Source organism: Cardiocondyla obscurior, linkage group LG17 (genome assembly GCF_019399895.1).
Source record: "Cardiocondyla obscurior isolate alpha-2009 linkage group LG17, Cobs3.1, whole genome shotgun sequence".
In the NCBI taxonomy this organism is placed as follows: Eukaryota; Metazoa; Arthropoda; class Insecta; order Hymenoptera; family Formicidae; genus Cardiocondyla; species Cardiocondyla obscurior.
Window position 1 is genome coordinate 2,276,781 of NC_091880.1, and position 1,112,633 is coordinate 3,389,413.

At 42.6% G+C, this 1,112,633-nt stretch overlaps 62 protein-coding genes, 6 long non-coding RNA genes and 1 pseudogene across 130 annotated transcripts; 35 read left to right on the plus strand and 34 right to left on the minus strand.

Annotated features, from left to right (window-relative positions):
• The first annotated feature begins 141,385 nt into the window (after positions 1-141,385).
• On the plus strand, positions 141,386-181,299 carry Ephrin (ephrin). Its single transcript, XM_070668199.1, has 5 exons — positions 141,386-145,358; positions 166,563-166,707; positions 167,857-168,157; positions 171,179-171,496; positions 172,908-181,299. The coding sequence occupies exons 1-5, from the start codon at positions 145,240-145,242 to the stop codon at positions 173,072-173,074; spliced, it is 1,050 nt and encodes a 349-aa protein (XP_070524300.1). The 5' UTR covers positions 141,386-145,239; the 3' UTR covers positions 173,075-181,299.
• Positions 181,300-181,394: 95 nt separating this feature from the next.
• On the minus strand, positions 181,395-184,072 carry U3-55k (U3 small nuclear riboprotein factor 55K). The gene is made up of 8 exons (XM_070668191.1): positions 183,916-184,072; positions 183,483-183,625; positions 183,245-183,342; positions 182,910-183,137; positions 182,622-182,734; positions 182,353-182,549; positions 181,900-182,243; positions 181,395-181,790 (listed from the first exon to the last, which is right to left on the minus strand). Exons 1-8 carry the CDS (start codon positions 183,967-183,969, stop codon positions 181,552-181,554), a joined length of 1,416 nt encoding a protein of 471 aa, XP_070524292.1. The 5' UTR covers positions 183,970-184,072; the 3' UTR covers positions 181,395-181,551.
• Positions 184,073-184,286: 214 nt separating this feature from the next.
• LOC139109262 (UDP-glucosyltransferase 2-like) lies at positions 184,287-187,048 on the minus strand. Its single transcript, XM_070668184.1, has 5 exons — positions 186,405-187,048; positions 185,804-186,220; positions 185,473-185,704; positions 185,036-185,264; positions 184,287-184,843 (listed from the first exon to the last, which is right to left on the minus strand). The coding sequence occupies exons 1-5, from the start codon at positions 186,810-186,812 to the stop codon at positions 184,546-184,548; spliced, it is 1,584 nt and encodes a 527-aa protein (XP_070524285.1). The 5' UTR covers positions 186,813-187,048; the 3' UTR covers positions 184,287-184,545.
• A 289-nt stretch (positions 187,049-187,337) lies between these two features.
• Gstcd (glutathione S-transferase, C-terminal domain containing) lies at positions 187,338-189,210 on the minus strand. Its single transcript, XM_070668183.1, has one exon. It carries the CDS (start codon positions 189,208-189,210, stop codon positions 187,504-187,506), a length of 1,707 nt encoding a protein of 568 aa, XP_070524284.1. The 3' UTR covers positions 187,338-187,503.
• Positions 189,211-189,291: 81 nt separating this feature from the next.
• Jtbr (jumping translocation breakpoint protein JTBR) lies at positions 189,292-190,185 on the minus strand. Its single transcript, XM_070668204.1, has 3 exons — positions 189,847-190,185; positions 189,533-189,766; positions 189,292-189,454 (listed from the first exon to the last, which is right to left on the minus strand). Exons 1-3 carry the CDS (start codon positions 189,900-189,902, stop codon positions 189,292-189,294), a joined length of 453 nt encoding a protein of 150 aa, XP_070524305.1. The 5' UTR covers positions 189,903-190,185.
• Positions 190,186-190,502: 317 nt separating this feature from the next.
• Positions 190,503-198,897, plus strand: Hsc70cb (heat shock protein 70Cb). Of its 2 annotated transcripts, XM_070668181.1 has the most exons (12): positions 190,503-190,644; positions 191,856-192,054; positions 192,568-192,924; positions 193,029-193,350; positions 193,649-193,904; positions 194,052-194,182; positions 194,280-194,542; positions 194,747-194,854; positions 196,471-196,593; positions 196,727-196,966; positions 197,075-197,365; positions 197,458-198,897. In XM_070668181.1, the coding sequence occupies exons 1-12, from the start codon at positions 190,529-190,531 to the stop codon at positions 197,656-197,658; spliced, it is 2,607 nt and encodes an 868-aa protein (XP_070524282.1). In that variant the 5' UTR covers positions 190,503-190,528; the 3' UTR covers positions 197,659-198,897. The 2 variants fall into 2 exon arrangements, with proteins under 2 accessions (XP_070524282.1, XP_070524283.1); XM_070668182.1 differs by lacking the exon at positions 194,747-194,854.
• Positions 198,898-199,513: 616 nt separating this feature from the next.
• Positions 199,514-200,677, minus strand: LOC139109279 (vacuolar ATPase assembly integral membrane protein VMA21 homolog). Its single transcript, XM_070668205.1, has 3 exons — positions 200,537-200,677; positions 200,273-200,378; positions 199,514-200,080 (listed from the first exon to the last, which is right to left on the minus strand). Exons 1-3 carry the CDS (start codon positions 200,549-200,551, stop codon positions 199,938-199,940), a joined length of 264 nt encoding a protein of 87 aa, XP_070524306.1. The 5' UTR covers positions 200,552-200,677; the 3' UTR covers positions 199,514-199,937.
• Positions 200,678-200,758: 81 nt separating this feature from the next.
• Thoc7 (THO complex 7) lies at positions 200,759-202,360 on the plus strand. Its single transcript, XM_070668203.1, has 4 exons — positions 200,759-200,893; positions 201,063-201,487; positions 201,575-201,749; positions 202,165-202,360. Exons 1-3 carry the CDS (start codon positions 200,884-200,886, stop codon positions 201,746-201,748), a joined length of 609 nt encoding a protein of 202 aa, XP_070524304.1. The 5' UTR covers positions 200,759-200,883; the 3' UTR covers position 201,749; positions 202,165-202,360.
• LOC139109275 (alpha-ketoglutarate-dependent dioxygenase alkB homolog 6) lies at positions 201,609-203,219 on the minus strand. The gene is made up of 5 exons (XM_070668202.1): positions 202,843-203,219; positions 202,594-202,770; positions 202,381-202,488; positions 202,172-202,270; positions 201,609-202,096 (listed from the first exon to the last, which is right to left on the minus strand). Exons 1-5 carry the CDS (start codon positions 202,885-202,887, stop codon positions 201,839-201,841), a joined length of 687 nt encoding a protein of 228 aa, XP_070524303.1. The 5' UTR covers positions 202,888-203,219; the 3' UTR covers positions 201,609-201,838.
• On the plus strand, positions 203,142-208,733 carry LOC139109259 (lisH domain-containing protein ARMC9). 2 transcript variants are annotated; one of them, XM_070668180.1, is made up of 16 exons: positions 203,142-203,229; positions 203,633-203,695; positions 203,802-203,948; positions 204,020-204,154; positions 204,329-204,559; positions 204,664-204,893; positions 204,974-205,346; positions 205,434-205,604; positions 205,686-205,934; positions 206,047-206,358; positions 206,453-206,583; positions 206,771-206,867; positions 206,954-207,198; positions 207,603-207,670; positions 208,011-208,041; positions 208,287-208,733. In XM_070668180.1, exons 2-16 carry the CDS (start codon positions 203,663-203,665, stop codon positions 208,402-208,404), a joined length of 2,571 nt encoding a protein of 856 aa, XP_070524281.1. In that variant the 5' UTR covers positions 203,142-203,229; positions 203,633-203,662; the 3' UTR covers positions 208,405-208,733. The 2 variants fall into 2 exon arrangements, with proteins under 2 accessions (XP_070524281.1, XP_070524279.1); XM_070668178.1 differs by having other exon boundaries at positions 203,212-203,509.
• Positions 208,734-208,784: 51 nt separating this feature from the next.
• Positions 208,785-211,648, minus strand: LOC139109268 (probable ATP-dependent RNA helicase ddx17). Its single transcript, XM_070668194.1, has 3 exons — positions 210,599-211,648; positions 210,150-210,204; positions 208,785-209,958 (listed from the first exon to the last, which is right to left on the minus strand). Exons 1-3 carry the CDS (start codon positions 210,605-210,607, stop codon positions 208,787-208,789), a joined length of 1,236 nt encoding a protein of 411 aa, XP_070524295.1. The 5' UTR covers positions 210,608-211,648; the 3' UTR covers positions 208,785-208,786.
• Positions 211,649-213,786: 2,138 nt separating this feature from the next.
• LOC139109273 (C3 and PZP-like alpha-2-macroglobulin domain-containing protein 8) lies at positions 213,787-217,855 on the plus strand. Its single transcript, XM_070668200.1, has 6 exons — positions 213,787-214,141; positions 214,565-214,722; positions 214,833-214,972; positions 215,084-215,208; positions 215,305-215,450; positions 215,601-217,855. The coding sequence occupies exons 2-6, from the start codon at positions 214,713-214,715 to the stop codon at positions 216,089-216,091; spliced, it is 912 nt and encodes a 303-aa protein (XP_070524301.1). The 5' UTR covers positions 213,787-214,141; positions 214,565-214,712; the 3' UTR covers positions 216,092-217,855.
• A 738-nt stretch (positions 217,856-218,593) lies between these two features.
• On the minus strand, positions 218,594-220,829 carry LOC139109280 (uncharacterized). Its single transcript, XR_011546812.1, has 4 exons — positions 220,681-220,829; positions 220,130-220,579; positions 219,883-219,970; positions 218,594-219,723 (listed from the first exon to the last, which is right to left on the minus strand). It is a non-coding gene; the product is annotated as an uncharacterized lncRNA (long non-coding RNA).
• Positions 220,830-221,399: 570 nt separating this feature from the next.
• Csn4 (COP9 signalosome subunit 4) lies at positions 221,400-224,157 on the plus strand. Its single transcript, XM_070668193.1, has 8 exons — positions 221,400-221,585; positions 221,655-221,734; positions 222,225-222,343; positions 222,433-222,569; positions 222,639-222,753; positions 222,838-223,027; positions 223,096-223,473; positions 223,545-224,157. The coding sequence occupies exons 1-8, from the start codon at positions 221,503-221,505 to the stop codon at positions 223,676-223,678; spliced, it is 1,236 nt and encodes a 411-aa protein (XP_070524294.1). The 5' UTR covers positions 221,400-221,502; the 3' UTR covers positions 223,679-224,157.
• Positions 224,158-224,848: 691 nt separating this feature from the next.
• On the minus strand, positions 224,849-227,778 carry LOC139109274 (voltage-dependent anion-selective channel). The gene is made up of 6 exons (XM_070668201.1): positions 227,625-227,778; positions 226,583-226,913; positions 226,379-226,500; positions 226,036-226,144; positions 225,748-225,956; positions 224,849-225,375 (listed from the first exon to the last, which is right to left on the minus strand). The coding sequence occupies exons 2-6, from the start codon at positions 226,900-226,902 to the stop codon at positions 225,284-225,286; spliced, it is 852 nt and encodes a 283-aa protein (XP_070524302.1). The 5' UTR covers positions 226,903-226,913; positions 227,625-227,778; the 3' UTR covers positions 224,849-225,283.
• A 173-nt stretch (positions 227,779-227,951) lies between these two features.
• Positions 227,952-231,884, plus strand: LOC139109263 (SET domain-containing protein SmydA-8). Of its 3 annotated transcripts, XM_070668187.1 has the most exons (11): positions 227,952-228,153; positions 228,238-228,650; positions 228,792-228,850; positions 229,155-229,374; positions 229,496-229,746; positions 229,834-230,001; positions 230,297-230,523; positions 230,613-230,823; positions 230,982-231,127; positions 231,209-231,449; positions 231,552-231,884. In XM_070668187.1, exons 2-10 carry the CDS (start codon positions 228,636-228,638, stop codon positions 231,439-231,441), a joined length of 1,530 nt encoding a protein of 509 aa, XP_070524288.1. In that variant the 5' UTR covers positions 227,952-228,153; positions 228,238-228,635; the 3' UTR covers positions 231,442-231,449; positions 231,552-231,884. The 3 variants fall into 3 exon arrangements, with proteins under 3 accessions (XP_070524288.1, XP_070524286.1, XP_070524287.1); XM_070668185.1 differs by having other exon boundaries at positions 231,209-231,884; XM_070668186.1 differs by having other exon boundaries at positions 227,952-228,127; positions 231,209-231,884.
• Positions 229,457-233,478, minus strand: LOC139109269 (ZZ-type zinc finger-containing protein 3-like). 2 transcript variants are annotated; one of them, XR_011546810.1, is made up of 8 exons: positions 232,612-233,478; positions 232,397-232,553; positions 232,084-232,319; positions 231,883-232,005; positions 231,641-231,803; positions 231,198-231,424; positions 230,931-231,106; positions 229,457-230,833 (listed from the first exon to the last, which is right to left on the minus strand). XR_011546810.1 is itself a non-coding variant. In XM_070668195.1 (5 exons), the coding sequence occupies exons 1-5, from the start codon at positions 232,996-232,998 to the stop codon at positions 231,552-231,554; spliced, it is 1,155 nt and encodes a 384-aa protein (XP_070524296.1). In that variant the 5' UTR covers positions 232,999-233,478; the 3' UTR covers positions 231,514-231,551. The 2 variants fall into 2 exon arrangements, 1 of the variants encoding a protein (XP_070524296.1); XM_070668195.1 differs by lacking the exons at positions 229,457-230,833; positions 230,931-231,106; positions 231,198-231,424 and having other exon boundaries at positions 231,514-231,803.
• Positions 233,479-233,579: 101 nt separating this feature from the next.
• Lmanii (Lysosomal alpha-mannosidase II) lies at positions 233,580-241,349 on the plus strand. Of its 4 annotated transcripts, none has more exons than XM_070668174.1 (17): positions 233,580-233,893; positions 234,130-234,232; positions 234,418-234,499; positions 234,725-234,910; positions 235,012-235,217; positions 235,306-235,442; positions 235,766-235,899; positions 237,904-238,117; positions 238,206-238,402; positions 238,577-238,779; positions 238,900-239,099; positions 239,251-239,461; positions 239,541-239,658; positions 239,878-240,154; positions 240,234-240,479; positions 240,688-240,837; positions 240,959-241,349. In XM_070668174.1, exons 1-17 carry the CDS (start codon positions 233,741-233,743, stop codon positions 241,187-241,189), a joined length of 3,048 nt encoding a protein of 1,015 aa, XP_070524275.1. In that variant the 5' UTR covers positions 233,580-233,740; the 3' UTR covers positions 241,190-241,349. The 4 variants fall into 4 exon arrangements, with proteins under 4 accessions (XP_070524275.1, XP_070524277.1, XP_070524276.1 ...); XM_070668176.1 differs by having other exon boundaries at positions 240,234-240,455; XM_070668175.1 differs by lacking the exon at positions 235,766-235,899 and adding an exon at positions 236,088-236,221.
• Positions 241,350-241,376: 27 nt separating this feature from the next.
• LOC139109264 (sialin) lies at positions 241,377-250,293 on the minus strand. 2 transcript variants are annotated; one of them, XM_070668190.1, is made up of 13 exons: positions 250,113-250,293; positions 248,347-248,455; positions 247,909-248,261; positions 245,414-245,601; positions 245,144-245,274; positions 244,947-245,052; positions 244,747-244,831; positions 244,435-244,655; positions 244,188-244,334; positions 243,957-244,089; positions 243,587-243,828; positions 243,134-243,369; positions 241,377-242,794 (listed from the first exon to the last, which is right to left on the minus strand). In XM_070668190.1, the coding sequence occupies exons 3-12, from the start codon at positions 247,931-247,933 to the stop codon at positions 243,151-243,153; spliced, it is 1,497 nt and encodes a 498-aa protein (XP_070524291.1). In that variant the 5' UTR covers positions 247,934-248,261; positions 248,347-248,455; positions 250,113-250,293; the 3' UTR covers positions 241,377-242,794; positions 243,134-243,150. The 2 variants fall into 2 exon arrangements, with proteins under 2 accessions (XP_070524291.1, XP_070524290.1); XM_070668189.1 differs by having other exon boundaries at positions 241,377-243,369; positions 250,113-250,292.
• Positions 250,294-250,645: 352 nt separating this feature from the next.
• On the plus strand, positions 250,646-261,415 carry LOC139109256 (uncharacterized protein DDB_G0284459). 5 transcript variants are annotated; one of them, XM_070668160.1, is made up of 7 exons: positions 250,646-250,779; positions 253,956-254,123; positions 254,377-255,600; positions 255,683-257,845; positions 257,926-258,107; positions 258,224-258,545; positions 258,668-261,415. In XM_070668160.1, exons 1-7 carry the CDS (start codon positions 250,722-250,724, stop codon positions 258,868-258,870), a joined length of 4,320 nt encoding a protein of 1,439 aa, XP_070524261.1. In that variant the 5' UTR covers positions 250,646-250,721; the 3' UTR covers positions 258,871-261,415. The 5 variants fall into 5 exon arrangements, with proteins under 5 accessions (XP_070524261.1, XP_070524263.1, XP_070524265.1 ...); XM_070668162.1 differs by lacking the exon at positions 250,646-250,779 and adding an exon at positions 251,108-251,156; XM_070668164.1 differs by lacking the exon at positions 250,646-250,779 and adding an exon at positions 252,596-253,026 and having other exon boundaries at positions 253,956-254,086.
• Positions 261,416-262,455: 1,040 nt separating this feature from the next.
• On the plus strand, positions 262,456-288,939 carry T48 (FU domain-containing protein T48). The gene is made up of 5 exons (XM_070668192.1): positions 262,456-264,004; positions 285,787-286,111; positions 286,193-286,345; positions 286,627-286,771; positions 287,042-288,939. Exons 1-5 carry the CDS (start codon positions 263,911-263,913, stop codon positions 287,708-287,710), a joined length of 1,386 nt encoding a protein of 461 aa, XP_070524293.1. The 5' UTR covers positions 262,456-263,910; the 3' UTR covers positions 287,711-288,939.
• A 1,001-nt stretch (positions 288,940-289,940) lies between these two features.
• LOC139109257 (zinc finger protein 271) lies at positions 289,941-305,504 on the plus strand. Of its 8 annotated transcripts, none has more exons than XM_070668168.1 (11): positions 289,941-290,474; positions 291,760-291,865; positions 292,783-293,202; positions 293,838-294,349; positions 294,418-294,559; positions 294,637-294,969; positions 295,049-295,293; positions 295,459-295,724; positions 299,673-299,810; positions 301,757-302,142; positions 302,338-305,504. In XM_070668168.1, exons 2-11 carry the CDS (start codon positions 291,815-291,817, stop codon positions 302,812-302,814), a joined length of 2,970 nt encoding a protein of 989 aa, XP_070524269.1. In that variant the 5' UTR covers positions 289,941-290,474; positions 291,760-291,814; the 3' UTR covers positions 302,815-305,504. The 8 variants fall into 8 exon arrangements, with proteins under 8 accessions (XP_070524269.1, XP_070524274.1, XP_070524273.1 ...); XM_070668165.1 differs by having other exon boundaries at positions 289,942-290,474; positions 299,673-299,894; XM_070668170.1 differs by having other exon boundaries at positions 289,942-290,474; positions 293,103-293,202; positions 299,673-299,894.
• Positions 305,505-306,240: 736 nt separating this feature from the next.
• LOC139109271 (gamma-glutamyl hydrolase-like) lies at positions 306,241-309,732 on the minus strand. Of its 2 annotated transcripts, XM_070668198.1 has the most exons (9): positions 308,354-309,732; positions 307,920-308,043; positions 307,793-307,843; positions 307,627-307,701; positions 307,391-307,545; positions 307,120-307,226; positions 306,820-307,048; positions 306,558-306,748; positions 306,241-306,450 (listed from the first exon to the last, which is right to left on the minus strand). In XM_070668198.1, exons 1-8 carry the CDS (start codon positions 308,556-308,558, stop codon positions 306,585-306,587), a joined length of 1,110 nt encoding a protein of 369 aa, XP_070524299.1. In that variant the 5' UTR covers positions 308,559-309,732; the 3' UTR covers positions 306,241-306,450; positions 306,558-306,584. The 2 variants fall into 2 exon arrangements, with proteins under 2 accessions (XP_070524299.1, XP_070524298.1); XM_070668197.1 differs by having other exon boundaries at positions 306,241-306,748; positions 308,354-309,731.
• Positions 309,733-309,970: 238 nt separating this feature from the next.
• Pio (zona pellucida domain-containing protein piopio) lies at positions 309,971-364,415 on the plus strand. Its single transcript, XM_070668364.1, has 9 exons — positions 309,971-310,921; positions 313,727-313,764; positions 320,058-320,124; positions 336,309-336,523; positions 359,787-359,954; positions 360,239-360,444; positions 360,583-360,745; positions 361,056-361,235; positions 361,556-364,415. Exons 2-9 carry the CDS (start codon positions 313,729-313,731, stop codon positions 361,757-361,759), a joined length of 1,239 nt encoding a protein of 412 aa, XP_070524465.1. The 5' UTR covers positions 309,971-310,921; positions 313,727-313,728; the 3' UTR covers positions 361,760-364,415.
• A 2,564-nt stretch (positions 364,416-366,979) lies between these two features.
• On the minus strand, positions 366,980-395,658 carry LOC139109361 (R3H domain-containing protein 1-like). Of its 4 annotated transcripts, XM_070668361.1 has the most exons (17): positions 378,881-380,366; positions 376,888-377,081; positions 375,883-376,157; positions 375,336-375,612; positions 374,838-375,257; positions 374,076-374,676; positions 373,769-373,944; positions 372,651-373,633; positions 372,328-372,513; positions 372,105-372,246; positions 371,833-372,023; positions 371,551-371,724; positions 371,313-371,475; positions 371,068-371,248; positions 370,879-370,982; positions 370,678-370,707; positions 366,980-369,783 (listed from the first exon to the last, which is right to left on the minus strand). In XM_070668361.1, exons 2-16 carry the CDS (start codon positions 376,901-376,903, stop codon positions 370,679-370,681), a joined length of 3,918 nt encoding a protein of 1,305 aa, XP_070524462.1. In that variant the 5' UTR covers positions 376,904-377,081; positions 378,881-380,366; the 3' UTR covers positions 366,980-369,783; position 370,678. The 4 variants fall into 4 exon arrangements, with proteins under 4 accessions (XP_070524462.1, XP_070524461.1, XP_070524464.1 ...); XM_070668360.1 differs by lacking the exon at positions 370,678-370,707; XM_070668363.1 differs by lacking the exons at positions 370,678-370,707; positions 376,888-377,081; positions 378,881-380,366 and adding an exon at positions 395,486-395,658.
• A 313-nt stretch (positions 395,659-395,971) lies between these two features.
• Positions 395,972-417,948, minus strand: Fra (neogenin protein frazzled). Of its 5 annotated transcripts, none has more exons than XM_070668356.1 (26): positions 417,573-417,948; positions 407,709-407,874; positions 407,456-407,595; positions 406,416-406,583; positions 406,211-406,333; positions 405,961-406,123; positions 405,758-405,885; positions 405,515-405,674; positions 405,307-405,422; positions 404,649-405,066; positions 404,299-404,575; positions 404,000-404,206; positions 403,349-403,658; positions 403,119-403,277; positions 402,815-403,020; positions 402,553-402,708; positions 402,322-402,484; positions 402,071-402,265; positions 401,812-401,844; positions 401,500-401,629; positions 401,163-401,395; positions 400,542-400,646; positions 400,126-400,331; positions 399,840-400,050; positions 399,579-399,718; positions 395,972-399,444 (listed from the first exon to the last, which is right to left on the minus strand). In XM_070668356.1, the coding sequence occupies exons 1-26, from the start codon at positions 417,628-417,630 to the stop codon at positions 399,346-399,348; spliced, it is 4,470 nt and encodes a 1,489-aa protein (XP_070524457.1). In that variant the 5' UTR covers positions 417,631-417,948; the 3' UTR covers positions 395,972-399,345. The 5 variants fall into 5 exon arrangements, with proteins under 5 accessions (XP_070524457.1, XP_070524455.1, XP_070524460.1 ...); XM_070668354.1 differs by having other exon boundaries at positions 400,126-400,337; positions 417,573-417,947; XM_070668359.1 differs by having other exon boundaries at positions 400,126-400,337; positions 404,649-404,823; positions 417,573-417,945.
• Positions 417,949-418,385: 437 nt separating this feature from the next.
• On the plus strand, positions 418,386-419,804 carry LOC139109325 (uncharacterized). Its single transcript, XM_070668298.1, has 2 exons — positions 418,386-419,426; positions 419,500-419,804. Exons 1-2 carry the CDS (start codon positions 419,120-419,122, stop codon positions 419,802-419,804), a joined length of 612 nt encoding a protein of 203 aa, XP_070524399.1. The 5' UTR covers positions 418,386-419,119.
• A 43-nt stretch (positions 419,805-419,847) lies between these two features.
• Positions 419,848-421,165, minus strand: Mrps7 (mitochondrial ribosomal protein S7). Its single transcript, XM_070668297.1, has 5 exons — positions 420,943-421,165; positions 420,640-420,825; positions 420,325-420,559; positions 420,074-420,211; positions 419,848-419,975 (listed from the first exon to the last, which is right to left on the minus strand). Exons 1-5 carry the CDS (start codon positions 421,005-421,007, stop codon positions 419,895-419,897), a joined length of 705 nt encoding a protein of 234 aa, XP_070524398.1. The 5' UTR covers positions 421,008-421,165; the 3' UTR covers positions 419,848-419,894.
• Positions 421,166-421,898: 733 nt separating this feature from the next.
• LOC139109320 (dual specificity mitogen-activated protein kinase kinase 4) lies at positions 421,899-425,613 on the plus strand. 2 transcript variants are annotated; one of them, XM_070668292.1, is made up of 9 exons: positions 421,899-422,370; positions 422,537-422,620; positions 422,698-422,812; positions 422,887-422,982; positions 423,048-423,225; positions 423,334-423,453; positions 423,531-423,830; positions 423,944-424,170; positions 424,254-425,613. In XM_070668292.1, exons 1-9 carry the CDS (start codon positions 422,328-422,330, stop codon positions 424,417-424,419), a joined length of 1,329 nt encoding a protein of 442 aa, XP_070524393.1. In that variant the 5' UTR covers positions 421,899-422,327; the 3' UTR covers positions 424,420-425,613. The 2 variants fall into 2 exon arrangements, with proteins under 2 accessions (XP_070524393.1, XP_070524394.1); XM_070668293.1 differs by having other exon boundaries at positions 422,537-422,608.
• Positions 425,614-425,708: 95 nt separating this feature from the next.
• LOC139109321 (forkhead box protein J1-A) lies at positions 425,709-434,617 on the plus strand. Of its 2 annotated transcripts, none has more exons than XM_070668294.1 (4): positions 425,709-426,556; positions 429,733-430,130; positions 430,573-430,751; positions 430,905-434,617. In XM_070668294.1, exons 2-4 carry the CDS (start codon positions 429,866-429,868, stop codon positions 431,367-431,369), a joined length of 909 nt encoding a protein of 302 aa, XP_070524395.1. In that variant the 5' UTR covers positions 425,709-426,556; positions 429,733-429,865; the 3' UTR covers positions 431,370-434,617. The 2 variants fall into 2 exon arrangements, with proteins under 2 accessions (XP_070524395.1, XP_070524396.1); XM_070668295.1 differs by having other exon boundaries at positions 429,818-430,130.
• A 496-nt stretch (positions 434,618-435,113) lies between these two features.
• On the plus strand, positions 435,114-441,700 carry LOC139109318 (facilitated trehalose transporter Tret1-2 homolog). Its single transcript, XM_070668288.1, has 14 exons — positions 435,114-435,289; positions 435,355-435,496; positions 435,580-435,645; positions 435,777-436,037; positions 436,156-436,572; positions 436,654-437,201; positions 437,453-437,610; positions 438,487-438,616; positions 438,852-438,987; positions 439,638-440,094; positions 440,182-440,431; positions 440,584-440,790; positions 440,876-441,068; positions 441,152-441,700. The coding sequence occupies exons 7-14, from the start codon at positions 437,591-437,593 to the stop codon at positions 441,391-441,393; spliced, it is 1,635 nt and encodes a 544-aa protein (XP_070524389.1). The 5' UTR covers positions 435,114-435,289; positions 435,355-435,496; positions 435,580-435,645; positions 435,777-436,037; positions 436,156-436,572; positions 436,654-437,201; positions 437,453-437,590; the 3' UTR covers positions 441,394-441,700.
• A 770-nt stretch (positions 441,701-442,470) lies between these two features.
• Chb (chromosome bows) lies at positions 442,471-474,749 on the minus strand. Of its 9 annotated transcripts, none has more exons than XM_070668276.1 (27): positions 474,052-474,749; positions 467,862-467,967; positions 467,204-467,375; positions 466,940-467,116; positions 466,684-466,760; positions 454,309-454,340; positions 454,139-454,223; positions 453,307-453,384; positions 452,625-452,782; positions 452,288-452,524; positions 451,860-452,113; positions 451,565-451,755; positions 451,270-451,395; positions 450,934-451,050; positions 450,741-450,836; positions 450,480-450,660; positions 450,170-450,401; positions 449,458-449,523; positions 448,911-449,242; positions 448,499-448,802; positions 448,213-448,397; positions 447,976-448,126; positions 447,789-447,903; positions 447,540-447,699; positions 447,243-447,456; positions 446,969-447,175; positions 442,471-446,894 (listed from the first exon to the last, which is right to left on the minus strand). In XM_070668276.1, the coding sequence occupies exons 1-27, from the start codon at positions 474,238-474,240 to the stop codon at positions 446,688-446,690; spliced, it is 4,449 nt and encodes a 1,482-aa protein (XP_070524377.1). In that variant the 5' UTR covers positions 474,241-474,749; the 3' UTR covers positions 442,471-446,687. The 9 variants fall into 9 exon arrangements, with proteins under 9 accessions (XP_070524377.1, XP_070524375.1, XP_070524376.1 ...); XM_070668274.1 differs by having other exon boundaries at positions 447,774-447,903; positions 474,052-474,747; XM_070668275.1 differs by having other exon boundaries at positions 447,774-447,903; positions 447,976-448,114; positions 474,052-474,745.
• Positions 474,750-475,685: 936 nt separating this feature from the next.
• Positions 475,686-481,989, minus strand: LOC139109317 (uro-adherence factor A). 3 transcript variants are annotated; one of them, XM_070668285.1, is made up of 11 exons: positions 481,627-481,987; positions 480,955-481,017; positions 480,491-480,619; positions 480,276-480,410; positions 480,052-480,209; positions 479,634-479,699; positions 479,143-479,293; positions 478,865-479,062; positions 478,143-478,770; positions 477,800-478,070; positions 475,686-477,725 (listed from the first exon to the last, which is right to left on the minus strand). In XM_070668285.1, the coding sequence occupies exons 1-11, from the start codon at positions 481,699-481,701 to the stop codon at positions 477,593-477,595; spliced, it is 2,007 nt and encodes a 668-aa protein (XP_070524386.1). In that variant the 5' UTR covers positions 481,702-481,987; the 3' UTR covers positions 475,686-477,592. The 3 variants fall into 3 exon arrangements, with proteins under 3 accessions (XP_070524386.1, XP_070524387.1, XP_070524388.1); XM_070668286.1 differs by lacking the exon at positions 479,634-479,699 and having other exon boundaries at positions 481,627-481,989; XM_070668287.1 differs by lacking the exons at positions 480,955-481,017; positions 481,627-481,987 and adding an exon at positions 480,697-480,948.
• A 363-nt stretch (positions 481,990-482,352) lies between these two features.
• Positions 482,353-510,779, plus strand: LOC139109319 (PTB domain-containing engulfment adapter protein 1). Of its 2 annotated transcripts, none has more exons than XM_070668291.1 (9): positions 482,353-482,524; positions 504,760-504,870; positions 504,988-505,055; positions 507,557-507,739; positions 507,856-508,182; positions 508,257-508,468; positions 508,552-508,766; positions 508,848-509,074; positions 509,144-510,779. In XM_070668291.1, the coding sequence occupies exons 2-9, from the start codon at positions 504,798-504,800 to the stop codon at positions 509,216-509,218; spliced, it is 1,380 nt and encodes a 459-aa protein (XP_070524392.1). In that variant the 5' UTR covers positions 482,353-482,524; positions 504,760-504,797; the 3' UTR covers positions 509,219-510,779. The 2 variants fall into 2 exon arrangements, with proteins under 2 accessions (XP_070524392.1, XP_070524391.1); XM_070668290.1 differs by lacking the exon at positions 482,353-482,524 and adding an exon at positions 491,604-492,258.
• Positions 510,780-510,980: 201 nt separating this feature from the next.
• Clic (chloride intracellular channel protein 5) lies at positions 510,981-522,568 on the plus strand. Its single transcript, XM_070668296.1, has 4 exons — positions 510,981-511,234; positions 520,078-520,383; positions 520,502-520,828; positions 521,024-522,568. Exons 1-4 carry the CDS (start codon positions 511,166-511,168, stop codon positions 521,102-521,104), a joined length of 783 nt encoding a protein of 260 aa, XP_070524397.1. The 5' UTR covers positions 510,981-511,165; the 3' UTR covers positions 521,105-522,568.
• A 964-nt stretch (positions 522,569-523,532) lies between these two features.
• On the plus strand, positions 523,533-533,654 carry Tab2 (TAK1-associated binding protein 2). Of its 4 annotated transcripts, none has more exons than XM_070668472.1 (10): positions 523,533-523,902; positions 528,951-529,089; positions 529,499-529,982; positions 530,392-530,766; positions 531,178-531,396; positions 532,018-532,169; positions 532,243-532,336; positions 532,410-532,682; positions 533,346-533,402; positions 533,507-533,654. In XM_070668472.1, the coding sequence occupies exons 2-10, from the start codon at positions 528,982-528,984 to the stop codon at positions 533,530-533,532; spliced, it is 1,788 nt and encodes a 595-aa protein (XP_070524573.1). In that variant the 5' UTR covers positions 523,533-523,902; positions 528,951-528,981; the 3' UTR covers positions 533,533-533,654. The 4 variants fall into 4 exon arrangements, with proteins under 4 accessions (XP_070524573.1, XP_070524574.1, XP_070524575.1 ...); XM_070668473.1 differs by having other exon boundaries at positions 533,513-533,654; XM_070668474.1 differs by lacking the exon at positions 531,178-531,396.
• On the minus strand, positions 532,317-535,172 carry LOC139109426 (pre-mRNA-splicing factor Syf2). Of its 2 annotated transcripts, XM_070668478.1 has the most exons (5): positions 534,820-535,172; positions 534,594-534,734; positions 534,165-534,460; positions 533,884-534,064; positions 532,317-532,760 (listed from the first exon to the last, which is right to left on the minus strand). In XM_070668478.1, exons 1-4 carry the CDS (start codon positions 534,940-534,942, stop codon positions 533,899-533,901), a joined length of 726 nt encoding a protein of 241 aa, XP_070524579.1. In that variant the 5' UTR covers positions 534,943-535,172; the 3' UTR covers positions 532,317-532,760; positions 533,884-533,898. The 2 variants fall into 2 exon arrangements, with proteins under 2 accessions (XP_070524579.1, XP_070524578.1); XM_070668477.1 differs by lacking the exon at positions 532,317-532,760 and having other exon boundaries at positions 533,792-534,064.
• Positions 535,173-535,326: 154 nt separating this feature from the next.
• On the plus strand, positions 535,327-540,189 carry LOC139109425 (uncharacterized). The gene is made up of 2 exons (XM_070668476.1): positions 535,327-535,789; positions 537,272-540,189. The coding sequence occupies exons 1-2, from the start codon at positions 535,667-535,669 to the stop codon at positions 538,802-538,804; spliced, it is 1,656 nt and encodes a 551-aa protein (XP_070524577.1). The 5' UTR covers positions 535,327-535,666; the 3' UTR covers positions 538,805-540,189.
• Positions 540,190-540,471: 282 nt separating this feature from the next.
• On the minus strand, positions 540,472-541,593 carry Rpii18 (RNA polymerase II subunit RpII18). The gene is made up of 3 exons (XM_070668480.1): positions 541,254-541,593; positions 540,905-541,057; positions 540,472-540,833 (listed from the first exon to the last, which is right to left on the minus strand). The coding sequence occupies exons 1-3, from the start codon at positions 541,280-541,282 to the stop codon at positions 540,623-540,625; spliced, it is 393 nt and encodes a 130-aa protein (XP_070524581.1). The 5' UTR covers positions 541,283-541,593; the 3' UTR covers positions 540,472-540,622.
• Positions 541,594-541,706: 113 nt separating this feature from the next.
• Positions 541,707-542,980, plus strand: LOC139109428 (uncharacterized). Its single transcript, XR_011546834.1, has 3 exons — positions 541,707-542,151; positions 542,266-542,530; positions 542,901-542,980. It is a non-coding gene; the product is annotated as an uncharacterized lncRNA (long non-coding RNA).
• Positions 542,981-543,629: 649 nt separating this feature from the next.
• LOC139109296 (uncharacterized) lies at positions 543,630-655,075 on the plus strand. The gene is made up of 5 exons (XR_011546815.1): positions 543,630-543,798; positions 563,688-563,961; positions 564,430-564,578; positions 564,794-564,827; positions 654,368-655,075. It is a non-coding gene; the product is annotated as an uncharacterized lncRNA (long non-coding RNA).
• On the minus strand, positions 573,773-601,010 carry LOC139109468 (uncharacterized). Of its 2 annotated transcripts, none has more exons than XM_070668561.1 (6): positions 600,217-601,010; positions 593,625-593,933; positions 593,064-593,285; positions 592,099-592,319; positions 587,394-587,544; positions 573,773-577,335 (listed from the first exon to the last, which is right to left on the minus strand). In XM_070668561.1, the coding sequence occupies exons 1-6, from the start codon at positions 600,221-600,223 to the stop codon at positions 577,025-577,027; spliced, it is 1,221 nt and encodes a 406-aa protein (XP_070524662.1). In that variant the 5' UTR covers positions 600,224-601,010; the 3' UTR covers positions 573,773-577,024. The 2 variants fall into 2 exon arrangements, with proteins under 2 accessions (XP_070524662.1, XP_070524661.1); XM_070668560.1 differs by lacking the exon at positions 600,217-601,010 and adding an exon at positions 599,672-600,207.
• Positions 655,076-655,786: 711 nt separating the features above from the next.
• LOC139109348 (eEF1A lysine and N-terminal methyltransferase homolog) lies at positions 655,787-658,649 on the plus strand. 2 transcript variants are annotated; one of them, XM_070668337.1, is made up of 8 exons: positions 655,788-656,080; positions 656,156-656,278; positions 656,360-656,576; positions 656,657-656,875; positions 656,974-657,233; positions 657,315-657,679; positions 657,754-657,935; positions 658,036-658,649. In XM_070668337.1, the coding sequence occupies exons 1-8, from the start codon at positions 655,989-655,991 to the stop codon at positions 658,582-658,584; spliced, it is 2,007 nt and encodes a 668-aa protein (XP_070524438.1). In that variant the 5' UTR covers positions 655,788-655,988; the 3' UTR covers positions 658,585-658,649. The 2 variants fall into 2 exon arrangements, with proteins under 2 accessions (XP_070524437.1, XP_070524438.1); XM_070668336.1 differs by having other exon boundaries at positions 655,787-656,278.
• A 2,004-nt stretch (positions 658,650-660,653) lies between these two features.
• Positions 660,654-682,005, minus strand: LOC139109343 (SUN domain-containing ossification factor). Of its 2 annotated transcripts, XM_070668326.1 has the most exons (6): positions 681,619-682,005; positions 680,869-681,070; positions 680,038-680,153; positions 667,072-667,688; positions 665,011-666,950; positions 660,654-664,840 (listed from the first exon to the last, which is right to left on the minus strand). In XM_070668326.1, the coding sequence occupies exons 1-6, from the start codon at positions 681,675-681,677 to the stop codon at positions 663,542-663,544; spliced, it is 4,233 nt and encodes a 1,410-aa protein (XP_070524427.1). In that variant the 5' UTR covers positions 681,678-682,005; the 3' UTR covers positions 660,654-663,541. The 2 variants fall into 2 exon arrangements, with proteins under 2 accessions (XP_070524427.1, XP_070524428.1); XM_070668327.1 differs by lacking the exons at positions 680,038-680,153; positions 680,869-681,070; positions 681,619-682,005 and adding an exon at positions 668,045-668,423.
• LOC139109352 (uncharacterized) lies at positions 675,685-678,408 on the plus strand. Its single transcript, XM_070668342.1, has 3 exons — positions 675,685-675,908; positions 676,439-676,612; positions 676,997-678,408. The coding sequence occupies exons 1-3, from the start codon at positions 675,816-675,818 to the stop codon at positions 677,198-677,200; spliced, it is 471 nt and encodes a 156-aa protein (XP_070524443.1). The 5' UTR covers positions 675,685-675,815; the 3' UTR covers positions 677,201-678,408.
• Positions 682,006-682,219: 214 nt separating the features above from the next.
• On the plus strand, positions 682,220-697,116 carry LOC139109341 (serine/threonine-protein kinase ATR). 3 transcript variants are annotated; one of them, XR_011546820.1, is made up of 42 exons: positions 682,220-682,769; positions 682,883-683,082; positions 683,157-683,327; positions 683,411-683,562; positions 683,647-683,796; positions 683,876-684,074; positions 684,172-684,311; positions 684,399-684,976; positions 685,055-685,225; positions 685,297-685,785; positions 685,866-686,043; positions 686,112-686,357; positions 686,430-686,546; positions 686,636-686,758; positions 687,014-687,261; positions 687,357-687,578; positions 687,644-687,815; positions 687,902-688,028; positions 688,094-688,218; positions 688,291-688,451; positions 688,519-688,679; positions 688,751-688,941; positions 689,024-689,108; positions 689,191-689,336; positions 689,420-689,536; positions 689,610-689,749; positions 689,823-690,047; positions 690,112-690,372; positions 690,438-690,666; positions 690,743-690,927; positions 691,009-691,199; positions 691,273-691,445; positions 691,530-691,673; positions 691,769-691,926; positions 692,008-692,239; positions 692,312-692,450; positions 692,537-692,651; positions 692,826-692,979; positions 693,149-693,385; positions 693,456-693,653; positions 694,797-694,977; positions 695,086-697,116. XR_011546820.1 is itself a non-coding variant. In XM_070668324.1 (41 exons), exons 1-40 carry the CDS (start codon positions 682,729-682,731, stop codon positions 693,636-693,638), a joined length of 7,476 nt encoding a protein of 2,491 aa, XP_070524425.1. In that variant the 5' UTR covers positions 682,220-682,728; the 3' UTR covers positions 693,639-693,653; positions 694,797-697,116. The 3 variants fall into 3 exon arrangements, 1 of the variants encoding a protein (XP_070524425.1); XR_011546821.1 differs by having other exon boundaries at positions 695,107-697,116; XM_070668324.1 differs by having other exon boundaries at positions 694,797-697,116.
• LOC139109409 (odorant receptor 13a-like) lies at positions 693,815-695,718 on the minus strand (annotated as a pseudogene).
• Positions 696,473-699,006, minus strand: Bap55 (Brahma associated protein 55kD). Its single transcript, XM_070668339.1, has 6 exons — positions 698,855-699,006; positions 698,350-698,697; positions 697,941-698,270; positions 697,615-697,866; positions 697,184-697,381; positions 696,473-697,113 (listed from the first exon to the last, which is right to left on the minus strand). Exons 2-6 carry the CDS (start codon positions 698,674-698,676, stop codon positions 696,898-696,900), a joined length of 1,323 nt encoding a protein of 440 aa, XP_070524440.1. The 5' UTR covers positions 698,677-698,697; positions 698,855-699,006; the 3' UTR covers positions 696,473-696,897.
• A 100-nt stretch (positions 699,007-699,106) lies between these two features.
• Positions 699,107-703,911, plus strand: LOC139109347 (cilia- and flagella-associated protein 52). Its single transcript, XM_070668335.1, has 11 exons — positions 699,107-699,901; positions 699,972-700,171; positions 700,249-700,426; positions 700,499-700,748; positions 700,888-701,161; positions 701,274-701,449; positions 701,517-701,665; positions 701,747-701,892; positions 702,039-702,190; positions 702,268-702,824; positions 702,961-703,911. The coding sequence occupies exons 1-11, from the start codon at positions 699,856-699,858 to the stop codon at positions 703,212-703,214; spliced, it is 2,382 nt and encodes a 793-aa protein (XP_070524436.1). The 5' UTR covers positions 699,107-699,855; the 3' UTR covers positions 703,215-703,911.
• On the minus strand, positions 703,232-704,512 carry Atg12 (Autophagy-related 12). Its single transcript, XM_070668344.1, has 4 exons — positions 704,382-704,512; positions 703,913-704,116; positions 703,690-703,826; positions 703,232-703,624 (listed from the first exon to the last, which is right to left on the minus strand). Exons 2-4 carry the CDS (start codon positions 704,088-704,090, stop codon positions 703,502-703,504), a joined length of 438 nt encoding a protein of 145 aa, XP_070524445.1. The 5' UTR covers positions 704,091-704,116; positions 704,382-704,512; the 3' UTR covers positions 703,232-703,501.
• A 226-nt stretch (positions 704,513-704,738) lies between these two features.
• LOC139109351 (coiled-coil domain-containing protein 28A) lies at positions 704,739-706,216 on the plus strand. Of its 2 annotated transcripts, none has more exons than XM_070668340.1 (4): positions 704,739-705,000; positions 705,103-705,316; positions 705,559-705,675; positions 705,734-706,216. In XM_070668340.1, the coding sequence occupies exons 1-4, from the start codon at positions 704,845-704,847 to the stop codon at positions 705,931-705,933; spliced, it is 687 nt and encodes a 228-aa protein (XP_070524441.1). In that variant the 5' UTR covers positions 704,739-704,844; the 3' UTR covers positions 705,934-706,216. The 2 variants fall into 2 exon arrangements, with proteins under 2 accessions (XP_070524441.1, XP_070524442.1); XM_070668341.1 differs by having other exon boundaries at positions 704,845-705,000; positions 705,595-705,675.
• A 272-nt stretch (positions 706,217-706,488) lies between these two features.
• Positions 706,489-713,491, minus strand: LOC139109342 (maestro heat-like repeat-containing protein family member 1). The gene is made up of 22 exons (XM_070668325.1): positions 713,071-713,491; positions 712,812-712,957; positions 712,527-712,735; positions 712,218-712,384; positions 711,852-712,143; positions 711,556-711,762; positions 711,389-711,479; positions 711,174-711,326; positions 710,949-711,092; positions 710,566-710,864; positions 709,968-710,493; positions 709,714-709,868; positions 709,554-709,638; positions 709,303-709,490; positions 708,954-709,212; positions 708,668-708,845; positions 708,376-708,569; positions 707,901-708,284; positions 707,527-707,838; positions 707,109-707,459; positions 706,857-707,026; positions 706,489-706,756 (listed from the first exon to the last, which is right to left on the minus strand). Exons 1-22 carry the CDS (start codon positions 713,111-713,113, stop codon positions 706,567-706,569), a joined length of 4,743 nt encoding a protein of 1,580 aa, XP_070524426.1. The 5' UTR covers positions 713,114-713,491; the 3' UTR covers positions 706,489-706,566.
• Positions 713,492-714,501: 1,010 nt separating this feature from the next.
• On the plus strand, positions 714,502-722,588 carry LOC139109346 (serine/threonine-protein phosphatase 6 regulatory ankyrin repeat subunit A). Of its 2 annotated transcripts, XM_070668332.1 has the most exons (17): positions 714,502-715,137; positions 715,437-715,561; positions 715,651-715,911; positions 716,001-716,193; positions 716,336-716,525; positions 716,598-716,844; positions 716,942-717,056; positions 717,163-717,252; positions 717,383-717,597; positions 717,676-717,898; positions 717,992-718,156; positions 718,234-718,592; positions 718,663-718,817; positions 718,893-719,171; positions 719,241-719,485; positions 719,562-719,691; positions 719,769-722,588. In XM_070668332.1, exons 1-17 carry the CDS (start codon positions 715,108-715,110, stop codon positions 719,873-719,875), a joined length of 3,129 nt encoding a protein of 1,042 aa, XP_070524433.1. In that variant the 5' UTR covers positions 714,502-715,107; the 3' UTR covers positions 719,876-722,588. The 2 variants fall into 2 exon arrangements, with proteins under 2 accessions (XP_070524433.1, XP_070524434.1); XM_070668333.1 differs by lacking the exons at positions 714,502-715,137; positions 715,437-715,561; positions 715,651-715,911 and having other exon boundaries at positions 716,134-716,218.
• A 1,095-nt stretch (positions 722,589-723,683) lies between these two features.
• On the minus strand, positions 723,684-728,393 carry Elg1 (enhanced level of genomic instability 1). 4 transcript variants are annotated; one of them, XM_070668331.1, is made up of 7 exons: positions 728,276-728,393; positions 727,695-727,983; positions 727,084-727,625; positions 726,715-727,022; positions 725,377-726,496; positions 724,858-725,272; positions 723,684-724,695 (listed from the first exon to the last, which is right to left on the minus strand). In XM_070668331.1, the coding sequence occupies exons 2-7, from the start codon at positions 727,938-727,940 to the stop codon at positions 723,940-723,942; spliced, it is 3,387 nt and encodes a 1,128-aa protein (XP_070524432.1). In that variant the 5' UTR covers positions 727,941-727,983; positions 728,276-728,393; the 3' UTR covers positions 723,684-723,939. The 4 variants fall into 4 exon arrangements, with proteins under 4 accessions (XP_070524432.1, XP_070524431.1, XP_070524429.1 ...); XM_070668330.1 differs by having other exon boundaries at positions 728,197-728,369; XM_070668328.1 differs by having other exon boundaries at positions 727,695-728,104; positions 728,197-728,369.
• Positions 728,394-728,714: 321 nt separating this feature from the next.
• LOC139109349 (chitobiosyldiphosphodolichol beta-mannosyltransferase-like) lies at positions 728,715-730,852 on the plus strand. The gene is made up of 6 exons (XM_070668338.1): positions 728,715-729,127; positions 729,294-729,639; positions 729,707-729,903; positions 729,971-730,144; positions 730,246-730,360; positions 730,435-730,852. Exons 1-6 carry the CDS (start codon positions 728,845-728,847, stop codon positions 730,652-730,654), a joined length of 1,335 nt encoding a protein of 444 aa, XP_070524439.1. The 5' UTR covers positions 728,715-728,844; the 3' UTR covers positions 730,655-730,852.
• Positions 730,853-731,062: 210 nt separating this feature from the next.
• Positions 731,063-732,164, minus strand: Hoip (NHP2-like protein 1 hoip). Its single transcript, XM_070668345.1, has 2 exons — positions 731,992-732,164; positions 731,063-731,651 (listed from the first exon to the last, which is right to left on the minus strand). Exon 2 carries the CDS (start codon positions 731,649-731,651, stop codon positions 731,271-731,273), a length of 381 nt encoding a protein of 126 aa, XP_070524446.1. The 5' UTR covers positions 731,992-732,164; the 3' UTR covers positions 731,063-731,270.
• A 14,356-nt stretch (positions 732,165-746,520) lies between these two features.
• Positions 746,521-779,482, plus strand: Ca-alpha1t (Ca[2+]-channel protein alpha[[1]] subunit T). 3 transcript variants are annotated; one of them, XM_070668368.1, is made up of 33 exons: positions 746,521-746,958; positions 747,560-747,693; positions 747,883-747,980; positions 748,772-748,943; positions 755,104-755,207; positions 755,532-755,707; positions 756,233-756,325; positions 756,648-756,826; positions 756,984-757,150; positions 757,322-757,653; positions 758,327-758,548; positions 758,642-758,768; positions 759,097-759,398; positions 759,603-759,754; positions 760,040-760,249; positions 763,139-763,259; positions 769,205-769,360; positions 769,603-769,740; positions 770,075-770,359; positions 770,640-770,788; positions 770,866-771,015; positions 771,101-771,269; positions 771,364-771,713; positions 771,839-772,031; positions 772,112-772,261; positions 772,360-772,740; positions 772,842-773,034; positions 773,134-773,395; positions 773,518-773,798; positions 773,877-774,169; positions 774,247-774,499; positions 774,614-774,882; positions 774,986-779,482. In XM_070668368.1, the coding sequence occupies exons 1-33, from the start codon at positions 746,866-746,868 to the stop codon at positions 775,988-775,990; spliced, it is 7,359 nt and encodes a 2,452-aa protein (XP_070524469.1). In that variant the 5' UTR covers positions 746,521-746,865; the 3' UTR covers positions 775,991-779,482. The 3 variants fall into 3 exon arrangements, with proteins under 3 accessions (XP_070524469.1, XP_070524468.1, XP_070524470.1); XM_070668367.1 differs by lacking the exon at positions 763,139-763,259 and adding an exon at positions 767,627-767,783; XM_070668369.1 differs by lacking the exon at positions 763,139-763,259 and adding an exon at positions 767,627-767,783 and having other exon boundaries at positions 758,441-758,548.
• Positions 750,755-752,682, minus strand: LOC139109367 (uncharacterized). Its single transcript, XR_011546823.1, has 2 exons — positions 752,548-752,682; positions 750,755-751,939 (listed from the first exon to the last, which is right to left on the minus strand). It is a non-coding gene; the product is annotated as an uncharacterized lncRNA (long non-coding RNA).
• A 927-nt stretch (positions 779,483-780,409) lies between the features above and the next one.
• On the minus strand, positions 780,410-783,893 carry Sgsh (N-sulfoglucosamine sulfohydrolase). The gene is made up of 10 exons (XM_070668372.1): positions 783,140-783,893; positions 782,756-782,885; positions 782,555-782,691; positions 782,333-782,483; positions 781,958-782,196; positions 781,721-781,840; positions 781,423-781,620; positions 781,166-781,335; positions 780,909-781,055; positions 780,410-780,794 (listed from the first exon to the last, which is right to left on the minus strand). Exons 1-10 carry the CDS (start codon positions 783,270-783,272, stop codon positions 780,636-780,638), a joined length of 1,584 nt encoding a protein of 527 aa, XP_070524473.1. The 5' UTR covers positions 783,273-783,893; the 3' UTR covers positions 780,410-780,635.
• Positions 783,894-784,047: 154 nt separating this feature from the next.
• Positions 784,048-788,066, plus strand: LOC139109365 (partitioning defective 3 homolog). Its single transcript, XM_070668371.1, has 2 exons — positions 784,048-787,843; positions 787,929-788,066. The coding sequence occupies exon 1, from the start codon at positions 784,512-784,514 to the stop codon at positions 787,395-787,397; it is 2,886 nt and encodes a 961-aa protein (XP_070524472.1). The 5' UTR covers positions 784,048-784,511; the 3' UTR covers positions 787,398-787,843; positions 787,929-788,066.
• On the plus strand, positions 787,617-788,742 carry LOC139109410 (large ribosomal subunit protein uL10m-like). Its single transcript, XM_070668461.1, has 3 exons — positions 787,617-787,653; positions 787,929-788,450; positions 788,516-788,742. The coding sequence occupies exons 1-3, from the start codon at positions 787,617-787,619 to the stop codon at positions 788,740-788,742; spliced, it is 786 nt and encodes a 261-aa protein (XP_070524562.1).
• LOC139109364 (uncharacterized) lies at positions 788,514-796,163 on the minus strand. The gene is made up of 9 exons (XM_070668370.1): positions 792,836-796,163; positions 792,392-792,636; positions 792,143-792,320; positions 791,682-791,842; positions 791,206-791,387; positions 790,377-790,488; positions 790,119-790,301; positions 789,335-789,577; positions 788,514-789,201 (listed from the first exon to the last, which is right to left on the minus strand). The coding sequence occupies exons 1-9, from the start codon at positions 795,810-795,812 to the stop codon at positions 789,121-789,123; spliced, it is 4,362 nt and encodes a 1,453-aa protein (XP_070524471.1). The 5' UTR covers positions 795,813-796,163; the 3' UTR covers positions 788,514-789,120.
• Positions 796,164-798,325: 2,162 nt separating this feature from the next.
• Positions 798,326-801,634, plus strand: LOC139109298 (uncharacterized). 2 transcript variants are annotated; one of them, XR_011546817.1, is made up of 4 exons: positions 798,326-800,175; positions 800,498-800,593; positions 800,693-800,905; positions 801,005-801,634. It is a non-coding gene; the product is annotated as an uncharacterized lncRNA (long non-coding RNA). The 2 variants fall into 2 exon arrangements; XR_011546816.1 differs by having other exon boundaries at positions 800,498-800,905.
• Positions 801,635-883,269: 81,635 nt separating this feature from the next.
• Mdy (diacylglycerol O-acyltransferase) lies at positions 883,270-965,373 on the minus strand. The gene is made up of 12 exons (XM_070668379.1): positions 964,912-965,373; positions 952,305-952,433; positions 946,114-946,208; positions 932,655-932,707; positions 928,148-928,256; positions 910,818-910,967; positions 905,886-906,066; positions 904,062-904,170; positions 894,225-894,269; positions 887,571-887,749; positions 884,251-884,401; positions 883,270-883,910 (listed from the first exon to the last, which is right to left on the minus strand). The coding sequence occupies exons 1-12, from the start codon at positions 965,034-965,036 to the stop codon at positions 883,734-883,736; spliced, it is 1,503 nt and encodes a 500-aa protein (XP_070524480.1). The 5' UTR covers positions 965,037-965,373; the 3' UTR covers positions 883,270-883,733.
• A 7,342-nt stretch (positions 965,374-972,715) lies between these two features.
• On the minus strand, positions 972,716-997,113 carry Slmo (PRELI domain containing slowmo). The gene is made up of 5 exons (XM_070668382.1): positions 996,722-997,113; positions 995,989-996,157; positions 991,089-991,175; positions 977,886-978,059; positions 972,716-977,570 (listed from the first exon to the last, which is right to left on the minus strand). The coding sequence occupies exons 1-5, from the start codon at positions 996,751-996,753 to the stop codon at positions 977,508-977,510; spliced, it is 525 nt and encodes a 174-aa protein (XP_070524483.1). The 5' UTR covers positions 996,754-997,113; the 3' UTR covers positions 972,716-977,507.
• Positions 997,114-997,219: 106 nt separating this feature from the next.
• LOC139109372 (ATPase WRNIP1) lies at positions 997,220-999,238 on the minus strand. Of its 2 annotated transcripts, none has more exons than XM_070668380.1 (5): positions 999,100-999,238; positions 998,605-998,945; positions 997,697-998,534; positions 997,417-997,635; positions 997,220-997,323 (listed from the first exon to the last, which is right to left on the minus strand). In XM_070668380.1, the coding sequence occupies exons 2-5, from the start codon at positions 998,908-998,910 to the stop codon at positions 997,304-997,306; spliced, it is 1,383 nt and encodes a 460-aa protein (XP_070524481.1). In that variant the 5' UTR covers positions 998,911-998,945; positions 999,100-999,238; the 3' UTR covers positions 997,220-997,303. The 2 variants fall into 2 exon arrangements, with proteins under 2 accessions (XP_070524481.1, XP_070524482.1); XM_070668381.1 differs by having other exon boundaries at positions 999,096-999,207.
• Positions 999,239-999,313: 75 nt separating this feature from the next.
• LOC139109370 (phosphatidylinositol-glycan biosynthesis class W protein) lies at positions 999,314-1,001,374 on the plus strand. Its single transcript, XM_070668377.1, has 2 exons — positions 999,314-999,450; positions 999,523-1,001,374. Exon 2 carries the CDS (start codon positions 999,546-999,548, stop codon positions 1,001,103-1,001,105), a length of 1,560 nt encoding a protein of 519 aa, XP_070524478.1. The 5' UTR covers positions 999,314-999,450; positions 999,523-999,545; the 3' UTR covers positions 1,001,106-1,001,374.
• A 44-nt stretch (positions 1,001,375-1,001,418) lies between these two features.
• Eogt (EGF-domain O-GlcNAc transferase) lies at positions 1,001,419-1,005,064 on the minus strand. Of its 4 annotated transcripts, none has more exons than XM_070668375.1 (11): positions 1,004,538-1,005,063; positions 1,004,090-1,004,442; positions 1,003,660-1,003,866; positions 1,003,408-1,003,556; positions 1,003,164-1,003,327; positions 1,002,958-1,003,078; positions 1,002,717-1,002,870; positions 1,002,419-1,002,619; positions 1,002,210-1,002,343; positions 1,002,040-1,002,142; positions 1,001,419-1,001,849 (listed from the first exon to the last, which is right to left on the minus strand). In XM_070668375.1, the coding sequence occupies exons 2-11, from the start codon at positions 1,004,267-1,004,269 to the stop codon at positions 1,001,595-1,001,597; spliced, it is 1,668 nt and encodes a 555-aa protein (XP_070524476.1). In that variant the 5' UTR covers positions 1,004,270-1,004,442; positions 1,004,538-1,005,063; the 3' UTR covers positions 1,001,419-1,001,594. The 4 variants fall into 4 exon arrangements, with proteins under 4 accessions (XP_070524476.1, XP_070524474.1, XP_070524475.1 ...); XM_070668373.1 differs by having other exon boundaries at positions 1,004,090-1,004,907; positions 1,004,970-1,005,049; XM_070668374.1 differs by having other exon boundaries at positions 1,004,090-1,004,897; positions 1,004,970-1,005,046.
• A 30,050-nt stretch (positions 1,005,065-1,035,114) lies between these two features.
• LOC139109314 (uncharacterized) lies at positions 1,035,115-1,035,740 on the plus strand. Its single transcript, XR_011546819.1, has 3 exons — positions 1,035,115-1,035,242; positions 1,035,343-1,035,557; positions 1,035,652-1,035,740. It is a non-coding gene; the product is annotated as an uncharacterized lncRNA (long non-coding RNA).
• The last annotated feature ends 76,893 nt before the right edge of the window (positions 1,035,741-1,112,633 follow it).

The window sequence follows — 1,112,633 nt, forward strand, 5'->3', positions numbered from 1 at the left end:
GTGACTAAGAACGCTAAAGCTATTTTTTAAAAGCGATAAAAAATCCCTTAAAAATTGGTGTAATTAATTTTTTTTCTTGTTCATATCTTGAGTTCTGATACATTAATTTTAAATAATTTTTTTGTAGATCACTTAAACGTGTTAAAGAAGGAAAGAGGAAAGTTTCTAAAAATTCCAACTTTTGAAAATTGTCCTGGATTACCGTAATTCACTGTCTCATTTAATTATGAAGCTACTTATTTATTTATTCGGACAGGTTTCAATGATCTCGATAGAACCAAGGAATTTTACTCATAAGTCTCGTAAAGCTTGAATAACTTTTTATATTCATAATTGACAATAAGTCTTTTCTTACAATCGTTATTTGCGTAAATTTGTTATTTGCGCAAAGTTTTTTAAAGAGTGAAGTTCACAGAGATAGATAGTTAATGCTACGTCTGTGTGGTAGGTGTACAGTATTTTTCACAGAGTGCTGGCAAAGTTCATCGATCCATGCGCGCCGCGACGCCGGGCGTCCTATTAAAAGCCGCCTCCGCCGCCTTCGTCGCAGTAAAGTGGCCGGACGGACGGACGGTGTCGGCCCGCGGGAGAGATCACAGAGCCGACGTCGAAAGAAATAGTTCGCCGACGAGAGACGCGCAAGAGAAGCAGGCGCATGTGTTTTGGAGCCCCGCGCGCCCCGTCGATTTATCAGATGCGCTACATCGAAAGGCGCGACACGCTACCCCTTTCACCCTTCGCATTCGCGCCGCGGTTCAACAGGTGATAACACCGGCGAGACATGACGCCATCCGCCGTCGCGATCTGGCACCTAATTAATTAGCGTCGACTGACCTCATGATTCCGCGAGCGATTTAAAAAAAAACGAGCAGTATTTAAACTCCAAAAAATCTACCATTTAATTTCGTACGTCGTATAAAATTATTTGTTAATAAAAAGTTAAAGACATTCTTGATATCCAACGTTGCAAACAAATTGTTCGGTACACACCGAGATCTATTTTTCGTACGTTGATCTACGAGAATTAATAGCAGAGAACTTCGTGTCGTCGATTTATTGTAGTTGGAAACGCCACGTTGCGTTAAACATTTGTTCGAGTTTATAACTGCTATTATTTATATGTTCGTTGCCTTCGTCCGCATCGCGTCATCAATCATCGATAACACCGTAGATGCGGGAGGCGCGAGAGCTACCTGCACTTTCCAACTCTAGAGCGCCGTATCGATTAATGCAGTTCAATGAATTCATAGGGAATTGGAAAACCGCGTTTTATATCACTATAAATTGCTCCCCGGCGATCGTCGAACCGATCATCGCCTCGAAAAAGCGGCAGGAATTACTGATTAACGAGTAAATTGTACTCCTTTCCCCTCCCTTCGCTCGTAAAATTGTGTCTTTCATTTTTCAAGTAGTCGAGCGACGCCGTGTCTTGGCCGCATTAAATGTGATTTAATCGCACGTTTCCTAATTTCACACTGTTCTCTTTGTGCTTCGCCGTACGGGCGGCGAGAAGCCGAGCGGTCCACAATGACATTCGACGACGGTTTAATTTTACGACCAGCGGGTTTACGAGGCTCTCGAAAGTCGATTAGGAGAAATCACTCCTGGGCGGGGTCTCCGAATTTAAGGAAGAAAGCGCGGAACTCGCGGGCGACCTTCGCGCGTTACGACTTCCTCGGGTTTATGGCTGATATCGGGGCCCGTGTGCGAGGTTTACGATTGTGAGAATACTCGGTCCTTACGTTGAGAGTAAAAAAAGAAAAAAAAAAAGTGGGACTATATTCGAGTAAAATTGACCGAAATTGGGAATTGGAAGGCAGTATGAATCGTCTTATCGAGATATATAACTACTGTTTCAAGTATTTAAGCGTTTTATTTTTTTTGTAATTACAAAGCTGCTCTCTTATTACATGAGATTTAAAAAATTAATTGGTATTTATAGACACACATTTATATTTCAAATTAAATTCTCTAAATAATAATTCAAACCAATTAACTTTCTACATTCAGCGCTGTATAAAAAAAATTTTTTTCTTAATTACATCCGTCGTTTAAGAATAAGAAAAAGTCAACGCGAGATCGCGCGATCCGCGGATAAGAATGCGGACCCGCTGCATCGAGGAACAATTGCGAAGGAAAAGAAAGGAAGCGCTGACATTGTTGCAAGTTACACGCTGATAAAATCCACGATGTCGAATCGCAGCTTCCCGTTTCGCTTCTTATCCCCCGCGCGAAGGATTAATGTCCCGAGAGCGTAAGACGCCGCCACGTGCATCAATTGCGATGTCAGGCTATCCGCCCCTAGATACCGGCGCTGAGCCAAGGATCGTTTCGTTCCTGATGCCTTCCAGGGCGATATGGCCGGCCACGACCGCCGCCGGATTTCTCCGCGACGACCTCAGAGATCCGCATTGAGACATTTCTGTCCGACGGCGCGATAACCCGCGCCACTCGGGGACCTGGGGCTCGGACCCCGTTCCCTCCGGATCCGGAGTCAGATTCTCGGGCGAATTCCCCGCCGAACATCGTGTCGATATTCCCGCGATAATTCCATTGTTCGTGGACGTCGTGGCGGCGGAGCAAGTTCCCGTCGCCGGCGCGACAGTTCGAGGTCGCTTCCTGGGTGCCGGGACGTTTCGCGTCGGCGTGACACGCCGGCGGTCACGAATTTGCGTGACGAAAAATCACCGCCGCCCCGATGCATCCCGGCACCGAGATCGCCATCGGTGAGAAATTCTCAACTTTCTCGCGTCTCGCGTGTAGACGTGCACGTGCGCCACGCCTGTAGGCTAGACCGCCAGCCTAACTGGGCCAGGTCGAAAGAGCTCACCTCCTGATCTCGATTCCTCCAGCCTGGAAAGTAACAAAGATTTGTGCATCGTTCTCGTTGCCCGGGCTGATAATTGCGTGATTAAAAAGTAAAATGTATTCCTGAATTTATTACCGTCTTTATGAAAATTGTATTTTCTTCATCATTGTTATTATTACGTGTTTCTGTCTTATGAAGGTAAGGTAGAATACTCACGTGAGAGACGAAACAAGTTCATGCAGTGGTTTAAAATATGTAATATAACGTAGGAATTTGCATAATGATAACGATACGTATAAGTATGCATATAATTGCGGAAGGTGAAATCGCGTAAACACTGCGCGATTAAACGCAACAAATTAAGCGCTACTCTTTAAATTAATGAACGCGAAGTGAGTCTGATTACCAAGTATAATCATTGCGGGCGCCTTCGTGTAATCCATGGTAATTATGATAATCACCTTTCTCGTCGATCACGCTATCGCATGTGTTGCGCTATGAATTTCCGTGATAACTGCACATTTCATTTCTTCTCGCGCGGTTTTTTAACGCGCCGACCCCGCAATTGTTTGCACACGTGAACGGGAAGCCGTTGTTGTCCTTCATTTTCGACGCGCTCTTTCCGAGAGGCAAGATTTCTTTGCCGCATTCCGTCCGTCTGTCAACATTTCGATGCCTTCGGAGAGCCCTCGCGCATAAATCACGCCTTCCTTCGTACCTGCCATAATCCCCGGCGTCGCCGGCACTTGTTCTAAGGAAATAGACTCGTCATCCCTTTACGACGTGCTAAGGAGCAAGGCAAACACCAGGGACCGTCGTCCTCGTTGACGTCGCGCCGGTCTCGACTTTTTACCTCGGTTTCCGCACGTGACGCGCCGGGAACCATCTCCGACGGCCGAGAGAAAGACGAAGGGGGGAGGACCAGGGAGCGAGAAACCGCCCTCCCGAGACCACGATCGCACGCGGTGCCCTCGAGAATAAAGGACTCCCCGGGTCTACGAAATCCGGGTCCCATAATCCGCGCGGTGGAAGCGTGCACGGTCCATATTTATGCGACGGCAAGTGGTTGTGCCAATACCGGGCCCGGCAAGTGGTACGGAAATTAACCTTGAGGAACCTTTTTTTTCCTCCCCCTCTCCCCGGGTTACACCTTTTTTTTTTTCTCGCGAGTATCCCCGGTCGTTCTTGCGAGCCCGGAAGGTGAATAAGGACCCCGGCCTATACGGACCCGGGGCGGGGTAGCCACGGTATAAATCTCGGTGCTCTAGACAAATGCCGACGAGGGGAAAGGGGAAAACGGTCTAACGGTACGTTGCTTCGAGAGTCCTGCGCGAGCACGCCACGAGGCCCCCCTTTGTTCTCCGAAGGACAACGCGCCGGGCGGCGCGCGGCTTGTTTGCCTCGCAATCCTTAGGTACTCGTGCCGATGCAGTTTTCATGAGACGATTCTCGCGTCCAAGGTCGCGCCACCGCAAAGAGCGCTCTCGCGTTAGGCTGCCGGAGCTGAAGAATGAGCTCGCAAGCGAGAAGCTGCGGGGATAATCGCCGGCCCGGAGATACGATCTCACTTCTTCCAAAGTGGCTCGGATCGATGGCGATGAAAATACGATTTGGATTAATAAGCAGATCAGTCCGGGTGATACGAAGTAATCGATGAAAAGAATTGCGAGGAAAAAAATAGAGCTTGAGAAAAAATTAATGTGTTACGCCCGCGGTGGTCGCACCTTTAAACTTGCGGCTTTCGCGAGCGGGATCTCGGACGATCTCCCCAAAAATATTGTTACAATTTCCGCGGGCGTAACAATAAAATAAAAAGATACGATATAATTTACAATATAATATAATTTAATTTTACAAATTGGAAATAAACATTTTCATCGCGAAACTGTTTCGCGTTTTAGAACTTAATTTCCGCGATTTAAAAATATATATTTCTCCGCGGGTATCTGTACTCTTGACGACGAAAAATCGTGGAACTCCGCTCGCAACCGAGGGAGGAGCCGATCGGACATAAATCTTAATATCCCCTAGACTTAGATGAATAGATTCGAATTTTGTGCGTGTAGCTCCACGCGCTCGCACAAGGCCACGCTCGCCTTTGTCCGGCGACGACAAACGCATAGAACGGCAGTTATTTTGATTTTTAAGGTTTAGTTGTGTAGAAAGAGACTCGCGCGTACCTGGGCTTCCCGGAGGATTTCCAGACTGGCTGCCAGGCGTCTTAGATTATGGTTCGCGTCTCCCTTTCGGAAAGTCTCCCCTCGCGCGTCCTCATCCCCTGTTCCATTGGCGTATCGTCGAATTTTCGGCAAATAATGGTCCACTTGATTGTGGGGATCTTAAATAAGGACGAGGGACGTCCCCGTCACGGTACACGGTTTACTCGCATCATTCCACGGTAAAGGAACGCGGGATCTATTGTCGGGGGTCGGGCGGCGCATCGCATCGCGGAGAAAAGAAATATTGCGGCTAGAAGTGGCGCGCATTGTTTGCCCAGCATTGTCACGGAGGTTAATATTGAAGTGGTTTGTTGCCGGAATTTTTTCGGGATCGCGCGGTTCAACAACAGATGTCCCGGTGACGAGCGGAACCGCTCGTCCCCCTGGTACGTCGCGTACAAATAGCGGAACCGAGTGCTCGAGATTACAATTTTTACGACGAGGAGCATAGCGTTTACCCTGAGAGAGATATTTTCGTGGATGGAAAAAAATAATTTTAAAAAATACACAGAGCTACATCAAACTACAGTTATCCGTACTTTATAAGACTTAGCATTAGTATGTTTAAGAATTGAATAATTTAATTTTTAAAAATAATTATCACAAAGTTATGGTTGTATTTAAAACGTAGCTACAATTTTTTTTTCTCAGCGTAGCATTAACAGATTGAATACTAGCATATCAATTTAATCTTATAATTCCTTGACGGTCCGCAACTACCGTAACTCCATAATAACTCTTAATACAAAATTTTCTCTGAGCACAGCTTAAAAATCCCGTAAATAATTTTTATGATTTTTTACGGTGTGATATTTTCAACGGCACTCCGAGGGACGTGGCCTGCCGACGAGCCGCGTCATCAATCACGGGAGTCTCCGTCGATCGCGCAAGGTGCAATTATGGATATCCAGAAACGGCCCCCGAAATACAAAGAATCCATTTCACCCTTCTACGCGTCTCTCGCGCATCTTTCTTCCCGCCGGTCGCCCCCTTTCTCCCGCGTCCTCTCCTTCCCACCTTGCTCGTCCCCGAGGATCAACCTACGGCCGTTCCTTCGGAAACCATATATTTTTCGTTTCACAGTTCGCGGCGCCGTTGAATGCCCTGCCTCCATTCAGACGAGGGTGCATCTCTGCAGCAGCCGCCAGGTATAAATTCTGGCGTTGGCTACGCGCGCTTGATGGGGTGGGTGGGAAGGTAGGGTAAGGAGAAAGGGGGAGGAGAAAGATCGGTCCCATGGTAATCGATTACCTCCCTCCCCCCCTCGCTCTCCGTATCCTTAGAATCCCATATAGTGACCGGCCCCATGGCCCGAAGATTGAACCTTCGATAACCGGTGCTCCTCTCTTATTCTTCCCCTGTCCGCTCCTCTCCCCCATTTCCGTCCTTCGCGACTCTTCTTTTGCTCAAGCTCGAAACAGCGATCTCGCCTATTTTCTCGCGTCGCGCTACGTAGGATATGATCCCCGCGTCTCGGAAACGTCGCGCTAATTAAGCGCACGTTTCTCCGACACTTGTGTTATGCGAGCGGCTTCTTCTTACGCGCTTCCGTGATCCTCGCGATTGCGAGATATCTCGAGATCGGATCAAAGAGAAAATATGATGAATTATTGTAAAATGTATAATTGATGTTGTTATTCGTCACGTAATTTATTCATTTCTTTTTCATTTTTTTATTTTTCCACTAAATAAGCGAGAGAATAAGAAAGGGCGAGCAGATTTCCAGGAACGCGTAGCACGTAGATCCAAAGACGAATTAATTCCACTCCGTCCGGTGAGTTCTTTTTTATTCCTCTTACGTAATTATTCATTTTAATTAGCAATACTTAGTGCGATTTGAATTTTCGATGTCTTTAATAGCTATATCAGTTTCTTCGCGTCTTCGAATAGTCCTTCCAACCGCGTGAAACGTAACTTATCGTTGCAGCGATCGCCCCGATATTTATACCTGCAGTTGAAAGCGGCCGCGTGTTTTACGGCGCGTGATTATACGATTATCGCGGGCAACACTTAGCGGCATATGGGGCCCGATATTCGGCCACGATATTTCAATCGGGCGGGAGTGACACCTCGATCGAGATCGTTATCGCGGCCCCCCTAATTGGTATATCTGTTCGTTCGTGCTCGCCGACACTTTATCAGCGCGATAATATCTTGTGCGAGCGGGCGGCTCGTTTGTGCGAGCGGCGCCCGTTTCCGGTAAGGAAGTCCCGCGAGAAACGGTGTCTCTGATCGCGTGATTATTTCGATAGGATGTCCGGAATGAATCGCGCACCTCCGAGATAACATTCAGCCCCGCGTAGCGAGCGAGACTAAATGATATTTGTAATTACCCGCGTGCATACCGCGGTGTTAAGTAGACTGCGAAAGAGTCGTAATTGCGAGGTAAACGCAGTTACGCGTGTCGTAAATCTTTTTCAAACCGCTGCGGACGGCGATATTAATTCAACAAGTGCGATGATTTTTGTGAAACGCGGATTGCTCGCGTGCGGGCCGTTGGCGCCCATTACATTGAAAGAAAAAACGTAATTACTCTTCGGCCCAATCATAATTTCATGAAGTTACTAATTATCTAATTTATTTAATTAAATTTCTAATTTTTTAATAAATGTGATCCAGTCAATTGTACATATTAGAAACGTCTTACGTTACCGTTGACAATGACTGCCTAAAATTTCTTACACTTTCCGAAGCTCGTTCGTTAAAGTCATGATCATCCCGGCAAATAAATCTCCTCGAGTAACATCATTATCGTTGCTCAACGTTGCATGATAAATAATCGTAAATAAGGCGGTCAAACTGCAAAAATCTCCATCTTAGAATTTTTTGTATCAAATACACGTAATTATATATTTTTTTTTTATACACTTGTCGGCCTTAATCATATATTTTCGTTAATGCCACATCTGACTCTCTGGCGATTTTTCGCTCGTCCCCCTTGTCGGCTGGGATAATAGACGCGATATTGGGGCTTGGAAAGATGAGCGAAAAACACGAGGTTACCATAATGCCTGGTTCCGCTTGTGTAAGCGCCGAATCGGTAGGAATCCTATAATCTCTTGACACGCGCGATTACGGACACGAGCGGACCTGATTGTCGGACAGACGTACGCGCAAATGGTGCAATTTAAATTCGACGGTCGAATTAATCGGGAAGTTAATTAACAGCGGGAGGCGAGGCGACACGATCGGTCGATTATTTCGGTTCCCCGAAAACGCTTTGTTTCAATTCATTTTATTCGCCGCTTTTGATCTTCAGCTTTTAATTATTGATTGTTCGCGTTCACGATTATATGTTTTTATAATCGCTTATTTAAAATCATTTTAAATTCTGATTTTCGAGCCGCTGAAAAAAAAAGACACATTTCGTGTTTTGGATCCAACCAGAACTTTATTACGTTTCTAACAATAAGTACGATAAACCTATAGTTATCGTTAGAGATATAAAATTATAGCTGGGTCCAGAAGTGACTATTTTTTTCTCTCAGTGTAGTGAAAGGAGTGAAAGTCCGAAGATCTAAGCCTCCATATAATCGCGCTGTGCGAATCACGCCGATGCAACCTACATACTAGCCGTCTCCGCGCTGTTCTGCGTATTGTACTTTTGCCGACTCACACGCGCAAATTTTCCCCGAGCGCATCGACAATTACTTCACAGGTAATCATCGTGATTGACACTGATTGCCTGCGCGCCGCGCAGATCGCTGTTATTCATTAAGACTTCGACCGCGACTCCTGGCATTACCGAAAGCGGAGTCGCGGGCGAAGTTGCGACATGGTTCACCGTGGCTGATCGACCACTCGCAGCGAGTTCGGAGTCGCAGATATGTTTCTTAAGCAACGTAATATCTTAATGGCCGCTCGTGTGCCTATTTTTTTTTTTTTCTGCCGCCGAACAGGGCTGCGTTACTCCGAAAGGGCTCGCTGGCTCCGTACTTAATTTACCGTCAAATGTCGCAACGTGTCAACCTATTCGCGCGCAGCGATTAAATTAGCAATGATTTTCCCGTCAGCGTACAATAATGTGCCTCTTAAAGATTTAAAAAAAAAAATACTGATTGAAGGACTTAATCTTGTAAAGAAAAGGCATTTAAGTTTTCTATGGGACTTAAGAATCTACAGCTGGATAAATAGCAATACTTTTGCAAGCTCGTTCTTTTACACACGTGAAATTGAATCCGACGTCCTGACTAGATTCCTTCGCTTATAGTCAATACCGACGGCACGCGAGATCGAGAGGTCGCAGCAGCCTCCGGCGTTGAGTGCGCGTGAACCGAGAGTGACGCGAGACAGTCGGTGCGGTGGCTGCCCGCGGTCATCGAGAAATGTTAATTAAACGCCTTTCCTATATAAGGGCCCGGCGGTGTTCCGTAAGAGGCGCGTCTTAGATCCGCCTCGAAGCCTCGAAAGGTCGTTGCCTTACGGCGCCGGGACACTCGCGATGCTTTCCAGTACTTCGTAATAAAAAGAATGCAGCTAAACGCGGAATGTGCGCAGCGCGAGCTTCAATTTTTGAGCGTCTCGCTTCCTTAATTAATTAACGCGGCCAGATCTAAAATTGCCACGTCGGCCCGCTGGAATATGCTTTATTTGTTTATTCGGTTATAAACGCGGTGTAAAAGCGGAAAAATGGTAACGCGGCGGCTGGCCGCGGAACTCTCGTCGTGACGTCACCTTTTCAATTAATTATTTTGCGGGTAGAATTATAATTAGAGCTAGGCGTATCGAGTTACGCGGCTAAGATCGCAGGTGTGCGAGTGTGCGTGCGTTGAGAGAATAATATAATATGTTCGAAGTATTCTTTTTCTAGCGATAAATATGATAAACTCAATTATATGTATAATTATTTAATCGTATTTATTTAGAATTATAAAACTACGTTTAATTACAATTATTTTTGAGGCTTGCTCGATTCAGAGTCTTATAACGACGATCTAGGAGCTCGAAAATCACAGCTGAGTCTCGGAATAACAAAATAATCTGCTCCAGCATCGAATACGACGATTTGTTTTGGTGGAGGAAGCCTCGAGCTCGACGAGCGGATAAAAAAATGTAAACAGACTTGCAGGTGTCCAGCTCGGCGTCGAGCTCGGCGCTTCCGAGAATTCTGTGCGAAAAGGACAGCGTGCTAGTGACGATCGTCTCTATCGACTGTCTCGCTTCCTCCAAGGGCCGAAACCTCGGAATAGCAAAATAATTTGCTCGAGCATCGAGCACGACGATTTGTTTTGGTGGAGGAAGCCTCGAGCTCGACCAGCGCATAAAAAAATGTAAACAGACTTGCAGTTGTCCAGCTCGGAGTCGAGCTCGGCGCTTCCGAGAATTCTGTGCGAGAAGGAAAGCACGCTATTACGCGGTTTTCTCGCTTCCTCCAGGCGCCGAAATCTTTAACGGTCATTTGAAGTCTAGTTGCGGAGCCTCGACGCTTCCGAGAACTCGGTGCGAGAAGGACAGCGCGCTATTCGCGATCGACTCTATCGTCTGTCTCACTTTTTTCTACGCGGTAGTCTCACTTCCTCCAAGGGCCGAAATCTCTAACGGTAACCTTCAGTCTAGTTGCGGAGCCTCGGGCGCGCGAACGTGTTGTTGACCGCTCCGCAATTATCGCGTATTTTCGACCGCGAGTGGGAAGTTTTCGCATACAAATAAGTGTCGACGTTGTCGACTCGGGAACGGACAATCATTTTGTGCACGTCTGAGTTATCCCGCTCGTCGGTCTGTGCTCCGTTTCGAGCTTCGAAAAAAAATGCTCCTGAACGACAATGTGACGTCACGGGCGCAGCGCCGCGCGCGGGACGTCCGACGTGAATTTCGCCGGATTTGCGTCGGGCATTTCCGAGCTCCGGCTCCCATTATGATTTTTTTCGGCAAGTTCCGGTAACTGCCTTTGCGCGGGAGGAGCGGGAAGTGATTCGCACCTCGCCCGTCATCTTCGTCGCGGCCGGGATTCTCATATCGTTTCGTTCGAGTGATTTTTAAAGAACTCGAGGAAGATCAAGTACGTGGGTGACATTCCGTATCGCGGCCCGTTTCGTTCGCTCTTCGCTCAAGCTCTCGACATCGTTCATTTCGTCGACGGGAATCGATCGAAGAATTAAAAGGACTTTGGTTAACATCATGGACAGTATCTTGTTGAGGTTAAGGACGACTCGAGTGGAAGACCCGGCAGACGTATGCAACGCTACGAATATCGGGAGTGAACATTTCTACAACAAATATTCGTTCGTCGCGCTTCTAAATTTTAATCGCGAAAAATCGCCGCGATAAACCACCGGTCGTTCGTTTCTCGCGTGATAGTGTTAGTGATAGTGACTATAAAAAAAGACAGAACGAAGTAATATATTGTCCAGTAATTTGGAGTGCTACATGACGTCAGGAGGATCCAGATTTCTGCCACCGAAGGAAGGAAGGAAGGAAGGAAGGAAGGAAGGAAAGAAAGAAAGAAAGAAAGAAGGAAGGAAGGAGGGAAGGAAGGAAGGAAGGAAGGATGCAAAAAAATCCTAACCTAATCTAATCTATCCGGAAAATGCAAAGGTAAGTGAAATTAATTTAATTAAATAATGTCCGAATCTAATGACGCGCGCTCTTTGTATCTTTAATACGGTAAAATTTCTAAAATGTAATTTTTGTAAATAAAAAAAATTTTTTTAATAAAAAAACATTCACCGGAAGATATCTGATCGTTATCGAATAAAAAGACGCCCTGAAAATGGGAAAATAAGCCCCGGAGGGTTTTCCACGCGGAAACAATGACTCCCCGCTGACGGCTCATTAGGCGCAAAGTTTGTTGTGATGATTACGGCGTCTATTTCGCACAGATTACCTTACTCCCGAAATACATAATTATGCAATATCGTAATTAGTACATTCGCGAATTTTGTGACGTGATGTTTGAATGCTCCAGTAACGTTATACCTGAATAAGTTATTTATCGGGATGGTTGCAGATCGTTGAATTCTGATTTCATAGCATTACATCTCGATTTCTTAATCGATAAATTTAATTACGCGTAGAAATAGGGAAAGCCGTTGCCTTTCAAAATCATCTCTAATTATCGACGGAATGCGAAATGGCTCTTATTCGTATTTCTGCACGGTTTAACGATTGCATCAAATTTACATTGAAGCTGCGTTCGTTATTTGATGATTTAATGAGGTTAATCGTTTTAATATCCCATTTCTTGGAAAAGCACTCTAAATTTTTTATGTAAATTAGAAAGAAATCGTTAATTCGAAGTGTTAAACGTCGTTGGAAGCGTCTGTTTCTGAATTCACAAAGGCTAGAACACGTTTGTAGATTAGATCCAGGATCGAGATATGCGTTGGGTACACAGAATCGCGCGAAACGTTTTCCTTTCTGGACTCGTCAATCGGCACCGACGCGCGGCCGCAGCCTAGTTCGCTACATCCGATCCCGGTGCGCGCAAAAACGAGCCTTTTTAACGCGCCTCGGAGAGGCGCCGAAGTCTCGTCGGGCGACAAAACGAGTACGGCGATTTCGGAATATCGAACGAGTAGAAACGCTTTGTAGGGTCCGTGTCGGCTAGCCGGGTTCCGAGAAAACGAGATCTCTCGATCTCCTCGTCGAGAGGCAGCGCGCTCGGTCCGCTATTTCTCTTCGCTGCGATCCCCGACGTGTTTCCACGTCGTCCATCTCCTTGTCGCTCTAGGATCCGCGCGATTCTTCCCGCCGCCCCGACAGATCGTCCCCCTTCCCTCCTCGAGCCTACCGGCCGACGACGTCGACGTAACAGGAGCGAGCCGCGGTGACGGGGGGGGAGGTTCGCGAGGGGCAAAGGCGAAAAGAGAGAAAAAGGAAAGATAAAAAATAAGCGGATTCACGTCGTACGACTCGAAGGCCACTATCCAAGGCCAACCTGTATGCACGCCCGTGAGCGAGGGGCCACCAGCGAGTGCAACACGCGCCGAAATTAGCGGGGCACCGCGCCAATAATCCGCGTTCCTCGTCGTCCCACCCCCCGGAGATTAGAAAACGCGTGAAAGTTTCACGCACGCCGATGCGACGGCCGGTTCGGACTCCCTCGCTCGTTAACGCTTTCAGAATGGCGCGCGAGGAGACGCACGCGAGTGCACGACAAAAGGACCGGGCAAGAATCCGGCCGGGCCGGCCCGAAATCCCGCCAGGGTAACCGGATACTTCGCGGGCCATTATATCGGCTGCCTTCAGCGGTCGGCTGAATATTTTATCGTATTTTTACAGCGATCGGATCGCCGTCGCGGAGCCCAGATTTCTGACTGCCGGCGAGTATCACGTGTGAGCGAGTTTTTTTCTGCCCGGGGAGCGGTTACATATTTACGCCTCGTCGTGTAAACATCCTTGTATTAGCTACGTGTCACGCAGTTTCTCTTTAAAAAAAAAAAAAAAAAGAAAAAAGAACTAACGGTAAATATAAGCCGCTCCGATGATTAAAGATTTTACGATTAGACTGATAAAGATAATAATTATTAAAAAAACAAGACTGACGAGCATAATTTCGGTTCGAAGAAGGTGAATCGAACCGACACGAATTGGTTTTCGTAAGACCACGCGATATTACGTTTATTGCAACTGACTGATAGAGAAGGAAACAGTGAAACGAATTAAAGCCGAAAACCCGTGTCCCAGAAAGATCTGCCACGATTAGACGTACGAGTGACCGCTTCCTGGCGCGCGAGACAAGTCACTGGAGCGAGTTGGAATTAGGTTTGAACGCCTCGGCGAGCAGGTTTTTTAATTTTCAATCCGTCGCCCCGCGACCCACGTATGAAACCGAGTATCTGCAGTTTTACTACCATTAAACAGACCCGTCGCTGTTATTATTATATCGGCGCCCAAAGCGGAACGGATACGAACGATTTATCGCGCATTTATCGCGTTTAGCAGGCGCGTCTTATACTTAAAACGCCATTAGCTCTTAATTTGCATCGCCGCGGTGTAGCGACATTGTAATCCTATTGTACTGTCGGACGAGTTGTGAGGGAAAGGAGGAGCAAGAGGACTCCTTTGACGAGCATTTCCTCGAGCGACGCGGCCGAGATCCCCCGATCGTGCATTCCTACGGCCGCGCACGCACCGATCTCGTTTCGAAGACGTATTCCCACGTTATATAAATACTGTGCGCTCGATATCGCGCGGTCATTAATTGTCTGCGTAGTTTATTAAATATTGAAAAAAAAAAAAAATCTGGGGCCTGCGTCGACTTGTGTTACTAAATAGCAAAGCGCTCAATAATTACAAGCAACCGGTTGCGACTCGCGGCAGCCGGCATCGAGCTTTACCTATAAAATTTTACACTGATTGACAGACGCGAGTCGCAACCGACTGCCTGCGATTAATGTAGAATGAGCCAAATGCGCCGGTGGTAATAGAGTGCGCGAACAGATCGCGCCCGAGAGCGATTTCGCCCGCGTTTCTGCGGCACGACTCGTATATACCTGCGTATATTTCGCTTAGTCGCGCCTTTCACGCCTTAATGATAATGACGCGAAGGCCCGAACGAAGGACAGATTCGCGTGGAATTCCGCGGCGGGATTTATCGCCGCGATTCGAGCCGCGGCGATGATACCGCCGGCTCCGTTCTCGGGAAACATCGCGGCTAGATTACGATCTCGACACATGAACCGATTCACTTCTAAGTAATCATCAATCCGACGGTATTAAGAAACTTGCGGGCGTGGCCCCGCGAAGCTGATCCTTTAAAAGTACGCTATCTAATTGCCGCCGTGCGAGAACAATGCGGAGTAGAGCTCCGCAATCGTTCTTAGAATTCGAGAACGCTTTTTTCGCTCACTTTTGCAATTCTTTGCCGGAGTTATTAATCAACGTGACGTTACAATGAGCGAATTAGTATCAATTAGCTCGCGCGGTGATCGGATTCTTTGGGCTCTCTGAATTAATTACTCGCCGACTTGTATCACGGTGAATTTTTAACGCCCGGCCGTCAATCGATCATAGTACGCCGATCGATTAGGAATTTTTTTTTCCACGCAACAAAACGATGTAAATCGAAACGCCTTGGCATATCCTATCACTTCTTTCGACTACTTTACGAGGCAACGCTCGAGACCAGGAAGGTTTCCTCGCTTGCGTAACTTCAGCCGTGCGAACTCTGACCGATGCGTCGTTAAATACCGCCTTTATGCTCCACAAGCGGTACCCCGTGCGATGAGAAAATAATGCCCGGCACAATGAGACGTAAAAGCGTAATGCGACGAATTAAAAAGGAAAGTACTATGCGGCGTTACGAGCGCGCGAATAATAATTGCAAGATGCGGTCAATTAAAACGCGAATCGAGATGTAACAAATGACTTCGTTCGTCAATATATAAGACCGATGCAAAAGTGCGAACAAAGGAACGTTTGCTATTTTTTTTTTAATTTTTTTTTTCTCTTATTCGCTGCTAAATCGCGTCTTTGTGCTATCTGTTCTTTAAACTCCCATTCTTAGATCGTCTCGATCGTTAACTGCGGCACGTACGGCTTCTCCGCGACGTTCTCGCGGTTAGATAAGGCGCTAAAAGCCGCCTCGTTTATCTCGTCGACCTCCGAGATCCCGGCGCTAACGACGGCACAATTTGTTCCGTGTATTCGGCCCGTTCAAACAATGGGCGCGCGTGTTATCGCCCGGGCGAATGCAGAAAAATCCAACGTCGGTTTACATTCACGTGAATCACCTGGGCGGAGATGGAGAAAACGTGTCGTCGCGGCTGTTAGAAAAAATGTCGCACACGCGCCTTTATGTACTCGTAAAAGACGCGCGGGACCGCGTCGTAAAACGCGCGCGGACGCGCGGCGTTACAGTTACGATCGGCCGCTCACGATTGCACGTCTCGTTCATTTCGGCGGGGCTTTCCGACATGAGTAAGCGAGAAATTTAGACCGTTTAATTAGTAAAAATCTAAAAATTTGGAATTCTACTTCCAACCGCGGCAGACAGTATTTCTTGCGGCGCTAATTTGAATATCGTAATTAAAATTAGAGGGTCTCGCAATATTGATTTAGATATAAATTAAAGTGGAAGACAGTTTGGTATTTGAATGTTATATATATTTTTGTTCTTTTTTTTCGCCATTTGGTACATTAGCAGCGCGTTCTCAAATAAGTGGAGGGTGAGTCCGATGAGAAATTATCCACCGCGTATTTATTGTGGGCAACTGGTGCGCTAAGCTCGGAGAGAGAAGGGCTCGGGGATCACGCACGAGTCCGGCTCATGCACGTTCGGCAGCCTAAAGTGCTTAGCCGTTTCTTAATTTGCCGGCACTCACTTAGGGGAAGTCGAAAAAACGCAGAGGACACCTCGAAACGCATGTTTCCGCGCCGCCGGGCTCTCGAAAGGGTTCCTCCGGATCTTCTTGGATTTCCGCGCGACACGATCGTCACATTAAGCGAGATCAAACAGGCGAATGCGCGTTGTTTATGATCGCGTGCTGGCGTTCCATTAAGAGTTATTATTTATCGCGCGGACAGAATTAACTCACGGAGAATGCCGGCGCGCACGATTCCGACTCTCTCTCTCTTCCTCTTTTTAGATTTGGGCCCGAGAAAGAAATGAACAAATTGCGCTCGCATCTGACATCACTTATGTCATCTGTTCGATAATAATCGAGAACGTACAGAGTCCTGGTCTTCGAAGGCTATAATTAGAGGCGGGGTAACGCGGTCGATGACTAATGAATTCTAAAAACTGTACGAACTTCTGCCGCGAGCGTGTCATTCCCTGCTTTGTCATGTAATCAGCATCAACAGATAAATTTCCTGAATTGTTCTTTTAATAAACGGCACCCGGCGGGGGAGAACCGATAGATTCGATCGCCCCCCGATAATCGGCAAGTATTTCGGCTGCGCGGTTAATTTGACATTTGTTCTTGCTTGTTGTCGAGTTAATAAATATATATCCAACAGTACGATTAGAAGCATTGTTACACGGAGAAAATTTGATATTAAAAATTATTTTTGTATTCAAATAAATCACCGAATATCGTCTCGAGCGGAGACGACTCCGGCTCGCCCGCATCCGCATAAATAGTTCAGAACGCGCATTCGGAATTTACGAAACGCGAAGAGACGCGATTGGTCGAACGCGATATTCCCAAGCTGCGTTCGTCCCGATAGAAACGTTTGGAATCTCGTCGACGTGGCTATCTTTTCCATCGCCTAAAGCCCGCGCAATCGCCGGTCGGATAATTACGCTATAAATCAGCTGATAAATAGGAGGAGATCTTCTCCGACGCGTATCGCGACGTTCGCCGTCGTTGTTCCTCGGCGTCGCGGTCTACGCTCGCGACAGATGGACAGAAATTTCAGCGTTAACGTTTCATACTTCTCTATCTTTTTTATTGAGAATATTTAGACTCACGGAGAAAATTTAATACCACTAGTCGCCCATCGTGGAATTAAAGATTTAATATTACGGCTAGCCATTGTCAGCCATTTAAACTGTGATTCAAAAATGATTCGGGATTATTGTAACACAATAGTGATTCTTAGCGTAGTTTTTTTTTTTTTTTTTTTTTTTTTTCGTGTACGAGTTCGTGCGTTGCAAAGAGAGGTCAGAGGTTATTTTCGGAGTCCTTCTGGAATTGAATGGTTTGAGAACGCCCTCCCGAAAGACGTCGAATGCAATGTACCGGCTGGCTCGCGGTAGAGAAATGTGGAAGCGAGTGGAAGATGGTAAACGGCCGGAATGAGAAAAAGAGGAACGCCACGCGAAGCGCGCGTCGGAAAGAGCGAGAGAACGTCGCCTCGGTAGAGTTTCACGAAGAGAGGAGTGTACATTCGTTATCTGATCAGAGACTTAAGGCCTACCTTGAATGAGATGAATGTCTTTACGTGTCTCTTGCGCGCTTACCTAGGCGCATCCATTCGCCCTTTCATTTCAAGTGCTCCGCTGCCCTTTTCTGGGTGGCTGCCCTTTCTCCGCGGCCGTCGTGATGTACCTATCGTTCTTTCTGTTCTCTGTTTCCCCCCGGTTCCCTTCTCCGTCGACGTCCGTGGACCTCGTGACTTGTGATTTATCGCACGCGCGAAAATTTTATGGCCCTCAAACTGTCGCGCGATCGCAATCTTTTCTGATTGATAGTTTTTATTTTCCCCGAGTCTTCTAACTGCGATAATCAGCTGATATATTTTTTATTTCTATAAACGTATATTAGTTATTAAATTTCTTTAATTTTCGTATTTTCTCTGTAGATTTTTTTGCTAATTTCGCTTCAATATTATTACTTTTTTTATTAAAAAAATTATTCGATTGAAAAGAATCTATTCTATTCTCTCTTTTTCTCTCTTTCTCTCTCTCTCTCTCTATCTATCTATCTAAAAAAAATTGGTGTTACGCGTGAATTAGGTGTTAATTGTTCCAACACTGTAGCGACATTCCCAAAATACTTAGCAGTTAAAAATGCCGGTCGGTTTGCGCGTCGATACGACGATGTTATCGACAGAATGGGACACGCGGAACGCGACAAGGTGTCACCGGGCGAAGGAGACACGAACAGCGCGGTCGTACGTGTCCTCCGCGGCAGATCGACAATCGGCGCTAATTTAACGAGGTATAAATAAAGCCGGAGGGCGTGGAGGGCCCTGGGATGGAGGAAGCTGGAAAGACTTTGAGTAGGGTTCGCGAGCGCGAAGAGGCAGGCGGCGCAAGGGAAGGGACGTGCTCTCTCGGAGTCTGATGGGACAGAGGTGGCTGGACCGAAGGCTGGTTAGCCGTTTCGGAATGACAAGTTCATTTTATTAAGACGCCTTCAGCCGCATTATGGTAGTCACGTGTTATTCGCGGACCCGCAGCCGACCGGAGTTACCCATATTCTCCGCGCGCTGGAAGCTGCACGTGTGCGTACGTGTGCACAAACCCGTACACCACCGCGCGCGACACGGTCCACGAGCGAGCGAGCCGGGAACAGGAGAGAACACATATGAGCATTGAGTGTGAACGGATATGTCGCCTTCTTTGATGTCTCCCGTCTGCCCCTCCAACCGCGATGAAGACGACGACGACGACAACGGCGACGAGGACGACGACGCGGGGGGAAAAGCAAGAAGAGAAACACGATGATGACGAAGAAAGGCTAGCTGCTTTTCGTCTTTATCTCTCTCTCTTTTTTTTTTTTTTTTTTTTTCTTCCCGCGAGCTCTGCCTTCGGTCTTGCCACCTCTTGCTTTACTCTTTGCTCTCCTTAGCTATTCATTTATTTCGTTCTTGCCGCGTTGCCCGATAAACGAGGTCGGTCGAGGACTATTACATCTTACACCTGGGAGCCGCGTATTCTTCTTTCGACGAGACTTTTACTGCGAACAGCGGCCTCTCGGTTACCTCTTATTCCGCGCGTTCAAAAATTAGAAAAACGCGAGAAAACTTTAACTGCACTTGACGGACGTGAGCTGCTTGTCGAATTCGCATGCCGAAATAGTCAAGTAACCGCATGAATAATAAGTGCGTTATAGCATTTTTAGAAAAAAGACTAATAGTATTATTCCTGGTATAAACAACGAAATCTTTCATGATACGTCGAAGTTAATACGCAAATGGTTATAAATTGAGAAATAAGACGCTGCTCGAAATAAACTGTCGAAGCCACTTGTATTTATATGAATTCCAATAACCCTAAATAGACAGTAGCGAGAATTAACAGGTTGAACGACGCATCGTTTAAAGTTTCACGCCGTGCTGTTAAAACATTCGCGGGTAATTGTCCCGACACAATTACCCGTTACACCTTTCGGTGGGCATATTCCCGGCGGCATTTATTACGCGAATGAAATAAGCCGCTTTTACCGCGCTTCCTAAATAGCGTCATATTTCCCGGAGTAACGTGACGACGCTTTAAAAAGGAAGAAAATAAAATAAAAAAAAATAAAAAAAAGAGAAGAAATCTCGAGTGGATGCGAGGAAAAATATGAGCGCGGGCCGCGTGAGAGCTTTTGATAAAAGATCGCGACGGAAGAGATGACGACAGTACCAATTCGACTTTCGGCCGGTACTGGAATAACTCTGACAAAGTAACCCTATAAATACGCACGGGGTTCCTCTTTTATTTTTTTTTATTTTTTTTTTTTTTTCTCGCCCTCCTCCCCTCCCGTTCACTCGTGCCTCTCGGTATCGGAGCCAGAAAACATTCCTATCGTCAGTCCCGGGCTCGTCTCCTCTCTGTCGACCGCACGATCTCGTACGTATCCTCCTTACCTCCGTCGTCTCGTGATCTTCCCCGACATTACCTTGCGCATTCGCACAGAAGGGGTCCTGCGGCCCTTCTTGTATCTGATCGAATCGGAGGGGCGTTCTGCTCCCCGGCCGCAGCGGTAAAGACCGTCCTTTCTTTTTTCTTTTCTTTCTCGAGCGGAATACGACCGATACGTCACGATAATCCCACCCCCTCTCCACCGCCCCGCGTATCGGCCGGTCATTGTGCAACAGCTTTTTGGAGCTTCCCATTATCGACGTCCCGCGGATATCGTAATGTTATTTCGATATCGGAAACATCTGCGGGCCGCTTCGAGTGCAAGGTCCGTCTGAGTTATGTAACGTGCATACTTTGCGCGGTTAGTACGTCGTTTTGTTATGCGCGAGTTGTTGCACGAGGAATATGATGCAGCGATAGTACAATAATTTTTGTCTTTATTTTTCCTTTCGCACGTGAATCGTGATCTTTAAAATAAAAAATATGAAAAAAGAGGTACGTTAAATGTATCAGAAAATAGAGAAAAATCCAATTTTAATAACTTCCTATCGGCGCAAATTTCTGATACAGTACGCAATAAGGAAACTCTTCTTCAAAAGTGAAATACGGCAGGGAAACCCGGCAAAGTTAGAGACTAAGACAATTTCAAAGCCGATATTACGAGCGAGTCCCGGCTGCAGCCTCCTCTTTGAGATCTTTACATCTTTTACGACCATACGGCATTTTTCTTTCGCGCAATTTTCACCGATGGCCATGAAATTGTTGTTATCGCCCTGGAACCGGTTTGCGGAGTCTCGCGAGTATATCCGCGCGGTCTTTTAACTTTTATCTCCCTGCGCCGTTTCGTTTGCTACTGCGTTCGTAATACCGAACCTCTACGCGCGTTAAATTTCCTCGGCGAGTATCTCGTGCGTTCAAGTGGGCAGGATTTCTCAACATGCGCGAATCGCATATTAATAAAAATACTGGAATATGTGGGCAAGATTTAATAGACTCGAATGAAAACGCAGCTCTGAGCTAGAAAACCGGAGCGCAACAACCATTTATACATATAATTAACAATAAAAATATAAGATAAATTCCATTAGCCTCATTTCGACTCAGCCTCGGTTATATACAAATTAATTTCACCATATCGTTAAATTCTAGCTACAAATGAACGTCGAAGTAAAATAATAGGAAATTTGTACTAATTTTATACGTTCTTCTCTCTTTAGTCGTAATCGATAACGAATATGATATCAAATTAATAGAAGCTGTACATTTAATTCTGACGTAAAAGATATTTCTTGTCGCTTCGCGGAGAGAAACGAGGCCGTGAGCGCGCACAGTGCGTTACTATTTTCACATCGAAACGCGAAGTCAGACTTACGGGTTCACGCACTCACGTAGAACGTGCAACGCTCTTTTATTCCGCGCGTGTGAAGCGTCGTCGGCGTGCAGGTGTGGGCGTGATCACCTGCTCTCTCGGACCCCGAACCTTTGCCCTCCCGCTGCTTCCATCCGGCGTGGCCGGCGGTATTTCGCTCGGTATTTCGCCGACGCGTCAGACTTAATTTTACAGCGAGCTTTTTGGCGCTCGCGCTCCAGCCTCTGGGAAATTCTGGCATGTACCAGCGGATTGTGTTGTCACCGGCGAGAGCACGGCCCTTACTCGCGCGGAATGCCCGCAATGTGCAAACACATAGGTGGGATTTTATGAAAACGCATCGTTATTACTGCCGCCGACAGCCGGCGGGTTTCTTCGGAGAAAAATTATTTAATTACGGGAGAAGCTTTTTTCAAGCGAGCCAGGAAATATCGCGGCAAATTTCGGCTTCAAGGTGTAAATTGCGCGCATATTTTGAAGAGGGAAAAAAAATTTGCAATTAAAATTGTAATTAATGACGCCGAGATACGCATCTTAGATCGCTATTAGATATGTCTTTCTTTATTCTTAAATACTTTTTATTGCTGCGTTACGGGAAGGATTTTATCGATGCAAAAGCTAGATAGCATTGAATCGAAGGATGAAACAAGGTGTGAATCTCATTTATGTTATTTCGAATCGTTGCGGTACACGGTGTTAAAAGCCGATGCTTGTAAATATTATAACGTTATTACCGCGCAAGAGTACGAGAGATTTACACGCGCTATTATGATGAAACTTCTGAACCTTACCTGGTTCATCTAATATTTTTACTAAAATATATATATGTATTATAATACGATGCGTGTCTTCTAACAGCGTAAACATGTTAGAAAGAAGAACTATAATGGCACGTTATTAAGGAAAACGTATACGTGTATTAGGTGATGCATCTCGAGGCATTCAAATTCCGTTAGTTCGCGATCGGCGCAATTTATAACTTTTTTCTTTCCAGCGGCCGCTCATTAACGTTACCACAATTTTTTTTTCGCGCTCCGTATTTTCTTATCTTTTTCCATCCTCGATTTCGGTCCCTTTTTGCTTAATCTCTCGCGTTCGTTCTTCCGCGCCGTTCCTCCTCTTTCTCCCGTTCTTTCTCTCCCGCCTCCCCGTCGCTTTCTCGTGCGCTATATCGAAACGCGGCGGACGAAAGAAACCGTGACGCCGCAATTAGCGAAATTGCTAATTTACAGCCTTTTTAATCAAATTAATGAGAGGGTAGATGCGCACTTTTATGCCCCCGTCCAGTTATTTATGGTTTATGGTAACTGCCCGAAACGGGCCCGCGTCCATCGGTCGCGGCCGACGGTGCCCGGGCCTTTGCGGGCCCAGTCCCCTCGCCTCCGAGACGACCGCCCTTTCTTCCTTCACAGGACTCCGGCTCACGCGCCATTCTTACGTTCTTTATCACTTTCATCTCGTCCTCCTGCCCACCCGCCTCTTCGCTTTCCCCTTCCGCGTCAGTCCGGCCGAAGCGGTCCCTACGACTGTCTAATTAACGGCGCGTCCCAGCCACGAGGGATCACCAGCTTGTAATTTTTTGTCACCCACCCTTCTCGTTTCTCCCTCCCTCCCTTTCCCGCTCTCGCGCATTCCCTTGCCGCGGATGCACGTCTTTGCGCTGCTTGTAAAACGTTGAGACGACGATAATTAAGACGCGATAGGGAAAACGCGGTACAGGAACCGAGAGGATGTCAAATGCGAAGTTCGAAGAGGTATCGCGAGTCTAAAAATCTACTGCCGAATCACATAGTCAATACCTAGATCTCAGCAATCAAATTAAGACCCGTTATCTTCCGTTGTTCGCTTATCCGGCCTTCTTACCCGCTGACCGTGCGCGACGTGTGTTTATTGTGATAGCAATTAATACGCCGAGAAGTAACGGTAAAAGCGACGGGGCTTCGGGACTGGAAACCCTGGTGAAAAATCAACCGGGCCCTTCCGCGTCGAGGGAACGGCCGTTGTCGCGGGCCATCAGTCACGCGTCCCTTTCTCGCGCGTTCGACGCGATCCTCTCTTCGGCCCCGTAATTTCCTCACAATATTGCCTCCCGCCCACCATTTCCTCCGCGATCGGGCGTCCTCCTCTGCTGTCCCTCACCTGCTCGCTGTCGCCGGCGATCAGCGCCCATGTAGATTTCTATTTAACGGTGCGTCCGCGGCAAGAAAGGGATTTCTCGACTTGCGGAGTTTTTACTGACGGCAAGAACGTCCTCGCTACGTGTATATCCGTCCGCATAACGGTATTGTAGGCGACGGAAAAATAGAGGAGATACTCGGTTTCGAACTCGGAATTCTTCGTCTTCAACGCTAGCATCTTAACGCTCTACACCAAACCTCCTACTATTAATTCCGATCGTTTCTATTGTTTTGATTTAATTGCACTATATATTACGCTATGTTATCGATGCGACTTTTCTTTTTTCTTTTTTTCCCCGACTCAAATTTTTTTTTTACAATATCGTACTCGTTGTCTGTTAGTGACCAGTAACGGTCGCGCGGGATTTTTGCAACGCCGGGGATTTTTTTTCTTTTTAACAATAGCTTTACAAGCGTATTCCAACAATAAGAATTTCTTCGACGTGTGCGAACAGAAGGCACCGCTGCCGATTTCGCGCAGTCCCGCCGAGTTTCTCGCGATGAATCACGTTTACTACGCTCGAATCCCGCTTTAGATACGTGGCTCGGAGATTAACAGCTAACGAGTCGATGGTGTTCGATGCCCGAACTCGGACGGTCGATGCGCGAGCGACGTCTGCTACTTGAACGAAGCAGGGAGAGCTGACACCCTATTTGTTAGTAACTCATTCGGTATCCCGTCAGTCGTACGGGACTCATAATGCCGGTAATTTAATATATGCTGTTTACAGTAGTGCGATTTTTGCTGGTAATAGGCGGCTCGTTAGTCGCCTTTCAACTTGTTGTCTCGCTGATACATCGGGAAATATTACACCGACCTGACGCAACGATTTCAGCGAAATGGTCTTTTCGTGAAAGCACCGGGACCGGCATTGATAAAATTGGAATGATCCCTTCGGTATCTGTCAATAAATATATACCTAACGCTCGCGCGATTTATCACGTGCTGGCGTTGTGCAATGGGATACGATTTAATAGAATTCACCTTTAGTCTTGTCTAGATGAAAATGAATTGAATATCCGCCGATGCTTTGAAACGGCAATACGTTTCCCATTCGCTCGCTTAATCACGGCGCAAGTATACATGTCACAGACTAACGGCTACAAGTCCAGGAGATCAAAGATGAAGATAATACGCTGATCGCTAATGTATCACCGCGTCATCCATAATCATCGACCGACGTGTGATTCTCCCGGGTTTCCCTGCCGCGGTCACGCGAGAGAGGCGCCGCTCGAGCGCCATTTCGTTAACCCCGGATTTTCACGGCAAACATAACGCGGCCGCTTACCGTTATTAGGTCTTCGCCTTCTGCAGGCACGTTCGTATCCGCGCAGGTGAATAAATCTCGCGGTGTTTTAGCCTTCTCGCTCGACGACTCGCGGCGCCGTGATAAGCGCGTACAGTCAACTGTTAGCGAGCCGAGGGATCAATACCGAGCCCCGTCGGAATCACGCGGGTCACGTCTTCATTTTCCGCGATCGCTGATCGATGCGGCGGCCTGCTCGCGTGGCACACGAAACGTCACGCTCGGCCCGGCGATACGTTAGCGGTCTGTGCCCCCGGCTCTGATACTTTCGCGACTCCGTAAACGCGGACGAATTAATAACCGGCGGGTTCGACAGACGGGGCTTCGCCGAACTCGAATAAATCGCGTCGCGATCCACGGCCATTGATCAACGACGCAATCTCCGGGATGAACTCGCGGGCGGGATTGCGAAGCGGCTCGTTTCAAATCGATGCGTCAAGTCGTAGATTATTGTGCAGATCTCTCCAAGATATTAATACGTACATTTATATCGCGCTGTTCGCCGGCGATTTATCACCAGTTTTCGAAAAGATTAAGCGAAGTCGCGGTATGGGTAAAGCTGACTAATTAGAAATTTACGCGCGGTTTTTTCGGTATCGAGATAATAATTGATAAGGTGCATTTTAACACATTCGAACGAACTCGCTGACTCACGACTGGTTTAAAGTGACACGCGGGTTAACTGCCGGTATATCGAAGAATCGTCGGCGACATGATAGCGAGTCATGAAACGCGGATGGATCGAGTCTGTCGTTTATCATCGTTGATTGATGCGCGGTCTCGCGCGAAGTTAGAGTCGCAGGTAAGGTCAGGAGATTCCTCCAATTAAACGGCGACCTTATCACGTTATTATCCGACGTACTATTTCTTTCCCAGCTTTATAGCGTGTTCAATTTAATAGTTATGAGAGATATTTATCGCTCTCACTCACCGCGAACTTCGACGTGGTATACTAATTACGTATATAAATTATTATAAATTAATTTTATAACCCTGCGTATTTCCCGTTACGCAAAGCGCGCGAGAAAAAAAGCATTCAGTGGCCCCAGTAAAGTTCTCCGGTTCATGCTTTGCGAATAAAGCGGTGATTTTCGCGAGGCTGATCGGCGGCGAGGCTGTTACGTTTTATTTTTATTATTCCTGCGAACTTTCGTCGCGACTTAAATTCTCCGAACGTCTACAGCTGCAAGAGCATCCTCGTGAAAGCCCCCTTCGCTTCCCAATGAATTGATCGTTCCCCACGTTTCTTAACGTCGCTACTAGTATCGGTAAGACGATCCACTGAAGGGACGACCACCGAGTCACGTAGTAACGAGCACTTTATCAAATCGCCTTCAGCGATCGCGAGCGGATCAGCATCCACTCGGACCCCGCTGATTGACGTGACCCCGCGCGTCCAGGTAGAGTCGCGCGGAGTTCACGCCGGGTCGCCCCTTCGATATCTATTATGAATACAATCGCGCTGTTATTTCCCGGACGATGCTCGCGACTGTATTGCCACGGCGAGGGGCCCGTGTTAGCCTTGTTAGCCGAACATTCTTTACGATTCTCGCGGCTCGCGTTTACAATCTAACATCGATCACCTTTCTCGTGTCCAAGAGCGCCTCCGCGCCCTCCGCGCCGCGTAGCGCGCGTCGAGATTACGTTACATCTTCTGTTCGCCCGTGCCCATTATGTCCCGTCTTATCGCGAAGCAGCTTAACCGACCTCGCAGCACGATGGTACACGGATCTGTAAAGTGGCTCGAGTGGCCGCTCGCCTAATTGCTGCGACCGATAATCATCGAATATAAACTAATACAGTTTTTTATTTTTTTTAATTTTTTTTTTTTTGGTCCCAATAGTATCGCGGGCTCCCAGTGTATCGGCAGAAAATCGATTACGAGCCCGTATTCGAGACGTGTCCGTCTTCGTATCGCGCCTAAGCATCGACTTCGTACGCCGGGGAAGGCAATACTACAACCGCTGGGAGCCGTAGAATCAAAGTTGCGATCGTGATTAACCTCCGCGTACTTTGCCATCTCGGTCGCGATGGATGCGGCGATAAGAATCGGCGAGATTCACGCGAGAATTGCCGCGACTTCGCGCGGTTTCGAAACGCAAACATTTGAAGCCTGTGGCTTAAAATAAAAAAAAAAGAAATATAAAAAATAAATAAAAAAATTAATAAAAAACAGTAAAATTAAAATAATCGAAATATTTTATCCGGAAGAATTTATTTCGCGACTTTTTTTCGTCTGCTTTTTATGCGGCCTCGGTTGACTCGCGCATTGTGTGCGCTCAGGCCATACGTTCCTCCACGTGATAGACGTACTCTCACTGTCTTACGGGACCGCGCACACTATCGACCGACTGAACCAATGTTAGCCTTGTTAGCCGGACATTCTTCGGCGTTCCCGGTGCGCGCACCGTCCGCATCATAATCTAACATCGATCACTCCCCGTGTTGTGTCCGACTTCGCCCTCGCTCCACGCTTTGCCCATCCGCGCGCGGTGTGTACCGAGATGTTGTTGCGCGGAATCGAAACCGCGCCGTCTGTCCCGCCGCCGTCTCCCCTCGCAGCTCCCACGAGTACGTGTATTTCTGCGCAACACAGAGACGCGCCGATGGACGACGGATAGGAAGGTAACGTCTATAACGGAATCGCGCGGGGGGTAGAGACATACACGGGCGCGCGGCATATACCGGGGAACTAATGCGTTTACGATGTCTGCCTGACAGTACATCAAAGTCCAGCCCGGTTCCAAAGCGAGTCTCTCTCCGCGCTTCGCTTTCGCCGTCACGTTTCATCTTCCTCCGCCCGGTCCGCCTTTCTCCCTCCTTATTCAACGTCCGGCACCGATCCGCTCTCCCACGCGTTATTATCGGACCGCCGTGTCCTCTGACAATTCCACCTTCGGCTATCGATCGCGAATTGCTTTTGGGAATTATCCTGCAGACGCGCGGTATCAAATAGCGTGGATTAATCTGATATCGCGTCATCTATTCCGGAAGATAAGAGATTTAGCCACGGGGGAAAAAAAAAAACCCAATGGAACGATTCCGTCCTTCGTTAAATTATCGTAAAATTATACAATAATTCTAATAAATTATTCGCCTTTCAAAGACTAAGCGCATTTCGATGAAAATGACGCAAATGGAAGTGACTTCGAGTCGTGCTTTTAACATAAGAATGTTGCCACCATTGTTCCCCCGGGATGTCATAACATCTCGCCTCTTTGGCGAGGATCGAGCCTAGCTTGCTCGCCCATAAATAGGCATCGTGTGTCGGAGGTCGTTGATCCATTCCTGGCAGATCGTTCTCTCCGGCGAGAGGTAGGTCTCTAGCCGGCAAGCATCTGCACGCTGCACATTCAGCAACGTGTATATACTGTAAGCTTTTTTTTTTCCCTCGCATGCGCGTAGGATGGAATTCCGGATTGAGTACGCGACTCTTGAACTAGGAGCGATAAAGAATTATTCGCTTTAATTAATCGGCACTTTATTAACGGGAGCCCAACTTACAACCGTCGACGAAACGCGACGCGGTAACACCGCAGGCAACACGTGCCTTCGTGCTCAAATCTATATCTCGTGATCGCTAAACGCTACTAGCTCGATGCTCACTCTAGACCGATCGATCGCCGCGCTTTTCCCGCTCCTGTCGTGCTCCGTTTTCCGCGCTTCGATTCTCGATCCTTTCGGCCGTCGGAGCACCGCGCGTCTTGCTTCCGGCGCCACTGTATGGTCACCCCGGGTCGTCAGCGCCGTTAGGACGCTTGAGGCGGCTTCGCGAAAAGGGAACGAACTTACAATGCCATCGCGGGGAACATCTCGAAGCGCAGCATCGCAGGGTGCTAGAAGAAAGAGAGAGAGACGGAAAGACCGAAAGGAGCGAAGAACACGATACGAATCGTTTCGTGTCTGAGTTACGGCCGACCTGATGCGACCTCGGATTATGAGGGTTATTGCCTACGCGCGCGAGTATACTAATTAGCGTGGATATATTCTATGCGCCTATTACGGTAAACACCGTCGAGAATTTTCGCGTGATCCGCAGCGATCGATGCGCCGAACGTAAGCACACATTTACGCGCACACACCGCGGTGCCTCGCATCCTCGTTCGGCATAGCTTCGCGACAACCGCATTATTGTTTTTCACGTCGATTAATAATTAAGCGAGAGCCGAGGCGGCAATGTCGCCTTGATCATTTGTGCGACAGACGCGACAAATTGAATCGCAAAAAGAAAAAAAAAAAGAAGTTATTGCTTGCAGTTTCGCAAGACACGTAACGTTAATCTCCCCGTTGAATCAAAAATATTTTATCTCCTCGCCTTATCAATCGCAAAAGACGTATTTATGGGCAGGCAGTTCCGGTATTCAGTAACAGCTTTTTATTTTGAGCAAACGGCGAGGAGGTAACAATGTCCAGATCTTACTGCCGCCTTCATCGCGCCGCGGCGACGGTCGATGCCAGACGACGCGAAGAACTTGCCCGATTAGAATCGAAGAATTTCCCGCGATAGACGCGTACCCATAGGTGCGCGGATTCACTCGTATCTACAGGTGGTTCGTGCCGTCTGGTACGTCTTGGCGGACCGGTTCCCGGGGCTCTCCTCCCCGCGTTCGTTACCTCCCCTTTTCACCGTGAGGAAACGTAATACCCAGAAAGAACCTCGCGGTTGCGGGCCCTCGGACGTTCGCGGCCACCGGTCGTCGTCGTTCTGGCCAAGAGTTGCCCGACGCGTCGGATTCGGTCGGCATTTAATATGGCAGCGCGCTCGCCGGAGACACTGACAGATCTCGGCAATTAATAAAACGTTTCCCTGCTTATTGTCGTGGGCTACTTGGTTATGCTCCGCGGGCTACCCTTTTCAACGTTGCGGCCACGTATACGCGAGACCTCTTTTCTCTCGCTCTTTCCTTTCTTTCTTCCCGTTGGCCTTTCTCTATCGCGGGTCCTCTTCATCTCCCTCGCCATCTCTCGACGCCGTGCTTCCGTGCAGCACGATGTACCGGGTGTACCGTGGAAAGGCAAGCGTACATAGAGGCGCGGCCGCGTTTTGAACCGACGCGGATTAATTGACTCGCGGCCCCGAGTTGGCACTAGTGGATGTCCTCGTGTCGAGTTTCCGCCGCGGCGATTGTTGCCGCGCCAAGACTCCTGCCTACCGCCGAACGAGATAACGAACTGCGCCCGTTACCGTCCGCACGTTCGAGAGGGACGTCCCGGACCTCCTAGGCTCGCGAGATCCCCCGATTGTATCAATTCCCCGCAATTCTGGCGCCCAACGTCAGACGGAATCGTGACTCGGGCGAGAATTCGCTAAGACCAGCGGACCGCGAGGTCTCGCTCGACGACGAGCTGGAAACACGGTCACGTCTGTCGCATAAATGATCAAAATCCATGCGTTAATTTTAGCTAATTAATTCGCGAACCGACGCTATTAACGAGCAGCAGGAAAACGAACCGTCTTTCACGTCGATAAGGCATTTACGTGGGAAATAACACAGGTACTTAATACTGCAAACTCGCGGGAGGATACTTGTAACTGTTCGACGAAATGAATTTCACGGTTGCAGGAAGCCGTCGTGGAAAACGATGCGAGGCATTACGCGCGCCGGCAAAAATCGCCGCAAGAATAGCTCGTCGGTTTCCACCGAAAGACGTGCGGATACTTTCGAGAAAGGAAATTACGCCGGGCTCGGCGATGTACCGCTAGAAATGATCTCGCCGTTGCAAATGCCCATTCCACGCTTCTCAAAGCGAACGATTATTGCGAGCGTTCCGTAACGATGCCCTGGTTCCCGCGATCGCAGCCTTGAACGACGTTTTGCCATTTTTATCAAATTATCCTCTATTGTGACTATCTATTTTATCCTCGTCCGAGTTGCCCGTTCGAAGAAATAACGCGGCACGAACTTCACTCGTTTTATGTATTTTTCTTAAATCGACGCCGTTTGCGAAACCCTATTTCAAGTCTTTTACGAAGAAGCTAATATTTTTATATGTAATATTTCCTGCTTTCTATTTGCACCAAAGTTTGGATAATTATTTATCGCGATATCAATCTTATCTCTGTCGTTTAATCAATATTGAAGGAAGGTAGAATCTGGAACGAGTAATAAACGAAGTATTTTCTTCTCAATTAGTATCGAGTGTTCTTTTTATCAGGAGAATTGTCACGTTAGATTTTCTCGCAGGTCGCCAAGCTCTAAAAAAAATAGGGAAAGCGACCGCATGTAGGTGAAAGATTTAACGCGCTTTACGATTGCATGTAGTTTGTTTTCACTTTCGTGTCGCGTGACCTGTTTCTCGGCCGCCACAATGTCTGTGCATGAGAATTATCGTTATCACGCGCGTCAAGAATACAGATGAAATCGGACGGCAAAGAAGGAGATTCCGAACAATGACGGCAGTTGAAAAGAGAAACAGATCGTCTGACAGCGCAAGAGACATCCGCTCCTACCGCTCGATCTCGCGATTTCTTTCTGTAAAGCGTACCCTTCCGTTCCCGCGAGAGACGCGGAGACCGTATTATATTTACTCATGTCTCTGTGACGCCGGTTGAGAAATGCCCATTGAACGTCGCGTTCGAGTTTTTCGGAGTTGCCGGCGCAAGCGACCGAGCGACAAAAAAAAAAAAGATAGAGAAAAAGAGAAGGAGTGAAAACGAGAGAGAGAGGGAGGGAAAGAAAAGAGGACGAAGGATGAGGGAGTGAGGACCGGCGAGAGATCGGGGTGAAGGAACGGTGCACGGGCACCGAAGGCAAAAACAATTGATAGCGAACCGTCACGAGTATGCACCGGAGAGACGTCGCCGTCGCTTTGTGGGGTGTCTCACGACCGTGAACGGGCCCGTGACCCCGGCTGGGGTGCTCGGCCGCGAGAAAAAGGTTCGACCGATGGATATCTTAATGCCGCTGTGTGTATGCGTGTTCGGTATGTCGCGGCTCATCGCAGACTCGAATCGAAGCCGCGCTGGCCGCCGCAACGGCGACGGTATGGAAATGCAGTCCCGGGCAGGGTCACGGCGCTTCTCGGCGATGACTCGAATCGAGGCGCTTAGAGCGCTCGAGGAATGCGAAACGCAGCCCGCAAAGAAAACGGGAGAGAAAGAGAACGAGGTGAGGGAAGCAGGGAACAAAGATAGACAGAGGAAAAGAGAGAGAGAGAGAAGAAGAAGAGGTTCGCTTTGCCATGCCAACTGGGCGTCGCGAGAGATTTCCTCGGCTTAGCGGTTGAGGAAACCGCTCGGGACGTCATAGTGCCGTTGCGATCTCCAGCGTGGTCGACGAGCACACGTTACGGTGTAGTCATGGATATGGAAATGCACTCGCGGGAGGTTACGGTACCTTCGTCGGAGTCGTGCCTCGGGATGAGAGTCTTTGGGGGTCGGTGATATGCGAGTCGGGACCTGCGAGCGGTAGACACGGAGCACGACGTCGCCGCCCGGGTCGAAACAGTTAGTCCTTTGGGGCCCCGGCGGTCTCGCCGTCGCAGCTGCGGCTGTTTGATGTCTCGGTTCGTGCGGAGCGGTACCGTCGATTGGAAAAGGCTCTCAAACGGCAGACGGTGATCCCGGAGCGTCTTTTCGCAGACGCGCGTCGATTCCGGTCAGTCTCAAGACGGGACTTTATTCAAAGGCCGAGCACGCGGGAGGGGCGCACAGATGTAAAAGGCGACGGTGCCCCGAAGGGGTTAAATATCGCGCCGCGCTCGTGTTTTCAGTACGCCGCGTACGATTTATCCGCAATCGCTCCTCTCACTTCGTTGCACACGGGCGCGATGCTTATCGCGGCCGCGTAGTTGATTTTTTCTTATCTATCACCCGCGGTTTCAAACTCTTTTTCAAACCACCGCCGCTCCCGAATGCGTTATTATCGCCGCGATCTCGATCAGATTGCCGTCGTCCTTGATCTTACAACGCGCACTCTCTCTCCATTCTCTTCACTTGCTCTCTTTCTTTCTCTCTCTCCCGCTTTCTCATCCTCTCTCGCCTTCTTTTCGTTCCGTCTTCTCTCGCAGACTAAAAATCGAGATTTAAAGTGCCGGCACGGCCGAACGTGCGCTCGAACGAATCGATGAAAAATAATACTTGTCCCAGCCTGGTTGCCGGGATCGTAAACGCGCCGCGAATGTACCGCGTATAGGAGAGCGCCGGTGGATCTATGGCGAGATCACGGTGAGTGTATATAACGCGGGGTGCATATTCCGGCACCCTGCTCGCGGCCGAGAGCAAAGGGGGACGCGGCACGCGGCTTAGTTTATAGCCGCGCGTCCGATGACAATGTCCATGCGGCTTTAAATCTCCCCCTTCTACCCCCGCGAGTCCGTTTTCTCTTTTCTCCATCTTCCTTTTTATCCTCCTTTTTTTACCTTCGCATTATATCATATTCCATTTCTTCCGCCGTGCGTTCACGAGTGTCGCGTCTCCCTCTTCGCCTTCTTCTTTTTCTACCTCGTCGACCGTCTATTTCGTTTCCCGTCCCCCTATGCTCTCGCTTTATATCGGTGTCTCCGCTCGACGCGAAGAAAGCGGCGCATAACTCGCGAGCAGCCACGGAGATGCGTCAACGGAGGATGGTATTTACGTAATCGACGGCGTCTCGGCGCGCGAAACTGTCGTGAGTCCCCGGAATTATCGGTTGCTGCAAGTTCCCGATCTCGGGTTAATCTCCGTTTTTGAAACGTAATTTCGGGCTTACTTTTTTTGGCGCGTAGGTACTGAACGACCGGTGATATACGCCGCAGCGATTATGCTACTACTAAATCTTTATATATTACGCCGTATATCACGCCCTTCGTAGATTATTTCTCGCATCGCGGAGGCATGATTTCTACCCGCGTCTGCTCATCTCTCGTTTGATTACACTTTTGTGCGAAACATCGCACGTTATTTAAATATTGCGTGGCGTCATGCGGCGAATAATGGTTTCGCGGACGAAGGGGTGGGACGCGATTTGAAGTTACGAGCGACAGGGCGACTCATTCGGTGCGGTCGATTCGCGATTCGTCTCACCCACGAAGGCTTACCATCTGCAAGATGGAAGCTCAAGTCGGACGATCGCGACGGCTTTCCGGGAAAATCGGATTTCTCCAGCCGTGAATCACTCCTCCGCGGATGACGTTCCCTTCGCCAGCTCTTCGCGCCGCTACCATCGCGACGACGACCGGTCGCGCTTTACGATCGCGACCCGTTAATTCAACGATCCCGAGGCAGCGTGCGCGACCGGGAGATTTACGATGGTGCCTCGGAGTTTTGCCCCGGTGCGTCTATGAACTCGAGGGTCCACCATCCGTCTTACTCCTTTACCTTCTCGTCGATTCCGGCGCGTCTTCCTTGCCGCGCCCGCGACGTCTCGTTGCGTGAATCGACGGCCGGCCTCACTGTAGTATATGACAAACGTTATCCCCGACAGTAAACGTCGCTAGTTTAGGCGCGGTGATTCACGGCCCCGTGGGCACAGGCCGGTACACGGCACTTCGGAAGGGACCCGCGGGCTTACTTTATTTGCGGCTTAATTTTATGTGCTCCTCCGCTCGAGGAGCTCTCCCTCGTTTCGTTCGGACCCGTGGGTCCGTTTCTCTCGGTGTGAGACTGCAACCGGGGGTTCGTTCGCGCCGAAGAGCTTGGAGAATCCGTTGTGACACACGCGAGAACGTTTCATCGGCAAATTCTTCACCGGGGTCGCCGATGCCGTGGTTTATTACCGTGAAATTGACGGGGGATCCTGACGAAACGTCCGTCAATAATCCGACGCGAATATACGCGCTATTGAACAGCGGATGCTGTCGCGGATCTTTTTAGAATTTAATCGCTTCCGCGAACCCTTTTTTTCTGTGCTCACGGCCTTTACGCGCGGGCCTACGTTTGAAATTTATTTTATCTCGACAAGAGCGTACAATCAGATTCTATATACTCGCAATTAGAATTGTATTTCCCTTGTCTTTAAAATAATTTTATGAGTTTAATCGCACTTGCAGCGAAGAACATATTTCTTTTAAATAAAATACATCTAAATGCATATTGCACTTTCGATAATTTCGCGGAAATATTACCTACGTTAAAATTAAGGAATGCCTTCGCTAACTTACGACGTTTCTACCGCGGATGAGAGATATATTTTTCCGGACTCTGCAGAGAGAGGAAAGGATCCGCGGAAAGAGCATCATCGATAGGCGCGCTTACGTGTATGTATAAGAAGGGAAACCGCGGCGGCTATAAAGTAAGCGCATGATTGGAATTATATGGAAGTGCGTGTCGTATTTATGGTATACTCGGCTAGAACTATAACTCAAGACACCGCGCGTATGCTCGAGCCGGCCGTAAATGATCGCCGGGGTCAAAATCGCCGATAATTCACGGTGGCTTCATGATTTTTCGTTTGCCGGTCAGTTCATCTCAAAGATTAGGCGGCGTTGCGGAATATGATAGAGGAAGGGAAAAAAAAGAGAAGACGCTAAAAAGAAATTTACTGATTATTTATTTATTGAATCGTCGCAAGAAGTGATATATTCATTGAAAAAAATATTTTATTCGGCACAACAAAGAGCATTTATTACTGAAATATTTGTTGCGAGCGTAACACACCTACGTCGAGTCTTTCTCTCTCGAGTCGCTTATTCCCGAAGAGTATTGCCGATTGCGCGATACCGCGAGCGAGAACAAATTCGACGGTAAGAGGGTAAGTTAGGATGAGAAAGAAAGAAGGGAAGGAAAAATGTTCGGGTACTCGTGTCGGTCGCCGCTCGTTCGAAAGTAAAGCGACGCGACAGCGAAAATGGAGGCGAAAAGAGACAAAAGAAAGTGAGAGAAAGAAAGACAGACAGGCGTTCGGCCAAGACAGGTAGCCGGATCGAGGACTAAGGTGGGAAGTGGACGAAGCGGGAGAGAACGGCGAAGAATGAAAGAGAACGCGAGAGCCCGACCGGACAAGGCAATCGCCTAGGTAGGCAGGTAGACGCAGCCAGGTGTGAGAAGATCCGAAGAGATCGGTGAAACACGGCTGTTCCGCGAGGAAAAGAGAACGAGGGTGTCCGAGGGAAGGTTGAACAGCCTCCCGGACAAGTCTCGCGGTCCGCCGTAGGATCTCGCAGTAACACCTGCCCTTACCTTCCCTCCGCTCGCTCGTCGTCTCTCGTTCGCCCAACATCGCGCGCTTTGTCGCGTACGCGCGCCCGACAAATCGGCTTGCACGTGCCTGTCTTACATATCTAAATTTACGACGCTCCCGGCTGACACTTTTTTCCCGAAAATTTCCAACCGAAATTCGCATTTATTTTAAAGTCAAGCGATACATTAATCGGAACAGGGAGAGCGGTCCGCTTTAAGTGTGTATAAATTTATATGAGCCCGCAGTCTCGCGGCGCCCGAACCGGTCGTAAAGCGAATTCTGTCTGCGTGCTTTACGGTTTCATTACGAGAATTTGAAACCGCACGGTTACTCGCCCCGCATTCGCATCTTTTATTTAACCCGACGCCCGCGCCTTGCACCCCGACGACCGCGCGCAAATTTCACCCTCCGTTCTCGAGAGCGGTACGAAGATTCTGTAACTCGCGGACGATAATATTGATCGAATACACGGAGAAAATTTTATATTAAAAATTACTATGTCACAGGAATCGTGGATCATCTTGGAATTACGAGTTTAAATGCCGTGGCAGACAATGGCACAATATTTAATCTTGCAATGTAATTCTTAACTCGCACATTCTACAATATAAAATTTTCTCTACGTATTCGCTCGATATTTCTCGTTACAAAATCCTGGTTCAGTATGGACTTCGTAATGTCACTAAATTAGAAATTTAGGCTCGTACTTATAGCGAACGGGTCGCAAATTTAACGACGTTAACGCCGCGGCTAGCCTTAGAAAAGTACTTGAGTCTCGCGTGATCGACGGTCGATCTTCTCAGCCGAAATTCCGGTCGGCCTCTCGCCGCGGGCCGGCCGATTACGCTCGCGCCGTTATAAGCAGTTTCCACTTATCTTCCTCGTTTCGGGGAGACCGTAAAGCGAGACAAACCGCTAACCACAATTCGTATGCGCGCAGAACGCGAGCGCGGGACGATGCGGGGAAGAAAAACGCGAGAGGAGATCTTGACGGACGAGAGAAGCTGGGAGAGAGAAAAAGAGAAAGAGAGAGAAGAAAGCGGCGATATATCCACACGTGTCCAGGAAATACGGTGTTCTCGGATGAACGTAATAACTTCATGACCAAAATCGGCGATGCCCTTTGATTCGCCCTTCCTTTCCTCTTCTCTCCACGATCTTCCTTTTCTTCTCGATTTCCTCTATTTTTCTCTTTCCTCTCGACTTTCTCTCTCTTTCTCTCTTTCCTTTTCGCGAAACGGGCGTTAGAATATAATTTATTCGCGTTCAGGGGGGCGTAAGGAGCACAAAAAAAATGGAAGAGGGGGTGGAAAAGGGACGACTACCGGCCGGAAAAGAACCTCACGCTCGACAAGGCGCTTTCAAACCTGATTATTCACGTAAATCGATAAATAACCCGTCGGTGTACTCCCGCCCCCGATGTCTGGGAGCGCCATTCCACATACATTATACCGCGCGGTGCGTTAAGGGGCCCAAGGCCCCGCGAGCGACGATATATTATCTATTCCGCTTTTGGTGGCTGGCACCGCCGCGTAATAATGCGCCTAATGTCCCGAAACTTCGTATATTTGGCCGACGCCGTGGCCCGTTCAAAGTGAAAACGATCTCGCCGGCGATAAATATGCCGGTCGTTCCGCGCATCACTGGATTATGCTAATCGCGGCCGGCGATTGATATTACTCGGCGACGATGGCTGCGCCCGTGACCACCTATTTTGAATACCAATATAATTGTTATTAATAGAGTCTGTATATTTAGTCACCGAGGATTACAACAACCGGACTTATTATCGCTTATTTTAATAAAACAGGCGGATGTCTTATGCTTAAAACGTATAAATTAAATTTATACACCTCGATTAGAGTATTGTCTACGTTTCAATTTAATTTTCACCATTAGACCCTTCAAGTTTTACGTTGGTAAATAAATTTAACAAATATTTAATTATTTATCAGTTCAGGTACTAGACGTTATAAGTATTCGATATGAATCACCCAAAGATACGCGTGCGTTTTATCTCTACCGAGCACGCGAGTTTACCGAGACAAAATTATCCGTGCGGAAACAGTAGGTACATAGTCGCTGTTTCGGTTATCCGGACGACAGCTTTTCGTTCGTATGCGAGGTGCACCGTGCGAGCGATCTAAAGCGATCACCCCGTCGGGGATGAGCACGGCCGGTATCGGGCTCCGCGAATCATTGAATTATGCTAATCGCCAGCGATGAGTGATATTATTCGGTTACACCAGCCGCGCTCGTGGCCATTCATCTGGCCCGAAGCCTTCCGGTTATCTCACAGCCCCACGTAGTCTGGGGACGGTCGAGTCGGCGGCGCGGGACGGTCCAGGGTGAACGTGTCTCCCGCATTCGGTGCATCATCCCTTCCGGTCAGGGTCAAGGTTCGTACGTGCACGTGTTCGGGATTATGCGGCGCTTCCGCAATCACTCCGGCCCGCGCCGCCCCGCTCGGGCTGTCGATACCGACACGTGTTCTGCGGCCCCGATGCTCACGACGCGAAATTAATCATCTCGCGGATAAGCGTGATGAGGCAACGAATGAGGTAAACTAATGAGATAGGCGGCGTTATAATCATTTCGGGCGCGCCGCTCGCGGTGGGATAAATATTATTCCGCGCCGTAATATCGGTTGGGAGCGACACGTCAGATGAGCCGTTAATTGAGTTCCGTTTAACAACGTAATTAGAGCTAACGTCGCGATAATCGGACTCGAAAATTTTGCCGGGAAAAATATCCCAATCCCTTTCCTACAGCTCGCGCGATCGCATCTGCGCGGGCTCGGCACTATTCTGGCTGTCAATTACGTCAAATTAAAGTTGTTCGGTGATATGTAATTAATGGTAATATGATGTTGCCACTTACGGTAATTTATTCATGAGCTATTTCCGCGGGAGGGAGGTGATCGTTCGTAATAAAATTGCACCGCGCGTATTATCGCGCCAGCGTCACCTCGATGTAATCAGGCCAATCTCATAAATAATTTCGCGGGTGCAATTAACCCTTAAGTGTTCACAAATGCATATTTCAGCGATGTATAAAAGCCGCGTCGGCGGTTGCAGAACATAAAACGATGCGAGGATCCGTACCAAGTCTAATAGAAAACCATAAATACTTATTTCTCATAGAGCACCTATACATAATGCAGCTTACATTTGCGCGGCATTGCGAACGTAACATAAAGCAGCGGCAGCTGGATCTTGTAAACACTTAGAAGTAATTAATAGTTCTTGTTACGGCGAGTCGCGTGTGAGAGCTACTTAATGAGATCCATGCATCATCTCTCCCTTGAGTCAAAGTTCATGCATGCGGAGATATCAGAATTCCGCTTCCTCAGCCACGCCTTATCTTATCAATAGCATTTCGGGTGAAGATATTAATCGGGCGCCTTAATCATTGGGGTTAAGACGAGTTATCGCGAATAACAAATTGGACGAGCGGGTGGTTGTTTCTTAAGGAGACATGCGGAACTTGATGTGCCGATCGAATGCTCCTCGACTGATCTTGCATTCATCTTTCTCGAGAGTAACGTGCGATATAGTTTGTTACCAGCGACGCGATTTCCCATGGAGTTCCCACGAGAACGCGTTTAATCGACCGCGATGACGCGGAATAAACGGCTTAATAAATAAACAATTTAACAAGCGGGTCGAGGGTAATTAATGCGCCGGCCATTTGTAAATGACTATGTCCCGCGAGAGAACGGCGAAGGTAGAACGATCGTTAATTCGCCCCGCCGCTTTAGACTATAAAACTAATTTACGGATATTGATTAGATAATGGCCATCGTTATATCCCGCCGTAACTGAAATCTGTAATAAACCCGGCTTGATTCACAGTTCCTTATAATATATTCTAAATTGTTCTTCTTTTTCCTCCCACACGTCACGTGCTAACTTTCGTCTAAATTTTCTCTTATCTTGCGATAAATATACGCATATTTAATTGCATATAATTATGTTATATATATTGTATATATACGTACGTATTTGAGAGAAGGAATTAAAAACTCGAAAATATTTTAGGACTTTAATTCAATGTTTTAAACTTTTTCATTAATTAAAAATTGTATCGCATACAAATTTATGTTTTAAACAAATATAATCACGAATTTTCTCTCTCGTCGAATACACATTCATCGATCGAGGTTCACAGGAAAGCCTTTCTCTTGATATTTGAAGACTCGCGTCCTTCGATCGCACGCCAACGCGGCGCTTTGTGGGCGGACATTTTTATGTGGAATATCGATTTGCCGATCGATCTATCCAATTTTCTTTCACAACCGGCGTGTAATTTTCACCGTAATTTCTAACAATTACGCGTGGCACCTTTCACTCCCGTTCCTTGTCTCTGCCCGATTTAGCGTGTAATCGTCTTCTTAACGCGCAATCACATCGCAAATCATATTATTACAGGCATAATAGCGAATTATATTTACGAATTATATTTCTGCAAAAATACAAAATATCACGCAAATTATACTATGTAATATTCTGGAAAAAAAATTAAAAAGTATAGAATTATTATTTTACAAGATAATATAATTAATTAATTAATTTGACTCGTCCAGTTAATTGTACTTTATTATAAAATCTACGTAATGTACACTGAAAGACAGATATTGCGCTTGCTGCGGCTAGCGTACGTGATTCTTTCCATTTCGACTCTTTTTTTCTTGACCGCCGAAAGTAGGGAGAGTAGTAGTAGGTCGCGTTCTCCCTAGTTCCTCGTCTCTTCGATCCCTCAGTCCTCGGTGACTGGTGATCCGCGGGATATGTATGTGTGTGTGAGCGCTTTGTGTGAGACGCCGTACACCACGCTAAGGTCACGTACGCTTGCCGCCGTCGTCGAAGCAAACGCCATATCTACCTTCCAGTGCAATTAGCAGCGCGAGAAGTAAGTAAAAGAAATATAAAAATAATAATTTAAATTAAAATAAATAAAATAAAAAATATCGGAAGAATTCTCTAGTCTGGGAGGAGACGTGAAAGGGCAGGGAACGGGAGTTGGGAGAGCGTCAAGATATTCCAAGTCCCCGTAGAAAGAGTCGCGCGATGACGTCGCTGGCTCCTATTTTACGTCATTTTCATAAATTAAGCCTTATATCAGGGGCCCCAGACGCGCGAGACCGCGCGGCCGTAACTTCGGGCATTACAATAATAAAGAGCCGGGTTAGGCCCGGCTGGGAACGCGCGCCGCGGAGGGGTCTCTTCGCCGTGAGTTCGGGAACATTTCCATAATCCGGCCGCGACAGGCCCGGTGCCCAATGAAAAGCTCGACTTTACGCGACACGCCGGACTTGGCGGCTCTAAGCGCTGCGAAGGCTCGCGTGCCCTCGCTTCCAGCGATTCGCCCGAAACTCGAAATTTATGTCGTTTGAAAGGTTGAACCTTCGCCGAAAGTGATACGCCGGGTTGCGGAGTGCGCTTCCGTGATAACGCGCACGGCGCTGAGAAAAATACTTCGACGTGCAATTTGAACGTGCCGGCGGACAATATCGGCAATGAGTCGTCCGTTCGGGCAAGGCAATTGAAATTAATAGCTCGTAAAAGCGAACCCGAACTCGCCAAGAAAGCTCCGCGTGTTTTCATATCGCGTGCATGCGCTCCGTATGAAGTGTAGAGCGTCTCTTATTGTGCGGCCCTTATCTGCGCCGGTAAAACTTTTACGTCGGAACGATCCGTGGGAGAAATTACTCCCGGCGGATATCTTAGAATTTTCTTGAGATCGACATTTTACGGGGCTACGATTTTAGTGGGATTTGATCGTCGTCTTTAAACGGCGTCTTCCCTCGTTATTTAATCTTGAGGAACCGCGCTCGGACCGGTTGGATATGCTTAATCCTCCTCTTTACGCGCGATACATTATTGAGGCGGCGCCCACGGAATTTTTTATCGTAAAACTTCGTTCGAGCTACGATCGAACGGAGGTTTCTCGGACCAGACGATCGTTGCTCGCTCGCGAGAAAGAATGAGAGAAAGAAAGAGAGAGAGAAAGAAGGAGAAAGGGTGAAAGAAAGAGAGAGGAAGAAAAAGCCGCTTTGAGACATTCGATTCGTAATCCTGCAGCAGAAGTAACTTACTACCGACGGTACAATAGGCGTTACTATGACATTACGTCTCTTAGCAAGCGAAATAGACGGCGCGCGACTGCAAGTACAGTTAAATCAATTAAGGACTCTCAAGTCTGTGAAAGCAGCTATTACTGAACAGCTATGTATGCAACGTCATGTAGAAACACGTCGGTGAGAAACGGAGTTACGTACGGCACTGAAATTAATGTTTAACTGAATATCTGGATCAAATGTGTCGCGAGGAAATTCTCTTCCTCGCGTAAGCTCGCGTTTTTCCAACCCGCGCTGTCGAGTCGGAATATACTTAATAAAAATGGCCACGAGACTTTCGATTTGTACGTACATTTGTTACGATCCTTTATTATCTTCTGATTAAAAATTAGATATTTATTACACCAAAAGGAATGAGAACACAGTTCGTTCTCTTATTTCAATATTCTCCGAATATTTATTTTCAAAATTGGCTACTTTTCGAGTCGGACTTACGTCAAGATATTTTGTTCAGAGATAAACTTTTATTCCGATGGTGAAAAATTAAGCGTGCAATATTATTAACCGCGATGGCCCATATTCCGATCACGTCGCATGAATCATCGCGACGGTCGCGTCGTTTCACATCTCGAAAGGGCCATAATTACATTCCGCCCGCATAGCCGTCGTTCGTGTTTCGGAAAGATCGGCGGTCGACTGACGAACGATCGCAGACGGTTCATAAATAAATTCGATTGCCTTGACGATCGTCTCGAGACCGACTCCGCTTGCACGGACGAGCGTGTTTGCGCACGTCTAAGCCGTCGACGTCCTTCGACGCGGCCACGTCGCTGAATCCTTCGGGCATGCCAGAACGCGAACGCGACGCGAATACCGATCTCAGGCTCGCGAAGGCCGTCGCCGAGAGGCCCTCCTTCGGAGAGGCCTCCCCGAGGCACCTCGTATTAGCAGTAACTCAGAATTATTAGCTTACCGTGACTCTTTACGTCGCGCGCGCGCGTTGCATTATGCGCTGCGATCGACGTCCGAGCTTCAGCATCCGAGAGGATGCGAAGAGGACTGCTCGGTTTATACGTGACGGTATCTGACTTGGCATTGAATACGCCCCGTCCCTCACGATCTCTCGTCCTTCTCTACATGTACCGGCACTCGTGAATTTTGCGTAAGCATTTTTCAAGTGACTTCTAGCGCCACATTCTGGCGAGCGTTCTTGGCGGCTAAGCCGCGGCGTATCTGCAACGTCCGATATTTCCTTTCGCGCGATTCTAAACAGAAACGACCGCCGTTGTTCGCGCGAATCTTTTTTTACGACGTCTTGAAAACACGACTTTAGAACATTTGATCCTAAATATTCTCTCCGGCAAAACCCTTTTATTGAAACTTTTATCGAAACGAATGCATTTCTTCGAAGTTTCTTTTTTTTTTTTTTTGAGCGATCGAGAAACGGAATTTAAAGACAGTGCCGCAATATAATTGCCACTCTAAATATAGAAAAATTCGAGATGTCTATGCAGGGAAAGGAAAGAGGATATAATTACATCAAGATCTTCTTAAACAAGTGTCGCGGAATTAAAAAAAAATTGGCGTGGTTCCAAAGAAATCTAATTACGATTTGAAAAGTTCGCCTTTTTGCTTGCACCTGCCTGAGAAAGTATTTCGGATTCTTCAGTTGATGGTTGCAGTCAAAACTTCTCAAATATACAGGAATAGTCGATTATCGATCTGCACGTGACACGTCATATCGAGTCAACAAGCGGTGGAGATGAAAGAGTAGCGGAAGGAGAAGATTCTATCGTGACGATTTACGGATCAACGCACGTCTCGTTATATCGACCGATCACGCTTTCACTTTTTCCTCCGATCGTATTATCGACTGTTTTATACATATATCAACATTTTGTTAGTTCTACATTCCCTTTCAAAATTTTACGCCGCGTAATTCTTTCTACTCTTTTAGTTCACAAAGTTTATCGCCTAAACTTGGTTTCGCAAACGGTGTTCAATCCGGTCGTCGATTTACGATCTCCCGAGTTCGACCGAAAGCACTTTTATGAGATATTCTTGCAATTCCGCTGCACTTTCGGTGGACTCTTTTTTTTCTATACGAATAGCTCCCCGAGTGGATTTTCTGCGCGCGCGATCGACGTGTATCTCGGCCGATCAATATCCACCATTTGCCGATTCTGAACAAGAGCCGTCCGAGACAATTCGCGGGAAAGGTGTCATCGACGTCGACGACGGACAGAACGGAGGACTCCTGTCACGCGTAAATACGGTCTTACTTTATTTCCCACGACGTTCGAGTGGCCACGACGTAATCCGCATCGAGGCGCGGCCATTGTCTATGCTAACTCTCTCGACGTGGCCCCGTCGTGTCCGCCACTCAAGCTCAGACTCTCTCGACAGGCGGACGGTGGACGCGGGATAGCTCCGCTTGCATCCTCGTGCGAGCTAATTGCGGCTCCGAGAGTTTGAAACGCGAAGGTTTCGCCGGTTGCCTAGGATTGCCCGACTCCAGGCCCCTCGTGTCTTAAAGAGGTATAATCAGGTTTGCCAAAGCCTTCCATAATTCGTTGCCCGAGCCCGTGAGCGAAATTAAAGCGGCGCTACCTTTGCGGATCATACATCTCCTCTCCGTCATTTTTAAAAATATATTTCAACAATATAATATTATAAAGTTTTTTTTTTTCTTAATATATTTCAGGAAGATATAATGTTAAAAAATATTTTTTATAATTATAAATTATTGACGTTGAAAAAAAAAAATCTAATTCACGCACATAATGAATCTTCTACAAAAAATTTCGACTGTGTTTCTCGTGGCAGCTGCTCAATTTCCGAGTTCATCATATCCGTTTCCCGATTGTCTCGACGTTCTATTTCCATCTCGTCTCTTACGGCCGCTCGTTTCTCGCTTCACCTGCCTCCGCGGCTTTTAATTAAAGGTAGCGCAAACTGCACGGACCCAGTATCCGGATTGGGAATTTCGCTGGGTTGCACGTGTCTTCCCGGTATGAATCAGGATTAGTTTGTTCCTTAGACAGGACCGTGATTTAAGAGTGACCACACCGGCCGCCGATGAATAACCTCGCGCTCCCGCCCGCGAACACGCGGGCGTATCTCGTCAGGATGAGCGAGAGAAAAAAAAAAAAAAAAAGAAAATATAAAAGACGGAATCATAATAGCGAGCCGCGAATACGGCGCCTCCTTATCAAAACACGACACAGCGTTTAGCCCATTATTTATTGCTACTTATTACTTATTAAAGTCGCGCTGGAAGACCCGCGGGGCGTTTCTTAGCCGCAGTCAGCTAGCACTCTCGACCGCGAGAAAGACGCGCGAGTTACATCGGCTACACGAGCGATAAAAGTTAACGAACGTGTCGTTACCTCTCTTTTGTCGTTGGATGATTTATGATGGTGCGCGGGCTAGATTCCTAGTCGCGCCTTCGATGGTGAGGATCGTAAAGTACGGCCGGATTAACGGGATGCCCGTTGGTCGTAAGAGAGAAGCCAATCATAGATTTTGTACAGTTTTCTTTTTTGTCGCGAGCAGAAAGGATCTGGAACCTCGGCTTGGTTTTTAAATTGAATCCGAAAAGATGAGTCGTGTAAAAAAAAAAAAAAAAAAATAATGTTAACATTTATTTTTATACTTTGTTCGTGATTTTGTTGCTCATTATTGGATACGGCTTGGACGAAATAAAGTATGTATATTTTCAATTTCAAAAGACGAGTAATGAGCAAAATGAGATTGTTATATTCACACTCGTGGCGAAAGAGTATTCCACTGCGAGCCCGACAGTTTCGGTTGTGTTGATTAAAATTTCGTTAATTTAAATATTCCATCGCTACGAGCAACACCTTCTCCGGAAAACGTCGCAGTGTTCAGTTACATAAATGCGCCCTGTGTATTCGAGCTTAATTGAACGAGCCGGAGGGGTTGGTTGTACCCTCAAGTCTCTTTAGTGCTCCTTTTACCTTTTTCTTTTCCATCCCTCTCTTCGTCTCTCGTTTGCTTTTTTTTTTATCGCACTAGGAATCGTTAAAAATTAAGTGTTCTCACGGCCTATTCTCCTTTACCTCGTCGCCGTTGTTTGATCTCTCGCGAGCTCCCTCCCCGCGTAAATCGAGCTTAAGTTCATTAATTTCACAAGGCTTTCGGGCGTTTCGGGGCGAAATCGTCTCGACGACGAAGGGATTAAAATTACGGGTCGAGAGCATCGGCGGTGCCCGAGCTAAACGTCAAATTACAATTAACGATGAAGTGGCCTCGCAGTCCGGGTTCTCTCGCCGAAATTTAATTCAGTCGCGTCTTGCGTCGCACGATCGCCACAAATGTCGTAAATTATATATAATACAGCGCGTTACTTTTATACGCAATAAAAAGTACTCGGGTATAGATAACTGCTAACGTCTTCCGTAAAAAATAATTTATCAGAATCATAGGTGCTTTTCAGATGTAACCTTTTCAATTTTGCTTACGATCTTTTAAAAGAAAATTAACGCTACAATCAGAACATTTAATTAAAGTCCTCATTACTTTTTGCACTTTCACTTAACATTTATTACTTATTTCTCCGCAATATTTATCTTATATTATTGCGTAACGATAGATTCAATTATTCCCGCTCTTTACCGCGTCACGATGCGTTTCGAGATAACTTGACGGCAACCGGGCGTCCTCGGCTGTCCTTTCCAAGTCCGCTTGACGATACGCTATTAATTTGTATATCAATCAACCGAGCGGAGAAAGATATACGCATTCTCGCATTTGTTAGTCGATTTCCACGGTAGTCGGCGGAGGCTGTCCTTTCCTCGCTGGATACAGAGGAATCACGCGTGACCGAGATAGGTGAGGCACCCGGGTCGGCGTGGGTGAGTGCCCTATCTAAGGCCGAAGAAAATGTCATTGCGTGCGTGCATCCACGATGCACCTTCGACCAAGCGAACGCTCTTTTTCTCTCTCTCTCTCTCTCTCTTTCTCTTTCTTGGCGGGTAATGATCACGACTGAATGAGAATGAGGCTGGAGAAGCCAATACAATTAACCTCAGCAGCAGGCCGTTGCTAGAACGGCGTTTGCTACGTGCCGGCCGTCGTACCCGTGCAACTCGTACGATCGCCTGTCTCTGCTTACGAATGTAATTATTGTGGCAAATGCATCCGAGCGAAATGCGCTACAGCGTCGACCAAAAGCTGAAAATTGAATGTACAAACGCGGCGTTTTTTTTTACTTATTTATTTAAGCGTTTAGAAATATGTTTTTTTTTTTTAATATATTTTCTTAGCAGTGCTCGAAGAGATCTGCATTCGAGATCGTTAGATGAGTCTGGCGCCCGATTTTTTATCATCTTCTCGGCGGAGATGACTCGGAAACTTTTGACCGGTTCTGTAACGTGAGCGCAATGTGCATATACATGCTGCCGCTGTCACTATCCCCGTTTAAAAAAAGCGTTTCGATAGGGATGCTGCTCGAACGACGCGGCGCTACTGAAACGTACGAGAATGGCGATTGAGAGAACGACCTTGGATGCTTCTGGACCGTTTCGCGACCGCAATTATTGTAAGGCCGTACACGGGTAACGTAAATGTAGACGCGTGCTAGGACCGCGTCGCCGAGAATGCGCTTGCAAAGTGAGCCGATGAATGGAGCGCGGTCCGCGAGAGATTCATCGCGCTGCCCTTTGTAGGCGCGACGACTTTATTACGGTCCATTGCGCGCAGGATATTCAGCCTAATCTTCGTACGCATCCGTACGTAATTCTTACCTCTTCTTCTTCGTTAAACCCTACAATCTTATTCAACTACGTATCAAAAAATGAAAATTAACAATGAGAAAATAATGATATATGTATAAAAAGTATCGCAAATTGTTGCTAAATGTTTCGTGCCACTGTCTTAACTTATCTTAACTTTCCACACGCTGGAATATTTTTTTGCGACGCGATGCTTTCCCCCGAATCTGAATCTCGTCTACTCTTAGAGAAAGAAAATAGTTTCGCGTCAAAATAGACGAGCCGCGCGTAAAAGACGTTGGATCCAAAGAGCGTAATCCGATTCCCCGCAAACGTAGATGATAATCCACTTCCAGAAGTAATCCGGTTTCTACGACGCTTCTGAAATACATTCGTTTGCGACGTTCGCACCCACGTTGTCCGGCGATCCACCGTGAGCTTATGCGCGAGGCGTTCTCCGTGCGCGGCAATCCTCGCATTCTCGCTTCAAGGCAGCTCAGTGTCGCCTTCCCAAGGACTCGTCTATTCCCTCGTTCCATCGCATTTCTTGCGCGGTAACGTCGGCCGCGCTGAAAGACGACACGGCCCTCTTTCTTGCGGGAGCTCCCTCGTCGCAATTAGCGCCGGCTTCCCGATAAATAATTGAAATTCAATATGCGCCAGACGCGGCGGCAGCGTTCGCGGACTTCGGCGGTTCTCGTTCTCCGCGCCGCGTCGCCGCGACTCATCATTATAATGCGCCTCCTTTTAAATCAAGTTTTCGCGAGAGCGTCGGGTTTCACGTCCCGTTGTTTCGAAGAACGCCAGCTATTCGAGATCTCTCCGGGCTCTACGCCGTCTAAAATATCCATTCCCGCCGCTACGCGCCTGTCTTCTAAGAACTTTGCGGAAATTATCTGTTCAGATAAGTTGCTTTCAGCCAGACAGTTTTTGGTTAAATTTACAATTTAACGGCGGTGGTTTCCGCGATCGATAGACGTTTAATGGCGCGGCTTCGTCCACGCGTGTTTAACTGTCTCGCATCGGGAAGTGACTCGGCGGGGAAGTTGCCGCTTGTCGCGAACGAGACACATATCTGCACGACAACGTTCAGGTGAACGCGGGTCTGTTACTTCGAGCTCGCATTTACGATGCCGCGTGTAACGTCGGCGCCGAATGGGCACCGTTCGAAAACTTTCGAGACGGCGGAGAATAGCTGCGCGTAAAATTTTGTAAATTATTTACGATCGCGCGCCGACCACTCACCCGAAGAGCGTTAATTGAAAGTTCCACCGGGAGGTTATATCGCGTAATTCGCGCGAGTCTTGCGATTCCGGCGGGCGCGTCCGTTCGAGTGTTTCGGTAAAAAAAAAAAAACGCGTTGCTTAGCGGCACGTCGAAGAGACGATGTTACGATCAGTAGTTTGCCCATCTTTCTCGGAGAGCTACCGCGCGAAGTCATTGATGACACACGACGAGCCCATCAGCGTCTCTAACTGTATTGCAAATTACCCAACACCCCGTTTGCCCGTCGAGAGGAAGGCGAGCCGCTTCCCTCGCGGGAGAGGAAACGAGAGAGAGCTTGGTGAGAGACGCGCGACGTAATGGGGCTCAAAGCTGCGAGCGAAATCAAAGGGAACGCGAGATGCTCTTCCGCGACGTCGTCGGCGTCGACTAGCTTCGGCCCGATTCTATCTCAGTACCTCGCGGGCTTACAAAGCGAATAGCAATTTAATAGAGGGCTTGTGAGGGAGCGCCATGTGAAAGAAGCAATCTGCGCGGCTCCATTTCTCGGAATCGTTCTCCAAGCCGCGGCTGCCGATCGAAAAGACTCGCGAATTAATCGACGACTTCCGACGAATCGTTCGTGCCACGAAACGTCTGTCAGCGGCGCCCTCCAGTCATTTTAATACTCTTTTTCGCGGTATTAATGGCAAGAAGTCGTTCGTTGAAGGTTCAAGCAGCCGGCGCGGTAGAATCTGTGTAGCACAAAAAAAAAAAAAAGAAAAAGTGAAAGAGACGCGAGAAAAACAAAAGAAGGTAGAAAGAAAAAGAAGGAGGAGGAGGAACGCAGGTATAGGCGAGTTAATAGACCATCGCGACGCTGTTTAATAAGATATTTAGGAGCCGCGAAGAGCCTCTTAATCTACCCTCGTATAAACGGCGCTTACGCAGGTATAACAACACCCGGTCGCGGGGAAAAGGGATAAAAGGAGAGAGAAAGAGTACCCCGCCTAATGGGACAAGTCCTAAAGCTGGCTTAACTCGAAATAAAAGCCGGCGATTTATAAATCTTACGTCCTTGGCGGAGTTTACGGCACGATGTAGCCGTCTAGTCACTTTGTCGTCGGCCGATCAACAACCAGTATATCTCGTACATCAAATTCGCGTTCTTAATTATCATTGGCAATCATTACGAGCTGTCATTCCTAAGTTTAAATGTAATTACTGCAATTCTAGAAATTCTAGATTTTTTAAGAATTCGCAATTGAGCCATTACGATCACGAACCCGTTCGGTCCTCGTGATCGACCGACGACGGGCGCTTTTTTGCCGCGAGCTGGAACAAAGGCAGGGCTGATGGGCTTCTTAATCGGCCATAGAGTCCGCCAAGGTCGCTGGGTTGCATTTTGCCGCTGCTCGCCGAGTCTAGGAAATGCTCAACGACGAAAGATCAACTTGCCGCGGTGCAATATCAGCCTCTCGCGACGGGCAGAGATAATGGCGCGACCGTATTACGGCACGGTGCGCCAATTAGCGTCAGCCAGACCGAGAATGAAGTTACGGCTGGGTTCGGGCGTCTCGGTAACCGCTGCATACCGCTTGCGAAAGAATGACAGTTGACGGTAGAGAATATGCAGGCGAGCGTGATGAGGAAAACGACGGGTGATAAATTCAATCCCCGAGATTTTTCGTCGCTCGAACGGTCCGTGACGTCGACGAGAAAATTAGTCGCGTGTAAAGGACTGGTTATCAGACTTAATTAGGTAGAATCATCGCGTCGTTCAGCGGAAATAAATAGTTCGTTCCTTTGCGCGCCTCCTCGTTTTTCCTTGTCCGCTTGTTGATTCGATCGGCCCCGTGTTTTATACGCGAGACGGACGGCGACTCCACTTTTTACGCGACTTGGCTCGCGCAAGACTAATGAAATTCGCGCCGGGAAATCGCGCGATTACCGTCGCGCTTGCCCCGATCTCCGGCGAGACTCTTTTTCTAGAAGATCGCTCGTCGGTGTTACGTAACGCGAATCCTGAAGGCGCACCGGATGTAGCGCAGCTGCGAGGGCAGAGACAGGTTGTCCCGATTTGCGCGAGGTAAAAATGCGTGTGAATTATGGAAATGAGAACGAGCGATATTGCCTCCGAGCGCCGATCGTAATCGCGTAATTGTCGATCGATTCAGGTGGAAAAAAAAAAAAAGAGAGAAAGAAGCGAGCGCTGCCCGACGTTCACGCTAACTGCCACAGCGCGTTCGATAATTTTAATGTTAAACAACGCGTAAATCACGGCGTATACGTCGTTATGAAAACATCCCGCGCAACTGCACCTTTCGATGTGGATTATTAATCTCGCGAATAAAATAGACTGATATATATATATATATTTTTTTTTTTACTGTTAATTTTTTTGATAATTAAACTATCTAATTACAGTTAACGATAAACTTTTGATATGCCTGTAATCAATGGATTACTGTTCACGAGCTCGTAATTTAAGGAGCAACGACAGAGTTCTCGCGACTAGCGGATCCGCGTTTCCTCGCTCCCGTCGGTATTTCTTCTCTCTTCCTTTTCCCTTCGGCACCCGGCATGTCTACTACGTGTTCAGGGTACCAAGGGCCAGTTCCTCGTACCGGTCGACTACATCTTCGGTCATGAATACCGAGTTCGGAGCGGCGCGAAGCGGAACGTGCACGTTGCTAGGAAAAGAGGTGCGTTTGCCGCCACCGAGTGTCGTTTCCTATCTTGGCGAGCGGCACAGCCGGGTGTACTCTTCGTCCTCTGACTGACGAGCCGCGGTAGCTGACAAGTTGCCCCATTACGGCCGGCGTACTGTGCCACCCAGGCATGGGTGGCTCGCAGCGGGACCTCCGTGTTCGCAATCCCTTAAAACTCCTCGTCTGTTCGGCCCTTGGTATCTTCCCGTTCGTCGCCGACCTGTCCTCTCTCGTTCCTCGCTCGCTTCTCGCTCGTCAACGACGTATTATCGCGGTTTCTGTCTCGCGGCGACTTCCGCGAAACGCGAAAGACGCGAAGATTCTGAGGTAGCGACGAAAGGACCGCCGTATCGCTGAATGAGCCTAAGCGGGCGAAAAATTTTGAAAATTTCCAAACTGAATTAAAAGCCGTTTATAATGTATAATTAATGCGTCCGCGGGTCGGAAAGAAACGAGAGAAGAACGGCGGCGGAGGACGCGTTTGAATGGCGGATAAACCGACGTCGCGCAAGAATGTTATCGAGGTATACGTGGCGAGTGAATGCATCCTCCTTGGCTCCTCCGCTCAAAGATTCTCCGGCGGCAATTAAGCGAATGCCTCTCGACGCGCAAAAGTTCCCAACAATATTACGGCCCAAGGGAGCGAAGGGCGCGACCGGATTTCGTCGCGAAATCGTGCCGAGAAAAGGAAATGCGATGTCCGAGCTGCATCTTCCAGCGTCGTTCCGTCGTCTAGGAATGCGCGGGAGGAAAATCCGTGAAAGTAGCTTTTTGTTCGCCGCTTCTCGTCCTCGCGCGTTTTCAGAAAAGTTTAACATCCAGACGGAAGTCAATTATCGCAGGAGACGCGGGCGGCTCGTTGCTCGCCGAGCAAATTACATCTCGATGTTTGCAAATTATGTTTGCGCCATTTGCTTCCGTGCAAACGCGATCGAGAGAATACGGGCGAAAAAAGCGGACTCGAAAAAAAATTTCGTTCTCGCATCTCCAGTTTGCCACTACAATGAGAGTTGCATTATAAATCTTGCGCGACACGCGTGACAGATAATGCAGTCCTGCGACGAAAGCCTCGCACGTGCTGAAAATTCTTTTCACCGGGGCGCTTTAAATTCTATGAACTTGTAAAAGGAGAGGAGATGGGGGTGACCGGCGATTCTTGCGCCGTGAAGGATTTAAGACCTCGCGACAATCGCGACTGTCCGGGGCGACGAATGCTCGCGGAATAAAGTCAGGGTGAAGTTCGCGAATAATTCAACGGATTCTCGCGCGGCCGCTTCTTCGAATTCCTGACCGGAGTTACTTCTCATCGGTCTCCATCCGCCGGAATGTTCGCCGAGGGTGATGGCAATTAACGCGAATTATGAGACGCGAGTGATGCGCCGTTCGAACGTAATTTAATTCGGTTCTTTCGCGAAGCCCGGGCTAGCTGCGACAGGAGAGACCCGTGGAGAACGACGGTGAGAACCACGATTTGCGTTTTATTCTGTCCCTCGTTGCGCCCGAATTTATGGCTCTTCTGCCGCTTTGCCGGTCAGCCAAGGCAGAGAGGCGCCCGTTTGTGGGCCGCTAAATTATTCGCCGGGTATACGGCAGCGTTCGCAGCCGATGCCTTTTGTCGAAAATACGCGAAAAATATCTACGCCGTATTTACATATGTATAGAGATATCGTCAGGAATTTTTACGGCGCGCAGGCGGGAAAAAAGGATTTAAATTAATCTTCCACTTAGAAGTTTCTTCAGCGAGAAGTGCATAATAAAAATAGTGACATAAATCACAATTTTGCACATGCCCGGCCATTGTCGCGAAGTATCATTATAAGTATAATATTAGAGCGGAATTTTATTATTGACGTATTTTGAATTAAACAACGGAGTACGTAGCTCACGTCGGCATTAATAATTGCATTTGTCGTCTCAGGCGATTTTCCGAGGAAAATTCCGTCGCGGAGATTCTTGTGTACAGTGTAACCCGATTGTCTCGAGTGTCGCGTGCCTGCATTTAACATCTGTCGCCTGGCGTTGAATTAATGAAATTTGGAACAGCGTCAAAGCGAAGTAGAGAGGAGTATCGTGTGTTAGAATAAAACGGGAACCGCGAAAGACGAGAAGACGAGGTTGAATAAATTAAGCGCGTGGCAAAACACGAAAGGAAAAATGAGAGGAAGAAAAGATAAAGAAGAGAGAAATTGATGATGAAATCAGTGACGAAGTCGTCCTGCTCCGGCGACGATTGTGTGCGAGGCGTATACGTATTTAATTGTACAATTATGCAGATATGAAGCCGCTCGAACGGATGAAATAAATGCAAGAACGGCCAATATTTCCGCCCGTCCCGTCCGATGATATCCGTTGAATTAATTGCGGCATTACGTTTATCGATAAGATTTCATCATTAACGAGCGACACTCGTTGATGAGCCGGACCCGCGCGAGTGGCGTATCGATAAAAACCAAGCTAGCTTTTATGGTTATTCTCGTGATAAATACGGCCGAGTCGACTCGGAGTAATTATAAAATTACGGCCGAGTTTGAAAGTAATCAGGTTTTTACTCGGCACATGAAACGATCATTCAGACACAATACTTATTAAATATACGTAATGATACATTCGAAGGAACTCAACAATTTGTTATCACTGAATTATTTAAGTGTAATATTCATCTATAAGCATATTTTAAATTTTATTATTTAATTATTAATAATATTTTTATGAATATTTTAATCTAATGTTTTTTTTTACTTTGTTTCAGGTAAGTGCCAACTACATATGTTGCATGTAAGATTCCCTCGACCTCGCAAGCTGATCTAATTTGGTTATTCAGGTAATGAATCCTATTAAATGTTATCTTAATTAAAATAGAGGCTTTTACGTCATCTTAACGTCAAAAATACTTTATTTCACAAATGTAAAGCGACCATAAAATTCACATAAGCCGAAGAATTCTTTCCGTCGAGAGTTCCAATATCTATCTCTTCTAAAACAAAAGCCAGATGTTCCGGGAAAAGGAATTCCGTAATTTAATTTTTAATTGAAATTAAATTGACGCTACCGCGGGGAGGAATCAAATCGCTTTAAAGCGCGTCAAATCGTGTCTACGTAAAATTAATCGCGTTAGAAGCAGCTCGCCGATGAAACGTCAATTGGAATACACGGATAAACCGACGATGACAATTTAGATTAGACCAGGCGTGCAATAATCGAAACGAGTGCAATCGCGAGCGGAGTGCAGGAGTGATTGGTTCCCGCCGCTAATGAAGAGCTCAGGTCTAAGTAGCCCTGTAACCCATTCTGTTCCGCTCTCCTGCTACCGTTCTCATCTTCGTTTCGTTTCCCATCGCACCGTCGCGTTACATATGTATTACGATCCGTTCCTTTTGCTCGATACGCGCGCATGTGTTTGCGCGTATATGTGCCTCCTTTCGCTGTAGAAGCGCTCGACTGTGCGCGACGGTCGTGCTTGTCGCGGTATCAATTAAATCTCTGATTAGCAAATCCTCCGACTCGCTCCGATACCACCTTCGAATCTCGCTGACGACTGTAGACCGCCACCGCGAACTCGAGACAATCGAAAAGTTCACGTCGGGTCGCACGTGAAACGAGCTACGGAAAGCTACAAGCTGACGACGTAACGGAAACTCCTCTGAATTTGCGTTATTTAATTCGGGCTTAATAATGCATCCTTGACAAGAGCGGACTCGCGCTGCGAGATCTTTCCTATTAATAATGAAACTTCGTAAATGATTACCGACATTGCGTCGTAATAATTACCACCGATGTTGCAATGCGCACATATTATAATGTAATTACGTGGTTAATCGTGTCACAGCAAGCGTGTTAAGTGTTCCCTCATTTTGGAGATGCTATCGGGATTACCGTCGCTACGCGCAGAACAATAATGCTTATTACGACTGGATCAGAAGCGAAAAGTAATTTGCGAAAACGCGGGCGCAGTAGCGGACTCGGAAACTTTGTTCGTTATAGGCTCGTGCGCCGGATCTCTCGTCCCCTCGTAGACTTTGGAGGCCGTGATATTAACCGGGATCAAGAAGTTGAACGAACTTCTCGGCGTGCGTCACGAATTATTTCCCATTATACAGCTCGGCCTACCTTGAACTCCCGGTCGCGCTGAAATCTGCCGGAGTCGCTTTCGATTTCGAGTGAACGAGGTCGTACGTAAGAAATTTTGCCGTGAATGAATGAATCAATGGCCGCTGCAACGTGACGCGGGCGCCGTCACGTGCGACAAACTCTGAGATGAGATTTTCCTCGCCACTGCTCTTTCGTCTCGCGTACTTTATTACTTCCTTTTGACGCCCATCCTGCGTCGGCCACGATCGTTCCTTTGTGCCTTCTGACGGTTTGGATTGAATAACGCCGTTTGTTTCTCCAAACAACGGGATATAATTTCGGAAAAAGAGTTAACGCGTTTAATTTATAGACGTATCGTATTTTTTTTTTTCTTGTTACCCGCTAATTTCACTTGGCTGTTAAAAATCAATTTCCTACGGTTGTGAATATTGTCGTACAGTTTATAATTAGAACTGATGGTAAAGATACTTTAATCGCGCGCAAGATGATTAGTAAAGTGATTACAGAGAGACCAACGAGCCTCCGGGGGATGTTGATTAATACGGTCGGAATTTAATCAGGGCGCGCGGATTGTGCTCGCGTGTATCAAATTCCGCGAAGAACCTTCCGCGACTCAGGAGAAGTTCCGTGGCACGAAAAACCACCCCGATACACGAAACGTAAACGCGAGCTCGAGTTGTCCAAGTTGTCGCGTGCGAGATTACTCGGGTAATCTCTCTGCGAGCGTTCATCCTCTCGCAGAACCGAATCCGGCCATTTAAACTTCCGGCAAATTCCTCAAATTTCCTTCCCGCTGAAGTCGATGCCGCTGCGATTTCCGCGTCCGTTTCTTCGCGTCTGTTTATTTCGTGAAAATTCAAGTTGACGCACCTTTCGTTCGCGACGACTCTTCCGCGTCTTTCTCACGTCTCTTCCGTTTTTTTTTTTTTTTTTTACGGCATCGACGCGAGAATGCGCCGTTGATCGGCTGCGAACTCGTAAAACCTTGTTTCTCAGCGTGCGATTTCTTCCTTTCGTTTTCCCATTCGCGGTGTTTGTAAATCTTCGCGTGATGTATCCGAAGTGAGGGACTCGGGAACTCCAACGATGAGGTCGAGTATCGCGGGAACTTCTTGTAACGCAACGCGCTACATCTATAACTTTGTCACCGCGCGATTTCGAAGAACCGACGCGGAGCGATATCCCTGCTAGAGATTCCGGCAACGACATCGTTAAAGCGCCCGTAAAAGTGCTCGTGGATTTGGCCGCTTTATGGATCGCGCGACCGCGATACGTTCTCTTTTTTTTTTTTTTTTTTTTTTTTAATGTTTTACTTCATCTACTCCAAAGCAGTGCGTTAGTTCGTCTGTAATGAATTAACTTCGCAATTAACAATCCATGAACACGTCAACGTGATAGCTAATTACTGAGCAACGATACGCGTGCATACATTAGAGAAGAAAAAGAAAAACCTAAGAAACGAAGGTATGGAAAACAGAAATAAGGCGTGACGATAAGGAATAATATCCACGGAACATCCGCAAAATAAAAGATTCATTTATTATTTATATTTTATTTGCGCAACGCGCTATTAATTCTCGCGTTCAGTTCAAAGACACGATGCAGTATTTTCAACGCGAGCGGCGAGAACGAAATCACGGTCGTAAAATTACGATCGTAGCTTTGCGTCCTCATTAAGCGGGAAATATGTGGCTCTACATACATATTTAACCAGATTTCGAGTATACGTGTGATAAATAAAAAGCCGCGTAATTAATGAGTGCTCTTCGCGCACATCTCTCTCTCTTTCTCTCTCTCTTTCGCTCTCAAAACCTCCGCGCGTCGAAGGGAAAAACGTGATTCGCGGTTCGCGCGGAAATCCGCAGGTCTGTGCGACAGCACGTATGGCGCGCAGAGAATCGGAGAAGGCCGAAGTTAATGAAATGCAAACGAGCGTAGGAAGTGGCGGGTTTGCGTGGTGCGCGGTCAGCCGTTAACAAGTGCAAAACAAACGCGCGTGCAAATAAACGCCGGGAATATCGCGAGTAATACAGTCCGTCCTTCTTGTCGCGCGCGTTCTCTTCGCGCGATCCACGACGAGCTGGGCGGAGGTGCGCGGGTGGCGAGGCGAGTTAATCGGAAGGGGAGGATGGCGGCCGGCGCAGCAACCAAAAGGGAAAATTAATAGATGGATATTTATTAAATTGAACGCGCATCCTGGGACGCCCGGAAGCGAGTCGGTATTTGTTCATTGTCTCGCCCATTTAATTGCAAACACCAATACGTTTTATTTGTCGTCTCACCGCCGTGCCGTTTCCCTGGGAATGCGAAATATATGTAATTTTTTTCCCCCTCGCGGCCGAAACGTGCTGTTCGGAAATTTAGCGCTTATTTGACCTGATCAAACATTTGTCCGCTCGTTTGGAATTACCGGCAAAAAGAGAGCTCTGATTTTTCGGTTTCAAAGGCAAACGTTAAAATAATAAATCAAAATTGGCCGGACGATTAATCTCTGGCCTTTATTGCGCCCGCCATCTTTCCGTTTTATTCCGAAAAAAAAAATATTGGATAAAAAAGGATGTTAAATTTTCGAATTATTTCGTATTAATAATACATTATGGTTCTTCTAGAATTTAATTTTGCAGAATCTTCCAACGCTCAGCTATATTTTGATAAAAAGGTGTTTTACGGCGTTAGGAAAATAGTTCTTTTTAGGATCAACGATTTGGAGAAAGTGCGCGATTTATGGAAGATCGTCTGCATCTATCTCCCGCGGATTCTAAGCACGACGTACGGGCGAAACGAGCATACTTTCACTTTACGCGCACGAGCGGACGATAACTCGAGCGTAACTGCCGGATGAATGGGTGCGGGAAGATGCGATTCCAGTTACAAGTTTACAGTTTAACGACACGAGCCGTTCGATTAGCCGATCCGATCGACAAGTCTCACTATTTCCTTCTCGCGCTTCTTAGAAAAGAATGACGTCGGCTGTTGAAAGGATAGAACGATGGCTTGGCGACGTGTAATTCCTTATTATGACGATGTAACTGTTACGCGAATCGCGTCGCCGAACAATTCCCGCTCTATAAAAGCACAAATATCCCACCGTGTCCTGAGGGATGTTTGCGATTTTACGACGGCGCGATATCCAGGAGAGAAAGAACGCTGACGCAGGCAATAATCGCAGGGATGCTAGTAAACGAAAGAGAGAAGGGGGGAAATAAAAGGGAGTTCTACGCGAAACGCTAGCGTCCGGAAAACTCACACTTTTATCAATTATCGTATAAATTGCGAAGCAGTGGTTTCGCGATTTCGACGGCGGCGAATCATTCCGTTTCTGCCGATCGGCAGCAGCGGCACGGGCAATTATCCGCCGAGGGGATATAGTCGTCGCGGAAACTGCGACAACGGTGTGCATCTCTGCGGCGAATTTATTTTATGCCTCGTTGATTTAGGGCCCTAAGTTCGATCGATCCGATAAGGTCACTTGCGGTAACCCTAGCCGCCGCGGGTCGCACTCGCGAGCCGGCGCATTTTTTAAGCTCACCATCGTGGAAACGCGCGGAGCCCCGGATGAGAATTTATGACTTTCTTACGAAAGCCGACAAGCGTTTATAAATACCGACACCGATGCGCGTGACGTGCAATTTTTATCATTACGCGTATGCACTGTTAGCACGTCTGATTATAACGTGTAAACATTTTACGGCGCGTATTCTTAATTATTTAATATCCGGAGTCGTGTGTTTTCGCCATAGAGTCGAATATTTTTTATCGTTGTACTTCCATCTTGATATTTTTTCATTCGAATGCAAAATGCGAGATAGAAACTTTGCATAGATAAAAAAAAAAAAGAAATTTTATTATTCGACGACAAATACATTCGTAATAAATGCAATAAAATGCACAATAGAAATAAAAGTAATGATGATAATCGGCAACTGTTTCGTCAAGAATACATTTAGCCAATTCAAATATTCAACAGCAATTTGTCGCCGCGAGCGATAATATTGTTTCGGATTGCGGCATCGTGAAAAGATTTTAAGCGCCTTACGCGGAACGGTGTGCAGCTCCCGTCGCGAACAATGACCAATAAATCCCCGGGAATGATTTCTAATCGCGTGGCGGGTACACGGTGACTGTGCCAGTCTCGGCACGAGAAAACTTCCGATGTTAAAGGCCGTGGGCAATTTTACTTTGTACGCAGCGGCCACCGGCCGCGACGTTTTCAACCCCTTTGAACGGAGGCAGACGACTTAAACCGCGCGGTAATCCGCGTGAATAATGACCGACAAATCCAAGCGCGTTTTCTTTCGTTCAGGCAGCAGCCCATTTGTCAATATTAACCGTAAATCCCGATTCGCCGCACGTGGCCGTCGCATTATTGATATGTAAATTCACCAATGCACATCAGTTTTTCCGCCGCGTGATTAATGCGCGTTTTCCGAGGCGGCGACGTGAAGCGCATCCTCCGATCTGTGAATCACGACGAGGCAACGTTTCGTCGAAGCCGGGTGAAAGAAATTTCGAGCTATGCGGGGCCGTTTTCTTCGCGGCGAACGGGTCGAACCCCGTTGTTGGCGAAGCGCACGTATGTACGTAGAGGCATCTAGTAAATAACCTGCACTAGCCAAGCAGGTCCACCTCGAGTCAAAGGCAACCAGCTCCTCCCGCCATCTCCGGGACTTCATCTTCCGCCCCGCGTCCGCCCTCGGCTCTTACCGTTACGAGAACAAGCTACACGACGCGACGAAGCCGCACCGAGGCCTTACTTGCCTTAATCTCGCCGTTTCTCGCATCCTTTGTTAACACGTTGCTAATTAATACTGCCCGTCATTAGTACGTTAAGATTTTAGACTTGAGACGATTTATTCTAACGCGAAATATGAAAGAGCAAAAGCGCTTTGATGCTGCAGATTATTTAAGGACATTTCGTCTTGAAGAAAATAAAACGAAACTCATTTCCTTTTTATGCGAATAACTGCCACAGAACAATTTCATACGATTTAAAAAGAAATTGTATTATTCGACTGCGGAATAATCGCGATAAAGAAATAATAGAAATAAGAAATTAATTTAAAAAACTGAATTTCCCAAGGGAGAGTGAATTATACTTATCAAATAACGTGCTATCATAATTGACAAAGGATCGCCAGTTCCTTCTCTCCGCCAGAGCCTTCCCGAGTATCTAGGATAATAAATCACCGCTGATCGCCGGAATTTATATCGCTATTGAGCGAGCTACTTGCACGATGGCGAAGCGCTTGTAAGTAAAACTTAAATGCGGCAAAAAGCGGCGCGTTAAGGCGAGAGAGCTAATACGCGGCTCGTTTTATTTCGCGTATATTTCGCGCGAGAAGTGTAACGCCTATAAGACTATAATTCCGATAATGAATCGCGCCGTCCGGACTAAGGCCTTCATTATGCCGGGAACTAGGCGTTAGGAGACAACGAAATTATACACGATGGCGCCATTAATCATCCCAATCCCGACAAGTCTTAAATATAAATAGCCGTAAGAGTGTTAGATAAATTTCATCCGCGCGTCGCGCGCGGTTCAACGTAATATCCCTCGCGTTTAAGACTGAAAACAGTGCTATTTCGAATGCTTATCTCGTAATAGACCGACAAATTTACCGTGTTATCGCGTCTAACGTTATTACTATAAGATAACATTTATTTTTTTAACTTAAAAGAAACGGCGGAGAATAAAAATCACGACTTCGATAGAAATAAAAATATATAACAGTTATAAATTATTTTTGCGACGGGTAGAGAACGCCGGAATCAGATCGCAATTAAATTTAATAGATTAAATTTCGTTACGCAGTCAGGGATTCGTTCGGATGAAGCTGCCACCGCTCAAAGCGCGGGTTTTGCGGTACGGAATTCGCGTGATCTCGCGCGAATTATTCGCGTTCGTGGTGCGTGCAGGTAAATTCAATGTTGGTGGCTGAAAGAGAGCTTAACTAACCTACCGCACTGGAAATACGGTGACTCGGCACGACGTCACTCGCGCTGGCGTATTTAACAAGGCGGACCGCGGGTATGTCGCGGTAAAAGTCGTCGCTTCTTACGGACTTTGAGCGCGTCTCGCTCGCGCATCAGCCCCTATTGTGGCCCCGCCAGCTGAAAGGCGCGCACGCACACGTAAATCGCACGCGGAATCAAGGGGGCGGACGCGGGAGGGAGGTGCGGGAAAGCGGAGGGCGGAAGAGGCCTCTTGTCCAACGCCAAGGGTGTCGCTAACAAGATGCGCAGCCCTTCCGCGAAGGGATGTTACGAACGGACACGTGCACGCACGGGGAGAGCGAGTTCGCATTGCATTGCACGTGAAATCGTCACGACGACTACATCTACGCGCGCACATACGTCCGGCCCTCTTAATGACTTATTAGCAGACGCACGTTAGTTAACGACGCGACAGGATTACTCGGCCCATTGTAGCGCGGAGTCAGCGTCGCCCTCCTTTTTTTTTTTTTTTTCTCACCGCTCGATACCGCGTTTTCCGCCCTCCCGAGACCGTCAACCCTCGTCGCATGATCATTCCCGCCGACACGTCGTGACTCTCGAAGCGACTGCTTCCAAGCGACGACGGAAACTATTTTGCGGCACGATCGATATCTGCTCGATGCCACCTAATTACGAGACGCGTCCCGGCACGGCATTTATCGCGTGACAATTAGCGATTTGTAGTACCTAATGTTTGGATTAGATTAAACCGTCGCCAGCCGAGCGGCAGGCGATCTGTTATTCTCGTCCCTGTCACCCTCTCCTCGTGTTTTATCTGCAGCTCACGCTGTCGAACTCGCCTTTTTTCTCTTCGTATATCTTTTCTTTTTTATTTTTATTTAATGTAAATAATTCGACGCGTCATCGCATTTTAATTATATTTTTTATTTTGTGGAAGAAATATTTTTTTATATTTTAATTTTAATTTTTATTATTATACATTTCGGTGAAAATTCCCGCGAAGTAACGCGTTTGAGGGAGAAAAAAAACGCGTTTTCGCAGTTTTGTAATAAGTAACAGCGCGACGACCGATAGTAACGTGTGTCGTGCCATTTTTAGTACAACGCGCAGAGGTTTTATCGTAATACACTTTTCCTGTACCGCGTATTTCGCCTCATTCACCCGCGGCATTGCGACGTGCTCGCGGAATCTCTTTATTCCCCTGGTCATTGCACGTAACATTTTTACAATGCAGTTTCGCGTTCGGCCGTACACGTAAATGAATGCAAATAGCGGCGAGTGCGCCGCGAAAGGGAACTCACGCAAATAGCATGTACCATTTCGCTAAGGACGATGTTTAATTCCACGATTAAGGGATTCAGCGGGGGAGTTTTCCGCGCGAAAGGGAGAGCCTGAAAAATTTATCGTCTGGCAAAACACCATTTTATAATTTTCCACTAAGCCACTATTTGGAGAGCTATTTTAATTACATATCCCCGTCGTGTTTTTCGATCGTGGGGCTCGCGAAAAACTACGCGCGTTATCTTTTCATCGAACTGGTATCTGATTTCTACTTACGAGTTGAAGCTTACACGCTCAAGGCGCTGCGGTGAGAGAATGAGATGCGGCGGAACGTCGGAGTGCGCCTGTGGATTCCTCGTCGACGCGAAAAAAATCCAGCAACGTTCGAACACACGTGGCGGCCTGCCTGCGGACGCGCGGCAACTTCGTGGAAGCGGCGGGGCCCTTTGATAGCGACGCCGGGGCCCTTCGCGTTCCCGACGTACGCGCCGGACCCCGACGAGTTTCAATCGAACAAAATTGCGCGTAATTACGCGCGAGCGCGCGCTTCAGCGCCCGGGACCGAAAGGAATCTCCAGCGCCCTGAGATGCGAGAGTGCGACGTCGCGGCGGGCAACTCGAGCGTCAGAATCAATTGATATTAATTAAAATTGACGATTGTTTGTTTCCTTATTTATTATTACATATTTATTAGTATATTTACTATTACGTATTATTAATTATACAAATATAATTGTAATTTCTAATTTAATCATTCTTTAATAGTCCACAACTATTCTGACGCCGTATAAAATTTTCTCCGCGTACTTGAATTACTTTAATCGTCTTAAGGCCGGTTGTTTTAACTTTCAGGCAAACATATGTATAGACATATGATTATCTGATAGACAAAATTAATTTTTAATCGCATTATCGACGATATTCGTTTCAAATACTTTCGTGAAGCAAGTCGAGTGCAATGACGAACACATTGATATGCGCTCTCGTTCGCCGTTTATCGAACCGTGCTGCGCGCGAAACGACTCAGGATCGGTACCGTCACCCGCGGGAATAAAACTTAAAAATCATTAATTTCCCTAATGGACGCGAAGAAATAACTTCCACGTCTCTCATCGCGCTGGCATTCTCGAGAGCCGGCGCATTTTCCACCGTCTCCTTATTCATCTACGCGGAAAGGCTCGAACAGCGCGGAGAAGTGCGTACGGTACGGGAATAAAAATTCAGAGAGCGAAAGCTAACAGGAAAGAGAAGTGCGTGTGCGAGGGGAATCGAGAAAATTTATCACGCAGGGAATTATTACGGAGAAAATGATGAACAGTCGCGTGGAAAAAAAAAAGCAATATGTTAAATAATGCAATCTTATCGTCGACAAACGTGCAAATTAAATAACAAATTTTTTTAATAAAAAATATACGTACGCTAATAAAGCAGATATATTAATAATTACCAGACACGTTATATTTCCTGTTATTCATCTCCATCGTGCATTAACATTGCTTGGAGTAAAAATCACACGAGTGATCCGATCGAGACGCGAGCGCGTGTCGCGCGAGAATATAAATTCAAAGTGCAGCAGAGAATAGGGAAAAAAGTATCGCGCACGGCCGTCATTAAATAGAATGTAGCGAAAACTTGCTAGATACGCTCGATCGTAAAGTCGAACTTGATTCCGCATTCCCGTCCGATTCCCTTTACACTCTGGTACGTACTGGCCGCTCGAGGCCGGCCTAACTTTTTACAACTCTATTGCGATGTGACACAACAGGCCCGGGGAAGTCTGAATGCGACGGCCGCGGTGCCGAGATGGACGCAACTCGCGCGGCTTTATGCCCACGGTAAGCCGGTCTTAGTCGAGATTAGTTGCCTCACGTGCGCCGAAAGATCGGAAGACCTGAAACAAATTTTCCTAATCGCGCAAACGAGATTAATCGATTCTTCGGAGAAACGCTGAAACTTAACGATAAAAATAATCTAGAACAACTAAAAAGAAATACTTTAGTTACATGGAAGTACTTCCAGACTTTGAAAAATCTCAACGTTTTCTTTCACTCGCGCATACATCCGTCAGGCGCGATAGTTCGGGATGCAATAATTGAAGATGAATGCAACAACGTTTTCCTTTTCGAAATAAAATGACGGGCGAACAAGAGGAATCGGAGTGAATGCAAATCATTCGGCGTCGCCGCCTTCTTTTTGACCGCCATATAAGAACGGCCGCATTGTTCTTCTCGAGGTGTTATTACCACCCATGGCCGGCCCGGGCCCAGGAGGAGGCGAATTAACAATAAATAATAATGATAATAAAATGTCGGGGAATGCTGCTGCCTCATTATTAACCTAAGTATTGATTGTGAGACCGGGGCTGGCGATCACAAACGATAAGACTCCCGCTCGCTTATTTCTTCCTGGAAGGGTCCTCGTATCCCGCGCCCGGGCTATTCCCTTATGATACTCTCCCTTAGGGCTCTGGGCCAAGCCACCCAACGGTGGCTCCGGCAAAACGAAATCTCGATTCCTCTACGTCAAGCCGCGCAGTCGGGGTTAACGTGGCGACCTGCCGCCACCTTTCTTCAGCTTTATTAATACGCGGTAGGTGGCCACCGGGACAATAATCGCCCATGATTACCACCGAAGACCTTAGAAATAACGCCGCATTATAGTGATACGCGACGGGGAAGAATCCCGCGCAATGCTGAAGAACGCAAAGCGTGACTCTTCGTTACGGCGCATTCGCGAAACGTATCGAGTGGCAGGGTTCAAGGAATACATTGTAAAATGTAATGAGATTAAAAAATTTTCTTTATCACATTTACTGAGAACAACGGGCAGGGTTTAATTAACATAGAATGCAGATCGTTTCTTGCGAGTGTACGATACAATCGTGGCGGGCAACGGACTCAGACGGTTCTAACGATCGATTTTCCACGCTGTCGGATCGCGAGCGGTTCTCCGCGTGTGCAATAAAGCGTGCAAATGTCTGGCACCGCGCGATGTTTCGGCAGCTTCCCTTTCAGCCGTCGTTGCGCACCTTTCTTTCGCGAGTCCCCTTCTCCGAGGTAACCAGGAATAAGAAAGTGCGTTGGACCAGACGAGAAACGGCACGGGAGAACAAATTCGTGCTCGTACCCGTGTACGACAGAGATAGACAGAGAGGGCAGGGGAGAGAAAGAAAGACGAAAAAAAAAAAAAAAAAAGAAGAGAGGACGAGGAAGACTCGCGGAAAGAAACGCGAAGCAAAGAGGCGGACGAATGAAGGGGGAACGAGAAGAGAGCGCTCGAATGAGAGGTCTCGAAAGAAACCAATTGGAGTCGAAGGGTTTAAAAAACGAGGACGCGAGGAGGAAGAGCGGACTGATAGAAAAGAAGGAGCGGCGGAGGAAGAGGTGATAAATGGGAATGAGGATTGCTTGGCAAAGTGCGAATGGCCCGCGAGCGGGGATATAGATGGTAGGATGGATGGACGGACCGGCGGGAGCGTACGAACGTTGCATCGCGTCGGGCACCGCCGTCTGCACGAAATCCGAATGCATTCAAGACCCGGTTTTCTTTTTATCCTCCTCTGTCTCTTGCGAGACGGACTAATCCTCCCACCTGTGCGCTTTTACCTCCGCGCTTGCCTTTTCATGCGCGCTTTCTCGCATCGCTCCGCGAGCCTTTTTCTCTTGAGCCGCGGGGGGTTTATTTGAGCACTCGTCCGTCCACGAGGCCGGTTTCCCGACCGGGATTCGCGAATTTAATCGACCGCGGAGACGATTACGCGATGCTTTTGTCCCGGCGTACCGGGGTGATTCTCAGCGAAACGACCGTGGCGCTCTCATTTGTTTAAGATCCTTTCTGAAATAGACCGCTTACGCGTTTAAAATAGATTAAGTATATTAAACTAGGTAGATGCCTTTGTGCCCGGGCGTGTTTCTCGTTCGCGAGAACCGCGGAGGGAAAAGACGGAAAAAGTACGGCTATGCATCACTTTAAATACTTAAATAAGGCGACAGGGGCTGTCGGTCCGGCTATTAAAAATGTACTCGGAAATTTATGTTAATCTGCAAGCGAGGTGGTGCGCGTCATATTTAAATATCCGCGGCCCGGCCCGGCCCGGCAACAAATACGACGCATTAATAAAACGCGGACGTCTTACTTGTCGCGTGAACGCGCGAGAAGGCACCGGCGAAATATCACGCTCCGGGCAATCTGCATACGTTTAAGGCGTCCACGCCCGGGCTGTTGTCAGAGGCGGTGCGCGCCAACGTGCCCCGAGTAAATCGACGGCCATTCAGTACCACGCGAGGGGGTCCGCCGATCGCCCGGGCATAATCGATTCCTTTATTCGTGCGTGCGGGAAACAAATGGCCAACGCCATTCAGATACAAAGTAGCCCGTGGCTCGCAAAATCGCTCCCTCCTTCCCCTCCGCCCCAGGACAGCGGCTGCCGGACGATATTAAAATTATGTAAAACGCGGAAGACCACCACGCACATCGGCACGCAAACGAGATCCCGCGGTAGAATGAAAAAAAAAAGAAAACGAGAGAGAAAGGAAAGGACTCCCGAGATTGCTTCGTTACCTTAACGAAGCGACTTTTCAACCTTGACATCATTAGCCGATTGTTCGTCTAAATTCAGCCGAGCACTCGCTCGGGTATTTATCTTCCTGGCGCGAGATGTATCGGCCGGCCGGGCCGCGTAGTAAGCTTCTCGCGTCTATCATCTGCTGCCGCGACAGAGAGATAGATAGAGGAACGGCGAAGGTGGAGAAAGAAGCCACCGGCGCAGAGAGCGGAGCCTCGAATAGAACCGGGCGGTATCTCCCCCTCGCCCCTCTGGCTCGTTCATCGATCCGAGATATTCAGTGGATGCGCTCTCGCTCGTCGGAGATACAACCGCGAGCGTTGATTGGTAAAACGAATAATCGAGCGAGTCGGGCAATAAGAGACGTATTTATATCTCTCAGGGACGAACGGGAAGATGGACAGACGAACTGACTGACGGACGGGCCGAGAAGACCGCGAGAGTACTAATGAATCCGATTGTTCCCCGTGAATCGAATTGTTAATGAATTATGTCGTTACGCGCACCTCCGTTTTCGAACGGCACACACGCGTTACCGTTCAAGAGTACGTCTCCCGCGTCAGTTTCCGTTGCCGCCTTTCGATTCTCGCCGATCGCGTTTCGCCCACCTATCCGCCTTTCCATCTTTGAAATTGAATCCGTTCGAAACAATTCTTAGCCAGATTCTCTATCGATTGCAAATAACGTTCGTTCGACGATCAACACGCGGGTGGATAACGAATTCGCACCGGTTAATCATGCCGTCTAGCGAATTCTCGCAAAATTACTCATCCGCTAATCGACGGTTTCGAAGTAACGGTAGAAAAGTGTTTAAACTATGTACAAGTATTCATTAGACAAATTCGCAACGTAGTACGATTACTTGAGAATACTTGAACGCCAGTTTCCTTGCCACTCCCAGCGAGGAAGGCATTACGAGCCGCTGCTAAAATGCGAGACCAATTAATAACATCGCGCGTGCACATTAGCCTTCGAGCAGGAAGCGGAACTTTAAACAGCCGCTCACTCGCGACTCGCGATTTAGAAGCCGGGCACAATGGGACGTCGGTCTCTCCAGTCGCAGGTTAAAACAGATTAGAATAGCGTTCGCAGAACGCGGCCAACGGGAGCTGATCGTTTGTAATTAAAGAAAACGGTACATCGACGGAGGTCGAGAGTCAAATTCGGTTCGCGCGGCTCTCGCCGACGTCGATGCCGACCGGTTTTTAAGCGAACAATACCTTCAACGGATCCGCAGAAAGGGTCCACCCGATCTAATCTCTACGGGTCTTCTATCGGCTCGCTTTAAACCTCTCGATCGATCGGCCTCGAGATCTCATCTTTTACCCATTGTCAAAAACCGTCATTTTTTTCATCGCCGATATTGGCGTGACTATTAACCTCATCGGTTTCCGGCCTGCGATAAGTATCACTCCTCGAACCGTGTCCACGGCGTCTCGAGAATTTATTGTGTCGCATTCTGTTCGTTACGTCGCGCATTAGAAAAGAATCACGAGCGGAACGATGGAAACGTGACGGTCCGATTGTTCAACGCGTCTCGTCCTGTCTGGTTATTATTATTTGATACACAAACGCGATTGGTCAATATCTCTCAGAGATGCTGCTTGTCAAGATTAATCTTGCCAGACTTGTCAGAAAATAAAAGAGTTTTAAGTTTATACATTTATATTTTTTTTTTTTTTTTCCACGATAAGGTCTATAATTTTTCTTTCTCTTTCGCGACCGGTTTTCACGGAATATTGTTAATCACAGTCTCTGTGACGTTTCTTTATTCAACCCTCGCGTGGAAGGTGGCCCAATGTAATTGTGCCCATTGTAATCGTGTGTCGTCTTAACGTTTCACGGAAGTAACCGTTGTGTAACCGCGCGCTCGTCCACGAGAACAAGGATTATAACGGGCCTTTTCTATTTTACTCATGTTATGTTTGTGATTATTGTGATTATTCAATACGTTAACATAAACGTTAAAAAATGCTATATAATTCACAATACATGTTTCGTTTTTCTTATTAATAATTTTTTGAAATCTGCGTACGATAAATTGTCAAAAAAAAAAAAAAATTATAAAAAATTATAATATAACATTTTGCCAGAGATTTTTAATTCCTTCTTTGCGCACAGTTGAATAACCTCGCGAGGATAATAGGCAGCGGCTCGAAGTCTCCGCATTTTCAATTAGCTTCAGTGACGATAGCTCATCGGTTTCTTCGTACGCTCACGCGTGATTGCGATTAGAGCCGGCTTAGGTGAAGTATCAGCGAGATATTGAATCGTTCGATAACTTCGCGGGCCAGCCGCGTCTTCAAAGGCGGGACATAGCAGGAAGTGTCCGATCTTTCACGGTGCTTTCTTAGTCGTCGACTCCGGGGAGTGAGAAAAAGAGAGAAAGAGAGGGAGAGAGAGAGAGAAAGAGGAGACAATAACTGGAGATCTGCCCGAACCAACGCACGTAGTCGGATTTCGTTCCTATAAACGTGGGTGGTTTTGTGCTCGCGTATTAATACCTGAAGTTACCTAGTCATAGAGCCGAGGCGATAAAAGTCCCTCAATGTCCAATTAGCGGACAAGAGGCATTGTCGCATCTCGCACATTGTCCGCGGAAGACGTCCCGGGAAATAACTGCGCGGATATCATTTCTACTCTCGGAAGAAAAAAAGGCCGGGATAAAATCGTCACGCGAGACGCCCGCTAATTCTGCGGGGCGCACTCGTCGGCTGTCGCTTCAGTATTCAATCGCGAGCGAGGCGCATCGAAGCTTTCGACAATTCAATTGTCACTTAAGAGTGTGTGTCACATAATTAAGGCGGAGCGCGAGATAGGATTGTATTACCAGTTCCAGGCCTTTTGTACGTCTTCGAGACGTACCTCGCGCGTACGAAGTTCCCGAACTAGTTTCGCGAAACCGGCGCGTCTGCGAAAGTTCTGCACAGTGGCGACGACACCGCCTCGGTACTCAATCAACGTACATCCAATCGCGCCCCTTGTTCCATCTTGACACAGTTCGACGAGATAATTTCCAACAGTTAACCATTCCCGCGTTACACGCGGAATGAATGAGAACTCGAACGGCTGATGGAAGATAAAGATTGGTTTATCTATTTAACGCAAACACGGGCGATACGCCACCGGTGGCGGAGACCGATCCTCGCGAGGCGATGAGCGTTCGGTTTAAATAAATATCCGCGGACGATCCGCACGCCGTACAATGAGCTTTCGTTATGTGCGGCGAGAGCGGGGTTCATGACGGCGCAGCATTACGCTGCGTGGCGTGCACCGTGGGCGTACGCCTCCGGATAACGAGGTGACGTCTAATACCGCGTGTCACGCAACCGTTTCGCGCGCCCCGAAAAGACGCGAGCTCTCGTCTCTCTCGCGAACGTCGGGAGTTCCGCCGCGGTGAGAAACGCTGAGAATCGCGTTCCTGATTATCCGTCACTTACGGCCGGTGAAAAGCGCGAGCGCTTCGAAGCGCGAGGCATTCCTCAATGCACTTATTTCGCCGCCGACGGCGCACAATGGTCGTCTCGCGATGAGATTACAGCCGCGCGTGTGTGACGTATCCGCGGATTAACGCGAGACGCGGATTACTCGTTGTATAGTTACTTTTCGACCCGGCGATAAATTTATAACACTCTTGGCGGTTTAGAGACCAATTTACGACTGGTCGTGCCGTTTATATTTTACCGGTAAGCTCGGACTGGCATTTCGCGCGACGCCGGCTGCCTTTTAATCGAAACGCATCGACGCGCCCTCGTTCCTGAACGCGCTTTAATTGCAGGTCCGAGAGAACGGCTAACGTGGTTATACGATTTCCAATTTGCTTCCGATCTCGCCACGCTTGGCGGACATTTCCCTCGGTTGACTAGCGCCGCGAAGGGTGCGCATCAAAGCCGCTCGGCAAATTGATACTTGGGCTTTTTGCACGGTCATCCGCGAGACAAGTGATAATTATAATTATCCGCCGATGATAGGCATCGCCGCTTCTCGTCGTACTCGCGCTCGTAATGAAGTTAATGATTCAATTTTGATAACGATCGCGCCTCCGCTCGCCGGTAGATACGAGAGCGGCTCTTTGCGTTTCTTAAATCCGCACGAAGATTTAGCTCTCGGCATCGCTATCTCCGTGCTTTAAAACCTAATCCCTTCGCGTTATTGCCTTGTTTAGCTTGATTCTTTCTTCCTGGACTTTTAAACGGCGGAAAAATTGAAATCGACACGCATAACCTTTGGGCTTAATGTAAAAATATCTAAATATCAAATAAACGTTTAGATTATCTCAGCCAGTTTTAAAGAGTGAAGCTCGTTCGACGCAGACCACGCTTATATATAAAATTGACGCAACTTTGTGCGTCGAAAACGCTGTGGACCAGCGCCGCGAGTAATTTATGCACTCAAAACGCAAATTATACGCGCCGGCGAGAATGGAAACGTTTAACGTGCAATATGTAACAACGTTACACGAGACGCGCCGCGGAACATGCCTCGAGGATACCGCTGAGATATTTTCGTGCATTTACTCTACGTTGCATCCGGCGCCGGATACAGAGATGTGCCTGGATATATCAGAGCGCCGCTACGTCGTTGCTATAAGGAACACGCCTCGATATTAATGCACCGCGTTCCGAGCGCGCGGCTATCGAATCAATAACTTATATAGGTACGCACTATTTGAACATTGGCATTTCAAACTTGTACCGTGACGTGAAATCGGAACGTAACAGATGAGATCGCGAGGCTCAAGTGTGCAATGGTTAGTCGCGACATGACAAACATTAATATTAACATCCGGCGTGAAAAAGCGTGAAAAAATTCGAGAACAAATTCCTTCCCGTGCTTGAAGATTTTCCGAACATTATTGGAAAATAAAATTAACAAGCGGAAAATATAAAAGCAGCGATATAAGTATTATTAGATTTTCGTGTAATAATTGCCATCTTCGTTCATTTATTTACGCCGTATTGTTCATTTGCAGTTTATTATATGCCGCTGGCATGTCGAGGAAATTCCTGCATAATCGCGTGCAATACCATTCGACGCTCGTAACCGCGACTCGTGCGCTTCTCTCGGAATCGAATCTTTGCGCACCCGTGCATCTCCCACAAACTTTAATATGAAATAAAGCCGATGCGCAAACGAGAAAAGATCGAATACGGACGAAATTTACGACGAGCGAGATGCGTTTTGCACACACACATACGCGCGCCGGGCTTCTCATACGCACCTCCGTACGATGTGCGAACAAGCGCGAGAGGGAAACGGCGCACACGTTCCGCCTCGAACGTGGGAGATGCTCAGGTAGTCTCCGCGCGAATACGTTAGGCAGATTACGCATTATGATGCCCTATTGTATACAAATACGAATACCTACCGTGCGCCGGGCACAGACACGAAGATAGCTTTGTCCCGCGGAAATGCACCACCGGCGTTGCACCTCCAAGCTCCCGTTCTTACCTCAAGGCCGATCGGGAAAGCCACGAGTTCGCTTTCCGCATAGAGAAGTTTGAATGAAAAGAGCTTTTCTTAGAAAGGAAACCTATTTGCTAGCACACTTGCGACTTCGTTGGATTTTAAATACGGAGTCATGTACATCGTCAAATAGAAGTAATATTTCCGTACGTTCCGTAAAAAGATTTCAAGTTGATCACATTTATCGTTAAAATTATTATAAATTACAGCTGAATCCAAAAATAAGTATAATTTTTCTATTCAGGGTATGTACAACTTCGTCGTATTGAGTACAGCAGATGCAGGGTCAGTTTCGGACATATTTTATTTATGATTGTTTAGATTGATATTAAAAAAGTCGGTTTTATTGCACTCTTTAGTCATATCACTTGCGTGCGTTAATCATCATATGCACCGCGCAATTATACAGCTCCGGGAGATTTCTGAAAATTATATCTCTTCCTCGCGCCGGCCACCCCGCGCCCCTCCTTTTTCTTTATTCCAGTATGCGTGTGATTCATGCGTAGGAACCGACCCGTAAATCATCGGGGTGCGCTACCGCTCGTTATAAACTCTCATCTTTCAACTCCTCCGTTTCTTCTTCATCGCCGGCCGTTTCTCTTCCCGCGCCGAGATGCGATCGAAATTTCGAAGGAGTCGTTAAATCATCCGTGGCCCACGGTGTCGATCGGTGCATTTGTCGATAGCTCAACCCTCGCTCTCTCGTTCCGGATGCTGCGATACAAAAAAAAAAGAGAAAAAAAACAAATTAAAATAAAGAGACTGAAATAAAAAAAAAATAAAACTAAATAAAAAGCAAAAGGAAACGAATCCAACTAATTGGCGCGTGGAAAGGGATTAATATAAAGCTCGCTCTGATGAAGATGCTTGTACTAGCTCGGCGAACGTGTGCCTTCTAATAAGTAGGTTAATCAGTTTTTTGTGCGATTCGAGGGCAGCGAAACATCGCCAGAGTCGATCTCCGATCGCGAAAGGGATGCGAAGGAAACACGTCGTGCTCTCCCGTTGATTTCTAGCCCCCTCGTCTTTCTGCCCGTGTACCAAGTCCGCTACTAATAACAGTCGCCTCGCAAGTGTGAAATAATTACTTCGAGTGGTATCCAAACCAGTTTCGCCGCGGAGATTAGCATAAGTGATCGAAATGATCAATGGGCCCGTGGCCTCCGCGCGACGTGGTTTTCTCTCGTTTTCTTTTGTCTTCTTTCTTGACTTCCTCGCGAGATCGTGGTTCTTTTGCTCGTATATTAAACGCGTATCAATTGATGCTCCGCTTAGTGCATTTAATTTCGAGGAGCATAGACTGCCGCGCTAAAAAAAAAAAAAAAACGCCGATTTTTATCGATAGGGATCTCTACGGGCGATAATTTTCTTTTCGCTCGTCTAATTTGCCGAACTTTGACGAAGCCGTGATGTATATTCTCGGTCTCGACACGCCGTTACCAACGAAGCGCGGAATACAATTTTAAGAGAACAATTTATTTTATTGTGAATAGATGCTAATGAGAGTGACGTTGCTCGTTACACAGTACCGCAATCGGAAAATTAGGACGCGCGTTGATGAAGGTTTGGGGCGATATTCTCGATGACGATTAGTATTCGCGGATGTCGAGCGGTATACACGGATCCTCTTCTCGCGAGCGTGGAACCAGAGAGAGATAGAGAGAGAGAGAAGACAAGGCAACCTTTCTTTCGGCCCCAACGGTACCGTTGCTCGCGAGAGCACGCTGTCGTCAATGCCACTCTGTTCGCCGGCTTCTTACATCAACCAGCGTTGTGTGTATACGCAAATGTACAACGGGCTTGAAACAGCAAACGTATAGAGAAAGGAGAGAAAAAAAAGGAGGATAGAAAGAGAGGAGGCTCGGTTGATTTTTAGCCCGCATCCTTAACGGAACATCCACGTTCCGCGATAAATCTCTCCGACGCACCGCGAGCTTCCCGGGACGGAGCGAGAGCTCGTCTCTCGAAAATCATCCTCGTGCCACTGTAATAAATCGAGGCGGTCTCGGAGAGGGAGAGGAGAACTCGCGAGCGCGACTCCGGCATTTTATCCGCTTCTTCGTTTACACCGAGAAAAGCGCCTTTTTCGCCGTTGCGTGTCATTCTTCTTCGTCGCAAGTGTGTTTTACGACCGATCAAGAAACGTAAATTCCGCGACGTTTAAGTCACGGCGAACGCGATGAACTTCGAGACGCAAGCGATCGTTTTCCTCTGGCGAGCCATTCGAATAAAATAACATTCTCATTAAATCAAAAAACAATTAAATCTAATGAAGATCTCCGTAACGTTCAAAGTTTTAGTTTTAATTATTTTCGTCTCTTACGTTTTACATCCCATTGAATAGAACTGCATTATAATTCCATGTACCAAACGGAGAATCAACGATAGACGGTGTTCATAATGCCGCGATCATTATGCGGTGTCCCGACTGGCAGTGTCACTTCCGGCGTTTCGCGGCGAGCGCGTTTCTCTTTCTTCCGCGCGACGCGAATGCGCTGCATCGTGTCATAATCTCTCAGATCTCAAAGGACTGATGGTAGAACAAGGGCGCGAACGTAGTCAAATCACGTCGTCCCCGACGTGTATGCCTACAGGAGGAGTGAGGGTCGCAGGAAGACGAAGAAACCCTCCGTACCCTTTCTGGCCACCCTCTCCCCCGCAACCATTCTCACGAGACGCGTATTGCGTCTCGAAGCCTTCCATGTGTGCCCGGCTCCTGCTTTTCCTCTCCCTCATCCCGGTCGCGCTCATCCTGGCACGCACTGCCGCACTTCCGGTAGGCGTGTAAAATATATCGCGCTTTGTTCCCCCGGTCTTCTCCCCTGTCCCCTTGCCGCCGCCTCTCAGGCAACTTGCCGGTGGCGCTTTCGACCCGTCGAGGCGCAGAATGGACTGCGGGTAGACCCACTGTGCGAAATTGGAAGCCGTATATCTCGATGCGGTACGGGCCCCGTATTCTCGCCGCAGATTTAGCGCTAAATGAGTCTGTCAAACTGTCGCGTTAATATCGCACACGCTAATCATATTAGCGGCATAAAGCATCGCGCTAAATAATGGGCTAAATAAGATGCGAGGGTTCGAATAAGATGAAATCTTAGAAAAAAAAAAAATTAAAATTAATATCTTCGAGTATCGTGTTAGAAGTTTCAATCGGTGGGTCGCCGATGATTTTTGCCTCGTATTTGTTAGCCACACGCTTGGATTAATTAATCGCAAACAATCTCGCCCTATCCGCGGTCTTTCAATCCGCACTCGCCTCGCAATCTCATCAGCGAATCGCGCGGTCTGTCGCGCGATACAACTTTTCATATCCATCCCTCCTCTTATGCGCATAAAGTGTATAACGAGTCGACGAGAACATAAGGGTGACGATGACGATGCGTGCACATATACGCGCGCGAATATACACGGTGTATCGCGAGACCTAAAAGCGCCATTATCATCCGTAACTTTGATGGTTTTAAATAAACTAAACTCGTAAAATGAAAATTATCTTCCTCTTCCTAACATTCCTTATGTCCCATAGAATCCATTTCCCGTATGAAACATATTCCCGGCGCGTTATTCACGAGATACTGCTACCCTGTTAAAAAGTAAATGTTAAACTCTCAAACTTTTCAATATAAAAAAACACAACCGAAACATCTGTATCTGCATTTTGATCATAATTACAATTTCTTTATCTCGACGCCTGAAGTTTTCTTAACACGATGTTCGAACAAGTATTAAGTCGCCGTCAGATATCAATTAAAATATAAAAAAAATGCCCGAAGAGGTTTCTCAACTGCTTTATGTTTGTAAAATTTATTAGAAAAGTGCAGCTTTTTGTTTCCCGCGAGCACCCTATATGTCTTCGCGCGCGGTACATATATACGATATACATACGCACGTATGTACGCATATACTTGCGGAGGAAAAGTAAGAATTTCGGAGGGGAAACACCGTGTGTTCTTCTCGCAAGAAGAACGCGGGCCAATGATTGGTTGCCGGCACCCTTCGCACGCCCACGTGCGTATGCATTACGCGACGCGAAGGGCTTACTGTACTCGTAGCGAGGCTGCATCCCCACGAGAGCGAGGGGCTGGAAAGTCATTCGGCTCCCCTTGCCTTCTCTCTTTGTTTTTCCCGATCATTAAAATGGCCGCCGTCATGACGGGCTCTCATTGGCCCGCAACTCCCTTCTTTCTGCACCCTTAGGACTTCTCCCTTTACCTCGCTCTCTCTCTTTTTCTCTCCTTTGACGTCTAACTCATTGTTGATATGGACGTCATGTGCCTCCGCTCTCTCGAGCAGCCTTCTACTTCTTTTGTGCACAAAACGAATTTTTTTAATTGCGAGCGATCGAAGAATCGCGTCCCCCGTGTCTCTCGCTCCTCCGGGGATTCTTCTTGATTAAGACAGACGCAGCCCTTTGCTTCAAAAAGTTACATACTTTTCATTATTATTATACATATGACGTTTCTGGGATTTTCATTTTTCTACGCGTGTCTTTATTTCCGAAAAATAAAAAAAATGTTGACGGACTTTTTCTCAAGTCAATCGCGCAGCCGTTCCTCGCCGACTTGCTAATTCTGTTGTCTCTAGTGCTGCAGCCGGCGCTTTTTACTTCTCGAATTTCTTTCTTACCTACAATTTTTCTTGCCGAACACGAGTTCCCATGCTCGCTCGGGGCAGCATTCCGAAATCCAGAGCGCGACGAGGCGCCCGCCGGTGCCGCCTTTATTTGCTCATTTCCCTGGAGCGGCGGCGGCTGTGTCGTTCTCAGTAGCAGATGGAAGAGACAGTGGTACGCGGGGGGGTCGGACGAAGGGGCGGTGATGGACTGTCACCGATGGTAATACATCGTCGCCTTCGTCGGGCCTCTTATAGACGGACGAAAGGGACACGAGGGACGAGTTCGCGCAAACACGTGTTACGAACAACAGGTCCGCACGTCTATACGTTCTCTCTATCTCCTCATTCCTTTCTCCACGTTCCTCCCGCCGTTTCCACTCAGTTTCTCCCGCGGCTGAGACGCAGCATCCGTCTGGAGGACTGGCAGGTAGCTCGTTCGTTCCGTTCTGCTCGCTTCGAAACGCTAGAGACGGAGGCAGGAACGAGAAGGAGGAAGAGAGAAGAGAGAACCGCCGCGGGGCCTTCGGCGGAACTACAAACGAGCCGTATTCGCCAAATCCAGCTAACTCGAACCGAACTGAATCGAAGGAATCCGTCCGCCGACAGCACCCTTCCTCCTCCTCGCTCTTGGCCACCGTCGTTTCTTCTCGAGCGACTGTTTCCACCACCCACTGAACACCTCGGCGGGCATCCGTCTAGGAGCCCGAACGAAAATTAGCGAGTAAGAAAAAAAAAAAACGCTGCCGTGGAATTCCACCTTCGATTCCGCGCGGATACACGCACACGCGCAAAAGCACGACGAAATGAGCGGCTTCTATGAAGCACGAATTTTTATTTTTTGGCACTGACTGAAAGCCGTGTGTGTTTCGAACGACCGAATGCTATTACGTCTTTGGTACGACCGAGTGAATAACGAACGTTGAAATTGAGAAGTAAAATTTATGTCTCTCTTTAATACAAGAAAAAAAAAGTTTTTTGTACCACAGGTAATTATGAATATTATCCTGTTTATAAGTCGAGAACTATTTTGATTTATTGACGTAATAAACAAGAAAAAAAAAAAAAAGAATTATTGTCATATGGGTAGCGTCGCATGTGAATGGGAGCCGCCTTCTGTCCGGTTCAGAACCCAAGTTGATTTAGTTATGAATTTCAAACGAGGATCTAACGACGTACGTATTTGTCCGTAATAAAAGGCGGAACGGACGAGGCCGACGAAAAGGACCAGCGAAAAAGTAGGTTAATCCTAATCGAAGAAATTCGTCTCGCGCGTTCTTCGGCCTCTTCTCTTCTCTTTCCTTCGAAGCGAGGCCGCCGTTTTGTCTACGACACGATCACAAATCAGTCGGGAATAACGAGCGCGTGTCTTCCACTTCGGCCGGCGATAAATTCATATTTGGAATTAATTAACGGGCGATTTAATTATGGTCATTTTTTAATTCCTAGTCGACCGTTAATCTCGATCGGTCGGGACCCGACGAAATACGCGGAGCGCCTCGAGAGCCCGGATCCGTACCGGCGACTTCTCGCCTGCAATTAAACCGCCTTCGCCGAAGCGATACTTTTTAAAATGGCATAATGTAGACATATTTCACGTCGCGCACCGCGCATTAACTTCTAGCGAACCCGCACACCGAGCGTTGACACGCTCGCCGCGCGATTTATCGCCTCATTACGCATTCCTACGTGAGGAAACGAAACTGTAATTATATCATTCAAATCTTGAAATATGATACGCGTAATTTTGACGGGGCGGCGCTCGCATTAATTGAATTCATGATTGACCGACCGAATGTAGATCGACGGATAACGCACCGTTCATATTTATTCATAGAAACGTGAATAAATGTGGAAAACTCATTTAAACCATCCACGCAGCTGCCAATGAGGCACGTTGCAGCCACTTCGGCTGCCCAAGTAGTGGTGCTAATATATTATCTAAGTATATTACAATACCGTTAATGATACTCATTTCACGTGCGTCGCACCGCCAACTCGAACGCGGCCGGGATCCATAAACCAAGCAGAGACAAAACCCGCGTAATTTATCGCGACAGCGCCGGCACCTAATTCGCAACACCTTTGGCCGTGGCAGGACTAACGAGAAGATTTACGTTTAAAGTGCCATCCCGCGGAAATGTGCCAGCCGGCCGCAAATTATACCGATCTGAAATATTCGCGTATGCGAAAGACACTTCGGAATTATCGGCTGTCGGCGGGATGAGGATAATTAAAATCAATAGGGGCCGATACCCTGTTTGTCATTTCGTGATTTCTAAACGGTGGCGGTGTTCACGGTGCTCCCTACGAAGGCGCGCGATAAAGAACCCAGCTCTCCCATTTCCGTGCCGCGAAGCCGTCCGGCCATCCCGCCCGCCTGGCCAATAAATCCGTAATTTATCGTGCGAGCTACGAAACTCGCTAATAAATCCCTATAGAGAAGGCGGCCCTCCAACGCGAGAGAAAGTCTCAGCAAAGCAGTGAACTTCGGGCAGAGAAAAAGTATCGCGGGCTCGGTATACGATCGTAAGCCCCGAGCATTCATATTTCGAGCGTTCGAAAATGCACACGCGGGACGTAAATTCGATTTAAGAAGGCCGTGTTTCGTTTTTCGCCAAATCTTTTACATATGTGACAAAAGTCAAAACCAGCACGGAGAAATTTCTACACTAAGCTATCAAGGCCATCAACAACGTAACGTTAAATACTATAGTTAGGCATTGTTCTATCATAGCGTTTAAACTTGTAATTTTAAAATGGTCCGCAGCTGCTTGTTTCTTTTTTTTCTGTCAAGTAAAATTTTGGTATGTCGAATCGCCTTAATTTTCGAAACTTAAATGAAATTTAGATTGATTTGTGAACGGTCGTGAATATAAGTATAAGGAGGACAGAGTTTTCTAATCGCCTCTTGAAAACGTAATAAGAAAATAGGCGCGATGTCAGCGATATCGCCCAGCATCCCCGAATGCTGATATACGATCGTACTTATAACTCTCGTTTATCAACCGTAGACACTCCTTCTGGGCGAAATGAAATGCGGACAACGTTGGATACGTAATATCTTTCAGTTTAATATCTCGAGAGTGTGACGGACTTATCAGGCCGAGCGTGTGTATTTCACATCACCCTCCCGTTAAACTTTTTACCGAACGGCAGACACTCTCGAAATGAAACATAACTTTTTTCCCAGTGCGTTATTACATCTTTCTAGAGGGTTTTTCTCCAATATTGCGCGGTAAAGTTGAAAGATGATTCCTCATAATTGAACCAATTCAGGTCGATTAGGACTATAATAGAAGCGTCTATTTCGAAACAAACGCGTTAATCTTCAGGTGATCGCGAGAAAAGTACGATAAACCTTTTGCGTTTTCTCCTACTCTCCGAGTCGTTCATCCAGAAATAAAGATTAATTTCGATCGAAACATTACGTACTCTGAGAAAAGAATATAGTTTTAAAGTAACTATATTCTTTTCTCAGTGTAGCTTTTGTGTCTAGAAAACAGCGTCGGCTTTTGCGTTTTGCGTTAAACGCAATTATATTTATAATTAACTCAATTACACTTCGCGTTAAAAATATTACAAAATTATAGTCGAGTACAAAAGTAAGAATATTTTTTTTTCTCTCAGTTTATCTTTTTGATTGTTGCTTTCGCACCGTTAATTTTACCACAACGAGATCTACGACGAATTGAATTCTTCGATCGACAATCTCTCTCTCTGGTTGCAAACAAAAGTACACCCTCGAAATAATTATAAATATAAGATCGCGATGTTGAGGTGATAACCTTCGCCAGAAAACGATTTTCTACTCGCAACGTTATTCCTGAGAAGAACAGCCGCAGATGAAGTAACTGTTAGTTATAACGGTCGGTCGGAACTCGCGTTTAATGAGAAACTCCCGAGTTACATGTGTATCCGTTAAATTTATCTGCTGTTAGAAAGTACTTGGGTGAATTATTTTAATTGGAACGAGATACCATAATCGCGGACGTGAGGTACAATTTCATAAATAACCGTGGCGCTCAGCGGCTATCGGCGCAGTTAGATTCGAGCGATTTCGGCAGGTGAGGAGATCGCAATTATTCCCATTGTAACGTGACGGAAGCAGGAATTTAATATTTCAGTTTGTTCTCAAATTGCCCGTAATTCGAGGCGATTCCCATGGCGAGAGGGGAGAAAAAGGAGAACAAAGTTCTATCGTACTTAACGCACCCGCGTCGGGACAGGAAGCATGACAAACGAGAAACACCGGAACGGCGATTTCCATCTAGAGCGTTCGTGCATCCTGACTCGAAGACCTCCGCCGTCTGAAACGAGGAACCTGCCATTTGTGTTATTACCGCGCGATATCCCAGACAAGAAAGAACGAGCTGCGTGCAGGTCGTTAGATATGCGTGCCGCAGATCGTGTTTAGCAGTCGCGCCGTAAAATTAGTATACGAATAGAGAGAGCGGATAGACTGCGCGCGGAGAATGAAGACGGGGTAGTGACACGGGATTCCTGAAAAGATCGCCGCCGAAAAACGCGGGGCGGCTCGTTAATTCCGTCTCATTACCATCTGGCGCATCGACAGTAAAAATTCGCGGTTCCGCCCCGGCGCGCGTGTGTGCGTTGTAATTTGAATCCCGCGTACGCCGAAAGTCGGCCAGGCGCGTTTTTTTTAAATGCACCTGCGAGCAACGGAAACGAAACCGAAAGCGAACGTGCAGTTATACTTTTTCGATCTCTTAGGAAATAATAGAGAGCTACCCTGCGGAGTGCCGTTAATCTCGATCTTTAAACGGGAACGACGCACACCGCTCGAAACCGCTCGTACGGCAGAGAAAGGGCCGCGGCGGCCCGACCAAGTACCCGCGGGCGCCCTTGCAATAGCCGGCGATTTTCAGTCGTCAAAATATACGTCTATGCCGGCCGTCGTCGTATCCCGAGACACTGATACCAGAGTCGTTGCGCGGGCCGATACCTGTTGCTGCCGATGCAGCGGCAACCCTTCGACCGCCCTTAATTCCGTTCGCCGTTGCGTGCCCGCGGGCCCGCGCGATTAGACTTAGACCCGATCGCCTCTTTCTTCATTCGTCTCGTCCGTTTCGTTTGTTTCGTTCTGACGAAACGGGGTAAACGGGGGCTCACGGCCGATTCGAGTGTCTATTATGGACAGCAGCCGGCCACCGAGATGGAGAGGAGTCATTCTCGTGCGAGTCCGTGAGAATCGGCTCGCTCGCGTTCTCGGATCGAGCGAGGCTGGTTGGCCGCCGTTCGGAAATTATTCTCTGAGGGGGAGTCATTAGACGCCGGGCGATTCTTCTCGGATTCCTAATAACACGGAGCTACTGCTGCGCCGATGATAGCGGTGGAAACGGCCGCTTAACGGTATCCGCGAGAGCGGTGCCACTGGATTCGTTCCCCGCAGACGAGAGAGAACTCGAGCCCAATATCCGCGAATGATTTGTAAGAGCGTTGTCGTTCGATGAAAGAAATATATAATTACGCCCGTGCAGTTTCACGCAAATTACAGGCTGCGCGGAAAACCGTTTTAAATTTTTTCCTCTTTAAGGTTTTCGTTTAATTTCTGGCGTGTAATTACACGTTGACGGTGCGTATACAAATCCGCGCTCGCCATTTTATGACACTATCTTTATATAAGTTGCAAAGTGACGTAAAACGTTAACAAATTTTCTATTTCTTTTACCGTCGATGTAAAATAAAGATTTACAATTAAAAACATTTTATTGCTATTTCAACGCAAACAAACAAAGGATCGCTTTCGTCTTGTGATTATTTAACGTATAATTTCCGGACGCTACTTTTATACATATTTGAACAAGTATTTGGCTCGCATGTATAAGGCTCGCTCTTAAAGAAACAAGTTTTTCTCCCACAAACGCTTCGGGCTGTTATTAAAAATGTATAATTTTCTCCCCGAATTCTCAATAATACAGAGCTGCCATGAGCGAAAGAAATAAAAATGCGCGAAGGATCCTAAGATATTTTGTCAGCATTTGAAATTTTGTTTTCGATGAAAACAAACGGTTAAATTTGTCCGCATAAAATATATACATTATCTTTCGATATATAATCACCTTCATTTTTCACGTATCCAAAGTCTCACGCATTTTCTACCAACTTTATAAAGCCCCACGAACGTTCACCAGAAAACGGACAAGGTCCGCCAGGAAATTCCTCGCGAATGATTAACGGCGGACGACTGTTTGCCATGCAAATTACCGCGGCCGCCAATTAATTACGTCCAATCGGCGTGTAAAAATTCGTCAACAAATTGCGCGGCGAAGCGTAATTGAACGTTGCGTAACTGGAACTTGGCGGCGGTCATTAAGGCAATTTCTGCGGTGCGCACACACGACAATGTACGATCATGCTCATGACTATCGAGGCGCGGGTGCGACAGCGAGCGGGACAAAGGAGGGAGACGCCCGCGTGATTAGTGTCAACGAGCCGGTGAAGGGAAATTTCTAATTGCATACTCGCGCGACGTACCAAGAGATATCCCGGCGTCGGAAACGCACGGCACGGCCGAGTGCGCGGCGATAGTTAAACCGACAATTATCGCAGCTACGTGGGAAGGGACACGTGGGTTCGCCCGGCGGCGATCAGAGACAAAAGCTGCTCCTGTATGTACACCGAGAGAAAAGTATAGTTACTTTAAGCTGCGACTCGATATTTTATGACATTCCTGACGATAAATGTGCCTATAATTGACCCGATTACATTTATTGTTAAAAATGTTATAATTTTTATTAATATAAAATTATACTCGAGTGCGAAAGTAACTATTTTCCTTTCCTCAGTGTAGAAGTGCACTTACATCGGCGAAGTCGTTCCTCTCAAATTCCGCAACTGATCTCCATGTCACGCGATCGTCGCCGAACTGAAAGCGCGTTGCGTGTCGCGTTTAACTACCGAATGAAGATCGCGAAATTTGACCGAGGGTTATTAATGTTTCTTAATGACTCTTACATGCGCATTAAGCCGCGTTTGCCTCACGATCGCGCCGCATGAGATCCGCGAATTAATCACGGGACGAACGACGAAACGCAAGCACGGCATGTTAATAATTAGTTATCGATTACCTTTACACTTTGTGCTTCTCCATTTTTCAAAAGATTCAGAAAGTAAGAGAAACACGCAGAGCCGCAAATGTTTAAAATAATTCTAGGAAAGATTTGCGAGGGCTGCGGAGGAAAAAAAGTATTTTTGTAAGCGGTCGAAACTCCGGGCGCAAGATCGACGAAGGAGAAATACCGGGAAGAGGAGAAGCGAGGTCGAATCGTTCTGCATTATTAAATACAGGCGTGCAATTATCGGCTAAAAATGTCCGTGCGGAGGCGAATCCGCGTCACGTAGGCGCGCCACCCGCCCGGCGCGAGCCGCGTCGCGCGATAAAAATCCTCGGACGCGTTCGCGTATTGACTGACAGCCGTGTTATTATATCATTTCAGGGAGAAGTAAATACCGGGTTTATCCGCTGGAACGGAAGATACGTTTTAGCTTGCTCGTTCTTGGATGTCATTACGCGGATCGTAGCCGCGGAATCTCGCCGCGCGAGCGTCTGTAACCACAGGTCTAGGCTCTTTGAAATCAATGACTAATCTCGCACACGCACGCCACCGGTTAGTATCTTGTCACGTAACAATAGCCGGCGCGATGAAAACGATCGTCGAACGAGACGGTGAGGAGCGCTCACAATTCTTCGCGTTTACTTCGGCCGCGTATTAAATAGCGGGATCTTTATTCAATGCGATTCGTTAGTGCGAAAGCGGCACGTTAATCCATTCTCTGTTAAATTCGCTGTTAGACGGGCGTGATGAATTTTATGTATTTTAACCGAGGCTCTGTTGCGCAAAATTAACACGCCAGCTTTTTCTGGCGGAGAGTTGTACTTTGTTGACACTTTGTATTAGATTCGTACGTGACACCACATGTGGCGATGTCACATTGAATCCTGCTTAAGGCTTCATTGAGCGCATGGAGAAGAGCACATCTGGTAGTCGTTTAAGAGTAATGCGAGTTTACATTGGCGGAATACGGGTATGAGATGTGTAAGAGACGCGTGTGACACGGCAAACTCATCAATCGTCGTCCGTTGAAACGATATCTGCGGATCATTGCTTATCATACATTAATCTTAGTAATTAATAATCGTATATACCTAATAATTAACAGACTACAATTCGTATGATAATTATTAACGGATTACAAATACTGGCTTTGATATCGAATATCTGATGTGTTTAATACATTTTTTACTTATAGAAATATTTTATAATTTATTATTAAAATGTAATTAGTATGATGGCAAAGAGTAATTTTGTCGGGCTTTCTAATTAGAAAACACTCGCTGTTCAGAAATCAGAAGTTGCCCGGTTTTTAATTCATCCCACGGTATTAATAATTGAACAAGCGCGTCGCTTTTTGTTTTTACCGCGGAAAAGTTTTGCGAATTCACGACGCCGCGCAAAAGGAGCAGTCCGACGATGGAAGATATTAAGCGTTTCTAACTGTCGCTCGTTTTTCCCTTCGAGCGTAACCCGGCTGTCTGGTCACGGAGTATCGCAGGTCGCGTTACCGTAATATAAATATCAAAGCTACGACTTTACTACCGCACTTCGAGCGACACGCATAAACCAATTCCACTAACATTTCGGCATATATCTTGATCTATCCGACGGTGAAAGCGGAATTATTAATGGATCTATTTCCTTGCGGCGTAGGCGTATCCCCTTAGCACGTTATCCCGCGCTATTTTTCATTGTTAAGTCGTGATAACGGCGAGCACACACGCGCCCAATTACATTAGAAACTGCAACGCGAAATAAGTTGGATAATTTCATCGAATACGAAAGAAAAAGCGATCGCAATTATAGATACACGTGCTTGCATAAGCAACAGTCGTTACGTAAAATATACAAATAACGCTGTCCGGGGAAAAAAAAAAAAGGATAAGCGTGAGATTGTTACACACGTGGAATTCATGTTAAATTAAATCTTCGGCACGATGCGCGCAATGATAATAACGTCAATCACTGCCGACGTGCGCGACAATATAATCAACGTCTTGTTATCGCGGGAGGTGTATTATCGGCTCGCCGGCCGAACAAATATCGTAATCAGGCCCTGACTGCGAAAATCAGGCACTGCTCGCCGCACATTGACAAATCAGCTGAACGCCCGGGCGTATCTACCGATCTTGCCGGTCTCGAAAGTGTAATTATTAATGGCCGATCGCGATGTTGCGGGCCAGGACCGAATAGGCGTTTCTTGCAACTTGCGAGATGACATTATCGATTAATTATCGGTATTGTTACGCGAAATGAAGGGCTCCAAATCGCAAGAACTCAGCTCGAAGTATTAAGTTTCCGCTTCGCGGCTTAGCCGCGAAAACTGAAGCAGCTTTCCTCCGGTCGATCGAGATATTTTGAGATTAAGATTATATATAAAAACGGGGTTTTTTTTATTTTTAATGTATGTACAAATGTTATTGCTTGCCGTAAAAAAGAATAATCCTCTTGTCTAAGGCTTACGAAGACTGACAATGACATCTAATCCCGCAAATTAGAAATACAATTGGCAATTCGACCTCGATTACGATTGAGTCACGTTTTAATCGAACGGAGTACAAGGGGAAGGGAAGGGGCTGGGAGGGAAAGGTCAATTAAAGAAAATTTGCATAATTGTAATCGCGGCTCATTAGCAAAACGCCACGAATCAGTACGATTCGTCGATTATGTGCCTCGAAAGCAGTAGCAACAATCGAAATGAAAACAGATTGCCGATTTCGAAAACCCGCGATGGTAATCGGATCCTTCGTGAGCGTTTTAGCGAGTCGTCGGCCTCGATCGTCGATCGTGAAAGCGTAATCTGCGAGGTAGCCGAGTTACGTGTACAAGCCCGCCTGATTATTCGCTCATAGAAAATTCATCGTCGAGACTAATTGCGACTAATGGCAGATTAAGATCGGAGATCAAAGTGGCATAGTGCAATCGCGATGAGAAACCAAAAGAAATCGGTAGCTCGGGTCTGCGCTGTGACTAAAAGTAAAATTTTTCTTATTTTATTTATGATTTAAACGAGCAAACAGTCACACCGCGTTTGAATAAAAAATTAACTTCTAATTACTTAAAAGTAAGTTGTTAAATTAAAAGAAAAGCCAAAATTCAAGTTGAAGTACATTTTACAGTTAAAGATTTGCCGAAAACCTCCGGTAATCGTATTACTTCGGCAACATCTCGAACGAGCAAGTTGCGAGCGATGCATTTTGCATGTAACGTCGAGCGTGCGCGGGGCCATTCTACTTTCGCCAAGTTTTCAGACGAGCCACACCGCAAACGCGGAGATAAGGGAGGCAAAATAAAATAATAACGAAGATTGAAAATACGGCGCGTATCACAAGTAGAACAAACCATCCGCGCGCCGAGAGAAGACTCGAACAAAGGCTCGTTGGGCGAGGTGGGATGGTTCGGGGTGAGAGAGAAAGGGTTATTGTTGCCGTTATGGTTTGCACGTTCGTGACTACAATACCCGGTCCGTGGAAAAGGAGGCTGCCAATCGGGCAAATTCAAGCAGTTCCCGGCAACTTTCTCCGCTTCGGAGGCGAAACTCGGCTAGCGCGCCCGAGTCATGATCTCTTATGTAGATCCACGTCTTCCGCCCGATCCTCTCGCCCTCCCTGCGGTCGCTTTTGCCCTGGAATCGCTCTCTTACCTCATCATCCCGTCGCGATATACACCCGCGATCTTTGGAGACACGCTTTCTCGTATTTCTCCGCGTCGACATCTGGAATCGGTTGCCCCCGAAGCGTCATAAATCTGAGCGAGCCCGGGAATAATTCTGTATTCTGTTCCACAGACAATTGCCGGCAATAACAATTTGTCCGTTGTATACACTTTCGCAATTAAGTCCCGCGGAATAATTTCAGATAAAACGCGGAAATACTATTAGATGCTTTTAACCAATCGATAGTTTACAGAAACGAAAAGTCCGGCTAATTAGCCTCGCATAATTACAAGAGCCGCGGTCCAAGTTTTACGACGCGAGCCGGGTGCATAAACCAGCATTTTTACGGGCCGGGTTATTTACGTTTCCCGGGCGAGCGTGATTTAGATAGTACGGCTTTGAGGCGCAGGCGTTTCCACTTATTACGTACTGCGTTTAGCGAACGACAGCGGGATACAATATGACGGTTTATTCCGCTCGGGCGAGGCGCAACGTTCCCGTCGGGTTGGCCCGCCGCGAGGGAACCGGTATGCAACCGGGCCGCGCGATGCACGGTTTCTCGCGAACGGTTTCCCCCGCATCCATCATCCTCGCCGATATTAGTGCTCTCGCGGAGATAGCGGATCGGTACCGGGCGTAGGAGAGCACGACGCCCGGCGGGCCTCTCGCGAAATCGCGTCAGCTATTAACTCGCTATTACCGGTCTTTCTATTTATCTCTCTCTTTCCCTTTCTTTCTTTTTTTTTTTTTTTTCTCCCGTAGCCCGTCGTACTCGCGAGCCCTCGTTAAGAATCGCGGAATATAATTTAAGACGACGAGCCGCAGCCTTTGTGCCCCCATGGCAATAACTCCGGCGCCTCGAAACGCCGCGACGTCGCGGCGGGAATAGGTCTTTATTTATGCGCTGTTTAATAACCGTTTACTTTACTCTCGCGCGCGAAAGTATCCGCTTTTCTTCGGCGGAATCGCGAGTGGACGCCGCGAATTAATTCTCAACGCGGTTTGGAGGCCCTCCGCGGTACTAATGAAGCTTTCCCTCGTTAATAGGGATAATGTACGTATCATAAAGCTATCGGCACTATCGCAGCTTGCCGTCTCGTGTCACCGCCCAGGGTGTCGTTTCGCGTTGCCCAACGCAGTCGGCGACCCAAATAATTACAGATACCGCGTAGTCACACCTCGACGCCCGTGAGAGCCGCCTACGTCAATCGCGAGACGCTGCGAGGGCCAGGATTTCGCACCCATCGACTCGCAATGCGCTCCTAATCGGCTAGATCTCTCGCTCACTCGTGTCGCGCGAACGACAGAACGGCGCGGTGCGGCGGCAGAGACATTCTCTTGTTACGACGGTCGCAACGCTAGCTTGCATGCATTAAAACGAAGGACAAGGTATACTAGTCGAATACGCATAAAGCGATCGCGGTGACGCGTAGGCTAATACCGATCATTACCATCCTTGCGATCTTCTAGTTAAATTAGCTTTGACGCAAAAATTAGTTTTTAAAACGGCCACGATAACGATTCGATGTTGGAAAAAATCGTTTGCGAGCTTAAACGAGCTTCTAAATTACGGATAATATTCGCGGATGTGATTGCCTCCGGAGCGTGCTGGCTCCATGTAATAGCGCTTCGATGGCACGCACGACGAAAATTGCGAAAGGAGACATTCGCCCGCTTCTCCGCTCGTCGCCGCAAGGATTTTCGAGAAAAGCAATCAGATGCGACCATTCGCGGGCGGAATGTCGACTTGTAAGTGGGGTAATTACACAATCGCGAACGAGCGAGACGCGAAACGCACGAGCAGTGTCGGATCGGTAATATTAGAGGCTCAGCCCACGCTCGGTTGTCTCTACTCGCGATCGGATCATGATCTCGCAGCAGCCGATCCCCGGTCGCACGACTCGAGTGATATCATTGCGGCGTTAAGGAGTGAGTCATTTCCTATTGGCATTAAGTGGGGCCGAGCGTCCCGTTTGACGTCCCTCCGCGGACAGTTTCCCTCCGGTTCTACTTTATTTTCTTCGAAACGTCACTCGGCCCGAAAGATTTGATTTAATTACGCAATCCCCTTGTCGCGCGGAAACGTATGGACGTAATAATAAGGGAATCTGGTTAGCGCGACCGCGACAAATCCACGGTGCTTTGTTCCCCTTCGCGAGCTACTGCATCGCGACGGGGAAAGTGCTCATTAACTCTTAACGAAACGTTAATTGAACGCGGTGTGTCTCGCTTAATTCACGGAGGTTATTATACCCTGATGCTAACCCGACGGCCCCGCGAATTAATTTCAATTTCGTTTATTAAATCGATGCGACTACGGAACGACGGCTCTCAATTTGTTTTAATTGCGCGTTTTCTTCGGCGCTGCTTTTAGCTTTTAGAAAGTTCGTCTACCTAGGTGGAATATTTTCACCGCAAGCTCGCAGTTATCGAATATTTTTACGTCGCAAAATAAAATGTAAATGAAAATTAATTTGTGAATTATTTCAAGGCGTTAATAAAAGAAGTAGAACCTAGCGCACCAAAATTCCGCGCCTCCGGAGGAAACGTTCAAGCCTGAAAACATTTTTTTTTTTTTCTGCGCGCGAGCAACTACGTGCCCAGGCAACGAAATTCGGAATTAACCGAACCACCGGAGCCGATGCGACATTGAAAATGTCCGATCCCCAAGAAATGGCCGGCCCGAGGACACGGGTCACATTGTTCCGCGCCGTGCATCCTTTTCAATCCGTGGACACGTCCGCCGGGTACACACGGCCGCGTACCAGCGCGGACGCGAGGAGAATCGCGAATTTTACACCGAAAACAAATCACCGGGGCCCGGTCGTTTGATGTTCGACGACGCTCGTTTCCCGAGATTGCCTACGTTCGCCGTGCGTCCGTCGCCGGCCATTGTCTCACCGGCGATTATTATTTATCGGGACGACCAATTTTTCGTTGCGTCAGAATTTTCAAGGCGTCCGTCGATTCAATTTGCGTCAACACACTCAGCGTTATGAAACGAGAGGGATCCGGGTCCCGCTAACGCCGGGAGCGATAATCGCGGCCACTCCGGCGAATGTACTACACGCCGAATCAAATCGGGCCAATTACATGCGCTCGTCCACTTTAGCACGGGATGAAAGAAGGCTCGTCATAGCCCGCCAAGGTCGCAGAGATTCCTGCGGATCTCGATATTTCTTTAGCCTTCGTTGCCCGCGGCCCGGTAAAGTTACTCGCGGTATTTCATCGCGAGCGCGGCCCGAGAAATCACTCGCAGAAGCAACCGGTTCCCCAGCCGGCGAAAAGTCGTAAATGTCCGCGAGAACGCGCGCGACACGAGCCAATTTAGCATCTCTGTTCGCGGCGACGTCGAGCTCGCGAGGACCGTGCTGTTCGTACCGGTTAACGCGCCCGTTTTGCATACACCGGATACGACGGTTGCGTAACGTTGAGAGATAACCCACAATGATTACCGAGCGCGATCGTGCATGCGGGTCGTTCGCCGCCTTGGGAGAAAATCGTCCCGTAGAGCGATGGCCTCTCGAGCCATTCAAGCCGACTTTGCGCGTCACACCTCTAATTGAAGAAGCTCGACAATAACTAGCTTCGTGTTTCTCTGGTTTTTTTTCTTTTTTTTTTTCTTTTTTCTTATTTTTAAAACATGAATAATTTCGGCAAGTTATCTTTGTCGCGCGTCCAAACCGGAAATATCAAAACCAGAGATATTAGCATACCCTTTTATACCCGTAGACTTTATCGCGTCAGGAATAAACGACTCCATTCCGACCGCAGACGTGTCCGTATTATTAAAAAGCGGAAACTTGTCAGTCGGATCTCCATATAGCTTTCGACCGTTTTTCACGACGGCAAATTTGCCGCTCGGGAATTACATTTTTAACTGGACGAAGCGCCTGACGCGTGTGTGCTCTCGGCATCTGGCCGAGGCATCTAATAACAGATCCGCTGCTAATTGCTCTCCCGAATAATTTATCGCGAGCGGTTTGTTGACTTAACGTATCTCGCGGAAGTCGACGTCGTCGCGCTGATATTCAACGAATCCGTCGAGAAGTCGTGACTGTACGCGGCGAGAAAGCGAGGCGCGATCGACAGTTCTATCGAATCGGCGACTTGATTAAAGACCGAAATAATCCTTGAGCACCTTCTCGCTCGCTCTTTCTTCTTATATCTCTCTCCCTCGCGTGTATAAGCGATTACCGAGCAAAAACTAATTCATATCGCGCGCCGATCCGACCGCGGAATCTGGAGCACCCAGGCTAAAGTGTCGGCCAATAAATCGAAGCATTACCGATACCGCCGCGCCGGAGAAAGTGTTCGACATTCAGCACGTCCGCCGACATGCGGCATTACGCCATGCGACGGTGGTGTGCATACGTGCGCGTGCATTAGGGTCCATGTGTACGTGCGTCTAGGCACAGAGACAAAGGCACAGGCACCTCGGTGCATTAAGCCGAACTAAGCTAATTAAGGCTAAGTTGCGCGGTGGTGTGCGCGCGATTGCGCCCGTCCGTGTAAAAAGCGCGAAGAGTGTGACGGCGCCGCAGCGGCATTAACCGCGGTACATACTCGTTGCTCTTTATGGAATCCCGGGCACCGGTCGCGCGTAATTCCGCGATTATTATCTTTGAAGTCGAATCCCCCTGCGAGTCACCGGCACGCGTTTATTTCCGCGACGACGTGCCGTGGGAATAGAAACCTTGCGCCGCCAAAAATTTATTTTGTATATTTTTATATTTTTGGGAACTTATTTTTCTGTTATTTTTTTTTTCTTCTTCAATTTTTCGCAATAAAAATTTTATTAAATAGCAAATTAAATTTTATATTACTGGATATGGAAACAGACGTAATCGCGTGCGTTATAATTTTCAATTTGTTGAAAGAGGTTTAGAAAAAATACGTTTTTCGTAATGAGCGACGACTTGACGGATATTTAGATCTGAAATTTTCCTTCGTGGCGTTTCTTTACGAAGGGAGAAATTTAATTTTAAAATATTTTACATAAGTATGTAATATAAATTCTTTTCGAAGATGGTGGAAATTTTATTCACGATTACGAAATTGTTCGTAACTTTGCGCGGCGTACGTTAAGAGCGTGCTCGTCGATTGCGCCGGTTTCTGGTCCCACTTTGTCACGGTCGCTGCGATCGTTCTGAACAAGGGAAAAAATTTATGTGCGACATGAGCACATAATTCAGGATAAATCATATCGGAGACAGGGGCGCACAATGGGTCAGCAACCCGTATGGGTCGTTACACAAGTAAATATATAAAACACGAAGGCTATTTCATGAGGGTTGCGCACCCCAGTCGCAAACATTAACGCGGCTCGTACCGTTGCAATTTCCAAGCCGCACGTGGTTTAATTTATTCTCGCGAGGAAATTGTTTATACGCAACACACGTACCAAAGAAAATATTTAATATATTTAAAACATTTTTTTTAATTCTCAAAATATAATCTTTTCCGCAATAATTTTTTTTTTTTGCTTTTACGTAGAAAAAGCAAGAGTAAATGATACGCGCAAAGCAAGCTCTGTAATGTTTATATGATATTAAATTAAAATTATAATCTGTTTGAAAATAGACCGAAAAAATTTTACTTATGTAATATTAATATTTTATTTGATGGCTTGGCAAAAATATTTCAAGAAATAAAGTTAACGTTTTAAACAATGACTAAAAATTTGCGATTCTCAAGATATGACTCGTGATCGTTTACGGCAGATAGGAATTGTGTATTAAATACCCTTATAGAAACTCGTGCGAGAAAACGAAGAGAGTCTCTTCCGCAACGTGTATATATGATATGCACCTGTCACGCGCACGTAATATTCCACGTTTACACGATGAGGTAGAATCGAATATTCGGCCACGAACAAATGAGGCAATGAATACGCGCGAGTATTATAGATCTTTTCATTCCGTTGCAATATATCGGCAGAACGCAGTCGAAAATATCATTACATCTGATCGACACGTTGATACTACATTAAATTAAACGTGCCTGCCAATATTCCGCGACACCACGATGCTTTTTTTTTAAATCATCCGTCGTCGCGTTTTCAATAAATCGCGAAATTAATCGATGTCGATAACGTTAATTTAGAATTTTAATTAGCTTAAAAGACGACGTACCATGGCAATCGTATTTTTATGATTACATTATATAGCCCGATGCTCTCGCAGCTGCTTTTTGATTCGAAACACTGCAATTTATTAAACGCGTAGCCCATTCTCGGTCAAGGCGATACTCGGATTGCGGGGCGATCGTTCAAGAGCGGCTCAAACGAGTGCCATTCAATCCTTAAATACGACTATTACGGATGACAAGGGGTAAAAAGGCCGTGCCGGCATAATCTGGGATTGAACAGAAAACCGCGAGAAAAACCGAGTATCGATCATCGGAGCGCGTCTCGGCGCGCGCGGCCGCCGCATTCAGCGCGATGCATCTCGTGCCACAATTAATGTTACCTCGGCGAGCAAAGAGGATTATTAGACGAGAGTGATGAATGACCGGCGCAGACACGGGGCGTATCACACGACGTGGGGGATGTCGGTGGTTAGGGTTTACTTTCGGGTTGCGGCCGGGTGGCTGCTGGGAACCCGCGAGGGAGACAAGCGGAAAGGGGGACCGAGGGGCGAGGAGTCCTACGGTGAGATATTGGAGAATGATTTCATGCCTGCATTCCTCGGGGCCCGGCGAAGGAGAGATGTGCGCGGGACCCATCTGGAATAATAGAATACCATTTGCCATTGTATTCCTTTCTGTCCTTCTTCTTTTCTCGGGCGCGGATCGGTTACTCACCCGTGTATGCGTACGCGGCCACAAACACGCGTGCCCGCGGACAGCGAAAAGTTCAGAGACAAGGGAGCGTACATTTTTATATATAATTGATTTTATCACATTTACCGTTAGAAATATCATAAAATTATGGTCAAGTTCGAATATACTTTTTTCTCGGTGCATCTGTGACGGAAAATTATCGTTTCTGTCTATCGAGACCCGTACGTATGTATTCCGCTCGCGTGCATTGTGCTACTTTAATTCTCGGAGAAAGCGTCGGGCGTTAAAAAAATCGCAAAAGACATTCCGCAGTTTGGCGGTACAAACGCGGATCCGTGACGCATCGCGTACACACCGCTTATTGCATAATTTGTCGAGCATTCAAATACGCGATGACGTAACACAGACACGTCCTTTGGCACGACGGAGGAAGCGATTCGCGAGGGACGAACGATGATTCCACACGTGCGCGTGTTTCGTAAGAACGATTAAAATTCATTAATAAACGGATAACGCGAGAGAGCCGCTTCTTATTTTTCGCAAGAGTCACTAGGAATTTTTTAACGTGAGGTTCTCTCTCCTCGCTTCCGCTTGGAAATTTGTAAATTCCGAGTGTCCTAAAACGCAACGTTACAATGCATTTGTAGAACTGCCCGCTTGCATATGTATCGAGCAGAGAAGAGAGAATGCGTTCGTCGTAATGAACGCTATAAACGGGAAGGTTAATTATATTTCGCACGCCGACTTCCCAATAAAGCGCGGCTTAACGAGCGCGCGGCCGGCCAGAAACGTAAACATTACGCGGTATTTTATATGCATCTATAAAATAATGCTCGAGACTTAGAGAGGACCGTAAAACTTGATGAGTGAGCTCTCGCGCAGGCGCCCCCGGATTTCACGCAGGTGTCTCGCGCGGCCGACGCTTTATTTCGGGGATTACACGAGAGGCCCTCGAGATGGATGTATAATAACGGGGTAGTTTCTTAAGATTCCAGACGCGGCAATAAAGGACGACGGGAGAAGCCATTGTCTCGGTGGCCGCGCGTTGTTCGCTCTCAATGTCGAAGTGAAATCAGCGCGCGAAACGTAAACGCCTTGCTATTTTTTTTCATTTCTCCAAGCTCGCTGATATCGATTAAAATCTTGAATTGCTTTTTCCCCCTTAAATAAATATATGTAAATCGATAATATATTAGTTGCTTGCGAATAAGACGAACGTAATAAAATATATAAAATGCTATCAAAGCTTCAACTCATTTGCAACGTTACATCGACCGTATCTTAGTTTCGATTGCAGCTTCGCGTATTGCGCGCGACAAAGTTCATGATTCGAAGGCACAGCAAAGGGTGAGCGACATACGCTTTCGGAGCTATCCTTTTCTTTCTTTCTCTCTCTCTCTTTCGAGTGGAGCCACGATAACGCGAGTATCTCGGACGAGGGAGATCGGAGCCGGTGGCTGGGCGCATCGGGCCGGAATGCGGCAGGAATTCGGGATGCGTCTCTTGTGAACGGTAGCCGGGGGCCGCTGATACGTCGAATTGGTGGTAAATGAAACGGGGAGGACTGGGGCACGTGGAGACACGGCAAGGCAGCCACCCAAGAAGTTTTCGGCTCTCGGTTAATAGCGCGCGATACAGAGAGCGGCCGGATCCTCCGCAGCCTCCGCCGGCCGTAGAGATAAGAGCGCGGACGCGGGGGGAGATTGCGTCCCGCACTTTCGGGATTCCGCCGAGATTTAGCTAATTTAATGCCTGGAGATCCCATAACGCTCGAATTTAACAAACTTTGATCGTACACTTGTCAGCTGAATTTTCCTCCGTCGTAGCCTCGTCCGCTTTAAAAGCGCTGGCTCCCCCCGCGATTACGTCTCGCGAATGCGCTCGCGGCGTATTAACTGTCCACAAGTGTGCGAGGTTTCTTCGGAAGATGCGGAGGAGCATGCTAATAGGTCGGCGATTCGCCTTGGATTTAAACCGGGCTCGTTTAATCGCCGAGCGTCAACATATCGCGGCGATAACAGGACCACAGCGTTTAATATATCTTCTAATAGTGAAACCGCGAAATCGTAGTAAAAAAAAAAAATTGTTTTAAATTTAATAAATTAAGATACTTTTGGCAAAATTAATCCATGAATATTAAAGGTATAAATAATAAAAAAAATGTACCGGAAAGAATTTTTAGTCGTACGAAAATTAATGCCCGCGACGTTGATTTCGTAATTTTAATTTTTGCTTTAGCTCCGGGGCCGATGTGAATTTTCAACGCGATTCTCTTTCGCCTCGTTTTCGCAAGGAGTGCCGAGATACCTTACACGTCACACGAGCAGTTCGTAATCGCGATTGTGACGTAGAGATATCTGTGATAAATGCAGTTTATTCCAGATGTAGTCTGGCAGCTTTTCGGGTCGTGAGAACGCGAGCGAGCAACATTCGCGGAGGCGCCATCGAGGATCGCTCCGTCGAGGGACCTGACACTTTCTTGCGCGGTTCACCGTGACTTTTTCAGACTGGCAAGACGTGGACCGCGCGTAATAGCATGCGGGCCGACCAGTCGCCGCTTCCGCATCCTCAGAATTTCGAGATCTCGCGTCAGGTAGACCGTAAACTCTCGCGAGTATACTGCGTTCGCGCACGAACGCTCTTAACTTAACGCTCCGATGAGTAACGACCGCCATGCGCGGGCTACCGTTGGCATTTTTCGCCTCGTCCCGGTTCCTCGGCAAAAGTAAATTTTCAGAAGTCGCGTATTGGCTCGTCTCGCAGGACTTGAACGAGTCTGCACCATAGCGTGGAATGCAATTTTCGTAAATCAGACGGGATATTAAATCGCCCGCAAAAAATTCAATTTTATTTCGCCTGACGCTAACGTTAACGTTAAATACACCGAGAGATCGCGCGATTCACAGACATGCGGGATTACTATGGATTCGCCATTGTTCGCATTCTATTTCGCAACCGTAACGACTGAGCCGCGCTGGGTGTGCGGTCGTCGCTTATGAATTTGTATCGGCCTATGTTTTTGGCGTGTTACAAGCGTCACTCTTAAGCATCGTCGATCCCGCGAGCGAGAATTACGGCAGCGCCAATCCGGCTGTGCCGCGCACGGAATAAGCGCCCGTCAATGCCAATCATAAAGCGCGAATTAATGATTCGGCCATTGTACGCGTTTACGCGTCGCTCTATCCGCTCGAGCGACGATTAGCGGCGGATTACGGGGCACCGCGATGTCGGGGATAATGCCCGTTCCATTGAACATCCGCCAGCGGCTAATTTAAGCGCGCACCGCGAAAAAGGACCCCGCCGTATCGGCGAGTCGCGGGATTTGGGCGCAATCGGCGCGGCCAATTTTCAATTTAATCCAACAGTACGCGGTTATTATTCAGATATCGGGCACGCCATTTGCACGCCGCCTTGTTGTTATATTTTACGAAATAGATATTACTGCCATGCGCGAAGTGGAGCGCTAAAGACGAGAATTATCTACCAATTATACGATCGCACGGGCAAAAAGTAACGAATTTGTCAAATGCGCGTAAAACGCCTATAATATTTCTCTGTTATAATATTACGAATTTTGGAATTTTAAAATAAATCTCGGCTAATTAGGGATCTCCTTCGCCTGATAACCTCGTCATGCAAGTATCGCGTTATAAATTCTACGATGGAACAATTCTTTTATTTATTTTTTATTTTTTAAATATTTTTAATGTTTAAATACTTTAACGCGCTATTAATAGAAAAGACCGAGCTATGCAACAGTTTCGAACAAACTTGTGTATTTAAAAGAAGACGAAAGTAATTGCATTTTAAAGTACATATATTCGTGAAGTATTTTTACAAGACGGCGGCTGAAGACATCGAGTTTTGACGTTGTCGAATGCTACGGCACGGAATTTCGAGAGAAGTTACGCCACGGATTACTTTCCTAATCTACGAGGAGCGTAAATTAATGAAAAGTTACCGCGAACCATTTCCTAAGATCTCCGTGGAAACGGTTCCCCAGTAAGGTTTTATTAATCCTATTCACGAAGCGAGGTTCGAGTTACCGACGTAGAGAAGTACATCTCGTATAATCCCCGTAGTCGGTAGTTCGAGTTTCACGGAAACGCGTCTTCATTAAGCCCTTTCGTGCGGTGCCGGGTACGCCGTTCGTTCCTAGAAAAAAGATCAAGCCCGTGATCCTAGCTCTGGAATTTCCCGTACAAATATATATTATATAGACGCGTGCTATTCTCGTGGCGCTACCATAAGATACTTCTACATCGTCATCGTAGTATTAGTATTATATTTTAATGTAATATTTTATTGAGATAAATTTCTCGAATAGCGGAAAAGTTACTTGAAACTCCAACGCGTGACGTCGGGCGCCTTATTACGTCGCGGAAAGAACTTCGCGGAGCAGAGCAAGATTACAAATGGATCTATCCGCGCCTGACGCCGTCTTCGTTTTACAAGCTCAGGCCCTTATACGGCTCGTCAGAGGTGCCAGCGTGAGATCGCGATCGCGAATGGGCTTTCCCGAAAGGGTCTCGCGATTGCGAAACGTCGCGATATCGCCGTAATTGAGCGAATTCGCACGCTCGTTTGTCTTCCGCGCGCGCGCGAACGCGTAGCAATTAATAATCCGAGGGAGCCGAAAGTCCGCGGGGCCGCCGCGAATGGTAAATCGTCGCGCGCGGATGGTAAATTGCAGGCCGCTGGTGACAAAGCACGCTCGCCGGAAGATGATATTTTTTACAGGGCCACAAAAGAATTGGGAGCGAAATCGCATATGCAGATCACATCGCGTCCGTTTCTTCCTCCCGCACTTGTCGCCGACGATGCGTATGCGGTACCTGCGCCCCGTGTACGTACGCAGGTATGGCGTTTTCTGCGCCGACGGCAGCTAGCGAACGTGACTTTAGAGTCGTGTGCGTCGAGTTTCACATGTGCCGTATGTATGTATTGCGCGGCCGGATTGCCGATGACTGATTTTCTTCCCGTTCTCTCATTCCTTGCCTCCGCCACATAGGATTACGCACGCTAGCCCCTGTCGCCGCAGAAAGCGTCATATCTGCCCTTCGGTGTACATTGCGTATGTCTGTTACGGTATCGTTCCGAGCGAGCGGTCATATTATCGTCTTCGAAGGAGAGCGCCGTTCGCTTGCCGCCTCGTCTCTTCTCTTTTCTCTCCTCTCTCCTTTCTTTCTTCTCGGACGGATTTCAATGCCGAGGGACGTAGGTGTACGCGAGCGAGGGGATAGGAAGCGGGAAGGGAGAAGCCGGGGCTAATGATACGCGATGATATGCGGCATTCGTCACTGTCCGATGTCTGGCTTGATTGCCGCTACTGTTCTCTATCCTTTATCTTTCGCGGGCTCCGACGCGCGTCGGAGTGTGCGTGGGGTAAGAGTAAGGCGCGCTTAACGATAGATCCGTCACGGGCACGTTTGCGAAAATATTAATGACGCGGAGCCGAGCTAATTGACCGATTGAGCGATTACCCGGCTCGAAATTCCGCCCGTTGCGTCAAAAGTGTATTGTGTTTACGGTAATATTTGGCGGTTCCCACTTTGTCACGTGTAAAAGGGTTACATTGTACGATGTTCTTAAATTCGATTCATAAACGTTGGAGCATATATAAACTTAACGCGGCATGTATCGCGCTTATGAGAAGATATATATGTATAATATTTGAAAGGAACCTCGAGAGTACAAGAAAGAAAAAAAAAAGGAGAAAAAAAAGCGACATGGCAAATGCGTTTGCTATTGAACATGTTCATAGATTGCTATTAATTACCTCTATTCGCAATTGCAAAACGTCGTGTAGAACCATGCGTGTGCACGTTGGCTGGCATATAATTCCTGGCATAACACGAGTTCGCGCGGTCAAGTAGATAGTCACGAAGTTACAAAGTAGATCGTGCGGCACAAGGCGCTGAATCTACGAGGTCGGAAAAGAAGAAGGCCAGCTTTCCCTTTAAAAGCATTTTCATGAGGCAATAGTAATATATCATTTATAATTATTATACATACATTTGTACAAAATTATAATTATTTCTATTTTAATTCAAATTTTATTTTTAAATTTTATTTTTCTACAATTTTTAATTTTTTAATTGGAGCATTAAATGATATATAAATGGTTCTAATTCGCTCTTAATAGGTACGTCAAAATTAATCTACGAGCGGCTTAGAAACCCTAGACGAAAAACAATAAAAACGAACTGAAAATAGACACGAGAGGCCGAAGAGTAACGCTGGCAAAAAGTCAGTTGGCACACTTCAACATCGGTATCGCGCCGCAAGTTGCGACGGACAGGCCCAAAACGATCGACCGTAACTCATCCGACGAGTACCGTACTCAGCAGTTTGCCTCGTTTCTCCGCTACCTTCTGACAGCCGCGCGCGGAAAAAGTTAACTTATTCTAAGCGTGAAACCCGACTGACTTCGGAAAGAAATTTAACCACGTCGTAATCCGCTTCGCCGGCGCCGTTTACGAGCGCGCCGATTTAATTCGAAAGATCCAGCGCCGCGGAATCCTCCGCGAAATTAACTCCTCCATTTGCGATATACAAAATTAAAGGAAATAATTTTTTTTATTTTGTTCTTTCACCAATATATTTTTAACTTCGACGAAACAAACGATATTTGTGTGTTTGCCTCGAAGAACTCGCACGCGACATTATCCCGCGTGTTTCTTTGTACGAAATCGTGCTCTCATGACAATTAAATAACAAACTTATGTCCCTATCACGTTCGCATCGGTTCCCGCGTTCAGGTTCATTCAATCGTCACTAATATTTCGCAGACACGCAGGGGCACTTTCGCGTGCTTTCGCGTGGAGCAACGCTGGCGCTCGCTGCCGGCCGAGCCGCGATTAATTAACGTTAATCGCCAAATGAGACGAAAACCAGTTCGCAGCGGTCTCCCTTCGTTCGTTCTCGCGGTATTCGCTGGCCCGCGCCGTATTTCCAGGATTTGTTGAACGATTCGGGACGGCGACTTATCGCGGCGCAGCGTGCCTCTATTATTTCACGGGCCGTGTCCCACAAATATCTGGCCGTCACGCGATCTCGCGTCGTTTCTTGGTCCCCGAGATTCCCTCCGCCCTTGCCGGATGCGCGCCCACTTGGTCCCGCTGCTCGCCAACGGCTCGGCACGATCGCGGGGCACCGGCATTAATCAATGCTTGGCGCAGAAATTAATATAGCTCGCGGTGCTGTACCATAACGACGAGCTACGAGCGAGAAGGAGCCAGGATTTAACGAAACCGCCCTGACAGGAGGAGGAAAGGGGGGGGGGGCAGAAAGGAGATCGTGTCCGAGGCGTGGGCCGCCAAGACAACGTTCCCGTAAACTCATCCCTCATCCGCGATAACGTTCTCCGTCAGCGTCGACATAAATCGCCCGGCGATACTCCGATACGTCCGCGTGCCTTTATTAGACGTCATATAAAAGCATTATTGCCTTCCCGTCTTTCTCTCGTCTTTCGCTCTTCTCAACCGGAATACTCCATCGCCCCAAGAAAGTCGAGAACGCGTTTCTCCTCGACGCATAGCTCCTCACTCTCGGCCGTTCGTTGTCTCCCCGTCGTCCTCGTGTTCGCGTTAACGTCGATCTCCGCGGCGCGCGTCTCCTTTTCGACGTCCCGCGCTCCGTTCGTCTTCCCGGGACATTTCCATCCCCGAGCTCTGTCAGGCTAACTGATCGCCTGGCCGTGCACGATCGATTGATACACGCTCGATCGAGCCGCGACTAACTTGCAAATCGAACGGAAAGGGCACGAGGACTTGTCGTCCGTGTGCCGGAAGCGAGCCCGGAGTTAACATTAGGTGCATTAGGCGGACGTATGTGTCGCGCGGGAATGCGGGGACGAACGACACATCGAGCCGGGTCACACGCGAGTCCCTTGACCTCCTGTCGTAAAACGCAGTTCTTTCCCTCCGCGCGTTTACTTTATCGGCGCGACGCGTTGCTGTGTAACCAATAAAGTGGCGTTACCTGACAGACCCTGGCCCGTTACGAGCGACGAACTAATCTCTCAGCCAGGCCGTAACAGACTCCTCTCTCCGCGTCTCAATATTTCCTTTATGCCGGTGACCGGTCTTTATATTTCGTGCACGCGTAAAAGCGGAGGTAATAACTTTACGGTCGGGAATACTCCGCTGGCCGGAGCGTGGAATTATGCCGGCCGTTATCACGGATTTTCCCGCGGAGCGTCTCAACACTCGAGATCGTCAAACCGCCGTCGATAATTACATCGAGACTAGTTTGCGCTGCCCCAAACTTCGCCTCGGCATCGCAGTTCCGCGATCGAGGAAACGTCCCCTCGAATTCCAGTCACGTTCTCAAGGGTTTGTCGAACTGTAATCGACCAGCTTACCTTTTGCCGGTTGCTCTGTTTCGTTCCTTCCGGTTTCGGTACCTTTAATATTAATTCCCGTATATTTAACGAGTACGTAAATAACCCTTCAAGATCCATCTACTTGGTCTATGCTTAATAAACGAAACGTCGAGAGACGGATTTATGAAACAAGAGCTGCTCGATAAGTTCTGAAATTAAGAATTATCGGAATTAATATTATTAGGAAACTAGTCGTAATTTTAATAATTTATCAGAGCTGTATATTTCGAGCGTCGGCGAAGCACAATGGCGATATTCTTTTCCTTGGCTCCGGGCGATCTCCATTTTGGAGGCAGCTGGGAGAAATCGGAGCGTCGCAAGAGCAAAGTAACAAAATGACGTGGCGAAAACGAGCAAGAAGTACGCAAGACAAGAAGGCGGAATCGATGGGGCAGGGTTGCCGTGGCAGGGGCAGGGTACCGATCGTCAAGAGATCCGTGGGCAGATTTAGCGGCCGCTGCTGACAAGACAATAGTCCGTTCCCCTCGTTTTCTGTGAACGGCGCATACCGCGGCCAAGTATGCGCGCCTCACGAAGGAGTTCGGGACGCGCGCGAGTCGCACCCGGGTCCCGAGAAACGTCTCTCGTTTCTCGCCTCGTCTCCTCTCCTTCTGCGTCCACTCTCTATGCCTTTTGTTTCCACGCAGCGTCCCATCCCTCTAGTCTACGCAGCCTCGTCCTTTCGCGCGAGGAATAGTCTCCATTCGTCTGTCCTGTTGGACCAACTCCCCCGCATATTTATCGCCGCCACGAGAGTGACACTCTCGCGCGCGTGTACAGGCGAAAAAAAAAAAAGTTTGAGAAGCTTAATTACTTTTAAATGCAGTTCAAGTCGGCCTCCGGGCCGTTTCTACCGACGCAGATTAATTTAAGCTTTGATTTAATTTATTTTTTACGGGATTAAATGTTAATTAAAATGATCATTAGATTTTCTCTACGCATATCGCAAGCAGTCGGCTGCAGCTTGTAACAATCAGTGTATACGTAAAGCTCGACGCTCGCTGGCTGTCTCGAGTAAAATCCGGTTGCTGCAATTAATGTAGAAACAGCCTAACGCATGTCGTCGCCTTCGCGAACGTAGAAATTCCGGCGACGACACGAAACAAGAATTCGTTTAGGTTGTTGACGAGCTGCTCGCTCGGTTATAATACGCGAGAGCATTTAATAATGAAGATTTGATAGCCGGATCGTCGGTCAAATCCCTTCTTTTGGCTTTTTCGGCCGGCCGCACGGCGTTTTGCTCACACACGCGACGCTGGTAACTTAATATCCCGACGCAGAGACAAATTCCCGACTATCGATACCTGTTGCTCGCCGCGGCGCGGAATCTACATTCATTAGCTCGATGCCGTTCGCCTCGCGTTGCACCTTCGCGTCGAAACGCGTGCGGCCGCCTCTCCTCTTCTCCATTCGTCTTCGCGCACACAGGCGCGGTTTAAAAGCGCGTAAACTGCCGCCGTTCCTGGGTGATAAATGTCGAGGAGAAAAAGGGATTCTCGTCTTCGATTCGGCCGCTCCTTTCCCTTCGGCGAGAGAGAACCCGCGGCCCATCGTCCTTTAAAAAGCAACCTCGCGTTTATTCGTTATGTATTATTCATTACGCATCATTGCGGGAACTGCCGATTTATTTGCCGTCGCGACGGCAGATTATTACTTTTCGCGTCGCGTGACGAGAGAAAATCGGCTGGAATTCCGGTGAAGCGATTGCGATGCGGCAGAGGAAAGCCTTCGCTCGTCCGCGCGGAAAAAAAAAATGCATCGCCCAGATAAAAGCGCGACGACTCGTGCTTCGCGCGAGTGAACTCGGCACCCTTGCTTAGGTTTCTGCAGACTCTCCGGCGTCTCGAGCCGGAACACGGCGGATCGGACAAATCTCCGGCTATCGATAACCGACGTTTCTCGGAGCGGCGAATCTACATTCGTTAACCTAAGGCAGCGACTGACGACGAATAAATCTCGAGACAGTCGGCAATCCGCTGCGCGTATATTCCCGCGTGCTCTTCCGTCGTTCCCCTCCCCCTCTCTCATCTGTCTCGCTCGCACACACGCGCAACCTAAAAGCGCGTAAACTGGTGCGCGCGGCTGCCGGGTGATAAATGCCGCCGTGAGGAGAATTCGCACGCCGACATCGGTCGTCTTCTCGTTCTTCTTTTCCCGCTCTTCTTCCCCGCTGTAAGCTCCCGGAGCTGCGCGGATCGCTCGTTACCGGCTGCACGTGTTCGCGCGTGCACAACCACGAAGCGTACACGCGTGTGCGTTCGTTCGCTGACATATCGAAAAGAGACGCCGACACACGCACGCACGTACGCCGCGCTCGCACGGCCTCATCCTTCTTAAAGCTACTGACGCGCCAATAAGCGCGTGCGTTTCATTTGTAATTAGGGAGAATGTAAATCAAAGTCCGCGGCCCGCCCCCTACTCTTGCGAGCGTCCCTTTTTCTCTCCCCGCGGCCCCTCGCGATGGTGTACTCGCGTAACGCGTACACGTGTAGTACGTTGGACTTGCAACGCAACCGCTCGTCCGATACGGGTCCACGTGTGTGCATTCTACGATGCATGGCACTGTGCACGGAGAAAGTCGCTCGACGGCTGAATACGACTCGCGTTGCGGCCAAGTCCAGGTCGATCGGACGCGACATATGTGCGTGTACGCACACACGTATATGTATCGATTCAATCGATTCTAATTGTATTATATTTTTAATATTAAATACAATGAGTCTATTATTAATATCGTTATTATAAATGTAAAATATTTATTATATTTATTGTTAAAAATATAGTAAAATTAGAGTTAAATCTAAAAGTAACTACACTTTCCTATTTTTTTATTAGTGTATGTATAATATATGTATTTTTATATGAGCGTGTGGAGTGTATATATGTATATCGATTGATTGCACGCGTGTAAAATGCATTCGCGCGATGCATGTGCAATGGATGAAGCTCGACGAGCTTGCTCGAGCACACGCATTAGTTAGCTGTCCACTCGCATCCAGGTGTCCGCACAGTTGACTGTTAATTTTGTGCGCCGACTGGAAGTTTGCTAATTAGAAACTATCTATCCGGACGTCAGGTGAGCGTACGCTAGAATTTCCGCAACGGCTCTATTTCGACCGCGTGACGACGATTTGATCGGATTCGAACCGAATGATGCATCGCTAGCGATTCGTTCCGGACGACAGCGTCGTTTGCTCTCTCCAGAAGCGGCGAAATCGATGTCGCGAACACATTCCCGTTGGGAGAATGCACGTGATAATTAAACCAAGAGCGAACTAAGAGCTTGCAATAAAATCCAAGTGTAAGACTATTTTCTTATTTTTTTTTTTATCTTAGAATATAAAGAAAATTCTGTAAGTTTGAAATTTTAATAAATAATCAAAAGATTCGTAGACGATAAAGAAGAAAAAAAACTTTATACAAATTATGATTAATTGAAAGAAGAAAGTAGAAATATTATTTATACGTGCTGCAAAAAAAAAGTCGCGCCGACAAATCAACCTATTAATCTCGAATTCGTCGGAGTTGATTTCGCGAAAAATCAATTTCTTCCTCCAGAATTTTGTATCACCGCGGCGCAATCGACGCTAATCAGCGCGAATAACTCCAACGAAATAGAAAATTGGCCCCTCAGAACGTCATTTCGAAAAGCCGCGGCATAAATCTCGTTACGCGCAACAACACGCGCGATAACACAACGAAAACCATTCGTGAGCATTCCATACATCAAACGCGAACAATCGCTGCTCCGGCAGGCAGCAGCGATTTCCTCGCAAATTGCTTCTTGGTCCTCCTTCTCAGGCATCTTTCTCTTCTCCTTTCTCTTTCTCTCTCTATCATCGGCCGACAGTTCTCTTTTTTCGCGTTTCTCCTTCCTCCTTAGTTATCCCAGGCCATCGTCCATGCGTCCCCCTAAGGTCGTCGGTCCGTCGATCCTCGGGATCTTCTCCCCGTCTCTTCCTTTCGCCGAGGGATAATAATAAAATATCACAATCATCACGGCTAACTACTGTTTCATTAAACGATTAATTAACCCACGATATATTACGTAGATAGCGCTGACGATTCCGCCCCTCCGCCTCGCCGTTTGCTGATTGCTTCTATAGTGCCCACGGTAATGCTTGCGATGCGGTCCAGATGCGGCCCGGTGGCAGCCTCCACCTTCTTTCCATCTTACTTCTTCTTTCTCTTCCAGCTTTTTTTCGTCCTCGAGAGAGGAATCATTCTCGAATCCTACATGCCTCCTCGCCGATACGCCCATATATGGACGGACGATGATTCGTTAGCCGGGCGTTCGAAGATAAACCGGAAGTAGGCGCGCTCGACTAATACAGCTTTCACTTCGAGAGTCTTTACTCGCGCTTAGGCGAGTAAATATCATTCGAAAATTAAGAAGCAGCTGTCGGGGGCTCCGAGAAGTTTGTCGAGAAATAAAAATCGTAGGAAATCGAGAAAGCGCCGCGAGTCTACGCTTTAACAGTCGCATGAGACTGTTTACCGTTACGGTGGCGGGACAAGGAAAAGCGGGTCTAGTGCGGGCATTATCCAATTACGATAACGAGCGGCTCTCCCGGCGGGCCCCGTACTGTCATCGTGTTCCGAGGATATGTGGAGAGCTCTCCCGCTTCTCTAATTCTAATAACGATATACAGCCGAATAACTCTGATAATCGCGCGTTCATTTTTTTCTTCTTCCTCCCCCCCGCATCCCCGCTTGACTCCGGCAGCCCGCCACCGCGTAATAATTTAATGACGGCTCGCAGTGAGCTTAACAGACTGACGATAGATCGCGGGCTACCGGAGAATTCTGATTGTCACGACTCTTTGACGTTTGCCGAGGTGTATAATAGAAGCACTTAGAGCCGACGAGTCGGCTAACAACTATAATTTCAGATAACGTCGCGCTCGGAAATAATTACGCGCATGAGGCGCGGATTTTGTGACAAATTAAATTTCGGACGTATCTAATACACGTTGTTTAATAAAATAATGATCTTCTTCGTCGCGTTCCTTTCTCTACTTTACCGTTTGCTTTTGCTAACTTTTTTGATAACTGTAAATTATTTTGTTACAGTTGAGCGCTATTAAATGAATAATAAATCTTTCGGAATGGTATTTATCGTTATAGCGGACCGGTGATTTTATTACCGCGGTGAATATTATGCTGAAACATCGTCGAGCCGCGACAACCGTAAAAGTGACAGCATCTTGCGAGAGCGCGTCTCCCGTTTGTCCGCCGGCGACGTCAGCCGCGTCCATTATAGCCGATGATTTCGTATTATGCGCGTTACGCCAATGAGCCCCGTTAATTAATAGCGGCTCATTACGGCTGTCGTTAGCGCATCGCGCTCCGCTCCGCCGAGATAAGGATTCACAGACGGCATCTGGTGAAAAGTAAATCCACCTTCAGCCAGCCGTGCCTGCCTGTCCGTCCTCTCGCCTTCAATTGCGCTTTATTTATCACAATTTGCTGACGTTGATGTATCGTTACACGGGCCGCACGACACACACGTACCGTGCCGTCGCAATTTACATTGGCCATCTCTCAATGTAACCGTCTTACTTAACGACCGGCCGAGAACCGTCCCCTTCCCGCCCCGAAGAAAATCCCGCGATCGTCATTGAGTTTTCATCCGACACATGACAGTGGGCTGAAAGCCTCGTGCGATATGCCTATCGTGCCTTTTTCGCTCGCGGACAAACCGGTCCCCGTTAATGCGCGCTCCACAAAAATGCCCGGAAAGTGTTTCTCGCGCATGAATATCGTCGAGAAATCGCCTCGCCGGATCGAAAGAATCGCGGCCAGGTCATTCTTCGCCGTGGCAGCGCCTTGTTATCTTTCACGATCACGCAGCAGACGAATTTACGCCCGGCACTCGTTTCGCGGACACTTAAAACCTTTCCGAGAGTGAGGAAACGACGAAGTCGTCGACGAACGCTTCGATAAGTAAAAAAGACTTTTTTAATAAAAAATATATATATGCGGAGGCACATATACACACGTACGGATCGACGACTGGAGAGATTACGATGTTAAGTGTCCACGAGCTAAGATCGTACGTTACCGCGCAATCGTCGTCTATTTGTCAATGCGCGTCCCGCGTGCCCACGCATTCCTCTCTGCTATTTTCTCCATTTGCATAACGCGGGCCTGCGACACTTGCCGCCGATTTTGCACGGAATCGCGACCGTTACCTCTCGCTAATCAGCCGCTATCGTATCGGCGAGCGAAATTCGCCTCGCATTACTTGTTAATGAGACTTGAAGCGGCCGAAATCTTCCGCGAATTTACGACGACGTGATTTGTCCGATGTAATATCCAGATAAGCGGGAACGATTAGAATCCACGGTATCCGGGGAATGTAAAGTGCATAATCGCAATTGTATCCCCCGCGGCGGTGAGCGGCCGTTAGTGTCTTTCTCAACCGTTTCCTTCCCTTTCGCTGGCCCTTTTACGAGCCCGATCGACCGGAATAAACCGCCGATAAAAAGAGAAAAGGATCGCGGTCGTCCCAACGTTTGTTTGTTATGCGTAACATCCTCGGCGAAATCACCCCTCCGAGATCCACTTAGCCGGTCGTAATGATCGAAAATCGCCACTTACATGCACGAGGAAACCGATCTCTGGTGTCATCCCCGTCGCCCGCGTCGGCAGTAAACGTGGAGGGAGGTCCGAAATTTTATTGCCTGCTGTCTTCCCCGACGATAATTGCACCGACCTCGTTCGCCGATATTCGCGCGCATTAATGCCCGACCTCTTCGCGCGATTATTCGGCCGATCGCAAACGCGGAATTTTTTTTTTGCGACGTTATCCCGCAAAAGAACGGGAAGCAGCTTCCGCGAAACAATGATGCGGAACGAACGACGTTGACCCCGATTCTTTCTCGCGAAATTTCGTTGAGCTGATGCGTATAATAGTTTAATACTTTGAAAACAAAACGAATTTAATTTGATCCTTAAAAGATTGCAAACTGAGCACCCATTGAAAACGTAGGTATAAAAATATTTATTAAATCACGTCCGGCCGTGTAACTCGAGTCACACTTTCCGCTTAATGAGAAATCCATTATTAAGCGGGGCGACTGAAAGGGTCTTTTGTGCCGCCCACGTGGCTCACGATCGGGACGATGATCCGTCACGAGAAAAATATTTAATTACACCGTGAATGCGAATAAGGCGAATTCGCCGAGGCCGCATGTATCGCGCGAAAATAAAATGACGCACGGCGTTGGAAATCGGGGCCCCATACTGTTTCCGTGGCATCGATTGCAAACGATGACCGGCAACAATCGCGACAATAGTAATCTCCGGGCAGCTGGCCGATCTAATGAACCGACGATGAATCGTCGATAGACTCTGAAAATGCGTCCCGCGATTTGGAACTCGAGGTAACCCGCCGCGGCGGTTATTAAGTCCCGTTCAAAGAAGATGCGCACCAGAGAAAGTGTAACGGCGAGTGCATAACGATGCTCGATTTATTAAAAAAAAAAAAAATTAGGCGATCGAATAGGATCGGTAGCGCGTTTCTATCGGGCCGACACAGTTTTCGGCGGCGAGATTTTTAATCCGAAGCAACGAGAGACTCGTATGTATCGCCGGCCGTTTCCCAGGTATCGCTCGTGAAGATCGAACTGCCGGCGTTTCGCACGTCGTCCTCGTCCTATCGTAACCGTGCATCGCGGAATGAAGCCGGTTAAAAAAAAAAAAAAAAAAAGGGGGTAAATATTAATCGAATTCGACTTTCTCCCCCCGCCGCGGCGCGTTACCCGAGCGGAAAAATGATTAACAGCGCGAGCGGAATGGAGATGCAAAAACGAATTAGCGCGCCGAGCAAAATCGAGCTCGTTAAATGAGTTTCGCGTACGCTCGTTCGCTCGCGCGCGGATATTAATCATCGCCGGCGACGACGCGACGAGGAAGCGTTTCTCGCACGGGTCACGCGCGCCGGGGCCCAATCATGAATCGACGTAGTGCCGTGACTGTGTAAACAGCCGCGCGAGTAATAAGACAGGGTAAATTGTAGGAATAATTAGTCGCTCCCGCGGATCCTGCAGGAGAAAGCGCGCTCCTCTCTCCCGCGTGACGTATGCGTGAACGGCTGTCGTCTCAAGAGCCGATATCGATTGCAGACGATGACCAGCAACAACTCTCGTGGTGGATCGGTGCATGTGAGTGCCGCGTAATGATCTAACGATGATTCGTCGGCGTATGCGAAATGATCGGGCTGCAGAGAGGAGAAAGGCGCGGGAGAAAGCCCTTCTTGGAGAAAGAGAGAGAGAGAGAGGATCTGAAGGTGATGTATATCGAACGACGGGCTCCACGGCGCTAATTACTGCTATTAGTAAGCTCCCACCATCGCACCGGCGCCGACGAACATTAACATAAGAGACAATGACAAATGACAATGACGCGTCGGCGACGGGGTTAACACGCCGTCGGTGCTTCCCTAAATTCCACCTCGCCGTGGCCTCCTTTTCACCCTCTCGACTGAGACTAACTATTCAGTACGATGAATTCTTTTACCTTGCACTTGTTTCGCTAAACAATAATCGCGACTTTACAAATACCAAAAGTGACATTATAACATTTAAAAAATTAATAAAATAAAATTAATTAATAAAAAATATTAAAATTAAAAATATAATTGCGTTACGCAATAATTGCTTATTACTAGCAAGCTGGTTTACGCGGCACGAATAGTCAGTATTGTTATCGCCGATTACGAACTACCGTTAACTATAAATTTTATGGGACTTAGGCAAAATTGGCCGTTAAATCGCCATCGGCTTTGCTCTTTTTTTTTTATTTCCCCCCCGCTGGTCCCTTTCGTTTCGTTACTCCCGTGATCTCCCAATCTTTCGGATCTCGCCGGCAGATCACAGGAAGCGCGAACGATTTCCGTGTGTTTCAATGCACAACAGACAATTTGTTTGTCGCGAGAGACGGGCGGCGAAAGCGCGGGACCGAAAATCGACGGGGTCGTTTTGCCCCCTGTCGAAGAACGGGTCTCCCTTCGACGCGGCAACTTAACGAGATCGCGAGATGAATCGGTCCTCCGTCGAGAATGCATCCTTTCCCTCCTCGCGAGCGTCTCGTCTCTTTTCCTTCATTCCGTCGGACGACGGCCACTAAGCAATTTGTGCCCGAAGACAAAGAATTCTTTCGGTTACTTCAAACATATGCGGCGGTTCCGCGGAGGCCTTCCGTATTGAGCGGTTAACGAGCCGCTGCAACTTCTTTCTCACGCGGATAAAATGCGATACGTACAGTACGGATTGTTAATTAATCATCGATGACTGATAATCTAATATTCTTCTAATCAATGTTGACGAGCGTTGCAACCTTATCGCGAGGGAAAGCTGCCGGACGCGGTCCACGACTCGGAAACGAAATTGATACCGAGGAGATAAGAGGACACAAAGTGTGCGTGCGACGTTATCGACATAAGAATAGTATTATTTTTCCCAGGCACAGCGAAATAAATCCATCTGGTCGGAGATCCGAGAGCCGACTTTTTCGTCGCCTTCTCGTTCACCGCGTTAAATCTCGAAAAACGGAACAAAGCTATAGAGACGTGACCCGCGTCGTCCGTGCAGTCGCTCGTCGGGATCGTCGCGAAAAGCGGGACGCCGGAAGAGGAAATTTGAGAGCGCGCGGCCGCTGCATTAATCATCGTGCATTATTACTCGCCAGCTGGACCGCGCGATCGCGTCCGATTAACTGGAACAAATTACTCGGGGAAGAAAAAAAAAAGTCCCTCTCGCCGAAGATAATCTCACGTTACGCAGATGACTCCGCGGAAAGGAGCGGCGAAAAGGCGATGTCGAAAAAAGGGAAGGGACGCGTTGCAGGGACGATAGGTGTGATCGTAGAATCCAAAACGAGACTTGAACCCACGGCATTGTTTCGCCGGGCCGTCCTACTCCGATGACCGATCGTTTTGACGTCTTCTGACAGAGGAGACCGTTTGTCTCACGTTTCTTTCAGCGCGCGTGTGCGTGCATTTCCGTCCGGCGTAGCGGTCTTGTTAACGCGGTTAATTATCGCTCGGGCTGCCGCTCGATCCCGAGAAATAATTATGCCAAATGAATACGTCAATCCACGGCGATATGAAACAATCCCGGGCTGCTACGGAAATTGACGCCGGTCGTGTAATTATAAAATATTCCCGACGTATCTTGATTACATATTTTATTCCGTTGACTGGCCCCGGGCGCCACGATTCCGTCGGACGTACATTACTTTATAACGTTACCGTATTATTGAATCATAATTTTATAATGCAAAACCCACGCGAATTTGGAAGTTGAATTAATTAACGCGCGGGGGTTTATTGTGACCTCAAACTAAATAAACGTTTCATTTCGATAAAATGTGTCGCGGAGTGATTTTTTTTATCACCGCCTCGACGAAGTGATAACTTGGAATGTAAAGCACGATACTTCGCTCTCGAGGTTGGATTAACTGTTATTAGGTTGCTTTTTAAAGGGAAACATTTTCCTTCGGCGAAACGATACAGTTTTTCTCGTCTAGACAACGCTGAAAGAGAAGCAATTGAGTCGGATTTTTTTGCGAAGCGAAGTCGAGAAGAGAGATTCCAGAGAAGGGCCAGGGAGAGTAGGTGCTATCGGCAGATAGGTAGTCGGCTCGGTACGTATATTCATGCGCCTCCGAATAACTCCGCAGCGATGATATCGAGGCTACAAATTACCGGGAGGCCAGCCACGAAACCCGCGATGGGAGCCCTCTTCTTTCCGCGCGGTTCCTCCTTCGCTCGGTAACCACTTTTTCTTCCTCTTCTTCGCCGTCTTATCCTCTCCGCTCGGTCCATCTTTTGCGTCTGCTTCTTGCCGTCCTTCTCCCCAGCTCTCTTTCTGCTGCGGGATCGTTTCTTTCCCCCCTTTCCCTCGTTCCTCTCGAATCTCTCGGCCCGGGTTTTCGCATCGGTTCATCAGAGGTCCATCCACCAAAATTATAATAACAATAATGATAAAAGCAGGAACAACGTGCCGTGTCCGCGGGAATACGGCGCGGCGGGGCCGCGGTACGGGAAATTGCAGGAGGTAGAGGGGACAAACGAGAAGGGCGGGAGGGGAGGGAGGGGGCGAGGGTCCTTCACCTGCCGCCCAGGAGTCCGGCGTCTTTTTCTTCGTCTCTCACCGACCGCGGCACGTTTCGCCACGCCACTTTTCGCTGAATCGTCAACCGTCGATATCTCCGCGATTGATTGGCCTGGGGAGTATCCGCTTGGAGAAAGAATGCCAATTAATAATTCATAGTGAATCCCTAATTATTCCGAATCCTGATTCTTTTGTGTATTATGTAGGCAACACGGGGCGCAATCAAGGATACCGGCTGACGTCGCAATCCTTTCTGAGAATCTCCTTTGCATTTCTGAATGCCCGAACGAGGCTATTAAAAATAAATCGAATACATTTTCACATCGCGGGGAAAACAAATATCCGGGCAGCGTCTAAGTATCTAAAGGCGATTCGAGTCTTTTTCTTTCAAAGCGTCGCGCCGCTGCGTCTCTTCGGAATAAACCCCTCGATCGCAATTACCCGCGTCTGCTGAAGTCGAAAGACGCTTCCACTCTGTAGTTAGATATCCCGACGCCGATACGTGTCAGGACGTAAGAGGATCATCAGCGTCGAATAGGCGACGTCGGAGAATAAGCAGGCCGCTTTCTGATGCGCGAGGAGCCCGCGGTCCACCTGATAATTAATGCGGAGGCGTTTGAGATACGCCACACCCATCGGAACTCAATCAGCGCGGGGCCGAAGGTAAGCTTTTGTAGGGGCGAGCGGCTTATCTCGAGCCCCGAGTCATCCTAATCAACCGCGCTGGCGAACGCGACGACGACGACGTCTATCCCGCCTCACGTTTCTTCGTCTTGCGCCCCTGTCGTCCCCTTTTTACAGTTACGCATTAATTAAAATGCCCGGCCGTTTAATGGCCGGCTCCTATCGTACGTGACGCGCCTTTGTAAACGCATTTCTTCGATCGGCGGCGATCGAGCGACCTAATCGCGCCCGTGAAATCGATGTTCGCGATGCTGTACCACGGGATGATTTATACGCGTGAACATTATGACCGTCGTATCGGGGACGAATCAATTTGCGTGGCAAAACAGCCTGCCGGAACTTATCAATCGCGATTGAACGTGACCGGGGGCTGCTAGGCGCGGGCCCTTTTTCCTCTCTCGCGGGCATCGGTCCATTGATGTCACGCACAACGTTGGTAAAAGCGACGATAGAGCGAGACCTCTTTTCATGGCCCGCGTTCTCGATGCAGTAACGCGCCCGTGAGGCCACCGAGTTCTTTTTTTTTCCTCTCGATAGGCGCGCCGAAAACGGAACGAGAAGGACTGGTAAGGGGAAACGGGACGTGGTCTCCTTTATTTCGCGGGCCCTGCTTTGTCGAACGTGTTCGCTCGAGTGCAGGTTCCTTCGTGTCTTTGTTAGCGAGGCGAGAAACTCTGCCTGTCCTTCACAATTATGCAGCTCGAGCGCGGCTGCGGTACTCGTTCCGCAGCCTCCGGGGTCATTTGAACTCCGAGGTGTGATCCGGAGACCGACCCTGCTTCGTTCGCAATTACCTTACGCAATCGCGCGTACGCCTGTATACACGCATACGTGTGCATACGTCGAGTTCGCATTTCGAAGCGCTGCGACCCGAATGGCGGTACATTCCAGGGCGAGCATTCGACGCCATCGATGTGCATTCAAGTGCCACGTAATCGGGCAACGACCACGCTCTGCGAGCGTATAAAAACGAGCGTGCAAGACGACACGTATAACGCACAGCGAGAAATTCAGATTCAAGCTCTTCGTTAATTTAATTTTTGTAAAGCTGTTAATCGACATCGTCGCGATAGAATTTTCCACGAGGCGTAGTCTCAATTTTCTTCTAATGGAATTAAGAAGACGCGCGCGCTAACCGGAAGAAGATCGCTGTCCATCACCGTCGATATCTCGCCATCTCCTATCAGTAGGCGACAATGATACTCGTCGCGTCTAGGGCTTCTCGTCCTCCGAGGGCCGCGCGTTGGTTTCCCTCGCCCTAAGTGCACGTATTACCTGACAATGAGAGGAGACTCGCTCACTCCGCGCATGAACAAATTAATTATTCTTCGTCGTGATCGCCGCCAATTACGCCCGGAGCGCCACAATCTTAATGAAAGCGGGCGCGCCGACTGCAACATAGATCGCAATTACGCGAAAAGCGGGACAACGGCTTCGCCTTCGGCGGCCGATCAATATACGGCGCTCGAGCCGGCCAGGGAAAAGGGTTTCGTGCGGTCTATCGTGAGCGCCGGGGCGACTCTTAACTTTTACATGACCGCGTGAATACATTAAGCGCGCGGCCCGGCGAGATACGCGGTTTCTTTAATCTTAATCAGAAGACATATGGACGTGGCGGAGCAACTACACTCGGAACACGAGTACACCATTAGCAAACAAGATCACCTGCCTGACCCCTTCCGTCCGGTACGCCGCCTCCGTCATCGTTCTTAAAATACCTTTGCGAGTTCCCGATACGCCACCGCGGTGCACCCCGGGATCGGAAACTTTCGAATCGAGATATTCGATCGTCGGTGTCGCGACTCAGCGCGGATAATAATCGGTTAAGTACTTTCACCAAATTGAACGAGTCCCCGCAACAAGCTGGAGTCCGCCGATATTACCGCAGCGGATTTCAGAGAAACCCGCGGCGCGAAAACACGTCGTTGAATAATGGAGGGATCGTTATCTTGCTGCGAGATCGGATAGCGAAGTGCCGATGCTGAAAAGGAGATGATAACGAAGTAACGATGAAAGGCCGTGCCGTTAACACGTCCGATGCAGACGCGAGCTTTGAAATCGTCGCCAGCGTGCTGTTAGACGGAAACGCGCTTCCGGTAGCGTCTAGAATTCAATTTATTTCGCGCGATGATTTTTCTAACCGTCGTTAATTAATACACGGGACCGCGTTAACGTTGGGAACTAATAATAACGCGCGATGAAGCAATTTGCAGCGGGTCACGATGAGAAGCGAAACGCTCCGATAATTACTCCCGCTAATCACAGAGTTTACTTCGCACCGTAATACCCGCGCGTTATCCATGGAAACCTGAGCGTCGGCTTATCGGGGATTTCTTTCGTTCTGTCGCTCTTGAAATCATTAAGAGATCGCGATCGCAGACGCATAACGACAGGCTAATACGTAGCGCTATTAATTTAACAGTTTAGTGCGAATCTGCAATAGACGCGGTATACTCAAGCCATAAAAAAATTGGCTGCGGTTACGTTAAAATTGAAGGAGAATAATTGAATATGATCGGTCAATTTCTTGCGGCTTAAATCACGTCAAAATTTCAGGAGAACAATTGAATGTTATTGGTTAATTTTTTTGCGCTTTAAATCATGTCCAAATTTAAGGAAAATAACTGAATATTATATGTCGGTTAATTCTTTACGGTTTAAGGCTCGCTACATTGTGGACCCAGTCTTACTGCGGTCCGCTCCGGCGAAGGGGGGCCCTGTTTTAATAACGAAAATTCCATTCCGGCAACGCGCCGCCCCATAGCGAGTTACGAGCTCACGCGATGCCCGGCAACACACGCGCGATAGATACGGGCCGAGGGCCGGCGTCTCTCTTATCTGCTTAATGTCTCGTTACTGTAATGATTTCGCCTCGGATCCGCGCCTCTTCATTTATTCCCCGGCAGTATTGGCCGATCGCACGCTGATAGCTGGTGCCTCTCGTTATACTAACGGTATTAAAGTCCCGGGAGCGCCTCGGCCCACCTCGCCGCAGAGGTTGCGAATTTCGTGAACGAGTTAGCTACAGGGAGGGCGATTTATCATCGACGCGCGGTCGCCTGTGATGGAACGTCGACGTCCGGTAATTCTCAAGAATTTCTCGTCCCGTTGAGGAACTTCGACAAATGCTCGCGCGCGAGACCACCGCGAAAAATACAGCTTTTTATCACGCCGCGAACGCGTCTCACGTATTACGCGCGTTATCTTCCAGACTGTGAAATATCGCGAGCTACAAATGTTCCTCTTTTACATTTTTTTGGTGCGAAAAACAAATTAAATTAACGAACAAATCAACACGGGACGAAATATTAAATATCAGAGACAAAAACGATCGGACATTTTTAGTTTTTATTTCTTTTTATAAATTTTTTAATATTTTGTATTAATTTTTTTTTTTTACTTTGACTTTTATTAACCACGAGTATCTTGACTTCGGAATATCGACGTTGTGCAAGATGATTTTGCAAATTCTAGCTTATCGCGGGATACACTGATCTACTCACCGTGTCCTCGGAGGGTCGCGAATCGACTGGGATCGTGTTCAAGAGAGACGTGGACTAATGATCGGTCATCGCGCGTCACATCGGTCCGTGTAGGCGTCAGAAATCCCGTTGCCACGAAGTCATCCACGCAAATTACCGCGGCTGCCATTAATGAGAGGCCTCGGTCGCCACACGTCAAAAGTCATTGCGCACTTGAGAAATCAAGTCGGACCGCCGTTTCTTCAATTTCTCGCGAGGTCAGCGGCAAAAGAGTCCCCGCGTCTCGCGAAGTAATTAAATCTATCGCCGTGGCCGTTAATTACCGCTGATTATCCACGAGGTCGTTCCCTGTGATTTCAGAGAGAGAATGCCCTTCGGATTTTCATCGCTCTCTGCTGATTTTACTCGCTCGCACGTGTCACGATCGGGCTGAATTTAAAATTAGATCTTCACACCTGCGTGACGCTTGGGTGCTATAAACGCGTAACAAACGACGGACACACGTCAGGCATCGGGACGTCGCCGCGGCGCGAAACGGCATTTGCGGAGCCGACGTCGTTAAGCAGCGCTTCCTTCTTCTTTCCGTACGTCGTGATTTAATTACCCGCCAGCGACAGACAGGGGACGCACTAAACTTCACTTCTGTCTCTATTCATTCTTTCCGTCGGCAACTCGATGTACGCGATCTCGGCGCGATAGGACGCGACGATACGATCAACGCGATCGATAAGGGTCCGATCCATGGGACATCGATCGTCGCCAGGAGACGCAGCGCTGAGCAGAAGATTAAAGACCGAAAGGGGACAGTCGCTTGATAATTAGCGAAACGATATAACGATCGAAAAACAGATGCGCCTGCAAAGATACGCGCGTGGAAATATACTCCTTTTCTCCGCGATTCTCCCTGATAAATATGTTACGGAAGCTCTCGTCGTCGGCGAATTCCGAGTGTTTCGGCGCGCCCGAGACGGCGGATAACGAGGCAAAGCCCGCTCGTGCACCTGTAGCGAAAGAGTCCGATCGATGGCAATCTAAAGCGCGAGACTAGGTTCACTCGCACGTACCGAGCGTTTACCTCCTCCACCGCGAGGCTGCGGCTATATAGATATACCAGAAGATGAACGGGCAACAGGTGGGTTCATGCTGAATCCGCTTTGACCCATTTCAACGAGTTTCCTTTCCGCGGCTGTTATACGGGAAATTTCCTGCACGTTTTCCGCGTAAACTTTCCCGCAAGCCGTCGCGCCACGCCGAAAAGGGCGCCGGCGACTTTTTGTCCCGGGAACTTTGCCGCTGGCACGGTCGCGTGAACGTCTGGGAAACTTTATTTCCCGCAGCCATACGTGCCAATGCTCCCCCGAGAAGAACACGGTAAAGCTAATCCCTTTCGCGGACGCAATATTAAGCTCAAGTCGTGATTTATGTCGCGTTACGTCTGCCCGCGCTCTGGATACTTTCAAGTGTTGTATCACTTGTTCGATGCATAATGAACACTGTGTCCGACTCGCTTATGGCTATCCTATCGAGATTCCTCGATGCCCTAACAAACGTTCAATGATCTGTGTCCACTCTCACTATTTCGCAACGCAGTCGTATCGTTCGAACGATAAGTATCTTTTCCTTTAACCTCATCGCGTATCACAGAGTCTATTAATTAAAAATAAATTAAACGAAACGAAAAAAAAAAAACGTAACGATGATTGTCTAAATTCATAGATTTGCAAAAAATATTTTAATTCGCTTCTTGGTGTCTTTATTTTATACGCGCACAGTTAATTGAATTAATTTGCTTTTATATATTTCACGTGGTTACGTAGTCTTAAATAAGATTTAAATTAGTTTAATGTTCAAGTCAAGACATCAAAGTATGCAGCAGTTTTTCAGGGATTTAACCCAACGGGCATTTTCTACAAAGCATGGCAATTTTTTTTCTGTCTTGCCGCCACAAATTAACGTTTCGACGAATATTAGGTTGGAAATACCGTGGTCAACAGTCTGGCGTATGATCTTCATTACATGAAATTGACGGCGCACCCACGGACCTCGGCTCGACGACAGCTTCGACCTAATCAGGCCAAAGCTGGCGCGCTTTTTTTCCCGGCCGGGAGAAATTAACACCCGCGGCGGTCGTTAAATCTACGAGACCGCGAGATCTCGACCGGTTGCTCTCGTTTTTTATTTCTCTTTTTTCCTTTTTTTTTTTTTTGCACAGGGAGTTACTCGCGACATGATTATGCAAGTGGTTTTATAGCCAGGCCGATAAATTGGAAAATTTATAGGCGCGCGAAACTTTTAACACCGCGACGCGGCAGTGCGAAGAAAGAAAAAAAGTCGCGTGCGGTCAGGCGCTTTCGGAAAGGCTATTTTATCGCGGTCTACAACGATTTGACACACGGCCACTTTATGTGTAACGACAAAAATGCTGTTTTTCTTCTTTCCGTGGTTTTAACCGGCCAAGTAGATCTATATTACGATCACACCTCTACCTGTCACGTTATAAATTCTCGACAACGAGAAATAATTAAGATTATTTATGCGTAAAGTAATTTAAGAGAAAGCCAGATTGAAATGCTCATTATATAAATTGAGCATATTTCATTCTACGACAGAAGCAAGAAATCCTATTTAAAAGTAATTGGTGTCACGCGTGAATTGTTGTTAACAATCGTTGTACTGCGCCTCGCGTGCGTTATTTTTCGCAAGGTCCTAATTCGTGCGCGTCATTATAATTAAAGACATTAATTAATTATAATAATTTCTATGTGATAATTACAATTGAGTAACTTATGGTCGACGACATGTTGCCGGTTCAAGAAACTCAGTTGCAAACTACGAAAAAAAAAAAAAAAATCATGGAGGAACGTATCTAGCGTTGCGACACATAGGCTCGCGCTCGTTTTTATTCAAGATATGTATATTCTAATTGTAAGAGAAACTCTTCAGAAATATGAACTCAATACTTTCTCTAGTATCAATACGCGTTTATATAAATTATTTTTATATCTTATCGGCGTCTCAGGCCTAGATTACGTAGCTAATTTACGTTATTTGTATAAATTAATTTACGACAGATAACGGATTACGAATGGATCCGGTGCGCGGCGCCGGACATTGGCATTACTTACGGTACTTAATAATACCAAAGCGCGAGGATCCGGCACGGGAATCCAGTAATCGAAACCGGAATCCGGCCGGCCGTGTCGAACGAACGGTCGCACGCGCGCGGCAAGGGATTCCAGTTTTAAGCGCGAGTGACTCCGAAAGCAAGCCGCTCCGCGTTGCTTTAGAATCATTACGCGATTATTTAACGGAGCGCTAAACGGCTCAGGCTAACTGGACTTGGAGGGATTCGCTCGACCGGCTCTATAAAACTCGCCGCCAGACGTACGTGGGAAGTTACGCGAAAAGTGATTTCGTCGCGATAAGCATCGCTTTGAAAACGAGGGAGGGAACATTCTACGTCAATTGCAAGTCGCAGCCGGCTGCTTGCGATCATTGTAAAATGAGTTTCGAGCTCAAAGCTTATCGATTGTCGCAAATTGCATCGGCCGCCAACGTAGAACGAGCCTGAGACGCGAAACAGACTTCGGAAGGAGCGAGGAGAGTCTCCGCGAGTATGACAATCGTCAGTGTTACGGCAAGTGAGATTCATCTTGTTTGCAGACCCGCTGCCCGTCACACGTAAAATATTTTTAGCATGACGTCTCCCTCTTCGTTTTCTTCGTCTAACATTGCTCCTCGTCTGCGGCGTTGTTATCCTAATCCGTTTTCTTCTTAGACCTTTGCGCGCGCGTACGCAAATAGCGACCGCAGAAAGTGCGTCGAGACAAGCTGCAGAACTTAAAGTTCCAAACTGTCAAATCTTGATAACAAATAAATCTATACGTAAAAGCCCTCCTCAAACATTATTTTAATGAATATACCAGGTGTTTTTTACTTTAAAATTTTGCATACGAAAAATTACATTTTATTTAATTTAAGATTATATTCAAATACCGGAAAGTTTCTTGAGGAAATTATCATTGCTACGAGACGCATTCTGCGTAATTGGAGTCATGCGGGAACGCGATAGTACCTGAATATAAAATTGCTGAATAATTTTAATACTTGGTAATTAGCGTCGTTTCGTCTACTTCACGTAGGAATGAGATTCAGAAGTCGCTTCCGATCCTCATATGCGAGGATTACGGCGCACGTCTAGGTACATTCCGCGCTATCGCAGCCGAGCACGAGGAATAATCATCGCGACGGAGCCGGCCTTAATGAATCGCTCGTTGGAACAGGTCCTGAAATGAATTCGCTCGGAAATTTCTACCGAAATGACAGGTCAGAGTTCGCGGTCGACAGAGCAGTCGGAATTTTAAGCCGGTTCCGTGATCCGTGGGATCTGCCACGAACGGTTTATTAAAGTGGTACTGCGCGCTCCCGTTAATATGTTAATAATTTTACAATCCAGCGTTTCCATTGTATATATAAACCCGACGAAACGTAATTACTAGAAACTAATTACGTTGATGCAGCTAATTACCCGCACGTCAGCGTTAATAAGCCGTTCGATATAAACGCGGCAATTAACAACACGATAAACTATTCAAACGGTCGGCGTAAAAAATACAATTGCGTAGATTGACATGAATTAAATCTATCTAATTTCAGAGATTTGTATCGCTAATTGTGAGGCTGGTTAATTTAATGTACAAAACTCCCTTCTTCGACACGCACCGACTTGTCGCAATGCTCGCTCGGTCGTTCAATTTTTGCTTCATTTGCTGCGATTGTTTCCCCGACATATTTCGAGTCCGTCTCACGCAATGAGCGACGCCGCGGAGATCTATTGTTCGGGAACGTCTATTAATTACTCCGTTCCCATTTCGTGCGGCCGCGAATGCAGAACGGCCGCGTCGGAACGGCTAATTAACTTCCCGCCGCCGTGTCTTCGCCGGGCATTCTATCACGATTCCGCGCAACAGTTATTCGAGTGAGGGACACGGGTTCGGCCGTGGCGATCTCGAGACGTTAGCAAGAAAGTCACGAGGAAATGGAGCTGCAATCGAGCGGAAAAAAAAACAGCCTCTGTTGACGCAGAGATCTCTCTTGTCGTGGATTCGCGCGACCCCGCGAATAAACGAGGCTAACAAATCCGCCAACGGATGGTCACCTCGTGCCTCGATTTCTTTCGCCCGAAACGAGAGTCGCCGATGAGAACGTCGAGCACAATGCCGCGTTCTTATATCAAAGGGAGATCGAGAATACAGTCAGCCTCGTTACAAATAATTCGAAGCATTTTTGCAGGATATGATTGATTCCGTGCGTAATCCTCGAAGCGACGGCCAGCCCGGCCGTCCTCGGCGACGGCTAGATTGATTGCCATAGCCGGCGGGTGGTATCAGCGTAGGCAAGGATCGCCCTTATCAGATTTCTCGACCCTCCTTTCGTTTTAAGCGCGCGCGGGAAGACAAAGGGGGTTCCAGGCTCGCCGTCAACGGCGGGCGCTTGAATATTTCAGGAATTGCGCCGGACGCTTCAAACATGCGTCCACAATGCCCTCACGAATGTACCCTCGAGCCACCCTCGAAGAGTAGCCCGACGTTGTCCTTCAAGATATTAACGAGACATCGCTGCGACCGGTGCGCCGTTCCGGGATTAACTACGTCGCTGCCTGCCGAGCCATTGAAAAAGTTTCGAGACGACGTTCAAGATGGCCGGGAAGTCTCCTTTTCTCTTTTCCCTTAAGCCCGGGGAAAAACCATCGCGGGCGCCCCCCTGGGTGGCACTCGGCGCGACTGCGAGTGGATTCCGTGGGATTATCCCTTCGATCCTTAGGTACGCCCTGGGCGAACGGTGTCGTTGTTGGCCGATTTCCGCCCCGCCCTTCTCTCGCTCATGGCGGCCGCCGGCGAAATCCTCCTTTGTCCTTGATCTTACAGCCCCGAGGAACATCCCGAGCCTATTTTTCAAGAATACTCCTCTTTTTCCCTGCTCAAGTAGGGCGCGCGGGTTCCCCTATGATTTAGGTTATTATGCTCTCGTCATCGGTCCCGGAAAACCGGGGGGAGAGCACGAATGGACTTCCGTGACTAGGCGGATTACGTACTCCGATGTAGAAAGGCGAAATTAATCAGGCAAACCGCTCTTTCTCTCCAGATCACCGAGCAGAGACCGATCGAAGCCCCTGTCACGGTCCTCGCTCCCGATTGTGACAGAGACTCCGCCGTGACCTCGTTGAAAAATAGCAAAACTTCGTAGAAAATTAATTCCCTGAGAAATGATTTCTCAGCTGACTTGCAAAATGTAAAATTTATCGGGTAGTAATCGAAAGTCGATGTCCCAGATTCGCTTTTTGATCCACATTGTTTTTGATAATATAAAAACCCGCGTTCTGTTAACTTAAAATCAAAAATACTAAATTATATGACGTATAGCATTTTATATCTTATTATTTCTGTGTGCTTTTATAAAATACGCACTCCAATTATTTGATTTATTTATATATATATCTAATTATATAATTATTTTTGCCCCCATAATTTTATGAAATTCTTATTAATAAATATTATCGAGTTAATTGTAATTAAATTTATCATATTTATCGTTAGAAACTTTATAAAATTATAGTTGGATCCAAAAGTAATTATACATTAATACTTTTCTCTTAGCGAGGGAGAAGACTACTCTTCGCGCTATTTTAACTTCCGGAAATGCGACGGAATTCACGAATACGAGGTGACTTATCGCAGAGCTCGAGACGTGAATGCGTATACCGAGACTAATCTCACGTTGTCTCGGCGGCGTCAGTTTAGGAGTGACAAATGCGTTCTCCGCAGGTCGATCCTAAGGGTTATACCTGGCTATCTCGATACCTCGTGTATATATCAGGTGGCCCAGAGCCCTCAAGTCCTTATCCTTCAGGTTGAAACCCAGATTAGGCTCTAAAATCCACCCTCCGATAACGGTATCCTTAAGCTGTCCATTTGCTTACTGTTCCATTCCATAGATCGTACAGCAGTACTTCAAAGATCATACCAGCATAACACGATTAACTATTGTAGAAAAATCCTTGATTCAAAAAGAAATTTTTTTTTAATCTTTAGTAACGTTGATTATCTTCACAAATCTTAAATATGATTGATATGAATTTAGATACGTATTACTAATAGAAACAAAGAAATCAGATTATTTCTGTTGTTTAAAAAAAAAGAAGAAAGTAAAAACAGAAAAAAAACTATAATTATATACATTAAATTTATATTTATAAAATGTGATGGCAAAAAGACCGGTTTTTTTTTTTATTTTTTAGACCTTAAATTTTAAAAAATGGGCGAAATTTACCGTCACTTTTTATAGCTGGATCTAGAAATAATTATATGTTCTTCTGGGTGGTGGAATGAGTCTTGAGCTTTACGTGTGGAACTTTATACTGACTGGTCGTCATAGTCGCAACTGGCCGCTTACGATTAATGTAGAATGAGCCTTCTTCGAACGCTTCTTGTACCTCGCTCCTGCGTTCTTGCTGTCTTCAACGTGCCACTCGAACGGTTACAAAACGCACTCGGGTATCGATTTGTCTTTAACGAGTTTCCAACGGCAGGGGATAAGAGCTATCAACAATACTTTTGTCCGTCCATTAAGAATAGTTACACGAGCCCTCTCGCTGAAAAGGATCGCCGTCCTATTATCGATATAGGTCGTCAATTACGCAACCCGGGTCAACAGGAATTTTTTTTTCATTTTTTTCCTTGCGAGAAAAATATATTTGCCTTTAAATTTACCCTTTTTTTTTTTTTTTTTTTTTGATATTTCCAACAATAAATATGAGATAAGCTCAGTCAGAAATAAAAAAACATTTATAAATTAAACATATTAATTAATAAAAGTATCATAAAATTATCTTCGAGTCTATAAGTAATATTTTCCTCAGTGTGAAGGTTTACATTCGCACACGTGGCATGTTTTACGATCCACTATGCTTACTCAATTATCAATGCAGACTACGACTTGCAAAGCAACATTCGTGTCACGATTAACGGTAACAGTCCTGACAATTGTACACCGAAAAAAAAACTTTTCATTATCGACGAATATGAACTTTTAATAGACAGTCGTTGTAACAAGGAAACAGTGCACCTCTCGCGTGACCTAAGAAGGTCCGGGAAGGAAGCACGTGAAGAACTCCAAAGATGGCTGATGCTTGTAACTAACACCATCCAGGGCGGCCATTTGCGAGACATAAGGAATCCGATACGGGGTTTTGATCTCCATAAGCCCACCCTCTATCGTGTTACTCGTGGACAGCGCTCTCACCTCGGCGGTGCAATAAAAATGGCCGGGGAAGGAGGGCAGGCTGGAAACATGAGGGAGGATCTTCGTGATGTTCCGTTTTACCGGGCCCGCGATCTGTCCGCGATGCTCCTCCTCGACCTTCTTCTCGGGGTTAATTGTCCACTTTGTCGCTCAAGTATTCCTCTGTCCGCTCAGTACTCGCTCAAAAAGAAGGAAGGGGGAGGAAAACCGCCGCGCCCGAGTGGAAAAAAAAAAAAAATGGGAACGATAAAAAGCGGAGGAGGCCAAGCTGCATTCGGTGCAACGTGAGCCGCCACTTTGTCTGCTGCGCTAACGGCATGCAAAATTAACGCGATAAAGTACCGTTTGACCGGGCGTAAGTAAGTGCCCGCGGTAGTAAAGTCTTAAGATCTCTACCTGGTCACGACGTCACCTCGCAACAAAGAGCACCCCGACTACCGCCGCGCATCGTTGCAAGTTGAGAAAATTGCCCGACTCCCCCCTCGGTATTGTGCAAACTCCGGGCGATTTATTTTCAAAACTCGCGTCGATACATCGGGACATATTTAACGAGCCGTTTAATTAAATAACGAGGCGCGCCACTGTACGATCGAGCCGCTAACATTTTTCGCCCGAATTCCCGCAATTACGAGTTCTATTTTGATTGCCGCGATTACGCGAGGCTCCGCGAAGGATAGTCGCGGTCTTAAAATAACGCGAGAACGAGTTTAGAGATAGTTTTACAGACGTTAAATACGTATGATGCACGGCTACACCAGACGCTTAAATAAGAGAAGTAAATTAATACTACCACAGATAGACATATATCTCTCCTTTCATTCCATAGACTGTAGCGACACTGATTTCTCGTTTCGCGTCGCTAAAACACACCGGCCGGTGGATAATCAGTTTCTTTTTGTCTCTTTATCTCGCGATCGCGCGTAATCCGGTCGAAAGTTTTATTGCGGGAATTGCGCCGGTTCGCTTCGCCGCGAACGGAGCGTCTATGAAAAGGATCTAATCTCGCGGTCATCGTTTTCACACGGCGCTCCATTAACGATGCGCTCGCAATTTGTCACTTCGATACGTTCCCCCGTCGATTATACGCCCGCGTCCTCGGCAGTTCCCGTTACCAATTCCATGTTATCGAAGGAAGAAAAACAGAGCCTGACCGCACGCCAACGGTTGCGGTCGCCGGCTGGAAAAATCGCAGCAACCCGTTCGATTCTCGCGGTCTCTCGTTTGAGAGAGAGTGATTCTGCTATCACAAGGTCATCGGCGTCGCACGGCACTCTTAAGGGATGAATACGTTAGTTAGCCGTGACCCGCAGGTCGCCCGTCTTGTTTCGTTAACCTGGCAACGCGTCGGGGGATGCGCGGCCCAGCCACCGTCACCGGACAATTTAATTTCGTGCCCCGCGAAAGCTTAATGGCGCCGCGAGGATACCCCGCTATCGGTTTTGCAATTAATACAGGATAATGGAATTAAAGACACTCCGGGATCTGATTACGGGCGCCCTATCGGAGAAACTTCCACCCCGGCGATCTCACGGCCGGATCTTCGCCGGCTTAACTTCATTAGGATAGAGTTAAGCCCATTGTAATTGGTTTTCTTATTCCTGACCCTCCCCCGCTGCAAAAGAAAAAAAATAAGAGTGTAATATAATATCAATTACCTTAAAGCGCGAAGTCATATAGACGCGTCAATCGAAGCGTGCTGATAACTTTCGTTCAAATCCAATTTGCGCATTCTAAACGAAACCTTTAATATTAAACTTGTCGAAAGTCTGAACATATATTTAAGATTTAAAAAATTAATTCTTGGATTTTAAAAACTACAAACTGTGATAGAGTCACGATGTATATTTCCACGACTCGTTTCGGTTATACGTACAATCGATCGCAAAATTCATTCATTTGCTAAAGCTATATATTAATTCTCACGGATTCCGCGTCGCGAAGCAATCTGCACTTGGCCGTCGTGCATCCGCGAGCTAGAGAACGCAGACGATGAGAACGCTTCAATTTCAATTAGTTGCGCGTTTTACCCCGCGGACCATTTTTAATCTGGCTCGCCTCGTCTCGGCGGCCGCGAACATTGTGAGCGCAGCGCGAATTGATACGTTGGCATTAACACCGCTCTGTCGATCGCGATTTTCGGTCCGATTAGCTTCGGACGTTCGGCCTCGAGCGTGTCTCTTTTAAAAGCCGACCCGTTAGGTGTTTCGCGCGCGAAACGAAAAGTCGCCGCGATAAGGCGACCGGGCGGCCTCGTTCTTACGTGAGAGATCCCGAGCCTTTTTCACGCTTCGTCGCTCCGGTCGCAACACTGCTCGAGATAAAGAGTTAAGCTCGCTTTCGTGTACTCGCGCGCTCGTCCGCTCGGCGTAAAATCGTGCTCTGTTAGCGTAAGTGTATCTCGCCCGATAACAAAAGATCGATAACGTAATTCTCAAAGAAGTACCTCCGTGTCGCGTAAATTAAATTGCCCGTGTGCTACGGCTAACAGCGAACGTTAGATCGCAGAGAATCCGAACGAGCGCGATCCTCGCCTTCGCAAGGCGTGTCGCGTTTCGAGACACGCTTCGCTCGGGCATGAATTAACGATAAGGCAAGACGCCGCGAGAGTTGTCTCCTGACATTTCTGATTTTTTTTTTCTCCCGCGTCACATGACTTCGGGCATGAAAACATGCTTCCAGAGTGAAATTTTCGCAACGTTCAACACCGTTCTAGCCCGCGTTCGGAGAGATATTTATAAACCTCGTACGATACCAGCACGGAGCCGTTTCCGTGAGCTGTGTCGCGTATCGTTGTAATTATCCGATAGTATCAGCTCTCCGACGCACAATCAACTCCGTTCTCTCGTTCGTACTTGTGTTTCTACCTCGTGACTTTCCGAAACGATTACTGGCTCTTTCACGGTGTCACCCATTACTATTTTGAGAATTGAAAAAATCAATCACGTCGCTCGCTGTCGGCCGCGACTAATTTAATATCCAAGTTACGCACTTTGCAAATTAAATATAATTTTTATATATTATGCACGTGTTTCTTTTTTATTCGAGTCAGGAATAAAAAGCATGATTCCAGGATCTTTGAAAATTAAATTAAAAAAAAGGGCTGATCGAATGGCGATATAGAATTCTATGGGAAGATGGGAAGAGCACGGTTCGCGTAACGCTCTCGTTAGATTAAAGCCAACGTTTCTCGCGGAATTTCATTTGCGCGAGTCTCTCAGGTGAAACGATCCATCGGCAATTCCGCGGCGAGGCTCGTGACCCCGTTCGACCCCCCGCGAAAGCCACGGTCCCCGCTTTTCTCCCGTTGTTCCACCCTTCGCAAGAGCGACACAATTTCCACTCTCTCACCGGAGATTCGAGCGCGTGTAAAACGCGCGGTAAACTGGGAGCTTTACTGGGTATTACGAAGGCGCTAAAACCTTATTCGCGGCCCCGCCGCCGCGGAATTGCGCTGTAAAACAGCCGCACGCGCACCTGACCGCGTCGTCGCAGCAGCCGAGACGCGTTTTCCCCGAGGTGCAGTCGATGGCTCTCCATTATTTAGTTATCCCTCGAGATTGTCAACCTCTTTTTCCCTCCCCGACCGAGTAGATTGCCCCCCGAGATGGCTTGTCAGCCGGAGTGATATTTTAATCATGCCGAAAGTTCGGATTAGTTAAGCCGCCGACGATATTCCCGGTCCCTCTGTAAATGCCGGACATAAATTCCATAAATTTAGATTAACATAAATACCGAAGAGAGGCCTGAATTACTTGGAACCGGCGTCGATTGATCTTTGTACAGAAACTGACGTTCTCAGCACAAGTATCAAGTTATTAAATTATCAAAATATTATAATATTATTAAATTAATTATATTATGTTAATTGCATTACATTGTTAAATTATGTCAAGTAATTACCCGACGTAATTATATGCCCAGGAAATCCACATCTCACTCCTCGCTAAAAGCAGATAGAGAGCCTAGGTATTTCATTCTCGAGCGCTTTCATTCTCGAGCGCAAATAGACACGGAGGTATAAACGTCCCTTCGCTATAACACAGCCTTGTCATTACAGTCCGTTGCGTTAATCACTCGCGATAGGCGTTTCGTTCGCGCCACGTGGCTCGAAAATCAGCTTCCTGAATTATCTCCAAACGCAAGGGAGGCAAAAGTGCACATACGGTGGAATTAAAAATCGCTGATACGACGCGACGACGTTGTCTAAGATCAGCAGATAACGCGCGTCGAGGTCCGCGAAGAATTAAACGAAGAAGAGAAAGGATGTTAATTCCGATCCGAGACATTTGACGGAGGGTTGGACGCACGTACGAGCGCACGTCGGAATGCGCGAGAGGGAGGAAAAGAGGGAAGAGAGTCGGCACCGCAGCTAATACATTATTGCATCGCGCGCAACTAGGTAGGCAGTTAATTTAGCGGTGGCATGCCTCCATCGCCGGCCGATTGCTTCTTGTATTGCTTTCCGCCGGTCATATGCATAATGTAATTGACTTCATCCCGCGCTCTCCCGCTTTTCGCCTAGTCGTCGCCCGGCCTTTACTCCTGTCCCGCCACCCCCCGGGATCTCGAATTTGCTCTTTCACCCTGGATCGACCGGCGAAGTGGGTCAGAGAAGAAAGCGCTCGCGCCAATCCCCCTGTGATTTTCAACAGATTTTTGCGAGACAAACGAATATAATTTTTACGCGCTTTTTCAAAGCCGTTGAAGTTAAAAGTGCTCGATACATATTGGAGGTTGTCGGGAATAAAACTATTTTTTTTAATCCTCTAAATACTGAAAAATCCCTCTTTTTTTATCCTGATAAATCCTCGAATTGCGTCGCGATGTAGTGTTTTTAAAAATAGAACGCTCTCGCAGCGATGGAATAATATAACTTTTTTTTTTTTCAATATTGAAGCGACAATGAGAGCGCGACTGAAGCGTGAGTTAATCGCGCGCGGGTTAATAAAGCTGACAGCAATTAATCTAAAAAAAAATTAAAAAAAAAATTAGTAAAGAACTGCGTTCAACTCTTCCGCGTGAAGGCAACCGTAATTCCGTATTAAGCATTGTAGGAAGAAGCTCCAGTTTACACTTAAGAGGCTTTTAAAAGTTTTCGTGCCTCGCGCGCGGACACACGCAGACCAAGAAAGACGAGAAGAAACGAATTGCGTTTCGCCTGATCGCGGTTATGCTCACGACGCGTGACGGGGAATTCTGATGGTGCGCGGTCGCGGATCGTTACGGCGTAATTGTCCTGGTGGACCCGATCGACGGATATGTCTGCCCAGCTAAGAAGGTCAATTTCATGTCTCGGCGATCGTTACGTCGAGGGGGCGGCGTGTCAAAGGTGCCGGGTGTCGCGAATGGGGCTTAGATTCTCGCCCCGGGTTCTAAATCCAACCATTGTTGCCGAGTATTCGGTGAATACCGTAAAAACGCAATCTATTTTTTTTTCCGCGGTACTCAATTACTTTAAATCGATAAGTTTTCCGAGACTGCATTTGTGACGTAATATTTTATCAACGACGAAACGACCGGTGAGCGAACAGTTTGGCCATTAATCGCTTTCTTCTTTTTCCTCTAACTCGTTGCCGGGTAGCTAATTTATAACAGAAAATGGATTTCCCGAGCGCGACAGCTGCGCGAGGAGAATCGACGCCTTTTTTTGCAATTCCCCGGCGATATCCTTTTCAAACGAATATGAAGTAATCTGAGCGATCGATATCGATTTACCCCAGCCAACCTCGCGTCGAACTTTTCCTTCGGCGCGGGGCATTCTTTCATCCCCAAAACGTAGGAGCCGAGGGACTGCTAAGTGGGTTATAATTATTTACGCTCCAACTCCTTCGTTATTGGCGAAGCCGGAAAGTTTTAAGCGTAAAACTCGCGATGCGGAATATCGTTCCCGCTCAGTAGGCACCAACTGATATCAACTTGAATCGCGTGCGGCAACAATTGTCGACTGAATAATTCTGTCCTTAATAAAATCTAACAAAATATATTTTATTTGTCATTAAAAGAGCTCATTGTATTCTCCTCCATTTCGCTAACCGTGTGTTTTTTTCTCTGTTTCAGGTACGTAAAGAAAGCCACCAGAATATTAGGGTAGACGCTACCGACGATCGTAAGTTAAAATACTCCATTAATTCCCGATATCCTATTTTCGCCGACTCTCAATTACGCCCCGTAAACAATGAGGGCCCGGAACTTCCCTCGATTTACGACGCCGCCGGATAATCGGCGACTTTTCGAGCGTCGTCGAGACGGCGTCTCGCAGCCACGACGAGTTATTTTTTACCCGGTGGATTAGTCGTACCTCGGTGATATCGGAGCCGGAGGACGGCGCGGGGAAGGGCAAAGGGAAACGAAGAAATGGGAGAATGCCCGAAAAAGAAAGAGATCGCCAAACGAGAGGAAGAGAGGGGGGGGGGCGTCCGGAGGAGCGAGGGGGGATACATTTTATGCGTTTCTTTCGTCGCGGGGTTTCGTTTGCAATAATTTATGCGGGAAGACAGCTTGAGAAATGACCACTGGCTCCTTGTGCAACCTTAATTTGCAACAGTTTACTTCAGGAACGTTTTGAGAAATGACCGCTCGCGAGATACGAGGGCATGGTCCGCACTACGTTCGCATGAAGACATTTATCGCGAATCGCCCATCGATGAGAAGAAAAAAGCCAGATATCTCTCCCTCTCCCCCTTTCGACGTTTCCGCTCGTATAATTACTATTATTTTTTCGCGTGTAATATACCAGCACTGCTTAACGCAGCTTGCATTCGATATTTGAATTACTGCACTCTTTTCTCCTCCGAAGAATGCGTCTGACAATGAGATAGATCAAAGATAATACGTTTACGCAGCTGAATTCAAATTTACGTCGCCTCGTTTCACCTTTCCGCCGGATGAGTCGTTCGCAGGGTGACGTGCGAAAATTCTTGTTCAATCACGGTGCGAATTTCGCATGCCGCTGTAAAAAAAAGTGCCGCGTGGCCCAAAAGACCCCACGGCAAGAATAAACTGAAGACGAGCGTGCGAAGAGGACTTCTGTACGCAAAGTAATATGGCGCGGTTAATTCGACGAAAATTGCGAGGCTGTCTGCCCTTATCCATCAATTTTAATTCAGCTCGCGGCCCACCCACCGAGGGTGTGCCGCCCCCGGCGACTTCCGCTCGCGGTCCTTCCGTGAAAAGAGGCGCTGGCCTCTCCCTTCGGCCGAGAAGGTTACAACGAAAAATCGCTATCAATCGTGACAAGGCCAATGACCCGAAACTGCGTCGCTAGTCCGAGGTATTCAGTTCGTCGAACGTGGATTCTATTTAAAATTTATCTCGCGCTCAAGGGTGCTATTAAAAAAAAAGTGGAACAGACTACGAACGCTTTAAAGCATTAATCATTGATATAAAAAAAAATGTTCATCTTTATAAAAGTTTTTTTTGTACTTTTTTTAGAAATCTTCATTATCCCGTCAATAAAATATGCTCACGAATTATTACAAGTAATAACAAATCTATAGGATAAAAAAAAAATGTGAAAGCTGTAGTTACGAACGGATATTTCAAACGCAGATATCTATATTTCTTTTTTTTATCGCTGTCCTTTTCATTTCCAAAAATTCCCAAATTTTTTACTCACGGAGGTGCAGACAAAAAAAATTTTACAATTTACCCACTCTTTTAAAATCCCTTTGTGATCGGCGATGCTCTTTATGACCAAGGTATATTGTCCAAAAAATTCTTTTCGATTTTACATCCCTTGTCCGTAACAAAGTATGGTCCACGTGCTGCTCGTCAAGCGGATTAGCTTTCAAAAACCTTGGAATTTATGTATTTACCTGTCGGATTTACACCTTCTACCTGATTTCCATGGACGCTTTTCTTCCAATTTAGAAGACAATATTATCGGCTCGATCAGCATAAATTAGAATACGTAACAGCGCTTACAATTCTTCGTATTTAGCATAAGTAGGAAAACCATCGAGATAAGCTCAACCGATAAAAAGCCCCAAGTGTTTGCTGCGTTTTTAAAATAAACTTTACAAAGTTTTATTATATAAAAATTTTTCTAAATTTACCTAACGCGCGCATGAAAATATATATCAACCTTTTACATATAATTTTCCTCGACAAAAAAAAATGCAGAGATTTATCTCGCGACGAGTAATGCATATTCATCTTACATATCGCTGTCACACGAGAGTCTCTCGAGGGTCGCTTTCCCTTCAGTGTTCTCCCTCACTTTCGATTTTGAAGGGAGAGGAGAAAAAGTTCGATTACGATGGCGCGGGATGATTCTCGCTTGCACCATCGTCGCGCCTTCGCACTTCCCAACGCGGAGAGGCGAGAAAGTGAGATTCAACCGAAGAAAGAGACACAGGGGAGAGAACGGCACACCCTTTGACGGCGCTAGGTGCGAAATGCGTATGAATTTCATACGAGGGTTGTAAATCTTTCTCCTTTTACAATCCGGCCGAGGAGTCTCGGTCGTGCGCATCCGGTTCTCTTTCTCTCTCGTTCTTATAGCATGATGAATCGCGCGTGTTTACGGGGGTTGAAGCGCCGCCAAGTATTCAGACGCACCGCGGGGCACCGTCTATGGAAATATAGAAGAGTTTTTGGGGGAGAAACAGCTGACGGCAGGACGGAGACGAAAAATATGCGCGCGGTCGACAGCCGGAAGCTGGCTCACGCGAGATGAACCGGGAAGACTCCGCAATTGCTCTTGTTTCCCGAGAGTCTCAATTATTTCTCGGCGCTTTGAGCGACACAACGAGGTAGCCACTTCACAAAGCGGAATCCGCACGCGTTAATGAGACACCGTTACGACACTTTTTTGCCGTCCGTTAGCCGTTGCAAACTGCACCAGCGTAGTTAACCGCCGCGCCGGCCCGAGATTCATCGGGTTTGTGGGTCACGAAGGGAACGGAGCCCAAGTCCTGGGCGCTTTATCGCGCTAGAGAATGAGAATGCACTTTTCCGAGCGGCGGGCTTTCGCTTTTTCTCGTCGAAAGTTAATTCCTTCCTCTTTCTCACCTCCTCGCGGGAGGTATCTCGAGTACGTAATTCCCGTGGACCTTTGATACTCAAACCGTGCTGTGAAATGCAAATTTAAGTAACTTTTAATAAAATTCTGGCTTGCGTACTTCGGCTCTTTGCGCCTTTTTTTTTCTTTTTTCTTCTTTTTGATTCAAGTTACAGGGTAAATGTTATTTCCGCGGCGCACGAGGTAACCGTTTAATGCTCTTTTTTTTCAGTTCGTGTTTATCGCCGGTGCGATATCGTCGAAGTGCGCTCGAGATGTATCTGTGTGATTTGCGCGGAGGAGTATCGGCGAATTTTCCGCGGAATGCGATGTTTGAACGCCCGGGGCAAACAAGTACGCGGATTCGCGCGACGCGCCTCAATGCTCACCTGTCACGACAATTTTCCTCCTCCAAGTATCAATGTGTGCTCAAGCGAGGCTCGCCATTCCGTCCGAGTACATGTAAACTTTTTTCGCGAGGCAAATGCACCAGCGGATGCTTCTCGCTTCCATTCTCTAGCCGCAAAACATTTATCCATTACACCGGAAAGACGCCGCGTATTTGCAAATCGCGGAATCATTATTGCGCTCTTACGTCGCGCTAAGTGCCGACTTCGGATCCGCGTTATGGCTCGCCGCCGCGAACACGTACGTTTACCGTAAATTAACATTATCCTCGGTGTTTTCTAAGCCCTACCTCTTTTCTTCTTCCCTCTTCCGTTCCTCTCGCCTGTTCTCCGCGCGCGCATGAAACCCAATTAAGTTTCCAGTTAGCCGTGCAACTGGATTGCTGTTGCACATTATGATAACGGCGCGGCCGCGACCACCTCGTAAATTCGCGTAGTAACCGCGGACAAAAATGAGCCGCGGCGGATCGCGACCTTGGGCAAGATAATACGGCGTGCGTGCGTGCGCGCGCGAAATCAATTACGCCGATGAATATATATTGGTTATTAGATAGTGGGCGTCCCGTCCGTCGCGCGCGTTAATAATGTATGACATGTTCTTGCCGCACGGCTGCGGGCACTTAGCCCGATCGTTCCCGTCCGAGGCGGCGGCGGCGGCGGCGGCCCGGCAGCGCTAATGGGATGCACCCCGTTTGAGAGCCTCGCCATTGTTGCCCCGCAGATGCGTGTGTCTTCCCTGACCCGCGACACGAGCTTGTACGCACGCCAGATTTCCCGCGGCAAGAAGTCCACTCTCCGCGGCGATTATGCAGAACGTGGGAACCTGAAAAACCGGAACGGCGATCGGGGGAGGCGGCTTTCCGGAAATGACTCGAGCGATCGTGATCGTACCTTGTAGCGAATAATTAATAACTTATCGAGGACAATCGCGCCGTGACGCGGCGTGTTAACAAACCTCGGTAAAGTCCTCAGACTGAGGAAAAAAAAATTGTCGCTCACGGCAACTCGACTGAAATTCTGTAATTGTTGGCTCAACTATATTTGTTGTTAGAAATATAAAATTATAATTAAAATCAAAGATAATTGTATCGTTCTCTAAGCTTTTAAATAGAAATATTATATTTAATAGATCGACTATTAGAAATATTACAAAACTATAGAAGCCAAGAGTATCTATATTTTTCTTTCAGTGCACGGTAAGAATGGCCATCTAAATTGAAGGGGGAAAAGAAAAAAATACGTGTAATGTAAAATAATCAGCTTCTATCGCGTATTTTTGACTGTCGCGTGGTTGGCTGCGACACTTCTGTCGTAAAAGCGCGGCGGAGTACTTATTTTACGACGGGCCGAGGACGATTCTGTCGTTCTGGCGATAACTCAAACATTTGTCGAGTCGTCAAAGTGTCACAGCCGACGAGGGTATCTATATATGCTTCACTCGTCGCTATCTGTTCTCGTAAGTCAACTTGCGATGGGAAAAGAAGTGCTGCACGAAGGATTTCCGTCGTAACTTTGTCGAACCGCGGAAAGATTGGAGGACAACTTACTGGTCAACAGACGGTATGCGAAGACAGAAAGAACGAAAGATAACAGAATGAAGTCATTAAACGGGTCAGGTAAACGCTCACTCGACTAAGCCCAGTGATAAAAGCGCCGGTAATTCGTTCGCGGGACATATCACGAACGCAATAGAACGCGTATTTATCAAGAGCGACTTACGTACACTAAAAGGCAGAATTTTTTCAGCGACCTGGCGCTCCGCGGTATATTAACTACGGGGTTTTGTCTAAGGATCGATGCACATCACTTTGCCGTTATTCTTTATGATGTTTCCAACGGCAAACATGATCGAGTCAATTATACGATAATTGAGTTTATTACATTCATTATTAAAAATATCATAAAACTGCTTAGATCCGAAAGCACCATATTTTTCATTTATTCCGCGTTTACGGTACCATAATTAATACTCGGACCTCATCCCACGCCGCTCTTCGCGACTTCAGAGAAACCGAGCCGCGGTGCGGGGCGCCCGAGCGCCAAGAATACCGTCTTAATGAATTACGAGACGTAAGTCGGTAGTTATACCGTCCGTACCACTACTCCTGGAGCCACGCAAGACGCGGCCGATAGCGCTCGGTTACGAGCGAGAGCGAGATTGATTTCGCAATCGGAATCCAAGAATAGCGGGGCACTGTAAAGCGGGCGCGCGCGTACTACCGGTTTCCAAGCGTAAATCAAGAATAGCGAAGTGTAATCCTGGCGCAATTTCGCGGCGAGCCTGTATTACGATGCGGGAGATTGTAAACGGGTTTATTAGTTCCGGGCCCGAAACGCGCCAAAAACCCCCGTAACTCCACGCGACGTGCTTTAATGGTGCCCGACGGCGTCGAGAGAGAGAGAGAGAAAGGGAATGAGAGAGAACGCGATCGAGTAGCGGGCTTATTAAACGCGTTTTACGATTTCATTTGAGCGCGTGAACGGAGAATTGAACGGTCCCTCGGATTTCGCACTGGCTATTTAGTTCGTCGCGCTCGGTCCAGTCTTAAATCAGACCCGATCACGCCCGTTAAGACGGTATGAAATTATTCGGCGATATTTAAATCGTACAAATAAAACGTAATCCTCCGATGAACTTTATTAAACTTTCCAAGATGTATATTAAACAAAAAATTTCTTCTTTTAAAAAAACAAAAGTAACTAAAGTAGATTGAAATCGAATATATAATTTGGAATACTTTGAAAAATTTAACGTGTCTATATTACTGCAGTTTAAACATGAATCATAAATACCAAAAAAAAGAAATTTAAAAAAAGTTAGAATAATAAAGATTTTTATTAAAAAATAATATTTATCGGAATATATTTTTAAATGTTTTTTTTTTATATGTACTAGAAGAAACTATGCGCGCGCTGTTTTTTAAGAAAAGTGTAGTTTTACCTTTTTACACGTTAGAAAATTTCGACTTTTTGCATATACATTTGTTTTTTTTTTTTAATTTTTTTTTAACGAGAGGAAATAATTTTCTTTTACGTAAAAGTCCCGATTGAAGATCTACCGTTAGTGACGAGCAGAGCCGCGATCGGGATCACGACAGAAAGATATCGCTTACGCAACTCGCGTGGCGAAGTTCGCGGGAAGAATAGCCGTAAGCGAGCCGAGAAACGCCGGCGTCACAAAAGGTGCGTGTAAAAATCGATTTCTATTCCCTGCGGACGCATTGTTCCGCCGTTGACAAGTTGACGGGCACGAGCGTTGGCTAATGGCTAATGGATCCTTCGGGCACCGCGGCGTTCGCCTCTCGCGCGGGGTCCACAGGTGCCGGAGCTCCGCCAGTCGATCAATTGATCGACCGAGGCGCGTCTCGTCCCCTCGTGTCTTTCTATTTTGCTCGCGGAAAGGCCGCAGGCCGATGCGAGCCGATATCGTCAGCGCGATTGACGAAGGTGAGAAGAGGCCCCGGCGCGGAGCGTTTACCCGCGCGCTTCGAATCAGGATCGACGAGGATCGATGTAACGTGTCCAATCATAGTTCAAGGCGAGGTCAGGCAGGAGAAGAGCCTCGGATCCTCGCGCGAAGAGCGTAATGAAGCGAAATGGACCCAGGTACGCCGCCGCTTGGCGTGAGAGTGCGTGTGCGACTCTCACACGCGCCCGACGTACGTGGAATTTGGCGAACGGCGATAAATAATGATGATCGATGGCCGTTGAGAATCCCGCATTGTGCGGGTAAAGATCGCGATTACCTCGCAAATTAGGCGTAGCCGGGCTTGCGGTACCCGGGACTTATTAACATATGATAATCCGCGGATCGCCTTGCGGGATCGTCTCGCAGGATCAGCGACCTATCGGCTAGGACGATAATCTACGATCTACGGTTGACCCGTAACAACCGTTTTCTACGGGCGTTACGAAAGAAACTCTTATCTCTCGAGGTATCTCGGATCAGTTTATTACGTCAGAAGACTGTTCTCCGATCGTCACTTTTACACGCGCCTTGATACGACTGCATAGTTGATTTTCTCTAATCATCGAGCCGCGAGTTTTCGTCAAACCCGAGTTCTCAACAATCTTGCACCTGCCCGCCTAAATATTTGTGCGCTCATTTTCGGACAGTCTAACGATCAGATGGAATAGATTCTAAAAGAAGACTCGTGAAAAGGCACCGCCGCGTTTCGTGATAAAACGTGGAGGGTTTCACTCGACTTTAATATCCATAATTCAAAAACGACGATTGTAAAATGCCTTTCCATTAGGAGACGAACGACCAGCCGGCGCACAAACTTATTACGACAGTCTAATAGACGGCGAGATGAGTTCTTTGATGCATCTCGGGGTCCGATTCAGGTAACCGCTTGTCGTAACTTTTCCGGGCAGCGCTGTTTCTCAAAGAATCGCACCTGTCTCCCGAAATGCGTTTGCGGTTTCTCGCCCGAACAATCGAGCGGGGAAAGAGAGCTCTCTTCGAAAAGTGCTCGAAGCCGATGTGTACACGGGATTTGGCTCTTTCTCGGTCCTCCTCTACCGGCTCCTCGACGGCGGGCACCGGCGCGGCGGTCAGGTCGCCGGCGGCCAATATTTGCGAAGCACTTTCGTTTTTCGTGATGCGTCTCGCCCGAGAGACGCTCGTGAGGCGTTCCCGGTCAGCCTTACCCACTACCTTACATCCATTGTGCCGTGCCTCTCGCGCGTTCCCGCGGAGGAAGAGACGCGGAAAGCGGGAGGCTGTGGACACGAAGCGGGTGGAGGAGACGCGCGGATAAGATGTGTAACAAACGGATCGCGGGTCAGCGATCAAGGACCGGGGCCGGGTTTGTTTGAGGACGATTTAAACATCTCCCCGCACGAAGGAAGCGTGACTCGACTTTATTAAAGCCGACCCTGCGGCCTGCTCCTTTTTATTTACCCGGCCATCCTTTTATTAGTTTCTCCTGCGTTGTTATTTCGGAAATACATCGTGTTCCGTGCGGACTTGAATAAACGCGAGGTCGTATTCGAGACAACGTACGACCGGTTCGGTTGTTCAGCTCGTAATCCTGCGTTGAAAATTCGTACGGGAACGTTAAGACGTATGTGCAGAGAGGATAAGTAAACTAGATTCGAGCTGATAGATCGAAGCTACATGGTTTGAACGCGCCTGTTTAATCGTCCGTGACGGAAGGCAAGGGGAGGGAAAAATCAACGCTTCGATTAATCGCTCGCTATATCCGTTTTGTTTCCATTTCTCGAATTATCGTGGTTCGCTGCCGCTTTATTATTCCGACTTCGCTAACAAGAGCGCGCCATTATTAATACAACGGGCTGAGCGCGGCCTAATGGCAGTCATTTATTCAATTAACGGGCGAATGTTAATAAATCAGCTGGCGGTGAGCGTGTGCAAATGCAACCGCAATTTTCAAGGAAATTATCGCGCGAGGGTAATCCGCTATCTAATCGTTATTTTTAAACGCCTCCCGAGATAAGCCAGGGAAACACCGTGTCGCAACGTTGCGTGCCGCTAGCTAAATCGCTGTCATTCGCACCGGCGGAAATTAATCCGAGGCGCGCCCGTCGATTTGGCCTAACGAGGACCATCCCTTATCTCTCGCGTTTCGCCGGTGACCGCGTTAATAACGCTGCGAGAAAAATATAATTATTCTTTTACCCAATAATAATTTCACGATATATCTAACAGCGAATACGATCGAGGTTATCGTTTTTATTGTTAAAAATGTTGTAGAATTATGATTAAAGCCGAAGGTAACTCGGCAAAAAGAGAAGAGAGAGATGAGAAGAGCACAATGCAAAATGCGAAACAGGCACGTTTCTAAAGTGCGCATTAGCGATTTAGAGAGAGGCGTCCCGGCGCCACGGGTCCCGATAGAATTTCAAGTATTGCATTAGTCCGACTAATGACCGACATGACTGCCCGTGGGCCGACGGATACCGGTTCCTCGAGATCTTCGAGAGCGTGCTCCGGGATCGTTGGGCGCGAGAGAGGACGATGATCGCCTCTCCGTGCTGAGGGCGCCACGTACTCGAGTGCATCCGCGGATGCACGCTCCGGATGCACTGAAGACGCCGGGAGTCTCCGCGATGAGAAAAGATGGTTACTTTTCAAAATTAATATAATTGACTCGACTTTTATAATTGATTTAATCATATTATATCGTTGGAAGCGTTATAAAAATATAGTTGGCCCAGAAACTCATATTTTTGTATCTTTCCGAAAAATTCGCAAGCACGCATTCGCATAACGCGGTTTAATTTTTTACCTGGGCATATTTTCACGACGTTTCGAACTTCTTTCGAGAAATACTTCGTACCGATACGTAAACAGCAGAGGGATCCATATCTAAATGTTTACCGATCAGGCGATCCTTGCTTCGATAATCTTATGTTAGACTTAGCGAGGCTTGTTGAAATACTATTGCGAAAAAAATGTTTACTCGTCCTTCTCGGAAGCGAAAACGCGCGACGGAATTAGAAGAAGTCGTAACGGGTGATCGTAGCAGGAAACGCGGGCTAGCGTCGATCGTAAGTCGAGGGAGCACCCGCTCTTAAAAGCCTGCACAGGAAGAAGAAAAGTGGAGGAGCGTCGCGTCGCGACGCGCTAATTCATAACCCGTGAGAGGAACCTTCGCTCTTTCGCAGGCCAGAAATTTTGAACGGCGGTAATGAGGCTTAAGGGCTGCTGACGTAATATCGGCGCGCCCGAGCTCGTCGCGTTGCTGAAATTAAATTCCTGCTGAGTTTTACATGACCCGCTGGGGCGGGATTCATCACGGTGGTTGCTTTTCTTAATGAGTGTCAAGCTGCTGTCTTCTCTTCTCTCTCTTTTTCTCTCTATCTATCTCTCTCTCTCCCGAGATCGTCGGATCGACGTTTGAGCTCGCGCGGGAACCAAAATAGTGGCCGGCGGAGTCTGTTTGATCTGCTTTGTGCCGTTCGCGTATTCGGATAGAGCAATAAGCCGAGAAAAAAAAAACGTTCGAGGCGAAACTTTGACTTACGAGAAATCCGTGAAAACCCCGTTAGTCTTCCGTTCGTATTATTCCATTTGGAGAGCTCGCACAAAGGGCGTCAAGGTTTTCGAACGAAGACGAGTACAAGTTATCATTGTTCACCTGGGAAAAAAAGATGAAATATTTATCTCATACGCCCTTTTTTCTCTTTTCGCTTTTCACGAAGGAACAACGGAGCGAGCTCGATCGGAAACTTTACTCTCCCTGCTCTGATTGTGAGATCGAAGATCAAGCTTCGCAGAGACTTAACGCGGTCTTCGCTAATCTATACCTTTATTCCATCGCTTGCGAAGGCAAACGAGAGAACTTCCGTTCGCGCTGACTGCGACCCTGCGGGCGAGTATTTCGTTTCGATTCCGAGTTGATGGTTGCTCGCGAGTGAGCAACGTAATGCCGGCGTGATTCTCGTGGTGGAGTCGCGGGGCTCGGTATACTGTACGCTGAAACGGACGAAAGCGGGGATAGGTAGCCACGCAACTTCGGGCGATCTCGGACGATTTCGACAGAGTTCGGCGCGCCTCCACCATTCGGTCGCCGGCCGCCGAGTCGGTCGACACGAAACGAACGCGGCAGACGCGTCCGCGACACCGAACAGCGAAGTTACCGCAACGCTCCCAAGTCCGCCAACGGAGCCCAAGTTACGTCGAGAGGCATCGCTCTCTCTCGGCGCTCGCGCGGGGGCATCCTTCCGACCGACTCACCGGCGGCGGTGGATTCTCGTTGCGCGCGATTTCAACCGCCCGCGATCGCGATCGTACGGATTTCCCGGCCGCTTCCGTGGGAATCGCTCGGGAGTGTGAGTGGCCAGCCTTTCGAGGATAATCGAGTGTGCAGTGCAGCCCAAAAGGAATTAACGACGTCTTTACAGTGCGCGCGACGCAGTGCGGATTAAACCTGTGTTAGTACTTCGAAGCGGGGCGCTTGGCGTCTCGCGACGGGATATGTGGCGGTACGTGACGGTGCGCCTGAAAAGTGTCTAGCCGGATTTTCGTCGATCCACGCGGAACGCGATTCGCGCGAAGCCCCGACGCAAAGGCCTCGTCGCGCTCCGTCGGAGGGAATAACTCGCGCCAATGAATCAGCGTCGGACGAGCTACGCTGCCGACGAGAGATTCGCGGGCTGGCTCCATGGGACCGGCGCCACACTGGGCATCCACGACGCGCCGAGAGACGCGGATCGACTGTGATCTCGCCCCGATTTTGAGGGACGCGACATCGGGTCGTCGGGGGATTGTCTTCACGCCAGTTATTTCGGGACTCGCGATGGCGGCGTGAAGCAGGGCACGAGAAGAGGATTTCCACGTCGCCCGCGGGGGAGAGGAAGCTCCGCGGCCAAAGTGGTGTGTGCATGTGGTACAGTGGTGCGAGAGTTAGGTGCTTGTGGACGGCCACAAGGCGAAAGTGCGACGGGCGCCGGTAGTCGGTGCCGTTTGGCGATCGTCGCTGAGCGACGCTGCCAGCCCGCCGTTCAACGTCGTTGTTACCATGGTTTCCACGTCCTTCGTAACCCTGGTGTTCCTCGTGTGCCTGCAAACGGTACTACTGTCGACGGTGAGCAACTGCGCCAAGACGATCAGCATGTATTGGAACACGACGAATTCCATGTAAGTGAACCTACGACTCTGTGTCCCGCTCGCCGCGATCCGACGGATCGATCGCGCGGCGAGCCGTCGCGCTCCTTCGCCGCTGAGAAACATACAATTGACGATCGCGAGAAGTACCGTGCCCGTGGCAAATAAAAAGAGTTCGATAGATAACGTCGTGTAAACATTCTCAGTTTGTGGCTTGAAAATACAGACTTTTTTGTGCGTAATCTATGGCTTGGGCGTTCGGTAGAAGAAATAATTTCGTTGCAAAAATCGCGCGACTGATCTCGGCTGAATTTAAGAAGCGCACATTAATCGGAATCAAAAGCTTTACGCGTTTACGATAGTTAGAAAAGTGACACTTGTGCCGGACGCAGTCAGGGTTCCGGGAAACGGCGGAAAGTGACGATCAATTTTGACTGAAATTTTTGTTGAAAGAATTTTCGACAAACGAGAATCTTCGGCGTACCGCGCGATCGATCTCGGGAAGAGCGGACAATTAATAACGAATCAAGCCCTGGATTAAGACCACGAGCGTTACTTTGGAAGCGCTCGCGGGAGTGCAGTTTGTAAGACGCTCTGGAAATCTTGTCAAATATAAATCCTCGCGAAACGTACTGAGTGCGATTAATTCCTCTCTACATTGCGATTTAATTATACTCAGCCGCACACGTTCGTCTGAAACATTAAAGACCATCGGGAGCTTAATTCTCCAAGCGCGATCGTTCCAAATTCGATTCTAAATGCGGAGTAAGGGCCGGGAAAGCGTTATACGAAGGGAATGAGGAAAGAGAAAATGTAGGTCTTGCTAGATAATCCGCGAATTTTCACGAAGAATAAAACGCGCTCGTGAACAGAGAGCTAGAAGAGTCTAGTTACTTTTGACTCGATTTTAATTTTACATTTCTGGCGATAAATACGATTAAGTGAATTACGAATAATATAGTTGAATTTATTATGTTTATCGTAAAAAAAAAATCTCTTAGTAACTGCAATATATTTTTTTTCAAGCGCGAGTTTGAGCAAAGCTTGAAAGAATCGTCTTACCGACACGCGTCGCGCGTTTTAGAATCCCAGCGTCTCTCCGGTCTCTTTTCTCGGGTGCACCCCAACATTTTTCTCGATCACGTTACGTTTCCCATTCGCCGCGAACGACGAGCGCGTCGCCGAGAAACGCTTGCGAGAAGTTCCCGGGATGCGTTCGCTAGGACTTTACCGGTCGAATCGATTTCTCACGGCAGAACCGACATCGTCGAATAACGGGCCCTTTCGCCCCCCTCCACTTCCGGTGAGCTTTTATCGCGTCGGGCGTGGTACGCGTCTGCCAAAATTGCAGCAACGCACGACTTTAATGCACCGGCGAATTGACCGCCTCTCTCCCCTTCCCTCCCGTCCGCGCTGTTTCCCCGTGACGTCCAAATTGCAGGCGATCGCGGAGAAAAAGAGAGGCGGAAGCGACGTGTCAGAAACTACGCCGGGATTATGGCAGGCGCAATATTGCGGCCGGGTGCCGCGGTCGCGCGGCCCGTGTTCGCCGGCGAAACGCATGACGGTAGATCGCGGGGAAGAGCGTTAACGGTGCAGTAGATGCAGATTCCTTTTTGTTCCCACCGAAAGGCGAAAAACTTGGCGATATTGAAAATTCTAGCGCGCGAGGGTGTCCGAGTACATTTCTCCGAAAGTTTTCCGAGCTGCGAAAGATCCGGGGAGTTGTCGAGAGCTGGAAATTTTCAAGTTTGAAGCGTTTCGACATTTTGACGTCAACGGGTCGCGGAATAACTCGAATTCCCGGCGCGATAAGAATTTTGCGAGTCGACGCTGGGATTACCCCGCCTAATCCCGGATTCCCGAGAGAATAACTCGCGCCGTTATTGCCGGGGCGGACGTATCTTCCGTGGCGTACAGCCTTCTTAGCGGTAATTGATCGATAAGAACGACCGAGGTGCAACGAATCAGCGAATGCATCTTCGATGCGACAATATTATGACCGACTTTGTAGCGAGACCCTCGCGCCTTCGCTCGCTCGCGTAACTACGCGGGAAGGTTAACCGCTGTAATCTCGTAGTATTTTTTTTTTTTCCCCCCACTTTCGGTGTATAAGGAAACGCGGATCTTGCACGCGGCAGCCTCGTTAATGAGAAATTTCTTTCGCCTGTGCAGAAGAAAAAGTCGACCTCAAATTGAGAACATTATTCTCGCGCATGAGCGAAACAATCGTTAATTTGAATACATGAGTTTTTATCCGAAGTTCATTCTTTTCAAACGACCAGGAGATGCGCTCCGCTCGCGCCGCTCAGAGACGTCTCGATTTTTACAACGCGGAAAGAAGCCGTCCGATTTCCCTGCCGACGTCGGCTCGCCTCGATTAACAAGCGCAATTAACGTCGATTGATGTTCGATCGCTCTTAACATCGAACGCCGCTCTTGTTTTTCCTGCGCTATCACGTTGGATCTAAAAAAAGAAATACTTCCCGATCGTACACGCTTTAATTGTCGGTCGAGCTGCGCGTCCGATTTCTTGCCGCTTTCTCGATCGCGATTGCGAGCTCGCGAGATCGATGGCTCGCCGTTCTCGCGGGATCCACCTTCGATTTCGGCTCCGCGTGCTCTTCGTCTTAAACGAAAGAAACAGAGAGAGAGACGAAGGAAAAAACAGAAGCGTGTCCGGCTCGCCGCGTCGGGACCGATCGCCGATGGCGCGGCGAAATCCGGGTGTCCTATTCTCCGGAGCTCCATCCACCTGACTGACATCGCGGGGCAACGCGAAACCCCGCGAGCTCTCGCTCTTTTTCCTTTTTTTTTAACTCTTTCACTTTGGTAACGTGCGAAAATTCATTTCGCGCGGGAGGGGGACGCTGTCAGAGCCGTCCTTCGTTCGTGGGACGGCACGAAGGGCCAGTAAAAAATAAAATATTTTTTTTTTAATGCGCGCGCCTTCTTCGCACGGGGAAAAGGAAGAAGGGTCCCGGGGGCGCGCGCGGCGAGAGGGAGCGACTACGTGACAAGGCGCAAAAAAGATGCTCGGACGAAACGGGCGGCCGTAAATCTTGCCCTCTTATTGGGAAATCGAAATTCGTTTTAAGAAAGCTGTCGGCTGGCGGGCGCTTGATTATCATAAATCTGCTTCCGCGATGATCGCGGCGACTATCGGGCGAAGCGTAAGCCCCGACGTTTACTGCCTCCTCAGGAGTGCCTTCTCGAGAAGGATCGCTCCTCGCGGACCTCGGCGCTGATCGGAGAAAGAGAGAAGGAAAAAACCTCGGCGTACACGTTGCGCAAACGGTGACAGGATCCATTACTAAAGTCGCGCGAAATAGGTCGAGATCTCGCTGCCCGAGTTATTCAAAAAGTAACGCACGGTATTTTCCACCGAGAAATCCGCGGTGTGTGTCGCCATTAGAGATTTCAATGCCGGCATCACGCTGCCGCGTTATTGAACTCCCTCTGCCTCCTTTCGGTCGCCTTTCTCTCCCTCTTCCTCCTCGGGGTCTCGCGGATAATTCCGTCGGTTCGAAGTAACGGCAAGAACTAACAATCCTTTGCCGCTATTAAGTCTGTCCTTTTTTTTTTTACTTTTTTTTACCGCGTTGTTTTGCTGTTTCTTTATCCCTTTTTTTTCCTCCGCTTGAGTTTGGAAAAAACTTGTTTTTGCTTACGTTTTCGCGGTAGAATGTCTACAGACTCGATCACGAAATGCGAACAATTTCGCTATTGTTAGACGTCTATTTCGAAAATACTTGTATAAGAAAGCTGCCCTTTTTTTTTCTTCGTCGAACGTCCATTTATCGCTACGTCGTTTAAGTCAGGAACGAAGCGGGGGTACTCGCGACAACAGCTGCGACATCAGCCCATTTTTTTTTTTTACCGATAAGCTGGCACACATAAATGATATCTTCATAGTATCAGGTTTCGCGAGCGAGTTCCGATTCCAATATTAGGTTTTTTTCCCCGCGATTATTGCGCGCGATATGTCAGAATTCGGCGTCGCTATAAACGATTTTAACGAATGGCGGGTGTTGGCTCGACACCAAGCGCCGGCTACGTAGAATCTATTCATCATATCGCCGGCATCGCTAGTAGGTGGATCTAAATGCGTCATTGTGTGTGAAGAGCGCTCGGCCGAAGATTTACCAGGCGCGAAGATCGTCGCAATTGCTTACGACAGAACGTCAACCGATCGCGATAACGCGATTCGATACAATGGCGACGTTCAACGTAACAGTGCTACATTTGCAATTACTTGAAAAATCGTTCAAGAGCATACGCCAGTCAAACTCAGGATTTTTTTTACAACAGTTGCGAGGCAACTTTTTTTTTTTTGCTGAACGCGGCCACTGATCTGATGCAAGCGCGACCACTGTTAGGCCTCGAGATAACGCAGGGTTTTAGTCACGTAGCTCTATTCACATCGAATCATCGCGTTGCGATTTTGCCGGTCCACTTTCAGAGAATGCAGACGCAGATTCTGCGAGCGCACGCGTCTCCGCGCTTTCTCTCTTGACTCAGCGTAGCCTTCTGCGAAAGCTGCGTGCCGTATCTCGCGTGTCGTCTATTCAGATAACGCCCGAAACGTTTACGTTACATTTAGTGACCGCTTCAAGTGGAAATCGACGGCACGGTTGTTGCTTATCGGGTGTCGGGTTTCCCTCGCGCGGAATAATAATCGGCTTCGTGGAAAATATTAATTTTCACGAGCGGCACCGTTGCGCTTTAGCACGGCGGGTCCCGTTATTAAATCGCCGCGGCGGGGAGCTCGTTTTCGAAAGCCGCGCTTCCTATTATCCGCCCGCGTGCCTTGGGTAGCGCGGTGCTTCGCGGCACCGAGTATTAAGGCAGCATCGATTTGCGGCCACCGCAAATCAGCGGTTTCCCCCGAGGAAACTAGTACCCTCCGTTCCCGAGAATTGAGAATTCGCCGGCCGATTCGTGGAAATAACCCATCGCCCGCCGCCGTCATAGCGAATCACGCGGAAACCGACGGATGCGCCTCGGTCACGACGGCGCACGGCAGCACGTAGGCGTAAAAAAGTGGCCATCCCGGAATCTTAATCGGCGCCATTACGCGAGCTTAGCTTGTCGCTGTAAATTTCAGACGCGGATCCTCCGGCCGTAAATTTCGCGCGCACCGATTGCGCGAACCGGCGATACTCTATTAGCTGTAATTCAATCGCCGCCGGATTATACGTTTAATAAATTAAGCGGCGTCGCAAATCACAGGCCGGAAAAGGTAACGGTTTATTGTTTAACGGCGAGAGCAACGCGTGAATATTGAATTGTTGCCCGGTGATTTTTTAATCGCACGAGAGAAGTCTTCGATTCCTCGCTCTCGTCAATGTCAAGTTCGTAAAGGCGGGCCAGCCCCGACGGCTGAGAGATTGGAGTTTTCTCGTTTGAACTTTGACCGGAACTTGACGCCGCTAGTCACCTTTTCTCGATGCTTATTAGCAAAAGCGGGTCAGCTAGGATGCTTCGGAGAACGCGAAAAGGAGGTCGGATGCCGCGAACTGAACTGAGAGAAGAAGGTAGTTGCTTTTTTGAACCCTTATCATTAAAATATAAAATTATGAATTCAAATATGACGATAGTTTTTCCTCTATATTTTTCTATCAGCGTTAGATTGCGTGCGACGTAAAAATCCTACATTTAAATTATTCATTCTTTAATTTGATGGTTATCGTATCAAAGTAGCGTCTTTCTTCGCCTCAACAATTAAAAACTACCAAATCCGCGATGATAATCATTTCAGTCGATCAAAATCACACGCTGCGTTTAGATCGTTTCGCGTTTCGAGCGGAAAACGAACGGAACAACGTTCTCGCGTCGAGAAATAAGACCGCAATTTGGACGATCTCTAATTAGGGCGATTACGAGGCGATTCGAAGCCCACGCGTTTGCGGAAGAGAGAAAGAGAGAGAGAGGCCGGAGCGCCGGCTTAACGACCCGCAAATTAATTATTCATTATTAAAGCCTAACGGGCTGTCACGTCAGGCCGAGGAAAACGAGAAGCGAGACGCCGTGGCGACATTTACGAGTGCGCGGACAGCGCGTAAATATCTCCGTGGACCTGCGAGACACCTTCCCGCCTCGCAGTGTCTCCCCCCGTACTCTCTCACGGATTAAGCTGCGGGCGATACGCGCCGCCGGCCGCGACTAGTCATTATAAAGTCGTTTAGAGGCTTATTTATCCGTGTAATATTTTTCCGAGACACATGTAGAACTCTACGCGGTCAGTATTCGACGCATTAACTCCACTTTATTGTCACGCGAAACTGCCGTAATTTAATAATCAGCTTTTATCTCTTAAATAGGTTTGATTCTTCGCACGATTATGCATTGTTTTTCAAGTCTCAATTTGTCGAAATAATACTTGCGCGCCGCAAACTCGCGTCTTTTGTATCGACAGCACGTTTTGTAGCCTGTGAGTGAAAGGGCGGATATTCCATATTCGAGCGTACCTCTCTACTTCCAGGCCGCGGATCACTCTACTTCCAACCTATTGACATTACCGTTAGTTCCCGATCGCTCGGCGCTCGTTATTCCCGAAGCGATGCAGAAGCGGAGGAGCCGAGAACCGAACCGAGCCAAGCGCGGCGCAACGAGAGCGTGTTTTCCAGTAATTCAGGAAACTGGTTCCGCGCGCCTCGTAGCCAGTGTCCGCGGCCAATTCACGCGGCGCTTTATGAACCCGTTTATACACCGAGAAAGAGAGACAAAAAGAATAAGCCCTGGCGTGACAGCCACACCCGCTAATCGTCACTATATCAAGACGATCCGCGAGCAATACGTTCTAACGCCACTTACCCTGAATGCAAGTAAGATCCGCTCGAGCGCGAATCGTAACGCGCGGAAAAATGCCCCGTAAGCCCATTACTTTCTTAATTGCGACGTCGGCCGGAGTCTGGAAACTGGAAACCGAGACGTAGCGGAGGCGGGGTCGGGCGTCGAAACGGTCGCCGCAGAGGCGAAAAGCCGACGTAATCGGAAGAGCGCTGCAGCTGCTTCCTGTCAGGGAGGAGTTGCCGTGACCCACGCGAGTCGGGAAAGACGAAGGGTTCGCACCCTCGCCCTGCCGGGCGTTGCCCACCGTGTGCTTGCTGGGATGCCCTACGCGTCGAACCAGGACGACGAGCGTAATCCATAAAACGCGATGCACAGCCGCCGGCGGAATTCACGGCGCGCCTAATTTCGAGAATCGCGCGAGGACGACGACGACGACGTATCCGTTTCTGCCGAGGGTGGCGTGAATAACAACGTTCCGGACGTCTGAGCTGACGCTAAGGGCTGCGTCGGTGTCGCTCGCGGTTCGGAACACAATGAGACGTAATTACGTAAATGTAAGTCCCCGTTCCTCCCCGCTGCTCCCGGGGGCGTCGACGTCCTCCCCGTCGCGAGATTAATTGAGTTATTAAACATTATGATTGCATTTTCGCAATTGCGATTAGATATAATTAATGCCGTCTCTCTGGCTGTCCCTGGCTTCGTCCCATCTTTCATAAATTAATAGATATTATCTCGATACTTGGTGCGATTATAATTGAGCCTTAACCATCGCTCGGGTAACGGCAGCCGCGAACCTCGGAATGCCATCTCGCGTAGTCCCGAGATTGATTTTGCTAATTAGAATATTATTCCCGAGTTCTCGAAACCGCGTCTCGAGTCGCCGCATTTATTAAAACGGAAAGATAATTATGTGCAGATGTGCGAGGTATTTTTTTTCAAAGCGTCGGAGTCGCGCTGGGTTATATTCGAGGAAGCTGTCGGCTTCTTCGAGTGAAACATCGACTAGCGAATTGTAGTTTTTCAGCGTTGCGACTGTGTCGAGCAAGCGGGTGACAACGTCCGCCGCTGGTACGACATCAATAACGGTTGCTGCGAGTCCGCCGCGAGATGCGATTATCATCCGTAATGTCCGCGAGACGCGCGACGTTGAGAATTATTAACGGCTACATCGGCGGACGATCTCGGTCAGCCGAAATCCTCGCGGACCCAGCGGGGGGGGGGCGTCCCAGCGACGGAGAAAAACTATATCAGAGCCCCGTGGCTCTGTACTGTAACGGTCATTATTGCGCCGATTAATTCACGCCCACGTTCATCGGTATTCGGCACGCGATTCCGTCCGCGGGTACGTCATTAATAGCTACTCGGATATCGCCGCGTACTTAAAATAATTGCGGGCCGGGCGCGCGCGCGTACGTGAGCGGCGCGGGATAATTTCATTCCCACGGGAACTCGCGAGAAGACGCACGCTGGCGTCCGCTGGTCTAATTAGCGCCCGACAAGACTGCTTTCCGCTCGATGCGTGCGGAATACGCGTCTGAACGCGTTACTCACGACAAATCTAATAGGCCGCAATAATTCGGTTACTAGGTGTATCTATTATAGAGTCGTTTATTATGAAGTTGTGAAGCGGCTAATTAATTGTAATCGTTTGTAAAATTTTTAGGCAAGAGCGCGAATGCGTATATTTTTTATCAATCTATGATTAACTAAATTAATTCTGTAATCTACGTTAATTATTATATAAGTGTAACTTTTTACACTTTGATATATCTTTTTTTATTTTATTTCTATTATTTAAAATATAACTTGTAATTAATTTAGAGATATAATTAACGGAATATATTGCATATTTGGATTTTTGTATATTGCGCGCAGCAACATACGACATAGTTTCTCTCGCGGGATCGCCATCGCTCTCTCCGATGGAGCATCGCTCTTCGTCCTTTCCCCTCGTGATTACCACGGTGCGGAGTGAAAAGCGAGTCTTCGCCGTTACGATACGTTTCTTCTTTCTTTCGAGGCGCGAGTCGTGCGCGGCGAGCGAAGAGCCATGCCAGCGCGACACAATGGCGATTTCCGCTCCGTCACACCCGGAAGACTCGGTGATTTCTAAAGCTCGCTACGCATTGTCGGCGCGAGCGCGCAATGCACGAGGGTGGACACGGGCTGCGGAGAATGCGCCAAGTGCGTGTAAGTGTACGTTTCGCGCGCGAAACCGTAGAGGAGATTGTACCTCGGGGTTTTTTCTCGCTCCGGCTCCAGATGAAGGGTGACGGGATCGCCCTTCGTCCTTGATTTCCGCACGTACTCATCCGAATCGTCGTCGTCGTCGTCTCGGGATAGAAAACATTTTTTCCGTTTCGAAGAGAAGGAATTTTTTTATTTACTCTAATTTTATTTATCGATTGCAATTTATGGATAAACAATGAGAATCAAATTGTAGGGCGTATCTACTCTTAGTTAATACCGCGCGCTACATACACGAAACTTTTTCAGCTTCGTATTTCTTTTAATCGTCCGCTCGTGAACGCGTGCCCGTTTTTCTTCGCCTCCCTTTTTTTTTCTCTCGTTCTCGTTCCTACTCTCTCGTTTTGTCCCTTTTCCATGTCGCCTTCAATCGCCAAAGCGCTCTCGCGGTGACCCGAGGGGACGAGGCGGCTCTCTCGAATCGAATCTCTTATTGTCGACTGCGGTAATTCGAGAAGGATCGAAATAACTCATTATACCGTAATGAGTGGCACTTTCACGGTCGTCCCGCGCGCCCGTGAACCTTGCACGCGTGTGCATACGCGATAGTTCGGCCCGCCGATCGAGATACGCGTATTAAATAGCCTTTAACGTCCACGTTATATTACATTCACCGTTTACCCAGCCTCGCCCGAGGAAATTACGTGGAAATTGCAGCGGCCGGCGCGAGTTTTTAATTTAAAAACCAATTCTAATCACTTGGCCGTTATTGCGCTGTAATTCGCGAGCGTTGCCGGCGTCGATTTTTCGAACTCGCTGGTTTCCCATAAATCCCCGGCCTCGATTTCCTCGTGGGAACCCGCCGAGTTATCCCGCGGAGAAGCGACACTCGAAGTCGAAGACGAGGCAAATAAGGAGGGCGGTGAGGGACGGCGAGGGCCTCCTCTTTCGGGTTTGCGGCGCAAGGTGCGATCTCTCCTGGGCCCGGTGTAATTGAGGTATACACGCGGCGCCGCGCGTTACTTTTTGTCGCCTCGGGGAACTACTTTCTGTATCTGGAAGATTAGTCTGTACGCAACGGCGGCGGGCCGCGGCGTGACTCTCGGTCCGAGGCATTGTGAGCGTATGAATGACGTCGCAATTATTGCGGCCGCACTTTGTTGCGCCGCGGAAGGGCCTCGAAACGTGGAAGCGTTTAATGAGATAATTCGCGCCCCGAGTGTTGCGCCGACTGCGCTGAAATTTCGCCGCCGCGCCCCGAGTCTTTAATATTACTCGTTCCACATTTGGGCGGTGCTCTCGTCGCGAGAAACGAGAAAAATTGTTGTTTCTACTTAAAAAAGAAGTTGGCGAAAGGGTGCGAGATAAAAAAGAAGTCGATAGGATCGACGCTAGGAGAAAATACCAGATTCAAACTTTTTGCGAAGCAAACTTTCAGCGTTAATTGCATCAGCGCAAACTGCGTCAGTTACATTTATAGCGACGTTACGATAAAATTTACTTTTCCGAGTCCTTTCGGAAATTCACTCGCACCTCGTTTGAAACGCGTGTAGCTCGTGCGTCGTGAATAATATCGCGCCGTACAATCGCTAATTAAACCAGGCGATATTTGCCGCTTCTCTCCGTTACTACCTATTAAATTAGTGATATTATAAGTCCCTTTATTCGTCCGGGGGCCTTCGAGCAAAAACGACCGGAAGTCTTTCTTGGCGCGCAACTTTCGCGCCGTTCCCGAATGACCGGGGTCTCCGTGGGACACGCAGGAGGCTCATTAGGCGAGTTATAAAACGCAAAATATTTTAATGCGATGCAAAGTGAGGCGTCGTCGCTCGCCGCCGCCGCGCGCTGTTTCCGAAGAGCGTGATCCTCCGAAGTTCGCAGCCTCCGCTGGAGCGACACGCTACGCCATCTCTGGGAACCGCCGGATATCGCGGCATTTACGAGCCGTTCAAGGCCCGACGGAATCGCCGGCCGTTGCACCGAAACCACTTTCGAGCATCGCGTTTACTGTTAGCTCGCCTATCCCGCGCTTGGGCAAACTGGACACGTGCCTAGGCGCGCTCTTAGATTACAGCGTTAATTTTTTAGAGTAGGGAAACATGTCGGAACGAGAGGTATCTCGTACCTATTTGCGCGTGGCTCGAGACCGGTGCCGCCAGCTTGCCTCTTTGTCTCGATTCAAACGTTTCCGTGACGCTGTCTTCCCGTCGCGTTATCTCGTGCGACTAATGCTATCTATAATCGATCCCAAATAACGTCCAACACTTTTAGACGCCGCGTCGTCTTAGGGTCGAAGTGCAGGCTCCACTGTAACTTTTCATCCCAGCGATATTACTTTTTTTTTTTTATCTCACAATGGGTCATATTAGAAGAGAGCGTTTATCGCGACGCAAACTGTCGGCGATGGACTGGGCCACCGTATCTTCCGGGATCGTCTGATCTCCCGAAAAAAGAGAATTTCCCCGTCTCATCTAGGCCGCGTTTAATCTTTCTCGTGTGCCCGCTAATGGCGCCGCCGCGATACGAATTACGTATCCGAATTCTACAAGCAGGTGAAGCGGAATCGGAAATTCAGCCGCTAATGGAGGCGACGTATTGACACAGGTCTGTTTACCCCGCCGTACTTTTACGAGGGCCCGTTATTACAACCGTCCGATCGTTGTCGCTGTAAATCTTACGGACGGATACGCTGATGTAACATAATCTCGAGATAATGAGAGAACAAGAAGAATGCAGAAACAAAGAGTGCCGGGCCGGCTACCTGGCTTGCCCGCCTCGCTGTTCAACCTATGCGTCTTCCCGCACTCAGGCGCGGTTCTGAAATATTTCCGAACTCCCTCGTGAACCACGAAACGTCGCCGCGAAGAAAAACAAGATAAATCCCTAATTGCTGTCCGTCGCTATCAGCATTGCTAGATTCTATAATCGTTTTTTTTTTTTTTTTACTATTACTATTAAAACGCCGGGATATGTCTGGAGACGAGCGAGATAAAGTTAGAAACTCAAGTGCGGCCTAGGCTGGCTCGTTTCATCACGCGGCTCTTATGTCGCAATGGTGTTTTCGCGCGAGCGATCGTGTTCGACTAACGCGAAGCGAATTGCCGAGGCTCCTAAAACACGGGTGGGAAGAGCATCTGGACGGATGGAACGCGCACTACCTGTTCCGAGGCACAGGCCGTTCCTCTCCCTGGGACCCTCTTCATATATCTACGCGTATTCCTTTTTTAATTTCGGGCTTTCCAAGACGGGGCAGGATTAATGGCCGTTCGAGGGCCCGCGATATACGGAAAGTGAGTAGGGCCCTCGCAACACCCCCCCCCCTTGTCTCCCCCGCCGGGTTCTTCCACGAAGCAGGAATGCCATAATCTAGATAACCCGGCATAATAGAATATCCCCGAGCCGGACTGGCTCGCTTTCTACCTCGTTGCACCTTCACCTTTTCCTCCTCCCTCCCCCGCCCTCGTCCTCGTCCTTCCATCTGGCTCGTCCTGCTTTTCCACGGCGACCGTCAACGGCGACGATCCCTCATTCTTGCCTTGAAGACGAGCGGGCCTTGACAGGAGATGAGGAATGCGCCGCCTGGATCGATCGTGTACGCGGTCGGGACATGTGTTTTCCACCGGCCCGCCCGGCCACCGAAACAGGGAAAACTCTTGTCGTTACGGGATACGATCCTATCTGGTTACTTCTCGACCGGGGAAACAGCTTGTTTGCGCGGGCAGAGAAATTTTGTGAACGCCGTCGTTATTTTCCCGCTCGTCGAAGCTACGTCGGTCGTTTGATCGGAGGAGAACGAGGCTGTGGATATCTCGTTTACTCGTGTAAATGCCACGGTTGCATATTACGCGAGCGTAAGCAAGAAAGTAACTTTGTTGGATATAGCTTTGACTTAGAAACAGCCGGCTTTTGTTTCGCGTAACGCAGATCAACGTCCCCGGTCGTGATTCAACGTGAAAGAAGGCGTTCCGGGCAAACAAAGAACAGCTCATCGTCGTAATCTCGCGCTCCCGCTGTGCCGGGAAAATCTGTCGAGGTCGCCCGGACGGCTCTGACAGGCCTGAAAAATCGGTGACAAGTTTTCGGAACTCCGCCGTTCGGAGATTTCATAAAGTTTCCTAACAAGTCCCAACTTGACGGGATACCAGTTGCAGTTTCAGCATATGCCACTAAAGAAATCCATAACGAAATTTGAAAGGGAGAAATCTGTTTCCCGTGAAACGGCGTGCTCCGTAATTCCTCAAGGAGATATTTGCCAACTTCCTTCGGCAAAAACTCGACTGAACCATTACCCCGCTTTTACGAACGGAAGAATCCGGATGTTCGCGGGGAATTAAAATTCTTTTTCAGGAGATGAAAATTGAAATTTTGCGTCACGCCACGGCCTTTTACGTTTACATCGCGGAATCTCGCTTCCAATTGTCTTCCGCGGACCACGATACGGATCGCCGCGGCTCCATTTAAGACCGATCCGACCTCAAGCCTGTCTCCCGTATCTCGGCGGAGGTCCAAGTTTCCTGGGCACGTTATCGGGAGAAAGCTTGATGGTAATTAAGCGCTTCCGCGGAAGACTTCTCACGGTGATTAGTCGATGCGCGGCGGCCTCGGCGGCTCTTAGATCCAGAGCTCGAGTTACTCCTTTCCCCCGTGTAACGTTAGACCGAGCCATCTCGATATCTGTGCGTCATTTGACTTCCGCTAATGCTGACGGAGGATCGCCAACCCGCCGTTCGCAGTATTCTCCACGAGATGAATTACAGCGCGCTACATCATTCCCCGCGACGACGGACACCTGGCTGCATTTGTGCGAGAGAATCGCTACCGAGTCTCTGAGCATTTTGCGATAAAAACGCTTTCTCACATTTCGTGTAACTTTGACAAACATTTTTATTCTTAAATGAATAATTTAACTTCTCTCGATTGTATATTTAAAAAGTATAATAGACAGTTTTAAAATCGATTTGTTTTGTAAAAAAAAAAAAATTTTGAATAAAATTTACATTTAAATATGAGAAAAATTTTGTTATTATTTTGCCGAGCCAACGCCTCGACGTTGATTCCGTCTCGATTTTCTCCATTTAGGCGCGTAACGCACGTTAAAAGGTTCGCTTGCAAGCGTGACGGAAACGGGTTACCTGCGCGGGCCGAGCGGACGTGTGCCCTTCAGGGCAATCATCAACAGTCTACTGTGTTGGAAGCGCTTCTCCCGTCGGTCGCCGTCAAGGGATGGAGAAACCCTCGAGACACGACCGATGATCATTTGTAATATTTAATTATAGCGGCCGGGTCTCCGGGATAACCTGCCTAGGCGGTTTAGATCGAGTCTCGCGGCCTCCGGCTCGGTCAAGGATCTCGTTCCACGAATCGTCCGAAATCTCGCTATATATTTCTGTTTTTCGATACACCTCGGCGCAAGTATTGTAATCGACGTAATTTCCGGCCCGGTTTCGGGCGTTGCCCGGCACGATAAATCGCGACCAGCCGCCAGGGTGGCGTAAATTACATTCACCCATATCTCGAGAATCGAAAATTAATCCGCGCGAGATCGCAACGGCGTCGAAGCACATGACTTTCATGTGCGCTTTGGGCGCGCGGAATTCACGGCTTATTAATCGAAGTGACGCAATTAACGACGGTCGCGGTCAACGTCCACGCGTCGCGTCGGCTTATTATAGGAGACCCGCCAGTAATTCGTCCCCCTCCTTCCCCGTTTTTCCGCAATAGTCTAACTGCCGCGCGCGGCTCACTGTAATTTGATCCTCCTCTATCTCGCCGTTTATATCTGCCCGATGCGGCGCGTTACCACGGCGACTTCCGGGCTGACGAAATTTCAAAGGCCGAGATACGATCCGAGGGAAGTGCCGTTAATTCGTCGATGCCCCTCGGATTCGTATCTTTCCAAACCGGAAGAGCCTCGCGGTTTCGATCCGCGGCGGAGCCGCGCTCAGCTTCGCCTTTAATGCCTGGTAAATTGTCGGTTTTGTCCGACGCGGCGTCACTTCCCGCCGGCATTCTTCTAAAATCGTCGATAACTTATCGAGAATTGGCGGTAATTTCCCGTCACGTGTGCGCGCCGTCGAGCGAGGAGCGATCAACCTGTTCGCTCTCTCTCTCTTCCTTGTTCGTTTTTTTTTTATCGCCACCGCTCATCCGGGTTCTAAACCGATGTATGAAAGGCTGCTCATCTAATGCGATACGTTCTTTCGTACCTCGAGGTGGTAACTTCGCAGCATCGTTTTCTTTCGCGTCCCGGCCATCGCGAGAATCGAGTATACTCCCACGTAACGCTAAAGAATCTCCATACCGATTCGATAACGCCAGAAACACGAAGACTCATCTCAGCGAATTGGCAAAATATAGATATATTTTCAGGATATTAAGTGAGATAATTTTTCGTACGTCAAATCGATTTGATTCGATAATAATGAACTTGGTGAAGTCGGCCATCGCGTCTTAATGAAAGCCGATACTTTATGATGGTTTAAGAGATCTAAGCTTGTACAGCTAAAGCGAATGGAGCCTCTCCGTAAGAAATAGACTCGTTGACGTTCTCCATAAGGAACACGTGTTAAGGAAACGATTCTTCGCGGTGCACAATAGTCGGAAAGCCGAAAATCTACCCGCCGCGCCGCGCGCATCGCGATGCACGTTTGTCCGAGGGAGATCTTTCTGGAGTGGCGCGTTTGTCGTGCGCCGCGCCATTCATTCCTTTATATAAAATCCTTAAGATGGAGAGAGGGACGCGAATGAATCGCCTCAAAGACTTGAGTATGTTTACATCTGCACCGGCATCCCTGGGATTTTCGTGCAGCTGAAGTATTTTGCGCCGGCGGCTGCGACTTGTATTCGCGGTTCCTGAATGGAAATCGAGACCGGGAAGCTCCCTTCCTTCCCCGATTTACGTTTCTCTGAATGAAGCTTAAACTTCGATACAATGCCGGCGAGCGGTGGCCGGTCCCCAGCCGTAGGATCCCCGCCGAATGCGCGTGTACTGTACTTAAGCGCAAGATAAACAGCGACCAGCTCCCGCGGAGTTCTCCCTCCGTCCAGCAAACATCTCGCTCTTCGATCAACCATCCTCGAGACGATGAACAAACGTCTGCGGAGTCGATCTACGTGCCCCCTCCTCCCCCCCTCTTCCCCTTTTTGCGGTGGATTACCGTAAGAAACCTGCCGGGTAAAAGGGAGGAATCCGTGTTCTCGCATTCGGAATATGAGCAGGCGTGATTCATGGCCGCCGCGATATTTATTCATCTCGCGTTGCGTATACACTGAGCGCGACCCATCGAAGTACGTAATTCAGGGGGACGAGAGCGAAAAGGTTTATCTTGAAAGGAATAACAGCGAAGAAATAGAGAATCGCGATTCGATCGCGAGGCGTGTACTCGATTAGATGCAACAGGCGTGAAGCGAGTCTTGCGTCGGCCTCTAATGGCTATCGCTCAATTACGACTTCTGTCGTAACATTGCCGTGATCTCGTTTCCTCCTCACGAGACAATAACAAGGCGGGCTCGCATCGGTGACGCAAGCACGCGGCGATATTATCGGCGAAGTGCTATTCGATTACACCGCCTGCTTATTTTCATCTCGCTCTTAACATACGCAGCTTCATTAGTTTTGCTACGCGATACTATTGCGCCTTGGTCGTCGGTGCATTCCCGGATAGAAACGTGTGCGAATCTCGGCGCGGCATCAATTACGATCAAAGTATGACGTGAATTCAATTATGCCGACATCGTTTTTACTTCTCTCTTTGCGCGGATTGTTAATGTTTCTCGAATCTCGCCGCGCCGTACGATCGCCTCCGCTGCACTCGCGAAAGTAATTCATATATTACACGTGGGCCAGCCTATTATACAAGGAATGTTATTACCGGGGCGCGTTCTCCGAAAAATTTCGGGATCTCGGCGAGATGATGCAGAGAAAATGCACCACGTAATGCGCCGCGGGCCCGAGAGAACGACCGAAGAGAAACCGGGCGAGATGGACGACGCAGAGAAGGGAAGATCGGCAGATGCGGCAGCAAAAGAAGAAGAAGCAGCTGCACCCCGCTGCCACGCATCCAGCCGTATATATTCCTTCAGACCGCGCGTCGTGATTGTGCGGCCTATGACTACGCCTTGTGAACAAAGTCGTCCCGATTCCATCATTTTCAGTCGTGAATATCGGCCGAAAAACACGTCCACGATAGACCGTAACGCGATCCCCAAAGAAACTCAAGGTTTTGCGTACGCCGCTCGCTTGAATCGCAGAATGAGAAAGAGAACCCGTAGGTTTAATAAACTTTAATCTTAATTTTAATCTCTATTAGTCTGATACGAGCTTTACGGTTAAAGATAATCTTTTTTTTTTTCTTTTTTTTTTGCGCGGTTGTTTTTCTTTAATTTTGCGTCGCTCATTTCGTATACCTTACGTTAAGTTTTTTTTACGTTTTATATTTAAGTATGTAAATTAGTTTGTTGCATTTTTTTTATATTATACATTCAACGTACGTATCGAATCGCGAATACAAGTCTCGATTACACGTATCTATTATGTGATGAGAATATCGCTGGGCTTTCCTTAATCTAATCTTGTTTACTGCGACGTAAGCAGGCACTTACAGAGAAGAATCTGCTAACAAAAATAGTCCCGAGCATGATATGTTTTGAGCTAAAAAAGGCTTCAATTTCGCGTCTCACGTCGCCGTGTAGGTGAGTTAAAATTAAGCCATCTTCGTAAACATCTATGTCGTGAATTATTAAGTTACCCGTGAAAGTACCTGGTCGTCGGAATTTGGAAATATAAAACCGCTGGAGAGCGCGAGATCGGTTCGAAATTAATCGCAGTTATAAAATATATATGTATATCGCGGTAAAAGTAAAAGCGCTCGGGAAGATTTTAGGCATCGACGGTGAAATCAAGAGAATCGAAAATTGCCGTCGCCGAAAGGCCGGCAGGAATCCGCAGGAACGATTCGAAACGACAGCGAATGATCGGAACACGCCCACTTTTTCACGATTCCAATTAGGAAGACCCTCTCGCAGGGTACGCTTGGTAGTTGATTGGCGTTGGCTAGACAGTGGTGGGAATTAATGAAGACAGTTAGAGGTGGAGTGTTATGGCGCGGTGTCGGCGGCCAAATCGACTTTTGTGCTTGCACGGAAATCGTTGGGAGATTGCCGATCGACCCTCATCGGCAATAACGCGATATTAAAAATTATTTTCAGATTATTTGGAATAAGAACTCACGATCGGTCTGTTTTCACTCAGTTGTTCTCTTACGATTATGCGCGCATTAAATTAAAAAAAATAAATAAAAATAAAAATCCTATGATTAAACGTGAGTAGCAATCGTCAGTGATTACTGATATTCTATTATTTAAAAGAAGCTCTCGCAAGCGCAGCTGAGATCAAATAATCTCGCGTTAAACTGTAAATACCGTTTCCGACGTCCCCATCAACGGAGCGACGGTGATCACCGTTATCTTTTGTCGCGACGCGAGGAATCGCCAAATAATACACGCGTCCAATAATATATCGTTAGAACGATCCGCCGTGCCGCGTCGCGCGGAGACGCTCGTCTCGTAAGACGGCGCAGTACTTTCGAACCTTAGGTCACCGGCATACATATTCATGCCGAGTGTTTACCTAAGGCCAGAAAAAAAACTGTTAAGAAGCAGAACCGAGGTATCGCATTAATACGAGGGTACTCTAGGGAGCCTACGAATACGTAGGTATATGCAAATGACACCGTTCCTCCGGGGAGATCCTTTAAATCACACATCGGGGCTACCAATAACACGTGCATGGACAGAAGAATCGCTTCTCGTGGCAGCCAAAAGAGAAGAACGGCAAAGAAGCGCAGTGATCTTATTTTGCAAGCTCAATCTGACGCTCGGAATTCTCGATAAGACAAAAAAGAAAGGGGGGAAAGAAAAACAAAGTGCCGAAAATTCCACTTTAGTTTTAAGCATTAAAACAAGACGACAAGCAAGTTAAACCGAGATTAAAGTTAATTCGCTTTGGTGGAAATGACCCTAAGACAAAGAGAGAGGGGTTCTTAACCTTGGCGATAATCAAGCAAAACCGAATAAAAAAATGTATCGTAGAAGAAACGAGCGTTCCGGTGAGGAGGCGGGACGTCAAGCACTGGGGACAGCCGCGTGTTTTGGCGGACACGGCGATAAACCCGCTGCACCTCGCGTTACCTCCTCCGCAGGTATTATCCGCCATGGCGAACTTTTTGGAGAGGAGAATTCGGAGCAAAACGGCTGGTTTTTATCGCGAGTAATTCAGGCTGCCACGTACGTATACGACCGCTAATAAATTGGTGAATGGCTGCGAACGAAACGTCCCCGTACGCCCACGCGCACTCACACGCGTGCGTGCACTTCCCGGGCCCATCGTTGTTGCGCCTAGGATACGAACGACCCGAAAGAAGGTATTTTAGAGCGAAGGGAGAAGGAAGAGAAAAAGTGAAAGAGCTAAAGAGGAAGAGGGGGAGAACGGATATTATCGCCAAACGTTAATTTGGCCGAGGTCCGGCCTACCTTCCAATTTTCGAGCTCTTACACGCCCACTTACGAGATTGTCCGTTAACGTTCCGAAACGCCAGGACGCCCGCGTTTTCCCTCCGTAACGGCGTCTCGGGTGAGAAGTCGTGTCATATGTACGCGTTGTAGCTTAACAAATTTGCCACCGAAGCTATTCCCGCAGCTGCGCGAGAGCGGAAGGGAAACGAGTCCGTTATCGATCTCGTTGATTATATTTTTATCACCGAAGAAATGAGCTTAATTAAATGCAGAAATGAGTTTAATTTGAAAAACGTTAAATGGGGTTTTTTGACAAATTTATTTTAATGGAAAGAATGGCAATTTTTAAATTAATCTATCCTAACTTTGACTAAAGAATTAAGCTTATGAAGATCTATTTTATTATATTATGAATATATTTTAATATGAATATGTTTATATGTATATAAATAAAATATTATTTAATAATAATTTATTAATACGTTATAAATTAAATATGCAAACGTATTGGTGGAAATAAAGGGAACTCGCGCCGTGGCTTCCTTGCGGCTTACAATTTTATCGAATGACGGCGCAGTTCTCCGGTGGATTTGCGAATACGAAATAGGTCGGCGCGAAATAGGGGAGACGTCGCCGTTGCGTACACCTCGACTTACGGGGCGCGTATTAGCGTGTGCGAAAACGCTCGCGGTAAGAACCGGTTATATAGGCATCGTCCGCCACCTCTCTTCTCTCTGCACCTTCTCTTCTTCCTCCGCTCATCCGCCGACCTTTCGTTCCTCTATCCTCTTCGAGGATCCTCATCGGCGAGCTTGCCGCTACATAATGCAGCCTCGCGTATGTGTGTGCATGCACGCGTGCACGGCCGCTAGGCTAAGCGCATACCCGCACGCGTAAATATACAGGGTGTTCAAACTCGGATAGAAGGTGTCGACCCAGTGAAATCGTCGTAGTCGAAGTTGCCAATAATATTAAATGTATGATTAACGTAAGAGCGGATTTCTAATTTAATTTTTGTATGAGTTTTTACTGCAGCGCGACGTAAAGAATTAATGTCGAAGGGCGTTGTAATAGGGATGAATTTTATCTCGCTTATGTGGGGCTGTTTCTGAAACGCCTAGTACATGGGCCGGTACGTATACTTGCGCGATGCTTCGACACCATGGGCGCCTGCCTATCTGACGTCGGGTGCTTACGAGGGCAAGTCCGCGTCTTTTCTTTTTCTCCCTTTCCTGACCTGGCTACCGACAGGCTGTAGGGACGTTGGTTCCCCCGCGTTTCCTCCCATACCCCGCGCCCCGAACACCACCGGAGGCGTCGGCATCTCGCGAATGTTCACGGATAGTCCTGGAACTTGCTGCACGGAAACGGCGGTATGCGCTGCACCGCCGTAGTCTGCGAGAAATATGATCTTCCCGAGAAGAGCTCGCCGTACGCTTCCGAGACTTTCAAGTGGACTTTTAGCGAGTCGTGTATTAAAATTGCGAAACGCAGCCTGCAGATATGTATTTGCGATAGAGATTTTTTTTTTCTTTTTTTACCTTTTCCTTTTCTTTTTTTTAGAAATATCTACCGCAACTTTTAAGTAATTGCGAATAAATAATCGAACAAATTTGCCATACGATTAATTTTATATTATATTATATAAAATAATGTAAAATGTCTAGCATTAAAATATGATGTGCGTTTGCGTGATTTTGTGAATTCGCGAGTATCGCTAATCAATTGATTTTTGTGTTACAGATTTCGGATAGACAACACTGATCACATAATTGACGTGAACAAAAATAACGCGATGTTCGAATACGATCAAGTGAATATAATATGTCCCGTATATCCCCCGGACTCGTACGTCGATGACGATGCTGAGAAGTACATCATCTACAACGTAAGTGAATTACTTTCGCAATCTTGATATATCCCGGTGAAAGAAAAATACAATTACTTTCCGATCCAACTGTAATTTTCTAATATTTCTAACGATACACTCATTTTACGTTTATAATTGATTCAATTTTCTATAATTGATTCTTGTTAGAATTATCACAGAATTATGATCGAGCCTAATAGCAACTATCTTTCTTTGAGCGAGATGGAACTGAAAACAGCGGCAGCATCTGGGAACTAGTCGCGGTTTATTAGACAAACTGTAACGCGCGATGTCTAATGACGGAGTTATATTGGACGTAAAAAGGTTGTCGATCAAAGTCTGCTAATGTTTAGACAGCTGCCGCTACTCGAAACTGGTTTTTTAAACCGCTTTCGTTATATCTTCGAAACGACATCCGCTCTTCGGCAACCGAAATGTAGATTTATCGATAAAGTGAAAGAAATACTTTACACGTACCTGCGCGCACACTCGGCAAATTTACGATCCCCTTTCTATTTTAATCTCGATTCGCTGCAGAGACGTATTAAAATCCATTTTACATTTTACTTCTTTATTCTTCTTTAATTAGCTATTTTTTTTATTATTTTTTTTACCGCGCAAATTGTAAAATCTATTTTATTTAATTCATATATTTTTTCAATCGGTTATTTTGTTCGCTCGAAATACTTTTAATCGCGATAGGAATTTTTTTTTAAAACAATTATTCGCGAAAGTTAATCCCTATCCACGAAATATCGTCGCCAGGACGAAAATGTCGAACCCACGCTCTCAATTGATACGTTTTTACGCACACCTTCGGTCTTTCTAACTCCGGATACGGCGGCAGATTCACGAACGTCGAACATTCCCTGGTCCACCCTCTCGCAGCAAAACCTAGCGAGGACCGTCGTCGGCGACCTAATCGTTTCGATCCACTCGATCGTCCCTCCACCCTGCGGCATCCGCGGCCCCATTGTCTCCGGCGTTCTTCCTACGCGACGATTAACCCCAACAATGAAGGCCCTCTTCCACAGAAGTGCGCGGGAGTCTCCGGGAGGGGAATTACGCCAAGACGGCACCTTTCACAGTGGTGAATCGGCGATCGGTGTCGCCGATCGATTATACCGTCGCGACTGACCGTGCGATTTCTTCCCGGGCGTTTTGCAGGTGTCGAAGGAGGAGTACGAGACGTGCCGGATAACGAACCCGAGCCCGCGCGTGATAGCGGTGTGCGACAAGCCGCGCAAGACGATGTACTTCACCATTACGTTCAGGCCGTTCACGCCGCAGCCCGGGGGCTTGGAGTTCCTCCCGGGCCACGATTACTACTTCATCAGCACCTCGTCCAAGGACGACCTGCACAGGCGCATCGGTGGCCGGTGCACCACCCACAACATGAAGGTCGTCTTCAAGGTTTGCTGCGGCAACGAGGCCGAGACCTCTTCGTCGGCGACCGCGCGCAACAATTGTAAGTACTCGAGCAGAAATAACAATACGACCCTAATTAAGATGACGACAGTCCGATTCGATAATCGGGCTCTGATTAATACATTCGATCGGGACGTGAGATATTTGGTAACGCGATACTCTTATCAAAAACAAATAAATTGAATAAGTCTTATCAGAAACCCGAGTAGAAATGACTCAATGTACGTATGTATATACGTATGAAGCTCTGATGACGATAAATGGAAGGCAAAGTTGTACCTAGTCCGATTAAAGATTTTCTTTCTATTCGCAAAACGCTCGCGAGAGCCAGGGATGCGAAGCGGCGCTTGAACCCGGCGCGTAACAATCGCCGAACGGCTTTGTTCTCCGAGATATCTAAAGGACCGACGGGATCATTCGCGTGACGATTCGCTGTGCGAGCGCTCTCGCGTGCGCCTCTTCATTTGCATCGGCGCGGCGCCGCGCGCCTTTCGCGAATCAAGACTCGAAAACTTCCCATGGAAGTCGCGGCTCGCGCGTGGCAATTATATTCTAATTTCTCAATTATCATAATCTTAAATTGCAGGCATCGTTCGCACAAGAGACATACTGCCTTTTCAGTCCGCGTGATTTCCGTCAAAGACGTGCGCTCGAAGGGAAGACGGCGGAGGAAAAAAAAAAAGGAATCGGGGGCACGAAACAGAAATTACCCATAAATTCATTATCCCGTAATCAGTTACGTGAGAGGAACGGCTACCATAACAGGCGGCGGGCTCGTTCGCCATTTTTTCAAGCTCATTTCCCCGTCGGTTGTTCCGCCGTCTCTTTTTTAAATAATCCCTATCGATTATAATCCTCACCGGCGCGGATTTGTTGCGGCCGAAGGGGAACCCTCCCTTTTGCGTCCCGAGGCACAATAAATTCCACCATTTCATTTTGCCCCGCTATTCTCTCCCCAATTCGTTCCGACGCATCCTCGAGGAGCATCCTCCCGCTTCTTCGTCCCCCCGTGGGCCCCGATCCTTTTCCTGCCACCTCCGCCCCGGTGGAGACGATTCATGCGCCATAATGACCAGCTATTTTGCTGGCCGGGAACTCTGAACTCTCCTTCTCCTCTCTCTCTCTCTCTCTCTCTTTTTATCTTTTTCTTTCTCCTCCGTTCTCTGGCTTTTCTCACTCTACCTTCTCGGACATTGAGGATTCCACGGCGAGAGGCCCCGACCTCGCGTTCACGGTAGACGTTCGAGAGTTCGCGCGCGGCTACTTCCACAGTTATATCGCCGGGGGGTGCGCGCATCTCCTCGCGAGTTTTATTTGCGAGGGGTTAGCAGGTACTGCGCCGAGTTGCGCGCTCAGAATAACACGGGGGACTGTATCGCCGGCCGTTCGCGATGGGAAAGTGCGAAGATGACGAAGGTAGACTCTCACCGCGTCTAGACGCGATTTCTGAAACTCGCCTATTTGCACGTCAGACTCGGGAACCTTTATTTCTGTATCTTTTATCTTGGAAGTTAAACAACCGTTTAATTTTTTCCTGTACTGCAAGACTTAAATATACAACAATCTGTTTTTTTTTTTTTTGCTTACTAGAACAAACTATGCGTACGCTATTGCGTGAGCTATTTTTTTAAAAGGTCCTTTCGTGCGCGTTATTATAATTGAGTAATCTATGATCGACGACGTGTTATCGATTCAAGAGACCCGATTTCAAACTGCGAAAAAATAAAAAATCATGCAACTCACCAATCTGCATGAGCTTCAGCGGAGTTGAAGATTTCTGCCGGTGGCTGTAACATAAAATAAAATATATTATTGTAGACGTGTAAATTGGTTCATAAAATTAATTAAAAAAAAAAAGTTAAAGTTCTTATTTAATAAATATTTTATTAAAAAAAGTTTTTCTTACCTAAGAGTTGCTCCGCCGATGCAGGATGCCCCCCGGGCCTGCTCCTCCTCTCAGATGGGACGTGACGAGCCATCCTTCCGCGCACAGGAAACTCGCGAACACCCCGACCGTGATTTTATAATCGCGAAAGTTACTCAAAGATCACTTACGCGCGTTCCATGTTCGGCACTCGCGTTTAGAAGAAAGTCGTATATCAAAAAATTCCGCGCGAATACTGAACGAACTCCCGGAACGCCCGACGAACCGGCTGCGGTTCGTATAATTCTTAATTATCGGCGGTGACGACACTTTTGTTGATGACGGCGGATGCAGCTACGTCGATCTGTAACAAAAAAAATATATATATATATTAATTTTAGAAATGCTGCAAGTATCAGCTATTAGTTCTGTGTCTCAAAAAAATAATTCTTACCTCTGGGACTGCTCCGTTGTCGCACGATGCCTTTCCGAGGCCTCCTCCTCCTCTCAGGCCTCCCGTCAGAGTGGCTAGCTTCCTCGCAGATCGCCTCAACTCCGTCCTCGCACTGGTCCCTGCAAACAAAAAGTTCAGATAATTAGTTAAAACTCCTCACACGGAGAATGAGGAAGAGAGGATAGTTCTCATACCGGGCGGTTTTCGTTGTACGCAATACGCAAATGAGTATTACTTTCGGTACGGACACACGTGGCTGCTGTACAGTGCGTAGCGAGTACGTGTGCATTGCGCGACCGCTGGAGAAGGACAAAGCGAGAGTGGAAGTAGTGGGGGAATATACCTAGCGCGCGGCACGTAGGCTCGCGCTCGCTCTCACCCCGTCACCCTCCCGTCCCCCCGTCACCCTCCGCTCGTTTTTATTCAAGATATGTATATTCTAATTGCAAGAGAAACTCTTCAGAAATATGAACTCAATACTTTCTCTAGTATCATTACGCGACGAAGAAGACGGGCGAGGTGCCTCCCGGTCAGTGTACGCGAAACGGAGAAAACGATCGAAACGATAAAAATATAATTTGAAAAGTAGGAAGGGCTGACTTAAAGCAGCCTTATTTCTTAAATAAAAAGAGGACTTTTTTATTCAAGAAATAAATTTTTTTTTAATAAAAAAAATTGAGAGCATACTTAACAGTCGCAGAAACATACGTCTGTATAATTACTTAATCCTGACTGTTTTACAGCCGTACCCGTGACCAGCAGCACCGTGCCCAGCAGCAGCTCGACGAGCACCGCGGTTTTGGGCGGCGGAGCCGTCGGCGTGCCGCCTCCGCCGTTGCCGCCGATCGTCTACAGGGGAGGAGATCGATTCTACCCGGGGGGCAATATCCATCACCATCACGATCATCATCAGACGGGCACGGCGGCGCCGACCCTGCCCCACGTGCCCCCGCCGGCCGTCTACCCCGTGCATCCGCATCAGCCTCAGCAGCCGATTCACAATGGACCGCCGTCCTCGATCACGCCGCCCAAGACCTCGACTGGTCAGAAGAAGAAGAACAGTACGTGTTACGTCTATCACCGTTGCGCGCTATTCTTTCTATCTGTCTCGATAGTAACGGCTGCGTACAGCGAAAGCGCTACTTTCGCAGCTGCTGTAAAATTTGTAGATCTGATCGGGGTGTACTTTCAAACTTTAAGATTAAGAGCGCGTTCACGATTTTTACAACAGTTTCGAAATAGCTTTTCTCGCGGAACGCAGCAAATCTTGTTCCGAAGCGCTTTCGCGCATCTGATACCGAAATCTCTTGGCTCCGGAGATTAGCTCGTAGAGTCGCCTTACGAAAATTGGATCAATCCGCCGTCGGTTTCTTCTTCGATCGAGGAGGATTTCTTGGCGAAATCAAATCACGCTCGGAAGCGCCGCACGGGGCGAATAATTATTAACGACCGTTGGCAATCGGTAGTAATTGACGATCGAAGTTGTGAAAGTGTTCACCTCGCTAGTCGGGTTTCTTCTAATTTATTCACGTGAGCTTCGTTCTAGGATAAGATGATCGCCTATGTAATATTGATACCTATCTACGGTGCATCCAAAGTAAATTACAGCAGAAATAATAACGATCGTTGTCGATTACCGATTGCAAACCGCGTTCTGTCTGTTTTGCGCGCTTATTCCAGCTCGTCTAGCTCGTCATCTCTCCGATTTACGGCAACGAGCCGCGGCAGAGTTTCCTTATTTTCGTCCGGTCGCGGAGTTATTTTGCGAAATAAAAAGGGAGATTTACATATTTATTCGGCATCGTGTTTACGCGCGAGATAAAAGCGCATTTGGTTGCAAACGCGCGCTGTAAATACGCGCGCTTCTACACCCTCGACGAGACGGAGGGTCGGCAAGGTGGCGGGGTGCCGAGATTCTCCGATCGGACGGAACACCTCCGCACGAGGATCATCTGTCGATTCCGCGCGCGTCGGAGTCTACGATTTAATTTGACTTCTAAATACGTGCGCATTTGCATGCCGTTGATAAGTCGCTCGTGGACGACCTGCTTGGCCATTAACGGCGTCGCGTTACCGGAATGCCGCGTGATAGGAGATGCGCGTTCTCAAGGTGTCGACACGAAATTGCCGAGGTTTTCGTTTCCCGCGCGTGATAATAATGATTAAAAGTTGAGAGACGCGACTTAAACGCCCGCGCCGACATATTCTCAACGACATACCTCGAAGTGTAGCTCTATCTGCTAAAGATCTTTATCACGGATTAAGAAAAAATATATATTTCTTAATATTTTATACATGTAAAATATATAAAGAAAATAATTTATAGTTAATTAAAATAATATATGTATATGTATAATTATTATATTTAGGAGGATTATTCTTTAAGACATCGGTTTGTCGGTTTATAAAATCTGTGTATTTCTTAATCAACCCTGCGTATTTCGGCTAATAACTCATTGTTCTGTTTTGCAGAAGAGTATTCGGATCATCCGAACGAGGTAGTTAAGAACGAGGAGCTGACGTATAACGGCGCGAGCTCGTTACATGGTTCTCATACGCAAGCTCGGTACGTGCAGTGTCTGATCCTAACAACGTGCAGCCTCCTGATGGGCGCGTTCCTGCAGCAGCTACTGCGGTGAAGCGACAACGCCGGCCGCGTACGAAAACGTCGTATATCCCATGCGTCGAAACCCCTTCTGTGATTATCCTACGTTTAATTGATTTCTTGAGAGGCGTGCGAGAGAGACGCGCGCACCTTAGCCGTCCCTCGATCGCAGCGAGACACGCACGGTCGCGCCGACTCGAGAGATAGCAGAGAAGAGAGAAGAAATGGAAAGCACGAAAGAAAGGAAAAAAAAAAGGACTACGAAGTGCGAGAAGAAAAAAGACGCACGACGCACGAGCGGCAACGCCATATTAACTACAATTAAGGAATTAGCGGGGTTCTAGGATGGAACGTAGGTGAATGAGGATGGGGAAGCCGAGAGTAAGCCGGAACACCGCGGAAGAAAAGACGAAGAAGCGCTACTAGACACTACTTATAGTACACGCCCACTATTATCACTACTATAAATGGTAGTCGTATTGGTTGTCCTTCTTATCATTACGCTAATTGTAGGTATTTATTCGAATATGAGAAAGAGAAATGTAAGCGAGAATCGTGGCAGCGTGCTAAGTATCCTCGACCGAGAGATGTATGCGCGAGGAGACGTTTATTATGTACCGATAGAGCCGCGAATAACGCACCGAGTCGCGTGTCTGCGATTCGAACGAGTCCCCGAGTCCAGAGAATACCGCCGCGCGGGTTCAACAGTCGACAACGAACGGTCCTTCGTTAAGGGGTCCTCGCTCGGGGCCGGTAAGGAAGTAGTTTGTCCTGAGCGTGAGCGCGCCGTGCCTCGAGAAAAGTACCTGAAAATCCTTGAATGCTTTCGATTCGCGGCCAAAGCGGTAACAACTTGAAGGGGAAGACGAATGGTCCCTCTGTCGCGATCGACTTCCTTGCAGACACTTGGATTCGAAGTCATCGACCACGACGCGTTGCGGTTCCCCGCATAATCTTTATCGGACTAAGACCGAAGAGATGGAAGGAATTGTTCGGCCAACCGCGGGACGCCGAGGACGAAGGATCATTCGAGCTCGCACGCGAGATCGCGAGTAGGATAGTTAGCACGCGTGTAAATAAATTCCTAATGAATATGTACAAGTGGCTCCCGCGGCAGCCTCGCGCGCGGCGAAGGGCCGGGGAGATTTAAGAAAGAGTGCCGTATTTCTAGGTAAATCTTATAATATGAGAACGTGGGTCAGAGAGAACGTATGAGAATGCATTGTGGAACTGTAAGCGCCGTGCTCGTCGAATAAATCGACACGAGTCAAGGGTAGCGTATAAGTATCATTGATTCGAGCTGTTGGGTAAGGAAAGTAGTGTAAGAAACTCAAGTGCGAGTAAGCGAGTATTATGCGTGAGAGACTGAACCGCGAATCGAGCAAAAGACAGATTTGTATAATAGCTGTACCATACTGAGACTTCTATCTATAGATCTGTATTATATTTATTATCCGCTATCATTACGCTAACGACTATTCAACACTCGATATTCTATATTTGCTAGTGAAATATCAAATTTAATAGCGAACAAATTTAACGTATTGCCGAGGGTGAAGCGGCGATCGCGATATGAACGAGCCCCCGGAGTCAATTCCCCACCCGTCCTGCCGTTTACTTCCCTCGTTTCTGACTTTGTTTAAGGTATCTCGAATTGCGTTTCTATTCGCACATAGTATGATATCAGTTCGATTCCGATTATTCCACGTTTTCGATTTATTATACCGATTCTTTTCTACGTTTTTTTACTGTTCTATTTATTATTCACATCGCCAGGAACAGAGACTTGCGCGCGTACATGTTTTGCGCATACAAGCTCGTGAATTCTACGTAACACGTACGTGCGGGAGCGCGATACGCGAAAGACGAAAGAAGGAGCAGTGAGTAATTTTTCGTTCGTGTCCATAAAAAAAGGAATGCAATTGCGAGCGCGACTGCACTAACGAATTATTGTAAATACGAATTTATGCGGGAAATGAGTACCGTAGCGAGACGAGAGCGAGTATGACTGCGTGCATGTGTGCGAAACGGAGAGATCTTTATCCAGAATCTTAAGTAGCGAGACGAGAGCATTCGCGCGTTAAAGACCGTTCGACACGGGTCAATTCGCTCTCGGACGATTGTTCGTAATTCATTGTTCTTACTCGCGTCCACGATCGCGAGAGTAATGTAAATCCGAGCGTCTCTCGCCATCTATTGATCTGTACTTTTGTTTCTTTTTTGTTGCTGCAGTTAGCGACGAGCGAGAGCTGGTCCATTTGAAACTCACTCGTTTAAGGGAGTGACGTTGAGTAAGATGTATTTACAGACAATCATTGTTAATCGACAGATTGGCTCATTTGTATTGTTCACGTTCAATTTTCGTAATTAAGATGCGTGACCGTCGTATTTGCAACTGTATCCATCGCGATCGCACGTTTAATGATGATAGATATATGTCAATTGTTGAATCTCGATGGTCCTTAGATATTCATTTAAGCGTGGATACTTGCGAATACCAAGGAATTTCCTTGGGGTATTTCAACCAGCGTTATTCCAGGCGCGCGTTTTATGAGCTGCGATTTTCTTTTGGGACGCGCTCACTCGTCGCAGTTTCAATTCCCGGGAATCGCGAAGGTGTCACGAAGCGGCCCTGTCGAATTAAGTTCAAGCGATGGCGAGAGACGATCGTTCGCACGCGAAGGGCGAAGGGTACGTGGGTCCACGCTGGGTACTCATTCGCGCGAGCGATATAAGTGAATACGTTATAACAGTAATATAGACTCGAATTACTCGATATAGAAAATAGACAAGGTCGCTCACTGCAAACTCAGTCCTCTCTTTTTTTTTTTTTTATTTTGTCCCTCCCCTCTTTTGTTCATCCATCCATCACGTCCACGCCGTTGCGCACCCACGGACCCGCGCCGTAAACCGCGAGACGTGAGGCGTCCTGCCGGAGAAGGAACGAGGAAAAAGTATTTTTTTAACAGCAGATAGAACGAACGCATCTGCGGCGGGCTTGCTTGTTCAGAAACGTATGTAAATATATGTAACGCGGAGAGACGGGCTCGAACGTAGCCCTATTAACGAGTCAGATCTATATTTCGGGGCCCACGTGCGATCCGCGGGTCCCCCCGATGCGGTTCAAACACGTGTAAATAAGCGTCCGTGGTAGGACTTAAAAAGGGAGGAAAAAAAAAAAAAAAAAAAAAGAAGAAGACGAAGGGAAAACAAGAACAGGATACGCTTCACGTCCATCTCGAGGAGGTCCGAACTCCCGTCTGCTATTACGTTCGGTAATGCCACTTCACTTACGTAATCATCCACTCGTGTGCGTGCGCGGGAGAACGAGGGGAACGCGGAGCCCGCGGATGTCTCGGGCAAGGGGAGCCCGCGTTCTCACGCGCTGAAAGAGGAAGGAAAAAAAAAAAAGAGACTTGTTCCTCTTCTCGAGATCGAGGGTAAAATACCCGCCGCGCGGCTTGTAATGAATGAATTAATTAACTAATTAATGGCTAAAATGGGGGGGGGCGGGTGAGGCGGACTTAGACTCTCTGTAAATAGACAAATTGACGAGTAAATAAGCGCGGGACACGACGAAGTTTATATTAAAGCGCATACGCGAGATAGGTTTCTAATAACGGTTTATTATAAAAGTAACAAAAGGAATAAAGATGTGAATGTATGTTGATGTCTAAGATTTTTAACGGGGAGGAGCGCGGCTCGTCGTGAGCCGCAATCACGCTAAATGTAACCGGGGTAAAAGCGCCGAGTGCTAATTAAACGGGGAAGGGGAGGGAATGGCCTCTGAAAGGGCGGAGCGGACACTTAGCCGGATCATGATTTTCTCACGTCACATATGTTATTTTGTAACCGGAGCGTAACAGGATCCACATTCCCGATATCACGGCTAGCATACGCGACGTCCTCGGACTTCCGAAAAATTTAAAGGGACGATTGATTGATATTCCGAATTAATCTGGAGGCTGTGGCAAAGAAAAATGCGCGCGGAAAAGAGTTAATAAACGAAAAGTAACATCTTGCTCGATCCTCGATACCTCGCGGATCGACCTCGGCTTTCCGAGGCGCGTTTTAATCCGCGATACGTTTTTGCGACACTCTTCGATCGTTTTGTCGGACGCGCCGTAATTAATGAGGCGGGACGCGCGCGTTGGAATATTAATTAAAAATCCCGCCGGCGTCAGCGAGCGGGCTTGGTTAACGAGCGCGCCCGTTGTTTTCGCCGCGTATGGTATTCTTGAAACGGGACCTTATAGATTGCGTGTGTTCACCAGTATGCACATTCAGTACCAGTCGTTCATTACGAAACATTACAGGATACAATACAAAGTAGCGTAGCGTTCATAACGGTAGTCCACTATAGCGAAATAGTATTTAAACGAGCAGCCGCCGGTTGCACATAAAAAAAAATATAAAAAAAAAGAAGAAAAAGACAGAAAACAGGAAAATTGCCATAATCAACCGAGAAAAAAAAAAAGAATGAGATCGCAAGTAGCGATGCACGGAAGAGAAAAGGAAGACGAGCGTGATGAATCGTTCCCGTAAAGGGCAGAGCATAACGAGCGAACGCAAAACGCAACGCACGCATCACGTGGATCCGGAAACCGCGCGAGAAATCGAGGAGTGAAGAGGGTTGAAGGGTTCGAGGGGAAAAAAAGAACGAGATAAGGGTGAGATGCACGGCTAAAATTTCGCGTTTATGCAAGCGTAATGCGCTACGCAACTTGGGGTGCGAGTGGTCGAGGAAACAGGGGGAAGAAGGGGGAGCGTTGGCTCGTCGGTGTTACGCAATTTATGTAGGTATATTCTATATGTATGTCGATATATAGCGGCGGTATATATATCGATGGCAAACGAAAGTAATTTAAAAAGTCGCGAGGAGGAGGGAAGGAGACGTTGGAGGGTCAGGGATACGAGCCGCGTCATGTTTTTCGTGGTGATCTTACTTACGTGAATCATCTCCGCTTGTTCGGGGTGTGCCGAAGGGCGAAATACGTCGGTTGCACTTCGTTTCTCGCCAAATTATTGTCCACGTGATTCGCGGGAAGTTCTCGGACTCAAGTCGCAAAACGGGCCGTCTTGAGAGAAAACACGGTCGGTCCACTCCAACTTGCGTCACGTACATTGAAAGGCAGATATAGCATTCGCTTCGGCGACGGCGGCTAGCGTATGTAGCCTTGGTGTAATTCCGTCGAGTCACACACCATCACACATTGTCACACACGTATGCCACGGAGCGCGGGTAGTCGAGGACTGAGGTGGAGCGCGCCCCTCTCCTGCCTCCCTCGTCCACGGCGGCCGAGGGAGGGGATGAAGACGAAGTAAGTCACGTACGCTAGCCGCCGTCGTCGCAAAAAATGCCATATTTGCCTTTCAATGTATATTCGCCACTCAGTTCGTTACTTCGTTAAAGCAAATTCTAGTCCGTTTTCCTATTTTAATCGCGCGAGAAGAAACGGTTTCCTTGAAGCGGAGATAAAAGACACAAAGGGATCTCCCGCATCTATCTTCCGACTTGTATTCGGAGATAAATGACTATACATATCGGCCTCGGACACGTTCAAAGCTTCATCGGCCTGTAAAATGTAAAATGCGACTCTTACACTTTTGCTATATCTTTTTGTTTTAATTAAACGTTCAAGCTTGGCGGCTTATTCATCGCGCCGCGACGCGAGGCCTAAGAACCTTCGCTTGGAAGAGATCTTAATACAAAAAGCATGAATAATTATTTTTTCCTTTTTTTATAACATTAATGCGATATTTTTCAGTTTTATCTAATCCTGTGAACTGTCGAGGGAAACAGTTATCTTATTCGAAAAGCAATCCCTGAAAATGTACTGCCATATTTAACAATTATCGTCAATTTCCGGTTCAATATCGGGCTAGTAGAAAAAAGAAAAAAGAAAAAAAAAACGACGTAAAACCAGAAACAATCCAGATGAAAGATTAATAATTTCCAACGCATCCGAAAGAAAAAGAAGAATACGCTTCAACCGGTTTCAACAATTTCGACCGGCACTACTAATACCGCGTACGTTTTGCACAACGAATCTTTCAACGATTCGTTTCCGCCACGCAGCATTTTCTTTTTTCCTTTTTTATTAATTCCAGACCTGTGGCTGTTAACGAATTAAAAAGCGCAATATCGTCGTAATAACTAAGTTCGCTTTAATGTTAGACAATTAGCTGACGTGAATACACAGGGAAAAAGTTGAGACGGGAAAGACAAGAGGGAGACTAGTTCTTCTCAGTTCGACAGGAACTGGTTCGTGATTAAAGCTTGTGCATTTAAATTGATGGGATTATTGTTTCAAGAAAAATCTTCTGAATTTAGGTTCTAATTTCACTAATTTCTTCTTCTGTGTATTCTTCGCACACGCAAGCCGTTTCCTCCTGTTTTTACCTTCGTACAAAGCACGAGGAAGGTAACGCACGACTCTCGCTTTATTCATGATAAGTGTAATTGACGTAAGTCGCGCGAACGTAAGTCGTTATCGCACCGTTCCGAGTCTTTTTATATATAATGTCTCGCATTGTCATGTAACAGATCGCACTGGCAATGAGAAAGGAAAATAGTTACTTTTGGATCCCACCATAATTTTATGATATTTCCAACAATAAATATAATAAATTCCACCATATTTATCATTAGAAATATCCTAAAATTACAATTCTCTTTTTTTTTAATCCAAAAGTGACTATATCTTTCTCTTAGCGCAGCAGGCGAGAAACAAGGTGGTCGCGGTGAGAACAATACATTCGTTTCATTCTTTCCCGCATTGCACATCCAAGACGAAAGTTCAAAAAGTTTAACTACAGCGCGCGTTTGACAATTTCCTGAGCGACGACCAGCGTAACAAATCGTTCTCTCGTAACAACATAATCTATATCTAACGCAGCGAACGTTATCGAAATCGCATCTCCCCCCGCGATTATTATTCCTCTTTCGCTGCATCTCGTGAGGAAAGAGCACATACATTGAAAGAAAAGTACTATCCCTTTTGGACTCAACGATAATTTTATAATACTTTTTATTATAAATATAATTGACTTAATTATATTTACAATTGATTCAATCATATTTATCATTAAAAATATCATAAAATTACAGTTTAATCCGAAAGTAACTATATTTTTCTCTCAATGTAGAAACGTAATCAGTATTTCTGACAGCAATAAAGCAGTCGCTTTCGACCGCTGTGCAATAAAAAAAAAAAAAAAAGTATTTATGGTCGCGAATACCTGTTAAAAAACGCGTTTTGCTGCGGTAGAAGATAAGCGGAGGAGCAAAGCGATCGCGTGGAGAACAGCGTCGTCGGATTCAGGCGGTTCTGTCAAACGCGAGGCTCACTTATTATTAGATCCCGGATTAAAGGCGATTCTTTGATAAACCTGGCCGCTTTCCAAGGCGAGAGAACTCGCGAGTGAAAGACCGGCAATCAGCGGAGACGAAGAGCAAAAGGAGGAAAAAAAAAAAAAAAACAAGAGAGACTCCACGCTCGTCGCAAAGTGCGTCAAAGAGCCGAACAATTAAATAAGCCGGCAAAAAAAATGAGACGAATATGCGGAGAGGAAAAGGAACTGAACAGGAACCGCCGAACAACCGCTCTGCCGCGACCACCTCGCGGTAATTAATGCCAGCCTGGAGTGGAACGGGGAAAGATTTAATCGAGCGTATTTTTGCGAAAGACGATGCCGCTTGAGGACCCTTAAAAATTGCACCGAACAGCACCCTCACGGCCTGGGGAGAGAGAGAGAGAGAGGAAACGCGTAATGCATTGAAAAAAAGGGAGAGAAAGGGAAAACGTCACGACGAAAGGGTGGCACGCCCCCGATTAAGGATGGCCTATATATCGCACTCGTTTGAAAACTTATCGCAAGAATGCACAAGAAGTAGCGTACACTCGCTGTACTACTGTTTGTTGACTCGAATTAATATGCGGATTAAAGTCGGTTTGGTTTATCTGTACATGGTGAGTCCAAGATCCGCGCGAACGGAACGCTTGCAGTCGTCCGGAAATGTCTCGCTGAGATCATTACTTGCCGCAGAATCGAGAGTAAAACACCTGAATCTAAGTAAAACGTGGCAGGGGAGATTCGTGCCGGACGAGCGCAAGTGTTCCGCGCGGCGATATTGTTATTATACGAATGTACTCAAGACGGCATGGTATACAAGACTAAAACAAGACCTAAAATAGGAACATAATATTTTATAACTCAACTTTTGTACAGAATAAATACTTGTACTGTGGACCAATATTTCTTTCATTTCATTGTCATATCAAAAACCAGCGTTATCGAATGCGTAGATCATTTATCACGTTAAGATTGTCGATACTTACAAAGACAATAGCTTTCTATAAAGATAACACTTTTTTAATTTAATATTATTGTAAATATTTTAATCAATTGTGTTCAACATGATTTTCTGTTAAAAGTAAAAGGTAAGTAAAATTTTAAGTTTCTAGAAAAATATATAAATTCAATATGTACAGATATATAAATCTAAATTTATTTCGTTACCATTTGTTTATGCACTAACGGTATAATAACAATGGCGTTTTTCGCCTCGGGTATTTGCCACCAACTACCACTTTTGTGTTGGTTACCTACGCCAGCAATAAGATGATTCCCATCGGGCGTAAAAGTAAGCGCGTTTATGAAACCCGTTAATTTAACTTCAAACAATGAATTTAAAGATCTTAAATTCTCACTGCATTGCCATAGCTTAATTACACCGTTCCGCGATCCTAGAAATTGTAATTTATTAATTAGTATCGAGAAAAAAGAATAATAAAGATTCATAGATAAAAATAAAAATTAATAGTTCATAGATATAGACGTGATATGATAATGTACCTGACGCTACTAAATCTGTGTTCAATAGGGTGGCAATACTTGAAATCCACATCGGTTGACCATTCGTTTCATCTTTTCCGTGCGCTTCGGGTATCGAGCACAATGGTTTCTTTTTCAAACATCCCCAAACGCAAAGCTGTCCGTCGTCACCGCCACTGATAAAATTCTCTTCGTTGATAAGCTTAACTATGTCAATGCTATTGCCGACGTTGTGCGCGTTGAATATCAACTGCGATTCTTCAACTATTTTCCATATCCTAATAGACCCGTCGAAACCACCGCTCGTGATGGCACGTTCTCGTGAAAGTGCATCGATAGAAGTGATAGCACTCTGATGTCCAAATCTATAAAATATTTATATATATACATACAATTTATTTTTTATTATATAATATTAAATATAATTATAAAATCTATAATAAATTTGATTATTAAATTTGTAAAGTTGCTTACAAGGATTCAACATAAGCCATATCGTCCAAGTTCCAAACTTTCACGCTCCTGTCATCAGATGCGGAATATAATGTGTGAGTATTTTTTCGGAATACTAATCCAGATACAGGACCTCTGTGACCTTGTAAATTTTTTATATGATCAAAGGTATCGCCAGATAACACTTTTATATCTTTACATCCTGCATCTCCTACTACCTGTAATGAGAAAAACTCGTCCATGTACAAAGTACTTTTTATAAAATAAAAATAGGTTTTGTTTAAACTTACAAGAAACTTTCCATCTGTGCTAATTGCTAAACACCGTATAGATTTCATTCCAGGTTTCGTCTTTCCTCTGTTTCCCCTAAGGGCTTTCAATTTGATTTTTTCCTTTATAGACCCTACAAATATATTTTCCAATTTAATTCATAAAAAATAAGTGTGTAATAGTAATTTTTTTTTAATATTACTTAATTTAATATTATTTAAATTAATAAGATTAACCAACAAATAATTATAAACTAATTTAAACTCGTTTTGTTTATAATGTTCTTAAATTAAAACTTATAAACTCACATTTAATTAAACTACCATCCTTAGATCCTGAATACAATATGTTGCCATCACTAGAAAGACAAATGCAAGTAATAGACGATTTATGTTCTTTACATCTTAATGTTATAAGCTCCTTGTGGCCAACATAATTGACTGCTACATATTTTCTTAATCGTCCTTTTTCCTCCAAATACTCTTCCCGCAATCTCCGCGCAACTGCACCTTCTTCAAATTCTGCTCTATCTTTTTCTATAATACAAAGATAAATTTAGTCTGTAAAACTATTCGTTTTTTTTTTTTTTTTTTTTTTTTTTCTTTTAAAGTCTAAAATAAATATAATACATTGAGATTTATACCTTCTGCTTCAATTTCTTCAAGATATTTCTTTGCAAGCCTTAAACGTTTTTCTTGTGCAGTTTCCTCTTCTTCTTCAGTTTCACTGTGTATTTTATTTCTATAACGAAATTTTTTAATGTTCTTATAAATATTACATTCTTTCCACCTATTTCTTTATTATAATTACTTTATTATTATAATTAATAATAATAAAGTTAATAAAAAAATTAATAAAAATAATTAATTTATTATAATTACCCTAAATTTTCCTCTGCAAGTTCTTCATCTGTGCTGGCAATGCTTTCATTGTCCTCTAATTCAGGTTTTTTAGACTTTCTCGATTTCTTCAATTGCTTTGAAGTAGATTGTGTTATGGATGTTTTACTAAAGTGGCCATTGAGCTAAAATAATATAATTATAAATTGTAATAAATAAAGTTACCAGGACATTGAAATGTATGTAACGAAAAATTATGAACAAGTTTATAAACGCAAATGTTAAAATTATATAATATTTTGTTCACTTGTAACAATCTTTTTTAACAAATAAGTAATAGAAAATATGCAAACGTTTAATAAAAGTCAAAGATAAATAAAATAATTGTATGATTGTTAACGCGCGAATTATTTTAACCTCTAAATGGGGAATGCCACACTTTTGAAAGAGGAATAAAATAAATTGAAAAGCTTACTTTACGCTTTTGTGCACTACTTCCTCGAGCACCACTTCTTATGAAAAATGACATCGCTATAAATAATTATTATAAATTAACAAATTAGTTAAGCCACGTGTGTGCGTCAAAATGTTTAGGTTACGTTTTAGATAATGCAGGTTTCAAGAAACGTTCGAAGAAACTATTGGCGTTGCCAATCAAATGCTACCAACATTATAAACCTATTCTTTCTGATGGCGGTAACGAGAAATATAAAATTAAAAAGTAATAAAATAATAAATAAAATATAAAAGCACAAAAATAATTACGTATAATTATCGTTGCATATTTCAAAATTCATATGCATACGTACGTTTATATAAAGTAACATATATGTATAAAATAAAATATTATACATTTTAAAATATATAATTTTAATTATTTGTATCTTATAATCTTATTATAATTTTACTTGTATTAATGTTTTATTAAAATAGACAGGTAATTTATACATATAAATTTATATAAACACACATGTACATACTTTACGTAAAAATATTAATCTTAATAAATTATTTTGGTTTAATTTTCTTCTACACGTATTAAAAAGTTGGCGTTTTCTAAAAATACAATTTATTAAAATAAAATAATATTATTCATATAATATGTCTACTTATTCTTTTTCGACTTCATTGTGGAACTATCTTTTTTTGCACAAGTGTGCGATCTGAATAAAAGCCTCTTTAATTTCCGAAGAACAAAGAACGCGGTGTAAAGTACTGTAACAGTTACAATGAATATAAAAGCATAAATATCCAATAGACACCGTTGCCACCAATAAAGATCAAGCTCTGGTGATCGAAGAACGTGTCCATATTTCGCAATATATTCCACCCAAAATATAGCCGTACTCGAAGCATTCATCGGTCGATCGACGAATCGTTTCGACAGTTTTTGTATATTATCACTGAAATAAATAAATTAATAAAACATTTAAAGACAAAATCATTTATGACAAAACTCAATTTGCAGTAAGCAACATTTTTTTATCATTTTGCATTTTTATAATAATTTCATTAAACTCGTTTAAATATGTTTTAATTATTAAATTATTCGTATAATATTTAATCTTTAGTGTCTACAGTTTTTGGATATTTACCGGTAAGTAGGATCCTTCAAGATGCTATTTAGTGCTGAAGTTAGTTTCTCCTCGGTAATATTATATATTGAATGAAGCGAAATAGCCACTTGTTTGGTAACATAGTTTTTAACATTGATATGCTGATCGGCAAATAAGGGAATGCCAATCATAGGAACTCCATAATAGACCGCCTCTGTCGTTCCACCGAGCCCGCCATGTGTAATAAAAGCTCGAGTATTCTTGTGTTCTACAAAATTCATAATCGTATAGAAAAAAACAGCGTCTCGTGTAAAGAGAGGCTCAGTAATACGCTGCGCCTATACTTGGCTCTTGATATTTTCTCTCACTTCTCCAAAAAAATAAAAAAAAATTTAATGTACAAATAGATAAACAGATACGACAAAAATATTATAAACAAAGTCTGTAACAATTAGTATTAATAATTATATACATACTGAAAATGGAAATCTGCGGAAACCAAGGCTGCGTCATAACGTTCTTCGGTAATCCTGGCAGTAAATCTTCTTCTTTTGCCACTTTCATCAGTACTCGAACCGGTGCAATTTTTTCGAAAGACGCATAAATTTGTTGAATTATTTTTTCAGGGTAAGTTTCAATCCTCACACTGGAACCGAATGTAAAGTAGATGCATCCATGCTCACTGTCGTCTAACCATTTTTGTACTTCCTGTATAATATATATATATTTTATTTATAGAAAAAAATTGGGGAGTTAAAATTTAATAAGTGGTACAGAAAGAGCGCGATTGAACTTATTGAAACGTACCGGAGATAGTGGACCATCGTCCCTGATGTGCAAACCACCAACTTCGATCACGTTCGTGGCCAACGGTCTAACTCCGTTTAACGAGTGATGAGAATTGGTCAGATACAGAGCTATGTCCTTATACAAGTCTTTGATATTCGATACGTCTATTCCAAAATGCTTCTTTACAAACGTCAAATGGTGGTTTGTATAATAATGGAACTGCCAAGTGTGAAAATGTATTGCCCAGAAGTTCATTAAGCGTTCCTTAAAGTTCATGCGCTGAGTGTAATCTGAGAACATGCTCGGGGTGTAAGCAGGATTTATCGGGTTGGCAGACACCTCATTGAGCCAATCATGCATCATGCTGGTCACTGTAGCGATCACGGGAACTTTGAGATGACGGCCGAAAGCTATGTAGCACGGTGATGCAAATAACTGCAAATATTGACAGTCAATTAATTAATTAATTAATTTTTTTATTATATAAATATTATATAAATAGTAAATTAATTAATTTACTATTTATAATATTATATAAATAGTAAATTAATTAATTTACTATTTATAATAATATGCTCTATATCGATTATATACATAATTCCGAATTACGATTACATACCTCCAAAATGACCAGATCATATGGGGGATCTTGTGGTGGGTTTTTTATCAACTCCTGCAATTTTGGATGGCCCAACAGATTGCAAATAACATCTCCACCCATTTGAACCAAGACAGGTATCTTTGGAGAGCCGCCGAAACGTTCTAAATCTGCCGCGCTGATATTATTCACAGTTGGTGGAAGAGTATCCTTTAGACTAATATCCTTGTAATTGGGAATCGGCTTTTTCTGCGGAAAATGTGTAATTACGTCCACTTGGTGACCACGTCTCGCCAGATCCTTCATCAGAGCTTCGTTCACGATCCAATGACTCTTCCCGTGTAACGGGAACACACCGAGAATTCGATATCCATTAGCGATTTGATCACAAAGCAAAATTGCATAGAAAATCGATAGTAAAATTTTCATGTTGATTTGACGAGTCCGCCTGCTAGTATACGTTAATCGCAAAAATGTCTGTCATCTCTTCACGTCTTATAAAGACCTCAATATAAACGTTGACAAATCAACTTTTGTTATCGCACCAGCTAGCCAATCACAATTAATGATCACACTTTATCTAGAACGTTAATTGACTAAAAAACAAAGTGACGTAAACACTTTTATAAGAGTCAATAAGATAAAACGTAGACTTCTTACGCTGCAATAACAGTTTACATATATAATAATTTGCAGCGTTATTTTATATTAAGTGTCTGGTTATTAATAACTACAAATTTTCCGCAAATTAATCTGTAAAGAACACTACAAATTTAGTTCAATAAAGAGAGATAACGCTTATCATTCGATACTTTTAAATTTTATCAGAATAGTTGTTTTTATGTTTCAATATTGAGATCTCGTAATAAGCAAACGATACTTTTAATTTTTTTTTTTAATAAATTTTTATTACTTCTATTACTTCTATTAATTTTATTAATTTTATTAATTTTAAAGATAAATTTGCGAAGATACAACATATTAAAAAAATTAATGTTTTATACACAATTATCTTTCGCTATTGTAATAAAAAATGTTTGCATGCTGCTAGCGATATAATTCTACGATCAATTTATATTTTCTTTACAAATGTCAGTTATTTTCAAGTTATTCAGCAATCTCAATCGTCACACGAACCTTCATACTTTAACTTACTTTTTGGTATACCGACCAACAAGTGATTCTTAGGTGTACACGTTTCCGGGATCAGTTTGGCGAGATAAACTTTGTATCCAAACTGTTCGGCGAACAGCTTTCTATCGGTGTCTATAATCGTCATGCATTTGTAACCTTGCTCGGTTTTAATATTCAATTTGTCATGCGTCTGATCCGCTGCGTGACTCAGGTACGAGTATTCTTTGTTGCTGACGCGCTCTTTAAACGTTTCGCTGCGCGGGTACGTCAGCTGGTGGCAATCCTGCAGCGAACCGTAACAACAAGGGCAGCTCACAAAGATCGCATTCTTCTGTATGCAACGCTGAATGACCAAGTCCGTTGCCAAGCCGCAAGCGTGCAGTGAAGTCCCGATGTCAAAGTCTCCCTTAAAATAGTTCAAGTTGCACTGGCAAAACTGCACGTTCGTCAGTCTTAATTTTTGCACTCTCTGTTTAGCTCTGTTCAACGATTCTTCCTTGTTCTCAAGCAAAATAACTGTGCAGCGGGGCATCAAGTATGCGATCAGTATTCCTAAATGACCACTGCCTGAGCAGAAATCTACAATAGTATCTCCTGGCTTGGCCAACTTCAGAACAGGCTTACACAAATTCTGCAGCTGCTCTCGCTTCCGCCACAGCCTCGCGAGCGGCAAGGAACCACCTTCCGGGGTCACGTCGAAGGGAATATCGGTCCAATTGAGATGTATTTCGGCACCGAACGGCTCAGCCTCAAGTCGCATTGAAATTTTCATGCTTTCGATCAATTGCAACGAACGCTCTACATCCTCTTGTCTCGTATAAATGCGATTTCTCGGCTTATATCGTTTGGGATTGCTTTTATATAAACTTTCTTTCACCACAGATGGAAGCGTGTATCGAAGCGCATCTAAATTGTGGGTCTTCAATAAAGGCAAACAGCTCAAGCACTGTACAATGAATTGATCTGCCAGCATTCTGTCGTACCATTTAGCCGTTAATGGCACCAGTTCCGATACTTGACTTGAAAACGTATTCAGCAGAATGTGCATGCACACAAATATAATTATATCAGACAACGTGATGTACGTGTTCTCCGCAAACGTGTGCTCCGGCAGGCCGACTTTGTCCCGTCCTATTATATCAAGCGCCGCAAACTTCTTGCACATTGTGTATTTGTACAAATTATGCAGTCTGACTGGTTGAGACATGTGGTACTCAAATCTGGCTAAGCTGACGGGCAGTTCGGATCTCTCCAGGTCCTTTGTATTTAAAGACTTGAGCGTTAAAATTAAATCGACTTCGCAGAACCTAGTCCACACACTCACTTCAGAGCATGCCATCAAACAGGAACCTTTGAAACCTAATAAATTATTACAGTGCAGTAGATTCGTACTTTTCACAATGTGTCGTAATACTGTACACAAACCGGCCATGCAGCTATCTTTATTTACAGCGACATTTGGTAATTCGCAAGTGCTCGCGTAACTAGGTACTTCGCTTCCATTTATAACGTCGTAGACAAAATTCGTGAGATCTATTGCATATGCTTGTTCAGTTAGATCTTGTTTACTCAGTATCAGCTTGATGCTGATTGAAGACTTGCAGTATTTTATGGTAAATAAAGTGATTATTGTTTCTATAGGAGCAAGACATAAGTCCTCCATAGAATATATTATTAAATATACCTCGCTCATCTTTCTCTTTTTGTCTCCTTTGTTAAATCAGACTCAAAACAGACGGAAGTAAAAGAACTTTTGTATTAACTTACAGCAATTTTACACACTAATTCTCAGTTGCCTTGCTATTTTCCTGATTATTCTCTGCCTAAGGATGTTTTCTCTCCAGTATACCATGAAGCAGGAAATAATTGCTGCAGCAAACATGAAGCCTTCAAATTTCCAAAACGCTCTTTCCTCCAGCCAGGCTACTTTGTCACAGCTAAAATAAAAAAAAATAAATAAGCAGGAATTCAGGATCCAGAATTAAATCAATGCATGGAATTTTGTTAAATCTTACCTTCTAGTTATTGTCTCACCACTTTTACATTTCAAGACCTCCTTGTATCTGGCGTGAACGCAAATACCAATGCTCTCACTAGCAATTTCAAAGGCTGTGCATGGATGGCATTCAGATATCACCTCATATTCCTCACCTGAGATGCAGGAAGAATTGTTTTCGTAATTGTCGATGTAAAGCTTACTCGAGCTGCTCGTCCAGTGGCTTTCAATTATTAGTGCTAGAACTGTTAGCCTACAGAATTAAATAAATTATGTAAGTACTTTGTTTAACAGCTCATACTTGTTACTCGTTGAAATATGTAAGAAACTAACCCTCCTAAGAATGTAATACCTAGCAACATACGCTTCTTGGTGCAGGATTCAATCATGTCGAAGTTGTATTATTAAATATTACAGATTGCTCTAAATTAGATTATGCTTACTTGATATTGTGTATATATCTTTAATTATTTTTGCATTTTTGTTATTTTGTATCTTTCATCCTTTTCTTCTCGCTGGTTGCTTGCGTCGCAGACGCCGCCACGCGACAGATCGCCGAATCTGCCGTTTCAACCGGAACGAGTCGTGGTGTTTTAGCCGTTTCGAGAACCTTCGATGGAGCCGCGGCGTGGCCGACGGTTTCCGACTAACCTCTGCGTAATTCCAGAATATTCTAGGCAAGTGGCGCGCGAGTCGACAGTCCGTCACCCCGCTGCCATGATTGGCCAGTTTCGGAGCGAGTTTAGCAGAAGGCAGTGGCTGCGCGCTCCGCGGAGCGGACCGTCCACAACATTTCCTTCGGTGGCATCGCGTGCTAACGTGACTGTCGGATCTTAGTCGCTGTTATTCACGTTGCAGGGTACGCTTGGTCACTCGTGATCGCGAGATAACGTGTGCGACGTTGATTAAAAATCTCGCTGAGAATATTTAGTGGTGCTCACTGAGGACGTGCGCCTACGGACTATAATTTCGTGTCACTGAGGAGTGTCGGTTCGTTTGAGGCCCCCCAACAGTCATGGCTACGATGTCCGTGATCGGGATCGACTTTGGCAACGAGAGCTGCTACGTGGCCGTAGCCCGCGCCGGCGGTATCGAGACCATCGCCAACGACTACAGTCTTCGCAGCACGCCGTAAGTACTCGACCGTCCATCGCCGACGGCTACCGGTATCGTCCATCGTTGCTGCCGCTCCCGCCCCCTTGTTCCCCTGCGCCCGCGTCCCTGCCGTTCTGTGCCGGTCGCGCGAACTCGCGGCCTTCGCGCTGCAATCTTACTCATGCATCGCGACATAATACGAGTCCATTGCCGATCTGAACCTAATTTGCTTTTTTACGGCAATCGGATTTGGAAAGCGACCGCCTACAGCTCTAATTCTGCACTAAACTTTTTTTTTTTATTTCTATATCGCTGGCATTAATAATCTAATTGTAATTACGAAGGAATCAATTTCTTTTGCGCTTGGACTTTGCGAAATTTTAATTATAAAACCATTATCGAGCTTTGGTTTATTTTGAGACACGAGACCATTGAATAAAAGACTGATTTTTTTTTTTACGCATAGCAAATTTTTGCTTCTGGGATAGTAGTTTTCTTTTTCGTGTATGACGACGGGAGGATGAAACTTTTTAATTCGAGACAATTTACAGAGAAGGAAAACATGCACGGGCAAAAGTTTCGCGCGCGCGCGCGCGTGGATTATCGGACTTTCCAGAACGTCGATCGTCTTACCATTTACAGGCATCTCGTTACTGAGCTCAAGGTTGTCACACTCGCGCTCACGTGTTTTCGAAATACCCGAAAAAGTCCCGCTTGCGCCGCTTTCGGCCTGCTTTCTCATCTTCTTTTTGGGGTTGTCCGCGCCGCTTATATTTATCCCCCGTAGCCGATGCCGAATCTTTAGCGATCTGATCTCCCGTACCTTATAAAAAAAAAAAACACTTTGCATAAAACACTTTTTACATTTACAAACTTTATGATTACATGTAGATTAATGTAGGTAACTCAGGTCAATTTTCAAGCGTTAAAATGGTTTAAAACTTTCTTTTGTTTTTTTTTAATCCCCCTAACATTCTTTTTTCATAATCTTTGACGTATTGATTAAAAAAAATCTTTTTCTATACATTGAGTTTAACAATACAACAAAAAGAAATTGAATGACTAACATAGCACCTGTTTGAGAGTTATAGTATTTAATTTGTTTTTTTTATTTTATTTATACATGTGCATCACAAGTTGCATTGTATATTTTATGTTGATGAAAATTAAAAGTTAATGTTCAGTATTTAATTTTTTATGTTTGTTAAGCTTAATATATTAAATGAGAAATTCTTTGTGCTTTACAGATCATGTGTGGCATTTAGCGGAAAAAATCGAATACTTGGAGTAGCTGCTAAAAATCAGATGGTGACTAATGTGAAGAATACCATTCATGGCTTTAAAAGATTATTAGGTAGAAAATTTAACGATCCACAAGTTCAAAACGAGTTGCGGTTTCTCCCTTACAAAATAACTCCACAGGCTGATGGCAGCATTGGTATACATGTAAGTTGTTGCTCGAAGTTTGGAAAAAATAGTTTTTCTTAATTTGTTATTTTAATGCTTATAAAATCAATCGAGATAAAAAAGTGCATATTATCTTTGCAAATTACAAAAAAATAAAAATATTAAGTTATTCAAAAGCCATATAGCTTTAATTTGTACTAAAATTATATTTCATAAAGAACAATAAAAGAGGAACAAAGATAAAGAACTATAATATTTTTATATCGAGAACTTGTTTAGTATTTTAACTGCTATGATTTCTTTTGCACCTAATTCAATGACTGAGAATCAGAAGTAATTTAGGCATTTTGCCAGGACACTCATTTCTGAAGAGATTCATATCTTATTTATATCTTTTAAGGATCCTAAAGTGATTCATTAATCTTGCTATATATTTTGTGATAGTAAATATGTGCTTCGTCAAAAAGTACAAATGTATTTTTACATAACGCATTATTTTTACATTGGTAAAAATATTTTAAATCACTAATTAGTTTACTGTTTATGTTTTAGGTACAATACCTGGGAGAGGAGCATATTTTTTCGCCGGAACAAATTACCGCTATGCTTTTCACAAAACTGAAAGACGTTTCTGAGACAGCGTTACAAACTGCTGTTAACGATTGTGTCATATCAGTTCCTTCGTATTTTACTCAAGCCGAACGCCAGGCCCTACTCGACGCTGCTAAGATTGCTGGCTTTCACGTTTTAAGATTATTTAATGAGACCACTGCAACTGCTCTTTGTTACGGCATTTATAAACAGGATTTGCCAGGGACAGAAGCACCTCCTCGAAACATTGTTTTTGTGGATTGCGGTAACGCTAGCTTACAAGTGAGCGTTTGTGCCTTTCATAAAGGCAAACTTAAGGTCAGTATTGCAGTGATAAAATCTGTTACCGCGAGATTACAATTGTTATCCTGTAAATATTTTAAAGTGCTTGATTACATTATTTTTACTTTGTTAAATTAAAGATGTTGGCAAGTGCCGCTGATAGTCAATTGGGTGGAAGGGACATCGATATTATCTTGACAGAGCACTTCTGTAAAGAATTTAAAACGCGGTACAACATTGACGTGCATACCAACCCGCGGGCGTACTTAAGATTACTAGCAGAAACGGAGAAACTGAAGAAACAAATGTCAGCTAATTCGACCAACCTTCCGTTAAATATCGAGTGCTTTATGGACGAGAAAGACGTGCACGGTGAGATGAAGCGCAACGACATGGAAGCATTGTGCGCTCATCTATTTGAACGTGTTGAGAAAACACTTAAGCTTTGCTTAGCAGATTCGAGTAAGTTCGCGACAATAAATGTATCTTTTAAACGATCCATATTTTTTTCGCAGCAAAGTTTTTATTTTATTATGTCCTGAATATGTTGCAACCTCCAAATTGAATTTATTAATTGCAATTCAATTTTAAAAAGCAATGCAAATTGTTTATTTTCAAAAATTGTAAAGTTAAATTAATTTTTTGTACACGTTTTATTTTCGTGACACAAAGTAATATCTGATATTTAAATCTGGATCTTTTACTTGATTGCACCAGCAATAAATATCTTACATTTTAACGAGAATGTATAATCTTTTAGAGTTGAAATTAGAGGATATTCATGCGGTTGAGTTGGCCGGAGGATCGAGCCGCGTTCCCGCTATCAAACGTTTAGTAGAGGAAATCTTTGGTCGGCCGATATCGACAACGCTAAATCAAGATGAGGCAGTTGCTCGTGGCTGCGCTTTACAGTGTGCTATGCTCAGTCCTGCCGTGCGTGTTCGTGAGTTTTCTGTTACAGATCTACAACCATATCCTTTAAAATTGACGTGGGATGCTACTCAAGGTGAAGAAGGGTATGTACCATTATAACTTTTGTTATCCTACGTTCGGGTTTTTAAACCGTTTTTAACTCCTAAACCAAAATTGGTATTCATATGTACGATAAAAGCCTGAAATATTATTTCTTAATTTCTTATTTCGTTAATTAAAATTTTTTTCAGTGAAATGGAAGTGTTCGGACATAATCATCCTCTGCCATTCTCGAAAATGTTAACATTTTATCGTTCTAATCCGTTCACGCTGACTGCTAGTTATAGTGTACCACCCCCAGGTTATCCACAAACTTATATTGGTATGAATTTTATGTACTTTTATTTATCCTATTTAAAATTATTTTTTAATTAAAATAAAAAATTTATTTAAACTTCTAACGTTTACATTTTACGCAGGAACTTTTACGATAAAGAATGTAAAGGCCTCGCCAGAGGGTGAGTCGGCAAAAGTCAAGGTAAAGGTAAGAGTAAATTTAAACGGCATTTTAACTGTGGCGTCGGCTTCGCTTATCGAGAAACGCGAGCCGACCCAGCAAGAAAAGGAAGAGGAGGAAACCCATCAACAACAGCAGCAACAAAATAATATGGATGCTGAAGCAACAGATAAAAAAGATAAACCCGATCAAGAAGCACAGGCTAACGAACCGCCAGCCCCAGAGGTTTGTAGTTTCGCTGTAATACTCTAAAGCTCGTGAAAAAATGGGTAGGGAATATCACTGGTATAGAGTATCGCGGTTTTGATTGATATAGTTAAATATTACCGTCATGGCATACGGAATATAAAATTCGAAATCATATTTTATGCTGGTGTGCGATTTTGCCAGCGTTCAGGTGCATGACTATGTGAGTTTATTGTGGTTTAGGTGAGCATGGATAAGACACGACGGAACTCAGATGCTGATGATGGTGGAAAAGGTGCTGGGGGTTCTGCCCCTTCCTACTCCTCCAGGATTCTCTCTTGGTTCAGCTCGGTACGGGGCATACTATCTCCACTTGGACCCATACGCATACGTTCATATTGAGACACATGTGTGCGATAAATTCTAAGCTAATAATCGTTGCATCGTTGTGAGTTACTGCGAGCATTCCTTCATAATTAGGATTTCTTGAGTTAAACGTTCTTTTTTTTCTTTTAGTCACGTTAACTTTATTTTGAAGCGGAAATCGACCGCAACTTTTTCATTCGCATTCTAACAATAGATGTACGATAACTGCAATCGCCTTTGTATAACACAAGCGATTTATTCATTCATCGATTTGAGATTAACGCATTTTTGCATATTTAACAATTAATTTGATTTACATTCTTTATTTTCATCATGAAGTAAATGTGAGAAATCGTTCATAAAAATAGTGTACCTTTAAAATTTTTTTTATTTGTAACGCAGTTATTTTTCGTACCTTAGAAATTAGACATTTCTTGTCTATTTGTTCTATTTATTCTTGTCCATTTATTGTCACACACTTGAACTTCCATTAAGATATATGAGTAGATAGAAAGTTTCACATATTTTATTCTGTGAGTCTGGAAGTAGATTATTACAATTATCAAATGCATGACATTCGGCTTGAACCCAAGTTTTAAACCCTGTGTCGATTTCTTCTGCAAACTCGGCTATTTAGTGGCATAATAGAAATTTAGAGAAAGATCAAGCTGGCTCTTTTATGAAATTTAAAGTAGCATCGCAATGTGTAACAGCTAATGATGTACTGTGTTAACTTTGTATAATCATTTTGGTAATGCATATGGGTCCAAGAAATGCTGTGTCACAGCTGTGCTGTCTGTCTTTGTTCTGCACAAATTCTGTACACTGGGTCGCAGAAGGAAAAGAGACAGTGATATCCAATTGAAACGCATTATATCGAAAAGTACATAGAAAAATCTCCCTACGGTTTAAAGGCAGGCAACACTAATTGGTTTTCAATTCGTATAGAAAGAAAAAAAATAGCACGCTTCACACATATAGGCGCGTGTTTATACATTAAAAACAGATTGTTCCAACTCTCAAATAAATTTGTCTATTAAGTAATTATATGTTTATTTTTATCTTTTTTTTTTCTAAATAGATAAAAATTAACATATAATTATTTAATAGGTAAATTTGTCAGAAAGTTGAAATAATCGATCCTAAAATCTACTTACACATTTACTCTCCGTTACGTGAGATAACGCTATACGAATTTAAAACTACACACGAAAGTGTATACCCCATTATCCTTGTCTCATCTATCATCACCTGAAATTCAGTTCAGTTTCTTTTCTATCGTACAAATTTTATTTATTTGGCTCGGCATTTTTACGTTAGATACACACATGGAAATAATTGTAAATTATGTTAAAAAAGAAAAGCGTTTCACAAGAAAGTATTATAACCAGGTAAGTAGATAATTTAATCGACGAACTTTTCCTCAATTTATACATATATATGATAGGCTTTTTTTTTGTTAAATTCTCCAATTAAATTTTGAAAATTGATTGAAGAATGAACTTTCTTGTAAACGATTTTTTTAAATTATAGGTTCGTGCAAAATACAGTGCCGAAAAGAAATAAGTTGATAAATATTTAGTATATGTTTTCTGTTTTAGGGAGATGATAAGGGCGACGATAAAAGTAAGAAAAAGATTCCTATACGTACAGTCGATTTACCTATTGAAGCTAATGTTTGTGGACTGTCTCAACGAGATCTCGACGCTGCAGTAGAAAAGGAGGTACGTTCAATATACATATATCTCAGGCGTTATGTAACTTGTATGAATGTCATATTACTTTGCTTTCAATTAAATAGGAAAAAAAAAACAAAGAAATTATAACATTATGTAATCACATGCATTTCATATACAGGGCAAAATGGTCGCTGAAGATAAACAGGAAAAAGAACGAGTTGACGCGCGTAATGCCTTAGAAGAATACGTTTATGATCTGCGTGCTAAATTATCCGAAGAGGATCAATTAGCTACATTTATCACAGAAGCGGATAAAGAAGCACTATGTCGTACGTTAGATGATACTGAAAACTGGCTTTATGAAGAGGGAGAAGATTGTCAACGACATGTTTATTCGGAGCGACTGTCGCGATTAAGGGTACATTATTTAATAGAATACTATCAAACAACTTTGGCGATTTATCTCGTTAAAATATTTAATAATTTGCAAATCAATTTCCTAAACGTGCAATTTTCTTTTTATTAGTCTCAAGGAGAACCGATAAAGGAAAGGAGATCGGAATTTGAAGGACGATCTTATGTGTTAGAAGAATTAGCAGTGGCGCTACAGCTGGCTAAAAAAAGCCTGGATCAAATAAAGATATCACATGGAAAGGATGACAAATATTCTCATATAACAGAAGAGGAAATAAAAACAGTTGAAAAAACTATACAAGAGAAGTGGACATGGCTGGAGGAGAAACGTATCTTACTCGCGAGCACCCTTCGTACGCAACAGCCACCAGTTACTGTAGCACAGATTCGAGCTGAGAAACAAGTAAGCGGTAGAAAAATAAAAATCGATTGCTCGTGTTTATTTAAAATTATAATTTTTTTTTAATACGATTATTTTTTTCATTTTTTACGTAGGCATTAGATAACGTGGTGCAACCAATTCTTAGCAAGCCTAAGCCTAAAATAGAACCACCAAAAGAGGAGAAACCAAAAGATAAACCTACTGACGAACAGAAAAATAATCAAAATCAAAATGCCCAAGGTAACACTCATAGTCAATCTAATCAGCAACAGCAGCAGCAAACAGCGGAAGAAGAAAAAATGGACGTTGAGTAACGGTCACCGCAACTTATGTGTTCTTAATAATGTTAAATCTACCATAATTGAAATAGGAAATACTTTATTTGGATAAACCATGTTTATTATGTCTCGAATACGCCTGACATGTGGTCTAATTGCACATATGATTGTCTCTGTTTTTGTTTCCTTTTCTTTTTTTTTTCTTTTTTATTTTTATTTTTTATTTATGTAACATCTATCAATTCGGTAATTAATCTATTTAATGATATATGAGCATGAGCTATCATGAGCATAAGCCTATTGCGCAAAACTGAGAGAAATGATTTAAATTTACGGAACTTGGAACATGTGAAAGAAATACTCTTGCTTAAAAGCAGCTAATTATGGCATTCGTGACACATTATAGTAAATATAATTATAATCTGGACAAATTAGAAAAGTACGATCGCCTTGAATTGTAGAAGCTTTTAAATTTAAGGTTTTCTAAATTTTCTTTTTTTTTTCGAGTTTTATTGGCTTTCTAAGTGCACATTATTAAATTACAATAAGTATTCAAAAAGGATTCCGAAAATGGTTGCAAGTAGCAGAAATTAATGTGTTGCAATTGTTTATGTATAAAGTGAGTGCTTAGTTAGATTTAATTGATGAAATTGTATTGTGAATTAGATAATGTCGCTGGCGATCTTATGTATTTAATAATACAATTTTTCATTCCAACATTTCCTCACAGCCGGCAGCAGATACTCTGTCATATATAAATATATATATATAAATTTTTTTTTTTTTGCATTTACGGTATTTCAATAAATACAATCATCAATTGAAGTTGTCCAGGTCTGCTTTTACGAATAACATCGACAGAGATGTTACAAAAATTCATAGCAATTCCATTTTCTTTCTTAGTCCCAAAGGTTTTTTTTTTTTTCTTTTTTTAATAAAATTGTAATTCAACTAGTTATACCACTGTACATAACTTATAGACATCTACACAAGATATAGTATATTTCTTTATCTCTCACGATATTTATATTTCTATATTAGAAATTTATAGCACACAAAAGCTCACCATGGTGAAGATTTAGTTGTTCCTAGAATACGCAAACTAGGCGATCCATATTTCAATCTCATGCCTAACTATTTCCACGTCGCTTTTAGTAACTAAGAATCGCAAATTATCACCTATGTATAGTATACTTATAATTGGGAAGATGTAAAAATATGAGTGTTGAAAATACTTTGACTTTTTAAACGATAAAAGTTTCGACCAACACATAATGCGTTTTTTTTCTGTATTTTCTGATATGCAATTTTTTAATTTTATGCAATTATATTATAAATGTGATTTCTGCACACCTGTGTGCATGTTTGTGGCGCGTGAATTATTATATTTATTTCTATATTGCTATGTTTGTCAATTAGTTAATATTTGTCATTGAATCTTATTTGGACGATATGAATCTATTTTATTTACACGTTTCATTAAACTATTAATATGAGAGAACATAAATTGTTACTTCCGACTGGTGAGTAATATGGATTTATAATGTTAAAAATTTATATATTTTTAACTTTAATTACGAGTTCCAAATAAAAGAATTAAACAAATTTACTTTTTAAAAATACCCAATGAGCATTTTTGTTTAATTTAATTTCGTTTTTTGTTCAGGCTATTAAATTTAAGTTTTTTAAATATAATAACTATACACTTGTTTCATGTAATTGCTTGAGCAATTAAACATTTTTTTATAAACTTACATTCGAATAAATTTCGTATAGGGGGTTAAAATATTGAAATTGTTACAAAAGAGAAATATGAGTGCACCTTCGATTCGAATCAACGATTATTGAGACTTTATATTGTTTTACGAAAAAACGGAAAAGTAATCCTATGTTTTACCGTCAGAAAATACGTTGTGCATAACTTTATTGTACATGAAACATTTGTTTATACATGAAAGTAAATAATATTTTAATACTTGTACGGAAACTGAACAGTGTACTTAAAGGTATGCAAATATGTAACGTTTAGAAAAATTATGGAATGTAAATTATTTTTGTCAGAATTAATTTACCGAATAAATTATACACTAGATATATAATAAAATCCTAAATTTGATAATTAATTACAATTGGATATCAATCGATTTTCTGAAGCAAAAATAAAGAGAAATTTTAACAACACGATAAAAGTTTACAGTAATAAGTGTTATGTTATGTAATGCTATTCAAAACAAATTAATATTATTCCGAATAAATGTGTTGACTGTGATTATGTTACAAGTGTATAGTCACCAAGGTGTACTTATAATAAAGAATTAATCTATCTTAACTGTTGGTACTTTCGATCGTTCATCAAAGTACGCTCGGTATATAAAAACTCCTAAGGCAATGTGCAACACTATTACTGCAACACCAGCTGAATATACATTACTTGGCACATTGTTGAGACCTAATATACCTAAACAAAAATTATAAAGACTATTACTTAAACCATTAAAAAAGCAGAACAATCTAAAATACAATTCTATAAAAAATATGTAAAGGAATAATTTCTTTTTTTTAAGCTATGCCAGTAGTAAGCTGACTTTTGCAAGTTTTCACAACATTTATTTATAACCCTATCATAATGCATCTAACATAAATTCCGTACCGTCAAACAGAAAGATTTTGCTCGTAAAGAATGATATCACGGGTAGTGCAAGTATCACTACACTATGATAAAAGACCGTTTTGAACGTTTGCAGCTCTGTCATTTCCTAAAACAAGACAGTAAGAGGTCAAATTGGAATACCGCAGTTTTCGCCAGTAGATATATACGTATATCGTTATGCACATATTGCGTTACATATTATTATAATAATTATTATATTACTATTTATATATTATTATTAACTACAATTATGTCAAATCTCACCTTTGAGCCCGACATGATGGCAACGTACGTATCTATATAATATATGTATATATTACACACACGAAAAACTTGCGGAATACGAATTGCGACTTCAGCTGACAATTAATCCCACCGAAAAGGCAGAAGTGTTCGACGTTGTTCCTCTGTGTGTATCATCTACCGACTACCGTGACTCGATCTCGATGTTGCGCGGACGTTAATGTGTGGCAACGCGAATTGAGGTTGGGTTTGGTAGTATTTGACGAATACCACCAGTTCCACCAGGGTCGCCGTGTATACTCATCTACGTTGCATTGGAATATTAGCTCAATATCATTACTTTCTTGGTTAGAAATATACATCTAACGATGTCCGATGGTAAATAACTTTTTTTTTTAAATAACGATATAATTATTAATATATATTGCTACTATAAAAATTACAAAATATCGTTTGAGAAAAATAATTTTATACATTTTTCTTATAATAAATGTATATTATGTTGACGTTATATGTAATTTTATATATACACATTATTTATTTGCAGAAGAAGTAATATGTCGGCGATTGCTCATAGACGGTGATGGAACTGGAGACGATCGTAGAATTAATATGTTATTAAAATCATTCATAAAATGGATCAACAGTTCCGACGTCGACAATTCGTTACATGAAAAAATGCTAGCGCAATTGGCACAGTGTGAATTTGCACAGAAAAAATCCAGACTAGTCTCAAATATGAGTCGAGAAGAATTGAAAAGCTACGAACAATTATCGAAGGAAATCGAAATACAAATAGAGAAAGCTAAAGAAGATATAGAAAAAACTAAGGCTGAACTGCAGGACGCCAAACGCGTAAGAAAAAATAGGATAGAGTATGATGTATTAGCCAAAGTTATAAATGAACAGCCAGACCGATTAGACACACATATTAAGCTCGATACATTACAACAAGAATTAGGTGCTTTGAAGGTAAAAATATGTTTTAACTTGTCCTGCTTGGTATAAAAAATGTATCTTACATTTTTATAATTTTTTTTTTTTTTAATTTTTCTACAGGAAAAGTCAGAACAGTTGGAACACAAATTAGAAATGCGTCGCAAACAATTTCATGTTTTAATATCCTCCATACATTCTCTACAAGGTATGTTAGATGAGGGTGATGAAGAAATAATGGATGTGAGCCTTGAAAGCAGTGACAATATGGATATGCAAATATGTAATAATTCATAAAGTAAGTTTACCTCATATTAAGATAAATGAAAAGGATAAAACGTTATATAATTCTGTTTAATTTTTCGGTATTCGGTATAATTTAATATATCAAAAAATCTTTAATTTTAATTTGCTAGTTTTTGGTACATGTCTAATAGTTAAAGATAATCTAGTACCACGTTTGATTATCTCTTGCTCTGTAAACTTTTCTGCACACATGTGTAGATTTTTTATCGAAAATTCCGATAATTTATCTGAATCTCTTTCCGCGATAGAATGTAAATAATTATGATACAAATCTTTTTGCAGGACTAACAAACTTCTACGTTCCAATAGCAAACTGAATTCTAACTTTTGTTGCTGCTGCTGTAAAAATATATATTAAATTAAAATTAAAAATTATATTATATGGCAATTTCGTTTATGTGTTACAGTATCTACCTCTGTTGTTTCCAACCGTTTATAAAAATCAAGGAGTGTGTGAGAACCACAACTGATAGTAGTTACAACAGGATAAAAAAGTGGGCCATCCGAGTGTCTCTAATAAAAATACTACCATTCAGTATGCTATATATTAAATTATGTACTTCTGTATTTTCTCTATTTTATATATAAATGAATAGAAAAGAATTTTTTTATTTCTATCCTACCATTATTCCCTGTCCAGATAAATATTCATTAATTAACACATGATTAGGCACCACTTCTTTTTCAAAGGCATTTAAAGTTGTCACTTTATCAATATATTTCTGAAGCCACTAAAATATTAGTATTAATATTTAATATGTTCAATATATAAAAGATATAACTTTCGATTTTTCGATTTTCAAATAATTTCCTACATATAAATCCTGACTACCTACATCAGGCATCCCCTCTGCTATCATCCCTTTGGGATGCGGTATACCACCCCAGTTTTGCAATCTACGATGACTTAACTGTGTCCACTTTGGTTGCGGCACACTGTTTACAGATTTTATAATTTGCCTCTCTTCCTCCTCGGTGATAAAATTCGGTATATAAAACGCAGCGTCGGGTATCTATGATTTACAAAGGGATTTTTAATAAAATATAACCTCAAAATTAAATATAGCTAATTAACGAGAGAAAACCTTCGACACGACAGCGTCGCGCAAGAAACTCTGATCCTCAGTCATCGTTCGTAATTTCTCTAAACTTATTCCGTGTTAATCCTCAGAAATATAGTTTCGTACACATCGATAAGTGTCGATGAACGATAACGTAAACAATCATCACTTATGATAAGCCTAGTCGGTGGAGGACCGCGTGCACATGTGCGCGTGCGTTTGAGGGCGATTGACGAAACTTGACAACTAGCAAAAGCAAGCAAAGGCCTCGGTCGTACGCAGTCGTAAACGTCAAAGCGTTTGTTTTCTTTCGCGGATCACATGGCAATGGCAAATCACTAATTCCGTAACGCGACTGCTGGAACGTCGCGCCTCGCGATACGGATATTATTCGTAATAAAATATATCTAAGTATGTTTAACAAGAATAAATTTTAATCGTGAAAACTTGGACCTCTGCCGCGGAGAATCGCGGAGTACACATTGCGACCGTTGTTCTAATGCCGTGTGCTGATCAATAGTGTATTTTACATAAAATCGATTAATGAACCTAACCCGAGACACACACTCTGCGGTATGAGTTTTGTTAGAAAAATATCTACAGTTACATGTACCGGAATAAAATGAATTATAACCGAGTCTCAGTGAAACAAGCATAAACATAAAGACACGTATTAAATATAATGATTCAAGTATAGTCACTTAAGTATTAATTAATTAAATAAGAACCTTATAAAAGATATAAAATTTTGTTTTCAATTAACATCTGGCTATAAGGTTTTATAGTGCTTTTTCTTTAATGATGATACTTCCAGGTAAAAAAAAGTGACTCCATTAATGATGATATGGCTGATAAGAACATCGAAGACATTTATCAGGTATAATTAATAATATTTGACATTTACTACGAGAGCTTTAATATTATTTATATATTTAAATTAAAAAAAAGTGTTTTTTTATTTCTATTTGAATAATGGTTTGCAGTTTCTTGTGGATAATAATTTTGAAAGTACTGCTGAAGCTTTAATTCGAGAGGCTTCAAAAATGGGATGCAAATTAAGAGAAGTGGCAGATTCCAATGTTGAACTTATGTTACATTACAATACCGGAAATTATTTAATGTTTTTCCAAGTGAATAACTGCTTGTATAATAGTATTAAATGTCTCTAATTACATTGTGCTAAATATTAATTTTTTTTTAGTTATGGAGTGACTTGTTTTCTGATAATACTAAACAATGTGAAGAATATAAAAAATTGACATTTTATTTACATGTACACTTTGCTGTACTACCTAAACGTAAATTTCGTGGCGATCAATGTAAAGAAACGAATGAGGTAATTTAATTCGATTATTGAATTAAATTAAATTTTTTTTAATGGGTATTTAACAAAAATTAATTTCTATATTTTTCATAAATATCTTATTAGATGGTATATAATAATTTGTATGATATATTAAATACTTTAAATGCATGTAATTAATCTAAAGATATTATTAATAACGAGCAGAATAATGTCACCGAGATCGAAAAAAATATAAACGACAGCATGAAGCAATTGCAAGATTATTTGAGTGGAGACGGCAAGGAATTAGAACATGTTACAGAATTACAAATGTTTTATGCGCTACCGTTTATAGAAGATATTTATGCAAGTACTTGTTTCTCTAAAGTGTTAGAACAAGATTGGTTAGACGATTTATCAAAAAACCTAGAGTTATTTATCATACGTCACAGACAAGTAAGCAAATTTAATCTTACTTAAATTCTACGTTAATATACAATAATACAAAAAAAAAAAAAAAAAAAAAAAAAACAGATATATAATTAATATAAAATTTATAGGATTTTACAAATTCAGACAAAATAAATTGCAACGAGGCACAATTACAGAATTTGGTAGAAGTTCATACAACCATGCAAGGGACACAAGCAATAGCTATGAAATCGACTGTTACACAAAATAAAACTAAAAAGAACGATATGCTGATTGTGCCAAACGACAGGGATATACCTATATTTGTAGAGGATGAGGAGCAAGATATTTTTTTTAACGAGAAAAATTTTAAATCGAAGTAAAATGTCTTTGTTAGTAAAAAGTGCTAGTAAAAATAAAAAAATATAAAAAATGTCTGACTTATTATATCATTTACAGAGGCACACAAACATATATTATTGGAAATCAAATTATAATTAATAACTCGCAAGAAGATGTATTGAATCCGGGGAAGAGTATTAACAATTTGTTAAAAGTGCACAAATCAAATAAAAGATCGATTCAGCATAATCGCGAATTGGCATTAACGAAGTCTCATTTATACAGTATTCACACAAATTATGAAAAGCTGAAAGTAAGATTTCACAAGTTGCACGCGGATTATAATAAACTGATAGACGTTGCCGGAGAATTAACAGCGGCATTGGAAAATTCGGTAAAAGGACATAATATTGATGTGCAACAAACACTCGAGACGTGCATAAAGATATTTCCAGATTTATTTCATCAAAAAATAAAGGAAACTTCGTATGTAAGTAAAATCGAGATGGAAGGAAAAATTGTTACGTATTTTTATATATGAAATTTTTATTTTTAATATACGACTATTTTTCGACAGCCATCCTTATTAGAACTTGATCGTATTGATATAAAAGCAATTACCCTGCCTAAACTCGATGCCGCATTAGTGCCGATAGCTCCGAAATTATTAGATTATAAGAAAATCAAATTACACCTAATTAACGGAGACGTGAAAACAAAGTTATTACTATTACAAGCATTACGTTGGGTATTAAAATAATTCCTAGCTTTATAATAGCAATAGTCAAATATGATATTAGTTTTAAAATAATTTTATCCCTATTTTTAGAAAATAACGCTTGTGCACTCGATGGAGCAAGACGAAGTCCTACATGAGTACATAAATCGCGATTTATTGGGGCTTCACGGGCAAATTGTTACCGAAAATGGCAAAACAATTTTACCATGTCTGTTAACCGCGGGAGAAGCCTATGCTAGACATCTTTTGCAACAATTCACTGCGCGATTACTAAACACCTTGGCATCTTTTAAATCTGGAAGAGATTATTTATCGGTCGGATCCACTGTCGTGAATGTGGTACGCTTCAAACATTTAATAGATATTATTAGAAACCATAAATTTAAATGACAATCATAGTTGGGCCAAAGTTAAATCGCAACAATAGAAATTACGAATCTCAACATTTCAGACTTTTGCTTGTCTCGATAATAATTATGCTGACGGAGTGGATCCTTTCGCGTGTGATATGATGGTAGCGATGTTACAAAAATTATCATTACGCAGACAGCAACGGATATACATGATAGAGAGCGGATTGCTGGAATGGTTGATTTCCCATCTACACGATAAATGTCGCATCATAAGTTTATACAGGCTCGAATATGCTATTGCACTTTTAATGAATCTATCGTTACATCGATTAGCACAAGCCAGAGCGTCCAAAATATCTTCCCTACTCGTGTCTACCTTACTCGTCCTTCTTTCGATAGATCATACCTCTGTGAGTAAAATTAACCGACCATTTAATATAATTATATACAGAATTTTATCTAAAAGACTTACGAATCTATAAAACTTTTATGTTTTTTTATTAGTCACTACCGTACATCAATGGAGCACTAACCAATTTTTTAAATAATCCTATAATTAATGAAGAAGCAAGAAAAATCAAGCGTTCGAATATATCGGAATATCTTGGGAATAATCAAAAAAGTATGGAGATAAGGTACATCAATGTTAACATAAAATATATAAATTTTAAGAAAGAAAAATAATTTTTAAATCGCAAAATATATTTATAATAAATAATTTTTTGTTACGACAAATTTCTACTTTAACATTTAGTATATTATTTATAAACATAATTAAAAGATAAAAATATTTTTTAAACAAAAACAATTTTGATGTTACAGAAAGCACCTAGATCATGTATTAAAAATACAGAAACATGAGAATGTTAACACACCGCAAAATGAGGAGACTGGCGACGATGACGATGACGATGATAATGTAAGAATAATACGAGTGCAAAATATCAGAATTACTTGTGATATTACTGAATACCGAATAAATATAAGCATAAAATATTTCTGTAGGAAGATTTAAATGTATTGGAAAGTGAATTGGATGAAAATGATCCACTGCAAAATTATATTGGCGAATTAAATGGAGAAACGTTGCTCGCAATGTGTTACAGCGTTTCTTCAAAAATTCCTCAAGAAGCTGTAAATACGGACACGACACTTCAACAAATCTCTTCATGCAATTCTATCGATTTTTACGACGCTACTCAATATAATAATCATGTCTGTAATAAACATCCATCGTATTCTGTGTTAAGGTATTCATGTATACGTATGCATATAAGAAGTTTGACACAAATTCTAATAAACAAGATTGATTAAAATTGCACAGACTAGAGCATAGGATCAATACAAGAAAATTGTATCGTGAGAAATTTCAAAAAACGAAAATAGAAAGTTTGTCCTTAGAAATGGTGAAATCTTTTGAGCATAATTTTTCGAAAGAAGAAAGAAAGCCTAATACAATTTATTTATATGAGAATCAAACTTCTAAGTGCGTTATTAATTAATTAAATTAATAACTCGATAGCAAATAATTCGATACAAAATATCATATATACAATCGTTGATTTAATTTTTATTTTATAATTAATCTGGTGTGTTAATATTGTATTTTTTTTTTTTTGCAATTATTTTGTTATTAACAGACATTGATTTACAGGGATAGCAGTGAAACTACAGTGGCATCTTCTACAATTCTTATTCCTGGTCGGGAAAATGACCAAGCAGGTATATATTTTATATTCTTAACTGTTGTTTAAACAATAGCAAATTCATCCAGTGTATTGCTACCGTTTTAAACTGACTTAAAAATGACGAACTTGGCACATTAAGAGATGCACAATTCAACAATTCAGTGAAAGCTCTTCAACTTTCCCTATGTAATACGTAGAATCTTGAGAAAATTGGAGCACGTAACGAAAGTGATGAAAACTCAGATAAATTGTAATAAATATTAATCAGTTAGATGACATATTTAAAAAATTGTTCAACTATTAAAAAAAATATTTTACGTCTTTTACTATATACCAATAATTTTTAATAAAATGTATGAATCTGATTTTTACAGAAATGGAAAAACTCAATAGCATAGCACCGTTGTGAGTAATATTTTATATAGTTGCAATTTGCGGTGCGTCTCCCACAGTTTTTGATCATTTATTTTTTGAAGCACGTACTTTATATTATTTGTATAATTAATATTGTCTCTTTTTTATTATAGCAATTTATATATTTACCAAATTACGATACCGAATAAATTTTACATTTATTGCTCGTTAATAATTCTTGCTTCTGCTTAATCCCTTATAAGTACAAATTTGTTTAGCGATAGTATTATTTATAGGAATAGTAACAATTACACCAACAAAATAATTGATACTTCATGGAAAAATAATCCAGAATTTGCTAAAGAAGAAGAAGCATTTTTAGCTAAGCCTAAATTATCGAGAACACCTCCGTGATTACATTGAAGAAAAAATTTCTTTTATCGTTAAAATATTATATAATTTATTATATGTATATTATTTTATAAAAATTGTAGAATTAGATGTGCGCGTGTACGTATTTGTGATAACTAAAATATTTTTGTTATACGATATCAAACTCCCTACAGTGTACTTATTATAATTAACAAATGTAATTTCTAGATAATATTAAAATTATATATAGAACAGATCATACACGTAGTTATTTCTTTCATAACTTATCGATTGTTTTAAAAGTAAGACATTGGAGAAATCTCTATTAAAATATTTATAAAATAAATATATATATGTACAAATCTCAAACGCACCTCGACGTTACGCTATCTAAACGCAATCTTAAATCAAGATGATAAGTTAATTAAGAATAAATAGGCTTTTGCAAAAATATAGGCCCACTGGCTCTGTATCGTCTAAGTACAGTGGGACCACCGTCGTAACTACTACTGCTGGTATACCCATCAAAGTTCGGCGAAGCGGAGTAACCATTTGCAAAATTATTCTTACTTCTATACCCATCGGCGTAAAGTGGCTCGTCGGAGTAAACACGACCGGTATAACTCGGACTGTTGTTTTTAATAATAATGACTTTTCCACTACCTTTGCCATAAGGCATGTTATAGTAGCCATCGCGTTCCCTCGATACGTAAGTTACACTGCTATTCGGAGCGTAGCGAGACGAGGACTTGTGACCATATTTACTCGGTTTTACCGAAGAATAGATACCGTGCGGCTTGGAGAAATGATTACCCAGCCCGGAAGCTCCCGACACGAATGATGGTACGTCGCGATTATAACTCACGGACCCGGCGTTACCCCGCGTGAAACGCGTCTCGGACGGAACTGAATAGACGCCGCTGTACTTGTTGCCTCCTTTCAAGTTCAGCGGGTCGTTTTTCAGCTTTCCAAACGAGAATTCGCTAATCGGACCGCCTAACGAATAAGGCGCGTAGATGTTATCACTCTCGGAATAACTCGAAGAGCCAGGGGAACTATGATATCCCTGTGCGTCGCTATCGACAGAAGCGTCGGGATAATTTTCTGACACCCGGGTCGGCCTAGAATATCCAGGGAAAGCGGGTATTCTTTTATTACTGACGCTACTACTGGTTGCGTACTGGCTGAAATCGGAGTCTTTTTGAATTAAATCGCTCGAGTACGCGTTAAAGGCCTCTCCGTTATTGTTACCACCAACGTATCCTCTGAGTGGCATAGACGTTGCACGAATGGGTGTATTGTAAGTTTCGCTAGCGGTATTCTCGTAAGTATTGGAATATCCCGCGTATTCATTTCCACGATCGTTCACGGCATATCCGCTATGACTGTTACCCACGTCACCTCCTCCTACATTACCCTGACTACCGACGTTAATCAACGAGTGACCGCTGACATGGTTGGCTAATTTGGAATTACTGTCTCCAGCACCGTAAAAACTTCCACTGTTTTGATAACCATCCTTAGATCCAAAGTATCCATTACTGGCAACGGTGTTAGCGTAATCATATCCGCTGTTATCGCCAGTAAAAGAATAGCCTACAACGAAACGGCATTTGATCCTATTGATAATATAATTTATTTCTAATTGAAGAATTTAATTTATTCTTAATGTTGCAAAATTATTTTTTTTTTTTTTTAATTATTGTGATTTAATTTAGTCACGTTTGTGAAACTTTTACGAAAAAATATAAAAAGAGAATAACGCAAGGATATTCATCAATACGTACTGTTTAAAGGTGGCTCTGCATTTGCAATTGATATAATACAAATTATTACTGCGCTCTAAAAAAAAATAATTATATTATCAGAAGCTGAACGATCTAATATAAAATTGAGAGAATACTGCCGATTTATTGATGAGTTATTCCAATAAAAAAATTTTCTAAAGCAAAGCAATTTACACGACTTCAAAGTTGAGATAATAAAAAAATTTTATATTTAAGATATTTTCTGCAAACTGTAATATACTGTAATACAATAAGTGCACTACATAGGCTGAGCAATTAATTAAATATTAAATTAATGTTAAAAAAAAAAGAAAAAAAAAATTTAAAGAGAGAAGATACAATATTTTATTTTATACCCACGAGTGCACAATAAATGCACAAAATTAATTTGCTTTTTGAAATATTCAGATATCCCTTACGTCATTGAAAAATTAAATCTACCTACTTACTAGCAACATCTTGATACTCTCCACGGCTCAATAACAACTTAATATCAATCGATTGGAAACTAGACACTTTTTTTCCGGTGTCTACTAAGATGAAACTACACACATATTGGCGAGCAAAAGCGCTGTTTTCTGTTTTATACCCCCAGCAGCCCACTCCCTCGCTCTACGAAAAGGTAAAAGCGATCTCGGTACGCACATACTGATGTGACATTGGTTGGAACCCGACCATACAGAGCGGAGAGAAACGAGTCAACCTGATTTAACTCTTCGCTTTTACAGGGAAAGCAATGGGTCACCTCTCTGTGCAACTGCATAGTGAACTATGAGGCGCAGTATTATGACCTACCTACATGCCCAATCGACAAAAGATTCCATGAAATAAATCTAGGAAGAACTGCTCCTGCCTTTATTCTATTACGATAATCAGCTATATTATAGGATGCTTTACATCACGACATAGTAACAAAGTCGTTCTCGTAATAGCCTACGAAAACAGGTATCTCTTTAGTTGAAGTTCACGGTATAGCAATGGAATGCTACATTACGTATGATTTGTACTATTATCAGTCTACTGTATTCATTTACAAATTAGCTATTAATAAACTCTTGACAGGTATCATTTTAATTCTTAATACAGCATAGAAAATATTACTGTAATTAGTTTTTTTTTTTTTTTATTTCTATCGCGACTACTATAATTCTACTTTATTTAAGATATGATTTAATTAGTCTGTGAGTATCTCGGTAGATGTTTATACGAAAATTTTGAATTAAGCTAATTAAAATTCCCAACCGGAGAATATTTTACATACGTACGTAAACCGAGTGTCTTGCTTGAATAATAAAGTTACCATGTGGAAAAGAAAGTTTTTCGCCATTCCCTTAAATATAGCAAATCTAATGTGAGAACTTTATTTCTCACGGTTTGAAACTTTTACTGTAGAAAGCGTTGCATTTCCACTCACAAACGTTTCATTTTTCTTTTATTATTTAATTGGGGTCTCTTAAAAAATAGCGCGCGCGTGGCAAACTACGAAAAAAAATAAAAAATTATGCGACTCACCGATCTGCATGAGCTTCAGCGGAGTTGAAGATTGCTGCCGGTGGCTGTAACATAAAATAAAATATATTATTGTACACGTGTAAATTGGTTCATAAAATTAATTAAAAAAAAAAGGAAAAGTTTTTATTTAATATTTTATTTTAAAAAATGTATATTTACCTAAGAGTTGCTCCGCTGATGCAGGATGCCCGTCCTGAGCCTGCTCCTCCTCTCGGATGGGACGTGTCGAGTCATCCTTCCGCGCACAAGTCATTCGCGAACACCCCGACCGTGATTTTATAACCGCGAGAATTACTCTATGATCACTCTCGCGCGTTCCATACTCGGCACTCGCGATTAGAAGAAAGTCGTGTGTCGAAAAACTACGCCCGAATACTCAGCGGAATTTCCGGGACGACCGACGAACCGACTGCGGTTCGTATAATTGTTAAATCGGCGGTGACGACACTTTCGTTGGACAGTAGTGAATGCAACTCCGTCGATCTGTAACAAAAAAAAAATATATAATTTAATAAATTGAAACAATAAAATCGATTATTATTTAATTCAGGTGTCACACTAATTTTTTTACAGATAGGACAATATAATAATAATAATAATAATATCGGATGATCTTTGTATTCAACATTTATAGCTTCTACTGTAAGTTCTCACCTCGCGAGGGAACAATTTACAATTTTAAATAAAATTAAAGTTTTAAAAAAGTTTAATAATTTTAATACGATCTCTGACAAATCGATCGACAGATTATAAAATAAAAAGAGTACATCAAAAAAAAATTTTGAACATAATTCGCGCGCGTGTATAAAATTGCCGGATGCATTCGTGACGTTTTAAGTTCATGCAGACAACTTGAAAGTCCGCAAACGAACCAGAAAAAATTACAATCCCTTGTCACTTGTTAACGGAAGTCGGAATACGGATACGTCTAAGTACACCTGTCTAACGTTTATAGTTTTGCTAGTTGTCCTTTTTAATGCTTTCTACTTTCCGCGCACGCACGTGCGTTCGCATATATTCATTCAAGCACACTGATCCTAAGTTAACCAGATGTATTTCAATAGGTACTTGGACGGCAATGACCTAGGTAGTTGAATATCAATGTCTCTATTATTTTACGTGCGTGCTATATTCAACGTTAGCATGAGAATAACGTTTGATACAAAAATGTGTATCTGTTCTAAATGCTGAAACAATTTTACATATGCGTAAACGTGCATTACATTTAATTATTAATTACTTAATAATATAAAGAAAAACTCTACTTAGAATATTATTACTGTTAAAATATAATTCAGTGTTTTCCATTTCATTTAAATTGATTCAATTTAATACATACGATAAAAATTAAGCACACTTTACAAAATTTATAATTGAGACCAGAACTCGAAATAGGAATCTAGTTATAATTTCGTGTATAATGTAAGCACGTTAAAAAAAAAAAGTTTAATCTATTAAATATTTACATAAAAATTAATATTTATTAATTATAAATATTTCTTTGCATAGAAATGGACGACATAAGTAAATTTATAAAGAGAATTTAAACTCTAATATAAAATTGTAGCATAGAAATACAGATACAATATAAGCTTTTAATTAAATGCTTAAATTGTATGTTAAAAAGTTGATTTAATTGACGTAAGGTAATTATCATCATCATCATTACGCATTGTTATTACTGTTATTAAATTTATATGCGTTTCTTGATCAAGAAATGAATAATTTATGACCTTTCAGGAACATTGTGCGAGTATCTACGCGCGTCATAGAGTAGACAGAAAGTAAAATCAGAATGGAAAGTCGAACACAATTAATTCCGAACATGAAACTCTCTTTAAGCTGATGCAAGTAAAATCTTGACCCTCGAGAGAAAAAGTAGCTGATACGATCGTATCTTCTGGTGAACATTTATTAAGTGTTTTGAGCTACGCAACACCTGTACACCTCGCAGGACATTTTAAAATTCAACTTGGCGCGCAATATATCGAAAACGTAAAGAAATTTTATTCCAAAAGGCGCAAGGATTCAATCGCGAGGATATACCGCATCGACGGCATTATCGGTGATCTGATATCGCATCATGCTATTTAAAATCCCCAATGCCCGCGGCATCGCGGGAGGGGTAATCAGTATTTTTCCGGCGGTCAGCGAAAACTATCCGATGTGCTAAATTTATCGCTGAGAACATCGAGATGAAAGTATCGATATGTCGACGGAATCGCAACGCGTCGTCGGCATTCCGCCAATAATGTATAATCTCAACACGACGGCAACGGGACCTCCGCTCGTGTGGGAGATGTGAGGGCTCACGGAAAATCGACACGCGACGCGATCACCGCGTGACGTCCGATCGCCGTTTCCTCGATCGGATAAGGTCGCTCGCTCTCCGGCACGTTCGTCGTACCCGCGTAGCTGCAAGTGGTCCCGATAAGCGGCGGCGATACGCAACTTGGCTGTCATGCCTATCACTCTTATCTGTGAGTCACGAACGTGCGAATATTGGCCTCACAGTCGGAGCAGGCCGAATGACATGTCGACATAGCCGCGCTGGCACATGCTCGAATTTCGGTGTTGCATCACGCGCACAATTTCGGACGCAACGATGCTCGGCACGTCGCGCCGACCTGACCGCTCGAAGCTCCCCAAAACACAAAAGTTCACGATTACTTCTCACGGGAATGTACCATTGTGCTCCTCTTTATCATACGACTATGCGCTCGCTACCTTATGCATGAACACATCGAAGAGAATTTTTTTGCGGAGTTAAGCGTTTTATTCGAAATGGGGAAAATTGACGAGAAAGCAATTGCATACACTACATTCACGACTCAATATTAATCATCGATAGCAAACGACACATTTGTATGCGAAACTTTAACGTAATATTCATTTGTTTTAAGTGATAAACCGATCGAGATAATGAGAGATAACGATTCGTCAAATACGTGGACGATACGGCACTACGGGAATACGAGCCGTGTATGACTAGTATGAGTCATTTTAATATTGATTCCTGTATATGTTCAAAGAATCCAGGCTATTCAAAAAATGAGCCCGAGTGAGTTGCCTTATGAATTGCATCTTGCAATTGCTCAGAACTTAATTTTCTTTTTAATAAACAAATAATTACCCTCCCAATTGTACTAGCTAATAATTTATTGTTTTCAGTTAGAATTACTACTGCGGACAGTCTCGATTATCGTTACCTGCCCATCACAAAAAATAGCGTTAGTGTAGGCATTAAAGCTAGCCATGATGCAAGAATTGCTCTACGGACACACCTTGGAGGTGACTCGAATGTATACGAGGTAATACTTGCTTTATACAATAATTACTTTTGCCACATTTGTATTTTATAAGTTTCATAATTTTGTTTAAAGAACAAATATTTTTTATCACATACTTTTGTATCATCTTAGATTGTTATTGGTGGGTGGGGAAACACTATGTCGGCGATAAAAAGAAATAATACAGAACCTGATGTGGCAGAGGCAGATACTAGAGACATACTGAATCCTGATGAGATATGTGATATTTTCATACAGTAAGAAGTTTATATATATATTTTATCTTGGACAAATTAATGAGACAAATATATGAAACTATGCACTTTACATTTTAATTGAATTCTATTTTATAGGTGGTCTTGCGACGGACTGTTAACTGTAAACCGCGAGGATGACTTTGACGTGCCATTCATGTCTTATAAAGATAAAAGTCCATTTGTCATAAATTACATAGGAGTTAGTACCGCTTGGGGTGCAACTGGAGAGTGGATAATCGAAGGTACGTTAACTCATTAGGGCACATTATTGTAAGCTTAGCTTTTCTTTAAAGATTCTTAAAATAATTGCATTAACGTCCTCTGTGAATTAATCTAAATTACATACACATGAAGAAAACCTAACTTTCTTTTCTAACAACTTGTGCTATCAGAATGTCAGTTTACTTCGCCCGCTATCAGACAGCAACTGATGGACACGTGTAACTTCTGGGTGGACTTCAACGAGGCGTTTGGACTACCCCGAAACGCGGTAATGGCCTCTGAGGATGGTTTATACATCGGTCGAGCGCATCATCAAGGCAGCGTTACTCCAGGCGGTATTCGCGATAACGTTTGCGTGCTCTCTTGGGGCGGCAATGGCCACGAAAAACGGGAATTTCAAGTGTTGTGTGGCAAGGACGTGAACTGGGTTAAATCTTGGGAGGGTAGTGTGCCTTTGCATGCTTTACCCGCCGGCGAAACCGAGGATGGTTTCGCTCTATTTGTTGGCAGAGTATTACACGAAGGTACCTATCACATTGGCAAAATACAACCGAATCACCAAGTCTGTTATATACCGCTAAACGGCCAAGAAACGCCCTACTTGGAATACGAGACCTTGGTCATACATGACAACTATGGGGTCGAATGTATTGGAAGATAAAGTGATGGGCAACAAAATGTATTTATTTTTACACGAAACAAAATATTCTGCGCATGCTATAATTAAATCCGATAAATTCTCTTTATAAAAATTCAATTTAAATTATTTGTGCGTGCATTAGTTAGTCGTAATAATTGGAAATAATTTATGACTTGTACAATGAGCACAGTTTAAAGACGCGTACTCTTTTCTCTGGAATATGCAAAAATGTATCAAATAGTATTGGTTCCATTCCTATTACAAAAACAAATTAATATATTTAAACCAGATATTATTTATACATACTAGTTTATACAGATTAGTTAGGAAATGTAAATAATTATTAAACGATTAGTTGTTAAAAGCTTATTACTGGACTAAGAAAAAGACCACAGATAAAAATCTAATTTATCGTATCGATATTATTGTTAAATTGTATATTAACTAAAAATTAAGTTATACAATTATTGTAAAGTTTTATTTTTTACACGCGTAAAAAAAGAGAAGATAAGATCGGTTTAATATATTTTAAAATTATTTGATATTAATTTATAAATTCTTTAATTCTGTATGTGAGACAGATAAGCTTGTTATGTTATTATGTTTAATTTAGTGACTACTCAGGGTTTTACAATTAATCCGTAAATGACGGCCAATTTAAGACGTAAAGCAGAATCCTAATATTTTATCTATGATATTGTGATATGATAATAAACGACCGATAACGGAACGACGCGAACCAAAAGAAGCACATTGATATAGAATATAATTTAAGCGAGTGTTCTGCAATATATTTGTGGCTATATAAAAGGATTTAAAAGTTCTTTTAAAGTAACACTCTTAAGAGAAATAAAAAAAAAAGAAAAAATAAATTTATTTTATCTCTCAAAAATAAATCAATAAAAAATATTAAAAACAATTTTTTTTTACTGATATTGTCTGCAAAGGAAAAAAAAGATTGTCATATAAATAATGAAAAATGTTAAGATATCTTAAAACAATTTTACACTTTTTAAAATTATTTATTTATTTTTTTTCGGTATTTTCTCTTGTAGAATACTCGCTTATTTTTTATTGGACACAAATGTTCAGATGTTGTATAAGATATATGCGTATTAGAAGTGAGGCTGCACAAATCTACCTAGATTTTTATTAATTGAAAGTGCTATTTCAATAAGAGATCACAGTTCTACTTTCCTATCTCTATTATTTGTGTATAAAAAAAAAAATATATATATATATACGTAGCTTGTAACATAACAAATGTAATTAATGTAAATTTCTGTGAACTATGTATTGCGACGATTATACTGTATTATATGACTCACGAAGTAGGCAGGGTTTTTATGAAATTTATTACACGTGTGTAATAAATTTGTGGATGAGATTCAATGTGCAATTAGTTTCTCTCTTTTATAATTAAAGATTTATAAGAGATAGAAACGCGTACTTATATGTAGCTAATTATTTCGAACTTCCTTGAAACGCTTATAAGAGGTGAGAAAAGCAAAAAAATGTTCAACAGATCAAAAGCTGTAGTAAAAATTCTTCCACATTGATCTTTTGCGATTATAGTTATAGAATATTTTGCGTAATGTAATATTGTACATTTAAAAAATATTAAAAAAGTAGAACAAGATGTTGAAATTGAGAGCATTGTAAAAGTGGAAATGTTTTTAAGATATGCGGCAGAAGTATTAATTTCTCTCTATGGAAAATATCTTTTTAAGATTCTGTATGTATATATTATAATATATGTATATCACGAATGCAAATATGCGACAACGTTATACTACTTTTCATTATTACCCCATTGCCCCATATATAGTTCTCAGCCAATTGATAAATTAAATTGAAATTAATTGATGGCAAAATAAATGAAAAACTGTCGGTAAAATGAATAATTAATTATTGCTGGACCACTTACCTATGAGCATCTTCAAGTAATACAGCCTGGCACCTCCGACCCCCAGAGTTTGCGATCATTCAAGCCCCTCGTCCTCCTCGCCTCGTTCTTCTAGCCTCGTCCTCCTCGCCTCATCCTCCTCGCCTCGTCCTCCTCGCCTCGTCCTCCTCGTTTCGTCCTCCTCGTCTCGTCCTTCTCGCCTCGTCCTCCTCACCTTGTCCTCCTCGCCACGTCCTCCTCACCTTGTCCTCTTCGCCACGTCCTCCTCGCCTCGTCCTCCTCGCCTTATCCTTGGTTCTCGTCGCGGTCACTTCGCCCGCGATTACAGCTACCGTGACGCTCGAGATACACTCTCACATATCATACGCAGCAAACACTCGCAAGCCATCACTTGCACACGCGTAAATCCGACGATCAGCGTTAATTTTCGGTAATTATTCAAGCGAACGATCCGCTCGCGCACCTCCGACCACAAGATATCGCGGCTATTCAACCGCTTTGTCGTTTCGCTTTCGAATGCGGCTACTGTAATGCACGAGACGTATCGCTAACACTTACACGTATCACATAAAGCAAACACTCGCGATTCATCACTTGCATACGCGTAAATCCGACGACCAGCGTTAATTTTCGGTAATTATTCAAGCGAACTATCCTCTCGCGTACCACCGACTCGATTACAGTTTGTTAACTGTTTGAAAATGTGCATCACTGATTGGCTGCGGGCTTGCGACATCACGATTCGGTGCGTTCGGTGAAACTTCAGCTCGGTCACTTGCGTCGTATAAATATTTATTATTTTTAACTTTTGAGAAATAAGTTAAACTACTACAACATTAGAATGCTGATGCTATTCGCGAAAATGAATAACACACGCTGGTATTATCGATTGAAAATCGACAATGTATTAATCAGCCTAATTTTAGCAAACTTACATTCAAGCGCTATTTAATAAAAAAATTTTTTCTATTTAGTCTTGATAAATCTAGAAGACAAATTGCGCTGTCTTTTTCAAGCCGCGAAACTCGGACAGGGCGTTTCGCGTTTTTATCTCGTGTTACTTCGAAATAACCGTGTACCGGCGAAACAACGCGATTTTTTAACACAAAGCAAAGTAGATCGAGGCTGACGAGTGTAATGCCATCTTGCAGATGGTGTTCTTAAGAAACGTCGCGGAGGGAAAAATTCAAAGTTCGCACGAAACTTCGTCTCGCTTTCAGGGTAGCATATAAACGCTCTGCCAATTAACACATTGAGGTAAAAAGCGCAAAAGACGGGAAAAGATCGAAATCGTCTGCTTACGACCGACTAACAATCAGCGCGATGTGACAGTACGAGAATATGAAAAATGAAAAAATTTTTATACAATTTTCTTTAACGTTACGACAACTGTTTTCGATTTTTTACAATTAAAGTTTCAGACGCTTTGTTCGTTTCGTAGATTCAGCCCTGACCATTCTGACAAGAATAACGTTCCAGCACGAATGTGACGTGTCCTTTGGATCATTTCTGACGTTTTCTAAGATTTTTCCAAGTAGTTAAAAAGAGATGAGAAAAAACTGACATGTGAAAATGAGCACGTGCAGCACATGAGCATGTCTCGTTGTATATGATGGACGCATTAGAGGTGCCGCACGATTTACAACTCTCCGCCGGGTAGGGCCGGGTTTCTTCTTCGTTTATAAGAAACGCTGAACGCGAAACTGTCGTCAAACGGCTCGTGGACTACTCTGCCGTAAGTATAAATCTTGAAAAGAATATGAAAATATTTTTATTAGTTTTATGTAACATGAAAGCTTGACTTCACAAATGTTGTAATTTTTATTTCATATCATTATGTTTTATATTAATTATAACGTATATTTTAAATATATAATCAATATTATTTTCTAGCTAAAATTCTTACCATTTAGAGTTCTTCTTCGCTTATAAGAAATGCTAAACGCGAAACTGTCGTCAAACGGCTCGTGGACTACTGTGCCATAAGTATAAACCTTGAGAAAAATATGAAATTATTTTTATTGGTTTTATGTAACATGAAAGCTTGATTTTACAACTGTTGTAATTTTTATTTCGCATTATTATGTTTTATTTTAATTATAACATATATTTAAAATATATAATCGATATTATTTTCTAGCTAAAATTCTTACCATTTAAAGTGAGGCCAAGTAAAATATAACCAGCCAGTAATTGACGATTTTAATTGCCATTTTTGAAAGCGCCTGAACATGGACCGAAAATTGCTGTGCCTCTTATCGTTATGTTTTATTTTTACGGAGGCTTATACGAATTCTTGCAAATATTGGTGCAAAATGAGAGATCATCAGTACTATTGTTGCCCGAACGGAGAAAGTGATACTTCCGCTTTCGAATCAAAATACAACTGGTACTTCCATCTTCCCTGGTTTAGGTTTGTTATCGGTGTCGAGTCACATATCGAGGAACCTTGGCATGAATCAATGACAATGTGGAAGCCGAAGAAGCACTGTCCACCCTTGAGGGCTCAATGTCCAAGGTCTCACGAATGGTACAAGCCACCTAAACACTGTGACGCCGATCACGAGTGTGAAGAAAATGAAAAGTGTTGTTTCGACGTATGCCTAGAACACAAGACGTGCAAAGATGCAGAATAGATGTTCCTATAACATTACTATACATATTTATAACGTAATCAAATATCTAGATATATGTATGTACGTACACTGAAAGGCAGATATGGCACTTGCTTTGGCGACGGCGACTAGAGTCATGTGTGACCTTAGCGTGGTGTGTGTCAAGTCACACACGAAGCGCGCTCGTACATGTGTAGCGTAGTATCGGTCACCGATGACTGAGGGAAAAGGATCGCGCGCCCTACTACTCTCCCCCCCACCCTATTCGGCGGCCGAGAGAGGGAGAAATCACATACGCCAGCCGCCGTCGCCGCTCGTCGCAGCAAATTCCATCTCTGCCTTTCAGTGTACAATATAATATTTCTTACCACAAGAAAATTATAATATGCTATAAATTTTTAATTATAATATTTATATAATTCACATATCCACTTAACGCTATTAAAAAAAATACTATTGCTTTATAGAAAAATTATATTAAAGCACTGCAACATATAAAAATGTAAAAATAAAATTCAAAAATACAAAATCTGCATTTGCACATGTATGTAAATGTTTTAATAGCTTACCAGGTTTTTATATTAATATATTTTTTTTGAACCAATAGAAAACTACGTCAATAAATTATTCCAAAAATGTATAATCTGTTTATTTTTGCATAATAATTTTTTTAATTGCCCTACTGTCACTCTGGTGTGGTACGTAGCGTGAAATAAAATCAGAAACCATGCGCTTGGTACGTTACCAGTCGAGAACGTCGTCAACTACGTAGTTCTGTGTCCGTTGAGGCGCTGGTAAACGGGCTCCTGAAATGCGAGCATGTCCTCGAGCATCTCTCGGACCTCTCTCGGCTCTCTCTGCACAGAAATCAGCGGCTTTAGCAGTGGCTAGTGAAATCATCGCGCGAAAAGATGGTGGTGACGGTGGCTTCTGTGCGTCAACAACTCAGTAATCTGGCGCATTCCGGCGGTTCCCACAAAGACCAAGCCGAGAAGTATGTGCGTCGAGTATAACCGAGTCACGATCAGATCGTATATTCATGAGCGAATCGTTCTCTGTTTAGATACCGCTCAACCCTGGACATGATAGTGTTTTCTTCCGGCGAGGAGCTAGTCGATGCCCTGAAGACGTTCATTGAAGCGAGTACGTTATTTTTATCTCATTGGCACTTCGCATCTGTAGACTCGCCAAGTGTCTAATGAGGACTACGATATCCTCTTCGAAAATTTCGCGAGATTTAAGCGCGACCTAGTATGTCGTGAACAGGTTATAAGATGAATGTAATTCTATAGTCTAGATTAAAAAGTAGCTACCAAAGATACTATAAGTATTATTATCGCTCTGCGATAGTATTATAATTGCAAAATATATAACTGTAACAAGACAATAATATAGTACATTGTTCTATTTTGAAATAACATTAAAATGTTTATGCAACATTATTTTATCACTTTTTATGCACATATATGATTAGAGATGAAAGAAAAGGGAACATAAATATAATTTTAAGTACTAATTACAGTTTAGCATTAAGATACAGACAGTTAGTGTATTATATTTTACATTCAAAGAGACAAAAATAAGTGTAAAATAATTTTTTAAAACTAATACTAAAAATAAACTTTTATTATAGTTGTGAATGAAAATGTGAGCCTAGTAATCTCAAGACAAGTACTAACTGATGTCAGCACTCGTTTGCTGTGTTTGCCAGATGAGATATCAAAAGCTGTTTCACATTATACATTGGATAAGGTAAATTTTATTCTTTAATTGATAAGGCAAAACTAAAGATAATTTAAATTACAAATTTTTTTAATTAAAATGATGTGATATTTATGTAGGTTCAACCACGTGTTATCTCCTTTGAAGAACAAGTAGCTAGCATAAGGCAACATTTAGCTGATATTTATGAACGTAATCAGAACTGGAGAGAAGCTGCAAATGTTTTAGTTGGCATACCACTGGAAACAGGACAAAAGTAATATATACATATTTTATTTAATCTTATTGTTTTCACTAGTGACACTAACAAAATTAATTTTTTCAGGCAGTATACCATTGACTACAAACTTGAAACTTATCTTAAAATTGCTAGATTATATTTGGAAGATGATGACCCAGTACAGGCTGAAGCATTTATCAATCGAGCATCACTTTTGCAGGTAAAGTTTTTTCGTTTTTTTCTCTCTCTTACAAGTTTTTTTTTTAATATTTTGATATCTAATTCTTTTTTTATTATTCCATAGGCTGAATCTAAAAATGAACAGTTGCAAATATATTATAAAGTGTGCTATGCAAGAGTGCTAGATTATAGAAGAAAGTTTATAGAAGCAGCTCAGAGATACAATGAATTATCATATAGGTCCATCATTCATGAAGACGAACGCATGACGGCTCTTAGGAATGCATTGATTTGCACAGTGTTAGCTTCTGCAGGCAAGCAATTAGTTAACTTTAAGCAAATTCCATTTCTTAAATTGTTACTCACGTTATTTTTTTTACAGGACAACAAAGAAGTCGAATGCTGGCTACATTGTTTAAAGACGAACGCTGTCAACAACTTCCAGCTTACTCAATTTTGGAAAAAATGTATCTGGACCGTATTATTCGGCGTTCTGAATTACAGGAGTTTGAAGCATTATTGCAGCCTCACCAGAAAGCGTGCACCATTGACGGATTAGGCTCCACTATACTCGACCGTGCTGTTATCGAACATAATTTATTGTCTGCTAGTAAATTGTACAACAACATTACGTTCGAAGAATTAGGTGCATTATTGGATATTCCACCTACTAAAGCGGAAAAAATTGCCAGCCAAATGATTACTGAAAGCAGAATGAATGGATATATAGATCAAATCGATTCTATAGTACATTTCGAAAGTAAGTTGCTTTAAATTTTTCAACTCATATGTATCATTTTTTATGCAATCAATACCGTTTTATTTTTCCAGCACGTGAGACCTTACCTACATGGGACAAACAAATACAATCGCTATGTTACCAAGTGAATCAAATAATCGAGAAAATAGCTCAAACAGAGCCAGAATGGATCGCAAAAGCAATGGACGATCAAATGGTGCATTAATACAAATTTTGTTTAACACGGAAAAATGTCGAACGAAAAATATCGGAATTATTTACAATATGTACACGATACACAGCCAGCCAAAATAGTGAATATTTATAGAGCTCATTATTGAGACATAAATATCGCCCAATGCACATCATTCATTATGTTTGATTGTTTTCTATATAAAATTTCATTTCAGAATATAACCACATTGTTTTTAGAATTGATATTAGTCAGTATTGTGCATTTAAAATATGTTGAATGTATATTACATCCTTAATTTTCTGCAATACCAATTTTACTATTTTATATCGCTTATTAAAAAAAAATGTACCTAAAAATTTAATATAATTTTATCGTACACAATACTAAAGCAAATTTAAGAGAAATATTGAAATGGTTGTTTATTTGCAATCGATTTAGGTAAAATCATATATAGATGAAAAACAATGTAAGTTCTTCTTGTAAATAAATCACATTCGTACTTCGTACAATATTATTCATTGAACCTACACATAACCTATAAAGAATAATTTATGAGGAAAATAAAAACTATTTTTTACCTCGCAAACAATTATTATTTTCTATGTAAAATAAAGCAATGGAATTATACATATATGTCCTACTTATGTCTTTTTGAAAATATGACCATTATTATTTTTTACATTTACGTGATTATATATGAAAATTTTGTAAAGGAATATACTTTCATTAACATTTGAGACAAACGTTATAATTTAGCCAAACTGGCAGTACTTTTTAACAAGGAACAAACTTGGAAATATCCATTTCTTACGATATGAGAATAGCATAAGTGATTATTAATATTGTAATCTATACAAGTTTACATAATTGTATTATTTATATGAATTAGAGAAGGCAGCATATCATTATATCAATATATGATAATACCAAAAAAATATATACTCATTTACTGTCAATCAATCACATTTGATTAGGTCAACTATCACTATTTGATTGCATAAAAATATGAGTATCATATATATTCTAATCTGGTCCTATCCAGTCAAACACAAAATTCGTAAAAATATGATTAAAATAGTATAGCGTTTCAAAAAAATATTTTGCATTATTTGGAAATTATTTATACGAAGTAATATGAAAAATTGAATATAAAGTATATTAATAATATGAATACTTACTATCAACCAAATAAACCAAATGTTACAAGTTAAATATCTTTATATTTTTTAATTCATACTATTGCCTTTTCTCTCTTTATTTCACATTATATATTTCAGTGTATTTTTAATGATGAAAATTATTTTACTTAACAGGAACTGACAAAAAAACTGCGCGTGTAACTTTAGTACGATAACAGTACAAATCCGTATGTATAACACGAATTCATATTGTTCATAAAAGATATTGTTGAATCATGGTCACAATTATGTATAATAGACTAATGTGATAAACTAATTTCGAATGATATTTTGTGGCATCTATTCAAGGATCAATCTACCTACATTTTACAGGTAATATTTATTTGAAGCATGTACTGTCACGCCAATTTGTTATGACACAGAGGTCATAAATATATTTTTATGGGATAATTTTTTTTGTTTACTCGTAATAAGCATTAATTTATATGGTACGTATTTAAGCTTGAAGATCTAGCGCAACGCCATATTTGTGGCCACCAGAGCCAAAGTTTTTCCCATCAATGTTCGTGGAAAGCGTCAAAGTTACACCTGTAAGTAGATATTTACTTTTTTAACTATTTATTAACGTATAAATGGGTACTTGTAAGATTTATTAATTTTATAACTATATATTACTAAATTATTACTATAGACCATTGTGAAATTGTCACTCTGCCAAAAGTTTATTCTCTATTCAGTGTGACTGTCAAAGTACTAGTTATTAATAGAATGTTGTTTTATCGTAAATTTTTACCGTGAACAAAAAACATTTTTTTTTAATTTAGATTTTAAAATGTGTTTAAATAATATATTACATTCTGTACAACGTTATTAAAATAATTTATATTGCATTTTGCACTTATAAAAATATTTAGAATTCTATTCATATTTTTAAGAAAATATTTTTTTTACATTACTCACCGTCTCGTAGTTTCTGTTGATATCCCAAACCTATCTGTAGATTAGAATTTACTTTGGCTCTAATATTAGCATTATTATCAAGATTATACTTTGCACCAATACCGAATTGAGTTACATTATTACTGGAATTATACACCAAATTAATTGCTCCTTCCAAATCTGGCTTTATTTTATGATAAATGGAGCTGTTAAACTCGCGACCGTTATCTCTAAAAATAAAATATTGTTTAAATATTAATTAATTAAACAAAAATGTATCAGACATGATGTTTTTATAATTATACTTACACAGCGCTATGAAGAGTAAAATCGGAAGCGACGTATCCAAGAGCAAAATTGTTCCTTGTAAGTTTGTTTCTTTGTGAATCAAAGGAAGCCTGATAACCACCCAGCCATCCTATAAAATAAACAATATATTCATCCAAATAATTAAATAACTAATATTTAAATCATATGACAGGCTTACTTTTTATTTGTAAGTTATTCCATTTATTCAGAACAAGGAAATATAGATTTAGGACAAAGGGATGGATGCATAAGGATCTAAATTAAAATTTGTTTAAACTAATGTGTATAAAAAATATATTATTAAAGTTTATTATTAATGCATATATCTAATGTTTTAATTTACCTTGATAACCCACAACCCCAGAAGCATAAATCAAGGGTCCAGCAGACAGACTGAGATCAAAATCAGCAGTTGCAGAGACATTTTCATGTTTATAAGTCGTCTTCAGTTTTCCAGTTTTGGAGCTGCAAATATAAAAATAGTAAATCAAAATATAATTACAAATCATAAAGCACTCTAGTTTTTGGTACTTGCAAGATATCTTACCCTGTTTGTGGAGAGAAGGTACAGCTATAACCGACAGTGAGACCATTGAGCAACTTATTGGCAATGCTGATTTCAGTTCCAAGAGTATTGTCAGTATTCCACTTCTCACCAAACGTCAATCCATGTTCCTTGAACTTGTACTTTGTTTCCAAGTTACCAAATACCTTTCCTGTATCCTGGTTAGACACACCTCCACAAGAGAACTCAACATCAGAATTAGTCTTGGTTTTCACATCTAGTTTGAACAAACCAAAGTGGTAACCTTGACCAAATACATCTCGAGCATTCTTTCCCAGATCAGAATATGTTGGAGGAGCCATATTCTGCAACACTATAGAAATATCTGTTTAATGACTTGCCACTGTTCTCATTGAATAAATCTTAACCAAAACAGATTACAAAAGGCATATGTATCTAGATACATATGCCAACAATATATTCTGTACTATATAATTAAATTATATACATGTATGTACATTAATCCATTCATGGAATAAAGCTAAACGCTTACGTGCGGATTAATTCATTAAATAATTTAAAATACGTCTGCAAGTCTAAAGAAAGAGAATTTTCTTGGGTCATAAAAAAATCCTAGTTATCATCGCCAAAAATCTAAAGCAAACAATCCACAGTGATAGGATATCGTGAGGTGTAAATTGCAACGTATGCACGAACGGAATAGTATTGACCTGTCGCGCAAAGTATTACATAAGCTCGACCAACTGATGTCTCGATTGTTCGGGGTTCTAACTTAGAAATCGCTCTACGTGCCGCCGCGTGTCAAAAGACCAGCTTCCGCTCGCCCGACGACGCGACTTTCTCTAAAAACCCGATCCCGCTTGACGTTTTCCCGCGAGTTAAAGGCAGACGACATTGCGATCCCATGCCGGTTTTCCGAGAACGAAATTGAGAACCCTATGGCCCGACTTGCTTCTCTTCTGCGTCTGATACCCCGTTTGAGGTTACCCTGCGAGACTCGAGTTTCGCGACGCGACGAATTTCCTATCGCGATAGCTAAATTCTACAACGATGGTGTACTTACAGTTTTGGTGGATACGGGACGAAAAATGCGCAACTCTTACACAGGTACAGTCGCGCAACCAACGTCGCGAGAGACGAGACAGAGAGGGAGGAGAGATAGAAAAAGTCGTGCGACCTAGGACGATAGACCCGCATGCGCGGTAACGTTGCGCGAGAACAAGCGCAAGGCCTATTTCTGCACGCCACCGACGCGACGTTCCGCAACGCGTCTCCCGCGACGCGTTTGCACCTAAATTCCGGCAACTGACCCTTTGAAACGTTTAGACGGCGGTCTAGGCGATCGAAAACTTTACGTCCAGGCAAAACAATGCGGGAGATGTTTGTATATTGTCGTAAGCGAAAGACAAGTTCTACTTTGATTTGAAAACTTTGAAGTCAGGCTCAACATGTCGAATTATTTACACATCGGATCATTTAAATTTGCGTGCATTGCGGTGACTGGATCAAGCTTCCGTCGATCAATTTAAATTAAACAAAATAGACTCGAGAAAGATAACGATATTGGTAAAACAGAATTTTTAACAAATTAAGTAATTATTGCCAGAATTAATTATTGCATGTTTCTTTCGAATTTTTATCAAGCTGCTGGTTAAGAATTTTTTTATTTTCTACAGGTATAAGATCGGCGTCGTTGAGAAAAAATAATAATAAAATGAGGAAATTACGAGAAACGATGAACGAGATTGTATAATATTTGTATTATACAATCGTTGCACTGAGCGGAAAACTATGAGAAGCTTGTAGATCCTTCTGTGCGTTTGCGTCGAACTTTCGGTCCAAAAATATACCGGGAGCGTGGTCACGTTGTGTCCGAAAACAGCACAAATCTCACTACGCACCCTAGTATAACTAAATTGGCAGAGCTTACGCGCGATATTTTTAATAAACTAAGAATATAAAGTGCGGCAAGCCAGTCGTTGGCTCAGTTCAAGCACAGACCTTTAATCAATACGGCATCAGCATCTCATTGAGGAAGGAAGCTGTTTTTCGCCAGCATAATTTTCAATCGAACATGTCTAAAGAATCGGTACGTCAGCTTATACTTGTTACTTGAATCAAATTCTGATCAATTCGATACATTTATTAAAGGATGTTTGTACTATATATTAAATAACATTTTACATAATTTTATTTAAAAAGAATTAATTATATTCTCAAAATGTTTTAGGAAAGTGGCGCATTCGCATCGCCGGCGTATAAAGTGTTACAGAATGATCAGGTTGGCAGGTAGGAAAAAAGAAAGAATGAAATTGATAAATTGTTTAAACTTAAATTAAGATAAAATATGAGATCGTTGAAATTACTTGAACAGGAAGTATTTTTTTTAATGTGAAACTGCGCGGTGCATTAAGTCGTTCGGAATAAATTAAATATTTCCAGAATCTCATCAAAGTAATCAAGTAAATTAATGAATACATGCGATTTACATAATAAAATTGGTAAATCGTCCAAATCCAATAATCTTAATAAATATGTTATTAGAATACGCGTTAAAATAATTTAAATATTTAATAAGAAATATTTTATGCAGATACATGGTTGCAAATAGAGAACTGCAGCCTGGCGAAGAAATTGTAACAGAAATGCCCTTTGTCGTTGGGCCGAAGGCATGTACCTATCCCTTGTGTCTTTCCTGTTACACACCTTGGCCACCTGAACCTGATAACAAACCGTTATGTTCTAAATGTGGATGGCCTGTTTGCAACCAAGATTGTGAGAATTCTTTGCAACATAAAAATTACGAGTGCCAAGTGAGTAAAGTATATGTTAATTAAAAAGCTTTTTCTATGCCGCTTAAGATCTCATAGAAAATATAACTGTTTGTTCTCGATATTCTGTTTTAAATATCTGACAATCTATTTTCCTTGACAGGTGTTTGTACAGGCCAACGAGAAGTTTAATGTGGATGCCGCGCTCGATGCAACTAGCGAAAACGGTGTTCCGCAATTAGAATGCATAACGCCGTTGAGACTATTGTTGGAGTCAGAGAGAAACGTCGAAAGGTGGAACAAAGAAGTAAAGAATATGGAGGCGCATAATAAGATAAGGTGTAAGAAACCACAGTGGAAGTCAGATCATGTCAACATTGTGGACTATCTGAGAAAACGACTTAAACTTGGCAGGTATATTATAATGTCTAAATATAGCGACTAAGATATTTCTCTCATAAAGATACATATAATTTTTTTAAATGAATATTTCTAACACAGATTCTCAGAGGAATACATTCAAACAGCATGTGGAATCTTGGAAATTAACACATTCGAAGTGCGAACGGTGAAAGGGTTCAGCGCACGTGGTCTTTACCCAATTGTCGCTATGATGAATCACTCGTGTGTCTCGAATACATCTCATAGTATATCTCCAGTTGATTACAGGTAAATCAATTAAAATCGTTTGAACAAATAACAAAATAAAAGCACAATTCTTTGTAATAATAATATATCACATTACCATCGGAAAAAATTTTAAACGATAATTAAACAGCAGTGATCATTTACAGGATGATATTTACTTACCTTACTTGCTATACATTTATGCACAGTCCTGTCTTAATTGATTCATACAATGCGCTCGATTCCCAGGAAATTTCACGCGGTTTATTATGCTGATGAAGATACGCTCTGTATTAAATGCGAGTAGCAATTATGCGTACGGTTCTTGTATCCACAGGATACGATTGCGTACCACGCTTAAAATTCCTGCGGACGGTGAACTCTATGCAAGTTACACGCACTCGTTACTTCCGACGATGTTACGAAGAGAGCATCTGCTTGAAGGCAAGCACTTTGCGTGCGCTTGCTCCCGATGTGCAGATCCTACAGAACTGGGCACCCACATGTCTACCCTGAAATGCAATAAATGCGACAACGGAATCGTTATGCCACTGGATTCCTTAGGTACTACACCATAATAACTATTAATACTTTCTTATACTTTCTTCAAGTTATATGCAAAGTCAAGTTACGCAATCGATGATATTTTTCAGACTCGGAAAGTACATGGAAGTGTACGCATTGCGAATTTTCTACCAACGGTCACGCAGTAAAAAAAGTTTTTCAAATTATTCAAGCGGAAGTGGACGCTGCTGAAGCTATCAGTGGAGTCGATGGAGCTGATGCGATTCACGAAAGAGAAACCATTATGAAGAAATATCAATCAGTTTTACATCCTCGTCATGCTTTTCTTTCGATGTTAAGGTACGGAACCCTGCAATTGTTCAATGAAAAATATCTGTAAAATTAGTTTTATTCAAAAGTTAATTTTACGAGCTTAATTTTTATTTATATTATACATTCTTGCATACTCTTTTTACGTTATTAAAAAATTTTTAATTGAGAGATGCAATATTTCTTAGGCACTCATTGACTCAAATGTACGGTCGAGTTGACGAGTACTTGTTAGACGATTTACCGGATGTTGTATTAGAGCATAAAGTCGATATGTGCCATTTATTGCTTCAAGTTTTAAATGTTGTAGAACCTGGATATAGTCGCGTAAGAGGTATATCTATAATATTTCTTAAATTTTTTTTTAATTAAAAAAAGATATACGAATAACTTTGTTGCCTTACTTTTTTGGCAGGTATGACGTTATACGAGCTACACGCACCGTTACTATTTTTAGCGAAAGGTCAGTGGAATGCCAATGTCATTGACGAGGCTAGATTAAAGACCAAAATGATAGAAGCGGCAAATATTTTAAAAGAGGCTGCTACGATATTATGCTTAGAACCATCAGAGACGTCTGAAGGCCAAATAGGACTTGTAGCGAAAGAGTCTCTAGTTCAATTGGAACAATCTATAAATGATTTATAAGAGTTATAGTAAATATCTGTTGTAAAATCTTAAGAAACGAATAGAATTCTTTATAATATATATATATATATCTTTTTTGTTGAATTTTATTTATAATATTTTTATTTAAGTTATTCGGGAAGGAAATTTGGATCAAGATAATTGTAGGAGGAATTACAAAAATTTTGTGGAAAATAATCCAGGTCATAACTTTTAGTACCTGACGGTGGTTTTATGGCAATTAATCTGTGAGATGGATCATGTGAGGGATTTTCTACTTCTAATTGTTCTACTGCACAATCACCACATAGATCAATTCCAATAAGACATTCTGCACAATGCCATCTAGTACCTTTTAAAGGTTCCTCACCACATACTGTACACTGTTGGAAAAATAATTAATAAACAATAATTTTACGATATATAATATCACAACTATAAAAAAAAAAAAATAACACATACTTTATATCCGACATGTTTATATGTAGGAGAATTTTGTTCTTTTTCAGCTTTTACTTGGCGCAATAAATTGATTTGTCTTAATTCAAAATTATCATCACTTCCTCCATTTGTTATATCGTCCTCCTAAAAAAAATATAATATTAATAATCTTTAATTTTTAACATTAAAAAAAAAAAAAAAAAAACAGTAACATGCACTTACAGATTCTTCTACTATAGATTGTTCCTTACTTTCATCTGAGAAAGTAAAAGAAGTATCTTGATGTGGAAAGAAAGTTGAACGTTTAAATAAAAAATGATTGTAGCGATATTTATTTAAACTTCGCTTAAAATCTACTTTTATTTTAGGACCTCTGCCTGGTACTGGTAAGCCTGCCTTTGAAAGCTTAATAAAATACTTTTGTACTCTACTGGACACTTGTTTAGGTGTTCGATTTCCTACAAAAAAAAAAGAAAAAAAACAGTTACAATATTTTATTTACAAAAAAATATATTACAACATATTACTAGCATACCTAATGCATTTGCTATCTTAGTCCAACGTTTCATTTCTATTTCTTCTGGTGGATACACTGTTAAAAGTTCTTCAAGTCTTCTTTGTTCCTCCATTGTCCACAACTGATTGAAAGTTTCAGGTTTAGTTTCATCAAAAGCACGACCTCTCACTAAAATCTTAAAAAGAAAAAAAATTTATTACAAAATTTATAACTAAATATACCTTAATATGTACCTTTCCATTTTCCTCTTCGGTTTTTGACTGTAATTTAGGCAATATATGTCCTTGTCGAGTTTGTGGCTTCATACGTATATCTGACAATGGAATATTGTACTGGGACCAGTCAACATAAGGAATCTCTGCAATTTTTTGTGGACCAGGTAGCTCTGGTAAATCACCGTTTTGCAATTTTGCGACGAATGATATCGGATCATTTAACGCCTCGGCGCGCACAGACATAAGTTTGTCTAAATCCTCTATAGCTTTAACTCTCTGAGCCTCGAGAATAACTATTGTTTTCAAGAAAGCATGGTAATCTTTATTACCTTTCAGTGCCAAGTGATCGGATTCGAAATAGAATTCGTTCTCTTCGTTAAAAAATGTCGTTTCTTCATCATTCATTTTCAATTTGTTCAATCAAAATGTAAAAAACAACAAACAGAAAAACATACTTGTGCGAATCTGTAAATTGGTAGACGATTAAATTAGCCTAGAATTAGAAACATTTAAGAAAAACATTTCTTGTGCCATGAAGCATGCAATGTTTAAGAGGGAAAACTGACTCAGTATTTCGCGACTGTTATCAACCAATAAGAACACAGAATTAAATCCAATATTTATGCGACAACTAGAAAAATTAAACAAAAAAATAATAAAACAATGTATAAACTAATATAATTAACGCAAAAAATATTTAAAAAAGAAAGTTTGTGTTAATCAATAATTCGCTTTAACCTAGTAGAAGCAGTTGTAGTTGTAGTAGTTTATATTATATTTTTATTTCAATTTTATATACCTATGTATATGAAATTTTTAATAATTTTTGTACATCTAAATGTCGTCGCCGATTAAATAAACGACCCACGGTCGGGGTTTTTTGCAAATACCGCATAAAGTATTCGGGCGCCGAAGTTTATTATTGTTAAACTTTATAACCGGGAATGTCGGCAGTTCCGCGCGAAAAAAATTAACTAACAATCCGCGCGTGTATTTACGAGTGACCTAGTAGATGTTGTGTCCAATTGAACTGTGGTCAAGTGCACCGCCACCATCCATATCACATTGGGGGATTGAAGTACGAGGTCCGTTAACGGTATAAATATAGGACGTTAGCGTCAATGATCTCATTAGTCACATACGTTGCATGTTGGAAGAAGCAACGATCCTCGCTATGTTACGATACAAACTTTTGCTTCTCCTTCTATCACTGACATTCGCACAATTTCTCTCTCTCGGCGATGCGGCACGAATACCACTTACCACAGACACAGAGGCCACCAAAAAGTGCGATTATGAGGTAAACAAATTAATTTCCTAATTAATGTGTCAATCAATTAGAAATGCAACACAAGTCGCAATATTGTTTCTTCATATTTATTCCCGATGTTTTATCTCTAGACAAGCCTGTTCTGCAATAATAAAAATTATTTTTAATACAGATTAATTTAATGTATTGGATATATTATAAAATAAGAGAAATAATTAAAATTACTAGAAAGGATGAATACAATTAATGTAATTGATTAATTTTAGGCATGCCATCCAGTAAACCCAAAGAAACTTAATATTCATTTGGTCCCACATACTCATGATGATGTTGGCTGGTTAAAGACTGTGGATCAATATTATTTTGGAAGTAAGTCAGTATAAAATTTTTCAAATAAAAAATTAAATATACTTTTAAAGAGATATATTACAAATTTGTTTAATTATAGCCCCATGTATTGTTTTAAATTTTCTTTATATTTATATATATTATTATTTTTTTTTTTTTTATTATTTCTTTAAAAATGTGTAATAAAAACAATTTCTATTGTTTAGGTCACTCTAAAATCCAAAAGGCTGGTGTGCAGTATATTCTTGACAGTGTCATTAAATCATTACTAGCTGATCCAAATAGAAGGTAATTATTATAAATTTAATATCTTTGGCGTAAACATGAGATAAAGATTTACATAAACACATTCAAAGTTCATTATCACAAATAAACAGATATGTAACGGTACAGATCATGTTATTGTGTGATAAGTTATGTTATCAATAACTGGTAAAAATCTTATCAATTATTTTTTAACATTTACAAAACTTTGATAAATATAAATTATATATTATTCAATATTTTTCACAGATTTATTTATGTGGAAACCGCTTACTTGTGGAAATGGTGGTTACGACAAGATGAAAAAGTACGTGCTGACGTTAAAATGCTAATCAATGAAGGGCGATTAGAAATCATTGGAGGTGCATGGAGCATGAATGACGAAGCATGCACGCACTATCATTCAATAGTGGACCAATTTACATGGGGATTTAGGTACACATCTGCTTAATAAATACATGTTCTTTTCTAAATACGTTTTGTATAAATTTTAATTTACCATCATAATTTATGTATCGCTGATTATTAATCTGTAGGCGACTCAACGACACGTTTGGAAGCTGTGCCAGACCACATATTGGATGGCAAATAGATCCCTTTGGTCATTCAAAAGAACAAGCTTCTTTATTTGCGCAAATGGGCTTTGATGGAATGTTGTTTGGTCGTTTGGATTATCAAGATAAAGCTAAGAGATTAGAAGACCAAACGATGGAATTTATTTGGAAAGGCAGTCCAAATTTAGGTAAGAAAATATTTTTGACAAAAATGAGGATTATTAAAGTTGCTATACATGCACAAAGTTGATTTTTTAATCTACGTTATTATTTCAGGAAAGAAGGCGGATTTATTTACAACTGCGATGTATAACGGTTATAGTCCACCACCAGGATTTTGTTTCGATGTTTTATGTGACGATGAACCAATGATTGATGATCCTGATAGCCCCGATTCTAACATCAACGAAAGGGTACGTAGACGTTATAACTAAATATGATAAATCCGGTGATATAAAGGTCTTCAACGATAAATGAACAAATTAACGAGATGTAAAATATTAAATCGAGCTTAGATTAGTACCAATCATATTTTGTTTTATTTACAAGATAATAATAAGATTAAAAAAAATGTTTTACAATACTAAGTTTTCAAATTTAATTGGAAATTTTTCTCATTTAAATTTTGAATGAAGCATAATATAATCTGAAAACTTGTAATCATAATTTTATAATGTTGCTCGATATATTTAATTTGAGCGAGAGTCGTAATCTTCGCGATATGTTTCTGTGCTAGATCGACGATTTTCTGAGATACGCGATTACGCAACGTAATTATTACCGCACAAATCATATCATATTAACAATGGGAGGAGACTTTACTTATCAGCATGCGGAAATGTACTTCATGAATCTGGATAAGCTGATAAGGTATTAACGTACAAAATTTAAATTTCGTAACTCATGTTTTTTTGAAATATATCCGATGTTTACGAGCTTGCATAAAAAGTTATTGTTGCTTCGCAAAATATAAAGGGTAGAAGTTATATTTTTAACATTGCGAGTGACGATATATGCCGTCTTCATGCTATGGTAAGTAAAAATTGTACGCTACGCAGGTGGAACAGTTCCTGGCGTACGCTCATATTCAAGCACGTGCCTACAAAACTAATAACATTATTTTCACTATGGGTGAGGACTTTCATTATCAACAATCTGAGATGGTGTTTGGTAACTTAGATAAACTGCTCAGGTAAAATTAGCTTTAGAAAATTATTTTGCTAAATTTTGACATTTTAATTTAACGATTAATAATAAATTTTTCTAATATTTTAATATAAAAAAAATTAAAATTAACATAAAATAGACTTTTAAGTTTTTTTATTTTTTTTTTTTTTTTTTTTTTTTTTATTTGTTTTTAAAGTTTAATTTTGGTTTAATATTGTTATCCTTACATATAGATCCTGCGATGCTAAAAATTTAGCAAAATTTATAAAAATTAAAAATAATATAAGGCTATTTGCTCATGTTGTTGCTTGCTGTTGCAGCATATCAAGTCAGCCAAACGAGAGAACGTGCGACCAGCTGTAACAAGAAGCAGCCTTCCTTGGAGCTGATATTTCTCCATTTTTTTTTTCACCTTTACCGAGCAAGCATGACTAACGAAGAGGTTCTTCGAGATCTCTCGGTGACGAGACTTGGGCCAAAACGTTCAAGAAGTAACGGGATTGTACGTTGAGCAAGCTGTCCGAGAGATCCGAGTTATGGTATTGCCTGCGTCATCTTTGGCTAACAGCAGGAAGCTCGAGCTGCTTACTCTATTTTATCATCGAGTAATATGCAACTTGAATTATACTCATTTTTCTAAGTTATTATGCTCTCACGGCATCAAGTGAGCCAAATGCCAAACGAGAAAACGTGCGACCAGCTGAGCTTACAAGGAACGGCCTTCCTCGGCGCCGATATTTCTCCATTTTTTCACCTTTACAGGGCAAACATGTTGGACGAAGAGGTCCCTCGAGATCTCTTGATGGCGAGACTCTGAACTAAAGCGTTCGAGAAGTAACAGAAGTGCACGTTGAGCGAGGTGTTGCTAGCGGTGCCTTGATTTCAATTCCCTTCCTCGGCGTGCAATCCTGTTACCTCTCGAACGCTTTAGTCCGAGTTTCGCCACCGAGAAGTCTCGAGTGACTTCTTTGTTCGTCATGTTTTCCCGGTCAAATTGAAAAAATCGAGAAATATTGGCGCCGAGGAAGACTGTTTCTTGTAATTCAGCTGGCCGAACGTTCTCTCGTTTGGATCACTTGATGCCGCGAGAGCATGCGAGAGTAATAACTTTTAAAAAAATGAATGTAATCCAAACTGAATATTATTCGGTAGTACGCCAGACTCTGTAGCTCGAACTTACCGCTGTCGATCGAGAATGGTGCTAGCGGCACCTTGATTTCAACCGCCTTGCTCAACGTGCACTCCTGTTTTTTCCTGAACGTTTTAGTCAGAGTCTCGCCACCGAGAGATCTCGAACGATCTCTTCGTTCGTCATGTTTGCCCGGTAAAGGTGAAAAAATCGAGAAATATCGACGCCGAGGAAGGCTGTTCCTTGTAGGTCGCTGATCGTTCTGTCGTTTGGTTCACTTGATACCGCGAGAATAATATCTTAAAAAAATAATCATAATTCGAGTTGCATGCTACGCGATGGTAAAATAAAACGTGCAGCTGGAGTTACTCGCTGCTGATAAAGAACGACGCTGATAGTGAGTGTAACGTCAAATGTCATTCCGCTTCTACGTCGACATGCACTCTTGTTACTTGACGAACGTTTTAGTTCAAGTCTCGTCTATGAGAAATCTCGGAATTGATGCTCGAGAATTTATATAATATAATTCAGTCTGTTTAAATATTGATTTAGTCTTAACAGAACAATTATTTTTTTAGATATACAAATGAGCGAAATGGTTCTACAGTGAACGTAATTTATTCGACGCCTTCGTGCTATTTAAAAGCCCTAAATGATTTGAAAGTTCAATGGCCTACCAAGAGCGACGACTTCTTTCCATATGCGAGTGATCCTCATTCTTACTGGACCGGCTATTTCTCATCAAGACCAACTTTGAAGTACTTTGAGCGTGAGGGAAACAATTTGTTGCAAGTAAGGACAGTATAAGATAACAATTCATAATATTTAAATTCCAGTTACGAATCGTACTTTTAAAACAAATATTATTATCTATTTTTAGGTAAGCAAGCAACTTATTGCTTTGACAAATCTGAAAAATTACGACAAGCCTCTGGAACATTTCCGTGAAGCAATGGGAGTGATGCAGCATCATGATGCTGTTACAGGCACTGAGAAACAATTAGTCGCGGAAGATTATGCTCGTATATTGTACGAGAGTATGGATTATGCTGGAGATATAATTTCAAAAGCTATAGGGTAATTTTTACCGAAACCTGTTTTTAATTTTACATTTAAAATAAGAATAATTATGTAAAGAAATGTGTTCTCACATATAAATCTTTATATAATATTCTCTCTATAATTTTCTACGTAATTTAATATAAAACTTAAAAATTATTCTAATTTTTTTTACTGATGTTTATAATGTAGATTATGGTCGGGAATGGCAGATAATACGGCGGCGTCTTTTAAGATCTTTACGTGTTTGGAATTAAACATTAGCTCGTGTGCGTTTTCCGAAAAAAATGACACGTTTATGGTTCTAGTATACAATCCTCTAAGCAGGCCTGTTTCCACCTATGTTCGCGTTCCTGTTCAAGGAAATTCTTATGCAGCTCGATCATTGACCGATGGTACGTATACGATTTTAAAATATCAAAGCTTAAAATAATGCGAAACGTACGAATTTAAAAATCACAGGCAATTTTTATTATAATTTTCACGATATATAATGTTACTTTTTGGGGTTGAAGGATTATACCCAGTTATGCAAATTGTACCGATTCCTGAAGCAGTTCGAAATATCACAGGAAGAAAGAGCAAAGCTACAAACGAAATCGTCTTTCGTGCTTCAAATATCCCCCCTCTTGGTATTTTAGCTTATGCCATTGCCAAAAAGACGCAAGAAAATATTGTTCAACAATCTCAATCAGCCAAGTCTATAAGTAATGAGGTAAATTCATATAAATTTATAATATAAGATAAAATTTAAAAATAATTTTCTGATTTTAATAATTAAAACATTTTTTTTTCAATTTTAACAATACTAAAAATTAGTCTTTGAGACGTAAGGCAAAGTCAAATAATAAATGTGTAATTTTCAGATGTATAATGTATCCATTGAGACCAATGGTGACATAAAAGTTCTCTGGAACCAGCAGAACATTAGTGTCGTACAATCTTTTCAGTATTACATAGGAGCAGAGGGTAATAATAAAGTCTTCGTTAATAGGTCTTCTGGAGCATATATCTTTAGACCTAAAGAAACAGCGGCTAGGAATTTTGCATACATCGGTTCATATAGAATATACGAAGGTCTCTAAAATACATTAAGTCTATTTTATTCTAAATAAGATATGCATACTAAACACGTACTAAAATTCGTTTTTTATAGGCCCTATTGTGAAAGAACTCCATCATACAATAAATGACTGGGTCAGTCAAGTAGTTCGACTTTATGCAGAAGAAGATTATATCGAATTTGATTGGCTTGTTGGACCAATACCTGTCAAGTATTATCAATTTTTATTGACAGAATATTTAATTTATATCACGCAATGCAAATCTTTAAAATTCTTTCTTAAAAAGTTTTTTCAATACAATATTCGAGATATAATTATAAATTAAAATTTTATAACGTGTAATATCACTATATAAATTTTCTGAAAAATTATAAAATTTATGTAAAAATTTAAATATTGATTAAATAACGATTATAAAATTTATTTCAGAGATATGATTGGTAAAGAGATAATCACGAGGTATACAAGCAATTTGCAAACAGACAAAACGTTCTACACGGATAGCAATGGAAGAGAAATGTTAAAACGTGTTAGGAACTATCGACCAACATGGGATTTGAAATTGGAAGAGCCAATATCGGGAAATTATTATCCTGTCACCAGTAAAATTGCTATCAAAGATGAAAATAAACATTTAAAGTTAAATGTTCTCGTCGATCGTGCACAAGGGGGAACTAGTTTGCGAGACGGTGCAATCGAACTGATGGTAAATATTTAAGTCTGATGAATGAATTTATATTTGAATTGTTTTCAAAAATTTACTTAATATACAACTTTACTTTTAGCTTCATCGACGACTTTTAAAAGACGATGCATTTGGTGTAGGAGAAGCATTGAATGAAACTGCTTTCGGTGCAGGTTTAGTAACGAGAGGCACACATTATCTCTTTGGGGGTAAAGTTAAGAATGTCGATAAATTCGTATTGAAGGAGAAAGAACTAGCGCTTAAATTGGCTCTACATCCTTGGATCTTAGGTGCTCCCGTTAATTTGAGCAATATAAAAAATGTATGTGATGTACTTAAAACTTTCGTACGTATAATATTAATTTTTTAATAATTTGGAAAATTTAACATAATGGTAACCACCATGAATTCAAATCGATGTAAAATGGAATTTTTAAGATAAGATCAGGATAGTATTTGTGGACGGATAAACTTTCCGTATAATCCAATTTTTTAATTTTTTTTTCTAGTTATTCATAATTAAAATAATAAAAAAATTAATATTTATATTGCAGACTTCTGGTCTTAATAAAACATTACCGCCAAACGTGCATATTCTTACCTTGGAACCATGGAAAGATGATACAATTCTATTAAGATTAGAACACCTGTTTGAAGTTGGTGAAGCACAGCAGCTCTCTCAACCAGTAGAAGTTAACATTCAGGCGAGTCTATATTTTATTATAATTATTATTAATATATTTTAAAAAATTAATGATAACTAAAAAATATCGAACAAAAACGTGTAATAAAAAAACGTACATATTTTCTATTTTATTTCAACAGGATCTGTTCTCGACGTTCTCGATTGAATCGATTAAAGAGACTACGTTAGGTGCCAATCAATTATTAAACGAAAATAAACGTATGACATGGGAACAAGATACGAATGATATTCTCCAAAATGAGGAAGAAAATATGCAGCCCGTGGAGTTTTCTGACAAAGTGATCAATGTTCTTTTAAAACCGATGGAAATTAGAACATTTATCTTGAAAGTCAAGCGAAGATCTCTTTAATTTTTTACTGAAAAGATTTTTCTTAAACGTACACAACTTATTTTTCTTTTTTATCAGTATAAAACGAACGGTATGAACAGAAACATGTATTATTGTATCTTTATTAAATACGAATAATATTATTTTTAATTTGTCTCTAATAAATTTGGTCACCTATAAATATGTATTTACTTTATTTACTATGTAATTAAATCGCACAAAAAATATATACGTATATTTCATTATTTCTTACATGTGTAAATTCGCTACAATTTATACGAAATTTATAAACAAATGCTGTCATGATATAATTATAAAAATACATGAAGAAAAAAAATTAATCTAATAAGATATGTATCATTAATTATATAAACGTGTACACTCACCGTCAGAAATGACATTCGTGGTGCTACGACGGCGGCTAGCGTACGTGATCTTGGCGTGATGTGCGTCGAATCTCACACGAGGCACGCGCATAAATGTGTTGCGGAGCACCGGTCACAGAGGACTGAGGGAGAACGCGGCCTACTACACCTCCCCGCACTCGGCGGCCGAGAGAGGGGGAAGTCACGTACGCCAGCCGCCGTCGCCGCTCGTCGCAGCAAATGCCATATCGCTTTTTCAGTGTGCATGCATAGTTTGCATACAACTCACAATAATTAATAATATTATAATGCACGTAAATATGCGCTTTGATTTTATTCACTTTAAAACAGATAGGTTTAATCTTCGTAAATTATTTTTATTAAAAAATTAGAACTAACGCGCGATAAATATTATTGCTAAATACTTCACACAGAACGCAATTTGTAGCGACATTATTATTGACAGCACGTTGGCGTCGAAAATTCGACTTAAATATAATTGTCGTCTTTACCAGAAAAATGTAGGAACAACACATTTTGTATTTCTTATTTTCCCACAGTGCGAACGTACAACTTCTAACATATGATTGTACGAGTAACACTTTTTACAATCTACAAATGTAATGCATTTCTTCCCCGTTTATGTTCACGAGCACAATATCTGAATGCAAAAAGTGGTAATTGTTTACAAAACAGGCACCCGCACCGATTTTGTTGTAACTTTTTTTACGTATAGAAATTATATGGAGTTTTACGATAGAAATAAACCTCGATGGGCGTAAATTACACTTAAAAAAGATTACCTATAAACGAGAAAAATATATATATATGTATATACATACAACAAATGTATTTATCGTACTATATTTATAATATCGAGTAATCTAACCTCGACCATTTACGCCTTGGCCCGAAGACGACTCCAAAAGTTTCCTCAGCGTAACACTATCGATAGTTTTGTCGAGTGTTTAATGAGAGCAACACGTGTACTACTTTGGCACGAAATTAAAAAAATGCACTACAGAGTATTCTTACATTTTGATACATTACATTGTTTGAATACCACGCACTTTCCGAGTGTTCAATGATCACGGCCATGATATTCTCAAATGTATGAATGACAAAAGCGTAATATCATATAAATACTTAAACATTCGAGATGATATAAACGCCTGAAAAGTATATAAAATCTAAGTTTTAACGCCTACAGTCTTATACAGTAAAAATAAAATTAAAAAAAAATAAAAAAAAAATTCTGCGTCTGAAAAAGTAAATCGAATTAAAACAAAGAATATGTCGTGATATTCTAGCAACGTGTATCTGTAACTGCAACATTCTAAATGTATTATAATTAAATATTTTGCATCGAATATTACATTTTGTACATTTTAATTTTCTTGTTCCAATTATAGTATACTAAAAATCTAGCAATTATTTTTCTATACATTAATAATTAAAAGCTGTACAAATAGTGGTCTGTAATAATGTATAAAATATGACAATTTAACAAAGATATCAATTTTTGCAGCAATTATCAGATGCACTCTCTTTCTAACATTGAACTAATATGCAGATGTGAATAAACACTTATTCATTTTACCTTATTTCCAAAAATTACTAGAGACGTTCGTTCTCCTCGGCTTCTGTATCAGCTGCATCTTTCGTTAGTGTTTCATTTATTCGTTTTTCCTCTTCGGAAATAGTAGGAACTTTAGTATGAGTTGAATCATTCCATGGTTGAATTTCCGCAGATCCAAATATCCAAAACAGAATTGTTGCTGATATGAACACCACCGCTGATATCCAGAACATTACACGCCATTCGTCTACGCCGTTCTATAAAATAATAAAATATTAAAGAATATAATTAAAATAAAAATCCATAGGGGGAAACAAAAATTAAATAAATAGACTTAAAAATAATTCCCATAAAAATGTAGATTATACGTTTAAAGTTATCTCATATACATATAATTCTTTTCTCATGCATTATCAAAGGTTAAAAAATTTCTTTATATTTTTAATGTAATTTTGATGTAGAAAAGTAACATACCTTTTCATTAGTTAAAGCACCAATGATAGGTGGGATAATGAATCCGGGGAAACTGCCAAATGTATTCATAATTCCGTATAAAGAACCGGCATAGTTCGGTGCCAAATCTTGATGATTCTGCAAACTGGTTTGGCAAGCAGCTCCATTAAAGGCCAACGCCAAAATTAACATTATTATCGCAGTTGTAGCATCGCAACCCACATATGTCATCACTATCAGACAAGTTGCCGGTCCTATATGAGCTGTTAATAATAATCATGAATTTGTAAAAGAATTATGAATTAATTAATTATTAATAAAATACGTTTTAACATCTCTATTTCAAAGTTACAACAAATATAACCTAATTTAAACGTTGCAAATTACTTACAGAAAAGCATAAATATTTTTCTTATCAAGGTTAATGATAAGAAATTCTTCCTTCGTACATAATCACCCGCTGCTGCAAATAACACTCCAGCGCCTAATCTAGCTATGTAAGGTAATCCAGTTATTGCGCCACCCTATCCATAAAATATTAGAAACGTTTTTAGTAATGAGAAGATAAAAATAACACTATAGTCATGCAACTTTTTTTAAAACCAAATTGCGAAAACAATACCGATTTCATGTTGAAACCGAGGACTTCCAACGTGTATTTCGGTCCATTTGTAGCGATGAAATAAATACCCCACATATTTGCAAAATGTGCCCACAATAGCACTAAAAATGGTGGAGATGTTGCAACTGCTTTCACTGGTAGCTGAACCTGTATAAAAGATACATACGTTAATTTATTTTATAGTTATTCTGTAATTTTAGTTCGTTTATTATAATTTAATAATTTATTTAACAAATTAATTTCGCACCTTTTGTTTCGAGACGGTAGTGCCTATTTGTTCCTTTATATAAGTTTTCTCCTTTTCCGTGATACTGGGATGCGATTCCGGCGTGTCATATATTAAAAATACCCACAAAACATAAAAGACTAACATAAGCCCGCTCGTAACGTAAAATGCAGCTTTCCATCCGTAAGCACTGATTACCGCACCACACAAAGCAAATGTTACCACAGTTCCAAATGGGCCACCTTTAAAAAAATTGAACAGTCTACGTGAATATACACATTATAAAAAAAAAATTTTATTGAAAAGCTAAAGAGATAAATAAAAGAATAGTACCTTGCATAGTCCACACAAACATGCCTTTTTCCCCAGGAGGTACCCATCTGGCAATCATTGCGTGAAGAGCAGGATAAACGGCACCCTATTAAAAAATTAATATTTTATTTTTATCGAAGTCTTATATCTGAATTAAAAAAATAGTTTACATGTTTTAATAATCTCGCTTAAAAAAGATGTATAGATTAATTAAAACTTACTCCGAAGAATCCCATTACAAAACGGAGTGCAAAAACAAAACCATAATGAACCCCAGCAGCCCAAGGCATCAAGAGATTTAATACTGCGGGTATTAATGTAGCGAATCTAAAATCATAAAAATAAAAAATTAATTTAATAATCGTAAATAAACGATTAGCAGTAAGTAATTTCATAAATATATATTTAATATACTTACGCTACAACTTTAGAACCTCCGTATTTTTCGGCTAAGAGTCCAGCTGGGACACTAGCTGGGAGAACACCGTAAAAGTATCCTGATAGTAGTAGCCCTTGAATATGTTGATTCCATTCGTAACGCTCTCCAAACTAAAACATGAAAAATCGCATTAGTCATATCACATTTAGAGATGTGCAATAATTTTAATAATATTTTTCTTAATCATTATAGTGAATTAACGACATATTTATTTGTTTATGAAAATTTTACGAATGCGCACAAACTTACATCTTTGAGTACAATAGTCTTATTGCCTTTTATATCTGCTACGGTACACGCTGGTCCGACACCACCGTCTTTGCTTGTTGTATTTACCATTGCAACTATACTTATAGATAAATTGGTACGAATAACGTAGGAAAACATGCAAGCCAGAAACATCATTGCTCCAAGAATGCCTCTTCGAGGAATCTTCTCTGTAACACACATGAATATCTTGTTAGAGAAAAAGTAGAGGAAAACTCTGAATATTCTGCTAAATATTTTTTACGATAAATAATATTATTTACAAGACCATTTATAGATCATTGCATTAATCTCTACATTTTTGCGATACTAATATATTTTTTTTTATTAAAATAATCTCACATATACTTCATGCTGGCATATTCAAAAGTGGAGATCGTATAAAGTAAAGTATTTCTATTTGCTTCATTGTAATCAAAATCGAGAATGACCTTTGAAACAGCACATAATTAATCAAATAATCTTAAATGAAGAATAACGACGTATCTTCGACAATAAACGTCTTCTATTAAATGTACAGTATCTATCGAAAATAATGCAGCTGCAGTTGCTTACGTATTTTGTGATAAACTATTACGTGATGTAATCACTGTTGAGAAGAAAAAACTAAGATATAAATACCAACACAAGATAGAGATGTAATAAAAATAAAAAAATTTTTTTAAGACAATATAATATCATATTTCTATCATTTAAAATAAAATTATCTTACTTCTAATATAATGTCTCGTGAAAATATATAATTGATACTTAATGTCTCACGATTAAACCATAAAATTAATTATTTCAATGTGTTTTGGATACTTTGTTTAATATTTACAGATAACGACGACTACAGGTATTTCAAGAGAATACCGTCCAAGGAAAGCATTGACGTAGATTACAAACTTTAGAAGGTCAGAATACGTAACTACGTGTTTAATCGGATAATTTTGCTTCTTATTTGTATTAATGCTGACTTGTCGCCTTATTGAATTGCTGATAATTACGAAGCACGACCAACAACAATCAAATCGCAGTGAGATTGTATTTTTAATTGCATAAATAATACAATAAATAATTAATAAGTATCTGAATTTAATTGAAACGTTACTTTGCTGTTATAAGCTTAAAATTGAATTTTATTTATATTCTCGGTTGTTTAACGAATTACGTAATCTGATTTCAGTATATTATTTCCGTCATTTTGAGAGTATTTTTGCAACGTTCACATATTTCATATTGTTGATTCGAGCAGCTAAAGTTTTACAAAATTTAAATAAAAAATTAATGTTTTCGAACTCGTTACGTTATTCTAGCTCACAGTTTTTCAAAGTCACAGCAAAAATATTTAAATCAACATTACTGCATTCCGTGCCTATCAATCAATTTTGATAAATTATACCGCAAATAGCGGTTTGTTTCTACATACATATAATTCTTTAGAAATATAATAAAATACATGCCAGCATTGTATGGCCGTGGCCGAGCTACTTGTCTATCTCGTATATCTATTTCTGTTAATTGAACCGAGTAAAATAGCGGCCCGAGTCACAGGTAGTTTCGTACGAAGTCATTTGGAAGATGAAACCGTTGGAAAAATACGAACGCATTGTGCACATATGTTACGTGTGCGCGTACGCATAATGCGATGCGGCAATGTTTGCTAATTTAAATTTCCGTTCGGATTGAAACGACACGTCGCGAAGTCGCGGCGTATGTGTAGTCCGATATCATACGTACGTTGGCTATCAATCGCGAAGATTTTTGCACGATTATTCGCGCACGCAAGCAGTTATGCAACGCTTATCTTTTTCAATTATGCTTATCACTTAGAAAATTTTGTAACTAATGTGTGTTTTGTAACGTGTATGTGCATGCAAATTGGTATACTATTAATTGCACAAAGTTTTACTTTACCGAAGAAATAATATCGAGAACAAGATAAATTCTTTTGCTTTAGAAATAATATTTTGCTAAAATATATTAATTAATGTGAATAAAAAAATCAATAAAATTTCTTTTCACCATTCAGTGCATGAATGCACACAATCAGATGATATGTTTGTCACATTATTCATATTCTATATTTAACTGTACAAAGTATAGAAAGATATATATACAACGTTGGAATTTGTTTACTGGACATTAGCCAATATATAGATATATATATATATTAGCGAAGATATTAGACACTGACCTACCGACATTTACTAGCAAAAAATTGAAACTAATATAGTTTAAATTCACATATGAAAGTAGAATTACGATTTCATTAAAGTACATTGCAATCATAGCATGTGATGTTTACAAAGTCATCTGTATTAATTAAAAATACCACAATTACAAAACAATATACATGACCTCCGTTTCTGAAAGAAATTTTATATTTAAATAAAAAAAAATAAAATAAAATAAAATAAAGTAAAGAAATAAAAAGAAAAATAAACTCAAAATTGGGAAATTAATTAATAATCATCAAATTGTTCAGTACTTACCGTTAAACTTTCGGAAGAGAGCCATTTTCTCTGTTCGTTGTGCGCCGAGAATACGTGATTAATGCAAGATGCTGGGCGTACGGTGTCGACAGTGAGGAAGAAAAATTCGCACAATCGTTTAACGTTATCAGACACAAGTTCTCATCGACTAGCGGTTCACTTTGCGACTGAGACCGATTTGCTTCCCGTTTTACAATGTTCAATTGATTTATTGTCGGCCTCTTTACGTCATGTTTTCCCGCGGGTTTCGAAGTCGGTGAACGTGACGGTGATCCTCTTCGCCACCTACGCGTTTCACGTGCGTTGGCGTGGCTCGATACCGTCCTCCGGGTGTACCTCGGTCACGAGGATATCTGTAAAAAAAAAAAAAGAAAACCACGAGATCCGTTATTACGCTCGCAGCACGGACACCAATCCGCGATTCTATATTTAACTTACGATATTAGAGTCGTCCGAGATTGCGTAATATTGTGTCGGGTGACCACGTGCTGGACCAATACAACGGTGGACTTTAAACTGGAGTAGGTATGAGAAAGTAGGATCACGCCTGCAAAAATATTTTACAATTAACTTTCAAGAATAAAAAAAAAATAAATAAATAAATATATATAGACCTACATAAAGAAAGACAAACATACATATTCCATCCGGATTCTTTATCATTGACGCTGCGTTTTAATCTTTTGTTTGCTCATTTATGCATCAGACATAAGATAAAAGGGCAACAAAACCTCATTACGACTGCTACTCTTTGTCACACGGAAACATGAAGCTGGGATTTGAATTACAATCGCGTTAGGAATTATAAGAAGCTATTAAATGACTGAACGTTAGATTAGGTTGTTATTCTACCGTCTTGCTTGTAAAACAATGTTGTATGCTGTGCAATTTCAACTGGTATACATATATGTAAATGTGCGAAATACGTATCTAGGGACGATTGATAAAATTAATCATAACTCGATCGCTGATTCGATGACACGTTACGACACCCGCCCACGCAACTGTCTACTCTACATTGTCAGATATTTTTGTCAAATTAGATTATTTTAATCAGAAAGATTCTATCGGCAAGAATAGCTCGAGCGATAATGCCGCAATTCGCGGAATTCGTAATAATTTCTCAACTTTTTGCCAGTGTTGAAATAATTCGCAGCGAAACTGTTCCCGCTTACTGTGAAAAATTTTAAGTAGCTGTCGGCGATCTTGTGCAATTAACGCAATGAACGAGTAATTGCAGAAGAATGTACCATTGATCGTATACGTGATCTTGTTCCGCGTAATAGCCAATTATGTGTAAGATTAATTTACATACTCGATGGGTGTTTCTCTACTGATATTTATAGACAATTTGACAAAACACATTGACAACTCGCACCTTCTCTGTCACACTCGCTCGCTGAATTTGGCAGAGGTGGCCCGACGTTTCTAATTTCGTTTCGGTAGAGAACACGCTGCGATTTACACATGTCGGCTACCGATAAGAAAAAAAAAGAAAAAAAAAAAGAAAAAACCCCCCAAACCCGTCAGTGTTAATTTACAATAAATATCACGTAAAAATGATACTTTGATTTATAACTGCATGAGGTAACGGCAAGAAAAGAAACCATTGTTTTTTTCTTTTTTTTTTACCACGAACTTATCTTTTCTTTCGCAAAGCGATATTTTTGCCTTCGTCGCGATTTTGTCCGTAACTTGATAATCATATGCACTCTTGTTTTATTCAATTAAATAAATCGCATTCCTGTCATTGTAAACTGACAGAATATAATTAAAATATTCACGAAGCATATTTTCCATTATTATCTTATTAAAACAAGATGTCTTCGATACGACGAAATTAATCGATCGGTCTAATAGCCCCGCGCCGAAACGTCCAAATAAATTCGTCACCAAGGACAATAACGATTGAACGAGCAATGAACTGTCGACAGTGCCGACGCCACGGTAATAAGCGGTAAAAGGCTTTCATTCATGGGTCACCGGTGACTCAAACAAATTGACGGTCAATCTCTTAATTCGCGGCTCATAAATCAGCTTGCCCGGTCACTCCTCGGCCTGTTGGTCGCGAGTGAAATTGCGCGCGAAAAACGTGAGTTTTGTGGAGGATCGATAGAACGGAAGGAGGCACGGCCGTTCGGCGGGACGCGCAGTTAAAGCGAAAAACATTGCCACGTGTTAAAACAAATGAGAATGATTCATACCTGGAAGTCCAATTTAATCAGGAGCGAATATGTCGGCGGCTACGTTGATGTGTGGGCTTCCGCAGATCCACGTTTCCCACGCGTTACAGAACGTTGCGTTTCTACACGACGAACGGCACAAGCGTTACCGCGAGAGGCTGTAGCACGACTGGCACGACTGAATTGTGGGCAATAATGCAGAGGTGGAACCCTGCGACTGCCGCGCCGCGGCAGCCACGGTTCTCACGGATCCTACACACACTTGGTCCTTTTTCGTTATAGGCCGGTATTCATAGTCGGGTCACAGTACACTAAGAGACTATCTGATAGTCACTATCATCATACCGACGCCGTGCAAGTTCGGCGATGGGTATAGGATCCTCTCAAGATCACCTTCGTCAAGGCGGTCTTATATTACATGGATACGACAACATTCTGTCGAACAGATAAGCGCATGTGCAGTACCAGCCAATCAGCATGTCCGACGAAACAGATCGACGGATGTATGGAATAGTAGCCTAACGTGTCCTTCGACGCGGGCAGTGGCGGGCCGCGCCATGACGATGTTTTGTTTACATCGGGTGCGCGACGAAGACAGCGACTGCAATCACGAAGGTGACGGCGATTAGGATGCCCGATGAAAACGCGAATGAAGAATCGGCTATCCGCGACCGCGGCAGATATAAAGGTAGACTTCCCCGCCCGATGTGGCTGCCGGAATACGAGGCGCGTTCGCCATAGCATTTCCTGCGCGGAGCGAGCTACGCGATACCGGTCGACGTGTCGCGAATTACTCGGTGCCAATCCACGTCCTGCTTTTGCCCGGCGATCCCGAGAGTCCACGCCTGTCGAGCGACGTCCAGCGGGTGGCGCGATTGACGCGACGCCGTTTCGCGCCCCGGGAACATTCGACGAGGAGCAGCTGTCACGCACGTGCGTCGTCGTCTCGCGCGCGGAGCCTCGACGTCGACGGTCCCGAAGCCGGCGTTCTCGGTCGACGTTCTCGATCGCGCGTCGACGAAGCGCCGAGAATGGCCTCCCTCGCGAACGATTTTTCACGGTTCGGTGAGTACCGTCATGTTCATCGACGATTGGGGATTTCACGCGAATGCGATTACTTGGCTCGTGCAGGAACTAACTACTCGACTAGCGTAGACCAGCGATCGTCGTTAGCGAGAAATAGAGGCGAGGAATAAGACTCGTCGACTAAGTTGAAATCCTAGGAAAGAAAAGGATTTGATTGCCATCTTTGTGTAAAGTTTAGTTGTGGCAAGAGAACGTCGCGAACTTTTCATTACGATATTTACAAATTCAAGAAAGGGGTGAATGTTTACGAAACGAAACGCAAATTAGAAGATAAGAGTAATGCCGTATATAATTGCATTTTAAATCTAGCTCCGCGATACTAAACTTAAACTATCCCCGGAGAGAAGCCAGTTGTTGTAGTGGGACGATTGTAGGGGTGATAATCGCCTTGAAACGTCGACTTGTCCGAGAAAGAATCTCGCATTTTGGATAATTAATAGAGGCAGCTTCACATTGGGTCGCATCTGCATTTTCATTCCTTTTAAGTAGATTTTCTTTTCTTTACGATTTATTCTTTTAATAAATTTTTTTTCTTCCAACAAGAAAAGAAAAAAAGCGAGAACGAGATAGCAGCGGAGGAGCGAATTATAATAATCGCGAGTAAATCGGCTCGGCCGCTCCCGCGTCGCGTCACCTCGTCGGAGAAACGGAAACGTAGGTCGCGCCGCCCCCGCTAGGTGGCAGGCACGCAACGGGCTGGCTCGTCTGTGTGGAGAGCGGCCACCATTGTTGAAACCCTGCTTTTGGTTGATGCCCTGACGATTTTTGGGCCGAAAATCGCAAACTCGCCCGTGCCCGCGGTGGTAGGGCCTCGTTGCGGTAGGTGCGCCGAAAGTCCCGGCTGTCGCGATCGCGGCCGCGGTTACGTGTCTCGTCCACTGTGAAGCGTGCTCGCTCGAGCAACGGCATCGCGCGGGTGCACCCGCACGTCTCGACGGGCCCCCCCGTCGTCGCGATCATCGACGTCGTCGTAGTAGGAAGCACGGCTGTCGCGGAACCCGCCGTCAGCCGGGGAAACGCAGTGAAAATTGTGTATTGTGCATCCGCGTGACTCCTGCGTCGGCGAAGTGAGGCGGGCCGTAGCGTTCCGGCGTGCGCTCTCTCTCTCTCGCTCTCTTACGCTCTTTCTCTCTCTCTCTCTTTCTCTCTTTCTCTCTCTCTCAGGCAAGAGTTTCGTTTCTCTCCGTGCGTCGTTGTGCGGTTGTCGCGATCAGCGGGCAAAACCGCCGTACACCCCGGACCGTGCACACCCCTACGCGACGATCCGTGTCGGTGCGTCCCGCTCCGTTTTTCCTATCGCCCGCAAATTCGTTTCTTCTTCCTACGCCTCGGAGCCGACGGGCTCCTCGTCGCGCTGCTCGCCGGCGGCAACGCGACGCCGCGCCGTGCGTGCGTACGTGCGGGCGTACATTCATCCATCGTGCATTGTGTGCGTCGGGCATATGTGTGTGCGTGTATGTGTGATACGTGGATTCGCTGTTGCTGCTGGCGCGCGGCGTGAAAAGCGCGAGGCACGCCGGTCGCCCGTCTCTCGTCGCCGCGATATCCCCGGGGTGATAACCGCTCGTTTGCGGGTGCGCGCGCGAACGCACGCTCGTGCGACGTCGCCGACACGCGGCGGTGATCCCTCGGAAATATACGTCGGCGCGCACCCCGCTGCATGGGTGCTGCCTTCTCCCTGCATTCGCCCCCTCTGCCCCTCGCCGTTTCTTTCTCGCGCGCACTGTGTGCATAGGTGTCCACGCGCGACGACGCTATCGATGTGTCCGGCGGCCGCGGAAGTGTACAGCACGCACGGAATGAAACGTGTTCGCCATCGGTTGCCGTCGGTTTCGTATACATCGCGCTCGTACGTATGCGTGTACGCGCATTATTTTCTCTCTTTCTCTTTTGCCTTTCAGGACCTCCGGGCCTCTTCCACCCTTTGAATGGCGTATCCGCGCGATCCGCGAAACGCGTGCCGCACATATCGCGAGCATGTGATACCGGGCTCGTCGTAACACGTTGACGTGCCAGTCGATTCCACCGCGGTCTTCGCGGACCGTTAATCCGCCGCGACGTTTCCGCTCCAGCTTTCACGTGCGGAGCTTCTTTGTCGCCTTCCTCTCGCCGATCGCCACGTTGCCCCGTCTGATCGGCGACAGGCAGCGTAACGCGTTTAAAAAAGAACAAGTCTCATTATGTTGACGCTCGCCCGCGAGATGGAAGAGCGCGGAGTACGTTGGCCCTCGCGATGTGTCGGAGAGAGTGTTGACGAGTCGCCGATATGCGTTAAAATAGCCGTGTGATTGTCGGTGTCAATGGGTCGTATGAATAAACGCGAAGCGAATGCTCTTGGCGGAAGATGGAAAGTTTGTGCCTGTGTGTGCGTATGTTTCAGAATAACAGGACAAAAGCGTGTTCCTTGTTTCTTCCCAGGGCCTCCCTCTTTTACCTTACAAAGTGTTCGTTGTGTATGTCGAAGAATGAATGGGAGCGTAAACGGCGGATGAATGTTGGCTGCGTTTCACCCTCGGTGACAGCAAGCTGCTAAGTTTTAATATATACGAAAAGAACGTTTATAAAACAAGCTGTTATACGTTTTGTTGCTGCAATAGAAATAATTTGTTTTTTTTTTATACGTAATGTATTCTTTGCTTAATTTCGTGTATTTTTATGTATATTAGCAGCTTGCTTAAGTCATTGCTTTTTCGTATCGACGTGAGTAGAGGTAAAGATGCATATTAGTCTCTGTAACATATTCTAGATCTGTAAGACATGTTTCTGTTATAATTACAGAATCTCTGCGACCGTCTAAACATAAATTGCCAGAAGAAAAATTGGATAAGTTTCCGGATATAGAGAGATATTACCACTATTGTCAAGATACAAATGAGAGAAATAAAAGTAGCCTCAACCTACAGTATGGTGTGAGTTGTCACGACTCTTCAATTGTTCCCAGCAATGGTAAAATATTATTATTATTTTTTTTTTTTTTCTGTACAAGGATTTTATTCAGGACCAAAACGATCGCAGAGTTGAACGTTTCTGTGTTACGATGTAAATTATAGCATTGTCTATTTTTAATTGTAAAATAAATATTGAATACAAATATCGTTTCTCTGTTGCTTCCTGACATTTTAAATTATACTTAGCACATGTTATTTTGTCTCGCAATATTAAAATAATTGATGAATTACGATTAATTTTTTGTTTTTAGGACTACACGTATTTGACGTTGCGCCACAATGGGCGTTACCAAATAATTTTATGCAGTGGATCAATCTACAAGCATTGGTAGCACACGATACTGTGCACCTAAATGACTTATGTCATAAGACAAAAGATACCACGGAATCTATCAATCTAAACACGATATATTCTACAAATTTGTCAACGGAACGATATCATGATAGGATAGTGAATTCAAATGTACTGACTGGTGCAGTTCATGAATCACTATCTAATAAAACGGAGAACCTGCAGAAGAAACAAAAGAATAGGCTGGATAACTGCCAGAAGGATTTCGGGGAAGGGACAGATTCTAACGCGTTAAACGTTGAAACGACGGAAACTACACCCTCGTTTGTGAAAAACAAAACTAAAACTTCGACGGATTTGCAGAAAGGAATTTGTTACGACGCAGATATCAGCTTGTTTGGTTGCGTGTCAAAGCATTCAATCGACACACAAAGTATTGCCGAGTCGAAAGTTACATCGGACAATATTGAGCACGGTAAAGAAGCTTACGACCCCAATTACACCACTTCTGTAGCAGAAAACGAGCCACTTAATTTAGTAGTAAATTTGAAAGAAAGTACTCAACGCGGCCATACTTACGGTGAGACGAAAGATCGATTCTGCGATTATCCTCGTTCGTCAGGTGTCGATAAAAAGACACTTTCAGTAAGTGCCATTTTAAGACAACTAGACCATTCCTCTAATGTACAGACAAATTTTTATAACGCAAAGTACAAGACGGTAGATTACGGTTTACTGAAGCTTTCTGATTTGAATGAATTGTCATGTAATTCGGACAAAGGTAAAGAATTATTGCAAAACATCAGTAAATTGCACGACAGTAGTGGTGAGGTAAATGGAAAAGTCATAACAAATGGCGATTTGAAACAAGAGAGGGTGCATGTTTTGAATAAGTATATCACACATATATTACCATCACCTTTAAGTGATAGGAAATCGAAAGCCTCGTCTTGGACACATTTACAATCGAATGTCAAATGTAACAACATCAAGAAAGAATGCTACAGTGAAGAAGAAGCAGCGCATAAATCAGAAAATACCGATCTAGTGACCGCTTGCAACTCGAAATTAAGCAATTGGGCGTGTTTCGAAATGTCAGGACAGTATCCAGGTCATAGCCGACCACCGGTTGGCACACCTCCACCGCAAACTGTTTGGACTCACCTCATGACGCAGAATCAAGGTAATTATATTAAGATTTTAATTTTTTAATTTTTTTTTTTTCTAATTTTGCAACAAGTTAATGGTGACAATTGTGTTTTCAGCTCTCAATATTCATCCATCAGGGTTGCCTAATGCCACATTGAATTCAGCCGGATTCTACACACATCCATCTATGGCACGAACGTCTCATTTACCGTCTCAACTTACTCCGCAACTTGCTCATACTCAAGCACCACCGACATGGCATACCCCAACGGTTCCGTCGAAGAGCGTCACGCCGGCAAACACTCCGGGCAATCCTTTGTTTAGTTTACAAATGTTGGTGGACAATCGGCAAAATCAAAATCAATATAGAAATTCGCCTGGCTCTCAGAGTACCTTGGATCTTTCGTCTACATCGGAGATTATTTCGGAGAATTATTCTCGTTTAACTCAGGATATTCCCATCAGTTTGACTGCAAGAAATGTGGATAAAGGCAGTCGAAACGGAAACATAATCTCCCCACCACTTAATGGGGAGACTTCGTCAGACAGTGGAATTAGTTCGTCGGTGCCGACGCCAAATTCCGTCAGTGAGCCAGTCTCGTTATCAACAAAGGAGGTCACCACACCTAAGATAACGGTCAAAAATTTTGAGAGTAATCTGAAGGGAGTCGCGAATCTTCACGATAAGATTAAGGAAATGAATGTAGATAATTTTACGCAGAAAGTGATAAATTTGCCCCCTAGTGTAACGATAGAAAGGGTGGTTACGGACAAAAAAGAATCTGAAGTTTCTACAAAAACTAAAGATTCGTTGAGTGTTATCGCGCAAGTGCCAAGGAACGTCTTACCTGTTATAGTCAATCTCACGTCCAAGATGGAGAAAGACGTCACGGACAGTCCTAAACGAGAATCTTCCTCTGAAAGGGATCGAAAGCATGAGGAAACGAGCGTAAGGTCACCTAAGAATTTGCCGAAAAGAGGCAAAAAGGGGGTTGATTCTTTGTTGGAGAAATTAGAAGGCGGAAATAAGAAGCTTGGGAGCACTGAGAATATCGGTTCGGTAATCGTGATGCCGGTAGAGGAAAAGGACACATGCAGCGTCAAAAGTATGTCGCCGGAAAGACAAAAGTCTAAATCGCCGACTCGTGAGGATGAAGTTGTGTCGCCAGCTTTTAGTAACGATGACTCTAACGACAACACCAAGCAACGTAGGAAACGAAAACTTGAAAAACCTGTGAGGCTGAGTAAAGACTCTAAAACAGAAGTGGAGGATATGGAACTTGAGCCCACAGAACCGACAGAACCGAGAACTATTGACCCATTGTTGGAAGAGACGACTAGTTCCACGGTGACGACCGACGTTAAAGCGGACGAACAGATTACCAGAGGAATAAAGGAGAGTATATCGGAAAAAACAGCGATAGATGAGATTACGGAAGAAAGATCAGAAGATAATCGACCGATTCAAAGGCGGAGTAGCAGTAGCGAAGAAACTACGGCTTGTAACTCGATACCGACAAATCAAAGGACACGAAGAAAATCTAATGAGGACGTTTCGTCTGATTTTCCGAAAGTAATGAGTCCAAAAGATACAACGACGACAACGGCGACGATGGCGACAACAGCGGCAACAAATCCTTTTGTCGAAGTTGAGTCGGAATTGGCGAAGATGTTTGCCGGAATCGTAGAAGCGGAACCGGAGGTCAAAAATGAAGAATCAAAAGCGGAACTCGCAAGTGCGCAGATTGAAGGTGACAGCTCGGTGAAATTTGAGGATCTTGAGAACAGTATTCTACCGATGACAGATTCTCAGAGTATTCAGAGCAATCCTATCGATGTTTCTTCTACGGTGGACACGAAACTATCGAGGAAAAAGAGTAAGAAAGGTAAAATGCAGGGTGCTAAAAGAAAGATTTCTAGATCGACGGAGAATATTTTTGGCACAACAGATGATACCCCGCCAAAAGAAGTGAAAAAGAGACGGACATCCAAAGGTTCAAAAAAACAGGACCAAACTTTAAAGAAAACGAAGAAAAATACTAAGATTGACGGTCTGAAGGAGATGGCGTATGATTCTGGTTCGAATGCAAGTTCGATCAGGTCGCGAGGACCAGTGGTTCATGTAGAAGGGCCAAGGGATAGTCCGTTGAGCATTCAAGTGGTCAATGCGCCACGAGAAGAGGAGGAGGAGAAAAGTAAGGAGAAGCGGAAAAGCGTCGGCAATGGAAACGGAGGCCGAAGCAAGAGGCTCAGTCATCAAAACGATTTAGATTACAGAGGTACGTACATCTACGCTTATACAGGCGGTTTTTTTTTTTTTTATAATAATAATTTTATACATTTTTATTGTTATTGACAGGTAAAGTCAATAGAGCAGGTCTCTTTAGTTCAACGTTGTCTTCGCGATATGACGCGCACACTACGGACTCGACCTGGGTTTGTGTATTTTGCAAGCAGGGTCCTCATTCTGTTGTACCTGGAGATCCGTCTAGGCCGCATCCGAATTTGGCCGGACCACATATTGCAACTGGAACGTATACGGTAAATGTTGTTTTTTTTTTTTTTTTTTCCTCTTGTAATAAATTTTAGACCTGTCTGCAGCATTATAGGTGAGCGACATTCATTAACGGCATGAGTAATATCAATGCTTATTACAGGTTCCAGCCGGCGTGTTAAGTGATTTATTTGGACCATATTTGATTGGCAAAGAACGGTTAGAGGATGGAATTTTATCAGCTGACGAACAAGAAATTACAACGGAACAGAAAAAAGGCGGTAAGAACAAGAGGAGTTTAAGGTACGCGGGTCTGGCTGATCAATTCTCCGCAAAAATGGGCAAGAAGAAACGGAATTCCGTTGAAAGTAATACTAACACCATTTTCACGGGCATGACTCTGCATCCCGGCGGGGAGGAACAGCGGTGGGAGGTGTGGCTTCACGAGCAATGTGCGGTATGGGCGGCTGGGGTATACATGGCGGGTAAGTCATCGACAGAATGACGGAGATGCACGTAAAATAACGAAAAAAAAAAAAAACAACGGATTTGGTTATGCTTGTACGACTTATGATTAACATGAAAATTTGTGGATTGTATTTAACAGGTGGCAGAGTAACAGGACTGCAAGAAGCTGTGTGGGACGCCGCTAAATCAGTATGCGATTCTTGTGGCTTGACAGGTGCGAATATTGGTTGCGTGAAACGGGGGTGTAAAGCTGTCTCGCATTATCCATGCGCGATGACGAAAGGCTGGCACCTCGACACAAATCAGTACATACCTAAGTGTAATCTTCATCGAGTTACGTGAAATTTCGGTGAGTTTATGAGCATAGGCTAATATGGAAGTAGGTCGTATTTACATTATATCACACTGAGATCCGGCTTTAATTAGATGCACCGAATAATGGGCAATAACGTAAGAGACTAAGTATATAAATCCGTTTATGACTGAAGATAGCCTTACTAGTTAGTAAGGTATACTCTAGTTAATAAAGGAGCAAAACATTCTAATACGAGAAAATCAGTTTGTGTATAATTTAACAAAGTTACGTCACGATCGAAATTTAATTGTGAAAGAGTAATCGGCGTAACTATAAATAGGTAAAATTACCAATTCTAAAATGTATGACATTGTTGATTTTACATTTTTGTTTGTTCTGACAAATTGCTCTTTTTATTGAATGATGAATGACCATAAAATGTTTGAAGATTACTCTTTACATTATTTGATGCATAAATGTATTTGGAGCATTACATTATAAATGCAAAAATAATTCTATTAATTACATAAATTTCCAAACTTTTAGAATCAATATGCTCGAGAAAAATATCTTCCAATGTACAAGATGTTTAAATGGAAACCCTGTCAACTGTTTTTATGAAAAATTATAAAAAAAAAGACGAATGGAGAAATAGGTATTTTTCTTTACGATTGAATTAATTTAATTTTTTTGGCCTTGTGGCCTTGAACAGTGGCCTTTCCGATTTAATGTAAAAAAGAGACACAAAAAACAAGATTCTTTTAAAGTTTTAAATTTATAAAATAAACAAATCGTTATCGAGGAACAATGATAATCAAAAATTAAGACGTTTGCTTTTTTTACTTACGTTTTAAAGATATAAAAATATTACAGATTTTCTTAATGACATCATGTACGTAGGAATACAATTATAGGGCATATTGTATTTAACTTTATTAACATTTAAAAAAATGTGGCAGCAAAAATTGAACATGTGTAATTATAGTAGAATGAAATAAGTCAACAATAATATAAGTGAAAATTGACTATTCTCGTTTTTTTTTCATAAATATTATGCATAAATGTGTAAGGCAAGTGTTCTCTGATACATATTAAAAAAGATATGTTTGTACATATAGCAAGAATAAAGGGACTATTATATTAAATAAAACGTCATAATTATATTTTGAAGTTTTAGAAAATTACGTGTATTATTTGTAAAAAGAAAAAAAAAATGCATACATACGTTTCAAATATGTGACAAATTATTCATTTAAATGATGAGTTTTATTAATATTATTTTTCGTTTAAGTTACTAAGTGAGTCATTAGCACATATGCATAGCTTAATATACACGATCGCGCATATAAAATCTTTTTATTACATTTTGATATTAATATTTCTTTTTTAGTTGCTTTATCGTGTAAATTTTTATTTAATTTTGCATAGCATAACAAGTTGACAGTTTCTTAAAGAGAAATATTTTTGTACTCGCATTGAGCGAGATGATTAAAATGAGAACACTTGTAAGACTTTAGTACCATTGCATGTAATATAATGTAACAAAGAGCACATCTTATTGCATTCAGTGGTACGTTTTATGTCACGTCATATTCTCTGTCACTTTATCATCTCTAATACATCTGTACGATCGTAAAACCAGTGATTCAGATCCAATGTCTCACATATGATTCATTGTTAGTAATTAAATTAATAGCTATACATCATTACAGAAATTGTAGTAATTATATTACTGATTTATACATATATATACATACATATATATATATATATATATATATATATATATATATATATATATATATATATATATGTATGATTTATACATGTACTTGGTGTCCCAAACATACGTATGTTTAGGACATCTTGTATATATATTTTATATTAATTTTTTTTTTCGTATTAATATATAAATTTATTGTCATCTTTGCTGTCATTGTTGTCATTATCGTTCTCATTGTATTTCATAAGTGTAAAACAGACAGGTTTTCGCTATGACAAATGTAAGAATATTAACAAGCGATTCTCTTACTACATCAAGAAGAACTAGCAAAGATCAAGGAAATTGTATAAAAATAATATTATATAAAAAGTGCAGTGTATATATATAATATTTGCGTAGAAAAAAATATATACATATATAATATATATATATAATTTGTGTAGTATGTATATATTATATATGTTGTATACATCTATGTATGATATATACATATATAAAAATGTACTCTGAAAGACAGATATGGCCTTTGCTTATGCGACGGTCATCGAGGAAGGAGCTCGAGAGGACGGGAAATAAATTATTGGTGTACTACGAGCTTCGTATGAGACTCGACGCACACCACGCTAGCTGCCGTCGTCGCTACAAATTCCATATCTGTTTTTCAGTGTACATTACACAAATTAAGTACATATTGAAAATAGCCGTCACGTCTCCCACGCAGCACAGAGTACGATAAATTAGATATAATCATTTTTAAAATAGTAACTATATATTCAGAGATAAAGATAAAATTACTGAGCGTGAAAGGATTCTTTGTACATACGTAGGACGTAGCAACAAATGTAAAAAAAAAAGAAAAAAAAAAGAAAGACTATCTCTGAAAACATTTTATTTAGAAGCTTAAAAATCATGTTTTAAAAAAATAGCGATTAAAGAAATGACACTTTCACACTTCAGATGAAATGTAGACGATGCCTAATTTTCTTTTTGTGAGACGGTTTTGACACTGCTCGGCGTTAAAAAGTGGTCTTTGTATAAAATGAACGGATGCAGCCAAAAAAAAAAAAAAAGGGAAAAAATAATAATACCGCTTAGATATAATAAGAAAGATATTGAAAAAAAAAAATGTAAACGAAACGCTTATAATCTACAACTGTGTATGAAAGGGAAACAAAATTTTATCTTAGAAGGAGTAATTGTAATATTAATCATTACTTGTGATACAAAGAAAGGAGGGAAGAAAGAAAGGAGACAAATTCCGGAGTGAAAACGATGAGCGAGATGTATCTCAGTTCATTCTTTCATCATTAACCGCGCACGGCCTCGCGTAAGCGGAGGGCGTTTGTGACGTCTCTGTGTACAGTAGAACTTTTGTAGTATGTCACTAATTGTCATGTACATTGTCACTTAGGCTCGTCTTGTGGCTAGGGTAAAGTCTAAGGGCAGTTACTCCATCACCGAGATTGTAGAAAAAGTTAAAACAGTCCCTTAGGAGCCTCTCCGTCCCTTAGTGCGCAAAGCCGTGCGCGCCGTAGCGTAAAACCGACAAAAGTCGTCTTTATCGCGTTTATGATTATTGTCTTGACGATTTGTATAAATGGGACATGCGGCTTGTAAATTGCACGTTGCGAGTGAGAGAGAGAGAGAAAGAGAAAGATGTAGGCGTGAGGTGTCAAGAGGCGAGAGTATTCGAGCGCAGAAAGAAAAAAACCTGAATATCACGATGCCTAAGTAATTTGTATAAAAAAAAAAAGAAAAAGAGGAAGGACGAATCTGTAAAGTTAAAAAAAGAAAAAGAAGAAACTACGAAAATGTGTCGCGTTATATGCGGGGCTGAAGAGAAAATAATCGCGGCAGCGGCGATCGCTGCGTGAATTGGCAGCAGTAACGAAAGCGTCATCGTTATCGTTAGGGCGAGAACGAGAGAATTAGGTATCTCCTAATCTTCGCGTATATATTTTAAGTCTAATTCGTTTTCTCTCTCTTTGTTTTTTTTTTTTTTTTATTAGAAGAGTTTACTTTTTTCCTTTTTCTTCCGCTCTAACTGTCTCTCTTTCTCCGTTCTTCTTTCTGGCTTTCGTCTGTCCTGTCGTATTCCTTCTTTTTCAAGTCGAATAGATGTACCCAATCTTCTTTTTTTTTGTGACCTGGTTTAATGTAATAATTATTAAGAGAGATATTGGTTAAACTGTATTTAATAATATGGAATGGTAGAGAAATCGGCGAATTGTATTTGAGATCAATACAATAATACGATTAAGAGAGAAAAAAAATATACATCTTTGTGTAATATAAATATAATAAATGATAAAACATAATTTGTGCAAGCGCTGTGTATGCATGTATGCGTAATGTAAGCTGTCGTTGAAGTTTTAATTGTAAATGTATTGTGTTTAGTGCTGTTTGTTAATTTGACATATTTTTTTTGTTATTTGAATTTTGCGCGCGGTTTGAGCGAATTGAAGGAAAAGTTCGCCGTGTACCTAACGCCCTCTCGTTAACCACTTTCGGCGTCCGGTTTCCGGCTTCGTCAGTTGTGGCCGTTACGGGTTACGGGTTGAGGTGTCCAGGTTCGGCATTGCGGCAGGAAACGCTCGTTAATTTGCAATCGTTTATCGTTCAACAATGAGACGGTCATATTTCGAGATTTATGCGTTTGTGAATGTATATTTTGTGTGCGCGGTCGCGAGTAACTTGCTTTCTTTTATGATTTTGCTCAGAAACCGATTGATCATCAGGTATGTATTTAAATATGTACGCAAGACGTACAATATTTAATGAAGCATCGTTATTTTCAGTACGTAATAACAAATTTCAAGCTCTCTCGAGAGCAGATCAGAATTAGAATAAAAATATTCGCGTGATAATTTGGGCGTTAAAAAAATTTTGAATTTTCTGTATTATTTGTTAATCTCGGTTTAGCTCATTTCACGTTTTTGTCTATAGTTCAGGAATCTTGATAACTCGCCTCTGTTACTAAAAATCAGAAAGAAGTAAAAGAATTAAACCGAGATTAGACGTTAAAGTGCAATAGAATAAGCATTCAAAATGGCGTAGTAACGCTTTTTTCATTTTTCTTTGCCTAGATTTTCGCGTACGAGCGCGAGGGAAAGGAGTAGCCGGCCATTTCACCCACCTAACTTTGACGTTGGCCGCGAGATGGGGCCTCGAGCGCTGATTGGCCGAACGCTCGTCATGAGCAACGCGCGCGCGCTCCTACTACAGTTCGTACCGAACCATCGTGGGAGGTGGATGCATCACCTCGTGCCGCTGCGGATGTAACGGGGGTGCCGATTATGAGCTCGCGCGGTATCGCGCCGTGATCTCTCGTCGCCGCAACGAGGAATTATGTCGACTCGGAGAAATGGGTAATTTGCCGACGCTCCTAGTGAAGTTTGGTGCTGCGTTCCTCCTCGCCTGTCACGCGGATTACAGCCTGGCCCAGGATAACGCGACAGGTAAGTGTTGAGCGTCATTTTCCAAGCCTGGCGCGGTACGCGAAGCCGCGCGATGCATCCGCGCACGCACGTGGAACGCCGCAGCGTGCACGCACAGCCGGATGTTTCGGTTGTTAATTATACCGATTATATGCTAACGATACGAGCCTTGAAGAGAATGAGTCGGGAATTTAAAACGGGACTCCGCCGAAAAGGTCGGTTTAAAAATTATTAGCTTCCTTTTTCAAGCAGGGATCGTCTTGACTGTTATATTCGTTGAAATATCAATTTTAAAAATACGCCTGATATTTTACGGGAAAGAACTTGGAAAATAATGTTGATTTTTTTTCAATTGAGTTGTGCGTAAAAATATTTAAAAGTCTCTTAATTTTTTTTTTTTTTTTAATTAAATTTCTTGGGTTCCTTAAAACGCATTTTCATATTTAAACGCTATTCTTTTCTCTGCACCTCGACGCGTATGAAACTTGGCGTGAACTCATCGAAAAAGAATGAGAAAGTCATTTACTTCTTTAGCTTTTCGAGTACGAGCGTCTCGGAAGTAAAGCGCGATTTCGTTCTACATTTTTCAACCTGCTTTCTCACGTGGAATTGCCTTTGTTTCTCATAAAATTGGTTGCGCCTTCAATAACCGATCGTCTTATATACACATATCAAAACATGTAAGACGTTACGTATAATGTTTTCGTCGTTTACGAGCGATTACGAGGCGATTACGTGCGTGCGCTCCGTGCAAAGTGTGTTTATGCATTCGCGCCAGCGTTAATGTTAATATATTATTCCGTAATAACGCTGCGTTACGCTCATAAAAGATTCGCCCGGCTTCAGTTTTGAATATTAGGCACGCAATTTTTATCCACGCGGCGCAGAGTGCACCCGGCATCTGCAATCGCGTGCTCCCATATCTAAAATACGTCGTAACACGCATTTCGATCGAGACGCGGGGTGAGGATCACTTAATTACATTCATTAAACATTATTAACCCCGGGGGTTTTCATACGTTCGATAGGCGCGTCCGGCGCGCCAAACCGTTAAAAATTTTGCACGCTCGATAAGTTTCGTTAAAAAAAAAAACAAAAAAAAAGAATTATGTCGTTGCACTCGTTGCAGCGATGTACGATCCGTTTCACAGCGAGCTATCTCGGCCGTGATATCTAAAGGGTTCATTAAAATTGCACGCATGGAGATTAAATTACTATGCTTCATCAACAAACTTCGACGGTGTAATTTCGTATCTACGGTGTACATACATCTCGAGTTTTAGAAGTGCTTGATCTTATTAACATGATGAGCCTATTATATGTCAGAGTTGCAGTATGCACGTGGAATATTAAGGCAATACATGCATTACGTTCACTTCGAGCCTAGGCGAAAACTTTAATCGAGTTGATTTAACAACAATAATTAATTAAGCTAAGTTATCTCAGACGTAATTAAACTTGTAGCTCCGTGCTAAAAACGGGGAGAAAACTATTCCGTAGGAAAGTTCATTCGCGTCGATACTGGGTCTACTGCATAAATTTCCGCAATTAGCACCGAAATTCCTTTCGCTCGTCTTCGCCTCTGACACTTGACGTAAGTAATATTGTATTCAAAGCGACAGCCTTAGCCTCCCTTAAGCATTTAAATTGCGCCACGGCTTAATTACGCGTGCCTTAAACCGAGAGACCTCGCGTCTGTAATAACCGTTGAGAGCGCTTCGCCTTCGTGGATCCTCGCCAATTTCGTGTACAAAACGCGAGAGCAGTAAGAGAAACACGTACCTCATCCCCCGGGTGCTTGTTAAATCCAGCCTAAGTGCCGCATGACTTTTTGAATTACGATCGGCTTTGCCCGCTTCCCTGCCGCAAGTTTCACGAGCACGGTCCAATTAATCGCGAAAAACATGCGGAGGTCTTTTTAAAATTTCACGTCTAAGCGTTTCCTCGCTTTAATGGCCAGAGCTACGTTACATCTGCGCTTGAGCCTTGTAAAACTACCTGAGTTAAAAAGGTCGAACATACAATCAACATCGGAATGAAAGTACCGGAAAAATTCGAGACGAATATTTTTCCTTTCTAAGTTTTAATTAACATTTTATTAAGACGCTTATGGGGAACAGTTTTATTTATTTATTTATATTAACGCACAAAACTCCCATTTACTGTAAACCAAAAAAATAAATAAATAAATAAAGTAAGTACACAAGAAAGAATAGAATAGAAAATAAATTTGGAAGTTAGAATTGTTGGTACTTTTATCGTTTATCGCTCTTGATATATTGGAAGTTCTCCCGGAGCGAAATACCGGTCCGCGATAACTTCTGAAAAGCCTGAGTTAGAGCCGGGCGGACAATTTTAGCAGCATCCTCGCGCGAGAGGAAGTGTCTTTTTGCGGGGACGTTTGGTCTGTTTATTTCTGCCTTTGTGCAACGCGGTGGCGTTCTCGCGCGTGACGAACGCCGCGTTCCTTCCTGAAGGCGAGCACGAAGCGCGGTGGTTCGCCATCGGCCGGTGGTCGGCACAGCCGTCTCAACCGCTAATTGTTGCACAATGCTCTCTCTCTCTCGCGAGTTCACAGGTGCATTGCACCAGAAATCCTCTCCCGGTACTCGCTCTGCTCGTCTCGCCCGTACTCGCCGCCGTTCAATGGCGTAGAGAGCGCCGCGCTAGAAAAGGATTGCGAAATGCGCCGCAGCTATCCTAGGAACGCGACAGATAAGAGATCTCATCTCCCGGCGTGATCTCTTAATCTATTGTAATCCGTGAACGCGCGAGCTTTGTCATTTCCTTCACAATTTTTTTTTTTTTTTTTATTTTATTTTATTTTTTTTAATTTTAAAAACCGTGGCGAACGACGTGGGTAGTAACGAGAGTAAAAGGAAAAGAAATTACCTGACACATATTAGTACATTTTTACGAAATTTTTACTCGCTGTGAAGATTATTCTGAAGCGATAAAGTAACTTATGGAACATTTTCGCGGAAGGTAAAAAAAAAAAAAGAAATAATCGAGAAGAATTATTTAATTATCGTGGAATTATGTAATAAAATTTATTCGAGTATTCGTGGGAAACGCGACAATACTTTACGTGCCGGATTAAAATTCAACGTTACTCTTTCGAAGATGTCCTCTCTATTGTGATTCCCTGCGGCCAATCCTGCCGCCGGAGTCCTCGCCGTTTCGAGGTTCGCGTAACGACGAATGCACTTAGGCGCTTGTTTCGCGGAAGGAAGAGGGAAAGTGTGAAAAGTTTGCTTTCTTATTTACGCCTCTGGTACTCTATCGAGGCGCGATTAGGTCGACGTGTCCGTCTCGTTTGTGGAAGTGAAAGGACGGAGAACCGTTTTCGCGTTCGGCCGACCGTGCTCCTACGTGAGCAAGCCGCGACTTATCGTCAGAAAATCCCAGCCGCGATCGCGGACCTGTGCTGGGAAACCCGTATTAAGGGCGGCTGGTCCGGCGATTTGCCCGACCGACCCCTCCCAAGGTTCATTCGAATGTTCCGTCTGAATGCCCGATTGAATAGATTCAACCCTTTCATGCGCTTCGGGGGCCGAAATGAATCCACGCGCCTCGTATAATCTTCCCATTGCAAAACGCGGTGGATAGCATTCGTTTAAATATTCGATAAAAGCTTCATTTCGCGATCGCCGGATTATATTTCCGCGATAACGTATGAAAACTTTTTAATGCGTTCTAAATTAGATTTATTTAATGTGCGAGCTGTATATTTAAGTGGGATTTGCCGCGTCGTTAGGCACGGATATCTCTTCTGTATGTATTTTCCTCCTTCAGTTCTCGTTAACGACACGTAGATTTTCCCGCGGACGCTGTTTTCACTTTTATTTTATTTTATTTATTTATTATATTTTTTTTTTACTTTTTCCGAGACGTTAATAATTATTTCGTCTCGTATAATATATGGAATTGCACGCGATATAAGTTTCTCCGGAGAGATTAGTCCAGGGGGATCACTTGGAATATATTCTTGTTAAAATCATTACGCGAGCCATAGTGCCGAGATGTTTTCCAGCACTGGTGAAAGTTTAACGATTACCCATCGTTTATTAGGAAAATTAATGTTACAGTTGGGTTTCAATTAAACTCTTAAAAAGGTATAAAAGCTATAAAACCCAGCCCCCTATTCAATTTCTACGTATTAGTAAAAGTTTATTTTACTTCGGGAGATTCTCATTTATATTCACGTGAGCCTGTAAACGTACGGCTAATAATTAGTTTAACATTTAAACAAGATACAGCATGCAGGTAAAGATTTAATAGAATATGAAATCGGTAGGCACTCGATTAAAATCACAATCCACAGGCTGTTTAAGGGCAAGAAATGAAACGTTGGCCGTTTCGTATCAATGATGGTGAAATAGCAAATCGTTTGAGACAGACTTTAATCGTGCGACAGTTTGTCGCGGAATACACTCTCCTTCGTGCTTCCGGTTCATTGTTACGATATACCGTTTCTACCGACGCGAATGCAATTTTGCAATCCTCGACCTCTTCCTTCCTCTTGGCGGGCGCAATTCGCGGATACGCTTTTCTGCATATTACATTACTCTATACCGTGCTCATTTCCCCGACGTGAAATTGCTCTCTTCGTCTCTCTCTCTCTCTCTTTCTCGCGTGTCGACTGGGGCACCATGTCCGGGATCCGCGTGCGACACGCGTCACTAACGTGACGTCGCCGTCCCAGCGGTGATGAGCGGCAGCATCCTGTGAGCTCAATGCGAATCGACGACGGCCACGCCGATTAGCCATCATCGCGCAGATGAGAAGATTGGCCCAGAGTTTTCATAATTAACGCCGATCGCACGTCCCGCCGCCGCGTCGCCCCCGCCGTTTATTGTTTCGCATACCGGGGAAGTTATGTTTCCGCACCGTGCGATCTGTTAACACTTTCGCGAAGGAAAGGAAGACTCTAGGGTCTTCGAAGCCGTTCCGTTCGTCTCGTTCTTGGAAGGAAGAGAGAAATTTTTCGCGCGTTTCACGGCTCGGGGATTATTGTCCGTGTGATTCCGACGATCAACCGCTTCTCTGGGAACGAGACCCTCCTTCTCGATTTTATATGTTACCTAACTTTGAGAATGGGTCGTGTAATATCGCTCGTGTGATTATGAAAGTGTGCTGAATCGCGCATTCTTGATCGAGGCAGGAGTCACCCGGTCTGTACGTTCTTGCGAGAGTGTGGCTGTTGTTTAACGGGACAAAGCGAGGGGTTGCGGACGTAAATTATAAATTTTTTTTTCGTTAACTTCCCGTACCACGAAGTAACGGGGAACGCAACGACTTATCAGAATCATCGTAGCGGAATGCTTATCAATGGCACAATATATTTCCGGGAGAGTTACCAGGCCGCATGTGAGTCACTAGACGTTGTACGTCTGGCTTAATTAGTAGTATCGTTGAAACGTAATTCTCTAGATTAGGCGCGCTAAAGAGCAAGATGGAACAACAAGAATAATTTTCTATGCTTAAGTTAACTTACAATGCTAGTTAATATCGTGAAATATGAAACGTTTTCTTCGACGTAAATTTATTAATGAATAACGCAAGTATTTATGTCTCAATCAATATATCACATGATGGTTATCATTAATGAACGCATCGAAAAGGTTTTAACGTATGATTATGCGTATTTAATAATTTGAAATAAATTCAGGTTTGATGAAGACATAATTTGTTAGGAAATAATTAATATTTAGTAAATTTATAATATACACTTTAATAAACTATTTTTTTTTTCTTTTTTATAACGTGCTCTACTTGCGTTATTTTAGTATCTAAAAATTATCACATTTCTCACATCGTCGTTATTTAGTAGTTTTAATTAGCAGAGAGTTATTATTAATTTTTGGGTCACCTACAAATGCTGCTAGTTATTAGTGTGTCTGATCGGGAAATATAACGATGTTGTTAATATAATGCATATTGCATTTGCCTAACAAGTAATTATGTAAAATTAATATTTCTGATTTTCAAATATGATATTTAATTGAACGAACTTCAAACAGGTTGTAATTAATATAAATGTAATTAATGAAAAATTATTAAATTATAACTTTTATTAATTATTTCTACGCAATATGTTTATGCAAGTATAATTCAAACGCGAACGCTTGAATATATATAAAAAAAAAAAAAATTGATAATTAAAACACTTCAGCACATTGTTATAATCAAACTTTTAGAGCCGTAATGTCTTGTAAAATAGTTCTCTGAGGATATGTCGTATATTGATCCACCGTTCGAAACCGCACAGTATTAATACAATATAATTATTTTTCGCTGTCAATTATTCTTCATTTACGAGCCACGAGATGCAACAAAAACCAATGTGGCTGGAAAGGTTAACGGAGCCGTCCGGTCGTGAGATCTTCTTATCTCCGAACCTTACTCGATCTCCGGCGAACCGTAGGTAAGCGGGAATCCAGACTTTTTTTTTTTGACCGGTATATACCGGTCCGCGGGTGACGGTTCCGTGGATTAGAAGTGGGATATATGATAGTCTGCTATCGTCTCTCCTTCTCTTCAGAGAGAGCTCTCATTTGATTTTCCAAAGTACCGTTTTCTTCTACGAATCTAGCGCAATCCATCTGCTTCTCTGCAGCGCGCAAAGTGGCCGCTACGTCGCCTTGTTGACGTTTAAATTATCTCCCGGGTGTTCTCGCGGATAAAAATTAAATTAACAAAGTCAACGCGTTTTACCGCCGCGACATCCAACTCCTTCACTAACGTACGCCGTCCTTACTTCAAACGCAGAAAGAAGTACGTTAAGTTTCTTAGAGGTAAAGCACTCGCGCTAATCAAATAATCTTAACGCGGTGCTTTGCGCGTAACGACCGTGGCTGAATAATTAGGCGAGTGAGAGATTTACTTCGAATGCGTTATTTTTTTTATTTTTATTATTTTTTATTTTTTATTTTCTTTTGTTTAACGGAGCGATATCTTGGCGATCGAACGGGCTCGAGATATCTCAACGAATCGCTCTACGATTTCCCGCACGACGCAAACAGCCAATAGAGCGAGGCACGGGATAACGGTATACGCTAAAGTCGCGAGTGCAACGAGCGCGATAATAGCGGACGCCGCCGGCGCAGAGAACAACCCGTGCCCGATACAATTTTAACGCGCGTTTTATAACGTGCCGCGCACGCGGATACGTGATTTGCTCCGCGCTGCGTGTGACATTTGTCGCCGCGCAGAAAACTGGCCGTGAAATCCGATGCACGCGACGTTTATCCGGACGAGTGCGGCGAAATAAAGGCACGAAGGCTCGATTGAATTACGGAGAGAATGTCCCACGCGTCTTTCTTTCCTTCGAAACGCGTGGCGGCTTTAAAGTCAAGACGCGGAAGATGTGGATTTAATTTTTTTTTTTTTTGGAGATTACGTTGACAATAAGATGTGACACGGTTCTTTCATTTTCCTGCTCTATTTTTTTTTATTTTTTTATTTTTTTTATTTCAATGCATCTCGTGCTCTTTTAGAAGTTAGATTAAAATATAATCGAATTGTGGATCTACATACGTGCTCGTATATTTCTTATTTTACGTTAAACGGACCGTCGCTCGTCTTTGTTCGAGTTTAATTAATACATTTTACTTTTAAACGTTAATTTTATACTATTATATATTACAACGGTTTTTCCGTTACCTACGAGACATCGAACTCCTTCAAGTCCGGCAAAAACTGCGTAATATACCTTCACGGAGACAAAGCGAGACGTGAACCTGACATTTCAATTTATTCTTAAGCAACTTCTCGCTTTAATGGCCGGAACTGCTTGTTTATTCTATCTAGAAGCTCAAGGAGTCCCTGAAATAAAAGTCAGAAACAGTCTCACTTAATTAGCCTCTGCAAAGATTAACGCAGCAGCACCGGGATTTATTCGTACGCGTTTTTTTCTTTTTTTTTTTTATCGATAAACAAATCCGCTGGGGCGAGGTACCGGTGATTCGTAATCGCTTTACATCCCGCGATGGAAAGTAAAGTGGCTTTTATACACCGCCCGGGACCAGACGTGCGCTCGCGACGCAGACCTTATTACGTGCACTCAGAAGTGCCGCTCCTCGCTTACGAAGACAGAGAGAAAATGCGGTTTTATCGGCTGAAAACGTGTTCTCTTTACGAGCCAGAAGGCGTACGCGCGCCGGGGTCTTGCTATCGGCATCCGGTCCGTCCATTTCCGCCCTGGCTCCGGTAACTCGGTGAAACATCTGTATCCTCTTCGTCGGCTCACTCGTCCCCATCGATCTCTCTCTCTCTGTTCTCCCTCTTCTTTCCTCCCTTTTGTTTTTTTTTTTTTTTCTCCGTAGCCTTTTCTCATTATCATTGCTCACCCGCGATTAAAGGTTTCACCGCAATCTCATTACGAGATGCGCGAAACAATGTGTTCTTTCATACCCGTCTAATTTGTCCGCGCTTATCGAACCGTTGAACTAAAGAAGTAACATTATTAATTTGTGGCCGTTCGTAATAATCGTATTTAATGTCGACATTCGCCTCACTTCGCCGTGGAAAAATATGTTATTATGCCCTCGCGATTGCACGCAAAATTTGTCGAATTAGAAGACAGAAACTTATTGTTGCCGCGGAAAGTAGCTCGAGCCGTGGGAGATAAAGAAACCCCTTACGTTTTCGTCATTTCCGCCGAGGAAACTGGGAAAAGGAACGCGACGCCTCTCTCTTTCTCTCACGTCATTTCTCATTTCGGCGAGAACGTGAATTCGATTTCGACGCTGGAAGACGTTGAAAGCGCAGATAGCCGTACGTTACGTCGTTACCGCATAGTTTCCTAATCACGTCTACAGCGTGACATCACTTACTATCATCGTCGTCGAGGTCTTGCGGTTCTAGTCATTACTCCGCCAGTTATCATCGCGAATCCGTGAACAAACAAACCACTCACTCTTCAGTTTTTTTTCCTCGGATTTTTTTTTTTTTCTTTCTTTCTTTTTTTTTTTTTTTTTTTTTTTTGCGAGCCACTTGACGTCTCGCGGAAATAAAATGTCAACGATGAAGAATAGTTAACAATATTTGTTATTTGTTCGAGCGGCGAGATTCAATCGAACGGGAACTCGCGGCGCGTGCACATCGTTTAAGTCACTTACGTCCCGGCGTCTTGAAGTTTCCGATTCAACAATGGTCACCTGCGTTTCCGCGATACGATCGATAGAGCATAGAGGGATGCGAGGGTGCGTGCCACGCTCGTCGCGTGAGGGCCCCTCTCCGGTCTGCGAGGGGTTTTCCTTTCTGGCCGAACGTCAACCCAAACCCCGCGCTGGTCGATATCGTTCCTTCTTTTGCGTGCGTTTCGTTCGGTGGCGACACAATAAATTCATAAGCGGGCACATAAATTAATTTCAAAGCGCAATATTCTTTGAACGCATTCGAATACCGCACGCGCGAAATACCGCTGATATGAATTTGTCGATATTTTTTTGCACACCCGCGCAGGGCACGCCATAAACACGGGAATATACATATAAAAATAAAGCTGGAAACATTTTTCTGATTTTTCATCCCGGATGTTATTTGCCTCCACTTCCGAATTTAGCACGTAATTAATTTAGACGTAATTAAGCGCTCATTTATTATCCCTGCCCGCTCTCAATAAGCTGTTTTTACATCAGCGGGCAATGTTCTGCCTAAATACAGACTTCGCATTACGAGCTGCCTCCGATTCTACGTGTTTTTAAACCCAGAGTCGTCACGAGGAGATTTTTCAACTCTTCACGGTTTTTTTTTTTTTTTTTTTTTTCTTTTTACAATTTCATTGAAATTTAAAACACTCGCGAAAGAACGCTTGACGGTATGCGTATAGAAATATATAATATTTTAATAACGCCGTTTTGTCGGCTGCGGTTTATAAACACGCAAATAAACGCTCGTCCGGATTATAAACAAAAGGTGTTTATACTCGTAGGCACACTTCGTACACCCAGCCGATGAATTGTAACTGTACTTTGCCGGCGGGGTCCCTCCGCGATAGAGGCATCGACATTAACCAAGTTACGTAACGGCCGATTCTCTCTACCTTTCTCGACGAACGACGGGGCCCGAGGTGCAAGCCGCTTCTCTCTTCATCTCCGTTTGTTGTCTCTCACCGTCTTACCGTCTCGTTGTGTACCGAGAGGCCCCGTGTACGGGGCCTCGTTCGCCTCGCACGCGTACCTCGCGCGGAGGAGTAAATCGCAAAGTACAGTTACTCGTTTGTAGGAGCGCCGAGGAGAGGACTCGATAGATAGGAGAGCTAACGCGAATCGCCCAGCATCGCGTCTTTCACAACGAGAAACCCATGAAATATTACGCGGACGCGTCGGCAACTTTGCCAGAACTCCCGAAATGGTCCCTCGAATAATTTCGAAAAATTTCGTAAAATTATTTTCGTTAAAACGCGCTTCGTTCACCGAAAAATAATAAATCTCCACGCACGTTGCTTTCGAAATATTTCTTTAATGATATTTAGCATCTGTATTTATTTAAGCTTGAACACCTTTGGGATTACAACCGGGCACGGTCGTATGCACTTCTGTCGTTCATTAACAGCAAAATGTACGCGTTAAAAATTACCGATCCTGCGACGTTTAAAATTCTCGCCGGGTGAAAATCGATTTTTAGACGTCGAGGCGAGAATAGAACCGTGCCGCGTGCCATTTTCTTTATCAATCTTTTAAGACTGCCGCGGGTTAAATTAGTGGCCGTTCCGTAGCAGACGATACGATGTGAAACAGTACTTTTGTATTCAGAAGTGACGGTAAAACCTGCCGCGCTCCCCGTGGCAATTAACTTCTTTCATCTATTTCAATTAACGTCGACCTACTTTTGACGTTTAACAGAAACTAGCCGGACGGTCCATAAGTCGCGCCGCGGAAACCGTGTTCGGACGCATGTTACCCACCGGGCGAACCGGGTCACCTGTTTCCCCGGTTTTCCCTTCCGATAGCGATCGCGGGTTCGATCTGGAATTATTAATAAACGCATTTCGACATCGTGCCCGCGCGGTCGGTCTCTCCCGGAGTTTTAATTGGCCTCGCGTGCATTAACGCGCAATAACGACGTTTCGCGGGCCCGTTGCGACGACTCGGGACAAAACGGGAAAGAAAGAGATGGGTAAAAGAGGGAAAGACGCAAGCTGCATATTAAGTGCACGCTCGATTCGACGTGTTGCAATCAACCGGCATGATACGTACTATTCGTCGCGGCGTGCGAAAGCGACGACGTTTCGCAAAAGAGGAGGAAACGCTTGAGAGTTCAAGTATGACAGTTCGAATCCGGTACGTTGCATCGTCGTTCCAGATTAAAATAGTACTGATAGGAGGAGAAAAAAAAAAAAGAGAGAACCAGATTGGATTTTCCAGACCAAGATAATTTTAATTGAATTTATACGGAATCAGTTCGGCCGTTGAAAGTAATCCTGCCATCGATCACTGCGGATAAAAATGTAGTCTCTAACTTTAATTTCTCTTTCACTTGCTCGTTGCGTTGAACACCGTTGCTAGAAAATTGGAGTTTAATCACGCGACTACGAAATGAATTTGAAATAGGGGAAAAGAAAAAAGGGGGATAAAAAAAAAATCTTCGCGGATTATGTCGCGCGAAAAGGATTGAAATAAATTCGTCGCGGAATAGACGAAGCGTTTATTGATCGTAAAATTGTCAGTGCGTTTGAAACGTGCACCCGCGTTTTGCGATTTGAAGGCCGGGAACACGCGGTCTGGGTGATTTTTCGTTTAATTGCTCGTTACTAATTACTGAGCTGATGAATTTGTTTCCCATCGGGGGAATGCTCTTAATTGTCGAGAGTAATCGCATTTCATTGTGTTTTTAAGAGAAACTAGACATGACAGAACGCACGCTACACGCACGTTATACATTTTTTTTTTTTTTTCTACGTTAAAGAAAACTATTTTACATTTAATTTAATTATTAATAATAATATAAATTATGAAATATTTTTAATGGAAAAAATATTAATGAAAGATTCCCGACGATAAGACACATTTTCATTTTTCTTTTTTTTTTTTTAATATTTTTTTTTATTTTACATTTAATGCTACGCGTCTCTGAGAAAGCGAAAGAGAAAACGGAGAAAAATAATAGCAAACTTGAGAGATATATATATTGTTTCTTGGATTGCGATTGCGCTTTTAGAATCGAAACGTCTGTTTTTCACCCCGCGATGTCGAAACGCCGTATTTTAATTGCGAAGCATAATCGCAAACATCGTTGGGCGCTCGAAACGGGCGTTACGTAAATGAGCCGTAATCATCGGACAGGACGAATAATTAGTGTCTCGTCGGCTGTGAATTCGCTCGAAGGAACGGACGGGAAACCACGGAATTAAGTTTCGCAAATTCACGGGTCTAATTGCACGGCACAGGGCGATTTCTCGCAAGCTCTCGCCGCCCCTCGCGAAATCCGCGCGAAATATCGGAAAGCAGAACTTGCCTCGATATTCGGGCTAGTTCCATGCAACTTACATTAGACACGCCCAGCGACCAGGCCGGTTTATCAATCGATGCGGTAAACTTCGATCTGACTTTTCGTCGGGTTCAAACCGAGCAACGTTTTCTCCTCCGGGACGCAAATCTAGCTGGTCAGCGACGTTTATCTCGCATCTACGCGCGATTGCAAGCGATAAGAGCGACCGTGAGTTTGAAAAATTATCGGATCCTCGACGGGAATAGTTAGCTCTTCACACGGAGAAGAGAAAGTGACGAGATGCCATCATCGAGGTATTTTCAGCGTGATCTTTTAATCGGTGACGGCGTCTGCGTTTTGTCGACGTCTGCGGAACGACAGATCCAAGCGGGTCTGCTTGCGACTTAGCATCAGGGACGTTCCCGTGCGACGACCACGGGACGATAAGCACGGCTGTTCATGGAAAATTAATTTTGCTACGCTTTCACGTGCGCGCATAAGCATCCAAAGCCGCGATTCCGTCCTGCCCGCGCGATACGGGCGATGAGCGCATCGCTCGCGTCAGGTCACTTCGTCAAGACCTTACATCCCTGACGTAAGACGCACTTATAGGCCGCGTTACGACCTTCTGGAATTACGCGCGCGATATCACCGGGATGTAATTCAATTTGATGTTCGCCCGACGAGTCAAATCCGAAAAAGAATCGCGGGTATTTAACGCCATTTGCGTCGCACTGCGAAAAATGCATTCGTAATACAGTTTCTCAAGGTTATTTTGATTATGCAGATAGACTATTCAAGCCGGTAATAACCGGCGCGCAGTTTACCGTGTTAGGAAAAAAAAGAAAAAAAAAAAAAATAAGAAAAAAGGAAATGTATAATTTATTTAAAAATTATATCTATATATTTTATACTAATGACACCCGGACGTCAGTTTGTTCAAGAAAATTATTATCAGACAGATTTTCGCGTGTCATTGTTCGCAATTATGCCTAGCCGATTGGTTATATTTAGAAGCAAATTACGAGAAATCATAGAGCGATAATTGCGCCGTCGTATTATCTAAACATGGGAAAAGGACGGCTCGCGTGTCGCGTTGCACACGTGTGAACGCGTCGTGCGTGTGCGGAAGGTATGAGCATCTGCCGGCCATACGTTCGGTCTGCCAATTGTGGCTTGTTAATTTCGCTGCGAGTCGTTGCCTCGCGCTAATTGAACGCCTTGACGAATTTTAAACGAAACCAAGTGCCAAAAAGCCGCGATAATCCGTCGTGTTTCGCTCGAACCTGCCGTTGCGGGGAAAAAGAGGTTTTTAAAAAAAAAACCTGCCGCTGTGACGTAAATGCATCGTTTTGTAGTTGACATCGAATTAAGTTAATTTGATAATGTATTTTCGTTTTATTATCTAGTTATTTAATATATCGCGTGCACTTTGGGGTCTTTGAGGAAGTCCTTGGAGATCACTCGCGCCTCCTTGCCCACTACACGTGGTGCATTCTCTCCTACTTATTCCATTATTGTAAAATTACCGTACGCGGAACGACGTCCACGTACTTACCTGACGCGCTTAGCGTTTCCCGTGTTTCGCGTTTTACTTTTGCGATAGAATCGTTGCACATCCATGGCTTATTGGCCTCCCCAGCGGCCTTGCAGCGGTGCTCAATCGCCCTCTCAAAAGTGTGTCGGCTATTCGAATATCGAGCAGGAGGTGAATGTACCTGGAGGTGAGCGGACCTGTGTCCCAGACGGTCGAAAAACTGTCCCGTGTCGCATTAAACTAAAATTCGATATTCGCAATCGGAGAGCGTGAAAATATTACAATATATACGATTATTACGAATACAAATTTTATTTAAAAAAAATATTATATTAAAGTGAAAAAAAGGGGGAGAGGAAAAATAAAACATTTTTTTTTTATGTGGATTTTACGATTTTATAGAATTGTATTAAATAATTTTGAGAATTACAGTTGCTAAGATTGCACCAAATAATTTCAGCAGGATTCAATATAATTGATATAATATCTTGAATTTCTTGAATCCACTTTGTTTAATTTTTTTGCGAATAAAAAAAATTAATTATTCGTGCACAGGAGCGAATAAGAAAATATATGTATATGTACGGACTTTCTTGACTGTAATGCTTTGCGTAAATCGATCCGAACTCTTATCGAGCACTGACAAACGCGCATTAGTCATAGCATATCTTTTAAAATTTAATAGCGAACGTCGTTCGGACATTGTATGTCCGTGTTTTAATGCAGAAAGGCATTAGCTTCAAACGTAGAAATTACGAACGATATTTGAAGACCTTTTAGTTCGTAATACAGCAAACTTGTGAAAAAGTTTTTATAAGATTTATGAAACACTTGTTAAAACTATGTTTTACGCTTCGCTTGTGAAGAACGTTTACTTAAAAGATGTTGGAATGTTTTACACGCTAGAAATTATAGCGGCATCGCGTTATGATAAATCGCCAGAATAAAAGCTAGCCATTATTTCTTAGAAAGTAACAACATTGGTCGGTGTATCATTTATATACGGTGTATACTTCGCATCTAATCTTCTGTGCGTAGTCAGTTTTTATTAGGGAAAGTTCGATGCCATAGTTTGAAAAGAAAAAAAAAAAAAGAAAGACTGCAAAACGAAGACTACATAATTTTGTGTTGGCGCTTGTAAATTGATTAGCCTCGTAAACTATCCTTTTTTTTTTCTTTTTTTTTTTTTTAGTTAAAAGCCGGTAAAAAAACACTAAAACGCGCGACGCGAATGTCAGGAGATTATTTTATTAATAGTGCACATTTAGATAAGTGGGTCTGTCCAGTTTCGAGTTTCACTTATATAATGTGCTTTCAACGTAAACAAGGAACTAGAATCAGGCGAATATATTTGCCGACCGAGCGCATCGAATTAATATCGCGACCGTTCGATAGAAAAAGATAAAAAAAAAAACAAGTAATTTCGTTAATAATCTACATTTTCTAAATTGAATCGTGACACCTCCCATCCGTCTTTGTCACTTGGGCGTAACTTCTGAGAAAGAAGATAGGGGCCGTCTTTCTCTTAAATAGAAAACTCTTTTCATATTTCTCTTCGGCAGTGTTGTCGGAGAAGCAACTTTGAGCACACAAATATCTTTTTAATCATTTTCAAACTTTTATATGATTCTCACGTCGTAGAATTACTTTGACGATCGGCGGCGGCTTTTCGCACTCTCCGAGTCTTTTCTTTCGAGATGCATTTACGGTTTGAATTTTCACATGCATAATTTAGTATTCCGCGTCGAAGTGAGCCGCTCAGGGAAATTGACAAGGGGAAAGTCTTAACTAGCTATCGCGAGAGAAGCGACAGCGATCTGGATTGAGAGTCTCTGCGAGTAAATCGCTGCTAGTTCGTATCACGATCTCTGCCAATGATCAGCAATAACGCGCTGTTCGTTGATCGACGGAGAAAGAGAAGTTTCACCTGGCCAGTAATGGCACTTCCTGATAGTCAGGTGGAAGTACCTCGGTACGCAAGTACGAGAGCCGTCGAGATATCAGGCCCCGGCCGACCGCTGGAACGTAAATGGCTCCCAACGATCCGCGAAATATATCGGCAGAATTTGTTCGAGCGCAATGATATAGCGCTTCACCGAAGTTTTTGTCGTACGGGAACCGCACGCGGAAGCATCGATCCTCGTCTGCATACATCAATCCCGTCAAGTTCATAACTTTTTTTTTTTGTAACCAGCCAGTTCTCTGTGCTCGAGTTAGGGGGCATCAATCTTTACTTTTGTATTACTCTCCGTGCGCCTTGGAAATAAACTCGCAGCTTGCCGGTACTTGCCCTGTTATTCCGCCTTACCTGCGGCTATAAAAGCAACTTTTGGGCGAGGATACTTTATCCGGATTTCCGCGCAGATCACTCCTCGTCCGAGCCGGAATTTGCGGGCACCCTCTCCGTTATTCAGGTTGTTGGAAAAACTAGAAATACTGGACGCAACTCGGACTTTTCCCGTGACCCTGTCTCTCGAATTTAGGAGGACTGGAAACGCACGTTGTGCAACGTACGTCGGCCGTTATGAACTCGATTTACATATCTCCGGCGATTTAGTCCTTGCATCAAATCGAAGCATCGATTTTCTTGCTCGGTCATCCTAATTTGATTGGCAAAAAATTTTATTCTCGTCAACGCGAACGCGTCGATACTTGAAATGAGGCGCAACCGAAGTTAATCAAGTGTGAATTAAATTTTTTTTTTTTTATTTTATTCCGCCGTCATGTGTTAATATCTGCTTTACGCACGCCACATGGGACTTTTTGACGATTGTTAAACACCGTGACGAAACGGGAACTTGATGTTGCACGGAGATATATTCTTTAATGCCGCGTTCGCTTTTTGCTCTCCTATCTATACGGCGATCGGATTTTTTAAGACCTTTTTTTTACGCCGCGCTCGCTGTGTGAACGAACGAATGCACTTCGCCTCTAATGAGACTTTTTATCGGAGATTACGGAAGGCATGCACTTCGATACTCGATGTCTGTACGATGATGTAGTTTCAATATTGCGTCGTTCTCTTCGATCTTCGCGCGACACGATGAGAGAGAAAGAGAAAATGTCTCCCGGCAAGTGACGGCAATTTTCAACAATTTTTAATCAATACCCCCCAACGATTACGCAATAGTAAAATAGATATATCGGGGTGTCGCTCGAATTACTCTCACGCTTATTGGATAATATTGCGCTTTATTATGTAATGAGTTCACGAATAGAAAGTGCAATACACGGTTTGCTTTATCCGGTGTCTGTGTTATACATTCGATCGCATATATTTCCCCTTTGCTCGTAAGAATGCAGTTTCGATATGAAACGCAAAAACCCACTTATAGATATTTAAATTCGACTTCCATAAAACAGTTTTCTGCTATACACGTCCGTTTCTTTATTCCTACTCAAAGTTTCAGGAACATTCGAGCCCGGCTTCGTTCAGGTTCGATTTCATTTGAATGCGCCACGCCGTTTCGTCTCGCGGAGCAATCCGTGTATATATAATATATACGTGTGTATAAAAAAAGGGAAGTTTGAAATTATACTCCATCAGGTTCGCACCTACTTATGCGACACTTAAAATACCGTCTCTCCGGCTGTCGCGCGTCCGACACACGCGCGTGCTTCTCGGACGTGAGGTAACTGTACTCTCGCGCGTACATTGGAGTGCATACGGGCGACTGACACACGAGCTTCTCACGTGTGCGCCTAAAAAGAGTCGACGTTCCTGGGAATCACCTGGGAGACAGCCGCGCGGATTTGCAATCCTTCGACGGCGAACCGGATGACGTTTTCATCGGCGCCCGTTAAATTCCGCGGGCGAATCTACGCGCGGAGAAGCCCACCGCGAAAACTCGTCTCTCCGCCGGGGCGTATGTGGGTTAGTATTATAGAAAACGCGTAGCGAAAAACGAAGCTGGCGAGGTGACAGGACAAACGAGACCCACTTCAGCCGACTCGACGAACCGCGTTATCGAATATTATATCTCCGCGTCGACGTTGAATCCCGGCGAGCAGGATCGCAATCGCAGTCTTATCTCTACTATTTTAATTGCACGATAATGTATTAATTGGTATTATTTTTTTTTTTTTACATCTGCAGTGGACGGTACAGTCACGGGGATATTCTCATGTAGCTGGTTTTGTGTCTTAAAAAAAAAGAACAAAAAGAAAAAAAAAAAAGAGTCCTCGGTCGCATAGGAAACCGAGTTAAATTATACGGAGAGTCGGCACACATAGCCACGTGCGCTTCGCGACAGAACATCAAAGATCTAGACGTTATTAAGTAGAAACGTCAGCGGTAGACAATAGACGGTCTAGTTAACTACACTAATTAATAACGAAAAGGAGTACGTACGTATGCAACCGTCTGTAGCGTCCGAGTTCCTTTATAAACGGTCGTTCGTTACGTTGCCCGTGAAATTAACGAGTCTTGCGCTGAATAAAATTCTCGGTATTACAATCTACTGACAAACAAGATTTTTTTTTTCTTTCTTTTTTTTTTTTTCCTCTCCGCGACTTTTCCGAGTAAAAAAGAAACCGACGGGAAAACTTATCCGCGGAAGAGTGGAAAATGACGCCGATTCGATCACATGGGCCGCTTCGAAGCGACGACTTCTCTCCTCGACCTTTAATTATCTAATTAAAACTTAACTCGTAAACCTACTCACAGCTCCGACGCGCAGATGGACGTCACGAAAAGCTGCTTAATGCGGGAGGGGAAACTGATTTGAGAAAAAGAGAAAAAAAAAAAAATCACGCGAGAACGCGGCAACTCAATATTAAATCCGGGACGGAGATAATTTCGACGAATCTCCCGGCGATACAAGTTCCTTTTAATGAGACATTGTAACTCCACGTTGGATTTATCAAACGCTCGCTCGAATGAGGGAAATATCCGCTTGTTCCCTGCCCCGAACTATTTATCGGCGAACTTTCAAAACCACGTCACGCGTGACTTTCCATTAAATAATATCGAATTATCGGCAGTGTACTTTCCACCGAGATAGCGCAGGATGGAAATCGATCATCGTTAACGCGGATAATGGTCATCGAATAATAGGACGCAGTTTCTTCCCGCGATAACGATCGAGAGAGAGGATCCTCCTCTTGACGGCGAGATCCTCGACGGGTCGTTCCATCCCCGGCACATTTTCCCGAGTGCCGGGACCATCTGTCACGGCGCGAGAAAAGCGCGTAGAAAGTTAACACCCGCGGGGAATCGCGTGGCGTCCAGAAGTGCTCCCCGCCGTATAACGTCGACGGAGCCGTAGAATAAAACAAATAGGCGCCGTAGATATTTTTTTTTTCTTTGTTCTTTTTTTTTTTTTCCCTTCTTCTCATAGAGCTCCGGCCACGTCGGAGAAGGGGACGAAAGCCCGCAGCGGGCCCCCGACCTAGTGTTCTCAACTCGGTGAATGTGTGTGACCGGCCCGGCCGTCGTCGTCATTCGCCGTCGCCGTCGTCGTTGTGCCGTTTCGAAGTGCACGGAGCGGCGGCCGCGCGCGTTTATAGACCCACATAATCGAGAAACCAGCAACCGCATTCCTCATGCATGTACTAATGGACTGCCTCGGCCGCAGCCTCCTCCCCTCCTTCGCGTGTACGCGGGGATCTTTCAATTTTCTCGCTCGCTGTCCATCCGGCTCTCTTGCGTGACCCTACGTGATGTATATCTGGTCACCGGGCGCGGAGGAAGAGATCAACTCGGAAGAGAAAGGGAACGGGAGGGTTGCATGCGATCAAGGAAAACATGCTCCGGCCGAGATTACAAATAAGCGTCTCTCGCACGGTGCCCTGCGATGAAGATGTCCGTTGGCGAGCATAAAAATGTCAAAGATGCTTAAAAAGATGAAAGATACGAGGTGTAGGTATCTCCTTCCAAACGTAATGTAGTAAATGAACGAAAAAAAAAAAAAAAAGATTCCGGACGCCTGGAAAAGAACGTTCGGAATAAAATAGCAGAGTTTCAGGGAAAAGGGAAGAGAAAAGGAGGAGATTAAATTTGTATTAAAGAAGAAAATGTATAGGTAGAAAAAAAAAAAGAAATAAGCCAAGTTCTGAGAGTAGAAAATACCCGGCTAGATTACGAACGAGGGTCTCGCGATACGTTGCGATATGGATGTTATTAAAAAGTGTATCGAACACATCGGGGGTATCGCAACGTTTTCAGAAGCAAGTAAATGCTACTTGAGATACATCATGGCATGGAAAATGACGTCGAGCGAAAATAGTAGAGTTCTAAGAGGAGAAACGAGAGAAAGGGATATTAAAATGAGAGATATTAAAGAAGTGTAACTGGAAAGAAAAAGGGAATGAGCCGAGCTTAAGTAGGTGTACCGGCGAGATTGCGAATAAATGCCTCGCAATATGTTGCAGGGTGGATTTTATTAAAAAACAAATTTAAAATATCAGGAGTATCGTCAAGTGTATTTCTCTTCGAGAACGATGTAAACAAGACGGATGCGTCTGGAAAAAGACCCTCGGCAAAAGTAGCGGAACTCCGGGAGAAATAGAAAGATATTAAAATCACGTTAAAAAAAAAAAAAAAAAAAAACGTAATTGCGTGATGAAATGATCAAGGAAAGAAACATGCGAATCGAATTTCTACCGTACGGCCGGTGATCCACAGCCTCAAGCGGTGGCCCAAATATTTGACACACATAACACGTAGCTGCACATACCTAGATATAAAAAAAAAAAAAAAATAAAGTCCTATCAATTCTTGGCCGAAAGATTTTGATGTTTACAAGTCACCGCGCAATGCATTATTCAGGACTCTCGTAATCGTTCGAATCGCGACACTCCACGCATCCCAAATGCGACGGTTGATCGAGAAAGATTAACGCCCCCGAGATCCGTCGAAGATCCGCGACGAGCAATTGGTCCCCCGACGTTTCTATAGGAAAATTCTCACTCTACCGATTGAAAAAAGAAATATATATACATGGCAAGGTTACTCTAGGTCTGGGACACCCTGTATATTTAATTTGCCTTGCACTCGCGCAGCAACTCACTTACAGAAACATCAGAAGGTATTGCGGCGCCAGAAGGTCACTTGTAGAAGGGATAGGAAATGGCAGTGTAAGGACTGTAAGGCACGTTTGCCCACAAACGAACGTATAGCTACGCCACTCACGCTTCTATCCTTCCGCATCTCGTGCCATTATATACCGAACGATATGAAACGAAAGGTAAACAAAAGCGTAGACCCGATGGCGACCGCGACGTGACACAAAGTTTTCTAATTTTTTTTTTTTTTTTTTTTTTTTTTGTCATCTGGCAATGACCCAAAGGCAGGTCGAAGTTCCTGAGAGTACGCCGACCTTTCCTAAGGCCTGGTATACGCTCGAAAGTTTTGTTAATAAGACTATCGTTCCTGAAAAGACTTCGCTCGCAGGTAGATCAACGCGAAAGGCACTGTCAACTTCTTCGTGTGCAGCGGGAACTTCTACCGCTGAGAGCGGTTCTCGAAGAGTAAAATTCCGAAGTTTATACCGTAAGATTCTGGCTAAGTTTGGTAATCGTTAACGTCAACGAAAATTCCGAAAAGTTTAGATAAATCGCGTAATTTCGAACGTGAAAGCAGTGTAGGTTCTCGACGTTACTGAAAGTGCAGCTTCCGCGATTCTTTTAAATATCTCTAAATCATCTTTTAAAGAATTAATAAAAATCAAAAATAAAAAAATTATAAGTTGTAAAAAAATTAAATTTTGTAATGCTATCAAATTAAAAATATTATCTTTTCCATCGTTGAATCGATACTTAATTTTGACGCGTACGTTCTTCAAACACCTGTTTCAATTTGGTTAATAACCCTGCGTTTTATCAATTGCAGCTGGAGAATGCATCGAGTCCGAGACGGGATGCAAGAGATGCAGAGACGGAACGTGCGCCAGATGCGCCGTGCTGCTACACCAGGGTACCTGCGTGCATACCTGCCCACCGGGTTTCATCGCCGACTGGTCCACCCGGGACGAATACATGGGCCGCATCTGCCGGGAGACCGGCTACATGTTCGGCCTCACCGGTAGCCAGGTCGCAATTCTAGTGGGGGTTGTCTCCGGCGCTACCATCTGCATCTTCATCATCCTCTGCGGCGCGATAGTTGTGCACCGTCGTAAGAAAAAGGCAGCGAAGCTGGCCCAGCAGTTCGAGGACAGGTATCTTTTGTAATTTGTTCGTCGCTTTATCGTACATTCTACGACACGGCGGTTCGTTGAGGGCTTTCTCGTATATTTTAGTGCGGAAAGGAGAGAGTTTCTAAAGCACCTGGCGACGCTCCGTGGAGAGGCCAATACTTTCCTCGCTATGCTCAACGACACCAGAAGACAGGTCCGAGAGTTGTACTACTCGGGAAGTAATGGAGACGGTGCCGTTGGAATCCAGGCTTACAGGTACGAGTACAATAGAGAAATTAGGCCATCGAATATTTTTCTAAAATTCCTCTGTTGTATCGTTACGGTAGAAATTACTCATTAAGTGAAAAATATTCTGAAAAGATATATTAGAAGGCCTGATTTTTTAAATAAAGAAATTGTGCAGTTATTTTTTTTTGTGGAAATGATATTCGTGGAATTTCTTGAAAATTTTTTTTAATACATAATTGTACGTATAACTCCCGCCGCGTGTACGTAGGCGTTTGTGTGCATATTAATCTTTATTAATATTATTGCAGACCAGTGCTACGTGACCTGGCGAGGATATTGGTCCTTGTGAACAGGAGAGACGACGAGATACCACTTCCGCCCGACGATTGGCAACGATTATTCTCGTGGGCAGAGCGGCTGCTGAGAAGATACAAAAGGCATAGTTCTCCAGAAGTAAGATTGTTACTCTCGCTAATATTTTTGCGTGAAATAAAAATTAGCGTCACCGATATTATCTCACTTTTAATTCTTTTTCACGCCAGTCCCTAAAGCACTTTGGTGAGTCACATGCCCAGCTGTATGCAAGAAGCATAACGTTATACAGAATCTCCCCGCAAAAATTTCCCTCTTCCTCTGAATGGCAGATTATTTTTTGCATTTAACATATGAAACAATATTTTGTATGGTATTTATCCTTGTATTATAATTATAAAATTATTTAAGGTGGCTCAGCTCGTGACGTTCCTACAGCAGCCGACGAACAATCCCGTCCAAATAAACTCGCCACCGCCGCAACCAATCGCGACGGCGCAAACATCACCTCATCAGCCTGTATATGAACCGAGAAGTACTCCTACTAATCTCACCACATTCCAAGCGAACGTTCCGCTTGCCACGTTTCAAGCGAGCGACAAGTCGAGTATCAGTCCAGCGAGTTCTAGCCTCGGGTATACAAAGGACAGTAGTCCCCTCGGCTCGAGTCTAGGTCAAAACAGCGCTTCCGGGATTTACAATAGCGAGAAGCTCAGCCCGAACGGCTCGACAATTGGCCAAACGACACCCCTGGTCTATGGTAACCTGAAGCGAAAAGGATCGAGAACGACGAGTGACTCGCATCTTCAAGAATTGCAGACGATCTCTGCGTTTAATCGCAGTTACAATGGTGGGGCGATGCCACTGGAAACCAATAGCATCCGTACGTTGCACGACGAGGGTGAAATTAATGATGGTTTGGACCGCGATTTGAATCCTCAATGGAAATTTCAGAGCAGCCCCGTAGAGGCGGCTAATTACACCATTCTATCAGATTGGTCGCCCGCTCGCGACTATCTCATCGACGACTTTACGATTCTCGGCTTTCGACCACAGGACGAAATCACCACGGAATTGTAATGTCGACAGACAGTGATACGTAACAAACAAGACTTGTAAATGGGTTTCGAATGTTTGTCTGCGCCAAAATATTATTTAAAAAATTGATTTCGACTTTCCTAAAATCCTCAACACCCTCTTTGAAAATCCTGTAATGAAATATTTCGTATTATGTTGCCGATATTGGTCACATGATTAAAAAATATACAAGTAATAAGTAATCCCAATGATTCATTATTAAGGTAGATAAATTTCATGTTTTCAATTTTTTTTAAAATGATTTAATGTAAAATTTTGCACATTAATGATATATTTTCATAAAATCTTATTGATTTTATACGAAGTTGTAACAAAATTTAATATTGAGTCATTTAAAAGAAGTTAAAACTGCAATGTCGACTCTTAAAATTTGTCGATCGAGAAATCTTTCAATTTGTAAACAGAATATCTGGTAATTTCCATGCCATCTCTAATATACATAAATAGAATCAGTTAAACTGAATAAAAAAATGCTTTACTATTTTACACGTATCTTAATTAATTAATAAAACAATTAAAATTAAAAAATCTTAATTTTTTATTAATTAAACTTGTTATAATGGAAGAACTTTTCACATCGAACATAATTCAGTCTGTGTGTTAATAAGAAATGGTATAATTACTAGACATTCTGTATATATAAGTACACTGTGCAATCGAAAAGATACAATGATCCCAAGTGTTAATTACTTCATATAAATTATTGATTTCTATTTAATTCTGCACGGATACAACAATCATTGTATGCTTTATAGTGTACTAGTCAACATTTTAGTTAATCATATTTGAGATCGAATCGCATCTTTGCGATTTCTATATTTATTTGTCGTCTGCATCTGAGCATTGATTATAATAACTCATTTAACTTTGTTCTCGACAAACTATAGTTGTTTAAACTTACATGCAATCAACGATCACAGTATTAAGTGATTTCTGATACCGTTCATTATATCCTACGTATAAGAATAAAAATTCACATTCCACTCGGATTACCGAATGGATATTGTGCAGAGACGTAGACGTGAACGACAGAGTAAAAGAAAGCAAATTTTACTGTTGTAATTTTATTTATATAAATGAACATACATATACACATACATACCCTGAGTTGAACGTGTCATTATAAAATATGTATGGCCAAAGTGGTCATTTGTACAAATGATTGTAAATATAAGTGTAAGAAAGTATCAAATATACGTATTCTTTGCCAATATTTAAGAATTTGACCGGTATTCATAGTATGTTCTTAAAATATAAGGCGGTCTTGAAATAAGAACCGACTATAAATACCGGCCTTTATACTTATTTTGTAAACTTTTATCTTTAATTAGATTTTTCGAATGTTTATAATATGAATTTATGAAGTAATTCAGTAAATGTTTTCATTTAATCATATTTATATTTTTTAACTTTACTTTCTGAAAAATAAGACTTGCATTTATAATTTGTAGGAATGTTATTATAATTAATGATTATCGTCAATCGATAAAATTATTAGTTATTTTACCGTTTGTAATTATTAATACTTAGATAGTTATCATGAAACATTGAACTTTAAAGTATCAAAGGAATATAATCGAATTAGAGGTCGCATCGTTAAACTAAAAAATAATTTTTTTTTATTGTTTGGATCGTTTAAGAACTTTTAGAATTTTTACGAGAACTTGAATTATGAAAATTCAATATCTTGAACTGTGACAATCAATAGTTAAAAAATTTTTTTTTAATGTATTTAATACTTAAATATTAACATACCATTATTTTTATTTCTCTAATTTGTTTCTCTTGGTATTTTTATTCTATTAACATTTTCGTGATATATTTTTATAGCTGTGGCATTGAAAGAACAAAAAAAAAGACCTTAATATGAAAACGTAATTGGGAATAAGTTGATAATAAGTGAATGATGAGGCTCTATGAGCTTTCATAATTACGCGGTTTTTTTACTGCTACCGGAAGTGAGAATGCAGCGCGCGTGACGGTGGCTGCGCACGCAGCGACGGTGGGACGTAAAGGCTAGCGAGCACATTTGCTCGAAAGAAAGCAAGCTGACCGTTACCATTTCCCCACGAAACAGGCCTACGAATTTCTTTTTCGACATCGGTATGCCCCCCGCCGGGCAAGAGCCGGCCAGAGAACGTCCACTCAGCGATACCCCCCCGCGCGACATACGTTCCTGCGGGGTGGGCGAGGGGCCGCCATGACAGTCGTCGTATTTTCTGTTAACCGCGAGCACGTAAGCCCCGCGCCGGCAACGTTCCCGTGAAAATCTCGCAGGACTTGGGATCCGTCGTGACCGAAACCGGCCTTCCCGCGTGCCGGCTACGCCGAGCTGCCCGTCGCGGCTGTCCAGGTGACGGTGGACGAGGGCGCGTGGCCATTATCGAAGATTTGTTTGTGGGTGCCATTGGGGCGGTGAGACGTCGGGAGAGGCGACCGTAGGAGCGCAGAGCGGCGTGGCGCGGCGCGACGAGCGTGAAGCACCCATAGAGGACTACCGTCCTCGCCCCTCTCCCTCCTCCAGACCCCGCACGTCCCCTGGCCTGCCCTACCCGTTCCCCGCGCAAGCCTCCACCGTGCCCCGCGCGCTCCCCGCGATTCGGGACGGGCGCGCGTCTCTCCCCCTGTAAGTGCGCGCGCGCTCTCTCGTTTGTGTGTGTTTGTGGCCAGAGGAGGCGAGGAGGAGGCGGCCCCGGAGCCGACCGGAGTACGAGATGCGAGAACCGCCGACGGCACCGCGCACCACGTGAGTTATAACTTGCCCCGCGTATATTAGAACGGCACCCGGGTGGACGGGCCGTGGCGCGTTGCGCCGCGGCGCGCCCGCCGCGCCGCGCCGCGCGTCCATATCGCCCCCTCGCCCCGAGTCCGCGTAGACACCGTCCATCTTGTTGGCCCCTTGTCCCCGTTGCTTTCCGCGACGACGAAGGCGCCGAGAAATGGCGCGAGAGCGAGCGAGCGAGCGAGCGGATGGCCGTGCGATCCGGTCGACGACGTTGGGAAACGGTCGTCGGCTCGGCTCCCCGGGTGTCGCGGTCGCTCGCCTCGCTGTCGCGCGGCCGTTTCGGTGGCCGCGCCATTATACGCGACCCGTCCTCGATCCCATTATTCCGTCCTTCCGCGAACCCGTCGCCTTCCATGTCCCAGCGGCGCTCCCTCGCACCCGCGCCCGTGGCGATTCCGCGTACAATTTCATTCTACCCCGCGGGGAAAACGCGGGAGCGGAAAAGGGATAAAGGTTCGTGAACCGCCCGTCAGGTCTTTTTTGTCGACACAGCGCGACGCGGCATGGCGCGCGCCAAAGGATGACTCACCCGCTCCCGCTCCTCCGCGACACGGGAGAAGAGCGCTGCGAGGTTAAAATCGTCATCGCGTATCGCGGCGCGACGTATCTTCTTGCTCGTCATCGTCGGTGTTGGCGCGAATGGCGCCTTCCCGCTTCCGCGGCACTCGCTTACTCGCTCGTACGTTTGGCGCGAATGTTTACTCGGGTTCGGCAGCGACCACACGTCGCCTTCGTGGCGCGGCTTATTTTTCGAGGTTAAACGGACGGTAACATACGCAGCGGCCAGACGCCGTCATCGCCGCCGCGCATCCGGTGACCGCGGCGGCGTGGAACTTCCTGACAAAGAATAAACGGGGATCGCGCTCTACCAGACTCTCGCTGCCGGATTGATCCGCCGATCGCGGGAGAGGACCTCGGAGGCGTTTTGCTCTCGACACCGAGCAATATGGTGCGCATTTTAATATCATTGCGAATCGATAGCGCGCGCGAAAAAGTCGTTACAACCCGCCAGCCGTTGCGCATTATACTATTTAATTAGCGCGCACGCCGCATTCGCACGCCAATTAAAGCCTGTGGCGTGTCGAGTCCACCCTGACCCGCCGATTGGTTCTCTTTTAATTCTCGAGGTCCCGCTGCTGCGAAGCGCACCTGTACCCCTTGTTGGCCCATTGTTGTTAGCATTAGTTACTCTTTCAAATGCATAAGCTGATTAACTGAGATTAACCTTACATAATGCATTTTGCAGGATGAAAAATGAAGTATGTCAGACACGTTTAATTAATATTCTTCAGTGAGCGAAGATGAATAGTGAGCAGCATGCATTGCCAGCGACTACGCAGGCACAACAAGAGGTGAGGTACCTTCCAGTCGCAAAACACAGGCTAATACACCAAACTACAAATGCGCAAATGACGGTTACACACAGATTGCACTATGCCAACGTTAAATATATTGAGACATTTGTATAATGGAGCTTTGTTAATTTTACGGATTGTTTCACTTTCAGTCTGCTGTAACGAATTGTGTTCCATGCCGAGTGATTAGATTTCTAATTTTATATGTAACACTTTGATAGAACTTTTGTAAAGCTCATGCGACGTATAGCAATTGTTTCAATGCAACGCAACGTTTTACGTTAATTACTCACAATTATTTTTGCCCACCATAAGTGCCTTTAGAGTACATATTTTCACTTTTGTGCAGTTACACAAGTCAAACTGCTACAATTTTATAGTTTTTAGATTAGAAATGCTTGTAGCGTTACATATATCTATATGTAAGATGGCTTACGCTTTCTTCTATATTCTTCTTTATTCTCTGTAACTTCAAGACTTGGCTTCTCCCATTTTCTCTTTGTATGTAACATCTTAACTATCGAGTTCTAACAGATTGCATGTAAGTTTGAAAAAAAGAAAAATAAGAAACCGAGTGTCCCTTTATAATCGCTTCGTACAGTCTGACACAGGTGTGGATATAGAACGTTTTCCTCAAGGTTTACATTCTGTATATAACACAGAAATATAGTATTGTCTCTGGTAGACTGATCTCTTCGATAATGAATATCTCCGTGGAAATCCTTCGTATCGTGCTAAAGAGAGAGAGTGAGAGTGAGAAAGAGAGGAAGAGAGAGAGAGAAAGAGAGGGAGCGAAAGAAAGAGAGAGAGAGACACGTATCAAAAGTGGCGCATTTGTCGATTGGATTTCAGCCTGGTGCATGCCGCTGCATGCCCTATCAATGTTGTACAAATGTCTGAATGTATATCGGTAGGATGTAAACGCGGGTCAAAGTGGTCGTCCTTCATACCCAGGTGGTTTGGCTACTGCGACCGCGAGTCTTGGCAATGTAGGGAGTACTCCCCATTCATCCGCGGACCTGCGTGTAGGTACTGCCGTAGCGTTAGCCTCCTCGGTAGCCTCCTCGGTAGCTAAGTATTGGGTCCTCACCAATCTGTTTCCTCCCGGACCGCTACCACAAGTCTACCACCATTCCCACCACAACTCCTCGCATAGGAGTGGTGGCGGTGGGGAGGCATCATCCTCCAAAGAGCCAGCCTCTTCACTGAACCAGGAAATGGCGTTGACTTCCAGCTCGCATCATCAGCAACAGTCAACAGCCGCGCATCATCATCATCAGCCTTCAGTTAGCAGCAGCAGCAGCCACCACAGTTCTCTGCAGTCGAATCCACAGGTTTGTTTATGTGTAGCGGCACGTGTTTTGTGTAACGACAACAATGACTGAATGCGGCTTACAAATTACTCCAATTTGGAGTAGGTAGATTTATGCTTTTGCAGGAGTTGCGGTAACACGCGCCACGTTTTCTTTTTTTTTGTTTTTTTTTTCTTCTTTTTTTTTTAATGGGATGCGTGTGGCGACGCACACGTAGGTGCACAACTATAGGCAACTATAACATTCGAATTTTGACATTTGTATCTCACTCAAATTTCCATCTCTTTTGTAATCGTGTAAAAAAATTTTTATTTTGTAATATATGATGTATGTTCCACTTTTGTACAGTTTGTCAATGTTCATCAATTTGCTTTTCATGCAAAAACTGTTTATTAAATATGAGTTCCGATTTTACTTGTTACACATAGTACGTTATGCGTGTGCAGATTAGACTTATTATTTGGGACAAAGTGTTAAAATAAAAGCTTACATGTTTTAATGTATTACAAAATTTAAATAAATAATTTTGTGTGAGCTGCTTACTTAAAACTTTTGATTTCTAATCGCACAAGCAACGTATATCATATCATAAATGTCATAATTATATATTTTTAAATATTTTGTGATATTACATACGCATTTTTTATGTTTAACAGATTCCTGTATCTCTTCCCGGCCTCAATTTAGACGGCGCACATATCCCAGCGAGTGTTAGTCATCTGGCTGCACATGCACAAATGCAACAACAAATGCAGGCGCAAGCACAGCAGCAGCTGCATCAGCAGCAACAGCAACCGCCGCAACAGCAACAACAGCAGTCTCATCATCAAATGCCAAATCATCAAAACGCGCAGAATAATGGACCGACAGCGCATAATCAGAACGCGCAGCGAGATGACAACAAAGTCAAGGATGAGGGCGGTAGTTGCACCACCGAACGTTGCAGCGACAATCAGGTTCACTGTCAAGTTCAATGTGATCTGCAATTACAACCACCCCAAGATCTTCAACAAAGCTTGATGCAACAGCAGCAGCAGCAGCAACAGCAGCAGCAGCAACAGCAGATCGGGGTCAATATCAGCGGTAACTCCAACGCCGAAGGAGGAAACCAGAATAATTCCGAGAAACCTGAGAAGGAGAAGGAATTGCGGCAACTGAATATGACCCAGTATGTATAAAAACATTAATTTTTAATTGTCATTGCTAAATTAATACAACAACATATTTTTCTTTTAGATTTCAAGTCCCTGACTTGAAACCAGGAGGACACATGATGGACGTGAGGACAGCAGATGGATCGGTTGTCAAAATTAGCGCAGGAAATGAACAGGATTTAGCCAAGACTCTTGGCGTTGAAATGGTACAAAATATGTACAAGGTACGTAAAATTGTGGAAACCATCGTAACAGTTATACGAGAATATAAAAATTATATTTGTTATCTTTTACTCGATAGGTTAATGTTGAAGACATTAATCAACTCTTGGCGTATCATGAGGTCTTTGGAAAGCTGCAGAGTGAAATTGCAGCTGGAACGACTTTAGTGGGCAGTACTGTGCCTACACAGACAGTTACCACGATACAGAACGGCACACCAATAGTGCAGCAGGTTCAATTGAACAAATTTGATATAAAGTCGAGCGACGGTGAAGCAACACCTGGTCCGAGCGCATCGCCCGTGTCGGTTGGCAGCCACGCTTGTGAGATATGCGGAAAGATCTTTCAGTTTCGTTATCAGCTCATTGTACATCGCAGATATCATACCGAGAGAAAGCCATTTACATGTCAGGTATACGAGCAGCAAATCTTTTATGCGTGCCGTGATTCATTCGAAATACAGATCGGTATTGAATACATAACGATTTCAGGTATGCGGCAAAGCGTTCTCGAATGCAAACGATCTAACGCGTCACGGCAAATGTCATCTAGGTGGATCTATGTTCACCTGCACCGTTTGCTTTCACGTCTTTGCAAATGCACCTTCGCTGGAACGTCATATGAAAAGACACGCCACCGACAAACCGTATAATTGCACGGTCTGCGGAAAGAGTTTTGCACGTAAGGAGCATTTGGATAACCATACGAGATGTCATACTGGCGAGACGCCGTATAGGTAGGTCCTTGTTTTTTTGTATAATTTATTTAAGTATCGAGTACAATAATTGAGACTAATGAATAAATACAGTATACGATAATGACTCTTTAATGATGAAATTATTAATTGTGTTATCGAAATTCGTAATTTGAAAATAATAACATTCTGACATAATTTTTTTAGATGCCAATATTGTTCAAAGACCTTTACCCGAAAAGAACATATGGTAAATCATGTTCGTAAACACACTGGTGAGACTCCACATCGATGTGATATTTGCAAGAAGAGCTTTACTCGCAAAGAACACTTTATGAACCATGTTATGTGGCATACAGGAGAAACCCCTCATCACTGTCAAGCTTGCGGCAAGAAGTATACGCGCAAAGAGCATCTGGCCAACCATATGCGCTCGCATACTAATGATACACCGTTTCGTTGTGAAATATGCGGTAAGTAGTTCTTGCTTTTTACATTTTTCTGCTCATGATCGAAAGTTTGGAAATTAATTTGTGCGAAAAAAGATTTACACTGCTAATACGAGTAATGAAATTACGATATTTAATCATGGGACGATTCCAGAAACTTTTTTAACTAACGCGATCGCCGTTTTTCCCGTAAAATTAATATTTTCTATAACTTTTAAATAATTGACTAGTATTTTAGGAAATATTAGCAAATACAAATTATCTGACTATCGTAACAAATTCCAGAGCCAGAAAACGCAATATGTACAGTAATATATTCATTATATTATCACCGATGTTAAAAATAACATTTTGATGAAGTTTGAATATATTACTGCAACATGTATTTGTGCTCTTGTAGTTTTTACTTTTATCTATTTAAATAATATTTTAAATTTAATTCCATGAAAGTAACACGTTGCAATATAAAATTAGAGATTTAGAATATAAAGGACTAAATAATTTCGTGATATAAAAGGCGTGTTACCATAATGACTTTTAATAGAACGCTATCACCAAAAGCTTTATTACGGAAAACGAATTAACTAAAATATGATCGATATGGATTTAATAAAATTGAAGCATTAATAAGGTAAGTATGATATTTAATAATATAATATCCGACAAAATATTTTTTATTTTATTAATCTATTTTTAATTACTAATGACATAAATTCAGAAAAATTTTAATTACTGAAAAATTATTTAAACCTGCTAATTAGAAACTTTCAATTTAAGACTGATTTAACCCTAGAAATCTATCATCAAAATTAATCAAATCCTATTTTTCAATTTAATATAGAGCTTTTAAAACACTTGTTCTTTTTATTAAATATTTAACAATATTTGCAAAGTTAAAGTACTCGTACTTAAAATTGTAATTAAATTATATTCTTGCATAACTTGCTGAATTGAATTCTAATGTATCTAACTTTATTTTAGAAAACATGGAGTTCTAGGATTTAACAATTGGAAAAAATTTAAATCAATTTAATTAACTAAAATTTTCCAAATTTTTTAAATCATAGATTCGATACTTGACATGATTTTAATATTAAAAATATGCTTTTTAATTTATGTTTGCGTTGAAAAAACTGATACAGTGTGTGCATTTTTTCAGAGAACGCATTGTAAGCTTCGGCTGAGATTTGTTTTATGTATATGTATGTGTATATATATATATATTTTTGCAAATCCAGAATTGACGACGCTTGAACCCTGATCTATCAATATTAAAAATTGATGCGATACCGGTGATACGTTAAATAGATGCACATATCTCCGAGGTTAATTAATTGGCTCAGGGACAAAAAGGTATTAATTCTGAAATTGCTACATCGCTCATTAATATCGATATTTAATTTAGAATAAAATTACTATTTTATTTTATAAATAAATTAATAAATTCATCCTACTGCAAGCATATCTCATAACGTGACAATTAAATGTGTATAAAATTTCTATATCAGTTTCCACATTTAACACATTCAAATTTTTTACGAAAGTGCCGGTTTTACAAAGAATTTCGTAATTCGTCCCACAGAGATCTAATTGTCTCGAGCAAAGACCAAGGAGTTTTGTGCATCTTTGAAGCTTATCACATCCCTTCGCGCCTGCAAACGATTTCCCCGACTTGGGGGGAGAAAAAAAAAAAAAAAAAAAAGAGAAATCGACGCGCTGCCGCGGACCGGCGTCGGCGTAGACGCGTGCGATCGATGAGATTTGACAAGTGTGAGTCCCGCTCTTTCCATCTCGCTCTCTCAAGTCGAGCGCGAGCTTGGTAACGCGAGAGCGGATGCGGCGCGGACGCGGGCCAGGAGTTACGTTGAACGCGCTGTGTCGCGGCTGCATACGTGTATGCGGGATGCACGTACACGTGTGTGCGTGTGCGCGTGTTCAGCCGCAGCCGCTGCCGCGGTGGTGAAATAAAATTCGCGAGAATTGATCGCGCATCGCGAGTAAGCCGCCCGCCCCCTTGCGCCTGCCCCTGGCCCCTTTTGCACTCCGTTCGGTCGGTCGGCTCCCGCGGAGCGCGGGTCGTGCGCATTCCTTCGCGGTGGCGCGGGTCGGCACGGGGAGGCGCCCCTCTGAACCTTAGAGTCGCGTCGGTGCGCTTGCCCCCTGTCCCCCCGTCCTCGCCCCCGGCCAGCCGCCCCGATTGAAGAGGAGGAGGGGGGGAACCCCTTTCTTCCTTTCTCAGTCCTCCGGAATCGCGCGAAGCTCTAACCCGCCGGCCGGCTTCTCTTGCAAGGGGCCTTTTATTTCTCACCCGAACGTCTGGCCGTGAACTGTGATGGCATGACTTGCTATTTCGTAAATTTAAGCGGTTCGTACGAAGGTCTTTTTCCTGCCCTCGCCCCGTTCTTTCGTTCAACTCGCTCGCGTGCCGACCTCCCGGGGCCGCTTTCCCCGATAATGCGATACGGATCGTATTTAGCGTGTGCCAGTTTTATCGGCGAGCGCGTCGAAATTAATTCCGCCAGCGATGTGTCGCGCAACGGCTTTTCTAACGGTGACACGCTTGGTACCCTTTGGCTTTTCGTGCGGCGTTGGAGAACTCGATCGCGTCACCTTTGTCCGAACCGCGGTAGACCGTCCGCGAAGTGTTGCATCGCCCAATCCTTGTGTCACTAAAAAAAAAAAAAAAAAAAAAAAAAATTGCTGACGCCGCGCGACGGAGTCCGTCGATCTCCTTCTCTTTCGCGAGTGTCGTGGTGAACCGGGTACTCGGTTGTAAAATACAAAGTCCAAGATGCACCCGGCTCGTCGATCGCGGGTTGACGCGGCAGATTGATTAATTGCGCTTCGCGTTCATCGCACTCGTCCTGGCGATTATCCGCCTTGCTGCGTTGCGAAAGCTAAAACAAAATTTTCTCAAAGTGTGAGAAGTTGGAAATTTTGTATTTTCGTTTGACGGAGTCGTAAGCATGCGCGCCGATCTATACATGTCACGTGTCATGTGTATACGTACAAGCGCACGTTGACCACGGTCCGACGTCCGTTTTTCAAAACGAGGAAAGTCACGTGCGGTAAAATGTAAAAGTATCAACGGGTCCGGAAATATTTTTAGTTGCTCCATCGAAGTGATTGTAATAATGCGAAAAGATTTAACGCCTCGGCAATCGGTTTGAGTGTTCCGCGCGATTACTTTCGGATCTATTATCAGGGAAATTTTAAAACGCTTCGTCAGAATCGTTCTCCGCACGTGAAACCCTTTCGGGTTTTGTGCAAATTTCGGAGCATTTTCCAGCGAAGGGCGTAGATCGGGGAATAGTTTTATTGTGCTATTAAAATAATTACGGCAGAACGCTTAAATATAATGATAAAACGCCGCGAGAAAAATTTTACGTTCCCGGCAATCAGCTTGAGTGTCCTGCGTAATTATTTTAACGATCCAATTATTTTCGAATCAGCTGAATTTTTTAATACTTGGGTAAAATCATCCTCTCTGCGTGAGAACTTTAACTAAATTTTTATTGAAGAATATACATATTTCATCTTCGTTGCTTGTTTAATTAAACCATTCATTCGCGTTGTACTTCTCGCTGGAAAACTCCTGGACAGCCTCGAGCAGCTTATACTTAGAGTATCACTCGAGATGCGATCTCGGGTCATTTTCTTTCGCACATCCTCGCGCTTTCTCGCAATTTATTTGCAATTCTAGGTAGTGCTTCCTGCGCCTTTCCAAGGATACGCGATTTAGCGAAAGTCGCCCGTAACGATCGGTGGCGAGTCCGCGCGCGATTAATTATCCGTAATGGGGAATTAATTGCGTGGCCCCCGCGTCTTGGAATCGTCCCAAATCGCGCGATTTGTACAAATTGTCTGTCGCGTAAACATTATATATTTTCCCTCCGCGTCTGACCCTGGCAATCTAATGAAACGCGCCTGTTATCGGTGCTTTTTCTTTCTGTTTAACGCTGCCGTATGCAGGTAAGTCGTTTACGAGGAAGGAGCACTTCACGAACCACATAATGTGGCATACGGGCGAGACGCCGCACCGCTGTGACTTCTGCTCGAAGACGTTCACGCGAAAGGAACATCTCCTGAACCACGTACGCCAGCACACGGGTGAGTCTCCACACCGATGCGGCTTCTGCTCCAAATCGTTCACCAGAAAGGAACACCTTGTTAACCACATCCGCCAACACACAGGTGAGAGCGGTTGGCAGATGTTCACTTCACGGGCAACCGATATAATCGTTGTTAAGAGTATTTCTATTAAAAGTAGTTGTGTTTTCGTGATACCTTGTTTTTATATATATGCATTGAGAGAGAGAAAGAGAGAGAGAAAGAGAGAGAGAGAGAAGAAAATTTAGATTTTATTTTATTCTCTTATTATTATTATTAATTTTCTTTTTTTTCCCCTTTTTTTTATTTTTTTATTTTTTTTTTTTAATTTTTTTTTTCTCTAGAGGCTAAGAGATCGATATTGTAGGGGGAAGGGATTATGAGGGTAGTCACACCTCGTATAACATCAGGCAGCGCATTTAGGTGGTTCGATCGAACGCGAAGTCGAGACACGCATCTCTCCACACGCTTCCGGTTTCACACATCTGGCTTTACACACAGGCTATTTTACTTCTACCGGATTTCACGGCTTTACCGGCGCGATCTTTGACAACGGCGGCTGTTGAAATTGATTTTTACCTTGGCGAGAATGTATATCCGAGCGCGATTGTCACGCGTCTTTCAAGCGGAAACGCGCAATTTAGAATCGCGGCTCCGACTCTATTTGAAATTAAAAGAGTCAATGTCGATGCATGGAACGAAAGGGAAATTACTCAAAATTCTAAAGCTCGTGTTCGCGAGGCTCGCATTCGTTTTCACTCGCCAATTCAGAGGCTCCGGACGTTTGTTTCAATGTCAAAACTATCGTCGCTACTTAAAAGATTTTGTCATTAACGATTGATCCGCTAGAAGTGGAACGTTCTGTACGTTGGCGCATTTAGTTGAGAATCGGGCATTGCATGGGAATTGATTTTCATTTAAACGGGAAGTCTTGCTCATTCACTCAGTCGCTCTCATCGTCACTTATCGTTTTACACCATTGCGTGTTTCACATTTAATCGAATTATTGCAAGAAAAAAAAAAAAAAAAAACGAAGCTCATCATCACCGAATCTCCCAGGGACATTTACAGTTCTGCCTAATACACCGCTCTCATTGCCACGCCTCTTATTAACAAATACTTCAATGTTCATTTTTAAGTGTTTACAGCTCTCACTTCGCATTCCAAACCAAATTGTCAAAATCAATTTTCACATTCTCACCCTGTTGGAGACTTGTAAATAATTTCATAGCTTTGTAACTTCATTATCGTGGGTGGCACAAGTCTCGAATTCCGTTTACGTTGAAACATACCTGACGAATAGAATGTCAATTAGATTTAGACGTGAGATTAAAGAGAGGAATCGATACGTACTTGCTTTGTGATAATCGTGAAATAGAAACTTACATGCTTTAAAAGTAATGGTAGTGCGATAGCATTTCAGTATTTGATATACAAAATTAGAGAGTAAACTATATCAGAGTACACTGTAGTGTAGTACTGTACAAGCTGACTTTCCTTCGATGTAACGTAACGTTGCTGCAATATTGAGTACCTAGAAACAGAATTTTCTCCCTCAGGAAACAGTATAAGCTAATAATTTTTCGCGGCATTGAATTCTGTTCTTCGAAATAATTTAATACGATAATTAAAGTCTGGAATTTGTTTTTAAGTGAATTATTAAAACATTGTTTGAGAATCGTTCGACCTTCTGCATAGACAATTAAATTATTTAATTTTAGAATGAGTTAACTTAAATATATAATTAATATGTTGCACTTGATCCGCAGGATCACTTTTCAAACGGTACTTTTTCCCCCGATTTTATCCTGATTCAATATTGCACGTCATCTGTTGCGTTACATCGGGCAAAACTCGCCTTGTGCAGGATAACTTCGCTGAGTTCTAACAGCAGAAATACATCTTGTTTCTCAAAGATTGCGAATTCGTTTTTAAATTGTGTACAGGAGAGACGCCTTTCCGCTGTTCGTACTGTCCGAAAGCATTTACGCGGAAGGATCACCTGGTGAACCACGTCAGGCAGCACACGGGTGAGTCACCGCACAAGTGCCAGTATTGCACCAAATCCTTCACGCGGAAGGAACATTTGACCAATCACGTGCGTCAACACACAGGCGAATCGCCACATCGATGTCACTTCTGCTCCAAGTCATTTACTCGTAAGGAGCATTTGACGAATCATGTGCGCATCCACACTGGCGAATCTCCACATAGGTGTGAGTTTTGCCAGAGGACGTTCACTAGGAAAGAACATCTAAATAATCATCTCCGCCAACATACCGGAGATTCCTCACACTGTTGCAACGTGTGCTCCAAACCATTCACAAGAAAGGTACGTTAACTTCCTTCCTTTCTTAACTGAAACATTTGTACGTGTTACAGAAAAAAAGATATTTAAAAATAGACATTTTGTTCTTCTAATATTTGCTAAAAATAAATGAAATAGACTAGACTTTTTAATATCTGACTCTTTAATTAAAGATAAACGAGCAATAGTAATAACTTTTCTTTTTTAATTTTGTTACAGGAGCATCTCGTGAATCACATGCGTTGCCATACAGGTGAACGTCCATTCGTGTGCACAGAATGTGGCAAGAGTTTTCCATTGAAGGGTAATCTCCTTTTCCATATGCGTTCGCACAATAAGGGCAGCAACGCCGAGAGGCCGTTCCGCTGTGACCTGTGCCCCAAAGATTTCATGTGCAAAGGACACTTGGTCTCGCACCGGCGCTCGCATTCGGACGAGCGGCCGCACAGTTGCCCGGATTGTGGTAAGACCTTCGTCGAGAAAGGCAACATGCTGCGACATTTGCGCAAACACGCGGCTGAAGGCCCGCCGACGCAAGTTAGCACCCCGTCAGCCATACCACAATCCGGTGTCCTGCCAATACCGGCAGCAGCGGCAGTCCTGGTCGGACATCCATTAGCACCGCCGGCACCGCCTGTAGTCCCCCAGCACACGGTGGTTGTGCCAACACCGCCCGGTGTATTAACATCGTACTAGATTGTGAGAGAAAAAGAGAGAAAGTGGAGGAGACCAAGTAAAAGAAAAAAAAAAACAAGAAAGGGAAGAAACGAGAACATTAGACAAAGATAAAAGGCATTTGAAGATAATACATGCTGTGTATACTTAATACGGTTGCGTCGGGGAAGTGTCAAGATTGTGCGCCATTCATCGTTTCCTTAAGGACCTGAATTGTCAGTGGATTTATCATGCGCCATTTGAATCAACGGTGTCTCGCGTGCTGTTCCATCCACTTCGCGATACTGCGACAGCTGTGCACACCATTTTCATTTCGTAAGATTCACAGTGAACTTTGTTCGGGACGATGTAGAGCAATTGCTCGTGATACGCGCATAAAATGCGCATTAGAACGTTGATGACTGTTCTTTGCGATACCGCAATTATTATCCAAAGTTTGGTTTTTGCTTCGTTTATGCTTGTACTTGATAAGTCAATTGTGGTAACGAATATGTTGATGCATTCGTTCCAAATTTGTGCAAGAAGAGAGGTACAGTAGTTATCAGAATTGTGCGATTATATAATGAACATGTAATAATTCTTCTTCGTTATATTTTAGTAACCTTCCATAAGTTTAACAAAGAGGCACTAATTATAATGTCAATGACGTCTCGAATTATGTTTATATGTTACTTTTAAGAAAGATTGTGTTGCATGCATTCGTCAAAGCATTACGATGAAGGTTTCTACGTACAGTGTCGAGCAAAATGTGTTTACAAATAATTTAAATTACTTTGAATATATTTTCCTGTGAAAATATGTATTGATTCGTAATTTGTAAATATATTTTAGCCAGTATTCGGATAGAAATAATTATCCAATTGCAACTGTGAAGGCGAATGCAATGCAGTTTAACCATGATTATAGTCATTGACCATTGCGTTATATAATTATAATAACATTAACAAAATACTATTAAAGACAGCCAGATTTAGATCGGTTACGAAAATAATTTCGTAATTGAAGAGTATATAAATATTAATGACTGCTTTCACAGCATTAAATTACGATTTATATTTGTATGTATGTTTTATAAATAAAGCATTTTTTATTTTATAACGCAATAATGTAATATTATAAAATTGCATTTTTATTTCGTAGTTATTATTATATTATCAATAAATAATAAAATACGAATAACAGTAAAAATGCAATTTTAAATGAAAATTTAACATTATTTCGTTATAATTATATATGCATATCTATGAAACATCGAAATAAATTATAAACATTATATTACATATAACATAAGCTAGTCTTCTAAATTTTAATAACTCTCAGATTTTGATCCTGTGATTACTGTCGGTCTTTAATGGTGCATTGTTAGTGTAGAATTAATTATTAACTTCTCTATGATTTTTGTATGAGAGGGTATCATTACTTTCATGAAAATTTATTTGATCCGGAGTGGTATTTCGAATTTGTGAATTTTATTTTTATATTTACACAAGTGTGCTTTTGTGTAAAAAAAAAAATATCGGCAGAAAAAAATTGTGTGTACTTGGCGCGAGAAAATGCTGCATTCGAATTTAATTTTTTACGAAGAAAAAAATTACATGATTATATATTCACTCGTATGATTCTGAACTGATGTTTATTGTCTAAATCTAAATATATAATGATTGATGTTTAAATAGATAGCAAGTATATAATTTTTGCTATCGTAATATTATAAAAATGTAATATTTGGACAAAGCTGCAAAACAAAGGATTGTATCCTAATTTTTTTTTTTTTTTTAAGTCTATTTTTGCTTTACAAACATGATACACTAAAACTTGTGTTTCTATTCCTTTGGCATAAATGTTATTCACGCTATGATTTTTAGTTATAGTCATTATAATCGAGTGCAATACGGTTAAGCCCCAATTTTTTTTTTTTTTTTTTAAGAAGGCAGAAACAATTGCAAACGAATACCACTGTTACCGGATCTGGCAACTTAAAAGTAAAAAAAAAATGATAAACTAATGTATGTGTGTGTCGAGTTTCACGCGTTACCGAGAGCAGATATTTACGTTTTAAGTTACGTTATTAAATTTAATTAATAATTATCTTTTTTTTTTTTTTTTTTGTACCATCTATGACAAGAAGGAAGGAACACTATCACTGTAGCGATCATCCTGTAAGGCCATGTATTTCGTATTTACCGTTAAGATAAAAATAAAGAGAGATAAATAAGTGCGGCAGCGCGGTGGACGATTGCGTGGTTATATCGAGTTCCGTATGAAATTTCAATCGGACTCCGGGTACGCGAAGTATGAGATATTGAGAGCGAAAAGAAAGTTTCATCACGCGTCGATCATCGTGCCGTCGCGTTTGCGTTAAATATATAATTATGTATAATATTATAATAGTACCTATCAAATAGGCATTATATAAAGATGACGACAAATTTATTAACGCGCGACACGCGTGACCCGCGTGCGACGAAAGTTGTTCGCAAGTCGGTAGAAATCTAGATATATATTATATATAATGAATATATATTATACTATAAGCTTATTGAGAAATACAGTTAGATATATCATATGTACTATTTAAAGTAACGAAACAGTGAAAACTTGAGTGTACTGCAGGGTCGTCTTATACATGAAATACCGTGCGGAATTCACCATAATTATGCGTAGACCTTTGTTATATTCTCGGGAAAAAAAAAAAAAAAAAAAAAATAAAAGGTTAAGGCGGTAATACATAATAAGCATAAACAAAGAGAGAAAAAAAAGGACACCGCGAGTCATCGCGGACTTATGCACTTTAACATGGGATGGACAAATATATATGTATAATATATATACTGCTCTCGTGCTTATATACATTATGTATATATACTCTGTAACATACACACAAGTGAGGCAATCGCCGGGGGAAAAACGACCAGACCCATTTTTTTCCCTCGGACGGGAGGGATACCTCCAACGAAACACACATGTAAAGAGAAAGAAAAGGATGGAAGAATAACAATTTCTCTGCAATTGACCTATGCATCCCGCGTGACAACATTGCTAAGAAGAATATGTAACAAGGAATAAATAGAAATAATGTTTATATGAATTATTATGATTATTAATAATAATACTATCATACGTTACGAGGATAAAAACTAAGAGTTGATTCATGCTTTTAAGAGGTTTAGTTTCGTGCTTGTTTAAAGATAAAGATGAAGATTAATGGCAAGCAGTCAGGATCCAAGCGTTCGACGTTTTGGGTCGAAGCGGGTACGCGCAATGTCGGTGTATCAGCGATGCCCTAAGCATCGTTCTTCGCCTTCATCTTTTGCGATATTATGTTACACCTAGAAATCGCAGCGTAAAAGCACGTGTCCTCAACGTAGGACCTTAGTAACAGCCGACGCTTCGGCTCAGAGCGAGAAACATGGTGAGGGAAAAAAAAAGATTCAAAAAAAAAAAAAATTATTTACTTTAGATAGAACAAAAATATGTATAGAATTTTATTATGCACCATTGTAATATTATGTATCCCAGTTGTGACACAATATACACTGGTGTTATGTTAAATGTGGAAATTACGCGTACGAATCTTTTTTTGTTTGTGTGTTCCCCAGTGCTGTCTCGTAGTACTATGTTCGGCATTCCGAGATTAACAAATCCTGTGCTCTTCATCTGTCAGCGAGTAAAAATTCGTCGGGTCCATATACAGAATTGTTTTTTTGTACAAGATGGATATTTGTACATGGAAAAAGAGGTACGACATGTGTGTTATTTCCTACCTTAAGAAATAAAACTTGCGTTAAACCTTACACCTCATTTTCTATAACGAGGCCGTTGCGATCGTTTTTTTTAAACATGTAACACTGCTCGAAAGACGAATTCTGCAATGCTGTGTATGTAATGGGATAATTGTAAATCAAACTTTGTTTCTCCTCTTCTTTCGTTCTAAACTCATGTGAATTCTTTCGGGCTGTGCAAACAAAATTCATGTTATCTTTTATACGGCGCGGAACAAAAATTCGACAATATCTTGTTACTTACCTTCGTTGACAAAGAAGTTGGCAAAGTATTGAGACACTATAGTAGCATTCGATCCGTGAGGAATATTCTTTCCAGTTACCCATTCGTAGAGATTCTTTTCCGGATGAAACTGTAATCCGTAGAATGGAAACTGCTTATGCTCTATCGTGGAGATAAATTCTAAATCATTTTTATCATGGTTTAGCGACAACACGTGAAACTCGTCGGTTAAATTAACGTTATTTAGATCCTGCAACAAGAAATATGTACTTTTAAAATTTCGCACTTTCTTAACTAATTATTTTTAAAAGAAACACTTGCCTGCATCGTGACGCAATACCGATGATAATTCGCCGTGACGTTTTCTTCGGACAAAATCTTAATAACATCTTGAGGAGCATTTCCAAATAAATTGCTCTCTCTAAAATCTAAAATTAACATTTTTTTTCAATAACAGGTCTGCGCAAGGAAATTAATTTTAAACAGCTTTCATTAAAAATATATCTTAAACCGCAGACTTTACGAAAATAGACCAAGAGAAATAAAAAAAAAGGACAGAATGTTTTTAATGTACTTTAAAAAAAGTATTTACCGTGTGTGAATTCGAGCGGAAGAGGTTGATTATGACTGGAACATGTGGTTCTGTGTTCGACGCAATTCGCCGCGACGTACGTCAACAACTCGAAGCCGAGACAGATAGTAAATATTGGAAAATACTCGCCTCTTGCGTTAATATTTTTGGCAATTCTATTAACAAACGGATGGAAACATTATATTCGTATAACTGAATCGCGTTCGACGTGCTGTATTATGTTTTATTCTAGAGACCTGTAAATCACGGCACCCGCATCGGCATATCCTTTCGACTGGTTGAAATACGTTGAACCTCCCGGCCAGAGAACTCTAAAAATATTTCATTTAGCAAACTGTTACGCATACTTACTTCACAGTAAATCTATTTTTTTTTTTTTCTTTTTTTTAATATACTGCATACCCATTGACTTTGCTCAGGATAGTCTCGTAGTACGAATCTGTCCCGTCAATCCTACAAAAATACGCAATTCTAATTAATGAAACTTGAAAGTTAAGTGAATAAAAATATGATCGAATTGTATTTTTACCAAATCGGAACAGGTCGAGCGCCGGCACCTTCTACGAACTTCACATATGACGCAGCAATGTAGCTGTGGTACTGGTCGGGATACTGCTCATTTAATTTATAATCTATCTCCTGAGTCAGAATGCCTTGAAGAGAAAAAGTAAAGTATACAAATATTAATATCCGAGATTTCAATGCAAGTTGATCTTTCGCATTAAGTTAGAATCAAAATAATTACGTAATATATATCATTCTTTCAATATTAAAAAAAAAAAGAAAAAAATAACGGAGTAACTCTTTCCAGAAGTATAAACCGTATCAGACTTCGTTACTTTGCGGACAGATAAAAGCTCGTGGAAAGCTCTTCAGGGAAGCTCTCTGGAAATCCTAACCTCATTCTTTCGCGCGACGCGCGATGATTAACGCGAATTCGAAAATCCTCACGAGAAGACTCACCAATGATCGGCCGGTCGTTGGGCTCTCCTTTAATCGTCGTATCTGCAAAAACAAATGCCGCAAATAGAATCCTCCACAGGCAGTTCATCGTGTGCGATGAGAACGCGGATTTCTTTCCGATGCAACGGTGCGCCATGAAGGAGAGTGCGCGTTGTTTCTTATCGAGTAACGAGAGGCTCCTGTCGACTACATTAATTGCAATCATTATCAGCTATGTATTGTCGTGTCGCATCTTATCGTACACGGGTAAACTTGTGTAAGCTGGCACAAACTATGCCGGCTTACGCCAATCCGCGTCCACCCGAGGGGTCCAGCGGGGGATAAATCTCAATCGGAAAAACTGGCCGCGCCGGTCTTGACTACGGCTGACGTTACCCCGCGCGGACTCCGCATCGCCGATCATTGTGTTACTCGTGTCATATTCCGGAGAATTGACGCGACGACCCCTCGATTATCCACGGCATTTGCGGTGAGTTTTTCGTAAGAAATGCGGTTAACTCTGGAACAAAATGTACCGCCGCGGACATCGACTGGAAAATCTTGAGGTCGCGAATAGGTTCGTAATGTTGCTCCGCGATTATCGTCGAATCGCCTAAATTCGGTAAACTGTAAAGAGACTGATAACGATCAGCTAACGATAAAATAGGTGCTGATTTCTAATACAGAATTGATAAAGCCGTGAGCTTATCGTCAAGATAATTCCAAACCTCAAGCCTTGGAAATAGATTTCTTTTCCGGCACGTAATAATTCCTGCGAATTTTTCCGTGCGAAAGTTGTATGTTAATTTCGGTAACGAGTCGCGCTTATATATTTAAATTAATTAAAGGTTTATTCGTTTTCGACACCGCGCGACGCGATACGGTTAATTCGAACGATGACGTAAGCCCGGGTTTCATCTTTTTCCTTCTTTCGTTCACCCTCCCCCTCGTCTCTTCAACCTGCAGCATCCCTCGCATGACTACGTAGCTGCGTGACGACCGCTAATCGAACGAGAAACAGAAAGATGCGCCCTTTCCCTTTTCCTCCTCGTCCTACTCTCTCTCTCTCTTTCTCTCTTTGTTTCTTTCAACATTTATATCGCGCTCCATCTCTGTCTTATCGACAATCATCTATCTCGGCCGTTTACCGTACCGGTCGCGATGCAGCTGCTTCCCTATCTCTCTTTCTTGTACCTGTTCTATCTTGCTCCCGTATTCTTCCCGTTGTCTCTTTCCGTTTCGCAAACGTGCTCCACGTAGAACACAAAGTTCTCTCTCTTCTTCTCGGTTCTTTTCTTTGAAAAGCGGCTCTCATGCAGAACTCTCTGGTTCCTTCGCCTCCTAGGTCTCAGTTGTTTTATTTCCTGTCTTCCTTCGTAAAACGCAAAATCATATGTCTCTCTCTCTCTCTCTTTCTTTCTTTCCTTTTGTTTTCTAACCTTACTCGCTTTGTCCTCTTACTTTTCTCTCGTTCTTTCTCGTGCAGCACGAAAAGTCGGAGGTACGGTTTGTCGTCCGCTCTTGTCGCTCCGCTCGACTCCGCGCGCTTCGGGTGCACGCGAAGCCGTCCGAGGAACCACGAAGCGCCGCGCCGCGGCGCTACGTGCGGGCCGAGCTCGTCGCCGTTCAGTCAGCGAGGTGAAGTCTCAGTTCCGAGTATCGCGTCGACCGTTACGGGTTCGTCTACCGCGACGTGTCCCTTCGCAGTCCGTTTCGACCGGGCCCGATGGAGAACCGTGGGCCTGACGGGTGCAGTGCGGTGTGATAAACGAGAGGACAGAGTGGCGAAAACAACGAGCGACTTGCCGTGCACGAAGAGAGGAAGGATGGACGAAAATCACGCGACGCGGACGCCAACGGCTCGATCGCAGTAATCGGTTCGGCTGCATCACACATCGGCGGCATCGCTAAACTCCGCCGTATTACCCATTAGATAAAATCATTCCGCGTTTTATACGAAAGAACAAGAAGTCGCCTAGCGGTCTCTCTCTCTCGTGCGATACTTTCAGCCGAGGGGGCACCGATCGAGACGAATCTAGATACGAGGTACGAACCGCTCGCAAGAGTGCCACTTGAAAAAAAAAAGTTGGCGGCGCTGGGAGGTCGCGCGCGCGGCGTCAGCTGCCATCGAGATTTAGTTAATCGCGCTTTCGTCAGGGTGATCGGTTCTCGACGGCGAGGGTGATCAAGATCGGCGTCTAAATAAACACGCGGCGGCGGACACGTACGGGCGCGAAATTATCGGGAGTGTAGCGGAAAGCGAACGGCAGCCAGGAGTTGGGCAGAGTCGCCGGGGATGTCGAGGGACGGAGGGTGGTGCCCGCGGCCGGTGAGGACGCGTTTTCGACACCCGACCGAGTGGCCGACGACCCGTCGCAGCTGAGATCGAAGTCGGATTATCCGAGGCCGTAGCGCCTAGTTCTCGCGAGGTGCTTCTCTACGGCGACCCGATCGCTGCTTGCTGGCCACGTCCGCCCCGCGAAGTTGGCGAGGACGCGACGCAGAGGTACTTCCGTTGTCGGCGTCACGTCTGTGCAGCGCGAAGCAACCCGGAACTACTCTCGGAGGATTCGGAAAGAGGTGCAGCAGGTAAGGATCGCACATTGCAACCAAGTATGCTACAAATTGCTTTCATAAGTCCGAAATTAAATTTAATTGGCTGCTTTGTGAAATTCGTTCGTTTTTGATTTTAAGATATCTAATTAAGTTTCTTGAAATTTATGGAAGCAGTTGTATGTAATTTTTATTAATGAAACAGTAGTGAGGAAATGCAGGCAAAGTGTCGTTTCGGAACGTTTTACGGCACCGTTACTTTAACTTTGTTCAATAATTTGTACTCTCGTTTGATTGATATTCACGTGAAAATTCTCGCGCGATAAATATCAATAGCAAGCGTTATTTAATTGAATAAAAATTAAATTAAATTAAATATTAAATACTTGAATTTAATAAAATCGCTTGACTATCGGATCTCAAGTTACGTCAGTCGTAAAAATTACCGCAGTATTTATTCTCGCGACGAAGAAATCTCGCGACGATTATGTCGGCGGACGTTCAAGGCCGGGCGCCTGCAACGATTATGACAATTAAACCGATTAAAAGATGAAGTATGCGCTATTAAATTAAGTTAAAAAGTAACGATTAATTTTATATGTCTATAATTAAAATGCTCGTTCAATTCCAAGCTTGGTATACCTTTGTAATGGACGTTTACTCTCAAATATTCGATTCCAGAAAATTAAAAGAAAAATATAAAAGTTTGAAATTACCCAGAAGTTAAAATATTAATTTTGTATAAATAATTTTATCGTGTGAAATATTTTTCAAACTCTTTTGGCTAGTTCTCGAGAGCATTTGCAGGCGCTCGGCGTTGAATATTAGATAAGGCGCGTAACAATTAATTAAAACACTCAGATGAGTAATAATTAATAGCCGGATGCGTAATTTTAATTTAACGATCATTTTAATATATTGAATCATTATGCAACGAAAACGAGCCCAAGGTTTCGCTCGCTCCGTCGAGCTCGTCGCGTTGTGGGCGAGCTTTGACCAAATATGCAAGTGTCAAGGCTTAGATTCTACGAAGCTGCCGTCGGATGAGCGTTATAAAATTATTGTGAATGAATTATGGAAAGCGATCTCGGAGTGGGCTCGCGTTGCGCAACGAAACGACCGCAAACGATTTATTTTCCAAATGAATATGCGGGATTTGTAATATCTGTTTGTAAAAATCGGGGATAGCTCACTTTCGTTGCGTGATAGGAGGTGAATTCGCGTGAGGGAAGACTCGAAACCGTCGTGGAGACCACCGAGGATAGTCCCCAGCTAGTATCTCGGCGCGCTTTTGCGTGCGGGCGTTAAAGTCTCAGACGACATTAACGCTTGGCGCACGAAATTAACGTCCTATATAATTAATTGCCTTGGTTACTGCAATTTTTAATTGTTATTATCTCTAAATTCTCGGTATCATCGTTTGCATCGTATAATTATACGTCTTTTTCTTCGCGAAGAATCGCGTGCCGTGAAGGGCACGTCCCTAGCCGCGATCGGCAATCTGACCGACGTCTCTCTCTCTCTCTCTCTCTCTCGCCCACCCCTTGTGCCACGAGATAGGTGGAAGCTGCGGGACCACGGGCACATTCTCGCCAAGATGTCGATCTCCGCCGGTCTCGTAAATCACGGCGCGATACACATCCGGCGCCAGCCATCGAAAAGGGCTTGGCGCGCGAAAATGGCGGCCGCACGGCCGCCCATAGCCGACCATGGTGGTCCGATGGTGGTCGAGGTCGGCCGTGCTACACCGCCGTCGCCGCTGCCTATCGCGGTATACTAAAAAGTGAACGTTGCATCGTGCATCGCCGCCGCCGCCGCCGCCTTCGCGAACAAGCGTGTCGCTTTCTCGACGGGCTGCTCGAGCGCCTGCACCCGAACGGTGCTCCAAAGATACTAACCCACCTGAAAACGTTCATCGGCTACCTCGACGTCGAGATTGGCCTTAACCCTCGCTCGCGGTGACGTCACGATGCGGGGAAGCGTCGCGAATTTTTTTTCTTTTTTTTTTCTTTTTTTTTCTTTTTTTTTTTTTGCGCCCGGCCGCAGACCGCTCTGGACCGCGACTCGTGGAATGGGGCGAGGGAGGAATGCAAGGCTATCGTCATGTACTGAACTGAATTGTAGAATAGAACGGAGGAATGTCGGGCTGCACCACTCGGACCCCTTTTACATAGATTAAGTAGAGCTAATACAGGGGATAGAGCATATAGGGGTATAATTGAAAACGGGCTCAAGGTCGGTAGAGAGAGCGACGTAGGTAATAAAGAAAGAATGATCCGGTTTGCAGAGTGACTGCTGTTGGTCATTATTTTTCAAAGCACGTTCTAAAAAAGCAGATACCCTGATCGTCTAACCGGTCCACTGATAATACAACAACGTGGCGTAATAAAGAAGTTCCTCATACGAAAATGGAACTTTATAAAATCCACCGCGCGTCCGTTTAATTGTAAATTTTACTTCAGACGTAACGCAACTGTAAAATAATTGAAATACTTGCGTAATTATTATAAAATAAATAAAATACTTGTAAGAATTGTATTCTTAGATAGACATTTGCTGGTTTTTGATATTTTAAAATGTTCTTTCTAATTGATCGCAATTAAAAAAATTTTTTTTCTTTGGGAAGGAAGAAATTATCTTAACAAATTTATTAATTATTAATGTTGATCGCCTTGGATAATATTTATAAGGAATATTTCTTAAATGAGGGTGCAAACGTGATAAGCGGCAGATCTTCGAATCTGCCGCCTCTCGCACGCGACGGAGACGATGTTTGCGCGATCGATCGTACTTTGTGCGAGTTCGACCCAGTTATTAATAAGACTTTCTCTTTTATTTTAGCCATGGACTGGAGGGGGTTCGCGCTGGCATTTCTGGTGGTAAGTAAACAAAAAAAAATTATTTCTTTTACCGCATATATAAAGGAAGCTCACCTTGAACGAATGGGATATCTTAATTACTCGAGTCATTTTCTTTGTTTTTCCTTACATTACTTTTCTGCGAGACATAAATTAAACCATCGACATTAAAGAAAAAAAAAATATACATATATAATTTGTTACAAAAGAAAATATTGCACCAAGAAATTGCTAAATTACTTTAATATTTAATCAGTATCGTTATCGAATTTCTATCTCCTTTTTTTTTCGCGAATATATTTATATAAGAAATTTACGATATTATTCATTTTAAATGTGCAATCGCTTAAGTCAAATTTAAACGCAATTGTAAACTTTTTGCGTTATGCAATTCGCGCGAGGTGCTGCTGACATAATAGCGCCGTGCAAAAAAAAGGGTCGGCTGAAAACAGTATAACGTTTATCCCGCGATTTCACCGTTAGTAATAGTTTTATCTTTGAGGAACCGATTGATGGATTATCCTTGCGCTTGACTCGGCATCTTTCCTGAGGTCGAAGGGCGAGGATAATGTACAGTCGTGAGTGTACTTTCGACGTCATTTCGGAAGGATAGGCGCGGATTAATGGTGTCGGTGATATGTATACACGGCACTTTCTCCCGTGCGTGCCGCGTCGTGTGGTTTACTAAGATATGCAATGCGTTGCGTAACCCTTTGTTGGCGCACGACACATCCGAGAAAGGTGTCCGGGGGGACTGGGCCGACTGTTGAACCGCATCGGCACGAATCGTCGCACGAATCGCTGAAGTAGATTAATTCGTAATCCCCTCAATCGAACGCGTCCGACAGTGGAAATTTGACAAACGAGCCGCTCTCGAGAAAGCAGCTGGACGGCTTTCGAGAGCGATTTTCAACCGTAACGCCGGTTGAATATGCACGCGCGATTTTCTCTCTAATCGCGCTTAGTTTTTCAAATTGTCAACGCTAAGCCAGTCCGACTGACATTCGAGTATCTCCTCCGCGTATCGGGGTAATCGATATGTCGCTCTCGAAAGTTTGTTAATTACTCCAGAACGCGGCGTGAAGTTTGAAAGTGTAGAAAACGACTGGAATAGAAAAGAAAAATCAATTGCTTATGTTTTCTGGGTAATGAATATCAACGCTAACGAGCGAACGGTTTCGTTTTACAGGCGTGAACTGAGAGAAGTGTTAGGGAGGAATTCATTGCTCGCGACGAGAGTCGAAAGTTGTAGCGTTGAAAATTTATAGCGCAATAGGCTCTACATTTATAAAGTGGCGATATACTTTACGGTGGCATTGAAAGACTGGAAATAAACAAAAAGCGCGATAATGCAGGGTATTTAGGTACGACAGCGGGTTGTTTTTTTTTTTCTTTTTTGTTTCCACGGCGGTTTCGGAGAGCGTTATGTCACCGCCCTGACAATAGTCGTGGGATTACTTTATGGATTCAGAGAGACCGACGGATTTATTGTCGTTAACCCATTCAAGAGGCGGCAATTCCGACGTTGCGCAACATAATAATTGACAATTACGCTAAACTTGACGTTAACGTGTGGCTTCAATCTCTACACGCGGGCCTGACAACGTGTCGCGGAAAGTCGCAAATTTCGTGTTTATTATCACGAAACTTCTCATTGGCGCGTATTACTTTGCACAAAATAAAATATCTCAAAGTTCAACCGTGACAATTAATTAAGCAGAAAGCTTAAGAAAGCATTTCTTTAAGCTGCATATAAATTAAAATTTATATTCTTTTTCTATCGGCTAGCTTGTGCAGGACGCGCGTTAAGTTGTATCGGTAAACGGCCCGTTGCACGTAAGAAGTAAAGACAATCCGTTCGGGACGCCGGCACGCCCACTTTTACTTCGTGTTCTTTTAAATATCGACGCGAGATCTCGGCGAGCCCGGCGCTCGCTGGCGCGTTTCCATAAACGTTTCACTCCGCGGCCGATGGGAGACAGCCGATAAACCGGAAACGCGACGTCGATTGTGCGCCTCTCGCAACGTTACGCGCTCGCTCGTTTCTGCATCGCGACCGAACGAGGGAATCCGCCGGTCATCAATTCCGCAAACAGCGCGGCGACTTGGACAAATATTGCGTCATTTTCGAAGGGAACAGGTTCCTCGTCGGCGGAAGGTTACGAGTATCTCTAAATATTTTCTCTCCAAGAGGGAGAACGGAATCGGTGACTATTCTTACCGGTGACAGCTCGCCGTCGAAAGGATTCTTCAAACAATACGTGGGCTGAACTCGCGCTTGAGAATACCAGAAACGCAAACACGAATGGCGCAAACATTCGATGCGACGAGGAGTCGGCCGGGAAGACCGATGGATATCCATATATGCTAGCGGCGATAGGAGAAAGGCAAAGGCTTTCGTTTGTCGAATTTCTCTTTGCGAAAAATATCACACCTGAAAATTTGGCGCGTTTAGCTAAGAGGGGCGAGGGCCCGTCGCCCAAATTAGGATTCGTCGACGCGGTTGTCCGGATTAGAGAAATCGTGTGGGCGCGCGCTTAAAGTTCGGAAGTCATTGCGATTAAGCGCAATCTCCTCCGCCCACGTATGCGCGACAATCCTCCTTGGAGATCCTTGTACAGCTCCGTGCCTCTGTTAAATACTTAAATCTCCGAGCGTGACATAATCGGCGGCTTTGCTCGCGGCGTTAAATCGCGGCGTCACAAGAGCACGCGCCGCGATTGCGGACGAAAGTGACTAACTAGCGAGAGTCGCGGACCTGGGTGTCTGCAATAGCGAGGTAATGGGCGGCGATCTCAAGGAGATCTCGGCCCACGTTAGATCCGTGTTGAGTCGCGGCTGCTGATCGGAGTCCGTCGCTCCAATTACCTATTGAACTACTTGACGCGGTCCAAGGACCGTGTCTCTGTCGACGACGCAATCACCGTCTCGGTTTCACTATCGTCCTGTCGCGTTGACCGTTAAATTAAACGCGCGACGACCGAGAGAGACTCGCGGTATCAACGTTAAATGTAATAAAATTTTCTAATTAAACGACCAAGTCCAAGAATACCGTCGCGAGTGACGTCAGGGCTAATTTTAGCCAACACTTGGCGCCGGCGAATATTCCTCCCGGGCGATTAACGCTTATCCGCCGTAACGAGCAATTAATAAGGGAATTGGCGATTAACTGATATTATTATCATTATCGGGGATACCACGAGCGAGCCCCTCGGTTTTCTCCCTCGGTTTATCGCCGGCGAAGACGCGCGTTTCGCGTACGGAGCGAAGCGAAGGTCAGTCCTCGATGGATTCCATCGGACATGGAACGTCGCGAACCTTATATGGTCCGGTCTTGCTGCCGGCGAACTAACTCCGCGCGCCGGAGCTGGGCCGCGGCTTTATCCGAGGTATCTCAGCCGCGTTTCGCGCACGTCACGTTACGATCGAACTGTATCATGCATCGCCGATAATCTGTCTCGCCACGGGCGCTCGTCAAATTAATGGGACCGGGACTCCGGGATAGAAATTGGCCGGCAGCCGCCGTGCCACGGTTCTTTCGCCATCGCCTTCACTTTGGCGTTTTAGAGTCGCGAGCTTGGTCGGCGCGCGAGGTGAGAAAGAGCGAGAGAGAACGAGATGCAAAGGGGGAGCACGTCGTGCCGAGTGTGTACACACTTGAATGGCCGGTGACTCGTTAGACCACTTTCATTGCACGGACGAACAAGCGCCGGCCATGCTGACGTCAGCGTTCCCCACGGAGACTCCGTCACCTCCTGGTCGCGTGAAACTTTCCGCGGCGGTGTCGAGCTAGCGCTCACGGGGCGATTGTTATTTTAGCGCCGAGAGATAAACTTTTATCCCAGGTTACGCGCGAGATCGTCCCGCGTGGGAAAAAGAAAGGCGAGAGGGCTCCGCGGGAGCCCTCTCTCGCGGTCGCTTCTCCTAGGTCAGCTATCGCTTTCAGATGCAGCGCTCGTTCGCCGATACCTGAATTGGAAGCGACGGAAAGACAAAAGTGTGTCGAGGGAAAATTGCGCGGCTATCGTCCTTGTGTTATTTGCTCGCTATTAATTCGCGATCGTTGTCGCTCCGCTTACCGCTTCTGTACGGACCTGGAGGAATTGGCCAGGTCAGAAGACGCGCGATCTCCGATCGGCCAAGCGGCCTCGGCTATACGGACGGATTTGCAACGATTCGCAACTGTTCGCAGCCAGATTGAATCGTCTCAAAGTACGTTATACACTTATCGAACGAACACAGCAACCGCGAAACCCTCGTCGGTGATGTACGTTGCGATATGTCATTGTTGCAGTGATTGAATCGTTTAGGAATGTTCGCTGTTCGCCCGCTAAGTGTACGCACACCTTTGCTCGAGTCCACGTGTCTTCCGCGTTGAAGCCACACGCTGCAGATGAACGTTACTCATCTACGCGGAGATTACGCGCCGCGAGAACGGACCTCGAATCGAATTGATGGCAGGCGATTACCGCACACGTGTATCTCTCGTCGCTGTTAATCTAAAAATAAATTATCGCGACGTTTCGCCGGATGGCATAATCACGGGCGATTTTAGCCGCGGATACACGTTAATGACGTTAATGCGCCGCACGTCTCTTCCATTATCGGACGGTGAACGGGGAGAGGGAGTGGAAACTCTCGCGCGTCTCTCATCGCCACAATAACCGGCACCTGTCTCATTTGCGAGCGCCGTGACGTGAGAAAAGGGGTAGAGAACTTCCATGTTTCGCTCGAGAAATCAATCACCGTTTTATTACTTCATTTTCCCCTCCTCATTAGAATGACGCCATCGTTCGTACGATTTTATTAAAGGCAACAGCGACCTTGTCTGCGCCGAGTGACGGTCTTTCCTTTTTCTTGCGGACGTCGCGAGCTATCGCAAATAATGTATTCACGTAACCGGACGGTCATTAATTTCAACGCTCCGCGACGATAATTTATTTTAGCCCGCGAAGAAAGCGTTTCCCGTCTTACGCAAATTTTTTTTCTTTTTCTTTCTTTCTTTTTTTTTTTTATATTTTTTTCTTAAGCAGCGACGACAGCCGTCCAGCGGTCTGATACTCTCTGAAAAGTGGGAACAGCATGCGGCTCGCACAATCTAGCGAGCGAGAACAGCGAGAGGCGATCAACTCGGGCATGACATTTTCGCGAAGACTTTCATATCGCGCACTTTAATCGCCCGGCGATCGATCATCGAGCCAGCGATCGGTTAAATTAATACTTGGCTACGGAATACGTCTATCGGACTGTACAACGCGCCGCAGACGTGTGTTTAAAACGAATCGCTTGAAATCGCACAGGCGATGGTGTTCCCGTAAACCGTGATGGGGATCCCTCGGTAATCAATTTATTCGACACGTTAAACGGCGATATCGGGCGCGATGAAGATAAATCCTCGCCGGCTGCCTGTTCGCGGGATCTCGTTTTCATCTCGGATCGTTGCGGCTAAGACGGCGACGCTCCCATCGTTTCGCAATGACGCGACAGTTAACGGACGTGGCAAATGGATAATGATTACGGCAAAATGGGTAATGATACCGCGAATTCGTTCGGAACGGCTCGCGATAGGGAGTTGGATTAAATTAATTCGAATCGGGATAAATCATCACTCGTTGCGAGTACGCCGACTGCGATTACGCGTATTATTTTAATGAACGGCTGAGCAGCACATTCGTCTCGAGGCGTTTCACGGCTCCGAAGAGTCGGATCTTAATTCTTTTTTTATTTTTTTTTTATTTTTTTTTTATATCTCCCCGCGCCAGCATATTGCGCTCATTTCGTCATCGACTTCTCCGCGAACGCCGATGATATCACACCGCCAATTGTGGCAACTTGCTCCGTCACCGGGGCTAACCTGATCCTGATAAATACGTCCCATCAGACTAAAAGTGACGGCGACACTGCTCTCTTTTTCCACGCCTCTCCTCAGTGTTTACCTAACGCCGATTATCTTGAATTTTACGTAATCTCTTCCACGATTCCTTTCCTGCCTTTTTAGATTCTCTTTCCGCGTCTCGGCGCTCTTCTCGGGCCACCGTCGACTTTATATTCGCGCCGCGAGTCTCGCCGTGCCAGGGAGAAAAATTGACAATATTTTCTGGAGCTTGTAAGCACCAGTTCTTACTTAAGCGTTAGATACCACTTGCGACACGCGTGTTACAGCCGTGTTACAATATCGTGCGTGTTGCGCTAGTCGTCTAATTGCGTTTGCGAGATACGCCCGCCACCGGCGGCTAACACGCGGCAGTCAACGCGAACAATTCTATCTTATTAAGCGAGAAGATCTAATGCATCGCCTTTCCCCTTGTTTTCAGATCACAATAACGAGGCACAGCGATGCCAGTACGCACGCAGCCCAGCTACCTCAACAGCTGCCGACATGTGAGTACACATATATATATATGCATGTAAGACTTGCTTTCTAATTGTTCCGGTGACGCGGGGCGACGACTAATTAGGAACGGATCAATTAGACGCCGATCTCGCGTACGCGGAATCGGAAGCTCGCGATGCGGCTCGTACGCCGGCGATTCCGTCGGTTTCCTTTTCCACGTCGATTCGCGCGGTGGTATTTTCTCCCGCGAAAAAAATCGCCGACTCCCCTCTCGTTCTCGCAAAGCCAAATTGCCGGATAATCAGATAAAAGTGGACGCTTTCCACACGACGCGCACTTTCTAATGACGGCACAATACCGGCCTGATGACAATGATGCGCGAGGTGGGACGCTCGCGGTAACGAAGTATAACGGTTTGGCAATAAACGTAATTACGAGAAAGTAATCGACCTCCTGTACTTTCTTAACGCCCCGACGGAGAAGCGTAATTAATTACGCGGGCTAATTGCCTTTGCGCGTCTCGATCAATCAAGCGCGGATTTGAATGCGCGCTGGCGTGCGTCGGTGATTTTATCTGCTCCCGACATGTTTGATTGCATCAATTAAATATTGATTTCTTATCAACGGAATTGACGTCAAAAAGTAATCTCAAAACGAGTGCGTACCTGTAATCACGTCCGTAGCACTACTAAGTACAACGTCAATAGGTTTAAAAATTATTCGGTGATCTTCAATTAAATCTCTCCGTTGCATTAACGAAATTTGATAAACGACGTCACGAGCGCGTCAGCGGTAATTAATAAACGAAGAAAATTATTTGAACGCTTCTCAAGACTCGTATTTATTAACGTTTGATAAAAAAGAAAGGAAAAAAAATAGGGGGGGACTATAATCTTATCCGCTTTGCTGCCGCAGCGATTTTTAGTCGGATGCAGATTTTTCTTACGTCAGCGAAATTGGGCGGGAAGTATTTAATCGACGGGTGATTTTAACGAAAGGGAAAAGTCGTCGTTCGGTGGAGAGTCTTTCTAGACAGACCGACGACCTTCCCTGGAAGACATTGCTTTTGCTGGAAGGTGAACGCAGCCGTGCGACCTAGATTCTCGTGTGGAAAGGAGCGAAGCCGGCCGCGAGATGAACGGAGAAAGAGTGATGCGAGATATAAACGGCACGAAACGAGATGACTATTATAACCGGGACGAGCGGTGCACACCATCGCGATATCCGCCGCGGCATCGACGCGAATCGAAAGTCCACGCCGTGCACTTGGCTCCGGGACACTTTCAGGCCTTTTACTTCACGCAGTCGCACGACCGCAAGTCAAATTTCACTTATCGTATCGGCGGAAACGCGCCGTCTGTTCGGAACTCGCCTCTGCCCACCTTATCGGGAGAATCGCAAATCGCAGAACCAGTCTTTCGCAAAACCCGCCCGCGGTCCCGCGCCGAATCGCGCAGTTTTCGATATCAATTTCGCGATGCAACAACTTAGTTTTATTTACTCGAGCAAGAATAATTCTACTAAATATATTTTAAAACGTTAAATAGAAATTAATTTCGTTGTTAAAGAAGCAGGACGGTTAATGTACGTATATTAAATTTAATTTATTAGATTTATTAAGCTCGATCATGGTCAGTTTGTTAGTAACAATGTTAAGTCGCGCTTTTTTGCATAAAACAGTTCGATATATGTCCGTCGAGTATAGATTCATAATTCCTCGAATATCTCTGGGTGCTTCACGAGACGACGATTAATGAGCGAGACCAACACACTATTTCCCTCCTGACAAAGATGAATTGAAAGTCTCTGTTGAAGCGCCCGCGGGTGCCTTTCGGACTTTTACTTTTTGTCGTTTGTTCCGCCGAAGCGCCTCGTTGAGAACGAAGGAAAATGAAATTGTTCCGTTCTGCCCTGATAAGAAACTAGGCACGCGTCCTCCGCATTATATTATTATTATTATTACTTTCCGTTTGTTCTCTTTACAAATGATTTGGCGCCTACTCTCGAACACGTTTACGCGCTGCTTTATGCTGATGATCTTAAGTCATCTCTTCAAGCTAATTTACTTTCTAACCGTTACAGCCTGTCGACAGGCTTATTTCTTGACATACAAATGTTCTATTAAGAGACTGTCACCTAATTATAATCCAATTTGCCATTCACACATGTGTTCTTAGACAAACATGGCACGCGCACACGTATATACGTATGCAGATTTACCATTAGCTTATTTTTTTTTTTTTACTATAAATTTAGTTAAATCTTAAAATCTTTATTTTAATAATATTAATATTTTAATAATATTGAGGCACGATATTTAAATTCGACGAGATTTATATATATATATTACAATTATAAATTATAATAAATTACTAAAACTTGCAGGTTTATTCTTTTTAAATTCATTAACGGCTGCGTTTATTTAACATTATGCTTTTAATCTGTTTCGTAATTTTTATTTTATCAAGTTAAAATACGTGTGTGTAGTACATTTAAAAATCGATGAATTAACATGTTCCAAATTCTTTGCGATCTCTCCCCCCCTCAGATATCTTTTTGGTTGTTCTCGAGAGATTTACATTCCGATTATTGCATTGTAAGGCGCTATCATCGTCGGAATCGAGTAGTGCATTGTTTAGTGCCTCTCGAACCGCTGTTTCTGCACTCTCGAAGAGAAACCGCACCTTCGAAGAAAGTATTTTTTTTCGCTCCTACCTTCGTGCATGCGAACACTCGTTCGCTCTCGCGCGGAGGACGAAACTATTATTCTCACATGCACCACACTACCCCGCAGCCGTTCTTCCATATATGCGCCATGCCGATAAACCGCATCGTTTAGTTCTCATTCTCCCGTTTACCGTTTTATTAAACTGATATTTATCGAAAGCTTGTATTGTTAAAGAAACAAATTAATCCGCTGTTAGCCGACGCTCGTTAAACGAATTCTCGGTGAAATCGTCGTTTTCCGCTAGAAAAACCCGCGTGGTCTCAATTGGGCGCGTTCTCCAATTCTTCATGAACGTTCTCTAAAATCATCGAGTAGAAAATATCTTGCAGAAAGCGAGCGACTGCGTAAGTGCAGTTTTACAGCTCGTGAGAGACTGACAAATCTTTCGGGCGCGTAAACGACCCTCGCAAAAAAAAAAGAAAAAAAAAAATAAATTCCTGAGAATACGTCAGATTGATATAACCGAGGACACGACGATGCGACGTATTAAAAAAAAATCCAGGCCGTGCGAATGAGATCGTCCGCGTTTAACGCATTCTGCGCATTTGAATGCATCGTCTTCTTATGTCGTCGAGGAATTTTTCACACCGTCGGTCGCGCTCGTACGGGATAAAACTGTCGCCACACTCGTTAGCGCGCGATAATTAAGGACTGCGGATGTTTATCGTCGCGGCATAATTATAATGGAATATATCAAAAAGAAATCTCTAATTAGAATTATCTCTATCGATTAAAGTTATTATAATAATAATAATTTTTTCTTTTTGCTCGCTTCTTTAAAAGACTTAATTCTACGAAGAACTCGGTAATATTTTATCGCGCGGTTTACTATTTTATTTTATTATTTCTCGAAATTTTATCGCACCGCGAGGAAGAAGGGCTGCGAAAAATTATATTCGCGATATTGTTACGACATCGGAGTACCGACGTAATTTATCGCGCTCTATCTCCATCGATCGATCTCGCTACTACGTCGGATTAGTTATTCGCTTAACTTTATGTGCCATTAATGCGACGTACAGGCGGCTAATGCACTTCACGCTTTACCCCTTGATTTGACATCATTATCTTTTAATCTGATTTCATCGTTACAGCGCACTTATGTCACGGTGCGACGATCAATCCGACGCCTTGATAAATTAGACGTAATGATTCAGTATCTTTTTTTTTTTTTTTTCTCTCCTTGGCGTCAATTCCATTTCTCTCGTCCGCGTATTCTGTCCAAGATAACTACGTGGACTTGACGTCGTTGTCTTATGACCCCCCCGCATCATTTTGCAATAAAGAACTCTACGTTGGACAGTCGGATGCTGTTCTTCAATACGCCGCGGCCAGTCGTAATTATCGTAATTAATATAACGTAATTAATGTTGCGAGGTTTCTTATTAATATTAGACGCGGCGCCGAAGCTTTTGCCGCGCAGCTCGGAAAGGCATCTGTTACGACGCTCGCGGTCTCGAATTGGCGCTTCGTGTTAATTTGGACGTCGTAAACTTAACTGGTTACCGTTGACTTCGCCGACCTTGGTGATAAGTTTCTCTTCCGTAACGCAGCAGCCGGTGAATATGCCCGAGCGTGTGTATTATACGTACGCGTCCCGCTTGTGATCGCGCGCTTGTAAATCGGCAATTATCGTCGATGACCCGACGGGCAGCGTTACGGTAGGATCGTAAATAGGATGAGAGCAGGCGGTTATAAATGATCCTGCCTAATGACGATCGGCTGCATCGTTAAACGGTCCGGCGCGGCGTCGGTGCCCGGTGTCGCGTTGTCCCGTTACCGCGAATTTATTCCGATCAGTTTTCGCAATCTAGCTGTCCGCATGCGAAAATCAGCACCTGACGCACGCAATTACGATAGCTCCGTAGGTTAGTTAACGGTCGCGGGCCCGTTAGCTGACAAATTAAAGTATATTCACTGGCGTAAAATTGAAGTAAAGTCATGGGAAGCCTGTCCCTTTGATTTAGCTCTTCAAAAGGTTTATTTCCCCCTCTTTTTCTTTTTTTTTTTTTTAAATTTGATTTATTAACCAGTTGCAACTCCGTGATGTAAAAAGTTTTCCACGTGGGAACGAAATCGTGGGGTACGTCCTTGATCGCAATCTCGCCGACGATAACGATAATATTGCATTTCCTCGGTTACATCCTGACCGCTTTGTCTTTCCGTCACGGTCGCATACCGTCCGCGATGTAAGCCATGGGTAATCCGGGGCCGATGAATCGGTCGCGATGCGATCCTTCGAGCGATTGCGCGTCCGATCGAAAGGGAGATTCGCGGACGTCGATCCGCGTCACGGCTCGCCGCGTTCACCCCGGAAGTGCCCCGGAAGGTGTCGGCCCGTGGAATCAGGGACGCTATCGCGTTGTCTGAAACCGGGATCTTCGATCGCGGGGGGAAGAGGCATTGTCGAGAGACTCGCGGCACTCGCGACGAGAGGCGCGATAGGAAGAAGCGGCGTGTAAAAGAATCGAATGCCCCGGGGGAATATACCGTTTTCGTTTACTTCAGAATCGTCCGAATCGATAACGGTATACCTTATGTGGAATCCCCGACAATTCATCTATGCCACGCGCCCGCGGTGCCTCGGCCGGACGCCGTTTGCGTAGGAATCAATTTGGCGAAGCCGTTGGAATCGCGCGAAACTATCGTGCCGAAACGGCACACTGCAACTGAACGTCTTTATTTTGCCACGATCGAGTTCCTTTGCTGCCCCGACATTATTTTTTATTAACATTTCAATATGCTACCATTCATTTTTCACATACATCGTCTTTGTTATACGTATATCTTGGATCAGAGCTTATCTATTATTATAATTATTATTAATTATTGGGATAATAAAGATCGAACTTGTTATTAATTTACAACGACTCATCAATCATTTCTTTTCTCTTTTTACTTCTCTCGCTGAGGTATACAAAAAAAAAAAAATTAGTAATAAAACAAGCAGCGTAATTAAAATGAATTGAGAATACGATACATTGAAGCGTCAAGACGATTGCTATCCTGGATCGAAATACCTAATGGGTGTGCGCGAACGTCTGTCGATTAAAATTTGAGATAGTAGATCCGGCGATACAAATTTTTTTTTTTCTTTTAATTTTATTTCGCGAGGGAGATGAGCGATGGATTCTCACGAATCGCGGCGAAGGCATGCGGGGATCCAAAACCCCCCGAGGCCACTCGTTGACTTCTTCTGGCGATTCCTCGACGATTTCGCCGCGGCTGGAAACGGACGCGGCTGGCGGGAGTCATTAATAATTGAATGAGCATTACGTCGACACGGTAAATCGGCCGGGGCGAGGAGTTTAACGCCGTGCAAGGCGAGCTCGCGCCGGGAGTGAGAACGCCAAGTCCCTCGTGACGAATGGCGTCGACGGAAATATCATTGCGCGTAGGAATCTCCGCGGCGCGCATCGCCGACCTCGGGATAGTAAATCGAAGTAATTGCGTCGTACACGCGCGGCGATGAATCCAGCGCGGAGCGTGGCGTGCAATTAATATCGTCGCCGTGCGACGCATCTCGCGACGGTTATTATTGATCGCGGGTTTTAGGCGCGTTCAGTGGCGAATTTATCAGACGCAGATGTCTGATAAAAGAACCACTGAGCGTAGAAAAATCTTGAGACCGTGGATGGAGCTAAAAATTCGAGTCTCGTTAACATTTGGATATTTATTCGGTTACATGTTGCAGAAGGGGAAGTAAAATGCGTGAATAAATATTAATGATAAAAAAAAGAAAGAAATAAAAATATCCGCTTGGATGTATTTTCTCGCGTTGGAATATATTCACCCCAGAGTCATTCGAGGGAGACGGCCTTCTGAAAATAAAAAGCGACGTAATTCGAACAATGGGTATTCATTACGAAGGCCGGTGCATCGCGCGAAATAGGATGCGCGGAATGCACACGGTAACTGGTAATTTTACGAACCAGTCATATTTTCCTTGTGCGCAAGAATAATTAGCTCCATCGCGGTACGGTGTTTTTTTTTTTTTTTTTTTTGTAAAGGTAAACTTGATGCCTTCCGTGAAAATTATATGACTCTCAGCGAAGCATTTTTTCCGCTGAAACTCACGTATAAACTCGTATATGGGCACCTGATATAAATCACACGTACCGGGATGGTACGTGTACATGGAAAGAGTTAAGCATCCGGAAAACAATTGCCGATCTATCGTTTTACTCGGACGATCGTCTTCCACGTGCTATTGTAAACGACAACCAGAGCAAAGAATCTGATCCTCGGGTAAGGATGACGCCCGGGCGTCAAGGTTGTCAGACCGCAACCGTCGGCGAGACTTCGCGAGGAGACGGAAATCGTCCGGCGGGGCGTTGATTTACTATTATTCAAAATAAGCGACCCGACGTGGCTGGCAGCGTAACGAATGATAGGGCGTGCAGCAACTGTGGAACCGCGGTCGAAGGCGGATATAAAAGCACCTTCGAAGAGCCCGCGACGAGCACGAAGGTGCACCGAAGCGAGTCGATCGCGTCAAGGCTGCGGGAATCGTTCAAGTTGAAAAAAAAAAAATGGGGTGGTCTTCGCTTTTCCATTTCTCGCAATGCAAGTACGCGATCACACGCGATCACTATTGCATCTTAATCGATAACGAACGACTTGGATCACGAGTCGACGTAAATTGGTTTTTAAATTGAATTTCGATGGGTTTATGTTCAATTAAATTAAAATACGTCGGTGTTATTTTATTATTTTTAAAATTTTATTTTATTGCAATTATACGATAGCGTAATAATTTGTCGTGAAAGAATCCGTCGGTATAAACAGAGATATTTTCTTTCGCGAAAGGTAGCCTCTCCGCACAGCGTTGGCTATTAATTCTTTTACGAACGCAATATCCGTGCTTCTAAGAGTTAAACGGCGGATGGGCCTGTCGGCGGGAGGTCGAGCAGCGAGGAAATCGCGAAGAGATAACGAGCCGGCCAGGGCCGCGGCGCAATGTGATGCGACGCGTTGATTCGCGGATAAGCATCGCGAGAAACGAGCGGGGCAATCGGCGCCTTTGTTTCGCGCCAAGGAAAAGGACAGTCCCGGCGTGGCGAGCTGGATCGGTGCCGTTGTTGTCTCGAAACTGGATTAAATCTCCGGCTTTCGGCCGCCTAATTTCGTAGTCCGGATTGCTAAATCACTACTTCCGTCCGGCCGCCGCGTCGGTTCGCCTCCGACTCGTTTTAACCGTTCGGCGCACGTAATACCGTCGAAACGAACCCGGCCGAGAACGTGCCGGGGCGAGCGCGCGATGCAGGTGGGACTTTACAGTAATACATACCGTTTTCTGGAAATCAAATCGTTACCCGAGTTTCGTGTACCGTACTCTCGGGTCAAAGCGCTCGGAGGGTTGAAAAATGTGAAAACGCTCGCGGAGCAGCGAGACGATTTCGAGTCCATCTCGCGCGCGGCGATTCACGTTTACGGGATCAGATTCGACGTTACGTTTTTTGCCAGGATCACCGGGGGGGCAATCATCTTCTATTCAGTCCCGTTCGCGGCGTTATTTACTCGTAAAAAGTATCGCGCGGAGCATCCTTGAGCCCTCGATAAATCTCTTCCGGGGATACCGGCGGGTATTTCCACGCGGACGGTATTGATTCCGCGCGCTTTCGACGGCGCCGGCTCGCACAATCCGCTCATCTTTTCAAGGCCGTGGGCAATTACTCAGGCATTCCGACAGTGGCAGTTTCTTTAGAGCGTCGCTCGTCTACCGGATTGTTCTTATACCGTTTCTCGTATTCCGCAACGGGGATAGAAATTGTCGAGATTGCGATTTGCTCGGCGGCTTTCAAAGCCTCGCGTGCAGCCGACTAGGTTTGTTTCCTAAATCCAATTTAATCGGAATCTTCGATGTCGTCCGAAATCTGTCGGTTCTCACGCTACCGCTACCTCGTAAAATTTGTATTTTCGACGTCGACGTATCTACCCGCGGCCGTGCCTCGCAATCTAATATAAACGAGTGCGGCGACCGCGGCGGCAAAAAGAAAAAAAAAAAAGAAATGGCAGTTTTTCGCCGGTTGAATTTTGACGAGGCGTCAGGAGACGTAAATCGCGTAACGGATCGTGAATTACGTGACATACCGGTTACAGCCTTGTCTCGCAAACGTAACCTTGCTCGTCTCCGCGTACGCGTAACTTTATTGCGTAACGCAATTCGTCGCGCGAATCACGTATCATTTCTACTCGCGACTCTTGCCTGCGGTTTTTCCCATTAAAGTTACCTTCTTTTCCCCCCCGTCTCGTTTAAAGTGCCGGTGAATTTCCCGCAATTGAAACACGCGTGACGAGATGACGCGGATCGTGTCGAACTCCCGCGATCGTCCCACGTTTTATGAAGCGCCTCGCCCGGATGATCCTGGATCTCGCGCTAGAGACAGGATCTTCTCGTCGGTACGCCGGGCACGTTCTGCTTATGCATCTAGGACCGTAATCTCGATCACACGTTCCGAGTTATATTAGTCTCGCCGGGTTTCGCACAGCCGCGTAACTGTAGATTTCGTGTCATTTGAATTTCTGATTTTCGCACGATATGAATCGAATTTCAAATATCCTCGTCTGAACGTGTTATACGGAAGGTAATACAAAATTAAAGGCTAAAAAACCTGGCTTACAGTTGCGTATAATCTCGAAATTAATTATTAAACTTCGTTTCGCACTCGGTCACGGGCAGGTTTACATTTTTAATCCGATAGTCTTCCGCTTATAATTACATATGTTTAAACATACCTCAATTTAGAATTAAAGCCCGTTATACATTATACTAACTTATGATTGATTAATACGAGTTGCGACGTGAAATGATTAATTATGTAAAGAATAACGGATAAGTCTATTAAAATCACGTTAATTGCAGCTGACGATTGCGCCGCGGTCGCGAGACTATTATTCTGAATTGTATTACGCGACGGTGCGACGAATAATTGCCGCGATTACCTTCTCTAGAAAAAGAGAGAGAAAGAGAGAGAGACGAAGCGTCGCGCGTTGTAACCTCCGGGTTAACGGAAAACGACGGTTCCCGGCACCGGAAGGGTGCACTTACGTACATGTTTACGCTCGGTTCGCCCCGCGCATCCTGCGGTGGAAATTATACTTACGCGTACACACTAACGTGCGCGACGCGTGCATCTCTTCTTCGAACGTTACTCGGAAGAGATCATCAACGGAAGCGCGGACTCGCCTTAAGCGCGCGGTATAATACGCACGCGATGCCGAAGCGCGGCGAAAGGATTCATATATTAATATCGCGGAATAAACAAAAATAGAGGCCGAGGACTCTTTATTACGTCTATTACGGCGAGATGAGTTAAGGATGATATAATAAACGCGTTGCGTAACCGTTCTCCGTATGCGTAGGAGAGACGCTACGCCGGAACGCCGATGTCATTTCCGGTTGCTAGCGGGACTGCGACGCGACCGCGAGACGCGCGCGAATATGTATGTACGACAGTTACATCGGGCCGAAGAGACGCGTTCCACAGCCCCGTCCTATAACGGAATTCAGCTGACCGATCATTAGAGCCGGTGCGCGCTTGCATAATTCGTGCCGTATAATTGCACCGGTCACCGACTGTACCGCTACTCGCGATTTTCAAAAGCGGTGCACCGCTAGCATGCCTCGTGATATTGCGAGGCGATATTAACTGCCCGCTCTCGTGAAAGAGCTTGTATGAGGTTTCTAATAAGAAAAATTTTTTTTTAATTAATAATAAAAAAGCGGAGGACTGAATGTATACGAGGTAGCAATTCATGCATTTAATTCGAAGCCAGACGAAGACGTTCGTTCGCACGTCAGGCGATCGGATTGAAAAGATGCGGTTTTTATAACGCAGCGGCGAGTTAGAAAGTCGGATTGATCATCGGATGAATACGTTATGAAACATCGGCGCTAATATCTACGCGATCTGAAGGCGAGCACCGGGAGATTTCAGGGGAATTTCGTAAGGACGCATCCGGCGGATCTTCACCGAAAATCTTAACGAGCGAAAAACTTACCGACCCGAGCGTTTTTACGCGGATGCTCGCGCACACCTAGGTCGCTTCCTCACCGGAAGCTCTTCTCCGAGGCCTACCGATTTCGCCACGGGAAACTTTTCGCCCCGGTAATGCAAATTAATCAACAGCGTTAGATTTTGGATCGTTGGCTTTCGTCGTGCGTCGATTTTGCAGTGATCAAATTTGTTTGAGAATATTTGCTTCCGCTGTTCTGTCACTCTTTCTAAAATTTATCGGGAACCAGTGGTATCGCGAATAAATCTTTGAAATTAATAATCGCGGTGCCGACTTCACGAGGACACGTTTTATCGAGGAAGAGACCCGTTCTATAATCGTTCCGCGCGCGTACGTGTGCGCGGCGCAATAAAATCTGAAACGGGCTATTACCCGCGCAATTTTCTCGCGCGTTTTCCAGAGAATCGCATGTACGCGATTCACCGTGTCGTCGACGTAGCCGAGCTCGGCGACAGGAAGCGCTACGTCGCGCCGCGTTCGGCTGCGTTCTCGATATTTTATGCCGCTCGTGTCCATCACGGCGCATTAAAATCTCACGCACGAAAGGCACCGGGTTCTTGCATAACTGTGCGTGCCCCGGCTTTCGCGGCTCGTTCGGCGCTCCTACGATCGATTTCGCCAATTCTTTAATGTCCCCTTTGCGTTCGCTCGTTTTTTTTTTTTGTTACGGCGTGAATATATTCCGTGGCGATCGATTCCGTTAAAAAGAAATAAGAAAGAAAAAAAGAAGAGAAAAAAAATCTCATCCGCGTTAAGTTTTTCACGTTACCGTGCGTAATGCCTTATTAATGATACTTTCATTACATATCGCTTCGTATTAACATTAATTCTTATCCGTAATTAATTTTCTTTTTTGCCCGAAGAGATTTAATGGTGTAGATTGCAACCGGCGGAATACAATGTAATTCGCAACGGCATTTACGGAAGATTGCTGTTAATTTCCCCTTAGCATCTTTATATTTTACCATCCTGAATTACGTTGGCGTGTTCGGATTAATTATACCGTAACCGCCGGGGGGTCGCTGAACCGTGAAGGAATTCAGAAAGGTATCGCCGGCGAACGGCACGGTCAACCGAAGAGCATCTCCCGCGGATCCGTGACACCGCGTCTAATAAAAAAAGAGGACCGACGTCGTTGCGTAACTCATACATATGTACGCGCGCTTTGTCTTCGTTTTCTTATTGCGCAGGATCTAAATCAGGCAGCTGGAATATGCGATTTACCCGGCGCGAACGTTATTACGAAATACGGACGCTTCCGTTAATTCGGCCACTTAGAGGGACTTCATGCACCGCGAATTTCTAATTACGCTCGCACCTCGATCTGCCACTCAGAAAGAGAGAGAGAGAGAAAGAGGAGAGGAGATGAGATCGCAGCCTCGCGTGGATAATAGAGCCGACTTTCAATTTGCGTCACCATCGCTTCGTTAGGCTGTTTACTTGGAGAATTATTACGTTCGCGTATACGCGAACCGAACGTGCAAAGCGGTGTCACGCGGCGGTCATTTCGTAACGAGAGCGTGCTGTGCGGTTGTCCTCGACTCGATCCTGTCCGGTAATATAGTTGCTCATTTGCTGGGAACTAAACGTCGCACCGTCCGCCCTATCATCGGAATCCGCGCGGCGGTAATCTTTCCTCGGGAACGCGCAAGATGAATTTCAACGAAAACAGGATGGAGCAAAGGAAGAGCGCGAAGGTGCGCTCGACCGTCGGCGGAAGTCGCGTAGCGAGCGAGGTTCGCGTGTCGTTTGCAAATTGCACTCGCTCGAGATGGTGGGGGAGAGGAACTTCTTCGGCGCGCCTTTGTTATGCCCTTCGGGAACCCGGGCCGGCTGTGAGTCAGAGGCGGAAAAAGAAAAGAATACCCCGCGCCCGTGTGTGAAAGCACGAGTGACGTGTGCGTACGTGACGCTCGTCCCCGCGTTCACGGAAGAAAGGAAAATCGAATAAAAGCGAGATACGCGAGCGAGAAAGGAAAGGTTCTCGCGCGTCTCCGCGTCGACGCGCGGCGAGATTCGGCGTATCGGGCCAGAGTCCGGCTCGTCCAAGAGAACTCTGAAGGGTCAAGTACCTTCGACTTCCGGCCTCGGGACTTGGACCACGCGGCGCGTCGCTTCTTCGCTTCTCGAGAGTAATTGCGACGCGCGAGATGTCGTGACGGAACCGCATCATTAGCCGGGTATTCTTAGGCATCTATTGGAATTGATTCCAGACGACGATATCGGATAATCGCAATCTTAATGATATAATGACGGAATTTGTAAGGGATATTCCCCTTGCAGTCACGCGCGATTAACTCTCGGCTCAAAGCGTCTTCCCGCACGAAGATATCACGACCTTATAACATGCAACAAGAATGCGTATTAATGAACGTGTCACTTGCGTGGCATTTTGCGATCGAGGGAAAAATTATTTAAATAATTAGAGAACTCGGCGCGTATCAGTCCGGGCTGTTAAACGACTGAATAATTTTCCGCGAGTGCCCCTTTTCTAATTTTGCTATCCGACGGCCGACCGTTTGTCGGCCTCGACGCGACTCGCCAATATCGTTTAATCTCACGAAGCTTACATCAGTGGCGTTTATTCCCAGGGTTCGAGACTTTTCTGTAATTACGGTAAAAAAAAAAAAGAGTGAAGAGGTCTCGGTTTCTTTCCTTTCTGCCGCCGTATCTTTTTCTTTCGCCGGGTCCGTTATACGTCGAAAAGCCTGAATGAATCCGCGTGGAAACGTGAACGTAAGCCGGTCGTTGACCTCGCGGATTCCGGGATTCCTTCTCGTGGTCCCGCCTCGATATTTCCGACGGCGATCGAGGCACAGGCTCGCTCGCACGGTGTCGTTTAAACATTTTCGCGTGCCGTTAATTGCTTCCCACCGCGATCGGGCGTCGTTCCTCGATTTAGCGACGAGGGAGGACACCTCAATAGCGCGAAGGAAACGCCCGTCAAACGATGACTTTTTGAGAATCGGGACTTCCGTAATTATTACCCGCGTTGCACAAGACGCGGGAGAGGGACGGATGAGAGAAAGTAAAAAGTGAATATAAATAACGTTACTTTCTCAACACTGGCCGATCGCTTTCAAATTGCTGCGTTTGAATATTTCCACCTGGACATTATTACGTTTTTCTTATTACGTTTCCTTGTACATCGTTAAATGAATTTCTTGTTGAAATTGAAAGTATAATTTTAAAGCTGAACGCCGGGTAACGCGATTTGTGAAATAAAATACTGTTATGAAAACTCACGGTTATCGAATCCAAAGAATCGTATTTAAGAAGAGATGATGAACAGGTATTTCGCAATACTCTTGCGGGAAGTATCATCTTTCGAGCAATCATTGACACTTCCATCAAGGATAATGACTGGATAAAGATACTTCGCGACAAGAGCAGGAAGAGAAGAATACTCTACGTGACTGCCTCGCAAAGTTAAGCGAGCCAAGTTCACGACTCTCTCATCATTGTCTCCCCGCGGGTTGATAATGATAATCCGCCGATGATTATTGTCATTACGAGACGCGGGAGGACGGCATGCGAGTCTCCCAATTTACTCGCGACAGCTCGCCACGTTCTCTCTCCTTTTTCTCTCTCTTTCTCTCTCTTGCCGCCTCGAGGTGGCTCTAATGAATTTTCTGGAGCGATAATCCGCGGCCTCATTAGGCGCGATGAATGTGCGCGAGCCGTGGTTTTAATCGCCCGCTACTAATGGCAGATTTGGTCGATTACGCTTTCCCCCGCGGTCGTACTAACGAGACGACGATTTTTCCTGCGCGCAAATAAAATTTAATACGCGAAATAAATCTGACGCGCTCGTAGCTACAAGCAATCTATTCATTTCGCCGAGTGTTTAATTTTCATCGCTCATCAAGAGCAAAAAAAACAACGGTCCCGACTCGGCAATTGCGCTCAGCATAATACATTTATACCGCGGCATAATACATTTAATTGAAGCTTCCGCCGTAGATCGTGGTACGATCGCGCGAAGTCGATGAACGAAATTGTAACGCCGGCGCGACCGCCGCTTGATTTCACGCTACGGAGGCAGTGCCCGCGTGCGTTTCGGTGCGTGAATCGTACTGTTATTGCTTAATTAGTCGCGAGCCAACGGTCACGAGCGAGTTTCTATCGATGCCGTGGAATTCCTAGTGCGATAAATTGATTAGCCGAAGAGAGCGACTCGTTCCTCGAGTACTTTCGTCTCGAGCCACGCAAAGGCATTAATTCTTAAAAATTGCATTTGCAGTTCTGCAGATTTATCTTTGAAAAGACGTTTAAAAAATATTGTCACAACAGAGCTAAATAATAAAAAAATGTGTTCAGATTACATTTATAATTTTCTTAAGTATGTGCAATATTTAAATAATATAGTAACAATAGTAACATCTCGTTTTCAGCGATCGCGAAATGTTTCGCGTAACGCAAGCTCTCTTGTTAGCGAGATCGATGGCTCGAGGGGAAGATCCGCAGAGATAATCGACGAAAAGATCGACGGGCTTCGGTCTGGCTCTTTGCGAAAACGATTAAACGGAAAGCGATAGCTCGCGTACGCGTTACCGCCGGCCGTCCGGCCGGCCGCAATCGCCCCGATCGGCCAGGAGTTTTGCTCATTTTCGCGTTTTACGATTCCCGCGAAGTGCGAAATTGCGCCGGCGCGCTCACTTTCGTCTCGAATAATTTTATTGTTAACCATGCCGCCGGCCGCCCGAGGATTCTTCTAGTTTTCTGATTTCGTTTCCCTTTGCGGACCGCGCACGCCGCGGGAGGCACTCGCAACGGCCACGGCGGGCTTATTTGCACCGTTGAACCGGGAAGCAATCATCCTGTCGGCGGAAATTTAAAAAAAAAAAAAAAAGAAAGAAAAAAGTAATAAAAAGTCGGAAAGAAGCACGTCGTACTCGCCGCGTAATTGGAACCTGCTTCGCGCATCGGAGAGCCTTCGTCCACAGCGCTCTTCGATTCGCGAGTTATCTTGAAATCGAGAGCGATTCGTAACAGGTGAGCCTGGGTAGGGTTATTAAACTCTAAGCTATTAACTGAGATTCGTCCGACGTGCCGGGCGTTAATAACGATAAATTACCGAGCGGGTACAATGTCCGGGCGATACGGATACACGAGGGATCGGTCGACGGGCGTATTCGATTCGTATCGCCGAGCGTCGCCGTCCATTTGAGTATATCTGACGCGTATGGACATGGCACGCGGATATCGAATTAATTAATCGCGTGAGGTAATCACCGTTATGCCATTGACGCCCGAGAAATCGACACGGCACTCTCGGGCGCGTCATTAATCTAACATCCACGATCTAAATTCGATTTATTGAATTCACTACGATAAGATCCATCACTGGAGCGCAGACTCGTGACTTGAATCTATTAATGTCGCGAGGACGTTGATTTTTGTAAATCTTTCCGCGCTATTTATTTTCTATAATTATAATATTCTATAATATTATAATATACAATTGTCGTTTTAATGTTTCAGCGACCGCGGCGATAGCGAGCACCGTGCAGATCGAGTGCGCGAGCGAGTCTATAATCGTCCACATCTCGACGGAGGGCAACTTGGACTTCCACGGCCTGGTCTACCCGCGCGGCCTTTCGAAAAACAGTTCCTGCCTGCAGGAATACAGAAGCCAGCCCGTCCCGATCACCTACAACCTGCCGCTCAGGTCCTGCAACACCATGCCCACCGAACTGGTGAGTACTTGCCTCCGCACACATTTTTTCCACATTCGTCACCGTTCGCGAAAAAAATGCATTTCAATTTCATCGCGTTTATCCTCGGCGTTAATCCCCTCAAGTTGCTCTTTATCGCACTTGCCGACTGCTAATATCTGTCTTTCCGTATTTACGAATCGATCGACGTTAACCCGCGTGAATTATCGTGCGCAAGCCAATTAGATTATTACCTATTATCTTAACAAGCGCCGTGGAATTATCGCGCGGAGGTCGAGAGATGGGAGGGGAAGCCGACCATTATTACAACGTTACATCACCCGTCCGCACCTTCGACCGATCGTTTTAATTCGGTTTATCGACTCTCCCGTTTAAGTGGCTCGCTGCAATTTCCCGGTATCTCTTGGTAGCGGATAATTACCGCGCGATTCCTGCCTCATGACGGACCCCAGTCGAAATTATCCGAAAGGCACGATTAGAAGTCGAAGCGAAGGCGATATCCGTAATCTCCGACTTGTGACGCAAGCTTCATTCATTCCATTCTGGCTTTGCTTGCTCCGACACACCTGACTCGAAGCGAGGCTTATTGCGTTTGGCAAAACACAGCGCGGTGTTTTCAGTCAGAAATAAAATTACGTTTATTACACCGAAAGTAAGCCACAGATATTAATATTGGTAAAAAATGTAAAAGCCGATCTGATTTATTCTGAAACGCGTAGATAAAATTTTCTAATTCTCTAATTAAGGAAGAATTAAAGAAAAAAACAAGGGAAGTAAAGAATTAATTAATTTCGAGATATGTTGGTTATGTTAAAAAAGAAAAAAAAATTTACAACTCGCAGCGAGGTGTGCAAGATCATTCTCACGGTGGATCAGAATTTAAACAGCTACGAAATTAAAAATTGCAGCGCTATCGGAAGTGCGATCGCAGAAAGAAAAGGATCGAAAGTCATACGGCGCGAGATAAGGAAATTAAAAACGTAAAAGTGCCTCGCGCTAGAATTAACTGCGATGAATCAGCCGTGGGTGACTATGAGATTCGGTTAATGTAATCGTTGCCGCTAATATCGCGTGATAAAAATTCAGCGCGGATAAACATAAACCTTCGTTATGAAGATGTTGAAGAATACCTCGAGGAAGGAAATCCTGCACGTAGAGCCACGGTCCCGTGTAACAAGCGCGATATTATCGCAACGGTCACGCGAATAGGCGCTATTAACGTGCCTAATGTTATCGCAACTATTGTTATTACGTCATTATGTCATTATTATTATTATTATCACGGCCACAATGTACACACGTCGAAAGGGGAGGAACGTGGTTGTTTGCGGTCGAATATCTCGACACGTATCGCCGCCGCTGCAACGATCGCGATTGTTCCGTGCGTATATCGCCGATCGGGACGGGAGAGAAATAAAAAAAATTTTAAAAAGAAATAAAAAAAGAAGGGAAGGAAATATTGAGACGTGGATACGCGCGCGAGTACACGCTCGAAGAAACGAGGTGCATCGGTATCGGCCGACGGGATAAGCAAAGTGGCCGACGGAAATACGGTGGCGATGGCGCGATGATGACGGTGCCGTGGGGTGCAGGACACGTTCGTGTAACGAGGGAATCGTGTGTCGAGGCGAGAGATCGCTTCCTCGCCATACCATAACTGGACCGTTATATGACCGGACTTACGGCCTTCTTCTCGGGCGCGTACGCGAGATATACAGGGTGTATCCCGGAATCAGAACGCGGTTCTAATCGCGGATTATCGAGGCGGCCGTCTTCCTCGACGGAGAACGTCGGGAAACCCTATTGCACATTCCCGAGTTTTTGCTAGTCTTTGCGCCGTAAGATCGTCTACTACGTCGAGTTGTCGTTTACAGCTTTTTGCGCATCCTTTCTAATTAGGATTTTTTTTTTCTAATCAGCTTTCTTTCTTGTTTAAAAAAAAAATCTGTAAATTATATTGGAAGATTATTATTTTTACTTGCGCGAGGTTAATAGTGGAACGTGTTTAATATTTTTGTTGAAGAAAAATGTTTTTTATTTTCAAAATCAGGAGAGATCGCGATTGAGATGACGCTCGCTGATTTTAGCATACCCTGTATCTGCGTATGCACGATTGCGCAATATCCGCACGATTGTGCTCTATGTTTCCGTCTTATGTTAGCGCGCGCGTATATGTAAAATCGTTTGTACCTTTAGCAGAATGCTCGGTTCCTTTTCTCCTTTGCCTATAGCGGGACATAAAAAATACGCAGCTTGACTCCGAGCCTCACAGAGTCGTGCAAACGACGAGATTTTACCGCGTGAATAAATTCACAGTCCATTCTTTGTACGGTTTCCCCCCCCCTCCCCCCAAGCGTTAGAGGCTGCATTCTAATATCCCGATATCTCGCGGACAGTAATTAAAGTACGGATTTATCTCCAAGTTTATATCCCTCGTAAATTTATTTCCGCGAGAAAGAAAGAAACAGAGAGAGAGAGATGGCCTGACTTAGAAATCGCGCGTCTCCGCTCGTGTTAGAACGATCGTCCACGCCCCGCGGTCCGATACAATGGAGCGGCGAGCTTACCGCGTGACGCAGAAAGACATGTGCTGGATTTCTAATCGCCGACTTCCCCGCGGGCTCCGCCGAGCCTCACCCCGTGCATAAATACGCATAAACAGTACGTCGGATAACGTGGGGTTTCGCGAGCCGCGGCGCGCAAGGATGGCGGTAATCGCCGGGTGCGTAACGTAATGCGCGACCGTGAATCACATTCGGCGGGATGACTAACGCGTCGATATCGTCGGCGGAGAAAAGACGACGTTACCGCTCGCAGCTGTCGTTCCTTCGCCCTCTCTCTTTCGCAGCGAACCGCAGATGCGTGGAATCGCCGCGCTCCTTAACGAATCGCTCGGCTCTCCCTCGATCGGGCTGATAATGAACGCCGAGCGGATCCCCCGGGCGATGCGGGGAAACCGCATCTCGGCATCCTCTCGGCGTGTCGATGATTAGAAGCGTTCAACGGAGCTCGCGATAATCACGGTGACGATTACCCGCTTTTCACGCCGTAAGGACGATCGAGGATGCGGAGATAGATGAAGCTAGGAATAGCAGCGAATGATAGAGCGAGCCGAGGTGGTACCGTGGAAGTCCTCGTAATCGAGAATTATGCTGATATGTTAATCGCATCGCCCCTCGCGCGAATTAACGCACGCCGGCAGCCGTGGCGAACGAGCATTCCCGCGAGTTTATATCTCGGCAGAAGCGCTGGCGAATGCGGGAGCGACTTCTATTAACGAGGGGCTCGCGTCATTACCGCTTAACGAATTTAATTCACCGGATTTGCATTTGTCGCTGCGTCCGCGCCGGGAAATCCCCTTTGGCGCGCGAAGCGCACCCAAGCGCGGCGCGCGCCCGTCAGTTTTGTGTGCGTCACCTCGAAAGGGCGAAGGTGCAACGACGATGACGACGGATTCCCGACGGGGCAGGGTCACGGGGTTCTCTCTCGCGGCGTCTAATGGCCAGCAACACCTACCGCCGACACCGAGAAGGCTGCATAATTTAAGGGCTAGCGCGCCGAAGGGAACAATAATTCGCGACCGGGACGGCCGCACGCTCGTAAGACGAAGTCGGATAAGGTGAGGGGGAGTCTTTGACCTCCGCGATGCACCGTGTGGTTCCCGATGATTCTCGATGGATCCCCTCATCGGTGTGGGCGTCGCGAACCATCGTGGGCAGCCGCGCCGTCCGTTTTCGCACATGTGCGTTAAATCGTCATGCAACTTCGGCGTTTCTTGCGTACGCAAACTCCCCGCGTCCTGGTCCTCGAGTTTTGTTTCAACGAGATGCAATTATTTTGTTTTCAAACGTGCTCGCAATTTGTATTAACGGCGGAACATCATAGATCCAGATTTTCAAAGCAATTTATCGAAGAAAATGCTACATAAATTCAAATAAAAAAGAAATTGATAATGATTTTCGTAAATAGCAAACTGAGATGTCTAAAATTAGGCTTATTTCCTTCTTTTTTTTCGTTTTGCTCGCGGGAGATGAGCTCCGACAAAATGGTACCGCGAGAAGAGGCGGGTTGATACGGGGATCGAGCACGATCCTTACGTAATTGTCTTCAAGTGCATCTTCTCATGTACACACGTGATTCGATATCTCCTTACGCAATGAAGGACTCCGCGGGCGTGCTTACGAGCAAGCCGAGAGCTATGCTCTCGAATTCCCTCACGTACAAAATTCGATTACCATTATTCGACGGCATCCATCTATCCGAGGAATGCCGGGCCGATTATAAAAATGTTTTTACACTTATTACGCGCGGATGCACTTGCCTGTCTGTAAACACTTTCTTCAAATTTGCATTACCCGCGTATTAATTTATTCGCCTAGCTCTCACGACCTCGCGAAGCTCTTCTTCATAAATAATTTCACGTTGGAGGCCGGTAATAAAATCCGCGGGGATTGAGACGTAAAGTCGCCTTCACCCAAGAAATTTCACGTGGCTTTTCATTCGTTTTTTCCGCGCCGGCAAATTTCCTGGCGACCGCGAGGGCTTAGGTTTACCATCGAGTGGGCCGGTTTTGCTATCTTAAAGGCAATGACGTGAGCTTTGCCCACGCCAGTATCGTAAAAGTAAAAGTCCGTGGCCGGCTTAATTTGTATATCCTCGAGTGCGTACCCGCATTTATATAAATCGTACTTTCCCGGAGTTCTGCGAACAGGTTCATCATCACGATATACATATCGCCGATTAAGTAAAGCATATGAAAAGATCTTTTTGTCTCGGTCAAGACTTTAGATAAAATATTCGTGTGAAAAACATTATAATTGACTATTTCCTACTAAAACCGCTCGGCTTCGTCGTTAATCTTTCCAGACAAAGATATTAGCGCGAAGCGGAGTTTCTTTGTAATTTCAAATGCGGTCGGCGAGAAGTTTCGCGTTTCGCTTTTCAGTCGGGAGTAATCGTGTGAAATTTTGTTGAGGCTCGTCTCTTGCCAGAAATGGATACGCGAGATTTAAGTGGTCACTCTCTGTCGAAATCGCAAACTTTCTCTCTCGACCCTCGAAAAGGTGGACCACCTGTATTATATAACGCAATGTTTTTTTTTTGTGTCTCCTTTCTCTGCGCTCTTTTTTTCCTTCGAAGTAACTGGAAAAAAATATGTACACTAAACATTTCAGATTTTTAGCGACTGTTTTTCCTCATTTAAATTCCGATGAATGAATCTCGTTCTAAGAGGCTTTGTATCGCGGCCGATGATCTTCGCGTTTTGCAAAAACAGCTCGGTAACTCTCCTTCGAGCGAAGAGGATGCCAAATCATTGAAGGGAAAAAAATTCGCTGAAGGTAGTCAGACCAGTTCGACAATGCGCACAACGCATTCGCCGTTTATGCACCGCCTACCTGCGGCGCGCGCGTTTATTTTACCCTGACTTTATGCGCTTAATTTATCTGCTGACGTTCCGTTAGGAAATCCACCGGCTAATTTAGAACGCAAACTTAAACCTAACGAATGACGTTAACTTAAAGCATGTCGTTAACAAGGAGGCACGCCTTTATACTTCACGAGATGTACTCGTACGACCGGAACAAATTGATTATTTAAAGACCGTCGTCCGTCTTAACGAATGTAAAAATGTGTAAGTACACTTAAAAAAAAAAAAGAAATTTACCTTGGATTTTTCATTCGTCAATTTTGTAACTCGTTTATTAACCTCGTCGTGCCCGCAAAAGAATCACGACTTTGCGGAAAAAATTAAGTTTGTTCTCTTTAACTCTGCAATTATTCTGGAATTACCAATTCGTACTTTAGTAATTGAACTATTAACGTCCGAGCGCAGAGATGCATCGGACATGTATAACGCAGGAATGCTCTCGACGCGGTATGTATGCAGAACTTAGCAATGTTGATCGCACGCCGGCTAAACGATCGCATAAATTTTTCATCGGCGACGCCGGGCGACCGCGCGGGGACGAGATATGAAAAGCAATTGCGTCATTTTAATAACGGTGTCAATGGCGAGCACGCGGCGGCGCCGTCGCGCCGCGATAAAGGGCGGAAATTAATAGTTACGACGGTCCTTAATTGACTGTTCAATCGGCGCGGGCAAATTTATCCCGGGGATTTATGTAACCGACGCGGTCGCGGGCTTCGAGGCGATTCAATTATTACTCGTCGCCGCCTAATCGAGGTAATGCATTGCCGGATGCTGGGCTCGCGATCGCCGGGAGAAAAAAAAAAAAAAAAATCGTTAACGGAATCGTCGCGCGAGGGGAAATCGACCATGCGTGGATACGCGCGCTAAATTATGGTGTTGTCGCGTGTTGAGCGCGATTCGCGCGGCCGCTCGCTCGCGGCTGGAGCGTCGGCTGGCATCCCGTTCCAGCGCAGCCTCGGTCGGCACACGGGTGTCCTTGGCTACGGCCTTGCGAGTGCATCGCGTTGCGGCTGCATACGCGGCGTCCGGGCTCTCGCTCGCGGTAGCCGGGCGATTAATCGGACGGCCGAGTTATTACGATCGCGTAACGATCGGGGCGACCGGGGCTTGCGAGCTTCGCGCGGATACGATTATCGCTCGCATCGCATTAGGCGTAACGCGTCTAACGACCCGCGCGCATCTCTCCGCGGCACTTAGCTTTCGCATCCGATGGGCGTCGGGAGGCCGCTGCTACGTCGAGCGGCTCGTTTCTCACTCCCTTTCCTTACCTCCTCTCGTTCTCATGTATCCACGTCCGTGAAGCATCGCGAGGATCGCGTTCCCGGCGGAAAGCCGCGCGCCGCGCTTTCCCAGAAGTTTCGCGGTACGCGTTGCCCAACGCCGAGATAACGATCTCCAATTTCCATTTTCCCCGCTCTCCCGCCGGGGAAGTTTTTCCCATCCGGATACCACGGCTCGGTGGTATGCCGCCGATTCGCCGTTTTCACCGATCGACGTTACGTTGTTATTCTGATTAACGCACCGTCTCGGTAGACCGTTAGGGAGATAAGCGAGGAATAAATTTTCTAAATGCACGTTTCTCCCCCCGTGTAAAAAGACGAGCGCGCGAAACACGCGGCTACTTGCGCCGCAAACCCCATCTGTTTGATAAATAACCGTGCTCGCCGCTCGTGCACGTCCGAGTTATTGAATTTAATCTTTACACGTCTCTCTCTCCACGGGGATACGTAAACAGCGAGGTATGAATAAATTTGCGATGGGCGATCCGTCCGGCGCTGCGGCGCACCGTGGATAATTAAAAGGGCAAGCTAGTCGCGCGCTCGCGCGAGGTGCGCTCTTATTGTTATCGCTCGACGGAGAGCAGCGGTATCCGTCTCCTGCCGACGGAATCCGCCAGGACATCCCGCGTCGTATCTGTCTACGCAGCAGGCGGCACGTCCTCTCGCCCCACCGCCATTAAGCCGTGGCGGACGGTGCCCTTGCCCGCTCGCGCGCGCAGGGCACAGAAAGGCCGGATAATATCTTCCTAGTAGTGAGGTAACCACCGGTTACGGGCGAACCGCCATTCCTCTCCTCCGAGGCCCAATTAAATCGTAAAATCGTAGCCCCGGGGCTTGGAAATTGCGCGCCGCTTTTACCCCGGTCTTTCTCTCTCTCTCTTTTTCTCTCTCTCCCTTAGCGACAGCCCTTTTTGCCCTTGACTTATCGTTCCAAGGGTTGCACACCTAGCCCATCGCCTCGCAGGCGACGCAAGCACGATCGGCGATTAGCCGAGGACTCGAAAATTTCCGCGAGCGATTAATTCGCGCTACACGCCGGGACGGATTGTTCTTTAATTCCATATCATTACATTAAATGAACGTCCCGCGCGGGCTTTATTAACCTTGAGGATGGCTTATAGCCTTAAAATAAATCGCGATTCGAGATATTTAAACGAGATTGCAGATATCGCGTATGCAAACGGAAATTAGATATGGTAATTCCCCGGCTAAATGCTTCATAGACGTCATGTCCAAACAACGCTCGCGAGGTTTTTTTGACGGATAAAATACAGACTGCATGGATCGCGAGCGTGTAAGAGCCCGTGATATCCTGCAAAATGTACAAACAAAGTCCTGTCCGAGGATCAACGTCACTTGAGGCACGGGGCGGCTATAATTTTGCGCTCTTACGCGCCATATAATCATTGGCGTAAGGAAACGTCGTGAGAAAGGACTCGTTGATGCGCAACGTGGTCATCTCGCGATTACCTTGCCCACATGCCGCCGCTATATCTTTGGAGCCCGGGAATTAATGGACGACTTTCACATCTTTCGCCTCGCCCGGAACGGATCGCGGGGTTCTCGCTCCGTCCATTAAACAACGCTATCAAATTTCTTTTAATGCCCGTCATTTCTTTTTGGAATCCCCTTATTGCGAATTGAAAAAAAATAGCCAATTACGTTATAGCTACAATTGCGACAATTCCAATAATAAATGTATAATATCTCGGTATAAAGAGCTCTTTTAGCATCGCGCGTAGCCGCTTGTACGTCGATATCGCGAGACATCACGTGTGTCCAGCCCCGTAAGGATTAACGTTTTCCGATCGAGCGGTTATCGGTACGTGACTTGAAAGCTAGAGTACATGTGCAAAAAAAAAAATTAAAATAAAAAAGAAAAAAAAAGTTAATAATCCTAACAATAACACTTCTCGCAACGGTAAAGCTGCATCTGGCCACCTGACAATTTCGCGATAATTCTAATGGAACGATTTCGTGATTAATGCGCTTCTGGTTCTAACAGTTAGAGACCTCGATGCGTCCGACGCCGCAGGTGGACGCAGACGTAACGGGCACGCGAAAAATGTCCCGATAACTCGCGCCGTCTCGCGTATGCGACGCGGAGTAATAACGAGACAACGACCGTCGTGACAACCACTTTACGCATGATGCGTCCAGCACATTTAGCTAACGGACGGCCCGTGCATTTTTTTTTCTTTTTTCTTCCTCGAGTCTCGGTTCGCGAAATAAAATCGGAACGAGCTGTTACGTCGAGGTAATACCTTCGGTTCGGAGTAGCCGCGCTCACGCGAATGACGAACGCGGTGGAACGATTTTCTCTCTTTCTTTTCCCGTAAAAAAAAAAAAAAAATAAGAATGGAAGAAAGGAAGAAGTCATACGCGGCATTTTAATGCACGACGGACATCGTCTCTCTGTCATGGTGCGTTACGGCTTCTAATAGTAACACCGTTACGCCGCCCGTTACGTTTTCACGGCGGCGCGGGTTCGTCGTACTTGCCGCCGGGAGGAAAAGACCGATTCACTTCACGATGCGTAAGCGATAAATGAAGATCGCGAGGAGTGACGGACGAGATCCGTATCAATCGTAATGCCCTCTCATCCTCCGCCGGCAATCATTGCCCGGGTCTTGCGAGCCCCGACGCTCGCTCGGCGCCGAGCGTAACGTTTCGCTACGGTCCGGGATTTAAATCCGACAAATTTATTTCAGCGCATGTGACGCGGTAAAAAGAGATAAGTCGGGATAAAATGTAAAGCGATCCTAGGCGTCTTGTTGACGAGCCGATCGAATTGAGAATCACTGTCGGCATACGTGGCTGGAAGGCTCGCAGAAACCTTGCTAAGGGTCGGCGAAGAGGCTGCCCGTTTTCTGCGCCACGAGAACGACCGGCGTCCACCGCGACGAACCCGCCTTTAAACGACCCATTGTTCTACGGTTCGAATTTAAATGCGAGCTCGCAGAGCTCCTCTCCGACGGATATTCGACATACGTCGTCGTGGAATGATTGGATCGCCGATTCTAATTAACTTTCACTTTTGACATGTCGTACGAGCGACACCGGGTTTCGTATCTAACGCGTGCTTCGAATCGCGGGACAAGTCGTTGACTCGCGACAGCTCGATGGGATTTTATCAGCAGGCGGCACGAAAATCAACGCGCTCGCATTTCGCTGGCGGATTCTTCGGGGAAAATTGCAGTCGAGAGATACGATTTCTTTCTCGCTGAGAGCCACTTGCGTGCACAGGCACGTAAGGTGCCTTGAGAATGTGTTAGATCAGCGTGTAGGTCCTCTGAACCTCGTTGACCTCAAGCCGAGGGCGAGCAGGCACCTCGGCCGACTTCTTTTTTTTTTTTTTTTGAGGACGGCTGCTCGCAAGGATACGCTCGGTCGTAACACCGCGTCGAGACCGGTCTCCTCTTTTACCAAAGGAAGACTCTGCGCCCCCTTTTCTATCCGGCGGGCGCGTTCTGGTGCCATCGATCCTCGTCGCTCCGACGGAGTGGGACAATGCCGGCGCCGAGACCGCGAGCGTCGTGCCGCATTATCCGGAATACCGGACCCAGAACGTCATTCCGGCGTTTTCTGCTCCTTTTTTTAAAGACCTTTATCTCGGGACGGGCGAACGGCTTGCACGCCTCCCGAGCGCGAAATCTGCAGAGCGAAGCCTGTCTCGCTTGACTCGGCCAGAAAATCGTACTTAAATAAGCGCTTTATTATTTCGTTTATCGCCGGCGAAAAACGATCGCTCTTCGCGAGAGCCGGAGCCCCGGCTATCGCCTGGGCTTTACGAGGTAAAATTCCCGCGCGCGATAGGACGGGTCGAGACGAAAGATTATCCGTGAAATCGCATAGGCGACCGAGCGAAGGATTTTCATTCGCGCATTAGCGTTATCGGATATGCCCCGGCTCTTCCCCGGGAAACGCGATCCATAGTCGTCGGTGTGATAGACGTCTCCCCATAAATCCGCTATCCGGAAGATCGGGGACCTCGACCCGGCCAGAGTCGCGGTCGGGGTTCAGGGATTAAGTTATACGTCGTGACGGCTCATAGCTGGGATTTATGCCCGATCCCTAGGCGTGCAGGAAGTGCACGGGCAGGCGACGGGGCCGAAAGGGGGGGTTGGTTAGGTTCGAATCACGGTAGGGATCTCTCCCACGATTATTCAATACACTCGACGCCCGCGAGAAGAGTTTCCGCGTGGTGTCCCGGCCGTAAATAACCGCGGGAACGACCATTCTGAATAGTCGGCCCAGGCAAATCCCCCGGCGACGCGGCTTTTCCGCGTAGAAGAGGAAGCTCGGGCCACCGACGAGCGCGGCGCGTTCGCGAGCTCGTAAACGCGAGCTGGGAAAAGCCGGGGCGCGGCTCGCAAACGCACGACTTGACTACTTACGAGGGATCCCGGTTTACGCTCACGTAGAAGCACGCGTCTGCCTATCCCGAAGAATTCGTCCGCAGCTGCTGGCCGCGAGCGTCGGAAAGAAATCGCGCGGCTGGTAGAACGCGGAACGTTTATGGCAATTTTACCGAAGCCCTCCCCCTCATCGGCAACCTGGCGGCCTCCGCCGGTTTCCTTATTCGTAGAGTCCTTGCGAGGTTGCGCGCCGATCTTGCGTGGCCCAAAGGCGAGTCTTTTACCTTAACATTATCGTGCTGCCGTGTAAAAATCTACAAATGATAAATCGCTCGGATGTTTGAGGATTAATAACGTAGACTTTATCCGTTTGAAATCTTTCTAATGAGAAAATAAATAGTTGGGGTATCATTGAAAACGTTATAAGATGACGTAATTTATTACAGATCTAGTTTAAACAAAGATTATTATTATTAAATTACATATGTTTGATTCGCGGTTCTTTCTTTATTTTTTATTTCTATTTCTTTTTTTTTTTCTAAATTAAATTTAAAATTTTCACGGACTACGCCATCACGATTTGTTGTACGTTCCCAGGACTATCGCTGCAGAGCAGCCGGGCGAACGTAGCGTAAGGAAATGAACGTAATTATTTTCGCAGGTAAATCTCATTTCCCGCATGAGCTCGCGAGAGCATGTCTTATCATCCAGGCGTGCGGGATTTATTAACGCTCGTCGCGGGCGTGAAATTTTTTTTTTTTTTTACGCGGTTATATAAGCTCGCGCATCTAAACGAAAAGTGGTCGCCGCTTAAGTGCCATAAGGGACCAAGGTCGTCAGTAACCGATCTCGTAAGCGTACTTTCTTGGACAACGAGAGCGGCGGCCGACCCGATAGTCGGGGACCCCGTAAACGCCGCTGCCCAAGGTACGAAACGCGCGTTGCATCTAAGCGTTTGCCTGCAAACGATCGCCGCTACGCTGGTTACGAGGCACGTCGAGAAGACGTACGGGTCCGCTTTCGAGAAGAATCAGGTGTTTTTCTCGCAACGCCAAGTCACATCTGTCGTTCGACGATCATTATTCAAATACCGGGGATAACGGTAATCCGGATCTAATAATATTCATGCGATCATAAAGGAGCGTATTGAAAGGCATTAATAATCATGAGATCATCGGCGTTTCCTGCTAACGGAGAAATATGTGTTTTCACGGATATTTATGCGAGAACCGCGCGTCATTCCGCTGAAAGGCCGTGGTTTGAAAGAGGATCCCCGGTCGAAGCGAATTAAATAATCGTCAAGCCGAGTATCGGGAATTGTCAAAGCTCCGGGCACGAGACGAAGGAAAAAGACCCGGGATGTTTGCTGCTATAGAACGCCGTACGGGATCGTGAGATGGAAAGCGAGAGGGGGCGAAATAGAATGTAGAAATTTACGAGCAAAAGGACAGTGCGAAATCGCGCGAGAGATGTCATCTCGGAAAAAGCGGCGAGGAACGCGGAGAGAAAAGCGCGGACTCGACAAAGAAGGAGAATAATCATCGCGACCGGCGCTGAAATCATTTCCCCCTCGTGCTTCTCGCGTCATTAAGCTGCGCGGCTCGCCGGTGCGGTATCTCCCTTCGCGTTCCCCTTTCTACTCTTCCTTTTCGTCGTTAACTCGTTTCTTGCCCTGAACTTGAATCCATTTTTTTTTTTTTTTTCTCCCTCGAGCTCCGCTTCCACTTACCTTCCGTGTTCCATCCGCCATGGACCTCCCTTCACGGGAAGGGCACGGGGGATGGGGACGGGAGGAAGAAGGAGGAGGAGAAGGCTGTTGCGAAGAAGCCACGGTAGCCGTATTTACGCGATGACGAACTGCCTGTGCCTGCCTTGCCCTGCCTTGCGATAGGCGAAAGCAATTGGAAGCGAGGAGGATTCAAGGGAATTGTAGTCTCGATGCCTAGCGCAGATACGATGTTGCGAAGCAAGGTATAATTAGATAATTATAACTGCGATAACTCGCCGATCAGGATGATACTCAGGGGAGATATACTTTCAGTGCTCTCATAATAATCTCTTACACGCACGTTTCTCTGATCTCGTATCAGGTAATATGTGCGCTTTCCAAAAAAAGAAAAAATAAATTAAAAAAATAAATTTATATATATATATAATTCGCCCATCAAGAGCAATCAAATAAAGATTCATCAAACGTGACGGCGATGTGGAGTACCGTCGAGTAGCCGACTTAGCTCCGATAATTCTCTCGAAAGTCTAGGTGGAGTAACAATGTAACGACACGCTCGTGTGCAAGTACCCGTCGAACGTGAAAGCGACAAAAATACGTGGCGTGTCGCGGTGAGACAAGGCCACGCTCCTTGGAAAGACGTCGATCATCCAAAAACGTCGATGACGCTGACGTTTCGTTCGCCGTGAAAGCGCGTTGCAAAATCGTCGGCGACTTTGTCAGAAAGAGAGAGAGAAGACTGCTTAAGACGTGGGTGGTTAGCTTCGCGAGGATTAACTTTGTCGTTTACGAGTTCACTCGAGAGGAATTTCGTCGGTGGGCGAAGATTGATCTCTTCTCGAAAGAGGCGGGACTCGCAAGGACACGCGGAGAAAAGAAAGGTTGAATAAAAAAAAAAAAAAAAAAAAAAATATATCTACCCACAAGATACTAATTTTGGGGGCGTTTCGCCTACGTCGGCGTCGATCAGACGTCCGTCCGGTAATTAGGCCTAATTGTGTTCCCGCTGGATCCGGCTTCTCCGCGGTCTAATCGCGATAATCGTCCGAGATCGTTTCCCTCGCTTCGAGTTGCAGCTCATCGATTCTCTTCGGCGGGCTCTCGAGAGTTACAATGTTATTCGCGATGGCTGGATCCGAGCATAACACGCGTTACGCAAGAAGTTATAAGCGCCGTCTCTCCGTCGACGGACGGCGACCTCGTCGTTTTCTTAGCGCGTCCTTACGTCACGACAGATGTCACTTACGCGACACGCATTGCGTTCATCGCCGCGTTACGCTCGCAGTCGCGCGAACCACTTTTGGAATTTCATTGACACACTTTGTACGTAAAGCGAGTAATAGTTTTGCCAAATCGCGATGTACGCAGTGTACCCGATTGCCTCAACGTCCCATTTTTCTTCGCCTGACAATAAATCCCGAATTCACAATGCAATTGAGAAACATCGCTCCTTTTCTTTGTCGCATCGCTCCGCGATTGCGGGGGAAAAAGTTTCACGTTGCCGAACATTATGTTGTCGCGAGCTGTACAATGTGCTCGAGATAAAAGGTTCCAGGTTCTTTTCGACGGCTCGCATAATTATATATATATATTTTTTAAGCATATCGGGACGCGTTTTATTACTAACCGTAAGTTAATTAGCGAACAATTTGCGCTTCTTGCTTTTTCTCGTTCTCTCTTTCTCTCTTTCATCGATCATTCACACTTGCTGAACCTGTCGTGGGTAATTTTCTTTTCCCAACTTTTCCTTCTTCTCTCTTCCTTTCTCTCTTTCTCCTACCCGGACGGAGACCGCGCCCGATAATTATACAGGGTAACTAACCGGCCGCACGCGACCGTTAGGCTCGTACCGCGATGCCGATGCCGATCGTCGGTTTTACCGTGTAATTGACGCCGACGTTAGCAAGCAAGATAATTTCGCGCTGCGTGCCGCGCGGCCTTACGCCGGACGCGGGCGGCGGCGGTCCATTCCCGCGGCGAGGATGGAACGAGACGCGGATTCCGCGATTCCGGATTCGCGTCGGGCTATTCTCGGCGATGCGCGCATAATTTCGAACGGGAATTCCGACCGGCCGGCACGGCAGCGAAGAAAAAAAAAAAAGCCACCGCGAGAAAAGCATCTCGCAGTCGTGAGCGCGCGTGGAATATTCGATGAGGCAGAGGCATTTTTATTTTCACGTTTCGCGTTTCCGTCCACTTCGCTGGAGTCGTTCGCGCACCCACCGCGTGACTTCATCTCCTGACGCACCGCTATTTCCGTCGACGTGACTCCCGAGGTGCCCCTCCAATTCAATTGGAAACTAACGTCTCTCGAAGCGACACTCGGTGGAATACCTAACGATTTTTTTCTCTCTCTGTTCCTGGTAACTTCTTTCTCGGCGGTTTACATCCTTTTAGCTTATTTTTGCGGTTTAAATTACTCGCGGAGATCGCGTTCCTCGCCCTCAGTTTCATTTCAGTCTCCTGGCTCGCGAGGTAAATGAAAGGAACGTTTTATCATTTAGAAAAAAAGAAAAAGAACCCGGATAGCTCCGCGTTTCGCCAGAAATAAATTGCCCCGAGGGAAGATAACAGCGTGCCGGGGGATACCGCGACAATTTTTTCGGACTCCTGGAAAATGAATTGAATTAAAGTTGGCTCTCCCGACTTGCTTACAATTTCAAGAGTAGGCGCGCGTGTTTGAAAGGTAATCGAGGCGCGAGGATAGGCTACCGGCGTCGCGCCGCGGCGCATCCAGCAGCCGGCGCGGGACCGCAAAGGGTTAAAAGGATCTGGCCCGGCGAAGCTGGGTCTCGCGTGAGAAACGGAGTCGCGCGGGTGAGAAGAGTCGCAGAGGTCAATCGGCGGATCAATCTCAGCCTTCTCGATGACGGACGTCTTACCTGTCGTGGCGGCGAAAATTCCAGTCATCGCTAAGGGTTACTCGGTAGAGTTTGTACGTCGCTGGCGTGAGAGGGACGAGCGAGCGGCTCTGGCGCACTGATGCACGCTGCAGCTGCAGCTGCAGCCGCAGTTGGCTGACGCCGCCGCCACCGCCACCGCCGCCGCCGCCGCCTGCTGAACTGACCGGCCGTCGAACCCGAGAAATGCTCCGCGAGAGATGTATCGTAATAAGTGCGCCAAGTGCCCCGCGGGCAGGGCGAGTCCTGACGGAGGATATGCATTTGCATTCATCCTCCGACGAAACATCTCTTCCGTTCTTTCCGCGTCCATCTCTCTTTCTCTCTTTTCCTTACTTTTCTTCTCTCTTTCTTTCTCCGCGCGCAGCGCCGGCCGACCAGCGTTTTGATAAATAGCGCGAAATTCCGCACTCGCGGGACCCCTGTCTCTTCCCTCCCCGACGGATCGCGGATGCCCGCGACGACTTTTCATTCCGCTGGCGTCGACCGCGAGCAGTAAAAACCCGTGATTTTCCAATCACTGGATCCCGTTAGTCGCCCGAGGGGGGCAGCGATTCCTGCGGCTTGCGAGCCTGCGGACGGGGAACATTAGCGTGCGGCACGATCGCGTCCCCTCGCGTAAATCATAGGCCGAAAGACACAGGAGGAGGCAAAGTAGGAGGCCCCGTTTGCACGCATGCAAACATGCATATCGCATCCCGTCGGTCGCGTCCGCGCCGTCGTCGCCGTACCGGCACGAAGGAAATTGCCTCGGCTAATAAGAAGTTTAGCGGCTTCCTGGTTTACGTTGGAATTAGCGTTACGGTATACAGAATACTTTTATTACGCGTCGACGGGACGTAAACACCGAGCGTGACGTATGCGCCTCGCGCACGCCATCCCGATCGCCCCGGCGAATGCGGATCGCGGCCGCGCTTTGCGCAATCCCCGCGGCTTTTTATTACCCTCTCACGTTTGCCCTTGCCGCAAAGGTGCCGTGTAATTTAATATTTTTTCGCAACTTCCTACGCGGCCTGACGTTCAACCCGCGCGAGGGCCGACCGACCTGGACTTTGGTTTCGCGTCAATGCCGCCGTAAAGTCCTCCCCCGCGGCGTCTTTCCGCGCGTTTCCCGTAACTTCCGATTAAATATTCTCTCCCGTCGCTGGGGCCGACGTCGGCGACCTTCGTCCGAGCAACGGCTTCCTGGTTCGCGATCGCAAATTTGGCCAGCCGCCAAGCCGTCGTCGTCCCGCTGACGTAATCCCAAGAGGCGCGCGGGGACCGGTGCTGTTAACAGGCGTTCTCTATTAGCACAGCCGACGTCATGAGAAATGAACGGCACGGATGTTGCAGCTACGGCGGGACTTGGCCGTGACAGTTTACCAGCCGCGTGAATTATAATTACAATACCCGCGGCTTCCTGGTCGGCGGAATCGCCGGTCGCGCGGCGGACGGACGCTGGCAAGCGCAAGACGGCGTTTCTGCCAACGCGCCTTTCCCTCGGATGCCGTTAGCCCTCCGGTTTTGCCCGCCATTACCGCGGACGTGTATACAAATGCGTAACGATATATCGTACCGTTGAGATAAAGAAAAAAAAAAAAGAATTCACGGAGGAAGAGGACGGGGCTGCCGGCCTGTAGCGAAACCGTAGCCGCTCCGCGGCATTCCACGCGGAGACCGTTAAACTTTTTATTTAACGTCGCGTTGAAATGAAATAAAAATTTGGGGGTTGCGTTTTACTTAGCTAAGGCGTTACTACCGAACGTTGGATCTTTCGAACGACGGAGCGTATTTGAAAAAGGGATAGCAGATCTCGGCGAAGGAAAGGCGGAGACGTCAGTGAAACTTGAAATTCCACTTAATGACGTAGATATGAGAATGCAAAGTGGTCTATCTACTAGTAGTACCCCGAGACGTTCTTAGGCTCTGTAATCGACAACAAGCTATTACACGGGATACCATATATAATCATGTTAAAATTTCATCTCTTTCCTCCTATTAATAAACTTTTCCGAGCGGGGAAGCCCATCCGCATGACTTGCGGGGACAGCTTAATGTCTACATATAATATCATACGTGGAACATAATATTCACCACGACGGCACAAAATGTACCTCGGTTAGCCGTCGCCCTCCCTTACTTCTCCCTGTATTACTTTATACGACGCGCGAAAATGTAACATGCGCCGGGAGAACTCTCGCCGGCAGATCCGAGGATCGCTGAAAAGAAGTTGTATCTCCGATGCAGTTGAAACGAATTCGGATCGGCGAGCGAAGCGCTTTCTCATGGATCGCCTCTTTAATCAAATACTGCTGGCAAGACTGCGAAACTATCTCGCATTAAAGCGCCACGGCAAGTATCACGCGCGAGAGCCTTCGCGAGGGCATTAATAATAATGACGAAAAGGCGGTGCTGATGAGTCGGTTGATGAGCCAATTTGCATGAGCCTCTTAGCTACCGTACCCTCTATTCGTGCCCCGGGAGGAAGGGGGTAGCGAGGAGCGGATGCGTTCGTAATGGACGTGCCGCCTGCCTCCCGAGATAGCCTTTAAGCAGATCGTACTCTCGCGCGCGGGTCGAACGATCGCGAGGCGCGCGCGGACAATAATGACTACTCGCGAGCGAGCGGGGTGCTCCAAAGTCTCGCTAATAAAAAAAAAAAATTTATTTTTTTAAGGGGGAGGAGAGGGTGAGTGAAACAGCGGGCCGAGAAACTCGCGGCGGTATTCTTTTGCCTCAGGAGTCGCACGCGATTTCGCGATCCGCCTAATCGCGAGCTCGAAGTGGTTGCGCTGTTAATGAGAAGAGAAAAAAAAAAAAAAAAGAGGAAAACACCCTTACCCGCTCGCATCAAGAAAAATACCACCTATTATCATCGATAACGCTTGAACGACACTAATGACAGCCGGGAAGATGATATTCCTCGGCCGTTCGCGAGGGATAACGACTCGTCTCCGCGTAGGGAAAGGCCGCGGGCTCCGCGCCGAAGATATCGAGGCCTCGAAACGACGAGGGGAAATCGCCGCCGGGCGCGAGTCAAGCAGGCGTCAAGTGATACCCAACGTCAGTAATCTTCGCTCTTGCATGCACTTTCGTGCGCATTACACGGCCGTCGCGTGTGTTGCGTCTGTGCGTGCCTGCGCTTGCCCCGGTTTTCTGCCTTTCCTCTTTTGTCCCTTTTGCTCGGTCGTTCTCTTCGCGCGTGTTACCTTTCGAGGACTTGGCTCGAGCGCGCCGAAACGAATCCAAGGCCCTCGAGCCCGGGGGAGGAATGAAAAAAATCCCGACGCCTTTTAGGACGCGTCGGGAGGGTGCGAGAATGAATCGCGCCGAGGAGCAAAGGCCGCCGACACGCGAAACACCTCACGACGCGTCTGATGAGAACGGCTGTCGGAACGCGCCGATCTACGCGCGAAAACGTGCGTGCTCATCGATCGTCGATTGCCTGAAAATGGATATGTACATACGGTAATGGATCCTGCTCGTAGGGACGTCCATAAATTGCGTGCAAAGCGTGCATTTGTGCGAAACTTACTCCGATGTGCGTGTCGGGCCCCGTACTTTGAGTCTGCGGTCATATTTCGATCCCCGCAAATAAATCACGCCGATGTGTACGCACGCGGCGAGAAAACGTGGGTAACGTTTCTCGCGCTGCGGCCGAGGGACAGGCTCAATAATCGAAACCACCGCGAGCTAATGCCATTCAGCTATTATATAATACCCGTGGTTGAGGGTATTTGTTAAAACTTCAAGAACAAGTTTCCTGAGAACCCATCCTCCGCTTCTCCATTTTCATTAAAATCCCCAGGCAACCTACCGAAGCACAAGAGAACTTTTCTCCGGCAAGCGCTTTTACATCGCACGTCGTATCGCCCGGGTGAAAAGCTCGCGAGGCAGAAACGAGAACTTCGAAGGAATTAATAATCGGGGGAATGGTCCCCGCAGAAATTTTCCGATAATCGCCCACGTAGAAAGAATTAAATTAAGCGTTCGGTATCACGTGGCGGATTAATCGAGCCCCCCCGGTGACCTCATCCGCGAGTAGGTAGGCGTCTGATGAACGAGGCAACGACGCGGTAGGCATAGTTTCTGCATAGCCGACTGACCTTCGTAATGATTCTCGCAATTCGGGGTGATCGAGGCCCGGCGGGGTCTTGCCGTTTAAAGGTCGCTGACCCGAGTCGGAATTCCGCGGGATCGCGGAACGTCTCCGCGACGATCGCTGAAAGTAGTTGGAAGCAATACCGCGTCGCTTGAGAAAACAACTAATTTCCTCTGAAGATGGATGCGCCCGGGAGTGTACGTTTGAGATGCGCTCGCTATCGAAGTGAACGATCTCGCAACGGGCGCCGTGTGGCGTACCACACGAGGGGAACGCAATTTATCGCGTCTCCGCGGGAGGATGGTAGCCGAGGGTACGCGCCGGACAGGAATTCAATGTCAAAAATACCATCCCACGGCGGATCTCCCGCTCGGGAAACCACATCTCGGATCGTGTATATCTTTATACGAGCGAGCCAGGAAGAGTGGACAGGAATGCAGATGTAAATGAAATGGAAATCCCCTCGGGCGTGCTGAAATTCCTGTGGAAAACCATTTTATATAGACAACGACGAGGAGAGTCTTATATTCTGGGGAAGTAAAAAAAAAGTTATTTAATTTTATTGCTGTTTCTCGATGTTTAAAAAGTGGATAGGATTATACGAGGAATATAAAGGAACGTCGAAATGATTTAATTAACTATCAAAGTAATGAAAAACGAAAAAAAAAAAACTGCGTAAGACTCGAGAGAGCAACGAGTGTTCTCTTGGCAGCGAGACAACATGGAAATGTGAAACTTGAAGTACGCCCGGCCGAGATGACGGAGAGCAAGACCGAAGTAGTTGCTTTTCCTTTTGCCAGCTCGTATCGCGTGGTAGGGTCTCTCCGGCTATTGATGGCATGCGGCAGGAAAAAGGATCGGTCAAGGATTGTGACTGGAGACCCTGAGGATCCGCTTGGCTCGCGATCTCTCCTTCTCGTTCTCCCCTTCACCTCCCGTTCGACCGTAATAAAACTGCTGGGATCCTCGGCTCGGCCGTTGCTAGATGGGTGTGTGAAACGTAAAGTCGGCGATCCAACGTCTCCCCGGGCTCTCTCGGGCCGATGCACCGCAGATTGCGAGTATCCTTGCTGAGGTCGAACGCTGCGAGGCTCCGCCGAAGGTCGTTGCCTGCTCGATATACCCGGTGCTCGTCTAGGAATTCGCGGCGTCAATTCGCTCTCCCACTCGGCTGCCGCATAAAGGATCGTTGAACTCCGGTTCATTAGGCACTCCGACCTTGCCGGGCTGCACTCTGGGCAGTGCCGGAATGATCCGCCGACTCTCGGCACCGAGAAAGTAACATTCGAACGGAAAGGAAACGACTAGGTCTCGAGTAACAGCTGTTACTCGGGAAGAAAAAAAAGAATTAGTTGTCGCGGACTGTTAGAGCAACGTTGAAGACATTTGTACCTCGTTTCGATTTTATTCGATGTCTTCGAAAATTATTCAGAGCGCACGAGTTTCATCGAGATAACTTCAACGCAGGTATTAATTTTCTATGACGCTTCTACGTAACAAAGATAGATTATGCGTTGCGGGCGGCATGCGGCCTGCAGTTTGATGCATAACAGTAATGTCAGGTAGAAAATTAATTTTATCGCGTCGTCATATTTCTATCGTACGGTCGCCGCTGTCCGTGACTCGATATCGGACTAGTCCGGAGACCTCTTTAAGGTCGCTCTGCCTTCAAGAACGATGATTACCCGTTCGATTACATTCATTGTCCGCGGAAATGGCAGGAAATTCTTCGATTATGGATTACTACCTACGTTAATGGGCATCACCGACCATTAATGACCGTTGTCAGGCGACTACTGAAATCCGATCGGTAATATCTTTGCGGGTAGAACTCGCCTCGCGAAGAACCAGCTCCGATCTCGAGGCGCAAAAAGACGTCCGTGGCTCGATCGAATTGAAAACCGTGTCCAAGTGAGATACTCGCGGGTCGCTTAACGACGGGAAGTGGAAGTGCAACGTGTTGGTCGAAAAAGTACTCGTGACGAGATTAGATATTAAACAACGGCGGGAGATTAATTATAGTCGATCGAGATAGGCGTCCAGGTATGCAATCTTTATTTTTTTTTCTTTTTTTTTCAATACAAGAGACTAACAACGCAAACGCATTTTTCAACGTTAGCAAAGCGACCGGTGTACGTACAATAAAGGACCGCGAAGAATACATAAATTTCTCGAGAGGGTTCTCGTGGAGGAAGATCCGGGAAGAAAGAACTTATAATAGCGCCGTGCACCGGCGTACAGTCGACGGAAAAAAAAAGGGAGAGGCACGAACGAGAGGAGAAATGTAAATTATGTGTAAATATTCTCTTTCTCGGTCCGGGGGGACGGAATCAACGAGAGGAGAAAGAGCAGCGCGCTCGTTCGCGGCGGTCCGGTTTTTGCTGGCGGGGTGCAAGGACAGGCGATGACGGCTGTCCGCTGCCGCTGCTGCAGCGGCGCTGAAAGTGGCCGCAGAAACGTGGCCGCGTACGCTCGCGATTACTATACGCTCCTTGAAACGACGGTAAAACGTGGGTCCGGCCGATTGCGACACTCCGCGGCACGGATACTGCGGCGACCGAACAATGACCGGTGGTTCTCTCACCTCAATTCGGCCGTCGGGTTTATTTTATTTTATTATTTTTTTTTTTTTCTTTTCCTCTCAGCGCCTCGTCGTGACTCGGCGCATTGCTCTCGGATAAAGATAAATTGACCGGCTCTATAATAATGTGTACACGTACATTACGTGTAATGCTAAATAATAGAAGGTCTTTATTAAATCTTTGCGGGTTCTCTTTTTTTTTTTCTTTTTTTTTACACGCTGTCAAATGAACGCATCCGTCTTGAAGTTTTAAAGCAAACTCGGCTGCTCATCCACGTCGTATTTTTCACGGAAGATTTAAGCAAGTAAATCCGATTACGAGTTCATTGCGCGAACAAAATTTTTATTTTTTTTTTTTATGATGGGACTGCTCGTTTGCCGATTTATTGTTGCTTTAGGTTTAAGTCGATTCCCACGCTTTCCGCGTAAGTGGAGTTCGTAATAGTTAACGTCATGTTTATAACTTTTTTTATCGATTTGCGAAAAAGAGTCTTGCACATTATACAAATCTATGCTAATGAATGCGAGCGAGTGAAATGTCACGCGAAAGGATTAATTTATTTCGACTCGTTTGCGCTCGGATGAATTATCTCGCGCGACTTCTCAAACATTTTATTTTTTTTCTTTTTAATTTTCTTCGTTCGCAACTCGATATGGTCTGCGATAAAAATGATGGAAGCCTTAAACGATGTTACCGAAACCTATAAAAATAAATAGACGACGAATAAAAATAAGTTAAAAGGGAATAAAATCAAATAAAGTTAGATAAGCATGGGAATAAAATAGAAATAAAAAATATATAAACGGTAATATATAACGCCGTTTCTCTCTTTCTTTCGCGACATTTATACTCGGGGTTATGGCGATCGTAACGGAGAATTTAGAACCGACGCTCACTCGGCTCCGTCGCCTTTGTTCCAGGAGGACGGTGGTATCGAGTACTTCAACACCATCGTGGTCCAGCCACACCTGAAGCTGGTCACGAACCAGGGCAGGGGTTTTCACGTGAGATGCAGATACCAGACGCGCGACAAACTCGTAACGAACGACCAGACCCACGTGTCCATGATGCAGTCTCTACCATTGCAGGTAATATAAACTACTTGACTGAACAGAGATTGTAATTTTTCGAAAATCATTACGGAACCTCGTTGGTCGATTAAAATATTAAAACATAAACGCGCAGAATTTCCTTGAAAGAATAAAAAAAAAATAATAAAAAATAAAAAAAGAAACCTCGAGAGTTTGCGGTTTATTTGCGCCGTTTAATTTATATACGTATATGATCGTTTAACTAACGTTGAAGAAGTTTAAAGTAAAGAAGCAAACCACTGTGTGGTCCACCAAATATTTAAACCGCAAACTGCCCGCAGGCGACCGCGCCAATGCCAGGATGCACGATGAAGATCTTCAGTGGCGATCCAATGCAGCATCATGTAGCGGAGAACGTGAAGATCGGCGATCCTTTGACCTTAGTCATTAGCATCGACAAACAAGAAATGTTCGGCCTGAAGATTTCCGACTGCCTGGTACGCGACGGTCTCGGCTGGGGCGAGCAACGGCTCATAAACGACGAAGGGTGAGTGACGACTTGTAGCACAGATAGGGTCTTCGAATAAAATTTTTATAGATAAAAACGTAGCGATAAACGAGATCGATATTACTTCGACTTGTTCTTTTCGCGATAAAATCATTTTAACTTTGTTTTCGCTTGCAGTTGTCCGATCGACGGCGAGATAATGGGACAGTTCACGTACAACGAGGACAAGACGGAGGCCAGGGTGAATTTCCAAGCGCACAAGTTCCCGTACACGGCGAGCGTGTATTATCAGTGCAACGTTAGGCTGTGCGTCAAGCATGGCGGAGGATGCAATAATACGGTACCTGCTGTCATTATAATGCATAAGCGCTAGCTAGCTTGAATAATGATTCCGCGAGGACTACTAAGTACCGCGTTTATAATAATCCTTTAACGATTTTATAATGGCCACCTATCGTTTCGAAAATATCGGGGCATTTGCCCCCGCCGGCACGATTATCCGATTGAACTTGCTCAGCAACGTTATACGTACGCACGCCAAGTATTATGTAATGTCTGACCCTGAGAAGGCAATACCCGAGTCCCACATCAGCCCGCTCCGTCGAAGAGACTCTCCGCGGAATAGTCATCGTTTTATTTTCCGCTTGCAGCCGCCGTTGTGCAACTCGATAGCCAGACGACGCAGGGACACCGCAAGCGACGACGAGGTGAAGGGTGTCGAAGGTCTGGACGGTACCCCGGCGACGATCGAGGTTTACAGCGGTCTTTACGTTAACGAGGCCTCGGACATTGGCTCCAAGTCGGACTTTACGGACGACGTCCGAGAAAGGGTAATTCGAGTTTAATTGATTTCCGGCTGCGAGAGCAACATTAATAACTTTGAGTCACGAAGTGACTTACTCAACTTTTTTTACGAATATTGACTTGTTAAGTGAAATTTTAACGATACGTTAGCACTTTATCAACGAAACTATTTGTCATTACATTCTTTTTCTATTTTTTTTTTTTTTTTTGTTTTTTGCTAATATCCCGCTAGTAGAATTTACCGTAGACGTTCTGCGATCAGATTTAACTACAGACTCTCTCGCTAACAACTTTTTAATGAAACAGGATTTAACTCGTTTCGCTATTTTCTGGGTTTTTCTTTTAGGCTATTGACGATCCGAATACAATTTGCATCTCGCAGAGGAGCTTCGCTATCGGGATCGCCGTCGCCGGTCTCATCCTTATGCTGGCGGTAATAGCTGCCATTCTGGTACTGCTCGCCAAGAGACGGCACAAGAGCGTGTCCACAACGGGATCGTCAATCTACAGTGGACCATACACGAACACCGCCTACAGCCACAGTAGTTAAATCCGCCTCGTTCGGCGCGGGATTGAGATACCCGAGACACCGCGACCCGGAAGATATTCGCGTTCCGTAGCCTCCTCGCAGGAGCCGACAGCGACGCGAAATCTCGTTTAGAAAGAGATCTTCTTGGGCATGCTTGACCGATGAAGATTAATTAAATTTTTAGTTGCATTTAACGCGACGATCGAAGCCACGAGGTTCAACGGAGCGAAACGAACGAAACGCGAATCCCTTGCTCAACTATTGACGTACTGCTGTACCCTTTTCGACGTTTCGCACGACGGCCTCGGCAGTTTCAAGGTATTCAGGGAACTAACGATATAGTCCGAGTCTGAATATCAATCTTTTTTTTTTATCTCTTTCTCTCTTACGTCTCTCCGTTTTTTTAAATGGAACAGTTTTACAACAGTTTTCGTCATTCAACGAAATATATAACGAGAAACTCACATTCATTTTAATGACATGATATTTAAACCAATCGTATAATACTCGATACGATGTTAGTAGAAGAAAAATGAAAAGAAACAAATCAAAAAATATATAATTTTTCAGATAAAATTAATATAAATATGCATTACTGAGAGACTTGTTACGTACAGGATTTTTCACGTTGAAAACAATCCCTCCAATTTGTTACTTTAATCATCATGCTTGAAGTAGTGAATTTCTATTCCGTCCAAGTTATATATATAAATATATATATATATTTAATGAAACTTTTACCGTTTGCTCCGATCGTGAATGTCTAACAATCGACATGGCTCATTCCGTTGAGAGAATATGTTGCATCATTCTAATATATATATTACACATCTAATATACTATGCTGTACACTAGTCCGGTATACCCTGTCCTACTTAACACATGTCTATCGTACTAAACACACAGTCGCGCAAAAACCAAGTCGCGGTTGTCTCTCAACGATTTAACGCGATTGTCGTGCGCGAACTCACAGCTAGATTTAAGTCTAAGTCAACGCTACGCGTCAATTTCTCAAATAACTCAATCAAATACTTCGGTGATGCCCGCGTGCGATCGTTGACGTTTCCGATACCGATATTTTTGCGCTTTTTAACCGTCGATGTGGTTTCCAACACGAAACCCTTCCTCAGATGAGAAACGAACTTACGTACGTGCGCGTCAACTCCTTCACGTACGCAACGTAATATAATATATAAAGAACAATTCAGCGTTTTTCGAAAGTCGCGAACAACGCAGCAAATTGTTATAACTTATTTCTTTCCCCCCTTCTTTTTACTTCTTTTGATTAGAATAGCAAAGCGCAGCCCACTAATTGAATAGCGATACAACCTTTTTCTGCAAATGTACCAACGGTAACAGCTCAACTCTGAAAATAATCTACGAAATGCATCTGTGGTGAAGCTTAAAGAAAATCTAATTATAAAAATACGCAACCAAGATATAATATGATGTGTGCATGTGTTGGTTATTATAAGCTTCCGATAGAACTGCGTGTGAATAAACCATCGCCCGTCGTAAAGACGAGGTAATCATAATTTCATAGTTGCTGTAGAGAGAAGTCAATTAGAAAATCAGAGAGAGATCACGCACCTATCCCCATAAGTTATTTCGACGATGCGGTACTTGAATGAATGCGACGTGTGCGAACGCTCAGTATACTCGAATTGTAATTCACTTATAACGCTTAAACATTAATGTTAATTAGTCTAATTGAGACGAGATGTTGCGTCAATGTCGGTATGTTTCGGATTTTGTTCGAAAGAATTCACAAGCACACGGTGTTCTGCACGCCTCGAACGGTTTCAGTTCGGCTCATCGGGATTTAATTAAAAATTAATTTTAATTTTAATTAATGGATTGAAATTATTTTTTAATTAAAATGTCATAAAAATGCATGCGCGGCATATGAACACCGAGAGGGGTACCGACGCGTCGCGGCAGCTCGGGGCGTTTAGATATTAATTGACGAAGACAAGGAAGCTCTACTGCCAAACGCAATCGCGTAACTGGGTCCAATGTGGTGATGGGTACATGACATGTAAAATTTTACATTTAGGGAGAAACCGACACCGTAACGTAACTCGTTAATATCTCCGCCAAGTGCTAATGCGCTACCGTGCGGAGTGATGTGGTATAGTAGTACTTTGGAAGTGATAATTGTACTGCGACGGCTGTTCCGAGTGGACCCTAACGTGTCGAATAAAACGCCTTCGCTTATAAGTCTTGCTAAAAAGCGGATTAGGTTTCTGGCGGTTTAAAGACTCTAAGCGATAGGCGCTCAAATCTTTCCTTTAAATGTTTTAAATCTTATCACTATTATTTCCTATTGTATTACAAGGAAACAGATGACAATTCGGCAATCAGCTTCCAGTCCTCCTAGCATTATTCTTCTCGAAAAGTGCAATAAAACTTCGAAGCGTCCCGTGGGTCCCGCGGAATTTCTGTCGAGGGTTTGAGAGTCGCTCGGCGAACGGATCGCGCGTGATCCTTCGCCGCGCCATGGCACTGGTTCATAGCGATCATTGGGGACGAAAAACGCCTGTATAGAATCTCTTTCTCGCGTTACAAGGTGACGCGGATTCCAATGCTCCCGCAATGTTCCTCTGGACCCTTGTCAAAAGAATTCACAACGAATCTATGTAAATAACGAAGAATCTAATAAAACTGGTAATTGTAAGGAGGCGTTTTATTATCCTCCCGTTCCAGATCCTCCTAAATAAATTCTTTGTCGCTTAGATTAAGTGAGTAGGTAAACCGAAAAATAGGAGTATCTCGAACGTTATAAAATAATCGACGCAAACTGGCAAATTATCAAACGAGAGTGTCTTCTTTTTTTTATTGAATTATATATATATAATTCGTTTTTGGAAAATATGATATAATATATATATATATATATATATAATATAAATATATATATATATATATATGTATATAATATAACAAGAAATATAATTAAACTGACAGGACTTCTATATCAAATTTTTTTTTTCCGGCTTTCTATGATGTGCATTTCGGATGAGTATAATATAGCTCTTTTATTAACGCCGCAGAATTGTCAATTGCTTCAACTATTCCTTCTCTCGTTGCCTCCTTGCTACCCTAAATTATATTTTATGCACAGACATAATTCAAGTCGAATTTTCTTCTCTCTTCCCGTCCATTATTCTTCAACAACTTCTTTCCTTCAGCCCTTTTTTAATTAAAATTACGCGAAATTCAACGTGGCACAGCTCTCTATCTTCACGCTGCCGAAAAAAAAAAATTGATGGACATGTCCGGAAATATATACGTTCGTTTTCACAGGTGATCCTACTTTGTAATAAATATAAATTATATATTTATATCTCTTCCTGAATACTTGTACGCACGTATTATGCGTGCACGATGACCGACATCCGGAGAAGCGGCGAGTGGCGCGAGTCATCGCTCTTTGTCACGGTAGGACTCAGCAAAACGAGAAAGAACCGCGTTCATGGTGAGATACGGTGTTTACAAGTGCGAAGGCACAGCCGCAGTGATTTACTCTCTTACAATTATACCGAAACGCCACGTTGGGATGAGCAAAAAATATAATATGCGTACATATCGGTACACGCTCGCTGTCCGTCCGCCGTTATCCGAGCGACTTTTTCAGGACCGGTCTCGTCGGCTTTTAGGAATAGGCGTGATGGAGAGAATTTTTTGAAAGGGGAGAAAACGTGAAAATTTTGTAACATTAAATTTAATATTAAGAAATTATTTAAAGAAAATGTTTCCTTTTTTTCCCCGTAAAACCGTTCGAATATAAATTAAGACCGTCTTAAAAGTCAACTATCAGCTTGCTGTCGACTAATCTCGTCTGTATCCCGTTTATAATTGCAAGATAGGAAAGAGATTCGATCCAATCCATTCGCGGAGGCGCTAATCAACCTGCCGACACGACCGGTCTTGTCAGGTGTTACGCTCAACGGTGGTTCTCGCTCGCCTTGCAATTTAAACGTAATCGTGGTAAAAAGATAAGGACTTAAACGGTAAAACGCGTCGCTTCCTACAACGCTAAGATAACTCCGGCTCACACGTGTCTCGCGTTCTTATCAGGGAGCGGCGAAAACGCAGGACCGCCCTGGTGTTTCTCGCAAGTCGCACGCTGCCTTTGCCATGCTTATACAATAAAAAAAAAAACGAACAATTTTTCGCGACTCGTTACGTAGAACAATCGATTAAAGGAACGCTCAAAAATCAACGGAAGGATTCCGCCAAACGGTCAAGGGAAAGAAAGAGAGATAGAGATGACATTCGCATGTAAGAGTCGATAACAACTTGCACGTCGAACTCTTCACATTTTAGATATTTTTCCTCGCTCTCTTTCTTTCCTATCTTTCACCGATTTATTGCTTAACACTGACAATCATCTTACTTGCCGCATTTACAAAAATAGTAGGAAACGAATGTGTGAGGTCTCGCAAGCTTATGTTACCCGTTCTCTTTAAGAATTGTTCGTAATCGGTGACTGAGCCATGAGACTGTGCAAGTTTTCTCGTCTTTTTGTTGAATCACCAAAATGCACGAAGGGGAAATTACAAAAGTCACTCGAGAAGGATTATAATGAAACGTTCGTTACACCTGCTGTGCGATAACTCGAGCCCTCTTTTCAGATAAGAATTTGAGACGGATGTTCATTGAGGGAACAGCACACATCGTCGATCGCGGTCGAGTCAACCCGGCGAACTTAAAAATAGTCACAGGTCTATAAAAGTAATACAGTAAATGCTACAATAACAATCTCTAACGCAGGTATTCACCGGGAATTTTTGTACAAACGTGCGACGCCGAACAGGTGTATCGAATACATTCGCAAGCGAAGCGCAAACTAACAGAACAAGGTGGCAAATAAACGCGACGTGTAATCGTTCGCTCGATTGTTTCTTTTTCTCGTGACTTTTGGCTCGCCGAATTATATTCAACGAGAGATAAGTCTCGTCGAACGTAACACTGTCGCATTCTCATTTCTCTTCTCTTTCTACGGCCTCCTCTACATTCCTTCCCCCGGTTCATCGCGCGTAGAGATACTTGGTGGATCACATGAATTTGAACGCCTACGAGATGTATGGTGCCGCGAAATGTCGGACGATACTTGATGGCGATTCCGCGTTCGACGGCCGACGAGTTCCTTCACCGCTGTATCTCTTCGCCCCTACCGTCGTTATTATCTTAAAGAGATGCGTGAACTGCTTTTCTGCTTAATAGGTACAATTATGCTTCTTTTTTTTTTTTTTTTTTTTTCTTTAACTCACTACAACGACATTAGGTACAGTTAAATACTATGGTTGTGCGCCCATCTCTTTACGAATCGAAATCTTGGTACCTGTAGCTTTTTCTTTCGCTTCTTAGTTTATAACAGGAATAAAACTGTTGTCACTTTCTCATAAAGAAAAAGTAGCCGCGTCAACGGAATAAATAGACACAAACTCGCATATGTGTGGATTCGTACGTTCTTTCTCGTTTCAACGTCATAAAAAGATAGGCACACCTTCACCTACGTTTCTGAAGTACAATCACCGTAAGCGAAGCTTCTGGATGGATTTCCACTTGGTTTTTTTTTTCTTTTGTATGTGTCGCAGAGCAACGCGGGCATTCCTCACGATCACGATCTACACTATAAGAGATAACGATTAAAAGTTTCGATTGCTACTCTTTTTTTTTTATTTTATATTTTTTTTAAATGACTATTCTATTTTTATTTTGCGAAAGTGCGAATTAATTCGCGTTCTCTTAAATTAAAACGTTGTACCGCGCAATAATAATCTAATCGCGCGAAAGCTGCCCGCGCTGATCAGCCTAGTTTTCACAGACGGAGACGTTATTAATTACCGCGACCGCGTGTCACCATCACCCCTATAGGTGTAATACATATGTATCGCATATACATATATATCGCATATGTCTCTATTTCGTTGGAACGAGTGTGCGAGAAAAATAACATCTGTCGTGTGCTATATATCTATTTAACTATAATATATATATGTATGTACACTGAAAAGCAGATACGGCAAATGTCATATCTGCTCTCCAGTGTACGTATGTGTATGTACATAAATGCATCTGAAGCTTGTCTTATATATTTTATACATATATAATGTTAATGTGTTTTTAATTATATGTAAGTAATATTAATTTATATTTTATTATATACATATGTTTTATAACGCAATGTATTATACACATATGTACATAATAGATATTATATATATATATATTATATATATATAAAATATCACATATGCAACAGGTGTACTTTATGTACATCCAACATACAGCAACCACACACTTCACACATACGCACAAAACGCATACACACACACGTGAAAATTAAAAAGAGATGAGTCCGCGAAGTTTATGAAGTGTGCTCGCATACTGGAAGACGAATCATAGACATATAAAAGAAAAACTTAACGTACTTCGTATTTTCGAGACTAAAGAGTGATTTGCAAACAAACGAAATTGCCAACAGTGATTCATGATTAATCGCAGAATTAATTTGTTGCCGCAAAAATAAAAGTACGATAGTTCCGAATCCCGTTTCTTTTTAAATACAAAGCGCGGATGGCAAATTTTCAAGCTGTGATGGCTTCACGCTACTTAACTACTGAAACTAGACATAAAGATTATGTACTGAATACGTTTACATATTTATTTTGTCACTGGTCACTCACCGATGTAATCGTGAATTATGATTGAGATTAGAGATATATTTAGATGAATGTTGTAGAATGTCGTGAAAGTGTATGATGTTTAATTTCACATCTTTTCGAATAATCATCGTTCTCTCGTAAAGTCAATATACAGCATTTTGTAAAACACAATAAAAGTTTTTAAGATACAAGAAAGAGAGTGAAAGAGAGAGAAAGAGAGAGAGAAAGAGAGAGTATACGCTTGTAGAAATTATATGTAAATTCTTTTTGCGAAGAGTGTAAGAATATCTCGTTATTCACGTACAATAAATACGTGTTAGAGGAAAGCGTAAGGGCTGGCATCGTCAACGCGCGGCCAACTTTTAGAATTTTCATAGATATCACGCTGAGGTAGCAGACAACACGTTCAAAAAATGGACTCTGAATGGGCAGCAACGTTAACACAACATTTCGTTGACCGATGCGATGGCAGCTAGTGTATCAAAATCAGCAAGTAAGATAAACAATAAAATATCCTTTTTGGATTGCCACTATACGTTAAGCCGAAAAACTCGTGCGCCTTGTAAACGTACTCAGTAAAATGTTTTTTTTTTTGCTTTTTTTCGTTTTTTTTCCCGTATATTAGTTTAATCATAGTGTCTTCCCGGCGGTCAAAAATCATTATCGGGAAATTCGTGTGCTTATATCTGATATCTTAATAGTAATCCTTAAAAGTAAATCTCACATTTATATAGTATCTGTAAAACCGCAGTTAAAATATCTTCAAGTATAATGTATATATATACTGTATATATATGCTCATACATATACATATATATACATACAATATTATAATAGTAATTAAAATTTTGTCCAATAACTCTATTCGGTGCACCACTGATTCGCTCGTTTCTTATGTCTGGGCACATACTCGTGATCACGTTTTGTTCTTTTTTCCCTCGTCTCGCGCCTTTACATTGTCATGGTAAATCAGTTGTACTGTGAATTCAGTGTTAGTCTTTCGAGGGTTAAATTTTGTCTTTCGCGTTATTCCCCCCCCCCTCCCTCGCCCCTGTTTGCTCGAAGAAAATAAAAAACAATTCGCGTAGCAGTATGCCTAGTCTTTTTTCTTTTTTCACTCGAAATGTTCGTGCACGCGTATGTTCTTTTAACAACGTCTCTCTTGCTTCTCTTTAAATATACATTCAGGATAATAATTAATATGGCATGTTAGGAATACGTGTCTCTCTCAACAGTAAAGTAAGCTGCCAATTTCTGATGGCTATTCATGTAATCGGAATAGCGACTTGCACTATCAGTGACGTTATCCTGCCGATTCGTTTGCTCAAAATGGTACCTGATTCCGACGGGTGATGGTCACCTTCACCGTTCCTGAAAAGAGATCAGTCTTCTTTTAAAATGGAATAAAAATCCTTACTAACGCTTCTTGATATGTAACACGAGTGAGTTAGCTTGATGCAAATAAATGGATGTTATTAAAAGCAAAGTATATACAGAAAGAATATACTTCAACTGTAATTAATTAAACAAAGCTTTACATACGAAAGGAAAATGTTTCCTAAAAATAGCAGCCATACAGGGTTATAGCCGACGTGAGAAAAAGTAAGAACGTGTTGTTCAACGTCAACTTGACAAAGTCGGTAAATAATATTATCTGTATCTTGTCGATTTGAGTGCGATAATAAGCATAAAAAATGTACGATAAGTGTAGTGTAAAAAAAAAAATTAGATTAGGTGCGCAAAGAACACATTCGATGTCGTCATGACGAAATATCTACAAGAAAACATTTTTAAATCGTTTCTTCTCAATTCTCAAGTGAATAGCATTGCGATGTGTTCTTTCCACAAGGAAAAATCATTAACATTACATGAGAATTAAATAAAAACAATTCTAAAACGCTTTCTTATCGGTTAAAAATATTATCCCGTGCGCGTTGCTGTTTAAGCGTACGGTGCAATAATAAAATACATGTGCAATGAAAAGATATCTTTCCTACTTTCTTCCGTAAAAAAAAGCTTTCAGCTTTTCGCGCAGCCTTTAAATCAATTTCTACTCTTTGGCAAAATACTACTCATAAAAATAAGCTCGAGAGATGTTTGGGACTTAAAAATATATAGAAGTAGGAATCGCTTTCCAGCACGTTATTGTACAAAATCGAAAAAACGACAAATACCAATAAAGATGAATCAACGCACGTGAAGAAGCCTCTAATCGTATAAAAAAACACTGTGTTCTGTGTAGTATTTTATACTTAAATTCTGTACCTTATATCATATTGTCTTCCACAGGTTTCGCTTTTAAAGGGAGACAAGAATGTGTCAAAATCGTGTTACATTTTATCTTTCGTAAGCAAAATAAAAGCAGAAAATAACTGAACCTTAAGCGACGTACTAAACGCGAACATGGAATTTTTTTCTTTTCTTTTCTCTCTCGCTCTTTTTATGAATTTTGTTAATTTTTCATACCTTCTCTGATGTCCTTGGGTACGTTTGATGAGAGCGATGACATGGAAGGTGCCTGATAAAAATTGGGTCGTGCGCCGCTCGGTGGTAAAGATGTTACTTTGGACCTAAATAAATTGTACAAACGGGTAAAATTAATAAAAAAACGAATAATAACGTTTAATAAGAATAAAAATAGGCACCGAGCTCTACCTCTGTTTGCGAATTTTCTGATTTCTGCTGTCAAAGGATGTCGGCGTGCCGGCTCCCGAGGCGTTAGACGAAGGCGGCCTGTACGGCCGCGGGCAGCCTTGAACAACAGGCGGTGATGATATTGGCGCATACTGCAACCGGGGGTTGGATGGTACGCCTGGGTGCATCAATCTCATGTCCCCTATAGCGTTTAAGAATATTAAACAGCAAATTTAACAAATGTACGCTACATTTAGAAACATTACCTTGCACGATATGGACACCCTGATACATTGGCAGTGGGTAACGTGGCTGAGATTGTGCGTTTCGGTCTCCGCTCCCACCTCCAAAGAGTTCGTGCGCCGGAGTTGGAGACCGACTGGTTCTTTGAGAGTTACCTGGCGTTGTCGCCCGCACGTTAGGAACGACCTGTTTTAAAATAATATTATCTATTATCTCGCGGCAAATAATTAATAAATAATTTCTCAACTATTTTATTCTCACAGGAACGTTTTGTCTAAAGACAAGATTGGGCACCAACGTGGGCGTCATGTATGCGCTGGGAGGCGCTGGGGACGTGCCATTGTGAGTGACCTGATGTCCAAACGTTCCACCGGTCACCATTGTTGAAGCTGCATAGCTACTCGAATTGACGTACATCAACGGCATACCAGGTATCTAAATTATGTAATATACGCATTAACGTTTTAAAATTATATAATTTTATGCATTGACATGACTTTTTGATATTTATAAATTAAATTTCAAATAAAAATTAATAATTACCTGACTAGATGTCGGCGTGTTCGGTGGTGTGGGTACCCTGTACACCACAGGTGGCGGCTGTATTGGCGGTTGACCTGGCGGATAATACGTAGGAACCATTTGGACTGGAGGTTGATACGTATAATCGCCAGGCGTCGAAGTCACTGCCGGCACCGAATTGTAAGGAACCGGATAACTGCTGACGTAATTAGCTACAACACATAACGTTAATTATAAATATTACAAAAAGAAATAAAAAAGCAAATGGAAATGCGACATTTGACATAACTTACAATTTGCTTGGCTCGGAGGCGTCATTGTTTGCGCGTTGAAAGAGTAATTCGTTGAAAACCTTTGCTGCTGCCTGTCCCCTGGATTCTGACCGACGGAGATTGCCGTTCCAGGCGGAGGTACGTAGTACATGGTCTGTTGAGGCTAAAAAAATTCATTTTTCACCAAATAGAAATATAGCAGCGATCGAAGGGCGATTCAAACGATATATTTTTTTTTTCGTACCTGTATTTGATTCGGTGGTGGCTGCCAATAATTCGGTTGTATTGACTGTACATTCTGTACAGACTGATTCGCGGATGGCGGCGGTGGCGGATACGTAGAATGCGGAGGCGTAGGATGATTGTCTCCGCTGCCGCGTTGATCGTAAATGTTCATTCCCAAGAAATATCCGGACAACTCGGCCATATCCTAAATCGTAAAATTATAATTTAATTTTCTAAAAAATAATCGTAAAAAACTTATATATATACATTTTTTAATTTTATAATTATAATTTTTGTATTACAATAAATTATTTGTACATATTTAATTGCAAATTTACGTACTCCTGATTGTGCTATTGGTCCTTGATGCATAGGTACCGCGTAATTAGTGTAGACGTGATTCTGATTAAAAACAACGTCCCCCTGACCGCCGCTATTTTGCACGCTCGGTTGACCCTGATGAGTCGGATGAGGCGCCATCATCACAGCCGGTTGCCCCATGGGAGGCGGATAGACACCCTGATTATACGGTTCTGAGGTAGGTACATAGGTCGCGTACGGTTGTTGAGCTGTTTGGTTAGTATGACTAAACATCGGTAGTGTCGTTGACGTTTTGACTAGACTTTGCTGCTGTAGCTGCGGCTGCGTCTGCTGTTGTTGCTGTGACTGCGGCTGCAATTGAGGCTGCAATTGCGGCTGCGGTTGATGTTGTGGAATGGGTGGGTTCTGCAAAGTAGAAGAAGGCGGCACAGGCGGAGGAGGTGGTGGTGGAGTAAACGGCAAGCTCGGCGACGTCGCCGTGTTCGTTACTTGAGCCCCGGAAATCGTCCCCGTGAGGTTCATTCTCGACTGCGGCGATCTCTGCTTTCTACCATCATTCCTATAATTGCCATTTGTCGTTCTAGGCGACTCGGAAGGCAATTCTGTGTGATGTTGATGATGATGTTGCTGCTGCTGCTGCTGCTGTTTGTTAGCAGGTGGTGCAACGTTATTCTCGTTCTCCATAGCAAAGAATTTTGGCGGATTATCCGGGTCATAGCGATAAATTGTGCCGTCTGGGTTCGTATATGGCTGATTGGTTTGCGGGTTTATTATTATGCTGCCAGGTGGCACACTAGATAAACTAGTGACTGCCCACATGACCGTTTGGCCACCACCCGACTCTGGTGAGACTAAATCCTGACTAGATACTTGAGTATGACTACACGTCACGGGGGAAGGTGACGGAGATGGCGATATCGTAGCGTCACTGCGTTGGCTCTGCGATTTGTAACCACTACTCGAGCGGCTTGGGCTCAAGCGTGAACACATACTCGCTCCCGAATCTGCAACACATTTGTCACATATTAATAAAACGAACAAAGCACACAAAAGCAATGATAATGTAACATAATATCACTATGCAGTTTTGTTGCATTAAAATCTTTATCGCAATCTTGTACATAATTATAAATAATTACCTTGCTTCATAAGACGAGCCCCCGCACTGTGTGTGGACGTAACACTATCTCCTCGCGACAGCATGCCTTTGGTATATCCACCGAAACTGTATGACTTAGAAACGGACGGGCGCAACACCCCGCCGCGGAACGAATCTCTTCCATCAAAAGATTCGCCTTTCATTAGTCGATTTTGTCTAAAAATACGTACATAAATTATATTCTAATGCCTTACATTATAAATTGCACCAAGAGAAATATAGCCGCTAAATATTTTAAAATTAGTGGCAGATGCGGTATTCGTTAAAGAAATTCAGATGTAATTTACCTGACTAGATGATCCGGATGTAGCAGGCGAAATCTTGCCGAGGCATCCGAACTCTCCGTCGAGGACCACGGCCAGGACGTGACTTCGCTACTTTCTCCACTACTGTCTTTAAATATCCTCCGTCTTGCGCGTTCGTATTCTTCCTCCCGCTCTTCAAAACTTTTACTACGTCGGCAGCAGTCACCCGACAGTCTGTCGGGCGATTTGAAATTAAAGCTATCCTCGAACGAGCTCGAATCCCGTTTCAGGATGCTTCTTCGTGGCTCCTCTGATAAAATCAAACCGTCCCTAATGTGCTCCCTGAAGCGAGTATCCGGTATTCGCATATTTTTCGTTCGCGTAACGATGACGCTCAGTCCTGACTGATCCACATTATGTTCCATACCGAAATAAGCTGCCACTCGATGTACCAGCATTCTGTTATACGACGACATGCTCGGAAACTTGTGAGAAACCTTTTGTCGGTCTCTCGCGAATTCGATTAAATCTTTTTCGATTTTTAGCAACACTGTGCGATCCTTCTGATTGCGATTTATAGTCTCCGCAATAAACTGCTCGAGATCTATCCCGGTGCTGTCTGTGTAAAGCTCCGTGCTACTGTCTGTGAATAAATACAACGCGTGATATAACAGATTATGTTGTAAAAATTTAATACACAATTTCACATGTAAGTGTTTTAGGAATATTAAATAATATTATAAGATTATAATTATTAAGAAATATATTAAGAAAATATTAAAATATATCATTTAAATAACGTACCGCGCGAGAGGCATGGTGATGCGCTGTCGTAACTTCCCTGAGACGAATTCTGATGTCTCAGCTTATGCCTAGACCCGGGCCTGCTCACCGAGAGCGTGTTGCCGCATTGTGCCGAGCACTGATTGTTGCAGATATTCAACGTGTTCGGCCTTCGTTGCTCCGATTTGTGATGATTATTTTGGCCGCACGGAGCAAGATTGGTGCTCTTCGGCGAATGCTGCAATGCTTGACCGGATCTAGTTGGTGATACTGGAGTCTGCAGCAGACCTGGCCGTTCATTCTGATTGTTCTTCACACAGTTATTGCACTTCTGAACGATATTCGCGTTAGCAAATTTGGAGCGATGGTTTTCCAATTTATTGCTATTGATCGGAGAAGTAATGCTCTTTGGTGAGTGTACCTGAGAGGGACTAGATTGGCCTATGCAGAACAGTTTCGGAATTAATTAAAACTTTTTACCTTCGAACCGTAGTGGTAAGAAAAAGTAGTCGCGCTTACCATTTCGCGATGGTGTTCGACAGGTCGGCGAAGTCGCCGTGTTACGCATTTGTTTAGGGGATTGAGCGGTACAAAGATTGCTGTTAAACATAGACTCGTTGTTATTGAGCTTCGCATTGGTGGAGTTGGGCGAGAGGCTGCATACGATTTTCTTCTCGCCGTCCGCTGCTTGCGGACTATGCGGCGACGGTGGACCGTTGCCGTGCGGTTCCCGCGGTGGGGACGTCGATTCTCTCATGGCATGGCTTCTAACTAACAGCTTCAGTTTCGTGTTCGTCTAAAATATTAACAATCCTTTAAGTAAAGAATCCTCTTCGTCGATGTATAATACTTTCCATTCGCCGCTCACATCAGACGCAAGGTATAAAGTATAAAAAAATTAATAAATAAAAAATAAACGTTTCGTAACTTTTGATATTTTTCCACGTCTACTATATTTTCGGAACTGCCGGTTTTGACGACTGCTTCCAGCTGTACCTCGAAATCCCGAATAAAAATGAGCAAGCGAAACGGGGAACGGTTTAGTAATGATTAATGGAACACATACCCGATTGCGAAAATTCTTGCTTTCAGTGTCCGACTTGTCGGACGGAGGACAGAGTGACGTGGGACGGTGGAGCGAGTTCGGGGTGGTGCCGACGTTGGTAGCATTCCCGTCTAACATATCCGACTCCGAGACGTCCTGAGATGAACCACCGGAGCCACTTATGGCGAGGCCTTGCCTGGAGGACGGCAGTGAGGGCATTCCTCCTTGCACCACCACCGTGGGACTCTCAGGCCGGTCCTGCGACCTGCTTCCTTTATACACCACTATGCTCGGTACTGAAATCATCAAATGCGTGAAAATTAATTATATTGCTCTCTCATTAAATAAAGAATTACGTAGAACATTACAAAGAACATAGAACAAGCCTTCGCGGTCGATTAGAAAATGATCTTTTCTCGACAAAAATGCTAACTTACTGGTACAATTTTTCCTTAATTTTATTTAATTGTATATAAATTTACTTGGCCGAGGATTAAATTAAAGATCAGTAGATCACGAGAAAAAAAAACACACACAAAATTAATTTTAAAAAATTAAGCCATTCTTTACTTCTTTAATCGTCGATACAAGTGCACTTTTGTTGAAATAAAAAATCAATTTCAAGTTAAAGAATTTGCAGTGAAAGAGACATCGATTGAATGTTTTATTGCTGCCTCGCGTTTTACGACTCTTCAATAATTCTCTATATTATCAATTTTAAATTAAAAAAAGAAAGAAAGTGCAGAGTAAGCAATTTGTGATCGCCGTTTGGGCTCATTTAATTGAGAGCAGGCGATATTTCTACAGCAGAATGTATCAATCTGTGGCATTAAATGAACAATGAGATTCCTCTCATTTCCGACATGCTTTTGCGACCCTGCCGTTCCGTTTCTCTCCCGTGTACGTATGTGCATGTGTGTGTGTATGTGACTACATTTGATGAAACGACGGTATCAGCGCGGAAATGAAGCTAGGCGAAAGATTTCGCGAAAATTTCGAGAACACACTAGTGAAATAGACACTTACTCTCCAGGCGGGCCATGTGTTAAATTGCGTCATGGGGTTACAAGTGCAGTACACCCTGCAACTGGTGGGGGTTTCAACATACACACGCGGGTGCGACTAGCAGTTAGTACGTGAATCTTTCGGGTGGCGTGCAGCACGAGGGGCTGATACTAGGTGCCAGATCACTGCACGTCCACCTTCCAACATCGTATACTCTGTAAGCAGATACAACAACAACGCTCGTAACGTTCTAATTGCAAAGAACGTAAGGAACGTTTTAAACACGAATTTATTTCGCTTCGGTCACTCGAAATAAAAAGAGAGAGAGTGAGAGAGAGAAAAAAAAAAGGGCGCAACTGTCTCGCGAACTTAATCATTCAATTGGTCACTCTTATTTGAAAAATTTATCCGGGGTATCTACTCAACCCTGGAAACCAATTCCCTGGAAATTCTCCGATCTTTCCGATATTTTCGCTTGAACTTTTAAACGAGATTACATTTCCACACGCGAAGCTGGATTTATATTTTAGTCATCGATAATAAAATTTCACGGCTCTTACCGTCTGTAAAATTTTCCACTTTTATAATCGTCTAAAAAAGAAAAAAAAATTTATTTGCGACATTAGATCCAAGGAATTATTAAAAAAAGGCGGGATAACGCTCATAAAATAGGCTCATCGCGTGTCGTAAAATTTACAAGAAGCACCCGACAGGAAGTATTGAAAACGAGAACGAGATAACGCTCATAAAATAGGCATATCGCGTATTAAATTCTCAACAGGTGTAATAACTGGGTGAATCCGTAAATGAGGAAGGATATCAGTACTTAACTATTAAAGATAAATCGAAGCCGTAACGTCCAGACGCACAAAACTTCGTACTTTTGCGTTAAATAATACTTCTGCGAAATGAAAGCCGAGTTTCCGCGGAGAGCGCGCCGATAAAAAGTTTCCTGAGAATTCCAGATTTCTCCGGGTAAATACCCGGTTAATATATCACGCGGGCGCGATAGCGACCGCCGTGTACTCTTGTAATTTATCGTGCGATCTTCAGAAAGCAGTCACGTAGACGTTAAATAATTTCTCAAGAGCCGCGGCAACTATGACGTTACCTGTTGGAAAGCAAAATAAAAAAATTAAAAAAAATTAAAAAAAAAAAAGAATCCGCGATTATTAAAAACTCGGACGTAGAATTGTTACGCAAGTGTAAAAGCTACATTGTATTCTTATGTTAAGCGCGGTAATAATTACGTAGCAAAAGTAAACGGTGAGTTATGAATCACAAGCGGCTATAGGTCAGCGTTGCACCAATGAGTCACTTATTCGCGCGTCGTTACTGGTTTATTAAATGATAGACTCGATTTGATAATGGGACGCGCACGATAATACGGATCGGAAAGTGTTTATCGACTCGTTATCGCGCATCCCCGTGCCCAACAAATTATAAGTCATTACGAAAAGCGGCGCGAGGCTTAATCGCGTTGCGGAGCTGAAATATGATAAACGAGTTTCGCATCGAGCATAATTAGTTCTCGTTAATACGCGATGTATTTTAACTTCTCCCCCCGGTCCTCCCGTCGCGGCGCGAATTTAACCATCCGTGCATCGGACGTCCGGCAAATCACCGCCGATGTAATAACTGTGCCGTGTTGATAACGCGCGGAGCATTTCACGCGTGAACAAAGCGCGTGTCGCACGAGCGATAACGCCGAGCATCGGCGTGCATCACGGAATTTTATTAATATTATTTTATGTATTATTAATCGCTCCCTTCCACCGACGATCAAATTGCGATTTGATCGAGCCGCGGGCTCGCTGATTTACGGGCCAGCGGAGATTTCGATCCGCAGCACAATCGCGGAACGGAATCTCCGCTGCGGCCGCGATTAAAGCTCGCGATAACGACAATCGCTGAGAAAAGGCGGAAAGCGGCGAATCGTCGATTATCGCGATTCGCATACAAAGCAAAGCCGGAAGGACTGGGAGAGATTCCTCCCCCTTGCGGTCCAACGAACCTCCAGTTAAACTCGGCGGTCTCCATAGCGGCTAATTGCGAAAGCGCGCGTATCATCGCGTTAAATTTAAACCGGAAATGCGACTGCGGACGTTCCGCGGTGCTCGTGTGCCACTCTTCCTCCGCGCTTCTGCCGCATTCCTCCTCGCGACGCGGATAAATTTATCTTCCATTCTCAGCGACCACGCGCCGATCGCGAGCCGCCTTCGATCGCCGTCGATCAGTCACGACGCACATCTTTCCGTTTTCTTCGGTCCCCGATTCCGCTTTCCTCGTTTATCCTCTTCCTCGCGACCAACGAAACAACGTCCCGTCCGTACTCAATGACTATTGATCGCTGTGCAGATCGGTCATCTGTTCCCGCTTCCACCAGCCGTTTTCATTCAACCCAACTTTTCACACGCTCCCCCGCCCGCAGTTTGCGTCAGCTTGATCCTCGTTTCAACGTTCTTTTACGCGGGATGAAACTGAAACGATCAGGATGGTATCCTCTTCGAGCCGTATTTGCGATTAACTCGCGTGTTCCACGTAACTTTCTGTCCGACACTGATTGTAAAATGATGCCACGATGTGCTATCGACGGGACGAGTTACGGTCTACCGCCGATAAATAGTTGACAAACCTTCTTTCTCCTCTCTCTTTTCTCTCAGTCTCTTTTCGTTGTTCGGATCGTCGCGGGAATACCCTCGAATAACTCTCACTCTCGTAAAAGCTATTGCGAGAATTCGTCGACGCGGTCTCCGTCTCAGGAAATACGACGATGAACCGGAAAAAAGTCGGTGGAAAAGTCGACGATATCTTCGTTGTGGCAGGAAGTGTCTGCGAGCCGCAATTACGGCTCGGGATTACGGCTCAGCGTCGAATTTTTGCTGCAGCCGGTTACGTCCCGCAAAAATCTCACGTGAGAGCTTCCCTCGAAGACGCGAGGATTAATTAACCGGAAGACGTCGATCGGATTGATACGGATTTTGCTCTCGTGGATTCTTAAAAGTGACTCCAGCGGAATAATCACGATATCTCGATCTCGTTTTTCACAGGCTACCGCGGAAGCTGCTGACAGAGTCCATTGACAGAAAAGTTTACGTCGGGTCGGATCATATCGCGCTACTACTACTGCATCATGCCGGAGGGCCGCGATCACGTCCCTCGATCGACGATCGATCAACGATCCTTAGGTGCGATCGAGGGCGGAAATGCGGGTCCACCGCCGCGACCTTCCGGCCGCGATTACTCGCCCGCTCGCGGGCCGAGGAGGGCAGAACTTTGGCAAGACTTCGCGGCGTCTCGAAAATAGCAGAACGCTCCTCTCTCCCTCTTCCTCTTCGTCCCTTCCGCGTGCGGGACCTGGTAACGTCGGCACGTTTCTCTTTCGTGCGTGATGCACGCGCGTGGACCGCGGAACCGGAAGCGCGACTCTGTGCGGGGAGGAAAAAACGAAGCGAGCGACGGCACGGAGAACGCAAAGGAGCGCGGGTCACCGTAGATTCAGCGACGCTGATGTGAGAACCTGGACCAGCCACAAGCTCCGTCGAGCGTAACGTCGCGTCGCCGCGGTACCGCTTTGCGCGAGAGACTGAGAGAGAAGCGCGCGCGCGGCGAACGGCTCACCCGGGTCGAGAGAGAGAGCGGCAAGGGGGTAGCTGGCACTTCGGAGGGAATGAGAGCGTCGCGAAACCGACGAGGAAGGCGGAATGAGGGAGATAGAGAAAGAGAGAGAAGAGGCGCGAGTTGGTGACGCGAGAAAGACGAGGAGACCTCGAGCTTTCTCTCCTGCCGGAGAATCTCGAGGGGAGGGTGAAGACAGAGAGGTCCTCATAACCGAAGGGTGCAGTCGAGAGAGATGCAGAGGCAAGGACAACGCGGGGAGAGGGCGATCGGGATGATCGGACAGAGACGGCAAATCCTGACGAACAGAGACGAGTAATAACGGGGAGATAAGAAAGGGGCGAAGGGGTGTACGTAGCAGTCAAGTGCACGCGTGCGCGCGTACCCGGGGTACATCGCTAAACCTCCGGTACGGGAGGAGGGTAGGCTAGGGGGTGGTTTCGGGAAATTATTTCGAAATGTAAATATCTGCGTGCATTATCGCTGTTTATTACGCGTATACTTATTGCGGGGGAAGAAACGAGGGAAGGGCCTCCGTTTCAACCCTTTCCCACCCACCTCGTAGCAACAATATGTACACACGTGCGCTGGAAACGGAGCGGCTTTCTCTTCTCCCCCGGCAATATTGATCGGCCGATCGTTTTGACAATAGTTTTGGGAAAAGCAAGCTCTGCGGCATCGAGAGCCGGACTTATTACACCGCGCGCAAGCCCCAACCATTAGTTTATTCAAAACGACTAGGTCTTTTACGGTAAATGTTAAAGGTATCACGCCCGGGGGGCAATGTAGTTTACAACGCGGCAGCCTCGTGCTTGCTTTGAGCTTCAGACTGTCGGCGAGCATTCGATCTTTAAAGCCCTGTCACAATCATGTCGCGCGGTATCCCGAGGCTGTCGATAGCCTCCTCGCCTTGCTGAGAGACGTCACCGCATCTGCATTTTTTTTCTTTTTTCCCTTTCTTTTTTTTTTTTATTTTTTTATGTTCTCCATCGTCGCTCTTCTCATATGTCGCATAGGCGAGATTGAAACCGTTTCGCACACAAAGGCTGGCAAGTGCTCGGTCGCGCTTAATTATAAAATAAACCATGAGATAGGACACGCCGTCGTGATTTTTTCATTCTCGTATTTTTGTTGGGGAAGGATCGACCTTCGTGGCGCGGTCGTTTAATCGTTAAACGCGAGAAAACGGCGAAAGCGCAGGGTGAGAAAACCTTCTTGCCCCACATTCGTGAGTTTCGCTCGCTCCTGCGAACGGAGTCAGCACGCGTGAGGAGCGTGTGCGCGCGCACGTGCAACCGAGTGCGAATGGTGTCTATGACCCATATAACACGCCCAAGCGTAACTAGGTCGTGCACCCCTGTGTTCCCTGGAATAATACAGGGTGTCCCGCACAAAAAAAAAAAAAAAATATATGTCACTGCGTATCGATTCGCGAGCAATCTCGTCTAAAAGAAAGCCCTGCTCGAACAATAGTACAAAGAAAAAGAAAAAAAAAAAGTTTTACAACGAGGATATTTATTAAACAAAGTGCTCAATTAATTGAATCAAAATTTAAAAAATATTAATAAATAAAACGGGATCTTTAGACGGATCGAAACGATATCCCGGAAGAAAGAGAGGATTAAAAAGACTTTTCCTCTTCTTCTAGAGCACAGCTCAAATTGCAACATATTAGCGATATTAGAGAAGTATCAAGTTGGATATAAAGAACACATTGTTCGCGCGAAGTTGATTTTATCAGGACCTGAGGAGCACGAGAGCAGAAGGTGCTCAGTTTACTGTCGATATCCCGGTTTCCCCGCGCAAATATCTTCCCCGCAGCACTAAAAACCACTCTCCCCGTGATAGAAATCGATCGCGAGCAAGAGCGACCGCGGGTTTACGCGATGCGGGCGGAAGAGAAGGATAAGAGATACGAGCGCGAATCTCCATCCATCCAGGAAGTAAAATCTGTGATTAATTGGGATAATTTTATCGCGATTATTAATCGACAAACGTTGAGAGACGTTCGCCGTGACTGAACTTCGAAAAAGACTGTCGTTTTTGACAAGATTAATATAATCTTGAAACAGTAAAATATCAACGGACTATAAATTTACATGCGAATGTCTATAAAAGCTTTCCTCAAAAAAATTTAATTTCTTAAATTACTCGAAACTTGAAAAAGATTTTATATTCCTATGTGCCTAAGCTCGTCCAATAAAATGTAAAAAAATTTATTTTCGGAATTAACGAAGAAATTTTCTCTTGCTTAGAGTTTAAGTAATTTTTTTAGGCGACATATTAATCTATCGATATATTAATGTTATGTATGTACAGGTGCTGTATAATTGACGGAATACCAAGTAATAACGTCACGATCTCCTGCTGGAAACACGTTCGCACGACGGAGTCAGCGGCTCCTAATTCCGAGGTCTAACCCAATTTCAACGGGATGACCTAGGAGCGCAGATACAGTGGAACACAGGTACGGAGCAGGATATTTCGCAGGAGGCGTGGGACGAATCCGCGGGACGATAAAGAGAGGACGAGGAGCCGACTCCAGAGGCTGTCCCGTCAAGAGAGAGAAGGTGTAGGCGGCGGGGAGGAGGTGCGTCCCGTTCAGTTTTAGCGATACCAGTCCGATGCACCCCCTTGTCGCCATGGAAACGACCTACTCTCCCTGGACGGACGCGCATCGGGCACCCTCGCGCGCAAGAGTTAAACATTCGAATAAGGATATCCGCACGGGCGCCCTTTGAACTCTCCTTTTCTCCCGCTTTCGCCCACCCCCGATATATCTCGTCGCAGCCGCTGCAACCCCGTATTTAACGCCGGCGGCCACCTGTGGATAAATACTTGATACGCCGCTCGACTGACCGCGTCGCGAAACCTAACGAGTCGAGCGCGATCGAAACACGCCTCCTCGGTCTTTGCACTTTAGGGACCCGTAACTTCCTTATCTCTTTCCAGGCTCCCGGCGAGACTTCCCGAGTTCCGCGAACCGCGTCAGTCTACCTACCTACGAAATACGTTTCAAGAGCAACGACACGGCGGACGCGCGTCCGCTTTAAAATTGGTACTCGCCGTCGGTTTTGCAATAATCATTCGACGCGACGGCAGCTGCGTCTCGGCATTGTCTGCTCGCGGATCGCGGAGTGCGTAAAGCGCGTCGGATATCGTCACAAGACGAGACGAACGGTCTGCCTTCGTTCCAACTTGCGGATCGCCGGCGCGCGTATCTCACACTCGACGAAGAGAGATGTGTGAACGAAACGTCGTAGCCTCCAACGGAGAGGATCGAGGTATAATCCACCTCGATACACGATTGCTCAATTAGAGCGCCGCGCGATGCCAAACGAGCCCGTGAGCACGTTTCCTCTTCGAAATATATACCCGGGGAGGTTCGAAAATCCGGAACGTCTCCAAATTATCTCGCTCGCGAGGGGCGAGATCGAAGGGGTGGTGATTCACGCGCGTGGGTATCCCGCGAGGGAGGCACCCAGCTCCGAAACGAAGCGCGATCTAATCGCTTCTATTCAGGTCACCCGCTATAGCGGTCGACTCGGATACCGACCTGGGTTGCTGAACTCCATGACCTATATATCGGCAAATAGGTCAGAGAATAAACGACGAAGACGTTTACGGGACTCATCCCCTGGCGGACCGAAGCTGCCTTTGTGGCTTTCGGTTTTATGGACAGCGTTACGTTTCCGTTCGATCATAAATAACCGAGCGTACCTACATATAGGTCCTCGCGTTTTTGTCAATTCTAAGCTCGGGCGAGTTTCATCGGGGAATTAAACCGGGAACCGAATAAAATATAAACGAAAGCCCGGCGAAGACGAGATGCCGGGGGTGAGAAAAGCTATTAACAAATATGTTCCGTCGAAATTTCATGGAAAGAGAGAGCTGTTACGATAGAATCCTCTTAGTTTCCGACGCGGCCAGCGAATAACGGCGGTACTTCCCGCTGCAAAAAGATTAAAACGAGACCCGCTTGCCCACGTCGTTCCGATAACAAATGTGAGACGAGATTGTGAACAAGATGTAGAGCGCGAATGTGTTGATGTCGCCTCTCGCCCGACAATTTTCCGCGACAAACAGGAAAGAAATAAGAGTCCCTGAAACGTCACGCGAGCGCAGCGGCGGTTCCATTAGAATTCCACCGAATGCTGCGGTTCTTTCGAAAAAGAACAGCTTGGCGATAAAATAAAATAGCATGTTAACAAGATCTGTGCGTTCCTAGTCATGTGAGATGCAGCGAATAAATGCAGCAGCGAGCGGTAAATAAATTCTATCTGATCGAGACGCTGGTTGGAATTAGTTTAAATTCACCTTGAAATCTATTTTCGGAATTTAGATCAGCGTAACGAAAATTTTTAATCGAGTATTTCCACGACGATCGCCGAGAAAGATCATTTATTTTCCCACGGCGAGGAATTCCTGGAGCGGCAAGGGGCAGCGAGGGAAAAAAAAAAAAAGACTGCGGTTTCCGCCTGCTTTGACGCGTTCGGGAAACCCGGCATAGACGGTAAGCCTAACTTCCCCTCCGGGTTCTAGCGTTCTCTGACATATTCAAGCCCGTAAGATCAGCGAGCGGAAGACTTGCTTCGCGCCTTCCGCGCCGACCCGACCGCCGTGGTCGGCCGGCCGCTATTTATAATGAAAATATTTTCGCAACCACCGCCCTGCCGCGCGCCGCCGACCCGACACCGACCGGGACTGCCCACATATCCATCGACGGATACACGTCTCGACGCGCTTTTAGCGCGCTTACGAGCGTCGATCTCTCGTAACGTGACGTCTTTTTCTCTCCCCATCGCACGTCCTCCCGGCGCAGGCACAACCCTTTCCCGCGTTGCAGCGGCGCATCGCGCGTCAAGCAATATTGAAATAAAATTAAACCGAGTATCCCGAGAGATGGAAAAATCTGCACGGGCCAAATCCTATTAACAACTTCCGCGAATCTTCGTGGCCTTTAACGCTTCTCTCGATTAAGTTCCTCGGGCTGCCGTGAACGCGCCGGCAGCAACAGCGGTCTCGCGAAAATTATCGGTTTATCGTAAAAATAATCGAGGAGATAAAGGATACGCGAATGCACCTTTTATCGATAAGCACACAACCGTCTCTGACGTCTTTGCTGACCCTCTGCCCTCCCGCCGTTTCTCCCCGGGCATTCGCGGGGTGATTATTAATCGGCCGGCGGCGTTATTAACGCGATCCCCCTTTTTTTTTCCCTCCCCCTCCCGTCACGCCTTGCGGCGCTGTTTCACGGGCTTCCCCGGGTACGAGATTTTTTTTTTTTTTCCCCGGTTGGCTCTCGATCGTCGGATCGTGTGTTTTTACAGTCGGCCGTAAAAATAAATGCCGCGATCGTTGTATTTTTATCGTCCGGGCAGAAGTTCGGGTTCACTCCCGCGAGACGACGGGATTCGGTTTCGATCTTGCTGAATCTCGTTCGCGGTCGCTGAGGGGAAAAAAAAAAAATTGACAAGCGAGGGAAGCGGACGATGAAACGTCACTTCGCGGACGAGCGCACGGAAAGAATGCGCCGAAATTGGAAGCGGGCGCGCGAAAAGATGTGCGGTTTCCGCCACGCGTGGACCGCAGTGAGCGCGGATCAATACTGGCCGCGTGCCGTTTCTCTCTTTCTCTTCCTCCGGCTGACAAGTTGCATTTACTGTCATCCTGATGATTCAACGTTGACAGCCCCGCGTTCAGACTCCATTAAGCTCCGAAACCGCGCGCGATCCCGCGTGAATTTTCCACCTGCGGTCGAATATCCCTCCGAACTTTAACAATTATCGCGAAGTCGAACGGTTTCAATTGTGCATAAAGTAACGCTGGGGATTATACTTGGATATTAATCTCGTGAAATTTGAAATTGAGTGAACAATGAAATCCGCGACTAAATGAGTAGCGAAACCACGCGGGCGATCAACCGTTCCGCGAAAGTTTCTCGCAAATTGTGATATACTCGAGCCGATCCTTTTCTTCGCTCTCGTAGGTTCTCGTGTCACTCGATAATTTATCGGTGAAAATTAAACGGCGCACGGAGAGAGGCGGGGTGAATTAAAACTGACGTCTGACACGCGAGATGTATCTACGCGATTTTCCGCGGAGCACTCGATTAATTGGACGCCTTGGAGAGAAATTTAAAGGAAAATTTTTCACAAATAAAATTTAAATCGCAAAAGCGTCACAAGAGTAATTACGTATTAACGCCACAGGACATTTGTTAATAACATTTCCTCTCCTTTTCCATTTCGTCTTGTATAAAATAGAATTATTACGTTTCCTCGCAATTAGATTATCACCAAGCTGCCACCCAAAGAAAAAAAGAAAAAAGAAAAAAAAAATAATCGACTGTCTACCTTTTTACCGTCGCGAACCGCTCGAGGGAGATTGAATAACGTTGGCTTATACCCCGGGAAGAATGATCGCTCTTGGCTCGCGTTCAGAACTACGTCAAGATGATCTCTGACGCCAGCATCAATGAAAGAACGTGAAGATCTCCAACGACCGAGAAGTTTATATCTCTCTGTAGGCCTGACCAAAAATACCGGACGTGAATTAACGTCAACACGATTTTCGCAACTATTTGGCAGCGGAAGCTTCGACAGTTCTCGCCATAATCGGCATAAATATGATTTAAAGGTCGGTTGTACGATCGACGACACTTTTAATATTAAAAAAACACTTTTGCTAGTTACACAAAAAATATTACTTCGCGAATTATATATTACTTTGCGTTATAAATGGCAAAATTTTAAAACACTACCCCTTCGGGAAACATTTATTGTTCAATAATGACGTATTTCATATTTCGTAATTTGAAAGGTGGAAAATTATTCGCTCGTGAATTTGTCCGAGAAATAAACGTCTTTATGCTTGTTGTGCGCACTTTGATGTATCTAGCTACTTGTTTTCGCCAACAATCGTCGTAATTTTTAATAAGAGAACCTGTCAGTATTCACGGAAGTGAATCCAACCATTAACCGCACTTACAAGTGGCATGCAAGTACGGCTTTCTCTCTGTCTTTACATTACTGTAATATTAAAATGTTTTACTGCCTCTTCTATTGACTCGAATCGAACGCACGTGACGCGAGGAACAGACACGTGCACGACAAAGATAAAATATTTATTTCGTAAAAGTCTGAAGATTGTAAAATCTTCAAAAGAAAAAGCGAGATTCGCATAAAGTATCTGAACTCGCAAAATTCCGAGTTACAAAATCGCGATAAAAGCGTAAATATCTTTTTAACGCACCAATTAAAAAAAAAAAAAATATTTAATAACTAACATAATAAATGTGATCGAGTTAACGATATTCATCAGTGAAATAGCTAACAAATTACGCTTGGATCCATAGATAACCATATTTTTTTTTCTCTGAGTATGCGAACTCCCGGGAACAAAGAATAATAAATCAATGTCATTGTAAGAAATTCTTTGATTATACGATACGTAGATACCCGCGAGGGACAATGCAACGCGAGAGAACTTCCACGGTAGTTCCATATATCATTTTCCCGAATAATTATCTCGAAGATATGCCGATTGCCTCATAAAATATTCACACGATAAACGCGCGTGAACCGCGGTCGTTGCATCGCAAGAGCAAAGACACCGAGGAGGTCGGGACTAAGACCATCATTTTATGGAATGCGGAAAAGTTCCGTAAGTTCTGTGGGTAAACGACCAGATGTGCCTTAGAACTTTATAAGAAATCCGACCCGAGAAAACGCGCGTGATAGGTAAACAGGGTGCGCTTAAGAAATAAACAGGTTGTCGAGGCCCAACAAATTATTAATTATTTAAAATGTTAATTAATTGTATCGTTACGTTAATTGAATTCACGGTCGGGTCGTTCTGACGTTCGCGAAAAATTTCCACGTGCGTCACACGTCGGAGCGTTAAATTTGCCAAGGGTCTATTGGCGCAATCACGTGTTTCCCGCAGTTCTTGATACCTGATCGAAAGCTCGCCCTTCGTAAACATGCACGCGATAATAAATGCAAATGCGGATCCACGTGCACGCGATAGAGTTAACGCAAATTCGCGAATCGATCTCCGCAATATTTTCCCGATATCTGCCGATAGCCACGTGGGAGTGAAAATATTTCAGCGAAAGGGAAAAGAAAGAAAACGTTGAGGTCAAAAAATTTTCCGGAAAAAGAAAAAAAAAAGAAAAAAAAAACGAGAGTCACAATGGACCGATTCCGAGACACACGGTAAGTAAAATATCGCGTCGTTGCTCTTTTCTCTCTCAATTCCCCAGGCTAGTGGCATTTCACGGCTGAAATCCGATGAACTATCGGCCTGGTTTTTCTATCCGCGGCACACCGGTCGCCGGTATAATGAAGGAACAATGTGATTTATCCAGCTTGTCGGATGACTCAGAAGCCAGCCTGACGAACGGAGTTTCTTATGCGCCGTTTTATATCGTCGCAGGGGTTTAATTGCACGACGACTAATAATATATCTGTCAATTAATTAAACGACAACTCCGGCCTGACAATCCGGTAAGCAGCCCGAGAATAGACAATGATCCGATGACGAAAAGCGGATGGGAAAACACCAAAATGCGCTAATTATAAAATGCTAAATAATTCAATCAGCTTGATCGAGAGATATAACCCGGTGATGCATCTGTCAATGACGTGCCGGAGGTAATAGACCATAGGTCAAGCCGCGTCGAAATGCCTGGCGCGTTACTTTTGTCACCGTTGCGGTCACCTAATGGCTGTAATTTCGATCCCGCGGCGAGTGAGTCAGAGAGTACCTAGGAAACACCTATGCGCGTACATCGGCAGGCTTAAATAATAGCCAAGTCATATTAGCGACAAAGTTGCAGGTCGATTTTATCGTAGGCTATACATCGGTTAATGTATCGCGGGACTCGACCGTCATTAAAAGACAGTCAATTTGCGAGATCAACGAACGTAACACGTACACGAGGCTGTTCGAAGTATTTTACGGCCGTTGTATGTGCCATTCAGTTGAATAAAAAAAAAAAAAAAAAAGTCTTGGTAAATCGCGCGCGATAAAAAGAATAAAATCTGACCTCGAAGAGCAAGAAAACTCCACGCCAGCCTTAAAAGTCTCTCATCTGAATAAATCGATAAATTAATTTTGCAGGAGACAGTGGAGACATTCGGTTTCGGTAAAATAAGATCGTGTATTTGCGAGTCTATCGTATGTCTCTCTTTCGTACAAATCGATTTCGTCTCGTTATTCTTGAGGTATAAAAATATCGCGATGGGAGCATCATAGAGCGCGGAGCTTTCAAATATCTTGTGCCTTTGAGATATCTCAGTTGTATAAAAGATAATAATCATTTGGACGTACGCGCGGCTTTATAACGGCAGAATCATGTAAAAGAACATTATCACTTTTCTCTCCCCCGGCAAATCGTAGACCCACGTGCCTATCCGCGGCAGTCGCTGATAAATTGCGCACGCCACGCGACGGCATTCCCCGTGAAAGGGTAAGGGGGGAGAACCGGGACGTGCAGTGATCTAAATTACCCCCCTCAGCCCTTCGAGGCGAGATATCCCGTGAGATATCGTAATGGCGGGTAAATCATCAGATATCGTCGACTGACGAACTTGACCTTCACCTCCGGCCGAGTACCTTCGATCGAGACCGCAGGGCGGGAATTCCCTCGAAGGACGGCGACGCCGAGGTACCTCACCCCGTTCACGGGACACGCGTGACGCGTCCCTACCCTCCACGTGCTCCGCGTTTTACTCGCGATAATCGAAGAGGCGACGCGGAGCGAGGCGTTTCGTCGGCGGTAGTCGCGCGCGCCCGAAAAATTGGCACCCACCCCTACCGAAATCCCGTAATTTGCCCCTAACGTAACCACGCTCGTGCTCCCGCGGATCGATCCGACCGCGATTCAGCGAATCCCCGCGTGTGAGTCATCTTGCTGCCTCGCCGCCACCTTCGTTCACAACGACCTTGGAAAAATAAAGACATTGGCCACACGCGCGCGCGGATTATCGATATAATTTATACGAGCGATAAGCGGCCCCGGGTTTCGCCGAAATTCTTCCGGCCGCTCGATCGGAAGCCACGCGATCCGGAAATAAAGGGGCACCCTGCCGCGAAACCGGTAGAGCTCTGCGCCGCAAGTGACTCGAGTAACTCGAGGTATCGGTGAGATAGAAATCGTGACGATGTACCCAAAAAAAATTGTTCCTTTTAAACGGAATTTTTTTTTTCTTTTACGAGACACATCTTATTTTGAGGTCTGTAAAACAGCAAAGTTCGTGTAATCGCGACTTGATTTCTTTTTTATCTGTTTTATTACTACCTTGCACGGGAATCGTGTTATTGGATTCTCTTTGTTGCACGAAATGTACCTTTGTCACCTATAAAAGCTCGCGGGTCCGAAATAGAAGATAAATTACGCTCGCTGACATAAACGAAGTTGTTTCGACCGCAAACCGTGGATATTCTACAAATAGTAATGTAAGTGAGACTTGTATAAGAGTTAGATATATATCGTTAAATACCGAACAGAAATAGCGTCCGCATATAACGACGTTTCCCGAAATATGTCACTCTATAGAATTCTGACGAGTAAACGTCCTACAAATAATGACGGTTACGTAGTAGTTAAAATACGTCACGGGAAGCTCAAGAACAATTTTTAATTTAATTTCTCAAATCCATTTTGCGGGAACAACATCTTGTAATTTATCGGCATCGTTTTCTCAATTAAGAAAAGATATATAAACTTCGCTAACGTTTTACCTACTCTCAAAAATAAAGATAAGCGAGAAACTTATTCCGACAATGTGGCAGGAATTTCCCCCGGGGCGAATCTTCCGCTCGGTTATCCTCCGGAATTCCGCGGGGGACCGGCAGAAGTGACGCAAGGTCCGATCAAACACGGGCTGTTACAACTCGCGCGGAGTTAACCCCGCGTACGACCATAATGCGATCGCATCACTCGCGCCGCGTCCGGTCTAACATCGAGTCGCGCCACTTCGCGACTTGGCGATTACGTTAATTAGCGACCGCGAAAGATCTTAGACGCGAAAGTCGCGAGATCTTAATTAATTTATAAAACCGGCGAATAGAAGCACCCGATAAAACGGCTAAAATCCCGACACCCGCGGATTAGCCGATTGGAGAACGGTCGGCGTCAGCGAGACGCGGTTCCGGCGGGGCCGGATTAGTTTCGGCGAACCGTTAAAACTATCGATTGCCGCTCGATACGCTAAAAAAAGAAACCTCACCGCCACGGGTCACGCCACACGGTGGTAATTTGTTTCGACGGCCGGTGCGCGATGGTAGTAGGTGCGCCGAGGAGTCGGGAAGCCGACAAGGCCAGCCGAATTGCGTCTTCCTCTTTCAAGGATTCGCGCCGAAAGTCGCGGCTTAAAAAAAAACCCGTCAGCAAGCGGCATGCATTAACGTGACGCATTTCCGGCTCGACGCGAAATGTGCGAGAGAGAGGAAGAACGGGACGAGAATCGTATAAATATCACGCGCCGGCACGTTCGGCACGCGATCCCAGCTGAGAAGGGAGGAAAAAAAAAGAAAAAAAAGAAAACAAAAGGCTGCCCTACGAAACGTACGGGATCCTCAAAAATAAACCCAAAGCCACATGCAGCCTTGATCCTCGTGCACGCGAGGCCGGCGCATAATGTGCTACGAAGAGCGATTTACGGGCCCGGGAAAAGGTCCGCGATTTACGACCGAGATTGCACATTCCGCTCGGATGGCACACGCACCCCCCCTAAAATTAGCATGTCTCGGACTCATCCAACACGTTTTTCTCGTCCGCCAAACGCTCAGAGACGACGTAAACGATTTTTCCAACTGGTACCGAAGTGATAACTACGAAAAGTAAACGGGGGCGAGGAAAACGAGGGGTCTCCGCTCGCGATACTCGTGAGACAAACGAAGGACGAGAAGGGACGGCAAAATAAATTTCCACCCTCTGTAGCGCGTATACATAGCTTGCGACAATTTTACGACTCGGCGCGACTCGAAAATAGAAGGAAACTGTTACCTTACGTCGCGGGTCCTCGCGCAGGAAAGGAATTACTCGTACTCGAAGGGTCGGTCGCTTATCACTAAGCGCGACGCCCGGCGAAAAGGTCAGAATACAATCTTGCGCATTTAACTGATGATTTGACTGCGCATTTAACTTTTGCTCGCGATGCCGAGCATTTCCCGCGCGAGTTCCACCCCCTTTTCTCATCGACACATTGATACACGGCGGGAGGATCACCCTCGTTCGGCGCTGAACGCACGTCGACGATACCTATCTCGGCTAGCCCCCCCTCCCCCGCGTGCGAGGGGTTGCAACCCCCGAGATTCGAGGGTCTCGCTCCCTTTTCCCCGTGGCAGCGCGGAAACCTGGGAACGGCGCTGCTCCTGCACCTTCCTGCGCACCTGCAAGACCGACCCTTTCGCTATAAGGGAACGTCCGCACAACCCCTTTCCCTCTGCGGTCGTCCACGGACGCGTAATACGTGACGTCGGCAGGAGGATGGCGACCGGAAGGGGACGGGTGGAGGGCGACCGAGTGTTGGTGGGGTAAAGCCATAAAAGTAGGGCAGTAGTGCGGTAGAGCAATCAATAGAGGTTGGATCATGGTAGGGTAGCGGGAGGAACGGGAGACGAGGGGCATGAAACCGGAGTGCAAATTTGGTGACGCTTGTAGAAGAAGGACAGGTGGGAGGCAAGGGTGGCCAAAGAGATATTCTCTTCTCTCTCTTTCCTCTACCTCGGAATTCATTAATCCTCATAAACCACCCCGAACGAGCGGCTTCGTACAAAAGACTCGAATAACGCCGGTCTTTTTTTTTTTTTTGCGTGAGTACAACATTCGTGGCTGAGATGTATAGAATTTCGTATCCGCAAGCGTATTGTTAAGGGGTGTTTATTAATGGCGAAAAACGCAACCCGGTTTCGCGTCGATCGAAACTCAAAGCATGTTCTTTCTTTCTTTCTTTCCTTTTTTTTCTTTTTTAATTATAATTTTTTTTTTTTTTATTAGACTCGCAAAACCTGTTTCTTCAACTTGAAATTTTTCCCCTCGGTACTCTTTTCAAGAACTATCTATTAATTCTGTAAGCTGTTGTCTTTGTTTTTACCACGAGGCTGCTAATCTGGTCTATCATCTCCCCCTTTTCATCTGAACTTGAACAGACATGTAGAGACAGATTGAGTGAAATAACGGCGCGCATAGAATACCAGATTTTCGATCGCGAATTGATTCGAGTGTTTATTGACCTTTCGTAAAGGTCTGTTTGGAGGACCCTTAAAAAAAGAGGAAAAAAAAAATCTCACATACGAATAATCGATTACGAGCGGTCTGAGAGTAATGTACTTTGCATAATTCAATTTCATATTTAAGATATCGCCTTCAGTTTTATCACGGCGGTCTCAAAATTCCACCCAGTACCGACTAGATAATATATCACCTCGAGATTAAACTCAGGATCTTCGGTATAAATTTGAGAGGACTGAATATCGGAAACGGATAAGGTTTATCGCGGTGTCGATCGCGGTACTTGCGCGGCTCGCAAATCTCGTCCCTCAACGGCCCCCCCCAAAATTCGATCAAAAACCTTACTTATACGATTACGGAGATAAATATTTCGCCTTTGAAAAGATAAACTGACTTGGATTTACAATTCCGAATTTTGCCGGCTAGTTCGCTCGTGCTGGCTATCTTCTCTTAGGACGAAACTATACGACCTGATCTTTATCCTCGCTTTTCAACCCTTAAATGCGCAACTCTACATATGTAAAGTGATATGTTCCGCTAATCCTCTGGAGATTAAAGTAAACGTGCAGCTTGGCGAAAACAAGGAAGATATAATCAAGTTGAATCAATTAGGAAAAGGAGTTCTAATACGTAAAGCAAAATTTTTTTTTATATTTTTCAAGATGTCTTATGCGATAATTATTTATTTAAAAGATTAATATACTTGAAACTAGGGAAACTTGCGCATTCAAGAATTAAGTCCCGAGTATGAGATCGCAATCGAAAAGATATCTACACGAAAAAGCTTTCTTTCATTAAACCTACTTCTTTCGTAGGACTTTACGAACAGCTGTCTTCACTTTCTTATCTCATTCTCTTTCTTTAACTCACTAAGTCGCACGTGCGCGCGGATCTCGGTTTATCTTTTCAATTCTTGATTTTTATCTTACGTTACTTGTAATTAATGTTAATTTCTTTCTCTAAATTGTCTTTCCATTTAACGCAAAACACGTTTCTAATGTACATCATAACAAATTAAATTAAATTAAATGTGCCTGATTTCTTTTAAATTAATTCCCACTCTGCTTAGCTCCATTTACTTACTAATCTGTATTTTTTAATATACAAGTTGATCTTCACACAAAATTTAATACTGCTTAAAATCAATGCTGTCGTTCTCACTCGGAATAATTAAAAAAAAAATAAAAAAACCAGAAAATTAATATCAAAGCATCTCAAGAAAATGTGACCAAGAGCGAACTTGGATTTCGCTCAACAAATAAAAAATCGGCCAGGCGGCAGATTGAGCGTCGCGAATACACTTGTAATCGTCAAAACGACGCCGAACCAGGACGGTGCGTGCATGCGTCGAGACCGCGTGCGTACCAACCAGCCGACCGACCGTCCGTCCGTCCGTCTGTGCGTCGCGGAACGACTCGAGGAGCCTCGCGCACGTCTCACGCCGGAACGAAAGAGGTTATGATGCACCTGTCGATCCCGCGACGCAACGAAATCGGACGGTACGGACGGTGAAGATTCGAGGTGCGTCGAGTGCCTAAAGCGAACAATGATCCCCGGGACCAGATCTCGTTCCGCGATCGGCGATCACCCAACGGGCAAAGTGTTTCCCCGCGGCCGCGGGGAGAGAGAGGGACAAGAGTTCCGTGGAAAGGAAAGACGTGCACGACGCCACGCACGGCACCGTCCTGTGGCCCCGTCCTGTTTCCCGGCAAAAATCTAGCGTGTCGGAGAATACTACGATAACATAACGTTACTCACCTAGCTCCGCGTACGCCCACGCCGCAGCTTCACCATCTCGTCGACGATTCTCATCGCGCCTCGATGTCCTCCCCCTCGCCCCTGGGAGTATTGTTGTCCTGCGCTTTTTTGAAAGTACCGAACTATACCACTGTCGCCATCTGCCAACAGTCAAGCGAAGAGTGGAAGCTTAGCCACCACTGGATGGATTACACAACGAGACATCCGTCGTCTTCAACTGCACCAAGTGCACTGGACTCGGCGCTCCTGCCACCGCCGCTAGAAAGAGAAACACACTGAACTGAAGTTGGCTCGAATGTTCCTAGCGAACCGATCTGCGAATCCAACCAGCACTAAATAGGGCGAATATTTGAAAATGCTTATGAATTACTCTATTCGTTATTATCAAAGATTAATTTAATTAAAGGACTTTAATCATGTTGTTTTAGAGTGAATTTTGAGCCATAAATTTCTAGTTCGATTCGCAAAACGCGAAACGCTAGGTGCTTTTGTAAAGAACATAAAATTGTTTATTGAATATCAAGTTTTACAAATATTATCACACACTTGTTATGAATGTTTCGTCTCGCGGGGCTTTCTTATATCGCATATCGTACAAATATAAGAATTATATTCAGTTGTAATATATATATATATATATATGGCTATATATATATTTTTTTTTTTTTATAATATATAAATACTTGTTCATCTCTTATATAAAGTGGCGGTGTTGTTTCTTTTATACTTATGTACATCGATAAGCCGGTCATTCTTTTATCGCGATATATCATCGAATTTACGTACGAATGCTAATCTAGATAATTGATTTATCTAACTAATTTAAATGCAGATGCGAATGATCTTTTCGTTGATGAGTGATGAGAATCGGAGGTGTATCTTACGCGACGCGACGATCGAATGAAAGTCAGCCTCTAATGTCTCGTGTAATTCGCCTGTGGAGATATCAGCACGCGCGCGGAAATATATAATATATATATAAAAAAAAAGTCAATAAATAATCAATATAAATCTTATGTAGATATAAATATATACGCTATCTATGCTAATATGCTAATTATACTTTTGTGGTAAAATATTTTCGCAGGCCCTCCGTGTAGGCTTGTCTTCACAATTAAAGTACCTCCGACACTTCTTTTTCTTCCCTTCAACAGCGCAATATAGATACAACTTTCATATGTATACTTAATATACAAGCTGTTCTCTTTATCAATAGCTCACATGCTCCTCTCGCGATTGTAAAAACTTGCGTAAAGCTTGACATCGCCAACGTAAAAAAAAAAAAAAAAAAAAAAAACAACAATGCAGTGCTAAACGTTTGGAAACGAATTGCGCGTTTCCTCGATAACACGTTCTCTTTTACAACTAACTTATGTATACTTAAAGAATAATAAAAATGTAACGCTTGGCGTACGTAACCCGGCACGATCGAACGCTGATAATCTCCTTCTCAAAATTTCGATCGCGGAAGACTCGCTCTTCCGCTCAAATTGCCCAGCCAAGTCTTTTATCTACGTACTATCGCACCGGTAAGTAATACGCAATACTCTGCACTACGATAACAAGAAAATTATTCATTTTGTCGCGTTCAGAAAATTCCGAGTTCGCCCGTCACAAAATTCGACAGCGCTTAAACTAAACAATAAGTTAAGAGTATCATATTACTTTACGGTGCATCCGAAAGTCGTGCTACGATGGAAGTCACGCTGCCGTGAGTTTCTCGGTATTTGAGTGGCATTTAAAAAGAGTCGACGTATTTAATCGCGGTTCCAAAAACTGCTTCTATAGAGCTTGGTCTAATTTTCCTTAGTTTTATCGTGAATAGAAGATGAACCTGATCCACTCGAATTCCAACTCACGTAGCGCACAACGTCCTTAATATACAAGATCTTTGTACAACACCTCGAACGCTAGGAAAGTATAAAAGTGTCTCGGAAAGTGGTCGAGTACGATTCAGAAATTCTAAGCATATTGTTATTTCGGGACGGCAGAACGACACCCTGTCGCCTGCGTCGGTTAATTTGTCATCGGATAAAAACCTTTAGCGATTGGAAGGAAATATATGTGCGTACCTTAATTAGATATGCATTAATCAATTGGCAGTAAATGGCTTATATAAAATGTGGATAGAAATATGGACATATGTATATATTATCTCGACGATTCTCGACGTCAGATTGAGCATTGCATTTTATAAGTGTATAAAACTTCTCCTAACGGCCGTTTCCTGATCGCGTATCCGAGTAAGTAAAATACAAAAATCCATACGATGTATATATGTATATATATATATATTATAGATATCACTAAAAATATTTGTATACGGCTTCTTTTTTTCTTTTATCGATAATACTTCAACCTCGCAAGAGCGACATAGAGAAGGAGAAAATAAAACTTACGTTAATTAAACGGAGTGTTTGACGTGGTCTCTGAATAATGAATCGTTTTTATCGTTTACGACTAAATGCATAAAATCTTGAAGTACAGCGAGACAAAACCGATCACCAAATCCTACAGACTTCGTGCGTCTTTCGCAATCGATCATCAAGAATCAATCGTTAATTCTGGTAATTAAACAGCCTATCATATAATACCCATGATTATTTGCTTGCGAACGATTATCTCTAAAGTAATATTTTCCAATGAGATCGTAATAATTATATTAGGTAATTGCTTCAACGAAGGATACGCACACGAAAATATCTTTTTGAACACGAGCTGCCTGGGATGTCGAGTGCGAGCACATCTTACAAAGGCCGTTTGAAACGAGAGAAGTTGACAGAAGTTTTACGGTCCGCAAAACGTAAAATAAAGTAACGTGCTTACGTTAAACGAGTTGAATTAATCTGTCGACGTAAAAACTCGCTCGTTTCTATAACATATTAATCCTGCGGAAATGCGAATAAGCTTTACGAGAAGCCTCCAAATGCAAAAAGCAAAATAAAAAAATAAGAAAACACTCTCCGCCTATGTCGTCGTAAACCGTAAAAAATGTGACCGAACACCGACGAGTCACGCGTGCCGCGTCTTTTTATGTGTAAATATGGCATCATTAGTGAATCGACGAAGAATATAAATACATGAATACGAAATAGCGGCAAGCGACGCATGAACTTGTTTGCCGGGACAACAAGGCGATTTTCCTTTTTTCTTTCTTTAGGCAAGAGGCCGCTCAGATTAACGCGTACAAAAGCACATAGTATACTCAAGGGGTGTCACTTAAATCACCCTAGATCTTCGTGTAATTGGCGAAAAAAGTAAGATAAAGAGACACAGTCTCAACTATCTTTGCTCGCGCGACTTGATTACATTGTACATTGACTTTCACACATTGTAAAAAAACACGCCGAAAAATCCGTCGTGTGAGATAATTGTCCCGATTGGTATACACGTCCAATACATTTACACATGATTACATTGTAAACGTTTATAACACGAAAGCGGGCTTCTCGAGTTCCCTCAAGCAGCCAATCGCGGCACAACACTTGCCTGTTCGCGTTATCAAAAATACGTCATAAGAATGCAACGCTGTTGGATTATACATTATTGGCGAGTATAATATTGAGTCTTACACTCAAGAGCGACGCTAGTACCGGAGAGAGCAAAACGTGATTCAACGATTCGGCGAGACGTATTTCAATTAAACCGAATATCCGAGTCACGAATTAATTGCGCCGTTCATCGACGCTAATTAATTGTACAATGTTCGTTTACCGTCATCCTGATCTTATAAGTTTATTCGAGAGATTTTTGACGTAAGTAGCAAAAAAATGTAATAATTTACCTCTCAGGTATTAACATCAAAATGCGGCGTTGCAATCTATCCATCAGTTGGATGGCACAAGGCTTAGGAACCTACTTTAGCATTCAAATTCCGATGCTGTTATGGCATTTAGATCTTTCATGAGACCCTCTAAATTGGCCATTTCTTGATTCAATTCTTCAGTGCTGTACGAAGGCTGCAACCACAATCAGTCCGATTAAGACGAGTAATCATAAGTAAAATAATATTGTATTACCCGACTAACATATATTTATTATGCCCGTAAATATAATTTAATGTATAAATGCATAATAAAATTACGATTTTTACCTTTAATCGTTCAATTTCTTCCGACGTATGTGCTGTATTTGACACAGAAGCTAAGCGATTCTTTGTCAACTGCGACGACGAACCTTGTGGTTTTTTGTACGGACTCCCGGACATCGTCGGCCTTACTGTCACTTGTGACACTAATTACGTAAAATAATGATCAGTGTTCAATATATTAATAATACTATTATTTTATTTTTTTAAAAAAGATATTTTAATCTTTTAATTTTTTTATTAACTGTATAATCAATAAATACTAACCACCGTGCTTCTGTTGTGCTGGGGTGGAAGGAGCACTCTGCGGTGGAGGAGCTGGTACGCTGAAGCTCTTCAGGGGATGTCCTTGCAACCGCTTAGTAGCATTGCTCTCCATCCCAACGGTATTATTCATTGGTTGAGTACTGTTGCCGTAATGAGCAGGATTGTATTGAGGGGTACCCGTGTACGACTGTCCACTCGAACCGTACGACAACTAAAGAAGTAAAAAAAAAGCGAAATTCTCGATATCGCAAACAATTTATATATTTTATATATATTTAAATCTTACCTGGCTCTGTAATGGCTCATACGAGTTAGGTATATTACAGGAATCTGGACTCGACTCTGGAGTTGGTTCTAATGTAACGTGCGCGCGATTTAAACTATATTGCGCGACTGTTCGCGGATAGTTCTGCCTCACTGATGACGTATCGCTGCACGAAGTGTGAATGGTCGGTTGTGACATACTTGTATTCACAATCGGCGTAGCCGTAGCTATAGCTACAATAAGTCAGAAACTTTGATATCTACATTGAAATAATGATAGATAATACGAATTATGCGTTTATGATGTGTGCGTTTGCTTGTAAAATAATTGTAAATTAAATAAAGTTTAAAAAAGATTTAAATAACCAATTCAAATATAAAAAAGAGAATTATACAAATTATGTACGATTAGAAGTTGACAACCCTACTATTACTTACGCTGATGCAAAGGTGCACTGTCAACGGGGAGTGTAATTAATTTAGGTTTGTGGCTTCCACGACTGTGCTGTCTGCTCAGGGTTGAGCATTTCTCGTCATTGTTACCTAATAAGAAATAAGTAAAAGGCAACCAAATAACGAAATCAGAAAAACTCCAAACCAAATGTATGAGTTCTTTTTTTTTTTTAAGTGCATTAAGAACTGGAAATAATTGACATACTTAATTTCGAAGTAAAATTATCAAAATAGTGTAGTATAACAAAGAAATTATATTGTCCTTGCAAATCAATTCAACGGAGCTACTGTTAGTATCACGATGTGGATTTTTCTTGTAATGCTTGATCTGTGATGGTGCAGCAGTACCCTTACCGTCAGAAATGACGTTCGTGGTGCTGCGACGGCGGCTAGCGTACGTGATCATTGCGTGGGGTGCGTCGAATCTTACACGAAGCGCGCGCGTAGATGTGTTGCGGAGCACCGGTCACCGAGGACTGAGGGGGAACGCGGCCTACTACACCTCCCCGTACTCGGCGGTCGAGAAAGGAGGAAGTCACGTACGCCAGCCGCCGCCGGTCGTCGCAGCAAATGCCATATCTGCTTTTCAATGTACATACAACTTACCCATATAACTCGGCACGTAAGTACGTTTATCTAACGAACTGGAATTTCCATGTAAGCTGTCTTGATTATATTCTGGATTGCTTGATCTTGGCAATGTATTACTGGTGACACCACTGGTAGAAGCTTCTCCATTTAGTGACGATTTTTCAAGAGCTTTCAGCTCCATTTGATCGTGATGAATCCATAAATCCGGCGGTTTGATATTTGTCTTCTGATTCGAATCTTTCATATATCTAAAGTTATAAAAAATATTTATTATTAATATAATGTGTCTTATAATACTACAAATATTAATTAGTTAATAAATGTAATTTTATTTTTCATTATTAAGACGTACCCTTTCTTTCGATCTGGCGAGCTTGGATTACGTTTACAACATACTACGATTACTACCGAGATAGCAGTAAGAAAGACGATTGAAAGACCCACTATGATGTAAATCAACAGATTAGAAAACGTTCGTCCATCTAAAAAAAAATTTTTTTTTATTTAATTAAATAATTAAAGTTATTATCCTATATTTTCTTTTTTAAAAATATATATATTTTACACATTAAAAAAAATTTAGTCACAAGTTTTATAATAAAGCATGCTTAGATGTGTATAATTTGGATGATAGATGCAAAGGAAGATAGGGACAATGTCTTACCTCGATCATGCAATTCATCATCCATGCCATTGCCTAATAAAAAATTAAAATAAACGTATATAAATAAATAACAGCGAACGGATAACAAAATGCAACATAAAGCGGGTAAAAATGACATATATGCAGATAATGCTACACAATCATACAATGAAGTTAATGCAGACATTATTCTATATATATATATATATAAATAACTGTATGAACGTAAAATTTAATATCAATCAACATTAATATTATAAATAAAAATTGAATTATTTACTTTGTGGTGTTTTAAATGAGACTGTAGTAGAGAATGGTCCATATCCCTTAGAGTTACGAGCTTGAATCTTGAAGTAATACATCGTGTTAGGATGCAAACTTTTTACAATGGCATCGACTTTATCGCCAATAACACCTTCGACCAGCCAATCGCGATCCCATCTTGTGTTATCGGTTGAATAAATTATAAGATATCCTAAAAATGAATGTGACTTAATATACTTTATTTTTTAATTAAAATTTTTTACCTACCTGTAATTTGTCCGTTCGGTTGCTTAGGAGATTGCCATCGTAATAAAACGGAGGTCGGGCGATCCTCAACGGTTTGAATGATTAGATCCCGAGGTGCTGTGCTAGGTGCAGCCTCTTGAGTTTGATTTAGAACAACCATACTCCAAGGTGAGCTTCGCTTACCCTGTGGAAATTAAGCTATAAGATAATGTCTTCATTTTTATTAAATTGTATATTTCATATATCTTATACCTTAACGAGTTTAACTGTAAACTCGTACTGTGTGTTTGGTTTTAGGTCGTGAATCATACAGCTGAGATCGGTAGCATTATAATATTTGTATCGTGGGCTGCTGCTGTGATGATAGAACGTATAACGCACTACGTAGTATCGACTATCGGTGATGTACTAAAAATAAATATTTCCGCTATAGATATTTCTGCCTGACCTTTTCTTTATATGCGTCATAAATCTTATGAGATTTATAATATAGTTCGATTATACGTAAACGTACTTGACTTTTCGATAAGGTTGTGTCTGTCCAGTATAGCACTACAGTAGAAGCCGAGAGCACGATAGCTTTAAGGCCAACGGGTGGTATTAAAGGCACTGCGGATTCAGATACAAAACGCTCGGGAGTTCTCACGTTCGCGTATGCTGGCTGACCATCACCAACATTATTCGTTGCTCTTAAAGTTATTACGTACTCCGTTGTTGGTTCTAATACGATGAAACAAAACGGAGCAATTAATACAATTAAAATTTAAAATTCTTGAAATTTTTTATATTAAAAGAATAGTTTAGTATATTTATTTTACCTATAGGCTTAATAGCGTAAGATCGTTGTTTGCCGTCAAGAACTTGTATCACAGCATCGGGGTAGCCTTTGCCCCAGCCTAATTTATAGTTTCTTACTTTGATGCTTTGATCTTTCGGGGGATGCCACGATACTAGTATAGAATCCGCCATGGCATTCGCTGTAACAATGCGCGGAATAATTATAGATAAGTTGAGAATGGCATTCTAAATTTTACATAGTGATCCTTACCTCTCAGATTACTTGGTGCATTAGGTACTTTTGTTTCGTCTAGATCATTCTCATATGTCTCTATTTTCGTCCATTCCGTCCAAGGCCCAGTTCCATTGACATTGAAGGCACATATGCGGACTTGGTACACAACGTGCTTCTCGAGCCCATTTAGCACATATAAACGTTGATTTCCTTCAGTTGTCACTGTAATCGGGGATCGCCGATCTCCGGATCGGGAATCATGAGGATATCTGCGATATCGTATTCTATAACCCGTGATAATTCCGTTCTGTCCCTCAAGTGGAGGTTCCCATCTAATGATAATACTCTGAAAAAAAAATGTATCGAGTAAAGACCTATCATTCTTTCGATCATTCGTCTGTCGAGTGATAATAATTATTAAAAAAAAAAAAGCAGTGTAATATAGTGTCAAGTAATTTAAAGTTCTTCAAGATAATCCAGAATACTGACACGGAAGCAAGAAAGGAAGAATAAAAATTAACCTAACCTATCCGGAAAATACAAATAACCGGCAACACGTAGTCGGCCGTAGATCATTCAAATGTAATTAAAAAGAAATTATTATAATTAACTAATGTCCGAATGTAATGCCGCGCACATGATTTTCTCTAGTTAATTTAAATTATTTATAATCTACTTATACATTACCGTTGAACTAGCTGCTTCTAAGGTAACGTTATGCGGCGGTTGCGTCGGTTGGGCGCTATGGGTCCGAATTACGATATCCTTACTAAACGCGCCAGGGCCATTTTCGTTGACCGCTTGAACTCTAATACTGTATTCCGTATAAGGCACGAGATCTACCAATTCATACGTTGTACTAGTAGTTTCACGCGTTATCTCTTCATTGTCGCCCTAAAAAAGTGATAACATTAATCGGTTAGCAACGTTTAACATTATATTAATTAATTCAACATTAATTGTGCACGGGGAAAAAATGTATATACCTCCATATATGTAATAATATATTTAGATATTCGTCCATTAATAATTTGTGGCTCCTCCCACGATAATGTAATACTCATGCTGCTCGTCGCATGACCTTCTAGATTCATCGGAGGCCCAGGAACATTGGCCTCTATTAGCGTTGTAACTTGTAATGCTTCACTAGGAGCACTACTTCCTCGAGCATTTTGAGCGATTACATGGAATTGATACGTCATGCTAGGCTGTAAACCACGAATTATAGCTTCCAGTTTCTGCTGCGTATTAACAACTCTCTCCCTATAAAAATAAACGGCGAATTAATTTTTTTATACTTTTATATTATCCTCATTTACTTTTACACAATAATTACCTCATAGCCCCTTCCTGTTTATAGTGTATAAAGTAATTGAGAGAATCACTGTTCGCGTTTTCGGGATCTTGCCAGCGTAGCGTGACGAATCTCGCAGTAACGATAACGAGACTTAAATTCCTCGGTGGAGAGGGAACACCACCCCCGTCGAACGCTTCCAAAGTATCTGTGTCATCTACAAAACGGGATTCCGGATCGTAAAGGGAATTGGGATACTTAAACGAGCTCGGGAGAAGATCCGCAGGATCGTCAGAAGGACTTATCGAAAGTGGAGGATTTGGCATGTGCGACGAGAAAGTGTGCCCTAAAAGAGTACTGGGATGTTGCCACGTCTTATTATACAACTGGCGGTGTAGTAATAATTTTTTTTTAGGAACCGTCTTGGGAGTTGTTGTTCTATGAGAATTTTTTTCTTTCTCTGCACACATGACATTAGCATGCAGAACAGTTAATTAACAAGGAACGCGTAGGGGAAAAAATAAAAATTAAATTAAAATTTTAAATAAAAATTAACGTAAAAAATAAAAATATAATTTTAAAAATATACATAAAAAAATAAAATAAAATAAAACTGCGACATATATCAGTGAATATAAGAAAAGGAACCCGTGTGCTTAAAAAGATCTAATCTACAGATAATTTATCTCGTAAAACTCACTGGGCTGATTAATTGTGAGACGTGCTGAGGCTTGAATACTACCAGCAGGATTCACCCCCATGCATTGAAAAATTCCTGCATCTATGGGTAATAGTCCATTGATTCTTAGATTATATCTGAAAATTAAAGCATTGGAAAATTTTGAAATAACTTATTACGTATAATTTTGTAGAATTTATTTAGATTACAATATTTTCTAAAAACTCACCCATTGACAATTTGCCAGTATGCGCTCAATGTGATACGTTCGCCATTTTTCAGCCAGGAAATTTTTGGATCCGGCTTTCCATAAATGTCGCATTCAAATTCTAGATCTTGGCTCTCGCTTGCAATTTTATCCTCCGGCTGTTTTACAAACCTCGGCGGAACTAAAGATCAAATTACATTTATTCGCTGTGCCTTAATATCACAGCAAATTAATGACTAAAATTTTATGTGTGCCACGAATTACCTTGTACGATTAATTCAGCAACCGCATCCAGAGATTCGACCTCGTTTTCCGCACGACACTGGTACGAACCGTGATCCAATTCTCGGACATCCGTGATCATGAGACTAGAAGCTGCGATTTTGCGATATCTTAAAGAAAATACACCTATTATTATAAACATCACGTTCGAACCTATATCTCGAATTTCAAGTTCATTAAAATACCTAGAATCTAGTGACGTCAAATCGAGAGCAACACCGTCTTTAAGCCAAAGAATCGTCGGCTTAGGATAGCCATTGGCAGCGCATTCCAGAGTTACGTCAGATCCTTCCGTGGCTATTTGTTGCAAGGGTTGTGCAATAAATACTGGAGCGCTAAATCCCTCATCTGTACGAAAAAAGTATCCGTGATCTTCACTGTGTGCTTCTGACGTATTTAATTCATTTATTAGTTACAATTAGCGACAAAACTTACCGATATCACTAGATAATAATCCTAATTGTGCTTTGTTGCTCAGTCTATACTGGCCGTAACCGCTAGCGTTACACCTGTATGATCCTACATCGTGATACTGAACATTGTCGATTTCTAACGCGCCTGTGAGAAAATCACCGAGATTAATTACATCAATAATGTGCAAAAAAACTTTACATTAAAAAGCGTAAATGTCACGTCGTACCTGACGGCAAGATCGTCATTCGACTTTTATCGAGCACTAAAGGATGTTCGTCCTTTAACCATTGTATGTTTAATAAACTCGAAGAAGCGGGCAGTGCACAACTTAAATATGCAATTTGTCCCGCATAAACCATGGTGTCTTGAGGTTCTCTTTCAAAGCCAGGAAGGCCTTCAAAGAAAATTAATGTTACATTCATTATATAAATGCTGCCAGAAGAGAGCGATCACTTTTCGGCAAAGAATATTTTTCTTCACTCTTTCTGAATCCTAATCAACTTAAAATATATTGTACGTTTACAAAATTCTAAGATTAATCGTGTGTCTAACATTTATCATACTGGAAAGATTTTTGAAACTACTAAATATTTTATTTTAACTTTAAATACTAAAATTGTAGAAATAATAATTTTATATTTGATTATTAATTCATAACTTTACCAAATATCAGTTTTTTGATATTTTCATATTATACAGTTTTAAAAAAACATAGGTGATAAAAAAGTCAGCGTGTGATTCGTAAAACAGATCCGTGCGTGCTTTCAAAACAAACTTTTTTTGCTGCAATTGCACTTTAATTTTGTTTTTAATATCGAAAGCAAATGCTTCGAAACATATAAAAAAATTTTATTTTTAAACAAATCAAAGTTTTCCTTTCACAAAAATAAAACAAAAATACCTGCAATCTCTATCTATAAAACTTTGAATCTCTATGAAAGCTTCTCAAAAAATACATTTTCTATCGTTTACGTTTCGTTGCTATAAATTTTTACAAGTTGAGCAATTAATAAAAACTTCTGAAAGCTTGAACTAAAAAAGTTAAGCGATAAAAAGTGTCAGGAAACCGATATATAAAAGAACCTGGTAGATTTTGCCAATAAATTTTGCCGTAGAATTTTTACATCACCGTTTCATAAAATAATGTAAGATATAATAATATATAATTATTTTTAACGTTCCAAAAAGTGATCGCTTGCTCGTCGGATCGACATAACTCTTCTGTTGTTTCAAGCACGTCGGGATTTGAAGAACTTAAATACTAACTTGCTAGTTTGATCGTGGCTGTCCGAGAGACAATCGCCCCGACATTGTCTATGGAGGCTAAGCACTGATAACTCCCGGTCAACTCTGCACTACCAGCGTACACGCTATTTATGTACAAGGACCCGTTCGCTAACTGTGATCTACAGAAACAGAATCAGGGAATCGTTCCATCAGATTCAGAAAAGCTGAACGATAAACGGGGTGGGCACCGCGGCAAGGGAAACATCCCTTTTGAAAGAAAAAGACACCTTACCGATAGCTGTCTCCGATAAACGTGATCGGCTGGCCGTCGTCCGTGCGCCAAAGTATGCTCGGCGTTCCGAAGACGCTTTGGGCCTCGCAGTCCAGCCTCGCAGGACCTCCCTGCTCCACCACCACATCCCGCGGCTCGATGGTGAAGTCCAAACCTCCCGCGTTGACTGCAAATAAAACGAAGATAGTGATTAACGGTGGAGGAAACAGACGTTCTCTCGGCCAGGGAAAAATCTACGTCGAGGCAAGATTCAATTTGTCAGATGGAGCGATTCGCGCTTCCGGATAAGAGTCGCGATATCCCTCGAGGGAGGAAAGAACTTACCGGCCCGTTTGCGAAGGGGGATGTTTAACGATCACGGCTCGGCGTGCCCCATGCTAGAAGCGGCGTTATTGCGCTATCGAATTTCGGACCCCACCGTCGTGCAGTCGCACTCGTGACCCATTCGTGCACAACGCGCGTTAGTTGGGGGTGTGGATGTTAAAAGGGGGCGGAGGAGGAAGAGCCGGCGTATCGGATGGTCCCTTCTCTACGGCCAGAAGGGAGAACCGGCTGCGGTGGACAGAGGAGGGAACGGGGGACCATCCGAACAAAGGGTCGTCCACCCTACATAGTAGACGGACGCTCTCCTGCCTGCCTGCCTGCCTGCCTGCTTGTCTGCTTTGCCAGCTTGGGTAAGACGCGGCCGAACGGCTGAATTCTCTCTCTTTGTTTCCGCTCTTTCCCTGTGACCCCTAGGCGCGATCGCGTTATCGCGATACGAGACGATTTAACGTCGCCGATCGGCCGACAAAGAGGGCAGAGACAAGAAAAGGCCGCGCTCCGCTCGTACACTTTTATAGACGATGAGGCGAGAAATCGCTACGAGATGATTTCTTCTCTTCCGAGAGGCTGACTCGAGATTTTTCGACAGCACAAGTATTGCGAGAGCGGTCTCGAGAAGAAAGAAACAGTATCCAAATGACTTCGCTGAAATATGGTGCCTTATTTTTCCAGACGGCACGCGATGATTAATTAATAAGAACATGCGTCGTATCATTATTACATATTTGTAAAAAAAAAAAAAAAAAATAAAAATTAATTAAATAAATTGACCTTTACAGTGCAATTTATTATTACACCCTCTACTTAAAAATATACATGTATGGATTTTCAATAAATTAATAAATAAAATTTATTCCTCCCAAAAGCAACCAATAAATTTTAAATCGAGCTACACTTTTTAGGAAACAAATGTTTTAACTTTAAATAAATTTCGATTAATGAAATTTCACCGTAAAAAAAAAACTAAACACAACGCGCGTGCGATTTTCCGATTTCGGTCCGACGGTGGTGGTGGCGGGGAGAAAACGCGAAAGGTTTCATTTATTGTATCGCGCTTTGAAGTCGCCTCAAAATCGGTGGCGTGACGAAATTGGAATTCTGCCGGGCGTGTTGCGGGGGGCTTTTCCGAACGTGCGTGAAGAAAACGCAAACGGCGAGCGATGGTGTGCCGAACACTCGGCCTGAATCACGGGCGTACGTCGGCGGAACCGTGCAAACAGCAACCTTTGGTCCTGGCCCGAGCAGAAACGCCCGAAGTATTCAGGACCCGGCTTTCCGCGGCGGCCGAGGCGAGAAATCTTCCGATCGCGGCGGTTCCTTATTTTTTTTTATCCTCTCCGCGCGCTTAGAATTTTACGCCGCCCGGAGGCACGCGCGTCATATCGTCTCCCGGGTATTCGGAATGTAACGCGCGGAATAGCGTCGTCCGCGCGGAATGTCCCGGGAATGCCGCGGGACGTGAGCGAGACCGACGGTCACCGGAAAGCGGGAATGCATACGCGTCACGATTTTTATTTCGGCGGAGAACTCGAGGTCCGAGGTTCAAGCGTTGGACTTTTTTTTTTTTTCTTTTTCTCTCCCGCTTTCTCGCTCCTCTCCCGGAATAACATGAGAAGCTCGCCGGCAATATATCCAGCCACTCTCTCCGATTTTGCGAGCGTTTTCGATTGAACGGCCGCGTGCGGTTCTTTATCAGGAAAACGCAGCCGATTAATTGGGTATTGCACCGACGGGCATGTTGCACCGTTATCCGCGGCTGACGAACGTCGTCGGCGGCGACAAAATGTTTTTGCGGGGGAGAAAAAAAAAAAGAAAATTAAACCCCCGTTTTCCCCCGCCGCGGCGCAGCACGCTCGAACGAGGAGTAACAGGTCGAATTAGCGATTATAACGGTACGGTAATCACCAGGCAGAGCGGTCGATAGGACTATCCGATTAGCGCGGCGTGGATTAAACGGGGCACGATCTCCAGAAAGCGAGGCTCGCGGGAGACGCCTGTCGATGAAATTCCCGCGCACGTGGGAGAAAACCGATTTTCGTTCGCGGCCTAGAAACGAAATGTGGAACGTTTTTTCTTACCTCCCTTTCCATCGACTAAGCCTCGAATGACCGAATGAGAACCGCCGATAGCGGATTATTGGATTACGGCACGAATTGGCGAACATTTCGCTCGTAACCGCGGCGTCGGAGGCCGGAGACCCTCCGCGATCATATCCCGCTCTTAGCCGTCGATCGCTACGATTGAGCGCCACTGGTAGCGGTTATTGGGTTACAGTTTCACGCTCACGGTGGTCTGTCACCTTCGAGTGTACGCGGGAGAGCGAGCGAGAGAAGGGTCTCCAATGATTTCCGTGGATGACCCGATCCGCGCCGTCAAGCGCGTTTTCCCGCCGCCGAAAAATTCACCGAGAAAGAACGACGGCAGATTTCGCTCATTTATTGGACCTCAAACTTTTTCCAATTGCCAAATAGTATTATCAGACGTTTCATCCAATTGTATTAATCCCAGGAAAATCAGTATAGGTTTACGATTTCAGAGATACAAGGGGATTAAAGTCATGGATTACAAGAAACCATCACTTTCTTCTCTTTGTATCTCCGAAACCGCGCTTACGCTCGTCTTAAAATTTTTCTGAAATTAATATCCCATCATACTATTTGGCGTAACAAAAGTTTGAAATTCGAGGTTCAAAAGATAAGCCAAAAAAAACAGATTTTTTTCCTATTACTTTTCGAAGGATCTCTCGAGCGAACCGAGAAACGTATCGTTCGACTTTACTACAATAAAGTTAGTCGACGCGCATGAAGATTAAGCACGAAGACGTGAGAAACACAGAGAGAGCTGGGAGGGTAAAAAGAGCTGACGAAAAAAAAGAAAAAAAAATGCAAGCAAAATGTATACAGTTTCATTTCATTCGCGTGACAGCGTAATAAAGATATTCCGGGATATAAACATCCACCGCGAGCTGAACGCGCCGGCGAAACGCATTAAGAAGGAAAATTAGAAATGTTGTCAATGCTCATCAATCTTCATCGGGTATTATTAAGTGGCGAACAGGGTCAACGGAGGTAATCGTGACAACGGAACACGTGCCGCGGCGTAATGATTTTCGATAAAATTAACATGTTTTCCATTCTAAAAGTGCAGTCTTGTCTTTGCGGGGTTTTAATACATTTTCAGATTTGAATTTAATTAAATTTAATTAAATTTCCAGATAATTAGACAGGTAACTGACGGACACGCTCCAAGTTTCCATGATTAAATGGAAAAGGGGAAAAAAAATCAAGATTCAAAACGGGAGAACTTTCACGTTTCGTACAATGAGTGGTCGGGAACACTTTTTGTCCCGAATTTTCGTCAAAAATCTGATGAATCTTTCAAACGCTTCGCTAGCTAATTAAACAAAAATAATTCCCTAATTATTCTATAATTTTAATATTCAAAATAATAAAACGCGAGAATGCAAAGGGTTCCAGGTTGATCCCTGTGGATTCGATTGATAAATCTTCATAATGTTTGAATTTTCTCCTTTCTTGGGATCTGCGCTTCGCTAGTCAAAACGCCAACTGCTTTTTTCTCCCAAAAAAAAAAAAAAAAGAGTGACGTAAAAGGAGGAAGAAAAAGCGGGAAGAAGGAAGAAAGGGAGGAAGGAAAGCGCGATTCAGCGCCGCGATGCCCGCAATGCGCGCTCGAAAGGAAAATAAACTATTCGGCGTGCTGTACCGTTTGATTTACGAGTACAAGCGACAACCTACCGCACGGGATACTGAAATAGACCGGGTGAACTATTACGGTGTGTGTATTGTGTATATGGGGTAAATGCATTTCGCGTGCTCGCGCGCGCGATCACCGCACCTTGCAACCGATACACCGGGTGTTTGATACAAATACATCCGAACATATGTACGTGTGTGTTTGCACAAGCCACGCGACGGTAAACTATGAATTTATGATTCGAACCGCCAAGACAATGCCACGGAAATTAATTAAAATCCGATCAACAGCTACGAAAATATACGCGCACTTCTCTCTTTTTTTCTTTTTCTTTTTTTCTTTTTTTTTTTATTTCGAAGTCTAATCAAGACGTTTGTCTGTAATTTTCGTTTCTTTTATCCTCGCGTTCGCGACAGCTGATGGATACGTTAAACAAACAAATCGCCGTGCGATCAGTCGGCGCGCGATGTTTTGCGTTTTAATTAAATTTTAACGACACGCGACTGAAACGAGGTGGTGAAGCCGGTTATCGCCGTCGGGTTTATGCGTATCGCACGGTTTCATGGGCAGGCGAGATTCGTTATCAGTTCTAAATGTTTGTTTCCGCTCGGCCGTCGTAAAAGTCTCGTCTCGTAGTTGACACGCGGCCGTCAGTAGCGGAGATATCGGCAAGATAACGTGACTTTTCACGCCTCTGTAGATTTTCCGTAAACGAGCGGCGTACTTTTTTTCGCGAGCACGCAGCGTGATAGCATTATCTGCTTGCGCAACGAACAAACGTTAACGGCAGAAAAAAAAAAAGAACAGGAAAAAAAATGCGAAAACGCATTAGAGAGTCAGAGCGTTGCATGACGCATCTATCAAACGATCAACGTCAATTGTTGGCGGAGCATAAAATTACTGGGAAAGTAAATCCTTTAGTCGCTCTATTTACGAAATAATTCATCACGCGCGGTTATTTATCAAACGGACAACGGACGATTAAAAAGAAAATTAAGTAACGGCAAACTAAAAGAAAAAAAAAAAAACTTAAACGGCAAAGGGAAAAACATCAGATATGACGAGAATAGCGAATTCCTCACACGGTTGGGAAAGACAGGAGGGTGACGGGAGGGACTCTGCCACGCATTTAAACGCATTCGCACTTGCACACGCACGCGGTCGCCGCCCGGAATTTTTACGGGACGATAAATCTCGGGGATTTTTCTCGCGACGGGGATTAATATGCGCGCAAAAGTCCGACGACAGGCTCCGGGCGCCGCGCACCTTCTCCCCCCCGTTCCCTCTCGTGTCCCAGGCAGGGGAGAGAATGTTGAAAAAGTGCGGTAAAAGTACTCGACATGTGACGAACAGACCGTGAAGGAAGGCAAGGTACGCGGCGCGTGCGAGCCAGTCGTCTACAGGGTGTCTCGCAAGTATCCCGTCAACGGGACGGAGGAGAGAGAAGGGACCGGAAGAACGTTGCTTTATCGGCGAGAAATCAATTAATTCGACCGAGCGACGCCGATATCGGAGCTCGTTCTCCGAAGAAGACGAACAACGCCTTTCCCCTAATCACGCTCGCGATCGATAGGCGAGCGTGAAGAATTTCGGCAGGTTATCTCGCCCTGGCCGCAAGTTCCTTTCCGCGAGTCTGCTTTTCGACCCCCCTTTTCTTTTCTTATTCCCTCCCGATCGCCAGGAGCTTTTACGAGAGTTCTATCGACAATTCATGATAACGCGGAGATGTACTCCGCGAAAGTTTCGTCACGTTCTTCTTTGAGGAAATCCCCGATAAAGTTTACAGCCCCTCGAATGCGTCGGAGCAAGGCATTTCGCAAGATCGGATTTGCGGGCCACCGTTTCTCGGAACTGCAAGCTCACACGTGAGATCTTTTATTAACAATTCGCGCCCAGACATTCCGCACAAATGTGAATTTGTTTCATAGCGCTAGATTCTTTTTTCCTCCTCTTCCTCCTTTATTTTTTAAGTATAAGAATCGCGGAATAACGCGGAAACGGAATACCTTGCGAACTGCGCTGGAGATCGAGGTCGAGACTAAACTGGAATTTAATCAATCAGAAGAGGGAAAGCTAATTTAATAAACCTTGCTATAATTAGTCAAATTTCAATCTAATCTCGACCTCAGTCTCCAGTCTAATCCCGCCTAGATTGTAGCGATTGCGATTCAGGGTGCGTGCACACGCGGGATTCCGGCGTACCGGGCCGCATGGGGACTCTTGACGTTACGACATGTTTACGTGCGTGCAGTGCACACATCCTGACGCTGGTGCGTCAGGTTTACGCGCGTACGTGTACACCATATGTGCACTAAATTGTAAGACGCGGATTAATTACAATTTTTAGCGATATGCAAAACTCACATACAGTTATAAATAGTTACAATTATACGTGTCGCAAATAATTATACACGGTAATTATAATCTGTCTAATATTTGTCGTAACTTATTACCGCTTCGGAGCAATTTGGTCGCCGGCGGTGCGAAAAGTTACGAGAAAAAGAGAGAAATCGTGGGCTCGGCTCGTGGCTCTCGTAACGCTCGGCGTTCGGAACGCGCGAGAGGCTGGTATCGCCGAGATAGGGATCGCGGCCGGCCGAGAGTTCGGATGTTTACTGCGCGCGATTCGCGAGCGCGATAAACCCATACAAAACGGGGTCCGGAATGTTTTCCTCCGTTCTCCGCCGTTCGTTCGCCGCCCCCGCCACGGCGAAACCTCAATGAATCCTTACGAGAGTACGAGAGACGGACTGGGCGCGAGAACTCTCGCAACAATGAGGGTCCCATCTCCCGGTCCCGGACCCGGACGATGTCAATTTATATCGCCGACACGTTTCGCGCTGCCTTCGTTTCTTACCTCCATTTGAAGTCCACCGCGCCATGTCGATTTTTTACTTTGAGCGTCCACAACGTATATCGGAGTACGATTTGTATCAATAAGACGTATAATCCCGCGCGCGGCACGTTTTAGAGTGATCTTAATTAATCCCGCGACAATTCCGAACAGTTGTAGTAACATTAAAATTAAATATAACTTTGTATTTATAATTAACTGCAAAATAGTAAAAGTTTTCAATAATAGAAGCCAAGATTGTATTCCATGCTAGCAGTTACACCGCGCAAGACAGATTATTTTGTTGCAACATTTATCGCAGATAATAAATAAGAATAAATAAAAATGTAAGTAGCGGCACGGAGATAAGTTGATTAACCCGGACTTCATTTAATTTCGCAATGATTAAACCGTAAACAAGGTGTCAATTTGATTTCGCGAATTGATTCACCGACGATCGGCATCGCAATGAAAAAGTACATCCCGACGGTAGTCACCCCAACGCGCTCTCGTCGGCATAATCTTCTCTTTCGCCGCCCCCGTTTTTTTTTTCTTTTTTTCTCTCTTTCTTTTCTCCGTCTCTTTCTCCGTTTCTCCCTTCTTTCTGCATCAATAATAGTCACCCCACGCCCCAGGGTCTCTCAACTTGATTTTCTTCTACGCGCGAGGTGCGTCGGCAACGCAAGGGCGCGAACTTGTGTCTCCGACGTCAAGTAGAAGCGTAATTCACTTTTCCCGAAAACGTCTCGCGAGAAGTGTTACGTATCGTGTGCCGATGCATCTTAATTACGAAATAACGTCTCCTCGAAACGTCGCGTATTCGCAAGCGAGACGAAGGGCGCAACAAGCGAAGAGCGCAACGAGCGAAGGGCGTTTCGGGAACGACGACATACCGCGACCTGTCGTTCAAACTAAACTCGAGAACGAAACTACGTAGGAAGTTGAGATTAGAGAGTAACAAAGGAAAACAGCTCTCGCAAGGCGAGTTTGAGCTATCGCTTTATACGCGATCTGAATAGACGGCACGGCAACGAATATTAAAGATATTATTAAAGGCAAGACGCGACAAATCGATTCGGAGCTCGACGAGAGACGAATTCTTAGGAAGCTGCGCTGGGTTACGCAAACGAGGAGCTCGGTACTCATGTCACGCGACTTCTCGACGATCTTCTCGATTTGATAGAAACGCTAACCAATCTTCGAGTCTCATTTCGCTGATGCAATTAAGAGATCGCGATTTAATCGCGCAATTACAGAAGAAAAAAAAAATTACAATTGCTCAGAAACTATTATACTAATAAATGGACTTTACAAACGTTTACAGTGTAGAAAGAAATTACTTAAAAAAAAAGGTATCAAAGAACGATCGAGATAACCAATCGCACGGAAGAACAAATGAGGGGAAAAAAAAAAGAGACAACGCGAATGCACATCGATTCAGCAACGAGAAAAACGAACGTATCGGCCAAGACTCGGCAACTGTATCTCCGGTTTTCCGCACATCCGCCTTCGGTCTTGCGAATCATTAACGCCGCCCGTTTCCTCCCGCTGGCGTCTAAAACGAAAATGAATTTAACGCGGCACGGAGGAAGAAGCGCGCGGAATAAATTGAAGACGAAACCTAAGCGAATTGGCGAAACGCGGATGCACGGGACTCCCTCTCGCTATCTCTCTCGCCGGGCACGAGAGGAACGAAAATTGGCCAAACCTTTGAACCTTTCTGCATCCGCGCGGCCGTCAGTTACATGCCCTTCGCACACTTTGTTTCGCCATCCCCTCGGCCCCGACCCGCGCCTTTTTCTCCCCGCCTCGCCTCGACTGCACCGGATGTGCGGCAGCCGAAACCAAGGATCCGTTTCGCGTTTATTTCCAACTATCGATCCCATTCTGTTTATTGTCGCGGCGGAAAATCGAGACCGCCTCCGCAAATTCTCGGCGCCTCTAGCATCAGTGTCGGCCGTTCGCACGTTTCGCCGAGGTTCGATCGCTTCTCTACCGTTAAAAGACGCGAGGACTGCGCTCTCTCTCTCTCTCTGTCTCTTCGCCAGATTTCCTCGAAAGACCCGATTGAAATTTCAGACGATAAAACGAACAATGTTCTCTCGCCGAGCGTCCGAGCGTTACATTCAATCCCTCAATGCAGTTTGCAAGTTTCAATGCAATCGCAGTTAATCGATGTGGATTAAGTCTAATCTCGCCTCATTTACTGAATTTCTGTCTCTTTTTCACTCTCAAACTTAGACAATAAAAAATGAAGCGTAAGGTAGATAGAGACTGAAGTCAGTCTGCACCGATAAAAATGGATGCATTAATTAAACAGCTCTTCAAATTTAATCCTCCGCCAAGGATCTCTCGGAATTCCCCCTTGAAATAGTACATAGAGAAAAGGGAACCTTCTTTCCTTTTTTTTTCTCGTTCCCCGACTTATTTTAGAAGATTAATGACGTTCTTTTCAAAAATATATTTTTTACGTCAAATAAAAAATTCGATTTAACTTAATTCTAATCCCAAATGTACTTTTCATCGTTATTAACTTCTTCCCATTTAAAGTTTTCAACTTCCTAACGATAACATCTTTCGGTTTCGAGCTGGAGAACCAATCGAGCTCTTTTTCATAAGATAATCCAACAGAATTTCATCTTTCAAAGTCTCAATGGCCTGTCAAAGTTGCTAGAACGCCTACACCAAGTATTACAAGCGCAATTCAAACGTTTCAACGTTGCGTATGACAAGTAAAGGGTGACGAACCGTTTTGTAGGACATCGCGATTAAATTCTCCGGCATATCTCGCACGACGGACCAAGAAAGGACACGGGCGAAACGTCAGTGCGTCGCATTTAGCAATCTAATGTACCGAAAAGCCATCCGACATCTCGAGAGTGGGCGTTCGAGCGCTGGTTGTCCTGGCGACGGGAGAGGATGCGGGGACACGTCGAGAACGATCGTCCGGAAGAGAGGGTGACGGAGTAAGAGGTAAGAAGAAAAAAACTCACCTCGTGCGAGCGCTGTCAACAACAAAGCCAGCAGGATGGCGTGGGGACGCGGCTCCATCGGGTCGGCCGGCAAGGTCGTCCGTCGACGCGCAGTGACTTGGAGGCAGCAGCAGACGGGCACCCTCTACGCTGGTATCAGCAAACTCTCCTCCTCCGAAAGTCCTCGCCGAGGAGACGGCGACGACACCACCGCCGTGTTACACGCGCGCGCGATGTGCGAGCCGGAGATGCGGGCGCATGCCACTCGCGTCCCCGCCGCCCTTAACCAAAGGGAGACGTCCCGGTCGGCCGTTCACCGTCGTCGCGGCCGTTCACACGACAGCTCGGGACGCGCGTCCGCGGGACGCATTTTCGCACAACAGCAAGCAGTACGCTGACCGTACGCGACAGTTGCAGAACATGGCTAACGGACGGAGCGCGTCTGAAACACAAGCCAGGGATGCCACAGTCCAACGGTGGAGGCGCCGCGCGCACGCGCGCTGGCTCGGCGCAGCCGCTCTTTCTCTCTGCCTTTTCACCTTTTTGGATCCTTTTGGAGAATGCAACGAACCTCTCTTTCTCTCGTTTTACAGATCGACCTACCAACGAGAAACGAAATGAAACATATGTACGAATTTTACAGGTTTCATTAACTTTTAAAAATTATCGAGCCACCGTTCTGCGCTCTGTCTCGTTTGATATTTCACTTCAATAAAAGAGATCTTTTACATGAAATTCGTGCTGTCTTACGTACAAATAAATTTATAAATTAGTAATGTATCATTGAGCGTTTAATATCATTTTTAATCAATACTTAAGGTTATATTTAACAAAAAAATGAGCACACGATTACGCGTATTGCAAAATTATACCTGAACGATACGGCTGTAGTGCGGCGCGGACAAGCACCAGTAAATTTATCGGTAGGGTCGTAAAATGAACGTGACCATTTACCAAGTACCGAAATAAACGTTGGTGGCGATAGCTTACGGTTTTCCACGAAAAAAGCCGGGATGTGGCTAATGGCAGCCTCTGGCTCTTCGCGATCACTGTCTAAATTTTCCTCCAATTGTTGGCGACACTGTTTCTTGCAACTGCACTTTCCGCATTTTCTTGCACTTGGTTTATCGTCTTTCTCCTATAAAACATCTTGGCGTATTTATAATAAATACTTATTTATTGCAAATGCAATAAATATAACACAGTAATAATAAAAATATATATATTTCACAATTGCTCTCACGCAGAGACGCTTGATCTTTCCTTTCTAATCTAGTTTTATACATAACCTCTTTATCAGCGATTATTATTATTAAAATAGAGAAAGTATCCCTCGAGCTAAGGAAGTGATTTAAATCAATCGTGATAAATGATTTTATCAAGAGAACTCAGAGAATGATTTAGAAGACAGCAATTGTATCCGTATAATAAATTAGATATAATAAAATATTCCATAATTTAATGGAAAACTAAAGACAATTTTAGTCGGGACTAAAACAATTACTTAGAAGGGATTATTGTTATAGTAATTTTGTTCGCGTGTAATTTGTTACGATATAATATTCCCAATGTATCCGCGACTCTTGTTGAATCTTTATGAACGATCTATATATCGTGCTTCAAGAACTGTTGGATTAAATATTACGAGAACGGCTTATACCACAGTTAAACGAGAGGAAAAGACAGAAATCGTATCTGAAAAGTTTCCCGATTACAAAGTGCTTTATATATTTCCATTCGTCAAGAAAATTTCAAGTGTTAACATTTTAAAACGGAAATTTACTATATTGAATGGAATAGGCATACCTGTGAGCATTGGACTTAGCTTGACTGGTATCTTGACCGTTGACACTACTATCACGTTAATAACAACTGGTAACGTTTTTGTTAAACTCTAGGATTCTGTTGAACAAATATAATTCATGTAAATTTTTTTTTTTTTCGACAGGACTAACAATAACCCTGTGGCAACATACCCTTGGACTATTGTGCAACAACCTTGTAGGATATATATATTGGAAATCAGATGATGGAAAAGTAATATTATCCTACATAGATTATTGGGGAAATAGGGTAGATTTAAAAACGTCTACCAACGAAATTAACTTCATATCAGACAATCCAACAAGTTTCACTGATCCACTGTATAAAAAAATAATACTCCCCTCACAAAAACTCAGTTTAAAAATAAATTTGAAGCATGGACAGATAGTTGACATTGAAAACTTTAGATGCATTATAGGAGGAGTTTAACCATTTTGTTAAATTTGTGTAAAATGTTTATATAAAGCATCGGTATGTTTCGAAATTATTTTATTTTTATATATAATACCTATTCCATCCCTACATCCACCTGAAGTGTGCATAAGCTCGATTAGCTTGGCATTTTTTGTGTAACTCTTGCTTTAATTTAACTGCTCTACCCTGAAACAATAGATATTGTAATGTACATATGTATCATGTAAATAATGCCCTTGTTACAATAAGCAGTTATATATTTTGTTTGTGCAATGTTAACAAACCTGATTCTCAGAAGCAGCTATAAATTCTTTGGCTAATACATCATAAAATCTAGTATCACTATCTTTCATGTTAGCAGCCTCAATCAACCATAACATGGACCTGTGCTGTGCCATAGCAGGTGTGATTGGGACAGGAACCTAAATTATTTTTTATTAAAATTCATATACATATTATTTTAAAAAACCAATAAAGAAATTACATCTTTACCTTGTTTGTAACTAAATAAATGCCATATTTTATAATATATTACCTGATATGTGATTCCTCCTTTCTTGCAACCTCTTAACTGTAAAATTGGTGTACAATTATCAACAGCTTTGTGAAAAATTACAAATGGATCCAATTCAATGCTGTCTTTTTCTTCACTTGTTTTTGCTTTGTGATAACGCTCTAATTGCTTTCTTTTGACATTCTCAAAGGCCTTTGTTACCAATGTTACTGCCAATTTCTTATTTCCATTTTTCATAACAGTATTAATGAATTTCCTAAAACATAATTAAATAATTAAATAAATTACAAGACGGCATGTAAATCTGCATTAAAAAGTATCAAAATAATTCCTTACAACACTCTTTTGTCATAAAATTCGGAACATGTGTCTGAAGCCGATGCTGGTTTTATTTTCTCATGTAGTATTTTCTTCACTTCGTCGCTTTGAAACAAATCTTCTTGATCTTCTTTCCTGTATACCGGTTGAACGTAGTTAGTTGGAAAAACGCTGTATTTTCTTGTGAGGCTCGCTAAGCAGCATCTGAAATCGTTCAGCGAACGCATGAAAATTGTGCACGACAGCAATCGCAAAGTATTGAAAAACATTTGTTGGAAAAAAAGCAAAAAGGTTATTGAAAGAAGGGGCTTATTGAGGTACCTTACTAATCCGTAATTATCCAACAAATTCGTGGCCGAAGCGACAAGCAAACGCAAATTAGCCATTTTTTTTTAATCGCAATATTTACAAATGCGGCGTTTATGAGCTCGCCATTGTGCAACGCAGGCCACGCAAGATCTCTACGTCTTTCGGCAGCACTGGCGCGCACGTCAAATTGACGTATGCATAGAAACTGGTCGTTAACCTTCTGTGTACTACGCGATACCCAGAGAGAAGTTAGAGTGTGCGAACCACAAAATATCAGGTAGTGGGAGTATAACATATCCAATATTTTTTTGTAGGTTGCAAGAGAATGCAGTGAACAGAAGTCCGATAAATATTCAGAGGAAAACAATGTTGAAGAAGGTGAGAAAGAAAAAACGTTACTTTGTTTCACACATACGAAATGATTAAATTGCAATTATAAAAATAATTGAAAGAATTAATACATATAGGTACAACAAAATGTTTTATATGAGGTTAAAAAATTTCTTAATGTTTGTATTATCATTGTTAATGAATACGCATATATATTTAGGTATAAATATGCAATTATTACTTAATTGGTATAAAGTATAAAATGAGTAATGATGTGTCACTGTGATCTACATCAAATGTGGATATTTCTCTGATTACTTTGAGCAACCAGTGAAAAGTAAAATATATAATATAATATTTTAATTACATAATAATAATTATTTATAACTGTAGGTTCATAATTCTAACTTCTAAAGAAATTCATTACTTACAAAATCTAATTTATATAAACCAGTGAATATTGAAAGCACTTTAGTAACATATTTATCATTTTTTAAAAACTTTTTCAATACATTAGACTGAGCTGAAGACTGTTGTACCTAAAAACCAAATAATTTTCGAAATTAATATATTTTTCAAATTTTAATTAACAATACAATGTAATCGTGGTAACTGCAGCCTAGCGCCGCGTAGCGGATAGGATCCACTTTTTAGACACGCTCTGTAACGGGAAGGTATAGGCAGTGTCATAGGGCTGGTTCGCGCACTCTATATCAAACTTGTCTCTGGCGATACCGTGCACCGCGGTGTATCGTGCTGAGCCCGCTGCGAAGCGGCCGAATGCTCGTAACGAGTTTTGCAGTGGGATCTCGCGCGAGGACCGACAACAGATTCGGCGGTTACGTTATCGGGAAATTCGGGACGTCGGCGCGGAGTAGACGACGAGGTTTCTGCTGCCGCTTCCGGATCGCGCGAGACCGCACAAATGGTGCGACTGCCGCGTAACGCATATGCCAGACTGCTGAGATCGTGCGAGAAGGTCTCCTAAGGGGAGCGCCTTTGGCGGCTTGTCGCGCGGCTCCGAAACGCCGCAGCTAGCGCGGGTGACTTTTGCCGGAGCTCCCGGAATGGCGGAGAATCAGGGCAACTCGTCCAGCCAGACCGGTCAAGGTACGTTGGGCACACGTTAGCGCGCACGCGATTCCCGTTCGCAAATAATCATGGAAAACCTAACCTGATCGGCTACGGTGTGGCGTTAATACTCCCCCGTACAATTCGCGCGATACGTTACTCCCGGCTCTCTTCGTTTGCATGTAATCGGATCTTTACTCCGCAGGTTCTGGCAGATCTTTTAACTTTCCGCGAATGGACTTTCGAACAAACAATGACGTTCAGAATGAGATGTCTGGTATGTCTGGAGGTTGTACAGTCTTTGAAGAGGAAAAAAAGGTTTCTGACATGTTGGGATAATTACCTCGTTATCCTGTTCTGTTCCAGAGAGGCGGAGACAGCTGAAACTTAGTTTCCAAACGCAGAGCAATAATTTGTCGTTTGCCAATTCGACGAATTCCTCGCTGTCGAATTCGACGGGAGCTACGGCGTGTCCACCAATGTGAGTTTTCTTAGCACACAATGATAATTTACGCGCGTATGTTAACGTGACTGAACGTCTTCGTTTCACGACAGATCCTCTCGCCCAAGTCTGCCTTTACCTTTACCTAAGCTGCCAGTCAGACCTCGCAATATGTTACAGCAGCAAGAGTTTCTTCCTGATAAAGCAAGGTATGGTATTAGAAACAGAGAAAATAATTTTTATTTGAGATAAATTACAACGGTGCTTATTGTAGAGATAAACTACGAATGTGCCAGTCTATGCAGACTACTGGTAAATTGCAGTTATCTACGGACGTAGTGTATGATTTTACAAGCGAGGATCTGCAGGATCTCGGGGAGATAGGAAGAGGAGGATTTGGAACTGTAAATAAAATGATTCATAGGATAAGCAATACCGTTATGGCTGTGAAGGTAGGCAGTTCGATTTTTATGTTCGCAAATTTTGTGTAATTTGGTTTAAATAATTAGTAGAGCTTGTAAAAGTTATTTAAATTTATATTTTAATCAATTGCATCGCAGAGAATTCGCTCTACTGTGGACGAAAGAGAACAAAAGCAACTGTTAATGGATTTAGAAGTTGTGATGAAATCGAACGAGTGCCCGTGTATTGTGCAATTTTATGGGGCTTTGTTTAAAGAGGTATATATATTACTCGATAAAATCGCTGGTAACGATAATCAAAACAAGTTAAAATAAATTTCTCATTTTGTGTATAGGGGGATTGTTGGATTTGCATGGAACTTATGGATACATCGTTAGATAAGTTTTACAAGTTCATATATGAGAGATTAAACGAGAGGATACCGGAATGTATTCTAGGCAAAATCACAGTAGCCACTGTAAAAGCGCTGAATTACCTCAAGGAGAAGCTAAGAATAATTCATAGAGATGTGAAACCTAGTAATATTTTATTGGATCGTCGAGGTAATATAAAATTATGCGACTTCGGTATATCCGGCCAGCTTGTGGACTCGATCGCGAGGACTCGAGATGCTGGTTGTAGACCATACATGGCTGTAAGTTTTATAACTAGTTAAATAATTAAAATATTATAGCTTTATATTAAATTGTCAATGTGGTAGTTTATGTTAAATTATCAGTTTGATTTATAAATATCATTATTATTTAGCCGGAAAGGATAGATCCGCAACGCGCGCGTGGTTACGACGTGCGGAGCGACGTCTGGTCATTAGGTATTACGCTGATGGAGGTTGCTACTGGGTACTTTCCGTATCCAAAATGGAACTCCGTCTTTGAACAACTTTATCAAGTAGTGCAGGGTGATCCGCCGCGACTTTCTCCCAATGAGAATGGCAATCACTTCACCATGGACTTTGTGAACTTTGTGAATACATGGTAAAATAATTTTTTATTTTTTTAATCTCCGTCGAGACTCGCGATCTTTTCGGAATTTAATTTGTTTCGTTTCGTTTGTTAAGCTTAATTAAGGAAGAAACGCAGCGACCGAAGTACAATAAACTGCTAGAACATCCGTTCATCAGGCAAGCCGAGGAAGCGACGATTGACGTCGCGGCGTACATCAGCGGTGTTCTGGACAATATGGCTAATAACGGTGTGACACCGTTCACTACTAATCAACCGTAAGAGGACGAAGAGACAACGGGACATGTTATAGTACCTCGGTTTTTGCAGTCCTTTTCAAGATTCACCTTCTGAGTACAGAGTATGAACGGTATTATCGCACTCCCACTTATCTAGCGTAGATAGCGAAACTGACGATATTGTTTTTGTCGACGTGCGTCATCGTCTTAGAATTTGTATCTTTGTGGTCAGGAAACCACCATATACAGGATAGAACGAGATGTGCGTCGGCGAACTGGTATTCGTTAAATATCAAGTGGAGATCGCGTATGTCCTTTCTCCTCTTCTTATTCCGTCATTCTCCTTTCTCGTCTATTTCAATTCTTCGTCACTCGTTTAATTCCTAAGTACACAACGCGCCCCGACGGCGTTTCCCTCAGTTCAAGTAATTCGCGATAGCGCGATTTATTCAAATGAATTTCCAGCGGATCATACGTATGCATGTACGTATGGACATATGTACGTGGATATATGTGTATATATATATATCTATATCTGTACCTGTACAGCGGACCGTAATTCGCGATACAAACGAAAAGGAGACGATTCCTTGTGTGAAAATAAATCGAAAAAAATGTAACAATTGTATGCGGAACACTGGTTTTGTTAAGGAAAAGAAATCAGATTTATACATTGTTAAAGTATCTGTTTATCGTAATATCTTATTTATTTTTGTTTGATTTAGTAAGATTTACTTTTAATATCAATTTTATTTAAATTTCAAGTCGCATCGCGTGGTAAGAAAGGGGTTATATACAATAAAATATGCGAAAATTTGCAATGTGACAGTAATAAAAATAGCTAGGAAAGAAATAGTTTTTAAATAGCTTGTCTTTGAGGTATATAATGTACGAATCTGATTTTTTTTTCTCGAAAAACGATGCTTTCTTAAAGGAAAGACATTTCGACATTTCTTACGATTTATTTCTGCACGAATAATCGCTCTGTTTTCTGTTGTATCGCGGATGACAGCTCATCCTGTATATACACATTATTATATCTTGCCTAAAGTCCTAATTTCCACGATCTTTTGTAAGAAGCGTTGTAGGAGTGCTCGGCGGACTAGTCGCCAAGATGGTAAATCGAGGATACATCCGCATTGGCTGTTTTTGAGGATTTTCTTAGAACAGATTTAAATACGAGTATCAAATGTTAGGAGTGCTGTAATGTAATGGTAATAAATCATCGACACTCGCAGCTTGGTATCTCTTTTTATCGTATCTCTTCTCGCTCCCGAGCTTTCCCGGCTTGATGTACGTCAAGTTTATCACTCCGCTAAACTCCTTGTGACTCCAACCATCGGGTTTTTCTTATCTTCCACGTGGCGGCTCGTTTACTGGCAGGTTCTAAAAGCTGCGGGTCCAGGTGTAGATTCGCCGTTGCGAATGCGTTAGGGGACTCTGTTGATTATCATGCTTCGCATCCCGTCAAAATTATTCTTGCAAATATTTTTTTAATGCAACGCGATGCGATTGAAAAATAACGAGAATGTCAATTTTGAGACATGTCAGATTTGCAAATCTTTTTCTGATAACGAGATTAATTTGACGGGATGCGGAAAAAGATGAATGGTCCACGTTTCTCAATTCTCGAGTCATCGCATTTAGATTTGTATCCTAGGACGGTCGATCTTGTGTTTCTCGCGAGAGCGAACTTCGCGGGACCGAGGTAATGACTGTAATCGATAACCCTGGGTGATCGTGTACGCGCACCTGCCGTACCTGTTGTAGTGATACCGTTTGCACAGGTAAGAAGATGGCGGTGGAATGGTGCTATAGTGGTTGACGGTGCCAGTGCTCCTCGGTAGCCGGTCATTAGTTCGAATAGATCCATCGTGGTGAACCCGTTAAAAAGATCGCAGATGTTCACGAGAGGTCACAAACGAAATCATTAAATCCGTCGGCACAGCATCGGGTTATTAATTAAATGATTTTATTCTTCAATTAATATCCCGCTCGTCTATTGACTCGCAGGTGACATTAGCACATTGTGTAACATTGTAAAATACCGAGAGGATCGTGCTATACCGAAACTACGTCGGCGGACAATTGTATCTTCAAAGTGATGCGAGGACCACCCGTCGTTTGACAAGCTTTCATCCCCATCAATCGGTGAAGTGCTCGCGTTTGTTCGAATTGGGGTGAGTCAATAATTTTATATTTCTTTAAGCTAAAATATAAACGTTAATCTACTGCGAAACTAGTGTGATAAAAAAATGTTGCGACAAAAAGCTTGATTTTTCAAAGTTAGATAATTTTATTGCGTCGTGCTAACGAATTCTGAAAATTGGCCACGAAAATCAGAAAAAAAAATGGTTAGCATCGTTTGCTGTATTTTTCTTTTTTTTTTTATTGCATCTTTGCCAGGAGAGGCGGTAAGGGTTTTCATGGTTCCGCGGCCATACATAGTCGAGGATAATCGCCGCGAATAGTCGACTTAGAATACTTAGATTATGCTTGCTACTGCTGCTGCTGCAAAACCTGCCCCGGAATCAATTCTCTTGAATATTTGATGCGCGAGCCGCTCCGCCTTCCCGGAACTCCGAACGCGCGTCCGCGCCGAAGTCTATATCCGTAAGCTCCTTGCCCCCGCCCTTCCCGTGGTACTGTCTGCTCTGTTAAATTACCCACTGAAATACGTCCACATCATCCCTATCGCAATGACCCGTTACGTTCTCGGAGTGACGCGGCCGGAAAGCCCTATCTTTCTCAAGGAGAGGTCACCGCGCGCCTCCCGTTCGCATCCCCCGTAACGCGCATCGTTCTCCAGATCGCCAGCGGCAAAGAAATCTTGAAGAAGCCCCCGCGAGGCCAACCGAACGCAACGAGAGCACGCGGCCGCGTTATCTTGAGCTCTATGCATCGCCTGCTATAATTTATCCACCCCTTCGCCCCCATGATTGACTTATATCCATGTCGCGTTCGTGATCGAGCGCGGCGAGGGCGTCAGCGGAAATAGATCGTCTTGCGACAACGTCCGAATCGATTCGGACGCAGATAGCACGCTGCCGGTCCCCATTACGTCTCTTTATGTCCACGGCGCATAATGTTACGTTGTTGCACGTAATACGTCGCTCTTGCGCCGGGGTAGCGAGCGTGCGACGCAAGAGCGAAACGTGGTGGTAGTGACTCACGGCCGCGCGCGCACGGGGAAAACGGCACGGCAGGTGCTCGCCGGTTGCTGATACTGGCTGTGGAGCTGGTGCTACCACCTCCAACGTAGTGGCCAGTCCCCCTGCCTAACCCGGCAGGGGGATTTACGCGTCCCCCGCGCGTCCCTTCGCGGATGTTCCCGGGAGATTATTGATCGGCCGCGCAGATATTTCCACCGGCGACCGTGTAACCGATGACGGGGAGGTCCTCGGCAATGGCGGCCATCCGAATCTATGCAGGACCCTCTTTACTCGCGGCACTCTTGGCGAAAATAAAGCTAAAAGCATCGAATCGTAAGGCAGGGTAACAGAATTTTATTTTTTTCGCTAGAGGGTAGTTGATCCCTGCAAAGTTTTTATCTTATTTTATTTTTTTTCTTTCAGTTGAAATTATCGTAAGACTTTTAGAAGATTTAATTTCGTATTTATCCCGAGAGAAATTTATTTCGTTACAAGGGTATGTTTTTCCGGAGTAGTTTTGCCGGAAGGAAGGTCAACCCTTCGTAGAGCGTCCGAAAGGGTCTACGTGTCCACCCCACGTCCGTGTTGATTCAGTAGGACTGACAAATCTCGCGCTAACGATCCCGCATGAACGCCGACCAATGATGATGAGGTCCGGGGGTGAATCTTGCGCGCCATTCTCTCGTCTCGGTCGAATAGCCGCGGCTCCTACCCTTCTCTCTTGCGCGCCGGCTTTATCGTAACTGGCGGTCGCTGCCACCCCCGATTCGATCAATGGAGGCCGCCTGTACCAAGGCAAGTGGGCGAACTGCGTCCACCCCCGCCTACAGCAGGACGAAATGCGCCTCCCTTTCGCCCTTAGATGATAGAAACGTTTCCCGTAAGTGGTACATTCAGAATATTTAATTTTTACCTTCGTAAAAAAAAAAAGTCGAAAAAAATTACATAAATATTTTAATGTAAGAAAAATACGCAGCTCGAGCCGGATCTCACGCTATTTTTTTATTTACATTAGCTGTATACTACGATCAATTATTATTGAATTGTTAAAAATTGTTAAATTTATTATATTCAATGGTTTTAATTATTTATTAGAATCTATACAAGTTTTATTATGTTTGAACGTTTTTCAAACGTTGAAACATAATTAAATAACTGAGATTGCAAAAAATTTTCTGTAGAAATGTTCTTGTCGAAAATCTCTTGAGTTTTAGGGTCGCTTAAGATTCAAAAAATTACCTTTTTGCGCTATGTCGGCTTCGATATTCGGAACAATTATGTTCTCTCCTTGAAATATTCACAAGAAAGACTCGAGGCGTTCATTACCCTAAAACGCGCGTTATGCAAATTACTTTTTTCTCTCTTTTATTTTAAATTCAATTAATATAATCGTTTTATCGACATGCGTCATCTGCGACCTAAAATATTTCGGCGTCGCCATAGACGCGCGCTCGCCATAGCTCGGCGTAGCGAGGGTGAGCTCCCCCGTTGATTTTCGCTAAGGGAGGGTCGTCAGCGAGTCTGCCCGACGCGTGTGCATGGTCCACCTGTGCGAGAGGGAACCTAGCACCTGTCGCCACACGCGCGCACCAAGGTGCCTCCGTCAGGTCGCTGATAAGCAGGTAGGCAGCCAGCCCTAGCGCGTTCCACCCCTTTGCTACCACCAGTCGAACTCGCTCGACCGTGCCGTACGCACGCCACTTTCTCAGTTAGTCGTCGTTGATCGTACGCGTACCTGGCTACGACTGTTCCGAGTAAAACAAGAGCGCGAAATATTTTCGGTCTCGCACGTGGCGACGTGATTTTTCAAAATCTCCCTTTCCTCTCTCGACCTGGACAGTTCAACCCTCCGTGATTGTGATCGATGCTGCGCCCGCTCGCGTCGGCTAGTGTCGCATTATCTAACTTCGTTTGCCTTTCGAAGAGCGTGCCTCGGATTCTCGGGGTTTGCGCGAACGTTACGCTTGCAATACCGGCGTAAGATGGCAAATAAAGAGAAAGAATGAAAAGCTTACGATTTCGTTGAACAGCCGTCGTTTCTGTGACGTCAGGAGACATTTCCACGAGCTGGTGAATCACGGAGTTCTAGGTACCGCGTTACCGGAAATCGTGCATTTGAGTTCAATGCCAAGCCACCCCTAGTATCGCTCGACGTTTGCCCGCGAGCTTGCGAGTGGCTAAGAAAGTGCGTTCGCTCGTTCAAGGGTTGTTCGAGGGTTTCTTGCGCAAGGAACAAGAGGTGCTTCTACCAAGAGGAACTAACGCGAGGAAACGTTGGTATCTGCATAGGCGCGTATCGCCCTGGCACGCTGGAACGGGTGATGAAAAACGGCAAAAATGAGGATCGATCTAGCGGAAGTTGAAGTATCGACGGAGGACAGCCTGCCCGTCACCATCACGGTCGCCGTTGCAGACGGCAGCAGCATGGACAGCACAGACGATTGCGACGGAGTCGAGGCCGAATTAACGAGCCTATCCTGGCTGCAATCGCTCGACATCACCAGTGCGTCCGGCTTACCGACGCCACCTTGCTCACCATCGCCGCCGCCGCTTGCCCGCCAGCCCCCGAAGAAGCTATCGCCCTTGGTCAAGGCTGAAATAGGTAACCAGATGTTAAGAATTTATCACAAGACGTCACAAGACGAAAGAGTCACGAGTTTATCCCTTATTATTAATATTCTTCTAAATTTTTTATCATTAAAGCATTTAGCGAAAGAATTTCTTTGGGAAAATTGTAATTTATGAAAAATAATTTTTATTTTATTTCAAGGTACGTTTAACAATTAAAAAAATATTGTTAATTTATTGCTTGTTTTAGGAATTTATTTTTATTAATGCTAAATTTGTGAAAGTATGCTAATCGTCTTTTACTTTTATTTTATTTTATTCTTTTTTTTTATTTTGTAAAAAATTGTGTGGTAAATAATGTATCGATTTTTGAATCACGAAACGAGCACGGAGATTGCTGAAAATACGGTCTGTAGTAATATTGCATATGTATGCGATTGAATAGGTAATTTTCTTTTGATTTCTAATTTTATTAGATCTCGCGGAAAATGCTGAGAAGTATCGAACAGATCCTGATGCAAAGCCACCGTTTTCCTACGCAACTATTATATGCCTCGCGATGCGCGCCAACAACAACAAGGTCTCTCTTTCGAACATTTATGCGTGGATCCGAGAAAATTTCCTGTTTTACAAGTACGCCGATCCAGCCTGGCAGGTAAGATCAATTTCACGCCTTTGTCTTTCCTGCTTCGTTTCTCAAATTGATCAACAATTTAAAATGTATTTCATTCAATTCGTACAAGCTTCTACATGCGTGGAAGAAAAAACTTTGACAAATTTATTAATATCTATCGCATGTTTGGAGCAGAATTCGATCCGGCATAATCTATCGTTGAACAAGTGCTTCGTGAAGCTACCGCGTTCGAAAGACGAACCGGGCAAAGGTGGGTTTTGGAAGCTAGATCTCGAGAGAATGGAAGAGGGCAAGCGGTCCAGGCGCCGCTCTGCGATCTCGCAACGTACACGGGGCATCAAGAGGCCGTCACCTTCCACGACGACGACGACGACGACAACGACGACTACAACGGCGGCAACGACGACGCTTAACGCCCTTCATACTGGGAGCAGCTGTACGCCGCCCTCCAGCTGCCTGTCCAACACCCTGTACGAGACTCCGCCTAGTAGCGTGTCACCCCCTATTCCGGACAGCCTGTCGGAGGTTCCGGAGTCGACGCAGGTGAGCCTGAGCGAGGACGACTTCACGAGTCTGCTGATCGCCGGTTGGGACGAAAATAATCAGTTGGAGCTTCTTGATCTGCTGGACACCCTCTAAACACCCATTCGAATGATGTTTAGAAGACACCCTTTCCGCCCCCTTCCCCACCCGCTCTTTTTCTCTCTCCCTTTCGCAAACATCTCTCAGGAATCATCGGTTCTTCGTACGGAAGCGGAAGCGCCCTTAACTCTCTGCATGCGTCTCTCGATTTCCCGTTTCACACGACGATGAATCACGCCGTGAATATCGAAGCGATTTTCCGCGAACTCCGAGATAAGAAATCTCAATTATCGATCTCGCCGACGTTCACAAAAGAATTTCATTATATTGTTGAGAAATTCACATTCAGAAGTAAAAATTTGACCTAATCGTGTACTTTATGCAGCGTTAATTTTGCAATTAAAACCGCGAGAGCGCGATTTATTTGCGACCGAAGTCGGGGCGAGGTGAGAACAAAAGTGCCGTTCAGGAGAAGAAAGACCAGAGAGAGAAAAGCGAGCGTGCATCTTCTTTCTTCTTCCGAGTTAACATGCGTGAATGATATAACGAACGACTGTAACGTCGCAATTTAAACGCGCCTAAGCAGATGGTCTTGAAGCTTCTGTTTCCTCATTGGAACCGCATTGGACTGTGACGCGAAAAGCGAGAGGCGAATATATGCATGGCACGTGCACCTTTTTTCCTCATTTATTTTTGCTTACTTTATATAGCGAGGTAAATTAGATTTCTCTAGTGTGCGACGTAAGTTTAAGCAAAAAATATGCCGAGAACTTCTTTTTTTCATTATTCTATATTTATTCTTTAACCCAATTAGTCTTTAATTTGTAAAGTTCTAAATCCTCGTAACTTAGGTGTTGTCAAAATTTCATTTATCTTTATGAACTGTTTGTTAACTAAGAGAATCCAGCACATGTGATCGATTTATATTGTCAAACGTGTTAAGATGTGCAAACAAAAAACTTTTACTCGTGTAGTATGCATGCGTAGGGTGTATGTACATACATACAACTAACACATAAAACATACGGAGAAAAGATTTACATGAGCCCTCGTGCCTGATGTCGTAGTACAATATGGCTGCAGAGAAAATAGTAGAATTATCGCCGTCAGCAATTGTCGTATAATTATTAAGTATTTAACGGACATATAATTATTGAAGCGGCTACTGATGACAAGCCACCGTAATTCGATTAAAGCGTTATTAGACTTATGTCGCGAAATATTTGCCACAATCGGCAGCGTTACACGATGAATAATGTCAGTGCTTTTTATATATTTCATAAATTTCGAAACGTAAGCAGCGTCTTTCCTCACGTTAACAAGAGAAATTCATTATTTCTATATAATAAGTATACAGTTTTTGCATCGTATAACGATTCTTGGTACTTGGACGTTTGTTCTCGCCGCATCTCCATCTGTATTCTGCTCGCACCCTAGTCATCGGCCCATTAAATTTTCCCTTTTGATTTCTTAATTGTTAATCTTCTTTTCGAATTTCATTCTTTCGCACCGATATTCCTTGCCTGGAGAATGACTGTACTCCTCGCGGCAAAATAATTCACGCATCGTGCCTTGAAATAATTAGAAAATATCCCTTGTGTATTCTTAAGCAACGCGTTATATATATACATATATATGTGTGTGTGTGTGTATATAGATATATATAAAATAAATATATATATGTATATATATATTATAATAATTACATATGTGTACAGATATACATATACGTATATACAACTAGGATGGAACATTTTAAGAGTATATCAATTTTCTTTGTTTCTCATTAAAAAAGAGAGACATAAAATAATCAATTTTATAAATTACCGACAGTATGTATAATGCGAAAAAAAAAGTATGTCAAGTATGTGACATTTCTCTCTTAAGGCTACGAAACTTCTAAGTTGAAAATTATCTAAAACGTGAAACACTTTTTTTCCAAGTAAAAAAGTAATAAAATAATTGAATGGATACATTAAGGTGATCTCGCTTGAGTATATACGTACTTATGTATATGTGTATATACATATGTCAGATCGATTAATGCGTATGATATTTTCTATCGTTGCGTCCGAATGACACATTTTCCAGTGTCTCCTGCTTCGATTTTTACTGCGCAAAAGAAGAAAATGTACAACACGCGTCTTACTAAAAGCCTGAATTGCAGTTAAATCCGATCCAATGAGTATTATAAAGAATTTATTACAACACCTTGGTTTTCTCAGGATCTAAGAATATGTTACTATAATGCGCTCGATCAAAAATTCTAGATTGCGGAGGTTAATGAATTATATTATAAAATGTTAACTTTTTAAATACTCCGTTAAATACTCCGTCCATAAATTAACACCATAAAATGTTAATAACTTTTATACATATCGAGCAGGACACACAGCGCAACTGCGGTTTCTATTTTATTGTCCCTATGTCGTCTATCTCTCTTTTTCTCTCTCTTTGGACAATTAGAAATTATTAGCGTATATTATTATTAGCAATATTGTGCATTACGGCGATGTTTCATTGTATAAAATCATAGTATAGTGAAACGTAGAAGTATGCATTGGATTCCCATACTGTCGTACGTGGAGGTGTCTCGAGAATGCCTCTGAGCGATTAGAAAAAAAGAAAGGTAACGCTAGAGTACAATTTGTTAGAGGCGATATTAATTACGCAGGTGTGTGATATAATACCTAATTTACAATTAGTTGAATTGGTGTGTCAATTTCTGCGCTCTAATTCACGCCTTTTCAGAATCCGTCCAAGTTCGTCCGTCCGAAGGAAAGTCCACGACTTCTCCTTTTCTCTGTTGCAGTCGGGTTGAATTATAACGTTAAAATTGAGAAGTCTTAATTTGTAATATTGGACGTTCAAGAAAATTAATTGATTGAAAAACTGACATGTAATAACGATTATTAATTATTTGATCTTCTTGCGTTTTAATTCGATGCTGCTGCAACGAGATAATAGCAATTCTTCAATGCGTTTGTAATAACGCGAGATTAAGGATTGATTGTCGAAATAAGTATGAAACACGACAGTAATAACGGAACCAATGCGATCGCGTACACACAAGCGTATCGATCGCGATTAATTTAGTAGAGTGGATATGTGCCTTCAAGTAAAACTAAAAGTATAGTTGTGTTTTCTTTCTCTTTGACCTAATTATTTATCTCCACGGAACATACATATATACATAATATAAAAGGGCTCAGTGCAAAGTGTGGTTGTCCCTACAATTTGTATTCATATAATTTAACATATAACTCTACGAGACGTAAGAAATAAATATCAAGGACATCATTTTATCTGAAAATGTTTTTACTTGCCTAATGTGCAATCAGCGAGCATTTGCATATAAAGAAAAATGTCTAGAAAATATTAGGTATATAATTTTTTATATCAATGTTCACAAAAACATAATATCAAAAAAAGCAAGAATTTTTATTTTATAACAACGTATGTATTGAAAAACAAATTAATTTTTTTTAACATAAACATTTTCCTCTTTATTAAATTAATTTGTTTTTTATATATTTTTCAAGACGACTTCAAAGTATTGTTGAATCTATCATATCGACAAATTTAAATAAAATTTGATTATAGTATGTGCATTAAAAAGTGTTACAAAGTGTTGTATGTATTAAATAATTATATGTATGTATGCATATAAATTTTTATGCGGTCAAATACTAATATACCGACATGATCGAGAAATAAATGTAGCGCGATAGTTCACGCTTGTTTTCACAGTTGGAGCTAGCGCACGGGAACCTCTCTCGAGTTACAATTGTTTCAATCGTCTCGACGGAAAGGAAAAAGATTACGTTCAGTAAAAAAAAAAAAAACGACCAAACTTGCAATTACTGTGAAACGTATCGAATTAATACAATAGTTGCCACGTCCATGTAGTAGATGACATCGTTACTTAGCAAAGGACAAAGATCTATTACATTATCATTATATGTATAATATAAGTGGCAAGTATTCATTTGGGAATTCCTATAAGATTAAGTAACCTAAAAAGCGTTTTATTTACTTGCAGTAATGCGGAAGCCCTGACAGCGATCGGCGTTTGCAAAAAAAAAAAAAGAGAGAAAAAGAACATGTACGTACACTGGAGCGAGGTTCTCAAACACGTTACGGCAGCGTAGAAAATAAAGAAAAAAAAATAGAAATCGAGGCCGGTACGTCTATTCTTATATTTAAGATTGTCTTAAATACGGTTTTAATTGGTTTTAAACCACACAGTCGTATTATCGTTTTACAGACTGCTTAAGATAATGCCGAAATGAGAACCGATTATGAACACCGGCCTGAGTGACCGATCCGCTAAGTAAGTCTGCAAACGCGAGTCGACATCAATTTCAATCGGTTGTGCGCGTTTTATCTAGAAATTTTATATTCTTACGCAACACGTTGCGTCACTTTGCGATTATTAAAGTGTCACAATTATTCTTCGTCTAGAGTTACATTAATATGCCGAGGCATCGCTCCATCTTTTTTCCCGAGAAAGCTGACTTACGATCGGAGGAATTTCAAGCGCGCCGATCACGCGACCGCTTTTTTGCATTGATAACTTTGAAGATTAAAAAGTATCGAGAGCTACACAGAAATGATAACACGCACGGTGGCACGTCAGTATGAGTCATCGATTTTACTCCGATCAATACGAGATAATGAAGCACCGTTTGATTCAGCATTGATAGACACTTTCTTATCAAAATCGTACGTATATCTTATATCATGAGGAAATTCGTTACCTTGAAGCACTGCGATAACAATAATTTATTAATCTCGTATTGCTAATTTTAATATTTTAATTTTTAATTGATTTTTTTTGCAGGAAGTTTTATTTAAGGAAGTCTTTTATTTCCCTGGATTAGTATATCGATTAAATTTTTATCAGAAAGCCTTTCACGAGATTGAAAGTTCTTCGATTGAACTTAAGATTGTATTTTTATTTCTCAAATATGTTTTTTTATCAAGAAACATTTCTTTTTTTTTCAGTTTGAAATAGATACAGAGTGTATTGCGAGAACAGCCTCCTTGTTGATTTTCTTTTTCAATTCTTTTGAAGACTAATAAAGAACAAATCCAAGTTTACTTATCCTCACTCAAGATAGTAATTAATAGGCCAAACGGTAGATCAACCTCCTGTATGGTATTTTCCGTAAGTGACGTCAAAATTAACGACTACAATACAGTACTGGTTAGAACGTTTTCACGATCAGATGACGTGTCTCGCAGTAATGCAATTATGGTATGAAGAATTCGATAATCTTAGTATTTTGTTATTTTTACGCAACGTTGTAGTCAGATATCTTTTATCTTTTTTCAACAGAAAAAGTACGAAATTGACGAGTGCCGCAAAGTTAAGCGAACAAAATGAAGAACTGCTCGCCCAGATTCTCGCAAAAAAATAAAAAAATATATATATGCAAAATTGACGTCACTTTTTGATCGCCGTTTAATTGGGCGTGACGTCAAGTTCACATTATTTTGACATTACGCTCTCCTTGTGCGAGTAGACCTGCGAAATTGGCCGACGCGGTGATGATTAGCGTCGGCGCCGGTCCACGGCAACCCTTAGGCGAGCCACCACCACGTGAATAGCATGGATAACGTGCGTAACACAGGCAGGCCGAAAGGGAAGGAGTACGTAGGAGAACGAGGCGACGAAGTTTCCAAGACTCACCCAGTCGTCCAACAGCCGTTAGGTAGGGAAGCCTTCAACGTTCGGTGGGCCGTCTTACAAAGTCGAGTCGTGCCTGCAGCGTGCTGTACACATCATTTTGCCACGAGAAAAGGCTTGCTGAGGTTTAGCTTCTTGGTCCGTAATTCTTCGCGAACGGGCTCTACACTCGACGAAGGATCGATTCCCGAAGCAAGGTGAGTGCTTGGCCTGAATTCCCACATGTTCTTTGCTCGACAGATCGAATTTCGCGACTCCGAACTTTGAAATATCTATTTAACGATTCTTCTTGTAAACATTAGGAGCGTACATGTAACATTGTAATATTTAGTTTCGTGAATTCGGATCGCGTTTGACGAGCTTCGAACGTATCTGTATAAAAAGAACATTGTATTATTGCCTAATAATGTTATTTTTTTATCGATCTAATGAAATTATTTGATTTTAGATTGTAAAATGCTGACCAACGTCGAGCAGAGTTGACGAGAGGATTCCTAGAGAGGCGCCGACTCGACCAACAAAGGAAAAAGAATCCTGTACAGATACATAGATTTAAAAGCTATCTATTTGAAAAGAAGAGAACGTCATGGATCCCTATTCATTGAGGTATATATTATCAAATTATCAGAATCTAACGAAATTTTTCCTTTCTCTTTGTTCTTTCTTCGATTGTATTTTGTCCCTTCCTGTTCGGTTGTATTTTGTCCTTTCCTGTTCGGTTGTATTTTGTTTTTTCCTGTTTGATTGTATCTGATGCGTGACGCGCAGCAAAGTTCTAAAATAGTCATTCCGTAGCCTATTAATTTCTTTACCTGAACACACTTTATTTCTATAGAAAGTTTTTTTTTTCCTCAAATATTTTATATATTCCACAGTATCTTTTAAGCCTAGCCTTTTAAGCGTTTGTTCTGCTTCTAACAAATGCTTCTAACAAATGCTTCTAACAAAAGAATTCCTTTCTTTTTTTATCTTTAGGAAAACGAACGGATTATTAATTGAACCTGCAGTTTGATTGTTAAAACGTCAAAGTAAAAAACGTATGATATATCACGCAATACTATCGGTCCTGTTTTTTATTTAAATGATACATAGATATGTCAAACCGTCGCGAATAATAAAAAAATAAAAATTTTTTGTTAAAAAATTAATTAAAAAATTACACGTTGGGGTGTTTTAACACACAAGGTTCGACGGGCAAGCAAAACATACGAGTTATCGGTACGATAAATATTTATGGATTGTAGTCGCGGTTTAAATGAATGCAGGCGAGATACGGCACACAAGTCATACCGTCACTTAAATGGAACGCTGATTGTGGGATGTTAAACTTATATATAAACGTGACGAATAACTATCATAAATTTAGTCGGAGCTTTAAAAAGACACGCGAATTATTACAACAAAAAATCGTGCCGGCACGACACTTTTTGCATGATTTATTTGACGATGATCGAACTGATGACACCTTATTGCATGTTTCAGCGTGGAGCAGGAGGCGTCGAAAAACATTGAAGAGAATGAACGAGAGTGTTTTAAGGATGCGATCGTTTCGAGTCGGAGCCTCAACAAAGGGTTCGTCGAACCGACAACCATTCGAAATGCCATCCGAGAGGTACTTAATTACCGTCATTATCTCACGAAGGATAATAATTTTTTTTTATGGTCTGTTGAGAGCAATTATTCGGCATTAAAAAAATAGTAAAAAAAATATCTTAATGAGGAAGGTTTAAAAGATAAAAAAAGAGATTTCGTGCGCGGGGCTTAAAAATGTTGTAGAAAAATAGCAAGGCAAAAATAAAAAGAAAAGTTTTACGGAAGGTATGCAAGATCTTTTTAAACTTTTGCAGATCACCGCCTGCATCGTGGCAGCGTCTTTTCATATAGCGGTCGGTTTTATCATGGCGTATTCAGCTATTCTCATTCCTCATCTTGAGAAGGAAGATGCGAAACTACATGCCACGCAAGAGGAAACTTCCTGGATAGGTAAGATTGCATGGATATATGATACGCATATGGGATCGTTTAAAACACAGGTGGCAGAGACATGTAACGTTATTCCGTTAAAAGAATTGCGCATGTAACATTAATTACAAATTAAAATTATGCTTAGTCGGTTCTTTTTTACGAAATACGTAATTATAAATACTCGAAACGATGACATCGCAAGATGCCACCGCCGCATAAACTAGATACTGTTATCGTAAAATAGATGAGTATTAGAAATGCAGTCATTATTGGTATCGTTAGCAGCTATCCTCTTTGTATTGATAAAACATTGTCACGAAGCTGACTAGACGGATTGCGTAAGAGTGTTGTAATTGTTGAAAGAAAACCGTACGGGCACCGTCGCCGTGCGTGTCGTTGCATGCGAGAGCTGATCGTTCAGATCAAGCATCGTACTCTGATTAAATTCATCTTACGCAACATCAATCTACGTTTAGCGCTATCAAAGTCTTCTCGTTGCTCCGTTGATGAACGATGCCTTTTCGAGGTTTTCTCCTTTCAGAATATAAAGCCTCCCGTCTGGGTGACTAGTTTTTTTAAGATAGGAAAAGCGAGATGCAAAGTATAACGAAATAATAATATTAATATATTAAAAAGATGAAACTTATCTAGATTTATCTGATTTTCAGCCAGTTTGGCCGTCGTCAGCGCGCCTATTGGTGCCTTGGTTGCGGGCTTCCTGATGGAGATGTTCGGTCGACTGAGAACTCTGCAGATCGGCGCGATTCCCTCCGTGATCGGTTGGATTCTCATTGCTACATCGACGAACATACCGATGCTGCTGGTGGGCCGTTTGCTAACTGGATTAGCGACCGCACTGTCGACCTCACCAGCAATAGTTTACATTACCGAGGTAGCTAGACCGGAACTACGTGGCTCCTTGATCTCATTCGGGCCGACGCTGGCATCATTCGGCATGGTGCTGTGTTATTTGAAAGGCGCCTACTTGCAATGGGACATCGTTGCCTACCTCAGCCTCATTTACGCGATCGTTCCCATTTTATTAGTACAATTAATTGTGCCAGAATCGCCAGTTTGGCTTGTTTCGAAGGGGCGCATTGAAGACGCCAAGAAGTCTCTAGAGTGGTAAGCTTGAACTCGTTGTTAAACATATTGATAAAAAAAAAATTTCTTACGTTATTTACTATGTAACTGATCATTTTTTTGCCGTAGGCTTCATAAAAACGAAACGTCGGAAAGCAAAACGTCGGTGGCCGAAGTGCAGTTTATTAACATTATGAAAGAAAATGAAATTAAGTTGAACGAGCAACGGCGAAGCAAACATAGTAGCACGTCCAACAAGTGGCGAGGATTTCTTAAACCGACCGGATGGAAACCCATGGCGATACTTTTTTTGCTGTTTTCCTTTCAACAGTTTTCCGGAATTTACATCACGCTGTTTTATGCTGTGACTTGGTTTCAAGTAATTAGAAACGATTCTATATATGCAATGAATTTATACATCTTGTTTTTTTCGTATAATTTAAGTTGATTTAGTTTTATTGATTATCGATTTGTATCAATTAGCGTTGATGGATACATAAAACCAGATAGTCAACTTACGAAGATTTTCAGGAAGTCGGTGCGGGCGTAGATGCGTACATGGCGTCAATTTTGGTCGGTTTAACGCGCTTTTTGTGCTCGATGGTAAATACTTGGCTACTGAGGCGATATAAAAGACGATCGCTGTGCATAATATCGTCATTTGGAATGGCTTTGTGCATGATTGTCTCGGGTTACTTCACGCTGAACATTAAGAACGGCGATCGCAGCGGATACTGGGTAAGTTAGAATTTTATTTCGTTCGTGTCGTTCGGTGAAATGTAATTTTTAAAAATGAGAAAACGTCACCATGTAATATTTGCAGGTCCCAGTAGCTTGCTTGCTACTTTACGTATGCACGTCGATGATCGGGATGCTGACTATTCCATGGACCATGACGGCGGAATTGTTTCCAACCGAAATCCGCGGAATTGCTCACTCCATCAGTTTTTCCATGGCAAATTTACTTATGTTCGCCGCATTACAAAGTTATAGAAGCCTACAAGCTTTTCTAGGAGGTACGAACCTCAAAATATTCATATCTCGCACGTATAATTATTGTACTTTGATGTTTTAACTAATATAATATTTCTGTTTTAAGGTGCGTATGCGGTACAATGGTTTTTCGCTGGCGTTTCCGTGGGAGCAGCTATTTTTGTGTGGCTATTACTGCCGGAGACTCATGGCAAAAAGTTATCGGAAATTGAAGAATATTTTCATAACAATTTTTTGGCCCTGGGAGCGAAAAACAAGGACAAAAGAAGACGAGCCGCAAGGAGGGCTCAGCACAACGCAAAATTGACGGCAACCGAACCACTGAATCCGAAAACGCAGCATGTTTAAAATTAATTGTTTTACAAAGAATCTCGCGCTGTGCGCGAGAACGTCCCGCAATAGTGCCTCTAGTTTTACTTACAAGAATTTTGCGTCAGGAATATCGTTTCAGTATTATGTCGATCTGATGCAGTTAGATCTGATAAAGTTAGAAATATGTATATTTATTGTAATATAGTACTTAAAAATTTTGTAGTTATACTATTTGTAAAGAATAAGTTTCCTTATTTTACTGCGTTACTATGTTAGAGCGTATCAAAAGAACTTTGTACCTAGTATCTATAAGATTTTTGAATAAAATAAAGATGCCTTGTGATTTCTTTGGGAATATTTTAACAACAATGAATCGTTCGTCGCTCTCTTAAATTATAATCGTAAAAAATCGCCTCGATAACTCCCCGTCATTCTTTCGGTCGTTCGTTTTTCGGGAAATAGTGTTAGTGATTAGTAATAGTAATTATAAAAAAAAAAATGTAATATAGCGCGCGCCCTGTGATTTCTAGCAAATTTTATTTTTTATTTTTATCTTTAAAAAATTGGCGCGTTACGCATAAATTAGCTTTTTTATTGTTGCCGCTTAAAACCCACGTTGATTGGCTCTCGCTTGACGTGAAGTAACTCGCTCTTCGTGTCATTTTTTTCACGTTAGCTGTCAAGTGAGAGAATTTTAAGATTGTCGCGGAGATTTTGAGGTACGCACGCATTTAAAGTGCGTTTTTGCGAACGATCGTTTCATAAGTATACGTAAGTACTATAAGTGCGCTTGTGTTATTATCATATCGATCGTTTTGAGCTACTACAATTGTTCACGGTATGAATCTTTAAATTATTTAGGTTATGTTATATCAAATATTTGTTTTAGAATAACGAGTGGCTCTGTGATGTATTTTCATTTTTCACGGTGGCTTATCAGCCGAATTTGTTATGTGCTTGGATAGTTGGAAGAAATGCGAGACACATGGAAATTTTATCAGATAGTGACGTAGCCGACGGGTTGTATCTACTGTTAGAAAAAGCACTTAAAGAACAAGCGAATATATTTAAAACATGGGTATAAATGCAGAATTAAATAAAAAAGACATTGGGTTGAGACCAAACGTTTATTTTTTCAGAAGACCGTTCGATATCCTTACAAATCTCGAGCGAGTCGAGCGAGCAAACAATGACAGGAATCGCTATTGCAATTGCCAAAACTCAGTTATATATATATTACATTATTTATTAACGCGATCTTCATACCGAAGATGGGAAGAGTAATGGCAACTTGTAAACGAATATAGAGAGTAATAATCGGCGTTTCGTAGCGGTGTTTTATTATTACATTCGGGCTGGCAATTACAACAGCAATACAACGTAATACGGTCGCAATAATGGCTTATTTAGATTTATTGGCGTGAAAAAATTTCGATAGAGCTTTTTCTCGTCGCGTTTTATCTCCTCGCGGATGCTCGCTGTCGGGAAACGGTATTTCGTTAATCAATATCTTCGGGACGTTTTATTACGGGCGAAAAAAAATCAACGCTGATCTCGAGGAAACGCTGTCTCGAATCCCCACATCCCTTGCGCTCTCCACTTTTTTTTTTTTTTCAATATTCCTCTTTAATATGTCTAGTACGAACGTAATCGAACGTGTAAAGTTTTCATGGCAACAAAGACGCAACGATCAGCATTATACACTCCTTTTGCTCTCGTTTATAAATAATCGAGGTGTGCCAGTCACTCTCAGGGAATTAAACTTTACAAGTGGAGTCTTCTTCGCCACACCGTCGAAGAACCGCGAATCCAAGGTATCGCAAAGACTTAACGAGGTTTCAGAAACCAGCGCGAGTCGCATTGCCGAGGCCGGTCATCGCGCGCATGGGATCATCATTATTTTCTCACGGCCGAATTTTTCGAGCCGCGGATAATCAACGAACCGATCGAAGCGAAGAGTAATTTGCAAGAAAATAAAAAGATTACAAAAAAAATTCATATACGCAATCAAACGATCCGGCTTAGCGTAATGAGAAGAGAAACGGAAGCTGCTCGGCGAAGATCATTCGCAACCGTTGCGACAGTTATCCACGCTCGTGTTAAATTCTCATGTATCACACCACCCAACGAGTTACATCAGTCACAACGCAAGTCGAGTATCTCGAGTATAATATTAATAATAATAATAACGCTCGTAAAACTTAACAGAACAAGCGAATCAATTAAGCACGATCACCATGCAGAGCCTGGCTGTGTCAGAGAGCCTCGTTAATCTTCAGCACGACCAACGCTGCAGGCAGTGACGACGAGCTACCTAATCCGTATATCAATTATTATACTTTGCATAATGTAATTACATGTTCTACGTATATATCATATAATATATATATATATATATATATATATATATATATATATATATATATATATATATATATATACACTATATGAATATATATACACACAACCGATACACGTCACACTGGACTGCTATACTCTAAAACGGCGCAGAGTCGAATGGTTCGCCGAATGAAAACGTTTGGATAATCGAAAAATTCCAAGTTCAGCGCAAGAAAACAATTCGTACGATGAATATTTCAAATATACGTCGCAACACGTGTGAGTGTGTGTACATTTAAAATAGAAATTGCGAATTAACGATTTGCTCGAGTAGATAATTCTTTCTCTTGCGGTGAGCTCTTTAAGTTTAACGCATTTAAGTCCGATTGCACTGAAATAATCTCACGAGATTTAAACATGTGCCTTATCTTTATCTTCTTTCTTTTTTTTAATATAAATAAAGATACGTGTGTCTCGTTCGACAACTAATATCGTTTGTGCAATCGGACTTCAAATTTGCAGATGGCCCGTTATCAAACGGAGCATTTGGACCTTTAATGGATTTAAAGGCGCGATATGAACGCCGCGCAAAATATCGGTCGGTTTAAATGCGCAACGAGAATCCGTCTCGTTTCTCTCTAAGAGAGCCACCAAACGCTATTATTTATCCCGACAACAATTCGACAATTTAGTACTTTGAACAAAGTGTCGCACAAGCGCAGAATATTACACGCGTGTGAAATAAATATCTATTCGTGAAATGTACTTTCAAGATTCTATTCGGAGCGCAGAATGGGAAAAATATCAAGTCCATCTAGAACTTCTCTATTCTACGAGAATAATCGACAGGATTTTTCTTTCTTTTTTTTTCCCTTTTTTTTTTATAGCGAAGTAGTGTTCGTTTATACGACGTCGGCAACAGTCAAAGATCTCTTTCTCTCTCTCTCTGTATCTTTCTCCTCTATAATCTTGACCATGTTATCGGCGAAATTGTTTCTACGTGATGCTGAAATACAATCTTTAATCAAATCGCCGTTACGTCGACGCCAAAGGCACCAAGTAAAAGAAATATATCTCCACCTCGTATTTTTATCTTTCAAATTATTTTTCGCTCTATTCGTTCCAGATATTCTGCATTTTTTGGCACTATTTAGCCGTATTGTATTCGTAGACGTAAATTATCGCACAATCACGAGTTATCGAAAGTATTATTAGATATTCTCATTCTTTACGCACTTGACTCACATTTTTCTACCTGTTTACACTTAAGATATTTATATTCATGTTTTAAAAAATAAAAAGATAACTTTTTACCCGATCTTTTATAATATTTAGTGCTCACCTTAACGAATTTATAATAAAATTAGATTTATTTATTCTTATGTATCATATTTTAACTAAACGTATAGTAAGAAAAGGATAAAAGGGGGCGATCTATGACGCAGAATATATAATATATAATTTTTTTTTTCTTCTTATACAATAAACTGAAACGACAATGGCACAAAGTATTACTAAACTCGTTACTTTAGCGTTTGATTTAGTGTCCATTTAATTATTGGCAACGTGATGAATAGTTTAAGTGTTAATCTCGAGCAGATCAATTTACTAATAATTTCTACTTTATTTATGCTTGCTTTTTTGAACACGCGCTGATCTCTCAGTCACGCAAATCTTTCATTCGCTCACATTAAAATCGTGCGTCTCTTTCTCTCTCTTTCACACACTTATATACTTTTTTTTTTATTTTTTTAATTTTTTCTTGTATTAGTTGTGTTTATGCATGGTTCGTCAAAAAGACTCGACTATTCCGTTTGTGTCTTCACATCATTGTGCGTCCTTGGGAATCTGACTAGCACGTAGATTTCAAACGAATAAATTATACACTTTCCACTTTTCTTTATCACGTGTCGTTGCTGTGAGATGCGTCACAATGTATCGCCAAACATGCGATTACGCTCGACGCTAAACGTAGATTCGGTACTAAATGTAAACAAGCATACGATATATGTATATGTATTTAATATCTACTGATTAATCCGCGTGATTAATGTTAGACTGCGCGTTACGAGAGACACATTTAATTAATTGTCCGTGGACAGTGATGTTGCATCGCGTTCTCTTTTGCTTTATTATTTATCTCGCTACAGTATCAGTTTCTCATAACGACAGAGGGTTTTGAAGTTTCGAGAGAGAAAAAGTATTTCAATCTTGTTGAAAATCAAAATAAAAGCTCAGTCATGACCGTCCATTAGAAATGTACTTTTAAATACTGCAATTTCTTATTGTAAAAGACTCGCATAAATTATTATATGTACAGTATCGTAATAAGAGAATAAAAATAAAAAAAAAGATGATTAGTGTAATTAAACAAATTGAGAAGTCGTTCGTGTTACGTAAATATATAATAGTGTATAAATAATTTTACGAATATTTTCAAAAATTAATCTCAAGCGAATGCCACAGAACGATATTTAAGGACGTTGCAATCAAAATTATTACACAATCATTTGTATTAATGGGTATCTTGCGCAATCATGTAACTACACAGATGCCTCATATTTCTAAAAAATAGAAAAAAAAAAAGATTATTGCATGTTATTTTTTTTCTGCAAACTTTACTTTCTGAATAAGAATTAGCCAACATATATAAGATACCCTTAATTTTGTGAACAAACTCGATAAACATAACAAAATCAGAATGATTATCGTCGCACTAATTTTGCACACATCACCATCGATTTGGATAACAATTCGCACGCCGTCGCGAAATTACGCACACACTCCACACATACATACCCATACATATACACACACATCAGTCTCTGTCGTATCAAAATTTCCGAGTCATATTGTTAAAATTGTCGTCTCGTTGACTATCACGGATCGGACTTACTGAGGAAGCTAACAAGCATTCGCTCATGCCGCGCACTGAAGCGGGCGAATCTCTTAAGTATCGCGACCCTGAGAGTCGTGGTATTGGATGTTAGTTAATTCTTGCTGTTACTACGTGGACTGGCGGGCTGACTATTCGCCTGTTGTTGCGCCCGTTGAATATAAATGTTTAATAACTTAAGCTTGCTGGAGTACAAACAGCTCAGATGCGGCTTTAACACTTCCTCACCGACCGCGACATGGATCGCCACCATACAGAAGACAGCGCTCTTGCGAACTGCGCTCTCAGTATCATCATAAGCCTACAAAAAAGAAATTTAATACAATTCGGTATAGAGTTATGTAACGCCATATTTGCTAAATTTTGTTCATTTACTTTAATAAGACCAGGCATAACTTTAGCAAGGTGAGGTTCAATGGCCTCTCGACCCCAATGCTCCACCACCTTGTGCAACATTTTTATTGCACCCATATTCAATGGATACGATTCCGTTGCGATTATAGTGGACACTAAATGGATAATTTGTTCCGGTTTTAAAACCATAGCCATCGTCGCCGCGCACTTTTCGGCATTCCAATGAATCTGTTACAAATGACATGTATTTTAATACAACTCCCGTTAATGAAAAGATTAATGATTTAATACTCACTGGAGATCTGCCGCCGCTACCGCTGGAAGAATCGATCTTTTGATCGTCTGATTTGTAGGCATAGATAACTTTTAGTACTAATAACTCATTGTAGGAGGAAAAACTTTCTACCAATTCGGAACATTTAAGCATATCGATTAACGTTTGCAACACTTCTACTTGTATTCCTTTGTCGTCATTGGATAAGCTATCTAATAAAACTTTGAGCACTTTTCTGAAATATTTAAAAAAAAAGTAAAATTATAAAATTAAGTAAGCATTGTGTAAGAGATATTTGTGAGTTACATCGTTACATACTTGAAATTTCGTTTAATATGTGATGAATCGCCTTCGCGGACATATAATTGAAATTCTTGCAACGCCGATACTTTTTCCGAAGTTTGAGATACTTTAGATTGCAAAGTTTTAATCATATTATCTACGATTTCTGGTCTGTTTATCGAATCTGGTGATGATCCTAAATTTAAAATAACGTAAAACATTTCGATTTTTTATATGCACATTTTTCCAATTATAAAAATTAACAAATACCATGCGTTTTATAACCATTATTTTCTTGAGGTAGAATCAAATCACCGGCAATTGTATCAGAACCGTTAACAGTTATATTACTAACAGATCGTCCTCGTTGTGTCGGTGAAGAAACGGATGAAGATCGACCCTAAAATTTAATATCAGAATAATTTCATAGTTAGAAATATTTTTTTTTTTTATCGTGTATTTATAAACTTACAGAATTCGGTAACGTGAGACCTTCTATTCTTTCTTCGACATCCGCCATATTACTGATACCGCTGTCTTTACTGGTAGTGGCTCTCTCCAAGCGTTCAAAGCCATAATTTTGAATTTCAGCAGTCGTGCGTCGCAAAGATCTATAAGAAGCACTTAAGAAAATTAAAATGTTTCAAAATTATAAAGCCACCGAGACTTAGTATTGCAAATACGATATATCGGTACATTTTCTACATACTTGTATACTTCTTCCAAATTTTCATCCCCTCCATCAACTTCAGACTTGATGTCCGTTTTGACATCGTTTTTGGCTTTCGTTCGAGCAGGCGAGCTCTGCGCTCTTGGTGGTGGCGTACCAGGTGACGCTGGATTACTAGTGTACGATTTTTTCAAATGGTTCTGCACCAAAGGCCATGCTGTTTCCTAAAGAAAGCAATAAAAATAATTCAGCTCGAAAACATAAAAAAATAAAAAAAAAGAAATGTTGATGAGCGACAAGTTAATAGATAATTTATTCAACATACTTGGTAGGATTTTGGTAAATCGGAAAGGATCATAGTAACTTCAGGCGGATTGAGATTGTAAAGTGATATCACAGCGTTTTGCGCGTGTCTTCTCACGTCGTGACTTTTGCCATCGTTCGACCACTCGAGCAGCCGTGCAAGTGCTGTCGATGCAGAACTGCCCACTGCCGACGGCTCTGCCGTCTCAGCAATCTGCGTGATAAAAGTCAATGCTGCTACTTTTACACGAGAATTTGGCGTTTGTGTTGGATCTGTCAGATACCTCATCACAGCCGGTAAAAGCTGTTGACCCGGAAAATGGTCTCTGAAATATTAAAATTTAATGGAATGTTAAAAAATTTAACAATAATAAAAGCCCAATAACATATGAATAATATAGTATTGCGTGTGTAATACTCATATAAATTCTCACCTTACAATGTCAAACGTTTTGTAAATTTTTGTCTGTATAGATCCCAATAGATCGGTACCCAACTTATTAAGAAGCCTCGCGCACAAAACGTATAACCAGTCGCTAAGACCTTCGTTATGAGTTATAATTAGTTCGTTCAACGTGTCCAAGAATAAACTGAACACTTTGGTATGAGAATCCATAAACATTTTTGCGAAAATGTCTGTTACTCTACGTAAATCTGCTGTTGTCAAAGTATTTCCGTTGTTCAAATAATGCTGTAAACTCACTAAGCCTTCCTTTCTGTCTGCCCAATGCTTGTGAGCACAGTTTTCAATAATCTCTTTAATATCCTGTAAAAAAAGAGAAAGACACGATGCTTATTTTTTTTCCAAACGTCAATGTTAATGCATCAATGTGAAAAAGCCAAATAAAAAAAAAAGTTCACGAAATAAACTCTGCTATTTTTAATATCAACATACAAATACCTGCACTTACAAATTTACAAATATCTGATAAGTCAATTTTACTTAAATGTGCAGAAATGAAAAGAAGGAATTTAACAAACCTTCGGGATAGATTGATCCCATACGTCACGGTATAGTCTCGATTGAGAGCCACTCCATGAGAACGACTAATGGGTAGATGGACGATGGAGAGATGTGGAGAACAGAACGACGTGTCGCGTTAGTCCAAACCAAACAAATACGCCGCAACAAAACCAAAAATAAAAATCAGACATGCATTAGCTACATCGTCATACATTGGTAAAAGCTTTATGCATTATATAGATATTCTCGTTTTCTTCATTAAAAACAAACTCCATTTTAATATAAAATAAAATAATTCCATTTTATATCTTAAAAAAAAGTATTATTAAATGAAATAAAATAAGCCTATTCATATGCATATTAATTTTTGCATGCTATTAAAATTAAAATACAATCTATTATGTATAAGCGTTAACTAATTGATTATAAAAAGCGGTAATCTATTATTATATCCAAACGTGTAAATTCGATCCAATATTAATGTTAGCATGATACATGACACTATGTGCACAAACACAAACATATGTTGATTTCTTTTTCGTGAACGCGCGTGTTACTAACTTATAAGACAAAATTAATTTAACGATTATCATATTACACAACATCGAATCTGCAATTTTATTTTATTATTAATCAACATAAATCAAAATAACAGAAATTTAACACTGAAGCCAACGAGAGCGCGTTACTTCTTTGCTTCTTTGATTTGCAAATAAAATTTGTACTTACGTCACTAGTTCGTCTAAAACCATCTATGCTTCTTTCTGAGCATATGCTGCTGTTTTCGCTGTCGTCACTGTGATCTCCTTTGTTGCCCGGTATTCTTGTGTAGTTGTCGATACTATCAAAAGTCAGAGCGTCCGCCAGAGCAGATTCCGCTTCACGCGACTTCTGTAGCATCTTCTGCGCCATAACTGGCGGTCTAGTACTGTCTGTCGGTGACATATGTAGATTCCTTCCTCTATCGCACGTAATTCAAGTAATTTGTGTTATAATAACATAAGGTTATAATTGCTACAAATAAAATTTTTGTATTTACCTTAACTTGCTCGCAAAACTCCTGTCCATTCCAAATCTCTGTGGACTGGGTTCACGACTGTTACTTGTACTGCCAATTGTGTGTCCGGATAATCGTCTCGGTCTGCCTATCAGTGAATCACCTTCGCGATTATACGTAGCGTAACTTAACCTGGACGACGGGGAACCGGATCTACTGCTAGCTGTTGTAAGAAAATTTTTCGTTAGTTTTACCGTTGTATGTACTTATATCTTTGGTATCGTAAAAAATTACGGAACATACGTTGAGATTGTGAAACTCCTGACATTCTTGTCCTCGTTCTTGCAATTCTTTCTGGGCTAGCAATTGCATTGGGATCCGGAGATTTACTAGGACGAGCTAAATTATATAAAATAATATAATATTCATTACATATATATCAGTAAAAAAAATTGTTCAAGCTTGATTTTTGATAAATTTAGTAAGAATTACTCACTAATTGCCGCCGCTGCTTTTTGTCTGCTTAAATTTCCGTACATCAGCCTCGCTTTCGCTCTTTGAGCAGCATGCAAGTCAATTGCACTGGTGGATCTAACTCCTGGTGTACCTCGATCTGCAGAAATATAAAACAAATTAATTTTACGGTGATACGTTGTTATTTTACACAATTCCTATTTTAAAAACTTCTGTGTGAGATTGTAAAAGAAAAAAAAATCAATAATGTTGTTATAAGACAACAGTTTCGTTTGTGCATTTTTTTGTGGTGTGGCGTAATATAATGTATGTACAAAGTGCGATCTATGTCTGAGGCAAATGACGACAGAACAATTACAGTGACTGTCTGTTGGTCTTTGTAGTATCGGGATACCAGATTGACGATAAGACCGAGGCAAGGACGGAGTACGTCTGAGCGACCCGTGCGGTTGACTCGTAGTCTGATGCAAATTTTCCGTACTACCTTCATATGTTTAATGTAAAGAAGAGAAGTCGCAAAGCAGCATGAAAACAAAGTGACAAATCTTTTATATTAAGATCGCAACACGAGTAACATCAATATATTCAATTTCAACGTAACCCGTTTTAATGGCGCGATTTATCGAGATAATATACAAGCAAAAAGTGTTTACCTGCCGCGCTCATTACAGGCCTAGCTGTACGCGGACTGACACTCGACGATCTTGCATTAGCCACGATATTTAAACTGTTACTGCTGCCACTATTACTGAGAGACATTAATGAGCGTTTGTACGATGCATCCAAGGTATTAAGTAGTATCTCAGCCTGCTCTGGAAAGTGATTTTTAAATGCCCAGTACGATCTGAAAAAAAAAAAACAATAAAATTAATAACATTATTAAATTGATTTCGTCGTAAATAAGATAAGCCAACATTAGAACGCATCGAGATGTAAGAGACCACTCACTTTCTGGCGAAAGCTCGCGCTTCCGAATCGGAATCCGCAATACCCTTCTTAAGCGCTTCCGGTAATGTTGTTATGTGCTTCTGTAATATCTGCGCAGGCCAGGTTTGCAGAATTAAAGCCAGATATTCCCAAGATGCTCTGCGAATATCTTTGCTTTTGTTGCTCACGCACGATATTATAATAGGCACATATCGACTACAGTGGGTATTTTGAAGGATAAACCGAACTGCCACCGCACCGGCTGACGCCACGACCTAGTTACCATGAAAATGGCAAGTGTAATTAAATTCTTCTATGGAGTAAAATTCTATGACGTGTAAATGCTCGCAGCACGTAATTATACGTAAAGATACGTAATTAAACTTGAATGCGGTGATTTGGATGATAATAGAATCTAAATGTAGCATAGATCTGGTAGTGTGACTTACCTTGGCACTATTCTGTATGAGGTTCATTAACGTGAGCAAAACAGCTTCGCCAAAACTGGCAAATTTGATCTTCAGGCTCTGACTCAGAAAAGCGAGAGTTATACAGGCCTCTCGCGCTACTTGGGATCTAAGGTCGGTGCACGCCTGCTCAAACGGTCGCTGCACGTTCTTTAGGCACTCGTGGAAATTTTCGTAATTAGTGCCACCCGCGAGTACAATAGCTCTCAACTTTCTCATCTAAAAAAGAAAAAAGGTAAAAGACAACTGACATAAAAATTCAGTCCGTTCGTGGAAGGAGGGGGGAAGAAGATAGTCTTGTTTTCTCGCAGATACATACGCTATCCATTCTCAGCTTCCAGTCCTTTTTATCGTCTCCCACAGTATCTTTAATAATCTTCATCTGTTCTTCGAGATCCTTTGCCGAGAATAAATTGACAGTAGGCACGTCCTCGAACGAAGTAATAAAACATTCCTCGTCGACGGCTCCGGCTTGCGCTGAAGTAATGATAGTTTTCTTTATATTCGCTTCAATGTGAACACACTCGTACGCCATACGTGTACGGTAAAAAAAAAAATTGTTTCTAAAAACTGTACTTATCATGCTTAATATTGTCCATAATTACGATACTAATTCTAAAAGTTACACAGACTGTTGTGAACAGTGCCCAAGCGATCACGAAATACATTAGAAATTAAACACGATGACGCTGTTGCATATGATAATTAATAAGTACTATGTGTAGTTACATTACGTCAAGTTATAGATGAGAAGCATATGAGCTGATTGAGAAGCAATAATGAGCAAGGCATTCATTATCTTAATTGAGGGGAAACTATATAATTCACTAATAAACTCCGTATTACAGAATTTATTCGTATTTAAGATCCCGTGTCGTATCGACAGCGCGATTATTTACGTAATTAATTTCTCTCGACCGAGAATACCTTTAAATTTCGTTCTTTTTTTTTCCAAAATAATTTCTAAAATAGTAATTGCCAATAGTAAAAGTTAAGTATACCTGATGTCGATTTTACTGACAGAGTTCTTTTGATGGTCGGTGCCCTTGGAGCAGTGTAGGATGAAGTACCAAAAGGAGCTGTTTCATGCAAGCGAACAGTTAGCGCATTCTCGTCATCGAATTGCCAACAAACGTTGACCGTTTGCTGTCGAGTTTCTTGGACAATGTATTGTTAAAAAATTTGTAAAAGTAAAAAGCCGCAGTTGCGGTTAAAATAAAGCGCGAGTGAAGATTATGGTATTCCACGTGAGCCTCATTTGACGAGAAAACCGGTGCTTCTGTGACACTGAGTCAACCCTGAGTCACGACATTCGCATACATTTACGGATGAAATATGAAGGTACATCTCAGGTGAAAATACACAAAACAATTGTTCACATAGAAAGCATTTTAACTTATGCAACGTAAGCTGGCAGCACTAAGTGTATATCGTTCCCGTCGATAGATTTGAACAAAAAATATCAACGTTTAATAATACACCATTCTAACTAAATACGAAATAAATGAAACGAGTTCTAATCGATTAAACTGAATACATGTGATCAATATAAATTAAAAGTAATTAGCTTCATGAATGTTTAACGTGTACTGCAACTTGCAATTTTCGCATCAACAGCTACTAACAATACAATAAAAAAATAAAAAAATAAATTTTAGAAAAACTAGCTTCACTGTTGCTTTGCTCTTGCCATATATCATGCTTAAAAAAAAATTAAGTAACGTGAATAATGTCTAATTGCAATGACATAAGTCACATATACTAATGACAGTGATTAAAGTAACGATGACGTATATAAATGATTCAGCAATATTCGATAATACTTCGATATACCTAAGGCAGACGACGGTGTTTTAGCAGGTCCAAATTGACCTCTCTTTGGGAGCATGTTCAGTCTCTTAACAGGAGCCGATTTGATCTGCAAGATATTTTGATTCAAAACGTTATTTCCATTTAAAAATATGTAAGAAACCTGTCTATGCACTTCTGAATTCTATACTCACCGCTCTATCGATTTCGTCACTGTCTTTGCCAACTGAAACAAAAAGAAAAAAGGAGATCTTTACAATGATGATCCTGACATCTCTCGCAACAATTCCAAAAATAAATAAAAAGATTTAAATATTAACAAATTTCTCAAAAAAAAAAGAAAAAAAAAGGAAAGAAAAAAAACATGATACATCTAAAAGTGAAATCATAATCTAAAGAAAGCATTATGCTTTACAATACATTAATATTACAATCGTGATAGTTATATCCTCTTTCACGGCAAAACTAATTCATGTACCTAGGTCTGGATAGAGCCAGGGAGGCTTGTGAATGTCGCAGTGACATCCCCTTGCCCTAGCTCCTGGATGCTTCACTATATTATCCCATTGTAGTATCCAACTGCTGCTCGCGTCCCATAATTTCTTATCGATACTAGGATACTTCTTTAATCCCCGATGCACGCAACGGTGCCCGTTCGGTATTAGCATGTCGGTGTCATTCATCGCCATCAATGCGAGCGATAATACTTCAGCGAGCACAGCAAGAATAAATTCCTCTACATATCGCAGAAGAATTACAACGACGGTGACATTTTGCCAACATCATTGCGTCATCTTAATAAACCAGTTGCGAACCAAATGTTTTTTTTTTCACCACTATTCTCACGCTATGAAAAAAAATTTTTTTCTTTCTTTCAATAAATACTGTAGGTCAGAATAATATCGTCGTAATTAATTTACTGATTCAAGAGTTGAAATATATATTTAATAATTGATATCTTTTAAAAGAAATTCTGAATTACATAATCCTTTCCAGGAGACTAAGAAGATTCTATTTTCTAAAAATTCTTTCGTTGATCTTTAATCAGAACGGAAGATAAAGCGCAAGTTCTTAGATGTTACGACGATATTTTTACAACGATGCAATAAAAAGCCCATTTATCGCGCGCAATTAGTGACGCTATATAAACTGTCGTGTATCGATGGCTAGCGTTTAAATTTACAACTCGTTTCGTCGGCGAATTCTCGCTAAGCTCACGAAAGTATGTAGACGTCTCGAAATATTGTAGGGAAACTCGCGAGTACGTGCGAACGATGGTGCGCTCAGTGAAAGTAATCTTTAGTTACTTCTTCTCTTTTCCCGCGAGTCATCCTCGCGTCGAATTAATTTCCACGTCCTAATTGAGTTCCCGCGAGCATGCGTTATTAATTTGCCACACCGCGCGGAATCGCTCGTTAGATCGTCTAATCGCGCGTGTTGGACGCGCTTATTTAACGACGATTTATCGGCCGTCGTGTTTCATAGACCTACATTCATAAATGTAAGACATTGATCCGAATACCTTCCTACCGTTAAATTTTCTAACGAACCGTCGTTCTAATAGTCACGATTAATTTTAGCTACGGTGGATTTAAAATTAGAAAGATCGCGAGGCTGATTAAAAATTCACCCGGCATGTATATGTAAATTCATAAATTCCATCTCGAGAGTTCGCTTTCTCTGACATTACGAATCTTTAATTTATTGCTATTTTGAGAGAAGAGCTCGATAAAAGATCACGAAACTCCCGTCGTCGCGATATCGCTCGACAAGCCATCCGGAGAAAAGTCATCGTAAATTATTGCACCGCACACTGGCAATTTGTGGCAAGCGAAGGAGCAAGCGACAGTTAAGGCACTTTGTGCATCGTTCTGTCAGATTTCAAAATTGTCGACGTAACAGTCCCTAATATTTGCTCTCGCCTTTCTCGCAAGCGTCGTATTATCAACCACCCGAAGCATTCCTTGCGGTTTTACGCATGCACGCGCTCACGTATTAAGAGGCTCCGTAATGCTGCCGCGTTTACGACGGGTAAGGATTCCTTCTCTCGCGAAGCGGATTCTTAAGAGTTCGCCGTATTACTCAAGTTTCATTCGAGGCGTTTAAAAGACTGCAGCTAGCTTAAATCCGTTATCACTTAACTCCTCAAAATAAAAAAAAAAAAATAAAAAAGAAAAAAAAAAGAAAAATAAAGTCCTGTCTATTCACGTTCTTTTAAAAATTACCGATACGCTCAAGAGATGTAGAAGAGACGTAAAAATTAGAGACGACGATTTTCCGCGCAAAAGATCCGAGGGTTCTCCACAGAAACCAGTTCAATGTTCTCCAGCTACTAGTCGCATACCTGCGGCTCGGCATTGCGAGCAACGATCGATAGTCTTACAATTAATCGTCGAACTGTTATTACACACGTCGCTAATAATAATACCGGCGGGAATTGTGAATGCGATAGGCACCCGACTCCTCAGCTGGCCATCGGCAGCCGCGATCGCGACCCACTTATCAATATCTTCGACACCACCTTCGATATCCCTCGGCGTTCTCCGGTAACAATAAGCGTACATTCACACGCGCGACGTTGCACGTAACGAGATCGGTTAAACGAGGAAAACCCGTTTTCTCACGTTACAGATAGCCATCGCCGTGCGAGACTTTTCCTCTCGAGTTCCAGCCGTTCATTCAGATCTCCGCGCGTCGTTCATCGAGCTGCGAACGACGGGTAGCTCTATCGCAGCTGCAGATATTTGCACATACCTCATTTCAGCCTCGAGTGGTCCCCGAGACTTCACTGAGGAAACATACGCGCGCGTTACTGATCCTAAGCTTAAAAAATTGAAATAAATTCTAGAACTGTCGACTACTGACGTTTCTGCGAAAAAGTGAAACGACGCGATAACGGGCCGAATTTATTTGCAAGTGAAACGCGCACTGCAAAACGTTTTAGAATAAAGCGAAGCGTTTAAATAAGAATCACGCCACCGAAGAAATTTACATGCTACTTTTCAACTTGGGTGAATTTATCGGTCGATTTAATTTATTTTAAAGACACGCATTATTACGTTTTTTTTAATGAAAGTGACGGAACGAGTTATCTGTTTCTCGAAATCACGTAGAGATGATTTTGTGAATTTAAAAAAGAAAAAAAGAAAAAAAAAAGAAAGAAAAATTGTCGCGTTTCCCGGAATCGGTTGCGTCACGCGATCGGCCTCTATTACGGACAGGCCGATTACCGCACACGTGCGCGGGTATTTATCGCCGACGTGAATTAGCATTGCCTAGCGGTATAAAAAGGGACGCCGGGACGTGTATTAAATCGCAAAAACTCAAAGCGGTCTCTCCGTCCGCGCCGTTAGAAACGATGCCGGCTACCGATCGTCGCGCGCGGTTTTCCGCCGCTAATTACGGCGCAACCGACGATCTTGATTAAAGTCCCGCTTTATATATCCCGAATAAATCGTGACGAGCGAGGTTCTGCCCGGCGATCTCAGGCAGGTTTCTTCGTTTCACGCTTCATTATAAGCTGATTTACTTCAAAACAATGTAGAAACGTTCCGGCGCCAAAACCGCGCGCCGCTTCCAAACTGGTTTCGCGTGCGATGGTTATTCATTACGGTTTTTTTTTTTTTTCCTTTTTATATTTTTGTTTTCTCCCTTCTTCTCATATGTAAACGGCCAGGACAAGAACGTCCGGGGAGGCTGCGAAATCCTGTTCCTCGTTTTGCGCAACGTCGCCGTTGCAACGCAGAAATTAACGAGGTTTAAAGACCGTCCGGCGCGAGGCGATCGCGATCTGGCTTTTACGCTCGAGGTAAAACGGAATAATTAATGGAAAATGCCGATGAGGGCAATTCGATTTCAAAACGCGTCGCTCCCCTTCGTACGCGCGAGAAATCGAGAACGGCCCTCTTTCCCTCCCCCCCCGGGAGGGGCAAACGAGAAGCCCCTCATTGTATATTACATAATTGAGGTTTCTTCTCTCCGTGCTCACGTAATAAACGTGAGTTTTACATTAACAATGCGGCGAATCTAGTTCATCGCGCGGCACGAGAAAGCGCATTAACAATTCCGAAGCTAGCGGCGTTTCGCCGTGTTACTCGTCGAGGAGCCGCACGCACTTCTACCGATTCCCGGCGGCACGTAGGAAGCCGAAAACTCTTTGTCTCTCCCTGAGACAGGCCCAGAACGTGACACAAATAAATAAAACGGATTTTATAAAAGTTCGACGAAGCTAACGTTAAAAAAGTTTCGTGCAGCCGATTTCAATTTTTAGACGCGGAAGACATAGACATTCGAAATTGTAATTTTTAGGATTATTCTTTCCGGCGTGAGCTTTTCGAGAACTCGCTTACGTGATTCTGGACCACGTCGCGGGAAAACAACGAAGACGCTTCGCCGGTTTTGTTAAAAAAAAAAAAAAAGAAAAAAATACAAAATTAGATGGTCGCCACGAGATTCTCTCCGGGCGACAGCGTGGCTCTTCGCTCGCATCCCTAACGTATTTATCTCGGCATTTATTCCCGCACAGCACCGTCTCTCACCGTAGCCTAGGGCACGAGACAATCGGACCTCGCGTAAGCGAGGCCTCGCGCAGCTGCAACTATCACGTACGAGCGCTCGTTGTTTGTTTCACAAAGCCCGGCCGTGCACTGACGAGAAGTTACTTCTCCACAGGCCGATCCCGGTGATGGTTGAAACGTCACACCGCGTCGCGTGATGATAGGTTTCGTCGATAGCATCGGCACAGCACGACACGAAGAGCGAAGGCGATAACGCAACACACGCGTGCACTTATCGTTACAAGTTTGCCCGCCAAGCAAATACCGTGCTCACCGCCTCGCGAACTGGTCGAGGGACGCTAAGTCGCTCGCTGGCACTGGTTCTGATCACGGTCCACACGGGATAGGCGAAACGACGCGGATCAAGTGCGGGATCGCGATTTTTCGTTCGCACGTGACGCAAAGAGGAACCCAATCGCCATCGCGCACGTGTCGTCGAAGGGGGAAATAAAGCGCGAAAGAAAGTGACGAGACGCTACACAATCGCGACGCACGAGGCTTGGACCCACGACGCGGCGTGCACGATCTCTCACGTTGCTAAACGCCGACTCGCTTGCACCCAGCCAGACCGCCGAGAGTAAGCGCAAAACGCGAGTAAAGCCACCGAGCGAAGAAGGGGAACTTCACTCGGACCTTCCCCTATCGTCGCCGCCTGTGTTTGGAAGGGGGCTAAAATGCCGCGGGGATGAACGTAGAAATGCACGGTCACCGCCACCGATTTCGGAAAATCGATGCTGATGGCGTTATTGTGAAGTGTGTCATGGGGGGGGACAAAGCTTACATCCAACGGGGATGGTTGCGTTCCTTTGTCGCGTACAAAATGATAAAATCAAAAATTGTATTCCTTCACCTGCGTCGTCGTGGTTGAATTGGTATTTTGATTTAAAAATTAAAAAATTATTCGATACTGTTGTAATATTTATTAGAATTTCTTTTCTTTCACAAAAAAATTTATAGTACATGAAAAATTATATTTATAGATTCTTTCTTTTTTATTAAAAATTTCTGTATTTGTGCACGTCGAACGTTGTCGACAGAAAAAAAAAGACTTACGCGAGTTCGAGATTACGCACTTTATCGCGGCGAAGTAATAATTGAACGCTTCGATTGTCATTGCATTATTTTTCGCGGTAAGAAACGTGGACCATATCCCGAGAGCTGATATGTGTGCGAAGACAGTTGATTACGTCTCGCGATCGTTCGCGAAGGGAGACCAAGTTCGATCGGCAAAAAGTTATGAAAGCCAAATTGTTCCGTCAATAATTGCGGGCTAATTGGCGCGGGATAATTAACGTCGATCTCGCCGACAAGAGTAAGAAAGTCGAAGATGTCGCAATTGCCAGAGTGAAGCACATGCTCGCGCGTCAAGCTTTCTGCCTTCGTCGATTTGCGCTCACGTGCAAGGATGCAAACCGTACCTCCTGCTTTCGTCCGTGCTTTCCATCGGGCAGGGGCATTAACGTCCGAAGACGAAATCCGGCCGAGTTTCACCGTCGGGAGGATAAAAGACACCGAGCGATCAAGATCGGACACTGACTAATCGATTTACTCCGTCGGATCAAAGATACGAAAATGTCATTTGCCGATTCCCAAATGTGGCCAAGGTCGGTCTGGGAAGGATAAATTAACCGCAGCTCATAAAAGTCAACGATTCCTCAACGCACATTAATTATGTCAATTAATTAGAACTACATTGAGTCGGAAATAACAGGAATAAAATAGTAAATGTATGCATGAAAAATAAAGAAAAAAAAAACACAAAAAAAGACAAACATGGATTTTAAATTCACGCGTTACCTACACGCATTTTATTCCTTACCGAATCGCGATATGTTACTATCTTGAGATATTCTGCCTAAATCTTCTTGAGCTTGGGGCTTTGCACGTGAAAGAACAACCGCGAAGAACACGAGCCGGCCGGATTGCGAAAGGATCGACAAATTGACCGCGATGGAAACGGGCGAGTGATTGATGCGGTTCGATTCAATTTGCGTGAGTTTTAAATACGCCGGCCCGGTCACGGCAGAGGCGATCGAGGGCGAGGAGGAGAGAGAAAAGGAAGGAAAGATTAATGCGAATCGCGAAATAAGGTTCGGTTATGTCGTCTCGTAATAAACAAGAAAGGACCGAGGCCCGCCGTGTCGAAATGCCGCCCTCGTAAATCTGTCGTTAAGCCCGTGCGCGTGTCTTTGATCGCGAAACCGTGTGCGAAACAGCGTTTCGTAAGATTCAGCGTGAAGCTCCGCCGGTGGATCCTTTGACGAGTTTACTTTTCATCAGTTTCACCTGCCCTCGCGACGGTTCCGCGACGCAGAGGTCTAACGGCATTGAAAGTTATCATTTCAATCGATTCAATTCCAAAACTCGTAACCCGGAGTTAATTTCAAATAAGCTTTCGATCCCACCGAGAACTCCGTCGAAGGCAGAAGCCGAGGCGGCTTCTTGATGGTTTTCGCGGGAGGCGAATGATAAATTATTATCGGCGGAACATCGCATAACCGTTAATTAACGCGCGACGCAATATATTAAGACATAATTAACCGCGAAACCCAGCCGGCGGCGGCCCGGATCAAGCGGATCGATATGCGATTACAATACTTAACACAACGGCAATTATCGGCAAAATTACGTCCTTGCGCGTATTCCCGGACGTAATCATATTTATTTGCATATTTATCTCGCAAATGCATATCGTGTATTCGATCGTTGTGCGTTACATTAAACATTGAAAGCAAAATCTATCAGGTTTAAATTACACCTAAATTAAATTCAATACCTTCTGAGAAATTCTTTCAAACGATTAAATATTCCGCAAAATTTTTTCTTGATTAAAAAAAAAAAAAAATTCTACTGGACTTCAATTGCGCGGCTTTAGGGTCAAGCGACGTTGAACAGTTTAATCATTTGGCGTGATATGAAATACCGGAAGAGCGAATAAACGGCCCCGATCCGTCGTGGGCTGCGTCACGATTTTCCACAATGTAATATTACCGCGTGTCGTGATATATTTCGCAATTTTTCTAGATAACATCAGGTAAGCCGACGGAAAAACTGAGCCAGCGTGCACAGTCGTCTCCCACCGGCGAGTATCATCCTCTCTCTCTCTTTCTCTCTCTCTCTCTCTTGCAATTATGCCTGCATTCGTATGCATGATGGAAGCGGTATCGGTAATTACACTTGACGGTATAATTGAGGTACATGCGAACGTACGGCGGCGTGGGTCGAAGGAGCTGTCTTCTGTTCCTTTGCGAAACCCGCCACCGATGCGATGCCCACCTCTTAGAAATTCAGCACGGATATGCGTTACGGAACGGAGCGTTACGGAAGAACGGGAAAAGAGTCAGAAAATATACGACTTCCGGCGAACGGCTCTCGCCGTATTTCCCGACTGAGGGATCTCGTGCCGGGTGTCCTTGGTGAAAGCGAGTTAGTGATTTAATTCGTTGCTAATTAGCGCTCGACCATGTGCGTCCGCGAGCTTGCGACGCTTAAAACGCGAGAGATGAAGTTTGCGATATAAAAATTAATCGTGGAACATTGAATGGAAACAGTCCATTCGAAAATGGTTTAAAAACGTCGACGTTTTCGGTCTTAAAAAATATTTTAATAATTTTAATTTTCTTTTCTTTTCTTTTTTTTGGTAGAATTAAAGAAATCTTGAAGGAGAAACTGTGTATTTACGGAAAAATGACAGAACTGGCGGTATCTGCATCAAAATGGTACGTCGAAGGCCAATTTATGATGAGCAATCGAACTTGATGGCCACTTGCAAGACAGAGATCATTACGGACACTATTATGATGAAAATAAGTCGCCGCTTGAGTTCTGTATTTTTTTTTTTTTTCTTTTTAACTTTACGTCGTAAAAATAAGACGTATAATTAGGTGCTAAACTAAGAATTCTCCGAACTATCCTCGTCCAGCAAGAAAATAATGATTTGAGTCTCAAAAATGCGAAGCAAATTTACAGCATTAATCGTGCGTCAAAGACAGAGATGTGAAAAATTAATGGGCCGGCAAACAAAAACGAATTCGATCGAGAAATTCTCAGTAGACCTTGGCTGATTTCCTCTTTGCTCCTTTTCCGTCAAATTTTTACTGAGCGAAATATACTTGAAGATATTATTATCAAATTAAAATCTTATCGTCGATCGATGCAATCTCAATACAAGCTAATTTATTCGCCTTGAGTCGCGAGTTAAGTTCTGCTGAAAACTTTTCTATCGCACCGAGGTGGAAACGAGAGAGAAAGATTTCAACGTGACGTACGAAAAGTGCCGGCTCGAAAAATCCAGCGCGTAACATAATACGAGGTCTTGTTTCAGTAAACCGCGCGAACTTGCAAATAAGATTTCGAATTAACGAATGTGTTTGTTGCGATAAGATAAGAAGTAGCGCGGTACCATGAGGAGGAATAAAAGAAAAGCCACCGGTCGGTCATAGGTTTTCTGAGTGGCGTCACGCGGTATGAGATCATCGGCATCGGAAAATGTGAGGCGTTGATTCCTGCGTGCGAGGTATCTGCCGTTAGAGAGACAACGCTAAGAAGAATCGCCCACACGGCCTCAACGTCGCAAAGGCAGGCGATAATACCTCGATCGTTACATAATAGCGCGTATACATTGCGTATAATCGCACATAAACGCGCTTATCGCTCGCGATGCCGTGTGTCACGGGTTAGACAAACAATTACTGTACCATTACGGAGCAATTTGTCCCTTTTTTATGCGAGAAAGAGGATCGTAGCACAGACTACTACGATTCTCGACAGATCGATTGTCTAACGAGCTTCTCATCCCGTCTATCCTTTCTTTTAATAACGTTTTATAAAAAAAAAGTCACGTAATAAAGTCACGAATCGATTTTATTAACGCTAAGTGTAGTTGAAAGTGTCGGAATTTAAAATTAATTTTTCTTCTCAGTTTATATGCGAGAATCGAATAATCTGTTTCATTGCTTGGATACCTGAAAGGGTAACGGGGCAACGGTCAAAGAACGCGCGACGAAAGGGCAGCCAGCTGGGTATTATTCTGCATTTTCATATCTGATCGCCCGCGCACACCGGCACAACGTAGAACCGTGCGCTGCTTTGCAAAGATAAATCTGCGTGTTACTCTACCTTTCACTTGCGCACGTGTGCATTGCATCTCGCTGCCCTCGGGGTAAGGTCGCATAATAAGGCGCGAGATTAAGTACAAACGCGGGTGGCGATACGAAATTCACGGCGCGGTATAGTTACGGGGTGGTTCCTATCGCGTGACAAATACGGAAATGCCGGGGCAATTTATTTCCCCGTGCCGCCATCGACAGCTTGCGATTAAAGTGACGGTGGAAAATCTAAGACGGCGATCTGAGAGAATTTTAAATTCAGAGCTCCGAAACCTTCGAGGTATTGCTCTTTTTCTAAGATCGGTCTTGACAACTCGCACATCTACGGATTTTATGACAGTCGATTCGAAGAATATTAATTAAGTAGTACTAAGTTGTGTTTTTTATGTGTTCTATTTGTCTTTTTTTTTCTTTTTTTTTTCCCCATGTGAAATTTTATTATCTTGCTACCGTCGTTATTTGATTTCGTTTGCGTCATTTTTACTCCTCACAGTTACGAAGAACGACCTGAGAGAAACGTTAACGCGTTTTAGAGAGATTGCGTGGTGTAACCGTGCCTTAACGCGATCTTCTAATACAATCGCGCTGCACGGGGTCACGGTGAAAGAGAGAGCGAAAACGAGACTTATGCAAATTTTTGTTCGCTCACCGGACGCGCGCAACCTTTCCGCGTTGTACAGCTTCGAGATACCGCCACGATGACGATTCTAATCGACGTGTTCGTCGCAGAAATTCCATCGCGCGTTCCGATAAGAAAATAGAAATAAATAAATAAATAAGAGATAAAAAAATGAAAAAGCAATTTGCCCTGCGGTTCTCATTTGTATTCGACGAACGGGAACCTGATCGTCGGAACACGACGGACGGGTGTCAAGTAAACACGATTACGTCACGATCGTGAAATATGCGTAAATCATAAAAAAAACTAGAAAATTGAATGTATGTACAACGCAAAGCGTTAAGCAAACGTCGTCGTTCGCGTTTATGCATGAATGAATAAGGCAGATACCGATGTATAATACGGCCGATCGAAGATTAGTTCGTCGGGATTATTTTGATCGCGCGAATAAATTGAATTTTCTTCGCGCGGCATAATTTCGTTTAAATTATACGTTTACGACTCAACGTACGCCGGGATTTTGTAACGCCGTTGCCGAGCGCGACTTGCTCGGGAAGGCTGGAATATTCATAGATGCGTAATCAGGGTGTAGAACGCGCCCCGCGAGTCGCTCTAATAACGCCCGAGATTAATCCCTCAGACTCCGCCGTGACCGGAAGTTCGAATGTCCGCGAAGGGGATGGACCGTGCTTCGCGGAAGATCGCCATTATCGCTTCACGGTTATTTTGTGTTCTATTAATATCTCTGAAATCAAGCGAAGCGCCGTGGCTTCTTCTCGCCAAGCCCAGGTATGATCTAATCGTGATCGTATATGCGCAGGATGTAGTAGAGAAAACAGACCTTGCACGTATCTTTGATTCTCGAGAAAGAGAGAGAAAGACTAGAGAGAGAAATAAAGAGAGGGAATTAAAAAAAAAAATTTTATAGATCCTACTTAAAATTCACTAGGTATAAGGAAAGTATAGAAGTCTCATACACGTCACGTCGATGTGCCATCAATTCTAACTACTACTTTCACTAGAATGACGAATAATCCCGCATTAATCGCGAATAATTATTTAATAAGCTTTTCTATCAATATTTATATCACGAAAGCGGAATGTTTAATTACTTCGATTTACAAGAGTAATTTATACTAGACGATAAACAATCTTGCCAAACGATGAGAACTGCCTGGCCTTTTGCGGATTTACTATCTACAAATAACGCGATAATTAATGACGGCAATTAATAATCGCGCGGTGCTCAGGCGAAAAATATCACGGGTCTCTGATAAATCTTAGAAGGGATAAGAGCACGGGCGCGGAGATGATGTTCGCAGAGTGCTGGTGGAACACACGAGGAAGTTCCTCTTCGGGTAACCGCAATATTTTATTGCGATCGATTGCGTAAGAGGAATGCCACGGCAGTTTTCGCTGCATGAACCTTCGCGCTCGTCGCCGAAGTCTGACAACGAATTATTCGTTTTATTGTTCTATCGAACGAGACGCTAAGGTGTCTCAAGTGCGGGCCCCGGCATGACACTTAATATTCGCGACCGAAATTCAAACGACCGGCGAGCCGGCCAAGTGATCGCGGCGTCACAAGGCCGCCCGTTTCGAATCGGGATTGTCTCAGCTTTGGTGTGGATTACAGGCGCGGCGTTGAACAGTACGGACTCTTGAAACAATATACCGAATACGATATATCGCGCGCGGTTCTATCGCTCTGCAATATTATGTAATATCTCTAACGATAGATAGTTAAAGCGAATCAGCGAGCTCGCTGTATCATTTGTTCAAGAAATTGAAACTTTGCGGGACGAAACGGTAAGCGACGTTCCTATCTCGCAACTTGGAACTCGATTCGTCGTCGTCACCGTCATTTGTTACCTTCGCCGGAAGTTACAGGTAAAATTCCGATCGAGTAGAGATATCGACGTGTCATTAGATCGAAGTCGGTAAGGTACATAGTATTCTGGAAGTGACGTCTATGCCGGTCACATCGAAGAATACGCGCGGTCATCGGTGAATATTCATGATACGATACGCGTGTAACGTTAAGCTGTGAGAAAAACGAGACGGGGTCGAGCAGACAGGTGGAGTCTTTCTGCATGCGAAGGCGGGATTGTGATCGACTCTACAGCAGCGCGATGGCAGCACGATACAAGCATCGTGCGTACGCTGAATAGCGATGTGCGTAACACACTCGCGTCTTACTTTCCGCCGTTGTCGTTTATCGTCGAGTTTTTAAATTAAGTGATACCCCGCGGCGAGATATTCCGAAAGTTCAATTAGTCTACTCACCATCGGATGACATTGCCAAGGGTAGAAGATCCCCAGCAGCCTTCAGTTGATCAAACTTTTCTATTAGCAGTAGCATTCTGTAAACAAAAGAGGTAATCCACGTTTATATAACGTTACGATCGAGGATTTTATAGCGTTAAGTCTAGGTTCCCTCGAGAAAATCAAGTTTCTCGAATGACCGAATCACAATTAGAAGATACGCCGCGAGACTATGCAAATTGAAAAGACAATCGCTTTCTCCGGGCATTTCACTTACTTGGCTTGCGGTACATTGTGCTTTCTTTGCAAATCGACGCGTAATCTCTCGCCTACGTGTCGATAGATATCCGCCAAAGTGTTCAAAGCGGTTTCCCGAACCTTTTCCGACTGATCAGACAGCATTTTCACGATACTCGGGATCACTCCCGACAGTGCCATCTCGTCCGCGCCGTGTCTGGAAAAATTGACAATTTTTTAATTCAAGAGTCGATCATCACATTATTGTAAATATAAGTTTATATGCGAAAAATAGAAAACTCACTCGTTCAGTGTTGTCGTTAACAGGATTAAAGCCTCCTCTCGCAATTTTGCATTCTTGTGATTAAAAGCCGGACGAAGTCTGTCCAGAAGGTTCTGAGGTGACATGCATCCCTTTTCCATAATTTTTAGGAGCACCAGTTGCGCCTTCTCCCTGGTAGCGTCTTTACTGTCGCCTGCAAACAAATGCGAGTTTAATCGTCGGTTCAAGCGTACATAAAAATCGAGAGTACGCGCGCGAGATTCTTATTCTCAACGACTGCAACTAAAAACGTAACACCGACAGACCGGTTCTCGAACAAATATGGTGTACATATTTGTCATAGACTTCAACCTCGTTAAAGACGTTTAAATCTCACTTTAAGTTATTCTATTTAAAACTCATTTAACAATCAATGACGATTCATTCGACGGAAAATATCTGAGCGATATTTTTATAATAATACTCTCGTCACGCAGATCCGCAGATTTTTTAATTAAAACGCGACATCAAAACTGTCTTCAGCTAGAGTTTCACATCGCGAAACAGAGAACGTTTCCCACGCCGGACGATGCGCGGGCTGTTATCGGCCAATTATCGATCGTGGAAATAATAATAGAAATTTTCAATACCGTGCCGATTCTTTCTCGTAAAATTTACAGTAATTAAATGCATACTGTACCTAGCCTGTCTATCGTCGGCTGGATGATGGTGGAGATGTAAGGCTTGAAGTCGTGACCCATCCGATCCGCGAGATACGTGAGGATCTCCAAGCCGTTCTGGACAACCTGCAAAAACGAGAACACGCGTGTCATTAAAATTTGTGGCGCATGTCGGCTGATCGTATTCGCAATGATTGTTTTCCTTCGGTGGGACCGTTATTGTTCTTTTCGCGCTGACCGGCCGGCGCACCGAAGCGATCGAGGTCTCCCGGTTAATTTAGCGGGCGTGGAGTTCACGCCGGGCTTCATTACGGTATATTAATTAACACCTCCTACTACGGCGTAAGAGCAGACTAATAATAGAATCACCTTGAAGCGATTGCGTTCGCGTTTCTTTTGGAAATTCAATTATGTCATTCGAAAAGTGTCTTTCTTAAATAAGTACGCATTTTAATATTTTTTTTTTTTTTTTAATGAACAAAATCGTGTAGATCGACTCACGTGCACGTGAATCGAACGATTAGGCTTTACTTCTGTTGGAGCACGACGTTTTATACATTTAACGAAGCGCTATACATAGGCGTATAAGCCTATTTTCGAGCCACGGGGTAAACGTTCTCTCAGGGCTGTCGTCTGGCTGTGACATCATTGCTCAGAACCGAGAGCTTTTTGCTCCCCCTTTTGGCTTCGCTCTTCTGCGTCATGATCCCGCGATCTCTCGATAAAACCTGCCCGCACGTCTGACCCAATCACGGTTGAATTTACGTGTCACGAGGTGATGGGTCTACCTACGATTTTTCCAAGTTGATCATCATGACGCGTCTTCCCGTGGGTTAATCAAGCAAAATATTGTATACGCCGAGGAACAGTGACCCTATGCACAAAAGCCGGAGTGCAGCGCGATTGAGGCCATCAGTGGCTCTTTGTATTAACGAAGGAGCCAAACGACACGCGAGAGAAATTACGTCAAGTGCACGATCGCCGCACGTGTGGGCGAAAAAAAGATTCACGGCTCTGCTAGTCGAACTTGGGCGCACGACCCGTTAGAGCTGTCGCAGACGGCTACGTGGGAGACCGGGTCCAGAGAAGGGTATCCCCGCGCGATGCAGGTCCGCGGATCCGCGAAGGCGCCACGTGGAGGACCCGGGTCCTCCTCCGTTTCCCCGAGGAAAACGCTCGTCGAAAATACGGAACGCGTATTTTCGGGTGCGCGGGATATATCAGGTATCAAAAACGTCGCTGAACTTCTTGGCAGTTTAACAGAAAAGCCAACAGGCAGCCGGGGAGATCTGCCCGGCGGTTATGAAAGCGCGAGTGCGTACGCGGCGAGCCGGGTCCTCAAGTGGATATTCCAAGGCATAATAACGCTCGAGTATATTTCGGGACAAAGTCTCGCGACTCGCAATTACCGCGAATCAGAAGCGATTCATCTCCCCGAAATCACCCGGGTCTCATTATCGCCGCGAAGTCTAATTCGCGGACGCGCGCCGCGGCGCGGGAGGCGACGATGCAGAATTTTTTATCCCGCGGAGGGTCGGTCGTCGCCGCGAATTCGCAACGAACTATATTTGGCGGCCTGTATTTCGCGGTTGTCTTCACACCGGCGGCGTCGACAAACGCGAATCAATGCGCGGTGATAAAGCGCATTTTGATAGCGCCGTGGCGCGATCGCTCTCGTTTATTGCGGCAATTACGAGCGGCCGAGACTATTTAATCCCGATGCCGCGAGGAAATTTCCGAGTGTGGAAAATTCACAGGATCCTAAGATGACGTTCCGAGTTGTGGCGAGCAAATTACGCGGGGGGATTACAAAAACAGTTGGAATAAATCGGGGAAAGGGTTTCACAATCGCGCAGCTCGACTCTCGAAAAGTAAAGTCGGCTCGGGAAAGGCGCTTGAAATGCGTTTGACGACAATACGCGCTTCTCTTGGTTTTTAACTCGCCAAATGTCGCAGAAACGTGCTCCGCGCGCAAAAGTGATAGATAATGTTACGCAAGAGTACGTAAAATGCCCGCGTGTACCGCGCGGTGAGTATGTAAAAAAAAAAAAAAGAAAAAAAAAATATCGAGGTAAGGGGTGATGTCATGCTTTAAATCCCGAAAAGGAAACGTCTCTGCCGGCGGGACAGAAGAAAAAGTGAGTAGAACGCAACGACTGCAGACTCGCGGCGGTTCGGTTCGGTTCGGTTCACGTTTTGTCCTGTGTCCTTGACATCGATACCGTACACTCGCGCCTTGCAGAAAACGATGCAGTTATCGTTCCGTAAGGAGTGACATTGTTGCGTCTAATTACACGCGGCGATTCACGGGGTGGCCGTGATTCGACAACAAAGAGCACTTTGCTGCGAGACCCTATTTAACTACGCTCCACGTCTTTGCGTGGCGACGCAAAAGCAACGCGATTAAATTCTCCGCTAAAAAATTTTATACTGAAATAAATGTAGAAGAAGTAACATTGCAGAAAAAAAAGAAGTTACAATAAAAAAAAAAAAAAAAAAGGGAAAACAAGAAGAAAAAAAGAGAGCAGAATAATCAGTTGTAAAAACCATTTTGGCAACAAATAATCTTGGAACCGGAAAATAGCGACGCTAACAGCGAAACAAAAGTTAAACAACGAGTCGCCGAGGGTCTATCTGTCATGCCCCTTCGAAGAACCGGAACGGAAAGAAATCTCGAGTTAACTATTGGGAGAACGGACTGTAACGGAAATGTGTTTTATTCCCTTCCTTCGGCAGTCTGCCAAGATCGCGAATCAACGTGAAAAGCATTTCGCGGAAGATTAAGGATAGTCCGTAATTCGATGAGTGAAAGATGTTTTCACGTTCATTTAAGAGGCTACTTGCCGTCGAAGATAAAATATACTTCCCGCGATGCAGGCCCTATTTTTTACGATCGAACCCGAGTGATTGCCACGGGCAGGTGAAAAGGATTCGACCCTTTTCAACGCACTCGTTCTTCTTTTTTTTAAATTCTTTTTATTGTTTAAGCACGAGTCCTCGCTCTCGTTCCCGCCCGGCCAGGTGAAAACAGCGCGTGCCACTTGGAAGATTCAATATCGCGCGACGGCAACAAGTGGCAAGTCAAACGATAATCGCGCATTCTTCATTCATCTCCGATGCCCCGGTCCCAAATTTTCATGCGTCGAAATTAAGCACGCGCTTCCGCTGCCAGTATATCCCACTCGGTTTTACTGACGTCCGACTCGCCGGCACATTACACGAACTGAATGAAGCATTGTGAGAAGTTGACGACGGTCGCTCTCTTTCTCTCTTTCTCTGCCTCGGATCGAGCAAGTCTCGCGATTAAATTGCAAAAATGAGCCGCATTTTCGAGTACGAAAGACAGCGAATACAATTTTGAATTGAATTCAGATTTAATTCAAGTATGAATAAATTTAAAGAAAGCTTATTTTTCAGGAAGCTAGCGATACTTGGGGAGTTTTGATAAGATCTCGGATGTATAATAGAACCGACGAAATGTTTTAGTCACAGATCATTATAGCGATTGTATGAAAATGTAAAAAAAAGGAAGTTATACAAACATGAAGGAAACGCAAAGGTGAGCTGATAGTAAAAAAAAAAAAGTCGCGCTAAAAATAGGAATGAGCGATTGTATGTGCAAATGCACACGAGTGCGATTTTATTTGTGTATGTGCGTACATGTATCAAACACGCGAGTTTATACATAATGCAGAAGTCTCTAAAAAGAAAAAAAAATAAGGAGATCGACCCTAAAACACTGATTTTCTCATATGTAGATTTTTCTTTATATTTTAATAAATCACCTATCAAATTTGATTTCTTTCAATGTTCCTACAATTTCACAAGCGAAAAGAAAATTATTAAAAATTTCTTCGGTGGAATGTAATTTCTCAAAAAAATTACACGTTTAGATAAAGGAAAGGAGAATGTTTGTTGCATTACTTTAAAAAAACACTTAGTATGTCAATGCGAATAGAAAATGACGTAAGACGATCTATCAATGAGCTTCGGCTGGAGATATATAATAATTTTTTGTTTTCTACGCTTGCGTATGTATCAATTACATGGAGATGGAGTAATTCGATAACCGAGTGATACACGATCAAAATTTACGAGAAAAAAAAAAAAAAGATACGTTGCAAAGTCCAAACGTAAGAACAGTAACATTGAGTTAAAGAGAAATATTTAAACGTTACATATATCACCTGCATTTTGCAAAAATAAATTAATATGTTGCAATCTGTCTCATAAAAAGTATTTTATCATCCATAAAAGTATAACGATGAGTCATTCGTCAGCGTTACCGCCCAACTGAATGATTTCTTACTCCTACTCGTCTTAGAGATTTCGCTGCGCGACGTAACTTTTAACGTTTCAGATAGTAATAACTCGTAAACACACCATTATCCGAGAAACTAGTCTCGTCGTGGATTTAATCCTGCCAAGATTTCGTAAAAACGATCGGGTTTCACGGAATAATTTCAGGACGTCGTAATTAATCGAAAGTAATTTCTCAAAAAAAAAAAAAAGTATTGATCTCGAAGATCAGTTCAAAATTAATTTATTTCGCACAAGTGTGTCGGTCAAAGAAAAAAATTTTTTATTTAATTTAAATATAAGGAACTGCGAAAGAACACGAGTTGGCGAGGTCGCTGATCGTACTCGATGGGCAAAATTCTAAAGTTTTAGCGACACTCAATGCTCCATTAAACTGTCACTCGGTCTGCTGCGCACATTCCTCTCGAAGGGATCAAAAATTTGCATCGGCCGTACACTCTACTACTGGAGAATATTTAACGATTTGATGGCTTCAACTAAACGGACATCCTTGCGTCGAATCTCGCGACACGTTAGCGAAAGAGACCACGTTACGCATATGGCGTGAAAGTTTTTTTTTTCTCTTTTTTTTTCCTTATTCGCGAGTTAACCGAGTTCCACGGTTCTTCGATCGAATCGAAAGAATCGAGCGAGAAACGTACGTGAACTGGGAGATACGAATTGAGCGAAGTTTGGGGATCTCTCTAATGTATTTAGTGAAATAATTCTCTATTAAAGCTTAATTACGTTTGCGAACTGTGAGCAGAGCACTAGAGTGAATTTAATTAGCAACAATATATTATAAGCTTAATCACTCAACGCAGATCGAGCGATTTAAAGGTCGCGACGGTGAATCGTCCCAACGTGTCCTTTGCCAAAAGAGGATCTCGAAATATCTCCTCTCGGTACGTCACGAGACACAATGTTCTTTTTAAAGAGCGACCATAACAAAAAATAAAAATTAAAAAAAATCTTTACTTGCGTACGTTCACTAACTATTATTATACAATGTAATTACATCTATTATACCGAGTAATTTACATGTGATTTTATTTTTTCTACAGTGCGAGCTACCTATTCCCAATCTCTTTTTTCTCGCGTGTTCGCTAAATCGGCCGTTCTCGTTTCGCGGTGCGAAGGTGAGAACAGGGGCGGTCGCGTTCTCACGTGTATGAAAAAAGAAGAAAAAAAAAGGAAAAAAAAAGAAAAAAAAATAGCGGCGTTTACAGAGCGCGCCGGAGGCGGCGGCTGATCAATCGTCTCCTTTCTCCATTTATGGATCGCGCGCGTCGACTAGGAGGCTCGCGACCGCGAAATTAACGCGATCGATCTCGATCGAACGTCAACCCTTCGAAGTTACGGAACGTAAACATGTGCCCGTACCTCTTAAGTACCTCGGCAGCATTTTCGAGCCCTGTACTTCCCGTTTGTGAAATCTGTTCGGTTCCAAGTCTAAAAGTTTTCAATGCGGAGCTACGTGCGAAATGCAGGTCGGCTTTGACGTAATTTCTCGAAAAGAAAAAAAAAACCAACGAACGTGACCGAGCCGTTCTCGTAATCTACAAAGTGAAGTAAATAACGTAATAACAATAAATTAGTGTTTTATATATCGGTATCTTTATCTTTTTTATCAGGCGGCGTTTATCGGCGTTCTAGAAAAACGCGAAGGCTCGTTTTCTAACGTTAAGTACGTCATTTCGCGTGGAAAGGGAGAGAGAAAGAAAGAGAGAAAAAAATAATTATATTTCTCCGTTTTAATTTCACCATTTAATAAAGTGGAGAGCAAGGGCGAGTACCTGTTTATAAATAACGTGAAAGTTACTCGCGAAGGTGGCCGGAAAAAAAATACGGCGGGTAAAGATAAAGGTTAGGTTGCTCGTCGGCGAGGAGTGCGAGAAAAGTGTAGCTTACCTTCGGGTTGCCGTTGCCGAGCCACGGTATGACGTTGTCAATAAACATTCCGATGTCCTGGCACTCGATGCTCTTGCTCGAATCGCCGAGGAAATTGAGCAGCGCGCTGCCAACGTTGAGCTTCTTTTTGATGTCCGTCGTTGACAGGAGCGGCATGAAGCCGTCCATATCGCGCGCATTCACCGCCATGGCCGGGCAAGGGGTGCTAACACGTCGTCGTCGTGGCCGCTGCCGTCTCCAGGTGACGATCCGCCCGCGAGGTCCCCGCTCGCAAACGGGACAAGGATAAGGTGATCACTCGCGCACGTCAACACACATCACCTCGGTACGGAGACAGGGTTCTCGCGCTCCTCGTCATACCAGCGGAGGGCAGACGAGCGTGGGACACGCGCGGGGGGGAAGGGAGGAAACACAGAAATTGTCGCGAGACTGCCGGTACCGTCCGCGCGAATTAATCGCCGTCGTTACGGAACCCGTCGTCGTCGTCGCTGCCGCCGCCGCTCGCCGTAACGTCCGTACGTGCGGCGCGACCGCCGTGCGAACCCAATTAATCCCACGAGCGGGCCTCGCTGTCACTCCACGTCGAGTACGATCGTGCCACCGTCCGTCGTCGTCGTCGGAGCGCACTTCTGTACACCGGACACTACAACTACGCGAGCACGAACGCGGCGAAACGGGGGATCATCGGCACCGTGCACGCGATGCCATTTTCTTTTCCCCATTATGGCGGTCGACGCGCCGCCAGGGGCGCGCGCGTGACCGTAGCGCCACCGCGCGATTTTCGCGCCGCCTGTGCCATGCGTGCCAACCTCCACCGTTTCTCCACCATTTCAAATGTAACGGCTCAAACGCACTCGCGTCCGAAACAGAATTTTACGTCGAACGTTCGCTGGCTGATCAACGTCGGGGATTGCTGCGTCGCCGATCGATGACGACGGAGTAATGAGTCGAAGTATGACGATCGCAGAACCAATCGTGAAAATATCAATCGGCAAGAGTAATAAATTCACGTCGTTGTACAAAATGTAGAAATGTCGAATCACTAGTGCAATTAATCTGCGTTTTAAAAATTGTATTTTATCGGGCTCGACGATTTAGAGACAAACGCGCGAAAAATATTATTTATGATAGTTACATCGATATATACAATATTAGGTATACACCCTGAAAGACCGTTATGGCATTTGCTTCGTACTTTATCTCAGCGTGGGATGCGTCAAGTCACGTACCATCACACACGAATCGTCGCAGCACATACGTCGCGGAGCGCCGGTCACCAAGGACTGAGATTTCCCTCGTACTCGGCGGCCAAGGGAGAAGATCGGGAGAAAAGGAGTCACGTACGCTAGCCGCCGTCACCGCAGCAAATGCCATATCTGCTGATATTTGCTTTTCAAGGTACAGTACAATTTATAATTAATGCGCGCAATTCCGCGCTCGTCATTGCCAAAAAGTATTTCTCGCGCATTTCAGAGTTACGATCGTGTAAAATTTTTTTTTAACAAATAATCCTCATTCCGCTCGGCAATTGCGCCGTTTTAACAAAGTTCTTTTACTTCCGTTTTGTAACTGAAAACAATATCTCATTGTCAGAGGATCCTTTTCGGACGAAAACAATTGGTCAAAATCGGCGATTACAATGCGAAATAACGCCGCATCTCGTTTTTATTTCATTTCTTTTTTTTCTTTTTTCTTTTTTTTTTTCTACAATATACGTTCGAGCGAATAAAATGAGTAAACTTCGCTTGCTGCGAAGGGGTACCCTTTAACCGTAAAACAAAACATTTCTAAAATGACTAATAATTGCCACAGTTTTCATAAAAATTGACAAATGTATAAAAAAATATAAACTACCGCCAGTTACAGAATGTTAAAGCTGAAACTAGAAGATGTGTAAACAATAATAATTTATATACATATAAATTAGTTATATTGATTATATATTATATGTATATATATATATATATATATATTAATTTTTAGAAATAGCATATTGCATGCATCCTTTGCACTAACGTTTTCGTTCAACGATTGGATAATCCAACTGAACGTTTGAAAATTGCTAAGAGCTATATCACAATACGCGGTAATAAAAATCATGGAGCTATACTTAAATCTCACTCGGCTCGAGTACTCGATTTCGAGCACGCGCCTTCGTTCTATTATTATCAAAATCGAGTACCATTCGGCTGTGTCCAAGCTATTGCGTTCACGAAACGTGTATGATATTTTAATCATATTTCTCTCGCTTGTCGCACACGATCTCGGAACAGCTTTAAGATACTTTTATTCGATAGACACGCGTCGCAGAGAAAAATATTGAAAAATATCCCGTCGGATCTGATTAGGGTGAGTACTGTGACTAGGGTGGGTACGAAGCTTCGTATATGAAACAGCATTACTTCCGGAGCCACGAAATTTTTTTTTTATCTGTGCTCAAAACGTTCTGTCGCTGATTGAATACACAGCTGGTCTTCACGTTTTTATTCTTCGCAAATTAATGAAACTGAAAACAAGTATGTGACGTTAACAGTACGTTTTGCACACAGATTTACATATGTTTAGAATTATATTATTACGCTACGTTTATATGTACAATTCGTTTCGCATTTTAGAGATCTGACTGTCGTAGTCATAATTGGCATCTTGTAACTTTCTATAAGTTTTATTTTATTTTTTTTCTTTCGGCTGTACGTTTCACGAATAACTTAACAGACCAACCGATTGTACTTTGACAAAGAGATTTTGAGAAAAAGAGAAAGACAAAGTGCTTATTTATAATAATAAGTTATCTTCGAATGTGAATTAATCTGTTTTGTCTACCTAATCTGTCTAAATTGTTTGATATTTCGCTGTTTAATAATTCTAATATATTTGTTTACCGCCCCAAGAAACGGAACTTTAACATGATAGCAGTCGCATATAAAGGCAAGCAAAAAATAGTCAATGCGACTCGGAATAAATTTGTTTACGAGTATCTAGATTAAACTACACAATGTCCTAAAAAAGTAACTACATATTGCTTTCTCAGCGAAGAATGTTTCACAGTTTTACCAAATTCTAAGTATTAGAAAGATTTTGTAGATTAAATTCGAAAACGTTTTCCCAAGTGGAAATATCGTGTAAGCGTATTCACAAAAAAAATGACGTTAGGCTTCATAGTGCCCGAGGAATCAAATTAATATTTTTAACGCAAGTTCTGTGTTGACTAAAAATATCAACTGATTTTCCTACTGATCATATAAATATCTTTTTCTTTTTATTAATTAATTAACTCGATAGACAGCGAAGAAAACATATGAAATATGTTTTTTACGAAATTAATTTGACGATTATCTACAAATACAACCTTTACCTGACTCTATATCACATAACGAAAAAAAATCTATAAGTTACGACATCCAATAGACAGAAATATAATATAACGTAGTGTGCAACTTAACGGAAAGGAGATGTATTTTAATTATATGTTACCATTTTACAACGATCTTGAACACTTGAATCTTTGCCACATTGTCGAGCAAATTCTTCTGTGATAAGGCTATTGTTGCTGCAATTGTTGCAACAGCGGACATACTTCAACTAAGGGAGTTCCCAGAATTTCTTGGCATACTTGGTTCATGTCCGGCTCCATCATAAGTGAAGAGATCTGATCTTCCGTTAGCATCTCCACGCTAATTATGAGTTTGTTAAAAGAAATAAAATTAAAATATCGTCGATTGACGAAAATATATCAAAGAACACTTACCTAGCTAAACTTTCGCTGTCCGACGTCTCCTCATCGGCATTGAGATAGCTCATTGTTTTCTCTAACGGGCTTGGGACCTTTTTCCCTTTAACTTCCGATTTTTCTGACTTTTCAGACTTGTCTCTCTCCACTGTCTTTGGTTCGCTAGAACGTCGTTCCGTTAAACTAGATATGTTTAGCATCATCATACCGTGATTGAGTAATTCTTTAACACGTTCTCCAGTACCAGCACTCCATAGCATATCGAGAGATTGTCTTCTACTTGAACTCGCTGAAACATTAAGTCCACGTATAAATGTACATTTAAAAGTAGAACTTTTCGAAAATAATTTTATCAACTCACTGGAACTACCACCACTAGCCTCGCCACCGGCTGAACTTCTAGTTATCCAATTGGCTAAACTACTGTCGAGCTTGCTTCTATTTTTCACTGATGGGCTTCTTGTAACTTCAGCCTTCTTCTCTTCGCTTAAAGAAACTTCGTTTACTTTCGACATTGTGGGTAAAGATTTCTGCGTTACTAGTCTCTTTCGATTTGTTTGTTCTTTCGGGGGCTCTGCGGCGACATTAATCGCCTGAGTAACTTCTGGACTCAGATCCATCGGTAGCGGTTTGTACGGGATCTGATCTTCCTCGTCGGAATACACGTCATTATTGTAGTAAACTTCGTCTGGTGAATTGTTCAAACTAATTTCCGTCCATTCTTCACCATTTTGAGAATTAGTAGAATTTTTTTTGCAGTCATTTACAGGTATTTGAATTTTTACTCTTTTTTCGACTGGCGATATAATGCCCGACAGATCCGTCAGGCCTGGTGCAGAAGAACTGTTATGATTTAGAGATACGATATGTTTTGAGTCAGTTGCGGCGATACTTCGTGGACGGTCCCGTTTTATATATTTACGAGGTTCGGTGGATGAAAGGTTTATATTATTTAGGCCCAGGTACTCTGAAGATAAATCTCTTTCGATCTAAAAAAAAAAAAAAAAAAAAAAAAATAATTTACCGATTAATAAAATTAAAAACTATATTATTTAAGAAATACATATCTGGATGCATACTCACTCTTGTAGGCATGGGACATGGCACATTTGGACTTATCTTGTCGGGAAGGCGTAAATATTCGTCGCTAGTGTAATCTGTACTATCTGGAGAACCAGTTACACTGGAGTCCGTTGGAGTTGCTGTATTTTGCGCGGTAGAATTATCGGGCGCGTCTCGTGCACCCTTGTCGTATTCGTCCGTACCATCGTATCTTCTCGTCTGCATTAGCGAAAGCATAATGAGAATTTTGTTGAAACCTCATTATTTCGAACTGTCATTTCATGTAGGTGAATATTTACTCTGTGTATCTCGTCGCTGATTTTTTCTAGATTTCGTAACGCTTCCGCGTACGAAGATTTTGCTTCACCAACTGATCTCTCGAGCGCACTGACCTTCATTTTCTGCTCTTCCAACATTTGATTAAAGTGCGCTTTCATCTCGTAGTAAGGCCTATATGAGCACGTAATATTGCTTTAAATTCTAACTATGCAAAAGTTACATGCTAATAATTGGTATTTAAATATATTATGCATAACAATCCTATTGTACGGCTATTTATTTGGAAAGAAGCAATTTAAATTTTGTGTGCGATATAATATATATCGTGAAAAGCTCAATCAAAGAAAACTAGCACTAGTAGTACACACGCTCAAAATATTTTCAAAATCATAACTCGTGCACAATCAGGATAATAATAAAAAATAATTAAACGGAGGTGGTCTGATGACATGAAATAAATGTTGCGTATTTAAAAAAAAATAAAATAAAAAAGAATATCTATCCTACTTACAACATGAGTAAGTTGTGCCTGTAGGCGATACTGTTTATCAGAAGCAAGCTGCGGCGTGCACCCATACTGCCAACATGAACATATAACCAAACACATAAATACCGTAAAAGGTCTATTTAAAACAACATAAATGTAATAATCATTCGAAAGTAATTCGATGATTATTTTAGTAGACATAAAATATATAAAAATGTAGCAATAAAAAGAAACAACAAGAGGCTTCGTATATAAGTAGTAATTATTGTGTTTCGATACATTAACTTAGTTCTATACAAGGTTTCGGCTCTTCAAAGTGGTTTTGTAAAAAAAAAACAAAAAAAAACTATGCAATAACTTCATGCATTATAAAAAAAAAACCATCAGAAAAACAGATATTATCGAGCTCTAATAAGGAAAGGGTGACAAGCTTCTTACGTACCTAGATTTGGCAATAGTACGTTTCAATTCACGTTGCAACCTCTGAACCTCGTGTTCCGCTTTGTGATATAGTGCAGTCGTGTGTCTATGCTCCGCTTCAGAGAGAGCTCTCTCGTGCTCTGACTCATTAACTCGTGACGTAGCATGATTTAACATTTCCTACGATATATATATTAATATTTCATATTATAATCTTTTTAAAAAGCTGGCATTAATGTGCTTTACCTGCCAAGCGTGATCGAAACATCTTCCTTCTGTCCGTAAGCCCTCCTCGGCTAAATAAACCATTTCTTTAGCTGCTGCATGTTGACTGTTGGCTCTCTCAAATCTAATCGCAGCTTTCTGCGTTTCTTGCAATGCCTAAAACAGAATATTTATAAATTTAAAGAAATTTAATTCTAAAAATTACGAATATACTTTAAATAGAAAGAGATTCTCACTTCCTTTGCTCTAAACCTAGCATCGTAGTATGGTCTGGATTTTTCAATGCAAGCTCCAAGTTTTTTAGCCAAAGTGTCAATCTTGATTGTTGACTCGCATAATAATTCTCTAAAGGTCGCTCTAGCTTCCTAAAAATAATGAAATATTAATCTTTTTAAGAGGCAGACTAAAATACATGTAAGATGTGTTATAATTCTCTATTAACTGTGGTCTTAAGTTAAAAGTTATTCCTTTAGTTGAAGCTATCAGGGACTGCTGTTAAGATCATCGTCTCAAGTCATTATCCATTTACATGTATCTTGCACAGCAATCATCTCAATAAAATCTAATCACAACCAGTTTCAAAACTTAGCAGCAATTTTGTTCCTCGAATCATCAGTCATATACATTCATGTGTGAACTCTAGACAGGCTGGAGATCGTTACAAATATAAGGCCATACTTAAATGAGAAGTAGTACTTACATCTAAGTCAACTTCTAATTTATTAATGTCATCTGTAGCTGTGTTTAATCTTTCCAGTTCAATCTGAAACAATATCACATATTTTACATCAAATTAATATGTAAATTAATAATATTTTTAAACGACACGTATCATTTTACGTAATGTACAACAAACAAATATATTTCTTTTTTTTTTTTTTTTAATCGAACAAATTCGAATGCAAGAAATGAATCCAGGGATATATCCTATTATTAATTAAAACGTACATATCAATTAAAGAAGCCCCGCGCATTGTGCTCCAATTTCTTACATTGAGACGGAGTTACTGGGCAACGAGGGTAATTTAGCACGCGCTGCCGTGGCAATAGGTCGTCCCGGTCGGGCGGGCGAGAGGGGGAGTTAAAAACGGGGACGATTTATGACTCGCGTATGTGTGTGTGTGCGTGCGTGGGCAAACGGAGAAGAATAGAAGGACGTTTCTCGGGGGAAAACGGGAACGTTGCGCGCCGAAATTCGGGATAAGAATCGTCGCTTTGGGTGCGTTACGTAACATTTTTTTTCCCTCGCGCGGTTCAATCGCGACGAGGCCTCCCGGTGACGATGAAAGTGTCAATATCACAGGGAGCCCTCTTCGCCCCGCGCTCCGTCCGGGGCGACGTACACGCGGGCGGCGGCAGCGATGGCACTCACCTGCACCCGCGGGTCCACCGCATCGTCGACACGATCGGAATCATCGGCACTCTCCTGTTGCACACGCTCGCTCATAATTAAATCTAGAGGGTGGATTTTATTTACAGCTCGTCCATGCCACCTGTCTGTATCGTCTGCTAGACATCAGGTGGCCATGTTGGACGTCAAAGTGTATCGCCGCGGCGAGCTCAGAGCCGCCACCACGCTCGACGGCAAGGCATGCGCTTTCCTCCACCCGGCGAAACACCCGCTGGGCTGGAACCGCCACCCAAGGTCGCGCGATAACGAAACTCGCCCCCTCCCGCGCAGATCGAAGACCCTGCCGTCGAGCTCGCGCGATTATAGAACAGTTAGTTTTTTTTCGTGGCTTTTTAGTAGGGCTGTGATGCGTATTGTTTTATTGAAACGGAGGAAAACTTTACGATTTTTTTCTTAAATATATTACTAATAAATGTATATTTTTTGGTACATTTTTTTCTTTATCGTTAATCTGTCTCTTTCGTGGTTGCATTTTTTTTATTTCCTCCCTCGTTTTCCACATGTTTAGTAATTCGAAAAATGTTACTCTGTCCAGATTCCTCTCACGCGCAATTTGAATTTTTCCGCCGGTCAACGAGGTGGCGCGACCGACGAAGATGATGTCGCGGCAGGCACAAAATGGTGGACGCGAGAAAGAGAACGGACAGTCGGACGTTAGAGAGCGTTACTCGCGCCGATCCCGCCTGACTCTCAAACGTATTTTTCCCTTCGCACTGGTGAGACGCGTGCCCGTCCGAGCGGGTGAATTACGGCTGCTCGTGGGAAAACGGCGGTCCATCCAAGGAACGGCGACTCGTTCGAGGAACGTTGGTCCATCCGAGGAAACGTCGGCCGCAGCCCAGCGATCCATTCGTGGCCGGTAAGTGAAGAATTACACAAGTACGTACATGCATCGCCGACCGGCACTGTCGTGCGCGCGCGCGCGCGCGCTGCTCGTCCAAGAGAAAGAGGATAAAGTCGCCTTCGAATTTCCCTCGAGTGCCCCTCCTCCGGCCGTGCTCGTCCCGGTGGAAAATTTCTTTCGGGGAGACGCGTTCAGGTGCACGGCCCGGACTTTCTATCTCGGCTTTTTTTTACCAAGGTATCGCGCGGCTAGGCTCAACGGCGGAGAGAACGCGCGCGCGCAAAGGTCGTGCCGTCCCCCTTCGCCCGTCTGCAGGACGAACACGCGACGATCTGATTGCCATCGCCCGTTCAGTTTCGAGAGCTCGCCGTCTATGTACGAGCACCAAAACAAAGTTGACTCTTCCCTCTCCTCGCAGCGCCTCCTCGTAGAATCGAAAGTGACGCGCGGATCGGCGTGGCCGGAGCGTTTCTCGCGCCCGGCGAAGGTGCGCTCGCCCGTCACCTCGTTTCCGCGACTCCGCAGGCAATTCGGACGGGAAGCCCGACCGGATCCGTTGTTTTTGCGCCCGAACTCAGAATTACCGAAGATCGGGTTCGGTTTTTATTTTCTTGCCGTGTTTACCTGCGCGATTTCCGCTTGCCCGCCCGCGGAGATTCCACGAGACCGGGGATCGAAAACACGTCCTTTGACGGAGCTTGGACGTGGGTCTACGGTGGGAGGGGGGGGAGAAGAAGTTTGCGCACAGGTGCGCGGGGTAGACGTAACCGTAAGCGGCACCGCGATCCGGCTGAATTTCTGACGTTGCACACGACCGACTGACCCAAGGACGTCCGTGACTCGCACGCGAGTGCCTTCAAATGTCAGAAGCACTTTTACCGCAGAATTCGTCGCCGATCCGCTGCCGTTTTCGCGATCCGACTCGTCCCCCTTTCATTGCGATCGGGATGACGACATAAGCCCCTAGAAACGCGTTATACTGCCGTCGAGGAACAGCCTCGGCAACCGCCTTATTTTCACGTACTGTCATTTATCCTTTGGGCCGTTCACCGAGCGACTAACTGCATTTTTTTGGGAAATTTTTTCTTTCTGATTCCGGTGACCGAGCACTCGACTGCTACTTCTACCACCTAACCCTTAGCTTTTCTCCATGTTTCGCTTTTTTTTTTTTTTTTTTGGAGGTAATTATTTTGGCAAATAAACGACCGGCTTATTATTATATGATGCCGCTTCTTCTGAATGCTGAAAAGGTTAACATCGTGCAGATAACACGTTCCGTATCGTGCAAACGCCCACTCTTCGTCCTGTTCGCGCTCGTCTCTAAAATCATTCCCCAGCAAGAACGTAAAACAAACGTAGTCGACATCACGATCACTTGCGTTCGCGCTAATCGACGGCCCTCGCTTAATCCGCACTCAAGGCGTTAATAATTCAACGGTACATCACAACGCTAAGTAATGAGATCTGAAAAAAGTTGCGCTATGAATTAAATAAAAAAGTAAAAAATTAAAATAAAATATTGGCATTCATGCTCTCGCGACGTTCCCAGGATACGACAATAGACCCTTGTTCGCAGAACGGCAAAAATAAAAAAAAAAAAAAAAATTAAAAGAGAAGTCTCTTCTCTCCCGCGAGCGGAGCGTCGCCAACGATAACACAATTTCCTCCAAATATACTAAATACAATACTCGCGTGCCGCCGCGCGTTAACGAGTTGCTAATGATCGTCGCCGCCGCGCGCCGTCGAAATGATCGATCAATCGTCGACGGTTTTCAATTAGACGAGGATCAATCCGTCACTAAGTGCGCGGAAATGAACAGCACCCGACGCACGTTGTCGCCCCATAGTCACTTGTTGCGTGCGTGAGATCGCGCGTACGTACGTGTGCGTCCACGCGTATGCCGTTGGCCGGCAGGCTCGAGTCCGCCGACTCCCAGGCAGTCTGACAAAAGGGACCGGTTTAATGGCCAAGCGAAACGGCTAGGCGAATCGACTTTTAAAGAGCCACCCGGTGCACGGCGGAAGACACATTGATACGAGGAGCCAGCCGGTGCGTGCGTTGCTCGCAGGCAGGCAGGCAGGCAGGCAGTCGAACAAGGTATTCGAACCTGCTGTTCCGACAGGACTTGATGGCGTCACGTCACGGCAAATGTTCGCCGCGAGTCACTCCGCGGCGTTCTCTTACCCACCGTCCTTTATCACTTTTCTCAAATAATCCGTGAACGTCGAGCACGTGCCCGCGCGCGGCTTTTCGCTCGGACCCGGCGCCGAAGATAGCTGGCACGAAGCCGGGTCACCCTGATATCTTGAGCTAAGAACTAGCTTGTAATATAATTCGCGATTATTATACACAAATGTGTTAAAAAAAAGAAGAGAGGATTATTAATCTCTTGCTTGCGCAAAAAATTTTTTTTTTTTTTTTTTCTCTGTGTGGCACGCTCGAGTCACCCGATATAGGTGAAGGTGGCGATTTTTTTTGTTGCGAAAGAGAGACGAGGAACGAACTGCGGAAACGCCGATTGTCGGGATTTCTTTTACGGGCAAGCGAGATAATCTGCTTCACGTTATCGCGACGCGCGGTAATCGCGAGAGAGACGACGACGAACGCGCAGCGTTCGGATGCGCTTCGACGACACGCACCGGACGCTGCGGAAAAGTTTCGCCTAGTTACGACACTGCGAGAGAGCAGCAGGAAAGCGGTAATACCGCAAAGGAACGGTCGACTGTTGTTTTCGTTTCGCTTTGTCCTCGTATTCCGGTGCCTACACAAGCGAGCCACGTACTGTGAAATGTCATTAGCCCTGAACGGAGAGGGCGTAACGAACCTCTCGCGATAACAATTTAGCTTCGAAACGCCAACCGCGACGCTAATACCGTCCGGCTCAACCAGGATCTTCACGAAACCCGTTTAAATCGTTTCCATTTAATTGAAATGTTATTTAACGCGCGATATAACCCTTGTTACTCGGAACTATCGTCGACTGGACGTCGACGATCGGTTCTCTCATCTCGAGGGAGCGACTCGCACCTGCTGGAGCCATTAAAGAACATCGCAGATGCCTCGCTCGAGGCAGATGTCGATACGATCTTTCGTTTCTTAGATTTGACGTTAAAAGGCCTCGCGCTAATAATCCGTAGTTGTTCTCGAGTCGCGGTCTTTATGCATCCTCGTGCTTACTGTTCTCCTAACAAAGGGATTCGCTTGTAGAAATTTTATTTAGCGCCTACAGAAGGAAAAAAAAGAAATAAAAAAAAAAAAAAGAGGGAAGGAATGATTTACTAATCATTCGTCGACTAATGCGCTCCGGCGGAGTAGTTAGTACATGACAAAGCACGGGTGATACGGCGTTTTATGGAGCATTGCGTCGAGTGTGTGAAGCGTGGAAAACGGTATCGCAGCCAAACATTTAGATAATCCTATCTCGGACGTTGTCGTCGTGCGCGCACGTAACGGTGCAGGCGGCCCCGATAAGTCACCCGGTGCACAAAGAGCAGGATAGAGAGAAAGACGTCAGCCTTCTGTTCGTATACGACACGTTGCCGGTGCACGAAAATGCGGGCGGGTAGACGGAAATTATGTGGCCGGCGGTTAGGAACACCGACCGACTTAATCTTCAATCGCGCTCATCAAGCGCGATCAACAAGCTTCTTAAACCCACGGCTCGAAATAGCGTCGCGGAAAAAAAATCATTCACGTCCGTAATCCGCAGCGACCTTTTATTCCTCGTGAATCGCGACAGCCCGGCGAATTATTCGGTTGTACGTGCGAAATAATACGAGTCAAACTGGCAGGCAAGGCCAATATCGTCGTCTTATTTATGAATTTATGGAAATGCGGCACGGGTGTGCCACGTGATACACAGGTCTCTTTTGTATTAAACGGCCGTAAAAATGTCGGTAAAATGCTACGTAGTGTACGAAGCGTTCGGCAACGCTCGTTAGTCGTGGTTATTGCGTTTATTAACGTTTGACTTGCATTCTTTCGGTCTGCCTGCGAACCTTGCGCGTGCACAGTTCGATCGTCGCATCGTGTTAAATATAAAGAGAAAGTTTTATTCAAATAAACGCGCAAAATTCTGATGAAGCGATCCGCTGCGATTCCGCTAAAACGCGCGGGCGATTTACAAGCGCAAGAATGCATTCACGATAAGTAATGGAATAACAAATTATAGCTAATAACGGCTTGATTACCAGACGCAATTATGTAGATAGAAAGAATAGGCACTGCACGACACGTTTTACATATTATATTGTTAGGTGGGGAATTAAAGAATGATACGTGAGGTATGCCGAATAGGAAGTTGATAATTGCTGCGTGACTATCGGCTTCTACAGTCGTATATTCCCGAGATAGAATGAATCTGCGTTTACACACGTTCTGCATGCAAGAGATGCGTGTACGCACATCGACGTGTCGCTGGCGAAGGCTTGTTCGAATGCACGTGAACTGCATTCCGCGATAATTTTATATGCTCTTGTCGGAGACTCGCTTCGATTCCGATGATTCGTGACTAAGCGGTTAATTTGCCGGACAAATCATAACGCTAATTTTTCTTTCTAATTTTATATTTGTAAAACGCATAAGATGAGAACGGTTTCTTATCACTAATAAAATTTGAAGTATTTCTTACAATATTATCTAAAAAAAAAAAAACTTTTAAAACGATATGAATAAGATTTGAACGCAATATTTTTCTAGGTTTTATATATTAATTTTTGTTTTTTAATTAATTTTTTATCGCGGGATTTTCAAGATTTTATGCGAAGAGGCAATTAAAGTTAAGAAAAAAAAAAGAACAAAAAAGAACTGTCGTCACGGAAGCTCGTCTTTCCCCGATAATTTTTATTCGCATTGTCGACGCGGAAATTATACACCTCGAATCCATCAATTCTATTCCGCCAACTTCTTTCTGCCCGCCGCTTCCGTAATCATCGTTTACGTCACGTTCGATGGTACGAAAGCTCCGTTCGCGCTTTGCGTCGCGTCGGTGATTGTGAATTATTGTTTGAAATTAATATTCGACATTAATATTTATCGTAATAATCGGCGTGGAAATTTTTTTTTTACACCGCGTTAACCTGCCATGCGTGTGAGATAATTTAACAAAGGTCGGGACGGGTCGGCAGTCTCGCGCGTCTTTAAGATCACGACTCTCGCATTCCTTTGGCGGTCGAGCGGTACGTAGTTAGCAAACTGCGTACATACGTGGCCGAGAAATGCTCATGTGAAATTGGAGAAAAAATATATTACGCGTGGAATAACTAATAACGATGTACAAAATAAAAATTAAAGCAGCATTTACTCTTGAGCACGATAACCAAACGAGAGAACAAGTCGGCACCGCAGAAAAAATGGCAAGTCAAGCAACAATTAAATTATTATTATTATTATTTTTTTTAAAGGAACACTTGCCATTTAGATTACAAGAATGCAAGCTCTCACGTGGATTTCTTAAGGATTAAATTGTTATTTATTGTACGTGATCAAAACGTATCGCTCGTTTAAAAAGAATAATCTGCCACGTGCTTTTCGTTGATTATGACGCGCTATTACATACTGTAATTTTCAGTTACATAACACATTATTTTTCATATTTCAACGATACGTTATCGCGGCGTTACTGCATCGGAAACGATTTTTCGAGAAACGCGACGCTGAATAATTCGACGCATCAGCTTTTTGTCACCGATGAAGTAATTTGAAACGTCTGGCGAGCACAGAGGATAAATTGATTAATTCCGCGCAGTGAAATAAACTCGTTATCAAAGTTAGAAGTTGAAATTACAAACATATTTTCGAGACATCTCGAGCATAAAAAAAAAAATTTACACTTATATATCTTAATTATGTAATTTTCGCGATTCATATTGCATTCGACATCGTGGAAAGTTTGAAGTGATACAGTTATTCCGAATGCTCGCTGCTCCGTTCCACGCTCGGCGCATTCGCGACGATTACGCGGCTGAAGATCGCGATTTCACGCCCGTGCGCGCGATCTGCGCGTTTTACGCGAGCATCATTACGAAAAATGAAAGTGCAAATCGAAGCGTAGGAAAGAGGCTGCGAGGGGGAAAAAAAAAAGAAAAAAAAAATCCGCGGCGCGCTAGCACGTTTATGTCCTGCGGTGTTAACGCAGTTGCGCCCGATTTCCATGCCCGTTTTTCCTATTACAGCGAATTCGAGAGATATTTCGCGTTTATCAAGTAGGCGTACATGCGTGCGTATACGAAACGAGTGCATTCTCCGACGAACCTTTTACGCGCGCACTCGAAGGCGTTATCGCGGTCGGCGAATCGAGCTGCCTCAGTCAATCGCGCGAATTCAGTTTCGAATTGTGCGTCATAATTATTTCTCACGTAATAGAGCACATGCGTCACCGGCGAATGTTTTATTTTCACGATGGAAAAAAAGGAAAAAAAGAAAAAAAGAAAAATAAAGCGCTTGGCTGACCGTTATTATGTAAAGTGAATGTGCGCACGTGTGCGTACGTGTGCAGCGTATATGTCATGTCGTCCCGTTACGGCGTGATCGCGTATCGCGCACAATGCGCGCGGCCCGGGGATCTCCGTTCCCGAGGATGATGATTTCGCGGAAATTCGCAAAGGAGTTTGCCGGTCGTCCATGGAAATCGATTTACGACGTCGTAGCGCCTCGAGATCTTTTTCTTTTCGGGCTCGGTCCCGCGACCGAGCGCCGTATACCGCCGCGGCGACGAACGGGCTCCGAGCTTCTTTTTCTCTCGTCGGCGAATATGTGTGCCGGACACACGTGCGAATCGAGAGAGAGATACTTTCCCTACTTTCGCGCCGCGGCTACCGAGGCGGCTTCTAGGAGCGTTTGAGCATTGTCCGAGCCGGCCGTCGCCGCCGGTGAAACCGAAACTTGAGAAAGTTCCAAAAAGATCGACGAGACGCGCGAAAATCACGTGGGTCTAGGGATCGTGAGAAATCGAGTTGGCGCGCGAAAGTCGTCGGTGGATATTGGCACGAAACGGAAATAAACGGAGCCAAAACAATAGTTGTGCAACCGAACCTCTTGATATTTTGATTGTATAATGAATAAAACGGGACGAGCGGTGGAAGGAAAAAAAGAAGAAAAAATAGAAGACCCTCCTTCTTCCCAAAAAAAAAACCGGTTTTTCGCACGGATGCTGAATCACACCTGAAACCAGTCCGCGTTTATTCAATGCAACCCGCCGTTAATCGAGGCACTCGACCGAATGCGCAAAACGCCGAATGTCATAATGCCGAATTATCGCGTCATTCGTGCAAATGACGCAGGAATATCTTGGATACGCGGATACAAAACCACCTTGTTTTTATAGCAGCAGGATCCAGCAACATTTTTATTTCTTTCTCGAAAGGATAACCGCTCAGAGAATTTTTTTGCGATTACATATTCGTAGGATTTAAATTCTGCACAACGTTACCGCTTGAACTTGAAGAATTCTACTGCTGCAGAAAAAAAAAGTAAAGGAAAAAGAAAACGGAAAAATATTAATTAATTATCGGGAAGTTCTCAGGACGCATGACGATTTGTTTTTAAATGTATGCTAATATCACGGAGTAACGGATGGAGTTGAAAAATTATTTATAACGTATTATTTTAATGCTCACTTTGCGAATCTCGTTAAAAATCTCGTTAATGTCTCTTTGTAATGATTTGTGGTCGTGGATTTCCCGAGGTGTTGTCAAAAAGGGGGGAAAAAAAAGAATAAAGACCACTAAAAAAAAAAAAAAAAAAAAAAAAAAAAAAGGAGTGATTTATGTGGGATTTCAAGAGGAATTGAAGTAGCGAGAGCTCGATATTTTAACGATTAGAAATAAATATGTATGTATAAATATGAAACTGTCTTATACTTTAATTTATCCTTGATATATAGATCGTCAACTTAAATTCGCGTTAGTACTTACCGATATTCAGCGGGGTATCCGGCTCGCACGAACTATTCGCGCATTCTCGTCTCGCTTTTCCGGGCTTTTTCGAGCCTTACGCTATCGCGCCTGAAATCGGCAGGGCCATGACGAACGCTGGTCCCACATTTACAATCTCGCAATTCCGCGGTCACGCACCTTTTGCGTCGTATATGCGGAACGAGCACCCAGGATTTCGCAATTCGGCATTATTTTCTCACAAACGGTAGTCGAGTGCACGTTCGCTGATAGCATACGCTCATAAAGAAGGGACACTGGTGTAAATGTCGGCGTTTGTGTGCACACGGGGTCACTCGGTTGCCAATGTTTCGCGTTTATACGTCATGCGTGTGCATCCTGTCGCGAGGCCTCGCCCTGAATTTCACTCGTAGCCTCCGTGATATTCTTTATAGAAAACGCGATGGCTTTTCGCTTTCGGCTTTAGATTTTCGCGATAGAGCGAGAAACGCTTTCCTCAGTCTTTGTATGTCCGCTCGGGACTACACTCGGTCGGCGATTGTGAAAAATTGGCGTTTAATCGACGCGTAAACGTCGCAGGTGGGACTTGGATGCGCTCTGGGGCTCTTTGAAGTCTCGGGTTCCGGCCGCCTACGAAAACGGCAGCTACGTTTATTCGTCGCGGTAATTGGCGCGGTTCATTCTCCCGTATCTGCGGCTCGGCCGGGAATTGAATTCGACGAGATTACGTGCTAAAAGTCCTCGGGTCCGTGCTCGGCCTCGCGTAACAATTCGCACCGACGGGAGGGTGAGGGAGGGAGGGCTATGAATAGAAAATGGAGTGTAACTATCGTCGGCCGATTGTTCCGAGACGATCGTGCCGCGCGGCGCCGGTTATCCTGTTATCTATTTAGCGCGAAGGGACAGAGATGGATCTTGCCCGCGAGAATACGCCGCCTTGGACTCTCACTCTTTCCGTCTCTCTCCTTCTTTGCTTCGTCCCCTCGCTCCCGCCTCTTCCCACTGCCTGTAACAACCTGCTGTAGCCCGCGATGGAGGACGGGCAAGCTCTCGGCGGCCGTGGCTGGTACCGCCATCCTCTCCTATCCCTTCTCATTCTATCGGATCATCTACCATCAACGATCGCGCTCGCTACTCCATTCTGCGAAGAGATCCGGCGCGACAGCTCTCCGCCGACCAGTCCCTCGCTGATCTCTCTCTTTCTCTCTCTCTATATCTCGTTCTCGTTTGCGAGTATCCCGGAGATACGAATTTCTACGGTTTATCGCGGTTATCCGCTCTCTCTCTGTCTCTCTCTCCATTTCCCTCCGCCGCTCTCGTCAGAGATGGGAATTTCATTACTAGCAAAAGGAGCGCAACGCAGTTTCCCGCGAGTCACCGCGCAATCTATCCGCCTGTTTAAAGATTTTTCTTCCTACCGACGGCGACGAGATAACGCACGGATCGCGGGGAATAGGTGGATGATGAGGACGGGCCGTCCGTGGCTGGTACCACCACCCAATATCAGCCTCTGTTTCACCGAATAATCCACCTAGTCGACCGACTCCCACGACCAGCTGCTCGAAGCTCGGCAGCGGTCGTTCGCGCTCGGTCCGCGTTCGGTCCTCGCTGCACACTCTCCTCCAGCACCTCCGACTCCTCCGCTCGTTCCTCGACGTGCGCTCACTTCGCCTCCGGTACTTCCAGTCCGTCGCGAACCGTTCACCGGGTCCTGTCTCGCTCCGCCGTTTCTCCGAGTACGTCCCCCCTTCCGCACCGTTCTTTTCCCCAGCTCGATAACCTGGGCGAAGTTTGGGAATGTATCCCGCGCGGCCCCGTTGAACGTCAGTGAGCCGTTCTTACGAGCAGCAACACAGGTGAGCGCGACTTCCGCAACGACACACGCCTCCGCCAGTATAATACCATATTTTATTCCCGCGAGCGACGTCTCGCGCCGCGAACGTCTCGAAGGCGGCCAGAAATGAATGGGGGACTTAGCTCTTTCCGATCAGCCGTCGCGTCCGAGTTAAAGAGCCGAGCTCTGCTCGCGGTGCGGGTTACTATGTTAACGCTATTCTTCGTACGCGCAGGTGTATTCTCAGGAGTCGTTATTTTACGTAACGTGAAAAAAAAAATGGTCTGCGAAATTAATTTCGTCATTGTATGCAGAGGCCGTGAAACGGGCGACGTTAAGAAAATTATTGTACCAACACCGCCGTGGTTACGTCGGTTGCTGTCGACATCCGGCTCGTTCGCGCCGCAGCGCGAGATAGTCGGAACGCACGTCATTCGCACGTGCGAAATCCTCTTGATTAGATTTAATTACGGGAGGCGTGAGCTCCCACCGTGCTCCCGCCGATTCGAAAGTCATCGACACGAGCGCGGCGAGGTGCGCCGGTCCCCTTCGGTGGCAACGCCAAACTAATACCGTGCCGATCTCACGGCGAGAGATCTCGCGCGATTAAATAATTGTCCGTCCGCTCGGCGCAAAATCGCTCGGAAAAACCTCGGCCCCGGAGAACGTATTATAGATAAAATGGGTTACCGCCGTTCTCCGCGCGAGTGAAAACGCCGCGCAGCGGCCGCGTTCGCGGGGTCTCTCGGACGCGAACGGAATCACTTTCTTACGCGAGCGAGCGATCGCAGAGGGATCCGCCGGGGTACGAAATCGTAACGAGGCGGACTTTACTTGGCAGCTGGCTTTTCAGTGAAATCCGCAAATTACTCCAGCACGCGGTCGCTCCACTTTTCCTCACCCGCCGTTTTGCCGATTACTTTCTTACGTCGAGCAGCACGGTCGAGAGAGCCCTCCGGATCGGTCTCCGTCTCGACCGGTCGTCGCGAATTTCTTCGCCGCGCCATTAAAGGTCTTTACCTCCTTTGCTAGCACCTGGAACGCTCTACTCGCGACAGCCGTTACATCCCGAGAGCACTGCGGAAACCGTTGCTCTATATCGTAGAAGCCCGGTCTTCATTAGCGGCCGAACAATGGGCAGGTCCGCGCAATCCGACGCGGAGAAATCGGTACCTTTCCCCGCGATCGAAACGGCGAACCACCGCGGCGCGAATCACTTGCTTTGATCGCCAGCGAATCGTAGATATCCGAATCGGGACAAGGGTATCAAGGGCGCGATCAACAGGTGGCATTCTGAAATGACGAAACCTGACGGAGTTCGTCTTGCGCCGCTCGCGTTAGGAAAAAGATCCATATTTCAGGTATTTCCAGACGGTGACGCGTTACGAATTTATTTTTATCTTTTTTTTTTTATTGACACGGCGGATTAACGCGGAGTGATTCCGACGTGCGCACCTCACGCGCCTTATTCCCGCAATTAATTTCATTCACTCTAAACGAGACAATTTGAGCAACGACATATTTATCATAATTACACGAGCGTGGACGCCCCCGCTGCTGATAACGGCGCGCTGTCGACAATAAATCTAGCGACAATTAGCTGTCTGTGACGTTAAACAGCACGCTCCTCCGATAATGACTCGCTTCTCACTTCGTTTCCTCGCGAATGCAATTAGACGCAGCCACTGGGAGAGCCGTCCGTGCATCTCGGAAGTAACAGTATCAGTTTTTACAAGGCCGTCTCGTCGTTCGCCGGTTGCCCTCCGGGGGCCACGAAAGGCCGTGCCATTCGCTATAGCGTCTCTTAAAAGCCCCGGACGGCCGATCCCAGCTGGATCGATGAACAAGTTTATCCGGAATGTACTGGACAAATCGGGAGGGGAAAAAAAGAAAAATTTCCGCGATGGAAATATCTTATCCGCGAGAGGTGATAATAATGCCTGGATTTTAAAAACTGGAGGTTTCGATACCGTACGAGCTCGAATACTCGGCCGTTTTAAAGACTCATTAGTCACGCGTATTTTATATTTTGGGAATGTCTTAACGTATGTTAATCAGCGATGCGTAATTAAGCAAACGTTTGCTAGATAAATAATTTTACGACGCAGCTCGCGAGCGAGTTCTTTAAGTTTCTTTTCTTTTCTTTTTCTTATTGCCCACGCGAGATTGCTAAGAAATGCAGCACTCGACCCGGCTGATTCAAGAATGCCGCGCGATCTTATCGCATGATTTTAAATGCTTCGAAACGGCGACGAGAATGTCGCCTTTGACGCGACGATACGTAAGATTCCGTCTCGAGCAAAGGCTATCGACTTGCCGTTAGTTTTTCGTGACGAGTGGACTTGAAAAATATTGTTCAGCACCAAGCACCGCCTGGCGCTTATAATACTTTAACTCCTCGAACGATCCATAAATTATCAGTTCTCGATACGGAAAACTCGTGTCAAAAGTCAACGACAATCGATGTAAACGTGAAGCGTTTAAAAATTACAAAAAAGACAAAAAAAAATCACGTCGAAGCCGATAAGGGATTTGAGTGGCTTTTTTGAAATTTTAATCTTATCTACCCGAGATGACCTAAGAGAACAAGAAAGGAAAAATATCAGCTGTCAAACGAGCGAAGTTTAAAACGTATTCCAAGATAGGGAGATTTTGAGACTCCGCTCCGATCGTGCCTCCACCAAAGTCAAAACTATCTTTATTGTCACTTGCATAAAGTTTGCGTGCAAAACGAGCGGAATCTTACTGCAGAGACAAAATTCTATAAACACACGTAAAGATTTTTCCACGGTACGGTCTTACCTTAAAAATACGTGCGCTATCGAAAAACGTTGCGGGCATTTCGTGCCTATCTCGAAGACCTGCTTCTTTATCTGTTTTTTTTTTAACCGGGTAGCATTTTACAGGCCTCTTACATGTTACGTTATAAATAATAAATATTAGGTAATTTTTAGCGAGTATTATTTCAATTCATTAAAATAAAATCCATGCGAATCGAAAGAAAGAGCCGCGACGCAAGCTGCGTGTAACAGCTTCAAATTGTATTCATCAATTAGCATATATATCGCTGCATTGTCGTATTATGAGAACCAAGATCCACATTAAAAACACTCCAGACACGCACCGTAAAAAGAGTAATGCGGTTTCCTCTAAATAATCTCCTCGTAAATCTTGCTTTCGTTATCATCGCATTGTGATCGCGATCTATATACATACGATCTTTTCTTTTACTTGTCAGGCGCGATTCATCATTGCGCGCGGAAGCGAAACATTTTCCGTCGGCGCATCCTGCGTACGTAATGGTACAAACAATAGAACATTTTTACGTTTGGTATGAGAATATTAGACGCTGATTTCTTTTTGCTTGTTACCTGGCCATTGTACCCGCGGGTATGTTACCGGCGTAAGCGCGGTGGGATAACGCGCGCATCACGTTTAAAAGCAGATTTAGAGCGAGGAGAACAGGGGAACGTTGTTGCGTATATCAAAGCGCCGAGAGCTTTAGTAAAACATACAAATGTTGAATAATATTAATTGGAAAAACAGGCACGAGGGGGGTTCGGGTAGGAGAATCGAATGGGGAGACTAAAGACTTCGTCGAGCGTGACGTTTCTTAATCTTTTTAAGTAGCTCGATTTGCGAGCTGAGAATGCCCGACAAAAATAATATGGAATATATAGAGCTGCGTTCTATTTTGAGCGTGAATGTTTCTTGCGATAGACGGAAGGTTAAAGCTGTCGCGATGGTTGACCATGTGGGTCACGACCCACAAGATTTTTCCCTCGAGCCGCGCCGAAGGCGTCAGAAACCCGGGAGAAAGTGCGACCGGCCATTTTCTAATTGACTGCATCCGCCGGAAAAATTAAGTTTACCTCATTAAAACGTCACAGTCATTCCGCGGCGATTAGTACGGGCCAACCGATTCCCGGTTAACGACTCGCGAAGAAACCCGCGCGAGCTTCAATGCGCTTTTTTTTTTAACGTCATCCTTTCTATGCAAATCGAATTTTCACTCGCGTTATCGGGCCGATTTGCTTTTTGCGTTCCGCGCGCCGGGTATCACGCTCGAAGGATTTTTGCTTTTATCTCTCGAATGAAAGTCCTCCGCGAGAGGATGTCTCCAATAACAATCTCCGACTCTCTATCTCGATTCGCGTTCTCCAGTCCAAGAAATTGAACTCTACTGCAACTTGTTAATTATTTTTCTTTCCGGTCGAAATTAATATTCGATATAACGTTCGTCGTAATATTCCGCGTAGAGATCCTTCGATAACTTTAACCTGCGTAGGGGTGAGATACGGAAGCAAAAGTCTGGCCAGGTGGGCGACCTCGTCCGATCTTTGACGTGACGGCTCCCCGTATTGGCATAAAGATGTTAGGTTTCGGAAAGAATCAGCGACTAAATTCTCGGCAGGGCGGAAATCGGCGATTTTGCCGAGGGCGAGAGAGAAACGCGATGCGGTGCGACTTTGATGCGCTCGGTACAGCGCATTCGGATGGACGCCCCGTCGATCAGTCGGTCGACCGGATCCTACCATAGGCGAGGCAGTGATTGAATTAACAGCGATACTAATTGACCACCGGGCACCGCCGACGGGCGGTCGGCAGCTGCGGCTGCAACGGCTGCGAAACGCGATTGTCTCGTTGACGGTGGGGGAGTTTCACCTTGAACGTTATGCAACCTGCCACTTCAACATATGCATCAGCCGGGGTTAGATGCGCGCCGGGTGATGCCGCGCCTATGGCCCGTGTGTTTAACAACCGTCTAATGGTGCCAGTGTCGGGTAATTACAAATTCCAGGAAAGCGTTTCTCTCGCTGACGCGCGAACGCGCTTTTCCACGCGCAAAACTCGGCGTCGTCGATACGCCGATGATCGATGAAGCGATTAAACGAACGCGCTCAGGGATCTTTACCGAAGTACTTCGAACCGCATTGTAATGTAAAAAGTATAACGTTAACGATAGCTGAATCGCGGGATGTAATCGTATAATAATTAGGAGGGCGTAAAAAGTTCGATCTCACTTTGCTGACGATCGAAATTGGCAGTGAAAGTTGTTGATACTCGCAGCGAAAGGAAGGCGCATGATTATTCGCGACGCGGATCGCTCGTGATAATTATACACGTTAACGATTTGCAAATGGGTCAGTGATTTAAGTGATGTCAAACGCGTATCGGCGGAATGCAGTCTGGTAGCGTAGCGAACAGGGGACGTTTATTGTCTCTTCGTCGCGTTAGGTCTCTAAGTACGAGTTACTCGGATACGAATCCCGTCATCTTTTTTATCTGAGCTTCTAAGTACATAGCTCGGGCATATCAACCCCGAACTTTGTATCAATTAAGTCTTATTTTTCTCCGAAGCCGAGCATATTCGTGTTTAATTATCTGTATCGAGTACCAATGAACTGGAGTTGCTCTTGGTAATTTAATATTGTTACAATCCCGGAAGCGTACGTAATCTTACATTTGTCTGTGGAATCGAGGATAACAGCCCGATTAAGAAAATGAGGCATAATAACAGCTTCGACATTTGAATAATAACTGAAGGTTCTCAACTTCTTGCTCCTTTCTTTTATTCCCTCTTTCTTTTTCCTCTCCGATATTATCGAGAAATAATACTTCCTTCTCGAGCACACGTCGTGGTCCAAAGATAGCTCGTCAAATTTTGTAATTAATTATTTATTGATTAAACCGGAGCGTCTCGTAAATCAAAACAAATTTGCTCAAATTATTTTAATATCTTTTATCAATGCGATATTAAATTTTCTCATCAATCATCACTCGGCTATTTTTTACACCGAGTAACAGCGTGTCATTAATACAACGCTATCCTTGAATCCAGTACGTCTCTCTTTCTCTCTTTTTTTTTCTCTCTCTCTCTCTATCTTTTTAATGCCACATGCAACTTTGTACATACGCATCCAATGTCCAACAATGCATGCTCGTTTATTAGCATATGAACATTTTGCGATACATCTTTCCGATTAAACACTTAATAGATTAACCGCCTGGGGACAGTTATTATCGTCTGTGACGAGTGACGTTCGAAGATGCGTCGCATCTACGATTCTGTTTTAATTATCGCGCGTGCCAATTAAACTTCACGCGCGCAGATTGTTCGAAAATTTCGTACAAACATCAGGGACAATTAGATTAGACAATCAGACCCCTGCGATTAAAAAGTAAAATAAAGGAACGTGTTTTTCAACGCGTGTCGATTCAGAAGCTACGGTGACTAATTAACCTTGACATCTCTCGTTCTCGCTCGTTCGTGCAAATGATATACGATACATAAACCGCGCATAACTCGTATAACGTTCGACGTATCAAAGTAGAGAAGTGATCGCGAAATATAAAGTAATTATTTCATTTTTTATTTATTACCAATTATAAACGTCAAGAAAAAATTATATGACTTACCAATCTGCAAGAATTTCAGCGGAGTTGTAAAATTCTGCCGGTGGCTGTAACATAAAATGAAAAATATTAATGTAGACGTGCTGAAAATAGTTAACGCTTAAATAAAAAAAAATTACGCGTATGTATTCGATTCTTTAATGAAAATAAATAAAAATAAAGTTAATAAAATGACAAATTAAAGGAAAAAAATTTATATTTACCTAAAAGTTGCTCCGCCGATGCAAGATGCCCTTCCCGGGCCTGCTCCTCCTCTCAGATGGGACGTGACGAGCCATCCTTCCGCGCACAGACACACGCGAACGCGCTCTCGTAAAAAATTATCGTAAAGAAAAGCGCGCGATAACTAGCGGCACTCCCGAATCGACCGACGAACCGGCTGCGGTTCGTATTATCACTGATATCGGCGTACGGCACTTTGTTCTTCACTGAACACTGCACTGCAGCGGAGTTCCTCTTGATCTGTAACAGAAAAATGAAAAAATTATTTTATAGATATTTAATCTAATTAAATAAAATAATAGAAAAATGTTATAAAAAATCTGAAGCATTTTATTCCAAAGAAAAATTGATACTTACCCCGGGGTTGCTCCGCTGGGGCAGGATACCCTTCCTGAGCCTCCTCCTCCTCTCAGGATGTCTGCGGGGTGTCGAGGTGGTCCTTCAATGATGAGAGTATTATCTGAAACAGAAAAATTACAGTTAATAGTCTGTTCTGTTTACTAGATTATTCAGCGCGTATTGTTTTTATCTTAGCGTTCGCGTTTTTTAACTGCGGGTGACCGGACGCACATTCTAGCGTTAGCACAGCTAGCGCACCCCGTTCCCGCTACTCCCTGCGTTCCCCGCGCCTACACCGTTGAGTACTGGACCTACGCAATGCGTATGAGAAACGAGCCGGCTGACCGCCGCTAGCAAGCACCCATCCCCTTTCCCCGTGATCCTTGAGGTTGCTCCGTCGCGCGCGTGACCGATCTCTGTTCCCGATCACTGCTCAGTTATAATAATATGTTAACAAAAAGATTTTCAGGCATCGCATTCCTATACCACGAGCGAATATCTCCCGAATCTATCGCGCACTGGTCGATCGAAACCTTCTTCCCCTAAGCCCGATTGTACTCGTCGACACATCGTTTACGGCAAAGAGACGCGAATTAAATGTACACATACACTTACTTTATATCGAAAAGATGTAGTCGCCGGCACGCACGATTAATCCAGGAAGATAATTCACGCCAGATTATGTGCCCCTGGCCCGTCGATTGTCCGTAGATCTTTAATACGTACGGAGCACGTGCTGCGTACGTACGTCTCGTTCTACCGCTGGAGAAGGACAGCGAGAGTGAGGGTAGTAGGGAGAACGTAGCTCGCGCGCGGCACGTACGCGGCTCACCCTTATCTTTTCTTTAATTACCAGAACAAATTTTGCGCACGCTTTAAATTTTTTTCACGTATCTTTTAAAAAATCGCAGTTGCAAATTAAATCGAATCTCAAATCTCCGATTAGATAGCCGACGTTGACTCTCGCCTGGCGTGAAGCAAACCAAACGAGAGAGAACTAATCAGCGTCGGTTTTAAGCAGTAACAATTAACAGCTAATTTACGCGTCACATCAATTTTTTAAGATAGGAATACTTCAGCAGCAGCCAAGAAAGGAATATATATAGTAATTACAAATAATAATATAGTAATTACAAATAATTACAAACGCTTTTTTCTTTTTTATGTCGCAACATTTAATTCCCTATTGTTTTTTGCATTTGTCTGAAAACGATTAGAAAAAAAAAGGGAGAAAAAGATTTTATTCTACCGAGAAAACATTGAAATATAATCCCGATGCGCATGTTAGAATCACAAATAAGATCACGTTGTCGTAACGCCGGTTGCTCAAGAGTGCCGTTCGTGAAGACATTTCCCTCGAGCGCGGGGCCTTTTGTGGCCAGGATTTTTCTTTGTGTTTCCGGCGGAGTGGCGTCGAATAGAGGGTCCTTTCATTCGTACGTCGAGACACGATCGCCTCGCATTCGCGTTCCTAACGCGTGGAATTTCGATGCCGCTCTCGATGCGCCCATGCGAGCGTCGCCTCCCTTCGCTCGTGAAAGGACCGCTATCTATTCGCCTCGTTGTACGTGTCACGCATTTGAAACGCACGTAACGCGCGTGACGCGTGGTTGTTGCGATACCTTTTGTTGGCCCTTCTCGCGTCGAATAATTAAAGCGTCGAACGCTTCCGGACGAGACGCGAAGCGGATAAAGAATCCGCGTATATATATATATTTTTTTTTTTATTCTACAAATAGCCCATTACGCTCTTACGTCTATGTGCACGCGTGCACTCGCTGCCCCGTCGCTATTAATAGCGAGTTACGTGTCGAGGAAACGACTAAAACTGCCGTTCTCAATTATTGCCTAATTGTGGCGCGGCCCGGCACGGCGTAAAAACCGATACTTTCCTTCTTATCGCGAAACGGGATAATCTATTCCCCCGGCGGATGTAGGCGCCCGCGAAACATGCCTTTCGTGCGCGATCTTGCTCTTCGCGAAGCTGCTTATCGTGCTTATGCGCGGTCGTGCATGACCGCGGCGCGAGAGGGTTCTACTTTCTTCAGCGGCCTCTCTGGAAATCGGGGCCCGATCGAGCGCGTATCGTTATACACGCAACTCGCGTCACACCGCGCCCGCAGCTCATGCGTTTAATAACTTTAATAAAACGCAGCCCGAGTTCGCTTTCGCGTAATAAATAGCGAGACGACTTTTCCTGCTGCGAGCTAAAATCTCGACGGCGCATCATCGCGTTATGAAAGTTCCGCGAATAATAAACCGGGGCCAGCTTTCACGGTTCCCACAGGGAGGAGGGAGGGACTTGCGACAACCTACGTTGACGAAAGAGGAAAAGAAATAGAAAAAAGATATAGATGTAACGCGCGAGAAAACAGACGCGGGGAATCCGGAAAAAGGAAAAGGCCGCTTGTTATACGTATTATACGTATCGGAAGCATTTATTGGGAAAGGATAGGCGCCGCGGAGCTTGGTAGGTACGCGTACACTCGGCGGTCTTTGATTTTCAAATTTTACCTGACCGTATGTAGACGCGCATGAAACCTCACGTCCGTCGCGGAAGAATATCTCGCTGTTGCGGGAATATTTTTAATATTACCGAGACCCTCGCGATCGTCGCTTTTGTTCGGTGGGTTTATAATCAACGAAGGAAAAGGGAGAGAGAGAAAAAAAGATATTAATTTACTTAATTATTTCACAAGCATTGTCCGCCGCGAATTGCACTCGCGGCGCGCCCCGGCGACTGCGAAAACACGCGAAGAGTAGAGGAACGGGGGCGGACAGTTTGATGTATCACACGACAAAGAAAGAGAGCGGCACAGATCCGCGGCGTGATCCGTTCGCACGGCGCGGCGCGGCAACGGCCGGCGCAACGCGCTTCGGCTTTGGCGCTCGACCTCTTTGCGCCTACGTGGGAGGAATAGGAAGTCGTGCATTAAATCCGAACCTCTACCTTTCAGCGCTTAAACGCCTCTCAAATGGCATGGCCGCGGGACACCGGCCGCCGTCCACTTGAACCGCACAAAAGCGATTACGTTCATTTCCGAATTGACCGCGGCGCGCAACGTCGATCTCCTTCGAAGACGGTCCACGCCAAGACGATCGACGCTTATCGTCGATTTAAAGACAATTATTTTTTATCTTATTAATTTTTCAACTCCTTTTTTTTTTTTTTTTTTTTTTTTTTAATACAGTTGCGTAAAATTTAATCCGACCCAGCCGTCGCCTTTAGATCGCTCAGCGAAATTAATCGAAGACATTCGGCGTTAACAGATCCCGGAACTTCGGTCCTGACCAATTTTCTATCAGTCGCGCTAAAGTAAGTCTAGCCGTGCGAGCACGTTTCGGTACCGCGGGACTTTCGCGCTCGCGCGTATCGAGCGGAAAGATTTCAGTCTCGGCTGCTCAGCCCGCTCACTCGTGATCGCGAATCATTGCCGAATTAACCGCGGACGTCAGACGGTTTCCATACGCGGCGGTGGAAAAATTTCTATTCCGATGCCCGGCCACCTTCGTGGCTCGCGTGCGGCGGTAGGCGGTCTCGGAATTCCGGGCGGATACGCGTTCTCGCGAGGCTGCATTCCTCTTTTGTTAGAGAGGAAGGTATATATAGATAAGCTGTTTAATCTCGCGCAAACACACGCCCACGTATATAATGACACTGCGCGCTCAGGCCAAACTCGCGACCGCGCGCAAAATGATATTTAAACACTATCGACGGGCACGAGGTATCGAGTTCTCGAGTCGTTTTGCGTTTCACAAGCTTCAACAATGCTCTTCCAGCTGTATTGTCTTCCAAATGCGGATCAACCGGTGACCGGTTGCCTCGTACACGCGAGTGATAGCGACTACAATTTTCCCCGCGCATGGGAGATTAAAATTAAACAGTACCTGCGCCAGCTGTTCTGTTATGCGAGAGCTGCGGAACAATACGCATGGAAATAGGACGGGCTGGGATCGACGTACGCGCGCGTAACGAAAATGCGCCGCTACGCGGCTTGATCCAATTTGATATTTTATATCTCAAAGTCCGCGGCGGTGTCACGCGCGGGAATGATGAAACGCGAAAGGATTTTAGCCTTCGTCTTCAAGGCTGATCGCTGGTATACCGCGAACCGATCGTCCGCGCGTTAAGTGGATTTCACACGACGTTCGCGGCGTCCGCGAGCGAACAATGGATTCAACCGGGATTCCTCATTTAATTTCAAATCGCCCCGCGATGACGATTGGATATCCCGCCAGAGAAAGGAGAGGAAAAGATGAGGCAGAAACTGATAGATACGCGAGGCGTGAGAGAAAAACTTTGTCATTAACACCGCGTCGCGCGCGATTGTGCGTGTGCATGTGCAACAGCGCGCATGTAATTGACCTGATTTTTCTATGAACATACATTACAGACGCCTAGCGTTACGTCGAAAGATTCAGTCGCGTTCCTCGGTGTAGGAATGATAAAGATAACTGGATCTCGCGCGGAAAGGGAGGGAGGGAGAAATGACGGGAGGCGTCGAACAAAGATTTCGCGACTGCAATCGTTTCCAATGAAAGAGCAAGGAGAGGACAGAACGCATGCTCTTATTGCATTCTCCCTCAGGGCCGCGTCAATCTAGATCCGTAATTCATACCAATGCGATCGAAACTGTCGGACGTAATAGCGCGGCTGTAATTACAATTGCAAAATATGAGAGATTACAATAATTGTTACACAACGACGTTAGCTTTTGATTTTTTTTAAATCTATTTAAATATTTTATACTTCACCTTTGAAGTATAAAGTGTGATTTACGAATTAATAATTGCTTCATATCAAAACTAGAAAACTGATTCGCAAGATTTATATCATGAAAATTGTGTAATATAAATTTGCATCGAGGTGAACATACAATAGACATGTTTTTATACCTTTTTTTTTTGTAACGTAACGAAACTGCTCTTTGGACAAGAGCTCCCGTCGGGCAGCGATGATATACGCGCGATGGTTTCTGCGTCGCAGAAACCTGAAATGCGAATAAAAAGCGATTTTCGGGATACGTGAACAAAAACGAGGGCGGACGAGCGAGAAATCGTAGAAATAGGAGAACGCACGGTAACCTGGATAGGGTCCAAAAGTCACGTTCCACATCATAGAATATTGAGGGAAAGGAAAAATTACAGCTGATACTTGACGTTTTACCAACGGCCCATTAAAATCTCTCTTATTGACAAAAGATCGATTTATAAGCTAGCGCCTTTCGCTCGAACTCTAACGAACAACGAAGGAACATAACTCACGTGAACGTGTAGAAATATATATATATATCTTTCGAAGTCTGAAAGAGAAAATAATTATTATACATTAGAAATAAAAAATTAAATTTCTTTTTAATCATATATTTTATGTGTGTGTTTTAAGCAATTAATTTGTTAAAATTTTTTATTTCTAAATGCATCTGAATTATTTGTGTTTTTACAAATGATACGCTAGTTATATTGCGCGACTTGCTTTTAAAAATTAATTTCTTTTTTTTTTAACTTTAATTTAGTGATTTATTTATTGGTATTTATGTTGCAGAGGTGTCTGAGAGTCAATTGTAACCAGAGACTCGAAACATGAGGAACTCGACGTTACTGAAATGGGCGCAGAATTCGGCGAACAATAAAAATCAGCCGAGCAAAAATGGAGGTGAGTAACCGGGCTGTGGCCCGAGCACGTGTAACCTGGCTGGGTATTAGCAAATATAATTCGTCGCTTCTACGGGGAAGAGTTGAAAATTTATCGCGACCTCTCCTATGTTTGCAGGAACGAGCAGGAACTGGATACACCCACCGGACGCGCTCCAAAAAGGGCACATCGCCTACCTAGTCAAGGTATTGTGCGATTTCTACGCCGCGAAAATTTCCACACGTTAAAAATAACGTTGCGCAAAGATATCTATATCATTATCTTTACGTCGCAGGTTCTCGTTCGCGAAGATTATTCTTCCGAGTCGCAATTCGCATCGAAATTCGTATTAAATATTATTTTAAACAATCGATCAAGATTGCACGCTTTTCTCGGCAAGATGCGACGAGTGTTCTGATTTTTTAATGCAACTTATTGTTAGCATATATGCGTGTTGACCAAGGTCGTGATACGCGATTGTGAAACTGCGAAATAAACGACAACGGAGCGACAAGTATCATCCTGGCACCGTTTCTCGGTATCTCGAAACGGAATGAAAGGTCGAGGTTATTGTGCCGTCTATCTTCGTTTTTTTTTTCCGCATTTAATTTCATCTCCGGTAGTATATCGCGCTCGTAAACTCGGCCGATCAGGATATCTATTACGCATTCGTGAAATTTGTTGACGTGCGTTTCCCTAATTACCTTTCACTGCTAACGAGAGTAATTAAGCTAAGTTGATTATTTCGCTGGGCGGAACGCCGAGGCGGCGGCGTATACGGCCTGGGAAAAGTCGGAGAAATTGCCTGTTATTATTAAGCAATAATTGATGGAAGGTATAATGAAAATAGAACCGGCTGATTGAGACATTATTCAATCTTCTTTAATTTATTTTTATTTATTAATTTTTTAATTTTTTATTTTATATTTTTTTTCCGGAGAAAAGACTTTCAGATTTATTTTAATTTTAATTTAATATATTTACATGCATAAATTATGTGCTATAGAATTATTATGCATTTCTCTGAAAAAAAAAGAAGTTAAGAAAGTCTCATAGAAACGTAAGATATTATAATAATTAATTCACGAAAAATGAATATCTCCTTTAATGACCGACGAGGCTGAAAATGAAAGGAGCAGATATCTTGCCAAGAGGTTCAAGTTGAATTTAAACGACCGGGAGTGGCTCAACATCCGATCGCTAAAATGACGCGGACGTAAAACCGAAAGTAACCCACGATTTGCACTTTCTAGTCGGTTATGGAATCCCATCGTTTCTGGATGACTTGCAATAGGAAAAGGAACCCCGGGCCCAAAGCGTTTATTCATTTCGCGTCAACCGGAAAGAAAAGAAAAGAAAAAAAGAATTGCGCAATCGCGCACCCGCGCTTGCTTTTCGTTTCGAATTGTTATCTGTACACGTACGCGAGTTTCCACGTGAATACGAATACCGGCATATCACGGATGAATTGTTGTTCGAGACGCCGAGACCTAACAGGCGCGTCGCCGCGAGTTCGTTGAACTTCGAAACTTTGCGAGCGGCCAGATTTCACTATCTCACGAACGAAACGAGTGTCGTGTCGTCACCACTAGACACGAAACGGCGGAATTGGCATGTCCGGACATGCTTTTTCTCCGAATGAATTCAATTTCCGCAATCCACCTCTCTCAGTGTTTTTTCTTTTCTTTTCTTTTTTTTTTTATTTTTTTTTTTAAGATATTCCGCTTAAGAAAAGTTTCTCCTCGCGATATAAAATATTTTTTTTTATTCCGATTGACTGCGGAATCGATTTAATTACTTGTTATGTCACTAATCGACAGGAAAAAGAAATAAATGTTTTTTTTTTTTTTAATAGTTTCGGTTTTCGTCTCCGTTATTCGAGGATTCATGTTCGATCAAGGCCATGAAAGTGTTTAGAGATCGTTAAACTGTGCAACGAAATGTCGTGTGGTAATACCACGCAATCTGTCAGTGTTACGTTTATCGCGTTGTGCATGCGAGATTAAAGTGCAGAAACATTTTATCGGGTAGTAGGAATGCGGCGCAAATTGCCATTAGATGTGCGTCTTATTTTTCAAACGTCATTATGAAATGCCCCGCTGCTTTTGTTCGGCTCGCGAAGTGTGACGATTGCGAGCAATCTATTAATTACCGATTAGGATTAATTTATCTCCCCGTTGACGTAAGAACCGACTTCTTTTCTCGCTCCCCTCGCTACCACGATCGACGTCTTTCATTTTTATCGGCTAATACCTTACCTTGCAACACGCCGGTGGAATACCCTTTGCGTCTGATAAATCAAATCTTTTATGCGACTTGAGACGCCCGGAACTCTTGAGCTGTTTTGATTGCGTAAAAGTGTTCACGCCGATTTATACAGCCATATCTGCAAGCGGCCAGGCAACTTTTCTCTCGGAAATATTACCTTGACGAGAGATGTCGTGCGTTGCTAATTTACAGATGCATGCGAGAGATGCACGATTACAATGCAAAAATATGCAGACCGCGGAGGAATGTGCTGGAAAAAAAAAACACCCATCAATAAAGGAGTATATTCGTATCGCGTTTTTAGCGCGCATATTTCTCGGAAACATCGTTTTTTATGTATATATATTTTTTTTAATGCTATTTTTATAACGAGTCGCGCACACGGAAGAATACCTGATTCCTTTTTCTTTCGTCATCTTCCTGTGATTTGATATTTTAGTATTTGGGCAGCACAGAAGTGGATCAACCTAAAGGCATCGAGGTCGTTAAGGAGGCGATCTGCAAACTGAAGTTCAATCAGCAGCTGAAGAAGAGCGAAGGCACGAAAACCCCGAAGGTCGAGTTGACAATAAGTATCGATGGCGTGGCGATACAAGAACCTAAAACAAAAACGACGCCCAAGGTTAGTGACACTCGTTAATAAACTTTTAATTAACGTGGTATGTAATTGGAATTTCATGTTTGCGTGTTCAAGGACCGGTCACTTTGCCGCTACTTAATCGAATATTATTCTTACAGCGAATTATGCATCAATATCCGTTGCATCGGATTTCATACTGTGCCGACGACAAGGGAGAGAAAAAGTTCTTTAGTTTCATCGCGAAAGAAGAGGACGCGGAGAGGCACACGTGCTTCGTTTTTGTCAGTGATAAATTAGCCGAGGAGATCACGCTGACCATCGGCCAAGCTTTCGATTTGGCTTACAGAAGGTTCTTGGAGACGTCCGGCAAAGATTTGGAAACGCAACGACGTTGTATGGTGCTGCAGCAAAAAATTAAGCGGCTAGAACATGAGAACAACGTTTATCGGCAACGATTGCAGGATGTCGCGGCTATTAAAAGCACGGTTCGTTTAAAAAATAAATAAACACTTCTTTAATTTTATAATTGTAGACTGTGCACGTTTTTATTTATGCTTAGGCGGATGTGTCAGCGTACCTATCGCAGCATAATATACCTGATATTCTTCACGTACCTGGAGCTCCTACGGATTCGCCGCAAGTTAATGGTACACTTAGTAAACCATTGCTGAATGTAAACGACAGCAATGGAAATACGTCTAATGGAGCTCAGCAACCACCGCCAGTTCCGCCGAGGAGTTTCGAGAAGAGTTTTGATGATGATTTTATGGGGTATGATCAACGTGATTGTAAATTTTACTAATCTCTGTTTTTTTGATTACGTATTATTATTTTTTTTTTTAATCTTTTCACAGAAATGAGCCAGCACCAATGCCGTCGGTTGGCACCAAATTGGAAGGATTGTTAATGGACGAGTTTGAGGAAGATTTCAATCCACGAGCTTACGAGACCGCAACTAACGGTCTTGCCAATCATCAGTCAAATAACAATCTGCTTCTTAACGGCCAGTTATCTTCGGGATCGAACTTCTTCTCACAATCTAATGGCACAATCAGTCCGCCGCCGTTACGTATGTATAAATTTTATAAACGTTAATTACTTTTTTTTTTATATTTTATTACACGTTATCTAAAAGTATTTTCTATTACAGTGGCACCACCACCAAAGACGAAAGACTCGAGACGTCAAAACGGAGTCAAGGAAGATCTGTTTGGTAGTATACCTTTCAATCCTACGCCGACTTTAAATATAAAGAATGAGTTTAAGGATCCGTTTGAAATGGGAGAGTTTGGAGCTTCGACCATGACATCTAATCCTAGCCAACAAGAACTGGAAAATGCTATCGGTTTGCTAGACAAGAAGCTACTGGAGATGAAGGTAAAACGTGCGATTCTACTTTTCAGTTTTTTCTAGTGGACATGTTGTAACATAAATAAAAATTTGCAGGATGGTTTTAGTAGAGGGCTGTGCATTGGAACTGATGACTTTTCTCTAGAAAGTTTAGATCCGCTACGAAATTGAGCTCGCCAATCAGATCGAAAGCTGCAAGAGTTCGAGAGCTTTATTAACGCTCTTAGAATAAAAATACGAAATACTAATTAACGGATAAAACAATTAGGGATTATATGTCCTTGTAAAACCAAAATTAGTCAATTATTACTCGCATATTTATGATCATATTTGATATTTATGGTACACATGCTATGTGAAATAATTCAACAAGCGTGTATTTTTCTACACACGCTAATAATCCACGTTAATTTATCCGTCACTTTAAAACTGAGGTCCAATCTGAACGCAATGAAAATGCGTTATCGTTGTTAATGATCAGTCAGTAAGAGGAGATCTCAAGTCGAGAGTTAGAGTTGAATGAGATATTATTCTAATCGAGACAACATAAATATTAAACGCGAATTTGTTATGTATATATATAGGCATATACATATATATATATACATAAATTTTAAGTATATTAAGTACATATATACTTGAAAAGATCTTGTCGCGAATCTCATAACGATAATAGTATGCTTGCGTCTTTCATATTTTTTAACGGGATATTGAAAAAGAACTAATGAAAGTTATGATCCTGTAGCTATCGAATTGAAGAATTGGTGACGGCCGAGCAATCTCTTTCATTCTAAAGCTACAATTAAGAAAGCTGATGATATATATTTCACTCGGCCTAGTTTGATTTAAATTCGTCACATTGTTCGATCGTCTGTTAAAACGTGAGTTAGAAAATAAAAAAAAAAAAAGTAAAAGACAAAAACCTAGCACTAACTGTTGTAGCGTTTAGCAAACACACTAATAATATGAACGCATAGCTTTCACAGTCTGTCGATTGAACTTATAATACGCTCAGCATATTCTCCTTTTTTTTTTTTTTTTTTTTTTTTCTTGGTTTGTCGTACATCTTCACCTTTCTTTTATCACGCGAACGTAAATGAAAGGAATACAAGCAAATTAATTGTAAGAGAGCATGAGAACTATTCGCTGTAAAGTTTATAATATTCTTTACATATCGCGGTCCGACCAAACGTAAGGGTTAAACAAGCTCGCGTTTAGCGCTGTAGAGAGGATTAGTAATTATGTACATATGAAATATTATTGTTGCTATATTGTTTAAGATGTAATGGTTAAGAATATAGCATATAATTATTACAACTGAAATATTGAACGTCCAATGCGTCTTTTTTATGCGTCTGCATGTTACATGTCGAAATAATCTGACCGTGGTATCGCTAAAACATTTCGATGCTTTTACAAAAATATCGTAAACAAAATAGCTGTCACAGTTCTAAGGTTAAAAAAAAAAATTAATGTTTTAGTAATGCTAGAGCAAATTAGTCGTCTCTTCCCGAATAAAAAAGAAGTGCTGCAAAGAAGGGAGGTCATTACGTGCCGTAAAAGATATTTATAGGGATTTTGTAATTGAAATGTTTGGGAAATATAATAATTTAGGCAATTAATAATAATCTTATTTTGTTGCTAAATTTTATTCCACTGATTCGAATCTATTGGAGATAATGTAACTATGTACGTGAAATAAATAAAGAAAACGCCAAAAAGGCTTATGGAAGCTTCTGTTGTTTTGTGCTCACTGCGGAGTTGCACGTTTTGCCGGCATTTTCCTTCTTTTTTTTTATTTTTTTCAGAATTGTACAGCTAAAATATAGATTTAAATTTCGCGCAACGTCGTTACGTCATCGCTACGTCGTGGCGTTTAGTTCGGTGGAAACCGCGACGGGCGGCGCTGAAAATCGTCCCTACTTTTCACAAGAGCGAGACGTTTCACTTCCCTGTCAGTATTTTACGGACCTTCGTCGCGTTCTGACTGTTCTTTCGATCGCGTCCGGCTTCTTCTCGTGTCACGAAAGCGACAGAGAAAGAGAGGTAATCGCCGAGGAGCGCCAGAGACTAGAGTGCCTTCTTCCCTCCTCGCCGCGTACGGGGAACCCGGTCGGGATGGCGGACGACAACCACGAGAATGGCACCAGCAACGGCGACGTGCCCGAGATCGAGCTGATTATCAAGGTAAGCGTGGCACGCGCGGCGCAAGGGACCGCCGGTGCGAGCGAGACGGACTGATCGGCGACGCGGAATGGCAGGGAGCGAGGGGCGAAAGACGAAGGAAAAAGGAGACGGTTGTCCCGTGCGCACGCTATGGGCGTGGAACTCGCGCCTGGTTTCCCGCTCGCTCCCGCGGGAAATCGTGGATCTCTCGTCCCCGTCCTTACCCGGCAGGACGCCGGGACGCGACCGTGAAAGCTGACCACAAGCGCGGAAATAATCCGCGCCGTGACCGTTGACCGTTCTCTTCTCCCCCCCTCCTCCTACCCCGCAGCTTCTTCCCTTCATCTCAGCTTCCCCTTTCGAGACTTTTGTTTTTGCCTCCGCGTCACGTTCGCTGGCGATCTCGATTGCAGCCCGGTTCGCGTCGCGTCCCTTCGGTGCTCCCGTTGAAGGCGTTCGCCGACGCGTGATCGCCAGGGACCGCAGGCGCGAACGAGCGAGCAATGGACGCGGTGCACGCGGCAAATACGTGTGTTCGCTGCTCGGCCGATACGGCGGGTGGTTCCAGGAAAGAAAAAAAAAAAAATCTGTTTCGACGGAGGAGACTTCAGCCGCGCGTGTGCGTAAAAAGTCTTTTTTTACGTTGACGCGTTTAACGTTACGGGAAAAAAGTAGCGGCCGGTTCACTCGTGCTCCGAGAGCACCGTCGGTTCTCGACGACTCGCGATTTCGTGACCGTACCGGAATCGGCGTTCGACCGATATTCAAGGAACATATATAGTACATATCTCGTCCCTTCGCGCCGCGTCGCCTTTCGAATCTACCGACGCGTTGAAAACGGCCGCGCGCGACGGGAAACCGCTGGGCGCCGCGCGATGCGTGTGCTACACATTTCTTTACGCATGAAGTCATCGAGGGCGCTCTCGCGTCTCTCTCTCCTTTCGAGCGTTCTCGGCGGGCGTTGCGGGCGGATGGGACGCGACGCGGAACCCGCGGAAGGCCGCCGACGCCGACGGGAAAAGTCGTCGCGCGATTTCGCGAACCCCGGTCGCTGAAAAACTATAACCGGGGGCGGGACTGGTTTTTCCGCCGCTGGATTATCGATCGGATCTATAATAACGATCTCTCGCGCGATTCGCGCCGGGTGCAAACTCCAAGCCAGCGAGAGCACGTCGCATTCCATATCTTATCGGAAACAATTCACGCGGTCGGGATTGACGCCGCGGGGAAGTTTCTCCGTTGGAACTTCACGTTTCCTTTTTAGGATGCCGTCGTGGAGCCGCCTTCGCCCGCCGGCGCGCTCCAAATTCACACCTTCGCACTTCCGCGCGCTGAAAAACGGAGCGGAATTTCGAAAGTCGATCGGTGCCCAATTGTCCGCCGAGATAACTTCTGCGATTCGCGCGCTCCTCGAGATATCTCGGCTACCGCGGATAAAGAAACGGGACCGGGTTAGCCGCGAATTATCGATAATCGAAGCAGCGCAGATATTACTCTTGTACTCAGATGGAAAGATTATCGACGCCGACGGACGTGAGATCGTTGATCTTAACACGATATCGTAATTTCGCGGTATCCGTATCGCCAATTAGACGACTTTGATGGGCGACGATATCACGTATTACGTTTTTTATTAATGCCGATTAGATTAGAGGCCGCGATTCGCGCTCAGCTCCGCCGATTTACCTCCCGATCGATTCGGCTCGACCGACGGCGAGGAGGTTCTCGGAACTTGCTTTTCACCGAGTTTCCAAGGGGGAACGACTCCTTAAGTGGAAAACAGGCTACCTTCGAATGACCATTAAGAGCTTGCGCGGCTGGAACTTTCGCCGGCGCGAATCGATCGGATTTCTTCCGAGATAAATGTCGCGCGTAATTTTAATTAACGCGCCGTCGAATTAAACGGCCCAGCGAAACGAAGATCACGACGCGAGGCCCTTCTGAAAATTTCTCCCGGCCGCGAGAATAATTTCCATCGTGAATTACGAATAATCCAAGTCATTTACTCAGCGGTTATTATTGCACCGCGTTGTATTTTGTACTGAACGTAATTTTTTTTGCGTAAGAGATCAATCGTTGGATGCTGCAGCCGCGTTTAACATATTTAGACCTAAGTATTCGATATTTATGAATCAATATTTTTGCAAAGAAATTATTGACGTAGAAGAGATTGAAAGGGGACAATTTCGACGATACGATCCGTGCTCGGTTTCGTCGAAGGCGCTCGCTTTCAGTCTTTCCCTCGATTCTATTGTCGAAGGTGAGGCGGGAGACGCGATTCGCCATATCGGTGCAACCTGTCTTTAAGTATGCCACGAGAATTCCACGCGGGCGAGCTTCCAGATAGCCGGCTTATCATCTCGATTGTCGGCGTTAGATAAATATTCAGGTAGCCGTGGCGAAGTGTGCCACGTCGCGAATGCGCCTCTTCAGCTCTCCGGTATCTCGGTAACAAACACGCGATAGATAAAAACAAAGGCCAAAGTCAAGTGTCTCTCTTTCTTCTGCGACGCCGCGATTTCAAAGGCGAGAGGCGTGAAAAGCGTCGCGGAAAAACGGTTTGGGATTTTACCGAGGACCTACGGACGGGCCCGGAAGAGAAACTTCACGCCGATAACTAATTACTTTTAATTGGAACGAGAGCTGTATCTGGTTCATCGAGGCGTGCTACTATCGCGCTGGTGAACGCCGCCGCGACTTCCTCCGAAGTTCGTGATAATGTTTCACCGCGCGATTCGATTCGAAAGGCAATTTCGAATCGAATCGTGTGCTACGCGAACGGAACTTTCAACTCAAATTGAGCTTTCCACGCCGTTTTCTCTGTATCTCTTTCTCTCTCTTTATCTCCGTTTTCCCTTCGCTTCCCACGCGACGGAAGATCGTAGACACGCGCATATTAAACGGCGGCCGCTTAATTTATTCGGTTAACGAGGTCAGAACTTCACCGGCGCGCACGGGTCGGCTATACCGTTGCAGAAAACGCGGCGCAATTCTGGACCTGATCGACGAAATCGCTCGTTTGCGCGGGAAGATTTAATGATAAACCGGCCGACCGACCTTGCACTCCCGGGAGGCGATCGGCGAGGTTCTCTCGGGTAAAGTGTGTCAAACGGGACGAAACGACGACGCGCGGCGACTACCGCGAGGTCCTCCGCGAGATTCTACCGTTAAACGATGGACTCCTTTACTTGTCCGCCTTCCTCGTCCCTCGGTCCGCCTTTCCCCGGCGACTTCGGTTTACTCCTCTGCATCTCTTCTATTACAGTCCTCACTCGATTCGAGGAATCTTCCGCGGGTTTATTAAATCGGGAAGAACCGAGGGGGCGAAGATTGTAAAATAGGCTTTTTTTTGGAAAGGAAGAAGATAAGTCGCCGCAAGTCGAGCTCGATAAGCCAGATAAATTAATAATTTTTTTTTCTTTTTTTTTTTTGTAAGGTAGATAGATAAGATTTTTTTTTTAGAGTTGTTTCATATCTCTATGTATGTATCCTGTTTGTCCTGTCAAAGTTATTTCTTCCATCGCACTTGAATCAAGTGAAAAAACAATCGCGTAATCATCTGAACGCGTGGCGATCGATCGTACTTTAATCCCGTCTAAGGTCATGACGAACGTGTCGCGGTGGAGGTTTGATTATGAGATACTCGTCCCGCGGACACGTAACATTCGTACGAAGCGTCGAAAAAAAAAAATAAAAAAATATATATATATAAAAATATTTAAAAAAAAAAAAAAAAAAAAGATTCCGCGCAAAGTGATTTACGAGCAAAAAAAAGGAAGAATTCTGGCTGCCCCAGCAAAAATTTATCGTCGATTCTCGCACTCGCTGAAATAACTGTCGCACGCAAAAATTATAGCGCTCCGAGTTAAAACCATAAATTTTTACCTGCACCGTTTAAGTCGTTCAGGCGGAAAAGCGTGCAGCGGCGAATATTACGTTTCCCCAATTTATTCGTCTACCCCGGTCAATCTTTAATCTCGCACCTGGGAAATTTTTCTCGCGCTTACGAAATCATTTTCCCAGCGGTCGCGTCGCGAGAGGAAGACAGAGAAAGATAGCCGTCCTTCGCGATACCGCGCGAAGGATACCGATAATTCGCGCAACTGCGGAACGTTGTCCCGCTAAGAATAGCTGCTTACGCGCGTTATATCCTCGCGAATAATGCACCGACGGCATTGTTTCCTTTTTGCCTTTATTTTTTTTTTGTTCCCTTCTTTCCGACCACGTCATCGGCTCTTCATTCAGGAAAAACAGCGAACGCGGAGAGAACGGCGTGCCGTGAGATTACCGGCTCTCTCTCGCTGCACGCGCCCGTGCGTATTCCGCGGAGACGCACGCGTGCACACATGCGTACGTATGTACGATTTGCCTACTCGTAACGGTATTACCGTGCAGCGGGACGCCGATCGCGTCCTCCTGCACGGCCCGCGACGGAGACGGCCGCGAAAGGCCAGGCTCCGCGTCGCGTTACGTAAGCCGTCCGTTAATTCTCAAGCGAGGTCGGCGAGTTTCGGTAATCATCGCTACGTGGCTTTATCCGCGATATAAATTACGGAACGCAAGTGACCGCCCTACGGCCGGTGGAATCCCTCCCGAGCGGTCCGGCGGTGAATCTGGGTAACGCACATATAACGCCTCGGCTTCTCAATCGCGGCTCGAGATCGGAATTGTGTCACTTTCGAAGTCATTGACTCGTCCATATTTCATGAAGCCTGACCGCGGGTTCGCGCTTCCTCGCGGACGTACGTAAGAGGGGCCGTCTCTATCACGGACCGGGGATTTCCTCGGGCGGACGACGCGAGGCGCGTTTAATTTCTCTCGGGCATGAAAGACCAGGGCTGCTCGCGATGTTACCATTAGCGATACCAGCGATGCGTCGCATCGTTGCCTCGTAAGTCGTTTTTTTTTCCGTTCAATTTCTTTCCCCTCGGCTTCCCGCATTTTATTATTTTTTTTTCTTTCTTTTTTTCCCCCTTGATCTCTCTCGCGTAACGTTGTCGCGAGGCCGCAACGACGCGTAGTCGGCTCGTGTGTCGGACATCAACGCGAATAGGAGAAAAAACGAAACGCTTCGCCTCTCTCGCACGTCGGGAGATTCCACGGCGTGGGTTCCCCATGTTCTTTTTCCCTCCCCCTCTATTCGTTTCCGTCGAAAAACAAGCTCGCGAATACGCTGAAGTCGATCGAACGCGCCAGTGGTCTTGGTCACTCTTGACGAAGACGCTGGCGCGGCTTTTCGGAGGAATGGAATTCGCCTGCGTGTGTCTTCCTCACGCGGCGGGTTTAAGCCGTTAATTGAAATTCCGGGCGACGCGGTGTAAATCCGGCTGCGGAAAGGAAACCGATTTTTGTCGTCGCGCCGGATAGAGCTGCATCTTTTACTCTCAGCTGTCCCCCTTTTTTTCTACTTTTTTTTTTATAATCCGCATCGATTTTTATTTTACGCGGGAGGACGCGAGTGTCACGTCGCGCACGAATTTCCAGACTTTCGTAATGGGGAAAGGAGACGAGAAGCGCCGACCAGGCGAGAGATAGTGCCGCGCTTGAAGATGGAAGACGTTCGGTGTCTTCGTGACATTTGATCCGCCGTCCGCGTTCACCGCTCGACTCCGTATATTCGACATGAATACCAATGCTAGATTTCCGCTGGGGAGCCCTCGACGATACCTTTTCAGCCCCGCGTACTCAGTTAATATCGTACGTTTAATTTCGATAGCGTGGACCGAAATGTCAATGCGCTCGCCGGCTTTTTTTTAATTTAATTTTATTTTTTTTTCATTTTTCTTTCTTTCGAAACGAAGACCGGGGTTAAGAAGCTAGACCGAGGCCAAGCTCTCAAGTCGAAGCCTGGAAAGGCGACTTCAGTTATTTGCTTCTCGTTATCTGCTTATTGCGTGCTTTATTCGGAATAAATGACTCACGCATCGAAGTCAGTTTGCATAATCGCGGACGAGAGGAAGAAACGAGGTACTTCGAATATCCTCCGCGAAATTCTCGACTGGCATAAAATCGCCGAGGCTTTATCTGATCGTCCCCGGTAAATTGTCGTCATACTTTAATTCTCTTTTCCGTTTCGGAAATAGTAATGACGCGGACTCGTCCCGCGTTCTTTTTTTTTTTTCTTTTTTTTTTAGTATTTACCCGAGAGCTTGACTCCGACATTTTACCGAGCAACGCATTCGACTTGGAAAGATGTTTAACAGCTGTCCGATGGACGCTTGAGGGATTGCCACAACACGCGTTCATATCTCACATTTAGCGTTAAGAATGTGACTGTTAGAATTCACTCGCGTAAGACAAATAAGACTTGGTGTCGGATATGCATCATTGTTGAACGTGGAAAAAGGCAACTGATCCATATCTCTGGCGCGATATAAAAACACGTAGAATGCCAAAAAAATTAAAATAATAAAAAAAAAAAATTTTCTATCGTGAATCTTGAAAGAAAAAAGAATATATATTTCTTTTTAAATTAAATAATTAATATTCGAAATTTTCTAGAGTTATTTCAAGATTATATTTTTACTGCAAGACCTTTTTTTGAATCCTAATAAGCACTAAAAAAAAAAAATTTTACTCGTCAGTAGAGCTCTCAAAGATCAGCCACGTTAAAGGTAACGTTTCTGGTTTCTCACGTTGTGCAATGTCCGAAAGCGGATTGTGTGTCATCGCCGGGAAAGAAAACAAAACGCGTAAGGTGGCCGGTTTACTACGCGTGACGCATAAGATTGTGGAAAGTAAGAAGACATCAGTAGTAGAAAATGATAGTGGCGGCGGCGAATGTAAAGACGGCGGTGTTGATATCGCGGGGCCACCGCCTCTCGTTTAAACGCCCGGCTCGTTAAATTCTAGAAAAGCGGCCGATTGTTAGCGCCCGATGAAAATAGATCCGACCAAAAGAGAGAGAGAAAGAGGCGGAGGCGAAACGAGAAAGAGTTGGCGTGCTGCCGAGATTCAATTTGCTCGAATTACGGGTGATCGTGGTCGGGAACGATTACGTTACACAATGCGTACCGCTGTTTGGCTCCCCATCGGTTGGGCAAAGGATTAAAGTATCAGGGAAACCGATCGGAGTGGAATGTCATAGCGAAAGATATCCGCGCGATTGTCCATTAGACACGGCATTAACTATCCTATGCAACGATTCCTGAAACGGTCAAAGGTTAAAAGGTGCCGAGGTACGAGAGGTGTGCGATCGCGGATACAAATGTCAGCAGGAGATAAAACCGAATAATCGAAATCGGGAAGGGAAAATCTAGATTTTCAAACGAGGCAAAGATATTTGTATTTATTAAATATTTTTTTTTTTTTTTTTTACTTTTGACAAAGGAGAACAAGAAAGGTTCTCGAGTGTGGAAAGTAGACGGCAGAGAGAGAGAGAGAGAGAGAGAGATAATTCCGATCAGTATATTGCGTAAGATTATTTTTAACAGGATGGCCGCGAACGCGAGAAAAGTTTAAGACGTCAGAGACGAGCGGATAAATAAACCGTGACATCGGGGAAACGAGAACGCCGTGCTCCAGCGAGTTCGGTACTCTCTCGATTCGGCCGATCGAGCGGCAGAAAACGTCGATGGAACGTCGATCGGGTCAGGGGTTTGACTAATGGGTTGGGTCCACTAACTGGGTATACTCGTCAACTCGCGAACACAAAGATCCGCACCCGCGTTTCGCCATGCCGTTGTTAGATTCGTGCGCTAGTTGCTGGCTGACGTCAGCCCCTCTTATCGTCGAGAGACAGGATAATCGAATCCGCGAGATACCGCGGACTTTACATGCCAGCTTTAATGCCGATAACCGCAGAAACGTGGCTTTTGCCGCGGAGAATAATAAAATGTAATAATATTTAAACGGGGGAAAGAAAAGTAAAATTTTGTATAAATTTTTGTGTTTTTTTTACATCACTATAATATTCTGAATTTAAAGTATATTTCAGATTTTTTTTTAATCTGCAGCATGTATATTTATTTCTCAGCAAAAATTGTACTAGAACAAACCATACGTTTGCTTCGCGTGCGCTATTTTTCGAAAGGTCCCGATTCATGCGCGTTATTATAATTGAGTAATATATGGTCGTCGACGAGTTATTGATTCAAGAGACCCGATTACAAACTACGAAAAAAAATTATGCGACTTACCAATCTGCATGAGCTTCAGCGGAGTTGTAGAGTTCTGCCGGTCACTGTAACATAAAATGCAAAATATTAATGTAGACATGTATATTAGTTAATAAAATTAATAAAAAAAAGGTAAAAGTTTTTTTTTAATATAGATTTTTTATTTAAAAATTCATGCTTACCTAAAAGTTGCTCCGCTGATGCAGGATGCCCATCCCGGGCCTGCTCCTCCTCTCAGATGAGACGTGTCGAGTCATCCTTCCGCGCACAAGTAACTCGCGAACGCGCCCGATAAATTACTGACAAAAATTAATTTTGTATTGATCACTTTCGCACGATAGTCCACGACACTCCCGTTACAAAATTTTTATATTAAAAAAAATGACGTCCGAATACTTTGCGAAACTCCCGGAGCGACCGACGAACCGGCTGCGATTCGTATTCTTATAGTTTCGGCGTGCGACACTTTTTGACGGAATGTTAGTAAGATAATCTGTAACAAATAAATGAAAAAAATTAAATTGTAGAGATTTCAATAATTATTTAAAAAGAAAAAAAAATAGATTATACGCGCCTCTGATTTTTTAATTAAATACTACAAAATTAAATTTTAAAAACGGAAAACAATAAAAAAAAAAGTTGATTATTACCAGACGTTGACTCTCGCTTGGCGTGTAAATAGAATCTTATCCATGTTAAATGCTAAATGCAAAAATAGAAAATTAATAAAAGAATATTACCTTTTAGGCATCGACGATCGATGGCCGCCGAAAGGGTGCCTGTCTCTTCTGCCAGGAATACTTCATGGATCTATATCTGTTGGCGGAGCTGAAGACGATCTCTTTGAAGGTGACCACTGTAGATATGCAGAAACCGCCGCCTGATTTCCGCACCAACTTTCAAGCCACGCCACCGCCTATCCTGATCGACAACGGCGACGCGATACTTGAGAACGAAAAGATTGAACGGCACATCATGAAGAACATCCCTGGCGGGCACAATCTGTTTGTACAGGATAAGGAAGTGGCCACTCTCGTGGAGAACTTGTTCAGCGTGAGTGTCGGTCGATTCAGTCGAAAGTGAAACCAATCGGGCGACTGATCTTTTAAATTACATCCCTCTCTCCGCCGAGGTGAAAAATTACATGTCGCTTATTCCGTTCGCTTTGCAGAAACTCAAGCTGCTGCTGCTGAATGCGAAAGATAAAGACAAGGATCCCAAAACCTCGTCGTTGATGGCGCATTTGCGTAAGATCGACGAGCATTTGGGCCGCAAGGGCACGCGTTTCCTCACCGGCGACACCATGTGCTGCTTCGATTGCGAGCTGATGCCGCGGCTACAGCACATCAGGGTCGCCGGCAAGTACTTTGCCGATTTCGAAATACCGGAGACCCTGGTGCATCTATGGCGATACATGCACCACATGTACAGGCTCGATGCTTTCCTACAGAGTTGCCCGGCTGACCAGGATATCATTAATCACTACAAACTGCAACAGGTGAGACGCGTGAGGGATAATCCCTCTAATTACATTTGCGAGATGACGATTAAATGATTAGCGCTTTTCGACAAGCGTTTTAATTCGCGTCTACGCGTCGCGCTGTGACGCAATTCTACATTCGCCGCGCAGTAATCCGCAACTTTTCCCATGTCCTCGACCGGTATAATTACAACGAATTTCCTCTCGTTATAGGGTATGAAGATGAAAAAGCACGAAGAATTGGAGACCCCGACCTTCACCACGAGTATCCCGATTGAGGTCAACGACGATTAGGTTGGCTGGACCTTCCTTGGCGAGTCTGCGATCGCGTGACTTCGACTTAGACATCGAAATCGGCCTCTAGCGAGACGGCAAATCGCCTCGGCGGAGTTCCAGCGGCGCGCATTTTGTAATTTAATATATTCAACATTAGTCTCGACAATGAGCAGGGATTTTTCCGCTGGAACTACCGCCTATCGAGCTCGTGTCGTCGCTGCATCATCGATCGGTTCATATATTTTTGCTAAGCAATCGCTGCTGTATCGCATCCCTTCCTTACGGGATCAAGTCAGGTGTAAACGGATTAGCTTTTTTACCGCAAACGACACGAAACATATACAAGTGGATTAAGGCATTCAGTCTTAAAAATAATTCTAGAATATTAATCTTTTCTAGTTTTCTTCTTTCCGTTTTTTTTTTTCTCTTTTCTATATTATGTACAGCACGCGTACATAATTTTGATCCGAATAGTATTAGCAAGACTTTTTGCTATATTTATCATTAATTATTCACTCAAGAATCAAATTTATCAAGAGAAACGAGTACAATATTAACATTTTCTTATGGCAATAATTATGAAAAATTAACTCTAAGGATGCTAAAGAAACGTATGCATTCGAAGAGAATCAAATTGGTGCCATTGTACTTTTGGAATGTTAATAGAAATTACTTTTCAGATAAAATTAAAGTGATTATTTCTAAGCATTATTCTTACATAAGATTAAGCAAATGAAGTAAGTAAAATCAATATACGACGTTCGATAAAATGTTTCCAACATTCTTGAATTTATAAATATTTTTAAACATTAGATTTCTTTTTTTTTTTTCTTCTCATCCTTTTCATTCAGCCGCTCATCACGAGCCAATAATAAGATACTTTAGCACGACTAGGAATTACATGAATGGAAAGGGTACGTCGTTTAATGTTACAATTTTACTTAACCCGGCTTTACATTTTTAAAGAGAAAATAGATACGTTGTCGCTGTTTACGTAGAAGTGGAACAAATGTTTCTCGCGTGACACGTAATCCAGAGTGCGTACGTTTCTTCTGGATTCCGCAACGTGGTTCGAGGTATCTTGTTATTCCCGTTTCATCGTTAGGTACTTTTACTGATTTACAAGCGGGGAACGAGCGCAAAACAGTTCTCACGATTGTTTTCCCCCGGGGTCGAAACCATTTAAAGTAACAGCATCCGGGAGCTCGGCTTCGCTTAATTTTCACTAATCCGCCGTTCTAGAAAACGGAAAAACCAAGCAACACAGCGCGACTCGCAAGCGACTGTCTATTCCACGTTAGTAATTCTATGATTAATATTATTATAATTATTATTATATTATTAATTTTGGTTTATATATCCGTAGAAATCAATATACCAGTGTTCAAAGTAACGCCTGGTGCACCCTCGTCATTTATCGCGTGCGGCATTGGCTAGGTTCCCGTATCTGACAAAATATAAAGTATGATTTTATGTACGTTATCCGAGCGCTATTTTCTTTCAGTTAAACACACATGCTAGATCCATATTTTAACATCTCGCGCTAAGAATGTACATATAAAGCACTTTGTTCAAAATGCAAAAAAGCAATTTGCTTTTCAAATCCGATTATGCAACACAGTGTTATTTTACATACTGAAAACAGACTTTTTTTTTTATTTTAAATTAACCGAATCTTAAATAATTACGCTTCTTCCAATCGAAGGAAACATGCTTTGTAAAAAGGAAACGGGAAAGAAAATAGAGCGACATGTAAGATAAGTTCAAAGAACGCCTGAATATTGAATATTTTCATCATTGTATTAAAAAAAAAAAAAAAAATGTCTTTTTTTTCTTTCAAATAAGAAATATATTTATTCGCGATGCGATAAATGGCAAACGGAAAATCGCGCTCCGGCGTGTAGTATCTCGGCAAATTGCGCTGCACTTTTCGTTCTATTTTCGTGAAATCCAGTTTTGCCAGTTTAGTCTCTGCGCTACCGGCCGATCATTTTTGCGGCGGGAGGAATCGCCGCGCCAGATGGATGCACGACGAGGGAAAGAAAGGAGGCCCGTATCCGTCGCGACGCCGCGCGTCGGTGTCCACCGATTCTGGTACGCGAATACTAAAATAGCCCGCGGACGGACGTCGCGCGTTCTACCCCGCTTACCGCTTGGAATACCTCTACGTGCCTCGTAGCTATCGCGGCGAGCTATCGCGTGACGCGTCTCTCATTCATAAATAGGGACGGCCGCTTTATTCGGCGCGGCGGACATCTTGATTACGCGGTCGCGCGAGCCTCCGTCATCCCGCGCAGTAAACGGGCGCCTACGGGCGTTCTCGTCGACGATAAAATCGGCCGGGCATTATATCGGGGCCGCGAGTCGCCGCCGCATGGCGTCGCCGACGTCGCGACGCGGCCGGAAGCGGCGCAGGCCGTGCGGCGCGGTGGTCGGCACACAGTGCACAGCTGATCGGTGGCCCCGACGGATGGGCAGCTGCGCGGCTCGTCGTCTCGTCGCCGCAGGAAACGCGAGAGAGGAAAAATAATCCCGCGAGGGAGACGGAAACGGACGGAAGACGCGGGGCGGTAAGGACGTGAGGCGGAGCACGGGACCGCCGGTGGCGCGAATCGCGGCCGCGTGTGTTCGTTGGGTGACAGGTGAGAGAGAGAAAGAGTGATAGAGCGCCGCCTGAGACGGGGAAGAGTCGTTCCGCGGGGAGGAAGGCTTCCTGAAGAGCGGCCAGCGATCGGCATCCGTCGACCCGGTGTTCTCGAAGACGAGGAAGAGCGCACGACCGTCGCCAGCACCTGCTCTCCGATGGTTGCCGTCCGGTAAGTCCGTTCGCTCGTTCAAGCGGGGTCGAAGAATCAGAAGGAGGAGGGAGGGGGGTCTAAAAGCGGCGGCCGCCGTGGACCGACGGCGACGGTGGCGTCCCGACGGCGGCGGGCACTCCACGCGGCACGAAAATACACCTGCGACTGAGCCGCGCCGGATGGACACGATAACAATACGCTTCCGCGCGGAGATTCCGCGGCTCTCGTCTACGTTTCGTCAGTTCGCGCGCGCCCGTTCCCACGCGAAGCTGCCGTTTTCCGCGATCGCGGGCGACTCGAGCTTCCGTTTATCGAACACGCAGTGATTAACTGTTGCGCGATACACCAAGTTCAGAGCGTATATAATCTTGATGCCAGTGCGTTGCGCGGCGCGCCTTCCTCGCGTTGTTCGAAATATAAGTAATTGTTACGATTATAATTCAGAGGCAGGTGCAACAAGTATGCGAAAATTTCTTAGATGGGCTTTTTTTTTAATAATTATTTTTTAGTCGGCATTAATCGACGCACGGATTGAATTATATTTAAAAGAGCCAGCGGAACGATAAAGATTCCCCAAGAAGTCCACTTTCACGCAACTAAGATTCGAGCTTATTTCTCTTCCTTTTTTTTTATTTACTTCTCTCAATTTTTTATTTTTTAATATATTTTTTTATATACGAAAATGGCGCCAGACGCGAAACGACGGGATTATCTTTAACCGCGCGGCAGGTCGTAAATAAGAAAAAAAATAAAAAAAAGAAAAGAGAAAAAAAAATTTATCCGCATCCGAATCGTTGCGCAAGATACGCGATAACGTTTACGTGATGATAAAGCCGCCGCGGCGAGAGCGTTTCGCGCCGGCGAGATTCCGCGCGCGTGGGCAAGAATTATGCGCGTAAAAACGTCGCGACGTCACGGCTTTAAACGCGGGCGAGGCTTAAACACGAGCGGGCTTTTCCCGACGCGATCCCGAGTCGCTTCCTCGCGCTTTCCCGCGAGAATACTCCTGTCGGCGGCGCGAATTAATTAAACCACCGAGCCGTAATCGCATTAATTGCGCGGACAAAGTTTATTTCTTTAGCGGACGATAAAGGCGCACCGCACAAGACTTTCCGTAAACGCGTTACGTTACGTTACGTTTTTCTTTGTGCGTTGACCCAAGTTCAAGTATAAGTGCGGCGTAAGTTTAAGGTTCGTACGTAACGTAACGTAACGCGTTTACGGAAAGTCTTATGCGGTGCGCCAAACCCGGCAGAGCTCGTCGCGCTCGAAGCGAGCAGCGGTTCTCGCTCGACAACTCGCCGGATGCCGAGGGTTCGCTTTCGATTGGCGAGGGTCGGGGAAAAGCGAAGGTGTATCGGTACGCGCGACAGATTCGCGGTCTCTCTGCTGGTCGTATCAATCTCCAACGCGCCCCGCCGTGAAACGAATGTATCGCGTGCCTGTCATAACAAGCCCGCGGCGGAGCGTCACGCCTCTCGCTGCGCCGGTTTATTTAAAGTCCGGAGTACGCACTGGCGACGATTAGTCAATCTATCGGGGCCAGGTGCTCGTTTTCCCCGCGATCGAAACGTCCTGGAACCCAACGGAAGCTGCGCCGAGCACCCGCAGCCGCGCCTCGGGTACCGAAAACTCGAACGCGTGGAAAAACTACCCTGGGAAGAAGGAAAGAAAAAAAAAAAAAAGGTCTGGCTTTTGATAGCCGAGGATAAATTGCGAGCGTGAGGAGCAGTCGTTTTTTATTTTTTATTTTATTTTATTTTTCAAATTTAATTTAATTTAATTCAATGCCGGTAAATTGATGTTAAACCCGACGACGTTTAATTAAAATTGATTATTAATGCGTCGGAGGACGACGGCGCCGCTTACGCGGATTCTCGGCGAGGGTGGGAAAAAGTGTGATATTATTTTCAGTGTAGTTGGCGTTTATTTTTGCCGGCGCGCGGCGGCACAAGCCCGCCTTACCGTACCGCGCTGCTTAACATTAACGGCGCGCGTCCCCCGTCAATTATTATTCTTGGTTCCTTATTTTCGTTTGGCCGACTGACTTGACGCCCCCGACGTACGTTAAACTCCCCGGCGCAGATCGGATCTCGTTGCGTTGGATTTTCCACGGTAGACGTCGAGAAGGAGCGACGCGGCGCGACGCGACGCCGACGTTGAACTGCGCCCGGTCAGTCTCTTTGACAATTTTTAAAAATAGATTCGTAATAATAACGTAATCGTTTTGCAATGATATTCCACGTCACCGAGTCTACGCTCGACACAACATACGCGTTTGCAAAAGTATATGCAAATGAAATGTACAATGCAGCGCGTCGGATCCTTCGGGACACATCAAACACCGCCGGTCTAAGTGGACTCCCCCTGCTTTCGCGCGTCGCCGTTAATTACCGTAATTACGCGTTATCACGGCGCAATTAGCCGCCGTCGCGAGCAACAGGTGTCGGGTCTCGTGCAGCTCTCTATAATTTCGGAGACACGCGATACGCCGTTTCGCGACTTCTCGGTAATTAGCCCGCGTTATCGAAGCATTGAATTTCCCGGGGAGGACTCCCGCGTTCCGGTCGTTTCTGGCCCTCTCGTCCGGGAAGATCGAAGGGTGACTCTCCCTATTCCCTCTCCCCCCCCCCTATTGTCGACGGACATCTCCGCGGATTTCCGCGCGGAACGGGACGGCGGTGCTTTTCCGGCGCGTTCTCGGCGACGATAGTCCGACGTCGCGTGGTCCCTCGGGCGTTTCGTGACACAAATATCTTCTCGACTGCCTGGAATTCCGCTTTTCCTTTTTCGCCTGTCCCCGACGACGCGGCGAGCGATGCTCTCGTTTCCTCCCCGCCTCTCGAAACCTACGTTCCCGTCGCCCGTCGGAGACGTTCCGAAACTCTCGGCTTTTCCGGCGGCGCGCACGACTGCGGCCGCTTTAATAGAAGACGCGAGATATCGTCGTTAAAATAGATTAAAATCAATCCGCCGAGGGGAGAGCCGTGAAACCGCGGGTGGCACGAACGAGGTGCGCCTGGACGCGCCGATAAACCCTCCCTCGCGAATCGGAAGATTGATAACCCACGTTCACCTGACCCGGCGATTTCGCCAGGTACGAGCGGGCGGATTAAAAGGAATCGGCGGGGATTAATAATTCTAGCACTTTATTCCTCTACGTGGCTGCGCTCCAAAATTTCAAATTCCGCGAAGCTTTTTCGTCCGAAAGTCTTTTTCGATCGAACCGGCGCGCGGCGTCGTTTGCCAATCGTCGCGAAAATAGTCGGCGCCTCTGTCTGTAAAAGAAAGCACTCTGTGCAGGACCAAAGTGAAGTCGACGGCTTTTTTTTTCTTTTATCACCAAACATCACGCATTTGTACATCGAAGAGTAGATATCGCGTTTTCTGCGGCAAAAGCGGCTAGTAGCGTGCGTAATCCTAGGTGGCAGAGGCAGGGGATGAGAAAACGGGGAAAAATCGGTCATCGGCAAACCGGCCGGCGCGGTATATACATGCGATACATGTGAAACTCGACGCACACGACGCTAAAGTCACGTTCGCTAGCTGCCGTCGCCGTATCTGCCTTTCAGCGTACCGATCCTGTTAATCAGCGGCAATTTCGACTGCAATATATTTCTCGATATTTTTGCCTCGCTCGTTTCAGAGACATTTATCCGCCGCTATTGTTGAACACGCTTGTGTCTCTCTTTTTCTCTCTCTCTCTTTCTCTTCTTTTCTTTTTTTTCGACCGGCGATCATGTTTCGCTCCTTGCCGCGAAATAATATAATATTACTCGCAGAATTTCATCACGGTCGCTGGCGGGTGCGTGCGCGTGGCGCGTTCCTCGGTGCCGGCTAATAATTATGTGGCACTCTTACGTGGCACACCGCACAGGTGTCCACCGTTTTCCCACGTAGCTGCCAATTCCGCGATGTAGCGGGTGTTCGCGGAGCGATGGCGGCCGCGTGGGAAACCGAGATGGATTTTCGTAATTGGCCTGCGCGGATTTCGGCAGGTTCTTTTTTTTTTTTTTTTACGAAAAGTATCGCCGCGGTGACTCAACTCGAACGTAAGCGCACGCATTTAGATCTCTCTTAACCGGCATGCCTTACGGATATTAATTTCCCGCCGCTATTTGTCGGGGATAAGAATGCGGATGGTCATGCAGCGCATTGTAGATCGAAGCGCAAATTAATAAAAAAAAAAATAAAAAAAAAATAAAAATAAAATAATAAAGACGGATTGTTTTATTAATTCACTGTGTTGGGTTCGTTGCTGCGTCACTTTGATCGCTGATACGCGCGCGGAAGAAGAATATGGGGTCGCGTGCGATACGAGGGGGATCGCTTACCACGGGATGAGCAGCTTTTTCATTCATTGCCGGGTAGAAGCGGACGAGGTGGCTCGGTTCGACTTGTGCGTTACTCTTGAAAAATGGGTCAGCCAGGCGGGTTTATAAATACGATAAGATATGGCATCGTGAGGGAGAGAGAAAAAGAGACGAGGGCGGGAGAGAAGGGAGAGAGAGCGCAAAAGCTTCCGTCTTTCCTGCTTGGCACGACGAAGGGACGAAAGGAGGATCCAAGTTTCGAGAGTAACGCGTCGCACCTGCCGGAGTCGTCCTCCTAAAAAAATATTTAAAAAAACAATAAAATAAAATTTAAAGAACCGAACGATCGCTCTCGTTTTCGCACTTTTCCGGCTGCCTGGGTTCCACGGTCTTCTTTCTTTCTTTTCTCTCATCGGACGTGATCGAGTCATCAGGAATCAGTTCCGCGGCGAGCTCGGCGAGAGGAGCGCGCGATCTGGATGCGGCCCAATTCCCCGCGCGTCCAACGAATTATAAAACGTACCCGCTTCTAGGAAGGTTTCCGGATTGCGTTATTACGAGCGTACCCGGCGAGGAGCTGGTCATCGTGACGGTATCGCGGGAGACGGGGGCGGGATCCCTTTCCCTATCTCGGATGCACGTTGTTATTACCGTGAATTGTTAATGAAATTACCGGGTGAGATCCGGCGCTTACCTTTGGTTCGAATCCGCGAGGACCGACGACATGTAACGATGATGTACCTGCACCTGCAGGTAGGCCCTGCCAGGAGGATGGGGGCCCACGATGGGGGAGTGCCACTGCTCTAACATCACTATCATGCAGCTGTTCCACGAGCTGAAGCAGCAGTTCCCCGCGCTCCCTGATCACGTCGTCTCCCAGTGCATCGCCCAGGTATAGGTGGCCTTTGATCCGTCACGAGTGTGGTCCCTGATTGAACGTCGAACCTCGCAACGAACTTCCCGATAGACACACGACTAATCCGGCGTCCCCGGCCGGCGCAATAACGCACATAAATAATTGACTAACCCCGTCCGATTTAACAACGATTAATAACGCTCTCTCTCTCTCTCTCTCTCCCTCTCACCCCCCGCCCTCGCTTTTCTCATCCGTACATTACGCATCGCTGAGTACGCCTGCACGAGCGTGGTATACCTGTCTTCTCTAATGTAAACGTGCGATGATAGAATGAGCGATTAATTGTGCGCGCGAGAACGCGGTGTGTTGCCCTTATCTAAAACCGGAAACCGACGTCGGGGACGATCGGCGGCGAGTGTTGACCCGAGGTACGTGTGCGTTGCAGAACAGCCACGACCGGGAGACATGCGCGAGAAGCCTGCGGGCCACCCAGGAGTCTCGTCCGTCGCCGGGCGCGTTTCCACCCCCGGGTCCTTGCGTCGGGGCCCAGCAGCAGCAGCAGCAGCAGCAGCAACAGCAGCACCAGCACCAGCAACGAGACCAGCAATTCGCGCCACAGCAGCAGAACTGTCGCACGATGAATCAAACGGTCGCGAGCAATGCCGCCGGCGTCGGACGTCCCCATCGGCCGGCGTCTCTGGACATCGGTATGACCCGACGGTATCCTCAGGTCGCAGGATGCACCCGCACCTCCGTCGCCGTCGCGACGCCGGCGTCCAGCGTCGTCGTCACTCCCTTGTCCGCGCCGGCCGTCTGCACGACGCGTGGCTTCTTCGACGACGCCGTCGGCGGCGGCAGCAGCAATAACAACGCGCCACCCGGCTTCGAGCTCAACGTCAACGTCGCCTGCAGCCCCGCGGGCAATCGCGGTACGGACGAACGGACGTTGCCCATGTGCTGAAACTGATCCTGTTCCCGCGAACGGCCATCTATCGCTGGCGCACTCTTCTCAATTCCGCAGCCTTGCTCTTTTGCGGCTCGCTCGTCTACCGCGGATCGTTCCTAAGAGATCATTCCATCTTAATCGCATTCGCAAAACGACGCGATTGTCATTTAAATGCCCGAGCAGAGACCGTTCCTCGAGTTGGCCTCCTCGATTACGAACCGTCGACTTCTTTTGGTTTCAGTCACCGGCTCTAAAGTGATTTGCAAGATTTTTTTTTTTTTTTTTTTTTTTTTTTTACTTAATTTTTTTTATTTTGTATTTATTTTATTTATTTATTTTTTTTTATTTTTCTTTTCTTTTAAAAGTGTCTAATGGTAATTTTGCATCGACAGATTTTCGAACGGCACCGGCAAGCGGTGCTTGCAAACGAAGTGACCTCGTCGTTGTGCCGCAGCCTCATTACGCCGAGCCTCTGCTGACCATCGGGAAATCCGAGACGCAGATCGATCACACGCGAAGCTACACGTCAGTTAGCCTGACCCTCCGACCACCCTCCTCCGAGCCGCAACCCCCGATCGATATCAGGTCGGAAGGATCGAGCCTGACTTACTCGACCTCGTCCTTGGACCCACGTGGCTTTCAAAGCCGCCTGCAGATCAGCATCGGTCCTGGAAGCGTTGGTAGCGTAGCGGCGGCGAGGATCAGACCGCCGATGACCAAGCCGTTCATACCACCGCCGTGGACTCAGAGCCCACTGCGGTCACCTGGTACATTTTTAATTTAATTTTTTCGATTTTATTTACAACAATATGATCTAGAACATACAAAAAAAAAAAGAAAAAAAAATTGATGTACCTTTTAAAGAAGTTATATAAACTATATGTTACGTGGGTACATAATTTTAATTCAATATAACTTTAATTCCAATTATTAAATAATATAATATGTACCTACGAGACTTTATTGAAGAAGAGAGAAAACGTATTTAGTATTTGTAGTGCAGTGTGGTCCATGATGTAATACGAAACACAGGAGGTATAGAGCGGGCTATTCTTAGACATCTCATTTAAATTTTAGCAAAATTACAATTCAATAGAAACGTAGATCCGCGCGTTCGTTGAGGAGTTTATTACTAAAATTAACACGGCGATACGGGTTCGCCTGTATCGCGTTTGCAGAACTTCCGCCAGAACCGCCGAGCCAATTGCCAAGGCCCTCGACGATGAGCGCGCCGACTACACCCTCCGTACCGCCGGCAACGAGTATCGTTCCGAGCTGCAGCCTCCCGACGACGCCGTCCGGGCCGACGGCGAGCAGCGGCGTGCCGCAGCCTTCCGCCGTTTCTTCCGTTGGTGACCACCCGGTATCCGATGGGAGTCAATCGCCCCTGTGCCAAGGTGAAACCCCATGGACCTCGGATCCGGGGCCCGATGACGCGCGAACGACGCCTTTCACGCTCTAGAGCTGCAGAATCCCGCGCACGTGTATATTTACCTGGAAGTCACTCGGTCGCACGTACTACACCCACGCGTGCAACGCCGGGAACGATATTTACGCATTCCTGACCCCACGCTCCGGGCTATACATAGCCACGCGCGTCCGCGGTTGGAGCTACGTGGACCATCTGATCCGCGTTTTTTTTTTTTTATCGCGAGAATCCACGCGTTTATCGATGCGTTTCCCAGACGTCACTGCGTTAAATGACACTCGAGCTCGCAAAAGGCCTTTCGCTTTTTTCCTCTCCGCCGTGCATGGGGACGCGATAATGTCGCGGGCAACGCGCGAAATACCCCGTTAATTTACGACGCAGATGCGACAGCTGATGAGACCGCCTTGTATCTAATCGTTATCGTGGCGATCGATAGAAACGTAATAAGACGAAGCAGTGTATGATACAATTAATGAATCATTATTCGCAATTAAAGTATAATTACAAAGTCGTAGTGATTCTAAAGTAAACTCTAAAGTTATTTGATTCGTGCAGTTACACGTTAACTAAAATATTCCTCGAATTTCAGTGGAGGAGCACCAAAAGAAATTAGTCGCCGAGCAATTGGCCAGGAAAGAGAGGCTCGCCAGGGAATTAAGGGCTGAGAAAGGAAGACTCGAAGCGATGAAAAAGGAAGTGCAAGCATTAACGCGACCGATAGACCCCTCGGTATCGCCTCAAGTAAGCGCTATGAAGAATAATTAATGGGGGATTTTTTTTTTCTGCGTTATATCTCAACGTATGATTTTTGCAGGAGCTGAAAAGAAAGCTGAGGAGCGAGATATACATGTTGCAAGTCGAGTGCGATAGATTAGCAGACGAGGTTGATCAATGGTCAGACAGACGAGGTATTTATTTCGTATCGCGTTGTCGAATGCGGAGTTGGAAGTAACTTGTTTAGCGTACAATTCGTACTTTCAGTGCCACTGGGCGAGACCAACGAGGAATTTTATCAGGGCATTTATACCGGCCAGTCGTTGCCGGTGAGACCACCGAATTCGCAGCCGCCGCGCTTACCGAGTCAACCACCGGCGTGGCGGCCAGAGCAGCCAAGAATGATCGCGAGTGATAATGACCGAGAGGAACGTGACGAGCCTTCGTGGGTTTGTACCATGTGCACCTTTGATAATCATCCACTGATGAACAAGTGCGAAGAGTGCGACATGCCGAGACTATTGAACCGCGGCAGTGCAGGTATAAGATCCAGCAAACCGACGAAAGAATTACCATCCACCTCGTTGTCATCGTGGTCGTAGTGTACCGTCCTGAACGCTATTCCGACAACAAAAATAAAATAATTCGTGGGCTAACAGCATGACGACTTTTGTTACTTCCTTTATAAAAATTTGTGACAGCGTGCTCCGTGTTGTTACACTAATTTAATCGGTTTTTGACGACGCCGATAAAGCGCTTAAATAAAAGTAATATAGTTCACCCTATTTATACTTTTAGAAAAAAAAATAAAAAAAAATAAAAAAAAAACTTTTAACAGAGTGTGAGAGTGTTATAACTACGCCGTAAAATTTGTGTACTTAATTATGATTAATTACATTAATCATGTTTTAGCATAATAAAGAAAAGTAGAATTTGTGATTGTATTCTTATTTGTTAAAAATGTGTGCATTTGTTAAATTTGATACAGCATGATAGATTAACGTTCGCAAGTAACCATTATTTTATTTATAAGATTAACCAATATCCATTGATACAGTATTATTTCTTGGCATATCCTTTTTGATTTTAATTCAAGGTAAGAAAAGAAATTTTTTGCTTGATTAATTGTACGTAATATATGTATATATATATATATTTTTTTTTTTTAATTTTACGACGAAAATAACAGTCTCAAATTTTCAGGAGAAACTCAAGATATTCATATACGAGTAACGCATCACCATAATTTTTCACCACGGCGTGAGTATATTTTATACCGATAAAACAAAATTAAAAATATTTTGCAAAACGCAATAGCTAATTATCCTATTTATAAAAATAATTACAACGTATTACTTTTCCAGATATAGTGCACGGTTGGGTGGTATGATGCGAACTGAGTTAGAAGTTTTTAAAAAACTGTACATATATATAAAAAAAATTATTTATTAAAAAAATTTTATAGAAACTAAGCGATTGTAATAGAACGCATATGACTAATGTAATAATTTACTCAATTTTTTTATTTACGGTTAGTGCACATTGCCTGTTTTTTTTGGCAATTATATTTTCTTCCCTCGGAGCAATCTCTACACCGTACCTTCAAATTTTCAGAGCAAAAGTAACAAAAGATACATTCGAAACTAAACTAAATCCTAAAAAATTTTATTTCCTTCTGATTCTTATTTATATAAAGTCATTATATAATTATACTTAAAATATAAATATTTGTAATAATTACATTAATATTCTTCCATTATATTGCAGTACCCCTTTCTAAATTCAGTTTTGTTTCCCGTGTATACTCTCCGTAGAATCTCTCCAGTTTCTGATTGAATCTCGCGTTACGCTCATTAATATAATCGATATCCGCATCGTCATTGTGCATTCTACGCCTGCTGTACTTCTCCCGTTTTGCAATTCTGTAAAGAAAAAAAAAAAAAAAAAAAAAAAAACAAAGAAATTAAAAAATGAACCCGAGTCGAAAGCGTGCGATTTAATCACAAGATTATATATACTTACTGCTTTTCCAAATTAGTCACCATTTTATCTATCGCTTCCTTTTTATCTTCATGCAAGCCATGTAATATTGTATTTGGATCGCCATAAAAGGCAGGACCTAGCTTTTCCTTTGCCTCTTCATACAACTCCATGTTCGGTTTAATGTTTTTTACTTGTCTATTGTAAGAACGTACTGCTGCCTGTTCATAATCTGAGAAACCTGGATCGGGATTCTGTTTACTTCTTTTCTTTCTAGCTATTCTCTCTGCTTCTGTAGCATCAATATTTAATAATTTTGTCCGTTCGTAGTCTTCACCCTGAAAAATCGATTTAATATCAGCAAAAAAGATAATGCCACGGTTTGAGGTTAGAGCTACGGTAAACTATATTGTAATACATGTTAGTTCGCAAAAAAAAAGAGGCGATGTATGGCATTCCCTTTAAAAATACCTTAGCTTCTGCCTCCTCTCTAGCAGCCTCATCCTGCATTATCCATTCCGCTTGCCTCTTACGTGCTTCCCAATTGGCAGGTAATTTGTTCCTTTTATCCTCCTCCACAACTTCCTTATGATTCTGCATTCTCGCTTCATTCTATGAACGAATTGCGGCGATAAATTAATACAATAAACACGCTTAATAAATGAAAAGATCTACTTTTGTCTTATTATTTACTCACCCTCTTGTTATGCAGTTCTTTAAGACGCTTCATCAGTTCCCCATATCTTTTACCCGTGTTTTGCGCAGACGACGTATTCGGCTTCGCGTTATTCCCCGACGCGTTCGATTCCGTTTTATCCATTATCAAAACGAGAGACACAATTTACTCGAGCTTACGTTAATCAACGTCCACGCGAAGAGACGCAACGACTTGGACTGGACTTGCCAATATGGAAGCGGTCGCGCATCCCCTGGCGGCTCGTAGCGGACTTTGATTGAACTAAAAAAAAAAAAAAAAATATATATATATATATATTCTTCACCTGAAAATCAGAGTGAAGTCAGGAGAAGGTTCCCAGCGCCACTTTGCTCCGATCCCGTCCAGTCCGGTCGATTCGCGTTCACCGACGTGTTACGACTGCTCGAATACCGGTCGATCGACCGCGGCTGGGTTATCGCCGAAGCTTTATCTTTCACGCGGGTCCGACTTATCTCGCGGTTACTACCTTCTCCACGATTCCGCCGCCTCTCACCTCCCGCCTCTTTCTCTCTCGCTTCGTTTCGCTCTTACGTGGGCCTTTCTGCCGTTCCCGCGCGTAGGGCGCGGAGAAGACGTGCGGGGCCGCGCGCAAGGGGCAAAGAGAAAGAGAGAGAATGAGGCGGTGGTGGTGAGGTGAGACGGAGGTGGCCTCACGGAGGCCGCGCTCGGAACAGCCGCCGGATAAACCGAGGCAAGAGGCGGGAGCTGTGGCGCGCGTGCGACGTCGCGCGGGCGCAAGGGCTGTGCTTGTCGAAGCGACGGACGCGCGAGAGACGTGGAGTGTGGTGGAGCGGACCTCGAGAGAGCGTGGCGTAGGCCCCGCGGGATGGAGACCCTCGAGTCGAGTCGCGTGTGCCGCCTCTGCGGCCAACACTCCGGCATCTCGATCAACATTTTCGACGAGAACGAGAATCACGTCCGGAAAATCACCGCGGTGCTACCGATCATGGTACGTCATTACGCTTTCCCTCTCTCTCTCTCTCTCTTTCCTCCGTCCTTTCCTCTCGCTCCCTCGCTCTTTCCCGCTCGAAAGTTCCGCTCGCACGTACGCGTCCGCTTCTCCCTTTCGCGCCCTCTTTTCCTTTACCTCTCTCCAATCGGATACGCACCCACCGATACACGTACGTCGCCGTCCGCAGCGGAGCCGTAAAAGGACACCCTCCGCTTCCCATTCTCGTTGCGGAAATTCGCGTTGCGCGACCTTCCGTCGGCCGCGCGCGCTTTTCCCTCTGGATGTCTTCTCCGTTTTTCCATCTTCCTTGTCCTTCTCTCTTCTTTTTTAGTATCCCTCGGACTTGACTACCTGCCTGAAACCTTGAACGAAAGCGAAATAAGACCGCGCACCCCGCGCGCCAAGTCAGCGGAGGGAAGAATATCGCGGGGGTGAGAAAGGGATGGACGGAAAGGGTGGCGCAGCGGAGCACCCTTCATCAAGCGAGCGGGGCACGTGTAAGCTGACCACGTGCGGGGGTTGCCGTCGCGGGGTGACGGAATTTCCCGCGGAAGACTCGCGGTTCTCGACTTCCCTCCTGAGGCTGGGGGGAGGGCGGGGGGAATCATCGGTTCGCAAAAAGTGAGGTTATCACGTTTTTGCGCGTTTTAAAATGCCCGAGCGGTTCAGATTACATTGCGTAATGGCGAAAAAGTGGCGAGAAAAGGAGAGAGAAATCTGAGTAACTTCGCTGGTTTTTTTATCCGATCTCCTGCGTTGCCTCTCGCCCTTTTTCTTTTATTTTTTATTATTTTTTCCTTTTATTTCTTGTTTTCATTAATTTTTAAAATTAAATTTAAACTTCTTTTTTTTTTTTTTTTTTGTAAATTTAAGCAGGTTTTTTCTTTTCTGTTTCTAGGTGGAATAGTAATTAGTACTATGTATTAATTATCATAAATTTCGTATTTAGCAAGATTAGTTCACTGATAAGATCGTGTTCATCTAATATAAAAAATAATTTATTTTCAAGAGCCTGGAAATGTAATTGTCGAATTTTTATTTGTATTTAAAACACAAATCGTTTTAATCGTCTTTAAATTTTGAGAGGTGTCTACTTTGCAAATTAAATAATCGGAGCAATCTTGAGATACGATATCTTTCCAATTACCGATCTGCTCGCGTAAATGTTATCGGACACACATGTGCCGCGGGATAAAGAATTCGAAGTTGCACGCAAGGGATATTTACAGTTCAATATCGTCACTTTGATGAAACCCGAAGAATCCGTTTCCAGCCGTACGTTTTTTTGAAGATATAACTTCTAATTCTGCGGTTGTCGAAGTTAACTGGAACAAAATCATACTTTTTACAATCAAAGTTAATTTAAATCTTGCAAAAAAAAAAAGAAAAAAAAATTAATTGTACTACTCGATTGGCGATTGATTCTCTTCCGGAACTCGCAAGTCCCGATGTCGCATTTACTATGTGTTTACTCTGCAGGTGCACGAAATGGATCTACTGCCGAAGCAGATGTGCCACCGATGCAGCTACAAGCTAGAGGAATTCCACAAGTTCTACGTGGACTGTCTAAAGACTGACGCGGCGCTCAAAAGCCAGCTGTCGTGGATGCGAAAAGGTGGCGGCAAAGAGAAGACCGGCGTGCCGATGGTGCATATCGAGAATATGAAGATTAAAGCGGAACCGCTTGACTACGATGTATACGAGCTGGAACCACTGGTGGAGAACATCGACTACATTAACTCGATGAGCTCGATGGCGTTCCCGACCAACGGTATTCACAACGGGTTGACGTACGCAGCGTTTTCGCGCTGTCGATGTTGCTGTGATAAGAAGGACCAAAGTAAATTGAAGAGAACCACAGCGGAACTCTGCCAAAATTACGAGGGACAGATGTCCAAATGCGACAAGATCGCGGAGGTCTCGCGGAAGAGGACCCACGAGGACACCGCGCGATTACGGTCGTTTAAACGGAATTCTTTTACGCAGCCGGTGTTCCCGGATTGCCCGCAAAACCTTCCTCCGCATGTCGAGAATGTCGTCGAAAACGCGCAAGACCGTCTGGCCACAGTCACGAATACCAAAGATGACGTAGACCCAGAAATACGGAACCACTCTCACGATAAATTCAGAACGTTTCCTAAAACAGTTGTTAAGAATACAGTAGTGCGGAATCTGAGACCTAGAACCAATCTTGTGAGCTATGCACCGAAGAAGAGAAAAATACCGATTGCTAGTCCGGGATCATCCACGTTAAACGAATCGAGCGTTTCTGAGAACAAAACATCTGTTCCAGACTTTGGGCCGACACGGCATATTAAGGTAGAGCATACGGACGACTCTAATGGACGCAGCTTGAGGCCGAGGAGGAATGTTGTAGATTATCAAGAGTCAAAGATAAGAAGAGTTTCGGACTATCGCATAAAGAGATGCAAGATAAGCGAGCAAAGTTCAAAATTGTATTCAAAAGACGAAATAACATCAAATGATTTAAAGTTCAGAATAAAGCAAGAGACCCTAGGCGATTTAGAAGATATGGTGCTCAGTAAAACGACCAACGTAACGTCTCGATTACAGAATAAACTCGCCGTTTTGCACGCAAAGATTGACATACCTACGAACGACAACGGCAAAGTCAGTCTGCAAAGTGATTATCTCAAATCGCATTTTCGAGGTCAGTTGACTGAACGAAGATCGCTCTCGAATATCGTGAAAAACAGGATAATAAAGAAGACGAAGAAGACGTATCGATTTCCAACGGCAAACGGCTCGTCGAAGTGCCTGAGAAGTCAGGACGCTTATTTAAGGAATGGCAAAGCGAGGAAGAAAGATTATATAGAGTGGTCAGTAAAAAAACTGCAGGGGGCGAAGAAACTAATCGACGCGATCCGTAAAGGCACGAAAAAATCATCGATGTTAAAACTAACTGAAAATATCAAGCACTATTGTGAAACTTGCAACGTCAGTTTTATGACTAAAGAATTGTTTAGATTGCATGCATGTTATTATGATTGATCTTTCTCGGAATTCCCGAGAGATACAAAGTTCGCGAGATGTAAAGCTTTGAAGATTGTTGAAAAAATTAAGATGTCTTCTAGGTATCTCTGAAAACATTCGCAAAACATTAGGACATTTCTTCATAAAATGTTATAGATGTATAAAAAGGATGCATTAAGAAATCCTTATTACGACAATGTGCTAGTACATATGTATTTCCATATGCTTCTAATTTTTTTTTCTCTTCTTTTTGTTAATATTTCATTGAAAAAAAATGAAAAATACTTTTGTTTGAGGTTGAATATCTCACAAAGATAACGAGATTATAGTTCATAAAATGTGCCTGTCCTTAAAAATCTGACCAAAATTTTTTATTTAATTTTTGCAGTATGGACATTAACTATCTGATTAGTGGGTGTTATAAAAAATGTTTAATTTGAAAATCGATCTTTCGTATAAAGTGTATCGTTATATTAAAATCAAATGCAACGGTTAATAGGAAATTGTAAATTCTTTATGTACATAATGTACCATGTTTAGATTTAATATTGCCTGTTATACATGTAACAGTACCATATCCATGTGCATATACTTAGATATCGTTTGCTGACTTAATTATATGTTCAACTATGAACGATTGTTGCAACATACGCTTAAAAATTTATGTAGAAATTCACAAGTCGCCTTCAAAAATTAAGAAATAATTATATGAATATAGAGCTAGAAGTATATTTTATGAGAGACAAGATATATACATATATATTATATGTCGATATTCGATGAAAACATGTGATACGTGTATACAATTTAACGATCGATTTTTTTTAGATAACTCTACGTTATGTAAGTTAACGAAAAGTAGTAATTGAAAATCTTTTTACTGGTGTATAGTAATTTTATATATTAATATTTACGATCTCTATAGTTTGACGGTCGTCCCCCATTAGAAAAAAAAAAATTACATAAAAGATATTTGCATACATATAATATACATAGATTTACGTTGTGTAATATTCAGAGATATTAATCGGCAATAATAAAACAATTGTTAATTGATTTATTTTACATATAACTATATTTTTTCATCATTGTTATATTATTGTAAATTTTGCAGTTCCTTATTGTGACAAAGTATTTCTTGAAATTATCTGTCTGTTAATATATATAAAACAAAAAAAAATAGTTACTGTTATGCGATAGATATATCTTTCTCATATCATTTAACTGGTTAATAAATGTTATATAATTATATGTGTAAATTATACAATTGCAACGATTATAAAATCACCTGACCTTATCATTTTCTCTTCTTAAAAACTCTACATGTATATAAAATATTAAATAACACTGTTATAAGATGGACATAGAAAATCAAACAGCAATAAAATGTTTCAAAAAGCTAACTTTCTAATTTTTTTATTACATTACGCTAACAATAATGACTATTTTGTTATAAAAGAAAAAAAGATTTCGGAAACTCTGTTACTTTAACAACAAAAAGAGAACTGTGAAGTATTCGAGAAGTAAAGAATTTTTTTTTTGTTTCGTTTAATTGTTCCTAAATATTACAAAGTGTGCATTAATTTTTTATACTGTTATTGCTCTCATGACACCAAGTGAGCCAAACAAGAAAAAGTACAATTAACCGACTTACCAGACTCATATGAACCAATCAAATAATAAAATTTTATGTATTAAAACTATTTTTTTATTTATTTTTACAGAAAAGCATTTTTCTTCCTATATTATTTATACTATTTACCATACTGTATAACAAAATATGATTAAATTCAGGAAAAACTGTCGTTTTTAAAATTAATAAATATAAAAATTAAATTAATGATCTATTATAATTAGTTCATCAATGCCCCAGTCCTCATAACTATTATCAGGAAGGTAGCGGCGTATAATTATAGGAATTTTTCTTTGCTTTAATTCTTTCATTGCAATTTGCAAAGGATCTGTTTCGCCTTCTAATTCTACCATCACAGGAGCACACATTGCTATCTGTAATGCTCTCGTACCTAAAACTCTTGCCCTTTCGTATCTAAAATATAAATTATATAAAATAAGAGAAGTTCTTGGGCCACTTAGCGTCACAATCAACTATGTACTTACTTGGTCATATATCTAGTTGTGATCCTCTTTGATCTTTGAACGCCGCCAGTAGCTTCACTGGCATTCAGCAGTTCAATATTTTCACCTTCATCTTCTTGCTGCTCCAGCTCGATGTTGTCTTCATCATCCACATCGTCAAAATCATCTGCAACTCTACACATATAGTTATAACAGGATGAACTACGAACTAATATCATGCCTACTGCCGATCATTAATTTAAATGGTATTTAGCCGTCAACTCTTTCATTTCGTATCTTTTCTATTTTATTCCAGCTCGCGGCAAAATAACTAAAACACTTAGAAGTAAATTACAAGTAAACCTCAAACATGAGGAGAGGAACCACTCACTCGTCTCTGTCGAAATCTTCATCGGCCATTCTATCTTTATGTATTTATCCCAAGAATGCACGCACAACTTATTCCTGATGTGGTTATTTTACTCGGCTTTGATTAATATAATTTTTATTTCAACCACGCTGTTTCATCCAACAGAAAACAGACCGACGCACTCCACCATTCTACGAGTTTTAAGGGTCAAGTTGGGTAACGGCCAATTTCCGAACCGATATTGGGGGCCTCACACGGCGACGATGTGAAATTCCGGTGTCAGGATTACCACGTTGAGAACGATAATACTGATTGCGTCGTATGGGTACACATATGTATACGTACACTACCGTCAGAAATGGCATTCGTGGTGCTACGACGGCGGCTAGCGTACGTGATCTTGGCGTAATGTGCGTCGAATCTTACACGAAGCGCGCACGTAGATTTGTTGTGGAGCAGCGGTCACCGAGGACTCAGGGGGAACGCGGCCTACTACATCTCCCCACACTCGGCGGCCGAGAGTGGGGGAAGTCACGTACGCCTGGCATATCACGCCAGCCGCCGTCGCCGCTCGTCGCAGCAAATGCCATATCTGCTTTTCAGTGTATTCACTTTCAATGTTGCATCACACAAGTGAGATCTTAATTCACGGGAATGCTTGGTAGATGGAGACTGCTGTACCGTTTTTTGGCGAATGCGTGAGTCGAGTGCGCAGCACTTGTACGCATCGAGTTCGTTAGTCATTTGTTACGAACTGGTGAGGATCCACACTCTACTATTAGATACACAAGCTGAGCTAAGTTATTAAGATACACAGAACATAGCGGAGCCTAAGTGATTTCGCACGATTGGATGAATCTCGCAGCCCACGAAATCCGACCTCCGAGTTCTGCGAATGGCGTAAACGTTTCGTACGCAGGCAAGTGTTAGATCAAGTTGTATATCACTGTATTTGTTACATTACAATTATCCATACGCAATTAAATGTATTTGTGACATGACCAAGTAATAATTCGATTATTGTCGAAAGCAGTTGGCTTCTTACGGCAACCCCTGCGGTACATTGAATGAAGAAGGTGCCTCTCGTCCGAATGCAGTCGCAGAGAATACTCCGTTCTACCTTGAAGAAATTAAGAGACTCGTCAAGCTACGCGTGATCCGACTTAGAAGAAATGAAAACTGATCGTACCGTCAAACGTGATTACTCCAATTGTTCCGCATCCCGAAGCTCCATGCCGCCTCGTTCAGCAATTTTATTGACGAATGTATGGCATAGATTGCCTAATTGCAAAAATAATGTAAGCAACACTGCCAATTAATTTGTTTATTAGGCGTTCTTGTTAATTGCCAAGACTCTCTGAAAGATTATTTTTATTTTATTTAAAAGAGGGACAATAAGATAATAAATATATATATGCATTTTGATTTAATGCTAAATTAGGATTGCACAGCAAAAACTTTTGATACGTAAAAAAAATTTAAAGACGATACAACCGTAAATAATTATGAAAGTTTATAAATGCGGCGGTATAAAAATATGCTACGTTTATTAATACATTGTAATAAATATTTAATTATTTAATTTTGTAACGTACGATAAGAGTGACTCGAAAAGGTGAAACAACCGACTTCATAGGATGTGTTACCAACTGCGATTTTATTTTACAGAACGACACGTAGATGGCGACAATGAACTGTCCGTTAACTTCGACTTCCGAAGCTCCGAGATCAAATCGCGCGATCGTTTTATCCAGGCAAGTATTAGATCTAATTATATATTACTGAATTATATAAAAGTTATCCATGTACGAATAATGTATTTGTTAACATTGTCAAAGGCATACGGCTTGTAAAAATATCTTTACTATCGAATTATTCTCACAATCCTGAGCGAGCAAAATTGTAACTTAACCGTCATTCGTGATAAATGTACTTTCCGCGAACGAAACAAGTATTCATCGTCGATTTAGAGACGACCCGATTATTAGAAGTAATATTTAATTTATCTTGATTTTGATTCTAATTATCCGGACAGGAAACGATTCGTCATTCCGGCATTGATATCTGTAGTACAGCGTTACAACCATTTATTTAACTTTTTATCGCTTTTGTCATTCTCTTACTTTCACCACCATGTTAGTCGAATCTGCCTGAAGAACGACCAGTCGTTCTTGCGGCAGACGTGACGCGATTTGTAAAAGTACCTTCATAGGATCTTTCATCGGTGAAAGCGTCAATCATTCACATATTGATCATCACAATCTTTTTTTTTTTTTCTGGATTTCTGACAGAACTGCATTGAGTATGCAAACACGGGAAAATAATTTATATATAAAAAAAAAAAATATGTATATGAATATATGCCACTTTAATTATTTGTAACGCAATAATTTTTATTACAGTGCCACATGAAGGATTAATCGACAATTAGCCCAGGCGGTTGCAGTCTTTCTTCGCATTTTCTGCAAGTGTATGGAAGGAGGACGCAGCCAACATCTTAGGCATCTTGAGAGGGTGAGGAGCGGACCTTGGTAGAGGCATTGAACTTCAACGGGACAACCTTGGGGTGAGTAATTATTGCATACAATGAACACTTTTTTTGCTGTTTATTTCAATCGCTTGAATGATAATTAGAAATATTATATATTTACACACGTATGTATAAAATGTATACGTTTTTTCATGAGTAACTATTGCGGAAGAAATAGAGGAACAAGAAGGAGGGAACACATGTGTATTCCGAGAATTAATATCGCAAGTCAGAGAGCGTTGACTTTTGTTAATATCCGCATCACGTTATTAACATTATATTTTATATACATATAATAATAATGCCGCCTAACTTTACATTTATTTTAATATGTGATCAAAAAGGCATTTGGCAAATATCCTCTTTTCTTTCGTAATATTTATCTCACTGCAAGTCAGAGAAGTTAATAGTCATTATCGTGTAAAATTTCTTAACGAACACAAGTGAACGTAATCGGAAAAGTTTGTCTATAAAAAGAAGATCGGGAAGGGAAAAAAAAAAGAAAAAAAAAGAACAGCGTTGGCGGTCGTGTACGATAAATTTTTATTTCTCTATGACAGACAACGCAAACGCGTTTCAAACGCGAAGTATAACAATGCTCGTCGTTTCATCGCTGCAATATCGAAATAACTTGGTCGTATAGCGTTCTTCGGGACACGTGTGCATACCGCGAGCACTGTTCGTTAGTACGTAGCCGAGCGATAAAACGACGCCGCTGTACGTCGTCGTCGTCGTCGTCGTATACCTGCAAAGCGTTTGTGAAACATTAAAAGCCGCAATATGCGACATTGTCGCCTAATGACGCCCCACGAGACGCCGCCGCCACGATAATTATTAGCGCGACGGCTTTATTGACGGTACACCGGAGAATACGTTCTCTTCGTTCGTCTCGCACCGCTACGGCGATACGTTATAATTCTGCGCGATGCGACGACGTCACTTTTGTTAATGTCGCACGGGAAATACGCGATAATGCGCGCTGACACCGCGGCTCGGCAAAGCCGCTGCTCGTTTGCACCGCGTTAATCTAGAATTCAGGCACAACGATATCTCGTTTGATGCCTCGTTTGCTTGTTCCCTTCGGCCCCCTCGTTACATTTCGGCGATAGGGGAAGGCACGGCTGTCTGCGTAAAATTATAACGAGTGCTTTATGTGCAACGTTGAGTTTAAGATCAATATTGGACGGTTATTAATTTCTTACGCCTTGATACGGCAATCGCTAAACGCGTACAACTTTCAGAGGATAATCGCGAATAATTTATAATTGGGCAGAATAAACAGAAGTGATGGTGCAAATTGATAAGATCGCGGCCATTGTAAAGCAATCGCGTTATTGAAACGTTTTTATTAAAACTGTATCGACCAGGTCTTACGTTTTTCTTAACTCATTTGCATCATTGTCCCCGTTTGGAAAGGTCTCATATTATTAAGTGCCTTTATATTTTATGTAGCTCTAACGATAGAATTATCTTCGCGTTACATTCTCTGAATACATAAAACAATCAAACATTTAACAGTTGATGAATCAACACAAAACTTTTTTTTTTTTAAACAAATTAAGTAATTAGTACCGAAAGTACGCGCATGATTGTAAAGTGTTGGTTTGCTGAACAATTTACAATTTAATTAGGCTTCGTGGGTTCTGTCATCCGTGGGTGATTGACGCAGGTATCAGAAATTGCTGCATAAGCGTTGCCATTGATTCCCGTTGGGAAATTAACAGTAGCGGGAGCAATTTGCATCACGCAGAGGTCAGGTGCGCATCGACGTCTCCGCTCCGACACGTCGTTGCTCCAATTCGAATAGCTTTACATTTCGTTCGGCATCTTCGAGAAAAAAAAACAAAAAAAAAGGTACTTAATAAAAGTGTGCGCTGACGAATTGCGTTACAAATGTAGGTGCGTTATAAGTTCCACGAAAATTTCACGATAATTACAGCGAAAGTGTTATATCCATAGGCTGCACGCGAGACCACGCGTATATTTGTAAGACGAAAAATTGGCGCTGTTTAAACGTACACGAAGTCCATCATTATTCCCGTTGTGGGTTTGCGGATGCAAATTCAATATATCGCGTGTTGCGTAAATCACGTTTCGAAATATTTAGTCGCGTGACGTGGTTCTGATTTTTTATTTAATCTGCTGCACGCATGCCGCATCTCGCTGTCTCTGCCGAATTTATTATTAATCTTTCCCTTTCTTTTTTTAACTCTGACGCAATAGAATATACTAATCTTATACCCAACTGACAGATTATATATATCTTACGACATTTACGGCGCGTATTAATGTTTACACATTGTCGTACGATTTTAATTGCTATTATCGAAGACCTGGGTTTTACACAATGCCATGAAGTAGCAAGTCCGGCGACCGCAGCTGTGACTTTTCTTTACTGACGTGGAATATGTGTTTTCTCTATGCCGCAACTTACTATATTAGATAATATTCGCTGAAAAAGTAATGAGGGGACTTCAGCGACTTCAAGGAAATTGTCAACAGCTACAGAATATAAAATAAAACATAACTCTCTAACTGATCGTGGGCGTACAAATATATAAACGTATTAATTTTAAATTAGAAAGATATATACAAATATAGAAAAATTTGTAATATATGCACGTACGTAAATCGTAATGAATTATATTTCTGTTTTTTTTTCTTTTTCTTTTTTTTTTAAATTTTATTCAAGTTTGATTTTATGAAATTATTAAAACGTGCACTAGTAGTCGGATTAAAATAATATTTTTATATATAAAGCTTTTATATTATCATCTTTGCTAGAATATATTTTCGTGTATGATTTTATCTCGTGGATGCATTTACTCGGCGGCCGTGTACATTTTGAGATCTCTCTTGATTTCAACGGGGGAATCAGGTGCGAACGGCACGGGACGCGAAATCGGCCGAAACGAGAGCGTGCACCATAAACGTGTAATTGACGCGAAAGCGTAATCGATAGTCCATTCGGGGTACACGCGTGTGTACGTGTACACGTACGCGCGCGAGGATGTGTCGCGCGAGGATGTGTCGTGAAGCGATACAGAGCCGAGAGGAGCAGCAGGTGAGAGATAGAGAAATACGTGAGGCGCGATCACGTGCAGAAAATATGAATATCACGTACGTGCGTACACACGTGAAGCGCGTGTCACATTCGCGTGCCGGGGACACGTTCTTAATTCCGGCATCCTCACGGAAGACTTAATAATAACATCGATGTGCCAGAAAAGCTCGATGTAAATCGCGGGTAGTAATTGTGGCCGCTCTGTGTAGGTCACCCGAATTTATGAAACGGCGAAATGTGCGTATGATCGACACGTTGCCAATCACTCGCGACGATATTGACAGTTTTAAACGCACGGTTGCATTTTAATCGCATGTAATTTAGTATATTAATATTCGATAGCTATTTAATTTCTTTCGGGGGGCTTTTCCGAAATTTGAATTAATAACATTTGAAATATTTGTCTTAGGTAATTTCTCTCGACTCTTTCTAATTTTTTTTAATTTTTTTTTTTTTTATATACTTCTTAGTTACAAAATGTGTCATTTTTAGGCGACTACGCTATTAGTAAGTATCTTGAAAGTCATATTTGCGTTGCCAAGACGAGTAAATCATGAGGTAGCACAATTCAGATGTACGATACGCACGGTATTCAAATTTAACGTACAGATATACATAACTGGTTAACGAGTTTATTCACTGCGGGATTTCGTCAATCTTTCTTCAATGTGTTTTCCCGGAATGCGCTTGATTCAACGTCTCGAAACGCGGGTACCAAGACGAACCGTGTAATTTTACGAGGCTTAAACGCGGTTACCGGGTTTCTGCGGCGAATTTGTTCGGGGACAGGTATCATTTGCATTTTACGTGAGTACCATTATCCGCGCGGAAGTCGTCGGTGAGATTAAAACCGCAAGAGAGAGAAGGAGGGACGGAAAGATCAACGAAGAACAAAAAATCGGTATGTTGCAGTTGAGAAACGTCGGTCTCCTCGATCATAGGTGCCGACGACGCGCGAACCTCCGTAATTCCTGTGTCGGTTCGGCAATCGCGTCGATAAATCGCTCAGACTTATCTGAATATTGAGAACTCCGCCGTTGAGATGACTGAGCCAGCCGAATATGTGCTCTTCCGAAAGGAACACTCTGATCGGATAATTAACGGAATGCCGCGATTAACGCAGGATCTTTACGCAGCCTAATGTAACATGTTTCTCAACGTTTTTCGTGCAGCTGTTCGATACACGCGAGGAATAAATACGGATCTTACGTAATATATTTAATTCTATATACTATATATGCAAATAATAATATAAACGCAGCTGCAAATTAATTTAACTCTGCTTTAGATGTAGAGCTTAACGAGCTTGAACGTTCTGCCCTACTTTTGTAGTTATTTAAAAACAATTAACGTGCACACGAAATTCATATGCATTATGCGTAACAATCGTGTTACGCGTTCGTATTATTCTAGCGCGTGTATTAATTCGACGCGATACGACTTTATTACGGGACGTGCACCTGTACATCACGCGCGGCTCATCAACGCGAAAGCGATAGCGGCAAGCAGCCTCGATTAAAATTTTCTTTAGAAATCGCTGAAAGAGGGCTTAAAAAAAAAAAGGAAAGAAAAAAAAATGGGAAAGAGAGAAAGAGACAAGGAAAGAAAGAGAGGGTAAGAGGAACCGGCGAAGTCTGCCGCACGTCGCGTCGCGCATAACGATAATGGAGATTACAAACGCCAGTCCGTCAGTTTCTCATTCTGGGAGCGACGTGTGCTTGCGCAATATGATTAAAAGAAGCAGATTATCGTCGACGAGGGGCTCCGGTTGGCGGCCGCCGGGACGTAAGGGGTGCCGTGGGGTGAGTTCGCATCGAGCGGAGTATAGACACGAGAACGATCACTTATCGGGCTTTATTAATTTTCTTGATGGGACCTACTACGTGTGACGGATTGTATGTCGCGCGAATAAAGCAGCATAATGCCGTCGGTCGATCGTCGTGTAGTGTTGCGGATAACGAGTCGATTTTGCGGGGCAAAATAGCGGCGCTAGGTACGTCGAAACTGCAAACTCGAGCAGAGGACCTGGGACCTCTTCTTCTTTTAACAAAAAAAAAAATAAAAAGAAATCAAATACAATATTAATATAGAGTAACACATTTCGCGAGACAAACGCGATAACTTTTCGAATGCTTTTACGAGATAAAAGTGCATAATTTAAATTTGCATGTCCCGGCCGATTAATGCTTTTATTATAATAGAGGGAGGGGAGATGAAAGGAAAAGACATACTTTATTTTTTATCTTCGATCGTTCGCGTGATATAAGGCGAATGCGATCGTGTGGTACAGGTGCAGAAATGATTCCTATGAGATATCTAACTAATTCCAAATAATAACGGTCTGCGTCTTTTATTCTGTTATATGAATTTATGAATAATGTAACGTATCATCTATTTCTTTATGTACAGTTATATGTACGTTATTCTCTTTCGCTTTCTTTTTTTTTTTTTTTTTTTTTTTTTCATCTGTACCCGCAAATAATTTGCGCTTAGATATGATATCCGTTCGTGAGGAACATGAGCAACTACGTACTGTCATGCAACGAAAGATAAACAGAATGTAGTCTGTTATCTAGTAATTAATTATGTAACAAAAATTTAAGATCTGTCGCGTTGTTAAAACGTGTCTCACTTGAGTTGAATTCAAATCGTAGATAACGTACGAGGTCTTTTTCTTTTTATCACAAAACAAGCATTTAATAACGGACGATTAATAAAATTAGAATAAATAGATACAGTGGCGTAAATAAATAATTATCGACAGTAGCGATTATCGAAGTATAGATTCAAATTTCTATAAAGCAAGTGATCAATTCGCTCGAAATAAAAAAAGTTACGTAAAAAAGGGAAGAAAGAAAAAAAGAACAAAAAATCGACAATAACTAAATGTGAGTAAAACTCTAGATAATCAAATAAAATTATTTCCACCAGTTTATCGAGATAAAAGACGGCTGCCGTTAAGTATCGAGTGTACGCGCGAGGTCCAAATAATTTTATTTCTTCGTATCTATTTTCTATTGCGTATCTTGCGATAGAAACAATTGGGAGAAAATTACGTCTATGACTATAGGTTGGATCTAGGTTCAATTTTAATAAAAGGGGCCGGCACACACATTACGTCAGGATATCGCGTCTCAGTCCCACGAGTCTCTTTGTAACAAGTCAAATAATTGATGTGTACATAGCGCACTGTGGAAACAGGACGTCACCTTGTCACAAAGAAATCGAGAGTCGAGGGTGATATGGGTGGCAAATGTGGCGCGCGATCGTCGATTGGAGCTCCTCTACTGGGATGGCTGGCATGAAAAGTTAAGGGGGGGGATCTGTTTCTGCGTAAATAATTATCTAACTACGATCAGATCTATACTTAGCGGAGTCGGAATTTTATTATTTGAAAAGGGAAATGTTAATAAAGCAGTTATCTTGGTAATGCCTGTAATAATCGATTTTTACTTTCTTGAATACAGCGTAACGTGAAAGATTTAAATTGCGCGATGGATATTACACGAACTGTAAAAATGTATATCGGATCGGCGCGTAATTGCCATCATGAATGCACGAACTAGCGTTAACCGATGTTATTCACGACAATAATCGCGGTTGCACATTGTGCTTCTCGCTCGCAATCGTTTCGTGCGCAAATATCACAGACCGCGGCTCGCGATGCTCTTGATTCCTAATCAAATGCATCCATGCGGCGAGGAATCGTCATACCGGTGTTTGCACAGCTTTACACGCGGTTTGCGTGATATATTGTGAAAAAAAAAAAAAAAAGAAAATAGAAAATTGTAAAGCTCGGGAGAGTAAAGCAGTAACGAGTGCTTATTTAACGGTAGCGATATAACAGGGCTTAGATCGTTATCTAGTACACAGACGTATTATTTCCCACCGATGGCAGATTTCATAGCGAATAATCTCTTTGAAGAATGATCTTCCGTGAGTATATAGTATCGTACTGAACAGCTCGAATTTATTTATTATTAAAAGTGGAAATTCTTTGAAATATTATATTTCGAATTAAAAGCACCGAAAGCTTGTAATCTCTCCATGATATTAATTTTCTTGAACGGAAACAGGAGTGGTCGAAATAATTTGCATCGTTCAAGGTTTCTGTATTTTTTTTTTCCTTTTTACAAGTACTTTTTTTTCCGCAAAAAGTTAAAAGTAGCATAGTGTTGATTTATCGTCAAACGCGCCCACTATTTTTCCGCTAAAATCTCATTAAAAAATAAAATTGTCAGCGACGCTTAAATTTTCTCACTGGGACGTATGTCGCGGTATGTCAACAGTCGGCGGGTGTCATTTCCGTTTGTGTTCGTTGAGTTATGCCTTCTGATTCCTAATCGAAGAGCGGTATATGCTTTGTTTATTTTGCGGCAATATCGGCGCTCTTTCGCGTGTGTCTAACCGCGTGCAGTGGCAATACACTGGTATATTATATCTGCCCGGTACCACGAACGATTATTTGCCGTGTCATATACAGCCGCGGCTATACGTGCACGTTATGCGGGATCCACGTCGCCGTTGGCAGCGAATGTGTGCTTGCGATCGGTATCGGGGTTCGGCTGGATGGCGACGGCGACGACGGGTCGTGAGCCTTCCTCCTCCGTGTTCCAGGCGCGATTACGTTCCTGCGGCATTACCGTGCCGCAGGATAATGAAAATAAAGTGGTGGATAAAGAAGCGACGTGCGCGATCGATACGAACAGGTCTTACGCGAGAAAACCCTTCGGCGACGCCGTGGTAGTCGCGAAAGATCGAAAGGGCTCGCGCGGCGAGAGGATAACAGGTGGGGCTTTGTGGAAAGATGAGCGCGTCGCGAACATCGTTTGTCTCGAAGCCGAAACAGGGAGGAAATGTTTGCTTAAGAAACTGGTAAAGACTTAAATGCGCACGTCGCATAGAAAACGTTCGTAAAATAAAAAAAATTATTTATTTAAAAAAAAAAAAAAAAACAGAAGAAACGAAATTGCGAATGCGAGCATATAATTTGGAGTATCGCGGTCAGTTAAAGGCTAATGTTTATTATTACAAAATAATGCGACATTTGTACGAGTTCTTTGGACTTTAAATTCGCGGAGAGAACAGAGATTACGCAATCCTATCGCATTCAAAACGACCCGGCATGCAGGTTTTCGTATTCATTCCGGTATTTCATGGTGGCTAGCCGCGTGATTGTTCGCACGGGCACGTTGCACGCGTGTATCGCCGATTTTACTGATGGCGTTAGCAGGTGCAGCGGAGCGCGATGCGGGGTTTAACGTCGATCTGTAGCACGCGAATCGTGGTTTGGCGTAACAAATCGAGGGTATTTCCTCGTTTTCTTTTCATTATACTGGAGGGATGACTTTTATGCCCATCTGCTGTTCCGCGTGCGTATCGATATGATTTACGGATCGACTATTTCTTTGGATGGTAATCCTGATGTATCCGACGCGTAACGGAATTAACGTTGAGAAATGACGAGGGGCACGCGTAATTGGCAAGATAGTCTCCACGAAATCTGCCGGTAGTTCGCGCTTGCTAAATTTGTCGCGTCTTACTTTTTTAATTATTTTGCAAAGATTTCCATTATTAATATTATTGCTTATTTTTTCATTTTTTCTCTCTCGCTGAAATAAGAAACGGAGTAAAACCGATGACCAGAATTGACTGCCAACGAGAGAGCAAAGTTAATAAAGTTGTGAGACCTGCGTCGGGTGGGGAGAACGAAATTACTTTAATCGCGGGCACACGACGTTAAAGGGATTAATAAAAAGGCACCGTAACGTTTCATGTGTGTCTTCACCGTCGATGCCGCGGTCTGCCCTTTTTCTTTTTTTTTTCTCTTCGGCGGAATCGTCGCTTCTCTCGGTCCATTTTTTTTTCTCTTTCGTTTATGAGAAAAAAACGTGACTCGTCATTAAACGATATTAAGCCATCACGAAACGTAGTCGACAAGTGCAGTCTCAGAGCCGCAATTATGTATCCAACGTTAAGGAACCGCTCTTCTCGCGCAGTGTGTTTAATGCGCGCAGTGTAAATCGCTCTCGTATCGAAACGCGGTATTCGTGCGATCGTACTTAAGTCGTTCACTTTTGCGCTTTGGATTTTTACGAATTTTCACGGATCGAGCGCCCTTCGTTGATATCCACGTTCATCATTCGATACTACTCAACATCGCGAGATTTTAGGCACAATCGAGGAATAGTTTAACCTCGATTCTCTGATCGAAAGAAAGGTAATTTCTGATGGAATTAAATTCAAAGAGTGCAGACGCTTTTAAATTTTAATTGAAAAAAATCACGAGCAGATGTACCCGCGATACTTGGGCCGCGCGATAGTTGGCCACACGGTGCGAGTGATTGAGAATTTTCAGAATGAAATACGAAAGGATGATCGATGGGATCTTATGATAAGTGCACCGCTCCCGCAATCGACGGGGGCACCATTCGTCGAATTCGCGACGGTGGTGCAGAACGTTTAAAGGTGTAATTAAGCTGTCAATAGCTCATCGGTTTCGTCTTTCGCTAATCGAGGTATTCACACTGCAATTAGCATCTCGGCGATAGAATTCTTCACTGCCAACTGCAAAGTCATCTTTGCATTAATCACTTGAGCAAACGTGCACGGTACGCATTATAAAGAAATCAACAAAGCAGAAAAGGTAGCGATGAAGTAACGACTGATTGTATATTTCTTTTTTTTTTCTCTCTCTCTCTTTTTTTTTTTTTTTTTTTTTTTTTTAACGGAGAAATTAATCTCGCGAGAACAGACACGTATAAATTACAATGATCCTTCCGTCGTAAATGCAAGTACTTGACGTAGAAGCAGCCGGTGAGCGCGTAACATGAAATCGTTCGGAAAACGGTCAAGTGACGGGACGATTTGGGTTGAGAAAAATCACTGCTAAGAACGCATCAGTGTCATGCTCGCATGAAATGTGGACCCTAAGGGTCTTTAACGAAGGGTTCCTTGACCGCGGTAGGAAGCCCGTGAGAGATCTGTATCTTCGTGGCTAAAAATATGGCGGGCGCAGGAGGGAACGCGAGGAACGCGCAAAGGAAGAAACAAGAAAAAAAAAAAAAAAAACAAAAAAAGGGCCAGGGTTCGAAGTTAGAAGGAAGCGGGATATCTGGGCGCGCGCGTGTGTCTTTAACCCCGAGTGCATCGAACGTAGGGCATTTTTGCGTGTTGTATATCTTACCAGCGATTATTTTGCCGCCGATTATAACGGGTTTTTTGCTTTTTTGTACGGCCGCGCGATAGTCGAAGTTGTCAGCTGTGACGCCGGGCAACAGATGTATTCGTTAACTCGACTCTCGCGGAGTATTTAGCGATGCTATCGACCACCATGATCTTGATTTACTAATTACTCATTAAGGCAAATCGTAATTTATGCGAATGCTGCCAGCGCGCGCTCATATTGGAAGGTTTCGCCGATTCTACCTGCATCCCTTTCCAACGGTCTGGTTCCTCAAAACCGGACCTCGTTAAACGGTCGGGTGAAGCGAAAACAAAGAAATAAATTAATAACTCGTGCATGTGTGACGCGCACGAACCGTCAAGTCGGACGAAATCTTCTGCTTCTCGCCATTCGCGAGTCTCGTAAAAATCAGCGCAATTAGTCGTCCTACGGATCGTCCCTTTCAACCCGTTGCGACCCAGAGTTCGCCGACCGGCGGCAAGTCGGGCCCCTTTTTCTCCCCCTGTCTGCCTTCTCTTTCCTCGCTTTACCTTCTTCCCCGGCGTTCTCTCTCACCCTACTTCGTGCCATGCTGTGCTTTGCGGAAGATCGGATTTGTCAGATACTCGAGCGAGGAAGGTGGAGGCAGAAGGGGAGTGAGTCTTAAGTGGAGGGCATCCGGCTGCCAAAGGGCCCCGAGGGCCCGGCCGGCCGGAGCAGCTGTTTTCGGGTGCGATGACACTTGCCGTCCCGCGCTCTCAGCATGCCCGCAGCAACGGCAACGGCAACGGCAACGGCAACGACAACGTAACGCAACGCCCGACGCGCGACGCGACCCGCAGGGCTCCGCAAAAAACCGCAGAAGGGCGAACCTTCAATGGGGCACGTGCCCTTACGAGTCAATTCACTCGCGAAGTTTATTCTTGGCTTTTCTCTTATGCGCTTCTTCGTTCTCCTCCTCTTCCTTTCTTTTCTCCCGCGTACATATGTGTATAATTGATATCCGATGCATCGTCAATGTAACAAAGTCAATTTATCTTAATCAAATGTGCGGTCGCCCGGCCGCGAGTGAGCATCGGTCTCTAGAAAAAAAAAAAAAAAATTAACAAAGAAGAATCAATAAACCTGCTTCTGTCCTGAGATTTTATGTCTTTTGTAAAAAAAAAAAAAGAAAAAAAGGAACAGAAAACCAGAAAAAAGAAACGACTTTTGCGCGCTAATTAAATTTTGACGCTACTAATAACGGTCTCGATAAAATCGTATCTTTATCGAGCGGCCACTTACGTCGATATTATATCCGCGTGAAACTGAAGCGCGTAATATCTATGGCTCGCTTTTCGTAACGATCGTCATAACTTCCCGGCGTGGCGGCTCGGCTGAAATAAATTATTCCAAGAATTTTCCTGCACGCGAGAGAAAAAGAGAGCGGGGGAGAGAAAGCGAGAACGTTGCTGTTCCTGCCCCTCGAGGGGGTCGTCTCACAGCGGTTTTTACACAATTCCCCATGTCTTCGTGTCGTATCAGCGACATGACTGACGTTTTTATTTGCATTCGTCGTGTCGTGTTACACGGCCGTACTCGCGCGCGAAAAGCGCTACTTATCTTTACAGCTTCGTATTGTATATACGATCACACGTACGATCGCTTCAGCCCTCGTGGCATGGCTGGCGATCATTATCATTAGCGAGCGGCGCGAGTTATTCTTCCTCTCGGCTAATCAGCGATGACCCACTTCATTAAACCCTGTTAAATAATTTCCATATCGAGTGCGAGTGATCTGTCTAACTTCTCCGCTCCTCTTACCTTACGTGAAAAGAGTCGTTTTTTTCCCCTTTTTTCGCGTAATTACACGTGAATTACTAATAATTTTTTAACTTAGCTTTTATCCGGATATCAGATTTATATTCCCCGCTCCCGCTTATTCGTTAAATTTCGAACGCGTTTAATTTTTATCGATGTTATAACGCTTGCTTTTCGTCAACGTTTGCCGGTTTTACAAGCTGTTGTTTCGTTACATTTGTTTATCTGTCGACGCTCGCTCGTCTTTATTTTTATTTTATTTCGTTTATTCGCGATCGTCGGTATAATAAGAAAGTCGCGCGTTTTACATTTCTTTGTTCCTATCGTTTCGAATTCTAACGAGTCCGTGTCATAATTAATTATCCGAACGGAATGTATCGCAACTTTCTCTCTGCATTTAGAACTCGTGGTTTTTAACGCGAAATGAAAAACATTTGGTTTCCTTTATAAATTCGTGGATTTACATTGATTGGGCTTTCGACTAAATTGTAAACAGAATTGCAAGGGCGAGGATTAGGAGCGTAGTGTTTGCGTATGCGGGTGCAGGGTCTCGAATAGGATCCGAGTAACCCAAACCTCAGCAGGTTTTTCAGATGCAGGTGGTTTGCCAGCATGCGAACGTATGAATAGAAGACGAACAGGTGTATCTACTCATTGTGAACATGCAGAAGCGTACCGTATATTTGCACGGACGACGCGGAGAAGACGGTTTCCCCGTTTCGTTCTTCATATTGTCCGCAGGGTTGAGCATTAACGCAAATGACACTAAACATACGAAAGGGATGATATATTAAATATATATAAATATATATATTTTTTTTTACTTTGTTCAATTAGTAACACGCGTAATTCAACAGCGGTGAAAAAAAAGAACAAAAAAACAAAATTTATCTCGCAAATAAATTCCGAGTTATCGGCGACACGGCAAGCGGGAACGCGTTTTTTCGCTTCGTATTCTTCGAATAATGTATGAGAGGCAGTGCGTTATCGGTAGATAAAAGGAGAAAGGAGAAAGATACGGCGAAACGCGCTCAGAGAAAGCACCACGACGTCTCGTGGGCGCTGGACTATATAATTATACTTATTCGATATCCATCGCGGATCGTCGCGGTAATCCCGTCGATTATTAACACATGCCTAGGATCAATATCTTGCGCATCCTTCCTCCTCCCCCGTATGCACCGCGCCTTATGTCAGGGGGGCTCGACATCGAGGAGCCCGCGGGCCAACTGCTGCACTTGGCTGCGAGGCTGCACTTTCGATAGTGCGGACGACTCGGCGGGAGCCACGCGCCGGGCCTTATGGGCCTCACGGGGTAATTAATACCCCAGACGAAGTACGCCTGTATGCGAGCGTGTACGTGAAACCGATATCTTACGCCCCCGCCGTCCGCATCTTCTCTCCCTTTTTTCCTTTCTCCCGTCCCGCCGACTCGCCTCTTTCTTCTTGTTTTTTTTTTTTTTTTTTCTTTTTTTCCCTTATTTTTTGTTTGAGATATTAGAGGTTCTTCTCCACGGAGGCCGTATGGGCCCTGTAATAATTGGCACGTGCAAAAAGGGGACGGGCCGCCCTGCTAGCACGCTGTGCGCTGCCCTTAAAATTCGACATTGGGTCAGTGATGCGCAAAATTGATCCGGTAGATCGACACGTTAGATTAATTCGCCTATCCAGCCGGGAGCGAGGGGGAGAGGGAGCAGCAGGTTATATTCGCTTTGAAAAAACACACAAGGTGCACGGCGATGGCGCGATGGTCAAGATTTGTTTAACAGTAATTAGTCGTTGTGACGTTTGCCAAGTAAAATATATTACGTAGAAATGTGTGAGGAAACAATTTATCAGTCAATGTTCAATCAAAAAGATGTATAAATAAGTTCAAAGTATTTTAATTAATTTATCTACTAAGCTAAATATTAAATAAGGATTATCATCTTAATAGATTCATATATAAAGATGAAAATTAAAATAATGATCCAACTTTATGTTGATTATCTCATAAAATACTCAAAATTATTAATAAAAATACGTTTAGACTTGGTAAGATTTAGATACGCAGATTATTTGCTTTTATAAGAAATTAAATAAAAAATACCCAAATTTGGTATTTTAATTAAAATAATGTTATTAAAAGAGTCGATATATACATATATATTTCTTTTTTTTTAAACAAGATTAAACAATTTTTATTGAAAGATGATAATCCTGCGAAAAGGCATATTGAGAACCGCTGTTGTAGCCACGAGAACGGGGAGGATTGAAGGCTCGAGAGACGCTGAGGGGATTATTAAACGGTGGTAATAGCGGTAATAAACACAATTACAATAATCTCGATGCTCGCGAGGCAGCGGCTGACCTCAGCAGCAAAGGTATAAAGTGATTTAGGTATGATGTATCGCTTGACAAACGATGTCTTCATCGCTCCAAGCTGCAAGCGTCACTCTCCGAAATTATTAGAACGAAACGAAGCTTACGTTAATCGTAATTGATTATTTATGATATTATTAGCTACGAAAGCCGCGCAAAGAACGCGTTGAATCAGTAACGCGTTAAATCGGCCACGTGAGTGAGCGCGATTGCACTTTTCCGCCCATAGACGATCGAAAGCGCGATTCGAAAGCCGCGGGAGATTAATTGGGCCGATTAAGCCGAGTGCGATTAAAAGAAGGAGGCGGAGATAAGGCGGCAATCCATAAAAAGTCAAATATAGCCGGGCGTCGGCAGGCGATCCGGAAATAAACGCGAGTGCATTTAAACGGTGCCCCGATTGTTGTTGCCACTTTGGTAGCCCCCTTACAATATAAGAGTTACTTATCTTACGAAATAACGGCGCCAATTATTTATTCGCCGAGGAACTGAACGCGAGAAATAAGTTTTCTTCGGTATTTTTGACCGCGGTAAGACAGCTTCAAATATTTACGCTGTTTTTCATAGTTTCTACTCACCTTACCGCGAGTTTCTCTCCAACCGGCGGACAATGCGCATTTGCACCGGCGACGGTGGCCAATCAAGTATTATAATTCGTCGTTCGCCCCAGAGCGACGCATAATTTAATGCAAACAAGACCCTTAAAGATCGGCCAGCAGCCACTTTAAAAGTCACTGTTCACGCCTGTCGTAATATTTTATGTACGAATGAACACCGGGACCCGCGGGGGTTACCTTTTGTGTCGCCACACGTCACCCGTAATTTATGTCCTTTTAAATAGGGTGAATCTATAACGGGAGGGTGGGGAGGTCAGCCTACCACCAAAAAACCACGGAAGAAAAAAAAAGAGGGAAAAAGAAATCGTTGAATGCGTTCGTCTTCTCGCCTCGTGACCCGGCTCCCCAGTCCGTTTGCCTACCGAAACTTGTCGCGGGTGTAAATCACACGTGACATTGCTTTCGTTCGTTTCCAAGGGTGAAAGCGAGCTCGATCGAGTGAAAATTAGGACGAGAATTATGCAGTATTTCGCGCCTTGTCGGTTAGCACCTTCGGGCTCTTCAGGATCTCGAATTCGACCTTTCTCCTGAGCAGGTTCTCTCGATTTTACGGGGGATGTCTCGGCTTGACAGGGGTTGGATTACACGGGTAAACACGTCGAAGGTTTCGACTCGGTGAACACTCGGGGGGCGGGAAAGCGAGGAGCACTCTTGGGTAAAAATACTCGGAATTATAACGCATTCACGTAGACATTTTTTGATATCGTGGGATAGTCCGTTGCTCGAGGATGGGAGCTATAAAATCGCAGAAATATCACACGTGGAATAATAAAATTTAATAAAAGTATGCGTGCGAGAGAAATAATTTAAGTCAAATTTTCTATAAAAGTTTTTTAAATTTTTTTATTTAATTTTTCAAAAGATTGAATTCAGAAAATCGATATGTTTTTTTTGTTCTTGTAAACATTTGCGTGCATCTGCGACTTATTTTGAAGCGGTTAGCCTCAAGTTTATTTGTGGTATTGAAAAGCTGTTGCAATTGACGTAACGCGAGCGGAGGCTGCGACGATGTTATACGGGTAAACGGGCAGGTGGATCTGAATAGGCAGAGGTTTAGTAGCAATAAACGTCTGGTGTTACGTTAGCACGTAAAACATGATAAGCGAGAAATACGTCGTTCCCTGTTAGTTAGAGACCGCGACTTTTTCAGATTTTATTTCTTATGAATGAAAAGAATTAATTTTATTCTTTCCCTTGACCCTACGTGCGACTTTAAAAAATGATTGGAACTCCTGGGTGTAAATCTAAGAGCTTTAGGCGACGATACGTTGAGTCCAGAAATTGCCAAGTTATATTTATTATAAAAAAAAAATTTAATAAACGCATTCAGTAAATCAAATACGAATGATCGTTCGTCGCGCTTCTTAATTTTAATCGCAAGGTTTGTTCTAGTCATTTAAAAAAAATTACGAATGTAGAACGTCAAATAAGCACGAGGGTTCTTTTATAATTTATGACATTGTTAACGGTACGATATCTATATCTACGATATATAAATAACAAATAAATAGCGCGTGGAAAAATTAACGTTTGTACGCACATAAATTTTGATGGAGAGCAAGTAGAAAAGGAAATTTAATAACGGCACCGAGGAGGATTTCTCTGAGTGCCATGGTTAATTTAATTTTATTTTTTCTCCCCCTTTTTTTTATTATAACGACGCGAGATTAATACGGCGGAAGAATCGGAGTGAGACAGCGGTGGATGCCGCGGTAGGTAATGAAGGTAATAAATGAGGGAAGCCAGAGCGAGGAAAGGGCAGGTGCGAGCGCGTGCCACGTGATAAGGTGGATCCTTAAAGAGCTCTACATGCATACATATACGCCAGCGAGAGAGAAGCGTCATACAGAGGATAGCGTGCGCCTCTTACACGCGTCGTGCAGACCGCGCTCTTTGTTTTTTAACCACTGTCGATGCATAGTACACACATCAGAGTTTCCTTTTGCGAATTATTTCCGACGCGAGCCACCCTTTCAGTCGTAACGATCACCGACGAATCTCTTTATTGCAAATTAATCTGCACTTCCAGCTCGAGCTAGACTCCCGAGGAATATAAATTTAAAACGTTTAAAATTACTTAAAATTACTTCAAGTAATTTTGAGATGAGATAAAAATTAACGAATTAGACGCGATGCAATAGCGCGAAGACGAAGTCAAAGTTTAGAACGGTGAAATAAAGCTTCCCGTCTTTCCGAGCTCGGTTCATCTGGAGCGAAAGGAAATTAATGACTGGAGGTCTTATCCCGCTGGAAGATAATAAGGCACATGGGGTATTCCTCGAAAATTTCCTCGTAAAATGACCAGCTTCTCTCTCTCTGCAGCAGGTATTTTAAACGTTTCTCACGTTAACGTGATTGCTACCTGTATTCGAATGTGCTAATAAAACGTTCCTTAGATGAAACTAAAACGTTTATCCTTGGCGCTTAAAAAATTCGTGAGAAAAATTCGTGCTTAGAAAAGTGTCAGTTCTGATCAAAGGCACTGGCAAAAATGAAAAAATAAAAAGCAATCTTCGCGAAAACTTAAGTAAAAGCGTATCATGCGTCGCGAATGAAGCCCGTTCGAAGACCGCAGTGCGCCCGCGATTTATTAAATTATACAGATCGAATGCGATGCACGCGCGAGATAAACGCAGCCGTGCGGTTGTACGCTGTTGTGCTGCTTCTTTTCTTTTTCCACTCTTCTTTATTTCGTTCCTTTTTTTTTCCTGCGAGTTTTAAATAAGCTTCCAAATCCTTGCTCTTTTTTTTATTAATAAATCCTGAAATGTAAAATACAGTAAGATTAATTTCGTCTCAATAACTACTTTTGAAGTTACTTTCAGTCGGAAAAACAATCTAGTAAGATTAACATCCGGAAGAAAAGAAGCAAATGCGTTAAACGCAAATTATTTTCGCGGTTCAGATTGATTCCCTCAGAATGACTTTGAGGATGCAACTCGCGTAAGGCATTGATCGAGATTGAATTTCAATTCTCAACCTCCGCGTTCCGCGCTGCCCTTGCAACCCTTCGCGATTCCTTCTTCTATCGCATACCCCGGATTCCCGTGGCCGCCCGTCGCGCCACGTCGTGTGGCAATTCACGGAATCCGGTAATCCTTATAATCGTCACGGCGCGGTAGGCTTACGGCGAAATTCGCGGTTTTCACCGAGGCGCGGTATGCCCATACTAGGTGCACTAGCGCAACTTGCCCGGTGGCAATAACCGAGGTTTATGCACTTCTCGGCAAAGCCGCCTTGCGGCCCTCAAACGCCGGTGTAGATTGACGGCCGGTAATGGACAATGCGTACCCCTAATCACGCCCTTGCCCGTCACGTTCCGCGAATATCGAAGGAATTAGCCGTGGGTGATTATAGATGCCGGTCTTCCCGCCGCGAGGTGCGCTCCGTACTTTAGCGGCCGTATTTATTGTTTTCCGTAATTCGTGAGCGCGAGTAACGACGCAGGCAGATTTTATAGCGATAGGCCGCGGTTATAGAAAGTTTACCAGAAACAAACCACCGTAGTTCTTTGTGATCGGACGACCGGGCTGAAAAGAATCCTCGATTCGATTGATTTTGAATCTTTCTTAATTTTGTAAATTTGTAAAAAAAAAAAAGAAAGAAAAAAAATTTAAGACGTTTAGAAAAGGAAATGTAGCGATGTGAAGTTATGTATGCGTAATTATACTTTACATTAAATATATCAGATAACTTTTTATTATTTTTTAATTATGGGGAAATAATATTAATAAATTGAGATATTTTTTTTTGGAACTTGCGAAAATCTGCAAATTACGAACGACGGTCGGAAGAAATCGGTCGAGTCCACGTGCCTCGTTATCTCGCAAATATATCCCGGGTAATGGACAAGTATTGCCATAAAGGAGGGGATGACATGACGTATCAATTTATGCCAACGATCGGGAAGAGTGGCAAGTGCATAAATAAGCGCGGTCTCTCCTCGTGCAATCCCGAAAAACTTCCAAGGAGAGACCCGTCTGAAAGGCGTCCCTTCCCTCCTACTCGACCGGACCCTGCAACGGCGCGCGGTCTTCTACAGGTGTTCCCTATCGGAGTATCACTGTATACATATTTAATGCCGCGTGGATTTTGCAACACGCCTTGGATTGAAGCGCATAATTTATTCGATGCTGCGCGCCCGCCGCTAAAAACCGCTTCGGAAGGTCTTTGCCCTTTTAACGAAGAGCGCGCCTCGCCGCGAGCAGATTGATCAAATATCCATGAAAAATTGTCATCGTAGAAAATTTATATTACCAAAATTAATTTATATTACCTGCGCGTATACGTAAATGCAATTAAATATTTAATTAATATTTCCTTTTTGTAAAACTATACGTTAAAGAAAGCGAGCGAGCGTTATTTAGTTATAAGTTCATGATAATATTCGCTTTAGCATTCGATGTAATATTTTGAGCATTTAATATCTTTTACTGTATTCGGCATATATGTATTTATCACGCGTTAACCTACGTAGGGGTGGAATAAACAAATCCGCTGGCCTAGTAGAGGTTGGGTGGGTGGGGTGGGGAGATTACGTTTCGCCTGAGCTCTCGCTCTCGCTCACGCATTCCTCCGCCAGAGCCCTAACGGTACGCAATACGCAGGTAGCGAAGTTCCATAGTTGTGCGTACGTGCTGAAAAAATAGTTTTACACGATAACGAGAACTCTTTCGGGTTACACGCATTAACTTCTATAATTGATTTGCACGCTATGAACATTTACGGACTTAATACTTCTCGTGCATTACTTATAACTATTTATAACGCCACAGATCTAAGTAATCGTATCTGATATATACTTTTAATGTGTACTACATCTTTTATTCCGTATTACAAAGTGATTCGCCCTTCTTGTCGCGGTGGGCGAGCCTAATATCCGAAAGATCTTAACGAAGTAGGACTTTATTCTGTTTAGATATAAATCCAATGGAGGAAGTAACGCGTATTCTTGTCGCCGATATGAAGTATACGAACCGTAGCCGGTTCGTCGGTTTATTCGGGAGTGCCGTTCTGTGTCGCGCGAACGATTTTAATTGATATCTGACTCTCTCGCGATTAAATTCATCCGGTCGCGGCCTTCGCGAGGATCAATCCGTGTGGAAGGACGGTCCGACTCGACATCCCAAACAACCTGAGAGGAGGAGGAGGCCTAGGAGAGAGGCATCATGCTTTGGAGGATCAACGTTGAGGTGAGGATCTCTTTCTTTTCTTTGCAAAATGTTAAGTTTAGCGTTATCGAGATCGAAATCGGGCATTAATGAACAAGCGTAGCAATGAATCCGACTCTCGAATCATCGTGATGTAGTTAAATTAATATTTAATATAATATTTCGACGTTGGGACGTAGAGTGAGGGGCGCGGGGGAACGGGTGACGAGTGAGTAACCACGTGATCACGTACGCCACAAAGCTGCTGGTTTACGTGATCACGCCGTAACCTTGTACCGCGCCGGACGCCGAACGATGCGTAGTTAACGTAGATCACCACGTGCCGTTGTCGTAGACTAGGAAGCGCCAAAAAATTGTTAGCCAACGCGACGATCTCGTGTCGCGGTGAGTAAGAGAGAACGACGAGCGGGACATTACGAGCGGGTGTCTTTTGATATTCAGAAAATATTAAGCAATACTAATGAAGTACAACTTTGTTTTCTGTTGCAGGATAAGCAGTGAGGTCCAGTGTCCAGTGTGTGTTTAGTGTTCATTGTTCAGCATCTAGTGTGTAGAAGGATGATTCGTCTCGACCACGATATTCTGAGAGGAGGAGGAGGCCTCGGACAGGCATCCTGCCTTGGCGGAGCAACTCTAGGGTGAGGATTCTTTTTCTACTTAGATAGAAATAATTGTTTTTCGCTTTTTATCGAGATTGCTTTTTTAATTTTTGTATAAGAAATTATAGAATTAGAAATTATAGAAAATTTTATAGTAAAATACAATTAAAGTTGCATAAAAATTAATTTTTTTTTTAACAGTGAATATTATATTGAACGATTTTTATAATTGCAATTTTGTTTGTATGTTACAGGATTATCTTATCTCCGCTGCTGCGCATCGAACCGGTGAGTCCGATTTTTTTTTATAATGCGTTATAACCTCTGCGTTGAGGAATCGTACAAATCGTACAAATCTTTTAAAGTCGTACGATTAAATAAAAATTACAATAGCTAATAAAATAATTTTATATACATATAAAAATCTAAAATAATATTAATACAAAAAATTAAACGTTTTTATAAAATTCTAATTTTATTCTTTAAAATAAATTTTCTTAAATTTCTTTCGGGTGGGTATTATTTTGAATACGCTTGTAGTTTATAAAATAGGACTAGAAATCGGGAGTATTATAAGATAATGAGATGTTACGAGAACATCAATCAAGGAAAAGGGTCTAGGAAATCGGTGTGTGAAGCATTTTCTTTCCGATCGGTGAAACGTTAATATTTGACAGTCAACAGAAAGAAAAAAAGAAAACGGAGCGAAACCGGTTAAATTATTGGGCATACGCCTCTTCGGTGTACAAGAAATTAACGAAAATAGAATACTTTTGATAAGAAGTAAAAAAAAAAACTTACGACATTTGCGAAATGAATTACAATATGACGTTTGAAACAATATTTATCCGTAATCGTCGAAATGCGCGGTAGCAATTAAGTAAGAAATTAAATGGCGAAAGCGATCGGATAACGAAACCAAATTAAAGAGTTAATTGTTAATCTACAAGGTTGATCATATACCATATTTTAACGAGGTGACAACGCAGTTGACACTCTTATGCGCCTCTGCGAGAAGAAATCTCGCTATAATTGCAGATTCGTGTTACTTAAAATCGAGGCGCAGGAGTAATTTAAAAGCGATTGCAAGGCGAATGCAAATTTATTTGAAGTATCATTGATATTAAATACTACAGTAAATCCTCTTGCTTTTACAAAATGCACGTGATCGTAAACAATCGCGAAACAAGTTTGCGCCGAGATAATCACGTTCGGAAGTAATGCGAGGATATTATACGTTTTTACGAGCTTTTTCAATTTTTTAAGGCGGCTTAATCACGAGATAGAGTGACGATCTATTAATCAATTTAAAATTTGAATCAAAAACCCCATCGATATGTTCGATCTCGAGCATCGTCCCTGAGTACCTAGATCCCGGCTGCGAGGATTCGCGTGCATCGCGACGGAAAATATTCCGCTTTATTCCGCGAATACATTCGGCGGACCGTTTAAATTTTTCTACTACTATGAAAATGCCATTGTCTCACGAGGGCGCAAGACGTTCGTTCTCTATCGTTCTTTTCTTCATGCCGGCGCGAAAGTGCGACGACTCAATTTACTCGCGCTCGTAAAAATTCCGCAGATGTCACGGGAGCATAAAGCCCATGTTAATTGCACGCGGAATTAAACGACCCTGTCAAAGGCGCGCTCTAGGACCCATTAATGACGCTCGTAATGATGTCATCTTACGTCCTTCGTTTAGCAAAATTTAAAGGGAGGGAGGGTGGGGGAGGGAAGAAAAAAGGAAGTAGAGAGGAGAGAAAGAAAACGACGTGAGAGTGAGAGAGGAATGAAGGGCGAATGGATGAAAAGGGCGCGAGGATCACTGGCGAGGCGGCGCCGAGCAGCCGGAATAATTTCCCGCATAAGTATACACGCGTCAGTTTAATTATCATCGGGAAGCGTCCCGTTTAATTACTGTGTCGTGGCTCCCTTTAAATTACAGACAGCAGGTGCTCCCGCGACGGCGGCGGCGGCGGCGCGGCCGCGCTTTGCGGTGACCGTTTCCTTAAGATTTAGAAACCACCGTGATGAGAACGGGTTCATTAAAGTTTATGCGGACGGTAAAACGCGCGCGATAAATTACGTTCTCGTCCTTTGTCCTTCGCGGTACGCGGATACGATCGCGGATGAGGATTATTGAAATTCCACGCCCCGATGCGATTTGCTAACGCGCGTTACGTGCCTCACACGCGAGCCAGGGCGATCCTCGTTGTCTCGTGAGAGTGAAATTAATTAGCACGACGTTACATTAGCGATCCGCGCGATTTTATTTTCGCGCGGCAGACGTATAAATTATTCGATAATCCGCGGGAAGGTAGTTATCGACATCATATATGCAAAAGCGAAAAATAAAAATATAAAAAAAAAAGAGAAAAAGAAAATTGAGGCGCAACGCAGGTATTTTGGGCTCGATTTACTCGAAATGATTTATTAACATTATAAAAACCAATCAAGTCGTTGGATTTGTATTCAATTTGAATAAGAACGACGATCTTTTGTTAGTTTTATTAGTTAACGATGGACCGAATCTTCGTTTAGATGTCAGACGGTTTCATCCGACAGGTTTCGAATTTGCATGAGAAGCGTTGTTTCGGGAAAAACTTTTTATCATGTTAAGCAGAAGGCTGGATATAGCACGCGTTTAATTTTGAAAAGACGAATACACATCGTGATCTGTATCTTTCAAAAGATGATGCATTGCTGAGGGTCTTCGATTTCAACCGTAAAAAAAGAAATAAAAATAAATAAATTCTTGCATTTTTTACGAATAATAAATCGAAAAATAATTAACGAATTAGATCATGTTTTTGTATCTGTCTAAAGTACTTAAATTTAATATTGAACTAGTAAAACGTCATTAAACTTCTTTTTGAAAATGCCGATACTTCTCGTCATTCGTCAGCAAACCGTAGAAATTTCGAATCAAGAAAAAAAAATTAAGAGTACATCGGCATTACTTGTGACACGCGAGAGGAAGAAAATGGAATTCCATCAGTTTTTCCGGAGTCGATACTATCAATAAATAATAATTGCGTTGCATGTGTGCGCGTGCCATGAATAATTTGTAATAATGACAGATACATGCTTTACGGAAAACAACATTCCCCGGGGATCCCCGATGTCATACGAAATTCTATATCTCTTTGTAATAACAGATCAGCGCTTATAATTTCATTTCTATCTTTCTCTTTTCTCTCTCTCTCTTTCTCTCTCTCTCTTTCTTCCTCTTTCTCTCGTGGGGATGAAATTAATCGTCCGCGTAAACCCTACATATGTATAACCGCGCATTGTGTTTTACGTTAAACTTTATAAAACCCCGACGGGACATTCATGCTCGTGGGATGCGCTTATCGTCGGAGCATATCTCGACTGCTTGCGCTATGACACGTCGCAATGTTTATCGAGCTGTGCCGTCCCTTGCAAAATTCCCAGTATCTCATCTCTTTTCCGCCGAATGCTGTTAAAGTATGCAAAAATTAATTAATTGGATACGATGTTAGATAATCGTTCGAGGCACGTTGGCACTGGCGACGCTTATGTAACTCGCGTTATACCTGAACTCAACGGGCGGTTGATTCGAAATAACTCTGATAAAAATTATCAATAATGCAAAACTTATTGCTGATGTATCTAGCAAAGTGTGTGCCAGGTTGCGATTTTTGATAACTTCTAAATGATTAGATTCGATGTACGTTGAGGGGAAGGGGGGAGTGATCTATGTGTGTGTTCGATTTACGACTCTGTCTGAAATCGATCGGAGCAACTTGGATAGGACACGCGAGACACCCGCCGCGGAATCATGGAATTAATGCCACTGAAATATTTATGATTGAGCGCTTCGTGATCGTGCCGCGGATTGGGGTTCGACCCTTCGAAACTCGCGTCTTGTGCTGAGCGCGGCCCGATTTTCCACTCGCTCGGACCGCACGTACGCGGCCTAGAAGCCCGTCGGCCTCATAAAGCTAAGTAGTAATTATCGTCCGCCGACATAGGCAAATATAATTACCCGCGCTCGTTGCTAATCACATCGCAACTATCGCATTGCGACGTTACGTTTGCTTCGACGCATCCTGTTTTACATTCATTAGAAGCGAAAATAAGGCAGATCGATCTTCTCTGTGTCGAATTCTCTTATAAATAAGAGCGAGAGATTAAGCGCTGTTTTTCGTCGTCGAGGAGAGATAATTATGTTACATAACGAATCTTTCGAATTATAATTGCACGTTTAATCACATTCTTTTTAAATCTATAAATTAATTTGGCAAATATGGGGACGGCAGCTAGCGAACGTGACTTTAACGTCGTATGCGTTGTGTTTCACATGTACCGCATGTATATACCGCGCCGGCTGGTTTGCCGATGACTGATTTCTCCCCGTTCTCTCATCCTCTACCTCTGCCGTCTAGGATTACGTACACTAGCCGCTGTCGCCGTAGAAAACGTAATATCTGCCCTTCGGTGTACAATATGTTTAGATAGGAAAATCATGTTAGACAGACGATTGTTCCGGATTGTTGCAATATCGAAGAGTTATGATTCGTGAATAATGGACAATTGCACATTCGAATAATTTTCATGCTCGCGCTTTCGCGACTTTCAGCAACTTTGCATGATAGAGTTTTTACGTGTACGTTTTATTACCGTCATAAACATGGTGTTATCGTCGCAATTATTAGCGTAAATTTCTCTATTACCATACATATAGATTTAGAAATCAGCACTCTCGTTGCAATCTCAAGGCATGAAGCGAATCGTAGCTAAAGAAGTCTCTTCGCCACTTTTTATCTTTATCAAATATCAATTTCGCATTAAGTCATGATATTATCTTATAACACAAGTATCGATGTCTTATAAACTCGATGAAAGTCAGCTAACGTGATTGAAAAATGCAAGAAAAAATTATAATTAATTATTACTGCTTGTTAATACAGCAAATAAAAAACCACAATCTTATTATTTTTTTTTTATTTTTTTTTTAAGAGATTGTTGGTAGATACTCTTTTGGTTATGCTTCAAGAAATAATTTAATCTACGTATAAAAACAAAAAAGAACTGCAGATGATTCTAGCGGAAAGCTCGAGCACTCGAGTAGCGAGAGAAAAGTCGGATTGTCGAACGTCTGCGTTATAGGGTGAGTTTACTGCCCATTCATAATTAGCGGTAATAAACTCAGAGATGTGGAAACCAGAGCGGGGAATCGGTTGATGATACCGAAATAGGTACCGTACCAGGGCATAGTTAGGAAAAAAAAAGAGTAAAAAAAAATAGAGAACGCATTCGTGAACCGGACATGATTCTCTAACGGTGAGTTTGGTCGTAATTGAACGTTCTCGCACGTGCAACACTCCAAATTTTATATAATAGAAAAGAATATTAAAACTCGTATGAAATACGACGTGGAGTAGCCAAAGGAAGATAAATAAAATCTGAAATATATGTAATGAATACCGCGATAACTTTATGAGGAAATCTCTTAAACCTAAAACGACAGATAAAACGGAGGATGGCACTCGGTTATCATCTCGCGATATGATTTAACAGCTATAACCCCCCTTTTTTTATATTCTTTCGTATAAAATGCCTGGGGAGTAGCCTCGATAATTTACAATCTTTAAGCATCGACGTTGCATTATCGCGCCGCGCGGAATACTAGTAGAAGAAAAGCGAGGCAAACGGGGGCCGTGCTCGATTTTCATTAATTTACGATCGTGTTCGATTCTCGCGTGAAGAATTTCAATTTTAGCCCGCAAACGTGTCATCGGCTAATGACTCGATTGCCGATGATTACAACGTTTAAAGCTCGTAAAGAGCGGTACAAAGTTACGGCTGATCGTAAGCGATTACGACAAATTTTTCATTTGCGGTTGATCCGCGGTTCCATTGAGCGCGAGGGGAAAAGTTAATTGGGGACTAATGGCAGTTAATACGGCCCCAGGCGTGCAATATACCGTACGTTTACACGGAGGATGAGGCGGAAAACGAAGAGAGCCGAAGATAATAGGCCTGCAAAGCTAAGATAGTTACCTGCTAAAAGTTAAGTTTTTCACGCGGTTATTAGGCGAGAATAAAATTACAGTTTCGTCCATTGGATATATATTTGAGAAATAAAAAGTAATTAATTCTTTCAAAGTAGACCCAAGGATAGATAAACTTGTTAGAAAAAAAAAAAAAATTTACTACGACTTTTTTAATAATTACTATAACAAACCAGGTTTTTTTTTATTTATTAAAACATCTTTTGAATTGGTTTTCTTTTGGAAAATAAAATTAAATGTGTATATATTTCTCAAGCGTCTCTTACGTTTATTATTAACATTTAATTGCGAACTTTATATACGGTATTATTAATATGAGGAATACGCGAATACGCGGTCTGGGACAAGAGCTAACGTTAAAAGAAGTCATCAGCCCATGCAGGTGAAAAAAAAAAAAACGAAGGGCCAACCGATCGGGCGCTCGTGTCTCACCGCCCAGTAATAGATTATCGTCGATCGTTCCTCGCCGCGGGAAGAAACCGGTGAAGAAAAGAAGGCTTTGTGAGGTAGATGAGGTGGATGGCGGAAACAAAAAATAAATTGATTATCCGTGTCCAAAGGGATAATTTGTTTTCGCCTTTTCGCTCAAGATCCGGGCTATCTTCGATCAATATCAGAAACCGTCGCTATATAAACAGGGAATAAAAAACGGATAAACGTTGCTCAAGTTGTTAATTCATTAGTTTTTTGTGACGTCCGTATGACCGGCGTGACGAAGCACAACGACGTGTTAAAATTTGAACAGCCACTATTTCGTCGCTTTGAGAAATATCCGGCGTTCCCCTTTTTATTCGTAAAAAGTACAAAAAGAATAAAGAAAGAAAAAAGAAACGTTGTAATTGTTTTACTTCCAAGATAATAAAACCGAAAGTATGATACTTCAGGGAGACTCGGTATGTTCAAACCGGTAGGTGTTTCTTGCTTTCGTTCTCGAACTTCCGTTCATATGTGTGAGATTATTCGGATGTAGCAGGACCGACGACGTTAAACTTTGACCCGTAAATCCGTTGACTTTATGGATCTTTAAATTATTCAAGATGTCTTTAATAATTAGGAATATATGTATGCTATAAGATGAATAAGATGAGACTTTAAGGAGCTGTGCGTTAAAGCCCCAGGGTCTGTAATAATAATCAGAGACATTTTAATTGAGCAGATGCTAATCAATTTCCTGTAATATTAAGACGTTATTTAAATATTATTATGTAGTTCCCAGTCGCGATAATTACTGCAAAAAAATTATTTTTTTTCTTTCTTCTTTTTTTTTTTTAATTTAAGCCAAAGTCTTTTAAAGATTTCCCAAAGTGACAGATGCGCGTTAACAGAGGTTGCATGATAACTTTAAAAATATTCTGACATGCAAATGCAAGACGCGTATCATGTAGCACGCGTGCGAGCACGAGACCGCGCATCGACTTACGCAGGTGAATCGAAGAAGCGAACGGAGAGTCGGTCTTTCTCGGCGAGGATGCCGACTTATCGTACCGATCGTATAAATTGCCGCATTCCGATAGAAATCGGGCAGTGTGGCCCGATTATCTCGCGCTCGTTCTCGCTTTCTCTCTTTCTCCCTCTCTGTCTTTCTCCCTCGCTCCCTTTCGTTATCTCGCGAATCGCGACTCGCCTTCGCTTCGGATCGCGAAATGCAAATTGGCCAATTACAGGCACAACGCGCGCACCGTCGACACCGTGCATGGTGGTTTATCTCACTTTTTGGATTTCTCAATTTACTGACCGAGACGCGCGTCTAACTTTCGAAGAGATATGCAGAGAAGTAAGATAATTTGGTATTTTACGCTACGCGACGAGATAAATCTTAACAGAAATTTTATTTTTATTTTTATTTCGAAGAATATATTTTTTTTTATATACTTTACATATGTGGAAAATTGTTTTTTTTATTATTTTTTTTTTTTAATTGTTGTTATACAAATTAAAATATTGGCTTTAAATTATTTATTGCATTTAGTTTGAGAAACGGAAAAATTGAGAATAATTTACATAATTTTATTTAGACTTTAACAGACAAACGCGTTAATATTTCGTGAATGACGTTATTTGCATAATACGCGAATTTGCGTATCGTATCATTGTTATAATCGGCGCTTTATTGCAATTTGAACGCTTACCCTGTAATTACGCCGGTTGTACGTAATTGTACGATACAATGAGCAATTGCGCGGCGATGTGCGGGAAGGTCATAAGCAAAGTGGGACAATTTCCGGCTTTACCGTGGCACATTTATCATTAATCCGGCGAGAAATACGCTTTAAGGGCTGCATTACACGTTTGGTGGAATCATAAATACTGATTGCTTGCAGAGTTCACTGTAATTACGATACGTCTGAGCTGATCCTCTTTCGTGGAAAGATAATTACATCGCGCACAAGCTGCGTCGACACGTAAGCTCTTGCTTAACGCTTTTTTTTTTTTGTTTTGTTTTTTTGTTTCCCCGCGACGAACTCAATGCGATAACACGACAATAGTGTACGATCGATTCATTGACACCCAACACGTTTATTAGGCTTTAATCGAATTATATTAATTAATTAATTAAGGTAGGTTAATAAATAATACCTTAATACCTGGCCATCGAGCAAAAAAAATTTGTTAAATTATTTATACATTTAAAATAGTTTTATCTAATACGTAATATGACAGAATTATTTATGGTACAAACATGGCAAAAATTGAAAAAAAAAAAAAAAAATGATAGGGTGTCTGTTCTCGTAATTGATAGGATCACGCGAAACATTGAAAATTGAATACTGGAGTTCTTACGTACTCCAGTCGTATATTACAGTGAGTTATGACTTTTATTTTTGCATACAAGATTATACGTATTTCACACAAGTGCAGTTGGAATCCTCCGTTTAAACGATTATGCCGTTAATTGCTCGAACAGACGTAACAAAATTATCTTATCGCGGCAACGGCCAACCTTCGCCGTCCAAGGAAAAACGTTTGGCCAAAGACGGAGAATGAGCAAGGGACAAATGACACGTAGGAAAGTTTAATTTTTTTTTTTTTCTTTTTTTTCCTCATACCATATAGTTATCAGAGCACAACGATTCTGCGGCTGAAAAACATGCACTTTGCTTAATTATTGAAAACACACTTGATGAAGTACATACGCAAGGGATAGCTAATTAGAGGAATCGGTGAAAAAGGAAAGAAAATTATAACACAGGGCGCTTATAAGAAAAACAATTTATTCGATCAATATCTTCTTTAGCAATAATAAACATATTTTTGGTTTTACCGATTAACATGAATCGCTCGCTCACGCTCGCAAAATTTTATCACTATTGCGCTCGCTCTTTCTCTCTCTACATATATACGGGGGGAGGGTGGGGGAGGGAGGGTTTTCTTTTCACACTCGCTGGACACATACACGAATATCTTGAAAGGTACCTATACTTATTGACCTATTAGTCGCGAATTTTTCTCATATAACTTCATATAATTATAGCACAAAATTGCTTAACGCACGAGCCTCGTGTCGGACGTGTTCGCGCCAGGTATTCGCTGACTACTTGACTTTTTTTTTTTCCCCCCCGTTTTAAATAATCGATTAAAACAAAGGGATTGACACCGAGGCGCAATCCATCGGTCGCAAAAGGCCGCTCACCGCGGGTCTTTCGTCGCTAGCGAATTAACGAAACGTCGTTGATCTAAACTAGGCTTAATCTTCGCGGATAATTAATCAACTAGCTAATTCTAATGGTATGTTACAATCTGTACGTAAGGCCGTAATCTCTGGTAAGCCTTCGAGTACCCGCGAAGTTATCTCGTCGTTATCGTGAAATAATTTCGGGCCTCGTATTTTATTTAAATTTCAGAAAAAAAGGGGGAGAAAAAAAAAACTCGACTGCGTTACCAATCGATCAGGCCCAACTTATGCTATCTTTGGTCCTCTAGCCGCTATGATTCGTTGCCGGATTCGTTTGCGTCGTCGCTTTTTCGCGATCTTTCTCGCCTACGTTTACGCGGGGACGGATATGATTCTTCGGAGATTTTGAAAAATCAGATATTCCTACGATAGAAAAAGAAAAAAAAAAACAAAAAAAAGTTTTCTATATTTACATAAAGCTCTCTCTCTCGCGCGCGTGCTTAAAAGACACATTTTTTCAGAAATTTTGTAGCGTTCGCGAGCTCACGAAGCTCGTTTAATTCAATTAATTGTAACATCGATATTTTCTCCTTTAAGTGCAGATAAAGTACAGCGTGCTTATCACTTAAGCTACCCCACTTCGCTTTCTTTGCATCGATACAAAAATAATCACCTTCATTCACGGCTCCCTACTTTCACAGCAACAAATTCCCGCGGGAAGTATGTCTTAATTAACGGCGGTGTGAACAACGGCCGTTGATAATATTCGTACCGATAATTACAAAAGTGTGCTAAAAAGGCGCGAGGGATAAAATATAAGTAAAATCGCAATTAGAAAATAGAGGCATTTGAAAATATTGATCATGAAATATCTTGTCAAATCGACGTTTCGACACGACATATTATTATTATTATTTTTTTAATAGTTGACTTTGGCTTCAATAGACTATGATACGTGATAAAAAAAAAAAATAATAATATCCGCAATCGGCTTGGAACTCTCGAAACATCTCGTGTATATTTTCATGTTATTGTGCTTAGACTGTCAGATATCAATTGTAAAACAGAAGTAACGCATAAAAAAGTAATTTCTCAATCTGGTTCCAATCGACAAATTAATTTTTTATCAGTTGTATTATATGACTTTATCGACGTCTACGTGAATGATTTCTAGTCAAGATGCTCACTCATAGTTCGCAGGAAATGTCGCTTTGAACGATTATATCATGTTAAAACTAAAATAGAATATAATTAAAGGAACGTGCTAAAGAAAATAATTTTGATATCCGCGTTTAGATGTTTCGAAGCTTAAGTGTACAACCACCAAACATACATATTATTTATGTATTCAAAGGTGAAGAAGCACTTTATTATACAACAAGAGTGCAGTAATAATTTTTTTTTTTTTTTTTAATAAATCGGATATACAAATGACATCGAGGAAAAGCACGTTCAGGGCACTTTGTTTCATCAGCGACCTCAGATCAAATTCAATTCGATCGAAGAGGTGGAAATTAAAATATAGCACATTTTTGTTTCTTTCTGATTTTAATTTAGTTCTCACTCGCTTCGCGGTAAGCATAAAAAAAAAAATATATGTATAACTGCAAAATGTTTTGTGAGTAGCAACATTTCACATACCACGTGCCTCGAGAAATAATATGATACATACATGCATAATATGTACAATATGTTTTTTTTCTTCTCGCCGTTAAATTTTGTAGATGCCACAATTATTTCCACTAACGGGAAACGTTTAATCCGTATAATGTAGTATTGATATATACTCTATCGTGAGTAAGATATTAATGAAAGCGAGTCTTGAGAAACATTTTTAAAGTTCAAAGACAGGAATTAAAACTCTTTTAATTATCAGTATATTAATACGATTAATATTTTAATACATCTTACAATCAAGACAGTTATGCTGAATATCGTAAACAATTATACTTTTGCATGCACTTGGAATTTTCTTTAAAATACTCATTTGCTATGTTCAATTAAATCTGATCGAACAACGCGATAGTTACCACGAGAAAAAAAAAAAAGAAAAAAAAAAGGGAAAAACTGAAGAAATCAAAAATTATATATGTTTCGAACCTTAATAGTAATTCTAACTATGTCACAAGTATATTGATACAGAAATACCAAGACATTGGATGGATTTTAATTAAACACACGGGTCGTCCGACTGATTTATGTAAATACTTCGCGTTCGATTACGTGCTGCACGCTTCATAATTACAGCTCCGAAGAAAAAGATATCGCGGTGTGGTGATTTCGACGGAAAATATTTACCAGTTTCCGTTTCTTTGTTTTTTTTTTCTTTTTTCACCTGAGCATAAAACCCGAAGTGGCTGTATAAATTTCGGCGCTGGGCGACGATCCTTGAATTACGGCACCTCGAATCTGTATCGTGCAATCGTGCGTGCAATCGCGGCTGTGTATTTATCGTTACTCGAGATAAGACTGGGTTATGTCACTTTCGCGCAACGATGCACGCGTCTCACTTGGATGATTCGCGTTAACACTTTCGCAGATGTCCCGGACACTTCGAAACGCCGTCGATACACTACTAGAGTCACGCCTCGAACGCTCGCAATTAAATTTCGTTACCTAGCTATATATATATGTATATATATATATTTTTTTTTTTAATTTATACCGAAGTTAAAGTATTTACAAAATCTCGCTTCCGACTGGCAATTTTGCCTCACAATGTTGCCCTCTGCGAAACCGATCGCGCCGATACCACCGCAGCTTAGCAATACGTACCGCTTGATTTGAAGGGCTTAATGCATTCACGGGTGAAAGGTTCGTCGGACGAACGAGTCTCAGCTGCTACCGGGCACTGATATGACGTGGTAACCTGCGGAGGACGCCGAATGCAGTGGTATCGGCGAGTGTCGGTTCCCGTTGGGCTGCTGCTGCTGTGGCGGTACTTGCAAAGAGCGATAATCAAGCGCTGGAGCTGCCGGATGCTGACCTTCTCGGTGTCTGCGTAGATCGACCTTTCTTTGAAACGCCTTCTCGCAAAGACCGCACTGAAACGGCTTGTAGCCAGTGTGCTTGCGCATATGTGTGATCAGGTTGCTGCTTTGGGAGAAGGCTTTGCCGCATACGACGCACTTGTGCGGTTTCTCGCCTGTAACACAAAATCGACAATAGGACCTGATTAGTATCGTAAATTATTTCATTCGGTTACGATGTCATCTTTGAAAGATATACCCTGACGTTATAAACCGCGTGATTCATTAAGTATTACGATATATATTATGATTCGAATTCGAAATCAATCGTCTAAATATATGTATAATGTAGACATTAAGCTTGCAAATGTAGTAGACGCGATTGATCTTGATCGCCGGCTAGTCACGTCGGGTGGGAGATATGAATTACATTGCAAATTCGATTACGCGGATAAAAGACCCGGCGAGCAGTCTGGAATAACGAGCCAAGGTTAATCAAACGCAACTGAATTAACCAATAAATCGTGGCATCAAGTCGACCGGTAGTAGCGCACTTGCGCGTCTGACGGCGATGACTAAAGACGGTTCTTCCGAAGGCAACCGGTCGTCACACCTTGGCTTACCTCGTCCAGCCACAAAATGCAATTAAGAGCAATTATTTTACGTGTAAAACAAGCAATCGAAGTGTGTCGTCGCGTCCGCGATACTGATATGCGACAGTTGACAAATAATCGATACGCCGTCTTTGGAGGGGGAAAAAAAAAAAATAAAAAAAAATAAAAAAATTAGGGAAATTAAGAGACATCGATAACAGCGCGACGTCGCGAGCGAAAGAAGGTAATCAATTTGCTCGCTACACACCCCGTGTATTATACTTGGAATATTAAAGAACAAGATTACAAGACTGCGCATGCAGCGCTCATTAGGGAAAGTGAAAGAACGTCTAATCAATATAGGTCGAGAAATTATTATAATTAATCTACGATTTTTTTCTTACAAGTTTAATTTCTTTATCGAGAATACTTTATTCCGATGATATCGCCGATTAAATCGATTTATGCTGAATGAAACGACTTCATGCAGAAATACAAGCGAATCCACCTGTGCTAACGGACCAAAAATCGTTTCTATCTTTGCCAAGGTTAATTTTTCGACCAAATGACTAAATTTTTTTTTTTTTTTCTTTTTTCCTCGCTTTAGCAAACGCGCCGAAACGTTTTATTCCGCTTTTGAATTCCGCGTGCTCCTTTCCTCTAAGAGAATTTTCAACGATGAAACGTTATAGTAATAAGAGCCGCGGGTACAGTACGCGCTTTATCGCACATTCCTCGACAAATGCGGCTTCATCGAAAGTAGAAAGTGTCACGCGCGGGATCATTTATTAGCGTCAGCCGCATAATCTCGCACGCATCTTGGAATTGCTCTCGCGATATCGTTACACGAGGGAAAAAAAATCAACAACTTTTACGTTAATCGCCCCGGCAAATCTTGACGCTCAAGTACGATCGTCCTGCACGCAGATCGCGGCCTCGCGGTAGATAGTAATAATAATAAAGAAAAAAATAAAAAAATTATAATAAAAAGTGAGAAGGAGAGAGAGAGAGAGAGATAGAGACTACACTTGTAAACTTCTGTCACGACCTTCTAAAAGTCCATCGTCGCTCGTCTAACGACGATCGACCGACAGTGATAGTACCGAGCAAACACCTGTGCCTGCCCCGAGACGCTCCTGCTCCCTTTCTCTCCCGCACGAAATTCCGAGCAAACAGTTTTATGATTGTAAAGCGACGATAAACGCGAACGGACGCCTCCGAATGTTGTAATGCGACGGAAGGCGTCATCGTTAAGATTCTATCGAAAAGAAATTAATTCCGCGAGTGGACGTTGCGCAAGCGGTATCTTCCTATCTCTCTTCTTCTCCCTTTCGAACGAAACGTACGTAAACGGTGGAAGAAAGAGTTCACGAGTGTTTAAAAAAAAGGAAAAAAAAAAAGAGACAAGAAAAAGAAAAAAAAAAAAAGACAAAAAAGGAAAAGGAAGAAATAACCGGCTGTCTTGACGAAAAAAAAAGTAAGAGCTTCGTACGCGAAACGCGGCTGACAATCACGGAACGTTTCTTGCCCGTGTCGGATGATAGGATCGGTGACGAAAAACGTTTCGATTTATATCTAATTCGTGTTCAATTTGCAGCAGCGTGAAATCGAACGTTGCGCTTGTGAATATTCAATACTCGATACGCACAAAGTATCGATCTCTCCAGCGCGCGTTCAGAATAAAGGGACTTCCTTTTTCCCCCTCAGACACCTCCGATTCTCGTTGACGCGAACGTTCCTTTCTTTAAATTTACTGGCATTTCATTTTGATGTATTATCGCTGGAGTTATCGGTCGCAACATGCGCGCGTGCAATAATGTAGTGGACGACAATGTTACTTTGTCCGGGGGAGGGAGGCAGCCGCGCCGTTTCTTACCATCCTTGACGACTGCGCGAAGGAAAATACAATTATCGTAATTGTACCACCTACGATTCAATTTTTATACCGGCATTGCCGGGCGCAGCGACACAAAGCGCTATCGCATGCTGTTAATATCTTAAGACAATTTATGGGCTTCGAGCAAACACATCGATTTCGCTTTGTATATTTTGCAATACGTTTCTCATACATTTGTGTCAACAACGAATAAGATAATTACGAAACAACAAATTGTGAATAATCTAGTTAAGCTAACATAGGCCACGGGAAACGAGATATCACGATAATTGAAGCGTCATGTGGATTATTTTAAATTTACGCTGACGAATTGTTGCATTTTAATACGCTTTCAAAACCCTCGCGGAATGTCGAAAGAAATTTTAGGAAGCGCGCGAGAACCCAGGATGATTACGATTACGTGTAATAGTTATTTTATAAATATTTGTAAGCGAAATGATCGAGGCGGGTAGAAAAAAAAAAAAAAAAAGAACTGGCCAATACAAGAAATTTACCGAAACCAAAGTCGTTAATATAATTTGTCTCCGCGACTCGGTAATTTTATGCGCGTAAACAATGTTCATAGAATGTATCGCGCCGATATGTACGGCGTATACTTACCACCGAGCTCGTTATGTATGTAATGCGCCGATAATAAAAAAAAAAAAATTGCCCATGCAAACTTGCAAATGCCGCGTACTTAATTATAGCGCTCGCTTTGAATGAGCAAACGCGGCCGATTGTTATTCCGCGTCTTTCGTGACTGTCTTACGATTCGTTACGATTTTGACGGAATTTGTCACGCTGACGAAAAGGAAGGAACTTTCACGGGCATCTTCCTGCCGCGTTTTATCTCGCGACGAGGTATATTTTTAGATATATTTTTAAATACGCACAAAGCTTTATCGGGAAATTTATTAAAAGCTCGGGCTCGCGAGACGTTAGCAACTCTAACGGTTTCGAGGCAACTTTCACTTTGCAAAATTGTATTTAACCAAGCTCGGTGAAAGAAAAAAAAAAGAAAAGAAAAAAAGAAAAAAAAACCGTGCGAAATCGAAAGCAACGCGCAAAATCTACCGCGCGTCTTAAAACAAAATTAAGTCGCGATCGCGAGCTAATACTTAGCTAATCAGTCCGAGGGTAAGGGAGAGAGGAAGATCTATTCGCGGCGATTAAATCACACTTGCCGCGGTCTGTTTAACTTTCGGGACTTTAACGAAAGCGCGCTTCGCGGCTTGGAGTGGCGAGAGTCGGCACGAGGAAGGAAAGCAGGGTGACAGCGCGATGTTTGCCCGAGACTTTTTCTTTTTTTTTTCTTTAATTTTTCCAGGACGCGAGGGCGATATCGCCGTTATCTCGCGCGCGCGAACGCACGAACGAAGAAACGGGGGAGGGTACGATTCCGCGGGCTGCCGGGCAATATTTATCGAGAGTGTCAGCGACCCATACGAACGTGCGTATACACACCGTTCGTCCTACGTACTGTCCCTATCGATCCATCTCGACTCTCATTACCGGCCCCTTACCGGTCGACTTAAATATTTACCGGCTGAAACGTTTGCTTCGCGGCCGATTATAATGATAGGAGCGGATAGCGGCGCTTCTTTGTGTGAGCGCACGTCCATGCGGGACGCACACGGCGGAGCGAGTCTTCTTAATTATGCAGGTCCGTCTCTTTTAACGAACGTGATGTAATGGCGGCAGTATCGACTGCGATGACGGAGAGAATGAGAGGGTGGCGAGAGCCCAGGAGAGGGAGGATCGATTTCGTGCGGATTTTCCCGCGCCTAGAGAAAATGAAGCTCGTTAAAAGATCTCCGTCGTCACGCGATATAGCTCCGGCGCGATTTTTTTTTTTGGGGGGGGGGGAAACGCGTACGAACCGAAAAGCGGGCAGCGAATTAAAATGATTTTCTCCGGGATGTCCGAGGGAGAGTTCGCTCGCAGGCGGGGCGAGATCGATTCCGCGAATTTCGTTGTTGCACAATGCGGTAAACGCCACGTTGATAAAATAACACGCGTGATGACAAACCGCGCGTTTCGTGAAAGCTCGAACTGCACGCCCTTCTTTGTTTTCCCGCCCCCGTTTGGGGTTCAATGACGCGCGAGGAAATCATAGCGTTTGCTGGCACAATTTGCTTGCCAACGTAACATTTCGCTTGATACCCGCGTATTCGCTTCGATTACTCTTTCAGAGCGCCACGCGGGTGGTTGTTTCAGCGAATGTCGAGGTAGAGCTGCCGGCCAGCGAGCATTATCCGCGAATGCCTGCATAGACGAAAGTTCACTAGTTGCGGAAACACGCAGCCGGCGCGAGAGCGATTGTCCCGGCTAGCTGTATTTTTTTTTTTTTCTTTCTTTTCCTCTCTCGCCAATTGCTGCCTGGCATGCGGAAAAAAGTTGTCCTCTATTGGTACCGATCGCCGGAAGCGATCATCAGCCCGAGTTACTCCCGCGTTCGCGCTCTTCTCTTCTTTTTTTTTTCCCCTTTCGATCAGCGGCAACGGGGTGAGCGGGGGATCTTATCGATTCGCTCGGAAAAGCCTAGCAGACAGATCGAAATTGCCGAGTAAGAGCGCTCTCCTCGATAATGATAAAAGTACGCGCGCGAGAGGGCAAACATGTTTTTTTTTTTTTTTTTGGTCAATGACTGTCATCGCGACCGTCATCCTCCGATTATCGCGTCTGCGAGCAGCGGGGGATGCATCCTCGACGAATCGTTTAACCGCGACGCGAAAATTGCGCCACGCAAATATTTTATCGCCGCGCGCGAGCACGCGTTTATCTCGATACGAATCATTGGCGATAACGTTGCTTTCTCTTCGTTCGAGCGAAGCTTGCCGGTCGATTATCGCGCAATAATGCTTGACTCCTCCGATCAATAGTCACTTCTCATTGCATAAGTAATTCTTACCGCTTTGCGCTCCTTCTGCAGTCGAGAACTCATTCGAAGAATATCGACGTTACATCGTAAGTTAACGGATAATACTTGTAGAAAAAAAGAAAATAATTACCGATCCGCAGTTCTGTAATCATGATAGATATCAATTTTATTTCCTGGAAACAAGCGCCCGTGCGTCGCCAACGTTTCTATTCCTCAGGGTCTTTTCTATACAGGTTCAAAGGAAATAGTCGCGGGGAGAGACTCGGTACGTTCAATCAAATAGTAATGTTACGGTAAATGATAATTTCATAGCTAGGGAGAGTAAAGATTTCAAACGCCAAGTTGTTGGACTTTAAAGTCGCCGGGAGAAGGATTCCGCCTAACCATAAGTTATATATATTTTCGATGGAAACGTAACATTTGTCGCTCGTCCCGCGTCATATGGGAGGTGATACACCTTTGAGATGTGAAAGAATCGTGATGCGCGCCCCGTTAATTATGCAGGAAATCAAATTGCGGGCGGTCATCGCTACCCGTTGAAGACACTCACCGTCGTTCGCCGCGATGGTGACAATGAGATACCTGTCGAGTATCCCACGTGTTGGAATTATTGATAATTTTACCGCGGAAAGAAGCTTCAGCGGAACGTTTTACGAATCTTATATTTTCTTCGAGCGAAAGATATTACTGGCGTACTAAGCTAAATCGTCGAGGCGTTATATTCGATAAAAAAAAAGAGGAAAAAAAAAAATACGTCGTAAAACCGCGAGTCATATTTTCCAAGAATACTTTTATCGCGTGAAACTTGACGCGAAAACACCTGAATCTTCACCTCGTCCGAGGATCCCATTGTGTCGCGTATCAGAGAAAACTTTCAAAGCGTCGCTCCGCAGAAAATGGCATAAGTTACAGAAAAGGAAAAGAGCTCTAATGGCCAGATAAATGGTTTATTTATTTGATATGTGGCGAAAAATTTTCACATTTTACTCTTATCCGCGTCATTTTTTTTTCGTATATTTTTCGCCGTGGAATAATAAAAAGAAAAAAAAAAGAAAAAAAAATGAAATAAAGACTCGAATAACGGTTTTTCCGCCAATTGAGTTTACCTTACTGATGATGCAACTCCTAATTGTTATCAATGTTAGTATTGTTGCAGTATCGGATGTACTTTCAACCGAGTCGCATTAAGATACGCTTCTGCCATAAAGGTAAACTATAAATGACGAGTATGATAAACTTTAATAAGTTTAGTATCACCCGCAATTACATTTCAAGGAGTTTTATGACGTAGTAGGAGTTTCTACAAGCTTTTCTGAAAAATTATCGTAAACGTCGGTGATTCGCGTATTGCAGGTATTTAAGTGATAAAAGTACACTTATTTTCCGTATATTCCACGTTATCTTTTCTTTTTTTTTTCGTCGTGTGTAATGCAAAAACGCTTGTGGATGTTGATTGCCTGCACTTTAAATATAAGATATTGACTAGCTTGAAATTTATATAACGATATATAAAAAATTGCGATCAAGCCGAAAACCATGTTAAATTCTTTAAAAATGAACGAACCATTTATCGATTTTAAACGACAGTAAACGTGGCGTTCCGTCTAAAGAAAAAGAAAAAAAAATGTTGACAAATTAATTTAGGTATTAAACTTGAGTTACTTAACAGGATTTAATTTCGCTCGGAAACCGTTTGTCCGCTTAACTTAGCGTGACTCGGGTTAATTAGTAAAATTCTAACACAGGTGCAATTAAGACGTAGATCTTGAGCGCTTTGACTAAACCCGTCGCGGTGTTGCGTTACGAAAGAGCGAAATTGATAGCGGAAAGTCGTTGTGGGAAGGGGTCGATTAAATTCGCATTACGGGTTCGCCCCTTCGTGGAGAAACGGTGGAGTAGACCGTACGGAGTGGCTAGCGCGAAGTTCTTCGAGCATTCGAGGGTGCTATCGCTCCCTTTCTCCGGTGGCTCCCTAACCCACGGCGTCGAGCGGCTTGTTCTCTTAGCCGCTAATTAGCGCGGGACACGCACGCCCCAACGACGACCCGTGTCGGGCACGTGGCGTGCCGGAAACTCGCTTAGCGCGCGACAAACAGACCGTTTCCCATCGTGCATGCGCTCCTTCCGGCTGTTTCCACGAGAAAACGTGGCCGGGGCGGCTGATTAAATCGCCATTAAAACGTGTCCCTATCGCTCGTGATCGGTGGCGTCCTTTCATGTCCCACTGCCGCCGCGGGATGGTCGCTTAAGAAAAACGATTGAACCGCGCGTTATTTGATACGTAGGAGGGTAAAATCGGCGGCTCGATTCACGGGAGAACCAATCGCCAAGATGTTTTCAGTCAATTGCTTTTTCATCGAAATGATTTGTACGGTTTAGTGACAAAACGAGCACGGCATGTGCGACGATACCGATTTCATATTGCAGAGATAAATTAAAAAAATTTATTTTAATACTTTACAAATCGAGAGATTAAACATGACACCGCAGAAGCAGTCGTGACGGTTCCCAATCAATTCGCTACTCATTACTCGGCGGTTAAATTTCTGTTTTCGACAATCCGCATGGCGAGAGGGAGAGAAAATAACTGTCCGCGGGTGCGTGACGAGACACGATTTTCATACGAAAGAACGGCGATAATCTGCCGATATATTTATTGTGAGCAACGTGTGCGTGTTCACGTTTGGGTCTGCTCGCGACACACAAACCTCAAATGAATCAAATCCAGAGCTAATCTGATTGCATGCCAATCCGTCTTTTATTATTTTTTTTTTTCTTCCCTAGCTTCTATTGCAAGAGAGGATAATTGTCCTGTCCGCCGCTGTCGAACGAAATAGCGAAGAGCGGTTGACGACGACATATTTCGCGAGGTTAGATTTTAGCAAGCGATTCGTCTCTCGTCATTTGTCGCGGCAGCGTTTGTACGTCGCGAATTAAACGGCAATGTTGAAGTCTAACGACGCGCTAATGGTCTACGCTCGCTCGCAATTTTTCTTCGGGTAACGCCATCCTTTTTTTATTCGTTTAACGCTCGAGAGTTCCTGCGAGCAGGTTCTCCGAAGAATCCATTCTCGAGGTTCCTCCGTTGAGTGCGAAAGGAGGATGTCAAAAAGTTAGATTTATACGCCGGTCTCTCCTCTACTTCCTTTTTCTATCTAAAGCGATGACGCGATATCGATTCCCGGTGTCGCGTATATGCTTTCTACGTGATTCTTTCATATGCGAAAAGGGTCAGTCGCGTAGAGACGTGGGTGCGACATTCGTGGACGGGGGCACCCCATTGAGGATGCGTCGTGGGTCGCACGCGGTTTAAAAACGACGCGTGTGCGTCCGTTATAAAGGTGTGGTCGGCAGGTCCGTCGTTCCCTACGTTTTTCGTCGCCGCACTTGATCGAAGCGCGGTTGCAACGCAATCTCATTTGCGCGATAACGCGCATCAGGCAAATGCGACTTTTTGCGAGTACTCTTTGCAAATAGCGAATACGATGTACATTACGCGTAATGGATTAAACTAGTAGCTACGATGTTCTCGAGATCCTTAATTAATTTATTTTATAATTTACACGCGACGGAATCGTTCGGTTTGCAAGTATTTTTTTTTTTCTTTTATTCGTTGTAATATCTGAGAGATATTTAACAAAAGCGCCTTACGGCGAATTAGTTTAGAATAAATGCGGTTTGCGCCCGCGCGTAGTTTTTAAGATCGATATCGCTCGTAACTTATTATTACGGAAAAAATTAGAGAGGAGATTGTTTTGGTTCTTTTCGCTTTGTGACCTGCGCGACCTATACGTTCGAACATTTTGCCGATCGCAGGACACCAAAGTTCTGAATAATTTACGAAGTGGTCTACAGTGGCAACAAGGTAGTCTTTATAAATAATTCGAAAACCACCGAGGTCTCCGATCACACGTCTTTTATTCCGAAGCGCGAAATATGCATTTTGAGATACGTGATATATGATATAGAAGAACAACGGCACAATTAAGTCTTACAGCTCTAGATAAAAATTGGCAATTTAGATTTTAAGTACAGTAATACGCGGGAATATTAAATTTATTATAATATATACTTTGGTTTTTTTCTTTTCTTTTTTTTTTTTTCAACGTTGCTGACTTTACTCTAAAGACAGTCTTTTGAATCGAAATACCTTTCTAGTAGATTAATATCGGAGAACGCGTAAATGAGTACGTTTGTCTTAATTATTTTCGATAATAATAGATGGAGAGATAGAAAGAGAAAACTGTCCTGCTATTGAAACTATTTTTAACTGCCCGCTTTGCGCGTCTTCCGTTTGAATATAGAGACTAAGGACAGAAGCTCGTTACCAGCAATTGTAGTTATCGATCGGCGATATGCAGCCAGCAACATTTGGTCGAAGACCGCGGAGAAAGAAGAAGTTTAAGGGAGAACACGCGACAAGCTGTAATTCCGAGGACAAAACTTGGGACGCGTACGAGTATAGTCGCAACGTAAAAATTAGATATACCAAGTAGAGGCTTGTTACTGACAATCGCAATTATCGATGCTCACGCAATGCCCTCGTATGCCGAAACTTTGTCATATGGTCTCCCGCCTTGTCCGGTTAACGCATTATAATCTCTCTTTAGAAAGTCCGAAAGCGACGAGACAAAGAGATCAATGCGATATTATTGCCCCACGATTTGACGTATTATCGAAAACTGTACGCACGCATATAAGAGTAACTTTTATTTTATTTTATTTTATTTTTTTTAACTCGATTTTATTCTGCATTTTGAAATTATTCACATGTGGCGGTTCTAAAATTTTTTCTTCTCTTCGCGATCAAGGACTTAGTCGCGCTTTCATTTAGTCGATATGCTAAAAATCGAATTGCAGTAGATTAAATTGTTGACTCACCGGTGTGGATGTAGGTATGCTTCTTCATGTCCGACTTCTGATGAAACCTCTTGCCACAATATTGACAGGGATAAGGCCTCGTGTCCGAGTGGATCAGCAAGTGAGTGCTGAGCGTGCTTGACCGCTTGAAGGCTTTACCGCACTGCTTACACTATTGTAACAAACAAAGAAATTGGTTTATCTTGGTGGTATGTCTATTTAATGTGCCTGCTGTGCAATCGTGCCTGCAAATATTGCGCCGTACCGCAATATACGTTCCTTGAGAACTTTGATTAAATTTTAATATCTTTCTCGTCTAATAAAGACACGAGAAAGAGATTCTTTTCTGGCGTACCATGATGTAAATCAATCACAATTAGTCATATATATTTTTTTTTAATACTTTTATATACGCTGACTCTGAAAATATTATTTTACTAAATTTTAATAACGCGAAATCGTGGATTATCTTATTTCGCCATTGATAAAAATCTACCACTAAATCACCATCGTTCAATTGTTAGACCGTTAAGCAGCTAATTTATCAATTTCTCCTGGACAACTCGTGCTTCCGCACGCGATATTGATTCTGTCCCTCTCAAATTCTTTTCCGATTTAATATCTTTCCTCAATCTCGTGGTAATCTGTTTCACGTTACATATCGCGTCTATTCGTTTATTCGAATAAAAGCAAACCGTAAAGCGTTAATAACAAATTGTCTAGCTGACTGGCGTGCTTGCCTCTTAAAAAAAAAAAAAAATTTATTTTTTATTTTTACGTAAAACTTGTGTCCCTACCTACTTACGCCAATTGTTATAATTCACGTGAAACGCGTTGCGTTTTCACGGCGCAATTTGCCAACGTCGTAAAGTCTCTCGCTTTTACAACCGCAAGGCGTGTAAGAAAAGGAATAAAAGCGGACGACGAGGGAGATAGAAGACGCGCCGGTTTTAAGCGCCGGGACGCCGCAAGGCACACCTGTGCTCACGAAGCGTCGCTTACGCCTACGTTACCTTCTTTCCTTTTTTTTTTTTTTTCCTCTCTCTCTCTTTCACTCTTCTAGTTCATTGTCACACGGGCGCCAGTCGTCACAATGGCGGGGACGGCGCGGCTCGATGCGTGTCCAGGCTGACAATTTATACCGGGTATGAATATGCCAACCGCGGAATATTATTGCGCGCACGAGTACGCATGATTCATGTCGCGACGCGATCAATATGTACGGAAGAGCCGACCTGTCTTCACGCGAACGTTCGACTTCTTCGCGACGATATCGCCGCGCGCGAATCTTAATCCATCGCCGTTCGCGATTGACCGAATCGAGGATTAGAATCGGCGCGTGATAAACGACCGGGCGCGATTTACGATTACCGCGATACCGCCGGGCGCCCACATGCTCGAGAACTGCCGCCGTAATTTTTCGTGATTACGGAGCTCGTTATTTTATATATCGAGGACAGCTTCTGGTCTTGCACGCGGCAGATCACACGTGGCGAGCTCGCCGATTTTTTAATACGTTCATCTCTCTTAAACGTGGAAGCTAACTCGTTTCGATCAACGACCCGTATTACGCGTACACAAAAACGTCCGACGTCAGGATGCAGGAAGACAATACATTCGGAGACCCTGCTTGTGTTTAACCGGTAATTAATGCAAGATGGTCACGTAGCCGGTATACGCCAACGACAATAGAGACTCCCACGCGTAACAATTGTCACCCTTAATTGCTCTCGTTGCCCATCTGGCAAAGACCGGGGAGCTTTCGGTACGGTCAACGGTAGGACATCCCGTTCGCGGATGCGAGGGGTAGGAAAAGGAAAGCGGCGCCTTAGTGGGAGGGTTTTCATTAATAAGTACCGGCGGAACGCCTGTGTCGAGAGATCGCGAAGGAAACGACGGATTGTGGGAAGGATGAGGCGAGCCAGTCTCGCCATTGTCGCCGCACGAAAGCGTCTGCTTCCGGTACGGCTCGGAAACAAAGCCGAGAAAGAGATAAAGGGACGAGAAAAAGGGAATAAGAGAGAGAGAGCGAGCGAGAGAGAGTCCGTTGCCTTTGCTCTCCAAGTCCTCTGGCCAGTTTATGCGCTCCTCGCGATTCGCGGCTCCTCGAAATCGCGTAATTACCGATCTTTCGCGACGGTCTTTGTATCGAAACATCTGTCGCTCGTCGACGAAGGCGCGAATTAAATAAAGAAATAACTGCGGCTTTCCCACGGACGGCTCGTTTAAATACGCTGCGGTATATATCGCAAACACTAATTATTTAACTGACCTCCGCGTAATTTTCATTTATTTAGATATTTCACTAAAAAGATGAGACATAGTGCTTGAGAGGAAAATAAAAAAAAAAAAAAAATATATTATATAGGAAACCGATTAAAAATCCGAGATGTGAAAACCGATTAATTGGAAAGTGGAATAAACAATTTATAATATCTGATTATTTAGTCACCTTAATTTCGGAGACAGTACTTTTTAATGTAACAAATTGTAGTAGGCTAAGTCAAGCTTGAAATGTCGAAAGCCTTTAGTAATATTAAGAATTTAACGTCAATTTTATATCGCGCATACACATGTGTTACGTACGCACGCGTATAGGCTCGTGTGTGCGTGTGGCCCACATATCCTAATATGCCGAGTTACGGTTACGTGTGTCGTCGACGTAAAACCACGGCGAGGCGAGTTTCTCTACTTCCATTCAATCACACGTAATTGAGGCGACCAGGTCTTTTGTCGAGGTCCGCGTACTCGTCAAAAACGTTTGACCCGTTTCTTCGCCCCGTCGCATTTAAGGGCATTTGCGCGCCCCGAAGAAATTCATATCGCGTGACTCCGCGGGCGAAGCTTCGATTTTTCTCTCATCCTCCGAACAGAACGGAGACTGGTTTTACGACGTGTTGGTAACACGTGAGAGAGAGAGAGAAAGAGAGAGAGAGAACCCCCGGTCGTTTCTGTGCGTAGCGAAAGGAAACGTCGCGATCGCGCGCGCGACGGCCGAGGATGGACCGACGTGCGTACGACTCGTCCGTCCGGATTGCTTCGTTATGTTAATTAGACCGTGCCTATGTTGTAACAGATGCGCGATGACGTCTAACTTAAACTCAAGTATTTGATGACGTTTCTTTTAAAGCAACTGGAAAGTGACAAGGTGTCATTCTAACTTCTCTCATAACGATTTGGAATTTATTTCACTTTTTCAGCTGTTAAAAATAATACGCGTTTCTTTCTTTTTTTTTTTTTCTTATTTATTAGCTTGTACTAGCTATAAAAATTTAAATAAAATTGCTGCGTGAATCTAATTAAAAAATAAACCGCGTACGCTTAAATTTCTTTGAATAAATCGTTTTTTTTTCCCCTTCGTATTAAAAACCTTCATGGTTACATGCATAACTGAAAGGGAAAAATATCGACTTTCAAGAAAATCAACGTGACCCGACCATCAGATTGGTGAGAAGCACTTTCCCGTTGCTCGTAAAAAAAAATGAACACCAGCAAGTTCCACATATCGATCATCGGCGACCTTTTTCAAAAGCTGTCGCGTTCTGAGAAGCTAGCTCATAAACTATTAATCTGACCGAGAATAATGCCTTTGTCTTCGTTTATAAAAATAATGTTAAATTAATTTATGCTTTAGATATGCATTAATAATCATAAAAAAAATCTTTTTTATTATCGAGAAAAATTAATTATTTATATTTCATTGTACAACGTTAAATTCACAGTATTCTCCTGATATTCTACATTTTATTTGTGTAAGAAAAAAAAAGGGGGAAAAAAAATACAGTTGTGCTTGCGCTTTAAACCGCAATCAAGTAGCTTATTACTAGCGTGGCAGAAATAGAATTAGTCCAAACAATCAATGGATAGCTTATTCTCCCATCGAGTAAACTATTAATACCAATAGGTTGATTATAGTTGTCAGTTGGATCGAGTGCGTGGTTAAATTCTTGGAAATAGATAGGGAGCATCAAAGCTCTAAAACGGAGGGAAGAAACGGGAAAGGGCGAAAAGGGAAAGGTCGCTAAGATGGGACCAATTACCGTTATCGATACGTTGTTTAGGGGTGCCGCGGAATCGAACGCTCGGTCGATACCGAGCCGGCGTGTGTGGAAATCGTAGATACCTTTACGAGCTTTGCTGACGCGATCGCCAGTAAAAGCTCGAGTCATTCGGCGGTCGGGCTCGTAAAATTCGGCATCGACACCGAGACACGCGCGCGATCGTGCGGTCCACTTGCCGATGGGTAGCTCCGAATATTGTAGAAACCGCGAGTCGAAATTTCCAGGACTGATATCGGTTGTCTTCCCCGAAAGCGTATCGGCCATCGTCCGCGGTAAAGAATTCGCAATGATTCGCCGTTGCGCGATTTGCGCAGAAAACAGTCTGTCTTTACGACGGCGATACTCGGGAGCTTTCAATCATTGCTTGATTTTTAAATCAGGAACTATAATAGTACTTTCTTTTTTTTTTTTCTTTTTCTTGCTAAATATATCTTCGAATCGATTGAAACAATGCGGAGTAAATTCCTTCCTATGCACCCGCTTCTTTTCTAAAGAGAGCATCACTGCACAGATTATTGTTTAAATTTATCGTTAAGCGCGTTGTTTTTCACCGAAATAACCAGTCGCGTACTCGCGGAGTAAACAACTTTTAACGCATGGTCGCTGATGAAGTAGGATAAAAATGCGCAAATGAGAATAAAGAGGTATAATGCGAGAGCACTCACTTGAAAAGTCCTTTCCGTCGAAGAGGGCGGTGTAAGCGGTGAATGATGAATTTGCCGCGTAATTATAGGGGTCGAGGACGGACTCCTGCAGGACGGTGCTCTGGTTTCCCTGGCCTCCCTCTCGCACACCGAGCCCGGCGACCAGATTTCACTTTTTCTGCTACCGATACTCGACGATACGTCGCTCGGTTTCGTGCTGAGATTCAACGGCACTTCCTCCTCTGAAATAAAAATTCGTCCATTTTCGTTACTTGAGCGTTTCGTTTTATTCTCACTTAAAAAAAAATTACTTTACATTGCGAAGAATCTTTTTATTTAGGCTAATACAATTATATAAAACTCTTTAAACCCGCGCGCAAATGCAACACGACACATGTAAAAAACTTAACGGCGATGAGTATGTTAAACGCTCGTGTAGAATTATTTAATCGTAAAGTTAATCGACCGCGGCTGTAACGGAAAGCATCATGAAACGAAAAAAAAATATCTCACAAAAAAAAAATAAAAAATAAAAAAGGGGGAGCAATAATTTATGATTGATCGTGTACCATCATGACTAAAGGCGGGGAAATTTTATAGTTTCGCACATCATATACATACATGCGCAGATAGCAATTAATTGATCGTAATTAGTATCTGTACGACAGAGTCGAACGGCGACGATAAATGATGTCTCGTGTGACAACGTTGGTCGATCGATAGCACCCACTTACCAATAATTGCTCATTAATCGGTCTACCTTTTTTTTCTTTTTTTTTTTTTTTTGTAAAAGAGCACGTTTTAACCGCTCTGAAAAAGCTTTATACCGAGAACTTGGCTGAATACAGGTTTGCTGGACTTACTCTTCAAAATCTAAATACTCAATTATTTTCATTGGATCTTTCACGCTTTTGTTTCTACATTCGTTTAAATCTCTTCCATTATTTGAAACCCTTTAACAGCCGTAACGTTCAATAAAATCTCACCAAATTTAGCCTTCTCCGGCGTGCATCTTCGGGGTGATCCGGGACGCGCCGGACTTAGAGGTTCCGAATGAATAGGTGAGCAATTCGTGACCGGTGTTGTCTGTTGGGACGGGATTCTCGTAGGCGGGAGCAAAGAATGTGGCAGCAGCAGGCCCATGTGACGAGCCCACCAGGCACCCCCAGATGCCCCATAACCGCCGTACATTAGACCGCAACGCATGTCTGAGACAACAAAAGTAACAATACTGAGCTCGAAGCGTAGAATTTAGAAGTGTGATAATTTTTGTGGAAGAGAAAATTTACAAAATTGTTATACATTTGCAAAATGTCATGCAGGGCACCTTAACGAGACAGAAAAAAGAAATTCTTATATAAGTAAAGGAGGAATGCGTAAAAACAGTATTTTACAAAGTTTATTTATTTGATTAATTAAAAAAAAAAAAGAAAAAAATATATATATACAATATCTTGCTGCTCGGTTAGAGATCATTAAATACATTCAGGTTACGTAATATCAAAAATATCTCCCTCACCCGCGTCATTCGTTCTATCGCGACTTACCTCGCGCGGCAACGCTAGCGCTGAGTGGTAAACCCTGTAGTCTCAGATCGGGATTGTAATTCGACACGAGGGTGAAGGCGCTGAAACGATCGGGAACGGGTTGACAAAGGCCCGAAGGTGCGTTCGTGGAGGCGATGGTGCTTGAGCTGCTTCCCGGTACACCTGGGCTCCAAGGCGAGGACGGTAGCGTGATTATGCTGGGGCTGCCTGGTGGCGAGAGGGTAGCCGGGGGTGACAAAGCGCCCGCCGGAACTCCCACGGGATTGCAATGAAGTTCCGGTTTCATGTGCCAAGTTCGAGGTACCGCTTCTATTACGAGAGAGAAAGAGAAAAGAGAAAGAGAGAGTAAATACTTTGCTTATCATCTTTATATCCCCGCGGGATATGCTCGGAATATAAGAATAAATTTTGTAAACCGCCGACTACTGCGCCGTATTTGTTTCAAGCAAGTTTTTCCCCATACTTTAGAGTACTTTTTCAAGCACTTAAAATAAAACAAATGGTTTTTGCGTATGTATATACATGTAAGTTGAAACTAGCTAAATTGATAATTTCGTTTTTATCACTCACGTGCCAAAATGTATAATGTGCTAAGGTTATTAGAAGTAATGGCCTTTAATTAGAACAATTAAAAAAAAAAACATCTTTATTCAGGAACAACAGCGTTGTTTGGCTAACACGGAAACTTTTATTCCGTGCGTTTTGTATCTCGTATGCTCGATAGCGAAAATGATAACCGAAAGGCTTGTAGAATACAAAGTTTCGAAAATTTACATTGACAATAAGTGCAAGTTACATATCGCGTAAAAACATAAGTAAAGACTGTGTTCAGGGAACGCGTTTATTACGTGCATACGTAAAACATATACGTTAACAGAGACATGAATAATACATAGAGCCTCGGAGCGGATCCTTTCGTGATACATTAAATCTGATCTGCCGATCGCGATCGAAATCTCCCGATCGCATAAATAGTTTAAAATCACGGCTTAATCAAACGCGCGGATCGGAAATGTTCTAAAAATAAGAACGTTGCGCCGCAACGTGTATCTTAAGTTTCGAATTCCAAACGCGTTTCGTTAACGCATGAAAGCCCCCGTAAATGCAAATTCTACTTCTACTTCATATATTATTTGTAATAAAACATTTTACGCACAAACGTACGATTTTACATTAACGAAATATCAATTTATCACTTTATACAAAATAATTATAAATAAATATTAAAAGTCTCAAATACGAAATTATCGCGATTCAAATCAACTCTCTGTAATTACACGTTATGTTTTTTTTTTTACACGCAATTTAAAGATTTCTTATCCACGCCGGGGCTTCAAAATTGATCGTGCCGTCTAAGCGTTACGGAATAATTAATCGCGATACACGTCCCGCGGATCAAGATGCGGCAAATCATTTATCACATTCGTAACTAATCGGAGATCGAGCCGCGGCACAACCCCACCGTAGCCACCTAAATCACATGGTTCTTTTATCTCGTCCGATGGATAACAGAGAATTAGGAATGCGAGTCCGAGCTCCATATTCATAACAATTGTTCGGTCAGAGGCGTATTTAAACCGTTGCAGATGTCTATCGTGCGGCGATCTTGCGCATCGATGAATACGGAATGTTCGTGCACGCTGCGTGTTAACGCAGGCACGGTCGACGTTTAGCGTATTGTCGGCAGCGTCATTTTACGCGTAGCAGATTCGCAACGGAATAAAGAAGGCAGAGGCAAAAAAAAAAAAAAAAAATAAAGAAAAAAAGCGGAATTTACGCGCGAAAGGGCGAACGCGCGGGAAAGAAATCACGAACGCGCCGGCTGGTTGTCGGCCAGCGAAATGAATTATAAATCGTGCGTGCGCGACTCACGACGGGTATCAGACGGACGTATCGAGAGGCGAGATTCTAATCGCGCGAGGTCGGGCAGATGTGATTGCTCGACGGCGGCTCCGCATCGCGACATGTTCGCGATAAAATGTCCCGGCCGCGACTGTTCGACGTAAACTCGACGGGACAGGCTTTCAAAAAGCAAATGCCGATCAGCCTCGCGTTGTAGCGATAATCAGCGGTAATGAAATAAATACATTTATTTGCACGCGGGTCGTTCCCCGTCACGCGATACGCGCGATCCCGCGCTGATTTCTCAAGCTGTCTCGAAAATTCAGCGTTCAGCGTGTCGGCCGAGGAGAAAAGTGCAATCTGCCGCGGTATTGACGACCTTCTCTTTTCCCCTTTTTCACGTACCCGATACATTCTGTAGAAGAAAGAAAAAAATATTTCGTTTAAAAGTAATTCCGTTGCGTGCAAAATTTTATTAAAAAACAAAAAAAATTAATTAAGGGAAATTGTGTATTAATTTGTGAGCTTGTAATAACGCATTGGTGAAGGAGATAATTTTTAACGTTCCGCAAACAAACGAATAATTAACAAGATAGAGCACGATGCGAGCGCAATTACTCGCCGACGCGGGCGATTTGTAGGACACGCGAATGAGCGAGTGGAAATAGAAATAGCGATTTCGCGTGGAACGTACGGTTTGTTGGGAAAGTCAATGATAACTCGCGAAGTAAATCACTGGCTCGAAGGTCCCACCACTTCGATAAGGATCGCGTCTGGACATAAACTACGACTAATAACCGCTACTCGTTGTTTGAATAAATCTGTAATGCATTCGTACGAACATTTTTACATAATTCATGCGCGAACGCATCGGCAGCGAGAATTTGTTACTCGTTTCCATAGATAACGGTGCACGATGTAGTTCCCCGCCAATCGCCGGAGACTTCTTATTGCGAATTTGAGTTACTGCTCCTCGGTTTGGGAGCGAATTGAAAAGGGAAACGAGCTCATCGCGATGCGTTCGACATAGTAAAAAAAAAAAGCACGCCGCTGATAAGAGTCATATAATTTTTTTTTTTTTTTTTTCGGCGGATAGCTTAAATTGTAGTTTAGCGAGGAAAAAAAAAACCAAACAAGAGAGGATCGAACGTGTAAGATGTATTGACCTTCAAGTCTAATAAATTGTTATGAAAATGTATGAGATTAGAACGCGAGAAATGGTTCGGCTTACGAGATGAAATACATATGTAACGAACGTGTGTCGTAGAAATTTCGTTTTGTTAAACCGTAAACGGGAAAACTGCTCGGGAGTCACGACACACGGCGTTTTCCTGTTGAAATTCGAGGCCTCGATGTTAGATGGACACGTATTTAGACAGGTGAGGCCAATTCAACGATATATCACGCTGCACTTCTGCGTTGTTATCGTCCATGCATCATGTCACCCGCAGAATAAAGAACCATACACTGCTAGTTGCGCGTATGAGAATAAATCATGAGCGCCGCGAGCCCGATTTCCTTTTAATTTTGCGCGACGACAAGCGGTGAATAATATCAAACAGAAATGTCGAAACGTTACGTGTTCCAGAAAAAAAAAAAAAGAAAGAGGAAAAAGAGAGAGAGAAAAAAAAAAACTACAATGTATAAATAAAAATATTGGATCACGCAAAACCAGAAACGTAACGATATGTAACGTAAAGTTAAAAATGTTACATAGAACCTACCGCGTGCGTTCGCTATTGATTAACTTAATTATTATCGATTGGTCAGAACAAATAAAGAAACAAAGGTACAGGTAAATTCATAAATAATATATTCCGTCGCGGATCGTTTCGACTATTAGCGTTCAGATATCGTGAAATTTTCCTTTTTTTTCTGTCTCTGTTCTATTTTTTTTTTTTTTTACGATCTTCGGTAACGAATTATTGTTAAGACAGACGGTAAATAAACTGCAGAGCCGTGCCGTATGCGATAATCGATGCAATAACAAAAATCTTCGATTAATGATAAAGATTGATGATAAAGATTGATTGGTTCAGCGCGTGGGCACTTGTGGAAACACGTTGCCTCAACAGATTCGAGGTACATTAACTACGTCACTTCTTAATTTCACACTTGAGGCTGGGGACGTGTTCTTGCATCCATACGAAATGAATTCCGAGTCAATGAGTCGTTCGTGTTTTTATCGGCGAAATTAATAGCGGCCAGATGGGACTCTTTTAATTATCGATTAATCATTTTAGACTGGCGCAGCATTTTTGTGAATGGAAAACGTTTCTTTAATTCACGCGAGGATTCGGAATCGAAAAAGAAAAAAAAAAAATATATACATCTGTTTGTGATTACGTTATATTGACGGAAATTTCCAATCGTGCACTTGGTAAATTTTTTATTCCGCGTCAACGTGCGTATTTCGCTCTAAGAAACGTCCAAATATCAATGAGGAGACAACCTGCCAATTAGCGAATCAATTAATTGATAATAAATGGAGCCTTTAGGCCCCGTGAACGGCGAGCCTTGTTTACTCGTTAATTATGAAAGTAACTACCATTGCAACGACTCATCGTGAAATCTCGAAAAACAATCATGAATATTTACAGGAAGCCTTGATTAAGCTGTGTGAACAAGTGTCAGATGTTCTTTTCACCTGAGCCACTTTAAGTCGGATTTTTGGACTTACGAGCTACATTTTCCAACGGAGATTAAAATAAGCATTTGGCTTTAGATAGCAGGCGATATAGTTTAGTAATATTATACAAATTAAGTAGCATTGTGCACTTTAATAAATTAAAATATTCCTTTTAATCTATTTATAAAAAAATCTAACGCACGCTCTCGAAAATTTGTAAGAATACGATTATGCCATATTTTATTAAAAAAATTTTTTTAACGCAGTAAAAAAATTGATGGTATATGTTAGTTATTTTATGTAAGCGAGTAAAGTGCAACGATGTTTTAGAAATTTACACATGTTTCTAACAGTAATATTTGCATTCATGATGCGTTTAAAATGCCGAGCTATTCTAATGCCTCGTGCTTCGGTTATCATCGGCGGCAGCTTATCCTCGGTATAACTTTTTCGCTTTTGCTTACGATAATACACGCGCGACGCTAAAATCTTTCATTTATTTAAAAAGCCATGCGCTTTACAAAGGTATATCTAAGCGTTACTCGCATTCTATTAAATCTAATCGTCCGTAAAAAACAGAAACACGAGCACGGAAATGAATATAAATTTACAGATATACAAAATATCGATAGATAATTTGACAAAAAAGTGTAATGAAAGAGATATCCATTTGGAGTATATTTGAATTTCGAGGATGCAAATTCGGGGTATCTGCGCAGTGACTAAAAAGTTAAATAAAATTTTATTGAATCGCAGATGTATCAGCTGAGGTTCACATCTGAAATTATAGAGCAGCAAACGCAAAAACAGAAATGTCGAACATTCATGTCGTCTGTTAGAACAGATTACGCAAACAATCTGTGAGTTTCTTTTTTTTTTTTGTTTCTTTTTTTTTTTTTTTTAGAAAAGTTTACACGAAATCAGTATCGGAAATTATGTCTGTAGAACCGCAAACGTATATCTTAGCAGTGTAAATTCGCTAAGAAAATGCGACGAGATCTTAGAACTTTTTGAATATTCGAGCTAAAGTAAATCGTGACGACCGAAACATTTTCTGAGGACACAGTTTTATTTACATGCGAAACAAAACAAGATACAGGCGGACTTCGTGCATACCTTTTTCAAAATCGTCATTATTATAGCATATAATTTTTAACAGATACTTTCGCGTTGCAAAGAAATGGCGATAGACATGCAAATTTATCCGTTTAAAATGTACGCGATGCGCACCGTTTAAAATGTTAAACGCCAAAATAATCGCCGAATACAGAGTTGACGAATATAAGAGCGATTTGGAAGACCGAAACGTTTAAGACGCGGTGATAAAGATCAGGTGCGGATATCGGCGGGAAAAGAAAAAAAAAAAAAAAAAAAAAAAACACGCAAGTGACTACTTTCGACTTCTGATAAGACTCACGGTTGACGTCGTGGAAAATTACGACGGAGGTTAAAACGTTAAATCATTTTTAAATTATCGTCACGCTGAATGGAAATGTGAAAAATCAAATTCGATCGGCGGGCACGCCGATGACGGATGCGGCATGTTTTTATGGAAGATAAGCTCATTGTTACTCACGTTCGCTCATGTTTTCCATAATCGGCAGATTCGTGGCCGTGCTAGCCTTCAATGCGTAATTCGATCTTGTATCATGAAAAGAAAGTGTTGCGCGCACTTTTATTTATCCACGAAATCACAGAACGCGCGAGTGAATCAAGTTCCGATATTCCACGCAAGGGCTACGTTACCGAGAATTCAACTTGTTGACGTGTCTAACAGCGAATGAAGCCTCGTACCGCGAATTTTATGACTTTTCTTTAGCGACCACAAGCCGTAATTCACCGGAGCTGTAGCAGACGAGAGATCCGTAGGACACGTAGAACGCGAACGAAATGTAACTCTCGGCAGGTGCGCGCGATGAAAAAAGCGCGACTAAGTTTACCGGAGAGTTAAGCGAGTCGACGGTCGTCACGTGCTATCGCGATGATTATCAACTGGCGGCGTGTCGTTTCGTGTTCGAAGATACTGTACCTGATCCTTTACTTACTATTTACTTACATAGAACGTGTTAACGCGTTTACAGTTAACACGCTTTTTTTAATCTATATAGATTCTTTACTCACCACACATCACGTTCGGGTCTTGTGCCAATGCGTGAACGAATGCGTTAAAATTGCACGACGTTCATCGAGCCGGCGCACTCTTTCCGACGGCGGTCCCCGCGCACTAGAGCCTCTTTTCAGATCAGTTCCGGTCACACAGATTACTTCGGCGAACGTCGAACTATCTGGCACACGCCTGCTCCCTTCCCGCACAGATATACCTTCGCGGAAGCGCGCGGTCCCTAGACCTTCGTTAGGTTCGCGAGATCAAAGTCTTCTCTCGGCGACGATCTTGGAACCGGTTCCGTTCACCACCGATCGGCCGGCCGCAGTCTCTTTCCGCGAGTCACGTGATGATCATCGAGATCAATCGCGAGTCGTCGTTTAAATCGATCCTTCTCTTCCTTTCGCTCGAGCGTCACCGTCGCTTCGATTTTGAACTCGAACTGCCGCGAATTTGTGCTTGATCCCTCGGCGAACTCTCTTCGTGTCAGCCACCGACTTTCTTCTTCTAACTCTTTTTTGTTTTTCTTCTTCTTCTTTTTTTTTTTTCTTTTGTTTTCGCGACGACTAGCGCACTACTCTAATGCGTACTGCTGGGAGTAGCTACGGGTAACTCTGATCAGTCCGTACTAGATGGAAGAAATTCTCACTCTTCCCTCTCGGAGTGTCCTGACTAAGAGCAGGACCCCGACTAACCCCGCGGTGTGGCCGAGGAGGGCACGCACGGTCTCTCGCGTGTGAGGACGAGCGTGTGTCGGCCAGTCCGTAGCGTCCCCTTACCTGGTCTGCCTCCTCTCCGCACTCCGGTTTCGCTCTTCTCTCACCTGCGCGTCGGTTCTCGCGTGCTACCTGGAAGCTCCGCCTACTGGTCGCCCGGTCATGCTGGCGAGTACTCCAACGTCCGACGTGGTGGGAAACGAGGGGGAGAAGACGACCAGCGCCAGGTCTTCTTTCCCGTTCCCTTCGACCCTCGGACCTCCGCCGCGGAAATCGTTGATAGCGCGATAGATAGCCCCCGCGCGTTCTCCGCTAATCCACGTATTCGATTCCGCCGAACTTTATTAAGAGGTCGACGCGACGAACGACAACCCCGACCGAAAAAAAAAAAAACCGGGTGGCTTCCTCCGCGGCGTTAATCGTCCTCGCGGGCGGGGAATCGGCGAGGCGCAGGTGCTTCGAACGTATCGGCGTTTCCAGACGGAATTCTCAACCGGCGCGGATTAATTATCTTCGCGCGAGGCGGCTAAAAATTATCGCGTCCGCGCGGACGTGACGGGCGCGGCTATTATTTCGCGTGACGCGTAGATCGCTTGATCGGTTAATTAACAACTCGGTACCGCGGCACGGCGCACGCGAGATGAACGTCCGGGCAGCGTTCGGATGTCTCAAAAATTCAAATTGCCCTCGCCTGTTTTGCAATTAAAATCGCGCGATCGCGTGTCCGTTTGACTTACGGCACGTGACAGATTCACGGATACTTGGCTTCGCCCGGGAGATTAGCTCGTGCGGTATATCTTCACCGCGTCCCAATCGCGACGATCTAATCGATCGCGATTAGAATCCCGCGGAGTACAAAGGCCGTTCGCGTTGTTGCGTCATTGAAAAATAATCATTACGAATTGTGGTCGCTGAAATTTTTACGACTTACAGTTCTTTTTATTCGGCAACGAATTTACAACGATTTACATTTATCGAGTAAACTCAGCCAAGTAAAAATTAATAAACCCTCCGCTCTCTTCTTCGCGCAACGAAAAATTAATACTTTTATTAATAATAGTAAAAAAAAAAAAGAAAAAAATAATACGGATCTACGTGATAGGGTACATCAAATCGCTTTGTTATTAATGAGTTAATTTGCTGATCGGTTAGTTTAAGCTGTGGGATTTAGTTTCCCAAGCGAAATGCAGGAAAATACTTTTTAAAAACATCGTCTATGCCTGGTCCATGATCTAGGGTACCATCGCGCAACGTCCATTTTACCTCGGCGTCCAGGTGCAGACGCCAATAGGCACTCTCTCGAGCGGCCGTGCGCGCGCACGAGATATCTGTTGTTAGATTTGATTCGGCAGACCATCTTACGAGAGTAGGAGCAAGCCGAGTGCGTCGGCGCCGCTGTCGGAATCGCTCTCTATTGGCTGCTCTCTCCTAGGAGAGAGGCAAAGGTACCGCATGCTCGCTCGAATCCGTCGTAGATAAGCGCCAAAGTGGAGGTTGCCTCGCGATAACCTTCGCCGCAAACGCGATGCTGAACTCGGTTTGCCGAACGTCAGCTCTGAGCTTCCGCCAAGAAGCTCCGCGGATCTAGGCCAATTTTTCGCATCGCCGCTCGCTCGTTACAGTCCTTTACGTATACCCTTTTTTATGGCGCGATAAATAAAACTGTCTCTTTAAATTGCACCCCCTTCGATTCGTCGTTTCGAATATTACGAGCGAGATATCGATTAATTTTCATGCGGTCTATTAACAAATGACTGTGACTATAATTGAAATGAAATATACGACAGGCGTAATACATTGATAATGTAATGTAATATCGAAAGACGTCGGGTGACTGCGACTGGTATAATAATTGTTCTGGCTCGAGTCTCTAGGTCAAAAAGCAGACGGCGATATCGCGGAACGGTGGGTTCGGTTGGAAATTAAATATAATGATCGGAAATGAAACGCGCGCGTATCAAACAACTTTAATTATTCCATCTCGGTAATGGAGTAACAAAACGGCTTGTAATTGTCGCGTTACTATCTACAGATATAATTTTACGCAACCGAGGAATGGTGCCTCGGAAAACGGGCTAATTATTTATTTTGCAATGCTCTGTAGTTCGTAAAATGATTTTCAATGTTCACCTTTTTTTTCAAGTATTTATTAATATTGATTAAATTTTGTATTTTTTTTTTTTTTTTTTTTTTTTTTTTTTATTAATAAAGAATATTTAATGAAACTTAGTATCTCGGTTTTAAATATAGGAACAGTGTGCTTTCCTCAGGGTTTGTTAATTTCGTAATCTTAATTTTTATGTTGATATGAACGCGAAGCTTATTCCAAGGTGCCTTGTATTAGCCTCTTGCCATGACATTTTTGTTTGATACTCGGCGTACTTACGCGTATCGTCTCAACGGAACGATTAACGTGTTGCTACACTTCGCGGAGATAACGTTCGCAATTAACGCGTGGCGAGTTTCCTCAATAACATGGTTAATCACGATCGATCCACCGCGTCATCAACTGCGCAAGAGCTTTAGCCGCCGTTATCGGCAATTTTGCTTCGTTATATGTACACTGAATTCGATAGATAATTGATAATTCGTGACTCAACCTCGTGCAATATAAAACCGAAGACGGGATAATTTAAATTAGATTTCAATTCGAATTCATCGTTTGCTAGCAAGTCTGACAAATTTACAAAAAAAAAAAGAAAAAGAAAGAAAAAAAAACCCGGCTACTACGACATTGAATTTCAGTTTAATTCAACGTTCCGATTCGAAACCAATTGAATTATTCATCGCGGTGTTCTTGCAATTCAAACGCCAGACTAACTCGCTCGGTGACGTGAATCGCCGCATAGATCACGATCAAGGAATTCTTTTTCTTTTTCTTCTTTATTTCCTCCCCCTTCGTTTCTTGACCCACGCGATGAATGCATGCGCGTATATCTTGGCACAATGCAGACGAAATTAGCATCGCAATGCACCGACGCTGCCGCTAGAAAACTGGGTAAACAGCTGTGCGAACAATGCGAGCGCGTTGCGACTTCCTTCACCCTGCCTCGCCGTCTCTTCTCTCTCTCTTTCTCACTCTATTTTCTTTACTTCGTCCCCTATTCTTCCCTTCGCAATCAGCCTGCCTGTACTATAAAGCCCGCGTGATAACGATTGCATCGAGGTTACGAATACGAACGCATCGCGCCTACAGAAAAGAAAAGAAAAAATTAAAGAGTTCCTCTCGCGAGGGTTGATCGCAGATTTCTCGAGAGCCAACCAAATAATCACCGGTAACTCGCTGCTTGAAAAATCCACCGACAATTATCGACTGATAAAACGGCGAAAGACTGGCGGCACAAAAAGATTGACATTATCGGCGAATAATTTAGATATTTAAATTAAAAGAATAATTTGCGAATAAAAGTGCGGAAGAAAAATATATCAGCCATCAAGTAATAACGTAACGTTGCCGCGATACTTGGCGAATAAATATGTACAAATTTTTGCGATCATCTTCTTGGATTACGCTCGTGAATTATTGTAACGTATCTGTGAAACGTATTCTATACGCGCGTATCGACGTATCGAGTGAATTAGATTAAACGACGCGGCAATTAAAAATACATTAAACAAGTGTTGCAATCTTTTTAGCACACATTCCTCGCCTTCATTAAACCGACTCCCGACCGTCACGGAAAGGTAAAAATATGTCGCAGTGCAATTGATAAAGTACCAGTCGCCAGCCGCGATATGATGCAATTTGTAGCTAGACGGGGTATAATTATGGAGAGGAATAACGATACCTGAGAATAGAAACAGACAATTAGACCGCAAATGGAGCTAAAGTAATACTTATCATATGTGTCAAAAGACCTTCTAATGCATTTTTTTTTTTTTTAAAGCCTCCAATTGAAACTTTTCGCAAAGTAAATTCCTCGTGCACGTATCGTTTATATATATAAAAAAGGGTTTTAAAAATAAATTTTCCAGGTATTAAGTAATCGTTTTTAAGCGTTGCTTTATTATTGCATAGATAAGTTATTTGATAAACATGCGTGAAGTAACATCTTCATTACGAATAAAAAAAAGAAAAAAAAAATGTGATTTATTTTTAATGCAGTCGGCATTACGACGAGTTGTAACATTGTTAAGAGCCCAATTGAATATCTTTCGACGAGACAAATTACCTACTCGAGAGGTGCTCCGCGCGCTTAATTACTATTGCGCTTGTAGAAAATCGTGATTACTTTCGATGCCACGAGGATACCGAATGACTTTCTCGAAATGCTCCGCTCGAAACGGTGCACGGCTAATTAAAATCCGCAATTAACATCGCGTTCTTTGTCGACCGTGTCAGGATACGACTTAATTTGCCGTGCACAAATTCGCGATCCCAGGGATTAAAGTAATATCGATAAATTCGCAGTTAATATTGTTTGCGCGATTGAAGTTAATATTGTGCCGAACGAGCTCGTCGTTAGTCGTCACGAACTGCGAATACTAATACCGCAAGCGGTAGCGTTGTAATTGCACCTGGATTCGCAATTGTTTTATACATCACCTGCGGAAAAGGTTTGCCGTTTTTAGACTTTCTAATATTTACACGCCCGGGGAGGTATGAATATCGAATATGCGGGTAATTTTGAAAATGGACAATGTTAATTTAATCACGCGAGACGATTAAAATGAACAAATTAATTAATGCAAAATACTTTTATGACACACAGAAATTTTTACGTGCGAGATGAGCGACAAAAGCATGCACGAATGTCCTTTACGCGGTGCAAGGCGTCGTTAAAACTCGAGGGTACAATTCACTGAGAAAAAAAATGACGAAAAAAGAAAAAAAAAAAGAAAAACTAAATTACAAGTAATATACAATATAATTCTTTTTACTGACGGGAAGTAGAAAAAAAATATTCGTTGAAATAATGAATGTTACGTTTGACAATGGTCGTTCGCGAAAGTTTCCTTCGCACGATCGTCCCGTTATCGCGACACGGTCATCCCGTTTTCTCGCGTTACGAAGCGTTCGTGTAACGTGCAGTCGCTTTGCCGCTCGCATCCGCAAAGTGACAACTACCGTTCGGAAGGAAGGAGGCGGCTTCCTCGGTAAATATCGGCGAAACGACGGGAAAGTGACGTCGTGTCGGGCCGCGGGAAATTTCGGGAGACGCCCACCCTTTTGCGAAGGCATGGTCGTTACGGCGGGGTTCTCTCTTCTCGCTGAGAAAGAGGAAAAATAAAAATGACACCGTCCGCGTGACGTTAACCGATGTCACTGCGGCGGGTCCCGTCTTTGTACGCCGCGGAAGCATGAATGAAGGTTCGCGCTGCGGGACTTTCCCGCCATATCGGTCGACGAGGATGCGCAAAATCTCTCTCCTCGGAAACCTCGACCGAAATCGAGACGAAGAGGAACAAAACTACACGCGATCTCGCGCTGAGAGTACAGTGAACTGAAAAAGTCCAGATCGTCGAACACGTACCACCCTACCGTGGGATTTAATCTCGCCTCACCCGTCGTTCGCTTATCATATTCAACGATAAACTTTAAGCAAACTTATACATCTAGTTTCTAAATAACATGTACAATTAATATTACTGCTAATTTTTTTTTTTTTTTTTTTTTGTGGTAAACGAGATTTACGATTTCTTAATATGAGAGCGTAATTATTTTTTTCATAAACAATTTGCGATTCGAAAGAGATACGGGATATCTTCAGAGATTTTAAGCCTCTTAGACCGGAGTGTACGCGATCTGTTCCTTTTAACCGAGGACGAGGACGTTCTTTGTTGCGCGTAAGTGCCAGTATTGCGTCCTGATGCGTGATGCGTGATACCCTCTCGTTGCCCGCCGCAGCAGGCAATAGAGATCGGCGGATCGGCGTCGACGTTACAGCGCCGCGCTGCGAATCCACGTTGCTTTCGCAACTCACGGGAAGTTTCGCAATTCTACCATTGCCCGGACGGTCGAGAACGATTCGTGTTACCGCCCATCGTGCCAATTCCGGACGCCCTCGTTCTCCAGATCCCGCGTGTGTGACCGGAAATCTCAAGGGAAGCATCACGCTACTTTCCCGAGATGAACTGTATCTCGGACGGGGGAGAGATCACTCGCGATTGTTCATCTCGCACGTCGCGGTCGATTTTAGGCATTTCTTGCGGTCGCGTTCTCCGAAAACGCTTGGTGAAACGTTCGCCCGAATTAGGCCACTCGGTCAAAATTCACTATCTTTATACGAAGATCGAACTGCAGATTGTGCAATATCTCTTCTTATATTTTATATCTCCACAGACTTGATATAATAAACTCAAAACCTACATAACGCGATTCGACGTTCAATATTGAGTCTTTTAGGATCGCATTATAATATATGTATATACGTCACTTTTTTTTTAATATTAATACCGTCAGCTTTTTAATACACATAATCATGTCATTAGGAGAGAAATCGAGCCGTATATCTCGGGCACGGAGGCAGGTTAGTCAGCTTATTAGCGGAGATTTATTAAATTCCATCGAGAGCAGCAGCATTTGAGTTCTATAGGAAAAAAAAAAAAAGCTTAAAGAGGATGGAGTGGGCAACGATTTCGATGATAATTGCCGCTCGTTAATGCAACGGCATTCCGTAATAAAACACCGCGGCGCGGCGCGCGATCGAGATTTGTCTCGGGTTGTAGCCCTTAATCTCACACCGCGATCCGCCGAATCGCTCTCGAACGAAACTACCGTTGCAGGTGCAGAGCGGGAGCGCAATAACAAGCTCGGCGAGCGACAGCCAGGGAAAACGTCAAGCGCCAGCGAGGGGAATAATTAACAAGTACAGTGTAATTATCGATCGCACGGGGCGTGTGTGTTCATAACGTCCAGTTTCAATTTCTCAATTAATTTAATCCGATGGGCTATATCGTGCGAATATAATTGCGATTTGACGAAGTCCCGTCCGTTCGAAGACGCTTACGAATACGGTAACACGCGCGACGGTGTGCGACGTAAAATGTAAATCCGCGAGAGGTTATTTAAACGATGGACCTAGCAAATAATAGACAAGTCCCTACGTCGGTATAATTTGTCTCTAGTAAAAATTGTAAATAAATTTTTTTTTTCATTTCTTAATTAATTTTTTTGATAATAATAAAATTATATTGCAAACGATAGCGTAATAAAAATGAAAAGTAAGCGCTACCGACTGGAAAATCATTTTGCGGCAGTATATTTCTCTGCCTCCAGTATGAGATCATTTTAAACGAGATTATAAGATGCAAGTAACTTGTTTTATTTGTCATACATATAATGTATAATTGTCATATTTTGTAATATATTGCACGCTAAATTGGCTCGCCGTTACATATTTACGTAATTATAACTTAAATATTCTCAAAAATGTGATAACGATATTCAAAATACGTACAATCTTCCTGGAATGATGTAATCGCGACGTTGAAATCACGAATAAATTTATTATTACATTTTACGGCGTAACAACCGTTAATTCCCCGTACCAGAGGGTACGAGCCATCGGTGATGACCGGTTTCCTGTTCCAGCCTTACGAGGAGATACCGCCGTCGAGATGCTTTGCTTCCTTATCTTTGTTACGCGAGGAGACTCAAAGTCGCGCCGTACAAATTACATTCCCGCTTTATCTCGGCGTTACACGCTTACCATAAACGCGAAGGGATATGGCATTTTTCGTAGCAGGTGTATGTTAAATCGTTCGCGCATACGACCAGTAGGAGATTTAAAGGCAGGGCGGCGGGGAGGGTGGAGACAGAGCGGGGCGGTAGCAATTAAGATACGAGTAATTACGAGGACGCGCGAAACGGGGATGCTGCGGCTATGGAAGGGAGTAAGGAGGGAGGAAAGGGGTGGAGGAAGACGAAATACCGGCGCGTCGTCTCGTCGTTTTCCCGTTAGCTCCCGAGAGATCCGCCCGAGCCGACCCGTCGCACTACTTGTCGCGTGTCTTGCGTATACACGCGCAAGCTTTTGCGAGCAGTTGCAGATTTCGTGCGCCCTTCTGACAAGTTCCCTTTGACAAAGCTGCTGGCGTGCGACGTGTAAAGTATACGTCCAGCCGAAAAGCAGGTTTCACTCTTATTCTCTTTACTTGTGATTATTTTTGGTCATCGCGGTTCCCGGTGTCTCTCTCTCTCTCTCTCTCTCTTTCTCTTTCATTTTCTTTCTTTCTCCCTAAAATTATGTATCGACGCCGGTGTACGTGATCGCACGCCGATTACCCGAGATACGAGAACCGGGCGTATCTCTCGGATCACGAATATTAGATCAGTTCAATGCCGGGAGATCGATAATTACCGCACGCGAAAATTTATGCGGGAATTAAGTTAATTGAAGGCGCGTGTTCCGGCGACGTTAAAAATTTAATGTCCGAGCGATAAGGCGCGCCAATTAAAATATAGTTTGCGACATTATAAAATCTATCGGCCGTAAATCATCTATCGCATTTCGAAGACATTTAATCGGCAAAATACTGCGCCGCCCGACGAAAGTTCAGGCTGCCGCTTACGAACGGAAGTCAGATAGCGCGCGTGCTACGAAGAAACAACTCCGGCGCACCGTGTGTCGACTCGAATTCGTACGTAACGTTTCACGGGGAGATGAGCCAATCGTTGGATTCGTTGCGCAAAAATGCCTCCCTACTTCTCTCATTTGAATTTGTAATCTTTTATTCGCGCACGAAACCAGCGGGGGCTGACCACCTGCGCTCCGTCATTTGCCGCCAAGATTAAGTAAGAAGTTTCGTTACGGCCGAAGAAACGTGCAGCGTGCACCGCTGTCGAAAAGCACGTTCCTTGAAATTAATATCGATTTAATATCTGTATTACTTCAGCGCAAATTCGTGTATTTTTTTTTAATGCGGCTTTTATTGGGTGGGAAAAAAAAAAAATAGTGACATCTACGACTCTGTTGAGAATCGCGTAATCGATAATTTAGAAGGAAATTAAAAAAAATATAATTATTATTTACAAATATAAATTATTTTATCACGTTGCATCAACTTTATCAAATACGTGTGTAGAATATAATTTAATAGAAAAAAAAATTCCTTTATTAAAGATCGCATATAAAAAGCGTAAAGCGGATTTGATCGATCACTCCTTGCCAGATCTATCAGAGAAATGAATGATCCATCCGTGCTGTGCTTGAAATCGGTCAGAGACGCGTGCGCGAAGGATGCACCTAAGGATGCATCAACCGGAACGTAGCACCCGACACACGTTCGCGCGCGAACACAACCGACTTCCCTTCCCCTAGGCAAAAAAGGTAAGCGGATCTGTCATTGGCGTATGGTTAATATTTCCGGCGATAGTGTCGGCGTAAGCCGTAAAATATGCCCCGAGTAATTTTACTCCGAAAGTTTAATCATCCCTTTAAACCCGTCTGCTCGTGAACGTTTACTTTAAATTTATTCTCGCTTGATCGCTCGGCAATCTTTCGTCTAATTCAATTTTAATATATGTACACGAACAGGTTATTTGTAATTAAATGAGTAAAGAAATTTTTTTTTAATTTTCGGCAGTTATTTTTTTTTTAGAAAATACATTTTAAAAAATTATTACGACATTGCGAAAGGAACGTACTTGAAAATAATTAACGCGACGTTACCGCAGCTCGTGAGAGCGTAAACCGTTTCGTTGTTAAAGGAAATAATACTACGTAGTGATTTTTATTAGGGAGGAAACAATCCATGATTACTTGGCAATCGTTTTAATCGTTATTAACAAATAATCTTACCTGCGTGCATCAGATTAAAGAATGATTACGCCAATGTTCGTTGAGCACGTGACTGGGGCACACGCCGGCACGCGCCACGTTTCTCACGGAGAGCACGCGCCTCTCGCTTACTTCGCATCTCGCTCCCTCCCTCAATTTCTTACTCCCGCACTTTGTTTCGTAACTGCTTCTCTTCTTTTTCTCTCTCTCTCTCTCTCTCTCTTTTTTTCTCACTCCGTATCTCGCATAATTTCTTTTTTGTTTCCTTTCTGCCAAATTTAGATACATTTTTCTCCAATTCTTTTTTTATATTACTTTTTAATTTCCTCTCCCGCCGCGGTTTATTTTCAAAGTGCAACATTAAGCTTGCTTTAAATTTACTTTAATCGTGACAGATTAAAAGAAAAAAGTCGCTTTATAATTTTATACGTCGTATATTACTCCGGATGGAGTTTTTATCGTTAGGAATTATTATAATAGGCAGGACATCGATTTTTATGTACAATTGTTTTTATTAATGGCGAGTCGCAAAGAGAGAACGAAACGTTTGCACCGACCCGAACGCGGGATAAAAATTTCAAACCCGGAAAGAGGAAGTACTAAGTCGCGCCACTAATGAATGCAAAGAGATGACCGAACGTGAAAGTGTGCTGCAAGTTCTAACGAACGTTTGTCGGATTCGACACAGGCGTGTCATTGTCGTATGAAAATCCTCGCTTCACGGTGCGATATGCATTATTCAATAAGCTGATTCGCGAGAAACACGTGACACGTTCTCTATGCCATTTAAGTATAAAAGTACCCACCGCGTGTAGAATTTTCAAGAGGGACATGTCCAATCCGACTTTAAAGAAAAAGAAAAAAAAATTTTATTCTAGGTGTTGATCTTGACAATTATTATATATTAATTATTTTTAATAAACGCGTGTGCGTAAAAATAAAAAAATTATAAATAATAAAAAATTAGATCGTGCACCTGCTTAAAAAATTTTGTCGGCAATTACTTTCGTAAATTTTTCGTAGTAAATTATTACCCGAGATTACAAGAATGATGGGATCGACAGTTAAGCCGATTTTTGATGAGCCTCTATGTAGGGCGATATACATACATATATTCGTTCTTTGACGTCACGACGGTGCGTATACGCGCCTCGCGTGCGTATGCGAGGCGAAAGAGCAGCTGCCACGGCCCAACGGTCGTATACGCCCGCACACGCTTCGCGGAGAATAGCGATTAAATAAAACGAGAGAGAACCCCGTACGTGTGAAGGCGGGTTAATGTCTTACCGGTAGCTCGGAAGCTTCAACGATACGCTACAACAAAACACTTTAGTTACAAATTGGACGTGTACAACTGCGAAGCGCCAACTATTTTCGGGGCGTACTTATATCACATTTTTTAATTTTTTTTTAATAAATAAATCGAGAAACGCGGCATTATATACCGTGCGATCGTGACTGCCGGATTCGACCGAATCCTGAAGTCCGTCCAGTTAAACTGCTCACATTACGAGAGAGCCGGTTAAAAGTCGGTGTATCGTGGACGGGAACATCTGGTGCAGGTAATGTCATAGGTTGAGGACTAGTAAACGCGCGTTCATCCCCTGCAGGGTGATTAAATGAAGCATCACGATTCACGGAGGAGACCAACCGTGAAACGCCGCCGCACCCCCGTACCGTTCGAGAACTTTAGACAAAGAACGCTGGGTTAAAAGTTGTAGAGTCAAATAAATTATAACGTCATTTCTTCAGTCGAAAGAGAAGAGAGCGAAAGGTGGTTGGTTCGTATTGTACGTGCACAAACGAATCGAATTATTCGAGTAATTAGCTATGAATTTTTTTAGCATTAAATTTGATGAAATTTAATTTCGTCAATTAGCCTTAGCGTTTGTCGATCCGAACTGTAAGACGTCACGCTCAAAGGCAGGTATAAAAGAATAATTATCGCGATCCCGGGTATATTACTTTTGCTTACTCGGGAAAAGCGTTCCTCGTACATGTGTCGTCGTTTTACAACCGGTCTCTCGCTAAAATTCGATATTATCTTTACATTTACCCACTCATGACCCGAGTGGTTTTATTGCCACTAGAAACGTCTCGAGGAATAATATAACGTACATGCACGTCAAATGAGTAGCGCCTAGTCGTAAACTGTGTCTACTCTTAGTATTTACACCTGTGTCCCGGCCATCTACACCCCACATCTACCTTCGTTAAACGTATTTAAACGTTCATTAAATCAAGCGCGGTGTGACGTATTTAAAAAAATGAACCGGTAACACCGTTGTCTAATCTAATTCTTCCCATATATCTATCAGAAGTTCAAACCGACGATTAAAAACTTTCGAACGTACGCAATCACCAATTATTATTAATTCTTTTTCGTATTACAAAATTAAAAAAAAAAGTCGATGGTGTTGGGTTCATTTGCATTAGTCTCAATTAGTTCTCAATTAGATTAAAATTTTTTTTTTTTTTTTTTAAATCCTGCATGCACCATCGATTCGTAAACGACAGAAAGAATCGAACAGATTATATAATGCACATAATTAGTCACGCTAATATCTCTTGGCGATTAATTAATTTCTTCACATACAGCGGCACCGTATTAACACATTCTTCTCGTAATTTTTTGGCTAATTTGCAATGTTAATCGTCTCGTCGAAATCGTCCGGTCCCGCTCGTTTTTTCGCGAAGGTAGCCCAGATTCCGAACGGTTGGCTCGACAATAAGCCGAACGTATGCCGGCGGTAAGAAACATTTATTTCGACGTGGATTAATTTAATCCGGCGCGCTCGCGGAGGGAATATGGGAGAGAAACGAGGAACGAGCTCTACTCTTGCTCTTTTTCTCTTTCTCTTTCTCTCTTTCTTTCTCTTTTGTCTCTTCCTTCTCTGTCAGCGCACGAAGAAACGTAATTGCAGCGTTTAATATTAAAGAAGTGACACACTAGAAGGAATATCCGGGCCGATGCATTCGCGTCTGGCAGGCGCCACGTTAACGGGCACGAGTTGGTCCCGAATTTATGAGCGCGTGCTACCGTAGATTCTGAGGGAAAAATTGATCGCGATGTCAAGCCCATCGGCGAGGAGACACATAATTAATGTCCACCTTCGCTTTTTGCACGAGCCTCGCTCTCTGTCCCCGGGTCTCACCTCCGTCTCGCTCGAATATACTTCAATGCTTCGGCACCGCGCAATAATCGTGCTCGATGCTGCATGCGACGTAAATTAACGTTCTAATATCAGGAATCTTCAAGTAACGACATATCACAATTCTATAAACAAATCTCTTCTGTATTAGCTCAGTCTAATTTCGAATGCATTATCATTTCCCCACTTTGCTCGTTATACAACGGGATAACTTTCGGGTCGGAGCGGAGGATTAAATTTGATTAAGCATACGTTTCGTTTACGCGAGATCGTGTAATTGGAAGAGGTGCGCCTGGATTTCATTTCGTCTTCCGCGATAATAACGGTCGGGAGAGCAATCGAGAAAATCCCGGAAGGAATCCTGGAATGCCCATCAAAGGCACGCGACTGGCACACGACGCTCGGCAAGGGGGTGCGCATAAGGTGTCCCCCGTTTTTTTTTTTTCTTTTTTTTCGGACCGCCCTTCGTGAACGCGAGCTTGTGTGCGGCGCGTGTGCGCTCGGACACGCTCGAGGAACCGTGGTGGAGCCGGAGAGTGGTTGCTCGCGCGGTGTCATCTGGCAAGCAGAGGAACCGGCGAGCACCGAAAGCACATGGACGTTCCGCGTCGTCGTGTGGGTTTCTACTTCATAGCACGGTGCCCGCGCGTGTCGACATAACGGTCGGATCGGCTCGAACCGATACAGCCGGTGAACAACGTACGTGGCAGGCCGAGCGTTGCGAGATTTTGTTTCACGCCGCATTTTAAATTTAGCTGAACTTTAACTCCAGTTAATTAATCCACTTGATTGCCTTACTGATGGGTCAATTAAAAAAAAGAAAAACTAAATTAAAGAAATATAACTAAGCTTTCCGCGTCGCCGTGATTGAAACTGGGAGTTCTGAATGCTCGATATCTCATCTGAGTCAGTTTTTAGGAAAGTAACTCACGATCTTGTTGTTGTAAATAATTAAAAAAGATCGCGGGATTATTATTATTATTTTTTTTTTTTAAGAGAAATGCGTAATAATATTTTTTAATTGTCGTAAAATTATTACCACAGTCGTAATTTTTTGTAAATTTCAAAGTTAATCGCACACTTGTCCTGTAGCATGTGCTTTTTTTACAATGTTACCTTTTTACAAACGTCATTTGCGATCGCCAGAGCGGCACGTTATACAATCCGATTCCCCCGAGCGGTTAATTAGTCAACCGCACACGCATACACCACGCGGTACATCAATGCGGCGCGCTCGATGGTTTTTAATGCCCTAATTGAAAGAAGCTGACGAGCCATTGCGTTCTCCACCGGAGAATTGGGATAATCATTAAACATGCCGGAACGACGAAAAAGGTACATATGAGGAAACGGAACGGCCGAAATGAAACCTCATTTCATTTAGCTGGATTCGAGCTAACTTTTTCAATTAACATCGCCGTATGTCGTACTTTGATTCGAACCAGCGTGAATCACGCGTCGCGATTTCGCAGCAAACTCATCCGAGAGATCCAAAAAAATAACGCGTGTGTTAAATATATTTTATTATATAAATTAAAAAAAAAAAGAAGAAGAAAAAAAAATAGAACGAGACAAAAATTAATTGCCGCGTCACATTACATTTTAAAAGACGGATGAGATAAAGACGTGCGTTTTGCAGGCTGGAAAGAAGCAAATTGAAAGGACATACGTCGGTATAAACGCAGAGATCCAACTCTCTGCCACTCAGAAACGATATTAATGATTCGATTATGCTTTCTCTCCGCGTCTCTTTCCTTCTTTCTTTTTCCCGCGCGCTCACGCCAATCCGCCACGCCGTGGGTGGCAGTCATTCTGCAGCTTCCACACGACGAATACGAATAATGTACAACGTGTGTATGCACGCGGTGAGCAATACGTTTACGCGCGCATGCACGCCTCAGATTCACCGGATAGTCTTTCAGGCATATATTCTCCGGCTATTTCCAAAGCGACTTTATTCTTGAGGAATTTGATAGGGATTGATTTTTTTTTTTAATTATTTCCGATTATTAATTATCCTAGTAATTTAGCGTTAAATTGAGTTTTTCTTTATGGAAAATTTTCTGCCACAAAATAACCGAGCGATACATATCTTGCTTAACGTATTTTTTTAATTTTTTTTATGTAAATTATTCGTGTAATTAATTTTTTATTTTTTATACGATTCTACGATGACGACTAACGATCCCGCGATAGAATGCTCGCTGCACAAACGGGATGGGTCGTAAAGACTGCTTTAAATCGATGTTCGCCATGTATGACAATGATTATACAATATTGAGGACCAGTTTTTTTTTTTTCCACCAAACGCGACTTTCGCGAATGTTAAGCGCGACTCGTATTTTTCACTAAAAAACATTTCGTACCCACCTTAATTGGATGCTATCATTTCTGGACGGTCTTACAAGTTAATGAGCACGTATGTTAAAGGAAGCGCATTACGTTTCAAATGCAATACGTCAATCAGTGAGGTCAGATCATCTCCGAACGTCCGGTTCGGTGAACGGCGACGCTAATAAAAAATAAGAAAATAAAGATGCAAGAAATAACGAAATAACTTTTACTGATCTCCCAACTGCCCTCGTTAATTAATACTTCCGAATAATATTTCGAAGATTAATTACTCGTAAAAAAAAAAAAAAAAATTTACGATGATGTTTGTGTTCTAAGTCGGTCGGATAATATAGAGTTGTCACTCACAAATAGGTAGCACTTTGTGTTTGTAACGAATTACCGGAAGCCATTCATTCTGTTTGACATAAGAATTGAACTCGACAATGAGTTGGTGCGAAGTATATTTGCCATCGATTATTCTGCATTACAAACGTTTGCGTAACAAAATGATGTATACAACACGGAAAGAAAAAATAGACAACGTACGCGAACGGTCTTCATCCCGAGTGTTACGTAATCCGAGGATAATTAGTTTACCGTCTGTCTACGAGTGTATTACATTTTTAAAGCGATTTTCCAAGGCTCTGACTGTTGACGGCGCTTGTGACGCGATGAAAGTTATTTCCCGCGAACCAACAGTCTTCTTCAATGTCAAGTAATAATTTTCAAGGCTAAAAGATATTATTGCACATTACGTTTACCTATATTTATGACCACCATATTTTTTAAGTCCATCAACGGCAGCTTTTTATCGATAGAATGAGAAAAATATCAATTTCTACACCGTTTGATTAATAATGAAGTATTAAGCCCCCCAAGTTCTAAACGTAGAAATCAACATTTGTCGTTGCGATTTTAAATTTACTAATCTTGAAAAGTCTTACATTTAAAATGTGTCGAATAGGCTTTGCGTAATTAAATATGAAAAGTAATATTTTATGTGTAATTATGACGTATTTTAAATACGCCTCGAACAGAGTTCAACAAACAGTTCTTTTTCTTTTTTTTATTTTTTTTTTTTTCAAGTAGAAATATTTTACTTAGTAGTACAAATTTTATTAAAAAAATTTTCTTACACATTGTGACCTTAATTATCGAGATAATTGATTTATTTCCGATTGGCACACGAAGGCATAGTAATAATAACGTTTACATGTGTGCAAGATCGTGTCGTTTATCACTCCTCAGCAACACCTGCTACATGTTACTTTTACGTATAGCGTATAGCGTAATAATCGGTCGTTATAATATCGCCTGGCATGACGACGATACGTTCACTTTATTTGGACGTAAATCAGCGAGAGGAGTGAAAGGACAGCCGATCGAGAGAACGGTCTTTGCGATGCAAATCGCGTATACGTCGCCGCTTTTAACTTGACATCTGCGCAAAATTAAATGGAGACATCTCCGTAACGACGTCATCTCGTTTCCACATGTTTGAGCGGATGCGAGTCGAGAGAAAGGTGCTTACGCCTAAAATTACATCAAAATAACATTTTCCGCCGATGCGTGTACTTTTATATATACGTTACATAAATTAATACAACGTTTTACACATCGGTGCGTAGCGATAAAAGAAAAAAAAAAAACATAATTATTCGCTTTCCAATAAATAAACCTAACGTCCTGTTTTTTTTTTTTTTTGCTCTACCTTTTAGCGATTCAATCGGATTTACCGCGTGAATTTGAAAAAAAGTATCACGCCGAAATTAAATACACAGGCATCGGTCCTCGAATGTGTTCCTTATCAGTTTCGTTGTTTGTTACGCTCGCTCTCGTCCGCGTGGCGTCCGTCCGACGTATGTAATAATACGAAATTATTATATCCGACCGGCTTTCGCGATTGCGCTACACATGCGAGTGTACGCGCGCACGTCGGTTACTCTCGGGGTCTTGAACGTGCGAGTACGCAGACATGCAGGGTCGAAATTATATGGAAATTGGCCGGCGTGCCGCGCCGGCCACATCGGAGTGTTATGACGGTGTTCCTGAGCGCCGGTGGCGCGATGGGACCAGCGGGTTTCGTACGAGAGGGAACGCACTCCCGGGGACCACACCGGGTATCATTTGCCATTCCGCGCCATTACGCCGGCCGAAAACGCGGAACCACGTTTCACGGACGTCTACTTAAGTGATTTCACCGGCGATTAAAGCTGCGTCCCTTTGGCCGATCGCCGGTGTTTGCCAGAAGCGAAATTAGGTCTCGGATTCGCGGCCACGCGGGGAAACGTTATTACGAGACGGGTAGTAGAAGAAAAATACAGCTGTGTTTTCTTTTTCTTTTTTTTTTTTTTTAATTTATTCTTTGACCAAGTTATCTCGACACTCGTACGTGTCGAAAGATGCGAAGTTCGAACGCCCGTTAGACTCACGCAACTGCCGCATACTTAGATTACTCAATCGATTATTTACATATTGATTTGTCGTCGAGATACTGTGATTTTCGAACTCTCCTTCGAAGAAGGAAAGTAAGAAAAAGCTCGAAGTAACAAGTGCGTTTTGAGGAATAAGGGGGAAAAAGCACGAGAAGCGTAACGCTGCCAGCTGCGCGCACGTGCTTCGCGGTTGCACCTGACTATTGAGCTTCTTTTCCGAGCACGAGCGGACTCCGTCCGTGCCGTTTCCGATAGAGGGTCAGTTAATAAGATGCTCGAGTTTGCCACTAATAAGGGGTTTTCCTTTTCCTTTAGGGTTGCCAACCGATTGTGATCTATCGTACGCGTGCACGTAACTCCACGAATTACCGGGAATTAACGTTTGTATCGCAGGCGCGAAGCTTAACTCCGAGAGCATCGCGTACAGCTTCATGTTTCCGGCAAACTTACAGGTGGCACGAGAAGTGCCCTTGACGTGGAGGGCTTTCACTACTAAAGGGAACTCGAACATATTTTTGAAACGCCACGCCGCGATGTCGCAAGAAAGCGAGGAGCCTTGACGTAATAATTTAATAAAATTATTAAAAAATTACGAAACTAAAAAATAAATTACAGCGAATGGAGCTATAATATTAAAAACGCATTGATCAAACGGCAGGTTTGTCAGCGGCGCTGGGCTAGCCGTCGCTTTAAATTTCACTCAGCCATAAGCCACGCCGTTCCGGGAGCAAAATAATTTATTCTCTTGTTAGTCCGGCTCTTAATTAAAGCCTCATACGGCGTGTACCGTCGTCCACTTTCCTCCTGCCGCTGCTATCTCTTTCGCCCGATTAACGTTAAAACGTGATTTATAAGTTGCCCTAGCGTCGTGCAGCTTTCAGCTTTCCGTCAGTCGCTTGTATGCGGGTTATTAATTGCGTTTGAAAATTAGAATCACACCCAGCAACCATGGTAACCGTTGAACTTTATATTGCTTCAGCTCGTGTGTAAATTAATTTTGTCCCTTCACTGCTCGTTTGTTCTCGTACATTTATCTTTTTCGTACAATCAGCATTCAATAAAAAAAAAAAAAGAATATGCTGGTACTCGACCAATCTTACAATTTCTCAACAGTTTCAGATAGTGACATTTAAAAACACGTTACTCTATTTATCTCTCTTACAAAAATTAAGACATTTTTTCTTAGCCAGCACTTAACTTTGACTGGATATTTAAAGCAATTTGATATTTTATTCGTGATAAAAAAAAAAGAAAAAATTCAATTTCGACTGATCAATCGTAAACGCGTGTAATCTATGCGACGAATCGCGCCGTCGATGTAGTTCGATACGTAATCTATCGTCGTTCGTTTTTATTAAACGGGCTTGTTTTTCGCTAACGCAATTAAGAACCTAATAAAAGGGGATAGTTCACGATGACGGCGGCGAGTGAAATTACAGACCGGTTTTCTTCGAAGAGGGATAATTGAAAGGGCGAGAAGTAACCCGTTGCCTCGGGGTTGAATGAACAGGGTAAAAGGAAACGGCTCATGCTTCCGTTTATGGTACCTTAAGGTACTATACGATATGAATGGGATCGTAGAAGACCCTTCCCTTCGCTTTGGCCAATGAATGAAGTCGCAAAACTTTTTTCTTTCTTTTCTTTTTTTTTTTACCCCTAGCGCGGAAGATGTTTCTCTTCAATGAGCGACGATATGTCTCGGACGATATGTTTTCTGTGCAACGGAACTTTTTTATTCCGGCTGATTATCGCGCACGAAAAGTAACGAATGAGAATTACGACGACTCTAAATACACGTCGCGGTAATAAATCTCTACGAGAACTCATTTGGCGGTCAGGACCGATAATAACGGACGGCGCTTTTATTAATGGAGGAATGCGGGGACGAGGGCCATTAACCCCTCCTTCCCCTCTCTTACCCGGATCAGCTGTTCTTCGGGGATCCTTCCCGATGGTTGCGCGCCGGTCGAGCAGCACGCCCATTTAAATCTCGGCAGAGGACCGAGCCGATTGTGAAACAGCCACGAGATACGACAGCGGGCCCATTAAAATATTTTTCCTCGAGAGTTTCTGAGCAATTTAATCTTCAAGCGAATTAAACGTAAAATGTTCCCGCGTAAACTCGATACCAAGTATTCCGCGGGAATTAAAATATTATGCAAAACGTCTACGTGCGCAAACTAATATTTTGAAACATTAAGTAATCAGGGAGGAACAACCGCAATTGAATCGAATCGCCGTGAAATCGAGGCGAATCTGGTAAACGACGTTTCGTCTCCGCGCAGATATCGCCGCCGCGATCTTCTTGTTCGCCGCCGTGCGATGCGGCCTGTGGGTAATCTTTTACGGGCCTCCGAGATCGTACCGAAAGTGGAAAGGCGCGCGAGGTAACAAAACAGAATTTAGGCTGGCCCCCGCGGTTAAAAAACACTGGGGTTACGATCGCGAAAGGCACCGGCGGGGTAATTGAACGCGCCGAGGCGTATGATTTTGCCGATTTATCCCCGGGGCACGAGTAAGCCGCGGTTAATTTAAACTAAACGCCGGCGGTAAACGCCACGGCTCGCGCTGATAAGGCCTCCCTTGATTTAAGCCGGCCCGCCGGTCCCCTCTGTACTTTGGTGTCGTTAAAGGAAGTAATTAAATTACTGCGCGGCCACCATCGTCGACCGAAACTTTTTTTTTTTTCTTTTTTTGAATTCTCGAGACGCGAGTGAAAGACGCGTGCATCTCGGCGACTGATTATTAATGCGCGCGTTCGGTCGACGTCCGTTTATGCATCGCGGATAATTAACCGCCGCGTAAGTATTATAATATTGCCGGATTAAAACGTAAAACGTGAATTTTTACAGCTCGAGATAATTATACATTTGAGAAGATTTACTGTGAATTTGTGGGAGATAAATCGCGCTTCTAAAAGTTAGGATTTAGCAAAAAAAAAAGAAAGAAAAAAGGAAAAAGAAAATGGGTACCTAATTGCATTTCCGTCCGCGTCGCCGTTCGTTTCTTTTTCATAAAATTTTACGGACTGTACTTGTTTGGATTTAGAAACTCTCTCGTCTTTGTTAGAGTTTCGGCGAATTTTCTTTTATTAATTAAATTTATTAATTTTGCAAATTAAGGAAGTTATTTACGTTATTATTATCTGTTAAGAAAATACGAAAATGAACGAGCCGGGAATTTGTGCGCGAATTTAATGGCATGCCCGAATTGCGTACGGGAGTCGGTATTACGTAGTGTCGGCAAAATTTTAGGGAGTGAAGCCAATTTTCTGACATTTTATAACGTATCTGCCCTCGAAAGTGGTACGAGATGATAAAGGGCGTGCACTCTCATCTTAAAAGGAGTATAAAATCACTAAGCATATAACGGTGCATTCAGATACGAGGCTAAAATTGCGATCGTGTTACGAGTATGGAAGTAAAAACAGCTGCCAACTCGGCCGATTCCTCCCTTCTGGAAGCTTAATTGTCACTTGATCGTCTTAACCGCGGACCCGCGAGGCCAGTGCGCGTCGTTGGTATTTCATTTAACATTGGCAATAAAATGTAAGGACACGACGAGGTTTTCTTGCAATTGCCGTTTGCTTAGCAAAGCGCAAAGTTTTAAAAGCACGATCGTAAAAATCAGTACGTTTATTGCGACGATTACAAGAGCGAGAATACCTCGAATGAATCCTTTAATACATATAAGCCGGGCAAAAATATCAAGTGACATTTACTACATATTACCGCCGACGATATGTTAATTTCAATCGTAAAGAACGTAAAATACTGAATTCAAAATATTAGTTACGTTTTATTACGTAATCAGAATCTACCAGCGTTAAGTGCGAATTATCGCCCATTAATATTTTAATAATTCGATCTTATCTTAAAAATACGTCATATTATTAAATTTTACATTGATTACAGGTCGATAATGTCTTTATTTGAACGAAAAGAAGAGATCTTAATTAAGAAACGAATATAATTATAGAGAAAGTTTGCCGAATTTTTGTATTACTTTTTTTTTTTTTTTTTTTTTTTAATACAGTAACTCCTTACGCCTGTAATTTATTGTTTCGCCTCGTGCAAAATTATACAGGCGTATATTACGAGATATTGAATTTGTATGTAATTAACGAGTTGTCGATGCGTCTCACCGTAAAAGGTGGCCATGTAGAATCCCCTTGTGTATCATCGGTTACGAGAATTCTTCGCTCTTAATTGTATTTCATTATTTGCGCGACACGGTTACGTGAACCAATAACATCAATAAGCATTCTGGTGCGCGAATACATCATCTCTCGCGTTCGTCTTATCGCACGGGGATCTCCAATTAACCACTCGAACGGTAATTTCGTTTGGCATCTTTCATTAGCACGCATTAGCGACAGGGCGCATCAAAGTTTAGAATTAATCGCGTCCGTTCTGAAAAAAAAAAATATATATATATCTCTTTCTCTCTTTTTTTCTCTCGCATTTCCGACCGCGAAATTTATTATTGCAAATGCAAATTCGCAAGAAAGCGCCGCGTCCTAATTCGACGACACCGGGAAGTCCCGCTGCAGCTTTCTTTATGTGTATCATATAAATTAAACGTGCAACTAGGTCGAACATTTATAAATGTTACTACGGCGCGGCTACAAGGTGACGTATGTTCGCAAGAAACGTAACACTGTACCGCAATTTAATGGTACTACTGGGCGCCGGGCAGCCCTCTGCTTTCACGAGAGGCGCGAGAACAGGCTGTACGAAATGTTGAAGGTCAACGTGCAGACCTTTCCATTCAATTATTAATTACGTAAGTACGATTCCGCATAAACGCAGATCCGTCCTTCCTTTTCCGCGTATTTTATTAGGTATATCCGTAACGCACGTCAGCTCGCGCGTTTACGTGTCGTTTTCTTCGATAACATTTATTGCAAAGTTACTTCTATTCAATTTATTTCCCACTACGACATTAATCTCCGCGCCGCGTATGATAATTAATATTCCGGAGCCCGATTGCCGCTCGCTGCGCGGCGTCTCTTCTTCGAGTAGCCCGCCGGCCGTTCTCGGCGCCCTCGACAATCCTCTTTGGGTTAAGCTACGATTTCTCTCGCACAAAGTAAATGTTCGTAATTGTTAACAAGACGCAATTTCATGGTGCAAGTATAATTATATCATGGGCGGTAAAGCACAGCATTACGTTAATCATCGTCAATGCTGGCGTGTATAATTTTCCCTCGGAACTTCTGCTCTTCGGGAGAAACGTATATATCTCGTGTGTGTGTGTGTGTGTGCATTTCTCTCCGCGATACGTCGGACACCGCAGGTCGCAAGTAATCAGGAGCAATTGCCGAGTTAATAATTGCGTAATCAACCTTTGTCGTGCTCACGTAGTGGCCCGGTAATGCGAATAATAATGATGATTACACGTTCGTTTCGTCCGCTCTGCCTCGGAATTGTCGCATGCTGATAAAAGGAAACCCTGAGACGCGCTGTCTCGGTGAAACGTAATTATAACTCACGATTATTTGCAGATAGGTCAGAAAAATGTTTCGTCTCGTTTACAATATGTTTTTTTATTTTTTATTTTTTTTTCTTTTTTTTGGAACGCAGATTAAATTACGATTGCACGAATAAGTAAAGGAAAAGAGTCAATTTCAAACTGGACGAAGAAAGTGTCGGCGAAATAAATCTCGTTGTCTCTTCGAATGTCGAGTCGGCCGAAATTATAGTCTAATTTCATAATTTTGCCTCGGTGAAATATTCGAGTTTCAGCAGAAGCGTGTTGTAGATCGTACACGAAAAAGATGCAATGGACGATGGGGAAACTAATATATTTAGGCGGCGTTTTAATTTTCTTATCGCTCGGCCATTGGGCGGGAACGAAGTATTAAGCGACAGTGACAAAAGAAGATTACACAAACCCCGAAACCCAATAATCCCGGTTGAGAGGAGAGAGATAGAGAAGGAAAAAGAGCGAATTGGTCGGTTAATCCTGCAGCGCGTTCTCTGGCGAACGGCTGTTCGCTCGGCTTCTTCTTCTCTTCCTGCTTACACACGTGCGCAAGAGCGCATTGTGGGGCCTCGATGTGCCAGATGATAACACCGAGAGTAAGACAAGTATCGTTGAGGCTATCGCGTTACGCCGCGCGAAGTTAACTCGAGTAGAAATTGATTCCCACCGTAAATAATATTTTTTAAAAATTGCATTTATGCGGTATATTATTTATTATATCTATACTAAATCACAATTTTCACCTGCGCTCAAATACATACATCTACAAAGGCTCCATTAAAAAAAAAAAAAAAGAAAAGAAAGAAAAATAAAAAAGGAAAATAAAAGAAAGGAAAGAGATTTCCCAGGATTTATTTAATTACTTTGTAATACTTTTTTGAAGACGAGAAAATTTACGGCTTCGGGAGATACAAATTATATACACGGTTAACAAATGGTGGGCCCGTTCGCCGAGTGGCCGGTCGCAAGGTTCTTATTTAAATTCGAGCATCGACGGAGTGAATTATCTCGCTTCTTAATGCTTAGACGGCACCCGAAACAAAACGGAGCCGATTGGGTTGATGGTTCCCCACACCTGGAAGTGACTGCTGGTTAGGATATCACCCCGAAGGTCCATTTGAGAGTTCGCCACCTTCGTGGCGGGATGTACCAGGTTGAGTTACGAGATAGCGCGGAAGAAGGGGGCACCTGTGCGGCAGGTGACCGCTTCTCCACGTAGAACGCGACGATACTCCAACACTCGTGCCTTCGCAACGCACACGCGTGCAATCAGGTCAAATATCCGTACACGAGATTCATATCGGTCGTACATTTATCGGGGCTCATCTAAACTGTCGGCGGGCAGTGCTGAAACATTGTGTTCCCGCCACGAAGGAATCATTTAGCATTTACCCGTTTCGTTAAAGTCACCACGGGATTTATTAGTATAATAGTGAAAAGTATAAAATAAAATTTATAGCTTTATGAAATTTAAGAATTTCTCTAGGTGCGGTTTAAAATAAAAATTAATAAAAAGAGTAGGCTTTTAAATAAATAATTATAGTGCGATAATCGATTGGTAAGAACATCTACCGAAACAATTAGTAGATTTTACGGATTTGCCACAGTATATCCCATAAAAAGCGACTCTCGACCTTACCGCAAATCGACCGCCTTCTTTTCGCTGGTCCAGCGCGTCCCGCAAAAAAAAAAAAAAAACGGTCGTTTCAATTATGAACGAACGGCCACTTAAACTCTTCAAGCTTCATAACTGGCTCATAAAACTGACTATTTCGACGACGTCCGTATCTCCTACGGTAGCGAAACTTGAATGGTATAATCGAATTGTCGAGCTTCGATTTCGGTATCTCGCTCTTACGTCCTTTTTTTTATCCCCAAAAATCTCTGCGCAATCTCTATAAGTATGCAATATACAATAAATTAATTAAAGCAATTATCATTTTCTTTCGTATTTGTAATCGGTATAATAAAAAAAATAATCAGCAATCTCGTACGTTCACGGAAAACGATCCGCGAGTTCGGACCGAAGCAATGCCGAGGACAAAGTACCTCGTGTGTGCTGACCAAATATCAATTACGGCACGCCGAGAGCTCAATAATTGGCGCATCCGTACTAATTAGAAGGCGCGGCATTTGCCGCTTACGTCTCGATCCGCGTTACGAATCCGCGCGGTAATTTAGCGGCGCAATTAAAAAAAAAAAAAAAAAAGGGAACGATCGCCCCGTCGTAGCGGACCCGCAAAGACGCACAAAAGGGCCTTTCTCCGACCGCGTTCGTTAAGGGCGCCGTGATTGGCTTCGTGACGGACAGGTGCATATCGCGGAACGAAGGGATATTCCGTTGTCTCTGTCGATATTACGGTGTTTTATTACGCAAAGTAAACTCCCCTTCGTGTGCCGTTCTGCATGTTTTCTGCAATTTCTCTTACTCCAAAGTTTGCGAGCAATTTATATCGCGAACGTAAGTACGCAACGAGTAAAACAAGACTTTTAAACGGCGCATGATGAATAACGACAGACAATATTTCGTTATTACCAGAAATTGAAACACTCCGGAGTTTTGACTCAAGCTAAATTACGTACACTCTCAGATTTATCATCAAATGCATCTGCGATCAGAATATTAATAATGTAAAAACTTGTTTTTCTTTTTTTATTTTTTTTTTTTTTTCTGTTGCGTAATTCAAATATTAAAAATTGAAGACAAATGAAGAGACACTCAACGTTTATTACCGCGACAAGAATGGCACGCGATGCTCGAGATTACAAATTGGATAATTAAAAACGCGAAGGAGAGGCGAACGCCGATATCTGATCGGAAAAGACATGCTGAAATTAGGAATAATTTAAGAAAAGGGAATAAAGAAGCGGCGTGGCCATAGAACCAAGCGCGATATTACGAAATATTTTAACGTGGCGAGCCTCGTGTAGATTTTTTATTTTATTTTATTTTTTAATTGCGTATCAAGCAACATCATCTAATCGCGTTCGATCTATGAGGCAGAATTGATTACTCGCGCGGACGTAATTAGCATTCGACAGCACGCGGAATTAGCGCCATGTTTCGTATGCTCGTCATTTGCATAGCCAATGCGCGACATAATTAAAGATAAAACACACGATGTTACGGGCAAGATGAAGTTCAACTTAACGCCCTTGCCGATACGCATCGCGCCGGCCCGGTAGCGCGATATCTCACGTTTGTCCGCAACATGGTCGGTTCTTGACGGACGCGATGAACTGTCGAATTCGTTTTCTAGAGATGATTTTTCTGCGCACCGGGTGCGCAGACATCATCTGCGGACAAACATGTGGATCGAAAATCCTCGTGTGTCGAAGGCCGGATGGTACGAGAGAGCCTTGGACTTCGTCTTCCCCTCTCTTTATCTTCGTTTTTTTCGCTTTGCGCGCTTCGCGGTCGATATCCGGTGCCCAAAGTCTGCCCGTCCTCCGGTCTTCATTCGCGCAGAAGCGCTTTCGGAACATTAACCGCGCAACTGCTGTTTAAACTTGCTCATCGGACCCGATGCGATCGAATCTCGCTCGCTCGCCTCCTATATCCCCCTGCCCCCGGCTCGATTAATCATCCAATTTACGAACCTTGATAGAAAGCAGTGTCGATTCATCGACGGCTCGTCGACGATGAACACGTATTCCCCGATGATCGGGCGTGTATAGAGACGCGATCCGATCGACGCGATTGTCTCTGATAATTCGGGTCGAGAGTATCACGTACGAATTCGCAAACATAAAAATTAAAATTTTTTAAATAAGCTTCTGTACCGAAAACGATTAGATAACATTTCTATATCTCCGTATAATTTAAGGAATTAAAGGGATGCGGATTTTTATGATTTACTGCAGTGCTCTTGGCAACGTATTTGAATTTGAAACATTGCGTTTGCGTAATATAGCCACGCATCGGCGTCGATGATTACACCGTCGATGATTACACCGTCGCGTATGATCGGTTAGGCCTGTGAAAGAGGAGTGTAACTAATCCGGTGTCGACGACATCATTACCAGCCTGACGTGGTGCGCACCTCGAGCGTGTAATTAATATACACAGGTCGCCCGTAACTCAATCAACAAGAACTCTCTCTCTCTCTCTCTCTTTCCCATTTCTTTTTTTTTTATGCTACTACATCTCGCTTTCTCTGTTATTCACTCTCGTTCTTTCCCTTCTCTCTTTCTCTCTCTCTCTTTCGCTTGTTGGCGCGCTGCATTTTCTGCCTTCTATGGCTGCATCGACCGCTACGGCCACGAGAAGGTATCGCCTCTCGATTCCTCTACCGACGCGATACCGAACGCCGATATAAAGCGCAACCGAACACCGCCGGAGTTGCTCTGGGCCTGGCACGCGCCGAAAGCCGAGTCGCCCGTTTCCACGGCCGGTTGCCCGGCAATTTGCCGGCTCGCTACCCTTGCAAAAAAAAAAAAAGAAAAAAAATTACACTCCGGGGGCCCCACTTTGTATCCACGGCCTTTACTTTACTTTCTTCACAACGGCGGTTTTTGCACGTCGAGCGGACGCGCGCTCCCGTTATAGACCGCCTGCGACAGACGAGGGAAATCGGGGATCGAAATTCCTACCCGGTTATTTTGGTTAAAAGAAAAAAAAATAATAAAATAAAAAAGATGTCTGCATTGTAATCGGTGTACGAAAAAAAGTTTTGAGGTTCGATTTAATTTGCAATTAGGATTTTTTTAAAAACAGCGCGCGCAAGATTTATTCTAGTATATATAAAAAGAAAGGGAAACATATAAAAAAAAAAATTTTAACAAAGAATATCGTATATGACCGTAATTTGGAACAAAGTGCTAATGCGTATCCTCCAATTCCGCACTTTCACCGAGAGATCGGTGAGTAAAGCTTTTTGTCGTAAAAGGAAGCCCCGACAAGCCTCTCAGGTCGAGCTGATTAATTCTTTTGTAAATATTACAAATGTATTCGCCATGCGGCGCATTAAGCAAACGTTTCGCGATCTCGCCGGAGAATAATGTACGAACGTATTACGGAAGTAATTCGATACGCGGATATTTTCAGACGAAGGGAGAGGAAAGGGGAAATTCTTTTTTAACGCGAGGCGTCTTGGCCATCGCCGCGTCGGAATAATTAATCGATCGCGGCGCTGATAAATCAAGAAAAAGGCAAATACGAGGAACGCGCGGCGTTAAATACGTGCGAGCTTTGCTTTCCGTTCGCCGTCGCGCACAGGAAAAAGATATTGGGTACGAGATATGCACCGTGTACCGTTACACGCGCCCAGATAAATGATCGTTTGACTCGCGACGTACGCGGCGACGTTTTATAAATCAATGGCGGACTTTGTAATTAAATTGAGAGTGCAGCGTAACATTTATCGGTGATTTGCGATTTGTCAATCGGACGTTACGTTGGACTATGCGCGCGTATAATACGTATATGTTTTATTAAAAGCGACTGATAAAGCGATAAATATGTCGTGGCCAGTTTCGAAAATTTTATCGACAAATTGGCATCGGATCAATTGGTCTCAGCTGGCACGATACCGGCAAAAATTTCCGAGAAACCCGCTCGGCCGAATTGAATTATGGGGCCAATTACAGAGTAACTTTCGCGTGGTCTTGAAGATTAACTTTGTACGACGCCTTTGGTGGCAGTAATACACGCACGCTAATGATACACGAGCTACTTCCTCTTGATCGATTCGAGCTTAGCTTCGGGTACCTTCGTTACTTGAATAAATTTCAATTAAACGCGGTGATGCATTTTTATAATTTACGCACGGGCGAATGCACACTGATTAATAATTAAATTTATCATTCCGCAAAGGATTTATTTGACAAAGCGCGATAATTGAAATATAAATAACAATTCCGCCAGCTACAAATTCGTGAAGAAATATCGTTAATTTCCCTTATATTGCTTTCGTTTAAGATAAGTCGTCCGGCCGGAATTTTTATTTTTTTTTTTATTTTCTTCTTTTTTCTTTCTTCTTCCTATATAACACATAGGCACGAAAATAAATGTCATTTATTACCGCAGGCGGAATATTGAATATGCGATTGCTAAGCGGAACGGTACATCCGCCGATTTCAAGGCGGCACATGTAGCCTTCAGGTGGCATACGGGTCCCCATCCTACTAATTGTAAGCCGGACCATCCCGCACGACTTTACAGCTTATTCAAAGCAGCGGTCAAATTTTATGCTCTATTAATCTTCGCGTAGAAGTTTTAAGGGATCGCTGGAGTCGGCCACATGACATTCAGCCTGATAATCTTTCAAAGCGTAGAACTGCACCGAACGTTAACTTGTTTTTCTTTTCAAAATGTCTATTAATTAATTAATTTTTTTTTTGTAATAAATTTTTAACGACATATCTACTTGCTCGTTTCTGGGTTCATAAAAATTTGGTGGTGCTTTTTAAGTAAGACATGGCAATGAGAAATCTTACGTGCGCGTCAAAGATTCGTTTTGCTCGAGAAAATAATATTCAGCACTTTAAAGTACTGAACAGGAGGGGAAGAAAAAAAAAAATAAATCGAGGCGGAATGTATTGTAGAATTGATTGACTCATTTTCTTGCAGATGAAAGCACACGCCAAATTACCTAGCTTAATTCGCGAAGCTTTGAGTGTCAGAAATATTGCGGGCGAATTAATCTAATCGTCATTATTGCTGATCAAACGACGCCGTCGTGTATCATCAACGTAACTTTTATCGGCTTGCATTACATTTTTTTTAATTTCTTTTTTTATTTTTGACTAAATTCCAACGGTATAAAGATATTCCGAGGGTGGCTTCTCTTAATGTTATAAGAGATACAAAATAGAGAACAATTTTCTACGGTGCTTTGAAGGTTTACCAATCTCTTTGCCGCGTCAATACGATGCATGCCAAGCGCAAGAAGCGACGATTTCGACCCGTTATAACGCGGCGATGTAGGTTAATAAAAGAAATACGGCGAGAAAAAGTGCCAGTAAATTTTCGAAAATCGAGTGTAAGACGTTAATGCGCTCTCGCCATGATTAGCACGTAATGGTATCAGTACGCCTCGCGCGGATCCTGCGTGGAATAATAAAAAGCGCGAATCGCGCAAGGTACAGTTTTAAGTGCTCGTTACCAATGTGAGTGTCGAAGGTAGACCCACCTTATACTTCGTTGAGGATAAGTGAAGCCTCGCGAGCCGATCGCTAATTACGTGACGGAGTTGAAATTGCTAATTATAGTAGGGAGCCCACGGGGCCGATCGGCAACCCATTCGATTCGCTGGAAATTTTCGCGAGCGAGGAGAGAACCGAGAACGTGAGAAGGTTCGTAAACGCGTTGCCGATTCGATTTAACAGTTCGTTTGATTTAACGCTTAATATTCTCTCGATCGCCGTCGAATACACTGTAAAGACGAATCACGTGTAAATTGCCAGCCACAGGCAGTTGTGAGAATTTTATCATTAATCGCGCGAGGAAAAAAATCCATGTAACGTCACACGTAATTTTTGTAATGTTACAAAAGTTTTGTAATTTTTTTTCCTTTAATTTTTTTTTTTTTTTTTTTAGTTTTACGATAGAGGATGAATGACGTTTTTTTATCTGTATTAATTTTTTTTTTTTTTTTTAAATACAAACTATAATATTCTCGCCGCGGGAATTGAAATACCTTCCTTATCTCGGCGAAGGTAGGAACGAAAGCGACTTTGTTTCGTAGAATCGCACGCGCGGTCCACACGGCTCTTCCTCGTTTTTCCCACAGCCTCCGTTATACCGGCCGTCATAATTTTCACCGGGGCATAAAAACGCTAGCATCTCGCGGCGGCATTCGACCCGCGGGACGCGTCGCCGATATAAAACGCCAAGTTTCGGAAGGAGCTAACGCGGAAAGGCGGGGTACGGCGACGCGAGATGAAAGAGGCGCGACGGTAATTATCCCGCGAGTTATTCTCATCGCGGTGGCATTGCAAGAATCGCTGCCCAGAACAGCTGCTGCTTGCGCGCGGCTGGTTGCATTCCCGGCTCCCGGTTCCTGCTCGCGTGTGGCAACGTGCTCGCGTTCGTCCTCACACGTAAAAGATACGAAAGCCAAGAGAAGAGAAAAGAGAGAAAGAGAGAATGAAAGAGAAAGAGGGAACGCAAGTGGATGCGAGAAGAAAAGTCTGATGCGCGGCAACATCAATCACTGCGTCACCACTTACGCATCGTATCAACGGATGTGCGTTCTTCACGACGTATGTATGTACGTACGTACAATCACGTAGACGACCGCATTCGTCCCACATGGACGCGAGCGCACGCACGCAATTTGTCGAGCATCGCGTCTCGCGTTTTGAGCTCTTTTTTTTCCTTTTTTTTTTCTTTACGAGTAGCTCGATATATATTTTCCTCCTGAAGCAAAGCGGCGTCGACGTAATAACTCTTCCCGAACGAAACGACGAGATAATTTATCGTTAAGTCCTCCGGTCCTCTCTTCTAATTATCACGTCTTGCGCGTAGTTCATTTCCTGGAGACCTGATGGCAAAGGGGAGATATTTTTTAATGGACTCTGGCTCGTTGCAATTGCAATCTCATTTGCGCACGATCAATCTTTATGTTAATTACATTTTTTTTAAACATATTTTTTGGGTAAATAAGAATAAAGTTGAAAATGCAATGTTAAATTGTTAAGAAAGAAAGTATTTACTTAAAATCTTTTTTTTTTTTTTTTTTCTACAAAGAAACATTATTTTTAAACGAAGTAGGATTTACAGTATCTTAATATTGCACGATTTTATTCCGCTACTTTATTGTACGTTTCCAACATGATCACGCTAGAATAGCGAATAATTTTTATAGTTATTTAAAGCTAACAGAAAAAAAAAAGAAAAAACGAAAAACAGAAACAAAACTTGAACTTCGTGGGGTGCTCTCTCGTTGCCCGCGGGTTTCGTGTTAAATTCGTCTTTCGCGGGGCCAAAAAATTAATGGTTCGCAGTTTTCGGGCGGGCTTGGTTGAAAAACGGTTCGCCGGGACTCGGTAAGCGGCACAAAATCGCGCTCACGGCGCACCGCAACGTAGCGCGGCGCAATCTCAACGAGATCTACCTCCGTTCATCCATCACTGTCGTTAGTGGTTACCATCCGCGACCGTGCATGAATTTCACAGGTATGGACAGCTTCTCTCCGACCGGCAAAACACGGCCGGTCGGACCGGCCGGCAGGGGCTGATACACGTTAATCGCGAATGACGACTAAATGCAAACGCAGCCGCCGGCCGAAAACGTGCATCTTCATCTTGACGAGCTACTTGAGAAAACGCGCGACGACGTGTTAAAGTATCGCTCGCACGAATCTCGGCACCGTTGCGCCGGAATGTCGTAACGGTAGTACACGATTAAATAAACTTTTACCGGCGTTTATCTCCCTCTTCGATGTTACCGATAAGTTCTTCTCGCTCAATTTTAAGCCGTAAATTATGAACCGCGTGTAATGGACACATATCCCCCGACTCCCCCTTCTTTTTTTTTATTTTACTTTTTTTTTTATTTGCACTTTGATTGAAACATTGTTAATTCAAATAAATTACTCGTCGCGCGATAAAACATTTCGCAAAAAGACGTCGATCTCGTGTGTTGCAAACGTAATTCCGCTCTGCCGGCTGACACACATAAGATGTATCGCGGTCGCTGCCGGATGGCTGGCCAAGCCCTCGCTAGGGGCGATCGAGAATCGCGGGATATTCGGGCAACTCGGTCCTCCACGAGAGATCTTCGACGCACGCGATGCATCCCCGTTGGCAGCAGTTTTATAAACTCGACGGAAAGTGAAACTAACCCAGCAGCAATCGCGGCAGCCGACGACAAATGATAACCGTGGGTGGGGAACGTCTCCGTGAATTACGGGTTAATTTTCCTCCATTAGCTGAGAAACTGACCCACATCCCCGAGGCTCGCACTTTTGGAGACAATAATGTTGACGCCGACCGGGTTGGACCCCGGCGAATTCTCAATCGCACCCTTTTAAACTTATCCGAGTGGAAAGTAACGCATCCATCCCGACGTTTACAATTAACTGCTGCATTACGCGGACTAGACACGTTACTTAACCACTGACTCGGTTACTCATCCTCCGATTCATGAATAATGAATTATTCCCCGGCCTAGTACCTTGCGCAATAGGCTATCTCGAGCTTGCGTCTCGCTTTCAACGCGTGTTATTACGCGTCCTCCTGAACTCATTTTAATGTCTTCTCGTTACCGGCTCGGGTAATGCAACGAAAGCGCGTTATTAGCTCCTCCTCCTCCCCCGGGGGGAAATATCCCCGGCGTGACGATCGCGACGGTGCGTTAGCTCTCCTCTCCTTATATTTCAATCATCCGCAAGTGCGCGAAATTACTATACTTTACGTTTATACGACGTTGCACTTTGGTATCGCATCGCGTAAAGCAGTGCGAATGAAAGCACAATCCAGCAGCAGCTCCCGTTAATGACATTCCCACCTTATTGCGATATAAATATGTAGAGCAAGGGGTAAAGAGAGAGTATATTACGCAGATTAAAGCGCCATCAGCGTCGGACACCCGATAGGGCATCTCTTTGTCGATTACCGCGCACTTATCGCCGATATGTGACCGGCGAGTATAAAGACATTGCCGTTAATTGTGCGCATTAAATATATCGGGGGCCCGCGAACAGCGCGCTATAAAGGTAACGTTATAGGGGCCCAGTTCCGCCGAGCTTGCGAAACCGGTAAGCGAGAATCGCGCTGCCGTTTCCCGCGGCGGCCGATACCGAAATTTCACTGGGAGGCGCGCGAAAAGAACAGGCCGGCGCGCCGGCCGATTACCGGAGCTAACGAACCTACCGGCTTTAACGAACTCGCATCTACAAGTCCCGGGATCGATAAAAATTTGGGCGCGCGTATACGCGAATAATATTTTTCTCGCGCGAATAGTTGGGGCCCCACGAAGGTGGGGACCGCCCATATTTGGCGACGATGCGCGAGCACACTTACGCTAATTGACACGTAAAAGTCGGACGCCGTTGCAATAAAGTCAAGCGACGAAATCGGAAAAACAACAGGTCACGTTCGAGAGCGGGGAAGGCTCGTAAAAAGAATTTTATGCGCCTCTTCGGGATCCGGACAATCCAATCGCGGGGCGACGTCAACGCGGGCAATCGGTCGCAAATACGCGTAAACGCATAAAAGCGTGTTGCTTTTTGATGATTGCGTAAACTAGAGAATAATATTAATTTCAATAGAAAATAAAATAATTTTAAATTGTATCAATCTTTTCCGAGAGAAAAAGAGAAAGAAAGAGAGACGTAAAGAGAATATAAATTTTAGGCCAGCCGTTAATCCGCTCTCAAAAAAAAAAAAAAAAAAAAAAATAACTGCTTTAATATCTCGACGAACAAGGACACGGAAAACGTATTTGGGCTACGTGTCTCACGGCTATTTAGTTATCGCGTGGTCTCACGACATGCGTGTATATCCTTAACGCTTCTTGCGTAATCGAGCAATCGGCAGCCGGGTGCGAAGCTAGCACGCGCGACGCGGGCCGCTCGTATCGCGTTGAACGTGTCTCGTTAATGAATGCCATCCACACCCCCGAGAAGCGCCGACGGCCACGTGCACCGGCATGCACGTACATACGACACCCGATTTCACCGCTCTCGCGCGCGGTGTCGCGAAAAACCGCCCGACACTTTCACGAAGCGCGGTGCCGTGGACGACGCGTGCAGCTGTCGCGGCGGCGAAAGAAGGCAAGGTAAGGTACTCGTTACACCCGATCCGATTCGCGGCGCAACGAAAGGGGAATTTTCGACTCACGTGTTTGCCGCTGCGAGCCGAGGCCTGGACCCTGCGGGGCCGGATATCGATCCGTTTGACATAAATTACACGTTAAAGATAATGGCGCCCATCGCGCGCATGAATGCGCCCGATTTTCCCGGCGAATTGCCAAAATGCGCGTCGTTCCGCGATTTAACGGGACGCGTATCGGTCCTGACGGCGCGAGCTTATCCCGGTACCTCGCTCACGTCAATTAACGCGTCGATAATTTTATTAACGCGGAATTTACGAGCGCGCTGCCCAGCGCGCGTAAAAGATTATACGAGCGATCGCGGTGTCAATAAACGTGCAAATTTAACGTCCCGGAATCGCGCGTTTTTCGTCCCGCCGGCGAATTTCTCACGCGCGACGGACGCCTTCTCGGCGTTAATACGGCCGCCACGGGTTACCGGCGCGAACTTTTTACTTCCGGCAACTATTTTACGACGCTCGCGCCGATGTTCGAAAGCACGGCCCTCGGTCGGACGTAAATTCTCGCTGGACGGCGTGCACGATCGTAGGATTCTTTTTACACTCGTGTTTACGTACTTCCTACCGCCTTTCACCTTGTTTGCGACAGATAGAGAAGCTTCCCGCGGAAAATTACCTATACGGGCTTTACGGTATATTTGCGATTATTGTTATTTATATGCCACGTAAGTACGCGCTCGCCTTTCTAAATTTACGTACAAGCGCGCGTGACATTCGACTTCCAGATAATTCACTGTGTAAAATACAAACGTCATTCCGCAATTGATACTTTCTTCCATTTTTACTCGCTAAAGCTCGCAGGCTTCGCGCAATTGTCACACTTTCGCCTGACTCCAATATATCCCGCGCACTTTGTACAAAATTACGTCACCGTCGTGTACAAATGCAATTTATTGCCCGAGCAATTCAAAGATGAGTTTCATAATTTATTAATTACGTTCGTCGGAAGTAGGTCGCAGCCATTTGCCATTTTAATCTCCCGGCGGCAATTCTTTTTTCCCCTTCCCCATTTTTTTTTTTATTTTAATCGTTTCTAATCGTTTCTCGTTTTTCCCCAAGTGTGAATTAGTGCTTCGCCACTGGAAGAAAGAACAAAAAAGAACCAATTTTTTTTTTAACTTCTCCGTTGACGTTATCGTCGCAGGTTATCACTGATGATGATTCTTGATCTTTTTTTTTTTTCTTTCCCATGCGAGCGAAACAATCAAGCGCGATGCATCGTCTCTGAGAACTCGATATCATCGGCACTTAGCGGCGCGCCTCGCCATTCTTACATGTTTCTCGTATTACGAGTTTCACGCGGCACGCGCGAGTCCGGGCACGTAAACGGCATTAGCCTAATTGCGGAGTGGCGAGTCGATGCGCGCAAAGGCGATAAATCGTTGCGACGCGCGAATATGAAGGCGGCGTGCACGGGAATAATGAGATTATCGCAATTATCGGGCACACATCGGTATCATTACGAGGGGGGGACCGACGTCGCCGCGCGATAGGTACCGTTCGACAAGAAAAAGAAAAGAAAAAAAAAAAATTATTTTCCCTCCCTTCCCCTATTATTTTTCTCCTCTCCTCTTATCTCTTTTTACCTCTTTATCGGCGGGATCCGGCAAAAGAGAAAAGCAGCCCGCAGCTACAAAGAACGTACAAAGTGGGCTTTCGGGCGCTTTTGAGAACCCGGGCCGCCCAACAATATGTGCAAATAACATCGCGAGCCCGTGGATCGGGAAGCGAAGCCCGGTGGATCGCACGAAGCCGAGGCCCCAGAGAGAAAATCTGCTTCGAGCTATAGAATCGCGTGCGGAGAGCGAGTGGCATTCGCCGAATTGTGCCGCATGTGCTACCGCGCCATGGTCGCACAAGTTCCTCCCGTTCCACGCGCAGCATCTGCGAACGCGAGCTGTGCCGAGGCGCGCGCGTAAACGCACACGGGCGCGCAGGCCAGAAAATATTATTCGACGAAATTGCGTAATGTGCCCCGTGATAGCATCGACGGGATCTCAAGGTAACCATACGCGACTGCGAAAACGGCATTAAACTCGCGATACCCTGCATATTTATCGCGGCGCATTGAAATCTCCCTTGGTTCTCCCGGCGCGCTATCGCGACGGATCTAAAGAGCGCGCCATACGTCGAAATAATGTTACATTTATACGACGCATAATACGAATTTTTCTTCTCTTTCTCTCTTTATCTGTCTTGGGCGAACGTGTATATTTATTTAATTTACCGCGCCAGTCAGGTGCACCTCTCGATTGTCGAGAAATAATTTTCGCTCGCCACGCGGCTCGCGATTATAAGTACAAACGTGTATTTTTTTTTTTTTTTTTTTTTATTTGCTAATCTCCCGATCGTGTTACCTGTCCATTGCGACGCATAATAATAACGTTTCAGAACGGCTGATTTGAACGTCGTTCCAGATACAAATCTATACGGTAACAGGGCAGCTTTTCTCGCTGTGCAAAGTGTCACGCCGGTCTTTCACTCTTAATAAGTTTCATACGCGAATCACTCGAAAGTCGAAAGCAGCGCGATCGAATTGAGAGAAAAAGGAGCGGCGGGGAGAGGAGAGGAGTAAAATAGGCTGAGAAAAACGGATCGGATTCTCGTACGCGTACGCGACGCGCATACCGCGAGAACGGACGATAGACGTATAGCTTCGGTAAAATTAAAAAAAGAAAAGAAATATATATATACATATATATAAATTAAAAAGCGTCGCGCAGGGTCGCGTTCCGAGGAGAGAAACTCGAAGCTGCGTCGGTTGTTGCGCGTGGCGCGTGCGTAAGCGTGCGTGCAACAAGTGGCACGCGTGCCGTCGCGCAACACGATAGTAATCTCACCCACTTTGACGGTCCCGCGCGGAAAGATACTTACGAAAAAGGATCGAGATTCGGTCGGCCGGAGCGAAGGCAGACTCGCGTTGATCGGCGGTAATCGAACAGCCGAGTAACGTCTGCTCATCCGGCCGTTTATCTGATACGCAAAATCGCACTTCGACGCATACGCATCGACATACATACATTGATCTCTTTAAAAATATGTGGCGGCCGCACATCGCTTGGGAATAAAATTTCAAATTAGTTACGAAATAAAATATTATAAATCTTGTCTCTTGAAAATACTTAAAAAATAAATTCTCATACGTTGCATCATTAACGCGCAATAATAAAAGCAAATATAAATCCTTCGTCAGTCGCAATAAATTTTTTTTTCTTCTTCTTGCACGATTTTTGGAAGCTCTTTATCTATCTAAGCTCAATTACCGATACTGATCTCCGTGATCAAGGATTTTATTCGCCGGTCGCCCACGGTGAACGAAAGTGCCGTGCGCGTTATTAACGCCGTCGGTCGGCGAGCGGAGCGTATCCGCGGCGGTTCGGTACCGGTACGGCACGTGTTTCTCGGCGTCTTCGGAAACCCGGGCGAGGGAACGAGACGAATCGAAGTGGGCGGCACTCGTGCCTCCGCGACGGCAGCTGTCCCTCGGTTTGCGCGCACGACCAGCCTTCTCCTTATTAATTAAACCGGTACACACGCGAGTACACGCGCGAGCGTGCGGCCCCAAGTATTTGACGCGGCTAACGCGCCGCCGCGCTCCCTGGCTTTACGGTCGCATCTAATTACGAGCCCGTCCTCGCGAGAGGCCGAAGGCCGACCCGCGGCTCTTTCGCAACAGCGATCTAATAATAAATCGGCCACCGACTTCTCTCGCGCCTCGCGAATCGTCCCGAATTAATCGCGAACCGGTGCCCCGCGGACACTTCCGGCTTGCGTGCGGCGCACGGCGTCGCGCTTTAATTCGGCCGGCGTAACGGTAGTGAAAACGTTACGGGCTTTTTATTCGCACTCGCGCTCGCGTAATCCGCTCGTAAATTACCGCGCGGCTCGTAACACGAATCTCGTTTGTCGGAATGTTGCGCGAAGGTGGGGCCGTTACGTCGTTACGCAAATGAGAGACGCCGGGTCACGAAATGGTGCACGCGCGAGGAGACGCGGAAAAATCGGATAAGATAAACGTGTAGAAGAAAATAGTTGAACGGGCGTTAGAGAGGATCGCGAGAATATAAAGATATTCCGTGCCTTCGTTGCCGGGCTGGATCAATCACTCGCGTGTAAGAAGCGAGCGGACGAGAATTTCGCAAAAGAATCGGTAGCCATATATCTCGACGACCGACGTTCTTTTTCTTTTTTTTTTTCTCTCTTTCTTTTTTTTTTTTTAATGGACATTACGCGAATGGGTACAATCTTCGCGGCAAATACAAGGCTGGACAATGCAAAAAGGCCGGCTTGTTTATACGTCGTTAACATAAAGAAGTGGGGAAGGGAAGGAGGTATAAACCGGCCGAGTAATCGGCGTTGTTCGTCAAAAGTGGACACGACGTTGTCGTGCCTTGTAAAAAAAGCGTACCACGTGCTGCAGTGGAGGAGCCCGTAAATGGCGTTACAGCTGCAAGTGCATGCCTCCGCCGAGCGACGGACGACGGGGAAAAGGGGGGTAGAAAAAGAAGAGGAAGAAGAAGCCGCGAAGGTTCAAGCCGCAAATCAGATATTTCGGCTGGCCCGATCGCTCGATTCGGACTTACGAGTCGCTTTTGGACATGCTTTAGCGTCGGCCACGATCGGAATCGCGGGTCTTTTACGTCGGCCGGTTCCCGGAATAACCTCTCGGCGCAATTAAGCCTTTCGCCGGCGTCCGTTAAGCGAATATTAATCGCGCGACGAACAGTTTTAAACAACGCTCCGATATATCTTACTTTTCGGTAGCTCGCCCGACGGTTGGAACAATCATTTTTTTCGGAACGCAGAAATTCGTGACCCGCGGCGCTCGGGGCCCGCTGAATGCGAGCCGACTTTTTGGCGAAACTCGCGTGGCTCTTATTCTCGTCTCTCTTTCTCGCGAAATAATTATCCGCAGAATATTCAAAGACGTTTTACTTCATTATTCCTCGAGAAACGCGCAAACACTTAACGTACCACGTGGAGTAAGTCCGGGAGTAATGCGAGCGCAAACGCGTGTTACACGCAAAAATCGGTATCTCTGCGATCGACACCTTGCGTAAAATTGTAATTGAGGCATATTAGCACAATTAGGATTTCCTCAAATTCCTCTTGTCCTTGAGTGCTGCGAGAGTTGTACACGACAATGGGCGTAACTACCCTCGCGATTATCGCCGGGGCGCACGCGGCACGTATCGCGATCACGAAGTACCTCGGGTACCGAAAGGGGGTCGGAAGAACGCGTGAAGGGTAGGGGGCGAGAAGTGGACCGCCACGAAAGGAGATCGCCAAGAGCGGCCGGAATCAGAGAATTGGTCGAACACGAGGGGCATTATTTAGCCCCGAGTCCACGCGTAAAGCTGTTATTATGCGCAAGCTGTAACCGCGCGCCCGATTCAATGCCTTCGATTTTCGAGTGAGAAAGTGTCCACCCGAGAGAGGTAATAATAATTTTCCCCCTTCGTGACACGCAGTACCACCGTCGATTGGCGGAGCGGCGTAACGAATCGCCGGAACGACGAGCGAAACTCGCCCGATAACGGACGCCGTTGATTTCGCTCCGGTTAATTATCGTCGAGGTTGAGCCATCGACGGAACGGTAGAAATTATGTCATTAATTTTTACGCTTCGATTACGCCGCGGCAACGTAGGGACCATTTTTTAACACGTTTTGACGGGGAGATACGTTGATCTTTGTTTCATTCCTCGCGCTCGCAATTTAAATAGCCGCGTATACAGGACTTTTTTTTTAATAGATATATGTAAAAAGTATATATGGAGAGATAGAAAGAATAATATGAAGATGATTTGGTAAAGGAGGCTGTACACGTGTGCACCTTCGCTCGCGTGTCAACCGTGCGAGCAGTAGCTTTTACTTCGGAACTTGAGGTGAGCTTTCTCGAATTCGTTTCTTTTTAAAAACGCATTTCGCAAGTCCGCCTTCTGCCCGGTTCTCTCCTGCATTGTATTATATCACGAGAATGACAGTTTCGAATTAAAGAAACATCGCTGGCGATGTTATCGATGCGTCTTCACTGACCCGGAAACGTTGCTCCGCCGATCGGAGAGTCCGGGCCCTGAATAGTCGTAAGTTTTATCGGCTCGCGCGGTTTGTGCCTTCGAGCGAAATGGAGCAGGAGAGTGAGTAATTGTAACTGAACGAGCTCGATATTACTCTCGCGAGAGAGCGATTTTGGCAGCACCTGTTGATACCCTGTCGTCCCAGTTAGAGAACCGGACGTGATACACGAAGCGCTTTCCACGTCGTCGTTTCAACGACGGTTACCTCGCGTCGTAATCCAAGACAGAATTATGTACACTCTTATTATTTTAATAGATACTTTTTTTTATCTTATCTTAAAAAGTTGGTGCGTTACGCATGAATTAACTTGTAAGAAAAAAAAAAAAAAAAGTGAAATTTAAATATCCTAATATATTTTTATTTAAATAAATTTATATCGAGATTCGAACCCGGGTCCACCCTACGCTCCTCCGCACACGAGGGTATCATAGGCACTCGACTAACCAGCCTTTATAATTATATTATATTTCTTAGGCTATTTAAATTTTACTTTTTTTTTTTTTTTTTTACAAACTAATTCATGCGTTACGCACCAACTTTTTAAGATAGGAGACTAGAACAAACCAGGTTTTTTATTCTTTTTTTTTAATTTAGTAAAACATCTATTAATATATTTATATTAAAAAATAGCGCGCGCGCATGGTTTGTTCTAGTAAAAATTAAATTAGAAAGGGATTAAAAAAAAAAAAGAAAAAGAAAAGATTAGAGCTCTAATATTCACAAAAATAGTTTGCATTCACTCGAAGAATTTAACCGCTCGCTTCTTGCAATTAGATACAGATATAAATACGTGGAAGATATTATAACCGTCCCGGCTCTCACGTACGCGCTTGGATATCCCGCCGCGCGTGCCTCCTCCTTTTATCGTCGGGGGCATGTTTTTTTTCGGGTGCCCGAAATTTTAATTTGTCTCCCGTAATTTCGCTTTAATTTATCCCACCGCGGCGCACCGCAAGCAGTAAGGATAATGACACCTCATTGCACGCACATGTTCATTTCGGCCGCGAATGATACGGGTAAGAGCAACGGTGAATCGCCGAATAATAAATGATTCCTACTGCGCGCCGGCATGAGAAATAGGGATTGGCGAGGAGTTAAAAAGGCGGCCAGCTGCGTAACCCATTAATTTCTATCAAAGGACGTCCACCAGGAAGACCCTGGATTTCGTAACGTACGTTGTACTTTGTCGCGGATCGCCCGCGAAGGACGATCCATCGCGAGAATCTTTTTATTCCGGCCTTCGAATATCGGCGCTCGCGTTTCGATCTTCGGCGTGAAGTAGGCATCCGCGCGCAAAATATACGATTACGATTGTTTTACGGTCGGTAAGCCCCTATGCGGGGCGCCGCTGTATAATTATCAGCTCGCTGATTGCGACGGTAAAATTCGCGTATGGCGCATATAAATTAATCGTACAACCGTGTTTCCCCTTTTCTTCTCTCTCGTGTGCATATTATTGCGCTTAGAGTCGTCAATTTGCATTGTCACTGGGATAGAGAGCGTAATTTAAAAGTTGCGCGCGATCGTGAGACTTAGATATGCCCCGGGAATCGATGAAAACGATCGGATACGTCGTTAAGTGCTCGTTAGAAGTTCTGTGCGGGCCGATGATCCTTGAAACCGGAAACTCCTAGGCGCTCTCACGTGGCCGGGTAGCTCGCCAAAGTCTAAAGTCGCAGGTGCTCGCTCCTGAGCGGCTAGGGCTGATGACTTCTTTCGAAAGCACGTGCGCGATGAGAATTTCCTGCCGTGGTATCGCCTTATTTCCCTACGCCGCGCCTAAGACGCTCACGTCGCGGAGGGATAAAGGGGATGAGCCACCTGTAGCCACGAACGGATGCGGGAAGACGAATCCTAACGTACTTTCCGCGCGCGCTAAGCCACACGTGACACGTTTACGTGAACAGTTCGGTGTTCACCTGACGATTAATGCTCGCGAAGAAAAGCAACACGTGCTCGAGAAACGACGACGAAGTCGTTTACTCGACGTTACAACTCGCTTGGCCGGGAGAAAATACCGAAAGCTCGCGGTTCTGCAATTTTTCGACAAAGACGCGCCTGTCTAAAGCTCAATTTTTTTCTTTCTCTCTCTCTCTCTCTCTTTCTTTTTTTTTTATTTTTGGTTTTCGTAAAACTAAGCAATACGCCGTCCATCTCACGTCCCCGGCGCGATTTTTACTTCTCGTCCGCGATAAACAATAATTAGCCGAAGTCCAAGGCCGTTTCGAGCAACGTCGCGATCGCCGCGAGAATAAATTATTGAAACGCGGACGAAGGAAGGAAAGCCGGCGACAACGTTTGAGAACAGGAAACGACGGCGACTACTATCGGCGCCATCGTCCGCCCCATTGGACGGCCTGCATACGCGCCGGAGTACGCTGGTACTCCGTACAAGTGACGCGGTACAAAGCGGCGAGTATCGAAGAGTATTCAACGACAACGATCTATTTAATTACATGTGAGGCTCCGCAGGTGTACCCTTCGTGGGGCTACTCCCCCTTTTCTCTCGCTGCTTTCTTGCCTTCCTTTTTTTCTTTTTTTTCTTTTTTTCTTTTTCTCTCCTCATTTTTAATTCGCCGGCTTACGTATCACGTATTCGTGCGGCCGATCGTGTGTGAGAACCATTCCTGGAAACGACGTCGGGGCGGAAAAGAAATGTCATCGGACTGCCCGCATTAAGGACTGTCGCTAATTCACCGCGGGAATTATCAATAATCAAGCCCCGCGCGCGTTTAAAGTCCACGACGAGGAAACGCGCCCGTTCGACCGTGTGAAATTTCGATCGGCTCGATTCTCCCGGCGATAAAGACTTTTCCCTGGGAACGGTTATTAGAAAGAAAAAAAAATACCTGATCAATATTAAAATCTATATCATTTGCATATTTATCCTAGCGTTTAAAAGACAAAGTCACGTTCACTGAAATTGTGAGAAAAAAAAAGGGAAATAAAAAGAAAAGAAAAGAAAAAGAAGTGTGAATCGAAGGGACATTTCGGCATGTTTCTCTCTTCTCGTGACGCATTGCACGTTTTTGCGTTATTTGTCAGGACCCCTAAACATTGTCATCGCGGCCACTTGAGGCACGATTAACCCAACTAATCCATTCAATGGCCGAGCGAATTTTTTTCGTACGGAGCATATGTCGCGCGTGCTTGGGCAACCGGCGCGGCCGTTCTGAACAGGCGTTGATATGGAAAGATATATTAGAGGGACCCGGTTATCCGAGCTGCGGACGGCAGGAAAGAGAACTGATACAATACCGCGTGAAAGGAACCGACCGATCGACGAGAAACCGCATCGGGCGCGACAGGTGGTCTTACATTGTAATACGTCGAATTGCAACAATGTATGATAATTATTGTCTTTCATGCGATAGGAAGGCGTAGAAAGGTAACGAACAGGAAGGGTTATTATCCGCCAATATTGTCCGCAAAATTGGAAGGTGAGGTAAGAAAGTCCTCTCTCGTCACGGAAGAGGGTTGCTTGTTGCTCAATCACACATGCCCCTGGCCCGTTCGAAAGGAAGTTCGATCTTTTTCAGCCGAGCAATTTTACCGGCGAGTTTTGCGCAGAACGTTTGTTTGACTTGATTAAAAAGAAATAACTTAATTAGCGGTGTCGTTAACTTTTTCATTTCGCAATTTTTTATTTTATAATAATTTTTAAAATTTTTTATTTAATTTTATTTTGTCGCTGTCGGGTTTTAACCGCACTAGTCTCGAGCTCGCGATCGATAATGAATTCCAGAAATTATTCGCAAGCGCAATGCAAAGCTAGAAAATTGGAGATCGGCTTGGGTTCGGCATTTAAAGCCCCCGACGACGTTGAAACGCGAGAGGCATTTTATGAACGTTAATTACGCGCGCTTATAGCATTATAGGACCCAAGTGTCGTCGATGCGGGCGCCGCAAGCTCGCCGGCAGATGGTCCCGGCTTCCTCGAAAAAGCGTACGGAAAGCTGATCATTCGGAAATGATGAAAGGGCATCGGACATAAAGAAATACTCGACGATTCGGGGGGTAGGGGGAGGGACGGGAGTCGGAGGGTGGAGAAAGAAACGCGAAGAAGCAGCGGGAGAGGAACGGGGGCACACGCGGCGGTCTTGCAAAATCTTGCTGCACGCACGACCGCAAACCGGCACACGCGGTAAAGTGATGCGCGCGGCACGAGGTACCGCGACGGTTGCCCGCATTTTTATTTTCTTCTTCGCCCTTACCACCCATCCTCCCTATCTCTTTCCTTCCATGCTCGCTCTGCCTCCTTCGTTACCTTACGAGCTGCGTGGACTCGGCCGTTTTAGAGACGGTGCAAATAAAGCAGGTAAAAAACAGGAGGGAGGGAGAAGGGCGAAGGAGGATGAACGAGAGGGAGAGCGAGATAGGTGGCGAGAGTGACGGTGGAGGGAAATAGTGGGGTGCAGCACGAGCCATTCGCCCCCTGCACCATCTGTTGCACCGTTGCACCGAAGACGTTGCGCCCGGGCTTCGCAGGGACACCATATGCTTACTGTGAACCGCGCCGATATTATTGGAGACCACGGCACTTTTATTGTTTTAAATATCGTACCCTGTCGCGCGTAGTGATTAAGGCACGTGGGCAATTCGCCGATGCAATTCCTATCGGTCGTACGTAAGAGACTTCGCTTCGGGATGCATGGAGATACCTGTCCGCAAGTGGGATTATTCCGGAACGAATTTTAGAATCGTTATCATTTTTAGAAGCCTTTGATCCGCTTTGAAAATTCGCTCGAGTTGAGGAATTAAAAATCTTGCGATCTGTTTAGGATGATAGATATAAACGGACGTATGTTCATCTGGTAGACAAATTTAGATACCTGGGACAACCTGCCCTTACGTCGCCTAGAATATATCGTATGCCCCCATAAATCGCGTTATGAGCGCGTAAAAAGCCTGTGACCTCGTTTTCGAATAATCAGCTGTTCAGGCTTTTATTCTCGCTCGACACGACACCGCGGCAATCGTGTACGTTAACGGAGAACGTAATGAATATTTATAAATGGAAGCTGCAAGATCGGTATCGTACACCGTTCCACATAGAAACTCGTGTTCTGTTCGAAGGGGAAATCGGCCGGCAATTATGCGCGAGTTACTCAGAGTAAAAATTCAATTGATTCTCTTTGTTAGCTTTCTTCGTCAGTTACAAATTGGATAAATATCTATACGCGAAATAGTTTTTTTTTTATTTTTTTGATTTTCTTTTATTAATGACTTTTAATTAAAATAGAAATTAAAATTTTTTTTTTAATTTTTACCGTTGCGCTCCCTGATTTTTTTTTTTTTTAAGTCTTTATTGCTCGAAATTTAATTGGACACATCTCGACGACTCGACGGGATTAATCGGAAAGTAATCAAAGCGGACGTACGAAATCTGTGACGCAGATGCGTTAGATAATTACAGCCGGTATGAAATGTCTGCCCGTTCGTTCTCGGCGGCCGCTTATGCACAGCGGAAGCGGATCACCATAGGTAATCTCACGAAATGAATTTGCAAAAGCATTCTTACTTGCGTCATGGAACGACGCGCGTCGTTGACATCAAAGGCGTCTCGCTGCTCGTCCCGTGGAACGGAACGTGCGCCCTGATAAACACGTAAGCGCACACGCGCAAATCTACGCACGAGCGAGTCTGAGGATGGCTTTTAGCTTCTCTTCTTTCATTTTTTTCCCCCCCTTTTTTTTTTACCTGTGCCACGTGGCGACGCGTGCTGACTCTAGGGGACAGTTGCGAGGGCTCATCGACCGCCTCGCTCGTCGTGTGTGATTCCAGGGGTACCTTTTGAAAGACGAGGAGGTAGAGAAGAAGAGAACTCGTGACGTTGGAAGGGAAGAGCCACTTGTCAGCGGAAAGATCCCGCGAGTTTCCAATCGGACGATATCTCTTTCTCTTTATTCTCGTGGCGACAAATCTTTGAAGTACATGACTTGGCGTAGAAATTTATTATCTTATTAATCTTTTTTACTGCATCTTAAAAGCACGCTATTTCTGATAAGAAATAGTTAAATAATTATTAAAAATATTTCTTCTTTTATTTTTTTTTTTTTTTAATCAAAAATGTATTTTCTAAAAAAAGAGAAAAAAGTGGAGAATGTAAATTTCAGCGCTTGTTAATAAATCTCAGTGATTTTAAGCGGAATAAGAGTTTAAAGGAAATCAATCGAAACGATATAGGGAAACATAATAAAACTCATGTCGCGATGAGCATCTGCCCCGTATACATCGGTTTTAAAATCGTGCATTTAACCCCCACAGTAACGGCCACGTGTTTTCACCGATGTTTTATAATACCATTCGATATTTGCTGTGGGTCGCGATACCTACATGGGAACCCACAACAACGGAGATACTCACACTCTTTTTGTGGCAATCATGAAACCCGATCATTCCTCAAGCGTCACGCGTATCCCCTTTTCTCTGGAGCGTGAGCCGTACCTATAATAATACATCACCGCGAGATGTTAATTAGTAAATTATTTACTTACGCCGAACGGAAAGCGTTTTATTAAGGCGGCGAGGTAGCTTTCCACCGTTCGCTGTAATTTTTACAAACTCCATTTAGATGATTTTTAACAAGACTTGACGTCACGAGATAGACAGTTCGAAAACCGTTCGGAGACCGTTATATGGAGAGTCGTCGTACCGGAAACGTTTAACTTTATGCGGTTCTCCCCAATTAATCCCCGGAAAATCGACTCGATCCCCACGAGGTGTGAAATTCCGTTAGCCACATGGCACGCGTGTGTATTTTACGCATGCTATTTGAGATACAAACACTCCCCGTGCTAATTTATTGCCGCGCGAGGTTTCTCTCGTCCGAAGACAAATTTTTTTCCGAAAAATTTCCAGCCAGCTGTAAAATGAATCGTATTGAATTCACAAATACATCCGGAAGGGATTTTTTTGAGTGCCGTACGTCGCGAGCCGTGCGTTACAGAATTTTACTTTCGTTCCGTCGTTCGAGCATGAGTCACTCTCGACGGCGAGCGTCACGGATTCGAAAAATCGCAGGGAACAACAGACGTTAGCGATCGACATGCCTCCCGTAGGGGTGGATTTAGTGATTAGCAATTAACTTTGACCCTCCTGCTGGCCGCTGATGTCCGAGCGAGTGTGCTCTCTTCTTTTTCGAATATTTTTCTACCCTCGACCCCGCCGGCCGCCGATTTCCGTCCGTCGGAAACGTCATGTGGCACATTAATTGGATCCGCGTGGAATAAAAGGAGGCTTCTACGCATCAAACTTAGAAACGAACCGTTTCTCCATTGAGATATAAATAGCAGCATCGTGACAGTGATTGACGTCGATAAACGGCAAATTTCTAAAGTCACAGCGATACGTATTTTAATTCGCGTATTGTAATCGAGCCTAACTTTTTTTTTGTCTCCGAAATACAGAGAATCGTATGGAAATACTGAATATGACCATATACGTGTTTACGTACGGATTCTATAAAGTTACGTATAATAAAAAAAATTTAGTTAATATCATATAAAATTATGTGACGCACCTGTTTCTCAATATTATCGGTTAAAATTCCTTCGGTCTGACTTTCTCTTAATGAATAATCATTAAAGCAATGTATCTAGCAGATGTAAGAAAATTCTATGTTTTGATATCATCTCTGATCGTGCGTAAAAAAAAAAAAAAAAAAAAAAAAAGAAACTTGGACACTAGTGTAACACAAATATTTTTGTGAGTTGTTATATTTTCCTAAATTATTCATTACGGTTTAATTTTAGATTGCAGTATTTTTAAAATTTATTTTTAGTTGCATTATATTTTTTTATTAATTAATCATATATCAATACGATTCGATCAGAAGTCTTGAAAAAGACATAATGGAGATACGTGATGCCAATGTGTCGAGGAAAAAGACAGAGAAAGTCTTTTTGATGTCCCTTCTCCAACGGTAGCGGCGTGGTGACAAATTAAAATGGTTAAGAGAAGCAGGTGATGCCAACTCGGTAACTCATTTATCTTGTACGTTAGTCGGTTTTTAAATACGGCTGGGCGGTTTTGCTGATGCTCAACGTACGAGCATCAGCAAAACCGATTTTTTTTTTCTTTTTCTTTTTTTTTTCTTTATTCTTATTTGATGGAAATTTCGCGATATTGTTATAAATGTAATGCATATGTAACGAGGCGTATAACATATCATTACAATCGGCGATCATATCGCATTATTACGAAAGCGCAGCCTTTATCTCATTTTTAATCTCTCGTGGTTTTTGGTACATATAACTTTTTTTTTTTTCTTTTTTTACTTGACACTTCACATTCAAGTATTTTTTAATAATCAGTTTTACAACTGTAAATTATATCTTAATTGAATAACAAATAAAACGTATATAAAATATATATTTAAAAAATAATAAACGACAAATGTACATGTAGGAAAAATAATATTACCAATATTAAGTATATTAACCAGCGAAATTTTAATATAAAACATATCGGTGGTTGTTGGTATCGCGTTTAGTTCAAATACGCCGTGATGCATAATACGTCTGGGAACCAAAGCAATCGTCGGCGGTATTGCCACAATAACAGCCGTCCAGATCGCCCGAAGATTCACCCGTGTCCGCGTCAGCGGAGGGTGAATCACCCCAGGGATTTGGGTGGTGTTTAGCACGCTCCGGCGAATCGAAGCGCAGCCCGTGGTTGGAAGAAGAGCTTTGCCGACGCGCGAAGGTGAAAGCGGGACGAAGCCAAAAAAAGGTGGAGGACCAACGGTGCGTGACCCCCTCTAGAAGGGTCAAGTACCGGAAGTAGGCACCCGAACGCAATGCCCCCCGAAAGCAGTGGGTCACGTGGATGAACAACAAATTAACCGGCGTCGGAGCATCGCGGCTCGTCGGCCCCCACCAGCGGGCCAAAAACCTATCTACCCCTCTGATAGGCATCCCCTGAGCATCCCTCGGCTTTTGCGTATCCTGCTGCCATATGCCGTGCAGGTGAAGAGACTCTGTCCAGGCTGACACCGACGGAACGACTCGGCTGTATCGTCAGACTTCTCGGACGCAACATCGAAATGACGATACACGCGTAAAACGGTGATTTCGAGTAACATTGACGAACCTACTCGTTGAGTCTGCGATTTTTCCTCTTAAAGAACATACCCGGGCGTGTCGTTCTTATTTTTTATTTTTTATTTTTTTTTTTAATTTTATTTTCTCTTTTTTTTTTTACTTTTGCCAGCTAAACAAAGTCAAGATAGCGCAGCTTACAGAATGACTTATCGGAGTGATTCGTACGTCTCGTTTACATTACACATTTTCGTTCACGGATTCCGAGGAGCCTTAATTGAGTTCCGTCATATCCCCGTCCCGTTACGATAATACTAAATGCTCGCTTCTGTCCGCAGCGCTCGATACGCGCGGCTTCCCTATCACAACCGCGGAGGAATTTTCGAGGGGTCTCATTAATTTCTACGTCGGCATTAGGAGGCCGTGTGGATTGCATAATATCGCGGCAAGTTTAATTTAGACGGCTTTGTCCCGACAGTTGATACAGCTGCGAAGAACGAGCTCCGTGTGATTAAGTATACATTCGAGAATCGTGCTCGATGGAAGATGAAAATTTCCGTTCGGCCGGCGATGGAGCGACGCGAGAGGCCGTTCTTCGTTTGCACGCTTCGACAAATCGTACGAAAATCCTTCCAGGAGGAACGCGGACGCCGGGCGACAAATCGAAACGCGGAAACCCATTTGTAATCCGGGTCCATTCGACCGACGACGTGTTCCGGTTCTTATGCAAATGAGCCCACATCCACGTCGTCGGTGTGGGCTATATGTGCGCGTGCGAGGTCACGGCACGACGATGTCGAGTGAAAAAGAAATACACGGCGCTTCGTTAAAACGGCCCGCGTATTAATGGAATATCTAAATACACCTTCGGCGTTGGAGATTTTTTTTTTATTTTTTTTTTTGAGGAATCTCGAAGATCGTGGAGTTCGATCAACCCGATTAATTCTTATCGTACGTTCGAGAGCATCGCGGTAACGTAATAATATATGTATGCATATAGAATGCGGCAACAGGTATTACGACGTCGACGAGTCGGTGGCCTTATAATTAGCGTATCCTCTGCGTTAACGAACTCATCGAAAGTGATTTCATAAATACAACGGGGAGAAAAAAAAGAAAAGCAAAACTTGCGATATCGAGTAATGCTCGAATTTACAGGAATCATACTCGGTGGCGATTTAATGAGAAATATAAATTATACGTCGTTCTCGGCGATAAGATAATAAACCCGTTTTCAAAATAAGAAATTTTGTGCGCCGTAGAGATCCTCGATGTTCACCACCTGCTATTAATTAATATACGGCGCAAACGTATCGACGGAACAGCCAAGTATACTTTCACGTAGATTTTCACGCGACGAGCCGAGTCAAATAGGCGTTTTTCTCAACGATAAAGTTCAGGCGGCAGCTCGGTAAATTTCTTTTTATTTTCTTTCTTTCTTTCTTTCTTTCTTCTCACGGCAAATTGTTCGCGAGAATTCTTTTTACCGCGGCTTCTTACCTCCCTTTAAGTCTAGATTGATGAACGGTAATGACTTTTGTAAATCAGTCCTCCAATCTTTGATCCAGGTGGCCCGGCGCGAACTCGGCGCAAGTTCCGTTTTGAAAGAACGGTACCGGCGAAAAAAAGTGTCTCGGGCCTCGATCCGGGATAATTGGGAACCTCGCTTTCCTCTCTGTAATAATCGGCGCATTTAGCGGTGACGTAAGGAAAGGCAGATGGCTCGCGCTTGTGTCATCGTCGGGCCAGCCGATGAAGGAAATTAGTTTGCTTTTCACCGAGTGTGCCAGATTACCAGTGCACGTCACTCGTATCGCGGGTTTTTTCTTTTACAGCTTTGCGTCTCGCTGCGTTACTTTGTACATAATCCGAAGAGGCACGGTCGGATAAAATGTTAACGTCAATTTGTCAATCTATCTATCAAACTTACGTCGTATCTCGACCGATGTTACGACGTTGAACTGACTTAATAATTTATTTTTATTATTTTTATTTTTATTTGTTATAATGCGCGATAGATATTTAACAACGTTGTAGTCAATGAAATAATTACGAAATGTTTAATACCGTATAGGAGACGAATTTTAATCGATGACACCCGTCTTCTACTGTTCGTTTAAAACCACTTTCTGCGGGACCGCAACGGAAAAGTATGTACGAAACGTATTGCACAGGTGGTACTGCAAAAGAACCACCTGCATCTATCGCGGCTGTGTAACGTGCGAACGCGCACGTTTGTAACGCAATAATAAATTTAAGTTTAATTGATTTGCTTTTATCAATTCGATATTTACGATATTATGCAACGGAAAGGAATTATTTATTTGCGACAAAAAGAAAATGTTATTTCTAATTTAAGAGATTTATCGATTCTTTTTTCTTTTTTTTTTATTTTTTACATTTGCAAAATACATTATCGTTCTCGTCGTAATTATGCGCATAATTGATTATTTGTGAGATTTATTTTAATATTATCAAAACTTAGCGGTAACATGTCGGGAGGCCGATTACTTCTACGAATAAAAAATATTATTTAAGCGACAACGGTCGCGGAAGTGAAGTGTCGAGAAATCTTTCGTCCACCTTCAGTGGAGAAGTTCGGAAATCATAATAACACACTCTCGAGCCTTTATGCATTTTACGACCGGAGAAGGCGGCAGCACGCAGCAATCTCCTTTAATATATAATCTTCGGCATTACCGTTTCGTCGAGCCCCGAAAAATGGACCGGCCGCGATGGATCTCGTGGATCCTCATATGGAAACTTGAACGAAATTCGCGCGCATTGATGCCCGAAACCGACAGCGCGATCTAAATAAAAATTCACTTCCCAGGGTGATAAACCTCCGCCCTTGTTGGCACGCCAGGGCAATAACTCACGTGTGGCGTAATGACGCGAATGGACCTCACGTGTATTCGCGAGAGACGCAAATCTCCGCCGGGAAGGATCTGGTTCGTGGTCCCGAATGAAGTTCTCAGCTCGGTCGATCCGAATAATTAATAAAGCCGATTCTCGAGCACCATTAAACCGGTTTCCGCTTCAAACTTTACGTACGTTACCCCAATGGAATACAGCGAGACCCAGTTTCGCGGAGCTCGCACCCGAGTTCGTGTCACTTACTTCCGCCCGGCGGATCAGATATACGCAAAGTCAAGGAAAACTGACGGACCCTCCGCGCGGATTGCGTTCACGATGGACGGTTGTTAGGTATGGTTCGTAGATGCGTGTACCATGTGCGTGTGAACTTGGCTCGGTCATGAGAGATAGGAGATTTGAGGTTCAATTAAATTTGCAACTAGGATCTTTTGACAAATACGTGAAAATAAAACTTGAAGCGTGCGCAACTGCGTTGACTTACTTATAAGGCAGCACGTTTAATTTTTTTTTTATTTTTGCTAATAAAATATAATTTTTTTTGTTTCAGATTTCAATCCAGAGGAAGACTTTCGTCGAAGGAGCACCAGTCTGACATCCCAGTTGAAAAAAAGTGGAAGGAGAAAATTGAGTGTTTGTGTAGAATTATAATAAAAATAAAAGTTGACAATTAAAAATTACAAATTTATAGATAAAGACATAAAATTAATGTGAAAGAAGGAACAGGTATAATAAACGGTACGCTCTCTGATCAAAGCGGCCTCTCTTTCACTTTATACCGTGAATTATAAAGTCGCCGGAAGGTATCGCGTTTAGCCACGAAAACTACAATACTTAAGGAACCGCGATACTCAAATTCATACCGTAACAACGATACGATGCATCACAAATTTAAAATTACGCTGACAACTCGCACCGGTCGTTGGAGCGAAACGGCAAATTGGCCATCGGCGAAACGGCATAAACCTCTCAATAAACCGCAAAAGCCGCATAAATTAATGATTCCACAGAAAAAAAAGAAAAAAAAGAAACTCGCTGGGTCAATATTGTCGAAGACGATTAGCCGGATCGGTCTGCTTGCAGTACCGATTTGCATCGCAAACAAATGTGTGGCTCAAAATAAGCTGAAAAACCGATTACTAATTTTTGACGATGCCACGGTTGGTTCACCAAGGCCTCGACTTTTTATTTGTAAAGTCTCGCGAATATCTTTTACACAAGTCGCTTTAAATTATCAATATCCATACTTAAAAAAAAAAAAAAAATACACCTCTCTTTTATGACGAGTATTATATCGAATATTAATTTCCAATTGTTACGAATATGTAATTAATGAATTTTTATAAATTCCGCAATTAAAAAAACGCGACAAAAAGTAAACGGACATGGGATAATTCCTTGCGCTAGGTTTCTTCAACACTCTCGTATTTCTAGGTAACGATAATACGCTGCGCGTACAGAGGCCCGCTGTATCTTTAATCAAATAAGAGACAAAGACCGAGAAGAGCTGCATAAGCCCTGATGACTCGGGCTTTTCCAGTCTAAAAGAACGTCGAACAGCTGGCGCGAGATGCCCTCTTTCTGCCGAAAGTCCGCTTTTCGAGGACAACCTTACGTTGTTTCCTCGCAGCCACGTGCTAACAAAATCGCCGATGTTATTCAGCGTAAAAAAAAAAAAAAAAAATATATTTAGAGTATTATCTATCACTTAATATTTATTAATATTTTTTTTAACGTAAAGAAAATAAGACTAATAATAATGAAGAGTAAATAACGCGCTTTGTAATGTCTAATATTATTTAAAATAATATATTAATAATCGAGTAAATAATAATGATTGCAATGAAAGTAAAACGGTAATTTGATCATGCGTCCAAAATGACCGAGAGATTAAAAACGAGATCAAATACGTTGCGAATCTCAGAGTTTCGCGGAGCCAAGTGTCCAAAAATACTCGGGAAGTGTTAAAGGTTTAGGATTAGGAAGAGTAAATTGTGCAGGGTCAGGGCGTCGCTGTTTTATCATCTCTATTACCATCGAGTAACGCTCGACTTTAGCTTTCCGCTGTCGCTGTTAGATGATGTTAGTAGCGCACGGCATCTTCGCGAAAACGGAACGATTAGTTTGGATGTTATTTCTCGCTTGCGTTCGCATTTCTTTTATTGTGAAACATGAATCTTCTTCCAAGAGCGCACGAGGAGTTCAGTCAGGCTAAATACTGGAACACTTTTTTCGAAAAGCGTGGCAAGAAAGCGTTCGAATGGTATAAATTCTATACTTATTTCAATACGGTTCTTCTTTCTATAACCTGCTGTTTACTATTCTCGTTGATCTGTAGGTACGGCGAATATTCAGAGTTATGCAAAATACTTGTGAAGTATGTCAAAATTAAGGATGATATCTTGATCGTTGGTTGTGGAAATTCTACATTAAGTATGTCTTTGTATGATGTTGGCTATAGGTAAGACTGATAACTTTGCCAAGTTTGCGATTTAACAGTCATTATTCGTATAAGACTAAAATCTAAGGGTCGATTTTACAGAAGTATCGTTAATATTGATATATCGCATATTGTTATCAAGCAAATGCGTGATATAAATAGTGGTACAAGACCAGATCTAGTATATGAACATATGGATGCTACACAAATGACGTATTCAGATGAGAAATTTAGTGTGGTTCTTGACAAGGGTACCCTGGATGCTCTAATGCCAGATGCCAAAGAGACAACAGTATCTATAATTGATAAATATTTTAAGGTGAATTTTTGATTACTGAAATATTTATTATAAAAGGTTTTCTTAAAACGAGTTAAACCTAACCTTAAACCTCATTTTAGGAAATTACGCGAGTATTACGAAATGGAGGTAGATACATTTGCATATCGTTGCTGCAAGAACACATTCTACGTAAGCTTTTGTCGTACTTTCCCTGTTCGGGTTTTATGTTCCGTATAATACGATGCCATGAAGTTGAGTCGAAAGCGCGAATCGAAGAAGGCAGCTTGGTTCCAGTCTTCGTGGTCGTTGCTACAAAATGTACCAACTTATCTCAGACTGTATGTTGCAACAAAATATATTTAGTATCCTTACATTGTTATCTTAGCTGGGTGAGCAAGTTTGTTCAACTTATTTTTGTAGATTTTAATCCTGGTAGGTTCTAGAGCTAGCTTTAGTTGATGGTCCGCCTCAACGATTATCCACAACGGAGGACATGGTTTCTGCAATATTATCCTCACAATTGTCTGGAATAGTATGCAATAGTCTTTATAAAAGAAGCTTTGCCGATGTGGGGGAAGTGTCGTTAGACTTGCTTCGCCCGGGTGACAAGTATCCACGGTACACCGTTTACGTTCTCGATCAGCCATGCACGCGTGGGGTTAAAACATTTGCGGTTTTTATTGTCCCACAAGGAAAGTACGATTTCTAGTTAAATATAAATTGTTAAATTATAATAAGTTACAAAAATATATACTTTATTTCTTTTAAATTTAATAGAGAGACGGATTGGTTATTCAATACGAAAGAAGGAAGACAGCAGGTCTTAAAAAGCGCGCAACGAGACAGACTCGCCATTGTCACATTACGCAGAGAACATAAATTTGGAAATTGGGATGCCGTGAAAGCGGAATTAGAATATTACGTCGGTGATTTAGCACCTGCTGGCTTAAGCGCCAAAAATGATATTCCTTTTCTGTCTTTGGGTTCTGATGTTGGAATTCGTAATATTTGCTATGAAGGAAAGAGTGATATCAGTGGACCGTTCGTTATCGAAGAAGTAGAAAAGAACGGCCACGAATACAGGCGGCTTCTGTTCTTAAATAATCCGTATGTCCTTCAAAGTGAAGCCAGACTAAAGGAAGGTACTAATTTATAATTTAGGAAATTCTATAATAACGATATCTTCATAATTATAATAAATAAATAACATTTATAGCAAAATCTAGACGCGGTAAAACGAAGAAAATTGCCGATCCGGGATTTTTAGCTTGCGAACATCACATACATATGAGCGCTGGCGTGAATGCGGTAATAGATACAAAAGAACAGGATGAAATTATGATTATAGGACTTGGAGGCGGTGGGCTTTGCATGTTCTTACATCAATGCCTTCCCAAAGTATGTGTCTTCGAATAGCATTCATTATCACAACTACCGTCAAGCATTACAAACCTAAATCTTTTTTCTAATGTTACTTAAAATTAATTTTTTTTTCTAGCTAAAAATTACTGCGGTCGAAATTGATGTTGTAATGCTAAAAGTCGCTACCGAATATTTTAATCTTGTTCTCGACGAGCGGATGAAAGTAGAAATTGCAGACGGAATTCAATATATTAAAGACATCGCAGCATCCGAGACAAAATATAAGGCTATACTTTTCGATATCGATAGTAAAGATACTACTGTTGGAATGAGTTGTCCGCCTAAACAATTTCTCGAAATACCACTACTCAAAGCAGTTGCGGCATGCTTAAAGACGAATGGCCTTTTTATTTTAAATTTAGTTAGTAGAGATAAAAATTTGAAAGAGAAAGCCAAGGATGATTTGAAATCTGTCTTCCAATCAATCTCTTGTTTCTCCATCCAAGACGAAATTAATGAAATTGTCATGTGTTCTACGGAAAAACAGAATCAGAAAGAATGGAAAAACAGACTTAAACTATCCATTACTGATTTGAGCAAGCAGGCGTCTGCGAGAAAATTATTTTCTTTCAAGGAATCATTAGACATTTCTTCACTTTTAGAAAGTTTATCTGTGGAATCCTAATTACTTTGTATAAATTTTGTATATTAATTAAAATTAAAAATATAATTCCTAATGTGATGGCATAACCTTTTACATACTCTTTACAAGTTGCATAAAAATTCATAATCTAATAATATATGTATATGACGAATCTTTTGGCAACTTTATTTCTTAATAATTATATGCAACGTGCATTACTTTCGTATTTACAGAAGTTTAATTACAAGCAGTTGAAATTCAGGCGCACGAATAACAGTTATTACCATAATCAGTTAAACATTCAACAGGCGCGAACAATCTTATATATTTTTTTTCTCCTTCACCGCACATATATGTATAATTTTTCTGCTTCGCACATTCTAATGTATTATAATACAATATTTGTATTTTATAATATAATTGTATTATAATACAATAAACCGTTCGGATATTCATATCAGTATATAAATTCATATCAAAGTACAGGAACGTGTCTATAGCAAATAAATAATATACGTAAGTATATAAATAAAAAAAAAAATTATTCTATATCACACATTGACATGTATAGAAGATGCATTTACAGTATATGATTGAATGATTTACATGAAGCTCTAATCCAGTATTATGTACATTCTTTCGCATTCTATTAATAAATTAATATTGAAAATATAAATATAGTAAATATTGGTCCAGCTAAGTAAATCATTATTTAATATCGAGATTTTTATATTATTTTCGAGACTGCTCCCATAAATAATCATCAAAGCTAGTATTTTAAGTATTTACTCTTTACAAAAAAATAAATTTTAAACTTATTTATATGTAATATAATTATTGCTTTTTTATACACACATTTACACATAAATAAGTATACTATGTATAAATTTCGTGTGTGTGTGAAGTTTATAAATGGGAACAGTTTGTACAAAAGTTACATATATGAAACGTGTGATACATAGAAATAATTTGTAAAACATAATATCTACCCGTATCGCAATATCATCGTTTTACTTGCGTTACATTATATTTACATAATTTCTTATACACGTGAATTTGAAAATCCATTCAACCATCTTCATTTAAATGTGGCATTAAATTCCTAGTCGTTCCCACGCAACATAAAAATTAAAACGTAAAAATTATAATGGAGTTTAAATTTTATTACTTTTTTTTTTTTAGAAAAAATTAATATTCTACGATGTAAATGTAATATCTTCCAGTTATAGACTAGTATAAGTATAACCACGCGATAATAACTATTCAACTCTCCCGTAATTGTCAACTAAAAAATTAATTCTATTCGTATTATATTTATCACTAAATTAAACCGGCTAGGTTATAAATCATTATAAATCTGAAAAAAAAGAAATGACACGAACACAGAGAATGTACTAATATATATAATTATATTAACTGTAAATAAACGATATGTAATGTTCTCTTACGTCGGGCCGGTTAAATATTAAATATACATTTACTAATTCTATCATTTTTTTTTCTTTTTTTTTTCAAGTAAAATAATCCACTAATTCGATTAAATAATAATGCAAGAAAATATATGTAAAAAAAGTCTTGCAAATTCCTTACAAAAATTAAACTTTCTCATATTGTGCCTATATAAATTTTAAGTAACATATACATATGCACTACCGACGATGCGTATTCTTTTACATTAAATTAGAAAGAATCATACATATCACATTAATGAAAATAATGTGTGTTCTGGAAATAAGATCCGTATGTTTGTTTAACAGTGATCAGTTCATCAAAATTTATATGTACAAATCCACTAGCAGAGTAATGATCTCATTCAATTACGAGAATTGCAATATATTAAACAACGTTATTAAACTATTTCGTCGTATCGCATAAGTAATTACCAGATTAACGATTCGAATAACACAGGGAATCTAAAAAGATTTTTTTTTCTTTCATTCCAAAATAATGAAATAAAATCTTTTTTTTCTTGAGTTTATCTTAAATACAAGATACTAATTCGTAATAAAATAAAATAAAAAAAGAAGTAAAGCTACAAAAATTATACTACTAGAGATATATGCGTAATAATGAAACTTACATCTAAAAAATATATTGCCTAGAAATTCATGAAAAAAAAAAAATGTCTACACTGCATACGTTTCACAAAATTATTTATAGTCTTTAAATGCACATTAAGTAATAGGACATTTTCAATTAAAGTTTAAGTCGTTCTGAATTCACTTATTCCCGAATTTACTGGTCACTTTTTTATTTTTACCTCACGTTTCTTTCTTTCTTTCTTTTTTTCTTTCTTACGTCTCTCGTATTTAATTCGCAGCCATTATACTCCGCAAAAACTCCGAAGTTTTATCACAGCACATTTCTTTATCAGATACAAAATGCTAGCACAATCGTTGTTAATCTCCAGAACATCTTCGCAACGTACGTAAAATTAGTATATCGACAAAGAAACGTCTGCGTGTACATTTTACATTTAGTGCTCAACATAGCCGGCTACTTATTATTTAATTAAATTTTTTTTTTAATTAAATGACAGTCGTGCAACGTACCTTATCATTTGCACACACACACACTGTCGAAAGTTATTCGATTGCATTAAGCATTAAATTCGTAAACGGAAGTCTAGAGAAAAAGAAAAAGACGGATTAAAAATGATGTTAAAATTCACTACGTACATCTATGTACATTAATTTTCGGGTTTTTACTAAATAAACGTTATTCAACATATCGTTGGAAGACGAGAACGGCAGGGTACCAGAAAAAGCGATTCCAATTAATTATTTAATATTTTAAATTTTCGAAAAAGAAAAGAAACAGTAGAACAAGAAAATTTAAGATATTGCATCGAGTATTACTTCATTTAAAGATTAAAAAAAAAGTATATAATAAAAATTATCGTTTTTTTTTTGGTCGCAGCTATCCTTCTCGTAATTAGAATACGTTTAAATTATTGTACGAATTATTAGCGAGTATGATATGACCAGTATAAAACATGACTTTATCCTAAACAACTAAATTAAACCAAATTTATATATTAAATTAATTAAATAATTGATAAAATAATTTCATAATAAATTCAAAGTTTACTTGTCGGAATAAAGAAAAAAGAAAAAAAAACAGCAGAATATATTTCATTCTTGCGGCGAGGTAAAAATAAATTTTTCTTTAAAACTTTACGTACACGTTTGAAGTTTAACGAATAATTTCTTTTTATATCGCGATATCGTTTTTACATCATGTTTTATATTGACAAAAGACAACAGTAAGCGGACTGGCTAATCACCGGTGGGACCGAGAGATTTAATTTTTCACGCACAGTTGATACCACTTAATATGTTCACGTATATCATTGACAGTGAAAATTAATAATTATTATTTACAATCGCTACTGGTAATGTTTCAAGCTTTTTTTTGTTCGCAACTCGCTCATTCGCTCTTATTCCCTCTTTCTTTCTTTTTCTCTTTGGCAATGATTCATAGACAAAAATTAAATAATCCAATCTAAAAGGAAAACATCGAAACCATTGCAGTTCACTGCCGTTGCATCAATTAATCCATTATATTTACATATTCTATATGAACTAATCTGTCACACGATTAGTAAAGTATTTTATTTACCTTTTCTTATCTCCCGCACGGTGTAAATCACATTTAATCTCTCGTTGGCGTATGTTTTATAATAAATTTTTACGTATTTTGCTGTATTCGCCATTATCGCGCACGCCAAATATCGTTACGAATGATATTATCACTAGTAGTTAATCATAGTGTCTGATTACGGCGTATAAAGCTAAACATTATTACAAGATGGAAGAAGTTTCTCAAATTTAGATGGTCGTACGAAAGATATTTTTTTTATTTTAATCCATTTCGAAGTACGTGAATCATCTCAAATTTCTCTCTTTTTCTCTCTCTAAAGTATAATATACTCTTCAAATTATATGCAGTCTTAATAACAAAAGGATTCAACTTTAATCAGTTGAAATAATTACCATACACTGTTTACAGTTGCTACAATGTACTGATGTACACTGTAATACACTGAAAGACTAGTAAGTGATTGTGAAATAAAGATTACGCTTAGACGAACATATTTCTATACCGTAAGTATGACCGGTATATAGTCTGATATCCAATATTCTTATATTTAAGATCGTCTTAAGTAGTCTTACGCGTGGTTTTAAATCAATCACAGAGGCATGTTAGCGTCTCAAGGCGTTACTTAAGATGGTCTTGAAATAAGAACCAGGGCCAGTTCTGATGGGCAATGTGTGTTCGCACGTAGAATAAAAATAATGTACAAAAATAAAAATTCTCAGCATATTTTTAATAATTCGAATATTATTCCCAATATTCGATCTTGATTTTGCCTACAGTACGTGAGCTTCGTACAAGTTTGTAGTTGAGCATTATAGACGATTTGCCTAATAAAAAGTCTAAAACAGTTCAATGAAAATATAAAAAATATTTCTTTCTTTGTATATATAAACGTAGTTTTTTTTTTTTTTTTTTTTTACGTTTTGCATCAGTTTTCTACAACTCTGCATAGAGGCGTAAAAATTATTACGCAGACTAGAAAGGAATTAAATAGAACTAGCCCTGATAAGAACTATGAATATCGGTCTATGACGAGTTTTCTTTACCTCCATTCGGCCACTTTTCACTCTCAATTAAATGTGTATTTAAATAAATTCGTAAGATTTTTTGACTCAATCTCACATTGTCATTTTCCTGTTTAAATCGATTACTTTAATTTATAGTGTGATAACAAATAAACCTTGTATTTTTTAAATACTATATTTATATATTTCATAGTATTAAATTAATCAATTTGAGAAAAATAAAATTAAAAAAAATTAAAAAACAGGGAAACAAGTATAATAATATTAAGTCAAAATTTCTCACAAATGTGCAATATTTATATGGCAATCTCTCTCCGACGCTAAAATCGATGCTGCGTTTGTTCGACTTAGTATTTGCGGCGGGTCTATTTCAATCAGAAAAACTTTCTTACCATTTTCTTCAAGCCAGTGCTTTTCTTCTCTTTCTTGGTCGAGGAAGGTGTGGTGCTACTACTTCTTGACTCGTCGCTTTCCTCGATCAAACCATTTCCAGCTCTACCATTGGCACGATCGCTGACAGCCTGCAACGATCTGAAATCTGTAGAACTGGATTGAGAGGACCTGTCATTTGAATGTTCCGAATCTTGGCTCCATTCCCATTTCTCAGTAGAATTGGCGAATAACTTTTTTTTACTTCTCGTACTTAAGGCAGTTTTCATAAAGGACGGCGAGCTCAGTTTCGCACCTTTAAGGATATTACCGGCTCTAAACGAGCCATTTTTTGACGACTTCCGTTCAGCCGTATTAAAAAACGAACTTGATCTTTTGATGGGCCTGTCGACGGTCACTAACGACGCATTAGGCTTAACGAACTTATCGACTTGGCGACCGAATTCAGAACTCATTCCTGATTCCGTTTCATAGGCTTTTTTTTCTGTTGAAGGCTGCACAATTCGTTCTATTCTTTCTACTTGATCGTCGAACCAACCGACGGCGGCTTCGGGTGCGGATTCCGGCCTTTTACCGGTTGTATCTTGCAATTCTTTAGAATGTGGAGAGTCTATAGACGATGATCTTCTTGATGGTAACATCGTACCACCAGGAATCGCGTTCAACACACTTTTATAACGTACCACCTCTTGTCTCGTATCGTTATTAACTGTTCTAGTACCGGCGGCAACATCTTTCTTACGTTTTTTCTTTCGCTCTTTCTTTGTCTCATGGAGTCGATCGTCGATCATTAGCTCGTGATACGTTCCACTGATATGAGAAGCGATCTCGCTCGGTCGCCGCTTTTTCATTTTCTTTGTCGCGACGTGAGAACTAAAGTTCTCTGCACTCTTTCGACGCGTAATGTTCTTTCTCGTATCCGACTCGAATTTTTCATCTTCAAAATCTTCTCTCCGACGGCAATAAGAGAGAATTAAAATAATGACTACAACTTCTAAGCAAATTAACAAAGCATGCTGAACGATCGAAGATATTCGACTGCGCCAGCTATCTCGATCGTAAAGAAGAGTTTCGACCGATTTGGAAAGTATTACGATTTCTTCTCTTAAAGCGGCGATTTCTTCTGCTCTCTTTGCATCGCGCTCCTCGCTCTTTCGAGATTCCTCGCCCATAGCAGTTACCGCACGTTCCAATGAACGCTGCATTTCTTCAACTTGCTTTTTGTAACGGCGGCTTAATTCTTCTAAATATTGCCCACTGAGTGACATGTTTCTTTCCAAAATCTGAAAAAAATAATATTAATTATATTAATTGTATTAATAAAATAGTTTACACATACTCATGTAATTTTATCTTTTTTATTCACTTTCTCATAAAACTTTCAACATTTTTCTAAAATAATTTTATCAATAATGTATTAAAAAAAATAGTAATAAAAGATATTCTTTCTCACCTTAATTCTATTAGATAATCGAAGAAAAACAGATTCTTTTTGAGGAACGACGTTTGCTGTGGGCTGAGTCGCCGGCGAAGAACTAGACGTTCCATTTTGCATATTAGTCGTATCGACTTCCAATTCTTTTAAATCGGATAATAATGAATCCAACGAGAGAGGATCTTGAGATGACAATCGAGCTTCTTGCTCACTTAAATCTTTCGCCTGTTTTCCGTCTTGTTCGGTGACTTCTGTCTTGTTTGGTTTAACTTGCATAACAGTATCGGTACTTTCTGTGTCAGATATAGTGGTGTCGGTAGTTTCTTGACTGTCGACATTAACTAGCGGAACGTTGCTTACGGGTAACGTCGTCTCGGTAGGAGTCCCTATAATTGGCAAATCCTCAATGATTTTTGACGTTGGTGTTGGACTAGATGCTGGTGGAACGGTCGTCAACACTTGTGGTTGCAACGTCTCTTCTGTAAATTCCTTGCTGGGTTCCAAAATTGGTACGGATGATTCCTTTTTCAAGTCCTCTTTACTAAGTGTCTTCGTGGGCTTAATCTGCGATGCCAAGCTTTCAGGAAAGCTAGCTGATGTCTCTATAGTCACAATACTGATGTTCTCGTTCTTTTTGCCGATATCTTGAGGCAATGGATGCTGTCGAATTTCTTTAGAAGACGCAGACGGTTTACAAGCCGAAGGATTCGAGTCTAAAATACAAGGATCCACAATGGAAGATGTTTCGTGAGGAAAAGTGACTTCGACGTTAGGATCGATATTTTTAGTAGATAAAATGTTTTCAGGGGCAGTATCCTTAGATTTATTTACGGGAATTTCGTAGCTTGTATTCATTACTACCTTGCGTTCCTTGGTTGCTAAAACGTTGCACAATGCGATGATATATTCAGGTTTAAAAAAGTATGTCAGAAAAGACGCCTGAAAATCTTCCGCTAAATTAAAATGCGTTATACTGTCATGCTTTGTTTTTTCTTCCTCTTTTATCTGCCAAAACGATTCGATTTCAACGCCATGAAAATTACAGAGCCTTCCTCGCCTCAAAGTTTTGTTTACCAGATCAATACTAAGCAAGCCGTCTAATTGTTGATTTTTGCAACTGACTAGCTGAAAAACACTGGCAAATTTCTGATCGGTGCAGTTACCACAGAGTATCGTATATCTTGGCGTTGTACACCTTGTGTAGGAATTGTCTAGTATATTACCGTGATCAATACTTTGCTGTATTTGAGTAATATTATTTTCAGTGAGACCGCTAGATTTGACCAGAATTTCTGCAGCTTTTTTAACTACACTTAATACAGCGTCGCGTGCGCTACCGAAAAGATTACTCGGCGAATCACCACCCTCGCTATCTAACAATTCTTCTTCGTCGCTATCTTCGTCGTCGTCTTCATCCGTATTCTTCTCTTCTAAAGCCCCATTCTCTGTCTCAGTTTCTAGTACTTCAAACTCGCTGGTGCCATAAGCGCGAAACAATGAGACGGGACAAAAATGTTCCGAGCCATAGTGCGATTGGAGCTCGACTTTGATAAATTTGCCGAAAAAGTGAGGATGTAAGGCAAAGCTCTGAACGTCTTTCACGTCTTTGGCGGTGAACTGACCTACTAGACTCCAGTCTTTGGTAGGAAAGCGATCGCTCACATAAACAGAAAAGTCTTTCGGTGACGAGCTGAAGAGTTCAAAATTTGCCAGCTCAATTTTTTTCGCTTGTATCGCTTCGCACAGCTCTACGACAAACCAGATACGTGACGTGCAGGCGTTTAGCATATATTCGTCCCGCGTAGATACCAGAACATTTTTTGCACTATTCGCTTCGGGGTTGGCTGCGACAATTTTGGCGCCGCAATCGGGCGAAGCGTAATTCTTATTACGCATTTTCATGCCGCTTACACCTCGTCCCGGGCCACCCGGTGTCTGGACAGAAGCGTTTGGATGAGCTGCAATATAAAATAAATTGCAAATAAAATTGTTTCGAATAATAACGCCGAATTTATTAAATCTTACATTTTATCTCTACGTTAAAATAAATATTATATCGACAGAATTAGCGCTACTCACTTTTTTTCTTTTCGGCTTCCTCCAAACGTTTCTGGGCCCATTCGCTGAAAGACGGTATGTCTTCGTGAGGCTCGGTAGGACCTGAAGTAACGAGCCCATTTAGGATCACTGCCGCAGTCTCGTCTCTGCCGTCGCCTACTAATCGTGCTCTAGCTGCCGTGTCATTCAATTCTGGTGCTGTGGTGAAAGTGTCATCGACCTTCGACGACAATTCTTCGGGCACCTGAGCCTGACTAGCTTTTTCCTCCTCGACTCGTAGCTCTAAATCATCCGTATTGATCTTTCGCTCCGCTCTTACAATCATTACAACTTCCGACGGCTCCTCGGCAGCAATCTTCTTTAACAGAAGTACATCCTCTTCGTCCCCGAGAGCATTGGTGTTATTTGGTTGCTCCGTCGTCTCGTCGACGATCGGTGGCGGTGGAATCTGCGTCGTCGGCACAGCTTCCTTCCGATGCTCGGATTCTCTCGCTTGATTATCGTCAAGTAACGAAGAATTTTTGACGGACGATCGTGAAGAGAAATCGCGATCAATCTTCGGCTCGGCCAAGTTCTGCAATCCAGCCGCTGCGGTATCCACCAAAGTCAACACCACTGCCTGGCCGGTCTCGGAAATCCTGCGAAGAGTACATAATATTGTAATATAATACAGCATTATATATTCATGACATAATACGCTCAATAGCGAATAACAGATATAGCGTTTTAAAATATTAAAACGGAGCAAACCGTAGTCACTTTCGGATGCATAGAATTTTTCATCGCGATTATATACATATATGTTTATTCAATTTTTATATATATATATTAAAAAAAAAGAAAAAAAGCGCATGGTGATGAGAATCGAATAAACATTGAAGCAATATCGCCACAGTACGAGGCTTGGCGTATTAAAACGCGGGCAAAATTCGTAAATAAAGAGCCGAAGCCGTCATGTAAGACGTTAACTTGTACCCTTGTAACGCTTTCTCACCGATGATAGATGCATATAGGAATGCACCACAAAACCGCCAATACGGTAAGGTAAAAGGCGGCCGCTTGGAGAAGGTGTCTGTGTTGCCCGGCGGGATCGACAGTGCAATGCAGAGGATATCCGTCGTTCTTGCTCTCGACGGTGCCCTTGACCATGATTTCAGGTTGAAGGCACCACGCACTTCGGTAATCACTATTTCACCATTGCCTCCACGGCCGTCTGTCTAATCGTCGCGAGCCTCGTCTCCGGCTTACTCGTCATATTCACACTCCAACGTAAGTTTGCCGCACATATAAAAATGCTATCAGGATTATTTTTACGATGGTTCTTACGATAAGAACATGTCACACGTGTCGCGCGTTATATCACAATACTTCGCCGTTTGTTGTTCTCTATCTGGAAAGTCGAAAACGATTCGTAGTCGTATATTTCCCAAGAACCGGAATAAACTGCGGAATCGTGATAAATGTGGCTATTTACTTTTCCTTGACTCGTCGGCGTGCAATTTCTTGTCGCGGAATACTATTTCTCCTCGCATTTTAAATACTGAAGTTAAAGGGTACTTTCTGGGCGATTGGAAAAAAATCGTTTGCGTCGTGCGTTATACGGAAAGAGATCTTGCTTCATAATTTTAATAAACTTCACCCGAATACGTAAATCGTGATAATTGCGGAATAAATAACGATGAGGTCGATTATTCGCGATATCTCTAGGAAGATGAAGCATAATGAAATTTGAGTGATATCACTCTGCTGTATACGTATACTCTCGTTTCTATCACGAGAGATTGCTTTATGCGCTAACGTGCCATTTATCTCTGGGTTCAATTAAAAGTTACGAGGCACGCAAACGTTTATGCGTATGCTTAGAATGCGCTATTAGTACCGCTATGCATATTCAATATTCGGATTTGGCTCGAGGGCATCACGTTTCCTTGCTATGCAACATCGGAATTTGACGGCTATCGGAACCGAATATAATAATTCCCAAGTCTTTATCCTGATTTACTAATATGCTAATATAATCTTCGGTAAACTAGTTTTAACAATGTAACGCTAGCTTCATCCGGGGATTCATTTAAAGTGGACTTTGAAAGATCATTCCTCAGGATGCGGAATTTGCAAATAAATTTCTTTGGTTTTTTTTTTCCTTCTTTTTTTTTCTTTATTCTTTTTCTTTCTTTGGTTATTCTGTCGCAAATCTTCTTACGAATCTTTGGTACCGCGACTGTAAATATCGCTCATGTATCTGCAAAGTCACACTAGAACGTATCGAACCCGCGAGGGGGAGGAAAAATTGACATCCGTTCGCCGCTTCCGTTAACAAAGTTGATTATATCTCGATTACAACAATTGCCATCGAATAACCCGGCTTATCGCGCGTGCATTTAATCGGAACGAATGGCGCATTGTGAACAGACGAAGACGATGTCACCGCGAACAGTAAAAGTTCCGCGTCTCGAGATTGCTTCACGGTCTGGCGAATTGTCGATCAATGGACGAAGCCGGTTCGCAGAGAACGATCGCCGTCGAGTAAACCGCAATCCTGCCTGCTGCTGCATCAACGCGAGGCTGCAGCGAGGATCGATCTCGAATGCAATCGAGAGAATCCGGCTAAACTAATGTGACAGAGATCGGTTTCGGCGAAGTGGTTACCGAAACTCGAGGATAGACACGAAGTCGATGAAGAACGTGACCAGCTCGCCATCGATAAAAGATAAGGTACGTAAACGTATAATACGTAATTGATTCAGTCCTTGATACACCGGCCACCGCCATAATAATGTATAAGTATTTTTCGCATCGGTGCACGCGACATATTCATAGCCGCCGGCAGGTTTCATTCACGAACTACAATCATTTAACGTAGGCGAAACGCGTTAACGACGCATTTCCCGTTTCTTCAATGGGCTATTAATAACGCCTCGCGATTTAGAAGTCATTCACCATCCGCAATGTTACGTAATAACGCGATTATGCACATGATACGGCACCACTCTAATGTAAAGCACGCAGATAAAGCCATTAAAATGCGTGAGATGAAAGCGTTTAACGTGCACAAAGAACTGAAAATAGAAACGGCGATAACGCGAAAGCTTTATATTCATTGGACTGTTAATTCACTTAATTTTTATATAAGGAATGGCTTAGAAGACTATAGAAAGGAACGTTTAATAGTATTTTCGTTTCTAATTAACATGCGTTTCATATATAATAGAAAAAATATAAAAAAAAGAAAAGAAACGGTAATTAGAATGACAAAAAGTCCTCTGCTAATATTTTGGCATTTTGTTTGTAAGAAAAATCATAACGAAGAGATTTACACGCAACGATAAGTGTCAATCGATGATGGTGAAAACGCCATAAAATTAATTAGAGAAATGTATTCTCTAGAAAAGCGACCCGAGGATGGTACGTACGAATCTAGATTTTCACAAACCTGTTGGTCATAAAACTAGAACAACTCGTGGAGGCCCCAATTCGGGTGAGTTTTTCTTTTTCTTTTTTTTTTCCCGTGTAACTCTTGCTCGTTATAAACAAGCTGCCATTAAATATGTCACTGTTACCGCGTGCACACGTTACCTTCAGAATTATCCCGTTAATTATGCGAGAGAAACGTTAGTGCGATAGTCAATTTACATGGAGCTTCACGCATTAAGAGCTTCAATTGTCATCTAACATAATTAATGAGACTTATAAACGCTGGAAATATAAGCGTGGAAAAATTAACTCGTCGAAGTGCAAAGGTTTGGCTTACTAAATAGGAAAATACAAGACGGAGCGGGGTATTAAACGAAAGAGTGAGATTAAAAAAAAAAAGAAACCCCGAAGAGCGATTCCTATCTTAAAAAATTGGCGTAACGCGTAAATTAGCTGTTAATTGTCATCTCTTAAAACCGACGCTGATTAGTTTTCCCTTACTTGCCTTGCTTCACGCCAAGCAAGGCATCATGCCTCGGCGGAGTAACTTTTAAGCATGAACTTTTTTTAAATAAAATCTTTATTGAAGATAAAAAGATTATTTCTAATAATTACATCACAAATATAGATCGTTACATATAGATACAAATTGCAGGTTGGTCGCTAGAATTTTAATAAGTATTACTCAACGTGAGAGTAGTGCGATGTAATACCAACAATTAAGTAAGCGATGCACGTGCTATCGAAAAGTCATTAACTCCTGTCTTCCTTCACATTTCGCCGTGAAAGTCCATTGAACGCAACGAAAAAAAATTTAAATTTATTTTACCACGCCAGTTTAATTAAAAAAATTTTGTTAGTAATTCAAAAAGAAAAATTAAAAAAAATTTCATGTATAAAAATACATGTATATAATCGGACAATTGAATTATGCGTAATCGAATCCAATCGGAGAGTTCTTAAGAAGCGCACTTTCTCGATCGGATATCGATGGCTCTTTATGATGGCAACTAAATAATGTTCCTGTTCGTATTAGCGCGTACATCTTTCATTGCATGTACTTAGGAGGATCGATAAATCTCCAATGACAGCGAAATCACGAAGTGACTACGCACGAAAGTAGCTTAGACATTCTATCGACTTAACGGCTTTCTAAGTAGCCTTTTCTCGGTAAGGTGCGTAAAAATATAAAGAGCGCTCTTGACCATAGATCCTTTCTAACGTTACATCTTTCGTTTTGTCGTTCTATTAAGGAGTACACAATCGAAACGACAATCATTCGCGCCTTTCCATCATTATTCTTTAACGAGGCACCCTACTCCTCTTCGCGATTATAATCCTTAGCGCCGATCATTTTCTTAACTCGCGACGATACGAACAGGTTTGCGACATATTAAAACGACAATTCACCTTCTTGCTTGTCTTCCCAGTGTAATTCCGAGGAATGCACACGCAAAGATCCAATTCCATTAATTACTAATTTTGCAAGAGCGTCGTAGGTAAATTTGACTGATGGCTAAAAGTAGTTCTTCGTATATTTAGATAGACTTAACTAGCAAGAAAGCCAGGATGCTATTAGCGACTTTTAATGAAAGTCACATGATCGATGATTATGAACAAGGTGGACGCCAGAGAGAAGTCGAGACTTAAGCGGTAATAAATATCTTGCTCGCGCAAAAAAATAAAAAAATAAAAAAAAAAGGAAAAAGAAAAAAAAATCACGTTTGCCAGTTCGTGCAAATTGACATTCGGCGGTAGAAATTAACGCGACAAATTAGTGACTGCAGAACGTTTAGGTTTCCTTTTCTTTTCGCTCCAGTACAAAGGCGCGATTTCTCTCGACTGACAGATCGTAACAATAGAACGAACGTGCTCGAGATCGATTGTGCGTCGATCGCTCTTGGTCTTTTCAACCGTCAGTGAAAACTAACAGGGAAATCCACAGCCCACACGCACGATGCGTGTTTGCGTTATAGAAATCGGGGCGCATCTCGAAATTTTTTTTATACGAGATACGAGCGGGAGAACTTCGCTGATGATTATCAGAATTTTCCATTCTGTCGGCACCGCTCGGTACGCCGAGTGCTTTTCAAGGAACATCCTACATAAAGTAATAGGATCGGATCGCAAATATACCTAAATGATAGTTTCAAGTATCGTATCGATAACCATAGCTATCGACGCGAAAAATGTCGTAGTTTCGCTACAGCGGTTTACTTTACCGCCTACGTCGCAATAACTGCCTACGTTTATAGTGCGCGATTTAAAAGAAAACGCAGGAAACATTCTGGTACGTGGATCTAGAAGCTGCGCCGTCAACGCGATTTCAGTAGGGTTCGATTGCTTTTATATGGGACAAATTTATAGATCACGCTTGCAAGACACGCTTGTCGTAAACCTATTCCGATTAGAGCTGGATCTCACTCTAAGCTATCAGAAAAAAAAAAAGAAAAGAAAGAAAGAGAAAAAGGGAAGCGTGGTCTCACGCGATCGTTCGTAGTGTCGGCTTTTCCCTTCCTGTTCTCTTATTCGACTGCAGCCCACACGAAAACTCGACAATCGTCGCCGCGGAATTTCTTTACGGTTCCGACCACGTTTTTAAGGCGTGCCCGGCCGGCGGAATTATGTAGATATCGGTTTCCACGTGCATGCCTTTGTCACCTCCACAAGATCGATTAATCTGTCCGCGATTAGTTGGCATGTTGCCGCAACGAAGTCGCTGAAATGCGCGTGCGGCATGCGAGGAGCATTCGGAACGGAAACGTGACTCGTTGCGAAACCGATATGTTTACCCGTAATTATTATTCCATTTCAAGCTGCTTATTCTCGAAGTTCATTGATTAACGCGACACGTAAAAGTCATCGCGAACTTGCGGGGACGGCTAGAAGAAAGAGAGAAGCTCGAGCGACAAGTAATTAATACTCAAAATTAATGCTAAACGGTTACGCCGTTCCTCGAGCAATAAATTAAAGTTAGTAAAAGCAAAAAAAAAAAAAAAAGAAATATCAGGCAATTATAATCCCGACTAATGATTCCATTAAATAAGACCATCACACGTAAAAAAAAAAATATATATATATATATATATAACTCTTAAGTCCAAATTAAAAAAATTCTGACTGCAGTAAGTTAATGACCTAAGCCGACCTAAAGGTAAAGCCAGTGGAGAACGCATTAAATAAACGTTTCGAGCTGCGATTTCGTGGTGAAACCACAGAAGTGAGAACGCGTCGATAGATGTGCTTTTCTTTACATAAACGTCAGCATAGTGGCTCATAAACCCGGTTGCAATAGTCCCCGACTAGACAACCGTTAATACAGTGTCGGTCGACATGTCTCGATACATTCTTTGCTGGACGAATGGCTTCGTCTGACCCTCAATAAAACTAACACAGCCTCGTAGGGTTTCATTAAATAGTATAAGCGGTCAACAACAGCATTAAAAGAAAACCTGTCATACGCGAGTTCACATAAGCATGTTATGCAGGTTTCAGAAGGAGTGTCTACCGTTTACCATTTGTATATCGACACGTGGGAATATTTAAAATTATTCCGGATACACGATAAAAGTCTCAATTTGTCTCGGATATAATTATCAACTTCAAACTTATTGAAACGGCTTTGAAACTTTGTTTCCTGTTAAACTGCATCGATTTTTTTTCTTTCTTTTTAGACAATCCTCATTTTGTAAACACGATATTGAGAAAATGTTTAAAAAGTTTCAAAATATTCACGATGTTTATCATTTTTTGCTCCTTCATCATTCGAAAAAGATAGCCCGTTATACCAGAGATAGAAGATTTCCACTGAAAAATTCTCCGCGAAAAAGGCAATATGATCAAAGTATTTTTGTCCCGCCTTTTAAGTGATCGTCTACGTGCTTTAAACGCTCGCAGAAATTCTTCCTCATTGAGACACGACGCTTGACCTCGCAAGAAAATTGGGCCACGACACATTGCGAGATGTTACAAATCTTAGTGGCGTTATTGCACATTCCGCGGATCGTTATTGCAGGCCACGTTATCAAATGATATCATGATACGGTCGCGGAGACAAGTCGCAACACTAGCGTAAAATTTAATAAGTATAAATACCGTGCAAAGAAAAAAAAAATAAAAAAAATTACATTTTAATGAAAAAATGTTAGAAAAATAATTATGACTCGAGTCGAAAAGTAACTTCGTCGAGTTCGAAGAGTGGACGAAGAAGAGAAACGGCGAATGATGGAAAGCTAGTAGAGAATTCGTTAACGATAGAGAAAAAAAAAAAAGAAAAAAAAAAAAGAAATAAAAAGAAAAGTGTTGAGAAGAAAAGCAAGAGGCCGAAGCAGTAGCCGGGGAACGAACTCGGAAAGAGTTATGATAAATTAAGCGAGTGGCCGAGCGTAGCAATAGAATGGACGTGGGTGGACGGGCAAGTATACACCGAGTATATTTTCATGCATGGTTCCCATTCGTGAACGAAGAATACAAATATTCTCACAATCGTTAGGGTTGCACTTTCTACAAATGCACCTTTCTCTATTAGAATCAATGACAATGAACTGCTGGCAATGAACGAATAGCTTTCCAGCTTCCGGCGCGACTTCTTGATTTTAAGTACTGTTTAAGCTTCGCTGTCGAGAAGAACGAAACGACGTCTCTATAATAATCGAGCTAACGAGAAGTCGCCTGCAACAACCTGGAGAGCACCGGTGCAAAGAAATGCAAAATTGTTCGCCGCGTTTCTTCGTTACATCCGCCAATATCCTATCTATCTTTTATCTTTCGCGAAACTTCGCGGAACATTTCGCGACGAAGTTCGCTCTTGCACCGAATTTCCAGCAGGCAGGCACTTCCACAAAAGGTCGTAATTCTCGGTCAGATTAGGCTACCTTTGGATTTATCGTTCCTCCCTTACATCTCTAATGCCATATTGTAGTAAAATTTTACGAGAGTTTACTACCCACGTTTTTAGTTAGAACGGAAATAAATTGTAACGGCAATTGTTAAATATTCGATTGGCGCAAATTAAGCTTGCTTTTCGCGCGATAACGCGAGATTTGTATTCGTGATAAAGCCCGCCTCGTCGTCGGAGATATGGTGTACGAATCTTCTCGGACCCACCACCAAAGTTGAGTACCGAGAACTATTGCCATGATGCATTAAATGCATTTAGCGAGGAAGTGGGGATTTATATAGCCGGTTTAATGTTAGCCAGTGTCATACTAGCCACTGACAGGTCAATAGTTGGGTGGAGCGTTTCTCAGCGTAGTTGGAAAACCGACGTCGTTGTACTTCGAATGTCCTGACGAATACTTTCCTCGCCGTTGTAAACTAGTACGTCTAAACTGAGAGAGTGTGACTTGAAAATGGCCGAGGAAACCTCATCCGTATCCAACCTGCTCACGAGATTGAAGGGATATCTTAAGGAAGCGCCGTTCTTTTGCAAAATTATCGAGCTGGTAAAATAGCCTTACGGTTTTCGATACTTTGGAGATCGCAGAATAAAATCTTTCTTTTTTTTTTTTGTTTTTACGTTGCAGAACGAATTAATAGCATGCTTACGCGATTGCTTTTGAATATTCTTTAAAGAGTGATGGCAAATTTCGTTTATTTCTTGGACCTCGAATTTTAAACTTTTTTTTACGCCAAATAGTACAGTAGATGAAATATTAATCCCAGTAAAGTTTCAAGATGAGCACAGGCAAGGTTTCAGAGATACAAGGGGATGAAAGTCATGCATGGATTATGAGAAACCACCACTTTCACCCTTTTGTATCCTCGGAGCTGTGCCTATGCACATCTTAAAATTTTTCTGAAATTAATATCCCATCATAAAGTACTATTTGACATCAAAGAAATAAAATTTGAAATTTAAGGTCCAAAAAATATGTAAAAAAAAAAAACAGATTTTTTTACCATCACTCTTTTGCACGTTTTATTTTATTAAAAAATATAAAATAAAATAAAATAAAACAGTTGAACGTTACAGGTTCTCTGCATTATTGCAGCGGGATTAGTAGCAGGTCCATTTCAACAAAATCAGATACGTCCACCTGATATACACCATGTGGCGATATTTCACGTGGCAATAGGTGGTTATATTCTTATAAATGGGGTTCTTATTCTGAGCCATTTTTTGGGAGAAAAATTGCCCAAAAAAACGGTGAGTTAAAATATTACATTATCGCGAAACAAAATCTATTAATTGATGAAAATTGATTAAAATAAAATAAAAATAATTAATCTTACATGAAAAAAAAAAATTATTTTAAAGAATTGAAATTCTTTATTATATTTATAAATCGTGTTTCATGAAAAATTGAAAGAATCGAAGGTACTGAGATATTTGCCTCACTTTTGCTATATTCCTTCACGTTTCCTGAGGAAACTCAGTTCCACCAAAAATTTAATTTTCCGTTTCTGTCTGTTGCTGCTCTCTTGTATCTACGTCTGACCTGACGAGTTTCGACATATGACAATGCAACATCGCGAAATACAATCGTGCAAGATGCTATCTTTTTATTTTCAATTTTCTTTTCTTATACAGGCTCTCATTTTTTCGACAATGGGGGCGATTCTATGCTGCACCGCCGGCCTCATTCTGATTCGCGACTGGGACAATTTTTCGAGTAATCTGATTCTCGCGTATCTGCAAGAATACAGCGATCAAATGGTAGCTGCCGGTTCTTTTGCGATCCTCGCAGCTCTGATATTCGCCATAGATACGTACTTCACCAACAAAAACGATTAATCGCCTATAGATTTCATTATCGTGAGAAACGAGATAGAATTAACCGATCCATTTCTACCGTCTACTTAAATTATTTCGCTCTAATTGTTTTTTTCTAAATGTTTCTACTGATATTATCGTCACTTTAAAACGATATAATAATATTTCTCAGCGAGAGACATTTGTAATTGCTTCTTACTAGCATACATGTTATATATTTTTTATATACAATTAAAAAAAAAATTATATATGTACAACGAAATATATACAATGCTTTACAATTAATAATTGTAAACATATTTTCATTACTAGTTTCGCATAGTAGCGTAGGTACTGAGATATTTGAGCTTGCCTAGTTGGGTTTTCTGCTGATTACCTCTGCATATATGTTAATGTTACATCTTAATAAGATGCTCTAGAATTTCTAGATAAGCGTGAAACACTTATATGCAACATGTGAATTTTTAATAATCTCGAACAAGAAATCTACATATACAACTGAACAAAAAAAAATTAAAAAAAAACGAACAATTTTTTTATTTATATAATAACTCTTGAAATAAGCAAACAGTGCGCTTTTAGACCTTCATTCTCTGCAAAGATAATAAAGAAAAAAAAGAATTTTATTCCTTAAACACCTTAAAATGTGGAGCAAAGTTGACGAAGTTCCTAAAAAGCTTTTCCCGCAGGTGAAAGCACTCGCTAAGCTTTATAAAAGTTAAATCCTGAAGAAAAATCTACATAGCCACGCTTTGTACTGGCCCCACTCGAAACTCGTAGTGGAACAAGTATTAGATATGGTCAGACGAGAAAATGCAAATACATTCATATAAATTTATCTATTGGCACTCAAGAGAAAATAAAATACGTAACGCTTCGTTGAAAAATTAAGTTACAAAATCCGTGATTCGCGAATGATTAAGTTATAAACGCTCTTCGATTCATAATAATAAATAGAAAATTAAAACTCACGTATCGTAAAGATTGAACAAATCGCTACGCAGAACCCGCTGTATTTAAAATCATTACGAACCAAATACAAAATTGCACAATTTCTTTCGACGTACGATTGAAAAAGATCTGTGCCGCGCGAGTTTCATCGATACCAATAATCGCTGATAAGCTGAGAGTCCTAAGCGATCACCCATCAGATTCTTTAATGACACGCGTGTACCAGTGATCATCTCAACTCCACGCGTGATTTGACGCGATAAGCACGCACGCACTCTCCCTCGTTCGGTTACTTTCGATAGCGTGTTTCAATTTAACTGAACGTATCGAGCTGTCACAAAACCGCGAAGGAAGACGGAGGAAACGCGGCCCGATCAGGCGATTCGTTTCGTGCGCCCATACCGGCGCGGTGACCGCTCGAACGTGGACTGACATCCGCCCTCTCGTGCAGCGTCGCAGTGCGCGACCCTTCCACGCCTCCACCCCCGGTCGGAACCGCACTATCACCTACTTCCACCCAGCACCCTTTTCTCTTTCGCGTTCCTCCTTGCATCGCGCCGCCCGAACTTTCCCTCCACCGTGGCTTTCTCGTCCTTTCTAATCTGCCCTTTTTCTTCAACAGGCCCCCCTTCTCGACACCGGCCCCGACCGCCTATCTCCTTGCCTCCGGCGGCGGTACACCAACAATTTGTAGCCAACCACGGTTGCCGCGATGCTTTTTATGCTCGATAAAGTATTCACGTGCAAAAGTGAGACGAACGAGAGTGGGCACGTGCCTCGCAATACCCGGAAGGTATTTTTTTTTGTTCTTGTTTTTTTTTTTTTTTATAAATATTTAACGCTCTGCATTTTCCGGATTGCGTTACGTACAGCGGGAAATCCCAGCGATAAGTGCTTTCTTTCCAGAGCTTCTCTCGAAAAGTCCTTTTGTTATTTTTTTTTTATTTCGAGATTTTATTCTAGAAGTGTCTAATGCGGAGAGTCGAGAATCAGAACGCGGAACGCAAGTCAAGAAAATAAGAGCTTCCACTTTGGAAATAATAATGAATTATTATGGTTAACGCTTAAAAAGATTCGAGCAAATATAAAAAAAAGCTTTTATTACGAAAAGCTGCGAGAAACTCTTTTATCTTGAATTTAATATCGAATATTAAAAAGCTGCATCGGTGGTTCTCTCCAGAATTTTCCCTTAGCAAGAAACGGTTCTAAATTCGTTCGAAAGATCCAACGTGAGGAATGAGATCGGACGTCCTGTGCAAAAAAAAATATTGGCATCGCCGAATGATACGGCTCGTATTACGTTTTTATCGACGCGAGATATAATTCGCGGAAGAGAGATACAAGCGTGATCCCTCTGTGAGACCTCGAAAAGGAGGACACAGCTGCAACTGCGACATGCTACAAGAACCGTGGCGATTCCCAGCCTCGACGCGGATCGCTTCTGACGGTATTTTCTCCGGCTCTAGTGACACACGAGGAACGAACGTGTGAGCTCTTCTCAGGCATGTGCGAGGAAGCGACGGTTTTGCATAAAACCCCACCCGATCGGGATCGGTTACATGGTCGAGTTGGACGCTCGCCAGCATCCCTCGTGCAACGTGACCCCCTCGCGTACTGGCACGTTATAGATTTTCGCGATAGAAAACGAAATAAATGTTTCCCAGCGAGTCGTTTCTCATTTCGATATCCGTGAAGTAGACGTGCCCTTAATCTGTGCGAAGAGCAACGTGTCTAAAATACTTCAACTATTGCTTAAATCGATTTCTGACCTCATTATAAAACATGATGCCTTTGAGATAAAATTCCATTTTCTATAAAACATTTTTATACGAAAGGCTAAACGCTTCCTCTCGATCTGTTATTCGCTTGTTTTCTAAAAGATAAAATAACCATGTGCACAAACTCACCCTTGAGAAAGATTAGGCTGCTGCGTAAGACTTTCGGCTAATATATCGATGTCCTGTTTCTCCTCTGCATTGTCACTAGTGATTGTCTCAAAACTAGCAGAGACTGTAGCTTCTTGCTGCAATATAATACAAAATTATATAAATTATACATATAATTGTAGGGTCAAAATTTTATATTAGAGCAATTAAAATATATGTACCGCGATTGTATATTAAATGTATTGTATTTTTCGAACAATCAGCGATTACCCGGCGATAAACAGTGACGAGAAAAAACAATGTGCGTGATTCAGCTCTCCCGACGAACAAAGAGAGAGGTCGAGGAACCATAAAAATTCTCGAAACGCCGCGTAATAAATAAATACGCCCGCTCAAAAAAAAAAAAACAGTAATTCTCTCCTTGTTACCGATTAAATCAGTGTCGCCTGACATTAACTTATTACGCAAAAAACTTTTCTTTCAACTCGAGAAAAATTCCCATCCATCCACTCAGCGATCTTATACAAATAAAAACTACAGAAGGTTTATTATAATGTACACCATATAGATTGCATTTAAAAGTGGTTTGTTCACGAGTATTTTAGCTACAAGAAAGTTATAATCTCTCCGATCCTTTCGAGTACAGAACGTAATTATTGTGAAGCTGACAACCCGCTTAGTAAAGTTAATTTATCATGAACACAACATTGTGGCCTCAGAATGGAGGACACAGTGATGCAGGCCAAGGCCTAGCTTGAACTATGATGCCAGTAAAAGGAAGAACAACATATTTAAATGTTACACGTATAAAATTACTTTGTTATTTCTTATAAAACAAAACTGTAGTCTTACTTGGCCATATAAATTATACTGGTTAGTCTTCAATACTCCCACTTCTTCAGCATCCAATATAGACGAAGATTCAAAACTTTCATGATCCTCGTAATTGAGCGTAATGTTACTGTAAGCCCCATAAGTCTCATTCTTCTCGGGATGAAAAAAAGAATCTTTGGTTTGTGCACTCTCCGAAGCTACTATTAGAAATAGAAGTCCACTGCAACAAAAAGAAATCTATTGTACAGTTCAGCGTTAAGTAACGTTATGTCGGTATTGCGCAATGCAAGAGTTAATTATCTCTTACAAAAGCTTTACAAGAAAAAAAAAAAAAAAAAAAAAAAAAGAAAGGAAGAAAGGAACTAATTATGGTTCTTGTCAATATGCAATCACACTCAATCTTCAAGTTTTCTAAAAAATTATTATTACCGCTATTTTGTAATAAGTTTAACTCAACATTAAATAAATCAAGTCGCTGTTTTGATATTAATTTTATTTAAATTTAATTTAAATATAATATTATGATAGAATAAGTATCAAAAGCCTACAAAACTAGCTTACATAAATTAATATTGTCACGTTAGTCGAAAAAAAAAAAATATCTCAAGACAAGTGGCTCGCATATCCAGAGCGTTTCGACGATTCGAGTTAGCTCTAATCAAGGATGATGGAAAAAGGAATGCGACTTGCGTAAGAATTCCTCGCCGAGCCGGTCGCGAACGAGATCCGCCGCTGCGATTTGCATTTCGATCGGATCTGGCGGCTTACCTGGACACCGTCGAGGTCAGGAGCAGCGCCCAGTAGACGCACAACACGCGGGGCCTCATCCTCTCCTTTTACTGCGCGCCGGCGTCCTTGTCCGCCGCATTAGGAGCGGCTTTTCGTCACGCACGTCGATCCGCAAGTCCTTAAACGCGCGGGCACGAGCACAGCGTTGTAACCGACGACGAGCGACGTCGACGACGTCGGCGCTACCACCATCACCGCGGCCACGTCTACCCCACCACTATCGTCACCACGAAAATCTGACGTGGTGTATCGTCGAAAAGTTTCCGGCGCCGAGCTGCCGCTCGCTTCGGTCTGAAAGCGGCTGCAGAAGGAGCAGGAGAGGCAGGTGCACACCGAGAGAAATCAGAACCGAGTACGCGAGTAGTCGCGCGGTTTGGTATTGGCGCGCGTGCACCTCTTCGCGCGAAAAAGGAAATATATCGCGGAACGACACACGCACGTACGCACGCCTACCTCGAGAAACGTCGTGACTAGACGGGAAACAGCTGATTGCGTCTACGCAGACGCGGTGCGCCACCCCGCTCAGTTTGTACGCTTCATCTGCTCTCGTCTGCACCTTCAACTCTTTCGAGCCGTCTTCTCCGGCGTAGAGTAGTCTCTGGTTGAAACGATTCACGTTCACGAGCTTGTTGTTGTATGTACGAAAGAGCTCCCGGCAGCTTTTCGTAGACGACATACGGGGAAATATAGAAACCGCCGTGCCTGATAACCTATACCCGAAGATAGTCTTATTTGTACTTTAAATAAATTGTGAAAAGTGAAATACGTTTGTATATTTTACGCGCGGTGTTCTTGATTTTTGCAAGCAATGCTTGTGGGGAGCTCTTATTTTGGTTAACTTGGGCTCATGCGAACACGGCTTTAACGAAGGTTTAAATGAACGCGGAAGGTTTGTCGCAAAGCTTGATTTTCCGATTACATTTCTTCATCGTGAGGAATAAAGAATTCACACAATTCGCACGCAAAGACGTAAGCCGTATAAAAATTTATGGAACTTCGTCTCGATATAGTCGAAAGAGAAGAAAAGGAATTCTTCCATTTGCCAGATTGCGTATGTAAAAACATTTATTTGCAAACATTTGCATTGTAATGGAAATTAATAACGATTCAGCCACTCAGGATAGTAACACGTATGTATAAACTTCTGTTATAAATTAATATATTGTCAGTAAAGCTGCAACTGGTACAATCAACAGCAAGATTATATAAATATTAAAATAATATTTTCTATTTTATATCATAGGATAACTGTAGCAGACTCAGTATGGAAATTTATCAACAGTCCAATTATAGCAATATTCTCAGATTTGGACAATCCTACAACAGAGCAAATGCTTTGCTCACTTCTGGAATCCTTATTAAAGAGATCCTGTACTTTAACCACAGTATTAGTCCCACCATTTAACAATGGTGAAGATGTTATTTTACAACAACAATATGCAGGTAGTTTACTTGTTAAATAACTACAATGTTATTAAAAATTATACTTCATACATTACTTATTATTTTTTTTTTAGCTTTTACAACCTGGTTATTTGACACAATGTTTTATTTGGTTTGTAAACCATCAAGCAATGCAGTGCTTTCAAACAGTATTGAAGTACAAGCTTGTATGCTTAGAATATTATCAAGGCATCATACAAGCATGTTTCAAACCATTACTTCAGAATACTTAAGCATACTGGATGGTATGTAACAATTCAAGGCAAAGTAAAATAAGAAAAGTAATTACATATATTTTTTACTGATAAAAAATATTTTTTCTCTACAGAAATAGCAGAGTTTTATGTAGGTAGTGCAGAAGAAATGACTCTTTCAAAGTTTCAAACTGAAAAGGATGTTATAGAAAATTTAGACTTGACACCTTTTCCTGTAAAGATTATGTCAAAGAGCGTACCATCAATTCAATCGTCTCTATTAAAGGTTTTGCTTTTCTAGCTTAAAGATTTTTTATGTAAAAAAAACTTTTAATAACATTTTAATAATAATAATAATTTTTTTCGACAGGTTATTACAAAAACTGGTGTTTCAGTTTGGGATGAGATAAAGTTGTGGGATAGAACATTAACAATCTTGATAAATTCTCCTCCAGATTTGAAAATTGAAGCACTACAACTATTCACTGAAATAATCGAAAATTTTACCGTTACTGATAACGTAAGTAACTAAAAAATAAATTATTTTAATAAAATTTATATTGTATTTTAAAATAATCTATTAAAAATTTTTTTTTTAGAGATGTAAAAGTATAATTGTATATACCTTAGAAATTGTAAAAAGTCTTCCAACTTGGATCAATGCAGATAATTTATTAATACATAAATTACCTCAGTTTGCAGAAACATTAATACGTATAATACAGTTATCACATGTTTCTCTTCATATAACAGATTTATCTTTTCAAGTTATTGACTTTATAGCTTCTGAATTTATTGGTGAGTATATTTTCTATCTCATTGCATCTTATATCTACGGTTAAATATATTCTATAAATTATGTTTTTTTTTTATATATATATTTTATTTTTTTCAGCATACAATATTAAAAGTGAGGCAATAAAAAAATTAGAACAAGTATCATGTTGTAAAATTAAACAATATTTGACTGTAGAACCACGATCTTGTTCGATTTTAGAGGCTAAAAAGTTATTGAATTACTTTATACATTGTCCAGTATGTTATAACATTTGTATTTTATAATTTAGAACTAATTTAAAAGTATTTTTATTTAATATTCTAATGTAATAATTTTTATTTTAGACTGTTATCGAGATTTTTATTCAATTTGTTTTTATTGATATTCGACGAGTTGTTATATCAAATGATATTATTCATGCAACAGATATTAGCGAGCCTTGGAAATTATTAAGAAAAGAATTAATTAATTTTATGAAAGCTGAAAAGTTTACAGAAGTATTACGTATTGTTAAAGCCTCGTCCATATTACATATTTGGCTTGAAGAACAGAAAATTCAACAAAAAGTAAAATTATATGAAAATGACTTAAATGTCATATTGAAGAGCCTTATACAAATCTTAAATTCTAATAAGCATCAAAATGAGCAAATTATTTTCGAAATTTTAATGAATTTAATGGCTCACGAGGAATCAAATAAAGTTCTACTGCAGTCAATATTAGCATTACCATTTACACAAGATTTTAAAGGATCTATGGACATCAGCCAAAAAATGGTACAAAGAGCAAAATCACTTAATGTTGAAACAATTTCGGAGTGTCTTGAAACATTATGTGCATATGGAAAAGGAAAAGAAAGATTAAAATTATTACGGATATGTATATCGAATGTCGAAATTCAAATAGCTGTTGCAGCAGTATCGTAAGTATTTTTATATTAGATTGTACACTTTTTAATTACATATGCTTGTTAATTGAAAAAAATTTTACTGAAACGTAGATACAGTGTACTATTATTCATGGATAAAAATATAAAACTGGAAGACATTTGCCAATATGTTTTAAATACTGCTTTGTCTTCTACGAAAGTAGAAATACACGAGGCTCTTGCAAACGTGTTGGGTCAAATAGCTTGTGTCTCATCGGGAAAAGGAAAAATTATTTTATTAAGGTATTGTTAGTGAACGTATAAAATAATGTGTGTAAATTTATTATAGATTAATTAACAACACTTGTTTTTAGTGAATCATTAAATAACAGAAAATGGAAAATATATTGTGAATGCTGTACAGAAAATATAAAAAAAGATGATAAACCCAACATGCATTATCTGCCAAGCGCTTACGATCATATTTTTAGTACATACTTTAAATTACTTTCTTCAACTAATATGTCTATACGTTTGGGTATTTCAAAAAATATTCTTTCTTTTTCAAATCATATTAAATTATTTAACTCGAATAAAATAACAAAATTATGGCTCCCTTATATACGTGATGAGAATATTGAAGTTCGATCGAATATCGCGTCAGTAATTGGCCAGTTATTAAGTAATAAGATCGCTATGTTGGAAAGTAATGATGAACATTTGCCGGATACTGTATCAGATGATTTAGACGAATATGTTGATCTAGTAATTAATGTCATAGCCAACACGCTTATGACTGCATTGAAGACGTCAAATCATTCCTTACATGATACATTACTTATTACTGCGAAAAATTTTGTATGGTGAGATGTCATGAAAGGAATTAGATTAATATTAAATAAGTTTTTTTTTAATTAAAAACTAATTAGTTTAATAATTTTAGTGTTCCATTATATTTGACTGAAAGGAGGATTTTACACGTATTTTTAATCACGATAACACATCCAAATTCATCACATGCAGCTATGGCTTCTGCTACAGCTACATATCGGGATGTTGCTGATTTTCTAAATGTTTCTCCAAAGGCGCTATACGTTCGATATCGAAAGGATTTCTTAAAAGTATTTATTTTATAAATTGTTGCGTACAGAATTATAATATTTCTTCGTATTATTATTTTATTTTACAGCTTTTAATGAAATGTGCAGTTAGTAATTATATTACTTTCTCATATAATATGGCAACTACAGTACATCGTGTTGCTAAATGTATTGGCTATGAAGGATCACGTCAACTGTTATCTAAGGATGGTCACTATGCAGTCTGCTTTCTAATCGCCACTATCGTTGAAATGCCAAAAGCAACTCCACTTTTATATGACATAGCCGAATTAATACATATGGACATAAAGCAAATGCTTCAAGAATATTTTTCAGTACGTAAAATTACAAGTTTTAATAACAATCGTATCGATATAATATAATCTATCCTGTATGTTTCTTTTTAGTATATTTGTAGTTATGCGTTTTTAGAAACGCCTCTTCGAATAACTACAGAATGTTTGAAACTCGTAACAAAAATAACAGAAGTTAGTCTCGCATTTCTTACAAGGCAGTCTTTTATGGTAAAGAAGTTAAATTTTTATTATTTAATTGTCTTTTATACTTTATTATCGTAAATAATATGATAAATTATGTTTTATAAATTTTGCAGGGAATATTTGAAGAACTTATGTTAAATTTTTATGAATCGCCTGAAAAAATAATAGGCTTTTTAGAAATTATTTCAGAATATGATAGTAATCAAAAAGGAAAGTTTGGAACGCAGGCACAAGTTGTAAGTACTTTAATAATTTTAATAATTTAATTATATTTTAAATAAAATACGCTACAGTTTGTGTGAGTTCGTGAGTTGTGTGCAACGATTACACAACGCACGAACTCACACAGACGATATAGTATTTTATTTTTTCGCAAGTAGCATCATTATTCCTTTTGGCCAATTTTTGCTTTAGCGCGGCCAAAAGTCGTTCCATCTTCATATTACGGCGTTAGATCTCATTATATTACTCTGTAATATATGTTCATACAGGTATCTTATTTGAATCTACGATTACATGGTATATTGGTAAATTTTGATATAAAACTCGGTCCTAAATCAGATGAACATACACAACAGTCTGCACTTGCTTCACTAGCCGTTTTAATTCGTTACATGGGTGCTACTTACTTAACTCCGCTTAGATATAAAATTTTAGCCACATTACGAACTTCGCTTGGATTGAAACGACCAGGTTTTTCGCGCTTGGTTTGTGATGCATGGGATGCATTTATTCATAAGTATGTACAAAAAAAAATATATATATATATATATCAGGCTATTATATGTGAAGTAATAATTGTAATTTTAAAATAATTAAAAAAATTTCTTTTAGTATAGCTATTGAAGAATTAGGATCGTTATTTACAACAATATGCGTTTCGTTAATACCACTGCAAAAAATATTTCCAGAGAAAGTGAATAATATGTTAGAATTTTTGATTATTCAAAATAGTGGAGGACATAATGATTATATTTCAGAATTATTTTTCGTTGATGATATGAAAATGCCGACTCATATATCCGATACAGTCAAGGCACATATTTTACAAGCAAGGTAAATTATATTATTCGATGTATATGTGACTTTTACATTTTTTAAATATTTTATTAAATTCTTAGGCCTGAAGAATTTAATGCTAATTTAAAATTATGGTTAAAACGAATCACACACGAAACCGATGAAGTGCGAATTAGAGCACTGAAACATTTGCAAACGTTTTTGGAGAAGCATCGTAGTGAACTTAATAAAATGATATTAAGTGAAACCGATGTCCATCCGTTAATCGTTGAGGTACAATTATAATTATTACATATACGAATGCGTTACATATATATATATATTATTTTTTTATAATGTATCCATATGATATTTTAAAGTTATTGGATACTTTATTGATTGGATGTCAAGATAAAGACGAATCTATTCGTTTATGTTACGGAGAATGTCTTGGAGAATTAGGAGCTATCGAACCGAGTCTTCTTCCACGAAGAATTATTTCTAGAGGTATTATTCTTTTATTATGACATGATTCTTATTTAAATCTATTTAAAATTATTTTTATAATATAGAGAATAGTAAGTTTATATCGGACATGAATCAAGAGTTCGCGTGTGCGCTACTTTCTGAGCATGTGAGAGCTTTTCAAATGCAAAAAAACAGCCAAAGTATGGATTGCTTTTCACTTGCTATACAGGTATTTAAACTCATATGCATTTGTGATTTTAAAGGATCGCAAATCTCTTTAATAATGTGATGATTTTTTTAGGAGATATTAAAAGCATATGATATTTCTCCGCAAGGCCGGAATAATCAATTGTGGCACAATTTACCGCTTACAACGCAACAAATTATTATCCCCTTTCTGACATCGCATTACAAGATAGTTACTGTTAGCGATGATGATGAATTTCCTCATCCTATATACGGGTAAGTTTTATATACAGTGTTAAAATATTATTTTATACCGAACGATAACTAATATAAAAATTTATAGTTCTGAAGCAGGTTCTTCGGTTGAAAATTGGGCGTATAACTGGCTTTGCAGTATGTCTAATGCTGTACGTGATACAACGCTTAATAACGTGTTACAGGCATGCAAACTCGCGTTTAAACGGGATATAAAAACATTAATATTTTGTTTGCCGTACCTTGTGTGTAAGTTAAAGCGTTATATTTGCTTAAATAATAATTTAATATATAAATATACATTGTTCTTATTTTTTTAGCGTACATAATTGCAAATAAGGAAGAGGAATATGTTAAGATTAGAGAAGAGATGTTAGCTGTGATCAATGTTCGACAAAAACCTGTATTGGATCCTGATCTTTTGCGCCATCGGCCACTGAGATATGGGCAAAGTACACAGGCTGGTGACAAAAGAATTTCGGAAGAAACTAGACGTACACGCTGTTCACAAGTTAGTATAATTTTTTAAATAATTTTATTTTATATTTTCTTAATATTTTTGACTTTCAAATATTTTTATATGATTGGTATAGATAATCTTTATTATATTGGATCATTTGCAAAGATGGCTCAGAGAACGAAGATTGTTTCAAGACGATAGATACGAAGCAATAAAAAGTTTGTAATAAAAAATATATTTTATCATGTATTAATTTATATTAAGTGTCTAAATTAATTATGATTCTTTCTATATTTCTAGAATTCTGCAATAAATTAGATAGTTTGGTTGTAGCAGAAGGTTGTTACCAATCACGAGAATATCATCGTGCATTAATGTATTTAGAACAACATATGGCATCTAGTAACAAAGGGTTGTCAGAATCGACAGAAGGTGGTTTACTCGCTGTATGTAATGATTACATGTTTTAAATTGGTATATGTGACACATTAATTTTTTTTTTAATAAAATATAAATCTATTTATTGTAGAAAATTTATGCGCAACTTGATGAGCCCGATGGAGTCTCTGGTATTTTGGTTACACAAGATCAATCTCCTACCTTGCAACAGTTGGTTCTAGCGCATGAAGTTAATGGACAGCTTCAGGTACTATAGGCATATTTAATATTTCGTGACTGTAATTTTTCTTTATCAAACATTTTAATATGATTTTAATTAGGATGCAGCTACGTGTTACGAGAGGCTCATGCAAACAAAAGATTCAAAACATACGTATCTACAAGGTATGATAGAATGTTATCTTGGCTTAGATCAACCTTTCACTGCCAAACACATTACTGAGGGTTTATTAAGTAGCAGGTAATATTAATATTATTATTATATATCTATATTAAAATTATTTGTAAATTAAATATTTTTTTTTATGTGACAGGCCAGAATTAGAGCCTCTTATAACCGAACGTGAACTTTTTTGGAAACTTGCTCACTTTTCTCGATTTGAAGAATCTTCCCAGAAAAATATAAAACACATATTATTAGATGATCTCGTAAAAGGAACAAAACCAGATTTGCTATCGTTGAAAAAGAATTTAGTATCGTTATTAGAAGACGCTTCTCGACCGGGAGCATATCAACAAAGTTATTCATACATTATGAAGTAAGTATAAATAATTTTTTTTTTTTTTTTAATTATAAAAGTATGTTTTTTATATTATTTTTAGATTACATATATTGAATGAATTTGATAAAGCAACTTCAATGATGTTAAACAATACAGAAGGTCTTCCAGCAATGCTGGAGGAGTGGGAAAAGCGTGGACAATTATTGAAAGCATCTCGTGGTGTAGAATTTGTCCTAAGTATGCGCAGAGCAACTTTAGATTTAGCTGTACAATTACAACAAAAAACTCAAAATACACAAAATTCAATGCTTAAGCAAGAAATTGGTAAAATTTGGTTGAAAAGCGCCAAAATTGCCAGAAAGTATGTATAATATATAATTTCCTTTATATTTTTAGTTTTTTTTAAACGAGTTTTTTTTTTATTAGGGCTGGCTTGCACCAACAAGCATATATGCATATTTTATCGGCCAGTGATTGTTGTCCACCACAACCGTACTTGTACATAGAACAAGCTCAATTATATTGGCAGAAAGGTTGTCAAGAAGATGCTTTTACTACTTTAAATCGTTGTTTTTCAAATTGTTTTCAGCCAGCACAATATTATAAACAATTACCCTCGGGAGACTGTAACGAAGAAAGAAGACATTTCGCAAAAGTCTGTAATATTAAAAGATGAAATTTATTAACTGAAAAAGTAACACGATTATTTTATTTATATTCATTCTTTTTAGGCAAAGCTTCTTTTTGCAAAATACAACGATGAGACTCTTAATGTCGACACAGATGGTTGCATCGTTAATTATAAAGAAGCGATTGAAGTGTGGAAATGCTGGGAAAAAAGTTGGGTATCGTGTGCTCAGTATTACGATACTATTGTTGAAAGAATGTCTGAAGACGACAAAGATAGAAATAGACGGTAGGTTTATGTTTTAATACATTTTTTTTCACGATACGATTAAAGTTAAAAATTTACAATTAATATATTTATGTAATCAAGGGACTTGCAAATACACATGATGAATTTTTATGGCAAATCCCTTCAATATGGTTGCAAGTACATTCATCATTCGATGCCTAAGATGTTGACCATCTGGCTGGATAATGCGTCTCGTGCCACGATCACTTCCGACCCACCAGATGTTATTAAACTTCGTCAAGATCGTTTGTCAAAAATGACTCAGATTATGGGTATTTATTTGCATTGAAATAAAATAAAAATTTATGATTAAATAAAGAATACGAATTGTTTTTTACATTTCAGACGTCTACCATCAAAGATTACCAACGTTCATGTGGCTGACAGCATTCAGTCAACTTGTTTCGAGGATCTGTCATCCATCTCCGCAAGTGCAAAGTACACTTTGCGCAATTTTAGTGAATTTAATTTCAGCGTATCCGCAACATTGCTTATGGATGATGGCATCAGTATTTAATGTACATTTTATTATATGTTTTTTTTAAATATAATTGGTGATATATATAATTTTATTTAATTGATAAATTTCCTTTATTTTATAGTCTTCGTATCCGGCGCGGCAAAAACGATGTCAAGAAATCTTAAATCATGCGCAATTAAAAACATCGGACATGTCTAAACTTATTAAAGATTGCCACAGACTTTGGGAGAGATTAATTGAATTATCTAATAAATCAATACCGGATGTGAGTTATTTAATCGTATTTTGTGAAATATGATTAAAATTATAACAGAAGAAAATTAATATATACCGAAATAATAAAATTTTGGTATTTTATAGGGAACATTAAACACTACCGTAACGAATTTATCTAAAACTTTGCCAAGACTACTTGCAAATAAAGATTTCAGCTCCATCATGATGCCAACAACGAAATTCAGACAACTACATCTTCCGTCCAAAAATGCTTCGATTGATAATCATAAGCCATTTTTAACGTAAGTAGAATATTGATTATTAAAATATTAATTTCTTGTTACATAATATGATAATTTATTTTTATTATACTTTTAATATAGGAGATGGGTACATATAATAAAAATAGAGGAAAATGTCGTAATAATGCCATCCCTTCAACGACCGCGACGAATTACGCTGAGAGGATCAGATGGCAAAGAATATCTCTTTATGTGTAAACCAAAAGATGATTTACGTAAAGATTTTAGATTGATGGAATTCAATGACATTGTAAATAAGTATCTTCAAAATGATCCAGAATCTCGACAAAGGAGACTTTATATACGCACATACGTAAGGCTTAAAAATTAATTTTTTATCTACATTAAATTTTAATATATTATACCAGCTACTTTTGATTTGTAGAGCGTTGTGCCATTAAATGAAGAATGCGGTTTAATAGAATGGATACCAAATCTAGTTGGTTTTCGACCTACTATTATGAATTTATATCGGGAAAGAGGTATTGCACCTACAACTAAGGAACTTAAAACAATGATATGTGGTGAGTTATAATACGATTACTAAGAACGTGTTTAACATGTAAAAAAAATTATTTTGTCTTATTTCTACCTTTTTTTTTTTTAATAGCTTTAAAAGACCCATTAGAAAAAAAGAAACAAGTGTTTTTACAGAAGTTAATACCGCGACATCCTTCTGTATTTGGAGATTGGTTTCGCATTATGTTTCCCGATTCATATGGATGGTACGTACTTATAAAATTGCAGCTTATATGGCTCGAATACGATCACTAGTGGTCGTGGATGAGGCGCGGTGAGGCGCAGTAAGAGGAGGGAAATTTTCAGTTAATTCAAGAGACTAATTTTTTATATATAGATTGTGTATATATATATGTAAATTAATTATCTTTTATAAAAAGGTATGAAGCTCGCACGGCATATATTAGGACTACTGCTGTCATGTCTATGGTGGGATACATACTTGGACTTGGTGATCGCCATGGAGAAAATATATTATTCGACTCTACGTGTGGAGATTGTGTACATGTTGATTTCAATTGCTTATTTAACAGGGTAAATAAGTAATTAATGATTAAAACTTAAATTTTAGTATTTAAAAAAAAGAATTTTATCTTAAAATCGTAATTTTATTTTATACATGTATACACATTATAGAAATGTCGTTTCTCTTTCGTTTTGTTAATCTTATTTATCTTAATTAAAAATGATGTATAATTTTTAGGGTGAACTTTTTGATTGGCCCGAACGAGTACCATTTCGTTTGACACATAATATGGTAGATGCTATGGGTCCTTTAAAAATTGAAGGACCGTTCAGACACGCTTGCCAAATTACTATGCGTGTACTTCGACAAGAATCAAGTACATTATTAAGTGTACTTACGCCTTTTGCCTACGATCCACTTGTTAGTTGGACTAGGAATCAACATGGCGAAGCAGCTGAAAAAACAAATGAAAAAGTATACTAAATTTTTTTTTTTATTAAATTATGCAAGAAAAGATACGAGAATAATCCACTTTTTGCTTTAGGCTGTAGAACATATAAAAAATATTGATCAACGGCTAAAAGGCTTAATAAGATATCCTGGAAAAAAGGCAGAGAACATCGCGTTACATCTTAGCGTTGAAGGACAAACTCATCATTTAATTTTAGAAGCAACAAATATAGATAATCTGTGCCAAATGTATTTTGGTTGGGGTGGATATTTGTAACGATGTCATTAAAAGGTAATAAACGTAAGATCGAATTCTTCATTTATATACATATATATATTAACTGACAGTAATATACGAACCATATCGCATTACTGGATCTTCTATACTGTTTTTAAATGTTGCATTTTTTTATTTCTTTTAGTATTATATTTCTTAATTATACATTTATAACTTTATTCGATTATAATGTAACAGTAGTTTCGTCTGAACCGAAACTGCGGAGTAACATGAAATATGAGACAGCCGTGCTCAACACCTGCAAATATTAGAATTAAAATAATTTTCTTATTGCGCACATTGTAAAGATTCCATAATTTTGATACATTTTATACGAAAAAATATGATTTCTTACTCCATTAAAATTCTCTAGATGCATAACGTAAATTTTTCCTGCAGTTATTTTGCTGGGTTTTTGACTGCGAAGTATGAGCAAATGTATTTCAGTTTTCAGTAAAATTGGTAATTTATACCAAGCAATAGTATACATAGTTTTATAAATCATGGAACTCTGTGATAAAACAAGCCATAAAAAACATGCACATGTATGTGCCGTCTATATTTATTTTTTAACAAAGCGCTAATTTAATTTTATTATTACCTCATATATTAAATCATCACCGGGTATGCAAAAAAGTAGTAATTGAAAAAGTGCCATGATTAGATATGAAAAATATTTGACTGACTTGGAAAGCATATTAGAAGTTATATCTGCAGTCGCAATTTGAAAACCTACTAGACATATTATAAGACTGCTAGCTACTGTTTGCAAAAATAACATTGGACTAAAAACTGTTTCCATATAATCACAAAACCTAAATGCAAAATCGTAAAATTTTGTTTCATAATTATGTATTATACAGTGTACAATACAGAAAACGTATACATATACATTTAATAACTTAAAATTATTACCATAGAACCTTGTAATGATGTTTGATAATGTCTATAATATGAAATTTAATTTTAAGCATATTTTCTGCGATATATGCATGTTTTATCTATAAAAAAAATGTATATGTATATAAATATAAAGACTTAATACGTATGCACTAACATAATGCCAACTGTATATTTTAATTTATAATATATAAAAGGTTTCTGAAAGTGGATACTGACGTCAAAATTGGTGTTAATATTTTTTATCTTTTTTTGTAGCACTTTGAAATGGCCACACGTATGAAATAAAGCTGTTGCAATTAAAGTATCAGTGCCAAGGATAACAAGGCCACACAAACTTGTTGCCACCATTTGCGAGAGATATACGATCTATGTGAAAAGAAAACGGACACAAAAAAATTTTATCTCACAAATATTTCGACAAGTCTCCTGAATACAGGTAAAACTCTCACCTCGTACATTGGAAAATTATAATAAGAGTCTGGATACAAAGCTAAAAATGGAAAGTGTTTTGTACTGTTTAGGCCGATGATATCTTTATTTTCAGCGATAATTATATCGATTATAGGTAGACTGAAGAAGAACATTAAAGAATTACAAATCAGAATTAAATATCCTTTAGTGAACAAACGTCCTTTTTTCACGTATCTACAAATGAATAGTATCACAAGTAATGTAAGTTAATTTCTAAATGCATGTAGTACATATTTTTAATTTAAAAAATATGTACTTACATCTCGTATACGTGTGCGTGTTTATTCGAAATGTATGTCATTACATTCCAATAATCTGTTAACATGTATTCTATAAAAGGATCCATTTTTTTTCTATTGCTTATCCAAACTAACGATTTTAATAAGGCAAGTAAAATAGTGAACAATACGGAACTATAAAAAATATATAAAAATAAAATAAGCTGAGTTCGTCTTAAAACAAGCAGTAAAATTACAATCTAATATTAACAAACGAATACATACCTTGTTTCCAATACAATAGACATATCTTGCCAATTTTCATAAATCTGCATTCCTTGTGGTATAACGATAGCAATCATACACATACAACATATAATATATCTCACGACACTCGTTGGATAAAGTCCAACAAATTTTAAAACCTTTTTATTAATAAATACGTAATCGTTGATATCCATATTATTTTCATCGAAAGGATGTTCGAAAATAAAGTTTTACAAGAAATGAACGAACACGAACTTTATATATTAGATTTACGTTAGTTAATATTGACAGAAACTATATTAAAGGGCTACGAATAAATGAAATAGAAGCTCTCGATTGTGGAGAGCTTATTATCGGTCTTAAAAGTTAGCATTTTATATATTTTTAATTAAATTTGATTAATTACTTTATTTTAGATAGGCAATTAGTAGACATTACTGATGGCCCAATATTGAATCATAATTAGTAGATTCTACAGTATTAAAGATCTATATAGAGAGACACAAAATACGAATTGTAGACTTTATAACTTATCTGTTCATTAATGTTTCATACTTAATGACAGCTAATTTGCTAGGCCCAACGTCTTTCATTATTAAAGATATAAAGACAAACTACATAGGTCATTTCCTTCGGTTGGTTTTTTCATTTATGCAGCTTCACAAACGGTGCTAGTTTTCTAGTTAACCACTAATAAGGCATTTCAAGAGACAGATGGTTTTCTTTGTACTTTATACTTATTTATTATTCTCATACAAAATACATGTATGTGTCACAAAGGATAATTATAACTTCCGGGTGAGCGTATACCCTATTTCATTTTCAACGACATTTGCTGCAAGTGGGGTCGATTACTTACGATCCGAACGCGATGTTAAGACGAGTCTCACGATATATCTAATAGGTCTTCGTACAATACTATCGGTAGTGAAACGAGACCAAGGAATCGTGCAAATATAAGGATGTGAGAAATCGAAAAGGCAACAAACAACAGATTTATTTTTATGACAATCTACCCTACGGCATGTAAGTCTTTTTATAAAAAATCTTATTACAATTTATAAAATGTTGTTAATGCATGCAGAGCATGTCAGTAATAAACAATAATCGATTTTCTGATCTGATTATAATGTAATTTGAAACGTAATACTATTTGCATTTATATATGTTACAAGCAGTTTTAATTTAGTAACGTTACAAGTATATCATCGTGATACGTTATAAAAAAATTTATTTTAAAAAAGTGCTTTATCGTTTTACGTAATTTATGCATCATGATTTGTATTAAATAATACATAATATGTAGAATATAGTTTCACGTTTCGAAAGTTGTACTCGCTCCCTGTACAATGTTTATACGAAGACTGACGCAATGAAGTCATATGCAAACTTACCACAGTTTAAGGACATTTTCTTTCTACTTGACTCTTTCCGCTCTCTTCATATTCTTGACTGGAAATCCACATTTGTTGGAAAGTGCCAATTGATGCTAAAATTGAACCTCCGATCCATGCTCCAAATCTTCTTTCCGCGCATCCATTCGCGCTAATTAATTTAAGACGCATACTAGAAGGTATTCTCATGGATAAATCTCTATTCAAACGTTCCGGGAATCCCTGTGAATGCAAAGTTTTTTATTAATATAAGAGAAGCATATGCATTAGTTACAATTTATTAAAATTCTACCTGAATAAATGAATTTCCACCAGTTACTACAACACTTCCGTATAATGCCGGTCGTACATCAACGTCGCACATGCCAACACTAGTTGTGACGATATGTCCTACTCCTAACATAGTATTGCCGACCATACCACCACGCATTTGTACTATACTAGGATCAAATAAAGCTTCTGGTATTCGAAATCTTTCACTTCCAAAATCCTGAAAATAATATTCTTTCAATTATATCGTTTCAACATTTGGTATTATAGGTATGGAAGGCAGATATGAAATTTGCCGCGGCGAGCGGCGACGGTGGCCGGCGTACGTGACTTCGTACGCGCGCGCTTTGTGTGAGATTTGACGCACCCCGCGCCAAGATCACGTACGCTAGCCGCCGTCGCTGCACCACGAACGTTATTTCGGACGGTGAGTACGAATAAAATGTATAATACCTGATGGTATCCTGTAGGGAATTCATATTGAACTGCAGGAATTGTAGAAACAATTTTCTCATCAAATGGGGTTTCTGATATTTGAAGAACTGTGGCTTGGAAGTCTTGAATTACTTTTTTTACCATATAATTATGCCAAGACTTGGTAACGTCAGGTAAGCCTTTCTTTTTAACCCATCGTGGTTTATCGTGATCTTTAACTACTTCTTTGCTGCCCACCATATATGGAGGTGACAAGTCAATATCATTATCCTGCATTTGTTTCAAATAAATTAGACGAATAAGGTTAGAAAATATATCGATAAGAATATGTAACACTTGCATACCTGCAAATACTGTCGGCATTGCATACTTATATAATCTCCACCAAGGGGCGATTTACCAATAGCTTGTGTTAACACAAATCCGTCTTGTACAGGTACCGCAGATGTATGCGTCGCGCCGCTATCAACGACGATACCGGTCGCTCTTCCATTTGCAAATGCAGCCAAAACCGCGTTTTTTACAAGAAAATAAGCCGGTACATTGTATTTCTCGAACATTAACTCTGTTAACTTTTCTCTCTTGCTGCGCACATTCCACGGTGATTCGGAAAATAGTACAGGATGATATTCGGCATCGGACTGAATTATTTTGGAATACGTGTAATCTAGGACCTAATAAATAGATATACGATTTAGGTTTATAAAAAATCAGATACGTCATAATTTTAATTCGCAATATTGTTTCATTTACCTTTTCGAAATGATCCCAATCTTCAATCATGCCGTCTTTCATATAATTCGCAACCTCCATATTCTTCCGCGGTACATGAAGAATCGTGGTATCAATATAATATTTGGTCCCATTCTGTGTAATATTACTGTCAGGTTTTTTGTCATCGATGTCCATAGGTTCAACTTTAGTAGCCATGCCATTCGCATCTTCTCCTATACCGACAACAGCTGGAATTTCTGCTTTCGGCGTGTCCTCCTGAGCATAGCCCACTCGTAGAGAATGATGACCTAAGTCAAAGACTAATGCTCCTATTTCGTCTCCACCGTATAGCATTCCACCAGACATCTTAAAGAGAGTGTTAGGCTTCTGTAAGAATATTTATTAATAAAAAAACAATCGTTTACACATTTATGCAACGCATCTGTAGCCTTAAACACTAGCACATATAAACAGACACAATGTAATGACAATTATGCTCCAGTTATGTCTGGAACATTTTACTATCGCGTCTAAGAGCACTCACCTAATCTTTTGTGTCTTAATTACAAAAAGAACTCAATAAAACGGCAGGAGTATTTTATTTATTTGACAGTTACATGAACACTCCGTTTTTTTTTCTTTTTTATGATTTTGCGGCTTAACCATAACCTCAATCTGGCAGGACGCTGCTCGCGGTACCAACCGCAGCAACCGTAGGCAAAAGTCCTTAGTAAAGTCTTGCTTTTCAGTTTCAGAAGGTTGGTCAAATTTTTTGTTTTATTGATACTTGAGTTATTTTATAAACCATAAATAGTAGTGTTAAACTTTCATTAATAAAGAATAAAATTAATAATGTGCACTTTGTAAAATCTAGCGATATTTAAAATAATTGTCACAACCGTGAGATATTCTTAAGTCTTTTATTTTGTTATAATTTAAAATGTGAAAATAAACTATACATTTTAATTCGACAATTATTAAATAACTAATTATTCTAAACTAATTATTCTAAAACTAATATTATAATTAATTATTCTAAAAATTCTTTCGTTTTCGATTAGGCACAATTTAATTAAATTATCGAAGCAAAAGAAAAGTTCTATATATCTTATTACAAGCAACCTATTTTATCGTTTAGAAATATATTGTTATTGAAAGGCTTTTTCAGTTTAACGTATGTACGTAGCAGAAATTTTGTTATATGAATAGCTGTAGTATAATATGCTTCTTAAATAATTTTTTTTTTTACATTGCGGTTCTTATAAATTCTCAATTATTTTTGGTTATATTATATTCGTCTTTAAATATTTTTTAATGTATTTAACGTTTTCGCCGTGCAATTCTATTTTCTGCATTTAATTTACGCGTATATATGCATTTAGTACTGTATCATATCTCTTAAAAAATAAAAATAATTACTCGGGAGGATGAAGCAATCGACGAGGGTGCGTAAACAGTTACTTAATCACCACGGCGACGTTGTTTGCGTTGTTTTCACAATTCGGCAACCGTATATTCGTCGACGAGGTTAATGAATAAGGCGACATGGAACCTCAAGATCTCGAAACAATCGGAATAATCACGTTTGACGGTACGGCCGGCTTTCGTTTCCTCTAATTGTAAGTTGCACACAGTTCGACATGTCTCTTGATTTCTTTAAGGTATAACGAAGAACTCTCTGCGACTGCATCCAGATGATGAGCACTTTCTCTATCCAATGGGCCATAAGGTTGCTATAAGAAATATTAAAACTAGCGAGCAACGATTCCTTACTGGACATACAAACAATGTTTCAGCATTATGCGTTTCCCCGTGTGGCGAGTACGTCGCTTCTGGGCAGAATAATCATCTTGGTTTCAAGGTATACGTGTATTACAATTTTTTATACTTTGTTTTAATTATATTACAGATTTTACTAATGGTTTGTCTATGCTACAGGCCATGGTCATTGTTTGGAATTATAAAGAAGGCACGATAAAAGGTAGCTACGAGACACATAAAGTATGTGTTGAAGACCTGTGCTTCACTTGCAACAGTGACTTTCTCGTAAGTCTTGGCGGCAGAGACGACGGCAATGTGATCGTCTGGGACGTTCAGAAGAATTGCCTCATATGTGGTATTTTTTTTCTTTTTTCGTAATATTTCGCATAGACTTGCAAATAATTAATTGCGAAATGAATGTCTGCAGGATCGTTTGCCAGCAACGATACGAGCGGTAACGCATATAACATTGCAAGGACACATATTCACAGAGAGTGCTTCGTTACCGCTGGTGACAGAACGTTGAAAATTTGGCGGATTGAGGTGGAAAAACGTCGGATACAGAGTTTCGACGTGGAAGTAGGAAAATTGAAGCGCCTGATCAATTGCATCGCCGTGGACGAGAAGGATGAGATAGTCTACTGCGGCACTTCTTCCGGTGATATTATTAAAGCAAGGTCTTACAAACATTAATAAAAATATTTTTGCAGCTTGCTGTTTAATTAATATATTTATCGAACTGCAATCGTTACATTTTATTTTAATTATATCGTTTGCCACGCTTCATTTTTTGTCAATCTTTTTTTTCTTTTCTAGATTGAACTTGCGTGACGATGTGCAATGTGGAGAACCGTCACGCTTGCCAGTATTAATCGGTTGCTATTCGAAAATAACGCGCAACTCGAGAAAAATGAAGATGGGCGAGGGTGATTTGTATGCGGGTGGAGTTAAGAGCTTGCTACTTTTGAAGGACGGAAAATTGGTAATCGGTACTGGCGACGGTACTATCGAGCTGATTCAGATAATAAATTTGAAAGAGAATCGAATGTCTAAATTATCAAAGTTTCCTAATACGCCGCAGATATTCACCGTGAGTCACATTCAAGTTTGCTTCGTAGCAAGTACATTGATAAAAGCCGGAACTATAAAAGTAACGTGCGAATTTACGATGACTGGAATTGTAATTATTATTTCTTTATCAGCACCAAACAGAAAACTTGTGTAGCGCCGTGACGTCCATGGTTCTGTATCAAAACGACTTTGTACTGGCCGGGACATCTTGGTGTGAGATCTATCAAATTCAGTTATCAAATTTTGCAAATATGCGCCTACTCGTCACCTGCCATACCAGTTGCATATACACCATCGCGTTTCCACGGTAAAGATATCGAATTTTTTTAACTATATAGCCGTTTAAGTCAATTAACACTGTTTTAATGTCGCAGCAATCATTCGGAGATATTCGCAACAGGCAGCAAAAACGATGTTAGAGTTTGGCAATTGGAAAATCAGAAGGAAAAGGTTCGTATCACCGTGGCAAATTTTATTTGCTCCAGTCTGCAATTCGCACGCGACGATCAAATGTTGCTTTCTGGTATGTTTAGCTAATCATACATTTATATATTAATATGTCACAAGATTAAAATTAAATGTGTTTGTCGTACATATGTTTCAGCTTGGAACGACGGTGTAATAAGAGCGTTTGCGCCCCACAATGGGGAGTTTTATTTCTCCATTTATAACGCTCATACGAAAGCCGTGTCCACTATCGCTACTACAAGCGATAGTAGTACATTGATTAGTGGTGGTTGCGATGGCCAAGTAATTTATTTTTTGTCCTACAAAATAATATTTATTAATTAGAATTACTGTAATTAAATTAGTTTACTGTATTCCTATAGATAAATTAACATTTAGATTAATTGTGCATTACGCTTTAATAAATATTATAAAATTTCAATCTCTAGGTACGTATATGGGACATAAAAACTGACGTACAGCGATTAATTAGTATATTGAAAGAACATCGTGGCCCGATAACATTCCTGCACATTTCGAGTAACAACGAGGATTTAATCAGTTCGAGTACGGATGGCACTTGTGTTATCTGGGATATAATGTGAGTTTCGTCTGTAAAATAATTAAATTAATATACGATTAAATTAATTTATCGGAAAAAAATTATTTTGTAACCAGACAGTGCACCAGGAAACACGTCCTTATAGGAAACACAATGTTTATGATGGCGCAATTCTCACCAGACGGTATTCAAATCTTGACATGTGGCACAGATCGAAAAATCACTTACTGGGAAACTCTGGATGGTTCTCTGGTGCGTGAGATTGAAGGTTCCAATGCCGGAACGATGAATTGCTTAGACGTCAGTCCGAATGGACGATACTTTATTACCGGATCTAATGATTGTACCGTCAAAATCTGGGAGTACGACAGCGCGGATCTCACCCACGTTGGTACATCTCACGCTGCAATAATCACCGCGTGTAAGTTCAGTACGGACTGCAAGCATGTAGTGACGGCTAGCGCTGACGGAACAATTATGATTTGGAAATTTCCACTCGAGTTTTTAAATGAATCTAGAAGAATAAATCAGTCAGGAAGAACAATTAGCTCTATACATAGCTTATCTAACTCAGATGTGGATAAATTATCTTCACAAAAAAGTGAGAGCAATGCGAGTGTTGCAGCGGATCAAACAGAACGATCCTCCAAAACATCTATTTCATCATGTGCAAGTAAGTATATTATATTTTTCAATATACAGTGTTCCGTAGTAAACGGACTGTATAGTAAAGTATTTATTAGAGCAGCATAAATTTTATATAATATTGCATATTACATCGCCTTATTTATTAATCCGACACTTCTCAGGTGATATAAAGTCGCTATCAATTGCTTCTGATCGGAGCAAAGATTCTAAAAAAGAAATCCGCGTAGAAAAAACGCCCATTTGTAAATGTGTATTGCCAAGTTCAGCAAACTCCAAATCAAAAAGTACATTGAACCATTGTCGTTGTAAGGACGCTAAGAAGAACAAATCGTCGAGCAAAGCAAAGACGGTGAAAAATCTGAAAGAATCTTCAGATTCGTGCAGCAATAAATCTGTTACAGTAAAAACATCATGAATAATCAGACTAATTAATTTCAAAAATCCAATATTACTATATTAAATGGTGTACAATAAAATATGACAGCATTTTTGTAATTTTCTATGAACATACAGTTTCAGCAAATATTCTAGAGAACAGCCGTAAAATAAAAAATAATTATAAGTATAATTATAAAAAAAAACTATTAATCATAAATAGAAAGCTAAAATTATCACAATATATTTGGTAACTTATATATTATGTTTCATTATATTATTTTTATTGGAACAAAATTAACCTTGACAAACTGCTTTCAATAAATTTCAACCCCAGGCTTGACTTTTACAGTAATGTATAACCAACTTTCCATCAGCACCATAGCAATCGTACAAGTTCTTGACTGTCTGATCAGGAGCAGGTGCGAACGTCTGATTCACGTATAGAAACTAGAAACCAAAAATTAATTTTACGATATTAATAGAAGAGATCAAAATAAAATATTTTAACGCACCAGTCTTTCGTTAGGATCCAGTTTGAGGTATTTTTTTATAAATTCGGAAATCCGTCCGATAGGATTATCTTGACTAACAGACCATTTTTTCTGCTTCATAATTGGAGCATTAGCAGTGGCTTTCAGCAATATATCGACTGTAAATGTTAAAAATAAAATTCACTTAAATATTCCTTTTTACATGCATTTGTACTATTTTGTGCAAATAAAAATAAGAGAATACTTTTAGATTTGTCCTTCTGAACTTGTCCTTCTGATGCTGTCTGAAGCTCATTTTTTGGCGTGTTTCCTTCAGGAATTGTTTCTAGACTAGTTGGTACATCCTCTGTTGTTGAATTATCTGGTGTCTCCTCAGCCTTTACATCAGTCATTGTGCTACTTGTCTCTTCTTTAGTCGCCATAACACAATGACACTTTTTTTTTTGTACTAAATTAAAATAAAAAAAAATTACAATTGCAGGTTATTATAATTTTTAATGTGTAGTACTTGAAATAGCGATGCTTACTATAAAATTAAACAAAAGATTTTAAAAGATATATAAAAACTGAACGATTTATACAAATAATTATTTTCATATTATTAAAAAAGAAATGTTTTTACTAATTAAAGATCCGTTCGCAAGCTAGAACACTAAATTATATTTTAAAATAGAAATAGCAAATGCTTATATGTAGATATTCAGAAAACTTACGATGTTATTTCACGCGGGATAAAACAAAAATGTTGAGAGTCAACCAGAAAAACTTTTTATATCTCGCATTCTTCGCAGTGCACAATAAACGCGATCAGCTGTTTGCTCGAGCCTGACGCACTGAATTAACTGACCATTTAATCGGCTCCTGTAAACGCGGAGACACATGAATTTTCAAACCGCATCCAAACTTGAATATTTTTCCTTTCTGAACACGTATCTCGTCTAGATATTCGTGCTGGGTGATTCAGAAGCGGCAATTATCATCAGTGACAAGAGATAACTAGACGTAACAATCGAATGAGGTTATCTCGTGCGAGGAGCAAAAGGTAAACATAAAAAAAAAATATGCAACTAAATGAATAATTTAAATACGCAATAAGAAAATGTAATTATATCTGAATAGGCGATCACTCGGTAATATTTTCAGCCTTTAGACACTTCTTGCTCCGTTTTTTTCGCGATGGTGGAAGCAGGTGGATGTGGCGAATTGCAGCAGTTGGTTCAGGAGGAAGAAAGCGAGGAGCCTCTTAGCCATGGAGGAGAAGCTACACCTCCGTCGACGCCAGCGAGATCTCAGCGTTTAAACAAAACCGAAGTGCATAACTCCAATGTATCGGTACGACGTAGCATAGTATACAATTTTATCCTTATTTTATCATATAATATTAACGATAATGATCTGACAACGTAATTATGTTTTTGAGTAATATTTTTGCAGCAACAAATACTATGGGAAAATAACATCCAGACATCGCCGATTATTAGTAAAGGTAGCTCTGGTCAAGGGACAAGTCAAGGCTCCATGGTTTCCAGTCGAGCCGCTAATGCATCGAGTTACACGGGCAATCAGTCTCGATTGATGTATCTTAATGAAAAAGAGAAGCAGAGACCTAATCGGCCAGATCCTCCAAAGATTGTAAGGCAGCACAAAGGTAACTGAAGTTCCCGCGATCTGACAGTCATCTTAAACACAATTATCTTTTTATCCTTTCAGTTTCTTTGATTTTTTTTTTTTTATTTTATTTGCTTTTTATATATTCATAATATATTTATAATTGATTATTTCGTAAAGGTGCTGAAACTTTATGATTTTATTTTATGTAACCATAAGCTTTATTTATATTAAGTTCTTTAAGTTTTGCATATTTTGATTTTGGCGTTATTACACAAAAAGCCATGGTGCCATGCAAACACCATTGCTTTCTGTCAGAGGTTCCTGATGTCCGTCATATGGAGCAAGCTTTGCTGCAATTATTGGAAGACTTTCACAGCGGCAACTTGCGAGCATTTGGTGGGTATATCCTTACACGAACAGTGAAATTTTTATTGAGATCGACAACTGTTTGTAGGAAAAGACTGTAGTATGGAGCAAATGACGGAGATACGAGAGCAGCAAGAACGTTTAGCCAGACTGCATTTTGAATTAGGCCAACGGCAAGAAGTAGGTGGTGAACAGTCAGGTCTTCGACAATCGAGCGCGAATATGCGACATTTACTTCACCGTCTTCAACAGCTGAGCGTTTGCATAGAAAAACTGCATAGTAAATGATTATTATATAGTAAATTCTTGTAATGATATTCGGGGGAGGTATACGATTATACTGTTGTATAAAACTTTTATAAAAATAGATGTAACGCGAGTACAGGATTGTACGAAATATTATGTTAACTAAAAAAAAAAAAAAAAAAATGTAAATAGTATAAAGTTCTTGTTAAGAATATATATTAAAAATTTGAATCATTTTTTCACATATTTCTACAGTTTTTCTATTAATTACTTTTCATATATATTATTGGATGTTCATAGTGAATAAATTAAATATTTATAACAAGTTGTTTTTGTATACATATATAAGTTATACATTGCATACATGTAAAATATTAATAGAAAGAAGAAAATCTATCAGTTGACTAATTAAGAGTAACAATCTAGTAACAATTATTTTTACAAGTGCCTTACCGCATGATCTTAGAAAAATTTGTCTACTCACATTTCATCTAGTAAAACAATCACAATAATTACAATAAAACAGTTCTACATAACATAATGATATAGCCTGTAAATAAATTGGCTTTTAAAAATTTATAGTATCACAAAAACAAAACAACTCCAAAAAAATTTTATTTTAAAGTAAAAAATTTTTTGATCTATCGGAATGAATTCATCAGAAAGTTATCTACGCTAAAGTGTAAAACAAAATGAAAGAGCCTGCGAAGCACGCATTCTTACGATACTTTCTCTATCTCGTAGGAGTTGTAACAGTCTTTGTACATCTTCAGGTCTTGGAGAATCGAATAATCCTAAAAGCAACGCAGACGTAGCTCTAATATGATAATTCTCTGATCTGGAATATCCACGGACAACAGCGTTTCTAACAAAAAAATAAAGTTTAAGATAGGTACTTATTTTTAAATGTTTAATTAAATTAAAATATGTTTAACAGACCGGAATATTATATACTGAATGTATACCTCAGTTCTTCTGCTCTCTGTGGAAATTCTTCTTTCAAACAATTTATCCAGCTTTTTGAAAAGTTCTCGAAGTTAAACATTACTTGTGGTCCCAAATTAACGCGTATCACATACGATAATTTCTCGTTTTGCACAATACTTGTAATTTTATATAAAGTTCCCTGTGCAGTCTGTTGCATAAACAGCAAAATTAAACATCCAAACATGTAAAACAGTTAAGTAATAATCTATAATGATACGATATATACATACCTTAACTACTGTTATATTTGAATCTTCCAGTCTTATTATTAGAGACGGCAAACAGCCCAAAAGATGATCGATTAAATCATCATTTGGCAATGTGATTGATCTCTGCCAATTAGTGGCGATTGCGCCCAGAGCACTTATGGCAGCGATCTTCATCTCCCAGTTTTCTTTCTCAATAAACGGTTTCAAAGCCAGCACTACCCGCGGGCTGATAGGCCTCTGATATTGAACCGACAACAGCACTGAGAGGCCGCGTAACGATTCGAGTACCACTTCAGCACCACCTTCTCCACCAGCGGTCTCCTCCAATCCATCAAGTAAGGCATCCATGCAATTATCAAAATATTCATCGACCTAAAAAATATCGTCGGTCAATATACGGAATTGTAGCTATAAAAATTATTACTTATTATTACTTTACCTGTCTCGGATCTAAGTAAGCTATTCTAGCAAGTCCGATGGTAGCAAGTTTTCGCACCAAAGACGATGAATCGGCCTTAGCATCGTGCAGAGTATTAATTATAGCATCAAGCCATATAGCCCCACAATCTATTTTGCCAATCAGTTCCGAATAAAAAGTAGCAGCGACTGCTCGTTGTATGGCTATTGTGCTAGTCATTAGTTTCCCCAAGGATTGCGTCATGCTCGACAAAACTTCGTTTCTTGTTGATATACATTTCATCAATATGCGTACGATCGATATCAAGTTTTTCTCGGTTTGTGGTTCGGATGCCTAAATTTAAATATTATTTGGCTCAAAATAATCGTAAAATTGTAAAACGCTTTAATACGTACAGTTTCGATCGGTAGGCTGGATAAAATGTCTGGTTGAATGACTTCCAATATATTGAATAATATTAAATATACTTCTGTGTACGGATTTATCTTCTGCGCTGCTCGGTTCGGTACATATCCGTATTTCGTATTTATTAACGATGCGGGAGTATCAGCGTGCAGCCAGCCCGAAAGATATTTGAGGAGAATCGATAATAAATTTGCTAATTGCTTGTTAGTAAGCAAACTTTCCACATGTGGCGATTCGATAAGATGTTTTAACCCTGTTATAGCCGCCAAAGACGGAAGAAATGCGATATTATTCTGTTCGGAATGCGCGGATGGACTAGCAATCTTGGAAAATAGATTGTTAGATTCGAGTTTTATTAGCAACATTTCCAAAGCCTGAAAGAAAAATGTTATGTTAATGTATATATTTGTCTATAAACCTCAATGCATATAAATAATATGTATCATATGCAAAAAATGAACTTACTCGGGGTCCAAGTGAATCATTATTACCAATTTCTTTCCAGCATAATGCGGTGCCTGGATCTAATGGTAACGGTTGAGACAAAAGATGTTCGACTACTTCTTCTGGATGATGTTTCATTAGTGATACTATAGCCACTGTTGCAATGTACCTACAGCTCACGTTTTCCATCTGTCTTATTTGTGCAATAATACTGTCTGTAACATAAATAGTGGAAATTTTGTCAGTAAATTACGTAACAATTTATAAAAAAAAAAAAAACGATTATTTATAGAATAATTTGCATTTTACACACCAACTAAGTAAACATCGGTTCTGGATATTTCCGATCCATTAATTTCAAAATGTTCTGAGAGAGCTATTCCTGCTACCAAGCTTGCTTCTCCATAAAATAGCAAACCTTCTATTAATCCTTCCGCGAAAGTAACTATCTCACCGTTAGGAATTTTCTGCGATACAGCCTTAGACAATCTCTGTAATTAAATTTTATCTTACAATTTTTAAAATATTTTATTAAAATTAATATTGTAATAAAATAAATTATAATTTTTTGTAACATGCAATTATACTATCAAACTAACTTGTACGGCTCCGTAAGATACTGACGAGTCTTCGATCATAAGTTCTTTTTTTATGAGTTGTATGTCTTCACTCAAAGTATTATCGGATAGTACACGTCGATGACGTTCTGCAACGTTCAGAGCAAAAATCATACAATCGATTGCTAGTGGTCGTAACGCGAATTCGGTGTCCGTGCACCAACATAAAGTTCTTCCTACTAGTTTTCCAGCATCTAATTTACCGCCTGGATATGTATACTCTAAAGACGTATAATAAGATCTGTTAAAAAAAAAGAAAAAACATATTTTATAAATTTATAGTGTACATTGAAAGGCAGATATGTATATAAATGTTTAGCATAATAATTACTGGAGCACCGTATGCAACACCAACAGAGTAGTTCTTCTTTCTATATTTGATTTAGACTGCATCCAAGGTAATAGTATATCAACCAGCTCAGCTAGCGCATCTGCTGAACTAGACACGATTTCACTTGATATGGTCCCTAGTTCGTCCACGACTTGTTGCATTATTTCTGGATGTAATTGTAAAGCAATCTAAAAGATATATAAATTATCAAAAACTATCGATAAGTAGAACATTAATTTTAATTTTATTACCTCCGAACTAGCACCAATTGTCTTATCCAATACTGCACTGAGAAAAATCTCTCTTTCCTCATTATTTAGTTCTGGCGATACAAGTCTATAAAAATATTTAGAAAAATGTATTTATAAATTTGTATAACATAAAATAAATATATTGTCCAGTAAAACATACATTAAAGAATTTGCTGCTTTCAATACCGCCGGATAGAGCTGCAAAGGTCTATATCCTGTTGACGACTGTAAAATTCCCAGCAAAGTTGCCAAAGCAGTAGCTTTGATACGTAAATCTTTACATTCAGGGTATGTGACATGAATAGCGTTGGCTACCTACAAATTAACGACAAATATTCATAAGTAAAAAGTATTCTAGTATATAATGTATTTAATTAATAATTGATTTAATCGTTTGAGATTAAAATAAATTACCTGTTCCAAAACTGACAAGCCTGCTTCCTTCGTGGACAATTCCTTACAATCGTGCAACTGTTTAATAGTCCAAGGTAACACATGCCTTTCGAACACGGGAAAAAATTCTTGCGGATCTCCCTTCCGAGCAATTTCGGCATAAGAATGCAATAAGCCCGCTTTTGCAACCTCGGCGGTAGCCGCAGCTTTAGTGTCTTTCACGAAACCTAACAACCTCACAGGAGCTTTTCTAGAATCCTCCACGGTGCAAAACTCCTCCATTAATTTCAATACGATACTTAGATGTTGTTTAGCGCAAATGCCGACCGCTCGTGCGAATTCTTTAGTAGTGCCATGAGACCGCGCAAGTTCGACAAGTAAAGTAATGTGAGCGTTATTATTGCACGTAGATGCTAAAAGGGGTGCTACACTCGGCGTGTTTGCTTTTAAAGCGAGCTCATCAGCAAGCTTTGCGCCCCACGATTCTCCTTCCAATTTCACGCTTTCTTCTAACCACTCTACCACTTTTTCTTCCCATACTAACTCTCTAGAGATAAAAAGAAAAAATTAAAAACAGCTTTTAACAATATAAAGTATAAAATTGATAAACAAATATTACGATTGCATGATATCTTTCACTTCTTTAGAGTTTTTTCGAGAGTTCTTTTCTTCAGCTTGCAAGAATTCTTGTAAAAATTCCAATTTTAGATCCCAATAAGATTTTACTTGATGTCCTATCAAAGGTGCCGCCGATTTTAAAAAAGCCACGACTGCAAGTCGATTAGCAGGATTGCTTAACAATTCCAGACATCTGCCTAAGACTTTTGTGCCAGGAAAATCTCTTTCATTTGTAGTAGAATTTTCATCCCGTATTATTTTTCCCGCTAATGGAGATAATGAACGTAGTACGGATGTGACCTGTGAACAGAAAAAACAATAGTTCGATACAGGCATTAAACTTAACATGCGGTAAATATTCAAGACAAAAAAATTATTACTTACGGATGCTACAGAAGCCGGGTCTAATAATGCACTTATCAAACACGGCCACAGCCAAGACTCGACACCATCAACTGTCGTTGCAAGTAAATATAAGGCTTCGGAACAAGCCTCCATGTCATCGCTTTTTATTTCACAGTGTGACACCTATTCGAACAAGATTAATTTAATTCAATAATTAAATTAATTATTTTTCTTTAATTTCACATTGTGCCTTGTTTATAATACCATATAGCGAACAAATTTAGCCCTTTGTGACGGCAAAAGAGGAAATGTCGGTCGTGCCGCGAGTGCCACTATAGCACCAACCATTTGGAGCGCACCATTTTCCCCGAGAGATTCCTGTAAACTAAGTGCGATTCTCTGCAGCGATCCATCATCCTAGTAAAACAATATGCATATTAATTGTTGAAGTCATTAATAAAATTAAATATTTTTCGTACCTCCGGCGGAAGAGTGTTTATAAGATGTCGAAGAACTACTAAAGCACGAGCGCGTTGATTAGCGACTGGTGACTTCAATTGTTGCAAAATTCTGCAAAAAAGCAAACAATTAATAAACAACATTCACGCAATTTTGTAATTTAATTAAATATAAAAATATCAGATACCTATCAAGACCTTCCTCTGGATATAAAACCACTATTGACCTCGAGCATTGCAGCACTTCGTAATGTGTAAGTACTGTGTCCCGAGCTGCCTCAAAGGGACAAATACTAACAAATTCAGACAGCGTTTGATGGATATGATCCATAAATGGACGTATTGCTTCCTTATCAGTTTCAGTCTCAACAGAATTTAAAATCACAGCTAAAACCCTGTTAACACGATAATGTTAATTAAATTAAAAAAATTTAGTTCTTTTTCTATTTCGTAAAATATTAATATTTACTGTATAAAAACTTACTTTACAGCAGCTAAACGTAAATTTTGCTTTCTGCAAAAACTTAAACACATAGGTATCAATTTTACAATTCTCTCGGCATCTTGCTGTACAGGCAGCATAGGCACCATAGGCACGAGTGTCGTTAAAATAGCATCAGTTGATTTGTTATCCCGAGATGTTTTCAACCAATTATGTGTTAGAAAGTCAAACACGGAACAAATTTCTTCTACAAATGTCTGTTTATTAATTCCTAAAGACGCGTCTTTCCCATTCATTATATAATCATTTATAGCTTCGCAAAATTTAGAAATCACTAGAAATTAAAAAGTATAGTTATATAAAGCTTTGTAAATTTTATCACGAGTATTATAAGATATGTGTACTTACTGAAGCAAATTCCTTGTTTGAGGACTTCCTCTCTTACTTGATTCAACATTGGCAACATGATAGTTAATGTTATTTTAACAAAGGACAACATTCCATATGGATTGGCTGCTGCTAGCTTTCCTATTGTAAAAACTATTGCAGAATTAGGAATTACTCCAGGTTCCAATCTGTAAGAATATATTATAATTCATTATAAGAGATCAACATTGAAATCTTTAATACCCTATCACATTTATTCTTAATGTTATGATGTACTAAAAATCAATATTAAATTAATTTACAATCACAAGAAACATTAATAACACATACTTAGTTAAAAGTCCACCTGTAGCTTGCATGCAATGTATTTTGCAAAGCTCAATCAACAACTCAGCTGCCTCATTCTCAGTTTCACCTATTAATTCATTCACTGCTATCTCTGCAAGAGATGTCACTAGATCTACATTTAAACTTGTACCAGAGTGTTTGCATATAACAGTAATTATATTTAATAAAGATCCCATGTGCTCAGTTGATATCTATAAAATTAAATGTTTCTTTCAATAATTACAATATAATTTGCAACAACTATCTCGAATTGTATTAAAAATCGACCTTTTTATGCATTTCCCAAAAATATATAGCAGCATGGATAACAACCTCCGGATTTTTCTTGCTTATTTTTTCAATTGATTCAGTCACAGATTGCTTTACATCTCGATTTTTATCATCCAAAGTATCTAATAAAGCTCCAACCACAGCTAAAAAAAAACATTTCGAACATCTATAGAAACAATTTATTAAACACCGTTTAAGAGACGGAATACTTTTAATTTTTTTCGGCTTCTAACTATTCGTAAAATTTTAAGTTTACCTGGTAACTCGGAATTGCAATTGTTCTCCGGTTCTTCCTTCATATTGACACACTACTAATGTTAAATCTTAACGAGAAATATTATACTTGAAGTTTTACGTTTGTACTAATAATGGGTTCGACGAAATACTTGTCACATGTCCCACGCAATGACAAAGTTGTTTGAGATATTCTATCATCATATATACGATCTATCTTTCCACTGCAGAGGTTCCCCTGCACGAGTTGAGACTTTGGTTAAATTAATATTCAATGTGATAAACCAAGTAGATTCAGCAAATTTCGGTGCGGTCCGTGAATCACCGCGAGAAGTCGCGCTAGATTGTCAGACCAAATAAGACAAATAAGATTATACCAGATTAGATATTAGCATAAACACAAAAGTAATGAGTCTCGAGTTTATCGAGTTCCGTGGCGCCACCTTAGAAAATGTTAGGCAACTAATGCGTAAAATAAAGACGTAAAAATAAAGACGAAAATCACTTTGAGTACGAACTAATAATCTATCAGTTTATTCATCATTGGGCAAAGTTTAATTGTCTTTCTTAATTGTCGTTTGTTTTATTATCAATTATAAATTAACCTTTCATTCGGGAAAAAAAGTTAGGAATAAATCTATAGCCCAAAAGTTTACTACACCATCTCCAACGTGGAATCAATTATTGACGAAGTAAATTAAATTCTGATCGGTCATGCAAACTAATTCAAAGACAATATAAAAATACTGTACATCGTTTAATAATAGTTCTTCAACAAGCATATTTTAAATATAAAACATACATCTTTATACAGTACAAATATTCTAATGGCTGCAATGATTAACTGATACAAAAAATGCAAGAAACTGTCGGAATATTCGGAGATAATATCCTTTTGGGTTTCAGCAGCTTCATTGGGCTTGAGATGAGGTTTAAACGGAGATTGGTGGCATAAGAGTTATCCCATTGCATTCGATAGCAATTTTGATGCCAACGATGAAGAAAGTCGTGTTCTTCACCACGGACCTGCAAAACAAAGGCAAGTATTATTGAGGAATATTTATATGTATAATGTAAGTTGCAGAAATTACACATATGTTACATTAATAATATATTTAAAATATTTGAGGCATATAAATTTAATTTATACCAGCGGGTTAATTATGAAAGCATTAATTATAACTTCGCGGACTGTTTGAAAATTATTATTAGAGTGAATCCGGCAGCGTTAAACGAGGTTATATTCGCCGGACACTTTGCAATCTCCGCGACGAACAATATAACTTTTCGCGAACTCACCACATGAATTGATCGCGGTAAACATTTTTGAAGAATTTTTTAATATTTTCCAACGCCATTATCTGCCGTCTATCTTATCGAAAACCTTCGTAACACCGAATCGTCTCAAGAATAATTTTCCAATTATTTTCAGAGGTTCTGCTACGGTTCGTTCTTTTGTAACTGAATTGGTTGCACGGTGCACCAACTTGCACCAGTGCAGTTAGAAAGAATAATTTTAATCTTCGCGCAATAAATCAACATATCATAATGACTGGATCAGCAGTGCGTCGATATTATTGACCCGTGCATTTGGATCCGCGAGCCATGCTCCGCTGGTTCACCCAGGCTCACCCATTCCTTGCTACGTTCGCGAAGAAATCGAACGGACCGGGTGTTGTTTACAAGCTCGCGCACGGCGACTGGCGATATTGAAGATGGCGACGAGAGCGACAGAGAGCGAGGAACGCGTCGGATGAAGAGGCCACGTGCACGTGAATACGCAAGACGCGCGGGACGCGGCGAGGGTTGCGACGGTTTATCGCTCGTCGCGCAAACGAGCCGGTGTCGGCCGCGACGAGACGCGAGGCGAACGGTACTCAGATCCGGCCGGATCGCGCACACCCCCCAGTCAGTTTGGCGACGGCGACAGGAACGATCAGCAAGACGGATCTCGTACACGATGAGCCGTCGCGATTGAAACGACGTAATGACTATGCTCCCTTGAGAAAGTACGACGACCTGGACGCGCACGGACAACCCTCGCGCCGTACTTGCCAACATGAACGTCTTCAAGGATCTCAATGACGAGGTGCGTACACCTCGTCTTCTAATTTAGACACCTCTTGAGCTGTCGCGTTTACCTGCGAAGGCGTGGGTCATCTCGCTTGCGTCAGATTTGCATTTTAATTCGTCATGAGCAATCCTTGTAGACTTTGCAGCTTCCTTTCTTCTTCCTATGGAATCCGAACTTGTATTGTTATTCAGCTAATTCGCGTCGAGTTTTGTTTAAGTACATCGATTTATATTTGAATTTGAAATATGTTTTTAATTAATTATTTTAGTCTAATACTTTTGATTTATATGTAAATCAATTGTCTATTTCTACAGCCTCCTTTACTACAAGCTATATTTCATGGACATGTGGAGGCAGTTCGTACAATGTTATCACAAAAAGAAGATGTTAATTGGCAAGACAAGGAGCAACGTTCTCTTTTACATGCAGCAGCATATAGGTCAATATTTTTATAGAATATTGGAATAATTAATGAAGGCTGCTTGAATTAGTTGTGCAACTAAAATGCTTCTGGTATTTATGTTTTAGAGGAGACACAGCTATTGTAGAACTTCTCTTGTTAAATGGTGCAACAGTAAACAGTAAAGATAAAAAATGGTTAACTCCTTTGCATCGAGCCTGCTGTTCAGGCAATTACAATGTAGTGGACATTTTGTTAAGATACAAAGCTGATGTAAACGCCCGGGATCGTAGTTGGCAAACACCTCTTCATGTAGCAGCAGCAAATAATGCTGTGCAATGCGTAGAACTTTTAATTCCACATTTATTAAATATCAATGTTACAGACAGGTTTGTGTCTATTTTCGTTTATTATGATAACTATTATTATTTTCATTATTTGACTTGTGTTTATGATGATTAAGCATTAACTTCTACAGAGGCGGAAAAACATGTCTTCATCATGCCGTGTATAACGGACATCTCGAAATGTGTGAATACCTAATGCAGTTTGGTTGTGCGATAAATGCTTCCGACAAGAAAGACCGAAAGGCCTTGCACTTCGCGGCGTATAAGGGCCACAATGAGATTGTGAAAGCGCTAATAGCTAAAGACGCCGACGTGGACGTGAAAGTACTAATTTGTTATGAAATTTTCGGTAGAATGCTCTTAGGTGTATTCTTAGTTGCATTATACAGGATGTCCGATAGTAAACGGACACTGTATATTTAAATAAATTATATACAAATTCTACATTATGTATTTTTATGTTAAGGATCGAGATTTATATACTCCGTTACATGCGGCGGCTGCTTCTGGTAATGTAGAATGTGTGCACATTTTAATCGAAGCCGGCTGTGATATCGAAGCGAAGAATGTATACGGAAACACACCACTGCATATTGCTTGTTTGAATGGATGTCCCCTTGTAATCAAGGAACTTATAGCTAATCGCGTTAATTTAGGTAGGTTATTATCGAAACTTAATACTGTGATTCATGATATTTAAATGAGCATTGTATTATTAATCGTAATAGAGGCTGTGAATTATCGAGGGCAGACTGCACTGCACGTTGCTGCCGCTAGCCTGCATGGTGTCCATTGTTTCAAGATGCTGATATACAACGGGTTAAAAGTGAACGTCCAGTCGGAAGACGGCCGTACACCATTACACATGACTGCGATTCACGGACGATTTACAAGATCCAAAACGTTATTAGATGCAGGAGCTTTTCCAGATGCGAGAGACAAAAATGGAAATACCGCATTACACATTGCTGCATGGTAAGTTTGGAAGAAATACATTTCTGTTCTTTGTTTTTTTATAGTTGATATACATCGATTAAATGAAACGGTAAGAATAAAGTTCATAAAATTTTAGGTTTGGCTTCGAATGTTTGACGACATCTTTATTGGAAAGTGCCGCATCTCCGGCTACACGTAACGCACAGCAACGCACACCTTTACATCTTAGTTGTCTAGCTGGACACATAGAAGTGAGTTATATATTTTTTAATTTACGAAAAAATAATATATTAAAAAAAAAAATTTTAATTTTGAGCAATTTTAATAAGAAAAGTAAAAGGACTTTCTATATTGCAGGTCTGTAGAAAATTATTGCAACTCGATAGCAGGCGAATCGACGCACGAGATATTGGTGGCAGAACAGCTTTACATTTGGCAGCATTTAAGGTAGCATATATTTATCGTTTTTTCATTCTAATTTTATATATTACTTGATATTGTAGAACGTGTGCTTTGCGAATCAAAAATAAATATATATTTATGTCAGAAATTAATATATTGTGATTATTTTAAACAGGGTTCCGTAGATTGTTTAGATTTGCTATTATCTAGCGGCGCTAATTTTCGTCTTGTTGATAACGACAATCGATTGGCTCTTCATCACGCTGCGTGCCGAGGGCATTACCCTTGTGTTTTTACTCTGGTTGGATTTGGTAGTGATTCAAACGCTCAAGACGTAAACGGAGCAACGCCATTACACTTAGCTGCAGCAGCATCGAATTCTAATGCCCAGTCAGTGTCATTTTTAATTTTAGCGAATTAATTTTTCATATTTATCAATTTGCGTAATTTATATTTAATTTTATGCAGGTCTTTCAAATGCGTACAGTATTTACTGCAGCATCGTGCAGATCCGCGTTTACGAGACAAACGCGGTTTTACTGCGATCCACTACGCGGTGGCGGGCGGTAATAAAGCTGCACTGGACGCGCTTCTGAATGCATCATCATCTCCTTCGAATCTGGCCGCTTCGCTCAACTCTTCAACTGGGCAAGAGCCATCACTACCTGCACTCACTCCAATACACCTCGCGGTATGTAAACGCAATGGATATGCAAATTTAAGACCATTCAATGTTAGTAAAATGCGAAGTATAATTTCTAATTCACAAAATGCATATTATTAGGCATATCACGGTCACGATGAGATTTTGCAATTACTTCTGCCTTTATTCCCTAATACAAATATCAAAGAAGACAGCGGAAAAACGCCGTTAGATCTAGCTGCCTACAAGGGACATAAACAATGTATCGTACTTTTATTGCGATTTGGCGCTTCCGTGGCTGTCCAAGTAAGAATTTAATACTTTATGCATTTTATTTATATGCATGTATATTTTTACGCACAGCATTATCACCGTGTTTTCAGGATTCTGTCACGAAACGCACACCTATGCATTGCGCTGCCGCAACGGGTCACGCAGATTGTTTGGCTCTTCTTCTGCAGAACATGGACGACCCTAACGTAGTAAATTGCTACGATTCCAAACAACGCACAGCTTTAACACTTGCAGTGGCGAACAATCATCCGGAGTGCGCAATGTTGTTATTAACATACAAAGCCGATTGCAATTTGCCAGATATAAATAAGCATACGCCGCTGTTTCGTGCGGTAATCAACGAACGTGATAATCAATTAGTGAAACTGTTGTTAAAGCATGGTGCCCAAGTGGCCGTGCAAGATGTTAATGGTAAAACACCATTACATTTAGCAGCAGCTTGTGGCAGGTGAGAAACTTTCTACAACATTTTGCACCGCGATATAAATTTATTTTACTCACCTTGAGTTTCTTTGTAGATTATATGCCTTAGCTGCACTCGTTAAAGCCGATCCAACCGCGGCAACTTTAAAGGATGATCAAGGTTGCACAGTACTCCACTGGGCCTGTTACAATGGCAATTCAAATTGCGTGGAGTATCTTTTGAATCATAATGTGTTCGATTCTTTAGAAGGCATGTTTTTCACTTTTCGAAAATGATTATTTAACAATATGTGTCAAACTTTTTTTTATTTTATTTTAATTGCAGGTAATCCTTTTTCTGCTGTGCATTGCGCTGTATATCAAGGATCTGCGCACTGTCTAGATTTACTGATTAACAAATTTGGAGGACAGGCAGTTGCTGCTCCGAGAGATTCGTCATGTGGTTTATTACCACTGCATGTCGCGGCAAGTGCAGGTTCCGTCGAGTGCGCACGATTAATTCTAAATTCTGTTGGGCCAGAGCTAGCCGGGCTCGAGACAACCGACTATTTTGGACGGACACCGCTTCTTTGCGCAGCTGTTAATGGACAATGCAATGCTATCGGTAATTTGACTATTCGTAATAAAATTATTCTTGTATTATTGTTGTACTAATAAGACATTTCGGCGACAGAATTACTACTCGAATGGAAAGCCGATGTACGCGCTGTTGATTCTAATAAAAATACGGCGTTGCACCTTGCGTGTCAGAGACGTCATTCTGCCGCAGCATCATTACTCTTAAACTGGATTGAATCACTCGGCAACTCCGATACTGACAAAAACACGTCGCAACTGCAGCGAGTTTCCATCATTAACATGATCAACAAGCAGCAGAGAACATCGCTGCATCTAGCGGCGAGAAACGGTCTCGTGACAGTAAGTTAGGGTTATGTTTAACGATACCGGTATAATAAATAATATTTTCTGAGACAAAAAATATTATTTTGTTCAGATTACGCGACGACTATTGCAATTAGGTGCAAGTGTTGTAGCTGTTGATGCTGAAGGACTCACACCCGCATTAGCGTGTGCCCCGAATCCCGCAGTAGCTAAGTGCTTAGCTACTATTCTCGCTGCGCAGGGTAATATTTTTTTTATTCATTATTTTTGTTAAAAAAAATGTATATGCACAATTTTATCGCAATATTTAAATTATCAGGACAAAATGGAGAAACCGCACAATACTCACCAGCTATTCAGCACACATTGGAAGTATATCTAAATGGTGTAGATTCGCAGCACAGTTCTGACTCGGAGTTTTACTGACAGCGAGCTTTGACACGCTCGGATCGCCGAATGTTCCGAGCGAGAACGAACGACGTTCGCTCGAGGCATGACAGCATTGACGGTGATAAGCTGATCTGGACGAATTACTGGCTCTTCTCTGTTCTAATTAATCTTTAATTCTGATGAGTCTGACGAGATTGGCAGAAGAGAAGGCGAGATCTTCTATGGTGATTAGCCTCATAAATAGCAATCGTGACAATACCGATGACTGCGCTATCAAGAATTTGATAGAACAATTAATCGACTGCCAAGAGGGGTACGGATGTACGTACGTATATTCAGAGTTACTTAATTATAGTTGATAGACTTAGGTATATTTAATAGAATGAATGATTAAATTGTTTAGTATCTACAATCGTCTAACTTTCCGTTTATGTCGTTATGATGTATGCGCAAGACACAGTGTTGTCTTGAAATATTATTTGGAGACACAACATTTACAAAAATGTTATGACTTTTGTTTTAAAATCTGTCAATTAAGCTGAAAGCACTAAAACGATGGCAGTTTATCTAAATATTCTAAAATATGTTCTTTTTGTCAAGATAAATCCAAAATTTTGTCATTTCGTCGCTCAACTGTATTCCTCTTGGACATTATCTATATATTAAAAGTAATTTATTTTTAACTCTAGCGAAGTATCGGGATTACACGATATCTATATTTTTTCTCTTCTCTTCAATAATTTACATATATGTATCTCTTATACATAGCTGAAAACATTACTTCGCCGCACGTATATTTGTGCAGTTTCTATATCTATGATTTATTTATCTTATTTAATTCAGAAATTATGACTTTTAAATATAATAATTAACGCACATACATATATATACATATACCTCCTATATTTCGTGAGGTATGTTTGCCTGCATTATTTTCTAAATCGGTCACATCGGTTAATATAATAAGATTTCCTCACGATCGATTAACGTGAGTCTCGAATGTGGACCACAGAGCATAATAATAATGACAAAGTAATAATAGTTGCAAAATAAGTTTTGATGCAACATAGATTTAATAAAGAAACGTCGGCGTATTAGCGTCATCAGTTTTGTAGTCGAAAAGCAAATGTTAATGTAGATGTAATGATAAAAACAAAAAAAGAAAAAAAAAGACGCAATTCGTTCTTACGATAGGGATTTAAATATATCATTGCAAATAATGTCACAGAAATGTAATACGTAGATAATGCTCAATTGATTGCATTTACTAAACTAGGTCGTTTCTCATTAGTTAGCTGGATGTCTTCCATTTTCAACGGTAATTTCAGTTAAAAATTTCGACAAACGCATCTCTGTGCTGATGTTAACTCGTGTTTTATTTGTTTAAACGAAGAGATTTTCTTTTGAATAATTTTACAAATGTTCTCAACGTGCTCTCGGCACAAATATTAAAATTTCGATCGCGCGTTTGCAGTGATTTTGTAATTTGGTATGTCACACAAGAAAGCATGGAATTATGATATGAAAAAATGTCGAAAGTATGAGTGTAATTACCAATATCCCAGTGTTGTAAATATATCAAAAGGAATCGAATTACCTTTATCGAGGATTCTATACAACAGGGCAGTGCGACGAAGAAGAGAAACAAGTATCTAACTATTTTCTTAAAAAAATTTGTAGTAAAGCCTAAACTGCCTGACTGTAATTGTATATCGAATCAGAGAGTGGAGAGTGTGTAAATATAAAATATGTAATGGCCGATCGAGGAATTGAATCGGGATACGTCAAAGCATTTCATTCTTTTAAATATTTTACGTGATTTCTAACGTTTTCCGTTAAATATTCTGATTGTCACAGTATATCTTAATCGTGATTGAATTTCTTTTAAAATTATGAAGTTAAAATATAATTTTCTAATAAAGTTGCGATTTTTATGTAGATTTAATATGGAAAGTAAAATAATGAAACTGCTTAATATGTATTCTCGAATGCCACAATTCTCAAGTATTAACTATTGTACGTTTAATGCGTCGATCAATGAATAATCAGCGCGATTATCTCATTATTTTTGTACTTAAACACTTCAGCCCAATTTTTGCAAGTAATAGATTGTAAGCATGATCCTTCTTAAGCGACGGTATATACATACTGACGATCTTAAACACTAAATGTGATCGATATTATATAGAAAATCGTGTAATTCATCGATGAGAGAGTGTTGTAATTTTATTGTACATTTTGACTCGTATTCTCAGCTCACTTCTACCGCTGCGCGTATTTTCACGTAGGTCACGTTACTTATACTATAGAATTTTAGAAATAAATTACACGCAGCTTGTCGGCAAAAGCGAGGTGAGATTACGGGCCATTAATTCCAATCATCGCTCGCGCAATAGTAATTGCGCGGTTATGAAATGAAATTGTTAATACTGGGAAATCGAGATCTCCGATTTGTACATGATTTTGTACTTGCGACTGTTTTATATATATATAAAAAAAAAGGAAGAAATGCAGGAAAGACTGGAAGTGTCGTGCACAATATATCATCTCTCAGACGCGTGAAACTCTTCATCGCTGTAATATGTATATATACAATAATCAAGAATATTATTTGCCAGAGACAATTAAAATAGGGAGCTATGTATGTGTATGAATTTATATGTAAATTTTTATTTTAGTACATATTTCTCAATGGGTTTATTTAATCAAATCAAGAAGATGTTTGCATCAAGAAGAATAATTGAAACATTATCAGTACTTGTTTTATTTGCTCTAACGTTATTTGCAGCTCTTCATGTAAGTATTTAACTTTTTTTTCTTTGTCATTCTTTATTGTAATACTTAAGGGAATAATAGAGTTAATACAATATTTTAATTTTTAGTTTCCCGATCCTGGTGTGGTTTTTCTGTTTGTAATGTTACAATCGTTTGTTATAACGTGCTATTTCTTACTGCAAATACAATATGCTTATGATACCGTCAAAGTAACAGTGGAAGTTTCTTAAAACGTGAACGTTACGTGAAAGAAACAGCTATATTTTTCTCTATATTAAAATTTATACAAACATACAATAATAATTTTTTTAATCATTTAAACACATTTCTTTAAGAAATAAGTAAGAAGTATTTAATTATTTAATTTTTTAACGTACGATAAGAGTGACTCGAAAAGGTGAAACAACCGACTTCAACTGACTTCATAGGATGTGTTACCAATTGCGATTTTTTTTTACAGAACGACACGTAGATAACGACAGTGAACTGTTCGTTAACTCCGACTTTCTGGTTCAAACCGCGCATCCGTTTTATGCAGGCAAGTGAGGCATACATATATATTAAAATTAATAAAGCAGAATTATCTCTGCTTACCCCACTATTACTCCATAAATCCCGAGTTCTGTTATAACATCTGACAAACCAATGTCTTTTAGTGATTCTTCGGTAGCGCGTATCAAATAATTTTTTTGTAAGAGAGGATAAATACGATCCATAAGAATCCACGCTGTCCTCTTTTGCGAATTTTTTTTCGATTTTAATCATGTTCCTACATCTTCATTATATATATTATTTCCTCCTCCCTCTCTTTGTGGTTTAAGTACAAACTTATTTGGTTCCTTTATACTCATTTTTATTGCTTGTTCTCCATCATCATTCTGTTATTACGATAATATTTTAATTACACAATAATAATTTATAATTGTAGATTCATAATTCTAATTTCTAAAAAAATAAATCCATTACTTACAAAATCTAATGTATATAAACCAGTGTGTTTTTTTTTATCAATATATTAAATAATTTTAAATGCAATTTTTCATAAATCTAATTTACAAAGGCCAATATATTCGTTTATCACTGAAATATAATTTATTCAATTAGAGATAATAATCGCCGCAGAGAAAATATTTAAAAATTACATATATTTCATGCACAACAAGCAACAATATGCGTTAAGTCAATATACTATATACAAATGGTACTTATACATAAATAACATAATTAAAAAATTATATTTTATTGTAAGTTTACACGATGTTAAAATTTAATAAAATCATTTTTGTATATATCGAAAAACATACATGTTTTATTTCTTCTAAGTATCAGTTACTAGTAGCATTGGCTATGCACGTAGACGGAATTTTATTCTCTTTCTCTTGTAACATTTTACATGCGGCAGCTAAGATATTCGGTTTTATTGACATGGTTGGTACTTTTAGACTATTCAGATAATGAAAAAATCGATTGCCTCGTTTGTAATTTGCGGTCGAACGAGATTCCTCTGCGCGACATATCGTACGTGCAGTTGGAAGATAATCTAATGCCATAATTCGTTGATCTAAACATATAGATGTAACATGTGAGAGCATATGATCCACTCCTCGATTCAATTGCTTTCTCAGAATAATTTTACTTTGATTTTGCACGTAATCGTTTGCTTTAATGTCTTTATACAATATTCGACTATTAATAAAATTCGCTATGTCCGCGTTTAACTCGTGCAAAGCGGAATAAAAAGACACATTTTCAACTAATGATAAATTAGGTTGAACGTTCTCTTCCGACTTGTTCAACATCATGTCATCAATATCAATTAAAGACGACGTTAAAGATAAGCCGTCCAAATCTTCCGCTAAATTACTTAATATATGTAAATTATTAGAATTTTTGGTACTTGTACTTTTCATAGTTTTGTTCTTGCTTAATTTAATCGTGGGCTTGTATAAATAATGATGCGTGTCATACCAAAGAGATGATTTCGAAGTTGTAGATTGTTCTGATAATATTGGTGGACCTGATAACGATAGATATTGCAACTGGAGCAGTGCCTGCCTAAGATCGCCAGCTTGCAGTAATTTCTAAATAATGAAATAAATTTTTTTAATTTTATTCAACGATAGAAGAAAGAATGATATATAATTAGATAATTCGCGCAATATTATAATCTAAAAAATATTCAAATTTAAAATAATAAGTTAGTTATTGATTTTTAATTTAAATATAACTTTAAAATTACTTACCACTAAACAATTGTGCGGAATCCTGTAACCCGTTTCTGCCAACGAAATTAATTCTAGCAAGGCAGTTGCTCGACTACCACTCACTTTATGAAAGTAAATCTTGTTCTGTTGCGGTGCCATTTTGTACAAATGAGGACATTTGTCTCTACATGTCATAACAATTGGTCGTTTGGTATTTGATGCTAATTGATATGCAGCAGAAACGAATCCTTCATCCTCCTCAAAGATAAGATCAATATCTTCAAGAAGAATTAACGAATTTTGCGAGATTTTTGAAGTCTTATCTTTATTCGTGTTTTGTTCGAACGGAGATTTTTGTTTATTTTTTTTTATTCTATGCGACTTTGTGGCTTCCTGTAATTCCTTCGAGATTCTCTTTCCAGTGCGTCTAGAAGATGCATTCACCTCAAGCACGCTAAAAAAAAAAAAAAAAATTAATCTCAAATAAAATAGCATGTCTGAAATTATTTTAATATAGTTAACATTTTATTATATTTTCAGTAAATTATTAATACCGACCTGTAACCAAGTTCTTCTGCTATCGCATATACACTTGCGCTTTTCCCGCTACCGTGCGGTCCTAATAATACAGCAACCTGATTATTTATATCATTACACGAAGAACTGTAATCCGAGGAATAAAAATCATCGCCGCTACTACCATCGTCCTCCTTTGTTAGGGAAGCTCTCCAACCACTCAGCCAATCTTTTAGCTTACCCGCAGCTTCTTCGTTTCCAACAATTTCTTGTGCGCTCATTGGTTTGTATTTAAACGTCCACGCACAATTATAAGACTGATTTTCCTCGTTTCTATCATTTTCCATTTTCTTTCGTTCAAGTGCTCTCGTTTTTTTCCCTCTTGTCCGTGATGTCGATTTTTTTTCCGAATTAATTTTTGATACAGTTTCCCACATACTCCGCACATCCGAGCAAACCTTTTCAATTTCTAATAACACTTGTTCAACGTTTTCCTTTACCGGCTTGTCAATCGTTGTAGTCACTCCCTGTGTTTCTCTACAATTAGTTATACATTTATAATTATTAATATCTATAGAAGGCAAATAATTTTTCTCAATTTTCTTGGAAAATTTATGGTTAATTACGGGACTGGTCGGATACGATTCATTTTCTAATTGTGTAACATGACTGATAGAAGGAAATGGTAACATAGATATGCCGTTGTTCGTTTTGTGGTCTGTATTTTTGTTCTCTACATCGATTATATCTGATTGTAGGAATGAACGCTTAGCCGTTAGAATAGTCGGATCTGCTTTACGCCGTTTAGTGAATAAAGGCGCCAGTTTTTCTTTTGGCTTTCTTTTTAAAATGTTCTCATTGGTAATCTCGGAATCATTAGTTACTGTAATGACCATTTCACTCGTATTATTAATTTTATTTGACTTTTTCAAATTTTTATCTTTACGAATATTTTCATTAGAAATGCTTATGGAAGCATCTTTGGCAGTGTTCGAAATGCAGTTTTTTATAACTGATTCTTTATCTTTTTTTTTGAAATTTTTATCACAATCTTTTGTGTATGCTTCATTATGTTTTATATCTACAGAGTTTTCAGATTTATTTGAAGCATTAAACTTTGATCCGCTTCTCGGTGAAAATATTTCTTCATCGGTATCTACAACTAAAATTATAAATGTTAGTTTACAATATAATTAAAATAAGATGTAGGTATATTAAACCAATACTAAAGTCAGCGATCAAAGTGTGAAATTAAAAAAAAATCATTGCCATCAACCAATAAATATTGGGAGACTCTGATTATATTTCTCATCATGAACACAAATATTATAATTACATAACGACAACTAATGTATAGTATATATAATTTTCCTACATTACCATTTAAAGATTCGTTATCTTCGGAAGAATGTAATTTTATCCGCAAGGACCAACGAGGTTTTTCTCGTTTTTGCTTATCTTGTTTCACAATTTGTGGAGAAAATAAATTCTCAGATTCTATAAAATGAATATCGTTCACTGCAGAAAGATCTAACTCTGATTTTAGACATTGCTTTTCAGAAGAATATCTCTTGTTCGAAATTTGTTTCACAGGTTCGACGTCGGAATTATCGGTCCTATGTACATCCGCTTTTACAATAAAAGTAGATACATCTTCATTCTTATTCGTCAATCCCAAGGGCGATTTGCTGCAAAATTAAAATGTAAAATTATTAAAATAATTATGCAATAAATAAATAATTTTATTACCTGAAATAATTTAACAAATTTCCAGACTGTTTAGTATTTTTCATTGAAATTTCAAAGGAGTTATCTTTTTTATGCATTATATTGTTTTTATTCTCGCTTTTAAAAAATCTTATACGATTTTCTATATTCTTTTCTATTTTTTCACCCTCTTCTATTTCTGCCGCTTTTCTTTTCGAGTATCCTTTCTTATCAGCCAAAGCGGTTAGCTTTTCTTTGCATTTAGCTTTATATTCTTTTACATGATCTAATTTCTCTTTATTATTCTCAAAATCTTCTGTGTATTGCTGTGGTGGTGATTTATATTGTATTGGTCTGTTACGACTCATTAAAACCTGAAAGGCATTAGACTCTTCCCTTTGAGAATCAATTTCGTCGTGAATATCTATATTTGAGGCAGCTTCATCATTAAAATCAATAATATTATTATTCTTAGAAGAGCTAATCACATCAATAACATTCTTTTCATTTAATTCTTCATTTTGTGAGTTATTCCTAATTTTTTCAGTCTGAGACCCATTCATTTTCATAGTGAGCTTTGAATGCTTAAAAAGAAAAAAATCCAATTACATTATTTAATAACAAATTGATATCAAGTAATTAACAATTAGTACCTTCCTAAGACGTTGTTTCACGCCTGGCTCCATCAAACCTGATTTTGGCGTTTCATCTTGTAGAGTTTTATGACTATTATTTACTTCACCATTGTACGGACTGGGTGTCTTGTCGATCAGATCGTTCTGGCTTTCAATTATATCACACGTCTTGCTACGAGATCTATCGAGCGATATTCGAATTTTCACACGTTTGCGTTTATCTCTTGCGGCCGTTTCTTCCTGCGCTCGTTCCTCTTGTTCCATGACGTTATTAGAATCGACGGTGGCTTCCTTGTTATTAATATTCCTAGCATTAGAAAAGTACTGCTTAATATCTCGCATGGTTCAAACAATCGCTGCTCGTTCGTTCGCAGGCTTCATCGGGAACGCGGTATCACCATTTCTCTTTTTTTCTTAGCCCGAAAGTTCTTAAACAAAAATTAAGGAAGCACTTCTAGGATGGAAAACTAACGGATGTTAGAATAAAGTAATGATATACTTATCAGTGGTAATATACTACCATCAATGGAAATATCGCCAAGCGGAACACTGAAAGCCTCGTTTAATGATGGCGCACCGAAATTTCTCGGGAAAATTACCTTCGCACAGCGATTTTCAGTGAAATATCTCAATCGCTCACAACTCGGCGAACACTACGGGTTACTGAACGTGAACGGTACGTTCGCACGATGCACTCACGGCTTCCCGCCCGTTCCCGCCTTTTCGACAGGAACATATGTGATGTGCGACTCCAAGCGGGGATCTGCTCTTTCCCACCGCAATGTGTTACACTATTGGTACTCGAAACGAGCAGGTTACCCGTTCGTCATGCACACATTTTTCACACATACAGTTAAAACTATATGGAATTTTATTTAATTATATGAATAATATTAAATGCCCGTTTAAAATAATAGCCCAGCCACACAACAATCACGTTGCACTAAAAGATCTCTTTCAAAATTAATCTTGAATCTGTTCTCTTTCTCCAACTAAAGATCTTTATGTTAAATTATTTACGGCAGATTTACTCAAAATTATTGTATTTTATGTCTTTCGTTTTATTCTCATTAATAATTCGTAGTATTTTTAAACACCTGACCTGCGCTCGGTGGTTCGCCACGCGAACGAGTCTCTTTGTCAGCTGTTCGCACCGGTGTCACGCGAAATGACGTTGATCAGCTTGGCTGTATTCTTGCTGCTCCTGTGGATATTTTTCATCGTCTATAAAACGTATCTTAGAAGATACAAATCCGTCAAGAATGTTTGCGTGTTGGTGCTCGGTGATATCGGTAGAAGCCCGAGGATGCAATATCACGCGATCTCCTTCGCTCGGGAAGGCTTCGTTGTGGATATTGTGGGTTACCCTGGGTCACCGCCAATGAGAGAAATTAGCGAAAATGAGCGCGTGCGGATCTATTACCTGCGACCACCTCCCGACTTGCAAAACAGTACGAAATGGATTTTTTCTAGGACTGCATTATTGCCACCGTCATTACTAAATCTTTTTTTTTTTTCTTAAGATATTTCGCTTTGTATTCAGACTTTTTCGGTGCCTTTATTTCCTGTTTTCTATTCGTCTGTCTTGTATCTGCTTCTAATTAATTGTTATTTCAGGACTGCCGCGTCTTCTCTGTTATATAGTAAAGGTGGTATGGCAAACAGTTGATCTTCTGTGGTTGCTGTTTAACAAGAGACCTATATCAAACTCACTGATGACACAGAATCCACCTGCAATACCAACTATCCCCATATGCTGGTTTTACTGTGTTGTAATGGAAGCACAGTTTGTAATTGATTGGCATAATTATGCCCATTCCCTCATGGCATTAAATCTGGGAAAAAATCATGTTCTAGTTAGATTGGCAAAATTTATTGAGACAACTTTTGGCTGTAGAGCAAAGAATAATTTTTGTGTTACCAAAGCAATGAAAGAGGACTTGGAAAATAAATGGGCTATCCAGTTGGTATTATTTATTATATTTAAAAAATAGTTTCTTGATTTTAATTTCTTTTTTTTTTTTTTACAGAGCAAAAGTTCTGTATGACAGACCAATAGATAAATTTCATCCATTAACTTTAGAGGAGAAGAATGAATTCCTGGGTACATTAAGTGAAAAGTATGATATATCAGTACCTTTTTCACCCAATAGGTCTGGCTTTATTGTATCTAGCACTAGTTGGACAGAAGATGAAGATTTTTCAATTTTGTTAAATGCTTTACAAGGTAAATTTATATTTTATTAAATTTTTATATAAGTATTAATAAAATTATACATGTAATATTTTTGTAGAATATGAAAATGTGTGTGAAACTGGCGAGTTAAACTTGCCAGATGTAGTTTGTGCAATAACAGGCAAAGGACCATTAAAAGAGTTTTATATGGCTATTATTAACTTAAAAAAATGGAAACACGTCGTTGTAAAGACACCATGGCTTGAAAATGAAGATTATCCTAAAATATTAGGTATATACATTAATTTTATATTATTTAAATATGATATACAATTTTTTTTTTTACATAAAACACTAAAATCTTTTAAATACTTTTTATTTTTATTAAAATAGCTAGCGCAGACTTAGGCGTGTGTCTTCACACTTCGTCCAGTGGACTTGATTTGCCAATGAAAGTTGTCGATATGTTTGGCTGTCGTTTACCAGTTTGTGCATACAATTTCAATTGGTATATTATTAATTAATTTAATTTAATGTAACTATCAAAGATTTAATTTCTAAAAAAAAGTTTGTAATATTTAGCTTATCGGAATTAGTAAGACACAATGAAAATAGTTTGGTATTTGCGGACGAGAAGGAACTGGGTGATCAATTGATAAAGTGGTTTCAAGATTTCCCTGATAATGAAACGCATCGACATCTGCGTAAAAAATTTGAAGAAAACATGTTTTCATCTCAGCAAGAACACAATGATTGGCATGGCAACTGGAAACTTAACGTGTTGCCTTATTTTCAAGCGTGATTTTAGTTGTATTTTTAGCTGTACTTTTTTTTAATACAATTTTTGTACATCTCTTGTAATCTGCAGTGCTATTATTTCCAGTAGTATAAATAATTATTTAATATTACTATTAAAATGCCTTATTAATGTATCTAAAAGTTTTTCCTTTTTTTTTTTAATAATGTACTACAAAATTTGAATAAACTGTTTATTAATTAATGTAGTTTTTATTTTATTAATATCCGATATACTTCCAACATTCAGCCTGTAAAAAAGAAAATTAATTTGAACACATAAATTTAATATGTAAAGGAAAATGTATTTAATTTTAGCAGCTGTCAAACAGGTTGCTCTCGTCCTCGATTAGACATCATGTAATTCGATTATTTACTGATTACTGAAACAAATAGGGATCTCTGAACACAGATATACTTTATTGTAGTTTTTATTCAATGCTTTAAATATATCTTTTACATAAAGGGCCTCGTACATAAAAGGGAATTTTTAATAGATTTTTGTATAAACATTATAATTAAATACCATTTTATTCATGTCATATACCTATAGTAGCAATAAAAATTTACATTACGCGTTATTAATAATAATGTGTAAAAATAACAATTATAGATACAGATATTTAAATTAAAAGCCTTTCAATTTCTTGCTGAATGGCTTTGATCTGTGGTTTTAATTGTGAGCCTTCATTGATCAATACAGAGCAGGCCACTACTGGTCTGGAAACTCCACAGGCTCGCCCTAAAGCCTGCTTACTCCGCACAAAAACATAGGGCACATTTTTATCTTCGCATAATAATGGCAAATGCAGTAAAATCTCCAATGGTTGGGTATCTGCAGCCATTACTATAAATTCAGAAAGACCACGATTCAAGGATTTCGTAGCTTCATTCGCTCCTTTTTTCAGTTGTCCATAGCTGAGTGCTTGCTGCACCAAATTCAATATTTTTATGGTAAGCGCAGCATCTGCCAGCGGATATGCTTTCGGTGATACTTCATCCATCTAAAAAAAAAAAAAAAAAATTAAATCAGTATGATGCTTTTATTAATTCGATTAGATGTAATTAATATTTATTCGCGGTGCTGCAATATATCCACGTGGGAAAGCTAACCTTAAATAACCGCGACGCGCACTTGAGAGACGACGATTATTCTTTTCGTTCAACCGAATGTTCAACACTTCTACGCTCGTAATTAAGTGAAAAGGTATACGAGATAAGAGCCGGGAGCGAATTTGGAGTAGATTCTAGTCGTGTTAATCGTTTCGCGTTCATGCGGAGCCGCGCGTCATTCCCGATCACCTTATTTTCCAGATCATCGACTTTTTATTGAGTTATAATTACCTTGAACGTTTCTGGTTATCGCTTTTTGATTGTTGGGAAATTCAATTGTCGCATTCCAAGTTTTACAATGCGGTGTGTAGCGGCACGATTTCACTCCGCACTTTTATCAAAATTTATTCACGGCCATGTGAGTCTCAAAACCGGATAACGGCCGGCAGCGGGAAGCGCAGTGACGCCAAGAAAGCTAAAAAGGAGGGACGAAGTTACTAGGCAGGCAGACACGAAACACTTCGCGTCTGCGTAGATAAATGGCGATGAAACATATATAAACCAATTTTTTTAGTGGTTCATTGGTTGCAAAATAGTATAGTATAGTTTTAGAATCTTAAAAATTTTTCTAGCTCAGAATTAATCAATATCATAAAACAATTTGTCGTGCGATACATGCAATACATCTAAAAGAGAGAGGGAGAACGAGAGAGAGAGAGAAAGAAAGACGGAAACAAAAATGGATCTTCACATTGGCGTCTTCACTATCTGGCGGAGTGTAGATCGAATTTATAAATCCATTCTTTCTACGTCCGTAAGTTCAACCACCCGTATACAATTCAATGCATTTTACAATTAATACAAAACATTTTAGCGTTATAAGATTCGTAATTATATTTTTATTCCGAACGAAATACCGCGAGTACAAATTGAAAGAGAGATAAAAGGTCCTTTCCTGCCTCGAATCTTACATTTTATTCTACTTTTTTTCCCCTCCCCCTTTTTCTTTTCTCTCGCGAGATCTTCGAGGGAAGTATTTCGCGTAACGTCAAGTGCCGCAAGAATTATTCCGGCCACTTGATATGACCGGAGCGGCGAACGCGTAACGCGCGTGGCTGAGTTTCTATTTTCGGACGCGCCACGCGGTGTCAATTAAAGACCAACGACGGCACGTTTATAATCCTCCGTTTGATCGTTTCCGGACACACCGCCGACTTTAATCGCGTATTCAGTATCCGGCAGTTGGTTATCGCTGTTACGCTGTCGTTCTCTCGTTCGAGAAATCGCGTAACGATACGCACGCGGCCCTGCTTCTCCTCCGTTTTCCGCTTTCCGCAGCAAAAATAGACTACACGCGTAAGGGAGTTAACGGCGACCGTTGCGATGTTTCTTCGACTTTCCTGTGCCCGTAGAGCCTGGAAAACGTAAGGTAATAAAAAGAGAGAGAAACCGCGGCCGTCCGCGCGCTAATTGTGAAATAATTAACGCGTGACACCTGTAATTACTTTTTGTATTTATCGCTGTATAATTTGTAATAGTATTTATTACACACTTGACGATAATACTCTTTTGAGATGCATTTTACGTGCCTTAGAAAAATGATTCTGGCGAAAATCAAGACAAATGTTTATTGCGGTTTTTTTTTATTACGTAATATTATTATATTTTAATAGTTAATTATGCGCAATCAATGGAAAGACATTTCAACCGTTCATAATTTAGGACTGACGCAACGTGAGATGCATATCTTTTCGAGAGGGAAAACGTTAACTGTGGTCATTTCTATTTTTAATACATTATTTCCGATGGTACTTTTTTTTTTCTTTTTTTTTTAGCACGCCAGCATGAGAAAATACTTGGAAACTGAGATATTTTGGAGAAAGAGCGCGGAGCAAATTCGTCGCTACATATTATCGTTCTTTATCAAGGAGAGTTCAACCCTTCGCTAATGTCATCGAGTGAGTAATCCATCAAGTACACCCCGGTGTTATCGATACCTCCATTCTCTCCTTCCTTTTAGCCTTACTCGAGCGTAACCCGAAAAACAAGAAACCTTTCCTTTCGCCAAACTTGCGGCACGCTCGATCGCGCTTCGAGCCCCCAGGTCGAGAAATCAACGATGCCTTTATCACGCGACGATCAATCAGACCCGCGGCTCATCAATTAGCTGGGCACGGGGCACGAAGTTGGAAGTGAGATAACATCTTCGGGGCAAATAGAGAAAAAGGTACAAGTGTCACTTGGTCGGCGCCGAAAGTGAAAGCGAGGATCTCAAGGACTTGGCCGGATCCTCTCCAGTCGGTACTCCATCCCCTATCTCTCTGTCTCTTTCCCCCGTTTTGCCAGTCTCGAGTGCCAGCCGTGAAGATACTCCTCGGTCGACCAAGGGGTGAAAGAGGAAGAAGAGCAGAAAATAAGAGGAGGGTGCGAGAAGGGGGGAGGAGGAGAAGATGCTGCACGAGGTCGAGAAGAGGTGGGAAAGAGTAGGAAGACCTCTGGATTTTCTCTGGGGGAGGACGCATGTTGGAGGTCGCGAGACGCGGGGGCGAGGGACCTCCGCGCACACCGGAGGTCGCGCATGCGTTCGTCGTCGTCGGGTAGAGGATGTTCGACGTTTTTTTCAGTCACCGGTCGACGCTGCGGCGGGCACCGTCGTCGTCGTGAACACGGGCCGCGAACGCGCGGCGTACAGCTGCTGGGTACCACCACCGCAGACTCTCGCCCCCGCGGACAACAGTCTGGACCAGTTAGTCGGCTAGTGCCCCGTGTGTCCGCGCGACCGACGTCGCGGTCGATAAGCACCTGGCGAGAGAGGACACGGCCAGGTGGAGGACACCCGGAAGAAGAGAACGGAAAAGGCAGAAGAAAGGGGGCTGGTGGTGATGGTGATACGGTGAATCGGCTCCCGGCCACGCGTTTCACGTGCTGTTCCTCCGCGACCTGGAATCGCGCGGTCGGAGTTTTCCCTCCTTACCTTGAAGAGGATCCGGCGTATCTCCCGCATCGATTGACCTGGTGGCAAGGATCGCTGTGCGACTACATCCTCCGGGGACACCGTAATATCGGGGCAAGGTTACTGTGCGCTCGTCACGTCCCCAGGTGAGAAGCGCAGGTGAGAAGGATCACCGGGCAGGCGCGTCGAGGGGTGCAACTCCGCATCTGTTTTACTAGCTGTCTCTCCGGCTTCGACAGAAGATGCGATCGCCGGGCACTCGCTCGCTACGTCGATCGCGACCGTGCGAAGCAGCCCGTATCGAGCGTCAAGATTAAAACGAGCGTATTAAAAAAGAAAAAAAAAAAAAAAAAAGTAATCTTTGTATTTGCAAGGAAAGAATTAAATCAACGAATCGAGAGCACGGAGCAGCATCCCCGATGACACCATCGGAAACAACCGATCGTTCGCGCGACTAGTCAAGAGCAAATCGCACGCGTGCGAGAAAAGGAAGGACCGCGCGGATGTGCAGTAAAATCGGGCGATGAAAATCTCTTTTCGAACGGTCGAGGAGTCCCGGAACCGTCGCTTCACGCAGCCCCGGACGTCGAGAAGGTCGCGACGTCGTTAAAGGCCTCCGTAGCCGCCGAAGAAACGTCGCGCTCGCGAGAGAGAGGATGTCGCTGCACTATCCTCAGGGATACCGGTACCGATCCGCGTCGAAGGCGGTCATCGGAACGGGGCTCGGCGAGCAGGGCTCCGACAGCGACGTGGCGGAGCTCAGCGACCTCGAGGACGACGAGGACGAGGATGAGGCTCGCGAGGCCGCTAACAAGCACGCGGACGAGGAGGAAGACGAGGACGAGGACGACGAGGACGACGAGAACGACGTGGACGACGAGGACAACGACGACGACGACGACGACGAGGATGAGGACGACGAAGACGAGGAAGAGGAAGCGGAAGTTCTACCCTACCCAGGTTTCATTCCGATCGCTCTCGGATATCTCGACCAGACCAGACGACCGCGCAACTGGTGTCTTGCGCTGATTACTAATCCATATCCTTTTGGTACTTCTCGACTCGGTATGGTAAACCCTTTGCTTTCTAGCACGCACGCCGACCTACATATACGATCTCACACATCGCGCTCCATAATCAACACGAAGGGTTTCTATAAATAATTTATAGAAATTTTTTTAAAGACTGTTCTTGGGTACGCCTTGCACATATTTTGATAGCATAAAGAAATACGAGAGGAGTCTCTCAGATTTCAGAAAAAAGTATCTGCAACATGTCTTAACGATGTGTTTTTGCGATGCTAAAAAAAAAGAAAAGAAAAAAAAAAAAGAAACGTCCGACAAATGTATCTTAGACATTTTAGGGAAAATTTTTACATTACTTTTGACATTTATATTATTTCTAGTACGTTTTATAGGCCTGATAAATCTTTCTCTAAAACAGAATTAGAAGCGATTATTGGATATCGAGTTTGTGCGGTGGCTTTTGTGAGGGTGGTATCTTTATGTACATTTTACAAATACAGATTCGCTTTTCATGGTCGTGGTAAGCTGATGCGGACTGTTCCAGTCGATCTTCATTAGAAATTTATTTCATCTCTCTGTCTACACAAGGTTGCGCGTGCGTCAACATTCGCTGTAGTTTTCAAGATCTGTTAATTTTCCTAAGACCATTATTATAAACAAAATTAAGTGGAATGCAATATTGAGGATTAATACACACGTGCATTTATTTGCCTAAACGGAATATTAACGGTAGCGAATATTTTACGTATCCATACTTACGCGGATTGTATGATAAATTTAACTTGATCTTAATAAATCAGCCACGTTATAATATACGTTAGCGGTATTTGACAGCTAAAATCAATACTATTTCGCATCAGGGTATTTATTTATTTAAATAAAAAGAATAAAATCGTAAAGATATGTAAATTAAAAATTGATCGCGCACTCTTTTCAAGACTTAATTCGTTATTCGCATCGAGTCTAATTAGTACAAAAAGGCATGTGTTTATTTTATCAAAAAAAAAAAAAAATAAAATAAAACGAGAATGATTATTCGCTGTTTTTCTAAACCGTAGTTGTTCCACTTGAGGAACAGAAATTCAAGTTTAATCGGTACTTTATAAAGGTGATTAATCGCCTTTTTTACATGCGGCGCCGTGTCTCCAACATGGTTGGAAACATTTTCCAGAATATCCTTGATCGCTCTGTTTTCGCGGTGTGTCTTTAACGAAACTTTCTCGCGGAACTTATCGCGCTTTCCGCACAATCCCTCAACACTTCCGGCTCATTTGCCGAGTTGTAGAATTGCCGCAGTCGGACGAATAATTCCGTTGTCCCAAGTAGCCGCGATCGAGTGCGGCGAACGCGGTGCCGAGAGACCGGTCTGAAGACACCTTAAATAGGTCATTGATTGACCTATCCCCAGGCGAATCCTACTGCGCGCGTAGCCGCTTTCCACAGCGGCACAGTTCTCTCCCTATCTCGCTTCTCTCAGCGCGACGGTAACTCCTTTTTCTCCGCACAGCAGCGGCGTGTTCCCGTTCTCTCCTGCTCCCGTCGTGCATTTTCCTCGCCCTCTCTCACGGCACTCCGTTCCCTCCACCGACGCGGCTCCGGGCTCTCGATGCGTACACGAACGTAGCGTCTATATCCGTTTCTGCGGGATGCGCACTACACGTGGCGAAGCGGCGGCGGCGACGTCCGGTCCGGGCAAAGTTTAGTCGACCATCGGAGCAACAAGCGCGAGGAAAACGCGCCGCGGCACCAGAAAGATCTCCATTGTACGCGCGATGACAATGGGCCCGGGTTCGCACACATTCGCGGTGCCTAATACAAACGCGGACCTCGTGCCCGTTTCGCATTACCACCGCGAAACTTCGTTCTCACACGCCCCCTCTTGTCCCGTAATCATGTTTCGTCCGGAGCTCGTATAGTTGAAATCGGAGTCCCCGATACCCGCGATCCGAAAATTCCGGATTTTCCTGCGTGCGAGGGAAGAACCCTCGTTTACGTCGAGGGGTTGTGTCCCTCAATTCAATCGAGGTCCCGTAGAAAAAAAAAAAAGAGAAAAAAAAAAATTTAATAAATTCTTATCGCTCTCTTGCGGGATCAAAATGCGGGGCTGCTGCTTATTTCAGGGCGAAAAACACGCGTTCAATAACGAAAACACCGCCGGGACATTACGTTATTAGACTGCGCATTTAAATTATGTATTATTGCAATATATATTATTGCTCAAGTAATTCATATTGCATGGAAATCGCGATGGTTTCAATTTCGGAAGTTAATTCCGGTGGTGCATTTCGCACACAAGATTATATACGTGTGTCAAAATAGCGGAGACCTTGACCCATCGATGTTAAATCCTAGCGGGACCAAGGCCGGGACCGGGAAATATCAAATTGCATTTTTCCTTGAACTACTTGCAATTGTGTTTTACAACTATTAGTTTTCCTTACAGTTATTTAGTTTCCTTAACAAATTCAACTCCAATACGCAACTAAATCAGATTGCTTTTGATCTAATATTAACTTTATTTTATATCTTGCTATTTATTCTCTTTTTTTTATTACCTTTTTTTTTCCCTTACTCTCAAAACTTTTATAAATGCGCAATTTGGAAAGCAAATTATTTCGTACGTTGTGTGAAAAAGAGAGTTCGCTCCTTTAGGATGAGCTGACGTTGAGAGTTTTGACTACTTGACGCGTCGCTCTTGTCCGACGAATGATTGCACTACTCTACTGCGTTGCTTGAATTGCACTCGAACTACCGATTGTCGGAAGAACAATCGGTTGTCTCTACCGCAGTTATATTATTATCTGTTTTCATTTAATTCTCATTAAATAGACCGGCGAATCGTTCGGCTGTTGAATCTATTAAACATTTGACGAACAGCGAACCCGCTATTTTTACGTGAATTTACATTGCCGTGTCAATTATTGTCACATAAACGTATATCGCTTCGATTAATTTTAATTCAACACGGCAAATTGTTGTCTAAATGAGAAAACTCTTGGCGTCGCGGTGTCCGCCGCAGAAAACTTAAATAAATGTTAAAATATTTATAGAAAGTCACTTTTTCTTCCGGAAAAAAGGATATTGGATATTAAAAATGTATTAAATTCGCTATGATGACGGGAACCTGGGAAATGTAACGGCAAAAGTATACGTAACATCGCGCAATACGTGCAAGGGGGGTTTTTCGGTGGCGAGCCGTGATATTAGGATACGTAAGGTGTCAACTCCACTTGTGGCACCGACAGCCGTGGTATTTGCGGTGAATAATGCGATATCGCGGGCTATAATCAAAAACCAGAGTGGAAACCGGACATTCCCGCTCGCACAAACTCAAGCGCAGCTTCTTATTAATTCCCCCGACATTTGAACCGCGGCTTTTCCATTCTACTTCGATAATTTATCATCGATTTCACGATGAACGTCGGCGCAAGGTCAGGACGTTTGCAGGACTAGGGAAAAATAATCGAGTGGCCGAAGCGGGGCAATCATTTGCGACCTCGTACGTCGCCGGAAGTGGCAGTCGATCGAAACAATTTGCTCGGCCGCCTCAGCCGCTTGATTGTCTATTAAGCGCCGCGTAAATGAGCACCGATGAGAGCGAGAGGCGTCGATGAGAAACAGGTTGACGGGCCATCACCGGCCGATCGACATGTAACATGCACGTATACATAAAAATCAATCGCCTATCGCGCGCCGGCTTATCGGCGTTTTGTGCGCACGTGTGCGGTACATACATGTGTTACATTATAGTGCAACTGACATAATCGATATTCTATACAGATAGCATCTGCATAAGAAGCTGATATTGATTTGTACTTTGGAGCCGCACGACGCAATACGAATCGTTTTAATTAAAAGCAATTAATTATAACAGAGGTAATCTTAATTATTTTAAAAGTCCGAAATGTTGTTTACAATGTTACGTTAACGAGCGGGACGTACGTCAGTTCATATTTCGAAATGCATTCGTGATATAAGAATTCATTTCTCATCAAATTTAATTCCACGTTTCTTTAATCGATGCTACTAATATTGCAATTTTATTAATGATTAAAATAAAAAGTTAATGTAACAAGACGGCTTCTCGCGGTATAAAGATCAATTTTATGAACGTTTTTAATATAAAATGTCAAATATATTATAATACAATTATTTTTTTTTTTTTTTTTTATCAAAATTACAGCACAAAGCAATTAGTGTAAAAAAGCTTATTAAACATGATATCTTTGTTCCTTTTCTTTTTCTCTTTTTATTTAATTTTTCTTTTTTTTTTCTTTTGATAAAGGAGAACATTTTTCGCTCGCGTAAAATGTACGAGCTTGTCGATGCAGATATCAAAGTACGAGTTGATGAAATAGAGATTATTCTACGTTAGCGAAATCGGTATTGCAAATTTCGACCGGTCAGTGTCTTCGATTGCGATTGTACTCCGAATGTCGCATGCTTTCCGCATCATATATACCTAACACTCGACGCTAGTACAAGATTTATGTAAACGGTAGCGTATTGTTGCAGCGAGCCAAGAGAATTCTGCAGCGTGCTGCAACGACATTAATCCTTACGCGAGCGATACTTAACGCGGTCACAAGCACGCCGACCGAGACGGCGTCGGTACAGATTACATAGCACGATAAACAGTTATCTAGGGCTCCCGGGGTCTTACAATACCTACGGCTCACGTGCAAAGCAATTGAATTGATTATTTTCCGCTGGCGTTGCTTATCTCCTTGCGCATTAAAACGGGGCGGGATTTATTTTTAGTAGGACGCGTACGTGGATTTCGCGAGATAGAAAGCATTTTGTCCCTTCGCAAAATGCACGGCGCTTATTCGCGTAACGAATTTAATTATTCATTCCGGAAATGAGGAATGCTTGTCTCGCCTCTTGTTCTTGGAATATCCGAGCGTGAAAATAGTTCCGTCATGGCCGAATTCAACGTGGCTGTACGAAACGCAATCGTTACCCAAGAGATTCTCCCGAGTAATTCTCCCGAGTTTTCGATACATTTATTTTGAAATAATAATGGAAATAGAGAATAAACATTCATTTTATCCCTTCAAGAAAATTTAATAATGTGTAATTATTTATTTTAAATACAAAAAAAAATTATTATATTGCGTGTAATATAATTATTAATTATTATATGTATACAATATACATGTATTTAATATTAAACGAAAAGAAGTGGAATAAAAAAGCTGGAGTTGAAAAACAATTTCCATAATTAATTCATAATTCTCAGGCAAGAATAAGCTAACTCAAGATGGCAAAAGGGAGTGAAGTAATAAAATTGCTTATGAATATATTACGTTGAGTTAAAATGTGCAATGCCCATTCTTCAAAAAATATACGTGAACAAAGAAACTGAGAACATTGAAGTATGGTGTGCACTTAAAGTTTTTAATGCAATTTTCTTGTTTGTGTATCAGATTTTAAGAGCAATTAAAATTAAAAGAAATATAAAAAAAAATGTCTATTAATTTTAATGTAATTAAAAATCACGTTATTAATTTAATAATTTTTAATTTTTTAACGATTATTTACTTTGTAATATTTAATTAATAACTTTTATCACGTTAATTAAATTATTTATTTAAGTAAATTCAAAGAAATTACACGCGCGGTTTTATTTTTTAAAATTTTATTTCTGATTCTATTAAAATTCCTGCTTAAAAACGTGTTCTACCTAATTCTACCTAATTTGTGACTGCAAACGAGTTTTGTAAAAATCAACGAAGTCGAGCTTCGTCAGCTTCGGTGCAATCAATGTAATTATTCAAGCGTGAAACGTGAATGCTTTCGATTTTCCACAGACAGAACAGTGCCCGCTTTATCTGGAAGTCTCATTATGATTTCCGTCCGGTTGCAATAATGCAAAAAAAAAAAGAAAAAAAAAAGAAGAAGTAAAATCTAACAAATTGCATGTATATTCCATTTTCTGATTTCTGTCGCTACAAACAACCGTGACAAATTGCGGCGAACCGTCTTCAGCGGTAGCCGTCGAAACGGTTTCAAATGAGACCACCGCGAAAGGGTAGGGAAACGTGCCTTGACGGAAGATTTTCACGATGATTTAGGTCTTTCCAGGCAGCGTCGACTTCGTTGAATCGATCGTGGCGCGAACGATGAATTCAGAAAGAAATTCGGTCGCGGATCGTCCCTGACACTCTATCGCGGCTTTTCCTCATTCCTTCATATCAAACATACTGTTGACTGAGCACCAATTGCATGTCCCGAGTATCACCAGATGCCCTATCAGTTACAGATACTGGAGAACATTTCATAAAAAAAAAAAAAGAAGAAAAAAAAAAGTAGTTACTTTGCGAGATGTCAATAATATTACGGCAAACTGTTAAAAATTAAATTTCAACAAGTTGGACACGTGAAAAAATGGATAATCTATTTAATTATTTATAATTTAACTTATTACATTAATTTCTCATTAATCGTTTTTAATATTTTAAATTCTTAATCGTACATTTTACTGTTCGCTCTTTCATAGGATGAGATATCACTTAAATAGATCGAATCATATATTAAGATTACCGAATATTACTGAAAGATTTATAACTCCACGGAAATGAGTTCATGGAAGTGCGAAACAATCACGATATTTCCTTCCATTAAAAACAAATGTATAATGATTAATGAAGATTAACTCTTATTATCTGATTGCTCATATTGAAGATTAATGATACATTTATCCAAAGACATATATTGTCTCCGAAATGCTGCTATTGAATCGCATTATTTCACGTATACGACACAAGATCTAATTGAGATGAAATAAGGAAAACTAATTTGCTAAATGTAATAACAATTATCCGAAGTGAAAAGAACTATTACGCGCACGTCAGGTGAACCTTATTTATTAAAAATATTCCGTTTAATCGCGCGTAAATTTAATTGTCAAGCGATGCAGTTATTTATCTGTCATGTAATTGCCACGAAATGATTTCACCTGCTAGGAAAGGCTCGGCAACACGAGTGGTGCGTGCTTCGTAAGGGGATGAAAGTTAATAGTAACAACACGATCCATTAGGTTCAGCAAAGCCTCTCATACATTCAACCGTTTTCTACTTGAGTGGATACACCTGTCGGACGACGTACCACTCGTACACACCGATGCGAAATCCATTGTGCGCGAACTGGAGCATTTGCAGGAAGAATAACAGAGTAATCATTTCGATATATGCAGATATCGTTACCTTTGTCTGCGTTAATTATACGACTTTCATAATTACACAGATATCCTTTATGGGTCTACGTTAATTATTCGACTTTGATGCGTTGAATGTCACGATGTCATCGTGATATAACACTGACATGCCACGTTAACGTACATGCACAAAGTGCAATTAATACACCGTACGTAAGTCCGTATAAAAAGAAGAAGAAGAAAAAAAAATTACATTTACCACTAATATAGGAAAGCTCATTAAACGAAAACTCACCTCGCAATTAACGCGGTAATAATTGTGTCATATTTCTTACAATTATATACATTTGAAATCGCCAGTAATTCAAACGAGCAACGAACGTTTACGGATCCCATTTAGACTCCGCTGTTTCAGACTAAACCGGAGAACAGGAGAACTTTGTTATTCTTCCGAAACGGTATAAATTTTTTTTACTTTCTAATACTCGCTCTGCCCGGGCCTAGTTTTCATCTTCGAGTCTACGGCAAATGCAAATCTCCGGTTCTAATAAAGAGCACCTGTCAACGCGAAGAATGCACGAATGTCTATCATCAATCGGCTTCTTTGCGTTAACGGGCGGCAACGGCTCGCCAACATCTGAGAATTGCATATTGAAGGAGAGAGAGAAAGAGAGAGAGAGAGAAAGAGAGAGAGGGAGAGCTCGGTGGAGGCCAACCTAGTTTATTGATCGAACACATTCCGAGCACGTTTGCGAGAGCAGATAACGCAGAAGGTACCTTCGCGATCCGTCTGTCAAAATCACCGGCGTGCTGCTTTTTAATGCGGGTGTTCCCCTGGCAACCTCCCCAGCCGTCGTTACTCCCCGTTCTTTGTCGGAGATGAGACGTTACAGGTGCTCGAGCCTGTCTATGTAAGCGCACACGGGGGAGAAAAAGCTAAGAGTCCCTCGTACAAAACGCGTTCGTCGATATCGGCGCTTGGCACGCAAGATTGTGCCGGCGTGATAGATCGCTATTATGATACGCCGCTTCGCGGGCTTTTTGCGATCGTGGCGGCAATCTATCATGCACTCTGTGTGAACTGCGTAGATTGTACGTACTATTCTATATTTAATTCGAGTCGGAAAGGCGAGCGTTTCTTTTCTTTTTTTTCCTTTTTTTTTTTTTCCTTATTTTTTTTCCCCTCTTTTTAAATACCGATCTGTTCGACTAATATTATGAAAACGTCAAGCTGACATTCGAAAAATAAAGAAGTCTCTTTTACTATCAACACTTCAAATATGCAGACGCTTTAATAAGCCCCTTCTCGTTTTAATCAACGTTCGGACGGTCTAAAGAAGCCCGCTGTGGCTCGTGAATTGGTAGATCCGATATCGCAACCGTTGGACGTGCACGAGCAAATTAATCTAATTCGAATTTATTTTTAATTAGCTAAATAAGGAACGTCCGTCCCTATTTCCCGTGAGCTTTCCAAATCTCTGGGACGCGAGCTCTCCAATGTCTTTAACGACGCTTCTGCCGAGATTAAATGGAAACCTTTTAGGGTGGCCTAATGGCAGATCGATTTCGCGGATACGCGAATCGTCGTGTGTCAATTTTGTCCCTTTCATTAGGCTAATTACTCCGCCAATCTTTGGCCAAATACATATATCTCGAGGAACCGTCTCATCTAATATCCGAGATGTACATGCCGCTCGCGTGATAAACGCCAATCGATTTGTTTTTAGTTTACCAATTTCCTGCGCGCCTCGGGTCGGACCATTTATCGTCCGGATACCATAAAAAAGTAACGAAGGCCGTTTATGAAGATAGACGGGTTCAAGTTCAGATGTCACACCGTGGCCTACTTATTATTATTATTTTTTTTTTTTTTTTAACAAGTCTCTCGCGGTGATTGCCGATGTGACCGATCGATTCGATGTAATTTCGAGACGCGGCTCGTCTTTACGGCCTATAATTAATTGAGCGCAACAAGTAGCGCTTGAACGAATTCCAGTTGGAATAAGGAATAGCGGCAATTCTTATCTTAATGATGCTTTCTTACGTTTAACCTTTCGGAAAGGGCGTCGGCCTCGCTTGTAACGCGATGTCGGTAGCCAGCTGGCTGAACACGTGAATAGCCCCTCGCACGCGAAGCGTGATGAATATCGCGACAACGTATAACATCGTCCCGTAAACCGCGGACTGGAATACGAATCGCGGCTCCTGGGAGATCGATGGTCTCGGTTTCTTATTCGCGTGCGTCACGCACTCGATTTATTTCGTCGTTAAAAAGATATCGCAGTATGAAGTGCTGTATTCTCGAGAAGAAATTAGCCATAAAACGTATCACAAAAAAAAAACAATAAAATAAAAAATATAAATGAATAAAAAGAATAATTGAAAACACCTCGGACATAACAATATCTCTTCAAATAAAACGAACACATCTTTGACGAGTGAAGTAAAAAAAAAAAAGAAAAGAAAAAAAAATTATTATGTTAAAAATTAAGACAAAAATATCTTTACAATAAATTTACGTTATATATATAAAATTTGTGATCGTGCAATGTCAACTGTTTGTATTTTAGTACTTAGAGGGTTTTAAATGATATTTGTATAGAATTAATAATCGCACTTGATACTGAAATATTACAACCCTATTAAAAGCGGTAACTACCGAAAGCTGATAGCTGTTAATTGTACGATCGGAAACTCGCCGCATTGCATCACTTACACATACGTCTCGATTATCGATTTCGATTTGACCTTATATCAGATTTCAATATGCTGGGCATTGTGCGGCGATGTTAAAGAAAGAAAAAAAAAAAAAATTGGATGTTCAAACAAACTGTGAAGGTAACAACGTTATCAGATAGCATACTGAATGCTTCATTTAATATTAATCATATCCCGTATGACAAATTTTTTTTCTGTTTTTTTTTTCCCACGCAATTCGAAACACGTAAAGTAGATGTAATCGCACGACCTGTCTGCTTGCTAAATTGGCGTGCTAAGTAACGCGAAACACGATGTTTAGATGACAGTCATTTAGCAACGATAATCAGTTGCGCTGATTACGACAAACCTTCATCAATTCAAAAAGAAAAAAAAATATAATAAATAAAAGAAAAAGAAAAAAGAACTGCGCATTGGAAAAATGAGATTTCTACAAACTACAAAAAAAATCATGCGACTCACCAATCTGCATGAGCTCCAGCGGAGTTGAAGAGTTCTGCCGATGACTGTAACATAAAATGCAAAACATTAATGTAGAGATGCTGGTATATCAATTAATAAAGTAAAAAAAAAAAAAAAAATTTTTTTTTATTAAAGATTTTATTTAAAGAATTATCTCTCACCTAAAAGTTGCTCCGCCGATGTATGATGCCCTTCCCGGGCCTGCTCCTCCTCTCAGATGGGATGTATTGAGTCCTTCCGCGCACAAGTAACTCGCGAACACCCCGACCGTGATTTTATAACCGCGAAAATTGTTCAGTGATCACTCGCGCGTTCTATACTCGGCACTCGCGATTAAAAGAAAGTCGTGTGTCGAAAAACTACGCCCGAATACTCAGCGGAACTCGCGGAACGACCGACGAACCGACCGCGGTTCGTATGATTAATATCGGCGTTGACGACACTCGTTGACGACACTGGATGCAACTGCGTCGATCTGTAACAGAAAAAAAAAAAAAATATATATATATATATAATTTAATAAACGATAGAATCGATTATCAGCTAATTTAGGCGTCACGTCAATTTTTTACAGATAGGATAAACATTGAGAATTATATATACATATATATATATATATAATTTATCAGGGTGGGAAGACTTAACCTAGCGCGACTTTCAATATATTCCTCGTGCACTATCGCACAATTTGTGTTCCGTAATATTTAAAGTTTTCCCTGTCGGTTTTAATGTGGCGACAACGTGTGGGCGTAAAGGTAACGTGATCTGTTACCTTTAATCAGGAAAGACCGATAAATATCCAGCTATCTTTTCCTTAACAAAGACTTACGTGGTTCGAAAGGGTGAGCATGATGGTGATCCTCCTGAACTGCATCACGCTCGGGATGTACCAGCCGTGTGTGGACGACCAGTGCGTGACGAATCGATGTAAGATATTGCAGGTACGTACTCGCCACACATCCCACGGTATCCCAGTTACAAAAAACGGAAAGATTGAAAGAAGAACCGGAACCGATCCGACGTCAAGGCGTACGAATTCGCTGGACGTAACGTAATCGAGCTTACCCCGACAGTGGTTTACAGAAGACTGCCGTCGCGATCTAATCGGTTCGGTTATACTATCAGGGTTGCAACTGCTGAACGTAAAAAGAAAACCGGGCCTCGGCGTCGCGTTCGCAATGCGAAATAGTTAAGTCACGTGTCGCAATAGAAATATTTACGATGCAATTGTGCCATCTTATGGGGAATATTCGCGCGAGGGAAGCAATTATATGGTGCTAAATGCTGTTGAGCGAATTAATCGATTGCGCATCTTGACATGGTTTCCGGCCGACTCGCAATTAGTCTAGCAAGGTGGCGGAGGCACCGAGGTAGAGGACGAGGAGGGAAAGGATGGAATGAGAAAGAGATGAGAAAATTATCGACACGGAACGGGCCCGTTAATCGAATCCTCTAGTAGAGTGCCCTAAATCAATCACGGTGAATTACGTCGATCATACCTTGTTCTAATCAAGCCCGTGTTCTCCTGTCTGCTTCTTTCAGATGTTCGATGATATCATTTTTGCCTTCTTCTCCTTAGAGATGACCATCAAGATGGTAGCGATGGGAATTTATGGTAAAGGAACTTATCTCGCGGATTCCTGGAATAGATTAGATTTTTTTATAGTGGTGGCCGGGTAAGTACTTCACTTCGCTTGTACTTCGTTATGTCCATAAGTATTCCGCGAATGTATCTTATTTTAATGCTTTTGTATAAAACTCCGCGGGAGTAATCTACGTGAAAATGTATATTTAATAGAGATCCTCTGATGAATTACGGAAATATGTTTGTTAACGAAATTTAAAGTGAAGTAATTTGGTTCCAGCGCTTTGGAATACTGCCTAAACGTGGAAAATATGAATCTGTCAGCTATCCGAACGATAAGAGTATTAAGACCTTTACGAGCGATCAATCGTATACCAAGTAAGTAACGAGATCTTTGATACGACGTGTCGGAAACCTCGATGATTTCTCGGTTAACTCTAGTTTCCTCTCGTCGTCAATTTCACCGTGCATTACCAGGTGCATAACCGCCCGCGTATAAATCGGTAACGCTATTCGCAGTCTATTTCATTTTGGAATTGAAATGTGGCAAAGATATATGGAGGAGTTACGTATAATCATGTCAAACAAGAACATAGTTACCAAGAAGAGGCATTTAATCACAAATGTTGAGACCGAAACTTATTACAAGTTGAATTTCACATAAGCCCGAATGTGTGTGCGTTTCATTATATCTCAATTATTTATCTTTTACAGAATTAAAGCACTAAAGTAATCCGTTGAAACAAATTTTGCACTGGGTATTTTTAAAGCAAAATTATATTGTATAGTTTCACATTTCTTTTTTTTTTCTCTTTTTTTTTTTAATATTCAAATATCAGGAAGGTATTTAACGTGGAATATTTAAAAAATTCTACGAATAATGATTTTATCACAAAAACTGTTCTCTTTTTAATATAAATAATATGAATATTTATTCAATGTGCCTACCATTGAAATTAAAATCGAGAATTTAGGTCATGCGTGTGCATAATATTTTTAACTGGCCGTGTGTATTCTGCAAAGAGAAAAGATCAAGATAGCATAGTCTTTCGGTAATCGGGAAAAAAAGTAAAGTTACGATGGATAATTTCACGTGGCAATATACATTATAGCGTTATACATTGGTAATCGTTTAAAAAGTGTTATTTTCACAAGCTTACCTTTTACAGGTATGCGGATACTGGTGATGCTGCTGCTTGACACTCTTCCTATGCTGGGCAACGTCTTGCTATTGTGCTTCTTCGTCTTCTTCATATTCGGCATTGTCGGTGTGCAACTGTGGGAGGGCATACTACGTCAACGCTGTTTCCTCAAGGCTCTGCCCAATGTCAAGTACCCTGAGTAAGTCAATGAGAATTATAAATCCGCGAGCCACTCGCTATTATTAAAAGAAATATTTTTTTTCTTTAATTATAAACGTTCGATTTCGATTCTTCGCATTATTGCGCCTCACACTGCATTGCATTTCACATTTTCTCTTCTGTCTATCTTTCGACTGCTAATGCAGTTTGAAGCGCTTTATTACCGATTATTGCATTTTCGTGAAATGGCGAAACATGTAATAAATTTGATAACTAATCCGGCAATCTATCGTTAAGTAAGTCTTTCACGATATTGTATTTCTTCGAAAATCGCAAAGCATTGGTAAAGCATCGCGTTCAGCGCAAAGTATTCTTTTCGATTTCAGCAATTTCCATCTAAGGCCTATCATAAAAATTACAAACTTGTTGTGAACAGCATTTTGTAACACTTTCGCTTTTGTGTAAATTTTTGAGAGTTTTTGCAATAACGTACGTCGAAATACACGTCCTACGTGCACTCACCGTCAGGAATGGCGTTCGTAGTGCTGCGACGGAGGCCAGCGTACGTGATCTAGGCGTGGGGTGCGTCGAATCTCACACGAAGCGCGCGTGTAGATGTGTTGCGGAGCACCGGTTACAGAGAACTGAGGGAAAACGCGGCCTACTATACCTCCCCGCACTCGGCGGCCGAGAGTGAAGGAAATCACGTACGCCAGCCGCCGCCGCTCGTCGCAGAAAATGCCATACCTGCCTTTTAATGTACGAGACGATGAAGAAAAATAATTTTTACTTTACAGTTGCGTTTACTATGTTCAAAGTATGCTATTGCATATAAAACTCTAATACTTAGCGTACGTAATTTTTGGCTCGACAGTTTTTTTTTTTTTTGCTTAGATACAACATTTCTATTCGACACGCCTGCAATTTTTTTTCGTCCCTCAAGACAGACAGAGTTCCTTTGAATTTTTGTTAAGGGATTTGCGTCTGCGAATGAGACAATTAAAAGTTCGAAGATTGGCGAACCGCCCGCAGACGAGTGCACGCGAATTCGCGGCATCGAATTAACAACTTGGTCGTGCGGTTTTGTTCGCGCGGAACCCAACTGTAATCTAATATATCCAGATTGCATGGCGAGTAGCTCCGATTGTCGCAAAGCATTGCTTGCCGAGTTTTTCTTGCTGTAAATTTAACGCTCCGCTCTTTTTCTTTCTTCGCTCTGTCTTTCGCCGATTCTTCTCTCTACGCCAGTACTTTGCGCTCGATCCGCTTCTACCAGATGATCGATATTTGCTCGGAATACAGTGCAAATTTCGTAACTCATACTCACTCTGCTCGGCTTATCACGAAACTACCTATTAAATACCATTATTTGAACTTAAGATAGATGCAACTTAACGAAAGTAGATAATTAATTACTCTTAGAGCTTACATATATAATATTTCGCATATCACAAATAACAGAAAATATATTACAAATAATTTACACTAATTATTTTTTTAATATTCTTTCTTTGCAGGAATATTATATTCTGTCGTATACACAATGTCAATTTAAGCATAGAAACTAAAATAATTAACAGTTTTTTGTTGGTAATTTATTTAGAAACTCATGTGAATGATTGATATAAGGCGAGGTCGGTATAAGGGATCTTTAAATGTAAAGAAAGGTTCGTACATGTCGAATATAAAAATTACAAAAGTAAAAAAAAAAAAGAAGACTTTCTTGCCACGAATAATTTAATACGCAGGGGGCAATAATTAACCCTCTGTCGATCCCAACATATAAAACATTTAAAGTAAAAAATATTTTGAAACCATAAATACTGACAGAACTCTGTGTTAAATGTTCAGATATCGATTTGAGATTGTTGGCGCGTTCTAGATGAGAAAGATATCATCGGTGGTGAAAGGGACCGTGAGAAGTTCGTGAAAAGCCCTGGATAGATCAGTATGTTCTACTTCCTGAACTTTTGCTTTACAGGAATATATATATATATACATATATATATCACTCTAGGCGATTTAAGATGTTCTTCTTACTTTCCTCCCTCTTTTTCTTTTGATCTCTCTCCTTTTTTCTTTCTCCTTCTTCTGCTCCATATCTAAAAAAAAAATAATACATGTAAGTACATGACCCCAGGGAGGCAGTGACAGGCTATTGTTTCGCTGTTGCAGGTTACTCTCGGACGAGTACTCGGTTCGATCACGCATTTAGTAAGCTCTAGTAGAGAACAATGTGCTGTACATACATATATACCTTTCTCTATCTCTATCTCACTCTTTCTCTCTCTCGCTCTCTCTCTCTCTCTCCCTCTCCCTCTTTAAATACTACATACTTATCACAAATACATACACGTGGCATCCATATGTACATATATGTATATACATGCAAGCAAAAGTGATGTGCATACGTATATATTATCTCTTTCTCTCGCTCTCCCTCTCTCTCTCTCTCTCTCTTTCTGTCTCTTCCTCCATTTCTTCCTCTTTTATTTCTTCTCTCTAATCACTGTACCAATGTGCGATTGTATCGTAGTATGTATTCACATAGAGCATGTCGAATCGACCGACAACGAATGAAACACTATACTGGCCTGCCGATCGAGAAAACGATGATTATGAGATCCTCTGAGAGCGAGAGAAGAGATCAACCTTCTTAAACTTCGAGATAATATTCCGTGTGTCGGGGCTACTTCACTATCTCCACGTTTAATCGTTCTAGCACCCCGAAGCTCTCTCCTCAGTACATATATTGTACATAAATCCCGTGATGAGCGACTTGGAAAGCAGGGACACCGGTGATGATGGAGGATCCATGATTTGCGGGGTGACCCGGAAACTCGACGTTTTTCCACAAGATGACTGTGCTCCGATGCTTCGAGATCTCTTCGGCTACTTTGATGCACGAGTCGATGTTCTTACTCCTCTTTACTCTGAACCTTTTTCGTAGTTCGCGCTTCGTCTCTTTCACTCTCACTGTCTCCTTCACTCTCTGCCTCTCTATTTTATCCTTCCTCAACGTATGTGTCTAGTAAACTAAAAAAAAAAAAAAAAAAAAAAAAAATCAAAAAACGTTAACACGACGCTTTCTGCATATGTGAACTATCTTGAGGAACTGTGTGCGTGTGTGTGTGTGTGTGTATGTGGCATCGATGATCTTACAATTAGTGGTTTCACTTATACATCGCACCGCTTTCACGATAGCATTCCTCTTCATTACATACAAAGTATCTCGAACTCTGAGCGATCATGTATCACTTAGCCAAGTTTTTAGTCCATGAATCTAAAGTTTCCTTGAAATGGGAAATTTATCATCTCTAATTCTCCATAGGTCAAGAGAGATCACAGATTTGACGTTTCAAGGAAAAAATAAATAATCGACATTACTCTCTCTTGAGAATTTCATTATGTGAGGCACGGTATCGTAGGCAGTCTTTGATACCAATATGTTGCTGCCAATAATTATGAAAATGAAACTGAGCCGAACTCTAGACCTTCACGCCCGCACATCTCGTAGGACGTTCTGTCCCGATATAATGGTTACGATACGCTTAAAGAATAGGGAGCTTCGCCGCGCGTTTTAGATTCATATTTGCTCGCCTGAGTGTACAGGGCTTCAGAGTTGCTTTTAATTCCAAACTCACGTGGCACGATAGCGCAGCAAGAGAAGTAGGCTCTATAAAGTTCCAAGTCCAAGCCCAGAGAGAGAGAGCTAATTAAACGCGCGGTGCTCGCGCGATCTATTCCGGTATACGTAGCAGCTATTTTCGAACGTTTATCGACTTCTGCACTGGCGTTACTGCCGTTCTCGCGTCCTGGTAGCGCAGCGCTGGAACCTCGCGAACAGCGATAGCCCTGGAAAGTGATAAACTCGTAATTTTCAAAGCACATAAGCCAAAAGTAATCTTAAAAAGGTATTAACATCTATCGCAGTAATTACTCATTATATTAGAACTTGAGCTAGTATCAAAAGCAATACATTTTCACAAAATCTTTTTACTTTTTACAAAGCAATATTTTTTTTTTTCACAAAACTTTCGATGTTATTTTACATTAAAATATTGTGATTATTTCCACGTTTAATTAACTGATTTTACCTCGAGATACTGCCACCGATAATTCGTTGCAATACAAATCGCGATTTTCCCAAAGCAGGACATTAAAAAGATTAATATAGTATTTAAATAAAAATAGAACATCTGGTCACCTTATAAATATATAATATATGAGAGGATCTAGATGGGCACGATCAGCACAGCGAGCACAAACATGAAGCACACGCCTATGCCGCGATAAAGGCACGCAAATTAAGGAGAGCACAGGCAATCACGTGCACACTGCTAATTAACCATACATAGCATATGTTTGTATAACGTAAAACTGTGTCGCATAATTTTCGCAAGCCTCATAATGCAATATCTCCCTGTCGTTCCATATTGTTCGTTCAATCAATGAACTTCATTATATTTTAAATAAATTATATCAAGAAATACAATATATCAGCATGACGCTGTAATAATTAAATTTAAGAATTTCAATATAAGGCGGCATAAATTACGAAGCGAGATCAGTCATCCGATTTTAACGGGATTATCAATCATGAGGTTTAAAAGTCCAGAATAAAAAAAAAAACGCTACATTGCAGAGGAGTATAATCGAGCTTAGAGAAAAATGGCACGGTATCGTTTGACTTTAAAGGGCACAGTACAAAATTATGAATTATCCGTCGAGCTTGTAATGTCATCACATATTTATCTGTGTTTTATGTTAATACATTCGGAATTACATGAATGTATTAATCTACATATGAAAGATAAAACATCATCAGTTTTGCCTTCTGACTCTTCATGCATTTTAAAATCTAATATAGTGCCAAATACTTGTTCAACAAGAGTAATATCAAGTAATTAGTTATCATTTCGTCATTTATATCAAATGACGTTTAATTTGATCATCGTACAAATTGAAATTCAATATCCATCAAGCTTTTTCTTTTAACTTTAAAAAAAAATCTGGTTTTGTTTTTTTTTAATTATTCGACAATAGCATATTTCATAATCTTGAAGACTAGAAGAGTCCGTTCATAGCATCGATACAGATTCTTCTTCGCGACGAACGTGTTAATTGTGTTTCTTTTCGCACCAGCCGACTATTTTCGGCGTGATACCAGCCGCGTGCACGCAAACTCGTATCGGTATACGTATATTTGCATTTGCCTATATTTCTCTCAACCGTTACGCACGTACGTTGTACATCAGCATCTATATACGTGTACGTATACTGTACTATATGAGGCGTCCGAGAATCATCGGACGAGCTGTCGACCAGTGATATAAACAGGGTCGAAAGTGTAAGCATGACAAGGCCGATGGAAAGCGCGCCTGATTTCCCGAACAGCACGCGCTTTATTCGAAGCAATCTCAGCGCGAATACCGCGTCAAACATGTATCGATCAGTTTCGAATCAATGCCACAGACGCGTTACGCTGACAATGATTTGCGCTGCGTAGGTCGTTTACGATTAGCCTTCATTTGTATGCATATACATCCTTCAGAATCTATAGTACGGGAGTCTACTCCGATCGATTTGCATTTACATATTTTCGGTTAAATTCCTGTACCCATTTACACAAAAAATAGAAAAAAAAAAACCACACTGGGAGCTCATCCGGTAATTCCACGACCTTCTGAATATTATATTATATACTATGAATATATGAATATAAATACAAAATGAAGTACTAAAAGTTATTATACAGGATAGCTTTTTATTGTACCTCATGACTTGGGCCTAATTATTTTCTCCAGAAAACGTGTACTTCTTTCTATAAAAAGATAAAAATTAATAAAATTACATGTATCTTTAATCTTCAGAAAAATTGATAATGTTAAATAAAATGAGATTTATATTTACTAAAAATTAAATCTTATGATGCATCGTCTTAATGTTCTTGTCATCAATACGTAATAAGTTACTTTGAACAATTTTTAGTAACTCGTTTTGTATATATTTATGCTATATATACTATATATTATACCAAACACACTCTGCATATCTACGTATAATGTACGCATAAAGCGAAGCATGCGAAGAGTGCATCCGTGCATACTAAGGCATATGTACGCAAGTCTTTAAACTTAAGAATTCACCCAAGATTTGGCGTATGTAAATCCTTCATCGTTATCCTGTTGGTTTTCTAGCGATCTGGAGAAGTATTTCGAGTATCAGGGTCAGGATTACATTTGTTCGCGTCCCGACGACAGCGGGATGCACTCCTGCAGCAATCTGCCGCCTCTCAAATTCGGTGAGTGCGTCCTCCATTAAAACGTCGAATAAATCTGTAAAATATAAGTTACGAAAATTATTAATGCACAGTTTCAAATGGATTGAACTAAATTCAACTCTCCAGCAATTACGTGGAATAAATTAAACGTAGAAAAAAAAAGAAAGTAAAGTGAAATAAAAAATAAAAAATTGAAACTGTGCTTTGTGCTAGATACCCCGGAAATTTTTCTTACTCCGAGCTCCACCAATATTTTGAATCTATTACGTTATTGCACACTCGGGTAATTGATTGCTTCGTTCACGTAACCAAGTGCAACGTTTTTTTTTTTTCTTTTGGATCCAGGGAATCTGGTGTGCAACAACACGGCTGTGCCGAACAGTAACGTCACGTTCATCACCAATGAGACCTGCGTTAATTGGAACTACTACTATACCGAGTGCAAGGGCCAGGGCAACAATCCATTTCAAGGAACAATTTCGTTCGATAACATCGGTCTCGCCTGGGTCGCTATATTTCTTGTAAGCGCTTTAGTTACTCGTCCCACATTCGTGCGGGAATAATTTTAAGTATGCACGCGTACTCGAAGCGTTCGCACATAGCGTAGAATATTCCTCCAGTTCGCAAGACACTTTCACGACGCCTGAAAGTCGACGGAAGTACATTTCGCGCGCATTAGCGTTGAGAGAAAAAAAAAAAATTACTCAATCGACGATATTGCGGAGTTGCTTTTATTCAATAAAACGTTATCGCGAGTAAGTAATGAACTGGTTTGAAGGGCTTCGCACTTCTCTGTGATGAAAATGTGCGAAGCCTTATTCACAAAGTATTTTTTTTTTTTTTCTCAACGTCTTTATTATAGTCAACAAAATTTTTTCTAAGGTTATATTTACCTCCGAGGCGATTTTTAACTTTCGGCAACAGTTCGATCATGACGTACGTTTTAACTTTGCTCGTAATTAATTAGTAGATCACGTATATTTGTCGTCGTCGTCGTCGTCGACTGTTATATTTTACCTGAGCAGCGCAATCGTGTCGATTTATAGGTAATTAGCCTGGAAGGATGGACGGACATAATGTATTACGTGCAAGACGCCCACTCATTTTGGGACTGGATATACTTCGTTCTCCTGATAGTCGTAAGTGCTTCATTTCCTACCCGCAATTGCGTCGCAAGCGCGATGTATAAAACATAGTGACGATGTGCCATCTACCTCTCACGTTCTAGTACTTTTTCGCGGGATTATATTACCCAAAAGTAAATTACTTCCGCAGCAGTAACAATAAAATACGTTCAAATACGTTGGATGATTACGTTGGCCGTGTCTTCGGTGATTAGCTCGCGATAATTGTGATGTAATCCGTGAGAAGGTAATGAATGTAGTATAAATATAAAATGTGCACGAAATGTATTATAAAAGAATTGAAGGCTCGAGGATTAAAAAGAACCTGCGTTCACAGATTGGCTCGTTCTTCATGATTAACCTCTGCTTGGTCGTAATCGCGACACAGTTCTCGGAGACGAAGAAACGGGAAATGGAGAGGATGCGGTTGGAGCGTGCACGTTACCATTCGACCTCGACACTCGCCTCGTCCACGAATACTTCGGAGCCTACTACTTGTTACGCCGAAATCGTCAAGTGGGTATTCGTCGTCGTTGCGCGTCCCTTAATATACTCGGCTCGGCTCGAATCGCTTCTCGTTCTTTGTTCCATCCGGGAAAGATTTGCCGACGCCTATGGTGGCACGACGAATGACAATCTGACGTCTTCTTTTTTTTTTTTCTTTGGCTTTCAGATACATCGCCCATCTCTGGCGAAGGGGTAAACGAAGACTGATGAAGAGGTATCGCCTGTGGCTATACAGGAAGCAGCAGGAACGGGAGCAGAATCTGCTCAAGGAACAGCAGAGTCAGACGTCTCGTCCGAACGCCGCCGTTGCCGGACAAAATCGCATACCAGGCGGTAAATAATCTTAAACGGAAAAAGTCGAGAGTTTGCTTATCAGCATTTCTGTAGGAATTAAATTAATTCAAGATAAGCAAGCAGATTAAAAGTAAAACATGGGAATCGTGAATATTTCTACGACTTGAATATCGAGCTTGATTTGAACTTTCGAAATTATTCCACGTTTAGATAGAAGACTGCATCACGGGAGATGTCCGCGGCTTCTCGCCGCGTTAGAGTATGCAGAGCAACAACAGCAACAGGCTGCCAGTGGCAATGGCGGTTCTGTCGCCGATTTCGCTACGATCACATCGCCAACGCAATCGCCGGTGGCGATCGCCCCTACGACCGTCGGCAATAGCGTTGGTGGTAATGGGAACATGGGTACAGCGCCTCGAGCCAGCCCCGAACTTTCCGAGGCCGAGGCTTCTGCAAACATGTGCCACAGATTGAGCGTTCACCGTGCCTCCTCCGTGTCCTGTAACGGAAGCGATAATGTCGTCGTGGGAAATGCAGCCGAGGCAAGTACACAATATCGTAGACATGCATGCCTACAAGAAAATGTTGCGAAATGTTTTACATGAGTTTTATATAAAGACAAGCGGCGCAACTGAAGCTCAGCAAGTAAAAAGAAAACATTAGAAAGCGATTTTCCAACGACATTTAATTAAATAATTAAATTAGTTATTTATTATTAGATAAAAAAATATTTATTTTATTTTATTTTTATTGAAGAATTATAAAATTATCATGCTCTTTCAGAAATCTCGATTGCGCCGCTTGAGAGTTTGCCCGCTAAAAATATTACACTTGACTTTGATTTTCGTAGACGATTGTAGCAAAGCAAAAAAGAAAAAAAAAAGAAAAAAAAAACATCTCTGAATGACTCGTGCAGTGCTATTTTAATTAAGCTATTCACTTTGCTAATTTATCATCTGCTTCATATCTACATTTTATGTAGAAAAATATTATAGTATTTATATTTTATTGTTTCATCGAGTAGTAGTACGTCGAACCATAATAATAGAGTTTGCATAAAAAGAACAGTGGTTTTTAGCTTTAGGTATGGCAAGATATCGTGAATAAAGTTTCTTCCCTTAATGCTACAAGTTTGGGCCGAAAACGATTGCGAGAAAAAGAGTGCCTGTCGTAGTATATAAAGCGCATAACGTATGCTTGATTATCGCCTTTTAGACGAACAGCACGTTGTTGAGTCCACCATGTACGCATTATCGAAGAAGAAGCAGCGTAATGTTTAGCGACGTGGTACTGCTCCATGGCAGCAATAATGTCGGGAATGCGTTGCAGTCGGGGTTGACGGTGACACCGGGTGAACGTAACGTCTGCTCGAGCGAGAAGATGACACAGACGGGCGATGGTAACGTTTGGTCGAGTCCGCTGCCGGATCACGCGCAGGTAATTTCCAAGTCGCGGTCGCTCCGTAAATCATTTTAAAGTCCTTTTTTTTTTCTTTTTTTTTTTCCTTTTTGATAAAATACACTGTCGCAGATGCAGGAGTTGGGTGGCAACGAGGCTATGACGTGTCAGGAATTGCTGGCTCTCAGCGGTGCTCTCAGCGCTGCTCTACCCACTGGTCAGTTAGCACTCGATTCGTTTTTAAATTCTCTCACGAAAGGTAAGTCTGTTTTTTAATGTACATACTATGAGGTCTATGAGTGATGTAAACGAAAACCAAAGTTTATAAATTATTATCGATACTTATTTCAAAGTATTTGAAGGATCTTTTAATTTTAATTAAAAAAAAATATTAAAATATATTTAAAAAGTTACGATAATTATTTAAAAATATTACATTTATAAGAAATACATTATTAATTGTGATAAATATATGAATGCTTTTAAACATTTATAACTTATAATGCTTTTCTAAATTTAATTAATAATTTGCGATCTAAATAAATTCATAAACTTTGGAGAAGAAAAAAAAATGATATGTTTTACAGGTTTAACGGATCGTCATATCACACTGGAAGATCGCACGCAGTGGATGACGTCCGACGTTGACAACTGTTCCTGTTGCTGTGAAATGCAGGGAGGTGATCAGTGGCCGGAAGACGCCGAGAAGTGGCAAAAATCCTCGCGGCCTAGACGGTTTCTAAGACGCGCCGGTAGTTGCTGTATCTGTACGTTACGCTGCATAAGGCGGTGGATTAAGAAACTTGTCGAGCACAAATACTTTCAGCAGGGTATTCTACTAGCCATCCTCATCAATACTTTGAGTATGGGAATCGAGTATCATAATCAGGTAAATCCTCATTCACACCTGATTACATAGTTGATGCGAAATCTTTTTAATAATTATTTTTTTGCGATTTGTTATTGTATTAAATTTAGTAATACTCTTTAGTCTTTGAAAAACGAAAAGCTGTATAATATTATGCAAAGTTAAAATTAGGATAATACTTATCAAAAATATAATTATTAATTATATCATATTATGCAAATGCAGCCGGAACAATTAACGGTAGCCGTTGAGATAAGCAATATCATATTTTCGGCAATCTTCGCAGTGGAAATGTTACTTAAAGTAATAGCGGAAGGTCCGTTCGGTTATATCAGCAACGGCTTCAACGTTTTCGACGGTATCGTCGTCATTCTAAGGTAAAGCTATTTTCTTCATAAATTTTAATATTACAATAAGCAAATAATATTCTGTTAAACAATAATATGAAATAAGTACAACGTATGCCAATACGATATGTATAAAATTCATACATACACAATTGTTAGCGCACATTCTTCGATTTTATGGCCACATTTTGATTTTACGAGAAAGCCATAATGGAAGGCAGCAAATTGTAGCTGTCTCATAAAACATCACGAATGGATCAGCCACAACGAGCTGAAAAACGATAACGTTATTACATTTTTGCAATGTTTTCACAGTGTCGTCGAGCTTTGTCAGGCAGTCGTGGAGGAACGCGGTCTGAGCGGTAGTTCTGGTCTGAGTGTCCTGCGTACCTTCCGCCTTCTCAGGATTTTGAAGCTGGTGCGATTTCTACCTAATCTACGACGGCAGCTGTTCGTGATGCTCCGCACAATGGATAACGTTGCCGTATTCTTTTCTCTTTTAGTACTTTTCATCTTTATATTTAGGTAAGTCGCCGTCTTATTTTTGTTCGCGTCGACGATACTACCGGAATTTCGGGCCTCGGGCCCGCGTTGGCCGGATCTTCTCTTCGCTTCCGTTTCTCTATTTCTTTTCTCTTTTTTTCTTACGTGTTTACGCACGCCTACTTCGCGCAACCGGTATCATCGCCGCTGAGAGTAAATTGACCGCGAAAAGACCGTTCTACGATCGGACCTACGTGTCGCGTTTACTCGGATACGGGGCGCTATCGCGTCTTCCTGTTCTAATTATCATCTCATCAGCCTAGTAACGTTTGCATGTCTGGCAAGACGGATCGAAGTTACGAATATGCCGATAGGTATTGTTAAACAATTTGGGTGAGAGCTCTGAAATATAAAGCGTCGACGACGACAGTAACCGTTAATTCTCTTAAAAATCACTTTTACATTAATTATTTCTAATTTTTAATAAAGAAAAATAATCTGAGAAAAATATTTAAAAACTCTTAAAGATAATACTGTACGATAGATATTACTTTTTATTTAAAATTACACATATGTGAAGAAAGATATAATAATTATAATTCTCTAAATTAAAACGTTCCATTTTGGTTTATTAATTATTCATTGAACGTTGCATTAAATTTAATTATGTGCATTTGATTATAATTTATAATTTCGTCGACGTTCGATATTTCTCTAAAACAGCTTCTTGCTCGCTTCTACGAGCTTTCGAGCTTCAGGAATAAATCGCGCGTCGCTGCTCTTCGAGCCGAGGCCAACATTAGGTGACTGTCTTTCGTTTACATACCTTTCTCTTCTACTTTATTCGCTTTTACTTTATTTCTGCGCGGTTTATGAGCCGCCAATTAATGCATATCATATATTTATATATATAGAAGTTCTCAAGTTTTTATCAGCAGTTATCCCGTGTTCTCGCGTCTCCTAGCGTTTCTTTAAGCGGCATATTTTCTCACGTTGTTAATGGTAATGACGATGGTATTTGTTGGCACGATCTATTACGAGGGGGAGCCGGTCTGCTGCCGGCCCCCCTTTATGGCTTGAGGCATCGAACGTATTTTCGACGTTTATCTAGAAAATATATCTATATATAAATATATATATACGTATATGGAATATATATTTACATGTGTGTGCATGTGATGCTTTTCTGCTGAACGTCTTAGCGACGAGTATGAAAGGCTATATGTATATATATATATATTTATTTTACTATCATCATATTCTTCATTTATATTCATATACACACGTGAATCTCTTCCGCTGTCATTCTCTCTTGCTACTCTGAGCGCCTATATTAAGTGCGTACGCCTCGGTGTAACCCTCGATATTAGAACAGCTTGCGAATGTTGGACATACATCTTCCCTTCTGCAGAGTTACTTATACATACGTATATATATATATATTTCGTCATGCTGCGTAGGACCTCCCTGGTCGCCCGCTGTATACATCCGCGCGTTTACGACGCGTTTTACAACCGTTCGATAGCCGATCCACCGCAGCCGCAGCCCTCGCTATTGCGATCTCAATACTGCAACTGACTGCTCAATATCCGCTGCAGACACGTAGACGCAAATATTGAAAATTTCGCTGTACATGGTTTAGCTAAAATAATTAGTTAAAAATAAAAAAAAATTAAAATTTTATATTTATTGAACGAATATTAGAAATCTTATAAAGATACTTTTTTTTTCATTTTTTAATTTTTATTTGTAGTAACAGAAATTTCTTGAGTTGAAAATATATATTTCTTAAAGTCAAGAATTAGTATTTTGTTAAGTGTAGCTTATAAGCTGCACACGCGAATTTTTCAAGAAAGATTTTAAATTTAATTTAAAACAAAAAAAAAACAAGAGGGAAGGGAATGTTCAGTAACATTATTTTACTGACGTAAATCCCGTGATCTGTTTCCGTTCGAAACTCTCTTCAAGGATAAAGTGAACTTTTGAAAGTGAGTACCAAGTTGTACGAAACTATGCAAATGCTTGCGGATACGTTTCTGCGCGCTGATCCATTGACGTTTTCTTCGACGGCCACCTCTAGGTGTTTGCATCTTTCTTTTAGTCGCAAGCCGCGAATGAAGTTCCAACAGATCCGCTTTAGAGGAATTTTTTCCTTTCTTGATCGATCAGCGCTAAATAACGAAGTGCTCACGATGTACTTGCATCGTAAGCCAGATCCCGATTTACTCGGCCAAGGTTTCCGATTACGATGGATAACGAAAGTTCACATCAAAATCGATTCAAGTTTTCCCAAGTGCTTCTAAAAATTGATGCTATCACAATACACATTTTACGAGATATATCTACATTTTACGACCTGAAGATCGCGAACAGATAAAAAATCGATTTTGTACCTTCATCGTATTACAAGACGTTCGATATGAGTGAGATAAAACCATTGGATATTCATTTAGTCATACACAAATTTAATAATGAACGTTTATTTTAGTGGATTTTCTGCAAATCCGCTGATCTTATTAAGCAAACTTTACCCAAATAGATTTCTATTTTCGTATCTCTTCTCCCATTCTTTTCCTCTCTTTCCGAGGTAATTAATGTTTAAAATTAAAAGTTCGTGACATTCTTCTAGGAAGTTCGCTCTAAAGAAATCTCATCTACTTTGGTCGTCGAATTTATTATAGTTGAAAGGACATCCGATGGTTTTAACATTTTAAATATCTCTGCACATATATACGCGTTTTGAACTGATCAGTTACTTGGCCGAGTTGTGCTTTACAAATTGCGATTTTGTTTTAATCGAGCTTTATCTTCCTCTTTTCTGTTTACCCTCTCTTTTAATCATTTTTTGTCATTTTATCTCAGTCTACGTATATATATATATACATATATATATGGATAAGGAAGTACATTGCACGTTTCGTTGTGTTGTAGTATTCTCGGGATGAACCTGTTTGGTTGCAAATTCTGTGAAACGATGAAAGGCAGCTCTGACGTCGAGTGTGATAGGAAAAACTTTGACTCGTTACTCTGGGCTATTGTGACGGTGTTTCAGGTACCTACCAAAAAATCAAAAAAATAAAAAAGAAAAAAAAAAAAAGAAAAAAAAAGAGAATACTTTTTCACGTATCTCTACGAGGGCATTTTTGACTTCTCTATATATAGTGTATATTACTTATATATATTTATTCGTGCATATATATACATATATTAACGTTGTACCACACCGCATCTACCTATATATATATACGCTAAGTACACATACGTACTGTCACGTTTCTTTTTTTTTTTTAATTTTTCGACAAAAGTTAAAGTCGTGCGATCTCTCGCAACGTGCCTGCACTTTATGATTTCTGAGGCCTCAGGTAACGTATATTGGGAGATAAGCGCTTTCCAGCATGTCGTCGTAATCTCTTCGACGGGGGGGAGGGAAGGGTGGGGGAAAGGCAGGAGGAGGCTACCGGTATCTTGAGAAATAATATCGATTTTAAAGAAGTATTACACAAGTATTTTTCTTTTCGTAAGAGATTATTCTTCAGATTATCTTCAATATCTTTTACTTTATGTGACGAATGCGCCAAGAAACAGGATAGGGAGGTAAAGTCTGACTAGAGCCGGCGCTAGAGGCTCACGCAGACGTCGCACGCGGATTATCCGGTGTGGATTATCAAACGTTGCATATGATTGCCAGCGATAATCCCGGTGCTTCTTCATTTCGCGTTTATCCGTCGCTTTGCAAGCACAACTCACGCGCGTTGATACGCTGCCTCCTGCCGCGTCTTTTGCGAGCGCGTCGAGCTGGCTCCCTTATGGCATGCTCTCGCATGCATTTGTTCTCTCTGTGTGTTGCACGAGCAAGATTACCCGTATTTTACAATGTTTCGAAATTGCAAGTGCTTCAAGAATTTATTTATAAATATTGGCACAGTTCCCGAACTAAAAGTCTAACGTGATTTGTAACGATTTTGAGTAATATTCGATTTCTTTGATGTTGAGTTGATTAACATAATCAGTTGAGCGTGATCGAGCATTTTAAAAACGCTTGTAAGAATGCAGGTATTTTTGCTCAGGTATCGAGAAATCTTTGCTTAAACGCTTCGCATATTCGTTTGCTTATTCTTGTATCGGTGACATTGATTTTATATTGATATTATATCAATGTTATCAGAGTAGATGGTTTAGCTATAATATTTGTCGCGCCATAGGAATTCTTTACGACGTAGGAAACGCCGAGGGTGTATAAACTTTTTTTTCTGACAGAGTCTCGAAGCTATTTCAAGTAATAGTCCTTGTTTTAATAAAATCCCGATACGTACATGCGAGGAAACAGGTCGTTCACATTTTCTTGATACGTTTCGCGTCGTATATACACAATACAAACATCCAAATTAAAAGTGTTACGAGACAAGAGACTTCAAAAGTTACGATAAAGTCGTCTAGAAGATAAATCGACGTTTTCTGGACGTGCTTGGAATATTTGTATTGTGTGCCAACGACCCCCAGGATCGCTCGGACACGCCATATCCTGCCTGAATGACACGGTAAATGGCCGTTCTAAGATTACACGGTGATCCCGGGATTGGCTTTTTATCCTGGCCAAACTGCCAATATATCGACGGAAATGAGACTTACCTGGTGATTCGTATCGGCGATACACTCGTGTTGCGCAAATTGCTTTGCATGCGATGAGTCTCCTTAGGCATTTGTCCGGCATTGTCGTTGTTGTCGTTGTTATTGTCGTTGCCGTCGTCTTTTAGTGACCGCGCGTATATGTCACACCTTGCTGCACATCACAAAGATCGACATTCATGTACTTCGCTACAAATTTCTGCCAGTTACACTGCTAAAAAGTAACGTTCGCGGCCAGTTGCGGACCTGGCCTCTTGTACGGACCTTCACACACCATATCTATGATAATTACGAAGGAATTACACTCTTACAAAATATACATGAAACGATGCCTCGTTATTACGTCACACATTTTTAACAGTGTAGCACAATAAATTGTTTTCTGTCACACGCTTCTCTCTGTGTCTCCCTTACTTCACTATACTTCACTATACTTCACCTCACTATTTACGACATTACACTTCTCTTCGTACTATCCTATCTATCTCTCTCTTTCTTTTCTTCTTTCTCTTACTCGCGTTTTCACTTCTAACTCGTGACTTTTCTATGAACTTCTCTTCTAAACGCCCACGACGACTCGAACGCAAGTAGAATTTTTCGCTCGCGGGATTGTACAATGCGCGCGTGAAATATCGACTCGACCCGACAGAAAAATCGCCGCGTCAGCAAGCACCCCTCATATTTGAACACCCCCCCGAGGACCTCAGATAAGACCTCGTATCCATCGCACACGAATAACACGAAACAGGGCGTGCTATTACCCTCGGTATAGGCCAAAAGCGGGCTAAATAAGATTCAACACGTAGATACCAGAGAAATCCAAGTTATCAGCTTTTACTCTCGTTTACTATTATTTTACCGCACGTGTCTGCATCTATTTTAAAACTTAAATACCTATTAAAAAATTATTATTACTTATCTTCGTATTAAATATGTACATATTCCGAAAGAGAATGCTTTATAGAAGGTGAATCAGATTTGATTCAGCTCTGGTAGCCTAAGTTATCAAATTATTACTCGGCGGCCCCGAAGGGTCGCTACCTAGTATTCTATTTTTTTAATTTTTTTTATATTTTTTTTTTTGTTAGTCGTAGTGAAGAGAGACATAACTTCCTTTTACACATAATTTTAGAGATACGAGCCAGGTAGATATCGCGCAAGGCACGCAATATCGTATTAATATCCAGCAGTCTCGGTAGATTTTGTTGCGTACCTTTTGTAAATACTCGTTGAGACAGATTTGCCGTAATACATTATACCGTATTTACGTATTAGAAGATTATATATTTACGCTTGTGGCAATTTATCCCCCTTTCCTCTCTCTTGCAAGCGTTCGCCGTGACATTCTGCAACGGCAGGTGCCTCTTGTTTTCTCCACTATTCTCTTCTCTTCGAGACCGCGTTTCCCCGGAGCTCTCTTTCCGCCCCGTTTATTTTCACACCAGTTTACATCCGTAAAGTGTGTACGGATAACTGTCGGCACGGCCGTTGATTTAAAGCTCTCGTTATATTTGCCCAACGTTCGGCGCCCCCGACAGTTGCCTTCAACGTCAACGAAACGGGATTCGCAAGAAAAATCATCCGACATAATACAACTGACAGACCCTGACGGATAATTCTTTTGCCGGGACGCATGAATAACTGTTTGTTATGACTTTCGGGGATCAAACGTCACGTCGCGTTAAAGTCAATTATTGTTCCAACGCGCGTCCTAAAATTAGCATTATTGATTGCGCGTGTGAAATATTAAACAATTAATACGCTTGTATGACGCATTATGTCGAGAGATTATACGAGAGAGTGCATATGAAATGTTAAATTTATATTGACATCCTCGTCCGGTGAATTTGAAGTGGATTAATTGCGCTATAATGATAGAGTTCGGTAATATATATATATATATATTTTTTTTTTTTTTCTTGAGAAAGATTCAGTTTCTGAACTTTTAGTTCTTGTTCCTTGCTCCGTTCCGTCGTATGGAATCCGTTACAACCGCACACGATACGATCCGTCCACAATCCATAAATGTATACCTACTTTACACGCATTCACCTGTATTGTTGCAATTATACAAGATACATATATATTTATATTTATATACTGACACGCCGTACTTGCAGAATGTGACTGTACGAGCTTCGAGTGACAGTCGTTTTCGCTGTTTTGTCCAACACAAGTTGCTTAATCCCCCCCATCGTTGCGCAGGGTCTCCGTTTTCTAAAAAAGAGTGATAATAATATTTCAATAGTGCTTAAAAAATTTTATTTCACACCGGTATGGGTTCAGCGCGAGATATAAAAGCGCTGAAGTCGGATATTTATATCTATAATATATATCTATTAGCACGATGAATGGAAAAATCGAAAAATAAAAAAATATATCGCGCCGCACACATATACACAGTAAAAGTTAAAAATAGCCTTTTCTCTTTGCGAAAGTATTTTTAAAATATGAGCTTTAAACCTAGATTGTTACTTTGAGCATTTAACCACAGAAATAACGAACTGCAGACTGATACGCGTCGAGGCGGTTTATTTAATAAACATCTTTATCGTGTATTTTTGGCAATTTAAAAAACCGCACGGTTATCACGATTATTTATATTATTTTATGCTTATTTTATTGTATTATTTCTATCTGAGATTTGCTTTGTACCTAGTACGGCGAGAACGGAGACGCTGAACAACGATTGTACCAAGTTCCAGTCCCAGTCAACCCACCGGTCCTACCTCATTCCCACTGTTGATCTCTATCGCGGGGATACTTTAGGCCAGCGGATTGTCTCGGTTGCAGCATCCTAGGGATGTACCTGTTCGGGGGTAAGTTTTGCATGTGGGCGGACCGGAGTCGGCCCTGCACCTGTGCCGAGGTGGTCTCGCGGCACCCAATGTGCCGCTGTGATCGCAAACATTTCAACGACATCGTCTGGGCACTAGTCACTGTTTTTCAGGTACCACTGTTCCTCCCTTCTCTTAACGCTATATCATAACGAAAAATTTTTTTACATGTTTAAAGCGACATAAACACGTATATATGCGTAGCCAGTTTTACGTGTACACGGTCCTTTTTTTTCTTCTATCTATATATTCGTGTTCAGTTCTCTCTTTGTACAGATCGGCGGAACATGTATATATGTATATGTACGATCGTATATATGTATATATACATATACCTCTTCGTGTTGAGCAAACGGGACCAACGTCTGATCTCACCATCCCTTAAGCTCACGCCCACGCTTCGTCCAATCTCTTTCTTTGTTATCCGTACCGAGAGTGACAGAGTTTTTAATGGTTGCTTTGTATTGTACATGCGTGCAATCGGTATATACGTATACATGTCGACGTTCATGTTCACCACTTTGCTCGCGCAGATCAAACTGCGCGGCGACAACTCCACCCACAAGCGTGTGATCTCGATTCAGCACGCGCATCCTTCATGTAAAGTAACTAATGTACTGCAGAAGCCGCTCGAACGAGCTTCTGCCTTTCTATCACGTGTTTCCGTTCACATCAGCATTCCACGATGCAATCTGACGGCGTGTCGATAAAACTTTTCCAAAATTGCCGCTATACAATTTAGTTTGTAATTCTCATGTAAATGATCGGTTACGTGTATCTGTATTTATGCAAGATATTTGTACGATGATTTGAGAAGAGTAACGCCCATTAATGTTTTAAAGTTGAAGAATGACTATGTCGACAAATGCATTTTTTAATTGCGTGCGTTATCTAATCTCATTTTTGTGCTACTGTACGTGCAAAAGTTGTTTAAATTCTGATTTGACGAAATAATGTTAACAGCTGCTACATATTTTTGCGCATGTAAATGACAATCCTACTAAGACTCGATATTAATCCTTTGACATTTGGTTTAACTTCCATTGGATGCTAGTGGTTTCTTAAACTTTCAAGCAGTGTGTAACGTTATCAGGCTAAAAGGCGAAGGAGGAGATAAACTGAAGAGTTGATAAAGATAGATAGACGAATATGTGGGTAGCTACGAAAGCTCTTGCAAAGAGAAATTCGTGATAGGAAACACGACGCATGCATCTCTACAAAGTAATATAACACTGATTGGCAAAACGTTTCGTGCGTCTTTATCGAGTATTTGAAATGCCGACTTCAATGATTTAACTTGTCCAATAGCTTCAATGATTTAATTGCAATTTGTATTTAAAGACCGTATTAGATTTTTCTCACTTGCGAGCATGTTTTTCTACATAAATTTTCACGCTACATAAATTTTTTTGCACGTCCCGAAAAAAGAAAGAACGTATTGCCGATCACGTGCCTTGTGAACTAATTGTAAGTGCAAATACTTACGTCATTTTATATGCAGCGGAAGTCTCTTCCCATTCTTCTTTTTATGTAGATTCTCACGCAAGAAGATTGGAATGTTGTCCTCTTCAACGGTATGCAGAAGACGTCGCATTGGGCTGCGCTTTATTTCGTAGCGTTGATGACTTTTGGCAACTACGTTCTTTTTAATCTTCTGGTCGCTATTCTGGTTGAAGGTTTTTCTTCTGAGGTAAGAGTTAGATATCAGCCCGCTATTTTTCGTATTTAGTACATAATGTTTGATGTGTGCTGAAAAAAAAAAAATTAAGAGTTACTGAAGGGCTTCGATCGTATTAAAAATGTAATCTAATGACTGCTACATATTGCAAAGAAAGTTGTCTTAAATATATTTATATTATTAAAAATTTAATTTGTAATTATAAATATGTGAGTATTTATATGAATAATACAATAGCCGATGATATTTCGCAGAGAAACGAGAGAAGAGAACGAGAGCAGAGAGAATTGGCGAAAAGACTTGCTGCAAAAGAGGCTGGAATGGGCAGCGAGGACGGATCGTCGAGAATATCAGGATCGCACTCGATCTCTGACAGCGATACGTATACTCCGGTAGTTGTTCGTGGTTACCTCAAATAAATAAATCCGGCATTCTCTGCTCATTTATTCCTTGTTTTCGCGTGAAGAAGATTAATCGCGAAAGTTATTCAATTTTAAAAGATCATTCTTTTGGCTCTTTAAATTATTTACAGAAAATAAACTGACGTTTTATAAAAATCGGTAAAGTATTGAAAATATTTAAGGCATAAACTAAATATGTGAGAAAATATAATTGTCGATTTTTCAATATATTCATTTCTTGAAGAGATTTATGTGCGCATAGTGATTTATGTTAGATTTATCTTTGTTTCATGCACATGCTTATTTTTTCTCGCGTAATTTATAGGATCAAAAAAATTCATGGCAGAGTGCAGAAGAGCTTAGGAAGTATAAGGACAACAGGGAAAAGCAGAACAGCGTGTGGAAGCAGCGGATCGATGAACCTAAGTGTAACATTCAGAAAGAGAGCAAGATGATGGGTGTGGCGGGTCAGCCGCCGATAATCACTCATACGGCAGCCACTCCACAAGACTCCCCGAACACCACGTTAGACATCAGCTACAGAGACCTCAATTGCCGAGCTGTTTATCCGGCTGCTGCCCTTTCAATCGAGTCAATCGATCGATCCGGGGTACGTTAGTTCATTTTAATAAAAAAAAAATTGTTGTCGAGCAACGAAAACGCGCAGGCGAAAGTGTTTATTACACAATTGATATAGTAAAACATTTTATCTCTACTTAAAAATATATTTAAAAAATTTTTCTCTTTTATATCGAATTTTTTCAGTCGATATTTCGATGTAAATTATCACATAATTTTGAATACGAAAGATCCTCCTGTTGGAATACCAAATTAAGGGAGATACGTTATTATAAGAAAATATGATAATGATAAGTGGTTTGTATTTGCAGAGCCAGTGCAGTATACCCTCGGGGTTGTTAAAGCTACCCGACGTATCCAATAAAATACCGACGAATAACTTAATAGCTGGTCAATTCCCGAGACGCATAAGCCTCGTCACGGCCGTTGTTAATCCCTCGGCGAGGGACTTGAGTTCTAGGTATCCGCGTTTCGTCACTTCTCGGTTGCATTAAATGCCGTTCCTTTTTCTCTAATACCGCCTTTTTTTCACTTCAGTCCACCGAGAGTGCAAAGAGGATACTCTTGGCGCTTGTCACGGCCGTCTTTGCGGAGAAAACGATGGTCGCAAAGTGATGACGAACATACTGGTCATACAACTGTACTGAATAATGGGCGCAGTACCCTTCAAGTTGGATCAAATTTAACGTAAGTTAATAAAAATATTACTTATCTCGAGACTTTTATAAAAACATCTATTATTAACTAATTATAAATGCGTAATTGATTACAGATTTAATGGCGGTTATTTGCATGGTTCGATAAGAAACGATACGCACCGTGACACGCCCAATAATCGAACAACCGTCCTGACAAGCAATAATCGTAGTTTGAGTCCTAACAATTCGCTCGATACCCATGGCCCATGGTCGATTCGTCGTTACACAGTTACGCCTAATCAGGTAAACTGTAACATAATTTTTGTTATCAATATTTGTTAGTATATGAATTATTATTTAACATTAAATATGATAATTAAAATATTATGATTTGCAGATGCGATGGATCGGCGAGCTTTCACGAAGAAATTCACTACGCGGTTATGAAAATGTTCAGACATCCACGAGGAAAACGTTGCCATTGGATGAGATGCTCGCGCCGTCCTCGACTCCACGCACGATTAACAATCTCTCAATGGAGACCGGTCCACTGCCGAGAATCAAACGATTTCATGAACAAGAAGAAGAACGTTTGAGAACGGGTGGCGATCAAACGCCGCCGTCGAACGGTCACGGTAGCGCGAGCAGTATTGAGAAGATAAAAAAAATATTCATGTTTTTTGAACCTAAAGGTTGCTTGCAGGAGCGCGAAAACTATTCCTTGTATTTATTCCCACAAAATAACAGGTAATACTTTAATAAATAGAAAGAATATCACTCGATTAATATTTAAAATAATACATAAGTAGCACATTGTTTTATGTAATGAGAAGAAATGTGGTGTATAATTTAGAATTTTCTCTGTATTACAGATTTCGTATTTTGTGTCAACGGCTTGTGGATCAAAAATGGTTTGACAACGTAGTATTGCTATTTATTGGATTAAACTGCATTACCTTGGCGATGGAACGACCAAATATACCACCCGACAGTCGTGAAAGGATTTTTTTGGCCAGTGCGAATTACATTTTTACTGGTGTTTTCGCCATCGAAATGTTTATTAAGGTAATATATTAATCTTGAATAATTTTGAATAAAATTTTTACTTCCAAATCGTCGTTGTTATAAGCAAGCTATTTTTTTAGGTTGTTGCAACAAGTATGTTGTATGGTCCAGACGCTTATTTTACGTCTGGCTGGAATATCATGGATGGATCTCTTGTTATCATTTCTATAATTGATCTTTCGATGTCGCTGCTTTCGTCTAGTAGCCCTAGAATATTTGGTATATTAAGGGTAAGACTGCATATATTTATTTATAATTATATAATATTTCTTATTTTTTACACTCTAAAATATTAAACGTTTTTTTAATTAATTTTTTTTTTTAACAGGTTTTTAGACTGCTGAGATCGCTGAGACCTCTGAGAGTTATTAATCGTGCACCTGGTTTAAAACTAGTTGTTCAGACATTGTTATCGTCATTACGACCTATCGGCAACATAGTTCTCATCTGTTGTACATTTTTCGTGATTTTTGGTATTCTTGGAGTGCAGCTATTTAAGGGTGCATTCTATTATTGTGAAGGACCCGATATCAAAAATGTACGCAATAAAACGGATTGTCTAGCCGACAAACGAAACGTATGGCTAAACAGGAAGTACAATTTTGACGATCTTGGTAAAGCTCTTATGTCATTGTTTGTTTTATCATCGCGAGACGGATGGGTAAACATCATGTACACTGGTCTAGATGCTGTTGGAGTTGATCAGCAGGTGAGAAAATCAGAATAAATAAAAAAAAAAAATTTTTTTAAGATATTCTATTAGTTAATAATAAAAATTTGCTTAATTTAACGAAATAAAATTAATTACAGCCTATCGAAAATTATTCTGAGTGGCGATTATTATATTTTATCGCTTTTATATTACTGGTGGGTTTCTTCGTGTTAAATATGTTCGTCGGTGTGGTGGTCGAGAATTTTCATAGATGCCGGGAAGAACAAGAGAAAGAGGAACGCGTGCGAAGGGCAGCTAAGCGCGCGTTGCAGATGGAGAAAAAAAGACGAAGTAAGTGACCGTCGGGTTAATTAAATTAATGCTAATTCTACATTAAGCACTAGATTGCAAGAGATACTAATGCATGCAATGAATATTTATGATTTTCAGAGATGCACGAAGCACCGTATTACAATAGTTATTCCAAATCCCGATTGTTTGTTCACAATGTCGTTACGTCTAAGTACTTCGACTTGGCAATCGCCGCCGTTATCGGACTTAATGTCGTCACGATGGCGATGGAATTTTACATGATGCCAAAAGCGCTCACTTACGCATTGAAAATCTTTAATTATTTTTTCACCGCTGTCTTCATTCTCGAATCCCTAATGAAACTTGTCGCTCTTGGCGTGCAGCTTTATCTGAAGGATAAGTAAGCCTTGTTTCTCTATTTAATATTTTTATACGTTTTATTAAGAGTCATGTCATTAATTAATTTACTAGCGCATTATTCTGCAATCTCAGAAGAAAGATTCTAATAACGTTATTTTTTAGATGGAACCAATTGGACGTCGGAATAGTAATATTGTCAGTGGTCGGCATTGTGTTAGAAGAAGTCGAATCTAAAATAATTCCTATTAATCCCACGATAATTCGTGTAATGCGAGTATTGCGAATAGCTCGGGTGTTGAAACTCTTAAAAATGGCGAAGGGTATACGTGCTCTGCTAGACACGGTGATGCAAGCATTGCCGCAAGTCGGCAACCTGGGGCTATTGTTTTTTTTACTTTTCTTTATATTTGCCGCGTTAGGGGTGGAACTTTTCGGTCGATTAGGTACTACATTATTTAATATAACGACATTTAATTTAATAATTAATTCTTGCATATTATAAAAATAATTATTTGTTATAGAATGTAACGATGAAATGCCTTGCCAAGGTCTTGGTGAACACGCACATTTTAGTAACTTTGGTATGGCCTTTTTGACGCTTTTCCGTGTCGCCACTGGTGACAACTGGAACGGAATCATGAAAGATACATTAAGAGACGATTGCGACGATGCGGCGGACTGTGTTAAAAATTGTTGCGTGAGCAGCATTATCGCGCCGATATTTTTCGTAATTTTTGTTTTAATGGCGCAATTTGTATTAGTGAACGTTGTCGTCGCTGTATTAATGAAACATCTAGAAGAAAGTCACAAACAGGTATCAATTTAATATTTTATGTAATAGATTTGATTTTGATTATCACGGTGATACAAAATATAACATTTTAATTTCAGATGGAAGACGAACTCGATATGGAAACGCAGTTGGAGAGAGAATTAGCGGCAGAGCAAGAAGAACTTCTCGAAGAAGAGGAAGAGGACGAAGTAGCGATGAACAGAGTAGACGGTGAGGAAGATGACGACGATGACAAAGAACGCGAGTCAATGGTAAATGAAAAAATACATATGACGAGACCAGGATTGGCTAAAGTTCGTTCTTTGCCTGCGAATTTTATTTACAATCCACCAAGGGAGAGAAATATCGATGGTAAAATTTTTATTAACAATTTATGGCTCAATTAATGCAATTTTATGTTGTTATATTTTTATTCCTGATATTATATTGTATCTCGTTATAAGAATAATTTGCTTCTCTATCTAGATTCCTCGATTTCCGTGTCTTTGGACGAGAAACGTCGCAGTTCGTATTACCGCAGTTCGAGTTCAAGACCGTCCAAGTTTAAATCGAAACGCCGGCAAACCTTCCACACGAGTCATCATCAACGAAGGTCTTTGCTGCCGATGCACTTCGAGGTTGCAGAAGTCTTTGAGAAGCCCGTAAGCAATTTGAGTGTGCCTCGAATTATTTCACATCGCAGCTATTCTATAACTAGTCAAGACGTCAATCGTGCACAACGTCAAAAATTGCCGGTAAAGAATTATATTAAACATAATGTTATTTATTTCAGAATATTTTAAACTCATTATTTTTCTCTCAGTAAAAAATTTAAGTACTACAACAACAATTTTGCAGGTAACTACCAGTGAAATGCGTGAAAATAAATCTCTGTTAACCGTGAGCAAGCCGCCGATTAACCCTTCGTTGACTATTTCCCCCGGGTCGAGCAGCACCCTGAGCGTCCCACCGAAATTAACTAGCGAACGTTACCTTATGCCGACCGCCGAGGTCTACCCGTCCAAGGCAACAATGTGTCGTCGAACATCAAGCGACACGCAATCACCGTCGCAATCGGACACGAGCGCGAGCGCAGGCGCCGGTACCAGCAGCTCGCGAACTCCTAGCATCGCAAACGGCTACGCCGGAGGTAAATTTCGACTAGAGGAACCAAAACTGAAGATAGACGAGAAAAGACCGGCAATGACGGCGCCTCACGAAGACCTCGACGTGCAGTCCATTATCAACGAGAGGAGGCCGTCCAAGCTGAAAACGCAGGACGTCACCGGCGCGTCCACCACCACCAGCATTGCTAGTGATCAATACAGCGCAATGATCCGCGGCGAGGGCTACAGTCACATCTACGTTACTACTGAAGACAGGTCCGAGGAAGTGCCGTCACCGTGCGGTAACATAAGCGAGAGCACCGGCACCGGCAGCCCGAGCGTTGCTGGCAGCCTTAGTGCCGTCGCCAGCCTCAGCGTCGCTATCAGTGGCAGCGCAGCGGGTAGTGGTAGCGCAGCTGGTAGCATCAGCAATGGCAGTGTCAATGATAGCGGTAGCCGAAGTGGCAACGGTAGCGGCAGCGGCAGCGGCAGTGGCTGCGGCGGCGGGGTGCACATTGGCGAGGGAGGAGCTATTGGATCTGACGTGAGAATATACGTAGATGACACGGACTCGGCGAGTAGTAGCAACGGGCAACGACGCGGCGGCAGATTACGCGATGACGAAACCGTGGACGGTTCGACCACCGTCTCCTCCACTACGACAATGCGAAATGGTAGAGGCAGCGGCGGTACGGACGAGAGCAAAGATACACCCGAGAGACCGTCCTCCACCGGTGGATCGCTAGATCCTTCTTAATCCAGGGCTAACAAGCCGATGTAGTCTCTAGTTTGTATGGGCTTTTCGAAGGATTGAAACATGGTATACACATGGTATACACTGCACGACGGAAACATACTATCGCGAAATGGATTTAAGAAAGGGCTCTAAGAAAGACTTTAGTGCATGACAATATAGTCGTTATATTCTAGTCACTTCGCCGCCGTGAACTTGCCAAAACAAACAGGTCGAGCATTTAAAGAGAGGTTTAATCTTGGGTGCGGGAAAGAGAACATAAAAAAAATCCCGCATATTGCGTAAACGAGATAAGGTCGTACGAATGGCATGATGTAATGTAATTCGAAGAGCTACCTAGATGTGTAGCGCAAAACGGCTACGCAAAGCGTGCGACGTGCGCGCATCACGTTACTTGAAAACCTATGACAATCTCTTATTGCCAACGGAACTGACTTCGTTGTTCCGTTTCCGAAGCGTCGATGGAAATCGATTCGTAGGAATTGGTAGAAAGAAGAACGACGTCTACGTCGCGTCGATAAAAATTAGAAAAAAGAGAGAGAGAAAAAGAGGAAGAGAGAATTTCAGTAGTTTATAGCTAGATTTTATGTCGACATCTACGCGACAAAACTGCAATTAATTGGACCACACCCTCTCGCCTTTCCCTATTCTCTAACTCTTAAAAATTACGCTCAGTTCTCCGATTGAAAATCAAATATGTCTACAATTGATCGATATGGATTGCACTCTGGACGTTCGATTATAACAAACAAAAACGATAATTAATCAAAATTTGACTGATGTACACTTACCGTCAGAAATGATGTTCGTGGTGCTGCAACGGCGGCTATCGTATGTAATCTTGGCGTGGTGTACGTCGAATCTCACACGAAGCACGTGCGTAGATGTTTCACAGAGCACAGGTTACAGACGACTGAGGGAGGAACTACTACTATCTCTCCTCTCGGCGGCTGAGAGTAGAGGAAGTCGCGTACGCCAGCCGCCGCCGCTCGTCGCAGAAAATGTCATATCTGCTTTTCGGTGTACATTTTTTACGACTTATATATACACGTGCCTGATCTTTTAACTAGAACAATCAGATTTGTATAAATTCAAATTTATCTAGTCTAAAAGAAAATATATAATAATTGTTGTTAGTCTTATTTCAGTGTCGGAATAAAATAGAGATTTTGTTTTATCTAATCTAACTTTTTTTTAATCGCATTTAAAGATTCAATCGATCAATTGTAATAATTTTTTCGTCAATCGGCGTTCGAGGTTCGTGATTTACCTTCGTTTCGTTCACTTCACTCTTTTCACACATTAGAGCGTTCTTCTCGTTGACATCTGTGATATACTTTAATCGTAGTATATTTCCTAACGGTAACAGCAAATATCAGAACGAAATCGTAACATCAGAAGCAGCGGCAACAGCAGCAGCAACAGGGAAACAGCAACAATTTAGGGATGTAGCTGACTTTTTAATAAAACGAAAATGTTTCAGTGGCTTTCGTGGGGCGTAAAAATAGAAAGACAAAACAAAGATAAATAGGAACTCTATACTGTACATACATACATCTACGAATATTCTATACTCTACACTTGGTGTGGTTTATTTTGATACTACCGCGTGCGGTAATATATTTAACGATTATCGAAGTAAATCTAACAAAGAAAGAAAAAAAAAAAAAAAAAAGAAATAAGAATAAATAACTCTATGCCTTTTACGAGCGTTGACGAACCTTCGTGCGGTGGTGGTGCCCATATATTTTTTTTTCTTTCTTTTTTCCGTTTAGCTGCGAAAGGGTGACCGACGACTCCAACTACCCTTTGTCGGGTCGAAGGTGTAGTCGCTAAAATCATTTAGATGCGTCAGGAGCGTCGTATCGCTTAAAATAAATTAGTAATTAATCGTCGACTGATTGATCGGTTAGTTAATATTACGTTTTACTTGAAAAGAGTCTAACAAAGACTCCAGTCGAGCGGCAACTTTACGTAGACTTTAAGTGAAATTCCTGGTCCAATGTTGGTCCAATGATGGAACGGTACAATCAGATTTTATTACGAAATCTTTGTTAAAAAAAAAAAATGTAAACCTAGTTGTTCCATGGAGTTGCGCTTAACACCAGAATGGCTAGAAATTTCTTACTTGAAAGAAATATTTCTCGCAACGCCTGAGTAAAAGATATATGTATAGCAAGTCAAATAATGCAATGTAATTTCGTTGTATCCTCATTTCTCAAAGATTTTTGATAATGTCTTATCGCCATTAACATACAGTGATATTTTCTACACTTAATTATTTCTTGAAGGAAGCCGACTTTTAAAAATCAAAATATTCGAAAATAATGTGTGAAATAAATTGTATGGTTTATTATAAAAGTGCGTTGTTAGAGATGAGAAAATAAGACTTGGAACTTTTACAAAATTGCAAGTTTTATAAAGTTTGAAAAGATACGTAGCTATAAACTGTCTTCGCCGTTCTGGTGGTAAATCCTAACTGGAAACGGAACAGCACAAAACAAAATATGTAATAGGAAAAAAAAAAAAAAAAGAAAAAATTAATACTCGACGAGTGATTCAGTGCCGCTATTAATCAAGAAAAATGTGCGCGGACAAACGCGAATGAACAATGGACAGCACCATTTGCGCTCATTGAAGCAAGTTGTTTATTCGTATTTGTTTGCTCTAGATTGGGTTTTAGACGTTTTAAGGAAAAAGTGCGTAGATAATCTCATGTTTATGTGCTTACACGTGTACTCGGCGTTTCTTCGGCACCACGACCGGCTCTCGATAGCTCGATAGCGTTAGACGACTGACCTCCGAATTATAGTTTACTCTAGACACGCGCCGATTACAATTGTGCGCGAGTTCGCCGATCAGCTGCACACGTATCGATAGTCCGGCAAATGCGTATTATATAAAACAAAAAAAAAACCAAAAAAAAAAAAATGGTACATAGAAACATCGGTTCGGAAGGATGGAAAAATAAGATAAAATAAAAATAAAAATTGTAATTAGAAAATTGTACGGTCGTGCGTATGTGTGCACGCGTGATGGAAAGAGGAATGTCGTATTGAAACTCGCAGCGTGCCTCTCGAGTCTGTTCTTCGCCCGTAGAGAAGGCAGTGTGCGTAATCGTCAAATTAATGAAGATGCAAAACTATGAAATAAAGAGAATATAAGTAAAGCAGAAATTAAAGTAGGGCCGCGTCCGGTTCCCGAAATATATAACATGCTATTTTAATTACGGTAATGAGGTGTGCAACGGCCGACGTATGTAGAATTGTCGGAGCGTCTTTTTTTTTTGTCTGCCTGATGTTCTGCGTGTATGGAGCTTGCTTGGCGATGCGAAACTTTAGCCTCGCATCACCACGCGAAAGCAAGAGTATGGCAAGAATGTGGCGTACGTGTGCGACGGATGAGAAGAGATTCGAGGTAACGAAAAGTTCAAGGGAAAAAAAAAAAAACTAAAATTATGTACAAATGTAATAAATCGTGCGACGATTACGTTGACCTGGTCTGTGGTTTTTATTCCGACCCTTTATCATCCTGATGAATATTAAACCGTCAACTTTGATTAAATATTTATTTAATTGTTAATTGTATTTTTTAATTACGTTGGAGTATCAGACATTACGTAGCGTACGCGTTATTTGATCTTGATTTCTCTACGTCAAGAAATCAAAAAAAAATTCTAACACTGAATTTAAAATATATATAATGTTATGTAAATTTCAGCTGTATTTAAGTCTGTGGTTTGATCCGTGTGATCATATGTTCGGCTTTGGCACAGGTGTTCAGTCGTCGATATTGCTTGTAAAAATAAATGTAAAAATGCAAACGACTGGGATAATTGATACGTTGTTGCTTTACGAAAAAGAAGCTCTGCCTGAACAGCTAACGTTTTAATTTCTGCTTAATTTAATATTATGTAACAATTATTTGTACTTTATCGGGACCTAACCTCAACAAGTGTGATGCTTGTTTTACGCGGATTCCAGAGTTCAAGTTTTCTCGTCGTGCTGGGTGGCCTCGTTTTGTGTCTCTTATTCATGTTTCAAATCAAACAAATCTATAATAACAACCAGAAATATAACCGATATCTGAACTACAAGCAATACGTGAGAGTTCCTTGTATTTACATAAATGTTAACGATTGCTACGTGATTAACAGCCTTTCCTTATTCTGCAATATAATTTGGAAAATAAAACGCCTTTCACCGTAAATTTTTAGATGAATGAAATAGCGACAGATTTGAAGACTATGGTAAAATCCATCAACAAATCATCGGCTTACGTTCATCAATTAAATGACATTCTTACGAAATATCGTGATAGAGAATCGAAAAATATTTCGACAAGAACTACTCTACCGTCGTAAATGGAAGCCTTCTTAGGAAATTAAATTGAGGTTGGTAAATTATATTTAAAGAGACTATATTAATTTTATATAAACAAATTTTTTTTTTGTATTTTTAAGTTGATGTATCGTATAAATCTTATTTACCAAGCTCAGCTTAAATTATATTTTCATTATTTGTTTAAATATAAAATTTATATTAGTAACTATGAGTATATTTGATATGTATATAGCTCATATTCAACATTAAAAAATATAAAATATAAAAAATATATATATATATGTAATAATTATAAATAATCAATATTAGAAAAAACCTTGATTATCAAAATTGTTCAATGGCATACATTGAGGATTATTTTTCTGTCCTATATCCTCCAGAACTCCATCTGGTGCACACAGCCATGGATCTTTTGTTGTTTTTAACCAATCAAATAATCGTTTTTGTAATTCCACAAATATGTTCTAAAATGTATTCATTAATTATGTCTATTATTAATGGTACAATGTAATTAGTATATCCATTCATTTCAGCTATCGCCAACTCGCAAATTCATGAAATAAATATAAATTTATTACCTTTGCTGAAGGTTTATTAACTATATTATTTAATTCTTCTGGATCAGATTTTAAATCATATAATTCCCATTCTGGCCTCTGATAATATTTCTTTAATGTTTTATACCATGGTAAGAGCTGGTGATTTTTTGTTCTATTTAGAATGTCCTGCATTCAATAAAATGATAAATTGTAAATGTATCTATATCAACATATAATTCTAAAATAATTCTTATTTGAATTAAAATGAGCTAATATCGTTTATTTTTTTAGATTACCTGAAACGTTGGAGATATGTAAAAGTCCTGATCGATAGGAAATGGCATTTTATAGTTAATATTGTGTATAAGCTTATGGCGTTTAGTTCTAATTGCACGCATAGGATAATACATCGTAACTTCGTGATGTGTTTGACTAGCAAAAACTGCAGTATTATTTTCTACGGGTTCTATAAAAAAAAAAAAAAATTGATTACTTCACAGTACGAGCTTTCTAATAAAAGACAGAATATTATATTTGTATGTAGAAAATATACCTTGAAGGAGTAATGGTAAAAGCGATTTGCCAGTAAGTTGTGGAGAAGGGATTTCATTGGACTCTTCGTCCATATAAGTCAAATTGAACCAATCTAATATCGTTGGTACTATATCTAATAAAGATGTTAAACTATATGTCACGCTATTTTTCCTATGACCATGAATTGGTGATGATATCATCATGGGTTCGGCCATACCTTCAATATTCATGTAAAATTAATTGTTTTTACAATGTTAATAATTCAAAATATTTAACCATTTTAACTTTTAACATGAAATATAATTCTTTATACAAACCCGAATCATATAAATTTGTACGACCGTTTGGGAAGGGTATACCATTGTCAGACGTATAGATTACCAATGTGTTGTTTTTAAACCCTGCATTTGTTAATTCTTCGAGAATGAGGCCAACGCCTAAATATATATTTGTTAAGTACTATTACGTATGTAATGAAAAAAAATTTTGTTCTTGATAAATTAAAAATATATATATTTAAGTATTTTTCAAGTAATATGTTAAGTGAAAAATACCTTTGTCTAAACGAGATATCGTTGTATATTGAGCAGCAATGTCTTTTCGAGCGGCTTCAGTATTCGGAACATAGTAAGGCACTTTTACTTGGTCCCATTGATAATATATCGGACTCCAATCGGGAATTATACCCATTCCAACATCACCATTACCAAATTTTTCACAAAAATTACCATATTCTGGATGGCTATGCCCACAGCGGTGTGGATCGTGAAAGGCAACGTATAAAAAGAAGGGTCTGTAAAATGTTAATGTATTTGCAAAAATACTTCATTGAACAAAACATAATAAAAAATTTATATTTTTAAGATACGTGCAACAAAATACACAACGTATTTTTTTTTATTACACACGATATGTAAAATATTACTTACTGTGTTCTATTTTGTGAAAAAAATTCGCGAGCTAGTAATTTTATATGAGTGATATTACGACCCACTTGAAGAATAGAATTGTTTTCTTCTGTATGTGCAAAATCAAATGGGTAAACATTACTTGGGCCTACATGTTTTTTGCCAATGATTCCTATACAAAAAGAACATTTAAACGTCGTGATAGAATTTTTAATGCAATAGAGAAACTCTATTATTTATTACCTGTCCGAATGTTTTTTTCTTTTAATATTTTTGGCAAACTTTGGATATCATCAAAAGAATTAAAGTGATGAACTCCATGATGAAGACCATACATTCCATTCTGATGACTTGGTAACCCAGTTAATATTGCGGAACGGCTATAAATACAAAATTTAAAATTTACATCTTAGTAAAACTTAAATTTGGGTGCAGCAAACATACCTTGGTGAACAGCTACTGACAGATGTATATGCATTATTGAATAATAAACTTTCTTTTGCTAATTTATCCAAATTAGGAGTTTGACATATTTTATTCAAGTATGATCGCATTTCAAATCCTGCATCGTCAGCTATGGATTAACAAATAATACATTAATAAATCATACAGTGACTAATGAAAAAATGTTTTTAATACTTCCAAGTTAAAAAAAAATTAAGTTTCCAATTCCTATTTCTTTCACCATCTCTCATATTTACGATTCCAATTCCGAAAATACATTTTTATTATAAGAATAATTTTCTTTTTTAATTATTAAAAAACATGTGGACTACATTTGCAAAACGGAAGCGTTGAAAAAAAATATATATGCATTATATAGATTACCCAGCAATAAAAGCACATTCTTTTTAGTTGTGTCGGTTTCTCCATTTGTACCAAATATACATGATACAACAATGCACAACAAACATAATTTATTCAAACAGCTGTCCCTCGGCATGTCGCAATTGTGTAACATATGTAGCGTACGTATGCATGTGTGAGCGATACACGTGTATGAGAAAAACACCTGATGGGGGGGACTATCGAGGTTTTAAATTCAGAGTAAAATTTAGATATAGGTATATGAGATGTGACGAGATGAATCGTCACTCTCTACTTTCTACTGTCTCTACTGATTCTATTGAAAATGATTCTACCCTCACCTTTTTCTTTTTAACTTAAACTAAAGCTAAATTAATTTTTTAATTATTATACGTATAGTAAGTATCTAAAAGAAGTATATATTTTACATTTTCTTAATAATCTGGTTCACATTGTTAATGGTAATAATTAAATCCGAATTATTTTCTGGGCAAAGCCAATAGAATTATCGTTACAAGTCCAATCTAACCTAAGATAAAAACATATTAAATCTTTGCAGCCGTCGCTCATTGTGAACGCACTTTACTGAACTCTGGCTAACTCTTGAACAGGAAACACCGGACTGGAACCATTTCTACGTAGTCTGAGCTATGTAAATGATAGTGCGGTAACTCGTGAGAAACGGGGTTTCTCATTCTTTTTATTAATATCGCGATCGAGTGAACGTACACCCAAAGAATGGCACAGTGTCTGAAAAAAGGTACGTATAACCTATATTGATCCTCGATATCAACGGTCAGGTGTCACTACCGAATCGTGGAGGAACGTATTCGGCACGTGAAGATTTTTCGTGGGCAGCAGCGGCGGCGGTGGTAATTTCTGTAACTTCGTGCACATAGCCATTTTGTCCGGTTTCGCCGTTCCGATTGTGCAACTACAGCAGAACGGAACAGTGGCAATGAAACGTCGTAGTGGCGAAGTGCGTCTATTCCGCATACCTGATATCGCGATAAAGTTTTGGGTGTACGCGTCCGCCTTATCGGTTTATCCTGACGAGATTTCAAGCGCGCGCAATCGTTGATAATCGAGCAATAACGCGTCGTCGACTCGAGCCCACGGGTCGTATCTGGCTCAGCCGCCAAAGTGAGGACGCTTGCCCGCCACCGCTGGCGCCGTGAATCATATCTCCGAGATATGGAGAGGTGCGACTCGAATAACGCGCGATAATAGCATTACTCACGTCGTTCCGCGCGACACGCTACATTCCGCAGCACGTGCAACGAGCCGTACGATCATAGACTTCCCCGCGATTTCGCCCGAGTCACGCGAAGTTTTTAGGGTACTTACCTGGGCACGTGCTTGTATCGTCGTGTAATATGAAATCGGAGCGAGCATGAAGGTGACCGTGTGCTTCGACAACGTCCGAGTGGTGGTCCCGTGCGGAGATGGAACCTTGCTGGTTAAGGATCTTATGCACGAGGCCATTCTGAGGTACAAAAAGGCCACTGGCAAGAACGATAACACTTTGGTCGTCAACAGCTTGTCTTCCTTGACGGGAGGCGGTTTACTGGATCCGGACGACAGATTGTGCGATGTGGCTGACGACAGAGAACAGATTGTGGCACATTTCGCCGGCTCCGATGTCAATCACGTTGGTGGCGACGGCGCGAGCTCAGTTGGCACAAACAGTCCTGACTTTTTTCACAGAGATAGCAAGGAGCAGGCTTATCCAATCGATATCCATTCCTCTACGTCTAATAGTATTAAGAGAGAAAGCACCAAGCGCCTTTCGATGCACGCATTGTCAACGAGAGAGCCTTCGCTCGCGATGTATTCTGCTCAATCCCTGCCGCGAGAGTCTCGACGTAGGGAACCTTTAGGTCAAGATTCTAAAGCTCCGTATGAATTTGGTAGTAATATTGAACCCGGAAATCAAGAGGTACGAGAAATAGTGATAAAAAATGAGGCAGGGCCGCTGGGGCTCCACGTGGTGCCATGTTACGACTTGTTAGGCAATGATCAAGGACTCAGAGTCGAAGGTATTGAACCGAACGGTCGTATTGCCAGGGACGGACAGATTGATCTACACGACAATATTATAAAAATAAATGGCCACAACTTGTTGCACATACCATTCCCGAAAGTTCAAGAGATATTTAGATTATGCATGAATGATCCTTGTTTACAAATTTCTGTTGTTAAACATAAAAAAAAGGTAAAAAATGAGAAATCTTTACACAAAAATCCAGGAAATACCAGTGGTGGATCAGAAAAAACCGAAGGCGATGAGAGTGTCAAGAAACTTCAATGCAGCAATTATAATCTTTTACAAACTGCAAATACAAGGAAAATTGGACGAATGATAGAGATAGAATTAGTAAAGGGAAGTAACGGTTTAGGATTTAGTGTTACAACGCGTGATAATCCTGCTGGAGGACATTGTCCTATATATATTAAGAATATATTACCAAAAGGCGCTGCAGTGGAAGATGGAAGATTGAGACCTGGTGATAGATTGCTAGAAGTAAATAATAAGGAGATGACTGGAAAAAGCCAAACAGAGGTTGTGTCGTTGCTCAGAAGTATTCCTGCCGGAGGTAAAGTAAGAATAATAGTATCGCGTCAAGAAGAAGTTTCTTCAAACATTCCAGATGCTCAAGCCATTGCAACATCTGCTCCCCCGGCTGCTGAAGTAATGAATAATTCGAAATATTGGAATGCATTAAATAGATCGCCAACTAAAAAGAACAATGTACCGGATAAAGTGAGTACTCATAATTACGAGAAATGCACATACAAACCAGTTAAATCTTCGGAGGATATAGTCTTATCTCCACGGAAGAATCGCGTGATAATGAATTTAGATATACCGGTGCATGATTCAGAAAAGGCTGGCTTAGGCGTTAGCGTTAAAGGCAAAACCAACAGTTGTGATGATAACACCAATATGGATTTAGGTATTTTTATAAAAAGTGTTATCCACGGAGGTGCAGCATCGAGGGACGGTCGTTTGCGGACCAATGATCAATTGCTCAGAGTTAACGGCGTATCTTTGCTGGGGCTATCTAATTCCGAAGCAATGGAAACTTTAAGAAGAGCAATGCTTAACACAGACAGCTCAGTAACTGGTGTGATTAATCTTATAATAGCTAGAAGAGTATCATCGTACGACACGAGTGACAAGAATACTCCAGATAATATACAATCTCATCGTAAGCCAGAAGTTAGTAGTATATACATATCCGATTCTGCTAAAATAAACGATAACATAGTCAAGGAAAAGAACACTTCAAATTCTCAAACCGATGTTCTGGATAACGGAGGATTATTATCTTGCGTTACAACTTCGCCGTGGAATCCTGTCATTGATAGATTAACTGAGCAATACAGCAAGAGCAGCCTAAGAAACGAAAGTTATTGCCTCGCTACGAATAAAACATGGATCGAGCCTATTAATAATGTGAAGAAAATTATAGGATCCCGCGACGATCGAGAAGCAGTATTGCTCGAAGAATCTAACAATGATAGCTCTCAAGGAAACGACGCGAAACGAAATACTGAGGATAAAGACAGCCAATATTCCGGAGATCCTACATACGATAGTCAGTTATCTTTGGAAGAATTAAATTCGTCTTCAAATAAGTTTTCCCGCGATGCTCTTGGTAGACAGAGCATGTCTGAGAAACGACACGCTGCACTCGACGCTAAAAATACGGATACTTACAAAAGAAATAAGAAACTACGTGAAAGCAGAGAAAATAAAAATACGGATCAACTTAATCAGAAATCGACGAGCCAAACGAGTAATCACTTAAGTGACTTAGGAGATTCAAAGAGAAGCAGTAAATCGAAAACTTTTGAGAAACATACGAGTTTCGAAAAGCACGTAAAGGCCTTAGCTGGAAATACAAATGTCGACAATAATGTAAAACACTATGAAAAGCCTGTTGACGTTGCTCAATCGGAATATATGTACACTATACCCGGATGCAATAATAAGTTTCTTTCGCCAAAAAAACATTGGCTTGTGGATGATGTACATAGCGAAGTTACGAGTAGCAATAATATCAAAGATGAGAGAGAAGGCTTTTCGAATAGTCGCGGGGATGTAAAACAGGCATCTCTCAATTCAGCATTAGATGACCGATATAAACGAAAGAAAAATGGCCTTCGGTCAATACTCCGATTAAATAGAAATAGGAAATCACTTAACTTCGAAGGTAGTATAGATACAAGACACGAAACTAGTAAATACTGCAGAATCGGTTATATCGCATAAATGGAAAGACAATATACATAATTGCAAAAATTCTGCATAAGTAAATAATATATATATTGTCACGCATCTACAAACATATACACATTTTTGCATATATATATATAGATATATATTTTTTTTTTAATCTATATGATCTATTCCAAAGTGCCTTATATCATTAAAAGAAAATAATTAATTTTGTATATATAATTTTGTACTTGTCTTTAATTGATACGGATCATGTACTTACTACGATATAAATTATATGTATACATAAGTTATACGAGACACCAGAATGAAACAATAGTTCCAAAGGAGAAATTATATTCCACTGCTAAGTTGATTTATTTTCGTCGTTCTCATCGATTTAATATGTACCTCTGCAATTTTTAATTTGTAATATAAACGTCAATTGACATCGAAGATAAACACGTTAACATTTTAAAAAAGTCACGGAAATTATATTGGTAGGTACAGATTTTTAACTAACCAACATTTTTTTTTAATTTACTTTTCTATAATTTAATAATGTTATTTTGTTGTATGTTTCAGTATTTCAGATTACTTCAAATACAATTCTCTATCAACAAAAACGTTTTCGAGGCAAAATCAACATACAAAAGCCCAGACAGCCACATTATTTGAGGACATTGGTAAATGAATTTCTGACGCCGTACTACCCATCTCCAAATGAAGGAAAAACATTAGAGGAATTGTGCCGCAAACCAACAAAAATTATTGAAGAAGAAAAGAAAAAGAAGGAATATAATCCTTATGAAATAATCATAGCACGTGAGGTTCGCAATTGGTTCGACAATTCGAAAATGATTGCTATTTTCCATCAAAATCCTATGTCAAGAGATGACGAGTTCGAGTTAACAGTTGCATTGAGGAAGGAGAATATGTACTTCAAACGATATAGCAAAAAGATTATGACCTTAGCACTGACGGATTCACCTTACACGGCGACAATGCCGTTATATATGTGTCACTTTGCCATTATATTTGGCTCTGATGTAAACGCCACTGCTCTAGAAAAAATTGTTAAGAACTTTCCACAAATTATTTTATTAGGTAAGTAATTTTGAAAATTTTCACTAAAATGCAAAAATAATAATAAAACTACTTGTTCGTTACAGGAGGTGTACTAGAGGAACATGTACTCACCAAGGAAAACTTTTTGAGATATGGCAAAATGGATCTTACATCATCGCGAGTTCATCTCGTTCAATTATTGCAGAGTGCAGGCGGTAACAACTTAAATCGGCAGCTCACGCATCATCAATCCACATTAGTTGCACGATTAAAACAGATTGGTACAAACGAAACAACTTCCGGAGAGAACGAAGAATCGGTGCCCGTATAACTGCAAAAGTTGTATCGATAATTTATTATACATCGTACATTTATCAAAAGCTTTAAGTAAAGTATGATTTATTTCCCTACACTTTGTATTTACGGCAAGAATAAGAAACATTGGTACAAAGTTAAGTGTTCTTTTTTATTTTATTAGAGTCTCACTTCTGTCAACGATGCCGTAATAAGATTATAATCATTGAGCAAGCAATATATTTCCTATCGGATATTAATTTATTCGAGCTTATGTTAAACGCACATATAAAAGATCTTCGTACGTCGCATCGAGTTTGTAAATTATGTCAATATGAATAATATAAAAGCATTTCTAGGATATCTCATTATCACCGTAAACTTCACGTTTGCTCATTGTGACGGTTGCAATTCTTTAGTGGCAGTAATTGCAACGGGGATGACACTTGACTCCATTTTCACCACATTTGCAGCCACCGGATGTGTCTCCTTTACCCTGCGACAAGCAACAAGCACGATCAATAAGCTCGTAGACCATAACGACGTCGTTAATTGTTAACAAGTTTACGCTCGTTATAACCCATATAAGCTTTCAGAAAATAAATGGCAGGAAATAAATTAATATTTACACCCGGGCCCCAACGCGGTCCTCTGGTTACCCAGCATATCTCTGTTTTGCACATGGAGCAAACCAGCCAGTCACAACCCCATTTCTTCATAAGAACGACGGCACACGTAGGACACGCAAGTGCTTCTCCTCTATCGACCATTTCTTTAAGCATTGCCGCTGTTCTTTTGGATTCCTGATCGGTTTCTTTCGAAAGTTGCAATTCTTGCTGATACTGCCTGCAATTCTTTCCGGTGTGAACAACCTATGGAATCGAAATTTATATGCCTATCAGTAATTTGTAAAATCTTTCTCATTATAAATTAATTTTATTTGCTATTTAAACGTACGTATTGCTAAATAAAAAAATTTGTAATGTAATATACTAGGAGAAAAAAAGAGAAAAGGAAGATTAATACAATTTTTTAATATTTCTCCATTCTCGATTAAATATTGTGTCAATTTTAATAAAAGCGTTGTTAATATTTTATGCAATCGTAATTAAAACGTAAAATCAGTAATTTATCTATGGAAACAAAAAACGAAGCAACGAAAAAAGAATTTTTTTTTTCATTAATTTGAACGAGAATACTCATATATATTATGTATTTTTCGTAAAATAGCCTTTAATTCAAATATTTCATATTTCCATAAAAATACAGCGCGGAACTTTGTTGTAAATTATTTTATTAATATTACACATCAACATCGCGCACGTAAATTAATGGCAGTATTTTTATTTCTTCAGTTCACGTCACAATTCGATTTTTGTTTCCTCCTTTTTATAAAAGTAAGCGACCGCTCACCTGACAGGTAAGACAGTTATTGGCTCCGCACACGGGACACAGGAAATTATTCACGTCGTCGTCGTAGATACACCAGCCAGGACAGTCTGGTGTCTTGCAGTGGAAGGCTTTGTTTCCGGCGTTATTCTCCGCTTGTGCAATCGACTTCGCGAGGTGTTGCTGATAAACCTCCGGCTCAACGAGCTGGGCGTAAACAATAATAGGATCACCGCAAACTTTATTAAAACTTAAGTCGGTTAATCTTAAACAAAAGCTCACCGCTTTGATCTCGCGTTCTTGCAGAGTCGATTCGCACGTATAGTCGGGATCTCTGTACGGGCACTTCACCTCCGCTTCTTCGCAATAAGCGATCGTATTGACGATACATGGCCTGCGAATACAAGAGAAAATTTATTATACACGTAAATACAACGCGCACATTTGTCGTGACTAATAGATTGAAAAATGTAATTAGGCCGTTAATTTTTTTTCTCTCTCTCTCTCTTTGCGTAATTGCACTGAGCATACACTTGCATTGTGGAATTTAGAATATAACGTATGTACACTGAGAGCTAGATATAGCGTTTGCTGCGGTGAAGGCGGCTAGCGTGGTGTGCGTCGAGTCTCCCGCGAAGTGCGTAGTGTGCGTGACGAAGTGGGTGAGTGAGGAGCAGTGCAATCCCACTGCTTTTCCTCCCACCTTCTCGATTCCCCTTCCCAACGGCCGGCGCACACCACGGTCACGTATACGATCGCAACGCGTTTTGCAGTAACACATGTAATAATTGTCTCATTAGTAATGTACACACATGAATCAGCGTATTATAGAACAGATAAATATATCTGTGATGTATCGCGATTAATGTGTAGCGCGTACATGTATATATCTCAAGCCAGCTACGTGCATTTCGCTAGGATAAATTGGAATCGACCTAGCCGGCGATTGTGGGGAACGGCTATAATGAGCGAGAGCGATCTATTGTAGATTATTCTCGTGGAGGGCAAACACCTGCGGAGAGGCGCGATACGACTGCCGAAATTGGTCCTTGTACTTAACGGATTAAACAGTAATTAAAGCTGGGATGTGGAGCAGATTAAGGGGTTCTACCTGCAGAACATGTGTAAGCAATCCCTTAGAATTACACCTTCGCGCGGGCCATATGTAACGAAGCATATTGGGCACTCGATTGGCTCGGAATTCGGGATAACGTCCCAGTTCTCCAGCGATATCAGCTCCTCGTACCGTGCTATCTTGACATCTTCCGGCACGTCTGCCTCCGTTGTTTCTTGCTATCGTCGCGTGAACATATCAAAGCGTACGTTACATATCTTCCTCTTTAACAAATATACAACTAGCCGACAAACAAATAAGCATCGACCATACTGCGATGGCGTTTATCTTAATCTTTAAACTGCTGAAAAACGAAACTTAACAGTTCGCATTTCGTCAAACTTTAATTTTGAATTGAACAAAGCACTTATGCATGCATCGAAAGAATTGATTTCTCGTTAGGCGCTTTTATGTAGTCCAAGAATTAATAAATAAAATTAAGATTAAAATACTATATCTATGCGATTTATTACCTGATGTTCATCTATTGTCAATGTCTTATCATCCTCCTGAATTTTTTCCTCCTTCTCGACCGTTTGTGACGCTTCTATTGATAAATCTTGCGGCGGCAGTTCAAGAATTTTTTCTGCTGATTGTGGCTTATTCGTCTGTGCTGTATTATCGGCATGCAGTTCTATAAAATTTCGCAACATGTTAATTTACAACTAAGAAAAAAAAAAAAAAAAGATAAAGTATTTTATATAATAATTAATTTATAAAATATATATTGTCGGCGTTTTTTTTATTAATATATTTTTTATTAATATATATTTTTTATTAATATATTAACAGTGTTAGGCTAGGCGACCGTCGGAAGACTGGTCGCCTGCAATCGTATTTTAAAGATAAAACGGCAAGCTGTGGAATAAAAATTCGGGAGTTTTTATTTAATTTAAGTGAGGAATTAAATGTTTAGTCACATTAATGAAATTACCAGGTGCTACGAGGTAAAGGAAGACCGGCAAACCATCCACTGCATTTAATTCGTCGAGGGTGGCTTCATCGTGGTCGGCCAAGTTTTTTCCAATGATCCATCGCTGCACGTTCGTGGGTATTTCAAACTCCGTATGTATCTTTGTCTTCAGCTCGGCTACCGTCATTCTCGTCGGCAGCTGTTATCACAGCCCGGTCCATGAAACGTTTTGTTTGCATATCGAACAACCCGTCAGTATCGGTTACTTACCTGAAGTGGTATAGGCCCTTGGTGTGCGAGTTTGTCTTCGATATACATATTGACTTTAATCGACTGATCCTTCAAACACGCCGCCGAGCGCTGTCGTATCACGGAACAATGGATTTTGAGCCTGGCCAATTCCTTCGCTAATCCCGCTGCTTGCTGATGATGACCCGACGCAATGGCACCTTCCAACTTCCTTAATAATCGATTTATGGCCAGAGTGTTCATGTTTTTCGCTGTTGAATTATCATCTGCAATAACAATAAATAATTACATAAATGCAAAATTCAAATAAGGCAGTAAAAAATAATTTTTTTTTTTTTTTAATAAATTTATTTGCATTTATTAATTTTTTATTTAGATATTTAAAATAAAATGCAATAGTAATATTTTTATTTAATTTTTATTCAAATTTGTCATGAAAGTATCGTTTTACCGAATAATATTTACCTTCACTTATAAGCTCATCATTGTGCAACATATTTCTACTATCGTTTGTAATATCAAACTGCTTTTCGGGCTGATTACTTTGCGTAATATTCTCAGATGTCGTCGGATCCGGTCGTTGCTTCGACGATATGGGCGGTACGTGAGTATTGGCGTACATCGACGGTTCTATTACATTGGCATAAGTGTTTCCCTTGTATACCTCATTCGTGGTCTTCATGGCTTCTATCTCGGCGAAATCGCGTGGCCGTATCAGTTGGAAAGTATTCTTCACAAGGGCCGAACCTTTGCCAGAAGTTTTGTAGAGCACGTCCTCGTGCTTCCACCCCGATGTAGACGGCTGTTCCCCGGAAGTAGAGGGCTGATTTAATCTACGAATGTTTCCGCTGGTTTGCGCCGACGAGGATACCTTTTGCTTATCCGTTTCGTAATCGTTCGACGACGTGACCGTCGTCTTCGTAGCTGTGACCGAGGCAACGTAGGAGGTCTTGTTCGCAGGCACAGGTGAACGCTTCTCTACCTTACTGAGAACGTTGCCGTCGTTTGACATAATCTTCTTCGACTTGGGCCGTTTCGGTAGCGAATGCTTCATCTCCTTCAGCATCTCCTTCAAATCCGTGGTAATTGGATCCTCGACGGTATTGAGAGCGGTTAATTTTGCCTTGCCGGACTTCGCCTTTTGATTTGAATCAATTAAACGCGACGTTCCCTTGTCTTCCATCGATCTTTCCGGCTGTATCATCGATCTTGTTTTGCCATCCTTCTCGGCTTCCACCAGAATGTCAAGCACTTTGGCCACTTTGTTCGATACGGCTTCGTTCTCTGGAACTTTGCCTCCGATACTGTTAAATTCAGCTGCCGGTTTCCGTTCAACGAGCTTGAATTCCCTGGAACGCAGCTGTCGGTCGATCTCGTCAAAAATATCCGAAAACTCTTTTTGCACTCCTTCCGCCTTTTCTCTGAAAGGATCTAACGCGCTTTCTGTACCTTCGGATAAATTACGCGCACGGGAAAACAGAAATTTTCTTCTCGTCTCGTTATTTAATCTCGGCGATTGCTCGGCTTTGTTCTTCATCTCTTTCGCGATTTCTTGCCGCGATCTTATTTTATCTTCCGAAATAGCCGCATCTTTTTGCGCGGTTAAAGACTCGTTTGTGCGATTCGCGGCGAGTTGACTTTGTAAAAATGCTATTCTGCTGGATGCATCCTTCATCAGCTGATCATTTTGCTCTCTGCCGGATGCAATTTTAATGTCCATCGACTTCACGTCCGCGCGCGTTGGCTCAGCTCTGTTTTTCGACGATCTCTGCTGCGGCAAAAAATACCTGGAAATATCTTTGTCGACGCGGACGCTTTGACCGAGATCTTGTTGCATCGAGAATCTCTGATTTCTCCAATCGCCGATCTCTTCGAATCTACTGCCTTTTGCCTCGCGATCGAGCTTATAACTCGCCTGATCTCTTTTCGCGAAGAAATTAGCGTTAACCGTGACCTTCGTGATGTTGCTAATGGCATTGAACTTTGAGATCAACGCGCGCGTACCTCGCCTGGGCGACGAGTTCTCGATCGTCGAGGTGACCATGTCTTGAACAAGTTCTTCGTTAACGTCGCCCCTCCTGTCGAACTCGTCAGCAAATTTTGAAGTTTTCAACAACATCGACGCCCGCGTCCGCGCTTGCTCCTCCTGCACGATCGCCGCCGCTTCCTTGTCCAGCTCACTGATGTTTGTTAGAATAGATAGACCGGACTTTCGTTTAACTTCCTGTCGTTTCCTGTCGTCACTCAGCCGCTCACCGCGATGAAAAAAATTCAATCTCGACAGGGAAGCGTCAATGGAATAATTCGCGGAAGAACACGCGCTCGTGCCGATGCACTCTTCTTTCATTTCGGAGGTTGTCGCAGGGCCGCGAAACACCGCCCCTCTCTTGGACGACCCGGAGTCGCGAGAATGCTCGAAAACGCTGCGCTTGTACCAAGGTCGAGGCATAGCTGCGTTCAAGGTACCAACCGGGCTCTGTGCTCGGTCCTGAAGAATCGTTGCACCGGACGCTGCCGCGTCGTTATCGTTTTTTGCGATCTTTGAACCACCGCGAACTTCCTTCTTCGACAGCAGCATGCCACCCTGAAGAATCAGCGTGTCGTTGCTGATCGACTGCCTTTCGCCGGCATCTTTTCGCTCTTCTGTGTCCATGCCGCCGCCATCGGTGACAAGCTTTGACTGTTCCGCCGATGCTGTTTGAGGAGGCCGCGGCGCCCGTCGTTTCCGTCTGTTGCCGCTTCTCGTCGGCGTTTCGCGAACATCGACCTCCAAGATCTTCGCCGCGCAGGGAGGATTCGGGGCTCTTCGCTTTCCCTTCACGTGGACTCGCCGCCGCGCGGATCCATCGAGTCTCGAGCGTTCGTCGAGTCTCCTCGAGGTGTCCTTCTCGGTGGTAGGAAAGGTCCCGCACGAGTTGAAGGCCGTAGGTTGCAACGAATACCTGGCGGTGAGGTCTCGTCTTGGAGAGTGCACGTTGATCGGTAGCGTGCAGGCGGCAGCCGACAGCGGATTATTCTCCTTGTTGCCCGGGTACACCTTTGATGCTCCGGCAGCAAACGGGCCGACCTCGGCCGCCTGCTTGAGTATGTCCAGCGACAGCACGTTGTAACGACCTAGCGTCCCCGTGTGAAACGCGAAGCTGCGGACTGTGGTGGTGCTGCAAAAGGTGTCTACGCTCTCCACGCTGGAGTAGAGGCTGCTACGTCGTCGGACGACGCCATCGTCGTCCGGCCTCGCGCACGTTCGCCGACGTTTCTCCACGGTTGAGTCGCGATTTCGCTTGAACCACTTGAACAGGGAAAATCGGCCGCTGCCGCCGCGCGTTAAAGAAGCTGCACCGCCGTCGACTTCGGGTTCGGACGACCTTCCTCTGCGGTCGCCGTTCGGTGCGCCATTGAAAGATGCGCTCGTCTCGTCGCCACATGCGGCTCGCTGTACCATTCTTATTCACTCTCTCATACATATCCCGAGGCACCGCGCCCCGCCTCAGTCGTCGCGTTGCATAGTTCTTTATTTAGATTCACCCGGAACGCGCGGTTTTAAGTTTCCTCCAGTTTTCAGCTAGAAGATGCGAACGCCAAAAATCGCGGCGGGGTAGTCGAATAGTCGCGAAACGACGTTCGCCATGGTACCGTTCTCTCCTCTCGCTCTTCCTCTTCCTCGTTCGTTCTTCTGTATTCACCTGGCGGCTTCTAATTCATCCGCGTCGAGGATCTTCCACCGCGGATCTCCGCGAAGGTGTCAGCTGCATCACGCCGACGACGTCTTCGAGCGACGACACGCGCGTCCACGCGCGCGAACTGTATCGGCGGATTTTGCGGCCGAATAGCGCGTAGTGGATGCCGAACCGGCGACAAAGATACTTACGTCGGTAAACTATTAATAGGTCCGGTGGTCTCCTCTCGCGGCGGGGTTATTTTCAAATCTACTTTGCACACCGCGCCCGCGCGTGCCACCAATTGAAATAAAAACGGAGAAATGCGGCGTTCGCGCTTTTTTAATGCGCGGCTTCCAAAAAAAGAATTAAAAAAAAATTCAAAATACTGCTACGTCGTCGTCGCCCCGGGCCTCACGGTCGATGCAGTCAAAATGCTTTTGATTCAAAGTGATATGCGACGCCGCACGGCAGCATTGTTTCCGTTTTTGTATTTTAACAACGCTCGCATCCGAAATATTTGAACTAATGGAAAAGCGCGGGTGGAAGCGATGAATATTTCATTGAGAATATTGTGCGGCTTATCTTGAAAGCGTAGCAACGTATCGGCAATTTATATTGATTAAATAATTAATATATATGTGTATATATATATACCGTTGAAAATATCATATTCGGGCTTATCTATTATTTTATTTAATATGTATCGATCTGCAAGTGGCATTATTCAAAATTACTCTCCGCATTATAATTTACGAGCCACCCAGATCGTTAGATCAAAACACATATTTATTTTTACGTCGAAGTATGTCAATTCGTTATTACGCAGACGCGTGTCCGATAATCGATAAAGATTTCCAAGCCGCCGAATAAACATTTTCTGAAAGATCGTTGTATTATTACACGTGTTCCCTGTGCATTTACTTCTGTAATAATTTCAAACGTTATCTACGCGGCAGCTCTCTATTACGCTAGTTCTCGAGCTCGGGAGAGAGAGGATCTTAAAATGTTTGATTTATGTCGCCGTGTTCATTTGCATTGCGGTGCGTGCGCGGTATTATTTTTGGATTTGACTAATCCCGTGAGAGGGCATGGACTAGTGAAGCAATGACCAGGTCCGCCTCTGTGATCGCGCGTGACTCTTCGCCGAGTGAGTCACAGCGTGAATCTGAGATTTGACAAAATTCCGAAAACGCGACACGGCACAATGGCTTCGGAAAGTTCTCTCTATGGCCTTGAAAAACCCACACAACAGGCGACACGCGCATTTTTCTCTCACTTTTTCTTTTTCTTTTTTTTTTTTTTTTTTTTTTTTTAAACCGATTGGATGTTGCCTCGCGCCATGGTAGGATTTCCGCCGAAAATAAACTCGCGCACATCGCGCTCGCGCATTTTGGGCTGCGTTCTCTAAAAATACGCGGAACTTCTTGTGGAAGTGACAGGTACGGCAGCGTCAGATACTCAGTCGTCAAGTGTAGACTTTAATTATTTGAAAATACACCGCGTTCAACACGACGAATAACATTTGGCAAGAATAATCGTAGTTCTTTTCTTTCTTTCTTTTTTTTTTTTTTTAATTTATATGAAAGACCCGGTATTATGGAAATAATAATTTTTTAATCCCGCTTGATTATACGAGTCGACAAAACAGATCGACTTTCCGTAATTTAATAATTTTCGCGAATAGTTCAGCGGAATCGAATTGTGCTATTGTTACTTTTTTTGCGATAAGTACGATAAATGTTTATTTGATGAACATTCGCTCCTTGACGTTTGGCAAATGTACGTTAAAACGTAGATCACATCATGGGGTCGTTACAAGTGTACTTGGGGTCCGATGATCAGCACGTTAATTTCGCAATGATGTAATAACGAAACTCGTGGTATACGCCCTTTGCATACAGAGAGGTACCGACTACACGGCGCGAGGAACACAATTACCATGCATGTAACCACCTATTTATGCGTAATGACGGCAGGACTCATCGAGTGTTTTCGTATTTGCATCGCTAGGATTTAATGCGAGAATGGTAACGCCGTTACCGCTTGAATATTTTAATTCGGTCAGGCTTGTGCTTTTAACCGAAAACACTCGGTGAGGAAACAGCACTCCATCTACCACCGGACTCTTGTGGAATCAGTTCAGGTATTGAATTGCGAGAACGGCGCTTGCATCGGTTCGATACACTGGCTCATGGTGCGCGGTCTTAACTCTCTTTTATTATCGGAAGTTGAACTGGAGCACGAGGCTGGGTATTTCTCTCTCTCTCTCTATCTCTCTCTGTCTCTCCCCCTCTCTCTCTCTCTCTCTCATCGCGCCGCATCGCCACCTCTTCACCCATCGTGCGAGGGGGTTTATTTCGCGATTCCATCGGGCTCGCCCCCGCCCCGGTTCTTGGCTTTCGCCGCATCCCACGTTCTGAATACTAATCGCGACGTTCTCTTTCGCAAGCTTTCTCGTGGAGCATCAAGACCGTGCGATCATTACCATTAATGAAGAAACCGGTAAATAGAAATGCTTCGTCGGTCGTGCATCCGCCTATCTTCCGGCCTGCGCGAGCCTAGACGCATAACTCACGATGACCGAGACGAAAGTTTCCGAGGCCGACAGTAATGCAGGATTATTCCCACCGGATACACAAGTCCGTCCATATTCAGCGATTTACAATTTTTATATTCGTGCGCCCTTAGGGAACACCGTGCCATTGAACCCGGCGGAAGAGGTCGGCCGAAGCGAGAAGAAAACGACGGAGTTTCGGGGAAGGATATTTTATTTAGACAATCTCCGTCGCCCTCGCTGCCGTTTGACTGTGCGAAATCGAATGTAAATTAGTTATCGGGCAAATATATCTTATGCGGCGCGGACGAACGGACCGTCTGATTGGCGAAGAGGTACAAATGAGGAGACGAATGATTTTGGATCCGAACGCCGGTTGGGACGAGCTGAATTATGAATCGTTCGTTCCTCAAGATTTTTTAGTTATGAATGGGGCATGTAAATACGCGCGAATGCATAATAAAACAGCTGCGCAAGGGTCCGCCGCAGGTACCGGCAGTCGTGTTATTTATTTTATAGAAACGTTTGCGTCGCGTAATCAAACCGCGAGATTAAAACGTCGTTCCTCAAGTCAAGTTGAAGCACCGCCTTTAATTATGTTCAAATTAAAATTAAAATAGTTGAACGACAAGAAAATTGCAAAATGTCCTTCACGTGCAAAATTATTTTTTACCATACCGCTGATTTCTTTTGCACGCGATATCTACTTATCTTTGTAAAAGCTTTTTATTTATTTATTTATTTAGGTTTTCCTTTTTTTTTTTGTAGCATAAAATTTGATTAATGAAATTAAATAATACGTATGTACATTCTTTTTCAATAATTCAGCTACGCCCGCGAGCAATAGACAGACGGCAGATAATAAAAACGAGCATAATTCAGAAGATCACAGTAAGATTATCGTGTACCATTTTTCTATATCTCTCTTTGTGTTTTCAACAAACGTTACTTTACATTCGGCAAGCATTAAAAACACCCCGACTTTTGTTCAGACCGCGTTCCGCTGGGGTATCAAAAGATAGTAACAACGCATTTCAATCTTAGGAAGACACATGGGAACATACGTTTCACTATCAGAGATCTAACTCTCTCTCTAAAATAAATTTTCTAAAAACTTTGCCTTGTTAAGTTAGAATAAAATTGCAAATAATTAACTAAACGATTAAACAGATTTTTAAATATGTGTTTAGCTGATCAACGTACACCGCGATGTAATAGTCACCACGTAAAAATGGCGATTAATTGAAAATAAAATTAATTCTTTCGCCACGTGTCAACTGCGTAAGGGTAATAGACGTACTAGCGGAGCGCGGGCCCCGCGGGGGCTAGTAGCGAGGGCGGTAGGTGGTGGGGATACGAGCGGTAGGCGGCTAGCGGTGAGCTCGAGCCGCCTACCGCTCACACGTACGTAACTTCCCCCACCTCACTCATCCGGCACAGGTAGATCACGCAGCACGTAGGAAAAAGAGCACGCGGTCGCGCCGGAAGTGAGGTGATATTCGATGTACGGAGACGTATCCCGGCACGAGTCACATCCTCCACTCTTCTCTTCACACGGAGAATACGGGCGAGCAGTTTCCCGTCCCTTTAAAGTAAGTACGATCCCCGTTTACGTATCATGTGCGCATCACCGGGATGGTTATCTTAGCTCGTCGAACGATCTCGAACGTTCCTCTTCGGGCCAAGCTCCGGGCAATCCGATCGAACAAGCAGAGCGACGTATTAAATAGTTAATAATTCGGTATAAATTCTATTGTACGACGCGTATAAGCGGGCGATTGAGCAGCGGTCACGGCGAACAACACATGCGGTATTCACGTGATAACCTTGAGCGCGGTGGGTGTTGGTCGAGCACGCAGTTAGGATGCACCGACAAATATCGTTGTTTAATAATCGTTCTCGTTTCTGTTTCAGATGAAGAGAAGCCGAGGTACCGTTTCCCATTCTAGACATCCTGAGAGGAGGAGGAGGCCTCGGATAGGCATCGGGCATCGACGCAACAACTCGAAGGTAAGAATCACTTCAGCTTTACATAGAATTTTTTTTCTTAAGACTGGCTTGATTCACAGAATGTCACTAATTTCCATTTTCTATCTTTTTCTGTTACAGATATTACCGCCGACATTAGTAATGATACGAACCGTAGCCGGTTCGTCGGTCGTTTCGGGAGTGCCGGTAGTTATCGCGCGTTTTTTTTTACAATTATCTATTTACGGGAATACGGTCGCGAGTTTCCAGTGCGCGGAAGGATGGCTCGTCACGTCCCATCTGGGAGGAGGAGCAGGCCCGGGGGGCATCCTGCATCGGCGGAGCAACTTTTAAGTAAGTATAATTTTTTTTATATATATGTATGAAATTACTACCTTTCTTGTTCTATAATTTCAGCATCTCTACAACTAATATTTTACTTTTATGTTACAGTCACCTGCTGTATCGTCAACTCCGCTGTTGCGCATCGACCGGTGAGTTGCACGATTTTTTTCAATGCGGATTAAGGATAGATATATTATATATGAGAAGAGAAAAGCGAAATATTTAAAAAATAATAAAAGATAACGAAACAATAAAAATTAATCTAATATTAAGTCTCACGGGATGAAATAAACCAAGCGAAAAATAAAAAACCCCAATTTATCATAGCGCAAAAACTGAAACAATTAGACCTCTCCTTCCTTTTCCTTCTATATCTTGATTTTTTGAATTTATGTTGTAAAGTACAATTTCCCGTATGAATACAAGAAATTCAGTCAACCGCGTCATGAGTCGCGGGCGCGTTTTCTCGATCAAAAATAGAAGAGGCACTCGAATGTTTTGTGCATCACAAGACAAAACCCTTTCAAAAAGTTTATACGATGGTCCTCGTCGACCCTCGTCGCGAGCAGCGCGCCCAACAGAGGGAAGGGTCGGGGTGATAGACTTGTATCGTGAAAGCCAATCCATCCTGAGAGGAAAAGGCCTCGGTAAGGCATAACGCATTGGCGGAGCAACCCGAGAGTAAAGACTTTTACAATGCGTTTCTAGGGGAAGGTTACGAATATTATCGGTACATATATGTATACGCCAAAAAAAAAAAAAAAAAAAAAAAAAGAAATATTACAAAATAATAAAAATAATTAAAAATAACGAATAACAATAAAAATTATCATCGCGCAAAAGCGAAAGCAGTTAGATCTCTCCCCCCTTTTGTAATATTTCAACAAGTAAATAAAATTTATATCACGTGGAATCTTGAATGTTTGATTTGCCGATGCCGATATTATTACGAACGAAAAATATGGATTACGCAAAATACTCCGCCGCGATATAAGCGGACAGATATCCTATGCAGCGAGGAAAGTATTTCTCAAGCAGACTTTAGTACATGTTGGAAACGCTAACTACGTACTTCAGTTACACCGTACGTGCGCGAGATAGTTAGATTGCCTTCCCCAAGTTATCCTTCTACATGATGTTAAACTTCTCTCTAGTTTCCATTGACCATACGTATGTTACCGTACTTGCACAATATCCACGGTGTTCGCTGATGAATATGAGACCGTGGACAGAGATTAGATTATATGAATTTGTGAGACTGTCAGCAGTACAAAGAGCTATAGTATCTTTGGCGAATTAAAAGCGCGTAAATTTTTTTTGTAATAAATGACATCCTTTGATAGCCGTAACATATTAAAATGCGTTTGCCAGCGGCGTTGCCGTTGCGATATGTAACAATTATTTTTTAGTAAGACTGATCGATTAAAGACGAGCTCTCGATATAATTAGATACGCCGTACGAATCATAGGCGTTCGTTCGCAAAAGAATATTCCGAGACGGTGGATAATATGCCCAGCCATCGAGCGACGTTATACGAAATTCTCTCGAGATGTGAAATAAATTATGAGATACGCGCTTGCTTCCTTCGCGCCTCCTTCCCCCACGTAAATTCGATTTCCTACGCGTTGTCATCGTGAGTTTCCAACGTAGAGAGTACTCGTTTAATAATCGTATTACGTGAGGCTTAGCAATATCCGTGGCGTCAATCAGTACGGACCCATCGACGTAATCTGAAATATCAAATCCGATCTGGCGTTCCATTAAACTGAAAGCTGAAGAACTTAATCTGTACCCGCCAATCAACTCTCCGCGATTTGCGAGGTGCTGATCCTTTTTGCACAAGAATCTTTCGCATGCATTTTCCGTCATTGTGACGTGCTTCTTCAAATGTATTAAATTTTTATTTATGTATCAAATTAAATAACGGGAAGTTCGTTTGTCAGAAAGAAATAAAAAATCGCTTTTAATAACGACAGGTAATTATCCGTCTCCCTCCCCCAAAAAAAGAGAAAGAAAGCGATGTTAATTGTCCCCTCATCTCATAATTAAATGAAAACTCCCTCCTGGGCAGAAATTTTCTTTTTTTTCTCCAAATAAATATTTTTATTAATCGCCTCTTTTCCTTGCGAGGTATTAAAAAATATATTTAAATATACACACGGTTGACGAATGAGCTTTAATTAGCTACGGCGAAATTATGAAATTTCGCGATCAATCGCGCGCGGTTACCATGGGGGGCAAAAAGCAAATACGTTTACGACGACGTCGTAAAACGTTCACGAGCGTAAGAAGCGCGCAGGTTGGGCATATCGTATCGCAAGTGCCATATGCGCGAGTGAACCTCCAGAACTAGAAAAGCGTCAGTCGACGCGGCAGCCGGATTCCGACGCCTAAGCGAATACTATACCTGCATAATACCGGGATTGCGGATATGCAGACCATAAAATGCCGCGAGAGGGAAAGAGGAGGATCCGCGGAGGGGGGAGGGCGAAGAGGGACGAGGGGGCAAACAAGCGCTCTGCGAGACATAAAATCCGTCGTATAAAAATTCGCGTACAGTCTGCCGCGCGATTTTCCTGCCCCGCGAAGCACCGAATGGCGGCGTTTAACGCGGGATGAATACGCGCGTGCACGCATGCACGCACTGCGTGTGAACGCGGGCACGCATAAATACACGCATTACCTCACGGTTAGAAAGTTAAATAATGAAATAGCTTCATACACACGAGCACGCACGCAGGTGCACTTTAATGAATTTTTTTTTCCCCCCTTATTCTTTTTTCTTTCCTTTTTTTTTTATTTTTTTTATTTTTTTTTTTTTTAGTGCAGTTTTCCCATTAAATTTCCGGTCGTCTAACCGTCGTGTTTTATTAGCTACTTTAACTCTCGCGATATGTAGAGACAATTCGTATAAAAGACACAATAGCGAGAGGACGCTTTTATTTTACGCTGCGCGTATCCGAGTGGAAATTGATTCCCACCGTTACGAAATAATTAGCTAGCCGATTCGTGGTTCATCTCGTGGCTGTCTAGCAAAACTGTCTGGCACTGAGCCAGCAATATAACACATTATTATTAGCTATAATAACGAGCTAGAAAAGTTAGATATCTAAACGTTTTTCGCCGCGTACTAGTCTACTGTTTTGTGTTGATCTTACGCAACGCTCGACTGTCGAATTCGCCGGACCCACGGACCGCCGCGGTAGTGTGAGTACGTGCGTGTGTTTACATCGGCCGGCACCTTGCGCTCGAAGCTCGCAAGGATGGAGAACGCGCGGGTGGCGGCCGGCAAGAACCGGTCTGCCCGACGAATTCGGCAGTCGAGCGAGAGTTGCGTATGGTCAGCTCAACAACAGTAAACAAGTACGCGGCGAAAAAACGTCTAGACATCTGTTTAGATACATGGTCCGCGCTGGACAATGACTCGACGACCGATACTAAACAGATTTTTTTTTTTTTTTTTTTAATGACTACTTTTTGAAGACAGTCGCATTCAGAAAGTCAAATGTAACAAAATGCAGCGTTAACAATGCGCGATTATCGATAGTGTATTGTCCCGAATATGAGTGATTTTTTCACGGCATCGATTTCCCTTCGAGAATCTAACATATACAATTCTATTCTCCAATAAATTTAAAGAATATCTAGTTTGTCCACCGCGAAAAATTGCAATATTAAAAAAAAAAAAGAAAAAAATTAAAACAAAGCTGCAACAACGCGAGCGCTTTTTTTACTTGAGGTAAAATTTTCACAGTTATCAGCATGTGACGTATTTCGCATTTTCATTCATGAATCGCCAAAATAACGCCGACGTCATCTTGCACGTGTACAGACGATAAATTGTGGTTGAAGCTTACGCAAGGAGAAGAGGATTGGTCGCGGTAAAATAGTCTCGAGAAAAATCTAGGTCGTTAAGCGTCGCGGCGCCGCGCGGTGTTCAAATGACGCGTCGCCTCGTGACGAATTTCGCGGGCGGCGATAAAATATGCCAGGCGAAACAGTGTTATGCATTTTTGAATTTTCAATTTTGCAAACTTCTCTCTTTAAAGCCGTAGGCGAAAGGAACCAAATTAAAACGAACGTAAACGCAAAGCGCGACTTATGGACATTAACTGGCATTAACCGTGGTTTAACAAGAAATCGTTGATCAAAATTGATGAAACCGGCATTTATTACTTTTCTTTTGTCATCGTTAAATGCGTATTAATAAATTAATCACTGCAGCTCAGTGTTATTTTGACATATTTAAATTTGACAAGATAACAATCAAAATTTAATATTATTATACGAAATTTGAACGCCAGACTCGATGCAACTGGGTAAACGACAGTGATTAACGACATCTATACTATCATAATTATACCACAACACGTAAAAGAAAAGAAAGAAAAAAAAAAAACTTTATCTCTTATAAATGACGCTTAACCGAATAATAAATTTTAGAGTGGGTGATTAATCGCGTACGAGATCCAGATAATATTTTAGGCCCAAGAGGATACGAATTATCTCCTTCCCTGCGATTAAACAGTCTCTTCGTCCCAATTTTTATGTAAAACGCAGTCCTGGCACGTTTTTTTTAGGCGCATGAACTAGTAGACGCGGAACGACGCTGAGTAAGCGTCGACTTTGCCGTCTTTTCCGGTCGGATACTCGTCTTCCGGTGGTAAGAAAAAAAGAAAGAAAAAAAAAAAATCATATCTTTCTGATTTACTGTTCGGCCAAATTTCATCCCGCGTTCTCTAAGCGCGCAGGATTTTCGACCGACAAAAACGCACCGAGCGCGCGCACGCCGCTTCTGGCAAGGCTAGATATCTCTTTTTCGTTCGCGGGCAATGCGGCAGAAACAGGATCTTCTCATTTACTTTATTATGCACATTGCCTATAAATAACAACGCGCGACATCGAACAACGTTTTACCGTTATACACGGAGGAGCACTTTAAAAGTCCCCGCTATTGTTATATCCCATTATCGATATAGTTAGTGCGAGTACGGATTTATATATGTATAATAATATATATACGCTGCTCGAAATAAATTCGAATAAAACATTTTTTCTTTTTTTTTTAACTGACGGGTGGGAATTATGAGCAACGTTATTTTCAGCGTTGTCAAATTAGCGTCGGAAAAGAAGTTTTTTTTTTAATAAAACAGAGGAATCTTCGAAAAGAGTTTCTAATCCGGCGATAAGCGTCCGATGTATAAATAGAAAACGAGCAAGACCTGCGACAGCCACGTCGCAAAGTGTGAATTTATTGCGCGCTATTATATTAACGGTTTCAAAACCGTGTTTAGTTACCGCTACACTTTTACGGGATCAAAATTTTACGAAGTTCCCTGCATGGGATTCGCAAGATGAGATTAACCGCGAAGGTAGGTTGAGTAAACCGCGAGGCACTTCTACTTTATGCAAAGTGACGCGAAAATATACCGACCTAAAGGCAAAATACAACTTGCTGGCAACTATCACCTACATCATTCCGCTCCGTCGAGCTCGACACCCCTTAATTCTATTCTCTCCGATGGCGTCTTTTACGCTTGAGCGAGTAAACGTATCAGCCATATGGCCGAGCGCCGGATGGAAAATATTGTTTCCCCCGAGATGCTATAACGACGACATTCAGGCGAATCGTCTCCGGAAAGTCCGCGAGGAAGTCGGTCTCGAAATATACAAAGTTTTCCGTAAGCGGGAACGATAATTGAAGTTGCAAGAGGATTAGGAACTGTACTTTCCCGCTTGCTTCCGAGATTGACAAAGGAAAATGCATATGCCTCGCGTATAAGTATGTATAATATATGTACAGTTTCGAATACAGATTTATAAATTTTATAAAGGAATAAAAAAAAATAATAGGGAAGGAAAAAAAAACGTGAGTTTTGCACGCGAGTCGCAAATGATTAAATAAACGCGGCGTATTAATTATCGCATATCTCAGAGACTGATCGCGCGTAACTCGTGCTTCATTGTCTTTTAAAGTAAGGGAGATTTGTCACGATGGCGTTCGCACACGCGTGTCGTATCTCCCCTTGTCGCGAAGATCAGGATTCTGCGGCATACTTCGTCGCCGGGAAGAATGACCCCATAAAAAGTTCATAAAAGCGCCGCTGCGAGAATATGCCCGGTATACCTCGAGCGTGCGGGACTTTAACGCTCTCTTCAGCTACCCCGTCGCAGCGACGGGTCGTATCGCGCTTCCGCGTAGCCGCGACATAATGGACCGAGGCATCTGCTGGAATTTTCATTTTTCCGGTCGACCTCGCGGAAAATCATAACCCGACGCGCGCCCGACGCCACGGAAAAACGTACGGCTGACCGACGTCGTCGTCGTCGTCATCGTTGCGCAACATCACAGACACCTCGCAGTTTTGGTTTAGGGTGAAACGCCCGGCAACCCTCTGACACTCCTCACCCCCGCCTGGGTACATAATCGCTAGCCGAGACGCCCCACAACTTTTTTCTTTTTTTTTTTTCTGTTTTTTTTTTTATCTCCCTCGAGAAAAATCGCGGTCATCTAAACAACGTACACACCCGTCGTAAAAGATGAGCGATGACGGGGGAAATTTCGAGATTTTGCGAAGAGCCTCCGCGGCCGTTCGTAATTCGGGTAATAATTTTCAGTAATCCTCATAAAGCGCTTCCTTTTGCAAAAACGTAAACGCGAAGCATAAACTAAACAGTTTTCTGCGGCTTAAACACTTAAATTAAGTCGGATTAACTGTACCGGGACGCGTAGCGTTGAGAAATAGGAAACGAAGAGATATATGTACACAACGAATTCAAGTGTCCAGAAATTAGTTTGAGAGACACGCGAAGCGAAAGCGTTTTGGGTACGTTATTCTCGAGTTTGGCATGGGCTCCGACTGGTTAAATGGTACATCGCAGCGTTCGCATTATAAGTATCTGTACGTAAATCAGCCGGTAGTATAACTGACGGTAGCAATAACCGATATCAAGCCGTAGATTGGGCGGCATAATGGCGGATGAAATTTTCATGGCACGGCACATTCGGGGGAGTGAATGTTTTATCGCAATTGTAGCCAGCAGACAGTGAACCGTTTTTCTCTTTGTCCACCTTCTTTCATACAAACGATTGTATCGATCGTAGCGTAATAGAATGTCCTAGAGTCACCGTGACATCCATCATTCGCGAACCGTGACAAATTTTGTAGTCAATTCGCTCTGAATGAAAAGTTTATCGCAACTTTATCTCGGCAATCACACAAGTTATCCATTAAACTCTTGTTAAAGCGAATGGCGTTGGAAATTGAAGAATAAATCTTTGTTTACGCTCACTTCTATTTTACCACGAGGCAAAAATGCTCGAAGCTCTTCGAATCTTGTTGATAAAATAAATATTAAAATACTTTTAAACACTTTCCTACTCTCGGCATAAAAAGAAAGAAAGAGGAAAAAAAAGACGCAATATGAAATACAAATAGGAATCACTGTTACGATAATTAATTTTATTTTTGCACATTTTTTGAATATTGTGAAATTGGTTTATCGTTTTTATATATTTTAATATCTAGTAAAGTATAATTTTATTTTTTTTTACTCAAATTTCTCTCTTACTCCTTCGTTCTCAATTTCGTATTAGATCGCGAGAATGATTCCCCAATCTTCGAGCAGTTTTGTCGGACTTTCTCGAACGAAGATGTCACGTTCGTGTCTCATATTTTTGCGGGGCGGGACGAAGAAAGAACGCACTTTAAAGTTTAAATTTCTTCGCGGTGCCTCTCACCTACGCGTCATCGCTCGCGTAAATCGAAAGTTCAACTACAACGATAGGTTTCAAAGTTGTGCTCTCCCGGCTGTTTCTTCGAAACTGGTTGAGAAGTCGGAGTCGCGGATCACAATGAACATTCAATTTCCCGGCGTCGTTAAACCGCATGTGAAAAGGGCCAGAACGAGTATCGATCCTTCAATCGCTCTTTTCGCGTATATCCATTGAAGTGAAAAAGAATGAATCAAGGGGATTCATAAAACTGTCTACGCATGCCGGCCAATGTGAAAGAATTTAAAAAGAAAATTCCATCGATTATTTATTATACGGACGCGCTCGGAAAATATAATTGCGCCGGCGAAAAAAAAAAAAAAAAAGAAAGAAAGAGAAATATCCCGAGCTTGAATAAATTCGTTAACTTATTTGTAACATTTATAATTTGACGAAAATAACGCGTTCTTGTAATAGAGATAAAATTAAAATCAAAGAAAACTCCAGGGCACGAGTTCGAGAAAAGCATGAAATAGAGATACGTAGAATATCAGAGGCAAGAGGAAAAATATCCTCTCAAATCCAACATAGGTCATTGAGAAGCCTCGACCGAACCACGTGATATTGAAGACGGACGCGGGCAAAGCGGGCGCAGCGAAAGGAGCGGCTGCTTTTAAATCGCTGAACATGAATAGGAGTGAAAAAGGCCGGCGTTGCGAGGTAGAAGACACGCATGCATCTGAGGTAGTGCGGCTCAAAGCACTCGATAGTGTAGACCGCGTTATCAAAACTAGAATTCCCGGCATTACGCGAGCGTGCCAAAAATTCGAAAAATTCAGGAAATCAAAATAGATAAAACGCACAACGACCGCGCGACCGTTCGGCGACTCGAATAATTTCACGAGCGCGAGAGTCAAGTGCGCGGATTTTCCATACTACCAACCGCGAAGCCAAGGGAGAGAAGGGTCGGGGGAGGGAAAGAGCGAATAAGAGGAAAAGAGGAAAAATCCGGTTGGTATCAAGAGGGGCACAAAAAAAAAAGGAAAAAAAGAAGACGGAAAAATGCGATATTACGAGTTTATACCGGATTTCCTGAGCCGGTACAAGAGTTTGTTCGGGTTCGAGTATTCGATTTTAAACCATCCCTCCTGGGCCAGCATAACCGTACCGCACTATCCGTACCTTTTTCCCGGCCGCTCGACAGTGGGCACTCATGAAAATATATTGCACTTTCTACCGCGGTTTACACGTTGCATTCTCTGACAATTGGATTGAAAATCGATCCCACGCGATTGCGTTATTGAAGCCGACAGCCGGGCATCTCGCAGAGAGACAGGATGATACTTCTTATCGTCTGCTTGTCCCTCCCTCTTATCTCCTTCGAGATATACGCGAATCTCTTGCCATAGAAGCAACAATTTAAACCCTTAAATCGTTATCGAAACCTCCTCGATTCCGTTTTCAATCTCTTTCGGGACAACCGACTTTAATTATTTTTCAACCTTTCGATCATAACGCCGCATGGCATTCTAAACATTAATTCTTTATTAAATATTTATTGCGACAATATTCCATTCGTCGTATAAAATTAATTAATAAGTTTTTGTATATCGCGTTGTCGAATTATTCCGATTTCAAATAACGGTGTTGGGATCATTATCATTGAACAATTCTACATAATTATTAAAAGACACAGTTTTAATAAACTTGAAATAATTTTCATAAATGGTTTCTAGATATTTATTTGACACTTCTCGGCACCGTAACGCATATTATGCGGTGATATTATATGATATTATATTACATTCGCGGCAAAGGATTAACGGAATTCATATGACGGAATTATATTATTATTTAATGCGATTATTTATATAACATGCACTCTGTGTGCACTTCTCGTTATTAATTGATAATTTTCGTTAATTGGTAATCCTTTATATAGCTTGCCAAATAAATAATTTTGTCCCAAAAACTTTTCTTGCTGCGAAAAAAAAAAAATGAAAGAAAAAAAAAAATGTCGTTTTCGTTTAGCATTAAAAATTTGAAAATGAAATCCACGCTGCAGCTTCGCTGCAAACTCGCAGCTATTTGACTATCGTAATGGCGATTTGCAAATATTCTAAATTGATCGACGCAAAATACTAACTAATTAATGGCGTCGCTCCTGAAAGCGCATATGCAATCAAATGGGCCATCCGCGTTTCTGCAATACACCCTTTTACGTATACACCCGCTTTCGTCAAAGTGCCTCGCTTCAAAAACGTCGACGCATTACCACAAATCCGTATAGGCAATCCCCGCGGTGCGAAAAAGGTAGTTTTATTACGAACGTGTGAGCAGTTTAACGTCGCGCGACGTGATTCATCCACGGTCGATTCTAGTCTGCGTACGCCATTTGAATTAATCCGGAGAAAAAAAAAAAAGAGAGAGAAATAAATGTTTTGCGCAACACGAAGCTTTTATTATGTGAAAAATCCAACTTGTCGATTTAAAACAAAAAAGAGAACAAAAAAAAATTTTTTTTTAAGCATTGCAGTGGCTCGTTCTTGCACTACTACCGTCGCGATTGAACAACGCGGTGTGTTTGTGTTTGGAATTTGCAGAGGCACAGAATTTTGTTAAAATAAACTGTTCGTTTCATCTCCGGCTTACGCGACGCAATTTTTTTTTTTTTTGGCTTTTCCTCTTTGCCCCTTACAACCTCGACCAACGTTCGCAAGGACAAGGACGTCGGGAAGTACGGGATCGACCCTGATTCTCCCTTCGTAGAACGTGCGTTTGATACGCGTGTCGAACCGACGCGTGCTCACGCCGATGTTGCCACCGCTAGAATGAATGACGTTAAATTTAACGCTGCCAATTTATCGAGGCTTGCAGCAGCCTTGTTCTCGTCGCGTATGCGCGTACGGCATGCTCGAGTTTAATTCACATTCGCGCTTATACGATGACGGTTTTATGGTAGCCGTGATATCGCGGCGTGACACTGTGAAATTTTGATTAAAGGAAAGCTCGACGTCACGACAGCGCGGGGAATGTAATCGCGAATTTGTACAACGCGATTTATCATTGCTATTATTCATTATTATTATTTTTTTTTTTTTTTCTGTTTCATAAGCGAGAGTAGCTATTTTGTGAAAAGCGAAAGCGAAGGACCAATAGTAAAATAGAGCGTTCGAGGATGAAATCTTTGAAATGAAAGAGTTGATGGTACAAATTATTTATCATATCTCTTTTCCTACACGCGGATATTTTTATCTTTTTTTTTTTTTATGGAAACATTTTTCACTCGTCACTCGTTAATGAATTATTTTCAACAAATTTATTCAGAGCGCGTTTAAATACAAAAGTTACAGATTTTCGTTGAAGGGAAATTAGAGAATATACCGTTTTTCGCTGTCAGAAATTACGGAGATATCGCTTATTAATAAGAAAAAATGGTGTAAAAGCAGCCAATTTGGAGGACGAGAAGAGATATGTTAATTCCTTTCGCTTTGACGGCGATAACGAATACGTCGCTCGAACGCGGGATAAAAATCTCGCTCATGTTATATTCTCGCGTTTTATCATACGCGAATATGTAAAATACTTGTTTCACGGACGATTTATTAAAATCTATGGGTGCACGTGACGCGGACGCGGTGTATTTTTTAGTAAATATACACGTTTTACGGATTTATCACCAATATACTAAAATCACGACGTGATAAAGGACGATTACCGCGCCGCAACTGAGCGCAATCAAAATTTCTGCATACGAACACATGCGCCGCCCACGTTTCCGGGCGGGGATTTTTGACGTGGTTTCCGGCCACGGGAGCCTTGCCGAAAATGGATTCCCGCCGTTCGACCGGCCGCGAATTACCATTCCGGAAATGAATATTTTGTCATTAACTTTGCACGATTCCATTGTAGTAATTGCGAACACTTCCGGGCAGCGGGTGCCAAACCGCATAGCGCTACAATCAATTACGACGGCGTCATGCCACGCTCTATATATTATGCAGGACGTCGAATGTCCTGTCAAATAATACCTATACGTTTGTAATCAGACTACGTGCTACTAGTGCGAACGTTCGAGTCATTTGAAGGTTCGTTCATAGCAAAATTTTCGAGAAGAGATATCTTTCGAAACATTTCTTTTTTCCTTTTTTTTTTTTTTTTTTTAAATATATATAAACATATGTAAGAATATATTAATGAGTCGTATATGTGAAAGCGACTTGTAAAAGCAGAGAGATAAAAGACTTAGGAATCGTAAGCCGGTAGATCGACAGATATTCGATAAAAATTGCGATAGGTGTAAAAAAAAAGAAAAAAACAATCCCTGGATACATAATTTAATCGACTAATCCAACGAAAAGTTTTCTCAGTACGATTTTGCAATAACGCCTGCTATCATTTGGCATTAGGCGCAATTTAAATGTGTAATTATTAGAACTTTTATCGGACCGTGAATCATTTTAAGCGACACGAATAATCTTCGTTACAAAGAGAACGGGAACTGCGTGAATTTCTTTCTTTCTTTTTTTTTACCTCGTTACAGCAGACGATAATAATATTTTTACCGTAACGCAGTTTGATTCATTACATTTTCCTAAAGAGCTTATTCACAGCTTATCCTCGTTGCCGATGCGCTAATTTGCCGGACTTTTGTTTATTCTGACGCCATTATGAGCAAATGAGAAATACAAAATACGTCGCGCACGCACACGCCTTTTCATTCCTATATCGAAAGCATTGAAAGAGGCTCGTTTGCAATATCGAAAATCAACATTACGTTACAGGAATACATTGTTACAGAGTTTTCCCCTCCCGCTGTTACACAGCTGTCGCGTGAAAATTGATCAGTGTATTAATCCCGGTATTAGCGCCAATTCGGCGCCGCTAATTGGTCGGCTCGAAATCCAAGCCAGGCTTAAATTTTATACCGAATCCGCGTTTCGGTTGCGTCACACGTGGCCGCGCGGCGGCTTTAAAGTCGAGATAACAACGCGGAGAAAAAAAAAATATATTTTCGTTTCCGGCGATACACACCCGACCAAACGCGGTCCTCTTTAGTGTTTACTCGTCCCAGTGGGTTTCCCCTGGACGATTTATTAAAACCAGTCCCCCCCGAATACGCTCATTGCGGTACCTCGCGGTGAAAAACCCACCGATGTCGATTACACCCGAAGCTCGGCCGCGGCGGCACGTAGGCGAGCGCGACGGAAAAAGTTTCGACGCGGTCGAAAGTAACGAGTAATTAACAATTAAAAAGCATGCCCGTTAAATCTGTCCGGCCGCGCGTGTAGGGGAAGTGATGCGATAAATAATTTTGTAGGTATCGAATTAGTGTAGCGTCGGTTAAAATAAAAAATTAAATTATAATAGCCCGTCGTCAGGTAAATACGCGCTTTTTGTCTTTTTTTTTTTTTAATAATTTTTTTATGATAATTATAATTGTGTTATCAGTTTACTTACATTTGCTGCCTCCGGTTAGGTTAGGTTAGGTTATTTTGCATCCTTCCTTCCGTCCTTCCTTCCTTCCTGTCTTTCGTAGCGGTATTCCGGATTATCCTGACGTGTTGTAGCTCTGCTCTTTTTTTTATGATCACTATCACTAATCACTGACGCTATCACTCGAGATATGAACGGCCGTAAGAATGACGGTGGATTATCGCGGCGATTTTTTACGACAGAAAGAAGCGCGACGATCATTCGTTATATAAATTTACGTTCTTCACTCCGCGGAGTTCTTCACTCGAGTCGTCCTCGATTCCGACAAAAGAAACTTGCCGTCGATGAATAGCGAAGTCTAAGTCTCAAAAATCACTTGCTCGAAACGACAATCCCGGCCGCGACGAAGAAGGCGCGCTAGGTGCAGATGACGTCACGGTCCGAAGTTGGCGGTCGCCGGAACTTGCCGGAGAAAATTATAATGGAAGCCGGGGGTCGGAGATGCCCGACGCAACTCCCGCGTAATTCACGTCGAACGCTTCGCGCGCTCCATCCGCTACATAACCTTGTCGTTACGTACTTTTTCGTAGCACGAAACGAGGCACAAAGCGATGAGTACGATGGCACAGGCGTATGAAAAATTATCGCTCGTCCCCGAGTCGACTACGTCGACACTAATTCGAACGCGAAAGCTTCCTACCCGCGGTCAAAAATACGCGTAATCGCAGAGCGATTAGAAACACGTCCTCAAACTCGAGCCTCCGCGGCTAGACTGACGTGACTGACTGCTAGAGATTTCGGCCCTCGCAGAAAAAGAGACGATCGCGGCGAAAGTAAGACAAGGATAGTCAATAGGCCCGATCGTCGATTGAACGTTGTCCTTCTCGCGAAGGAGAATTACCGAAGCGTCGCACCTCGATGTCGAGTTTGTTCGCGTTCTCTTCGACGCTCGAGAAGCGTCGTTCTTCGATGCATGGACCCGTTAAAAATTTTATGCCCGCTGTTTTTTTTTTCTTCCCTCGTAACGTGAATAAAGTGTTACGAGTTTCGCTTAATGACGTACGCGAGATCTCTTCAATTGAAAAGTCGTTAGGACGGGGAGAGTTGGGGGACGCGATATATCTCCGGGTCCGCGGTATCTCTCGGCGATGGAAGGAGATGCAACTATTTCGATTCACATTAATCAAGATTCGGTAGAGAGAGAGAGGGAGGGAAAAGAGGGAGGCTCGTTCTCGCGTGCAGCCTCGCAAACGCACGCCGCTCGCGCACGTGAGCATAACGCCGACTGGAAACTTCGGTGCCAACTATTCATTCGACTACGGATTAAAGAGGGGTACGGGCGCCGGGGAAAAGGGGGAAAGGAGGGAACGAGCAGGGAACGGGGGGCGGTTCGCAGAGGCGTTTAAACTTACGTCGGAATCCTTCGCGTTACCTCGTCGGTGCTCATAAATCAGGCAACTTTACAGAACGCCCTTAGCCGACGACATCGTCGCTTTCGTCGGGTACACAGGCTCTCACGAAGGACTCGAGTGTTACGAGCCGACTTTGCAGTTTTCAAGTTTCGCTAATAAGAGGGAGGGAGGGAGGGGAGGGTAGTAGGAAGGGGGTGTTCTTTGCGCTTGACGCTATCGGCCCTTTACGCCTATGTTTCCCCATCAAATTTATCATCTCGTCTAAGTGGCTTGGTGCGGCGGGAATATACATCCGGTAAATTAAGTCAATTAATTATCTCTATACGCTAAAGCGAACTATTTTTTATCGTCATCGTCGCGGCGCTGTTCGTTATGACGTCTATGCAGCGCGTATAATTTCTGCCCCTCTTAAAATATTATGCTTCTATCGACGAGAGATTTCATTCCGATATTTTGGGTTAAAACGCAGAAACGATCGATAATCGCATCGAAATGTGATTCTAGCTCATTACTACGGCCGTTTGCTCGCTCAAAGAGATTCAATCACCCTTGGGGAGGGAATTGGAAGGTATTTGAGAGTGCGAACGAAGCTGATACGAGAGAGAGAGAAAGAGAGAAAAAGAGAGAGAACGCTGATAAAAGAAAGCTTGATACAGGGCGTAGGCAATATACATTTACATACCATATATGCATATACATTTACATACCATAATTGCGGATGAAATGGTGAGCGCTGTGCGATCTTGATGTTACGATCGGCAGTGAGCTATACGGTTTAATAATTACAAGGATATTTCAAGTCGACCGGGAACATGTTTCGATCGGCCAGCGCGAGTCAAATAAAAGTTTTACGTTTTGCATGGCTGGGCTAAAAGCTCGGCTGTTATAGTTTTGTGTCTCATTAACAATTCCGTTTATCTTTCCTCCCTTGATTTTACTCCGTCTGTCAAGTGATAATCAAATAGTCCGTTCGTGTTGCATTTTTTTTTTTCTTTTTTTTTTCCGCGCTGGAGATACAATGGGGAAAATCCATCAAACTGAAATTTGGGCATCGGAAACGTTTAGCCGATTGGTATTTCCAATGCATGTAACATCAAGGGACACGGTAGTTTTTAATTTCCAAACTCGTCCGAATTAAAGTGACTAATAAATCAGATTACGACGACCCGTCTCGATGCGTTCTATATTCCGTGCGATTTTTAGGAAATGAATTAATATCAGAAATAAATCACAGGGAGATATTGAGATTATTTGCTTCCCTCGAGGCTTCTCTTGCTTGGAAAGACTGACTCGTCGAAAACGACGGTAAACCACCCCTTCATGTTCTCTAGCTCTTGTTGCTAAATGTTTCAACGTCTTTCGTTGAAAAAAATTAAGAATATATTAAAAAATTCACGACTTCTCAAGTCCATATCTATCTATTTAATTCTCAAAAATTTGTCGCGTTCGACAAGTGGCTAATTTATTGCCGTTAGAAAGTCGCTCGGGAGCTCGCCGAGCGCACCTGCTAACATTTTTTGTCGGTTAATTCTTGGAAATGCGTCGAGCTCGGCGTTTCTGAGAATTTAGTCCGCGCGGAGTCAGGTGTCCTATCCGTGCAAGATGGACAGTGTCCGAGCCAATCAACGATCGAGCCTAATCGCGTGTCTCACTTTTTACGCGGTTGCCTGCCTTGCTCTAAACCTACCCCCTCCATCAATTGCGGCCCAATTTCGGCAGGTTTCACGGTCAATTCAGTCTAGTTGCGGAGACTCGGGCGCGAGGACGTACTTTTAATCGCTCCGCAATTACGCGTAAATTTCTCCGCGGATAGGAAGTATCGCACACGAACGATTGTCGACGTCGTCGAGTAGCGAACGATAGGTCATCTTCTGTACATTTGTGTGCTTCTATTTATCGCGTTTATCTTGCGCCTCGGAAAAGTAAATTGCGGGCATATCGTCGAAGCGCCCGGAACACTCGGCCTGAAGGAGGCGTTGCGTCCGGAATATCGCGGCCCGCTTCACTCTCGCTGCTGGCTGCGATTCTCGAAGTCGAACTAATCGACGTCGCATGTAATCGGGCGTCACTTGTGCACGAAGAAGAAGATCCTCCATGTCGTTCATTTCGCCAAAGAAACCTAATCAAAAATTCAAAAGCGACGCTTGGACCTCGCCTCGCTCGTCTTCACATCGAAGTTAGTTTCTCGTCCGCGATCAAGGACGCCTCGAGTGTGGACTCATCCGAAGAAATCACTACAAACGTCAAGAATATAAATTCGAACAATAGATAACCGTCCGTCGCGTTTAGTTTCAATCGTCAAAAAATGTCGCGTAATTTATCGTAATTTCTTTTTCGGTCGTTCGTTCACCGAGCGAGTGTCAGGGTTAGTGTAATTATAATAAAAGTGAGTGACAGTACGAAGTGAATGAAGGACTATATCAACTCGGGATAATCCAGAACACCGTCACAGAAAGAAGGAAGGAAGGAAGGAAGGAAGGAAGGAAGGAAAGAACGAGCCGACGAACGAACGAAAGAAAGAAAAAAGGAAAGTGCCGTCCGGGAGACACAAATGTACATGAAGCAACGCGTCCGCTATCGGCAAGTCATTTTATTACTTTGCGTTTCACTATTCGTTTCACTCCTATCGCGATCTATTATTAACGCATGTAAAAAAGAAAAAAAAAACGAATAAACCGTCGTTCAATTCGCAATTTATCTAGATCGAATGATGAACTTGCGGAAATCACACTCGTGTGCAAGCTAAATAGATTCCCCGCGTGTCTTTTTCGAGTAACAAGTCGCCGATTACGCTAGCTTCGTACAACACGATACACGATGCTGCGAACGTGGCGCAGGTTTAATTTTCCGACGTGCTAGGAAGAAAAAAAAAAAAGCGGGAGGGAATAATTAATTACAACTCGAAGAGCTCGCAACGTCCTCGCGCTATCGCGCAGAAGTATAATTCATTTAATATTGAATAAACTTAAACTTTAGTCACTTTAATTCTTTTCGAAATATCGACACCGCGAGCAATCGTGAAATATGCCTATTTATTTCCGTGCCATTGCTCGTAATGCGGGAGAAAATAAAACAAACGATTCAACGACTTTATTATAACATACATAGACCCCGTCGTTTTTTTCCTCGTCTCCTATATGTTAAAAAAAAAAAAAAAAAAAAAAAAAAACTGTTCAACCGATCACGTTCGTATGCATGTATCTTATATTTTAATTCAACGTTATAATCGGGATTCTGACAACGGTCAAAAATACGTAATATCATCGAGCGCAGTGTACCGCGTAAATCAGGCATTGTTAAGAGGGCAGGCCCGGGATATTCGGGTAATTCGGGGATACGATATGGGATTAACGGCCCAGCTGCGAATTGGATCATCCCCAGAAGCAGGTATAATTCAAGCACACCTCGTTCAAGAGTAACGGGTGTGTATGCTCAAGGTATTAGCTTCCGAGCCGGGTATTGACTTGATATCGCTGTACACACGTTTGCTAGTACCGCGGCGGTGGAATCAATTTTCTGTCACGGACCAATAGACTGTGCAGCACCGCGGTGCATTGTTATTACGGTTGAATTATTGATGCTTAAGTAACACGGGTATCATTAGCTCGTACCGCACCGCAACGGTGGAAACGGCGTACGTCCCGCCGACCGACTCTATCCGAGCCGCGTTCCGATATTTCCCAACAGTTTATTTCTAATATCTTGTATTATACGTACGGGCGCGGCGCGCACCAGACGCGAACGATTGAAACGTTCACGCCTGTCGAAGTGAAAACGGACGAGTAAGAACGGCCTGAACCGTCGCGGATATTTCATTTCGGAAAAAAAAAAAAAATACGTAACGGCCTGCCCACGGTGGCGTCGCCGACGGAAGGCGTTCTATACGAGGTGGACAATGTTATTTAAAGTTGCAAGAGCCGGGTTTCTCCGCGAATTAATTGATTGCGGTTTATCGAGGTGATAAAAATTCGCGCTCAAATCCCCCCCACGTCCAAAGATCGATTCACGGTTCCCTTTCAATCTCGATCGCACGCATCGCGCAGAAAAATGCACTCCATGGCAGTGCCGATGAATAGCCGGTCGCAAATAAAGGAAAATAACGGAGGTAAATAAAAAAAAAAAAAAAAGAGGGACAAAAAAAAAAGCGCCAGCGACAATTCGTCCGCGATGGAGAGGGGAATGGATCGCGGAACAGCGCGCGCGGCCAATATTGTTTCGCCGTCGAGGAATTTTAACGCACCGCGGAACCCGCATTAACGTTGACATGGATTTCGTCGGACGGGTTGCTCTCTTTGTAACGCAATGTAACGGGGAACGTGCGCGCTTGTTTTCCTCCCTCGCCTTCCCTCCCTTTACCCCCCCATCATCCGCGCCTAGTTCTCCCGTTCGGTTTCTCCTGTATTTCTACCCCCGGCGTCATCGTTCCGAAGCTGCCCGCTCTTTGTACCGGGGGATATTCAACGCGATGCGCGACAGGCGCTATCGCGTATCGTTCTCTCTTTCTCCCACTTTCATCTTCCAAAATGATGCTCCGCAACGCGACGCCAAAACGTCGAGTCTGACGAAAGAGCGCACTATCTGCGTATTTCGTAAAAAATAAAAAATAAAAAAATAAATAAACCAAAAAAATTTCATCATTTTTTCGTCGTTTGTATTGTCGCTTCAGCATTTCAATATGATTTACAATGCTCTTGAACTATTTTGGCGGGGCTAAAAAAATCGTGCGTCTTTAAACGGGAAATACGCGGAATCTGTCGTGTGAAAAATTAGCCGCGTAGAAGAGGAAAAAAAAAAAAGAGTAGAAATATCAAACTTATTGACGCAAAAGAACGACGTGCCGGAAAGGGTTGTAACGAAAAGGCTCGGCGGGGCTTGAGATAAAAGGAAAGGGACGACCGTGTTTGTCACCGAGAGTAATTTGCGGGGAAGCGTCTAGGATAAATCGCAGGTGCGAACGCGATGTTTCGTGGCTCTCGATCATTCCGCTGTACTCACCGCTTCGAGACTTTTTAAAACAGCCGGATTTTGCGAGCGTGCAAACCATTAAGCGAGTGCATTCGGGATGCCGTATTATATTCATTTATTCACGTCCGCCTCGATTGAATAGAAAAATCCGCTCTGCGCTTATTCGGTTCATTATGATTCGATCGCTTGATAAAAACTGTTTGCGTCGGAATAAAGGAAGGAAAATGTAACCGGCGGCACAACTGAATTATGTAACGCTACACGGGTTTGCATCAGTTGGAAAACGAAGTTAGAAATCACATCTCGTAGAGGGGACATTTTCATCGCAGCTGGGCGCTAGTGCATTCTTTATCGCGTAAGCGGGACTTCTCGCGATCTGGTGATCGACGTAGCTGCAGCGAATTTGTAATATTTATACCCTCACCCTTGATTAAATAATTAATACGTCGATAAGTCAATTTTAAATATCCGTATGGCGCGCGGAGCAAATAGGTCATTTTGACTAATAATACGCCAAATAACTGATAGTCCACGGAAATTGATATGTAGCGTGCAAATTTAGCCAACTTTAGTTTCAAATTCGAGATAACTAGCCGTATTACGCGCGCTAACTACTCCTATAATTCCATCATTTACTGTCTTGTAACTTCATTATGCACCGAGTTTACGCGGCGGGAACAACAAAATACTTTTACATAATTTGAAAACGACGTTACGTGTGTACCGCAAAGAAAGGAAAAAAAAAAACCAAAAAAAAACAATCAAATATAACTTGCACGTCGTGGAACCGAATCCCGGTCGGTACACACGCGTACGTATCTCTATCTCCCTCGCGGGGTTTAGCACCTGATGGCCTACCTGAGCTGCATTCGATGTCACCTCCGCAACGAAAGGCGCGTAAGAGGAATAAAAATAAAAAAAAAAAAAAGAAAGACATAACTGGAGGGTAACTCGTGCGACGCGACGCCAGTACTACGCTATAAAACCGCCGTTACTCCCGTATGAGCCGCGTGCGCGATGAGTTCCCGGCGCGGATCGATGAATAGAAATCACCCTCCAGGGTTTCCGCGCGCACATGCTGCGAGGACGATAGCGGGCCGACACGCGTGCGGAATATGGGGACCCATAAAGTGCCGCCGCACCGGAGTAAGACCTTCGTACGATATGTATTCCCGCGTGATAAGTGAGCCGACCTCCACCCCCCTTTCCCCGCCCTTGGATTATGATTTACCGGGGGAGTGTCGTTGCTTCGTGAAAAAAGAGCGGCGGCGATGAAACGCGTCGTTCCTCTCGACGGCATTTCGCGTAACATGCGTGCTTCTCGGAGCGAACGCGAGGCGCGTCAGCCGCGGTTAGATCGGGCCCGGGCTCGCGGCAGTCATGATCAACCTGCCATTTGTTATCATGCTAGGGAGAGAGAAGGGGGAATTTCACGTCGCGGGAACGCGAGTCTAATAAATCGTTACTGTACGCCCCATACGTCGTCGTGAGCCGCCGTTATAAATGGCTGCGACTTCGAAGTTAACGTGAGCGCCGCGAATTTTTCAAGCTGATGCATAACAAATACTTGTCTGGCACTTTTACTCGAGACTTATATACCCCGGTACGAGCGAATAAAAGATTGTATAGGATAGAATTCGAAGACACAGAAACAATTATAAAGCCGTTTTTATCGGAATTTATGTGCTAGACTCGACTGTTTTAGCAATAACGTAAAGAAACGTGGGTAACAATAAGTCGAATACTCGGCAAGCGGCTATAGTAAAACGGATAAAGTACCTGCTTTATTATTCCTCTTTGAGGCGTAAAGCTGTCCACTTAGGAGCAATAAGCAAGAAATCCCGACGCGAACGAAGAAGAGGAAACGTTCGACTTATAACCAACAGCGTCGAGAATCCTCTTTTCTCTTGGCCGGTTTCTTTTTTTTTTGCTCGAGCGCTTCTAGTTTCCTCCTTTTCCCTTCCCCGCGTTTGTTTCGATTCTTCCGTCGTTTCTTCGTTCCTTCAGTGGCAGCTCGTTAACTATCGCCAGTTGGTTGCTATTTTCCAGCCATCATCGACGATACTATCTCTTCCTCCTTTACGTAGTCCCGGCAAGAAACTCGCTATACTTCACCCGAGCGCGAAAGAAACATCGTAAACGAAGTGCCGTAAACGCAATCGGAAGAAACCGTTGTAGATATTTTATGTGCTCGGCGAATGACTTTTCCATTCTCCCCCCGTTCGCGACATAACCGGGTAAAAAGCGAAATTGGAAAATTATCCTAATTAAGAAGCGAGGGAAACAGTCGATTTTGCACAATGAAATTAATTCAGGGATCGTTTAACGGCAATTTATATCTATCTACAATTAAACAAATGTAATACTCAATTTGTGTAATAGTCCGTGTATGTAAATTACATTTCCAAATTAATTTGCTCGCGTAATATTTGCCCTACATTTGTCCGAAAATCCTCCGCGCGAACGTTTGAAGGGGGTCGATATGATTCGCCGGCCGATCGGTTCTGTAATGTTTCACGGCGGCCTTTTGACACCGTGACAATCGTGGGGGGCCCTTCGCTCGGTCATCGTTCGGGAATGAATCGCGCGCGCGGATGAATTTGGGAGAAAATGGTAAACCGCGCAACTACACGCCGGAGCTACGACGAATTGCTGTTTCAATACCGGCTCGATTACTCTTCTGGGATCGAGCCGATGGAATTCGATTCTTCGGCGTGTGGTGGTGCACCGCGGCACTGTGTGCCGACCGTAACATTATTGGGTATGCGGCCCGCGGTCGTATGTCTTTTTGCGGCGTACCTCCGTGCGCCGACAATAAAAAGCACCGGAAGACGTGGATAGAGTGTAGAAAGGACGAACGACAATGCATCTAGTCGCGGCGACGGCGGCGCCGGGTGGTGGCCGGCGCTTCATCTCGACCTCCTCCGACACTCCGACCAAGTTATAGAAACTTTTTTTTTTCCTCGCCACGAGCAACATGGAGGTGATCGAGGCAACAGCGGTCGAAACTTACTTATTTCCTGCGGGCAAGAGTTTCGTAAATAGTTGGTCCTCGCGGGGAGCGAATTCCTTTTCCTTTGCGAGCGATAAACAAAGTGTCGGTGCCGATAACCATCGGATATATTGGGTTGCGCGGGTATAGGAAATAAATGAAACAAAGGGATGCTCTTTAAGAGTTGTATCGTACGACGGACGTGCGGCTTCGCGTTATAATAAATAAGAAGAAAAGTACGTAATGTGCTTTTCTTCTTTTAATATTCGAGAAAATAATTTCTTGAATTTAATTTAATTATCCAAGTTTTTTTCTTTTTTTTTTCGATAAATATTTATTGTAGGTATTTTTTTTTAATTATGGTTATATGCAATTTATTCGGTTTGATGGTAATAGATGTAATTTAATTATACGAATTAACTTTTTACACATTAATCGTACGATTTCGTTAATGCAATGGGAGGGAAAACTAAAATGCGGGCAACGGTATGGTCATAAAAACACCGCGGCTTGTAAATTCGCTCCACCCTTCGATGCGGATATTTATTCTGCCACATTTTCCACGCCTCTTTGTTCCAAAAATCGGGATTGACGTGATAAAATATTTATCCCACGTTGACGTATATCATCGGCAGCGTAATCACACATCGGTGAATCAATGCGAGTACTTTCTCGATAATGATGCCCGTTCATGTTCAATGCATCACGCGTTTCATTAGCGCGCGAAGCTGTTATCTACCGATGAAGTACCCCGCGCGATTTTGGTATCCGTAGCCGGATGAACTTATCGCGGTATCTCAAGTGGGGCAGGGCTTTTGTCGACGCGGACCGGAAGTTACGTACGGTATCGGGCGCGGAACCGCCGCGCCCGTCCAAACTCTCGTGTCGCGCCGGTGCCGGGGGTTTTATCTTGGCGAGGTAACGCTGGACGCTGCGGCGATAAATACCCGTTTGATATAATGGATAGTGTATGTGTTCGGCCGGGACGCAACGCGTGGAACAAATCCCTATTCGTTTCGCGAACGATCCCAGTCGCTCGTACGCGCATAACGTCGATTGCAAAATCCGTATCGTCAAAATTGATATTAGCGATAAATTCACAATCTTCCTGGCGATACCGCCACGGCGCGTACACCGATATCCGTCCGCAAATAGAATTTGCCAGTTCTAACGCAATATGTTATAATTATTTATTGCCAGACGGTGGATCGTTCCGCGCGGTTCTAAATAATCAATAAAATTATCAAATAACGATTACCGTTTCTATTATATTATTATAGGGCGAGAACCGTTTATTAACCGCGTGCTTAAGTGCGCGTATTAAACTTACGTCTAACGATTCGCGATTTCGCCGCTGGCGAGCCTCTCGGCGAGGTCCTTGCGAAATCGTGCAGTAAGTGATCCTCCGATCTAACCGTCGCGCACCAGACCCATAACTCTCCTGACGCGATTTGGCCGGCTTCCATCCGCGGAAACATCGCCGCGGTATAGCCCCAGACCGGGCGGATTGCGTGTACCACAAGGGGTGATATGGGGTTGCGTCACGGGGCACGGGGGCAATGCTATGCCTTTACTAGACGGCGCGCTTATGATTCCTCTCCGCCTCCTCGTTGCGACGTTACACGTGATGTAGCAGCCAGTTTACGCTATAAATAGCAACGTAATCGCGATGCGACTCTCCTCCATTGCGTTTAAAGCCGAATCAAAGTCTATTACGGATGTTATCGGTGATTTGATTATCGTGCACAAATGATATTCAGACACTAATTGAGATTAGTTAGTTGCCAGACTTGGAGATGGCAGATAACCAATTACGCTAATCTATTTCGAGTATGATATTTAAAGCAGATTACTACGTACTTATTATTATACGTGATTTGATTTTTCTTTCTAATTTTTTTGTTTTTTGTAATACTGTTTGTTATCGTATTAATATACCTACATTTTTTTTTTTTTTAATTATAATTTTAATTTTAATTATAATTTTCCGGATACGTTTTGCATATTCGTTCGTTCTCGCTGAGTAATAAATTTCACCTGTATGATGCTCAACGTCGACTTAAAATCCGCGCTTAAAGCAACGATTTTGAGCGTAAATATGAACGGTTGAGACCATAAGTCACGGGTACGGACGGGAATTACGGTACTCCCTGCAAAAGGTAGTGTAAGGCAGGTCTAGTAACACCTAGCCGTGTTATATCTCGACTAGACATGGCGGCTTATGATTTTGGCCAGCGGCATCGTGCGTCATGCGGTAACCACCCTCGTTCTACTGCAGATTGCATCACGACCACGATATTTCCATTCATCTGATTGCATGACGTCGGTCGAAAATATCGCGGACTAATAACGCTATGCATGGCCGGCATATATTTGCGATGAAATACGCGCCGCGCCGTAACAAACACATCCACAATCGGACAGGCAAACAAACGCGCTTTACACTGCGAGGTAAATACTTAATGTAAATGGCGAAATTACAACGCTTACTATCAGATGTGGCGTCAATAATTACGTCGGTAAAGCGTATTCTACGAATCGCGAATGCGTTTAGCATTTTTTTTTTTTTTTTTATTACCGGCAATCGTCGATCCCAACATATTTGATCGATAAGTATCGACACGTGACTCGCTTTTTCGGATGCAAATCTTCGCAAAACGCTTTTCCCGCGATGACGGAAAAAGTCGTACGAGTAAATGTTTCTCGCTTCACTTTGTACATATAATTTCCGTGACTTATCACTTCGCGTTTACTTGACTTCGACCTTTGGCTGCTTCGCAAATAGAAATATAACGGCGAATGTAGAAATAGCTCAGTTATAGACGTTCCGTAGCGGAACAGTTTGCGCGGACGAGCACACGTTCGATAAAAGGAGAGTGGCCGAGCATCACGTAACCCCGTTTAGCGGCGCAAAGACCGAACCCGTGCATGCCGAAGAGAGAAATATATAGCGGCAATCGCGCGCGTCAACAGCACGATGCAATTGTTATGTCTGAGCTAGACGAGTAGCTTATGATTCCAATTAGTTACATCCCGTGAGACGTATACAGCCGCTCGGTCGACGCCCGCCCGTTATACTCATCGCCGCGTCACGCGAATCGCGAGCTGCAGTGTTACGACTTTTCAATCACGTCGCTATCCGACATATCGATACGAATTATTTCGCATTTATAACTGATGACGCCGACCGGCGCTAGTTGAATTAATTGTACGTGCAATTCGAAGGCAATGCGTTTAATTCCATAATTTCGTTTATTCAAGCATAATCTATCGAGATCTGTTTATCGGGGCGTGAGAGGAAAGGAATTAAATTTTTTTTTTGACCGCAGATTAAATAAGTAGATAACGTGCCCTTTAGTTCGGTTTCTTTTTAACTTTTTAAGAATACTATTCGCTTATTTAGCTCCTTCGAAATTAAACAAGTCAAGATAACGAATAGTCGATATCTTTCCCGGATTTTAATTGCTTTCTTGATTTTTCTTTCGATTGTGCGCGCATCTCTGGAAGTGAGATACTAACAAATTAATTAAACTTCAGACCGAACAGCGGCTCGATCGTGCATAACCAAGTAAATTGCAGGTATTGCGTGCAATATCGTAAAATTAATTTCCGCGACGTGCGAAACTAAAACTTTGTTCATTTACCAGAGAGTTCATTTTTATAATTTTAAATGTTTAAGACGGTATCTTGTATTTGTGTTACGAGATTTAAAATATTAATTACGAGATATAAAATAACCAATCTGTCGCAAGATTATTTCAAATAATTTATATTTTATTATAAAAATAAGGAGCGCCATTTTTCACGAGAGATAACGCAAAGAGATTTTAAATCTCGCTCGCGTATTCAATTCCGACGACGATAGTAATAATAAATATTTTATTCCCGTTAAGACGTTATTCCTGTACGAGGTATTGATTCCGTCGGTATTTCTTTCCGGTTTATGTCGGATCGTAAAATATTACGTTTCAATTTGCGGGACTAAAATCGAAAATTGTGGCTCACAAATTACGTCGCAGTTGTAAGTAGTAAAAAGTTAATCCCCCGATAGGAAATTTTATCGCGATAAAAACTATCTAGCATAATTTAATTATTTGCATGCAATTTCCTTTCACTTCTTTATCTTGCTTTATTGTTTAATTTTACAATTAATTCAATTAAATAAAAGTGAGCGATAAAATGTGATAATACGTATATGCAGATTTATGGAAAATTGTGAAATTGATTTAATCTTAATACATTTGTCGCAAAACCATGAAACACGTATACCTACCACGCGTACGCGCTCACACACGCGCAGTCTCTTTCTCCCGTTCGACAAATAATGTTAAATCGTCGTTCAAAAATCAATTTCCTCCAAAATATTCGAGATTTTATAAAAACACGTGTCGTTTGTGTGTGATAAAATTCATTTTAATTAATTTTCTGCGCATCCAATTTCTATCAAATATGTATCAAATGCATAATAACGTATTCGTTACGCGAGGGATATTCAGGAAACCGGTCGGCCACATTGGAATTCGCGACGATACGATATTAATAATAATCCCGTCCCGGGCGGTACGACCGCGAATTTCAGGCAGGGTGGCGGGCGTCAGGACGACGATCGGGCCGCATTACAATTTGCTCTTTGATGCCGCCGGCGGGAAGCTCCGGAAAGCGTGGTGTCGGGCGAAATTTTCGAGGTGATGAGAGTGCGACGCGACGTGCGAATAATACGCATGTCGCGCGCGTGTCATGATCGAGCGAGATCGGCGTGTGTCGCGCTTTGATGATGCAAAATCGATACCACGGACATCATTATCGGAGCTTAACGACGTCGGGCGTCGCGCGTTAGCAGTACAGCGCGGATCAGTTTTGTCGGGAGTCGCGTCGTCAGCCAATTAACGTAACGACGGCGCGACGATTAACGCTTGCCGCGTGCAATTTGTATATACGTGTACGTATACGTATCGCGTATCTGTAACTCGCACGCCGACGTATGTATTCGCTTCGAATCCGCGTTATTTCGATCGACACCGCGTTGAAACGATATGTGTTTTACGACAGCGCTCGGCTCGTCCTGCCCGTCTCGTCCGTTCCACCGTCTCTCCGGTTGTGCTTTATGGCTATCGTCTTTACGAGTCCACCATCTGGACCGCCGCTGATATTTCGCTGAGTATTAAATCAATGTCTCATATGAAAGATTTTTGCGAGATGCCAATCAAACACCTGCGCTTAAATATTTGTGCATTTTGTTTCGTATAAAAATATATATTATATATTAAAGACTTTTTTGTTCTTTTTTTTTTTTTTTTACGGGATTTTTATTTTTTATTTTTGACGGGACGAGAAGGGGATATATTTCGAAGCGCGTACCCTACAGGCGGCAGCCCTTTGTTTAGTCGCAAACCACCCTCCGCTCATCGAAATTCCTCTTACGTATCTTCTGAGTGCTCAAAGGTCCTAGGGCCTTAAATAGGAAATAGCTGAGATTCAATGGGCCGATCAATTGATATATACATCACGTTTGGATCAAATAATTTTAACGTTGTTAGCCGCGATAGTATAAATATCGCAATTATAAATAATAATGTTCCGCAAGCGCCGAGTGATAATTTGAAATTATTTAATTACATTTAACGAGAATACAAAGGACCGTTTGTTCCTAGCATTGCGCTGCCGAGAAATTTTGCGATTAATCCACCGGTTGGGAATTATTGATCATCCTGCCACGGTAATTATCAGCGTTCTGTACTCGACGTGTCAAAGGGTTAATCACGGTTCCGTGCCATACACGATGAGACGGTAAAGCGACGATATGAAATTTTGTACTGTTTATGGCCGATTTGTAGAATTCCATCAATCGATTCGTATTTCAATAAATGAATCAGTTATAGATGCTCGGGCTGCGTGCTGCCGGCTATATCTCCATCGAATTTAACAAAGTAGAGGATTGCTCGTGTATAATCCAGCTTTACTGGAATTATTTAGAGAGCTTCAGAATAGAGTTATTTAATATCAAATCCCGGATTATCCAATCTATATATTATTAACTATGTATTATTAACATCATAATTTCTTAACAATATAATTTGCTCCTTCTATCGTCGAACGTTATAAGAAACATCAATACATAAAATAACGCCGTTTGTTAAAATCTCATTCATATTTCATTATTAATTTAAACGTTAATTGTATCGTTTTATACTAAATAAATACTTAAATGATATTTGTTATAATGAGCAGCTAGAAATTTTTATTATTATGCAATGCAATCATTCGTGAAATGGTAAACTAACTAATTTGCATAAACAATACAATTAATAATATTTAAACAATATTGTAATATGACGAAATCAATTCTTGTGGAATTACAATTCGGTATATTAAGTTTTGGAAAACGTTATTCATCGGCGCGACAGGGCGGGCACACACAGCACGTTGCGTTCATATCTTTCCGTGTTCTTACCGCGTGGCAATCCCCGTTCTTCTTCCAGAACAATCGATCCATCGTACCAGGAAGCAGAGGGTACTTTACGGTAACTACGTGGCGACAAATTATTCAGTACACGGCGATGTCTCCGCGTTAACGATGAATGCAGGCCGTTAGATATTCGCATGATAGGACGGCGCGAGACAACCGTAAGAATTCTCGATGAGGTCCGTAATCGCCATCCGTGATTTCTGCCACTCGATAAGAGTCTGATCTGATAACAGGCGTTCTAGAAATAGCGAATGTTGCATCCAGGAATTTGTCGTAAATTAACGCCGTCGACTTTTAAACGAGGGATGTGTATTTTCGGATACGTAGATATAAATCGCAAAATTAGAAAAGGGCACGTCGAAAACCTAATTTCGTCAAGCGCAGCTCAGATAAAAATAATAATTATACAATTCAACAACAATTATCTAGTTCAAAATTATGTTAATTAATTTATTAATCTTTTTTTTATTTACAATTTTTCTTCAATTAATTACTGTCGTGTTGCAAAAAAAAAAAATGTTTAAATGCGCATATTTTATTTATAAAAACCGCTTCGCAACGCTTTTCCGCATTAATTTCCCGCAACTCGGTAAATTAGATTAAGCATCGACGTTTTTATAAAATTCTTGGAAAAGAAAATTAAAACGGTTACGCGATCGAAGTCTTTCACGGAAAGAGCCCCACTTTCTCAGTAGTTACATGTGACTTTAGTCAGCCGGTCGGGACGCTCGCGGCGACGAGATTCCGTGACGACGGTTTAGGCCGCGAATTTCGCTCGCGACGATCCCGACGATCGTAATCGATCACCTTGCCGAATCTCACGTGCGAGAGGATCCTTATCTAGAGCCGCTCATCGACTATCTTCAAAAGGATAGCGGTTCGCTGTTCGAAAACGGATGAAAGCGGTCGGCCCGCGCTAGATTTCCCCGTCCCGACGACGGCGTTCCCTTTTTTCATCGTTTCTACCTTACTGCCTCCCTCATCCCTCCCGAGTTGAGCCCGTGGGAATTGGGGATTTGCGGTTTACCGGGAGTGCCAGACGCAAAAAACAAATGAACGGACCGCCGGATGAGTAGGACATGGAATCCGGCGGCCACCGCCGTCTCTCTTTTACAACCAACCTCCATTTCTTCCTTGCTGCCTCTGGCTCACCTTTTTCAAAGCCTGATACGTGGCAGCGCGCACATCACCCCGTTATTTCTTCCTATCCCTTCGTATTGTTCTGTTCTTCGGATATCCGTAGCGCGATGAATTTCAAGCAAATGAAAAGAAAACAATTGTAGGTACGTTGAAAAATATCTAATTCTGTGTTTCTTTTTTTTTTTTAATTTATTAACTTTTTTTTTTAATTTTTTTTAAACGTTCCGTCAATCCTTCTACTTTGTATGGAGAAGCGCAACGCTGCTCTTAGGCATCTCTCTCTCTCTCTCTATCTCGGCGGATACTTTTTATTTTATCCGCTTGCCTCGGAATTTAGCAATCGACGAGGAAAGAGAATCTCTTCGTAGAGTAGACTCTTACTTTATATCTATAGTTTCCAAATCGAATTGATTCAAGAAGAACCTATGAACCGTTATATTTTTTCATCGCGAGGGTGTAAAAAGTTTACGGGCGCGAGGAATATTTAAAATACGGTCGTCGATCATGCACGCACGTGCTACGTTTCTTGTAAGCGAATTCCGCGTGCGTGCGCGGTCGTCTATCGCGGCAGATATTGAGATTCATCAAGACCGCGTCGATGAAAACGGGAATGGGATATTGCCGGTGCGCATTTATGCGCGGTTCGGGGGTAGCTCCGCTGCCCCCGAGGGAAGGAATCGCTCACAGTTTTCTTAAAGCACATCGTAAAACAGTGGCGCTCGTAAAATCGACCGGTCGTATCGCCGTTGCGGCCCTCTTGACTGCGGTCGCCCGCGCGGAAGGGCCGGCCGGGCGTCGAGAATAAGGACGGATTCGTTTACCGATGCGGCAGACTGAGCGCGATGTCGCGTCCCGAATGATCGCGGACTGAATTCGTAACACTACGAGGGGGCGGGGGGGGGGAGGAGGGGGAGAGGGCAGGCCATCAAGCGGATTGAAGTGTTGCGGCTCTAATTCGGAGTAGGTATTCCCATTATGCCACGGTGGTACGCGATTTGCTAAAGTGCGCTGTATATAAGATCTCGGCAGTTATCCCGCGATAAATATGCTACCGGTACCGTGATAAAAGTGAACGTAACGCGTTGGCTCTATCTGCTAAATTGCGGGCATGATAATTATCGTCGAACCTCCTTCCCCCTCTTTCCTCGCTTATCAGTGGCAATTGGATCTCGTTGCGTACAGAACCGGGCGAGTTCGAGCCAACGTCAGTTTTCACGTCATTAAGCACGCCGATGTAATTATGCAATTCAAATTTGAATCGGTGTACGCGCAGGGTGAACCGGAAGCGAACCGCGCTCAGGGTTGAAAGGCGGCTGAAAGCACTCGCGGCGAGACCGGCCGGTAATGATCATTACGGCGGTTGCGTGATACGAGTTTCCGCGACACAATTACGTCTTGTATACACTTACATATTTGACATCCGGAGAAATTGTATTTCCCAACTGCCATTTAAGTTCGCGCGTTGTTACCCCGTTTATCAGCCCCGAATAGGAAACCCGCCCTCTCGCTCGATGAACCCCCTGCTAGGTAGACTGCCTTTTGCTTTCGCCGTGCCTGATCCTCCGCCTTCTTCCCGGACGGCCGTCTAAGCTCGAATCTCAAGAGGAGAGCAGAAGGAAAGGGGGCGAGAATCGCTCGCCCGTCCTTCTCTCATCCTCCGGTGATCCCTAGCAATTCCAGTCTAGCTAATCCCTTGATGGTAACACGATTCCGATCCCATGTACGAAATGCTTGCTGACACTCGACCACGCTATCGCTGACAATGGCACGACGTGCTATGATATTACTTTGGCGAAGGAATGATATGCCGTCGGAAGGGTTCTCGGCGCCATTCTATTATCTTAATAAGATTGCTTTGTTAAACTCGCGCCGTATTATTTTTCCCGAAACATCGTGACGATAAAATATTAATTCGCCTAATATCATTGGAATACCGTTATTACGTCGGGCGATATTTTATTATACACATTTTATAAATCGCAAGATTCGGCAGATAATGCGAAAATAATTTGTTCGTATTCCAACGAAAAATTAATAATTTATATTTACCTAACGCGCCATATGCCGCGTAATACATTGTCTATCGATCACGAGTACAACACGTAACTAGAAGAGGATACGCGAGCTAATGATACGCCTACTTGCCACTCGATCACATTACAGTCGAGAGTTTAATAGAGCCACTCGACATGATGATCCATATGCCAGGGGTTGAAGCGTATTGCGGCGACCCGATTCTGACGTCAGGCTTGAAATGCCACGGTCGTAATTCCATCTCTTAAGGGGGAAATGAAACGAATTGGCATTCGAAGTGTCGCCCGGGCTTAAACGCGGTCACCGTCGTATTACCGCGACGAAAATATGCCATCGCCATTCCGTATTGCATGAACGGGCCACGGAAGGTAAAACATCCGAGTACCGACGCAATGAAGGAGTTTAACGAACTTACTGAAGCACGTCGTAAAGCTTTTGCTTTTCCGCGATTGTCCCTGGCTCGTTTCCGCGAATCGGAATGCGAGGTAGGTAGTTCGAAAAGAGAAGCAAAGGGCAGAACGGCGATGAAGAAGTAAAGAGAGGTACAAGCTAGTTTCTACTGATCGTAATTGGATTGAGGAACACCGGAGTTCAACGTTATCTGATTTTCGTTTTATGACGATATCCAGTAGCCGGGCTCGAAGAAAGTACAGAAATTAAGAGTTCCTTCCAAGTTTAGCGCGGACAAAGCGTACATGTTAAGTAACAAATCACGTCGAACAATACCGCGGGATGTGTCGCAATTAAAAAGTATTAGGTTAATAAATAAGATAGGATTGTTTTTATCAAAAAACGCGTGAAATAGACGAAAGATATTTAAACGTGGTCAGGTACGATCGAATATTTTATTTCTCATCACTCGAATGCAATCGTAAGAAAAATTTTAGACAGTTAATCGAGCTAATCGTCGATAAAAGAAATAGAAAAGAGAGAGAAGAAAAAATAATCGCGAGGATTAAACGCACATGTTAAACCGCATTAAATTTCCGGTAATAGTTAATTTTACGGGGATTACACACGTACCGCCACAGGCACGTGAACCAGAAATTTTGGTCGTTGCTGTACGCGGAATAGACGCGTGTTCGTCCGTGAAATGACCATTAGATCCAGCTGGACCGATACATCTACGCAGAATTCCAGAACAGGAGCCGCGGTAGACGGCAAGCTAAGCCCCGGTCACACATGTTCGGGGCGCGTGTATGTATATCGGGCAAATGTATCGCTCAAAACGAGCCGCCGCTACGCCATTGGTGTAAATAACTTTTCGCTTATCTAGAATATGCGACAAATATTGCGCACGGTGTACGAATCGGTGATAAATATAGATTCAGCGGGCTGTAAGGTATAACCCGTTAATAATTTAATGTGCTGGTAAAAGCCAACGACCGGTCAGTTAATAAGGATTAAGTAATAGATTCAATTAATTTTAATTACGAAATATATATCAATCGTACGCGACAAAATGGGGCTATTTCGTACGTAATATAATTGTAGCGCTTGGGAAATATAATGCGGATTGTACTCGCATATTGTTAAAATAATTCACCGGGTGAAAATTGGTAGCTATTTAGGTGAAAATAGAAGCTGTTGATGCAATAGCTATTTTCAACTCTGGTAATTGAATTATTGATTAATAGATTGGATAAAAGTCGCTCCGTGTCATATTACGTGTACGTATTTTTAAAATCGATTCGCCTCCTAATGTCATATACGTATGTATGCGTCGTATCGCATAAACATGCTTTTTTTAATATTAATGAATTACATATCTTCGCGGTGCACTATGGGCTAAGAAGTAACGAGATAAAATAACGTTTAATTTATCAGAATACATTAACGTGTATTAAAGTCGGGTTTTAACACGTTAGGCGCTAATTATCGAGGAATTATTGATTCGATAAGAAAATTAATATTTTTACATTAATTGATAAATTTCCCGGATTTGATATATAAATGTATATGAAAATTTGCACCATTAAATTACCCCTCTTCAAAATTCTATCAACGTTTATTCACGGTAAAGTGGCAGGTATAATTGAGCTAACCGACGATAGTTTATTTCTCGTCTGACTGTATGGCTCGAACATGTCCGCAATGTAATTTCAGATAACCGACACAGGCGCGCGCGCGCCCGCGCGCGCGAAAGCGCGATCTGAACCGCGGCTGTTCCAGAAATACATAATTTACTGGCCGACGATGCATTCTGCGCGACCAGATTCGTTACGGGCGCATCCGTCATCGTTCGTTTAACCCGATCGACCGACGCCGGCACGCGACGCATGGTGATTAATCATGCAAATTCGCCGGCGCGCAATTGGTGCGCCGGACAGGGGACACCGATAAAACCCCGGCTGGCAATTGTAAAAAATTCATAAAATACTCGTCGGTACCAAGTAGCGCGACTCCGTCCGTTTCGTCGATCGATGTCGAAACGCTGCACGCGGGGATTACCTCAACGTGGGAGACGGCTCCCGGACGCTCACGCGACATAAACCGCCGTCCGCCCTTGTGCATGCGTCTCTGTCACGGGGTGTCTCCGCTATTTCCACGCGCCCGCTTCAATTTCGTCGGGCTTCGTACGCCGGGGCACGCTTAAATTTCAGAGCGCTACCTTCCCAACGTCGGCGCAACGCGTACGTCTCTTGGTTCTTTCGCGTCGCGAAATCGGCGCGACATACGATATACGTCCCGTGCATGGGAAATACGTCATCCGTCTTTTCCGAATTCGCCGGCGACACGAGAAACTAGGACGAATTACGCAAGTATTAAAGCGACGATATTAAGCGTGATAATCGTTTCATATTTATCAAACGAGCGAGACCTGGTAGAACGCGTCTGATTTGAAATGTTTCAAATAGTGTTTTGTATGAGCCGTGTTTTTATGCCGTTTAGCTAATTAGCGATGCTGTAATATGACGCGGATATGATCGCGAAACCCGATACATAAATGTGAGATATATACGTATATACTTTTCGAGTAAAACACCGATATATCGCGGAGCTGCCGAGCTCCTTTTAAGCGCCTACAAGTAAGTGTATACGTGGAGGAAGAGGGGCTCGAAAGTTCCACGACGCTTGAATTCGCCGGGTAAGAAGCCAGGGAACCGCGAGGCTTTTCACAACGAAAGATTTCTCGTGCGTCGTACTTGCCGGTCGGTGTAATAGCTTTTTAGTTACCTCGCGCGCAGTACGCCCGCGTTCTGACGGTACGGAGTAGCAATTACTCCGCGAACTTGGGCTGCGCTTGTGGGATGGGCGAACAAGTGGGCATTCAGCCGCGGGTGCGCAGCCAAAACAATTCCCGCGTTCTTGAAAATGCTTTTCGCGATGTGCCGCGGGGAAAGAGTTATGGGAGAATTTTCTGTACCCCCGGCTCGGTCGCGGCGCTCACCTCCGCCAACTTCCGGCGTGGGAGCTTTGATTCATTTCCGCGCTTCCCGCGGCGAAATGTATCAGGACAGAGCGAGAAATGATATATCGGAACGCGAAGCGAGTTCTCTCCGTGGTGTAAATTTTGTACCTAATTAGCGGGATTGAGCGTGTTATTTTACCTAGTGGCGACTAGTGGCGGATCGTCGATCGATGATATTTGATAAAAAAAAAAAAAAAAAACATATATCTATATATATTTAAATGAACATTTCGGGGCTCTTTCGACACTTTGCAAATTTTCTTTTAATCTCCGCGCGCATTTCGCAACGCCTCAGTGTTAAGTCTGTACGACACGTCAGAGATCTCGTGCGACCTCGTCGAGGCCGCACTTGTATTACCCTCCAGCCCACGTGAAACCGTGAACAAGATATTACCGCGCGGGGAAGTAGCATGCCAGACACGTTACATTTCCGGCGCATTATCGTCGACAAGGAGTTCAGAGTTTAATGCGTTTCCCGACTTCTGCCGGATGCTAACGCGGTTCCTGCCGCGAGTCTCGCGCCTCACCCGAGATGTCTAATTATGAGCTGCATTTTTCAACGTTGAGACCTATTTCACGACTTATCTAATCACGAGAGCGCTTGCCGCGAGTATAATACGAGGGTGAGTCGTACAATGCGGTTTGTAACCTGGCAAGTTAATTTCGCCCGACGATTCCAAACGCACGCGCGCACGTTACATTTTAACGGAACGGCGATGTAACGTAAACAAGTTTTCCAGCGTTAAAACTGGCCCGCGAGCGCTGACCGCCTTCGGAAATCTCAAACGCAGTAAGAGCATCACACCGGGATCATCGACTTAACGACCGGTCGTTAAAAAGCTTATTTCAACTGTCCCGCGAGTAACGTATACTATCGAAATGATTAACTCTGGCGGAAAATAAATGTATGCTTGGCATCGCAGGACGATGAAAGTTTTATCATTTAATTCGACATTTTTGTGACGTTGGCAATAAAACGCTAAAAAAAAAAGAAAGAATAAAATTGTAATATACGTCGAGCGAAAATTCATATCAAAATTTTTTATTTTAATTAATTTTTTTAAACATAATTAAAGTATAATATATGATAATCTGAGGGTATCACATTATACATATTCACTGCGAGGAAGGGATGAACTATTATTAATACAGAGAATCAGTTGATCTACAATAGTTCGACGACAACGTGCACGTATATGTATAAACATATAAATTTGTTGGTGAAACGTGCCGTCCATGAATATCATTTTTCTTCATATATTTACTAACCTTATTACAGTTTGATAAAATTGAATATGGAACGTTTTGCTTAATAGAGTAAAAGCTTTTGTAATTCGATGTTTAATGCGCTAAGTCACAATTGAACGGACATGTGATTCACACACGTATGTTGAAATAAAACGTTGACCCTACTAAAAAAATATAAAACAATATCACGGAGCTGTTATATTTTTAATGTATATAAATATCTCTCTCAATATATCAAAAATTATATTATAATGATAAAAAAAATACTTTAAAGTTTGGATATTATTTTAAAAATCGTGCCAAACAAGTTCTAAAATTATCGCGTTTATTTTGCGATATAATTAAATTATACATTTATTAATTTTTATATCGGGAAGCATCTGTTATATTTATATAAATTTATATAAACGTGGGCAAACGCGATCGACAACTGAAACCCATGATTATCTGTTAGTAAATTAATAAACCGGCTGATAAATATCATCGCGTATAATCAATTATATAATCCTAGCGTATTGCGGGAGGGTAGAATAAATTTTGTCGGGATATATGCTCCTTTCGTTTACGCAGTACAATGTAAAGCAGTAATGTGCAAAGTGGATGTACGTAGCCGGCAAAGGAAAAATTCCCGATTGACGAAAACGCGCCGGTGCACAATGAAAGTCATAAAATATTCCACCGCTGGGAGAACGCCGGGCTCTCCCCGATGTAGCAACATATTTCCCACGTTTGATCGATAAGGGAAACTATACAGGAGGTAACGTGGTTACAAAGCTTTATGAAGTACCTGCGACCGAGAAACTAAATGATTGCTTATCAAGTACTGAAAATAATTTTTTTTCCCCTTTTTTTTCTCTCTCTCTCTCTCTCTCTTTCTCGTGGAGTAAGTCTTTCATCGCGGATTCGATGCAACTGCATCGGTTTGCGATTTGAAAATAAAAATAACGCTATTAAATTTTTAATTAAAGAGTTTCGACGTCTGCGGTGGAATCGAATTTTGTAAATACGTCGAGCATTATCAAATTTCAGTATAACCGTCATAAATCGAAGATCTTTTTAGAGATGCAAATTAATTAAGTCGTAAGCGAGAACTATCTCAACTCGACGGCCCGCTGAATTAACGATAAAGCTATTAATTATCGCAATGTAGCAATTGTTAATAAAGCTTGATAAAATGTTCGATGACGATCACTTCGGTCATAGTACTATTAATATCGTTCGAATTATTGTAATTGCAAACGGATAATAACGCGGCAAAAGTGGCGATGCTCCAAAAACGTGTGTCAATATTTAATTCACCGGCATTTTAACATAAAATTCTTGATAGAGCTTTGCTTCGCGGGAGATTTTATCGGCCGGCGTTCGGCCGCGTGCGATTTATTAAATTAAATTCGACTTGGCTCCGATGTACAACGGCGTATTGTTATCGGCACAATCGACGCCGGAGAAAGTTTTATCGGATACCGTATTTATACACGGCACACAAAAGCGTCGCGCTAGCAATCACTTCTGTATTTATGTCGGCGCAACGGTACAAATGAGTCTATCGCTGATTTATGGTGCGATATCGCGTGAAGAAATGGCACGGTAATGCATACTTGCCGAGGCCGCGTGTGACGCCTTAACGTTATTTTACCGCGAAGGGGGAAAGGGGTGTGCGCGCTTCGAAATATTTGAGACGTTAAAAAACGCGGTTGATGCGTCGACATATTTCGAACGGCTTGATCGATCGCGGTTTATCGGGCAACACGGTTACCCGTTATACGGTTATGGCGCAACAAGAATGCGCGGACAGGTCGAATGAAGCTCGCGGGGTTGCACGCGGGAAGGGGGGGAGGGTATGATGGCTGCTGTGGCACTGCATGTGGATATACTGAGTAGTTCGTGCCGATCGAGCGTGAAAAACGCATCGGCGCGCAATAAAAGCCGCGATACGTCCGAAAGCGCGATGCGCTAAAAGGCGAGACCGGCGCGACTCTGTATCCCGCGGCAGCTTTTATCGCCCAGCCGGGCGTGAGAGCTGCATTGATCGCATATCAGTTGGTATCACGTTCGACACTTTTATGGAAAGTAATGCGCGGCTTGGAAAAAAAAGGAAAAAAAAAAAAAAAAGAAAAATAGAGACGCGACGTCGAATTTTTCTTCACGGTATTTATCCGTTAAACGATTGGAATTCTTTCTTTTTATTTTTATTTTTTTTTTTGTTGCCCCCTCGCAGGGAACGCCAGCACCGAAAATGGCATAAATGCCAACAGAAATTTTCATCGTCCATAACAATTTCGCTGGTTTTAACGGGAACGGAATTGCTACGAGCGTGAAAAATATTATACGCCGTCGAATTGTAATGTTGAGGCTGCTAATGAACCGAATAAAGGTAATATGTACGTACCTCATTTTGCTGATTGTCATTATAGATTTGCCGGTACGTCGGATAATTCGTCGATTGATTATTCGTTTGTATTGTCTCACCGTTTTCAATTACATTTACATTTAGCGCCTATCCTTTGCGCGAGATTGTGTGCAATAATAAAATAGGCATTACGTTACGTGACATTTTTATTCGAACATGGTTTATCATGTTAAGTACATAGTTCCAAGCTTATTGTGTTTGACCATCTCGCACAATTTCACGAATCGCCCCGCCGAGACAAGTCGATCCCACTATATCCACGTAGGCGAACGTATCTCGGAGAAAAAAAATTTCCCACGAAATGAATAGTCGATGCGTCACGATCGCTGGCGCTTAGGAGCGAGCGGAGAGCGACGGGGATATGCGGTGCAAGCTCGGTAATTTGTAACTCGAAATTACATTTTAATGCAAAATAAAGAAAAAGAAAGAAAGAAAAAAAAAGAGACGCACTACGTTAAAACAAGTCTACTCGATATAAATAGTACCGGCGATTAAAATAAAACGTCGGGACTTTATCGCAAGGGATCGTAAATAATATAAATCACAGAACAGTCGCAATAACGGTCGGATGAAAACAATTAAATTAGCTCTATAGCAAGTAAATTTCCCCTAAACAGAAACTTTCGCCGGAGTCGCTCGAAAAACACTCGGCGATAGCCAGTTTCCAGCAAAAGAGGAGCGCCGTAGGAACCCCGAACTTTCGACTTTACGTTCGTTCACGCTGTTCGCGCGGAGAAGGGAGAAAAGTCCGAGAAGGCGAGAGTGTAACAGGTGGCACGTTCACCCCCTCGGTCACCCTCCCCTTATGCTCCCCTCCCCCCTCGCAGTTTGCCCCGCGCTCTTCTTCTCGACGACGCGCGATTCAACTACGAGCCCGGTCGGGGCTGTGCCACGTCGTCATTATTGACCCGTTCCTCCCACGGCGAAGGGGTTTACTAACCCCGGTCGTCTCTTGGTGCCGAATGAATTCCCGTTCACGGTCGATCAAGAACCGCCCGGCAAGTCCCCGAGACTCGCTCGCGCGCCGCTTCTTCGTAATAAAGTTCGACCCGCCTCTTGTATACACGGCGCGCCCGCGGAATAGAGATTGCGTTCTTCCGCAGCCGGACGAGAGAGTGAGAGAGAGAGAAAGAAAGAGAAAGAGAGAGAGAAAGAGAGTTAGAAGAGAGGAAGAGAACGCCGCGAGAGAACTCGAAGACCTCGGCACTGCGGAACAATTTTATACTTCAAAATGTAATACGCCGTGCGTATGCGGTCGGTGCGGTAAACGCCCCCGAACGTTCCATTATACTTCGAAATGTAATATGCGCCGTAATCCCGCAATGGATATCATCGTTTCTGCGACGGTACGTTTTCCAAAAGGGTTGGTTTTTAGAAGCCCGTCGTGAGAATAATATTATCGTATTTTTTAAACGACAGGAAGTTCCGAACCGGAAACGTTAACGTTACAGTCTCTCGCGATGGATATTCTTTCTCTCTCTCTCTTTCTCTCAAGTTGTTCGAAACGCTGCGGAAGGGTCTGCGCGAACATTCGTAGATTTCCACAATTTCAGCATATTTATATCCGTCGTCGCGTCTGAGACAACGTTCCCAGGTAAATTTCTCTCCTATCGTTCACCATCCGACGCCGACGCCATAATATTCCTCGCAGGATACCTCTTGTCGCGGAGAACGCGTATTTGGGTCGACTGGCTCGCAGAACATAATTTCACGACGCTCGGTATTTACCGTCGTCGACGGATGTTGAAATATTCATGAAACGAACGTCGCCGTCGCGCTCGCCGTACGTTTCCCCGCTCGCTCCCAGTAGCAGTCTCCCTCTCGATGGTCCCTATTGTCTACCCTGTGTTACACGCGCACATCTTCTCTTACCTCTTCATCATCTACGTCATCACGCACGCCTGGACTTGGGCCCGGAAAAGGTGCTCCCCGCGATCGCGAGTGCTCGTTCTTCCTGGACATCACGCCTGCTCGTTAATAGTATTCCTCTTTCGACGAGCTCGCCGCACACACATGCACGTACATAACAGAGGCGCACACACGCACACATACGCATACACGCGAGAAGAAGCTAAGCTCACGCGACCTCCGTCGTTCCTTCGTGGAAGAGATTGACAGCGCAATTATCGCGCGGTTTCTCTCGTTGACACGCTCCCTTCGCGAGAAAACCGGAGAGAATAGAGCAGAGCATATTCGGTTTCTTTTTTTTTTCCCCTTTTTCTTTTTCCGCCCTTTTCTTTTCGAATCGACATCGTTCGCGCCGCACTTATTCGCTATTTACAAAAGTTACACGTGCCGCGTCGCGCGCGGGAATGTGGCGACGGTGTGTCGAGGTCTATGTAGGAGACTTTCTATCTTAAGAACGAAGTGTTTCGTTTACCTATCTCAATCTAGACCTCGTAACATGTCTTTCTTGTCTCTTTCTCTCTTTTTTAACCGCGTGTCTCCTGCATCCCCGAGCGTTTGTCGAAACGACGAACCTGCGAACGTCGCGTGCGTGCGATACCTTCGAGGAGATACGCTCGTCGGGAGAAAAAGCCATCCTTTGTACATCGTCGAATGGGAAAGAACTCGCGGCGTTTTATGCAACACTACAATTAGCACTCTCGTACAAATTCTTTATAATATAACGGTACTAGTGGAAGTAACAGCGAAACGCAATCACACCTATCACAAGTTATACACACATAAAAAGCGTTGCACCGCTCCCCTACTTAGGCCAACGATATTTGTCTCTGTCGTTTCTCGACAAGCGCTATTTAATTTATAAAATGCTAGCTCGAATCTTTAATAAGTTATCTCGATTAATATCTAGTGCACTTTCACGTTTCTCGCGCTTACTTCGCTGTATCTCTTTTTTTTTTTTTTTTTTTTTTTATACAAAAGCTTCGTGATAAGACTGATGCAACGTTTTTCTCCGGTGTGTATAGCGTGAAATGCACGCGACTAATTACAATCTTTGCTCATCACGTAACGCGGCAACGCGAAATGAATCGTATGTCAATAATTGTGTATCGGTATTAAACAAATTCTGGGTTATTTAAATAGTTGAATAAATTGACTCGGCCAGAAAGTACTTAGTCGTATCAACATCGATTTTGACGTCGCAGTGACGATAAATAATTGCCGTCGAAATATCGATTGATACTTTTCTCATCTTTAACCTTTTTAACAATGACTTTTATGTTAATTAGGCAATTACGAATATTTATGATAGATTTCCGTTGTCTCTCGGTCGTGAATTTTTTATCGGCCTGATATTCTACTAGTCGGAAGGTAATAAAAGTGCTGTTGAAATATCTATAACTATACAGTTAAATTAAAAATAACTATAACGAGATGACAAAAGTGTCAGGTAGTAATTGACGTTTATCAATCATTTATCGGCGCAGCGACATCGAATTGTTATTAAATCAACTTCGATTCGACTAATTATTTCTGGTTGGGAAACATTCGTGCAGCCCTGATTTAGTGAAAAATTAAATGAATTTAATTGTTCTCGATTTGCAAATTTTATTCTATTAATTGTCCTCGGCGATATTAGAGATTCGAAACGAATTCGGCAAATAATGCAAATCGTATCGACAGCGGCAATGGTTTAAAAATACTGCAGCCGCATCCTATTACAGATTAATCGAATTGTAAATCTTGTCTAAATAATGACTGGCAATACGCCGTGGTATATTGATAGATCGAGAGAATTTGTATGAGCATCATTAAAGAAATATATTTATGATAGTTACCGGCATTGCGACTTCTCAGCCCCAGAATTGGAATTCGCTCGATCATTAGGCAAGCGCCTAATTAGCGCGTCCACACGCTTGATGATTAGGCGATTTATCTCGGGTGGTAATTAACGTTGCCATTATTAGCATGTTAGGCTCGTTAAACTCTGCCCGTACTATTAATCAAGAATTATATTATACAAATCGGGATTTCGTAAAGCTAATTTTGAGGCAATCGAGATAATCGGTAAATGTCGCGTCAACAGTATCGTTCGGGGCGTCCAGAAATTTTAATTAGCACGGGGGAGTCACCGGTCCGAGGTTATTTTCTATTAACGGCGGTAGAGAATTGATTAAAAGCACTTCCGCTCGCGAAACTTTTACGTGCTTGTTCCTGGCGATTTTTGCACATATTCAATTCTCGACCCACGCGCCCGACGAGGACGGAGATAATTTGTCGGACGATGCATACCACGACGAATAAATCAGCCACAGCGGAGTCAAGAATCGCTAATTTGTTCGTAACACGCGATGACGCGTGTCCGAGTCGTTGAGAAATCGACTTTTTCTACTTTAGTTGGACGGTTTCTCTCTGACTTTCCCTTTTTCTTTTTCTTTTTTTCTTCCGTTAACGTTTCCGTCACATCTCCTACGTCCAATAAATTTCTTTGTACACGCTTGCTTCGTTCCTACTTTAGAGACAAAGAATCTCGAAATCGAGAGACGATACTTGGCTCGCGAAATATTCGTAAGCAATTAAGGATATATCGTTATCGATCGTTAAAAATATAACATTGATAATTTGATGAATAAAAAGCACCGTCGTATTGCGACGTCGAGATGTTGCAAGCGGGAGAGCGAGACATAACCTGATGCGCGCACGTACCTTTTTACGCGAAATATTATCTTGATTAAAAATGTAAAATATGGAGATACAAAATATGTAACTAATTAAGATCTATTTACGAGAGAGACCGAGAACTCATAATTTACGTAAATTAATGCACGTGGCCCGGAGTGAGAGAAGCGTTGGACATTTCTTCGTATTTTTTTCACTGAGCGTTACGTCCGCTGTTCTTCGAGATAGCTCGCGTATTAGTTATTACGCGGCATAAAACAGATTCGCGAAGAAAATTGCGATAATTTGTGTGATTTGTGGGATGATCGCAGAAATAAAACGTCAAGAGAGACAAATATAAATACGTAAGAATATCTACGTAATTTGTTCGGGGCACGCGAAAATACGTGCGTGACCGACGGGAATTCCATTTTTCTCGTTTGCTTCGCCCGTAGTTTTCCTTAATTTTACGTTTCGCCGTGCTCATTCGTCTCAACACACTAACTCCGTTCGATTTTCAAGGGAAAGGTTCGCAGTCAAAAATACTTTATGGTTCCTTCGCGTAATTGTATTGTAATTTTTCTTTTTTTTCTCCCCTTTTTTTATTTTGTAGACATTTGCAAGAAAGTTCTTTTAAGGCATAAAACGCAAGTATAAATTATGACGATAAAGAGGAATAAAATAAAATTTTTGCCGCGCAGGGATTTTGAACGCTTCCGTCAAAGCTTTCCCGAAATGCGACGCGCCCGTGTAGAGGTCTTGGCTCGGCATTCTCTCGATCTACAATACGAACTTTGCGATACCACCATTCGTTATTTGTCGCAGCATTTCGCGTCGTAGTTACACAGCTCTATCTTTCCGTACGATTACTTGTAAAAAAATTCAGTGCCACTTTACCACCCTTAATGGACGCATTTTTATATTCGATCGCGGCCACAGGCACTCAGCGTACTCTCAATATCGTCACTTCACCCTTGTTTCCCAACACGACGTTGTCGAGTGAAGACGAGCCGCGCCACCGGACGCACTTGAGCGTGATGTTTCTTGAAGTGGTTTCGGGGCCGACTGAATAATTCCCATCGAAATCGTTGTTCGGCCAGCTGCCTCCGCATTGGCACGTGATGGATCTCTTGTTCGGACGATTCCTCATCGCTGCCATCGTGATTATCGACGACAACGCTGCGATCGTCATTGTCAACGTCGCTATCGGTCTCCGGGAAGTGATGGGCCGCGATGGCTAGGTCGCCAGACTCTGTAACACGCGGGAAATGTCTCATTAAATATATTTGTCAAAGCCGGCAAAGTGGATTCGTTCGATCGTTTCGTAAAGGATAACAAATTCAATGACTAATCTGTCTAAGAGACAATAAACGTTAACGAGGAAGAAAAGAAAAAAAAAAAGAAAAAAATCATCGTTAGCGCTTTTCGGGTGGGACAATACTACTTTCGGCATTTTAACCTTTCTCTCTTCCTTCACCGGACCATTAGCCCATTTTTCTGCTTGATGTGACTAACGGCGCGTCAGCCCATTCGGATGTTACGCACAAAGTGCCGACGTTGACTCGTCGCGACGCGGTTATTAGGGCACTTCTCTCTCTTCCTCCCTATTCTTGCAATACGGCGATTGCGTGAAATTTCACGGCCGTGAAACGATTACCGGCGTTTTATTGTTGGGGAATATTAAAACTCGATATTGCAAAAGCCGTAAGAACTCTCACTTTTGCGGAGTATGAATTAATCATAGAATATCTAAAGAGGATTCTTAGGAAAAACAGTTTAATGCATCGATGGATTGAATATGTTATACAAATGGCGTACGCTTTTTTTTTTCCCCCTCCCGTTCCTTCTTGTTTTCTCACCGTGATACAGTGAATTAATTGAGTTTCCCTGTTCCTCCATTTTTCTGCTATTTTTTAAGCAACGTATATTTTGGACAAAATTTGATTTGCAATTCTGTCTAGCGTCGATGGGAAAAAAGATCAAATTGACGAGATCGCCGCTAACAAGAGATTCAAGATTAATGAAATCGTCGAAACTGATGTTTGCAGAGGTTTCTCGTCGCCTATTTTTCTAACACGATAGCATTTGTCTTCATGTGAGAGGGATCAGGTTCATTCTTGTTCAATTGAATTTGCAAGGGAATAAAAAAAAAAAATTTTTTTTTTGATAACCATATCTGTACGAAGTGCGTCAGAACGTGACTACCATACGTTCAGTTCACGATCGAAAAGTGCACGTAAATGACACCTATAAAAAAATTATATATCTCGATAATATCGAATCTCTTCAATTTTTCTATTCCATCGTTTCGTCCCGGCGCCATCAATAATTACAATTAATTTTTTCTGAAGCTAACGAACGGTTCTCATTTTAATAGAAAGATAACGAACGAATTCTAATTATTGCGAACTGGCAATAAATAAATAGCGCCTCGTACCCGCCTATTTTTCGGTAAAAATCCCGCGAGTTTAAGCAACTATCGACTATATATTTGCGAAAATGAAAACTCGAACGGAATTCATCATCTACCGCTATAAAAGCGGATATCAAGCGGCAAGCTATAAAAATGAGACTTAACCCCCCAGAGGACGGCGGCGCCGGACGATTTTCCAATAACAATACGACCGTGGAATGGCGACGCTATCTTTAATGATACTATTATATTATCCCTCGCACGAGCCCGTGTATAAAGATCGCCATTGCCGATCGCAATTTGCGCGATCACCGATATTGCGCCCGAGCCGTTTCGCATCGTTGGATATTAACGTTGCAAATCGTTCCCTCCTCTGCTCGTCGTCTCTACTCTTCCAGCCCTATCTTCGTTTCTATCCTGTATAGAACTCTCTCTCTCTCTCTCTCCCTCTCTCTCTTTCTCTCTCGCTTTGTCTTGCTCTCTCTTGGGCTTCTCAGGGTTCTCAGTTAACCGAAGCTATAGCTGTTCGAAGTTCTATCGGGGACTGTACGCAATCAGCTGCTAATTGGAGAATGATTGGAGGCGCCTCAACTGATAGTATCGCACCCCTAACTACCCCTACCGTTATATAACCACCAGTCAGTATAAATGCTCCCATAAATGCCAAAGCAAGCACATATATGCACCTCAAAGGATTCTGCGCTGTTACGCAATATAAACAATAACTACTTCACTTATTTGCCGTCTTATGTTCGATATCAAGACAAACATCTATGTATTTTAACAAAATAATTAACTAATTATATTGATAACATACAGTCTTGATAGAAATAATTTTAAAATATTATTTAAAAAATTAATATCAATATTTTATAAAAACACGTTTGTTTTTTTTTTTTTATTTTTATTTTTCTTTTATAAGTTTAGAAATTTAATGTTCGAGGAAAATAGACGATAAAAGTATCGGCATTAATGTGCATGCTGGTATTACTGATAGATCGTTTATGATGTCTATCGAGTCGCGCTATTTTATCTATTTATGAAACTCTTCTTCCCGGCTAGAGTCGGGATGCTTTTATTTCGACGGGAAATGCGGGTCAGCCGACGATCGCGAGTTTTTGCGTTGCGCCGCATGGGAGAAAAGTCCAATTATACGTTTCCACATACGAGCTGGTTATTAAAGGAACACGTTTAAAATAGGGATAAAAAAACGATAAGGGGGGGGACCTATGATGAAAACGAGAAACTAAGATGCAAATAATGGTAATGTAATTTTAGTACTTCACATCGTAGAAATCTGAAACGCGCAGCGAAAAGTTACTCTTTAAGCTTCCGGATGAATATTAAAAGGTGGAAATCGCAAACTCGTTATAGAAACACTTAGATTAGGAACCATGTCCCTTCGGTTTTAAATTCTCGAGTGTTCCTATTATTCACGTTGAGTTAATAATATATTATATAACTATTTATAAATCAATAACAAAAGTCTTTTTGGAAGTTACACGCGTTAGTTGTCGACGGTAATCACATTTGCGTGCGTCATTTCGCAGGTAATTTGTGGAATCTTTGAAATGACTTGGCACGCTCTTGCCGCGGAACGGAAATATAAGAAAATAAAACGTGACGTTTTACATTTATTTTCGTTACACGTGTTCAAACTTCAGCTTCGCTGACGTTAGAAGCACATGGAGGGTTAATAATTGATCAGTCTCACTTTCTCGAAACGAGGGGCTCGTAAAACTAATTTCCGTATTTTCGCGAATACGTCGACGAACGAGCATCAACGTCGATTACCACCGGGAGGGTCGACGAGGGGATTATTCGCACCCTTGACAAAGTTGCTTTTGTTGGTTTTGTTCGCTATAATTCAGCACTTAAGCCAGGATATTATCTTAATATAGCCTATTTTGAATATATCTCCCTAACAATTGTAATAACTATTTAAAAAAAATAAATAAGTTGACGTTATTAATGACTACTTGGAAAGTGTGTATTAGTAATGTCGAGAGTGACCGTTATTGAGCAGAATTGATAAAATTAATGTTTGAGGTAATTTTAGTTTATGTAAAAAGCGTTAACTTTGTCTAACAATAAGATGTACGAAAAAGGTTTCTTTCCCGTTAGCCTATAGCACAAACAAAGTGTAAGAGAAAACCTATTTGCGTGAGTCTGATAATCTCGTGCAATTCCTTTTTCTAGCACAATTCCCTAACAAAACATATATAGCTATAACAGCGAGAACACGCAACAGTGGCTAGCGAAGTTATTCCTTCTTGTCATTCTTTCAACACTTTCATTTTTTTTTTTTTTTTTTTGAGCGCACTCGTGTTATGAATAGACGCATTCTCTTCTCGAGATTCGCATTTTTTTTTTTGACAAAAATTTTGCAACTCGTTGATAAAACCTCTACTTTTGCACAGTAATTTTGGTAGCTTGATCATGAAAAAATCATGAATTTCTTTGTAATGAAGGGTTAAAGAATGTTCCGAATTTTTAATTAAACGAACATAATATACTGGTTTCAGCCGCAATATTAATAAAAATTTAATAGATACCTTATAAAATTGTAGTTGGAAAATTAATTTGATAGCAAACTAGTACGTTTAAAAAGATATGTCCGGCAAGCAGTAAAATCTTCAGAAAACGATATATCGTGATCGATAGATTGAAAGTTGTTCAACTTTACTAAGTCGAAACTGGATACGAAAGTTCACGGGAAAAGGTACTTTCAGGGAGGAATGTCATCTGCATCTTCCGCGGTCGTACAGAATGTCGAATACTCAGTTAAAATTTGTTCGAATTCGTTAGGCGAAGTTGAAAGTTCGGCGGTGACTTGGCAAATTGCAACGCCAGAACGAGTTTCGATTCCGGTTTCGTCTGCTTCGCGAGATAAGTATTTCCCCGTGAGTTTCGCGCGATCCCTCATAACGTTTTAGATCTCTAAAATCAATAGACATCTCGTGTCCGTCGAAATAAAGTTTTATGATATAATTTAGTGATAAAGAAATAAAAAAAAAAAAATAAAAAAAAAAGGCGGAGAATAATTAAACACAGCCGAGAATAATGAAGATAAATATAAGAGAAATTAATACCGTTACAAAAATTAATCCGTTATTTTATTACAAATGACATCGAGATAGTTATTTCAAAATTCATTCGAAATTACCGCAAGCCATTAATGATATTAGCTTAATACGGGCGCATCTCCAAACGGCATTTGCGGAACGTTTTGAGGTCTTATTCGATATGGAAAATGTCTTCGGGAATACCACGGAAACATCGTCGAGGAAAATCGAGGTGGCGACAATATGAGAATACGGCGCCGACCGTGAGTACGTGTAACAAGGTTTCATGAGGGCGATAGCGTATATACGGTGTCGTGATGCCATCCCCCCAGGATTCCGCGGGGTGGAATTGTGTTGAGGTGGCAAAAGGGTAAGGGGACAGCAAGATACGACGAGAAGGCTGCGGCTACGGATATAACCGAGCAGATAACACGTTTAGCCCCCTGCAGATGGGGATCGTTTAATTGCCCAAATTGGTATCGCGTCGCGCTTAAAGTCGGCCCACTCTCGGCTCGAAACCGTGCACGGGGTGTCGACCCCTTTAAAGGTCCTTGTAATTTCTTGCCGCGCGGCGAGATAAGCGACAAAATTCGCAATTTTCAACGCCTTCTCTTTCTTAATAAAGGAAAGAAAGAAAAAAAAGAAAAAGAAAAAGGTGTCTTATCAAAATTGATTACATATACGCTTAATTATATTTTAATTCTAATTAGCCTGCGCCAATTAAAATATATTAAGTGCAAAATCGAATCGTAAATTAAATTGCGTTCAGACTTCTCGGAGCGGCTTTCATTTCTAAGTACTTCGTGAAATATTCTCTCGTCCCTTCGAAGCCCTCTCCCCGAGTCACCGAGTGGAAGTGCCAAGCTGCCGGGCAAAAAAATTGCACAAAGTATGCAAAAACGTAACCTGTCCTTCGGCACTTTTCTTTTTTAGAGGAGCGAGATCTCTGGGCAACCATTTGTTATTCTAATATCTATGTATCAGAGACTGGTCCAAGCCGGGGGTTCGTGGGGTTGGTTTAAGGTCCGATTTCGCATCCATCAATGTCGGCGGCGATTTTATACACGCTTCGCGGCATGGCTCGCGTGTCAGAGCTTTACGTGTGCGCGTCTCGCGCGCAGGACATTCCGCTCGTTTTGCGGTTTTACCGGACTCCACACGCGGAACAATAATTAGCAATAAATCGCTGACGGTTGACGTGCTGTCGGATTTTCTTGCCGCTTTTCAGAGAAAGAAAGCGCGACGTTTGCGACCGGTAGTTTCATTGCCATTTGACGAAAAAAAGTAAAAAACGTCGCGCATAGCGCGCAGCTTAACGAGGTCCGTGCATGAACGTGGAAATAATATTTGTTCGGATCTACTTGCAACCTACGATGCATCTGCACATTCTCCCCACAGTATTTAATCAAATGCTAAAATTACATTATTGTTTGCAATGTAACATAATTGAGTGTAGTGGCAACAATAATAATTGTTATTATTACTGTATTGAAATAGTAACGCGATCGTACCAACGTTATAATAATTGAACTTATTAGATATACTATTACACCCGTATAAAATAATTATTGGTTTGGGATTATTAGAAAATTTAATTTGTTACTAATATATCGATTCTCAGTCTTTGTTCGGCGAAATTTTATTTTAGGTAATATTGGGTAAATGTTAAATTAAATTTCGTAGCTGATTTTTTCAGCAAAAGTTATTTAGTTATTTAATATAAAGTTTTTATTTAATCCATGAAATAATGTCCATCACTTTTTATAATTTTTTTTTCTTCCCAATGGTTTGATAATATGGCATACGAACATTATAAATGTTCGCCATTTTTTGTAAAAAAATAAAAATGTTTAAACGTGATTTTTAAAGCTTCAAAAAATTAATAAGTCTTTTTAATTCAAAGTGTTGCAATGACGAAGCAAATAAAATAACGCGATATTAAAAGAATATAATTCCAGCTGTTACTTTTCTAAATTCATAAAATATACATTTCAAAAATGAACATATTCGTCATTTATTTTTAATTTGTTACTTTTTTTTTGTAACGTAAAAGTAATAAAAATAAATCAATTTTAGGTTCAAATCTGAAAGGGAGGATACTATTTTAAACGAATATACGTAAACATTATAAAAAGTATGACTGTTTTTCAATAACGGTACCCGTAGTATGTTCACGATATTGAAATCGGAACTTCTGCGCTCATCCGAAACTTTCACATTTTCTTTATACGACGGCACTTTATTTTTTCCATTTCATCATCTATAATAAAAATGACGTGCATTTTGTGAAAGAACTAGGTTTCATCAAATTAAAATGTTGACATTGACATATATCTCTTGATCGTAATTTTATCGATGCAATCGCCTTCTGTTTGCTTGCAAAGAGTTTGCAGTCTGCTGTACATGTAGTACACCGTAGGTATAGCTCGCGAAAAACCAGAGATTAAATCACAAACCAATATTTGCAATTCTCGTTTTAGAACCATTAAAAGGTTTCGTTGCTACAAATTGTATCATCGCAATCCTTTCGATTTCATATCGTACAACTTATTTAAAACATTTACTTTAATATAACAAGACTTTTCGTACTGCGTACCGGCAGCTCCGGGAGAACGAAAAATAAAACTGCCCGTTTATTTAATAAAAAAAAAACAAAGTCAATATACATGCCTCTCTAAATTATTTAACGTGACAGTTTATTAACGTCAGGGGAAACAAACGGATCAACCTGTAAATTTCCATGTTTGCAGGTCGGAGCAACAACAGATACAATTCGGAGCAACGCGATTTATCACAGTAACATACTTCTTCGAACGGTTTGATAAATGGGCGACTGCACCATTTATTTCTCGCAAGAAGTAAAATTCTATCTATCAATAACGAACGATTGTGATTAACAGCGCATTTGGATTAAATGTCATTCTTAAAAATAACTTTATCGGCAAATCGCAACGTATATAGACCCGGCTGGCTCGGCGAACTCGGCAGTCGAGCTTTGCGTAAGATCAATTCGCGCAGTAGACTAGTACGCGGCGAAAAACGTTTAGATATCTAGCTTTTTTAGTTCGTTACGAGACGTTTTAAGCGTTATTACGTTACTAGACAGTCACGAGATAAATCACGGATTAGCTAATTAATCATTAGATAACGATTAGATTCAATTTTCACTTGATATAATCTCGACAATATTAAAAAAAAAAAAAAAAAAAAAAAATAGGAAAATTAATACGCGAGAAGCACCGTAAGATATTGTAATTCCACACGAGCAAAGTTCGTAAAAAAAAAGAAAAGGGTGGGCAAGCAACGTTACGTGACATTTTAATCCGAACGTTGCGAAAGAAACCTAGCAAAAAAGATTTAATAATAAACCAGGCTGCCGATCCCGGAAGCAGAATTCCTGTGTTATGCTTCGTGACGCGTGCTTCGATATCTTTGGACTGACCGCTCGGGCGCTTTGATCGAAGCTCTCGAGTAAACGACATCGTATTACGGGAGCCTTTGTGCCGTGGCGTTCACCGCGGCGCGAGTTTACAAACTATACTCGACCCCGCATCGGCGCTGACCATCCATGCCTGTAAACCCCGGCCTCACTCTCCCATCCCTAAACGTCGAACGCAACGAAATAAATTGCCCGCGCAATCTGCGCCTCGGTTTCGCAACTATCAAACATTCATGTCATAATGATTGCGGAGAAACATTCGCGGTCCTATTTATTCATTCATACAGCCGCCATAATGGATCTGCGAAACTATCGCTTAAAATTCAATTGCAAATATCCACTAAATGAGAACGGGATTTTTCGGAATATTAAAATTATAAACAAAAGAAATTATATTATCACAAAACGTAATATCTATTCTCATTACCGGAATGTTTAAGCGCCTGAATATTTAACTTTTGACTCGTTGAATATTGAAAATATCGTTTAAGCAATTTTAATGTTATTCGTTTAATTGGTTTTTCCACAAAAGAGAATAATTTCTCCGTCCGTGCGTCAGCGTTCTACAAAATCTCGTACATTAGCCAGCTCGCGTAAATCGATAGAATATGATCTGCGAAAGGGCAAAGGTATGCGGTTCGATCTAACAAGCCTTTTACGACGTTTCGCATCACGTGCACGAAATGCTATCGCGCGCAGTAACGCGGTGCCTCTCTCCCTTGAAGATCGGTGATCAAAGCAACAGCTTCAACGAAGCGTCCGTGGGGTATCGAGGCACACGAGGCACACGGAACGTAATTTCGCTTCCGGCTAGAGGCATGCGTGAAGCGACGGCGGCGACAATGCACGAAAAAAAAAAAAAGAAAAAATAAAGAAAAATGCCGCGTTATTGCTGGTGTATAGTCGCGCTCTAGAATTGTCATCGAAAGGTTCATTTTGTGGCGCGTAGAAATATTTCCGTCGGCTGATTTTCTCCTCAACATTATCTATTTCGCGTTCTATCTTCTTCTCCCTTCTAATTTTTTTTTTCTATTTTTTTATTTTCACTCTTTCACTTTCTCTCTGATATAGCTCTTCCTTTATCTTCGCAGCCATGGATTGTTGCCATAACCATTTCTCTCAAGCGAGATTTTCTCACTCTCTCTCTCTTTCTTCTTTCTCTCTCTTTTTCCTCTGTAACCTCGAGGCACGTTCTCGACAACCCTCCGAACGGACACTGACTCTGCGGTTGTAACCCTTCTTGTCGTATTTCTCGATCGTGCTGGGCATCCACGTAGGCGTCTTCAAGTTATTACCTAAGGTCGCCATTTACTTCCAACCATTGCCCGCAGCGCTTGGCTTCGAGACGAGTTTTGCTACTTTTTTTTTTGTCCTTATCTTCGGTATAATTTAATCATTTCATCGATATCGATATCTATGAAGATTTAGGACTGACAGACAGTCGTAATATTTCTGACCCCTTTCACGTTTCTGTGCGCTATTCAATTTCTCTCTTTACGCGAACGTCGGTTGAAAATTATTTAACATAGAATTATATGTATAATTTAACAAATACGTTGAACAATTTGGCCGACTTGCCTGTGTAAACTTTTATTGAAGCGGCTTTGATATCTAAATTGAAATTGTTATATTTTAATTTCAATTAGGAAAATTGCTGCAAATGAAGACTAAACATATCTTCATGTTAGATTAAATTTAATAAATAACGCATGTAATTAAACTAATTGCAGGTTAATTTTTAATGAGACACACGGGCGGGAATATTTAATGGAAATCAAACGCTGTACCCAATTAACGCTTTCAAATATCGATGATGTAATCTACAAACGCGACCTCTCGGCAAATTCGCGCGCCAATTTCCATGCATACTAAATCGTGCTTCAAAGTTTATGGATAAGTTTGTCGTCTCACCTCCGACATTCCATCCTGGATCCGGCGAATTATTGGTTGCATAATATAACGCGAAACGCACTACCTTGCCTCGATATGTATCGACAACGCCGCGAGTTTTCAACCGATTACACACGCCGAAACAAACCCTCGCTTGCATTCGCGCGAGGGTACGGACGCGGAAGAGGAGAAAACGGCCGGGTAGTGTCGCGCTCGTAATTACACTTTGTTCAACTAGTTTCGCAGTCCGTCGCAATTTCGCTGATCGGCTGTCGCATTCTGGGCGAACAACAGACACATTCGTGCATAGGCTTGCTCGCGCGATATTCGTTTCTCGCTTTTCACAGTGAAATCAAAGACGGGTAGCAATATTCATCGAGTTTGTCCGCGGGAGAAAGTGTCAATTTTGAAAGAATCGATCTCTGAATTTGTTAAAAAAAAAAAAAAAAAAAAAAAAGGAAAAAAAAAATACAATCTCCCCCAAAAAAAATCAAAGGACAGGCGCAGCGGATCGACAATACTTCGTTTACCGAGGAAGAATACCGAAGCGTTTCAGACGTTCGGTTGCGTGATGGAATAAATTGAATCCTCACGTGTTCAAAAATTACGGAATTAGATTTAGGCGGGTGTAGCACGTGCGCGAAGATGGGCGCCGCCTGTCTTTCCCGGCTATATTTCTTTTAGCCTGTCCATGCCTGTTATTTTGCAATACGTGCACGGCCCTCCGCGTCAGCACTCGTACCCTACCGGAAGCACCGACCCGACCGTTCTCTCACCCTCCCCTCGTCTCCCAATACTGCTGCAGTCATCGTCAGGGTAGAGAATCGCTGCCAGGAACACTAGGGTAGATTGTTGCCGCCGTTGCCCCGGTAGCTCGTTCGAAACACTCGTCAGGCGAGAACGAAATTGTCCGCTGGCTCCAATCTCGTCATTTTATCGTTTACACTCGCGCGAGACATCCCACGGCTCATCCTCCGCTCAAAGAACATTAAAGACACGATAGCCGCGATTACGATTTTATATGATCTTTAAACGTTGCTCGCGTCACGCCGCCGGCGCTATTAAACCGTGCCTCTCTTTCACCTTCGGTATTCTCATTTATTTTTCAATAGAACGGAACTCGAAAAAAATAAAAAAATGTAAAAATTATCGTTATTATGATATTTCGAGCAATCAACGTTTCGAGCACTTTGCAATTAGCTCGCGCCTGAATCTCGTCCGATTGCTATTTGACGAATCGGCAATAACGAGATTAGCAAACAGTAACGGACGGCGATAATTCGCGCGGAATTTTTACGAGGGTGAAGGACGCTTAACGAGGAGTTTCTTGCGCGGGGCCAATTAACGAATGGATGTGCCACGCGGATCAACAGATTTCTTGCCGCACGTGTCGAGGCGCAATTTTCACGAGCAACCGTCGGCCGTCCAACTTCGGTCATATCTACTTAAATCAGTGGTGCCGGGAGAGAAATCTGCGGCGTTGAATTCGAGTTGTGAGATATAATTTTAATGAGACCGCGAATAAAAACGATAATAGCGTTTATAATACTCAATGGAAAAAACTCGGGACTTCACTCTTGAAGATCTATTTTCGGGATCTGTGTCGATTTCATTTACAATTTCTTTTTTTTTTTTTTTATTTAACGAAAGGTTGATTTAAAAAATTGATTGAACATCTAGGATGTTCAAGCTCGTAACGTGGCATTATTTGTCAGCCGACTTTATTTAGGCATTCTTATCTCGACGTAGGAAATTAAGCTGTTATCACGATGAACAGAAACGATGTAACGGCTAGATACACAATGTTATTTAGGATATTATTTTAAGAGCGTAAATAACACGCGGTTTTCACGTAACGACAGTCACGGTAGGGTGTGGCCGAGCACGGTCAAACGCGTATCAAAGTAATTAGTCGAGTTCGGGTCGATACTAACTTTATCTCGAGCGTGTTTCCCACGGCAGGGCTTCCCGGGGCGAGGCAATTCCGTAAAGATCGGATGGAATCGGCGAGACGCTCGCGAGGAAAACGCGTGCGATACGCCGCGATGTTTTTCCGCGCCAGATTTCGTCGTCTAATCGCGGCCATTTTCGGTTTTTCAGCGTGCGAAAGGGCGTCGCGCCGATGTGCGAAAGCTGGCATACGCTAGAAAGCACGCCCGGCCCGTCGCGCACCCCATGCCGTTGCATCTCGTCTGTTTGCAAATTTCGTAATTTCGTTGGTACGTGTCCCGGATACGGGATGGCTGCGATATTGGAGCGAGTATGACGCGCGGTATAGACGCGTCTAAATATCGCACGCAACGCGTTTGTCACACCGGAATTTATTATAAACGTATCGGAATATCGTGACGGGTTCTCGCGATACATCCACAGAGCGACGCGCATTGGATATTTCGTTGCGCGTGCAGCCGTCGCTGTTTGTATCACCCACCTTGCGCGTGGAACGAGAGGTATTCGAACGCCGGAGTCGCGCTAAAATCTCTCTAGTAATGTGACATCGCGGGTATTATTATAATATCGGACGAAAACGTCAACGGGTGTAAATCGCCCCGTTCGGGTTTATGACGCGACGATTTAAATAAACGGCCCGCAAAAGTCGAACGTAAATTTCCGTCGAGCGTGAAGGATCAGTTTGATAGATTTAACGGGCAATCCACTTTCGCGGGTAAAAGACGTAGGAAGGGGAAGAAATTTTTCAAGACGCCGTAATCTAATCAAGTTCAAGGCCATTTCGCGCGGAGGCGCATTCTCGAGGAGTTTCCTGAAGGATCTCGGTCAATGGGGTGGCTCCCGTTTTCGGGAATGCTCGTGGCGGCGACGCGGGGCTAATGGAGTTCTCGAGTTCTCGCAAACGACGGGACAAAGCCGTCTCGGGAAACTTTGGCGAACGCGAATCGCGTCAAAGCCGCCCGTTACAACGTGGAAGTAAGAACTGCAGCTATGAACCGAACCGCCTCGCTAATTGGCTCTTACGTCTTACATATTAATGTTACCGAGATGTGATCTGTTCCGATTCGAATGTCGAATTTGCAGGCTCGAGTTTAATGCCACCTTCGCCGAATCGAATTCCAACTTTGACGCTCGTTTCGCCGATCATTATAACATCGCGAAGTTAGGATCTCGCGTACGTGATCTGATTCAGCGTTCCTCGAACGTTCCACCGGCAAGCGCCGGCGCGATCTTTTATTTACACGGGCGATAATTAATTTCTATAAAGTTTCAACGAGCCCGTCGATTAAGGAATTGACAATTACTCTCTTTCCTCGTATTCAAAATTTCATTCCCGGGACATGGGTGAAATCCACTTGGATAGAAACTTTAAGCTTCAGAAACCTGACCGAACGTCGAACAAGTTCGCGTCTCGTAAGCATTTCAGACGCTTTCGTGCTGCACGCGCGCTGGCAAAATTCGAAGTTGAAAACGCACAAACACTGTATCCGCGTTATCGAATCAGCCGGGAAAGCGAGTCCCTCTCTCTCTTTCTCTCTCCTCTCTCTCCTTACTTTTTCGCTGACATCGGTTTCTACAGACCCCTCGGTGTCTGTCCCCGGTCTAAGCTCAAGGTCGATGCACCAAGATCGCCTCTTCCGAGGAATATCGAGCAGTTGGCCCCTATCAGTGCCAGCGACGGTGTAACAGCTGCAGTATTCCAAGATCGCGGAATAAAATGCTGAAGGCGCGTGAAAGGAAGGAGCGCGCGATATGCGGGAAACGGGACACGGGACACGGGAATTGAAGGAAGGGGGGGGGAGGAGGTGAGGGACCTGGGCACGGGAAAATGCCATCGAGAGGCCTCGTCGCTGAGAAAACATCGATGCTGCATTTACGCGGAGAATATTCTTGGGTAACCCCTGCATCCGTAGCGAACGAACGAGAGAGTTGACGGGCCGGCGCGGGTTGAGCGCATCGGGGGGATGGCATAGCGGGAGGAAAACGGAAGAAGAGGAGGAGGACGCGATACCGGCAGCTTGCTGGCAGCTATATCGAGTTACGCTCCGGCGCCTATCTATCCACCAGCCCTTCGAATCTCTCACCACGGGTTTTCCCTAGCTTTCCCGTCCATTCTCCACCCAACCCCCCCTCTCCCCTCGCCGCCGCTCTCCTTTTTCCCGCTATCCTCCACGTATTTTACATGAAACGAGCGACAACGCGTTTTCGAAATATACCGACAACAGCCACTAATGTCGCGCCGTCGCTGGTACATCCCGGCACACGAACGCGAGGCATTTGCACTCGATCATGCCGGAAAATAAAATAGGCGATTTAAGAGAGAATCTATTTCCTCCGTAAGTACATAATGCGCGAAATAGAAAATTTTTGTGGGGAAATAGAAGTAAAGTTTGAAGATATTCTTTTTTTTTTCCCTTTTTCGTGGTGTTATCGGATGTGATAAATTACTTCGTTTTCGTGGAATATTAATTTATAGATTTATGTTACGAAAATATAAATGACACGACGGCGGAAAGATCGAGTTGGTCTTTTTCGAAGTGAAGAAGCAGTAAAGCCGCTTTGCGACCACACGCAGCTTCCTCTTTGATGCTGTTCTTAGTTATATAGTTTTAGATAAAATTAACGTGAAGTTACGTAATATTTATTAAGCCCCTTTTATTTGCTTTTTAATAAATAACGAGTTATTTAAAATGTTTTAAAACTTATTTACAAACTCGTATTTTTGATAATATATTTCAAAAATATAGAAACTAGATCGGCTTTAATATCCGTAATCACGAGCTCTTATTTCGCTGCAATTTGACAAAATCTTAGCGATCCAGATATGTACGACGAGAAATAAGAGAAATGTCTACGAGCGGGTACCCCTTTCATCGAATTGACTATCGGATGATCGCGGGAAGAATGCTCAAATGGAAAATCCGGGAAATTCCCTCACCGTGGCTATCGATGTAAGTCGGGACGGCACGTAGCCGTAAATGTCGGGAATTCAGCATCGGCGGCCGAAATTGACATTCGGAAGCCGACTTTCTGGAAAGGGATCTGATCTAAAACGCCCGCCAGCTGCCGCAGATCCCTGCTTTCCCTTCAATACCTCCGCCTTTTTCTCATCCCCGTTCCCCCGTCTAGTTTCTGCCACGGTAATCACGGAAACGGGATTTGAAATTCGAGGCCTCGTTAATGGCCGGTGACACTCATTCGTCGTTCGTGCGGTAATCGGATCGACGTTCGAAGGCGGCCGGCGAACGTTTAGCGCTCATTTTTCTTACGGGAAGGAAAAACGTCGTTCTGTCAACGTCATTGGTTTCGTCTATATCTCGACAATCAGAAAATAACGACCCTTCTTTGCGCAGCGCAAAATGTCGCGGAACGTCTTGTACTTAATCGACCATTATAAACCGGATATCGTGGAAAAACACGAAAGGCTGAAATTGTCAGCAATAATATATATATATATATATATTTATATATATCCCCGTGCGTCCCGTTAATTCATAACTTTCGCGAAAACGCATGAAATAAATACGCCGCCGGTGCGTCAAAATTGTCTAGAAAAATTAGAGCTCGTTAATGTACCGATACGGGACACTCTATGGGAGCAAACAAGCACGGCAAACAGGACCTTGATGACACGAGTCAATATCGATCAGAGCTCGGTTTACATCCTGTTTACCTTGTTGCACGCTCGGCTAAGCGCGCCTGGCGCCGGCGCCGGTTGCGCTCAAGCGTCGAACGAAAGCTGATAAATTAACGCATTAATTAATCGCGGACCGTGGGACAGGGATGCTGCGGGGCGGAGGGGAAGGGGGAAAATGGGGGGGAGGAGAAACGCGACACTCAATGCGATGCGAAACTAACGGAGATCGTACGGCCGACGGGCATCATACGCAGCTGTCCGAGTTATCCCGGAATTATGCTGGCCTGCGTGAACCTGTCCGCGAATAACGGGCCTCCAGTCGACTCGCGTGCGTGGCACGTCGGCGTAGATAGCAACTGTCTCGCGTCGCCGACGTGTCCCGTTCACTGACACGTGGTGGTGCACACGTGCGCCGGGCCGTGCCACCCCGAACGAATATGCATTTGCTTGTCCCATCGTCCCACCGCCGGCAATGAGCAACGGGGCCGGCATTATGAATGCCTAATTCGTGTGCCCGCAATGATGTGATCGTCCGTCACATAGTCGTTCGGAAATTGGAAAGGTGCCTCTCTCGCGAAAGAAAATTATCCTCCGCGGTTCCTTGAATTTCGCTAACCCACGCCGCGGTGAGAAACGAAAACCCGAGGTTCACTCGTATCGTTGTTTCCTATTTGGGACGGGAAAAAATACCAAGACACGATTGAGTTATTTACTTTCGAGGTAAAAGCTCGGTATGCAAAAACCGGATTACGAATAGTCGTGCGGATGAGCGAACGCTTGTGGCTCGCGGTGACGCAACTCAAAGTCAAACGAGATTTTAAATTTATCAAAAGAATGTATAGCTGTTTATCTGCATGTTCCGCGTTTGCTTCTGTCGTTCTCGGCCGTGAATTCGTTTTGCGAAGGAACTTTCCACATCCGAAACCGACAATCCCGAGCCGATTCCATTGGATAAACATGGCGCATTCTATCGACGTAATCCTACAACGGATGTTATCGTTTATCCGCGCTACTCCAGCAGAATTTGCAAATTTCACTCGTAAAAACGCTCGGTATTCAGCGGCAGTAGTCAATCTCGTCCCGTCGAGTAAACATTATTCCTGCCGGTCTCGCCGCTCCGTCAGATTCGGCTTTATTCGAAAGCGATGTGTTCCCAACCGAATAATTTTCCCTAATTTTTTTTTTTTTTTTTTTTTTTGTTAATCTGTTTTGACGTTAAGAATGTAAACGGAATGTGGATTCGCGGATGGTGCTCATCGATAACGGTATCTATGACCGCGTCCCCCGTAGGCACAGGTGGCTGTCACGCACACCCGACGCACCTTCGGGCTCGCATATTGCGTGAAACCGAACTCGGACGCGCTCGGATAGACGCATGAATGTCCGATACGTGGGTTTGAGGTGTCGCCCGCGACCGCGATAGGAACGTGTCGCAAGAGGGTAATCGCATCTAAGTTGACGTATCCCCAGAAGTAAAATAGAGTGGCGGTGACTACGCCGGTGGAAAGCCGACGGCGAAATTCGCAATCCCGTCCGTGATGGGATTTGACGACGTTGCCGTAGATTTTGCACATCGCGGCTTGCCTCGGATAAACGGCGACGTGTGACGTATTCCGCGCCTTTTTCAACGCGCAAAGCTGCCGCACTAACAGATTTTATCCTGATGGACTGCGCGCGATTGTGATGTAATTTTACGCCGAGTAGGGCTTGAAATTCAGAGAGAGAAGGACGCAACGTATTTATGTAATAAAATAGAAAAAAAAAGAAAGAAAGAAAAAAATATTTTCGTAAGTCTCTTTTATTCATCCACGGTGGCCGCGTAAAATATTTCTTTATCTTTTACCGTAATTGTTATCAATGTAATCGACGTTATCTAGTTCTGGTTAGGGTTAGATAAGATAGTGTTAACAAGCTTTACATAAGCAACGATGCGAGCAACTACCAACCGCAGCGACATCAAAGGGAATCCGTATTCTCCATTCTGATCCATCGTTAGTAGAACCACTCGCGTATCGAGCTAGACCAATAAAGCAACGTTGAGAGACTGTGCCAACGCGTCGCATGTCGTGAATAAATTTTCGAAGGAACAATGGAAAAAAAAAAAAAAAGAGTTGTTAAAATTAGATTGTCAGAAAAAAGGATTTCGATAAAATATTTGCAGCAACAGAAATATAATTTGTAATATTGATAAGAAATGTTTGATACATTTTTATTGCAATTCTTTTTGCAGAGTTGATTTACAATTATTAATTAATCGTCGTGTTCTATCGCTTGGCTTGCTTCGCACCAACCGAGAGTCAACGTCGGCTATCAAGTCGGCGAGTTTGATTTAATTTTAATATTTAATTAATATGTCCAGGCTAAGACGGTCTTCGCGATTTTCGAGATCGAAGACGACTAAGTGGAAGTACCGTCTTTGTCTGGATATACTAATTAAATATTACAATTAAATCGAACGAAAGTAACGGATAGATAGGCGCAGGGATGGCGCGGGGGCGGCGGGGAGTGGTGGGAGGAACTGAGCGAGAGCGAGCGCGAGCCTACATGCCGCGCGCTAGGTATATTCCCCCACTACTCCCACTCTCGCTTTGTCCTTCTCCAGCGGTCGCGCGAAGCATACGTACTCACTACGCTCTACACAGCAGCCGCGTGCTTGTGCCGAAAGAAATCATACGTATTTGCGTTCAACTAAAACCTTCCTGCTCCAGAACTATCTTTTCCTCCTTATTCTCCGTGTGAGGAGAGTATGTGCGACTACGTCTCCTTTCCTTAAAGTAAGTTACATCCTTGCGCGCTTAGTAGCTAATTAATCGATTCTGTTGTTGCAGTTTATTAAATGTATATATATTTTTTTGTTACAGATCGACGCAGCTGCATCCACCGTCGTCTATAAAAGTGTCGTCACCGCCGATTAATAATATACGAACCGCAGTCGGTTCGTCGGTCGTCCCGGGAGTTCCGCTGAGTATTCGGGCGTAGTTTTTCGACTTCTAATCGCGAGTGCCGAGCATGGAACGCGCGAGAGTGATCATTGAATAATTTTCGCGGTTGTAAATTCACGGTCGGGGTGTTCGCGAGTTACTTGTGCGCGGAAGGATGGCTCGACACGTCCCATCTGAGAGGAGGAGCAGGCTCAGGATGGGCATCCTGCATCGGCGGAGCAACTTTTAGGTAAGCAATAATTTTTGAAATAAAATCTTTCATAAAAAAAATAACTTTTTTTATTAACATTTATTAATTGATATATCAGCATTTCTATATTAATATTTTGCATTTTATGTTACAGTCACCGGCAGAACTACAACTCCGTCGAATTGCAGATTGGTAAGTCGCATTATTTTTTTTTTAATAGTTGAAATTGGGGGGGGCTTTTAAAAAATACCGCGTTCGTGCGTAGCGTTTCTTCTAGCGATACTTAAAAAAAACGTATACTTTTGTTCGGTAATTATATATATATTTCTCTTTAGTTTATAATAAGACCACGATCTTACAAAAAATTAAATAAACTTAACGGCGTTTCCATGTTTTGTCAAATGCATCATGCATGATCGTCTTGCTCTTAGCGTAACGATACCCTTTAGGTTCGAGCAATTCTCATTAGCAAACATTGCATAAGCAATTCGCAACCAATTGACGATGGCATCAAAGAGAATTTGTGATTTTCCAACGGACCCATCGCAATGACCCTCTCGAGTATTTCACTTAACATTCACTAAGCAACGCCTGAGGGACTCTCTCTCTCTCTCTCTTTCTCTTGCGCTACCTTCCTTTTACCCTCTCGGCCATAAGGCAACACTAGTCCCGCGAGGGCTCGGGGGATGTTTCTGACCGCCAATCAGCCGGCGGGCGATAATCGCGGCTCGGTCACGTCAGTTAAAATCGCTGTCAATCCCGGCGGGTGACTCAAAGGCGAACTTTCTGCGTTGCGGTTGCTGCGTTCGATGTAATAGCAGCAGCAGGGGGAAAGGGGGGGGGATGGGGTAAGCGGGATGGCGAATACCCGCCAATCCTATGCGCGTCTATGTCCGTGCCGCTTTGCTCGGGGGTACAATGGAGCGGCCTGTTTCCCGAGGGGGCGAATATCAGAGAAGAGAAGCGCGCTCTCCTCCACCGGCTGGCGACGTTGCCCGCCGCCGACATCGTTGGCCGCCGGGTGAGAGAGTACTTCCCCAGTAGCCTCGGCCCTCGTCCGCAACCAGCCGCAGGCCACAAGCCTCGGTTTCTGCAAGCTGTAGTCCCTAACATCACACTACTCCAGGCTTGACCTCCCGCCGACAGCGTAATTGTTTAGAAACCCCTTGATCTGTAATTTCAGCGAACCCAACCGTCTCCCCGTGCGCGTGAAACATCGTTAACTCGATCTCGCTGCCTTGCTACCGCCGCACATGGTGTCTTCTCTCCCTCCGTATTCGCTCCCCTTTCCGCCGGGCGGGCCGTGCTAGTCGATAGCTTTCGCGCGTGCATAACGCGTGCCTCGCACCCTCCACTCCGCGGCGGTTTGTTTCGCGAGATTGAAGGAGGTATGCCAGGAATTGGTTGCGATCCATCCCGAGATGCGATCCACAGCTGGAAATCTCGGATGAGTGACAACCGAGGGCTGGGTGAAACGAAGAACGCGGCGAAGCGGATTTCACGATTGTTCCGGGGGATTTGACGTAATATCGATCACTACATTCTGCCGCGATTAAATATTCAATTTTAATCGGTGTAATATAGATACCGAGTTCTTTCTTTTTTTTTTTTATAATTCTATTTCGAATTGTTCAAAATATAACATTGAGACATATTTGTGTGTACAAAAGTGTATACAGAATTTGAAAGTATTTACATTACATAGAATAAAAGCTATAAAAAATTGTAAAAACGTTATGCAAAATATTCTTTTTTTTTATATATATTTTTTTTGTACCGCGACAATGGCTAACGGTTGTTTAAAAAATTGGATGTATTTCGCGGGTGTACACATACACACACACACATATACAATAGCTCGGTATCAAACTTTTGCACTTAAAAATGAAATAAAATATGTACATAAATTATAAAAAATTTCCATTATTACACATTCTCTCCGCTTTTTTTCTCTGCTTCTCTTGATTAAAAAAAAAAAAAAAAGAAAGAAAGAAAAATAAAGCCCCGCAATCAACAAAAGAGTATATTTTTAGCAATGATAGATTTATTCTACAGGTGGTCTGAAATTTAGGCGAATTTCGGTGAAATATATTTTTGGAGCGCATATCTGATAGGTTAGAGAAAGAGAAAGGAGAGAGTTCTTCTCCGACCGGAGCGTGACATCAAATTCTTTCTGACGGAAATAGTTTCTCGGAGTACACGAGAAACTTCACCTTCGTCCCTTTCATTGGAAAATGTGTACGACGTGTGACTTTTACTCAAGTCAACCGCATGTTACATACGGCATATACTTCACATCCACCGCTCTCTCAGGTTCATGAAATTCTTTAGAAAGTCACGTATGCGCGGCCGTCGGGGCGAACTCGCGTCTGTTTAACTTTTAAACTTCTAAATAGTTCATAATTATAAGATTACGCTTCCTATGCAAATTTGTGACTTTAATTTTTGCAATATCTGCATGCTAAAATTGCGCCTCTTAGCATAAAGGTATTTAACAAAGTTACTTCTCGACTAAACTTCCGATTCATTTCAAAATGTGTCGCGAAAAAAAATAAAAAAGAAAAAAGAAAAATAAAAGGTAGGGTAGAAATCGACTTACGATATCCTCCAGTTTTGAGCATCCTTTCCTGGCGGTGCACACCAGAACGACGATGACCCCGCCTCCGAACATAAGCAGGAGAAACACCGCTAATTTCCAACCGTGATCTCTTTGCGGAATAAGTTTCTTCGCCGCCGGTAACCTCGCGACTTCCGCGGTAGAGACGCCGATGCGAGACGCTCGCACGAGGATCGTCCTGAGGCGTCTCGATGCCTTCTCACAGGCCATCTTCGTCGGGTTGCTCTTCGAGGCCGATCTCGATTTCACGTGCACGTGATCCATATCTTTACGACTCTCGGCCGTCCTTCGGAGAGTCTTCGAATTGTATTACACGTACGAGCTCGCCCGGTTCTTTAGCAAAGGAGAGATTCTATTGCTCGCCGGCTGTTCACGGTCTGCCCAAATCTTGAGCGGTATGCGAACAGACATCGGACGAAATGTCGGAGTATCGGTGACGTCGGGAAATGGACTTCGTCCGCCCGCGACGATCGTAATATCTACTCGAAGATACCGGGATTCACTAAATTCACCGAGTAACGTGCGAGTATTCAAATATCGCGCGGTCCATTTCGCGATTGAAATTTTCCTCGGGTCGTACGCGTTCTTCCGAAATTTTGCCGGACCAGTTTACGTCATACGGTTTATCACTCTCGCGTTTCACTCACTTCGAGTATAAGAATTTCGTTGCACGAAGAAGTGTGATTCGTCATCCGCTTGTCTTCTTCGATTATTTTAGTCAATTCGATTTAATATTATTTTTCTTTTTTCTTTTTTTTTTTTCACCCGAGATTATTAACACGACGATATTCACCACACTTTTCCAACTAAACCATTCGACAATTCAAGACATCGTCGTGGGTCGTGGTCGGTTTCGCCACTTTTACGTAGACACTTCCACGAGTTTTACGATGTTATACCGGACGACCCCGCGCTATCGCGAGGGCACTACGCGCACCCTGTAAACCGCGAGCGTAACGCGTCCCAAGTCGTTATACTTTTATATCTGCGACGTGGAAAGATGCGAAACGATGCCGAGGCACGAATGAGATTCCGGGAGCGAAAGAGCAACGAGGACCCGAAATAAAAAGAATTGTCAACGAAAAATGTTATGTCACCCCGAATCCTACTGTTTCTTGAACGGTGCTTCGTGATTTCTGTCCTTCGTTGATCGAACTTTTGATCACCGTCGATTCCTCTCGTGCGTCAGAATTTTATGTAACGTTACGTTATTTGGGGAGCCACTTGCCGTCAGGACAGAGCGGATGATATTTCAAACGGGATTTCGGGGGAGGGAGGAGAGGGAGAGGGAGAGAAATTGATACGGGGTGATTTCGAAATTGGATCAATACTATCTGCTTGTTCTCGTCTTCGCCTGTTGAACTGACTCGAGGAGAATCTCACCGGATGCGGCTTGCCTTCTTGCGTTAGCGGGTCTCTCGCGCCCGCTCATGGGTCGAGGAAGGACCGCTTGTTGTACCGCTGATCGAGCGGCTAGCGTGAGATGCGAGCTCTCGTGAGGACACAATTAATCTCGGCAGCGCGATCATTTCGCCGCCGACCCATTGACCGGAAAGGGAATTAATTCTCCTCGATCGAACAAACGCTCGCGTAACGGCCTCATATTCTTCCGGCGGGATGCTCGTCCGTGGGCGACGTCAATTTTGCTTCGATTTTACCGTTCGACGCGCGCCAGCCCATCCGTTTCTGTACAGCGTCGCGTACAGTCGACGGTGCTTTTATTCGCGAGATATTGGCACTTCCACGGTTTATCCACCAGACCCCTTTTATGGCCAAAGATGAGTCCTCAATGGCCGAAAGACGCTGCCGCGGCTTTTCCCGTTGCCCGCCGTTTCCTCGTGTGTAATATCTGCAAATCAACGGACACAATGTTTATAGTATCATTCCACATCTCTCGCGCGAGAGCTGCCGGATTCGCGCTCTCCGTAACGCCTTACTTCTAATCAAAGCAACCGAATCATTAAAATCAATATAAAATTATCAGGGTAAACTCGCAGCTAAAAAACATAGATAAATTATCGCTTGCCCTTTATCCGTTAGATTCTATTGTAGCGAAAGATCTTTCCAATTTAACGAAATCGCCCGAGTGGCAAAACAACGCCAACGACGACCTGGCAATAAATATAACACGGAGCGCGCGACTCCAATCGTGAAATTCAGTTTGGAAAACAGGCGAAAGTGGCCCAACTAAGTTCGGCGCAATTCCTCTTCCCCCTTCCCCTCCCCCGAACTGTTACCGGCGATCGCGGATTCGATTCGATCCGGATGCCTGGCCGGTCGACGTATAATGTGTCTCGAAGTGGATGGATTTGGAGTGCATTAAAGATGGAAGCAATATCGGAGATAGGATTATCCGCGCGCGGCCGGTTATACCACGACGAAAATACTCGTCGTCGCGGGGCGTAACGAATGGTTCGTCACAAGGGCTGTGTCCGGGGATTAAGTGAGAATTATCTTGGATTCCGTCTCTCGAATTCCATTCGCTCCATCCCGTTTCCGTCATACGCGCAACGTCCGAACGGCCACCCTCCCCCTCCCCCCCCTTCGTCTTCTTTCTCCGGTAACTTTTTCCCCGCTTAATCTCGAACCGCTGGTAATTGCGTTATTATATGTCTGACGAAAAGCACGTTCCTTTTCACAGCGGTCACGTACGAATATATCGTTTCTTGCGGATACGGTCTCATTGTTTCCCGGCCGATGCTCCGAAGCTTCGCGCTACCGTAGGGGAGGATCGTTTTCTTAAAAGTTACGAGGACAGAGGAGCACTCGTTCTCCGTGTGCAAATAATGCGTATACGGAAGATCACAGATAAGCTTCGATTGCAATTTTTTTTTTTTTACGTTGTAATTTATCTATGAGGCAATGATTGAGAGTAAAATATTATATGTGTGTGTAAGTTATACATTTAAGGAAAAGCGGAAGGACGTAATATTATTTCGTTGTCTCAAAGCGATCAGCGCGGTCGTGACGGGTAACGCTATTTGTAAGATAATATAATGGCAACGGAGAGCGATTCCGAAATGTTCCCTGAGCGCGCCGGGGCCCCCGTATCTATTGAAAATCCCCAGCGGTGGATACAAACGAGCAGAATGGAGTCCTACCGACGGAAATTACGTCGCGCGCGCGGTCCGCGGGCGTTTCTGGCTCACATCGGCGGTGATTAATTTCGGGAGATTAGCGGGGTGCCGGTCGTTAGAATTAAACCGAGGAATATAACCGGGCCGAAATCGCCTTGTCGGCTCTGCATTAGACCGTCTAGCTAATTAGCTCGTCGCAATGGCCGATGGATGTAACTGCCGGATCCGCCGCATTAGAACTTAACGGATCGTACAGGGCCTTAACATGGCGTTCGTGTTCGCGTTACGTAAGTTCACAATTAAAAGCATACGTACACTTAAGCCCGGCTGGGAAACGCACGCGGCCGATCTGAGGAGGGAGAACGAGCCCTCAAAACGGTGAGGTTCCTTGGCACGTTCTCATACGAGCTCTCATGCGAATGTTACGACTATTGCAGTCTGGAGAGTTTCGAGTGGAAATTAGCGCGGCGCGATTAAGCTTATGCCCTTCTAAGACCGAGATTATCGTTAGCGAGAAGTGATTTAGATACAGGCCGAACCCGCCGTGGAAAAGTTGGTAAGTGCGGGGCGAACGGCGGCGACTGTTCGGCGCAAGTTTCGCGGAATGGCTCGTGTGACGAGCCCCCCAACAACTTCGCCGCAAAGTCGGCTCGCGATGGTATCGCGCGGTGCGTGAACGTGTCGCGTGAAGCATTGCCGTACGAGTTTGCACACGAAAATTACATTCCACGGCCGGGGATTCGATAAATCTCGAAATCGGTACGTAACGCGACACAGTCGCGAATAAAAAGAATTAAAAAAATAAAAAAAAAAAAAACAATAAAAAATGTGAGTCGGTTCTTTAAAATTTAACAATCGTAAATAAAAGTTTACCGTTTTAATTTATATTAATTTTATTTTGTACATTTGCGGTCGCAAATTTAATTGTAATTTCGCAGAGACTGCGCGCCAGAATTGATTTAATTAATTACTTATTTAGCAGATCAAGTAACATCATGATAAATTATAGGCATATCGAGAAAGTGCATCATCTCGCTGATAATCGTTCTTGAAAACAATCCTTTCCTCAAATTCACGTCGATTAATTTCGCGCTGCGATAGTTTTTACAATTGACTTAAACGAGAAAATACAGGCGACTGCATTGTTATTAACGTCGTCGGGATCCAAACTTCGACGTCCACGTTATTCTTTCAAACTTGTAGTTGGGAGCGCGTCGCGGGAGCGAACAAAGTTCCAAGTTTGCGCACGGTAGACCCCTTCAGGAGAGGGGAGTTAAATAAACCCGGAAAAGACGACGGCGTGTCCGTTCTCTTTTTTTTCCTTATTTTTTTTTTTATTCTTTTATCCAGCTCCCGCGCGGTAATCGTCGACGTTGACCATCGAGCTTCTATCCCTTGGCACCCTCGCGTCGCCTCGCTCGCTATTCCGAGGCCGTCCCCTTCACACCTTCCCCTCTTCGCGTACTTCCCGGCTCGTAGATCGCGTCGTCCTTTATCGGATAAAACTCGAGGAAGAGGCACGGCCGGTGAAGCCATCGGGCGGCTTGCTGCTCGCCGAAGAAAATGAGATAGCTTAATAAGGCGGCGCGCGTCCTCCGGTGTAATTACGCGCCCCAAGTTCCCCCGGTATTTTCGCGCTGCGAGTAATTAGAATACCGATAGCTTCGGCGGAGGAGGAGAGAGAAGCCGGGCGTTCGCGCGCGCACCACCCTCTCAATGCGACGCTTAAGGTCCCCATTTATTTCCGGCAGAGATGTCACACAGGATTCGTGCCGTGCGTTCCCCGGAATTCCAGCCGGATAAACGTCGCAGGATCCTCGGATTCACTGGTAAATCGACACCGTCGACGGTGGCGTCGCGTCGAAACATTAAATGTCGAGTATTATTTGTTCTGATCCCATTACGGGGCGTGTCAAACTGCTGTAAGATATCTAAACGACGTAATGTTCAAAGGGAACCCTCACTTATGTTGATAATTGCACCAAGCGCGTCAAGTGCAATGCAAATGCAAGGCGCCATTCAATTACCACGCACACGCACGTTTCCTCGGTTTCTAGCGGCGTATTTCTTCTTTATATTTAAACCACATTCGGTAATAAATATAATAAAACGATTAAATAAAAATAACACGCGTATGATCTACTTGGCGAACGTAATGTTGGCGAGTCTAATTAACATTTTCGTAAAAATAAATAAAGTCTCTATTCATAAGTCGTATCTTAAATCTGAAATTAATTATAATTTCGGCAACTAAAAATCACATTCGATAACGTTATCAATTTATAGGCGGCCACATTTAATATCTTCAAAGCGATACCGCTAAAGCGATTATATCCTCGTCGGGTCGACCTATTCCGAATTACGCGTCTCGAAGGTAAGGCTTCAGGATCGCTCGGATGAATAAATAAAGCCTCGATGCTCTCTCCCTCAGTAATTTATCGTGCTATCGAGCGTTCGATCTGAGACGTAGCCGCGGAAGGTAAAATGGAAGATGCTGTATTGGGTCGTACTGAGAACGGTAATTTAAATGGCATCGGCAGCGGCGAGCGACGGAAATATTTTCGGCTGAAATATCAGGGCTGCGGCGCTGAATGATAAAACGCGCGGAAATTGAATCAAGCGCATTAACGTAAGCGTGCACGCGTTAATGCGGTCGAAAAATTGTAACAGCTGATTTTACATAATTACCAAATTCGCCGGCGCGCGAACGAATGGAAACATAACAGCTGAATAGCCTGGTTATTAATTGCGAAATTGACGGAGCTTTCCTTCGCAAGTTTTTTTTCCCCTCTTTTTTTTAAATTTATTATCAGCGGGACTTAACTTCATTAAATTAATAGAGAGCTTCCAACTGCGCTCTCGACTCCTACGTGTTTCACGATCGAAGATTTATGCCCGTTTCTGCCGGGAGCGTCGAGCCCCCGTTTTAAGTATCGGCGATCAATCTTTTCGCATCGCGAAAATTTTCGACGCGAAATTAAGCATATTCGGCGGTAGAACGAGAGGGGGGGGGGTATGAGGTGAAATGAGAGATAGAGAGAGGAGAACACGTTGGGTCGCTCGCTCGCCTCGGTTATGGCTTGATATATCGTCCAGTTACACGCACTCGGTGGACTTGCCGGGCTTAATGTGATTTACAGGAGGGACAGAAGTTTCGAGCGATGGACCGTATGTTTCGAAAGCCTCGGGAAATTATTGGATACGTGACAACTCAGGTTACTTTGGGCACGTCCAGAGCGAAATTGACATCGGCGAGGACGGGCGAAGATAAAGTCGTAAAACGATATGACTCGTTACTCGCGTCGTCTCTCCACTCCGCGCGTAACAACTTACAAGCAATAAACCTCTTGATCGATAAAATACTGCCACAAATACTTTTCCGCGTTACATACTTTCGTGCATGTATCAAATCGTTAGCCAAGGGATGCGGATCTTTCGAATCACCCGAGAGAGTTTTAATTCTCGATAATCTATTTTTAAATGATAAATTAACAGCGTGTAAAGTTTTCATAAGTTTTTAATACTCGAGGAGATCTATTGACCGTACCTAACGCCCAATTTTATTCGGATCAAAAGACCAAACGTGTCCGGCCCTTCGTCGTTGACGCGATCATCCGTCGGGCGTCCTTTTCCGCTCTCCTGCGTTTCCCTTGGAAAGCTCCCCCGATGCAACGCGCGAAATTACGTTCCTTACGCTACGTCGAGTGTTAGAAATTTGCCGGTGACACTGCTCGTTTATCGCATGAAATTACGTAGCGTCGTTTTTCCCAGGAAAAAAAAAAAAAAGTGGTAATAAAACAAACTCGCGGCATGCAGATGTATAGCAAAACAAAGATCGGGGGAAGCCAGCTGTTACGCGCGCATTTGCATTTTTCGGAGATTTGTTTTCGAGAATTAAAATAAACTGATATTTCGACGATCTTCCAGGTATTTTCTCCGTTGAAATCCCTGTCAGGGATTCTAATTTAAAATGCGGGCTGCGACGTGTCGTCATCTGTTTTCATCGTTGTTTATAATCGCGAGTATTTTCTCGCGAGAATTAAGCCAGGACATGAATCGCGATTTTCCCTCATCCTCCTCCCCCCCTCTCTTTCCCCTCGTTGTAAACATTACAAACGGTTTGTTATCCGCGGATCTGAAATATGCAGGCAAACTTTACTAATTCGAATGCGTGCCGTGAATAAAGATTAATGTATTCACGTCGCACGCAGGAAGAGTACATGAATAAATATCAGTCCGGGAGGATAAATGAAAATCGAACTGGTCGAATTTAAAAAAATCCCTCTCAGGAAATCGCGGCCGTTGACCCGCTTAAAAAAGCTTCGTTATTTCCTCGACTTCATCAAATAGCAACGGCTCGCCGTCTTCGAGTGCATCTTCGAAAAGATCCTGGAAAAGTTTAGGGCGACCTGCCCTCGAATCGGAAGTTCGGCAATTGTTCGTATTGTTACTGAAATTGGTAAGGATTTGTCGTCGATGTTAACGAGAACTTTATGTAAATGCCGCCGCCTTCCGTTCGCGGACGAAATTGCAAGATCCTCTCTCAATAAAACGCGGAATGATCTTTGAATTTTTCAACGACGTCACCGACGTCGAGTCCTCCCCGGATCCGATCGTTTTCCGCGGCGGTTTCAAAAGCGTCGTGTCCCGCAGCGAGAGCGACTTTGACATTCGTGTTTATTATATTTTAATTATCAAACATATACGACTAACGAGCGGAATTGATACGAAGATAATACCGCGGAACTTTTTAGTCCAGTTAAAAACTGGAGAATGTTCCGGACAGCACTTCAGTTATTTTACCTAAATTTAAACTTCTATACTACATTTCCGCCCGCTATATCTCGTTAATCTCTAGTATTCCCTTGTTAGCCCGGCTTCAAATTAAATTCGCGCCGAGGAGGGGCTCATTATCAAAAACGCATAGGATTATTATTTTCGCAAACAACTTTCTCGACTTTTTTGTTCATCTCGCGTTCTATCCGGCGCACGATGATATTATTCCAAATAACTTTTGCACACTCGATAAAGAAAGTTTCCGCGATAAACGCCGCACATGTCAGGGCGCGTGGGTTACGTCGCAACTCGCGAAGAAACGCGAAAGTGGCGTGGCGTGGCTATTTACTCCGCGACAAACGCGGAGGAAAGAAGCGAGAGCGAGCAAAAGAAAGAGAATGAAAGAGAGAGCGAGATCGAGGATATCTCTTCGAGGATGAGAGAGCGTGCTCAACACGTGTTTCCCTTATCGCATTCATTTCGAACCGCGGAGTACAGTCGGTCTAACGCCCAGCGTGACGTTCGTCGTTACTACTCGCTCGTCCTTTACGTCCCGCGGGCGAAAGCACGGGCGAGGGCGAGAAGGAAGGAGGGAAAGGGTATTGATTTATGTCGTTCCTCAATAATTCTCTTTTATTTTCCTCGTCGCTCGCGATCGCGGCTACCTTTTGATCTATCGCACTCGACGTGTCGACGGCGATTCATTTTTATTTACGATCCGACGTCGTCGGGCGGCCGATGAGATTCATCGCCTTTTCCGCCGCGACCCTCTTCCTCCCACCTCTTCTCTTGATTCGTCCAGCTGTTTGCAATTTTATTTCTCGTTGAGATCGCTCCGCCGGCAACCTCCTCCCCCTGGTGGCCGCCGGTGCACGCCGAGTGGCCGAGGCCTCTGATAAAAAACTCTCTGGCAAAGCTATTTGACGGGCTTAACGTTTAAAGAGAGGACACAGGAATTCACACACGACAACGGCGGAGCCCGGCGCCGCGTTGATTTTGCGATTAAAATTTTATCACATTCAGTTGACTTTATGTTCGGGCGCTACAATGCGAGTTTGTTTTGACGGTACACAAAAAAGTGTTTGCGCACTGAAAATTAAAGTGATGAGAGGTAAAATTTTGTCTGTAAAACGATATGAAACAGCGAACAGAGACGTATGACAACGAACGATGCGGCATAGTATAGCAAAGCCTTCAAGGGGGGCAGGGAGGGGGAAAAAGCCTCGGAAAATTTTTATATTTTAAATGAAAGAAAATTAGAAGGATTGTCGGACTTGTTTACCCTCTCAAATGTTCACCTTCGCTAGGTGCGTAACAAAGTGAAAGTTATACATTCTGAAAAGATATCGCGGATTGTGATCTCTGTGCTTCAAAATGTCAGATATCGTTCGTTCATCTCCACGACTCGACGGTGAAAACGCGATAAAGGAAACACGTATTGAGCACGCTCTCACTTCTCGCAGCCACTCGCTTCCAGCCTTCATCATTATCTCTATCTTCTCTCGATATATAAGCTCACGCCCGTTCATATCGCTTTTTCACACTCTGCTCGCTTCCTCAATCTCATATCTCGAGCCCGTTCCACTTCTTCCTTTTAAGAATTTTCGACAGCGCCGAAAAGTCGCGAAGAAAAATAATAATTGAAAACACCGTGTTGAAAAAAGAAAGAAGAAGAAAAGAAAAAAGCGAAATGCTTCCGCAAACAAATTTCACTTTGAGTAAAAAATTTGATAGAGAAATAGTTTATGTTTCACTTATGAATATGCATGCGACGGAAAAACAAGGAGATGATTAATATATTCCACGATGTAATATAATAAGGGAGATAGAAAAAAAAAGAACATTTTTGTTTAACGATCCGATTAATTGGAACAGATGAATAAATAAGAGTAATTTATCGAAGAAAAATTTTTTTAATTGCTTTAACCTTTGAAATTATATATTTATATTTTTTAGATCTATATACTAACTGATTTTTTTTTTTATTATAAAATAACAGTATATGTATAAAGAAAAAAGTGATAACGATAGAAATTTTAAACCTGCAAAATTTATTCTCGCGATGCAAAAGCATTTATAGTATTAATCATAAAATTAAATATTTTATTCATCTGTTTTTTTAAATTAAAAGTAATATATTTTAATAAAAAAAAACTGTAGAAGTTTTTAATTGAAAATTCCCTTTTTATTAATTTTTTATACGCAAAGGCATAATATTAAATACACGCTAATTGATGTGTTTTTATATTTAATTACATATTTGTTTAACAATTCTTAAAACAAAAACTTTTAAACGTTACGGCAAATCCTACTATTATCTGAATATTCTAGGCGTTATAATACTAATAAAATTTTCAAATTAAGTGAATAAATAATATGAAAATAAGAGAACATTATTTCACATCTTACCGGAAGCAACGCCGGAAGCATTTCGCGCGGTATCGCTTTTTGTTTCGTAGCCCGAACAGAGCCGCGTTTGATGGGCCACTATTAACGAGACTCTCTATACGTCGGATAATCCTGAATCGGTAACGACCACCGGGAATTGGGTCAAAAGCCTGGTCAAGCGATCATTCGGCAATCGAATGGCAAATAACTATTCCCACTTGCACCCGTGCAACGCCGATTTTGTAATGATTCCGCGCACGGAAATGCAATCCGCCGCACGCGCTTCTACGCGTGAAATTGACCTTTATTTTCGCGTGTACAGCACGAAAGCCGAAAGTTACGGCCGCGCTAAATGCACCGCACCGACGCGCTAATGCAACGCACATTCTACTTCATCGACTTCTACGAGCGGAGGATTGCACGGGAGCCGATTAACGGGAGGGAAAAAAAAAAGAGAAGAAAATTCGGCGATAGTTCGTACTTTTGAAAATTTATTTGCATCACGATAGGTATTTAAAAACCCCCCGTGGGTTTGATATATGAATATAAATCGATGGCCGTTCATAATAACGGAAATGAGACGAATTATACTTGTTATCTTAGTCGAGTCGCGAATAACGACGCGACAGTGTTCACGGAACATTGGAGAATGGGTTAATCGATTGAAATTTTGCATAATCTGACCCGTCATGACGTAGATGGTTTCAGGGCATTCACCGACCCGATATAGCCGAAGTTGCTTGCATTATAATCCCAAGGGACATTGCGAAGAAGCTAACGTGAAGATATCGAATTTCTGGTTTGCACGGTGTTTTCCTCAATAAAGATAAATTAAAATTCTTTAACAATCCAGCGGTATAAATAATCTTTCCGCGTGCCTGCATGTTATCCGTACGTGCTATTCAATCACGTTAATTCAACATAAAAATAAGTAATGATTTATCACTCGCCAGAAATTACATATCAACAGCGTGTGTGTACAATTAATTTTCGTATCCCTGAATCGGACAGAGCTATAAATTTTATAACAGTTATCGCCAGCAAAGACCTTTTTTGTTTTTTTTTCTTTTTTTCTTTATCTAAAGGGAAACAAAAAGGGAAAAATAATAGGGTTCGTCCGCATTTATCTCGTTTATCTTCTTTTTTTCCGCGGAAATCGTCGCGTCACGTTCACCGAAGTGCCGCCGATCGCCGGGCGATAATTCGGCCGATGATGATCGGTTCAATTTTCCATGTGTCGGCCGCGAACGTGAACACCGTCCGTTACGAGGGGTACCATTTTTCTTGCACGTGAGATTGCTGCGCGTGGCTCTTAACAAACGTCAAGTCATTGTTATCGGACGTTTGGGAACGAGGGGACGGGCTCCCGACGCGGGAAAGAAACGGCAGAAGGAAAACCGATGAGTCGGGAGCAACACTGATCGATCTCGGACTATTCTCGACGGGGTTTATAAACGAAGCGCATTAAGGCGGACTAACCGCCGCTATTTAGTGCCGAAGGTAAATTCAAGAGTTAAGTAATTAATTTTTAAGCGTACCTTGTTTAGATTCCTTCGGTGGAAAATTTTCTCGAGGAGCGTGTCGCTCTGAGTATTAATAGACATTAAGTAGATTGCATATATTGTTGCCGCAATAAAAACAGGTAAAAAATTAAAGATGCTGAACGTGCCGCGGGATTGACGTAAAATCATTACGCGGTTTTTATTTATCGAATCGTCCGGATAAAATACTTTTGATAAAAATATTTCCCGCGGATGTCTGCGAAATATATATATATATATATTTGTCCCAAAGAGTGACGGCATGTACGGCATGACGAAATTTTCGAGCAGAGCTCGATGCGCGGCTGCTGCGTCGCGTGTAAAATTGCAGCACCAAGTCTTTAGATCATATATTAAGCGGACTCGGGTGTACAAGATACAGAGCGACTGAATTAATTTTCTGTATTTAAAACTTGCGTCGCAACTTGTATAAAAAGCCGGGCGCGCGGTATGCACTGCGGTGAAAAGAATGAAACCCACGACGACGGTGTAACGCTACGCGGATAGCTCAATGTGCATTTAATTAGTGGTGAATTTTTCTCTACATTTCTCTAACGAGCGTACCGCGACCGTCGCATCGCGACGTCATAATTGAAAACGAACGAGAAACGCGAGATAACGTCGCCGTCTAAGAATGGAAGATGAAAAAAGTAGAAGAAAAAAAAAATCCGTTGTACATGCGCTCGTCGAGGACGACCGTGGGATATTCGGTTTTTGTTAATCGTTCGCGACTCGATTTGCTTGGATGCGTGTCACTCGTGCCATGTAAATGTCGCAGGGGAAATCGAATTTACCCGTCCAGCGGCAGTATGCTCATAGTAAATGGAAACATTGCAAATTTTCGCTATTCATTAGGCAACCGTTCAACCTTATCTCCCGCTTACGTGTTATCGTAGTCATTTGATATTTCAATTCCCACACGTGCATTCGCTTTTCATTAATTCGCTCGCGTGTAGAGTGAATAAAACTCAACGCTGACAATGTGTGCAATTCTAAATTTGTAATTACGCTTCTTTCATCCAGCGACAACGCGTCCGAAAGCGCATTATTTCGTTTAGATGCTAAAGTCTCGCTTAAGTAACGCGGAAAGAAAATAAATGTCATTAACTGACGTCGCAATTTTTAACGTTTTTTAATAAGAACCGAGTCGAAAAAAAAAGAAAAAAAATAGTGCAAATAATTTTTTTAACTACATAACTCTTCGTTTCTTTATCCATCTCGTTTACAATGCCGCGTCTAAATTAAATAGAATTACTTTTCGCATTCACGCCGGTGGATTATTCAGCCCGTTGCCGCGAAATTTTCCAGCAGGCGTGCGTTATTTAAAAAGATAACTCGTAGAACGCGACTTGGCTTTAAAGCGTCGCGTCTCTGCATTTTTTTTTTTTCTTTTCCGATACGCCCTCCCCTTCTCTCTTCGCGCGTGAATCCGGTGAAAACCAACCTGGTTGCTTCAGCGCGGAGTCCGTCCTGGGTCAACCAGCGGGAGAGAGAGCGCGCGCGAGCTCTTCCGGGCGGATCGAAACGCAGCTGCAGCATCTATGGTACGGGACACCGTCGCCGCGCCGCCCTTCTTCTCTTCAGTGTGGCTCGCAGCTCGATAGAAGCGCGAAACTCCTTCGGCACTACACACCGCCGGTGTAATACGCGACGAGAAGTGGAACGCCTCGTGTACCGGCGATCACCGTTCGTGCGTTCCATGCGACACTCTCCGCGGAGGCGTCGCGACGCTCACTGCGGAGACTCCGGCGCGTACCCGCCCTTATAGCATCGTGTTGCGCTCGCGGTGCGCCCCCTGTGCCCCCTGGCCACCCTTCCACCTTCCCGGTCCGCCGCGCCGCCACTCCTGCCACCCTCTTCACGTTCCCCTCTCTGACGCCTCGCGCAATCCTCCAACCCTCTCACAGCCCACCTTACGGGATAACGCGAGAGCGCTCGTTCGAGGGACCGACCGATGCATTCTTCGGGGATGCCTCCGTCGCCTGGTGGCGGGCGGCGAGCTTCAGGTGGGAGCGAGGGAATGGAGCTCCTTTCGTGCTCCTTCGGTTACTCAATCCTTTGTTTGCGATTGCATTAAAGCGGAAAAATACGCTTCGCCGTATCTTACGTTCACGACGTGGCACTTTATCGTCGTCCTGTGTGCGACGCGGACGATACGTCTCGGGGATATGCGTATCAAAGGTCTGACGGGACTTTGATGGCTGAGCCTTTTGCGTAAACTTTGCGCATCGACGTTCGCAAACAGATCGAACCGTTGTAAAGTTAAAAAATAAACGAGAGATCTCTCTCACGGCGAGGCGGCGTAAGCGAGCGCTTTACTCGCGCTTATTATTATTTTATTTACGATACTGGAAATTAACGTAGCAGCTACGGTGCTTGCGAATTTCACGCCCCGTCCTCGCAAATGGCCGGAGCCGTTTGTCATAAAGCCCTCCCGGAAATTTTGTAACGCGGCACACGTCAGCCACGTGCCTTAGAAATGGCCGAGATACTTGCGCGAGCTTTTTTTTAACATTTTTATATAGGATCAATTTAAGAGCGTGCAACGCATTTCCGCTTCCCGGGAGGCAATTAAATTAAAAGTCCCCACGTATCAAGGGAAGTAATTTCTGCTTTTACAGCACGTTCAGGTGGACTCGCGTATCAGTTTACGGAACAATGCAGCTGTTGAAAGGATAAAAGTGCCTCTATATCTCAGAGTTTCGGCGCTAACAAAGTTATTTACCGCGTCAGGCGCAAATGCCAATTTAAGAGGTAACCGCTATAATGACGCTAAAGTCAAACCGGCGAGCTGATAAGATTTAACTTGTTGAGCGTCGCGACAGACATTGAACGTACCTCGCTAGCGAGAAAATACATCTCCGTGCAACAAGAAACTTTAACTCTGGGAAATGGTTCGGAGCATTTCTAGATGTCAGCGAGTTAATTCCGGCATTTACATTCGCGTCGCTTTCGATCGATAGAGCACTGATTTCCCGACAGTGACGAGTGTAATAAAAAAAATTATATATATATACGTCGTTGCTGCGCGACATAAATTTTCGTCTTCACAAATTAAAATTTGCCAAGTGGAATATAAAGATAATTGAATTATTTCCAGCGTCGAAAAACTTCTCCCTGTCAAGAATCGTCATTTCGATAAATCTCCGGTTCTCAATTAAATATGTAACAGATAACGATTGCATAGCATAATAATAAAATATTAAGTAATTTTATTATACATATCTGTATATTTATAATACGTAGCACATTATTATACTTGCAAAATTGTTATCAATATTGTAATTATTTATTTTAAAGATTTTGCAATTTTATCTACTTAAAATTTTTCTCTTTTTCGTAAAAATATAAATAAAATTAAATATTTATATAGAGATGATTGACGGCGTATACGTCAATTTATAAATTATTTTTTAAGAAAAATAAGTTTATCAAAAATATTTGCTTTTGAAAAACCTGTTATATATATATATATTTTTTTTATTATAATGCTTTTAAGATAAATGAACAACAATGTATAATAACATTATAAGAATATTACGCTTAACTCTCTTTTACGACGAGACATATACTTGTATGACACGTGCTGTCTCTCTAGATCTCTAGAAAATTGCGATCTTGAGTAAAGTCGACACGCATCGCATTCGGCGAGGTGCTCGTAAAATCCTTATCTACTTAATACCTTAGAGATGAAGATATGTATCGCGACATAATGTTAAAAATAACATTACATCCTTCGTGACGTAGCTGCACGTTCAGATAATCTTCGTTATATACAATTCTAATCGAATATATTTACAATTTTATCCGATAGGAATATAATTGTGGTATATAATTATATAAAGTATTAACTAATAGAAAATTGGATGCAACTTACCTGAAGAAGCAGAATTTCGTTAATTTACGCTTTTTGTAGACACAATATCTATCATTCTGACATAAATCGTATTTTCGACCGTCACGTTAGCCTTCAGCATCATTAATTTATCTATCGTCGAGACACACGCACGCACAAACACACGTATCACGGTATCCAAACTCATCAAGGGAAAGAAAAAGCCAAGGGTCAGATGTGTTTCTTTTGAGGGTTAGGGCTCCTTCATTCGTGACGTGATCTTAACTATTCTAGGCAACCAGTTGGTTATTCAGCTGCGTTTCGCACGATCATCTTTTTTTATACGTTCTCTCATTAATAAGTTATGAAATGTTTAATGTAAGATCAAGTAAAAAAAAAAAATTTTTTTTTAAGCACGATGCATTATTTACAAAAATGTGCAATTTAAAAATTATAAGATTTAAAATAACATAAAATTCTTAAAAAAATTAATAAAATAGATTATTCTAATTCGACATCTTAACATATTTCAAAAACTTTATTTGATAAATCGTTTAATGCTTTTTTCAATATTCTATTAATTTTACAATGGTGTTATCTTTTAATTGTACTCCAAGTAATTTATGCATCGAGAGAGAGTAAATCCCAACATATGATTTCCGCCTCATTAGTCAGAACAAAAAAAAAAAAAAATCGTGGATTATGTCGTTGAAAAGCTGCCTTTCAATCATCGGCAACCTTTCAGTTTTCAGTCGAGGGGATAATACTGCTATGACCCCTGCAGCTATCCGGAAAGATGCGGGACAAAATTCAACCAGACTAATGCGAAATATCTTGTTTATTCGACAACAGTTTTGCCTCCTCCGGCGTGGAAGTATGATTACAAAATTACCGTACAAAAATCGAGTTCTGCTGTACACGCATTATACAAACGCTAACTATTTACAGCTGTTTCAAATATTCACTAAAAATTCTTATAAAATATAATAGTATTTCCAAACGACTCTCACGAATCATCTCAAGTCCGCTTATACATTTACTTACAAAGCGGCGCCTCGATGCGACTCAAAGCACATAAGGCACATTATCGAATAATCGGACAAATGCAAATCCACCGCGCAGTAATTAAACGACGAGATGGCGATTTAATGAATTATCCCCTCCGTTGCTCAAAATAGAAACCGGAAGCTAACGTAAACCTGTAATCGATCAAAACGACGGTTTCGCAAGGAACAATCGATTCCTGTCTCTTGTGTACTTCTTCACCCTTTTTTTTTATCGCTGTTACACCACGGAATAGTCCTCGATCAGAGTCTCGCCAAAATGCGTTACAACGTAATCGTGGTAATACATCATTATACAAAGTGGCTGGCCGATGATAAGACTTGCCCATACGACGATGTTGCCCCATCTGGCACCGCAGTATCGTTCCGCCATCTTGCTCAACACCGACAGTGGTATCTAGAATGAACAATTAGCGTTGCACGACCGGAATTTCCGTACTTAGAAACGGACAGGGTAGATCTTGTGTACGCGCACACAAGATGTACTGCGCCGCGTAATTTCATGTAGGATATAGCAAATGATGTTGCAACGTTTGAAATTCTCCGGAATGTAGCGAGACCTACATGATAATTAAAGGCACGACGAGCACCTACTAATTGTAAGACTAGCTTAGGACTCGGCGCTTTACGTGCGATTTTTTCCTTCAAGCTCGAACGCGGTCACGAGATTGACACCCGGGGCTTCAATATTTGCGCGGTCAACAATATGCGGTAAAGCAAACGCGAGTAACTCTTACCTGTCCCATCATACCCATAAACGCCCATATCTTGAACGTTTTCAAGGGTACGCTGACAAGGTACTCGTGAAAGAAAGCGCTAATAAAGAAGACAGTCACGGACGCCGTGGTTTTACCATAGCCCATTTCCACTATTGGAATATAGAGATGGCTGCAACATAAATGGTATAGCTAATAAAATACGCTATTATTAAAATTAATAAAATAAAAATTATATCCGTAAGTTTTCTCAACAGACAATCCGATAAATTATTTCTTAGCGCTTTTTGTGGATTTTTTTCTTGGCTCGCGTTCCAGCAAAATTGCCCGTTGAATCCGATAGAAAACCTTCTGGAGGACTCAATTAAAGATTCTAATTTTAAGCGGTACGAGTCCGGAGTATATTAAAAACACGCTCGCCTGTTACGTCGACGATGGCTGTTATCGGTGCTAGATAGGAATTGCATTTTCATCCGCGCTCTTAGGCGTCCACCGAGTACACGCGGAAGTTAGGCCGATAAAAGTAAACAAAAAGTACGACGGCACGGAGTCGCTCCAAAAAATTAAAGCAATATTCGGGAAAGTTTCGCAACATTTCCGGTTTGGCAACACTAAGCTATTATCGTTTTCGTTTGTATGACCGAGGAGGCGGAATCGAGTAACTCGAGAAAGAGTCGTTAGCCAGTTGGTTATCGGTCGAGATGCATCGGAAAGAAAATAAGACGCGGTAGAACGCTCCTGGAGAAAACGGGGGAAAAAAAAAAAAAAGAAAAAAAATATCGAAAGAGACCAGAGTGAAAGAAGAAGGCATTCGAAGGTGGAACGACGACAGTTCTAACGATTTTGGCCCACGTACGTTTTGCCGCGTTCTCAAGACTCTCGCCCCCGCCAGATCTCACTCCCCCCGTGTCCCGTTATGCTTTCTTTTTCTTCAAGCAAAGCGAACCGTCTTCTTCGTCGCGCAAGGCGTTCGGGAATATCAGTACAGTTATAGAGGTATTATAAGTGCCGTGGGGAATAAACAGCGTTAAGTGCGCATCGCGATGCGTATCGGCTTTTCCCATTACAAACCTGAAAAGGCGCCGACGGTGGCCTCAACATTCTCGTCAACAACGCACCTCCGTGCGTCTACGTCGTCTGGGGAACATTTCCATTTTCGCCTCGACCGCCCCGCGCATCGCCGCGCGTATACTATGGCTGCATACCAGTAGCAGTTTACAAATGCAGCTGCGTATCTTGGTCGCAGCGAGGGGAAAGAGAAAGAAAAAGAAAAAGAAAAAAAAAAGAAAAAAAAATTAATGAAAAAAGAACGAACGTGCGACTGTAAGCAGGCAGGTGCGCTGCCGGGGCAAAAAGAAGCGCGAGCGCCGGCGTGAGACTTTGAAATTCGCGTCGCGAAAACTCGCGCGGCGTCTCTTTAGCGAAACCTTATTTTTCCCCATTTTTATGTCATTTAAAAAAGGGAGCATGGCCAGTCATTCTCGCGGTACGTGTCGCGTTTTATAAGGGTACGGTCATAAGACAATCCCGCTCCGATTATGCAGCGGGTTACTATTTCTGTATTACGTCACGTCTGCGCCGGAACTAACCTCGGAGTAACGCCGGGGGTTTCTCTTTAGCGCAATGAAATTAAGTTTCTTCATAGCGGTAATAACATTTCGGCCTTGACGCCGATGCCGGGAGGAGAAAAAAAAAAAAAAGTCTGGAGCGCCTGGATAAATATCGCGGGGACATCCCGTCGTGGAAATATCTAATATCGCGCGTGGGCGGATACGGCAGATTGACTCTTTATACGGCATTCACCGGTAAACCCCCCTGTGCACTTTGTACGTGGCAATTCCAACGGCTCTCTTTTCTCTTGGTCACATAATAAGAACTTCGTACGGCCACTTTTACAGGGATTTAAACTTTCTTTTGGGCTGCTACCCGAAGTACAAAGAGCCCAGCGCGCGGGGGCTCTTGAAAGGAGGTCGTCACTATGGGCTCGAGTTGTTAGGTGCACGTGCGATGGGTAACCCGTGGAAGATGGAAGGCCCGCCGGAAAAGTCTTTCGGAAGTTCGTTGATTGTATTGAGCGGGGGAGGGGGAGGGGGAGGGATGTATAATCTAATGTGGCGGCGACAGCCGAGATGTATGGGCCAAAGGAGACATTTTAGGCGAAATAAAAGGTTCTTGCAAGAAAAGCTCATTCTTATAAGACGAAAAGACTGTCTCTCGTGTAATATGTCTCGCATAATACATCCTTATGGTACATGTTGTACGTATAACCGCACGAAAAAAATTTTGTACACGTGTAAGCTCGAGATGCTCTCTCGCGGCGTCGACAACCTTATTAAGTTAATAGAATTTTTGTAATTTTACAAAGAGAGTTGATTGCGCCAAAGTGTCGGCGGACAACCAGCGCAACGCTCTCTTTATCCCGGCTGATGTTTATACTTAGGGCATGTCAGCGTTACCGCGACAATATGCGAATGTTTTATGTCGAGATGACGGCCATAGTTGCGAAATAACCTCGGCGAGGCGCGTATTGCATTAATAGTATAATCATATTATCCTTATAGACGAGTCAAAGGTGCAAAGTAAAGCGAGGGGGGAGTTTTTCCTTCTATGGCGTGGAAGGTACGCGAGAAGCTGAGTATTACGGAACGGAGAAATGGCGAAGGTAAATAGCACGAAGGAGCGCACAGTATAGAAGGAAAGAAAAAAGAAAAAAAGAAAAAAAGAAAAGAAAAAAGATAGAAAGAGATAAAAACGAGCGTAAAGAAAAGAAAGAGATGAGCCCGTCACTACAAGCCGGACCTTTGATCGACTTTGTCTGTTCAATCTAACCGAGGTTAAACTTCGTTAACAAGTATGCTTCTCTTTAAAAAGATTCAATTAAATTTTTCACGAATAACGATAATGTGATCTAACGTTCCTTCTATATAAAGAAAAGAGGCTCCCGCGCATTAGAAATGTTTGGTCACGTGCATTTTACACGCGCCCGATTACTACGTATAAATAATTACGTTGAATTTCGTTCGATAAATAATAAAACGCCGTTTTGGATATTTATCGAATACAGTCAATATTTTATCATGTCCTTTCTTAACGAGCGTTTTAATAACTCATATCGAGTTATACACTATGAATATCATTGAATTACATGCCAAAAATATCGAAACAAAAATTGAAGCACGGCCGAAGAATCAAATAAAGTTAATCATTTTATGTTGCTTTACTTTCCCGGAATCATAAATACGTAAAAATACCGGCGGAGTTAGAAAATTATTTTTAACAAATTTGATGAAAATTGAAATTTCTGTTATCAAGTATTTTTATAAACAAATCGATTTACTCACCGAACCGCCCAACGATGCACTGGCATATTCCAGGTTCTCCAGAACGTATCAATATTGTTGGCATTCCACCAATCGCAGTAAAAATTCCGATCCGCGAAGTGTAGCAACTCGCCTAATAAATTCAAGAAGGAGTGAAATATCAAATAAAAAAAGCAAAGCCATACTAAATGGTTTGGTATCTGAAACAGCAAAAATTGAACATGTATGAGCTAAACGGTTAATCAGAATCGTTAAAGCTGCATGAAGTTATTTTATAATAAAGTTAAAAAAGGGAAGCTCGTTAAGAATCGAATCGTGCCGAAAACTTGTAATAGAATCATATACTTTTTTCAAAACTAAACTTTTAAACGTACAATATTAGAAATAATCAATTTTTTATTTAGATTTATAAATTACTGGCTTTATTTGTAGAATAAATTTTAAGCTTATTTTTAATACTACTAATTAACACTCAAGATTTTAAAATACTATTGTATTTAAAATTAAAAGGCTGCATTTATCACAGAAGCTAAAACAATCACATATTTCTATACATCCGATTGCAATTGTAAAAAAGATATCCAGTAATTTCCCACAAAATTTACGAAACGAGAAACGCATGTAAAAAGCGGTTCAAAATGCAAACGGTAAAGAAAGAAATCGCGATTTAAAAACATAAAAAAAAAAAAAAGAGTAAAAAAATTTATCAAAGCTTTTTACACGTACGCACACACACGCACGCACGCAACGTATCACGTTCTTAATGGACTAAATAAAATGCGACGCCCCATTATAACGCTAAAAAAAGTTTACTAAAGCGCAGATTAGTGCACGTAGAGGCAAGCGTATTATAGCCTTATTTACGCATCTGCAAATGAAAGTGAGATGACTGCATAACGAACTTATAAATTATCCCGTCTGTTCCTTCAATTATGCTTTAATGGAAGTAACTTAGACCGAACCTTTGATCATTTATCGCGTGTATAATGTGACGGTACGCTGCCAGTCGGTATCTATTTTATTGCAGCCGTGTATTTCCTTAATATTCTTTTTTTTTCGTAGCGCTGTTAAAAAATTAGCGGGGAAACACAATATATTGTAATTTTGTCGTTGTAGGTGTACTATTATCGTTTTATTCTACGTCCTCTTCTATCTTTTGTCTCAACTTTAAGATTGATTGTTTTTCTTTATCGCAACGCGTTCGTGTTTCTCATAGTAGAACGACAACCGAAATAAATGTTTTCACGTCAAAGTAGTAGCGACGAGAAGGAGGAAAAAAAAAGAGAACGGGGGAAAAAAGCCGGGCCGACCTCGGTATCAGACAAATACTTTCGCGAAAATTTCTCGACGGACCGCTTGCTTTCACGACGAAGAATTTCGAAGTTATTTCGTTTCGGATGCCATTTCGGGACCGCCGAGTCGTGGTATCATCCGCGTGCTTCCACCGAGCTCTCTCACGCGATGCAAAGGACTTAATAATGTTGCCAGGCACAAAGGTCAAGTCTCTTGCGCCGCGAGGCATTCGCGGCACTTTCACGAAAAAAGGACAGGAAGCCTCTCAGCACTTCCTCCCGGTTTCTAGCAACCTCTTTCGAGGTCCACATAGTCCAGGAAAACTTACCTCGGCGTTTTAATTTCGTTTACTCTGCGATGCTAACCGAAAAGAAAAAAAAGAAAAAAAAAAAAAATAGAAGTAGTTTTTTTTCACAGTTACCGAATAGTAAGAGAAATGTAAAATCTTGCCGAGCAAAGAAACAACGTGTGTTTGTGGATTAAATTCTCATTTATGCATCGCATCTACATATCTTAAAATTCCGATGACGTTTTATCTCTTGGCAATCAAATTAATCTTCGGATCCATATATTTCGCGTTTGAAAATTTAATCGCAAGTTGTTCTATTTTTTTTTTTCTTTTCTTTTTTTTCCAGTAAGGGTAGGTTTAGGTAAATTTAGTAAAATATTGAGTAAAGATTATTGACCAATGTAAATGTTTGCCGAAGAAATATAATGCTGTTACCCAGCAAGGGATTTTATAAAATATCATGCACAAGTCGCGCGAAGAGAGAGAGAGCGTTCATTCATATTGATGCGCGGTTCAAACATCTATCCCCACGCAAGAAACCAGCAATACCGTTCGATTCGTGCTTGATCCCATTGCCGGCTGCATAACATTAATGCGTGCTTGGCTTACATGCACCATCCGGCAGTCGATTTTCATCGATAATGCGGGAATATCGTATTACGAGACACGGCGGGCGATCCGCGAGATTTTCCACATGCGCGCAATATGCGGATCGACGTATTCGCGTCATTAGTAGTCGTTGCGGGAGGGGAAAAAAAAAAAAAAATAAAAAAAAAAAAGTAGAAGGGTAAGTCGACCTGCCTAAGCGCGTGCATCGCATTACGTTGGCAATCGATATTTTCCATTTTCTTCCCGATCGCTGACATTACCCTTCCTTCCCCTCTTCCCCTCTCAGCTGCCATTCTCTCTTCATGTCCCGAGGGTGCACAACGTGTACCTGTCTATTGGAGACGTTTACGCTTACTAGGTCTGGAAGGACATTAACATGTGAAAGGTATAACCCAGTAATAACGATCGGGATAGAGAATGCAAATGAGGGCGGATTGAATTTTTTAACTTTATCGAGAGCAGCTATTGGCCTGCGAGTAAGGGAGTGGAGGCTATATTTCACAAAGTATGCAAATGTTGAATATAATCGAAATTGCTGCTCAAGACTGTACGGAAAAAAGCTCGCATTGAGAATAGAGATCGATCGACGGAAAATATTTAACTGCTTATATTACCGCTAATTAATAGTTTAAAGAATAACAAGAATAATTCAGATATTTCTCGTAGTCAGGTACTTTATATATTATATAATTATTGCCAGAAATAGCGTCTGTCATTTGCTGTGACACAAGCGTCTTCTACGTGTCGTCGAAAACATGTCAAACTTAATTTTTGTCCGACGCTATCCCAAGTGGAAATTTATTTGCCATTAGAATTTTGCAGCTTTAGATCGCGCAGATTAAATATATTCCTTAATTAGCGACTATAATTTGTAAGAAAATATTATTTAGTGACTATCTAGCTAGTGTCGAGCTAAAAACGCTAGACATTTAAACGTTTTTCGTCGCGTGCTAGTCTACTGTTGCGTGATGATCTTACGCAACGTTCGACTGTCGAGTTCGCCGGACCCACGGATCGTCGCGGTAGTGTGAGTACGTGCGTGTGTTTACATCAGCCGGCACCTTGCGCTCGAAGTTCGCAAGGTGGAGGACGCGCGGGCGGCGGCCGGCAAGAACCGGTTAACTCGGCGAATTCGGCAGTCGAGCGAGTGTTGCGTATGGTCAGCTCAACAACAATAAACAAGTACAAGCAGCGAAAAACGTTTAAATATCCAGCTTAGTTATTAGATAACGATTTAGACTCGATTTCCACTCGGGTACATCGCCAATTTTTGTCGCTCGATAGCCAAACGCGACGAGACACCCGATAACGACAGTCGCATCACGGTCATTTTACACTTTGAGTAATTTTCAAAGTCAAAGAGATTTCGGAACGAGACACTGACACGCGGGGCGAGATCGAGCCGAGAATGAGAGAGGGAGCGCAAAGAGAAAAAGGGCCTCATTGGCGAAGCGGACTGCGGGAAAATTGCGTTTCCCCATTACGACGAGATTAAAGTCCCGTCCCGCATTGCAGTTCCGCCCTGTTTCTTCCGGTGCCACCCTCGTACATAAGAACCGCAATTAACCCACGACGGTCACACGATGCCGGGGTCCACGATTCCTCGCGGCTATTTGCGGTGTAAACGAAAAGTAAGGTCGCACGAAAAGATCGAGGGTGCGGGCTCGCTCCGCCGATCGGCAAACAATTATTTTTCCTTCGCTCACGCAAAAACAAACAAAAATGCCGTAACCGTCGTAAATGAGCAACCCTTTGCTTTACCCCCGGCGAAAGGAAGTCTTACTCTTACATAATGAAATCTCCTTCGCCCCGAGGGGGCTGGTCCGTGGGCGCGTTCTTCGTCATATGTTATTAGAGAGTACGCCGGTAGGTATTTTTCTCTTCCCCGCTTCGATAATCGATGTCGGTATTGTTTCGCGCTTTGTCCGGACCGGGAAAAAAGTTTCGGAGTATCCCCTTTTAGACCGTCGCTTTCTTCTTTTATCCTCAAATTTATTTTAGTGCCGCGTCTTGACCCAGTATCCGCATCTGACGTATTCACTTTCAACGTTGACGCATTACGGAGTAAACGAATGAATCGATGAACTGTACCGAATTTTATTTTACTCGCTGCGGTAATGGATTTTGCGCGCATACGCCTCGTACGCTTTATTCAAAACTTCCGCAAACGTAAAGAACGTTTATTTCACATTCGTAGCCGCGCGTTAAGGCGCGCCGCGGTGGAGAACGTCAGCGGCGCGAATCGACGATCGAGCCAATAATTAACAGTGGAGCGCGATCGGATCAATTAACGTAGAGTGAACGAAAGTTCCATAACAAAACTCGGTCATGCACGTCCGTCGGTCTGCTGTTTTAATCGCGAGTAATCGACGTCTGCCGAACGGCCGGCCGTAACGGGGCCAGCTCGCCACTCGCCGTTATACACGCTCCCGAGGACAGTCGCTTTGGGACGAATTTATATAATTGAATTCGGTTGACTGGACTCCGCCCAGCACTCGAAACACTACAGCCGGCTAGTTCCGATCCGGAGCAACCGGGCTAACGAGAGAATAACAAGCAACGGCGAACGAACGGACGCGGAATCGCTCGGACCGGTCTGAATGTCGGAAAGTAGCGGAGCATGTCGGCGTGCGGTGCAAGAAGAGCATTGAGATAAAAAGACACGATGGGCTTTATGACGGTCGCAGGAACAAACTATTGTATCGTCCGTTCGTTTTTTTTTTTTTTTCTAATATTTCTCATCATTTTTCTATTTTTTTTTTCTTTCTTTATATGCAGAGAAAGCAATCGTATTCTCAACTGCGGAAATTACAAACGCAAAGAATAACTGTACAGCTTCGTATATAACTATTCTTTGTATTTCTTCGCTGATGAATGTTACGGGAAGTTAATTCTCCACTATGCAAAGCTAGTTCGGGACGAGGTTTATTTCCGATAGAAATTTTCCGTCGTGTTTTATAAAATGTTAAATTACTTCGAAGTTTATTAATACAATGAAGAAATTGAACGATGTAAATTTCAACAAAGAAGCTACCGTTAAAAGTAAGGGTATCTTTATAGACCATAAAAATGCATAACCGTTTATTCCAAAAAGTTTATACTCTCTTAAATGGATTTATTGTTTCAATATTCACTTTCTAGCAAGTGCTTTCATAGCGGTAAAAAAAAAAAAAAAAGAAAAAAAAACCAAAGAAAACAGATGAATCGGAAATATCGGAACAACATCTTCGGCGTATCGTTGTGCATCGATCTCCCTGCGGACTTGGCGACAAACGACCTTTTTCCATCGTCGGGCGTGCATATTTCACTCGGAAGCGTCACGGGAATATAGCCGACGCACGACGAAACTTAAATCAGGAATTCATAGATTCCGGCGTACTTTCTGCAAGAGCCCTGAAGCTCTTACAGAATCTTCTTCCGTACCCCTTCCAGACTCGCTCTTCCTTGAAGAAATACAACATTCCTATTTCACGTTCCCGCGGATAGCTTATTTTATTTTCCGTGCAACAGATCCAACTTATCGTAAAGTAAAGACGTTTAACCGGGAACATTGAAGTTAACCGTTCTTTCCTGTCATGCGCGTTCTGTTCATTTAGGTTGAAAACAAAAAGAAAAAGAAAAGAGAAAAGAATACACGCATAACTGAATAAACTTTATAAGTAAAATTCGCAGCGTTGCATCGGCGAGATGTAAACAGCAAGGATTAAGATACCGCTCGAGTAATATTGAAGATTTTGAATATTCTATACGTTGCGAGTTGAAAATTTTATCTTAAGCATTGCGGATTGTGTTCCCGGCGAGCGTTCACGCAAGAAAGTTAGCTTGCAAACTTATGCACGGAATGGATTTACAACACGTTATATTAAGTGCAGCATTTATCGACGACATGTAGTTCGATACAAGTTTTCTCTTTCCCGCGTTCTGCCGAACGAGCTCGTAGTCACGGCAAAACTCAGGCAGAAACTGCGTTTTGTTGTGGAAGGGAAGAGATTGAATTCGCAAATATTGCCTCGAGAATTTTCTCACAGGGAGCATGTTAGAGAAAAAGAGCGGAAATCTAACATGAAAAGTTCAAAGTATCTATGTATATATGTCGCTTTTCATTTTTCTTTTTTTTTTCTTGACAAGTAAAATGTAAACGACATGAATACGATGATACAACTAAACCCTTATATATAAAAAAAAATTATTTATTAACATTATTAATGTCTCTATATATTATTAACTTCATATATATTAAAAAAAAAAAAAGACATAATATTAAATTAAAGATAATAATTATTTTATGTGACGAATTATCCGTTCGCAAACAATATTTATTCAAAATGAATTCTTGTTTAGAGGTATTTTGATACCTTTGGGGGATACCTTCTAAATTCATCTCCCCGACAAAACTTTGAAATCATCAACTTATGACCTATTTCGGACATACCCGTGCACGCGTTTATAAATTTGCACATGTACACAAACATATATGTACTCACCGCCAGCTTGAGAAGACGCTCGGAGGCCTTGGCTACGTCCATATTCTGCAACGCAAACGAGAGAGGCATGAGATTATTAATGTAGAAGGTAAATACGTGGGAAACGTGCAGAGAAGGGATGCGTTAAGAGAAAGAGAGGCGGAGGAATGAGGAAGATATGCCCTAAAGGTGAACGCAAAACAAATGCGAGTTAGCTGGGGTAGGTGTGAGGGAGCGAAACGTGTTGCCAACTACAAAATGTAACTTTCTAATTGGATTTAAGATCGTAAATATGATAAACTGTCGAGGCTGAACTGCATCGCGTATCTCATTTGAATCGCGCCGTTCGATATTTGCGGGTGGGAAAAATAAAAAAAAAAAAAAAACCTTGCGATCGAGAACGCAACGATGGACATTTCGAGCTGCGCGTTGCAGCTGAATGGAATCAATAAATCATCTATTCTTTTGAATTGAAAGGGTGCAGTATTTATACGTATCTCTATACAATGTGATACGCTTTACTGCAGCACAATTAAAGGTTTACTTACGGATGAACGCCCGCGCGAAATTAGATTAACGTCACTATCAAGGAAGCAAGCCACAAAATTTAATCCAGGTGTTGAAACCGCGGTTATACGATATTGTTATTATTTTGTTACTATTTGAGAGATATCATTTTAATATACGGCATTAACGTCGAGAAATGCTTTAAATCAAGAATGCAACTTTAGTTACGAGCATTCTTGAATAAAATGTGTAAAATGAAAAAAAAAGAAAGAAAGAAAAGGAGCATCAATTTTTATAAAATTTATCGAGGTATAAGTTTAACATAATTAAACAACGACCGCGTGTTTCTTCTTACAACAACCGTGCGCTTGATATTCAAATTGAGATGACACGCACGTAATTTATCGAAAATAGATTCGCGCGTATCGAAATCGTAATTAAATTTAATATGCGAATCCAGTTGGTTGGTAAAATTAATCAACAAAGTTTAACGGGGATCCAGATGTTAATTCACTTATGACGCGTTATTAAATTAAACAACAAACTACGAACTTAATTTAACAATAGCCGCCCCGCCGCGCGAAGACACCGGGATGTTTCCTTTCCTCGATATAGATTTGCACTCACAATCAGTCTATGTCGAATGAGGAGCTTTCCGCCGATGGAATTGATATTTCGTGCACGGCGTTAATTGAACACGAGGGAAGGAAGCCATCCCTCCGGCGTTTCGCTTAAGTGGCGGTTGTCGAGAGGTCTCTTCGAATGTGCTACAACAGCTAGCTAGCCGCGCTTGTGTACCAGGTTAGCAAATAAATACCTGCAGAGCTCCCCGCGACTTCAACACATTATTGCTATGCGTATACGTACGCGCCGACGGCCACATTTCTCCTTAAACAGCGGCATCTCTTTGTAAAGGGAACGTAAAGGGAAGTTCGCGAGCATCGAAATATTTCATTCGCCAAAACTACGTACACATTAACGTAACTCGATAACTTTTTCCCTTCGAACTTTCATTCTCAAATACGATTAAAATTCAAATTGAGATATGTCCACGTTTAATTTATTATTTTAATTAATTAATTTTTTTTTTTTTTTTAATAAATAATTGCAGTCAATACTTCAGCCTGCGTTTCTAAACGCGATATTGTTTTTGCAGTAATATGCAAACGCTGGTACAAAAGAAAATTATTTATGTGTACCTTTAATAAGTTAAAATTTATGATAATAAATTTTATGTCCCAATTTACTGGTGAATATAAATACAGTTTCAATACGACAATGAAACACACGCAGCTGGATCATGCTAATTGCAATTATCGTGACGTATTGCCGTTATTACAGTTAATATTCTGTAGCACACGCGTCGTGACAATATCATAATGTTAATTAAATTACTCTTGTTTGTCGCTGCCGCGACGGGATAAGCGGAAAAACGGCAAAGGCGAAATACGGGATGATACTATTATCTAGTGATCCGCAAGTTAATATGATATTAAACGATTAACGTATTGCATGTTCTGTCTGCTTGTGCACTATAATAGATGGTGCGTTCAATTATTATGATGGTTCAGCTCATCGTAAGTAGCAGCTTGGAAATTAATTACGGCGAATTATTGGCTTAAAAAAACGCAATTCAAGCAAGTGACGTTAAAGTTTAAAGATCGTACCGTAAACAAACGCCTACGTCCTACAAAAAACAAAATCATAATTTATTTTTTTTCTTTTCTTTTTTACGACAGCAACAAGTTGTCCCAACGAGAATTTCATGTTTCCTTAGAGCCAACTTTATAGCTCGGTTTAATGAGGCACGATACGTTACGCAGCCTGATAATTACGACCTGGGGCAAGTAGCAAGCTCGACTTGCACTGCACATTTGCTATAAAACGCGGCCTTCCCGCGTGTAATTGAACGATTAAAAGAAGCTTCGTAAAGAATACGACGGCAAGAGAAATCTCGAGGATGAGAGAAACGAGAAAAATAACGGTTAATAAAAAAAAAAAAATTAATAATAATAATAAAATAAATCTTTAACACCGTTATCAATAACGGTACAAATAATAAAATCGCTTATGTAGCCAGAGAAACGAGGTGGTTGATTTTGTATTCTCGCGAAATCACAGCATTCCAAATTGCATTCCCGCCGGAAGGGTACTCGGTGGTTCGAGAGGACCTTCGCGAATGAACAGCAGCACTCGAGATGCAGATGAAAGAAGGGGAAAGTCAAGGGTGTCCGAGAGATCGAAAATAAAAACGAGAAAAATTTTCCTTCGGATGACGATCACGTCCGAAACGTCTCGCGTAGATATCCGAGCCACATCTCTCTCTTCTTCTCCCTTTTTTTTTAATCTCTTATTTTATTTCTTCCTCGTTCTCTTTATCCATCTCGTTTCCGCTGCGTTTGTACAACGCGAACGATCGAAGCATTAGTCTTTGAGTGAGGAATACAGACGCGCGCAAAAAAATATCCTTCTTGCAGTATATCGCTATTCTCACGCGTGTTGTAAGAGACGATATTTTTTTTCTAACATACATTTATACACGTGCGCACGGATAATAATTAATAAATGTAAAAATTGCCAATAATACATCCGTTGCTTATTGAATAAAAATTAATAAGGCACACAAGTAAAATTAAACGCAAGAAAATACCTGCCAATATATTTAAAACTGTGCCAAGTTGAAAAGCTATAACGCAGTGATACAGTCGAGCGTTGCCGTCCTGTTTTTTTATTTTTTTTATTTTTTTAATTGTTTTTTTTTTCCTACTTTTTTTCCCCTAGCAGTATAAAACCGAACGCTGCTCGTGGCACTTCAACGAATATAGGTATACGTTGCGAAACTCCGGAATACGAGAGAGGAAGAAAAAGAAATAAATGCGGGAAGGAAGGAGAATAAAAGTAAGAAAAAAAAAAAAATTTCCTCGCTGTCGTACTGTCGAGGAAACGAGGCGACCTCATCCGATCCCCTCATCGCCGCTAGTCGTTTCCTTCGCGCGTCGTCGTTTCAATTAGCGCCGAGAGATTTACGACTTTGCATCCGCGAGCATCTTGTCCTGTCAGGAGGAGTCCTCGAGATACTAGAAATTCGCTCTAGACGGATTGAATCCTGGCTGGCCGACAATGGCGTGGCGAACGAGAGGTACTTACGCAGACATCGCGACGCCCTTTGGCCGAAAGGTCGATCCTTTATCACGCACGCGGATGCCTCGGTAGATGCTTAATAGAGATTTTATAAGCTGGGCGGAATGAAAGGCGAGAGACGAGCAATCGATCGGAGAGATTTGCGAGAGTTCCTCTCGCCGTCAAACCGGAGTTCGCCGTACAAAATTTTTATCGACATTGATAAAAATCACAGGCTCGCTTCTCCTCTCGGAGAATAAAATTTCATGCTTGTCCCATTATATTTAATATCAAATATGCATCCAACATATATCGGGAAAAAATAGAAAAAGAAGTAGAATAGAAATGTGAACGATGCTTCTAACAGCATCAAACGGGATTTCCGTCATTCCCTCCGTTCATTACGCAAAAAGACTGTTTTTCGGCGAATTAACATCCGGAGTTATGCCTAGAATTTAACTCGACTCAACTCCTTCCGAGCAGCCAAAATATTTACTTCGATCTGACAACTTTCGGAATCGCACTTCCAGACTACGCTACTGGAGCACAGCGGAAGACAAATAGGATTAAAAGGCACTCGACGTGGTCTTAAGTGTTTCGTGTCGGAGCACCGGCAAAAAGGGGGTTCCATGGACAACTACCCTCGCCGTTCTCTACTCGCTAACGTCTTCTGGTACCAGTTAGCAGTCGAATAAATACCGTCTGCAGTTTCTCTCCTCTTTCCATGCCTCATTTTTCCCCATCCTCTTTTTCCGGCGCGACAAACAGGCCGGGAAAAGAAAAAAAAAAAGAAAAAAAAAAGAAAAGAAAAAAAAATAATAACTAGTTCGCGGAGCCGCAACGGTTCTTGCGAAAGTCTAAGAAGGTTGAGTCTTTTTCTTGCAAAGATAACAGTTTCCCTGCGCCCTTGTTTGATCGTGAACGCTGAAGGATTGAAATGTTTCTGGAAAATATTCGAGGTACTACCGCATCCCCCGTTTCGTCGTCAGTTAAAAAGTCAAAGAAATACCGTCCGCGACTCTCCTCGACAAAGATATGTTTGGGAATAAAAACTTGTCGATTCTCGGTTCTTTAGCGAGCACGTTCCACCGAGTCGTTACACGTTAAGCGGCTGGTTGTAATAACGTCCAGCGAGCGGATTTCCAAACTACTTTGGAATAACACCGAAGTCTGGTCCCGGCGATGTAGTTAGTCGAAAATGGATTATATAGCATCAAAATTCAAAAGTTTTTACGTAGATACGAATTTTGAAGAAAATGCAAGAAAAATATTAGTCGAAGTACAAAACCCACAAAGTTTAATACGCCGCGACGTGACGAGAATCAAATTAAAACAAAGCGCGCCCATACAAATTTATCTCCTCGAGGCTTAAAAGAAGACCAGCGAAAGCCGTTATCGCGAATATTCGATTCTTGAGTCACGTACGGGTGACTCACCGGCGATTTCACCCTGCCTTTCTTTTTACCCCCTGCCTATCGCGTTGGATCGGAAGAATTTTTGCAGCGTCATAACTCGAAGCGGACCTCCGTCCGGCGAGCGCATATCGGCAACTTCGATACAAGAAGGTGCGATCGGTTGGTATTCCGCGAATTCTGCCTCGACAACGTTGGTCAAGTATCTGGAATCCTGCCGACGGTAGGAAAAACGAGCAGCGCGCGAATGTCGTGCATGCCGTGCAGCTTTTCCTAACTCACCGCTCCTTGACCACCTTCGCGCCTTAGCGAGATTGAATACACAAAGGAAAAAGAGATAAAAAAAAACATTAAAATCGCTTTATAAATGGAGCTATTTTGAAATTAATTAAGTCTATTTAAACTGTGCTGAATTTTATCTAGAGCAAAATTTTTCTTAAATTAGATTCCTCGTTAAAAAAAAAAAAAAAAGAAAAAGAAAAAAAAAACTTCTTCCCTTCCCTTCTTTTCTTCTCGCATATACACTTATTTTTATTAATTAACATTGTATATGTAATATAATTTTATACGAAAGCTTACTGTGTGTTATGCGATTAGAAAATCAATACATTTCATACGTTCCATATGTTCCATCGTAACCACTATAAAGCCGCATGCTTCTGGAAGCAGTAACCATTTGCGACGCACTACCGAAAATCCTTTAAACGCTCATCCCTTTAAGCTGCAGTATGCCGTGAGCCGATAAGCCAAAGTACGATGCTCCCTCTCTACTACTTCTCGATCATTCAATCGATCCGCGAGGCCGAAATATCGTGCGATTCCACAGGCAAAAGCAACGAAGAAATCGGTAATTTCTTTATATATTTCCTTGACGTAAAAATTATTCGCGATAACCAGACCGTCGTTGAATAGCGTGACTAATCGCGTTTGCAACATTAAACAAATCTATATAAGACTTAAGCGCAAAAATAAAACGCTAAAAGAAGACGAGAAGTAGGTAAAGGAAATAGAAACGGGATAATAAGTGAAACTACTGCAAATAAGAGAAGACGGACAGCTAAATTTAGTGTAACTGAAGCACGGGGCGATATTATTCGGAAAAATTGTTCGTGCAGAAGCACCAACTGTCGCTAAGCAAGCGCAGCACGATAGATTTCTCAACGCTGGAGGGGTTAATCGCCCACTTGCCAGAGGAAATCGCGAGGATTTCCGGCCGCGCTCGGGCGGCCCGTGCCGACCTTCTTATCCATTCATTCCGCCCTGTAAGAATAACGAGGCTCAGCCTGGAGCACGCCAGTAAAAAGTGATTACCCTCCGACAAGCATCATCCGCAGTTATCAATTTTCCTCCGTTCGCGACTCGCGATCCGGCGGAAGCAATATCCACCTGGATTTCTTAATCTCGCGATCGCTCTCTCTTGCTTTCTCGTCTCGTTTCTCACCCTCACCCTCCCGCCGCACGGCGGATCCGCATCGAGCGACAGTGATAGACCACGCCGAGCTAAATCGAGGGAGGCGAACGCCGTCTCTCAGCGCCAGCTGGACGCCCGATCGACGACGTGGCTGTCGTAATCGCGCCTCGCAATTATCAGATCCAATTTGTCGCCGGACAAAGAAAGAATGCCGGCGCGGAACGAGCGCGGAAGCGGATTCGAAACGGTCGAAGGGATAGTTTATCGCTCGGCCCGTATTCCGGCATTAACTTGCCTGCAACTAGCGGCAGTGGCAATTACTTTGCGTTCGGTCGATACCCCCCTCCCCCCCTCTCCCTCCCCCGCCGATCTCGAATGCCACCGTAGGCGGTAGGATGAGAGGGACGGTGGAATGCCGCCGTCGCCTCGGTATTTCCACGCGGTATTTCCAGCGTGCGTCTGGGCAAAGCGTTTTCTTCGAGTCTTTGGGAAATGGAAGAAGGATAGGGGGGTGAAAGAGGATGACGGCGAAAGAGGGGGCGGGGAGGGAGAAGGGTAGAAGCGCCGAACGATTTGCAGAAGCAATTTGTCCGTGGTGCGAAATCATGCGGCCGGATTCTTAGGGTCGGTTCCTCGTTGAGTAGCTCGCGTCGATCCCACGATTCTCAAGGCGATGGAAACGCTTAATAATCCTGCGCCTCCGATAGAACCGAGCGCGCGACGACGAAACGTCAAAAGAGAGGGGGGGGGAAACATATTGACCTAATTGCGAAAGTGGAAATTTTAATTGGTACTGTCAGGGGAGGAGGAAAATTAGACAGCTACTTCTTGCACGGCAATTGCGTTGGGCTGTAAATAATGTACAAATACGCGGAAACAGATGGGTACTTCAAAGAGACTATCCTCTGATAATGATACGAGCACGTTTCACTTGAAAAACATATAATGTTATTAATTATATTTGCGCAAACTAGTTGATGGAAGCATCGTTTTTAACGCATCAAATATGTATATGTTTATTTTATTTACGACTATTTTAATTATGCGGAATGCACGTAAATACTTTAATTAATTTTTAATCACGCTGAAAGCTAAAATCGAAATATCTGGCCCGAATACGCTTAAAGCATTACATTTGTTTTGTATTTCGAGTTTTGTTAACTTGCTTTGTCGTATTTGCACAAATAATTGCAAATCAGGAGGCATCCCGGGCTGATTAAGTTTGCTCAAAAATTAATTGTCCTTCCGCTTGTTTTCTCCGCAGCTTCTACATCCGATAAATCAACTTCCGTTGAAAGAAATACAGTAAACACGCGGGGGCATTCGACTACGCTTCAAGCAGATTGTACTTACACGCGTAGGAATTCTTTTTATTCGCGATTTTACCGGAACGCATTGCAAACCGGCATTGGTATGAATGGCTGAATTATTAGCAGTTTCAGCGGATCGATGGCAAGATCCGGATTTTCGATAGCATTATGTACGAAATATGGGCGTAGCTGGTGAACCGCGGACGCCCGCCACGGATCAGTTGCGGTTAAGCCCAGCCACGTAAAAGGTCTCATTTAAATCCACGGGCCTCTCACACAATACAAAATTTCCATTCGTTGCAGCGCGTATTTACGCGGTCCTTGTTACTGCGCGATCAAAGCCATTTGAATGGAATAAAAATATATATACATGTATATATATATACATATAAATATCACAATATTACGCGCGCGAAGAGCGCTCTTCGTATTCCTCTAATTAGTACTTTAAATTGCCCGCTACCTGCGTTTCCTATCCCCATTATCGATACAGCTTATTTAATTAAGCGGTTCGTTTATTACACCTCATCGGTAGCGATTGATGATTGGCTAATTAACTGCCTCTTTGCGCACATGGATATATTTTTAATTAATTCAATACTGCAACTTCATTATCTGTCGTCAAAACGTAATAAAAATTATGCCAGAAAAGGAGAAGAAAAGCAAAGGGCTTCTCGTTCGATATAATATATTATAAATATGTCAAGTAATTAAATGTGCAATTAATTAAAATAGCAAATATTATTTACATTAAAAAGAAAAAAAATTTACGAAGTATCATGAAAAAAATTTATATAAAAATCTGCGAGCGCAATCGGCTTAGTGCAAAAATATTAGAAAGGTAAAGATTTAATCCGAGATATTAAAGCGAAATCAGGACGTTCGTGGAAAGCGACAAAACTGGCAATAAATAACCGGCGATAATTGTAGATTCCGGGAGTGTATTTAACCTTTATCAACCCGGACAGGACATCGCCCTGCGGAGGATATCTGCAACGAAAATATCATTCGCGTCATCCACCACCCGGGGGCATTAAATATAACTGCCAAATCAAGGTGGAGAATTTAACTTCGCGGTGAGATAAAAACACTGACGGCCTCGTGCCTCGAGCATTGTCGCGACGTAAACGAATAAAACGACATCCCGCCGACGCGTACTTCGTTTCTTCTCACCTTCGCCTATTTTTATCGAAGTCGCCGCCGTATCGTTTGCGAAAATAAATTGGCTATATACCATTTCCGTTGTAAATATCTTGTTGCCGTGACGAATGGAGACACCGCGAGCTCTTCGCGCGACAAAATTATTAACATCTAAAATATATCTGCGACACCTTTGGACGAAATGTAAGCGATAAAGGGGCGAGAGAGAAGGGGGGGGGGGAAAGAGAGAGAAAGAGAGAGAAATACTTTGTATGTGTCGTTGAAACCCTTAGTTTCCGTCCCCTTCGCATCTGTTTAGCATTTTAAGAAATACAATTTACATCGGGCTCGTGATATTATGCAACGTTATGTCACAGACGGATATATTGCCTACAGGTGTAACTTGCAACAATATTGCTGCAACTGTGGCACGCGCGACAGCTCTCTTTTTCCTGCGTATTTTATCGCGCGGGGGGAGGGGGAGGAAATTCGGTAACGCGCGGGGATACCTGTTTGTTCGGAGTAGAATTTGCCGTATATTTGTGTGTATCGAATTTCCTGGCGGGCGTATTACTCGAAAGATTGATCGTACCTATTTGGCGAAACCAAATTACACTTTCTGCTCGTCTCTCGGCTCCTATCTTACCAGCTGTTCCGCTCTCGCGGTTAACTCGATTTATTTACGGCCAGCGCGATAAATAATTAGCTCTCATAATAAAACAGGAAATATCGTTCGCAACTATCAATAGATCACCATTCACATTGTTCGTAAATAAAGGGTGGTAATGAAGCGAACACGGTGCGTTTAGCGATTAAAGCGAAATTGATTTATCAGAAAAGTTGATCCGTACGTTAAACATTGACTTCTTCGCGAATTAATCGGACTCGAGTTTTAATGTTAAATTCAACGAAATGCTACTCGCAAATATTATAATGACGTAATGTATAAAATACTCACGCTGAAGGGGATTAACGAATTCTTTACGGAAGGTATCATCCATTGTTGGAAAAGCGACATGACTACTTGGCATCCTACGAGGACTTCCAGTATTCGTTTTATGAGAAATCTGTAAATTAAAAATTAAATTAATTAGATATATAAATAATCATTTTTTTTTTTTTATGTTACAGACACCGGCAGAACTTCACAACTCCGCTGAAGCTCATGCAGATCGGTAAGTCGCATGATTTTTTTTTCATAGTTTGAAATTGGGGGCTATTAAAAAATACCGCTCGCGTGGCGCGCGCATGGTTTTTTCTAGCGAAATAAAAAACGCAACACTTTTGTCTTGCTTCAACATTTCAATGTGTATCGCTGTAGCGTGCACCGCGGCGAATAGAAAGATATATATCTTTTATTGAATTTATGATCATCCAAACTAATTCGCTTCCATGCGATTCTATTGCATTAATCATTATACACATCTATTTGCTTTTATCAATGGCGCAAATCGATTTCCGCTCTATGAATTTCCATTTCAGTTCTCGTTACCCACCCAGCCGCTCTCTCGACCATAAACCACTTCTCGAAAAATCGAAAATACGACTTTTGAGTGCTATCGCGTGAAACGGCGTTCCCGTTCGACGGTACGCCGTCGTCCGCGCGAGTTTCGTTTTCGGCAAACTGCTGGTGGAGTAAAGTCCGGGTGCAATTTTTTTTTTCGGCAAACATAGTTGCACGGAAGATGGTGCACAATAGGAAAAACGTATGACGAAAACGAATAGCTATATAAGGAAAACAATAAGCTCGGGGAAAAAGATATACGAAGTGTACGACCAGTCAATTTTTTTTTTAAGTCTCATTCACTCACAAGTATCACATTACAATCTTTTAAGGCAAAATATTCGAGGCATTGTAATTAAACAGGTAATTCAAATTAAAATTTAACATGCATACATTAAATCAGTTATTTATGAAGACATTTAATGTTAAATTCTTTATTAAAATATTCTATAATAATTAACATTTTAATAATTCACACACACACAAACACAGACATTACTTTTGACGGTATAAAATTATTGTTAAACATATTATATGCATCGAAGTTAGGAATTAGCAAAGAATCCCCTTCATTGATTCATAAAAATTCCTTTCATATAATTCTCTGATTAAATTATTATTCAGAAATAGCACATAAAGGGCAAATTCAAATTATATTTCTCAAACGAGAGTTCTAAAACGGAATCTCACAGAAGCTTCATCCAATTTCGACTTACACGAATAATTCATGTTCCCGATAAAATCGGACAAAGTGTAAGAGTATTCTCTTTCTTTTGAAAAATTTTCTTCTCAGAACAGAATTCATTCGTCGAAATCCGAGTTTTGTAAACCGGCAACTTCGACATTTGTTGACAATCTTTATGAAAGGAAAATAAGACGTGAGAGAGAATCGCGGGGGGATATGCCATGACGAAATCTATACGAGAAATCTGAGAGCAAACACAGATTTATACACCTCACGCAATGTATGCACTCGCGCGACCGAACTCTGACAATATCAAGTTTCCACTTGACTCGTTTTCCGATCGAGGTGAACTTGGTAGTATTCTTGAGACACGTATAAAGCGAAACAAGGATATGTTGCTTTAAAATAAATAAATAAATAAATAAATAAATAAATAAAAAAACAAAATTAAAAAAAACTTATTTAAAAACACTAGGGAGTTTGTTGAGAAGTTATTTCTTTTGAATATTTTCGTAAAATCCTTTCGTTTCGTTATCAGCCAATTTTTTTTCCACGTTTAATTATAATAAGAGTTGCAACTTTAATTCGCTCACCTCTTTCGGATCCGTTGTGTTCTGGGAAAATTCAGTTCGTAGCACAAAGTAGGCGCCAATATATAATAATAAAGATCGCCGAAGTTTAGATTGTCGGGATATTGCACTAACATATTTTCACAGTCGTTCATCTCGTGCTCGAAGTCGGTAACATCGTTTGCACTCTGTTGAATGCTGGAAGCTGAAAAAAAAAATAGACAGATTTTATTTTATTACCTCACGTCTATTTCCACCGCTATTACTTACAACCATAGGAATAGAAACTTCGTTAAATAATTTTTGATTTCTAAAAACAGATCGTAGGAACTCTCTGAGTATGCATCTCTTCCCTAGGACAATCGCTTTTTTTTGCACACCTCGAGCTCCCTCCTTAAGCAACGAAACTGATTCGCCCGCGCGATTCGTTGGGCTAGGGACCTTGGAATGTCTCAGCGTAGCATTAGGCGCGCAGATTTCTATCTGCGCGTCTAATCCCACCTCGACGCCGAACCAGTAACTGATAGAATCCCCTCAATTATCCAAATCCGATGAATAATCCAATCTGGAATTCAAATAAGCCCGGGTTGCGCCGGGTGCCACGCTGCACTGCCGTTCGAACTCGACAGCGTCCTGAACTGGCGTCGCGACGCCAGAATTGTGCTGGTCGCGGCGCGAGCTCGCGACGCCGATCGACGTCCACGTCGACGAGCGCCTCCAGGCGTTGTTCCGCGACCCTCGTAATAAATGTAGAAGAATTCGACCAAATTAAATTCCACGCGCCCCTTTTTATTTTGTCACATCTCAACCTTTTTTTTACTCTCCTCTCTCTTTCTTTCTCTTTCTCTCTCTTCGAACAGCGCGTTTTAACTTATTCTTTCTCTTTTCTTTCCTATTTAAGTCACACAGAGAAACGAAACAGTTTCTGTTACGGTAATCATCGGTAAAACGTCATGACACACGTCAGTCGTTCGTGTAATTATTTACCGGAAGCCGTAAATTCTACAAGCGGTTTAAAAGTTTTTTTTTTTTTGGCGGGAGGGGAAAAATTTACGTCTGCTAAAAATTATAATTAATGACATGTTTTTTGTTTCTATGTAAAAATAATTCCGAGGAAATTATAGATAATTACGAGTGGAGACAGAAAGTTCTTGAACGAAATACATTCACGCGATGCGTATACGTTTGCCAGTAGAGATAACGAATTGCAACGTGATTTCGGCGAACGTTTAAACACGTGAAATTAACGAGTGCATGATCACGTAGAAGCACTCGCCAACGATTTAATGATTCGTTAATATTCCATGTAAATTCGTTTGATCAAGCCTGTGATCTTTGGTCAGCAAACCCTCCGCCGGCGGATTATTAATTAAAAACCAGTTCCCAACAGCTCGATTTGCACGAGCTGCTTGTATTTATTCGAAGCATTTCCAGTTGATCAATTATACAAATGCTCGAATCTTTTATCAATTTTTCATTTACAATTTTACATTATAAAATATATCTGTTAATATTGTTCGACTAATTGTACTATGCATCAGTTATTTAATTTAAAAAAAAAAAAAAAAAAAAAAAAAATTTTACTTACGATAAATAAAAGGCAATAATTTTAAGTATTTTTACATTTAATTAAGTTTTAATTGATCTCATATTTTTAAAATTAAACGCAGCTGAGTTTTGCTGATCACTCAATTTATTCGATTCAATAATTATGTTAACGAAATAGTCGGCAGAACATTGTAATCGCGAGGAATTGTTCCTTCGTTGATGACGAGACAGACTTTGTCTCGGCGTTTGTTGACATATTCTTGACGGAGTATGACGTTCCTCATCTCATAATACAGCTGAGAAGTGACTCAGCTGCACAAGGCTTTATATATTAGAGAATGCTGCATTATTAGTAGCGGCACGCAATACACAGTAATAATTACACATTGACGTATATGTGAATGAAAGTTAACCAAATAATCAAACGCGTTATTAAATATTGCGTCGCTCTTTAAATTACATTTCGGGACGATAAGTAAAAATAAATAATCAAGCATAAAGAGAAGAGGACCGGACGTGAAATTTCCGTGTATCGCGATTGCCTGAGATCCATCCTATCTGCGCTTTCGGAATCTCCTTAGTGGCTCCTATCACGTCCATGAATGGCCGCAAAAGGATGGAGGAAGATCGTAGCTGTCGGTGGGAGAGGGGTTAAATCTCATGGGGACGCGGTGGGATCGAGCGGGCTTCCGTTCGCGACGGGTGTAATTTCTATTTTTTTCAATCTCGGCCCGAGGGCGTCTCGAGGGCCGACGTAATTTCGTCTTTGTGCCAAGGGATGCCCCGCGCTTAAGACCACCCTCGTTCATATGTCTCGAAGCGGGCACGTCGGGCGAGGAAACGGCGAAAAAAAGGAATCGATATCGAAGAGCCAGACGTGTAGTACAGGGAAAGAACAGAAGAGTAGCATCCTTACGAGAACGCCGCTTGAACGAGAAGTCTCACAAATTAAGCATCGACGCCACCGAGAAAGAAAAAGAGGCAGAAGAAGCTTTTGCCAATCGATGCGATTGCCTGCGATCTTTGACCACGCAATTCTACGGACTCGTAAATTGTCCCGCATCTTCGGCACGCCAATCTGAGACGGCAACCGGCACCCACTTTTGCTTCAAATCAAGTACACGCTTAAATTAAATATTGATCCCCTTCCATTTACTCCAGTTTGCTTTACCAGCTCGTCAAATTGTATTTACTCGGACGTGCAATCATTGTATTAAATTCGCGAGTTTTATTCGGCCACTAAAAATTACCGCTTATCAATGCGTTAATATTAAAAACAATTTTTCTCGGTTTAATTTTCTGAAGGAAAAAAAAAAATCTTCTCTTTTTCTTTTATTATTCGAAGGATAAAATGCATCTATGAAAGCGTAATACGTGTTAAATAAGATTTGAAGCATAAGATCTACTTTTATGCAATAAACGCCAGTAAAAAAGTAAGTGTTCCAGCTTCTTCCTGGGGGTAATCGAGCTTGAGGAGCTTTATTTCTTGCATGATCGATCGAGCCGTGACGAACAAAAAAATACAAAGCGAACCCACTTTCTCGATACACATACGGAGTTACGTTACAGGCTCCAGGCTGGGTTCTACGTCGTCATTACGAGACGTAATAATACGACGTGCCATAGGAGTTCGGGTTAGATGGAGAGAGCGAAAATTACACGGCGTCCATGCGCGCACTAGATTACACGAGCTCTCGTGGCCGTAATAACGGAGTCCCGAGGCGGGCTTTTGTCGATTACATTTGTCCATCGATCGATCGGCCGGTCGCCATCGCGTCGCCCTGCGATGAGCCAGCGAACGTTGAGGTGTCGTGCGAACACGGAGTTTCGATAATTATATCAAGCTAGCGTCACTTTTTGCACCGTAATTAGGACGCTCCCAGGCGAGGGAAACGGCGCGCGGATCGGCCGAGCGGATAACAGGCTAATTAGCCGGGAGCGAAACGAACGCGAATACGCCGATGTCCATATCGGCGTATATCCATCTTAATTTTCAGCGCGAAGCGTAGCTTGGTCCTTGAATGCCGGGGATGAGCGGCGAAATCTAGAGGAAAGTTCGAAATTGTTCGTCTCGCAGAAAATTCTCGCTTCGATGAAGCGTGAATACTCTGCTTATCCCGCGTTCGTTTTTGTAATCGGCAGCACGAGCGTATAAGGCACGCGAGGCCATTCAAAAATTACCTCTTCTCATGCTCGAAAGTCAGATAAATAACTTTTTTATTTTTTTATTTTTTTTTATTTATTTATTTTTTCTTTTAAACTGTTCAAGTCACATCGCAACAAATAAGCTAGAACAGCGACGATTTTATTAATTAATTGTCCCTGACGATTTCTCCAGGTGTGCTTGCGTAAAACGAACCTCGTCGTATAAATCATCGCGCATTTGACCGAGCGATCAAAATCCGTAACGAGCGACACACGTACCAATCAACTTTGGCACGTCGCGCGGAGCGATTGCGCAATCGTGATTAAAAGTGCAAACGCGGAAATTCGACGTTTTACCGTTTCTACGGCTGCAAAGGGTTGAATGAGAAAAAGGGTTAATACTATGCGCGGCGAGGAAGTTTATCGGGAGAAGGACCCGTGTAATTTGACTTTCCCGGTTGGAATAATCGATACGCTGCGGCGCGTCCGATCCCCGGAAACATATAGGAGCGTCCAATTCGCGCAGTTTAAACCGGCTGAAAATTATTATCGTCATATATGTGCTTCGCAGATACGAGCGTACTCTTACAATGAGGCGCACGCGTAAAGCGAATCGCATACGCGAATGCGGTACGCCACGGCGCGCCTTCAGAAGTGGGCAAATACCGCGAGTATAGTGGATTACCGATTCGTGGGGCGTGTTTGCTGTCTGGATGTGTGCATTACCTGCGAGCGTGTGTGAACGTCGATGTGCATAGCGACAAAGATTTACACCGGTCGGCTTCAATCCGGAGCGGAAATCCGTTACGTATGACTCTAGCGGCATCGATGAGACGTATTACAGCGGCGTAATATCGTAAAAAAAAAGAGGGGAAAAAAAACGCGAGAAAAACCAGGCGTACAATGCGCTACGTAAAAAATAGTCACTTCCATGTTGGAAATGATATATTCTCGTCCGTGGCCATTTTTAGTTTCGCCAGCGCGGATGGTGCGCATAAAGTAAATCATAAACCGAATATGCGGTGATGAAAATATCACCCTATTTCTTTTCTTTCTTTTTTTTATTTCTCTTTTTTTAGTTTATTTCGTTAAAATAAAATTGTATAACGTCGCCTTGCGTGTGCTGCATATTAAGCGTGCTGATTGTCTGCTATGCGACGAGTACAAAAAAAAAAAAAAAAAGAAACGACGAGTATACGAACGTTAATGTCATGTCGAAAAGACGCGTGAGGAGATTATGCGTAAATCGTTTAATATACTTACACTGAAGATTATTATAAGACAGCTGACGCCTCATTCTTCCCTGTGTGGTTTTCTTTCGGCTGCTCAAGCGGCACCACATGTTCACTTGCACGTACGACCACAGCTTCAGAAAGAGAATAGCGTACAGCATGCACACGTACATCGCCCCAACTGAAACAGTACACAACCGTGAAACAGTTAGCGCCGAGCAAAATGCTTCAGAAATCGTAAAGTTAATATTCTCCCTGTGCAGACGCGGACGCGCTCGCCGTTCGTTATGAATCTCACTTGGATTCAAACGGGATACACCAGCTCTTCCTTTGCGCGGTTCGATATCGATCGCCGTAAAATTTCTTCTTCCTCGCCGTCTACCGCGATCGCGGATCCTTTCGCGAAGCCCGCGCGAACGGCGGGCCGCGACTTAATTATCGACGAGTATCATCGCCGCGATCCCAAGAATGCCCGTTATTATTATGCGGTGCCGGGGCAACCGCGACCGTTGGAAAACTGCAGACGCGACGGTCGAAGGCGACGCCGGCATCCTCATATTTTCCGATATTTCCATCGGGCGTGCCGGCGGTTTTCTTCGCGTCTCGGATTGTTCGTATCTTAATTAAATCGTGGCCTGCTCCGCCAAGCAATCCCGATCCCGCCGCGGTGGGCGAGATTCCGCGCGAGCGGAAGGACATAATTTCCACGGAGCAAAACTGTACTACCGAGGTACCTTTCGCTTTTGCCCAGCCCGACCTACCTGTATCCAAACTTTCATTTACCTGTGCGCGAGCGCCAACCGGACGTCGTCGAAAATTTATATCCGCGCTCGCGCCGTTAATTTAGAAAAGCGACAGGATAGATTCGATAAATACATTGAGAGAGAAAGAGAGAGAAAAAGAGAGAGAAAGATAGAAAGATAGAGAAGGGCTGTAGCGCGATGACAGATCGACAAAGAGAAGTGCATTGCTTCATTCGTTCCACTGAAATTAGTTTGCAGACTATCGAGCAGGAAAATAACAGATAAACAGATCGTTGGTTACATGCGCGTAACAAGTCCGGCGGTGGCGGCGGCAGCGATGGCGCAAATCACAATCGTTGAAGCGATCGAAAGCGACAGCCTTTGCCACAACGTCGGCGGGCTCGGCGGCGATAATGGGGAAACGAGAAAGCCCGGAGCAAATATTACACGGCGATGGTATCGTTCGTTAATGTATACACGCTCGTCGGCAACGCACGAAAGCGCTAAAGCGTTTCCGCGAAATATGCGCCGATGCGTGTATTTGCCGCCCCCGCAGGGCAGGTGATGCAGTGGCATGCTAGCTAAACAGCTCAGGCACACCGGCAATGAAAAGAGGGATGGAGCTGTCCTCAGGGTACGTTCTGACAAGCGACCTGTCCTCGCTTTTCGTGGTTTTCCTTGTTTTTTCCCCTCCTTTGCTTGCCGGTGTCGGACAACGTAAAAAGAAAAAGCTAAGAAAAGAAAAAAAAAAGAAAAGAGCGACAACACGTCACGTGCTCGATTTATGATTAAATAAAATTACAGACGGTTGGTATTCGTAAAATGGGAAACCCAATACGTTAAAGTGTACGCGAACCCTCTGGAGTTCGTCCCGACTCTGCTCCGGTAACTCCCGATGCATCAGATGTTCAACAGTCGAAACGCGTCTCGGGACGCGTTTTAGTGCGCTGCTCGTTGCCGCTTATACTGTTTATAGCTTGTCCCTCGCACCGAATATTCGCCGGGGCACACCAGCGACGTCGTACAACGCGTATCGAGTGTTCGTATATGCCGAGGTAATTGCCAAATGTCGTGACGCGCATATACCCTGCGTATCCGGTCTGTTGCAAAGTGACACGATAGCTTCACTACAGGACTACCTTAACCAGGCCGTAAAAAAATATCCCGACATTAAATAAATTAAATAAGTAAATATTAGCAAACGTATACATTTAATTTTATTATATGGGTATTTAAAACGCATCTTGATCGAAAGCTGCAAAGATTCAAAAAAAAAGTATGACTAAATATGTTACATTAATTTCATTTTTAATAACGCATTGCTCTACTTAAAAAAAGAAGGAAAAGGATCGCCGGTGAGATGTGTAATTTTTCAAAGATCGCCGCCTGTCTTGTTTTGACAGCAGGACGTGTTTCTTCATCCGATCGGAATTAAACTCACCGACTCATCTGCGCTACAAGTCTCGTTTCACGAAGTTATTTAGTGCAAACGCGACAGATATCCTTCCGAGCATCTCTCTGAAGGATCCAATGGAAAATTGGTGGGAAATTACTTCGCGCTCTCTAGAAAGTCATTAAATTCGCGTACGTCACGCAAAGTATCGAGTCTATATTTCATCCGCTGCACAAAAAAAAAAAAAAGAGTCGACGAAATATCTTCCCCGCCGGTGGTAGCGAACGAAGCTATCGCACCGATACATCCCGCACGGTTGAGACGAATCGACAGAGGTGTATTGTACGCGATAGCGGCGACGGTACCACGCGTGAAAATAGTTCCTCTATTTTCCGCGACAGTTCGCCGAACTGAGAAATTGCCCGTTCTCACCAGTGGACCATTGTCGTATCTCGAAACATATTTTCGATCCCACCATCTCATTTCCAATTTTCTTACTCTTCATGAACGTCATTTCGAGAAGAAGCGCGGCATAAAGTTTCCAAGAAGCATTCAAGAAATTATAAAAAATAGTGCCTGTGCTCCTGCCTTCTTCTTCTTCTTCCTTTTTTTTTTTTTATTTTTTTTTTCAACGTACAGATATCGTAAAAAATTTTTCCCCGGTATACCTGCGGCACGAGATTTAAATCCGCTCGATATTCGTCCGTGACGTAAAGGAATATTTTTATTTGACACTTGTATTATTTTTCTCCCCTACCAAAAGCTACGGAAACGTTACAGCGGGATAAGAATTCAGTTCTGCAAACGTCATCTGTCTTTGTTTCGCGCTCGCGTTGGCGAACTTTTTAGACATACCTCGTACGAGGTTAAATTAATGTCAGCTCCCGAACGGACGGAAGAACAAACAGCGAAACACAATTTCCAGCGAGACCGCGCTTGGTATAACATTCCCCGGCGAATTTCATCGTGCACGCTTCCGTGCGCTATCCCGGGCAAGTATAAAAGAAGGAGCCAGATCAATGATCAAGACTTCCCCTTACAGTAGAAACACTCGACGACACATTTTCTCGTCTGCCAAGTTCAAGTATCTCAAACTCTTTCGCTCCGAAGTGCACGTGAAAATAGTTTCTAATCAAAATGCATCAATTCGCATCAAATATGTCAGAGAAATAGAGAAGAAAAATAACAGAAGATACACTCGGCACATTTTTTTTTTTTGATAGGTATTTTAGGGCGATAGAAATGATATTTGAAGATAAACGTGTTTCATTGTTCAATTATCGTCTTAAACGCGAGCTGTTATTTTTAATTTAAATTAAGTGATTATAACGTTAAATAAAATAAAGTACGAAAAGGGGGAATGCTTTATAAAAATATTTTTGAAGGTACGAAAGTCATTCAAATATTGGAACGTGAATTGTACCACATTCTTAACACAAAGAAGAAAATGTAAAAATTCTAGATACAAGAATTTTCCATAAAAGATTTTTACAAATAAGAACCTTTGAAATATTCCAAGTGAATATATTTCAGTTGCTCGGATGTGAAACGAAATAAGTAAAAATTTCACTATTCATAGTTAAAAATTTAGGTAAAATTGACAATTTATTTAATGGTAAAACAAATATGAAGTTATTATCGTCGATCTGGCTTTCATTCTTTATAGCACCGGTGCATATTTTGCGTAATCGAGCACAATGAAACCGCGCGCGAGTTTCACAAACGCACGTACCGGTACCAATCTACAGTGAAACACGCTGAAGAATCTTATCGGACCAGGTAACTCGTCCTTACCGAGAAGCCCTATTTCGTTCTTCGTTTTTCCGCGTAATACATTGATTCCCAATTTGGCCACTATCGTTCCCTAGAGAAGTTCTTTTACTTTCCCGTTTTTATCCTTTCTCTTCCTTTCCCTGCTGTATACATTCAGGCAACTAAGAAACGCGTATAAAAACTAAGAATAAAGTTATAAAACAGTAAAAGAAAAAATTTTAATTCTAGTATAACATTTTTATTTTATATATATATATTTTTTTTTTTAATAAGATAGTTATCCAATTTTTTTATAAGAAATCGATGCGGTATTTCAGTGAAATTAATTTTCGCATCCAATGCGCGCCGCGAAATAATATAACTCCCCTATTGTATTTATGTACAATAAAAAATATCTATAGCAATTTGTAGTATTTGATACGCCGATGAGAAACGACAGATGAACGAAGACTAGAATTCATTTCCGTGCGACTGCGTATTTTGTGTCGCGACGCGGAAATCGTAGCTGCGCGCGCGCGCATCCCATTTCAGAAGCCGATATTCTTTCTCCCGTCGATGTAATTCGATTAATTCCTTTGTCAGGTGGTATCGGAGCCCACGCCGAGGCGAACAATGTTACGGCTGGCGTGCGTTTCTGCATCGCGTGTACATTGCACTTGGCGTGACAACACGTGGATGCGGAACTCCAGCGCCCGATACATTTCCGTGCCGACGCCGGCGTATAAATCGATGCTCTCGGAAAAAAAGGAAGCGGGAAAGGGGGATGTAAAAAGAGGATCGAATCGTCTGCCATGGCGAAATGGTATATTTCTGACGCGATCGTAATCGGAGAGTGCCGTACTGCATTTTCGATTCTGCGCGTTTGCCGTACGCCGGCGCGTGAAAATTTGAGAGCCGACGGAAAGCTTTGCGTTTCAAATTATGCGATCCGATATTAGGTTCGATTTCACACGAAAAATGTTAAATTTTATATTAACAAATTCCTGTCGGCTTTCAGGAAATGTTAGAAAGAAAAACAAAAAAAAAAATTGCAATTTCAAGTAAAAATATACCGAGGTAAATGTACAATTTGAATAATTATTAAAACGAATAATTAGAAGACTGTAATTCCATATAACGGTTCACTATAAATTTTCGTCAATTTGTCGAACGATATTGTCGCGTATCGGCGGGCGTGTTCATTATCACCCGTATGTCGCCGTTTTTTCTGCCGTCCGATAATTGCCAAGCTCGTGCCATTGTCGAAGAAGTCTAATTTAATGCGGCAGCATGAGATATCTCGTGAATTAATTTAATAAAACAAAACGCAATTAACGTAGGCGTTCAACTTCCGTGAATGGAGGCCGAAATCAGTTTGCCGAGTAAAGTTACGTGTTACAAAATTTTGGCACGTCGAAACTTTGCGATGTTTGGCAGGCGTATAATTATACCGGTAAACGGCGGAGCGTATAATTTCGCGCAATGCGTTGCCGAGAGCGAGACGTGTCACGGGCATGGCTCGAAGCCATCTCGATGGAAACGGGAAAGCAACATGATAACGGCACTTACAGCTATATCTTGCACTGCGCGAAACTACTTCGTACACACCTCGCGCAATTTCGATTCTCGATTATCGCAACTAACATGCCGCTATGAAACCGATAAACTCGGTAAGACCGAGAGACTTGTGAATAATCAAATATCTAATTACAAACATAGTTTCGCACAATTGCTGCATCTCTTAAACGTCCCACGTATTCATTGAGATTTAATCTTCGCTCTTTCTTCTATATTTTTCTCCTTATTTTAAATAATAAATTAATTTTTGCACATTAGTGAGTATTCGCCGATGAGTATTTTAAAGAGAAAGAGCTTTCACGTACAGTAATTACAAATCACCGATTACTTTCTTTATTTTTTTTTTTGTTCTTTTTTTTTTAGAGAGATTTAATCAACAGCTGCAACCGCACATTTTCGACAAATTTAACCACCCTGCCAAAATTAATCCTAAAATGCATTACGCATGAAATCCATGTTTGTGGTAATTCGTTTGCAAACGGTAACTAGTACAGGCTGAAAAATATGATATCGCATCGGTCAAATATTCTCTTGCGTCTAAAATATTAATTCTCCGCGATTTATTTCAACCGATTTTTCGCCGGATTTAAATAAAACCCCAACGAATTATCCAGTTGAATGTTTATACGCGGCAATTTGGAAGAGTTCCCGTCCCGCAACTACTTCGATACCCGAAGGAAATAACTCTCGGGGGAAACTTTGGTTGTCAAATGAATACCCTCCCGCTCCCTCTCCCTCCTCCCCCTTCCATCTTTCCCCTTTTGCTTGCATTATAAGTTACGTAAGTTATAATGGATAGCGCCTCTATTGTCACTTAAAAATATTATTCCAAGTGCATATCGATTATAAGACAATCTATCATCGGCGCGAAGCAGCGCTCTGTGTGTTACGAAGAAGTCACAAACAATTCGCGGCGTAAACCGTAAGTTTCTCGCTCGAGCGGTGGCCATGCGGGTGGCAATGCGCGAACTCTTTATTTCCAACGATATCCGGCCGGATGCGAGCGATAAATTCCGCTTCCCGATTTTTGCCGTCGCCCGAGGGGCCTCACCTTTTACACCGGCAACGTATATATTTCAGAAATCGATCGCCTCTCGTAATTCACCCTACACGCGTAATTCCCTACTTATGTCCTGACGATTCCTCTGCCCGCTCGATCGTTACCCCTTCGATCCTTCAGAGCCGCTTCTGATTCTGGCACGATATCCACTTGGCACGGAGGTGTAATCACCTCGCCGGGCCGCCGTGCGTGAAGAAGGATCTTGGCAGGAGGCACGCATTCGTTTCACGCACGTCCACACGCACGTGCGGCGCGCGCGAAAGCCTCTCGCCGTCGGGAGGCTCTCCAATTCCGCTCCTCCGCGAAACTTTTCGAACAGAATATAATATCCTCGATACTTGAAATAACTTGAGAATAAAAATACTCGAACGGCTAGCGACTCGAGATAAAATTGTAATTATTAATTCTATTCCGTACCGTTATCCAACGCCGCGTATCACATTCATTAATAATAATAAGTTTAATTTAGTGCAAAAAAAAAAATATATTAAACCGTGTATTACTATTTCATTGTTACGCAATTCGTATTTCAGCATACTTGAAATAACTATAGCGTTGAAATAATGACTCTCTGATATCAATTAATTTTCAACCTCGCGATGTGATACCGTATTAAGCTCGAGGGAGTGTAACATTGATAAGAAAATGCTTTCTTTGGCAAGGGTTGCTAAGAAAAAAAAATTGATTTCCTCAAAAATGAATGTGTACGTGCGTTGTCGGGGGAGGGGGAGGGGAAAAGCACGGTGTCTTTTGCTTGGGAGTCAATGGATAATTGCAAGATACCAGATCGAATATGTTCTTTTGCAATTGAAGAGTGTTTCTCCTTTGACGGAGTTGGCATGAAAGGAAGTCTTGAACAACTAACTGCGAACACAACGAATTCATTTTTCTCCCTCTCCCTACGTCTCTACCTCCCGCTTCATATCTCATATTTTCAATCTTCGGTTGAAATATTATTTTTCTGTGACTCCTCGGCACGCTACAACGCGCTTTCAGTCCTGCATAAGCAAGATGTATAATAGAATACAAAACGCTATTCATTTCGTACATTTACAAGTGCAGCTCCAGTTTTAAAGCAATGCTCGAATATCACTTTGAAACATATTACTTAAATTAATATAAATACGAATCAGATTAAAACGGATCATAAATTGAAGTAAAATTCTAACAGAGTTACGATGTAACGGTATTCATGAAACATTCACCGAACATGGGTGTTAATTGAACGAAATAAGAAGACGCGAGACCGCACATTCGAATCAATGGAGTGACCGCGCTTGTGCATTGTTCACGCGACAAATCGTGTCACGGTTTGACTGCTATCCGCAGGATCAGAGACACCATTCGATTCCGCAGCGCGAAACACTCACGGTACGACGTTCTTGGCCTGACCCGAAACCCTGCGGAAATGCGGGCTATTCTCGCGCGAGACGCTCCCGAGATATCCTCACTATGCTACTGCCCGCCTGAATGTTTGCGGCGGAAAAGAATCCTGTAGAATTCGCGAGGACAGGCGAACGGCATCCGGCCGCAACTCGCGGGGCACGTCGGCGTAACGTCGAAACAATCCGCATGAAATTCTAATTAAATTTCTGATTCGAAGTTCCCGGTGAGATAAACTTTCGAACTAAGAGTAAGAAATACAGAGTAACTTGGTAGCACAGATGTAACTTTGTATTTTATATAAATAGACTCATATTGCGCTCGTCTTCTAAATTATCCTCCCGACAGTTCCATTAGATTTCGAAACCGTATGTTTTTCCCCACGCTTGTAATATTATGCAAACGAGTTGTTGCAACGTGACTTATCGCAAATAACAGAGCGACCTAAGAATATCGAGTTCCGTCTACGTCAGCATTTTTCCCCGACCGGGAGGAAAATCTACAAATTAAAATTCTTTACTTCTGTAAGGTATGATATTGGCGTGATATCAAACAATGTAATTCGAAAGTACGCAATGCCATAGCTGTCGGTATTAATATTCTGGGATTATCGCGGGGCTACGTGTACTGGAATTTCGACGTGCTTCTCCGCGACATTGCGTCGCAAAAGCGGGTTCCCCTCGGCAAACTCGAACCCACCGAAATCCACCAGCGACTCGTTCATTTCCGCAGAATTCCCCACGACATCGAAGTCCCCGTTGTAACGCGCACGAGCATGCTGTTCTCTCCGTTCGCATTATCCGCGCGAGAACCAATTTCGTAGCCTAATTTTAGCCGGATTATTCCGCGATAGCATCGGTGCATTACATTCTATATTCAATGTAATTCTTATACCAACATTACGCGAAGTAAAATCCAACGCCCGAAAAGAGCTCGGATCCCTTTATCCACTACAAAGTACCAAGAATTTTAAATTTACACGCCGTGTTGCTCAATTTAACCAAGCGCGCAAGTTAAATTATTTTACAATTATTATTAATGAAGAAAATTAAAAAACGACAACAGGTCAATAAGATCTTGGTTGGTGGATACTATATATTTTTTTGTTTTTTTTACGATCGGATAAAGATCATCGTTTCGACTCGCGATAGGTGTTGTACGCGTGTGATGTCACGTGTGCGTAGACGTCTTCTTCGCACCATCCAGCGACATTTCACGCTACGTCGAGCTCGCTGCTCGTTTGAAGTCTACGAAATTGGCTGCGCATCTCCGTTAACAGGCTTCGTCGTGAGAAACGACGAGATGAATTCTTGTACTTTCCTTTCCCTTCCTATTTGATTTTTTCTTTTCCCATTTATCTATATGTACGTAATGTATACATACGCGATTCTTTCTCTTTTTCTTTTCTTTTTCCTATATTTTTTTTTCTTCTTCTTTTTCTCTCTCTCATTTTCTTGTTAAAAACGATTCAGCGATTCGATATATAGTAATCAATAATCGAAATGCAAGATTCTTTGTCGAAGCAGCTCCGGCGATTTGTCTGATCGTTCACCCCAGAAATCCTAGGGCGAGCTCTCGAGTTTAATAGTAACGTTCGAACAAATTAACGGCGTAACGAATGGACTTCAAGTTCCTTTGAAGCCGGCGAATACGACTACGTGTCCATACTGCGTGATAAAATAGAAGAAGGCTTGAATTAATGCACCCTCGTTTACCGCTTTTATGTCGCATCTTTCGTTTTTTACCTCTTTCGCCTTTATCTGTATAACCCGTTGTCTTCGGTAATTTTCAATAAGGCTGAAAATTAAAAAGATTCGGCCTTTCGTCTTTTAAATATAACTACTAATATCAATCTCTAATAACTAAAAGAATTCCGTTCAAAAAAAAAAAAAAAAGAAAGAGAGATTTAAAAAAAAAAAAAAAAAACTAATTTTAAATGCTTTAATAATTCACAATTTTTTAAAGCATTTATTTAAGTTATTGTCAATCTGCAATTTGACTAATATAATCTAAATTGACCGAATTAATTGTAACAAAATTTTCGAATGATTTATTAGTTTATTCATAAAACAAACGTAGACCGAGCAAGAGAGGCTATTCAAAGTGTCGCTGATTTCAGCGATTTTCTCATCATAACTACGAGTTGAAAGGGCACTTCCTAAAGTGCTCTTGAGGATAAGAATCTACATTATTTATGTAGCGCTATTCTCTCTCTTTCCTTTCCCACAATGGTAATGTCCTGATATTTGCGACCTCTTCAGCATCACGTTGATTATCACAGACGACAATCTCAAATCGAACCGCGACGTAAATTTACCGGGGAAGAAATGTCGTTTGCCGACGACCGTAAAGTTTCGTTAATGCCCCTGTCACCGACGCTAAACGAGAGTTTTCGAAAAATCTTCCGCTCCCTCAATCGTATTTACGTATCCCAGCCCTCGTAATTTTCGTAGATGTACAAACATTCCGATGAGCAATCCACCGCGTCGAGCTTCCCACGTCGATCGCACGAAACGACGGAGACTTTGGGAGAAACCCGAATCTGATTCACTCCCGCGCTCCTTTGTTCCAACCCCCATTCGTCCCTGCCTAAACCAACAGTATCCTTCAGCGCTTCCGCGCGACCCTTCTGTACACAGAGCCGAGTGTCTGGACGTGCAATTTGTAATTCCGGTGGAACTCATCGGAGGAGAGCCGGTGCTCGCCGAAGAACTGCCGCTGCATAATTTGTAATTCCAAAGAGCACCGGAATCCACGAAGCACTCGTGAATGATGCGGTAAGAAAGGACGAACCGGCGACGGAGATCGGAAAGAGTTATCGATAGGAGAGACTATGAATTAATTCTCTTCGATATTTGATGTAGCGTTACTTTCAAATGCTTTCCAATATCGTTTCGCGAACGTATTCGGAAATACTTATTAATAATTGTTATCGGGCAGCGTGTTCCTTCCCAGAAAAAAAAAAGAAAAAAAAAGGAAAAAAAAAAAGAAAAATGGCGTGCGACAAGGACCGTGAAATATTTACTGCATGTACGACAGAAATTAATCTCAAACAGACTCCTGCGTTATTCACCGGCGGAAGTTCTCATTTACTGAAGTAGACGCCGGTAGATTAAAGCATAATAACGAAGTAGTTATTCCGCGCGACCCGTCCTCTCTGGGGAGACGGACGGAGAAGACGAAGGGGGTCCCGTCGAATTAGGTAGCGGACCCAGATTTGTTATTCAAAATTCGCGGAAAGGCGTCCGCCTGCTCGCGCTTCCGGCTACGTTCGAACGTAATTTCCGTTTCACGTAAAGCTTTACCTTCGCGCAGCTTTCGTCGTGTTTGTCAGGAAAGCGCGACGAACTTCGTCTGACTCCTCTCCCGCCTCCTCTGCTTCCCAGAAACGCATTGCGCATGCATATAAGATGGATTCTTGCAAAAAATATGTTACCATTTACTGTAAAAGTAACGAGATCAACGTACATTTAATAAGCTAAAAAGAAAAGAAAAAAAAAGAAAGAAAAAAATTTGAGTTACCGCCTGATACAGCGCTGTCACTTAAGAAACGGAAACTGTAAAGTTTTATTCGCCCACTGTGAGAAACGCGATCGACTTGCCCCCTATTTCGCGGTGGGCCGCGTTTATATTTGTTTGCTTATATATTTTATTCAGCAAATCTTTCCGGCGTGTACAATTATTCTAGCACTCGTGAAAATTTAAATGAAACATGAAGATTTTATTCTTATTGTTCAAGGCGGAATCTCTATTTCTTATTCCGCAACGGAATCCCCTCCCTCCTCCGCCCCCTCGCCTAATTACTTATTCATGTTAGGATTAACGTTGGCAACGGATGCCGCGGCGACCGTGGAAAGCGCGCGGAGAATATCACGGCATTTGCGTCACGGGACTGTAATAATATACGGCAAAGACATTTCCGTTCGCGGACGTTAACGCGAGCATCGCGTCCGCATAAACAAGAGGCGCGGAGAATACACGCCCGCCTGCCTTAATTCGCGAAAGAGTTTCAACCGCGGCCTTTGTTTCGCGGGATGGGATATTGCATTTCCATCTGGTGGCTGCCGCCGTTCCGCGATTTCACGGGCTTGTCGTGGGCTCGTTACAACCGCGCGTTACCGGCGCCACATCCGAAAAGATAGCTCCTCTCTCCGCCGGTGAATGCAAACTTTTAAGGTTCACGCATATAAATGCACATTCAACTGTCACCGGCATGCGCCCGCTCGGACTGACAACGCGCAACGTCTATGTTCGTCTCTTCCTCGTTAACGATAATAAGCTCGACGATAAATATTAATCGTCCCGGCATTTCGTTAATCCGCGTATTGGCATTGACGTCAACTTGTACGTGGATTGATCTTCACGCGTGGACTGCGAAGTGCGTGCGCGAAGCACGCACTTCGCGAGCGAATTTATGGATCGGCTGCGAAATTGAAAGCGCGGAGGCGGAGAATTATTAGAACTCTCGGATTATATGTGCGCTCGAGTGTGCTCGCTTGCTCGTGACAGCTCGCCGCGAAGAGTGTGCAGCAAGAATTTGCAAATACCGCGAGGGCGGGCCAGTAATTTCGAGTGACTGGATTCACGCTCGCGTCGGGTGTACCGAGATTATTGCGCTGAGCCAGATAGCCCGTTGATGGTCAAAAGCCGGGAAAGACAAATATTTCAAATTCAGGAAAATCGCATTTAAAATAATAACGAAAACCAAGAACGCACAATAGATATCACGAGCGCAACGGGAAGTAGAAAGTTTTAGATACTAAACGACATAATTACGCTATTTATATCTTGGACAGAGATCTGATTAAAATAAAATAAATTGACTTTAGGGCAAAAAGCAGAAATAGATGGAACATTCTTAACTAAGATATACTCAAAATTTAATTAAAATATATTATATTTTGATGTTGGAATATGAATTGTGCAATATGCAGGCGCGAGTTCCTCGTTTTCATCAAGTTAACTTTAGAAAGCCACATTTAAATCAATTTAATAATAATTTCGTTGAATATTTATTAACAAATATATATATATATATATATATTATAAAGCAAAGCACATCTGCTTGTTATAAGCTAAAAGGAATGACGGGTTAATTAAATACAATAAAGTTTTTAACCCGACAGTCGATACTAAAATTTGCGTTCATGTTTGATCAATGAACGATTTTTCTACTGAATCAATCTACGGACGAGTACTCTCGTACATTTAACGTTTTAAATTAAAAGATTTGTCGCGTATGTGTATTAGCTGTAAAACGTATATGCATCAATCATAAAAAAAAAAAAAAATAAAAAATAGAAAATATATATATATATATATATATATATATTTTTTTCTTTTTTAACAAATTCAGTGGAGTAATCGCTGTTGACAAATGCTATTGCGCGATCTTTCATTTTCGCCGAATGGGGCGCTTTCGATGGACCGTCACACGATTGTATTTACATCGATACGTGCGTCCAATTGTCGAACCAAAGGCGAGAACCCTCTCTATGGAACAATATGGTACTTAACTGTGCGGCAAACACTCGACGCCTTTTACTGCGTTTGCGGCTGCATGGGAAAGTGCAAATGGACGAGTGCGATTGCGAGAGCGCGCAACGAGTCGCATACAGGCGGATCGTAGGAGTGAGAAAGATCGGCAGTCGAAAGGCCATAGGACGTCCATGTCGCGTTTCTATCGGGTGTCACGTTTCGCAGTATCAACAGAAAAAAAACCCTCCCCCCAAAAAAAAAAAAACATAGCATGCTCGCTCGCCGGTGTAGGAGCACTTCCGAATGAGTGAAATTCGACGTCCGATAGTTGACGGTGCTTTCGCATCGACCATCGTGATTACGGCGGTCGACGGCAATGTGCTACGTGTCGCGCCGTACCCCTCCAACTCTCTCTACTAGTAGTTTTTTGCGTGTTTTAACCTCGTTGTTCGACCAAACGAGGAGAGCCCGAGCAGGAGAATTAAATCGTTCAACGCTCGCATTAAAAAAAAAAAAGAAAAAAAAAAGAAAGAAAGAAAAAAAATCAATTACCGTGTAGACGTTGTAACGACAATTGTCGAGGATACGGGAAACAATACTATTTCGATAAAGTAGATGGACTCTCGCGAAAATTAAGTGATTTGAGAAAACTATTTTGCGATAATACTGCAATAATGATAATCGATTAAGGTATAAACACTGAAATACACGATATATTAAAAAAAACATCTTTTAATGAGGTTTCTCCGCAACGGAACAATATATGTACATCGGCGCTTAAGAAAAATTTACTGCAGATACTTTTATATAGACAACGGGAGAGTGTATAGGAGGAAGGTGGAAACCACTGCGGCGCGAAAGGCAAAGATTCGCACGAGTTTAGACTGCCTAAGCGCTTCTTAAAACTTCCCGTAGCTGCAGTCGAGTGCGTTTTGCGAGCGAGAGTGCAGTGGCTTTGGTTCAAGCGTCTGGACGACCCAGGGCTCTTTCACGGGAAGTCTCTTTCTCCGCCTCTCTCTTTCTCCTCGTTCTGCGCTATCAATAGTACACCTCTGTCGCTCCTTTGCACAAGATGCCCAACCCTTCAACATGCGAGACGGCGTACACGAAAGCGCGCACTCAAAAGTGTATTCATTCACGTAGACATCGGGATCTTGATGTCTTTACGCGAGCCGGGATGTAAAGATGCATTCACGCCAACGAGGATTCTCTCTCGGGATACTCGTCCCCGACGATTTACGAACGAAAATAAAAGGGAGACTAAGGCTCTTAAGGATTTCTTGGACGCTCGTCAAAGATTTCTAGATTTTTACCGAGAACTGCTTCCTTTTTAAGAATTAAGTTCTACATCTCCACGTTAAGTTTTATATCTCCAAAAAGAAAGCACGTTTTCCTCTTTTTTTCTTATATCAACATAGTTAAAATATATTTTTTAACTTCCCTATTATTATCTCCCAGCAGAAAATAATGCAATATGCGATATTTCGTGATCAAGTTGTAACTACCAAATCTAATTTGTAACTATCGCAGTTATTAGGATAATGAATTTTCAAATATTCCAGTATCTGTAGTAACACTTCCAGTTTCGCAATAGCGAAGTAAATCTCGCGGAGTTTGAAGCATGACGATCCTTCACCTTCGACTACACTGCATCCCCGATGATAGGAGGTCATATGTTCTCCTGTCAAAGTTCAAAAGCTCCGATCCAACTTTGAAGTTTCATTGTCATCCATTACCGTTCAATCTGGGAGTTCTCTGGTGCGAAATCGCGACCGCAAAGAACGACTAAGAAAACTTTCGAGTGCGAACTTACGATCACGAAGTTTCATATTATTCGCAATTTAGAATTTCAATGTTGTCGCAAATATTAATAAACGGTCTATTAATTGTACACGTCTGTGAAAACGCGCTGGTCGGTAAATCGATTAAAAGTTCCGAAACAAAGCGCCCTAATGCCACTCTCCGCGCACACACACAATTAACTTTACTACAAGATGAACGTACTTTCGTAAAGCTGAGGGATCTTTCTGTCAATGTTTCGAAATCTGACAACTTTATTCTCTGCAAGCTCGCATTTTTCCGTTTTATCCGAACTGCAATCAATCGACAAATCTCTTCTCTCATCCTATCGTCGATCATATCAAAGATGACTGACGGCCAAATGTCGCGACAGAAAAATCAAAAAGCTTTTTTAACTTTACTAAAATAAAGCATCGTAAAAGACGGCGGCGCGGAACTTGGACAACAAATGCAAAATTCTGCAGCGCGGTTGTTTCGTTCGAACGTTCTAATAAGTACCCGAGTGAAAATTCAGCTAGCTATTCAGATTTTGCAGCTAGTAATTAAATCGCGCAGATTAGATATATTCCTTAGTTAGTAACATATCTTAATCGGTACCAGCCATAATTTATAAAAAAAAGTATTTGTTATTTAATGACTCTCTAACTATAAGATTAAAAAATTGAGGTTGTATCATAAAAAAAAATTAATTAATTATTTAACCTGTTTAATATCTGTCTAGCCGCTGTCCAGTACTGATCCAGAAATGTAACCGCTCAAAACTTACTACGCGTACTGATCTAGTACGCACAGTAGGCTACAATAATTGTCTAGTACCTAAAATTAGACTTTTTTCAGCGTTATATTTCTGGCTAAATACTAAACAGTTTTGCTGAACAGTCGCGAGATAAATCACGGATTTATTAGCTGGTCATTAAGATGATTAAGTTCAATTTCCACTCGGTATACTAGAAGAGGAGCAAGTCGATTAGTTCAATTTGAAAAAGATTAATGAAATTATTCACGCGGATTCTCCTATTATTTCACGACAAATATGTAAATGTCAAAGAATATTTAAAAAATGCAACGCTAGGATTATCAGGGAACGCTGGCTTATTATACTCGGCGCCTTCCACCGACTGCGATTAAAGATCTTTTAATTAAAGTCCAGACGATTTTTCCATAAAGTTCCGACTTTTTCCTTAGGATTATTCGTTATTCAGGACGAAAAACTAAATTAGATCGCCGGGCGCGACAATACACCTATCGAATCGATCGGTCGCTTGCAGAGTGCGTCCGCACCATAAGAATTAATTTAAATTCTTTTAATTAGACAAGAGCGCCGCTTCAGCGCTCGCAAACGTAGTTACGTTTTAATTACTTTTCTTAAAACAAAAAGAAGCTATGACACGCAATCTGAGGAAAAAGAATAAGGCTGTGATTAGATCTCTGATTTAATTGACGAACGCTGTAATGGGATTACACGCAATTTGATAGTTCACGCTTTCAGTTTAAAAATGTGAAGATGCAGTGAATTAAAATGTCTAATACAACCGTTTGTCTTAATAGGCTAACGCGAGATGAATGGCTCGAGCCACTCATGAAGTTGTAGATAAAAGAGAGCACGAAGTAATTGCATTTGCATATGAACCTTGCGACCCTCCGCGACACTCCCCCGACGCATCGATCTGCGCGGATGACCATACATATTGCATTTAAATAGAATTTTTGATAGATCTCTCCTCCGAGAATAAATGTGGCACGCAATAATGAACACGGAAATGACGGACAAAAAGAAATTATTTTATAATTTGATACGACATATACATATATCAGTATAGTATATATGTCTTTTAATTTTTTTTTTAGCGAGCAAATGTGATCTATTAAAAATATTGGAATTAATATTTCGATATTTTAAATATTATATTTAAATCGCGCGATAAACGGGGTGCAGAAAACAATTTCGAAAGCATGACAAGTGGTTGTGTAAATTTGTACACACTCCTCGCGGCTGATTATTTCGATCGTGACACAAATAATTCAAGAGTATTACTTAGGTGAATTATTCTAATGAAACCCTTCCCTCCCCTAACTGCGGTATACGTACAAGTAATCACATAAGTAATACAGTACGGATAGGAACAATGTATTACGAAATTCGCAAGTGAAACGATACGTAAAATGCCGCTTACCCAAGCTGAATCCGGAATCCTTCACGTGGATGACCACCATCGGCATCAGTACCATTACAACGAGGTTTATGACGTGGAACACCATTCCCGTGCCATGAGCTATGATATCCTGCGACAGAAAATAAAGAGATACAAGTTACAACGGGAAGTGGCTTGTGCGGGCACGATGTGCGTATCACCCAGCATCGCCGAGGTGAAACGACGACGGAGGAGCTAAAATGATGGACAGTGTTTTGAGAGAAAATTTAGCACAAGCATTTTCCGCAACAAACACAAACTACTTAATGCAAGAGCAAGATGTTCAATATATGTAAGCACATATCTACATACTAAAACAAGCAAATATTGAATCCAAGTATTTAACTATTAAACTTTTTTTTTATCACGTAACGTTTTACGGGTAAAAGAAATAAAATAAAAAAATCGCCACCGTAGCAAAAGGCAAAATTATAAAGAGCAGTAGCCTGAATGTAATTACTGCGAATATGCAAAACGTGAGATTACCGCGAGATTAATTATCACACCAAAGTGCGTTACAAAGGAGGATATAAATCACTAGTCGTCGTCATAGCGTTCACAATATTGAATCACGGTATTTTATTTCGTATGGTGGCGCAGTTGGCCCCTGTTATAGGATTCAATAAAAAATTACATACCCGTCCGGGACAAAAGGTTAATTATTTAAACGCGCTGTCGGAACCGTTTGACAAAGTATCGCGTGAACGTGATTTATCACTCGCAAGTTATTATAGCGCGGAAACAAACCGCCGACGCTTGCGGTGAGAAACATTCGTCCGGAAAATATTTCGCTTTCGCGTCGCGCACTGCAGACGTAGCTGGGAAAATCCTCGTTTTACACTTTCGCACTTCGTGAAGTTTTGTATTTGAAGTAATTACCCTTAAAGACTAGGAATATATATTTTTTTTTTTTATAAAGAATGTAGTTTCGCAGTTTCTTCGAAACTCAGTCGGTGAAGAATGTAGGTGGCTCCTCGAAGAATCGTTAAGAAGAAATTCCTGCGTCGAAAGAGTATTATCTGTCGAATTCTATAATAATTAATGAGAAAGATTCTGAAACTTAGAAATTAAAAATTTTAACAATACAAAATAGGAAGTATCATAGATCATCATCACACCTACTAAAATAATAAAGCTAAAAAAATATGTAACGAGTAGACGACTATTATGCAGTTGAAAATTAAAATCCACTCGTGAAAGATCATCCAGCATTCGAATGAAAACATGAAAAATAGAGGGCATATTTTTTCAGTCAAATATTTACGAAGCGCTTGACCCAATTATGCTACACAAAAGAATAAGTATCATAAATTTGCCACGGAAATAGACACGTATTAAATCCTTAAACACCTGCGTCTTTTTTTCACGTTCAAAGCTTTAATATTATAATTCTTAATTTGGCGTAAAAAAATTATCGTATAATTATAATTGATATATCAATTCAATAATACTAACATTTTAAGATTTTAATAATTCGTGAATTGCTTTTATAATATATAAACTGTTAAAATAGCTTTGTAATTTTAATATTATTATTATAATGCCATTTTGTTAAAATTATTCGAACAAATTAATCTTTCCATTGCGATTATTTAAAATATTTACGTTATTTATATGAAAGTTAAGTGCAAAATATAAATTCTGAATAAAGTCCAACTTTATGCTGCAAAAATATGCTACATTTGTCATAAAAATCGTCATCATAGCTCCACTACCAGCGTTGCAGCATATCATTGTCGCGGTTAAAACATGACGGTTAAAAAATGCCGCTCACAAACGTGCACGGCCAATAAGTTTTCCATGCCATCAGATAGCCTGCGTATTTAAATTATCAAACGGTACGAATTGCGCGTGTGGGTCGCATAATAAAACCCGACAATTCCATTCGAATAAGCGCGATCACGTAAACGATCGCAAAATACACAAGCGAAAACGGGAGCATAAGTTATCTGCGCGCGCGATATGTTAGTTCTGAGTATTAATTTGCTATATATTATTCATACGCGGCTGCGCGGCTCGCTCCGGCCGAATTATTCATACAACGTTGTAATTATGCGTTCGTCATTAGCCGAATTATTAGTCGATTAGCGGCCGGCGATTAATCAGTGAATGGTAATTATTGCGTGCGCTCCCGGAGTATCGACAGCATTTGTATGTCAATAGATTTCAGAAAAGGAGATCGGCAAATCGAGTTCGACGCTTCGACAGACATTACGAATTGTATCGAGCTGATTACACATTACATTAAGTGATTGCATATGCACGAAGGTGAATACGTATTGTCGCAGCCCCCACGCATTCCGCACGTACGTGAGGGAATACTAATGTAAATAGAAATTGATATATCCTTGCTAAAATTAATTATTCCTAACTTGACGGCTTTTTGATGCTGTAATTTTCCTCCGAGTTTCGTTCACGCGGAACGATGGAAAATTTATCCCTTCATTCGCGTATCACTTTAATCTGCGGCAACTTCTCGATTCATATTTGATCGTCGCGGAATTGCAATTAGCCGCGCGATGTAATTAGCAGCGCGTTACGCAGTTTGAGCGTTTATGACAAATATCGTGAAGGAATGTATGACGATGCGAGGCATCCGCGGGGAAAAGTTCGTTCGCTAATTTGCGTGATGACCGGAATCGGACGACTTTCACGCCGCAATGATAATCGAGCGCGTTTCTACGGCCGGCGATCACCTTTACGACGTGGCGATAAGGGAACGGTGTGCGGGTGATTCGATGTTAAAACCTCTGCCGGCATTATCGGTGTAGATAAAGTACTATATATGGCACTGTCGACTTTCGCCGTCGACACCGAGAGAAATATCGTCGCTTTTATCTATCGGACGGGGGATCGTCAAATCGATCGTATTGATTTGTCGGTAAACTTTAGTCGAGCTATGACCAATGATCTGTGCTATACTGACTTTAAGCAATATTCTTCGACATTACGACGATCGTACAAAGGATAGTAAAAAAAAAAAAAAAAAAGAGATAGAAAAAAGAAACATTAGTACCGGAACGCAATGCTTGATGGCGTAATTAACTCTGAAAGGACATCGTTTCAAAGTTCCATCTATCTTTAACGGGAAACGTTGTAATCTAGAATTTTACTACGCCTCAAATGTTACATAGTATTTTTTTTTCCAGTACTCTTTATCTAACTTAGAAAAAAAAAGTAGGACAATTAATAGAAAAATTCTAATTATGTAATCGAATAAATAGACGTAACGTGACGAACATATTCTTTATCGTCCCGGATTAGAACAGTTTTTTGAGACAAGATATTTACTTTTTTCATTGTCGCGAGCAGCAATGTTTCAGAATATTTCACAGAGGGTGGACTCGACAGTTCATCGACAGTTCACCAACAGAGAGAGGGAGTTCGAGGAAGGGTAAAATGCAATAAATGTCTCCCCTGATAGTGTTCCAGTACTTTTCACTGAAAGTTGTAGAAAGTTACTTGTCGCGCGCGAGCTCCCCATATCATTATTATTTCGTTCTGCCGTTTCTCTATAAAAAAAAAAAAAAGAAAAAAAAAAAGAAAAAGAGATCGCTAGTCGGAAGTGAAAAGCGTGCAATGTATCTCTCAGTTTCTCGTGTTTATTTCTCTTTGACGTTGTCCTTCCCTTTATTTTTTGGTTGCTCTTCGACGCTCGCAGTAGGTGTTACAAGAAAAAGCGCACGGAAAAGCGCAGATAATTTCTGTTCACATCAAGAATTCTCTTTCTCGCTCTTGATTATCTAGGATTTCATATAACACTTGAACGCGTTTCTTTCCAAAAGAACGTAAACGAATTTAACAGTGAGCAATTGGTTACTTATTACTCAAGCTTTTTTTTTTCATTTTTTTCTAATTTTGAAGTCTGTCGAATAAAATATGACTCGCGTCGCTAAATGTATGTATATTTAAAAAAATCTCATAAATATAGAAACATTAATTAAAATTAAACATTTAAAAGCATGTATTAAATTAAATAATCGAAGGTATACAATAATAATATGGATGATAACAGCAAGTAATATTTTCTTTGAAATACACCGTTTCGTTTTTCAATACTACTTTTTTTCATGATCATTTGCAAATACCATTTATACGTGCGTTGACTTGAATAAAGCACAATATCAGTACGGATTAAAAAATCTGCAAGTAATTACAGTGTTTAGCCAGTACGCAAAGAGGATAAATAAATTAATCACACGCAAAATTTCACAAAGCTGTTACTGATGCCGTCTCGTCGATATATATACCTATATATATATATTTTTTTTTTTTTTCTTTTTTTTTTTATTTCCAATCGATACAATGCAAAAGCATCGGCGCTATTAAGGGCGATAAATTACAATGTAACGCCTCCCTTGTCGAACGAGCCGCGGTATCGCGCGACTATCGTTCAGTCGATTACCCGGATATTGGATTTGCTCACTTTCCGCTCGCACGACCCTTATACATATGTATATCAAAATATTTGGAAGAAAAATTCACTCACCACAGACAGTCCTTTCTCGATCAGCAGACAAAGGCCCACCGGCACGGTAGAATCTGCAAAACAAATAAAACGAAAGGGGTCGGTTATCGATCATACAGCTTTTACGTTGCATTCCCTTCGCGGAATTTGTCGTTCCCTTCTGTTCTCTCGCTCCCGTTCCCTTCTCCTCGCGCTTACCTTTCCCTTCTCGCTTTTTAAAACCGGCCAAACATCGAAATGTGCAGTCAACCAGCCCTGGGCCGAGGGAGGGGGGGGGGAAAGAGTTGAAAAGAGGAAGTGGCAAGGGCTTGTCACTCGGAGATATAGAGTGACGATATAGAGCGAGAGAAGAGCGGAGAGAGAAAGAGAAAAGAGGGAAGAGAGGTGAATGTGGCGAAGGCTGCGCAGCGAGGATAAACGCTGCCGGTGATCGAGAGCGTCGCTCTCGATGCGTTCGGTAGGAAGGACATAAAAAAAAAAAAAAAAAAAAAAAAAGGGGGAAGAGCCGATATCGAGCTAGCAGCGACGAAAGCGTCTCGTCGATAAATCATCCAAAATAGCACTCGATATAAAGCGGAAGTACGATTGGGCGCCGCGTACGCGCACCCGGAGCTCGTGGAAAACAATATCGTCCTCGGTCCCAATTCTGGGGAACGAGAACGAAATGCACAGTGCGTAATCATTTATTTATCTAAATTTTTATCGCACAGAATCGTCTTTTATTATTGCCCCCGAGCTGCTATAAAGAAAATGCACAAGTTCTAAAATGCAATTTATAAATTGTGCCGCTGTGATTTAAATTGACGAAATAATGGAAACATATTTTTAATTAATAATTTTTAAAAGTTGGATAAAGCAATTTCTAAATTCATTAATTTTTCTTTCTTCTTTTAATTGTTTCAAAAAATTTAATTCTCTATTGGTTTATCAAATTTAGAAAATGTTTAATATTCAATTAATATTCAATTATTTTTACAAATTATTAAAACGTGTCTTGATGCGTATCCACACAAATTAAATTGAAAATCAGGTGATGAAAATAGAATAGAAGGAAAACAAAATAATTTTTAATTTATCTATATGAAAGATTTATAATAGAAGAAAAAATTAATAATAATAAATATGTATTAATAGATCACAGTAACTACGAAGACGATTTTTGATTACACACTTCACACTTGCAGGTGAAGAGCCTAGCTTCGATATTAAAATCAGATTCGCATCGTATACGAAATTATGCTCGAGTAGGATTATTCGGATATCGATCCTAACAGCGGGGGTTTGACGAAATACAAAATGTCTCTTTTATTTTATGTCATTCTTCTTATCGTTTTCCGCAATCGTTCCCGGAATCGAGAACGCTCTCGGACGTTTTCAAAGATTACGACGGTGGGTTTTCGGCATGGATGGGCCATACGATAGCGGTCGCTGTAGCCGGTAAGATTTCACCGCGAGAGTGGCTCGTCGTATTCTTCGAAGTATCGTCCGCTCCGGGATAAAATATGGGTGGAACTTAAATAAGTTTAAGAGATGCAACCGGATGATAGGCAAACTCGCGGAATTGGGAACCGCGCGGGAGCATTTCGCGTTGAGAAGATCCGCGCGAAGAAATCCGGAAATGTATTTGGCGGCGGTATCAAAGATTTTGATAGCACAAGTTATGACAACTTAATGAAAACATTGGTTTCTGCGTTTCTAAGATAATCGAATTCTTTCAAGGCGCAGAGAAAATACATTAATATACCGCTGTAACTCCGTAGTTACGATTATTATTTTTCAAGCAACGCGCAAAAAAAAAAACGCTAATATTTTTCGTTAAAAAAAAGAAAAAAAAAAACAGATCTGTTTCATATTCAATAATTTTCAGGAATGAATAAATTACAAACGCTTTAAACGTTTCTCGTTCTTGCAAATTTAGGTTGCAAAAATAATTCAGTTAGTTTTATATCATAAACGATGTGAGCACATTAAGAAGTGCTGGGATTATATTAAAATATAGATTTTAATAAGACGTAATAACCTGCATAATTAAGTCGTGTACAGCTACACGCAAGTATCATATGTTACAATAGTATCCGTACGCGAGTGCTTTTGCCTCCATACCTGTTATTAAGTACGCTAACGTCTTCGCGAGCGCTGGTGTGCTAATCGCAAATTAATTTTAGTTAACAAAGAAAAGAAGCTGCGCACTAACGCGTGCGAAATGCAAATCAGGCAATTAAGAATGCATTAGTCACAATTAAAGGCTCAAAAGTAATATCTGTGTCGTGCAAACCCCCTTTTCCTTCTTTGCCATTCCGTTGGAAAAGCCAGTCATTCTCGCGATTGATTGAATTCTTACCCTAATGAAACATTTCAATGCGCTAGGCGAGAGTTCACCGTAAAACGAGATGCAAAATTAATTGCAAACGTATCGCGCTATCATGCATCACGGGTCGCGATAAATCAAGTGCAGCTTTTGTGTCCTTTTAATCAATTGCACGACTGACGGGGAGGCTCATTCGAAACTTTACTATTTTGCGATACACCTCGATATGACGCCATTATCACTTTACAGCTCAATAAACGTTTTCACGTTTCCCGACGAATTTCTGCGTTAATTTGATATACGGCAACAAATGTTACACAAGAGGATTATCAAACCCGTTTACTTGCTGTCCACGCACACGCATTGCGTGGAAATTTACATCGGTGTCAATACATTTCGCTGCTATATTATACCGTGATAATAAATGCATTACGAAAATAAAAAAAAAAAAAAAATTGCTAGCAAAAAAAATAAAAAAATAATAAAATATGTACATACATATTACGGCGCTTCGTTTGAGACTCGTATCTACTTTTTAGTGTACACTGAGAGACTGATATGGGGTTTGGTCGCGGAAAAGGGTGGGAGAAAATATAGCGGGGGAGTGGGGCGCGTAGTCTCCTTAGATTTAGGCGGCCGGCGCTCCGCGGCACATTCACCCACGCGCTTCGTGTGAGAGTCTACGCACACCACGCTGAGGTAACGTACGCTAGCCGCCGTCGTCGCAGCAAACATATAGTATTTTTATCAGTGTACATCCTTTACTCTCGTGTATACAAATGTGTTTTCTTATCACCTGCGACATCCTCTTACGATAATTACAGAAAAATACTACTTAAAAATTTTCTTTAAAACTCACAATATTGCACTAAGAAGCTCGAGATTGATTCTCTATTTTTCGAACGAAATTAGACACTTGGTAAATGTAAAATACATTACCAACCTCACACCTGCCACTGTCGTTCCTCCTTTCCTTCCTCTCCCGCTGATCTTTGTCGCAGTTTCCATCATTGTTCCCGCACACACTCGCGAGTACGCGACCGATATAAAATATAATCCCGAAGTATGGTGCTCGAGATAAAAACCGCGCGGCACTTACAACCCGTACAAATCGCCGCCTGTGACCCTGAATCGCACGGCGTACCTTCCGGCGTCTTCGTCCCGGGGCAAACATTCCGACGCGCACGGCAGCCATTCCGCGGTTCATTAGCGCCGAGACTAGCCGCAAACGTCCCCGCGACGCCTGAGATGTCGTTACTTGTCCGCGAGATTGGTAGTTGTCGGCGGTGATTTCGCGGCTCGCCTAGTGACATCTTCATTACACCGAACGAGCGACGTTATTAATGCCGCCGGCTATAGTGGCCGGTTTCGAAGTGGAGAGATACGCCGAGTGTACGCGATGGCCGGTCCACGCGTCAAAATAATATTCAGGTGCACCGAAATATTTACCGCGCGTTGTTGTCACCGTTGTCGTTGAAACAACCCGGCGCCAGTGCGCTCGGTCTTTGGGCGCTCGGTATTGTAAATAAAGTCGCCGAGTTTTGGCCGCGCGGAGGCCTCTCTCACCGCCGCTCGTAACCTTTCGCGTTCGCGGCAAGCTGGCGAGCCCCGAGTGCCCTCGATGCAGTCGTTCTACGCGATTCTCTGCGTGCGGAAACCACCGTGATTACAGACCCGCTCAAATAATCGCGCTGACTGAATTAATTGCCTGCCGAACTGATCTCGGAAAGACACTTTAACTTTGACTCGTACCAACTTTCGATTAAACCGATGAATAATTTTGAGCACTACCAACGGCATTTTTTTTTTTTTTTTTTTGACGTATGCTAGACTGCGATGTCGCGAGATAGCGGGAACAATGTTGGCAGCATTTTAATCGTCTATATTGTTTCGTTGAAACCCGACACGTCGACACGAAACGTGAGTTAATTCGCGTAATTAAGATACATTTTCGAAAAGCCACGGTGCGATTATTAATCAGAGTATTGTTTTTTTTGCAGGATTGCGAGTGGATTTTGAGAGCGACGATAAGTGCCGGACGATGTCTGCGACGAATAGTGCATGGTTGATCGCAGTTAACGACATATTCGCGAATGTGTGAGGGTGCGACAACGAAGGATGGGCAGGAGGAAAAAGCGGCTGAACAACGAAAGCTGCGAGAAGGAAGGCGGGTGGCTCTGGGAGGCATCGAACGACATCGAAGCAACCAGTCCAAGAGGTAAGTCCAATAGTTATATATGTAAAATCATTATTACAAAAAAAATAGCTAAAAAAACGTCTGATCTCTGCTTTACTGACCACAAAAATTTCAAACGAATTTTTCGTATCACGTTTGTATTTGGCAATTTTGTTTCACCGTTTTTGTAAAGATAATTTTTAATAGTCTATTGTACTATAAATTTTTTTTCTATAAATTTCATATATATATCTTTTTTTTATTTTGTTTTTTATTTTATTCGAATGTGCGGTGTAAAACAAAGAAGCTAGAACTGGCCTGTTTTTCCGCGATAGTCGAATGATAACCGACGATTGTTACAGCACGCTCGCGCAGACTAATTAGGAACCCTTTGAATTCGAATTCGCTTCATGAGTCACTGCTGCTTTTTGGCCTCGACAAGGGTGATTCGTAGGGCCGTTTCTTTTTTTTTTTTCTTCTTTCTTTTTTTTTTAACAAATTACGAGCGTGGCCGTGCGGGAGAAAAACGGGGATGCGTTTATTCGGTAAATTAAGCGCATCGTTCAAAGTACATAAAAGCGTCCGGGAAATTAGAAGCACAGCCGCTTTGATAAGAGGATTGAAATAAAGCGGCGAAAACGTTCCCTTTAGCTCAGTCTTGAATAAAACGCAAATGAAAATACTTCGATCGCGTTTTTATACTTATATATATATAATTCTTGCAATACACAGATTAAAAAAAAAAAAAAAACCAACGAAAAAATGAGAAAAGAAAATTAAAGTACAAGTTACATGTAAATTTTTTTAAATGCCACGTGAGCAAACGAATACAACATATACTTTCTCGTTTAATAATATTTGTGGTATCGGTAAATTTGTTTTCCAACAAATAAAATTTCATATAATATTACATACCGTAATAAATCCATGAAATTAAAACGTTAATCAAATTAAACCGTGGTTAAGCTGTCCCCTTCCGACTCGAAATACTCTGCGTTATAAAAAAGCTGTTTGGGCAAACTTTTGACGAGACTTGACTTCGTGCCTTTTTTTCCAAGGGTAATGCGTAAAAAAAACCCCCCTGCGATCTACGACGATAGAGCTCGAAAGGCGGCCGTGGATTACACAAAATTTCTCTCGTCTTTCTCATAATAGGATAATAGGTAATGGAATATTTACGCGAAAGTGAAAACTGGGTAGATGAATGCCGGGGGATTATACCGCTGTCGGAATATTGATAAAGCGGAAAACGTATCGGTTTCGGTGCCTGGCACTCCAACGTTGACGTTAATTAATGAAAACAAACGATGTCTGTTTCATATTTCACAATATATCCCTTTCCGACTTTCTCCCGCCCGCTCGCACGTATCTTTTTACTGTTCTTCGGCGATATGCTACGGCGAATAGAAGATTTAAAAAAAAAAAAAGATATTCGAAGTCAGGGGAAGGATGACGTGGGAGGGACGACGGGGAATGTATAAATCCAGCTGATGTCGAGCACGGCTCGCTAATAGATATTAATGGAACCCTTTTCGTCGTGGAAATTCGCCCGGTTTTTCACACCAACCGCGGGGCATGATCGCGAAAGCTCTCAGAGCTCGCTTCATCCGAGAGAAATTATACGAGGGGAAAAAAAAAAAAAATGGTTTTAACGAGGAGAGAGAGGGGAAAGGGAGGGAGAGCGAGAGACCGGGGGGAGGTTAATGGTCCACGGGCAAATCGTGCACAGCAAACCGAGCCATGGCGATTGCGTCGTGTAATTTCGTCATGGACGTATGCATTTTTTCTTTGATCTTCTTGAACTCCGTTTAACACCCCGGAAACAACATTCCGCGCGCGACGAGTCTGCTTCGCGACGGACAGGGTTAGATTTACGAATGACAAACAATCGCCGTTTAAAATAATGCCCCGATTCCGATGCTGCAAGCGATATTGCGCGGCGAACTTCCGAGTGTATTTTATTGCACAAACGCCGGAGAAGCGTTGAAAAATCGATGAAATATTTCGGTCTGTTTGGCAATCCGCTTGTTTATTCTTAATATTTGCCGTGCAGTACGTCATAAGATCCAGCATGAGAGTGAACATAACATTTATCGATCCATCAAGAGAATTTTTGTCTCGTCAAAAAATTGTTTCAATTTTTTTCTTTTTTTTTGTATTTATTAAAGGAAGAGAAAGAAAAAAAAAAGTAAAATATACAACAAGAACGCTGCAGGATACTACGAACTCGATCCTATTACAGCAAATTTATATTTTCGCAGAAGATACGTTGAGGTAAATATTTCTCGCGTCTGTGGATTGCGCGTCAAAAGCTAAAATGTAAGCGAATAAAAGTACTTTCGCGGCACATGCATTTCACATGGAGCGGGGATGGTGTCTTAACGGATTGCGGTAATCTGCGACATAACGGCGAGACCATCGCGTTAACGGGATGGAATTTTTCCGAGATCTCGACGGGAGAGAGAAAAGAGAGGGAGATGAAAGTAGACGAGAAAGAGCACAGAGACGGGCATACGAATGTCAGTGCGAACCAGACAATGATAGCGCGCGCCGGCTCGAAGGTAATCGACCTTCCACCCTCGAGCCGATCTCTGATCTCAGCTGCTAATTAAGACTTTTACCCCCCTCCTTTTTTTTTCTAATTTTTTTTTCCACCGAGTCTCTTCTATCTTTCCCGAAGCGTCTCGGGCGGCTGCGAATCGCCGCGCAGGACGAGAAGATGCCCGGTTACACGGCGCAGTTCGCGAAAGCCCCCGTCGTCCGCGACGGCGAGAACGAGGGAGAAAGAGAGATCAAATCCCGTCTGGGGAGGATCTTAATTAGATTCTGACATCGAGTTGGCGACATTCTTTCGACGCGTTTCATGAAAGTTTGATAAACGCCGGACGCCAGGTAGGCGCAGCGGCGCGTCTTATTTAGCAACGTCCTCGGCCCGCCTCGGTAATACAGTAATTAAAGTTAACGCGAAAATTATCGCGAGACTTTTTTTTTCAATAAGTCTGTATTATTTCCACTTTATTAATTCAGCTCCTATCTGTACTTTGTCGTTGGGAGTCGCATAAAAAATTCATGCGCAAAAGAAAATTCGATCTAAGGACGGTAAGACGATTATAAAAATCATGTGTACTTTAATTATAAACGGAAGGGGGAAAAAAAAAAGGGAAAAAGAAGAAAAACGGTAATTATATCAAACGTATCATTTATAAAGCGCGTTCCATTTAAACGTTCCTTTAGTGAACTTTAAACCGATTATTTTCACGACATCTCGGGGCATTAACGGCGGTTTTATATCGAGCATAAAAGCGCGCATGTATCGCAGGTTGATGCGTGGCCGTTGCACCGTCGCGACAAAGGAAGGCCTTAATTAGCACTCATAATTATTCGTAATTAGCACTCGACGCGCGTATTTCAGGTTCTCGACGATGCCTCCTAGTGGCGACGGCGTCGCTACGCAACTGACTGGCAATAAAAAGGTAACGTAAACCGTGGACGGAAAATCGCCTCTTTTCATACTCCGTCTTTCCGACTTTAGTAGGCTTTGTATATAGATATACGTACACATGACGCAACCTTTCCTTCGCTCTTTCTTTTCACTCCTCGAGGTTTCTACCTCTCACCCCTTTCACCCTCGTTGCCGACAAGTCCTTTTTCCACTCTATCTTTCTTTATACCTTCTTAATCCAGAAGTGGGTCCGCGCCGCCGAACGGAGGCTTGCGCGAGCTTTAACCGGCGTTACCCTGTTTTCGTCTTCAGGCGATGCATAGAAGAGATTTATAAATGCAATTCTGAAACGGTTGCGGCACGGAATGACGTCTTCCAAGCCTTTTACCTCGAAATCTTATTATCGTCGTGGAGAGGAAAAAAAAATAAATCTTATAACGTTTTTAATGTCCGACGGCTTTATTTTATTTTAAATAATCTTTAGTGATCAATCTAGCAATCTCAGTCGTTTGTAATTGCACATGATAATTCGACGCGGCAGCTGGTGATAAGAAAGAAAAAAAATATGTAGGTAATTCGGATATTTATTTTTATTTTAATCTTTTAAATTCTGTCTGGAAAATTTGACGTTAAGAGTAAAATATTCGGATCGTTAGATTATTTTCGGGGCTTGCTCGAAGAGGAGTTTTATAACGACAACGATTTCTGGAAGCTTGAAAGTGATAGTGGATTCGTTTCTCGGCAAGTGTGACGCGTGGAAAACGATGGTTAACCGCCCCTTTAGATTTTTCGCGTGCAAACAGTCGAACATAATAAGTCTTCCGAACTGGCGATCTAAAGAATCAACGGTTTTTTTTGTTTCAGTAGCCCAGCTGAGCTCGGCGACGCCGTGGCGGACTTTCTTTTTCTCGACGCGCTCGCGCCCGGCATGAGTCACCGATCATTTCCGAGAATCCAGCCGTTGCGAATTATTTCCGAGAATCCAGGCGTCGCGGACCATTTCCGCGAATCCACGCGGACACGGATTCTCGTCGCAGCAAGACGAGCACGGAGCAGACGTCCAATCGATGATCGAGCCGGGCCAATCGATGATCGAGCCTATCGACTGTCTCGCTTTCTCCGCGGTTTTCTCTTTCTCGCCAAGTACCAACCACCGAAATCTAACGGTCATTTCAGTCTAGTCGCTGAGTCACCGGTGCGAGAACGGCGTCGCTAATCGCTCCAATTCCGCGTATTTTTTTTACCGCGGGTAGGAAGCTTTCGCATACAAATACGTGTCGACGTCGTCGCCTCGGGGGCGAACGATCATTTCCTGTACTTTTACATCATTCCACTCGTCGATCTGTGCTTCGTTTCGCGCTCCGAAAAGTGCCTCGGAACGGCGAGGTTACGCGCGCGAGCGTAATGAACGGCGCGTCCGACGTGAATTGCGCCGCGTCCAGTATTACCGACGCGTTTCTTGAGCCATCTTCTTCAGCGACGTTCAGCGGGGTGCGGGGACCGCCATTACCAGAGCGTCAGATCTGCGCTTCGCCCGTCTTCTTCGTCGTGGCCGGGACTGTCGTCCCGTTTCGAGCAAGTGCTAGAGACTTGGACTTTGCAATCAAGAACGACTCGAGTGAAAACCCCGCGGAAGTTCCATCGGAGCAACGCTAAGAACATCGAGAGCGCAAATTTATAAAATAAATGATCGTTCGTCGCGCTTGTTTCTGAATCGTAAAAAATCGCCGCGATAATCCACCGTCCTTCTTTCGGCAGTTTGTCTCTCGAGTGATAACGTCAGTGATTAGTGATAGACATTATAAAAAAAAGAGCAGAGCTACAACACGTCAGGATAATCCGGAATAGCGTCACGAAGGACAGGAGGGAAGGAAGGAAGGAAGGAAGGAAGGAAGGACGGAAAATAACCTAGCCTAACCTAACCGGAAAACGCAAATGTAAGTAAACCATTAACACCATTAACATTACTCAATTGTAATTATCCGAAAGAAATTAATATAATTAACTAACGTCCGAATCCAATGACGCGCGCGAATCGCGCTCTCTGCAATCTCCAGTTCTTACTTTAAAATTTCTGCAAAAGGAAATCTCATTCGAGAGTAAAGAAATTACAGAGTTTCTTCCACTTTCCGCTGTCCGCAGTCTCTCTGCGATTTCTGAGAAACTGAATTTTTCATACTGTATCCACCTCCGTCTCCGACGTTCAAAACGCTCTTCCAATATCGTTCAAAAAAATATATATAATTTTCTCAATTATTGAAAAAAAATACGCTCGCTCGATGCCGCTTCGTTAAATCGTAAATTAACGAATTTTCTTTCCTTTTTTTTTTTCTTCTTTTTATTCCTCGTAACGCATGCAAAGTCGGTAACTTTTAATCTCAAATAAATTCCAGCGAAATATTCGATGCGTGCGCTAAAGATACATTATGCGTCTACATCGATTCTTTCCTATTTGCGCTGCTTTTTTTTAATGAGAACGAAAACGCGGAAAGATGATAACACATGAAGCCGTTAGGTCCCTAATCAGAAGAGCAAAGTGAAGAAGGGAGCAAAAAAAAAAAAGAAAAAAAAAAGAAAAAAAAAACTAAAGTTTATAATGCTCCGGGTCGATGCGCGCTTGTATAGTGAATCCACGTTTAGCCGGACCGAGCGTATAGGCAATAAACGGGAGGGATGCACAGATAGCGAATGCGTGCGAAGGGATTTCGCGAGAGCAATCTCGCATTTGATTCGATTACTTGCGCGCGGTGCTGCTCGTGCGCGGATTAAGTAATTCATACGACGACCCGTTCCTCCGTTTCCCATTCTGCGCTTTAATGACCAGCGCGAACGGCGAAACGTATAACATCACACCCGGCGCGAAAACTTGGCCCCGGGAAGCTTGGCCTTTCGAAATTAACGTGAAAGCGATCTCTATCGCGCGAGCTCTCTCTCATTTCGGCGGCCGGCGCTTCCTTTTAAAATTTCACCTCTCGCGAAATACATTTGCAGCGTTTGTGTAATTTTGATGGTCGGATAAGAGATGAGGAAAAAGTGATAATTGTTTTGGATATTAAGCTGAATGCAAACCCGTTTAAAACTGTCCGCGCGAAATAACATATGAACCAATTATCTCAACAAAATAAAAAAAAATAATAATAAGAGAGAGAGAGAGAAACTAACAAAGAGGAAAAGCCGGAGAGAGGAAACCTAAAATAGAAGATATATAAAAAAAAAGAGAAAGAAAGCGGATTATCCGTGCCGCGAATATAGCAGTTTCTGAATAACATTGTAGAATTACCGCGATTTACGTAGGAAAAATATATGTCTACGATAAAATAATAAATTAGGGAAGGATGAAAGGGCGTTATATGTAATTCAATGAGGGATTCTTTCTCGGAATGTCATTGTACGCGAGTGGCACAGGGGGATTGACAGCCATAGTGGTCATCGTTAATTGCTTCACCGCGATGTGGTTGTTTCTAACGCTCGGTGTGCGAAATTCACACAGACACGGCATGCAAATCTCGCTGGATTCGGTCTTAACACTCGGCGAACAGAGAGTATAGTAAGATATACTACGGCGCCGACAATGTTGCAGACGTTATGAGAACAACCCCTTTCGACGGCGAACTATCATAGCGGTTGGCTAGGTGGTCGATGGCGGGCTGGTCCAGCGTAACCCTTTCACATTTAGTCCGGGACTCGTTATGCAGCGTGAGGAGTACGAGCATTGAGTTACCGTTAACTTTAAGTTAACCCCCCAGAACTTCCCGTCCCGGAACTTCCGGAAAACCGCCGAGCGGACGGCCGCGTTACACGTTACCCCGGAAAGATCCATTTCCTCATCCGGGTAAGCCCTCGGGGGCGAAAACCCGAAGAGCGAAAAGTGAACTGATGTATTTATCCGGTTCTTTCTTATTCCTCTATTCTACGTTCTCGCGCGTTGCCCGCCGCCGATGTCGTTATTTAATCAACTCCTCTTATTTCGAATTTTTACTTTGAACAAACGCAGGTGATCCGCATCCGTCGTTCGTAATCGTCACGAAAAATTTGAAGCGAAACTACATAATCGCGCAGTTTTTTTTATTTTTTTTTTACGTACACCTGCGATAGAGACTCGGTTGTAATTAAGTCGATTTAAATTTCATTAATCTGTTATATTAAAATGCGAAAATAAAAAATAAAATACGAAATAGATGATTTAATATATTAATGTATTAATGATTTCAACAGCGAAGAATAATATCGCTTTCGCTTTTTATAAAATTATTCAATTGCATGAAAGATCGTGGAAAATAAGGGGAAAAACGTTATGAGAAAGTAGATAGAAACAAGGACAGGTTAGCTCTAAAAAGGAAACGAGTTTAGCATCCCAAAGTAGCGACCGCGCTCGACGTAGATTCTAAAATATGGGAACTATTAGCCGTAGTTTCCCATGAACATTACGTTCCCTTATGTGTAAATGATGCAACCCTCCATGGCGGCTTAGTCGACGTAAGCCGCCTGAGTTCAATCTGCACAGGGGATTGAGACTGTTAGGAAAATAACTGCGTAAAATTATAGAAAGCTTCCTTTTTGAAACGGTATTAAACGATATCAAAAAACAAAAGTACTATTTTTGGATAGAAAAAAAAAAAAGAAATTTAAAAAATTCTTTAACATATCCAATAAAAGATCGAAGGAGGACAATGTTATTTTTATAACCGTTGCTTTCTCGTGAAAAGAATATTAGTACGAAATCAGATATTTTTTTTCTCAGATTATTCGATTTGTAAATTTAAATTATTTACTGCGTTGAAAAAAAAGAAATAACGATTTTTAAATCAGTAAGAGACAGAGATTTTCGTTGTAACGCAATCTTAATTACGCAATTTCTTTTTACTTCTGTGCGTTATTAATATTTTAAAATTTTTCATCGTCTTTGTGCGCAACTGGGCGATTCGCGACCATTGTGCGCGCGGTCCGCATTTAAAACTACACACGTACGACTGTTGCACGTATGTAAGTTATGACGTCACAGCCACGGATGAGCAACAAGCGAGAGCACTATGCAGCTCTAAGGGGACAATACGCGAGGAATATGTTCGCTATTTAACGATGCCTTGCGTGCCTTAAAATTTATGTTTCACGCGAGACCCGTTGAATTTCAACCCACTTCAAAAGTCTAGGCTGAGAACATTGTGTCGTAAAACGTAACTGGCTAGGATTTTATCAGGCGCGACATTGTCGATGATTTAAAACGAAAAGTTTCGACGTTTATTAAAATTATCAAAAGAAAAATAAAATATATATATATATAAAATAAATTTCGTAAAACCAATATATTAATTAGGAAACTGATTTAAGAAATTAATTAACAAACGCGTGCCATTAACTCAGTACTCACTATTAAATAGCGAATAACGTTATCAATATTGTTCTGATTTACATACTTCTCTGTTGGTATCGACATATTATACAAGACGAAAAGTCTTATAATAAATGTCGATCATTTTGTAATCGAGGCCACGTACATTGGCAGTTCTGTTTCCTTTAAATAAATGTAAAGTGATATATCGGCAGTTTTACTCACAGAAAATCAGTAATAATGAGGGATATTCTTCGCCGCCGTCGTCCTTGCCAATAAGAAAAAAAATCCATTCCCAAGGATCCACTCTAATTCCATATCTGCAATATAAAATAAAAAGACGCATTTATTTTTATTTAATTAATTAATTTCTTGAAAGTACAGATTTCTTACTAACACCCGTAATTTAATAACTACAATAAACGGTAATTAGATAATATAACAACGGAGCCAACGCAACATTAATTTTAATAACACGAAGACGATACGCGTCAAAAGAAATAAATTACAAATATTAAAAAGGAAAGAAAAAAATACGCACTTTATAGAAATGCATTAAATGCGCGCAAAATAAAATCAACGTTGATAGATTTATTTGTACTATGCAGTTGTATCTTGTTGCATTACGAGCGAAATAAAATCAAGGAATAAAGGATATTGTATGAGATAAAACGCGGCACATTTTCCATTATAATCTTCAGTTTTTCATGGCTGGTATACTATAAGCGTGATACAAACTGAAGAAGCAAATGCTTCATTATTATAGTCTGTCTCTGGTAAGATCTCTGTTACAGAGATGATTCAAGGTAGGAACAAAAGAAAATAAAAGGGGGCAGGTCCGCGTTCTTTGTTCTGAGATAAATAATAACTGTCGCATCGCACCACGCAAAGCGGAAGTTCATGCTGGGAAATAAAACGATTTCCCTAGAAAGTCGGACTCGATGGAAATGCGGGAAACGTCTGTGCCATGATTGACTGTGATCTTGATATGAATCTGTGATTTATTTTGATGGCGCACGTCGGAAAATATTATAAACGATGTCCGCTGACTAAATCGCGTCAGATTATTTATTGGCAATTTCGTAAAATGGCACTTTCTGCGCGCACACGAATCATTAATTTCTGCACGTAAATCAAACGGAGTTATGCAGAAACCGGCGCGCGTCTGATAACATAATAAACAAATGGGATATGCTAAACTACGATATTCGATTAAGTTACGTTTGCCCGTACTATAAAAAGCGGTATTGATTACAAAAGCTGCGCGGAGTATGCAGATAGGATTTACATAAATTTAATACGTTCCGTTCATAAATACCAATGCGATAAAGTCGAAATTATAACGAGTGAAGATAATTTGTGTAACGTATGATAATTTGTAACGCGCGGCTGAAATTTACTTTCCCGTTTAATTTCGAAGTGGACAAATGTATTCGATGACTGTTATTACCGCCGCGTGTTCATAAAAAAAAAAGAAAGAAAAAAAAAAAAAAGAAATACGTTCAACGTGTCTTATCGCTGTATTAGCCTGAAAACGCAATTTACGATGGTATCGATCTAAGCCATCGAGAACATTATTTTCTCGCGGGACACGAGATGGGTGTATCAGCCGAAAAAAAGTGGCGTTGTACACTAATGGCTTCGGGTTGTACATGTTCGCTAACGATGATAAACGAGGCTTATGGGTCAAAGTAATTAAAGTATTCGAAGTCAGCGTGGCTGTTTCAGATAGACAATATTTATTGGGACGCAATCGCCGACCTAGTTCCTCCGCCGAGAGCATTATCGGCCATGTTGACGCAGCCACGGTAATTGGACAATAGCGTGGAAAAAATATGATTCTTGTTCATAATTAATCGGCACGGCGCGTTGTATGACAGCTGATCGGTGATAATTTATGAAAATACCTCCTCATATGTCGGCACGCGCATAAATAATGCACCGGCTCAATATAAATAATGCAAAATCGTAGTTTTGATAGCAATGGCAAAGTCAATCAAAACCAGTCGATCGCCTTCCGCATGCAGTTATTAATAATGCACGAAGAAAATTAATTAGTCCATACCCGATTAAAAATTTATCTAGTTAATCTGATTTTGGTTAGATCGCGCAGGTTAAATATATTTCTTAACTAGTGACCGTCTTCAAAAAATGAAGTTGGCATTTAAAAAAAGAAAAACGAAACCTGTTTACTATCGGTCGTCTAGTCACTGTTCAGCGTGGACCGTGTACCAAAATAGATGTCTAGACGTTTTTTCGCCGCGTGCTTGTTTACTGTTGTTGAGCTGACCATACGCAACTATCGCTGGACTGCCGAATTCGTCGGGCAAACCGGTTCTCGTCGCCCGCCACCCGCGCGTTCAGCACCTTGCGAGCTTCGAGCGCAAGGTGCCGGCCGATGTAAACACACGCGCGTACTCACACTACCGCGGCGGTCCGTAGGTCCGGCGAGTTCGGCAGTCGAGCGTTGCGTGAGATCAGATCGCAACAGTAGATTACGCGGCGAAAAACGTTTAGATATCTAGCTTTTCTGGCTCAGTGCCTGAGTTTTGCTAGACAGCTACGAGATGAACCACGAATTGGCTAGCTAATTAGGTAACGGTGGGAATTAATTTTCACTTGGGTGGAAAATTAATCGATTTTAATTATTTTATTTTGTCTGTTAAAATTATTTGTTAAAGTCAAGTAGGAAATTCAAAATATCGCGTTCAAGTTGTCTAAAAAAAGCAATTAGAATTGCCGCTACCGTCCTGATAGCGAGACCGCGAATAAAAGGTACGTTAACGTTTCGGATAAAGACTATGCATTTGCGCTCTAAGTATTTATTTCGAGACGGAGAGGTTCGTAGATGAAAAGAGTAAAATCGTTCGATGCCGATGATTAAACCGATCCGGCCTCGACACGCGTGTACACATAGTGGATGAGTCTCATAAAACATTTTTCGAGTGCTCGAAAGTTAAGAGGATATCGCACTTATCGAAACTCATCGCTTCGAGACGTGAGCAGAAACGATATTAAATTTCTTCCCCGGCGGGAATAGCCGTCTTGATCCGCCCGTTAAATCCACGTTCGTTCTTCGTCCGCCGGAGTTCGTTAATACAGCGTCACGATAAAATCCCCAATTTCACGTCGAACGTGGTGAGAGGGAAACTGCCGGGTCCTGGGGGAGGGTGACTCTCGACGGGCGCGAGAGCGCGCGGAGGTCCAGATTGGAAGAGTTATGGCGCCAATATGGGACGGGCCGGGATGAAAATGTGAACGCGCGAACGATTCGCATTAAATATTAATAAAACGCGCGGAACGAGACGTCTTCTTCACTTTTATGATTGCGAGGAACGCCGAGGATGATTTCTCTTCTCTGGAAATTAATGGCAAGGTCTGGAGACTCGTTTCAAATATCGAATTGACCCGGTACGCGGCGAGATGGATTCTCGTCAAAAGGACTCGAGGGCGTAGGCGCGAGTTGACTTAAATTTCTTTTGATTTATCTAAATAAACGGCGGACGCTTACACTGAATGATAGATCGTAGAAATGAATACAGAGCAATCGGCAAAAGTACGCCGCGCATTCGTATTTCTAAGTGGCATGAATTATGATTACACGGCCGAATCTCTGCGAAACTTTTCGAACAATCCACGTGGATACGAGAGACAGGGAGGGAAAAACTTTAGTAACTTCCTTCGCCCACCTTCGCGGACTTTTATCGATAGCGAAGGGAGTCTTTCGTCGAGAGTTCGATTAATTGAGCTCTCCCGCTGCCCTTTTCTTTTTTTTTTTTTTTTTTTTTTTTTTTACTTCACAGAGAGGCATCTACCCGTTTTCTTACCGACGTGCTTTTTTTCAGTCACCCAATCTACCCTTTTCTCTTTCCCACCCTCGTTTTATCGATTAATCTCGATCCCAGCAAAATCGTGTCGACAGCCTCATCCGAGCGATTCGGCTGCCGCTTGCTCTCTTGTTCTTCGCGAAGCAAGTCTGGAAAAAGTCTTTTTACCGATTGAAACGAACCAGCCGGGAACGCAGACTGCATTAAATGGTTACGATTTTCTTCGAAGTGTTCATTCGGAAGTGCCGATAAGTTAATTAAGCGGCGAGCGATTGTACGTGAAATTTTACGGCCGATTGAACGTTACATTATACGAAACGCGCTGAAACGCGACCGTATATACATTATATACGTATCTGTTATAATCGGAAATACGTCTAGCTAATCTGTTAGATACTTATTACTCTGAAGATATCTGTCTAGCCACGTATCTAAATTTTTACTTATCACGATAAAGACTCACGAGAATAAGATAAAAGAAATTTCAGTTTTATCAACTGCTCAGTTTATTAGAACGTTTTATCAGTACAATATACAATAAAAAAAAAAAAACATTTTACATTAATTACCCAAAATATTACATTATTTTATTGTATCATATATTTAAAATTTTCGAATCTCCCGATCGGAAAATCGTAGGCATCAATCGAATTAAGGTTTTTTGGAGTAAAATCGCTTACGATCGTTCGTAGCTCAGCCTGTTTTGGGCTCGTATGAAGTGTGTCGGGGCCACCTCGAGCAATTACGTCGCAAAAGTTCGCTTGAAAGTTTTTCCACGCTTAACGAGCGTGATAAATTTCTGTTACGCGCCCCCGGGAGCGGCCGGACGCGAGGCCGAGAGTTTACAACAGCGATAAAAATCTCGTTGAAATTATTCATGGACAACGCTTACGCTTCTCCCTTGTCCTCGGAAGAAGAAGGCAGCTAACTTACTCCTCCGAGAACAATATCCTGCAAAGATAAAGCGTCGCCCATCTCGCGATAGCGTCGATACGCATGAGAAAATTATTAACCCCGACGTAATAGATCTAGGTTTAATCGAACAATCGTTACACGTGCGCGGATCAATTATTATCTGTACAAAATCTAGATACGTACGTCGTTATTTATTCCGTGCAAAACGTACAGTTTTACGAAACAAATACAAAGAATGTTTAAGTAATTAGTCGTTCGAAAGAGGAGAACGCGAGCGCTAGTTCGTGGCCGTCGCTAATTCGATGGAATTACAACGGCTAATTTGATTGGAAAAAGCAAGGAATGGTCAGTTCCGTTCCACTCTGCCATCCATAAATTAATTTGCTATTACTCGCACTTCCCCCTTTCCTTTCACCGGGCAGCGCGTCGCGAAAGTAACGATCCGCGACGTAGAAAAGTCAATCGAATGATTCGCGCGAAAAGGTACATAAATCTTCGCAGGCGCTTTAATAAATCAAATTATCACAATGATGAGCGTAGATTATCTCGCTCGATACAGGCATAATAATTTATAGTCCAATTTAACTTTATTCGCGAGATTGCTGCGACTCGCTGTAGCTCATTTCACAAATGAGACATTCAATATTATGCGACGTCTTATTAAATAAAAATACATAACCGCGACGTCTCGTTTCGAGCTTAATAATCCGTATATTTCTTCCAGTATTTTGAATTTTTTACTGTGCTACTTCGTTTTTTTTTTCTTCTTACTTCTCTCTCTCTTTACTAAAAATCTCATTGAATCTAATATCGAATAACATGCTGTAACAGCGATAGACGGTTTCTAAAAGTCAAAGTTCAATTTCGTTTCTGCTCGTAGCGCGTTTACAATGAAATACGAGCGCACTGGAACACCATGTAATCTCACCGGTTAACAATCTATGTTGCATCTATGAGACAATGTTTAACAAGCGGACTAAATACCTAACGTCCACTTACTACTCTCCTCTCCGGTCATCTTCAAAGTACAGGGAATAACTGTGCTGAAGCAGTAACAGTTACAAACTCAGTTTCGTCAGTTAGTTCATTGGCAATCGATTTCTTTTGTCGTATCCCGTCAATCGCTATAATAGCACATCCATCAAACTGGTAGAGACATGATCAGCTTTTGTGCCCCTATTTTTATTGACCGCTACCCCATGCAAAGACACCTTCTTTTAATCCCAGTGGATCAGTAACAACTTTTTGATGACGCTATTACCTGTCAGACCTTCCTATATTTTTTCTTTTTTTTTTTTTTTTTTTTTTATCTTGCAGGAAATGATCGATCCGCGGTCATTTAGGTTTGACAGAGTCGAATTTAAAGACTGTGAACATTTCCAGTCATGTACGTGTCACATATAATATAAATTTTGTTAACAAAATAAATTTTTAATTGCTGTTCATGCTTTATTTAATCTTGCAAGTAAAAAATATTTGTCTTACTTCAGATAATTTAGTATTATTATGCCGATAAAAGTATTACATAATTTCTGTTGGTTAACTAGTCGATATTATTGCACTGCAATTTTATATCAATTAAAGCGTTTATTATCCATGAATTAGACTATGATCCAGCGAAGCCTGTCACGTCTGTTAGCTAAGAAATTATTATTGACAATTTGAAATACTCACTTGATAAAATTTTCAAGTAATAACCGGATGCCACCGATCCCCAGTAATAAGAAGCCCCAGTTGACGAATCCCGTGAAATTATCGAAGCCGGAGCTCCATGAAAAGAGACTATCTCTCGGACGATGACATCTGCGAAAGAAATAAAAGAACTTTGAATAATTTCTTCTTTCTTCTTTTTTTTTTTTTTTTTTTTACATTTATTCATTATTATAGCGATGTCGCCGATGAGTTTTCAACGCAGTTACTTTATAAACTGCGTTACGTAATAATTATTAAGTTTCTCAAAAGTTGAATTATATAAGTAATGCCCCTTCATGTATATTTTGTATTCGCCTCTTTACGATCTCTTTATGAAAAGCGAGCTCGTTATTATACGGAAATTCGATAATAGACCAAGCGCCGAGTAGCTATGAAGGGGAAGAAGGTATTAAGGAGAATATTCTCGTTCTGGCGCCCGTACTAACAAAATGCTCCTTGTGCGCGAACGCTATGAAGAAAGACGTATGAACGTCATAGGGATGAGAATGGGACAATAAAGGGGCTTTCATATCGCACGGTTATACATGTCCTTATATCAATTTACGAACTGACGTATAGTTCACACGTGACGACGTGGTAAATGATATGAGTCAGTTTTATCGCAATAAAAGATGCTCGTTATATAACTGACGCTCGAGCAATTTAGAGACACCCATGAGATTTGCGATTTCATCCGTTCTGCATATGGATCTAATAGCAAAATGTAGTTTATGACAGAGGATCACAGTAAGATTATCGCGTGCGACTACTTCCGTTTCACTTTGTGTTCTCGACAGGCATTACTTTACATTCGGTAGACATTCAATAGATCATATAGCATCAAAATGCCCCGAGATTTATTCAAGACCGCGCTCCGCACGGCTATCAAAAGACAGTAACCATGTATTCCGATCTAAGAATGATACACGGAATGTAACGTTTGATTTTCAGAGATCTATCTCTCTTTCTAAAATATAATTTCTAAAAACTTTGCTTTAAGTTAACAGAAAAATAAATTGCAAATAATTAACTAAATGATTAAAATGATTTTAAAATCCACCACGTAAAATAAATTCTTTTACAGCGCGTTAAATTTCGTAAGGGTGAGACGTGCAAGGGGAGCGCGGGGCCAAGTAGCGAGGGAGGTAGGTGGTGGGAGTACGAGCGGTAGGCGGCTAGCGGTGAGCTCGAGCCGCCTACCGCTCACACGTACGTGACTTCCCCCACCTCACTCATCCGGCACAGGTAGACCACGCAGCACGTAGGAAAAAGAGCACGCGGTCGCGCCGGAAGTGAGGTGTTAATTCGATGTACGGAGACGTATCCCGGCACGAATTGCATCTTCCACCCTTCTCTTCACACGGAGAATACGGGCGAATAGTTCCTGTCTCTTTAAAGTAAGTTTGATCCCCGTTAACGTATCATACGTATATCACCGGGGCGGTTATCTTAGCTCGTCGAACAATCTGTGTAAATTCTCTTCGGGCCGAGCTCCGGGCAATCCGATCGAACAAGCAGAGCGACGTATTAAACAGTAAAAATTTCTGTATAAATCTCATTGTACGACGCGTATAAGCGGGCGATTGAGCAGCAGTCACGGCGTACAACACGTGCGGTATTTACGTGATAACCTTGATCGCGCTGGTTGCCGGTCGAGCACGCGGTTAGGACGCACTAAAAAATATCGTCATTTAATAATCGTTGTTCTCGTTTCTGTTTCAGGTGAAGAGAAGCCGAGGTACCGTTTCCCATTCTAGACATCCTGAGAGGAGGAGGAGGCCTCGGATAGGCATCGGGCATCGACGCAACAACTCGAAGGTAAGAATCACTTCAGCTTTACATAGAATTTTTTTTCTTAAGACTGGCTTGATTCACAGCATGTCACTAATTTCCATTTTCTATCTTTTTCTGTTACAGATATTACCGCCGACATTAGTAATGATACGTTTCGGGAGTGCCGGTAGTTATCGCGCGTTTTTTTTTTTACAATTATCTATTTACGGGAATACGGTCGCGAGTTTCCAGTGCGCGGAAGGATGGCTCGTCACGTCCCATCTGGGAGGAGGAGCAGGCCCGGGGGGTATCCTGCATCAACGGAGCAACTTTTAAGTAAGAATCAATTCCTTTTTACATAAAATCGCTACCTTTGTTGTTTTATATTTTCAGCATGTCTACAATAATATCTTTTACTTTTATGTTACAGTCACCCGCTGTATCGTCAACTCCGTTGCTGCGCATCGACCGGTGAGTCGCATGAATTTTTATAATGAGTCATTACTTGATTCCACAATTTTCTGTTATTATAAATTATCGTAACGACGACTTTACGCGGCGCGATGACGATGTAATTTGTCCGGTTAAGAATTCCGTTGGTTTTGCGTACAAATTGTAACATGCGAACGTTATATATTGCCCCGTCGTAATTACCCACAGCTACCCTCGTCGGCGCGGTTTCTGCGTGTATTCAGCAGCATCGTCGCGCGTTTCCCCACTGCCCCGCACACAACAGTACCCCTAATAAACCCTCTCGACCTGTACGCCGTAACTATTACTCAGAATTTATGGCAGATCGCGATAATTAATAGAGCCGCGATAGAAACGGCGGTTTGCTCACGAAGAGCTATCTCTCGCGCTTCTGGTATTGGAGAGCAGCGCAGTGAACAGGATGCAGACATGTCGCTTGGAAATTCCATATGCATGAGAACGATAGACTGGATGTGTCCAAAGTGTCGCGACGTCTTAAGTATGCGAGAGATATTATTGGCGAATACACCCGCGGTCTTTCGACTTAGGTCACCTGGTTCTGCGAAATAATAAGTCATCCGATATCACGTCGTTCCCGTACGATTTCAAACAAATGACCCCGTTATAATACTTCGGCCATATGTACCTTGATCGATGTCCCGCTGGAAATACTTTTCAAAGTTCCTCAGGCGTACTCTCGAACTTTACCTATCGACATTATTTTTTTTTTTTCCTTTTTTTTTTCATCCTCCTTCGTTCGTTAATGGTAATATTATTATATTTCACATTGATGGATTAGGGCCGTATGTCGTATCTCGTCAGGTTGAGAAAACCATGCTCGTAGCTGGGGACACGCGCTCGGATGATTTATCGGGATTGTTGGTGGGTACTTTCTAGACCAAGTCCAAGCGGCATCCGCTTGTGATAAGTTGCAATATCATACTTTAGTCCACTTTCTGACAAACCGTGGCCGTAGAGGAGCAAAAAGGGATCAACTAAGTTGTCGTTGCTCTTCCGGGACCCGGAACTGAGAGACGCGTTCTCTGAGAGCGCGCCACTTTCTTGTCCCTCCAAGGCAAATCGCTTCCGCTTTCTTGCAGTGGACATATTACGGGTTGCGGGAAAAAGTTTCTCTTAAGCGAAACTTGCGCTAACGCGACGAGTTTTCGGCACGTAGTCGCCCGCCGTGGCGTCCCTTGATCATCGACACCGCGATCGCGCGCCCAACTTCGCCGTCGAGTTTTTGCTCGTAACGTCCGATGAGCGCCCGTTTTTCTCCGCCGATGTGGCGGCGAACGTGACTCCGAACCGATCCGCGGATTTAATTGAACTTTGAGTTATGATCGCAGACGCACTCGAATGGCGATTGACTACGTTATTTTAATACTGTCCGTTTGACGAACCTCCGTTTATTATCTTCGAATCCGCTTATGACATGATAAACACTTAAATAAATGACTTTATTAAAATAATTTTACTACTAGTTATATTTAGAAGTGAATAGGATTTCGTTATAAAAATAAGAGCACTTATGTCTCATTTCTAACTTATGAAAGTTTCAACTACGAGTTTTGTTGAAAAAAAAAAAGAAAGAAAGAAAAAAAAGGTAGTTACTTCCTGTCATTTTTCCACCTAGATAATACCATCGCATTGACATCATTACCGTCCCGTATTAATTACATTTTAGATGCAAACTTCGTTAGAAGTAGCACTGAAATTTCTCATTTATTTCTTCGTCTAAAAATTTCTCATAGATACGTATGAGCGAGTGTCATTAATTATGTAAATTTAAAGTTTCTCGTCTAAAAATATATATAGAAAAATAAATAAAAAAGAAAAAAAACTAGCGCGCAAACATAAATCATAATTGATAAACCTTGACGATTTTTAAATAAAATTATTTACAGCTCTTAAAATAAAAATCGTGTTTATTCAAAACCCACGTTCTATTGAATAATGCAGACCCCGCGCTCGTGAGTAGATATAAAATAAAATAAAATAAAAGACTGCAGGCAGAAAAAAAATTCATCGAGATTCCCGTCACTCTAATTAAAAAATGTGACGATTATTATTTCCACGCATGAAAAAATTAACACCCGCGAAGTTGCTGGATGACAAAAATAAAAAATTAAAAAAAATTCGTTTGCCGTGGACATTAAAATAAGACCAAACGGTGGAGAAAGAAGGAGGGGTGAGGATAATCGACATATGATGGGTATGCAAAATGAAATAAAGAGAGAAATGCTCTTTCACATCGGGAAATGTTGAAAACGCGAACGATGTTTCCGAATAATTATTCGGGCGTCCTGTAGCGGTCGTGAAACATAATTCAATCGAGATAAATTTTCGCGCCAATACCCAACTGTCCATCACCGGCATTTTCGCAATCCGACCGACGTTTTTCCAAATAATTCTGTGTCACTTTTCGAGACAACTTTATCGGAAAATTATGAACGAAACGACGAATATCTCAAACAGGTCAAATTAAACTGCAAGTGCTCGTATTTGCCGTATCAAAGAAAAATCAACGTGGAATACAAAATTAAATTAAGGATACATTTTAGATAGCTGAAAATTCTATAATATTATCACAGTAACTAGCTTCATTTTTTTTTTTAAATTAAAACGTAGCATTGCTCGTTGACGTAGTACAGGTTTATTTAATTATTTGCTCATTATTGAGACTGATACGCAAACGATGTATACTTCATACTGCATAATAACGATGTATCTGACTGCATATCTATTTGCGTAATAATTATTCAACGTATATCACAGGTGACTAATGTCCTGTGTCATAGTGAGTTGCATGAATTATACCGAGATTGAGGACTTATATTCAATGCTAACGTGATCTTCCTGCCGGCGTTGTAACGTAATATCGTGCGCTAAGATTAAAAGAATATCGCTTTGTCGTTATACGTAACAACCATCGCGTTTGCGTACGTGAGTACCGTTTTTCTTTCGTGCAACATATTTCGTTGATTTGTTTGGCATTCCTTGATAGCACTCGTATTTCATCTACATATTTTTCTGTAACGTAATAACTATGTTTACAGCAGATATTTAAAAAAGAAGTACAAAGTAGTAATATCTTTATTTGTTAATAAAAATAAATTGTATTTTATAAAATAATTAGAGGGAAACTTATACGTTTGTAAATAAGAGCGAGCACGTTGCGCGCGGTTTTATATGAAAATTATATACGGACCGTCAACCAAAATTAACACTCAGCAAACGATATCACGATATTTTTCACATTATTAATCCCGTTGTTTTCTTACCACGATGTAATTAACAGCTATTGTTTAGCTTTCCTCCATTCAGATCAAAGAATATAACGCCGTTTATTTAATTGTTAAATGCAGATTTTAGAATTTCAATTATAAAAATATACGATCTTCGCAATACCAAAATATGCAGTACGAAGTATCGATTTACTTGAAATTATACGTTTCACTTAAAATTTCGCGTATATTTGACCAGTTAGCTAAATTGACAAAACCGCGAGAGATAAAGGTGCTGGTCTTTTGTTTCTAACTCTATTCGAGAACCACTCTGACAAGAACAGCCACGTTACTTTTTTCCTCTCTTGGTTCGTTTGGTCTTTTTTTTTTTTTTCTCCCGATCTTGCATAGAGAAACGGCGAAGAGTTGTTCGCGCAAGTACAGGCACGACGTGCTAGAGAATAAGAAACATCCGATGGGGAGGGTGAATGAAAGAATGGCACCTTGCGCATGGACCGGACCTTTGCCGGATGGTATTTTCCCCGGGAATCTTTCCGACACCGGAAGGCCTCGTGAATATTTAAACGACAGACGGATATACATATATTACCCGTGTAATGAGGGAGGGAGTCTTCCTACTACAACGTCCGGTTGCTGAATCGGTGGGCCGAAAGAGAATAAGAAATGACGTTGGAAGGAGAATATTTTAAATGATTCATGAAGGGAAATTAAACGATGCTTTAAGCAGGCTTTTCTTCCCTCGCTTTCATTCATCTCGGCCTTACGCGCCTCCCTCTTTCGCACTTCCAGGGCTCGGAATCGATTACCTATCGTCTTCTTATTTCACCTGGTTCTCAATTCATTTCTCACCGCGGCTCGCATCGCCCTTACGCTACGAGTTTGCCGTCTCTGTCTTTCATTCTTTCTACCTATCTGTCCGTCTATTTTATTTATCTGCCCGCCTATCTTCCATTTTGTTTGCGTTGCTATTTTTCTCCCTTGACAAACCACTTTATTACGATTTCTTCCACCAACATTTTCGATCTTGGTAGTACATTCTGGGGATTCATAAAAATTTTCTCACGTGTCTCATAAATGGCAAACGGAATTCGTGTAAGTCAGATAAGCGTTGAAGAAGTTAATTTAAAGCCGGTCGTGGCACGACCGCTATATATAGTATTTTTTTCTTTTATCCTCTCTTAGCGAAACCACACGGGCAGCTTCTCGTCACCTTTGACTCACAGGTGCGGTTAGATTATATTGCGTTTCTTTAGACTCGGTGCTAGCAACACCCATATAATTGCGAATTCCAATGCCGTATAGGTGAAAACACGACGATAACGAAAAATATCGGTTTACGTATAATTTGCGGAAAACATTCGCAATATCTGACACGCGCGAGGTATTTTTAATTAAAGTAAAATAATGGTAAACAACAATTTATTATATGCACAGCGCAAGGTTACGCTCGCGCAGTCTTTGTTTCGTCGATTAATTTTTTTATTCTCACCGTATCAAATGATTTCGGACAGTATAGCGTTAAAGTTTGTGAAATATAAATCTGAAAAGGTATCATCCCGCGCGTCACCTTCCGCGGCGATTCAGCAGAACACGAGCTTCGGCCCGACGATGTCGAGTTACCGCAAAAAAACGGAAAAAAAAAGAAAAGAAAAGAGGAAAAAAAAAACCGCAACCGGTCCTAATCCGGACACTCGTTCCGTCCCTTCCGCCGGCGTAATCGCCACCATTGTTCTTCCGCCTGATTTCGCGTGCGAAATCCGCCGTTGCCGCCTACAATCTTACCGTGGAAACGAGCCGGGAGACAGTGGAAAAAGAAAGAACGATAAAAATTGCGCGGTGGTAGCAGGCAGGGGCTCTCGGTGGAAAGGGTTGCAGGATTGACAGCACAATACCGTTAATCCTCATCCGTTTCGAAGGCGTTACTCGAGACGGTTCTCTGTGCTGGGCTCGCGAGAGATTAAAAGTTTTTGCCGAACTCGACGAAATGCAAAAAAGTAGCGACGGAGGGCAGGGTAGCGGCGGAGGGTGTACGGGAGGCAAAAATTTCACCGTCGCGCGCTCGACGTTAGGGCGGAAAATTTGCCGCCTGCCGCGGGGATAACGCGTGGTTTCAGGGTTTATTAAGGGGCTTTTTGCCAAAGAACGCGCCACCCGGTCGGAATATGGGGCGCACATAGAGCTGACTCCGGAGTTAGTATCGGTGCGCGCGATAATAACGTAGCCAACGGCCCGACGTAAATTAAAATCTTGGTGCGAGATTTGCCTCAACGCCTCGTTAATCGTTAGAGAGCGGTTTATCAAAAGTTTCATCGCGGCTCCGTTGTCACAAAGAATTTTGACACGCAGGAAAGTTCTCAACGTTCTAATTCAAATGTAACGCTCGTTTCTTTTGTAAACTTACGAAAACGTTTCATAAAAGATATATGTAGATATATACATATATATATACGCTGGTTATGTACACGCGAACTAGTTTGTGCAAACTCATCAGATGTAGCATTTGAGTTGGCTAATCCTCTTTACCAGCAAGGTGGAAGATCCCAATTTGTATCTTGTCTTTGGCGGTAATCGATTGTTGCTCCGCTGAGTGAGCGTTACAATACAGTTAAACAATGCATCGGTGAACTTGGCAATTCTCTTTACCGGCAAGACGCGCGGAGAGAAGCCGTCGAATCAGGTGAGCAAACACGTCCCGGGTACTACCGGTGCCGAAATCGAGAACGCGCGGGGGAGATCGGAAACTCCGAAGTCAATCTCGAGCATTCCGGAAATACATTGTAAAGCAACCGGTCCCTCGTCTTTCTCGCGCTATGCCTCTGGTGCACCTCCGTCGCTCGCGCGCGGAAAGAAGACGACGAGAATCCGATATTGCCCAGCTGCAGGCTCGTACCCATCGCGCGTCTAATTGCAAACTCGTGAAAACAAGAGAAGCGCTCGACAAACACGCCGCGAGTAAATATAAGGATCGTTTGTTCGAGGATGGATTCGCCGGTATAAGGAGCGGGCCGGGAAGAATAAAGGAGATGCGCGCCAAGATGGAAAAGAAGCTGCGACGCGGCAAGGCAAAAGAGACTCGCCATTTTCGAGAACGAGAAACTCTTGTTTGCAAGTCATTATATCGTGTTGGAGGGGTAGTTTTTACTCTCTGTCTTTTCCTCTTTTCTGTTTCTTACTGAGCGCAATGAGCGAAACGCATATGAAAGAAAGCGCGCGCGCGCACGCCCCCACACATACGCACACGCACATGCATCAACTTTTATCTAGCTTTTTCACACGCGCGTAAGAGACTAATAAAAGTAGGTACATAATAAAATTCACAATATTTTTCAAGTTCAATAATAACATTAGATTTGTAACAGTAATTTCAATATAATACAGTTTTATTTTCCATGAGAAATTTTCTTTTCTCATTCATAATGAGATCTCTCGTTGAAGTCAATATTAAAATAATGTATACGTAGGTTGTAATAATATATTATAATTTTGATACTTTATTACTTAAATTTGTGAGTTTGAAATTTCCCGATAACATAATATACTCTTTTTCAATACCAGTAATTAATAAAACAAGATTAAATAATACCAACTGGTATACAGAACATATTTTTCTCTAAACTCGTTCGCCGAAGATATATAATATTTAAAAATTATTATATTGAAAAATTGTTTTACACGCGCGGAAACGTAACGCTTAGAGATTAAGTGTTTTCAACGTCAGCGTTATTTTGCGCGTTGTATCCGAAGATATTAATTAACGGCACCGGAAAGACTGGCGTTTCATACTTTGCCATGCATTCCACTGTACGGAACGCCAGCAGTTCCGGAAGCCACTGAAGAGTGACGACTATGTTGCCGGGAAGTTGAAGCTAAATCTCAGTACGAGCCGGAGGTTAATTACGCACACCGGGGCGCACGGAAGCGTTTAAATCTGTTTATGCATTCGCGTGATCGAAAGTTCCCTTGTCCGCAACCTTGACCTAGATTCTTGTGATCTGCCTGACGAGGAAAGCCGCGAATCTAAATCCAGTATCGTTAACCGTGTTGATAAAATTATTAACGTTAGCACATCAGATTACTTTTATAATTAAAATTACGTTATAATAAAATTAAAATTAAATATCAAGTTTCAGTAACTTGATACGTGCTCGTTAAATCTCAATAATGAAATTAATTATCAAGGGAAAGTAAATATTGGGTTTTAAACATAAAGAAAAATAATACGCGTGTGTTTATGTATATTTGAAATATTAAACTTTAGAACTTGATCGGGGAGAAAAAAAATAAAACTCGCGTTGCTTTTTACGACATAGCCGGGTGATCATTTTATCAATATTATTTCAGTAAAATATTTTATAGATAACTTTATTTATTTGCGTTTTATCGAGATATATATATATATATTTAAGTTTGATTTTTACCTGTTAAAAATAAATGTTTCACCACAACGTGGAATTGATAAAAATATTGGTTCTTAAGAGGAAAATAGTTATGTTGATTTCCATGACGCAGCTGTTAAAAATATTTTACTCGTTCGTAACAGACTCAGCTGACAAGTAAATTATTAGTAAACAATAAGCAATGAATAAAACATGGATTGATTAAAATTATTCAATTAATTTATTACCACAGAATTTTTGATATCAATTTCAAAGACTATTTAATTCTTCAATAATATCCGTCATGCGTCAATTATTATTAAACTAGATAACTTTTAACTTTATATACGTACGGTACTTGATTATTTATACGTCGAATTTTATCCGTAAAATGATGAATATTATCACTTAATGTTAAGAATCATGATATGACGACTTTTTTTTATCTCGCCAAGCGAAAAACACATTTGATTGATTAACTTTTAAATCTCTTGGCTACATTTCGCTGAATAATATAAAATAAAATTTTTATCATTCTTTTTTTACAAACGTTATAAAAGTTAGATCAGGGTATCCCACGAGATTGAAGTTTGCGTACAGAAAAAACGATTTTGTCGAAGTATCTAAAAAAAATTAATTAAACCTAAAAATAATTTGATTAGGTCATTAAAATAATTATAAAAAAAATTCAAACTGATTGTTACAATTTAATATACTTTTTTCCGCAACGTCATCATCTCGCGACTTACATAATTATTTTAATGATCCAAGGAGAAGCCACCTTCTGACACACCAGAAACTAAATTTTTAGATACTTTAACAAGACCGTTCTTTTCGTACATTTCGCTCAAATTATTCCACTTTCCAAGTTCTTCTAATTTGATGGCGCGATCTCGTTAAAGATTGATTTACATTCGAAGTTACAAGCATAATACAGTCGAAGTCTACCTCGACTTCGTTGATAGACACTTCGACAGAGTAGAATAGATGGTTTCGACGTGAAGCTCTGAAATAGCAAGGAGCGTGCATTAATTATACGCAATCGGGAAGAAACTTAGCCCAGCTTGACGAATGAGATTTGTCCAGTCGGGCAAGTGTCTAAAACTTTGGAACAATTGCTTGTACCAGAAATGATAGATACTCCTCGATATAGATATCTAATTTTACACCGTGGATTCAACAAGCTGTCATAATTTCAATGCAACGCTATTTCTTGCGGCACCCGAGGAGGGGGGGGGAGGGGAAAGGGTCAATATTGATTGATGAACAATCATTACTTGCGAAGTCGCAGTTAACCGACATTCGCGTGTAACACACGAGTGTACAAGAGTAACGCGATATGTACGCAATATGTAACATGCGATTTTGTATAATGTGGTATTGCATAAAACAAAGGTTAATAACGTTATTACAAATTCGAGATTGCAACAAAAGCAGAACGTTATTATACACTGGACGGTTTATTACGTTCTGAGTATATGTATAATTTATACATACTCGCATTAACATATATATTCTTTTTCTTTTTACATAAAAATTATTACATAAAAATATTATTTTATAAAATTCATTCAAGAATCCTGGAATACTCTGACCTATATTATTCAACGTTATTCGCTCCGTGCTTTATACTGAAATTAAAATTCAATGTTTGTAATAAATGATGCTACGCGGTGACATTATCTAAAAAATAAAAACTCAACCTCTGTTACGTAAAAGTGTATAATATTCAAACACGGTTTTATGTCAATGTTTTTCTCGCAATTAAGTTTATTGGAATAAAATACCGTTCTTTTTTTACAAACATTGCCTTGAGGCATTTCAATTTCGCGTTAAGTAACATGTGCAACGACGTTATATTGACGTAATAATCTTACATCACGAATCGCAGTAAAGTATTTTTTCATTATGCAACTCTGCTTGTCTACTCTGTTGCATCAACTGATAGAGATTCAGACATACTACAAGTATTTTTAGATATAAAAAAATAGAGTATTTGATATCATATCCAATATAGGTTCCGGTGCAACTATACGATCTGTATTGCCGAACGTGAATAAAACCGTGACTCCAGGGAAACAAAAATCACGAGAAAGAAATAATTTCGCGGTTAGCTTTTTTTTTGTATACGAGATTTTTTCTTTTTTTTTTTTCTATCGATGGCGTGCATGTTCAGTGTTCATTATTTTGCAATCAGCACGGTATGCCTCCAGTTCTGTGAAACGAGCTGTAGGCTCGACCGAGCGCGCCGCACGCAGAACGCCACGCCGGGCGGCTGACCTCCGGCATCGATTACAGTACAGGAGCGCGATGTAGAACGTAGAACAGAGAAAGACGAGACGAGCCTCTCTAAGAATGGGGATATCCCCTCTCGTACCATCTCACTAGATACGACGCGAGCGGGCATGCGCACGTTAAACGAAACGCGTTTGTTACGTCGTGCGTTACCCGAGGCCTGACGAAAATTTTCGCGTCGCCGCGTACTTGGCGAAACGTTTCCTCGTTACCGTCACCGTTGTCCCCAAAAGCAGTGCCACGATCCCGCTGTCGATGTCAACCGCCGTGGCGGCGGGTTCACGCCTCGCCGATAGCGCGGTCGTGCTCGTCGTCGCGGCGGTCGGACGTCCGCGAGGCGACGTACGTACGGTACAACGTGGAGGAGGCGACTCGACTCTCCGCGGTTCCGTAACGCGGAAACGATCGGTGACAGTGCGTACTTACGGCTTATCGGGCTGCGATCTGCGGACCTTCTGCTCCGCGTGCTGAATCTCCTCCGCTCTCGTAACGCTCTTCGTCCTGCGCGATCGCATCCGCGGCTCGTCCCCGTGTTCGTGTTCGGTCGTCATGTCGTCGTGTCGCACATAGAAACACGCGTGCTGCAGGCCCTGATTCACGTCGCGTCGAATCACGCACTCGAACGAGAAAGAGAGACAAGGGGAGAGAGAGAGATAGAGAAAGACGCGCGAGAGCCGGCGCCCGGCACACGTTTAGGAACTGGTAACTCGCACGCACAGCGACGACGGCGGCAACTGATACCGATAATGAGGAATTCCTCCTCGCGTGAGAGACGTGCTCGCTGAACGATGTGCGAACGGCGTAGAGTTATCTCCGCAAGGCCTCCGGCTTTCTCACACGCGCTTAACGTTTACGACGTGATCTATAGCGCCAAGAAGCATCGCGGTTCTTTTTTTTATTCCTTCTCCTTCCATCGATGACTGTTTATCCACTCCTTTTTTTTTTTTTTCTTTGCTTTTCCAACGGGTACCGTTGCACGTTTATGACAACTAGTTTCCGCGGGTTTACTTGCGCCTTCGAAGCACGCGTCAATCACGTGTACACGTGCCCTTTGAAATCGTCCCGAGTTAGCGACAGTCTTATTGTTAGCTCTCTTAATACGAAAGAACTTAGAAAGCATGCTCGAATAATGTTTAGATCTTCAATAACTGTTCGTAACGACGATGACTTTAAAAATAAAAAAAAATGTTCAGGACGATTAAATTGAGTTGATCACGCCAACGTTAAGTAATCTTATGATTTTGAAACATTTTTATTTCAAGGATTAATTAATAGTTTAATAAATAATATTACTTTTATTGGTTTCTTTTTTTTTCGCGAGTAATATATATAATATAAATAATTGCCTCTAATTATTTCGCAAGTACAAATTGAAAAAATACAGTTAAAAAATTGTAATCGATAAACGATAATTGATGGTATAGTGTAATAGGTTTCCCTCCTTTTTATGTATTTTTTTTTTCTTCTATTATTTAATGTGAAATTAATTCAGAGCGATATCCTTTAAACCTGAAGTCATTTTTGAATAATATCCATAATTAAAATAGGTAATTACAGGACGATTGTAATTTCGCTGTACGACCTAATTTCGATTTTACAATTATCCATTTTAATAGCTCTTTTATTTCGACTTTGCATTGAAAAAAATGTTACCGCTGAGTAACTTTGAAACATGATGTATTCTCGTCCATAATAGTATTAGTTTTTTTTCTGTCGTAGAAAAACGATATATAAAACATTAAACGAGTTTTTTTTTATCAGCTGTCCGAAGGTGCGTACTCTCTCTTTCCTTCTTTTCGCATCTGTAATGCTTTATTACTTGTTCGAAACTATTTCTTTAAAAGAAACAAAGTGGACAGGCAGGTTCCAGCCATTCATTAATAATCGTAATTACAAATAAGGCATGCGAGCTTTCTCGACGTTAATGAAAATGTGTCCATATCGTGTATTACCGATAAAAACAAAGCAGATTCCAATTTCATCGCATCATGTGGATGCCTGTTTCATGTTACGATCCAATTACGGTGAAAGGTGGCAGGTTGTCGGTCATTCCTAAATCAAATATTCGACAGTAACACATCCCGAGCGATAAAGTCTCATCGACGGCGGAGTAATCACCGTGTCGTCACTTCCATTAAGATTTCAGATAGCGTGGCGCTGTCACCTCGCCGCGGAACTTCGATTTCGACTAACTTTTGGCTCGGGATCTGCCAAAGTTCAGGGCAAATAAGGCCTGCCGCCCGGGCGCGTGAGACAATTTCGCAAATGTTCGTTAGAATCGGCCGCCGGAAGGCTGTAAGGTACCGTCAAGCCAAACGAGACGTGGAACCTCGAGCTAATTAAAGTACACATGGCGCAGGGTGCCGAGACCCGTAAAGATCCTTGGAAAATGTATGAGGGATCTACCCTCGTAGATTGCAGGCTTACCAAGCGGTGACGCGTATGAGTTTCCACGACCCGTTATTATATAGAGACGTGATGTGCTGCGAACTGTTTAGGGTGATTTTCCCCTGAAACAAATCGAAATCCCTCCGCTCTTGAGAGCCCATGTACATACACGCAGGTTGATCCGCGAATTATTTCTTTCTCGTCGTGGTACAACGGTTTCATTAAATGCAAAGTAACCGGGAAAATCCTAAGATTTAACGCGACGATAAATATGTGAAAATAATAATCAACGAGAAATGGAAACCTACAATTATTGATATTATAAAAAAAAAAGAAAAAAAAAAATTGGTAAAAAAGCCGCGTTATAATTTTTAAAATTTGAAATTTTTTTTTACTCTCGTACAATGTAATAAAACAAATGCATTGCGTGAATTGATCAATTTATTAATTCAAATTCAGTTGGCTTTATATATTTTCACGTTTCCCGGCTTGTTAGTTCCAATCCAGTTGCAGAGCAAATACTAATCTTGTAAAGGACTTTAGTATTCTATCGACCGCAGAGTGGCAAGCAAACATTCGCCCAATGGTAAACTACTTGACGGTAATCCTCATATAAAAATGGAAAAACAGAATAGTCGCATATTTACCCATGCGTCCTCGATAAATTTACTTAAAGACTCACAGTTGAAAATCGCATTTGTATGAAACCTCGGGTGAGCGGATTGGCACGTACTGATAGTATAATCTAGTTTTCCGTTTCATGCCACTGACGGTCATCAAAGTTCAAGATTATTATAAAATATAAACGGCTATAAATGCAAAAGTCATTTTCCATCTCGTAAACGTTCGTCGCGCTTCAAAAGCCGTTTTCGTTTTATACCGATTCTGAACTTTATCCTCTACTATCAGTGTTCTTACTATCAAATTGTCACTTTGTAACGGCCTGATAAAGATAAGACACGCGCTGAAAATACTTAAATTGAAATATGTAATTTAAATCTAAGGCAGTTTAATCACGTCTAAATTCTGTCCTGTTCGTTTTTCGAATTAAATATTTTCGTCAGGATCTAATTTGTTATTTGTTTAAAATATAATGTTGTTAAAGTATAATGCGCATATTTCCGTTAAGAAACGCAAAAGCACTTGGAAGTAAAAATAAATTACATTGTACAATTGCAGGTTTAAGTATTTCTCTGATGTTAAAATTTAGCCGTACTTTATCCGAATATAATCGCGTTAATCCTTCAGCTGGAGGGTGGGGTGTGCATCTCTGCAAATTAAGTCTCGCGAAAATTAGGGCAACGATGTGTGCTCAGTAACGCGTTTCGCGCGGGGAATTTTGCGAACAATTCTGCGCAGACTGAGGATCAGTCGCGAGAAATCGGAGGCGAAAAACGGCACATAGTAATGCCCCTACACATAGCGTGCCTATGCTTGTTCGCCCGGCACTTCCTAACGCGAACTCGCGCATTCCGTGAGCGCGGTCGTTGGTACCGCGGTAGGGAAAATGTAGCGAGAGGAAAAGCGCGCAAGTCGTTTGTGAACTCCCTTTACGGCCAACCGCAGGTATTACCTGGTGCTATGGCGGGCACGTTATGCCACATACGCAGTTACACGTCCCCTCGCAGACGCCCGTTCGAGCCCAGCTCCGGAAGTTTAGACGATTTCGGTTTTCGGTCTCTCTCTCGTTTTCACCTACGGCCCCGTAGCCCTTTTAACCGATGTTTTAGGACACCCCGCGGGACTAGATATTCCACTGATCCTCGTATTTTCTAGCTCTCATTGGAATTCGTCATTTACGGCCAAATTTTCAAGTGCCACGATCTTATATGTACGCCGTTTTACGTGTCGCGCGAAACCGCTAAAGGTTTTATTATCCGGCAATGAAATTTCCAGCGACAGCTCTAGAATTTCTGCCTTTCGGCGTAAGGGTGAGCGTGAAGTGAACAAATTTATCATTAATATAATCCACTTATCGACGAAGTAATACTTGAACATAGTATGATTTAGTAATATCGAATTATCCCGAACTTGTTTCATCTTCGTCATTTTGGTATCTGCAAGTAATTTCAGAAAAGTTCAGACTTTAGAGCAATGAAAAGTGTGACGGTACAAGAGTATATTGTACTGCAAAAAGAAAGAAAAAAAAATGATACATAAAAAAAATAAAATTAAATAAATCGCGTAGATAAAATTACTTACTTTTAGTTTTATCTGATGACGGATGTAACTTGAAAGCGGAACATTTAATAAATGTACACGATTGTTGTCTGGCGACGGACAAACGCGCGCGGGGAATGCACTTCGTCCTTAAAATATAACGTAATATATTTTGAGGGGGAAAAAAAATGGCAAGCATCCATCAATGTCTAGCGACTTTTGCGGCACATCGAGTCGCATTCCTTATTGTCTCGCGGTCGTGTGTCAGTCGTCCCCGGAAAAGACGGCCGGCTGAACTTTAACAGTCGGCTCCAAGAGCAAGCTCGAAAACTTTCGCAATATTGGTCGAACCGCCGCCACTAGGGATTATTGCCCCCCTTGTCCTGTAAACCACCCCCGAAGCGGATTCAGTCAACCGGAATCCGCACTTTGTATTCAAGCGCCGTACGTACCGAACAACGTGGTGTCATCGTCGCTTTTCCCGCAGCGGGGACGGCCTCGAGATCACGAGCCGTGATTAGTATCGCGACAATTAAACTATCATAATCACGAGCGTAGAAAATACCGTGCTTCACGGGCTAAACACCCGTTTATTCGTCGCGGGTATACTTTTCTCTCACGATCCGCGTTTCTAGTTTGGTTTCCAAATTTATAACGTAATAAAATTATTAAGAAGAATTATAAGAATAATATAATTAAAAATATATATGCGCGATAATTACATTTCTTCAAAAATTAAATAGATTACCAAGTGTCGAGTGGTACGAAGTAGGAAATAATGATTATATTTTAACACTTGGAAATTATGCTATTAACATGTACGGATACGTGCTCCTTCGCAAATGAGAGCCGCGAAAGACTACTCGATAAAACCAATCACGATTGGGCGTCACACCTGCCGGCTAATTTATTTAGTAGCCCAAAAGGAAAACAAGTTTCGTCGCCGTTGTATCGGCAGGTTTTCGCAGCTTTGAAATATTACTGGCGTTGCTGGTGGGCAGTCCTACCCCTTTCGACGAGCTCCCGCGGGCTCGAATTAATTTCGTCGGGAAACGAACGGCCGCGTATACGTTCGAGTTAGGACGGGCCCGGACCGTCCTAGTTTATCGAGACATGTCGCCAACTGTCCCATTATTTACCGCCGTTCGGATACTTCGCCTACTTAAATGGGGTTTAATTAATGAATGGCGCGTCCAGGACGGGCGAACTCCGAACTCCCCCGTTGGGGATTTGTTTACGTGTGTCCTATCGGCTTTTTGTCGTCGGCCAAAGAGAGCGCTCCCATTTTCCCTGACAAAGGTCCGCATATAGATGTTGCGCATCGCCAGTATAAATCTCGCAACGCGTTTCGCTCTTTTAATGCACACCGTGAGAGATAATGACGTTATATCGCGTCCACTGGGAGTTTACGAAACTGTCGCGGCGCCTCGCCGAACTTTTCGCATCGATATGAGCCCGCGATCGCCAGTGAATAAATTTCAGCCTGGTTTATTACGCGCCGAGAGACGCCATTCCTGCCCAATGAATTCTTTTGTCGCTTCACGCGGAAATTTTTATAAAGATCTCGCCATTGCGAAATTATTGGCGAATTTAATGCATATGCACCCGTGTTATTAACGCTTTAAGAAACTTGCTTTAAACGCCCCACGAAGGTTATTGCTTTTAAAATGTCGTATGCGCCGCGCATAAAAGGCGAAAGCAGGTGAGAGCGAGCGTGTATCGGCGCACACATATTTTCAAGTGGATCAGTACACGAGCGCGTTCTTTATTAATGCTCTACTTGAAACTTTTTGATAGCTGAATTCAGGAAAGACCTCACAAGAATGCTTTAGATACTTCGAAATAGACTATTACACGATACTTTTTGCAACTCCTTACCTCCCGAATAATTTTTATTAAGGCTTTTTTCACGCTTTTTACGACTACAACTTTTAAACAAAGTACCTTACGGGATAGAAACTTTTTTTTTTCATCTCTCTCTTTCTCTCTTTTTCTTTTTCTTTTACTTTTGTACATTTTCTAGCTTTCGAGAAAGCATGTATTTTTTTTTTTAATTATTTTGCGCCATTTTCGATGCATTAACATCTACTTTTCTAATTTACTTGTTAGTAGAATTACAAAACGTACCTCCTGCGGTATTATAAAAACGTAACGCATAATTTCGCTTATAAACTATCGCGAGATACGGCGTGCCGTGGCTTGAGCTTTTTTTTTCCGATTGCGATGAAATTTACCAAGATCTGTATTCAGATCAAGACTTAAAAATCAGTCAGCGACGCGGGCTAATTTATCGTTGAACCGGGACAGAAGGAAATCGGCCGTTTACACGCCCGGTAGAAGCTTACGGATTGCATCCAGGGTTAAGGGGCTTGCTCCGGAGTCTGAGAGCCAAGGAGGGTGCGGTCGCTCGCAGCGTGATCCTCCGTAAGCCGAGGCTAAGAGGCTATTAGTTAGCTCTGCTAGCTGCGACATAACCCGTAAGACTAACACGGTACTTACACCTTCCTGCCTCGTCGGGATCGCGGGATATTCAGCCAACCTGAGCTCTTCGCGTATGTTTGCATGGCGGTTGTCTACGCTGATGGTGACTCCTGAACACGATTAATAGTAAGGAATGAATATCAAACAAGCTAACCGCACCTCCGTTTTCACGTTCCATCCGGTGCATGAGATTCCATTTAATCCGGGGTAATAAAACGTGCGCGGCGCGATGAAAATGACAAATATAATATGCGTTAACTGGACGGATTATGTACATACGTGATGTAGTAGAGCACACGCGGATGCGTTTCGTTATTTCTAAGGTACCGTAAAACTTTTCCTTAATTAGATACGTAACGATCTTCGACGGAAGTTCTTTCGAAAATTAATCTAGTTACTTTGACATTTTATGGAATAACGATTTTTGTTTTATCTTACGAAGGGTATTTAATTCTGTTTATAATTATTTAAAAAGCGCACCGCTCTCGAGGCGGACAAAACAAAATGAACCATAATGGTACGGTGGAATATTCTGTATGCATAATTTATTTTACTACATCTAATGAAGAGTACATTATTATAGACACCTCCATTAATCTAATGGCAGCCGCCTGCGGTTGAATATTTTATTTTGTCGCCGATGAAAAATGTGCAATTTTGCGAAATCAGCGCAGCGTTGCGGAAACGCCCCCGCGTATGTTTTGCAAATTCGATCCGCGCCGTTTCAAAGTAACACTCAAATGACTCGAAATAAAGAACGGAAATGGGCTGCCCGCATGCACGAATAGCCACGTAGTAATTAAATTAATGGGCAGCCGTGGCCGATGGCAATGGCAGGTTATTGGTAGTACGATCGCAGCCATAGACTACTATGCGAAACACTCGGCACAGTACGACACTGTCCAGAACACGTAGATACCTACCTTTCCGTTATTGTATTTTATTGTTTGAACTCTTCCCTTCCGTCGTTTAAAAAAAAAAAAAGAACTCGCGCGACCCACCGTCCCAACGTGAATCGCACAAATTCAAGACAAAAAAATCAAAATACTAAAATATTTAAATATAAAAAAATATTAAAAAAATTTAAATATAAAAAATATTGTCCTATTTTTGTCGAATTAATAAAATATTATTTACAAAAAAAAAAAAAGATAAAAAAAAAAGAGCGTAGGAGAGGGTAGAAAGAGACACTCGCGTCATATAAAAAACACAGCAAAATATTTTATTGAAAATTATCTTCATATTTTACATCGCATTTTCACATCGTATTTTACACAGTATTATAAAAAGTTGTCGGTACCAATACTTTTTGTCGTCGCCGTTTCCTTTAATCCCCGAGGCTCGCCCACGTTAACGCGACAAAGCAAACATAATCGACGCGTATCGCATTTGTCGGCTAGTGCGCACGTGTGGCGATAAATTTTCGTGCAGCGCGTGTTCTAGGAAGTACTTTCCGGGGCACGTTTAACAAGGGTGCTAGCGAATTGTGGTAGGCCCGATAACAGGCAAGCACGGGGGGAGAGAGAGGGAGGGAGGAGGGACAGAGGGAGTACGTTAAGTTTCGAAACAAGTACGATCGTAAAAGTTGGCCAACTTCGAGCCGGTTTCGACGCGGATGGCGGCAACGGTGGCGGCGAAACTAGCATTAAATATGAATCATAAAAGAAGCATAAAGATAATTGTATGCTAATAGAGCAAGCGTATGCGCCGCGTCGTCCACGACGGCTCGGCGTCTCCCCGTTATTACCTATGTATCTGCTTTACGGTGAATACCTATGTGCTTTCTCGCATAGCCGCGCGACGCGATATAACGTCGACCTTAGCCAATTTCGTGTGATCAACTTTGCCGCAACTATCTACCGCGTTTGTGCCCGGGAAATACACGTACTACTTAAAGTAAAGATCACTCTCTCGTTCTTCGTAGCCGCCGTTCGCTGATGCTCGTCACGTTTAGCAATTATTTGTGATCGCGTAGCCGTTATCTTTATAGTTTTACGGTAAGGAGGGACCTGAACGCTCGGAACGTAAAATAGGGAAATACAGTTTGAAGGAAAACTGTTCGCCGCGCTTCGCAGAGTGATTTTTATTGCTGGCACCTGAAGCCGTTCGATTATTGCGTACGCTTTAAACACCTCGCGAACGGGCTTCGAACTTTCAGCCGTAAAAGGCGCGAACGTCGAAATAAAGTCCGGCTAAAATTGTTTCCTGATATTAAAAAGATTCGCGTAATTTTCGTTATGGATATCCGAAGGGTTCCCTTCTTCTTTCTTTTCTTCCGTTCGCAGTATGCGTTTCTCTTTGAGTTTTTGATAGGGAACCGGCAGCAGAGGAACTAATATACAGAGGCAATTTTTACGACGTAATATCGCAGACGTTCTATACGTCATAATAATAATGCTCCGCCTTGCCTGTAATACTTTAGAGAAGCATGGCACGATCTCTTTGAAGCTCGCAAAACTTTAAATCTTTAAACAGTGTACGCGAACTCATTAAAAGTTCTTTCTCAGAAAGGATAAAACGGGATGTATTGACGAAGTTGGTTTAGAAATACACTGAGTTTGCGAACATCGGGTGCTGGTTTGCGGCCAATTCTCTTTATCTATACTGATGCAAGTAAAATAAGAGCTTGACAGGCATTGTGGGAGGATAATCCGCAAAAAAAGTTATTTTAAAAATATTACCGCTGCATATTAAAAAAAAGAGAGAGAGAGAGAGAGAGAGAAAGAAAAAAAAACAATGAGATTTTAATAGCGAACATCTTGGCGTTTTTCCAAGATTTTCCATAGTAAAATGCAATCTTTCCGCTGCAGAGAACTTTTCGAATTAAATATCAAAACGCGTGTTATTTGCCGGACCAGGGTAGGAGGGGAGGAAGAGAAGTAAACTTTTTCCCTTTATCGACCCTAATTCCACAAACGGAAGCGGTCGAAGCACGCGGAAGTGAATCTTGAAAACTTTTACAAACATCTGATAGAGATAAAAAAAAAAAAAAAAAATGCAGTCGTTAGAACTTCTCAGGGCGTACTTGACCAACCGGATGGATAGTGTATGGACTCGATCGAATTTATTATTTGGAACAAAATCGACGCTTTCGGGCACCACCCGCCGAAGAGGCGTAGCGAAAACGCGGAAAATAAGACGAGCGCCGAGACTGCGGCGGATAGCTTTTCCACGAGATCGTGAATCGGCGACGGTAAGGAGTATCTCCTTGACCGCTTGCTAGCTCTCAGAGTCGATCGTTCCCGAGAGCTTTTACGGGTTTTGACGAGAGCGTACCGTCACGATGTGTAAACCATGAGACCGCTCGGCGATTCTTCGAATCTCATCCTCTCCCGGGAGAGACGGTATCGAAAGGGGACGAGGGGGGAGGGGAGGGGAATACGGCTGAAAGGCGAATCCTTTTTACGAGGGCGGATACATACGCCCGAAGGTCGAAGGAATACGAGCGACGGCACTCAGTGCCCCGAGATCCTCCACGCGACATTGCAAGTCTCATTGCGGAGTCACGAGAATCCGAGGCAAGTATCCGAGACGCTTTCCGATTTTCCGAAAACCGCGCACGGTAGCGACTTTCGCCTCTCCCTCTCGGGTATTGCCACTTCGCCCGTATCGTCTCTAATGTAAAGCATTGTAATCTAAATATGGATAAGGCAGGATGCGGCGAGCTTTATTCGCGATACCGAAATAAATATGTAATACGCGCGTATATATGTATCCAAATTGCGCACGTTCGGTGTCTCTGGCCCGGCGCGGAATCGTCAATGAGAGAGAAAATTCGAATCAAATTTGTAGATGCAAAACATACGGAACGGAGAGAATGCATTTTTTTTTTTTTTCCTTTTTCTCGCTCCTCAATTTTGTATCGATCCTATTTTCGTCTTGTTAGCAGCAAGTCTTGCCGTTAATAATATATAATCGATTGAAATTAAAATACAATCTGAAGCTGGGTAAGAACTTAAATATTCAAGACGGCCGTTGTAACTAATTTAATATCTTTCCCGCGGCACCACGTGGAAGGCCTTGACATGTCGGTCAAGGTGATGCAACGCTTGCAATACTATCCGCGAAATACTCCAATGTCACTCTCTCTCTTCTCCGGGGGCATTTCCCGGACGTCTGCCCGCTCTAACTACCTTTCGAGGACACTTGAACCGAACCGTAGAGCACTTCCACGTGTGTGGCGCACAATATACGCGCGAGAAATCGATTGCATTGGGAGGGGGGAGAAAGGGGGAGGGCTCGGACTCGGCATTCCGGACAATCCCCGGTCGAATGAGTTAAAGTTTCGGTCGAGTCATTGTTGCTTTCGATTGTCGAGGGATTTCCATCGAACTGTACTCGAGCCGATCGAGCGATCAGGGGGGCTGCGAGTGACCGCGATCACGAGCGAGGAGGCTAAAGTAGGACGGACAAATTTGACGCGCGACTCGTTTGGCGGCGGTATGTAAGAGATAATTGATGACGTTACGGTTCATTGCTGGCCGCTCTGTTACCCGACGCAGACAAATATTGACAGCTTCCGATCACAAAGCGGTGAGCAGTATCCTTTGTATGCGTCCCACGCACCAGTGCTTGATGTCTGCTCGGCTTTCCTATCGAACCGCCGAACTCATGGGTAAATCAACGTCCGCGCTTCGACGTGCATGTCGACTTTCCTAAATTAAAGTATCCCGACCCGCGCGCGTAAAGCCCTCGGTCCACACGAAAATTCATTCCCATCCCTTTCCGTTCGACTTTTTGATATAAAAAGATACCACTTTCGTCCGATACTCTCTCTCTTTTTTTTTTCTTTTTTTTTTACAGTCGAGTATACAGAACGCTTTTATGTCTCAACTGGACTTTAAAAACAATCGTTAAATTTAGATTGTCGGAGCGAAAGGGCGAAATATTTGCGCAAAAAAAAAAAAAAATTGACGGAATCGCGGGAGTTCAGCGTAGAGAAAAAGAATCGACGTGGCCCGAGAATTTTTAGTGTTCGGACAGAGAGAAACCGCGAAATTAATTAGCCACGACAACAGTACAATTCTCGAAATGCGGATACGCGTCAAAGGGATCGCGCAGTGATTTCGGAACGCGATGTAAGTTGCCTCCTCGCCGCGATCAAAGAGCTTTGGGTTCTCGCTTAGGAGGAATGAGAGTCCGGCGAACATAGTTCCGGGGAACATAGTTTCGCGAAGGTCTGTGTCTGCATTGTTCGTCTTCGGCCAGTCAATGGGACCGTTCGTGTTTGAGCTTGTAGCAGGTTTTGTAGGACGTTTTAACTTACACCGTCAGAAATAATTAGACAATAAATATAGAAAGGAGAATAGAGCACGTGGACAGAGGAAACAAAGAAAAAAAAAAATAATTTATGTGATCTGTATTAAGAAATCGCGTCTAATACGTAAAAGATTTTTTTTTCGTAAATTTAAATTAATTAAATATATAAATTATACATAATCAACATCCGGTCGGTAGAATGAGTCTTTCTGCTATACAATAAACCGTGGTGTATGTTACGTCCGCTCATTTAAATTGGCTAAGTCAAATGATTTCGTGACACGTACTCACGTTACGAGTCGATAATCCACCGACAAACGTAAATGAGCACAGGTTGATGCATTGGAATTTTATTGCCATGTATTCCAATCGCTAGAGCAACCGTTGTACTTGTTTAAGTTATACCTATTTATTTTCATATTTCTATATCAGTCGCGCCCGTTCGACAGATCCTTGCAGGTCTGGACCCAAGAGTACGGTTGCGGAGGCAATCGCCCTTCAAAGGGAACGTTCGTTTCTGCAAACCGGTTAGTAACAAGTTTCGCAAAATTCAATTAGGCGATCTACATGGCCTGCGGCGAATCATCTGCTCGTTTCTGACGAAGCTCGGGACGTTAATGTTCTTCTGATCCGCGTAATCGTTCGATCTAGAAGTTGCCGCTCCCTATCGACGCCGGCGCTCGTGTTGTGCTGATAGCGGCAGTTTAGAAGTTTCGCGACGGCGGCTGGGCCTTTCAGGCAAACTCCTTCATCTCGGATTCAAGCTTGTTGATCACCCATTGCAACCCTTGTCGACCCTCAAACGAAAAGAAAATAAAAAGATAATATGTATTCGTGAAAGAAAGGAAAAAAAAAAAAAAATAAATTCCGTAAATCGTGAAACTACTGCAATCGATGTTACTCGCAAATTCATTTGTAAAATATTTTTTTATGACAAACCCTCGAACGTTATTCTAAATTGAAAATTACGCCAACAAAATTCTTAATAAATCATAAAAATATGTCGTAATTTAAATAGCCGGAATTATTTAAAAATAATTTACATTATCCAACTTCGTCGAATGCCTTCGCAAGTATAAGCGAGATCTAGTAGTCTAGAGAAGATCACTTACTTTGCTCGCGTTGAATGAGATTTTTGAAGCTAAGAGGTCCTCCATGTAGTTGGTCAGTGGTACCCCTCGAACAGTGACCACTGCTTCCTGCGTGAGTAATGTCTTGCTGGGATCATCTGGGTGGGGCGTGTATCTGACAGCTTCGTCCACAGCGATGTAATGACCGAAGGTCAACTGCAAAAGGCAAAAATAATCGACGTGGTCAGCGCGAAAGCCGTGAAATCAATGTTTAATCGTCAAGTGAACACGTATTAGCCTCCCTAGCTTTACTCCTCGAATAAACGTAGAGTCGATTGACATCGAATATCGCGCGTATCGCCGTGGTAATACGGCTGCATAGATTTTCTAACTCCGATAAGAAGCGTGACTGGCATGAATCAAATCTGTCGCACTCTAAGAAATATGTAACCTAATACATTCACGCGGTGTCACGAATTTCGGTCGCGCGTATCGATCATTGTGTGCAACTCCGCGAGGTTAGCAACCCTTGGGGTGGATGGACATTCGGAATTATCGAGATGGAACGTTACCACGAAAGTGACGTAGACACCCTTGAATAATCAATGCTACCAAACAAGCAAACGAGTCGGTAGTGGCTTCCATCACGGAGGAAAAAAAAAAAAGCATACTCGATGCTTCTATTTCCGTGCTTTCCATTACGCTATTTTTTTTTTTTTCTCTTTCTCTCTTTCCCTTTTGCTTCGGCTGTATTATTTAACGTGAATATCCGAGCTATTTTTAAAAATTATTAACGTTCCTTCTCAAATGACTCGTTACGCAACAATTATTTGCCACAATCGTCCAAACTGATTATTCGATATCCACGTGATACATATTTTGACCGTACCATAGAAATAGAATTTCTACTCTTTCCATCAGCACGTTTCCTTCCGATATAGTTGCATATAATCTTTTTTTTTCTTTATTTTTATTTTATTTTATTTTTAAATTTCAACAAACATCGGAAACTCGAGTCCTGTTTGCCCGAGACAATATTCGTTCCGCAACATCGTGCCGGAGTGAAAACTACCGGAGTTTCGCGAAAGGACCGCAGCGATAATGCAACCTCGCGTAGAATGACCGCGGTATATATTACAATTTCACAATACACGCCGCGTGCTACGGCACGCTTACACTCGAAACCGAACGTGCAGCTATGGGGATCCTATGTGTACGGTACACCGCGACTAATCGAATACGTCGTAGAAGAGCGTGGGAGTGCAACAAAACCGGAGAGTACCGCGCGTTGGAAGACCATCTCGAATTCATTACGGTGCGCCGGTGCGTAAACACGCAACGCGAAAGCGACAAACAGCACTCTGCGGAGCGATGCGCGCGGCGTGCTTTTGTCGCGGAACCGGCATACCGTTGGTAGACGAAGCCCCGTTAGAGTGCAGCGTACGTCGCGTTGTCATCACGCGCGGGATTTGTTTCACGCCGCGAGAGAAACAATCACCCACGACTGCCTGGGCGACGATAGAAACGAGGTAGGGAGGGGCTTGAAACTAACGCGGCAACTGGGTGCCTCGAGCCAGTTACCCCGAGGCCTAAAGTTTAATCTGCGTCGCTGTCATAGAATTTGTACTAGCTGAAACGTATTTGCCCGACGATACCATATAGCATTGTAAATTAGTGGCGGTAACCCTCGGCCTCGCAGTTTCGTTCTTACACAACGCCCGGGCGTTGCGTTTTAGGCTCAAAATCCGAAAGCGAGCGCACGTTATTTATTTCTTTTTCCCGTCCGACGGTCTAGTACGCTAAGAGCGAAAAATTATTAATTTTTCTTTGCGTCTTTGACGTGCATTTTTTAAAAGCCACCTCCGCAAATTTAGCAAAGTTTAAATCTATACCTCCTCCACTTACCATATAGGAAAATGAATTATGCATGTTATCAGACTGACGTGATCAAAATTCTCGATCGAAACGCGCGCCAGAAAAAAAAAAAAAGTAAGCCACGTAATTATAATTTTTTAATTATAAATTTTTTTTTCCGCGAAAGAAAATGAGCACACGTCGCTCTGAAATGGGCCCTAGCGCGTTTCATGTCTGCGCGCGGCTTTACAACACGTGAATAACGGGTCAGCAGAGATGCACGTCATTATGAGCCTCGGATGAGCGCCATCGTGGCATAGCGTTCTGTGGGGTGGAACAATTGAATCGCAGGGGCGCAATACATTTCACGAGGAAATTAACGCCCGCGGCACATTGTGGGTCCGCGACTATCCCCCAGATATAGAATGACGCGGGTGTTGTGCTCCATGGACCTCGCCATATTGGCAATCAGTGAAGCCGACTGTGTTACACCGCGGTCAACTCGCCGTCCGACTTCGCTTCGCAGCACCGGCGGTTTCCAAAGCGCGTCCGTGACTCCGCGGACACGAGGGAAGAAAGGAAAAATTAACATTACGCCCGCGAGCAGCTCTGCGTTTCACGGGGTTCACGGTCGGCGAGTCTCGAACAAAGATGTCGATTAAATCCGAGGGAAATGAAATTTCCTCGTACAGACGCCGCGCGGTCGCTAGCCAACCTCCTCGCGCTATATCGTTGGGAAATTCGCGAAATTATATCGGCGACACGAGTCGACTCGGTATCGGTATAATCCCCTCGCCCTTCCCCCGGAGCTTCGTATCGCGTGTCGTAACGATCTCGCCGTATCGTCGCGATCTTATAGCACGGAGGAAGGGAGATTACGAACTGAAAATGTAACAACGCTGCGATCGCGATAAATACTTGCTAAGAAATTTTTTAAATACTTTTTTTTAATACCTGCGATATTAATTGAGAGAGGATTGAAATAAAATTTATCGAGACAAAGCAAAGTGACTGACGAGAAGCGTAAAGGTCATCGAACTTCGCCATTTAATAATGTATTAATAACGTAGGAACCCTACAGAGCTCGCGAATATATATTTCGAGTGTATTACGTATACAGGTCATGGAACACGAAGAAAAGCAAGGCTCGTAGTAAGCAATTGAAGAGCTGTTACTAAAGTACACGACTGGTTATCTAAATAAGATACTGTTATTGCAGCACTCGCTGCACCGCATCACGACGGCGGGCTCGCCAATACGAAATACTAGGCATTGTTGGTACCAGTATTGTGCTCTGTACTTAATTCTCTCTCGCGAAAAGGACGTTACGTTCGTTCGCGCACGGTCGGGGCAAAGTTCCTATTATTTCTCCGCTAATATCATCCAATTTAAATATTTCGTTGTATCTCGTTATAATTATTAATTCAAACTTGCGCAAAATTATGTTCCTCGAAAGCTGTATTACAAATTAATCTTATCGCTCGGGCAAAAACAACGTTCGTATTGTCTACTCGAAATTCTCTCACGGGCGTCTGAAACTAGTAGAAGATATCGCGCCTTTTCGAAACCGTTTGACGATATCCGATAGCTTACCCGCCGCACAAGGGAGGGGGGAAAGAGGGGAGGATTTACGCACGAAAGAGGGACGAGAGCGTTTCAGCGAGAAAAAGATAAATGGGAAAAGGGTGTAATTGGCGAGACGAGAGATTCCATTGTCATGCCTGTGACGGGATGTAATCGCACTCTTGTTGAAGCGAATTTTTTAACCGCGGCGAGAAAAACGCTTCGCTTAATACCAGGTAGAATTACGACAATCCGGTATTATATCAAAGAGCAGTCGCTTCTCTCTTTTCTTCGGCTCCCGTTCCAATTCCCCGGCCTCTTCCATTCGGACGGCAAACTAACTGCGCGAAACAGAAATCGCTTTAGCTTTTGATTTTTGAAATGTCCCAGCGAGTGATGTATGTAAATAGTTTTTTGCGCGGATTTGAAAATTGTAAGCCTTTAAGCGCGCATTTACATGCAACAGCCATGAGATATTTTTTTTTTTTCTTTTTTTTTTCCCCTCCACGAATTTCAAACGGATGGCAAAAGTAACGGATGATTGAAACACATTGCAAATACGTTCTACCCGCCGATTCGTCACTTTTTTTTTTTTTTGATGAGGATTATCATTTTTCGTGAAAATTCCTGGACCAGGTGTGTGTGCATGCTAATAACGGTCGTGCTACTTCGCATACGTGAAATCCGACAATCGAGTTTAATCCCCAGCGAGTCTCCGCGAAATAACCATGCTTCTCGACGCCAGTATAAATTCTTTTACCGCGATGAATATTCAACGCAGTTTACTCGTAGTTCGCGCGGCGTTCTTTGAACAACAACAGCGCAGTTTCTCTTATCGTCAAGTGTCATCGACGTCTTAGAGCCACACGTAAACGAAGAGAAAGTTCTAATGCCGCGAAAAGAGGGTGGTATGGAACGAGCGGGATTTAATCGTATCAAGCGAGCTATCGATCGTCACGTCAGCTGCGAAGCTGTCGTTGACGCTGAAAGTAATTAATTTCGGTCCCCCCCCCTTTTTTTTTCTTTTTCCTTTTTTTTTTTTTTCGTTAGCGCGACCGCGAAGAACGGCGGTGCATTGTCGTGCTGGCAGCGGACGCGAGCGTTACGCGATGCGCCGCGGGTGCATCGGCTAATTGAAAATTTTTCTCGTCAGTCGCGCGTCGAAACCGATGTTTGCCAATCGCTCGGCCTCTCTCTCTCTCTCTTTCTCTTTCCTTCTCTGTGCCAAAACCCCTCGTTTGCTTTCCATTTACCGGCGGGCGTTGCAACGCAGCCGCGCCCGATGACGCATCAACCGATAGAGGAGATATCTCGGACGATTTCTGAATAACTACCTCGAAAGCGCCGTATCGATTTGCAAGCAGTCCTGGCAAAGTGAACATTTTATACAGCGCGAGAGAACACGGTGTCTTCTCTTTCATAAACTGAATTATAACGATGCAAAAACGCGAGAGCAGAAATAGTCGTAAACCAAGTGGAGTGCAGTTCTCGCCTGAAAACGCTGTCATTTTTTTTTTTAAGCAGTCTAAAAATACATTCCAGCCATTTTATATTACGCGTATAAGAATATACTGGCTATTATCATTTTCATACCACGTGTAGGAAAAAATAAACTGAACTTTTATGATGAAGCCATCGATATACGTGTACGAATATATATATAATACACGTCAATATATATCTTTTTGCTATTTTTTTCCGCGGCGGGTAGAAAAATATTAAGTTAAACTCTCGCAATTAAAATCTCGCCGAGAGACTTTCCGTTGCCAGGCACGGCATACAGTCCCACTACTTCCCGATCAAATTCTCATGATTCCGTTTCACCCTTTGGTATTAGCAACGGAGAATAGAAGAGAGTAGGGAGAAGGGAGGGTCGTTATATGGAGTGGAGGCTCTCCTTCGTGCACTCGCGAGTAATTAGCATCGCCGCATAATTGAGAGGACTTTGCGGATTTGGCTGCACGAGCTGCATTGTTCGGACTCGGTGTGCTAGCAATTCGCCCATACCATCCGATGCCTCGAGAGGGTTTTCGCGGCCGGAAGCCCAAATCTGTTGGGCGGCACACAACCTCTGGCTCGACCCCCGTACAGTTTCGGACGCTTCCTCTGCGCGTGGTAATCGCCGATTTCAGCAGATTTCGGCGGCTGCTGACAAATTAGATCGCGTAACCGAGAACTGCTACCAGCTATCGCTTCCCTAAGCCATACAGAACCGTGCTTTTACTCTATTATTCTCTAATTTTTCTAATATCACGCTGTAAAGATTTTTATATCTGACGTTCGAATAACGTTCCACCGTGGGTCGTTCTAAAATTTCGAAATAAAATTATCCGAGTGAACGATTAAGCGCGCACGGAATCCGCGAGACAAACGCGACCGACCATCCATCACTTTGAAGCGGCGCGCTCGTGAAATCCCGCGGTGTCGCCCCGGCAATTCGGAAGAAAATCGGGGGCCCCCATCGAATCCAGATGATTTAAACGCGCGTCACCGAAGGGTTAATACGCGTCGGTTTCCCGCCAGTCGCGAGAACGGGCTTTTCGGGAGATTCCCCGCAAAAACAGGAAACCTCGGTAAATCAATCAAGCACGCCTGCGTGTAAGCAAGGGTTGCAATACGTTGCCGAGCACGAAGGAAACCGGAACGATATTTTAGCGGAAACGGGCTTGTGTGTATTCCCCGCTAACGATCCCGCTGCCTTCATCGCCGCGCAAATTTCCGCGCGCGAGCGCGAAAACACCGAGACGAGATGAACGTATTAGGGGGGAGTACAAAGGGTTGGCGCGAGCGGTGGCGAAGAGGATGCTCGACCGCTCGCCATCGAGGACGAGAATTAATAACGGGCGCGCGCGTATCGGCGATGTATTCCCCACTCGTATTCGGCGTACTCCCCGCGGATTTCGGTGATGGAGGGCTCTCCCGGCCTCGGACGAGCGAACGAGGGCGAAAAGGGAGGGACGGAGGATGCGGAAGGCGAGAGAGGGTGCCGCTAGACGCACGGCCAACTGAATTATTGTACGCGCGGTCCTCTAAATCATAAAAACAACAAATTGCACGCGGCTCAACGCGCGCCGTAACGCAGCACGCGGCACATATCGGGCGGGGGAGGAGAGGTGCCCCACGTGTCTCGCACGCCGCTCGCGGTTACGTATATGTACATGTATCCAAGGGTATTTATATGGACGCGGAGTGGGCAGCGCCAGCACGTTTCGAACCGTTGAAATATGGAGCAGGTTGAGCGGGGGTGGTTTCATGGGGAAAAAAAAAAAAAAAAAAGGATAAATTTACTACGCGGAGTGTGATCTCGCTGGACTTGTGGAGTCGCCGATTCCCTTTAACTCATTGTCCGATGCGAGCTGTCGTCTCAAACGGCTTGGGTCGTCGAAATGCACATCCCTTTCCCACAATCCGCTTCCAGCTCGTTTGTCTTTGTTCCGCGAAACCTAATTGATGTGCGCCGGGATACAACTTCTCTTTATCGTATTAGACACTAACAGCGATACTGTTTATACCTACAATCCCGTTGGCTTATATTTCAACGCAACGAAATATCAATGGACGTCACGTTCGCGGTCTTGGTATTAGATTAATAATTGAAATCGCCGTGTGCATTTTGACTTCGTTGGCTACTTCGACTGGCATTACCCTCTTAAATTCTTAAACGAAAGATACGTTAAGCCGCGCGGTGGTTCAAGATGCGCCCCATCTGCGCGAGAGGTGTGAGAAAAGGATGAATGGGCTTAAACAGGCGCCGCGTGTACGCGATTAACGTTGTGCAAACGGACACGTGTTACACACACAGTTGGCTTTCCGGCGGCCGGCTGTTCGTTCTATAATCTGATAATATCCGGCCGGCAGCAGCGGGAAAAATATTTCATTGTTTTTCTTTTTTTTATTTTTTTTTTTACGCCGTCGCTAATATTCACTATGAAACAATGACACCCGTGAATTCCCGCGTGGCGCCGTGAGAGACCCCCGTATTGCCGTAAATTAACAATATGCAATTTTATAACGGCGCAATATTTGCGACGCGCGGATAGCGTTGTATTTTCATTAGCGCGAGTTTAAGCGGACCGGCGCGTAAAACACCTTACCCATAACTATCGCCAACGCCGTGTAACTCTTCCACGAAAAAAAAAAAAATTAAAAAAATGTTTAGTTTGTTTTTGTCCCTTTTTTTATGTTCCTGTAACGGTATATCGTCACGGGCTTTATCACGCAACAATACACCGTAACCGAACCGCGAAAACGATGATTTTGACAAGCTCTATAAAAATAACTCACGACACTATCGCGATTTTTACCGTTCGCGGTGCGACGCAATGTTTGGTCATACGTATCAATTCGACCGTTAATACGTAAGATTTAAAAGTTTCATTTAATTGCGTTCTTTACGCAATCGGCACGAAATTAATCGGCTTATACTAATAAGATTTACTCGTTCGCACAATAAGCCGCGCAAAAAGCTAAATAATAATTGCAGGACCGTTTAATGAATAAAGGGATAATAAAATTTACAATTCGTGATCCCAATAAATTTTAGATCTGTTTGTTCGCCAATATCGCCGAAAGAGATCGCCCATTTATCACGTCGATTATTATTACGTATCAGATAACGACGGACGACGTAAGCAATTTCGTAGGAAAAATATAACCGCCGTAACGTTCCGTCGAATTTGATCCCCCACCGGTCCACGAATCCAATCGATCGAAAGCAAATGGATAAACCCGTGATCGTCTTAATAATCGTGTACAATTCACTCGCGTGGATTAATAATCAATTGGGAAAGTAATCTCGTACGGGTAATGCCGACTTACGGAAATCGGCGCGAAATTCCGTCAAACCCACCCCGTCGTACGCACAGCAACTCAATTATTCCGGGACGCGATCGTGATCGTCTTAATATTCGTGTGTATCGTGTATAATCCTCGCGGACGATATCCAGCTATCCCATTATGTTCGGTCCTGTAACGCGATGCACATGTACCGCGTGTGCTTAGGATCAACGACACGGCGGGGTATCACAGCGCAGCGTATGCGTCAGATACGTGCCGCACGCCGACACGCCAGGCCCTCTGCGACAAGAGGGTTAAATTACTAAAAGACGTATCCTTTCCCTCCGGGAAGCGAGAGAATTCGATTAGGACAAGTTACACTTCGGCTGATCTCGAGCGAACTCACGCCGAATATCTCATCTATCGCGTTTCCCTCCTCCCCCTCCTCCCGCCCCTCGCCGCCGCGAGAGATACAGCGTACGTAACGTACGTGTAACACAACCACCCGCACGCTTATCTACGTGACACGCATGCATGCCCATTAGGAAACGGTATCGATAATTATGCGTAAAAGAGCCGAGAAATTTCAACGCCGCTCACGACACATATTTTATTAAGCTCGAATAAATTTTAAATACGGTTTTCAATACTTTTGCTTTAGAAAATGATTCGCATTTCTATCAATGAATTAACGTTTGATTGACGGTCTTTTTAATATTACGGCAAATAACGCAGTCAATACCTGAAGGATAAACAAATTTGTTAAAAATATGTATTAAAACGTGGTAAATTAATGCATGAACGAGGGAGGGATTTCGCTCTTCGATTAAATGGAAAATCGTTTCTTATTTAACACAATTTATCAATAATGAATTTACGGAATTACAAAATTTTCCATACATATATAATGTTAACATAACCCATGCACATAGAATAAATTTAAACAAAAATTATACATTTATAAAATTTTATTTTAATTAAAAATGCGTGGCTCTTTTTTTCTCTTTTTTCTTTTTTTTTTTTTAAATCTAACGCATAAGTTAATGGGCGATGCGGCGCGAGATATGTACGCAAGTGAGCGCGTGCACACGCACACGGGTAAATAAATTTTAAAATCGTGTTCCAAGCTGTGATCTACAGAAGAATATATGGCGGCAGGGAATAAATGACGTGTGTACTGCGCGCAAGCTTGCGGTGTCCCGGTGTGATAAATTTATAATATGATATCGCGGCAATGTAAATATCTCGTGATACCGTGTACCGAGACGCAACTGGCGTTTTCCCCGTGAAACTTTCCGGTAATGTTTATTTTAACGTGAATTTAACTCCACTAAGCACGTGCCACGTCGGGGCGCGGTACAACAGAAATCCCGGAGACACGCCGGCAAATGAACAGTACATTCCGAGGGATTCGGCCGCGGCCTTAATTGCGGAGACGTTCCTCGTTGAGGAGAATAGCGCGAACAAGAAAGATGACTCTCTCGCGGTGGAAGACGGAGTCGAAATGCAGCGGCGAGACCGGTCTCATTCGAGGCATCAGCCTGCATGCCGCTCGCGGCATTTCCCCGGTGACGCAACACGCGCGACGGAATCTTCCTTAAATCACCTTCCTTTCTCGTTTCGCAGTTGTTGGATACTCGGCATAATGTGCGCGCAACATAACGTATCTTGCCGTCTTACGCGGCGAGCCCGTGGGATAGCCGTGCGTATATTATACGTGATGCATCGGTGTGGATAAAGGCGGGCAAGATTGCACCCGCGAAACGATCGATGAGCGGATAAAGGCGAATTTATTGCGGTGGCACGACGTATGCGGTATTCACCTTCGGAACCGAAAGCGGAATCGATCATGCGCGACTGCATCTCGCGTTTGTACGTGGCTTTTTCGCATTAATACTCGAGACGCTTCGCGATTTGTCTTTGCTCGCCGTATCGGTTCGCACGCGACACAATAGCGCGGGCACCGCCGCACGCCGCTTTTCATGCGATTTAATGTATCATCCTTTGCATCCCGATGCGTGCCGGTGCATGCCGGAAAGAAATAACGCGGCCCCCCCCGGCGTTCCGCTTCGATACATAAATATCTAAGAGTGGCGAATCTATTAGCCACTTTGCGCAAATGACCGCCACCAATCTTTCCGGTTTTCTTTCCGCACGATTGAGCGCAAGCCCCGCGATTCATCCTGCTCTTATCATCAATAGAGCATCGATAAACATTAAGAACAATGACTGCCACTGCAATATCGCGCATAGCTAATGGAATTGCCACGCCGACCTTCGCAAGACGATTTACCATCGCTCGATCATCCTATTCAGTCATCCCATCAGCTATCACGCGCGAGTACATCGATCAGCGGGCGCCGATTACCTCCACTTGTAAAAGCATTCCCCTCCTCCCCCTCCCCCTCGTACGAATTAGCCGGAATCGGAGCGTACGAGTACGATCGTCGGTACATTATGTACTCGCGTGGATACATACGGAATCTCGATGGATATAAAAGGTCGGCGTAACAGCCCCACTGTAGACGTGGCAGGAGAGAGCAGGAAGGAGGTTTCTCTTCCTTTTGCTTAAGCCACCTGCGGATCGTTCATCATACCAGTAATGCATCTACCACCCCGCGCGTTTTCTCCTGGTGGTCTCTTTTCCGTCGGCGAGGGCGAGGGATGATCTTCGACGCGAACGGGAGAACCGCGACCGATGCCGCGCGCCACCCTTCCCCTTCATTCCTCCTCAGCCTGCCGTATCCATACCACCGCCGTTCCTCCGACACCCTACCTGATATACCACGCGCCTAGAAGCTCTCCTAGCTATGCAACCCCCCCCCCTCCCCCCCTACGGTAATGCGCGCATCAATAACCTATCATATCCAACCTTCTGGATGCGGCGGTGGCGTGCATCAGCTCCTTTCCCCCCTTCGACACGTTCGCTCTTCCTCCCCCCTCCCCCCCCATCGCCCTCTGTCCTCTTGCTCCCTCACCTTCAGACGCGTCGATCTCGCTTCGAGCTTGTGCAGCCAGATACTTTTCCTAAGGGTCTTTACTATGCATACTCCTTGGAACGGATGTTACGTAAATCGCGGCTCGAAAATCGTTTTCTGATAGCGGCTCGGAAAAAAAAAAAAAATCCGGCGATTTTGGTATCAACGCACTTAGATTTAACGAAACGTATTGCACGTACTTACGACGATTAGGCAAACCGAGCGCGGGGGCGCCCAGCTTGTTTCATTATGATCCACATATTGCGGGGTTATTGAAAAATATTAAATTTCCAAGTGACGTTTTCCGGTCGCGAACGCGGCACGAGAGGACTTTAACGCAATTTGACAAACTCGCCCGTTGTAAAGCGAGCAGAAGAATAACAATTCACCGCCGCGAACTTTTAACTATATCCACATCTACGCGTTCGCGTGAAAAATAGAACGTGAAAAAAAGTCGACCCGATAATCTGTTTAATTTAAATATATATTTCGTAAATTAAGTTGTTGCGTTAATATTGTATTTTAATTTTCAAAATTTTTTATACGACGCCTGTCTAAAAAGATGTCATTCTAAAATGCCTGCATCTGAAAAGTTTCTCCTTTTCAGTGAAATGAAATCCGTTAAAGGACGAAATCAAAATACAATTTCGCCGTCGATGTATACGTATCTCGTAAAAAGTTGTACGATAAATTCACCAAATAACGTTCCCGTGGCCGCGAAAACAATAAATCGGCGCGATAACTTTGTCGCAAAACGAAGCCCATTCAATCATAACATTTGCATCATTTTACTGATTGAAATATGTAAAGAGAAACAACGCCGCGGAGGTGGGGAGGGAAAGAATGCTTTTATTACGCGCTAATGGAGCGACTCGGCGTTCTCTCTTTCTTTTCCGGGCGACACTTTATTAAAGTGCCATTTCGCAACAGACTGCGACGCGTTCGCAATTTCGTTATGGTCGAAAAATCGCCCAAAAATGTTCACTTCGTTATCGCAGAAACGAGGAGCCGTGCGGCGATGCGATCGCCGACGCGTTTCGATACAACACTTTACGTTGATAACCGACCGCTGAGCACGAGATGAATATTATTTCTGAACGCGTCCCCAATGAAATTACCGACGTTATCACTTACTCTGGCTGAAGTCGAAATTCAAGTTCAACACTTGAAGAAGAAAAAAAAAATTGAAAATAGAAATGATAATGTTCATTTATAAAACAACGATAATTATATTAGATTCGTGTTACGCTTTATGGTGCAAGTCTGTCGGGCATAGTTTCAATACATTTTTTTTTTCCACGCGTGCTCTCGCGACGCGGTAATACAATACTTTTTAGATCGGCTTGCGAAATCGAATGCCGATGCTGCCAAAAAGTCATTTCGGCATATGATGCTATTCCGCATCTAATTTAGGATCGCAGTTGAATTCAAATGTCGCAACGTATACATACTCGTATCGAATACGCAATTACGAATGGCTCTGGCAAGAGAACCATAAAAACTCCGTCCCTATTAAAAAGTTCAATCAAAACCGCGTGAGCAGTAGATTTATACAATTCTAATTAAGCGAGGCACGCATGCCGCTGATGGATATTTTGGATCCGCGGCTAGTCTACGCGCGCCGGAAATACGATCGGTGGTATTGGGTTACGTTTAGAGATATCGCTTTTTGCGGCCAGCGCGAGAATACCCCCGCGTCATGTAATACGCGCTTTCCGTGAGAAACACTTATGCGAAAGAAAATTTTTCGCTTCGGTAAAGTAATCGAAATTTGTCAATGTTAAATATTAAATCTAAAACTATTTTCGTATTAATTAAATACGCTGAGAAACGTTGTTTTTTTTGTTCTGTTTTGTTTTTTCTTTTAATTTTTTATTTTTATTTTTTAATGAAGAACGAAAGCCATAATATACTGGCGTTATTGATTGCAGATCACTCATAGTTACTCGCGATGCAGAGAAATGTATTAAGAAATTAATTAAATTAAACGCGATACATCATTTTTGTGCATCGCGAAGAAAGCCCAACGCTTTCTCAGCTCATTTTCGAACGAAAAAAAAAAGCAAATACTCACGTTATGCGTCCTGAGGATCATTTGTTTATTCACCGGATCGACCTCGCTGCGCTCGCTGGCGTAACACAAGTTCGCGTAGCCGATTAACTGTAAAAATAAAAAAGAAAAACGTGCGATCGCATAATAAGCTTTGGCAGCAAACCTAAAAGTCTTGTAAAAAGAAATTCAAATCATTTAAATGTAGTTTCCGGCGAGAATTGGCTGGCAAACTGCTAAAAACTGATTTGGCCACCGATAAAAATCTCGGAAGTGCTATAGACAAGCACTTCCGGTTTCAAACTTTCCGCGTTGAATTCAACGATAAAGCCTTCCAAACTTCAATGGCATGTTTCAGTCTTCAAGAGCTACTTCGGCTCGATTTCACGACTTTTCATAGCGTGACCGGCAGACCGAAAAAAGAAATGTAATAAAATTGCGGTGATTTGTCGGATTATTTACGACAATGTATTACGGAAAATTTAAACAAAAATATAGTTTAAAATTAATTTATAGCTTTGCATGCATAAATATAATATTGTTTTCAATTTTTCATCTTATATAATTTATTAATAATTTCTCCAGTGCAAATACATGTCTCTCTCGTTGTAACATACAAAAATCGTGATTGTTTAATTATTTTCACTAAATATTAATAAATTATAAATAGCATTAATAAAATATTAATTTCCAAAAAAAAAAAAAAAAATTGCAGCGACATTCGCGTGTAATGTTAGAAACCCTAACAAAGTGGGCCTTTATGGGAGTACACAATATATATTCGTATCAGCATGTTATACGTACACCGGGCGAATTAAACAAACAAAGCAACATTTACACGAATAGCGTTGGACTCTATAGAAAGCGATAAGCGATTATTAATTGGTTCTACGTCAGAAGGCGTGCGCGGTAATTAATTTAACCGCCTATAGCGAACGTTTGCATTATTCCGGTCTCACAGCTACACGAGAAGCATAACAAATCATATCCAAAATTTATTACACTGTTTGTTTTACGGTTACTTAAAAAAAAAAAGAAAAAAAAACCCCACATCTAAGATCTCGATCTCGGTGAAACTGCAAGCCTATAAAAAATCATCAATCAAAGCGAGCCGACACTTTTTTTTTCCTTCTTTTCGTGGAAAGACACCGGGCCGAAAGGGGATTAATCATAAAATGTTGTCGAATAAAAATAAGAGTCATCCCGGTGACGGACGATCGATCCGCCAAATTTATCTCGTATCAAAAAAATTTTTTTTTTCCACCCCCTCGCGAAGTTTTAACGCGTCGACGGCCGCCGTGCGTCCGTCGGAGCGAGAGCATTAGAAAACGATGAACGGCGGATAAACAATTCGGGAGCGTAAACATATTGACGTTCCCCGAGTCGTCCTGTTTTGACCGGGAAGAAATAGGAACGCCGTAAGTTTCCACGGCGGCGCGATATTAATAACAAATTAGCATGAGTAATTAGGTAATTAGAAAGGCGCTAATTAAACTGGCACGCTAAGTACACTTTAATTATTGTTCCTCGCCGATTAATTATGCATATTCTAATTAGTCGCTCGAATAAACCGGGCCCTGCTTATACAAACCCTCGCCGCCGCCAATTCGAGCGTTTCGCGCGAATGAGTGCTATAGCTGAACTTTTCTCGCGTACCTTTTTTTTCTTGTTTTTTTTTCTTTTTTTTTTTTCTTTCGGAGAGCGCGTTGTCGAGTGCATCCGCTAATTACTCGGATAGCACGACGGCGGGTGCGAGAGCATCGGGGGCGTAACGGTTGAAAACGGTGCAGGCGAAAAGCGCCGTGGTCCGAAATTGTTCTTCGCACTTTTTCAATCGTTAAATAATTTCAAGCGTGTCCGAGTGCTACGGTATCCCGCGGCAATTATTACATGTGGAAATATCCGATCAAATATACCCACTATGATATTACATTGGATCTCATTCGCTCGATATTCGTTTCATATAAAATTTCCAAACGTAAAACCTAACCCGAAGAGTTAATCCCCGATACCAAATGAAGAGGATACGCGGAAGTCTGTCGTTTGCAATTTCGTTCGGTCGTTTTGATGGTTCGAACCTGTGGATAAATCTTTTAGACCGTTTTTTTTTCTTTTTCAAAATAAATCTCGTACAAAGCCTTATCGTCAGCGGTCCGTAGGGCGATCTCTTTATCTCCGCCGTTTTTTCTTTTTTTTTTTTTCGAGCGCTTTATATATACGATACCACGAGTCGAGTCATCCGAACGTACGCCACGAACGGTTGCACAGCGAAACGGCTCGGCGAGAAATGGCCGGGCTTATAGAAAATCTGACGAGAGGAAGCGATTCGTCGGGCCGAAAGGGATTCGACGCCCCGGAATCTCCAGTATTCCGGCGAAGGCATCGCGAGATAGCGAGGGATTGAGAATCCGGGGGATGAAGATACGGGGGGAGAGGTCGAAGGGTTGCCCGGGGTATTCCAAAAGACGGGCGCGTCTGGCTGGACGATTGCCAAACGGCGTAACATTGAGCGTGCTCATTATGAAAGTTGATGCCGGTGCGGATGTTGTTTTGCAATTCCCCGGGTACCATCGGCACCTTCTTTTTGCCCGCGTTTGTCGAAAGTTTCGAATTTCCGGGTCTCCGCGATGCCGCGGCGCGCCGGCGGAGATTGCTCGACCGGGGGTGAATGGCGCGGAGGTTTTTGCCGGCGCGCCACGGGCGATACCAGAAAGAGGTGAATGATTCTGTTAGGTTGCTTCATGGATTGATTTCTTGTCAGCCCGCCCGGAGATCAGCGCAACGTCAATTTCACAGTGCGAACGACCGTGAAAAAGCTGCCACCGCCAGCCGATAAAAATTGCACGTAAGCGCGATATCACTCGAAATTTTTTACGAATATAACGGAAATAAGAAATCTGTAAATCTAACGATATCGTGTTTCCTTGAAATATTATTACACGTTAGCAGATTAAATTTGAAATCAAACTGTTTTCCTTTGAAGGAGAAGATTAAAAAAAAAAAAAGAGTTCGTAAATTACTAAACGCATTCCGACATAAGATAATGGACAAGTACATTGTGATACTTTTTGCGCAGGGTTTTGTACAGAAATCAAATGTCATGCATGCATTAGCACGCTGATTGCGTAATTGCTCATAGTTGGTCATTCTACTATTTTTATGCTGGGTTCAAAGTTTAGTTTTTTTTATTTAAAAAGTATGTTTATACAAAACAATTGATAAAATTTCTAAATAATCGCTGTAAGCCAGGTCTCGTTTTCAAATACGTAGCAATAATTACATAATTTCGTGTGCGAAAGGAGTTCGAAAAATAGATTACGAAGGTCTTTGAGTAATCGGCGCGCGTCGATAATTTATTCAAACGTTATTGGCGAAAGACATTAAGTCTGCAAAGGTCTGGGAAAAGGTCGTGCTTGATAAATTTCCATATAAACGAAATGGCTTTATCCACCCACCTCGAGAGTGCGTTGGAAAAAAAAAAAATCGATGAACCAAACTGCAGATAAGTTTCGCGGGAGCGATTATTTCGCAGTCGATATATGTAACTTAGCGAGTTCGTGGACTCGAATTCAATATATTACTGTCAATCGCATACATTTACATATCGTAAAAAAATCCATACAAATGTAAGCGCTCGAAGAAAAGTGAATGCAACCTAATAAAAAAAAAGATTAAGGATCTTCGTATATATTTGATTAAAAAAAAAAAAAAGAAAAAGAATAAAGAAGCAGGATAACGAAAGCTTATTTTATATTAATGCCCATTTGTACTAAATAGAAAAAAAACTGTCGATAAGTCCTCGTGGAGTCGGTGGAGTTACCATCAGCTCGATTAGCTTATCTCGACCAGTAAAGTCGATTCGAGCGGCGACCTTCTGGCAATAAATTAACACCCATGTGGTTATCGAGGAACGCGACGGAATGTCTTTTACAATTTGTGACATTACGCGGTCAAATTACGTAAATCATGTTAATGTCAAGCAGGAAGATTCTTCACCGAGTCGTACAAGCAGAATATAATTTCTCGTTAATTATCGTCTGATTAAGTCCGAGCGATTACGAAACAACTTATGACATGTAAATGACATGTGATTTCGAATTTTAAATGAGCCTACGTTAATAGAGCTCGTAAAATACAAATGAATTTATTTTAAGACTCCAAGACACTCTCGATAAAGCCTAACGCAAACTCGATCTCTAATATTGATGCACGTATAATTATATCTACATCGGTATTTAAAAGGCTTTTTTTACGAGATACTATATAATATACATATACTTTCTTCACGTTTTATATTAATCTTTTATGCATGTAGAAGATTATATTTTGGTTGTAAAACAAACTCAAGTGTCGTCCGCGATGAAAACTATACGCAAGATTAGAACTGAATACAAGTAGCGATGTCGATATTGATAGTGTATTTCATAACGTCACGTGATAGCCACATGTAATGACTGGTAAATGATATCATGTTCGCGTCGGCATTAAATTATCAAAGAGTATAACATTGATTTCGTATAACACCGAAATAAATAGAACAACTAATTTCTCAATTGTTAAATAATTAAATCAACAATATTAAATACAATTAAAAAAAAAAAATTGTCTTTCAATACTTTTATATAAAAATTTTTTATTATTATATTTAATATTCAATACATTTTTATATATCTCCTAAATTTAATTCGACAAATATTCACGCATGAAAGCCTTACGTATAGAAAAAGATCGAAAGCCAAGTCCGCCGTGTATATGATACGTATGCATATATAATTTATCCGCGTGTTAAAAATTCGGAGTAATTGCAACTCTGATTGGAGGTTAGAGTCGGAGGTAAGGTTAGACGTGGGTACATACGCTGAAGCGATATCGAACGCACGTCAATGTAATGACAATGAGCACGTGGGAAAGTAGTAAGGCTTACCGCTTGCGTCCACTTAGGAAAGCCCCATTGGGTAGAAACGACGAGTCTGTGGGTATGGAGAACGCCGTTCGCCACTTCTCTTTCGATGACGTCCGCTCCGATAACCGAAGGCACCATAGGATTCGGATACTTTCTCCATGCAGCCTGCGCTACTGTCTCCCAAGGATGACTGCGAATAAATTTATTATCACTATTCCTGTTGTTCACTTAAAATTCACTTAAAAAGAAAAAAAAAAATCAAGGTCAATGCAGTCTTCAAAAGTAGCTCAGCCAACGAAATTATTATTTCAATTTATTTTGTTTAATTTTTTTTCCATAAAAACGCGAGCGAGAAAGTTTCACTCGCGGGATTTAGGTTAAGTCGAATTGGGTAGAAAGAAACGGACTGTTTAGCCCTGTCCCTTTTCCGCTTTGTAGAACGTACGGTATCGCTTGGCAGATTTTTAGAGGTTAACTCCGAAACGGAGATAAATGGGTACTTTAGAATATGTTTCGAGAATAGGCGGCGTTGGATTATCCGCTACGCTCGAAAGAGTTCATTGACGATTAGTAGCGTGACGAGGGTAAAGAGGTTATGTAATAAGGGCAGGTAGCGAGACTGCGTTACGGTCATTAAACGGGAAAAAGTCGGACACTCGGGACGCGTGACGAATCGTGCGGGAGCAATTGCGTCAAGCAGCGGAGAGGAATCGAACGTCGAGTACTCGCTCGGCAGATACGTTTCAGTACTTACTCGAAGGTATGCTCTGACGTCCAGATTTTCATAGCGTCACGGAGATGGCGAGCAATGCCGCATGTAGGATGGCCACCGCGATTTAACGTGCGACACGTGAGCGGAATGTAGGCTGACGCGGTGTCGGGCGTTCGTCGTGCGTCAGGCTACCTTAAAGACGTGTAGGAGTAGAAGCGAACGCCAGAATCAGCTGATTAGCCAATAGTCAGTGGTTCGCATTTAGTATCTGCTATCATTGGTCGATGGCACTACTCAACAATGGCGCGCGATATCAAAACGTTATATCTCGCGACTTTATCGTGCGTCGAGGTTTACAGAATTACGACGACGAAGCGTTAAAATAATAGTCGGTTAATCGATATTAATAATTACATTAATATGCTGATTTTGTAACTGCAGTCGTTCAATTTTAGTTTAAAACGCAGATTTGATATTAACTTAATTTAATTTGCTGAAAATGTCAGAGGGGTCTTTCCTTGGATGTATTAAATGCAGTAATAAAAAAGAATATAAAATAGTTAATTATTTATAAACTCTGTTTTCGTACAAAAATATTAACACGTTAACATTATTAATCTTTGATTAGGTCAGGTCATCAATATCTGCAAAAGTGGATATAATTAATAAAAAAATAAATAAATAATAATACAAATTAATAATTATATATGTGACATAGTAAAGTTCATTAAACTTACTTTGTAGTTTTAAATCCGTTGAATTGAATCTCATATGTAATGGCACGTCAGGTTGAGGTCCTTCGCATTCTAAAATCTTTCTCTCGGCTGCTTTTAACGCGTTGTACACCGAGCGAGATTTCCGTGCTTTCGCTAGATAAACCGTGCATTGTCCCAAAAGGACATCGCACTCCGGCATACCAATCATTTGACATCCGTGCATCGTGTGAACAGCTACACCTAAATTTTATTTAAAGTCATTAATCGTGTAAATGTTAAAATGTAAATTGTATTTTTTTACCTAAAGCGTCTGGATCTGCCAGACCAATATCTTCGCTAGATATCCTAACTAGCCTTCTGGCAATATTAACAGGATCCTCCTTAACCGCCATAATTCTAGCTATCCAGTACAGGGAAGCGCTTACCTTCCCAGCTCTTATTGATTTGTGAAGTGCCGAATACATATGATGGCTCTGATTGGTTTCTTTCTCGGACAGCATATGAGCTTTTATCAAACCTTCTCTAATATCTTCCAAAGTTATTTTTACATTTTTATTCTGCAATGGTCTTAACTCATCCGTGTGCTTTGCAAGCATTGCTAATTCTAAAGCGTTCAAAGCTACACGTGCATCACCATCACAAGCTTCTGCTAGCCATTGTACTGTATTGTTTTCGATGTAAAGTTTTAATTTTATATCAGAATGAAGTCTAATCTGTTCTTTGCTGTCCATTTGCCTTTTCTCTTGTGCATTAAGTACATCGTCATTTATATATTCTATTGCCTTGCAAAGAATCTCTTTGATGTTGTACTCTGTTAATTTGTGTAACATAAACACACGACAGCGGCTCAGTAGAGCTGGATTTAAACTGTACGATGGATTTTCGGTGGTGCAGCCAATTAAAGTAAACGTTCCTGCCTCTACGTTTGGTAGAAATATATCTTGCTGTAGTTTATTGAAGCAGTGAATTTCGTCCATGAAAACAATGGTCTTACATCCAAGCTTTGATTTAGTCTTTGCTGCAACAACAGCATCTTTTATACTTTTTATACCGCAACGAGCGGCAGATAAATTTACAATGTGCACGCTGTTGCTCATTAATTCTTTGCTTAAAGACGATATTACATTTGTTAAAGATGTCTGAAATATAAAAATAATTATTTTAAAAGTAGAAGTAAATCGTAAAATTAAAAAGTAGAGCTAGCTTTACCTTCCCACAACCAGGCGGGCCCCAAAATATCATGCTAGGAATTTCTCTCTTCTTCAATAAATAGTTCAAAACTGTTCCTGCGCCAATGATTTGTTTCTGGCCGACATAATCCTCTATACTTGTCGGCCGCAATTTTTCGACAAGCGAAACACGCTTAGACATCTCTGAAGATAGTCCTTTAGAATGTTTTGCCAAATTAGATTTCGACGTGTCCTTACTCTGCATTTGATGTTTCTTAAACTTTTTCGCTTGGCTTGTGGCAAAATCTTCGTCAAAAGGAAATGATCTCTTAATCGTGGCTTCCATGTAATTATTTCCTTTAGGTTATGTCACATGTTTCCCTGCGTATCAAATAAATATTAGATTAAATATTTAAACATTTTAACCGAGCAGTAGACATATCCCAATCATAATGAATCTCTCATCGTACGAGATATAATTTATTTAATACAATATTACACACGCATTACTTTCGTACGTAAATTAATTACCCACATTATATTGCAATTACAAAACAGCATCTTGATACAATTTCAACGTGACATTAAAAATTAAGAAAAAAAATCACTGAATTTTTAAATACATTTTTTCTCGTAAAAAAAAAAAATCTGAATGCGAATTACAATCTATTTTTCTCTGATTGCGCACCGAATAATTAGAAATGATAGGAAAACAGCAAAGTAGTGCCATCTCTAGCAATATGACACGTACTACAACGTATTATGTATATACACACACACAATTAGCGTCGAACTTTTCGTGCGAGATTGCCATGTAAAAATACTAATTAAAACTACCGATTACACACAAATATAACGAATTAACGGCCAGAGAGCATCCGTGACTGTAAGTTTTTGTCAACTTGTCACGTACGTTTTCTTCGATTACGCGAACTTAGTTGGTTTAAAACACTCCTAGAATGCCTGAAACTCGTCTCGGCGATGACGCCGCCGGTGAGCAAGGAACAATATCGGCTCGAGCAAGAAACGTTTGTTTCCAATCACGGTGGGACGACACCGCAGGAGGTGATTTTCACGCTCTTGCCCAACGTATGCGGAATTTTATTGGCGGCGACGACCCTGGAAGTACTTAAGAGACACACCCACGAAAATGCGAAAGCCGCCGTGGAGTTTACGCTGAGCGTCATCCCGACTATTTTATGTTGCACCGTGTTGTCGGAACACATCGGCTGCGTGTGCGTGACAATGATATTGGTCTCTCTAGTGAACATAATGCTCTTGCTTAGCAAATCTAACCTCTCAAATCCATTTATGCGGCCAGTCGCAAACAGAAGAAGGCCATTCTTAACTAACTTTCGTGCGTTGACCAACATCATTACCGCGACTTGCATATTAGCCGTAGATTTTCGTATCTTTCCACGTAAGTTCGCCAAGACGGAAGTGTTCGGATATAGTCTCATGGACACAGGGGTCGGGCTGTTTATACTAGCAAATGCATTGGTCGCACCAGAGGCTCGAGACTTCTCCACCGCCCGTCGGGGTGGATTTCGAGAAACCTTGACGCGGAATATGAAAAGTTGCTTCCGAAGTTGCGTGTCGCTCTTGGTGTTAGGCTTCGGTCGTTTTGCAGTAGTCGAGTACATGGGATACCAGAAGCACGTCACCGAGTATGGTGTTCATTGGAATTTTTTTATAACTTTGGCGATCGTCAAGCTGTTCACTAGTATGATTACCAGCACTATTAGCTCGACTTATTCTTTACTCTCGGGTATATGGATATTGTGGATGCACGAGTACACTATGAGCACCAAAGGTTTACAGACGTGGGTGCTGAGGGACGGGCCGAGGGATAACTTTTTCTCTGCTAATCGGGAGGGTCTTATTTCCATACCCGGTTACGTAGGCCTGTATTTTATTGGCGTCGCTATTGGTAGATTGATACATTCGGCGTATCAAAACTCACATCTAAGATCAGGCATGAATATCTCTGTAAAACTATTTGGCTACGAATTCGGGGTGCGTTACAATGAATCCATGTTACTGTGCGTCAAACTGTCTTTGATCTCAATACAGAGTTGCGTCGCGACATTTTTCTGCGATTTTAAGATTTCAAGAAGACTTGCCAATGCCGGGTATTGCATGTGGATAATAACGCTGACCACGACGTTACTTAGTTTCTTGCTGCTCGTGGAAATTATACTCGATATAATCGACTGCGCGATAAGCGAACCGTGTATTGAGAACAAAACGGAGAGACTGCGTAAAAGTTTGCGATTGAATTTAAAGAAACACGTGGAGAACGAGAGAGAGGAAAATGATGAGCGTATGATTAAGAGAAGTTTAGAAATTTTTGATGCTGTGAATTACAACGGCCTTTTCTTTTTTCTAATCAGTAATTTAATGACTGGTCTTGTTAATGTGTCAGTGTACACATTGTACACCAAAGAATTGGTAGCTTTATTAATATTAATTATATATATGGCTGTGAATATATTTTCATCGTTAATATTATACAGGCTCAAAATACCGATCAAACTGTGAAAATCTTCGGAAATCATTATTGGTCCAGTCTTAATAAGTTTTGAAAATGTTTAATCGAGATTTTGACAATCTCGCTGGAAACGGTATTCTTCCATAAGTTTTAATTAAAGATGTTATAATATAATTAATTTATATACGATAAATTATATATATATATATTTTTTTTTTTTTATTCTTCGTGTTACGAAGAAAAGTTACGTTATCGTTCTCGTGTGGCCAAATTAGATATATGTATATTTAAATGTTATACAGCGATGTCGTACATGTAAATTTTAATTATGAAATAATAATTAAGAGAAGGAACTGCCAAATGTAACTTATACATATCGCGAGGTCTATCGCGCATTTATTTTATTTATCAAAATAAAATATGTACATTAGTATAAAACTAAATATGTAAAAAGATTCGATCAACAGATGCACGCACATTTTAGATCATCGTTCCACTGTCGTACTTTATCGTCTTAATTTAGTGCCTAATAGTCTTGTTTATAATTCATCTTTGGATAATATATCTGATTTTTGTAGTTGTATAGGCTCTTTAATATTAGACGGTTGTACCGATTCTTCTTTATCCGCCGTTTGAGTATCGTTTTGCGCTTTGCCATGAGAATTGTTAAATTTCCTAAACGCATTATGGTGCTTCACGTGATTTTTGGCAAGGGAAACGATTCTGAGGAACTCCTTAATATCGAAGCTGTAATTAGTAAACTTGGCATGAGCCCCGCCATCAGGATGTGTTCCCTGAAAAATAATAATTATTCAAATACGTGCTTTAACCACATAAAATTTTAATTGTAGTTTAAAAGCAAAAATAAAGTAGAACAGAACAAAATTTACATTCTTTAGTATATTTTTTTTTTTTTTTTTTTTATTATAAAAAAAACTAAGTTGTTAAATCTCTATTATTTTAACAAAATATCTACGAACGTACCGGATCTTCTTGCACCAATTTCGAAGTATCTTTCCATGTTAAATATTTTACACCTCTCAACCGCGCAAGATCTTTGTAACAATTGGGATCTTCACAGTTATATCTGTGGAAAATAATTGAAGCGTATGATTATTTTATTCGGAATTATTATGTAGTCTTTCGTAACGTACATTTCGAACACTGCTGCCCAATCTGGCAGAAACATTAAATGCGTCAAGCCAGCGCCATGAATACCGATAAAGATATCCGAATTTCTCGTGATCTCCAATTGCTTTTTGAACGGTACATTTTTATTATACACCACCTGCACATAGAAAAAAAAGAACGTAACGTAAATAACGTTAAAAATAAAAGAAATTAATTTTTTTTTTAATATTACCTTTCTAACTCTATACTCCGGATTTTCTTTCAAAGCATTTACTAGTTCATTTTCATTTAAAATCCTTCTATATTGAGTATCTCTGCTCAGAAGCGTCACACGAATCTTTCGATCTTTCCTCTGATGAAGAGGTATTTGAAGTCGATGCAGTACGTGATCACCAAAAGCTTTGAACAATCCAGATTTTTCACAGCCGTAAATCTAAAAAGAAATTTTTTTAATATATATAATGTCTTAGTAATTAATATTCTTTTTCGAAATGTCAAGCATTTCGTAAAGTGATATACAATGCTAGTACAAGTGGTGTATTGTAGAAAAGGCCAAAAATCATTCGTGGCAATAAAGGGAACACCAAGTTCCTGAAGCACACTGTTTCGCCTCGAAATGTCTTTAGGTCCCACAATGGATTTCTCGTGAATGCTTCGAAAGTATCCTGAAACGCCGACCGATAGCTGAAACAAAAAGTATAGTTCGATATCGAATTCACGTAACAATTTTTATATTCGTATAGATTTTGTTTTATGTTTCATGCCTGTTACCTATAACTTTCCCAGATCATAATGTGATTATCGGTATCGAAGGCAGATGGGTGTGTGAGATTCACGTGCAATGATGCGTACAAGTTGAAAAAGTCGCAAAAGTGATGATACATGTTTACTACTAAAACAAAGCGACTTTAACGAAGTGACGAATATGAACCGCAATTCGTTCGACGTGTCCTTTTACTAAATCTCCTAAAACTTACTGGCGTCTATTTTCATAATGAAGGTCGGTTTCTCGATAACGACGTCGCAATCGCCGTGTATAATCGGCCGGTGCAATAACTTTCGAAAGTTTCGCAATTCCGGTCCCCAAGACTGCAGTGGACTGACGTGATCCGCATTTTCCTGCAATCTCTTCTCGTTCAGCCTGATTATAAAAGACAAGGAGTTAGGCAATTTCCGATTTCTCGCTCGGACGATTTGTTCTACTCGTTGATATTCACTCACGTGCAGTAGCCGCCGATTTGACCTTCTTTTAGCACATCCATTTTGTACCGTAAAGGCTCCTTTCGATTCAACAAATCTGTAAAGTTTAACATGACGTTTCTCGCTCTGCAGAATCTCATGTGCTCCGAACATTCCAAAGACGAGTCATCCTAGAAAGATTAAAGTCAATTGAAATATCGTATTTAGTCTCTCTTTTTTTTTTTTTTTTTTTGTGGTGAATTTATATTACAAAGAATTATTTAATATACTCACTACGAATAATGGTTCACATAACAGCATCATTTCTCTTCTCTGATCGCGCACGTAACCGAAGTCCCCTTGTGCGTAATATGTATCCAATTGTGCCTTTTTTGTGGCGACCCATCCCTTGTGATCGCCTGGGCAATGTGGAATAGAAAAAGAATTTTCCGGGCTGCAATTTTCCTCATAACCCCAGCAAGCTTTAACATCAAGACTATCCTGAAATACATTTTTTAAAAATTAAGTCTTATTTTTGATGAATTAAATTATGTACAAAAAATTCTTTATAACACTCAATCGCACATATGAACAATATTATTATATATAAACGCAAAGTAAGTTAACAATTACTAATTTTTAATTAAAATTTTATTTCTAAATGTAACGCAAAATAAATAAAAAAAAATTGTCAAGGAATTAATGTTAGACACAAAAATCTCACCTTATATGGGCAGGTCGCGTCATTACGGCATTTTTCTGCTACCGTGGGAAAAGAGTTGAAATAATACTTGACGTGCTCGTGCGGTAGATTAATATCTGTATAATTGCCGCCAATGGCAGTGACCGTGAATACGAGCACCAGTGACACGGGATGAACCGCGAACAATGTCCTCGTGATCATCGTGTAAAACAATTATTGGAAATCCTCCTTATTCTTACTGAGATATTCTTAGGAGTTCCCCCCGGTGCGTTCGCCTCGCAACGTTGTTCTGTACGGTTTGAATGAGAAACGAACCACCTGTGAACGTGGGTGTATGACCTCACAACCCGCGCATTAGCACACATGCGTGAAACCTGCGCCGAGGTACGGTGAGAGGCGGTGATCTCGCGAAGATACTACGTGCGAGATGTGAGTCAACTCGCATCATAGAAATTGCGCACTGGCTTACCTTGAGCAGTCCGCGAAGTTTTAATATTTCTTATTTTCTAAATAATATGCCGGCGTTTTCCCGTCGGATCGATAATACAGGTCTGCGTAGAAACAGAGTACACGAAGACATTTTTCCTCTTCTTTTTTTTTGTCTCGTTAATCACAGGTGGTCTCTTGTACTTTAATAATCTTACGCCTCTAACAAAAGCGTTAAATTTTTTCTTTTTTTTTTTTTTACTGAATCCCGTAAATAGACGAAAAATGCTTTCCAGCTAACCTCCACGCGGTCAGCTGTCTAACACGTTTACAATATGGCCGTATACACTGTCACTGTCAAGGATGAGTTGCTTGCGATCACAATTCAGGCTGTTCTCGTTTTCTAAAGAATACTCAAAGAAAAAAAGAAAAAAAAAAAATTAAAGCACCCTTGAGCAATTCTTATTTAACTCACATGATTCCTGAAATCCGTCAGTTAAAAATTTTGCACCGTAGTGCCTTGTGAATCTTGTGAGAGATCAGTCTTAACTGGTTTGGTGTCCCTCTGTAGATTTCTTCTCACAATGTGAGTTAGTTTTACCCACAGAGAACCGGGAAAGTAAAGAAAACGTGAAATCCCTCTATCTACTATCGATATGTGACTTTCAACACGTATAGTAGGAAAGATAATATGTCGTATACATTAGCTGATAGTAGCACATCGAATGTAAGAGTACCTATTGTAGATCAAATATAAGATTAAGAGTAATACAGAAAAATGTAAGAGCGCGACAGTAGTAACTAATTACTGCGAAATTGATAGTAAAAGTCTATATTTAACAATTATTATTTAGACATAGTAGAAAAAAAAAATAAAAAAATAGACAGTTAAAAGTCATAAATATAAATTTAATTTATTAATTTTAAAAGAATTAAATTAAATTAAATTAAATCTTAAACACATTGCTTATAATCAGACGTAATACTTGAGCAAAACGATTTTACAACATTAACTATGTATTATATAAAAATCGTCTTATTTTATTTTCCATATTCTCCGAGTAAGGATTGTAATAAAAACTTCTAAGTTTCGCATAAAAAGAAATTTATTTATATAAAATAGATAACAATTACAAAATTACATCGTTAGACATTATAAGCGTGAAATAAACGGGGTGCAACGAGGAAAGATCGTTTAATGAAAATCGTTGTCGAGTGATAACTTCCGTTATTCATCCCTCTCTTACATAAATGCAATACAAAGCTGTGAGACAATAAGCCTGCGGGACGCACCTTATGCTAATCCCCCCGCGGGATATATCAAAAACGATTTCGACGTATACGGAAGAGACAATTCGATCCCTCTCTCGAGGCGTGGTCGAGGTAGATCCTATCTTCACGGTTTATACGATTTCGCTCGTCGGAGAAAGAAAGAGGTACGAGTTGAATCTAAAGGGTCCCCCTCCCGCGCGCGCTCACCGTCTCTAATACACCCGGAGTCCCACACTTTGTTAGGCATGAATCGTTGCGCAATCTGGAAGACTCGGATATCAGCTGCGGCTCTTGTTGGTCGCAGGTGTCTTTTCTCGGTTCACAAGAGATCGTTGCGATACAATTAAAGCCACATAGGCGGCAGTCGGCGGCGAAAGGAGAGCGCGCGGATTCAGATCTACACCGACTTATTTTAACTTTGAGCGACACCCATTGTTCCCTTTTCTTTCGCGATGTTGACGCTGCGCCGGATTAGAATTCGCGGCGCGACCCCGCGTGCAACGTTACACAACCGGGCACCTAAGTGGCGCGCGATAACGCGGGTATACACTTGACTATTGAAACATCGGGGCATGACGAATCCCTGCGCGCGGTGATCTACGGTGAGATCTAGCGATTTCTAACCGCGAGCGAGCGAACAGCTGATTATCCAGGATCCCCTCGTAAGGCAGGAAATCGTCCGTGACAGCTATTTGTACGCTGAAAGGTAGATGTGGCGACGGCAGCTAGCGAACGTAACTTTAGCGTCGTGTGCGTCGAGTTTCACATGTAACCGTATGCATTATATACCGCGCCGGCCGGATTGCCGATGACTGATTTCTCTCAATTCTCTCATCTTCTGCCTTTCTCGCCTACAATTGCATACGCTAGCCGCTGTCGCCGCAAAAAACGTCATAATCTGTCCTTCGGTGTACGCGTCCGAATAAATCGGCATTGACCGCTGGTCTTCTCTCTCCCCCTCCCTTCCCCCGGGCCATTCACGATGATCCACAAATCAATGCTAATCGATGCTCGAGGATCACCAGATATCGAGGACGAGAGACAATAGGCGCCGATATCTCAGCGGCGTTAACCTGCCGCACCGTGACCCGGAAACCGGGGCTACATAATGTTTTGCATTTATGCACACGTGTATAACTTATTCATTTACGCGGGGGTCTCCTTGCCACGTGTGCACGTGAAAAACGTCGCGTAGTTTACCGGTATATGTAGATCGTCGCGGTGGAGGCGCACTGGCCTGCCCGGCTCCGGATTGCCGCGAATAGATCGAAAGGACGATCTACATCGATCACGATCGCGTTACCCCGACCCCCAACCCGATACCGTCGCAACGGTACCTCGCTATTTATACCGAGGTGCCCAACTTTATATCTTCTTGTAAATCTTTTCTCGAATCGCTAGGATCGGTTCCTACGGTCGGAGTGGTCGCAGTTCCGATCGCTTTATTATTATTGGTATTTTTTTTTTTTTTTTTTAATTTTTCTTTTTAGAAATATCTTTGCGACGTGATAATTTACGTGACACTTCATCGTCTTTTGACAACGCATCTATGACACATGATTGATATTTTAACGAGCGTTTGAATAGGCAAATAACGCAATTTGCATATGTAAACGTAAAAACTACACTGGCTATATATTAAAGTTCGCATTCTACTTAGTTGCGTAACGTTATTTATAAACATGTAAACCGGCAGATATTTATAGCTGCTGAGAATTATGAGATGCGTTATATTTTCCGGATTACAGGCGGAAAAGGGATGAACAATGAACGCAATTATAAACGTATCGCTCATTGTCGCGTCGCGGCACCGGAAAATAGCCAATTCGCAAGCGAAACCGGTTTACATCCCTGAAATAAGCGAAGCTATTAAGCTTCACGTGCATAGTTATGACCATTGGAGACTACTGATTGCCGTCGTTTAAGTCACGGCGATCGTCGTAAAACTTCTTCGGCGTTCGCGGCCGCGCCGGCACCAGCGCGGCCCGCGACGTCTCGCCCAGCCAGATTGATTTCGTGACGCAACGACGATTTTCGCAACGGTCAACGCTGATAAACGGGCTGCCCTGGGCACGACGTTTCCGTAGAAATGCAACGCGCGCAATAACACGGGCGCACCGTGACGTCGGGCGCGTAACGTCCAGCCCGCCTTGTTGGCGCCGCGTGTCACAGGCGAGACCCCGGTGTCAGCCTACGCGAGAATCAACGTCGTAATGTCCCCCGTGGACCCTCGCGGTTCCTTCCGTCGCGTCGGAGAAAATCGCGGGGGCGAACCCCGTCACCGTTGCAGGCCGCGCGGCGTCTTGCGAAACGGGAACGGTCCCGCGTTCACCCACACGCGATCGAAAAAAAAAAAAATAAAAAAAATAAAAAAAAGGAACAGTTCGCCGACGAGCGCAAATCTCCGTTTCCGCTGATTCGCGCAAGCGAAACGGGATAAGAAGACCCGGGCTTTTCCTCGCGGAGATGCCGCGGGAGAGATCTCTCCCGCGGAAACGCGTAGCGTCGTGCGTTCTTCCGCGAATCTATCTGCCGTCTTTCGCCCGGTCACCCACGCGCTCGTTTCAATGCGCGTCCGCAGACGTCGAGCACGACGATTTGCCGTCCTTTCCTGGTAGACAGGACCCGCGAGCTGAATACAATACTCACGTCGATCTCCACGCCGCAGCTTCGCGACGAGCCGCACCGGGGATGACTTATTATCGTCAAATCATTTCGGTGAATAACGCGCGATCGATCAAGCCGAATCAATGTAGCGTCAAGCGCAAACAGATCGTCGATGTCGACGAACTCTAGAAACGGAAAGTGTAGAAAATCTGTGGCGAGCCGTGCACGTGCATGAGTCGAGCAGCGAGGCTGAATATACATACATATATATTTCAATATTCGCCGGACTGTCCGCGACGGTAAATAAGTTATATTCGTCGGGAATCAATGAAGCATTGATTATTGGATTTCCTAACGTTCAGGATTATACACGCTCGAATTCCAGCCGCGGCTATAAGCTACCGATTACCGCCGCGGAAATTGCCCGACGGCGCTCGTGCGAAAAGAAATTCCCCTTTCATACGCTGATTCTCTCGTTAGCGTGACACCGTCGACTAATCGCTTAATTAATAGATGATAAATGTTTGCAATTCCACCAGCGGGGCTCGCAAATCTCTTACGCAGCTCGTTACCAAGTCCAATTAATTACGTCGCGGAGCGATTAAAATGCTCGAACCGGCCGATTCGCCGGCGAGAACGGGCGGACGTTCCTCCCGCGTCATTCTTCTTCGCCTCCAAGGTAGTTCGAATTTTCTTCGGCGCGCGATTTATTTCCACGTGTCGACAGGGTCACCGGGTTGCGATTCCTGGTGTCGCGAGGCACGCCAGGAACGCGCGAAGCTTAAATTATTGCATGAGGGCTGGCGAAGTGGGTTTAAAGTTTCGTTCGGGACCTTTAATTCAAGACCGACTGCTTTCGAAAGTATGCACTGGCGTCGAATAACTCGCGCCGAAATCCTTCGCAGGAATATTTAATCGCGAATGCGATACAGAGACGAAAAATGCAAAAGCGAATAATTTTTTGTCCTTCGCGAGTCATACTCTTTTCGTATTTTTTAATTAAAATATTATTTAAATCATATAAAATTCTACTATTTTATCGACCGATTAGGTTATTTAATACATTAATAATTCAGTAGTTATTATAATATTAATTCAGTAAATTGTTTTATTACGTGTTACATTCAAATTGAAATTTCGTCGGGAATGTTGTTAATCAAGATGTTCTTAACGAGAAAATTATGACAGAGCAATCGTTTATTAAATTTTAGCTCGTGTATATTGTTTCGGGGCAAAAAAAAAAGAAAAGGTTACCGCGAACACAGTTCCGCGTGCAAACACAATCATAAATGGAAATTAATAATTTAAATATTAATAAGATGCTAGACCACAGAATACAGTAGCCGGGTCTTGTACCTGCGTGTACAAGATAGAAATGAGAAAAGGCTTGGTCACATTAACGTCGTTGCTGTCAACAACGTGGCCCCCACCGTTAACGAACTATCGTCACTTCCCCGACCGATTACGTCGGGACTATAAATCAAAAATTTTTTTGTCATATCTTACATCTTAAGAGTACCTCCATCTCGGCGAACACGGTCGACACATTAACTAGTCCCGCGATAAGCAAATCCTATTCCGAAATCCGTTCGAAGTACAGTTACTACGGTAGCTTTATACGAATCTGCGTTGGCGGTGCCAAAATGTTTCATAACTACTAGACATTATCATAATATTTCACGCGCGACGGAATTATGTTCCCGCAATGGAGACGTGAAAATTAAAATATCCAATCCTCCAAGCTATCTTCAAGACTTCTGTTAACAATTGAGTCGTAGATAACCGGCGCGATTTCTTATCAGAAAAACAGACACCTAGTGCAAAATAATTCGGTGAAGTCTCCATCGTGGCGAAAGCCGTCCCGCTTTCAGCTGAGTGAATTGCCGTTTCGTAAGTTATCCGCGGTAGTTCCTCAAAGTCGAGACGTAGCGGACCCGCCGCGAAGGATGTACCGAGTCGCTGTCACGGACCTCCCGTCGAAAGGGATCCTTTTAACAGCTCGCAGCTTATCCGGGGAGCCTTGGCAACGCGCGGAGTACATCTCGAGGGTAACCGTGAATGCGAGCCGTGGCGCGCTCGTAAAAAGATGAACCGGTGACAACCGCTATGACGCGGAATTTACGACGCCGAGGTCACAGCCCGGGTCGAATCGTGAACACCGCCGGACAAGTTGTCGTTGTTCGCAAAAATGCCTCCTCGCCGTCGCTTCCATTCCGTCGCGATCCCGGCTTAGGTATGAGCAGCAGTCTCGGATGGTCAATAACGTCCTCGGTGCTCGGTTTATCTCGATCGACCGGAGTCGTTGGGATCACGTGTCTCCTCGGGAGGATAATCACGAGGACGGTTGCGGCGGGTCTCCGTGGATGATTATTATCGCACGAATGGTACTTGCAACGTGATTCAAGTGATCGCTCAATTTCTCCCGTCGATCTCTCGCACGAATCGCTTTCGATGGAGCTATCGACAAAACTAGGTCCAACGATCCTGTTTCTTAGATTTTTTTTTTTTCCTTTTTTTTCGCGATTTTTTTTTTTTTTTTTTACGTATAATAAAATTAAATCTGTGGCTGGTAGTCGATTTTCTATCAACGTGAAAGATCAACTTTCTCTTTCGGTTTAATTTTATTTTTCTGTTTTTTCTTAATTGAAAAAAGATAAAAAATAATTGAGAGGAAAATTGAAGTTAATATGTATTAATAAAAATAATCATTTATTAAGCAAATCAAAATTTTATGAATAATTTATAACGTGTATCGAGGTCTATTCGTAACATCTTTTTAAAAATCAAGGATGATCGCTGTATGTGATTGTAACAGCGAAGAAAAACATTCTCGAAGAATACATTATAATGATATCGCTGCCGTGAAACGCCCACGTCACGGTGAGAAACGCACAGGTGTGTTCTCTCGTCTCCTTTTTTTTCTTTTTTTCTTTTTACACACTTGCAGTACTTCTATTTCGGTCTAGTAGATTACGCGCCGGTCCAGGAATGCACGCGACTTTCTTCGTTTCTTTATAGAAACGCGAGAAGTGTGCGAATCGGTTCCTCGCGATAGTAAAGAGAGAGAGAAAGGTGAAAAAGGCTGAAGTGTGGGATGCGGGAAGGGAGGTGAAGGCGAATTCCCGCGTGGTTCTCGAGTCAAGTTGCACCTGCGTGATTCTTATTTGTTGCTTGCGGTATCATGCGCGCGTTCACTACGAAAGTGCCCGGCAACTTCAGGTGACCTGCATAATAATTAGTAAATCGAGCTCAGAGGCATGTATTTCTGCATATATCGCGCGACCATACATTAGAATAAGTCTTCCATTAGGCGCTGTATCTCGCACAATACGCCGTGCTTATATCCACTGACTCTTTGCACGTACATAAACGTTCGTCAGGACAAACCTTTCGCGATCGTCGGGAAGAAAGAATTTCAATCCTCCCATAAGTCGCCGCATTATCTGCGTTACGGAGATAATTGTGATAATGTTGCAATCTGCAAGCGATGTATAATTTCAGAACTAACGGGACGGGAACAGTTATGTTTAAAGCCCCGTCGCTCAGATAAATTTGTCATTGTAACGCGTGAATATCTAAGCGACGCATAGATATCTGAGATCTTGGCGTATCTCACTCGACCGAACTGCCGTTGGAGAATTTTTCCGACACGCGCGTACGTCTTTCTTACTATTTCTTATTAACAATGCGACGTCGGAGGCTCGCCGTTCGGGCAAAAATCTCGAGTTACCGCGCAGATCGCTCGGGATCACTTTCCGATAAAAAAAAAAATCGGCGAGTTGGCGAGTCGTTCGCGAGGGTAACGAAGAAGCGTTCGAGGATGAGGTGTCGAGGGAGATCGGCCGTGTCGTGTCGACAATGAAAACAATTCCAGCCGAAAACTGTTTCACGGCCGGGAACTTGCACCGGTTATCAAGCAAGATCGAAGGAACAAGGGCGTGCACGGGGCCCATAATCGTGGATCAACTTCTGGCTGTGGACCTGTCCACGCTGCTTCGACCAGTCCAGAACACCGACTCCACCTATCTACCCTGTATCGCCGGTGAACGTTCTTGTGTAGGCAACGAGACAACGCAACACACGCGCACGTCGTTTATGCGTGGCGCGACCAAGGCGTGGCGAACGATACTCGGATTTAGGATTGACGAGAGCCGATAATCGAAATCCATTTAAGATTATTCGGGTAGAAATTCGATAATTTTATCACGACGTATGATTTATAAATCGGTAGCGCTCTTGTGCGTGTAAATGTCATTATAAAACGTTGCATTTATAAGCCTACAATTTTTGAATTGAATATATTAAACAAATATGTATGTACAAGTTAAAATTATAATTATTACGTAACAACGAGCGCAAATAATAATACGTAAAAACAAATCGGACTGCGCAGCAAAAGCGAAGCACCGAAGTGTCGTGCATAATTAGGCGAGTCGATGGTCGGTAGCGGTATCTTAAGTATCTTCCACCGTGGATAAGCATGCGTTTGATGTTGGCTTTAACGGTCCTTAAGGACGCAGGGATTGTATCGCTTAATTAGCGCTACCCTTGGTCGCTATCTCCTTTATGAAATCGTTAAGCACCCCGCGCGCGTGCTTCTTATCGGATGTTTTAAGCCGCCGCGCGTCCGTCTCGCTCGCGCTATCTCTTTGCCGACTGCTACAGGTTAGTCGCTTTATCCTTATTCGGTTATTCCGAAGATAATCGTATTTCCGACGCGAGAAGCAGCGTGACATAACTTCATTCGGAGCCACTGAAATCCATTAAGGAAGATTATTGTAAGCGTCGAATTATTAATAAAAGTCCACGTGAGACCGGCGGGGGGGAGGATCAGATAAAGCTCTTTCGGTTTGAAACGGAACAACCTTCGAGGGATTTACGAACCAGAAGTTAGACGCGATCAATTTCTAAGACCCGTGCAGGTCGGGGAGGCGAGATAAATACACTCGTCATTACGCTTGAGCAATCTGAAAAAAATCACGCGGGAAGCAGTAATCTTTCATCCATCGCCGCGAGTGCAAACAGCAGTAACGTGTCCCGGTCAGCGGTACCTCGCGATCGTGACGTCTCGTTTGTCTCTCGCCATTCAAATGACGTTTTAACCGGCTCTAATCGGCGTTGCATTCAAACGGCATCGACGGGATTCACACGATTGAAATTCGCCACGCTCCGCCCAGCGTCTAGACCGACGATACGGGCATTTGCTCGCGATGTTCTCGCGCGAAGTTGACGCGCGAAAAACCGCCCGGTCATCGTAGAACGTCGACTGAAATATCAAGGCTGGAAATATGTGGAACGCATTAACCCCTGGGATGACAATGTTCCTCACTCGCTTTCTCGCAACGATTACGCAAATTCAGGATCGGTGCCGTGAGATAAGAGCGAGACCGGGGCTCAGTTCGCCGGCCGTTCGAAGACCGGGCGACTTGAATTCGCTAAACCGTCGAGGCAGGTTCGAAAGTGCATCGAAATGAATAGCTAATCATCTCTTCACTCCGGCTAAGAGGCACGCGTCGATATTACGAAATTTCTTCTTTTACATGAATTATTAATGTCGAATTATTACGTAACGATGTTTGTCGTACGAAATATATCGTCGGCAAACATTCTTGATATGTAAAGAAATCTGATTCTCACTTATTTCCCCATTGATCCAGCATGACGCGAGAGAAATGGATAGGCTTGTCGCTTCGCCGCGGAATAAGTCGAGATGTATGTCCGCGTGTAGTTTCCTCCCGCCGAGTTTATGAATTAAATACGTAGATACGAGAAAGGGGACAGATCGCATATAAAGAAGGGAAAGGTAGAGCGCGAGTAACGGTAAGGGGGTGGAATAGTGCGGAGGTCACCCACCCGAGACGTAGAGACGAGAGGGCAACGCGGGCAAATCGAGGTGGTCCCGACATCAGCGTTGACTAACCGCGACATGACGGACCCGTCAATACCCAACTCTCCCGCTGCTCGATCGTAATCAATGGGCGACGAATTAACATTCGCCCGTCTCATTTAAATCGCCACAGCTTCTCGAACGCGTGTCGGCTGCGCGTATTAATTTCTTAAGGGCCAAGCATGTCAGGAACGCCGGTAAAGCGATCTTAACAATATCGCGAAGCGGAACTGCACGGAAACATAATTTGCCTTCCCTCAAGACGTTCACCGAACGAGTACAGACTTTCCGCAGCATGCCGCTGCTGTGCGATACATTATAGTAATATATTTTCAAGGTGGAAGATATTGAGACGTTCGGCGTTGCGCGCAACAGACAAATAACCGAGCGCAATCGTTTCCCTTTCAAGCGCGAGGATATATCTATTTTACAAGCTAATACGGAGCCAGGCATCCTTCAGTGCACTCGTGTTTCTCGCGCAAGAAAAAAAAAGGAAAAAAAAAAAGAAACAAAACAGAAAAAAAAAATGGCAGGCGCGATCGCGTGAGTCTGTATTAACAAGCAACACGGCTGTGTACGTACGTACGTGCATCGGTCGGTGCACCGATGTAATTATAGATTGTGTCTCTGCGCGACCTCTCCACGCCGGATCTTATCGAACGGCCGCGGAAAAATATCGCGCGCGGCTGTAATTATTGAGCTAGGTGATACTAACGAGTGCACCGCACGGGGCGCTCTCTCGGCTCCAAACGTGCCGGTTCAAGATCGACGTCGATCGATTTTCTGCAGGTATCGCGCGGCTAGGAGTCAGAAGACGACGAATTCGGGCGCGGCCGCAGGAGAAAGGAACAAACGACAGTGATTATATGAACATACATTAAAGTGGATGGAACAAATCGTGGCAATTAATCGTATTCACGCGTATAATACGCGCTTTACGTAACTTCCCTTTAAAAGCCTTTTGACGGAGCGGAGATAATGAATAGGCGCCTGTATCGGCATTGCATTACCGCTGTTAATAATCAAGCGCGAATTTAACTTCATAAGGCCGCCTCCTTTTTACGACGCGTTGATCCGCCACGGTGAATGGCATTTTCTCCGTATTGGTGGGAACACAATATTACGTCGATCGGTAATCACGCGCCGTCGGTTGTTCGATCGGGCACGTCCGAAGGAGTCGCGGACGGAGATGGGACTCGCGTCTAATCGAGTATCTCGGGGCCCCGGCCGGTTGTCGCGGAACAGCGAAGGAACGTTAACATTCGTGGCCGGCCTTTCCAAAGAGACGCGCGTCCGCACTTACGTCGTTTAGATAAGGCTCCACGATGACCGATACGCATAACACGTCGGCCCATATTCGGATGCGTCGGACGGCGCGAAGGGGGGAGGAGGACGGCCTCCAAGATACGAGGGGGAAGATGAGAAAGAGCGGCCCGCCGACAACGCGGAGAGCATCGCGCTGCGGATCGGCCTGTTATTTGGCTGTCAGTAATTCAGTAGCCTCTTTGAGGCCTCTTAAGTCACGCGCACCGACGCCGCCTCCGAAGTAAAGTATTTAATACGTAATCCATCTGCCGGATCGATCGATACGCGGCCGCGCTCACTCGCCCACTTCCTCCTTATTCTCACGTTCTCGTGCGTCAAATTGAAATCTAACTATGACCCGTTTCGCGGAATAAGATCGACGATTTATGCCGGGCGGTACAATGAGATCGTAAAACAAATTGCGCGCATTGCGCCAGGCACTAACGGGGCCTGACGACACACTTAACATGCGGCCGGCGAGTTATTCTCATTACCGTTTCCAGCTCTCTTTGTGACAATAGGTCAGACGCAAGATATCGTAATGCGATTGCGTGCAGCGGGAATGCGCAACATTAACTGCCGGTGATTCAACTAAAGACAGCTTTAAAATCGTTTCAATTATACCGATTTCGTGCACGGTACCGTCCGGTAATGCGCACTTCCTGATATCTCGCGCGATACGTAAAAAAAATTATAACGAAATGGAGAAATAATCTGATTGCGTGTCGCACAACGGTAACGGTCTCAAATCGGTTTCGATTGTCCGTTATAGTAGCCGCGACGGAATTTCAGCGCGGAGGGAAGTAGATTACGATCGCGAATACTCGCGTCTTCGGCGTACTTCTACTTTCCTATCTTAGAGTTGACTTCTACAAACGCGCCAGATTCGTGTTAGATACGCGCGTCTCGCTCTCGATCATCTCGCCGTGGTAGCGGCCGATACGACGGCGCCGCAAACCAGCAGCGATAATTATTCGCTGTCGTCTCACCCGGAGTGAGATGCGTAGCCGCCGAGTTTACCGAGGATACTTTCCACCGTCCGCGGGATTTCGCGCGCTTTCTAACGGCGAGGAATCCGAATCCTTCTCTCCTCGTCGCGGTAACGGATACGCCGCGCGAACCGCTGGGGTACGTACCGCATACCGCCAGGTGCAAATTCCCCTGACATCATCGTCGATGTACGCCCGATGCACGCGTTGCACTTGCGCGGCGATCATCGTGTATGCGTACGTGCGTGCGTGCGTGCACTTTCCTTCGAAGTAACTTGAAAATGTGGGTGGGAGCCGCGTGGCGCCAATGTGGCGGCGTCCAACGGAGCTGTACCACCGAGAGGAATCGTTCGCCGGAGAAGAGGAGAAAGGTATGGGAGATAACGCGCAGCCTGATCGTGGAAGCGACATCGGAAGAGAGAGAGAGAGAGAAAGAGAGAGAAAGAGAAAAAGAGAGAGCGAGAGGCGACGTTACCCGTGCGCCACGATACACCCGACATCCACTTATTAAATCACCGGTGAACCTTGTTACCGCTCTTCCGTTCGCGAGACGCGTCGATGTAACTCCCAGCACCGTCGTATCGTCGTCGAGGTTCGTCGATAGCCCGGGGCGAAAATAGCTTTTCCTCCCCGCTCGGTTTGGTTTCATTCGACCGCGAGAACGAATTCCTAAGGTGATTTCTTGATCAGGCCCCGGTGAAGGCGGTAGATCGTAACGGGCGATAAGTCTCGAAATGTGATTGCAGAAAAATAGTATCGTATATTAACGAGCTTATATTTATCGGGCTACATATATCAAGCGGCCTAACACTTTCTTCGTAGTTAGCGCCACGAAAGTCGATCTTTTCGCCTTTCGTTATCCACCGGGCTTGTCTTCCCGCGGGAACCGTACTTGTTACGGGCGATCGAAATTCCAGAGATGAACTTTACGTCGTGCAGAAACGTAGCCGGGCACAGGGTATATAACCATATCAGTCAACCCCGCCGTCGCAGTATATCATTGGAATATAAATTACTATCGAACGGAGAGCTCCGTTGTTGCTAGACAGTAATTACCGCCGCGGCGTACGCAGGACTGTTAATGCTCGCTCGATTGCGCTCGTCCAAGGATTCTGGATAACGGTGCGTTACATAATTCATCGTCGACATTGTTGCGAGAGTAGCGGGCGGCGGAAGCGTAAAGGATTACGGCCCGGCCGTGTGCAACTTACGTAAGGGAAAAAAAAGAAAAAAAAAATATATATATATACCCGCAAGAAATTCCTCCAAGTGTACCACCATATATTTTGCAATTGATTAAATCTTTTTATGCTAATGCGCATCGCTAAGTTGCGTAAACTGACAATAAACTGTACTACGGTGCATCGGGAATATCCGACGGCGCATAAAAGATCTTCCTGTGATTCACGCCGCCATTTATTATCACGCCGGACAGGAGGAAGAGGAGGTGACACTCTTGTACACCTCGCCCGGACTTATTGCGATACAAAGGCCACATATGACGAGGCAATAAGCAGATTGATATAGTGAAGCGATTTTATGGTACACGGGCTCCAATGCTCGGCCCTAGGCTCCGGCCATCACTCAACGACGGTGAGTGCCAAGAGCCGGGAACGCACTCAAACTGGTTTCCTGATAGATCGTGATTTCGAGGCCGCTTTAAATTGGCGAGCCGTCCGCATCTGACGTTACCGTCGGCTCTGTCAGATCGCTCAATTCTTTATGCAATCGCGCGTTAAATATCTACGATTCGGCGTCCCCGGCCGATTTTGACGAGGGAATCGTTACGCGCGCGGTGGTTTTATTACCGAATCTGTCTCATTAAGAATCGCCCCGATTTACCTCGAGCACAACGATGGAGATCAATCCACGTCGATACGGATTCTCTCTTTTATTTTTTTATTATTATTATTTTTTTTTCATTCAAGCGCGATAATTTACTGACAATTCAGACGGCGATTGATGATTATCTCATTGGGATCATCCAGATTTCTCCTTCGCAATCGGGTGATCTACGAGCGGATCGACGATACCGGAACTTTTCTTGCGTTCGGTCTACGAGCGAACGGCGCTCTCTCCAGTTTTACGAGACTCTCTTCCTACATCACGAGATACGAACGAGCCTACCAATGAGCTCAGCCACACCCGCTGATTTTATTGACGTACGAGCAAGCAAAGCGCGTGCTCTGCATCTTGTTTTCGACCGAACAGAAATTGTTTTGCATTGTGCATGCCGGAGGAAAAAAAAATAAGAAAAAAAAGAAGAAACATTCTTACTATCGGTTTACCGTTTCGCCCACGTTACATGCAATATAATTTCCATCGCTGACTTCTTAAAAACGATAAAACTAAATAATACCTAATTAATATTGACTTTGTATATATATTATACATTATTATTTAATTCGAAAAAATCGTTACATTTTAGTGGGGAATTAAAGACTATGCGTTATCTTCTTTTTCATTTTGTATACCTTAATTAAGTAGCGAGACTAAAAGAAACGTTAACACCGATATAAACGTTGCGTATACGCGCCGATCGCGAGGCCGGGAGGACGATATACCGCACGCGATAATTTAAATGAGCAGAAACACGGGCCCGGGTACGCGTGTCAAGACCGTTCCCGGTGGTTAAGATCGGAGAAAGATCGCGCGGGGCCGAGAACAAATATCGCGCCGTAGTATTAATAGCCGCCGTGATTACCAGCCATTATCGTACAACGTCATTACGGCGAACGGTACGTAGGGTAACATATTTACCGCGACACGGCACTATATCAATCCGAGGTAATATTCCTCCTCACCTCCTCCCCCGCGCAACAGGTTGAAGGAGATACACCTTATCGCTAATATCTCCCGGTAAGCGTAGACGTACGGGCTCGTCCCGACGATAGGTAGATTTCTCGAGCACCGCTAAATCACCCCGTCCCGCACTCTGAGAGAATTAATATTTCTCAGTCGCCCACACACTTCGCGCATCGAGGATGCTAACGACTCCTCGGCGTTTTATCGTGACCAACGGTAATTTCGTTTATATCGCAACACGTGTTTCTCGAAACACGTCTCTCTCGCCCGCCGGATGGATTCCGCGGCCGTATCCGAAAAAGCGATATCCGCGGCCGGTACCCGTCGCGAATTTGTTTTCTCATCCGCTATAAATAAAAGGCAGGTTCACAATAACGAGCTACGCGAGCTTTTGCAAAGGGGTTAAACGTTACGAGTCAACCTCGGGACAGGGAGCGGTGATCGAGCGAGATCGGGAGGCGGTATCGTAAATCATGTAACCCAATTCAATAAAGCAGGCCTGCCCTTTCCATCTAACCGATGCCAGCAGGTACAACCTGAAGAAATCGCGAATGTGTCCATAACTCAGCGGGTCTCTCTCCGCCGGCCTTCCGGGCGCCTCCTCGTTCTCCGCGCATCGCGAATGCATATAAAACCGCGTGCCGGCTTTCTTCCTCCCTTCTCACCCGCTCCCTTTCTTCGCACGCGGCTCTTTTAACTTTCCAATGTGTATCGACATGGGGACCGCAATTGCGAAATCACGCTCTGTACGTGTCTTGATTTGTAGAATAACATTATCGTAAGCTCGCGAGCATATTTTATGCGTATCGACGATTCAAATTGTAATTTCGAAGCACTTTCGCGAAAGTCGAGGGAAATTCGTTGGGTAATTAGCGCAAAATTAACCAGTGATGCTTCCAATTTAATTGAATTACTTTTTTTCTTCTATAAAATAATACCTAATTGCCGCTCTTTATTTTACTAAATGCGTTTTAATTTTGAATCATTTGTTAATTCAAGCATAACACGTCGAATTGAAATCCTTTCTACTTTAAATCAATAACTTCAAGCGCCGTAAAAAGATACACGATCTGAAGTACAACTGAAGTGACTGACTGCGCGAAAATGGATTAGGCAATGTGCCGCCGTTCGGTTTATAGAAAGTGAATACGTCTACACGAACCACCCATACGAGTTGTGCATATGACATTCGCGCCAATATCGTTCTTTCGAAACAATCGTTATTCGGGAAAAAAAGAGAGGGGAAATAAAAAAACGCGAGAAGAAAGGATATAAGAAAGAGAGAGAAAGAGCGAGTCGCGAGGAAGCAGGAATGTCGTTTGCGCTGCGGCCTGACAGCAGGAGTCTCGGGTTGAGAACTTAAATCATCGGATAACAACGACGATATCGACGACGGTGACGATCGACGAGACCGTAGACTCGGATCTCCGCATCGATCACTCGTGAGAAGAGATCGGTACACGGCCGGCGTACGGATGTTAAAGGGGAGTCGGCGTTCGTTCCTGGTGAAATATACGGCCGCGCCGAGCCGGTGATACGTGAGAGAATACTTCCCTCGCGAGCACTCTATTACACCCGCGAAGCGTTATTGCGAACGTTATTATAAATCCCCCGCGCGATAAAACCGCGTTTTGCCGTTTTCGCTCGCGAGGCGCACTATCCTTGGAAAATGTCGGAATGAAATTCTGCGGTAGCTCAACACTTTTTTTATTGTATTTTAATTTTTTTATTTTTTTTTATTTTATTTCAAATAACGCGCGCGCACGGCTACAACGCTACGTTCTGTTCTACCTCGGTAATACGGAATTATATCCCGTAGGCGTAACATATTATCCGTAATAATAATACATTATCCGATTTGGTTTTACATGATCGCCGAAATTATCCTATTAATCATTATTATAGGAAGATATTTATAGCGTTTGCGGGAAACGCATAGGCGTGACCTCGGCACCTTGACGCATCCATCACATAAGAAAGCATTTCGACAATGCGCTCTGGCTCTTCCGCATAGTGCACGCGATGCGTGATCATAGTCTTTTACGTCACTTACGGCGCTTAAGCTGGGCACAGTACCGGCCTCCGTCCGCGAGGATATCAGGGATGACGTGGATTTACTACCAGCGTAAAGCCAATCAGTGGATTTTCCGCAACTTTTATTTCTTAGCACGCCACTCTTTCCCATTGCTAATAACGAAAAGAAAAAGGCCGGGCAATTTACTGAGCGGGGCGATCGAGAATCAGTGCTGAGAAATAAAGCAGCGGGAAGGAGCAAGGCAATTAAGAAAGACATCAGGCGACTAATGAGGCTACGGCCGCGACGATCGCACCTCCTCGGCGGCGCCGCGATGGAGCGGAGAGAAACGTGCGGGATGAAGAGGAAGAGTCTCTCGGTCACGCGCGCGGAACCAGCTCTTGAGAGTTCGAGGACTCCTCGAGCCGCGATATCGATCCCTACGGCGAAGTGGAGAAGGTGGCCGCGACGGGGGAAAAAAAAAAAAAAAGAAATAAAAGAAAAGAAAAAAAGAAAAAAAATCGATATATAAGCGACGGATGGATCCAAACGATCGGGATCGTACGACCGCTGCCGTGGGCCAGAAGACAATGCGGCATAAATCACGAACGGCAGCGGGACGCCGTGGCGATCGGTCGATACACTCTGATACACGCTCGATGAACTAATTGCCCGTAGTGGCCATGGGAGGGCGGACAGAAATCGCGGTTCGATTGCCACGGGAATTGAGGAAGGAAGTCGTGTAGAGGGCTAGGCATCGGGATGATCATCTTGCACGGAGGCGCGGCCGTTCGCTCGACCCGGCCCCGGGGAAGCTAACCGCGCGAAGTGGTTACCGAGAGCACGTGGATGATCAAACAGGAAGGAAATTTGTAGTAATTAAATACGACGTCATGCCACGGGTAATATCGGTATAATAATATGGCGAGCTGCCAAAGTACTCGAGGTTAAAACTTGACGTTAAAACCGCATGCGTATAGGTACGCGTTTTAATAAATAAAATAATAATTTATAAAATAATTGAAAATAAATATTAATATAAATTTTTTTTTAATTTTTTTTTTTATTGCAGTTTCAGACAAACGATTGAGTAATTAATGTTATTATTCGAAGGTGCTCGAGTTATCTTTCGTGATTCGTAGATATCAGTTCGTCGCAGATAACGCCGTCGCAGGGCGTGACTGAGAACACTCGGCCGCGTTCTTCTTTATTTCCTTCGCGACCCGGTGGCCGCGCCGGTGCTCCTTTTCTCAATAATAAGACCTGTTCCAGGTAGGCGCATCCCCGTAGCATATTGAGCGCGGTTCGAGGGAGCAATAGTAATGACACTTGATGCTCAGGGAGCGCCTCGACGGACGCGTGACCCGGAAACCGACCCGCGATCATTTTTCAAATCTCCAACCCGAGCGAAGCGGACGACGTTCCGCGGCGATCTAGATGCTTGCTCTTCGTGGTTCACCCTTTTCTTCCCCTTTCCGACCTTCCGGTGCCTCGCGTCTCCCTTAGCGCCTCGTTTCTTTTATGGTTCCCTCCATGACTTTCGCTTCGTAGGAACTTATACAGACACGCGAGGTACGAGATTAGAGAGACGATGATCTTGGCTCCGACCGTCCTGGACCTACGGAGTCTGTGCTCCGTCGAGGTCAACCCGCTTTGGGGCATCGTGCTAACCGACGGATTCTTCTACCCGGAAACAGTTTCCATCGAGCTCTCGCGGTCGGTTCTAACATGGGTAGTAGGATAGGGTAAAGCACGGCCTCGCAGCGCCTCTACTTCGCTTTCCGGTTACGATCACTCATAAGGGTTTTACGATCTCGTCGCTCGCGGCTCGTATCAAGTATTGTTAAACATGGCATTGCAATTCGCGTGAACCTGTCTCGACGTCGTCTTTTGTTAATTAATCAACAGCTGGCTCGATGCAGTCTAATATTTTTGTGGAGATATATTTCCGCGCGTTATTTCGAGAGCCGCTGAAGAACAGCGATCAGGCAATCGTGGCAGTTACGCGGTTTTCTGATCTGAGATCTCTCATTATTAAGGGTCACGTCATTCCGTGGGGATCGAAGAGATGTCATTTTGCTAGACCGTTATTTCTGAATAGCTCGAGAATACGGTTCCTCACGATACCAGGTTCTACAGGTACCACCTGTAGAAATCGCCGATCCCGCGTGAGCTCTTCTGTTTAACCTTTTCAGAACCGATTCCATTCATCACGATCCGCTGCAACTATTATTATGGCGCAAACAATATACGGGTCATCGGTAATTTTTACATACTTATATTCGTCGTGCATTAATGTAAATATCGTTCATCAAAATGCGATAATCATTATTAGAAACTTTTCGTCAACTTTTCTATTGATTATATATCGGCAGTTTGCGCGTTAAAAAAAGCAAAAAAAAAAAAATTAAAACTTAAGATACCGGTTACATGGGACATTTCCTGCTCCGCAGGAAAGTAATCGAGTCCTTATCGAATATCCGTTATAGCGGCGCTTATCAAAGCATACTTCGCAACAAATTTGCGACAAGCTTTTAATCCTCGACCGGCTTTCAAACTCCACCGCAGAAATTTGCATTTTATCTCTGGCGGCTTATCAGAAAATGGTGATGCATTAATATTAGATGCGCTTCCGAGAGACACACGAAATCCGCATAAGAATGTTTTTCAAAAGTAGGAACACATGTTGCGACCGGTTCGATCATGCTTTTGCTGTCACTTCAATTGACTGATTAACATCGTTAGAGAGGTCCTCGCGTGCACCTTGTACAGAACAGGATCTCTGGCAATTGCCGATTCAATGGCCGTGAATACGATGTGTGAAATATCGATATTCAGACGTTAATGTTATTCGGTAGCTAAAACTCGTTCTATCTGGACGTGTTAATTTTTTTTTTTTTTTTTCTTGACCAGATTTACTCACGAATGACATGTCGATAACAAATTAAAGTCACTGGAAACTCCACCTAAATTAAAATTTCATTTTCAGTGTCGCTTATGAGACGCGGGACTTAATTTCAGTTTCGTATATTTATTTAAAATTAGTCGATTATAGAAATCTTCAGTCCTTCCCACTCGACGTTTTCACGAATCGTTTATTTCCCATGAATTAGGACATTTTTATCTCGAACGGCCCAGTAGAAATTGATCCCGTTTCGGATTACTTTGCAGGTTCACACGAACGTCTAGTAGAGGCATAATAAAATTTGGAAATCCGACGGTTCGCGTGACACTCTTATTCACGGAGATCATAAAAAAGGTCACTTTATAAGTTTCCACCCACTTTATAAAATCCTTTGTATCGCGAAGATTTAGTCGGCACGCTCGAGTGCGCGGACATGAAAACAGGGCTGTGGTCCAAGATTTATCGTAGGACCTCCGTGCACATTTACACGTCTCACACGCACACGCGGGGTCGTCTCAATGATCGTGACCCCCTTTTTCCCTCGCTACCGCTTCACGGATCGGTCTATTCATCATCGGCCTCGGTGTCGATCTGGTTTCTAAATTCTACGTAGTTCCAACGGGTTTTACGACCTGTGCCGCCTCCAACTTCGCCCGAATCGCCTTTCTTTACGCGCAGACCGCTTTATTCCGACTGCTTCACAATCGTGGAGATTAAACCAGCGATACGCTTTATGCTTTAAAATCTAGAAATCTGTTTTTCAAATTTTGCTCAACTTTTGTCTCAAATCACAGAATTCCGCGATTGATTAATATTGTATACATTATTTTTTTATTTCCTCGTTGCACTAAAATTGCGATGCAGATAATGACATTGTTACTTATCAAATTATTAATTAATAATACTTGATGGCAAGATATTAACGTATATTTATTATGGGTAAATGATAATGTTAACGATAACTTTTTATGGATATCACACACAAGAATTTTATTACAAAGATTGTTAAAAAATAATAATATTAATAATAACCATTTATTTTTACTTTTTGATTATGCATCACTTCGTTAGATCTTGAAGGATTCATTCCGCGGAATGGAATGCCGTTTCAAATAGATATTGAGATCGGTACAATGCTTTTAAAAACGTTCGGACGGTCGGTGACGGCACTACGCGCTCAGAGATTTTCGTTATTTCGATGAATGAAGCTATTATTCGCTTCGTACGCCCGCAGGTTTGTGGATTGTATACGCGATTGTATACGCGATCCGCTGCCAAAGTCGGATTACTTTATAGAGTTTTTGGAGCACCTTAAATCCAACCTGCCTCGATCGAATAAGCTTTCTCCTTCTGCGTTTTTCTGCCCGAAAAACGCATTCTTCATCCGGTATGCGCATGCTACGGAAAAAAATTTAACGGATTAAAGTGATTACTAATTTTTAATATGTATTTAAAATTTTGAGAACTAAAAATACTTCCGGAGACGAAAAAAAAAACGTCAGGTGCAAATATTTTTATTAGAATTTTATTTTTTTACTACAAAATAAAATTGCGTTTTTATTACGCGCTGATTGAAACGGATTGATCTATTTTGCCCAACGAATTAATCTTTCTCGGATCGAGGAGCGTTCGCAAACGCAGCCCCGCCCGTAATTTCGCTCGCGAGCGCGTCGAAGCGAAACACTTTCCTCGCGATGTGCACTGCAACCGAAGTCGATCTCAAAGACGAACGGATTGGTAACTGTTAAGACGGTGCATCGTACTGAAGCCTCCTTTCTCGTTACGAGAACATAACTCACAAACAATGGCCGGCTCGGGTTTCTCGAGCCGAATGAATAGCATCGCGCTCGGGGGCAGATTTCGACATCGGCATATCGAATCCCGCTAGCCGCGCGAAGAAGTCGGCCCGCGAATTAACGAATTACGATTTATGGATTCACGTGCGAATCGTTAATTGGCACCAAGGCCACGGACGCTGCGGGGGACGTTCCTAGTGCTAATAAACTCGAATAACTTGACACTTGAATACGCGTTTGATCGATTTATCGTGTGCTAACAGCACAGTGCATTCCGATTGTTTCTCGAAAAGTAATAATTACGATATGTATTGCTATGCGTTATTTTATCTGAAATTTATGCGCCAGGCACGAGGTTTGCGCAGGTAGACAATCGCTAGCTGTAACTTTGTAAATTAACGTGAACGTCGTTGCGCATCGTCAGTTCCGTTTTCGAAGCCTCTTCGAGTCATTGATGCTAGTCTATAAATCACACGAAATACCTTGCATTCTCAGCATTGTAGAAGTACACTTGTTCCAAATTCCATTCTTTCGCCCATTCATACCAGCGTAACAATGCTCTGCACCTTACGCTTCCATAGAATACCCGTGTACCTACATGTAAAAGTATACACTCGCATCGGCCACGGGTAGAATACACTACTCTACTGAAAAATACCGATGGCACATGTTGAAAAGAAATATTTAAAAAATACAGAATTCTACAAGATTTGCGTTCTATAATTTTTATTTAAAACTCACAGGATAAAATTAATATATCAAGTCTTCGAAAATAATATTTTTATATTAAAATCACTTGACAGAGTTGAAATTATATAAAACAGAATTTTTCAATCAGCTCGGAGTAAATAGATCCGCAAAAATACTTATGACAGGCGATACCTGCTACTAAAATTGTACAGGCATTAAACAGAATGATATTCACACATGCCCCCTCGTCCTTAACGTAGCCGCGGCGTCCACTTTTTACGACAGTCGAGCAAATTTGTACGGTGTTCCGAGTCGGCATATTTAAGGCAGAAACGTCTCACATTCCTGACAACGAGGGCCCAGTATCTGGGTATATTATTTCGCCGGTAGACCGCTTTTTTTTACCGGCAGGGTTCCGCTGCTAATCTCTCGTCTCCAACCAGAGCGTTTCCCTTCTCCTCCGGTGTCCCTCCGTCCCTCCTTACCCGCCCCGTTTTCTCTTATACAATGCACTTTTTTACTTGGGCCCTGCTTGTTGACAAGTTCTTTTTTTTTTTGTCCCTCCCCTCCCCCGCTAGTACCCGCGCGAGTCGCGCGGTGAAGAACGGCCGACTACTTCCCCCTTTTGCAAGCCACGGTCTCCGAATAACCTGGCCCCGTTTCGGAGCCCGCGTCCTCGGTTGCTTGTGAAGTTTCGCCGCCGTGTCGTCTATCGCGCGGACAAGTTCGCTTTACGCGGATGCGGACCCTTTGTCGTCTCGAATACGTGACGGCGCGGCGACACCTAAGCGGAGAGCACCCAAAGGAACCGACCACACCTGATCCCTAAGGCACTTTAAATCCTAATTCAAAATTGCGCGCAACAAACTAGGCTCCGTGGCGCGCCTGAGGTGTGGCGAGTTATCAGTGATTCTTTTATGCGTTTTTTTTTCTTTTTTTTTTTCTGCGAGTTTAACGCGTCGATGAGAGTCGAAGGGTTCTTTATTTCGAGAAATCGCAACGCAGCACTTGCAGTTAATTTACATATAAATAATTATATCAATCAGTCTATAAAATTAAACAAAGTAATAATTTAACATCGATTTCGTTGTGCCAGCTTTTAAAATATTGTCTAATTTTTGATGTGACATATCTGGAGACTCTATTATCCTACGGAATAATACCGGAACATTAAAAGCAACCGGTACCGTGCTCATTCAGTCCTTTCCCACAGGCTTGCCCGAATTCTGGAAACCTTTTTCTATTCTCCGTGTTTTTTCTCTTCCCTTACCTTCTCCCCCCCCCTCCATAGGGGGGTTAAAGAACTCTTTGCATGGGAACGTCCGCGAAACTGCGGACACTTTTCCTGGTTTTCTTCTCGCCCTTTTATCCGTAAACCTCGACGAAGCGATCATCTTTGTCGCCTCGTTGTCGTCGTAGCGGCTTTTGCAATCCTTTGAGATTTTTACGTAAGATTCCCTTTTTACGCTCCAGCTACTCTTTGTACCGACAAATCTCACTGAGTCGATCAGACGAATTCACGTTTGTAATCCTCGAATACCTTCGTCGTCTTATACAAAAAAAAAAAAAAGAAAGAAAGTAAGAAAAGAAAAAAGTGGCAGAGAAAATTTTATTATTCTACAAACGCTAAACGTTTATTCATAAATTAATACAATTACAGAATTTTCATTTAACAGACAAAAACAAATTGTCATAATTAAAATTAAGAAAGTAAGTCAATGGCAGCTCCAGAAATATGGAATCGCGAATTCTCCGACGTTTTTAAATCGATCTCACGTCGGGCCAGCGAAAAATAATTATATATTTGAAATCGAGTCTTAGAAGTTATACGTGAAATCGGTATAACCATACGCTGATACCTCAAGCCGAGCGAGGATTCACAAAGCGGTCATTCTGAGAAATTACTTAAGTGGTTCAGCGCCATTCACTTCGATCGGGACAAAATTCGCCGAGTTAACGGTAGGAAGGTAAAGGACGGGAAGGCGGGGTCGTCAGTTTCTGGCACAGAAACGTAGAAATTATTCTAACTGCTGTGCCTCCGGGCGATGCGATCAAAGTTAACGGTCTTTACGCGCAGAAATAGCCTTACGCTCCGCCGTCGGTCACTTTCTGTTGTTTAAAAGGTCACGTTCCGAACTTCCTCGTTTGGATTATTCGCAGGATTCTCGATTCGCAAGATTAGGGACTTCAAAAGAATTGCGCGGATGTACAATGTCATGGCGATATCACGCTCGAGCAGCTGGCACACACCTGAAATTTCGGCTCGGTTGCTACACCATTTAATTGGTGAAAATCAAACGGAAAACACTACCAATTGCCTTTCAGAGGGACCTGACAGTTGCGGTTACAAATGAGTCTGGATCTTTCGTGTACTCATCTCCCTCGTAATGCCACATGGCGTTAAAAACGATGCCGACTTCCCTCTTTGTGCCACGCGTCCGAAAGTACCATATGGCCCTCTTCGGCACCCTCTTCTGATCTTCTCTCTTTCTCGGGGGTTGCGATGTTAAAATTAAGTGGCAGTAGATACGTAAGAGAGTGGGACGAGCTATCTCCCAAAAAGATAAGACGCAGCATTTTTTAAATTTATATTAAAAAAAAAACTGTAAAGTAAAGTATTAAAAAAAAAAAATGCTATTAATATTTTTAATTTGGATCAATATCTTAAATAATTTTTATAATTTACATTTTTTTAAATATAATGTAAGGAAACTAGTATAAAAATTATTCATTAGCAATGAATCTTACAAAAGTAGTCGTCACCTTGCTCGTTAACATATGCCGAGATAAATGAAATCAAATATATGTTACAGTAAAATTTATTATGCAATTGTTGAATGCAGGAAAACTAGTGAACGGCGTGGCTCGTACGGCATACATATACGCGCATAGATTTTCGCGAGACGCACCGCGGGTTGAAAGCGATAAGGGCCGATGTTTTTATGAAGTTACAATGGGTCATAGCGGCTTTTAAACTGTATCTCGCACCATGGTCCGGCATAAAACGGAACAGTGTCGCGTGAGAGTCATGGCACTTGAATGGTGGCGAATGCTTACGAAGTAGCGGACGATGCCGGACGCGCGCGCAACAATGTTTAAGAGCTGGCTCATATCGCGTAATCAAAAGCGAGCTGCGGAGACATTGGTTCCCCGTACCGCGTCTACAATGAGGGAACAAGTGGTAAGCACCGGCGGTCGCGCAACACGTGCTATTGTGCGTGCCCGAGACAAGCGCATAGAAGAGTCGCTCGAAGAAAAGGCCGTAAATCCCGAGGCTCCTCTCATGCAAGATTTCATTGTGAATCTTGCGCTTACAATCTCGCTCGTTTCATGGCAAATCCTTCGTCGAGAGAACCTGCGCGAAGGGGCCGACGTGTGTGGCCGATGCACAGCTACGCGGACACGTCCGCAAAATTCACCGCTCTCGCAATACCGCACGGCTATTACAAATAGAACGTCTCGAGGCAACGAGGATTGAGTTATCGGGGATATTTTTCAGGTAATAGCCCTTGACATATTTTCAGAATAATATCTTACGATACTCTCTCAAATCACGATTCGAATGTACAATTAATTGTTTAATTAGTAGTCATTATTATTTCTGCGGTATTAGATAATTTTGTTTTAAATTACGAAAGTATTCATAATTGTTAAATATTAAAATGCGGTCAGAAAAATAAGAAAAGCGTTCCGTGTCGCGCATTAATTATATTAATTGTCGACGTTACGCCGTGGAGTCTGTTTGAAAGACACATCAATTTTTTTTTCTTTTTTTTTTTTAAACGGATGCGATCTGCAGTCCAGTAGAAAACAAAGATGTTGGAGGAACGAAACCCGGCATTAAATGGTCGTTAAGAATTGGCTCGGTTTTTCGTTATTATGGAAAAATTCAGAGGGACCCCCGCAACAGCAGGTGAGACAAGTCTCCGGTAGAATGTAACTAAACGGAAAGCATCCGCCCTCGTTATTGGTCGTGAAACCGGTATCCTCGCATGGTGGTCAGTCTCTAAAGGATAGCTACACCCTCTATCGCTTTCCAGACACGTGGATCGATATATTACCAGCAAGGTGACGTGCCGCTCGTTCGACTGTCTTTGAAGATCTATATGCGGCTGTAGACACGCGTCATGTGTTAGTCGCACCCACGATAATCTACGGAGAAACCACTTTCAAAATTAAGAACTCTTAATTTAATATAAGCTATAAATGAGAATAATAACCGAACGCTGTCTAAGAAATTAAAAAAAAATATAAAAAATAAAAATAACAAATAAAATATATTATTTCAAATAATTATAAATAATTGGTTAGCCTATTGTATTTAGAAAAAAAAAAAAAAAAAAATCTTGCTTCTCACATAGAGGTCTTTGACCTCCCAGTCAGACCTGCGACCAGCTCGAGCCTTAATTCCTTTTCATTCGGCTGGAAACGTAATATAGTCGTTTTGGAAGTGACCAAAACTGCCGCATAAACGAGCCACAATGAAACCATGAGATAGACGTTGTTGCGCGGTGATTTCTTCGAGGAGCATCCGAGGACAAGACGTCAAGTATCCTTTCAGAACGATCGCGCGGGAAATGAAAGAGGGAGACGGCGAAGATAGACGTCACCTCCGGTAGTGTCATGTCGGAGACAGTGTCCGAGTCTTTGTCGGATCATGGACTGCGTCCCGGTACAGTCTTCGTCCTCCTGCGCACAATGGCAGGTCCACGGTGCAGTCGGGGAACGTTGAATGCGAGTAAATGACCTCCATTCACGGCGGATCGCTCACCATTCCATTGAAGAAACGATCCCGGGTGGGCCCACTTCTCCTGGGATCTCTAAGACGAGATGTAGGTGCACGTTCAGAAATTTAACTCGTCGAGCCGACTACGAATTTTATTGAGAAAACGATTTGTTTCCGGCACGAGCCTCCTTGACCGTACCATAAAGATTTTAAGAAAAACTCGCGTGCATTTTCGGTCATTCGAAAAAAGAAAAAGAAAGAAAAAAAATTGCTAATTATTTATATCTGTATTGACATTTTATAAGTAACACAGGTTAGATTGAATGTGCGGTGATCATAGAAAGCATTCCATAAATATTTCATATAATAATTATTTAAAGGATACCTTCCCTGTGTCTTCCCTAACAAGCAATTAACGCTAAAAGTTAGATATCTACATTCCTACGGTGTGCAATAAATTCTTTAACTACCAATTACGTATTCTCAATAAGTTTGCGGCTTACCCAAGCGAAAGGCCCATCTTTAAAAGCGTGCTCTTTGTGCGCAGCAGCATCAGGCGTATTCAAATAACTTCGCGGACGGGGGGGAGGGAAAAAAAAAGTATCGGGAGGAGAAGCTAAGGAATTCGCAGTTCAAGTAAACAAATGCGGCAACGCGAAGGCACGTTTCGCAAAGGGGTACCGTCGGCCCCGCGAGAGTACAGAGCCGGCTGATGCTGTCGTCGTCCGCTGTCGCGTACCTGACGCTTCGGGACAGGTAAAAAAAAAAAAAATTGTGAAACGGCGCTAGCTGAGGGATAGTTTGCGCTAGGAGAGACGAGACGAAAGGCACGCCGCCGGTCGCTCGGGCATCCACGGCCGGCTTCCAGTCAACGGTGCCAGGCAACGTTTCGTTAATTAACGTGCAGCTCGTTCGCCAGATCGGCTAATGTTAATTGCGTCGACGGTTGACCAACCTGCGCCGCCTTGCCAGTAGGCGTGCCTCACCGCGTGCTGTTAAATGTCCCGTTCCATATATTCCACGGCCGTGCATTTATTTCCAAAGCGGCCTTTTATCGCGCCCCCGATGTACCGTTCCGGTATAATCCCGCCGCGTGCCGCGGCTAATGAATTTTAGCTAATAAACCGCGCTCTGTAATACGGCACGGTCGATTATCCCTCCGTCTTTCACGCGCTCGTTATCGTCGCGACGATACCATTATGCCTTGTACCTCACGATAATACACGTGGTCGCGACAAATCTCGGTTAGGCATTTTACTAACGAGCACCTTCGCCCTCACAAGTCGCCTGCTGAAAATTGAACCACGAATCGATTTGCCTTTGTCCGATTCGCAAAGTGTTAGCGCTGAAAGAGACTGCCCATTCGTATTTTCTCGGGGCGATAAACGTTTTACTTTTACGAGAGGCACGACACGATTCTCGGTATATCGATAAGGAGAGGAGGAGAATCCATTGCTCGTGTTAGCGGGAGGAAAACCATTACGTCATAGCGCTAATTAGTAACAGTTAATGATCGAGTGTTGTTGGCGATTCTATTTTTATCGGAATGTGGCCACGGGGCTCCGATGAAAATCAGGAATCGCGAGAGGGGTCTTTCCCGGTAGCCACGAACCAATGTTTGCGCAATTATTGCGGCCTCCGGGACGTTAGGGCATCGGTAGGGTTGTCGCACTCTCTACGGCCGATCAGTTATCTACGGCTAATTAACACGGCCCGTTAATGAAGCCCGCGTACTCTTTCTCCCTTTTTCCTTTTCTCTGTCCCTTCTCGTTCTCGCTCGCGAAGTACGAGGCTTCGCATAGCCATAATCACGGCGTCCGATATACTATACTTCGACACGGTATTCGCGCGCGGTGCCTAATTAGTAATTCTCGTCTTCTGCTCTTCCTTCTCTCTTTCTTTTCTTTCTCTTTTTCATTATTTATTAATTTTCTTTTGCTTCGCTTACCGCGCTTCTATTTTTTTTTTCAAATTTTACATGTTAAATATATACGAGCACGTGTTAGAACTTGCAGACAATAATATTCGATCTCGCCCAAATTTAAATTAATTACGCAATTAGTCGGGGCAGCTATCTCGTTAGAATCGTGACAAGCGAGCGCGAAAGGGGATCTGTTGGTACGTAATATTCTTGTCTGGAAAGACTGTGCGAAGGGAAAAATGACGATGCCACGATAAACGTCAGTTTGTATTCGCAGCCCGTTGATAAAGACGTTGTTTCATAAATTAGTATAACACGGTTGCCTCGTGCAATAACGTTACTTTACACGGGTGATATCGGCTTGATATCTCCGTGCTTACTAATAATAGACTCGCTGATTGCGCAATTAATGCCTTCAAGCGCAAGGACACCTCCAATAAATTGTTGATAACGTAACGTTTGTCACGTCTATTTTCACCAACGCGTGTGTCACTTGAATAATATCTCAGCAACTGTTCGCGAAGTCTAATCGATTAAGCAGAATTCTGTAATGTATATCGTTATATACGCGCGATAGGTGTGAAAAGGTGAAAGAACGTTAGCAATCTAAATTGGAAACCGGTAGAACAAGTAGGTGGATTCATAGATCATTTCATATTCATTCATTTCGCGTTTGCACGCGCTTACCAATTTCCTCGGGCAATACTTAACATTGTGAAAATCCTGGGGGATTTTATTTATCCCAGATGTAACAACAGAGCGCGTGCCATTTATCTCTCGCTTATTCAGCATTAAAAAAAAATTTATATTTCGTATTTTATTTTATTTTATATTTAATAATGCTCGGTAACAAACTACGGGTGTACGCATTTCTTTTTTAGACTGATATAGGCAAGATATAAGTAATTGAGTTAATCGACGTTTACCACGATGTATCCATAAAGCAGAAACGCTGATACAGCGAATTGAAATAAATTCTTTTACGGCGCGTTAAACCGCGTAAGGATGATAGACGGACACGGGGGGCGCGGGCGGCAGGCAGCGAGAGTGGCGAGTGGTGGGGATGCGAGCGGTAGGCGGCTAGCGGTGAGCGCGAGCTACGTGACTTCCCCCACCATACTCAATTCGGTACAGGTAGGCTACGCAAGCAGCACGTAGGCAAGAGAGAGAGCACGCGGTCGCACCGGAAGTAAGATAATTATTAGATTTACGGAGACGAATCCCGGCGCAAATCACATCCACCGTCCTTCCCTCTGCACGGAGAATACGGGCGAACGGTCTCTGTCTCTCTAAAGTAAGTTCGATCCCCGTTTACGAATTAATCATACGCATATTACCGAGGCGATTATTTTATGCTCGTCGAAAGATCGCGTAGTGTAAGTGATGCGTTGAGTACGTGATCTCTTCGGGCCAAGTTGCGAGCAATTCGATCGAAAATGAGCATTCATTGTTCCCAACAGCGTTTCTGCCGGCCAGAAACTTCCGGGCATAGTCGGCGAAAGTTTCGTTTAATGTACGATGCGTACCTGTTGAAGCGGGTGAGGTTAAGCAACGGTCGCGACTCATAACACTCGCGTTATATTCACGTTAATAACTTTAAGCGCACTAGCTGCCGGTCAAGGACGCAGTTAGGTAGGATTCATCGACGAATATTGTCATTTATTAATCGTTCTTATTTCTGTTTCAGACGGAGATCTGAAGTGCCACACAGTCTTCTATTCAATACACGAAGTCTTGTGCGCCGACGAGGACCTGGACATCTCATTCTAGACATCCTGAGAGGAGGAGGAGGCCTCGGAAAGGCATCGGGCATCGACGCAACAACTCGAAGGTAAGAATCACTTCAGCTTTACATAGAATTTTTTTTTCTTAAGACTGGCTTGATTCACAGCATGTCACTAATTTCCATTTTCTATCTCTTTCTGTTACAGATATTACCGCCGACATTAGTAATGATACGAACCGTAGCCGGTTCGTCGGGCGTTTCGGGAGTGCCGGTAGTTATCGCGCGTTTTTTTTTTTACAATTATCTATTTACGGGAACACGGTCGCGAGTTTCCAGTGCGCGGAAGGATGGCTCGACACGTCCCATCTGAGGGGAGGAGCAGGCCCGGGGGGCATCCTGCATCGACGGAGCAACTTTTAAGTAAGAATCAATTCCTTTTTACATAAAATCGCTACCTTTGTTGTTTTATATTTTCAGCATGTCTACAATAATGTCTTTCACTTTTATGTTACAGTCACCCGCTGTATCGTCAACTCCGTTGCTGCGCATCGACCGGTGAGTCGCATGAATTTTTATAATACGTTCTAGGAAAAAGTTACACATATAGGAAAAATTAAAAATTAAATTAAAAAAAAAATAAAAATAATAAGACAGTAAAATAATAAAAATGAAGCTGACAATCAACTCCCGCAGCACGAAAAGTGCCAAGCGAGATAATCAATATGCATCGTGAAATATTCGATTCTGTATAACACGGATTTTTTATGATAGGACTAGACGTTACTTAATTAATTTAAAAATAAAATATCAAAGTACCGACGACTACTAGGATTTAGTATATACATTTTATAATACGGGTTACGTCCCTCGCACAACTTAGACGCCGCGATCCCTGCATTCCCTTACAACTACAACGCACAATATCTGTATCATTCGTGAGAAAAAGAAACCGACCGGATACTCGGGATTTCGCGATGCTTGCGACGAATCCGTCACTTAAGCCGGACGACTTCTAACCGATGCGCCGTACATTTATCCGGATTCCTGTAGGATAATCTCCGACTTTTTACGACGTTGGATATCGGTGCAGCGTAGATAGAGAAATAAGTCATGCGCGTGTAACATTGGCGAAACCGTGACGAACCCGACGGCGTCACGGAGCCGCTACGACTACACAAAATGCTCCTTAATCCAATTCTAGGAGTATTCAGGCCGGGTCGTTTCCTGTCCATTCGCGTTATACATATACCGGCGAAGTAGAAGGCGCGCATACATACGTATCGTTCGTGCGTGCGTCCAGGGTTTCATAAACTGGATTACGCCAGATGAAACGTCCGTACGAGACGCATCCGGCTGCCCGAGAGGAGAGAGGCCATTCAGAGCGACTTCGCTCGCTCCTTTCCGCTCTGCAAGCTGAACTCCCCCCGTTTTGCTTTTCGTTCTTTATCTCTTTCTCGTAGTCTTCTTTTTCCTCCCGCTATTCTCTCCTTTTACCTCTTTCTCCTCCCGCGATCTCGCTTCTTTCGCAGAGACAGGATACGGAAACTGACGGACGCGGGAATCACGATCCCTTTTGTCTGTCCCGCGGGCTCCGGCCCGGCCGATTTAAGTCTTGAATTCCTCTCACGTTTCGATATCGGGGGGATAAAACACTTAGTCCCGCGAGATAAAGCGCAATCCGCGCCGGCTCGTTAATACCGAAACAAGTTGGCCGTTTATCTGTTTTCACAATGCAAACACGCGCGATAGAATGTACTTATTTCACTTAATGGAAGCGTGTATACGCTCAATATAAATCATTTAATTCAATATTTCTACTTTTACAATTGCAATAAAATTATGCGACATAATAAAGTGCTTTCTTTAAGCGTAATATACTTTTAACGAGTTATACGTAGACAGCGGCAAAAGATTAATGTATGATATATCGCTCGAGTTTTAGTGCCCAGCCAAGAGTGGCAATTGACTGAATGCGAATTTAATGTTCAGTAAATCAAGCTATGTCGATAAAAGTGATTTAATAGTTACGCCTCATAGTAAAAACTTACCTGCGTAACGGGCTATTTTTATATATTTTTTTTATTTATTTTTTATTTTACTCCTTCGTCTCTCTTTCCTCCGCGGGATATAAATCTATGCTAAACGCCACGCTTGTCGGATCCACCTCGCCGTTAAGGCACTATTAGGCATAATCTGCGCGAGCTTTTCAACCGAGCGAAATTACCGCGACCGAACGGAAATGCCTCGGCGAGCGCAAGCGAAATACGCTAAAATAACCGCATCGCGCGCGAGATACGAGCATCGAGGGGGAAAGTGCGTGACAACCGGTAATGGGTCATTAAGCTTCTAACGACTGCGTAAATCTATACCGTCGACTTTGTTACTCCGCAAACATCACGCCGCGAAAATGCCCGGCGCGACGTTTCGTCGCGCGATACGATCTAAAATCCGTGTAAGCCCTCTTCCACGGGGGATTCCTCGCGGTCGCTTTTACGATTCGCCGCCTCGAGACGTCGATGGAAACGACACCGGTTGGATTGATTAATTTGCGCCGCAACGTGTCCGAACGGTCCGACATGCTAATTTATCGGGGATTAGCGTACGCGCGACACAGCGTTAGAAACATAATAGCGCTGCCAGATTGTATTGGGAGATTTCGCGCGACTTGGACTAATACGCGGATAGCGCAAAATGGGATTAATGCCGCGAAATCGCGCGAGGCACCGAGAAATAAAGCCGCGCGTCGAATCCGATTTATCGGGCTGAAAGGGCAGATCGTCCACGGATCGTCCGCGGCCTACGAAACCGCATAGCGAGATGCCCGAGGTGAAACGCACCCGTGTCATTTTGTCTCGTTAGGATACACAGCCAGGGGACGCGGCGTCTCGCGGGCAATGTTCTCGATCGACGTGGCTGACACCTCCGTGCTGTAGGTACGCTTATAAGGCGGACAGCGGTAACGATTCCCTGACACCTCGCCTTAATAAATACGATTGGCCCGCACGCGCTTGCCTTGCACGCGTCTTCGTAACGGAAAAGAAAAATAAAAAAGAAAAAGGATAAAAAAAAAAAGGGGCAGAGGTGAGCAAAAAGAAAGGTAGTATCTACCTTGCTGTTTTGACGTTTCATTGAGTGACTTTCGCGAACGTCACATGGACAGTTCCTCGTGTCTCCCTATCGAAGATCTCCTCCGGGAGGAGATCCGCGCGCCTCGGGCTCATCTCTTTAGAGAAATATCGAGGGAACGATGACGGCGACCGAGAAGAAGGTGGATCCATCATTGATGTCGCGTCGCGCAGTCCTCGGGTGGAATTTTAAGCAGTAACATCTTGTCGACCGCGGGGACTTGTAGTACCTACCTTTTTGCTCGATACGGACCTAATTTCGCGCGTTGGGTGGCGCGTCGGCTTGTCAAAGAGTTTCCGTGGGTAGAGGGATAGTAGGAAAGCACAAAATAATTCAAGGATCGGCTAAATAGTTTTAAGATTTTAAGTTTGATGGTACGTTCTATAGAAATCACAAATAAATCTTTTTAACTGTAAAATATTTTATTCTTAATACTTGATAAAATACAATACAGAAATTCTAAGATAAAAATCAAATTATTAAATCAATTTGCTTCAAAATATTTCTTTTTTAGATATTCGTAGGCGACGCAGTAGGCAGGTAGATTAATTCCGTTGAATTCTGAATACAAATTTGAGTCAAGTGTTCGGGTAGATTCGACATAATTTTATTTTTCTTTTTTTTCTTTTATTTTTTTTCTTTTCGCCGCATACTTTTTGTCGCTGTCTTCTCTTTCGCGAAATCAAAACGCAGGATCAACATCTCGTTGAAAGTCGCGGCGCACCGTAAATTCGTACACGCAGCGTCCGGAACCTGCTTGAAGTGTACATGGAAGGGAGTCGTCTTCGCAACGGTCGCTCCATCGTTCGTTTCTTCTTTTTCTGCCTCTTCTTCTTCCCTACCTTCTCGGTGTGGTGAGATTCGTGAAGATAGCTCGGCACGGTAGCTCGTCAGAGAGCCGCGATGAACCTTCCGTGCGCCGTAGCACGTGCGTGTCCGAGCGATACCATCGGTCGTAACTCGATATTGTTTCACTCAAACAAATTAGGGGAATCTTGAGTCCGGGGTAGAGGACCCCAGGTTTCCAGAGTTCAAGTCCGCTTAGCACTTTTCTCGGAACGAAAAGCAATCGTCTACTTTTGCGCCGGTTACAATATACAGGAGCAATCTATTAAGTATACACTCCGCACTTGCGTATTCCTTGAACGCAATTGCCTTTCGATACGACTCTAAATTACATTTTACCTCCAGAAAATGATTCGTAAATTAGCACCACATTTTTTTATCCGTATCTCTTACAATTAGACCGGTTAAAATTTGTATGAAGTAGCAAGAAACGATATATAAAATAATCACGCGGAAAAGGAATTCATTTATCGCATTGATCGTAAAGTCGATCGTAACGTTGATCGTAAATTACACGACTGGATGCGTGTACTACCGCGACAATTATCATAACGCGCATCGGGTTACATATTTATGTGCTCGCGTGAGAGAATGACTATACCGAAATTAAAAAATCGCCCCGAAACTTAAATCGCGTCGCCGGCAATTGTGTCTTTCTGCGAGATTTTCTTTTTTTTTTTTTTTTTTGCCAGGAAACTTTACCCTTTTTATGATTCGCAAATGAAGGTGAGGGATGTTCATGTGGCGTGCGTGGTAAAGGGTTGGGCCGTGGGTTGTAAGGTTTCACGAGCTCTTCTTGTAAATCACGCCTAGCCCTCGGCGGTATAATTGTCGGCGTTAATAAACCCGCGACGTCGACAGAGCAGTGTTTATGCTCCTTTATGCGCGGTCGACGTAGGTTTCTGAGGGTGCCCTAAGCGGCATGTTAACGCGAAACTCCGCGTTAACTCGCCGCCAACTTGCCCGCCGGGTCGTTAAGTTAATTGATCTGTAAGTTGAGACGGATTTCCGTATCTACAATGTTCCACGACAACGCGACGGATTAACGTTCGTAAAATTAACCGGCTGTTTTCTTTCCGATATCGGTCATTTCTGCGTCTTGTTCTTCGCGGTGCAATAATTCGATACATTAATAAATTATATTCGACAAAGATATAGAAAGATAATATTAATTCGAACTTGAAATATATTTCAACGTTTTAAATTTATACACGTATACTTAAATCTAAACGTAATTAAATATTTTTTAGACAATCGTAAATTATCTTTACGTAACAAATCATAATTTCTGAAGCAATTTCGTGCATTGCGATAAATAATAATTTTTGATAAATCTTTCACTAACGTCATGTAGTTGTTAACAAAATATCATTGTTGTTACAAATTTGCGTGGGAAGAGTTTTCGGCGTTCGCTGAACGGATCAAAGTTCCGCGTTCACGTCGGCATTGTCTAAGGGCGCCTCATTACGCGAGACCTAATAATTAGTAGCGAGCATATCGTGAATGATCTCTTTGTAAGGAGCTTGCGTGTCAGGTGTCATCGTGCCCGCCTCCTCGCCTACTCCGACTTTGCTATCTCATCATAGTCGCGTCCACGTCTACTGTCTCTTTCTGATTAACGGCCCCTCATTACTGGCTCGATGCCGCGCCATGAAAATCATCATGCTCGACGTAGCACCGTGCGTGTCCCGAGAACGAACTTGTCAAGAGACGTATTCGTCTCTTAGGGTGGTATCAAGTCCTGACGACTTGGGTGGCGGGCAAGAATCGGTGTTAAAATTCATCCAGTTCGACCGATCAGAAAAAAAAAAAAAAAAAAACGCGAACAAGGTTCTGAACACATGAACGTTTCTCGTCCGCGTTTAATAGAATCTTTGATATATTCAGCCGCGCGATCAAACTTGGCATATAGACAAACATCGATTGGTAGCATGTTAAGAAAAAGCGCCTGAGCCTTTAATGGCCGGCTTTAAGATATTATGATCGAGGCTGCTGTTAGCCTCTTTGCTTTAAAGTGAAACAAGATGCAATGGAGATAATGTGTAAGGAAGACGGGTGGTCAAACCGTCGGACGTAATCCGCGGTCTCATCTGGCGACATTGTAAGCCCAAAAAGGGGACTCCGCCTGCGCTCCGGCGAGCAAAATTAATTCTCGCGTGAGATCGAAATGCTCCTCGCTTGGACAGAATTGAACATTTGGACTTGTCAGGGTTAATAGGAATATTATATTTAAAAGATCGCAAAGTATTTAAGAAATAAATTAATATTTTTAAGCTTTATATATTTTTGATAATGGAAATTAAAATTAATTGACGTATGCCATACATATAATCGAAAATATGCCGCGCTCCTTGAGGAAATACAGTACGTAACACTATTTAAAAAGATATAGTTTGTCTCACCGGACGAGTATATTAATTTACATTTTTCCATAGCCCGGAGCATTTCATTAGCCGCATTAACATATCATTGCGTTCGCCTATCTCCCTCCTTCCCCTCTTATTTTCCCTTCCGGGCAAATACATAAATTATTGGTATGACTTTACGGCGATCTTTAAAATTTTACGAGCAAAATTACGTACTCGCGCGCGGATGACAAATTAGAACAGGATTCCTGGCCATTGATCGTCGCGAACATTACAACGAGCGGCAACTAATTATCGGCATCCAGCTAATGCGGACTAATAAGTTCGGTTCGACCTGCGCGAATCGACATTGCGACTAATCGAACCGCCCGTATGCGACCAATAAATTCATGCTCTGATTGCATGTAAAAACGGCAATTACCGGTGGCTATCATGCGTGAAGATATCACGCTAAATTACACCCCGTTAAGTTTACTTTCCCGCGCTACCACTACGTGAGGTGGATACTCTTCCTGCCGTAAAAAGAAATAAAATAAAATAAATTCAGATACGTACAATAACGCGAGTAACAGAGAAGTGACTTACATAAGATGACTTTCAATGCACAGAGTACTGCAATCGGAGCGAAGTTCTTATCAGACGACGTACCTGTGTCCCACTATTTAGTATATATATTTTTAAACGTTTCAAGGAATAATCAAATAATCGTATTTAACGAAAAAAATGTCTTTTTTTTTTAATTCTTTTTATTTTTTATACCGCGCGCGTCACTTCTCGAACGTAATCGGATGATCTTATCGGGGAACGAGTTTGATTGCGAAGAATTTGCGCCGGGAGGTCAGGCACGGGCGAACACCGGTATCCGCCGATTGAAACCGACTTAATGAGACCCCCGTTCGGCGTCAATCGAGACGAAGTTCCTAATCGTTATTCCAGCGGTAATGTTAATCGCGCTCGTGTTCCAGCAAGAAATGCGGGGGACAGAGACCGCAATTGCGTTCCAGGGATCTCTCTTATTAAAATCGCTGACCCTCGACGGCGGGCACGGTTTCTACGAGGCCCGCCGATTGTCCGTGCCCGTCATATAACTCGTGAAAGTATCGCTGCCGCTTTATTGCCCATAGTTTTTACCACCGAGCGTCTTTTTATATTCGTTTTCGAAATACGCCATTGAACCGTAGACACTGACCACTTCGGCCAGAAACTCACTCGCTCTCAAATTAATTACGTATTACCAGTAAGTAATTCTTTTTTTTTTTAATTGTTTGGACCGTGTAGTCGCTCGATAACATTCAGACGTATGATTTACATATATTTTAATGAATTTTAATTAAATTTGGTACGAACTTGCTCTCCCGAATTATTTTGCAACGCTATATTCTCCCCGCTCCAACAAGCGCGTATAGAATTGTTCTTCTTTCGTAATGCGCGTCGTGGCGTTCGATTTTTCCGTAAGGAATGTGAATCTCAGAAATCGGTCGATTACTTGGAGGTCAAAGCACCGAGTGACGCAGTCCGTGAAATTCGCCTTGTGGTACCGGGCGGCGAGCGCGTTCGACGGAAAAGGGTGAGACGATTCTCGACGCATTCGGTCCGATCGCGATAATGGCGACGACGATCGCCGACAGGAAGGTAGTTTGATTGGACGTGCACCGATCGTGTAATTAGACACGCCTCATATCTCGTCGATAGCACTGGGGAAGAGCTTAGGCATTGCGAGACGCACTGAGAAGCGGCCCGAGAGGGTCCACGAGGTGAGGGACGACGCGGGCATACGCGCGAAAGTATCGGCGAATCGCTTTACGTGGGTGTAGGCTTACGTTACGGTCGTTCTTCTCGTTCACGTATTTTGAAAAGTCTATCGGTGTGTGTCTTCATTATGAACAGCCGTGAGAGCATTTAGATGATATCGTAATGGCAATTACCCGCCTGATCTCTCTCTCTCTCTCTCTCTCTCTCTCCGTTAATTTCTTCGCCGGTCGGCTTGGTGGTCGCACCGATTAATATTGGTTCTGCTCATTATATACAGCGATCTCTTGCCAATCATATCTGCTCCATTGTAGTCGTCAACGTTCGCAAGCCTTGTCGTGGGTGTGTGACCGCTGGCTTAGCCCTCGCCGTTTTCCGGATCGATAAATTATTTTCTTAACGAATATTATCGATCGTTCATTGATATTAAAAACGTATGAGAATATTACTGCGTGAATAAAAAAAAAAATAATAATAAAATAATAAATTACGAATAATTTAAATTAATTATTATTAATTTAAATATTAAATTCTGTTTTGATTAATATTACGAACTGTTATTTAATACAACAGTAGCGAGTAATATTTTATTTTCTGGTAATTAGAATAATCTTCTCAGTATTAAAATTTCGTGTTGCTTTCGATGATTAATTATATTTATGGATTAAAAATCGCGGTAGCAAGAATGCCTAATGACGATTGTAACACGCGAGTGTAATGACACTGTCTCAGAAAAGGCATGGCGTATTCATCGTCGCGCGCTTCAAGTCTCGATAACCTTCTGATTGAACGTATAACGAAGTAGGCAAAGTGGCAGCGGGTGCCACCGGTATAGTCCCGCGCTCGCGGCTTCGCTCGCTGTATAAATGGTCCGTAATCTCAGGACGAGTAGGACCACCGCGGCCGGGCCGTGGTCCCTGGCGTGTAATACGACAGATCCGTAACTCATATCAGGACGCCCACACCCTCAGGTAGCGGCGACAACGCCGGACAACATCGGACACCCAGGGCGAGGACACTCAATTAGGTTTCCTCTCCCTCGACCAACCGTCCGCCGATAAAACGCCCAGGCATATACGCGCGTGACAACTTCTGCCGGCCACCTGTCATTCACGATACGCTTGCGCTTCGCGAGAATTAATGCGATTATTTATGAGATTTTCGCGTTACATTAAAGTTATTAATGCTCGCTTCAACTTTCTTGTTATTCGATCGTCTACGGATCGCGTACGGATCGGCGTAACTGCCACTGGCGGATAAGTCGTAATCTTACGCGGTAATTTTCCACCTTCGAACCGAGAATATTTCCTCGCGTTTCGTGCTTTTCTACGAAACTCCACGCGGTATCTCTGACGCGGCCACGAAAGACTGCCACGCGCGCTGCAGGTGTCCACGTGAAACTCCATTAAATGGCTAAGCGCATCCTTTAAACGTTCGTGATTGATAGATCCCACGGGTTTCGCGACACCGCGAGAAGCGGGATGACGCTCCCGGAGACACGCAGGAGAAATCGATCCCCTCCGCGAGAAATATCCGCGTACTCTACATCACGAGAGGTCATTAGGCTCCCAAGGCTCGGTCGGAATCTGCGATGTCGTCGACGCGGGACGATAAATTTCCGAGGTGGTCCGCCCGAGGATAACGAGGATTTAGAGACAGCGTAGAGGGATTTGCGCGAAACGATGGAAGGAGAAAGAAAGAGGATTCTGCCCTTAACCCTAGGTGAAGCCCGTTGATCCCGGTGCCTCCGCGAAGGGGGACGTCGTCGTCGTCCTCGTCGTCGTCGTCGTTGTCGGAGTTGTCGCGAGGAAGGCCGCGAGGGGCATTCGTAACGATCGTAAACGTAAAGGCGTAAAGAGCGTAAACGCGAGCGTAAAGGGCTTAAAACGTGCCTCGTAAACCGAGCTAACAATGTATGCAGTGCGCGATAGCACGGGACCTGAAATGCTGCGGAGAAGTGCAGTCTCTGGACAGTCGCCGGACAACGTAGATCCTCAGCTCGCTTCTTTTTCTTTCCCCCTCTGCGATACGTTTGTCCTTTTCGCTTTTCCGCTCGCGCCGTAGTTCCCTTCTTCGTCGGTGCCCGGAACTCACGGAGATATACGAGCGAGTGCAACCTGCCCGGTAATGAATGCATGCCATAAAACAAGGATGCCTTGATTTACTCGCCGGGCTAATGTTGAACGCGCAGTATTAATAAATTATCGGTTATTAAGTGCACGGCCATCCGTTTCCACCGTCAGGTCACCTACCCGTGAAGCTCCTCCTTATCTAGATGGAGTGATACTGATTGCCCGACGATGGTAGTCTATTAGAAATCCGCGTTCGATTAATTATTGAATTTGTTACGCCGTAATAGAATCGCCAAAGAAAGCAGGAGAGCTCGTTTACTACTGAGCATCGAGAATATTAATTCTTTAATTTTTTAATTTTTATTGTTTTTTTTTTTTTTTACTTCGTTTTGTATATCTGTAATATTGTTATCGATTGATCTCGCGGAGATAACACGCGATCGCTGTTTAATTTAAGACAGGATAGTTCTTACATCTGGAACAAAATTTTATTCAGCGAATTTATTCAGCGAGCGATTTACGTTACAAAACTATGATTTCCTAACACCAGCTGATTTTGTTACCTAATAAAATTAGAAGCTTGACGCGGACGGACATTAACTCTCGTCAAGACGTGAGAATGCGCGCGGTGTGCTATCTCAATTATCTGCTTTAAAGCTGAAACGGCCATTTTCACCTCGTCCCCGCGTTACTACCTCCGTACGAGCGTGCGATTTACGAGGTAATCTAAAAATTGAAATTTACATCGACGCGGTCGGTCTAATACACGACGACGACGGGGAATGCGATCGGGCGCCGCGAAAGTGGGTCGAAAACAGTTGGCGGTTTCGTGATATCGCTTTTACGTATCCTTCAGCTTCCAGCCGTGGCTTTGAGAGATTACGATATCCAATTATGGGCAGTACCGTGAGAAACACGAGCGCGTTGGTGACAAATAGCGCGGCGAAAGGACAAAAAATGACCGTGATTAGAATTCCGCCGCCTGTAATGGTGATTTGCATTAGAAGCAGGTATCTTAATTGTCGTCCAGGGTGCACCTTCGGCTTTATATCTCCGCGCCGGACTATGTACCATTGCGGTACGCGTAACGTGCTATTAGCCGCGCGCGTTTATTCGTCCCAGCAACGGCGAAAAAGATAATGGTGCCGCGTAAACGGCGCGCAAGAGCGCGGCGCGTTTTACGGCTATCTCGATACGTAAAAAATCTCGTTTTCAGAAAATTACACGGACAAAAGACAGCGCGCTTTTACGCAGCTTCGTCCCGCGTTTTTGTACGCCTCCGGCGGCTGTTTAGATTACGCGATACGACATCTTTATCTTCTCTAAGGGCCATCTAAGCGTGCTGTATATTTAATTTGCTCGCCGATGCGTATCTGCGGTTTTTCGCTCCTCGCATTCCGACAAATACATTTTTTTACGGCATTTTCAAAAAGCAAAAAGGGGAGGGAGGGGCAGAGAATTGCGTTCAATCGCTGGGACCGGTCTTTCAACGGCAAAAGCGGGCACGTGAGATGTCCTCCGTAAATAGTCCACGACAAGGACGAAGTACGACGGTGTCTCGTGGACGTGTACATATGTGGACGCGTTTAGGTACGCGTCACGCGCCGAGGGATGGACGCGAGGAACGCGGAGGCGCGCGAAGGGGTATGGGACGGGAAGGGACGCAGCGCGTGCACAATGGCTATGTCCGTCAAGGTTGGATCCTCTTAATTAACCCGACTGGTTACATCGTTCCTCGTTGCGCGGCGACGGACGCACCTCGGTCCTCAACCCGCCAGCATTTCCGAAGCAAAACGCAGACGTTCCTTCTTGTCGCGCCGGTGTACCTCCGCGACGCAGGTCCCCGTACCTCGACCTCCTATTCTCCTGCGTTTCCACGAGCGGCACGAGAGCGGTGTCCTTTTGTCGGGATGAGTTGTGTCGTCGGTCACCGCGCCGCTAGTGTGCGTCGTTATTATATCACTCTCATTATGCGCGCTTGCGCCAAAGGCGGTACCGGTTCGTGGTACGTCCCGCGCGTCTTATTGCGTCCGCCGTCCGCGAAAAGAGCGCCGGTACCGCGACCGTGGAAGCGGCACGGAACGGGACACGCCGCTCCGGGGGACTACCGTGAGACGATTACCGCTCTCGATCTCTCGCAGGTGGTGGTAGATGCTCGATAAGAGGAGGCTAGCCTACGGTAGGGTTGCGCCACGCGATGGCTGGTGCGCGATAACGACCGGCACCACAGGAAGGTCGAAGTATCCTTCCTCGAAGTCCTCCTCCCGCTCGTCTCTCTCCTGGCTCTCTGCCTAACTCGCTCCGAAATCTGATTTGCTCCCGAAATTGTCTCGAGAGACACAGGTGGAACGTAGAAACTCTTCTCTCTTGAGATTACTTTGAATAAACATTTATTTTTATTAATATTAAACAAATTAAAAAAAAAAAATTACGATGTTTTAAATATCTTTATGTCAATTTGTCGATCTTGAAAATTCTGAAGAAGCTAAAACGGACTTAAAAGTAATAACAGATTGTCAGGGTATTGTAGATGTATCGTAATGTATCTTCGACGAAGAAAGTCTCGTGAGACTTGTCCCCGTATCTTGTAGCTTTAAGAAAAGACACTGACTTAGCCGATTACGCGTCGCCGAACAAAAGAATCTGCCTCGCCACTGATAAGCAGGTACGATTGCCGGATCGCTTTTTTTTTTCTTTAGACAGAATCAGCCGATCGCGTCACGGTTCGATCGATCTGAAGTCAGCACGGCCGAGTGAACACTGAGTGTATGCAGGTTGTTTATTCAATTTCGCAACCTTAAAAATCTAAAAGAAAACTCATATTGATGACAAATTAATTTATTTAAAAAAAAAAAAAATACATTATGCTTCTGAAACTAAAATATTTTGCACATATTTTTTACGATTTTATTTCAATATATTTAAAATTCAGGATGAAGCATTCTGCACATACGCGCGAACGTACAACAATCATTAACAGATCGCTATGCTAGTTTTCTATCTATTAATATTACACGAGTTATAACACAGCGAGATTTTTTTTCTCTCTCTCTCTCGAAAAGAAACCCGGCAGGCGGGGGACTTTTGCAAAAAGACGACGGCATCTGCGGAGCAGTCATCGCGGCAGTAAAAACGAATAACCCCGCGTGTATCTCGAGACTCGATAAATTAAATCTGCGAAGGAGGAAGCAGAAACGGGTAGGCGGCTCGAAAAATAAAGAAAAGAACGACGGCGAGAGTAAGAAAAAAAAAAAAAAAAAAAAAAAAAAGCAGAGCGGAGTACTGCGCTCGCGGTAGTCATAAGCGCCTTATCGCCGTGAGCTGCGAAAGCGTTCTCGCTCGCTCGCGGTAACAGGTGAAAAAAGACTGTAGGTAATCCCTCCCCTCTCCCCATTAATTGAGATCCGATACCAATTAACAGCGGCCACCCGATGTAAATGAGCCGAGCGTTAATGTCGCGCGGCGGAGGCGCGCTTTCGAGATGCGCGCGCTGGACCGATAGCGACGCAGCTGATAAACGAGGGGTCCCTTTGTTGCGCGACGAAAGCGTACGTTTCTCGATAATTGAGCGGATAACCGTCGTGGCGGATAAATTACTGAGGGGGACGCTCGATCAACCCCTTTCTCGCCCGCCCTCCTTCCCTCCGTGTGAATAATATCGCGATAATCTCGGCACGATTCCCGGGCAAACGAGAATGGAATTCGGTATTCATATTATAATTCGTTCCGCGGTTATCGGCGCGACGTCTGCAATAATTAGCGATAAATCTGTATACTCCCGGATATCGTTCGTTTAAGTAACGAATTCTTTCTACGATTTAAACGAACGAAATGTTTACGTATCTCATTTTAAGTGACAGTTTTAATGCGCTGATTGAAATAAAGTAGTGGTAGTAAAATCGAGGCACAGCGGTGCGTGGGATTTACATAATCCATCGGAGTGTATTCAGCAAGGTGTGCGGTGGGAATTTTTTTTTCTTCGTTTTTTTTTATTTCTCGGAGCTTGACACGTACGTTTATTACTGTTACAAGATATATTGTGAGGAAGTTATACGATTATTATTATCATCATCGTCATTACGTTATTACCGTTACGAATAACGAAGTATTAAGAAAAGTATACTCGCTAAATTTCAACGGGCGTAATATTATATTTGGTCGACTTTGCTTTAATTCGTCCACGGAATATCGAGGTCGTCGACGCATCGCGGTCACCAGCGTCGTTTAATTTGCACCCACGCCCGGACATTAGCGCCGATTTCCGACCTGCCTCAACACCTCGCATTATGCGCTCTCAATCACGTCGGACAGTCACGATCCGCCTAGTCGCCTCGAGCAATTCGAATCCGTCCCTCCTACCCCGGCGTCAATGACGCTCGGTATCTCGTAAATAACCGCGATTCCCCGTAATTGTATTAGATGAGAACCTGTCACCTGTCGGCCGCTTTAGCACCGAGATCAGCGAGGGAGGTAGTGAATCGGGAGGGAAAAAAACAGAAAGACGAGAGAGGATAGAAAAAGCGAGATCGATAAATCAAGCGTCACTCGAAGCATAGGTTGAATCTGGAAGACACGATGAGAAAGTTTGAATCACTTCAAAGTCGTGGAAAATTGAATATATCTTTTCTGATCTCTTCTCTCATTAATTTTTTTCTTTTTTTCAAATTTTTTGCATTTTTTTCTCTTTTTTTTTATAAGTTGTACTTGCAACTTTTTTTTTTTTTATTAAAATACGTACTTATTGTCGCAATTTTGTAGTAGTATTAATTAACGCGGTAACAAAAATGAAATTAGAAAAATGAATATCAATCGATCACATTCTCTATTTATATTTTACGATATATTGCACGTTTTTACACAATTTAAAGTTTCGTGAACAGTCGCGTGTATCTTAACGGCGATCTCGACACGCTCACGGGGTGAGGCCCCGGTCGTCATTTTGGTTAAATTCGCGTGTCACGAGTAAATTCACCGGACGTTTATATCGCAGATTAGCAAATACATTGTGCCGGGCTGGTTCGCGCAAACGAAAGATAATCTCGCGCCGATTCGCGGAAACATTGCGCGCCCGAGGAACACTTTCCCAGAAGGCGACGTCGAAACGATGGCCTGCGCTATCACCCGGAGCAAATGCGACGGGCAATAACGGAATGATTAGATATCCTTTAACTGCGCTTTATTATCAGGCGCATTAAATGTCTCTCGCCCCGGCGACATCGACGTCTCCGTATCGCGTTTCACGGAATCGTTATTACGTTCGAGAGGGCGACGCGTCGAGGAAAAGTCGATGGACGGGATATATTCCTTGGCGTCGGTCCAAACCAGACCTCGAGGTAACAAACGGCGAGAGTTTCCCAGGCAGTTTGATTTAATTTTGGTCACCTTACCTAATAGATATCCCGGGCATTGACTAAATACCACCCGAGTGAATTTCTCTATTCCCGAGGCGCTCGAGCCCGGCGTGGATCCCCGGAATTTCAAGGCTTATCTAATAGCCTCTTAAATAGTCGGAATCAATAAGAGAAAAAATCATTTGTATATGCCATAATTTTACTTTCTCCGCATTTAAAACAGTTTTAATTTGGACAAAGCTCCGCCTCGGCGGAGGCCCGCGCGCGCTTGCCTAATCGCGCGGATTAAACTCGACGGGCGTAATTTATGTCCTCCCGGCTGATAAGATGAATCTCCCGTGTCCCGCGAGCAGCGCGTAGCGCCGTACTCTTAAGTGTCTATTTATAATAAGGTGACGCTATATACCGATCGCCGGCGCCGCTACCGACTACGCTACTTACGCCCGGAGTCCGCGGCGGCTACCCAACGTCGTCTCGTCAGCGCGGGTCCATTAGTCACCGGTTGACACGCTGACGGCTACCGTATACTCGCCACCACTTTACCTTGACGGGGATCGTAGAGGCCGAAGAGACGACCGCGCGGGAAACACGGCGTGCGAGGGATCCGTCTACGCGCGGAGAGACGCGGCGCGCGGGCAACGGCCAGTTAATGCTATGCCCTTCGCGACGGTGACACCGCCGGGGAAAAGCGCGCGTTATCGTGCACGGCTGGACCACGGCCGGAAAGAGGAACGCCGTAAACCGCCAAGAACTCCGAGATCGAGTCTCACGCACGAGGCTCCGTGACACGCGCGCATTTATTATCCCGGCGCACGCGGGCTTCGAAATTATTCCGCTCCGCGCGGTTATGACCGCGAGCCCCAGCATCGATACTTGATACCGGAGGAAACGATTTGAATATTCCCTAACGTGACGGCGTTTCGGAAAAGTCGCCTCGCCGCGGGGCGAGGAATCTCGACGCGCGAGAAACTAGCGTCCACCGACGAAGTCGTTGCTTGTGCAAGACGTAGAAGGGACATTACGGCTACGACGACGTCGTCATATAAATTTTGACGATACGACTGACTAAAGGAGCGATAAGCGCTACTTAATTGCGTCTGAGAAATTTGAGATCTACGAGGCGGAAGTTATCAATTAGGATAAGGATAGGAAAAATTAGGTGTGAAAAATAAACAGCAAGTATTATAATATATATCTCAATATTTTTATTTTATTTTTATTATTCTGTTTTTAATATTACAAAATTAATTTCTTTGTAAACGTCGTCCTTATTTTATTATCTTATTATATATAAATTAAAAAAAAGGAAAAAAAAGACTGCCTAAGAAACTTGAAGCCGTTTGTTAATGAGTTCTCGTTGATATATGAAGTAAGAGTGCAGACGTTCGAAACAATTGCCGATTTATTAGAAAGCCGTTGACTTGTCTCCGACTTCGCTAACTAATTTCCACTCGTTGCTTCGCGCGAGGGAGGGACGGGCGAAAAGTGTACATCGGTGAAGATGAGGTTCTCATAGGGTATACGTAGGTTCACCTACGCGCGTTAGAACCCAGGCACGCATCTTTCAGGCACTATTGCGTTGCCTCCGGCCGACGAAGGTGTTGCGTTAGCAAACCGCGCGAACGCGGTATTTATACTGCTATGCTTAATTGTTGTCCGTAGATCAACCCGCGTATCGTAACTTCTCCAGAAACTCGCGAGGCGCCCACGTGAAAGCACGTACGTGACCCCGTCGCATAATTTCCAAGATCGCCGCCGGACATCGATTTCGTGGTAAAAATAGAGATTTCTTAAAGCGCCGTTTCATCTCCGCCTTGCATTCGCATCGCACTCTCAACGTGTTCCTCTTAAATTGTCTTGGAACGTTAATTGAAAAAGAAAGTACACAATTAATTATGACTAACCTTCTAAGAAAGAAAAAAAAAAAGAAAAAAAATACTATTGGCTTACTTATGAAATTATCACCGGAAAAATCAAGTAATTATCATCAAAAAAGAAAAAAAAAAAAAGTAAATTTATCCTTCCTCTTTTAATTATTATATTATTTTTCCGTGACGCGTATTCGTAGAGAGCAAATAATGTTTAAGCTGAGTAAAATACAAACTTGCGACGATCGGTGCGTCCCTGCGTGGCAAGAGGTCATAGGTGGCTACCGCACATTGCCTCTGTGCCTCGCACGGGCACAACTCGAAGGGCTGCCGCGTTCTCTGTCTCTCCCGCATCTACCGGATATATATTCACTAAGTGTGGTTCTATGTACCAGCCACCGGCATCCTCGATGCCGAGTTATGTCGCGCGTCAATTGATCGCCTGAATACGTGCCGAAGGTGATGGGGGGAGGGGGAGGGGGATAAGCTCGCTCGGAAGTAAAAGAAGTTAATGTCGAGACGGCCGCGTAACGAGGTGACGAAGAACGTACCTGCTCGCGTTGGACGTAAAAAAATGTTTCAACAAAGTTTATATAATAAAATTTTCACGTTTGATAATAAAAGAAATTTTTTTCAACACATTTGATAATAGCTTCCTGTACTTTGCATTGCGTCATGCATGGCACGACGGTAGAAATGATGATTACGAAAATCGGGGCGGCGCGATAAATGCGGGGCAGCATGCGTTTCATACTTGTCATTATCGCGGCTGGAAACTTGACAAGTATATTGTCGTCGTTCCGCACGCGGTAATATGCACGCGTGCAATATGTCGCTAAATGTCATCTGGGTCGCGTTCGTTCGTTACGCCCGCCGCGATTTCCGACGGTTCTCTTCAGTTATCCGTTCAGGTCTCGTTTTCTATTTTTTTTTTTTCTTCACGCCGTGCAAAAAGCTCGCGCGCGGTCCGCGATTCCAATGCGTTGCACGCACGCCAGGCGTACACGGGCCTCTCGCGCGATCTCGGCCCATTTTCGACACCCGCGCGCTCCTCGCAGAATTCACTTAAGCGAAGAATGCGAGACTCGTGTTCGCGATATTTCCTCTACCGCGAGCGCGTCCATTCCGCTCCCTCCGCCCTTGTAGCGCGTCTCGCCGCGCCGCACCGGTCGCATTGACGCCGATTTGGATGCCGATCTCCGATACAGGTGCGATCGAAGATTTGCGACGATACGGCTGGAACGAACGATGCACTTAGCTCGGGTGTCGCACGCATATGGCGAATGCACGTACGTGATTGCGCTTTCGGTGCGCGTCTTACACGCGTAGGCTTAACGGGAATAAGCTTCTCCGCACGAAGATTGTTTTTCTCTCGTTTCCCATCGGTTCCGCGATTCGTCGAGTTACGAAGAGTGGCGTAATAATAGTAGCGAGCATAAATAACGGAGATATGTTTCGTCGGGTTTCAATAATAATAAAAAAAAAAAAGAAAAGGAAAAAAAATCTCACGTCGCAAAGCGATATTTAGGTGTGTCCGGGTGCGTGTATGACTACGAGAAAGTTATAGAACGGTACGAGCGGAGTTAAATTTTTTTCCCCCCGGCGCTAACGCAACGGCAAAATCACGGGCACGCACATGCGCAGCCTTTAATCGCGCCCCGACGCATTAAGATGACAGTTATTCCTTCGGTCACGCGCGCAAAAAAACCGTCGCCGGTGTCTCTTGAGAAAATACGCATACCAGCGCCGGTAATATTTCTCGACGCCGCAGAAACGTTTTCTCGGGCGCGCAGCGTGATATCGAGCCCGGGTGTTCCAAATAAAACGTCGCTGCTGTGTTATAAGCCGCGCGAACGAGGCGGTGCCGATCGGAAATTGGCCGTGCGAAATTGCAGATCCCGATACTCGATGGTGATAATAAAGCCGCGGCGCGTAATTATTTTATTGCACGCAGCGGCGCGGGTGCGTGTCATTTTAAAGGCAGATAAATAAAGGCACTCTTCTATTCCGGGTGCTTGGGGGCCGCGCCGATGTTATTTAACGTAACTTTTTCACCTCGCCCGCGCGCGCGCGTCGATAAGTTGATAAATATACTTTTTATTTCGGCCGGGCGCGGCCGAGGAATTGGGGCGGAATAAATGAGGCAGTCTATTATCCTGGAAATGGAACGCCACGAGATTTCCGATATATCGCCGCCGCGCGGCGGCGGCGGCGCACTTTCGTTTCTTTCGCACACATCGGTGATAAAATGATAAGTATGTTAATTTCATCAGGCGTGGGTCGCGCGACTAGGCATTAACGCATTGTTTACGGCGTTTTCGTTTTCTGCGCGCATACCTCAGGTTGACGTAATTAAAACGTCCCGTTTCTATCGGTGGTCGTAATTCTGCGCCGTTGAGGTGGTTTCTGTCAAAAGTTCCGTACCGATTTTCTTGAATTAATGAAGAATGAAAGTAATAAATGATCCGTATTAATCGGTGATAAATTAACTTGTCTCGTGCACGATTGTTATATCATCTCGTGATTAATGATTAAGGATCGCTTACGAAATGGATTGGAATTAATAACTCTTAACTAATAATTTAAGCCCGCGGAAAGAAATGTGTTGCATATTTTATCCAGACAGTCAATATACAACAAAGAACCTCGGTACTTATAAACCTGTTTACATATGTAATTTAGTATCTGACAATGAATAAAAAGAGAAAAAGAAACTAAAAATAATTGGCACGGGTTGAATAACTGGATTATTATCTGCATTGATTTGCTCGTAATTAATCGGCGTTTACTAAGCTCGATAATTTTCAAACTCTGCCGGGAAGCAAATCACACAAATGTGCGGCTCGATAAATTGCGATAAATTAAGTTATGAATAAGCTTGTCGAACGTGGCAATTTTTCAAATTGTTTAAAAGACGCGTACGATCTAATTTCCGTATTACTATCGTGTATTTTTTTTTTCTTAAAAAAAAAAAGCGAAATTAAGACGGATAAAAAAAAAAGGGGTAAAAAATCTTGATAAGATAAAACATGAAAAGGAAAAAAGTTAGTACAGGTATACAGAGGTATTGCTTTATTTTCATTTAGCTCGAAATAGGTAGGCGTTCGTTGTAAATCCAGTTGTCAGGTATCCCGATATCCTCGCGACCAGACAAATCCGGTCAAAAGTACCGCCAGCGTTCGCTACTGACGTTAGACCGATCTCGGCACCGGTCGGCCCTGATACCGTCGGCGCGCAAGAAGAGAGATAGCGGTTTTCTTATTGACCCGCCGTTCGCGCGAGCGATCGAAAGGCAGCCCTCCCGATGTATCGGCGCCGGTACACGGGTACTGCATTACTCGGTTCGGTAAGTCCTGGGGTAAGACGCTACTGAATCACGAGATATACACCGGAGCCGAACGGTTTCTCCCTCGCGTTCTGCCACGTCGGTCCAACGCGCTCGGGATTCGGCCTCGTATCGGGTCCGCGCGGCGTACACGCTGATAACTAACGAGAACGAACGCGCGCGACTGACCGCCTGGGACTAATCGAGCGTGGCCCCCTCTTAATTTAAGCCGGCGATATCGCGAGTGCCGACTTGCCGCGCGCGAAATACGGCGACATTGATACCCTCCGCACGTGTGCGTATACTTCAAGGCTGAATTCTGGGAGCGGGTGCGCAGACAATGTATATGAAACGGCGTATAAAATGTCAGAGCTAAGATATACGATATAAATATTATATTACACAATATGTATACGTATGCGCAAAATCAAATTACGGAAGCTTCGCAGCCTGCAGCTTCGGATTTAGTCATGGCTTTACGCATTTTATTTCCAAAGTAATCAAGACGTCCCGCCGTCCCCGGATAGGAAACGGCCTTCGTCGCGATTACGTAGGATACTTTATTTCCATTACACGCTGTTACAAGCCATTGAAATCGTCGTAGTTCATTCAACGAAACACCAAACTTGGACTGTCCTCGCTTTAGCGTCGTACGGTCTCTTCTTCTTGCGGGTTGGTACACAGGATAATGACCGCGAGAAAAGTACACAGAGTAAAGCGCACCCGTTGACTCACCGCGCCTCTCCCTCGTTCTTCCGCTTGTTTTCTCTGTATGGAACCGCTATCGGCCGCCGCGACGGAAAGCGCAATTATAAATACGGCGGTGCATAAGACAGAACTATCAGCGCGGCTCGCGTTTCTTTACGTTCTTTATTATTTTTTTTATTATTTTTTATTATGTTTTTTTATATTTCTTTCCTTCCTCTTTTCAAAAGGCATACGCGCTGCGGTACGCCCACGAGCATACATATATACCGGCAGGTGTGCATGTAACTCGCCGCGGCGATAATTATCCGATACTTTTAGCAATACCGCCCGTGGAAACGGGCTGTTATTATCGTTTCCCGATACTCGATCAGCCATCGAACTGCTCATTCCCGCGCGTGGCGAACGATAAAACACACGCCGACACCGTGGCACTGTTTGAAAAGGCGCGAGAGCGCGATTGCAACAATGTTCGTAACCAGCTCCGTGCATCGGTTGTATGCAAAACTTACGCGGCCGGGTCGGCTTTCCGTGAAACGCACAAAGGAGCGCATTGAATAATGCCCAACGTTGCGTAGACGCTTGTATCACTTAATTCACAAACGTTGCGCGAACCCCCGTTACTCGCGGAATTGCTGAATTATGACGGAATATCCTCTATTGAGTCATATCGTGATTAAACAATGGTCGGTTTTAAGTATATTTATCGCAGGTATACTCCACCCCGTTATCTTAATTGTTTTTTCGATTTTTTAATCCCGTTGAAATTTAGCTCCGTCTCGAAAATAGTATAGTCGTGGCGTCTCGACTTCCGATGGGTGGGTACTTGATTATATATTCTCGATCTCACGATACGCGCTCTCTTCTTTTCATTTTTTTTTTCTTTTTTTTTTCTTTTTTTTTTTTCTTTCTCCGACGGACGACAATCGTCGGATCCGTTGATCCTCGCGAGCTTCAGGGATGAAGAAGGACGGACCGCAGGCGAGGCTGTGAGTCTCCTCTCGACGTAGGCGTTCCGAGGATACAGGTGCGACGGCACCGAGAGCCGTGGATAACATCGCTTAATCACACGTGAGTCAGGCACATGCGCTCCACCCACATCTCGTTCCGTATCTCGCGCGGATTATCTATGCAAAAATAAATAAGCTACTAAGTAACGACTGGCCCGGAAAAAGTTCCGCGCGCCGGGTATATTACTCGTGGCTGTCGAACGATTCCGCGGCGCGACCCGCGATATATTTTTCGCCGGTGCCAGTGGCATTGGGTGGGTACCGTTCCGCCGAGTATCGTTTATTGATTTACAGTTGCAGATGCACCTCTCTCTATCTCTCTCTTTCTTTCTTTCTACTTTTTATCCCCCTCCGCTTCCCCTCGCTCGTCGCGATTAACATCAGAGTCTCTGTGTTGCCGCGCAGCGCGCGCATCTCCGGCTCCTTATTACGCCGCATTTTATTGCTCGCGATACAATCGGTATCGTTAGACTGATTAATCACCGAAAATTAAATGGTACAGAGCGCGCGGCGTCTTTTTCTGATGTCTTTACAAAAGTACCTCGCGTATCGGCCGTGAGGATCGAACGCGCGCGCCGCTCACGTTACGTCGTAATGCACCTTCGACACAATGCCGAGGCCCCCGCTTATTCATCGGGAGGAATAATGGCGATAGCCGGGGGGACAGTACCCGTGTACTTTATTATGCTCTACGTGCTCGGCGGCGGCGTCGATAAAAAGGTGACAAATCCTCCCCCTCTCGGCTAACTCGTCGACGCGGCGCGCGGTGCATAATCTGTTGGAAGAACTCGCTTCCGTTCGAAGTTGTAGTATCGAGAGTGAAACTATAATTAAAATTATACCGCGTTTTATATTGCTTTATTATTGCTAAAATTTTCGACAATACTTTAACGTTGGAAAATTTAAACATAGTAGACGATGGACTTTTCTCGCGATGTAGCAGAAAAAAAAAAGAAAAGAAAAGAAACGCCGTTTAGACGTATAAAGTACAGTAAAATACGCCGGCATTCTCTCTCACCTCCTCGCGGCGTTTAGCAGCGGGCGCGTTGTAGCGGGGATTCTACGAGATCGTAAAATAGAGACCCATTCGATCGTCATGGTGTCCATGAAGAGAGGGCCCCAGCGAGGCGGATCGCGTCTCGCGCGTACCCGCGCGAACGAACTCGTCGTCGTCCACCTCGTGGGCTAGCGAAGGTTTATGACCAGGTAATTGAACACCCATGTCTCTCGGGATTCCTCGGGGCTGATTTAAGTCGCCGTAATGTCGGGGACGGGCGCTAGCAGGTATTTCCATCTACGGGGTGTTGGTATCGCCACCCCCCGTGAAGCACCCACGCGTATCGCTATTATCCCGCTCGACGGATAAGCACGTCTCGAATACTGGCATCGGCTATTGTGTCCGGAATACACGTTACCCCCGCAATCCAACGTGAATGCCGCGCGAGAAGCTGTCTCCGATTTTACGAACGTATCGAATCGCTGTTACTTTTTAGTAATCAATTTTCTACGATTGCGTATTTGAAATGGCGATTTAATTATCTTCGAGGTTTCATAATTGATTCGAGCACCTTCAACGAGGCTATCGTTGCTCAGTAACGACGTTTATTGCGCCCGGGTTGGCTCACATACCGTATACGTTACACATTCCTCTAACTGTATCGCGGAGTCGTCGTGAAATCTGAGGCTCGTAAATTCCAATCGGCGGCGATGCCTCTACCGTATTAGTGCCTCGAGAATACTCGCTGTTAAAAGCCTAAGCCGTGTTCTGGAAAGGCGGGACACAATTCTGCCGTAATTCTAACACGTTTATTACCATCTCCGTTTAGTCCCAACGTTAATTTCATCTCGTCGACCTACTTCGTCTACGCTATGGGACTTGCTACGCCCACTGATTTTTTTTTTTTCTTTATTTTTTTTATTTAATAAGAAGCGTTTCACGACGGTAGGCGTGGTTAGGTTTGAACCTGCTTCTTCTTTCGAAAGTCAAATAAAAAATTTTTATTTGCTATAAAAAAGAAAAAAAAAATTAATTTAATCTTTTAAGAGTGTACACTGTATTTATTACCTTCGATTTTTCTTACAAATTTTGTAACCTGCAACTTGCCGCCCGTGTTATCACGCGGCGTATTCACGAATACGCATGAATCATCGCGAGGAAGCGCGTATCCCGCTTACACCTGTTTACATGTCGAACACTCGAGCCACCCACGACCTGCGGAGTCGATATAGCGCCATAGGAGGAGGGTAAATTGGCGAGCCAAGAAAAGGAAGATGCGAGTTTGCAGCGGGTACGACGAGAGGGACGATAAGAATAAAAATATCTTTAAGAAAGTAGAAAGGATAAAGAGAGAGAGACGGCGAGTGAGAAAGATAGGAGGCGGGGGAGGGAAAGGGGGGGAGGGAATAAGAGAGGCTCTCTTAACGGCTCGGCTCGGACCAGCAGCTTCGTGTGAGGTAACGACATAAAATCTCGAGATCTTACTTATACCTCGCGTCTCGCGAAACCTCGCGCGCGGTAATCTTCGCTACCTCTCCTCCACCAGGCTTCGCGCGATCGTACTCGCGGCTCCGTTCCCCGCGCCGACCTCTTATTTAGCGCCGCATTTCTTTAACCGCGCGCGGCGCACGGCACCTCCACGTAGGGAAAGTGAGTACCCAACTGATGTCGCCCGTACGAGCCCATACCGCGTCGCCGCGCCGACGTTTATCGCGTATTCCAGTCGGCGGTTTTGTTTAACCGCGCGTATCGACGCGCGCGGGGTGCTCGCGGACCCCACGTGTCGCGTGCGCTAGACGACGAGCACGCCGGATAAATTTGTATGCTGTAAAACGTAACAGGCAGGTCACAGTAGGGTCGCAGAGTACATCGATAACTGCACGACGGATCCGACGTCATTAAAGTCGGAACAGATTTTTCGGTAGCGTATTTTTCGATGTGGCTTCCAAAGATTTGACTCTTTCGTAAGATCGAATGTTTTTACAATGATAAAAATAGCATTAAGGCCCCAGAATCGTGTGTAAAAAAAAAAAGTAGCACAGCGGTGTCGTTTATAAATTTCATCTAATATACATTTTTTTGCGATTTATATGTATATGTGCGAATAAATGTTTGTAATATTGTTAGTATATTTCGTTAGTCTATCGAGATAAAAATTAAAATCATTAAAATATAAAAAAGGTCCGTAGTTTTCACACTTTTTTTTCTCCTAAAAACATGCAACGCAGTCAAATATCCGCGCGTCGCAGGTCGATAGTATTTCAGTCGTGCGCGACGGTTAAGAGTCTCAATAACACTTCGGATGCCTTTTCGACTCTATGCGCATTCGCTCAGGGGTGGTCCGGGGCTTATCGGGGCTAAGTCTGTGCCGCCGGTACTTACTACCCGCCGTAGCGAGGCCTTGAGATCTCTGGTGGCCGGTCAGGTTGGTTCACGGCGAATTATCATATGTGAGGCAGGATTTGAATGGCGAGTTTATAAACGACGCCGCGCGGGCATCTTCGCTCTGAGAAGGTATCGCCTTCGCGGTTGGCCACGTCTTTAATTCAGAACCCAAACTACTACAGCTGTTTCACGGTTATATGTTCTACTTTACTGGTTTAGCTCCGTTAGAAACAGAAAGGCTTTTTGTTTGCGATGCCACGGGAACTTTATTCCGCATGTCGGAGGATCGTAATGTCCAGCTGTTTACCGAATATCTCGTCACGGCGAACAGGCCGCGTTCGGGTGAAATAGACGGAGACAATGCGCTATATATAATTTTTATTTCGCCCACGAGTCGGCCGAGATTGTCATATGAGCGTAGGCCTCTGCTGCACGATTCACCGAATTTAACAGAGCTCACTTGGGCTCGCTTACCCCGCTGAGCAAACATCCTTCGAACGATTTTTGGAGTGTATGTAATTATTTACTCGATTAATCGCCCGTGCAAGTTGCTCGCGTTATTTACGTTTTTATCAAAGATTTTTTTATTTGTTCGACCAAACGAAAGAAGAATAGAGGCTTTCTTATCAACATAATGTGAATATCAGAATGTTTCTTCACCGCGCATCTTTCACGACGCGGACTAATGTATTCACCACCATTAAATAAATAAAGTCCCTCGCATATGCGCGTTACGATGCCGGTTTGAGAGGGCGAGCCTTATAAGTATACAAAGCACGACCTCCCACCTAGCAAACGAGATCAGGACTGTTCGCGATCACCATTTTTATGATTCAATTATTCTATCAAAAATTATCAGTAATTATTACAAAATCTTTTAACAGTGATAGACGTTTTAAAAAAAAATTCAATGTCAAAGTGGTATATAAAAAAAAAAAAAAGCTGAAGACTAGCACCGTAAAAAAAAGCACCGGTGACTATCTCTAGAGTCGATGAGTATCGATGCGTTCTTTCTTTTTTTCTTCTCAGCTTCTAAAACGTTAGATTCCCAGGCGGTGTTATTTTTCGCGGGCTTTATAATTCGAGCGGGCAAGAAGAAAGCGCGAGTGGATGCGTTCCACGATTTATCTCGACACCGTCTCTCCGGATCCGTTGCCCGGTGACATCGATAAATCAGCGCTATCGGGACTTCCCATCAGCATTAATCACTATAATGATCCCCGCGTGCACTCTCGACAAGGATCCAAATACCGACGCTAGCTCCGAACCCGAGATGTTTACCATTCGGTTATCTCCCGGGACCTTAGGTCGACGGTCATTATCAAGTTGTTATCTTACCCTACGAAAAGTCTCGGACACATTCCGCGTTCCCCCTCGTCATACCTCTCGCCCATCACGCTCCTTCATCTCGCTCGTAGCGCCATGTAGAGAATGTTGGCAGGAGGACATTGGTCCTTGAACCTGCTTATCTTCCACTAACCCCAAGCCACCTGATTCCTTTCCCGCAGTCAACAACCTGTTGCTGAAGCGGCAACCTGCTGGTATAACGTGCCACTGTATATTCGTTCGCGGTTATTTGACTGTAAAATAAATATTCTCATAGCCGAAAGTATAAAAATGCATAGAGTCGTACGGAAAGTATTACTATATTTTTAGAAAAAAAAAAGGGAAAAATTTATTAACTGTAATATATACAGTCATGCGATTATTTATATATCATATTAAATAATTATTAATATTAAAATAATTATATATAAAAAAAAATTAAAAAAAAAATTTTTAAAGGTATATTATTATTAATATCGTGAAATGTCTATAAAATTCAAAAATGCAATTGGAACGAGTTTCGAATTTACAAAGCAAACGTAAATGGCGTTGGCTCGATAGAGTGCTCACCGCGTCGGTTTTTGCAGACGGAGCTTTCGCTTTTCGCAAGAGTGCTCGTTGCTCCGGAGCCGCCTTTTATCGGCGCCGCGTTCTCTGTAGCTAGTCTCTATTGGTACCATTTACGTCGGAGCCGCTCGGCGAAGCCGGCCGGACCGAAAGAAAACGAGATAAGTAGAGTCGAGCGCTGCGGGTACACGCGTGCGCGGCCTATCTCCGCTCCCGCACACGGGAGAAGATCTCCCTTTTTCATCCTCCTCCGCTTCGGTATATTTTCTCTTCTCGCAAAGTCGGGCGAGCGCTGCGCGGCAATCTGTCTCCCGGCGTGTGATAAATCAATCGTCCTCGCGGACACGCGAGACACGATCAGCGACCCCTTGCATGTTCACCGCGCTCACGCATACGCGCGGACGAAAGATGCGAGAAGACAGGCATAGATAAGGCGAAGACGCGCCGGGAAAACGGCGAAACGTATCAAGCACCCTTCGCGCATAATCTAATAAGATGGCTAGAAAGACCGACTGGCGTGTTCCGTCGGCGGATAGCCGGCCGATCGCAATCAATTTAATATCGATAACTGCTGTTAGAATTCGCAGTACTTACAACGGATGCTGAACCCGCCGGCGAGCAATTTTTTTTTTTTTCTCGCTTGTTAAACGAATCGACGTTGACGTTAGACGAAATATGTTTAATGCGGACTCGCGTCTCTCGTAACCCGATGCAATCGCAATTAATTTTCGCGATATTAATCGAATGCAAATTACGATCGACTTGTTGGCGCGAAATTGAGATAATAATTCGGACTCCACGGGGACTAAACTGTCCTGTCGTTTTTACGTCAAGACCAGATCGGCCGGCGCGATTCACGGCAGTGCCGGGGCTCGGGATAGCTGATTTATGTACTCCGGCGTATCTTGTACTTCGACGGGGAATCAATTACACCGCGAACGCGTGATATCCCGGCGATCATTTCCCGTATGTAAAGGGGGGTCCGCCGCGGCTGTCGTTACCGCGGCCTCGCGATGCGCCTCGTTGTGAGGGCGTCCTTCAATTAATGATATCAATTAACTGCCACGATAACAAGCCCCAGCGGTTTTTATAAAGATTCGCCGTCTTAGCGGGCAGCGAGCGGCCGCCGTACACCTTGTAGCGATCGATGAATTATTACCACCGGATGTTCACGTTGATTACGGCAACGCTTCGGTGGTCGGCCGATCCACGCCCGTCCAACAAAATTGTTGGTATCACGTGCTCACCTCCGGTATCATTTATCGGCTCCCTCATGCGGCCCCTTGTCGACGGACAGCGACGACAGTAGTCTTGCGCAACCTGTTCGTGGTTCCACCTTCGCGGCCTCGAACGCATCCACCGGAGCACGAATTATTCCTGACATCTAACACGCATGATTGAGCGATCGTGAGCCGCGCTGACGAAACTCGGATCATCGCTCGAGATTTGCTCGTAATTATGATTAATTGACGTACGAAATAAAGGGGTATTTTAATGACTTTAAAAAAAGGAGAAAGAAAGAAGGGAAGAGAAAAAAGAACTTGGGCACAATTGATACGATTGTCGAATTTATTTAGCGTGTAAATAAATGTACAGATTTGTATATTGTAAATTGATGGTATTTTTGTCGCCGATATAAGAAAATCGAATACATAATGAGAGCAACGCGACACAATCCTCAGCAGTTGAGTATGCAGTTTCGTAGCTGGCGCAGGCGGTGTGATCAGGTTTACCGATATGCACCATTGCTCAGCTGCAAGGCTCATTACCTCTATAACACCCAGGATACATTCGTATTGCCGGGGCCTTTTTAATAAGAACTCTTCGGCCGGGAAAGCAAATACACGAGACACGTTGATAGACGTTTTAATAGGCCGCATTATTTCAATAATGGCCGGCCCATACATCTTGCGCTATGAAACATACCCATTACGCATTCAGAAGGCATTTATTTAAGTGTGAGCTTAAGTGTTGCAGATCATTACGGCGCGATAACTGAGCCGCTTTTATACTATTTTCACCGAATACCGTGTCGCTATATTATTGCCGGTAAACATCATTTAAAATAAGCAGCAAAAAAAGAAAGAAAGAAAAAAAAAAGAAATTTATTATTCCTAACAGAATTAGATAAAATTAGATAGAATCGAAGCTAAACAGCTCAATAACGCGATCCGAGCGCGCCGATCTCCGCGGCACCGGCCGATTGATAGGTCGGAGCGTGCAAAGGACAAAATCAACGCCGGCAGAATAAAGCCCTCCTGTCAGCTCGCGCCGGCCGGTATCTTTCACCTCCCCCACGCGTACGCGTATATGCAGGAGATTCATGAATATTCAGCGGACACGTTGTCCGCGAGACGCTCGCGGGTCCGGCGCGGCTGACGTATACCCTTGTTGATCATAAGTGGGTTTGTTTCGCTGATTGTTGTCGCGTCGCTGGGGCCTCGCGCGGCCATGCCCGGGGGGGTCCGTTGAATATGCATCGCCTCGGGGCACGGCTTCGCCTGTGCGCGCCCCGCGATATGGCGCACGGGCTTATAGGTTCTATAATTTGCACCGTGCCGATAAAGCCGAAGGTCCGTCCGCCCGTCGTGCCCAGGTACTCGATCGCGCGCGCATCCGGCACCTCGAAACGCTACGTAATTCCGAGGTGTGTCGACCATCGCTCATACGGTGCCGCGGCTTAACACGCTGAATCGCGAAAACGCTCTCGCGATTGCAATTTCGACTCTTCCGTTGAAGGCCCGTTAAAGTAGATCAGCTGTGCTCTTTAAATATAAAAACTGCACTGGGTTAAATACCGAGACTTTTCTCAAGCTGCTACCGCCACCTTACTTCCGGAATTACTGTAATTGTTATTATCACTGAAAATCATCGTATTCGCTCGGGCGTAGGCTTTCTCTTTTACGACAGTTACGTGAATATGGATCCCAGGCGGTTGTGAGGCCGCTAAAATTTATGCGAGTAATAAGAGAAAATAGTACAGATATATCATTGAAGTAAATTATTGCGACAAGAAGATTGTGAAAATTTCGAGGATAAAAATTTCCACTTTCACCTAGTTAACACGTTAATTCCGTTCTGTAATATTTTCTAACGTGTGCACCATTTCGCGCTGATTCTGTTGCTCAATATTTATATTCCGAGCCTAAAGCCCACGTGGCTTCGTAATACACGTACGAGGCCCCGAGAAAACGCTACGTTTCCATAAAATTTCTACTTTTGAAGCACTACTGGAACGACATTACGATTTGCAGCCGAGATTCCGCGCGAGGATTTGTGTCACGTCGCGTCGGTGCGCCATCAACGTTCATTTTTGATAATATCCAGAGCACGCGGAGGAACATATCACATGCAATTAAGATCGCCGCGTCCGGGTCTCGTTCTAAAACCGATGGCGCCTATAAATCCATAAATCTACGTCAAAAAAAAAAAAGAAAAGAAAAGGAAAAAAAAAGAAGAAAAAACTAAAGCACGCACAATCAGTGCGTTAACGCATTTATACCTACGGTTGCATAAATGTAACTTTGTGTCTGATACAAAGAGCCATTGTGTCAACGTCGGTTATTATCTAAGAGCGACGTTTCGCTTCTACAATTCGGACAGAAGTGTCACCTATCAAGTACACCGAGCACTCCTTTATACTACTTTATTAATAGTATGACCCGCAGTTACTCAATCAAGTAACACCTAGGGCAACCTACGTTCCTCGCCCTGCATTGTATCTATTTATATACCTTATCACAAATGTTTTAATTGCATTGCATTATTTTTCTTTTTCTTTTTTTTTTTTGCGAAGAGAGAGTCCAAATAGAATAGCGGAATTTCACGTTAACGTAGTAAGGAGACTAATTAGGATCCGATGGACGTTTCTGATTTAATGCAAATAAATTTTTTTCGCATTACTGAAAATGAAAGTTGTCTTTAATGAGATGTTCACTGAGCGTGTCGATCAACCGTACTTTTTGCCGCGCGCGCGGAGTAATCAGCAGGCGGACCGAATGATCGGCATCCCGGCGAGGAAATCGCGGACCACCCTGCATCCATCGGCCGGGGGGGTAATTAAGTGCTGCGGAGTGATAGGCTGGCGTGACCGACGATCATACATCGCGCCTCCGCGTTCGTGATCCGGGGCACGAGTCCCGCTGATCGTTTCAATTCACGAATCGGCCGACGCGATCGATTTGTAAGTGCGTTCCGCAGAGATAATTACGATAGAAGATCGACGCAACTCCTGTCGATCATACCACATATCCTTCTTTTTCTTTCGCACTTGGTAGTTAACGAATATACGACTTACTTATGCCCGTTTTATTTTTATTCGATCCCGCAAGCTGATAGTACCACAAACACGTTGCGTCAGAAGTGATAATTTTATCTCATTAAAAAAGAAAAAATTAAGAAAAATAAAATTTAGGATGTTGGAGAAATTAACGATGTATTCGGATATAATTTAATTTCATCTTACGGTATTTAATCCCACATTTTTGTCGCTAAGTCAGAAATGTTATCAGCGTTATTGCGAAAACGACGTCGCCGTTAATGCCTGCTGGCAGTAACTCAAGCAGCCAATCCTCCTCGTTTAAGCCTGACACCGAAGAAGCTTTCCAAAAAGCTTATTAACGGCGCTGGTGCGCAAGAAGTTTCTTGTAACTAAGAACGAGTATGAGAAGAATCCTCAGGGCTAAATATGTGATCATGTACGCGCGCATTCGTGCCTGCCTGCGTGCCTGCGTGCGTGCGTGCGTGCACGAATGAACGCGTCTATTGCGAGAGCAGGTTGCTTATATTCGCGGTTTTATGCGCACAGCCGCGCCTTCGCAGCTTCGATACTCCGGGCGGTCGCGAGATATACCTGCGTCTACGCTTCTCTTTTCTAGTCGGCTTCTTTCAGGGTCGGACTGGCCACGAGGAGACTCGTCAGGAAACCGCGATGAACCGAAGAGAATCACTTGAGCGCAAAATATACGCCGTGCAAGTTATTTCAATTAAACGATTAATTATTAAATCGCCGTACATCGCGCGAGCTATTCTTTTTTATTTTTATTATTATTTTTTTTTTTTTTCTATTTCATTCACGGTGGTTTACGTAAATTTTGTACAATGATTTCTCAGGCAAGTCCGTTCCTGGCGTATTCCCGATTCCATTTGCCACTTATTCTCGCGACGGTACCATTTCCACGCGGAGAACGTCGCATGTGCGTACGCCTATTAATACATAGGCTCATTTTACTATTAGTGCTTTTTCCCCGTGCTTGCGATAATAGTCGTCGGGGAGATTATTACGACGATGCAATCAGGTGAGCGCGCGTAATGCCTAAATCGCCATAAACGCGCTCGATCTACCGCGATACATGACTTCAACAATATTTTACGACGGTTGTATATACGTATAGAGTCTTTTTTAATTACGCTGATCCGGCGACGGTAATATACGCACGCGATTCTCGTAGCGCACTCCGATTTCCTTCGATCCTCGATAATTAAAATATATGTATATATAACACTGCTATAAATGGCACTCTACTGCGCGCATTACGAAATTAGTCTATAACATTTATAAAAATTTTCTAATCAGTAATAACGGAGCAATAAATGTTAAAAGTTATGTTAACGGTAAAGAAAAAAAAAAAATTAAAATTAAAATTAAAAAATAATATATATTTTCCATAAATTAATACGACACGGAAAGCGGCAGGTGTAGTCGCCGGACCAGCAAACCGATTAAATCAAACTTGCGTTTTAGATGCTTGAGATTATAACGAACAAGACTTAGGCAGTTTTCCATCTGCAATTTCATATGATATCCTCGCGTGTACTCGGCTATTAGTGTGCAAGCGTATCTGCTGTAAACATTACTTCTGGCGCAGCAGTGCAACAGATAACGATATTACGGTCCCGATTCTTAATAACACGAGTTGACCGGTTAAGTCATTCTGATTTATCTTATCTCGTGATTTCTAACAAAAAAGGAGCCAGCTACATACGAAAAAGCGATAAATCCGTACACGCGGCTCGCAATGTTTAAGTTCAATGTCATGTTTATGTGTTTTCCGGCCCTAATCACTTGTTGACAATTTTTCTTACGCATCGGTATATTATTAATATTGCGAGAAATTTATTCCGATTAGATCGCGATTTATTCGCGATCGTTCCGAGTTCCTGTCCCGGGCGCCACCGATGGCCGCCGGTGCCATCTGATTTATTTATTTTATTTTATTTTTTCTTTTTTTCTCCTCCCTCTTCGAGTTTTGCCGGCCGTGACAATCGACAGCCGCCTCGGAGGAAGGATATGATGAACGAAGTTGCACGTAGAAACGATTTCGCGGTAATCGGAGCCCAGTTTGAAACCGGCGCGCATCGCCCTGGCGCCGGTTTACGTGATCGCGGGTACCGATATCGCGACGTTATCAATGACTCCCGATTGCAGAAACGCGCGGTGGCGGCTTCCACGTTATAAATCAACGGCGTTCGTTGCGAGTCCGCGGGAATCCGAGGGAGGTACCATTCGATCCGCCAACGGATTCTTGATTATCCAGTTGCGATTATGTCGTACGACATGTATACGCGCGGAAAAAGGACCCCGGAGAAACGAAAGAGCCCGAAGTGCCCGTGACACGAGTAGCGAACGATAGGTAGGAGAGAGAAACGAACCAATTGACGCGATAGCTATCCGTCTAAAGACACACGCGCGTAATTAATTGGCAATGGAAAGCCGATCCGCGTTCTTCCGCTATGCGTCGTCCGGCAAAGTCCGCGGGCCGAGATAACGAAGCCAATCTTTACGCGCGGGATGCCTTTTCTTCGCGTAGCAGATACGCACACCGGGTTACACGATCGTGAATGTACCGTTTAGGTCGATGCTATCTGAATAAATGAAGGCGGACGTCGTAGCGAATTAGAAACGCGCACGGGAAAGCGATCAACATCGTGCCGCTCGCACGTCGCACAGAAATCATTCGAGATTCAACGTTACGATCTTAAAGTCAGTCACGAGACGCTTGCACACGCTCCCCCCCCCCCACCCCCCGAGAAAAAATCATTATAAAACGAAGAAGTAAATTTACGAGCGTATTGAAAAGAGACATCGGCCGGTGCCAACTAGATGAGTAATGCTTTTCGTCGGGACGAAAGTTAAGCGAACACGCGAGTCCTGAAATCACTGTATTTATTTTTGGATTATGATCGAGTGCGTTCAGAGAAATATTCGTATTGTCCCGTCGCTTCGGACCGTTTTCCGAGTCGACGAGGAGGCATGACGGCGTAAAAAGAGGAAGACGCAATCGTGGATACGTCCGTGACTAATCTTTCACGGTGAGGACTCTCAAGAGTCCTGGTATCGTGAAGTTCTTGAATTATTGCCCTGTTATCTTGGCTGGTTGCACGTTGTGAAGAAAAGGGGAGGGCGGGGAGGCGGGGAGGGGGTGGACGAGGGCCCCCACGAGATTCAGTTTCATGAAAGGCACCGACGCTCGCAGCTTCGCTGATGAAGGGGTCCGGGGGAGACGGTGGGGTTCGAGGGGGACATGGTGCGCGCGTACCGTTTCTAGTTCTAATCTGTCGGCCATTTGTTAGACGGTTATGATGTCGGGCGAGGGGGATGGAAGGGCACTAGAATGGGTGTGCTGGGTGGAGGGATATATGATGCGAAGCACGTTGCTCGTGTCGCCGTTACTCCCGCGCTGAGGCCTCGAGACCACCCTGAAGCCGGCAGCACGCTCGGAAAGGATCCGGGGCAACCTGCGCAACCTGCGGCTAGATTCTCAAAAGGCTCCGGGAACTCGTCTCTCTCTCTCTTTTTTTTTCCTTTTTTTTTTGTCCGCCGTTTTGCGTAGAGTAGGAAGGGCTCTTTAGGACTTTTAGATAGCGAGAGGAAAGGGTGTCTTATATGTGACAGCTAAAATCGGTCCTGCTTGCGAGCTCATGATTTACGAGCGTGAAGACGCAGACAGATATATTTGTACTTAACACTTTGACACGTGCACACGTACACGATGATCTTATGAAATTTATATGCATCGCGCCAGCCTTCTCGGAATTAGCAGGAAATTAATGAAGGTGCACATTGATTATGTTGGCTCCGAAGGATCGCAGATTTCCTTCTCTCGTCGGCTACTCTATCCGTTTTTATTTTCTAATTTTTTTTTTTCTTTCTTTTTTTTTGCACCGCTACGTGTCCATATTTGCGGTGAAATCAGGCGTGGTTTCATAAATTACAGTTCGCATTATGGGAGGCTTCGTAATAACATCGTGTAAGTGTATGCGCTGGGATGGAAAAACATTTGTCAAGACCGACAATAGACTTACAAACGACTCGACGAGCCGGCTAGTCTAGTAGATCTTGATGGTGATACAATGGTAGGCATCGTTCAATTCTGGGCGCGCCAGGAAATTCGATATTTCGCTCGCGATTTACCGAACGATGGCGATAAATGTTTGTCTAGCATCGTCCGAGGAGAGTATCGGCTCTTGCAAGATCCCTCGTTTACATTTTAACAAATGGTACATTCGCCGTTCCTTTTCCCCCTTTTTTTCTTCCTTTTTATTCTGTTAATACGTTTATATACGCGCGTCGTGGATCAACGCGAACGATAATATATGTATCTGAATTTGCAATATAAATATGAAGAAGTCCGGCTGGTTGCTCGGTCGCGCGCTTCATCCTTATTACGCTTTTTGCGTAACGCGCGCGTGTACCTCTCGTTAATACTTGTCATCCGGTGGTGATGCGACGACGTAAAACACAAATCCGACCGAAACTAATTGCCAGTACTTGTTCGACAAAGAGGAGCTCGTCGAGTCCGCGCCAATAAACACGTCCCGCGTGTCTCGTCCCGTTCCGGCCCGATCCTCGCGCCGTCCTTTTTCATCTCTCCCCGACGCGAATGGTTCGTACGGACTTGAGAGGAGGTAGGAGGCGCGGATTATTTATCCGCGGAGTGGTCTATTAATTTCGAGCCAATAATAACTCGGACTTCTCGTGCTAATTAATATATGATCGCCTCGACCGGCAAGAGCCGAGCAGGTTCGTCTCTCAGTCGGGCTTTAGAGCCCGCATATGTGTTTCTCTTTCTCGCTCGCTCTCTTTCTCTCTTCTCATACGGCCGCTTGGGCCTGCGCATCCCTCTTCCTATCGGTAGAACGATGATGGAGAACCGGCCCTGCCGACAAAGATGCCGCGACATGAGCTGTGCGGCTCGGCTCGCGCGCGCGATCCACTCGATTCGGATTTTCCGATATCCTCGCTGGATTTCAGCAAAGTGAAATACGAAAATTTTGTAAATATGTGTCCATGGTAAAAACCGTGCTTTTTTCACGGCGCGTTATAAAGATATAAAGAGGCTTAAACGTTACGTTCGTAAAAATGTCTACCGATATTCGATAAGCATTCGCCGCAGAATATATCTCTTTTTTTCGTCTTTCCCTTTTTTATTTATTTATTTTTTTCTTTTTTCTTAATGATTGAACGTGAATACCGAGTGTTAGAATCAACGACGCCCATACGCTTCTCACGACCGGCTCCGCGAGTCGCGTGTGTCCGACGAGATTCCGGTTATAGCCGAGAAAATTAATTTGTAAGGCGCAGAAAATTGCGAGCTAATGGTTAACCGAGCTTAATCGAAATTTATCATCCCGCCCGATACGCTTTACCGGCGTGAAATAAAGTTCTTTAGAGATGAACGGTGAGGGGAACGAGAGGAGCGATTAATTTATTTTATTTACTCGCATTCTTCATTTTTACTTGTATTAATTATGGCATTAATTAAAATTACTCCAGAGGACGAAGCCTAAATGCGATAATTAATGCGCACGAAGGTGCAACATATAGATAAATCATCTCTCGCGATCGAAAAGTTTTTTGCCGGCATTAGTTGTCGTAATTAGAAAAGATTATTATTGCATTACCGCAATTGCTTTACGATAATTTTGAGTTTTTCCGTATCGCGACTCCACTTGGGAGTTCCGCAGCACGGCAGAACTCTGCGAAAGCGCAGTTGTCGCGCGACGGAATCGTCACTATGCATACGAGAGTACACCGATTGCGCTGGAACGACCGTTTATATATAAGCTCACGAGAGGACTCCGACCGGATCGGCGAGTCGATCGGCCGGCTCGGTGCTTCGACGCGTGACCTCGCGGGCAGTTATCGGGTTCCGTGGAAGAAGGTTCCTGAATATGTAAGAACCTTCTTGCGGCAGAGAAGGGGACTTCCTCCGTACGATGTCATGACACGAACTCGAAGAACATAGAAGTTAGTTGGGTCGTTTGCATAGTAAACGGATCGGCGCTACCGTTGATTACAATATTTCGCGATATCTATTTAATTTCGAGCAGACCAAGACGCTTGTTTTAAGCGATCTCATCGTCGGTGGATTTAAAGTTAATTTTAGGTAGCGATTGAAACGCGACTCGGCAATGGAAATTAATTAAAAATTTACCTATTTGCTTACAAAAAAAAAAAAATAAATAAATACAAATAATATTTTACGAAGCGCTCTCGTGCAGCGTTGCATCAACGGTAAATGTTACTTTACGGAACCGTGTCGTTAATAGCGAAACACGTGTGGTAGCGAAGATATATCGGTAGACGGGAAAGAGGAAGAGCTGCTTCGCACGTAGGAGTGTCTCCTGTCGCGGACTCGTGGCACAAGCGCGCGGGACCGAGAAGTTAGCTGGCCCGTTTACACGGTAGATGCACCGAATGCCTCTTCGCCTCGGCATTATGTACGAGTCCCGAGGTCGCGGAGGTGCGGGACACGTGTGTGCCACCTCGAAACACGGCCCCGATCGAGGGCCCGCGCGAACTTACGACCTACGATCGTAAGCACGTACGTCGATCCAATACACCGCGACGCCGATACACTTTAGCATACACGGGGGACCGATATGCTTGGGCGTAGTCCTGACCATTGTCCCGTGACAGACGTCGGATTGTCCCTATTAATAAAAGAGGGGAGGGAAGGGAGTCCACTTTGTATCCTCTCTGATATCCTCGAGTGCCCTCGTTTCCTGACTTGCCCACGTACGGGGCACCTACCTATACCCTCGTTGCGCGATGACGATCGTCTCTCTTTATATAAACGCTTCCTCCGACCTCCTTCCTGCAAATAACCGTGCCGGATAGGCGCGGAGAGATACGGCGAGTGCCCGAGATGGACAAGGAAAATAAACGGCGGTCATGGACAATTTGGACCACGCCCTTGAAATTTACGACGGACTTTCCGCAAAAAGGTCTTTCCGTACAAAACAGTTAACACAGGCATTTCTTAAAAAACATTTATTGAACCGCTATAACAATTAATAAAAAAAAAAAAAATTAGTACACATAGATATCTTATATATCTAAATAATTATTCATATTCGGACGAGTTATAAAAAATACATTACGAGTAACATGCGAGGTTTAAAAGTATCTAAGAGTACTACATTTCCATCTGATAACGATTTCAGATTTTGTAACGATTTGGTTTCAACTTTCACGTCATCATTCTCGCACGTGCGGCAGTAATATTATTTATCTTAATTTTCTCTCCACCCCGGGAGGCGCGTGACCGTTCTGTGAAATATTTCTTTTTTTTTATTTTTTAAATATTTTTTTCGAGGTATCTATCCGATAAAGCGACGAAAGCATAATGTGCAGCGCGAGAAAATATTATCTCAGGGTAACATATTGTTTTAAATTGGCTGACACTTTGTACCTTGTCACACGTATCTGAATTTACACAGGATTTTATACATTATACAATATATGTACAAAAATACGTCATTAGAAAATTATCCAACGTTAAAAGAATAGAATTTTTCGTTGAAATTTAATTACAATACATTAACGCGGATATGTGTGCTTGTGAGTTTATGATCGAGAATAAGATATTAGGTTGTAGAGAAGCGCCTCGCACAATTATCACTTTCATTCTATTTGCATCGCGAACGGAGTTCGCTCGAAGACGGAATCGCGCCTTGAATTTAATTGAAACGTCAGAGCGGCGGTAAGAACGGATGGTGGCCAAGAAAGGAGAGGATCTAGAACCTGTCGGCTCTATTCGTTCCGGCGATTCGCACCGGCTTCAGTCTTTCAAAGAAATTGTTTCGCTCGCTGCTAAAGATCGTGAAGAAGCACCTGCTTTTTGTGCGTTTCTGCCGATCGCGGCTAATGCGTGCCTGAAATGCCCCTAGTCACTCTCTATTCTGCATTGTGTCCCGCATTGTTTTTTTTTTGTTTTTTTTTCTTTTTTTCTCCACCTCCGCGTATTGTGCAACCGCTGAAAGAGGCGTAGCGATTCACGTGGTCAATTTGACATTCACGTGAGACTAATTCGGTGGATAGTACACGGAAGAAGCGAGAGGTTTTAACGTTCAATTTTCGAAGAAAGATTTTCAGCGGCGGGTTAGCATTAACGGCGATAAATGTACATCGGGAGCCGTACGTCCACCGGCTATCCGCGCTCGCATCTTCGCAATTTCCATTTCGCTTTCGAGCCTTCCACCCCTCCCTCCTCTCCGCCCACCCCGAGTATCCTGTATTCGCGCTGTAAATGCGTCAGTTGGCGATATACTTATTCGACCGCACAGCCTCCGCCACCGCCGCCGTATCTGCGATCGCGCGCATGGGAGCCCGCAACCGCGGCCGCGGCAGCGTTCCTCTCCACGGCCGCGATCGACCGAGCCAGATAAGCGCCAGACTCTTGCGGGGGTCAATCGTTAATTTCCACGGGATTCCACGTGCTGACAATACGAGGAATACAGGTGGAGACGGGCAGATGAGAGATAGGCGGTGCTCGCCTGAGCACCTCACGACGGTGAACGACACGATTCGAAACGAGAAACAAACGAGAGCACTTTGACTGCCGCCCGCTCGTGGAAAATAGACCGTCTTCCCGTATGCCCGATCGTGTCCTTTTACTCGCCGGTTTCGTTGCTCCTCGTAATTAGAAATATTTAATTTAACATGTCATACTCTTTACGTTTTTTTTACGTCGTTAATAACTTTCCTTCTACCGTCTGCTCGCGGATCTCTTTTGCCGCGCGAACACTTCGGGGACAAAATCGCGCGCGTTAACAGTGCAAGTAGATAATAATGACAGAAGCTCGGACTCGGAACGAGCCGTTCGCGTCACGACGCCAGGCCTCTAGGGGGGGAAGAAGAAGAAACGTCTTAACTACTTCGCCGCAAGAAGACGAGAAACGAATCGATGTAGCCACACGTGCTACCGTACGCCGCCGTCGTTCTCCACGTTCGTGCGCGACTTCTCTTTCTCGAAGCCGTTTCTACCGTTCGCTCGTCGTCGGCTTGCTCGCTCGGAATCAGCACCCTGCGACTCCGGGCTGACAGGGGAGGAGCGCCGAAGCTCTGGCTAGGTCGATCGTGGCATACGAGACAAGACGCTGGAGTTTCTCTACGAGTCGCGGACGAGATACTCGGTTCTTGGAATGAGCGGAAGAGTTGCTGTACCCGCCGCCGCCGCCTGCAACGGAGCCGTGAACTCTCGTACGTGCGCACGTACTCGGGGGCGATGCGCGCGTGTGCGCCGAGCTCGTGCTGCGCATCGTGCAGAACACGAGGAATAATTTGTGGACAGGGCACGACGACGATTGGAACATTTACTCCGCACGCTATGCCCGGTGTACCTTATACGATGGGATCTTCGTGGCCGCCGGCGTTCCGGCCGCCGCTCGCTCGGGCATTACGGTGCCTTACTTCAAATACGATCCTCCGAGGGACGGGAGTGCTCTTCAGGAGCGAACAACGGCTATTGTCGTCGGCGATTGCGCGTGACGTGAAGCTGAGAGTCACCCGCGGCTTCTCCCGCGGTAATCTCGTAAATTAATAACGGCCAATACACCGTAATTACCCCCGATAATTTTTCCGTAATTTACGGAAACAGCGGTACTTAATCGTTCATCGTGCTTCTCAATTTTCTTCTAAAGAGAATTCACTTTCGTGCATGTCCCAAACTATAACGCAGTTAGCATTTCGGATTACGATGGTTACGTTCGTATTGATAACTTATATCTTGACGCTGTTCGTTGCTTTAATGCCCCGGGATCACGAAAAGCCTCCCTCGCGTTAAATTATAACTCGTTTATAATTAGAATGAATGAGACCGATCGGGTTCGTCTTTGTAGATGCTGCGTCGTCCGTGCCGGATCGCCATCGACAACCGATACCAGCGATTTAATTTTCACGATTTATCGTTCGTTTCCACCAACGTGAAACAACCTGTCCCATTTGCGGTTCGGTTGCCGGCCCACGAGGCCAATAATTCCGACACTCCGGGGTAATATGTATTCCACGAGACGAACCGCGCCGCGCGCCGCTCATGCGAGGTCCCGTTCTCGCTTTAACGCTCCTCTCGTTCTTACCCTGGTCTCTTCCTTTCTTCTTCCCCACGAAGTGTAACGGGCGTGCATATAATCTCGCGTCTCACCGACAAGATTCTAGTACGCCCACCCTAAGTGTCTTCTCACATCAAGCCTCAAAGAACATCGCCGCCGTCGTCGCGGCGCAAAGACGTACATTATTCTCAATTACTGTCGCCGACGATTCACGTTTTTCGTTGCGAGCTATCTCTTTCCAGGAAACCATACTTCTCACACATTTGTTTTAAAAATATTCTTTAATTTTTATTACTCATTAATTTTTTTCTTTTCTTTTTTTTTTTTTAAGTGAAATTAATATTTTGTAATTATTTTTTAAACTTTATTTTTTAATTCCGTTTATAAGAAATATCTTTAAAATTGAACAACTAAAAATTCTCTACGAAAGAGCCGATTAAAGTCCTAGAAAGAGGATATTAACCTTGCGCACAAGTGAAAGTTCGATCATAAAAGGATCACTTTCACCGCAGCAGGATACTGAACGAAAATGCGAATTTTCAGCGCACTTACAATTGGTTTTCTTGGCAAAAAAAAAGAAAAAAGAGAAAAAAAATCGATTGGCTAGAAACACGCGTGTCATATTTGCCGGAAGAAGCGTCCGACGTATCGTAATGAGCGCATATATTCCGTCACATGTGGTTTTTTTCTACGCGGCACGTGCTCGATGCCAGGGGGTCGTCCATAGGGGTGTGCCGTCGTCGGTCAGGGGGCAGATAGCCATCGGGAGTCATCTGGCTGAAACAGGGGAGTATCATTAAAACGTTACATACGAGCCAGGCGGCGGAATGGGGCCTGATTCACTCATTGAATTAATTGGACATGCAAGGGTTCAACCGGACGGAACCTATACACGGCAAGGCGACGGATGGACGAGCGACGTTAGGCTTTTGATCGTGTCGCTCTCGTCGCGCGGGTACTCGTTATCGTTACGATAATGTCGCACTTTGGCATGCCATTTCTCTTGCGACTTTTACACTGCGCGGGGCGCGGCATGCAACCGCCGACAGCCGATTAATGCCGTCGTCGAAGCTGTCGATTTAAAAGAAATTTCAGATTTTTTTCTTTTCACGTTGAGGATTTATAATTTAAAAATAAATTGGCATACCGCGTTTTAATTCCCAAGTAACGAAACTTTACATTAATCTTATCTATTTAAAAGTATAAATTGTTTCGGCGTAAATCATTTTTCGACAGGCTTAAAAAAAATTTAAAAAAAAAAATGGTATAATAATTAAAGAAAAAAAAAAAATATTATTTATAGTTTGCTATTTCTTGTAGAAATTAGCATTAGTAATACCGCGATGTTATCCGCGCGAAGATAAATATGGGTGTAGGCGATGCAGGAAGCTGTACGTTCAAGCTTTATCCGGTCGAATCGTCGAGTAATGATGTTCATAGATCGGCGCGGCCTCCATAGGCGACTAATTAATCGCCATCAGCAGATGACGCACCCACTGACGAGACGATCGCGAGAGCGAGATAAGCCTCGTCGAATGGTAATACTCTAAGCTTCTGCTCTCCCGTCGTTCGGTCGATCCCGCCGGCTCGTTCTCATTAGTGACTCATCTACTCGGGCGCGGAGGCAAGTGACATCAGGCGCAACAACGGCTAAAAGGCAAGACACGCAGGTATCTTTCTACCTGACGAATCGGCAGGAGGAATTACCTCCTGCGTTGGGGCTTCGCTTTTAAGGTGTCATCTGCCTCCGAGCAGTCAGGTGGACGATGGTGAGGAGATAGAGGAAGCACGTCACGATTATGTCCAACGAGTCGCTGGTAGCCGGTGTAACGCGCAACACGCATCCCGTAATGACGCCAGAGGCGAAGGCGAAGGCGGAATTATGGTGCCCGGACCTCCCGCTGAGAGCGATCGAGGCAGGTAGGCCGCCGCGGCGGCTCTTACCTGGTCAGCGGGTCGCGCTGCTGCATTGCGCTACGGTATTCCGCTAATCCAACGCGCGTACGAAAGTGCCGTTTATAGTTACGAAACTCCGAAAGGGAGAGAGACCCCTGGGTGGTGGGTGGTCGCTTGTCGGGCTACGAATTTATTAATTACTAGGATCGATGCATGGGCACGGAACGGTTGATTTAAGATTCCGCAACAACGCTCGCGTATTATTAGCTTATGCGTGAGCGCAAATTAGGTCGCGCAAATGATCCGTAATATGCGAAGTATTTAGTGCTCGGAGAACGCGCGGAGGGAAGTACAAATCTATTTATTCGAGTGATTAACTTCTTAGAAAGGCGATATTTTAATTTTTTTTTTCTTTCTTTTTTTTTATAGGATTAAATAATTATATTGCTCCGATTATATTTAATATTTAACATTTAAATACATTGGAGTAATAAATGTATCAATTCGAATATCCGACAAATATGTAATTATTGAGTTAATTAATATAATCGTTTACTTTAACTTTGCCTCAACGAAAGTAACGTGATCGTAATTAAAGTTGTATTATCGCTTTACTTCTTATCGATATCCAGTTTCATTTTTTTTTAACGCTTCGAGAGAATCAGAAGTTCGAGATTCCTCAAAATCTCACATATATATGAGTTTAGCAACTGCATTTAAAAAATGGGATTCGTTCCGGGTTCTTCATTGTGAGTTTATAGCCATTCTCTATGGCTCAACGCCTACAATAATCTCGTTACGTCTGGTATCTGGGATCCGCTGGCCCCGAGGGTTTGACAGGGATACAATGCAAGGTGCTTTGTCCGTACCTGTCGTGAGCCTGATGCCGATCGCAACGTCTCACAGATCTCGAGCCGTAGGATTTTTCTTATTTCCTCGGGGCGAGTGTCACGAGGGCAGTTTTTCTTTCTCCTATCGCGGCCCCCGTCGTCTCGTATAGAGGGTTTGTTTGAAAGTGTTTTGGTTCGTTGGGAAAATATGGAGATATCTCGGGGTTGCACTAGAATTGTGTGAAACCCAACGTTAGCCTCCGGCGAGAGCCGAATCTTTTTCTTTCCCTTTTATCTCGACGGACTCGCCGCGCTGTGAGAACTCGACGAACTTATTTCGCCGACGGCCAAAATTGTAATGGAACACGCGATTGTCGAAGAGAGAGAGAAAGAGAGAGAGAGAGAAAGAAAAAAAAAAATTCTTTTGTCAAGTGATAGGTCACGACTGATTTTCCCGAATACATTTCGAGAAGGATTTAGCTGTCAATCTTCAGCGAGATTAAAAATGTTATATATGCTAAAGAGTTGATCAAATAATATTTATCAGCCATAATTCTTTTGAAACTTAATAATAGAAGATATTTTTAAAGCGTATAAAATAAATTTAATTAATTTATTGCCGCAATTAAATTAGACGGGAATTAATTTTATTAAATTGAAATAATTAGATTTGGGCAAACAATTATAGGTATCGAGTTCTAAACGTAGATAATTCTTTTAAATTTATATAATGAGCTAGAAAAAAAAAAAATGTGGAAGGTTTTTTTTTCCATACCCTCAGAGTGCCGTCTGTTTTTTTAACGAACACAAAACGCGAACTGTCGTCACGATGTCGTGTTGTCGCAACATGCGGCACACAACGGTGCCAACTGACGCGAAAAATGCTCGTATGGTGTAGCGTCGCATCTAACACGGTAATTGCCGGTCGATTAATTTGTGAAAAACAAAGAGCAGCCGGGGGGAGAGGAGAGGGCAACCATATTGGGTATGAAATTGATTCTAATGAATTGAACAGAGGTCTTTCTCTTGCCTATGGCACTATTCTGTCGATGACGCGTGTGTCTCGGACAATTGATCGATCAACCGGTTTTCTGTGGCTCGTTTAGACAATGAAAGACGTTCTTTCAGTCACTTAATGAAGACGTGTTGCTCGCAGCCCGTCACGAAGTTGTTGCAAAGGAGAACACGAAACCTTTTGCAGCAATGACAAGTAAATAACGTCGCGAAACTATGGAGTCTTTATTTCAGCACAATAGATCGGTCTTCCGCAAATTATCGACGAGATCTTCGAGTTACGTCGGCATTACGCCGTTTAGTTGTGCTAGAAAATTAATTGCTCAGAACCGTCGGTAGGTTTTATAAAGAAGGTGGTCATAATAATGAGATATCTTTAGATCAAAAATCTAGATGACGCGTACGATAATATATTACTTATTTCATAGTATAGAACAGCTTGTCAGTCAACAATCGAAGCAGCTTGCTGCGCTGCTTTGTCCGTAAATGATTTAACCCCCGATGACGTGATAAAGTTGTCAACTGCAGGTCCTTGTTAGTCGAAATTCTCACAAATCAATGTGACAATCAATTCTCTAACGATCACGTACATCTGTTCACTAACCTTTCCTAGATTCCCTTGCGTTTTCGTTTCCAAAATAAAATTAATAGACGAGCCTACTTATGCATTTAATTTTACGAAGTTTCGTCGAGGCCGTTCGCCTGCTCTTCCACGTTATCAATCTCAACCTTTTACCTTTACCGATTCGGCGATCCTGATAAAGCCGTCTATTGCAGGCTCTCGTTACGTAAAAATTCCCGGAGAAAACTGTGAGCCGCGTGGCGCGAGAATCCCCGCAAGTTAATGCCTCCTAACCCCTATGATCGCAGTCAATTGAAGCGGCCGGCTTTATCAGATCTTGGACGCGTGCCCATATGTCGTCTCCCAGCACATGGCGCGCCTCATCACGGTGCCTTCCGCGGCTGGCAGGTCGTCGGTGCGCGATATAGGGTGCGGGGGGTAGGAGCTCGGCCGTGGATCCCCCGAGGCCTCGATCTAACCGTGGGGCGCGGCGGCCCGATGGTCACCGGTTGCCGGCACGGCACGCCGTTGGTATCAAAGCGATCTACAAATATATTACGTGCATTATGCGTGCGCCTCTATTTATGCGTTCCGCGCGCTTGTCCACCGGCGCGAAACATAGTAGTCGCGCGCGTATAAGCGACCGATGCTCGCGCGGCGGGTCCGGCATATGTCGCGCAATGCAAATCTTCGCGGTGGTTCCGCGCGCGTTTACAGCCCCTCTTTGCCCGTTCGAGGGATCCTGACGGATGCACGAGGCGCGTCCGGTGATGTACCGCGATAACCTTCGCGCAACGGGAAACGCCGAGCCGCGCGAAGAAGCCATTAATTATTTATTAAAAGGGAGCCCATACGCGCCGGATTATTAAACCTGATTTTACGACGTCGTACGCGCGCGCGGCGGCTGCGACGACGCTTTCGCTTTCGCGGCGTGGCACGGAAATTATTGGACTGCCCGCGTGATAACTTAACGGCCCGGTCGCGGAACGTAGCGCTTACTCAGCTTACCCGGCTCGATTTTATTTTCCGGTTTAATTCGCCGTTTAATATTTTGCCCGCGGTCGATCCGTCGATCGTAACGTAAAGAAACTAGAACATTATTCCAAGGTATACCGCGATGTATCTTAAATAGATTTAACTTCATGTTGATAATCGTCCAACGTTTATTATCTTACAAACGCTGCAATATCTTCATGATTTTCGTTTAGCAAGCTGTTTCAATATATGTTTCAACGTAGTGCTCAACGATATATCGTTTTACACACTTCCCTACCGCGTGGAATGCAACGCATTTCTCGACCGGAGAAATATATTGGCGTCATTGAGACTATCTTTAAAGCGATTCCAGTAGTAAAACGACGCGGCGCGCGAGGAAACATCCCGCGAAGAATGTTCGCAGCTATCGCGGAATCCACGAAGAGGGATAGCGCGGCCAGACATGACTGGTCGGCGACGTTAGATACGCGCAGAGGAACGAGATTCTGCAAATAGAGAGGGGAAGGGAGGGGGAGGGGAGACAATATCGAAGGGCATCGATAGCCACGAAACGTGTACCTGACACCCAAACGCGCCCCATGAAACTGAACGAGGGAGAAAGGTCGGGGGGGAGAGAGAAGGGAAGACACGCGGATAGCCACCACGGTGAATTCCGCGGCTCCCACGTGAAGCTATCAAATGTCTGACGAATGCGCAGGAATGCCGTGCTATCAAAGGATCTGGCGGTTCTACCCCCGCCCCCTCCCCGGTCCCCGTTACCTCCGTCGCCTCACCCCCGGTTCGTTTCCTCCTCGTAAATACACGGGCGCAGGGAAAAAGAAGGAGACGAGAACAACGTGCAGGGGGATGGTCTTAAGACAGGTAGCGAACACAAAGGGAACCGGACACTCGCCTACGCATGGCCATTTTGTTCCCCCGCCCTCCCCTCCCCCTTGCCTCTGAAGTACCTAAAGCGGGTACGAGCCCACCGCGCCTCGAGAGGGTAATCTTCTTCACAGGTGCACCCGAGCCCGCTAAATCTTCCTCTAATTATATGCCGCGTACCGCGCCGTGTTCTATTTACCCGCACCGATCTCGGGTAACCGGGCGATATATAGAACGCCGATGATGTAAGCGTGGATAAGCGGGTTGTTGCGCGAAGGACCGGCGAACGCGCCGGGGACGGTGCATCGCGGAGTCCGCGAAAGAGCAGGTAGCCGCGCGTCTCTCGAATCTTCATGGGACGATTTTCAAGCGAGGAATGCACTTAACGTTCATTTCACCCCACTAAAAGACTCAATCGTGCGATATTTATCGTTATTACTCGCAAACCACTTGCTCGATCGGCCGCCTCGCTGCCGGTGCATTCGCGGTGGACGTTTTTCCGCATCTACACGGAATTATAGTAATTATACGAGAGAGATATAATAAGATAATATGTAATGCAAACGTGTAACTATAAGGATGATGATTGGCTGGGCAATAAGTTCACTCATGCATTATAAAACATTTTGCGTTTTTTTTATTTTATTTAATTTTTTCTTTTTTTTTTTTTTTAATTACGTAACGTAGTAGCGCAATACATGTAAATGTAAACGGCGGAACTGTTGCGAACTTAAAAAGATTATTTCGGGGGGAAGAGCAGCGTGGTAAAGGAATATTTTTTTAAGATTTATTTTTTTCGGGTACGAGAGCGTGGCATTACTCAAGTAGACTAAACTCCTAGTATTCTAGTAATAAGAACACTTCGGAGAATGAAGCATCCGGACGTGAATAAACGAAAGTCAGCAATCTCAAGCTGCTCCTCTTGAAAGGGGCAAAGGTTTCCTTTTCCCGTTTAAAGTTCCTCGCTATGCGCGAACCTACCTGCGCCCATAGATACCTCCGACCATTGCTCGAAAGAGCCACTCGCATCGGCGATCAGAGGACCTTACAACCAGCATAAAACGACGAGCTTAGGACCAGACGCGATGCTGCGGGATGTTATTGCGCAACGCTTACGAGACGGCTACGCCGTATCATCCCGCAACCTCCCACAGGATAAACAATGCATGTAGGGATCCTCTCGTACGCTCGAACAGGATATGGAACCTGAGAAGTCGAACGGACACTAGCTGCGGGATTAGTAGTGATGGGCTCGATTCAATTACAGCCTGCGAATTTTCAATCAATTTAAATTTAAATCCGCGCCGTATAATACATTTATAAATACATTTATTAAAAGTGCCTCTTTATTCACTTATTAAAAAAAAAAATTACATTATTAGAAAAGTATGTAATATAATTCTAAGAGCAAAAGCCAGGTATTTAGGTATGCAATTCAAGGGCTTAGATTTATCGGCGTTAATGTATAACTAATCTCGCGAGAAATAAATAATGAGTCTTGCGTTTTGCAATTTCGATTGCACGTTCATCGGAGCGGGTTCGCGCCGAAAATCGACGCCAGCCGAGGTGAGGCTTGATCCCATCACTAGGGATGAGTACCGACTCATAACGCTCGCGCGTATCTCTGCTCTCGTGCGGCGCGGCGCGGCGCGGCGGAGCGAGATCCCGGATAAGATGTGCGCGGTGGGTGGCCTATTCGGCCAGTAAGTAGTAAACGCCGAAGCGGACACGTAACCGCGTGGCCGCGAGAGGCTGTACTTACGGATCGCCTTTTTCTCGCCTAAGTGCCGGCCCGCGGGGCCGCAACGACGCCGCGGCGTGTCCGCTTAAGAATCGCGCGCGGAATCGGGAGCAAGCCGGGCTCATTTCGGGACGAGCGACGGGCAATTCGCGGAGCCGCGCGGCCAAAGTGCTCGTTAAAAGTCGCCGCCAAGATTATTACTGGCGGATTATGCTCGGCGATTCGCGGTGAAATTATGCGCTCGTTTCGACGATTGCGATTGCCTGGCGCCGCCGGGCGCGCAGCGCGAATCGTTAAATTTCTTTTTTTTTTTTTCTTTTCTTTTTCTTTTTATTTTCAGCAGCGAATTTGGATGCGCGGAGGTTCTTTCGTTGCGCAATATGCGAAAGCGCGCAAAGGTGTAAATAATATGGGTAGTAGTAGGACGATTAATTTCAATCTTGCTAACTCTTCGATTTTAGTTTTCTTTAAGACTGCATATTTCGCAATTTCGGTATAATAGCAGCATTTTATCGCAAAGTCTCATTAAACTGTAGGAGATAAATCCGAGTGAATCGCAGGAAATCGTAATAGTTTTTGCGACGCCATAGCACTCGGTCGATTTACGGCGATGAAGAAGCAGTGTAATTAATTAACTCGGACTAAGTATCTCTATAATTTCTTCCCAGCCCGGCACTATCGTGGATAATTGCGACCGTTTGCCGTGAGAAACGACCGATAAGCGCGCGCGTCTATCAACCGGTCACCTCGTAAACGCCTCTAATTCGCGCTACGCACGACGATTTAACGAGAAGATTCGGAAAAAAAAGGAGGTTTCCCGGCGAGTGCGGAGAGTTAATTCGCTAATTATTATCTTGATCCTCGTGATGTCTCTATTATCGCATTAAGGCGTGATAAACCGTTAGCTGTCACCTCTCGACAGCCCCGCGTAAAAAAAAAGAAAAAATTCGGTTAACGCGGCGGACCAGCGTCTTCATACGCGGCGGGGTGAGTTAGCGCCGACGAGGCGACAGAACGAGGCGTTGCCATTCGCGGAGAATTAAAATATTTCGCCGCGCCGACAGAAGGGTTATCTCTCAGGCCGCGCGAGGTCTTGCCGCGCGCGTTCGCTCGCGCCGATGGCTAATGGAACGAGCGGGGTAATGGGGGCCGCCGCGAACGAGGTGGTTTCTTCATGGACGTGCGCCGGTGGTCTCAGCCGCGAGAAGGAGAGGGAGATCTCTATCGCACCTGCAGCGCCTTGCACCGAGGTGTGCCCTGCCTGGCTGCCTACCTATCTACCTTACCTACCTATCTGCCCACCTCGTAAAAATTAATAATTACGATGAAACTTACGAGGCGGCTGAACGCCCCGGCGATGATCCGCTCGACTACGTGGAAACCGGGATCGAGGCAAGGGGGATACGAGCGAGCTTTATTAACCGTGGTATCCCGCTCGTAAAACACTCTCGACAGTACAATCGAGCTGCCGTTGGCGAGAAGCCCAGTTTTTCTCGGCACCACGGACGGCGACGGAACTCTCGCACTTCGGCGGATCGCGCGCGGGACCTCGTCACCGGGCGCGCGAATCTCGAATCAATTTCTAGCCGTGGCGATACGGATTCCTCGAATCCTTTGTTATCGTTCCGGTATGCACCCGGATCCGTTGCGCGTGTTATTTTCACATCGGCGGCGTAAGTCGCGGCGAGAAAGAAGTCGCAGAATATTTGCGTAGCCGGTGCAAACGCGTTACCCGCCCGTTAAAATCGATTTCCATGACGCACTCTCGTCGTGCCAGTCGGTTGCTACATTATGACTTTACGGTTATCTTAAAGTTATCTCGCTTCGCGGCTGCATAAATTTGTTCTCAGCGCAAGTTTAACTCGCGCAGTATAATTATTCGCGTTTTATCAATGTACGATCTAATTATATTATACGATTTCTGGTTTTCGAACAGTAAACAATCTCTCACGTGCACGCAAACTCGGAAATTTGAAAAACTTTTTTTCCTTTTTTTTCTAGAGAAAAAAAAAACGCCGAGTTTCTAAAGTACTCTCGCGCGTAAACTCGTCTTCTCTCCTATAATGTATAGTTATAATTAAACGCCCCGTATACTCCTCAATATGGATTGCCCAACACGTTCCCCAAAGGTGCCTGAAAGTCACGATAATCCTCCCGGAAAACGCACCATGTGGGCCTCGCTCGCCACACGGGCTATTCGTTACACGTGCTCGGCACACCCACCAGCTCCGCGGCGTAAATTAATGGCTAATTTTTCGGTAAACCGTGAAACGCGGACCACGCGCCTTCCTGCACCTTATGGAACTCCATCGTGCGCTCGGTAAAGGCCTTTCTACCCCCCGACATACGGTCCACGCGCCGAAACGCGAACGTAGAACCAATGCATTAACACCGTGTCCGATATTAGATGATTTGTTTTTTCTCAACACGAAACTGCCTCCTCGGCTGGCTATCAGCGCGAATTGTATTTTATATCCGGGATATTTCCGTGTTAATTATATACTTAATAATAACGAAAATATATTATTTTATTTTTTATTATTTTTTTTTTTGTTTATCACGATAAAATTTGCGGGACCAAACAATTGAAGTAATAGAGGCTATTTGTACAATATTAACACTGTTGAATTCCACTGGAATTTAAGGGAAAGGACGGGAAGCACAAACATCCACCTGTACGAAAGAACCGGATGTCCATTGACCGATCTTATGGGCGGCACTATTCCCCGATCGTAGCTTGACGAGACTTTAAATGGAGTTTAGTTGCGCCTAGAGCGTGGACGAGATCGACGACTCATTGTCGATTCTCGTGAATCCGCAAACGAAAAATAGGATTTCCTGTGAGATTTCTGTCGTACAAACATCGCCCAGCGGTTCCATTTATTCTTTACCCCCGGTACGACGAAAAATTCAATCTCGCGCATACCGAGGAAACGAGTTCCTTCTCCGAATGCGTCCTTTAAAGCGCGCGCGATCTCGATGCAGCAGGTGTTCCCTTTTTTTATTCTTTCTCTTTCTTTGACACGCTGGAATTTGGTATTTATTCTACATTTTTGGCAATGTTTATTCGGAAATTGAATTTTTAACATTTTCAAAAACATCACGATGTAGAAAAAAATCTAAGACGAATCTCTATCTTATCGATTTTACAATTAACAAAATAATTTTTTTTTTTAAATATTCTGGTATTATTACATGAGAATTTAAAAGTAAAATCGCAAATACAGAAATCAATATGAAAGGAACGTGCGCGTGTAATGGCTTAACGAAATGCAATTGATTTGAGTACTATCGCGCACGCTTTAGGATATGTTTAAAGGTTGCGGTTCGATTATGAAGAGTTCTATCATAATATGGATACGGTAACGAGCCGGTAAGGCCGAGGCCACGGTGCCTTGCCTACTCGTTGCTCACGAAAGGCACAGCCGGTGTTAAACCGAGTTTTCACGCTAGTTGATAGGCAGATCGCTCTAGGATAGTGCGTCGACGCGTGGGTGTTGAGTGGTAAAGATACCGGTTTACGATGCCACTAAAGTTGCACTCGGCGCGTAATCTAAAACTTTTTTTTTTTTAATACTTTTTTCTTTTTTTCTTTATTTCCCCCGACACGCCTTCGTGCGTACGAGGCTCTTAGGCGCAGGCCGGGGACGATTCTCCGAGCATCATCGAATCGAGAACGCGCGAGTTTTCCATCTATGCAACATAAACGCGCTTATCCGGTCGCACCGTCATAAAACCCGAGCGATCAAGGTCGGGATGCTGCGAGTAATGTCTCTCTTCGTATTTAATCACCTTCCGCGCTGCCGCGAATCCGACGCTCGTGCAGAACCAAACCTGCTCCGAGTAATTGAAACCTAATCCCTCTGCACTTGCAGCGGTATTCGAGCGTAAGCAAAATGTGTTATTATCGAGATTACGGCGTAAAGGATAGTAATGCGAAAGCTCAATTAAATTTGATCGCGGCCGATAACGTGAGATACGCGCAAATGTAGTTCGCAAAACTTCTTGCGGCGTTTGATTTTTATCTCCCGATTAAACAATTTAATCTTTTATAGATTAAATTACAATTAGCACCTCATCGTACATCGCCTCGTTATATTGATATCACGTATTTGTCTAACGTTAAGTGGGCATTATTTGTAATTATATTGTAAAACGTCAAAGATAGGGGTAATTACTACCTTCGTCAACTTGATTAATTTTTGTAATTTATTTTATTTTATTTTATTAATTTATTAATTTTTTCTTTTTTTCTTTTTTTGCAATTTTTTCTTTCCAAGATACGTCACTTTCTTATGTTGTTTTTTTTATATACATATACTACTTTTCGGGGATACTTTCATCGAGATAAGCCATCCGCGTGGTAGTCGAGTTGCGGCTTGATCGTGCCGCGCTCTTTGGCTGCGCTTTTTGATAATCATGCAGGCGCGATGCAAGAGGCGGTTAGCGAATGTTCGATAGGATATGAAGGGTAGAGTGCCCTCCGAATAAACACTCGTGAGCGCGTGCGGGCGATCGCACGTCGTCCGCACCGTACGTGGCGCGTACGTGCGCGCAAGGATGAGAGATCCTGCGAGGGATTCAGAGATGAAGGAGCGGGCCGATGACGAGGGAACGCCGGGAAAGAGGAACGGCGTGCATTACCTTCTGAAGTAGGCGCGACTTCCAACAACTCCATATAACTGCTTTAGATAAGGATTGAGTAGACACCATCACGGACGGAATGTCGTTTTACATAAACCATACGCGCTGCCAGTCGCTTTTGCCAGGACTTTCGTGTTCCACTGCTTTCACTCCTCTATCTGTCGGCAGACTTTTTTTCTTTTCTTTTTCTTTTCCTCATGCGCTTTGCAACTACGTCCGACTGCGTCCGGTTTCGCGTCGTGCGATTACTTCCGAGTCGCTACGTGCGCACATAGTACCCTCAGTGAATAACCCACGGTCGTAAAATCACGCGTTGCATACTTTCGCGGCGCGTTAAATCTATGAACACGCACCTTTCGATCCTCGGGAACTCCGCCGAGGCTGACATCGCAGCGCGTCGCGATCCTCGATGGGCGGCTTCGATTCTTCCAAGCTTCAAGCCTCGCGATCTCGTTAAATGTGTATACGATACGCTCGAAATACGAATCGTCCTGCGAGCGATCTTTCCGTTCGAGATAAACGCTTTGATAGGCGCGATATTAATCCAGAAGTGTGCTGTTGGAAAATATTCTGTTTTACGCCGCGTCTTTTTGTTTTTTTTTTCTTTTTTACCGTACGTGTGCGTATATGTGACCACGATCGCCGCTTTTAAAAGTTATCTGTCCTAGTCGAAAAATGCGATCGCCGCATCGTCGCTTCGGCACTTCGACGACCCTTAAATTCGGTTAAATCGACGATTGTGTCGACGAGCATGACGGGCACGGTGGGAGGTTGGGTCGTTTCCTCGAGGAGAAAAGTCACCGAGTCGGCCGAGTCAGCGAAGGATACCTTGATCATAAAAACGGCCGCGATCGTCTCGTTACATGGATAAGATCGAGGCTCGAGAGCCTTCTTTCTGCGCGGCGACACGTCGAAGGTAAATTAGCATATACGATAATCCGGGTGAGGTCGCGCCAACTATTCTGGCAATAACGCCGTACGAAAATATTACCGCCATATGTTTCAGCTTAAGCACGGGGGCCTTCGGGATCTTCGCTTTAAAACGGACACGCACGCCTTGTGGCCGTTGCACTTGTGTAAATTGCAGATACGAATATCTCACGCGCGTTGCGTCTATTCGTGCATCGGGCGTTCGCCACGAGGCGACAGTAACTTTTCGGTCGTCGTTGCGTCATAATCCCGCACGTGTAGGGAGACCCTCGAAAAGCGTAGAAGACGACGATCCTTCGCTTAGTTTCCCAAGACCCGTGAGCGCGCGGGTCAAACGACGGGTACGAGGACTTTACATTTTAGATGAAGCCCTCGGGATCGCGCGTACACGGCAGCCCCCGATCCTAATCGTCCTTGCGATCGCGCCGATAGATCTCCCAGGATCACGACAACCTTCTAATTGCGGCATTATAATTACAAATGGCCGATTATGTGCGGCGAGACGCAATAATCGTGGGGCAATGGCCGTCGCGTATGTATTTGCATTTTCCACCTAGGTGTCCCTCTGACCCCGTGGCTGCTGCGCCACGACATTGTCAAATCGGCGGGGAGGATCGGTGAGACACATGAATCGCTCGATGGTATCTCCGCGCCTCCGAGAGAAAAAGACGAGCGTGGAGGGAGAGGGAGGGCAAAACGGCCGCGGATAAATCAAAGAGATCGCTTTATTTTCTCCCGCTAGCAGGTACCGTCGCGTAATGTATGCACTGGCGGAATGGCCTGTTATTAACGAATATACCGTGCCACGAGAGACAAATATAAGTATTTTACGACGGGGGCATGCAATGGACGCGGATTGTGCGTCAATCGAATTTACACATCTCACTTTTTACCGAAACTAAATATACAAATGTATACCGACCGCGTCTTTCAAATATTAATCCAACCCACGTCTATAAAATCGATGATAAAAAAAAAATTATTATTTATCGCAAAATAAATTACATGAAATTCGTGAGGGATATATCGTACAGTGCAATTACGAGTATGTCTTCGTCAATTTGTTATATGCCGAGGAGGAGAAGGAGAGCGGGAGAAAAAAAAAGAAAAAAAAGAAAAAAAAGAAAAAAGAAAGAAAAAGGGGGAACAATCAAGATGAACGCGGTGTGCACGAACTTCGACGCACGATGTTCGGTTCCTGTGTACTTGAAGCAGGGCTTGTGTTACAGCTCGCAGCGACGAATCGTGGAATTCGGCGTTCCTTCTCGGCCGCACACGCGCTGCCACAACGGGAGATTTCGGGGCAACAATATCGTCCGGTGGCCCCCAGGGTGATGTAGGGGATCGGGTGTTCTGGGCGTGGGCCCGCGACATGCGCCGGGGATTCGCGTCGACCGGACGGAACATTGCGCTCATTTGTGCTCGGTACGGAGGTTGCGTGTCTCACCGTCGCGGCGGCGATCGTGAAAGGGGAAAAAGAGAGAAATGGAAGCGCGAGGAGACCGACCAACCTACCGCTTGACATTATTATTTTGCCGCGAGAGAAACGTTATCCCTGCCGTGCCCGGACATGCCTCGCGATACTCGCCGTTTTATCATTACGCACTTGCCGAGGCAGCCGGCACTCTATTCCGTATGATTTTAACGAGAAAAGTAAAGTAAAGCGTCTCGAGAAAACGCTCATTAATTATCGCATGTCTGCCGCGACGAGGTAAAAAGTCGGCAGATTGATTTGTCGTCGTAGATAGAACGGAATCGTCAGGTCTTTGACCGACGTCTGCTACTCTTTCGCTTCACCCTCGCCAGATTTCCAAGCGTTTTTCCAACTCCGACGGGGAGATCCGGATCGGATCTTGGGTCCTAATAAATCGTGCTCTTCCCCGCGTACCGGAGACGCATTAGGACTACCGTATCTGGCGGGACACGTGTCCCACCGACGGCGGATGCTGAAGACACGGGAAAACTCGTATATATCGTTTAAATCCCGCCGGAGAGGGTGGTTCCCCATGACAGCGCGTGCCGCAGGGTGTATCGCAGTGGCGTCGTTCGATATTTTTGGTAAAGAATTTTCGATTTATCTCAAAATTAATTTTAACCGGGCTTGAGGAAAAGCGTCGGGTGATCCCGGCCACTGGCGTCGCGCTTACGTTCGCCTTCTTATCGGTCGCTGCTTATCTCTCCGCGGTCCCGACGGGAAGGACATTAAACTCCGCAAAATTAAACGTTCGTCGCGTAATGTGGCGTTAAACGTCCCCGGGAAATATTACGAGCCCGATAGCGGGAGGAGAACGAGCCTCGAGGCCCAGGGCTCGCTCGTCTCCTCTTCGCGATTCTACGCCTCGCCGTGCCCCGCGATCCTTGAACGTCTCGACACGGTCGTATCCTTCGACAACAACGTCGTCATTCGAAATCGAAGACGGCGGAGTCCCCGACGGCGCGTTTAACTTCTCCCCCGTCCGTCTGCGCGGCGAAGGAACCGAACTGATTTACATACCGGCTACGCCACTGCCGCGGAGAACTTTACTGCGGGGGAGATGACACGGGGCGCCAACGTGTGCGTGCACACGTCACGTGTGGGTGCGTGCACGTGTGGGCCCCCTCGTCGTACCCGGAAGGCGCGGCCCCCAAAGATTCAAGGATTCCTCGCCAGGTGCCGCTCAAGGGGACTTAAGCCGAAACATGTGCGAGCAGGTCCTTCCTCTGAGATCCTTACGAGAAGCGTCTCTTTCCGCGTGACCTCTTTAGCTCTTCGCCGTGTCGCTCCTCCCGGCGAGTCCGCCTCGAGATTGTGAGACAATTACGAATTTCTTCATTGAATATTTATTTCTGTATTTTTTTTTATTTTTATTTTTATTTATTTTTTTATTTTTTTATTTTAAATATTTTTTTATTTCTTTATTGTACCACCTATTAAGTTGCTTCGAGTCGCATAAGTTTTACGACACTTAATTATATATTTTATATTGTAAAGAATACAAATCGCTGCTTTCGCGTATCCTTTAGTTAATTGATTACGATGAGATCATTGCGCCTTTGCGATAAACACTTTATGACGGCGGTATAACGCCGTTTAAACATCGCGTGTCAACCCTATCCTCGCGAGATATGCGTAACCGCCAATCGTAAATCGCCAACGATAAGAGAGGTCCCGTTATTATTTCCAGTAAATCCGACCGGGCACAGTTCTATTCTCTCGTTAATTTACGATGCTACCGATAACGCCTAGAATTTTATTGAGACGTCGTTGTCGCGCAGTTTTCTCGATTCCGGTCTAGACGCGCTATCTATTATAGATGACAGTTCTGGAGACATTTGGTATCTTATCTAATTGATCGTTCTTAGACTATCACCGGTGTATCCGACTAAGCCGGACGAATCTTAAAAAACCGATCAGTGAACGCAGTTTACTAATTGAAAAAACAGAATACTCGCGAGAGAAAAATTAAAATATTAATAAAAAAAAAAGATAGACCTCGAAGATTAACGAGTACGTAATTAGCGTCGCAACGCCAACGTGTGCGAGCGATATAGACGATTTTGCGAGGCGAGTCCTCGCTGTACTACGAGCGGCTTTCAAGCATTACGGCCCGACTCTTTTTCAAATCGCGTGGCGAGGAGAGGCTTTCGGTGGAAAAATACGGGATCGATCCTCCTCCTTCGTCTGGCCGTTGCACCCACACGCTTCTTCTTTCAAGCTCGTATCAAGCACGGGTCTCGGTAATCTCCGACATCGACGGTTGTATACTTATCCGGCTCTTTTGCCGACGAGCATGATTCATCCTGAGGCGGCATAAATCATTCCGCGGATCTCGAAAGATGCTGACTTATCGGAAACAAAATTTCTTCCCTTTTTTTTTTTTTTTTTTCGTGCCGTTCGCGTTGGTTTCTCGTGCCTCCATCCGACACCGTTTCGCGTGACGGTATGCGATAATTAAAGTACGCCTGCGAGGAAAAAGAGCAGGTCGACTTTTATCATCTACAGGCGCGAAAAGCGCAGTGGGTTCTTTTCCGAACTCAAAATTCGAGCCGACAGCGTGTGAGATATGACAAAAGTGCGAGGCGGAACGAGCGCGCTTGTCTCGCACCACCGGAAAGACGTGAACAATATATCGCCGCGGTGCATCTCGCGGCGGGCTGTTTATCACTTGGACAAGAAGCGCGTTAACGGGGATCCATAAAACGAGGCAATAGATTTAGAAAGTACATAAGTCTCTGTCGTAACGACAGCGCGAAACGGACCGTTTCGGTCCGTCCGACCCGTTTCATCGAACTCGTTCCGCGGCAAAACGAGAACGGGGACGGGGTCTGCAAACGCAGCTGTGACGGTCGCATCGCGCATTCACGGACTTATCCTAAAACGCGCGCGTTTCTAAACGACTGCTGGCGGCGGGTGCGTGGGCACCGCGGCCGGTCCGGTAAGTGCTCCGAGAAATGACGCACGAAAATAGACGAAAACGTATGTTCGGCACGCTTCCTCCCTCGCGACGGCACGGCTCCTTCGGGAAAGAATCCGTCAGCGCGACAGATGCGACGATAACCAACGAAAGTGTCTGAATCGCAGACGCCTGTCTCCCTAAGACGCCGTCCCAACTGCCGCTCCCTGTTGCGGCTAGAAAATGCCTGAGTCACGCGTGCTGATCGGAGATTTATCTACTTACACATTACCATTGCATACATAGCACGTGTCCTTAAAATCGTACCTCAGTATCTATTCGTAATATATACGTATGTACGTATAATAAAATGACCGTGATATGATATTCAATGAATCATTATCAATCTCGCGAAGGCAGATTTATATTGCAGCAGCCCTTAAAATAGAATCGCGCACATTCTACTTGAACGAGATATCAATTCTACGTACACCTGTCCCTCTACGTGCCTACCTTCTAAAAATATCCGCAACATTTCTAGCACACTCTGATCCAGCAGGCTGATAAAAAATAACTTGCATTCCCGTGCATTTTTCGCTATCAATACTTTATGCAAACGTATGACCGCTAATTTATCAAGCACGGCAATTGATAGTAGGCGCCGAGCGAAGTTCGTTATTGTTGCTCCAAATGACAGATGCACAATTCACAATAGTTTCGATTAATAATTGTCGGAATAACGGTCGGTTAATCGCCTACCTCGGATCGTTATTTTCGCTAAGAAAAAAAAAAAAAAAGAAAAGAAAAGAAAGAAAAAAAGAAAAAAAAAATTACACGCAAAGTCTCGTTGTGGCCAAGAATTCTTTATCGTCGCCGTCATCGAAGGATAATCGCATAAAAATCGTTAATAATCTTAGCTATTTGTATCCGCGCGCTGTTGCAACTCTCGGGCGGTGCGTTTTGTAATAATCCGACGCTGTGTTCCTTATCGCGTTTCTCATTTAGCAGTCCACTTCAATTAGCCGTCAATTAGATACCACCGGCGGAGCACTTGGCTGATTAACGAGTGTCTTGAAACCGGTCAAATCGTTCCCCGTCGACATCAGAGCTCGCTAGCCCCGTGCAGTCTGAGCGAGAGACCTCGGTGAACTCACCCGCACATGCACATGCATATTTTCCCCGAGCGTACGAGCGTCCGACGCCCCGCCGTATCCGTGTGCCCGTTAACGGAAAGTTTCAATCGTTTCGCTTATCGGGTTCGGGCGTGCCATTATCGCGCGCCACCACGGCGAACGCACGTCGGAACTTTCTTTTTGTTTACCTAATTATGACGCGTTCCCACACGCGTGCCTCGTCAAGCTGTCACCGAGCGCGCGATTCCCTCGGCCGCGATTTTTTTTTCTTTTTTTATTTTCCCCGTCTGATTTTTCGTACCCTGGGAATACGCCGCGATTTGATTCAATTTAACGGGCCGGCGCGAAATGCACCGGTGTGTAACGGCGTTATCTTGGACATCAGTAATTATCGCCGATGGTAAACGGCCGTCTTCCGCACTCGCGTCCGTTTCGCAGCTAACTCGGTGCCTTTTTCCGCGCAACGCGCGTCGGACAGCGATAGATCGAAGGCAGTTTCTCCCGTTCGCTTTACGCAGAATACGTAAATATAAAATGTAATAAAAGATATCCTATCTGTCCGTCCATCACTCTCCCTTTCCATTACTGGCGTTACTCTTAGCGTTGTTACGAGAAATGGGTAAATTTAATTCGAAGCTTGCTAAAGTCTAAACTGACGCGACGCTCTAAAAATTCCGCAGTTAGAAGTCCAAGGTGTTTGCATGAATTTAGATTGTTATTAAAAATATGTTGAAACGTATTATATTTAAAAAAAAAAAAAATGTAGAGATAAATACATACAGTTCGCGTCAAAAAAAAAAAAGAAAAAAAAAGATTATGACTTGGCGATTACAAAAAACTCATATATTTAAATTCCTGAACTATCTCAGCATACATTCTCTTACAACAGGTAGTCATTGTCACCGCCTATTGCGGATATGTTTGCAAAATAATTAGGGGACAACGCGGCCGTTACATTTGCACAGATTATTGCCTGTCATTATCGCCGCCGGCACGCGAAACGTTTTTCGTCGCTCACGTGGCGCAAAGAGAAAAAAAAAAGAAAAAAGAAAAAAAAAAAAGAAATACGGATTTATTTTTATATCTCGCAAAAAAGGCATTCCCGCCGCGGCCGCCAATCGATACGTTCGGCCTTTGACTGCCGCCCGTTTGCAACGTTACAATCGCTAATAGCAGTAATTTCTGCGCGCATTCGTCGGCCGGCGGGATCGTCGACGGCCGTGCCCACGAATCATGGACATGCAATAAAAAAACATGCTTTATGACACGAACGTTCGGAGCGGCAAATGGCATTCGGCTGTAACGTTTTGACGCCAAAGCGCGTCCAGGATACGAGGTGGCTCCGTATCGTCCGACGTACGTTTGCCAATTACATTCTTAACTTCTCGCTTCAGCGACACGTGAATCAGAGATTCCCCTTAAGTTTCAGCAATTTGAATATGAATACAAAGCTAGCGACAAGTGTAGCTTATGCTAATTGAACGTTTATACATCGATTGTGTAATTGTAGTCGGTACCGGGAGAGAAAGGTAATTTGTATATGCATTTATATAAAACTACTTTCTTCAAAAATAGTTTAATGGCCGCTAGTAACGCGGTAAATGGATACCGTTTGTCACGTAACGTCGAGCGCAAAATGCTGAGTAATATTAGTCAGAATAAATGACACTCGACCCCAAGCGCTTTCTTGCATTTGTGTAATTTACTCCTGTACGTACCTATCAAAGTAGACGAGCGTGACTTATGATACCCAGTTTCAGCTGTACCGCGGACAGTTAAATGATTTAATTACTTTGCGGTATGCGCGAATGTGATTGGTTGGGTAATCATCGAGATGCCAGGCAGGCGCTGCAGCTAAATCTCAAAAGTCACACCAGCTGTAAGCTGCCTATTCCGGAATATGTAAATTTACCATTCACACTTTACGTTTCACTCGCGTTGACATTCGGATAATCTATAATTACCGTCATCTTCCGTCACGTATCATTGACACTGTCTTAAGTATTCCCGTTCCACGATGGTATCTTCTTGAAACAATCGAAGACAGGTTAATTGAGTAGTAAATTCGTTATCCTCGGAGAACGGCGTTATATCGTTCCGACGAATGTGAAACCGATCATCAATTAACGTTAACGTTCCGTAGACGGCCCCGTCAAAATTCTCGGCGTCATATCTGCTCTAAACTCCCTTTCGTGACCGTACCTCGGTGTCCTACAAGACGTTTTCGCCCGTCGAACCGGAGAACAATTGTCGGCCGCGCACGAAGCGAGCCGGCAGGCGAATCTCGGCAATAATTGCGCGCCGTGGCCGCGCTCGGGCATATCCTTTCACATGTGAAACGGCCTGCTCTAGATTCTGAAAGATCAGACGCGGGGAGGGGTCAGCACGGTAATGATACATCTATGCAGCCTCCGCCTGACCCGACTTCCTTCAACCTCTTCGCTGCCTCGCCGGTCGTGCGGTCTCGCGGATATTCTATATTCATACTCACGATTTCACGGATCCTTACTGCCGATACTTACTTTACGCGCCGTTTATTCTCGATAATCGTTGTTACTCGCTTAACCGAAGACATTCCGCTTACCGGCGTCCCACCCATTCTCACTGGGTGCACCTTCACCTGTTTTTGGTATTAAAGCTGAAATTTATGGATGTCGTCTTTCTAACGAGCAAACGGTTACTGCCGCTTACTATTCATTTACCATCGTACTTGCGTTAGAATCTTTAGCATTAACTTCCTTTACGAGCAGCATTATATGCTGGTTATTGGGTCACGATTAGCATTACTAGCTATTTATGCTATCGGTGAATTCGTCTCGTTGTCAATTATTGTACGAACGGCAATGCTTCGCAACGAGAACTCCAGAAATCTAATTAAATTACGTAAATAAATTCGGGACGGATAAAAAATAGGAAAAAAAAAAGAAAAAAGAACTTTGACAGGTTTAATTTAAATAAATTCGCGGTGCTTGATTCTCTATAACAAAAATAATGACCACGTAATTATAGTATACATCGGGTATACAGCTTTACCTCACTTACGGAATAAAGTTTGAAACAAAGAGTCGTACATTTAATAACAGGAAAGAAAAAAAAAATTCCTATCCAAGTAAATTAGCCAGTTCTAAATGCAACGCACCGCTCGGGGCGACCTTTGCAAAGACTTTTCCTCCCTGGACGTGGATCTCGGGAACATAAGAAGTCAGTGTGATGGCTGACGTTTGGTTCGCGAGTATACGGTGCGATTGTACGGTGCCTATCTGTAAGCGAAATTGCAAAGCCCGCGAGAGGTAAGACCCAAGTAAACGCATCCACCTCCACTGGATAGGCGCGGAAGAAGATTCTATGCTTACAGTTAAATGGCAAGTTTTATACGCGTGAGCTACGTCCCGATCGAAGTCGGGGAATATCCGCGGAAAATGAAATCCGCGAGTTAGCGACGTGACGAGGAAGAATATTTGCCGAGTACTTCCACGTATGGGGGCCCGGCTAATCGCTAATTTAGCGGCGATCGTTAAATTACTGCCGAAATAATCACCGGCACTTTTTAAACGCGGCTCCTCGTTAAATTAGAAATTTCTTTTGGAGCTAAGCGTGCAAATAATCGCTCGGAAGCGATTCGTAGATGGTGATGGCGATAACGCCGCAGTTAATTCAGACGCTACCTTCGTTTCCCGCAAACTTCCTTCTCCGGGAACGGTCGCGAGGACGCGGCGCGGCTTTCTATCTCTCGGCTCATTCGGTACGATTATGCGAGGTGATCAATCCTGATTTTAATGAGTCGGCGTAAAAGCGATCGTTTCGCCACCTCCGCTACGTGCCACCAGGCCTGCTTTCACGCATGTTCGCGTACGGGCGATAATCTTCCGTCGAACGAACGCCGATCCCGCGCTCAATGACGTTTTATCGCCGGTCGTCGTGCCCGGGCGAAGCGCCGATCCTCCGCAATAATACCGAGCGCGCTCTCCGCGTGCAGTTTCGACGAAACCTTGTAAATTCCCACTTGACGCCTTTACTGCCTGTTTCAAGAACGATTCTCTTTGACGAGTTAAACAGAAGGACGCGCGCGGCGAACAAAGAAGCGCGCCGGTTAGCAATACCAACACTTTATTGAATAACAGATTGCCCGTCGCAATTCCACCGCCACTCTATCATTACGGCCATTCGCCACAGACATATTTAACGCTTATAAATTACCGGGCTCTTTTCTTTCGCTGAACCGCAGTTAAAGCGAAGTATTCGCAAAATAAATAAGCGACGGGGAATATCGACGTAAGAACAATCGTTTCGCCGTGCGTTAAAAACCCGCGTCTTAATTAACGTGACTCGGAATTTATCGTATAGAAAAGTGAACACCGGCGATTCAGCTTGTACTTTTTATCCACCGCGGAAGTAAGAACCGTGAGCGATCGGCGAGTCCTAATTTCACGACGGAGATCTGTCAGAGAGATCAAACTGTAACTACGGTACTATGAGCGAAGGGGAAGTTCATCGATCTCCACGAAACGTCACGCCAACGATCGTCAACGTAACGTCAAGACGGCCGGGACACCTGCGGAGAAATCGGCGCCAAACGGATCGGCCGAACGTTCGGCATTGATTTCTCGTATCTGCGCGATCAGATCCCACGGATCTATCGGCGCAACGCCGTCGTCGTCGCCGATCGCCGATCGCCGCTGCCGACGCGGCATCGAAACTGGAACTGTGCGTTGTTTCGTAACTTTTTTGTCGTCACCGCTGTCGTAGACATCAGACCGGCCGATCAGACGAATCGATGACCCCCCGAGAGACCCCGGAATCGAAACTTGCCGCGCCGTACCGACGCTGTGACGCAAGCGCAGCGAAGTTACGCTGGAATTTCTTTATTCAATGACATTCGATTTCTTTTACGATCGAAAATGCTTAATTTGGTATATTTATGTCATTTGCGTTCGGCCGTGCCTGCACAAAATGCCTGGTTAATGTCGCGGATGCACTTTTCGTCGCGACACACTTTCTTTTAAGTTCTCATAATTTACGGAGATGAAAACGTCCGTACGTTTTCTCGGGGTCGCGCCAGAAAACACTTTATAAAGTTAAATCTTATAAATCGATGATATTTCTTTTGTGTGAAATAATCGTGCTAAAGATATTAATGCGTAATGTACGTATATAGAAAAAGAAAAAAAAAAGGAAAAGAAAAAGGCTCGGGTTTAGAGATGGCAGATAAAATTTGAGACCGATCATGTCTCATGGGAAAGTTTTCAAGAGGACAGCAAAGGGGACGCCGACGCAGCCCGAAAATCAACTAATCACCGTGTAGACCGACCATATTTCATCCGGCGAATTTCTTTCGGCCGCACATTCCGGCCGGTCGCGAGGTAACATCGATTTCATTCAATCAGCGGATTATAACGGTCTGCACGGTCGGTCGACCATATTCGGCGGTAACTACAAATAATCGACGGCGGCCCGACGTAGAAATGCGGCCTCTCGTCAGCGCGCCTAAAACACTGGGGATACGTAATTATCGCCGATCGCCGATCGGCCGATAATCGCGGCAAATACTGCAAATGGAAGCCACGCGAAATAGCACACGCTCGTCAGTTATACTGTCGAACGACGAGGAAATGCCTCGGGGGAGAGAGAGAGAGACTCGAAATCACCGTGACGAACTCTTCGAACGCAGCTTAATGACAATCCGATCGGCGAGAGATCTTCACACGCGCGACTCGCGATACATCGGTACGTTTGTAATAATACGTTTATGGTACGTCGCGCGTCCCATTTCGAACGATATCGAGGCACTTTCGTGGAGGAATCGCGCGAGTAATAGACGCCCTCGGGTTGCAAACGTAGAAACGCGACCTTCTATCGCTTTCGTGCTCGAAATATATAATTATCGCGGATACCACTTATGAAAAGCAGATAAACACACGTAATAACACATATTCGCAAGGAGTGGAGGCTACATAAAATGATATATCCGTCGCTGATTGGGAACCGAGTGAGTAGGACCACCACATCGCCTCGAGAAATACTAATAGACACACGTGCTAATAAATACTTGTAGTTCTTTTTTGCGCAAGGCCTTTGATTGAATAACAAGCTTCATTACTCTCCGCTCGTTCGGTAGCGTTCTCGAAAAGAAAAAAAAAAGTTTAAACGCTATTTAAAATCGTTTTGAGCCTATTATGACGTTGCCTAAGTCCATATAATTAAGTGTCCATAAATTTCAGTCAATGGTAGAACATGGCCTGTGACATAATCACGGATTTGATGTTAATTTTTAATATAGATATACCTTAGATATATTTTCCCGCCGCAATAAAATGACGCGTTTATCAGGAACAAACTGATTTATTTCTCCAAATTAAATTAATACAGTAATTCAGTATACATATAATGTGCGGTAAACTGCATTCTGAAAGAATGCAGAAAATGCAGAACACCGGTCCACGATAAATGCATCCAAAAGCAGGGTCTTTCTCCAAACCTGTTTTTCTTTTTTTTCTTTTTTCTTTTTTTTTTTTTTTTCTTTCTCTCCGTCTCACGGCGAGAATCGCCTAATGGAAGCCATGTCGCTTTTCACGGTGCGTAATGAGAAAAAATGACGATACCGTGGACGGTGTGTCTCGGGCCGCGTCTCGACGGGCAATCCAGGCACGCCAAGAGCGGGAGCGATCGGGGCCAGTTTGTTGACGTAATCGACGAAAACGCCTTCCGTGCCAAGGGAGTGAGCGAATCAGTTGAGTGGTCGAGTGGCAGGCCGGTGGTTATCTTCAATTTTTCCATTAAGCCGCAGGTTGGTCGCCTCCTAATGGTCGCTATTTGCTCCTCCGGGTGTGTTTCAACAGTGGATCTCACTTCGGTTGCCCTTCGCGCGGATCAGTGCGGCAATATGCGAACAGCTTGTCAGTCTCCCGGGGACCCACCGGGCTCTCTCCCGGGGACGACGTCGAATTCCTTTTGGCACGGTCGGGAGGCACAATTTTGGGACGAATATTAAAATCGGTCGGTGGGCACCGCGCTGATGCGGCACCCGCGCTCTCGCTGCACCTTCGCCTTCGAGACGATGGCACACAGGAAGAAACAGGTTTGACAACCTGGAGGTGGGCTCACCGGGGCCACGTGCTGCGGCGCATTACTTATAATCCCATCAGCGTTTCTCTCTTTCTCTTCTCGTCCTCCCTCTGTCTGTCTTCGCTCGCCTCCTCCGCCTCTCATCTTTTTGCTCTTCTTTCTTTCTTCTCCTCATCTTCGAGGTTTCTCTCCTCCCCCGCATTCTCGCTCGCTCTTGCTCTCTCTCTCTCTCTTTCTCTCTTTTTCTCCGAGCCTTTTCCGAGCCTCAGGCCTTGCCGATCGCTCTTCTCTCCTCAGGTCGCCGCGACGTCGACGCAGCGCATGTCGTCCTTCATTTCGACGAGCGCTTTTTATTGTTACGAGAAGACGTCTTTTAAGTGTTTGGGAGCACGCGACGTTCCGTCATTATCACTTGTGAAGGGACATTCGATTAAACGAACATCCACGAAAATGCTGCAGAGTATGAATGTAAAATGATAAAGGTAGATCAAAGGAAAATTCTTTGGGGAGGAAAAAAAAAAACAGAAAAATGTTCGGTGAGAGTACAATTACAATCACGGTGTTCAAGCAATTTGCATTCGATCGGCCTTGGAAAATATAAGCAGAAAACTCGTTTCTCCGTACATACTTGAGTGTTATTATCGATTCATTTACCAATTATATCGAGGATTGTTAATAGAATATCAATCAACACAATTCAACCATGCATGAAAGTATAATCATATTCTCGAAATTGACGGACGTTTGTTATTATCTCAATGATGCGGTATGATTACAAAAGGTGTAAAGTATAAAAAAATTAAAATCAAAGTTTATCGTCAACATCGCAGCAAATAAAATAAAATAAAATAAATTTTTTTAATAAAAAAAAAACAACAGTATTTAAAAAAAAAATTAAAATTTGGACGGCGTTCGTATTAAGTCTCCGCTGTAAAAGAAAAACGAAAGAGAGCGACGACACCTTTCGTCATCGATGCGATGGTGGTGATGCGAAAGCTGTTGCGGTAACATCTCCGCGATTACTTCGATTAAAATGATGCCGCGTAATAAAGCGAAATAAATAATCGTTTGATTAGCGGTTGCGCGGAAAGCCGCGTGGACGGCGTAACGAGTACCGTGCCACTGGTTAATCGGCAGAAGGCGGCAACGGAATTGCGAGGGATCTGCGGCAAGAAAACGAAAACGACGGAGTCCGCGGAGCACCGGGATCCGGGGCTTAAATAATTAAAGCATTCGCGAGGCATCGCTTCTTTACGTAACGCGATCAGATCTGTGCGATCCTTTCTCCCCTCCTCCGTCGCCGATCTTCGCCGTTTTGCACGAATTACACACTCCGCGGACTTCGCCGTCATTATATCATTCCGTAGAAAGAAATGCATGCGGCAGGTGGCTGTGTGCAACGTTCGGCGCGTTCGGAATGTGGGAGTGGAATGAGAGAGGCTCGATAACGTGTTGTCGGCGCAAGCATTACTATGAACTGCTTTCTAGCCGTGGCTCCTATATCTAGGAGGCAATTTTTTTTTTTCCACCCGCGCCGCTGTACCCCGCTCGACCATTTTTGGTGCTTGTAAGAAAAAAAGGGTACAATAAACGTCTAATGATAAAACTGCCAAAATTACAAATAGCTTTGAAGATTAAATGTATGTTTGAAATAATCTTGGATCACCGGGCTACAACCTCGCTTATCTCGGCGTGACTATACTTTGTTTTCGTACGTACGATGTCATGTCGGCCCGAAGAAGCACAATCTTCTCATTGTTAATTCATTCGAGAGAAGCGGCTTAAAAGCGGATGTCTGCAGGCATTTGGAATTCGACAATTACTCGTCGTACACGCAAGACAAAATTCTACTCTGCACTTCCGGCGAGAAGTGGGTCGGTATACCGTTACAATATCCCCTTACGAAAAAAGATTCCAATGAATAAACAACGAGACAACCTGGATATGGACCACAGCTCCGTCCTCTTTCGCGATCCCGAGACGAAAGAACAAAAGAATTTACTTTCCGCTGCGTAGTGTTAATACGTGAGCTTTCAGCTTGGAAATTTACGTGGCTCTTATTCGTTTCGGATATTACGCACGCCAATAAATCACCGTCCTTGCAAAATTCCGGAAGTTTCAAGGAGATCGATTTGCGGCACCGGTCGCCGCTTACAAAATTAAAAGAAAAAAAAAAAAAAAATTGTTGACATAATTATTATATATGATAATATGTGCCATTTATTATTCTGCGCTGCCGCTATTTATGTTAATCGAATGAGAAAAGTGGTTTAGGACTTCATCGGAATTAAATTATGAGATTAAGCTGTAAGATTGCAATAGTTAATGATAGGGAAGTCGTCGCACGCTAACATTATAAAATCACTCTTCCTTTATGCGAAATGGTCGAAGCCTAATATCTCATGGGAAGGAGAGGTAGTATTTTCCCTTGACTGGCCTCCTTCGACTTGCCACTTCCTCTTTACTCGGCGAGTAGTGCCAATGCACGGTAATATAGACTTGATAGAGGCTAACATACTCCGACTGTCTTTCTACATGAGGCCTTCCGTGCTAGTCCACCTCCGCAGCTCGGCTTGAACACGAATGCGCAGAAGAGAAAAAGAAAGACTCTTCTCTTTCTCTCTCTTCCTCTTTTTCGCACTCTGTTCCCTGCTTTTATAACTCGAAGTTTCATCGGCGTAATCGTTCTCCGTAAGCCTCGCCACTGCCAGCTCCGGCGGTGTTCTTCTCGTGATGCTTGATTTTCGCGCAGATCCGCGGCGAAGAAGACGTCATGCGATGCCTAAAGCAACGAAGCGTCTCACATGGTGGGTGCTACATGGCGCAGATAATGGCCTGAACGCGTTAATCGACCGTACATATATCCTCCCTTCTGCCATTTTATCCCTCGACGTTCCTGATATCGCTATAAAAATTTTTAATTAATTAAGTAATTAAATAATATTTTTTTAATCTATCTTATCTATAAAAAATTAGTGTGACACTTGAATTAGAAATAGAATAATAATTGATTTTATTGTTGCCATTTATTAAATTATATATATATTTTTTTGTTACAGATCGACGCAGCTGCATCCATCGTCGTCTATAAAAGTGTCGTCACCGCCGATTAATAATTATACGAACCGCAGTCGGTTCGTCGGTCGTTCCGGGAGTTCCGCTGAGTATTCGGGCGTAGTTTTTCGACTTCTAATCGCGAGTGCCGAGCATAGAACGCGCGAGAGTGATCATTGAATAATTTTCGCGGTTGTAAATTCACGGTCGGGGTGTTCGCGAGTTACTTGTGCGCGGAAGGATGGCTCGACACGTCCCATCTGAGAGGAGGAGCAGGCTCAGGATGGGCATCCTGCATCGGCGGAGCAACTTTTAGGTAAGCATTAATTCTTTAAATAAAATCTTTATTAAAATAAAAATGTACTTTTTTTTATCAACTTTATGAATTGATATACCAGCATCTCTACATTAATATTTCGCATTTTATGTTACAGTCACCGGCAGAACTACAACTCCGCCGAAGCTCATGCAGATTGGTAAGTGATTTTATTTTTCGTAGTTTGTAATTGAGATTTCTTCTAGTAATATTAAAAGTATTATTTAATGTAAAAGAAAAATTATATATCGCCGTGCTTTAATGTTCCACAAATCGTGTTAATTAATCAGGAAATTAACATTCTAAATTATTTTATTTTAATTCCGACCGTGTAAACGATATGAGCGAGGTATTTAATATACATAGGTATTTTTTTTCTTAAGTTAGACGCTCTTTTCGCACGCGTGTCCGAGTTCGGTGCCGGTCATCTGGGTCATCACTGTTGTCTCGCGAAAGCGCGTGGACGCGGCACGCATGTGCACGCACACGCATACGCGCCCATATACACAATGGGCGCCGGTCAAAGTTCTACCCTCACTTAGCAATAATTCAGTCGTGCCAGTTTATCCTTCTTGAGTCCGCGCCTCCGTAAGGTTCCCTCCTCCGTCTCCCCTGGCCTCTTTCCTATCATCCACCCGACCACTCTGTCTTTCCCTCGAGAGTAGTTACATACATGATCGTACAACGTGCCAATATCGATAAGTCAGCCGTGGCAAAGCAAGCGAAGGATTAGTTCCACCCGGTTTCCACCGCACTCGGCTGCCCATCGTCCTGTGCACACCGTCTCCCGTTCGTCGCGGCGATCTCGTTACACGCACAATGTATAATTTCTTTTACGTCCGTTCAACATAGCGCTCGCGTCTGAATATATACGAATAGATACGAAATATCAATCTAGATCACAATTATAATTAATAAATTTAATTACGAGTCATGCTTTTATGAGGGGGAAAAAGAAAAACATTTGTACATAATCGGCAGAGATCAAACACGAAACTTTTTTTAATAAAAATAATGAAAAAAATAATAAGTAGGTAATATTGTAGGTTTGCTGACGATGATAACGGAAAACATCCGCCAAGTATTCAGACTATTTGCAGATTGCGAGCGTGGCATTAATTTTATAGCACGTGCACCAGTAGCAGCGGAATAAACGCGGGTCTAATTATCTTTCCTATTGCGTGCCGCGATCCGTCTCGCATTTTCTGCTCGTAATCTCTCACGGCGACTCGCGTCGTCTGCTCATCGACTGGAAGTGTCCAAACGAGTCTGTTCACGCTAAATGCTAGCAGCTATTTCCGCGAAGGTTTCACGGCGCGTTATATCAGCGAAGTATAATTAGAGACAGGAACAATCATAAAAGCGAAGAAAGCGGATGAAATAAAAGCGAAGTTAAAAAATAATGAGAATAAGCAGCTAAAATTGTACTTCAATTTTGCAAATAATTTTATAAATTAACACACGTCCGTATATATTACTTCCCGCAATAAAAGAGAAACATAATCAGCTGAGAGATACTAAATGGGAATTAATGTTGGCAAGTGTAAACTCTTCGCGCGTACAATCATCGACCGTATTCCAACACAAAATTCACTAAACGTTAAGACGATATAATTCACTGCGATCGTAAACGAGTATACGTGTCGGAAAAGCGAATTTCATAGTTTCGTCGCGCGTATCCGGACCAGGATGTGCAATAAACCGGACTACTCGTAACCGGCCGGACATTTCGAGCAGGCGGATTGGACCAGAGTTCTGGGCAGCTCGTGCCGTGCAATTTAATGGAGCAAATCGTTCCGGCTTTCGACCAATTATCGACAACGTGTCAGATATAGCAACGAGCCGTGGCGCGCGCGCGTATGCGTGCACGCACCGCGTCTCGTACACGCCCGCGGTGTGCGCGTTACAAGGCACTTCTTTTTTTTTTTTTTTCTGCAATCGCCATAGCTGATCCCACCCACCGGCGTAAAGTCCAATTAGAGTCGGCTACCCGTCCGGAGATAATTGGCGAACATTCGCGCGAGACCGTAACTCACCAGTCGGTAGCTTCTCTTCCTCCCTCTGTCCCATTTCTTCGCCGCTCGTCTTTGTCGCTCTGCGACCTCACAGCATCAGACCTCTCTGTCACCGGAGCTTCTTAACGCGACGTTCTGTATGCCCATGTTGATTGCATTCTGCGCACATAACGTGCCCGCGCGATAAAACCGCCGGCGCGGACTCGAAGTGGCATCGATCGCGTCAAACGGAACAGAGACTTCAACGTTAAAACATAGGTCCGCGGTAGCTGGGAGAATTTAACGTAAGGCAAGGGAATATCCGTCGGCATGCGTGACTGATACTAAAATTATTATCTCTTTATCGCAACGTTATTCTAAAGGAATAGAAAATCTCTTTTGTTTAAATTCATTTGTAACTGTGTCATATGTTGAACTTAAACGTTACGTCGCGTGGCATCCGAACGTTTCACTCGTCGGTGAACTCGTGGGGAGCAACAAAGAGTAAAAGACGGAGTCAATAATATCGCGTAAAACACCCACACGAAGTGAGGTGAGGCGGTGCGGCGCTCGGGCTGGTTCCTCGTGCGCCGATTGAGGTACGGCACGGCCGTAAGTCTCGCTCGGGCATAAAGCAATCCTGAAAGGAGAACGCGATGGAATGGGGTATCCATTTCACGAGCGATGGAGACATCGGGGGTACCTCGTTCGATCCCAACCTCGTATGCTAATTTTCCGGCTGTACGCCGCGCCACGCCGTCCGCTGCTCTCGGCTAGCGCGCGGCGCGTCTCGCGCGCACGCCGACTACGCGAGAACGACACGGAAATAGGAGGAGGCCCTCGGGGATACGTCGAAGAGCTCGTCGAGATCTGCATTAAATCCCGCGCCGGTTTACTTAGAGTCTTAGAAGAAGAAACTGCCCCGCGCGTCTGGATGAGAAGCAGGTTGCGAAACGGCGCGATCGCTCTTGCGTGTTATCCAGATTTTTTTCCTATTTTACTTTTAAGTGATAGAAGGGATAAATAGAATAATTTAATTTTCAAGTTTCGTAGCTGATTTAACTATTTTTCAAGTTGAAGTTAAATTAATTTACATAAAGCGATATTAAAATCTTTTTTTTTTTTTTTTTTAATTTTATTTATTTATCTTTATAAATTGAGATTATTTTTTCGTGAAATGTAATTATTTAATTTATCAATTCAATACATAATCTTATCTAAACCGGATACTTACTCGAATATTAATCATTATAAACGCAGGTTCTTCCGTGGAACTGTTTGACGCATGTTGACGCACCTTGCAGTGGCAACGGTCCTCGTGTCGCTTCACCTGCGAACCGCGTTAAGCTGCCCGCATCTTTGTCTTATCTTACACTCTCATGTAACAACTAATTTTTCCACCCCTCCGTACCCCAGGCGGCTGTTGAATTTTTCATCTAACGATCGTTCTTGCCGCCTCACTTCCGTCACTCGGAGAACTCCAATTTTAAACCGAAACCGCCGTGAGCGTAACCTGGAAGAACCCAAATTTTCTTTAATACAGCCTTCGCGAAATTTTCGACGGGACACGCAGGCACGTGCGTGCGCCCGCACGGTCACCTCCCGCGGAGGGCTCGACGACTGATAAAAATGTCCCTACTTGATTCCGCCTCTCTGCGAGGAGTCTCTCCCGCGCCCCACGCCCGTCTTTATCTCGTCTTATTTGGTACGAACAAATGACGAAGGACGCACGAGATTACTGCGCCGCTGCCCGTCGAGAGACGGCATCTCGCGTGCGGTAGGTACCCCGCAAGAGTCAGTCCGCCGGATGATAAAATGACGGGGGATGAGACCCGGACCGCATGTGATGTGCGGACGCTATCCTCGTTATACTCGCGAACAGCATGCGCCGCATCAGTGAATGATGAGTTTCGCGGAATTTCAGCGGAGGAATCTGGTGACTTTCCAAAGTAATATGCGTTAACCCTGAAATAAGAACGACTCGCGCGGGGAGAGAAAAGAAGGAAAAAAGAAATTGATTAATTTTCTCCGGTCGCATTTGTAAAACGAGTCTTGCAGCCGCGGTGGCGAATTTATATGAAATAAATTTCAAAGCGACGTTAAATCCGTGCGGTGCTAGTAAAACTCCGACGAGCGTTGCTCCACATAGCTAAATCGTTAAACGCGAATGTACGTGTCTTTAATTTCGCGACCGTGGCCGCGCCGTTTTTCTTTTTAAGGGAAGTGGAGTAGCAATTCTCTCAGAAGTATCTCCGGTTCAGGCGCTGCTGCAATTGCAGCGCTCGGAATCTGCGCAGAACTCGCGGACGTACCGCGGCCTCGGCGTCTCTCGGCCGAGTCGTCGTCGTCGTTCTCGAGGTAACGCTGAAGATAATTTATGTAATTCATTCGGTTAATATCGGCGCGCCGTGTCGTAAAGCGTTCGCATAACCAATTTGGCACTAAAGACCCCGGCACGAGAGCCCTTTAAGGCCCTTCTCGCGGTGGGCAGTGCCATAACATTACGGGTTACGAGTCGCCCCGTGTCCCTCGTCGTCCGCATCCGTAGCAGTCATCTTCGCCGTCGGCTTCCCCCTTTCCGTCCGCAACCGTTTTGTTGCCCCGCCACCCGCTTCTCCCCCTCCCCGCCCGCGTTGTCCCTTTTTTTTCCCAACCTTCATCTTTTTCTTCGCGTTCACCCGGGCGTCAGGTGGAGAGGCTGTGCGCGGCCGATGGCGGATGATATTAGCATGGTAACTGGTGGCCTCAGCAGGCGCCTTATTAAATTTGTACCATAAGCAATATCGAGATGTGGCCCCGGGCCGTTTCAATTTGCCGGCCTGGAAATTTAAGGTTTACCCTGGAGCCGTCCCGCTCCTCGCTCGCTGCTACCGCGTTGTCGCTACCGATGATGCGACGCGATTATTTTATTTTAATTAGAATTATCAAGAAAATTGAACTCTGCATACATTTATATATATGTATATATATATTTTTTTTTATTTGGCCAAAATGCGCGAATTTTTACAGTTCATTATTCTTCGCTAAAAATAAATAATAAGTGATAATTTTAAAAACTTTAAGAAATAATAACGAACAGACAGAGTATAGAAAAAAGATTAGAAAGATTTATACGTGACGCTTTTGCAATAACGTACAACGTAAAACGATTATTCACACGTTTTACTTCATTTGTCCGCGTTGAATAAAAGATAATTTAATGTTTCATCTACGCCAATAAATAATCGTCGAGTGCTGTTTACGACAATAATGCCGTGGTATCTACATCGGTGACGCACTGCGGGCGGGAAAAAAAGTACGAAACGAAATGACATAATAAGATGTCGGTGCCAACGGTACCATACCGCTAATGATTACAAATGACTGGGCTAATGTACTCATGCCGACCAAAAGAACAAGTTTCGTGATCGATCGGCCGCACCAATATCGCTCGATTCGATTTGGCACTCGTCGATGTCTTCGTAAATTTTTTCGTTTAACCTTTTTCTCATACGGTGACAGAGGAAGTTTGGATAATAATTTAAAAGAAAAAGAAAAATGTCTAATAAATTAAAAATTATAAATTGCACTGCCGAAAGTCATTAACTTTTAAAAAAAAAAATTAGTGTTAGGCGTGAATTGCTAGATAATTTATAAAAAAAAAGAAAGTAATAATTTATCGAGCTTTTTATCAATACGCGTGATATTCGTCGCGATTCAATCGACAGAATTAATATTAATACTATTAATCAAGAAAGAAACGGCTATAACCAAAATAATTAACTAAAAGTCAAAATGCATGAAAAAGCGCAAATGCTAATTGTTAAAAAAAAACGAAGAGTTTGTATTCCAAAAACTTTGAACGTCAATCGCTGTTGGAATATTATTGGGCCGATCGTTGCTCAAGAAATTGGAGTATCCGATTACACTCCGATTCCATATTGCTTTGACGCGAGCGCGTACAAAATTGGATATATTTTCGTCCCGATCAGTGCGCAGGTAATAACTTATAACATAAATGAACCTTGGCATTACCACGTTCTCCCATTTCCCTCCATTGCCCATAAAACAGATAAAGTGT

Bases quoted from the DNA above. Each gene is read 5' to 3' on its own strand.
- Ephrin (XM_070668199.1), top strand. From the start codon at position 145,240: ATGGTTTCCACGTCCTTCGTAACCCTGGTGTTCCTCGTGTGCCTGCAA. The intron at 145,359-166,562 runs GTAAGTGAACCT...TTTGTGTTACAG, and splicing joins TGGAACACGACGAATTCCAT to ATTTCGGATAGACAACACTG. The intron at 166,708-167,856 runs GTAAGTGAATTA...GGCGTTTTGCAG, and splicing joins AGAAGTACATCATCTACAAC to GTGTCGAAGGAGGAGTACGA.
- U3-55k (XM_070668191.1), bottom strand. From the start codon at position 183,969: ATGTCATTTTTCATAAGAAGTGGTGCTCGAGGAAGTAGTGCACAAAAG. The intron at 182,550-182,621 runs GTAAGTTTAAAC...TTCTCATTACAG, and splicing joins GCACAGATGGAAAGTTTCTT to GTAGTAGGAGATGCAGGATG. The intron at 182,244-182,352 runs GTAAGCAACTTT...AATATTTTATAG, and splicing joins ATGGCTTATGTTGAATCCTT to ATTTGGACATCAGAGTGCTA.
- LOC139109262 (XM_070668184.1), bottom strand. From the start codon at position 186,812: ATGAAAATTTTACTATCGATTTTCTATGCAATTTTGCTTTGTGATCAA. The intron at 185,265-185,472 runs GTATGTATATAA...TGAATTTTGTAG, and splicing joins TCCGCAGATTTCCATTTTCA to AACACAAGAATACTCGAGCT. The intron at 184,844-185,035 runs GTAAATATCCAA...TATTTATTTCAG, and splicing joins TTGAAGGATCCTACTTACCG to TGATAATATACAAAAACTGT.
- Gstcd (XM_070668183.1), bottom strand. From the start codon at position 189,210: ATGAGCGAGGTATATTTAATAATATATTCTATGGAGGACTTATGTCTT.
- Jtbr (XM_070668204.1), bottom strand. From the start codon at position 189,902: ATGATTGAATCCTGCACCAAGAAGCGTATGTTGCTAGGTATTACATTC. The intron at 189,767-189,846 runs GTTAGTTTCTTA...TTAATTCTGTAG, and splicing joins GGTATTACATTCTTAGGAGG to GCTAACAGTTCTAGCACTAA. The intron at 189,455-189,532 runs GTAAGATTTAAC...TTTTTATTTTAG, and splicing joins GGTGAGACAATAACTAGAAG to CTGTGACAAAGTAGCCTGGC.
- Hsc70cb (XM_070668181.1), top strand. From the start codon at position 190,529: ATGGCTACGATGTCCGTGATCGGGATCGACTTTGGCAACGAGAGCTGC. The intron at 193,351-193,648 runs GTAAGTTCGCGA...ATAATCTTTTAG, and splicing joins GCTTTGCTTAGCAGATTCGA to AGTTGAAATTAGAGGATATT. The intron at 194,183-194,279 runs GTATGAATTTTA...CATTTTACGCAG, and splicing joins TTATCCACAAACTTATATTG to GAACTTTTACGATAAAGAAT.
- LOC139109279 (XM_070668205.1), bottom strand. The intron at 200,081-200,272 runs GTACGGAATTTA...ATTTTTGTTTAG, and splicing joins CAAAATCTTTCTGTTTGACG to GTATATTAGGTCTCAACAAT.
- Thoc7 (XM_070668203.1), top strand. The intron at 201,488-201,574 runs GTAAAAATATGT...ATTTTTCTACAG, and splicing joins AAGAATTAGGTGCTTTGAAG to GAAAAGTCAGAACAGTTGGA.
- LOC139109275 (XM_070668202.1), bottom strand. From the start codon at position 202,887: ATGACTGAGGATCAGAGTTTCTTGCGCGACGCTGTCGTGTCGAAG. The intron at 202,271-202,380 runs GTAGGATAGAAA...TATTTTTATTAG, and splicing joins TATCTGGACAGGGAATAATG to AGACACTCGGATGGCCCACT. The intron at 202,097-202,171 runs GTAGATACTGTA...ATATTTTTACAG, and splicing joins AACGGTTGGAAACAACAGAG to CAGCAGCAACAAAAGTTAGA.
- LOC139109259 (XM_070668178.1), top strand. The intron at 203,696-203,801 runs GTATAATTAATA...AATGGTTTGCAG, and splicing joins ACATCGAAGACATTTATCAG to TTTCTTGTGGATAATAATTT. The intron at 205,935-206,046 runs GTACGCTTCAAA...TCAACATTTCAG, and splicing joins GATCCACTGTCGTGAATGTG to ACTTTTGCTTGTCTCGATAA.
- LOC139109268 (XM_070668194.1), bottom strand. The intron at 209,959-210,149 runs GTACGTATTGAT...GTTTCGTTGTAG, and splicing joins TGCAGAGCCACCTTTAAACA to GCTATTCTTTTACTGGCGAT.
- LOC139109273 (XM_070668200.1), top strand. The intron at 214,973-215,083 runs GTAATACTTGCT...GTATCATCTTAG, and splicing joins GTGACTCGAATGTATACGAG to ATTGTTATTGGTGGGTGGGG. The intron at 215,209-215,304 runs GTAAGAAGTTTA...TCTATTTTATAG, and splicing joins ATATGTGATATTTTCATACA to GTGGTCTTGCGACGGACTGT.
- Csn4 (XM_070668193.1), top strand. From the start codon at position 221,503: ATGGTGGTGACGGTGGCTTCTGTGCGTCAACAACTCAGTAATCTGGCG. The intron at 221,735-222,224 runs GTACGTTATTTT...CTTTTATTATAG, and splicing joins GAAGACGTTCATTGAAGCGA to TTGTGAATGAAAATGTGAGC. The intron at 222,570-222,638 runs GTAATATATACA...TAATTTTTTCAG, and splicing joins CCACTGGAAACAGGACAAAA to GCAGTATACCATTGACTACA.
- LOC139109274 (XM_070668201.1), bottom strand. From the start codon at position 226,902: ATGGCTCCTCCAACATATTCTGATCTGGGAAAGAATGCTCGAGATGTA. The intron at 226,501-226,582 runs GTAAGATATCTT...TTATATTTGCAG, and splicing joins ACCTTCTCTCCACAAACAGG to CTCCAAAACTGGAAAACTGA. The intron at 225,376-225,747 runs GTGAGTAATGTA...ATCTACTTACAG, and splicing joins TCAACAGAAACTACGAGACG to GTGTAACTTTGACGCTTTCC.
- LOC139109263 (XM_070668185.1), top strand. The intron at 229,747-229,833 runs GTATATTATAAT...TTTCTAACACAG, and splicing joins AAACGACTTAAACTTGGCAG to ATTCTCAGAGGAATACATTC. The intron at 230,002-230,296 runs GTAAATCAATTA...TTGTATCCACAG, and splicing joins ATATCTCCAGTTGATTACAG to GATACGATTGCGTACCACGC.
- LOC139109269 (XM_070668195.1), bottom strand. From the start codon at position 232,998: ATGAATGATGAAGAAACGACATTTTTTAACGAAGAGAACGAATTCTAT. The intron at 232,320-232,396 runs GTATGCTAGTAA...TTTTTTTTGTAG, and splicing joins TAAGATAGCAAATGCATTAG to GAAATCGAACACCTAAACAA. The intron at 232,006-232,083 runs GTAAGTGCATGT...TATTTTTTTTAG, and splicing joins AATCTATAGTAGAAGAATCT to GAGGACGATATAACAAATGG.
- Lmanii (XM_070668174.1), top strand. From the start codon at position 233,741: ATGTTGGAAGAAGCAACGATCCTCGCTATGTTACGATACAAACTTTTG. The intron at 235,218-235,305 runs GTAAGAAAATAT...TTATTATTTCAG, and splicing joins GAAAGGCAGTCCAAATTTAG to GAAAGAAGGCGGATTTATTT. The intron at 239,462-239,540 runs GTCTCTAAAATA...CGTTTTTTATAG, and splicing joins TTCATATAGAATATACGAAG to GCCCTATTGTGAAAGAACTC.
- LOC139109264 (XM_070668190.1), bottom strand. From the start codon at position 247,933: ATGGCTCTCTTCCGAAAGTTTAACG. The intron at 244,090-244,187 runs GTATTGTTTTCG...TTTTATGGATAG, and splicing joins TCGGTTTCAACATGAAATCG to GGTGGCGCAATAACTGGATT. The intron at 243,829-243,956 runs GTAAGTAATTTG...TATTATTAACAG, and splicing joins AAAAATATTTATGCTTTTCT to CTCATATAGGACCGGCAACT.
- LOC139109256 (XM_070668160.1), top strand. From the start codon at position 250,722: ATGCCCGATGAAAACGCGAATGAAGAATCGGCTATCCGCGACCGCGGC. The intron at 250,780-253,955 runs GTAGACTTCCCC...TTATAATTACAG, and splicing joins CGACCGCGGCAGATATAAAG to AATCTCTGCGACCGTCTAAA. The intron at 257,846-257,925 runs GTACGTACATCT...TGTTATTGACAG, and splicing joins AAACGATTTAGATTACAGAG to GTAAAGTCAATAGAGCAGGT.
- T48 (XM_070668192.1), top strand. From the start codon at position 263,911: ATGGGTAATTTGCCGACGCTCCTAGTGAAGTTTGGTGCTGCGTTCCTC. The intron at 264,005-285,786 runs GTAAGTGTTGAG...TATCAATTGCAG, and splicing joins GGCCCAGGATAACGCGACAG to CTGGAGAATGCATCGAGTCC. The intron at 286,346-286,626 runs GTACGAGTACAA...ATATTATTGCAG, and splicing joins GTTGGAATCCAGGCTTACAG to ACCAGTGCTACGTGACCTGG.
- LOC139109257 (XM_070668165.1), top strand. From the start codon at position 291,815: ATGAATAGTGAGCAGCATGCATTGCCAGCGACTACGCAGGCACAACAA. The intron at 293,203-293,837 runs GTTTGTTTATGT...TATGTTTAACAG, and splicing joins CTCTGCAGTCGAATCCACAG to ATTCCTGTATCTCTTCCCGG. The intron at 295,725-299,672 runs GTAAGTAGTTCT...TGCCGTATGCAG, and splicing joins GTTTCGTTGTGAAATATGCG to GTAAGTCGTTTACGAGGAAG.
- LOC139109271 (XM_070668198.1), bottom strand. From the start codon at position 308,558: ATGATTGCAATTAATGTAGTCGACAGGAGCCTCTCGTTACTCGATAAG. The intron at 307,546-307,626 runs GTCTCTAGAATA...GTTTGTTAATAG, and splicing joins GCGGGTGCCGTGATTTACAG to AATTGCCAAAAATATTAACG. The intron at 307,049-307,119 runs GCAAGTGTTTCT...TTCTTGTTGCAG, and splicing joins GGTATTGCGTCACGATGCAG to GATCTAAATAACGTTAATTT.
- Pio (XM_070668364.1), top strand. From the start codon at position 313,729: ATGGACTGGAGGGGGTTCGCGCTGGCATTTCTGGTG. The intron at 359,955-360,238 runs GTAATATAAACT...AACTGCCCGCAG, and splicing joins TGCAGTCTCTACCATTGCAG to GCGACCGCGCCAATGCCAGG. The intron at 360,746-361,055 runs GTACCTGCTGTC...TTCCGCTTGCAG, and splicing joins GCGGAGGATGCAATAATACG to CCGCCGTTGTGCAACTCGAT.
- LOC139109361 (XM_070668360.1), bottom strand. The intron at 371,249-371,312 runs GTAATGTTTCTA...TAAACGCTATAG, and splicing joins GGGTGTCCATATCGTGCAAG to GGGACATGAGATTGATGCAC. The intron at 369,784-370,878 runs GTATGAAAAATT...ATCTCTTTTCAG, and splicing joins ACCCAAGGACATCAGAGAAG to GAACGGTGAAGGTGACCATC.
- Fra (XM_070668354.1), bottom strand. From the start codon at position 417,630: ATGGAGCCGCGTCCCCACGCCATCCTGCTGGCTTTGTTGTTGACAGCG. The intron at 405,886-405,960 runs GTATTTTAATGA...ATTTTCTTTAAG, and splicing joins TTGACGTCACTAGATTCTAG to ATATCGCAAAATCGCAGCTT. The intron at 404,576-404,648 runs GTAATTATTGTG...TTATTTTTATAG, and splicing joins AAACAGGAAGGGGCTATGAG to GGAGAGAGTTGTTAATACGC.
- LOC139109325 (XM_070668298.1), top strand. From the start codon at position 419,120: ATGTATCCGCGACTCTTGTTGAATCTTTATGAACGATCTATATATCGT. The intron at 419,427-419,499 runs GTAACGTTTTTG...TTTTTTCGACAG, and splicing joins TATCACGTTAATAACAACTG to GACTAACAATAACCCTGTGG.
- Mrps7 (XM_070668297.1), bottom strand. From the start codon at position 421,007: ATGGCTAATTTGCGTTTGCTTGTCGCTTCGGCCACGAATTTGTTGGAT. The intron at 420,826-420,942 runs GTACCTCAATAA...GAACGATTTCAG, and splicing joins GATAATTACGGATTAGTAAG to ATGCTGCTTAGCGAGCCTCA. The intron at 419,976-420,073 runs GTTTGTTAACAT...CTATTGTTTCAG, and splicing joins TAGCTGCTTCTGAGAATCAG to GGTAGAGCAGTTAAATTAAA.
- LOC139109320 (XM_070668292.1), top strand. From the start codon at position 422,328: ATGGCGGAGAATCAGGGCAACTCGTCCAGCCAGACCGGTCAAG. The intron at 422,371-422,536 runs GTACGTTGGGCA...TTTACTCCGCAG, and splicing joins GTCCAGCCAGACCGGTCAAG to GTTCTGGCAGATCTTTTAAC. The intron at 423,831-423,943 runs GTAAGTTTTATA...ATTATTATTTAG, and splicing joins GTTGTAGACCATACATGGCT to CCGGAAAGGATAGATCCGCA.
- LOC139109321 (XM_070668294.1), top strand. From the start codon at position 429,866: ATGAGGATCGATCTAGCGGAAGTTGAAGTATCGACGGAGGACAGCCTG. The intron at 430,131-430,572 runs GTAACCAGATGT...TAATTTTATTAG, and splicing joins CTTGGTCAAGGCTGAAATAG to ATCTCGCGGAAAATGCTGAG. The intron at 430,752-430,904 runs GTAAGATCAATT...TGTTTGGAGCAG, and splicing joins ACGCCGATCCAGCCTGGCAG to AATTCGATCCGGCATAATCT.
- LOC139109318 (XM_070668288.1), top strand. From the start codon at position 437,591: ATGGATCCCTATTCATTGAG. The intron at 438,988-439,637 runs GTAAGATTGCAT...TCTGATTTTCAG, and splicing joins AGAGGAAACTTCCTGGATAG to CCAGTTTGGCCGTCGTCAGC. The intron at 441,069-441,151 runs GTACGAACCTCA...TTCTGTTTTAAG, and splicing joins CCTACAAGCTTTTCTAGGAG to GTGCGTATGCGGTACAATGG.
- Chb (XM_070668274.1), bottom strand. From the start codon at position 474,240: ATGGCGGTGAATGCGCGCGATATGGACGGCTTCATGCCGCTCCTGTCA. The intron at 467,117-467,203 runs GTGAGTTTTCTA...CAATTTTTCCAG, and splicing joins TTAACGACAACACTGAACGA to ACACGGCGCGGACGAGATGG. The intron at 453,385-454,138 runs GTATATCGAAGT...TGCATGAAACAG, and splicing joins AACACCGTCGTCTGCCTTAG to CTCCTTTTGGTACTTCATCC.
- LOC139109317 (XM_070668285.1), bottom strand. From the start codon at position 481,701: ATGAGCGAGCGTGTGCAACAGGAGAGTGCCGATGATTCCGATCGTGTC. The intron at 481,018-481,626 runs GTGAGTGCCATC...ATATTGTTTCAG, and splicing joins CGGTGGACCCGCGGGTGCAG to ATTGAACTGGAAAGATTAAA. The intron at 478,771-478,864 runs GTGAGTATGCAT...TTTTTTTTTTAG, and splicing joins CATGTCCCATGCCTACAAGA to ATCGAAAGAGATTTATCTTC.
- LOC139109319 (XM_070668291.1), top strand. From the start codon at position 504,798: ATGAGGAACTCGACGTTACTGAAATGGGCGCAGAATTCGGCGAACAAT. The intron at 504,871-504,987 runs GTGAGTAACCGG...CTATGTTTGCAG, and splicing joins TCAGCCGAGCAAAAATGGAG to GAACGAGCAGGAACTGGATA. The intron at 508,183-508,256 runs GTTCGTTTAAAA...ATTTATGCTTAG, and splicing joins TCGCGGCTATTAAAAGCACG to GCGGATGTGTCAGCGTACCT.
- Clic (XM_070668296.1), top strand. From the start codon at position 511,166: ATGGCGGACGACAACCACGAGAATGGCACCAGCAACGGCGACGTGCCC. The intron at 520,384-520,501 runs GTGAGTGTCGGT...TTCGCTTTGCAG, and splicing joins TCGTGGAGAACTTGTTCAGC to AAACTCAAGCTGCTGCTGCT. The intron at 520,829-521,023 runs GTGAGACGCGTG...CTCTCGTTATAG, and splicing joins ATCACTACAAACTGCAACAG to GGTATGAAGATGAAAAAGCA.
- Tab2 (XM_070668472.1), top strand. From the start codon at position 528,982: ATGGGGGAGTGCCACTGCTCTAACATCACTATCATGCAGCTGTTCCAC. The intron at 529,090-529,498 runs GTATAGGTGGCC...TGTGCGTTGCAG, and splicing joins TCTCCCAGTGCATCGCCCAG to AACAGCCACGACCGGGAGAC. The intron at 532,170-532,242 runs GTAAGCGCTATG...TGATTTTTGCAG, and splicing joins ACCCCTCGGTATCGCCTCAA to GAGCTGAAAAGAAAGCTGAG.
- LOC139109426 (XM_070668478.1), bottom strand. From the start codon at position 534,942: ATGGATAAAACGGAATCGAACGCGTCGGGGAATAACGCGAAGCCGAAT. The intron at 534,735-534,819 runs GTGAGTAAATAA...ATTCGTTCATAG, and splicing joins AAGAACTGCATAACAAGAGG to AATGAAGCGAGAATGCAGAA. The intron at 534,065-534,164 runs GTAAGTATATAT...TTTTCTTTACAG, and splicing joins GTGACTAATTTGGAAAAGCA to AATTGCAAAACGGGAGAAGT.
- LOC139109425 (XM_070668476.1), top strand. From the start codon at position 535,667: ATGGAGACCCTCGAGTCGAGTCGCGTGTGCCGCCTCTGCGGCCAACAC. The intron at 535,790-537,271 runs GTACGTCATTAC...TTTACTCTGCAG, and splicing joins CCGCGGTGCTACCGATCATG to GTGCACGAAATGGATCTACT.
- Rpii18 (XM_070668480.1), bottom strand. From the start codon at position 541,282: ATGGCCGATGAAGATTTCGACAGAGACGA. The intron at 541,058-541,253 runs GTGAGTGGTTCC...CTATATGTGTAG, and splicing joins GAAGATTTCGACAGAGACGA to AGTTGCAGATGATTTTGACG. The intron at 540,834-540,904 runs GTAAGTACATAG...TTTATATTTTAG, and splicing joins ACAACTAGATATATGACCAA to ATACGAAAGGGCAAGAGTTT.
- LOC139109468 (XM_070668560.1), bottom strand. The intron at 593,286-593,624 runs GTAAGTCGCGAT...TTGTTGTCTCAG, and splicing joins CGCTAGCGTTGCCGCGCGAG to ACATGCGTTGCGGTCTAATG. The intron at 577,336-587,393 runs GTGAGTCAACAA...TTTGTGTTACAG, and splicing joins GCATACCTACATCCACACCG to GCGAGAAACCGCACAAGTGC.
- LOC139109348 (XM_070668336.1), top strand. From the start codon at position 655,989: ATGAATCTTCTTCCAAGAGCGCACGAGGAGTTCAGTCAGGCTAAATAC. The intron at 656,577-656,656 runs GTGAATTTTTGA...ACCTCATTTTAG, and splicing joins TAATTGATAAATATTTTAAG to GAAATTACGCGAGTATTACG. The intron at 657,936-658,035 runs GTATGTGTCTTC...TTTTTTTTCTAG, and splicing joins TACATCAATGCCTTCCCAAA to CTAAAAATTACTGCGGTCGA.
- LOC139109352 (XM_070668342.1), top strand. From the start codon at position 675,816: ATGGCCGAGGAAACCTCATCCGTATCCAACCTGCTCACGAGATTGAAG. The intron at 675,909-676,438 runs GTAAAATAGCCT...TGAACGTTACAG, and splicing joins TTTGCAAAATTATCGAGCTG to GTTCTCTGCATTATTGCAGC. The intron at 676,613-676,996 runs GTGAGTTAAAAT...TTTCTTATACAG, and splicing joins AAAAATTGCCCAAAAAAACG to GCTCTCATTTTTTCGACAAT.
- LOC139109343 (XM_070668326.1), bottom strand. From the start codon at position 681,677: ATGAGGCCCCGCGTGTTGTGCGTCTACTGGGCGCTGCTCCTGACCTCG. The intron at 680,154-680,868 runs GTAAGACTACAG...ATTATATTGCAG, and splicing joins AGTATAATTTATATGGCCAA to CAAGAAGCTACAGTCTCTGC. The intron at 667,689-680,037 runs GTGAGTTTGTGC...TACTCTTCGCAG, and splicing joins CAGCCTAATCTTTCTCAAGG to GATTTCCGAGACCGGCCAGG.
- LOC139109341 (XM_070668324.1), top strand. From the start codon at position 682,729: ATGGAAATTAATAACGATTCAGCCACTCAGGATAGTAACAC. The intron at 682,770-682,882 runs GTATGTATAAAC...TTTATATCATAG, and splicing joins GCCACTCAGGATAGTAACAC to GATAACTGTAGCAGACTCAG. The intron at 684,977-685,054 runs GTAAGTATTTTT...ACTGAAACGTAG, and splicing joins ATAGCTGTTGCAGCAGTATC to ATACAGTGTACTATTATTCA.
- Bap55 (XM_070668339.1), bottom strand. From the start codon at position 698,676: ATGTCTGGTGGAATGCTATACGGTGGAGACGAAATAGGAGCATTAGTC. The intron at 698,271-698,349 runs GTAAATGAAACA...TCTATTTATTAG, and splicing joins ATTGGGATCATTTCGAAAAG to GTCCTAGATTACACGTATTC. The intron at 697,114-697,183 runs GTAGAATTTTAA...TTGCATTCACAG, and splicing joins GTGGAAATTCATTTATTCAG to GGATTCCCGGAACGTTTGAA.
- LOC139109347 (XM_070668335.1), top strand. From the start codon at position 699,856: ATGGAACCTCAAGATCTCGAAACAATCGGAATAATCACGTTTGACG. The intron at 701,162-701,273 runs GTGAGTCACATT...TTTCTTTATCAG, and splicing joins ATACGCCGCAGATATTCACC to CACCAAACAGAAAACTTGTG. The intron at 701,666-701,746 runs GTATGTTTAGCT...CATATGTTTCAG, and splicing joins CGATCAAATGTTGCTTTCTG to CTTGGAACGACGGTGTAATA.
- Atg12 (XM_070668344.1), bottom strand. From the start codon at position 704,090: ATGGCGACTAAAGAAGAGACAAGTAGCACAATGACTGATGTAAAGGCT. The intron at 703,827-703,912 runs GTATTCTCTTAT...TAACATTTACAG, and splicing joins TCAGAAGGACAAATCTAAAA to TCGATATATTGCTGAAAGCC. The intron at 703,625-703,689 runs GTGCGTTAAAAT...TTTGGTTTCTAG, and splicing joins TGGATCCTAACGAAAGACTG to TTTCTATACGTGAATCAGAC.
- LOC139109351 (XM_070668340.1), top strand. From the start codon at position 704,845: ATGGTGGAAGCAGGTGGATGTGGCGAATTGCAGCAGTTGGTTCAGGAG. The intron at 705,001-705,102 runs GTACGACGTAGC...ATATTTTTGCAG, and splicing joins TGCATAACTCCAATGTATCG to CAACAAATACTATGGGAAAA. The intron at 705,317-705,558 runs GTAACTGAAGTT...TTACACAAAAAG, and splicing joins GATTGTAAGGCAGCACAAAG to CCATGGTGCCATGCAAACAC.
- LOC139109342 (XM_070668325.1), bottom strand. From the start codon at position 713,113: ATGAAGGAAGAACCGGAGAACAATTGCAATTCCGAGTTACCAG. The intron at 712,958-713,070 runs GTAAACTTAAAA...GTTTTTTTTTAG, and splicing joins TTGCAATTCCGAGTTACCAG to CTGTGGTTGGAGCTTTATTA. The intron at 709,491-709,553 runs GTAATAAAATTA...TATATCTTTTAG, and splicing joins CAATTGGTGCTAGTTCGGAG to ATTGCTTTACAATTACATCC.
- LOC139109346 (XM_070668332.1), top strand. From the start codon at position 715,108: ATGAACGTCTTCAAGGATCTCAATGACGAG. The intron at 716,845-716,941 runs GTAAGTTTGGAA...ATAAAATTTTAG, and splicing joins GCATTACACATTGCTGCATG to GTTTGGCTTCGAATGTTTGA. The intron at 718,157-718,233 runs GTAAGAATTTAA...CCGTGTTTTCAG, and splicing joins GCGCTTCCGTGGCTGTCCAA to GATTCTGTCACGAAACGCAC.
- Elg1 (XM_070668328.1), bottom strand. From the start codon at position 728,018: ATGCGAGATATTAAGCAGTACTTTTCTAATGCTAGGAATATTAATAAC. The intron at 727,023-727,083 runs GTAATAAAATTA...TTAATTTTGCAG, and splicing joins AATTTGTTAAATTATTTCAG to CAAATCGCCCTTGGGATTGA. The intron at 726,497-726,714 runs GTAATGTAGGAA...TTATAATTTTAG, and splicing joins AGATAACGAATCTTTAAATG to TTGTAGATACCGATGAAGAA.
- LOC139109349 (XM_070668338.1), top strand. From the start codon at position 728,845: ATGACGTTGATCAGCTTGGCTGTATTCTTGCTGCTCCTGTGGATATTT. The intron at 729,904-729,970 runs GTAAATTTATAT...ATATTTTTGTAG, and splicing joins TTTGTTAAATGCTTTACAAG to AATATGAAAATGTGTGTGAA. The intron at 730,145-730,245 runs GTATATACATTA...TTATTAAAATAG, and splicing joins AGATTATCCTAAAATATTAG to CTAGCGCAGACTTAGGCGTG.
- Hoip (XM_070668345.1), bottom strand. From the start codon at position 731,651: ATGGATGAAGTATCACCGAAAGCATATCCGCTGGCAGATGCTGCGCTT.
- Ca-alpha1t (XM_070668367.1), top strand. From the start codon at position 746,866: ATGATGGTGATCCTCCTGAACTGCATCACGCTCGGGATGTACCAGCCG. The intron at 767,784-769,204 runs GTACCACTGTTC...CTTTTTATGTAG, and splicing joins CACTAGTCACTGTTTTTCAG to ATTCTCACGCAAGAAGATTG. The intron at 772,262-772,359 runs GTAAGACTGCAT...TTTTTTTAACAG, and splicing joins GAATATTTGGTATATTAAGG to GTTTTTAGACTGCTGAGATC.
- Sgsh (XM_070668372.1), bottom strand. From the start codon at position 783,272: ATGTTACACAATTGCGACATGCCGAGGGACAGCTGTTTGAATAAATTA. The intron at 781,621-781,720 runs GTTTGTATAAAG...TGAATATTGAAG, and splicing joins TACAAATTTATATGATTCGG to GTATGGCCGAACCCATGATG. The intron at 781,056-781,165 runs GTAATCTAAAAA...TATTGAATGCAG, and splicing joins ACATATCTCCAACGTTTCAG to GACATTCTAAATAGAACAAA.
- LOC139109365 (XM_070668371.1), top strand. From the start codon at position 784,512: ATGAAGGTGACCGTGTGCTTCGACAACGTCCGAGTGGTGGTCCCGTGC.
- LOC139109410 (XM_070668461.1), top strand. From the start codon at position 787,617: ATGTACTTACTACGATATAAATTATATGTATACATAA. The intron at 787,654-787,928 runs GTTATACGAGAC...TGTATGTTTCAG, and splicing joins TAAATTATATGTATACATAA to TATTTCAGATTACTTCAAAT. The intron at 788,451-788,515 runs GTAAGTAATTTT...TGTTCGTTACAG, and splicing joins TCCACAAATTATTTTATTAG to GAGGTGTACTAGAGGAACAT.
- LOC139109364 (XM_070668370.1), bottom strand. From the start codon at position 795,812: ATGGTACAGCGAGCCGCATGTGGCGACGAGACGAGCGCATCTTTCAAT. The intron at 791,843-792,142 runs GTAATTTCATTA...GAAATTTTATAG, and splicing joins CCTTTACCTCGTAGCACCTG to AACTGCATGCCGATAATACA. The intron at 790,489-791,205 runs GTAGAACCCCTT...TTGTATTCGCAG, and splicing joins TGCTTACACATGTTCTGCAG to GCCATGTATCGTCAATACGA.
- Mdy (XM_070668379.1), bottom strand. From the start codon at position 965,036: ATGACGACCGAACACGAACACGGGGACGAGCCGCGGATGCGATCGCGC. The intron at 904,171-905,885 runs GTGAGCGAATTA...TTTAATTTACAG, and splicing joins ACACAACGGATCCGAAAGAG to ATTTCTCATAAAACGAATAC. The intron at 884,402-887,570 runs GTGAGTAAATCG...TTTATGTTGCAG, and splicing joins GTGCATCGTTGGGCGGTTCG to CCATCTCTATATTCCAATAG.
- Slmo (XM_070668382.1), bottom strand. From the start codon at position 996,753: ATGAAAATCTGGACGTCAGAGCATACCTTCGA. The intron at 978,060-991,088 runs GTGAGTATTTGC...TGCCTTTTGCAG, and splicing joins TGATCCTCAGGACGCATAAC to TTGACCTTCGGTCATTACAT. The intron at 977,571-977,885 runs GTAAGTGATCTT...TTTTCGTTTGAG, and splicing joins TCTCATTCAACGCGAGCAAA to GGTCGACAAGGGTTGCAATG.
- LOC139109372 (XM_070668380.1), bottom strand. From the start codon at position 998,910: ATGGAAGCCACGATTAAGAGATCATTTCCTTTTGACGAAGATTTTGCC. The intron at 998,535-998,604 runs GTAAAGCTAGCT...TTTATATTTCAG, and splicing joins GCCCGCCTGGTTGTGGGAAG to ACATCTTTAACAAATGTAAT. The intron at 997,636-997,696 runs GTAAAAAAATAC...AATAAAATTTAG, and splicing joins GGCAGATCCAGACGCTTTAG to GTGTAGCTGTTCACACGATG.
- LOC139109370 (XM_070668377.1), top strand. From the start codon at position 999,546: ATGACGCCGCCGGTGAGCAAGGAACAATATCGGCTCGAGCAAGAAACG.
- Eogt (XM_070668375.1), bottom strand. From the start codon at position 1,004,269: ATGATCACGAGGACATTGTTCGCGGTTCATCCCGTGTCACTGGTGCTC. The intron at 1,003,867-1,004,089 runs GTGAGATTTTTG...AATGTATTTCAG, and splicing joins ACGCGACCTGCCCATATAAG to GATAGTCTTGATGTTAAAGC. The intron at 1,002,344-1,002,418 runs GTAATATTAAAA...TTCTATGTGCAG, and splicing joins CGGAGTATAGAGTTAGAAAG to GTGGTGTATAATAAAAATGT.